The 1,129,603-nt window shown below is 40.9% G+C and overlaps 8 protein-coding genes and 2 pseudogenes across 35 annotated transcripts; 5 read left to right on the plus strand and 5 right to left on the minus strand.

The window, feature by feature from the left end:
* Positions 1-186,665: 186,665 nt before the first annotated feature.
* IRS1 (insulin receptor substrate 1) lies at positions 186,666-270,319 on the minus strand. The gene is made up of 2 exons (XM_049888336.1): positions 266,600-270,319; positions 186,666-191,188 (listed from the first exon to the last, which is right to left on the minus strand). The coding sequence occupies exon 1, from the start codon at positions 270,317-270,319 to the stop codon at positions 266,621-266,623; it is 3,699 nt and encodes a 1,232-aa protein (XP_049744293.1). The 3' UTR covers positions 186,666-191,188; positions 266,600-266,620.
* A 48,508-nt stretch (positions 270,320-318,827) lies between these two features.
* On the plus strand, positions 318,828-470,172 carry RHBDD1 (rhomboid domain containing 1). Of its 7 annotated transcripts, none has more exons than XR_007517992.1 (9): positions 318,830-318,992; positions 327,183-327,269; positions 346,698-347,213; positions 348,746-348,878; positions 380,976-381,064; positions 383,820-383,876; positions 393,974-394,117; positions 456,376-457,516; positions 463,863-463,971. XR_007517992.1 is itself a non-coding variant. In XM_049888361.1 (9 exons), the coding sequence occupies exons 4-9, from the start codon at positions 346,781-346,783 to the stop codon at positions 456,465-456,467; spliced, it is 948 nt and encodes a 315-aa protein (XP_049744318.1). In that variant the 5' UTR covers positions 318,830-318,992; positions 327,183-327,269; positions 345,754-345,834; positions 346,698-346,780; the 3' UTR covers positions 456,468-458,633. The 7 variants fall into 7 exon arrangements, 6 of the variants coding, with proteins under 6 accessions (XP_049744320.1, XP_049744318.1, XP_049744315.1 ...); XM_049888361.1 differs by lacking the exon at positions 463,863-463,971 and adding an exon at positions 345,754-345,834 and having other exon boundaries at positions 456,376-458,633; XM_049888363.1 differs by lacking the exons at positions 456,376-457,516; positions 463,863-463,971 and adding an exon at positions 470,117-470,172 and having other exon boundaries at positions 318,828-318,992.
* Positions 467,982-618,065, minus strand: COL4A4 (collagen type IV alpha 4 chain). Of its 8 annotated transcripts, none has more exons than XM_049888341.1 (48): positions 617,317-617,758; positions 616,908-617,043; positions 597,438-597,607; positions 593,142-593,184; positions 588,045-588,122; positions 565,934-566,068; positions 564,046-564,090; positions 563,285-563,401; positions 549,499-549,567; positions 547,791-547,826; positions 547,238-547,300; positions 546,855-546,890; positions 546,360-546,401; positions 544,620-544,700; positions 543,095-543,148; positions 542,779-542,838; positions 541,850-541,894; positions 541,294-541,347; positions 540,049-540,118; positions 538,794-538,898; positions 534,875-535,039; positions 533,623-533,712; positions 532,032-532,195; positions 528,993-529,065; positions 527,730-527,836; positions 524,589-524,772; positions 522,148-522,216; positions 517,653-517,760; positions 516,916-517,134; positions 514,647-514,808; positions 511,036-511,206; positions 510,301-510,444; positions 507,854-507,961; positions 506,462-506,643; positions 505,891-505,954; positions 503,284-503,358; positions 500,411-500,518; positions 499,715-499,822; positions 493,122-493,193; positions 490,835-490,963; positions 490,629-490,742; positions 488,811-488,966; positions 485,778-485,885; positions 479,508-479,633; positions 474,318-474,434; positions 472,180-472,368; positions 470,211-470,497; positions 467,982-469,790 (listed from the first exon to the last, which is right to left on the minus strand). In XM_049888341.1, exons 1-48 carry the CDS (start codon positions 617,619-617,621, stop codon positions 469,527-469,529), a joined length of 5,607 nt encoding a protein of 1,868 aa, XP_049744298.1. In that variant the 5' UTR covers positions 617,622-617,758; the 3' UTR covers positions 467,982-469,526. The 8 variants fall into 8 exon arrangements, with proteins under 8 accessions (XP_049744298.1, XP_049744294.1, XP_049744296.1 ...); XM_049888340.1 differs by lacking the exon at positions 617,317-617,758 and adding an exon at positions 613,791-613,918 and having other exon boundaries at positions 467,986-469,790; positions 616,908-617,188; XM_049888342.1 differs by lacking the exon at positions 617,317-617,758 and adding an exon at positions 615,984-616,024 and having other exon boundaries at positions 467,986-469,790; positions 616,908-616,957.
* COL4A3 (collagen type IV alpha 3 chain) lies at positions 617,519-780,725 on the plus strand. The gene is made up of 52 exons (XM_049888346.1): positions 617,519-617,718; positions 693,054-693,110; positions 695,058-695,147; positions 699,569-699,613; positions 700,211-700,255; positions 701,093-701,155; positions 701,739-701,792; positions 703,156-703,182; positions 703,795-703,872; positions 707,141-707,203; positions 707,333-707,368; positions 709,022-709,063; positions 709,282-709,359; positions 712,089-712,151; positions 712,541-712,600; positions 713,990-714,034; positions 714,508-714,561; positions 715,592-715,633; positions 718,462-718,546; positions 720,315-720,350; positions 723,020-723,184; positions 725,850-725,942; positions 726,978-727,073; positions 729,132-729,202; positions 729,915-730,097; positions 732,461-732,629; positions 733,076-733,168; positions 735,135-735,236; positions 737,043-737,140; positions 737,719-737,869; positions 738,212-738,325; positions 739,527-739,694; positions 740,959-741,048; positions 741,365-741,499; positions 748,400-748,498; positions 749,700-749,789; positions 750,132-750,271; positions 752,360-752,486; positions 753,424-753,504; positions 754,101-754,199; positions 754,451-754,498; positions 765,135-765,320; positions 765,992-766,122; positions 768,617-768,689; positions 770,027-770,098; positions 770,362-770,487; positions 771,337-771,435; positions 772,899-773,111; positions 774,046-774,223; positions 774,350-774,464; positions 776,338-776,510; positions 777,131-780,725. Exons 1-52 carry the CDS (start codon positions 617,620-617,622, stop codon positions 777,213-777,215), a joined length of 5,025 nt encoding a protein of 1,674 aa, XP_049744303.1. The 5' UTR covers positions 617,519-617,619; the 3' UTR covers positions 777,216-780,725.
* A 6,986-nt stretch (positions 780,726-787,711) lies between these two features.
* MFF (mitochondrial fission factor) lies at positions 787,712-822,826 on the plus strand. 8 transcript variants are annotated; one of them, XM_049888347.1, is made up of 11 exons: positions 787,712-787,801; positions 791,250-791,361; positions 793,447-793,667; positions 794,816-794,985; positions 804,231-804,319; positions 807,491-807,565; positions 811,771-811,929; positions 815,723-815,755; positions 817,363-817,422; positions 820,676-820,760; positions 822,631-822,826. In XM_049888347.1, the coding sequence occupies exons 3-11, from the start codon at positions 793,448-793,450 to the stop codon at positions 822,760-822,762; spliced, it is 1,023 nt and encodes a 340-aa protein (XP_049744304.1). In that variant the 5' UTR covers positions 787,712-787,801; positions 791,250-791,361; position 793,447; the 3' UTR covers positions 822,763-822,826. The 8 variants fall into 8 exon arrangements, with proteins under 8 accessions (XP_049744304.1, XP_049744307.1, XP_049744308.1 ...); XM_049888348.1 differs by lacking the exon at positions 787,712-787,801 and adding an exon at positions 790,484-790,767; XM_049888350.1 differs by lacking the exon at positions 815,723-815,755.
* A 4,532-nt stretch (positions 822,827-827,358) lies between these two features.
* On the minus strand, positions 827,359-838,364 carry TM4SF20 (transmembrane 4 L six family member 20). Its single transcript, XM_049889010.1, has 4 exons — positions 838,182-838,364; positions 832,220-832,285; positions 830,385-830,536; positions 827,359-827,638 (listed from the first exon to the last, which is right to left on the minus strand). Exons 1-4 carry the CDS (start codon positions 838,362-838,364, stop codon positions 827,359-827,361), a joined length of 681 nt encoding a protein of 226 aa, XP_049744967.1.
* An 8,662-nt stretch (positions 838,365-847,026) lies between these two features.
* On the minus strand, positions 847,027-847,326 carry LOC126078364 (small cysteine and glycine repeat-containing protein 7-like). Its single transcript, XM_049888850.1, has one exon. It carries the CDS (start codon positions 847,324-847,326, stop codon positions 847,027-847,029), a length of 300 nt encoding a protein of 99 aa, XP_049744807.1.
* A 92,396-nt stretch (positions 847,327-939,722) lies between these two features.
* On the plus strand, positions 939,723-1,028,609 carry AGFG1 (ArfGAP with FG repeats 1). 8 transcript variants are annotated; one of them, XM_049888371.1, is made up of 14 exons: positions 939,723-939,987; positions 963,570-963,663; positions 991,662-991,777; positions 996,948-997,110; positions 998,096-998,249; positions 1,007,650-1,007,769; positions 1,008,366-1,008,437; positions 1,010,376-1,010,585; positions 1,013,643-1,013,823; positions 1,017,285-1,017,364; positions 1,017,567-1,017,671; positions 1,024,748-1,024,906; positions 1,025,901-1,025,986; positions 1,026,581-1,028,609. In XM_049888371.1, exons 1-14 carry the CDS (start codon positions 939,821-939,823, stop codon positions 1,026,638-1,026,640), a joined length of 1,767 nt encoding a protein of 588 aa, XP_049744328.1. In that variant the 5' UTR covers positions 939,723-939,820; the 3' UTR covers positions 1,026,641-1,028,609. The 8 variants fall into 8 exon arrangements, with proteins under 8 accessions (XP_049744328.1, XP_049744321.1, XP_049744323.1 ...); XM_049888364.1 differs by lacking the exon at positions 1,008,366-1,008,437 and adding an exon at positions 1,022,774-1,022,821 and having other exon boundaries at positions 1,025,895-1,025,986; XM_049888366.1 differs by lacking the exon at positions 1,008,366-1,008,437 and adding an exon at positions 1,022,774-1,022,821.
* A 47,550-nt stretch (positions 1,028,610-1,076,159) lies between these two features.
* Positions 1,076,160-1,077,177, plus strand: LOC126078365 (ferritin light chain-like; annotated as a pseudogene).
* A 345-nt stretch (positions 1,077,178-1,077,522) lies between these two features.
* On the minus strand, positions 1,077,523-1,106,424 carry LOC126078366 (thiamine transporter 2-like; annotated as a pseudogene).
* Positions 1,106,425-1,129,603: the final 23,179 nt, after the last annotated feature.

The following is a 1,129,603-nucleotide window of genomic DNA, read 5'->3' on the forward strand; positions in this document are numbered from 1 at the left end:
GTCTTTGATCTTCATTAGTAAGTGATTCAAGTCATCTTCGCTTTCGGAAACAAACTGACAGATGCGTCAGAAGTAGATAGTCAGGCCTGTCTTCCCAGCCTGTCTTAGTCTAGGAGCTCCACTGAAACCTGTTCAACGTCATCAACAAGCAAGCCTCCACTGACAGACAGGTGGTGGCTCAGCATGAGGTTCACTGGCCAGGAATCTAATTCAGCACTCCTGCATGGAAGGCGAGAATTCTAACTTGGAACAATCACTGTCCCTGGTAAATAAATAATTCTGCCTCTTTCTCAAACTAGGATAAAGCAGGAGCTGATGTTGTGATTGACGATGTCCAACACAGACATATGAGTTCATGGAGAATTTTCTTCCCTGCCATGAACACGACAAGAGCAGTTAGAATATATTTATCCTCTCACCATAATAGCTGGGGACGGATTGATGGAGGGCACAGAAATGGGATAATAGGACAGATCTGGGTAATTTTTGCCCCAGAACTCCTTGGCTCCTCTCTAGCTTTCTTCTCTTTTTTTAGAAAACCAAACAAGACACTGGCCTCATCAATGTAACCAGGATGAGGGTAAAATAATGTCTATGTCCACGAAGTCCTAAAAGGACATTTTGTCATCACCCTCCTAGATGCTAAGAGAAATTTTAAATACAGGTAATGTTGTTGTTGTTATTAGGTGCCCTTGAGTAGGTTCCAACTCATAGCAACCCTATTAACAACAGAACAAAACACTATCCAGTCGCACATCATCCTCACAATTGTTGCTATATTTGAGCCCATTGTTGTACCCAGTATGTCAATCCATCTCACTGAAGATCTTCCTCTCTTTTACTGACCCTCTATTTTACCAAGCATGACGGCCTTCTCCAGGAACTGGTCCCTCTTGATAACTTGTCTAAAGTATGTGAGACGAAGTCGCACCATCCTTGCTTCTAAGGAGTTTTCTGGCTATACGTCTTCTAAACAGATTTGTTTCTTCTGGCAGTTCATGATATATTCAAAATTCTTCACCAACACCGTAATTCAAAGGCATCAATTCTTCCCTGGTCTTCCTTATTCATTGTCCAGATTTTACATGCATATGAGGCTATTGAAAATACCCTGGCTAAGGTCAAGTAAGGTCAAGCACAGCAGCGGGGTTTAAGGTCAAGCACACCTTAGTCCTAAAGGTGACACCTTTGCTTTTTAGCACTTTAAAGAGGTCTTCTGCAGTGGATTTGCCCAATGCAATCCCTCCTTTGATTTCTTGACTGCTGCTTCCAAAGGCGTTGATTGTGTATTCAAGTAAAATGAAATCCTTGACAACATCAATATTTTCTCTATTTATCATGATGTTGCTTATTGGTCTGGTTGTAAGAATTTTTGTTTTCATTATGTTCAGATACAATCTGTACTAAATGCTGAGTCTTTGATCATCATCAGTAAGCTCTTCAAGTCCTCTTTACTTTCAGCAAGCAAGGTTGTTAATGAGTCTTCCTCCAATTCTGATGCCTTGTTCTTCTTCACATAGTCCAACTACTCAGATTAGTTGCTAAGCATACAGATTAAATAAGTGTGGTGAAAGGATACAACCCTGACACACATCCTTCCTGACTTTAACACATGCAGTATCTCCTTGTTCTGTTCGAACAACCGCCTCTTGGTCAATGTACAGATTCCCATGAGCACGATAAAGTGTTCTGGAATTCCCATTCTTCGCAATGTTATCCATAGTTTATTATGACCCACACAGTTGAATGTCTTTGCATAGTCAATAAAATACAGGTAAACATCTTTCTGGTATTCTCTGCTTTCAGCAGGATCTATCCAACATCAGCAATGATATCCCTCATTCACCTCCTCTTCTGAATCTGGCTTGAATTTCTGGCAGCTCCCTGTCAATGTACTGCTGCAACCAATTTTGAATGATCTTCAGCAAAATTTTGTTTGCATGTGATATTAATGATATTGTTCAATAATTTCCACGTTCTGTTGAATCACCTTTCTTTGGAAGGGGCACATATATGGATCATCTCCAGTCAGTTGGTCAGGTAGCTGTGTTCCAAATTTCTTGGCATAGATAAGTGAGCACTTCCGGAGTTGCAGCCGTGTTGAAACATCTCAATTCTTATTCCGTCAGTTCCTGGAGCCTTGTTTTTCACCAATGCCTTCAGGCAGCTTGGAATTTGTCCTTCAGTACATCTGTTTCTTGATCATATGCTACTTCCTAAAATGGATGAACATCATCCAATTATTTTTGGTACAGTGATTCTGTGTATCCCTTCCATCTTCCTTTAATGTTTCCTTTTCTGTTATTCAATAGTTTGCCCATACAATCAACCAAAATTGCAACTTGAGAATTGAATTTTTTTCTACAGTTCTTTCAATTTGAGAAATATCAAGCATGTTCTTCCCTTTCATTTTTCTAACTCCAGGTCTTTGAAAATTTCATTATACTCTTTACTTTCATTTCTACTGTACACTTTAGCTACTCTACTTTCAAGAGCAACTTTCAGAGTGTCTCCTGACATCTATTTTTGTCTTTTCTTTCTTTCCTGTCTTTTTAATGAACTTTTACTTTCTTCATGTATGATGTCCTTGATGTAATTCCACAACTTGCCTGATCTCTGGTCATTAGTGTTCAGTGTATTAGATCTCTTCTTGAGATGGTCTCTAAATTCAGGTGGGATATACTTGAGGTCATACTTTGGCTCCCATGGCCTTGTTTTATTTTTTTAGCTTCAACTTGAACTTGCATATGAGTAATTGACGGTCTCTTATGAAGTTGGAGAGTGGCCTTGTTCTGACTGATAATACTGAGCTTCTCCATCATCTCTGTCCACAGATGTAGTTGATTTGCTGTCTGTGTATTCCACTCAGCAAGGTTCAGGTGTATAATGGCTGTTTATGTTGTTGAAAAAAAGTATTTTCAATGAAGAAGTCGTTGGTCTTGCAAAATTCTATCATGCAATCACCAAGGCAATATCTTCCAACTACTGACCCTTCTTTGTTTCCAACTTTCACATTCCAATCACCAGTAATTATCAATGCATCTTTATTGCATGTTTGATCAATTTCAGAATGCAGAAATTGGTAAAAATCTTCAGTTTTTCATCTTTGGCCTTAGTGGTTGGTGCGTAAATTTGAATAATAGTCACATTAACTGGTTTTCCTTGTAGGCGTATGGATATTATCCTATCACTGACAACGCTGTACTTGAGGATAGATCTCGAAATATTCTCTTCAAAGATGAAATGTGACACTATTTCTCCTCAACTTGACATTCTTGGCATAGTAGACCGTATGATTGTCTGATTCAAAATGGCCAATACCAGTCCATTTCAGCTTATTAATTCCTAGGATATAAATCTTCAAGCATTCCATTTCATTTTTGACAACTTCCAGTTTTCCTTGATTCATACTTTGTGCAGTCTACATTCTGATTATTAATGGATGTTTGTAGCTGTTTCTTACCATTTTGAGGTGTAGAAGATTACCCCCCCAAAAAAGTCAAAAGCAGTAGATTAAAAATGTAGTAGATTACCCAAAAAAATTAAAAAGTAGTAGATTAGGTAATAGAAATACCTGTTCTATAGAATAGGTAACAGAAAGTGGTAAGATTAGAACTAATGGTTTCAGTTGTACTTCCCATTATTGCTATAACAAATTTGGTATTATAACACATAGTTGTAATTTATTTTTATTTTTAAATAACTATTTTTTCTTTAAACTTATACTTTTTCTACTAGTAATGCAAGGTCATAAATAAAATATTTTAAAGTACAGGAAGATAGAAAAAAAAAAAAAACTACCACAATGCAAAGAAAACACAAATATACTGGTGTGTTTTCATTCCTGTTCCTTCTTCTACCCAGTATGCAGCAGGTACACCAGATACAGTTCTAAGTACTTTGTATGTGTTGACTTATTTAATTCTTACAAAAATTCTATGCATTAAAGTCTACAGTATTTCCATTTTATAGGTGAGTCCCCTAGAGATTAAGCGATTTGCCCAAGAAGATAGACTAAGTAATGGAGGAAGAGATGAAATGCAAGCTATCTGATTTTAGGCCCCACATTTGTAACCATCCTGCCGTGCTAACTCCTTCTGAAAATAAAAGTGCTGTTTAATCGTGCTTATCATTATTTTTTTTTTATCATTATGCCTTCAGTATGTATTATGCCTTAACATAAAGAAAACAAAAATCCTCACAACTGGACCAATGAGCAACATCATGATAAATGGAGAAAAGACTGAAGTTGTCAAGATTTCATTTTATTTGGAACCACAATCAACGCCCATGGAAGCAGCAGTCAAGAAATCAGACCATGCATTGCACTGGGCAAATCCATTGCAGAAGACCTCTTTCAAGTGTTAAAAAACAAAGATTTCATCTTGAAGACTAAGGTGCACCTGACTGAAGCCGTGGTGATTTCAATCTCCTCATATGTATGGGAAAGAGGGACAATGAATAAAGAAGACTGAAGAAGAATTGATGCCTTTGAATTACGGTGTTGGTGAAGAATACTGAATATACCGTGGACAGCCAGAAGAACAAAGAAATCTGTCTTGGAAGAAGTACAACAAGAATGTTCCTTAGAAGCAAGGATAGTGAGACTTCATCTCACTTACTTCGGACATGTTATCAGGAGGGACCAGTCCTTGGAGAAGGACATCATGCTTGGTAAAGTAGAGGGTCAGGGAAAAAGAGGAAGACCCTCAAAGAGGTGGATTGACAACAGTGGCTGCAACAATGGGCTTAGGCACAGCAACAATTGTGAGGATGGTGCAGACAGGCAGTATTTCATTCTGTTGCGCATGAGGCCACTATGAGTTGGAAGTGACTTGAGGGCATCTAATAACAACAATGTCATTATGCATATCTAGTTACACTTCCGAAATTAGTGACAAATTTGATCTAAAATATGAAAGAAATTTATTCAGACAAACTTCTTTTGCCAAGTAAGGAAGATACTGCCGTAATGATGGTGTAAACAGTTAACACACCTGGCAGATAACTGAAAGGCTAGGGATTCAAGTCCACCCAAAAGCACCTCTAAAGAAAGGCCTGGAGACCTATTTCTGAAAAATCAGCCATTAAAAACCCTGTGGCACACAGTTCCACTCTGACACACAGGAGGTGGGGGATCACTATGTGTCAGAATCAATTGGATGGCAACTGTATTTTTACCATAACAATGAACAAAAACTTATAACAAAAGTATTTGCTTTTAGGTTCCATCCAGGTGGCATTGTGGAAAGAGGCAGCAATTTCTTCAAATTTTTGTAGCTTTATTAACGTGGCCAGTTTACACACGTTTCCTGGGATGACAGTTTGCCTTAGGGCTTGAGATGGACTGTATCCATCTGCTGTACCACTGGGTTTTGTGGCAGTTATGTTATGCCCTGATTTAACTACTCTCGAATTTTATATATTAAAATATGTCTCCATTGGGTAATTATTTTTTCAGAAAAGTTCGATGGTTGGCATATATTGTTAGTGTATCTGTAAATGTCTTACTTTTATATTAACAGATTTTTTTTTTAACATTCTGTAGACACAGCTCCATTGTGTCCAGGGGAAAAGTCAGTTTAAGGCCAGCTTAGCTTTTGTTTTTCACCTATATTTTTTCTGCATGAATGCTTGTAGTCTCTTTCTCTCCATCCCTGTAATTCAAATGTTACAAAGTTGCCTTTTCATCTCATTTACTTCGAACACAGTGAGCCCTTTTGATCTGGTTGTTCAATCTTTTTTTCAACTCAGAAGACTTTTATTTAATTATATCTTTGAATAATTGCTTCTGTTCTACTTGTTATTTATTTTTCTTCTGGAACACCTATAATTTTGGCTCTGGAGTCTCCATCCTCCATACATATCATTTTCTCTCCTTGTTTTCTACCCTTGTCTTTTTCTTCTGCATCCTGAGTAGACTTCGCAACTTTGTCTTCCCCAAACATACTTAGCTGATTATAGTGCTACTTCTGACCCTTTGTTGCTCTAATTCAGTGAATCTTTGTATTTCAGCAATATATTTCTAATTTTACCTTACTACAGTTTCATCTAATACAGAGTGCTGCTACTATTTTATGGTAATCATGTCTTTTTTTTTTTTTTTTTTGGTCCCATTGATAATGCCAATTTTCTACTTTTTTCTTCTTCTTCTTCTTCTCATTCCTGTAGTAAATCTTTTTCAGAGGTTTGTATCTTCAGGCTGATACTCCACTTCTCTTGTTCTGTTGTATTTACATTTGCTTGTTTGTTTTTCTCTTGAAATCAGAGAGAAATCTATCCAGACCCAGCATCTGAAACACAGAATGTGTGTCTTAGTTTTGGCTCTCTTCTATGTCTAATTGGGTCCTGATCAAATTTCTTTTTTGGACCTACATCTGGGTGGCAGATGGATGTGTGCAGAACTCCTGGCCTAAGCCCCCTTCTCTAACATACTTAACTTTCTTGAATAATGTGGAATCTTCCCAACTTCATCGTTTAGGTCTCTGACTCTGCATAGATGAATTGTGTAAGAATATACGATACAACCAGAATTCTTATTTCTGCTTCCATCTACCATCCTCCTCCTCTCCTGCATTCTTTTATGTCAAAGTTGTTTTCTAGGCGTTTTTGTCTGGAAGTAGAAAAAGAGGTAGGATGACCGGGGTAGCCTTGTGATGTGAAGGCAACTATTGAGTTTTCTGACTGATAAAGACTGTAAGCTCTATGTCGGGAGCAAGAGATGGTAAATGGATGAAAGAACACCATGCTGGATTTCAGGTGGACATAGTGTAATAGATCATTGACAGTATTGTTCGGACTTGTTCCATCGCCTTTGATATTTAGTTGTAATTGTTCTAACTTCTGGCAATAGGTAAAAAGTCTATTTTAGGGTTGGATCACAGTATAAATGTTCATCTTTTTCCGTAGAAGAGGTTCTTCTGGGGCTGCCAGCCAGATGCTATTTCAAAACTGGAAATGCTGAGGTGGATACTAAGGAGAGAGATTTCCTCATTACAACATTGTTGGTGACAATGCGGACATAGCATTCCATCAACCAGAACTGTGAGATATCTACATTCGTTTTCTGGCAGTGTCATGGGAAATGATAAGCACTCAAACACCTGAAATATCCAGTCAACACATTGAGCTGACAGTGAATGAACAGCTCACTTTGCTTGTCTGAAGATTCAGAAGGAGGCCTGGGAATAGCTTTCTGTACGAGCTGAGGTGACAGAGCTACTTTTCAGCAGAAAATTCAAGAGAAAAATAGTTGTTTTGTTTTCAATCTCCAGTATAAGTTAAACACAAGACTTAGAAATTGAGATGGAAAGTTTCACCCCAATGTTACCAAATAAAAAAAATTAATTTAGGAAGCAAGACCAAATACTTAGAAATTTTATTAAATGATAACTATTAACTGGCAAACCTGTCTGTCAGTTTATCATACTGAGGTGGCTTGGGTGTTGCTACGATGCTGAAAATTATGCCTCTAGTGTTTCAAATACCAGCAGGATCAGCAATGGAGGACAGGATTCAGAGGAGCTTCCAGGCTAAAAGAGACTTGAAAGTCCAGGTGATCTACTTCCAAAAATTAGCCAGTGAAAACCCTATGGATCATAACAGAACATTGTCCAATTACTAATGATCATGAAAATGGGACAGGACCAGGCAACATTTGATTTTGTTATACATAGGGTCTTGAACTCTGGTGGCACAATGATTAAGTACTCGGCTGCTAACCAAAAGGAGGTTGCTGGTTCAAACCCACCAGCATCTCCATGGGAGAAAAGGCCTAGCAATCTACTTTTGTAAAGAAGCTAGAAAACCCTATAGAGCAGTTCTGTTCTGTCCTACAAGGTCACTATGAGTTGGAATCAACTCGATGGCACACAACAACAACATACGTAAAGTACCTGTATGTCGAAGTCAAGTTAATAGCAATTAACAACTGACAACAGGCATTCAGTTATGTGACTCACTGTAATGGTCTACAATTCCCTCAGAAAAGAGTCTAAGATTCTTCAGTTTTACAAATATATATATATATGTATATATATACATAAAGTGATATATATGTATATATATACATATATATATATATAATGTTGTCATTGTTGTTAGGTGCTGTCCAGTGGGTTCCAACTCATAGCAACCCTATGTACAACAGAACAAAACACTGCTGGTCCTGCACCATATTCACAATCGTTGTTATGCTTGAGCTCATTGTTGCAGCCACTGTGTCAATCCATCTCGTTGAGGGTCTTCTCTTTCACTGACCCTCAACTTTACCAACCACAATGTTCTTCTCCAGGGACTAATCCATCCTGTTAACATGTCCAAAGTATGTGAGACGTCATCCTTGCTTCTAAGGAGCATTCTGGTTGTACTTTTTCCAAGACAAATCTATTTTTTTCTTTTGGCAGTCCATGGTATAGTTAATATTCTTTGCCAACACCATAATTCAAAGGCATCAATTCTTCTTTGGTCTTCCTTATTCATGTATATATATTAAAGTAATTAATACCAGTTTAGAAAGTGTAGTTGGTGTATTTTATAACTTATCTTTCAGTAATTTTGTACAACTTCTAAACACTAACAATAGTATGGCTCTGGATATTTCAGTAAGGCATTTCTAGGTAGAAAAAGGATCTAACTCCCTCATATGGAAATTGATTTATTTGAGTTGTGGCTGCTGTTGTTGGGTTGCTGTCATATCAATTCTGACTCATGGCGACCCCATGTATGAACAGTAGAACTGTTCCATAGGGCCGTTACCTTTTCAAAACAGAGCACCAGGACTGTCTTTCAAGGTACCTCTGGGAGGATTCAAACTGCCAACCTTTTGGCTAGTAGCCAAGTGCTTAAAAGGAGACCTGGTGGTGCAACTGTTAAGCACTTGGCTTCTAACCTAAAAGTTGGTGGTTCGAATCCATCCAGAGACTGCAGGAGAAAGCCCTAGCATTCTTCTTCTGTAAAGATTTCAGCAAAGAAACCCCTGTGGGGCAGTTCTACTCCATCACATTGGGTTGAGACGGAATTGACATGGCAGCACACAACAGCAACAGAGCACTTAAGCATATGGGGTGGAGGGGCTAGTTTTTATGGAAATTGAAACTTGAGGTAAAACATACACATGCTTATGTGCATGCAAACATCTGTATACACATGCACGTGTACACACACGCACACACGAACAACCTTCTAAAAGGAACTTCTATCTTCATATCGGAGTAATAGTTTAGTTGTACAGATCCTGCCACTAAGCAGATTTGGGCTTGACATCCTTTCATTGTTCAACTTTGATTTCTAGCATCAGTAAAGCTAAACATAAGCCGTTATTAAGAGAATAATGCAGGAACTAAGGAGACAAAATAGAAATTGAAAACTAATTAAGATTAAGTGAAATTGGTTTCACTTACTAGACACACACACTAGCCTAGTGACAGTAAGCTTATTAATTCTATTGATGTGAATTCATAAGAGCTTAAAAGGTGTATATTAAAATTCTGCCTTTGAAACTCTTTCTCATTATTAATCCCACTGCTTGATGAAGTATTCTAGAGGAAAGTCAGGCTCTTATTGATTTAAGTATCTTTTACCACCATGATCATCTCCCAACATGCATAAATGAAGCGGTCCCAAGGAAAGGTGAATCACACTTGCGCAAAAATACCACAGTAAATATTACTTCATCTCCCATTCTCAAGGACATGCTAGCCTGTGGCACTTTCTGAATGGTTAAAGTATAAGGTCCTTGTGAAACTTTTAAACTTTAATGTCTCGGGTTTTAGATACACTAGGAACAAGCTGTAATCTTTCTGGCAACACATTATCAATTTTCTTCTCTGGGCTGAAATAGGTGTCTCTCCTGTTGGGCATTTGAGTACAGCTTATATACTCCCCTACAATAAACATTTTTGTACTTCGCAAGATCTGAAATTTTAAAAAATCCATGTATGCAATCATTCTATACGCCAACAAAGTGGCTTTTAAATGGTTCTTCATTATTCATGTTTAAAAATGTGTGAAGACTCCATGAAGGCTTCATATTCATTGACTCAAATAAAATCACAGATATTTTCTAGCAAGAAAAGAAATTTAAAAAGCAGCACCGTTTCTTTGGAAATCAGTTCTTTGAAAAAGAGAAGCAAGTTTGTCAGCTTATGTTTGAACTGCTAATCACTTTTTAATTTTTGTTCATGTCTGATCGGTAGCAGACGTCTAGAAAGCAATCTGATGAGAGATACTGCATTCAGAGTGTCCACTTTATTTTGAAACATAGTTGGAATTAACACTGAACAAGAGTTTCTCAGCAGAAGCACTACTGACTTTGGGGGCAGACAATCCTTTGTGGTGGGGGCTGTCCTGTGCATTGTAGGATGTTTAGCAGCATCCCTAGCCTCTACCACTTGATGTCAGCAGTAACCGCACCCAGCTGTGACCATCAATAACATATCCAGACATTGCCAAATGTACTTTGGGGAAAAAAATCACTGCTAGTTGAGAACCACTGTCCTATGTTGGTTTTTGTTGCTGTTGTTGTTACATGCAGTAGAGTCAGTTCGAACTCTTAGTGACCGTACGCACAACAGAACAAAACACTGCCTGTCCTGCACCATCTTTATGATTGTTGTTAAGCTTGAGCTTATTGTTGCAGCCACTGGGTCAATCCACCTCATTGAGGGTCTTCCTATTTTCTGTTGACCCTGTACTCTGCCAACCATGATGTCCTTTTCCAGGGACTGATCCCTCCTGACAACATGTCCAAAGTATGTAAGATACACTCTTGTCATCCTTGCTTCTAAGGAGCATTCTGGTTGTACTTCTTCCAAGACAGATTTGTTCGTTCTTTTGGCAGTCCATGGTATATTTAATATTCTTTGCCAACACCACAATTCAAAGGCGTCAATTATTCTTCTTTCTTCCTTATTCATTATCCAGCTTTCACCTGCATATGATGCGATCGAAAATACCATGGCTTGGCTCAGGCACACCTTAGTCTTCAAGATGACATCTTTGCTTTTCAACACTTTAAAGAGGTCCTTTGCAGCAAATTTACCTAATGCAATGCGTCATTTGATTTCCTGGCTGCTGCTTCCATGGCTGTTGATTGTGGATCCAAGTAAAATGAAATCCTTGACAACTTCATTGAGTCATCTCTGTTGAGTCACCTCTAACTCATGGCAAACCCACATCCAACAGAAAGAAACATTGTCTGGTCCCATGCCATCCTGCACCTTCCAAACTAGTGGGCTCGTCTTCTAGCACTATACCCTACAATATTCGGTTGGGATCCATAGGGCTTTGGCTAATTTTCAGAAGTAGATTACTTGGTCTTTCTTCCTAGTTTGTTGTCCACTAAAACCTATCCACTACGGATGTCTCTGCTGATATTTGAAATACCAGTGGCATAGCTTCCAGTATCATAGCAACATGCAAACCACCACAGTACAACAAACTGACAGACAGGGGATGGACTGCCCTATGGCTCTTGCTAAATTATGTTTCCTCTGGAAATGAGTACAGCTCCCTCTTCTTAGTTGGAGAAAAGTAACATGTTTGGATGCCTGAGGGTGGTTCTCCCTCACCGAAAGGTGTTATTGGGGTTCACTGCACTCATGTCTTTACTGTTCATGAATCTCATCTAGTGTGTGGCTCTTCGTGGCTGGAAGTATACAATCCATGTTGGGGTTGAAGGCAGGGGCACTCCGCTTTTTCCACCTGATGAACTCTATTCAACTCCAGACAAGCATCCCTCAGGGAAGAAAAATAGTTTCAATATCAATAAAACCAAAAGTATAGCTTCTAATGTATTCTTCCCTTGGTTTCTATCTTTTTTCATTGCTCCATCAACAATACTTATTGGAAACTACATGTTTTTCAGCTGGTATTTTCTGGGAGAAAGCTTTAGTTCTTTTAGTCCTGACTTTAGTCCTCTTTTCAATCCCCTCATCTCTCTCCAGCTACTAAATGTCTCTTGTTCAAGTCATTTAATTCCACTGTAGCTTGCTCTGGCACTGAATACCCCTATCCTTCTTCCAAAGACTAACATGTACATTTGGGTAGCACATGACAAGTTGCCCTCTCTATCCCTAAGCTGTTTGCCTACAACAGCTCTGTAACAGAAGGCAGAAAAGAGTATCAACAGGTGGCCAAGAAGTTAGAAACCTTGCTTATGATATGCTGAGTGGGTTGTGTTTTTAAGGTGCCAAAAGGAAAGGATGGAGTTTCCAGGCTAAGAGGAAATGGTTTGCAGAACTTCAGGGGTTTACCAAGAAAAAAGAGCTATTTGCAAAACACTGGGTAGGAAGGTAGTTTTTATAAAAGGACACATGAAGACTAGACACAGACTTACTTCCAAGTCATTAAAAATAGAATGTGGCCTGATACGGCATGGGATCTTTTAGGCAAATGATATTTGTTTAGGAGTGCTTAGGAGAGTGCCCTCTGGGCTGAATGCCAAGGAGGATCTAATCCCCCAAATATAATTTCAGTGCTAGTTGAGACTCCGATGAGCCTAGATTGCAGAAGGAAAGCACCAGAGTGTTCTGGTGCCTGGTGCCCTCTGTCCTAGGCCTCTGTCCCAGATTCAGTTTCTTCCAGGTCCAGGGTGTTCTAAGGCCAACATGGTCCCAAGGTCTCTCTGCAATTGCACTTACCCCAGTCAGTGATAAGAATCTAGCTTGACTTGGGTCACCTAGAATCACCCCAAACCTTAATATAATTTATTCAACTCACCAGGCTGAGGATTAGGCTGTGAGTAGTCTCTCTAAGGGGTTAGAAATGAGATGAGAAAAAAAGGACTGGAAGTAAAGGTTCCCGCCACAAAACCCATAATATATCAACCAAGCTTTACAGCATGAGTTCCCAATATTATACAGTTAACCATTGATGGAGGTGGGTGTTCAGGCCTATAGGAATGACCCGCTGGCCAACCTCTCCCCTTCCTACACCTGCCTCCCTAATCGAAAACATTTACTTTCTATGAAGTGGTAGATAGTCACAGCTGCCTTTGAAGTGACCAGTTAAAATCAACTGTTGACCTGCCATTCTAGATCTGATCTGCAGCCACGACCCTCAAGCCCAAATTCAAATGGATGAGAAATAAAACTTTTCCAATTTTTATAATAAACTTGTTTTTTATTTGGAGTGCCCATTTTATTGGGGGAGAATGTAGGAGGGACAGAAACATAATCTCATTTACTTCAAGGTTCTCCCCTGCCATCAGTCTCTCATGGGCATATGTTGACCATGACCAAGTAGAGAAGCTTCACATGAGACATCTATGGGTCTCAGCACCAATTGAGACATCTGCAGGGTCTCCACCCTTGAGAGGTTGAACTACAGAGAGACTTGCTGTGGGGTCTGTTTCTCTCGACTGTAAGACCACCCTACGTCCACATCTGAGCCCCTCATGAACACAAAGGAAGTTCATGACTGGGAATGAAGAGACGGTGCTAGGCTATTTTTTTTACCCATATGTCTAAACACTTCTCAGGGCACCCCCTGCCATAAAGGGGGTCTTGGAAGCTAGGCCACATTCAAGAGTTACACCCAGGAAGCAAGGCATAGGTCTCCTCAACTCTTAGATTACCTAAACCCATCGAGATTTTGTCTCTTCCACTCCTAGTTACTAGGGCTGGCTCTGGGCCCCTGCTCAAGACCCCATAAGCAAATGAATTTTCTTCTTCCAATTTGACTCTCATCTTTTGCCACGTCCATGGAATCTTGATCAAAAGGGCAAGGTAGAGAAAAAGGGAAGTTGGTCCCCTTCTCTTACTTTATCAATGCCGTATGTGTGTACCTTGCCTTTCAAGCTCAAAAAACAAGCCAAGAATTTGGTTCTGTTATTCTATTATAACAATTTCAATGAGGATGTCTTGATATTTATGGTTTAGTTTGAAGATGGAGAAAAGCTCTTTTAACATCCCAAACTATCACCCTACTGCATAATCAAATGGTGAGACTGTCTGCCTTTAAAGACGGGGTTAGCTCTAGCAAAGAGTCTGTAGATAGCTATCCTGTTTTCACTTACATCTCAGACTTTTCCATGTAAGCCTGATGGGCCTTCCTTGAAATACAGATAAATATAAGGCACGTCATTCATTTCAGTCTTTTTATGAGTCATTTAACTGCCAGCCCACATGCTGATGGCCTTATATACACAAGTGCTTCTAATAATTAGGTTGACTATTTCTTAAATATCTGGACCTCCCAGTAGTGGCTGGGTTACATATGCTGAGAAAAGATTCTAGGTTTCTCAGTCTTCTTGATTACAAGACAAAAAGGTCATTAAGGTTTTTGGTACATTATTTTTAATAAATAAGAGGACAGCATGTTAACAATACTCAGCCACATATGCAAATGGTAGAAATAAATATAATGGAATCATTTTTGAATACACAGTTTCTTTGGAATTACTAATTAATAGCGTAAATGTATGACTCTATATGATAGGTAGAACCTAAAATCTAAATAGTGTAATATTCCTGCTATTACTACACAGGATAAGAATAAAAAATTTAGATTTTGTTTTTAGATTTCAATGCTAACAATTTGAGTTGCTCCCCTTTACAAATAAAGAAGCTGACTCAGCATCCCTCTGGATGAAGCCAAAACCTGCTACCCATTGCCATTGAGTCAATTCAGACTCCTTAAGACCCTGTAGGACACAGTAGAACCGCTCCATAGGGCTTCCAAGAAAGGTGGAAATCTTTACAGAAACAGTCTGCTGCATCTTTCACCCCTGGAGTGACTGTTGGCTTAGAACCGCTAATCTTTTGGTTAGCAACGGAGAACTTTAACCACTCTCCCACCAGGGCTCCTTCTGGATGCAAGACTGCTCCGTAATTTGACCTTGGAAGGGATGGGACAGAGAGCGACGAGGGTGTGCCAGAAGATGATTCACAAGATGACAGATGCATATGTGTCCAAACCAGTACCACTCACCTCCTCCCACTCACCAGTAACGTTCTTCCCTCCAACAGGGAACGTCCCCTTTTCGTTTTCCTTGAACAGCACTGTTGTTGGGTGCTGCGGAGTAGATTTCAACCTGTGGTAACCCCATGTGATAGAGAAGAACTTCCATAGGATTTTGTTTTTGTTTTTTGGCTGTAATCTTTAAAGGAGTAGATCACCAGATCTTTTCCCAAGAAGCCACTGGGTGGATTCAAACCACCAACCTTTCAGTTAGCAGCCTAATGCTTAACCATTTGCTCCACCAGGGCTCCTTGAACAGTACTGGACTCATGCATTTAAAGCTCACCTTTGCGCCAACAACATTTTATTCCTTATGAATCCTATTTTACGTTTCTCTTAAATATTTGCAGATTGAGAATGCCCTCAATTGCATTTTACCCTTTATAGAGAACAAAGAGCGTAAGCAATCAGACAGATAGAAGGTAAATGTTCTTCCAAAAAAAAAAAAAAAAAACCCTTTTGGAAATTCAACAATGTTGAATTCAAAATGAAAGCCTTCTTTGTCTGGCAGAATTGAACACAGAGTGGATCTAAAAAATCATTAGATCTCAAGGGAATTTAAATAAACCTCAACTGATTTGCAACCTTGGAAACCCTTATGGGGCAGTTGTACTCTATTCTATAGGGTTGCTATGAGTCGGACTTTACGGCAATGAGTAAACTGGAAGAGTTGTTAGTTTCTGTAGCCTAGCTACCTTTCCTTTTTCTAAAGAATTCTGGCACACAGCAGCCACAAAAAATTACAGTAAAACAAATGCCTCAGTGAAGCAATTGACTATTGTTTTAATGTTAATGTCACCACTTGAGAAGCAATATTTATCTTGTAAAGCCATTATCACAACACCTACAGTTCACTCTTTATTTACCTTTTGTGAAATTTGTGAACTTTTGTTCTTTTTTATGGTTTCCTAAAAGCCTTTTTTAAGAGCCTAAGCCACTATTTTTTTAAGCCACCACACAAGACACAGACTCACACACACACTTTTACAAAGATACTGAAGGCAAAGCCACTATTTTTTTAAGCCACCACACAAGACACAGACTCACACACACACTTTTACAAAGATACTGAAGGCAAAGACTGTGTAAATCTATCTCTATACAAAAAGAGTATGCTAATTTACAACTGAAACACACAGTCAATTTCTTGGCTTTCCAGCAACTTTAACGTCTACCAAGAGTTTTAACCCTAAGGCCGGCACACTTCACCTTTCAGAATTAGGCAACAGGAATTTATTTCCTCTGTGAATAAAGAACAAGGAAACTGCAGTCAAAGGAATTTTGTTGTTAGTTGTTGTTCAGTTGTCAGTATTTTTAATGATATCTCTGGTGATATAATCATGATTTTCAGTCTTGCCATTTAATCAATTGAAAGGAATTACTTTTTGGCTATAAAAGGCTATGAAATGCAGGAAAAAAATGGTCTAGGTTATAGAAAGGGAAAAATTCACCACACACACACACAAACCAATTGGAACAAACATAGAAATCATTCTATGTTGCTTTTATTTTTTAATATGGAGAGATAAATTATTTGACACATGTTAATCTAGAATCATTTTTTATGCCCAAGCACAAGAGAAAAATCTCTCATGCCCATGAGAAAGTGATACAATAATTCAACCACCACAAACTCTACACTGGATTTTGGTCTCTATGTTTCAACTCACTGTTAGTATCCAGAAAGAGACAACTCATAAACAACTGACTTACAAGTGGCCAGTTTACCAGAGACAGCCTGTTCTTACCCCATCTCCTCCAACCCAACAGGAAAAGGTGTTGTCTATTCCCCCATGAGGAGAGTTACTGTGAACAAATAAGGAGATTTTAAAGGGTCATGATATTTAGAACTTAAGGAAAATCAGAAACAGAATGGTGTGCTCCCTGTGGCTCCATACCCCCAGGTGGGGCCTGCTTTCCTCCTATTGGCTACTAATTAAAAATAAAAAAATAATCAAGGTGAGGATGATATTAAAAACCTGCATTAGGAAGGAATTCTCTTCCTCCTGCTAATATACTGTGGCTTTCATTCAAATTAAAAATACAGTTTATATACATTGGTGATAAAAGATAAATGTGTGGTTTCTTCTCAATATTGAACCTATGGGAAAACACATTTTAAATTCAAGAGCAAAAAATAATCTGTCCTAGAATTTATTGAGCAGTTACTATATAGCAAACACTTTTTTGAGCACTTTACATGAGTTATCGCAACTCAATAGGCCACTAACCAAAAGGTTGGAGGTTCAAATCCACCCAGAAGCACCTCAGAAGAAAGGTCTAATGAACTACTTTCAAAAAACCAGCCATTCATCTCCTGTCTGGAGGGGAGATGAGAGGGCGGAGGGGGCCAGAAGCTGGCCTGGACACGAGGAGAGAGTGTGGAGGGAGGGAGTGTGCTGTCTCATTGTGGGGAGAGAAATTAGGAGTGTAAAGCAGGGTGTATGTAAGCTTTTGTATGAGAGACAGATTTGATTTGTAAACTTTCACTTAAGGCACAATAAAAATTAATTAAAAAAAAAAAAAACAGCCATTGAAAGCCCTATGGAACAGAGTTATACTCTGACACACATGGGGCTGCCATAAGTTGGAATGAACATGGTGGCAATTAGTTATTTAAATGTGCTAAAACGTGGTAATGATGGAGTAAATCATGTGAAAAATGCTATACACTTGACAAAAACTTTTGTGTTGCATTTATAATCATCTAGATAATAAGTTATAATGTTGAGTGGAAAAAGCAACAAACTGCATATATCCCACATATCAGTCAAGGCTACTAGTCTGTGTAAGATAGTCATTTCCATTAACTATGGGGAGAAGAATACCATATTTTTATGCAAATAATGCATGCCTTCTGCTTTTGTTTGCCAGCCATGCCCTCCCCCACAAGGCAGCCTCACAAGTGCCACCAGGCCAATTCTCTTCCACATGTTGTAAAAAAAATTATCATAATGCAATTACCAAAATACCACACAAGATGGGAGAGCATGACTGGCAAAGTTAGAAGGTGCATGTCATTTTGAATAAAAATATGGTAGCTGGATTTAAACAGGCCATGGAATGTAGTCTAATGTTAGATACAGTCAAGAGAAGAACTTCATAAGAGGTGAGCCTGCTGGCAGAAAGGTTGTGTGTCAAGGCAGAATTAAGTAAGACAGGCACAATATGGGGCACATAGACATTTAAAAAGTTTCCCAGTGCCACATCTACTATGGTTTCCACTAGTTTGGCAGTTGCAGCCACAGCCCTAAGGCAGGGAGGGTATCCCCTGGATACAGCATCAAGCTGTAGGCTATAATAAACTTATAGGTCTTTGTCACCCTCCATGTTTCTGAGTTAGTACACCTAAAGCATCGCTAGATACTTCATGTATAAATGAGGAAAAACCTAGGTGGTAATTTGGAAAACTTAGAATGAGTACGTTATTTATCCTTCCAAATTTTAAAGCCCCTTTTAATTGAACTACAGCCCCTTGATCTTCTGGTTCAATTTGGAATGAATCTGGCTCAGAGACAGTTAAATATGTGTATAAAATTTGAGCCAACAAAGAAAAATTGGGAATCCAGATTTGACAATAGCCACAAAGTCCTGGAAACCCACATAGCCATTTCTTTGTTTTGGGTATAAAAGACAAGAATAGTTTCTTTAGGATATAGAGATGCCTTCTGCAGAAAATAGGTGGCTCAAATATTTAACATAAGGTTGAGTTAATTGTAATTTTTCCTTGGAAAGCTTAGGTCCACCAGCAGCCAGATGTTTTAATAAAGCTACACTGTCATCAAGGCAGGCCCACTGGGAGGCTGAGCAAACCAGGAAATCATCAAGATATTGCAGCAATGTGGATTTGTTTGTAAACTGTAAAGGCTACAAATCTGCATGCAGAATCTGACAAAAATGGGTGGGAAATTCAGTAAATCCTTGGGGAATTACAGCCCATGTAAAAATGTTGATTTTTGCCAAGTAAAAGCAAACAAATATTGACTTTCAAAATGCACAGGAATATTGAAAAAGGCACTACAAAGATCCACAACAGCCAAATGAGTTGCATCTGAAGCTGCATTGAAAAGCAATAAATTAGGCTTAGGGACTACTGGGAATCTAGGTGGCACAGTGGTTAAGAGCTATGGCTGCTAACCAAAAGATCAGCAGTTTGAATCCACAATCCCGTCCTTGGAAACCCTATGGGGCAGTTCTACTCTGTCCTATAGGGTCACTATGAATCAGAATTGGCTCAACAGCAATGGGTTTGGTTTAATTTGGTTGTTTTTTTGTTTGTTTTTTGGGAGAGGGGAATCTAGGAATAACAATATGGTTGATTGTATGCAAATCTTGAACAAATCTCTAGCCCGTATTATTTAGTTTTTTAACTAGAAGAACAGGAGCGTTACAGGGCCTGGTAAAAGGGACAATTAAACCTTTAGAAAGGAAATCTTACATGATGGGAGCTAGTCCTTCTTTTGCTTCTCATTTGAAGGGTTACTTGAGAATTTTTAGCAGAGGCTTAGATATATCTATATGAACTTTAACTGGCTCAGCTGAAAACCTCGACCTACATCTGTGGATGTGGTGGCCCATAAGGTTTCAGGAACTAGGGAAAAGATGTCAGAAGGGAGAAGACTGGGCTAAGATGAATTTTGGAAAGACATGACAGCTGCTTGCATATAGCAAATGGCTTCTACTTCCTGAATATTGCCTGATTCAGAGCCTGTCTTTGTTGACTTAGAGATATCAGGCAGACTCAATAATATTTTCTCTTTTTCATTGAATTTGTATAAAAGTGCTCTTTCCAATAGATTGACGGGGGTATCAGAACAAAGGAAAAAAAGGGGGTGTAAATCTTCTATAGGACCAAGACATATCAGAATGGCTGGAAATGAATCAACATTCGTTCCTGACCTGATTGGTGACCACCACTACTTTTGAGGTTCTAGTACTTCAGGGCAGGGGATTGTGTAAACAAGTGGGGTTAACAGCAGACAGGGTAGGTCCAGTGTCAATTAAAAATTGGCAAAGTTCTTCATTAATAAATAGTTTCTCTTTGTGGATTAAGAGCCATCACAGGAAAAGCCCCTGTGTTGTCACCAGAGCCCCTTCATTCTTATTAGCTTGTAGGGTTTTTGTTTTTGTTATTTTAAGAGGAGCTATGTCAGTCTTTTGTTTATTTTTTAAATTATAGCGTTCACTTTTTCCAATGGCCAGGTTTTTCACAATAGTGATGAATACCTGCCTTTGTCCCATTGGAAGCTGTAGCATTTTTCTTTTGACTGGGAGGTTGTAACTGCTGCAACTAAAGGGTTATTAATTTATTAGCCTTAGAAACTCTTTTGGCTTTAAGTGTCTGGGAAAGTTTGAAGACTAAGCAGGTTAGCTTGACAGTAGCAGTTGTCTCCCAGTCTAATTGATGCTGTTCTACTAAGGCTAAGATCTCAGGTTTAAGGTCAAATATGAAAAAAAGCATTGAAAGCTTCAGAAGCACTAAGCATGGTTAAAGTAAGGCCAGAGTGTTCAGAAAACTTTTGGAGCAGCCAAATCTGATAATTGCAAGCACTTTCATCTTTATTTTGCTTACAAGAATGAATTTTAGCCCAATCAATTAGTTGAAGGAATGCCTTTCGGATAGCCTTTAGCAATTTTTTACTCATGGTCTGAGAGTCATCCAACAGCTTGGTGGCTTTTTTTTTTTTTTTTAAGGCTAAACTGTCCTTGAAGTCTTTCCATTTTGCCTGTGTTAGCCATAATTGGCCTTCCCCCGGGCTAGTATCATGTGAACAAGTTGATATAAGTTGGGAAGCCCAGGCTGGCAGGCTTCAACAAGGATTTTAAATTCTTCAGAAAATTTGTGGGGGTCCTCAGGGAATTTAGGAAAATCTTTCACAACGCTACAATCCTGAGAGTGTCCACAGGGCAAAAGTGATGGTAGGGAAATCTTCCACATCACTTCTGGGGCTACTTTTAGAGAGTATTTCAGGCAAGGGATTATCTGTTGTTGTTTTTTAGGGGGAAAGGGAAGTTCAGTTAAACTGTTATCAGAGGTATAAGAAGGCAAAGAAGAGAATATAAAGAAGTAGCAGCTGGCAGGGGAGGAAAGGGGTGGGAGCTGAAATTTGACATTGTGATTCTTTATTGTGTCCTGAAGGAAAGCAATTTTATTGTCTTGATGTCTTTTGGAGGCCTGGTGGCACGGTGGTTAAAATCTCAGGCTGCTAACCAAAATATCAGCCATTTGAATCCACCAGCTGCTCCTTGAAAGCCGTATGGGGCATTTCTACTCTGTCCTTTACAGTCATTATGAGTTGGAATCAACTTGACGACAACAGTTTTGGTTTTTTATATCTTTTAGATGAATCGATATACCAATCAAAATAGGCATCCCACTGGGACTATTTAATCTGGAAACCTTAGTGTCTCTAACTTACTGTTCAGAAAAATTAACTTAGGGAGATCAAAAAGGAACCCCAAAGTAGCCACTGATTTTCCAAAGTGTCTCAAGTGAGGTTATGCCAGACAGACAAGAATATCCACAATAAGGGACTATAATGCTTGTTCATGTAGTGAGCAGGAGTCCCAGAAGATGGCTCTAAATCTCCTTCAGACACGACATTCCCCATTTTATAATGACAGTTACAACAAAACAAACTTTTACTTGTAAGAACAAAATAAATCCACAATAAAACTTGAAGCGCTATCAACACAAGGAAGCAGAGCTCAGATTTGAGAGGTTTTTACCTTAAACAATTTCCAAGAAATAGTGGAACTGGACTAACCAAAGTGGCTCAGCAGGTACTATGCCAATATCTGGATGTCCTTGGAATCATCAAAGATAATGCACCTTCAGAGTCCTGCTTTTGACATCAGAAATGTCAAAGAAGAAAATTCCACACTCTCTTAGGAGTGAAAGAAAAAGATTTTTGTTAAAGAATAATACAGCTCAAGCTGGGCAGTGCTAAGTAAAAATACAAAGCACTCCACAGTTCAAGTGGAGAAAAAAACCAAACCAAACCTGTTGCCATGGAGTTGATTCCAATTCACAGCAACCCTATAGAACAGAGTAGAAATGCTCCATAGGGTTTCCAAGAAGTGGCTGGTGGATTCAAACTGCTGATCTCTTGGTTACCAGCCAAGCTCTTAATCACTGTGCCACCAGGGCTGCTTAAGTGGAGAGAGGGATCTATATACATTGAGGACAAAGGAAATGTAGGGGGTTAATGATTGATTATAAATAAGATCAACTTCAGATGGAAGTCCTTTGAAATGTAAAGGTCAGCCACTTGGCTAGGAGGGAGTGAGTTAGCACCTAGTTGAGTGGTGCCAGCTGGTTTGGTTACACATGATTATAGTCATGAACACATTTTCTCCCAGGAACAAATTGTTTACATCTTGACACATTCTTCCTATGAACAAATGGTTTACATCCTGACCTTTTACTTCCTGTGAATGTATGTTGGTCCTGTCATTCTTACATCTCATATGAGCGCCTCTAGTTTGAAATTTTTCTGTTTGCCGGACTTTCTAAATATTCTAGATGTCTAAAGTGTCCTTCAACTGAAGAGTACTTTAGAAAAGGGACTATGGGTTTTATTGGTGCTATGGGGTGCCTAGCTCTTAGCAGTACTCAACAAAAATGAAATTATAATAGCCCACTTTGTACTCATCATGCAATAAAGACATTTCTTATTAATTCTTAATAATTCCAGCTTCAGCATCTAAAGGCCATCAGCCAGAATGTGTCCTAACCTGACCCTTTTTGTTTATACAAAGCAATATAAACTGATGAATTCACACAGAAGTCTCTGTGAGTGGATGGCTATTGGCTATTGTCTATTGCTAAGGGACAAAGAAAACAGGGTTCTCCTTGGAGCAGAAGAGAATTGAGGGAGCATGAGAACTTCAGAATATGAGTGGGGACCCAAGCTCTATATGGAATTGTGGAATCCTTTCCCTGGAAGCAAGGCCCTTGGCCCTGGATGGGCCCCATCTGCTCATATCCAGATGACCTCTGGATTTCTTTGCCCTTGAACCTTCTTTATTCCTTTTCTAGGAAATCAGGACACAGATGCACTGCCTGAGATTAGAGAATAACTCAGCACCTACTTGCAGGTCCTTATTCATATTCCCGGGATCAGACCTCAGGAGGGATAGATAACCATTTAAAAAGCAGACTTGCTTTTTAAAAAAAAAAAAAAAATTAAAAAAAGCTTCAGAAATCACTTCTCCATCACTACTACTATTGATTTTCCACTATTGACAGATTTTTTTAAAGCTCTATTTGCATGTAAATTGAGCATCAGAAAGTAATTTGCATTTATATTAGCAGGATGCTCACTGCTGTTAATTATTTATTGTTTTTAGATATTCTGGAAGGTGGGTTCTCTAGTTTCCATTTCACAATGGAAGCAGGTTTCTACAGACATGTGTTGCCAAAGCAAAGTCAGGCGGGGCATATGTAACTTGTCTAAGCACTTGAACAGAGCCTTCCTTACACAGGGAAAACCAAACCTGTTGTTGTTGAGTCAATTGCAACTCATAGTGAACCTATAGGACAGAGTAGAACTGCCCCATACAGTGGATTTGACCTGCTGGCCTTTTGGTTAGCAGCCATAGCCCTTAACCACTAAGCTACCACTCTTTCCTTACACTGAGGCAGTACGCACCTATTTCTAAGCACTGGACTACTAGCAGAAAGCTGGGCAGTTTGAATCCACCCAGAGGCACCTTGGAAGACAGACCAGGTGATCTGCTGCTGAAAGATCACTGCCTAGAAAACACTACGGAGCAGTACTACTTGGCTACACTTGGGGTCAGCACATGGGGTCACCATAATTTGGAGTCAACTCGATGGCAACTAACAACAATAACTCATCTGTTTATTGAGTGAGTTTTTACAAAGATTTTCTTTTGTAAAAATACTCAACAGCATTTATTTTTGTGCCTGTCTTCTCTGCAAGACTGTGAACAAATTCAGGTCAGAGAAAAATTATATTGGTCCTCATTGCCCCGCTCCTGATCCATAATTGGAGCTCAGTTATGTTTACCAAATTTACCTACTCAGAAAGACTGAAATAAAACAGCAACAAATACTGGATCCTGATTTGAAAAAATAAAATAAAATTAGACATTTTTAAATAGAAGGTTGGGTTTTAATGACATTAAATAATTAGGTTCGTTTTATTAGGTGTGATAAGGATATTATGATTCTGGGTTTGCTTTTGTTTGTTTGTTTTTTAAGTCCTTATCTGTTCTCCGATCCACTCAGGTGACTATAAAATGTACTGAGGAAACTGGGGCTATTTGAGGGCAGAAGGGAGCACTATTAGTAATTACAGCAGAATAACAGGTTTAATTTAATTTGAGACCATTGCAGACAAGCTTATTAAAATAACTTAAATAAAAAATAGTGATAATACCAAATGCTGGTAAGGATGCAGAGAAACAGGATCACTCTTAGACGGCTGTGAGAATGTAAAATGGTATGGTCACTCTGGTAAATAGTTTGGCAATTTCCTTTAAAATTAAAAATACATTTACCATATGACCCAGCAAAACTTGGACTTTTACTGTAGAGAAATGAAAACAAAATGAAATGCCATCAACAAAGTAGATTCTTAATCAATCACTTAAAAAGATAATTATTAAGGTTCTGTAGAAAAAAAAGGAATAGATTTTAAATGATGCTGAAATAATGTTAAGTTAAAAAAATGCAGAAATCAAAATTATATGCTAGAATAAAAACATAAAGGGAATATGCAAAAAGAAAACAGTATTACATCCGGGTGATATAATTAATTGAGATGCTCATTATTATATTTTCTTCAGAAGTTCCTTTGCAGTTGTCTTTATATTTTACATTTTAAAAACATGAAATAAAAATTGAGAAATTATTAGTCGAAAACAACAATTGACAGATTTTTCCCAGGAAGGAAGGGCTGGCCTGGACGCCTCCTGTGGTTCTGGTTTTCCCATTAAGAGAAATTACTAGAATGATCTTTATCAGATTAGCTCTGGTTGGTGCCAAGAGCCTAGGGGGTTAGGACACAGAATAGAAAGGCATCAAGGGAGGCAGGAGAAAGTTAGAAAAACACACAACTGCCTGAGCCAGATAATTGAGTAGACAAAGAAGGAGACCTTAAAGGAAACTGCCCCCCTCCCCACAAAAAAACTCCTTGCCATCAAGTTTGATTTCAATTCATAGAGACCCTATAGGACAGAATAGAACTGCTCCCACAGGGTTACCAAGGAGCAGCTGGTGGATTCAAACTGCCGACCTTTTGATTAACACCCATAGCTCTTAACCACTGCACCACCAGGGCTACTTAAAAGAAAAGGAGGAAATTCTCTTTTATAAAAAGACCAGACTTAATGGTCTGACTGAGACTAGAGGAATCCCGGCGGTCATGGTTCCCAAACCTTCTGTTGGCCCAGGACAGGAACCATTCCCGAAGACAACTCATCAGACATGGAAGGGACTGGACAATGGGTAGGAGAGAGAAGCTGATGAAGAGTGAGCTACTTGTATCAGGTGGACACTTGAGACTGTGTTGGCATCTCCTGTCTGGAGGGGAGATAGGAGGGTAGAGAGGGTTAGAAACTGGCAAAATTGTCATGAAAGGAGAGACTGGAAGGGCTGACTCATTAGGGGGAGAGTAAGTGGGAGTATGGAGTGAGGTGTATATAAGCTTATATGTGACAGACTTGATTTGTAAACATTCACTTAAAGCTCAATAAAAATTATTAAAAAAAAATAACAAGTAGCCAAAATATGACACAAAATTCCCTCAAAGTACAAATAAAAAAAAAGAGAAGGAAGGACAAAATAGGATTAGAAGGACAAGCAGGGGTTCCAACCAGGGAAGACAAAACTAATGGGGATGTTATAAGTCAGTGCCCTAAGGTGGCAGCAAGGGAAGGAATCTGAAGGCAATGAGTGCCAGGAGAAGACCCAAAGAATACAGCTCCAGGAAGAGAACAAAAGGAGAGGGAGAAACACCAAAGGATGAGCTTATGGAGCAAGCGATTTCTATTCTTGGCATTATGGATAATCATAGCAAATCTTACATTCAAGTTTCTAAGGACATACACAATTAGAAGAGATAATAATATCTGTTCTTAACATAATTCATTATTCTTTTCCTTATTTTTATTTCCCTGTACAGCCTATAACCCTGCAGGGGACCTGTTTAAAACCAAACTATTAATTACTCCTTCCAAATGAGGAAAGGAATGAAAGCATAAATTAAGAAACAAAGAGCATCATTTCAATGAGATGATCTGTCCAAACACACCACAGGCCACTATTTCAACCGTGCCCCCATTCACAGCCAGGTTTACTTGAAAAATGGTGTGATAGCTTTGTACTTAGATGAGCTGAGTAAGCGTTGAGACTCTTGGTCACTGCTAAGTTATTTAATCTCTCTGAACTTCAGTTTCCGCATATGAAAATTGTGAGGATTAATGAGACTAAAATAGACACATACTAAAGCATCTAGCCACCACCTGTCCATCAGTTTGTTGCACTGTGGTGGCTTGTGTGTTGCTATGATGCTGAAAGCTATGCCACCAGCATTTCAAATACCAACAGGGTCACCCATGGTGGACAAGTTTCAGCAAAGCTTTCAGACTAAGACAGACTAGGAAGAAAGGCCTGGTGATCTACTTCCAAAAATTAGCCAACATACTGCTGGAAGATGAATCCACTGGGTTAAAAGGCACTCAACATACACAGCGGCCACAGCAATGGGCTGAAGCCTACTAACAATTGTGGAGATAGCACAGGACTAGGTAATGTTTCTTTCTATTGTACATGGGGTCGCCATGACTGGTAGTCCACTAAATGGTAAAAAATAACAACAACAAAAGCACCTAGACAGTGTCCCATGTACATTAGATCCTCTGCAAATGTTAATCCCTTACTCCTTACCTTTCTTCCACATCTACCTTGCCTGTTTCTTTCCCTAATTGTAGCAGGCCCTGCCCACCTCCTCCACTCTCACCATGCACCCTGCAGCCTTCTACTATAAGCACCTGTGACTCTACCTGTGGACATCTGTGACTTGTCAGGTTCAGGGCAGGCAAGGGTGCTAAAGGATTGACACATCAGAACAGCTCTCAGCCAACAGAAAGGAACTGGAAGATGTACGAGTTTCCTAGGCCTGCCATGAATAAATGAGCCCTGGTGGCTCAGTGGTTAAGAGTTTGGCTGCTAATCACAAGGTCAGCAGTTTGGACCTGCCAGCCCAGATCATCCAGCAGCTCCTTGGAAACCCTATGGAGCAATTCTATTCTTTCCTATAGGGTAGCTATGAGTCGGTAATCGACTCAACAGAAACGGGCCATAGGTGAATATCTCGAGGTGAGTATCTTTAAACACCTGAAATTTATTGTCTCACAGTTCTGGAGGCTAGAAGTTCAAATTCAGGCTGTCATCAGGGTTATGGTCTCTATAAAAGCTCTAGGAGAAGATCCTTTTTTGTCTCTCCCCACATGTTCCTTGTAGCCCCACATGTTCCTTGGTGTATAGATGCATCTTCTCATGGCCAGCTTCCTGTCTGTCTCTGTGTCTCTTCTCCCCTTTTATAAGGACACTATTCAAATTGGAATCAGTCCCGTGCTACTCTCATATGACCTCATGTTAATTGATGACATCCTCAAATACCCTATTTCCAAACAGGGTCATGTTGGAAGACAGCTACCTGGCCAACCAACTGGAAGAGGTCCATATTTATGCCTATTTCCAAGAAAGATAATCCAACCAAAAGCAGAAATTATCAAACAATATCATTAATACCACATACAAGCAAAATTTTGCTGAAGATCATTCAAAAGCAGCTGCAGCAGTATATCCACAGGGAACTGCCAGAAATTCAGGCCGGATTCAGGAGAGGATGTCTAACCAGGGATAACATTGCTGATGTCACGTGGGTCCTGGCTGAAAACAGAGAATACCAGAAGGATGTTTACCTGTGCTTTATTGACAATGCAAAGGCATTTGACTGTGTGCATCATAACTAATTATGAATAACATTGTGAAAAATGGGAATTCCAGTACACTTAATTGTAGTCATGAGGAACCTGTACACAGATCAAGAGGCAGTTATTCGGAAAGAACAATGGGATATTGAATGGTTTAAAGTCAGGAAAGGTGTGTGTCAAGGTTGTATCTCTTTACTATACCCATTCAGTCTGTATGCTGAGCAAATAATACGAAAAGCTGGACTATATGAAGAACGGGGCATCAGGATTGGAGGAAGACTCATTGACAGCCTGCATTATGCAGATGATACAACCTTGCTTGCTGAAAGTGAAGAGGACTTGAAGAACTTAATAATGAAGATCAAAGATCACAGCCTTCAGTGTGGATTACACCTCAACATAAAGAAAACAAAAATCCTCACAACTGGACCAATAAGCCACATCACGATAAACGGAGAAAAGATTGATGTTGTCAAGGATTTCATTTTACTTGGATCCACAATCAACACTCATGGAAGCAGCAGTCAAGAAATCAAAAGATGCATCGCACTGGGCAAATCTGCTGCAAAGGACCTCTTTAAAGTGTTGAAAAGCAAAGATGTCACCTTGAAGACTAAGGTGTGCCTGACCCAAGCCATGGTATTTTCAATCACATTGTATGCGTTTGAAAGCAGGACAATGAATAAGGAAGACCGAAGAAGAATTAACACCTTTGAATTTTGGTGTTGGAGAAGAATTTTGAATATGCCATGGACTGGCAAAAGAATGAACAAATCTGTCCTGGAAGAAGTACAACCAGAATTCTCCATAGAAGCAAGGATGGCTAGACTGTTTCTTACATACTTTGGATATGTTGTCAGGAGTGATCAGTCCCTGGAGTAGGACATCATGCTTGGTAGATTAGAAGGTCAGCAAAAAAGAGGAAGACCCTCAACGAGATAGATTGGCACAGTGGTTAGAACAATGGGCTCAAGTATAACAAGCATTGTAAGGATGGTGCAGGATGGGGCAGTGATTCGTTCTGTGGTACATAGGGTCACTATGAGTCAGAAACAACTCAACTGCACCTACCAACAACAACAACCACAACAGGTGTTAGAACTCCAACATATCTTTTTAGGGGACACAATCCAATCTGTAGCAGAGAATAAATACTCCAGCTTCCGTGTCCCCCCAGAAAAGGCAAAGCTGAGGTATATTCTACATTGCCTTTCAGAGATCTCCAGCAGGAATGGGCCCCAGGTGCCCATAGCAATACCTTGGTCTTTAATGCCCTCCAATAGATTTTTCCCTTCTCTGTCTCACTTCCCTTCTCCCTTGTTGCTTTTTCCTGGCATCACCTTCCAAATAAACTACTTGTACTCAAATCCTTGCCTCAGAGTCAGCTTTTATTGGAACCCAACCCAAGACACTAAAGAGCCCAGTCAAGTATTTTGATCCCTCATGCTCCTGAATTGATGAGACATGCTAAAGATTTGAGGTTGCTCTGAGTAGTTTCATTCATTGACTCCAGTATTCCAATCATTCCATAGTACCTTGCTACCTGGCTTCTTCCCCCATTACTTTTCAGAAACTGTTTCCTAAAAAGTTTCCAACAATCTCTCAAGTACAATCTCTTATTTGCAATGATCTCTTAAAGACCCCAAAATTCCTGTCAAGCTCTGTAAAACCTGACACTAGTGATCAACCTTTACTTGAAACCTTCTTATTTGTTATAAATTCATTTTCCAGTTTTTCTACCTCTGTAATTTCTTTTCAAAGCCTTCTCTGGATCCTCCTTAAATGTCCATTCCTAAATATAGATTTTTACAAGATTTTATATCCAGAATTTGCTTCTGGTTTCTATTATCCTAGATCATCTCATCCATTTCCATATCTTAAAGTAGCTCCTTACTACAGATGGCTTCTGGCCCTGGATGGTGCACACAGTTAGGCACTTGGTTGCTAATTGAAAGTTTGGAGGTTCAAGTCAACCAAGAGGTACCTCTAAAGAAAGGTCTGGCAATCTACATCCAAAAATTCAGCCCTTGAAAATCCTATGGAGTGCAGTTCTACTCTAACACACATCATGTTGCCAAGGGTCGAAGTTGACCCCATGGCAACTGGTTTGGTTTTACAGATGGGTCCCAAGCCTACAGCTTTAGCTCTGTCCTCTCAACTGCAGGGTAACTTAGTGATGCAAATTTCTGCTAAACACCTCTACGCAGAAATGTTCCCATCACCTCAAACCCAAGGTGTCCCAAGCTGAGCTCTTTCTCCTTCCTGACAAGCCTGTTCCTTGTCCTATGTCCCTTACCTCTGTTAAACTGCCTCCACCTCACTGTCATGCTTAATTTTAAAGCTCTCCCTTTCATTCAGGACTCCATTCTAAGGAGTTTCTCTCATATATGTTGCCTCCTTCCAATGATCATTAGCTCAAAGTTTCATGATCACTCATGAAGAATAATGTAATTGCTTTCCTCACTGCATTTCTGTAGCAACTTACCATTCACTACACACTCCGAAACCTGCAGCTGGTTCCTGTTTGTCTGGCCTCCAGTTCTTGGGACTTGGGCTAGCATCTTGCAGGCATCTTGCCTGCCGATTGTCAATCATCACAGCCTGTGGCGCACTGCTCTCCAGCCTACCCATCTTGGGCTCACCAGCCCCTGCACCTGCGTGACTCAAGAGAATTTTCTTCCCTGCCTCACGGACTTGGGGCTTACAGCCTCTAAAAACCATATGAGCCATTTCCTTGAAATAAATCTCTTTATATACATGTATATACTTTACTAGTTTTGCTTCTCTAGAGAACCCAGCCTAAGACATTTGGCATTGAGAATCGTTCTAAAGAAATAAAATTGTAAAGGTGAATTTTCCAAATTGGTTCTCAGATCTGGCTAGACTTAAAGAAGTTGTTACCTCTGCTTCCAGTAGTAAAGAGGGCACTGCTAATACATGGCATGAGGTGGCAATTCAAATATGCAAAATATCACCACAAATAGATCAGATTATTGGTGAAAGACGAAGTTCGGGGTTATTGCATGGACGAAATCTTTCTTTAGTTTTGTCATAATGAGAAGTATAGGGAGACTGGTTTATTGGTACAACTTTCCCTAGACAAACCGGTGAAAGAAAGAGATGAGCTCAGGGCTTCAGAGTCAAAGCTCAAGTGCCACATACACAACCTCAATGTTTCCGCATGTGCCTTGAAAGGAAGCCTTTTTTCTTGTACTAACAGAGCTGATATTGCCTAAAACCAAACCCAGGCTTTTATTGTAAGAGTGGCGGAATTACAACACCAACTCAACTGTCAATCTCGAGAGGTATCTGAAGTTAAATTGAGGGCATTGATTGGGAAGAATTGGGGCCTTGAAACCTGGAATGGTGACATATGGGCAGAGATAATCAGAAAGCTGGAGAGGCTGAGCCCCTAAATTTCATTGAATCACTCCTGCCAACAGAACCATCAGCCCCTCCACTCCCATCTAATGAGATTAACCCAGCTACATCTAAAGTCCCCCACATGTCTATCAGTTTGTCGCAATGTGGGGGCTTGTGTGTGGCTGTGATGCTAGAAGCTATGCCACTGGTATTCAGATTCCAGCAGGGTCACCCATGGAGGACGGATTACAGCTGAGCTTCCAGACTAAGACAGACTAGGAAGAAGGACCAGGCAGTCTACTTCTGAAAAGCATTAGCCAGTGAAAACCTTATGAATAGCAGCAGAACATTGTCTGATATAGTGCTGGAAGATGAGTCCCCCAGGTTGGAAGGCACTCAAAAGATGACTAGAGAAGAGCTGCCTCCTCAAAGTAGAGTCAACCTTCATGAAGTGGATGGAGTAAAGCTTTTGGGACCTTCATTTGCTGATGTGGCATGACTCAAAATGAGAAGAAACAGCTGCAAACATCCATTAATAATCGGAACCTGGAATGTATGAAGTATGAATCTAGGAAAATCGGACATCGTCAAAAATGAAATGGAACCCATAAACATTGATATCCTAGGCATTAGTGAGCTGAAATGGACTGGTATTGGCCATTTTGAATCAGACAATCATATAGTCTACTATGCTGGGAATGACAACTTGAAGAGGAATGGTGTTGCATTCATCATCAAAAAGAACGTTTCAATATCTATCCTGAAGTACAACGCTGTCAGTGATAGGATAATATCCATACGCCTATAAGGCAGACCAGTTAATACGACTATTATTCAAATTTACACACCAACCACTAGAGCCAAAGATGAAGAAATTGAAGATTTTTATCAGCTGCTACAGTCGGAAATTGATCAAACATGCAATCAAGATGCATTGATAATTACTGGTGATTGGAATGCGAAAAGTTGGAAACAAAGAAGGATCAGTAGTTGGAAAATATGGCCTTGGTGATAGAAACAATGCCAGAGATCGAATGACAGAATTTTGCAAGACCAACGACTTCTTCATTGCAAATACCTTCTTTCACCAACATAAACAGTGACTATACACATGGACCTCGCCAGATGGAACACACAGAAATCAAACTGACTACATCTGTGGAAAGAGACGATGGAAAAGCTCAATATCATCAGTCAGAACAAGGCCAGGGGCCGACTGTGGAACAGACCATCAATTGCTCATATGCAAGTTCAAACTGAAACTGAAGAAAATCAGAGAAAATCCACAAGAGCCAAAATATGACCTTGAGTGTATCCCACCTGAATTCAGAGACCATCTCAAGAATAGATTTGACGCATTGAACACTAGTGACCGCAGACCAGACAAGCTGTGGAATGACATCAAGGACATCATCCATGAAGAAAGCAAGAGGTCACTGAAAAGACAGGAAAGAAAGAAAAGACCAGGATGGATGTCAGAGGAGACTCTGAAACTTGCTCTTGAGCATCGAGCAGCTAAAGCAAAAGCAAGAATTGATGAAGTAAAAGAACTGAACAGAAGATTTCAAAGGGCCTCTCGAGAAGACAAAGTATTATAATGACATGTACAAAGAGCTGGAGATGGAAAACCAAAAGGGAAGAACAAGCTCGGCATTTCTCAAGCTGAAAGAACTGAAGAAAAAATTCAAGACTCAAGTTGCAATAGTGAAGGATTCCATGGGGAAAATATTAAATGACACAGGAAGCATCAAAAGAAGATGGAAGGAATAACAGAGTCATTATACCAAAAAGAATTAGTTGATATTCAACCATTTCAAGAGGTGGCATATGATCAGGAGCTGATGGCACTCCAGGAAGAAGTCCAAGCTGCTCTGAAGGCATTGGCAAAAAACAAGGCTCCAGGAATTGATGGAATATCAATTGAGATGTTTCAACAAACAGATGCAATGCTGGAGGTGCTCACTCATCTATGCCAAGAAATATGGAAGACAGATTACTGCCCAACTGACTGGAAGAGATCCATATTTATGCCTATTCCCAAGAAAGGTGGTCCAACTGAATGTGGAAATTATAGAACAATATCATTAACATCACACGCAAGCAAAATTCTGCTGAAGATCATTAAAAAATGGCTACAGCAGTATACAACAGGGGACTGCCAGAAATTCAGTCTGGTTTCGGAAGAGGAAGTGGAACCAGGGATATCATTGCTGATGTCAGATGGATCCTGGCTGAAAGCAGAGAATACCAGAAGGATGTTTACCTGTGTTTTATTGACTATGCAAAGGCATTTGACTGTGTGGGTCATAACAAACTATGGATAACACTGTAAAAATGGGAATTCCAGAACACTTAATTGTGCTCATGAGGAACCTTTACATAGATCAAGAGGCAGTTGTTCGGACAGAACAAGGGGATACTGATTGGTTTAAAGTCAGGAAAGGTGTGCGTCAGGGTTGTATTCTTTCACCATACCTATTTAATCTGTATGCTGAGCAAATAATACGAGAAGCTGGACTCTTTGAAGAAGAACGGGGCATCAGGATTGGAGGAAGACTCATTAACAACCTGCGTTATGCAGATGACACAACCTTGCTTGCTGAAAGTAAAGAGGACTTGAAACACTTACTAATGAGGATCAAAGACCACAGCCTTCAGTATGAATTACACCTCAACATAAAGAAAACAAAAATCTTCACAACTGAACCAGGGAGCAACATCATGCTAAACAGAGAAAAGATTGAAGTTGTCAAGGATTTCATTTTACTAGTATCCGCAATCAACACCCATGGAAGCAGCAGTCAAGAAATCAAATGACGCATTGCATTGGGCAAATCTGCTGTAAAGGACCTTTTCAAGTATTGAAGGGCAAAGATGTCACCTTGAAGACTAAGGTGTGCCTGACCCAAGCCATGGTATTTTCAATCACATCATATGCATGTGAAAGCTGGGCTATGAATAAGGAAGATCGAAGAAGATTTGACGCTTTGAATTGTGGTGTTGGCGAAGAATATTGAATATACCATGGACTGCCAAAAGAACGAACAAATCTGTCTTGGAGGAAGTGCGGCCAGAACGTTCCTTAGAGGCGAGGATGGCGAGGCTGCATCTTACATACTTTGGACATGTTGTCAGGAGGGATCAGTCCCTGGAGAAGGACATCATGCTTGGCAGAGTACAGGGTCAGCGGAAAAGAGGAAAACCCTGAATGAGGTGGATTGCCACGGTGGCTGCAACAATGACCTCAAGCATAACAACGATTGTAAGGATGGCACAGGACCGGGTAGTCTTTCGTTCTGTTGTGCATAGGGTCGCTATGAGTCGGAACCGACTCGACAGCACCTAACAACAACAACAACACATCTAAAGTGCCTTTGTCTGAGCTATTGCCTGGTACATCATCTGAGGTAGATGCTTTACAAGACAATGCTGAATGTTCTCAAAACATTTCTCCACCGATTTCGGCTTCTAGACCTATAACTAGACATAAATCCAAGCAAGCCCCAAAAGGTGGAATACAAAGTGAAACCCAGGAGGAGGTATGCTACACTCTGAAAGGACTACTTGACTTTTCTAATATGTACAAACAGAAACCTGGGGAATATGTGTGGGAATGGATATTGGGGGTGTGGGATAATGGTGCAAGGAACATAAAGATGGGTCAGTCTGAGTTAATTGATATGGGCCCACTAAACATAGATCCTTCATTCAATGTTTCAGCTTGAGAAGTTAGAAAAGGATCTAATAGTTTATTTAGTTGGGTCGCTGAAGCATGGATTGCATGGTGGCCTATACTAAACCAGACGTGCCTTGGTATACTGTAGAAGAAGATATCCAAAGGCTTAGGGAAATTGGCATGTTAGAATAGATTTATCAGGTTATACCCACATATAGAGTGTCCAAAGAACACACTTTTTACCGCAACGGTGAGGAAAAAATTCATGAAGAGGGCCCCAGTGTCCTTGAAGACTGCTGTGATTGCTATTTTATGTAAGTCACATTTGACAGTGGGAACTGCTCTAATTGAATTAAGATGCCTAAATACAATGGGGCTGATTGGAGCCCATGGTGGTAGGGGCTAAGTGGTGGCACTCAACTGACAAAGACAAGGAGGACATTGTTACCATAATGGGCAGCAGAGTCAAAGCAGTAATCAGAATAGTCTGACTCACATGGACTTATGGTGCTGGCTACTTAGTCACGGTGTCCCTAGGGGTGAAATAGATAGGAAATCTACTAAATATTTACTTGATCTGTACAAGCACATGAATACTAGGTCAAGTCAACAGCAGTCTAACTTAAATCACCAGAATAGAGAGTCACAGCTCCTCAATCAATTCAATTCCCAGACTTGAGTGAGTTTACAGATCCTCAACTCCTTGACTGAAGGGGAGACCAGGTCACCTTGAGGAAGGACACCAATACACTGCCAAAAGCTTATACTCTCAGTCTTTCTCCTGGCCTTCCCCAAAGGGATCTATGGCCTTTTACTATAGTGACTGTCCACTGAGGAAAAGGAAATAATCAGACTTTTGGGGAATTACTGGTTACTGGCTCTGAACCAACACTAATTCTGGAGACCCAAGACATCACTGTGGCCCATCAGTCAGAGTGGTAGCATATGGAGGTCAGGTTATTAATGGAGTCTTAGCTCATGTCAGTCTCACAGTAGGTCCAGTGGGTCCCCAAACCCATCCTGTAGTGATTTCCCCAGTTCCAGAATGCGTAATTGGAATAGATATACTCAGCAACTGGCAGAACCCCCACATTGGATCTCTGACAAATGGAGTAATGGCTATTATGGTAGGAAAAGCCAAGTGGAAGCCATTCGAACTGCCACTACTGAGGAAAATAACAAATCGAAAACAAGACCACATTTCTGGAGGGATTGCAGAGATTACTGCCACCATCAAAGACTTGAAGGATGCATGGCAGTGATTTCTACCACATCCCCATTCAACTCACCTATTTGGCCTGTGCAAAGAACAGATGGATCTTGGAGAATGACAATGGATTATTGAAAACTTAACCAGGTGGTGACTCCAATCGCAGCTGCTGTTCCAGACGTAGCCTCATTGCTTGAGCAAATTAATACATCTCCTCGTACCTGCTATGCAGCTATTGATCTGGCTAATGCCTTTTTCTCCATAACTGTTTTGAAGGACCATCAGAAGAAGTTTGCTTTTAGCTGGCAAGGTTAGCAATACACCTTCAGTTGCCTACTTCAAAACTACATCAACTTTCCAGCCCTATATCATAATTTACTCCATAACTTATCGCCTTTACGTTCCACAAGACATCACGCTGGTCCATTACATTGATGACAATATGCTGATTGGACCTAGTAAAGAAAAAATGTCAATGACTCTGGACTTCTTGGTAAGACATTTGCATGCTAGAGGGTGGAAAATTTATCCCACAAAAACTCAGGCACCTTCCATCTTGGCAAAATTTCTAAGGGTAAAAAAAAAAATTTTTTTTTTTTTTTTTTTAGTGGTATAGGGCATGTTGAAACATTCCTTCTAAAGTGAAGGATACTTATTGCATCTGGCTCCTTCCACAACTAAAAAGGAGGCACAATGCCTAGTGGGCCTCTTTGGATTTTGGAGGCAGCATTTTCCTCATTTGGGTGTGCTATTCTGGCCTATTTATCACGTGACTAGAAAAGCTGCTAGTTTGGAATGAGGCCAGAACAAGAGGAGGTTCTGCAACAGGTTCAGGCTGCTGTGCAAGCTGGTTTGCCACTTGGGCCATATGACCTGTCTGATCCAATGGTGATTGAAGTGTTCATGGTACATAAAGATGCTGTTTGGAATCTTTGGCAGGCCCCTATGGGCGAATCACATCAGAGACCCTTAGGATTTTGGAACAAAGCCCTGTCATCTGCAGATAACTACTCTCCTTTTGAGAAACAATTTTTGGCTTGTACCTGGACCTTAGTCGGGACTGAATGCTTAAGCATGGGACGCCAAGTCACCATGCAGCCTGAGATGCCCATCATGAACTGGGCGTTGTCTGACCCACAGAGTTATAAAGTTGGAAGTCCACAGCAGCGATCCATCATTAAATGGAAGTGGTATATATGAGACTGGGCCCAAGCAGGACCTGAAGGCACAAGTAAGTTGCATGAGGAAGTGGCCCAAATGCCCATGGTCTCAAATCCTCTCACATTACCTTCCATTTCCCGGTCTGCACCAGTGGCCTCATGGGGAGTTCCTTATGACCAGTTGATTGAGGAAGAGAAAACTCATGCCTGGTTTACAGATGGTTCTGCACGATATGCTGGCAACACTCGAAAGTGGACAGTGGCAGCACCACTGCCTCTCTCTGGGACCTCCCTGAAGGACAGTGGTGAAGGGAAATCCTCCCAATGGGCAGAACTTTAAGGAGTGCACCTGGTTGTTCATTTTGTTTGGAAGGAGAAATGACCAGATGTGCGACTGTACACTGATTCATGGGCTGTGGCCAATGGTTTGGCTGGATGGTCAAGGACTTGGAAGGAACATGTCTGGAAAATTGGAGACAAGGATTTATGGGGAAGAAGTTATGTGGGTAGACTTCTCTGAATGGGCCAAAGAAGTGAAGACATTTGTGTCTCATGTGAATGCTCACCAAAGGGTGACCTCAGCAGAGGATGATTTTAACAGTCAAGTGGATAGGATGACACGTTCTCTGGAAACCACTCTTGAAACCACTCATCCTCTTTCCCCAGCTACTCCCGCCATTGCTCAATGAGCTCATGAAGAAAGTGGCCATAGCGGCAGGGATGGAGGTTATGTGTGGGCCCAGCAACATGGACTCCCACTCACCAAGGCCAACTTGGCTACAGCCACTGCTGAGTGCCCAGTCTGCCAGCAGCAGAGACCAACACCGAGTCCCCGATATGGCACCATCCCTCATCCCTTGTGATCAGCCAGCAACCTGGTGGCAAGTTGATTACATTGACCACTTCTATCATGGAAAGGGCAGCATTTTGTTCTTACTGGAATAGACTCTTACTCTGGATATGGATTTGCCTTCCCTGCACACAATGCTTCTGCCAAAACTGCCTTATCCACCATCATGGTATCCCACACAGCATTGCCTCAGATCCATGAACTCACTTCACAGCAAATGAAGTGTGACAGTGGGCCTCCGTGCTCATGGAATTCACTGGTATTAACATGTTTTCCATTATCCTGAAGCAGCTGGCTTGATAGAACAATGGAATGGCCTCCTGAAGGCACAATTATGGCACCAGCTATGTGGTAATACCTTACAGGGTTGGGGTAATGAGCTCCAGGAGGCTGTATATGCTCTAAACCAGTATCCAATATATGGTGCTGTTTCTCCCATAGCCAGGATTTATGGGTCCAGGAATCAAGGGATGGAAATAGAAGTGTCACCACTCACTATTACCCCTAGTGAGTCACTCACCAGATTTCTGCTTCCTGTCCCCTCAACCTTATGCTCTGCATGTCTATGAGCCTTAGCTCCAAAGGGAGGAATGTTCCCACCCGGAAACACATCACTGATTCCATTGAACTGGAAGCTAAGAATGCCACCTGGCCTTTTGGGCTCCTTAAGCCTCTGGATCAAGAGGAAAAGAAGGGAGTTACCGTACTTGCTGGCGTGATTGATCCTGATTACCAAGAGGAAATCAGATTGCTATTATGTAATGGAAGAAAAGAAGAGTATGTCTGGAAAGCAGGAGATCCTTTAGGGTGTCTCTTAGTACTACCACATCCTGTGATTAAAGTCAATGGAAAATGACAACAATCCAATTCTGACATGACTACTAATGGCCCAGACCCTTCAGGAATGAAGGTTTGGATCACTCCACCAAGCAAAGAACCATGATCAGCTGAGGTGTTTGCTGAAAAGGGAATTCAGAATGAGTGGTGGAAGAAGGTAGCTCTAAATACCAGTTATGACCACATGACCAGTTGCAGAAATGAGGACTGTAATTGTTATGAGTATTTCTGCTTTGTATGTGTACATCAAATACTTTTGTTTTCTTCACTTATAAAATATAAGATGTAAATGGGGCTAGTGCATTTTTGGTTTATATGTGTTAGTTGTATCATGTTAGGTGCAAGTATGACTTTGTAATTGTCTTTAATCAGACATTCTGTATGATTTTGGGAGATGTATACAGGTGCCAAGTTGACATGGGGTGGGCTGTGATGGTTAAGATTGTGTGTCAACTTGGCTGGGCCATGATTCTTAGTGTTTTTGCAGTTGTATAATGTTCCGATCACTTCTCTGTTGAGATTTGATATGTGATCACCCCCATGATGGAATCTGCTGAATGGTACTGGGATTTTTGCTTGTTCCAGATCCTGCAGCTGGCTCCCATTCATCTGGCCTCCAGTTCTTGGGACTTAGGCTAGCAGTCCACCGGCATCTTGCCTGCCATCATTGATCTTCGCTGTCTGTGGCATGCTGATCTCCAGCCTGTCAATCTTAGGTTCACTAGCCCCTGCGGCTACGTGAATCAAGAGAATTTTCTTCCCTGCTTCACGGACTTGGGACTTACTGCCTCTAAAAACTGTGTGAGCCATTTGCTTCATATAAATCTCTCTTTAAAAAACTGTGTGAGCCATTTACTTCATATAAATCTCTCTTTATATACGTATATATAGAAACCCTGGTGGCGTAGTGGTTAAGTGCTACCGCTGCTAACCATAAGGTCAGCAGTTTGAATCCACCAGGCGCTCCTTGGAAACTCTATGGGGCAGTTCTACTCTGTCCTATAGGGTCACTATGAGTCGGAATCGACTCGACGGCATTGTTTTATATATATATGTACGCCTTATTGTCTTTGCTTCTCTAGAGAACCCAGCCTAAGACAGAATTATAATGAGGATTAGATGAAATACTGGAGGAAAAGCATCTAATATGTGCCTGGTGTACTATAGGTGCTCCATAAATAGTAATTGACAGCATAATTATTCTATAAAGGAACTGTAAACCAAAGGAGAAAACAGAAGTAAATACAGTGGGAGTACCCAAAGACATGACAAATAAATTGCTTCTTTTTGAACAGAATTTAAAACAACTACAAGATACGGGCAAAATCTCAAACCTGAACACCTACTCAGCAATCCCAAACTAAGGAGTCATTTTCATAAAGTAACAATGTACTAAAGCAACACTTTATTTGGCTGGATATCTATTTACAACTCATCATCACTGTCTCTGAAAGTTAAGAAATATAGCCTTCATTTTGTTTGGCTTGTATGTCTTTTCCCAAAAGTTTCTCTTCCCTCTCACTTAAAAAAAGTCATTTCAGTTCACCCAGAAAGGGTTCGAAGCCCTGAATCAGAACGAGACTGAGTGGGACTATCAGGACAAGAGCCACGTTCACATGAAAACCCTGGGTACAGGATGTGGCTACCTCTGTGTATCAACCAAACCCACCTTCCAGAACCCATCAGTGATCTAACCACCTCTGGGTTGCATGTCAGTATGAGGATCAGCATCCAAAATGGCAAAATGTTGAAGCAATAATGTTCTCCATTTGGTTTAAGGAAGACGTCATCAGATTATGAGGATGTAAGACACCAGTATGATAGATAAGTGCAGCTGGAGCCGCAGTGAGAAGTGTCAGTCACAGGGGAGAGCAACAGGGGAAAAGAGTCTAGTCAACTGGGGAGGAAGGTAGGGCAGGTAGGTGTTACTGAAGTTGACTAACTTGGATGCTGCCTCATGGGGGAAGGGGCATTTCAGGTTACAGAAAGGACTAGAATATAAATCTATTACTTCTACACAATTAGCCCCCTTACCCCCACCAAGGAAAAATATCTACAGCTGAGAACAAGAAGGGAGTTTGACCTAAAATAGGACTGCTATGTTTTGATGAGCCCAGGAGTAGAAAAGAATGCTTCCATTGGGTCTAATTTGTTCTCTACTGCAAAACCTGGCCTTTATTGAAAGTTCAGTAAACACTCCCTACAAGTCCAAACAAAATCTCTGGCTTGGGTCTGGAGGTAGGCAGGAGAAACTTTGAGTAGTGAAACCCAGAGACAGGCGGAAGCAGAGAGATGACAATGGTAATAATGGCACTAGCAAAGCATTTTTCATCTTCAAAGCTGTTCATAAGTGTTAATTAATTAATCCTTCCCACATCTATATAAGGCAGTAAGAAGAGATCAAAGAGACTCCAGGCAGAACTTGGCAGGATGAGCTCAGAGAAGCCTAAAACACAGGGGATATACAGTTGATTCTGATGCGTGGCAACCCCATGTGTTCCAGAATAGAACTGCTCTCCATTGGGTTTTCATGGCTGTGACCTTTTAGAAACAGATCAGCAGGCTTTTCTTCTGGAGGCAACTCTGGGTGAGTTCAAACCACCAGCCTTTGGGTTATTAGCTCAGGGCTTAACCATTTTTACCACCCAGGGACCAGAGAAGCTTAGAGCCCACATATTGAAAATAAGGGAAATAGGTTTCCCCAGTGTGTAGTAAGAAACCCCCAAAACCTCCAAAATTACATTCAGAATATATTCTGGAAGACAGATACAGTATAGTATAAGGCAAGAAACATTTATTGAACATAAGCTGCTTTCTAAAAATAGAGTTAGAGGAGACAAATAAGCTTTAACCCAAATAATCCTCATTCCTGAGTTTATTGATACCATATCTGTTAGTAAGAAAAAAAATAATCTACTGCACCAGAAATCACTAAATGGTCACAGAGAAAAGCTACAAAAGGAAAACAAGATCCAGAAAAACTAGGCAAAGCCTCCATATATTAATGAAACTAATTAGTACATTACTCTAATGATATTATTTATTTGTTTATGAACATGTGAAAATTGATCCGACTATTCTAGTAGATTTAGATGCTGATCAGGAAAACATAATTCTTTTGTATGTTAATGGAGTCTGACAGAAGATTCAGATATTTTTTAGAAAAAATTTATTAATATTCTAAAATTTCAAAACTAGATACCAAGCATGGAAAAAAAAAAAAAAAAAACATTTACCAATGCGCTCTTTAAGAAATTGACTTTTACCATTTCTCTCTTTTATTAACAAGTTAGAAGAGCACAGTCCCTTCTCAATAAGACAAGTTTCCATTTTGGATTGGAGAAACATTTTTTAAAAAAATCAAATTAAAAAACATTATCCAAGAACAACTGTCTCCCCCCTTTTGATAATATCCCTAACCAAATTCAAGACTTGAGCCTTTGCAAGAGTTTTAATGAGCATTTTGGGGGGCAAAAGTGTCAGAAAAGGGAAATATATTTTGGAATAACATTCTTTGGAAAAAGCACTATAGAAGGCAGCTTACAGACATCACAGGAAATCCAAACAACTTCTCAGGGTAGGCCGTATTTTCTGCAGATTTGGGGATACAGGATCACTTCTCTCACTTCCCACAAGTCACTCAAAGAGCCAGACAAATTTTAAAATATCAGCTCTATAAATGGTCCTTCCTGCGCTGAACCTTTACCTTAGGACTCATACCACCTCGACATATCCACTGATGCTTTTGCCTACCAAGTCTCCACTCCAGGCACTTCTGGAAACAGAAGACTTTCTTTTGGGAACAGTTTCCCCATTATCTGTCCAAAGTGGTTCAGTAGAGTGAGGCTCCTCCTCTATTCCTCCATACCCAGGGATGAGCACATATCGCAAATCTGACCAATCCCTACATTTCATTCCCTTGTGCATAATGATTGGTTGAAGAATAGTCATGTGACTCAAGTTAGTCCATTGAGAGTCAATCCTGGGGCTTGAGAATAAAGTTCTCTTTCCCAGGAGTGTGTGCTATATTTTCTCTGAGCCAGAAATGTAAGACATAGCACACTTAATATGCATCTAAGTTTCAAAACAACTTCTAGAAGGCTGTCTAAAGAAACCTATATGACCTACATTTGTTAGATATATATTCCATATTTCAACAATGAATTTATTAAGAAACTGGATAATGTGCAATGTAAATATATATGCATTATCAAACCAACTCAAATGTTAAAAAGTTCAACAAGACGAAATAGTAAATATGATCACTGGGTTGATAATGTATGCCTATACTTGGTACTGACATGTTGGCACCAGGATACTGATCATTTTTCCCAACTGGGAATCACAGTCATTTTCTTTTTGATTTGAATGAAATGCAAATTGCCAACAATATCTCCCTCTATATTAATCATGGCTAGGTATAGCACACCAAGTCAACAACAACAACAAAAAAAAGTGATAAGGAAGATTTTTTTTTCCCAACAGAAGTCCCAATTAAGTGGCTCAATTTTGTAGGCTCAGAATATATGATAAATAGGAGGACGGTAGGCAATTAGTGTTTCCTACTATGCTTTCAAGTGCTCATTACTGTATTTTTATGTTTCATAAATACTTTAAGGGTATTTAACCCCAAGTCTTCTTTCCTGAGTTATTTAAACACATATTGATGACACACAAAATACAGTTAGTGTTTTCTTGCATATTTTCATCTAAAGGGGATGTTTGTAAGAGATATTAAAAATTACCATAAAATTAAAGCCTATTCTACTGGTAACCAGGAGTGAATTTTTGCTAAAGATAAGCCAAAATGGAAGGTCAAAGGGATGGATGGTAAAGCCTCAGTTAAGCTTCTGAGTGTTGAAAATAGGGCCCACGTATGGGAAGGGCAACATGGGAGCTTTCTAGGGTGCTGGGAAAGTTGTACACCTTAATCCTTAGGGTGGTTACACAGCATTATTTATGTAAAAATTCATGAAGATTAAAAATAGAGTACTTCAGCGGAGCCAAGATGGCGGACTAGGCAGACGCTACCTCGGATCCCTCTTACAACAAAGACACGGAAAAACAAGTGAATCGATCACATACATAACAATCTACGAACCCTGAACAACAAACACAGATTTAGAGACGGAGAACGAACTAATACGGGGAAGTAGCGATTGTTTCCAGAGCCTGGAGCCAGCGTACCAGTCAGGTACGGCACAAGCACAGAGACCTGCTCCACCCCCCTGAACTAACCCCGGGAGGGGGACCAGCTGGTTCCACGGGCGGCGTGGGACGCAGCCGGTAGGAGAAGTCCCCGGGAGGCAGTGACTGATCTTGGAGCAGAAAGAGCAGCATCCGAGCCGGGGAACCGTCCCGCAGGGATTAGGACTGCACGCAGGTACGCCATAAACACGGAGAGTTGCTCCACCCCCTGAACTAACCCCGGGAAGGGGACCAGCCGGGTCGCGCGGGCGGCGTGGGACGCAGCCGGTAGGAGAAGTCCCCGGGAGGCAGCGACTGGTATTGGAGTGGGGAGAACAGCGTTCCAGCCAGGACACTCGGTCGCGGCACAAGCACAGGGAGCTACTCCACCCATCTGAACTAACCCCGGGAGGGGGCCCACCTAGTTCACGGGGGCGGCACGGCCACGCGGCTGGAGAGACGAGAAGTCCCCGGGAGGCAGCGACTGATTTTGGAGTTGAGAGTGCACCGTCCCAGTAGGGGAGCCTTGACGCTGGGCGTGGGGCTGGAAGCGGAGGATCTGACCGTGACTCCAGCGGGCCAGACCCCCCGGGGGCAATCTCCACACAGCCAGCACACATAGGCGACGCGCCCGCGAGAATCTCAGATATAACAGTCATTCCAAGCAAGACAAGCAACTCTGGCTATATTCTGAGGTGCTACTCTCCTATCTCTCTGTTCCCTCCCCCACCCTTCCCAGGCGGCTTCATTAACATCTGAATAGCCTGAGCCAAAGGGAGAACTCTGATAGGGATCTGACTGCAGTTTTTTTTTTAGCGGATTTTCTGGAAAAACTAGTTTCCCAGTGATGGCTCGGAGACAACAATCCATATCAAACCACTTAAAGAAGCAGACCGGGACAGCTTCTCCAACCCCCCAAACAAAAGAATCAAAATCTTTCCCAAATGAAGATACAATTTTGGAATTATCAGATACAGAATATAAAAAACTAATTTACAGAATGCTTAATGATATCACAAATGAAATTAGGATATCTGCAGAAAAAGCCAAGGAACACACTGATAAAACTGTTGAAGAACTCAAAAAGATTATTCAAGAACATACTGGAAAAATTAATAAGTTGCAAGAATCCATAGAGAGACAACATGTAGAAATCCAAAAGATTAACAATAAAATAACAGAATTAGACAACGTAATAGGAAGTCAGAGGAGCAGACTCGAGCAATTAGAATGCAGACTGGGACATCTGGAGGACCAGGGAATTAACACCAACATAGCTGAAAAAAAATCAGATAAAAGAATTAAAAAAAATGAAGAAACCCTAAGAATTATGTGGGACTCTATCAAGAAGGATAACCTGCGGGTGATTGGAGTCCCAGAACAGGGAGGAGGGACAGAAAACACAGAGAAAATAGTTGAAGAACTTCTGACAGAAAACTTCCCTGACATCATGAAAGACGAAAGGATATCTATCCAAGATGCTCATCGAACCCCATTTAAGATTGATCCAAAAAGAAAAACACCAAGACATATTATCATCAAACTCACCAAAACCAAAGATAAACAGAAAATTTTAAAAGCAGCCAGGGAGAAAAGAAAGGTTTCCTTCAAGGGAGAATCAATAAGAATATGTTCTGACTACTCAGCAGAAACCATGCAGGCAAGAAGGGAATGGGACGACATATACAGAACACTGAAGGAGAAAAACTGCCAGCCAAGGATCATATATCCAGCAAAACTCTCTCTGAAATATGAAGGCGAAATTAAGATATTTACAGACAAACACAAGTTTAGAGAATTTGCAAAAACCAAACCAAAGCTACAGGAAATACTAAAGGATATTGTTTGGTCAGAGAACCAATAATATCAGATATCAGCACAACACAAGGTCACAAAACAGAACGTCCTGATATCAACTCAAATAGGGAAATCACAAAAACAAACAAATTAAGATTAATTAAAAAAAAAAAAATACACATAACAGGGAATCATGGAAGTCAATAGGTAAAAGATCACAATAATCAAAAAGAGGGACTAAATACAGGAGGCATTGAACTGCCATATGGAGAGTGATACAAGGCGATATAGAACAATACAAGTTAGGTTTTTACTTAGAAAAATAGGGGTATATAATGAGGTAACCACAAAAAGGTATAACAACTCTATAACTCAAGACAAAAACCAAGAAAAACGTAACGACTCAACTAACATAAAGTCAAACACTATGAAAATGAGGATCTCACAATTTACTAAGAAAAACGCCTCAGCACAAAAAAGTATGTGGAAAAATGAAATTGTCAACAACACACATAAAAAGGCATCAAAATGACAGCACTAAAAACTTACTTATCTATAATTACCCTGAATGTAAATGGACTAAATGCACCAATAAAGAGACAGAGAGTCACAGACTGGATAAAGAAACACGATCCATCTATATGCTGCCTACAAGAGACACACCTTAGACTTAGAGACTCAAATAAACTAAAACTCAAAGGATGGAAAAAAGTATATCAAGCAAACAATAAGCAAAAAAGAAGAGGAGTAGCAATATTAATTTCTGACAAAATAGACTTTAGACTTAAATCCACCACAAAGGATAAAGAAGGACACTATATAATGATAAAAGGGACAATTGATCAGGAAGACATAACCATATTAAATATTTATGCACCCAATGACAGGGCTGCAAGATACATAAATCAAATTTTAACAGAACTGAAAAGCGAGATAGATACCTCCACAATTATAGTAGGAGACTTCAACACACCACTTTCGGAGAAGGACAGGACATCCAGCAAGAAGCTCAACAGAGACACGGAAGATCTAATTACAACAATCAACCAACTTGACCTCATTGACTTATACAGAACTCTCCACCCAACTGCTGCAAAATATACTTTTTTTTCCAGCGCACATGGAACATTCTCTAGAATAGACCACATATTAGGACATAAAACAAACCTTTGCAGAGTCCAAAACATCGAAATATTACAAAGCATCTTCTCAGATCACAAGGCAATAAAACTAGAGATCAATAACAGAAAAACGAGGGAAAAGAAATCAAATACTTGGAAAATGAACAATACCCTCCTGAAAAAAGACTGGGTTATAGAAGACATCAAGGAGGGAATAAGGAAATTCATAGAAAGCAACGAGAATGAAAATACTTCCTATCAAAACCTCTGGGACACAGCAAAAGCAGTGCTCAGAGGCCAATTTATATCAATAAATGCACACATACAAAAAGAAGAAAGAGCCAAAATCAGAGAACTGTCCCTACAACTTGAACAAATAGAAAGTGAGCAACAAAAGAATCCATCAGGCACCAGAAGAAAACAAATAATAAAAATTAGAGCTGAACTAAATGAATTAGAGAACAGAAAAACAATTGAAAGAATTAACAAAGCCAAAAGCTGGTTCTTTGAAAAAATTAACAAAATTGATAAACCATTGGCTAGACTGACTAAAGAAATACAGGAAAGGAAACAAATAACCCGAATAAGAAATGAGAAGGATCACATCACAACAGAACCAAATGAAATTAAAAGAATCATTTCAGATTATTATGAAAAATTGTACTCTAACAAATTTGAAAACCTAGAAGAAATGGATGAATTCCTGGAAAAACACTACCTACCTAAACTAACACATTCAGAAGTAGAACAACTAAATAGACCCATAACAAAAAAAGAGATTGAAATGGTAATCAAAAAACTCCCAACAAAAAAAAGTCCCGGCCCGGACGGCTTCACTGCAGAGTTCTACCAAATTTTCAGAGAAGAGTTAACACCACTACTACTAAAGGTATTCCAAAGCATAGAAAATGACGGAATACTACCCAACTCATTCTATGAAGCCACCATCTCCCTGATACCAAAACCAGGTAAAGACATTACAAAAAAAGAAAATTATAGACCTATATCCCTCATGAACATTGATGCAAAAATCCTCAACAAAATTCTAGCCAATAGAATCCAACAACACATCAAAAAAATAATTCACCCTGATCAAGTGGGATTTATACCAGGTATGCAAGGCTGGTTTAATATCAGAAAAACCATTAATGTAATCCATCACATAAATAAAACAAAAGACAAAAACCACATGATCTTATCAATTGATGCAGAAAAGGCATTTGACAAAGTCCAACACCCATTCATGATAAAAACTCTTACCAAAATAGGAATTGAAGGAAAATTCCTCAACATAATAAAGGGCATCTATGCAAAGCCAACAGCCAATGTCACTCTAAATGGAGAGAACCTGAAAGCATTTCCCTTGAGAACGGGAACCAGACAAGGATGCCCTTTATCACCGCTCTTATTCAACATCGTGTTGGAAGTCTTAGCCAGGGCAATCAGGCTAGACAAAGAAATAAAAGGTATCCGGATTGGCAAGGAAGAAGTAAAGTTATCACTATTTGCAGATGACATGATTATATACACAGAAAACCCTAAGGAATCCTCCAGAAAACTACTGAAACTAATAGAAGAGTTTGGCAGAGTCTCAGGTTATAAAATAAACATACAAAAATCACTTGGATTCCTCTACATCAACAAAAAGAACACCGAAGAGGAAATAACCAAATCAATACCATTCACAATAGCCCCCAAGAAGATAAGATACTTAGGAATAAATCTTACCAAGGATGTAAAAGACCTATACAAAGAAAACTACAAAGCTCTACTACAAGAAATTCAAAAGGACATACTTAAGTGGAAAAACATACCTTGCTCATGGATAGGAAGACTTAACATAGTAAAAATGTCTATTCTACCAAAAGCCATCTATACATTTAACGCACTTCCGATCCAAATTCCAATGTCATATTTTAAGGGGATAGAGAAACAAATCACCAATTTCATATGGAACGGAAAGAAGCCCCGGATAAGCAAAGCACTACTGAAAAAGAAGAAGAAAGTGGGAGGCCTCACCTTACCTGACTTCAGAAACTATTATACAGCCACAGTAGTCAAAACAGCCTGGTATTGGTACAACAACAGACACATAGACCAATGGAACAGAATTGAGAACCCAGACATAGATCCATCCACGTATGAGCAGCTGATATTTGACAAAGGACCAGTGTCAATTAACTGGGGAAAAGATAGCCTTTTTAACAAATGGTGCTGGCATAACTGGATATCCATTTGCAAAAAAATGAAACAGGACCCATACCTCACACCATGCACAAAAACTAACTCCAAGTGGATCAAAGACCTAAACATAAAGACTAAAACGATAAAGATCATGGAAGAAAAAATTGGGACAACCCTAGGAGCCCTAATACAAGGTATAAACAGAATACAAAACATTACCAAAAATGATGAAGAGAAACCCGATAACTGGGAGCTCCTAAAAATCAAACACCTATGCTCATCTAAAGACTTCACCAAAAGAGTAAAAAGACCACCTACAGATTGGGAAAGAATTTTCAGCTATGACATCTCCGACCAGCGCCTGATCTCTAAAATCTACATGATTCTGTCAAAACTCAACCACAAAAAGACAAACAACCCAATCAAGAAGTGGGCAAAGGATATGAACACACATTTCACTAAAGAAGATATTCAGGCAGCCAACAGATACATGAGAAAATGCTCTCGATCATTAGCCATTAGAGAAATGCAAATTAAAACTACGATGAGATTCCATCTCACACCAGCAAGGCTGGCATTAATCCAAAAAACACAAAATAATAAATGTTGGAGAGGCTGCGGAGAGATTGGAACTCTCATACACTGCTGGTGGGAATGTAAAATGGTACAACCACTTTGGAAATCTATCTGGCGTTATCTTAAACAGTTAGAAATAGAACTACCATACAACCCAGAAATCCCACTCCTAGGAATATACCCTAGAGATAAAAGAGCCTTCATACAAACAGATATATGCACACCCATGTTTATTGCAGCTCTGTTTACAATAGCAAAAAGTTGGAAGCAACCAAGGTGTCCATCAACGGATGAATGGGTAAATAAATTGTGGTATATTCACACAATGGAATACTACGCATCGATAAAGAACAGTGACGAATCTCTGAAACATTTCATAACATGGAGGAACCTGGAAGGCATTATGCTGAGCGAAATTAGTCAGAGGCAAAAGGACAAATATTGTATAAGACCACTATTATAAGATCTTGAGAAATAGTAAACCTGAGAAGAACACATACTTTTGTGGTTACGAGGGGGGGAGGGAGGGAGGGTGGGAGAGGGTTTTTTATTGATTAATCAGTAGATAAGAACTGCTTTAGGTGAAGGGAAAGACAACACTCAATACATGGAAGGTCAGCTCAATTGGACTGGACCAAAAGCAAAGAAGTTTCCGGGATAAAATGAATGCTTCAAAGGTCAGCGGAGCAAGCGCGGGGGTCTGGGGAACATGGTTTGCGGGGACTTCTAAGTCAATTGGCAAAATAATTCTATTATGAAATCATTCTGCATCCCACTTCGAAATGTGGCGTCTGGGGTCTTAAATGCTAACAAGCAGCCATCTAAGATGCAGCAATTGGTCTCAACCCACCTGGAGCAAAGGAAAATGAAGAACACCAAGCCCACATGACAACTAAGAGCCCAAGAGACAGAAAGGGCCACATGAACCAGAGACCTACATCATCCTGAGACCAGAAGAACTAGTTGGTGCCCGGCCACAATCGATGACTGCCCTGACAGGGAGCTCAGCAGAGGACCCCTGAGGGAGCAGGAGATCAGTGGGATGCAGACCCCAAATTCTCATAACAAGACCAAACTTAATGGTCTGACTGAGACTGGAGGAATCCCGGCGGCCATGCTCCCCAGACCTTCAGCTGACACAGGACAGGAACCATCCCCGAAGACAACTCTTCAGAAATGAAAGGGACTGGTCAGCGGGTGGGAGAGAGATGCTGATGAAGAGTGAGCTAATTATATCAGGTGGACACTTGAGATTGTGTTGGCAACTCTTGCCTGGAGGGGGGATGGGAGGATAGAGAGAGAGGGAAGCCGGCAAAATTGTCAAGAAAGGAGAGACTGAAAGGGCTGACTCAAGACGGGGAGAGTAAGTGGGAGTAGGGAGTGAGATGTATGTAAACTTATATGTGACAGACTGATTGGATTTGTAAACGTTCACTTGAAGCTTAATAAAAGTTATTATAAAAAAAAAAAAAAAAAAGATTACAGTCTTGGAAACCCTATGGGACAGTTCTACTCTGTCCTATAGGGTTGCTATAAGGCAGAATCAACTCAAAAAAAAAAAAAAAAAGAAAAAAAAAAAAGAAAAAAAAAAAAAAAATAGAGTACTTCGTGTATGTTCTTTTATATGCCTCACCTATTTTTTTTTTTATATAGGGTCACTGTGAGTCGGAATCGACTCGACCGCAGTGGGTTTAGTTTTGGTTTGGGATAAAGCTTAAAATAGGGCCACTCTAGCTCCTCCTTTCTTAATCCTCTCCTTCATGTGCTACCTTTTTTTTTTTTTTATCTTAAACAAGCCTAAGTATTATTCACAAGGAACCCTAGTGACACAATGGTAAAGCACTCGGCTGCTAACTGAAAGGTTGGAGGTTCTAACCCACCCAGGACTCCATGGGAGAAAGACCTAGAGATCTGCTCCCATGAATATGACAGCCTAGAAGACCCTATGGGACAGTTCTACTCTGTCAGATGGGGTCGCTATGAGTCAGAATCGACTCAACCGCATCAGACACAACAAATATTATTCATGCTTCAAAACTCATGCCTTCACCCCCTTCTGAAGTCCTCTTCATTTTCTTCCATTCTCCCTCTTCTTTCTGTATAGTCCACCCCTCTCTGTTTTCTTAGTTGTATATGGTTTACAACTCTTGTCCAGCATTTAGGTTTCATCACACACACTTTGTGTGAACCTCTCTCCTCAAACTCATGAATTGTATACAGGGTCCAAAAACCAAAACTGAACACACTACTCTCAAGTTGGTTCCAACTCATGGCAACCCCATGTGCTTAAGGGTAGAAATGCTCCACAGGGCTATAATCCTGAATTTTTACAATTTGAGTGAACTGGAATGATAACCGGAATGGGAAAAATTACAGGTTGAAGCCCTGGAATGGGAAAGTCAGCAGAGGCCATCTCAGGAGACTTATCTATGAGATTGAATTATTGGTAGGACTGTGAAGAGCTAAATACATTCAAAGTGGCTTGGTTGTCTGCCACCTCTAAGTGGGGGCCGTTGTTTCAATTCAGCTCAAAACCCAAAAAGCTAGAGATTTGGTTGCTGTGCAACACATATGCTGCCCTTGTTTTCTAAGAGAGAGATTAGGTTTCTAGCAGGGCTTAGACCCATAATTTTTCCCATTCCAGTTATCATTCCAGTTCACCCAAATTTTGAAGATTCAGGTCTGTTCAGGTTTCGTTTCCTCAGCTATGCCTGAACTGGGAAGAACCAGTTCAAAGCCCTGGTTGGAAGAGACCAGTGTTTCATGATGATTCTGTTATTTTCTTCAAACACTCTCTGTTTTGCTTTTATTGTCACACATTCTTTCTTCCTAACCTAGATGCTATCAGGTGCAGATGATTTGGGATTTTTATAACTTGCATGGCATGTGGAAATACATAAAATAAAACATGCATAAGGAAAACAACAGAAAAAATGTGCTTCCAAAAATATGCAGGAAAATAAAGATCCTTCTCAATACAGACATCTTTGTTTGTAGTCTTTAGAGAATTTAATGCTCTCAAATATTGCTCTCATTTTCAACAGCATCAATGTTCATATTCTAGGCACCCCTCTACTCATATACATAATAACGGCAACAAACAAGAGAAACCAATGACTCTTTTTATAGCATCTTCACACAAAATCTTCAAATCATTTGTTCAGATGACTGATCTCAGCAAAGCGGGTGAAGGGCATTAATAGACATTTGGAAATCCGTGTAAATCCATCATCCTGAAAGACAGCCCAGGGCCCACGGTGACACCAAAGAGGGGGTGAAATGAAATATGCCATAGACTCTCCAGAGGTTAATCGATCATATTTCTGGTGCTACTTGGTTTGACATAACCAAATTTGCACTGAAAATCAAGCCATCTATCTTTGTTCTGGTCAACTTAAAAAATTTAATACTATTTGACCTTTCCTGAGGTGGAGTCAAAGAGAAACAGATTCTTTTTTGAACTGGGCGACCCCCTTTTATCTATATTACGGGCACCTGAGCGGTTCCATCTCTGCTCTAATTCAAGAGCCCTGAATGGCCTGTGATGAATCTATTCACTGACTCTTTGGCCCCTAAAAGCAGGAAGATTGGGCGCTTTTATTTGTTTTACTTTGAGATGATAAAGGAAACTTATTTTTAGAAAAAGAGAGGGAGAGAGGACAAGAGAAAAGGAGTGACATGATGCCCTGATTTACCATATATTTAGGCAGAAATAAATCTAGAAAAATCAGTAGGTTGACACCATCAACCAATTTTCTCATGGAAACTATCACCAGAGTCCAACTCTTACCACAGCCTCTAAAAAAGCAGACTTGGCTCTCTGCTTTGATTTGCTTTTATTACCTTCATTTAGAACTTACTGGATGGATGCTACTTTTGTTACATAAAGGCTTTTTTTCCCAGAAGCAGAGTATTTGAAGTTGAATTTCAATGACTATTTACAAAGAGATTTTTCTTTTATCTCTCTCTCACACAAATTCTCGCTCGCATTCTCTTGCTTTCTAACCAAATATTGCTCTGTATATACTTTGGTGTATATTTCAAACCTCTAATTTTCATCATTGTTCTGGAATCTCCCTGGTTATAAGAGAACTTCTTCCCAGGGGAGAAAACCAGCCTGCTTCTCTGAGAATAATGGGTGAATTTGATACGTGTAAAGCCAGGCCACATTTCTGCAGCAACTATTCAAGAGGAAAGCAAGTCAAACTGACATCAAAGAACACGTGTGTCTATTCATTTTGGCGACTGGAATGCTAACCAAGCAAAGAGACTGAGTATCTGGAACCAAAAAGTTTAGCCTATGGGGGGAGGGGTGGAGCCACTTGGGATACTGTACTGCACACACTTCACATGTCTTCATTGGGGATCTCAGGCTCATCACACACATGATGTATGCAGCCTCAAAATAAAAGCTTTAAAAAATATTAGAATCTCCCACTTGGTTCTCCACTTGTGTGTGTTCACACCCTCAGTTCTGTTAGCAGAGATAGAAAAATGTGGATAGAAGGGATTAGAATTTTCTTTCCTTCATCAGCTGTACTTTTCAGGGTTTTACTTTTTTTTTCTTAAGTTAAAAAAAAAGGTAATTATTTGTGTCATTACTAATAAGTACTTTCCTATGTTTTTACTGAGAAATAATTCAAAATGTCAGGCCAATTCTTTAAAATAAAATAAGCTTTGAGAAGAGAAGCAGTCCAATCAAGCTCCCTCTTCTTCTAAAATGGTAGGGACTTAGGTGGGTGGTAGTACTGCTCCCATCAGAGCTGCTTCCCAGGATAATTACTGTGATTATCTGTGAAGGGCAGCAACGTAAATGCTGCTGACTTAAATCCAAGCAAACATTCCTTTAGAAAGGTCCCTTCCGTGATGCATTTTCTGTTGTACCGTCGAATTGATTTCTGACTCATAGTGAGGTGACAGAGTAAAGCTGTCCCATAGGGTTTTCTAGGCTATAGTCTTTATGACAGCATGTCTTAGGCTGGGTTCTCCAGAGAAGCAAAGCCAGTAAAGCATATAAATATATATATAGAGAGAGAGACTTATATCAAGGAAACAGCTTATGTGGTTGTAGAGGCTGGAATATCCCAAGTCCATGGATCAGGGTAGAGGCTTCTACTGATTCACGGAGCTGCAGTGGCTGGTCAACCCAAGATCAACAGGTCAGAAAGCAGGGCTCTTGCTCACAGGCTGTGAAGATCATCAAATCCCAGGTTTGGCAGGTAAGCTGCTAGCTCAAGTCCCAAGAACCGGAGGTCAGATGAACAGGAACCAGCTGCAGGATCCAGAGTGAACAAAAAGCCAGAATGTCTGCTTATATTCAGATGCAGGCCACACACTCAATGAAACTCCCTGTCAACTGATTGGCTACTCACAGCAGAACCCATCATGGCCTGAGAATCATGGCCCAGCCAAGTTTACATACAATCTTAACCCTCATAGAGCAGGTCACCAGGTCTTTCTACAACAGAGCTGGCGGGTGGGTTTGAATTACCAACCTTGCAGTTAGCAGTTGAGCTCTTAACTGTCATGCCACCAGGGCTTCTTGTCTATGATGCATGTTGTTGTTATGTGTCATTGACTCGATTTTGACTCATTGTGACCTTATAGGACAGCATAGAACTGCCCCAATATTGTTTTCTAGGCTGTAATCTTTACTGGAGCAGATTGCCAGGTCTTTTCTTCTCCAGACCCAATAGTTGGTTCCAACTGCCAACCTTTCAATTAGCAGTCAAGTGCTTAACTATTGCACCACCAGGGCTCCTTCTATAGGGGACCATTTTTTTCTTTTAAGAAAGTGGTAGCAAATTCTGTACTAGAACTCTAAAAGTGCCTGAAAGATTACCAATTATTAAACTGTTCAGTTGATGATAATAATATAAAAACTTGTATTAAACACTAGAAACTCCTATTAGGTCAGGGTCATCGACAGCAAAAACAAGCATTGATCAAGAAGCAATAAAAATATTATTTGTTTACCTTCATTGGGCGCTTACCGTATGCCAGGCACTGTTTTAAGCACTTTGTATGTTTTAACTCATTCACCTTAGTGACAAACCTAAGAAGCAGGAGTTATAGAAAACAGACCACTGGACTTAGGATCAAAAGATCTGGCTGTGCCATGAGCCCTCTCTCAGCGAATCTCTCTGAGCCTTCCATCCCTCTTTGATAAAATAGGATGGAGTGGTTGCTAGAGATACAGTTGACATTCCTTCCAGCATGTAGGGTAAGGAGAATCCTCAGCAGCACTGAGCACTATTAAGGGTGTTATTGTTCACTGATAAAACAACTGTATGAGTCAAAAACCCATCTCAAACTAGTTTAAGGAAAAACAAGAAACTGTCATTGTCTAGGAGCCACGGGGTAGTACATACAATTAATGTGCTCAGCTGCTAACCAAAAGATTGGCGGTTCAAGTCCACCCAGAGGTGCCTTCAAAGGAACACCTGGCAATCTACTTCTGAAAAATCAGCCATTGAAAACCCTATGGAGCACAGTTTCTACTCTGACACATGTGGGGTCACCATGAGTCAGAATTGACTTGACAGCAACTGGTACTGATTTTGGCCATTGTATAACCAGCACAAAAGATTGGCTTTTCCTCTTGAATCGAAACACAAAACAGACAACTGAGCCATATTGTTGATCCTACTTAAGGTCAGCCCTATTCCCACAAAAGACCCAGTGGGATAGCTGCGAAGGAGCTCTGGTGGCACAGTGGTTAAGTGCTCAGCTGCTAACCAAATTGTTGGCAGTTTGAACCCGCCAGCCGCTCCATAGGAGAAAGATGTGGCAGTCTGCTTCCCTAAAGATTTGCAGCCTTGAAACTCCATGGGGGCAGTTCTAACCTGTCCTATAGAATTTCTACAGGGCCACTATGAGTTGGAATCAAATCCACGCCAAAACTTTTTTTTTTTTTTTTTTGGTTTGGGGTGGCTACAAGTGAGAGTTGCTCTCCTCCCCAAGCCCCACTCCCATGTCTGGGTCCAGAGACAACCATGCCTCCATCGAGGAGCCTGCTCAGCCCTCTGAGACATGGCGGCATGTACATAATTTGTCCTCAGTTCATAAGTTATAGGCTATGCCGCAAAATTACCTTTCTTCACTAAATCAAGGCTAATGGAAAAGACACCAACTCACTAGAAAACTCAGCATGGCCTGAAAGTTAAATATCTAAAAAGGCATAAGCATTTGCATCCTTTTGCACCTACAGAAACAAATGAAAAGTTTGTAATGAATCACTGGCATTTTCATGATTTCGAGAAATCTAACTTTGAAAATCTGAGTGAAAGGAAAACATTCTGCCTACAACAGCCTTAAATGAAGACATCGTTTTCGAGGAGAAGAATAATTTGAGAGAGGTTTAGGGAGATCTGCAAACTCTTCTTAACCTATCTAGGGAAAAACTAATAAAAAAGCTAAAATTAGTTCATCTTATGATCTTCACAGGTTCACAATTGAATAAAAAACCAACCCATTGCCATCAAGTCAATTCTGACTCATAGCGACCCTATAGGACAGGGTAGGACTGGCCCATAGAGTTTCCAAGGAGCTCCTGGTGGATTTGAACTGCCGACCTTTTGGTTAGCAGCTGTAGCTCTTAACCACTACACCACCAGGGTTTCCCATAATTGAATAGGCACTCAATAATTCACCATGAGGAGAATGGCAATTTGACGTTGTTTCTATGTAGAAACACATGCTCTTTCAACCAAGAAGCAGTCAAGTTTATGATTTTGAGGCTCAATATCTGTTAAGGATTTCATTCGTGTTATTTTGGCAAGAGTTGGTTTGACTGTCTTATTAAACCTAATTAATTTTGCAGTGGCAATAAAAGCCACACACACACACACACAAATCATGTCTGCATGATTCTTAAGTGAACAATCTCCTTTCATCTTTCAACTCTTTAGCAATTACACAATGAATTCAATCAATATAGACAGCCAACACAAATAAGTCAGACATAACTGATTTTCTATGAATTAATAAGTATGTAATGAGCCTTTACTGCTTGTCAGTATGAATACTGCAGATAATTGACTCCATTCTCCACTTCCCTTTCGTGTCTGGAAGCAGCTAAAAACAGTAGCCAAAAGAAAAACAATATTGCAAGTGAGCTTTGGTTGCTGAACATTTATTTTGGAGGCCATCAGGGAAATAATTTGGTCTGTGGGATTTTCCATGCTACTGTTCAACAGCTGTATCATGCATGTCACTTCTAGCACGTAAGTCTCTGGTATTTCAAACGTTGGAATCAGTTGCTCCTGGTTCTGGAATCTTTGAGTGTTCATTTGTCAGTTTTTCCTTTCTTGATAGATGAATGTTTTTTGCATGCAATCACTCTTTCAGACAGGAGCAAGTGGTCGCAGCATGAGGGCAAATTCATGGTATCGAAGCTGCCTGGAAATATGCTGAAGAGTCTGATCTTGTTCCAGAAACTAATGCTTCGTTGAAATTCAATACCATGTATTTTACCACTACATTCCGAATGTACAGCAGGGGAAAAGATTTGGAACAACAAATTTTAATGCTAATTCATAAGGTGCTATTTCCAGACGCTGACAACAGGAAATTTTTTAAATAATCCTGAATCCCCACTACTATTAACATTACTTCAGTAATAGTAATATCCCTTACAACACTTTGGAATTTACAAAGCATTTTTATATGATGCCTATAAAAAAGCCCTGGGAGACAGATAGGACAAGACTTATTCTTTCCAATTTGCAGATGAGGAAACTGAGACCAGGAAGTATAAAATGCCTGCGTAACTGCTAGCAAGAGGTAAGAACAGACTTAGAATCCAGGTCATGGAGCAAGCAAATCTAGCATGCTTTATAAGGTAAGAAAACGAGATTTAACCTAAAATATAAAGTTAAAATTGCAGTATAATTTTTTTTTCTGTTTTTATCATGGGCAAAACCAAAATAGAACATAGGTAACTTTCGGAAGTAGCAATTGGGAGAAGGTTCATTTGGAAATTTGAGAAGAGATTTTCTATCTAAAAAAAGAACTGAGACTCATCTATGGACCTCTTAGTCCTCTCAGTTTCCGTGAGCTGCAAACAAGCCAGCTACTTAAAGAGTTACTGTGATGGTTAAGGTTGGGTGTCAGCTCGACTAGGCCATGATTCTCAGTAGTTTGGTAGTTATGTAATGGTGTAATTTGACAGTTGTGTAATGAAGTAGTCATCCTCCACAATGTGATCAGGCAATATGATCAGGGGAGTTTCCTCAGGGGTGAATCCAGTATATATGTGGACACTCTGGCAAAGTTTGCTAGCTTGCTTTGGATCCTGCATCCGGCTCATCTTCATCTTGGGACATGAGTCAGCGACCTGAAGTGTAACCTGCCGATCTTGGATTCATCAGTCCCTGCAGCTACATGAGTCAGAAGAAGCTTCCAGCCTGGCACTTGACCCATGGACTTGGGACTTGCCAGCCTCTACAACTGCATGAGCCATTTCCTTGATAAAAACCTCGTTTTCTCTCTCTCTCTGTGTATGTATATATATAAAACCCAGCCTAAGACAGTTACCAATAAGCATCTTCAATAAGACACATAAGATCTATGTCTTCATTTTAGAATATCTTTAGCTTTTACAACCGTAATCCCTTAAATGTGAATGGCTCTTGACAATTGACTGATTGCTGCCTCACACATCATTGTGTTCAGTTCCCACTACAACCTCATGAACAGGCCAGAGCCAGTGCTGGCATCTCCATTTGCTCCAGAGGACTCTAACTTACACAAATGTCATGTCATTCATCTGCCCATTCAGAGTTACTAAATCATGGGTAGTAGGATTAGAATTTGGGATTTCTAGGAGTCCCTGAGTGGTGCAAACTACCAACCAAAAGGTTGGTGGTTCAAAACCACCCAGAGATACCTCAGAAGAAAGGCCTGGCAATCTGCTTCCTAAAGGTCACAGGCTTAAAAACTCTATGGAGTGGTTTAAGGGGACTTCTAAGTCAATTGGCAAAATAATTCTATTATGAAAACATTCTGCATCCCACTTTGAAATGTGGTGTCTGGGGTCTTAAATGCTAACAAGCGGCCACCTAAGATGCATCAATTGGTCTCAACCCACCTGGATCAAAGGAGAATGAAGAACACCAAGGTCTCACGATAACTAAGAGCCCAAGAGACAGAAAGGACCACATGAACCAGAGACCTACATCATCCTGAGACCAGAAGAACTAGTTGGTGCCCGGCCACAATCGATGACTGCCCTGACAGGGAGCACAGCAGAGGACCCCTGAGGGAGCAGGAGATCAGTGGGATGCAGACCCCAAATTCTCACAAAAAGACCATACTTAATGGTCTGACTGAGACTAGAGGAATCCCGGTGGTCACGGTCCCCAAACCTTCTGTTGGCCCAGGACAGGAACCATTCCCGAAGACAACTCATCAGACATGAAAGGGACTGGATAGTGGGTAGGAGAGAGATGCTAATGAAGAGTGAGCTATTTGTATCAGGTGGACACTTGAGACTGTGTTGGCATCTCCTGTCTGGAAGGGGGATGGGAGGATAGAGAGAGTTGGAAGCTGGCAAAATTGTCACGAGAGACTGGAAGGGCTGACTCATTGGGGGAGAGCAAGTGAGAGTACAGAGTAAGGTGTATATAAACTTATATGTGACAGTTTGACTTGATTTGTAAACGTTCACTTGAAGCTCAAGTTAATAAAAAAAAAAAAAAACTCTATGGAGCACAGTTCTACTCCACTGCACACTTGGGATCCCCATGAGTTGGAGTCGACTTGATGACAACTGGTTCCAAAGACATACGAAAATATTCAGGTCCAGAATTTGGAATTGCTGATAACTGGTCTAAAGCTAATCTTACTATACCATGACGATTCTTATTAACTGCTGTTATCAGTCAGGGTCAGGTCTGGAGACAGATACCACACAGGTTTTTTGAGTAGAGAGAACACATGATAAAATTAACTAGGTAAACAGCTACTAACTACATAACTGAAAAGTCAGAGGACATTAACGTATCATAGAGATAGCAACTGCAGGACACAGCTACCACCTCTAGGGCTGGGAAGACAATGAGATAATGAGTGGAATTAGTAAATTATCAAATTTCTAGAATCTTGAAGAGGAATTATGCAGAAAGAACCCAGACCGCTGAGGAAAAGGCACTGTTTCATAGGCTCTCTTGTCCCTGAAAGGCAGATGAGGGAAGTTCTACAATTCTTGGAAAAACTGCAAATTGGACTCACCTACTGCTCCAGGAGCACACTGTTATTGCTGAAGTGAAGGCGTATTGTTAGGGTCACACTCACAGAAACTAGAACCAAACAGGAAGGAGCAGTCTCTTCTTTCTCCTCCAGCCTTACAGGCTCTCTCAAGTGTTCCCTACTAACAGAACATATCAGGGAGCCAGCTGACAAAACAGAAATGTGGTTTGCAGAGCTCCAGCCCTGAAGCAAACAGCAGGGTATAAAAGGGTGGGATTGGGGCTAAGAGTCAATAGCTAAAAGCTGTCACCAGCCAAACTTTGGCTACTCAACATTCACGCACAACTTTGCATGGTTATTTGAACTTCCAGACAATTACAAAAAAATTCTTTATTCCAGCCCGAGTCCCTGGGTGGTGCAAATGGTTAATACACTCATTGTTAACTGAAAGGTTGCTGGTTCGAGTCCACTCAGAGGCACCTCAGAAGAAAGGCCACGCAACTGCTTTCAAAAAAATCAGTCATTGAAAACCCTATGGAGCACAGTTCTACTCTGACACACGTGGGATCGCCATGAGTCTGAATAAACTCGACAGCATTTGCTTTGTAAATATATATATATATATATATATATATATATATATATATATATATATATATATATATATCTGCCTGACAAGGCACAGCTATGCTTCCTACAAACAAAAATATTCCCATCCTCTGCTAAAATGAGGAAACACAAAGTCCTGTTGTTGTTGTTAGGTGCTACTGAGTCAGTTCTGACTTATAGCAACCCTATAGGACAGAGCAGAACTGCTCCTATAGGGTTTACCAAGGAGTGGCAGGTGGATTTGAACCACCGACCTTTTAGTTAGCAGGCAAGCTCTTAACCACTACGCCACCAGAGCTCCACACAAAGTCCTAAGAGTTGTTATATCCATTCCTGTGCAATGTTAATTGCTCCTCAAAGTCAGTCACAGTCCTTTCTGGATATACTTTACCTAAAGGTTAATTTATAACATTAACCTCTGTCTTAGTTATCTGGTGCTTCTATAACAGAAGTAACACAAGCGTGTGGCTTTAATAAACAGAAATTTATTCTCTCACAGCGTAGGTGGCCAGAAGTCTGAATTCAGGGTGCCGGTTTTAGAGGAAGGCTTTCTCTCTCTGTTGGCTCTGGGGGATAGATATCACTTGATGAAGTATCTATCTTCCCACATCTGTGCTTTCTTGCTATTTACTCAATCTGTTCTTTTATATCTCAAAAGAGATTGATTTAAGAAACCTGGTGGCATAGGGATTAAGAGCTATGGCTGCTAACCAAAAGGTCAGCAGCTCAAATCCATCAGGAGCTCCTTGGAAATTCTATGGGGCAGTTCTATTCAGACCTATAGGGCCACTATGAGTACGAATCAACTCGACCGCAACCAGTTTTTTTTTTTTTTTTTAACACTAATACTGCCTCGTTAACATAATAAAGAAAATCTTATTCCCAAATGGGATTATAACCACAGGTATAGTAAGATTTACAATACTTATTATGCGGGGAGAGGGAACCCTGGTGGCATAGTGGTTAAGTGCTACGGCTGTTATCCAAAGGGTCAGCTGTTCGAATCCACCAGGCGCTTCTTGGAAACTCTATGGGGCAGTTCTACCCTGTCCTATAGGGACTCTGTGAGTCGGAATCGACTCGACGGCACTGGGTTTGGATTGGTTTTATTATGAGGAGACACAATTCAAACCATAACAACCTTCAACAAACCTCGTATAAAATAACGAAATGAATGGAGAAAGAACAGAAAATAGATAATACGTAACAAGCAAGGAAAACACTGAGTATTTTCTACAACTATCCCTGATCATGAGACCGTAATGATATTTGTAACTTCTTCCTTTGCTCATTCCATGTCTCTTTTGCCTTTAGCTAGGGCCTCGACTGGCTGGGATTCTCTACCTGGTGGGGTAATAAACTTCTTTCTTGAAAGGTCTGAATTCTCAGTAGTCCAGTCTCTCTGTGGTTGCTGTAATTTCCCATTAACTCTTACTACTGACTATGATAGGACTAAAAGGTACCCCAGAGTATCTGCTGGGTCTCAAACATGCTTCCCCTTGCCCGCGATACTTGTGAGTAGCAACCCAATCTCCCTTGGTAACAGGATGAATTACTCCAGCCAGTAGAGTAACTCCCTTCATGGCCTGCTGGTTCCGTGGAATGAGGAGCCCGAAGTGGCTGGGTGGCAGTCTCACCTTCTAACTCAGTGGAATTACTATTGTGAGTCCTGGTAGAAGCATATCTGCCTTGGGAACCAAGACTTCCAAACCAAATGGAAAGCCTATATATATATATATATATATATATATATGATTGGTTATTAGTGAGAGGAGCCGGTACCAGTTTCAAGCCCCAAGTCCATATATTCTGACCATGGGAGAGACAGCAACTTGATGAGTCTCTGATCCCAAGCACACACAGCCTCATCACCCAGGATGTTGTTTCCCAAATGACACTATAGGCCCAATTTTAAAGCATGGTAACAGAATTGCATCTCTTTAAATGACACCATAGAATAAAATATTTGTGTGAAGCACATCATTTCCCATATTTCATTAAACTGATGCCAGAAAAAGCCTATCTCATAAGTTCATTGGACCTTGTTCAGAAGCAAACAATTCCACTAAAGATAAAAACAAAAAACCCAAACCCATTGCCATCAAGTCGACTCCAACTCATAGCGACCCTACAGGACAGAGTAGAGCTGCTCCATAGAGTTTCCAAGGAGCACCTGGCAGATTTGAACTGCCCACCTCTTGGTTAGCAGCTGTAGCACTTAACCACTACGCCACCAGGGTTTTCTTTCACTAAAGACAGAAGAGCAGAAAAGACTATATTGTACTTTGTAAAAGACATCAATCTGATTAAAGGGAAATCAAGAATTCTGCAAAGAGGAGACAGCTTTGAATGCTGTATTCATTCTAAAGCAATGGTAGGAAACATGAGAGCAGATATAAAGGAACAGCAAGAAAATCAACAAATTTGAAAGAAATAAATGCAAACTGAGAATATCCCGGAATCCTTGGAGCTCTTTGAATGGCTGCTTCATTGCCATTTCCCCCTTTCGATTCACCCCCACCTGCTACTCACCTCCATCACTCCCACCAGTGACATGTAAGCCTGACAGCTGGGATATTCCCTTTGATCAATGCCATCCTGATTCTTTGAACATGTTCCAGGTTAGCCACTTTGGAGAGAGAAAACCCCCAAAGGCGTCTAGAGGCCGGTATCATTTGCATCTGTGGTTTAGATGTTTTGAGGTTAATTTCTGTATTCAGGTGTTTATTCTCTGTAATTTGCAGAGAAGCTTTGATCCTAATTCTCTAGTCCTCAGCTCAAATCCTAAATCCCTATAAATCTACAAAGACAAAGTCCTGAGAACAAGACATTCAGAAATAATACAAGGTATTGTTAGGGAGGGGCAGTGAGTGAGACTGAGAAGCCATGTAGAAGCTTCCGCTCTTTTCTAGGCTTCAAAGAAGAAGCTCTGGATTCAGAATCTCCACTTCCACCCAATGCTCTGCTAGAGACCAAAGACCCCTCCCAGAGTCTGACGATCACCCGCCCCACTTCTTCTTACAGCCAGTCAGTGGCTAATGCAGACAGCCAACTTAGACAGCCGGGGAAGGGCCGTACCCTGCTTTTGAGAAAAACACCAAAGGGCAGATATCAGAAGGATGATCTTATCCTACTGCCACCATCCAAGCTCACCCCCTCCACTGTCTCTCACTCTTTTACTTGGGTTGTCGAAAACGCATCTTATGATGTCTGGCCAAAAGCAGATGCTGGTCAAATTTCTGTAGAGCCGATAGAGAAATGGATGTGCGAATCATTGTAACATGTCTCTCTGCCTCCAATCTCTTTCTTTTCCAATCCATCCTTCATGATATCAATGGGTCATACCTTATCTCAACCACTAACTCACTCCACCCAATAAACAAACAAGAGACATTCAATAGCTCCCCTGATTTCCAGGTTATACTAAACTCCTTAACATGGAATTACAATCTGACTCTCACATCACCTCTCACTACATCTTTCCACTCATCTTAAACTCCAGCAACACCACTCGTTAGCTTTGTTACCTTGGGAAATTACCTTCTTGAGACTCTGTTTTCTAATGTTTCATGTAGGGCTAAAAGCACCTACCACACATTCCCTCCTGTCTCCCTCCTCCACCCCAATGACCACTCTACTTTCATGACTTTTACTGTATAGAAATAATCATTTCTTTGGAGGAGCTCTCATATGGTACTTTGTATGTTTTCAGCTCTCATTTATTCTGCCTTTGTCTATCACCCATCTGTCAGTTTGTCATACTGTAGTGGCTGGCGTGTTGCTGTGGTGCTGGAAGCTGTGCCACCTGTATTTCAAATACCAGCAGAGTCACCCATGGTGACCAGATGTCAATGGAGCTTCCAGACTAAGGCAGACTGGGAAGAAAAGCATGGTGATCTACTTCTGAAAATCAGCCAATGAAAACCCTATAGATCACAGAATATTTTCCAAGACACCTCATCAGGAGGGACCGATCTCTGGACAAGGACAAGATTATGGATTGAATTATGCCTCTCCCCAAAATATGTGTTGGAATCCTAACTCCTATACCTGTGGATGTAATTCCATTTGGGAATAGGTTTTTTTCTTCATGTTAATGAAGCCATATCAGTGTAGTATGTGCTTAGGCTTAATCACTTTTGAGATATAAAAAGAGCAGATGAGGCACAGAGACAAGCAAGCATAAATGGGGAAAGAAAGAGGCCACATCCAGATCTCCAAAGGATGCCAAGAACGCGAGAGAAGTTGAGACAAGGATCCTCCTCAAAAGTGGACAGAGAGAGTCTTCCCCTAGAGTTGGTGCCCTGAATTCAGACTTCTATCTACCTAAACCATGAGAAAACAGATTTCTGTTTGTTAAATACTACTCTTGTGCTATTTCTAAGAAACCCCAGTGGCATAGTAGTTAAGTGCTATGGCTGTTAACCAAAAGGTCAGTAGTTCCCATTCACCAGGTACTCCTTGGAAACTCTATGGGGCAGTTCTACTCCATCCTATAGGGTCACTATGAGTCGGAATTGACTTGATGGCAATGGGATGGTGGTATTTCTGTTACAGCAGCACTAGCTAACTAAGACAGCATGTTTGGTAAAGTGGAGGCTCAGCAAAGGTGAGGAAAACCCCCAAGGAGATGCGTTGACACAATAGTGCAAATAATGGACTCAAACATACCAATGATCATGAAGACGGTACAGGACCAGGCAATGTTTCATTCTGTTATGCATGGGGTTGTCATGAGTTGGAGCTGATTTGATGGTAACTACAGCTACATATGTTTTTATCTCTTATTTATTCTGCCTTTATTGCTGTCATTTTACAATTCTTAGCTCTTCTTTTACTTGACTGTGAGCTCCTTGGAGGCAGGCACTGTTTTTAACCATTGTTGTATCCTCCACAGCATCGAGCTTTGTGCCTTGGGCATTCAGGCTTTCTTCAATAACCCTCTGAATGGACCATGAGCAGTGCAGGTGATCTCATAACAGGATATAATTACAGGGAAGGTGTGAAGGCAGCAGGCTGTCTTCCCTCCAACTCTAAATTCTCTCACATTGAATTGCTGATTAAAATAAAATAAAATCACTATCATTGAATCATTCCTTTGGCTCAAAACTTTGTCTAAAGGTCTGGTGATCTACTTCCAAAGACTAGCTAACGGATCCTATGGATCGCAAGAGAAAATTGTCTGAAATAGTGCTGGAAGATGAGCCCCCTAGGTTGGAAGATGCTCAAAATACACAGTGGTAGCAACAATGGCCTTGAGCAACATTTTGTTTGTTGTACATAATGTCATCATGAGTCAGAGCCAACTCAATGGCAGCTAACAACAACATACAATGTTGGAATTATTTGTTAATATTTGTTTAGTATTTTTGTATCTACTCTCATGAATTGGCCTACTATTTTTCTTTTTTGTAAAGTTTTTGTAAGCACGTGGTATCATGCACATGCTGCTGTTATAAAATGAGTTGGAAGTGTCCCCCCTGGGGGGGGGGGGAACTTTGTCTTCTAAAAAGTCAAATGGACATCCTTCTTTAAGAGAGATGATACCCCTCTTTCTGAGTCATACTTCTAAGTAAGAAGTTGACCCTTTTTGGAAAGCATGTTTTCACAGAGAAGATGAGAGCCTGGTGGTACTGAGACATGATGCTGATTGAAAGACATGAAGATGGGAGGCTGGGAACACCAAGATAAACTCCAACCACTTCATAATCTTGCCCAGACCCATCTTGACTGGTGGTCTCTGAGTGCCTTCTAGGTGGTCCATAGATGAGTGTCTTGAGGAATTCATGTTTATAATATGATTGTGTCTTTATTTTCTTGTTTCTGGAATAAATTAATCACTTAGGATAGTAAATGAGGATCAGACTTTGCCTTTCAACAAATGTAGTTCCTTTTGCCTCATTAATGGCTGAGAAAATGTTTGGCACTGTAGAATGCAAGTAGATTAATTGTTAACTACAGGGTCATTTCCCCAGATAAAATGATCCATAGGAAAGAAAAGTGTGAGATCACTGTTGTTACTCCTCCTGATTTCACAGAGTTGCTCCCTAGACCATCAGATTAAAACCCCTGTCAATATCATACTATCTGTTCCCTGGAGAATGTCCCACTATTTCATGCCTCCAAAACATCTTGTGGGCTGTTCATCGTGTCTTTTTTTGTTGTTGTTGTTGTTGTTGTTAGGTGCTGTCCACTTGGTTCCAACTCATAGCAACCCCACGTACAACAAACCAAAAGGCTACCTGGTCCTGAGCCAGCCTTACAATTGTTTCTATGTTTGAGTTCATTGTTGCAGCCACTGGGTCAGTTCATCTCATTGGGGTCTTTCCTCTTTTTCACTGACCCTCTGCTTTGCCCAACTGGTCACTCCTGATAACATGTGCAAATTATGTGCAACTAAGAACCACCATCCTTACTTCTAAGGAGCATTCTAGTTGTACTTCTTCCAAGACAAATTTGTTCATTCTTCTGACAGTCCATGTCACCACTGTCAGAATTCAAAGGCATCAATTCTTCTTCGGTCTTCTTTATTCATCATCCAGCTTTCGCATGCAAACAAGATGATTGAAAACACCATGGCTTGGGTCAGGCACACCTTAGACCTCAAAGTGACATCTGTGCTTTTTAACACTTTAAAGAGGTCTTTTGTAGTATATTTGCCCAAACTGATTGATTTCTTGACTACTGCTTCCATGGGTGTTGATTGTGGATCCAAGTAAAATGAAATCCTTCTCTCTAAAAGACCCCTTTCCCTCATCTGCCCAGAAACTCTGATTCATTCTTCAAAACCCAAGTGAAGAACAATTTCTCCACGGAAGCTTTTTCTGACTTCTCCAGATAAGGGTAGGTACTCACCTATGTTCTCTCATGTCTCTCTTTTATAGACAATGTTATAGTGAATTGAAATTGTACATTTATGTGTCTTTCTGTCTCAGTTACATATTACTGTATAACATACCATCCCAAAACTTACTAGCTTAAAACATATATATATATATATAAATTTCTTAAGATTGCATTGGTGAACTGGGTTCAGCTGGGAAGTTCTTCTGCTCCATCAATTTATCATAGCTGAGGTCACCCATGCAGCTGCATTTAGCTGGTAGAACCCCAGGAGCTAGAACATCTAAGATGGTGTCTCATTTTCCAAGACCTCTCTCCACCTGGTAATTAATCATTCAGTAGCCTCACTTGGACTTTCTTACAGCATGGCAGCTGCACTCAAAGAGAGAAAAAATGAAAGTTGCCAGACTTCCTAGGATCTAAGCCCAGAGCTTGCACAGCATCACTTCCACCACTCTTATTGATCAAAGCAGGTCACTAGGCCATCACAGATTCAAGAGGAGGGGAGATACACTCTAGCTCTTAGTAGAAGGAGGAGCAAAGAATTTATGGCCATCTGTAATCGACCACACTTCTCTACCAGACAGTGAGTTCTTTCCAAGCTAGAATACTGCAAGAAGTTAAAGATCTGCTTTGCAGATAGTAGTCATGGAGAAATTAGGAAGAATATGTAAAGAAGTACCAAAAGAATTTAAAATAAAAAGCAAGACATAACCCATATTCTGAAGCCTCAAAGACTTATGGCTTCAACATGGCTCAAGAGCAAAAGGAGGAAGGGAGCCAGCCATCAATTTCATCTCCTTTCTCTCAAGATGGCTAAGGTAATAAAACTTCTTATCTCCAGAACTACCATGAAAACCTGCACTCCTTAGAGTTCCTTAGAACTCCAAACTCCTCCCTGTTCCTCTATAACCCAAAAGCCCAAACAACCTGAAGTTAACACGTCATCGAGACTCTGACCACTTGATGCATACATTCATAATAAAAAACAATAAAATTATTTTCTTAAAGATTGTTTTTTAACTTTGACTTGAGCATCACCAATTTGTGGCCAGTGTTGAAAAATAAGACAGTTTAGTTCAATAGTCAGGTGACTAGATCAGGGAAATTGTTGAGGGTCTTTCCTAAGCTACTTCCTCAGATCAAGAAGTTGTTTTGTTTTTGTTTTTAAAGAAAAGCCACTGAAAAATGCAAAATGTCCAACCCACCATACTGCCCAACAAGTTGTGTTTTCTCGTTGATATGACACAACTTCAGAATAGGCTGAATCTGAAATGCCTATCAGCTTCAGGCCTAATCAATGGGGAACTGCAGTTCTAGACTGTAAGCTCAATGAAAGCAGGGATTTCATCTCTTTCATTAAATAAATATATCTGGATGAATGAATAATGAACCACATGAATATATAACATGAATCACTAATCTCCAACAAGGTAGTCCTTCAGGCTATCTTCCTAAATGATCTGGAGTTACTTAGTTAAGTCCTCTGCTCTTGCTATCACAGCCTATATCCCACAGACATCTGAGGGCAATTTTTACCAATAGTTATATGTATATACCTAGAGCTGAGGAAACTTCAAGTGTTTAGCTGGAAGCTGAAACCGTGAAGGACAGAACTTGGAGAAACAAAGATCTGTGATGAGCTTACATGTCCTATCTTCCCACAAGTCCCTCTGATCTTCAGACCTGAGATTTGGTGACCACCTGCAGCAGACTGAACTCTACGCCAGGGTCTAATGAGCTCAGAACCAGGGCTCAACAGCAGGAGAGCCTGGCCTGACCGGAAAAAGTCCCTATCTTGTGCCTGAGATCTAGAGATCACACATTTATCCATATTTGATTTTTGTTCTTAGTATCTTTCCCCATGGTCCAAGGCTTTTAAAAAAGAGTTCCTTGCCTTGGCTGGACCAGAGATTTCAAGTCTATAGTCCTTTCTCCCACTGGGATCACCTGCTTCTATGCACCTCTGCTATTTTCCTATTGCCACCTCCCAGTTACTCCACCCATCTATCCACATATCCTGAACCAATCTCTCTAGCCAATGGTTCTGAGATAGTCAAGTGGGCCCTTAAAAGGGGGAGAGGAAGGCAGATAAGTCAGAGAGAAATGTGGTTTGGGCCATGTATGCAAGCCCAAGATGAAGTTGGGGGTAGAATCTGCTACCCTGGAAAGACATGGGCAGATGAGAGCTGGAGATTCTCTAGAAGAGAATTAGGGTAGGTTCTAGAAGGAGCATAAACAAGGTCCTGCCCTCAGATGGTTCACATACTAGGAAGACAATGAATAAAATACGTACATAGGATACTGTCAGACAATGTGTTAAGTACTCTGAAGAAAATAAATAGAACGAAGTAAGAGAGGCTTACTGGTGTAATAAATGAGACTCGTTGGTCAGAAAAATCCTATCCCAGAAAGTAGCTTCTCCATACAGGATTATATTCAGGCAAGTGCATCTTTGACTTGTGTAATTCCTCAGTAAATATGAATGATTTCTTTTCAAGCTATTTAGCCCAAGTGTTTTTCAAGCATTGTTCAATTTATTGGAAACATTTCATACAGATTTTCAACAGATGCTGGCAAATCTAAATATTTATTCAGTTCTTAAGGTTGTTTGCTAAAGGCAGTATTTTGTATTTTTAGATAATTGCGTTTGTTTGCATGTGACCTTGGTTTGTTGCAACCAATTGTCTGATGATCTCAAATGGGACTGAGATCAGTACAGTGAGAACCCTTTGGTTGTCTTTTCAACTTTTAAATCTTTCCTTCATCTGCCAATTACCATTGCCTAAAGAACTACAAAAGGGGCCAGACTAAGAAAAGGCACACATGAGGCAGCTAATTTAATTATCTCATCAAATAAGTGCTACCCCTGAGCTGGAGGTGGCATCGTTCCAAGCCACATCTGTGAGTCTAGGGCAGCCTCATCCTGGTAGGAGTCAGGCATTTCAGAGTCAGGAGGCATTTGAGAGTCCTGTTAGTTTGTTGTCACAGGTCATCCAAGGACCATACGGAAAATAGCTTGCAAGTGTTTACACCTCAGTTCCAGAGAAAAGCCCTGTGTGATGATTCCTGTCTGTCAGCTATGGAGATTGAGGTAGGCACACACAGGCAAGCAATTGACTTTAGAAACAGCGGGATGGAGAAAGAAATGGCCTCGGCTGGTCTCTGGTGTTGGGTAAGACTATTTTCCTGATACTCATCTGTCTAACTTACACTTATTTTCCCAGAACTTAGCAGAGTTTCTTGCACAGAGTTAATACACCTATTCGTTTTCTACTGTCACAGTAGCAAACAACACATATTTATTAGCTCAAAGCTCTGTAGATTCGAGGTGGAGGTACAGTGTGGCTCAGGTAGTGCCTTCTGCTCAGAGTCTCCTGAGGGTGACAGCAAGGTGTCAGCAGAGCTGTGCTCCTTTCTGGGGGGCTCCAGAGGAGAATCCACTTCCAAGGTCATTCAGGTTGTTGGCAGAACTTACTCAGTTCCTTGTGGTTGTAGGACTTATGTCCCTATATCCTGGCTGGTTGTGAACTGAGGGCCATTCCCAGCTTCTGGAAGCCATCACATTCCCTGGATCACGACCTCCTTCATCTTCAAAGCCAGCAGTGGCAGGTCAAGAACCTGCCACACTTTGACTCTCTCCTGCCTTTCTTCCATCACATTTCTCTCTGACTCTTCTTCTCCCTTCCTCTCCTCCTTTTAAGGGTCCACGCAATTATATCAGGACCACCAGGATAAACCAGGACAACTTCCCTATTTTAAGGTCAGCTCTTTAGCAAAGCTCATTCCATCAGCAAAGTCCCTTTTCCCAGGTAACACTAACATATTCATAGGTTCTGGGGGCTAGGGCATGGGCATCTTCAGGGAAATATTATTCTGTCTACAACACTCAATAAATATTTTGTGAATAAATGGAGTCACCTAAGCGTGAAACCAAACCAAACCCACTGCCTTCAAGTCAATTCCAACTCATAGCAACACTACAGGACAGAGTAGAACTGCCCTGTAGGGTTTCGAAGGAGTGCCTGGTGGATTCAAACTGCCAACCTCTTGGTTAGCAGTTGTAGCTCTTAACCACTATGCCACCAGGGTTTCCCGTCTAAGGATAGACACTAACATACTATCTCTGTCATGCAGCAATATGCCTGAAGACCGAATCTCATGGGTAAGGATTTCTGTAGGCCTGGCAGAGAAGAGGAAAGCATCATTGTACCCCCATGCTTTGCCAGGCTTCGAGCTGTGTGCCTTCCTATGAAAGTCTTCATGATCACAAGGCAATGGGCACATTATCTCTAGTCTCTAAATGAGGATTTGGGGTCTCCAACTAGTTAAGGGACTCACCCAGTGGCAGGGACTTCTGACTCTACATCTATGTGGCTATCCTGTTATTCACAGCTTCAGCTTGCTTGGATTTGAATATGTTATAATCATGTATTCAGTAAAAATAGTCACCGTCAAGTTAGCTCCGACTCCACGTGTGTCACAGAACAACTGTGCTCCATCGGGTTTTCAGTGGCTAATCTTTTCAAAGAGGATCATCAGGCCTTTCTTCCCAGGCACCTCTGGGTGGGCTTGAACCTCCAACCTTTCATTTAACAGCTGAGCACATTAAACCTTTGCATCACTGGGTATTCCTGTTTGTGTATAACCAAAAACCAAACCCATCACCATGGAGTCGATTCTGACTCATAGAGCCCCTACAGGGCAGAGTAGAACTGCCCCATAGGGTTTCCAAGGCTACATAATCTTGACAAAAACGGACTGTCACATCTTTCTCCTGAAGAGTGGCTGCTGGGTTTGAACCACTGACTTTGGTTAGCAGCCAAGTGGTTAACCACCGTGCTACAAAGGCTCCTTATTATTCGTGTATATTTAAAAAAACAAATTGCCATGGAGTGGAATTCCAACTCATAAAGTCATGGTTAAATATACAGACGCTGGAGCCTTGGGTTCAAAAGGAGGTCTGTGACTTACTGTGTGACCTTGGACTAAATCCTTAGTATCTCTGTGCCTCAGTTTCTTCATCTGTTAAAAGTAGGGTTAAAAATTGATCAAGTGCACAGGATTACTGTGAAGATTAAATGAGCTAATATAAGTCCTCAGAACAGTGCCCGGCATTACTCTATGAGTGTTAGCTATTATTACCATTACATGTTTAAACAATTGGATTTCAACAGTATTTATTTCCTTTCAATTCTTCTTTTTTTTTTTTTTTTTAATTTCTTACTTCTGAATAGGTTTTATCATCTCTGGATATATTTGCTTTCACATGGCCACTTTCATTATTTTTCCTTCCCTGTAAGCCCTACAGAACATTAGAGGAAAACGATAGGGATAACAGTGGTGAAGGTTGCACTGAATTGTACGTGCGTGCAAAAAATGTTGCAATGGCTTGTGTTTTGTTATATATATACTCACCACAATAAAAAATGATGGTGGTAAAATAATACTTTTGAAATGATGACTGTGACTAAATAATAAATTAGAAAGAATCTGTGGCAAGGGGAAGGAGCAAAGCTTCTACCAGACACTGAAAAGTTTCTCCAGGCTTGGCCAAGGGAGACACAGAATAGAGAGTGGTCAGTGGAGCCCCAGGCAAGGTGACTGGACATGGAGAGACCACAGAAGGAGGAGTGGTATTCGTTTTAAGACATCACCAACCTCCATTCCCCAAGCATGCTTTTCTCACCAACACAGACAGGCCAGGCTCCATCTGAGTGAGCAAAGCACATGGCCAGCGCTCAAAAGCAGTGGTATTATGTCCAGTAATCACCTCCCTTCAACAGGAGCAGACACTGTCCATGGACCATCAAGCAGGAGGATGCCCATCCATTACATAGTCTTGTACCTAGCAGTCGCCCTCTTTCTTTCCTCTTGCTCCCTCTTTTTCTGTTTACCTCTCCCTTTTTTGTACCTAGAACATAATAGGAAACCCTGGTGGTGTAGTGGTTAAGTGCTATGGTTGCTAACCAAAAGGTTAGCAGTTGGAATCCACCAGCTGCTCCTTGGAAATTCTATGTGGCAGTTCTACTCTGTCCTATAGGGCCACTGAGAGTCAAAATCAATTCGATAACGATTTTGTTTTTTTAGAGCATAATAGCACAGCCCATCACATATCATAGAAAGGAAGACCACAGTCAAGGCTGAGAGGCCCAGATGAACATCCTTGCACTATCTGAGCTGACCAACATTCTCAATCCTTTCACAAGTGGCACCAGACATGACTTCTTTCTTATCTTTGGAAATCTAAGGGAGAGGAAGATATCCTTACCTATCTAAATTGAATGCCAAGTAATGACTTTAAACGTGAAGTAGAAACATGAGTCCCAGTGGCCAAATACATTACGGATCACTATAACCTAAGGAGCCCCAGAATTGACTTCACATAGAGACACTGATACTTTCATTTATAATGAGTGAGATTTTGCTATACCGAAGGAGTACTGAGAATGGCACTTAAAGAAAGAGATATGCAAGGAAAGTGAAATATTTCCTGCTGTCAGTAGTGTGTGAACATTCATTTGATCATTCCATTCCGTGATCTGTTGAAAGCAACTGTTGGATCATATAGCTGTCCAGCAAACAAGTCTCTTCCATGAATTCTACTTCCCTCTTGGGCCATGTGCCAAGAACAACAGATCGAACTTTAACTGCAAGTCTGACAAGTTTCCTTTTTCTGACTAGAGTTTAAGCCTAGTCTATTATCCTAAACTAACTGATAAAACAATCCTTTGATGCTGTCCTTTGAACAAGTTGTGCAAGCTAAAACTTAGTAATGAAGGGGGAAAGCAGCATATAAAGGAAGCTTTTGAGTTACCAGCTATCCTGATTCATAATTTCAGACTCAGTGCAAACATTTCACACCTAAGGGTTGCAATAACAAGACCTATGAAACTTCAAAAGTACAGACAGTTATTTCTGAGTTCATTCCTTTTTCTCATACAAAAACCTAGCCTGCCATATGTTACCTTTTTTTGTGAGAGCTATGATTTATGTACATTCCATTTTTTCCTGAATCTGGAAATAATTTCTCCCGAATCTGAATGTGAATATATAAAGAAGGGGAGGAGTGGCAGTGCTGTGTTCACCCAGAGCTGTGTTTACACCCCTGACACTCTGGATATACTTCTATTATAGGATGTGTCTCTTTACATTGCAATTACTCATTTAAATCTGTTTGAAGCAGTTCTCCTCTGTACACATGGGATCATTATGAGTCTGTTAGAGTCCCTAGGTGGGATAAATGGTTATCACACTCAGCTGCTAACTGAAAGTGGGAGGTTTGCATTCACCCAGAGGTACCTCAGAGCTCATTGAAAACCCCATGAAGTAAGGGTTTAATGAATGGTTTGTTGTCCTATGACCTATGTCATAAGTTCATTGTCCTAAAACCATGTGGCAAAGCTTAAGTGTTTCTCCCAGAAGTAGAGTAAACAGCTAAAATATGGAAGTCTTTGCAGATAAAATGTATCAGGTTATGCATGCACACACACAAATACACACACACACACTCACATTCAGTGACTTGCCTTATAACCTGGTCATCGTGGAGTCATGTGATCAATGCAAACTTCTTTTTCTTCAACCAGTAGAATACCTTTTCTTCTCCATGTGTTTTGTTTGACTACATTTGTTGTACCTCATGACTTAGTCAGATTGAAGATTAATAGCTTCAAGTTTGGACAGCTGAAGGTGCCTGTGTATTAAATCAAGCATGTTCCTTGAGGTGGTACAAGAATTCAGATGGGAGTTAGGATGGAATTCAGCGACAGCAAAGGTAAGTGAAAGGGAATATCTAGACTGAACTGTGACAAGCAGCAGATAGAAATACCAGCAAACACTTATCACTGGGGAGGCCCAGGAAGGGATCATGAACTTTCCCGGCAGGCCAAGAGAGCTTGGAAACAGGGATCTAGGGGCAGACAATACTCAGACCTTCAGAATATGGCCAAAGAATGTGATAAACCCATTGCCATCAAGTCAATTCCATCTCAGAGCGATCGTATAGGAGACAGTAGAACTGCCCTATAGGGTTTCCAAGGACAACTTGGTGGATTTGAACTGCTGAGTTTTTGGTTAGCAGCCATAGCTTTTAGCCACTACTCCACCAGGGTTTCCAAAGCATGTGATAGTAAATAGTAAAGTTCTTCACAGCCTGGGCTCAAGGGAATATGAAGAAAATGTAATATAGGCAAGACAAGGAACTTGCAAGAGCCTGATTAACAAATCAGGAATTTAGACACAAGTCAGTTTACCAAAACTAGAGTCAACGGTGGGTACTCTGTGCCATGAACAGAAGCCCAAATCAGAACCAAGCTGGTGTTTGTTGATGCACACCTTCAGTCTAATCTCCCTCACTCCCAAATGGCTGCCTGGGATGAGAGGGGCCGACAGTAGAGACCTAGAGACCTCAGCACATAATCACTCAACCACTGACTCATTCAGAAATCAGTTTTCGACGATGAACTCTGTGCCCAGCCCTGGGCTAGACACTGAAAACACGTGGACGTTAAGACCACATAGCCTAGCCAGAAAGGGAAGAGAGAAGACATTTACCAGCTCCAGGCATAATGCAAGGAAGTGCAAGGTGGAAAGGAGGCATGAGAGGAGACAAGAGATGTGTAAAGAAGGAAAACAGGCAGATTAAAACAACATTTCTGAGTTACCCTATGTTTCCTCCATAATGGAGGTTTCTCTTTGCACATATATTCAGTAATTTGATTTTTAATGAGGGTGAACTTATGTCTTGCTGTATAAGTTGTCCTGTCACTAAATTTACTGTGAATATTCAAACCAAATGCTAGAGACCATCCCTAGAATTAAGCCAACACAACCAAAACAACACCTGTGGTTTTTATTCTCACACCTGTTTTTCCCTATCCATGCTTCACTGCCCTACCTCTGTAACAGTACACACCAACCACTATTTGGACAAACCAAAAATCTCAGACTCTTCCTTGAATTCTCTCTTTGCCTCATCACTGCCAAACCCAACATCCAACCCATCAGCACATTCTACCCACATGTTACTTCGCAAATATATCCTGCATTCATCCTCTTTGCTCCACTCTGCTGCCACTACCTAAGACAGGACAGTAGTCTCTCTTACTTGTACTATCACAATTAAGAAGCCCTGGTGGTACAATGCTTAAGTGCTCAGCTGCTAACCGAAAGGTCAGCAGTTTGAACTTACCAGCCGCTTGGTGGGAGAAAGATGTGATAGTTTGCTTCTGTAAAGACTATAGCCTTCGAAACCCTGTGGGGCAGTTCTAACCTGTCCCATAGGGTCACTATGAGTCAGAATTGACTCAATGGCAGTGGTACTATCACAATAGCCTCCTAACTGGTCTCCCAGCTGTCATGCTTTCCACTCTCTAAATCTACTCTCTGCCTGACTGACCATTTCATTCCCTTCCTAAAAACGTCCAGGGATCCCTTCCCACATCCCCACTTCAAGGCCTTACTGGAAACTGCATGTTCACCCCCTCCCCCACTATCATCCCATGCCTCTTCTCCTTATCCACTATATCCCAGCCCTACTGACCTTCTTCCCATTCCTCAACCATCAATCCATTCCCACCTCAGGACATTTGCACCTGCTAGTTACTCTGACTGGAATGTTATTGTCCAAGCTTTGCATGGCTGGCTTCATCACATGGTTCAACTCAAATTTCCCTTTCTCAAAGAGGGTTTCTTCCTCAACTGCCCTATCTACAATCACCATTACCCTTCCTGTGTCTTATCACATTGCCCATACTACCCTGTTTTATTTCATGACAAGAAAAATAAATAAATAAACCCTGTTTTATTTCATGACAGTGTACGTTAATTCATTCAAAAATTATTTACTGAGAGCTACTACCAGGCCCTGTTCTACATATTAAGGCTGTTGTTGTTGTTGTTGTTGTTAGGTGCCGTCGAATCGGTTCCAACTCATAGAGACCCCATGCACAACAGAACAAAACACTGCCTGGTCCTGAGCCATCCTTACAATCTTGTTACGCTTGAGCTCATTGTTGCAGCCACTGTGTCAGTCTACCTTGTTGAGGGTCTTCCTCTTTTCCGCTGACCCGGTACTCTGCCAAGCCTGATGTCCTTCTCCAGAGACTGATCTTTACTGACAACATATCCAAAGTATGTAAGATGCAGTCTCGCCAACCTTGCTTCTAAGGAGCGTTCTGGTTGTACTTCTTCCAAGACAGATTTGTTTGTTCTTTTGGCAGTCCATGGTATATTCAATATTCTTCGCCAACACCACAGTTCAAAGGTGTCAATTCTTCTTCAGCCTTCCTTAGTCATTATCCAGCTTTCACATGCATATGATGCAACTGAAAATACCATGGCTTGGGTCAGGTGCACCTTAGTCTTCAAGGTGACATCTTTGCTCTTCAACACTTTAAAGAGGTCCTTTGCAGCAGATTTACCCAATGTAATATGTCTTTTGATTTCTTGACTGCTGCTTCCACGGCTATTGATTGTGGATCCAAGTAAGATGAAATCCTTGACAACTTCAATCTTTTCTCCATTTATCATGATGTTGCTCATTGGTCCAGTTGTGAGGATTTTTGTTTTCTTTAAGTTGAGGTACAATCTTTGATCTTCATTAGTAAGTGCTTCAAGTCCTCTTCACTTTCAGCAAGCAAGGTTGAGTCATCTGCATAACGCAGGTTGTTAATGAGTCTTCCTCCAAACCTGATGCCCCGTTCTTCTTCAAAGAGTCCAGCTTCTCGTATTATTTGCTCAGCATACAGAATAAATAGGTATGGTGAAAGAATACAACCCTGACGCACACCTTTCCTGACTTTACACCAATCAGTATCCCCTTGTTCTGTCTGAACAACTACCTCTTGATCTATGTAAAGGTTCCTCATGAGCACAATTAAGTGTTCTGGAATTCCCATTCTTCGCAGTGTTATCCATAGTTTGTTACGATCCACACAGTCGAATGCCTTTGCATAGTCAATAAAACACAGGTAAACATCCTTCTGGTATTCTCTGCTTTCATCCAGGATCCAACTCACATCAGCAATGATATCCCTGGTTCCACATCCTCTTCTGAAACCGGCCTGAATTTCTGGCAGTTCCCCGTCGATATACTGCTACAGCCATTTTTGAATGATCTTCAACAAAATTTTGCTTGCATGTGATATTAATGATACTGTTCTATAATTTCCACATTCAGTTGGATCACCTTGCTTGGGAATAGGCATAAATATGGATCTCTTCCAGTCAGTTGGTCAGGAAGCTGTCTTCCATATTTCTTGGCATAGATGAGTGAGCACCTCCAGTGTTGCATCTGTTTGTTGAAACGTCTCAATTGATATTCCATCAATTCCTGGAGCCTTGTTTTTCACCAATGCCTTCAGAGCAGCTTGGACTTCTTCCTTGACACATCAAGGTACATTAGTGAATAAAATAGAAAAAAAAAAAAAAACCTTCCTGGAGCTTCCATTATAGTTGGGAGGAGGAAGACAGACAATAAGCATAGTATAATTATGTAGGTTGTTAGAATGTGGTGCTATGGGAAAATAATAGAGCAAGGTGAGGGGCATCTGATTGGAACAGAATGAGGATCATTTCAGTGTAAAGGAGAGAGATTTGAGCAAGACAATAAGGAGAGAAGAGCATAAGGCATGTGGATCTTTCAGGGAACAGTGTTCCAGATGGAGGGAACAGCCAGTGCAAAATCCCTGACATGGAGCATAAATGCATGTTTGAGAAGGAGAGACAGTGTCGCTGGAGCAAAGACAGGGGAGAGTAAAGGAATGAGAGAAGAGTTTAGAACTAGGAACTGGATTACGTATGGCCCTGTAGGCCATTTGAAGTTCTTGGGTAATGCAAACAGTTAACACACTCAGTGGTTAACCAAAAGGTTGGCAGTTCAAGTCCACCCAGGGGCACATCGGAAGAAAGTCCTGATGATCTGCTTCTGAAAAACAAGCCATCAAAAACTCTATGGAGCACAGTTCTACTCTGAGACATGTGGGGGCACCATGAGTCAGAGTCAATTCAATGGCAACTGGTTCCGTATGCTATTACAGAGGCCAGGAGAAGCTTTTCATTGGAGGAGAGACATGATCAGGTTTACATTTGGAACGTAGCATTCTGGCTGCTGTATTGAGAAGAGACCATAGGGGCACAGGAGTTGAAGCAGGGTGAGCAGTTAAAAGGTTAGGCAATAGTCCAGTGAATGAGAAGGGTGGCTTAGACCCGAGTGTTTGCAGAGCTAGTAGGATTTCCTGCCAGGTTGGATGCGAGGTATGGGGGAAAGAGAGGAGTCAGAGTGGGCTTCTGGGTCCCAGTCTGAAGTTTCAGATTATTCGTTTACTTGTGTAAGAGCTATGGCTGCTAACCAAAGGGTCAGCAGTTTGAATCCACCAGGTACACCTTAGAAACCCAATGGGGCAGTTCCACTGTCCCATCAGGTCGCTATGAGTCGGAATTAACTTGATGGCAGTGGGTTTGGTTTTTGGTTTTTGTGTATTGCTTGCACCTCCCTGCCCCCCATGTAGTTGGGGGGAGGTCCTTGTGCAGTTTATCCATCATGGTAAACCTAGCACCGGGAATAGTGCCTTGCCATACCCAGTGCTCAAAAAGACATTGATTAAATCAACAAATAAAGTTCTCCGCTAAATCTGGTGGCTTAGAAGCAGACCACAACTTTAACTCTCTCATACAGAAAAACAGGAAATGGTATAATGTTCATTTCTCTTATGTATGTATGATTTCTATATCTCAGAATGGGACCACAGAAATAACCCCTAGTCTGTTACTGAATTTTGAAGTGTCTCTCTCTTGTTTCATGTGTCATTTCGAGAATAGTGCCTTCTTTCTTCAATTAAAAATAAACATCAAGAGCAGTGACCTAATTAAAATCTTTCATTTCAGCAAACTTACGTTCAGTGACAATACAGGCCTTCTAACTTTTGATGTCATCAGTGAGTGCATCTTCAAATCTCCGCCCGCTGCAGGTACTGTTGGGAGGGAGGTCACCATGAGCTCTGGTTAAGTTCCAACAAACCTATCCAGCAGACCAAACCATTTTCTTTCTTCAATCCAGACATCCAAAGCAGCACCTAAGAGTCAAAAAGAGCACCTGGAGTTTGGTTTTGCCTATCGCTGCGTGTTTAGCTGTGACTTGCAATTTCCTTATAAGGCAATAGCAAATGTAACAAACATATCAATGCTTAGCTAAAATCACAAACCGGGATGAGCCTTTCCTTCAGTCAGAGCTGCAGTAAAATCAGAAATTACAGGTTAACGTTTTTCATACTATTACAGGTTTTTGGTAAAGAATGTTTTACTCCTCTTGGTAACAATTTCTGTCTCCTTAAAGAAAATAAACTGCTGACTAATAAATCTAACCTTGGGTGTCGAAGGCAACAGTTGTTGTTAGCTGCCTGCCAGTCGACTCCAACTCAAGGTGACTTTATGTAGAACAGAACAAAATGTTGACTAGTCCTGCATCATCCTCCCAATCACTAGCATGTTTGAGTCCATCCTTTCACCTCTTGTGCCAATCCATCTCACTGATGGTCTCTTTTGCCCTTGTTGGCCCTCTACTTCACCAAACATGATGTCTTCCTCTAGCAATTGATCTTTCTTGGTGATGTGTCCAATGCAAGAGAGTCAGACAATATTCTGTTGTGATACATGAGGTTTTCATTGGCTAATTTTCAGAAGTAGATAGCCAGGCATTTTTTCCTAGTCTTAATCTTGAAGCTCTGCCAAAATCTGTTCACCATGGGTGATGCTACTGGTATTTGAAATACCAGTGGCATAGTAGGAAATTTTATTGGGCCAGAAATCACACTAGATGCTTTACTTCCATAATCTCTAACTCTCACAAACTCTGAAAAGGTTGTTGCTATTGGGTGCTGTCAAGTCGCTTCTGACTCAAAGGGACTCTATGTAACAGAGTAGAACTGCCCCATACAATTTTCTAGGCTGTAATCTTTACAGGAGCAGATCTCCAGGTCTTGTTCCTGCCAGGCAAGTTCAAACAACCAACCTTTTGGTTAGCAGCCAAGCACTTAACTGTTTGTTCCAGCAGGGCTCCTTATTGGAAAGGTTAGCCTCATTTTATATACGAGGAAACTAAGGCTTAAGGACCACAGGGCAGGGATGAACCTATATTCAAACTCTCATCTGTCTTGCTCAAATCCCCTGGCTATTTCTGCTGCCAATATGCAGTCTCCAATTTCTTTGACTAATTAGTCAAGAAGAACTGTTGCTCACCTAACATCTTGAGAGAATAAAACGAGTCTTATAAAGGAGGTGAAACAGAAAAAATAATAAAAAGCAGAAGGGCAGAGATCATAATAAAGAAGAATATTGGCACAAACCCTTATTACTCTTTGAGGTGGAGAGAGTTTATTGGATTTCTAGCAAAATCCACTTTATCTTCTCCATTCAATCAAATTGATAAACCCTCTGAAGATTTATCTCGTGCTGCCATTGTTTTTTTTTTTACCCATCTGGTGACTGCGATCATGTTCAAAGATTAAATGGGAAGAAAATAAACGTACATTCTTTCTGGAATGGTACACATACATGTTCTCGCCCTGACGAGCCAGATTCAGCTGAAGAAGACACACCAGAAAACGGATTCGCTTAGACACGAATGGGCTCAAATCAGTTCCCAAGCAGCTGCTTGATTGTGACCAAAGCTCCATGTAATACTAAAAATAGATGGGATTAGACCTGTTTTTCTAATGATGGGCCAGCCAAATGGTTCTTCCTTTCTAAGTTTGTACCTTTGCTGGATCCCAAAGAGGAACTAAGAGGACCTTCCAAGATATTCTCTGTTGAATATGCCATTCAAGAGTCTTTCTCACCAGACCTTTAGTAATTGGAGAAAAATGTCACTGGGTGATTTGTCTGAGGATAAATGGTTTCAATCTGCAGAGAACTTTATTCTTTATGGAAGTACTCTGGGGCTTCTGGAAAATCTTTTTTGTTTTTTAAGTCAGGTGCTGATATTTATTGTGTGTGTGTGTGTGTTTAATGGTAAGCCAAAAAATTCTCTCTCTCTGACTGAAGGTACTAATTAAAAGCAAATCAAACCTGTTACTGTCGAGTCAATTCCAACTCATAGCAACCCTGTAGGACAGAGTAGTACTGCCCCATAGGGTTTCCAAGGCTGTAAATCTTTAGAAAAGCAGACTGCCACATCTTTCTCCTATGGAGCAGCTGGTGGGTTCAAACTCCCACCTTTTGGTTAGCAGCCAAGCACTTAACCACTGTGCCACCAGGGCTCCTGAAGTTACTAATTAGCTGGAGGTAAATTCTCTCTCGTGTAAGACTTTATCAGATGGTAAATTCTATGTCTCGAAGCCCAAGCCAGCCTACCAAAAGGCAAGTTCTTAAAAATCACATTTCTTTCCTTGTTGTCTTGTGCCGTCAAGTTGACTCCAACTCAAAGAGAACCTATAATGCAGAATAGAACTGCCCCTTGTAGCTTCCTAGGCTGTAATCTCTACAGAAGCAGATCAACAGCTTTCCTTCCTTAGGTATGTTTTATAACCATATGTTTTTAAGATTACTATATCTGTGTTGTTTAAGTCCCCTTTTTAGCACATCCTAAGAGAGCAAAGATATCACTTTGATGACTAAAGTGCCCCTGACCCAAGCCATGGTCTTTTCAATAGCTTCATATGCATGTGAAAGCTGGACAACGAAAAAGGAAGACAAAAGAATTGTTGTGTTCGAATTGTGGTGTCAGCAAAAAATACTGAACATACCATGGACTTCAAGAAGAAGGAACAAAACAGTATTGGAGGAAGGACATCCAGAATGCTCCTTAGAAGCAAGGATGGCAAGACTTCATCTTGCTTTCTTTAGACACATCATCAGTAAAGATCAATTGCTAGAAAAGGACATCATGGTTGGTAAAGTAGAGAGTCAGGGAAAACAAGGGAAACCTTCAATGAGATGGATGACACCATAGCCTCAACAGTGGACTCAAACATACCAACCACTGTGAAGATGGTGCAGGCCCAGTAATGTTTGGTTTTGTTATTCATCATGTCACCCTGATTCAGAGCCAACTCAATGGCAACTCACATCAGTAAAAACACTGGGAATGAGAGTGTTTAATTTCATTTTTGTATTTATCTTTAATTTCATGAGGTAAAATTTGCTTTCTGCATATGATCTTGAATTTTGACTTGTGGAGTTTTCTGAAACTTCTTGGGATAAAAAGTGCACTGTGATTGAGTGTAGCAACAGTGAGGTGGCGGATGGGCACTGCAAGGGTGCATAGGGGGTGGGTGTAGCTCATGCTGCTTTGAAAGGTGCACTCTAGCAGGGGAATCTTTGGAGTCTGAGCGCCCAGTATGCCTCTGGGTCCTTTCTGTCACTCTCCTCACTGCTTATTCTTGTATTCTCACAGCTATGCTGCCTTCAGAACATGGGGGCCCTATTTCCAGCCAGCCTTCCAGATTTTGAGAACAGTCCCATGAAAAGTTTAGGAAATTGACCATTAATCAAGTTAGAGAAGAAATACGAAAAACAACTTCATCTTTCCATCCTCAGACATGGACTGATGTGCATCTGTGGAAAAGGCACAAGGATCCCTCGAAATAAACTGCTTCATCTCCTGACTATGTTGTTTTCAAAGTATGGGCTTTGAACCATCTGCATTGAAATCACCTGGGTGGGGGAGGGGATTTAAAGTGCAGATTCTTTGGTCCCATCCCAGGCATATTGAATCAGAATCTCTGGAAGAGGGCCTGGGCATCTGCATTTTAACATCATCCCATTACAATTCTTATTTATCATAATTTTTTTTTAAACAGCTGTTTTAAGAGCTAAATTAGCCTATACAAGGAAGTTCCATCTTGAATTGCCCCAGACGTTTAACTGAGAAGAAAAGAAATGAAGGAAAGAAGAAAAGCAGTTAAAGCTGATTTTCAGCAAGAGGAATTCAATGAACTGCATATAAAGGGAAACAATCAGGATTAAAATGCAGGACCAAACCCCTTTCAGTGGTGGGGAAGTAGGGTTTGCCTGGCTCACAGGGTTCCCAGCGGCCAGAGCTGAAGGAGACAGTCAAAATTAAAGAAGAAAGTCTCTTCCCTGAGGCAACTAGGATGCCAAAACAGGTCAAAACCAAGAGTTGTGCAAGGCATAAGGTCCAATAAGCCAAGCAGTTTTCTGATGGAAGAGGCTAATCCAGGAAGTGGACCTCCAGGAAGTAATACTGCAAGCTGAGAGAAACAGGAAGTACTTGGGCCACTTGCCTGGAAGTGACTTTATAATTACCAGCTGGTTTTTATGTGCCACCTGTGCATGGGGGAAATCTGAGAATCAGGTAAAAGCTATGGAAGGTGTAGACGAAGGTTTTCATGCTTCAGCTCTTCACCCATTAGTAGGTCATAAAGTAAATTAATGGATAGCAAAAGTATTTTCCTATTTTCATGAAATAATAGAATAGAATAGATCGAATAAAATGGAATACCAGAGTGTATTGCATATGGAAGGGAGGGGATTATTTTGGGAAATGTTTGTGTGCGTTTACATGTGTGTGCCATGTTATAATGGAAAATGTATTTCTTAGTGTATATCAATGTCGAAGAAAGTTTCAGAAACACAAATGGTGTCCCAGATAGACCCTTTGTCCTAGGCCTGATCAAGGTAGGAGCTGAACAGGCCACTTCAGGCATAGTTAGGGCACCATCCTTCTGGGGATGCACTCAGCATTTTGGTCAGTCCCAACCCCTCTTATGCATGGGGCAAAAATGGATCTCGTTGCCTTAAACTTCATCGAGGTAAGCTTGGGAATCTATATGGCCACCAGCTAGATAGCCTTCCTCTAACCTCATCAAATGCACCAGATCCATCAACTGGACTTCTGTCCTAATTGGCCCTCAAACTCCCATCTAGTCCTGGAACCCTGCTCTTAAAACCCAGAGTTGTTGGGGAGAACCCTAAAAACCTACCTAAATATTGCTTGACATGTATCCATAGATACAAACCCTGCCTTTTTACCCCTCATAGGAGCTGGAGTCCTGTGTGCACACATACGCATCCCTCCTGGAATTGTGACTATGCCATAATTAGGATCATAACTACTTCTAGAAACTCTGGCTACTGATGCCCCCAGCACAGCCTCAGGTGCTTCTCAAATGGAACAGTGGATCACAATTTTTCATCCAGAGCTTCTCAGGGAGTGGTTCTCAAAGTGTGGTTCAGAGATGAGCACCATCAGCATTGCATGGGAACTAGTTAGAAATGCAAATTACAGGGCCCCACCTCAGTCTACTGAATCTGAAACTCTAGGGGTGGGGTCCAGCATTCTGTGTGTTAACAAGTCCTCTAGGTGATTCTGGTGCACATTACAGTTTGAGAACCACTGTTCTAGGGCAAGGCAAATGAACTAGAGAATCTCATGACAACTAATAACGAAGACAGAACATCTTCATTCTTCTACGCCCTGGAACATCTTTGTTCTTCTATGCCATCACACAGATTGCAACATAACAGTGCCATGCCCAAATGAAATGTGTCCATCTATTAACTTGTTCATATTTTATAATAGGAATATTCTCATTACCATTGTTGTTCTTAGAGTTTTACCCAATGGGATTATGAGGACATTTTGGTAGACGTGATTAAATAAGAACTGAGCAAATAATAACAGAATTGTTTTTGAGGTTTGCGAAAGTTTCCATAACTTTAAAAAAAAGCTTTCACAACCTAGATGCCCATCAACAGAAGAATGGATAAACAAGCTGTGATACACACACACAATGGAGTATTATGCAATGATAAAGAACAACAATGAATCTGTGCAGTATCTCATAACATGGATGAATCTGGAGGACATTATGCTGAATGAAATAAGTCAATCACAAAAGGACAAATATTGTGTGAGACCACTACTGTAAAAACTCATGAAAAGGTTTACATATAAAAAGAAACAATCTTTGATGGTTACTAGGGAGGGGAGAGGTGGGGCTAGAAAAACACTTTATAGACAATTGATAAATGGAAACTTTGGTGAAGGGTAAGACAGTACACAATACTCGGGAAGCCAGCACAATGTGTACAAGGCAAGGTCATGGCACCTCCACCGACACAATGAAACACTCTGAGGGGCCGAATTGCTGGGCTGAGGGCTGTGGGGACCATGGTCTCAGGGAACAGCTAGCTCAATTGGCAGAACACAGTTTATAACGAATATGTTCTACATTCTACTTTGGTGAGTCGAGTCTTGGGTCTTAAAACCCTGTGAGCAGCCATCTGGGATACTCCACCGGTCTCACTCCTTCAGGAGCAAGGAAGAATGAAGAAAACTAAAGATACAAGGGAAAGATTAGTCCAAAGAACTAATGGGCCACAACTACCACGGCCTCCACCAGACTGAGTCCAGTACAACTAGATTGTGCCCGGCTGCCACCACTGACTGCTCTGACAGGGATCACAATAGAGGGTCCTGGACAGAGCTGGAGAAGAAAGTAGAACAAAATTCTAACTTGAAAAGAAAGACCAGACTTGCTGACCTGCCAGAGACTGAAGAAACTCTGAGAGTATGGTCCCTGGACACCCTTTAGCTCAGTAATGAGGTCACTCCTGAGATTCACCCTTCAGCCAAGGATTGAACAGGTATATAGAACAAAACAAGAAGAAAGGGGCACACCAACCCTAAGGCAGGGCCTGGAAGGCAGGAGAAAACAGGAAAGCTGGTAATAGGCAACCAGATTGAGAAGGGAGAGTGTTGATATGTCAGGGGGTTGTTAACCAATGTCATAGCACAATGCATGTACTGTCTGATGAGAAGCTAGTTTGTTCTGTAAACCTTCATCTAACGTACAATAAAGAAAAATAAAATAAAATATTCACTTGTTAAATTTTACTTGCTAAATTTTCTTGTTCCAGCCGGGACTGTCAGCAAAGACATAGGAGTCTCACAAGACAACTTTTTAAATGATAAACCCCCGCACCCTTTACAGTCAAGATGTTCAGATAAAATGCCAGACGTTAGGATTCTTCTTCAACTCAAAATGAGAAGAAATAGCTGCAAACATCCATTAATAATCGGAACATGGAATGTATGAAGTATGAATCTAGGAAAATTGGAAATCGTCAAAAATGAAATGGAACCCATAAACATCGGTATCCTAGGCATTAGTGAGCTGATACGGACTGGTATTGGCCATTTTGAATCGGATAATCATATAGCCTACTATACTGGGAATGACAACTTGAAGAGGAATGGTGTTGCATTCATCATCAAAAAGAACATTTCAAGATCTATCCTGGAGTACAACACTGTCAGTGATAGGATAATATCCATATGCCTACAAGGAAGACCAGTTAATAGGACTATTATTCAAATTTACACACCAATCACTAAAGCCAAAAATAAAGAAATTGAAGATTTTTATCACCTGCTGCAGTCTGAAATTGATCGAACATGCAATCAGGATACATCGATAATTACTGGTGATTGAAACGTGAAAGCTGGAAACAAAGAAGAAGGATTGGTAGGTAGAAAACATGGCCTTGGTGACAGAAACAATGCCAGAGATCAAATGATAGAATTTTGCAAAACCAATGACTTCTTCGTTGCAAATACCTTCTTTCACCAACATAAACAGCAACTATACAAAAGGACCTCACCAGATGGAAAACACAGAAATCAAATTGACTACATCTGTGGAAAGAGATGATGGAAAAGCTCAATATCATCAGTCAGAACAAAGCCAGGGGCTGGCTGTGGAACAGACCATCAATTGCTCATATGCAAGTTCAAGCTAAAACTGAGGAAAATCAGAGCAAGTCCACAAGAGCCAAAATATGACCTTGAGTATATCCCACCTGAATTTAGAGACCATCTGAAGAATAGATTTGATGCATTGAACACTAGTGACCAAAGACCAAACGAGTTGTGGAATGACATCAAGGACATCATCCATGAAGAAAGCAAGAGGTCATTGAAAAGACAGGAAAGAAAGAAAAGACCAAGAAGGATGTCAGAGGAGACTCTGAAACTTGCTCACGAATGTCAAGCAGCTAAAGCAAGAGGAAGAAATGATGAAGTAAAAGAACTGAACAGAAGATTTCAAAGGGCGGCTCGAGAAGACAAAGTAAAGTATTATAATGACGTGCAAAGAGCTGGAGATAGAAAACTAAAAGGGAAGAACATGCTGGGTGTTTCTCAAGCTGAAAGAACTGAGGAAAAAATTCAAGCCTCGAGTTGCAATAGTGAAGGATTCCATGGGGAAAATATTAAATGACACAGGAAGCATCAAAAGAAGATGGAAGGAATAACAGAGTCATTATACCAAAAAGAATTACTCGATGTTCAACCACTTCAAGAGGTAGCATATGATCAAGAACTGCTGGTACTGAAGGAAGAAGTCCAAGCCGCTCTGAAAGCATTGGCAAAAAACAAGGCTCCAGGAATTGACAGAATATCAACTGAGATGTTTCAAAAAATGGATGCAGCACTGGAGGTGTTTGCTCACCTATGCCAAGAAATATGGAAGACAGCTTCCTGGCCAACTGACTGGAAGAGATCCATATTTATGCCTATTCCCAGAAAAGGTGGTCCGATATAAAACAATACCATTAATATCACATGCAAGTAAAATTTTGCTGAAGGTCATTCAAAAACGGCTGCAGCAGTATATTGACAGGGAACTGCCAGAAATTCAGGCTGGTTTCAGAAGAGAACATGGAACCAGGGGTACCAGGAGGATGTTTACCTGTGTTTTCTTGACTATGCAAAGGCATTCAACTGTGTGGATCATAAGAAATTATGGATAACATTGGAAAGAATGGGAATTCCAGAACAGTTGATTGTGCTCACAAGGAAACTTACGTTGTTGCAGCCACTGTGTCAATCCACCTCACTGAGGGTCTTCTTCTTTTCCACTGACCCTGTACTTTGCCAAGCATGATATCCTTCTCCAGGGACTGATCCATCCTGACAATATGCCCAAAGTACGTAAGACACGGTTGTTCAGAGAACAAGGGGATACTGATTGGTTTAATGTCAGGAAAGGTGTATGTCAGGGTTGTATCCTTTCACCATACCTATTCAATCTTTATGCTGAGCAAATAATCCGAGAAGCTGGACTATATGAAGAAGAACGGGGCATCAGGATTGGAGGAAGACTCATTAACAACCTGCATTATGCAGGTGGTACAACCTTGCTTGCTGAAAGTGAAAAGGACTTGAAGCACTTACTAATGAAGATCAAAGACCACAGCCTTCAGTATGGATTGCACCTCAACATAAAGAAAGCAAAAATCCTCATAACTGGACCAGTAAGCAACATCATGATAAACGGAGAAAAGATTGAGGTTGTCGAGGATCTCATTTTACTTGGATCCACAATCAACAGCCATGGAAGCAGCAGTCAAGAAATCAAATGACGCGTTGCATTGGGTAAATCTGCTGCAAAGGACCTCTTCAAAATGTTGAAACGCAAAGATGTCACCTTGAAGAATAAGGTGCGCCTGACTCAAGCCATGGTATTTTCAATCACATCATATGCATGTGAAAGCTGGACAATGAATAAGGAAGACCGAAGAAGAATTGACGCCTTTGAATGGTGTTGGTGAAGAATATTGAATATACCATGGACTGCCAAAAGAATGAACAAATCTGTCCTGGAAGATGTACAACCAGAATGCTCCTTAGAAGCCAGGATGGCAAGACTGCATCTTACATACTTGGACGTGTTGTCAGGAGGGATCAATCCCTGGAGAAGGACATCATGTTTGGCAAAGTACAGGGTCAGCAGAAAAGAGGAAGACCCTCAATGAGGTGGATTGACACAGTGGCTGGAACAGTGAGCTCAAGCATAATGATTGTAAGGATGGTGCAGGACTGGGCAGTGTTTTGTTCTGTTGTGCATAGGGTCACTATGAGTTGGAGCCAATTCAACGGCACCTAACAACAACAACAACAACAGGATTCTTATCTCAAGTGTGCATTTTTGTAATTTGCCCTTCAACCATTGACTTAAAGTTCAGATTACTCTGCATTTAACAGTAATTCAAAAACCCTAGTGGCATAGTGGTCAAGTGCTATGGCTGCTAACCAAAAGGTCAGCAGTTCAAATCCACCAGGCACTCCTTGGAAACACCATGAGGCAGTTCTACTCTGTCTTATAGGGTTGCTATATGAGTCGGAATCAACTCGATGGCAGCAGGTTTGGTCTTTTTTTTGTTGTTTTTTACAGCAATTCAAACTTAACCACCTTAAGACGACAACACCCTTAGTGAAGGACAAAATTCCTCAACATTTTTGGTCCATGATCCATGTACAAACTCCCTGGTAAAGAGGCGGCTTCTTCCAGTCATCCATCTACTCCTTTGTCAATCCTTCATCTTCCAAACCCCATTGCAGATGCATCTACTGCTTTTGAAGGAGCGCTGGTGGCATCATGGTTAATCACTCAGCTGCTAACTGAATGGTCAGTGGTTCGAATCCACCAGCTACTCCTCAGGAGAAAGATGTGGCAATCTGCTTCTGTAGAGATTGCGACCTTGAAAACCCTGTGGAGCAGATCTACTCTGCACACATAGGGTTGCCATGAGTTCAAATCGTCACAACTCTAACAACAACAACCCTGGCTTTTACACACTTACACACATATCTACCATCTCTGGTGTCTTTACTTCACAGACTGGAAACACGGATTAGGCAGACAATAGAACTAGGAACCCGCCATACAAAGAAATATCAGAACATGGCAGCTGGGTTCTACTCGTAGCCCTGTTGTTGACTAGCTGTAGTGAGCAGATGTATTTAGTCTGTCCAGCATCCCTTTCTTTGGACAGTGACCCCCTCCATCATTCCATAGTATCTGCAGGCTATGTGGCACAGGTGGGATTGATATCACCCTCCTGTTAAAGAAGTGGCCACTCACCCAGGCAAGGTCACTGAGGGGAACCTAGCCCATCTCCCTGGGCTAGGTCAGGAATGGGTGCCTACCCCAAACTGTGTCAATCATAACATTCCCAGCATTCTTGTCAATAGAAGCAGCTGTTCTTTGTCTAACACCATGAACATTAAAGACCACACGCACCTGGAAATTCTGGGGGTGATCATGCCAACTCCTGGAGAAAGCACAAGAGGGAAGCCAGGCAGAGGCAGACATACCCAAGGGGCCTCGAGCCAGTGACACCTAAGGTCAAGGCCCTGTGGCTCCCCAGTTATCTGCGACCATCAATTCCCCTTTTTGGCACAATCTAGATTGAGTTGAGTTTTAGTCATTTGCAGTCAAAAACCTCATATAATTTGCTAAATATTCCTTTAAATTGGTTTTCTAAAGAGATTGTTTTCTAAATACCAAGCTAATTTACCTATCCCTGGACCAGCTTTCTTATATTTGAATGAAATTGGATTTGTTCTCACTAGACGCTGTGAAGAGAAAGCCCTGCTTTTGGCTTGCTGCAAAAAAATAAATAAATAACCTGACTGAATGGTGGATGGGTAGCGGGGCTGTAAGTACAACTGCGTTAAGGTTCTCTGTCTTCTTGTCATTGACCCTGTTTTGGAAATGCGACTTCAGCCCCTTATTTGGTTCTGGTGTGAATCCAAACAAAGAGCAAAAGCAAAATGCCTTGATAGTATTTGCTGACGTATTGTGAGCAGTTGTATCATAAGAACTGGAGAATTAGCGGCCCTGAAAAACGCCAGTGAGCACAAGAAAAGGTTAGGTTGCTCTCTAAACAGTTTTTATATATAAACGTCACATGAAAGGCAGTGGGATTAAAGATTTGTGCCATGGGGTTGCCTGGAAAACATCACCCAAGCACCGCTGTTCGTTTGGCGGCAGACGTAGTGGTGTATACTGTTTGTTTAATCTAAGCCTCCCTTTCTTAGAACTCAATGCTGCCAAAGTAGCCCTTTGTTCTTCGTGTCCATGTGTAGAATTTTATTAAAAAGAACTGGGCCATTTTATTTCTCTTAGAAAAAAAAAAAAAGACTCTAGGCAAATATGAGAAAAAATTTAACCCGGTATACTTCTGGGTATCAGGAACACAGGTTTGTTTTTTTTTTTTTTGTAGATAAAAAAGTGCTTAGGCTCTACTAACTATACCAAGTTAATCCCCCCCAAACAGCATGACTCTAAAAAGATTTACAAAGTTGTTTTCTGTCCTAATAATAGCACTTATAAGTGCTCAGCTGCTAACCGAACAGTTGGGGGTGTAAGTCCACCCGGAAGTGCCTCGGAAGAGAGGCCTGGTGATCTACTTCTGAAAAATCAGATGTCGAAAACCCTATAAAGCACAGCTCTACTCTGAGACGCATGGGGTTGCTATGAGTTAGAATCGACTCAATAGAAACTGCTGGTTTTAACAATTTAAAATAATAATAAAAAAAAAGGTTCTCATTAAGTGTTATTACTTTGATCCCAGACATGAAAAATAAACCACGTTTAGAGGAGAATACTTGAAAACAGCTCAGAACATCAAAATTGCCAAAGTTGGAATCTATCCCTAAACCTGTTGGAGCAACACAAAACAAAAAATAATTTCACCGTTTGTTAAGGCAGCCTCTTCACCTTTCAGATGGGAATTCTGGGGGGAGGGAAAGGGGCACGGACCTTAAACTACCAGGAAGGAACGCTGTAAGGCCAATAAAGAGGTTTTAACATGCAGAAGAAGGTGCCATACACATATAAGCTATGCAATAATCTTGCAGATAATTTGGATTTCTGTTGCTTTTGTATTACTTGTTACCTTCATTACATGTTGCCACTGCTTAATGCCAAGAAATGCCGGGCTTTTGTAGCATAAAAGCAATAGCTTTGTTCCCGTATGCACATATCTTTAATCATCCCTAATGTTGTTTAATGTTGTTATTAAGGAAACCCTGGTGGTGTAGTGGTTGCTAACTAAAAGGTCAGCAGTTCAAATCCTCCAGGCGCTCCTTGGGAACTCTATGGGGCAGTTCTATTCTGTCCTATAGGGTCACTATGAGTTAGAATCAAATTGATGGTAACGGGTTTGGTTTTTTAGGGTTTTTTTGTTCTTTGCTTTTTTATTGTTATTAGCACAGTGTTTATTCTAGAATGTAAGAATTATGCATCAAAGGAATGTTTCAGGCAAACTTTCCTTTCATGTCACTTACTATGGCAATTTTTGAAAAATATTATTCATTCACAGAATCTGGCATTATAAAAAAAACCCAGTGCCATTGAGTCGATTCCAACTCATAGTGACCCAAAATATGTTGTCCTTAGCACAGATGCTTACATCAGAGAGATATTGGGACTCAAATATTCCAAATCTCTTTCAGTCATTACTGGACCTCCTCACAGGAAAGATGCTGTCCTTGTATTAGAAGATGGGCAAGTTAACATGCATTTAAATGTTTTAACTTAAAATGATTAAGCTATGTAATTTTTTTTTTTTTAATGATTTCTCCAGTTAAACCGGCTTTTTAATCTAATGGACCAATTAACAACTGCATTGCTTATTTCATCAGGGATTTATCATAACATTATAATTTATATTTATTATGTTTCCATTTTTATAATCAACCAATAGACAAAGTATGAGAAGCTTAATTATATTTATGGAATGAATGTAAATGCTCAAAACCTGAGTCATATAATCAAAAGAGAGAACTGGAAGAAGTCAGCAGTCAAAAGATAAAAGGTTAACTAATATAGCCACCGGAAACCCTGGTGGCCTAGTGGTTAAATGTTACGGCTGCTAACCAAAGGGTCGGTAGTTCATATATGCCAGGTGCTCCTTGGAAACTCTGTGGGGCAGTTCTGCTCTGTCCTATAGGGTAGCTATGAGTCGGAATAGACTCGGCGGCACTGGGTTTCGGCTTTCGGGTTTTGGTAATATATCCACCACCACCATGTGCCATCGAGTTGGCTCCAACTCATGGCGACCTCACATGTATCTGAGTAGAACTGCACTCCAAAGAGTTTTCAATGGCTTCTTTTTCAGAAGTAGGTCTCCAGGCCTTTCCTCTGAGGGGCCTGTGGGTTAACTTGAACCTCCAACCTTCCAGTTAGCAACCAAGTATATTAACTGTTTGCAGCATCCAAGGACTCAGGCTGATATATAGGGAGCTAATTTCCTCAACATAGATAGTGAGGAGTCAAAGAGATACCACCTAAAATTGAGGAATCCAAGAACAAAAATTTAAGCACCGCACATAGAATTACATAGGCTATGAAAAAAAAAAAAAAAAAAAAAAACCACTGCCGTCAAGTTGATTCCAACTCCTAGCAACCCTATAGGACAGAGTAGAACTGCCCCAAAGAGTTTCCAAGGAGCACCTGGTGGATCGAACTGCTGACCTTTTGGTTAGCAACTGTAGCACTTAACCGCTATGCCACCAGGGTTACCACATAGGCTATCAGGAACTCAAAATAGCATAACTTATAAAGGAGGGTTTTGAAAAAAAAAGTGAATGTAAGAAAAGTTCTTCACCTCTAAAAGCAGAGATGAAGCAATACTGGTAGATTTGATGGGGAAAAAAAGAACAGTGTGAATATATTATTTTGTATTACAGGGAAACCATCAGAAAAATAAAACCAGAAATGCTAAATTCTCAGGCCTCGTCTTATGTGATCTATCAGCAGTGTTCGACCTACTGATTATTCCCTTCTCCACGATACTTAGCCTGACTTGGCTTCCAGGACACCTGCCCTAGATGTTTTTCTCCTATTTCCTTTTTCCTTCTCAGTCCTCCTTCCTGGTTTTTCCTCCCCAGCTTTTAAATGTCAGGGTGTCCCAGAACCAGTTCTTGGTCCTCTTTTCTCCTCTTTCTGCACTCATTCCCTTAGTGATGAGTCCCTTGGCGTAGGATCATTTTCATAATTTTCTGCCAAATATTTTTTAATGCAGTTAATTGTGATGATTTTAGTTGACAAATATTTATTAAGCTCCTATTATATGCAAGGCACTGTATTACGTTCTTGAGCATCGTTGTCCAATAGAACTCTCTGTGATGATGGAAACATCCTATATCTGCACTGTCCAATATGGCAGCCACTAGCTACCTGTGGCTATTAGCACCTGATATGTGGCTAGTATGTGACTCATGAACTAAATTTTTAACTTAATTTTAATGGTCATATCCAAAACCAAACCAAACTTGTTGCCCTTGAGTCGATTCTGACACATACAGACCCTGTAGTGACCCTATAGGACAGAGCGGAACTGCCCCATAGGGTTTCCAAGAAGCGCCAGTGGATTTGAACTGCTGACCTTTTGGTTAGCAGCCAAGCTGTTTAACCACTTTGCCACCAGGGCTCCAATGGCCATATATGACTCCAAAAAACAAAACCGGTTGTCGATGAGTCAATTTCAACTAATAGCAACCCTATAAGACAGAGCAGAGCTGCCCCATAGGGTTTCCAAGGAGTGGTTGGTGGATTCAAATTGCTGACCTTTTGGTTAGTAGCTGGGCCCTTAACCACTACACCACCACGGCTCCCATATATGACTAGCGGCTGCCACATTGGATAGTGCATTTCAAGAGACTCAGCTCTGAAAAGAACACTCATAGTGGTTTCTGCCTTCTTAGACTTTACTCTTCAACAAGTGAACAATCTCACTAATGAACAAAAATGAAGCATTGATAGTTTAATGGCAGAATTCTCATCTTCCATGCACAAGACCAGGGTTTGATTGTCAACCAACGCAACTCATCCATAGCCAATGCTCTTCTGTCATCAGAGGCCTGCATTTTACTATGACACTGAACAGGTTTCTATGGAGCTTCCAGACTAAGACAGACAAGGAAGAAAAGCCTGGCAATCTAATTCTAAAAATTAACCAGTGAAACCCTATGGATTATAATGGTCCAATAGACAACCAGTCATGGGGATGGCGCAGGACCAGGCATCATTATATTCCACTGTGCATGGGGTTGCCATGAGTCAGGGGCCAACTGAATGGCAGCTAACATCAATAAAGAAAGAAAGTTTTAGAAAATACAGGATATAAAGTTCTTTATTTCTACTGAAAATGGGAAAGTTTGTTGAACTACATCATGTAAAGATTTTGGAAAGCTGGTCCTAGCTTTTACAGATGAAAGGTAAAGAAGGCCAAATCAACTTCTCTCATTCTTAAAATTATGGGTTTTTAAAAGAGTATTAACATATTAATCCCATTTTTAACTTCATAAATTTTGGTGGTTTGGGAATAGAAAATTATGAACTGAACTAAAGAAAAACCAAAGCTCTATCAACCAATTTCACCCAACTTAAATTATTGGTCTTCCTTGTTTTCCAACTTTGTCTCTTCAGTTTCAAAGATCTCACTACAAGCGATGTTATTTCATCTGTCTCTAATTTTGGACTTCCTGCTCAGGGTATGTTTCCTGATATTTATCCCATGTCTTATGAATATCTCCCTACATTGCTGATACTTGCTTTTTATTATTATAAGCCTTTGTATGTTTATAGTCCACTCATGGCAATAATAATCTCAATTCATTCCTGTCATGGAAGGAAAATATCACACATTTCGTTTTCTCTACCATTATAGTAGCATTTCTATTTTTTTTATTTTGCAGCTTCTCTGGATATATTTTCCCATGGCAGATATGGAGGTTCTTAGTTGCTTAGATATTTTGAGTATATAACAGAGGAAGTTCCTTGTTTAGAAATTTAAAAACTCTTTTTAAATTAATAAGCTTTCCCTTTACTTGTGTATTGTTAATTATCACTGTCTATTTGATTTTTTTTTTTTATTTGATACTCTGAAAGCCATCCCTACAATTATGTTTGAGACATGCCTCTCCCTCTAGACTGATTTATTGGTGGTAGGATATCAGGTTGCTGGGGGATGATACTCTTCAGATTTTTAAGATCCCTTTTGTCTTTTTTTTTTTTTTTTGGTCTAGCTGAAAAGATTTTCTAGTTGCCACTTTAGTCCTTTCAAGGGTATTAAAACCTTCAAGAAAAACCAAAGCTCTATCAACCAATTTCACCCAACTTAAATTATTGTTCTTCCTTGTTTTCCATTACATTACAACCCTTGTTTGGTCTTTACACTAATCTTAGGGTAAAGACTAGAGTGGAAGGCCAAGTCTTGTTGGCAACACCTAAACTTGATCTACATCCTCAGCTGTATCTTAATTTAAAAATCTCTTACTGAATGGAAAGATGGAATGAGAAAATCATTTGTTTTTCTAAACTAGCAAGTTTTGAGTTCCGCTATAATCCATTGCTGTTGAGTTGATTCCAACTCAGGGTAGAACTGCCCCATAGGATTTCCAAAGCTGTAATCTTTATGGGAGCTCACAGAGACCCTATAGGACAGAGTAGAACTGCCCCATAGGGTTTCCAAGGAGCACCTGGTGAATTTGAACTGCTGACCTCTTGGTTAGCTCTTAACCACACCACCAGGGTTTCCATGAAACCATATAGTCTCTCTAAATCTTATTTGAAACCAGCCAGTTATTATCTGAGCTCACCATATGTACCTAAAAGAAGCCAGCTAATCCTTCAACATTCTAATAGAAATCTTGTTGCCCAAGTCCACAAGTTGATTGGTTACATTTTCATCCATCAAGTTACTACAGAAGACACTTTTAGCAAATATTTCATACTTACATAACTTGGATAGCTACTTTTTCAGACTTCTATGATAGTTTCTACATACTTTTCCAGCCAACACCCACCAGCCAGTAATAAAGCCAGTGCCACCTATTTTAGGCTTTTGTTGCAGCAGCCTAGCACTTAAAACAAATCTCTGTATATGTTTGCTGTTGCTACACACAAAGAAATTGGTGCATTACTACTATAAAATCTCAGTGGTATGCAACAATACACATTTATTTAATCCTATCTGTGGATTGGCTGATGATCTAGGCTGACATAGGGGTCTGCTGATCTAGGCTGGCACAGGTAGGCTGAGTGGCTCTCCTGTACACTCTCTCACCTTCCTCCTGGGACCTGTGCACTATCTGGACATGTTCTTTTCATGGCAACAGTGAAACTGCAAAAGCCCAAGACCTCGTCTATCCAAGAGCATTTCCAGCCTCTGTTGAGTCACATCTGCTAACATCCCATTGTTACATTCTAAGCAAGTCATATTTTAAGCCCTAAATCAAGAAGTGGGGAGGTACCCAATGTAACCCCTCCCCCCCAAAAAAATCACATGGACAGAAGCCTAGCCCTTTGCCATCACATGGACAAGTCCACCATTAATGGAGTAGAGAAGTATACTCCTTCCATGGATGTGAGGAGCCCCAACACCCAAAAAACCCACTGTCAAGTGGATTCTGACTCCAAGAGACCCTATAGGACAGAGTAGAACCTCCCCGTAGGATTTTCAAGGCTGTAAATCTTGATGGAAGCAGATTGCCACATCTTTCTCCCACTGAGCAACTGGTGGGTTCAAACCACTGACCTTTCGGTTAGCAGCCAAGCACTTAATCACTACACCACCAGGGCTCCCTAAGTGAGGATCAGTGGGAGAATATTTCTGGCAATAATCAAATCTTTACATACACACACACACACACACACACACACACACACAAAATTTTGCTTCTATCTTTGATTTCTCTTGGAATTCTTATATATGTTACAGACTTTTGGGTACAAACAGCTAAAATCAATGTGGCTCAACTAAGCACAAAAAGAACTCATTGGAAGTGTATGAGAAAATTCATAGAATCAAGTGAAAATCTGATCATTCAGGCCTCTGAGAGGATTAGGCTGAGTAAAGCTGCAAAGATCCAAGTAGCAGAAACACACAGGCAATCGTTGGGGGATTCTGCCAGGGCCTGGGGAAACTGTACCATCCTCAAGCCATTCAGCTGAAGATTCAAATTCCCAAGGCAGACAGCCAAATTGATGAATCCTTCTCTGCCCTTGACCACTGAGGAACCAGGGCAATGACCCACCAAACTGCAGGTAACAGGGAAGATTTGGTCCCTGAAGGAAAATCAATGTTTTGTTATCAGAAGGGGTCTGGATGCTGAGAAGGCAAAAACAACAGATGTGCACACCGAACACATTAAGTCAATCTATTTGAATTTTAAAGATGCTAAACCTGTCAGAAACAGTATATTGTGTTGACCCATTTACACGTTTATTCAATAATAACTTGAATGAAGAAATAAATCCATGTCACTCTACTAAATATTGTATATTCGAGGTCACACGATCAAAAATCTTGGCTAATGTTCCAGGTCTACCATTGACTACTATGTGACCTTGAGAAGACGTTTATCCTCAATCACTTCACTTATAGAACAAGAAAAGCCTGCCTTATCTCTTTCAGTAGGTTGTGTGTGAAGCTCAAATGAATTAACTGATACATATACAAAGTGCTTTAAAAATTGTGAAGTGTCTCCTACGTGTCAGCAACCCTTAGGTGTCTGATGACACTGGTACCCGGTTGAAATTTCTTATAATGACCAAATCTGGTCATTCAACCTCCAAATCCTGTGACCATTTGCTGTTTTACATAGAAATGCTGGCAAGTCAGAAAAACTTTACCTATTTATTATTATTATTACGGAGCCCTGGTAGCATAGTGATTAAGCACGTGGCTGCTAACCAAAATGTCAGCAGTTCTAACCCACCAGCCACTCCATGGGAGAAAGATGTGGCAGTCTGCTTCTGTAAAGATTTACAGCCTTGGAAACCCTATGGGGCAATTCTACTATGGACTATAGTGTCACTATGAGTCAGAATTGACTCAACAGTAATGGATTTTATTATTACTACTATTGTATTATTATAGGAAGAAGATGCCCTGAATGTGCTGTACCTGAAGACTAAAGAAAGGGGGAGAGGGTGGTTATTTGCACACTAGGCAAGTTGGGACACTGTCTTAACGAAGCCCAAGGGATCTGTTGCATACAGTCTAGATTTCAATCATCACAGAAAGTACCAGGCTGGGAAAATATTCAATACCCATAAAATGAAATGATAGAGGCAGACAGAGAGAAAGAGACAGACAGAAAGATATCCAGAGACAGTGAAAGAAATTCTTCATTGCATGGAGAACTCAAGCTCAGAGTTCCCCAGTGAACAGAAGTGACTGTGTATACACAAGACAGCACATTATTTAATTCCATACTTGACATCTTTCACCCTTTTGGATGTTTGCCACTGGAAGAGGATTGTGAAGAGAACAGAAAACAGCAGAAAAGCCAAATACCCTTCGTGTGGTCAACGGAGGAACATAAATATATAAAAGTGGCTCAGCCTCAAAAGTTTCGAAGATTGACTTGGGCTGGGGCAACACTGCCTTACTTCACTTTCAACAGCAGCTGACAGTCTATGAGTAGGGGAAAGCCTGTACAGATGGAGCAAATGCGAGCACCCTCAAGGCTCAACCCAGCAGCACTGAGCACCTTTGAACTCATCCTTGAATATCTTGGGTGGCTTGGTCAATGTCTTAGTTTCCTAGTGCTGTTATAACAAAAAATACCTCAAGTAGGTGGCTTTAAATAATAGAAATTTGTTGTCTCACAATTTGGGGGACTAGAAGTTCAAATCAGGACAGTGGCTCTAGGGGAGGGGACTTCCTTGACAGTAGCCTAGGTGTTTCTTGGCATTCCTTGGCTTTGTGGACAGGTCCTCACATGGTCTCATCCTCCTGTGTGTGTCTCTCTCTCTCCATGTCTGTTTTCCCTTTTTATAAAACACCACTCAGAAGGGTTTGGGTTTAGGACCCCCTCTACTCAGGTATAACCTCATTAAAGACAAAAAGAAAACCCTTATTTTCAAACAGGATTACATTCACAGGCATAGGGGTTAGGATTTTGACATAGATTTTGGGAAGATAACTCCATCCATAACAGTTGGCATACCTTCATTCGGACAGAGAAGCACTCAAACTTTCTTGGTCTAATATGGTACCTTAGATGACTTGCTTAATTATTGAGCTACTGCACAATCCAGCACCTGTTTATGCCTTGGCTTGTAACCAGGGCTTTGAATTGATTCATTCTGGTTGGAACCACTGATGAGAATTTGCATTTGTAACAAGTTCCCTGCTGAGAATTTGCATTTCTTTTCCAGATATACTGAATCAGAATCTACATTTTAACAAGATCCCCCAAGTGATTCTTATGTATAACTTCCTGGGAACTGTTAGAAATGCATCTCTAACAAGTTATTAGAGAGTCAGAAAGTGAATCTCAGAGAGAAATGCTCCACGCACACACACTATTCACCTGCTCTGCTCCTGGGAAGAGCATCAGAGGCTGAGCCCAGGCAGAATGGGTCCTGGGAAGTTTCACTGAAATCCCCATGGCCCAGAATAGCATCAGACTTACGGATATTTAGCCACAAGGCCCATATGGAAAATAACAAGACTGTCACTATCTTAGGTGCCTGAGGACCAGGAAGCTCTTGGAAGTCTCAAAGGACACTCCCATAAACAGATGACTAGATAAATTGATCTTTTTTTCATCTCCAACACCTCTCCATTGCACTGTTGTTAATGGTGGTGTTACCTGCTGTCAAGTCAACCCCCAACTTATGGTGAACTCATGCACAATAGGATTGGACCATTATGATCGAAGGGTTTTCCTAGGCTGATTTTTCAGAAGTAGATCACCAAGTCTTTCATCCTAGTCTGGAAGCTCTGCTAAAAACCTATTCAGCATCATAGCAATACACAAGCCTCCACTGACAGGTGGGACTGTACTTGGGGTACATTGGCTGGGAATCAAACCAGTGTATCCTGCAAGGAAGACAAGAGTTTTACCACTGAACCAACATTGCCATTGCACTAGAAGCTTACAAGCCCAGGTAAGAGTGTGGGAAACTCCAAACTGTTTGAGATAAAGTTTCCACCATGCAAGGAGAAGGAAGCCAGAAATAGAAATTTAACTGAGCTAAAAGTAACAATAAAGTTATATTTTGCGCACACCACAGCTAATGGCCTCAGATAAATACCAGCTACCTGTGTGAATATCTATCTTCCTAATTAAATTATGAGCTCATAAGGACACCAAACTGATCATCTGTCTTTGAGAATTCTTACAGCAGTGCCTCTTTGCTGTTAATGTACAATTGAATCACCTGGCTTTTGTTAGTACACAGATTCCCATTCAGTAAAGTCAGGATGGGGTCCAAGATTCTGCACATCTAATAAGTTTTCAGATGCTTGATGCTGCTGGTCATGAGTAGCAAGTCCACAGAGCTTCATAATGACTGCACATATAATAGATGCTTGAGTGAGGGGAGAGACAAACAAAAAAAAAAAAAAAACAATTTGAAGTATTGTGGAAGTGTTTTAACTATTCATCTTTCATAGTTTTACTTCTGGGGTCAAATAGAATTGGAGAGATGGAAGGTACAACACACATACAATACCAAGCTAAATGAACTCAAGAGGTATAGGTTAAAATCACCTATTATTCTTCTAGTTAACACTATTCATTCATTCTACCAATATTTGTTGAGTGTGCAATTATATGTGCTAGAGATATTAACAAAATGTCCACCTTTATGGCACTTACATTCTAATTAGACTTATTAATCCTTTGTAGAGGAAAAGTTGGGCACAGGTTGTCTTATTTGATACTCAAAACAACCAGTTTTATAAATAAAAATACTGAGGTCCATAGTGATAAAATGTCTGGTCTAAACTCAAGAAGCCAGTAAAAGGTAGAGTATGGATTTAAACCTAATTTTCTTTATATTCTGTTCTCTTTCTAAGATCCTAGGAAGCAAAATTTATAGCAACATTGCTATAACTGATCATTATGCTCTTGGACCAGACCACAGAGGGGCAATAGCAACAGAGGTTCCCACCTTCTCGGTCAAAAAAAAAAAAAATTATTTTTATTTATGGAAAAGATGTTCACTAGGTGAATGTAAATCAAGAGAATTCTGACTTCCATCTGGAAAACAGGGCCTGTGATCTTACATGTGTTTCTGCTTAAATATCCATCTCTATTTTAAATTCTTTGTGGTTTTGTTTGCTTTCATGAAAGACAAAGTTACGATCTCAATAGTTATTACCGTATCACTGAAGACATCACAAGTCCTAGGAGAGCTAACTTCTAACAAAATGAGGAAAAAAAAAAATCTGGAGAAATGCAGAGAATTAAAAGAAGTCTGTTAGTTTATGCATCTTCCAACTCTTTGCAAAGAAATTTCTTCCCCAACTGTACAAAGTGAATTGTAGCAAGGTCTTCTACAGTGAAACTGATTGTGTTGCTTTTCAGAAGAAATTCTTAGAACTGGCAATATGCAGCCAGGAGTCAGAGAGAGATCACAGAGGTTAGAGGAGAATGATGGATAAGAAAGGGCAGCAGTATTGCACCTCAGATGCTCATTAAATTGTGAGTTGCATGATTAAAAGACACCATGCAATATCTCTCCTGATAGACCTGGAATCTTCTCTTATTTAGGTACTTCCTTCAACATAATATGTTTAATTCAGCCAACAGAGTACGAATAGACAGTGGTAAATAAAAGTACATATTAAATGCTTACTGCAAAGTGCATGCAAAACTCAATTACCATTATAACTGCTTTAACATAGTAGCAATGTGGTTAGTTTGGAACACTGGTCCCAAGACAGGGATAACTTTGGTACCCATCTGCCATAATCAGGTGACCACAGTTTTTGCAGGACAGCCCTGGTTTACCAATGTTGAACAAGTATAATCATTAGTAGCTCCCCCTTCACTTTTAAAAATGTCCGCATTTAGACAATAAGTTATGTGGTGACTTTATTTCTGGCTCTTCTTGCTGCACAACTTCACTGCTTGCCAATTTGCTGATTGTGCTGGGAATTTGCCATGCAGACAGAAAAGAGTGATGAGTATAGATCCGAGTGTCCCCTGATTAGGGAAACCATGGGATAAATCAATAGCAACAATAACACCACCTTTGATCTCCACCATGAATACCTAAGGAGCCTTATGGATTTCTTTAAAATTTCCAATTATTTTCTTATTCAGGGGCAAATACTGTCATTATCACTACATGGTCAACAATGAAGCCGAGATAAAGAAAATTTAGTAAAAAATATTTGACCACTAACTTGATAATGAGTGTGATTATAGGCGATTGGGAATAAAAACACCTAAGATATGAAATACGTTGTTCTATTCCTGAGATGTTCATTAACTCGTGGGAAAGCACAAGCTAATGAAAAGAAGTAAAAAGTACTGAGTGACAGGTACAGGCTGATATGTTCGAGTGTTGAAAGGCTTCTCTCAAGGTTACATAATAAATGTGTGTCAGAGTTAAATATAGAGGAAGTAAAAAAAAAAAAAGCCAAAGCCAAAACCAAACCCATTGCCATCGAGTTGATTCCAACTCAAAGCAACTGTATAAGACAAAGTAGAACTGCCCCATAGGGTTTCCAAGGCTGTAATCATTATGGAAGCAGACTGCCACATTTTTCTCTTGCTGAGTGGCAAGTGGATTTGAACTGCCGGGCTTTGGTTAACAGCGAAAATAAAAAGAAGGCTAAAAAGAAACATTTATCAAATACATACTACATGCCAGTATGAGCTACTTTGTCTTATTTGACTTAATTCTTATTACAAGCTATATAAAGATGATAGTACTTCTTTTGTAGATGAAGAAGCTGAGAATCTAAGAAGTCAAGCAACTTGCACAAGGCCATAGAATCCACTCCATATGAACTGAAGCCAAAACCCATGATCTCTCCCCTACTCCAGGTTGCCTTTGTTTCCCATATCCCAGGATAGAAGCTGGCCAGTATCACAAAACCTACGATTGTCTAAACTCAAGGAAAATAAATTCAAAGTTGTACAAAATATAATACAGAAAAACCAAACCCCCCAAAAAATGAGATTAAATTAAGATTTTTTTTTTAACTCTAAAGAGTAAAACAAACCGCTGCTTCACGTTTCCCTTATCTGCATTCAAAACCAAATTCCTATGCTGTTGAACAGGACCGGGCAGGGGGGCGGGGGGAGGAGTGCATAAAAATACATACTGATCCATAAAAAGTATTTGTTAAGCTGGCCACACTGAATTCCCTAGGAAGACTATTGAACAAAAAGTATTCACCTCTTATTGCTTGTCTCCTAATGCCAAATTACAACAAAATCTGCTATTCTGTGCTGTCATCATAGTAGAGTAGGGAAAGAAATTGCTGAGCTGTGAATAAATGCTTCGAAGTATTCAAAAGATAAATGCTTTTGTCCTACTATCTATTTGACTCACCCCCAATGCATTACAAAGCAAAGTATTGGATGAAAAGGGAAGTATGAAGAAGCGTGACAGGCAGAATTAAGACCCAATTCCTGACCTCAAGTACACTACAATCCAATACAGAAGTGGGACAAGTATATTTACAAGATTACAAGTCAGATATTTGACATATTGAACACTAATGACAGAAGACCAGACGGGTTGTAGGATGACATCAAGGACATCATACATGAAGAATGCAAGAGGCCATTAAAAAGACAGGAAAGAAAGAAAGGCCCAAAATGGATGTCAGAAGAGACTTTGAAACTTGTTCTTGAACGTAGTATAGCTAAAACAAATGGAAGAAATGACAAAATAAAAGACCTGAACAGAGGATTTCAAAGGGAAGCTCAAGAAGACAAAGTAAAGTATTATAAAGGCATGTGCAAAGACCTGGAGATAGAAAACCAAAGGGGAAAAACATGCTCGGCATTTCTCAAGCTGAAAAAACTGAATAAAAAATTCAAGCCTCGAGTTGCAGTAGTGAAGGATTCTACAGGGAAAATACTAAATGACACAGTAAGCATCAAAAGAAAATGGAAATAGTACACAGAGTCACTGTACCAAAAAGAATTGGTTAACATTCAGCCATTTTAGGAAGGAGCATATAATCAAGAACAGATGGTACTAAAGGAAGAGGTCCAAGCTGTACTGAAGGCATCAGGGAAAAACAAGACTTCAAGAATTGACAAAATACCAATTGAGATGTTTCAACAAGTGGATGCAATTCTGGAAGTGCTCACTCGTCTATGCCAAGAAATTTGGAAGACAGCTACCTGGCCAACTGAATGGAGGTGATTCATATTTGTACCCATTTCAAAGAAAGGAGGTCCAACAGAATGTAAAAATCACTAATATCACATGCAAGTAAAATTTTGCTGAAGATCTACTGTTTACAATAGCAAAAAGAAGAAAGCAACCAAGGTGCCCATCAACGGATGAATGGATAAATAAATTATGGTATATTCACACAATGAAATACTATGCATCAATAAAGAACAGTGATGAATCTGTGAGACATTTCATAACATGGAGGAATCTAGAAGCCACTATGCTGAGTGAAATTAGTCAGTTGCAAAAGGACAAATATTGTATAAGACCACTATTATAAGAACTCAAGAAATAGTTTAAACAGAGAAGGATATATTCTTTGATGGTTATGAAAGTGGGGAGGGAGGGAGAGAGGGAGGGAGAGAGGGAGGAGGATATTCACTAATTACACAGTAGATAAGAACAATTTTAGGTGAAGTGAAAGACAACACACAATACAGGAGAGGTCAGCACAACTGGACTAAACCAAAAGCAAAGAAGTTTCCTGAATAAACTGAATGCTTTGAAGGCCAGTGTAGCAGGCACAGGGGTTCAGGGACCATGGTTTCAGGGGACTTCTAAGTCAATTGGCATAATAAAATCTATTAAGAAAACATTCTGCATCCCACTTTGGAGAGTGGCGTCTGGGGCCTTAAACGTTAGCAAGCGGCCGTCTAAGATGCATCAATTGGTCCCAACCCACCTGGAGCAAAGGAGAATGAAGAGCACCAAAGACACAAAGTAATTATGAGCCCAAGAGACAAAAAGGGCCACATGAACCAGAGGCTACATCACCCTGAGACCAGAAGAACTAGATGGTGCCCAGCTACAACCGATGACTGCCCTGGCAGGGAACACAACAGAGAACCCCTGAGGGAGCAGGAGAGCAGTGGGATGCAGACCCCAAATTCTCGTAAAAAGACCAGACTTAATGGTCTGACTGAGGTTAGAAGTACCCCGGTGGTCATGGTCCCCAGACCTTCTGTTGGCCCAAGACGGGGACCATTCCCAAAACCAACTCTTCAGACAGGAATTGGACTGGACAATGGGATATAAAATGATACTGGTGAATAATGAGCTTCTTGGGTCAAGTAGACACATGAGACTATGTTGGCATCTCCTGTCTGGAGGGGAGATGAGAGGGTAGAGGGGGTCAGAAGCTGAAGGAATGGATGCGAAAAAAGAGAGTGGAGGGAAAGAGTGTACTGTCTCATTAGGAGGAGAGAAATTAGGAGTATATAGCAAGGTGTATATCAATTTTTATATGAGAGGCTGACTTGATTTGTAAACTTTCACTTAAAGCACAATAAGAATTTTTTTTTTTTTTTAATTTTTGCTGAAGATCATTCCAAATTGGTTACAACAGTACATCAACAGAGAACTGCCAGAAATTCAAGCTGGATTCAGAAGAGGATGTGGAACAAGGGCTATCTTTGCTGATGTCAGATGGATCCTGGCTGAAGGCAGAGAATACCAGAAAGATATTTACCTGTGTTTTATTGACTATGCAAAGGCATTTGACTGTGTGGATCATAACAAATTACAGGTAACATTGCGAAAAATGGGAATTCCAGAACATTGTGTTCATGAGAAGCCAGTACTTAGATCAAGAGGCAGTTGTTCGAACAAGGCAATGCTGTGTGGTTTAAAGTCAAGAAAGGTATGCATCAGGGTTGTATCCTTTCACCATTCTTATTCAATCTGTATGCCAAGCAAATAGTCCAAGAAGCTGGACTATATGAAGAAGAATGGGGCATCAGGATTGGAAGAAGAGTCATTAACAGCCTGCTCAATATGCAAATGACACAACCTTGCTTTCTGAAAGTGAAGAGGACTTGAAGTACTTATTGATGAAGATCAAAGACCACGGCCTTCAATATGGTTTGCACCTCAACACAAAGAAAACAAAAATCTTCACAACTGGACCGGTAGGCAACATCATGATAAACAGAGAAAAGATTGAAGTTGTCAAGGATTTCATTTTGCTTGGATCCACAATCAACGCCCAGAAAAGCGGCAGTCAAGAAATCAAAGCACATATCGCGTTGGGCAAATCTGCTATAAGAGATCTCTTTAAAGTGTTAAAAAGCAAAGATGTCACTTTATAAGGACTAAGGTGTGAATGACCCAAGCCATAGTGTTTTCAATTGCCTCATGTACATGTGAAAGCTGGGTAATGAAAAGGAAGGCCTAAGGAGAATGGATACCTTTGAATTATGGGGTTGGTAAAGAACATAGAATATACTACGGACTGCCAGAGGGACCAATCTGTCTTGGAAGAAGTACAGCCAGAACGCTCCGTAGAAGTGAGGATGGCGAGATTTCATCTTACGTACTTTAGACATGTTATCGGGAGGGACTAGACCCTGGAGAAGGACGTCATGCTTTAGTAGAGGGTCAGCGAAAAAGAGAAAGACCCTGAACAAGATGGACTGGCACAGTGCGTGCGATGATGGACTCAGGCATAGCAACAATTGTGAGAATGGCACAGGACTGGGTAGTGTTTCATTCTGTTGTACATAGGGTCACTATGAGTCAGAATCAACTCAACAGCACCTAACAACAACAACAGAAGTCACAATGTGATGAACCAAATTGAAGCAAAAACAGCTAATAATGAAGACACTAGTGTCAAGTAACAAGTAATTCTAATCACCCTTTCTCTCCCGTGGTTGAGCTTCAACTTCCTTAGCGTTAAAACGGGGCTCATATACCTTCCATACTTAACAATGCTGGAAGCTGTGCTACCAATATTTTAAATAAAGGCAGGGTCACCCATGGTGGACAGGTTTCAGCAGAGCTTCCAGACTAAGACAGACTGGGAGAGAGGCCTGGCAATCAGCTACAGAAAAATTAGCCAATGAAAATCCTAAGGATCACGGCAGAACATTGTCTGATATACTAAAGGGGCACACCAGCCCTGGGGCAGGGACTGGAAGTCGGGAGGGAACAGGAAAGCTGGTAATAGGGAAGCCAGGGTTGAGAAGGGAGAGTGTTGACATGTCGTGGGGTTGTTAACCAATGTCGTAGAACAATGTGTGTACTAAGTTTGATGAGAAACTAGTTTGTTCTGTAAAACTTCAGTTTAAAAAAAAAAAGAATATTATCTGATACAGTGCTGGAAGATGAGACCCTTAGGTTGGAAGACACTCAAAATGCACGGAGGATGAAACAATGGGCTGGAGCATAGCAGTGGTAATGAAGATGGTGCAGGACTGGGCAACATTTAGTTCTATTGTACCTGATTGCCATGAGTTTGGAGCTGATTCAATGACAACATACTTTCCATGACTTCTTCTCTGGTTTGTTGTAAGAATAGAATTTTTAAAATATGAAAGGGGTAGAAAAGTGTTTTGAAGGTTCTATTTTAGTATACAGTTAAAAGGTACTGTTTTAAAAGAAAAGCAGGGCCCTGTTTAATGCCTTTAATGAAATTCCACAACATTCAGCTCCATCGTGGGCCCAGCAGGCTGTGTGCATCGCTGAGAGCTAACTTCAACATAACTTTGATTCTCTAGTCCCCCTTGTATCTGTCGCCTCCCCTTCCTGGTCCCCTTCAGTCACTCTCTGCTGCTCCCACTGAACTGTCTTCTCTGATGATCTCATGGATGCTCATGGTTTCAGTTCTCTGCTGACCCAAAGTTCTGCCTCCAGCCCAGACGTCTCTGAGCTCCAGGCTCATATATCTGGACTGCCTCGCGTAGATTTCCACTTGGACGTCTCCAAAACCTGTCCAAAGGGAACACGCTATCTTCCTTCTCCTCCAAACAATGCATCGGCTTCGTTTGTTTCCTTTCTCGGTGAAGGCCGATCGTCACCCACCAGTTACACAAGCATAACCTGGGCCTCTCTTTGCCATCCCTCCTCTACCTCCCACGATCTAGGACTTTATCCTTCCCTTTACTCGCTTGAAACCCTGGTGGTATAGTGGTTAAGAGCTATATGGTTGCTAACCAAAAGGTCAGCAGTTTGAATCCACCAGGCGCTCCTTGGAAACTCTATGAGGCTGTTCTACTCTGTCCTGTGGGGTTGCTACGAGTCAGAATCGACTCAATGGCAACAGGGTTTTTTTGTTGTTGTTGCCTTTTTTTTTTTTTTTTTACTTGCTCAGGATATAATGTAAAAAGGAGGGAAATTGCAAGATTATGCTTCTCAAACACACTTGTTATGTTTCCACGTGGTCAGACTTTGTTCATTTCTTAATCTGGGTATTCTGCTGATCTCTCATCTCTGCAAGAACAAAACTCAAGTCAGTTAATTCCGACTCACAACGACCATGTGGGACTGCCCCATAAGGTTTCAAGTCTGTAATCTTTACAGAAGCAGACTGCCACATCTCCTGCGGAGCAGCTTGTGGGTTTCGAACTTCCAGCCTTTTGGTTAGCAGCTGAGCCCTTAACCACTGGACCACCAGGGCTTCTCAAAGAGAACAAAGAAAGTTGAAATCATACAGAAGCACATTTCTAACTGGGCTCTGGGAAATGTTATGTTCAGCAGATTGTAATAGGTGATGTTTCTTTAAAAAAAAAAAAACTGTGTGCAGGGGCAGGGGGCGATTCTAATGTTAGCAAGATTGTGTATCGATTGTGTTTTCTGGATCCCCCCTCCCACCCTTAGCCGCAGGGCTTGGGCTTCCAGGCAAATGCTACCCTGTAATGAGGTTTTACCCTAGCCCAAGGAAAGAACAAGATGATTCCAACTGGTTATAACACTCTGGAGGTTTGATTTGTGTACAGATGCAGTGTTTGAATTTTAAGAGTGTGATTTGTTTTTTGTGGTTGTTGCGATTTGGCTTGCTTGCTTTTTGACGTATCTGAGAGGACTATGAGATATTTATGCATATGCCCTGAGTTTATACAACCTTGGCTGTTTCCACTGGGAGCCCTGAATCTACCAGTTAGCCCTGCAGAAAGGATAAGGCTTCTAGCCCTTTCCTAGGGGTAGCCTGATGCCTCCGAACCACACACCAGTCTCCAGTCTGTGCCATGGCCATTCCACCTCCTGGGACCTGTTGTCTGAAAGGCTGCCCCATCCCACTGCCAATAAAGTAGATTAAATGTAGTCTTCGATGGCTCCCGTCCACCAGCAACATGCACTTGACCCTGCCCAGGGCTCTGAGAGCTACAACCTTTCTCTCCAGAGCTAGGACTCTCCCTTTCCCCAGTGGGCTTAGGGGAGCTAGAGGCAACCTCAAAGCTTGCTTTAGTTAACTCCTCTCTGGTAAGTCTATTTTCTCTGAGAAAGGTCCATTCAGTTGAAGGAAAAGAACCTGCCCATAGTTCTCTACCTTTGGAACCAAAAATTACTACTTAACCCGTGAGAAATGGAGTTTTAATTCTCATAGAACCCAGATTTATGGGTTCCATGGAGTTGGACTGACCCACCCATGAGGCTTGAGGAAACTGGTTTCCTAGTGTCACCTTTAAGCCAAACAATAGCCTAGTAAGCAGTTCAAGACCTTTTTGCCTTAGGCATTGGGCTCTTTTGAAGAGCTATGTGTCAGAGGTTTAGTGAGGGGGGATCAGAGGGGAGCACTTCCCCCTGGGTACAAGTCCAAGGGGGTGCCAGATGAGGCGCGGAATGGCACTCCAAGGTGCCACAAGTTTAAAAGGCACCTGACTGAGGCAGCCGGACAAGAGAGGGAGAGGCATTTCTGCCGATGCGTTCAACATCTATTCATCTTGAAATTGACGGAGAGAAGTGGGGGGAGGGCACAGTTTAGACGTTGCACCGGGAGGCTCAAATTAGAGGGAGGCGCAATTTAGAGATTGCCCCTGAGTTCTCGTTACCCTCGCTACGTTTGTGTGTACAATCAGTCTGGAAGGAGCTCTGTTGGCATAATGGTTAAGAGCTCAGCTGCTATCCGGAAAGTTTGCAGTTCAAACCCACCAGCCACTCTGTGAGAGAAAGATGTGGCAGTTGCTTCTGTAAAGATCCTTGCTTTCATCGAAGCCTTGGAAACCACTGGGCCGGGTCTACTCTGCCCTACAGGGTCACTGTGGATCAGAATCCATTCAATAGCGACGGATTTAGTCAAGTTTGGAGAAACTGAGACTGCAAAGGTCAGGCTAGTGCTATGTTTTATGGTAAATCACTAATTGCTTTAACTGTTCTTCAAGACAATGCTGTATGAAAATCCTTCCTGACCACAAATTGTTTTTTATCAGTTCTGTTACGGCCCTTTTTCCGTGGCAATGTCGGTAAGAGGGGGTATAATGATCTTTGGAAGTTCTTTCCTCTTGGAACATTTTTTGACTCCCTAGTCACAATGTGGAAACCCTGGTGGTGTAGTGGTTAAGTGCTACGGCTGTTAATCAAGAGGTCAGCAGTTAGAACCTGCCAGGTAGTCCTTGGAAACTCTATGGGGCAGTTCTACACTGTCCTATAGGGTAGCTATGAGTTGTAATCGACTCGATGGCAGTGAGTTTAGTCACAATTTTACCCCAATTTGCAATTGTATATTCAATAAACTTTAATTTCTACTATTGGCTTAATATGATTTTTTTGTTTTAGCCTGACTAAAACACAGGTTAACCCTGCATAGCCAAGGCTCTTTGCAAAGCCAAGTGCATAGCTGCACGTTTATGTTTCAAGTTCTGCGGTAGAGAACTTGTTTGCCTTTCTTTCATCAAGAGTTTCCTAAACTACTTTGAGCATAGAACACTTTTTGACAGCCCACCCTTTTGGGTACATGCTTGCTATGGATTGAATTGTGTTCCCAAAAAATATACGCTGTAAATCCTAACCCTTATACCTGTGGTTATAGTCCCATTTGGGAACGAGTTTTCTTTGTTATGTTAATGAGACAATATTGGTGTAAGGTGTATCTTAAGTCAATCTCTTTTGATATACAAGAGAGATTAAACAAGGAAGTGAGCAAGCAGAGATGGTGGAAGAGAGATGCCAAGCCACATGAAGATCACCCAGGAGCAGAAGCTCAAAAGAGACAAGGACTTTCCTCTGTTGCTGAGCCAGGGAAGGTGGGTCCTGTCCGGAGCACTCAGATCTGCCAATAATCTGGACACCGCCTTTGAGAAAGAGAAAGTAGCTTTATTGCAATGTAAAGAGCCAGGAGCCTGGAGGAAATTCCTCAGATCCGACTCCCAGCGCTATGGGAAAGCAGGGTTTGTATGTGATTTGGGCAGCAAGGTGGCAGCTGCACAGGCATAGTAAGGACGGAAAATTCTAGAAGGAGTATGTAGGACAGATGTTGCAGAAATTATAGTGGCCGGGAAACAGGAGATGACATGGTTCTTGTCGGACCTCTTACTTCGGAACAGGGTCCGGGTGATGATTTTCCTTCTGATTCATTCCACCTGTTGCTGCATCCTCTGTTGAGGTCAATTAATGGTCACAGCTGGCCCTTATGCACATTTGGGTTGGGCCAGATCTGGCTTGGGCTGGTTTAATGCATTAATAGAAATCTTCTGGCATTCATAGGGTTAGGTTGCACCTCCAGCACTGACAAAGACAGAAAGCCTTCCCCTGGAACTAGCACCCTGAATTCAGACTTCTAGCCACCTAAACAATGAGAAAATTAATTTCTGCTTGTTAGAGCCACCTGCTTGTAGTATTTCTGTTACAGCAGCACTAGGGAGCTAAGACAATGCTAATATGGGCTGACAAGAACTTCTGGAGGATTTGGCATGAGCTCATGAGCCAGGGTGTTCTAGGTGAGCTCAAATGGGTTTCAGCTTTTAGTTGTATCAAATCAGGTGGGCCAGGAAACCCTTCCCATATCTGGCTTTGCACAAGATGATCCGTACATGAGCTTCAGGTCTGGAGCTAAAGATGTAGGTGGGTTTGGTGCAGAAGCCTCTGGAAGAAGACAGACAGGGAGTGAGGAAGCCAGAAGGACAATTTAGGATCTACTCCTACTGCCACCCTCAGCCCTGGCTACCGTTGAAACAAAAATCATATTAAGCCAATCATAGAAATTGCAGTATCCAAATTGCAAATCGGGGTAACTTTCGACTGTTTTTGTTGTTATTATCAGGTTCCATCGAGTTGATTCCAACTCATAGCAATCCTAGGCACGACAGAACAAAACACTGCCCAGTCCTGTGCCACCCTCACAGCTGTTGCTACCTTTGTGCCTATTGTTGCAGCCACTGTGTCAAATCTCCTTGAGGGTCTTCCCCTTTTTCACCGACCCTCTACTTTAGCAAGAATGATGTCCTCCTCCAGGGACTGATACCTCCTAATAACATGTCCAAAGTACATAAGACAAAGTCTCACCATCCTCACTTCTAAGGAGCATTCTGGCTGTGCTTCTTCCAAGACAGATTTGTTCGTTCTTTTGGCAGTCCATGGTGTACTCAGTATTCTTCTCCAACACTATAATTCAGAGGCCTCAACTCTTCTTGGGTCTTCCTTATTCATCATCCAGCTTTCACATGCATATGAGGTGATTGAAAACACCATGGTTTGGGTCAGGTGCACCTTAGTCTTTAAAGTGAATCTTTGCTTTTCAACACATTAAAGAGGTCATTTGCCACAGATTTGCCCAATGCAATGTGTCCTTTGATTTCGTGACTGCTGCTTCTGTGGGTGTTGATTATGGATCCCAGTCAAATGAAATCCTTGACAACTTCAATCTTTTCTCTTTTTATCATGATGCTGCTTACTGGTCCAGTTGTGAGGATTTTTGTTTTCTATATGTTGCGGCTCAATCCATACTGAAGGCTGTGGTCTTTGATCTTCATTAGTAAGTGCTTCAAGTCCTTTTCACTTTCAGCAAGCAAGGTTGTGTCATCTGCATAACACAGGTTGTTAATGAGCCTTCCTCCAATCCTGACACCCCATCCTTCTTCATATAGTCCAGCTTCTTAGATTATTTGCTCAGCATACAGACTGAATAAGTATGGTGAAAGGATACAACCCTGATGCACACCTTTCCTGGCTTTAAACAACGCAATATCCCCCAGTTCTGTCTGAATGTACGGATTCCTCATGAGCACAATTAAGTGTTGTGGAATTCCCATTTTTCTCAATGTTATCTATAATTTGTTATGATCCACACAGTCAAATGCCTTTGCATAGCCAATAAAGCATAGGTAAATAACTTTCTAGTGTTCTCTACTTTCAGCCAAGATCTATCTTACTTCAGCAATGATATGTCTTGTTCCACATGCTCTTCTGAATCCAGCTTGAATGTTTGGCAGTTCTCTGTCGATATACTGTTACAGCTACTTTTGAATGATCTTCAGCAAAATTTTACTTGCTTGTGATATTAATGATATTGTTCGATAATTTCTTCATTCGATTGGATCACCTTTCTTGGGAACAGGCATAAATATGGATCTCTTCCAGTCAGTTGGCCAGGTAGCCGTCTTCCAAATTTCTTGGCATAGATGAATGAGTACTTCCAATGCTTCATCCATTTGTTGAAACATCTCAATTGGTATTCCATCAATTCCTGGACCTTTGTTTTTTTGCCAATGGCAGCAAATTGCCAGGTCTTTTCTCCCATGGAACCACTGGGTGGGTTCGAACCGCCAGTCTTTAAGTTAGCAACTGAGTGCTTAACTGTTTACACCACCAGGGCTCCTTTAATCCTTCGAGGAGCATCCAGTGATAGCAGCACTGTCATTTGGGCTTTACTGCTCCTGTGCCAGAGTCCCTGAGTGGTACAAACAGTTAACTCACTGGTCTGCTAACTGAAAGGTTGGAGGTTCAAGTCTACCCAGAGGCACCTCAGAAGAAAGGCTTGATGATCTACTTCCAAAAAAATCAACTATTGAAAACCCTATGGACCCCAGTTCTATTCTGACATACATGCGGTCGCCAGGAGTCAGTGTTGACTTGATGGCAGCTGGTGATCCTGTGCCTGCATTTACACCCAAGAGTTCTGATTATAATTGCTTGTGTATTATTTAATCTTCTGGCTTCCTCCTCCCTCTCTTTCCCCAGACCACCCTTCCCTCACCCTCCCTGTCTATCTGGAGCAATTAGATTCAAGGAGGAGGTAGCTGGAAGACAGTGCTTTTCATATTTTATTCAAGTGACAAAGTCGGGGGTGGTGTCAGGGCCCCCCATGGAGTAACCAGACACGAAACAGGTCCATAAAACAAATGGTCCATCTTGGGCTGGGAATTGTTGCTAGTAAAGGGAGTTCCATTTGTCTTAAATCACCTGGGCTTGATCACTGCAAGAAGCAGTGGGTTCATCTGAAACACAGACAGAAATTAAGTGCAGCCCTGGGCCTTGGCAAGTTTTGGCTGAGTCCAACTTCTGCATTCGAAGCACTATAAGTACCCAACTGGCCAGGATGGCTCCCAGCCAAACAGTAATGTTTCCTTTTGCTGTTGTTGAGAAAGGCATTCAGGAAAACAATTGGGCACAATAAGGGCCTTCCTGTTCCGGCAGGCAGGCGGGCGTGGGAACCGCCCAGAGAACGTGGAATGAGTCATCCTGGAGAACTGGGAGCGTCCTTTTCTTTGTCAATAGACACGCTCACAGCCAGCTGCTGGGAGGATGCAAACAAGGCCCAGGCTGGCTGCAAGGCTACCGACCCTGCTACACCAGAGTAGTATTTTCAGAACCCATTTCTCCCGCCTCTCTGCGCAGTGGATTTCCCGGCTAACCAAAGTCAATGTTTATGCAGGGAAATGTCACAAACATTTGGCTGGGAAAAGTTGACCGTGCATTTCCCTCCAGCCAGGAACTCAATTCTGCAAGAGAAGGCCCCCTGGGCTGGCTCTAAGAAGGTTCAAAATGCCTACACTTCAAGGGCTTTTCAACACATGGGGTACATAGCCCAGGCTAATGTGTACTTGGCTAACTGAGCCACAGGCACCCACTATAGGCACCCATGAAAAGTACATGGGCACTTGAGCACAAATGAAACCAGCTGTGTACAAAATTAATTACCTGGAGCTCACCCAAAAGAGGCCTCACCTTAAAATGAGTTTCAACCTTTGATTTCCCAGGCATTGCAACTGAAATGCTGAGAGCTGATTGGCATGTTCTAGATTCATGAAAACAGACCTGCAGAGATGTGGGATGGTTAATGGTTGGCAGTGGTAAGGGAAGGTCTCTCTCTTTCTGTCAATGTCTCCTACTTCTAGGTTTATTTTCAGACATTCTGCCATGAACAGGATCTAAAGTCTAAAAGAACCTTCAGCGATATGACCCAATAGAGGCCGTACACATGTTCTAGGAGCCAACATTCAATGTTGCTTAGCCAAAAGTTTAGCCATTCACGTTGCATATTCAAAGAGTTGATGCTAGTCCTTTATGTTTTGATGAAATATGATAACCTTCTTTGTTTAGGTAAGAGACAATATGTTGTTAGGTGCTTTTGAGTCAATTTTGACTCATAGCAACCCAGGAAGGGCACATGGGCACTTGAGCACAAATGAAACCAGCTGTGTACAAAATTAATTACCTGGAGCTCACCCAAAAGAGGCCTCGCCTTAAAATGAGTTTTGACCTTCGATTTCCCAGGCATTGCATGTGACTCATAGCGACCCCATGTGACAGAGTAGAACTGCCCCCATAGGGTTTTCTAGGCTGTAGTCTTTATAGGAGCTGATCATCGTGTCTTTCTCCTGAGTTCCACTAGTGGGTTCAAATTGCCAACCTTTCAATTTGAGTCAGAAGCTCCTTAATTGATACACCAAAAGCCAAACCACACCCAGTGCCGTCGAGTCGATTCTGGCTCATAGCAACCCTATGGGACAGAGTAGAACAGCCCCATAGAGTTTCCAAGGAGGGTCTGGAGGATTTGAACTGCCGACCCTTTGGTTAGCAGCCATAGTGATGTGATAGTTCCTAGAAATTCACATATGTAGTCCACCAGACCGTTACACTAAATAAATCAGATAAAGTAAATGGAACATTAATTTGTAATATGCCAACATGCCTGCCAGATTTATTCACTAAATTGATCAGGCTCATAATCAAAGGAAACTCAGTGATACGCTTTCTCTCCACTCAACATAATTCAATCTAAAAAAAAATTATTCCACCAAATGTATTCAAAAATCCATTCTTATAAGTCCAGTGGCAGCCACTTGAACATCTTGATCAGTCACTAACAAAACTTATGTGAAACAAGCTGAGCTAGTCTGAAGAAACTCAGGGATATATTAAGTTAGGTTAAGGGCTCGTCTGCTAACCGAAAGGTCGACAGTTCAAACCCACCAGTGGCTCCATGGGAAAAAAGACCTGGCTATCTGCTCCTGTAAAGATTACCGCCTAGAAAACCCTACTGGGAAGTCCTGCTTTATAACACATGGGGACCCTACAAATAGAAAATCAACTCAACGGCACCTAACAATAACAACATATTGAGCTAAGGTACATCTCATTTCTGAATCACGATCTACATCCCTGAGTGACTCAGCTTTGATCTCGATGGTTTCATGAAAGAAAAACATTGCCACAAAGCAAGAAAACCCAAGCTTCAGCAAGATTTTGGCCAGGTATCCAGGAAATTCAAAATAATTCTGGATAGAATGTACCCAAGGTTTTTATCAATGTCCATCTTGGTGGGCATAGTTCATTTTCAGCTCAGTCAGGTCTTTTGGAGATGATCACAGGAATAGGGCAGATGCTGAATAAACCAGATATATCCCGTGGTTTGTGCTTCAAAGGTAGCCACAAATTTTGAAGGTATGATTCATAGTCATCAAGAGCTATGAAACTCCTCTGAAACTGTTCTTTCACTGCCACTAAATTGCTCCATAATTCTTCAAATTTGTAGCTCTACTGAGGTCCAGGAAGTCCAGCAGTAGATTATGAATGCTGTAGGAAATGAGTGTCGTTACCAGCTCAGGCCACTTGACCAGTTAGAGCCTGAATACCTGCATTTACTTGAAACAAGGATAAGACAGGGACCACAGCTCCTGACTCCCTGTAGGGGTCCATGGAGGAGGACAGCTATTTCATGCCTAGCAGCTTGCATCATCCAGACCTCTATGCTAAAATTTGCAGATCCTTCCAAGCTCTATTCTATACACTCAAGCCAGTTTTGAGCTTTTAGGAGCTATGCTAGACTGGAAAAATGCTGGAGAAACCTATTAATTTTGCCAGTAGAGATGCCCTATTAATTCTTTACTCCCAAACCAAAACCCACAAAAACAAACCAGTTACCGTGAAGCCGATTCCAACTCATGGCAACCCCGTGTGTGTCAGAGTAAAGCTGTGCTCCATAGGGTTGTCAGTGGCTAATTTTTCTGAAGTAGATCGCTAGGTCTTTCTTCCGAGGTGCCTCTGGGTGGGCTCAAACCACCAAACTTTCAGGTAGCAGCAGAGCACTTAACTGCTTCACCACACAGGGACTCAGAGTCACAAAAAAGCTCAGGGGTCCCGTATAACAGACGCCATTCCAGGTATAAAATGATAACAATATCAGCCAACTTTTGCTCAGAATAAACCACTCCAGAGCTTAGTATCTTAAAACAACAGCCAATTATCGACCTCACAATTCTGCAGGTTGGTAACTGGGGCTGTGGTCAGGTGGTCTTTTGGTCTCAGCTGAGTTCAATAATGCATCTGAGCTCAGCTGCTAGGCTACACTATCCTGATGGGCCTGACTTAATCAGTTGGAAGACCCTTAAAAGAGGGTCAAGACCCTCACTGAGTGCAGAGACTCCACGTTTGAGCTTGTGCTCTTGGGGACTAGCTGCTCATCATCTTTCCTTCCTGACTGCCTACCTTATGGAGTCTAGGCCTCCTTAGCTGGTCCCTCCTTCCTGACTGCCTACCCTATGGAGTCTAGGCCTGCTTAGCTGGTTCCTGCAATTTCATGAGCCAATTCCTTGTAATAAATCTCATACTAGTTCTGCCTCTCTGGTTGAATCCTGACTGATATACTTATCATCAGAAGTCGAGTAGGAAATTCAAATTTGCCATTTGGGTCTTCCACGAAGAGATTTGTGGCTGCAAAGTATAAGAGACAACCAAATGGCTTGAACCTTCTCCCAACATCTTTTTCCAACTGTCATGGATTGAATTGTATCCTCCTAAATAGCCATCAACTTGGCTAGGCCGTGATTCCCACTATTGTGTGATTGTCCACCATTTTGTTACCTGATGTGATTTTCCTGTGTTGTAAATCCTGCCTCTATGATATTAATGAGGCAGGATTAGAGACAGTTATGTTAATGAAGCAGGACTCAATCTACAAGATTAGGCTGCATCTTAAACAAATCTCTTTTCAGATATAAAACAGAGATGCGAGCAGAGAGACAAGGGGACACCCTACAACCAAGAAACAAGTGCCAGGAGAAGAGCACATACTTTCAACGTGGGGTCCCTCACTGAGAAGCTCCTAGACCAGGGGAAGATTGATGAAAAGGACCTTCCTCCAGAGCTGATAGAGAAAGACTTCCCCTGGAACTGATACCCTGAATTTGGACTTTTAGCCTACTAGATTCTGAAAGAATAAACTCCTGTTTGTTGAAGCCATCCACATGTGCTATTTCTGTTACAGCAGCACTAGATGACTAAAACACCAACCAAGTAATCTTGAGCAACTAGCTCTTGTTACCTCTTTGAGCACTGTTATTTTATTTGCAAAAGAGTCATAGTACTAAGTCCAAGGCTACCTACTTTATAGGTGTGTTCTGAAAATCAAAGGAGATAAGGTATGTAGAAACATTTTGTAACCTGCCATACAAATGAGAGATGGTTAGTGGTAAAACCACCTAGGCTAATATTTTTAGTTAGGAAAGGCAGGGAGGCAGACAGTATGAAAGAATAAACAGTTACTGTGTGCTGACTATGAACAGGAAATGTGAATAGATTCTCCCATGTGATCCTTTCGACCTTGTTATGAGGGAAGCAGCATCTGTCCCATGTCATAGATATTAAAAAAAATTGAGGCTCAGAGAAGTTGCCAATTTGCAAAAGCCACAAAACATGATTTGGAGTCGAGGGTGAACCTGGGTGTTATGACATCAGAGTTCAGGTTCTTTCTGTGACACCACGCCATCCTTCTTCAAGGAAAAAAGATGATTAATATTTAATGTCCCACTGTGAAATCCATTCAAATGCCTGGAAAGCTTGCAAGAAATAGTTTCTATATAGCAACTATTTGGGGGGACCTTCTACTTTAACTAAGGAACAAACTAAAGATATTTTCATAAGTGCAGAAGTTGTTTCATCTATAATACCCTGAGTCCCACCTTGAGAAATCAGTATAAGAGAAAATCTTTTCAGCTTCCATGCCAACCAGCAAATTTTCTTTCCTTAATCGGCAATAAAACTAGTCACATAGCATGATGAAAGTAAAACTTCACCGTGTACTTCTTTTCTGGTAGCTCCAGCCTTCAAATACTCCGAAAGGACACTTTATTATGTTTGCACCCACAAGGAAATTAGTGTGGTTACAGGTTAAAGCTATTCAACAAATAAAAAGAGGTGTTTTGTGCATTGTTTTTGAATGCACCTTTTCCTCAAAAACTTTAAAGCAGCCAGAATAATTTATGGGTTAGGCATTTCCTGAGAGTTAATGATCAACTATCTGAAAATCGTGTGAGATAGTTGGTAAAATGGCAAGGGAGTTCCTTCCACTGGGCTCTCGAGATTTAGAAACATTTGTTGTGCAGAAATGAAAACCAAAATGAGCCAAATATATGTATTTATAGCAGGTTGATTTTTTTTTTAGATCACTAAATTATAAAATAAATTCTGAACAAATAACTTTAAAAACCAAAGAAGAAGAAAAACTCATAACACTTATTAAATACCAGCAGTCTCTGGATGGCACAAAAGGTTAAGCACTCAACTACTAGCCAAAAGGTTGGCGGTTCAAACCTACCCAGAGGTGCCTCAGAAAACGGGCCTGGAAATCTGCTTCTGAAGGGTCACACCTTTGAAAACCCTACGGAACAGTTCTACTCAGCACACATAGGGTCGCCATGAGTCGGAATCAACTGGACTGGCAACTAACAACTACCAACTGCCACTCATGGTAATCCTATGTGTGTCATGGTAAAATTGTGCTCCACAGAGCTGTTGTTGTCGTTGATTTTTTATTTTGGCAAAAGTATACACAGCCGTTCCAACAATTTCTACATGTACAATTCAATGACATTGGTTACATTCTTCAAGTTGGGCTACCATTCTCACTACCCTTTTCCAAATTATTCCACCACCGCTACCTTAAACTCACATGCTCCTGAAGCTTCCCAACCAAATTTTTGAGTTGCCCTTGTCAATTTGATCTCACATAGATAATTCTTTAAAGTACGCCTGCTTTCACAATGCTGAAAGCAGACGTACTTTACTAATTAAGATAAGCTTTTTGTTGGTGATGTTGTTCAAAGAAGACTTCAGGGGATAGTTTTGGTTTAAGGAAGGATATAACAAAGATCAAGACAGAGATAAACAAAATAGAGAATGAGAAAACTATAGAAAAAAATCAATGAAAGCAGAAGTCGTTTTTTGAAAGAATCAATAAAATCCATAAGAGATTTCAATGTTGATTTTTCAGAAGTAGATCACCAGGCCTTTTTTTCCGAGGCATCTCTGGGTTGACTTGAACATCAAACCTTTTGGTTACCAGCCAACAACTTGAACTGTTTGTACCACCCCACCAAATATTATGCTTGCCACTTTAAATAGTTTTTCTCTTAAGTCTCATAAGATCGGCATTAAGTATTTATTAAGCCCATTTTAATGATGAGAAAATGGCGTTCTGAGAGGCCACACAGCTAGTAAAAGCAGAGCTAGGATTCAAACCCAGTTCTGTCTAGCTCTAACCCAGAGCCTATGCAACCTATGTAGAGCCAGGGATTTGTAATTTCTGCTTTTTGCAATTCTGTATCCCTTTGTTTGAATGAGCATACATCATTTTTTGTAATTTAAAAAGATGGTTCTACTTAAATGTTGTTGCTGTTAGGTGTCATAGAGTCGGTTCCAACTCACAGAGACCCCATGTACAACAGAATGAAACACTGCCTGGTCCTGCACCATCCTCACAACCTTTGTTACACTTGAGCCGGTTGTTGTAGCCACTGTGTCAATCCATCTCCTTGAGGGTCTTCTTTTTTGGTGACCCTCTACTTTGCGAAGCATGATGTCCTTCACCAGGGACTGATCCATCCTGATAACATGTCCAAGGTATGTGAGACATACTTTGCTTCTAAGGAGCATTCTGGTTGTACTTCTTCCAAGACAGATTTGTTCATTCTTTTGGCAATATTCTTCGCCAACACAAGTCAAAGGCATCAATTCTTCCTTGGTCTTCTTTATTCTTTGTCCAGCTTTCCCATGCATATGAGGTGATTGGAAACACCATGGCTTGGGTCAGGCGCACCTTAGTCTTCAAGGTGACATCTTTGCTTTTTAACACTTTAAAGAAATCTTTTGCAGCAGCCTTGCCCAATGCAATTTTTTTATTTAAATAAATAAATTAAAATAAATATGTCAACCTTAACATATTGACTCAAAAACAAAATTGAATCCAATGTGTAAAAATTCAACCAATGTTATTTAAATCTTTATGAAGCTAATTGATCACAGGGCTTAAATTCTCATTATTTCTTGGATGGGGGCAGAAAATTTTAATTCCTTCTAATTTTGAATCAATCCCCTGAGGGCAGGGACCCTGTCTTACATATTTACCCTATCCTGGATACTAAACATGGAGCATAGCACATAGTGGATACAGCACATAGTGAGTACTCAATAATTATTTGTCACTGAATCCAATTTTACGTATCGACAGCATTGGGTTAGTGCATTAAAATGTACAAATCGCTTTCACCCACATCACCTCTTGGATTTGAACTCAAGCAGGTTTCTTGAATTCTTGAATACAAAAAAATGATGTTTTTTGTTGTTGTGTTGTTTTGCTCTGCTACAAATGCTCTGTCATTAAGGAGTATCGACTTTTGTTAATGTTTGGCAAAACTATACCACCTATTTGAAAAAAAAAAAAGCACTAAAATGAACTGACCTGTATAATACCGAATGACATGTTAAGGTTTAAGGGCACAAGTTTATTTGAAGTGTTTGAATCCGGCCTTATTATAGTGATACCTTATAAACAAGACCAGCAGTTGTCAACTATGATGTTGGGTCGCCAAGGTATCGACATACCTAAGATAAATACAAAAGAAAGGTGAGGAGCTGGAGTCAAAAATTCCTGTATTATCATTGAGGCACCCAGAGTGAGCAGCCATTTACCGGTAGGAAGGTTAACTAACTATGAAGAATGTCAATGGAGAAAATGGTGGAAAACCAGAGACCAAGGAGGAATATCAAAAGGCCAAAACAAACAAGCAAAAAGTCTACTTATTTAGCTATGTGTTGACACAGCCTTTCTCAGAGATTTTATATTTAGGTCATAAATTAATTTAAAAAAATGTTTGTGTGCTTATGTAACATAAGGCTTGGAGACCTACAGCTATAGCAAAAACAATCTCAGCCAATACAAAAAAAAAGCGAGAGTGTATGTACATCTGTGAGTGAGTGTGTATGTGTGTGTGGCTTGTAACATGAAGTTAATTGAAATTAAAATGTTTTAAAGGATTTTTTTTTCCACTTGAGTTATTTCAGTGTATGAAAATCAACACATTTTATTCTCCATTACCCACGGTTGTATTTGCTCTCTACAAATACTTGAAGGGCATGACCAAGCCAAGTTATGCATTATTCGTCGTTTTTCCCCAATTTCTCTTGAACAATTTTACTTCAGTCTAATTCCTAGTCATGGCCTCTGGGAAATTCAGCACTCCACAGGAAGGGCCTTTTGCTTTATGGTCTTATATAAAAGAACCTATCACCCAAAAGTCATGGGATATGTTGCTGACTCAACCTAAAGAAGGATTTCAGGTTGGGTCAGCAACATATCCCAAGAGACGAGGCCGCCAAAGCTTCCCTTTAAGGCCGGGTCACAGCAAGGTTACTGAGAAGCCTGTGTAGACACCTGTAATGACTGCTGGAACTCGCTCCAAAACCAACATCTATAAAAAGAAACTTCTCTTCAATCTCCCCTTTGAATCAGCAAACCTGTGTGTTTTCCTAGCAGGAAGCAGAGAAGAAACCATGGTCCCCCTTCTCTCTAGTCTCCCTTGGGAAAGAATCCAATATGTAAATATTCAGCGAGACGATGTGTTTTGGGTTTTGTCCATTAAAATTTGGGAATGTTCATTTAGCAACTTAAGCAAACTCTCAGAAAGTTGGGAAATGGAGAGAGAATCACCACATATATGTGTTACCGTTTCCAGGCCCCAGTTTGGTTACCTCTGAGTCAAGTTGCAGGCAGATAGTTCATTCTTACCTGTGCACCATTTTGGGACTACAGGGTAATTAAGTTACGCCTAGATCGAGGGTTTTCCCAATATCTACCTCGCCAGGCTGGGAGTTAAAATTATCATCACAAAACAGCAGTAAACCTATTTTCTCAGCTGTCACCTACTCTGACATTCTTTCTAGCCCCCCTCAAAGTCCTCACTGCTTATTAGTAGGAGCATCCCCAGTGGTGATCTTATGTGCACTCACAGATACAACTTCTCCGTTCCCCCATCACTTCTGCCATCTTCCACCTTCTCAGGATGTTTGCATTTAGGACCCACCTGGATTATCCAGGATAAGTTCCTTCTCTCAGGTTCCTTGGCTTAATCACATCTTTTGCCACATAAGGTAATATTCATAGGTTCCAGGGATAAAGACCTAGACACTGTCTTGGCGGCAGCGGGGGCGGGGGGTGTCACCATTCAACCCATTACAGTATCCTACTCCTATTTCATGTCTTCCTGGCATAGATCAAGGGTCCTCACCTCCTCAAATAACCCACATAGAGACAATAAGAATTCTTTTCAGGAATTGATATGGACACGTCAATCAGTTTGATATGGGTGTTTGGCAAGTGGCTTTCTATGAACAGTAAATCACGCAACAAGGCGCCCTCTGCTCATTGGGCCATGGAGTCCTCGCTGAATCATCTACTGGCAGCTGGACAAAGAGAGTAAGAGGGAAAGTGAAGACTTAGGAGGGAGGGTGGACTGCCTCACTTCAGCCCACCTTCCATTAGCCAGAACCCACCATATGATCACATCTAAGTGCAAGGAGGCCTGGTGGTGAAGTGGTTAAGAGCTCAGCTGCTAGCCAAAAGGTCAGCAGTTTGAATCCACCAGCCACTCCTTGGAAACACCATGGGACAGTTCTATCCTGTCCTGTAAGGTTGCTATGAGTCAGAATTGACTCAACCACAGTGGGTTTCGGTTTGACTTTTTTTTTAAGTGTGAGGGAGGCTGGGAGATATAGTCCAATTGTGTGCCCAGGAGGAACAGGGAAGACTATTGGTGAATAAGTGGCAGGTACCAAAGCCCATCTTTCCTACCATGTGGAAATGAAACCAAACCACAGCAAAACAGGGGGAAAAGCAAAGAAAAGGATTTAAGAAACATCATTTGATGCCCTGGATAGAGCTATCCCTGGAGTCGGACCAACTGCTATGTCTATCATTTACAAAGAAAACATTCCTGTGTTTACTGAAATGTATTCAGCAGAATAATAATTCCATGAGATAATAAGAATTCTTAAAGCTAAAATAGGGGTCTGTGTTGGTGTCTCTGTGGGGACATTGGCGGTTCAGTGATAGAATTCTCACCTTCCATGAGGGAGACCCAGGTTCAATTCCTGGCCCTTGTACCATCTGTCAGTGGTGGCTTGCATGTTGTTATGATGCTGAACAGGTTTCAGCAGAGCTTCCAGGTGAAGACAGTCTAGGAAGAAAGGCCTGCTATTACATTCTGTTTCATGATGGCACCATGAGTTGGGGGCCGACTCGACAGCAGCTAGCAACAGCATAGGTTTCTGTACTAGAGAAAGCTTGTGCACCTCCCCCATGTCCTCTTGGTCCCCCTTATCCTCCAGCCACAGATGGTGCTGTCCAGGTCCACGAGGCTTTACTAGACTCACACAGGTGCAAAATGACAATGCCTCACCTTGGGTCAATGCTGGTACCTCTCACTTCTGGCCTCAGAGCTTCTCTGACCTCGCAGTGGATTCTCCCATGGAAACTGCTCAGCAATCATGGAAACTGTGCAGCACAGGGGTGCAGGGAGTCAACCCACATGGGGCCACTCTTGAGCAAGGGAGTCCAGAAGCTAATGGATAACTGCTTCCCTCTTTTGTCTCCTGGGAGGAAAAGCCTGAGACACATCTGATAGACACATTTGATAGAGCTCCTCAGGCAAAGCTCTAGTCAGAAGCTCAAATAATGTTTCCCAAGATTCTCTCGAATTTGCCCCGCTTTTCCATGTTTTGGTTTTATTTTCCAGAAGAAAACCCCGTAAGGCCAAGCAACAGGGGTGTTGTTAGTGGTAGCCGACTTGGTAACAAAGCCTTACGCTGGCTTCCTCTCCTTTGCTTACTCACTGCCCTTTGCCCTTTGCCCTGCTTTCTGGGTTCACACTCCAGAGTAAACTCCCTGCACACAGCTTTGGCAGCCCCTGCTCTTGAGGGAACCTCGGCTAAGACAGTTCCTTTATAGAAAGACAGAAGCTTTAACACATGAATGTGTGCCATGATTCTCCAAGAAGAGGTGGTATGCAGAGCTTCCCAAAGATTCTTGATTGAGTCACATTATTTCTTTCCAGAAGCCTGTGGAACTGAAATAAACTGCCTTTCTATCAATTTTGCTTATTGATTATACAGAATCTAGTTCTCTAATTATTTTAGATCTCCACCAGATCAGAAGCACTGAGAGAACAGACATTATCTCTCAGAAAGCTTCACATTAATCCATCAATGTGTCCACCTCATTGCCTGGCATAAAGTTAAACGACTTGCATCAAGTTGATTTCTATCCGTGGTGACTCCATGCGAGGCGGAGTAAAACTGTGCTCCAAAGGGTTCTCTGTGGCTGATTTTTCAGAAGTGGATCACGAAGCCTTTCTTCTGAGGAGCCTCTGAGTTGACTCAAACCTTCTCTGGGTTGCTATAATGCTGGACACTTTGGTCAGTTGGCAGCCAAGGGCATTAACCATTTGCACTATTCAGGAACTCTGGCACAAAGTTAGACACAGAACACTCAATAACCACCTGCAGTTAGATTTATAGCACACTCACAGATTGAATACGCACTCAGATTTTGAACTGATGTCTTTCTTCAAAGGTGCTGAAAAATTCAGTCAGAATATTTTTTCAACTTTTATTTTACTTAATTGGAAGAAAGCAAATTATGATTATGTTGACTCTAAGTCTTTCTATAACAATGCCCTGGCTTCTCCTCTCCTTCCTTTTCTCTCCTTTCCCCTTCCTCTCTCATTTCCATTTTTTTCTTCTTTGCTTTGCGTCTCTTTCACCATTCTTTTTCCTCTCTCTCTTTTCTTTTTTGGTTTAAAATTCAGAGGAAAAGACTCCAGGGACAGTGAGTCAGTAAATTAAAACCGTGTTGACTCCCATGGTGTGTGAATAGTAAACTTCAGAGGATTCCAAAATAGTTGTATTTCTTGTGGGAAAATCACCACCATGCTTTCTGCTCCCATAGATCATGATGCTGATTTATAATTATCCTGTGCAAACTATTTCTTACATGGGAGTCTTCCCCACTTCCCATCCCCAGCCTCCTATTAACTCTACTTTGTGCTGCTGGCACTTGCATAATCCAAAGACAGAAATCTTGGTGAGAAAGTAATAAGTGTCTAAAAGCAATCATTGATGGCCATCCTGTCTTAGACATGGGGTTGTAGTTAAGGGCAGAAAAAAAAAAAAAAAAAACAAAAACCATTGCCTCCAAATTCATTCTGTCTCATCAAGACCCTATAGGACAGAGTAGAACTGCCCCACAGGGTTTCCGAGGAGTGGCTGGTATATTTGAACTGCCAACATTTTGGCTGGCAGCCATAGCTCTTAACCACTGTGCCACCATAGCTCTGTTAAGGGCAGGGTTCTTATAAATTCCCTTGATCTTAGCATTTTTTATTGGCTAGCAAATTATGTTGATCAATCAAAATCAAAATGTGTTCATTGCCTCCTTCACTTTGAGTCCTAGGTGGTAGGAGCTTTCCCTATCTATTCAACCCCTATTTGTTCATTCACACAGGTAAGGAACTCTGATATGTGCAACGTGTGACAAATTTATTATTGTTATTTACAGCTACTATTTATTAACAGGAAACCCTGGTGGTATAATGGTTAAGAGCTACAGCTGCTAACCAAAACGTCAGCAGTTCAAATCTACCAGGCGCTCCTTGGAAACCCTATGGGGCAGTTCTACTCTGACCTGTAGTGTTGTTATGAGTCAGAATTGACTCGACAGCAATAGGTTTGGCTTGGTTTTGGTCTATTAACAGATGACTATTTTACACTAGTCACCACCCTTCTGTCAATTTGTCATACTGTGGTGGCTTATATGTTGTTATGCTGGACACTGTGCCCCCAGTATTTCAAATACCAGCAGGGTCACCCATGTTGTTGTTGTTGTTGTTAGGTGCTGTCGAGTTGGTTCTAACCCATAGCAACCCTATGCACAACAGAACAAAACACCGCCCGGTCCTGCACCATCCTTACAATCATCGTGCTTGAGCTTATTGCTGCAGCCACTGTGTCTATCCACCTCATAGAGGCTTTTCCTCTTTTCTGCTGACCCTGTACTTTGCCAAGCATGGTGTTCTTCTCCAGGGTCTGATCCCTCCTGAAAACATGTCCAAAGTATGTAAGATGCAGTCTCGCCATCCTTGCTTCTAAGGAGCATTCTGGTTGTACTTCTTCCAAGACAGATTTGTTCATTCTTTTGGCAGTCCATGGTATACTCAGTATTCTTTGCCAACACCACAGTTTGAAGGTGTCAATTCTTCTTCAATCTTCCTTATTTATCCAGCTTTCACATGCATTTGATGCAATTGGAAATGCCATGGCTTGGGTCAGTTGCACCTTAGTCTTCGAGGTGACATCTTTGCTTTTCAACACTTAAAAGAGGTCCTTTGCAGCAGATTTACCCAATGCAATGTGTCTCTTGATTTCTTGACTGCTGCTTCCATGGCTGTTGATTATGGATCCAAGTAAAATGAAATCCTTGACAACTTCGATCTTTTCTCCATCTATCATGATATTGCTTATTGGTCCAGCTGTGAGGATTTTTGTTTTCTTTATGTTGATATGCAGTCCATACTGAAGACTGTGATCTTCATTAGTAAGTGCTTCAAGTCCTTTTCACTTTCAGCAAGCAACGTTGTGTCATCTGCATAACACTGGTTGTTAATGAATCTTCCTCCAATCCTGATGTTCCATTCTTCTTCATATATGGATGCAGCCCTGGAGGTGCTCACTCACCTCTGCCAAGAAAAATGGAAGACAGCTTCCTGGCCAACTGACTGGAAGAGATCCGTATTTATGCCTATTCCCAAGAAAGGTGATCCAACCGAATGCAGGAATTATAGAACAGTATCATTAATATCACACGCAAGCAAAATTTTGCTGAAGATCATTCAAAAACGGCTGCAGCAGTATATCAACAGGAAACTGCCAGAAATTCAGGCCGGTTTCAGAAGAGGACGTGGAACCAGGGATATCATTGTTGATGTTAGATGGATCCTGGCTGAAGGCAGAAAAATCCAGAAGGATGTCTACCTGTGTTTTATTGACTATGCAAAGGCATTTGACTGTGTGGATCATAAAAAATTATGGATAACATGGCAAAGAATGGGAATTCCAGAACACTTAATTGTGCTCATCAGGAAACTTTACATAGATCAAGAAGTAGTTGTTCAGACAGAATAAGGGAATATTGATTGGTTTAAAGTCAGGAAAGGTGTGCGTCAGGGTTGTATCCTTTCACCAAACTTATTCAATCTGTATGCTGAGCAAATAATCCGAGAATCTGGGCTATATGAAGAAGAATCACCCACAGTAGACCCATTTCAGCAGAGCTTCCAGAGTAAGGCAGACTAGGAGGAAAGGCCTGAAAAATCTCCTTCCAAAAATTAACCAAAGGAAACTCTATGGATCACAACAGAACACTTCTGATCTTGTGCTACAAGATAAGCCCCCTAGGTTGGAAGGCACGCAAAATACACAGTGACTACAACCATGGACTCGACCATATCAAGGATCATGAAGGTGGCACAGGACCAAGCAGCATTTCATTCTTTTGTGCTTGGGGTTGCTGTAAGTCAGAGCCAACTCAGTGGCAACCGGCAACATTTGACACCAGGCCTAATGTTTTACATATGTCATTGTGTTTAATTTTAGCTTCACAGAGACCATTTGAGATAGGGATTGCTATCCCCACTTTACAGAGAGGTTAAGTAACAGACCCACCATCACACAACTGGTTAAGTGGCTGAGGTGGGATTCAGACTTACATTCATCTGACTTCAAAACCTGCACTCCCTAAATGACAAGAGAAAAAACAGAGATTTGGTAAGTTAAAATAATGTAATATATGAGACTACCACTGTCAGTGGAAACCGTGATGGCATAGTGGTTAAGTGCTATGGCTGCTAATCAAAAGATCAGCAGTTCAAATCTAGCAGGTGCTCCTTGGAAATCCTATGGGGCAGTTGTACTCTGTCCTGTAGGGTCGCTAAGGGTCGGAATTGACTCAACAGCAGTGGGTGACACTGTCCATAAAAAAAAAAAAAAATTTTTTTTTTCCATAGCACATAATAAATTCTTCTAAAATGATCGCTACTGGGATTGTTATGATTGTTTTCATTGTTACTTCGTTATTTCTATGACTATTATTATTGTTATTCAAATCCTCTGACTCTTCAAATTTAATTTCCAGGACTTAAAAATACCTATAGTGTTAAAATTATAAGTAAAACTTAAATGCCCTAAACTAATGAAAAAAAAAAAAACTAATGACAGGAGGTAAAATGACAATAATCCAACAAGTTCACAAACATGTTATCAAAATGCAGAATAAATTAATGGATTTAAATAACGACAACCTCTAAATGTTGAAAAATCATTCATGTCATTTCACCTCCTTGATCAATTTTTTTCATGAGCTATCTAAAAAAGCCATTGAACAGAAAATGTTGAAGACGAATATTGAATGACTAAGCAATGGTAGGACAAGCTGATAACAAAGTCTCTGGAATATAAGTGACTAGTATTTCTCATTGTCCAAATCAAAGACCATATTCTACCTTCATGATGGGTATATCACAAGTTGATTTTTACATCAAAATGGCAAGCAGATTGGTAAGGATGGAAGTCAGCCTCTGCCAGCTGTTAAACACTGAGTCACTTTACCTAGAAAGACTGTGAAATTTTCCTCCTATGGAAGTGCAGACAATTTCCAAATACCAACAAGCTGCATTTCAAAAGCAGTTCAGCTACTTGGTGTCTGGTACTCCAAATGCTCTTTCCCACACTTACATGGTGCCCTTAGGTCCTGGGGTCAACTCGCGGAAGCCTGTGACACAAACAACACAGCTAAAGTGCCCTCTAATCACATGACCTGTACACCATGGACTGCAATGGGACAGTGCTGCTGAGATAACAACCCAGGGTGGCATCCCTGGCAACAGATGGGAGTCACCTTCTGCCTCTTCCCTGCTAACCAGGAAGTAGGACCCAGCTTCCCTATGACCTGTTAGAGGAAAGACTAACGGGATGGTGAAAGGCACCATCAGGGATCCCAGAAGAAAGCAATTAGAGAAGGCTAGAAACTCTTGGAAATCCCAAGGATGCTTCCTGTGCTGTGTGGTTCCTGTCCCAGTTCCCTAAGGCTTACTTCTTCCAAGGGCTTCTGTGGGATTTCCTGTTTCTCTTTAACACAGAGAAGACAGGCTCAGTTTTCTCTGTCTGTCTTTGAGAACTTTTGAAAGGTGCTTTACTGCATTGAATGTTTCTCACAGTATGGGCTTCAGACACTTCATGGTATGAGGATGGGCACAGATAACTCAAGCCCATGTAATGGACCACTCTTTGGTATTTGGCTTTCTGTCATTCATCCCCCCCTTGTTTAGGTTACCTGGTTGTACAGTAGTTAAGAGCTCAGCTGCCAATCAAAAGGTAAGCAGTTCTAATCCACCAGCCACTCCTTGGAAACCCTATGTGGCAGTTCTACTCTGTCCTATGGAGTCACTATGAGTTGGAATCGACTTGATGGCAAAGGTTTTTTTTAACAGGTGTTTAGGTTATAACATGCCCAATTCCTTTGCGGGAATTATCTCCCCCATTGGTGGGATTATGGATGAAGATGTCCTGCCCTCCCCTGGCCAAGTGGTAGGCTGAGACCCAAGCCAGGTCTAATCTTTTCTTGGGATTTTGATTCTTGAGTAAAGTGATACAGAATGAGGAGACAAAAAAAAAAAAAAGTGACGCCCTGTAAAAACTATTAATAATCAATTTATGAACACATATATTTATTTAATGAATATTGTTAAGCATGATTCCAGGAACTAGATATTCAGCAGTGAGCAAATTAGACAAAAGGCCCTGCCCTTGGGAAGCTTACATTTTAGTGAAGCGAGACAGACAATAAAACATAAAATAAATGTATTATGTAGTAGGTTTTTCACAGTAGCCAGAAGGTGGAAATAACTCAACTGTCCATCAACAGATGAATAGATAGACAAAATGTGGTATATGCATACAATGGAACATTACACATCCATCAAAAAGGAATGACATTCTTACACATGCTATAACATGGATGAACCTTGAAGACATGCTAAGTGAAACAAGCAGACACAAAATGACAAATAGTGTATGATTCCACCTAGGTAATAGCCAAATTCATAAAGACAGAAAGTAGAATAGAGGTTATCAGGGGATAGCGGGAGGGGGTAATAGGTAGTTACTATTTAATGGCTATACAGTTCTGTTTTGGATGATTAAAAAAATGTCTGGAAATAGATAGTTGTGATAGTTATACCACATTGTGAATGTACTCAAGGCCAGGGAATTGTACACTCTAAGATGGCCAAAATGGTAAACATCATGCTATGTTCATCTTACCACAATAAATAATTCTTTTGTTAAATGTAATAACGTTAGAGGACAATAAGTACTGTTGGAAAATATAGACCAAGGAAGGGAGATAGGGAAGGAACAGGGTGAGGTTGCAACTGCCATCAAGAAGTAGCAAATTCTGAAAATCCCCTGTAACTGAAATCAAAGGATTTGCTAATGGATTGGATATGAAATGTGCTTCAAAGTTTTTGGATTAAGCAACTACTCATAAAAAGTTGTCATTCTGAGAGAAGAATACTGCAGGAAGAGTGAGTTGGGGAAAGTGGAAAAATGAGAGTTCATTTTGGGATGTGTTAAGTTTGAGATGTCTATTAGACATCCAAGCAGAGAGGTTAGCAAGCAGTAGGATACCAGACTAGAGTTAAGGAGAGAAGTCAGGACTGGAAACACAAATATAAAATTTTAGAGTTGTCAGCATGTAAATGGTGTGGTGTACTAATTTTCTATTGCTGTAGAGCAAATTACCACAAATTTAGAGGCTTAGAACAAATCCCATTTATTATAGCACAGTTCTGTGAGACAGACTTCTGGACATAGTGTGGCTGGGTTCCCTGCTCAGGGTCCCACACACTGAAATCCAAGAGTCATCTGGAGCCACTATGAGATTTGGGACCTCTTCCAAGCTCACTGATTTTTGGCAGAATTCAGTTCCAGACTATAGGACTGAAATCCCTGTTTTCTTGCTGGCCGTTGGTCAGAGATCACTCTCAGTTCCTAGAGGCCACCCACAGTTCCCTGCCACCTGGCTTTCTCTACAACATGGCAGCTATCATCACCAAGGCCAACAAGAGAATCTCCTTCCCTTAAAAAGATAATAAAATTTTCTCTCTCCAGGAAAGTCCAGTCATTCTTTTAAGGACTCACCTGTTTAGGCCAGGGAATCCCAGAATAATCTCCCATTTGATGAACTCAAAGTCAACTCACAGTTCCACCCATACTCAAACAGAGGGGATTATACCAAGATGTGTATACCAGGGAGAAAGACTCATGTATCCAGATACCCCCATCTCATCCCTAGCATCTCACATCTCTGCTTTTAAAAAAAAGCAGTAAAGTACAGACACGAAAGCACAGGCTTTAGCAAGAAAAGAATCTGGGTTCAAGTTCTGACTCTTTCATTCACCAACCATGCAACTTTGAGCTCATTACCTAACCTCCCTGGGTTCCATTGTCCTCATCTGTCAGATTCAACAATATTACCTTCCTGCCTGGGTTATTGAAAGGATTCAATGAGGTAATGGATATAAAAGCATTTGTGTTGCTGTTGTTAGCTGCCATGAAGTCAGCCCCCAACTCATGGCATCCCATGTCCAATGGTTGTGTGTCAGACAACACACGAGCCTCCACTGGCAGAGAGGTGGTAGCTGCGCTTGAGGTGCATTGACTGGAAATCAAATACTGGGAGGGAAAATTCTACCACTGAACCGCCACTTTGTGCTAAGTAACGTTGACTGTTGGAGTGCTGTTGTTCCTGTTCCTTGCTCTGAATAAAAATGGGACAGATGACCTCCTTCTGTCTGTCAGCATGGCCAAATATGCACAGACCCAGAAACCTTAAGATAAAAGCTGTAAATAGCATGAGGCGACAGCATGGCTCGCCCATAGCTCTTGACCTAATAGTGACTTGCTAATGTTATCCAACCCTTACCTTAAGCTTCATCTTGAACTGAACAGAATAATTAAAAATGAAAAACAAAAAAACCTGTGTAGTTGAGCTATGCTATGCAGATTCAAACCAAGGCAACGAGGTAGAAATCTCAAGACCAGAAAAAGTAAAAGCAAGTTAGAACATTAGAAACCTTTCCTTAAGCGAATGCAAATTCAGAGTGACTGCACAATTTATAGGACTTTGGTCCAGTTACCAAGTTCCCCAACATCAGAGAAATACCACATAAAATGAGCATACCATGGTGTCTGTTTTCTTGATCATTTTTTTATATGCAGACTTACAGTATGACTTAAAGAATGTTATGCAATTAAATTTTGTGGGTATTTTTCCACATTCATATTAACTATAACTTTCTCTTTTGTTATATTTAAAATCTTTCCTTTATATTACCTTCTGCATGTTAACTACTAAGAGTTGTGCCAAATCCAACTTTTCATTTTTCTTCCTAAATCTCACAGTTCTCATGATGAAACAAATCAGATGAACCCAATCATGACATGGTTTGATTAAACATTTCTTCATTCCAAGGGTTACCCTGTCCTAAAAGTAAAGATAGGGATGAGTCAAATATTCCCTTTTGGAGTTCCTTTTATTCATCAATACTTTAAATTGCAATGGTTAAGAGGTTGGCAGTTCAAATCCACCAGCTGCAGTTCTACTCTGTCCTATAGGGTCACTATGAGTTGGAATCAACTCAACAGCAATTTTTTTTTTTTTTTTAAATAAGTTGGTTGCTTTGTTGTTGCTGTTACCTTGTTCTAAAAGACAAGGGTTAAGTATATATGAAACTCAGGCTGTCATTTTCTTGGGTAAGGACCCCCAAAACCCAAATATTCCATGTCATGGAATTCAAAGACATTTTAGGCAACAAAGAAGGGCCGAAGGTCTAAGAAAATTTTTAAACATGATTGGAAATGCTCTAGTCCCCATTGACATGTTCTGACCCTCATCCAAGCTTCACCTTAGTTAAATTATATCATGAATAAGATGGGAGAGAAAAAAAAATAGCATGCCTCAATGAAGCAAAAAGGGAGGAATTTTAGCAATCAAAAATGCAAGTGTATGTTGGGGCAGATGATTAAAGCAATATTTGATGTTTGAATTCCTAACCTCTACTTCTCATGGTAATTATAAGGAATTAGAGGGAGAAGGAAAAGTAGACAACTGCAGGAAAGTAATTTAGTAAATGATCAGGACTATTTTGTAATGTTTCTACATTCTGTACGTGAGATTCAACAAATAATAATAAATATTTCGGGGCCAAATCAACTGGGTTTGTGAGTCAATGGGCCATTAATCACATCTACCATTTTGTCAGCTGCCTAACTCCACAGGCCCATTACACAAACTACTGACTGAATGCATTCCATGGGACTCGAGGGTCTCAGTGAAACGGCTAATGTTGCTTCGTAAGCAATGACAAATTTAACTAAAAATGAAAGAAAAAGTTAAATTAAAGATCAGAAAACTGTTGCATATATATACTGTTTGACGCCTGATATTTGCGCATGTATTTATTTCTCTAACTCTCCCCTTCTTCTACATTTTCATTCTGTTTCATTTTTCCTTCCTTTTTTCTTATATTTATGGTGAGACATCAATAATCTACAGGTGTTGTCAAAAACCAAAGAGCTTGTTCACTTGAAGCTCACCTTATTTAGGATTAAGGACACTTTTTCTATAGTTTCCTCATATTTCCTGGGAATTACTTAAGATGTAATAATCCACAAAGTTCGCCATTGTGTAGAATTCACTCCACTGAGTTTCCTCTGACTCAAATGCAGAAATTGACTCCAGTTGTTGACCCAGGGTGTTCATAACTCAAAACCAACAGGAAGTCTAGTAAAGTAATGAAGAAGAGGGAATGGATAAGGACTGGCGATTAGATGCCAAGAAATAAAGCCCTTTTGATGGCAAAAGAAGTCTAGCAACCACAAACTGATAAGGAAGGCTCTGGGGCTGCCTTCCCAAAGAGATGTCATAAGGAAAGCTAATTCTGAATTTAGAGGAAGCACTGCTTGCCAGTGGAGGGTGGAGGCCAAGTGGGGCAGCAGAGAGGCAGCTTAAGGGGGTAGAAGCAGCACATCCCTGCAGTCTGAACTCCAGCACAGCCCTGGATTTGATATGACCAGCTGAATGGCCAGGCCAGTGCCATTCATTCCATCTTCCTGAGTCTTAGCTGCCTTATCTATACAATGTTGCTGTCGTTAGGCACAGTTGAGTCAGTTCTGACTCATAGCGACCCTATGTATAACAGAACAAAACACTCCCCAGTCCTACACCAGCCTCACAATCGTTATGCTGGAGCCCATTGTTGCAGACACTGTGTCAATCCATCTTGTTGAAGGTCTTGCTCTTTTTCACTGACCCTCTACTTTACTAACCATGATGTCCTTATCCGGGGACTGATTCCTCCTGATAACATGTCCAAAGCATGTGAGATGTAGTCTCACTACCCTTGCTTCTAAGGAGCATTCAGGCTATACTTCTTCCAAGACAGATTTGTTTGTTCTTTTGGAAATCCATGGTATATTCAATGTTCTTCGCCAACACCATCATTCAAAGGCATCAATTCTTCGGTCTTCTTTATTCATCGTCCAGCTTTTGCATGCATATGAGGTGATTGAAAATACCATGAATTGGGTCAGGTTCACCTTAGTCTTCAAAGTGACATCTTTGCTTTTTAGCACTAGCTGCCTTATCTGTATAATGTATATATTGTATGTAGATATAATGTATAATGTAGCTATAATGAGAATTGTTCTGAGGCTCAAGTGAAATCATGTAGTAATGGCCCTCGTAAAGTGGAAAGTGGTTTACCAATGTTAATTCTTATTATTTTTTGCTGAACTTGTGGCCCCACCTTATGATCTTTGCTTGGAAACACAGGACAAGTCTCTGCATCTGTGTAGTACAATTTAGGAGGCCCCATGGAAATTTTCAGAAAAGGAGTCTTTATTCCTAATTAGTAAGAGAAACTTGGTGCTGATTCTCATTACATTGCAAACTATGAAAACTTATTTCCTGGAGTTTCTAGCTCCCTTTCCCTATAACCTAGCCTATCCAATCCTCCTCTGGGAAATATTTTCCTTTTCCCTCCTTCTTTGCTCTGTTTGTTCTCCTTGACTCAAAACCTGATCCCACTAATAAAAACACTAACAAACTCATTGTATCAGTTACATTAGATTTTTAAAATCTACAAGACTTAAACAATACAGAATGTATGATTCGCTTATCTGGAAGCTTTGATAAGGGTTAGACAATCTAATGGCTGTACAACATCATAAAACACTAGGTCCTTCTTGTCCCTCTGCTCTTCTAAACACAATGTCAGCTTCAACCTAAGGTCGTTTCCTTGTGGTTATAGGATGGCTACTCATATCAGTTAGGGTCCTATGCTTCCTTGTTCGTGTCCACAGAAGGGGGGACTGGAAGGGGACAGGGAAGGTAGGAAGAGGAAGATATTCTCCTCTAACCACTGATCAAAGCCTTCTTGTCTGTCTGATTGGACAAACATATGCCATTTACCCTTGAGCTGTTGCACAAAGAATGATGCGCTCTGAGTTCTTGAACCAAATGCTGATAAGGAGAAGATTATGTGATTGGCTGAGGGTAGTCAGAGCACCTTCTTCCCTGGAGCTGAGTCAATCCTCAACCTCCATTGCTGATACACATGGTGGCTGGGGAAGGGGGCAGGGGTGCAGTGGAATAGATATTGTGAAGTCAAGTATAATGTCCAATACACCTGAAAGGAAAATATCATAGATGAGGTCTCTTGTGTCACTTCTGCCAGAGATCTCTGCATTTTACCAAAGGAAGAAATAAGACAAAGGAATGAACATCTGAAATTTTAGATTTTATCTAATTAGAAAAGGTTCCCTCAATAACTCTGATGTCATATCCTAGAGATGACAGACCAGATTTGGGAGGCAAGGAGACTTTTCCTAAAAGTCCATGTTAAGGAAGGAAAAGTACCAGGGTATAGGTCAATGCAAGAGGAGTTTTACCCAAAGAATTGTTGCTAAATAAGAACAGCTCAGAAAGAGAGATCATAGTTTACGTGTGTGGATAGAAGGCCTTAGAAACAAAATCAAGGCCAAGAAATGACAACAAGGAAGACACAATGAGGTATAAATGTTAATTAAGCATGGAAGTTGGGGGTCAAGTCCATGGGGCGAGAAAGTTTGGAAATTAAATCAGAAAGAGCTGGGCATGAGTCATTTGGGGCTAGAGGACCCATCGCTCCAATACTTGACCAGTTCTGAGGTAGTGTTTATAACAACCATGTGAGAAAAGAAGACGTTCTCTGTTGCTTCGACTCCAGCGTGCTCTTATTGTTTTCTATATCACTTTGTAAGTACCTCTTTTATGCAAGTAATGCACACCTTGTACATTGGTTTGCCAACCGCTCCCTCACCCATGAGGTATTTTCGTAAGTGCACTATGCTAATGTTTTTACAGCAACATGTAAAAAATTTAGCATAGCAGCGCCTATGAAAATACCTCGAGGGAGAAGGGAGCAGTTGGCAAACAAATGTAGAAGCTGAGCATTATCTGCATAAAAATATGGTATGTATATAATCAACAAACTGAATGAATTATCTCTACCAAGAGAATACCAAAAAAAAAAAAAACTCATTGCCCTTGGGTAGATTCCGACTCATAGCGACCCTATAGGACTGTGTAGAACTGTTCCATAGGGTTTCCAAGGAAAAGCTGGTGGATTCAAACTGCCAACTTTTTGGTTAGCAGCCAAGCTCCTAGCCACTGAGCCACCAGGGCCCAACCAAGAGGATTGTTGTTGTTGTTAGGTGTGGTCGAGTCAGTTCCAACTCATAGCGACCCTATGCACAACAGAGCAAAACACTGCCCAGTCCCGCGCCATCCTTACAATTGTTGTTATGCTTGAGGTCATTGTTGCAGCCACTGTGGCAATCCGCCTCGTTGAGGGTTTTCCTCTTTTCCGCTGACCCTGTACTCTGCCAAGCATGATGTCCTTCTCCAGGGACTGATCCCTCCTGACGACATGTCCAAAGTATGTAAGAGGATACACTATATAAATATACAATATATACAGTGTTCAACTGAAGCAGAAACCATGAGGAAATGTAGTGTAAGATGTTTTTTGGAGGTCTCTGATAACATTTAAGGAGTCCAGATGACACAGAAGTTAACAGCCTGGTGGCTAGCTGAAAGGTCTCAGAAGTTTGAACCTCCCAGCTGCTCAGCAAGAGAAAGATGTGGCAGTCTGCTTCCATAAAGATCTATGGTCTTGGAAACCCTATGGGTCAGTTCTACTCTGTCCTACAGGGTTGCTATGATCTGGAATCGACTTGATACCAGTGGGTTTGGTTTTGGTTAATAACATTTATCAAACTCTTTAGTTGAATTAGAAGAAACATCTTCCACCTTAGTGGAAGAGTTCCCGATTTTGGTGGGATTTGTAAATAGTAATTATACTTAGGCTTTCTAGTCAAGATAAATCTGGTTTGGGTGTTGCCTAAACAAAGCAGGTCGCCCTCTGTATTGATGGTAACTCTTTGAATTTCAAATAATGGAACCGCAACTCAAACAAGCTCTTGTGTAAAAGAGAATCCCCTGTTTCCAGAAGGTCTACAAGTATCACTAGCTTCTGGCCTGGTGGAGAGAGGATCTAAATAATGTCATTAGAACTCTGTCTCTTGATCTTACTTTGCTTCATTCTTGAACCTGTGTCTCTCCAAGATGACCTCTGGGAACTGAGAACCACATCTTCTCAGCTTAGCAACTCCACTGTAACACAGTTAGCTCCAACTGCACAATTCTAGGGGATGCAGGGATTGGTTCAAATGGGCCCATATGCCCATCTCTGAACCAGTCACTGTGGCCACGGGGCAGGGGGACTGTGCGTCATGTGGTCAGGAGAGGGCAGGCCACTGTGACGGGTGGCCCCAGCAGGTTCACTCACAATGGGCAAGGCTAACACCAAAAGGAAAACAAAGGGCTTTTCTCAGAAGGGTACTAGAAAAGCCTGCTGGGCATTGAGAGGCCAGAGCTACCACAGTCCTACATACTCTCTGTGTCTTGGTCTTTGCCCCATGACTTCCTGTAAGAGAATTAAAATCTGTTCAGTTCCCCCCCTCCCCTGCCTCCTTAAATATAAAATCATGGTAATTCACATACACACATATCAGAATAATACAAAAAAAATCGCCTACTAGATATTTATGAGTTCTGCAACTTTAATATAACAGAACATTGAGTAATCATGGTGAACCAGATCAGGAACACTACTGTGATGAAAGTCTTTACTAACCACAAGTGAAGTTTCACCTAATTAGATGGTAATCACACATAGCTAGCACACAGTGTTTGCACATAAAGAAAAAGGCACAATAAATATTTGATCTGAGGACTGATAGCCCTGGCTGGGTTCTCCTTTTAGACACAGAAGCCTTCAAAGAAAGGCCTTTTTTTTTTTTAACCTAAACATGTCAGTATGTGCTTTGTGTCTTTATGATTAGCTTTGAAGAATTTAAAAAAAAAAAAAAAAAGCCTCCAAATCAGACCATAGAGGCAGAAATGTGTTCCAGCGTGCCTAAGTGTCTTTCAAGGAATTCTCCATTAAAATTCTGCTTTCCACACTAACAAGTGGGAAGAGCTGCTGGGCCGTAACAGTATTCGTTTCATTGACAGATTTTATTGCTGTCTGTTATCCGGCTGAGGATTTCATTTGCAGTTTATCACAGAGCAATTAAAGACATTGCTCCTTAGATACATAGCTAGATGGTTTACTTGAAAGTCACTTTGCTCATTAGAAATCATTACATTAATACACCTAACTCTTGGAAACTATCCTACTCAGCCAAACACTAATTTTCTACCAACTTCACCCTCACATCTTTGAGAAGCTTTCCTCCATCAAAAATATCATTGGACAGGAAGGCCTACAGAATACTTCTTATATAACACGCTCACCTAAAAACCTAGTAATGAATAATAGTTACATTACTTTCATTAAAAAAAGGACTGTTTACTTATACGCAAGTGAATCACACATATAAAAATATGTCACAAAACAGTTGCAAAAACAAGCTCCCAAAAACCCTTACCTTAAAGGGGAAAATGAAGCCCCTAGAAATGTAAAATTCAAGAGGATTTACACTAATAAAATTATTAAAATTTGTTATATTTTAATAACTTTAATTAAAATATACTAAAATGTAATAAATATATTTTACTTACCACCCCACTAAAAAAGCAAAGCTTCTCTTTGGCAAGGACTATTCCAATATAATTCTCCCCAAATAACATTGGCCCTAAGCCCAAAAGAAAGCAAGAAGCAGATTGCAGTCTGTTTGTGGGGCTGTCTGAACTGCCATTGCTGTAATGCCCTGTGCCCCCAGGGACGCCTGACCTTGCTTATCTGAGCGTGAGTGCCTTGCTGAGTTCAGTCTGGACCTCCCGGTATCTACACGGGCTGGCTCACAATGTAAGCAGGGCCTCTCCATGCAGGTGGCCTGGCTTGCATATGCACCACCTTTCCAGTCCTGTGACAAATGCTTGGTATTATCAGGGTGTTACACACCCAAGTCCATAGAGACATGAGGGAAGTCAGCTGGTCTTAGGTCACAGGAGAAGTAAGCACATATACCCTGGACTCTTTTATTTCAGCATGTCTCTATGGCTGTTCTACTTTCTATTAGTGAAGATCAGATGGGAGTAGAAGAATAGTGATTGCAACGTCCTGTTTGGGGAAGAAGGAAGAATTTTACAGTGGATCAAATATATCTAGTTCCCATACCATATGTATTCACATTTGGGTACATAATCTTACCAAAAAATTAAATTAAATTAAAAAATAGTTGCAAACGATGCCACTTAAAAGCTATGCCTCATAAATGAAAGATACATGGTCAAGATTTTAAGGGTAGGGTAGGGTCTGTGTCTCTTCAAGGGTAGGGACAGTGTCCTGCCTACAATTCTATCTCCAGTGCTGGGACATGCCTGGAACATAAATATTTGTCCTATGAATAATTAAACAATAGTTCTCGGAAGTATCTGATTCATAACAGAAGCTTGGCTAATGTTTATCTCCTTTGAGCCTCTTCCTCCTACTGTTGTGATCTTTTGGAGAAGGAAGTTCTAATCTGTGTCTCCCAGAGTGAAAGAAGCCTGTGTGGAGACTTGATGTGAGCACAGCACCATCAGATTCAGAATAGGCCTTGTGAGGTTTGGCGAAGGAAATGGCTTTTGGGCTGGACTGCATGTTTCAGCCGTCAATGATGGAAAGGAAAGATATCTCAGGAGGGGAAGAGTACCAAAATCACACGGGCAAAGAGCTGTATGATGTGACCAGAACGTAAACCACAGGGGAAAACCTGTTGGAGAAGAGGCTAAGAAATAGGGCCAAATCCTGGAGGCTCTCAAAAGCCAAACTAATTATTCTTGTGTGGTTTGCTCCCCCAAGTTAGCTCAGATGTCAGATTGGATGCGTTCATGAGATGACTTACCACAGTGCCAGGAAGTAATACTATAATACGATCCATCCCCGTTTCAGCTGTTTCCGTCTCACTGGGCACAGGGCTTCACAACCTGGGGAGACTGTGCTCAGCTGGTGGCCATTAGGAGCCGTGTGCCTGCTGGTAATCCTTTCAGAGGCTTCTATTTAATCAGTTACCAACAATCATGAATATGGCACAGGACCAGGCAACGTTTCATTCTGGTGTGCATGAGACCACCATGAGTCGGAGCTGACTTGAAGGCAACTAACAGCAACTTAATCCATCTCCACCTTAGGTTTCTCCTAAGAGAATTAAACATTGAGTTTTACATGTTTGAGAGCTGAGATAATTAGACTTATAAGGACACAGCATAGAGGCTCAAGAAATGCCATGGATGCATTGATTCTTCAAAACAGATGATCTGAGACCTTGAAGCGTATTTTTTCAAAAGTCATTGCTTTGGAAAAAGGAAGTCCAAATCATAAATTAAGGACCTTGCACAGCCTTGCATGAAAGGTTGGCAGTTCGAACACTTCCAGCAGCTCCTCAGAAGAAAGACCTGGCAATCTGCTCCCATAAAGACTACAGCCAAGAAAACCCTATGAGGCAGCTCTACTCTATCACATGGGGTTGCTATGGGTTGAAAACAACCCAACGGCACCCAACAGCAACAGACTGGTAGGTTGAAGTTATTTTGTTATTATTTTTTTTTCTTTCTATCCTATCTTCCCTTAATCACAAATTAAACTATGTAAAAGTGTCAAAAGTATATTTTTGTTTTCTGTATTCATGCCCTGCCTTGTTTCCAAGGTATTTTTAGAAATTATTAAAAGGTGTATTTTTTAATAGGTTACAAGCAGCCATCTAAGACACAACTATTAGTCTCTATTCATCTGGAGCAAAAGAAAAGGAAACCCAAGAATCAGAGAGGTAACTGGACTACAGGACTAACTGTCTCCATGAACCACGGCCTCCTACACCTTGAGACCATATGAACTAGATGGTGCCCGGCTACCACTACTGAACATTCTGATCAGGAATACCATAGATGGGCCTTGATAGAAAGGGAGAAAAATGTGGAACAGAACATCAAATGCTTGAAGAATCCAGACTTACTGGCCCTGTTGAGGCTGGAGGAGTCCCTGAGACTATTGCCCTGAGTTACTCTCCAAACCTTGAAACGATACTCTCTCTGGCCGTCACCTTTGTACTAAGTAACAGTTTAGCTCAAAAAGTAAATATTGCATCCTTTAAAAAAAAAATAATCTATATAAGCTCAAGTGGACAACAGCTATTTTAAAGCATAGACAAGAAGGATAGAGGACAGGGAGTTTAAGTCCATCGCAGCGAAACAACTAGTACAGAAATAATAATGTTGACACAATGTGAAGAATGTAACCAAACTCAATGATCATTATGTTGAATTAAAGTAGGTTTCATTGTGTATATTTTCACCAAAAAGAAAACAGAAGATTTTAAAAAGCATGCTGTCATGGATTGAATTGTGTCCCCCCAAAACATGTGTTAAATTGGTTAGGCCATGATTCCCAGCATTGTGTGGTTGTCCTCCATCTTGTGATTGAAATTTTATGTTAAGAGGATGAGGGTGGGATTGTAACACCCTTACTCAGGTCATCTCCCTGATTCAAGGTAAAGGGAGCTTCCCTGGGGTACGGCCTGCACCACCTTTTATCTCTCAAGAGATAAAAAGGAAAGGGAAGCAAGAAAGAGTTGGGGACCTCATACCACCAAGAAAGCAGCACCAGAACCAGAGTGCGTCCTTTGGACACAGGGCCCCTATGCCTGAGAAGCTCCTTGACCAGGAGGAGATTGAGGACAAGGACCTTCCTCCAGAGCCGACAGAAAGAAAAAGTCTTCCTCTGGAGCCGATGCCCTGAATTTGGGCCTGTAACCTACCGGACTGTGAGAGAATATATTTCTCTTTGTTAAAGCCATCCACTTGTGGTATTTCTGTTATAGCAGCACTAGGTGACTAAGGCATATGCTTTTTAAGACATCATACTACAATATTACTAATGATACCAAACTTGTTGCTACAGAGTCAATTCCGGCTCATGGCAACCCCATGTGTTACATATTAGAACTGAGCTTCATGGGATTTTCTTGGCTATAACCTTTATGGAAGCAAATTGCCAGGCCTTTCTTACACAGTGCTGTTGGATGGGTTCAATCTGCCAACCTTTTAGTTCATAACCAAGCACAAGCTGTTTACACCACTCAGGGACCTTATTTGCTAGTGAATGAATAGTCTGTGGCTTACAATTTGCCAAGCATCTTGCCCTAGACTTCCCACACGGAGACTGACTTTCAGCACAGGAACAATTACAATACAGGAGTCTCTCTCCCAGGGAAACGGGTAAGAAACCACAGCCACAAACAACGAGGGATGCTTCGCCCTAATTTATTTAAAAAAATTAGATATTCTTCCTCCAGATACCACCATTTTTATATTTGAACTACATGTTTATGTAAGGAAAATTCTTCCCACCAAACTCCAAGCTTGTGTTTCACCTTACAGATGACCCACCTCCTTAATGAAGTCTTGGTGAGGATCAGAATCAGGTTTACCCTAAGTGTCCACGGCCAGAGTTCAAGATTTCTTTCCCGTTAGCATAAGTCCTCATAGTCCAGTGAGAAAATTGTTAAAAAAAAAAGAAAGAAAGAGATTGATGATTCAGTGGTGACCTTAATTGGCAAAGTTAATTAAGAAGTTCCTAACCAAAGGGTTCACAGTGCCAACGCACCCAAAGTTGCCTCAGAAGAAAGGCCTGGCAGTCTGCTTCTGAAAGGTCATACCCTTGAAAACCTACAGAGCACACTTCTACTCTGCCACACACGGGCTCACCATGAGCTGGAATCGACTTGACAGCAACTGGGTTAGTCTTACAGTCTTCGCTTAACATCGTACTGGTCTTCCCCCAGCCTCTTTTTTTGGAATTTCTTTTTTTTTTTTTTAATTTAAGTATTAGCCCAAATATTTTCTCCTAAGATTTGTTCGTCCTTTTTTTTCAATCATATTATAAAATCAAATCTACTTTGTTCATTTTATAACTATTTTGCAGGTCTTTAGAATTTGATCATCTCTCTCCCAAAACCCTGCTTTGGAGGAAAAAAAAATGTAAATATGTTTTCTTCCCTATCTCTGCCACATATCAACACTGAGTACCTGGCCACTGCCAAGTACGCCTTTCTGTTGGTGGAACATGTAACTCGACCAGGCTGGAATAAGCCTTGTGTTGGCACAGCGCCGTGAGGGGGACTGTTCATCTGATTTACCTCTTGGGAGGGGTGACTGTTCATCCGGTCTACCTCTTCAGAGGCTCCAAATCTCCGACCTTATCAGTTGATTCTACCAGGTGCAGATAAGTATATAGAAAAATCTGAACAGGGTCTTTAACTCAAGATTTTATAGTCAATTGAAAATGATGAAACACAAATTATGAAATAAAAAATACTAGAGACAGATGGCTAATTAGTGTAAGCATGTCTGCGCACACACACACACACACACACACACAAGCAACAGGACCACAACTACTACCACCACACCCAGAAAACAAGCTATAGATACTGCGCTCTAAAGTTCTGGTATTTGCTTCTAAGCCTTTCTTACTAAGGAATTGGTGAGCATTCTTAGCCAGGTGGAGCTAAGGGTACATCCCTTCCTGTTATCATGTGCCAGTTCTGCCACCTGAAGACCCTGTTGTAGGGGCTCTAGATTTGCTTGCACCAGTGAGCTGTTTCCTTCTATCAGGGTGTCTAATGCCAGCTGCAAAGGAGTCTCAGTCTGCAACTGCTTTAAGTGAAGATTTTAAATACATGGTCTTTATCAACCGTATGGAGTCCCTGGGTAATGAACATTAACATGCTCCCTGCTAACTGAAAAGTTAGCAGTGCAAGTCTACCCAGAGGTGCCTCAGAAGAAAGGGCTGGTGATCTGTTTCTGAAAGATCACAGCCATTGAAAACCCTGTGGAGTACAGCTCTACTCTGACACAAATCGGGTCACCATGAGTCAGAGTCAACTTGGATGGCAATTGATTTATCAGACATTGTCTTAATCATCTAGTGCTGCTATAACAGAAATATCACAAGTGGATGGCTTTAACAAAGAGAAGTTTATTCTCTCACAGTCCAGTAAGTTAGAAGTCCAAATTCAGGGCACCAGCTCCAAGGGAAGACTTTCCCTCTTAGTCTGAGCAAGCACAAACTGTGGGAGTTGCGGGGAGGAATGCTGGGAGACAAGGATCTTCCCCTAAAGCTGTTGCGCTGAATTTGAACTTCTAGCCACCTAAATTGTGAGAAAATAAATTTCCGTTCTTTAAAGTCACCTACTGGTAGTATTTCTGTCAAACAAAAAAATCAAACCTGTTGCTGTTGAGTAGATTCTGACTCACAGAGACCCTTTAGGACAGAGTAGAACTGCCCCATAGAGTTTCCAAAGAAGGCCCGGTGGATTCGAACTGCTGACCTTTTGGTTAGCAGCTGTAGTTCTTAACCACTATACCACCAGGGTAAGACAGTAAGTTAGAGTCAATCCAGGTTATTCCTGTAACAGCGGCAACTTCACTCACCCTTTCTTTTGTGGAAGAGAAATACGAACTTCTGCACTGGCAATAAAACAAAAGCCTATTTTATCTATGCTACACACTCTTAATATTTGTGACGATAAGAATCTTTATCGTAATTAGTATCCCCCCCTGCCCCCCGCCCCCCGCTTCCCTCCCATTTTGGTGTTTCAGTAAAATCTAAGTGCATCCATGCAAACGTGAAATGATCATAGCCATACGATGGGGGAAGTGGGGAGGTTTAAATGTGCGTGCTGTTATTGATCAGTTTTGCAATCACCCTGGATAACATAAACCTAGAAATGTCCATTCTAAGTATGACCATAAGAAATTGCCACTATTGGACTATTTCTGACCCACAAAAACAGTAACTTCTCGTGGTTCGACACAATATTATTCATATTGCATTGAAACAACTTGGGGGATAGAGTGACAAAGATCATCCATCCTACCTGCCTGATGGATCTGCAGGTGGGGTCAGGAGGCAGTCCATAATGTTTTTTGTTTTGTTTGGCACAACTTTAAGCAAGAGGACCCCAACAATATCCAGTGCTATGAGTATTTCCTTTTATCTTAACTCAAATTTGGGTATATACATCTGAGAATACCGATGGAATTTCTTCCTCAGCTCTGGACTCTTCCTGGTTACAAAAAAGTGAAACAACAGACATTTAAGAATGGTTGGTCTAAGTCCTCAAGGAATGGAAAACTATTACTTTAAAGTTTCTAATGGCATGTCACAGACCTCTGGGGACACAGTGGTGAACCATTTGGCTACTACTAGCAGCTCCATGGGAGAAAGACCTGGCAGTCTGCTCCCGTAAAAGATTGCAACCTAGAAAATCCTGTGGAGCAGTTCTATTCTGACGTTGTCACTATGAGTAGAACTCAACTCTGCGGCACTTAACAACAACAACCATGCTAGAAATCCCTCAACAGGGTTTTATTTCCTTAATGTGTTTAATTGTATATATGGAACCAGGTCATCTTCCATCGCCAAGATAATAACAATTACAATTTCAAAACAAAGGTGTGGCCATAAGTAGTCGAAATTTTGCCAAGCTCACTCTTCCCCTTTTTAGTACTAAACCTCCATAGAGCCAGATTCTCAGCACTTTAGATCTTGCCTTTTAATTAAAAACATTAAAAAGCAGTGCATCATGGAAATGCCTTTAACAAACATTTTATCATGAGAAATCCAATTAGGATCAGAGCATGTATTCAGAGATGTCTTTACCTGTTGACATTTCCAAAGGATTTCAGCCTTCAATGAGAGAGGAAAAGAGAATATAGACAGAGGCAAAAATGCTTGCTTCGCTGTTCTTTGATTATTATGCACCAGCCATACAATTTATGTTTTCCACACAACAGTGATGATGATGGTTAACAAAAAAAAACTGCATCTTCAAAGTCCTAATTCATCTTAGAGAGCAGCTCTCCAGATGTCTTAATTGAACAAGTATTAAGAAAAAAAAAAAACCGAGATGACCATTTTAAAGGTAACATCCTCGATGTTCTTCTAGAATTATCTCAGCCTATAAACTATGGCTACATGTCAAGAAGCTGATATTACCTTTTCCTTTGAGTATTTGTATTTCCTTTCTTTCTCTTTCCTCTCCAGGCCATGTTTAACAATTTGGCACAGTGTGCTAAAAATAGCTCGTGTGCACTGTTTTTCCTTTTAGCTTTGTGGTTACAAGCTGATTTCTCATTGTCTTTGAGACTAGGAAAATCTCATGTGAACTCAGTAAGCATATTTGATTGAAACTCGCGGCCTATTAATTCGACACTGGATTTGGGGACCGCCGTTCAACTAACCCCTTCAGCACAACCGTTCCCACCCCCAATGTAATTGTGTCCCCTTTTGGAATGTATTTCTGCCCACGTAGTATCTGGTATTAAATGGTTCTGAGTTGCTATAGTTAGATGGACTCTATTTTTAGTAACAGTTTCCCTGCCATACATACAGCTGCTCATTAACGCTGGAAGCCTTTTTCACAAAGCCTGCGTTCTCTTCCTTTTTAATGCCTAATAGGCTTATGAGGGCAAATACAAACACGGGTTATATTTAGTTTTCTACTCAGCCCTGTCAAGCTAAAGTCTAGAGGAAGTTATAAATACACTACAAGGAAAATGTCTCATTTCCTTTAAGTCGCATTTTAATACCACGGAGTATCATGGTATAAGGAAAAAAGGGAAGACTTCCGTAGAATCAAAGGTTAAGTACATTAAAATTTGACTTTTTGAACGCATTGTACAATATGCGGCATTGATATCCACATTATACCAGATATCGAAGTAAAAAAAAAAAAATTTTTTTGTAGACAGTCATTAAATGTTTATGGAATGTGGAAGGATTGATATTGTGTAGCAGGTATTCGAAAAAGGTTGGTGGCTTCGATGAATATATCATCTGTATAGTTTATCCTTTGGGATCGGAGAGAATAGTCTGGTAAGCGAATTCTCCAAAAAGGGTTCTGCAAACCCAGAAGTGTCCAACCCGTTCCCAGGAGCAGGATCAGCAGTCAGAGCTGTCTCAGCTGCTTCCTCCGCAGTCGTGATTTTTCACTAACACAGATGCAAAAAGAGGTATCCCCTGGCTTGGGAGTGAGTTGTTTAATTCCTAAACTTGGGTGTCTTTATCTGATGACTAGTGGGGAAGACCTACCTCATAGGGTTGTCATGAAATGGCATGAGGTAATTAATATAATAATCTAGTTCAGTTCCTGGTGCTAGATGGAAATGATTTATAAGTTGAGGTAATCATTATTATCCACAAGTATATGAATTTCACCTCCAGCAATCCCCTTAATCCTTGACTTCTTTTTTCTTTCTTTCAACTTCTCTCCATTATGCATCAGTGTTTTTCCCTCTCTATTTGTCTTTTTCTCGTTCCCTTTGTCCCACTCACAAATCAGAGCAAGGCTGCTTAGTGATCCTAAGAGCAGTGCTTCAGATATGCCCAGAAGCAAAAAAGAGGAAGCCAGCACTTTTGAAATAAAATATTCAAAGTGAAATATAGGACTAGAGATAACGATTGTAAACACCCTTAAAATTGAGTCCAGAACGCTCAAAATATCTTCTTCAGATTGTCCCCAGAATTTCCATCTACTAAATGTAATTTGTTTTCTTCACGCTGTCAACACTTAAAAACAAACAAAACTAGGTCTTATTCCATTTTTTTTAACTTCATGTTTTTTGCAGAGAGCAGTATTTACTCATTAATATTGCTGGGTTTTGATGTGGGCTTCAGTTATCAAGCCTTCTCTAATATTTGTATTGCAAATGTGTCCTACTTCAGCCGCACGATGGATAAAATAGGCTGCCAGGTATTAGCCTTGGGAACTCATATATTACTAAAGTGGTTCTATAGGAGAGCATGTGAGAAATTCCAAATACGTGGCTTACAGTCATGTAAGGAATTGCCTGGTACAAGTTGGGACCCACATTTGTAAGCATTTTCCCACACTTAGCACACCTTTCTCTCTTTGTTTGTTTTTCTTTTTCTTTCTCCCTAAGATGTGATGTTTCCTAAGACAGGAGTTAGACAGCTCACCAGCACTGATGAAAGTGCAGGAATTCAGTGTCTAAACATGAATGACAATGGGAAAATGGTCTACTTGCTGAGATGTTACCACCTTTCATTACAGCAAACGTTGGCCAAGAGATGATCATCAGTCCTTCTCTGGGTACACCTGTAACCTCAGCTTTATTACTGATTTTTCTTTTCATTTCTTTTTTTTAAATCAAGATCTTATCGTAGTGCAGAAATGTGTCATTTTTTTATAATCAGCATTGCAGATTCATGAAAAAATTAAATGGGAACCCCTGTACTTTAAAAGCAGACACTGGGCATTGTCTCCATCGGTGTTAACACTCTCGTGAAGCAGCTGGTCACATCCTTGCTGTAGTGCCTCCAGAACTGTGCTGTCCCATAGAGAACCCACTAGCTGTGTGTGGAGCCATCAGTGGTTCAGTGGTAGAATTCTCACCCTTCGTGCAGGAAACCCAGGTTCGAATCCTGAGCAATGCACCTCAAGCAGAGCCACCGGCTGTCTGTCCGTGCAGGCGTAGGTGTTGTCATGATGCTGAACAGGTTTCAGTGGAGCTTCCAGACTAAGACCAGGAATAAGACCTGGTGATCTACTTCTGAAAATCAGTCAATGAAAGCCCTATGGATCACAATGGTCTGATCTGCAACCAATTATGGGAACTGCAAAGGAGAGGGCAGTGTTTTGTTCCATCGTACATGGGGTCACCATGAGTTGGGGGCCAACTCAACAGCAGCTAATGATAACAACAAGCCATATGTGGCTACTTAAATGGCAATGAGTTAAGATTAGTAAAGCTAGAAATTCAGTTCCTTATTGGCAATAGCCACATGTCGCTTGTGGCAATCATATTGGACAGTGCAGGTATAAAACATTTCCTGCCTTGTAGAAAGTTTGTTGGAAGGTGCTGCTCTAGAATCTGGATTTTTCCTGGTAAAGCAAAGCTGGAGATCTGCATTGTACCAGATGATATATTTGGTTTGTTACTCTGGACCTTTGTTACTCTAAACCAGTGTTCAAATGAAGACTCTTCCACTGCGTGACTCCTTTAGACATTTCAGTACTCAGCACAAGAAGGTCATCACTCTGCTCTTCTGACCTAATGGTTTGTTGCTTTGGAAAGACCTAAAGTCACAGATTCAGACTTCTGCTGCTCTTATGCAATTCAGCATTCAATAAGCAGCGAGGGCGTCAACCTTTGTTCTAACCCACTTTGTTCGTAAGCATATTGAGCAAGGCCAACAATCTAGCTATCATGTTCTCCCTGAATGCAACAGGGATTGTGAGTACATAGTCAAGGCCATAACGCCATTCTGAAATTAGGCTTCCCAAGTTTACTGTGTCACATGAGGTTGCTCTGAGTCGGAATCAACTCTACAGCCCCTAACAACAACAACAGTTTACTATATGGAGTCCCTGGAGGCTGCTAACCAAAAGGTTAGAGGTTTGAGTCCACCCAGAGGCACCTGGAAAGAAAGGCCTGGTGATCTACTTCCAAAAAATCAGCCATAGGAAACCCTACAGAGCACAGCCCTACTCTGACACACATGGGGTCATCATGAGTTGGAATCAACTTGATGGCAACCATTTCAATTTTTTTTTTTTTTTACTGTATGGAAAATGCGACACATATAAAAAGACTCAACATATTCAAGAACCTCAGCACAGAGCACGAGGACCAACTGCTAGGGAAAAATTAGAGAGATAATAGGAAGCTGTTTTAGTCCTAGGACTGAGCCAGTCTTTTGCAGTAATCGTCTCAGTTTAAGCACATATAATATTTTCTGGTCTATCCCTCCTCATTATTTGGACATTAATTTCCCCTTTCTAAAATGCATCTATTATATTTGGCATTCCAATAAGTGTTTTATTAAACGTGGGTTGAGCTGCCTTTCACTTAACTCTGCCTTGAGCTTATTAAATTAAAAAAAAAAAAATTTGTTAAGAAGATCAAAGTTCCTTCTTTTAATTCCCTTAGATCCTTTGGGGAAACCAGTGTTTATCCCTGTAAAGTTCAAGTCTGCATAACTAAACGTCAGCCAAAGCTGACATCCAACCACCAAGGCTGGCCGAGGCTACTTCCCCCTCCTTTCCTAGTCTTCGTATTCCATTCCCAGGCCAGACTACGGTTTGGAAGTGGCTGAATGAATTCACAAGTACACCTTTTGCACTTTCACACACTGTTTGAAGGCAGAAGTATTAGATTTCACAGCCCTGACAAACACTTCAAAGTCATTTTGAGGCATCTATTACTTTATTAAGCCAGGGCAATAATGATCTACAAAGTGCCAACTTGTTCATGTTTTCCTACTCTTCCTTCATTTCCTTGTAAATGCTACAGTCCTATTTCCATGCTGAAACACCAGGTACTACACTGCCTTTAAAAGTACAGACCTGCCAGTGATCACAAATAAAGAGCTAACACCACATAGCTAAGTGGCTTCCATAGATATGGAAGCTCCACAAGGGTAGAAAAGATTGCTGTAGTCTCTTGTCCCTTTGCCTATGGCACTATGTATGTACGCACTTTATTTCCCCACCTTCTTTATGTCTGTCCTCCATATGTGCCTATTGATACTGTGAGACCCAATAACGGTCCATTACAGATAGTTGGTCCTTATAGTCTCTCAAGAGATATTTAAATGAGGGTGTCCACCTAGTCCAACACTTGCTAACCCAAATGGAGACCATGTAAGTACAAATAGTCTGCTCTGTACTCAAGGGACACGCAATGCAGTCATGGAGGTAAGTCTGACCCATGTGAAGCAATAATGAAAAATTCTAGACTAATTAACTGGGAATTTGGAGAAACGAATTATCCTCCCTGGTTCTCTTTCTACTTTGATGTCATATGAAGTCTAGGCCTGCATTACTAGGGGGCTCCATTATGCTTTAAAAGCTGCTAGTCTTGTGGATGTTAAGCACCGAGGTGACAATTGAACTGCCATTCCTGAAACTTGACCTTGTCACTTTTAACAAGGCCGGTTCTTACGAAGTGATCCCAAGCACTTAGGATCTATTTGTCAGCAGCTAGTGAAACTCTAGCCTAGTTGATATCTACACTTACCTCTCCCTTCTCTAACAGACCACAGTGGGTTAGAGACATGGGGGTGAATGACTTTCAAGCCACAGTAACCAAATCTGTCTCTATAATGTTATCTGTTATCACTCTGTCCTGTCCAAATCGTCTGCAAGTTCCTATCAGTGAATAAATTCCATGGATTCTAAGTGTTAAATCTTGTTCTGATTATTGGTTACCCTACTTATAGGGAAAACAGAAATGGTTTAGCAATCATGGCCCTTCTACCAAATGAAAGGTTGGCAATTCATACCCATCCAACAGTTCCACAGGAGAAAGACCTGGTGATCTGCTCCTGTAAAGATTACAGCCTAGAAAACCCTATGAGGCAGTTCTGCTCTGTCACATGTGGTCGCCATAAGTCAAAATCAACTCACCAGCACCTAATAACAGAAACATTTAAAAAAAGATCAAACGTTGAACAACTTGGAAATGGTATCTACCCAGCAAAACTGAGGCAGAGTTATCTATGAATACAACCAGCTGTCTTGAATATGTCTGAATATAAGTATACAGCTTCCAAGGAAACTTCTCTGCAAATATCTAAGGACTGATGCTACAGTGTACCTCCCAGTGCCACAGCTGTGCTAAGTCTTCCCCATAAGTGGTGTGCCCTGAAGCAGACACTTCTCTACCACCATCATCCTGGCCCCACGGCTTTCATTTCTGCCGCCTTAAATTCTGCACCTAGGAGATGCACTTGAGCACTTGAGTGCTTTCCTGCCTTTTCCAGGCTGACGAAGCAGCTTGTCCTCAGTCAACTCATAGTCAAGTTTGCTTAGATGTTCTTTTAGCTTTTTGTCTTTTTTTAGCTTGAGGTGTCTCATGTTATTTTCCTACACTGACCTTCAAATCTTGTGTTGATATTTATCTTTTCATACATCACTTCATATCTTCTTCCCCAATTAAATTGTAAGATATTTGAAGGTAAAGATCTTTCTTGGGCTTTATTATACTTACCAAATCGTCTAACACTGTGCCTACTAAGTGATAGACACTACATAAATACTTATTAGCTTATTAATAGCAAAATGACTCTTTTTTCATCTAACTTTAATATTTTGCCCTTGAAATTTTGTTGACTGTATAAAGAACAAAAGTAAAGTACATAGGCCATTAGATGTCTTCTCAACATTGCACATATGATACATTTATTCATTCTTGCTTTCAGTCAACAAATATTTATTGAGTACCTCCAATACAACTGGCTCTGTTCTAGGTGCTAAGAATACAACTGTGTAAGAAAGAATGAAGTGTACATTTCTAGTGAGGAGGAGAGGGAGATAGGTGACTAACAAAATGGAAAATATATATCATGTCAGATGGTGATAGATATGTGCTAGAAAGAAAAAATACAACATGGACAAAGATTAGGGAGTATGAGGTGGGAGGCACAGGTAGAGGCTATAAGTTTTAATAAGATGGTCGGAGGAGAATTCAGCATTGTTGGTAGTTGCCATTGACTCAGCTTCAACTAATGGCAGCCCCATGTACAAGAGAACAAAACATCACTCAGTCCTGTGCCATCTTCATGATAGTTGGTATGCTTAAACCCATTGTTGTGGCCACTGTATATTTTGAGTGCTTTTCAACCAAGGAGGCTCATTTTCCAGTACTATATCAGACAATATTCTGTTGTGATCCAAAGGGTTTTCTCTGGCCAATTTTCAGAAGTAGATCACCAAGCCTTTCTTCCTAGTCTGTTTTAGTCTGGAAGCCCTACTGAAACCTGTCCACCATGAATGACCCTACTGGTATTTGAAATACCAACTGCATAGCTTCCAGCATTATAACAATACGCAAGCCATCAGAGTTTGACAAACTGACGGACAAGTGGTGGATGACCTCACTAAGAGGGTGATATTTGAGGAAAGATCCTAAGAGAATGAGGGATCAAACTGTATAACCTGTAGAGAACATTAGGAATGTTCAAAGAAACAAGCCTCATATAGGCAGTTGTTGAGTCTTTGGCATTTCAATGGGTGATCTTCTAAGCTTGATATTCCCTCTGTAAAAAAGAGTCCCATAAATGACTCCACAACCCTTTGTGCTTACTTACACCTAAATGTGAATCACAGTGTGTTATTAATGTTTTATTACATGTCTCATTCAAGAGACTATGACTTATTTGAAGGCAAGGATTATCTCATTTATCAACACAAACCTCATAATATTTAATACAATTCCTGGCCAACAGTGAGAGGTCAATAAATATTTGTAGAATAGTGAATAAATCTTTACTCAGGTGAATAATTCATCTCTTCTAAATCCAAAGCATAGCTTATACTAATTTGAGTCCAATGATGTTCGTGTAGATACATTTATTTTTAATGTAAACACTTGGAAAACTTTTGAAAAAAAAGAATTAAATTTCTTCTAAAAAGTCAAAGTAAACCTGACACCACCACCTTTTTTCGGCCCTTCTGGCTGGACCACAGAGAGCTCACCAAATATGGATCTAAAACTGGGTAGCACATTTGCTACTGTTTAATAAAGAAGGAACAGCTAGTACAGGGAGAGATGGTGTAGGTTCCCACAGGAAAATTTTAATCTAGCACACATAGTACTGATTTAGCTCTGGAGCTATTAACATGAGGAAGGAGTAAAGTTCAAGTCACCCAAAGATCCAAGGGCAAACAAGTTAACTGCACAGTCTCCCCCACTTAATTATGGTTGTATAGAAACATAACTTTCTGACTTTTAAGATGGGAGAGCAGGGGATATGAGGATTGCCAATTTCTTCTTAACAATGAGCTATAGCTCATGGAAGGGAAGTTTTTCTTTTTCTTTTAACACATCCAAAGTTCTTCTCATTATTGACTACAAGAGCCCCCAAGTCAGGCAAGTTTAGCAGTCTAAGCCGGGTCATCCATCCAGAATGTCTCTTCACCTAAGGAAGGCTATCCATTGAGTGGTCCTGCAGGCTGACACCAAGTCCACTGTTGATAAGCTCCGTGGTGACAAAGTATCATAAGGAAGGTGATTCCAATCAAGTAAAATCTATTGCAATTATAGTTGATACCAACAGGCCAAATGTAGTCATCCGGTATCCCTCAACACCCAACTGTGAGCACTCCACCGTGTCTCTTGAAGTACTTAGGGAAGCTCAGATGACTCAGAGCCCTGCCATATGCTTGTTGGCCCTGAGCTCCTGTAGCAGTTCCAGTGAAATCTGCTGCTGGCTTCCAGCCAGCCAGGATTGTGTTTGCTGGAACTGCTCTAGTTATTTAATAGAGGGCCAGATAGGGGTATTGTTCTTAATGGTACCTCTCTACCATCCCCACAGGGTACAAGTTGCCTCCAAAAGGCTGCTACAGTCACCTCTCCAGCTCAGGTTCCATCCCCTGTCCACCTCTAACTCTCTTGACTCATCTGGTTTCCACCCCATGGGCTGGACTTGTTCTCTCTGCATGGGTCACTCAAGTTGACAAAATAGCTAGAGAGCTTACTGATTTTACAGCTGACACTTAGAGCTGTTTCTTCAGTGGTTGAGCTTTAGCACTACAGGGCAAAGGACAGCCACACTCGCTCTCCTCAGTGCCATCCAGCAAGTGTCCCAGGCTACTGCTCCTCTGAAAAAAAACTCATTGCCATCAAGTCAATTCCAACTCATAGCAACCCTACAGCACAGAGTAGAACTGCCCCACAGGGTTTCCAAGGCTGTAAATCTTTAGGGAAGCAGGCTGCCAGGTCTTTCTCCTGGGAACGGCTGGTAGGTTCGAACCATCGACCTTTTGGTGAGCAGCCGAGTGCTTTAATGACTGCGCCACCAAGACTCCTACTTCTCTGAGAGGGGATGTGAATGGAATATCATCCCTGGTCCCCCACCAAAGAATAGTGCATAAGGAATCACCAGTGAGCTCCTAACTCTCTGGGTTCTGGTACAGCCAACACATCAGAGAGGAAATGATGTGTTGCCCAGGTAAGTGGGCACAAGGTAGATGGGGACTCAATTTTTCCAATTCATAACGAAAATTGTTTTTCAAAACATTAATCATAGGCTAGCTCAGGAAGCTCCTTAAATCTTCTGTTTGCTTGTGAATACAAAGTTCTGCTTTTAGGGAGCAATGAATACTATGGGGTAGCCTGGAGATCACCTCCAAACTGGCAGGCAGAAATCCACGAAGATTAGATTTCAAAGAATGCTAGAGCTGGATTTGAAATTCTAATTCTTTATTTTACAGTTGAAAACCTAAGGCTTTGGGAAGTTAAAGGATGAACTCAAGATCGCTGCTGGAGCTTTTCCACTGGGTATACTGAGACCTCTGACCTAACTCCTTAACTGAGTTCACATATGGTTCACTCTAACTCTCATCTGTCTCCAAACTCTGTCCAATGAAGTTGACTATTTGATATTCCTTCCCTAAAGGAAGAAACAGGAGCCCTAAATTACATGTAGTTTCCCTCAACTTACTCAAAAACATGAACCCAAACGTTTCCCTATGACTCAGATGGTGCCGTATCATCATAAACCTCTGTCTTCCTGACCCAACTCTAAGCCCAATAAAGGCAGAGGCTGTCCTTATGGTGGTGCTTCCAGTGTTTAGCAAATGATTCATACTTAGCACTGAATATTCATGTATTAAATAAATGAATAAACCCTTCTAATGTTATGGTGTTGGTGAAGAACGTTGAATATACCATGGACTGCCAGAAGAAAAAACAATGTGCTGAGTGAAATTAATTTGTTGCAAAAGGACAAATATTGTATGAGACCACTATCAGAAGAACTCAAGAAAAAGTTTAAACACAGAAGAAAATATTATTCTATGGTTACGAGGGTGGGGAGGCAGGGAAAGGAGAGTTCACTAACTAGATACTAGACAAGAATCATCTTAGGTGAAGGGAAGGACAACACACAATACAGGGGAAGTCAGTACAACTGGACTAAACCAAAAGCAAAGAAGTTTTCCGAACACAACCAAACACTGTGAGGGACAGAGTAGCAAGGGCTGGGATCTGGGTACTATGGTTTCGGGGAACACCTAGGTCAATTAGCATAACAAAGTTTATCAAGAAAATGTTCTGCATCCCACTTTGGTGAGTGGTGTCTGGGGTCTTAAAAGCTTGTGAGCAGCTACCTAAGATGCATCAGTTGATTCCAACCCACTTGGAGCAAAGGAGAATGAAGAACACCAAAGACAAAAGGAAAATATTAGCCCAAGAGATAAAAGGGCCACATAAACCAGAGACTCCATCACCCTGAGACCAGAAGAACTAGATGGTGCCTAGCTACCACCAATGACTGCCCTGACAGGGAACATAACAGAGAATCCCTGACAGAGCAAAAGAAAAGTGTGGTGCAGAACTTAAATTCACATAAAAACATCAGACTTAAGGGCCTGACTGAGACTGGAGGAACCCCCGAAGCTATGGCCCTCGGACGCTTTGTTAACCCAGAACTGAAACCATTACTGAAGCCCACTTTTCAGATAAAGATTAGACTGGACTATAAAACATAAAATAATACTTGTGTAGAATGTGCTTTTTAGTTCAAGCAGATGCACAAGACCGAGTAGGCAGCTCCTGTCCAGAGGCAGGATGAGAGGACAGCAAGGGACAGGAGCTGGTTGAAGAGATGCAGGAAGCCTGGCGTGGAAAGGGTGCTGTCGCATTATGTCACATTATGGGGATTGCAACTAGTGTCACATAACAATATGTGTATAAGTTTTTGTATGAGAAATTAACTTGACTAAACTTTCACCTAAAGCACAATAAAAAATTAAAAAAAGAACGAACAAAACTGTCTTGGAAGAAGTATGGCCAGAATGCTCCTTAGAAGCAAGGATGGTGAGACTTCGTCTCACATAGTTTGGACATGTTATCCAGAAGGACCAGTCCATTGAGAAGGACATCATGCCTGGTAAAGTAGAGGGTCAATGAAAATGAGGAAGACCCTCAATGAGATGGATTGACAGAATGGCTGTAACAATGGGTTGAAGCATAACAATGATCATGAAAATGGCGCAGGACCAGCAGTGTTTCCTTCTGTTGTACATGGGGTTGCTACGAGTCAGAACCAATTCAACGGCACTTAACAACAACAACAACAGGGTTAACAATGAGGGGGCAGCAGTGCTTGAGTGGTAGAATTCTTGCCTTCTATGCGAGAGACTCAAGTTCAATTCCCGACCAATGAACTCATTTTGCAGACCCACCTGTCTGTCAATGGAGGCTTATTTGTTGCTATGATGCTAAGCAGGTTTCAGTGGAGCCTCCAGACTAAGATGGATTAGGAAGAAAGGGCTGGTGGTCTACTTCTGAAAATCAGCCAGTGAAAACCGTATGGATCACAAAGGTCTTATGTGCAGTAAGTCCTGGGCAAGGCTCAGGGTAGCGGTTTGTTCCATTACATATTGGGTAGACATGAGTTGGGGGCCAACTCGAAGGCAGCTAAATGCAAAAATAACAAGTGTTAACAGCAGGGTGGTCAACATTTAGACATATTGATTTAATTGTTCCCAGTCATCTCTGATTAGTAAGGTATCTTGGGTAAATTATTTCAGCAAAGTCGTGGTTTGATTATCCTACAAATTGGTTGTCTATGTTCTATCCGTAGAGATTATTTTCATCTACAGTAAACCTACGAAAGCTGGCATCTGTGTAAGGCAGAAACCTGTCAGAGAAGGAAAATTCAAACATTTTCCACTAAAACAAGTGATAGAAAAGTGGCAAGACCGCACCCTGTTAAAAGCGGAAAACATTTGAGACCTGGAAAAACAAGGCAGACCCATGGAGTTACGGCTGTCACGGGTTTCGTTTCCGTCTTTACTAGTCTTCTTGAAGTTGTGCACCACAACTGAAAAACAATTTGCATCAAAGGTCATCAATGTTTGTGCTGTTTGACTTGGTAGCTATACTTTTAGGAAATAAATTTTAAGGAAATAAACCCAGATGTAGATGATTTATAAATGTGCCCAAATGTGTTCATAGCAATGGAATTTATAAAAGACTGAGGAGCAGCTAAGTAAATTACATCCATAATATATGGAATCATTCAATAAATGTATATTAAATGCCTACTATGCCCAGACACTATCCTAGACACCTGATAAAACTTTGGTTAGCAAAATAAAGATTACCGCCATCTTGGAATTTGCACACTTAAAAATTATGTGCTTCAGAGTTTTCAGTTACATAGGGAAATGCTTAACATATTATGATGAGTAAAACAGCATGATAAGAAACTGTATGTTCAATACAGATTCATATTTGCCCAGAAAATTATTAAAGGATAATGAGTCAAAATGTTAACAGACATTATCTCTGAGTGGTTACGTTGCGAGTTATTATTTTTCCTTGTATGTTCTATGTTTCATTATTATTTTTGAGCAACTTTTAAACTCAGAAAAACTATAGATTAGGAAAGAAAGTGAGCCATACGCCAACCTGAGCCACAGGAATCTGAAACTCTTGCTCTTAAAACTTTTGTACTCTATGTTCCTTACAAGCAGTATCACTTTTTTTTAAAGTATAAGTTTTCCAATCTACAAAGCCATTTTTAGCATTCTTTCATCTGACAGCTGAAGACAGCAAGCAATAACCTGCCTCAGACAACTGTAGCTCAGTGTTAAGTGTTTAGGGCTGATAAGTCAATGAATTGATTGGTAAATGTAAACCGTGTTTTGTGATATTACACATTCTGATATCCATGGAATTACTTATATAACACTATTTGTATACAAGGTAGATTGGACATCTGTGAGCATAATGCACACACAAAGACACACATGCAAACCCAGATAAACATGTACACACATGTGTGCACACATACACACACAGGCACATGTGCCCACAAATACACCCACATATACAAAGCATATACACACACACGCACACACACATGCACACACACACGCACACACACATGCCCACACACACACACGGACATACACGCACACACACAGGCATGTACACACTCGCACAGAGGCACACATACACAATTAACACTCACATGCACACCCACGTACACACAGATATCCAAAAAAGATAATAATATAATAGCCAAAAAAAAAAGGCAAATTTGTTGCGGTCGAGTCGATTCCAACTCATAGCAACCCTATTGGACAGAGTAGAACTGCCCCACTGAGTTTCCAAAGAGCACCTGGTGGATTCGAATAGCTTCCTTTTGGTTAGCAACCATAGCTCTTAACCACTATGCCAACAGAGTTTCTGGATAATATAATAGCCAGGTGCCCAATATTTTTTAAAGCAGTCCTAATTTCATACTTTTATTATCATCAACACAGGAAACTTTTAAACTTAATGCTCTTTAGTTTTTATGTCTCTGGAAGACTTTAGGCAAATGGATATTCAAACACTAGAAAACAATACTTTATCGGACCTTGCGTCTTCATTTTGCTTCTGAATCTAAGGTCACCTAAACAAAAGAGGAACACAATAACGTTCCTGGGGTAACCTGAATGGGAAGTTTTACCTTTCTAACCCCAAGTAGATTACCAAATGTGTACAAACATATCTGATGGTTCTTCTGTCATTTTCCTACATATCTGTGACTCTATAAAACACATACAGACATTAAGTTGAGAAACAAGCTGAGCAGGAAGAGGGAGCCTTGAAGTCATAACAAACTGGGTGGAAGCAGATATAAGAACAATGATATAAGTATCAGAAATTGTAGCATCTCCACTCTAGTTAGTGTGTTTGGGGCAGGGCCTTGAATGGTTTGTTCCAGTTCAAACCCCTGCTGAAATTTTACATTTCCACCCCAGACATACTGAATCAGAATCTATATTTTAACAAGATCCCATGTAAAAACCACCTGGAAATCTTGTCAAAAATGTTGATTCTGATTCAGTATATCTGGGGGCGGAAATGCAAATTATCAGCAGGGGTTCAAACTGGAGTGAACCACTTGGAAGCCCTGCTTTGTAGGAGCCAGGATAGGAGATAGAAGGAGACTGGGATGTTAGATCTTTCTGAAGTACGTGGAACTGATCAATCAATACCTTTGGAGAAAGAAGGACAAGCCCTAAATACTCGATTAACATATAAGCAGGTGTTGTTCAAGATTATCTGTCTAAGCAAAAGATTAGCTTTCAGGGTAAAGCTAATGACTAACGAAAGGGAAGAATGAAAATTACAACTTACTGTAGTAGTTGTACAGTGTTGTTGTTGTGTGCTGTCAAGTTGACTCTGACTCATAGTGGCCCTATACGACAGGATAGAATTGCCCCATTAGGCTTCCAAGGCTGTAATCTTTATGGAAGAAGTTCACCAGATTTTCTCTTCCTCAGAGCTGCTGGTGGGCTCCAACAGCTGACCTTTCTGTTAGCAGTCAAGAGCTTAACCGTTTCGCCACCAGAGTTCCTTAGTTGTACACTAAGTCATTACAACTTATTGCTGCCTTCCCAACTAGGTGACTGGGAGAAAGCAGTCACCACGGAAGGATACAGGAGCCCTGGTTGCACAGTGGTTAAATGATCAGCTGCTAACTGAAAGGACGGTGGTTCAAAGCCCCAGCCAGTCCATGGAAGAAAGATGTGGCAGTCTGCTTCCTTAAAATTTAAAAACAAAACATTTCAGTCAGTTCCAACTCATGGAGACCCTATAGAACAGCGTAGAACTGCCCCACAGGGTTTCCAAGGAAGTAATCTTTATGGAAGCAGACTGCCACATCATTCTCTTGCAGAGCAGCTGGTGGATTCGAATGGCTGACCTTTCAGTTAGCAGCCGAATGCTTAACAACTGCACCAGCAGGGCTCAGCCTAGAAGAAACCCTATGCGGTAGTTCTACTCTGTATCGTAGGGTTGCTATGAGCCAGAATCGACTCGACAGCACCGAACAACAACAACCACAACATGAAAGGATAGGAAAGGTAGACAAAAGACTTTTAGGATTTTGCTCCAAATTGGTAGCTAAAAGTAAAGTAACTCCTTTCACCTCCGAGCTCCAAAGAGTCGCTGGCTGTGACATGTGAACAGCCAGGCTTAGAGAAATATTGTGGGGACAGAAAGTCTGTGAAAGAGATGCCACAGCAGCTTGATTCAGGGGAGACAGGTGGTCGGAGGAGCACTGCCTGGCCTCAAGTATGTATATAGATTCCATTCCTTAAATATCTTGACCTTGGACCATGCAAGGAACTCTGTGAGAAGGGGAAGGGATTGTTGCTAGGTTCTGTGGAGTTGATTCTAACTCATAGCAACCCTATGTACAACAGAAAATAACACTGCTTGGACCTGCGCCATGCTCACAATCCTTGCTATGTTTGAGCTCTTTGTTTCAGCGACTATATCAATCCATCTCACTGAGGGTATTTCTTTTTCGCTGACCCTCTACTTTACCAAGCATGATGTCCTTCTCCAGAGACTGGTCCTTCCTGATAACACATCCAAAGAAAGCATGGCAAAGTCTAGCCATCCTTGCTTCTAAGAAGCATTCTGGCTGTACTTCTTCCAAGACAGTTTTGTTTGTTCGTCTGGCAATCCATGTTATATCCAATATTCTTTGCCAACACCATAATTCAAAGGCATCAATTCTTCTTCAGTCTCCCTTATTCATTGTCCAGCTTTCACATGCATATGAGGCGATTGAAAATACCATGGCTTAGATCAGGCACACCTTAATCCTTAAGGTGACATCTTGTCTTTTTAACACTTTAAAGAGGTCTTTTGCAGCAGATTTACCCAATCCAATGCATTTCTTGATTGCTGCTTCCATGGGCTTTGAATGTGGATCCAAGTAAAATGAAGTCCTTGACAACTTCAATATTTTCTCTGATTATCATGATGTTGCTTATTGGTCCAGCTGTGAGAATTTTTGTTTTCTTTATGTTCAGATGTAATTCATACTGAAGGCTGTAGTCTTTGATCTTCATCAGTAAGTGCTTCAGGTCCTCTTCACTTACAGCAAGCAAGGTTGTGTCATCTGCATATTGCAGGTTGTTAATGAGTCTTCCTCTAATCCTGATGCCGAGTTCTTCTTCATATAGGTCCAGCTTCTCTGATTATTTGCTCCCCATACAAATTGAATAAGTATGGTGAAAGGATACAACCCTGACACACACTTTTCCTGATTTCTGATGCACCATTCCTTTGTTCTGTTTGAACAATTGCCTCTTGGTCTATGTACTGGTTCCACATAAGTACAATTAAGTGTTCTGGAATTCCCATCTTTATCAATGTTATCCATAATTTATTATGATCCACACAGTCTGATGTCTTTACATACCAATAAAACACAGGTAAACATTGTTCCGGTATTCTCTCTTTTCAGCCAAGACCTATCAGACATTATCAATGATGTCCCTCGTTCCACATCCTCTTCTGAACCCAGCTTGAATTTCTGGCAGTTCCCTGTCAATGTACCGCTGTGATTATTTTTTAATTATCTTCAGCAAAATTTTACTTGTGTGATATTAATGATACTGTTCAATAATTTCTACATTCTTTTGGATCACCTTTCTTTGGAATGGGCACAAATATGGATCTCTTCTAATCAGTTGGCCAGGTAGCTGTCTTCCAAATTTCTTGGCGAAGACAAGTGAACACTTCCAGCATTGCATCCATTCGTGGAAACATCTCAATTGGTATTCTGTCATTTCCCAGAGCCTCGCTTTTCACCAATGCCTTCAGTGCAGCTTGAAGTTCTTCATTCAGTACCATGGGTTCTTGATCAAATGCTACCTCCTAAAATATTTGAATGTCAACCAATTATTTTTAGCACAGTGTCTCTGTGTATTCATTCCATCTTCTTTTGATGTTTCCTGTGTCATTCAATGTTTTCCCACAGAGTCCTTCAATATTGCAACTCAAGGTTTGAATTTTTTCTTTAGTTCTCTCAGCTTGAGAAATGCCAAGCATGTTCTTCCCTTTTGATTTTCTAACTCCAGGTCTTTGCACATTTTATTATAATGTTTTACTTTGTCTTCTCGAACCAATTAATGCATACTAATATGTGTTTATTTTGGAAATATGTAAACTAAGAATAATACAAAACTAGAAATTAATACTACCTATTTTTTTTTATAATCTCATAATTCAGAAATACTCACCATTAACATTCTGCCATATATCCATCCATTTGTATTTTTTGCACAAAATATAAAGTTTTCTGTTAATTGGGAATTATTATAAACTTACAGTTTTGCAACCTGCCTTTTAAATTTAAGGAGTATCAAAAATATTTGGTAATGTTATTAAATATTTTTTAAATAATTTTTTATGTGTTTAAGATGAATATAAAGACAGTAAATTACCTTCCCATTTAACAATTTCTAGACAAATTTTTCAGTGATTTTCTTTACATTTTTCACAACTTGTCTGCCATTATTCTCATTCATTCAGTTCTGGTTGTCCATTTCCAGCACTCTAGTTTCCCTGCCCCCTTACCTTCTCATCTTCACTTTAGAGTAATTTTTAACCATTTGGCCCCTGATCTTTCTTAGAGAAGTTCTTTACTCACAGGTGACACTCTTTATTTTATGAGCCAAGCTATTATTTAGTTAAAAAGGTGACCTCAAGGGATAATTCCAGTTTAAGGTTTAAAGCATAACTCAGGTAGATAGTCTCGGGGTATCCTCTAGTCTCAACTGGTCCCAGTAAGTCTGGATGTTTTGAGAATTTGAATTCTGTTCCACCTTTCTCTTCTGTTCTATGGGGATTCATCTATTGGGATCCTGATCTAAATATTCTTTTAAAACAGGGTTTTTAATGGTTGCATGGAATGCTATCACATGGATGTCCTCTAGCTTATGTAATGATCACAGTACTTACATGTCGAATGATTCTGAAATGTACATAACTTTGTGATGCATATCCTTATATCTAAGACTTCATCACATCACATCTCTCTCACTCTCTTTTTTTTTTTCCTCCAGCTAAATACCTAGAGGTGAACCTGGGTAAACGGCTATCTTGGTTATCTAGTGCTGCTATAACAGAAATACCACAAGTGGATGGCTTCAACAAAGAGAAGTTTGTTCACAGTCTAGTAGGTTAGAAGTCCGAATTCAGGGTGTCTGCTCCAGGGGAGGATTTCTCTCTGTCAGCTCTGGAGGAAGGTCCTCGTCATCAACCTTCCTCTGGTCAAGGAACTTCTCAGGTGCAGGGACCTCGAGTCCAAGGGATGCACTTTATTCCTGGTGCTGCTTTCTTGGTGGCATGATGTTCTCATGTCTCTGCTCATTTCTCTCTTTTATATCTCAAAAGAGATTGGCTTAAGACACTATATAATCTTGTAGATCTCGTCAATATAACTGCCACTAGTCCATTTCATTACATCATAGTGATAGGATTTACAACATATAGGGAAATCATATCGGATGACAAAATGGTAGACAATCATACAGGACTAGAAATCATGACCTAGCCAAGTTGACAGATATTTTGGGGGGAAAAGATTTAATCCATGACAATGGCTATGCATATTTTTTCAGAATTTTGATATTTGGTACCAAATTATCCTCTAGAAAAGCCTACTGATTTATATTTTACCAGCAAGAAGTACGACTGTCAATTCTCCCATATCCTCACTAACATTAAGTTGTTGCTGTTGTTATTTGCCATTGAGTTGATTCCAACTTGTGATGACCCTGTGCTTGCAGAGTAGAACTGCTCCATAGGGTTTTCTAGGCTGTGACATTTTAGAAGCAGATCGTCAAACCTATCTCTCAAGGCACCTCTGGGTGAGCTCAAACCGCCAACCTTTCAGCTAGCAGTTGAGCACTTCGCCACTTGTGCTACTCGGGGATAAATCTCTCAGGTTTTTATTCAAATATTTTATCATACTGTAGTCTTCATTGCAATTTTTCTCCATTGGTGAGGTTTCCCTTACATTCATTCATTTCTTATGTTTTAATGTGGAAAATAAAACCAAAATGGAATTCTCTATTGCACACATCTTTTTACCCAGGAACAGTCTGAGCAGACACACTTATGCCCATCCCTACCTGATTCCTGAGGTATCGTTTTCCTCACTGTCATTTTCCCCACTAAAATGTCAGTAAAATGGTTCATAAAAAGAAAGGACGGATAGAATGAGGGAGGAGAGGTCAGCAGAAGAGGATGTGAGAAACTTTGGAAGATGGAAAGCAAACAGACAAGTGGGAAGTGATGCAGGTTTCCCTGAAGGAGGGGAACCCACCAAGAGGCAAGTGAAGTTGGAAAAGATGAGGAAATAGATCCTCTCCTAGAACTGGCAGAAGGCTCATGGCCTTGCCAACATCTTCATTTTGGTCCAGTGAAACAGATTTCAGACTTCTGACCCCCCACCCAAATTATAAGAGAATAAACGTGTGTTCTTTTCAGACACCAGGATTGTGGTATTATGTTTGAACAGCCTTAAGAAATGAATACAGACTCATGCCTATTAATAAACAAAAACCAGTTTATTCTGCATCTAGAATCTAATTACTGATTTCATTGGTTTTCGGTGTCAAAATAGTTTAAACACCGAGATCGCTGGGTAGCTCAAACATCTTGTGCTCAACTACTTACCTAAAGTTTGTTGGTTTGAACACAGCCTGAAGCACTGCAGAAGAAGGACTTGGTGAACTGCTTCCATTAAGATTACAGCCAGAAAACCCTACGGCCCAGTTCTGTTCTGTAATACCTAGGATTGCCGTGAGTCGGACTCAACTCTATGGCGCTGCGTTTGGTTGTTTTTGCTTGTTTGTTTTTTGCTCAATGTGTAACTCAGATACAGTGCTGCTTTTTTAGAATATACATATGATGAAAATTTTTTCTCTTTTATAGATCAAAACATCCAGAATAAGCATCCTTTTAATTCTACAAAGAGACGACTGTTTTTTAAAAGGAGTATTTTAACAGCACATTCAAAACAATGCGAGGGGGTACTGTAACTATCACGCTTGTGATCTTTAAGTTTTCTGATATTTAACCAAACATTTAAGCAAGTATCATATTTCAAAGCCCCTCATCTGACGTCAGGCGTAGCCTTGCTCCTGCACTGTTGGATGCTTTGAGGATCTTTAATGAGTAACGTAAATTTTTAGAAGCTATCACAACATACATTTTGTCTTTAAGCACTTCCTGAAATAAACGTACAAAGTCTCTAAAATCAAGACACTCTGGGGAAAGTGCTGATCAGTACTTGTGAAAGAAATTAATTTACGCCGTACCAGTTTCTTCTGGTACCATAGGTGAGAAAGTACTTATCGGTGAATATTTTCTAAAGTCATAAACCTGTTAAGAAAATGCATTTGTGGCTCATTAGGCTGTTAGCTCTGTGTTATTTACTTAGCTAGGGCTTCCTCTTTCTTTTTCACCTCTGCAGAGAAAAGTGTTTCACTTTCTGGAAGGCAGGGCTGGAAGGTGGGAAAGACCCTCTGCGCATTTGACCATTTCTTCAAATGTTTGGGGATCAGAGTGATTCCATGGGACTCCAAAGTACTGAAAATTCTTGGCTTCAGGAGTTAATTCATATTTCTTGGAGTTTTTATATGATTACTTCAGGGTAAGACCCCAAGCAAAACATTTCTGTATACAGATAAATTTGATGGTCATTCCAGCCTTTGGACATGAATATTACACATCTAAATCCACAATGGAGTCTCAGGTTGGTGCCAATGGTTAACATGCTCAGCTGCTAACCAAAAGGTCGGAGTTCGAGTCCAGTCAGAGATGCCTCAGAAGACCTGATGATCTGCTTCCCAAAAATTGGCCACCGAAAACCTTGCGGAGCACAGTTCTACTCCGACATACGTGGTTCCGAAATGAGTTGAAATCAACTATACGGCAACTGGTTTTCCCCACTAGGTAGAATGATGGCCTTAGTGTTGATGTATGTGTGTGGGGGTGGGGTGGCAAGGGAACGTTGTTGAGAAAAATTCTATTCATTTCTATTTTAGTAAAAGGGCTTTTTTAAAATAATTTTTTTTTAAATAGGATAAAGTATTTTATCAAATGGCTTTCCAAAATAAACTGGAACAAAAGACTTGCATGGTTTAATCTACTGATTTGTTAAATTCTGTTAAACTTCTTATTTGTTCAATCATTCGTATGTCCCTGAAATAAGCCCCACTTGATTGTGGTAAATTATTCTTTTCATGTGTTGCTGGAGTTTGGTTGCTAATACTACTTTATTTAGGAACTTGGTGTTGATAGCCACCATGTGAGATTGTCTATGATGTGCATGGGCACCCTACTTTTGTTGGTTTTAGGTGTCCATGTTGTCCTGACCTCATAAAAATTGTTGAGAAGCTTTCCTTTTTGCTGCTCTGAAAGAGCCTGAGTAACACTGGAGTTATCTGTTCCTTAAAGTTTTGGTAGAACTTCTCCGTGAAACCATCTGGGCCTGGGGCTTTCCGAGGTTTTGCTTTCATGAACCTTCTTTTGTTTATATTATTTGGCGTGTTTATATTTAGTTTAGTTTTGTTTTTTAAGCCTCAGGGGTGAAGGATTGGGTTTATTATGCCCCTTAGTTCATGGTCCATCATTATCATTGACTCACCCAAGGCCCCTTCTTGTTTATTTCTTAAGTGTTTATTCCTTTTCAGCCCCACATTCCCTCCTAGTACCTTTCCCCTCATATATGCAGCAGTTCTGATATGCTTAACGTAGAGTCTTCTTCTCTAAAGAGTTTCTTCTGCCCACTTCTTGCTGTATTGTATTGCTTATGCGCGTTGATCCTATGTTCTTATACATTAAGCATTCTCAAAACTGTTAGATCCTCATTCCGCATTGCACTTTTCATCACTTTAAACTGTGATAAAGTTATAAAGCAGCCAGCAGATCAGAATTATTATAGTTCTATTTTCCCTCCACCCACTTCTCTTCACTATTCAATTTTAGTTTATATTATTTATATTTGTGGCACAAACGGTTTGTGCTCAACTGCTAACCTAAAGGTTCCTGCTTCAAATCCACCCAGTGGTGCCATGGAAGAAAGGCCTGGCAATCTGCTTCCATAAAGATCACAGCCAAGAAAACCCTATGGAGCACAGTTCTACTGTTTAACACATGGGGTCACCATGAGTTGGAATTGACTGATGGCAATGGGTTTTTTGTTTTTGTTTTTTACTTTTATTACTTATCAGCTATAAATTCTGTTTTGTCTATTTTCAAAGGTCAGAAAATCAGTATGCTTACACTACCTTCATCACATTATATTACTTCTGTCATGTTTATATTATCAGGGTTCATAATATTACATTCAGTTCCAGAACAACCCATTGGTATTAATATAAATGGAACCAATTACGACTACCAGTTCTTTGGTCTTGATCTTGATTCTGGCCCCCAGCCTGTTCCTAGAGGTCTTAGCACTCAGGAAAGAGAAAACTTGTGTGCCTATCATATGAGAACCACAGTGTACGGCTCCAGTGCCATAAGGACCAAAAGAAATGCAGCTGATTTAGAAACTTGGGTTCTTGGGCTTTGGACCTATAAGCAAGTGGCTTGGTCCCAAAGAAGAGAATCTGAGAGCTTGTGGAGATTGCAATGCCTAGCAGCTGAGAGAGGGTGTCCAGCAGGGAGGACTTGTTTAGGGGCCCAGCTGATATGCCCCCTGAGGACTCAAGGAAATTCTGTGCAGAAACTTTGCAGGGGACACAAGTCCTACTGCAGTAGACAAGGACACTGAATCACTGAAACTGGGGTTGGAGTAGAAAAGTAGTCACATTGTAACCCCCAGGCTTGGTGACCATGGGGCCATTTATGTGACTCAGTGGAAAAATACATTCTTTTGTAGATAAACAGTGAGGTTTGCTTGAACAGAAATGTGAGATTATAGATGCTTTCACGGAGCTCTTTCTCTGATAGGTACAGATGTGCATTTTTTTCTTTAAGTAAAAAAGTTACAATTGGATGAAGGAAGAAAATATTCTCTACTGTGACAGCTACCTTTCCTTGAATAGAACTTAAACTCATCTTGTCTTTTTTTCTTCCTACACTCAACTGTATTCTACACACACACACACACACACACACACACACACACACACACGCCAGGGTAGCCTTCTGGTGTTTACCCTCAGCATGCCCTGGGGTTTCATGAGTCTCATGGTCCACCTCCAACTGTCCAAATCCTACCACCAAGGTCCAGAAAAACAAAACTACTCTTTCCTGTTCCCCTTTTCCGAAGGCCACTCCTTCCTCCTTTGGATTCCCATGGTGTTTAATCTGTACCTCATGGGGCTTATCTCCTTCTGCCTTGTATTATAGTTGTTTATGTGCACTAGACGTCGTGGTCAGGAAGAAAGAAAGTCTGCTGGCTTTAGAGTCAGGCTCATCTGAGGATGGATCCCAGGTCCCTTCCTTACTAGGTGGGTGGCCTTGGGAAAATCTCAACTCTGAGGGGCCTCCTTTTTTTTTCTTGGCACGAAAATAAAAAACAATACTCCCTCTCATAATTGTTTTGAGGACTGGAGATAGTATACATAAAACACAGTGCCTGGTAAAAAAAGCAAAGACTCTAAATTCTAGCAGTCAGTCACTATTATTGTTATCTTTATTCGTGATGTGATCATTGTTATATCTTATCTCCCGTCCTAAAGTTTTTATTTATTCATTCATTCAACAGATATTTATTAAAGGCAAACTACATTTTTTTTTTTTACGTGCCAGGCACTGTGGGCCACGTGCGGAAAAAGACAGAGGACTTTCAGGGTCAAGACAGAAATAAACAAGACAATAATAGGTACGGAGATCATTTCAGATGAAGAGAGTGCTGTAAAGAAGCTAAAACAAGATATGCATTAGAGAGCAACAGACACAGGGGGTCATAAGCAAAGACCCCTCAAAGGAAAGGGGACCGTTGAGCTGAGACCAGAATAAGTGGGGAACACCTACTAGAAGTTCTGGAGCCAGAGCATTTGAGGAGGAGGGGTTGATGAATGGGAAGGCTCTGAGGGGGAAGGGGCTGGCAGCGGAGTGAGCACAGGAAAGCGTGGTGGGAGTGGGCATGGAGATAGGCAAGGGCCAGTCCTTGTAGGTCTATATTGGCCCTGAGAAACACATGGATTTTATTCTCAATATGATTGGGAACCTCTTTGAAGACACAATTCACTATCCCCCTACTCAATATACGTCAACCACTATTTCTGTCTTGGGGAAAAATGGTACTCAGCAGCCACTCCACAGATATTTTTATTATTTTTTTTAATTTTATTGTGGTGAGATATACATAACCAAACATATGCCACCTCAACAATTTCTACATCTCCCATTCAGTAACGTTGATTACATTCTTCAAGTTGTGCAATCTTTCTCATTATCCTTTTTCAAATCCTCCACCATTTACGTAAACTCACTGCCCACTAGAGAGAATTTTTCTTTTTCCCCTTCTTCCCACCCCAGACGTTGACTCATGCTGACCACATGTAACAGAGTAGATCTGCCCCAAAGGGTTTTCTTGGATGTAATCTTTACGGAAACAAATCACCAAGTCTTTCTCCCACAGAGCTGCTGGGTAGGTTCGAACCTAATCTTTTGGTTAGCAGTGACTGCTTAACCTTTGCACCACCAGGGCTCCTTCCCATGCCTGGTGACCACTAATAATTTTTGGTTTCTAAATATCTGCTTGGAGCCCTAGAGGCGGGGTGGTTAAGAGCTACAGCTGTTAACCAAAAGGTCAACAGTTCGAATCCACCAGCAGCTCTTTGGAAACCCAATGGGTTTCTACTCTGTCCTTTAGGGTCACTATATAAGTGAGATCATACAACATTTGTCTTTTTGCCACTAACTTATTTCCCCCAGCATGATGTTTTCAAGGTTAGTCCATGTTGCAGCATGCATCAGGACTTGATTTCTCTTTACAGCTGAGTGAACTCCACAAGTATTTGTGAAAGGTAGAGATGAAGGGAAGGAGAGAGGGAGCGCAGGGTGGAAGATGGAGAAGGAGGGAGGCCTGGAGGGAGCAAGGGAAGGAGGGAGAGGAGGATGGCAAGCAGACATCTTCATAGGCAATCTGATGGGTCTCCCATTGTCAGCGACTCCAGTCCAGACAGGAGCCAACCACGGTGGGTAGAGAATGTCCCCATTCTCCTGTGAACACTTGGTGCCACACTGCTCTCGTTCCTAGGGTGGTCCCAGATGGCTGAGGGGGCTGGGGAGCTGGGAGGTCTTGCAAGCAGAACCACTCATCGCTGCCTCTGGCACTCATCTCTGGCAGTTCTGTCTCTCAGGTCGCAGATAACAACTGTCAGATGGTCTGACTGTGAAGCAATAAGCTTCCCCAAAACAAGAAGGCAGGCCAAGCTCCAGAAAAGCTGCAGTCTGGACAAAACACACAAGCCTGGAAAGAATTAAAAGTTCATGTGCAACCAAGCAAAGCACCTCGGGGAAAAGTAAGGGGTTAAACCGAAGCACACAATGTTCCCGACGCCCTTGAATGCACAAGTAGAAAAATAATCACACATCCTTGGTAAAAGGGAAGAAGAACTGAGGAGAGAAACAAGTCCGCCATTCCAGTGTGAGAACTAAAAATAATTGTGTGAAAGGTTGGCTCAGCCAAAAATGAGGGGGAGGGGGGAGCGGAGAGAATGGAAGGTGGTAGGAGGTGGAAGAAGCAAGATGGGAGGAAGGGGCTCAGGGAACTCAGCACGGCCTGGCTAAATGGCTCCTGGCTCCTCTGTCTTCCGGCGCCACTTCCTTCTCAGCATCCGGGGATCTGAGCCAGGCTTGGCAGGGCACTCTGTACACGGTCCACTCAGACCTCCGTTTCTTCAGAGCCCTGTGGAGGGGGAAACCCAGACCACAAACAAGGGAGAAACAAGAGCCTGGTTTTAAATATTTTTCCTTATTCATTTTGTCCTTAAATATAAAAAAAATTCAACTTAAGCCTGGACAACCCCAGGAGCCAATGGTGCAGGGGTTGCTGGTGAATGGGTAAGCGCCTCCAAATGAATGCTTGTGGTTTAGAACAGAACAGCAGCGTTTGGATGAGCAAGAAGTGTGAGTGTGTGAGAATCTGAGACTATTTGAATCCAATGTACAGGCTAGTGAGCCTGGATTAATGGGAGATTATAGTCCTGGCTCCAATCTTGAGGAAAGTAATGCAGTGGCCTGAATAAAGGGGGAACTAGCCTACTTGTTCATTATTCTTGATGTTCAGTTTTCTTAATTGGTGTCCATTTTGAGCTCATGCATGAAGGTATTTCTGAGAATCCCATTGGTGGCTTCATCATAAACTGTCCTTGAACACAGCCCTTTTTCACCAGAAAGAGAGGATAAGGACTTGAAGCAAGGAACTCCTTCTCATGCCTAAGTCCTTGTAAACATCACATTTATTAAAAAGGTAGACAAAACTATATTGTATCATGAAGGAAAAGATTTTGTCTGAAGGTTATAAAGATGTTTAGAATGAAAATTATTATGCAATGTCTGCAATGCATCTGTCATACATAGGGTCGCTGTGAGTTAGAACTTTCAATGGCACCTAACAACAACAAGGCACTGAGTGTCAGCTATGGGTGAAGTCCCTGGGTGGTTTAAACAGTTAACACACTTGGCTGATAATGGGAAGATTGGAGGTTCGAGTCTACCAAGAGGCACCTTGAAAGAAGGGCCTGACAATTTACTCCTGCAAAATCAGCCATTCATAACACTATGGCATACAGTTCTACTCTGACATGCATGGGGTTGCTGTGAGGTGGAGTCAACTCAATAACACTTTTTTTTTTTTTTTCCTCATTTGGGAGAAATATTATTCCCCATGCTTTGCATATGGCATGAGTGACCTTCATGCTTACAAAACTCTGCAAAGCAAATATCATCATTCCCTTATTATAGGTGGTAAAACTATGGCTCTAAGAAGTTAAACTACTTTCCCAGATCTCTAAGCTTATAAATGGGGTTTCCAGTTTGGCTTAAAATTGTAATTCTAAACCAAAGCCCTTTTCTAGACTAAAAACACAACTCTCCATGATCACAATAAGAAAAATTAAATGGCAGTTTCAATTGCCTGGTCATCTTTGCTGAAAAAACTTGGGCAGTTAATGATGTTTTCATTGGGGGTCAATATTTTTACAGAACACACACAAACAGTGGGCATAGTCTTCTTACCTGAAATGTCGTAGTCTCTTAGAGGAGATGTTTTGAGTTTATAATCTCCAAAGAGAAATCCTCTTTCTAAAATTTTGGCTGAGGATGTCCTGGTGTCATGGAGATCAACTCCATTGCTTGGGTACGGAAGAATAAAAATAGATTTCCCATTAGTAGCAACAAGTAGGAGTTGTCTGTCAGCCAGAAGGAAATTCTTTCATTCTTTCCCTGCTTTAGTTCTCTTTCTGCCAACAAAATTAAGCAAGGTTCATGGTAGAGTGGAATCAAGGCCAACTTCATTTACAGATGGAGTAAGTGGTCACCTACCAAGGATGACTTCAGAGATGGGAGGAGAAGGATGTTGAACGAGTGCAGGACTTCGCAGCGCCAGCCCAGCAGGATCCCTCTGTGCCTCCCACCCTCCCTGCAAAGGAAAAAAAAAAGAAAAAACAGTTTAGCTTTGATTAACTTATCCAGAATACAAATTATGCAGAGAATCTAGAAAGTTTTAATTCCGAAAAGTGCAAGTTTTATATCTTTTTCAAAGGAAAGTTTTATTTTCGATTACATATGGGGGAAAGTGATCATCGCATCATAATCCTTTTCAAGATTCAGGGCCGATAAAAGTGCTAAATCTGACCCAAACTATCACTGGCCATCTAAATAAAGCATCTCCCCTCAGGAGGCTTAAAATTCCACCGTTGGCAATTAGTTTCCTTTTGCTAAAGTGGTCTCTGCCCTTGGGGTAGGTTTTGTTTTTTTGAGGCAAATGCCCTGGGAGCTAATACATTCACTTGATATAAAGCCCCCAAAACCAAAACTGTTGCCTTCTAGTTGATTCCGACTCGTGGAGACTCCATGTGTGCAGCGTAGAACCAATCGATAGGGTTTTCAAGACTCTGAACTTTTGGAAGCAGATCACCAGGCCTGTCTTCTGAGGCGCCTCTGGGTGGGTTCAAACCAGCAACCTTTCTGCTAGTCATCGATCACTTAACCATTTGTGCCATCCAAGCAAAAAACCCATTGTCGTTGAGTTGATGCCGACTCATATCGACCCTCTAGGACAGAGTAGAACCGCCGCATGGGGTTTCCAAGGAACAGCTGGTGGATTTGAACTGCTGACCTTTTGGTTAGCAGCCAAGTTCTTAACTGCCATACTACCAGGGCTCCGTGCAACCCAGGAACTCCCTTAGTTCCATACACCTCTGAGTGAATAGTTTATCAGATGTGTTTTCTGCATTCCAGAAAGAGCCTGGGTACACGAAAGCCCATGCCCAACCAATGTGTAGAGTAGCGGGGAGAAGCAAGTAGGGGCAAACTTTGCTGACCTAATATTTTTGCCGTAGGCCAGTCCCTAATTCTATAAAACATGCTAGGGAATCATAAATATCATGAAAATGCGAGATCCTAAGAAATCATCTCAAGCAGTGATTCTTAACTTCTCTGAAATCACAGGACCTTTTGGGAATCCACTGAAAACCACGGTTGCTTCTCTGCAAGAATGAAAAAATGCACACAGCCAAAACCAGGAAAAACACTGCGTTAAATGTTGCAGGGTTCACAAATTCCTGAATCCCAGGTTACAATCGGATAACCCTTATATCTGATAAACAGAGAGACAGTAGGGCAGAGCTAAGAAGTGCTTTGCTCAAAGTCGCACACTGTGTTAGCGGCTAGGCAAGGCTGAGAACTGAAGTGTTCACACGGTCATTTAAAAGAAATACCTCCATGGGATTCCCATCTGTCAAACATTTCAGCAAACACAAATACAAGGCTTACTCTATTCAGGAAGAAGATTGTTTAGCTCAGCCATGCTTATTTTATTTTTCAGCCGATGAAGTACACCAGACTCAGAACTTGACATTTTTTTTTCATATATGGGATCCAGCTAACTGGAGTAGTCGGTGTGGGGTAGGAAGGAAAGGAAGATGTAAAAATAAGTGGATCGTTTGAATTTAAATCAGAAACACACTAAACCAAATTTAAACCCGTTGTCATCCAGTCAATTCCGACTCAGAGCGACCCTACAGGACAGAGTAGAACTACACACGGGGTTTCCAAGGCTGTAATCTTTATGGAGGCAGACTGCCACATCTTTTTCCCACGGAAGGGCTGGTGGATCCGAACTGCCACCTCTTTCAGTTAGCAGCTGAGTGCTTAACCACTGCACCACCGGGGCTCCTAGAAATGTGCTGCTAATGTAAAAAAACAAAAAGTTAGCTGTTTTAGAGGCATTATTAGCATTTCTTCCTTGAATTGGGTATGTGTTGTGTGTGTGTATTTGTGTGGTGTGTATGTATGTGTGGTGGTGGTGGTGGGGTTTGTGTGTATATGTGGTGTATGTGTGTGAGTATGCGATGGTGGGTAGTGATGTGTGAGTGTGTGTATGTGAATATGTGTGGTGGCGTTTGGGTAGTGTGCATATGTATAGTGGTGTGTGTGTGTATGTGTGTGTTTTGGTGGTGATGGCAGTGTGTGTGTGTGTGTGGTGGGGTGTGTGTGTATATGTGGTGTATGTATGAGTATGTGATGGTGGTGGTGGTGTGTGAGTGGTTGTGTGCATATGTGGTGGTGGTAGTGTGTGGGTGGTGTGTGTATGTATAGTGGTGTGTGTGGGGGGTGTGTATGTGGTAGTGGTGGTGATGGCATCTTGTATGTGTGTGTGTGTACTTTGGCTACGATCTGTGAAAAGCTAATGGGAAGCTGCATTTAACTAGGGAAAGCCATTAATTAAGAATTGAGCTTCAAAAGGTTAACAAGAGAGAGCCCAGGAGCCCTTTCATCTTGATTTACCAGAAGACCTCAAAAATACCTGAGAGGGAAGTGGACCAGCGGGTGGGGGCATGGAGCTCTAGGCTGTGTCTAGAGTATTAAACTCCAAATCAAGAGTTCCTACTCGGCCTCTTCTGACAACCCCGTGGCATAAATACATATCGGGATTCCCAGGGATTTTTTTTTTTTTGTTTCCACACATTTTGATTATTAAAACTTGGAAAATAAAAGCTCTGGAGTGAGACAGAACTGGATTGGAATCCCAGTTCTATGCTTACCAACTGGGTGACCTTGGACAAGATACCTTCTAGATCTCCATTTTCTACTCTGTAATACAGTATAATAAGACCTACAACCCTTGGGGACAAAAGTTGAATTGTGCGTGTGTTGGTAAGTGTGGTTGTGTGTATGTGTGGTGGTGGTGGTGGTGGTTGCGTGTGGTATGTGAGTATATGTGTGTGTGGTGTGTGAGTATATGTGTGTGTGGTGGTTGATATGTGTGGTGTATGTGAGCTGGTGGCACAAAAGTTTGAATGGGGACCAGAAGAGCTGCTCCATGGCCAGTGACAGGCACACAGCAAATGCCCTATGTATGTGAGCTGCAGCTATCACTTGGGTGTTCACATTATCTGATCCAGGAAGGAGTTCTGAACTCATGGGCGAGAGACTGGGGTATCTCAGTTTCTTGACTTCCTAAGGATAAAGAGTTGTACCAGACAATAAATAAAAGACTTCATCCAGCGATAACAAAGGGAATTTGTAGTTCCGTGATGCTTCTGACCCCTCTTAGAGTCTGCCATAGAGCCTGTTGTTGTTGTTTTGAGTCTATTCCCACTCATATTGACCTCCACACATTTCCTATTGCCAATTTTGGCCATTTTTCTAATCATCGGTATCCTTAATGGATAATGCTAGAAGGTCTGATTTTAATGGGTTTAGGCAAAAACCATTAGCATCGCAAGTAAAATTTTGCTGAAGATCATTCAAAAACGATTGCAGCAGTACATCGATAGGGCACTGTCGGAAATTCAAGCCGGATTCAGAAGAGGACGCTCAATCAGGGATATCATTGCTGATGTCAGGTGGATCCTAGCTGAAAGCAGAGAATATCAGAAACATGTTTACTGGTGTTTTATTGGCTACGCAAAGGCATTCAACTGTGTGGATCATTAACAAATTATGGATAGCATTGAGAAGAATGGGAATTCCGGAACACTTAATTGGGCTCATGCAAATCCTGTACATAGACCCAGAGGCAGTTATTCAAACACAACAAGGGGATAGTGCATCAGAAATCGAGAAAGGTGTGTGTCTGGGTTGTATCCTTTCAGCATACTTATTCAATCTGTATGCTGAGCAAATAACCCAAGAAGCTGGACTGTATGAAGAACGCAGCATTGGGATTGAAGAAAGACTCATTAACACCCTGTGCTATGCAGATGACACAACCTTGCTTGCTAAAAGTAAAGAGGACCTGAAGCGCTTACTGATGAAGATCAAAGACCACAGCCTTCAGTATGGATTGCACCTCAACATAAAGAAAACAAAAATCCTCACAACTGGACCAATAAACAACATCCTGACAAATGGAGAAAAGATTGAAGTTGTCAAGGATTTCATTTTACTTAGATCCACAATCAACATCATGGAAGCAGCAGTCAAGAAATCAAACGATATAAAAGACCTCCTTAAAGTGTTAAAAAGCAAAGCTGTCACCTTGAGGACTAGAGTACAGCTGACCCAAGCATGGTATTTTCAATTGCCTCATATGCATGCGAAAACTGGACAATGAATAAGGAAGATCGAAGAAGAATTGATGCCTTTAAATTATGGTGTTGGTGAAGAATATTGAATATACAATGGACTGCCAGAAGAACAAACAAATCTGTCTGGAGGAAGTACAGTAAGAATGCTCCTTGGATGTGAGAATGGCGAGACTTCATCTCATGTACTTTGGAGGTGTTATTAGGAGGGACTAGACTCTGGAGGAGGACATCATGCTTGATAGAGGGTCACCGAAAAAGAGGAAGACTCTTAACAAGGTGGATTGACACAGTGACTGCAACAATGGCCTCAAACATAGCAATGATTGTGAGGATGGCGCAGGACCAGGCAGTGTTTCGTTCTGTTGTACGTAGGGTCCCTGTGAGTTGGAACCTACTCGACAGCACCTAACAACAACAACATATAAAAACCTAATGATTAAAACCCAGGTGTTTGTTTATATGTGGCTTTTACATTTAACATACTATCCTTGTGTGTTCCTAAAAAAGAGCCAAACATATCTATTCTGCGGCTGGACAGAGGTATACTTATTGAGAAAAACAACAGGGAGCCAGCAACTATCTTGACCTGAATGAATAACGCTAGACACAAAGATGAAGAACGGAAATAAATGTAAAAAGGCCCTGTTACTTCATAGGGTGAAACTTATAGGTTGGATAGAGGTTCATTTTCATGCTCATGTGAGATAACGTTTGTTCAGGAAATCATTCACACAAGTCAGGTGGCGTGATCCTGCTTTTAACGTATAATGCAGTGCACTGCTATCCAGTCGATTCTGACTCATAGCAACCCCATAAGGTTTCCAAGGCTGTAAATCTCTACGGAAGCAGACTGCTACGTCTTTCTCCTTCGAAGCCACTGATGGTTTCAAACTGCTGACCTTTCAGTTAGCAGTCGATTGCTTTAACCACTGCACCACCAGGGCTCCCTTTATTATGTATGGAAGATGGCATTTTTTTTTTTCAAGTACTGGTAAACCAGTGGTATGGGTGAGTATAGGCTTTGCCATCAAGTATTCCTCAGTGACTATGGATGTTCCACTGCTTAGTGACTTGTGAACACAGCCTTGTCCTTCTCTTTCCTGGAAAATCGGGATAATGATGGTACCTACCTCTGGACTGCTGGAAGGATTAAATAAGATCATGGACGTAAATCCCAGTGGCTAAGCTAGAATGAAGGAGGAACCAACGTCGCTACTGTTTCTAATGGAATCAGTCAGATAATGACAAATACTCCTCAGCTATTCATTCTCAAAGGCCTTTTATTGATGTTTTCTTTGCTGTGGTATGCTTCTGGGTATGTGTAAAAGTAATAAGACAATTATGCTATACATTACACCATAGTTCATCCCAACTAGACTTTCCTCAAATTTATACTAATTAGTAATGTTTAGATGTAATTTCAATAGGGGTTAGAGTGATGTTTGCTTTTTGCAATTATCAGTGGGAGGGAAAAATCCACTTTATTTTTTTCAAGTACAAATGGAGGAAGCTAATAGGAAGATCAAATAATGATTTTAAGCATTTATGAAATCATGTCATGTGTTGCTTCTTAGGAATGAAATTATCATTTACACTGGCAGGTACAGCCTTCTAGTCCAATACGCTAAGTAAATGTGGAAAAGAGAGTCTTCACTGCCTCAGCAGGGCATCATACTTGTTAAAAAAAAAAAAAAAAAATCCTGTATCTGTTTCCAAACGTTCAATAATTTGAGCTCGTCCTCACAACATAAGGTGCACCCATTGTTTCCTATTTTAAATTAAGCAAGAAAGCTCATTGGGATGAGGAAGGGCCTGCCTGCTTCTATATTGGCAATGTGGTTTATTATTTTCAAAAATCTTAGACATTACTATCCCTTCTAACAGTAAGACCATCCAAAAGTCTCCACTTATACAAAAAGCAGGATTTCTCCAACTTGCCAACCCAAAGAGTTGCCTGCTTAAAAAGACACATTCCTAGACAGATGCAGAGAATCAGCATTTCTGGTAAGTGGTTGTTGTAACTAACTAGACAAGTTTGGGCAACACTTCTCAGTACTGGATCTCAGGCCTAACCGCACACTAGAATCTTCTGGGGAGCATAAAACATAACAACTGACCCCAGATCAATTAAATCAGCATCTCTGGGGTTGACCTGGGTGTGGATGTTTTCAAAAGCCACTGAATGATACTAATTTACAGCCAGGGCTGAGAAACACCATTCTAGTGCCTTACTACTCAAAGTGTGATCAGTAGACCAGGAGTAACAGTGTCAGCCTACCCTGGACTCAGGTTCTCAGGTCCAGCCCACCCACTCCCCTTGCCCCCCATTGTCATCAAATCGATTCTGACTCACGGCCACCTCACGTGTTACAGAGTAGTACTGCTCCATAGAATTTTCTTGGCTGTAATCTTTACAGAGAGGAGCCCTGGTGGCGCAGTGGTTAAGTGCTCGACTGCTAACTGAAAGATTAATGGTTCTAAACCACACGCCACTCCACAGGAAAAAGTTGTGCAGTCTGCTTCCATAAAGATTACTACCTTTGAAACCCTACGGGATAGTTCTATCCTGTCCTATATGGTTGTTAGGAGTAGGCGTTGACTCAATGGCACACAACAATCTTTACAGAAATAGATTGCCAGACCTCTCTTGTATGATGCTGTTGGTTGGGTAGGTTCAAACCACCAATCCTGAGGTTAGTAGTCAAGTGCAAATCATCAGCACCACCCAGGGACCAAAGAGGTCCTGTCCCAGATCTCCGAATGGCAATTTGCATTTTAACAAACTCTTCACGGGATCCGGGTGCACGTTTGAGGTTGGCGGGGCTGCCCTATTGTTGCTATTGTTGTGTGCCGGTTGAGTTGATTCTAAGTCATAACAACCCCATATGACAGAGTAAAACTACCTGATAGGGTTTTATTGGCTGCAATCATAATTGAAGTAGATCATCAGGTCTTTCTTCCATGGAACAGCCAACCTTTCGGTCAGAAGCGGAGCACTTAACCAATCGCGTTGCACCACCAGGTCTTCTTAAGGCTGTCCTAGTGCATCCCAAGGCACACTTATCTTTGCACCACGGGAGGACGAATTTTTGCTCCAACCTCTCCCCTCCCCTTGCACTACCACACCCACAAAAGCAGCTTAAAAACCTTTCCAGAAGTCTTTTTCTTTAAACCCTCAGCCATTAAAAGTCAACTGAAGAGGGATAGGGTGACGTAAACCCACCTGTTCCACAATCACTTATTGAGCTATGTTAAATGGTGTACACTGTTCTTACTCAACCAAATGCCTCCGCAAATTCCCTGGTAACTTCTGTTTCCTGTCCCATAATCAAAGACATGAAGGACCACTAACATTCACATCAGCACTCATTTCGACAGTTGTCTTTAATTAACGATGAAGACACTACAGTTCTAAGTACCAGACAGAATCAGAAAAAAAAAAAAAATCTTCTTTAAATAAGCATAACACTATAAAGAAACTTGGAAAAGTGAAACACTCCTAAATAAAAATATGTAACTGGCCTTGTACCTGTTACATATATACATAATACATATATTATACACAAATATACAATAAATGTTTTGGTAGCAATACAGACCATGCATTGGTCTTTTCATACACAGATGAAGTAGCACCATGAGCAGCACCACCATCTTAAGATGATAAACCAAACTGCACATACATTAAAAGAAAATATATAGGTATTTAATTTGGCCCACCCTGTAGCCAAGAGGTGAAAAGGAAAGAGCTTCATAAGAAAAATTGTTCCAGGAACTACATTCATTCTTAAGCCAATGGTGAAGTTCTAAAAAGAAAACCACAGCACTAAAGATGTCTATGCAAATACAGACAAGTTTCCTGTTTACTGAATTTGACCTATCATATGGCATACTGGTTAACACTGGGGAAATGAACAGCAGGTCCAAGAGAGAGGTTGAAATGGCAGGTGAATGGCAGAAAACTAAAACATCAGATCTCTTGGTGTGTGCCAAGTCATCAAAAAACTAGGAAAGAAAGAGTACTCTCTCATATAAGTCATACATTTTCTAATCAGATTAGCTAATTATAGGCCCTTTATTAATGGTAAATTCTTTCAAGTAGGGTCAAACACCTTCTATATCATTCTACCTTCTCCTAGCACTTAACTTGGTGCTCTGGTTACAAGAAGTACAGCATCCAACATACCACCTGACCCATACGTTCCATCTCCACACTCAGGAAACCAATTTACAGAGCTACTGAAAGTACCTCCAAGATCTTATCTGGCTTGGCTGTGGAAATGCCTAAAGGTACCCATGTTTCACCCTTGATGTTTTGCTGACTACAAGAAGGCCACTTTGGCTCTCCATGACTAAGTTCACAGAGTGGGGTCCTCTTAGTATTGGTAAGGTTATAGTTTCTCACACCCCTAAAAGTGCATGCTTCTGCCTCTCAAGTTTCTCAGCAGTCTATAAGAACATGGCATTACCTCCAGCGAATGTTCACGGTATCCTTGGAACACTAACCTTCTGTGTAGTCCCTGCAAAGAACTCATTTCGTATTTGGCTTCCGTTCATTCTTTGCATGCCTTCTAAAGAGTCCCGTGTCTCCCCAGTCAAGGTCTTAATTCCCATTATCCCTGGTTTTAGTGCCTCCCTATGTGATGGGCTGACCTATAGAGCTCTACCAAGTCACCCTGAGACTGAGTACGGGACCACTGCCACCAGCAGTTGGAACATTTCACATCAATATTTTCATGGCTCTTATAGTCAGTGGATGATGAGTACCTCTCCCTCATTTTTGAAGCACCTGTAGTAAACAAAATTTCCAACTATGAATGCATGTTGCATTCAGATTGTAATATAGAATAAAACAGGGCTTCAGTATTTTTTTTTTTTTCAGTATAAGGCCTAAAAATAATTCTTAGTACTTATATGTCTCAAATTTAAAAGACAGCTAGGAGACAAAAGCAGGGAAAGAAAGGTTAAAAAATCTTTACTTCTGGCTACGTGATTTTTAGTAAATCCATTTTCGCAAGCAACCCAGATTAGTCAAGAGAGACCCTGACCTTTGAAAGTCAGTAAAAAATAGCCACAAATGTAACATCAGTACTGATTTGTCATTGTTGACTCAGGTGGTTGACCATTAATGGATTCTCCTCACTTCTAGCTGGTTCTAGGTTCATTCTTTTTGCCCAGAATGAAGATAACATCAAAGTCATGAGCCATTATTTATTCTTTTCGCAAAGGAGAATTTTAAGACTCTCCCTAAGTCTCTAAGAAAGAATGCTGTGAAGGACTGGCCTCATGAAGAAAAAGCCACTAACTTCTAGTTTAACCAGAAACCACTAGGATCCCATTAATGTAAGTCCTTGGCTGGACTACAAATACTTTGAAATGGATAAAAGCCAACTCTACTTAATAGCAACTGAACACAAGAACTCAACAGCTGATGTTGCTCAAAGTAAAGCCTTTGTATAGCCAGAGCATGAGATTCTACCTTGTTCTACCAACAATCTTCAGTGTTCAAACAGTAAAGTTTAATACTTCCATCAAACCCAGCTCAGGGACCACTGGGAGCAGCTTAAATAAGAAAGTTCTACCTTTATGCTATTCTGCTCAATCAAAAGTCAGGAAGATAGAAACCAAGAGATGTACCTTCCAGTGTGTTCACTTCTGTTATCATCCAAAATATGTTGATAATTCCATGTGCAGAGGTATCTTGATGATATATATTCAAAGGCTGGATTTCTTGAAAAACAACCAGTTTTACAGTGAAAGTGTTGGGGCCAATTTTGTTCATTGATTTCTCTGTAACTACTTGAGTCCTCAATGGAAGAGAATAGGGCAGCTTCCTTTCTTCCTCCACTAGCAAGGGTATGAGTCAGAAGACTTGAAAAATGAAAGCTAGTTTGGCTAAGTCTTGTTTTTTTAAACAAAAAAAATAGAAAAAAAATTTTTTATCTCAGATTATCAAAATTGGTAATGTTCTTGACTAATAGGAAATGATGTCATTCAGTAAGTTCTTTAAAAACAATGGACTCATGACTACACACCTATTTATCTTAGAAATTATGAGCATACAAGTGGCTAAAGTCTGCAACACTGAGCATTGTACAACAGTCTGTGAGGTACATGCCATCCACTTGAATTAACAGTAACACAGACCTCAGCAGTAGGAGGGATTCCATTTATCTCCACTCACTTTAGAGTAGAGCAGAGGTCCCCAGTTGATCAGGGGCGGTAGCTCCTGCAACGCTCTCCAACCCTGGCCCCTTCCCTGATGACCCACCACCACCCAGGGAGCTCAACCCTTCGGAGAAATAAAATGTTAATCCTCCCCCCAGTGGGGCTGAGAACTCCTGATATAGTCCCCACTGACTCAGAGGGAGGTTGATACTTCCATTAATTCATTTAGCCATGAAGAAGTTTACTGGTAAAAAGATGAACAATTCTGTAGGCAATATTTTTAAGTAGGTTTGTTGCCACTTCCTTTTTTCCATAAGGAAAAATTCCAAGATGTGTGTACTCTCCAAACAAGAAAAGGATTAACATTTTCATTGCTGGTTAGATGTTTCAACAGCAGGTCATTATGCTTTGAGGTGCTCCCTGTACATTGTGTTTTATTAACTAATCACTATTGGCCAGTACCCACTAGGGCAAATGGGCCAATGATGTAACATTGGAAGTGCTCAGAAAACATGAGAAAAGGGTCTTAACGAAAGTGACTTAGAGCCCTGGCCATGGTAAAAACACTTTCTGGAATCTGAATTTCTGGTGAGGAAGCACTCATTTGTCTGCCCATCTTTCTCAAGACAATGCAGGAAACGAAATATCAGAACGTGCACACACATACACACACACGCAAAAAAAAAAAAAAAATGGTGGAATGGAGAAGAAAGTTTACAGAAGGGGGTGAGAAGAAAAGATCAACAGTATCTAGTTTATTATGAATAGAAAGAAATTTCCAGAATTTACAAACACCCACATTGTTCACCCCAAAGAGAGCTTTTAATTTGAAGGGATCGCCCGTGTCTCCTTCTTTTTTACAATATGTACAATGGAAGACGTTGATTTCCTTTTCTTGTAATTTTGCTTCCATTCCATTGCCAATTTTAAGCCGACACTTGAAAACACCCAGTCGAATAGCTCCTTCTTCAGTTTAATTAGCATGGCCTATTGTCTTACAGGAAAAATACAAAATTAAAGTCTTGTAAGGAACTCAGCTCAACATCAGGGTTATATTACAAGAGATAACATCAGTAAATATAACTCTATACAATTGAGACCCATCTATGGCACTATGATTCTTATTATATTATTTTTCTCAACGATCATCTTAAAACAAGGATAGTACCCTAGTCTATTCTCGTTTAGCCTTGTTTTAAGCACTTGCTCCACTCTTTACAAGGGAACATCGTATACCTCAGTTCCACATCCAAAAAAAAGATGTGCTGCAGGAAAAGAAGTTACATTTTAATTAAAAAATTACACATATAAATCAAAACCTATGTTAAATATTTAATACTCTCTCCACCCAACACGAACTGTTCCGTATGAAATAATCTACAAGGATGCGTTGCCGTACACAGTTTCAGCAGCAGATGAAATGTCATCTTGTAAATGCACCGAGAGGAGACCCGTTCTCTCCTGGCGTGGCGGTGGGCCCATCAGCTCCTTGTGGCCAGCTCAGTCCTTAGGATTAAAGACGAAGTTTATGCTGACGCATTGTTCTGGTGTCACAGTGCTTTTTTTGCTTGGCACACTGTAGAACGTGCAGTTCAGTCAACGAACTCCTGAGGATTGTATAAAGTAAACAAACTGAAATGGAGGCATCGTACCATCTACTGAGGAGGAAGATGTGAGGTCCTAGTTGTGAATCATGAAATACTTAAGAGTCTGGGTACCCATGAGTTAAAGAGGATTTGCTGAGGTCAGGTAGGTCTTCATTCTGAAATGGAAAATGAAAGAATTCGTCACCATGGGCATCTCAAAATGCACGTTTAACCACTCTTTTTAGGACTCTTCTTTATAAACGGGGGTGTTGTTGTGGGGCTGTTGAATATACAATTCCAATGCATAGCAACCCCATGTGACAAAGCAGAATGTCCCCATAGGGCTTTCTAGGCTATAATCTTTACAGTAAGAGATCACTAGGCCTGTTTTATGAGGAACCTCTGGGTGGGTTCAAACTGCCAACCTTCTGGCTGGCCATGGAATGTTTAACCATTTGTGCCACGCACACACGGACTTCATACAAAAAGGGCAGCATCAGATAAACTGAACTCAGAGGCACAAGTAGAACTGTGCACCTAAATAAAATTAACAAATTGTATTTAACTTTTTTTTTCCCCCAAAACTCAGGAGTCCAAAGCAATCACAAACTAAAAGCAGTCAATAGTAAATCGGTAAACAAATCAATGTGATCTGGATGGTTCAGAAGTTTAGCAACACAAAAATACAAAATATTTTGTCATTCTTATGATTGGAACCAATATACACATTAAGAGTTATTGAGTAAAACTAGTGCAAAATATGGTAGGTAAACAGTCATGCTGAAGCTTCTGTTGTTCGAAAGTTAACTGCAGATTTTAGAATGTGAAGTCGCAGAGTTTAATGTTACAACATTGAAAAATCAATTTTTAATGGGACGCTGTTTTCCACAGGAATTTTAGATGCAGCAGGAGAACCAAGCCAGTTAATCAGCAAATGAAAAAGCAAGAAAGCGATTCAAATTTAGGTCTACTAGAAATCAGTTACTTAGGCAAAAGCGCAAATTCCTTCTATGCAATTCAAGAAGGCACACTTCAAAGGAGGATTATCCATTGCCCCTCAGAGAGAAGACACCCTTTCTAACCTCATAAAGTCTCTCTTTTGCTCTCAAGTATTATATTAGATAGTCCTTCTGAGGCCCATATTTTTCATGCATTTAAAAGGTATCTATAAATATCAAGGTTTATAGAGTGCCCTACACAACACATGGCACAGAATAGATAATAAATATTTGCTGAATGAGTAAATGGTTACATGCACTACTATGAAGGATACAAAACTGAATTCTGCTCTGCCAAAAAAAAAAAAACAAAACACTGCCATCAAGTTGATTCTGACTCATGGCAACCCCACGTGTTGCAGAGAACTGTGCTCCACAGGGCTTTCAAGGCTCGGAAGCAGATCACCAGGACTTTCCTTCGTGGGTTCAAATCGCCAACCTTTCAGTTGATATTTGAACACTTAACTGTTTGCTCCACCCAGGGACTCCTAACTAAACCACTGTCGTTGAGTTGATTCTGACTCATGGTGACTGAAATTAGCTACTCTAGCCAGGAAGGTAAGGCCTGTTCATAAACAGAAGTAGAAAAGAATAAGTTCCATGATAGATGCACAGGAGGCAAAAAAGTTCTAGATGCTTGGAGGAGGGAAGAATACTTCTAGCTAGGAAGGTAAAGGAAGCGCCTTGCTGACACACTTGGCTGAATTTAGAAGAGGAATGATTTGGGCAGGTGGCAACAGGCACGATGTCTACGCTGCTTCAGTCTGCATCTCCAGAGCTGAACATGAAGTCTGGCACATAGCAGGCACTCGATAACTACAAGCTGAATGAAAGAAGGGGAAAAGCACCCTTCTCGTGGAGAGAAATTATAAAACAAGACCCATGGAGAGGAGAGAACAGCTTCCAACTGGCCAAGAAAAGGGTGTGGCTTCCCTGCAGTACACAGTGTCCGAAGAGTGAGGAGCAGTTGAGTCTGCAGATGTAGGTTAGGCTAGATGGCCAAGAACCTTCAATGGCAGGCCAACAAATCTTTCTCTAATTATAGGGTCAACAAGGACACGCCACGCTTTGTGATAAGATCAAGATGCAGCAGTAATCCACGTCAGCTCGGGATGGTGACGGGTTCTAAAATTCACACAACATCAACGTTGAACGACAGAACTTTTTTCTCCCTCCTCTTGAAGGAGATTATAGCTGGGGTTGGCTAGCATTTGCTACTTACCTAATGGCTTTCAGGTAAGTTGCAGTTTACCAAAGGACGCCCATTCTATGAGGAGATTTGTTTAAAATATTAACTCTGCTTCTAGAAGACAGGAAACAGTTTACTTTTCTCCTTACAAATAAGGCTTTGACATGGAGACACCAAGGTAAAAACAAAAAGGCACTCCAGGCTTATTGCTGTAATAGCCAGAGAAGTAGGATTTGCTCAGGCGTGGTGTCTTCACGTGAAAGGAAAGCCCGCCGTTCAGTTGTCACTTGGCTGTGAAACTCCCTGGAGAAAGCTTGCACAAACCTCTCACTGCCGACATCCTCCTGAACTCACACTGCAATCAATCAGAAAGTTCCTACAGAACATCCAGGTACAGCTTAGCACAGCTTGACAGCTCTGAGCCCAAAATCAGGCACCCAGGCCTTGCTTTATTAAAGAGCTGAAACCAAGAAACTGCTGAGTACAAAATGGGGGAAAGCAAAGGGCATGGGGTATGCTTCTCATTTCATATCTGGCTCTCATCCAGAATGGCTGAATGAACGGCTTCGCGAAGGAACAAACTGTACTACCCACTTTTATCATCGCCAGTGCCAGCCTGCACGGGCCCAACAGGGAGAGATCAGGGACCCTGCAAGGGGAACAGAAAGTACAGCTTCACTGTGAGCTCGGATTGACTGCTTTGGGCCACTCTGAAGCATGCCTGTAATTTTTCATGTGGTTAAGCATTTGGCTGCTAACCAAAAGATAGGCAGTTCGAATCCAGCAGCCTCTCCTTGGAAATCCTACAGGGCAGTTCTCCTCTGTCCAATAGGGTCGCTATGAGTCGGAATCCACTCAATGGCAACAAGTTTGGTTTTTGGTATGTTCAAAGAGCACGAAATTAAAGGATGTATCAATTCCACCGTGTACCTTCCCTCTAAAGTCTCAGCATACTACTTTTTAAAGGCCCTTTATCATAAACTCTGATTATATATCCCAGCTACAAATGCTTCCTACTGGGACCATCCACTTAGAAGTCTATGGAAAAGTCAGCTTAAGAGGGAGGCAATGCTGTCCTGGAGGGGGTGGAACATTAGGCAGTAAATAAATAGGCAAAAACCAGGCACTGTGGAGTCAATTCTAACTCATGGTGACCCCATCCATACGTGCGAGGGTAGAAGTGAGCTCCACAGGGTTTTCAGTGGCTGATTTTTCAGAAGGAGATCGCCAAGACTTTTTTCTGAGGCACTTCTGAGAAGACTCGAACCTCCAACCTTTCAGTTAGCAGCCAAGTGTGTTAACTATCTGTACCAGGCAGAGACTCCAAACAGGCAATAGAGGCCTGGAGAATTTTAAAGGGAAAGTCTGAAGTTTATGCCTGTTTGTCTTTGCACAGGGGTGTGTGTATGTGCACATGTACATAAAGTTTAGCCACCTAGTAATTACATGGGTTTTAAACCGATACCCCTCCATGAGAACTGTCCTTCACAGTGGCCACTTCTGGCTACCTTCCAATCATGCAGCCATTGTTGGGGACATTTTTGGAATGCCTTCTCAAGTTCTCATTTCTTTTTTGCAACTGCCTTCTCAGCCTGGGGCATATTCTTTTGAATGGTCTCTATAGCAGCCAATCTTGGCCCTTTGAGGGCACATTTGATCTTTGCAGACAGCCAAAAAGCATTTGGAGCCAAATATGGTGCATAAAGGGGCTGATTAAGCTGGTAATGGTTCTCAGCAAGGTATTATCCAAAGGCAAAGAACTCCAGAAACTTCACTGTTCACAACAGTTCCTCTGATGAGTTTGTTGGAAAGTAGTCTCATAACTTTATAGACATACCTCAAAAAATGCACCTTAAGGCTTAAGTTCATCTGCCATATGTTTGCTTCTGAATCTAGCCTGCTCCTACATACTTGCAGTCAAGAAGAGCTAAGCTTGCATAAAGCAACTCACTTGACAAAATGCAAACGTGTATACACACATTATTGTAACTTAGGGATATATTTTAAAAAAACAACAAACAAAACAGTAACCACAGCAGGCTCTCACAGTCATTTAACTCAATTAATATCTGCTGAGTGACAACTACAATGATAAAGACAGTCATAACCAAACCCGTTGCCATCGAGTCAACTCCGAATCATAGCGACCCTATAGGACAGAGCAGAACGGCCCCACAGGGTTTCCAAGGAGGGTCTGGTAGATTCGAACTGCCGACCTTTTGGTTAGTAGCACTAGCTCTTAACCACTACACCACCAGGGTTTCCAAGATTGTCATAACCCAAAAAAAAAACAAACTCAGGGCCGTTGAGTCAATTCCGACTCATAGAGACCCTACAGGACAGAGTAGAACTGCCCCATAGAGTTTCCAAGGAGCACCTGGTGGATTCGAACTGCTGACCCTTTAGTTAGCAGCCGTAGCACTTAACCACTATGGCACCAGGGCTTCCTAAGATTGTCATAAAAAGTAAATAGGCACCGAAAAAGAAGACATGGGCATAACCAAAAAACCTGTTGCCATCGAGTCAATTCCGACTCACAGTGACCTTGGGCGTAGTTATGTTTAATACACTTTATATGTACAACCCCAATGGATTCACTCCAACCACATGAGGCAAATACTGCTACGATGTTTTACAAATGCAAAACTCATTTGAAACATGCATAGACTGGAAACAAAAAAGCAAAACATTTCCTTAGAGAAAACACAATGCAAGTATCACATAGAGTGATGTTCAGCAATGGCGATACATTCTCTCCAGTTACATCATTAGGGAATAACTTCTGAAGCCAGAAATACAATGCACCTGTCAGGAGATTTAGTAGCAGGAAATTGCATTTTGACAAAATTTCATCGCCACATCAGTATCTACTGTATCCTTTCTTGTGTACCTTTCTCCTAAGATAAACCCCACCTAAATCTGTTGCCAGTAGTGAAAAAATGTAATTTTTAAGGCATTATCAAGTAAGTCAGCACTTGAGCAGAGTCATACTTGAGACTGATGGATTATTGCATTCTTACATCCAGTAGGAATTTACATCTTCTGGACTGTACCCACTTACACTATGCCTACTACAGCTGAGAAACAAGGCTTTAGCTTCCCTTCCCATGTCTCAATCTACTGATTAGTGTTTATTGTGAAGGCAGCTGAAAACAGCATAAGGTTATCACCGATGTTGAGTAAAATGGGAGGCCTGGCACTATTTCAGCAATGTATGTTTAGTCAAAACCATCTACTGAAAGTTTTTATCTTGTATTTTACATACACTGAAAATTCTTGCCAATTCTTGAGTAAAGGTGCAACATGGTAGTAAGTATGTGATTAGGAAACAGTAGTAGCATCTAGGAGCCCTGGTGGTACAGTGGTTAAGAGCTGGGCTGCTAACCAAAAGGTCGGCAGTTCGAAACCAGCAGCTACTCCTGTCCCTGTGGAGGAGTTCTATTCCGTCCTATCGGGTCACTATGAGTTGGAATCGACCCAACAGCAATGGGTTTGGTTTCAACGGGTTTAGCAGTGTCTAATTTTACTAAGAAAATAGGAATCAAGTGTTCTAAGTTGCTTGGCTGCTGTCAGATACTAAAACCTAACCAGAAAGCCACACTTCCTCATCCAACTGTGCTTAAAAAATGATTGTAATGATGACTTTTCAACCATGGAGACCACTGTTTGAAATCTTATGGTAGATTCAACGAGAAAAATTTGTATAAGTCAAATCCCTCCATTTAAGGAAATAAGTCAAAACAGCATATTTCTCTTTCAGTTAATATAAACAGGTGTTTTTTAAAGTTTTTTCTTTTTTTAGTATAGAAAATACTATAAATAGTATATATGTGATAAAATATCCCCCTCCCCCCAAAAAAATGTAAAGAAGGAATGAATAGAAACTACTTATAATTCCTATCACTCAGGGAAGAGCACTATTTGGCTGTGGTTCTAATTTCACTATTTACTCTAAGGATTTGAACTTTTAAAATTCTACATTTCATATCAAATAGGTTTAAATAAGAGAGGAAAAACTGCTTTGAGCATATTTAGACTTTTCCCATTCTTAAATGCCTGTGGTGAGAAAATATGTGAAATATTAACCCATTTTTTTAAACCTTCTTGGTATTATTCTATCCCTTTCCCATCCTCCCAATTGATTGTGTTTGGGGAGAAGTATGGTCGTCTGGAAAGTAGTAAAAGCCATCCCAGCTTTGGTTTCCAGAAGAATACGACCTGAAGGGAATGGCACAGGCAAAACGTTTGGAAGAACCGTGAAGGAAGGAGGATTTCTCTCAGTAGAAAAGAAGAATTCTTTGGACTGGGAGTAGGAGAAAAGGCGGAAGGGATATGAGGCAGAGAGGTTGGTGGGTAGCTCTGCAGGCTGTAAGATGAGGACTACGGTCCTGTGACTCTATTTTATCTTTCCAGGCCTGCTGACTTCTTATTTCATACAATTCCATTCAACTGCTCACCGTTACCACCACCTATCCTAACTCATTTCTTCAGCTACCTCCTTGACCTCACTCCCATTTCAGAGTTAATCTAAAGTAACATTTCTTTGTGATGATGGAATTAATTAATGATGTCAAGACTAATTTAGAGCAGATCGATTCTTCTAGAATCTTCATGTATTAATAAAGTACTTTATAAAACACTACGAAAATGTTCTTAAGCATATCTGAAATGGACAAATGGGCCCGTTTAAAAAAAAAAATCACCAATCTCAATTACACTTGAAGCTCTGATAGTGTATAGCTGTTCCTCGTTTTAATATTCACTGTAAACGATGGATAAACTGACTCATTTGATAGATGGTGAAACCCTAATTAAAGAAATGTCCTGGCTTAGAGCCTCAGTTCTCCCATCTGGGTTAGATGGTAGCATTTAGGGAAGCAACAGCTTAACACGGCACAGCTCTATTAGCTATGGTAATCACCCATCTCAAAATAATTGCTAAATCCAGAGAGATTCACGTTTGGGAAGTGGAAGAGCCTCTTTGCTCTTTAAAAGGCACAGCTGGAAAGCTTGGGGCAAGTTGAGAACCTCAGGAGGAAATGAAGTTAATCAGGGGAGAAGCATCCTCTTTCTGGAGGTTGAAAGCCTTCACGATGCCAAAGTCTCTGACTTAGTCACCCCTTCCATAATCTCTCTCTCTCACACACACATACACACACAAATACCAAGTTAAAATTGAACTAAAGTTAGAGAAAAGACTAAGATCTCTGCTATATTATGTTGAAAAGAGAAAGCCATTTTTGCTCAAGAAAGGAAACCAAAGTCTTCTAAAATAGGCCAGCACTGGGCTGGGAAGGCTTGGTTTTGTGGTCTCGAGCAGCAAAGGGTAACCAACGGGCCGAGCCAGTGCTTTAACGGAGCTGCTTAAATAGCACTCTTGCCTGATGCAAGTCACATGGGAGAGAGCTGGTGAAAATAACAAGGTTGCTGGCTAGACCTGCTAGTGCACCGGGTTGCCAAGGAAGGAAATCCAGGGAGAGCAGCCAGCATGTGAGAAGCCATCTCGCTCCAGTTCCCCCTTTGTCTCCGTGAAATACCTTCTGGCAGGGCTGGTGACTTCAGGAGACCACCAGTGGAGAAAGGCACACATACTATGAAAAGGCTAGAAGCGTGAGAGTGACGGGGAGACGACCCTCTAGCCTGTCAGGTCCTGCTGTGGTCCACCAGGTTGACTTCTGCCAGCACTGTGGGTTTCTCCTTAACCCAGCAACAAAGGGCAGAAGAAGACGTTGGAAACACTTCAAGATGGTCAGGGACTTAGGGAGGAGATACAATAAATTTTTAAAAATGAGGTCGCAATAATTAAAAGTATTCTGTCAACGGCAAAGAAAACTAATTTCGGTTATTTCCCATTCTCTTATTAATAGAGATGATACTGGTATATTAAAAGGTAAAACAAATGGTATCAATACTATAGCACTTCCCCTGCCAAAAATGTAAATCAAAATGTCTCTTCTACCAATATTGTAACATGCCCATGTACAGAGGACATAAAGGAGGTAGAAGGACTCAGAAAAGCAATCCCTCCACATTACAAGCAAGCCCGCATGCGCCGTGGTACAGGAAGCCTTAATTTTAACAGAGTTGAACCAAAACAAACCTGTTACATGAGACGTCACGGACATTACCTGAATAAGGAAGTCATAAAAGTCAGTCTTTCTTCTGCTCGTGGGAGCTATTTCTGCAGCACATTTTCCCCCATGGGACTGACATTCCAGTTCTGAGGTTTATATTGTAATTTCACATCCGTTTTTTGTTAATGTTCAGAAATACAACAGGATATAGGTATTAGATGTCTGGCTTTGATACAAACCAGTAGACCTAAAATTACAACGTAGTTTACAAAGTGGTGTATAGATAGTAAAATGTGTCTGTTATATTGATTTTGTAATTAGGCAATTGGGAATCCAGTTGACCTATTCCCATCACCTTTTCTTTTTCTGTCAGACACCAAATGGATTTTGCATTCTCTGCCCTCTCCCTAGCGTCTTATTTTTTGCTTCAAGAAAGCAAGCGCCTGATTCTACATTTGAGTAATTGTCAGACTACCCAATTGTTTCTTATCAACCGACGTCAGTTTTTCCGTGACACACATGAACAAGGGCACGGGACAAGCGTTCGCCTAGTGAGTCCTGGGTCTGCCACGGGCTGAGGTAAGGGTCGTTAACGCCACTGACATCACTTTTGGCAGCTGGAGGAAAGGGAAAACCTGTGTTTAATCTATTTCCTACTCACCACAGTTTTAGCCGGAATCCCCGATAATGTGGGTTGTGGTTGACTTTAAAGAAGAATTGGGTAATGTAAGAAAAATGTACTAAGCTAAACAAGCATCTTAAAGGGAACCATGAGGTGCCTCAGCTGCATGGCCCTCATCTCCTTCCCATAAGTTGCTTGTTCATTAAACTGCCCTTTGCAATTGTTGTTGTGTGCTGTTGAGTCCATTCCAACTGACAGGAACCCTACAGGATGGAGTAGAACTGCCCTACAGGGTTTCCAAGGCTGTAATCTTTAAGGGAGCAGACTGCGACATCTTTCTCCCATGGAGTGGCTAGTGGGTTCAAACCACTGACCTTTCAGTTAGCAGCTGAGCACTTAATCACTGCACCATCAGGGCTCCTTTTTAAACTGGCCTATCAGATTACAATGCCACTCCAGTAGTGCCTCACAAGGTCAAGCTCAGTAGAAAACTTTCCCTACTACCCACATCGAACAAACACCTCCTGGAAACCATCATCTTAAATCATAAGCAAAATGGTTTTAGCCTTTGTCTTCCCCTTCAAGCTTTTAGGAGAATACCAAGGGGAAAATGCGGAGAATTTAATCCAGGATTCTTTGAAGTTAAGTGAGCTGTTCTTTAAAAAAAGATAAAATAAAGGCAGTCTAAATAATGAGAGAACACTGTCTGAAACCAACTGAAACTGCTCATAAATACATAAGCATATGGTGCATATTTCGCCTGTATTCAATCCACAAGTCTCATTCATTTTACCTTAAGAACTCTTGTTAAAGAACTGGAGGTCACAAAGATTTCTGGAGCATGAGGGTGATTCTTAAACAAAAAAATGTTAAGAAGTGTGGAAAACTGTACCGGCCATCTTATACAACTGATGGCCACAGGTTGGACCCATACTTAACTGGGTGACTGCTGAGGACCAGCTTCAGCTCTTGCCTGCAATAAAGTAACGCAGTAACTGTGTGTTGCCCTTCGGTTGTCATTCCCTGGATGAAAAGTGAGTAACCTGCATGCAATTCTGAATTCCAAAACGTAATTTAGGAAATTCAACCAGGAAAAAAAAAAAAAAAAGGTTGTTTTGTGAATGGAGATGGAACTATTACATGGCTGACAGGCTTTTTAAACTGATCAGATTATGTTGAACTCAAAACTTATTTCCAAAATCAATTTGAGAGGGATACTAAGACAATCATTTTTCATTTGGGGCAATTTATTCCCCAGTCTAAATCTCAATTTTTGCATCTATAACACATAGTAATAGTACCCATTCCATAAGGTTATCATTAAGATTAAATGAGATAAGAAATTCTGATCAAAAAGGGGAGGAATACAGAAACGATTCTCAAATTCTCATGGAATCCAGACTTTCTGGAACGATAGAGGCTGAATGAGCCCCAGAAACTATTGTCCTGAGGTAACTTTAAACCTTAAACCATAAGTCAAAAATATCCCCTGAAGTCTTCTTAAAACTAAACAAGAGTTTAGCATAACTAGTAAAGAATATCTGCCTTGAGTACTGCACACTTTTAAAGATCTATGTATATGGGATCAAACTGACAATAGCAACTCAAGAGATCAGACAGGAAACTTTGCATAGCCAGAGTTTACGTTAATGCAGGAGAAACAAGTCAGAAAAGGAGGGTAAGGAGGGTTGTACAACTAGAAAAATGTAATCAATGTCACTGAATTGCACATGTAGAAACGGTCGAGTTGGTCTATGTTCTGCTATGTATATTCTTAATAACAACAAAAATAAAATAAGTTATATTAAAAAAGATTGAATGAGATAATACATGAAAAGTTCTCATCATTGTGCCTGGCACATAATAAGCACTCAAACATTAGCTCTTATTACAATTATGTTTTTTTAGAACTGGAACTCCTTGGATTTTCAAATCCTCTCCTGCTACCTAAAAACACAACAGCCACAAAAGCACTGGTGGAACTAGCAAGCAAGAATGAATCCATAGGCCCAAAGTCCATTCAATGGGGGAAAAGACAGTCTTTTTAACAAATGGCGCTGGCAAAACTGGACATCCATCCATAAAACAAAGGAAACAGGACCCATACCTCACACCATACACAAAAACTAATTCAAAATGAATCAAAGACTTAAATATAAAACCAAAAACTGCAAAGATCATAGAAGAAAAAATAGGGTCAGTGCAAGAGGTCCTAATACACGGCATAAACAGGATACAAACCATAATTAACAATACACAAACACCAGAAGATAAGCTAGATAACTGGGATCTTCTAACAATTAAACACTTGTTTCATCAAAAGATTTCATCAAAAGATTTCATCGAAAGAGTAAAAAGAGAACCTACAGATTGGGAAAAAATTTTTGGCTATGACATATCTGACAAAGGTCTAATCTCTAAAATCTATAGGAAAATCCAATAACCCTACAACAAAAAGACAATCTAATTAAAAAATGGGCAAAGGATATGAACAGACACTTCACCAAAGAAGAAATTCAGGTGGCTAACAGACACATGGAAACCCTGGTGGCGTAATGGTTAGGTGCTATGACTGCTAACCAAAAGATCAGCAGTTCAAATCCACGAGGTACTCCATGGAAATTCTATGGGGCAGTTCTACTCTGTCCTATAGAATCGCTATGAGTTGGAATCAACTCGACGGCAGTGAGTTTGGTTTTTTTCTTAACAGACATGTGAGGAAATGCTCCCGGTCACTAGTCATTAAAACCAACCAAACTCAAGCCCATTGCCATTGAGTCAATTCCGACTCCCAGCAACCCTAGAGGACAGAGCAGAACTGCCCCATAGGGTTTCCAAGGAGTGGGTGGTGAATTTGAACTGCCGACCTTTTGGTTAGTAGCCATATCACTTACCCACTACGCCACCAGGGCTCCAGTCATTACAGAAATGCAAATCAAAACTCTGATGAGATATCATCTAACCCCAACATTACTGGTGCAAATGAAAAAAACAGAAAATAACAAATGTTGGAGAAGATGTGAGGAGCTTGTAACTCTTATGCCCTGCTGATGGGGCTGTAAAATGGTACAACCATTCTGGAAAACGATATGGTGCTTCCTTAAAAGCTAGAAATAGAAATCCCACATGATCCAGCAATCCCACTCCTAGGAATATAACCTAGAGAAATAAGAGCCGTTACATAAATAGACATATGCACACCCATGTTCACTGCAGCATTATTCACATTAGCAAAAAGATGGAAACAACCTAAATCCCCATCAGCAAATGAATGGATAAACAAACTGTGATACATACACACAACGGAATACTGCACAACAATAAAGAACAATGACGAATCTGCAGAACATCTTGCAACATGGATGAATCTGGAGGGCATTAGGCTGAGTGAAATAAGTCAACCACAGAAGGATCACCATTATAAAAACTCATGAAAAGGTTTACACTGAAAAAGAAACAATCTTTGATGGTTACTAGGGAGGGGAGGAGTGGGACGGAGAAAAAAAAAAAGAACAAGTCCACACACCAGACGCTAGCCAAAAACTGAAGCCGAAGCCAAGAAGATTAGAATGCTTCTTGAGAAGAGAGAGAGTTATTCCGGTAAGAAGATGGTGTGGGGAAAGGCCAGAACAAAAAGAAAAGGCTTATGAATCAAATTTGCCCCCCCAAAAGCTGAGTCCTAATCCCTGTACCTGCAAATGTGATGTTGTTTGGGAAAATAGGGCTTTTCTTTGCAGATGTAGTCAGTTAAGGACATCAGACCTGAGTAGGATGGGTCCTAAATTCCTTCTGAGTGGTATGTTATATACAGGCAGAAAAGACAGGAAGGGTGACACATGGGGGGATAGACACCATGTGACATAAGAGGCAGATGCATCCATAAGCAGCAAAGGAACGCCAAGGATTGCCAGCAGCCACCAGGAAGTAGAAGAGAGGCATGTATGGAACAGCTCCCCTCTCAGAGCCCACGGAAGGAACCTACACAGTCGGTGGTACCCTGATCCGGACTTCTAGCCTCCAGAACTGTGAGAAAATAAATTCCTACTGTTTTAAGCCATCCACTTGGTGTTGGCAGACCTGGGAAACTAAGACAAAACGTAAGGGAAGTAGTAGTAGAGCTACAAAAGAACCCTGTGATACAATTTTATACAACGACCTGTCCGCCTGCACAGGGACCAACCAGGACGCGGTGACACTTTAAATGCTAAGACCACACTAGCATACCTTTGAGCTGATCTTCAATTAACCCTATCTGCAGAAACGCCCTTGAAAGGCCACTTCTGTTGCTTTCCCAGAAGAAACTAGAAGCTTGATGCCTCACACCTTCTGAGTCAGCTAGCCAAAGACTTACAGGGTCACATGAAAGAATTTAATGAAGTCTCACGCACAGGCTTAATGGACGTGCAGTGAGTTTCTTCTGCACCATGTCCAGGTTCTAAGGCATGTTTATAACGGTTGGGGGAGGAATCACAGGGCTTTGTTTCTGATTTTTCCCCCAATGTCTCATCTGCAGGAACTGCACGGGAGAGTGACGTAGCTAGTCAATGCGGCCTGAGTATCACTGACAAGCTAATATTGCTGCCAGAGGTACATCTAATCTTTGGCAGCTGAAAACCAAGGCGGGGGCGGGGGGGGGGAATCTGAAAGACAATCTGAAATAACTGGTGATGTACACACTGCCTGCATCTCTAAGGTCTTTGAAGCAGACGATGGTGCAGATATCTAACTTACCACACATTTTTTTTTTTTTTTCCCTCATAGAAGGAGGCAAGATTTGCTTACTTCACAAGAGGGGTTCACCTTTTAACCCACTGAGCCCCAAGCTCCTGCTCTTTTGCCTTCATTTCTCAGGTCTGTCTTCCACATTGTTCTCTTTCCGTTCTATTTTCTCCATTATCTGACATTTAAGCCTTTGTCTTGTTAATCTGGAAAATGGCATTTGCTTATAACTTCCCTAACAGTATTCTGAATTTAACTGTACCACATTCCTGTGGTCTGAATAGTTGGTTGTCAGGAGGAACTAGATTCATCTTAAGGACAAAACCAAACCCAAGGCAGTCAAGTCTATTCTGACTCATAGTGACCTTACAGAACAGAGTAGAACTGCCCCTTAGTGTCTCCAAGGATGGATTCAAACTGTGGACCTTCCGGTTAGCAGCCGGGCTCTTAACCACTGCGCCGCCAGGCCTCCATCCTGAGGACAGTTGTGTCAAATTCTTACTTAAGAGGTGGTAACAATTCTTAACTAAGGTAATCTTGCTAAGAAATATTTATCAGTGACCCTGAGGGGATTGCAAGCCCAAGGGAAATAAATTTAGTCCTCATAAATGGCCAGGAGCCATCTGGACTTAAGCTGAAATACACTTGTGGGGCTAAACCCACTTATCTTTCCAGAGTTTACTAAATCTCTAGGTGGGCTTGCTCCCCTTACCCACCACCCAATGCCAAGCTAGTCAGAGAATGGGGGCTGCTGAAGCAGTTCACTAAATATCTAGAGGGAAAAGAACCAGTTTCTGTCAAGTCGATTCCAACTCATGGCAACTCCATGTGTGTCAGGGTAAAGCTGTGCTCCATAGAGTTTTCAATGGCAGATTTTTTTGGAAGTAGATCACCAGGTTTTTCTTCCAAAGCATCTCTGGGTGGACTCAAAACTCCAATCTTTCAGTTAGCAGTCAAGCACGTTAACTGTTTGTACCACACTGCCTAATCTTCACCCTCCTCACAATCATTGCTCTGTTTGGGCCCATTGTTGCAGCCATTGTGTCAATTCATCTCGTTGAGGGTCTTCCTCTTTTTCAATGACCCTCTATTTTACCAAGCATGATGTCCTTCTCCAGGAACTGGTCCCTCCTGATAACACGTCCAAAGTATGTGAGACAAAGTCTCACCATCCTCCCTTCTATGGAGCATTAAGGCTGTACTTCTTCCAAGACAGATTTGTTTGTTCTTCTGGCAGTCCATGGTGTATTTAATATTCTTCACCAACACCAACATCAATTCTTCTCTGGCCTTCCTTATTCATTGTCCAGCTTTCACATGCGTATGAGGCGACTGAAAATACCATGGCTTGGGTCAGGCACATCTTAGTCCCCAAAGTGACATCATTGCTTTTTAACACTTGAAAGAGGTGTCTTGCAGCTGATTTGCCCAATCCAATCCATCATTTGATTTCCTGACTTCTGCTTCTGTGCGCGTTAATTGTGCATCCAAATAAAATGAAATCCTTAACAACTTCAATCTTTTTTCCATTTATCATGATGTTGCTTATAGGTCCAGTTGTGAGGATTTCTGTTTTCTTTATGTTATGGCGCAATCCATACCAAAGGCTGTAGTCTTTGATCTTCCTCATGAGCACAATTAAGTGCTCTGGAATTCCCATTCTTCGCAACGTTATCCATAATTTGCTATGATCCCCACAACTGAATGTCTTTGCATAATCAGTAACACACAGGTAAGCATCTTTCTGGTATCCTCTGCTTTCAGCCAGGATCCATCTGCAATGATATCCCTGGTTCCACATCCTCTTCTGAATCCAGATTGAATTTCTGGTGGTTCCCTGTTGATATACTTCTGTAACCATTTTTGAATGATCTTCAGCACAACTTCATTTGTGTGTTATTAATGATATTTGTTCCATAATTTTCACATTCTGCTGAATCACCTTTCTTTGGAATAGGCACAAATATGGATCTTTTCTAGTTGGTTGGCCAGGTAAGTGTCTTCCAAATTTCTTTGTATAGACTAGTGAGCACTTCTAGCAGTACATCCATTTGTTGGAACATTTCAGTTGATATTCCATCTATTTCTGGAGCCTTGTTTTTCGCCAATGCCCTCAGTGCAGCTTGGACCTCTTCCTTCAATAAAGTTTTCACTGGCCAATTTTTCCAGAAGGTCCTTCCTTCCTAATTTGTCTTAGTGTAGAAGCTCTGCTGAAACCTGGCCACCATGGGTGACCCTACTGGTATTTCAAATACCAGCGATACAGCTTCCAGCATTACAGCAACATGCAAGCCACCACAATATAACAAACCAACTGACAAATGGTGGCAAAGACCAATACTGAGATATACATTCCAGCTGCTGTATCTATGTAGAAGATGTCTTCCTAAGAAGATACTTTTAGGTCTGTTTTCTCTAAACTTAAACTTGAAAAAAAAAAAAAAATACAGTGTGGGGAAGGGAACACATTATTATCAAAGAGCATGCACAGGGTTCAAAGTTCTAAAAATTAGATAACAGAAAGAATAAGTTGATTTCTAGCTGGTTAGACACAAAGTTTTTAAGATTGAGCCCTAACGTAATGATAATAAGAAAAGATCTTCCTTAAATTTAGACACAGGAGCTGCTGTGGTCACAAAGTTCACAAAGAAAACAACTGCTTCTATTATTTCTTGACTGCAGCCTATGACACTGACAAAATGACTTTAAAATAAAACCCAACCACATAATTTCATCATTACTATCAAACAGCGACAGGCTATAATTAACAATTAACAGCCCTGTGATGAACCTTACTTAATTCTGCTCAAAAAATGCCTGAAGTTCCCCTCCCGCTGCCCCAGGAAAACCATGTCACAAATTGGCAATGGTCTACCTCTTCATTTGATTTCTCCATACTTTGCTTCCATTGCAGTATAAGAGATGTGACTAGGTAAGTTTTCACGTCAACCTTTAAGCTCTAGATACACTCCTCTTTCTTTCTATCCTCCCACCCTGAGCTCTCCTCAGCCCCAACCATCAACAGTACCCAACAGGGACCCTAAACATAGCCACTGACTTACCCCACATCATTTCTTTTTGAGATCCTTTCTGGAGAGATTTCCAGTAGAAACAAAGAAAGCCTTTCCAAGGTCTCTCAAGCAGAGATTCAAGGATGGACAGCAACCAGATCCTTGCATTATTTCCTACCTTTAAAGCACAGCACCTTAGTCTTGAAGGTGACTTCTTTGCTTTTCAACACTTTTAAAGAGATCTTTTGCAGCAGATTTGCCCAATGCAATGTATCTTTCAATTTCTTGACTGCCGCTTCCATGTGTGTTGATTGTGGATCCAAGTAAAATGAAAACCTTGACAACTTCAATCTTTTCTCCATTTATCATAACATTGCTTATTGGTCCAGTTGTGAGTTTTGTTTTCTTTATGTTAGGGGATGTGGGATGGCAAAACTGAGCAATCCCCTTGGTAGGCCACAATTACCCTATTTACACAGTCCTGCCCAATCATCAGGGTGGGAGTTACCAGACCATAGCTAGAAAGGTCACACAAGTGATCCATCACACCACAGGACAGCACTGGACAGGACAACGTTTTGTTCTGTTACACGTAAGGTCACCATGAGTCTGGGCTGATTTGACTGCAACTAACAACAATAAGCCAGAACCCTTCACCATGGCATCCTACAAGTTAATTGTAAATTAAGAATACACATCAATTTAGTGGGAAATACCTTAACATCAAATGTGTTAAATTAATAGGAATTTGAGATACATAAATACTTGATAGAAATGTTTTTCACCACTATTGTTGGTAATAGCCAGGCTATTATTATAGCACTATGTCTCACTTTAGTCTCCATTTCACGCAGTATTAAAGAAGGGTATAGAAAAAATAACCAAATTACAAAGGGATAGAAAAAAGCAATGCTTCCCAAACTTAAATGTGATTAGGAAGTCCTGGGGATCCTATTAAAATGCAGACTCTGACTCATTAGGTCTGAGGTGGGGCCCAAGATTCTGCATTCCTAACCAGCTCCCAGGTAATTACAACAATGCGGGTCCATGGGCCAACTCTGAATAGCAAGGGAATAAAAATTTAAAGGGAAATGGGGAAACATACCATTTAAGTTACATGAAAGGATAATGAGAGGGAGGTAACTGGAGGGGTTTATAAGGAGGCCTAGACTAGAAGCCATCTGTTCTCCATCTCCATAAGACAAATGGGCTTAAACTGCAAAAGTACTGAATATTCAATATTGAATTGAAGCCTGAAGAAAAATTTCTTGGTAGATAAAGTTCTAGAAGAGTTACCTAGAGGAGAATGAGAAACTTCTGCCTTGGGGGCTCTAGAATAACAGAGAAGTTTTGGATGACTGTTTTTGGATGGCCAGGAAAAAGATGACAACAGTTAGAATTTCTTATAAGACTCCCCTTTTGATATTCTCTTTACCCCCCTTAGTGCCAGGCTAAGGAGAAAGGCCCAGAGGTGGGGACAGTTGGACTGGGAAAAGGCAGATGGAAACTGTGACTCCATTCCTTTCTATCTCTTTGAAAAATGAATGCAGATTACTCTAACGTCTGGCTGTCTCAGTCAAGAGGAACTGAGGTAGGACCATATGTGTTAGCTCACAGATGATAGAACCAAAATAAACAGGCACTCCCCACAACTGAATGAAATACATACACCTTGGTGTATGGAGCCCTGGTGGCTCAGTGGTTAAGAGCCCAGCTGCTAACCAAAGCGTTAGCAGTTCGAATCTACTAGCTGCTCCTTGGAAACTCTAACGGGCAGTTCTACTCTGTCCTATAGGGTTACTGTGAGTCGGAATTGACTCGATGGCAATGGGTTTGGTTTTTTTGTTTGTTTTTGGGGTTTTTTTTTTTTTTTTTTTTTGCCCTACAACCACCTATTACTAAATAAACCATAAAGCACAAATCAGAGGTTAGTTTACAACTTGACGTCTTTATTATTTCACAAGACTGGCATGTAGGAAAGGAGTCCTGGTGGCACAGTGGTTAATAAGAGCTCTAAAAACCCAGTGACCCAGTGCCGTCAAGCAGATTCCGACTCATAGCGACCCTATAGGACAGAGTAGAACTGCCCCATAGAGTTTCCAAGGAACACCTGGCGGATTCGAACTGCCGACCCCGACCCTTTGGTTAGCAGCTGTAGCGCTTAACCACTATGCCATTACTGCTCATCAAATGGTCAGTGGTTCAAACACAACAGCTGCTCTGCAGAAGAAAGATGTGGCAGTCAGTCTCCATAAAGATTTACAGCCTTGGAAACCCTATGGGGCAGATTTACTCTGTCCTATAGGTCACTATGAGTCAAAACTGACTTGACGAAAATGGGTTCTGGGCAGGTAGTAAAAGCCACCAAATCGCCAACTCAGATCTTATCACAAAGGAATAAATAAGATCAAAATACAAGTTAAATGACTACAAAAGCCTGAAATACCTTCAACTTTGAAACATCAAAAGTACTCCTACCAAAATGTGCTCCCATTTTCCGCTGGGTATCAATTTACCACCTATTTTCTTTCTTACAGAGTCCCTGGGCGGTGCAAATGGTTAATGAGCTCAGCTGCTAACCGAAAGGTTGGAGGTTTGAGTCCATCCAGAGGCACCTCAGAAGAAAGGCCTGGCAATCTACTTCCACAATATCAACCACTGAAAACCCTATGGAGCACAGTTCTACTCTGACCCATGTTCAGTTGCCATGAGTCGGAGACAACTCAACAGCAACCAGTTATCTTTCTTAAGAACAAGGATGTAGACAGCTCATCCCAGGACAAATAGATGCTTAAGATGAAGATACAGAACCAGCACATTTTATAATATCAGGGTAAGCAGCAAAGCCATACTGACTCAAAGGTATCAAAATTTGAAAAAGGCTAAAGATTAAGCACCAAAGAATGGCCCGTCTGTGCTAATGACTTCTATTCAGGTCAACAGACAGTAGCAAACTGGTCATAACTGCAACAAGAAGGCAAACGGGCCCCGGGCCAATACCACGTGCGCTAGTCCTTGTTCATTAGGAAGTCGTACGAGATTCTGTGTTACTGTCAAAGTTTTACAGCAGTGCACAGTCTTAATTACTGAAGGACAATTTCCCTCACTGGGCCTCCACCCTGTGCTCTGACCCAGAGGTGTTGCTATGCTGGTCTGGAAGAGAAGCTGGGCAGCTTAGGAAAGCATAGATTTCTGATGGCTTTAGGAAATGGTAGGAAAATGATGAGGTGGCTGGAGATATTCCCCTAGAGCTAATTCCAGAATCGCAGCAATCACACGCTGGGCAATTCATACAAGTTGTTTTCCTAACCCGGTTGGGTCAGAGTGATAACACGTTTCCCCATAGGCTATGGAATACGACAGGAATGGAAAATGTCTGCAAGACACGCACTGTCAGACCTTCTGACCACCTGATAGTGGTAAGACCCTAGCTCCTCTCTCTGGTGTGGAACCTTGAGGAATTGATCAGCTCCACTGAGCTGCAGTTTCTTGGTAAAATGGTGATAAAAGTACGTACCTCACTGGGATTAAGTTAGATGGTAGCTGTAAAACACTTGGCTTAAACAGTTAATCAAGTATAGGGCAATTAACTCATTCAATCAAGCTACTGGAATCCCTGAGTATTATAAACGACTAACGTGCTTGGCTGCTAGCCAAAAAGTTCGTGGTTCCAATCCACCCAAAGGCCCCTCGGAAGAAAGTCCTGCCAATTTGCTCCTGAAAAATCTGCCATTGAAAACCCTATGGCACACAGCTCTACTCTGGCACATGTAGGGTCGCCATGAGCCAGAACTGACTTGACAGCTACTGGTAGTGGTAGTGGATCAAGCTATTGCAAATCATAACAGGTGGAGGGCTACAGAAAGGACAAACTGAATGAGAAACGGGAATACTTGACATCCAAGCTCTGCCTTTCCGCAATTTTAAGTGTCTGTTGTTTACAGAGAGGAGCACCTTAAAAAGTGATGTCATTGAAACCCTAATAATTACAGTCAGCTTATGACACCACAAGTTTTATAAATAAGAAATAGTATCTAAGCCGTCAACATTTTATCAGTGAATATGAAGGTCCTATCTTGCTTTCAAATTATAATTTGAATACTTGATTCATTATTTGAAATGGATTGCCTTTAACCAAATGAGCAATTCTAAAGCACCTTGAACTTTCTAACCTGAACTGTTTATGCTTCTTCATTAGCTGAAAGGTAAAATGATATCTAGGCATGGTAGAACCACACTGGTTTCCAACCCTGCCGCGAAATTTAATTTTCTGAGACTGTGATCAAGTGTCCACTTACGTTTGATTGACATCTTTTACTAAATTGTTTTTGAGGTTTCTTATCTCCAACTATCTACTTGATTTATCACAATGTTTTATAGGTAACTGGCACTCAATTACTCATAGGGACCCTACGAGTCGGAATGGACTCGATGGCAGCGGGTTTGGTTTTTTGGTTTTTGGCACTTAATAAATGTTTATATTGACTAACATCAGATATATAGGAAGATCACATGCACTAATACACATATTCCAAGGCCCATATAGCTTTATTAAGGCTAAGTTCAAAGGAGCCCTGCTGGTACAAACAGTTAAGGACTTGGCTTCTAACCAAAAGGTTGGCAGTTCGAACCCACCCAGCCACTTCCTGGGAGAAAGACCTGGCCATCTGCTTCCATAAAGATTACAGCCAAGAAAGCCCTATGGGACAGTTGGACTCTGTCCTACAGGGTCGCTGTGAATCTGAATCGACTCCACAGCACAGAGTATCAACAAACTTAAGTCATTTTTTCAGCCAAAGAAAACGGTCTCAATTTTTTTTTTTTTTTGAAGGAACCCTCACATTTAGCAGTCATTCATTTAAAGCAGCTGTCATGGATTGAATTGTGTCCCCCCAAAATGTGTGTCAACTTGGTTAGGCCATGATTCCTGGTATTGAGTGGTTGTCCTTCATTTTGTGATTATAATTTTCCTATGTGTTATAAATTCTAATCTCTACCTGTGGTCAATGAAGCAAGATTAGATTATGTTAAAGAGGACTAGGGAGGGACTGTAACATCCTCACTAAGGTCACCTCCCAGATGCAATGTAAAGGGAGTTTCCCTGGGGTGTGGCCTGTACCAGCTTTTATCTCTCAGGAGATAAAACGGAAGTGAGCAGAGAGTGGGTGACCTCATACCACCAAGAAAGCAGCACCAGGAGCAGAATGCATCCTTTGGACTCAGGGTCCCTGTGCCCGAGAAGCTCCTCAACCAGGGGTAGCTTGATGACAAGGACTTTCCTCCAGAGCCGACAGAGAGAGAAAGTCTTCCCCTGGAGCTGATGCCCTGAATTTGGACTTGCAGCCTACTAGACTGTGAGAGAATAAATTTCTCCTTGTTAAAGCTATCCACTTGTGGTATTTCTGTTATAGCAGCACTAGATGACTAAGACAGTAGGGATCTGTTAACCTTTTTAAACTGTTGACCCCTTTTGATAAATATAAAAATATCTCCGCTTACCTTTTAATGCTACTCGAACTTTCAAAATAAATTAAATACCATGACTAAGAAACTAAGGCAACTTTAATATTGATGATAATGGTTTTCCTCGCTACAAGTCAGAATCGACTCGACCGTAATGGGTTTGGTTTTAAAATTGTTTTCAAATTATACCTGTGTCCTACTTCCTTCCCAGGATACTTTGGTAAACCGCTCTTGGGGTTGGGGTGGGGCATGTAAACTTAGGAACCACATATACACAGCAATTTAAAGTCTTCATCTACAGAGTAGCCAACTCTTGTTACGCTCCTCTCGGCACTATGACGGGGGTTTCAGTATGCATTATTTCATTTACTCTTCATGACAATACTATGAGACGGTATTACTACTCCTGTTTTAAAGACAAGGAAGGAAATTCAGGTTTAGAAAGGATGAATACGGTCCTCAAGATCTCAAAGCTAGTAAACAGGGCAACTGGGATTCAAAACTGGTGCTCTTCACCACAAACGTAGAGACAACACAATAAAAACAAGGGCAGAAGTGTTGTCAAGCTTTTCAGCTAAACAGAGCCCACAAGAAAAGGCAAAATTCAGAAAAGGAGCATGGGAATGGTTGCACAACCCAAAGAATGTAATCAATGTCATTGAATTGTACATGTAGAGACTTGATTTGGTGTGTATTTCTGCGGTGTATATTCTCAACAATAACAAATTAAAAAAATAAAATAAATTACCTTTTAAAGAATAATATACAAAGTTATATTTCCAAAAGGAAATGGGGGTGCATCATGCTTACGAAGGGTAATAAGAAATTATCTACTGAAATGCCATTCTGGTAAGTCTAAACTAAATCAGCTAAAACGATATTTCACCTTGTAGGTATCTGCCTATCAGAAATACCTTCACTTCTGGAAAGTAGTTTGCAAAAGAGATTACCATCAAAAAAGCACATTTTTATCCCTTATGATAGGCGTCCTCCTGTAAAAACACTGATTGTGAAATTTCTCATTTCTTGAAGAGTCTAGACAATAGCAGACACAAGCAACTGGCTGTGACTAATAGATTCTGACAAACACGCACAAACAGAGCCGAAAGGTAAAGCACGAGGACTGACATTTACTGACCCCATAAAATAGAAGCCCTTTTCACTCCAAGACTGAGGCTCCTCTTCGCCACGGCTTCCCGGGCAAAGCCTGGGATACACAGGGATATTTTTATCATACAACTTTTCCTTCAGTCCTTCCGTTCTTTATTTAGAAAACCAAAATAAAACCAGAAAAAGTATACTTATAAAGGCATAAGCCATACACTATAATAGGTAAACAAAAGTCCTTTGACATGAGAAGCCACAAAAGAACAGAAGATTAAAAACTAAATCATAAACAGCTGTATCTCCCTCCCAATTGTTTACATTCTTGGACATCCACTTTTTAAAAATATTCCCTATGTGGATGAAAACATGCTGTACTTTGAGAAGGGTAAAACAATGACGTTAGCTTTAAAATATTATACAGTTTACATATAAACAGAGCTAAGTTTATGCGCATTATTCTAGCTGGCAACAGCTGATCTGAACAGGCTCAAATGGAGTGCTATAATTAAGTGTGTTAATTATCTCTGTCTACAGAAAAATCTATGCGCAGACTGTGCGAAGGCATTTGGCTGTGTGGATCATAACAAATTATGGATAGCACTGTGAAGAACAGGAATTCCTGTACAATTCATTGTGTTCATGAGGAACCTGTACATAGATGAAGAGGCAGTCATTAGAATAGAACAAGGGGACACTGTGTGGTTTAAAATCAGGAAAGGTGTGTGACAGGCTTGTATCTTTTCATCATACTTAAAGAATCTGTATGTTGAGCAAATAATCTCAGAAGCCAGACTACATGAAGAAGAATATGGCATCAGTATTGAAGGAAGACTCGTTAACGACCTGTAATATGCAGATGACGCAACCTTGCTTGCTGAAAGTGAAGAGGACTTGAAGCACTTACTGATGAAGATCAAGGACTACAGCCTTCAGTATGGATTACACCTCAACATAAAGAAAACAAAAATCCTCACAACTGGACCAATGAGCAACATCATGATAAACGGAGAAAAGATCGAAGTTGTCAAGGATTTCATTTTACTTTATCCACAATCAACACCCATGGAAGCAGCAGGCAAGAAATCAAATGACCTATTGCATTGGGCAAGTCTGCTACAAAACACCTCTTTAAAGTGTTAAAAGGCAAAGATGTCGCTTTGAGGGCTAAGGTGTGCCTGACCCAAGCCATGGTCTTTTCAGTCACCTCGTATGCATGTGAAAACTGGACAATGAATAAGGAAGACTGAAGAAGAACTGATGCCTTTAAATTATGGTGCTGGCAAAGAATACTGAACATACCATGGGCTGTTAAAAGAACTAAAAATTTGTCTTGGAAGAAGTACACTCAGAATGCTCCTTAGAAAGAATGGTGAGGCTTCGTCTCATGTACTTTGGACATGTTATCAGGAGGGACCTGCCCCTGGAGAAGGACATCATGCTTGGCAGAGGTTCAGTGAAAAAGAGGAAGACCCTCAACAAGATGGATTGACACAATTGCTGCAACAGTGGCCTCAAGCATAGCAATGATTGTGAGGATGGTGCAGTACATAGGGTCTCGGTACTCTCTGTCGTACACAGGGTCACCATGAGTCGGAACCAACTCAATGGCATGTAACAGCAATTCAGAAAAATTTAAAATATACATGTAACTTTTAAAAAGGTGTCTGGCTTGAGTGTAGAGTCCTTGGGTAGTGCAAACAATTAAGCAGTCAGCTGCTAACCGAAAGGTTAGATGTTGAAATTCACCCAGAGGCACTTTGGAAGTAAGGCCTGGTGATCTACTTCCAAAAAATCGGCCATTGGAAACCCTGTGGCACACAACTCTACTCAGGCACACATGGGGTCGCCATCAGTTGGGGTTAAGTTAATGGCAATTGGTTTTTCGGTTTGGCTTGAGTGTGTTGCCGTAGTTACGTGCTATAGAGTCAACTTGCATTCATAGTGACCTCATGTGACAGAGTAGAACTGCCACATAGGATTTTCTAGACTGTATTCTTTATGGGAGCAAATCACCAGGTCTTTCTCCTGCAGAACCACTGGGTGGGTTTGAAATGCCAGCCTTTCGGTTAGCAGCCAAGTGCTTAACCATTGTGCCACCAATACTTTTTAGTCAGATTCCCTACTACACAGTATAAGATGAAACCAGTTTAAGCAACCAAAACAATCCAAAAACTTTTTCAAGTTGATGTAGGCGTGGATGAAACTTGGTGCAATCATTAAGGGCGCTCTGTTTCTTCATTTCCTACTTTCCCCCACAACTATTTTTAATTCCTTTCCCTTAATTCCTTCTCCCTTTCAACTTAGTGCCACCCATGGATACTGTCCAGTGTCATTACTGACACTCAGCCTTAGAAAAGCAAGTGGCCCCATCCCAACAACTTTTTTTTTTTATTCTTGCCCTCAGGCATTAAAGCACTAATTCAACAAAAAGCTACCCTTAGGTGTGTGGCTCTCCAGCACCCAACATCATGCATGTTTACATGTGAGGGAAGTGACTGAAAGGCCTATCTCTAAAAGTCCTGGTTTGTGACATATTCAAGGGTCAGCATTTGGCAAAAAAATCTTCAAAACACAATGTCCACGCACAGACTTCATCCACTTACTTTCAATTGTCCGTACAAAAGGAAAGATTTCATTCTAAGTACTAAGTTTTAACTTAACATAAGCCAACTTCCGTCATCTGCAACAGCAATTTAGTATGACCAAGTAGGAGAGCCAATAAGTTCAGGCAGATAAAAGATTTGGCTGCTCTGAAGGATCATGAAGAAAGCACTTATCTTATGCCCACGTGTTCAAAGTACGAGCCAAGGTGAACCACCAACTTCATCTTAACTGAGAAAAGTTCTGATGTTAAAATCTGGTACTGCTGATCTCACTGAATCCAAACATACGCTCCATTAAAGGCGGTGAGGTGAAATCCGATCTGGATATATACAACCCCTTGTCACTGAGTCACCATCTCTCAAAAATTCCCAAGGATTGCTTGTAAACATGAACCTGCAACCAGAAGTCAATGGCCTGACATCCAGCATGGCTTCCTGAGTGTTAATGCAGATCCAAATGTTAAATGAGCGTGAATTAAAGGAAACAACACATTTCTCCTTTAGAATATATGCAGGGATGATGATTTTTTAAATCGGATGACTTCTTGATCAATTATAATGTGCTTCTTGATGCATTTGGATTGATATAGCGGCTGCCAACAGCGGGCTCAAACACAGCAACAATAGTGGGGATGGTATAGGACCGGGTAGCATTTTGTTCTGTTATACATTAGGTCACTATGAGCTGGAACCAACTCAAGGACACCTAACAACAACATTGATGCATTAAAAATAGCAATGTGAATTCACAATCAGTGGTTCAATCCACAATTTGGACAGAATCACAGGAAAGCACAATAATGTGTCCTTTAAAGTATAACGGTTCCTTTCCTTCCACAGGCCTTAGAGAAGGCAGCTGTAAATGGCCAACCAGGTGCCTTTGAGTCAACTCCCACTCATGGCAACCCCGTGTGTGTCAGAGTAGAACTGTGTTCTATAGGGCTTTCAATGGCAGTTCTTTCAGAAATAGATCTCCAGGCCTTTCTTCTGAGGGCATCTGGGTAGATTTGAACCTGCAACCTTTCAGTTAGCAAACGAGTATGTTAACCATCTGCACCATCCAGGGACTCCTATATGGCCAAAGAAGGGTCTAAATACTTGTGCACTTGCTTTCAATTATGAAGTAAGAAGAATAAATACACTTGACTATTTATAAAGTACAGCAATATAAAGGTTATCACAATGATTCCAAGTCATTCAACATTTTGGAGTTCCTACAATATACAGAATAAGAAGCTTCCTCTACTGGAGGATGGTTTATACCACTGTCTCTGCACTTCCAGAGACCAGTCCTGAGCATGCAGTAAGCCAGCAGCTACAGAATATGTTCCTGTTATGGACCGAATTATGTCTTTCGAAAATATGTTGTAAATCCTAACCTCTATGCCTATGGTTATAATGCCATTTGGGAATGGGTCGTCTTTGTTATGTTAATGAAGCAAGATTAGTATAGTATATATCTTGAGTCAATCTCTTTTGGGATATAAAAGAAATTAAACAAGTGAGCAGAACAGAGAGGGGGAAGAGAGAAGCGAAGCCACATGAAGACTGTCCAAGGGCAGAAGCTCAAAAGAGACAAGAACCTTCTCCAAAGTCAACAGAGAAAGCCTTCCTCGTGAAAGCTTTCCCCTAGAGCTGGCACCCTGAATTTGCATTTCTAGCCTCCTAAACTGTGATAAAATAAATTTCTGTTTGTTAAAGTCACTCATCTGTGATATTTCTGTTACAGCAGCACTAGATAACTAAGGCAGAATTTGGTGCCAAGAAGTGGGGGTGTTGCTCTAACAAATACCTACAATGTGGAAACGGTTTTGGGATTGGGTAATGCGCAGACGCTGGAAGAGTTTTAAGGTACCAAACAGTAAAAGCCTAGATTGCCTTGAAGAGACTGTTGGTAGACGGATGTCAAAGAAATTCTGGTGAGGGCTCAGAAGGAATTAAGGAGGGCTATAGAAAGTCTCCATCCTCTTAGAAAACACAGCACCAGCAAAAGAATGTTGCTAGAAACATGGACATTAAATGTGCTTCTGGTGAGGCTTTAAAAGAAAATGATGAATATGTGACTGGACAACGAAGGAAGGGTGATGCTTTTAATGCAGTGGCAAATAATTTGTCTGAATTACGCTCAAATGTTTGGTGGGAGGTAGAACTTACGTGATAAACTTGTATATGTAGCCGAAAAGATGTCTCTCTGACTGAAGGGAACAGAGAAAGGATGAAAGGAAAGAATGCTGCCTGCCTCTTGGAATTCTACAAACAGGAAACAGGCCAAAGGAGCTACATCTGTTGTTCTTCAGGACAAGAAAAGGATCATCCCTGGAGCAGCTCAGGGATCAGCAGAACTACTGGAAGGAGCACAGGAAGTAGTGCTGCCTTGGTCTCAAAGGGTGGGACCACAGCCTCTGGGGTGTCAAAGCGCACAGGCACAGCCTCCCAGGTTTCAAAGCATCAGATCTTCAACACCTAGGATCTGGAATGTGGGACTGCCATTCAGTTTGGCCAAGAGAATGGGGCTGCTGTCCAAAGCTGAGGGGGCAGTGCTGCCACGCCCAATGGTAGAAGAATGGGGCCTGCCGGAGGAGATGGGGTCACCACTCAGATGAACTAGCAGAATGGGGCCACCCAAAGCTGAGGAGCAGAACTGCCATTCCAGTGGGCCTGGAAGATGGAGACGAAGCCCAGGGCTGAGGGGCCTCCACCCACAATCCAGAGAGCATGGCCAACACCCAGAGTCTGGAGGGTAGGGGCATTGCCTAGGTGGTCTCAGAGAACTGAGGGTTATTTTCAAATCTTGAAAGCTAATACAAATTGTGCTACTAAGTTTTGTACTTGCTTGGTGCCTGTCATCCCTTCTTTCCCTCCAATTTCTCCCATATGTAATGGAAATGTCTACCTTGTTCTTGTTCCACCATTGTACTTTGGAAACAGATCATTTATATTCTAGATCTCACAGATGAAGAAGAATTCTGCCCCAGGATGGAATATGTCTAAAGTCTCATCCATATTTCATTTAAAGGATTCAGAAGATGAGATTTTGGACTTGTAGTAAATTTAAGACTTTTGAGATGATGTGATGGGGTGAATGTGGTTTGCATGTGGCAAGGACATGAATTTTGGAGGGCCAAAGGGTGGAATGATATGGATTGAAATATGTCCCCCCAAAATATGTACTGTAAATCCAAACCTCTAGGCCTATGGTTATAATCTCATTTGGGAATGGGTTGTCTTTGTTATATTACTGAGGCAGAATTAGTGTAGGGTATATCTTGTGTGTTTTTTTTTTTTTTTTTTTTTTTATATCTTGAGTCCATCTCTTTTGAAATATGAGACTAAACAAGTGAGCAGAGCAGAGATGGGGAAAGAGAATTGCCAAGTCACATGAAGACTGCCGAGAAGCAGAAGCTCAAAAATGACAAGGACCTTCCTCCAAAGGCGACTGAGAGAGAAAGCCTTCCCGTAGACCCAGCACCCTAAATTTGGACTTGTAGCCTCCTAAACTGTGAGAAAATAAATTTGTTTGTAAAAGCCACCCACTTGTGGGATTTCTGTTATAGCAGCACTAGATAACTAAGACAGTTTTAAACAGATAACTAAAAATAAGACGGTTCCAGAGAACATGAGCTCCATGAGAAAGAAGATTCTGTGGCCAAAGGTATTTGGGAAATGTCTCCCTGTTGACATATCTCATCCCATATTAGAACCTTGGCATTTTTGTTTAACTATGTATTTCCCAAACTTATGATCAGAAAATATGTGTTTTTGTTTTAACACTAACCACTTCAACATCCTGTGAAACATTTTTTGGGAAATAATGCATCACAATTCTCCACCACCCACCCACCCCCCCACCCCACCCCAAAAAGCGTTTTCCTCTGAACTTTGCAATTGGAAAAACATTCTGCTACAGTATATCAGCTTTTGAAAGTGGTTTTTTTAGAGTATATCCAGGCATAAACAATAGAAAAGTTCATGAAATTAACTGGACACAGAAATGCTTTTTGAGAATACCATACTTGTTTTTGCATTCATAAATTCCTACTATGAGCTGTAGTCAATAAGAAAGGTCTTAAAGCATGGACAGTTTACAACTTGGCATGGTATGTGTCAAAAGAGTTCTTTGCTGCCCTGATTTCTGAAGGGAAATGAATCTCTTTAAAAACAAGAAGAGTGAAGAGACAGCATTGTCCCTAATTGTTGACAGACCCAATTTGAGTTCAGAAAACCACAGCACATTTTCATGGCCCATGTATGAAAGCATGAGTAGACAGAGGTCATACAAGTGAAATAGTTTACTATTGCACAAATAATTTTAAATCATATTTGGAAAACTAGAGACAAAAGTAAAAATATTTACACTGCTGGAAAAACCAACTCCATAAGCTGAGTACCTCTGAAGTCATAAAAAAATGATAAATGTTTAGTCCAAAGGATAGTAGACCACAACTACCACAGCTTCCACCAGACTGAGCCCAGCACAACTAGATGGTGCCCGGCTACCACCGCTGACTGCTCTAACAGGGATCACAATAGAGGGTCCCCGACAGAGCTGCAGAAAAATGTAAAACAAAATTTTAACTCACAAAAAAAGACTAGACTTGCTGGTCTGACAGAGACTGGAGAGACCCTGAGAGAAGAGGCCCTGTACACACTTTTAACTCAGTAGTGAAGTCACTCCTGATATTCATCCTTCAGCAAAAGATTACACGTGCCCATAAAACAAAACGAGACTTACTGGGCACACCAGCCCAGGGGCAGGGACAAGAAGGCAGGAGATGACAGGAAAGCTGGTAAAGGGGGAACTTTACTTTCTTTACTGTCAAGAGGGGGACAGTGTTGACATGTCATGAGGTTGGCAACCAATGTCACAAAACAATATGTGTATTAATTATTTAATGAGAAATTAATTTGCTCTGTAAACCTTCATCTAAAAAACTAAAGTACAAGGAAAAAAAGTTTAAAAAAATCATAAATGAAAACCTAATAATATTTTCAAAATATTACACGGAATGTTATGTTACCTTTTAGCCTAAATACTTTCAAATACAATTGTGTATACTGAGGAAGCGTGAAGTTGGAATGCCTAAAGCTGAATATTTAGACTTGGGTAGAAATTTTCCCTTGAGAGGTTGACCTTTGATATAATACATAAACAATTACAACTAATCAGAGTATTATTTCAATTCCCTCCTTAATTTCTAACAACCTTTGATGATATACAATATTTTTTCAGGTATCACTATGTGTATAGATTATATACAGCCAGAAATATATTAAGGAAGCATAATATTTTTAGAAATTAAAAAAAAAAAAAAAGGTGGCAGGGACGAGATGACGTTATCAGATGCAAACGGTAGCTACCTCAAAGTTAGCCAAATAAGACACAACACAATCTAAGATTCCCAAAATGACCAACAGAGAGGAACTTGGGGGCTACGGATAGATACCAGAGTCCCTCAGTGATGCAAACAGCTAATGCACTTGGCTGCTCACTGAAAGCTTGGAGGTGCGAACCTACGCAAAGGCACCTCCGAAGAAAGGCCTGATGACCTGCTCCCAAAAGTATCAACCCCTGAAAACCCTATGAAGCCCCGTATGACTCCGACACACACAGGGCTGCCATGAGTAGGGGTCCACTCGGCGGCTACTAGTAACGGTAAAGAGCGACAGAGACGCAGATTATCTCTGAAGACACTTCTGTAAATTCCTTTTGCCAAAGCAGTTCAGTGCACATTACAAATTCTTTTATCCAGTAACTGTGGAAGGAGAGAGGTTGTGCAATTATACATTCATTTCTGTTTGTGCCCAGAATATGAGTCAGAGAGGCCCAATGAGGGATAACGAAAAAATATGTCCTAATAGTCAAAACTGCCTGTTTCAGGAAAAAAAGAAAAAAACATTACATGGGCCTCAAAGCACAAATAAAAGTCACAACTAACAAATATTCACCAGGCACCCATGTGGTTTTGAAAGTCAACTCCAAATACTTATTTATAAATCTGAGATAAGGTAACTGGATTTTTACAAGGCCATGTGAGCCAATGGAAAAGTTCTTTCTAAAAATCAAAACATGTCCAGAAAAAACTTAGACTAAGGTTTGGAGCACATGAACTTCTAAGTATGGTACCTGCATTTAATCAAAGGGGCAAATAAGTACTGGGTTCTGGAGCCTGAAGTTACACAGGTTTTGACAGGGCCAGGGAACCATGACAGCTGGCAAATGTCCTCAACCATGAACTATCAAACAGCAGCTGAAGAGAGTCACATTCTGAAACTTTGTAGCACTTCCTATAATACAGTAAATGGTGGCATTTCAGTGAAATTCACATCTGTACCAAAAGGGAATGAAAATCAAGCTAGCAGAGGTTAGCTCTCATGAGCAAAGCAGGCACACATTTGCAAACGTATTAAAACACTGAACATAAAAGAGAAGAAGAGGGAAAATCATTATTTTCAAAATTCATGCAAAGATAAATAAAAACCATGCTTGGACAGAATTTAAAACATGGCACTTTCTTTACCGTCAAGAAAAGCAACAGAAGTCACAATAAAACACAAACACACCTCCAGTGCCATGTACCACAAAACCACGAAAATATTTTGGCTCCTACTGCTCTGTTACAACAGGTAGAGAGGCTTGGATGAAGAAGAAAAGTCATGCAGAGAATAAGCTCACACCCCCTCAAAGACAAGTCTTTTTAATTTCTGTGCATAAATGATTTTTTTTTTCCGCGTTATGTTTGTTTTGTTGCCTTAAGACAAGATTGAAAAAATAATCATTTTAAAATGAAGATTTCAATATGTGGCTTTACTAAAAGGTTGCCTGAAATATTATTTCAACAAAAGTTGGTATTAAGGATCTCCTTTCTACTCCTTGGAGAGAACTGAAAATACCCAATTCATTGAGAAAATGTCACTGGAAGGGTATCTCACACACAGCAAATCCGATGGTGCTCGGTCCACACTTTTCTACAATTATATCCAGTCATACTTTTATTTCCCCTCTTCTTAATCTGCTGTGGCTCCGTTATTAAGTCCCTAAAAACGTAACCTGGCATTTACACTCTTGTCCGTCTGGAATGTCTCTACGTCAGAGGAAAGCCCTGAAGCCCCTGCTAAAGACGGACCAGTACACAGCTGGAGCACTCTGGGCACGTAGGAAGGTGCCCACTTCCGTGCACACAGTTCAGTGTTTAATCCCTCTAGGACCCTCTGCTTCGCATTTTCAGATGACGCTCCGAAGGACAGGACTTCCTTTTTAACTGAATACTGTACTAGAATCAGATACCAACTCCTTGTTGAAAAGATATTGCAAGAACAAAGCTGGAAAACTTGCCATCCAAGCTGTCTAAAGTCCAAGGTGCTGTCTTTTACCATCACTAAAAGCTTTGGAACCAAATATGCTTAACACTAAGGCCAAGCTTGTGAAAGCTGCATTGTGAAACCTAACCCTGCAATACTCTCGTCCGCCTCAGCACAGCGGGGTCACTTACGTGCATTTCAGCAGAGATTCAGGAATTGCTGAGGTTTTCCACGCTGCTTCCATGAAAACCAATACTTCTAGGTTTCACCGCTGGCTTGCGATGGGAAGCTAAACTTAGAAGTCAAACTGGGTTCTATATCCAGCTACACCACCTAACTATCTGTGGGTAGGGATATGAATATAGGCATCCCCCGCTTTTCGAAAGTTCGCTTTATGCCACTTCGCTTTACGCAAGACTCACATTAGTACCTGTTTTTGCTAACCAAAAGAAATTTGAAGAGGGCTTCTGCTTCTGCAAAAAGCAGAACCAGCATTCTGCACGTTTGTTTTATATGCAGAGCGTTGCTGAAAAAGCAGCACGTACCCCCAATTTTTTTTTTTTTTTTACCCCAAATAGTGAGGGTGGCGTCACCAAGCTCCTTCCCTGGAAACTACACTCAGCATCTCAGCATCAAGCGGCAATAGCTTTGAACTATGTCCGTGAGCATCTGTGCTTTATCTCGATTTATTTTGTGCATCCGCTAGCAAGATGCGTCCTAAGGCATCAGAAAAGCCTAATAACGTGTTTTATTTGGTATCATTTAGTAAGTTATTTTTTGGGGTCCAGGAACACTCAAAATTTTCCCATGTAAATGAATGGTAACTGCTGCTTTGCTTTACACCATTTTGGCTTACCAAAGGTTTCATAGGAATACTCCGCTTTCGGTTAGTGGGGAAAACCTGTATACAGACGATTCCAATTCTCAACTACTGGTTTTAACAAGCAAAGCCACCCAGTAAAACTCAACTCTCCAAATTATCTGACAACAACAAGAACATAATTGCCTTGGAATTCATGTTGGTATTCAATTTTGGTACTAAATTTGGCTATTGCTGAGAACGGAATCCCCAGGTGGTGCAAACAATTAATGCAATTGACCACTAACCAAAACGTTGGTGGTTCGAGTCCCCACCCAGAGGCACCTTGAAAGAATGGGCTAGTGATCTGCTTCTGCAGAACTCACCCATTGAATACTCCGTGGAGCACAGTTCTATTCTGACACACATGGGGTCACCATGAAATGGAATCCACTTGACAGCAACAGTTTCTTTGTTGTTGTCGTGACTCAAGTTTTGACAGCACAACCATAGGGGCCACATGTCTGTGTGAAAAGTCCCACAACATTGTGCCATACACACCCTGTATGGTTGGTGGTTTGGATAAGTCATTCTAAACCAGCTACCAAAAGCTCTACCTTGGAAAAATCTGGAAAGTTATTCCTTTTCTCCCTAATACTCTCCCTACGTAACTCTTCTCAGCCACCTTCTCCACATCGGACAGCCGTCATTCACTGTGACAAAGTTTTGCTTCTTACCAAACCTTAAGCTGAGTAGAGGCTAGCTGAGGTTTCAAAGAGCTTCCCTCTTCCTGCAAAGAACCCTAAGTTGTAGACAGATGATACAGGGTCTAGAATTTGAACAGAACTAGGGTTTTAGAGGTACCTCAAAAACCTGAAAACTTCCATGTTCAAAATCTGCCTAAGCAAGAGTTGACAGGCCTGGTTAAGCTACAAATTGAGAATCTTGAAAGTGAAATGACTGTTTCATAAATGAAATTTGGAAATCATGACAATGACATAAGGACTGGCCACAAATAACAGAGGTTGCTCGAGGCATTACTTCCACCATAAACTATAGGAAAAGCAAAGTTTCTCATTATTTTTGCAAAGATCTCTGGTTACTTGAGGGCACAGGTACTTCATCCCAGTCATCCAAAAAGCCAAGTGAGGGAGAGCTAAACTGGCTAATCAATGCAGAGTGCTGAGCTGGAGACCTGTGTCAATACAGTCCTTGCTCATTAAGGAACCACTCTAAATATAAATCAGAAGGCTCTCTAACGTTCACTTCTTTCAACAACTGACAATGATTGTTCTAGAGAAAAAGACAGATTAGAATCTGGTTTGAGTTATTATTTTAGTTATGTTATGAAAATCCTCGCTCTTAGTGAATATAAATGTGCTCTATCGCTATTAGAATGTGGCATCCCAACTTGGACTGTTTACCCAGAATTCTTCAGGAAGTCATATGTCATATTATATTGTCGTATCACATTGACATGACTCCTGAGCAACATTACTCATAAAATGCCATGAGACATTTTATGAGTAAAATGTACAAAAATAAAGAGTAAATCACAATATAAGCTTTACCTACCACAGGTTAACATCAGAGAAGCATCTGGATAACTTTGCACTAACCTAACTATGCACATAACATTGCACTAAGAGTTTTAACTAGTACAGGGGTGGCAAACTTTTTTGGTAAAGGGCCAGATAATAAATATTTTTGGCTTGGAGGGCTACATACGGTTTCCATTGCAACTACTCAACTCCGCTCCTGGAGCTTGAAGCAGCCATAGACAATACACAAAGGAATGGCAGCTGGGTTTGGCTCATGGGCTGGCTCTTGTGTGCTGACCCTGATCTACCGTAAAGTGAGCAAAATTACATATTCCATTGTAAATCTGGAAAAGGAACGGAAAAGAAGTCGTACATAAAAAGGAAATCAGCTCAGATTAACAACCGTACAAACAGAAAACACCTTTCTAAAGAAAGGACTCAGGAAAAGAAAATAGCTCACACGTGGTCTGCCAGTATAAATACGTGGATATTTGTTATTCTTAAAAAATATTAAAATCTGATTGTGATCTTCCAGAAGAGAACAAAATTAATTTCAGAACATTCTGTGTCATTATCTTCCTTTACCTGCTTTTTATAATAAAAAAAGGTACAGTAGTTTCTGAATGAAAAGATACAAGAGGGGAAGAAACAAGACAAAGACAGCAGTTTCAAAGGCAAGAAGGGAACGCTGTTAGTGTAAGGAATCAAGGAATTGGAGAGAATGCATTGCTGAGGGCCTCATCCTGTCGGAGGGTCATGTGCTAGTTTTCATTTGCCATTCCCTAAACATTTCCCATACCATCCTATTTTTGGTTCCTTTTTATTCAGATTACTACATTTTTGGGGTTTTTCCTTTTATACCGTGTTGTGGTTTCTACAGTCCTGAAATTATGCAAGATTCAGAGAGTCCTGTATTAAGGCTCTCTGGGAAGGCTACAGTCCAAATTTATGACAAAAATATTACAAACAAAATCCACAAAAAGTGCCATAGATGCCACATCTCAGATCCTAGTGGTTACCCCCTTTGAATGCCAACATCAAAATGAAATGAGCAATCCAGAGAGTTTAAATTTCAAGGGTATTTTTAAAAAGATGCCATCTGCTTTCCTAAAACAAAACAGAAGCAAGAGTTTTCCTCCTTCCCCTGTTCCAGCAATCCAACATATTAAATCATAGTGCATTTGATCTCCAATGGCCAAGGTATCAACATTTTTGTGGTCTTCCACTCTTGGCTTCTACTCTTTTAGTCAAGCTTTATTCCATCTGGAATCACTCATTATCTTCACTTTAATTCCAAATCAACTTTAAAGGCCATCAAAAATGGATCCGACAAAAATCTTCCTTTCACAACAACTTTGACTTTGGAATCAAACCGATCTTTAGCAACACCCGAGTGACTCTTTTCTTCATTGTCAATACCTACAATTAATCTCCGTGTATTACTATATCCTATTTAACACACCAATCTTTGGGCCAATCACAGTAATCAGGGCTTTAAAGCATGTTTGGATCAATGTCGTACAGTAAATGAGATTTAAATACTAATAAAGTGAAAATCCCTATATACAACTTCGCAGCTCAGGCCAAATGTTGAAAGGTAGAGCGTGGACAAACTTTAACAGCACACAGTTTCAAGAACCATTTCTACTTAGTCTGAAAATGAGTTTTAGGATTTCTTCCCCATGCCAGATTTTCCAAATAATATTTTGCTTTTGCTTTTACTGTACCGGTAAAAGTTCTCCTTCCCTTAGCAAAACCAGAGGATTTCTAAGGGAACAAGACGTTATTAATCAGAATAAGAATCAGACTTATTAATATGGATTTTAAATTGTCACAAAAGTAATCTATCAGCCTGAAACATAAATCATAATTTTCCATGAGGACCAGGAAAACGAGACACAGTGAATGTGCATGACGTTATCAATCCCTAAAAAAGGAGTTCGTAACAATGGCACAAGAGTTAAGCACTCAGCTGCTAACCAAAAGGTTGGCGGTTCGAACCCTCCCAGCACCTCCTTGGGAGAAAGACCTGGCAATCTGCTTCCATAAAGTCTACAGCTTAGAAAACGCTATGAGCCGTTCTCCCCTATCACATGGGGTCACTATGAGTCGAAATCGGCTCGATGGCACCTAATGACAACTAAGGGGGATCCATACCATGATCTCTGGACATGAACCACAGTACAATTTATCTTTGAGCTATAATTGTCAAGGTTTCAATGCTCACCTGTATGTGAGCAGGTCAGAAACTCATCAGCTGCCTAACTGATTTTTCTACAAGATTAGGTACCTCAAGACACTAATTAACTGCCCCCTAAAGAAATACCAGTGTACAATCACTTTTTCAGAGGAGGTTACAGAATGCCATCAGCTTGGTACTTAGAACCCTATCATGTGAACTTTGCCTTTTCTTAGTTCTCAGGGAGAACTGCCTGGATCATACAAACTACCTATCCCAATCTTAACACTACAGCTTCACCAATTCATAGTCCTTTCTTAGAAAAAGTCTGTTCAAATTCACCTCTTTTAGGAAGTGCACAGTTGAGCTGAAATGAGAATTTGACATGAGATAATAACTTCAAATTTTTATTGATAAGCAAGTACCAAGCTCTTAGTGGACATCTAGCTTCACATGACTCTCTTCTGCCACCTCTAAAAAAGAAATACGCAGGATGTCTTCATCAACTGCAGTTAACTTGTACCAGAAAAACGTCACTTGAGAAAGTAAACACGCTTCAAATATGGACCTGACTTTTATAGTAAAAAAAGTTTACCCAGGATTTTATATTGGAATGTGAAACTGAAATATATGGAAAAAGCTTTATTTAACCTCACATTCACCAAAATATAAGTTTTAATTGCATCTACTGGCAAATTCTTAGAATGAGCAAACAGTGACCAAGTGTTCATTTTTGTATTATTTTTTCCTTCATATTTCATCCTTGACTTCCAGATTGATTTCCATTGAGAAATCATAAAAGTGATCATTTCTACAGAAATACATAAAGCTTTATCAATTCCCCCCCCCAAAAAAACCAATCAAACCCATTGCTGTTAAGTCGATTCTGGCTCAGACTGACCCTATAGGACAGAGTAGAACTGCCCCATAGGTTTTCCAACTGATAGATTCAAACTGCCATCCTTTTGGTTAACAGCCATAGCTCTTAACCACTTTGCTACCAGGGTTTCCAATTTTCCCACAGTCCTCTCTTAATCCTACATTTATATCATGTACTTTAGAAGCACTGAAGTAGTCATTATCCTTGATTTGTCTCTTCAGCAGTTCATTCATCTAATTCTGCTAGATCCTTACTTGTCACTGATTCTATTTGTGAATCCCAGTGGTTCTCCAACATCACTTTCATTGACTTCATGAAATCCTGCATCTTTTGCAAAGGGTGCATTTCTATGTTGATGGAGAAGCACCAAAACCAAACTTGTTGCCGTCAAGTCGACCGGTATTAAGTATACAGAGACGGTGAGCAAGGAGAGAGTTTATTAGTGGTTAGTTCATTAGTGAATATTTTTATAACTTCTACTTCCCTACTAAATCCTTGTAACTGCAGGAACTCAGATAATGAAGATCACTCTCCCACCACCCCAACCCCCACCACATGGCAGGATTTGATTTCAACAACACACCAGGATGTCTCCAGAAACCACTAGAGCCAGCTGTCCAGAGCAGCTCAAAGCATGAACAATCACAGAATTAACACCTAAACACAAATGGCATAATCAAAAACACCATTAAAAGTTAACTCAGCCAACATAATTTTCCGTGAAGTAAGTACAATCAAGTTTTTTTGTTTTTTTTTAAGCAGTAAAAGTCAAAACTCGCTCTACACCTGATTGATGACATATGTTTCCATCCTGGATTTTAAATGTCACCTAAAAATGTTCTAAAATATAAGTGTTAGAGCAGAATAATATCTAGCATACAGAAAGATTAAAGGATTAAAATGAACTCATACTGTACTTCCTAAAACATACAGACACAGTGTCAGTCAACTGGCAGTCAAGTGTTATCAGCAAGTCTAAATTTGATGTCATAACCCCAAAACCACTCAAGATAAAAAAAAAGAAGTACTAAAATAAAGAAAAAAAATAAGCACAAGTTATAATAAGTGCCAATGTATGACTTGGTCATGCCAGGTTGCATGGATTCCAAAAAAAAAAAAAAATGACCAATTCATAAAAAAAAAAAAAAAAAAATTCATAGTATATACAAATTGGGTTAAATTATTTTCAGCTAGAAGGCTTAAAACAAGGATTCCGCCCCAAAAGGAGGGACCTAAGCCATTCTTTATAGAAGAATTGAGATCTCGTTTTAAAGAAATCAGAGTAGTGGTGTCTTGGCAAAGTAGGTATGTGTCAACCATCATCAGGTGGGTAGCTAAGTGGCTTGGAACTAGGACTAAACTCAAGTCACAATACACAAAGAGCCTGGTTTGACGAGTGGGTATATCTCAGGGGCTAGGCAATATGCCGCTCTGGTACAAGTAAAGATGAAATCTCCCTGAAGGGCCCCTGAGATATGCCTGGGTAATGGTGGGAACTAATCTGAGAAAATCTAGATTGGAGGTGGCTTTAGTTCCTGCCTAAGAGATCTCATCTGATTGACTCAATCAAAAGGAAAGACATGGGGAGTAAGAACTCATGCTCCCCAACACAAAACTTGGTAGGCATGTTGGGTGGTCGTGGCACATATGCTACCTTCATATTGGGTTTCCTATCTCACTTAGAATGAAATCCAAAGTACTTACCATGGCCTATCAAGCCCTCCAAGAGCTGACCCAAGCCTGCTACTCTAATTGCATCTCCTGCCCCTCTCCCTGCTGCTCCAGGTGCACTGGAACATGCCAGAATAGATCCCATTGTAGGACTTTGTATTTGCTGTTCCTGCTGGGGGCAGTCTTCACCCAGCATCTAGTCACATGCTCTCTCCCTCACCTCATTTAGGTATTTACATAAACACTGCCTCCTTTTCTAACTACCCTTTCTAAGACAGCCCATCTCACTCCCTGTCTCTATTCCTTTACGCTACTTAATTTTCTTTGTAGCTCTTTAGCACTTACTCCCTGTAATAATATTACTTTTATTTAGCTAGGTATCATCCCTCTCTTCCATTAGAATAATACACACTCCACAAGTACAGACATCTACTACTTTGCCTCACTCACCAGACTCTCCATTTTCCAAAAAGGTATCTGGGTGCCTAGGAGCTACTCAACGAGTGAGTATTTGTAGAAACAATGGGCATACATTAGTTGAACTAATAAAAATATATCTTGTGTAATCATGAAATATTAATAAAATAATCAAATAATTATTGATAACATTGAAAAAAAAAGGCAAATCAAAGACTTAGATGTTTGTGTGCTACATTACGAGCCACTAGTTGGTTGATAAAACTGTCTTGACTACTCTGTTTTGCTGACCTTAAAATCTATTTGAAACTGGACTCTGGCTGCTATTAAACTAATCTGGATGCACAGAGAAGTTCATCAAGATCTTGATGCTTTCTTTTAGTCATCAGAGTTGACTGAGGCAGGATAAATGGTGCTTTCTATGACCCATTCTCCATCAACAACGTCATAATGCTTGTTTGCATAAAAGAACCACTCATATTCAATATGTTTGATGTAATTATGTTCACCATATTTCAGTATTGTTTATGTAACTGAAGAGACAATTGGAACCTAGAGACTAGAATGAGAATTCTCCTAAATCAACACAACCACAGTCACCAAATCACTAGGCCCACAAGTATGCTCTCAGAGCACAGATGAAGTGCCAAAGATTACAACTCACTGCAAAAAGTCAGAAAAGAGTTATGAACCAACAATGAAACTGATGACAACTAAAGGCACCAGTCCTTGCCCTGCCAAAGATGGTAACTGGCAGCTTACGTTCAAATGATCAGTGAGCAACAAGGAAAAGCAAAGTGAAGCAAGACTGCCTGGAGTGTCATCAAGAAGCTGAAAGACCAGGCCCAAAACAATGCAGGTCCCCAGTACCCCAAGGAGCCAAAAAGCCATTTCTGGGCCTGTCTTTCTAACCAACCAATCTACTGCTAAAGACCTATCTATGCAGAAGACGTCATGTTGGCTTCTGAAGACTTTCACAGGAGTAGTGTGTGTGAGAGGTTTAACTTTCATGGGAAAAGCTACAGTTTATCAACCCATCATTACAGGATCAAAGTCATTTAACAAAGCTCTCTGTTTAGTGGAAACAGGACGGATAATTGGGGAGAACTCCTGTGGTCATTACTTCTAGAAAACATGGCTCTAGGAAAACAGGTGCATAAAAAAATAAATCATAAGCCAATGGAATGGAGTCTTGTAACTTTTATCTGAAAGAACCCAAGCATTCATTGATAACAAGCATACATTCATCTTAGTTAAGACATATCATTGATTGACTACTGTATGAGGTGTTACAGCCTTTCAACCATTAGCCAATTGCTGTCGAGTTGATTCTGACTAATAGCAACCACATGTGTTTCAGAGCAGACCTGCGCTCCATTGGGTTTTCATGGCTGTGATCTTTTGAAAGCAGGTTATCAAGGCTTTCTTCCAAGGCGCCTCTAGGAAGTTTCTAACCACCAACCTTTTGGTTAATAGGCCAGCACATAACCGTTTGCGCCAGCCACCCAAGGACAGCAATGGGTATTCAAGCCTTACATGTGACATCACAGTTTCCCTGCTTTCCTTTCTGATCAGCAGTGGAGAAACACACTCCCCTCCTAGAAAGGTAACATAAAGTTTGGGGGGTGAGGGGGAAGGCACTAAAAAAGTCCTAGCGGTCTTAAATGCATTTTAAAAGCTTTGTGGTTGGGTCAACTAAGTCAGAGATAAAAATACAGTTAATTGCCAGTGTTCATAAGTATCTTCACGCAGGGCTAATAATCAAACACACTACATACAGAAGAGGAAATTTCACTCGACAAGCCACCTTTTAAATTATTTACTTTATTTATTCTCATAAATTACTGTTTTGTTTTTTTTTTTTTGGCCAAAGATATCTTCGAAAATTTGAATGCTTCTTGCCTAATAAAAATTTTTAAAAGTAAACGGTACTTTTAAAACAGTAAATTAGAAATAAATTTGAGTGTGGCCTACATCAATTTATGACCATACGTTATGCCCATAAAATCCTCTATCCCGCTTGGTTTTTCCTAAGAGTACTTACCACTACCTGAAATAACTTTGTTTATGGACTGTGTTCCACTAGAATGTAAACTCCATGAGGGCAGAAAACCAAGTCTTATTCACAGCTATATTCCCAGCACCCAAAACCATGTCTGGCATTATAAATATTTGAGAGGCAAATGAATTAATGATTAAATCTATGACACACTCTGTACACACATGCACATCGATTTATATAGAATAGGTATATAATGGTATAGGTATAGAACAGGGAGAAGGCATTTTTTTCCCAGCCTTTAATCCTAGAGATAAAATATCAGGTTTTTTGATGACTCTGCTCCTTGGAAACTCTACGGGGCAGTTATACTCTGTCCTATACAGTCGCTATGAGTCGGAATCGACTCGACGGCAGTGGGTTATCATGAAGCAAGGAGTCCTGGTGGTGCAATGGTTAAGCACTCGGCTGCTAACTGAAAGGCTGGTGGTTTGAACCCACCCAACAGCTCCACAGAAGAAAGACCTGTCGATTTGCTCCCATGAAGGTTAAAAACTAAAACCCATTGCCGTCAAGTCCATTCCAACTCATAGCAACCCCACAGGACAGAGTAGAACTGCCCCATTGAGTTTCCAAGGAGCAGCTACTGGATCTGAACTGCTGACCTTTTGGTAAACAGCCGAGCTCTTTACCACTGTACAGCAACTGCGGATCCCCATAAAGATTACTGAAAATCCTATGGGGCAGTTATACCCTGTCACATGAGCTCCCTATGAGTTGGAATCCACTCAACAGCACCTAATAGATGGTGCATCATCTAGGGCAAGTTACTTAACTTCTCTGGGCCTGAGTTTACTAGTCTGTAGAAAGTTTTGAGCTTTATCATTTTTAAGGACATTTTCAGCTCTACTATTTTTCTTAATAAATTCAAGACATTCAAACATCAGTTTGCAGCATCTACTTGAATGGAAAGCAAAAGAATCATATAACTAGTATCCTAACTCTTGATTCCTGGGTGATGAGAAGTCACTAGTTGACTATGGTCAATAAAATATAGTTATCTATAAACCTGCCATATAAATTATTTTTTTATTGTGGTAAAAATACATATGGCAAAATATAGAGAAATTCAACAATTTCCACATGTACAATTCAGTGACATTGATTACATTCTTCAAGTTGTACAACCATTCTCACTATACTTTTCCCAACTATTCCACTACCATTAACATACGCTTATTGTCCCCTAAGCAAAAACTCCCACTTTTCTCCTCCCTCCCATCCCTGGTAACCACTAATAATTTTTGGTGTCTATATTTTTGCTTATTTCATGTAAGTGAGGTCATTCAATATTGTCCTTTTGTGAGTGACTTATTTCACTCAGCATAATGTTTTCTAAAACATTTTTAAAACCTCTATAAAGTGTTGAAAAGCAAAGATGTCACTTTGAGGACTAAGGTGCACCTGACCCAAGCCATGATATTTTCAATCGCTTTCATAGACATGCGAAGACTAAACAACAAATAAGGAAGACCAAGAAGAATTGATGCCTTTGGTGTTGGCAAAGAATATTGAATACACCACGGACTGCCAAAAGAAGAAATAAATCTGTCTTGGAAGTACAGTCAGAGTGCTCCTTGGAAGTGAGGATGGCAAGACTTCGTCTCATGTACTTTGGACACGTTATCAGGAGGGACCAGTCCCTGGAGAAAGACATCATGCTTGGTAAAGTAGAGGGTCTGCGAAAAAGAGGAAGACCCTCAACGAGATGGACTGGCACAGTGGCTGCAACAATGGGCTCAAACACAGCAACAATTGTGAGGGTGGCGCAGGAACAGGCGGTGTTTCGTTCTGTTGTACATAGGGTCGCTATGAGTCAGAACCCATTCAATGGCACATAACAACAACAACATTTTCTAGGTTCATCCATGCTGTGGCATGTGTCTGGACTTCATCCCTTTTTATGGCTGAGTAATATTCCATTGTATATATATGCCACATTTTGTTTATCTAGTCATCAGTTGATGGAGATTACAGTTGTTTCTTTCTTTTGGCAATTGTCATATAAATTTCACCTCTCCTCCAACCAACCCCTTGTTTTTGCTTCTCATTCTCTAATTTATTTTTGTTTGACCAATGAATCCAAATGCTCTGAAATAATTTTGGAATACAAATGAGTCGAGTGAGGCACTTAAGTGATTGTTCTGCTTAGCTGGCTAATACCACACACTTGAGCACAGGAAAGAAGAGGCAGCTGGAAACTCTTTTCCAACCACTTGGCACTCCATCCTCACTATCTCCTGCCTACAAGTCTTCTAACATTGACAAAGGCAAATCAAGACAAAGCAGAGCTCAAACTTAAATCACCCTTTCCCTCCATAAAAACATCATAGCCTTTAAAATCACAAAGCAGCCAACACTATTCATACTACCAAAGCAGCCTCAACTAAATACAAAAGTTATTCTAGCACAGTGAGTGTGAAGTAACTGAACAGGATTCAGCTAGTTCTCACTCTCCCTTTTCCTCTCCAGATCTTCTTTTCTCTGGGACAAGTAAACTGTCCCTTTTAGACTCCATGATCAACCTCAAGGAGCTGATCTAGGTCCTTCATTAAGCATGTGGGTCATGCTGTTGGCTTTTCCTTACCCATCTCTTCGAGATGGTCATCCCTCCTGCCCGGCACTCCACATAACACCAGATCCCTCACTTCATTGGCTTCATGAAATCCTGTGCCAAGACTTGAAAGTAGTAAGATTTATCAACAAGAATTTTGGGGAGGAAAACATTCTCTGTTACCAAGTAATACTTTTATGTTCCATATTTAATAAATAATTAAATCCACAAGGAACTATAAAATGTACATATATACCTCCTTTTAAGATGCAATAAATACATTATACATTTAATCCTGATTTATACTTACAGCCAATAAAATAATTTAGCTCATGTGTAGATTTTTTTTCCCCCATATGCTAACCTAATAAATGCATCCTGGTTTCCTGGAATTTAGCAGTACGACAAACTCATGCTTCATGAAGTAAACATCTGAATGAGAGAGTCAACTTTGAAGCTATTTTCAGACTCTCAAAGGTGTTATACTCGTCTAGCCAAGACATCTAGGAAGCGGACTGAATTTGAAAAATGTTTTTAATAAGGGAGAAACATAAACCGAAGCACACTTGTGTTATAAGAGGAAAAAGGAGTGGTGAGATTTAAGTCACACTACTACAAATGTTAGGCTGGAAGGGCAATTCATAGTTACAATTTCACTTTCATATATTCTTTCATTTGATCCTCAAAACAACACTGTAGGACAGACTCGGGAAATATTAACCAGTTGCCATTGAGTTGACTCCAACTCATGCCAACCCTATCTGCGTCAGAGGAGACCTGTGCTCCAAGGGGTTTCCAATGGCTGATTTTACGGAAGGAGATCCCCAAGGCCTTTCTTCTAAGGTGCCTCTGGGTGGGCTTGAACCTCCAAACCAGGGGCTCAGGAAAATATTACTACCCGCAATTTCATAAACTAGAAAATTAGGTCAAAGAATGACTAGTCCCAGGAGGTACAGAATTAGAAGAGAATTCACATACCCCCTTTTCTAATCCATGCTGGCTCTAGTCCATCTTTTGTTTACAATAGTCCCGCCCAGGCTTGCATAACAATGTGTATAGAATCAATACTAGACACACACACACACACACACACACATACATACACAACCAGAGATAGCCTATGGAAGGAGAGAACAGTGGCATAGGCTTTTTCTCTTAGTCAGGCAAACACTATGAACAGTAGGAGATGAGAATCTTATCAAGATGGGGGAAGGGATGCCAGTAAATTCTTTCCTTTCTCACATCAACCTTTTTTTTTTTTCTTTCTAATCCTCTTATGGAAGCTGATTACGAGAATGAAATCTTGGGATTAGGAAAGCAAAACTGAAACCTAAAGCTTATCATACTGATAAGGACACTTATACAGGAAGCAATAAGTTACCACGGCTTCCTGTTTTAAGTATCCTTATCTCCAGGACACTAAATTTTTTCACCACAGAACCTCACATTTAGGACATTTCCCAAAATAACAGCTTCTGATCTTCAGCTGTCAGCTAAAGTTGTTTCATAAATAGCCCAGCATATGTACTCTAGAGGGTTGGTGACACTCTAAAGGCAAATATAGTCCAGTAATACCAATTCCCTTTGGGCTGTGGTAACAATCTAAAAAAAAATAGAATGTGGAAAATCAAGCAGTCACAGAAACTGTATAGAGGATATCATAACTGACTACGGTAAATGGTCTCTGGAGCTCTATTTGGACTATTTTGGGAAATTTTGAAATAAAGGTCATTAGCAGATACATATTCCTATTTTTAGTGTATGGTTCAAAAAAGGCACATAGGATTTGTTACAGGTCAGTTAATATTTAAACAGTTTTCAAAAGAACTTTTATCAAGAGATTCATTCTGGTGAACGGGCTACGCACAAAGAGAGCCCTGAGTCTTCTATTTTGAACAACTTGTCCAGAGGCTTTGCCAGTCAACAAGTACAGACAACAAAACTGATTAGAAGGGAACGTGTTTGAAAAAGTACACATGCAACCCAAGGTTAAATACATGGGGAAAACACACAGACAGGTATAAAAGACACCTCGCTGTAATCTTTATGATCTGGTATGTCAGGAATTCTATCGCAAGAATTACACAACAAGCTGAGACGGTTTTGAGGAGAAGGAAAAACCATGTTCTGATAGAAATAAAAACAAAAACAAAAAGGACTACATGGAATGGGCTATGGGGTATCAGTAGCCTCAGACTTTTTTACTTTGTTTTGTATCCTTGTACTTGAACAAAACATCATGCCTTACCATCCTCTTCCTCCTTCCTCCCTGCTCCCATGCCAGCCCACACCAGCCCACCCCAGGAGGGTAAAACTAAGTTGAATCCATTGCTAATGAGTTGATTCCAACTCATGGCAACCCTGTAGAACAGAGTAGAACTGCCCCCATAGGGTTTCCAAGACTGTAAATCTTTATGAGGGCAGACTGCCACGTCTTCCTCCCGAGGAGCAGTTGGTGGGTTCGAACTGCAGACTTTTTGGTTAGCAGCTGAGTGCTTAACCACTGAACCACCAGGACTCCTTCAGACTTAAAATTGGTTGTGCCTTGTACATAGAAAATGATGGAAAATTTTTGCTGAATGTTGAAAGACTGTGTAAAATATAATCCTCCTTTTCCTTTTGGCAAATTGCTAATGGCTACCTTTATTCATTCATGTACAGGTGCAAGTATTACAGGGCGCACCCCACCCTTATGAGCCCAGGGACAATTCCCTGCAGTCCAGCAAGGACAGCCCTTTCCCTAGTCTACGAACCCAAACAAGGATAGCCCCTATGAGCCCCTTACATGAACAAACAGTTCTGTGCCCACATCAGGCAAGGGTGTCTGAAGCCCCTAATGCCACAGCCAGTTCCGGAATTCCTAATGGATGCCCAGAATTAATGACTGCCAAACTGAGATTAACCAGATTAATTTCCTGAGACCAGGGAATCAACGATGGTAAGAAAGAATGAAAATTTTGTAAACACCTATATTCAATCAAATTTATGTAATAATAAAAAAAAGACTACTGTACAGTCGTACAGATTCTCAAGTTTTTAAAAATCCAAATAGCTATGTCTTCCAACAAATACCAAATGTCTTAATGAATTCCGAAGCCATCCAGAAGTTAAGAGAACCTTCTTTGGAGTTAAACACATCACAGGTTTCTTAGGCAGCTGAAGCCAGACAAGGTCTATAAAGTGTTTTCTATTAATACCTTGCACAGTCCGTACATACTAGTAGCTGCTATGATTAATAAACTCTCTGAGCCACAATTTACTCCGCCGTAAAATAAATGGATTAGATGATCTTCAGCTCTATTCTAAACCTTACATTTTAATTTCCATTCTTCTTCTTATATATGACTTAAAAGGGAAAGCATATTTAAAGTAAAGTAAGATTTTGAAGCTTATTTATCAATTTCATGGATATTTTCCACATTGGAGAAAGGAGAGTAAATTGTGTCACTCTCAGGAATGTTACACTGTTTGATCTGGGATTCAAATGATGCCTGTAGTTCCAAAGTAGTAAGTATGTCAGGATCTTGCAGTATAAGAGTAAATTCCAAGCATCCTCAGGAAATTGAAGACAAGAACCAAAACTAAATTTTGTTCAACAAAATCAAAAGGAAGGAAAAGCAAATGGAACAAATCAAAATCAGAAATACATAAATAGTTATGTAGGACAAGAACTCAAAAAGGCTCTGATGACCATAGTGGCCCCAAGGTGGTCTATAAATCTGTAACACTCTGCTGTCCTTGAATGTCCTTGAATGTGACGTAGATTAAAATATAGAAAAATAAGGAAGCAAATCTCCAACTGTACCCTGGGCTGCTCTGAAACACTCTACTACTGAATGCTGGTCAATTCTGGGCAGAAAAACTTTATAGGTTCTGGAAAGAATCACAAAACTGATTCAAGGTTTGAGAAATAAAAATTACGAGTAAAACTCAGAAAAGTGGTTGTTTTTAAGAAAAAACTGAGAGTGACTCTGAAACGTCCAACAACAGGATAGTGGCCTAGATAAAGAAAACTGTGGTACAGCCACACAATGAAATATTACTCAGTGATAAAGGGAAATGAGCCATCAAGCCATAATATGAATCTTAAATGCATATTTCTAAGAAGCCAGTTTGACAAAGATATGTAGTATATGAGTCCAATTGTGTGACATTTAGAAAAGGCAAAACTATAGAGGCAATAAACAGATCAGTCTTTTCCAAGGATTTGGGTGAGAAGGGGAAAAGGAGAAGGTTAAATAGGTGAAGCAGAGGGGATTTTTTAGGGTGGTGAAATTATTCTGTATGATACTGTAATGGTGAATACAAGGCATTAAGCATTTGTGAAAACTCATAGAAGTTTATAGTGCAAATAGTCAGTCCAAGGATGGTATGCAGAATGTAACAAAGAATCAAACTGTACTAAAAATGTATGATGCCACCTCACTGAAGGGGGTGGAGGAATAAGGTACTAACCTAAGTAACTTTGTAAATAAGTGACATCTGTAAGACTAAAGGGGAAAGGAACTGTACAAAAGCACTGTATACTAGTTGATAAAGTTGTTTCCTATGGGAGTGTGGGTTAACAATTCTGATACTCCACAGGTGCAATGGAATTGAACAACTAAGTAAATGGATGATGGGAGACAGGTCTCCCATTGTTGAAGAGGAAGGTTACAGATAAGCAAAATGAAGTTAAAATGATCCATGTGGTAATGAATTAGAGCTGGATACTTCAGTATAAACTAATCTGAGCTTAATATAGATACACAGTTAAGTATAGAAATGTTTTCACATATGTGTATATATACAGTTTAGTATATACACATATGGAGCCCTGGTGGCACAGTAGTTAAGAGCTCAGGCTGCTAACAAAAAGGTCAGCAGTTCAAATCCACCAGCTGCTCCTTGGAAACCCTATGGCCAGTTCTATTCTGTCCTATAGGGTCTCTATGAGTCAGAATCAATTCAATGACGACAGGTGTTTTTTTTTTGTTTTTTTTTTTTTTGGTTTATACACAGATATTTCATTGCTCTGTCAGCTGAGACAGTCTAAAAGAAACAATGCCCCAGTACTAATGAGCAACTTTGCACTCAGATCTTGGTTTCTACACCATTCTTCAGTAATGAAGGAAGTGCTAAACAAACAATTGAGGATTACAGGAACCAACTGAAAGAGCTCCAAATGGCCAAAACTGGAACAGTTTGAGCAACAAAGTAAATTAGTATTAGATTATAACCCCAAGTATAAAGTAAGTAATCGTGAGTCCATACTAAAATAAATATAATTGAAGAAATAAGTGGGAGAGAAGAAACGTCTCTCTCACATCAATATTAGTTCATTAGTTGTGACAAACGTCACATACTTATGTAAAATGTTAATAACAGGAGAAACTGGGAGTGGGATATACAGAGACTCTACAATCTTTGCAAAAATCCTATAAATATAAAACTGTTCTAAAATTTCTATTTTAAAAATGCTACAGCGTTAAAAATGACTGATAAAACCAGTTACGGTAATTATATAAATATTCATGTATTCTGTTTTCCAAGTGGTTTTCAAATAACTTTAAACTTTCTGACCATTTAAAAGAACTCCATATTTTAAACCGTATTTGATGCAGTATTGTTTTTTATAGACTGGAACAACGATGCAAAATTTCTTTCAGCAAAAATTGACCTTACAACTAAATTTCAGCAAATGAATGTATGGTATATTTGAAAGCTAGGAAGTCATATTCAATTTAATTAGCATTGTCTGATCATATATGTGATACTTTATGGACACTTTCTTCTAAGAATTTGTTGAACTTCAGCCTATTTTCTTTTTTAGTAACCTGATTAGAAACAGTACATAGATTGTTAATGTTTTATCTTCTATACAATTAAATACATCCATTATGTTTTATTTCAATTTGTTTTTGGTACCTACAGTCCTTTACAAGGAGCCCTGGTGGTACAGTGGTTAAGCGCTCGGTTGCTAACTGAAAGTGGGTAGTTCGAATCCACTAGCTGCTCTGTGGGAGAAAAGACCTGGCAATCTGCTCTTGCAGAGATTACAGCCTTGCAAACCCTATGGGGCAGTTCTACTCTGTCCTATAGGGTCACTAGGAGTTGGAATAGACTCAACAGCACACACCAACAACAACATAGCACTTTTCAGTAGATTATTTATTATATAAATAAAAATCTTCTGATGGAAATATACATCCTTTAAAAAAAAAAAAAAAAAGGGCACTGCTCGTCACCACCACTAAAATCAGAATGAAGGAAATGCTCTCACTTGAGAAGGAAGAATTTAAGTTAGCCATGAAGTAATTTCCTCACCATAAAAGCTGGTAACCACTTGGGGAAAAAAAAAAAAAAAAATCTATCTCAAAATTATGGGATTCCCTCTTGTGATTTATTGATCTAACAAAAAAATTAAAAATATCTGTACTCGTAAAATACACAATAATATGGAAATAAAAGCTTCTCATGTAAGAGCAGTTCAAGATATTTGTCTTTTCCTCCCAAATATTTCATACAAGGAATAAGTGTATATATAAAAATCACATGGATTAAATATTTTTCTAACAGAGTTTTCAAACAAAATTTCAGAAGGGGATTAGTACATAGACATAGCCAGCTTTGCATAATATTCTGGAGAAGAAAACTCTTAATAATACCCAGGGAAAAAAACTGACACCCAACTCTGCAACGTAAGTGATGTGATGGTGCATGACACCAACACACAGACAACAACACACACATGAACATGGCCCAGCATGCACTGGGGGCCAGACTGTGGTGGGAGGAAAAAAAGAGAAAAATCAAATCCACTGCCCTTCGAGTCAATTCTGACTCTTAGTGACCCTATAGGATAGAGTAGAACCACCCCATAGGGATTCCAAGGCTGTAATCTTTACAGGAACAGACTGCCACATCTTTCTCTCATGGAGCAGCTGGTGGCTTCTTACTGCCAAACTTTTGGTTAGCATCCAAGCATTATAACCACTGCACCACCAGGGCTCCTTCTAGTGCCTGGACCCAGTCTTTTCTACAGCCTCCAGGAGATACCACATACTTCTCACACCCTTCCCCTGGATCATGACATTCACCTAAGACAATCTCTTCCAAGCAGATATGTATCAACTTCAACTCTCCTACTTCCTTCTCTTTTATATTCTGCCCTGTTAACATCAGAAAAATCTGACTTTGCTTTATTTGTGAGTCACAAGGTAACCTTAATCATGACTGATAAAGCCATAAGGAGTGCTAATGATTGTACTCATGCCCAGGAAAAAGGAAGTCATGCGTTTGAAAGTAAAATGGGATGGTGCCTGGCTACCATTACTGAACATATTTATCTAAGATTCTATGGAACAGTCCTGATCAAAAGGGGGGAAATGTGTAACAAAATTTCAAATTTTCACAGACTCCAGACTTTCTGGAGCCACGGAGGCTGGATGAACCCCTGAAACTATTGCTCTGAAATAATCTTTACACCTTAAACCAAAAAGAGCCCCTGAAGTCAAAAATCAAATAGTAAAAAATGTTTGCCTTGAGCATTATGGAAACCCTGGTGGCGTAGTAGTTAAGTGCTACAACTGCTAACCAAGAGGTTGGCAGTTTAGGAGCTCCTTGAAAACTCTATGGGGCAGTTCTACTCTGTCCTATAGGGTCACTATGAGTCGGAATCGACTCGACGGCAATGGGTTTTGGTTTTTTTGGTTTGAGCATTATACTCTTTAAAGAACTATTTATATGAGATGAAATTAACAACAGCAACTTGAAAGATTAGGGAGGAACCGTAGGGGGCAGTGAGTTTATGGTAATGGAAAGAACAACTCAGAAAAGGAGGGTGAGAATGGTTGTAAGACTGGAATGCAATCAATGCCACTGAATTATCCACGTAGAAACTGTTGAATTGGTGTATTTTCTGCTGTGTATGTTCTCAACAACAACAACATAGCAAAAACTTTTAAAAAGTAAAATGGGATGTACATATCAGTGTTGTTAAGACCTCTAGTTCATAAAAGGGGCCAGAAGACCCTGCCACTTCTCTCAGTGTATCATTTGTCCCCTGGAAAAGCTGGTCTTTTAAAGCCTTCTCATTCAACCAGTCCACAAGTAAAACAGCTCTACGAGAGCCTGAATTTTACCAGGTTTCTTCACAGTTGTAACTCCAGAACTCAGAATATGCCTGGTACTCAGTAGACACTAACTACTTGGTACATTAATTAATTAACGAGAACATTCTTTTAATGTCTGATCTTTCTTACAATATAGCCCTGAAACATATGATGCTGGCCTTAACATTCCAGTCTTCAGCAATTTCCCAGCACCATCTCCCTGGCCAGCTATGATTTCTTCATACTATCAGTTTTGGTACTCACTACAATTAATAATAAATTTAAAACAGTATTCAGTACCTACCAAGCGTCCAGCAGTGATAATATCATCAAGAAAAACTTTCTGTCCTCCTAATTAGAATCTGATGCTGGCCTACAGATACAAGGTACTAGTATATTTCCCATAATATGCTTTAAAAACATATGGTGAAATATGCATATATTCTGTATCTGCAACAAAAAGTACCTACCAAGTACCAAGCATTCAAATCTAAGCTGGAAAAGAGAAAAGTGGCCTCGTTCAATACTGGACACACAGCTGTTTGAAAAAATTTTTTCCATTATTTGAAAGTAGCATAATTGTCAAAGGGCTACGAAGGGCCAATAAACTGGAAGTCACATTTAAAATAGAACACATTTATATTACAGATTATGGGGAGTCAGGGGTTTTGTATTAAGGGCTGATGATGCTTCACTGTACGTAGAAATGCTAGGATTCTGTTTTAGCTTAATACTTGAAATGTCAAGCAATGTTTTAAAAAGAATTGCTATAATGGGTGATAAACTAGATTAGAATACACTTTCTCTGTTACTTTGTTTATCACACTAGCCCAGGGTCAATCAACCTTGGAAACAAAGTCAAGTAACACAAGGAAGAGTCTCAAATCTTGACTTAGCAATGAAGGTCAGCTTTCTGAAGCAAGGCAATATTTTAGTAGAATAGCTAACAACTGCTAGCATACAAAATGGGCTCATTTAAATTTAATTCATTTCCCATATTTTAGGAGTCTCTGGGTGATGCAAATGGTTAAGCTCATGACTACTAGCTGGAAGGTTGGTAGTTCAAACCTACCTAGAGGAACCCGGAAGACAGGCCTGGAGATCTGCTTCCAAAAGGTCATAGCCTTGAAAACCCTATGGAGCAGTTCTACTCTGCACATGTGGGGTTGCCATGAGTTGGAAGCGACTTGATGACAACCAACAACAACACAGGTTTTAGCAGACATGCTAATTAGTAACAATATACCCAAGAGGAAGAAAAGGAAAGAGCAGAAGCAAATACTAGAAAAGGACTCTATGAGTCACAAACTTAATAACTGGCCTCTTTTTACAAATAGAGGTAATCTGTGATACAATAATTATTTTTTCAAGTAATTTTCTCATTGCTTTTGATATCTTTAAGCCACAGTGCAAATGCTATGTGGTGACCTAGATCGGCAAGCTACAATTAACATCAGAACTACTACATCAATAGAATAAAAACCGAGGAGCTGCTGTTAGAAGCAGAGAAATAAATCTTGTCAAAACAAAGCAAAGTTTCTGTCAATCTTTCAAAGGATGGTTTGGGGGACAGAGAAAGTATCTAAGACTTTGCAATAACTTGGGACTTCAGACATAGAAATGATGTAATTAATTTTACCCAAGTCCTCACATTCCAAGCACTCTTGTAATTCTGTTTGATGGTTTTTAATATGATATCTTGGGGTCTCTGGGTGGCACAAACAGTTAAGCGCTCAGCTACTAACCAATAGGTTAGCAGTTCGAACCCAACTAGAGGCACCTCAGAAGAAATGCCTGGAGATCTACTCCTGAAAGGTCACAGTCATTGAAAACCCTTTGGGGCACAGTTCTACCCTGTAATACATGCGTTGGCTATGAGTCGGAATCAGCTTGACAGATCCTGGTGTGGTTTTCTGTTTATTGGTAAATCTGAATTTAATTTTTAAAATATTTGAGGAATGGAACTGTTTGAAGTACTCAAAATATACCCACACTGTTGTTTTTGTTCGGGACTTTTCTAAAGCCATTCTCTCAGTTAATTCAACAACTCTGCCCTCAAGTGTTAATAAGTTAGCAAGCGTTTTGTGGGTGTCTCCTCAAACATTGGAATCATGAAATGAACAGTGAACCTACTCTCAAACAGCTCACCTTTTTTAGTAGGAAATATTGTCACAAAACCAGTTGACATGTGCTAATGACAGGGGGTTCCATTCTCTCTCTGGAAGGGACAAACTTTCCAAAAGAAGAGAAAGATGGGGTGCTTGGTATACTTGAACCAAGCAAATAAAATATTTGAAGTGTTTTCCTTGGTCATTTCAACGTATTGATTTTACATTGCCAATGCAATTTTACCTACTTCGGCTGGAAATCGTTTCAGAACTCCTCAGAGCCAAGAAGAACTATTTACATATCTTCCTAAGTGTCTCCTGCCACTATTTTGTAAAATAGCATTCCCCATGCCAAAACATGCCCCAAGGTTCCTTATCTAGTGAGTAACAGTAAATCACAACAGTTAGCCATGGGGAGGGTGCGGTGGAAAGGGGCTCTTTTCTTAGAGAAACCCAGTGCCCTCGAGAAGACATATTAATTAAAAAATCCACCTAAAAGTAGCCAGTGAATTAGATCAAATTCAGTGGCTTGGGTTTTTGTTGAGCACTTGGTAATTTTTTTTTTTTTTTTTTTTGTAATACAAAGAGGGTTTCCAAGAGCCCATCCAATTTGGCCTGGTGGGAAGCAGTCTTTGAAGACACAATAACATTCCTCCCGCAAGTTTCAAGCTGGAGGCTAAAAGCACCAGCCATTCATTTTTCCATCTTGAGACACATTCCTCACCCAGTTCAAAGGCCTGAGGAACGACAAGCCTGCACACTTTCTGAAGGGCGTCCCTTGTAGGAACTTGTGAGGGACCAAAAGCTCAGGCTGCAAAATATTTTTAAAAACCTAGTTTCAGGAATGTTACCCTTTATGTTGGGCTGCACTTTCCTCCTCCTCCTCCCCCCAACCCCACACACACAAGCTGCAGAGTTTATGCAAAAGAGAACATTTTCATTATAATCCCAACGACTTCCAGGACACCCTACTAGTGGAAATAAAATGTTTTCATAAATTATTACCCATTCTTTAAAAAATGCCGTATTTATATTCCTTCATCTAACCAGAGGGGATGGAATCAGCTTTGAAAGGAAGTTATTGTTTAGCTGTGGTTCAAAGAGTGTGTCGGAATTGGGAAGGGGGGCAGGAGGGACCAGGGGGGTGCTTGGGGGCTGCATTGAGGCTGCCAAGATCACAATATAAATACCGCCACTCCACCAGCTCCTCATAAAATGTGAAGGACTTCACTCCCCTTCCCCCAACATGACATATTGTATAGTGTCCCACTTTGTTTTGTTCTGTAGCCTCGGGAACATTTAAAGCATTTGAGATTCTAGTAAAAGAAGAATGTAAATATTGGCTGTTAAGAGATCTGGGCAAAGCACTAACAAAAGTACTGCCTTCACTTTGAGTGGGACACTGCAAGCCATTTTTACTTGCTTTTTTTTTTTTCCAATAAACAGCAAGCCTGTGTCACCAAAAACCTAGACACAACTGTGCTTGGGCCTAAGAACGTCTTACCAACGTTTTAAAGGTATCTGACTCCATTTTGGCCACTGCTCCAATCTCCCCCCAAATTTCTAGAATGTCCAGCAAGTTCTGGATGATCCAGCTTGTTATGTAAGTAGAGGAAGAACCAGCAGTAAAGCAAGGACCGAGGAAAGATGGCCCTAGACGCCTATCATCTCCTCTAGCCCTGGGTTCTCTTCTATCCAAAACCAATAGCCGTGAAGTCAATTCTGACTCACAGCAATCCCATGTGTGCCACACAGTTTTCAACGGTTGATTTTTCATAAATAGATCAGCAGGCCTTTCTTCTGAGGCACCTCTAGGTTGACCAAACTTCCAACCTTTGAGTTAGCAGCTGAGCATCTTAACTGTTTGCATCACCTAGGGACTCTGTTTCCTACCCGGTAACTACCAAATCTGATCTCAGGCCCTATTTAAGCCCCCTGAAGATGGTTCAATAAGTGTACGCTTCTAGCCTAGGTCTTAATAGAAGTCTAGGACAAACAGTATAAATATTTTCACCAACCACCAATGACATTAAAAATGGAGACAACAGCCTCTGGTGGTAGAAAATGGCGTCGCTTTTACGTTTATCTTAGAGGTAGAGCTTCCAGCCTTTCATGCTTTCAGTAAGAGGCATTCTCAAGGGGGAAATCTAACTCTTAAAAAGATGCCATCCCAAATGGAATAACCAGAACACAAATAATGAAAGCGTTCGGGCATTGTGAAGAATATAGCCAATGTCACCAAATAACTTGTTTAGGAATTGTTGAATAGGAACCTAAGTTGCTGTGTAAACCTTCACCGAAAACACAATAAAATATTACAAAAAAAAAAAAATATATATATATATATATATCATCCCAAGATCTGAATCTGCACCTAGTCTGCTAAATACCAGAAGTAAAACGTTCATGCCTTTGCCTCCACTTTGCAAACCTGAAGGACAGAACATTATTTATTAATTTCCCAAATCATTTCCTTCCCCACATCTAAAGCCGTTTACCCATTTTTCTACTTCATAACACTGCCCTTCTCCTTCATCACACTACCGCATTTTGCAGTCATGTATTTCTTTCTTTGTCTACTTTTTTATCCTCTGTCTTCTGTAAATCCACAAGGGCAGGGACACACTTAATTCAGTCTCTACCACTTGGTCCACAGTACTGACTCAATATACATTTACTGAAGGAATATAAGTGTTCATGTTTTCGAAAGAAAAATTAAGATGAAAAAGTGATACAGTCCTAATGTGAAAGAAACTGCTGGTATTTCACCCTGAGCTAGGTATACTGATTACAAACAAACATCTAAGAATACTTTTATTCTAAATCTAGAACATGAAACTGATAGATATTTGTTAATGGTGAACTAAATAATGGCATTTATAAATGCATTTATATAATGTAGTAAATTGGAAAAATGTGTCTCTTTCTACCCCTTGCATCTGGGCTCATCTATATGACCTGCTCTTGGTCAACGGGATAATAGCAAAGGCAATACAAGCAGACTAAACGATGTTCCTTCAAAATAAGTGTGGAATTCCTCGCCCTATTACCTGTGACTGTCATCCCTTTTGGAAATAGAGTTTTTTGTTGTTGTTAAGTTAATGAGGTCATACCAGAGTAGGGTGCATCCTAAACCTAATCACTTCTGAGTTCTAAAAAGACTAGAACAGACACAAGGGGAAGAAAGACGCCATGTGAGGATCAATTACAAGCCAAGGAACCAAGAAGCATCCAGGGCTACCAACAAGGAAGGAATCAACCCCTGATTTGGACTTTTAGCCTCCAGAACTGTGAGAAAATAAAGTTCTGTTCCTTAAAGCCACCCACTTGCAGTAGTTCTGTTATAGTAGCACTGGGTAACCAAGACACAGAGGCTTGAAAAGTGTCTAAGTCCGGGCTGGCCTGTTGGGGACGCATGGCCCAGCCAGTAGCTAGCATCAGTGAAGAGCCAGCATCATCCACCAGACATGTGAGTAAGGCCATCCTAGACCAAGCAGCCCCCAGCTGACCCTCCAGCTGACTGCAGGCAATGTGTTTACTCAAGTGAGACAAGAAGAACTGCCCAGCTGAACCCAACCCAAATGAGCAACTTGAAGAACTGTGAGCTAATAAAAGCTTCATGTTTTAAGCCACCAAGCTTTGGTGTGGTATGTTACACATCAAAAGCTAAGTACTCCTCCCTACTCTAGATAATCTAAGAAAAAGCTGATGGTATTGCTATTAACATAGCCATATTGGCACGCCATCAAAAAATGATAAAATTTAAATCAGAATTTTCAGTACAGTGGTAGTATTTGAAAGTTTTCCCTTCTTAATCAATTTGAAAAAAATTCTTAAAGGTTAGAGAGCAGATAATTTTCTACTCTCTAAAAGATAAATTACCTTTCTACTAGATAATTTCTCTACATTGTTTTTCTTCCTTTCCTTGGTTATACTAATCAATTTCAACTTTTTGAGCCTGGAGATTCAAAGAAAGAGGCGTAGAAAGGAAAAGGGTACTTTTTGCCTTTAACAGAAAAGCAGTGAGCCTATCATAAGAGGTATGTTGTCTGCCGTGTTCCTTTAATGCAGAAATCTGGGCACGTTCTTCCACTGAAGAGACTGAACGGTCGGGCACTTAACCAACTTTCTATTACTAACATTCAAAATGCATGGAAGAACTCTAATGTTGTATTGGAAACTGCTAAAGATTATCCAGTTAATCCCACAACTTCCAAATACAAAAGCAAGTATAATTATTCTTCTTATCCTACGGAGCCCTCTAATAATTTAAAAATGAACAGAGAAGTGATTATTGAATACCAGGGAAATGAGACTTGATGGCATAATAATAACTGAATATTACAGAGATTTCAACTAGCTGTTATATTTTTATATCTTTTTTTTTTTTTAATATGAGTCTGGGTGGTGCAAATGGTTATGCATTGGACTACTAACCAAAAGGCTGGTGGTTCAAACCTACCCAGAGACACCTCAGAAGACAGGCCTGTCAATCTGCTTCCAAAAGGTCATCCTATAGAACAGTTCTGCTCTGCACACATGGGGTCCTCATAGGTCAGTCAAAATCGACTCCATGGCAACTAGCAACAACATTTTTAAAATTTTGTTTCTGTCATTTAGAGCATAACCTTTCTAAAAGCCAGAAACATGAATTTTCTGTACACAATATAATTTGCTTACCACGCTACATATATGTGAAGGAAAATAACGCCTCTTTGATTATTTCAACAAACAATACAACTACTAATTTCTCAAGATGAAGTGACATGACCTAAATGTGTCAGGGACGATCAGAAAACTCGTATCAAGCCATCTGTTAGTCAACAAAAAAGGGGAAGATTTATTTATTAAAGTTTTTTTTTTTTTCCTTACGACAACTTGGGTTTTATCACGCCATCTTTGGACCAACCAATTAGCATCCAATGTACACTGGTTTACCTCTAACCAGACCAGGGCTGAATGGTATTGAGCGTAACAGAGAGTGAAAAAACCATGGAGTGGTGGAAGGAAAACAATGGGTGTAATTCAGGTAACTCAGTAAGATAGTTAAAGTAGGGTAATAAAACTGTAAGACCTTGTCTCTGCTTGAAGACCAAAACCAAAACCAAACCTATTGCCATCAAGTTGATTCTGGCTCAAAGCAACCCTATAGGACAAAGTAGAACTACCCCACAGGGCTTCCAAGGAGTGCCTGGTGGATTCGAACTCCCGACCTTTTGTTTAGCAGCTGTAGCTCTTAACCACTTTGCCACCAGGGTTTCAGACAAAACTAAAACTGTGGTCTGACACAAGCAGTCAACTCAGCTGCCTTCAGGAATGAAAATGTAGAAAGGAGACTGAAAAAGAAAAGCAGCCTCTTCAACACAAACGCATTTTTAAAAGGCATATTATTGGGGCGGAGCCAAGATGGCGGACTAGGCAGACGCTACCTCGGATCCCTCTTACAACAAAGACACGGAAAAACAAGTGAATCGATCACATACATAACAATCTACGAACCCTGAACAACAAACACAGATTTAGAGACGGAGAACGAACTAATACGGGGAAGTAGCGATTGTTTCCAGAGCCTGGAGCCAGCGTACCAGTCAGGTACGGCACAAGCACAGAGACCTGCTCCACCCCCCTGAACTAACCCCGGGAGGTGGACCAGCTGGTTCCACGGGCGGCGTGGGACGCAGCCGGTAGGAGAAGTCCCCGGGAGGCAGTGACTGATCTTGGAGCAGAAAGAGCAGCATCCGAGCCGGGGAACCGTCCCGCAGGGATTAGGACTGCACGCAGGTACGCCATAAACACGGAGAGTTGCTCCACCCCCTGAACTAACCCCGGGAAGGGGACCAGCCGGGTCGCGCGGGCGGCGTGGGACGCAGCCGGTAGGAGAAGTCCCCGGGAGGCAGCGACTGGTATTGGAGTGGGGAGAACAGCGTTCCAGCCAGGACACTCGGTCGCGGCACAAGCACAGGGAGCTACTCCACCCATCTGAACTAACCCCGGGAGGGGGCCCACCTAGTTCACGGGGGCGGCACGGCCACGCGGCTGGAGAGACGAGAAGTCCCCGGGAGGCAGCGACTGATTTTGGAGTTGAGAGTGCACCGTCCCAGTAGGGGAGCCTTGACGCTGGGCGTGGGGCTGGAAGCGGAGGATCTGACCGTGACTCCAGCGGGCCAGACCCCCCGGGGGCAATCTCCACACAGCCAGCACACATAGGCGACGCGCCCGCGAGAATCTCAGATATAACAGTCATTCCAAGCAAGACAAGCAACTCTGGCTATATTCTGAGGTGCTACTCTCCTATCTCTCTGTTCCCTCCCCCACCCTTCCCAGGCGGCTTCATTAACATCTGAATAGCCTGAGCCAAAGGGAGAACTCTGATAGGGATCTGACTGCAGTTTTTTTTTTAGCGGATTTTCTGGAAAAACTAGTTTCCCAGTGATGGCTCGGAGACAACAATCCATATCAAACCACTTAAAGAAGCAGACCGGGACAGCTTCTCCAACCCCCCAAACAAAAGAATCAAAATCTTTCCCAAATGAAGATACAATTTTGGAATTATCAGATACAGAATATAAAAAACTAATTTACAGAATGCTTAATGATATCACAAATGAAATTAGGATATCTGCAGAAAAAGCCAAGGAACACACTGATAAAACTGTTGAAGAACTCAAAAAGATTATTCAAGAACATACTGGAAAAATTAATAAGTTGCAAGAATCCATAGAGAGACAACATGTAGAAATCCAAAAGATTAACAATAAAATAACAGAATTAGACAACGTAATAGGAAGTCAGAGGAGCAGACTCGAGCAATTAGAATGCAGACTGGGACATCTGGAGGACCAGGGAATTAACACCAACATAGCTGAAAAAAAATCAGATAAAAGAATTAAAAAAAATGAAGAAACCCTAAGAATTATGTGGGACTCTATCAAGAAGGATAACCTGCAGGTGATTGGAGTCCCAGAACAGGGAGGAGGGACAGAAAACACAGAGAAAATAGTTGAAGAACTTCTGACAGAAAACTTCCCTGACATCATGAAAGACGAAAGGATATCTATCCAAGATGCTCATCGAACCCCATTTAAGATTGATCCAAAAAGAAAAACACCAAGACATATTATCATCAAACTCACCAAAACCAAAGATAAACAGAAAATTTTAAAAGCAGCCAGGGAGAAAAGAAAGGTTTCCTTCAAGGGAGAATCAATAAGAATATGTTCTGACTACTCAGCAGAAACCATGCAGGCAAGAAGGGAATGGGACGACATATACAGAACACTGAAGGAGAAAAACTGCCAGCCAAGGATCATATATCCAGCAAAACTCTCTCTGAAATATGAAGGCGAAATTAAGATATTTACAGACAAACACAAGTTTAGAGAATTTGCAAAAACCAAACCAAAGCTACAAGAAATACTAAAGGATATTGTTTGGTCAGAGAACCAATAATATCAGATATCAGCACAACACAAGGTCACAAAACAGAACGTCCTGATATCAACTCAAATAGGGAAATCACAAAAACAAACAAATTAAGATTAATTAAAAAAAAAAAAAATACACATAACAGGGAATCATGGAAGTCAATAGGTAAAAGATCACAATAATCAAAAAGAGGGACTAAATACAGGAGGCATTGAACTGCCATATGGAGAGTGATACAAGGCGATATAGAACAATACAAGTTAGGTTTTTACTTAGAAAAATAGGGGTATATAATGAGGTAACCACAAAAAGGTATAACAACTCTATAACTCAAGACAAAAACCAAGAAAAACGTAACGACTCAACTAACATAAAGTCAAACACTATGAAAATGAGGATCTCACAATTTACTAAGAAAAACGCCTCAGCACAAAAAAGTATGTGGAAAAATGAAATTGTCAACAACACACATAAAAAGGCATCAAAATGACAGCACTAAAAACTTACTTATCTATAATTACCCTGAATGTAAATGGACTAAATGCACCAATAAAGAGACAGAGAGTCACAGACTGGATAAAGAAACACGATCCATCTATATGCTGCCTACAAGAGACACACCTTAGACTTAGAGACTCAAATAAACTAAAACTCAAAGAATGGAAAAAAGTATATCAAGCAAACAATAAGCAAAAAAGAAGAGGAGTAGCAATATTAATTTCTGACAAAATAGACTTTAGACTTAAATCCACCACAAAGGATAAAGAAGGACACTATATAATGATAAAAGGGACAATTGATCAGGAAGACATAACCATATTAAATATTTACGCACCCAATGACAGGGCTGCAAGATACATAAATCAAATTTTAACAGAACTGAAAAGCGAGATAGATACCTCCACAATTATAGTAGGAGACTTCAACACACCACTTTCGGAGAAGGACAGGACATCCAGCAAGAAGCTCAACAGAGACACGGAAGATCTAATTACAACAATCAACCAACTTGACCTCATTGACTTATACAGAACTCTCCACCCAACTGCTGCAAAATATACTTTTTTTTCCAGCGCACATGGAACATTCTCTAGAATAGACCACATATTAGGACATAAAACAAACCTTTGCAGAGTCCAAAACATCGAAATATTACAAAGCATCTTCTCAGATCACAAGGCAATAAAACTAGAGATCAATAACAGAAAAACGAGGGAAAAGAAATCAAATACTTGGAAAATGAACAATACCCTCCTGAAAAAAGACTGGGTTATAGAAGACATCAAGGAGGGAATAAGGAAATTCATAGAAAGCAACGAGAATGAAAATACTTCCTATCAAAACCTCTGGGACACAGCAAAAGCAGTGCTCAGAGGCCAATTTATATCAATAAATGCACACATACAAAAAGAAGAAAGAGCCAAAATCAGAGAACTGTCCCTACAACTTGAACAAATAGAAAGTGAGCAACAAAAGAATCCATCAGGCACCAGAAGAAAACAAATAATAAAAATTAGAGCTGAACTAAATGAATTAGAGAACAGAAAAACAATTGAAAGAATTAACAAAGCCAAAAGCTGGTTCTTTGAAAAAATTAACAAAATTGATAAACCATTGGCTAGACTGACTAAAGAAATACAGGAAAGGAAACAAATAACCCGAATAAGAAATGAGAAGGACCACATCACAACAGAACCAAATGAAATTAAAAGAATCATTTCAGATTATTATGAAAAATTGTACTCTAACAAATTTGAAAACCTAGAAGAAATGGATGAATTCCTGGAAAAACACTACCTACCTAAACTAACACATTCAGAAGTAGAACAACTAAATAGACCCATAACAAAAAAAGAGATTGAAACGGTAATCAAAAAACTCCCAACAAAAAAAAGTCCCGGCCCGGACGGCTTCACTGCAGAGTTCTACCAAATTTTCAGAGAAGAGTTAACACCACTACTACTAAAGGTATTCCAAAGCATAGAAAATGACGGAATACTACCCAACTCATTCTATGAAGCCACCATCTCCCTGATACCAAAACCAGGTAAAGACATTACAAAAAAAGAAAATTATAGACCTATATCCCTCATGAACATTGATGCAAAAATCCTCAACAAAATTCTAGCCAATAGAATCCAACAACACATCAAAAAAATAATTCACCCTGATCAAGTGGGATTTATACCAGGTATGCAAGGCTGGTTTAATATCAGAAAAACCATTAATGTAATCCATCACATAAATAAAACAAAAGACAAAAACCACATGATCTTATCAATTGATGCAGAAAAGGCATTTGACAAAGTCCAACACCCATTCATGATAAAAACTCTTACCAAAATAGAAATTGAAGGAAAATTCCTCAACATAATAAAGGGCATCTATGCAAAGCCAACAGCCAATGTCACTCTAAATGGAGAGAACCTGAAAGCATTTCCCTTGAGAACGGGAACCAGACAAGGATGCCCTTTATCACCGCTCTTATTCAACATCGTGTTGGAAGTCTTAGCCAGGGCAATCAGGCTAGACAAAGAAATAAAAGGTATCCGGATTGGCAAGGAAGAAGTAAAGTTATCACTATTTGCAGATGACATGATTATATACACAGAAAACCCTAAGGAATCCTCCAGAAAACTACTGAAACTAATAGAAGAGTTTGGCAGAGTCTCAGGTTATAAAATAAACATACAAAAATCACTTGGATTCCTCTACATCAACAAAAAGAACACCGAAGAGGAAATAACCAAATCAATACCATTCACAATAGCCCCCAAGAAGATAAGATACTTAGGAATAAATCTTACCAAGGATGTAAAAGACCTATACAAAGAAAACTACAAAGCTCTACTACAAGAAATTCAAAAGGACATACTTAAGTGGAAAAACATACCTTGCTCATGGATAGGAAGACTTAACATAGTAAAAATGTCTATTCTACCAAAAGCCATCTATACATTTAACGCACTTCCGATCCAAATTCCAATGTCATATTTTAAGGGGATAGAGAAACAAATCACCAACTTCATATGGAACGGAAAGAAGCCCCGGATAAGCAAAGCACTACTGAAAAAGAAGAAGAAAGTGGGAGGCCTCACCTTACCTGACTTCAGAAACTATTATACAGCCACAGTAGTCAAAACAGCCTGGTATTGGTACAACAACAGACACATAGACCAATGGAACAGAATTGAGAACCCAGACATAGATCCATCCACGTATGAGCAGCTGATATTTGACAAAGGACCAGTGTCAATTAACTGGGGAAAAGATAGCCTTTTTAACAAATGGTGCTGGCATAACTGGATATCCATTTGCAAAAAAATGAAACAGGACCCATACCTCACACCATGCACAAAAACTAACTCCAAGTGGATCAAAGACCTAAACATAAAGACTAAAACGATAAAGATCATGGAAGAAAAAATTGGGACAACCCTAGGAGCCCTAATACAAGGTATAAACAGAATACAAAACATTACCAAAAATGATGAAGAGAAACCCGATAACTGGGAGCTCCTAAAAATCAAACACCTATGCTCATTTAAAGACTTCACCAAAAGAGTAAAAAGACCACCTACAGATTGGGAAAGAATTTTCAGCTATGACATCTCCGACCAGCGCCTGATCTCTAAAATCTACATGATTCTGTCAAAACTCAACCACAAAAAGACAAACAACCCAATCAAGAAGTGGGCAAAGGATATGAACACACATTTCACTAAAGAAGATATTCAGGCAGCCAACAGATACATGAGAAAATGCTCTCGATCATTAGCCATTAGAGAAATGCAAATTAAAACTACGATGAGATTCCATCTCACACCAGCAAGGCTGGCATTAATCCAAAAAACACAAAATAATAAATGTTGGAGAGGCTGCGGAGAGATTGGAACTCTCATACACTGCTGGTGGGAATGTAAAATGGTACAACCACTTTGGAAATCTATCTGGCGTTATCTTAAACAGTTAGAAATAGAACTACCATACAACCCAGAAATCCCACTCCTAGGAATATACCCTAGAGATACAAGAGCCTTCATACAAACAGATATATGCACACCCATGTTTATTGCAGCTCTGTTTACAATAGCAAAAAGTTGGAAGCAACCAAGGTGTCCATCAACGGATGAATGGGTAAATAAATTGTGGTATATTCACACAATGGAATACTACGCATCGATAAAGAACAGTGACGAATCTCTGAAACATTTCATAACATGGAGGAACCTGGAAGGCATTATGCTGAGCGAAATTAGTCAGAGGCAAAAGGACAAATATTGTATAAGACCACTATTATAAGATCTTGAGAAATAGTAAACCTGAGAAGAACACATACTTTTGTGGTTACGAGGCGGGGAGGGAGGGAGGGTGGGAGAGGGTTTTTTATTGATTAATCAGTAGATAAGAACTGCTTTAGGTGAAGGGAAAGACAACACTCAATACATGGAAGGTCAGCTCAATTGGACTGGACCAAAAGCAAAGAAGTTTCCGGGATAAAATGAATGCTTCAAAGGTCAGCGGAGCAAGCGCGGGGGTCTGGGGAACATGGTTTGCGGGGACTTCTAAGTCAATTGGCAAAATAATTCTATTATGAAATCATTCTGCATCCCACTTCGAAATGTGGCGTCTGGGGTCTTAAATGCTAACAAGCAGCCATCTAAGATGCAGCAATTGGTCTCAACCCACCTGGAGCAAAGGAAAATGAAGAACACCAAGCCCACATGACAACTAAGAGCCCAAGAGACAGAAAGGGCCACATGAACCAGAGACCTACATCATCCTGAGACCAGAAGAACTAGTTGGTGCCCGGCCACAATCGATGACTGCCCTGACAGGGAGCTCAGCAGAGGACCCCTGAGGGAGCAGGAGATCAGTGGGATGCAGACCCCAAATTCTCATAACAAGACCAAACTTAATGGTCTGACTGAGACTGGAGGAATCCCGGCGGCCATGCTCCCCAGACCTTCAGCTGACACAGGACAGGAACCATCCCCGAAGACAACTCTTCAGAAATGAAAGGGACTGGTCAGCGGGTGGGAGAGAGATGCTGATGAAGAGTGAGCTAATTATATCAGGTGGACACTTGAGATTGTGTTGGCAACTCTTGCCTGGAGGGGGGATGGGAGGATAGAGAGAGAGGGAAGCCGGCAAAATTGTCAAGAAAGGAGAGACTGAAAGGGCTGACTCAAGACGGGGAGAGTAAGTGGGAGTAGGGAGTGAGATGTATGTAAACTTATATGTGACAGACTGATTGGATTTGTAAACGTTCACTTGAAGCTTAATAAAAGTTATTATAAAAAAAAAAAAAAAAAGGCATATTATTCAAAGATCGCAGACTCATTGAGGAGGCAGAAATAACATTTATCCGACCACATTTATTTTAACAATTACGGCTGAGCCTGAAGCTAGAATATTATCAAAATAGAAAATGCTCCTTTTTCCACAGATGACAGTACCATATACTTATCTAATCCATCTCCCCCTTTTTCTGTGAACTAAGAATGAAAGAGATACAATTTCCATAATGTCAGACAAGGAATAGATGAAAATAAAGGATATTTACTAGCCTAGCATTTTTAAAGCTTTATAATAACTTTTTTAGTAACTGTTTCATATTAGCTTGAAATCAGCATGCTACTATTGCGTTGCTGTTTTTAGGTGCCATCCAGTCGGTTCTGACTCATTGCGACCCTACGTTACAAAGAAGGAAGCACTACCCCTTCCAGCGCCATCCTCACAATCGTTGCTATGTTTGAGCCCATTGTTGCAGCCACTATGTCAATCCATCTCCTTGAGGGTCTTCCTCTTTTTCACTGACCCTCTACTTTACCAACCACGATGTCCTTCTCCAGGGACTGGGCCCTCCTGATGACGTGTCCAGAGGACGTGAGATGAAGTCTCATCATCCTCCCTTCTAAGGGGCATTCTGGCTGTACTTCTTCCAAGACAGATTTGTTCATTCTACACATTTTGAACATGTTTCAATACCATTTTTAAAAGAGACCTTGAAGTTTGCCACATAGCTGTGTACTCATAAGATAATGAACTAATACACCAATTACATAATTATAAATGTGGTAGGGAGAATATTTTAAAGGCAAAAAATAAAAAGTATTAGAATAAAAAAAAGTTGCAGAATCTTTTAACAGACTTCAAACTGAATTCACAAGAAGCTGTTTTCTTTGAATACAAGTTCCAGTAACTCTGTAACATGAGGAAATAATAGAGGAAATGGCTTTCTTTAAAAACAAAACAAAACCTTAAAATTGTGTGAAGTGTTCTATTATACTAAATTACCGTCCCACCAAAATAAAAGGAACCATTTATAGTCTATACAGCCGAGAAATATATCTGATTATAGCAGGGCTGGAAAAGAGTTAAGTCAATGGATTTCTGAATGAAAAGAGTCAATAGACTATTCTAATGATTTATGAAATCCCACAGAGGTGCCAAAAGAGTCGGAGCTTCTGAATACACTGGCAACTCAATAGCCAAGAAAATACTGGGTCAGCAAAGCAATGGACAGCTCAACTAACTGATGAAAAACGCTCAACCCCCAAAAAGCTGGACAACACTAATTCTGCAGGCAAAAGAAGTACTGAGTTTTTTTTCACACACCTAATAGGGAAAATAAAACTAAACGAAACATAATAGGGGGCCTCCTATAGTCTCCAACTGGCCTCTGAAATTTCCTTTCCATTCATTCTTTCCATTCATTGGTTACCCAGCAGAAGGATTCTGATGGCTGTACCGAGGGCAATTATCCATAAACAGACCACCCACAAGAAAGGGGGATTTCTAACAGGAACAATATAGAATGCTGTCACAGAAGTTCCCTGGGTAGTGTAAGTGATTTCCACTAAACTGCAGTTCCACTCTGTCCTATAGGGTCACTATGAGTTGGAATCGACTCGATGGAAAGCAGTTTGGTTTTGGACTAAACTGAAGGTTGGCAGTCCAAATCCACCCAGAGGCTTCTCGGAAGAAAGGTCTGGCTATCTGCTTGCATTAAGATTACGGCCAAGAAAACTTTGTGGAGCAGTTCTACTCCGTAACACGTGTGGTTGCCATGAGTCAGAATCAACAAGACAGCAGTGAGTTTGGTTTTATTTGTCACAGACATTAAAGCTTAACCTATACTGAGGGGTGGAGCGGGATGTCTCTGACAGCTGACCTCAAGATGCAGGAACTAGCAGGTGAATACATTCTAGCATACATTTTATTTTTAAATAAATAAATAAAAGAAATGGAAAAAAGAGGGAGCCTAATCTAATCTAGAAGGAGCCCGGGTGGCACACTGGTTATGCATTTGGCTGCTACCTGAAATGGTGGTGGTTCAAACCCACCAGCTGCTCCGCAGGAGAAAGATGTGACAGTCTGCCTCATAAAGATTATGGCCTTGGAAACCCTGTGGGGCAGTTCTACTCTGTCCTATAGGATCACTGTGTTAATCCAGGATAGAGATGGTCCCAAAAACTTAGGCTGGTGCAGTGAAGAGCGTGTGTATTAAAGTCAATCACTGAAAACCTGAAAATGCTAACTCCAAACAAGAAAGGTTCAGATCAGTCTTGAATCTAATATGTTCTTTCCAGGCCCAGGCTGGGCATAAGGGGTGTCTGGTTCCAAGAACAAGACAGAACATTCTTTTAATGCATGTCCTTATGAATGACACTGGAGGAGCTTCCTCAGAAAGAATTCTCATTTCAATCAGCCCATTAAAGAACAGCAAGTGTTCTCCAAAACATCCTTCTGTTTAGAGTCGTAAAGGGGGTTAGAATAATTTATAGCAAAATTCTCAAGATACTGGTGGGGAAATAGGCTCAGAGAAATTAAGCGACTTACCCAAGGTCACTCAACCAGTAAAGTGCACGAACTGCGCTACAACCCAAGGAGCTACTTTTTCCATTGCATCATTGAGATAGCATACAGCTATTTTCCAGGAATTTTGATAAACAAATGAAAAAAAAAAACTAACTTGCCCTTTTGGATTCTAAGTCCCGTATTGTATAAGACAACACTAGAAATAGGATTTAATTGGGGGGGGGGGGAGAGAATTATTCAGATAAATGAATACAGTATGTGGGACTTTTCGATGGATTTTTTTTTTTTTTAATATAAAAGCTACCTAAACAATGGCAGAAATTAACATTATTAAACCTCAAAGTTTTCTGGAAGAGAGAAACTCTTCCACTGCTCAGAGACAGTATTGCTCAGAAGCATTTCTTACACTGGGACAGCACCTTTTCCATACATTTTCCCCTAAGATGTCTCAATAGGCACTTAGGGAAAACCCCTGCCTTTATGAGTCTGAATCGATTGGGTGGCAACGGGTTGGGGCTTGTGATTCAGGAAAGCAACAGAGATGCTGGCTGGTGAGAAGTACCTGAGCAGGAGGGAGGACAAGCAAATACTTCTATAGCATTTCTCCTTATTTTCCTTCTTTCTTTTACGAAGGACAACTGCAAAAAAATTTTCCCATCCTATACACTACTATAACTCACATATGTTTGGTTATGTGACAGTGTATAGCACAAATCCAGCAAGCTTTCAAAATCAGCTCACCCGGTCTGCCCCGTGGTCTCTTCGCTTGAACACTTCCACCAAATCTCACTAAAGAACCCTACACCCAAGCCCTTGTAACGAATCTCTCAAATCACCTAGCACAGTGGTCTCCAAACTGCAGGCGCTCAATCAAGGGTTGAGCCCAATGCAATCTTAAACCAAATGAGGGTTTTTTTCTTCTTCTTCCGAGACCCCCAGTGAGCCACAGCACCTGCATTACCGTCTTTTTTTTTTTTTGGTCCTCCCTCCCATTAGTAAGGGATTTAAATAAAGGAATCACGAGCCAGCCCAATTAATCCTACAACTACAAGCGCCTGTTGTACCTCCCTTCTACTCGTGAATTTCAGGACAGAAAAACGAAGGTACAACGCTTTGTAGTAAACCATAGTAAAGAGGAGAGGGAGACAAAATGGGGCGCATCACATGGCCACAGGCTGAATTTTTCTCAATTAAAAATAAGAGGAAGCGTGTGCTTCCGGCATCAGTCAGTGGGCTGCTTGGACTTTCTCATTCTCAGGATTCCGGTCGCGATGCACCAATAACATCCTCTGGGTGGGAAGGGCGGGGTTCATACTTAGCTCCGTTTTCGAGCTCCGGGAAGAAGCAGGCAAACCCCGGGACCCCCCCATGCCCTGAGGTCGGAGCCACGAGGCCAGGAGGACCCCACGCCCCAAGCCGAGACCCCGCCCCCCCACCCCCGCAGGCGCTCGCGTGAGACTCGCGCTGATTGGCTCTGGCGAGAACCAATCAGCACAGGGCTGCTCCCTCAGCCCGCCCCAGGCCAGACGCACCGCCTGCAGGGCTAAGGCTCAGCCGCCACCAGCGACCACGCGGCCCCGGGGAGGCTGGGCCGCCCCGGGGCGCCCCAGACGGTGGCGACGGGGATGCAAGACCCGAGGGAGGCCTGGAGGCAGATTCCCCCGCCCCCAGCGAAAGGGGGCTAGGAGGAGGAAGGGGAGCCCCGGGACAAGTAATGAGAGAGGAGTGCAGGAAGCGGAGTTTCCCTGGGCAAAGGGACAGTGCCCAGGCTGCGGGGGGGTTCGGGCCAGACAAAAAGGCCACACACCAAGGGGAAGCAAAACGAGGGAGGAGGGAGGGGGGATAGTCGTAGAGACACAGAATCCCTGAAATCACAAAGAGGAAACAGTGAAAGGGTGAGAAATGGTCAAATTCTTGGTTTTGGAGAGGAGTGGGGGAGCAGCAAAGAATGAAAAATGAAAAACTGAACCCAAAAGGGATGGCCCGAGTCTAATTCCAAAACTGAAAGATAATTCGGAGGTGAATGCTGGTTAAAGGTAGCAGGGCTGCTAAAACTGCCTCCTTGGGTTCTCCATTCACCTCTGGAGACAGCAGAGTCAGCCACCGGTACTGGGAAATTCTGAAAGGACCAAAAAAAGGGACAATGCCAGGAATATGAAATAAGAGGTGAAACAAAAGCAATGGGGTGCGTGTGGGGGCAGGGGGGCGGTGCTGAAAACCAATCTAGCAGATCAGAACCAAGTTAGAGGGCACAGAGATTGCCAAGAGAAACAGAAGATTGTTGGGTAGGAAGTAGAAGCAGATAGGCCACCAGATAGCCCCGAGCACCTGAGCTAAATGCTCTGCAAATGATCTTCACTTAAAAAAAAAAAAAAATTGCCCTTCAGTGGATTCGGACTCCTAGCCACCCTACAGGACAGGGTAGAACTTGCCCACAGAGTTTCCATGGAGCACCTGGTGGATTTGAACTGCCAACCCTTTGGTTAGCAGCCTAGCACTTAACCACTGCACCGCTAGACAGTGAAAATGTTAAACCACGAGAAGAGTTTGAAATGAGGGGTTGGGAGAAGGAACACACCCCTCATAGTATCTCCTTTCCTTTCACCAAGTTTCATGTTTTACCTGAGAAATGGGGAAGACAAGAAAAGGCAGCAATTGCTGAAGAAGTTAGGAAAACAGTGTTTTCACAAACTAACATACTCATTCCTAGGCGAAGCTGTTTGCCACTGACAGTCAAGTCTCATTTCTGTTTGAGATGATAAATGACTATCAAAATAACATCTTTAAACTCAACAGAGCAAAGACAAGCAAGTAGAATCCAGGATGTAAATGTGCCAGTGGCATTGGGTGTCCCACTTCAAACACACACGCACAACTCTACCTCTTTGTTCGTTTACATTCTACAAATACACACTGTAGAATTTTTCTGGCATGATGTGGTCACAATATGGCCTATTGCTACTCCAAGATGGTTTTAGGAATAGGATTATATGACTATTCCAGAATATTAGATTTTTCCTAACAAAGCTAAGAATAGAGGGTTTTTTTTTTTTTTCATATAAGGAAGATTTTATGTATAAAGCCCATTCTAGAAATGAAAATTCTATTTAGTCATTGATTTCATCCCAGCATATATTATCTACTCTACTCCATAAAAACAGACCTGTTCAAATTAAGAACACAGGTGAGGAAAAGTTACTGTTTCTCAGCCTCTTCATCTTCAAAAATCAAAATGTTAGTTCTGATTTTTTTCCCTTCGAATTCTCATTACTTTGTAAAGGAAGCACTGGTTAAAGAATTACAAGGATTCATACTCCCACAAACATCATTTGAAATAACCAAAATCTGTGCTGTATATACTGACAAATGTTGAAGTAAATACTAATTAAATAAATGCTTTTTATATCACCTAAAATCTTAGTTTGAATGTTTGTATACTTACATCTTGTTCTACAGAAAAGTGAATACATGGGTCAGATACTAGAAATTGTTAGAATTAAGGAGACCGTGACTACGTAATAAACGAACAAATATCTATCAACTGCAGCCCAATGCAAAAAATCAATTTCTTATGAATGAACATGTATTAAGAAGAAGAAATGCTTGTTAGAGCTCATTCTGTGAAGTATATATAAAAGGACAGTCACAAGATAATCATTTTGTCAGAATAAAGTGTTTCCAAATGCTGGAAACTTCTGCGTTGCCAAGTCATCACATTATTTGCGAACTACACTCCTCTTTTCTACCCACAATTATGACCACCAGAAAATAGGCTCAACAGAAAGAAAGACAGGCTAATTTCCTATTACAAATGTTTTTCATTTTCAGTACAGCCTTAGCCACAGAAGACCGAAAGCCAACTTTCAACATTTACTGAGGCATAGACTCTTGAACTTAAAGGCAAACGACAAATATCCTAGAAGTGAAGGCTACAAGGTTTAACTCCTAGATTCAATGCAAACAAACAAAACAAAAAACCAAAAATGCTCCCTGACTTAATACTCCTTCTTTTCAACATGAAAATGTTAAGTAATTTTACAGAAGAGGTACAGTAGCCCCCAAAGGACAGTGTGATGTCTCAGGGCAGGCTTTTTTCAAGAGCGGACAACTGTAAGGCAGACACACTGGGATGAACTTCCATAACTCTTAACCAATAATGGGTCCCAGACGCCTGCAGTTCACTACATATCCTGTATAGATCGACCACGGCTGTGAGATGATTGGTTCTTGTATGAATCATATTTCAGGAATATTCGTTCAGGAACAAAGAGAAAATGTCACCCCTAATTACCTTCTAGATCCATTCATAGCTAGATAGGCATTTCTCTCTAAACATGTAAGCCTAAATAAGCTCTTAGTTCTGAAATCTTTTTTAGGGCAGCATGAATATAAACTGATGTTTCCCTGAGCTGCTGTTTACGTTGCCTTGGTGTTCTGAAATAACAGAGCAAAAGTACACAGAGCAACTTGATAAGATCACTCTCAACTTAAGAGTGCAGAGGAACTATTGTAAAGAAAGGATCTAGCCCCTGTTTCAACGATTTTGTGTAGAAGGGATTGTCCTTTCCAAGGACTGACCTAAATACAAAGTCAACAGAAAATCTCAATAAACAGGTCAAGGTTCTTCTACCTGAACTTCACAAATCTCAAAAACTGGTATTGTGGAATATGAGTTTTAAAAATACGAGAGTGAGTACTTAGGAAGTCTCCAATGAAAAAGCACTCCTGTGGCTTCCTCTACACCTTCCTTGACTTCCTGCCAGGTGTCACTGGGGTTGGGCGGGGGGGCCCACATCATGTGCGCCCTGACCTCCCTCCTGCATCTCCAGGGCAAGCACTCCCTAAGGAGCCAGTGGGAGGGAGGAGAGGGAAGGAGCAGAGGGAAAGGATCAGGATTCAAGCACATGGACAAAAGCAGTTTTGTCTCCGGACTTTCTCACCAGGAAACGCACCTGCTGTGATGTCCAGTTGAGCTACTGGAGGTCCTCTGGATGCTTCTGGAAACTGATGCTGGCATAGGCGCTTAAATCCTCGCTGGAGCGGCTGGGCGAGCTGCTCTCACTGCTACCAAGGGGCTGATGAGGGGGTGGTGGTGGAGGGGGCTGCGGTTGAGGGGGATGCTCCTGAGGGCGCTGTTTAAAGTCCTTGACCAAATCCAGGTCTATGTAGTTAAGACCATTCTCGAAGCCCCCAGCAGCCCCACACACCTGGGCTGGGTCCTTGGGGGCTCCCCCAAGCTCCCCAGGCCTCAGCCACACGTTCTCAAAGGAAGCAGAACTGTGGCGTTTCACATCCTCACTGCTGCTGGCACCGCTGCTGCCCCCTGCCCCAGCCCCCCCTCCAAAGGGCATGGCATTGCCTGCCCGGGTGGCACTGGGTGTTGAGGAGAAGGTCTCGGAGCTATGCCTCCTCCGGCACCCTTGCGGGTCCGCACGGATAACTTTGGCACTCTGGTTGCGATTGGGGCTGAGGCTCACCCGGGTGAAGGCGCTCATGCCCCCAGGTCCCTGTGGGCCCCCCAGCAAGGAAGGGCGGGCAGCCAGCTCAGCTGCTCCTTGAGGTGCAGTAGACGAGGCAGAGGCTGCTGGGGATGAGGAAGGAGCAGCCGCTGTGGCCCCAGGAAGGCTCACATCCTCTGCAGCAATACCGGTCCGCATGTCGGCATAGCTGACAGGGGCGACCGGGGAGGTGTCCACATAGCTCTGCCGGGAACAGCCCATCTGCATGGTCATGTAGTCAGCCCGGCTGCTGGGCACAGCCCTGGTGGGCCTGCACACACTCACAGCCCCGGGAGGTGCAGGGCCCACTCTGCCCATCTCCACCCCAGGGCTCTCCTGCCAGGCCACCCTCCGGCCTGCCCCCAGGTCCATGTTCATATACTCTTCAGCACCAGTTTCTTCCTCTCTGGGGGCTGGCTGGAGCTGGGCTGGACACCTGACAGAAGGCGAGCTGTGCGAAGCCACAGGGCCAGATAAGTAGACAGGCTGGTCACTCCCAAATTCAATATTCACATATTCCCCTGGGCTCTTGGGCTCCGGAGGGTGCAGCAGGGGCTGCTGTGGCTGCTCGCGGGCCCGAGGTAAGGTGCTGGCCTTGGGATCTCCCAGTGACAGCCTGGTAGGCCGAGCCAGGCGGCTGTTGGTCTGGGCGGCTGTGTCCACCTTTCGAGGCAGATGGGGTTGCAAGACCTGATGGTGGAGATGCGGGTGGCCAGGCTCCGGCCGAGACCCACAGTATCCCCCTCCCAGGCTGTCACTGCTGGTGGAGGAGGAAGAATCTTCTGCGGCTGCAGCATAGAGAAGACGGCCAGAGCTGGAGGAAAGCCGGAGGTGCTGGTGCCGGCCACTCTCCTCTGGCTCCCCTGGGCGCTGGGTGTGCTTAAAGGACCTTGGCAATGAGTAATAGGAGAGGACCGGCTTGTGCTGAGGGTCCTGGGGGCCGTAGTAGCAGTCGGAGGGGCTGCTGGTGTTGGAGTCCCCCACGGGTGACATGTTCATATAGTCACCGGTGCAAGGCAAGAGCTTGCCACCACTGCTCTCCACAGGTGGTTTGGGGTGAGGCAAGGGGTGAGAATGGTGGCCCGTTACCCCATTTGTCCACAGCTTTCCATAACTGCTCCCAGAAGGGGCGGTGCTGCTGCTGCTGGGCCCACCTCCAATGTCAGGGGAGCAGCTGCCACTTGGAGACATCATCATGTAGCCATTGGGGTCCACTCTCTGGGGATGGCGTCTGATGGGGTTGATGATCTGCTGTGGGGCAGACACGCTCTTGGGACTCATGGGCATGTAGTCCCCACTGCCCTTTCGGGTGCTGGGCACTGGTGCCACCCCTGGGGACATGGGCATGTAGCCATCATCGGTATGGAGGGTGGAGGTGTCTGGGCGTTGGTGGCCCCCACGCCGCTCCAAGGGATGCATTTCCAGACCCTCCTCCGGGTAGGAGTGCGTGGGCACGAAGGCAGAGTGCCGGTACCCGGGCAGTCGGCCTCCACTGCCCCCTCCTGGTGGGTAGGCGGGCATCATCTCTGTATACTCCTCGATGGACGCCACGGAGGACTGGGATGGGGTCTTCTGGTGGGAAATGGTGGGGGACGTGCCTGCGGAGTGAGTCCTCTTTCGGAAGCGACTATCCACATCTGCAGCACTGGCTGCTTCATCTGCAATCAGCGCTGGGCTCGTGCCCAAGCTAGCTCCTGCGATGTAGCGGTGGCCATTGCCACCCCGAGCCAAGATGTAGTGCCCATTGGGGGCAGTCAGGGTGGAGGCCCCTTTGCCGCCCATGCAGATATAGTTGCTCAGCTCCTCCTCTCCGGGGGTGTGGCCCAGGGAATCTGGGGTGACACTTCGGAAGGAACTTCGGAAATCGCAAGGACTGGAGCCATACTCATCGGAGGAAATGAAGCCACCATCGCTGGGGGAACCGGACACAGAAGCACTAGACCGCCGTGGGAAGAGGCAGTCAGAGGTGGAGCCGTGGCCACTGGTGCTGCTGGACGATAGGCTGACCGGGCTGGTGGCGGAAGGCGAACAGCGAGAAGTAGGCATGGGGATGGAGCGGCTGTGGTTGAGCGGAGGGTGCAGCCGGGAGCTGCCGCGATGCCGGTGGGCATGGGTCCTGTTGGTGCTAGGACTCACAGGGCTGCCGTCCACTGAGGCTGGGCGGGACATGGTGCCTTCGCCATCACTGGAGGCGCGAACCCGGAAGGAGCCGGGCTTCCCGCCCACCATGCTGGCAGGGGAGGTGGCGGTGATGCTCTCGGTGCGCGAGCGGCGAGTCAGCCCCACCTGGCTGGGAGGGGGGTTGTTAAGGTGGTGCCTGCGCAGGGGGACACTGATGGGGTTGGAGCAGTTGGAGGAGGACTGGCTCTTGCTGCGAGGTCGGAACTCATCGCTCATGGCTCGCATGGCCTCCAGGATGGTCTCGTGCATGTTCTGTGCCACCACCGAGTCATCCACCTGCATCCAGAACTCCCCAGGCCCTGTTACGGCCGAGCGGCCCACCTCGATGAAGAAGAAGTTCTCGGAGTGGCCGCAGCGCCTGATATTCATCAGCTGCAGCACCACGGCAGCCGCTTCTGAGTTGAGCTTCACGAAGCTGATGGTCTTGCTGGTCAGGCAGAGACGGTAGATGCCAATCAGGTTCTTTGTCTGCCCCAGGCCCTTGGGCTTCAGGATCACCTGCCAGACCTCCTTGAAGGCAGGGCCTGGGGGCACGTCCCCATAGCTCAAGTCCTCCCCAGCCTCACCGAGGCAGGCGCTGCCGCTGCAGCTGCCCCCGCCGCCGCCCAGCCCGGGCGCCGCAGCCCCATCGTGGTGCCCCTTCGCACGATTGTGCAGCTGCAGCAGGGCCTGGTACCAGCTGTCCTGCTCGGCCTCGCTGTCCGCCGCTATAGCAAAGTGTTCGTCCCGGGTGTAGAGAGCCACCAGGTGCTTGTTCTTGGAGTCCGCTCGCTTGTTGATGTTGAAGCAGCTCTCCAGGGGAATTGAGCGTTTGGGGGCGCTCGACTTGTGCCGCCACTTCTTCTCGTTCTCGTAGTACTCCAGGCGCGCCGGGCCCCCAGCCTCGCTGGCCGCCCGCAGCACGAAGAAGCGCTTGTGCATGCTCTTGGGTTTCCGCAGGTAGCCCACCTTGCGCACGTCCGAGAAGCCGTCGGTCTCCGGAGGGCTCGCCATGCTGCCGCCGCCACCGCTGCTGCCGAGCAGAGGGAGGCGCCGAAAAACAAGCGGGTGGGGGGCGGCGGCTCCGCACCGCGGCCCCGCACATGCAAACAGGGCTGGAAGCAGCAAAAACGCCGAAGCTGAATCCACGCAGCCCTCCGCGCCAGGAGGGGCAGTGGAGAAGGGCGCAGCGGCTGCGCCTGGGAGCTGGCCCCGACCCGAGTTCACGGGTGTCTCATGCCCGGGGGGGAAGCCGTGCGTCCTGGGCGAGGGCAGCCCCGATCCTCCGAGAGCCGAGTCCCCGCTCCGTCGACACGGCCGGGAAGGGGCAAAGATGCATCTCTAGCAGTCCAGGCGGCGGCCGGGGGTCCTTGCGCTGCCCCTCCAGGCTCGCGCGCCTTCCCTCCTGAGTTCCCCTCTGGAAGTCGCGATTCCCGAGGCAAATTAAATATCCTTGGGCAGGGGGAGGCGGGCTGCCAAGTCCCAACGTTGCACGGGGTTCTCCCTCCTCCTCCTTCGCCTCCTCCTTCGCCTCCTCCCACCCCCAACCGTTCCCGCAGCCTCCAGCCGCCCAAATACCAGCTCAATCGCGGAGACCGCGGCGCTGCGGCTGTTGCTGCGGCCGCCGCCCGCGGACGCGTCCTCTGCAGCCCCCGTTCGGGCCCATGTCCGCGGGCGGAGCAAGGGGCTTGTCCACGCGAAACGCTGCCAGGCAGCCGGGGGAGCCGAGGCCGGGCCGGAGGGCCAGGCTCATCACTGCCCCTCGCTCCAGTCGGCAAGGGGAGGCGGGGAACAGAGGTTTGGGAAGGGTCCGGGAAGACGCCTGTGCCCCGGGAGGCGCTGCCGATGCAGTGACTTCTCCCTTCCTCCTCCTCCTCCTCGGAGAGTTGCCGAGAGCCCCGACCAAAACAAGCGGCGGCGTCTGGCTCCGCGCGCCTGCCCCTCCGACCGCGCCGCCGTCTCACTCCGAGGGAAAAACACGTGACGGAGCCTCTGCGCTCGGCTGCCCGGCCGCCGCCGCCGCCGCCGCCGGGAGGCTCCCGCCCGGGTCGCTACATTCCCGGCCGACCCGCCCCGGCCCGCCCCGCTCCGCCCCCGGCCGTGCCGCAGCGGCCCCGCGCCCGGACCCGGCCCAGGCGCAGCGCTCGGGCAGCGCCCCTGCGCGGCCGGCCGGTCCGGCGCAGCGCCACCCAGGGCGCCCGGCCCGCAGGAATCCCCGCCGCGGGCGCGGGCGGCTGTTTGGGTGGCTACCCAAAAGCACGAGGGGAGTCTGGGAAAACGGAGGAGGGGGCGAGCTCGGGCAGACGCAGGAGTGAGGGTGGGGGGCTGCGGGGGGGCACTGCGGCTGCGGATCCCCGAGTGGGAGGGCCCGGGAGGAGGGGGCGCAGGAGCTGGGCGGCATCTTGCCTAGCAGGTAAGATCGACCCCGGGGGAAGGGGGGGCGGGGAGATTTCCAGCCAAGGGTTTTTCTCCCAGGAAAGAGAAGCTGGTTTTTGGTTTCTGGGTGATAGGCCGTGGTGAGGAGATCTGTATTTTTGCAAGGTTTTTTAAGGAACATCTGGGCCATCCTTCCACCTTGGAATCTCCGGACATGCTGCTAAGAAACCAGCTGGACGTCCAAGGGCAGTGATTGGGGAGGAGGGGGGTCATGGTCATTCCAAAACGAAAAAGGGATCCTTGGGAAGTACCTCAAATCCTGAGGCCGTGAGATTAGGTGCTGGGGGAAATGTAAATATCACAGCTTCTCCCACTCCCCCCATCCGAGTGATGTGGGGGGGTTCACACCTAGGCAGTGGGATTATTCAATAGGCAAGGTAAGCAGAGATTTACTTGGGCTTGCTTGCTAATCCAAAGTGAATAATTTCACATTTTTTCACCACATCAAAGATTCTACTTCTAGGTATGTCTGGCATCTGCCTCTCTCCCAAGCCCACAGCACCTTCCCACAGAATCACAGCCTCTTTTCACATTTACGACCCCTGACAGGGGCGGATAACTCGGTAACAAGGTAAGCACAGGCTTACTTGTGCTTACTTACTAATCTGTAGTGAACAATTTCACTTTGATGTGGTGTGAAACCCAGTGAAATTGTTCACTACAGATTAGTAAACACAAGTAAACCCATGCTTACCTTTGCTTATTGGACAGTCAGCCCCTGCCTAAGGGTGAGGAGGTGGGGGGGGCGGTGAGATGACCCTAATCATGTTCCGAAGTCTGTGATTTAAAAAAAGACGTTAGGTACCTACAGACGGTTCATAAAGTCAAAACCCTACTGTAAAAAAGACTGGTTGAAATGTTTGCCTCCCACCCAGTTTCCACACCCATTGAGGCACCTCATACATTTTTACCCTTGACCACAGGGCTACTCGGGAGAAAACAAGGGTGCTGCCAGTTCAGCTCTAAGGGAAAACGGGTATTTGGGAGTGAGGAGGTCAGCAACCCGGCTCTACCTGGAGAGCCTCTTACACGGTCACCTTGCTCGCGGGATGAGTCTCACAACAAGTAAACGCTCCCCAAAGCTTTTGTTTCGTGTTTTTTATTTAAGCTGACCTATAAAAAAATTTTTTTTTTTTTAAATAAACAAGCAGTTTGTTCCCCGCTTGCCCAGGGGCGTTAAGAACCCTACAAAACTGACGTCTGTTACTCTGCTGACACCTATCTTATTTTTCACTCCATCCCTGACCCATTTGGGGCTCCCGGCCCTTTCCTACGCCGGGACCCTCCTCCGCCTCTAGCTTTCGGCACGGCAGGATGCTAGGCGCGCTACGCCGCAGGCCGGGCGCGAGGCGTGCTCACTGGGCAGGACGCGCCGGGCCGCCGGGGCAGCGCCTGGGCCTAATGCGGGCCGGGAGGGGAGGGAGGAGTTCTTGGGGAAGCTGCTGATTGGTGATACTGCCTGTCTTTCAAGCCTTGCACTGCAGGAGGGGAGATAGGGAGGGAGGGTGAGGGTACCAAGGTAGGTTGCAAAGCGTAGTAAAAAAAAAAAAAAAAGAAGAAAAAAACAAAACAAAAAAAAAACGTAGGCGCCATTCAGCAGCGTGCGAAACGTGAACTGAGGATTGGACATCTACAGAGGGGCTACTCCCCACCCCAGCCTGGGAATCTATTTCCCCTCTCACCTTCTTGTTCCTGCCACCATGCAACCTCATCTAAACCTCTAATTTGCGCCCACACTGTTGAATTGAAAGCCCTCCCTCCTTTCCCTCTGACAGCCTGGTGATGTGGGCACACGTGCCCACTACAGCAAGACTATAAATAGCTGATTCGGGGCATGGTAGGCAGGCGGGAATAACGGCAAACGAGATTCTGAGGGCGTAGACTGCGTGATGAGGCGTAGGTGGGGGGATGCGGAGCTTGGAAGCCTGAAGTTAGTAGGAAAGTGTAACTGTGCGGGGGTTTTACCCTTGGCAAGAAAAAAGAATGATAATAAAGGGTTGTTTACTAGTAACCTTGTAATCTAAAACCGTGGCCGTGGAGTCGATTCCGACTCTAGTGACCCTACAGGATAGTAGAACTGCCTCCATAGGGTTTCCAAGGAGCGGCTGGTGGATGCTGGTGGATTCGAACTGTGGACATTTTGGTTAGCAGCGGAACTCTTAACCACTGCGCCTCCAGACAAAATAGGACTTTTAACAGATGATTATTTCAAGTATTATAGAAAAACAATTCGAATCAATTTAATTTGCAATTATTTTAAAACCCCCCTTCACAGAAAGGTTAGGATTTTGACCACATAAAACTAATTGCTGTTACAAAAGCTTTTTAAAAATGTCTTTCGGTGGTAAAGAATTCTGCTTTAAAAACACAACTCAGTGGCTACAATATTCGATGTTGTTTTGTCAGTACAGGCGAGGAAATTCCGACTCTTAGCGACTCCGTGTGAGACAGAACAAATCACTGTCCGGTCCTGTGCCATCCTTGGAATCATTGCTATGCTTCAGCCCATCGTTGCAGCCACTGTGTCAGTCCATCTTGTTGAGGGTCTTCCTCTCTTTCACTGACCCTCTACTTTACCCAGCATGATGTCCTTCACCAGGAACTGATCCCTACTGATAACATGTCCAAAGTACCTGGGACTATGCCTCGCCATCTTCCCTTCTAAGGAGCATTCTGGCTGTACTTCTTCAAGACAGATTTGTTAGGTCTTTCGGCAGTCCATGGTATATTCAATATTCCTCGCCTATCGAAAATATTCTGTAGGAATCACGAAGTAAACTAGATTGCTGTGACACTGCCGTTAGACTGATGTAACTAATGGGTTTCATTTGGAAGATAATCGCTGATCAAGGGATGTTCTTGCCGTTTCTTCATATTTGCCGATGTTTTACTACCAGTGTTAAAGGTGGTTAATATTTCTTATAGTTATACTACAGTGAGTTCAGTTGTTCTCTACATTTTCATTAGTGAGTTGAGACAATTCTGGAAATGCCAATTCAAATTTGGTTCACACAATATACAGAATAGAAAGAGATGCTTTTGTACAATCTCACTGACGTAATGTTGAGCAGGTACGGGTATTATCCTGTCACCTACACTAAATTGATATTGTGGTGTATTGTGGTACACTGTATAAAAAAATGATAACACTCCTGGCTGAAAATTCACAGAAAAAAGCAACCTATTGCCAAAATGTATTGCTCAATGCTGCCATCTATAGGACAGTTAGAGATGATTTGTGTAATAAAGTGTGTTTTTTAAAGAGTTGTAACAATCTTTCATCAAAACACTAAAGCAGACAATTAAAAGAAAATTAGGAAACTGAGTTGTACACTTTTGAAGGGTGAATTTTATGTTATGTAGATTACATCTCAATTTTTTTAAAAAATCACACTAGAAACAAAGGTATTTGAAAAAGGAACAGAAACGGTTGAGACTTATAAAAATAATGAGCTCTTTCTTGATCAAATAAAACTTGCTTTACCCATTGCCATCGAGTCGATTCTGACTCATAGCAACACCATAGGACAAAGTAGAACTGCCTCATAGGGTTTCCAAGGCTATAATCTTTACAGTGGTTAAAGTGCTCCGCTGCTAACCAAAAGGTTGGCAGTTCAAACCCACCAGCCGCTCTGTGGGAGAAAGATGGCAGTCTGCTTCCATAAAGATTTATAGCCTTGTAAAGCCTATGAGGCAGGTCTAGTCTGTCATATAGGGTTGCCATGAGTCGGAATGGACTTGACAGCAGTGGGTTTGGTTTTTTGGTTAATATTTACAGAAGCACATTGCCACATCTTTCTCCTGTGGAACGACTGGTGGGTTTGAACTGTGGACATTTTGGTTAGCAGCCAAGCACTTAGACACTAAGACATCAGGGCTCCTTAAATTTGCTTTAGACTTGCAAAACAAAACAAAACACTGAGGCAAGTATGTTGATATCATCAGTGCAGGTGTGATGCAGGGTTAAAATCTCACATGCAATGGATATACCGATATCTACAATTAATTTTAAAATGGAAATATTGTCATTTATATGAAGCTATCAGGAAAACCACACAAAACTTATAAACGATTACTTGCAATATCCCTAACAAGAACAACATGTCTCTAAAGTGATTTCTAGCTATACAGTTACTTTGGTTTAAATTAATATGTCAAAAATTAAATAGCCTTTCTTTTTGTATGGTCAACATACAGTATAAGTTACTGTTATAAATAAAAGAAATTAGAATTGATTTGGGTGAAGTTGCAATTAACCATTTGAAAATTAGAAAGTAACCCTTATATCAAAACAAGTGTCTTCCTTAAGATAAATAGTTCACGACTAGAGGATATGTTTAAGTATTGTCATTTCTAGAATTTATGCTGGCAATTTGGAAAGCTGTTTGAAGGAAAATTGAAACTTATGGATTTTCTCATTTTAATGTCTTTTCGTTTTAAGGTAGCTCACTAGAGAAAAAAAATTTTTTTTCACTAGTGACAAGTATTAAAATACCTACTCTGCAAGGCAATGTGAAATATACAAAAAGAGACACCTTCTTTCAGCTGTGACGGGATCATAAGAGAGATACGAAATATAGGTGTATGACTAGAGTTGAATGTGTTAGATGCCAAACTAACAGTGTTGGAGGTGGAGATCACAGTGGGTGAGAAAACGAAAGAAATCTTTATGGAAGAGAGGAGTCTTAATCATGAATTTGAAGGGTGGATAAGTGACTGGCAGACTTTTTTCCTACCGGGATTTTCTGGAACACCTATTTCTGTTAGGCATTAGGCTAGGTTTTAAGGATTTCAGTATCTAAGACATGATCCTGCCCACAGGAAGGAAGCTCACAGTGAAGAGACAGTTACAGAACCCTGTGGTCTGTTTTGGGGAGGGGTGAGGCACAGGGTGAATGAGATCCCCAAAACAATCGATTGTTCTTGACTTGAAATTCATCAGTCACAGTGCAGTCTGGGAGCCTGGAAGGAGACTGCCCCCTTAATAAAGTTGTTTTCTCTTTTAGTTAAAAATCTCTCATCCTTTCAGATTATAAAATACGACAATAGTAGATTTAAAAGTGAGCTGGAAAGTCACATTTGGCCTGAGAATCTGCTGGATCGGTGCTCCTCAAAACTGCTGATCTTTTTCAAAATGCAAGTTCTGATTGAGAAGGTATAGGGCAGACTGAGTGTCTGCATTCTTAGCCAGCTCCAGGTGATGCTGACTCTGCTGGGTGGGTACCACACTTTCAGTACTGCAATTCTAGACGACTAATGGTTAATTAAAAGGCACAATGATATGGAGCTGTGAAATGCAAACACGGTACTTACATTTTAGTATTACATACCAAGTGGTAGCCCTGGTGGCACAATGGTTAAGAGCTTGGCTGCTATTCGAAAGGTTGGCGACTCAAACTCATCCAGCCACTTCAAGGCAGAAAGACCTGATGATCTGTGTCTGTAAAGATTACAGCCTAGAAAACCCTCTGTGGCAGTGCTCCTCTGCCACAAGTGTTCCCTTTGAGTCAGAAATCAGCTCAACAGCACCTAACAAGAATAACATTACATACCAAGTGTGTACATACCGAGTATATATGTTTAGTAAATACAGACATACCAGGAAAGCAACAGCAATACAACTTCTATTTAACTGGAGGCATCATTGTATTGGGGCTTCTCTATTTTCAAGCACAGGTGTCAAATCTTTCTGATAAATGTAAAAAGCAAGTCTCTGTCTTAAAGGTTTATGCCGGTGTTTTCCAAGGCACGATTAAAAATGCAGGTTTCTGGCCTCACCCTAGTCTTACTGAGCCAGAATCTCTTAAGGAAGAATGGCATCCCAGGATTTGCATTTTAAGCAGCAATTCATGAGATTCTTGTTATCAGTAGCAGTCGTCTGGGCTCTGACACATGGCAACCTTATTTGTAACAGAACGAAGCATTGCCCGGTCCTGTGCCATCTTCTTGGTCAGATGAAGATGGCGCAAGATTCTTCACTAAAATTTAAGACTCATTGGTGTAAGCATGAAGGAAAAAAACTAGATAATCTGGGAATAGGCAAATGCACAACCGCGACCAGTAGACCAAAGCAATACTGTTTCCTATTGCTGTAGAGGGGGCAACAACCCAGGCCTGGAGTCTCAGATCAATCACTGGCTGTCAGCTGGTGAGAATCCACTTCTACTTGCTCCTTGACTTCATCCTCAATCTATCCTAGAGAAGGAAGGGAAGATTAATGCATTAAGAACCAACACAGGGTTCCAGAAAGACCATACCTGTACACTCAATAGGCTATTTCAAAACACTTGCTATTTTTGGTATAAATTAAGCATAAAATAAACAGATGAATGAAGCCATGGTGGCACAGTGGTTAAGAGTTCAATTGCTAACCAAAAGGTCAGTAGTTTGAATCCACCAGCCACTCCTTGGAAACCCTTTGGGGCAATTCTACTCTGTCCTGTAGGGTTGCTATGAGTCGGAATTGACTCAACGGCAACAGATTTTTTACACAGATGGATGAAGCTGGGGTAGAAGGAGAAGGCAAAAACTCTATGCCACTATTTAATTTTCCAATTTCAGAAATTCTACTGATTTTTTTTTTTCCGGTAAGTCCATAATAACCAATACTTGTTTACAAGACTTGCTTTTCTCTTTTAATTTTTTTGATTTCCTTAAGTATTATATTCTTATTTTCTTTTACATTCTTCTTTGGTAAGGACTAGGGATTTGTCAGCTTATTTGTCATCTTAGATAATGCCACTAACACGTTTGGCCATTTGATCCAGAGAAAGAACTCCCAGCTGTTTCTTGTATTCCAAGAGCCAAAAGTTTTATCTAGAAACACACATGTCTAGAAGGATTTGCAGACTCTGCAACACCTCTTGTTGAGTTTACCCCATTCGGCATCATAAATTTGTCTTTTTGGTGCAATGCACTTACTGATGAAGATCAAAGACCACAGCCTTCAGTATGGATTACACCTCAACATAAAGAATACAAAAATTCTCACAACTGAACCCATAAGCAACATCATGATACATGGAGAAAACATTGAAGTTGTCAAGGATTTCATTTTACTTGGATCCACAATCAACGCCCATGGGAGCAGCAGTCAAGACATAGAAAGATGCACTGCATTGGGCAAATCTGCTGCAAAAAAACCTCTTTAAAGTTTTGAAAAGCAAAGATGTCATCTTGAAGACCGGACCCGAGCCATGGTGTTTTCAATTGCCTCATATGCATGTGAAAGCTGGATAATGAATAAGGAAGACCAAAGAACTGATGCCTTTGAATTGTGGCGTTGGAGAACACTGAATATACCACAAACTTCCAAAAGAAGACTGTGTCTTGGAAGAAGTATAACCAGAATGCTCCTTAGAAGCAAGGATGGTGAGACTATGCCTCACATGTTCTGGACATATTATCAGGAGGGCTCAGTCCCTGGAGAAGAACATCATGCTTGGTAAAGTAGAGGATCAGCAAAAAAAGAGGAAGACCCTCAATGAGATGGACTGACACAGTGGCTACAACAGTGAGCTTAAGCATAAAAATGATTGTGGGGATGGCGCAGGACTGGGCAGTGTTTCCTTCTGCTGTGCATAGGGTCGCTATGAGTTGAAGGTGGCTGGAAGACACCTAACAACAACAACAAGCACTCATTTTAAAGCTCGATAGCAAAAAAAAAAAAAAAATCTTCCAAATAATTCTTCAACTTTACTTGTCTGTTTTTAATGACAATTTCCATAATGAGGAATTATCAATGCCAGAGCTCTCTGTTCAATAGTCAGGGTTTGGAGGTACAACTAGTTGGTTTTACTAACAAAGAATCACTGAGTCACCCAAGGTGCCTCATTTTCCCCACAACCCCTCCTCAATTCCCAGGTTAACAATCATTTCTTTCTTTTCTTTTTAAATAGCTCCTCAAACTAGGGCTCATCAACCGAAAGTCCTTTTTTTCTGGGAAAACGAAACTGATTAGAAGCTTAGGAATATTATTAGCCTTATGTGGATTGGGAAAATCTGAGTTAATTTGGACTCAGAAATTCCTAATTACGTGGCTACCTGTAGTGTTGTCTGGCGTGGCCCTATATGTGGGCACAGGCTCACTCACATCAGAAGCACCTGGGGACTTGTTAAAATCGCAGCTTCTTCCATCCCACTCTGACCCTACTAAATCAGATTCTCTGGAGGTTAATATGCACTCTGCCATTCCCTATCCCCACCCCGTGAGTTTTATGAAAGCTAAAATCTGAAAGAAAAAAAGAAGAGTGTATTATAAATGAAAATATTATGAAATGCAAATGGTTTACCTACAGCAGTTGTTACAAGTCTGGTCAACGGTTTTATTCTGAAAGTTTCTACTGCAGTGGCTTTAAAACTTTTGACCATGTCCTGCAATAAGAAAGCCCTGTACACAGACACAGACACACACACACACACACACAATTGAAGCATAACTTATCTACCTGCAATACACACAGATATTTCTACTCTATTTTTCCTTCTTCCTATCTTTCGCTCTCACCCTCCTTCCTTCCCTTCCTACCATTCTTCTTTGATTTCTCCTTTCCTCCCTTTTTTTCTTTATGTTAATGCTTGCTAAAGAAACCAAACTCAACATTATGTCAATTCCAATTCATAGCAACCCTGTAGAGTAGAACTGCACCACAGGATTTCCAAGGAGTGGCTGGTGGATTTGAATTGCTGACCTTTTGGTTAGCAGCTGAGCTCTTAACCACTGTGCCACCGGCTTCCCCAGGCCACTAACAGATCATGGCCTATAGTTTGAAAAACACTACCTCACAGTGTATTTCTAAATTTGAAAGCAAATTAATAATCGTCTCTAGTGTCTTGGTTGTGCTATGCATAATAGACACTCCTAAGTAGGAAATTCACAATATTACCAATGGATTTTAGTTCACTTAAACAATATTCTTTTTGGTTCCAACCAAGGAAAATTTTTCCACTGCTCTTCGGTTTTCTAAAATTGTAGCTAATCTGTACCCTCTAAGCCATGAAATACGATGCACTTAAATTTTTCATGCAACTTGACGTTGGAAATTAGGCAAATTAGAACACTGAATGTAAATTCAGTTACTATTTTTTAGAAGTGGTAGACATTTCTTATTACTTCTCAATTTTATTGTATTGTAATATTGAGTTAATGCTGTTTACATTGTGCAATATAAATTTTGGGGGGAAAGAGGAGAGGACGAAATTATAAATGTATTTAAAATATATTCATGTAAATTTGTATTTTGGTTTTGGATTGAGGCTAAATGAGAATGAGATTATCCTTGCCTATGAAGGAGACAAATTTAAAAACTCAAGGTTTGGTTATGGAACATCTAGAGTGAGAATATTAGCATTGGCCAGACCCCAAAGGCCTCATTTGAAGATAATTGGAGTGTGTTCATAGGAAGAACCAATACTCTCTACATATGTGGTTGACAACAGTCCTGGATGGTCTGAACACCCAAAACCTAAATGTATACTCTGCTATGAACCATGCCACTAACTAGGTGAAGATGTAAAAATGGCCTCTCCTCCTACCTTCCTCTTGATTCAGAGTCTAAATAAAATTTTATCTTATTATTTTAATGTCACATCCCTCATCACCAAATTTGATTTGGTGACATTTGAGTTGGCTGTATTCATGTTCGACCATGCACTCAGCACTTCCGCTTTTTCCTTACTGCTCTTCCTTACCTTGTTTATAAACCTTTGCTGTGTCCTTAGTTGCCAATAAGTCAGCTCCAACTCTTGGTGACCTTATGTATAACCAAAAGAAATGTTGCCCAGTCCTGTGCCATTTTCAGTATTGTTGCTGTGTTTGAGTCCCTTGTTGTGTCTATCCATCTCATTGAGGGTTTCTCTCATTTTCTCTGACCTTCACATGCCTATCTTCCTGGAATTCACCTTATAGAAGAGTGAGTAGGAAGTTATTCAACTTTAGTATTCTCTACCACAACCAGCAGGGTGCCAGATATGGGAACAAGAAATAAGGTTCAAAGACCTCAAGCCTAGAAGAGAGTGGTAAATAAAAAATTACAACAGATTAAGTGCATAATAAAGATATATTTGGGCCACTGGTGAAATAAGGGCAGGTTCCATAAAGAAGTGATACTGAAGTCAAGTTTTGAAGCTATCCTTCAACTTATTGAGAGCTTTCTTTGTGCCAGGCCCTCTGCTGAATATTTCATATGTAGAGTCTTTACTACTCAGAACAAGATAGGCTTCATGACATTGACTTTACAAGAAAGGACACTGAGGCTCAGAATGGTCAAGTAATTTACTTAAGGTAATCTCTACGTAGCAGAACTTGGATTTGAACCCAAATGCTCCCTAGCTGTAAGGCTCAAGTATTTTCCAGTTAAAGCAGAAATCTCATAGGAAAATGTTATGCTTGGGAGAACTACACAGAAAAGGAAAACTTGTTATCAAATTGTGTATCTGTAGATGGCTCAACAAACTTAGCCCACAGCTGATTTAAAAATACAACGGGATTCATGTCATTTTATAATTTTATAACCCTTCATACATATCTCTGTCAAATTTTATTTTCTAGGATCTTCGCCCATTTTTAATGACTTAAGAGCTAAAAAAAAATTGCTTAGGGACCATATACCCCAACCTTCCTGTAAAATTCCCTATGAATGTCTAGAAAATCAAACAAAAGCTTTCTGTGCTCCATAAATTATTTCGACAACAGCCTTGAGTCACTTGCACCTTAAAGTGCTGCTGGTCTGTGTGTGCAAAACATCAGAGTTGGAGGGCAAAGGGGAGCAGAAAAATAATGGGATGGGCTTAGAATTTTGGAAGATGAGAAGTTATTTGCTGATTCAAGATCATTCTCGTTTTCATATTCCAACTCCTACTGATAGACGAGTGTGCAAAAATATGCCACCACCCTAGTAATTAATTCATCTCATGAGGATTAGATAAAATGTTGCTATTTTGTATTTCCCAGTTTACCAAACATAAATTTCTCTGAGTACTAGGAAATTCAATTTTTAGAGACTAATTTTCATTCATTTGTTCCACAAATATTATTGAGTATTCAACTGTTTTTTAGCTCCTGAGGCAGAACCCTAGCCCTAATGGAGCTTATATTCTAGAGAGGGGAGAGAAACAATCAACAGTAGCACTAAACATATTATACGATTACGATATCTAGTATGTTAGAAAATGATACATGCTATGGGAAAAATAAAAGAAAATTTAAGGTTAGGAGGTTTGGGAGTATAGGTGGTAGGGGAGGAAAGTTTGTAATTATAAATAAGAATTCTGGGTAAGTCTCATTCAAGGTGACATTTAAGTAGAGGCTTTAAAGAGGCAAGCTAATTAGCCAACTGGAAAACTGGGTGAAGAGTGTTCCATGCAGAGGGAACACCAATGCAAAGGACCTGAGTTAGGACTGTGCTTCTCAAGTTCAAGGAACAGTAAGGAGGAAAGTGTGGCTGAAGCATAGTGAGGGAGTTGAGAATAGGAAGAACGGATGTTAGTGAGATAACAGTGGACAAAATCATAGGGGACCATCTGGGTCATTTTAAGGACTTTGTTTTTTACTCTGAATGAGATGGGAAACCACTGGAAGGAGTTCAACAGATAAGATTCATGATCTGATTTATATTTTAAACAATCCCTCTGGCAGGTCTGTTGGGAATAGACTTTTGAGGAGGGGGATGTAGAGGCAGAAGCAACTAGATATGTTAAAAGGCTACTGCAGAAATCCAGGCAAGAGATGATAGTCAGCAATGGAGATGTTGGGAAGTCACCAAATTCTGAGTACATTTTGAAGGTAATTCAGTAGGACTTGCAGGTGGTTTGGATGTGACATGGGAGAAAAAGAGAGTGATGGATGACTCCAAGGTTTTTGACCTGTGCAATGGGAAAGACAGAGTTTCCATTAACTGAGAAAGTGTGCCAGTGTTCTATTGCTGGATTAATAAGCCACTCCAAAGGAAGTGTCATGAAACACCAACCATTTAATTATGTTCTAGGATTCTATGGGTGAGGAATTCAGACAGGGCACTGGGGATGGCTTGTCTCTGCTCCATGATGTCTTGGACCTCAGCTGGGATGACAAAATGGTTGGGAGTGATTTGAATGGCTAGTGCCTAGAAACATCTGAAGGTTTTTCCACTCTTGTGTCTGGCACCTGAGCTGGGATGACTTGAAGACCAGATCAGCGAGACTACTCACAGCTGGTATCTCCACGTGGCTTGGGCTTCTCACAGCATGGAGGCTGGATTCCAAAAGAAAGTCTCCACAGAGAGGATCACAATAGGAAACATGCCTGGAAGGAGCTTCCAGAGAGTGAGTGTGCTTCTCAAGAAAGCAAGGCAGACGTTGTATAGGCACTTATGGCCTAGTCTGAGAAGTCACAAAGCTTCACTTCTACTGTACCCTGTTGGTCAAAGCAGCCAAAGCCCAGCCATATTAAAAGGAAGGGAATCTAGACCATAGCTCTCATTGGAAGATGTGTCAAAGACCTTGTAGCTGCATTTTAAAACTACCAGAGATGGGAAGACTATGGGTGAACAGGGATGTGGAAGGTCAGGGGGTAGGGAGATCAGGAGTTAAATTCTAGACATGTTGAGTTTAAGATGCCAATTGAATCTCTAAATGGAGATATCAAGTAGGCAGTTGTATACATGAGGCTGGATTTGGAGTTGGAAAGACTGGTCTGGGCTGAAGGCATAAATGTGAAGGCTATATGCATATGAATGGGATTTAAAGCTCATGATATTGAATAAGGTCATCAAGACAGAGAAAGTAGATATAGAAAAGGACAGAGAAACTACCAAAGGAGACCAAGAAGAGCAACCAGTGAGGAAGGAGAAAAACCAAGGGAGTGTTGACTCTTTTAGGCAAAGGGAAAAGAGCATATCAGGGAGAAGAGAGTGAGCAACTGAGTCAAATGCTGCTGATGGTCAAGTCAGATGAATATGTGGGATTTGTTTTAGCATGGCCATGTTTGTGCTATGTGTGAGACACATTAATGTGGATCTCAAATGTACACAAATTTTTTTCTTCTATTTTTTTATTTTTATTGTATTTTAGATGAAGTTTTATAGAGCAAACTAGCTTCTCATCTAACAGTTAGTACACATACTGTTTTATGACATTGGTTAACAGTCCCACGACATGTCAACAGTGTCTCTTCCTAACCTTGGGTTCTCTATTACTAGCTTTCCTGTCCCTTCCTGCCTTCTCATCCTTGCCCCTGGGCTGATGCACCCCTTTGATCTTGTTTTGTTTTTATGGGTCTGTCTAATCTTTGGCTAAAGGGTAAACCTCAGGAGTGACTTCATTACTGAGCTAAAAGGGTGCCTGGGGGCCATACTCTTGGGGTTTCTCCAGACTCTTCGGGCTAGGTAGTCTGGTCTTTTTTTGTGAGTTAGAATTTTGTTTTACATTTTTCTCTAGCTCTATCCTGAACCCTCTATTGTGATCCCTATCAGAGCAGTCAGTGGTGGTAGCTGGGCACCATCTCGTTGTATTGGACTCAGTCTGGTGGAGGCCATGGTAGTTGTGGTCTATTAGTCCTTTGGACTAATCTTTCCCTTGTATCTTTAGTTGTCTTCATTCTTCCTTGCTGCCAAAGGGTTGAGATCAGTGGAGTGTCTTAGATGGCCACTTACAGGCTTTTAAGACCCCAGACACTACTCACCAAAGTAGAATGTAGAATATTTTCTTTATAAACTGTGTTATGCCAGTTGAGCTAGATGTTCCCTGAGACCATGGTCCCCACAGCCCTCAGACCAGCAATTCAGTCTCTCAGGGAGTTTGGATGTGTCTATGGAGCTTCCATGACCTTGCCTTTTATAAGTTGTACTGGCTTCCTCAGTATTGGCACATAATTTTTTTAGGATATATTTGACTCTTCAGCAAAATAATTCTAGTTAAATTGACTCCTTAGGTGTGTACAGTAAATCTGCAGTGTTTACTTGGATAATTATGGCAACGTGCTGTCATATTTCCTAAATAACTTTAACTTGAGAATTACCATTAGGATAAAGATATTGAAGTATGTTGAATATTATACTTAGATAATCTTCACAAGGCTTTTTAGCTTTTCTGTCTTTGAGATCTAGACTTACAGATATTTCTTAAAATTTCTAAAAAGAGAGAGGGAGAAAGTGATGTTCAAAGAAAAAAATTACCAAGATAATGTGCCCTATTTTCTTACTCAGCTTTTTATATTTTTAGATAAAATTTATTTCTAGGAATCTACTTCTAGATTTACTAAGCTTTACTGATTTGAAAATTTCCCAAATAGCAAATAAACTTTTCCCCCTTTATTCTGGATTACTTTTAAAGATTAATATAAAGTAATTTAATGCATTCAAAGGGCAAATATAAATATTAACATTTGACTTAGTTTTAAGTTGGAAAATAGAAATAAAATCTTACATAAAATAAATTGTCATGATTGTTGTTAGTTGCCATCGAGTTGGTTCTGACTCACAGTGACCTGATGTACAATAGAACAAAACACTGCTCTGACCTGGGCCATCCTTATGATTGTTGTTTTACTTGAGCCCATTATTGCAGCCACTGTGTCAATCCATCTTGTTGAGGGTCTTCCTCTTTTTCACTGACTCTCTACTCTACCAAGCATGATGTCCTTCTCCAGGGACTGATCCCTCATGATAAATGTCCAAAGTATGTGAGATGAAGTCTCACCATCCTCACTTCTAAGGAGTATTCGGGCTGTACTTCTTCCAAGAAAAATTTGTTCATTCTTTTGGCAGTCTGTGGTATATTCAATATTCTTCACCAGCACCATAATTCAAAGGCGTCAATTCTTGTTTGGTCTTCCTTATTCACTGTCCAACTTTCATATGCATATGAGATGATTGAAAACACCATGACTTGGGTTAGGCACACCTTAGTCCTTCAAGTATTCAACAATATAAGAATGGAAAGTAAAAATGACTGTCTTTGAGGAAGCACCCAATTTACCAAACAAATGGTACAAACTGTAACTCTTGGAATCTTTATAGAGCTACAATGTACACTTAAAAGCATCCCTGTAAATTGTGAGACTTAAGTTACTATTATTTTAGTTGTGCAATTTTTTTCATAATGACATAAAAGAGAAATAAACAAAAGTCATGTACATTTTGTTACAGATCAGCTAAGGATGGCAGTTGCCCCATCCTACCTGTGCCAAGTGGTGATCTGTCCACTCCCCCAGGTTTACCTTGCTTGTGCATGTGGACATTTGCTCAGACTGACAGTACAGCCCACAAAATAGCTTGCTCTCTTTCAGTTTGACCAAGGTTGATAGTGGTTTGTTTGTTGGCAACAAGGTATTTAATCATTGTCAAAACAAAAATCTTTTCATTTCTCCCTCACATCCTTTCAGAGGCCATGGCTTCTCCAAAGCTTCCTCATTCTCTGTTTCCTACTTTTCCTCCTATCACGTGTCAAGGTCTCTAAAATGGAGCACTAGGGGATGATTCAGAACCATGGAGAGCGCAAGCAAGAGGAACTACTAAACTTATTTCAATTACTCAAGTAGAGGAAAAGAGCCCTGGTAGCACAGTGATTAAATGTTCGGCTGCTAATTGAAAGGATGGCAGTTCAAACCCACCAGCTCATCCATGGGAGAAAGATCTGGCAGTCTGCTTCCATAAAGATTTATAGCCTCAGAAGCCATATGTTACTGTTCTACTCTGTCCTATAGGGTCGTTATGAGTCAGAATTGACTGTAGTGGGTTTGGGTTTTGGTTTTTATGTGGGGGAAGTGATGATCCTGGAATTGTTGCTGGACAACTTTCACTTAAAGATCGTTGTAAAGAATAACAATGGAATCCTGACTCCCTGAAATTTGGTAAAAAAAAAAAAAAAAAACACCTTTTTTTTTGAGAATGGTTTTTCTGGACATTTAGATAGTGCTTTCTAGATTTCTCCATTGCATTGCACCTCATGACATACAAGAGGACACTGAAAGTCATTTTTTTTTTTTTTTTTCTAGATTTCTCCATTGCATTGCACCTCATGACATACAAGAGGACACTGAAAGTCAGGGTAGCCAGAAGTTGCCAGTACAATATTTCTTTCGAATTTCATATGTATGATATGCTGCCATTTATGTAAAGTTTCATGTTTTTGACAGTTAAGAGACCCACAGGTCCACCATAGAGAGGATTAAGTCATACAGAGACAAGGAGAATTTAGAAACGGATGATGAGAGGGAGCCCAGGTTCCAGTCCGTGGGGTCTCTGGAACTGCCCTGGAGCCTGCAATTCTGTAAACTGCCCAGAATTCTTTCAATAGCTAACACCCTTCCTTTTTAAAATTCTCCTTAAGCTAGTTTCACTTGAGCTTTTGTGACTTGGAATTGAGCATGCCCTACTAATGCAGATAGGTAGACAAATGAAAACCAAAGGAAAGTTCTAGACTAGAATAACATTATTACAGGCAAGGAGGCGGGAATGTGGCATGGCTTTTCTGGGAGAGCGAAAACTGGCTTAAGAAAATTCAGTGGTTTATAGGTACTCTTTTCAAATAACTTCTCAATAATTCAAGTAGGTAAGAGTCTACATTCTTTCAGCCTCTTCAGAAGGCAATGGGTCAAGAAATATGAACATTTCAAAGGCAAATACCATTTGACCGAGCAATTCTTTTAAAAAATATATTCTACAGAAATAATTATACATGGTTATTCATTAAAATATTACTATAAATCTATATGTGCCAATATGGAACAATTTCAGAGGGAATAAATGCAAAGTACAGAGCTATGTCTGCTACTATTTATGTACGTAAAAAGCTGATAGGTCACATGTATGCTTTTGTATACAGAGAAAAATTCTAGAAGGACAAACAAGAAATCTTAGCAATAGTTTTTTCTGGGAGGGATACTTACTTTCTTCATATACCCTCTTATATTGCTTGATTTTTTTTTTTTTTTACCATGTTCATGTATTAATACTTGAATAAAAAAGTCAAGATATTCAGTTTTTAAGCCACTATAAATATAATTAACATATAGAACAATGGACACCTTAAAGCTGTACACATAGTCATCTCTGCTTTAGAAAGGAATTTCTATGTTCCAGGCAATGTTCTACACCTTCCACATACATTACCTCATTTAATCCTCACAGCAACCCTATGAGAGAGACATAATCTTCAAATTGCAGACAAGGCTGCTGCAGGTAAGGCTGCTGATGTTCATAAAGGATGTGTGATTCACCCAACATCACAAAGGGCTCTAAAGCCCTTGCATTTTATCGTTCTTCCCTTTTGCCTCATTGAGTTTACCCCAATTTTGCAGTAATACCCTCAAGGAAATATTTCTGTGGATAAAAGCTAAGTTTCCTTGCGGAACATCTACCAGTGACCTCCAATAAAGGATTCTCTTCATAAGGGCTAATAAAACAAGTCACTAAATAAATGTTTCCTTTTGTTCCAGGTGCTTAGGTTTACTGTAGTGATTTTCTTAAGCTGACTGTTAGGGTACACACCATGTCATAAATTTCACTAGAGAGCTGTGCTTAATACTGTTTTTCCCTCTCCAGAGGTGGAAGCCATTGAAAGGTTTTATCAAGACCATTACAGGGTTAGATTTTCACGTTAGGTAGATCACTCTTGTAGCTTTGGATTTAGAAGAGAAGAGATTCCAAACAGAAAGGCTATTAACATGGAAATTTGTTGGTTATCTACCCATCACTCACTTTCTGTTTTTGCCAAGAGTACCAGTGGGACAATTCATAGTAGGGCTTCCAACAGGTTCAGTTCAGTTCAACCCCCTGCTGAGATTTGCATTCCCACCCCAGATACACTGAATCAGAATCTACAGTTTAACAAGGAACCCAGGTGATTCTTATGTATACATCCACCTATAGTTTAACAAGATTTACCAGGTGATTCTTATGTATACGTCTACATTTTAACAAGATGCCCAGGTGTTCTTGTTAAAATGTAAATCTGTTGCCATGGAGTTGATTCCAACTCATACCAGCCCTACAAGACATAGTAGAACTGCTCCATTGGGTTTCCAAGGAGTGGCTGGTGGATTTGAACTGCTGATATTTTAGTTAGCAGTCAAGCACTTAACCACTGTGCCACCAGGGTAGATCTTGTTAAAATGTAGATTCTGATTCAGTATATCTTGGGTGGAAATGCAAATTCTCAGCAGGGGTCAAACCAGACCAAACCACTTTGAAGCCCTGATTCACAGCATGGTAATTAGTTTAGGCCTTTGAACTGGAGCTCTTTTGTTCAGTCTTGGCTCTGCTACTTACCATCATTGTAAATGTAGATGCTTTATTTAACCTCCCTCATATCTCAAGTATCAATAAAGAGGGAGTAACAATAGTATATCATAAAATTAGTGTGGGGTTTTAATGAGATAATACTTTCACTACATAACAGGGCTCAGTATCAAACATCATCATTATTATTGTTGTTCTCACCATGTGTTTTGAATGAGATGAATCCCAAAACCCCCATTCCACCCCACGCTACACTAGAACCAAAACAAAACCAAATCAATTGCTGCTGAGTGAATTCCAACTCATAGCAACCCTACAGGACAGAGTAGAACTGCCCCACAGGGTTTCCAAGGAGCCGCTGGTGGATTCAAATTGCCAACCTTTTGGTTAGCAGCCGGGCTCTTAACCACTGTGCCACTAGGGCTTCCACACTAGAACAGGGCCTCAAATATAGTGGTGGGGGTTGCAAAAAGCTTCCCAGAAATTTCACCCTTAATGAAGTGGCAAGAGTTTGCCGGTTTCATTCTTCCCTTAACCTTTTTTATTTTTATTCCTAACAACTTTTACCCAATATGTTTTATATTTATTTGTTCATTTGTTTATGTAAGCTCTCTGAAAGTAGGAAATTTAGCCAGTTTATTCACCGCTGTCTTCGGGTGAGTAATAAACATGTGCTTGATGAAGGGAGAGCCCTGGTGGTGCAGTGGTTAAGAGCTCAGTTGGAATCCACTAGCTGCTCCTTGGAAACTCTATGGAGCAGTTCTATTCTGTCCTATAAGGGTCACTATGAGCTGGAAGCGACTCGAAGGAAACTGGTTTGGTTTGGGTTTAGATGAAGGGTGGAGTCCCTAGGTGGTACAACCGATTTAACATACTAGACTGCTATCTGAAAGGTTGGGGGTTTGAGTCCACCTCGGAAGAAAGACCTGGTGATCTGCTTCCAAAAAAAATCAGCCATTGAAAACTCCATGGAGCACAGTTCTCCTCTGACATACATGGGGTTACCATGAGTTGAAACTGACCAGACTAAAATTGCTTAGAGGAAGGGGGCTGATGAAAGCAGGCTGAAGAAAGCAGGCATAAGGACTCCAGGCTGGAAAAGTCTTGGAGAAAAGCAGGCATTGAGTTTGGACTGAGTAAAGGAAACATGAGGTTATGTCAATAAATCAAATCATGCATTTAAGGCATTGGGCACCTGTAGCCATCATGGTAGCTGTTACTTGAATTGGACAACCACAAGCTCTTTGAGGGGAGGAAGGGTATTTTCTTCAATTGAGACTCATTCAGAACATCTAGTACCATGCTTGGTACATAGCAGACACTTGATACATTTGTAGAATTGAATGTTATTAAATAACTTTGAGGGCCCACATAGATGACTCTGAAGGTAGATCGAAGAGTTGGATTTATTTCGTCAACAATGAGGAGCCTTTGATATGATCAGCATGGGAAGTAACATGAGCAGATCCAGGAAATGGAATAAAATGGAAACTCTGGGCCGGGGTATCCTAGTATGGAGTCTGTTCAATGGACAAAGTGAGATAATGAGGGTCTGACTTAGGCTTGTGGTGGCAGAAATGAAGAGGAAAGAAGAGGTGCTGAAAAAAACTCAGGGGTGGAGATGGTAGACTTTGAAACAGGTTGGATGTTTGGGACAACCATAAGGGAGAAGTCAAAGATGACTGGAATTTTGATCCTGGGTGCTTGAGATGTCTGACCACTTGGTGTAACTGGGTTGAAGTTATTTATTTTCTATTCTTTGCCTAAATTTGACCTAATTCATTTTTTTCTTCCCAAATTCCTTATTCATGAATTTGTAATTGTTAGTAACTTTGAGGGCATTGGTTGTTTTAATGCTATTTCCCACAAGGTATTATGTAATGAGTTCATTTCTGGAATGAACACAGTTGGAATCACTTTTCGAACTTCTAAAATATTATTTCCTCATGGACACCCATTGCCATAGAGTCAATTCCTACTCATAGCGATCCTATAGGACAGAGTAGAACTGCCCCATAGGGTTTCCAAGGACTGCCTGGTGGATTTGAACTTCCGACCTTTTGGTTAGCAGTTCTTAACCACTGCACCACCAGGGCTCCTTCTCATGATTAGTTTCCTTATATTTGCCCTTTTCTCATCTAGTTTTAGGATTCTCTTTTCTAAAATAAGGATTAGCGTATCAGATAATACAATTGCTAGATATTTCATCCAAACTTCAAAAATGCTTCGAATATTTCTTAATTTCTCTAGGTAACATAGAAGGCTTTTAGAAATTTTTATATTGTATTCATTGAAGCACAGCAAGGTTGATTGATTTCCAAAGACCACAAACTCTACCTATATAACAGAAGGGAAAAGGAAACATTAGAACTCACAATTTCTAGTCCACTCCAGCTGAAGCTAATGTGTTTTGTGGAAGAAAAAATGTGTTTGAGAGTTGTCCCTATATTTGTTTCTAACAAAACTGAAGTATTTTATCACACTTTCTGAACTGATAAAATACTATTTCCAGGAGTGCTTCACTGTAGAATTTTCAGGATCTCTTTAAGTTGTAACACATTCAGGGATTCTGTAGACATTAAAATAAACGTCAACACTTAGGTGTGTATGTAAGGGGAATAGAAAATAAAAGAGGCCATTTATAGCTTTAAGGTCTTTTTAGAAATTGTCCCTTGCTCTGTGTGTCTAGTTTGTGACGTGACGCTGATAGCCCATCTATTAGTACTCAGGTAGGGCTGCCTTTATTGAGGCATCTGGCTTTAATGGGGAGGTCAATTCACTACTGTTATGCTGGCTTGCAGGCTACAAGGCTCCTGATTAAAGGGTCATCCCATCTCCTCCCTGGTTTTATGTCTGTAGCTGACCTTCTTTTCACTTTCTTCATAGCTGACCTTCTTTTCACCTTCTTCCTTGCAGACTTCTTAAATTAATATTTCTGAGGATATTTTACAATGCCATCTTGCTGACTTAGACTAGGCAGGGACGAATTTAATGTTACTTCACCTTTGCTGGGGTGAATTCAAGACCCATCACTTGCCCAGAAACCTGATAGCATATTCGAATATTCTGAGCCACAAGCCTAGTTGTGTTGACTAGAATAGTATGGAAACGGTGGGAAAGGCCAAGCTGTGCAAGAAATTATCAGTTCATCTACTGGAGAAGATTGCCTTGGAGGTCAGAAATTTCTTTTGTCTAAAGAAGCTGGGAATGGTTTAAGGTACTACCTACTTCTGGGCTAGGGAATGAATAATCTGAAAATGTGCCCCACATCCAAGATTCCATTGTTTACAGGGCATGAACATGAGATGGAAAATACAGGTTTAACGCCTTTTCCTGACCTCAGTGCTTTTCAAAGACGACTTGCATTTTGGTGTGTTTCTCACTGAAGCAAAATAACAATTTGCATTTCAATCGTGGTTTTCCCTAGACTGCTAAAATGTGCGGTGTATTGAACGTGTCAGTCTATCAGCATTTTGTACAGCTAATGCTTCTATTGTCTAAAATGGTGTGACATATCATGAATACCATTGTCATGGCCATATTCCCGACCTGCTTTAAGAGCACATGATGAGTTTATATATGCCTAATAATAGTTTTACTCTCTGAGTTCAAGAGCAGGAAAGATCGGAAATTATACTGATTACTTGGGGTTGGGTTCATTTGGTCAAGGTCATCAAACAATTTTCTGACGTCTAAAAATTCGGCAAGTTATTAGCTTAACTAAAATATCCAGTAGGTTGAAGTAAATGATTGTTCAGTTCAGTCATATACATTGATCTGTTAGTCCTAGCTGACAAAAAAAAAAAAAAGACAATATTCTAATTAATGCATTATAATCACCGAAAACCAAGCCCTTTCTGTCAAGTAGATTCTGACTCATAGTGAGCAGAACTGCCCCATAGGGTTTCCAAGGCTGTGATCTTTGTGGAAAGATGCCCTGGTGTCACAGTGGTTAAGCACTCAGCTGCTAACCAAAAGGTTGGCAGTTTGAACGCACCAGCTGCTCCGCAGGAGAAAGATGTGGCAGTCAGCTTCCATGAAGATTTCAGCCTTGGAAACCTTATGCGGCAGTTCTGCTCTGACCTATAGGATCCCTATGAGTTGTAATTGACTCGACAGAAATGGGAACCTTTATGGAAGCAGATCGCTAGATCTTTCTCCCATGGGGTAGCTGGTGAGTTTGAACTGCTAACCTTTCGGTTAGCAGCCAAGTACTTAACCATCAGGGCTCCTTAATGCATTATAATAGTCAATCAAAAATTACTTACTGAGTACTGATCAGGAACATTGCACTGACACGCAGTAGGAAGCCAAAATGAAATAACCCAGCAAGAGAGTTATTAGCTAAATGAAGCCATATAGAGTACTGAGCAACCATAAACTGAATACTAATGACTTAGACATTTATCATTATCAACCTGCAAATATGCAAATGAGTGGCTCAAATGCACAGGTGTGTTCTGGGTCCCCCAACCAAGCAGGGGTTTAAATCTTATCCCTCTTAAAACGGGAGCTCTCTCTGCCTGGGAGGACAAGGAAGATGCAGAAGTTAAAGCTGTGAGTTACATGACCATATCCCTTACATTCTTAAAGGGAGGCACTCCTCTGGGCACTGGAGTGCTTGTACAAAAGTCAGATGTCTAGGACCCACCCAAGGCCTAATATATGCAAATCCAGCATGCACATTTTTAACCAGCTCTCTAGTTACTTCAGAAACCCTGGTGGTGTAGTGGTTAAGAGCTACGGCTGCTAACCCAAAAAAGTTCAGCACTTCAAATCCACCAGGTGCTCCTTGGAAACCCTATGGGGCAGTTCTATTCTGTCCTATAGGGTCACTATGAGTCGGAATCAACTCAATGGCAATGGGTTTTTTTTTCTCTAGTTAATTCTGAAGTAGGTGGTGTGCAGTCCATGCTTTGAGAAACATGGTTTATGATTTTATATAGATCCCTAGGTCTAGACTGTCAGAAGAACAATCAAGTCTGTCTTGGAAGAAGTATAGCCAGAATGCTCCTTGGAAGCAAAGATGGCAAGACTAACTTTGGACATGTCATTAGGAGAGACCAGTCCCTAGAGAAGGACATCATGCTTGGTAAAGTAGAGGGTCAGAGAGAGAGAGGAAGACCCTCAACGAGATGGACTGACACAGTGGCTACAACAATGGGCTCAAACATACCTACACATGTGAGGATAACACAGGACTGGGCAACGTTTTGTTCTGTTATAGGGTCCCTATGAGTCAGGATCGACAAAACAGTACCTTATGACGACAACAGATCATCTTACTCTTGGTTTTGGTATAGATTAAGTGTATTTTTAATGTTATATAAAGGCTAGTTAAGAAGTATAAGAATTCAAAGCTATGGGATCATTTTTAAGGTATTATTTCTATCACTATTTGTGTTAATTCCTTAAAGCAGAAGTTGCAAACTGGTGATCTGCTGGCTAGATGTGGCCCATGGGTTTTATTTCAATTGGCCCACATAGTATTTTTTTTTAATTAATTAATTTTCAACATTAAACATTAGGAGATGATACAGCAAAATCTGAAATTCCAGTTTTTCTTTAAAAATCAAATGGGCTGAGAATATTGGGCCCCAATCCCCACATGGCCTTGGCTAAAATTGAGAAGCAGGCTCCCCTTTTGATGGCTAGTTTACCATAATCCCATAATTCCACATAATCTCCCTGTCACCATGGCCAAGTGTCAGGTGCCATTTATCACTATGATGCTTCTGATGCTTTCTTATACTCAGCCCACTTGACTCATCTATATCACCCACCTAGCTCCTCCAGGCAGCTGATTTTGTGACCCCTGTCTTAAGGGTACTTCAAAACCAATTGGTTTCGAACAGTATTTGATGATGAAGACAGATATCCACATTCAGACTTGTTCCACTGCCTTCCCCTGGGATGCCCATACTATGCTCCTGGGCAGAATCTGGGCTAATTCATTTAGCAAATGTCCATTAATCAAAAGAAGTTCCAATCTAACTCAAGTCTTTCTAAGAGGCCAGACAATTTTCCACGTCTAATTGATGTGCATATTTTATCTTGAAAGCATTTTTTTTTTTACAGCAAAAGAAAAGATTCTATGTATAGAGACTGTTATTTTTATAGAAAACAGAGCCGCTACTTGCCGGTGGACAGGTTGACCCGTTGTCCTTTAACTGAAATCCATTCTAATTTAAGTGTTCCCTCAATGACTCTACATTTTAAACATATTATGTCTAATTGTGGACTGGACAGCTTTTTTGAAGGGATTTATCTTAAATTTTACTTATTAAAATAATAGTTTTAAAAACCACTGTCATGAACTGAATTATGCCCCCCCAAAAATGTGTGTATTAGCTTGGTTAGGCCATGATTCCCAGTATTCTGTGCTTGTCCTCCCTTTTGTGATTGTAATTTTATGTGGATAGGATTACAGTGGAATTGTAATACCCTTACTCAAGTCACCTCCCTGATCCAATGTAAAGGGAGTTTCCCTGGGCTGTGGCCTGCACCACCTTTTATCTCTGAAGAGATAAAAGGAAAGAGAAGCAAGCAGAGAGTTGGGGACCTCATACCACCAAGAAAGCAGTGCCAGGAGCAGAGCGTGTCCTTTGGACCTGAGGTTCCTGCACTGAGATACTCCCAGATCAAGGGAATATTGATGACAAGGACCTTCCTCCACAGCCGACAGGGAGAAAGGCTTCCCCTGGAGCTGATGCCCTAAATTTGGACTTGTAGCCTACCAGGCAGTGAGAGAAAAAATTTCTCTTTATTAAAACCATCTACCTGTGGTATTTCTGTTATAGCAGCACTAGATGACTAAAACAATCACTAGAAAGAAATCCACCTTAAATCAATTGCACGAGCTCAACAATCCAAAAATTAGTGGACAACATATCCTACATTTCTTCCACTCCATAAAAAATGTAAGTTGTTAAAATATTTCATACATTTCTCAGTAGGCACTTAAAAATAAGACATATTGCCTTTTCTCAGAAATCAGAAAAAAAAAAAAAAAAACCATTGCCGTGGAGTAGATTCTGACTCATAGCGACCCTGCAAGTCAGAGTAGAACTGCCCCATAGGTTTTCCAAAGAGCAACTGGTGGATTCAAACTGCTGACCTTTTTGGTTAGCAGCCAAAGCGATTAACCACTGCACTACCAGGGCTCCTCATAGACCAATGGCACTGGGAAAATAAGCCTTTCTGCTCATATTTGTTACTCCCTTCATCATGTACACTGAAAAATAAGTCCCAAAAAAACTAAAGGTAAAAATCTGTTGATAAAATTAAATGAGGGATGAGAGTTAACATTTTTTGGGCTCTCGTGATATACCATTTACTAAGCTATGTATCTTATATGCCTTATTGCAAGTAATTCTGACAAGAAGCCACAGAGGAAGGAGCTAGTGCCCCGTTTTAAGAGGTTGGTCAGATGTCCAGTCCCAAGGCTAATACTGGGACTGAAGCTTGGGTTTGTCTGATTTCAAGCTGTTTGTAAGTGCAATCATGACTAGTGGCATTTTCTGTATTTTCTTAAAAGCAGAGAAAGAACATTTTAATATTTTTTCGTATCAAATTAGAAATAATTAATTTGTTCTTTGCTTGAGTTGGTCCCATAGTTTTTGACTTTGTTTAATTGTACTGTTTTCTTTCTTTTCTTCCTCTAGGATTTACTCTCTCAATAAATGGAAAGGATCTTAACTTTTACCCAAATTAATGTTTTTAGTTATGTGTTATTCTATAATTTAGGAGTTTTCTTTGTCCATGGTTGTGATCACCTCTCATAGACATTATAGCAAAAGATATATATTTATGAAGTAATTATGAGTTGTGTTTAGTTTTACTGACTACTTTTTGTTTCTATTTTCTTTATTTCAAAATACAGAAAAATTGTGTGTTTTCGTTCTTCTTTTTTTTTAATCCATTCTAACAAAGCTTTAAAGTCATATAAATGTTTAAAAGTTAAAAACAGGGCTTTGAACCAGTTGTTCCTGGTTCAATCATGGCCGAGGAAGCAACACCAGAAAAAACCTGAATTTTTAAAATTTGGGTGAACCAGGGAAAAATTACACGTCGAGACCCTGCTAGAGACTTAATTTCCCTCTTAGACAAGAGTAGCGTATGTGTTGTATAGCAACCAAATCTCTTCCCTGTTGGATTTTATGCAGAGTCGGAAACAGCAGTGCCCTACTCAAAGACCGACTGCTGACTGCACCACTTTGAATGTGTGTGTGTTGCTCTCCTCAGTGCCAGCAAAAATCCAGTCTCACACATCAGACTCCTGAAAGGGCTCACTATACCTCTTCTGAGTCTCCCATTCCAGGCCTTCAACCTGTAATTTTTCCCATTCCAGTTGTGGTCCTGGATCACCCAAATTTAAAAATTCATCTATTTCAGTTTTGCTTCATTGGCCATAACTGAACTGGCTCGAACCAGTTTGAAGCCCTGGTTGAAAATTGTGGTGATTCCCCTGGAGCAAAGGAGAATGAAGAACATCAAAGATACAAGAAAAACATGAGCCCAAGAGACAGAAAGGCCCACATAAGCCAGAGACTCCATCAGTCTGAGATTAGAAGGAATAGATGGTACCCAGCTACCACCAATGACTGCTCTGATAGGGAATACAACAGAGGATCCCTGATGGAGCAGGAGAAAAGTGGGATGCAGACCTAAAATTCTAGTAAAAAGACCAGACTTAATGGTCTGACTGAGACTGGAGGGATCCCAGAGGTCATGGCCACCAGATACTCTGTTAGCCCAAAACTAAAACCATTCTCAAAGCCAACTCTTCAGACAAAGATTAGACTGGACTAAAAAAAAAAAAAACTATAAGACATAAAATGATAGTGGTGAGGAGTGTGCTTCTTAGCTCAAGTAGACACATGAGACCATGTGGGCAGTCCCTGTCTGGACCCAAGATGAGAAGGCAGAGGAGGACAGAATCTGGTTGAATGGACGCAAGAAATACAGGGTAGAGAGAAGAAATGTGCTGTCATATTGTGGTGAGAGCAACTAGGGTCACATAAAATGCATATTTAAGTTTTTGTATGAGAAACTGGCTTGAATTGTAAACTTTCACTTAAAGCACAATAAAAAAAAAATTGACCAACTCATCAAAAAAAATTATGGTGATTCCTTATCTATATTTCAAAAACTTATCTTTCCCTTGCCTCAACAACTCTTCTCTTCACCTTTTGATATCTTACTGTCATCTTTGATTTTTTTCCTAACATGCTATTTACTTTTTCTTCCAGGTCTTGGGATCTTAAAATACTTAAGCTGGAAGAGACCATGAAATAATTTCATGTGATTCCCTCACCTTCCAGTGGAGACAATTATGTTTCAGACTGGCTTACTCAATGTGACAGAGCTAGGAGTGGAGCTGAAAATCACGTTTTGTGCACTTTTCAATTTTCTGTGCTTTCTTGCTCATTATAAGCCAGAAACATTAGAAAGAAAAACCTTTATTAGGTCCCACAATAGCTTTATGTAACAATTCCTACAATATCTTGTTAGACCCATTTCTCCCCACTTCCTGATAGCTTGTTCCTTTATAGCTTTTATTATATTCATCCAATCAATTAATTTTAAGTCTCTGGATTTTATTTAATGAAATAAATTGAATTTTGTTGGACTGTCTGTTCTTTTGTACACGCAAAGAAATGTTTAAAAGTCACATTGGCAGTTCCACCCAAAGGGTCAATTTGCATTTTATTTTTTCTTTTTAAATCTTTTGTGCTTTGGTTAATATTTGGATGTATGGTCTAAAGTAGCTGTCAACAATTATTCACAACTGAGCCCCAGGCACTTGAATATTGGCAAAATAAAATGGATAAAACAACAAGCTAAATTGAAGACTGAGAAATTTTTTTAAAACAAATTTTTGTTTTTTACGGAAATACATACTGAAGTAACAACAACAACAAAAAAAAAACCCGTTGCCGCCGAGTAAATTCCAACTCATAAAACCAAAAATCAAACCTGTTGCCGTCGAGTTGATTCCACCTCATAGTAGCGACCCTTTAGGACAGAGTAGAACTGCCCCGTAATTTCCAGGGAACTCCACATGGATTCGAACTGCCAACCTTTATGGTTAGCAGCCATAGCACTTAACTACTATACCGCCAGGGCTTCCTTCCTGGTGGAAATGAACTGCTGACCTTTTGGTTAGCAGTGGTACCTCTTAACCACTACGCCGCCAGGGGCAACTTATTTGCAATTTATGTTCAAATGATTCATTATTGGGGCAAAGTTGCTGCAAAAGACCTCTTTAAAGTGTTAAAAGGCAAAGATATCACCTTGAAGACTAAGCTGAGCCTGACCCAAGCCATGGTGTTTTCAATCACCTCATATGCACGTGAAAGCTGGACAATGAATAAGGAAGACGGAGGAAGATTTGATGCCTTTGAATTATGGTGCTGGCAAAGAAAATTAAGTATATCACGGACTGCCAAAAGAACAAAGAAATCTGCCTTGGAAGAAGTACAGCCAGAATGCTCTTAGAAGCAAGGACGGTGAGACTATGTCTCACATACTTTGGACATGTTATCAGGAGGGATTAGTCCCTGGAGAAGGATATCATGCTTAGTAAAGTAGAGGGTCAGTGAAAAAAGAGCTAGACCCTCAGATGGATTGACACAGTGGCTGCAACAATGGGCTCAGGATAATGATTGTTACAATGATGGCGCAGGACCGGGGCAGTGTTTCGTTCTGTTGTACATAGGGGTCGCTATGTGTCTGAACCGACTTGATGGCACCTAACAACAACATACACACACACACATATGTATATAGATATACACATATGTCCACATATATATTGTTGTTGGTGTGTGTTATTGAGTCAATTCTGGTTCGTAGAAACCCTATAGGACAGAATAGTACTGCCCCATAAGGTTTCCTAGGCTGTAGATCTTTATGGGGAGCTGATCACCAGGGCTTTATCTCCCCTACAGTTGCTGGTGGGTTCGAACCTCTGACCTTTTGATTAGCAGCCAAGGGCTTAACTGTTGCACCACCGGGGCTCTTAGCATACACATATATGAATGGAGAGAGAACATGATAAATGTTTAGAGGATCTTGTGATGAGTAAACAGGGATTCTCTGTACTATTTTTGCAACATTTCTGTAAGTCTGCAGTTATTTAAAAATAAATTTAAAAATTGGCAGCATGAAAAACTTGTATGATCTGGCATTCACTTAAAGACTGACATCTTTATAACTTAAGAAAAATAAACAGTGTATTATGCAAAAATCTCTTTTCACATATATTTAACATTTCCAGATAAATGACAACCAAACCCTTTATACAGTTAACGTTCAATTAACAAACTCCCTGGGAAGGAAATGCTTTTATGGGAAGTTAGTTGTTTTAAATTAAAACAGGAAAAAAATGTAAATTATGTGAAGTGATGCTACCTGTGATTATAGGTTCATGTCAAAAATTTCCCCCACCTCCTGCCCCTCCACGTGGCTTCCATTTTTCCTGGCCCTATTGTAGTAAATTGGGAAGATCCTTGGCAATAACTCTGCAAATTCTTCAACTGTGTCTTTTGTCTTAAGCTCCTTCCACTCAAGGTCCTGCGGCCTCCACTTCCCCTAAATCATCACCCTGGGTTACCACTTACTGGTGGATTGGTTGACCTAGGGATAGATTAACCAATAAGCAAGGTACGCAAAGACTTACTTGTGTTTACTTACTAATCTGTAGTGTAAAATTTCACAAGGGTTTCACCATATCTTTGATGTCGTGAAAAACAGGTAAAATCATGCAAGCAAGTAAGCAAGTACAAGTAAGCCTGCGCTTACCTTGCTTATTGGGTAATCTGTCCCTGGGTTGATCCATTGTCCTTTAACTGAATTTTCTTCTCATTTAAGTGCTCCGTCAATGGCCCTACATTTTAAATATGGTATGTCTAACTGTGGACAGAAAAGCCTTTTTGAAGGGATTTTAATTATTAGCAAGCAGGTAGCAGAGACATAGCTGTGCGTATGCAGGTGTGAATGTGCTTTCAATTGCCCCAAGGTCCTAAAGTCAAGTACAGACCACAGGCACATCAGAAAGCTAGGCCACAATGCCAGAGTCATCTACTACTGTTACCAGTGCAGCCATATGGCCCATATTTTGATGCAAGTCCATTTGTGAGCTTTTTTTTTTTCCTAGAAAAATCTCATAGCTCTTCCTATTCCAAGAATTCATGATCTAAATTAGTTTTGCATAGGGCACATATCCAGTGCTCATGATACATTCTGCCAGGTTTGAGTTGATGTGGCTTAGGGAGGCTCCTACCAGGTCTCAAAAGGCACATAGAAAATGGGATTTGGCAGGTTACCAGTTAAATTATTCATTGTAGTCATGAACACATCAGTATGTGAGTTAATACAAAAACACAAGTGGCAGTTGCAGATGTTAAAAAAAAAATGCTTGCAAAGGAATGATTATTAAAAATAAACTGCTTATTTAGGATTTACTATTTGAAAGAAACAGACATTCACAAACAACATTTTACTATTATCCTTTAAGCATGAGAACAATGGGACATCTGTAAACCCAATTTAATTTTTAGATGATAATCATGAGCAAAAACAAGATTAAGTACCATTTATCCCAAACACTCAATAGAAAAATACATTATAAAAAAAATTGTAGGTAATTGAAAGAAATATAATTATTCAAAATGATTCTGAAATGGAGAGTGAACGGCTGTTATTTTCATTTTTTACAGTTCAGAAAATTAATGAAACAAAATCTTTATGTAAACACACTCATAAATAAAAACAAAATTACCTTTTATATGGATAATGTATTTCAATGACACACGTGTTAGACATTTAATATTTAGAAGTAGAAATAATGTATTAGAATGTTTAAACCATGAATCCTCCTGCCCACTAGTTGTATGAACTTTGGCAAGTTACTTAGATTCACTGACCCTTTGTTTCTTCCTGCATAAAATGGAAATTATAACACCTACCTCATAAGGTTGTTGTATGAATTAAATTAGATCATGTATGTAATCTGCCTGGCAAATAGTAGACACTCAACAAATGGTACTTAATAGTAGTTATAATAAAAATTAACATGTATTGAGTGTTTTCTGTGCACCAGGAACTCTGACAAGTTCTCTAAATGCATTGCCTTATTTAGCTAGTAGAAGTCATGGTGGTGGCAACAGTGGTATCTTACAGGATGTCAGATTGAGGAGAAGACATTTTTAAAATTTACTAAAGTAGTATTGAGTTTTAAGAAATGAAAATCTTTACATAAGACTCTTAGTAGAAGAGGGATAAAGGCTGTGTTAAAATACAGGACATTCTGAGATGGTCAAGCTAACACCCTTCCCTACCCTAGCTGCTTTGCGGGGACTAAGCCTCCAGCACTCCCACTGTGAAGCACTGCAGGGATGTCTGGGAAAGAGAGGAATCAAGATCTTTCCCTCTTGCTTCCTCACCAAATATAAGTATAAAACACATTCATTTATGAATATAAAACAAAGCTGTATACTCATTCATTCAGTAATTCCTTACTAAGTACCTACTATGTATCATACATAGCAGGGAACGAAAGAGACATAGGTCCCTACACTGATGGAACTTTATAGAGTAGGGGGAAAGGAATACATAAACATAAAAATTAATGTGTAATTATAAATCCAAATAAGAAGGGGTATAAAGGAAATACAAAGGATGCCGTGAAGAATTATAATGGGGGATCACGGTGGCATCACTAAGGTTGGTGTCACCTAGTGCAGTAATTCATGGTGTCGCCCACCCCCTATGGATCTCCTCCAGTACCAGACCATACAGAATCCTTAGTAATGTTTTTGGTGCTAATGTTACTCCTAAATCGTGATTCCCATATATCATTCCTTCTTTTCCATAAATTACTATTCATTCTCAAAAAAATTATTGATATAGGTTCACAAATACTAATTACCACAGTATTGTCACTAAAACACCAGAAAATTGGACAAAACCAGTATAAAAACACTGGCAGCAAGGAAAGCAATGGTGTGTTTTTGCTTGCAGGAGGCTTGTAGCACGTGCACACGAAACCACGTGATCTGAAGAGTGATTGTGATTTAGAAAATAATACTGGAAGGACTCACAAGGACACATCAACTGAGGTATAAAGACAATAACTAGGATAACCTTGGAAAGTATCTTTTCACTTAAGCCAATCTAACAGAACAGAAAAGACTTCCCACTCTTATCTTTTTCTATTAGCATTTAGTGAATAGAAAATTTGTTGGACCCTCCTGACTGTCGTTACTGAAACCTGTACCAGTGAATGTTAAGAAAGACAATTCAAAATGTAGGATCACAGGTTCTAGCAAGTCTATGAAAAGGTGAAGCTTTCAATGGTTTTGCCCATTTGTAATGTTAATATATACTGATAAGTCTGTAGCGTTCCTTGGACTTGGGCACCCATGGCTGTGGCATCATGCTTGTCCGTTTTCCCATTTTTGCTTATTCTGGAGTTTCCTTGGACTTGGGCAGATGTGGCTGTGGCAGCATGCTTGTCCGTTTTCCCATCCTTGTCTATTCTGTAGTTTCCTTGGATTCGGGCAGACATTAGCTCTGGCAGCACGCTTGTCCACTTCCCACTTTTGCCTTTTTGAACATATGCTGAATAAAACTTTCTTTTTGCTTTACTAAACTTTGTGATTTTTTTCCCTACAACAATTGTAATTGGGTAATAATGACAGCTCTGACTGGAGCGCATTAGAAGGTTCAAAAAAAGTTGTTGCTGTCGTTAGATGCCGACAAGTGGGTCCTGAATGATATCAACTGTATGCACAACAGAACGAAACACTGCTCGGTCCTGCGCCATCCCCACAATTGCTACTATGCTTGAGCCCATTGTTGCAGCCACTTTGTCAATCCATTTCATTGAGGGCCTTCCTCTTTTTCACTGACCTCTTATTTTACCAAGCATGGTGTCCTTCTCCAGGGACTGATCCCTCCAAAGTATGTGAGACTTGGTCTCGCCATTCTTGCTCCTAAGGAGCATTCTGGTTATACTTCTTTAAAGACAAATTTGTTCATTGTTTTGGCAGTCCATGGTATATTCAACATTCTTCACCAACACCACAATTCAAGGGCGTCAGTTCTTCTTCGGTCTTCCTTATTCATTGTCCAACTTTCACATGCATATGATGTGATTGAAACACCTTGGCTTGGGTCAGGTGCACCTTAGTCCTCAAGATGACATCTTTGCATAGAGTTTTAGCTTTGTGGGTATACTAATACATGAATATGAAGTGGGCAAAAGCTTGCATGAAGGCCTGAGGCTGAAAGGGATTAGCATATCCCAATTACGAAATTCTTCCGGAGCACAGTGAGCAATAGCCAGAGATGTTTTGGGTTCAAATCATGTATAGGTCCTGGAGATCAAGTTAAAAAAAAAACAAAAATTTGGTCTCAATAGCAATGGGAAGCCATCGATGGGTTTTGAGTATGAGAGTGACTTGATCAGATCTGTGTTTTGGAACTATCACTTTGACAGCAGTGGGATGAGTGAATTAAAGGGGGAAAAGTGAGTACTCAAAAAATAATTAGATTATTGCAATCATCCAAAGAGATGGTGGTTGCCTGGATTAGGGTCGTGACATTAAAATGGAGTGGTCATCTTTGTCAGATGCTGCTAAGGGGTTAAGTAAAAAGAGTTTTGAAAAGAGCCCCTAGATTTAGCAACATGTTGTTGTTGTTGTTATGTGCCGTTGAGTCTGTTCCGACTCATAGCGACCCTGTGCACAACAGAACGAAACACTGCCCAGTTCTGCACCATCCTTACAATCGTTGTTATGCTTGAGCTCATTGTTGCAGCCACTGTGTCAATCCTCCTCGTTGAGGGTCTTCCTCTTTTCCGCTGACCCTGTACTCTGCCAAGCATGATGTCCTTCTCCAGGGACTGATCCCTCCTGACAACATGTCCAAAGTATGTAAGATGCAGTATCGCCATCCTTGCCTCTAAGGAGCATTCTGGCCACACTTCCTCCAAGACAGATGTGTTCGTTCTTTTGGCAGTCCGTGGTATATTCAATGTTCTTCGCCAACACCACAATTCAAAGGTGTCAATTCTTCTTCGGTCTTCCTTATTCATTGTCGAGCTTTCACATGCATATGATGTGATTGAAAATACCATGGCTTGGGTCAGGCGCACCTTAGTCTTCAGGGTGACGTCTTTGCTCTTCGACACTTTGAAGGGGTCCTTTGCAGCAGATTTGCCCAATGCAATGCATCTTTTGATTTCTTGACTGCTGCTTCCATGGCTGTTGATTGTGGATCCAAGTAAAATGAAACCCTTGACAACTTCAATCTTTTCTCCATTTATCATGATGTTGCTCATTGGTCCAGTCGTGAGGATTTTTGTTTTCTTTATGTTGAGGTGTAATCCATACTGAAGGCTGTGGTCTTTGATCTTCATTAGTAAGTGCTTCAAGTCCTCTTCACTTTCAGCAAGCAAGGTTGTGTCATCTGCATAACGCAGGTTGTTAATGAGTCTTCCTCCAATCCTGATGCCCCGTTCTTCTTCATATAGTCCAGCTTCTTATATTATTTGTTCAGTATACAGATTAAATAGGTATGGTGAAAGAATACAACCCTGACGCACACCTTTCCTGGATTTAGCAACATAGTTACTTTAAACTCATTATTCTTCAGTTGATTCTGACTAATAGCAACCCTATAGGATAGAGTAGAACTGCCCCATAGGGTTTCCAAGGAGTGGCTTGGTGGATTCGAACTGTCAACCTTTTGTTTAGCAGCCGAGTTCTTAACCACTGCGATACCAGGACTCCACAGTTACCTTAGCATAGCCTATAGCCCGTTGCCGTCAAGTCGATTCCGACTCATAGTGACTCTATAGGACAGTGTAGGACTGCCCCATAGAGTTTCCAAGGAGCACCTGGTGGATTCGAACTGTCACCCTTTTGGTTAGCAGTCAGAGCACTTAACCACTACACCACCAGGGTTTCCATAGCTACCTTAGGAAAAGCAATTTTGATGTAGAGTTAGTAGGAAACAATTGGATAAAACGTCTGAGGAGTAAGAAGGAGGCGAAGAGATGGAAATGTTGAGTGTATACAAAGTTTTTGGGAAGTTGGATGAAGGTGGAGACAGGGTAGTCATTAGAAGGCAAGATGTAGTTGATGACCCAATTTTTAATATGATAGGGGCTTCAGTATTTTTAAACACTCGCAAGAGTTTGTCAAACGCTTAACAAGAATGCTTAACTTTTTATTCTGTTAACAATACCTCTTTCTGAACTTACTAGAGTTAATCACAAAGTCAGACTGAATTTGGAACACACGGAAATATACTTTCTTTTCATAGTCTGGAAACCCTGGTGGCATAGTGGTTAAGTGCTACGGCTGCTATCCAAAAGGTTGGCAGTTCGAATCCACCAGGTGCTCCTTGGACACTCTCTGGGGCAGTTCTACTTTGTCCTGTAGGCTCGCTATGAGTCAGAGTTGACTTGACGGCAGTGGGTTTGGTTTTTTTTGTTTGTTTGTTTTTCATAGTTTTTTAGATATAATAAGAAATATTTTTGGAAAAAAAATGAAATATCTTTGTAACATTGTTGGTTGTCTCGATTTTGTGTGAGTTTTTAACCCCCGTCCTTTTTCAGAGAGCTTTTTTTTTTTTTTTTAAGTTTTAATCTTCATATCCAGAAAAAAGAATGAGAAAGATATTACTGTCTCATAAAACTCTGTGTGTAGAAGAACCAGTCTTGGAAAACCAGCAGAGTCAGGAGCTCTGAAAGCCTGGGCAGCAGGAACCACAGTAACTACCACCTCGTCATCACTAATTGCTCTTTTCAGCTAGCATTTCTACTGCTGAGATGACTCTGACCTCCAGCCGTCCGCAGATACTCCTAAAAGTCCAAGTACAAAGAGCTTCGACTGAGAGATTTGCCTGTTATGTTTCTACTCTCTGGTGATACCAGGGCAGGGAGACGGAGGATCTGGTTCATTCATCTTCCATCGGAGGTCGGGAACTACTCTTTAGGCAAAATATTAGACAATGCATGAGGAGAGAATGAGGTTGTATCAGCCTAAAGTCCCAATATTTGAGGTGAAATGATCTGTTTATGGTATGGTTGGAAATCAGGGAGTGGCTGATCCAGGGACAGGAGTTTAAGCATTAAATTGTAAGCAATAAAGCACCTGCAGAGTAAAACACAAATTATTTTACTGTTTTCATAGCTCTTCTCAGCTCCATTAGATTAATTGAGAGTTGATTTGTGCAAATTGATATGCAATTATAATAATGTCCATAATCATGTCAGGATAATTAACCATGGCTGGTCTATTGCAAGTACCTTAGTCCGATTTATGGTTTTGGTAATACCTTATTACTGCCAGGACTTTTCTCATGGGCTCTAGGCTGAGTGCAATCATGACAGATCCTTAATTTTACATGCTTCTTTTAAACCAATGAAAAACCATTTGAGTTCTGAAGCACACACTTTCATATAAAGACTCAAAGTAAGGATCATTATAGGAATTGCTAAGACAGCTCCATTAAGGATTCTCTCATCCCCCCAGCTCCAATCAGTACGTTCTTCCTTCAAATTCCCAAATTAATTTAACTATACCTCACTTAGAGCAGTTAGGTTTTTCTATCTGGTTTCATTAATACTTACATAGAGCTCTTGACTCCTTTACAAGACTAGAAGTTCCTAGAATATAGGTTCCACCTCTGATTGGTATGACCCCCTCATGAGAATAATGCCTTGAATATGGCAGACCTGCCATGCACATTCTTTCCTGTTATTTTTGTTAGGTGCCATTAAGTCAGCTGTGACTCGTAAAAATCCACTGCTGTCGAGTTGATTCTGACTCATGCCAACCCTATATAGGACACAGTAGAACTGCCCCATAGGGTTTCCAAGGAGTGGCTGGCGGACTCAGGCTGCCGACCTTTTGGTTAGCAGCTGAGCTCTTAACCACTGTGCCCTCAGGGCTCTGATGACTCATAGTGACCCTATCTGTAACAGAAGGAAAACTTTGCCTGGTCTTGTGCCATCCTTACAACAGCAGGTGTGTTTGAGCTCACTGTCACAGCTATTGTGTCGATCCATCTCTTTGAGGTCTTCCTCTTTTTTTAGTGACCTTCTACTTTACCAAGCATGATGTCATTCTCCAGGGGTTGGTCCCTCCCAGGAACATGTCCGAAGTAAGTGAGATGGAGTCTCACCTTCCTTGCTTTTGGTGTTATGTATAAGAAATTTTTGCCTAACCTCTTAAAAAAAAAAAAAAAGTTTTTTTTTTTTTTTTTTTTAAGGTCACAAGGGTTTTCTTCTGGAAATTTATAATTTTAGCTCTTACATTTAGGCCTGGATTGTTGATTGGCAGAACACAGAAATTAAAAAAAAAATAAAATAAAATATCTCCATCTTATATCCTGCGACTGTGCTAAATTTATTAATTCTAGTAGTTTTTGCATGTGTGTGTTCCTTAAAACTTTCTACATCATGAGGTCATCTGTTAATAGACAGCTTTACTTCTTCCTGTTCAGTACAACCAACCAGTTGCCTTCAAGTGGAATCTGACTCATGGTGATCCCATGCGTGTGCATTAGAGTAGAACTGTGCTCCAGAGGGTTTTCGGTGGCCGATTTTTTGGAAGAAGATCACCAGGCCTTTCTTCCAAGGTGCTTCCATGTCGACTAGAACCTCCAACCTTTTGGATGGTAGTTGAAGGAGCTGATAGTTTGTACCACCCAGAAACTCCACTGTTCAATATGACTTTCATTTCTTTCGTTCTCCTTATTGCATTGGCTAGAACCCCAATACAATTGAATTGCTGGATGGAAGTGATGAGAGCAGATATCCTTGCTTTGTTCTTAATCTTAAGGGGAAAGCATTCAGTGTTTTACCATTAGGTATGATGTTTTTATGATGTTAGCAGAAGGAGTTCTGGTGGTGCAATGGTTAAAGCAGCTCAGCTGCTAACTAAGAGGTCGGTGGTTCAAACCCATCAGCCACCCTGATCCACAGGAAGAAGATGTGGCAGCCAGCTTCCGTAACGATTACAGCATTGGAAACCCTATGGAGCAGTTCTGCTCTGTCCTATAGGGTCACCACCATGAGTCTGCATCGACTCTACGGCAGTGGTTTTGGACGATGTTAGGCATAGGTTTTTTCATAAATGCTCTTTACCACATTGAGGAAACTTCTAGTCCTAGGATTTGTTTGTTTGTTTTTTGAGAGATTTTAATCTTAAATGAACGTGAGATTATGTCAAAAGCTTTTTGTACTGAAATGAGCATGTGGTTTTTGTCTTTTAGTCTATCAATATGATGTTTCATATTTATTGCTTTTTTGGTGTTAAACCTTGCATCCATGGTGTGTAATTCTTTACTGGTGTTGCTTAATTTAGTTTGCTAATAATTTGTTGGGGATTTTTATATCTATGTTAATGAGGGTATACCGGTCTTTAGTTTTCTTGTGAGATCTGTGGAATTGATATTAGGGTAATATTGCCTTTATAGAATGAGTCGAGAAGTGTTTTTCCTCTATTTCAGACTTTGTGTAGGATTAGTACCATTTTTTCTTTAAGTATTTGATTGAATTCACCAGTCAAGTAAGCTGTGCCTGTGGTTTTCTTTACAGGAAGATTTTAAATATTAATTCAGTTTCTTTACCTGCTATAGGTCTTTTATGATTCTTTATTTTCTTGAATCAGTTTTGGCAATTTGTGTCTTTCTAGGAATTTGTGCCATTTGTCTACATTGTCTAATTTGTTAACACAAAATTGTTGATATTCTCTAAAATCCTTTTAATTTTGGTAGGGTCATTACGATGCTTCCTCTTTCGTTCCCAAATTTTGGAAATTTGTGTCTTTTTCTTTTTTTGGTCAACCTAGTAAAGGCTTTTCAATTTTATTTATCTTTTCAAAGAGCCAACTTTTTTTTTCATTGACTCTCTGTTTTTGTTTTCAGTTTCATTGATTCCTACTATGACTTTATTATTTCCTTACTTTTCCTTGCTCTGGGTCTAATCTGCTCTTCTTTTTCTAGTTTTTAAGGTGGTATTTAAGACTATCGACTTGAGACCTTTTTTCTTTTATAATATGTTTAAAGCAGTAAATCTCTCTCTAATCCCTGCTTTAACTGCACCCCACAAATTTTTATATATCATTTTCATTGAGTTCAAAATACGTTCTAATTTCCTTTGTTTTTACTTCTTTGACCAATAATTCAGAAGATTAATCTCCAAATATTGGAAGTTTTTCCAAATGTCTATTGTTAATTTCTAATTTAATGCTATTGTAGCCAGAGAATATACTTTGTATGATTCCGATCCTTTTAAATTTATTAAGGCTTGTTTTATGGTCTAGCATAAGGACTATATTAGAGATACACTTCTTAAAAAGAATATAAATTTTAACAAGCCCAGGGGCAAGGACTAGAAAGCAGGAGGGGACAAGAAAGCTGGTAATAGGGAACCCAAGGTCAAAAAAGGGAGACTGTTGACATGTCTTGGGGTTGGTAACCAACGTCACAAAACAATACGTGTACTAATTGTTTAATGAGAAGCTAGTTTGTTCTGTAAACCTTCATCTAAAGTACAATAATAAAAAAAATTGATAAGGAAAAAAGAATACAAATAACTTTAGGGGTAGAAAGGGAGAATATAACTTAACATTATAAATAGAAGAAAATTTTTCCAATAAGAAGAAAACACCATAAATAGGTTTAAACCAATACATTTTAAATTTGACAGGCTGGATCATTTCCTAAGGAGCCCTGGTGGCACAGTGATTAAAAGGTTGTTGACTCAAACCCTCCAGCTGCTCCATGGGAAAACAACATAACAGTCTGCTTCCATAAAGATTTATAGCCTTGGAAGCCCTATGGGGCAGTTTTACTCTGTTCTATAGGGTCTCTTTGAGTTAGAATCAACTTGATGACAATGGTTTGGTTTGGTATGGTTTGGTCTGGACCATTTTCTAGAAAAACTGCAAAACCGACTTAAGAATGAATAGTAAATCTGAAAAGATCTATAATTTCTAAAAAAAAAAAAAAAAAGAATTAATAATTTAAAATCAACCTCGAATCCCAGCCCAACATAGATACAACGTACAGGACTCAAAGAGTTTACAGTTGTGCACCACCAAATATAGGAAAATCTCCCAATTTATAGTCTCAAATATAGTACAGTGATTAAGCACTCAGGCTCTAGAGCCACCCAGCCCACTATGAATTCCACTCCACCACTAATCATCCGTGTAGGGTGGATACGTTTCCAGCCTCTTTATGCTTCATTTTCCTCCTCTATCAAATGGGGTTAAAATAGGGTCCTATCTCATAAGGTTGTTGAGAGAATTAAATGAGTAAATATACATCAAGTATTAAGAATAGTGCCTGACACGCAGTAGTTGCTATGTGTTAGCTGAGATGATGACGATTAAGGAAGTTAATATAACCTTTATTAATGAAGTTAGTATAAGCTTTATTCCACAAACCTAATAGTTGTAAACATATGAAATAAAGGGGAAATTCCTCAACATAATAAATGGCGTCTATACAAAACCAATAGCCAACATCATTCGCAACAAAGAGAGGCTGAAAGCATTCCCACTAAGAATGAGAACAACACAAAGGTGCCCTTTATCACCACTTCTATTTAACATTTTGAAAGTCCTAGAGAGAGCAATAAGTCAAGAAAAAGAAACAAAGGGCACCCAAATTGGAAAGGAAGAAGTAAAATTATCCCTATTTACAAATGATATGATCCTATACATAGAGAACACCGAAGATTCCACAAGAAGACTACTGGAAGTAATAGAAAGATTCAGCAGAGTAGCAGGATACAGGATCAACATACAAAAATCAGTTGGATTCCTGTATACCAACAACAAGAACTTTGAAAAGGAAATCCGGGAAATAATACCATTTATAACAGTACTTAAAAAAGATAAAATACTTAAGAAGAAATCTAATCAGGACATAAAAGACCTGTACAAAGAAAACCACAAAACACTATTGCAAGAAACCAAAAGAGACCTACATAAATGGAAAAACATACCATGCTTATGGACTGGAAGACTCAACATTGTGAAAATGTCAGTTCTACCCAAAGTGATCTACAGATACAATGCAATCTGATCCAAATACCAACAGCATTCTTTAACGAGATGGAAAATCTAATCACCAACTTTATATGGAAAGGAAAGAGGCCCTGGATAAGCAAAGCATTATTGAAGAAAAAGAACAAAGTAGGAGGCCTCACACTGCCTGATCTCAGAACATACTATACAGCCATGGTAGTGAAACAGCCTAATACTGGTACAGTGACAGACACATAGACCAATGGAACAGAATCAAGAACCCAGACATAAATTCGTCCACCTATGGCCAGCTGATCTTTGACAAAGTACCAAAGTCTATTAAATGGGGAAGACAGTCTTTTTACCAAATGATGCTGGCAGAACTGGATGTTCATCTGTAAAAAAATGAAACAGGATCCACACCTCACTCTGTGATGGTTAAGATTGTGTGTCAACTTGGCTGGGCCATGATTCTCAGTGTTTTGGCAGTTGAATCATGTGATCACTTCCCTGTCGAACTCTGATATGTGATCACCCCAGTGATGGAATCTGCTGAGTGGTACTGGCGGTGGTGGGGTCTGTGATGGCTCATTGCCCCCTCAGCCTTCATTTCTCCACCTTCTACCACCTACTTCCTTCCTGCTCACTTTGCAAATTTTGTTGGCTTGTTCTGGATCCAGCAGCTGTCTCTTGTCTGACCTCTGGTACCTGGGACTTAAGCTAGCAGCTTACCTGCCCATCTTGGGATTTATTGATCTTCACGTCCTGCGAGCAAGAGTCCTGATCCCCAGCCTGCCAATCTTGGGTTCACCAGCTCCTGCAGCTACTTGAATCAAGAGAAATCTTGTGGTCTTGCCTGCCAACCTTGGGGATTCCTTGACCTTCAGAGCCTGTGAGTGGGAGCCCTGCTCTCTAATCTGCTCATCTTGGGTTCACCAGCTTCTGCAGCTCTGTGAATTGGGAAAAGCTTGTATCCTGATCCAAGGACTTGGGACATCCCAACCCCTACAATCAGGTGAGCTGTTTTCCTTGATATAAATCTGTATATATTTATACACTTTACTGGTTTTGCTTCTCTAGAGAACTCAGCCTAAAACACACACCATACATGAAAACAAACTCAAAATGGATCAAAGACCTAAATATAAAACCTAAAATGATAAAGATCATGGAAGGAAAAATAGGGACAAAGCTATGTGTGCTAACACGTGGCATAAATCCAACACAAACCATAACTAACAATGCACAAACACCACAAGAGAAACTAGATACCTGGGAGCTCCTAAAAACTAAACACTTAAGCTCATCAAAAGACTTCACCAAAAGAGCAAAAGGAGAACCTACAGACTTGGAAAAAATTATGTCTAGGACATATCTGTCTTAGTTATCTAGTGCTGCTATAACAGAGATACAAGTGGATGGCTTTAACAAAGAGAAATTTATTTCCTCACAGTAAAGTAGGCTAAAAGTTCAAATTCAGGGCATCGGCTCCAGGGGAAGGCTTCTCCCTCTGTCAGCTCTGAAGGCAGGTCCTTCTTATCAGTCTTCCCCTGGACTAGAAGCTTCTCTGCAAAGGACATGCTCCTTTCCTGGCACTGCTTTCTTGGTGGTATGAGGTCCCTCATCTCTCTGCTTGCTTCCCTCTTTTATATCCCAAAAGAAACTGGCTTGGGACACAATCCAATCCAGTAGATTTTGAGTCCTGATTCATCAACACAACTGTCGCCCATCCCTGCTCATTAACATCATAGAGGCAGGATTTACAACACACAGGAAAATCACATCAGATGATAAAATGGTGGACAGTCACATGATAATGGGGAATCATGGTCCAGCCAAACTGATATGCACATTTTTGGAGGACACAATTCAATCCATGACAATATCCAACAAGGGTCTAATCTCTAATCTCTATGGAATACTTCAACATCTCACTAACAAAAAGACAAATATCCCAATTACAAAATAGGCAAAGGATATGAATAGACACTTCACCAAAGAAGACACTCAGGCAGCTAACACACAAATGAGGAAATGATCACAGTCATTAGCCATTAGCCAAATGCAAATCAAAACTACTGTGAGATACCATCTCATCCTGACATTACTGGTACTAATCAAAAAAGGAGGAAATAACAAATGTTGGAGAGGTCTTGAGGACACTGGAACTCTTATGCACTGCTGGTGGGAATGTAAAATGGTACAACCACTATAGAAAATAATATGGTACCTCCTTGAAAAGCTAGAAATAGAAATACCATTCCATCCAGCAATCCCACTCCTAGGAATATATCCTAGAGAAATAAGAGCTGTCATATGAGTAGACATATGCAAATTCATGTTCCTTGAGGCATTATTCACAATAGCAAAAAGATGGAAACAACCTAAGTGCCTATCAATAGATAAATGGATAAACAAATCATGGCATATACACATAATGGAATACTAAAAACCCAAAACCCACTGCTGTGGAGTCAATTCCGACTCATAGAGACCCTATAGGACAGAGCAGAACTGCCTCGTAGAGTTTCCAAGGAGAGCCTGGCAGATTCGAACTGCCAACCTTTTGGTTAGCAGCTGTAGCACTTAACCACTACGCCACCAGGGGTTCCAATGAAATCCTACACAACAATAAAGAACAATGACGAATCCATGAAACATCCCACAACAGGGATGAATCTGGAGGGCGTTATACTGAGTGAAATAAGTCACACACACACACAAAGAATATAAATTTTTGCTGTCACTAATGTGGTCTAATGAGTACTAGTTAGGCTGACAGTGTCATTCAAGGTTTTTATATAATTACTGCTTTTCTGTCTAGTTGTTCTCTGCATCATTGAGAGTGGGCTACTGAAATCTCCATCTATTACTGTTGAATTGTCTATCTCTCCATTTAGTTTTGTCAGTTTTTGCTTCATGTATTTGGGACTCTGCTGTTGGGTACATATACATTTCTAATTATGTTTTGACTTATTGACCCTTTTATTTTATTAATGTCTTCATCTCTAGAAATAATTATCTTAAAATTGATTTTGTCTGATATTAATGTTGTGGTTGAGCCAGTTCTGCCACCTGTGAACTGAACAGAACGTATCCATAGGGTTTTCAAGGCTGTGTGACCTTTTGAAAGTAGATCACCAGGCCTGTCTTCCAAGGAGCCTCTGGGTGAGTTTGATCCACCAGTCTTTCAGTTAGTAGCTGAGTGCTTAGCCTCTGGATGAGTTTGAACCACCAATCTTTTGGTTAGTAGCTGAGTGCTTAACCATTTGTGTTATCCAGGGACTTCTGATATGGCCCTTCCAAATCTCTTAAGTTACTTTATGCACGGTCAATCGCTGTTAAGTGCAGTTGTTGTTGGTCTTATTATCATCAGCATACTACATGATGCAATTTTGCACTCCCTTGTATAGTTCTTAAATTGTTCAATTTGTAGGCTTTTTCTTAAGAAAATATGTATTTTTTTTTATCATTTTTATGTATCTTTTGGTACAATGTTAAACCTAATGACAATCAATACTTGATTCATTAAAAGCGATTGGTTAGAGACCAAAACAATTTCCTCCTTTGAAGAAAATCCAGCTATGTATTCGCTGCACAGCACTCTTGCCTGATACCCTCTCACCTTCAGTTGCAGTTTTGAAAGCTGAATACGATACCTGGTGGCCTTCCTGCCAGTTCAAATCCTGGATTTATGAACTGTATAAGAAAGGCTACTACCATAACTTTTCTGTTTCTATACAAGAACCATGTTTTAGGAAGCCTCACTTAAATCAGATGGCTTAATCCCAGTTATCGTTGCCTCTCCTGCACACCTTTGGTAAACTAGAAAAGCATTTAGATCATTAGGCATGTCTTAGACATACTGCACAATGTGCATAACGTTGCTTTTTCTCATGATTAAGATACATGACGATTTTCCAGCTTTTAAGAATCACCTTACAGGGTAACATAAAAATTTCATACCTTTTATGTTCCAAGAACTTATTCTTGCATTAATTCCCTGGTATTTTTAGCCTCGCCTCAATGAAAGGACGCTGCTGACTGCCCCATATGTTAATGTCTAAGTATGTAATTATTATTCAAGTGACGCTTGTCAACGTAAATAGGGCTTGAGCATGATACAGCATGCTAATTTCAATAGGACATTAAAAAAAAAATCCAGTCTTACTCAATGAATCATATAGGACAAAAGGTCATTTTTAAAAAGCAGAATTTTTCTGTCCTTCATGTCCATAAAATCTTTCACTGATATTTGAAATCGGATATAAGTGCCTACATATAGTTTTAATCGCTCTATATAATTACATTTATATGAAATTACTGACTTAAGACTTCTTGATTTGTGGCCCTCTTAAGATCATCCCTGTATTTGATGTATTATGATTAGGATAAGAAAAATGATGTAATTACAGAAAGGTGCAGTGTGTATTAAGAGAGTAGAAGGTAGGATTAGAGTTGAATTCATGCATATGATCATGGATCAGAAAGTTGAGACCCCTGCCCTCTGAGAAATTATATTTATTTTTTTCCTGGGAAAACACAAAATGTTTCCATACGCAATTCACCGTCTTTATTTTTTCCAGTTCAGTTGACATCCTATTTCCAGGAATACAGTTTCTCCTCGTCAGTCAAGCTTCCTGATCAGCATCCTGCTTTTAGAAGAATAGGGGAATTTTTATAAAACCCAAGGAATATATACTTGCAATTTGATAATTTTCTCTTTTACTGGAAAGTCTGTTATATACCCTGTACAGAAGCCAAATTTTCATTTAAATTTCAAATTCCAAAATAAACATTTCTATAAATAGTGGCTGAGTGTGACTAGCTCTTCCAATACACAATAACACAGCAACAAAGATAATCAAAAAACTTTTTGATTTGGGTTTTGCTGTAGTAGACTAGCTGAACTCCGATTTCCAATAAACATGGAGCAGCATAAAACTACCATCTCCTGCGTTTACATTCTTCCTTGTAAAAAGCAATTTTTCTCCTAGTTGTAACAAAATTTTCTATCAAATAGTAAGCTGTGTTTTTTCCGTATCGTATGAAAAAACACAGCATTCCAATATTTAACTTAACCTGACACCTACAACTGAACATGAAACTTGTTCCACAGCAGAAACAGAAAATTAAAATGTCATCAAACGACACACCAAAAGACCTAACACGTAAAGTTCTTGTAATAGGCAAGCAGATTAAGAAATGCAGCCTGGGACCTAAACTCTGAGGAGTGAAAGGTACACCCATGACCCTGTTTGGCTGGCTTCCTTCACAAGCCGCTACTGCTGAACAGCTCTCACGCTGGCTGTTGATAACTCATGGGGGTTGGTGCTTGTCTCTCGCACCACCCACTTCACAGGCGTTATCTGAGAGCTCCACGCTGCACCAGCCCCCGACCTGGAGCCTGGGCTGGGCCAAGGGCAGAGCTTGTCTGCTGCGCCGGGGCCAGGACGCGGGGGCCCGCCGGCCGCGAGGACACAGCTCCCGGCGTGCCCCGCGCGGCCCACTTTCTCCCCACGTCGAGCCCAGAACGCGGGCCATTCCTACGCTTTACGTGTGATAGGCGACCAACTTATGACAGGAAGTAGCATTATCCACGTTCCACACGGAGCTCTGAGGCTGAGTAGTGGGTGTGAGCTCTCCTCATTGCGCCCGGCCCCCGACGTTCCCCCGCTGCCCCCTCAGGGCCTCTCCCAGGCACGACCGAGGCACGCGCCCAGTAGGCCTAGCCCGCGGCGAGGAGAGGGCGGGCGTGCACAAATAGACTGGGCATGCGCCGTGGCCGGGTAGTCCGCTTTACGGTCTCGCTTCACCGCCCCCTCAGCTACGCTAGTGGCCTCGCGAGGCCGTCCACGCCTCTACCCTGCTCCCCCCTCAGGCGGTGAGGAGCGGGAGCGTCTTGGTTCGATGGCCCGAGCGTGATGACGCACGTACGTGCGAACGAAGACGTGGAGACGCAAGCAAGCTGTCCCGAGTGTGAGTTTCCGCGTCTGTTTGGCTGCGGTCCTGCCGTCGGCTCTGAGCGGTGTTTTTTCCGTGGCCGCGGATGCCGGCGGCGGGCCGGGAGCAGCGGTGCCACGGGCTGCGCCTCCCGGGGGCCGCGGCGGGGGCGGGGTGGGGCGCAGCGTCCTCTTCCGGGACACTTTAAACAGGCCTAGAGCGGGGGCAAGTGGAGCCCTGGTTGCGCAGTCGTTAAGAGCGCGGTTGCTAACCCAAAGGTGGGCAGTTCGAATCCACCAGCTGCTCCTTGAAAACCCTTTGGGGCAGTTCTGCTCTGTCCTGTAGGGTCGCTATGAGTCGGACTCGACCCCGCGGCAACGGTTTAGAGTGGGGAGGGCGTTGCCTGGAGCGAGACAACTGGTGGCCCTTGGCCCCCTCCTCTCCGTCTTATCCCTGCTCCAGGCTGCACCTCGTCGGGAACGAGAGGCACTGGGAGGGTGAAGTTGGCCTTGTGGGAGTTGTAGAAGATTCTCTGTGAAAGCAGGAGGTCTAAAGTTAAACCTTGCAGTTTCAGGCGCTCTCGGGACAGTAACTTTATATTTCTGTGAACAAGTGAGTGACAAACAGGAATAAGTTCAGTAGTGGTATTTTACATAATAGGCGACAGAAAATTCGCCTAAGTGAATTTAAGCCTTTTCTGCCCAAATATTAAAAACCTTTTGATAGATATCTCCCAAAACACTTGTTTATCTAAATGGAGCGTAAACTTTTTGGAAGACTCGGTTACTGTGAAAATAAGTTATTGCACGTAGTCATGATTAAGGCATCCAGGTTCACTTTGCGATACCCTCAAACGTTGCCTTAAATTGTTTTTTAGTTTTTCTTTTTTTGGTCGAGTTTCTCTCATTTGTATGTTATTTTTTGCTGCTTCCAATAAACATTAAAAGCTTCTACCCTATTACTAGCCTAGTGTGGCTTGGGAAGCAAATAAAATTGCTTCCTAAAGTGTCCCAGGGCAGTTACCATCAGCATCATATGGGAAGTTGTGGGAAATGCAGTTTGGGCTATTAATCCAGACAGAATCAGAAATCTATTTCTACAGACCCTTTGGTCCCAATGCACCTGGGCACTAAAGTTTGAGAGCTATTGGCTTGGTGATTAAGAATACCCGTTGTAGGAGTCACAGTAGGGAATTTGAATCCAGGTGAAGAATTTCCTAGATGTGGAACCTTGGACGAATTACTTAAATAGTGCTTTATAGGGCTACAAGTATTCAGTGAGAAGGTGTACAAAAAAAAAAAATGTTATTGAATTTGTTTGAACTGCATAAAAGTACGTAGACTGTACTGGAAGGATTCTTCCTTAGGGTAGGTACTAGTGGTATTGCGCAGATTTTACCCATTGCCATCGAGTTAATTCCGACTCACAGCAACCCTATAGGACGGAGGAGAACTACCTCATAGGGTTTCCAAGGGGTGGCTGGTGGATCCCAACTGCCGACCCTTTGGTTAGCGGCTGAACTCTTAACCACCGCGCCACCAGATATTTGTTGTTAGGTGCCGTTGAGTCAGTTTTACCTCATAGCAACCCCATGTACAACAGAGTGAAACACAGCCCTGTCTTGTGCCATCCTCATTATTGTTATTATGCTTGAGACCATTGTTGCAGCCACAGTGTGAATCCATCTCCTTGAGGGTCTTGTTCTTTTTCACTGACCCTCTACCAAGAATGATGTCCACGGTATATTCAGTATTCTTCACCGCAGTTGTAATTCAAAGGCATCAATTCTTTGGTTTTCCTTATTCATTGTCCAGCTTTCACGTGTATATGAGGCAATTGAAAACACCATGACTTCGGTCAGGAGCACCTTAGTCCTCAAAGTGACATCTTTGCTTTTTGATAGTTGAAAAAGATTTTTTGCAGCATATTTGCCCAATGCCATGTGTCCTTTGATTTCTTGACTGCTGCTTCTATGGGCACTGACTGTGGATCCAGGTAAAATGAAATCCTTGACAACTTCAGCCTTTTTCCATTTATCATGATGTTGCTCATTGGTCCAGTTGTGAGGATTTTTGTTTTCTTTATGTTGAGGTGTAATCCATACTGAAGGCTGTGGTCTTTGATCCTCATTAGTAAGTGCTTCAGGTCCTCTTCAGTTTCAGCAAGCAGCGTTCTGTCATCTGTGTAATGCAGGTTGTTAATGAATCTTCATCCAGTCCTGATGCCCCATTCTTCAGTCCAGCTTCTCAGATTATTTGCTTAGCATGCAGATTGAAAAAGCATGGTGAAAGGATGCAACCCTGACTGACACCTTTCCTGACTTTAAACCACACAATATGCCCTTGTTCCATTTGAACGGCTGCCTCTTGATCTGTGTACAGGTACTTCATGAGCACGATTAAGTGTTCTGGAATTCCCATTCTTCACAGTGTTGTCTATAATTTGTTATGATCCACACAGTCAAATGTTTGCATAGTCAGTAAAGCACAGGTAAACAACTTTCTGGTATTGTCTGCTTTCAGCCAGGATCCATCTGACATCAGCAGTGATATCCCTGGTTCCGCGTCCTCTGCTGAATCCAGCTAGAATTTCTGGCAGTTCCTTGTCGATGTACTGCTGCAGCCACTTTTGAATGATCTTCAGAAAAATTTTACTCACATGTGATATTAATGATATTCGATAGTTTCTGCATTTGTTGGATCACCTTTCTTTGGAATAGGCATAAATACGAATTTCTTCCAGTTGGTTGGCCAGGTAGCTATCTTCCAAATTTCTTGACGTAGATGAGTGAGCACTTCCAGCGCTATATCCGTTTGTTGAAACATCTCAGCTGGTATTCCATTAATTCTTGGGGCCTTGTTTTTCACCAATACCTTCATGCAGTTTGGACTTCTTCCTTCAGTACCGTTGGTTCTTGATTATATGCTACCTCCTGAAATGATTGAATGTCGACCAATTCTTTTTGGTACAGCGACTGTGTGTATTTTCTCCATCTTCTTTTGATGCTTTCTGGGTCTTTCAGTATTTTGCCCATAGAATCCTTCAGTATTGCAACTCGAGGCTTGGATTTTTTTTTTTTTTTTTTTCCCAGTTCTTTCAGCTTGAGAAATGCTGAGCTTGTTCTTCCCTTTTGGTTTTCTAACTCCAGGTCTTTGCCCGTTATGTTACTTTACTTTGAAATCTTCTGTTCAGCTCTTTTACTTTATTATTCCTTCCATTCACTGTAGCTACTTGACATTCAAGAGCAAGTTTCAGAGTCTCTTCTGACATCCATTTTGGTCTTTCTTTCCTGTCTTTTTAATGACCTCTTGCTTTCTTCCAGCATGACATCCTTGATGTCATGCCACAGCTCACCTGGTCTTCAGTCATTAGTGTTCAAAGTGTCAAATCTATTCTTGAGATGGTCTCTAAACTCAGGTGGGATATACTCATGGTTAGACTTTGGCTCTTGTGGACTTGCTCTGATTTTCTTCAGCTTCAGCTTGAACTTAATGTGAGCACTTGATGGTCCATTCTGCAGTCGTCGGTCCCTGGCCTTGTTCTGACTGATGATATTGAGCTTTTCCATTGTTTCTTTCCACAGATATAGTTGATTTCATTCCTGTGTATTGCATCTGGTGAGGCCCACGTGTATAGTCACTGTTTATGTTGGTGAAAAAAGGTGTTTGCAGTGAAGAAATCTTTGGTCTTATAAAATTCCATCATGTGATCTCTGGCATCGTTTCTGTCCCCAAGACTGTGTTTTCCAACTACCAGTCCTTCTTTGTTTCCAACTTTCGCATTTCAATCACTAATAATTATCAATGCCTCCCAGTTGCATGTTCAATCAATTTCAGACTGCAGAAGTTGGCAAAAATCTTCAATTTCTTCATCTGTGGCCTTAGTGATTCGTGCATAAATTTGAATAATAGTCATTTTAACTGGTCTTCCTTGTAGGTGTATGGATATTATTCTACTGCTGACAGTGTTGTACTTCAGGATAGATCTTAAAATGTTTTCTTTGACAATGAATGCAATGCCATTCTTCTTCAATTTGTCATTCCCAGCATAGTAGACCATATGATTGTCTGATTCAGAATGGCCAATACCAGTCCATTTTCAGCTCACTAATGCCTAGGGTATTGATGTTTATGCGTTCCATTTCATTTTTGACGATTTCCAATTGTCCTAAATTTAGACTTTGTACATTTCACGTTCCAATTATTAATGGATGTTTGCAGCTGTTTCTTCTCATTTTGGGTCTTGCCACATCAGCAAATGAAGGCCCTGAAAGCTTGATCCCATCCACGTCATCAAGGTCAACTGTTCTTTAAGGAGGCAGCTCTTCCAGCTTTCTTTTGAGTGCCTTCCAACCCGAGGGACTCATCTTCTGTCACTATATTAGATAGTGTTCCGCTGCTATTAATAAGGTTTTCACTGGCTAATTCTTTTTTTTCAGAAGTAGGCCATCAGGTCCTTCTTCCTAGTGTATGTTAGTTTGGAAGCTCCACCGAAATCTGTCTGCTATGGGTGACCCTCCTGGTATTTGAATACTGATGTCATAGCTTCCTGCATCTCAGCAACACGCAAGCCCCCACGATATTACAAACTGACAGGCGTATGGGGGCCAGATATTAGAGGGCATTTTATTTATTTTTTTCTGGATTCTCAGCTCTGGATAGTCAAAGTTGTTGGGTGCAGAATACTCAGTTAAAAGTTATAGCAGTATGTAACTTATTGTGGCTGTCATAGTTTTTAAGAATAACATTATTTGTAACCATGTTAAAGTGTAGTTTTTAATTCTTTGGCTTTCTGGTCTCTTTTACTTAGTTATCCCTCTCTCTGACCCAGAATTTGGTAAAAAAGGTACGGTGGATAACTGATCAGAGGTAAGCAGTAGGCTTTGAGTAGGTGATATGGAGCAGTGAATTAAAAGCAAGAGACGAGGCTGAAGATATTCTTATCCTTCTTATATGTCATACAGCTCCATGATAGCAAACCATATCAAACCAAACCTGCTGCCGTCAAGTCAATTCCAACTCATAGTAACTCTGTAGGACAAAGTGGAACTGCCCCATAGGGTTTTCAGGGAGTGGCTGGTGGATTCCAACGGCCAACCTTTTGGTTAGCAGAAGTAGCTCTTAACCACTGTGCCATCGGGGCTCCCATGATAGCAGAGAAGGCCTCATACCCACCCTCTGTACCTCCATTTTCTGGATGGGTCACAGGAGTTAATTAGATGTGCCCTCAAACTGCTGTTTTTTCAGTTTGCCAACTGCACTGTTTTCTCACAACTTTTCCCTCTGTTTTCAGCAGGCCAGTGTGGAAGGAGAAGAAAAAAAATTTAGGATTTGAAGCAGATGCAAAAGCCTAGACTCATTCCAATGTTGAGAAAAGTCAGTGCCATACTGTGGCCTAAGCAGCATGTCACTTTGACTAGAGCACGCTGCTCCTGAGGCCACGTCATGGCTCCTGGAAAATGCGAGTAAGGGAGTTTTCAGATAAACAAGGGTCACTTTGGCTATCAGCTTCTGTAAATGATCTGTTAACCCTGTTGTGGGCTGTCAAGCCCATTCTGACTCCATAGCGACCCCATGTCACCAAATTAATGCTGTCCCATCATGAAGCAGTTGTGTTTCAAAGGTTCCAAACTTTTCTTCTCTGTGTCTTAGAAATCAAAAACCAAACCCTCTGCCATCGAGTCGATTCTGATTCATAGTGACACTTACCTTTAGGTTAGCAGTCCAGTACCTTAACTGCTGTGCCACCAGGGCTCCTTCCTATGTCTGAGAGGCACACCTGTTACTGTGGTTATGGGTCAGGCTGACTTTCCTTTGAATCCTGCCCCTGCTAAGTACTGGTTGTGTTCATTAGAAAGTTTCCTCCTTCCAGCCTTCACTTTCTCTTCTATAAAGTAGAGGCTATAGGGTGTGCCTACTTCAGGCCATAGAATTAAGTGAAATAATGTACAAAACCTGTCTACCAGGTGTTAGACATAGAGGCTCAATAACTGTTGCGTGTTAGGAAGAGAAAAAAGATACGAATCACCTCCAGCCTAACTTCTCCACCCTATTTATTGCCTCATGGTATTTCTATAAATGAAGTAATTTTGCTGTTACTTAAGTGCACTGCTTTTCTTTTGAAATGATGAAGGATATTGAAGTGAAGAATCAAAGCTTTCACATTGTTGTGAATAAGAGAAAACAAACACTAGGGGAAAGTTCCAACTCTGAATGCAGTAGCAAAGCACTGTCTTCACTTTTATCATCACAACAGAACAACTTCTGTAAATTGTTTTGGGTGTTTACTAGAAGGTCAAGGTCAGGGGATGATTAATACTCAAGTATTTTCAGTTAGTAAATGGGAACAGTCAGCTATAGGAGTTGCTGTGTTACTAGGAGATGCGGCAGCCCTGGAAACCTACATCAGAATATTAGAAAACGCTGGTAGCCCCGAGTTCGTTACTATAGTTCAGTATGGATGCTTAATGATAGCGAAGTGAAAAATTTCATGTCCCATTTTTAAGACCAGTGATACAAATCTCTTGTATCTATTTTTGTGAATGTATATATTTTATATTATTATATGAACATGGAAAATACTTGAAAATATTCTGAAACAGTTGCTGTCGGTTGATTCCCACTTATGGTGACACCAAGTGTGTCAGAGTAGAACTGTGCTCCATAAGGTATTTAATGGCTAATATTTTGGAACTAGAAGGCCAGGATTTCTTCCAAGGTGCCTCTGGGTGGACTCGAACTTCCAGCCTTTCAGTAGCAGCTGAAGTGCGTTAACTCTTTGTACCATCCGAGGACTCCATAATACTAGGCCATAAGTTTTGTTACTTGGCAGTGAGTTGTAATATGGGAGGGATCAAGTATGGGAGGAATTGATTGTGCATTTACGTAAAGCATGTGTATGTAAAAATCCTTTAAAAAACATGTAAAAGATAGAAACAAGTTTTTAAAAAGAGAGATTTCCTTTTATGTTGCAGTTAGAGTCATCTAATGAGTGTTCTTCAAATTTTTAGTAGGAACCCTCTTAAAGGAAATCATTCCTCTTAAACAAAACCATGCTGTGCAGGTCAGGAGCTGAGGGCTCTAGTGGAAGTGAGGTTAAAGGACAGGCCCTGCCTGCTGACACTCCTCTGAAACCTTGGAGACTGTACCCAGCTGTGTCCAGAAAACCTAGAGTTCTCGAGAATGCAGCGAGACACCTCGTCTGCTTAAAGAAATCCCCTGGAGAACTATAACAAAAAAGCAGTGGCATTAAGAATTCTTGCAAGTGGGATTCACAAACTTGTTCTGAAGACAAATCCTGAGGTTTACAGCAATGTCACCATGTGTATGGCTTCTCATGCAGGGGAGTGAGCGATTATTAAAAAAAAAATCCTTCCTGCAATCTGACCCGTAGTTTACAACAGAGGATTCCATGTTCATTTTAAAATGCATCCTTTTTTTTTTTTTTAAGCTCCTCTAAGTTGTGACAGCTGTATCACTATTAAAAGCTATTTAGTATTTTAACTGACTGTTGCTTAGCATTACAGAAGACTCTGGGAGAAAGAAAGGAAGAGTAATGAAAATGCGTTACTTGTGTTTACCTGCGTTACATGTGTTTAGGGTCCCTTCGTTTTTTTTGTTGTTGTATGAAAGCAGCTGGTTTGGATTTATGTGGTAAAGTATTTTTTAAATAGTTAATTTTTAGTTAATAATGAGCTTTCATAAGAAAAATAATTATAAATGCTCAGTATTTGTTAGATTGTTATTAACAGTGGTAGTGATAATATTACGTTGTCTTTTTTTTTTTTTTTTCCACACATTGAGGAGGGTTTCCTGGTGACAGCTGGGGTGTGGGGGAGGGGGAGTCACTTCAGTCAGCCAGCTGCCCTGTGCAGTCACGATGGCGCTGTTTCAAAGCCTGTGGATAATTTTGGCTGTATTCCTAAAAGAAAGTGGATTGGATTTCTGGGAAGCAGTAAATAGTGTGCAAGAGCCCTTTGGGATCTAGATGATAGCCAACTAACAATGTGTGTGTTCAAGTTTGTGTGTTGGGTAATTCACCGTCTAGTTTCTTGGACATTGTTACATGCACATCATAATTATAAAGCAATAAAACCAAGTTCCTGGGGGTAGGAGGGAAAGGCTCATTACTTTATGGATTGGAAGGGGGAACGGAGAGCAAACTATGGAGGTGTGCGATGTTATCACATAATATTGCTATTTTCTTTATTCTTCACAATCACCCTAGGAAGTAAGTGGAATTTTTCCCATTTATGGATAAAGAAATGGAAGCTCAGCAGGATTGATGATATGAATTGCCCAAGGCCACATACTGGTAAGTGAGGACATCGATATTTGACCCCAGATCTTCTGGCTTCGATTCCAGGAATGTTGTCATTACATCAACAGCTGTCTCTGTGTGGCGTTAACTTGCTTATGCATTTTTAATCCAAAGTCACACTATTAGGATAACTATGAATGAAATTTAGGTACATAATATAATCACTTCAATTTTATATAACTGATATATAGGGGTGTGTATGTGTGTGTGTTGGCAGCTGCTGACAATTTTTTTTTTCTTGAGGAAAAAGTCTCTTGGGCAACACTGAAAGAAATTTCACAACATTCATTAGGTTGTAAATCCCAAGTATTTGTAGTTTTGTAACGAATCTGTTGTGATTCTAAATTTGAACAAATGTAGGAATAAATATTGGGCACACTGCCCATGTAGTCCCTTTCTGCACAGGAAGTTATTCAAGGAGATTTCTTCTTCCTTTCAGGGCATGTTAATTTTTATTAATACAGGTCCTTTTAGCTTTTAAATTTCCAGCCCATAGCTGTTATGTCCAGGAGATGATGACTTAAATCCTTTTATTCTGTGAGATGGCCCCACTGCTTTTCCTTACGAGTTTTCAGGAGTCGTTGCATCTCCCTTCCCATTGTCTACAGGATAATGCCCCCCCTGGAGTATTTTCTTTCTTTCTCTCCCACAACCCGCACAACATATTTAAGATATTTGACACATTATGTACCTATATGTAGTTGTGTGTCAGTGAGCCAATTCTGACTCATAGTGACTCTATAAGACAGAGTGGAACTGTTTCCAAGGCTGTAATCTTTATGGAAGCAGATTGTCACACCTTTCTCCTGTGGAGTGGCTGGTGGGTTCAAACTGCTGACTTTTTGGTTAGCAGCTGAGCAATGTAACCATTGCGCCATCGGCTCCTTAAGGATATAACTTGGAGAGGACTTTTCCTTATTTATCAGAAGTTGCTGTGCTGCTCTTAGCCTTAGTTTTGTGCACTCCTCCTCTTTAAGAGTAGCATACCACTTGTATCAGGTGGACACTTGAGACTGTGTTGGCATCTCCTGTCTGGAGGGGAGGTGGGAGGGTAGAGAGGGTTAGAAACTGGCAAAACGGTCACAAAAGGAGAGACTGGAAGAAGGGAGCGGGCTGTCTCATTAGGGGGAGAGTAAATGGGAGTATGTAGTAAGGTGTATATAAGCTTATATGTGACAGACTGACTTGATTTGTAAACTTTCACTTAAGCACAATAAAAATTATTAAAAAAAAAAAAGAGTAGCATACCTCTTGGAGACCTTTGAGATACTGTCTACTTAACCTCTGTATTTTGGTTTTCCTACGGGCTAAACTGTCCTATAGGGTCGCTATGAGTCAGAATTGACTCGATGGCAGTGGGTTAGAGTGTTATACTCAGTAGAATATGAGAGCTGGTGATTGTCAGAATACAAAACCCTGGGATTCTTGGTAGGGTTCTTTGATTACAAGTTAACTAAGTTGTACAGATGATGTATTCAAGAACAAGTAGTTTATTGTAAGTGCAGAAAACCCCATTGGGCAGTTCTTCTCTGTCACATGGGGTCACTGTGAGTTGGAATCAACTTGGCGGCCCCAACAACAGCAACAACATGCATAAACTCAGAATCTACAGAAAACCAAACCACCAAATATTGGTAAAGATCTGCAGCTAGGTGAGCTGTCAGAGTTTGGGTAGACTACGTAGATCTAGAAAGCTCTTCAAGGTATTGCTTGAAGGATCATCAGCTCCAAAAGATATCAGTCCTAGTGTACAAGTTCCAGATTCCAGGAAGAGTCTTTTATTCCAGCTGTGGTCACTATAGCCCTTGTATCAGTGTAGGAAAGGTCACTTTGATTGACAGTCTTCCAAGACCATATCCAGCGGGGGCAGAGAGTTCCTGTTACTCAAAAAATAAGATATTGACTCTGAGCAAGCAAAAACCTACCACCATTAATTTGTCCCCTACCACCTTAGAGCCCTGGTGGCGCAGTGGTTAAGAACTCGCCTGCCGACCAAAAAAGTCAGCAGTTTAAATCCATCAGCCACTCATTGGAAACCCTATGGGGCAGTTCTGCTCTGTCCTATACCAAACCAAAAACCAAACCCATTGCTGTCGAGTTGATTGTGACTCATAGCGACTCCATGTGACAGAGAAGAACTGCCCCTGTAGGGTCGCTCTAAGTTGGAATTGAGTCAATGGCTATGGAATTGGTTTGCATTTACTAAAAAAAAAAAAAAAAATTTTTTTTTTTTTAATTCACGGACGTCCCAGGTTCTTTGTGGGAACATACACGTCTTTGAAGTGTGGTATGTTTTTTCTCCTCTTGACTAGTTCTTGTGCTGGGATGATTTCAGCTATATAAATAATTCACAGAGATTAATTTCAGTGGAGGAGTTGGCTATCACTTTTTCATTGACTTCAGGTAGACAAAGAAATGTGATGTGGAGAAACATGAGAATGGAATTACTGAAATCCTCTTGAAGGGAGTGATCGTGGGATGCTGGCATGGCTACTCCCTGTGTGCTCCCTGGTTTAAGGACTTGGGTCTGAAGGGCTGTCAGTCGGAGAACTTTAATGAGCCCTCATTACGCTAAAACTTGTGGTCTGAGAGAGAAGAACCTGGCTCATGATTGATACTGGAAATCATAAGTGATGATGGATCAGAATTGGAGTTGGCACTAATTCACCTAGCTATGGAGCACAATTCAACATTATATACAAAATCCAGTAGTTTCATTTTTCAGCCATTATTTTTCATGTATAAAGAAAGTCTGATCATTTCTGTTAAGACTGTATCACTTGAAAAAGGAGGGGGAAGCAAAAATTTTGCTAGCTGACGTATTAGAGAGATTTTTTTTCTCCCTCTGTTATGGAGGTTCATTAAATTCTCAAATCATCAGATAATCTTGACAGAAACTTGGAGATTTTATCATAAAATTTATTTTCATTAAAAAATCATTTTGGCTTACATGTGCCTACCACATATCCCATCATACCCTTTAAAAAATGTGTGTAATTGAATCATGTGATACAATTAAAACATATAGGATCATGGAGAGCCTGGAACATTCTAATTGGTTACCATGTTATTAGAAAAATAGTTTACAGCTATTTAAAAATTTTTTTTTTTTTAAAGTCTCAGTTTAATATTTTTTTAATTGTGCCTTAGGTGAAACTTTACAGAACAAATTAGTTTCTCATTCAACAGTTTATACACAAGTTGTTTTGTGACATCGATTGCAATCCCCCCGGTGTGTCAACACCCTCCACTTCCACACCTCAATTCCCTGTTTCCATCCATCCATTTTTCCTGTCCCTTCCTGCCCACTTGTCATTGCTTTTGGGCAGGTGTTGCCCTTTTGGTCTCGTGTACATGATTGAACAAAGAAGCACATTTTTCACATGTATCATTATTTGCATTATAGGCCTCTCTAATCTTTGGCTGAAGGGTGAACTTCGGGAGTGGCTTCAGACTATTTAAAAATCTTAAACCCTATTTTGTTTATATGGGTAAAAACACTCCCATTTCTATATATGTATATGTGATCCTTTATATGTTTGTCTTTGATAGGTACATAAATACATATATATACATGTATATATATACATATAAAACCACTGTCTCCACGAAATGCAAATAGGCCTACGTTATCTCCTTTTGCAGAAGAGAAAACTGGCAGTTAAATAACTTTGCCAAGGTCACATACATAGCTGGCATGTTGTAGCGCTCTTACAAAGATCATGCCCTTAACCACTCTCCTACAGTGCATATATTAACGTTGCTAGCCCTGTGTATAATTTTGACAAAAAGGCTTGGGCCGTTTCTTTTCCCAGAGCCTATCTGTTTACCTCCAGCTTCTTGACAACTTCTTTATGGTTTGAAACTGTTGAAATGTATTATATTATCCATCATCCTGGGCTCCTGTTTGCTGTGACTGTGGAAACAGCGCCTGTATTGCTGCCACGTGCCCTGTGAAGCCTTTTGTCCTTCATGTCTTAGAGCAGCGTGACAGCCTTTCATGTAGAATTCAGCATAAATTCAACAAAGCTGAGCGTTGCTTTCTAGGTGAAAAATAATTAAATGCTTTTAAAGATGTATTTGATTAACAGGAAGCTGATCTGTGTAAATTAATTATAACTGTAGTGATGTCAGAGCCTTGTCTCCTGTTATTAACCAGGTAATTGACCAGAAGTTTGGAAGCTTATTGTAACTGACAGTAGTTTGACCTTGTATGCCGTCTGGAAGTGGAACATGCAGAAGGAATGTAAATGCAGTTTGTTCATCGCGCTTCATGTGTCGTTGGGGCATCTGATCTTGATTTCTTATTTTTATTTTTCCATTACTTCTTTCCTGAAATCAGTGGTCAAGGATTATATACTGGAACTGAATGTTATACTTATTTATCTAACTAAAAGCACCGAGCCAAACAGCAATGTTGTCTGTGTCCTCACTGTAGCACATTTAGGACATACAGTCAGGTAAATAGGTGCCAGAATTAAGTGAATATTGGTTTTAAATTCTGGTGAAGGGAGGTAAAACAGCTTTTGGTAGAGAAGACATAAAGAAGAAAAACAGGTGTATTTGATAGGTGGAGAGAGAATTTGTCACCTCTTTTTCTAACTTGTCCGAGAGAGTTAAGAGCATGTGAGGTTTTGAATATTTGAATGATGACAGCATCTAACGTTGGTGAGTTTGCTTAAAGAACAGGATTGTAGGAATAAGATGGAGCTCAGAAAAATCAGAGGTGGGAGTGAGATCATGGTGGCTAACAAACAGCAGTTGCTGCTGTTGTTGTCAGGTGCCGTGGTGTAGGTCCCAACTCATAGCGACCCTGTGTATGACAGAATGAAGCACTGCCCAGTCCTGCACCGTCCTCACAGTCATTGTTATGCTTGAGCCCGTTGTTGCAGCCACTGTGTCAATCCATCTCCTTGAGGGTCTTCCTCTTTTGCACTGACCCTTCATGGTATCAAGCACGATGTCTTTCTCCAGGGACTGATCTTTCCTGATAACATGTCCAAAGTATGTGAAATGTATTCTTGCCATCTTTGCTTCTATGAAGCATTCTGGTTGTACTTCTTCCAAGACAGATTTGGAAGAGACAAAAGAGACTGAGAAAAATGGAACAGAATATCCAAGAACTGTGGAACAATAGCAAAAAATGTGACATAAGCATAACCAGAAGGAGAAGAAAGAGAAAAAGGAGCAAAAGAAATACTTGAAGTAATAATGGCTGAGACTTTTCTAAAAAATAAAGGCTATTAATAATAAAAAAAAGACAGTGGGATAGTAGATAGTAGATTTTTATCCACCTAGATGTTTTCAATTTGGAAAAATAAAATTTGGTAATGTCATGTGAGTTTTCCCACAGTTTTGGGATGTAGCATGGGGCTGGTCCGTGAAATCCAAAATCTGAGGCCCATCACTTTTAAGTGTTTGTTTGAGTATCTGAAATCTTCACTGGATTGCTCAAAGATGTTGAGCACTGCCGGTATCTTTGCTTTAATAGGTGGCATCATGACCTCTATTCAGAGTTAGGTTTAGAATTATTTAATTTTTTTCTCAGAAAGAGCTTTGGGTCTGTTCAAATATTAGAACAAGTATTCTGCTGAGGCAACAGAATTTTGTACCATTAGAAGTGGGGTGAGAAAACTTAGCTCAGGTGATTTTGGGATCAGGAGTTAACAAATATGTACCTCTCCCAGTGTAGAACTTTAATATGTATGTGTCACAACTGAACATTTGAGCATGACTGTTATTTCATGTGGAAACCCTGGTGGCGTAGTGGTTACATGCTACCCCTGCTAACCAAAAGGTTGGCAGTTGGAATGTACCAGGCTCTCCTTGGAAACTCTATGGGGTAGTTCTGCTCTGTCCTGTAATGTCACTATGAGTCAGAATCGACTTGATGGCAAAAACGGGTTTGGTTTGGTTTTGGTTATTTCATGTGGTCTACCAGGAGTTTAGAGAAACTATCTTTTTAAATAGGGGAAATGCTAATTAAGGGGTGCTTGTGTTTTGTTTTGGAGCCTTGGTGGTGCAGTGGTTAAGAGCGTGGCTGCTAATGAAAAGGTCAGCAGTTTGAACCCACCAGCTGCTCCATGGAAACTCTGAGGCAGCTCTACTCTGTCCTGTAGGGTCGCTATGAGTCAGAATCAACTTGATAGCAATGGATTTTGTGTTTTGTTGGGGGTGGGGATAGGCAGAGATGGCAAAGAAAGTATAGTAATTCTAGCTTGTCCTTGAACATCTCCATGTTAACACAGAAAAAGTAATAAGTACTCTATTATACACAGTCCTGTGAAATCCCATTTCTGTACAAGGTTTCCTCAACCATTACAAACATCACTTCAGTCTGTCCTGTGTACATTAACAGACCTGTGTGATTCGAGACCATAACACAGTTATTCTGCTTTTCCTTGTTTAGTTCCAGAATGTGCCACAGCCTTCTCAGTGTTTGACATTTCTTTAGGCAAAACTTGATGGAGACATTGGTCTTTACCTGAAGCTGCCATGTGGATGCGTTTTTTTTTTTTTTTCTTTTTGTCACCTACCTAATGTAGATGGCAAGTTTTTGAACAACACCTTAGGCTTCTAGGTCAAAGTGGACTAAGCAAAGGCTGTTCAGCTATTGCAGTTATTATTTATTGATTTTTCACTAATCCATTGAAGAGAAACATTTTAAGATTTACCTCACATCAATACAGCAGAAACATTGTGAAGGGAAGAGAAAGTGTTTTCAACAAGGTGTGTTTTTGTTAAAGATCTAGTGAATTCGTAATTTTTTAAAAAAAAATTACCATGTTGTAAGATTGGTTCGTTTTTCAGCAGCTTGTTTTTTCTCACTTATTATTACTTAAGTTAGTTTTAATTAAATTTTACACCATGTATTTCAAGTAGAGATTGAGCTGATAATGAAACATTGTTTAGGTCCCTTTTGTTGTTAGGTGCCGTGGAATCAGTACCAACTCATAGAGACCCTATGTGCAGCAGAAGAAAACACTGCCCAATCCTAGGCTGTCCTCAAAATTGTTATGTTTGAGCACATTGTTGCAGCCAGTGTGTCAGTCCATCTTATCGAGGGTCTTTCTTTTTTCCTACCCTCTACTTCACCATTTTTTTTTTTTTTTTTTTCACTTCACCAAGCATGATGTCCTTCTCCAGGGACTGGTCCCTCCTGATAACGTGCCCAAAGTACATGAGTCGAAGTCTCTCCATTTTCATGTCTAAGAAGCTGTATTTCTTCCGAGACAGATTTGTTCATTCTTCTGGCAGTCCATGGTATATTCAATATTCTGTTCTTTGCCAACACCGTAATTCAAAGGCATCAGTTCTTCAGTCTTACTTTTTCATTGTCTAACTTTCGCATGCATATAAGGCAATCGAAAATACCATAGCTTGGGTCAGGTGTACCTTAGACCGCAAAGTGACTTCTTTGCTTTTTAACACTTTAAAGAGGTCTTATGCAGCAGGTTTGCCCAGTACAGCGCATTGTTTGATTTCTTGACCGCTGCTTCCATGGGTGTTGATTGTGGATCCAAGTAAAATGAAATCCTTGACAACTTCAGCCTTTTCTTTGTCTATTCTGATGTTGCTTATTTGTCCAGTTGTGAGGATTTTTTTCTTTATGTTGAGGTGTAATCCATATCGAAGGCTGTAGTTTTTGATCTTCATCAGGAAGTGCTTTAAGTCTCCTTCGCTTTCACCAGGCAGGGTTGTGTTCCCTTTCAGTTGTTTTAAAAAAAATCCTCTCAAACTTCAGTTTACCCTGTAGGAAGCATTTGCATGGAAGAAAAGTAGTTCATCTCTCACTAAGGATTTCTAGTCTAGTGACTTAAGTTAAAAAATATGAACGGCTAAACAGAATGTTGAACATTTTTCTGACCTGTCTCCAAATCGCTATGAGTCGGAATTGACTCGAAGGCAAATTTCAGCTGGAATTTGAAAAAGAGATTTTTATTTAACCACTTACAGCATTTGAGGCATTTGCTATAATACACTGTGGAAGTGTAAGGTTTAGCTTCGGATATGATATATGGAAAAGAGGGAAGGAGGGCCTCTTGTGTCTTAAAAACTCTAGGTCTGGTAGCTTAAAATCAGAAAGATTCAGCCTTTTGGTGTTATGGTGATAGTCTAACGCTTGTGTTGAGTTTGATGAGATGGTTTCTCAGTGTGGTTATAACGATGAAGTACGTGAGGTCAGAGGACCATTGTAGTAATGGAGATCTCAGCAGTCTTCAAATGGGGAAATACTCTCAATTCCCAGTTTCTTTTGTTACAATCCAAGTTGTAGGTATTTCAGTGAGTAGATACTGGAATGTAATTACTGAGAGTGTCACGATATTCATAAAAACTGGATTCCCATTATCTTCTTAATGTAATTTGATTCCAGTTTTCATTTTTTATTCATGAAGTCAGTTTTCATTCATTTGATTGTCCTCATCTCTTTGTGTCTCGGCCTTTCATGTGAAATGAGAAAACAGAGAGTCCTACTCTGATTCCCTTTAATTTTATCATTCATGTAGCTCATGAAGCCATTTAATATTTAGGTGGCCAGAAAAATGTCATTTATGTGGGACTTGTCATCAAACGATTATGGTACTCTGATGCAGATTCCACACTGTACCCCCAGGACTTTCTGTTTACCAACCATCTCAGGTAGATGATGAACTCTGGTAAACTGAACACGGTGTAATGATGTGAAACCATACCATCTGCTAGTACATTTATGTTTAGAATATTAAGTTTTTAAAAGCATCCTTTACACATTACGTGTAATAACAAGTCCATATTGTATATCACAAAGCTTTTTGAAATGTATATATGTATTTGAAGAAAGGGAACAAATTGCTTTGCAAGTATTCAGTTAATAAATTCTTGTTTTTCATTAAAAAAAAAATGTATTTTCCACTATGCGCTTTTCTCGTTTCCAAAAATAACTTGGAAGTCTGTACTTTGTAATCGGGTTCTTCGGAGGCATAAGGAAACTAATGCCTTTAGGAAGAATAAAATTATGCTAAGAAGTTTTATTGGAAGAACAAAGAATTTTCATGATAATTGTTCTGCCCTGTTGGCTCCACAGTAACAAGTAGAGAAAACAGTTTAAATTTGGACTAGAAAAGCCCTCAGTGGTAAGATTCTTGAGAGACAGGAGTGAGAAGAAACGGGCCAGTTGAGTTAATTCCTAGGGGAAGCAGACTGTACTGAAACAGAATAGGAGAGGGAAAACGTGCATGATCTTTTGTGCGTGTTTTGACTATACTTTGTGTGCCTTTTATGATACACCTCTTTAAAAAGCAGAGGAAATTTTTGTTTAGTAGAATTTTTTTTTTCATAATGTTTTTGCTTTGTTGAAGCAGTAAAGCGTACTAACCCTCTGCTTCTTTCAAAATAATAGAATATTTACAGTTGCATGTCTCGGACCTCACCACACCTCTGTTATTGAAATACATTCACATTCCCTTTCAACACATCACAGCACGGGGATGGTAGTGCCGAAATCCCTGCGGTATAACCTGCTGTATTTATTTGTGGTTCCACCTTTCTTTCTGAAGCTTTCTTCTGACCTGAGCTTGTTAAATCTTTTCTTATATATTGTGTGTGTGTGTGTATGTGTGTGTATCTGTGTGGTTATGGGTGTCTGTGATCATGAGGGTGTTCATGTTGTGTTTAGGCAATGAAAGTTCAAGCATCTGATCACCACCACTAGTCATCAGAGAAATGCAAATCAGTACCACTTTACACCCACTGGGGTGAGTATAATAAAAAAGATGGATAAAAACAAGTGTTGTCGAGGATGTGGGGAAATTGGAACCCTCACGCACTGTTGAGGGAAGGCACAATCATGCAGCTGCTTTGGAAAACACATAGTTCCTCAAAAAGTAAAGGAGTTACCGTATGACCCAGCAATTCCACTCCTAGATATATACCCAAGAGAATTGAAAACATGCACACAAAATACTTGTGCATGCGTGTTCATAGCAGCGTTATACATAATAGCCAAAAAGTGGAAAAAAATCCAAATGTCCATCACCTGATGAATGGATAAACAAAATCTGGTATATCCACGTTGTTGTCGTAGGTGCTGTTGAGTTGATTCCAACTCATATCGACCCCATGTGCAACAGAAAGACTGCCTGATTCAGTGCCATCCTCACAGTTGTTGCTGTGTTTGAGCTCATTGTTGCAGCCACCATGTCATTCCATCTTGCTGAGGGTCTTCTTTTTTGCTTACCCTATACTTTATCAAGCATGATGTCCTTCTTCAGGGACTGATCTCTTCTGATAACATATCCAAAGTACATGAGACAAAGTCTCACCATCTTCACTTCTGAGGGGCATTTTGGCTGTACATCTTCCAGGAAAGATTTGTTTGTTTTTCTGGCAGTCCATGGTATATTCGGTATTCTTTGCCAACATCATAATTCAAAGGCATCAATTCTTCAGTCTTATTCATTGTCCAGCTTCCAAGTGCGTATGAGGCAGTTGAAAATACCATGGCTTGGGTTAGGTACACCTCGGTCCTCAAAGTGACATCTTTGCTTTTTACCACTTTAAAAAGGCCTTTCCTAGCAAATTTGTCCAATGTAATACATTGTTTCAATTTCTTAACTGCTGCCTCCATGAGTCTTGATTGTGGATCCAATTTAAAATGAAATCCTCTACAACTTCAGTATTTTCTCAATTTATCGTGATGATTTATACCCAATTGGAATATCATTCAGCTATAAAAGGAATAAACTCCTGATACATGTTACAATATGGATGAACCTTGAAAACTTGCTAAGTGAAAGAAGCTAGTTGCAAAGGACCACATATTGTCTGATTCCATTTACGTGAAATGTCCAGAAAAAGCAAATCCATAGAGACAAAGTGTAGATTAGTGGTTGCCAGGGTGTGGGGGTGAGGATCGGGGGATGGACAGTGAGTGCTAATGGGTGCAGGGTTTTTTGGGGGATGATGGAAATGTTCTGGAATTGTCGTTGTTAGGTGCCGTTGAGTTGGTTCTGACTCATAGCAACCCTGTGCACAACAGAACAAAACACTGTCTGGTCCTGCGCCGTCCTTAGAATCATTATGCTTGAGCCCATTGTTGCAGCCACTGCGTCCAGCCACCTTGCTGAGGGTCTTCTCTTTTCCGCTGACCCTGTACTTTACCAAGCATGATGTCCTTCTCCAGGGCCTGATCCCTCCAGACAACATGTCCAAAGCATGTAAGACACAGTCTCGCCATCTGTGCTTCTAAGGAGCATTCTGGTTGTACTTCTTCCAAGACAGATTTGTTTGTTCTTTTGGCATCCTGCGGTATATTCAGTATTCTTCGCCAACACCACAATTCAAAGGCATCAATTCTTCTTTGATCTTCCTTTTCATTGTCTAGCTTTCACATGCATATGATGCTATTAGCCTGCAAGATGACATCTTGCTTCTCAACACTTTCAAGAGGTCCTTTGCAGCAGATTTGCCCAGTGCGATGCGTCTTTTGATTTCTTGACTGCTGCTTCCATGGGTGTTGATTGTGGATCCAAAGTAAAATGAAATTCTTGACAACTTCAGTCTTTTCTCCATTTATCATGATGTGGCTTACTGGTCCAGTTGTGAGGATTTTTCTTTTCTTTATGTTGAGGTGCAATCCATACTGAAGGCTGTGGTCTTCGATCTTCATTAGTAAGTGCTTCAGGTCCTCTTCACTTTGAGCAAGCCAGGTTGTATCATTCTGCGTAACGCAGGTTGTTAATGAGTCTTCCTCCAATCCTGATGCCCCATTCTTCTTTATATAGTCCAGCTATATGAATTCATAACTTGGAAAACCAATATGTCTCAAGGGAAAGAGAAAGTAAAAAAAGGAATTAGATAGTGGTTATGGTGGCATTATAAGGTTGCAGTGAATCAGAATCGACTCAACGGCAATGAGTTTAGATTTTTTTTTTGATGGTGGCAGTCTTGTGACTGTACTAAAATCCACTGAAGTATATACTTTGAGAGTGTGAATTTGATGGTATGTGAATTATATCTCAGTTAAACAAACAAAAAAAAAAGTTTAAGTATCTGGAAAGCCAAGCAATGTACTAAATCTGAGTGGATAGTAGGCCTTTGATAAATATTTGTGAAGTGATTTAACAAACCTGCATTGTTCTTTGTTTTTTTTTGAACATGTATCAATAATATATGAAACTGCTAAATGAAATTTATCAAAGGCATGAAAATAGTAGACAGGACAAAACATTAATCAGAGATATGTAAGGATAAACCTTTTCTTGAATCTTAAAAAAATACTCCACACAATTAAGATTTCAGTGAATAATTTTAGGCTTTGTTGTGTTTGTAGTGTGATGTGGAAGATTCAGCCTTCTGAGCAGCATTCAGTTACTTCCATTAAGACTCTTTAGTTCCTGTGTTGTGAAATTAATTTGGTTACTATCAGATGCTAAACTGGGAGTTGAATTTACAACTGTTATATATTCTTGCATTTTAATGGTCTGAATTCTTATTGAACATTTAAATCTGAAAATTGAGATATATACCACCTTGGTAAATTATAATGGTGAAATATTTTCTGCTTTATTTTTTTTTTTATATAAGTAGAATTGAAAATAACCATAATTAGTTTCTTTTGCCTTTTTACTCCTTTCTCTTCCCCTTGAGACACACTGGTTTTCCACGTTATGAATTCAGTTTCTTTTGTTTGTTCTAGCCACTTAGTTTTTCTTATTACATACGTTTTTAATTTTTAATTTCTCATTAAAAGTAAATGTGGATGATTTTCCTATCAATATTTCAAGAAGTCTTCCATTTCTCTTTGTCACAACCTTGATACAGTGCTGTCTAGTGTATATTACCACATAATTAAAATGCTTTTCTTTGGTCAAATAGTTCTAGCAAAGGAACTTGTTAATATATCTCACATGGTTTAGATTTTTATTGCTATAAAGTTTAGATAAATGTTATAAACACTTCTGGAACTAAAAATGGTAAGTAGAATAATAAGTATAATTCTTTGAAGGAGCCCTGTGGCAAAGCAGTTAAGCCCTTGGCAGCTAACTGAAAGGTTGGCTGTTCGAATGCACCCAGCAGCTCCATGGGAGAAAGACCTGGTGATCTGCTCTTCTGAAGAGTATAGCCTAGAAAACCCTATGGGGCAGTTCAGCTCTGTCACAGGGGGTCACTGTTAGTTGAAAAGCAACTCAATGGCACCTAACAACAACATAATTTTATGGGGAAGTTGTTGCAGTTGTAGGAAAAATGCTCAAAGATGAACATATCATAGGTATTCATACCTTTTCAGTTGATCTCATTTAGTATATGAACGTAGGTATATTTTTAAAAGTTCTAATCTTGAGTCACTATACCAAAAAGAATTGGTTGACTTTCAACCATTTCAGGAGGTAGCATACAATCAGGAACCGATGGTACTAAAGGAAGAAGTCCAAGCTGCACTGAAGGCATTGGCGAAAAACAAGCCTCCAGGAATTGACGGAGTATCAATTGAGATGTTTCGACAAACAGATGAAGCGCTAGAAGTGCTCACTCATCTATGCCAGGAAATTTGGAAGACAGCTACCTGCCAACTGACGGGAAGCGATCCAGATTTATGACTATTCCCAGGAAAGGTGATCCAACCAAATGTGGAAATAATCGAATAATATCATTAATATCACACATAACTAAAATTTTGCTGAAGATTGTTCAAAAGTGGCTGCAGCAGTGCATCGACTGCCAGAAATTCAGGCTGGATTCAGAAGAGGATGTGGAACCAGGGATATCGTTGTTGGTGCCAGATGGATCTTGGCTGAAAGCAAAGAGTACCGGAAGGATGTTTACCTGTGTTTCATTGACTATGCAAAGGCATTTGACTGTGTGAATCATAACAAATTATGGATAACATTGTGAAGAATGGGAATTCCAGACCACTTCATTGTGCTCATGAGGAACCGGTACATAGATCAAGAGGCAGTCTTCTGAACACAACAAGGGTATGCTACGTGGTTTAAATTCAGGAAAGGTGTGCGTCAGGATTGTATCCTTTTACCATACCTACTCAACCTGTATGCTGAGTAAATAATCCAAGAAGCTGGACTATATGAAGAAGAATGGGACATCAGGATTGGTGGAAGGCTCGTTAACAACCTGCATTATGCTGATGACACAAATTTGCTTACTGAAGGTGAAGAGGACTTATGCACTTACTAATGAAGATCAAAGACCACAGCCTTCAGTGTGCATTACACCTCAACAGAAAGAAAACAAAAATCTTCACAACTGGACCAATGAGCAACATCATGATAAACGGAGAAAAGGTTGAAGTTGTCAAGGATTTCATTTTACTTGGATCCACGGTCAACACTGATGGAAGCAGCAGTCAAGAAATCAAAAGACCCATTGCATGGGCAATTCTGCTGCACAGGACCTCTTTAAAGCGTTGAAAAGCAAAGATGTCACCCTGAGGACTAAGATGTGCCTGGCCCAAGCCATGGCATTTTCAGTTGCCTCATATGCATGGAAATGCTAGACAGTGAATAAAGAAGGCCGAAGAATTGATGCCTTTGAAGTGTGGTATTGGCAAAGAATATTGAATATACCATGGACTGCCAAAAGAATGAACAAATCCATCTTGAAAGAAGTACAACCAGAATGCTCCTTAGAAGCAAGTATGGGGAGACTGTGTCTCACATACTTTGGACATGTTGTCAGGAGGGATCAGTCCCTGGAGAAGGACATCATGCTTGGTAAAGTAGAGGGTCAGCGAAAAAGAGGAAGACCCTCAACAGGATAGATTGACACAGTGGCTGCAATAATAGGCTCAACCATAACAATGATTATGAGGATGGTGCAGGACTGGGCAGTGTTTCGTTCTGTTTTGCATAGGGTTGCTATGAGTTGAAACCGACTCGATGGTACCTAACAACAACAACAACAATCTTGGGTCATTTGGCAAATACTTATTAAGCACTGATTATATACCAGTCACTGTGTTAGGCTTAATGGACCCCTGGTGGCACAGTGGTTAAGAGCTCGGCTGCTAACCAAAATGTTGGCAATTCAAATCCACCAGCTGCTCCTTGGAAACCCTAATGGGCAGTTCTCCTCTGTCCTGTAGGATCACTATGAGTCGGAATTGCTCCACGGCAGTGGGTTTACAAGTTTTAGGCTTGGAGCCCTGGTGGTGTGGTGGTTAAGAGCTCAGCTGCAAACCAAAAGGTCAGCAGTTCGAGTCAACCAGCTGCTTCTCAGAAGCTCTGTGGGGTGGTTATGATCTGTTTTATAGGTTAGCTGTGAGTCGGAATCAACTGGAGGGTGACAGGTTTTTGTGTTAGGCTTTGTGGTGATCAAAACAGTCAAGTAGTTTTTGCCTTGGGCCATTTATGTCATAATCATGGCACTGAAAGAAGACCCATGTGCCTGGAGCACAGTGACGAAGGTGGAGATGTGACCTTTTTGGACACTAGCAGGAGATGAGACTGGAGGGTTAGGCAGGGCCCTGGTAACAACCAGCTTGTAGTAATGGAAAAGACTTCAGACTTTTTTCTCACTGTTATGAGAAGTCATTGAAGGTTTGTCGCAGGGGAATCCAACTACTGCAGTTGTAGAAAGATTACTTTGGGCAGCAGTGGAAAATGGTTAAGAATTTTTTTAAGCAAAGGTAGAATTAGTTTTGATTTTCTGCTGTGAATAGCCTGATATCCATAGGACACTGCAGTGATATTGAGGGGGTGTGTGTGTGTGTGTGTGTGTGTTGGAAACCCTGGTGGTGTAGTGGTTAAGAACTACAGCTGCTAACCAAAAGGTTGCCAGTTTCGAATCTACCAGGCATTCCTTGCAAGCTCTACAGGGCAGTTCTGCTCTGTCCTGTAGGGTCTCTATGAGTCGGAATCAACTCAATGGCAACGGGTTTGGGTTTTTTTTTTTCTTTTTTGGTGTATGTGATTTCTTATAAGCTAATTACTTAATAATCAAGGCCGTATTTTCCTATTGCTTCTGTTACAGATAACAGTATTTGATACATGTAATTACTTAGGGGAATTGCAAGAAAGTCACAGTAGTTGGACAAGTAAAAATCAACTTGAATTTCTACATACAAAGTAGATACTTTTTCTCCTAATGTTATTTGGGAGCTTTTTAGTTGAGATTTCATTGAATTTTCTAATTCATGAGAATTCTATAGAACTATAACGATAATAAGCCCTTGGCAATAAAAGAAACTTGAGTGTACTAATAATGGAGATCTGTTTGAGTTGTGCTAATTATGGAGAGCCAGAAAATATAGATATACACGTTAAAAAAAAACCCTAAATTAAACCAGTTGCTATTGAGTCAGTTCCGACTCATGGTGACCCGATGTGTTTCAGAGTAGAACTGTGCTCCATAAGGTTTTCAATGGCCGTAACCTTTAGGAAGTAAATAGCCAGGGCTTTCTTCGAGTTGCCTCTGGGTGGATTTGAACTGCCAACCTTTTGGTTAGTTGCTGAGTTTATAACCCTTTGCACCACCCAGGGACTCCATATATAGCTGTAGATATGTAATTTCTTCTAGATTATTTCTTTTGGGAGTGATCTGTGTTAATTAGAATCCATATGGGAGAATGAGGAGTACATTTGAGGCTATTAGTTTGCTGTCATTTACAAAAGAATTAATTTGTACTTAAGTAAGAATACCTTAAAATAATGAAAACGGTTGTCCTGTGCCGTCGAGTCAGTTCCTACCTATAGTGACTACCATTTATTCAACACCTGATTTTTTCTGAAAGTGTTACAGTAGTCTTAGGAAGGAGGTATTATCCTTCCTAACTTGAAGAAATTGAAGTTCAAAGAGTTTAAATGATTTGCCCAAGACAAGCAGGAGAATCCTCTTCCATTTAGCTTCAAAGCCCGTGCACTTTCTTGTGTGCTGCCTGAATTAGAATCTTTGGAATTTGAGAGTAAGTAAGCGCCTTGATTGGGAACCAAGCAAACTCTTCAGAGCAGCAGCCCTGGTGGCACGGTGGTTAAGAGCTATAATTGGTTGGAAACCCTATGGGGCAGTTCTGCTCTGTCCTATAGGGTTGCTATGAGTTGGAATTGACTGAATGAGAATTTTTCCAACAACATGTCCCTTAATCTGCCTGTTTACCCATATCTACACCTGATATATTTTTTTTTTACACCTGATACTTGCCTCCTTCTTCCTGTTGTGATAAAAAAAAGCTCCTTCCATGGACTTGAGTCCTTTTTTTTAAATCTCTTACATCTTCATTCTGTCTCTGTCTCCCATTCTCTCTTTACTAGCTTCCTTCCCTGAGCATAAGCCAGTCCCTCCTCAAAGCAAAGACTTTCTGTATCAGTGAGCAATTACTGTATAACAAACCACTCCAGTACTTGGTGAACTAAACCAACCATCATTTATTTAGTTCACTGTTTTGTGCGTCGGCCAATTAGGCTGGGTTCAGCTGGGCTCACTCATGCATCTGTGGTCAGCCGCCAGTCAGCTAGACAGCTTTGCTTTTGGGGCATTGGCTGGGCTGGTGGCCAGGGCCACGCAGGTGACTGCGACATACGTCTTTCATCATCTAGCAGGCTAGCCTGGACTTGTCCACATGGTTGCCTGGGAGGGCTTCAATCTTGAAAGCATCTTGAGGCCTTGGCACAGACTTATATAATGTCCCTTCCCTCCCGTTCTGTCAGCCAAAGCAAGTCACAAGGCCAGCCCAGATCTCAGTGGGTAGAGAAGGAGACTCCTGAACCATGGGACTCTTCCTTACTATCTAGCTAACTCCAGCTCATCGTTTAAGGTCTTAGTCCTCACTGTCTCAAGCTGAAAGTGTGCCTTTAGCCTGGGCTCACTCTATCACTGCAGGTAGAACACTGTGTGCCAGTTGTTGGTTTCCTTCTTAGTAGGAAGTAAGCTGCTTAAGAACAGGGACTGTGTTTTAATCCAGGATTTGGCAAATAGTAGATAACTTTTAAAAGCTGATTTTTTTCTGAAAATAAAGCACTCAGGCAGTTGTTATCTGGCAATATGGACATTGGGATAAAAAACCAAAAACCTGTTGCTGTTGAGTCAATTCTGAATCATAGCAACCCTATAGGGAGCTGGGATAGAACATAATATATGCTCGTATTTTTTAACTTGATTGTTGACATTTAAGAACTTTGGAGCAAACAATCTGGTATATTAAAATAGAATATTTGTTTTAAAAAGTGGTGGGTGTAAAGAACTATTACCAGCATTCCTAGTAGAAATTATTAAATATTTGCGTACTATCTTTCGTAGTTTTGCATTGGGTTAGAAGTTTGTTTATAAGGAAAACAAATTGTAATTTTTTTTTTTCTGTTCTACATTTTCCCTCTTTTGATCAGGATTCTTCTGTGAAATCTTTGACCAAAATGTTCAGAAATTGTAGCCAGACACCATCCAGTTCTTCTGGTCTCATGGCAAAGGAGGCAGTTGTTCATGGAGGCAATTAGCCACATATTCCATATCCTTCTCCTTTTCCTGACCCTCCTTCCTCTGTTGTTTCCAGGCAAATAGAGACCAATTGCTGTACCTTGGATGGCCACTTGCAAGCTTTTGAGACCTCAGGCACTATGCATTGAACTATGAGGTAGAACAGAAATACTAAACATGTCATTAGGCCCGTTAACTGGGATGTCCCATGAAACCATGACCCTAAACTTCCAGATCAAGAAACCAAATCCTATGAGGTTTTTGGCTGTATAATTTTTTTTTTTTTTTTAATCAGCCTCAGCAGCTACTCTTTCTTTTCTTTTGTCATCACTGTAAATATATAACTTTAGCCAATTGAACTTTTTTTTTCTTTTTCTAAATTTTATTTATTTCGCTGTTGTTGGAAATATACACAGCCAAACGTACACCAATTAACAGTTTCTACATGTACAGTTTAGTGACACTGATTACATTTTTCGAGTTGTGCAACCACTCTTACCCTCATTTTCTGAGTTGTTCCTCCCTCATTAACGTAAACTCACTGCCTCTAAGGTTCCTATCTAATCTTTCAAGTTGCTGCTGTCAATTTGATCCCATATAGAAAGTTCTTAAAAGAGCATAATGCTCAAGGCTGGCCTTTTTTACTAGTTAAGCTAAACTGTTGTTCAGTTTTAAGGTGCCTTCAGGGACTATTTTTGGTTTAAGATTTAAAGATGATCTCAGGGCAGTAGTTTCAGGGGGGCATGTTGTATTTTCATGGCATGTTTGTCAGAAAGCATGCCAGCCTGTTGACTGGTCCATTGGGATTTGCAATAGAATATCTGTTTTAGAATACAAAATGAAGGAAAGGCATCAGCTAGCATCCTGGGTGTTGCTCTGGAAGATAATGAAAATAAATGTTTCTGTTAGGATGGGAAGTAGGATATACATAATGTGAGCTCCGCTGTAAGAGACTGTGTCTTATTAATGTACTGATCCTTAGTTCATGGGTTTTCACATGCATTTTATTTTATATTTCAGGTTAAGCTGTCTGTATAGCTCTCTGAATTCCTGAAATTTGACGATATTCTTCCATCACTGGGTTGTTTTCCTGATATTTAACCATGCAGCGGAGATCAAGAGGGATTAATATTGGGCTCATTCTGCTCCTTTCTCAAATCTTCCATGTTGGGATCAACAATATTCCACCTGTCACCCTAGCAACTTTGGCACTTAACACCTGGCTCTTCTTGAATCCTGTGAAGCCCCTGTTTGACTCCTGCATTAGCGTGGAGAAGTGTTACCAGCAGAAGGACTGGCAGCGTTTACTGCTTTCCCCTTTTCACCATGCAGACGATTGGCATCTGTATTTCAATATGGCATCTATGCTGTGGAAAGGAATCAACCTGGAGAGAAGACTGGGAAGCAGATGGTTTGCTTACATCATCGCCACATTCTCCCTGCTCACTGGGGTGGTGTACCTGCTTTTGGAATCTTCTCTTGCAGCATTCCTGGATGAACCTGACTTTCGAAGGACCTGTGCTGTCGGCTTCTCAGGTAAGGCAGATGAACTTTTGAGGTAGCATGCATGAAAACAGCAGGGGAGGTGGGCCTGCTGTCATTTTATGAAGCTTGGTCCCTAGTTTGTAAAGGCACTGAGTTCTCAGAGGTCAAGAGCTACTGGGGCTCAGATTTTGGAGAAGGGCTGATTGGAGACACAGGTTTTGCCATTCCACACTGTGCTGCATCTTTCACTCTTGGACAATCTGGCCTGGGACCTACCTGAAGGTGGCTCTGGAGGGAGATGGAATCCTGGAAACAGAGTGCTGGCTCCATCCTGGTGAGGCCAGGAGAGCTCCTTGGTGTACTGTGATAGAGAGGTCTCAAGAGAAGGATACCTCTCAGTTACTCTATTAAAATTAATACACCACACCCTTAGCCTTGACATGCGTTCTGTGTTTTAGGAACCAAGGTGGTCACTCTACCTAACTCCTATTTAATTCATAACAGCAGATCAATATAGTTGGCATTGTCTTGATTTTTGCAGATGAGGAAGGTAAGACCCAGAGAAGTAAGAAAACTTGCTCACCGTCCCACAGCTTGCGAGCAGCAGAGCTGAGATTTGAACCTAGTCTGTATGACTTTAATCATGCATTTCATGGCCTATCACTTTTCCTCCTTACTAGTTCTTTTTTTTTTTTGCATCTATTCCACATGGCTGAAATTGCTATTGGGATTTAAGTTAGGTGTTGTAAAAATTAGAATGTGAGGTTGTTGCTGTTGTTGTTAGGTGCTGTCGAGTTGGTTCTGACTCAGTGACGCTACATGCCACAGAATGAAACACTGCCCGGTCCTGTGCCATGCTCACAATCGTTGTTATGCTTGAGCCCATTGTTGCAGCCACTGTGTTGATCCATCTCGTTGAGGGTCTTCCTCTTTTCTGCTGACGCTCTCCTTTACCAAGCAGAATTTGAGAAGGAGAACGGAAATAGTTTTCAAGCAGGAGGAAACCTAATCCTTCCCTTCTACTTTCCCTGCCAATTTCCACGTCCTGGCCAAGGTGCATTCTTGTGCATCTGATCTTGGGAGAAGATAGAAATACACCCTATCTTCCATGTGTCTTTTCACCTTAGAGGTTAGAGAAGTACACAGTGCTGCTATTTTATCCCCACTTTATGTTGTAGGAACCCTGGTGGCACAGTGGTTAACTGCTAACCAAAAGGTCAGCAGTTGGGATCCACCAGCCGCTCCTTGGAAACCCTGTGGGGCAGTTCTCCTCTGCTCTGTAGCGCCGCTGTGAGTCAGAATCGACTCGACGGCACCTAACAACAACATATTTAGTAGTATACCGAAACTCAATATGAATTTCTATGCCAGGAAACCTCAGGAGAATGATTGCCTTGAACTTTTTTTTTTAACCAAGTGCTGGATGACATGTTGGAAGGAATAGAATGTGTTTCAAAAGGGAAACCTAGCTGTAGTTGAATGGTCATTTTCACGTTTAATTCCTTTTCTTTGCAAATGTCGATTCCCTGGTTCCTCTTCACATTTGGCTTATTGATATTTATATGCTCTTTATTCTTTTTCAGGAGTTTTATTTGCTTTGAAAGTTCTTAACAACCATTATTGTCCTGGATGCTTTGTCAACATTTTGGGCTTGCCTGTACCCAACAGATATGCTTGTTGGGTAGAACTTGTGGCTATTCATTTCTTTACACCAGGGTAAGTGTTTACTCTTAGAGAATAAAAATGAAGAACTTGATGTTCCATGGAGAAAGAATTGCTGTAATAATGAGGTAACCAGTTTGTTTTTTGCCATGAAGTTTATTCTTTATTTAATTATTTGTTTTTTATTGTGCTTTAGGTAAAAGTTTATTGTTGTTATTGTTGTTAGGTGCCATCGAGTCGGTTCCGATTCATAGCGACCCTATGCATAACAGAGCGAAACACTGCCCAGTCCTGCGCCATCCTTACAATCATTGTTATGCTTGAGTCCATTGTTGCAGCCACTGTGTCAGTCCACCTCATTGAGGGTCTTCCTGTTTTCTGCTAACCCTCTACTTTACCAAGCATGATGTCCTTCTCCAGAGACTGATCCCTCCTGGCAACATGTCCAAAGTATGTAAGATGCAGTCTCACTTCTTCTAAGACATTTATTTGTTCTTCTGGGAGTCCATGGTATATTCAGGATTCTTTGATAACACTACAATTCAAAGGCATCAATTCTTTGGTCTTACTTATCTATTGTCCAGCTTTCAGTTTATGGCTCAAGTTAATTTACCATACAAAAATTTATGCACGCATTACTATGTGACCCTAGTTGTAGTACCCACAACGTGAGAGCACCTTCCCGCTCTCCAACCCAGGTTTCCCACATCTACTCAACCAGCTTGTATCCGTTCCTGCCCTCTCATCCCGCCTCTGAACAGGAGTTGGTCCCTTTAGTCTTGTGTATCTGCTTGAACTAAGAAGCACACAGTTCACGAGTATCATTTCACATCTTACAGTGCAGTCTAATCTCTGTCTGAAGAGTTGGCTTCAGGAATGATTTTAGTTCTGGGTTAACAGAGAGTCTGGGGGCCATGTCTTCTGGGGTTCCTCCAGTCTCAGACCACTAACTCTGGTCTTTTTACGTGAATTTGAGTTCTGTACTCCACTTTTCTCCCGCTCCTTCAGGGACTCTGTTTGAAGTTTATTCTTTATAGGAGCAGAACTGAGCATGATGGTTTTAGTATCAGACTTTCCTGGGTTTGAATCCTGTCAGCCATCGAGCTGTGTGATTAGAGGCACTTGTCTTATGTGCATTTCAGTTTTTCATCTGTTAGGTAGGAATAAGAGAACCTCACATACAGGATTGAGGACCAATATTAACCAGCCTATCGCTTGGTTAATTCTAATAACAGTAATCCAGAGAAGAACATTTGAAACCATGTAATGACAAAAATGAAGAAACAAAACCTACGGGATACCAGTCCATTGCTTCTAAGTCATTTTAACTGTGGATTGTCTTGGTAATTTGTTGTTCTTAGTTGCCACTGAGTCGACTCCAACTCATGGTGACCCCTTATACAACAGAAGGAAACATTGTCCCATCCTGTGCCATCTTCGTGATTGTTAATATGCTCAAGTCTATTATTGCAGCTACTGTGTGTTTTGAGTGCCTTCTAACCTAGGACGCTCATTTTCCAGCACTATATAAGGCAATAGTTTGTTGTGATCCACAGGTGTTTTTTTTGGGGGGGGGGCGTTATTTTGCTATCATTGAGAATGTACACGTCAAAACATGCACCAGTTCAACAGTTTCTGTGTGTACAGTTTGGTGACATGGATTACGTTCTTCAAGTCGTGCAGCCACTCCCACCCTCCTTCTCTGAGTTGTTCCTCTTCAATGAACATAGATTTACTACCCCCTAAAAAAAAAAAAAAAGAAAAAGTTTCCCATCAGATTTTTCAAGTTGCTGTTGTCAATTTGATCCTATGTCGATAGCTTTTAAAAGAGCATAATACTCAAGGCAGACGTTCTTTACTGTTTAAGCTAAAGTATTGTTTAGTTTTAAGACTTCAGGGGGTATTTTTGGTTTAAGTATTATCTTGGGAACAATTTCAGAGGTTCGTTGAGCCTCCATGGCTCCAGAAAGTCTGGAGTTCATGAGAATTTAAAATTTATTCTGCATTTTCCTCCTTTTGATTAGGATTCTTCTGTAAAATCTTTGATTAAAATGTTCAGTGACGGTAGCTGGGCACCATCTAGTTCTTCTGGTCTCATGGCAGAGGAGGTGTCTTGGTTGTCTAGTGCCGCTATAACAGAAATACCCCAAGTGGTTGGCTTCAGCAAAGAGAAATTTATTCTCTCACACTCTAGTAGGCTACAAGTCCAAATTCAGGGCATCAGCTCCAGGGGGAGGTTTGTCTTCTCTGTCAGCTCTGGAGGAAGGTCCTTGTCATCAATCTTCCAGGCAGAGGGATCCCAGGTCCAAAAGATATGCTCTGCTCCTGGCTCTGCCTTCTTGGTGGTATGAGGTCCCCCTGTTTCTCTGCTTGCTTATGTCTTTTATATCCCAAAAGCGATTGGCCCGAGATACAATGTAATCTTGTAGATTGAGTCCTGCCTCATTAACATAACTGCTGCTAATCCCATCTCATCAACATCATAGAGAGAGGATTTAAAACACATAGGAAAATCACATCAGATGACAAAGTGGTGGACGGTGAGAAAACACGGGGAATCATGGCCTAGTCAGATTGATACACAGTTTTGGGGGCCGCAGTTCAATCCACGACAGGAGGCAGTTAGCCACACATTTGCACATCCCCCTCCTATTCTGGACTCTCCTTCTTCCTCTGTTGCTTGAGGCGAAAAGAGACCACTTGTTGTGCCTTGGGTGGATGGCCACTTCACTGACTTATTTTTGGAAGTAGATTGCTAGGCCTTTTCCCCTACTGTCTTCATATGGAAGCACCATTGAAACCTGTCCACCATGGGTGACCCTGCTGGCACTGGAAATACCAGTGGCAAAGCTACCAGCATCACAGCAACATGCAAGCCACTGCAGTACGACAAGCTGACAGACGGGTGGTAGATCTTGGTAATAAAACTTTGAAAAAAAAGACATTGCTCACAACCCCGATACAGAAAATGAATCAACTGTGAACTGTTTTGTGTTGAGAGGAAGCATGGGGTTCTGTGACTGCCTTGGAGAGCCCCCACAGAACCCTAGGACTCCAAGAAATGCTTTTGGAGAGCCACAAATCTAGGTGAATCCTTTCATTTACTGACGAGTACATGGAAATTCAGGGAGGCCAAGGGGCTTGTTACGTTGCACACAGCTCATGGCAGATACCAGACGAGGTAGGACTCAGGCCTCCTGACTCCTGGCCTGGTGTCCCTGCCCGTTCGTTCATTCGTGCTGTACTTCCCTACTTTGAGTCTTTTCTCTGCTGTATGTCTAGAGAAAGGAGGATGAACTGTATGTTCCCACCTCTTCCACCAGCCTCCCTTCACTTAGTCTGTATAATGCTACCACAAACACATGGTTTACCTGTTTTCTTTCTGTGGATTTGGACACTGTGTAGAGAGAGGTGAGATTCAGGGAAAGGAAGGAGGATTCTTCCCTGCTGTTCATTCAGGCAGGAATTTTTAGGTTCCTTTTGGTTTTTTTTTTTTTTTTTTATGTGAGTGGGTGGAGCGTAGAATATTCTCCTTGGGTGTCAGCCCAGCAGCTTTCAGTTCTTCTTTAATGCTAATTCCACACCTGTGACCAGCAGAGATGTGGCTGAAGACCACTCATTTGCAACTGTATTGTTATCTTGTGACAGTTTAGCGAAGGGAGCCTAACAGAATCTTCAAAATTTTCATTTGAAAAATGGTCCTGTAATGTCTGTCTCCTATCTGAACAGCTCTCTCTGTACCTGTCACTCACAGCTCCCCTGCCTTGCTGGATGTGACTTGGTTCTCTGGGTAGATGGGAGACTCCTGTAGGGAGCAGGAAACACCCAACATTCGTAGGAAAATCACTCCCTGGGTACTTAAACTTTTGCTGTATAATGAATCTGTTGAATAGCAATGCCTTTAATAGTCTTAACACAACTACTTCAGAAGAGCCTCATCCTGTGCTTTGTTTTTTAGAGCCCCTCCCCCAACCTTTACATGGAAAAGGCAGGGTCACGTTTTACTGTAATATGCTTATTTGCTGTGGAAGGACCTGATATTCTGAGCCTGGAAGTTAAATCAAATTTTCTGTCTTTGAAGTTAGGATAAATCTTTCGGTTTTTAGGGTTTGACTACTTTGAATTATAAACTGATACCCAAGCATTGCCTGTGTCCAGATATAAGCCCAAGCCAAACAGTGGCCCAGGAAACTTAGGAAGTGAGTGCTTCTTTGAGAGGGATCCTGGAATAATGGGAGAAACCAGAGCTGCCCTTACTCTGCATTGTTATTCTCCTGGTGGTTGTCATTTAGAATTTTCATTGGGAAGACCCTGTAAACCTTTAGAGCAAAGCCTGCTTTTAGCGTGGTACTATACTGGCTGCCCTAGGGAAGGAAAAAAATATCTGCCAAAACACATATTTTGTGGACCTCTGTGTTTTATGAAAGCCATGGAGTTAGTGATTTCCTCCAGTTACAGATTTTATGAAGTGAAGCCACTCCAAGTAGCCGGCTGTTAAGCATTGTGAGGGGGTGTAGACTTGACAACCAGACTCAGGTGTCACCCTCATTTGCATGGTGCTTATACTTTTCACAGTACTTGCGTGTGCCTTATTTCAGTGGTTGCTTTACCTCACATCCTTTTTTTCCTTTCCCTTGGGACCCTGGTAAGGGATTGCGTTTGGAGAGGTATTGCTTCTGAGATGGCACAGAAGGGCAGGCTCCCAGTAGGCCCCGGGAAGGAAGTGTGCTAGCTGCTTCGGAGAAGCTGCCACCTTCACGGACTGGGCACTGGACCCTTCCCACCTCCCACCTGAACCAGTGTTCTGTTGGTGGAAAGAAGGGACCCAGTTTTTACTTTTTAGCCTAAATTATGAATCTCTGCAATTTCTCATGTGAGCCTTAGACTATCTAGTCAGAAAACTGAAGCTCCGAAAAATTAACGTTACACAGAGTGACCAAGCTGGAGGAAACAAGGTCCAGTGTAAGAGCACCTGGGCTCACATACCTCCTGTATGACCTCAGGAAGTCATCTCTTCTCTCTGAGCCTCATTTTGCTCATCTGTCAAATGGGAATATTACTTACTCTTCCTGTTTCGTAAGTCAATTTTAAGGTGTCAAAGAGGTAATTCATATGAAAGTGCTTTATAAATGATAAAGTACTTAACCCTTAATATTTATTGTGAAATGAATCACTGGAAGTGTGCGGTGTCCACAGAAATCCTACCTGATTTTCTTTTCTTCCTAAAGTTGATAACATGAATCAGGTAAGTCATTTAATCTTGTTTGTTGAAGTTCAGTACTGCCCCTGCTCTTGCAGACTGTTCCATCCTGAACGACAACAGTCCAAAAATGCCCGGGAGCCACTCTTAAATGATAATTGGGTGGCCGTGGCTGCATTTGGGCTCTGGGAGATTGTTCAGTATGATATGGCAGTTCTGAAGACATTAACCCCTTGGTTTTGGATGCTGCTTCACTACTAATGTTTGACAAGAATAATTACTTTTAACTCACCTAAAATTCCTTGGTTAAATTGACCAGATGTGAGAAAAATAGATTTTTTTTATTTGTTCCCCTTTTTTTAATGATACACATTTTTAAACATAGTAAAAAAGTTGAAAGTAACTTACTTTTTGAAAGTAAGTTGCAAACATCAAGGTGATTCACCCCTAAAAACCTGAGCATGCATCTCTTAAAAATAAGGATGTTCTTTTGTATCACCACAGTACTGCTGTCATGTTGTTGTTGTTGGTTGCTGTCCAGTTGATTCCGACTCATGCTGACCCCTTTGTGCAGAGTAGAACTGCTCCATAGGGTTTTCAGTGGCTGCGACCTTTCAGAAGCAGATCTCCAGGCCTGTCTTCCGAGGTGCCTCTGGGTGGGTTTGAATTGCCAACCTTTCAGCTAGTAATTGAGCACTTAACTGTTTGCGCTATCCAAGGACTCCTAAAAGAGGGCGATCTCCCCATTAAGGAATTGAACCCTTGTCTCCCCTGTGACAGGAGGGGATAGACACTAACCACTATATAATGAGAAGCCACTGTTGTCATACTGAAGAAAAGTAACAGTAATTCCCTAGTGCTGTCCAGTAATCAGTCCATATTCCTGTTTTCCCATATCTCAAAATGTCTTTTTTAACTTTTTTTTTTTCTTCCCTAGGGAGGCAGGGAGGGAAGAGGGGGACAAGATCCAGTTTTAAGGCTAGCATGTTGCGTTTGATTATTGTACCACTTTGTTCTGTCTTACTCTAGGACAGTTCTGCCACCTTTTTATTTTTCCATGTCATTGATAATTTGAAGAGACTAGATCTGTCGTCTTGTGGAATGCCTGGCTTAATCTAAGGTTGGGGATTAAGACCCAAAGGAATTGAGGAAGATGAGTGTTCTGCCAAGGGTAGATGTTCGTTTCCTGGGCCTGATGCTTATGCAGTTTTGTGGGCCCTCTTTAAGAAAAAAATACAAAATTAGACACAAAACTAATTATATGTTTTTTTTCTTAGTGCTTTTTATTTCAAGTCTTTTGGCATACGTAAATGTCTAAAAGTGAATATATATATATATATACAAATTCCAGTAATTTCCTAAAATTCTTTTATGATTGGTAAAAGTAAATATTTTAAATGAGAAGAGGAGGTACAATGATTTATAGAATTTTAAAAGCTGACAAACACTATGAACACTACAAAAGCCAGGTGATAATTTATTTACTCCCTGGCATACCTCTTTATTTCCGTTCCTCAAGTTTTTCGGCAAGCTCTTTGTTCTCCTCTTTTTTTTCATGTGACAGTTTTGCAGTAGCTTTTCTGGAAAGAGATTAGCCTAATGGATCAAGATTAGTCTTTTATCACTGAGAGCTTAGAAGAGCGTCTTTCAGCTTCACAATTTGTCTTGTAATTTTTTTTAATTTTTGTCCAGTTGGGGAGCATCTCTATGAAGGTGTTTTTACATACAAGCTGTAAAATGTCAGGGCTTTTCCTGTTTTCTTGTGCAGTGACCAGTATCAAACGGCCTTTGCATTGGTTTGAATGTCATCAGTGATCTTAGGTAACATAACATGATCTTAAGTCACATGTATTTTCTTCATTGATGTCAGTACTTAGTGCTGAATCAGCAAGAAGTTTAAATACCACTGTTGTTTTGATTCACTCCACCTCATTAATTGCATCTTCAGAAGTTCAAGATCCTGTTCGTTACTTCTGTTTACTTCTAGGCTGTAGTTTTTTCAGTATGATTTAAAAATATTTTTGTATGAGGGGTACAACCACAGGAGTTCTGACAATATTTATTTTGCATGGGTCTCAAAAAAAAAGTTTTTTGTGTGTGTTTTTCTGAAAAAATAACATGAAAAGGGATGCCTCATTTGTAATTGGCATACACTGCATCTGTTCCTGATGGAACAATTTCCATTTTGACCACGAATTAATGAGAAGTGAATCCTCCACCTACAATTTAGCATGCGTGGTGGTGGGAAGGATTTTCTAGACACTGAGTTCTGATTCTAGCACTATGTCCATACTGCCAATGCCAGCTGCCTTAGGACCCTCCAGCTTGCAGGTGACCTCTGCTCCTGTGCCTCCTGTTACAGTCCTGCTACAACCTGGGTGTTCGGAGTATTTCTGGGAACCATTCACATAGTGAGATAACTAGCAATGACTTAACTGTGCACTGGTATGACTATGAACCGTATAATATTCTCCACTAAACCCAAACTAAATGTCTTCTCAACTCACCTTGTCTTTAGCTGAATACCAAAAATGTCTGTTGCCACTGCAGTGCCACCTGACATGGGAGGATGTGTGACAGTAGGGAAGTTGAAGCGGAAAGAGACAGCAGTTTTAACTGATTGTCATTAAGATATCTCACTCTCTTAAACACTAGAAAAGTATAAGACCATGTGAACACGTTGCCAGAACCCTCCCATACTGGGAGGGACCCATGCAAGTGAGGGGCCTGACACTTGTCAGCTTTTTGGCAAATCTGCCTGTGAGCTCTTTTGAGAGGGTTGTTCCAGTGACGACTATGGCATAGAGGGAAAAACGAAGCTGAAGAAGACTATAGACTCTGGGAAAATGGAGGAATGAAGAGACAGGAGATTTTGTTGAGTTTGAAAAGTGAGAGAGCTGGAAGATGAGGAATTGGTAGTCAGAGGACAGGATGCTAGAGTTGTTTTACTGGTGACATGGTCCAGAGCACGTCTGTGGTGCTACCAAACTGAGGGTTGGTGGAAGGGAAGGTCTTTGGTCATTGGAGCTAAGGAGGTTAAGGACTTGAGCAGTTAAGGTGTTGGGAGGATTCTCCACACGGATGGTAAAATCACCCAGGAAGAGTGTAGGGGTTAGGGTGGGGCTTGTAAACAGACAAGCAGGTGACAGAGATGTAAATCCATTGAGGCCCAAATTAGCCTGATGGATGAGAACACGGGGAGGAGTTTTGGGTTTCTCAGGGTTAGGTCAGTGTCTGTGTCAGTTCAGTGAGAGGGCTCCTGTCTGGATTCAGGCCTTTCAAGGATCGGTGATGTTATTTTTCAACAAGTTATACCAATTTATTGCGTTGTTTTTGCCAGTTGTGGCACAAATATGCCTGTATCAGGTGCCATCATTTTTAGAAAAATACTTTTTAGTAGGTGTAATGTGATGTTGCTAAGTTGATTTCTGTGTGTGTACATATATATGTGTGTAAGTGTGTATAGACACACACCCACTCACTCATTCATTGTCCAGGATGAACATTTTCTGAAGCATATTTGTTGTTTTCTGTTTGTATCACATTGGTTACACCTTTTGTCTTTGTATCTACTGGAACTGTTGCCTTTTTCTAATGTGCTTGAATGAAAATTGTATGTGGAACTCATGTTCACTCTTTGTTTTATTTCACGAAAGCATGTTTTCCCAGTCTGTTAAAGAGTTCAATTTTAATCAGCTTTGCAGGACTGACCTGAGTAGGTTTGTGAAGTAGGGGAAATTCTTCTGCATTCCTCAGATGTCCACTGTACATTTCCTCCCTCCCCTCTTCAGAAGTTCTCATGAAGGACAATAAAATTAGATGAGTTATATAAAAGAGTTAATTTTTCCTGTCAGGAGTATTAACAGTTGAAAAGAACTAAAGGTAAGATCAATACTTAACCCAACGCAGTGACTCCCTTGAGTTTAGATTTTATGAGACAAGAATGAGAAATTTGGGGGCCGGGACTTTCCCTTGGGTAGAATTGGAATTCTTGAGGGAAAGGGTGTGTATAAATCACCTCTGTGGTTCTGAGGTCCAGCACAATGAACTCAAAAACAATCAACCAACCAATCAAACAAAAAACCGAGTGTGTGGAATGAAAGGAGACCCAGCCTGTCCTGAACAGCTAGACAAAACGATGTGGACCATTCCCTGAATGCTGTGGGAAGAACTTAGAACTGAGTAGGAGATCCATTAAGAACAGAGAAGACAGTTTGGTCTGACTACTGAATTATCTTTTTTTTGTTTTTCTATGAGATTTAGTATAATAATTCCTATTTAAAATTGGTTAAATTATGCAAATAATTAAACCGAAAAGAAAGCAATGGTTAAATGAAAAGGTAACCTTATTTCCCTTGTTCTAATTGAAAAGAACAACACATTCAGTTGTAGGAAAGTTGAAAGTATATAAATGTCTGATGAAGAGAACAGATTGCTCATAGTCTCCTGTCCAGAGGAAGTTAGTGTTAGCAGTACGGTTTCCTGCATCCCTACCCTTGTACACAATGGTATCTTCTCCTTTTTTCTATTTCACATATAAGCACAATTCATCAAAAGCCTTGTTTTTAATGGTTGTGTGATTCCTGTTGTGGTTCTTTAATGTATTTTATCATTCATTATTTTTACAGGGGATAACCAAACCCGAGCCCATTGCTGCTGAGTTGATTCCAACACATACATGGGATAGCTACTACCTAATCATTCAGATTCCCAGTGAGGATATATTTTAGAACATTATTTGCAAGTCTTGGAACCCAGGCCTGAATATGTACTTCAAATAGATTCCCAGAAGTAAAATCGTGGGTTAAGAGTTTGACCTTTTTATGGTTCGTTGTAAATATTATCAGCTTCCTTTCTGTAAGATTGTTTTTGCTTAGAATCTACCAACAGTCTGCTTCCCCACTTTCTGGTGAGCCTGAATATGCTTTTATTTTTTGGAAATTTGATGAATATTATTTGTTTGTTTTTGTTTATGATTCTTTTATTAGTGAGATAGGACACTTTTTCATCTGCTTATTAGTCAGTTATATTCCTTGGTCCGTGGTTTATTGGTTCATGCCCTCTGTGTATTTTCAAGAAGCTGTGATTGTTCGGTATTAAAGACTGGTGATATTAAATAGCAAGCGGCTCTTCCCATTAGCCTGTGTATACCAGGAGGAGGAGAACTTAACTACACTGTACCATTTTCTGTTCTATAAAGAATAACTTAGACAATGCTTTTTTATTGATTTTAATAGGTAAAGGTTTATTCTAAAATATAGCTAAGTATAGAAATCCTGGTGGTGTAGTGGTTAAGAGCTACGGCTGCTCACCAAAAAGATGGCAGTTTAAATCCACCAGGTACTCCTTGGAAACTCTATGCGGCAGTTCTACTCTGTCCTGTAGGGTTGCTATGAGTCGGAATCAACTCAATGGCAGTGGGTTTGGTTTTTTTGGGTATAGCTAAGTACAGAATGCCCTTTACATTGATAGTAAACAAATGACACATGGGTTGTGTTTTGGGAAAAACAAAGGAAGATATAGATTTTATTATTATTATTTTTAAAATAGACTATTAGAATGGCTTTAGATTTACAGAAAAATTGCAAAGATAGTATAGAGGGTTCCCATATAACTGGCATCCAGCTTCCTCTATTATTAACATCTTATATTAGTATGGTACATTTGTTACAATGCAGAAGGCAATATTGAGATATTATTATTAATTGAAGTTCATACTTTATTTAGATTTCCCTAGTTTTTACCTAATGTCCTTTTTTCTGTTCCAAGATCCTACCCAGGACACCACAGCACATTTAGTTATCATATCTCCTTAGGCTTTTCTTGGTTGTGACAGGTGGTTTTATTTATTTTTAACAAAGAGTTAAATATCCTTCCCGAGTGCCTGTGTGTGTGATCCTTAGTGACCTCCTGTTTGCCCTCATGTGTTCAAAAGCAGTGTTCAGTTGGCCACGTAGCACAGTTTCTGAGCAAGTTTTAATCTCGGTGCATAGACACATTTTGTCTTCTGTAATTGGACAGCCCTGCTGTGGCTCCATTTAAAAACGTACACGTCATGCTCAAAGGTGGAATTAAACTGCATGGACATGAGAAATTTCCGTACCAAGCAGAGCGTGCCACCACAGAGGGCTCCTTCCAGCTATAAATTAGTCAGACCTTGGTTAGGGCCTGCTTTACCCAGTTGGCTGGCTCAGAATAACAGAGAAGAGCAGTAGGTAGAAACGAGGAAGCAGCTGTTTTTCCAGTTGAACACAGGGTTGTCTGGAATAAGGTTCACTAGTGAGGTTGGAACTAATTGGCCATCATGCTGTGATGTGATTGTGGGTGTGTGGATGATAACACCCACCTAATCTGTACCTAACTAACTAGGCTTGTTAATGATCAGTCCTGGTGCCTTGGTGACAGGTGCAAGACTTGGGTTTACCGTATTGGATGTCTCAGATAAATGACAAGAGGGTATTTTAAAAAAGGTGAAGTAAAAACATTTGAAGAAAATCCTATGTCCTGGGTTGGAAGGGGGTATCAGCAAAGTGCATCTAATTAAACTCAAGAGCCCAGTGTAATGTATTTTACAGAAAAGGGGTGTTTTTTAAATATGAAAAGGTAATTACCAAGTACACCAATTATTTTGACTCAATTTTTTTTTCCTTACTAATATTTTTCCGTTAAAAAAATGAAGCTTGTGAAGCACATTTATTTCCCTTTGGAGTATTTAGAATATGCACTTTGGCCTATTTGAAAATTTTTTCGGAAGACACTATAGGAGATAAATGTTATACAATTACACATTCGGTCTCAGCTAATAAGATGATAAATCACATCTCTCTGGAGATTTCTGATGTATTTACTTAGTTCTTTCCATTTCAGTATGGGGATAGTTTTTAAATACAGAGCTCTTTATGTTTGCTAATTTCCCCTTCCCCTTCGGTAGTATTAAGTGATTTTTAGTTAAAAGTCAGGGGAGTTAAATAGAGAACAGGACTGTTTTCCATTTACATTCAGGTTTGGTTCAAATTATGCAAAATGAAGACAGTCGGTGCTATGCATTGAAATCCTTAGGACATCAATTATTCTGTGGTAACCAGCTGAGAACAGGCTGCAGACTGAATGAACCTTCGTTCCATTCAAAGTTGGCTGCTCATTAGCTTGTCTGAGACCTAAAATAATAGGATTCTAATTTATCTGTTTTTAAATGGACATTGTTCCCCTCTGAACTCAGGAGGAAAGCACTTTCATTTTGTAGTCATTTATAACTTACAGGTCAAATAAATAACAGGTTTTTTTCTAGCAATACATTACTTCTGTTATTTATATTATCATGATTCCTTGACCCTAAGCCCCAGTTGTTTTTTTTCTTCCTACATCTTTTTAGGACAAAATAGGCCACAGACATGATCAAGGTAACATCAAAAGTCAGTAGGGAAAATAAGGATTATTTAGCAAATGGTGCGTGGATAATTTTTTAAGTATTTAGAGGAAACTATTCACTGTATCCCAAAACAAATTTCTGATGAATTAAGCTTAGATATAAAAAACAAAATTTGAAAAATGTCTAAGAATATGTGAGGGCAACTTTTCAGCTCTTAGGTTGTGAGGAAATTTTCAGATGTAAAAGCAAACAATGTCGAGTGAAGGCAGAAGCAGCACACTTTTACCCCCAGGCCCAGATGCCTCAGAGATCAGGTGAGACGTGTGAAACTAGAAACTGGACGGGTCGCAGCCCTGTAGGGAACAACACAAAGTGCAGGAAAAACAGTGATGCGTGAATCGGCAAGCCTGCAAAGGATTTCAACAGGTAATCTACAGAGAAAAACCAATGGCTAATAAACGTGTAAGTTAAAAATTCATTGTTAATCAAATAAGGGAAAACTAAAATAAAAAGTGATTTTTCTCATTAAATTAGCAAGGTTAAGAAGTTATCACTGCCCTTGAGAGGTTAATGAAATGGAAATTTACATAAACTTCTGTACATTGGTACAGACTTTCTGGAAAGTTAATTTGATGATATGAATCAAGAGCTGTAAAAAGTTTACACCCTTTGATTCAATAATTAACTTTTAGGAATCTGTCCAAGTTATAAATAAGCAGAAGTACAGAAAAAGATTAATATATAAACATATTTATTGTCATGAAGTTGGAAAATTGGAAACCACTTCAATATTCATTTGTAGGTAAATGATTGAATTATGATAGAATATTGTGCAGCTGTTAAAATTATATTTTTGGTCATGGAAACTCCATAGACACATCCAGACTCCCTGAGGGACCACGTTACTGGACTGAGGGCTGTGGGACCATGGTCTCCAGGACCATCTAGATTAATTGTCATAATGTAGTTTATAAAGAAAATGTTCTACATTCTACTTTGGTGAGTAGCCTCTGGGGTCTTAAAAGCTTGTGAGTGGTCATCTAGGATACTCCTTTGGTCTCACCCCATCTGGAGCACGGGAAACTGAAGAAAACCAAAGACACAAGGAAAAGATCAGTCCAAAGGACTAATGGACCACAACTACCACAGCCTCTGCCAGATTGAATCCAGCACAACTAAATGGTGCCTGGCACCACCACCGACTGCTCTGACAAGGATCACAATAGAGGGTCCTAGACAGAACTGGAGAAGAATTTAGAACAAAATTCTAATCCCCTCCCCCTCCGAAAAAAAGACCAGACTTACTGGTCTGACAAAGACTGAAAACCCCAAGAGTACGGCCCCTGGACACCATTATAGCTCAGTAATGAAGTCACTCCTGAGGTTCTCCCTTCAGCCAAAAATTAGACAGGCCCATAAAACAAAATGAGACTAAATGGGCACACCAGCCCAGGGGCAAGAAAGAGAAGGCAGAAGGGGGCAGGAAAGCTGGTAATGAGGAATCCAGGGTCGAGAAGGGGAGAGTGTTGACATGTCATGGGGTTGGCAACCAATGTCACAAAATAATATGTGTATTAATTGTTTAATGAGAAACTAGCGGGCTGTTGTAAACCTTCACCTAAAGTACAATCAAAAAATTACATTGTAAAAAATAAAACAAAAAAACTATATTTTCAAAGATTTTATAGAATTGAAAATACTCATGATAAGAATAAAAAGAACCGAAAAAGTAGAATACAAAGTGTTATATATAATATGATTTCCATTTTTTTTTCAAAGTAAAAAGTAGTCACACAAAAAGGGCTGGAGAGAAGTCCATCAAAATAAGTGGCTATCTTAATGTGGAATTATTATTTTTTAAACTTTTGCATGTAAAATATACTATTTTGTATTTCTACCATCAATGGATGATGGTCCTTGTTTCTTCACAATCTTGCCATCATCTTTTGTTTTCCATTTGCCTGATCATTGCCATTCTAATGGGGGTGAGGTGGTATCTCATTTTGGTTTTGATTTGCATCTCCTTTAATGGCTATTTTTTTTTTTTTTAATGACTAAGGGAGCGCTGGTGGTGCAGTGGTTAAAAGCTGGGCTGCTAACCAAAAGGTCAGCAGTTCGAAGCCACCAGCTGCTCCTTGGAAACCCTAAGGGGCAGTCCTGCCCTGTCCTATAGAGTCGCTATGACTTGGAATCGACTCCACAGCAACAGATTTGTTTTTATTTTAATGGCTAAGGAGCCCTGGTGGTGCAACAGTTAAGAGCTTGGCTGCTAACCAGAAGATCGGCACTTCTGATCCACCAGTCCACTCTTTGGAAACCCCGTGGGACAGTTCTACTCTGTCCTGTAGTGTCGCTCTAAGTCGGAATTGACGGCAACAGGTTTTTCGGGTTAATGGCTCAGGAGCCCTGGAGGCACAGTGGTTAGGGGCTCAGCAGCTAACCAAAAGGTTGGTGGTTCAAACCCACCAGCATCGTCAGGTGAGAAAGATGTGTCTGTTTCTGTAAACATTGCCACGTTGAAACCCTATGGGACAGTTCTACGCTGTCCTATCGGGTTACTGTGAGTTGGAATTGACTCAGCAGTAGGTTTGGTTTTTTGGTTTATGGACTGAATTGTGTCCTCCCAAAATGTGTGTTAACTTGGCTAGGCCATGATTCCTAGTATTGTGTGGTTGTCCTTCATTTTGTGATCTGATGTGATTATCCGATGTGTTGTAAATCCTAACCTCTCTCATGTTAATGAGGCAGGATTAGAGGCAGTTATGTTAATGAGGCAGTATACAATTCATAGGATTAGGTTATATCTTGAATTAGGCTCTTTAGAGATACAAAAGAGAGAAGTGAGCAGAGAGGGGAAGGACTTCCTACCACCAGGAAAGAAAAGCCAGGAGCAGAGTGTGTCCTTTGGACTCAGGGTCCATTGCGCTGAGGAACTTCTAGACCCAGGGAAAGATTGATGACAAGGACCTTTCCCCAGAGCCGACAGAAAGAGAAAGCCTTTCCTTGGAGCTGGCGCCCTGAATTTGGATTTCTAACCTCCTAAATTGTGAGAGAATAAATTTTTATTTGTTAAAGCCATCTACTTGTGGTATTTCTGTTACAGCAGCTCTGGTTAACTAAGAGAAAGCCTAATCTTTTTTAAAAGAACCATCACTAAGATTTTGTGATCCAAGTAATATTTAATACATAATGTTTAAAAAGTCTTTGAATTGCTCTAATGTATTTTAACTGCTGTGTCACTGTTGCGTCTGAAATTGTAGATTTTATTCCTTCTTCTCACCTAGAGGACACTCAGCTACAGTGTCAGTAATACTTTGTGGAGGCTTATGATTCTTTGACTTTTGAGGAAGGAATTTCCCGTTGTAACTGACATTTGTAGATTTTAACGAACCAGTTAATTTCTTTTGGTGGTGGCGCATCTTCATTGCATGCTGTATACCAAGCAATTTGAACTCTGGACAGAGGACGACATCTTAAACAATTCTGTGAAGTGTGATGCACCAGTGAGTAAAAATACTCTAGGACTTGCTGATGAAAGACAGTGTGTACAGAATCTGCTTTTCTAGCACATACTTTTATAGATGTTGGAAATGCTATTGTCAAATAGTGTTTTAAAAACTCTCAGGTGTGTGTGTGTTTTTTTCAAATGAGTTTTAAATAATTCAGTACTATGCAGGCAGCAGAAAAATGACTTTATAAACTTGCAATGCTCTGTTGTACTGAATATACAAGTAAAGGCTATGAATTAAAAATGAACACTATCTGATCCATCTTTTTACTAATAACCAGTGTTGTGTTGATGAAAAATTTGCCATTACTGATATTGTTGTGGCATTTTTTTTTTTGGCATTTTCTCATTAAGGAATTGCCTTAAAGTCATTTAAACATATCTACTACATGTGTAAGGAGCCCTGGTGGTGCAGTAGTTAAGCACTTAGCTGTTAACCAAAAGGTCAGTGGTTTGAACCCACCAGCTGCTCCCAGGAGGAAGATGTGGCAGTCGGCCTCTGTAAAAATCACAGCCTTGAAAATCCTTATGGGCAGTTCTACTGTGTCCTTTAGGGTCACTATGAGCCAGAATCGACTTGATGGCAATGGGCTTTGGTTTGACTCTGTGTGTAGTGGTAGTGAAGTAGGTTTCTAACAGCAAGTCTTACTTAGTTCATCTAACTCAAGATGTGGATCATAACAAACTGTGGATAACATTGTGAGGAATGGGAATCCCAGAACACTTAATTGTGCTCATGAGGAACATGTACATAGATCAAGAGTCAGTCTTTTGAACAGAACGAGGGGATACTGTGTGGTTTAAAGTCAGGAAAGATGTGTGTCAGGGTTGTGTCCTTCTACCGTACCTATTCAGTCTGTATGTTGAGCAAATAATCTGAGAAGCTGGGCCATATAAAGAAGAACGCAACATCAGGATTGGAGGAAGACTCATTAACAACCTGCATCATGCAGATGACACAGTCTTCCTTGCTGAAAGTGAAGAGGACTCGAAGCATTTACTGATGAAGACCAAAGACCACAGCCTTCAGTATGCATTACACCTCAACAGAAAGAAAACAAAAATCCCCACAACTGGACCAATAAGCAACATTATGATAAATGGAGAAAAGATTAATGTTGTCAAGGAATTCATCTTACTTGGATCCACAATCAACACCCATGGAAGCAGGAGTCAAGAAATCAAAAGATGCATTGCACTGGGCAAATCTGCAGAAGACCTCTTTAAAATGTTGAAAAGCAGAGATGTCACCTTGAAGACTAAGGTGCGCCTGACGCAAGCCATGGTGTTTTCAGTCGCCTCATATGCATGCGAAAGCTGGGTGATGAATAAGGAAGACTGAAGAATTATTGATGCCTTTGAATTGTGGTGTTGGTGAGGAATATTGATAATGCCATGAACTGCCAAAAGAACGAACAAGTCTATCTTGGAGGAAGTACAATGAGAATGCTCCTTAGAAGCAAGGATGGTGAGATTATGTCTCACATACTTTGGGCATGTTATCAGGAGGGTTCAGTTCCTGGAGAAGGACATCGTGCTTGGTAAAGTAGAGGTCAGTGAAGAAGAGGAAGGCCCTTAACAAGATGGATTGACACAGTGGCTGCAACAGTGGGCTCAAGCATAACAACGATTGTGAGGATGGCGCAGGACTGGGCAGTGTTTTGTTCTGTTGTACACAGGGTCACTATGAGTCGGAACCAACTGGATGGCACCTAATAACAACTGAATACTAGCCTCAGGGTGGCCTCCTTCCCTTCTCAGCCCCTGCTGAGTCATAGGTGAGGATAGAGTAGATATGGAAGAGAGTTAGTTCACTTCCAGTAAGTGTTCGCTTCCTCAGACCTTGCTTGTCCAAGCCAGGTAGTTTGCTAGCAGCATCTGTGAAATATTGTTTCCTCCCTAACCCGAGAGTCTTATTGGAAGTGAAAAATTAAAGATCATGGATTATGAGTCTTAGCCACATTTCTCATTGACTCATTATGTGTCAGGGCAAATCTCAGGATCTTTCTCCTGATATTCCTGTCAACGGTTTCTTTTTTTCCTAAGAAATAAAAAAGGAAAACTCGTTTATGTGGAAGGGCTAAATGGAACACATAGTACTGTGTGCGTTTCTTATTCCTGCAACAAAGAGTTGTGGTCTTTCTGAAGACAGAAGACTTTCCTTCTTCAAGATCATAATTATTAGTATTGTTTGGTATTGCATTCCTCCATCAAGTATTTTACACGGGTACTAGTGATTTTAGTTATGTTCAAGAGCTGTCACATCTCTGACAATCAGTGAGGAAGAAGATGTAAGGTGCATTTGCTGGGATGTGGAAAATGACTGAAGCCTTAGCCACGGAGATTGGACTGCTGGGGTTAGACCCAGAGAAGGTGAAGACACCTGTCTTGGAACATTATGGTAAAAGCTTTTTGCATCACAACAGCAGTTTTAAAGATTTGCGCTGAGAAACTGTGAAAGTTCATTTAGGATTCATAAATTCCACTCCAGTGCCTTTCTGAGTGTACTGCATATGATTGCTATCAGGTGTCTTGAGCATGCCGATTATATACTGTTTAACACGTGCTATTTGTAACAGTATTTCAGATGCTGCAAAATGGACTTGTTCTGCTTATTGCATCTGAAAGGGCTCATCAGGGTTGTTATCACCCATCTAGATGGAGGAAGGCTGCCCAGTTCACGAGAGCTGTGTTCTTTAGGCGCTGCATGTCATCCTAAGACCCTTGCTCATAGGTCTTCATCTTCAGTGATGGTTCAAGGTCCCCGTATGATCTGCATGTTAGTTTCAATTCCGTTTTCTTAACGTTCCACTAGGAATCAACAGTAAGACAAGGAGAGGGTGGAGAAGAGGTGGCAAAAGGTCTTAGAAAGTAGTAAAAGAGATTAAAACCACCTGGTGAAACAAATCTTTTAGATGTTAGGTTTGGATGAAGCAAGTATTATTTTTTTGAAGCATTTTGTCATGGAATGCAAATTAGAATTGAGAGGTAGATTATTTCAGTTTTTGGAAGTGTTTTATGAACCAAAGCATGATACTATTCTGGTAAACTTGTGTTATAGGAACAATTCTGTGGCTTCGGTTCATCCTTTTGGAGTCTTGTTCTCGTATTTCTCATTGCAGATTGTAAATCCCAATTACACTTGCCCAGATGCACAGAGGCTGGGCAAAGGTAGGCAGAAGATGTATCTATCAGGGAGGAGCTACTGGGGACTGGTTCATTGCTGAATTCTCCTTCTTTCAATGCACATTTATTTGTGACTGTGATTCAATTACTTCTCTAAGTCTCAGTTTCCTCATCTGGAAAGTGGGACCAGTAATAGTTCTCACCTCAACGGCTTGTTGGGAAGATTAAAAAGATAGCACCCAGAAAGTCGTGAAATCAGTACCTGGCACACTGGAAGGCTACGGCCACATCAGTGCCCCTGAGTTGTCTTTTGTGGGTGTGAGAATGGCTCATAAAATTCAAGCCAATCAGACCTTACCAGAATTTTACAGAACTGCATGATTCATGTCTTTTGCTAGAAGGTGTTAGCTAACAACTTAATGGATAAAGTACCTCTAGATTTCAAAGAACTGTCTAATAGAATAAATGAGTAGTTAAAAAGTGTTTCTCAGTTTATAAACAAGTGAGATGTTTGGATTTTGACTCAGCAAACATGTTGTTCAATGCCTATAAAATGTCAGGCATTGTGTGGGACACTTTTACATGAATCTCCTCATTTCCTTCCTGGAATATGTAATCTTCTGCACACAAGGAATGGAGGTGTTTCTGATACAAGGGTGTCGGTTCTGGGAATTAGCTCAGTAACTTCAACATATGGGTTAACATTCTCCTTCCATGTGGTGACAGAGTTGACCACCAACAGCTCCTGTCTTACATCAGTCTAAGGCTAGTAACCCCAGAGAAAATAGAGCCAGTATCCCTTGGATTTCATGTAAGTACCCTACCTGTCAGAATTCTTGTTGAAAACAATAGAAATCATCTCTGGCATACTTAACCACAGAAGGACTTACTAGGATGTTATCAGATAGTTTCTAGGATTGTTAGAACACTGAAGAGCTGGGCTGAGAAAACCAGTAAGAACTGACCAGACACTTGCTGCCGTTGCCACTGCTGTCACTGGCCACCACCTCATTGGACTCTCATCACTAGATTTCCAACTCATTCAAGATTTATCTAGTTGGCCAGATGTAGGTCCATGCCTGTGCCTTAGCTACCGGGATGGGATATAAGGAATGCCCTTTGGCCTCCAGTGGAGGGAAGACTGTGTTTCTTTGACTGTGACACTGTTCTCAGACAAGCTCAAGCTCATGTAGGTCTCATGGCTTCAATTCACTGCCTTTTGTCCACAGATGTTCAGTTTAGCAGGGTTGCATTGCATAAACGAATTGAGCACTGATGGGCAGTTTTTAGAGCTTTGTAGCCAGTGGTTCTATGGTCTTGCTTAACCTGAACGCTGTTCTATAGACATACCAATAAAGCTGCTTCAGAAGCAGTATGTGATGTCAACAGTACGCCCAGATCTCTGGTTCATATAGTAAGTGGGCCATTTCTGTTTTTTATGGACAGAATTTTCATTCAGACCAGATTTCACCATCAGAAAACAGAATTTATATTTTCTGAAATTATAGACTAACTTTATGATGCAGCTTGATTTCCCAGTCTTCATGTTAGATCTAAGTAGAATTCAGGGATTACCTGAACTCTTTGCTGTTGTCATCTTTGGCCATGTTTATGTGACTTTCTTGAACAATTAGGTACGCTAAATTATCCAGTTTTTATAAGTCCAAAGAACTTGGCAATCTTTTGAAGTAAGTTCATACATTTCTTTGCATGAGTTTGCATGGCTGTACTTACCCTCTTATATCGTTGTAGTAGAATATGTTAAGCTAGACCAAATTACCCAGAAGGGAAACAGATGTCACTTTTATGGGGTGATTTGGGAGGCGCAGAATCTTGCTCACTTCCCAAATGTTTTTCTTACTGGCCAGATATGGTAGCCGAAATCTTACCATTAGAATTAGAACTTTGGGTTAAGGTTAGCGATCCTCATCCCCGGCTACACATTAGAATCACCTAAGTAAATAAGAACAATAAAATTAAAAATCAATAAATAAAACAATGTCAGGACTTCACCCCAGAACAATTTTACAGAATTTCTGGGTTGTTAGTTGCCGTCAAGTCAGCTCCAACTCACGGAGATTCCCGTGTGCAGAGTAGAGCTGTTTTCAAAGCTGTGACTTTTAGCAGACCTTTAGACCTTTCTTCTGAGGCACCTCTGGGTGGGTTCAAACTGCCAACCTCTTGGCTAGTAGTTCACTGCTTTACCTTTTGTACTACCCAGGGACTCAGAACTTTTGGGAATTGGGTCCAAAGTGCTGTAACTTTTAAAACCTCCTTAAGGGACCCTCATGTGCACGCAGGGTTGAAAACCAATGGGTCAAGACTATAACCTGGGAAGGGCAGCTCAATCATTTCATGATATGGTGTGTACAAGGAAAGCGTAGAAGTCATTTCCATTTCCTAGTTCACTCATGGCTGGCAATGACAGAAAAACAGACTTCCTCAGAATTTGAGGGCTTGTTGCATTGTACATACTGGCCAGTTACACCACCCATGAGAAGCTCTGGCATGCCTGCCATACCCTCAGACTTTCTGAGGACTTTCTTACATGAAGATATCTTGGAACATTTGATCCCATTTTCCTGCCATGCTGTCTGGATCAGCAGTGAATGCATGACCAGGGACTATCCCAGATCCAGGCCTGGTGTGAGGCCTCTGCCCCATGGGGGAGTAGGGATTAGTGGACCCAATTGAGAACACTCCTCTGTGGGCATTTTCAACTTGAAATACCAAAAGACAAGTGGTGGAGTGACCCTAAAGCTGAGAGATGTGCACAGAGAAGGCATAAGCAGAAGCTAGAGGCGAGGAGGACAGGTAGAAGTTTGTGGGATGGGCTGGAGAAGTAAGGACACACCAGTGGAGTTACAGGGCAGCTGGGACAGGAAGGGGATGATAAGGCCATTGCACACTCGGGCTGTGTCACCCAGAGTAAAGAAAACCAGGCTTTTATGAGACCTGGCTGTGTTGCATTTGAAACTGTTCCTGCCCATTTTTCTTCCTTGTGTATCCTTATGATGAACTTCAAAGGTCACCTAAAGTCAGTCTCCTCTTGCAGCCTGTGACACAGCCTAACTACCACCCAAACCCACACGCAAACCCATTGCCATCACGTTGATTCTGATTCATAACCCCACAGGACAGAGTAGAAGTGCCCCATAGGGTTTCCAAGGCTGTAATCTTTATGAGAGCAAACTGTCAGATCTTTCTTCCTGGGAGTGGCTAATGGGTTTGAACCGCCAAACCATTGGTTAGCTGCCGAATGTTTAACCCACCAGGGCTCCTTCTAGCTACCACCGGGCCCTGGAATTTCCAGTGAAGGTAGCGCTTCTGAAAATACCTCTGAAAGGCTGAGCTCAAGAGGAACGTCTCTTTGCTTCCTAGCAGTAGCACATGTTCATACTGGGCTAAAAACAATCCAGCTTCTCTTTCATATTTGGTGTTTGGAGGTGATGTGCAAATTATCATCCATGTGGCACCCAGAAATATTTTTGTCTGTAGTAAGAGCAGATGATGGAGTGTTTTTCACATGCCAAGTTCGTTTACTTCACCGCAGTGCAATGTGGAAATAATCAGGGACTCTTTCAGATCTTCTCACTCTGTGTGCATTTCAGTCGTGGTGGGACGTTTTCTCGCCTGTCAGTTCAATATGTTGTAGCTCTACTTGGAATCCTTGCAATCTGCACATAGTGTAGTCATGTGAGAGGTACTTTGGAAAGAAATATTTTTGAGGTGTAATGATTAAAGGTCACCAATTCAACATTTAATGAGCATTTGCGGTGTTCTAAGCCAGTGGTTTTCCACTGGGATAGGTGGCTTGGTCCCCGGGGAGGGTTTTGGGAATTTGCAGGGTTGGTCTTAGACATCATAATGATTAGCAGGAGTGCCACTGGCATTTGGTGAGCAGGGGCCAGAGATACTAGTCGTCCTGCGGTATGTGGGACAGTCCTGTCCAGGAATGCTCCTGCACGCCCCCCCAACTTTTGAAAGGACATCCATGTATGTGAAAAACCTGTTTATGATTATCAGAGCCCAAAACCTAATCCCGTTCCACATATAAACACAGGATTTTTGGGGGGGGGGGGCATGGATTTAATATACAATGACTTTTCCAGGAAAATTGTAAATTGAATTTAAATGTAAATTGAGGGAAGATGGTACTTTGCTTTCCTTGGAATCAGGAGTTATTTTACCCTTACATGAAATCATGTCACTGATGGAACCTACTTGGTGGCGTTTAGGGAGCCATCTCGATGCCAGGCTGAGGGCACAGAATTGAGGGGTGAGGAGTTGCTAGGCAGCATCGATTATCTTGGAAGCTCTTCTGTAAAAGAGGCTTCTCCTACCTTTGTACTACCCTTATTTTTGTCCAGATCACGTTTGGGCCTCAAGTAGATGTCAGTGGTCAGCGTCCAGCCCTATGTCTGCAGTTGGTGCCATGGCTAGTACAGGGCACATTGCAATACAGCTGTTTTTGGTGGACATAACAGTGGAAGGTAGCTCCTATTTACTCCTGAGGCCAGAGGTGGGGGTGGGCACGTGGAGAAAAGAGAGAGAGCATACAAACCAAGCCCTCCCAAATTGCCATTGCCAGAGATGCATGCCGGTGTGGCGATTGGTGAAGGCATTAAGGCCAGAAAACGGGCAACTTAAGAACAGAGTTTAGCTTGGCTTCGAAGAAGCAATTCTATATCAAGATCTCGCCTAGTTATGTTAATTTGGCCACATCTTGTTGCTAAGATGCTGATCTGGGTTGATTTATGAAGCGCCTCAAATAGAGACGTCGTGATCAGCTCAGACCCTACCTGGTGTTAACTGCTTTTACAGGAGGAAATCAGGGGAAGTACAATAGACCACGCCCAGCTGACTGTGCCTGTCTCTCACCTTACTGTGCTCTCTTACCTTGCTCAGCACTGCGTCTCTATCAGGCCGCGTTCTTAATGAGGTCATTTGCTATACAAGTGCCATGAGATTGTGTCTTAGAATAATACATTTTCTGCTTTCTGAGCTATGCCTGAGAGGGCAGCCTCTTCAACTGTGGAAAGAATTTCCCTTTTAACCAAGGAGGGCCTTTACAGCTTGTCACAGCTTTCAGTCATAGCTCTAGTCTTTGATTCTTTAACAGGGGCACATGATGGCAGGAACATTTTGCATTACCACTTAGCTCAACCTTACAGACAGCCCCTTAACCGAGCGAGGACCAATTTATGCTGGGTTGATAGGAAAGAACGCTGTGTGTTGGTGTTTGCATAATATTTGTGAGGTGTGAAACCCATTTTTAAGTAAACAATTTGGCCTTTGATCCTGGGTCCTGCAATCCTGACCACACCTGAGGCCAGTAAGTGGGGGCTGACCACACCAAGAGGGACCACCTGGGGGCCTGATGGTGGTGAAGCATCCAGAGGCTTCCGATTACTCATAATGTCATCTATCATGGCCACGTGATAAGGCCAATAAAAGGCCGTGGAAGACCAAGTCTCACTGGAGCTTCCTGGGAGGAGAGGGTGGCTGCTGTCCGAAGGGTAAGTGTGTCCCCTGAGGATGTAGAAACTTTGCTTCGAGAGCTGTCCCGGACCTTGCTCTTTGTGTGTGTATCTGCTTTTCATCTAGATTAAAATAACCCCCTTCCCCTGCAGTTTGTGAGTTGTTTCAACAGATTAGCACACCTAAGGAACAGAGAAGGGGCCAGTGCCTGCTGGCCTACCCCTGGTTGAACAGGGATGAGAGAGAAACAGCAGCTTTGGCAGTGGGCTCGGAAATGGCCAGGGAAGGGGAGCCGAGATTTCCCTGAACTGGTTTGATATTGCTCCAAAATTACCTTTCTACCATCAGTATTGATTATAAGTAATGAGTTGCGATGTTGGCTTGATTGTAACTTTTCCTCTTTATTTTAGTTTTTCTATTAAGCATGTTTTGAGCCCCATTCTTGTGTCAGGCACTACACCAGTGCTACACGTCTGGGAGTCAACAAAACAACAGCAGCAAAAAAACGGCTGAGGGTTTTTCAGAATTACAGAGGGATATGGAGGAGTCCTGGTAGAGCAGTGGTTAAGTGTGTGGCTGCTAACTGAGAGGTTGGCAGTTTGAACCCACCAGCTACTCTGAGGGAGGAAGATGTGATAGCCTGCTTCTGTAAAGATTTATAGCCTTGGAAGCCATATGGACCAGTTCTGCTCTGTCCTTAAGGGTTGCTGTGAGTCAGAATCAACTTGATGGCAACATGTTTGGGTTTTTTTGAGTTTTATAGAAGGATGTGAGACCTCAGTTGGAAAAAGGCACAGCAAATCTTGAACAGGGTAAATATTAAATGCGTAGTTGGAATGATTGTGGTGTAATGACAGCATATCCGAAATCAAGAGAAAATTCTTAAAAGCTGAGAGAAAAGACAGATTACCTACAAAGGAATGGCTGTCCCATTGGCAGTAGAGTTCTCATCAGCAGTCATAGATTTTGTACCTGTCATCAAAATGAGTTGCTGAAATAAAGACCTTTTTGGACATAGAAAGGCTCGAGGTTTTTAACCCTCAGACTTTAACTGAAAGAATTAGTAAAAGATTTTAGCAAGAGGGCAGCTGAACCTATAAGTGGGTTACACCATTATGGATGCGATGGCAGTACAAAGAAATTGGAAAATACATTACCGAATTTAAGTAATCTGAGTAAATGGCTGCCTGTGTGGTAAATGACTTGAACAGTAACAGTGCTTTTCTGTTGGTTTGGTGCTGATGTCTGGAATTCTTCGGCTTGCGATGAATTATTTTCTCTGAAGGCAAGATTTTGTCTTCTTAATTTTATTGTGTTTGAGGTGAAAGTTTACAGCGTAAATTAGTTTTTCATTCAAAATTTATACACAAGAACTGCCCCATAGGGTTCCCAAGGAGAGGCTGGTAGATTCAAACTGCCAGCCTTTTGTTTAGCAGCCGAGCTCTTAACCACTGTGCCACCAGGGCACCATTTTTTTTTTCTTTAATTTAATACCCACTTTGTGGCATAAGTGGATATTAAATTGTAAAATTTGTCCATGGAAAGAAAGGAAAATGGAGTAGCGGGAAGAGGCCATAACGGGGTCTCTAGTCTGGGCCTTTCCCAAAGAAAAGAGACCTGGACTTAGTCCTTAGAGTTCTGTTTCCTCACCTGCAAAGTCAGGTGAGGAAATATATTAAATATTTAATATATTTAAATATATTAAATTATATAATGGATAGTGCAAGAAAGATAAAAGAGCAACTATTAGGGGGGAAAAAAAGTGCCCCAGTAGAAAACTAAATTTAAATCAACAATTTATATTGGACTTTACCCAGACAACAAGAGTTAAATTTAAGAAAAATAAATGCATTATTTCAATAAATAAGTGCATTATTTCAAAGTGCTGAAAAAATTTATACCCAAATTACTTTGTCACACTGGTTGCAATCCCTGCAGTGTGTCAGCACTCTCCCCGTTTCCATCCTGGGTTCCCTGTGTCCATTTGTCCAGTTTCTTTGTCTCTTCCTGCCTTCTTGTCTTTGCTTCTGGGCAGGTGCTGCCCATTTGGTCTTGTATACTTGATAGAACTGAGAAGCATGTCCTCATACCTGTTTTGTTTGTTTTATAGGCCTCTCTAATCTTTGACTGAAAGGTGGACTTCAGGAATGGCTTCAGTTCTGAGTTAGCAGACTGTCTGGGGACCGTGGTCTTGTGGTTCCCCCCGTCTCTGTCAGACCAGTAAATGTGGTCTTTTTTTGTGAATTTGAATTTTGTTCTCCATTTTTCTCCTGCTCTGTCTGGGACCCTCTGTTGTGATGCCTGTCAGCTGTTGGTGTTGGTTTAGGCAAGGATTTTTAACAAGAGGTTGATAGAGTTTAAGGCATCTATGAACTGTTTAAAATCATGGGTGGTATTTTTTGTGTATGTGCCCTCCCTCTGCAGAGAGTTCATGGCTTTCATCAGATATTTAAAAAAGGGGTTGGGACAAGAACAAGTTTAAGAACTACGGGATTAAGGCACTGTTCCGTCTTAAAATTAAATTACGTTCATGCGTTCTTACCCTGAAGTTGAGGTATAATGGTCTGAATTTGAATTGGATCTTGGATCTGTCAGTTACCTGGTGGATCTCTTGTGACATTGGATAAAATATTTTTCTTCTCATCATATCACTCTGCAACAGTCTGGGTCTGTGCAGTGTGTTACCTGTTCGGCCATACACTGTGGTGGTGTACCCGGCCCCTGTGATTGTATCTCAGTGTCACAGTCAGTGTTTGATTATCCCTGTTATTATGGTTGTTATAGAGAAGGTCACTACTGAGCTATCAGAGAAAACAGAGCTCCTAAGTTACCAATTTTAGGGTGTGATAATAGATTTAGTGCTGTTGTTCTGGTAATTGAACATAGATGTCTTGTGTAATACATTGTTAAGAGGGGAATCGTTCTTTCTCCCAGTGAAATTTGGAACTGAAACAACTATTAACTGGTGACCATGTGTACTTGGATTTTTCTAATATAGTTGTAATGTATTTTAGAGATGTACATTTTATGTGTAAGTTTAATTCCACTCCACTCACTTGTTCATTTGGTAATTATTTACTGTTAGCTTTAGGCCATTAGAGTTGAATGTGGTGGTCCTGTTTCTAAGGAGGAATCCCTGGCTGGTGCAAATGGTTAACTCGCTTGGCTGCTAACCTGAAGGTTCAAGTCCACCCAGAGGCATCTAGGAAGAAAGGCCTCTTGAGCTACTCCTGGAAAATCAGCCACTGAAAACTCCATGGAGCACAGTTCTACTCTGACATAAATGAGGTCGTCATGAGTGGGCATAGACTCGATGGCAGGTGGTGGTGATGGTGGTAGTCCCTGAGGACTTACTTTGAATTAGGATAGAGGTGGTCCCTGAGGAATTACTTTGAATTAGGATAGAAGGTGGCTAGTCGTAACTAAATTCTCAGTCCCAGCCTAAGACCTAGTGAGGTCAAGAGGAAGTCCTTCTGAGGGACAGGGTTTTCTCTGCATGGTGCTCTGGGTGCCACTTCCATGTACAGCCAAGAACAGAGGCAGGAGTGCACCTTTGAGGGGGCTGCTGTGAAGTCACAGCTTACTCTGAGACCACAAACTTGAAAATGCCTGTTACCATGTATAATTATGGTTGTAATAACCCTGTCTGTTTCTAAAGCTGTTAGACTTGAAGGTAGAGCCAAGCCACAAATCAGAGCACTCAGATGTGTTTCCTGTCCCCAAAGCCCAGCGTTCCCATGTAGCTCTGAAGCACCCCTCCAGGGTCAGGGATAAAGCACCCTGTCTGTTTTCCTAGTGGTGCTTGAATAGAGATACCGTGACTGGGGGGCTTTAACAAACAGATTTATTTTCTCACAGTTGAGAAGATGGAAGTCCAAATTCAGGGTGCTGGCTCCAGGGAAGTCTTCCTCTTTGTTGGCTTCTGGGGAAGATACCTTTCTCTTTTCATCTCCTGTTCCTTGGCTCCTTGGTGATCTGCGTGGGACATGGCATCTCCTCCCCCATCCTCTGCTTAGTCTGCTCCTTCTGTATCTCAGAGGAGATTGACTCAAAACATACCCTACGGCTAATCCTGCCTCATTCACATGGCAAAGAAAACCCATTTCTAAATGGGATTATGATCATAGATATAGGGGTCAAGATTTACATCACATGTTTTGGGGGGACACAGTTCAATCCCTAACATGCCCTGATTCTCTAGGGCTGGAGAACCTACTCCTTTTGGGAGAAGATAGCAAGTAACCAGTCTTCTCATCCTCTGCAGATCCCTGTCTCCCACATTTTATCTTTAGTGACAGGGATGGATTCCCAATAAGCAAGGTACACATGGGTTCCTCCACATCACCATGTGAAATTGTGCACTACAGATGAGTAAGTAAACATGAGTAAACTCGTGTGTACCTTGCTTTCTAGGTTAATCTGCCGTTGATAATAGTAATATGTATGTATGCATTACAAATATATTTATAAGTTTATATGTCATGTTTCTAGCCCCCAAAGACAAAGATCAGATTTTTAAAGATACTGATAATAAAAGGCAATAATAATGAAAACTTGAAAAATAAAGAAGTATTTGACTTATGTTAGAACTCACGATGGAGTCCTTGGAATGAACCCCCATCCTAAGTCCGGGACTACCAGTATACCTCTAAAATGAGTATCTATTTCCTCTTCATTGGTGGAATCCTCTCCCTTTTTGTGTAATGTTCAGATTCTCAGTTTTGATTGAAAAATAAGAATCTCATATTTCTTATTTTTAAAAGGAACACCTTTATTAGACTTTAAATGAAATAATAAGAACAGATAAATTGTTGAGATGGAACTCTTGTGGAAAATGCTGAATATTTGAGAATAATGTGATACAATCTCTGGTCTGCTAGCCTTTTTCCTTACTTATATTAGGGCAATTAGATTGTAACTCAAATATCTGAAAACCCATTTAGTAAGATAAGAAATTCGTTTAATTGTACTCTGAATTGTAAATGAGGTTCAAGATTGTTTAATAGATTGGGGTTTTATACTGAAATTTGCTCCCATGTTATTTTCTAAGTGCTTCACCTGAATGAAGGTTGGTTTAAGAAGTTTCAAAATAATTGATTCTATTTTAATCTTCACAGTTAAAGTTACTATTTAAAAAAAAAAAAAAAAAACCCTGACCTTTTCTTTATAGCCCTAAAACTACTGCCTCCTTTGCCACTCCTAAAGCTTGTTGGGAGATTTTATTTAGCCTAAAAATAAAAGAAGTACACTTTTCTTTGGAAAAACTAAAGAAAAACATAGTTCATGCCATTCTTCCCAGGATATGGGAAACCAACTGTCTGATCCTGTATTTTATTATTAGGTTACACGTACTGTGAGGTAGATACTTTTGTTAGCCTGTACATACCGTGAGGTAGATATTTTTATTAGGTTATACATACTGTGAGGTAGATGTATTCGATAAAAATAATACTACTTCTTCTGAGGGTATACTAGTTCTTTTGATGAGAATGATACTAGTTCTGCTGACTTTCAGTATGTGTGCATGCATTTAGAGGCTTCTTTGTACAGTAGTGTGATTTTATTGGCTAATGAGGTCAAGCAACAGTGCTGCCCTGTCTACAGAAGACTTCCATTCATCTCTTTCTCTGGAGCTACCTCCTTCATCGCCTATTTTCCTGAGCACCAGCACCAGCAAGCATTTCTACAGCTCTGGGACCATGAAAATAACTTGGAACTTCTTGCTTACGGTATCTCAGAGTCTCTTTCCTGTTTAAATGAAATAATAGTAAAAGCTAAATTGTTGAGATGGAACTTTGTGGAAAACACTGGATATTGATTGGAGAATAGTGTGAGACTTGGGGGGATGAGCTACACATGAGAATCTTATTAAACTGTAGATTCTAATTCAGTATATCTGGGGTAGAAATGCAAATTCTCAGCAGGGGGTTGAACCGGTTCTTTCTGGTTTTAGGATGGAGGTTCAGCTGAGCATTTAATGGTGAGCCGTGTGGAGGTGGGTCTAGCAGGTCATGAGGGCAAAGGAAAGAGATGAGTAAGGCCAGGGGTTACAATGAAATGAGATGAAAATACTTTATTTCATGCCACATGATTCTGTAGGCAGAGGAGAGCCTGAGTTCTACAGGATGGGAGTGGCCTGATTTGCCTTTATTTTAGGAAGGCAGGTGATGGCAGAGCATGGGATGCTTTGGGGAGAGAGAGGTGAGTGATGAGGAGACCAGCTAGATGATTTTTTAAATTCTTTCATTCAGTACATATTTGTCTGGGACTTGCTTTATGCCCATGCTGTGCTTTTCCAAACAGTTCAGGCAGGGACCATTGAGGGCTAGAAGCAGAGCTGTGGTGGTAAGAATGGAAAAGCTAAGATGGATATGAAAGACTTGACAGAGAGGTGGGACCTGACAACTGAATGTGGGTGCGGCAGTCCAGAAAAGGCTAGTTTGAAGTGCACACGGACGTGTGTGTGTGTGTGTGTGATCCATCTTTGCAGTGAAATGCAGAGGTTGTACAGAGACTCCTCAGTAATTTCCTAAGCTCGGGCTGAGAGGGAGTTCAGCCTAGTGAACTCGACAGGAGCCTGTCAGCCCCACACCAGCCCAGAAGTATTGCAGGCTCCTAGGAGTGTTACCATTCCAGTTCTTCAGAGGCCTGGGGATGATGGAAGACATTCAGAAATGAGTATTTGAGAATAAATTTTATAAACAATTGTCAATCTTATATCCTATTTCAAGAAGGGTAGAGCCAATTTGGAGCCCTGGTGGCATGGTGGTTAAGAGCTTGCCAGACAACCAAAAGGTTGGCAATTCAAATCCACCAACTACTCCTGGGAAAGCTTATGGGGCAGTTCTTCTCTGTCCTGCAGAGTCACTATGAGTTAGAATCAACTTGATGGCAATGAGTTAGAGCCCTAACTCATCTTTTGAGTTTGAAGTTTACATTTTTTCTTTTGCTGAGTGAGACTGACAGATAATGTGAAGACAACTTTGGGGCCATGGGTGTGGCCTTCTCAGTCTCTTGCTCCCTGCTTCACTAGTCAGTCATATATAAAAAATGCTGTGAACACAGATAACGTTCCTAACAATGGCTGGATAATTCTAATTCAAGATTTAGTTCTGAACAGAAAACTGATTTCAGTTATGTTTTGTGATAAGAGGTAGAGAGGAAAACTGGAAGAGATAGAACAGATTGTCTTGACAGAATGCTTCCGCTGCTCTGAAGGAGTCAGGTCAACTCACTTCTTTTGAACAAGGAGGGGTGTTGCTCTTTAAACATGTGGTGATTGTTATTGTAGTTTTAAGGTAGGAAATGTTATTCTTTGGACTGAGTTAAGTGCTGCTCAGCCTAAGGGACATGATGTGGAACAAAGCCTGCAGACTGAGACTAATTGACATGCACTGGATAACACAAAGAATGTATCTAATCAGCAGCCGAGCAAACTCACTCACAACGGGTCTCCTTCCCTCCTAGGACTTCCTTCGCTGGGCATCTGGCCGGGATTCTTGTCGGACTAATGTACACTCAAGGGCCTCTGAAGAAAATCATGGAAACGTGTGCAGGTATAGAACAAAATGCCCTTGGCATGACCAGCTGGAAGTTCATCTTAATTCTAACATGAACAGGAGCAACCCCAAGGTTCCCTGTGGTCCAGTAGGATTTCCTGAATGTGCGGTTTTTTAAACCAAGAGGTAAAACAGCTGCTGCAGTTCCTCACATTGCTCCAGAGAACAGACTGCAAACCCAAATTTTAAATCTTAGACTTCCTTAGGGAACAAATGGTGGTATATATTTATACCCTTAGCTTTAATGCTATTCACAGAAAACCACAATTTCCTCAAATGCAGAGAGCTAAAGTGGGCTTAAACCAATGCTTTCTTCTAGAATATTCTGTGAATTAGTATATGTGCAAGACAAAGTAAAAAACAAAAACTGTGCTGAAGCGCAAGGCCAATATTCGAAAGAATTCAAATAACTACTGGGTCTTTGGCTGGTAAGATCGTATATCCCTACACAACCTAAAACCAGGTCTGTCATTGCTGGATGATTGGATGCTTGGCTCCTGCTTATTTGTTTATTTTTACTTTCTAGGTTTCCCTTCAAATTGATGTTTGATGAAAATATTTTATTTAGCAATATATGCTTTGTTTTTAGACCTCTTAATTTAAAATGCTGTACTGGTCTTGTAAGGAAACTATTCTGCGAACACTTGTTTTATAGACCATACGAGTTGCAGTATTTCATCTTTTATTCATGGGAAACCTTCTGAGACTGTTTTACCTTTTCTCGAACCATAAATAATTTGTTTTCACAGTTTGTGCCGATGACTGGTATTGTAGTGAGCCATATAATATTCATGATTTTAGAAAGCTTTCCAGGCACTGTGCTGTCGCCTTTATTAGCAGGTTGTGTTCGCTTTGGGATGACTTTACAGACTGCGTGGCATCTAAGCAGATTCCCACTTCCTGCCTTTGCTTATCATGGTTTCCATTGTGTGCTTAGAGGCGGCAGCAAGAGCATCAGTTATTGAAAATGTCCAGTTTTAGTATAATTTCGATGCAGTTTATTAATGGAAATCTAAAGAATTTTGTTGCCAAATGTTCTCAGTACTAATAAAGGGAAAGAAATTGTTCTCAGGAATTTAATGCTATGTTTCATTTTTTTACTCATGTCTCAAGATTACGTAGTCAGTATAGCTATCTGCAGACATGTTACAGAATTTAGTCAAGTGTTTTTTTAATTGTACTTTAAGTGAAAGTTTACAGTTCAAGTTAGTTTCTCATATAAAAATATTATACATACATTGTTACGGGACCCTAGTTGCTCTCTCTGCAATGTGACAGCACACTTCTCCTCTCCACCCTGTATTTCCTGTGTCCACTCAACTAGATGCTGTACCTTCCTGCCTTCTCATCTCGCCTCCGGACAAGAGCTGCCATTTAGTCTCATGTGTCTACTTGAGCTAAGAAGCATACTTTTCACAAGTATCATTTTATGTCTTACAGTCCAGTCTAATCTTTGTCTGAAGAGTTGGCTTTGGGAATGGTTTCCTTTCGTTTTTAAAGAGATTTTCCCCCCACAATTATAACATACGAACTCTTAGTTTTCCTCCCTAAGACCTTGCCTGTTTTCTATAGAGGTTTAATTTTATCACTATTTTTTTTTTTTATTAACTTTTATTGAGCTTCAAGTGAACGTTTACAAATCAAGTCAGTCTGTCACATGTAAGTTTACATACATCTTACTCCATACTCCCACTTGCTCTCCCCCTAATGAGTCAGCCCTTCCAGTCTCTCCTTTCGTGACAATTTTGCCAGCTTCCCACTCTCTCTATCCTCCCATCCCCCCTCCAGACAGGAGATGCCAACACAATCTCAAGTTTTATCACTATTTTTGAAGGAACACAACAGAAAATGAAATACTAAGAGGTGAAGCAAGCATCCAGTGCTATTTGTGAATAGCCTGTGAGCCCTCTGCCTTTTTTCCTGTGAAAGATCTAGAGCGAATGGAGAATTGAGGTGACATAGGAACCCTGTGGATAATAGCCCAGCACGTGAAGGCTGTTGTCTGATAATGCTGGGAAGGGGAGGATCGAATTGACAGCGTGCCCTGTTGCCCCACCCCCCTTGCCCTAGTTCAGCAGTGCTGAATGGATGATCCTGTTGTCTTTTTAGAGACAAGAAAGGGGTAAGGGCCATTAGAGACGGTGAGGAACATGGCCTCCTGCCGCCCTTGTAGGGGGAAGGTTCAATAGCTAAAGTATCTACTTGTACGGAGGCATCGAAGCTCAAGCTTGGTGCCTTGGGAGCAAAGGCTGTCTTTATGTCGACAGAAACCTGTAAAGACTTAAACACACACATATGCAAAACTAAACCAGTTGTCGTTGAGTCATCTTTGACTCATGGTGACCCCATGCGTATCAGAGAAGAACTGTGCTCTGTAGGGTTTTCAATGGCTGATCTTTCTGAAGTAGACCACCAGACCTATCTAACAAGGCACCTCTGGGTGGACTTGAACTGGCAGTCTTTTAGTTAGCAGTCTAGTACTTAACCGTTTCCACCCACCCAGGAACTCCAGAATATAAATTAGGAGTCTTCACTGTCCCCTACACATTCTGTTTCCCATAGGGCTGGCCCCCAACCAAAAGGGAACTTGTTTTAACAATCATTTAGAAATGGCTTGAAATGTCGCTGTCCATTGTCACAAAAGAACCTCCTAATTGTTGAAAATATAAGCAGATGAAAGCCTAGGACTATTATTAAAATGTTTGTTTCTTTCATCTTGTGACTATTTAAATGTTTGTTTCTTCATATTTAGGCATTTTTTCCTCCGATATTGGCTACCCGAGGCAGCAATACTACTTTAATAACTCAGGTAAGCACTTTATTTCATTTGATAAATTTTAATGTAGTTAAAAAAATTACAGCGCTGATTGCTATAGAGCTACTTTAGGATAATACTGGTTTTTGCTGTTGTCACGTGAATGTGCCTCTAACATGCCTGGAAGCTCGATGCAGGGATAGCCTAGGAAGCGTATTTGGGTGAGTTGGTAGGGAAGAGCAGGGAAGGAGGAAACTCTGGAATGAAAAGATGATATGACTGGGATGAGGTCTCTCAGACATGGTGAGATTCATACTAGACCTGGATCCCTTGATGCTCAGCCTAAGAGACCACACTGCTGCCAGGGTTAGAAGTTAGTTTCAGGTGTGTGATCCTCTGCAGGTCACTCCATCTACATATTCAGGAGGCGTCTGCTTAACCTGAAGCAGTAAGGAAGGCGGTCCAGTAATAGTTAATTCTGTGTGAGTTAAGGAGGAGAATGCTTTTTTCCTAGATGCCTGTGTAAATAGCTAGAAAGGATTTCCAATTGAAAGCCTAAGACCTGCTTTAGGCTAAGACCCTAACATTCCAGTCACCCCCCCAGGCTGCGCTATAGTATCCTGGACCAGTACCAGCGGACACCTAGCAAATATGCAAAGAAGCAGTAGACTGTGGAACCACTAGGTGTCTTTAATATTCATTCCTTTTGAGAACTGCTTTGGCTTAAACCTGAGGTCGGCAGCCTTTTCTGTGAAGAGCAAATAGCTAATGTTTTAGCTTTAGGGTTTTGTTGGCCATGTGGTCTCTGCCTCAGCTACTCACCTTGTGGCTGTAGAGGAGAAGCAGCCGTAGACAGTAAATGAATGGACATGGCTGTGCTGCAGTAGCACCATATTTGCAAAAATAGAGATTGGTTAGATTTGGGCCCTAAGCTGTTTTTCAACCCCTGGCTTAAATAACATTAGGGCAAAGAGTTACCGCTAAGACGCCAGTAGCCGTTAATTTTGCTCACGGCAGCCCACGTGTGCCCGGGTAGAACCGTACTCCACAGATTTCAGTGGCAGACTTTTCAGAAGTAGATCACCAGGCCTTTCTTCTGAGACGCCTCTGGGTGGACACAAACCTCCAGCCTTTCAGTTAGCAGCCAAGTGTGTTGTCGTTCGCACCACTGATTCCAAGACCCTGCTTTCCCTACTGTACAGGGCTGTTAGATGTGGGCATGCTGCTGATTTAATTTTACAAACTGGGGCAGTGCCACTTACTGTCTTTCCTTTTTAAAAAAATTTTGGCACTCATTTATTTCATAAATGAAAGAAGGGAAACCTCTACTTTCCTCCTTCATTTGGAAAGGGTAGAGACGCAGCAGGCAACAGGCCTGGGAATTAAAGGCAAAAATAAAAGACCCTTTTACCTTTTCTCTCTTATCCCCTGTAAGATTACCATATTTATATTACTTCCTCTGAAGTGATTGGATTTCTTCAAAGCCTGAGCTACATAAGGCCAGGTGGCTATGCTAATGGTCATCTTGGGAACTTTTATTCGAGCATATGTATCTCTTACCAGGAATGATTTATTCTTAATATGGCCGTCCTTAGCTGAGAAAGCCTTTATAGCTCAGAGAACCTCATGAATGTTTAAAAAGCTGTTACCAATTTTTCTAATCTTCGTGGTGTTTCTTGATCTTTGCCATGAAACCCTGGTATGTGTATAAGGAACAGATGGAGTAGTTAATAGAATAATGATAACCAGAATTGCTTTCACTACAGAGCCAAAGTATATAGCTACAAAAGAATACTAAACTAGTATTCATTGTGGGATATAATTTAAACTTATTTATCTTAAGTGTTTGATGGTTAGGTTTTCCCAGGAATGTTTATTATGAAGATTTAAAAATGTCTGATTGGGCCAGCAGAACAGCTGTAATAAATTTTCAGTCCTAGGAGACCTGTTCTCATTATAATAGATATTGATGGTATTTTTGCTTTTGATGATGATTTATTATGAATGATGGAGAACCTTTAACCGCACTAGTCTTGTTGACTTAAGGCACCAAAACTTTCCCTTTCTCTCTCCTCACATTTTGTCTGACAAGCACTAAATTAGGTTTCATAATATTCAGATGTTTAGAGTTGCGGAATTTATTTCTTTAGGCACCGCTAGGTTTGTTTCTAAATAAGAAACAACATGAAGATGAAAAGGTTTACACATAAAAAGAAACAACATTTGATGGTTAGGAGGGAGGGAAGGGGTGAGGATGGAAAAACACAAAGACAGTAGATGAGTGGTAACTTTGGTGAAGGGTAAGACAGTACACAATACTGGCGAAGCCAGCAGAGCTTGTACAAGACAAGATCATGGAACCTCCACAGACATCACCAAACTCCCTGAGGGACCAAATTGCTGGGCCAAGGGCTGTGGGGACCATGGTCTCAGGATACATCTAGCTCAATTGTCATAACATAATTTATAAAGAAAACGTTCTACATTCTCCTTTCATGAGTAGCTTCTGGGGTTTTAAAAGCCTGTGAGTGGCCATCTAAGATACCTCCACTGGTCTCACGGGAGCAAGGGAGAATGAAGAAAACTGAAGATACAAGGGAGAGATTAGTCCAGAGGGCTAATGGACCACAATACCATGGCCGCCACCAAACTGAGTCCAGTAAACTAGGGTGGTGCTCAGCTACCACCACTGACTGCTCTGACAGGGATCACAATAGAGGGTGCTGGAGAGAGCTGAAGAAAAACATAGAACAAAATTCCCTCTCGCAAAAAAAGACCAGACTTACTTACCTGACAAAGACTGGAGAAACCCCGAGAGTATGGCCCCCGGACACGCTTATAGCTCAGTAATGAAGTCACTCCCAAGTTTCACCCTTCAGCCAAAGATTAGACAGGCTCATAAAACAAAACTAGACTAAAGGGGCACTCCAGCCCAGGGGCAAGAACGAGAAGGCAGGAGAGGGACAGGAAAGCTGGTAAGAGAGAGCCCAAGGTCGAGAAGGAAAGGTATTGACATGTCGTGGGGTTGTTTACCAATGTCCTAAAACAGTATGTATTACAAAACTGATTCTGTAAACCTTCCTCTAAAGTACAGTGAAAACAAAAAAAGGAATAACATGAAGAAAAATGTTTATCTGTATGAAGAAAATGTTGCCTCAGATCTCTGCAATGTGCTTGACAATTAAAACAACATATAGATGTATGCAGTATATGATATCTGTACTGTTTCCACAGATGAGTACTCAGACTTTGGTTACTTTGGGATTTTGAATTAACCGAACATTTTAGGGGGTGGGTAGGTAGAAATGCTGCTTAGACATTCTATAACAGAATAGCTTTCCATGGGGATTTGAAAGTGCTAATGAGCCACACGGGGAAATGCCCGGCATGCTTTTTGTGTTGCAGTAAAATGATTGGCACTCTTAGGCAGCCGGGAAGTCTCTTTATTCAGGGATTGCTGAAGCGTTCCATGGTAGCCAGCGACTTACCATCAATATTCTGTTAGTGTTTTGGAATGGTCGACTCTTTCTTTTGTTCCTTGTGAAGTAGATGTAGTAATTGCACTTTGACCATTTGCCCTCATATGAAAAGTCTTTTTTTCTTTTTTTTTCTTTGGTGACAAGTATGGACACCGCTACTCGTAACACTGCCTGCCTCCTTTACCTTCAGGATATAAAATGTGCTGGTGGTGTTCCCAGTACAGCACTAGGAACTGAATTTCTCTGATGGTTCTGTCAGGTAGAGATTTGAGGAAGATTGCACATTTTAAAATTGTATCCAGATCCAAGTTTTCCCCTACATCATTGTGAGAATTTGAAAATATTACTTAACTCCTTCTCCTGTGTTGAATATTAGTAACGTTAATATTCTGACATGGGAAACATATAAAAGAATACAGAAATTGGGTTATTGGTAGTATTTGTAGATGTTGTCATTTGTCGCTGTTGAGTTGGCACCTGACTTGTGGCAGCCTCATGCACAACAGAACAAAACTCTGCCTGGTCCTGTGCCATTCCCGTGATCAGTTGTGGATCAGAATGTTGTGATCCACAGAGTTTTCGCTGGCTGATTTTCAGAAGTAGATTGCCAGACCTTTCTCCCTCGTCTGTCTTAGTCTGGAAGTTCCACTGAAACCTGTTCAGCATTATAGCAATATGCAAACCTCAACTAATAGATAGGTGGTGGCTGCACATGAGGTGTCCTGACTGGGAATTGAACCCTGGTCTCCACATGAAAGGTGAGAATTCTACCACTGAACCACCAACACCTCATATTTTGTAAATACCAGGGCTTTGAACCAGTTTGAACCAGTTCTGTCATGGCCGAAGAAGTGAAACTGGACCAGATCTGAATATTTAAAATTTGGGTGATCCAGAATGATAACCAGACTGGGAAAAATTACAGGTCGAAGTTGTGGAATGGAAGACTCGGAGGAGGCATAGTGAGCTCTTTCAGGAGCCTGATGTGTGAGATTGGATTGTTGGCAGGACTGTGGAGAGTGACACACATTCAAAGTGGTGCAACTGGACACCATCTTTGTGTAGGGCACCACTGTTTCCAATTCTGCTCAAAATCTGATGGGCAAGAGATTTGATTGCTATGCAACATGTATGCTGCCCTTGTTTTCTAAGAGGGAGATTAAGTTTCCAGCAGGGCTTCAATCCTTAATTTTTCCTGTTCAGGTTATTGTTCCAAGTTTCCAGCAGGGCTTTGATCCATAATTTTTCCTGTTCCGGTTTTTGTTCCATTTGACCTAAATTTTGAAAGTTCAGGTCTATTCCAGTTTCACTTCCTTGGCTATGAATGAGCCAGAAAGAACCGGTTTGAAGCCCTACTAAATACTCACTAGTTTTTATTGCATTAGGAGCAAGACTTTGTAGAATTAGCCCCCAAATCTCTGAACAGTTTAATTTTTATTTAAATCACACATTTTTGTTACTTAAGGACATTCAGCAAAATAGAACCAAGATAGAAAAGTATTGTAATAATAGCACTGGGCAGAGAACCTGAACAGATGAATAGACATTTCTTCAAAGAATACGTACAAACGGGCAATAAGCACATCAAAAAATGCTCAACATTATTAGTCATCCATCCCAACCCATACCGAACTACTGCCATTGAGTCGATTTTGACTCATAATAACCCATAGGGTATTGAAGGCTGTAAATTCCTAAGGAAGCAGACTGCCCCATCTTTCTCCCATGGAGCCACTGGTGGTTTCAAACCACTGACCTTTCAGTTAGCAGTCAATTGCTTTAACCACTGCACCACAACCCCCCGTTGCCATTGAGTCGATTCCGACCCAAAGCATCTGTATAGGACAGAGTGGAACTGCTCTGTAGAGTTTCCAAGGAGCACCTGGAAGATTTGAACTGCCGACCTTTTGGTTAACAGTTGTAGCACTGAACTGCTATGCCATATAATTAAGAAGACAGATAATAATAAGTGTTGGTGAGAATATGGGAAATCGGAACCCCCATACGCTGCTGCTATCACAGCAAAATGGCACAGCCACTTTGCACAGCAGTTTAGCAGTTCTTCTAAAACTTAAACATAGAATTAACCATATGACCCAGCACTTCCACTGCCAGAAATGCAATGCATCCTTTGATTTCTTGACTGCTGCTTCCATGGGTGTTGGCTGTGGATCCAAGTAAAATGAAATCCTTGACAATTTCAGCCTTTCCTGCATTTATCTTATTGTTGCTCATTGGGCCAGTTGCGAGGATTTTTGTTTTCTTTGTTTTGAGGTGCAGTCCATACTGAAGGCTGTGGTCTTTGGTTTTCATTAGTTAGTGCTTCAAGTCCTCTTCACTTTCAGGAAGCAAGGTTGTATCATCTGCATAATGCAGGTTGTTAATGAGTCTTCCTCCAATCCTGATGCCCCGTTCGTCTTCATACGTAGTTCAACCTCTCAGATTATTTGCTCAGCATACGGATTGAATAGGTACGGTGAAAGGATAGAACCCTGATGCACACCTTTACTGACTTTAGACCACTCAGTATCCCCTTGTTCTGTCCGAACAGCTGCCTCTTGATCTGTGCACAGGTTCCTCATGAGCACAATTAAGCATTCTGAAATTCCCATTCTTTGCAATGTTACCCATAGTTCGTTATGATCCACACAGTAGAATGCCTTTGTGTAGTCGATAAAACCCAGGTAAACATCCTTCTGGTAGGCATTCTCTGCTCTCAGCCAGGATCCATCTGACATCAGCAGTGATATCCCTGGTTCCACGTCCTCTTCTGAAACCGGCCTGAATTTCTGGCAGTTCCGTGTCGATCTACTGCTGCAGCCGCTTTTGAATGATCTTCAGCAAAATTTTGCTTGCGTGTGATATTAATGATATTCTTTAATTTCTGCTTTCGGTTGGATCACCTTTCTTCGGAATAGGCATAAATACGGATCTCTTCCAGTTGATTGGCCAGGAAGCTGCCTTCCAAATTTCTTGGCAGAGATGAATGAGCACGTCCAGCACTGCATCCGTTTGTTGAAACACCTCAATTGATGTTCTGTCAGTTTCTGGGGCCTTGTTTTTCGCCAATGCCTTCAGAGCAGCTTGGACTTCTTCCTTCAGCACCATCGGTCCTTGATTGTATGCCACCTCTTGAAATGGTTGAATGTGAACTAATGCTTTTTGGTGTAATGACTCTGTATTCCTTCCATCTTCTTTTGATGCTTCCTGCGTTGTTTAATGTTTTCCCCAAAGAATCCTTCACTACTGCAATTCGAGGCTTGAATTTTTCTTCAGTTCTTTCAGCTTGAGAAACACCAAGCATGTTCTTCCCTTTTGGTTTTCTATCTCCAGCTCTTTGCACATGTCATTATAATACTTTGCCTTCTGGAGCTGCCTTTTGAAATCTACTGTTCAGTTCTTTTACTTCATCATTTCGTTTTGCCTTAGCTGCTTGACATTCGAGAGCAAGTTTCAGAGTCTCTTCTGACATCCATCTTGGTCTTTTCTTTCTTTTCTATCTTTTCCATAACCTCTTGCTTTCTTCATGTATGACGTCCTTGCACAACTCATCTGGTCTTTGGTCATTAATGTTGAACATGTCATATCTATTCTTGAGATGGTCTCTAAATTCAGGTGGGATATACTCAAGGTCATATTTTGGCTCTCGTGGACTTGCTCTGATTTTCTCCAGCTTTAGCTTGAACCTGCATATGAGCAATTGATGGTCTGTTCCACAGTCAGCCCCTGGCCTTGTTCTGACTGATGATATTGAGCTTTTCCATCCTCTTTTTCTACAGATGTGGTTGATTTGATTCCTGTATGTTCATCTGGCGAGGTCCATGTGTATAGCTGCTGTTTATGTTGGTGAAAAAAGGTATTTGGAATGAAGAAGTCGTTGATCTTGCAAAATTGTATCATTTGATCTCCAGTACTGTTTCTGTCACCAAGGCCATATTTTCCAACTACCGATCCTTCTTCATTTCCAACTTTCCCATTACAATCACCAGTAATTATCACCGCATCCTGATTGCATGTTCCATCAATTTCAGACTGCAGAAGCTGATAAAAATCTTCAACTTCATCTTTGGCCTTAGTGGTTGGTGCGTAAATTTGAATAAGGCATATTAACTGGTCTTCCTTCTAGGTGTGTGGATATTATCATACTACTGACAGCATTGTACTTCAGGATCTTTAAATGTTCTTTTCAATGATGAATGCAATGCCATTCCTCTTTAAGTTGTCCTTCCCAGCATAACAGACTATGATTGTCCACTTCAAAATGGCCAATACCAGCCCCTTTCACCTCACTACTTCCTAGGATATTGATGTTTGTGTGTTCCATTTCATTTTCGACAATTTCCAATTTTCCTAGATTCATACTTCGTACATTCCAGGTTCCGATTATTAATGGATGTTTGCAGCTGTTTCTTCTCATTTTGAGTCATCCCACATCAGCAAATGAAGGTCCCGAAAGCTTTACTCAACCCACGTCATTAAGGTCGACTCTACTTTGAGGAGGCAGCTCTTCCCCAGTCGTGTTTTGAGTGCCTTCCAACCTGGGAGGCTCATCTTCCGGCACTATATCAGACAGTGTTCCACCGCTATTCATAAGGTTTTCACTGGCTAATTCTTTTCAGAAGTAGACTGTTTTGGGTCCTTCTTCCTAGTCTGTCTTAGTCTGGAAGCTGAGCTGAAGCATATCCTCCATGGATGACCCTGCTGGTATCTGAATACCGGTGGCACAGCTTCTAGCATCACAGCAACACGCAAGCACCCACAGTAGGACAAACTGACACGTACATGGGCGAAAGACTTTTAGAGTACCTGAAAATATTTTATGGGAAATAGTTGAACTGTTCCTTTCTAATCTTACAAATATGGTTTAGGAAAGCATTTTATTCATAACCAACACAAAAGTAAATTTAAAAATGACGTGATGCTTAAATATAAAAAATTCTGAATATGTGATCTAATTAACCAGATTCTGCCCTACCATGGTCCTTTCTTAGGTGTTTTTTCTAAAGATCCGCTAAAGCAGTACCCACTGCCATTGAGTCAGTTCCAACTCATGAGCAACCTTATAGGACAGAGTAGAACTTGGCAGCTGATGGATTCGAACTGTCGACTTTTTATTGGACTTTAGGTGAAGGCTTATGGAACAAACTAGTTTCTCACCAAACAGTTAGTACAGACATTGTTCTATGTGTTCTGTGTTGTTAACAACCCCACGACATGTCAAGACGCCCCCTTCTCAACGTTGGGTTCCCTATTACCAGCTTTCCTGTTCCCTCCTGCCTTCTAGTCCTTGCCCTGAGCTGGTGTGCCCCTTTAGTCTCATTTCGTTTTATGGACTTGTCCAATCTTAGCGAACTGCCAACCTTTTGATTAGCACCCCTAGGTTACTGTAGCTCTTAAACACTTCACCACCAGGGCTCCACCAAGGCAATAAGCTTAAATTCAGGCATCATGGGTGACACAGAGAAATAAGACCCAAGACTCATAAGTAAAGGTGAGGGATTTTTGTTGACAAAACCCAAAGCACATTAATTAAGCATTTGAAATGTCATCTTTAAAGGGCCTAATAGTGGCAGCAAGAGGGGAAAAGAGTTAAACAGATTAACTCTTTCCTCCCATCACACCAAAATCAGATTTCCTTCCCCCACCCCCACGCAGAGGATTACCAACCCTTCCTTCCAAATTCCGTCATAGTAGGTGATTTAAAGAAAAGGTAAGGGGTAAACTCAAGCTGATTGAAAAGTTTGGTTGAAATACCTTGTAACAGTGAACTCTGCTTTGTTACTGACTTTCCTTAATGGGACATCAGAGTTTGATACTTAAAGTGTTACTTAATGACCAAGTTGTCTCTCTTATTTTATCTAGCAACCAATTCTGTGAAAGCACCTTAGTAGAGGCTACGCTGTCTGACGTGGAATTGTAGATAAATTAGTTTGGGTATCACCATAAAAAAAACAAAACAAAACGCAGTATTAAACCCACCACAGAAATCCTATATGTATTAAATTTTGGTCAGCTTCTCATTGTCTGGGGCCACAGGACAGTAGAGCTTTGTCAGCTATTGTTTAACCTGTTCTCTCTACTCCAGTCAGGGCTTCCCTGAAAATACTCCAACTGTTGCTTTAAGCTGAAACTTCCATAAGTCAGTAGCCCATTCCAGTCTTCTCCAGTATCTTAACCAGTTGCCGACGAGTTGACTCCAACTTATGGTGACCCCATGTGTGTGAAGAGTAGGACTGTGCTTCACAGGGTTTTCAGTGGCTGATTTTTCAGAAGTAGGTTGCTAGGCCTTACTTCTGAAGTGCCTCTGGGTGGACTTGACCCTCTAACGTTTGGTTAGCAGCCAAGTGCCTTAACCACCGTTCGTACCACCCCCAGCCTTCTCAGTACCTCTTACAACCATCTGTGTTAATATCTTCTTTCCTCTTTAGCACGTGAGGAGTCATTCATGCCCAGCCCCATGGTGGTCACTGAACATACAGCATGACAAGACTGTTATTTCCTGCTGTTATAGAGATACTCTCCCTTTACCATCTCTTCTCATTTAGAAGATTATTGCTATACTGAAAACAATAACGTGAATTATTTTCTTGCCTTTGCTTACACAAAACAGGAAGTATGAAACCAAAGAATGGTCCATGGCAGTGTTCTATAACCTCCTCATTGTGCCTTTAGGCTCCTCCGGGTATCAGGATCATTATCCGCGTGGCAGGCCAGGCCACTATGAAGAAGCAGCCAGGAACTATGATGCATACACAGCAGGGCTGAGTGAAGAGGAACAGCTGGAGAGGGCATTAAGAGCCAGCCTCTGGGACCAAGGTAGGACTCTCGTGCCCTTCCTTTATTCTAAAGCATACCTCACACGGGGAGCAGGTCTGAAAAAGGGGTATTTGTAGTGAGTTAAACTTTAAATAGTTTATAAAAAGGATATGTAGAAGAAAAAGTACATGTGGATTGTGATTACAAAGAATGGGGTGTGATGCTGTTTTCCTAGCGACCTAAGCTAATAAAGTGCCAGACGTGTATGTATTGTTAAAGTGGCTCTTTTTATAGGCCTGTTGTACTCAGTGCTTTGACATTAAAAGTCAAGAAACTTAAAACAGAAAACAATATTTAAGTGCCTGAAAAGAGGTGTTTCATTGGAATGCATAGCTGCAAAACAGGCTGCATGTCACTGTATGTATCCGAGTGTTACTCACAAACACCTCCCTCAAGATCCCATGGACAGCTTAGTAACAATTCAAACTAGGGGTCAAAATTTTATACAGTAACCGAACTCAAACCAAATATTTTTCAGTGGAAAAAAGACTAAAAATAATGAAGACCTTTTAAAAAATATCATTTTGGTTTCCCATAGTTAATAAAACGATCATGAAACATTTCAAAGAAAATAAAATTATAATTAATATAACAATTTGTGAAGGATCTTCCTTTGCTAGTGCCCATTACTATAAATGCACAGAAAAACTACATTTGTGAATTTGTCCATTCTCCTTTCAATTCCATCAGGGTTTGCTGAATACATTTTGAAACTCTCTTGGTAGCTCTGTACACGTTTATGGTATGTTTTTTTTAGAGAATTGAATCCTTTATCATAATGCCAAATAAAGGCCCTCTTTATCCCTGGTCACATTTTGTGTTGTGAAGTCTGCTTTGTCTGATGCTAATACAGATTTGTGGTTTTTCTGTGACTAGAGGTTGTGTGGTATTTTTTTTTCCACCCCCCACCCCCGTTTGGTTTTAACCTATTTTTGTCTTTAAAGTAGATTTCTTGTGAAGAGCGTATAATTGGGTCTTCCTTTTCTGAGAAGAGCTCTTGGATTCTCTGTACTTCTTTTTTTCTACTTCTGTGTTTTAGTTTGTGTTGTCTTTCCTGACCTATTTTCATATTGACTATATTCTTTCTTTGGCTGTATCAAGTCTACTGATGACGCATTGAAGGCATTCTTCATCTCTGCTGCTTTTCCTTTTTTTAAATTTCCATTTGATCCTTGTAATTTCTGTGTCTCTGCTGAAATTATCCATCTTATCTGACATGTCTTCATTTTCCATTCAAGCTCTTAATATATAAATTGTAGTTATAAATTTTCTATCTGTTCGTGCTAACATCTGTATATATCTGAGTCTGATTTCTGTTAATCGTATTGTGTTTTAGCAGCGTGTTGTTATTTTTCATATGATTGTAATTTTTTGTTGAAAACTGGATATCTTGTATAGGGTAGAGATTGAGGTAAATAGATATTATGCGTGGAAGTAGACACACTTTTCCTTCTACGTGGTCTTTAGTGTGTGTGTTTGAGTTAATATAGTCAGGAATTGACCTCTTTTTTGGGATATGTTGTTGCTGTGGATATCCTCAGTACACTGTAGGCTGGGGTTGCTGTTCAGCCATATGTGAAACCGTGGTGGCGTACACTCCAAAGGTCTTGGCTTGAGAATGAAACTTACTGCTGCTTTGTCGCTCTGCCTGCAGATGTAGAATTACCAGTAAGCCAAATGAGAAAAAAAACTTAGGTCCTGAATTAATATCTAATGCTCTGATTAACAGACCGTTTGACGGTATCTTTGAATCCTAGAGGCTTCAGAGGGCTAATTGCCAGAGAGCTGTTCTTAGCGTCTGCTTGCTCTTCCATTTCAGCCTCTGTCTTTTGTGTTGTGACTTGGAGAGGTTCACCCTCCTTCTTCTGACAGTATATAAGCTGTTACTTGTTACTCCATGGTTTTTAAAATTACTTTCTTTCCTTTCTCTAAGCTGCAGTAGGTTTTTACTTGTTCCCTAAGGGAAACAGTGTTTTTGTCTTTCTTCCAGGTGGTTAAAGCTTGGGAGCAACAGGGGCAATAGGATCTAGACTGGGCTTTATACCTTGTCCTACAGTGCCTACTGTTCTTTCCCTCAAGGCTGCATCACAAAGGATACTTCCTCTGGACTCATACCAGCCTCTTCTGTGAGGACCAGGTGAGGTCCTGAGAAGAGCCTGCAAGTGGGTATAAATGCCTTTTCTATCTTAGCCCCGAGGGGTTCTGTGTTCTCTTTCTAGCCCTTCCTCAGCCTTTATTAGTTTGTCAACAATTTTGGCAGAATTCTTTTTCCAGGTGTCCAACAGCCCACCCAGGAAAGCAGATGCTCACATTCCATTTCTCCTTGCGGGCACCTGTCTTTCCTTAGGTTTCACCGTAGTTGGTTGCCCTGCTATCCCAGCTCTCCGGGTGGTTCAAGAGAAGTCATTAATGTGCAAATTGTCCAGCATTTGTTCTTATTGTGAGGGTTGGATTAATGCTCTTTCTAGCTTTCTGCATCCCAAGTGGAAGCTGGAAGCATTCCTTACTCTTAATTTGCATCTGTCACTCCTTGCACACTTATTTACTGTCAAAAGCAACTTTGCCTCATGAAATGGATAGAAACTATAGTTCTTCTAAAAGGGCTGGGTAAATACTTAATTCTTTCCCTTGGATTCTCAGTTTTCAGAGTAAGAAGCTACTGCAGTAGTCATCAATAATAACTGAGTCTTGAAAAGGCCTGTTAACAAATTTATTTGGTAGAATGCCGGTTCAACAGGAAACATCCAGCATCAATTTGTTTCAAATCATTCTTGCGTTAAATATGTTAGAAGAGGAAATTAAAGAACCAAGGCAACACTTTTTAACTTCAGTGTTTGCTATTACCATATATGTATTTTTTAACAGTGACTGGCCATAATTACAAGTCCTAAAGCTCGTGCCAGGAATAGTGATTTCAGAGCAGCCTTTGTAGAAGAAATAGCAAAACTCCTATTATTTCAAGGGGCTGAGATTTTACTGCTGTTAACAGAAATTTGGTCTTATTCTGTTCGCAGTCTCAGCTTTTATAAACAAGTCCAAGAGGCAGCTGATGGCACAATAATAGAAAAATGTTGGACAAGTGCCATTTCTTTGAGTCGAAAGGCAAATGCCAACTAGCAACAGTAGCTCCTTGCGTTTATCCCCCGACTCCCCTCCCCCACACCTTCCATGCATAATTTGTGCCTTTTTTTTTTTTTTTTTTTAAATAGCCTGCCACCAAGTTCAGCTGGCAGCCGGGCACAAAGCTGTGTCCTTTTCAACTTCTATCTGCCAGCCTGGAACATGTGCACTGGTGAAAGCTGGAAATCCTTACTGACATGTGGAGTACCTTGTGCTGCTTTTCTTAGACTCTTCTGAAAGGCAAATGGCCACAATTACACTTGCTCTGTCTTGTGAAAATCAAGTAGAGCTGTCATCCCCACCCAACGCTGTACCGCTGGGGTTGCTGTTCAGCCATATGTGAAACCATGGTGGCGTATACTCCAGAGGTCTTGGCTTGAGAATGAAACTTACTGCTGCTTTGTCTCTCTGCCTGCAGATGTAGAATTACCAGTAAGCCAAATGAGAAAAAAAACTTAGGTCCTGAATTAATATCGAGGGTTTTCTTTTTTTTTTTTGCTCTAATTAACAGGCCGTTTGATGGTATCTTTGAATCCCATTTATGGGCATGATGTATTCATAGGGGCCTAATGAGATGCATTTTAAGTTTAAAAAGAGGAATTTAAACTAAGTTGTACATTTCTCTTTTTGTGGAAACTATATTAAGGTATACAAAAGATGCATTTGTCTTCTTTCTTTAATGTATGAGCATTTTTGAGAAAAAATAGAATAAATTGCATGCATGTGCTTTTAACCTTTCATAGTGTGATACAAGGAAAGGGTGGAAGTTCAGTGGTTTGAATATCAGCCCTTGAACATCTAACTTGACTTGCGGTGCACCGCTGGATCCCATCATGCCATTGTTCTATTATTTTTTATAACAGGGGAGTTGAATTAGATACTTTTCAAAGCCCTTTCCAGTTCCATTATTCTTTGGTAGTGAACTGTGGACGGGGTGTAGCTAGAGAGAGATGGGGACTTGGGGAAATGTCAGGAATACTGGCGAGTGTTTGACATACAGCTCTCAGGGCTTATGGATCAAAGACCATTTCTGGACGATAAATTCGCACAGCTGTGTAAGGTGCATCTAAACTGATGAATACATGCATTAGGTGGTGGTCTCTTACTCAGTTACATGATTATATGAGCCTTCGTTGGCCCAGAGCAGGCATAATGCAGTTGGCAATTTTTAACGTATGCAAATGTTCACGGCTGGTTTGTTTGCCTTCACAGGAGCTTTGCAGGCCGGGACAGAGATGTCCAGCTAATTCTGTTTGACTGCTTTTCTTTCTTTTCTTTTTTTAAAGTAATTTGGTATGTTTTCCCCCAGGAAAATTTTCTGTGTAATAAAAAAGTACCATCTGCCAGGTTGTCTAAAAGCAATTTCAGTGCATAAGAGCCCTTGCTTTTGGGTTACTGGTTTTTACTTGCTAGTGTATATATTGGAATTATTCAATTCTGTGAGCAAAGCTTGATATTCGAGATTGTGTCTAGTTGTGAAATTGCACATGTAAAGGAATAATAAGTACATACTGAAAAAATATGTATTTTATTGAGTTTTTGGTGAAAGTTGACACAGCAAGTTAGGCTCCCATTTGACAATTTCCATACAAATCGTTCAGTGACGTTAGTTACGTTTATCATAATGTGTCAGCGCTCTCTTTGTTTAGTTTGTTCCATTTCTGGTACTCTAGTTTCCCTGCCCCCCCCCCCCCATCTTCTCGTCTTTGCTTCTGGGTAATTAGTTGACTTTTAGGTCCCATACTGATGGCTTTTAAGTAGGGCACCGATCTTAACAGGTAATATCCTTTTATTTTGTGTGACACACTGTTTTGCTTAACGGTGATCTCGGGGAATAGGGTTGGTTCTAGGTTTAAAGAGTGTCTCAGGGTGATAGTCTCAGGGTGTCCTCTGTTTAGTGTTCCAGTTTGTCTGGCTTTCTTTTTTTTTAAATAAGAATTTGAGGGGGCCAATTATTGTGACCCTGGTTAGAATGGTCAGTGGTTGTAGCTGGGCACCGTCTAGGTCTTCTGGCCTCAGGGTAGATGAGGTTATGGCTCACGTAGACGTGTTTCTTCTCTGCACTTTTGGTTGCTTTCTTACTGTTTTGCTCCTGGCAAGTAGAGACCCGTAATTGTCTCTCAGATGGCTGCTCACAAGCTTTTAAGACCCCAGACACTCTCACTTCACTTGGATGCAGATCAAGTATATACTTTTTTTTAATTCTGTGAAACAACATGTGAATATCTTGGTCTGGAAGAGAAGTAATCAAATGAGTGAACCAGAGTTCTGTTTATGTCAGTATTGGGAAGGGGCAGGCTTCTGTTCAGGGTCCATTTTGCAAATATTAACTGTAGCCTAGTCATTGCTAAAGAAAATAAAAATATGAAACTTCAACACATTTGGGAAATTGGCATTAATAGTTATGTGTGAATTTATAATTTTTCTTCCACCTACTTCTAAAATTACTGTTTGTTGAAAGGCATCATTCAGATGCTAATGATTTAACGACAAAAGTATAAACAAAACTAAGTTAATTCTACCCACCCATATCTCTTACAACACATGAAGACCTTCTTTTTCTGAGTCCCCAAGTCTTATTTACGTATTTCAGAAATACTGCCTTGCATTCTCATGGTGTTGTTCACTGTCATTATTCAAATCTTTGTTGGAGCCCCTTGAATATGTAGGTACTATTTATTAAGCAGTGTAGACTATGGAAATGAATAAGTCTTGGTCTTTACCATCAAGATAAAAATACTCTTCTGTTTGCTGAAAGACAGGAAGATTAAGTGATCTAACTTTATCAGCTAAACAATATATTAAATTTAGAAAAGAGATGTAGTAACTTTTGATTTCAAGTGAGCGATAGTTCTACTTACCAGACTTTTTCTCTACTTTGGTAACCGTGATTTCCTGTTATATAAGAATTTTATGGAATATGATTGCTTATACTAAGATTCAGATATGATATTTATACAATTTATGATCTAGAAATTATTGATGTATATATGCATTGTTTCATAAAATCATTTTTAATTGGAGAAACTATTAATATAGGACTGTTGAAGAACCTTTTGTTATACCTACAAAGATGTATTAATATGGAATAGAGAAATCAGACAGTACTTTAAAATTGCAGTGGATCTTGCATTCTTACTGATAATCCGTTGAGGGTGTGAAGAACTTTCTAATCCTGTGCACCTGTACTAAAAGGTGAACCAAAACAAAGTAGCATCTCTTTTTCTGAGTTGAAGGCCCCAGACTTTGTTTCATAGACTTTGATAGTTGATACTTTTTATGATGGAACTTTTATTCTCTTTTAATTTGAGCCTTCCTCATTCCTTTCTAAGCATTGTAAGTACATGTTAAGAGAGAGTATGTAACGCTTTGCACATCTGTGTCTTGACATTTTGTCTTCAAGTATGAGTCATAGTCTCTTTTGGTGCTTAAAAAGAGGCACACTGCTGAGCATAGTAAACACCTCACTGCAGTTTAAGTCTTGGGGTGAAGAGACCTAGTACTGTGATCTTGTGCTTAAGTTATTTCAATTACTTCTAAAGGGGATGATGGGAAACAAGATAGGCAGCAACATTTTTTAACAGAACTGTCATATGCTAGCACTACAAGTGACTTAACCTGTTGCCGTTGAGTCGATTGTGACTCACAGCGACCCTATAGGACACAGTAGAATGACCCCATAGGGTTTTCAAAGCTGTCATCTTTACAGAAGCAGACTGCCACATCTTTGTCCCATGGGACAGTTGGTGGGTTTGAACCACCAACCCTTTGGTTAGCAGCTGAGCACTTGACCACTGTGCCACCAGGGCTCCTGCAAGTGACCTTAGCAGTCATCATATCTGACATCTTGATTTTATAGATGAGGAACCAGACTCAGAAAAGTCAAGAGTCTTCATATCCCATCAGTGTCTCTGTCGATTAACTGTGGCTCGGATTACTGTTGACAATGTCCTGCCCTGTGGTTGAAGGTGTGAGGAGCATGGGAGTCAGGACTTGCATAGAAGTTGCTAGATTGAACCCACATTTTCTAGGTCTACTGTGAGTCTGCCCTAGAGCAGAGCTGAATCTCTGAATGAACTTCTGCCTAGCCTTCTGGGCTTGACATACTCTGTCTTCCCCCTCTTTGGGGCCAGAGTCCACGTGGCCTTGGGAGGTAAGGATGAGTGGTGATGAAGTGTGAGACAGCTGTGGTGTATGTGTGCTAACACCTGCTGTGTGTCTGCTATGATTATTGCAAGGCTCAGCTTTTGTTCTGCCATGGGAACGGGCAGCACTCAGCTCCTTTTCTGGAAGTCCCACCTGAATCCAGGATGCCCCAAGGTCGACCATGCTGACAGCCTGAGGCAGATGATGCCAGGTACCTGAGCTCATCAATTGTGATCTTTTAAACTGTGGGTAGCGTGTGTTGTTCTGATTATAAAAGTAATACATATTCGCTTTGAAAAATACAAATCTGCGAAAGGAAGACAAAACAAAACAAAAATGTATAACTTCACCACCCAGAGAAAAATCGTTTAACATTTGGCAGGTATCCTTGCAGCTGCCAGAAGAAACCACTGTAAACGTTTTTGATGAAATTCCTTCCATGTCACAAGCGTTAAACCCTCTTCCCTGTGGGCCACTGTGCTAGAAAGGTTCACATACCCACACAGAAACCCGGTGAAATCAGTACTTTTACTTACCTTCATTATGTCAGGCTGTGAAAAAGAGACACAGACATGAAAAGACTTGCTCAGGGTCACATTCTGAGCGGTAAACACGGAATGAGCAGCCCAGGCTTCTCTCTTCCTAGTCGGGACACATTTTGACTTTCACAGCAAGCCTTCTCAGAAAAAGCATATCTAGGCTGTTGCTGAATTATCAGTTAGAGATTTGCATGATATTCCTGTAGTCCATTGCATTGGGCAGATCGCTGCTATGAAAGACCTCTTTAAAGTGTTGAAAAGTAAAGATGTCACTTCGAGGACTAAGGTGCTCTTGACTGAAGCCATGATATTTTTAATCACCTCATACGCATGCAAAAGCTGAACAGTGAATAAGAAAGACTGGAGAAGAAATGGATGCCTTTGAACTATGGTGTTGGTGAAGAATACTGAATATACCATGGACAGCCAGAAGAAGGAACAAGCCTGTCTTGGAAGAAGTACGGCCAGAGTGCTCCTTAGAAGGGAGGATGAGAAAAGTTCATATCACATACTTTGGACGTGTTATCAGGAGGGACAGGTCCTTAGAGAAGAACATCGTGCTTGTTAAGGTACACGGTCAGGGCAAAAGAGGAAGACCCTTAACGAGATGGATTGACACGGTGGCTGCAACAGTGGGCTCAAGCATAACAACGATTGTGAAGACGGTACAAGACCAGTGTTGGTTCTGTTGTACACGGGCTCCCTATGAGTCAGAGCCCACTCGTCGGCATCTAGTAACAACATAGTCCTCCATGTAGTCAGCTCAGATGACTGAGCCAGAGGATGCTTATGTTCCTGGAGCTGGATTGGTTGTTGTGATCATCCTGGATTCAGAAAACAATCTGGGGTATACATGGCGACGATAGAACACAGTCTTAGCTAAAATTAGGAAGTCTGCGTTACTTACAGAGATAATAGTGACATCCCTCTTAACTTTTGTCTTCATCTCTTCATATAGGTTTGGCTAAGTTTCTTTGTTTGTGGGACTTTTGGGCTAAGTTTTAAGCAAAAAAAATCCTGAAAGGAATTTAAAAATTGTAAAATATAGTTTGTATTGGGCCAGAAAGCCCTCCTTGCGTAGAAAACCTACATCCTAGGTACCTCATAGGACGCACCTCCAAAAAATATTTATTGTAGACATTCATAAATAATCTGCTAAGCTGCCGTTTGTTCCTACCAAAAATCGTAGCAGATAAGAGTCTTAAAATGCTGTTTTTAATATGGGTATATTAATGACGGAAACCCTGGTGGCGTAGTGGCTAAGTGCTATGACTGCTATCCAAAGGATCAGCAGTTCGAATCCGCCAGGCGTTCCTTGGAAACTCTATGGGGCAGTTCTACTCTGTCCTGTAGGGTCACTATGAGTTGGAATCAACTCGACGGCAGTGGGTTTGGTTTGGGTTTTTGGTATATTAATGACATTCGTTCAAGGATATTTGCGTTGTTAATTTTAGTAGGACTCAATTTCTTCCATAGTTTTCCTTTTAGAAAAGAAATGCTTCACAACAAAAAGAATAAAATACATCACGTGTGTCTTAAACGAAGTCAGGATTTTATGCTGAAGCATTGCGCCTTGCTCCAGTTACTTGTTAGTGGAATTATTCACGTGAGGACTCTCGCTGTCGTCGCTCTGCCTCTGGAAGCAGCCTCACTCCTAGCTGCACGTGTTCTCTCGTCATTTTGGTTGTTGTGTTGCTAGTGAGAAGATCCGAGTCATGTGGTGGCTTCCATTTATTAGACAATCACAAATAGCCTCAAAGTGGTTTAGTTTCATCACATGGCATTTCTCCAAGAATCCACAACTATTTATAATTTTGTACTTGGTTATGCAAAGCCAGATGTGAGTCGTGCACAGTATGTATGTGCACATCTGCAGGAGTCTGAATTAGAGGACCAGAGATCTTCCTGTGTCACGTCTGGGTTATTTAAACCTACTTCTGCTGTAATACAGGACCCCAATTGCACAGTCATTAAGATTACTATAAATATTAAGCTGACTACAATTACATTGTAATCATTGCTTTGGAAAATTGTAAATGGCCTAATTCTGCAGTGACAGGAGAGTGGTTAAATAAGTGATGATATAAAACACTACTTATCCATTAAAAAGAGAAACAGATTCACAGCGTGTCAGATGAGAAGCAGGGTACAAACAGTATTCCTAGTAGAAACTTGCTTGTTTTTGCAAGGTTGGTGGCCTAGTAGTTAAGAGCTCAGCTGCTAACCAAAAGGTTGTCAGTTTGAATCTACCAACCTCTCCTTGGCAACCCTGTGGGGGCAGTTCTTCTCTGTCCTAAAGGGCACTGTGATTTGTATTTGACTCTCCGGCACTGGGTTTTTTTTTTTTTTTTTTTTTTTTTACTGTGTGTACTACAAAAAAAGGTTTGAGTGATACTTAACAAAATACCACTCATCCTTATTTCTCAGAAATAGGATTATAATGATTTTTGTTTTTCTCTTTTTGCCTTAACTCCATTTTCCAAAATTTCTAAGAAGTCATGTAAACTTTGTAAAAAAAAAAAAAGTCTGTTGAAGTAATGCTATGCATTACCGCAAACATTAAGTATTAGCCTTGCCGTCCTCTGAGATTCTCCACGTTTAAGGCTTAGGTTCGTATTTTGTAGTGAAATGCAGGGGAAACCGTACATCGTCCCTTCACCTCCAGGCTCTGCAAGGTGCTTCTAGAGGGTGCGAGTGATGAATGAGACTGACCAGAACCCCAGAGCATCTGCCTAGGCCTCCCACCCATATTTTGTCCCCCTTTTCCTAAGATCACTACTCTTTTAGCTTTTTGCTTGTTCTGTTGTCTCTCTTCTCATCTCTACTACAAACCTTCCAGGCTAAAGTTATACCCACATCTGGGACAAAAAAATCAAATACTTCCTTTTTAATAGGTAGGTCTTCCTGGCAACTACAATGATTTCTTTCTTAAGGATTCTGGAACACACTTGTTCCTGTCTTAATTTGAGGTCCCTGAGTGGTGCAAACAGTTAGTATGCTCAGCTGCTTACTGAAAGTTTAGATGTTTGAGTCCATCCGGATATGCTTTGGAGGAAAGGCCTGGCCATCTACTTCTGAGAAATCAGTTATTGAGAACCATATGGAGCACAGTTCTACTCTGATAGTTCTACTCCGTGGGGCTGCCATGAGTCAGAGCTGATGCAGTGGCAACTGGTTTGATTTTATAGCCTTTAGCATTTTATTTAGGAACTTTGGTACCAAGCAGATCTGTTTTACCTTACAAAACCCACCCGTTGCTGTCAAGTCGATTCCGACTCATAGAGACCCTATAGGACAGAGTAGAACTGCCTGATAGAATTTCCAAGGAGCACCTGGTGGATTTGAACTGCCGGTCTCTTGGTTAGCAGCCATGGCACTTAACCACTACGCCACCAGGGTTTCCAGTTTTACCTTACAGTATACAAAATTAAAAGCTTTGTAAGTTTTGTAAAAGGTAGTCCTTTCACATCTGATGTGATGAATCTCTATGAAAGGTTGTATGTGGTGCTTGGAACTCTGGTTTGGGAAGGGATGAAGGAGTCTAGCACCTGTTCTGGGGAAGGGCATATTTGCATTGCAGTTAACATAAAAATGGAAAAAATATGGGCTGATTCTTGAGTCGTTGCATGCGTGATTCTTTACAAATCAAACCAAAACAACTCAAGGCCAGTCGTTTTTAATTTTCAGCTCAGTGAGACTAAAAGGAAACAGTTTGCTTTTGGTTAGCGTGGTGCAGAAATAAAATGTAGCTAACCCGTCGACATTAAGAGAGATAAAGTGTTTAATAAGTGTCTTCCAGAAGAAGTGACATCTGTAAAGAACACCTGCTGTCTTCATTATAACTTTAAATAAGCTGCGTCTCTGGGGGTTAGCCGAGGCCTTCTTTGGCATAGTGTGCTGTGACAAAGATAAATCTTAAACTCGAGTAATTTTCTATTGTTTGGAGGATGTTTTTTGGTGAGACGTGGTGGGGGTGGGAGGAGGAACAGTAAGCCCCTGACTTAGATAACTCAGGCCCATTTTGAACATAACTTTGAACTGATACATGTTCAGGTTATAACACATTTCTTATCCCTTGACAGCCCTATTTTTTCCAAGTATTGTCCTTTTAATGTTTTATGTATCCCAGAAGTATGTAGAAAATGCTTCTTGGTCTGTGGAGATAGCTGTTTAGTAGAATTCCAGATTTGTTGATATGCTTTGAGAAACAGATTGGAGTGACCATTTAGCAGTGCCTGTGTTCATGGCTTGTTTGTGTTTTGCTTTGGGCCCAGTGCGATCCTGTAGGTAGGGGCATGGATGGGCGGAAGCGAAAAAGCCCCAGTGAATGCTGTTCTGAGTGTCGTTTAAATCAGCTGCTATTTTGGCAGATTACAATCTAACCAAGAATGATTTCCATAAGCAATGGCTGTGAAAAACCTTGTGGCCCCAGCAAATAATATTTAATCAGCCATGTGGCTTATGTTTTTCCTGAGGGGAAAAAATAACTCACCACCAATTCTACTGAATCACAGATAGGAGTTTTTGAAACCCAAATCAAAACAGCTGCTGCTTTCTCGGGGTATGAGCCCAGTGCTTTGTCCGCCTGGAGGGCAGCAGTTGGGCAGCTGGCCTTCCCTCTGCATCTCTTAGACCTTGACACCTGACGAGGGGGACATCTTCAGAGTTAACGAGCAATTAGGACGTTCTTCCTGTTAATTAACTGGCAGAATAATGAGACCGAGTGAGCACTGTCCAGATTTGTGTTTTCTAGAAAGCATGTCTTTCTCCACTATTTGCGGTTACATGAATAGACAACTGCTCAACATGAAAAAAAAGAAAAGTACATGTACTGCAAACAGAAGAGAGTGGTATACAAACAGGCTTCCATTTACTGTAAACTTAGAAGTCACGACTTCCCTGCTAAGTGGCTGGAGTGACGTTCTAACATCTGCCGTCACATTACTCAAGGAATGACAGGCAAGCTATTTGGCTAGTAGTGAATGTCCATTCTTGTATGGGTATTGATCCTAAATTTAAATCTCACCTATAATAAAATCATCTCCAACAGTGCTGTGACTGGTCAGCAAAAATGTGCTGGGCTATTTGGGGCCATTGGTTAAGGAGCCCTGGTGGTGCAGTGGTTAAAGTGCTCAGCTGTCAACCAATTGTGGTTTGAACCCACCAGCCACTCTGCGGGAGAAAGATGTGGCAGTCTGCTTCTATAAAATTACAGCCTTGGAGACCCTACAGGGCAGTCCTACTCTGTCCTGTAGGGTTGCTATGAGTCACAATAGGCTCCATGACAATGGGTTGGTCATTGGTTAAAGAGTCCTGGTGGCGCAATGTTTTAAGTGCTTGGATGCTAACCAAAAGCTCAGTGGTCTGAACCCACCAGCTGCTTTGCGGAAGAAAGATGTGGTGGTCTACTTTTGTAAAGATTACAGCCTTGGAAACCCTACGGGCATTTCTGCTCTGTCCTGTAGGGTCACTATGAGTTGGGATCGACTAGAGGGCAGTGGGTTTCATTTTTTTTTTTTTGGTCATTGGATGCCTAAGAATGCATGACAGAGAACCTTGTGGTGCTGGGTAGCAGAAGAAGCCCTGAAACCAGAAAGACCTGTATGGGAACCCAGTTTACCACTGGACTCCAAGGTGCACAACAACCATAACAAGCTGATAGATAACCTCAGGCAGTGTGTCAGGTAGTATACGTTCAGTTGCAAATCACCAAGTACCTAAAAAAATACAGTAGTTGAACACAAGATAGGAAGGTACAAGGAAGTCATTTCTCTCTCACATAAGAGTCCAGAATTAGGTAGAATAGGATGTTAGGACCACTACACCATCCTCAATACGGGCCCCTTCTCTGAGGGGGCTGCTTCAGGGTCAGCACAGTTTTCACTTCCACTTAATGTCCCATTGATTACAACTTAATTCCATGGCTATCCTAAGTGTCAGGGAGGCGGGAAATGGGGTCTGTAACTGGTGGCCACCTACCCAGCTAAAACCAGGGGATCAATAATAGAAGAAAGAGAAAATGGGTACTAGTGGGCTCCTCGCAGTCTCTGCCACGCCTAACTCACAAAGGATCCAGGAGCAGGGGTGGGCCCCTGCTTCTCTGTGGCTCTCTTGGCTCTGCCTTTCTCCGCATGTGAACTTTCTCTTTAGGCTGGAAGCAAATCCTGCTGTAGTTTCCTGCCGTAGTAGAAACCTTCCCAAGAAGCTCTCCCTCTATGTACCTTTGGCCAAAATTGGATCACAAGTCAGTGGCCTAACCCAGTAACTGGCAAGAGGGAAGGGACCCATATGACTGTTCAGTGTAGATCCATCCTTGGGCCAGCCCAGCCCCATGTTTCTGTGGAAAAGAGTGGACACTTGGACAGCATAGATGTTTTGTTAGGAAGGCGACTGGGGAGAATGGCTTGGCATAGCAACCAACAGTGTTTACCTTGGGTAAATTACTTACCTTTCTGGACCTCAGTTTTATAAAATGAGAACGGTACCTCTTATCCCATAGGTCAATGAAATAACCCCCAAAGTGCCTCACATGCTGCTTGACACATAGTGGGTACTCAATTTTGGTTCCTATTCTCTTGCCTGGAAACCCTGGTAGCGCAGTGATTAAATGCCTTGGCTGCTAACCAAAAGGTTGGCAGTTCGAATCCACCAGGAGCTCCTTGGAAACTCTGTGGGGCAGTTCTACTCTGTCCTATAGGGTCGCTATGAGTTGGAATCGACTCAACAGCAATGGGTTTATTCTCTTGCCCTTCTTTTCTGAGGAAATAATGTGAGTATGGCTAGAAAGGGTAATTATATCAAGTAAGTTCAAATAATACAACAGATGAAGCAGTTCTTCCTCGGTTTGGGGGCAGATGACTTGCCTACAAACTTTGTGAGCCTTAGGAATCAGTAGGTAGACACCCATGTGTAACTGAATTGTATATAAACAGTAGCCCAGATCATTTGCCTGAATTAACAAAAAAAAATAAGGTACTATAAATGACTAAATCAAAAATACCAAAACTGTTGCCGTGACGTCATCGGTTTTTACTCACGGTGACCCCGTGTGTTACAGAGTAGAACTGCTCCATAGGATTTTCTTTGGGTGTAATTTTTATGGAAGCAGATCACCAGGCCTTACTTCTGCAGAGCTGCTGGGTGGGTTCAAACTGCTAACCTTTCAGTTAGTAGATGAGTGCAAACTATTTGCGTCACCCACAGATCTTTAGATATAGAACAAGGCTTCTCCTCTTCCCCTTCAGCTCTTTTTTGAGATCTCTTAAAGAATATTAAGGTTTTGTAAAACCTTACTCTGGGTTAACACAGTAAACCTCAAAGAACTTAATATGTATACCAGGATACTTATTATCTTTTGGTAATAGTTGCTGCTGGCATAGAGTATATACTCAGGTAATTAAAATGTCTTTAGGAGTCTGTGATGGTTGAGGTTGTGTGTCAACTTGGCTAGGACATTATTCTCAGTTCGGCAGTGGTACGGTGTTGTGATCATTTCCATGATGAGATTTGATATAATATGATCACCTCCATGATGGGATCTCCTGGAGTTTCCTTGGGCGTGTGGCCTGCATCAAATATAAGTGGACATTCTGGCAAGGCTTGGGGGCTTTTGCTCACTCTGGGCCCTGCAACTGGCTCCTGTTCATCCGACCTCCAGTTCTTTGGACTTAAGCTAGCAGCTTACCTGCGGTCTTGCCTGCCAATCTTGGTATTCATTGATCTTTGCAGCCTATGAGCGAGAGTCCTGCTGTCTGACCTGCCGATCTTGGGTTCACCAGCCCCTGTGGCTACATGCATCAGGACATGCTTCTATCCTGACTTCACAGACTTGGGACGTTCCTGTCTCTACAGCCTCATGAGGCATTTCCTTGACATAAATCTCTATATGTATTTATATGCTTTACTAGTTTTGCTGCTCTAGAGAATCCAGCCTAAGACAGAGCCAAACAGGTAACCAACAAAATCATAAGTAATAAATGGGAAATCATGGGATCTCTTGAGCCTCATTTTCTTATCTGTGATGTTACAAAATTTTGTTTAAAGATAATACCTTGTTGTTGTAAGGATCAAATGAGGTGGTGTTTATGAAAGCACCATGGAAAGAATAGAGAACTCTACAGGTGGTAATTTTCTTGTTAAATGAAGTTTGATTTTTTTCTCCAAGAATTTGTAAAGATTAATCTTTTACAGCTTTACTGAGATACAATTGATGTACAATAAGCTGCACATATTTCAAGTGTATGATTTGATTACCTTTGACATATGTTTATATTTAATAAACCATTACCGCATTCAAGATAACATAGCCATCATGCCCAGCAGTTTCCGCTGACCCTTTATAATATATCTCTGCTCTCCTGACTCTTATCTGCGGCCAACCACTGACATTCTTTCCGTCACTATAGATTAGTTTGCATTTAGTAAAATTTTTTTATAAGTGGAAATATACAGTATATGCTTTTGTTGGCTGACATTTCACTCAGCATAGTTATTTGGGAATCATCCATGTTAATTCATAGTGCATTCCCTATAATTGTGTAAGTAGTATTTCATCATATGGATATATCACAATTTGTTTATCCATTCATCTGTTGATGAGCATCTGGGTTGTTTGCAGTTTGGGGCTATTACAAATAAAGCATCTGTGAACATTCATCTCCAGGTATTTGTGTGGATATATGCTTTCATTTCTGCAGGGTAAATACCTAGGAATGGGATTGTTGGGTCATGTGAAAAGTGTATGTTTCACTTTTTAATATACTGGCACACTGTTTTCAAAAGTGGTTGTATCATTTTGCATACCCTCCAGCAATTGATGAGAGTTCTAGTTGCTCCACATCCTCCTCAACACTTGCTATGGTCAGTTTTTTTTTAATTTTAGCCTGTCAAATGGGTATGCAGGGATATCTTACTGTGATTTTAATTTGCATTTCCCCAGTGACTAATGATGAGCACCTCTTCATGTGCTTTTAAGTTTATTATTTTGGCATTATTTTCATTTTCGGTTCCAATCTACTCTATGTAAAGGACCATATCTCTTTGATTCCATACTCTAATTGGAATGCTTTCCAATATGTAATTGGGAATTTTAGTGGGTTTTCTGTTACCATATATTTAACTGGGCATTCTTTTATTTTTTTATTTTACTTTAGATGAAGGTTTACAGAACAAACTAGTTTCTCATTAAACAGGTAGTACACATACTGTTTTATGGCATTAGTTAACAACCCCACAACATGTCAACACTCTCCCCTCTCCACCTTGGGTTCTCTATTACCAGCTTTCCTGTCCCTTCCTGCCTTCTACTCCTTGCCTCTGGGCTGTTGTGGCCCTTTAGTCTTGTTTTGTTTTATGGGCCTGTCTAATCTTTGGCTGAAGGGTGAACCTCGGGAGTGACTTCATTACTGAGCTAAAAGGCTATCCGGGGGCCATACTCTTGGGGTGTCTCCAGTCTCTATATGGCCAGTAAGTCTGGTCTTTTTTTTTTTTTTTTTTTTGAGTTAGATTTTCATTCTACATTTTTCTCCAGCTCTCTCCGGGATCCTCTGTTGTGATTCCTGTCAGAGAAGTCAGTGGTGGTAGCAGGGCACCATCCAACTGTACCAGACTCAGTCTGGTGGAGGCCGTGGTAGGTGTGGTCCATTAGTCCTTTGGACTGATTTTTCCTTTGTATCTTTAGTTTTCTTCATTCTCCCTTGCTACTAAAGGGGTGAGACCAGTGGAGTTATCACAGATGGCTGCTCACAGGCTTTTAAGACCCCTAACTGGGCATTCCTGATGGAAGGATCCAGAAAATCCTCCAACTAAATTTTCTTTTTGTGTATTGGATTATTTTGATGCTGTAAAATTTTGTCCAAATTGATTTTTTAAGATGTCTCTTAAGGCAAAATTAGGGATCATCAACCAATCATATTTTTGGAGTTCAATTCTATAAGTTAATATTTGTACTAAAATGGGTTTTCAGTTGAAGTCAACTCTAATGTTGATATCTTGCTATATTCAGAAATACAAGATTGTTGAGTTGGGAGGGAGTTTAATAGAGGACCTTCCAGAAACTCTTACTTCTGACAGTATGAAGACAGCCACCTCGTGGATGCTGCAGGGAGCGTTTCTGCTTTAGGAAATGACTGCAGAGAGCTTCTGTTAAAATATATGGAAAGGAGGGAACAGGGAGAATTAGGCAGAAAGAGTTTAGAATCTCTCTGCCTCTCAGTCTGTGTTGCAAGGCCTTGGCCGACCTGCTTTGGCAACCTCAGCATGCCATGGCTCTGAGTGAGTAGGACCCAAGTTGAAATCCCAACTGTCTTTGCTTCGCCAGTAAAGCAGACAGTTCAGTTTTATGGGAGATGTGTGGTAGGGAATTACACTGTCCTCGTGGGGCTGCTGTCATGGCTGTGAGAGCAAGGGCTGAGGTGAGCCTGGCACAAAGAAGGTGCTTAGTCCATTTCCTCCTCTTCCTTTCCCTTCCTCCTGTCTCTTCCATGTGTTTCTCTTTCCCGTTATCTCAGGTCACTTACTAAAAAAAAAATTTTTTTGCATCCATTTCAGTCAGTTTCGGGGATTTCTCCAAAAGAGGTAACAGTGGTAGCAAGTCCTCAGTGCTAACACATGGACATCAAGTACGTTACATGTGTTTTCTCATTTACTTTACACAGGAACCCATGAGGTATGAGTTGGTGTTATAGTACCAGTTTTACAACTGAAGCAGTTGAGGCTTAGGAGAAAGGAAATGAATGAATGATGGTGCCAAGGTGTGAATCCAGAGCTCTTAACACCTCCATATTGCTCCTAGAATCTAATTCCAGGAATGCCCAATTCTTCGCATTTCTACCCTGTCCCAAATGCTGATGATTACGATAATAACAGCTGGTACGTACCTTGTGCCAGGTACTGGTCTAAGTACTTTACATACATTAACTCATTTAAGGCTCACCACAACTTGTTGTAAATTCTGTTGCTATCCTTACTTTACAGATGAGGAAACTGGGGCACAGAGAGACTAAGTAACTCATCCACTTACCCAAGGTCACATAGTGACTGGTGTCCAAACTTTGGCTCTTAATCCCTCAGCAGTCTTTCCCGTTTTTTAAGCAATTCTTAAAGTGTATTTTACAATCCATCTCCATCTGATCAGAGAGGAAGCAGAAATTTTCCACCACCTCAGCCTTTTTTTTTTCAGCCTAGCCATGGAATTTTCAGGGCACTCTTCCTAGTTTTTCCAATAACAGAGTTCTTTACTCATTGTTGCAGTGGCTCTTTTATGAAGTAGTGATATATTGGCTGTTTCACCCAAAGGCTGAGCTGAGACTAATGTGTAAGCAAGGAAGCACAAATAGCAAATTCATTAACTAGGAATCTATTTGTAGTAAATTCCCAAGGCTCGTTGTGCAGTTGGTGCTTCTACATCATTTCGAGTTGCTAATAAATGAAAGCCTCTGCAGCTTTCCAAGTGCTTTGATATTTACAGGTTTCATATTTTACCATAGGAAGCAGCGTCAGCAAGCATATTCACATGTTGACAGTTCTAGTTAATACAAGTAATTAGCCCTGACGGTAGAACCGTGAAAAGAAGACCCATTCATAAATTTGCTAATTATGTTACTCGGCTCAGAATGTAAGGGCTGTCTACTCTTTAATCATTTCTGCATATGGGCAAAAAGGCCATCCTTATGGAAATCTTTAGACCTTCACATTTAGATCTGGTAAATTTTGTCAAAATTAATTTGTCATTGAGTTTTCCAGTGTGCGAGAGTGGGTGAAGGAACAGTTGCTCACCTTTCTGGAGAGAAATAAAGGAAAGAAGGAAAAGCCGGGCAGGGGTGGAAGAAGGCGTCCAGGCAGTGGCTTGTGTTTCTCTACAGTCTCGACACTGTCCTGCTGTTCTTGCCCATCTGCAAGGGGTACGCTTACTTCAGGGATCCTTGACCCTGGTTCTCTCGACATTTTGGACCAGACAGTTCTTTGTTGTGAAGGCCGTCCTGTGCATCGTAGGGTGTTGAGCAGCATCCCTGGGCTCTACCCAGTAGATGCCAGTAGCACTCCTGCCCCCAGGTTGTGACAACAAAAAATGTCTGCAGATATTGCCCACCATCCTGGGGGGAAGGAGAGGAATCACCCCTGGTTGAGAAGCACTGCTCTAGAGAGTGACTTTAGATAAAAAAGAATTGGGTGAGACGTGTGTAGGACACTTATATAAAATCAGCTGTAGCAAAATCAGTAAAGCACGTTTTCTTGGAGGCATTTACCAGGGGTGCTGGTTACCCAGGGCGGCCGTAACGAAGTACCATGGAGCCAAGTGCGTTTAACAGCAGAAATGTAATGTCTTGCGGTTCTGGAGGCTAGTAATCTGCATTCAGGGATTTAACAAGCCCTCCAGGTGATTCTGTTGTACACTAAAGTTTGAGAGCCATCTCCAGCGTTTCTGATTCCGTAGGTCTTGGGCAGGGCCCTGGCATTTGCATTCCTAGCAGGTTCCCAGCTGATATGGATGCTGCTGGTCTGGGGATCACTTGAGAAGCTGGCAGAGAAGCTGAGCCACCTCTTTAGGTGCTTCAGATCCCCAAGATGGAATTCCACGGATACCACAAAGCAAATACTTTAAGCCAGGCTTTCCCAAATATACCCTACACGCTTCATGAAAATCTTCCTAAGCTGTTTTCTCATGATCGAGTAAGAGACAAACGGCGCCTGGCTTATAGAAGGGCTCCTCAGTATTTGTTTAATGAATGAAGGGACTTACATACATTAGCCTGGGTAGTGTCTAAAGTTAAGAACTCTTTTCCCACTTCCTGCATGCAATGGCTTTTTGCCATTTACGGTATTCTATTAGTTGCATTCCACTATTCCCGTCTATAATTTGGCTACTTGATTTTGGTGAAGTCATTGTTGGGAGTAATTTTTCACTGTGTCTAATAAATTTTAATTGTTATAATGGTAAGGAAACAGGGTCTTCATTGGAAATGGGTGCAGTATGTACCCCCAGAGGCTTCTGGAAGTGTGTATGTGGAGCCCTGGTGGCATAGTGGTTAAGAGATTGGCTGCTAACCAAAAGGTCAGCAGTTCAAATCCACCAGCCGCTCCTTGGAAAGGGGCAGTTCTACTCTGTCCTATGGGATGGCTAAGAGTCAGAATTAACTGGAAGGCAGTGGGTTTGGTGGTGGGTTTGTGTGGAAGGGCGTTTCACAATGGCAGGATGGGGGGGCGCGGGTAGAGGGGAGGTATCTCCTTGTTGAAATTGCCTCTGAGAAGGATGGCTGCTCTTTGCTTGTTGTAAGCATTTAGTATGAGGTTTACTTACCTCACAGGAGGCTGAGGCACCCTCTGTCATGCTCTTACATAATTTAATCCATTCAGCGAATACTTATTCATATATGTGACTGTATGCCATGTGGTTTACAAAGGTATCTGAGATACGAGTCTGTTTACAAAGAAGTTCCAGTACCAGGAATAAGCTAGAAATATGGCTTAAGAAATACACAAACTAAAGAATGGGGAGGAGGAGGGGATGGAGATTGCCTGATATATAAAATCTGGAGTTTTGTAGTTTTAGCTTTCATACATTTAAATCTTTGATCCATTTGGGTTTTATATATGGTGTGAGGAAACCCTGGTGGCATAGTGGTTAAGAGCTATGGCTGCTAAACAAAAGGTTGGCAGTTCGAATCTGCCAGGCGCTCCTTCGAAACGGTATGGGGCAGTTCTACTCTGTTCTATAGGGTCACTATGTGTTGGAACTGACTCGATGCCAGTGGGTTTGGTTTGGTTTTTGTATATGGTGTGAAGTAGGGATCCAGCTTCATTCTTACGCAAAATCTCTGTCAATCAAGGTTGAACCGGAGAAACAGAACTAGTAGGAGATACATATTAAAAAATGCCACAAGGAACTGGTGTGTGTGACTGTGGAGGCTGGCTAGGCAAGTCTGAAATCTGTGGGGCAGGTCTCAGGAAGCTTTCCAGCATGAGCTGAAGTTAACAAGCCTTCCAGGTGATTGTGTCTCACACTAAGACAGAATTTTATTCAGGGAAAAATTTCTTTTGTTCAGGGAAACCTCAGTTCTGCTTTTAAGGCCTCTCAAAGGAATGAATTAGGCCCACCCACATCATCTAGGATAATTGCCTTTACTTAAAATCAGCAGATTATGGACTTTAATCACCTCTGCCAAATATCTTCACAGCAACACCTAGATTTGTTGTGTGTGCAGTTGAGTTAATTTTGACTCGTAGCGACCCCATGTGACAGAGTAGAACTGCCACATAAGAATTCTTGGCTGTAATCTTTACGGGAGCAGATCCCCAGAATCTTTTCTCTCATGGAGCTGGTGGGTGGGTTCCAACTGATGACCTTTCAGTTAACAGCTGAGTGCTTAATGCTTGCGCCACTGGGACACAAAAAGACCATCACACTCAGGGATTAAGTGTTCAGGGATTGTATTGTAGAAGATGTGTATTGTTCTGGTCCTTGAAGAATGGGAGAGTTTCTAAGTTGGGAACACAAGAGTTGGCATTCTACTGAACGTGAGTATTAAAAGTAAAACAATAAACGTTGCTAGGACAGTACAGTTGGTGTTTGCAGAGTTCCAGTTCTCAGTTTCCTCCTCCGAAAAGTAGATTTAATAGTTGTCATGACTATCCACCATAATGTAATTAGATTTTTTTTTCCTTTTTGTATTGTACTTTAAGTGAAAGTTTACAGTTCACGTTAGTTTCTCATACAGAAATTTTTACACACATTGTTACATGACCCTAGTTGCTCTCCCTATAATGTGAGATGGTATCTCTTATACTTTTGGTTTGCATTTCTCTAATGGCTAATGATCGTGAGCATTTCCTCATGTATCTGTTAGCCTCCTGAATGTCTTCTTTGGTGAAGTGCCTGTTCATATCCTTTGACCATTTTTTAAATTGGATTATTTGTCTTTTTCCAGTTGAGTTTTTGCTACATACTGCCAATTACTCTCCCCCTAATGAGACAGCCTGCTCTCTCCCTCTGCTCTCTCTCTTTGTGTCCATTTCACCAGCCTCTAACCCCTACTACCCTCTCATCTCCCCTCCAAGCAGGAGATGCCAACATAGTCTCAAGTGTCCACCTGATCCAAGAAGTTCACTCCTCACCAGCATCCCTCTCCAAGCCATTGTTCAGTCCAATGCATGTCTGAAGAGTTGGCTTCAGGAATGGTTCCTGTCCTGGGCCAACAGAGGGTCTGGGGGCCATGAACACTAGGGTCCTTCTAGTCGTAGTCAGATCATTAAGTCTGGTCTTTTTTTTTTTTAATTAATGTTTATTAAGCTTCAAGTGAACATTTACCATTCCAATCAGTCTGTCACATGTAGGTTTACATACATCTTACACCCTTCTCCCACTTGCTCTCCCCCTATTGAGTCAGCCCTTACAGTCTCTCGTTTCGTGCCAATTTTGCCATCTTCCCTCTCTCTCTATCTTCCCATCCCCCCTCCAGTCAAGAGTTGCCAACACACTCTCCAGTGTCCACCTAATTTAATTGGCTCTCTCTTCATCGGCATCTCTCTCCCCCCCACTGACCAGTCCTTTTCATGCCTGATGATTTGTCTTCGGGGATGGTTCCTGTCCTGTGTCATCAGACGTTCTGGGGAGCATTGTAAGTCTGGTCTTTTTATGAGAATTCGGGGTCTGCATCCCACTGCTCTCCTGCTCCCTCAGGGGTTCTCTGTTGTGTTCCCTGTCAGGGCAGTCATCGGTTGTAGCTGGGCACCATCTAGTTCTTCTGGTCTCAGGATGATGAAGTCTTTGGTTCATGTGGCCCTTTCTGTCTCTTGGGCTCGTAATTGCCTTGTGTCCTTCGTGTTCTTCATTCTCCTTTGATCCAGGTGGGTTGAGACTAATTGATGCATCTTAGATTGCTGCTTGCTAGCGTTTAAGACCCCAGACGCCACTGTTCAAGGTGGGATGCAGAATGTTTTCTTAATAGATTTTATTATGCCAGTTGACTTAGATGTCCCCTGAAACCATGGTATCCAAACCCCTGCCCCTGCTATGCTGGCCTTTGAAACATTCAGTTTATTCAGGAAACTTCTTTGCTTTTGGTTTAGTCCGGTTGTGCTGACCTCCCCTGTATTGTGTGTTGTCTTTCCTTTCACCTAAAGTAGTTCTTATCTCCTATCTAATTAGTGAATACCCCTCTCCCACCCTCCCTCCCTCTACCCTCTCATAACCACAAAAGAATGCTTTCTTCTCAGTTTGAACTATTTCTCAAGTTCTTATAATAGTGGTTTTATACAATATTAGTCCTTTTGCAACTGACTAATTTCACTCAGCATAATGCCTTCCAGGTTCCTCCATGTTATGAAATGTTTCACAGATTCCTCACTGTTCTTTACCGATGCGTAGTATTCCATTGTGTGAATATACCATAATTTATTTATCCATTCATCCATTGATGGGCACCTTGGTTGCTTCCATCTTTTTGCTATTGTAAACAGTGCTGCAGTAAACATGGGTGTGCATGTATCTGGTGGTGTAAAGGCTCTTATTTCTCTAGGATATATTCTGAGGAATGGGATTGCTGGATTGTCTGGTAGCTCTATTTCTAGCTTTTTAAGGAAGTGCCAAATCGATTTCCACAGTGGTTGTACCATTTTACATTCCCACCAGCAGCGTATGTGTTCCAGTCTCTCCAGAGCCTCTCCAACATTTATTATTTTGTGTTTTTTGGATTAATGCCAGCCTTGTTGGAGTGAGATGAAATCTCATTGTAGTTTTGATCTGCATTTCTCTAATGGCTAATGATCGTGAACATTTCCTCATGTATCTGTTAGCCGCCTGAATGTCTTCTTTAGTGAAGGGCCTGTTCATATCCTTTGCCCATTTTTTAATAGGGTTATTTGACTTTTTCTAGTTGAGTTTTTGCAGTATCATGTAGATTTTAGGGATCAGGTGCTGATTGGAGATGTCATAGCTAAAAACTTTTTCCCAGTCTGTAGGTAGTCTTTTTACTCTTTTGGTGAAGTCTTTGGATGAGCATAGGTGTTTGATTTTTAGGAGCTCCCAGTTTTTCTTCTGCATTGTTTTATTAATGTTTTGTGTACGGTTTATGCCATGTATTAGGGCTACTAACGTTGTTGCTATTTTTTCTTCCATGATCATTATTGTTTTAGATTTTATATTTAGGTCTTTGATCCATTTTGAGCTCGTTTTTGTGCATGGAGTTTGGTATGGGTCTTGTTTCATTTTTTTGCAGATGGATATCCAGTTATGCCAGCACCATTTGTTAAAAAGGCTGTCTTTTCCCCATGTAACTGTTTTGGGGCCTTTGTCAAATATCAACTGCTCATATGTGGATGAATTTATGTCTAGATTCTCAGTTCTGTTGCATTGGTCTATGTATCTGTTGTTGTACCAGTACCAGGCTGTTTTGACTACTGTGGCAGTATAATAGGTTTTAAAATCAGGTAAAGGAAGGCCTCCCACTTTGTTCTTCTTTTTCAGTAATACTTTATTTATCCGGGGCCTCTTTCCCTTCCATATGAAGTTGGCGATTTGTTTCTCCATTTCATTAAAGATTGTCGTTGGGATTTGGATAGGAATTGCATTAAATGTATAGATTGCTTTTGGTAGAATAGACATTTTTATAATGTTAAGTCCTCCTATCCATGAGCAAGGTATGTTTTTCCACTTATGTAAGTCTCTTTTGGTTTCTTGCAGAAGTGTACTGTGTTTTCTTTGTATAAGTCTTTTACATCTCTGGTAAGATTTATTCCTAAGTATTTTATCTTCTTGGGGGCTACCGTAAATGGCATTGATTTGGTGATTTCCTCTTCAATGTTCTTTTTGTTGGTATAGAGGAATCCAACTGATTTTTGTATGTTTATCTTATATCCCGATACTCTGCCGAACTCTTCTATTAGTTTCAGTAGTTTTCTGGAGGATTCCTTAGGGTTTTCTGTGTATAAGGTCATGTCATCTGCAAATAGAGATACTTTTACTTATTCTTTGCCAGTCTGGATGCCCTTTATTTCTTTATCTAGCCTAATTGCTCTGGCTAGGACCTCCAACACAATGTTGAATAAGAGCGGTGATAAAGGGCGTCCTTGTCTGGTTCCCGATCTCAGTGGGAATGCTTTCAGGCTCTCTCCATTTAGGGTGATGTTGGCTGTTGCCTTTGTATAAATGCCCTTTATTATGTTCAGGAATTTTCCTTCTATTCCTATTTTGCTGAGAGTTTTTATCGTGAGTGGATGTTGGTCAAATGCCTTTTTCTGCATCATTGGTTCTTGTGGTTTTTGTCTTTTATTATGTGATGGATTACATTGATTGTTTTTCTACTGTTGAACCATCCCTGCATATCTGGTATGAGTTCCACTTGGTCATGGTGAATTATTTTTTTGATATGTTGTTTAATTCTGTTGGCTAAAATTTTGTTGAGGATTTTTGCTCCTGTGTTCATGAGGGATATTGGTCTTTAATTTTCTTTTTTTTATAGAGTCTTTACTTGGTTTTGGTATCAAGGTTATCCTGGCTTCATAGAATGAGTTTGAGAGTGTTCCATCCTTTTCTATGCTCTGAAATACCTTTAGTAGTAGTGGTGTTAACTCTTCTCTGAATGTTTGGTAGAATTCTCCAGTGAAGCCATCAGGGCCATGGCTTTTTTTGTTGGGAGTTTTTAATTACCTCTTCAAGCTCTTCTTTTTTTATGGGTTTATTTAGATGTTCTACCTCTGTTTGTGTTAGTTTAGGTAGGAAGTGTGTTTTGTTTCGAGAAATTCTTCTATTTCCTCTAGGTTTTCAAATTTGTTAGAGTACAATTTTTCATAGTATTCTGTTGTTATTTTAATTTCATTTGGGTCTGTTGTAATATTGTCTATCTCATTTCTTATTTGGATTGTTTCCTCTTTTGTTTTTCTTTTGTCATTTTGGCTGGTGGTTTATTGATTTGGTTGATCTTTTCAAAGAACCAGCTTTTGGTGGTGTTAACTCTTTTAGTTGTTTTTCTGTTCTTTATATTATTTGCTTCTTTTGCCGCTCTGTATTTCTTAGAGCTGTAGGTTTAATGTTTTGATTTTGGCCCTTTCTTCTTGCATTTATTACTATATATGGACCTCTGAGCACTGCTTTTGCTGTGTCCCAAAGGTTCTGGTAGAATGCGTTTTCATTCTCATTTGATTCTGTGAATTTCTTTATTCCGTCCTTAATTTCTTCTGTAGCCCAGTAGTTTTTGAGCATGGTGTTGTTCAGTTTCCATGTATTTGATATTTTTTTTTCCTTGCTTTTTCCAATATTGATTGCTTCTTTTATGGCTTTATGGTCAGAAAAGATGCTCTGTAATATTTCAGTGCTTTGGATTCAGTTACGGCTTGCTTTATGGCCTACCATGTGATCTATTCTGGAGAATGTTCCATGTGTGTCGTAAAAGAAACTATACTTGGCTGTTGTTGAGTTCTGTATGTATCTGTGAGGTCAGGTTTTTTGATTGTGGCATTTAGATCTTCCGTGTCTTTACTGAGCTTCTTTCTGCATGTTCTGTCCTTCACCAAAAGTGGTATGTTTAAGTCTTCTACTGTTATTGTGGAGCCGTCTCTCTTTTCAGTGCTGTTAGAGTTTTTTTTTTTTCTTTTTTTGGTATTTTGGAGCCCCGTCATTGGGTGCATAAATATTTATTATAGTTATGTCCTCCTGGTGTATTGACCCTGTAATCATTACATAGTATCCTTCCTTATCCTTTGTGGTGGATTTTACTTTGAATTTTATTTTGTCAAGATTAATATTGCCACTTCTGCTCCTTTTTTATTGTTGTTTGCTTGAATTACTTTTTTTCATCCTTTGAGTTTTTTGTTTGTGTCTTTAAGTCTCAGGTATGTCTCTTTTAGGTGGCATATAGACAGATTGTGTTTTCTATCCATTCTGCCACTCTCTCTTTATTGCTTCATTTAGTCCATTTACATTCAGCAGAATTATTGATAGGTATGAGTTTATTGCTGTCATTTTGATGTCTTTTTTTGTGTGTGTTGTTGACAGTTCTTTGTACAACTTAATTTTCTCTGCTGAATTTTTTCTTCATGTATTTTCATTGTTGTTTTCATATTTGCTGAGTCTTTGTTTTTCTTGTTTTTTATTTTGATGTGCAGAATTGTGAATTTCCTTTGTGGTTGCCAAATATTTACCCCTATTTTTCTAAGTTTAAACCAACCTTTTGTTTGATATTGTTTTGACTCCCTCTTTATATGAAAGATCTATGACTACAGGTTCTAGTACCCCTTTTTTGTTTTAATGTTGTAATCTTTTACATATTGATGTCTCTGTATCCCTATTTGCAGCATTTTAGCTTCGATTTATCTTTGTGACTTCCCTATCTGGGTTGATACCTGGTTGCTTTGTCCTGTGTTCTAGTCTTGGGATGTTATCTGATGTTATTGATTTTCTAACCAGAGGACTCCCTTTAGTATTTCTTGTAATTTGGTTTGGTTTTTTACAAATTCCCTAAACTTCTGTTTATCTGGAAATACTCTAATTTCACCATCATGTTGAAAGACATTTTAGCTGGATATGTAATCCTTGGCCAGCAATTTTTTTCCTTCAAGGCTTTATATATATCATCCCATTGCCTTCTTGCCTGAATGGTTTCTGCTGAGTAGTTTGGGCTTATTCTTATTGACTCTTCTTTGTAGATGACTTTTCATTTATCCCTAGCTGCTCTTAGAATTCTCTCTTTGTCTTTGGTTTTGGCAAGTTTGTTTATAACATATCTTGGTGACTTTCTTTTGGGGTCTACCTTGTGTGAGAGGTCAGTGAGCATCTTGGATAGATATCTTCTCATCTTTCATGATATCAGGGAAGTTTTCTGCCAACAACTCTTCAACAATTCTCTCTGTATTTTTTCTTATCCCCCCATTCTGGAACTCCAGTCACTCATAGGTTGTTCCTCTTGGTAGAGTCCTACATAATTCTTAGGGTTTCTTCTTTTTTTTTACATTCTTTTATCTGATTTTTCCTCACATAAGTTGGTGTCAAGTGCTTTATTTTCAGTCTCACGAATTCTGACTTCCATTGCCTCAATTCTGGTCCTATGATTTTCTTTTGAATTGTCTAATTCTGAAATTTTATTGTTAATCTTCGGAATTTGTTTGCTGTCTCTGTGGATTCTTGCAGCCTGTTAAATTTGTCATTATGCTCTTCTGTAATCTTCTTAAGTTCCTCTGTTGCTTTATCTGTGTACTCCTTCACTTGTTCTGCATTTCGTCTGATCTTCCTGATGTCTTGAAGAGTTCTGTATGTTCATCTTTTGTGTTCTACCTCTGGTAACGCCAGGAATTTATCCTCCAGAAGATTTCTTGGTTCTTTGTTTTGCGAGCTTTCTGAAGCCATCATGGTGTGCCCCTTTTTTGTGATTTGGTATTGACTGTTGTCTCTGAGCCACGAATAAGTTAATATATTTATTTTGTTTGCTTACTGTGCCCAGTGGGCATGGGTGATTCATGTAGGCCCAGGTATCTGACTGCAGCAGGGGTCACATGCTGAGCCAGGCAGGGGGCTGACACCTACCTCTGCCTGTCTGGGAGGAGAGCGTGCCCCTGTTCCCTAGAGTGCGTAGGTGGGTGGGTTTTGCAGCCAAACTATGGGCACCCAGTGCTGTCTTATTCTTGGATCCCTGTTGCAGTTGCTAGGTGTAGTGGGTGGAGCTATGAGTCCTTAGGCCCCTGATGTGGGTAGGTGAGGACCCTGCTTAATGGGCAGAGTGGTATCAAGTGTCATGAACCTACCACTCCACCATATAGCCGATATAGTTGAAGTTAGGCCTCGGGTATATGCCCTGTTGTACTGTGCTAACGAAGGTGTACACTGTTGAAATGGGCCTACACAGGGGTGAAAGGCATTCAAAATCTGTGGACCCCTTATACCTGTGCCTAGGCAAAGGAGCTGTGCCTGCCCCGAGTTCACAGCTTTGGGGAGCAGACAGATTACTTTTTCCTGTCTATTAATTTGTTACCTTTCCAAGGCTGGGAGAATGGCTCAGGGCACATGATGGGTCCTCCTTTGGGCCCAGGGGATGTGGCAGTCTCTGAAGCTGGCCTGGACCTGGTGCAGAACAGGGAAGGGGCAGGTAAATGGGAGGGAGGTTTTTCCCAAAGGGATGTGTTTTGATCTTGTGGTAGGCTAAGCTAGATACATGTAATTATTTTTTTGCTGATTGAGAACTGCCTTTCACTGGATCTGGAGGGTTGAGTAGACTTTCTGCAGCTTGGTATCTCCCAATGTGGAAAACTTGCCTCACCATGCACAGCCCATCAGACCTGCAGTGTGCTGGTTCCTGCCAGGGCAGGTCTGGCAACTCCTCACTGCTTCTGAACCATCTCTCCCATCCCCTGCTGCTTAGTCAAGTTCCTCAACTTTGCCTTTGATGTTCAGGGCTCCTAGATTGTCATATATAATCGATTCACTTGTTTTTTCAAGTCTTTGTTGTAAGAGGTACCATAGGAAGCATCTGACTACTCTGCCATCTTGGCCCTGCCTCCCAAGATGATGTTTGAGGGTACATTTGGGAAACAGTAAGCACTGTAGATACTAAGGTGTTTTACAGTAATGATGATGATGGTAGTAGTATTTGTGAGCACATGACCTTGTGAGGCTTGACAGGGAAAATAGCCTGAATGCTGTGGGCTTGGTATAACATTTGCATTGTTAATTAGGAAAAGAATGTAGCATTCTTTGGGGGTTAGTTCCAAATGGGCTAAAACGGAAAGACATCTTTGTGTATGTAGTCATACTCAGATTGTTGCAAAGATGTCTGTAACTGTTGCCCTGGCCCTGGGCTGGTCCAGCGGTAAGCTCAGCACTCAGTCCCACTTTTCATAGTAGTAGACTTCTGTTTCTGAACCTCAAGATTTTGGGGGTGAAGGAGAACCATTTAAGTTACTGAATACTTGGCCTAAATTGGAAAAGAGTGTTAAACCATCTCCTGAAAAGGGGTTCCAAGTTTCTTACATCATGGCCATCATAGCCAGCTTACTCAGTCACCAAAGAAGGCACCAGAAAAGGGCTCCTAGCATGAGTACAGTTGGACAGACTTTCTCTTTGCAGAACTGTGCTCTACAGCCCAACGTAACTCTGCCAAGCAGGTTCACCCATATGCATTTTGAAGGAAATCTCATCCATATGTTCCTGAGTCACTGATGTCTGAGTCATTAAAATGCTATTTGTGAATGCGATTTCGTGTCTGAAGTCATTTTATTTTTAGTAGATTTTTATACTCCATGATGCAGAATTTTTCTTGTTTTCTTATTTTATTTAAACACACAGTATATCATCTTAACGCGCTTGCTCTGGTGACACCCAAAGGAAATCTTGGACGCAGAGCGGGGAAGTTCTAGCATACTGGGGTAATGTGTTAGAGGCAGCCAGTTTCTATTTGCAGAGGCTCATAACTGGTATCCCTGCGCAGTTTTTATGTTGCATCCTGGGCTGCTTTTAACCTGGTCACATCCTCCGCAACTCTTTCCCATCCTGCCCCCCAAATGTGTGCCTACAAAGAAGAGTGGGAAAAAGAGGAAAGGACAAAGAACAGAATCAGATTGCCTCCTAGGATATATTTCTGTGCTATGCCATGTGGTTTTTCTTTCCAAAACTGAGCTTGTTTCCCCTTTTACCGCCTATCATTGCCAGCTGGGAGGATTAAGGTGTCTCATAAAATGTCTGTGAAAGAGAGAAATAAAATCGAATATAGGAGCAGTCTGCTGCTTGTCATTCATAGTATGAATACATGGTGGTGTCAGCTTAGAGCAGAAACTAATTGAAAAATGGCTTTTTTTTTTTTAAACTAAAATAAGCTTTTTTAACCTGTGTCACTTTGGAGTCTCAAGGCATGGAGCAGGTTTTATCTATACATCTAGCATCCTGGTCTGTGTGTGCATCAGTCTGTCAGGAACACCTGTTGGCTACAGAAGGCCACCCAGGCGGCCTTACTTTTAACGTATGGGAGGGATTTGGTTCTGTTCTGAATGCCTTACCCTGCAAAGACGGCAGGTGTAGCATCAAAGATAGCGAGAAACATTTCCTACCTGGAGGAACAAAGATTTAAGGAGTCAACACTTTGACTTTTCATCACTTTCAGTTTATTAATTACTTTTCATATATATATTTTTTAATTTGGTCCTCAAAACTGCCCTGAGATTTATTTCTCTCTCTCTCCCTCTCTTTTTTTTTTCCCCCTATGAGGTAATCAAGGTTTGGAGAGGTTCATTTCTTAAATAAGACATTTCCCAGTGTGATGGTGGCTGTGGGTGTGTGCCTCTGCTTTCACTAGACTGTAAATTACATGAGAGCAGGGAGGTCCTGTCCACCATGTGGGGACACTTGAGGGCCTTTGTGGACTTTTACTTTTGGAAGCCCAACTCCATAGCATGTCAAATGTATTAAAACAATCCTACCCATGATATATGAATATTTATTTAAGTAAATGAATATATGTATGGAATATATAAAAAACCAGTTGCCGTTGAGTCAGTTCAGAGGTATGGCGTCCTCATGTGTATCAGACTAGAACTGTGCTCCATGGGATTTTCAGTGGCTGATTTTTTGGAAGTAGATCATCAGGCCTTTCTTCCTAGTTGCCTCTGGGCGGATTCAGATCCTTTCAGTTAGCAGCCAGGCATGTTAACTGTTAACCCAGGGAATCCATCGTGTGTATGTGTGGTCACACAATGGTTAAGCAAAAGGTTGACGATTCACACCCACCCAGCAGCAACTTGAGAAAGACCTGGCAATTTGCTGTTGTAAAGATCACAGCCTAGAAAACCCTGTGGGGCAGGGCAGTTCTACTCTGTTATATGGGACTACTATGAGTTGAAATCAACAGATACACTTAACAATAACGTGTGCCTGTGTGTGTGTGTATGAGTTGAGTTGTAAATAGTTGATATTTTATGTTTCATAGGTGTTAAATTAAACTTTTATTATTTTACAGCTTTTCTTTCACCATGGAGCCAGTTAATGATTTTGATATCTCAAAAACATTTCCACAGGTCATTGAAAAATTCATAGGCCCTGAAAACTGTTCTGCAGTGGATAAAGCTGCCCACTGTTCCTTTTCACCCCTGTGTCCTCCAGGCCCATCACAGAGCCTGACAAAAAAAAACCAAATGCCTTGCCTTCGAGTGGATTCCAACTCACAGCAACCTTATAGGACAGAGTAGAACTGCCCCATAGGGTTTCCAAGTAGCGGCTGGTGGATTTGAACTGCTGACCTTGTGGTTAACAGCCATACCTCTTTACCACTGTGCCACTAGGGCTCCATTACAGAGTCTGGAAAGTGCTTAATAAATACTGTTGGATGGGTGACAGAGTGAATGAGGGAAGGATGAGAAAGTAGTAGGCGGTAGAATTCAGAATTAAAGCACATGTCTGTCACTCATTGCCTTGTTTCTTCCACTTTGCCATTTTTATAGGCAGCTGCTCCTCTTGGTTCATCTGCACTGCCAGTATCACTGGAGGTCTTAGTTGACCTCACTGGATGGCTGCAGAACGAGCTTGTGCTAACTTCAGAAATCTGCCCTGCTGCTTCATGGGCTGTGTTTCTGGGTCAAGGCAGGATTGGAAGGGGTGGAACTTGCCCCTCCAATCATTATGAACTCTTTGGGATTCCATCATTGAACAGCTGCTTCCTGAGCACCTGCCCTAGGGCTACCTCAGTGAACTGAGCATACCTGCCCAGCGTGCTGGGCTCTTTCGGGTCAGGTTCAGCTCCTTGGGGAACCTTTCTTGACAAGTATTTGAAGTGCTTTTGGTTTTCATTCATTTTTTTGGTTGGATTATGAGTGTGCATGAGTGACCTTGTATGCTCAAAACACTGAAGCCTTTTGTTTATTAACTAAAATTAGAAAGGGGAAGGAAGCCTGTAACGTACAAATTGGGCATAAGCTTAAGTTTCTCCACTGCCGCATTTTTTTTTGGTATTCTTTTTCCATCACATCGTTAGATCTGGACTTCAGGATAAAGAGATGCAGAGCCCTTTTCACCTTAGTGCTGTGCCCTGTGGCACCCATCCTCTCTCAGGGCAGTTCCTCCCTGGACTCCCATGCTAGGAGCTCTTGTTCACTTCTGGTATCCCGCTTTTATAGTGTATGTATGTATGCACGCGCGTGCGTGCATGCGTGCATGTGTTTTGTAAATGTTTTTTTTTTCCCCCTAGACTCATCCAGACCATTGAATTTGTGGCAGGAATCCCAAGGTATATTTTCTTCAGAGAGAGAATGAGATTTGCCTGGAAATCTCAGTTTAAGGAAATAACTACTCAGGAAAATTAATGTGCGATGTTGTCTTGCACTAGCAATGCCTGTGACCGTAAAGTGGATGTTAAGAGGAGGCACTTGATCTTGTTGTCTAAGGAAGTTGGGAAGGTGAGATTTTCATATTTCCCTTTCCCTCTGCTTCCTCATATGCTTTACCATTTACCCAAAACTATCCCCATTTGAAGATCTGTATTTATTTCTTAAGAGCAAAGCTCCCCCACCTTAGGAGTATTCCCTAAAAATGATTAAATGATTCCTGGATGTAACATCTCATTTTCACTCTTTTTTCCCTGCTTAGTCTTATTCAGGAAGGATTTTCATAACACTTTAGTTTTTTTTCCTTTAAGAGAAGAAGGTAAGGTAGATCAAGAGTTGTTGTTAGTTGCTGACAAGTTGGCTCCAACTCATGGCTACCTTATGTGTATAATAGAATGAAGCATAACCTGGTCCTGTGCCAATTTCATGATGGTTGGTATGCTTGATTTCATTGTTGTGGCTGTCCATCTCATTGATGATTTCCTTTGTTTTTGCTGACCCTTGACTTTACCAAGTGTGATGCCCTTTTCTAGTGACTGGTCTTTTCTGGTGATGTGTTCATAGTAAGCAAGCTGAAGTCTCGCTATCCCTACTTCTAAGGAGCATTTTGGTTGTATTTCTTCTAAGACTGATTTGTTTGTATTTCTGGCAGTCCACGGTATATTCATTATTCTTCGGTATATTCATTATTCTTCGCCAACACCACAATTCGAATGCATCAGTTCTTTTATCTTCTTTTTCCATTGTTCAGCTTTTGCATAAATGAGGTGATTGAAAGACCATCACTGCTTGGATCAGGTGCACTTTAGTCATCAAAGTTACATCTTGGCTTTTTTGAACCTTAAAGAGGTCTTTCGCAAGTCTGAAAGTTCTAGAGACTTTTATCCTTGACATGCTAGGTCTTTTATTACAATTGCTGTTATTGTTTTGATGAGTGATAAGCAGGTGAGTAGAACCTTGACCTGCTTCTTTCACTGAAAAAATTGCAGGTGATCATATCTTTCTTGCAGCATTTCTCTCAGCCCTAGAATAGCTCTAAACAAAAAAAAAAAAAACAAAACCCATTGCCATAGGGTCAATTCCAACTCATAGTGACCCTATAGGACCTTATAACTGCCCCATAGAGTTTCCAAGGAGTGCCTGGTGGATTTGAACTGCCAGCCTTTTTGTTTAGCAGCTGTAGCTCTTAACCACTACACCACCAGGGTTTCCAGAATAACTTTAGAGCCGATAAATAAGCGTATTCAGTCTTAAAAGTATAACTCTGACTGTTTATCCTCCTAGTGCTACCCCCTGAAGTCTCCTTTTGTTCACATAGACGACTTGGTAGCCGGATAGCTACCGCTCCCACCATGTCCTGGAGAGTTTTGGGGGAGGAGGGTCAGCTTGCCTCACAGTCTTTCCACAAGCTTGCTTTGTCACCCAGCTTCACCGGCCTTGACAGATGGCTAGAATATTTCCATCCAGGATTCTCTTTTAGCCAGCACTGGGTGTAACAATTTAAGTAAATAATAGGGATCTGACCCTTCTGTGCCCTGTGCTTTCACCAGAGTCACTCAAAGTTTTAAGCATAGTTTGCTGTCAAATATAGGTGTTAAATTTGGCTTGAAATTAACTGGGCCATTTGCTCACTATTGAGCCAGGTGGGAGGAGAAGTCAGTTGAGGAACACAGAGTTCTTTGATGGAAGGTTAACTGCCTGCCAACTGCGCATATTTGTGGCCCAACTTCAAAGAGAAGCAACTGTTCTAACAGAGTCGGTTATATGTTACGTGGAGCAAGACTGACAGTGCATTGCGGACAGCTGAACTGTTGGGGTGACCCTTCTTGCCTGAAACCTTGCTGGAGCACATGTTGTTGGATGTGAAGAATGGCAGGAGCCTCACTGAAGTGGGAATGAGGAGAGCTAGGATCCAGTTCCAACTTTGGGACCTTACCTCAGGCACCTTGGATAAATGTCTTAACTTTTCTAAACCTTCTTTCAGTATCTATAAGACAAGCCAGTGTCTGAGTGATGTCAAAGATCCACCCAGCTCTAAAAAATTCTGCATATATTTCAAGAGTGGTTTATTGTGCAGTTTGCAAGAGTGTGAATATATGCACTCATTTAAACCAAATGTCCGTATTCATCACGAAGGCTTGAGTGAACTTCTCAAGAGACGAAACCGCCTTACTCATCCTTACAGCCCCTCAGCCTAGTATGTTGCTCGACCCACAGTAAGTGTTTTCACTTAATGTTGGTTGTTTTAATTAAGGAAAGGAAGGGGAAAGGCTAGTTGCTAAAATTAAAGACAGTTTTGGAAAATATGGTAGAATTAGAAACTACAACTTTTAAATCAAAATCAGGAGAGGCTGGACAAATGAAAAGGACAAAATTAGCTACTGGACTGTTGTTACTGATAAGGTAAATGCCCCTTTGTCCATAATTATTAGGGAATTACATCAGATAATGCACATTAAGAGTCAGCATAGTACCTGGCATGTAGTAATCACTCAGTAAGGTGTTAGCTATTACTAGTAGAGAGGAGGATTATTTCCTTGCTAGCTGAAGGTTGTCATACTGGGTGGCTCAGCATCCTGTTGAATACAAATTTGAGAGCGTATACTTAGCACCAAATTTTGTTGGACTTAGCTTTTGACTCTCTTGGGTGGCACAAGTGGTTAAATGCTTGACTACCTAGCTGAAAGTCTGGCTGTTCAAACCCACCCAGAGGTGCCTCGGAAGACAGGCCCAGTGATTTTGCTTCCAAAAAGTCACAGCCTTAAAGACCCTATGGAACAGTTCTACTGTGCACACATGGGGTCACCATGAGTCAGAATTGACTCAACGGCACCTAATAACATCTGACTCATGATATTTAGCTTCAGGATCCTGCCACAGCTGGGCATCAGCCCAAAGCATGTTAGATCTGTGAGCACAGTGGTGTGGCTGTAAATGTGAGAAAGTTAAGCTAAACCAAGGACTTGACCCCACAATGTGTGGGTATTACCTTTCCGAGTCCTGAGTATCAAGGTATTAACTTTTTTTCAGTTCTACTGTATATTCAGAGAGGACATGGAACAAGGGATATCATTACTGATGTCAGATGGATCTTGGCTGAAAGCAGAGAATACCGGAAAGATGTTTACCTGTATTTTATTAGTTATGCAGACACATTCGACTGTGTGGATCGTAACAAATTATGGATAGCATTGGGAAGAATGGGAATTCCAGAGCACTTAATTATGCTCATAAGGAACCTGTACATAGGCCAAAGAGGCAGCTGTTCGAGCAGAACAGGGACATAACTGTGTGATTTAAAATTGGGAAAGGTGTGCGTTGGGGTTGTATCCTTACCACCACACATATTTGAGTTGCATGCTGAGTAAATAATCTGAAAAACTGGACTGTATGAAGAAGAACACAGCATGAGGATTAGATGAAGACTTGGTAACAACTTGCGATTCGCAGATGACACAACCTTGCTGGCTGAAACCGAAGAGAACTTGAAGCACTTACTGATGATGATCAAAGTCTGCAGCCTTCAGTATGGATTACACCTCAACGTAAAGAAAGCAAAAATCCTCACAACTGAACCAATAAGCACCATCATGATAAATGGAGAAAAGATTGAAGTTGTCAAGGATTTCATTTTACTTGGATCCACAATAAATGTCCAGGGAAGCATCAGTTAAGAAATCAAATGGCATATTACATTGGGCAGATCTCCTGCAAAAGTTTAAAGTGTTGAAAAGCAAAGATAATTATTTTGAGGACTAAGTAACGTTCACCTGACCCAAGCCATGGTATTTGCAGTCGTCTCATATGTGTGTGAAAACTGGACAATGAATAAGGAAGACTGAAGAAAAATTCATGCCTTTGAATTATGGTGTTGGTGAAGAATATTGAATATACCATGACTACCAGAAGATGAACAAATCTGTCTTGAAAAGAAGTATAGCCAAAATGCTCGTTAGAAGCAAGGATGGTGAGACTTGACCTCACATACTTTGGAAATGTTATCAGGAGGACATCCTGCTTGGTAAAGTAGAGTGTCAACGAAAATGAGGAGGATTTTCCATGAGATGGATTGACACAGTGGCTGCAACAATGGCCTCAAGCATAGCAACAATTGTGAGGATAGCACAGAACTGGGCAGTGTTTTGTTGTGTTGTACATATGGTCGCTATGAGTTGGAATTGACTAGATGGCACCTAACAATAGCAACAACACCGTACGCTGAAGTTGTCAAGGATTCCAGTTTACTTGAATCCACAATGAGTGCCCGTGGAAACAGCAGTCAAGAAATCAAAACATGGTATTATATTGGGCAAATCTGCTGCAAAAGATCTCTTTAAAGTGTTCAAAAGCAAAGATGTCACTTTAATGGACTAATGCGTACCTGACCCCAGCCAGGGTATTTTCAGTCACCTTATCATGCATGCGAAAGCTGGACAGTGAATAAGGAAGATCAAAGAAGAATTGATGCCTTTGAATTCTCGTGTTGACAAAGAATATCAAATATACCATGGACTGACAGAAGAATGAACAAATGTGTCTTGGAAGAAATACAGCCAGAATGCTTCTTAGAAGCGAGGATGGTAAGACTTCATCTCCTGTACTTTGGACATACCATCTGGAGGGACCAGTCCCTGGAGAAGGACATCCTGGTTGGTAGAGGGTCAGCGAAAAGAAGGAAGACCCTCAAGGAGATGGATTGACACAGTGGCTGGCAACAGTGGGCTTAAACATAGCAACAGTTGTGGTGATGGCACAGGACCGAGCAGTGTTTTGTTCTGTTGATGATGATGATCAAAGACTACAGCCTTCAGTATGGATTATATCTCAACATAAAGAAGACAGAAATCCTCACAACTGGACCAATAAGAACATCATGATAAACGGAGAAAAGATTGAAGTTGGCAAGGATTTCATTTTACTTGGATCCACAATAAACGCCCAGGGAAGCAGCAGTTAAGAAATCAAATGGCATATTACATTGGGCAGATCTACTGTAAAAGACCAGCTCGACAGCACCTAACAGCCACCACTTTATATTAAATGAAGATGCATAAAAGAGACATCTGGGCTTCTTGATTATTCTAGTTTGGCTGAAAAATGAATGGGAATTACCTTTAGGATTGATGTTCACAGAGTTTTCCAGGCACCAGATATTCCTCAGTGTCCTGTATCCATCACAGAGAGCAAGGTAGACCTCACTTACCTAAGTGTGAAAAGCAAGGATCTGGAGCTCATGATGTCATATAATTGGATACAGCTTTCTGAGTACCTAGCTGGGTCCCGGTTCAGACATCTTGTAAGCGTCTTAGCGCTATGCGTACTACCATTTTCCGACCATATATCTCTTCAAGGCCGTAGTTCCGTGGCATGAATTGATACCTAAGTCCACTGCTCTGATGGCCAGACGTAGAGCAATAATAGTGCCAGTTGCTCCTCCTCACCGTCTGCAGGACTAAGCTTGGAACCCCTGACCCAGTGGAGGACACAGGGACAAGTCAGGCCGGTTGGCGGAGACAAAGACGTTGCATTTGAAAAGCTACCAGCTCTTCCTTCCTTTAGTCAGCAGGTCTATTTCTAGTATATAATCTTTCAGATCAGGGCTCCTGAAGGGTATCGTAAAGTTTAACGTGGTGCCAAGATGATAAAAGAAAAGTGCTTTTGAGACAGAATCAACTCAATGGTGAGTAGCAACATGTGGGACTAAATGCCCTTAAGGCCCTAACCTTAATTTGTTTGCCTTCCTCAGAATGGCCATCTGAGGGAGGAAGGGCCCTTCTTCTGGAGCCAACCACTTCGTGATTTTCCTGATCCTTTCTTACTTTGCCTTGGGACCATTGGGGAAGCCAGGCAGTCCTAGTTAACTACAGAAAACATTGTTAGTCTCCCTCCTTGAAAGCAAACCCTTGGGTGCAGAGCAAACTGCTTCTGGATGCAAAGACCCTGTATGAAGCTGCTGTGTGTGTGGGAGGACTAGGAAGTATATTTATTTCTAGGCAGCGAAGGAGCCCTGGCAAATCTATTAGGCTTTGAATTTTAAACAATAATCTCTACTTAAACTCCTTAAGTATGGCCTGATATACTGGCATATTAAAAGTTATGTGATGCTTGTAGAAACTACATATTTATAAAATAGTTGAGCAAGGCTCCATCGTTGCTGAGGGAGCAAGAAAAGTGTCACTTTGTGAACTTTGTCGAGTGCATTTGGCTGAGGAGTAGCAGACCTGCCTGGGGTGTCGTGTTCTGCATCTAGGTCTGAGCAACAGAGAAAATTCGAAGTGGCAGTCACCCTGCCTGGCCACTGTGTAAAACAGTCAGTTCTGTCCCTGTTAATATAACAGTACCTGTCTGATCACAAGTCCTGGTTTGTTTGTTTGTTTGTTTGGAGACTATAGACAGTGTAGATTGGAGCAGGGATGAAGTCCCCCAGGTCTGTGGCACCAGGGACAGAGAACATGTGACGGCACCGGCAGCTCACCTGTCAGATGAGCCCAAGCGTCTTTCCAAGCAGGGCCTTTGGGACCACCTAGGTGTGGAGCTGTCATCCATAGTCAACGGGCTCCTCAGTCTGTCACCTGGTCTGCATTGTCTGATCAGACTGGATCTTGGAGATGCCCCCTTGGGAACCAAAGACACCACTAGACAAAGAGAAGCGAGGTTGCTCAGTCAGTGACTTCATGGCAGGACTTTTCCTTCCTCTGCTTTATTGTGCACCAGCATCAAAGGAGCAGTGACTCAATACAGTAACACTTTGTTGTCAGTTACCAGGATGTGTGAACCTTCCCCTCAGCACCTCCATCCCCATCCTCGCCCCTCACTTTTCCCCTTCCTCGCGGTGTAAGAACCTCACTGCGCCCGGTCACCCGTGGCTGTGTTAGGTGGAGTTGTTCCCACCTTACCGGTTACCGTAGCGTCAGCTCTGACTGGTGGCAACCCCGTGCGAGTCAGGGTAGAGCTGGGCTTCATCGGGTGTTCAGTGGCTGATGTTTCGGAAGTAGGTTGCTGCACCTTTCTTCTGAAGCAGTTCTGGGTGGACTCAAACCTCCAACCTTTCGGTTAGCGGTAAGCACATTAACTGTTGGCACCATCCAGGGACTCTGCTTCTGCCTTAAGCCCCTCAAGAACATTCATTTCCCTGATAGGAAGTGAGAAGAAGGCAGCCTTGATTCACCTATCCAGTTATTGCCTCGGTTTGCAGGTGGTAAGGGAAAGGTTAGGAGTACTTCACCTGGTTCCTAGGTGTTGCTTCTGAATATGGAAGGCACCTTGAAAGGGTTGTGACTTTGGCCTCTTGGGTGTGTGTCTGGAGTAAGAACTCCAGGGCCCTGTGGGCACTTGGAGCTGCTCAGCCTCAGTGACAGCAGTGCTATTCTTGTCATTTTTTTCCACGTGGTGGTATTTCATATGTAAAATTAGACTTGATTTACCCCTCCTTCCCTTTAAAGGGAGCCCTGGTGGCACAGTGGTTAAGAGCTCGACTGCTAACAAAAAGGTCTGCAGTTCAAATCCACCAGCTGCTCCTTAGAAACCCTGTGGGACAGCTCTACTGTGTCCTATGGGGTTACTATGAGTCGACGGCAGCAGGTTAGGTGGTTCCCCCCATCCCCACGGCCCTTTAAAGAGCCATTTTCTTTTTCTAAGAAACTCCAAACAAAGAGGGCGATGGCAGAAGGCCTGTGTTTGATAAAAGACGTGGGTTCCTGGTACCCACTTGGGCTGTGATAAGGCTGGTCTTACAAATGGGACATGGAAAACAAGCCACTGCTTTCTTCAGGCTCCTGGTTCCCTGGAAGGGGACCTTTGTGGCCATTTGGTTCCATGCCTTTGTTTTCCAGACTAGGAAAAAGGTCCAGAGAAATCAAGGATCAGCACTAGAACCCGTGTCTCTGGTGTCCTGGTTTGAACTTTCTGGGTGCTCCCCCCTTCCTGCCCCCCTCTGTTTGCTTTTACAGTGTTTAATGTAGTCTTGCTTTTGTGACTGCCTCCGCTTTATCTCTGTAAACAGTAATACCGAGTATGTTTGCTTCGCTGTTGAGCCCCACTCCCACCGCATGTGTCCAAAATAGCCGACTGGAATCCATGGGAATGTTAATGTCTTCAGATGTTTATAATCTGAAAGAATCCCTTATGGTTTTTTATAATAAAACCCTTCGGATGGCAGTATTTTATGTTGGAAAGGCGAGCCAAGTTGACAATGCAGCAATGCCTTGTGTGTAATTAGTGGCGGCCGAGGAGCAGTGGCAAGCTGAGAAAGACTGCCTGGCTCTCCAGCGTCATTAGCAGGATCAAACACTGCACCCGGAAAAGCACAGTAGATGTCAGCCGAGCTAAATAAAAGCAAGAAGTTCTGATAAAAGCAGTTCGCCCCCAAAATTGTAGGCGGCAAATATGTCACGAGCGCTCCCTGCTAACTGAAGAAACCTTTTGAGGTTCAAACCCATTGGTGTCAAGTGGATTCTGACTCAGCGACCCTAGAGGACACAGTAGAACTGCCCCGTAGGGTTTCCAAAACTATAATCTTTACGGAAGCAGACTGCGACTGGTGGGTTTGAACCGCCGACCTTCCAGTTAGCAGCCGAAAGCTTAACTACTGCACCACCAGGGCTCCTTTTAAGGTTTAAAAAAATTAGCAGCTCATAAATTCTCGCTGAGACTCACCCCTTTGTTCTGAGGTTATAAATCTTGCCTTTGAAATGTAACGATTGTATTTTATATTGCATTCCTCCAGCAGCAAATTGTAAATGCGAAGGGTTTGCATTTTAACAGAAATTTGAACAATGTGGTTTAAAAGAAGTTGGCCCCATCAAAGAGAGACTGCTGGGACTTGTTTTAGCCATACACTTTCTATGATACTTCAGGCTGCACGTGGCTCATAGAAGTAGGTTCCATTTCGATCCGTTTTGTCGGTGGGATGTCCTCACGAGCTTTTACTGTCCTCGTTTTTTCTCCCCAAAGACAATTATCTGAAAACAGGTCTAGGCCTTTCTTGTGAAGTCAGTTGCCCTTAATCTTCTGTTTTCCAATCCATAGAAGCAATTCTGGAATTGTTTTACTTCATCTATACAGCAACAAATTTTATGTCTTTTCATGTTTTGTTTTTTTTTAATTCAAATATCCACAGTATCAACTTGCAGTCTCTTCTTTCTTTATGTACCAATTTTGGCCCCTCCCATGCCAAAATGGATGCAGCACTGGAGGTGCTCACTTGTCTGTGCCAAGAAATTTGGAAGACAGCTACCTGGCCAACCGACTAGACTAGAAAAAATTGGTATTTATGTCCATTCCAGAGAAAGGCGATCCAACAGCATGTGGAAATTAGCGAATAGAATCATTAATATCACACGCAAGTAAAATGTTGCTGAAGATAATTCAAAAACAGCTGCAGCAGTACTTTGACAGAAAAGTGCCAGAAATACGAGTCAGATTCAGAAGACCACGTACAACAAGGGATATAGTTGCTGATGTCAGATGGATCTTGGCTGAAAGCAGAGAATACCAGAAGGATGTTCACATGTGTCTTACTGACTATGTAAAGGCATTTGACTGTATGGACCACAACAAGTTATGGATAAAATTGTGAAGAATGAGAATTCCAGAACACTTAATTGCTCTCATGAGGAACTTGTGCATAGACCAAGAGGCAGTCATTTGAACAGACCAAGGGATACTGCATGGTTTAAAATAAAAAAAGCTGTGTGTCAGGGTTGTATCCTTTCACCATACTTATTCAATCTGTATGCTGAGCAAATAATCCAAGAAGCTGGACTACAGGAAGAAGAATGTGGCATCAGGATTGGAGTAAGAGTAATTAACAACCTGAGATATGCAGATGACACAACCTTGCTTATGGAAAGCAAAGAAGATTTGAAGCACTTACTGGTGAAGACCAAACACTACAGCCTCCAGTATGGATTTTACACCCCAACATACCCAAAAAGCCAACCAAACCTGTTGCCATCCAGTTGATTCGGACTCATAGTGACCCTAAAGGTCAAAGTAGAACTGCCCCATAGGGTTTCCAAGGAGTGCCTGGTAGATTCGAACAGCTGACCTTTTGGTTAGCAGGCATAGCTCTTAACCACTATGCCACCAGGGTTTCCAGCCCAACATAAAGAAGACAAAAATCCTTACAACTTGACCAATAAGCAACATCATGATAAACAGAAAATATTGAAGTTGTCAAGGATTTCATTTTACTTGGATCCGTAATCGGCAGCCATGGAAACAGCAGTCAAGAAATCAAAGGATGCATTGCATTGGGTAGATCTGCTGCGTAAGACCACTTTCAAGTGTTAAAAAGCGAAGATATCACTTTGAGGACTAAGGTGTACCTGACTCAAGCTATGGTATCTTCAGTCGTCTCGTATGTGTGTGAAAGCTGGACAATGAATAAAGAAGACCAGGGAAGAATTGATGCCTTTGAATTATGATGTTAGTAAAGAATATTGAATATACTGTGAACTGCCAGAATGAACAAATCTGTCTTGGAAGTATAGCCAGAATGCCCCTTGAAGCGAGAGTTACTTACTTACTTTGGACATGTTATCAGGAGGGACCAGTCCCTGGAGAAGGACATCATGCTTGGTAAAGTAGAGGTTTTGCAAAAAAGAGGAAGACACTTTCCCTGACGGTCTGCTTTACCAGTCATGATGGATTGATGAGATGGATTGAAACAGTGGCTGCAAAGATGGGCTCAAGCTTAGCAGTGGTTGTAAGGATGGCGTATGACTGGGCAGCATTTCCTTCTATTGTATATAGGGTCACTGTGAGTTGAAACTGACTGGATGGCATCTGACAACAGCTACTAAAATGCCAGAAACCCCTTTCATTTAAAAAAATAAATAACCAAAGGACTGGTATTTTTTGTTGCTCCGCTAATTAAAGTGAAGGACAGTTGGGTGGTAAGAGAGATGTGGGTGGTGATTACCAAAGCAAAGTGTAAGAACACTGGGCTGAGAGCTGGCCCTCGGGCATCCAAGCCATATTAGTTCCTGGCTGTGAGACCTCAGGAAATCATACAACTTCCTGAGCCTCAGTTTTGCTATCTGTAAAACAAGGACAACAGTTACTATGCTGCACCTCTCTCCCTTCCTTCTAGTCATGCATTCATGTATTTTTTAAATTCATTCTGTAGGTTCTCCTTAGGGACAGGCCCTGGGGGTAGAATGTGAACATAAACCTCAGCTCCAGGCTCTTTTTCTTGATGGTAGTGAGGTTTTCCCTCAACCTTTGTAGGATTGGCTCTTTTAAGCTTAGTGGGATGGCAAAACTGACCAATCCCCTTGGTGGGCTATAGGCACCTTATTTGCATTGTCAGTGTCCAGTCCTTGCAAGAATTTTACCCGCCTTATTTATTTACATAGTCTCCACCCACTGTCATCAAGTAGATTCCGAGTCATAGTGACTCCGTAGGGTTTCCAAGGCTGTAAAATCTCTGTGGAAGCAGACTGCCACATCTTTCTCCAGCAGAGCCACTGCTGGTTTAACCAGTGCGCCACCAGGGCTCCTTTGTGTAGTTCCAGCCACTCATTTTTTGGGAGGTAAGAAACCGTGGCTAGAAAGGGCCTGTAAAAGCAGTTCACCGTACCACAAGAACCTTTAGGGGATAAAGCTGATAAGGTGTGTGTTTTTTGAAAAGCTTTCATGGCTGCTGTGTCGAGAGTAGCTAGTAGGAAGACTAGAGTGTATGGGGAGACCAGCTAGGGGCTCAGGCCCTGTCCAGGCTCATGGGCTGGGTGGCTCCGGCAAGGTAGGTGACAGGGCACATGAGTAGAATGGACGACATCAGAGAATGTTGAGGTTAAAATGACGGGGTTTGTTGTTTTGAATGGGGGTGGGAGGATGAGGATGAGGAAGAGTCAGGCTGACAAGGATGATTTTGGAGTCTTGGTGTGTGCAATTAACTGGATGAGAGTGGAGACACTCCCGGAAATGGAGCAGCCTAGGAAGAGGTTATTAGTGTAATGATAGATGCCACCTACCTATTGATTGCTTTGGGCCAGGTGCCGTGCTAAGCCTTCCACATCCCATAATGGATGCGGTCCTCAGTACAAATCTATGAGGTAGGGACGTTGCACAGATAACGAACTTGGGGGTCAGTGAATGAAGCCACTTGTCCAAGGGCACAGAGTAAGGGGTGGAGCCAGTGTCTTAGGGTGGGTTCTCTAGAAAAGCAAAACCAGTAAAGCATATAAATATATATGTAGAGAGAGATTTATATCAAGGAAATGGTTCATACGGTTGTAGAGGCTAGAACGTCCCAAATCCTTGGATCAAGATAGAGACTGCTCCTGATTCATGTGGCCTTAGGGGCTGACGAACCCAAGATTGGCGGGTCAGAGAGCAGAGCTCTTACTCGCAGGCTGTGAAGATCGACACATCCCAAAATCAGCCGGCAAGACCACAAGGCTTCTCCTGATTCACATAGCTGCAGGGGTTGGTGAACCTAAGATTGGCAGGGCAGAGAGCAGGGCTCTTGCTCACAAGCTGCAAAGATAGACGAATTCCAAGATTGGCGGGTAAGCTGCTAGCTCAAGTCCCAAGAACTGGAGGTCAGATGAACAGGAGCCAACTGCAGGATCCAGAATGAGCAAAAGCCCATGAGCCTTGCCAGAATGTCCTCTTCTATTTGGATGCAGGCCACACTCCCAAGGAAACTCCCTTTCAGATGATTGGTTACTTACAGCAGATCCCATCATGGGGTGAGCACATATCAGATCTCAACAGGGAAGTGATCACAACATTATATGACTGTCAAAACCCTGAGAATGGTGGCCCAGCCCAGTTGACACACAGTCTCAACCATCACAGCCAGTATTCAGACCCCGGTCTGTCTGCCTCCACACCTGGTGTCCCTGCTCCTGTTCCTCGCCAGAGCCAGCTAGCAGAAGGGCAGGTTTGTGAGACAGCAACATCCACTCCAGATTTGACCAGCAAGGTTTGGATAAAACAGGGTGAACCACCCATGATTAAAAAAGTAAATGAGGAAGCCAGGCAGTATGCACAGCTCGCCGTGACACCTGGGCTCTGGTTCTGCTCGTCTTCTGATGAGCGGTAGGAAACCACAAAGCCACGCACCCTCTTTGGACTCCAGCTTCCCGTCTCTGATGAGCAGATCAGACGCCATCATCCCAAACATTCCCCCACCCTGCTCCAAAAGTTTGTGATTTTTACAGGGTACAGGATGCATCCTACAGAAACTCCTTTCCATACCCAATAGAGTCTTTATGGCAACTTAAAACTATAGGCCTTGCAGGACGAGCTGTCTACCTGGCCACAGCACACACAGGTATTTCCAGTTGCTCAGACAGCAATATATTCCTCCCCTCATCTGACCAATCCTTACCCAAGGTGAGCTGAATTCTAAATTCCTAACTTGGAATTTAAAGTTTAAAAGAATATATTTCTGAGGTCTCCCTTCCTATTCATAAAACATTTTATTTAACAGACCTGTGTAGGAAAACTCATTTTTTGTTACTGAATTTATCTCTCCATAGCATAGACCATTTTATAAATGGTTTCTGAGCTTTGCTCTGATTCAGTATGAGGCAGTTAGAGGCAGGCTGTTTCAAGGGTGTCCAAATAGTCGGAGAGCCCCCAGGTCGTCCCAGGGCTGGGAAGGCTTATCTGTAAGAGATGTTTCTCAGTCACAGGGCTGCCTCTGGCAGCTAAGACACACGCTTTCTCTCACATACACACACACACTCACATGCACACGCTGCTTCACGTACACATGCTCACACACATGCTCTCACATGCACATGTTCTCACATACATGTGCTCTCACATGCCCTGACACACATGCTCTCTCACACACTCATACACACATGCTCTCATATACGTACTTGCACTCTCACACATGCTCTCACACACATGCTGTCATACACGTATACGTACACACAGGCACCCACACACCCATGCACATGCTCACACGTACATGCTCTCACACACACACATGCTCTCATACACTCGCACACACACGTTCTCACATGCACGTTCTCACACACGTGCTCCCGCATACATACTCTCACATACTCTCACACTCACACACACTGTCTCACATATGCGTGCTTACACACGCACACTTTGTCTCTCTAATGGAACACAAATTTGGAATATTTGGCCCCCTTTGGAGTAGGGCGTGAGTAAGTCACACCTAAAAGCACACATAAAAATTGTTAAATAGGCTCAGGACTGGGTTAAATACCATCAATACAGAAACAACCGTGCTTTCAAAGTGACTGCCATCCTTTTTGGATAGTTTATCACATCAGAGACATTAGCTTCCTGGTGGTCGTGTTGTAGGCTAGCTGACCCACTTAAAGAAAGCCTCAGCCCTCTGGCGCAGAGTGTGGTTCCTGCTTGTTGGTGTACTTCTCCAGATCGCCTCTCTCTGCCACTTAACCTCCCAGCTGATCCACCGGGGAGGGCTGAAAGTGGTGTCATCCTTACCTCCCAAGTTACCTAGACCTTTGTGGAGGAGCCCACCCTGGTTACCTAAACCGGCACCTTTTGCCAGTCAGAATTCATGAATATCATGCTTTTGACAAGTGTGCCAGTCCACTCTCACTTTCAGCACCTGCGCCCATTCTTGTGCCAGGCAAGCACGTAGCTGGCCGCAGTCTTCAGGCAGCTTCATTTTCTCGTGGTGGGCTGGGGCTGCCTCGAGTTCCGGGATGCCCTCAAACTGGCCCCTGCTGATTTGGGTTTCCCTGGATAACAGCTGTGACGCGCTCTAATTGCAGGTTTTTCTCAGCACAGTTTGTCTTCCTCTAATTCCACCTGCGAAAGAAGTTATGCCAGGAGGCATTCAGCTTTAATGACGGCTCTGAAACCACCGTGCTCTCCTGGGCCACGGAGAATCTCAGGGACATTTTCATTGGTCAGGGATTGATTTTGTAATTATGCGTCGATACCAGGATCTCTGAACATGTAGTTATACACTAATCAGGCATATGATATTTGAAAAGTAGACATAATTTGAATTTTTAAAGCTCTGGAGGAAGCATTCAGCATGAAAAATAAACTCATTGCCTCAAGTCAGTCTGACTCATAGCAACCGTATAGGACAAAGTAGAACTGGTCCATAGGGTTTCCTGGGCCCTAATCTTTATGAAAGCAGACTGCCACATCTTACTCCCACAGAGCAGCTGGTGGGTTCAAAATGCTGACCTTTTGGTTAGCAGCCAAGCACTTAACTACTGTGCCGCCAGGGCTCTGAGCATTCAGCAAAGATGTACCTATTACGTCCCGTGTCACAAAGGTTCGTTCTAGCTACTGAAATTTCTCTATTTGGAACCCTAGAACTCAAGCAGAGTTTGTAAATTTCATAGAGGAAAAGAATTGACTGAGTCGTATTTTGAAGCTGTGAGTTTGTAGTCGTCTCTTAACCTGTTCCTCACCCAGTTATGTCTCAGGACTTGGGAGCTGTTTAGTACCCGAAGTTAGAAATTGAGATTCCTGGAGCTTGAGGTTCCCCTAACTGCCACCTTTTTTCCACCTTTGTCTCCATGACCCCTAGCCCCACTGGCCCAGCCTGGCCCTGCTGTCCCCCCGACTCTGCCCAGCCCTGATGGTATGTTAGATGTTTTTTCTTCCATTCAGCAAACATCTGCTATGCACCCACCATGTAGCAGGCACCAGGGATTCAGAGGTGAATTGTTGTGTTCTCAGACTGGGTGCAGACACTGGGCGAGTTTCATTACTCTAATGTTACAGCTAGTAGAATTTTCAGCACAATTCTGCATTCTCCAGGAGGGCTGGGTTGTATTGGTATCTTACTTTCAAAATTCATACAATCCAAGGTTGAACATAGCATGACCTGGAAACTGCCAGAGTCTCTGGCTCATGGAAAATGTTATAAAAGACCTACTTGCACGAAACCAAATGCCATGGTGGTGCTGATGGTCAAAGCCAAATGTCCCCAGAAGACAGTATGACGTTCCCCTGGTCACAGTTTCTCAAAGTGGAGTGCATCAACCTGTAACATCAGGTTCACTTGAGGTGCTTGTTAAAAACGTGGGTGCCTGGAATGTCTTAGTTATCTAGTGCTGCTGTAACAGAAGTACCACAAGTGGATGGCTTTAAAAAAGAGAAATTTATTCTTTCACAGTTCTGGAGACTAGAAGTCCAGATTCAGGGCTCTAGCTCCAGGGGAAGGCTTTCTCAGCTCTGTCGGCCCTAAGGGAAGGTCCTTGTCATCAGTCTTCTCCTGGGTCTTGGAGTTTCTCAGTGCAGGACAATTTTTCTTGCTTGGTGGTAACAAGGTCCCTTTCCTCTCTGCTTGCTTTTCTCTTTTAGATCTCAAAAGAAATTGACTCAGGATACCATCTTATCCTGTAGGTTGTGTCCTGCCTCATTAACATAACTGCCTGTAATCGCAACTCATTAACATTCTAGAGGTTAGGATTTACAACACGTAGAATGATTACATCAGATCAGAAAGTAGAGGACAAACGTGTAATACTGGGAATCACGGCCTAGCCAAGCTGACACACACTTTTGGGGAACACCGTCTATTCCACTGGGTTCCATCACAGATGTAGACTGAGAATCTCAGGAGTTGGAGCTTTAGAGCTGCTGCTTACCAAGCTCCCCTATACTAAAGCTTGGGACTCACTCTTCTAGATCTAGTATCTGGTCTTGAGTGCTTTGAGGCACGCCGTGGTGTTTGCGGGAATGTGGCATGGAAGCATTGGTGGGTGTGGGACCTGCTGTGTGGCTCACTTATTTGCTGCTGGTCAGACTGGCCACCTAGCCCAGGGCCAGATGTGCCAGCCCCCTTACCAGGCCTGACAGCTTTGTGTCTCTGGGCACCTGCAGTAGTCATCCAAGTGACTTGGACTTGACTCCTGAGTGGCCGCTTTCAGAGTTCTCTTTCCACTGACTCTCCATCATTTTTCTTTATTCCTTGATTTCTTGGGATACTGTTCTTTTTTTTTTTCCATGCCCAAAGATTGAAAGTGACTTTCAAGAGATTGAGGTTTCCAAAGGAAGAGTTGGCTGGTTTCAAATGGCCTGTGATTCCAAAAGCCAATGAAAGCCTTACCTTTGGCCCTCACTTCCAGAGGTAGAAATTGAGGTGTCTCTGGTTTGAAACTCAAGTTGAAGGGAGTGAGAAAAAAACGAAACAGGTCTAAATGTCATTGGAAATGCTTCTCTGGAAGATTCTCTGAGCATGGGGTTTGAGAATCTGTGCAGGAGCAGTGGTGTTGGGGGTTTTGTTGCTGCTGAGTGGAGGATCTACCACTGCGTATGACAGAGGGTGGGCTGTGTGATTGGCATTGTATCCCATGGGGAGAGGGGGCTGCTGTCCCAGGCAGTTATGAACCCCCACTTTGGCCCAGCCTGCATCCACCAGGAAGCACATCTCTTCCTCCCTCAGATCACTGGGTCCCTGCCCAGCGCCACAACAGCCAGTACCTGCTAAACTACCGCTTGTCAAGCCGCCAGCCTCGAAGACTGCATTATGGTCACCTGAGCTGGGTCACCTATGGTGGTGGCAGCCAAGTCCCTGGGTCATAGACTGAGGAATTAAAAGCATTCCCACAGAAGGAGCCATTGGCCCTGGAAGCCCTTGCAGATTTCTAGGACCCACAGATTACTTAGTCTGTAAGTCCTGCTTCTGCAGATTAGCCCACTGCCAGGCCAGAGAAACCCGTAAGTTTAACCAAGCTCTGACTGTCCTTATTACGTCTGTCCACGCCCTGACCACGACATCAGCCAGTCAGCATGAGTGACATGAGCCTCCTTTATCTGGCTTCCCCTCTTGTAACATTTGGCTAGGGTAGTGCAAGAAGGGACAGAAGGAAAAGGGAAGGTTGGGGGCAAGCCTGAGGAGTTCACGTGAAAATGCAAACCAGTAAACAGAACCACTTTGATGAGGTTTAAAAGAAGTCATTTTTAGTATTGATCATCTTATTACCACAGATTGTATCTGTTTATCTCTCCTAATTTGGAGTTGAGTGGGGAAGAGGCTACGTATGGATCATTCCAGTAAAGCACCCAGTAACCCAAGGCAGTATGCAGTTAGGTGCCTTCGAGTTGGTTCCGACTCACAGCAACCCCGTGCACAATAGTATGCACAACAGGAAGAATAAATTCTGAATTTAGAACTGGATAAAATATCTCTATCCGTATCTGCATTCATCCTAACACCTTGTCAGTCTCTTCTGCTTTGGAAGAAATCTGTTATGACATAGAAACTGCTAGATGCTGGCAAATAATCCCCGCGTTTCAGATCGTCTAGATAATAAACAAGTCCGTAATATTCAGTGCAGTGGCTTCTGTAGAGCCCATCTGTTTCAAAATAACCCTAATTCTGCTTACCATGCGGAATGCTTTGTTGACTGGAATTTGCCCTAGTTTTCTGTAGCGTGTTCGGCGTCATAGACCTCTGGCTCCACCTGCTGGCAGATGAAACTACTGGCCTGAAACCCCAGTGGATGTTTTCTGTTCAAAGAAAAACCTGAGTTGTAGCCCCAGTGCTTCTCAAAGGCTAGTGTACATCAGAATCGCAGGGGAGCTCCTTAAAAATACAGTGGCCTGGGCTCCATTCCAGGCCTGCCAAATCAGAAACTGGTTTTTTTTTTTTTTTTAAAGGTATCATTTTTTTATTGTTGTAAAATAAACATACAACACATTTGTCAGTTAAACATTTTTTTGCATGTACAATTCAGTGACAGCAATTAATCACATTGTGCAACCATCACAAACGGTATCATTTTCAGACTGTTTTCTGCTTTCATAATTACCTCGTGTAGGTCATGTAGGCTCGAGAAAAACCTTTAAGTGACTGATGAGCCATTAAAGAGATGCTATATGGTATGGTATGAAAGGATATTATGTCCTGTCAATTTACAGTTTTGTCTAGGGTAGATATCCAGTTAGAACTTTTGACTTTGAAAAGAACTCCAGAGTGCCATTTTGAAGAAAATGGTGAAAAGAATATGTATGTGGTACCACTAGGAAGGCTATGAAAACATGAAAGCAGTAAATTCTCTCATGCTGAACCTGCAACAGGTCACCCAGGTGAAGTGGCACAGAAAGTCTCCTGGGGATTCACAGGCTCACACTAATGTTAGAAAACCACCCGGAATTCTGGGACCTGGAGCCCGGCGAAGGTCAGAGGTTATCCCACCTGACCTGTATACGCTACTCATCCCCAAATAGGGACGTGCTTGAGCCACCTACCCCTGCCTCTTCCAGTTTCTCCTGGTAACTCATGGTGGCAAAGGTCAAAGCTTTATTCCCCGAGCTCTCATTTGAAACAAAGTGGAGACACCTGGCAAACACTACGTCCCCGGGTGCTCAAGGTTAACATCATCAGTGGTGAGTCATGTTGATGGCATGTGCCCCTGATAGGATGTGATGAGCAGGGCACTTCCCCTCGTGGTCCCCTTTCCCCGAACCCAGTCTAACAAACCGAATTAGAAAATGTCACACGAAACAAATTGAGGGCCATCCTATAGGACATCTGGCCAGTACCCCTCACGACTGTCACCATCATGGGAAACAAGAAAAGATTGAGAAGCTGCCCCAGACCAGAAGAGATCAAGAAGACATAGCAACAAAATATGTGGTCTCTTGGGTTGGATCGTCAAACAGAAAGAGGAATTAGTGGAAAAACTGGTGAAATTAAAATGAAGTCTGGAATTTAGCTAATAGTAGTGTACCAGGGTTGGTTTCTTAATTTTGACAAATTGCCAGTTGCTCGTGCACAGTTTGAAATTCCGACGACTTCAGTCTATGCTGTTTGAAGTCAGGAGAGTGGGTAGTTCTTGGGCTGGGGTGGGGGGCGCGTGGTGCAGGGGCTTATGGGTGCTGGAAATATTCTGTATCTTCTGGATATTGGTCACACTTACTCAATTCATGAAAATTAATCGAGTTGTATGCTTCAAACAAAATGCCAGGGGTGGTGGGGGTTGGTAAGTAGGTGAAAGTAGGGTGGGTATGTAGCAGTTGCCCAGCAAAAAGTTCCTTGTTTCCCCTTGACTTTCTCTTTTTAGAAGCTCTAGAGATCAGACCCTACTGTTGTCTGTGTTGCAAAAAAACACCAGCGCTGACATCCAGTCCAGTTGCCATTGAGTCGATTCTGACTAATAGTGACCTCTTGTGGGTCAGAATAGAACTTACTCCATAAGCTTTTCAATGTCGGGATTTTTCAGTAGATCACTAAGCCTTTCTTCTGAGGTGCCTCCGGGTGGACTCAAACTGCCTGACATAGTGAGCCCAGTATTTTAGGTTACTCACATTGCTAACTGGATCGTAGCTGATTGATTTTAGGTAAGTTACATGCCCGTTAAATGTCCCCCCAAATTAGCCAACTGGAGGGAGGAGAAAAATTCAGCAGGTAAATGGAGGTGATGTCCATTTCACAGCCTCTCATTTTGAGGTTCCAGGTGTTATTTAAAAATGAAGAAATCCCCACTGTTGTTGACTTGATTGGTTGAGGAGATAGAAATGTGAATGTTTTCTCGGCTCAAGTTGCATCTAAATGTTATCTTTCTCGTAAACCGTAATGAAACATCCATTTGTATGAAAGTTATGACATTTTAAGTGAATTTAAAGATGTTATTAAAAAGGGAAATGGATTGATGTCACCTTGTAATTAGTGACTCAACGAGTAAAGTGATCTTACTGTCCTTAAGCACATCCCCCATCCCCTTTTCAAAGAATGTCTTGGTAAATTGTTGGACCTGGGGTTTCTGGCAGGCCTTTTTTTGGTCTTTGTCAGTAAATGAGAAGACTTAGCAAGCATTCTTTCAGGAGACCTTTTGGAAGCTTTGCAATTCATGGAACTCTAATAAAGTAACATTCTTGAAAGCGAGAAGATAGCTCCCATGCTGCTTCCCTTGTATGACAGTAGAAAGCCCAGAGAACCCTGGTGATTTATTTCTGGTTTAAAAAAAAGAAGAAAAGTGATTGCCTCTTTCGCGCCTTAATTTAAGGGAAAGCCATCATGCCCTCCCATGATTTCCCCTTCATATAATTTCACTGGATGGTATAGAGGGCTCATCTATGAATACTAGCAAATCAAACATCTCAGTTTACAGGATATGGTGAACAGTAGGGAAAATGGCCGCCAACTCTTGGCGCTCTTTGTAACCGTTCTTATCTGGATGAAATTGCCTCTCCTGTAGATGTAAAATGCAGAGGTTACTGAATTATACATAAAGGTAGAGAACTGAAAAAAATTCCATCAGGAACCACAAATCAATAAATCTGATCTCACTACCGGTGCTGTAATTGAGCTAAATCAGCTTAGACTGAGGTTCTTTGAAGCATACTCACTGTTTTCTTTGAGTGAAATTGAGGGCTGACCTCCATTTATAGGAATACATAGGCAAGGCTTATAAATAACTCATATTCTGTACCAAGTTCATCAGACAGGGTTGTCTCACCCAGGCAGGCACATGTTCACTGCCTGATTTAACTAAGTGGAAAAAAGAAGGTCTTGGCCGAGCACGCCAACTTTCCCAGTGACTGAAAAACTCTAGCATGTTGTGGAAGTATGCTGCTAAACGAAGGTTAATTACCTTTATTCTATTCTATTTCTCAGGAGGCACATATTTAGTTAAGGAGCAACCCCACAGTTGGTACAGAACACTGGTCAGTGGTCTTCAGGCAGACTTGGGCTCTGTCCTTTAAGAAGTCACTGTTTTTGTCTTATTTTTATGTATCTCATATTAGTATATATGTTAGTTAACATTAACGAATTAACTAATATTGGTTAACAATTGTCTTAGTTTCTTGGCACCACTTTTAACAGAAGTACCACAAGTGGGCGACGTTAAAGAGCGACTCTTCTGAAAGCTAGAAGTCCAAGCCCAGGGTGTGCCTCTAGGGAGAGGTCCTTGTCTATTTCAACTTCTACTCATCCACCCAATGCCATTGAGTCCGTTCTGACTCAGCCACCCAATCGGACAGAGTAGAACTGCCCCATAGAATTTCCAAGGCTGTAAATCTTCACAGAAGCAGACTGCCACATCTTTCTTCCGTGGCGCAGCTGATGGGTTCGAACTGCAGACCTCTCGGTTAGCAGCCAAGTGCTTAACCACTGTGCCACCAGGGCTCCTTTTCAAATGTCTAATAGACTTCATAATGACCACTATAAGTCGGAATCCACTTGATGGCAACAGGTTTTTTTTCATTTGTTTGTTTTAGTAGCCTTCAATTCTTGGAGTTCTGGGCTTGTAGATTCATCTGCCTCCCTGGTCATCAGATAGCGGGGTCGTCCCCATTTGTGCTGGCCTGTCTGTCTGTGCTGCCACTTTTTTTTATCACTTAGAAGCAATTAGGTTTAGGACACACCCAACCTGCACTGATAATGGCCTCATCGACATAACAAAGCAAACTATTATTTCCAAATGAGATCACATCCACAGATACAGGGGTCAGGAATCTAACATATCTTTGGGGACACAATTTAGTGCATAACAGTGGTACTAACAAGTAGACACTTAACACATGCTCTCCGTGCTAGAGACGAAAATCACAACAGCAGTGCTTGTTGTGTTTACCGCAGGCCTGGCACTCACCTGAGCACTGGAGGTGCATCATCTCCTCTAAAAGCACAGATCATCGAACTCCAGAATCTGGAAGGGGTGCACGTGATCCCCTCGTTCATCAGCCTCCCCTCACAGTGTGAATCAACAAGAACCTCAGAGAGAGACTGATCTAGGGTGTCCCCGCTAGTTTCAGACAGCTAGGATTCCAGCTCCCAATTCCCCTAACAACACGTTGTCCGTGACACCACTGGGCACCTCTTCTCATACGACCCAGCGGAGGACTCTGTGGATCCTTTTCCACGTGCTTAGCAGACGTGAATACATATTGAAAATACATTTCTCAAAGGCTAAGCCCTTTTGAGAAATACCTGCAGGGGATCCTGGAGGTCATGGAGAGAAGTGGTAGATCTTGTTTCACACAAGTGGAAAATGTAGAAATCATTTTAAGAATGAGTAGAAGGGCTGGGGATCGAGTGAGTGGAGCAGCAGAAGCCCGGTCCCCGGGTGGCACTGGGTGTTAACTGGAGGAGGGTACTGATATCAACTTGGTAATTGTTTTTGGAATACCAAAGGTGAATTTAAAGTTGAAAACTTTCAAGAAGCTTTGTCTACTGGGATAAAGAACAGTGTTCAGAGCCTGCAATGAAGCAATTAAGTCATTCTTCAGTCAGTAGGTGCGTTGATACTATCGGATTTAAAATGCCCATAAAACCAGGCCTGGTTAGACATCAGGCTTCTGGTGGTGGTGGTTGTCCTTGTTATACCCAAGGCCCTTTTGTTGGTCATAGAAAGCCGTACCACTCTGGTAGCAGGTGGAAATTAAATCCACGTTGGAACTTTGTAGTCTTGTCTTTGGCGTTAGCAGTTCTATAGTTTTGAGGGCCTGGTTTGGACCTTCTGATTTTTCTCTTTGCAAATAGCAGAGTTTCCCACTTATCCATGAAGAAAAAGGACACCCCAGGTTTTGCGAGAGGGTGGGGGATTATGACAGTGTTATGTTTAATATATTCAGTGTGTTAGAAATGATGGCAACGTGAGCTTGTGCAAAAAGTGGGAGGAGAACCAGCATTGCAGTAAGAAGACTAGGTTCAAGGTTGCCTCCCCTCGTGGCTACCTTTGTAACCTTAGATGTGGCTCTAACACTTTCTGAGCCTCAGTTTTCTCATCTACAAAATTGGGGTTATAAGAGTAAGTTAAAAGCTAAGTGAAATAAGGCAATAGAGTAGTTTTTGTTCCTCACTTGACGTGATTTTTCCCCTTCACCATGTGGCATTCCTTCTGTCGCCTCAGCCCTGGTTCTCCTCAGCTGCCCTTGAATGAGTCCAAAGAACATGTATGCTGGCTGCTCATTTGAAGAGCTAGAGCTCAAGAACCTTCACCAGCTGAGTCTTCCCTGCACTCACCTTCACAGAAACGTTAATTCTCAGGCTTTTTCTTTTAAGGAAAAAACTGATGAAAACCCCAGAGGACACTGTGATTGCCTTTGGGACTCTGAACACTCTGAACATCATGGACTCGTGCCCTGGCCCATAGTCAGTATGCCACATTGAGCTTGCTCTTAACTCTGCTCACGGCCAGTTCTGACAGCTCCCTGCCCATCTGGAGTGGGTGTCAGATGCAGGCTGGCACTCACAAGTGCAATTAAGAAGAGCTGTTGTTAAAAGACACTATTAAAAGTAGGATTTGGATAGCAGTGTATGATTTGGATAGCAGTGTATGAAACAGTTTTAAGCAATAACCTCATGGTCATCTGATTTATGAGTTTATTATTTCAAAGCTTCTATCATTTTGAACCAAGAGAAAAATCTTTATAGTTACAGCCTTTTATACGTGTATAATATGTTTGAATAGCATCTTTAATGAAAGTTGACAAATTGACACATACTTCACTCTTTAAAGCACCTTCAGGTAGAAGTTTAGCTAGCAGGAGTGAGCGTGGGGCTAGATCTCCAGCGTTCACTTCAGGGTTACTGGCTGGAACAGGCTGCAAGGGCTCTGGAAGCTGTAATTCTCCCATAGTCCCAAAGGGAAAGGAGAACCAGATATGTGTAAGCCTTGGGGTCTTCACTACAGTGAGGTGGCAAAAACATGAAAAGAGTGTCACCCTTTGACCATCTTCTTTTAATTTCTCATTGTCTGACAACTAAAATTCCAATTGCATAGTGACCGAAGACCAGACGAGTTATGGAATGACATCATCCATGAAGAAGGCAAGAGGTCACTGAAAAGACAGGAAAGAAAGAAAAGACCAAGATGGATGTCAGAGGAGACTCTGAAACTTGCTCTTGAGCGTCGAGCACCTAAAGCAAAAGGAAGAATTCATGAAGTAAAAGAACTGAACAGAAGATTTCAAAGGGCCTCTCGAGAAGACAAAGTATTATAATGACATGTGCAAAGAGCTGGAGATGGAAAACCAAAAGGGAAGAACACACTTAGCATTTCTCAAGCTGCAAGAACTGAAGAAAAAATTCAAGCTTCGAGTTGCAATAGTGAAGGATTCCATGGCGAAAATATTAAATGATGCAGGAAGCATCAAAAGAAGATGGAAGGAATACACAGAGTTACTATACCAAAAAGAATTAGTCGATATTCAACCATTTCAGGAGGTGGCATATGTTCAGGAACCGATGGTACTGAAGGAAGAAGTCCAAGCTGCTCTGAAGGCATTGGCGAAAAACAAGGCTCCAGGAATTGATGGAGTATCAATTGAGATGTTTCAACAAACAGATGCAGCCGTGGAGGTGTACACTCGTCTATGCCAAGAAATATGGAAGAGAGCTTCCTGGCCAACTGATTGGAAGAGATCCATATTTATGGCCATTCTCAAGAAAGGTGATCCAACCGAATGTGGAAATTATAGAACAAAATCATTAATATCACACACAAGCAAAATTTTGCTGAAGATCATTCAAAAACGGCTGTAGCAGTATATCGACAGGGAACTGCCAGAAATTCAGGCCGGTTTCAGAAGAGGACGTGGAACGAGGGATATCATCGCTGATGTCAGATGGATCCTGGCTGAAAACAGGGAATACCAGAAGGATGTTTACCTGTGTTTTATTGATTATGCAAAGGCATTTGACTATGTGGATCATAACAAACTATGATAACACTGCGAAGAATGGGAATTCCAGAGCACTTAATTGTGCTCATGAGGAACCTTTACATAGATCAAGAGGCAGTTGTTCAGACAGAACAAGGGGATACCTATTGGTTTAAAGTCAGGAAAGGTGTGCGTCAGGGTTGTATTCTTTCACCATACCTATTCAATCTGTATGCTGAACAAATAATACGAGAAGCTGGACTATATGAAGAAGAACGGGGCATCAAGATTGGAGGAAGACTCATTAACAACCTGTGTTACACAGATGACACAACCTTGCTTGCTGAAAGTAAAGAGGACTTGAAGCATTTACTAATGAAGATCAAAGACCACAGCCTTTAGTATGGGTTACACCTCAACATAAAGAAAACAAAAATCCTCACAACTGGACCAATGAGCAACGTCATGATAAACAGAGAAAAGATTGAAGTTGTCAAAGATTTCATTTTATTTGGATCCACAATCAACAGCCATGGAAGCAGCAGTCAAGAAATCAAAAGACGCGTTGCATTGGGCAAATCTGCTGCAAAGGACCTCTTCAAAGTGCTGAAAGCAAAGATGTCACCCTGAAGACTAAGGTGCGCCTGACCAAGCCATGGTATTTTCAGTCTCATCATATGCATGTGAAAGCTGGACGGTGAATAAGGAAGACCGAAGAAGAGTTGATGCCTTTGAATTGTGGTGTTGGCGAAGAATCTTGAATATACCATGGACTGCCAAAAGAACAAACAAATCTGTCTTAGAAGAAGTACAGTCAGAATGCTTGTTAGAAGCAAGGTTGGCAAGACTGCGTCTTACATACTTTGGACATGTTGTCAGGAGGGATCAGTCCCTGGAGAAGGACATCATGCTCGGCAGAGTACAGGGTCAGCAGAAAAGAGGAGGACCCTCAACGAGGTGGATTGACACAGTGGCTGCAACAATGAGCTCAAGATTATAAGGATGGCTCAGGACCGGGCAGTGTTTCGTTCTGTTGTGCATAGGGTCACTATGAGTCAGAACCGACTCGACGGCACCTGACAACAACATTGAGCAGACTGACTCTTAATTTTATACTGCCTTCCCTAACATGTTTTCATCATAGTCTTAACAATTTTCCTATCAACACATTAACCTTTAAATGTCTTTGAAAAGGTGCTACTCATGGCAAATGAACAGGTTGTTTCCCTCTTGGCTCTAGCCCCCTTGTTGGCCCTGTCTTCCCAGCCAGGCCCATGATTATAGAGTATTTGATGCTCCGAGTCAGTCATGTCTGAAACCATCATGGGCAGCGTTGAATATGGTGGTGTGGCTGTAACCTGTACTTTGGAAATCACAGGTAGGTGTTGTTGAGTCAAATTTATTGGATGCCTACTGCATGTCCAGGACTGCACCAGGCCCCAGAGAGCATGGGGAAGGGTCAGAAGGTCTTCCTTGGTGCTGATGATCCTGGTGAGAGTCAGAAGAGGTGTGCACAGATGGCCACCCTACTTGGCAGTGTGGTAACTGTTGCCCTGTGAACAGGAATGTGCTGGCAGCTGAAGAGCTTGAATCGGGAAGACGTTCTTCTAACTGCGGTGGTCAAAAGGCAGTGTGATTTGCATGGGGCATTGGAAGAATGAGTAGACATTTGGTCAGCATAGGTGATGGGAGAAGCCATTCGGGGAGAATTAGCAGGGTTAGAGGGGCACAAAAGTGCAAAGTTACAGCCTTTTTGTTCTGTCTGCTTGAAAGTGCAATCAGTGATGGCCCTGCCTGGCTGCCCCCGGAGAAGATTGAAGCCCCTTCATTAGATTTAGGTTGCTGGTTTCATGAGGCCACAGACTATTTTTCTTCCTTTATTTTCTTTGTTCAGCACAGTGTCTGACAGGGTATTTTTTATGTGGTGATTGAAATGCTTATATTATCACAAACTATATCTTTGGTATGTTTGCAGGCCCAGGAAACTCTTCTTAGTGATTATTTTCATGGTTGCTCACATGATCTTTAAATATCACACCTGCATTGTTGTCTCCCTGCTCGGATATTGGTCAGCATGGTAGCTGCTGCTGCTCAGGGCCGAGGAGTCCCGCGTGTGTGCCTCAGACAGGCGCATTTCCTATTGGCTGGGAGATGCAAGAGGCAGCAGGTGACAGGGAGGGAGAGGGAGGAGCCAGAGGCTGATCCAGAGGAACGAATCAGAATACTTGGTGGGGAAGTAAGGAGAGTTGGATGACAAGTTATTTCTGGGCAGAAAAAAACAAAATAAAACCCAAGCCCTGGAGACCTTATGGAAGGGAAATGGTGAAAGTTATGGAGCAGGGTGGAAGGGAAAATAAAAGGGGGAGGATTGTCAAGAAGTCTCAAAATGAGTTCAGTTAGGATCATGGGCTGTACCACACTAAAAATATTTACTTGATGTTGAAATTTAGTGTTGACAGCTGAAGTTGAAATATGTTTGTTATATTTCTGTTCTGTGTTAAAATAATGACACCACAGCTATTTTTTCCCCCTGGGATCCTAGGGTACCAATGCCCTATAAATGTCAGAATGACAGATAGGCAGCATTTGATTTTCCCTTTTGCCTTTTCACCACAGGAAATACCAGCAATAACCCACCACCCTATGGGTTTCACCTCTCACCAGAAGAAATGAGGAGACAGCGGCTTCACAGATTCGATGGCCAGTGAAGTGGCCCAACATCTTGAGAAAACATGGCCCCGTTGTGGAATGATTCCTCATTCTGTTCATTCCCCCAAACTCCTAAATAGTTCTGAGCAAAAGCAGAGCACACCGTTGTCTCCCACATGGCTCACATCTGCCTTGAACCACGGTCACATGGCTCCTGTGCGTCAAGATTTCAAAGCCAGAGTGACTTGTCTTGAAACCCAGCTTTCTGGGTGGCGCCCTTCCCCTGGCTGGGTTCTCTTTCACAGACAGGATACCAGTCCCTCAAAGTAGGGACCAGTTTCCACATCCTTTCTCTCCCTGCGACCCAGGGGCCTCAGCCTCAGGTTTAGATTGCGACCTTCACCAGGAGGTTGTGTGTTCACTCGTCAGGCTGATGCGGTCCGTCCCTCGTTCAGCCCGATGTGGCCCATGTTTGACTTGGCCAGAGGGGAGGCGTCCTCCTCAGGGCCTGCTGGCACATTGCCACGGTGACTTTCTAAAAACAGGATGTGGCTACGTGAGCAGTATGTTCTCTTCTGTCTTCCCCAGTTGCTTCGGCTCGTCAGGCCCCAATGTCTGGGTGGTGTTTACAGCATACTTGCTTTGCTTTTATATTCCTTGGCCTTTAGAGAATGTTTTATTAAAAAAGCTTAAGACCTAAAAAAAAACCTAAGATGAGGACAAATCGTACATAGACCATTCCATTCCACTGCAGGCAGCACCACAGTCTGGGCTCACTGCTGCCTCCTAGTGGTAACAGGTGTACCTGGGCCACATGACTTATTAGTAAGGCAACAGCTGTCATTGAGCTGGTCACTCAGTCCTCAGTCTTTGGGTTGGTCACTGAGAAATCCTTCTTGCCAGCAGCATTTTTTTTTCCTCTCATGAAAGTGCCTTTTACTGGGCCACTGTAACAGCTCACCTGTCCAGCCCAATTGTCCACATGCACTCCTGGCTCCTGCCATGTCTTCCTTCACAGGTGTCTGTCAGAGTCCGGTGTTCCCTGGTGCTTGTGTTTCATGAATAAAGGGACAAAGTCACATGTCACTGGTGTCTCACTATCACTGAGGTATGTATTTTTAAAGAGAATTGGAAGCAGAAAAGGATCTTCCTATTCTGATTTTATGTAGCATTTTATATGTAGTTTTCTGATTATGAACGTAATATATATGCCTTGTTTGTGCATAAAGCAAACATCTGGGAGGAAGTATAGCCAGATGTTAACAGAGGTTATATTTGGGGGTGGGGTACATGGATTTTGCTCCTTGTTTTTTATAATTCTATCTTGCTCTGTTTTTACAGTGTGTATGTTTATATGTATTACTTTTGCAATCGGGAACTCATGTATATAATAATAAAATATATGATCAGGAAAACTGATTTAATAATAAATACAGTGTGTCCCTTGAGAAAATTCACAACATAAACAAATACAGATATGTCCACAATTTTGAAATCATCTGCATTACCACCACTTAGAGGTACCCAGCATTAAGGTTTTGGGGAGATTGCCTTCTGGGTTTTTCCTTGTATACAGTTAACAAATTTGGAGCATACTGCCTGTGCAGTTTTGTATCTACTTTCTAATCTGAATCCAAACCTGAAGGCTTCGACACATGCCTATAAGTGAGCCAAGTGATGCCCTCTGGTCTTGGGAGTACGTTGACCTGACCAGCCGGCAAGACGACGCGGTACCTGAGCAGTGACCCCCTCTGGTCTTGGGAGTACGTTGACCTGACCAGCCGGCAAGACGCAGTACCTGAGCAGTGACCCCCTCTGGTCCTGGGAGTACGTTGACCTGACCAGCCGGCAAGACGACGCGGTACCTGAGCCCCTTGGATTAAGTTGTAATTGATGTGATACCACAGGCGCCTTTTAACACGTTTCTACCTGTGGGTTTGATAATTTTAAATGCGTTCAAGTTAAAATGCTCAAGCTAAATGTCATTCCTCCTGCCCAAACTCCATGAATTGGACTCCCATCATCCCAATTAGAATAACTGCTCACGTACCATGTTTTCATAGCACATGATAATTCTATTATGATGTTTGTATCCTGCCCCTATTTGTGCACAACTACACATGGGGTCGCCATGAGTCAGGGCGACTGGACAGCAGTCACACCACCACAAAGACTTGCCTTCTACACTGAAAGCAGAGACTGAGAATGGCTCTGGGATGAGGCCATGTTGGTTTTTTTCTATCCCCACCCCACCCAGAGATGGTTCATGGGGAGGCCTCATTAAATGTTTCCCACCAAAGTGTTTTTTGAATATAGATTTTTTAAAATATAGCTATATAAAACAAAAACCTGTTGCTGTCGAGTCGATTCCGACTCATAGCAACCCTGTAGGACACAGTAGAACTGCCCATAGACTTGCCAAGGAGCACCTGGTGGATTGGAACTGCCGACCTTTTGGTTGGCAGCCATAGCTCTCAACCATTACGCCATCAGGGTTTCCATATAGCTATATAGAGGTCAGTGATCGTACCTTCTTGTTATGTTTGACTTGTCAGAAGTGAAGACACAGGAGTTGAATATTGGATGTTATATTACTGTAACATTCATGCCTTTATTCATCGAGTGGAACGTCACTAAACTTTTAAAGATCTGGGAAGGGTCATTAGTTATAGACCAGTTATTTTAGCACAACAGTAAAAATGTTCTCGAAATTATAATTCGTTTGTTCAGTTAACAGGCTTGCCTCTAACCAGTGCTTATAATTTTCAGTGTCCACTTTTCTCTGTAATAGGAACCCCCAAAGCTACGCCAACAAATTGGGATAGGGTTGAGAAAAGCCAACCAAAAGCAAGTGTATTAGACTAAGGATCTCTCATAGGGAATAAGCACTTAGAGCTAGTTTTTTGATTGGGTTTCTTTGATAGTAATTTCCTGATTGCTTGGCATCTAGTGTCCACAGTCAGGTTGTGGACAGTCAGCTCATGAGAGCTCTTAACTGAGGTTCTTTTCTTGGTTCTCAAGGTGAGGGAATACTTACAATTACTTCCTCTTAAGACTTGAGTGCATACAAGCGATTCCAAAGTTGTACATAATTTTCCAACTCTCCTCTGTCCTTTTAAGTTGCTGCTGGTGAAGGTCAAAGCCAATAGTAAATAACTGGTTTTAGTCAGTCTGGGGCCAGTCCACATATTTGGCACGTGTTCTGCTGCTTGGGGAGTGAGTGGGCTAAAGGAATGAGCCCCCCATCCCCCATCAAATGGACCGTAAGACTCAGGGACTGGAGCCGACCTGGCCTCCTCGTTCCCAGTTTTGGTTCCCCTTCAGAGATTCAGTATTGAATGAAGAATTGTATTCAGTTAGTTATTAAAAACCTATCGTTTCTTCCTTTGCCTTTCCATAGGTAACCAGTCATTTTCGCCCCCTAGTCTTTTCATTTTAGAATCACAGACTCAGCTTGCTGTTGTTGCTAGGTGCCATGGTGTTGATTTTGACTCATAGCGACCACGTATAACAGAGTAGAACTGCCCCATAGGATCTGCTAAGCTGTAACCTTTATGGGAGCAGATCATGAGGTCTTTCTCTTGCAGAGCCTCTGAGTGGGTTCCAACCGCCAACCATTCAGTTAGCAGCAGAGTGCTTAACTCCTGCACCACCAGAGCTCCTTACACTCCACTTCAAAGGGTCTTGAAATTGCTCAGTTTATTGCCCTGCTTGGTACATAAACTACCTCTTCACTCATTTCTACATCTCTCGGTTAATCTTAAAAGTCCACTTCTGTGATGCCACGCATCATCTCAAATATCTTTTTTTTTTTTTTTTGCATTATTTCTATTCTGTTGCAAAATGAAATGGTGTAGTGTATCTCACAAATTCTTAGAACCTTGAGGCACATGTGCAGGTACAACGAGTGCCCATTTCTTGGTAAGCCTCTTAAAACTGGGGCTCTTTGCATCGCCTTTGGATACCTTTGAAAACAGAATAAAGGTTGGGATTTTTTGGATTCCTTGGAAACTGCTTCCACGGTCACTTGATAAAGAACACCTCTCTTGAAGATCAAAACCAGATACCTTTTATGTGCTCTCTGTTGCCAAGGGATAAAGGTCACACTCATTAGTCTCCACAGTGGGCCTTTAACCAGTCCGTCGACCTTACCACCACTTCTCCTTAGCAGAGTCTGTGTTCTGCTAACAGGGTCTCACCAAGCAGGCCATGAACCCTGAACCTAGCTCATGCTGTGCTTTCACATGGGACAGCCTTCTCACTGTCCACGCAGCCACATCCTCCCAGACCAGCCTCCTGGATGAGGCCTTTTCCAGACACCACAGCCCAGAATGTTCTCACCCCATCAGACCTACTGCTTTTGTTGGGTCTGTATCACAGTTTCCATGTATGGCTTGGATTTGCTGGTTTTTCTCCAATGAGAGAATGTCTTTCTCCTTTAGAATGTAAGCTTTCGTGAGGGCAGGGCCATGATTGTGTTTCTGTGTATCTCCTCACAGTGCCTTGAAGTGTAAACCAATAACCCAATAATAACACTGTGGATTGAAAGAAAGCTAAGCTCATTTATACCGACACCACTGGCACATGGAAAAAGATGTACCTCTCGTAGGTTTTGTTGTTGTTGTGTCCCCTTTTCAGATTTAGGTACTGAGGCTCAGAGAGAAGTGATGGCCCAGGATCAGCAGCTGGTAACTGGCAGCTCCACCTGCTATTTCTATTGCGCGCTAAGCAGAAAGAATAACAATTGTGGAAAACAAATACCTGCAGCAACATACCACTGTAGCCCTGCAAACAAGATAACAAACATAAGTGCTGTGGCATACAGCTGCGCGCTTCAGAAACGGGAGCGTCTGTCAGCACCTCCTGGAGCACCAGCTGTGGGAGTTGCTATAGTTACTGCTCATTTACACAAGAGCAGAGTAAATGGTGTACCCAACCTGCACTCATTGTCATGGGTTGGGTACATCTTTTATGGTGTATACAGCAAAGCAGACCCATTGCTTTGCAACCAGAAGAACTTTTGACTCATTTAAAAACCTCTACTTGTTCCAAATAGATAAAATGATGAGTGATTGAGAATTTTGTCTCTAGATGATAAAATAATAAACACTAGTTAATGCAACAGCGGGCTCAAACATAGCAACAATTGTGAGGATGGCCCAGGACCAGGCAATGTTCGGTTATACATAGGGTTGCTATGAGTCAGAACCGATTTGATGGCACCTAGCAACACCACCACCATAATCATTAAGGATGCAGGCCACCCCCTAGAAATAATGTATCATAGGGAGTGCCCTGCTGGCAAATGTTTTTAGGTGTCGAGTTGGTTACAACTCATAGCGACCCTAGGTACAACAGAAGGAAACACTGCCCAGTCCTGCACCATCCTAACAATCGTTGTTACGCTTGAGCCTATTGTCACAGCCACTGTGTCGATCCATCTCAATGAGAGTCATCCTTTTTTTCACTGACCCTCTGCCAAGCATGATGTCCTTCTCCAGGGACTGATCACTCATGGCAAATGGGAGAATAGAAATGGCTAAGTCGGCTGGAGCTGCAGTAACAAAGCCAGTGGCTAGGTAAGGGCCTCTAGGTACTTCTTTCTCCAACTCAGAGCAGCTCCCCTGGAGAGCTGAGAGTGGGCATCTAGGGGTTGTGGAGGCCTGGCTGGTGTTGAGCTGCCTCTGGGATATAGGTCTTCTGGGATCCCCCCAAGATAGCACTAGCTTCATGAGTCCCAGAGCCTTTACCCCCTTTCCCAGATCAGCTAAGACTGTCTCCACACTCAGCTGGCCAGCTGACTGAGAACCAGTGACATGGGACTTTGCAGCGATAGCAGTAATTCAGGACACCAGAGTGACATCTGTATAGATCCCTCTGTTTTCTAATCAACCCACAAATGGGTGAAGCTCCTAGGAGGCAGTGGTGTAGTGGGTAAGAGCACAGTCTTTGGCAACAGACAGGCCAGCGTTCAAGTCCTGCTAGGTGCTGACTGTGTGGCCTTGAGCAAGTTACTTATTCTCTCAACCTCAGTTTCCTCATCTGGAAAATAAGGTAGTTGCGAGGCTTAGAGGGAGCACATGTCATTTCCTGTCATATAGTAGGTGCTCAAATATTAGCTAAATATAGTTACTTCTCTACCAGGTGAGAAATTGGGCCAGTTACCCTTGAAGTTCCCTCCTACTTAAAAAGAGTAAGTCCGTGAAGCAGTTTGAATATCTGCTCTGCACCATCCCTGTGCCCTGCAATGTAAGTGCTATAAGAGAATTATAATCAATTCTAGACTCTCACAACTGGATCAATAAGCAACAACATGATAAACGGAGAAAAGATTGAAGTTGTCAAGGATTTCGTTTGCTGGGATCCACAATCCACACCCATGGAAACAGCAGTCGGGAAATCAAAAGATGTGTTGCATTGGGCGAATCTCCTGCAAAAGATGTTTTTAAAGCGATCAAAGGCAAAGATGTCATTCTGAGGACTCAGGAGCGCTTGACTCAGGCCATGATATTTTCAGTCACCTCATATTCAGACAAAAGCTGGACAGTAAAGGAAGACCAAAGAATTGATGTCTTTGAATTATGGTGTTGGCAAAGAATATTGAATATACCATGGACTGTCAGAAGAATGAACAGTCTGGCTTAGAAGTACACCCAGAGTGCTCCATAGAAGCGAGAAAGGCAAGACTCCATCTCATATGCTTTGGATGTGTTATCTGGAGGAACCAGTCCCTTGAGAAGGACATCATGCTTGGTAAGGGAAGAGTGGGCTCAAACATAGCAACGATTGTGAAAGTGGCGCAGGACCAGGCCGTGCTGCCTTCTGTTGTACGTAGGGTCTCTCTGAGTGGGAACCAACTTGACGGTACCTAACAACGACTTCAAGTTACAATAGTGAAAAAAGGAACCCTGGTGGTGCAGTGGTTAGGAGTTCGGCTGCTAACCAAAACGTCAGCAGTTGGAATCTACCAGCTGCTCCTTGGAAGCCCTATGGAGCAGTTCTTCTCTGTCTTATAGGGTTCTTATGAGTCGAAATCAACTCGACGGCAACAGGTTTTTTGGTTGTATAGTGAAAAATAACATTTTATATCTCTTTATAGTTGATTTTCTCTCATTTAATCCTTACAACAACCCCTGAAGTAAGTGGTCTGATTCTCATTCAGTTGAATCCTCACTCAACCACAGGGTATGAGCAACGTATCCACTGCCCAGGGGACTCAATAGTGTTTGAGGCAGACCCTCTGCCCCAAGGCTTGGTTCCATTTCTACTAAACTGGTGGCATAGTGGTTAGGAGCTGGGCTGCTAACCAAAAGATCAGCAGTTCAAATCCACCAGCCGCTCCTTGGAAACTCTAGGGGGCAGTTCTACTCTCTCCTGTAGGGTCACTGTGAGTTGGAATCGACTTGATGACAACGAACTTTTTTTAAACCCTCCCTACCCATCTTTGTGTGCAGGTCAGTGCTTCCCAGAGCCTCTGAATCCCATCCTTTCCAGAAGGAAAAGGGTCACTTTCTGTACTCCCATGCTGCTACTTCTTCCCTTCTACAGTTCACAGTTGACAAGGTAATCTTTCCTATTTTTCTGCACTAAGTCAGCTCCAAGGGTAGGCCCTAGTAAGAAGCAGGCAAAAAGCAAACTCATTTTAGCTTCAAAGAAAATAAATGCACCAGATAAGACATTTGTTTTTGGTGATCACGACACGATTTTATATATAATGAACCATATTATAAATGAGAATACAACAAAGACTTAATCGTCAATGGCAGACCTGGCACCTCGCATATGTTACACATTGAAAGTCTTTAACTTTCCAATCATACGTTAAAGAAAAGGATGCAATTTATTGGACACATTTCACATTTTTCCCCATGAATCATTAAATATTTAAGCACCATAACATTTAACCATCTCTCGTCTCTGTGGCAGTCAGCTTTGGTGGTTTAAAATGAATTATGCAGAATTTCCGGCAGATAATAACAGTGACAATTGCAGAGTACTGATTTTTAATGTCAATTGTTTTGTTACCTGTGGAATTTCTGATAATGTCCCTGCCGGAAATTGTGATTTTTGTGTGCGGTACAGTAACTTGGAGACTTGAAACAAAACAGCATTGCCAAAGACATGGAGAATTGGCCAGGTACAAATAATTCCAATAAGTAAATTATATGCCCTGTGAGAATCATATTTCTACTGTGTAAAAAAAAAAAAAAAAAAGAATTCTTTTCCATATTAAGTAGTTTATTTTAAATAGAAGGTATGCTCATAATAAATGTTTGATGGCTGGTATGTGCTAAGCATAGAATCTAAATTTTCAACAAAGAGTAGGTGTTATGTCCCATCTTATAAAAGAGGAAAATGAGGCTCAGGGAGTGGGCGACATCACCCAGGGTGACACATCTGGGAAGTGACAGAGCAGGACTTAAACCTGGGCTCATGGTTGTTGCTGTGTGCCATCGAGCGGATTCCGACAAATGGTGACCCTGTATGACAGAGTAGAACTGCCCCATAGGTTTTCCTAGGCTGTAATCTTTATGGGAGCAGATCACCAGGCCTTTTCCCTCGAAGAGGGCCTAATGGGTTTAAGCTGCTGACCTATCTGTTAGCAGCTGAGTGTTTAACCATTGCACCACCACAAAGTCTACGTCGTTCCACATGCTTACAGCTATACCAAGTCAAAGTCACATGTATCAGATTAGTCCGGTGAGCTGATAGAAACACACGTCTATTATGACTTCCTAGAACATACACAGAATGATTTGCTCTCTTGTAACCTCTGAAAGGCTCAGAATAAAATATTTGATAAAATCCAATTTTAATAGACCGTTCCATCCAGCGTTTCCATAAGCACCAGTAACCAGTAACACGTATACAGACTTCATGAAGGCAACTTTGTACTTGAAAGCTCTTCACTCCACCTGTAAGCGGTATTCCCTCGTGATTTCAGCCATGGCACGTGGAAGCCTTCTCTTGACCAGAACCCCCTCTCAGATATCATTTCTGAAACCTCAGTTTATGGAAAAAGAAATCTGTTTTATTTTTTTGGATGGTAGCTACAGCTTATCAATTGGCTTTCTGTTGATAACTGATAGGAGATTGTGGCTGTGCAGTTCTATGTTGCCACATCCAAATATGTTGAAATAAGTCATGGCTTATACTGGCTACTAGTTTGCCTATGAAGACCCCATATGCAGAGCTGAGAACCTAATGATGTGTATGGAGTTGTCATTGAGAAATGTGTCAATATTGGCTCAGCTCAGTACTAGGTACTGGGTATACAAGGGTGAGTAAAGCATGGTCCCTGCCCTCAAGAGGCTTACATTTTGGCAAGGAAGTGGACAAAGTGCTAAAACATTGTGGGAAGAATAGCAAGAGTGGGCTGACTATCCTCAAGACAGAAGAAGGGAGCCCTGGTCTCCAAGGGAGAGGTGACCTTGAATTCTGTCTTTAAAGGTAAGTACGTATCTGCGAGGTAAATTGTCCTGGGGGAGGACATCACCTTTAGAGAGCACAAGAGCAAAGCCACAGAGGTAGGAACGCACCATGAGTGTTCACCCAACTACACAGAGTTCATCGTGGCAAGAAATAGACCTAAAGGTGAGCTAGCTCCTGCCTGCCGGACCTTCCACCCCACTGTGAAGCCATTTGGACTTTATAGGCAGTAGAGTCATTGAAGCATTGTAAGCAGAAGAGTAACAAAATCGAGTTTATATCTTAGAGTGGTGACAACGGGCTTGAAACTGGAGCACCCTTTGGGAGACGCTGGCAAGAGTATAAGTGAAGACAAAGGCGGCCTTAAGGCAGTTGTACTAAGTCTCAAGCAGAGGGAGACATCAACAGGAATTGGTGACTGAAGTTTAGATCTGGGGGGAGAGGGAGGAGAAGGAATGGGTGACACTCGCAGCATGGATGGGATGCCGGTCACCGAGAATGAGAAGCCAACCCTCCACACGTAATCAGAGCAGTTCCCACAGGAAATCCAGGTGCCTTTTTCTTTTTCTGGCCAAGAAGATGGAGGTTACTGGGAAGGAGCTTTTGATAAGAATAATCATCAGTAGTGGACAAGGCTAACCAAAAGTTCAGCAGTTCAAATCCACCAGGCGCTCCTTAGAACCTCTCTATAGGGGCAGTTCTACTCTGTCCTGTAGGGTCCCTATGAGTCGGAATTGACGATAACAGGTTTAGCTTTGTTGTTTTCTTTTTAGTGAACTAGGAGAATGACCTAACAGTCCATCTGCTTCTCAAAGATACTTCAAAATACATTGATATATAAATAAGTGAAGAGAATAATGACTTTATTAACGTGGCCTTCTATTCCAAGAAGTTATTTTTTCTATCATTCTGCCCTTATAAAAAAAGGCCACGTAAAATTTTCAAAATTAGAAGACAATGTTTTCACTGCCCTTAGATCTCTTATGCTATCAGTAAGATATCCGAAGCACCGATCACACGTATACAGGCTTCAGGAGATAACTCCGTACTTGAAGCAGTTCACTCAAGCTGTAAGCGGTAGTCCCTCATGATTTCAACCGTGGCACATTTTAGTGAAGCCTTCTCTCAACCAATACCCCGCTCTCAAATCTCATCATTTCTGAAATCTCAGTTTATGGAAAAATAAGATTTTTTTGAGGGGGGCTGATTATGGTCAAAGCTTATCAATTGGCTTTCTGGCAATAACTGTAACAGGAGATTGTGGCTGTGCAGATATGTTGCCGTATTCAAATATGTTGCAATATTTTGAACAGTGAGTGTCATACGCCGTCCCAAGCTCACCACGGAGTAAACGGTCCACTTAAGTCAGTCTCTTCTTGCATTTATCTGAAAAGCTTGTTAAGCTCATACTGTAATACCAAAGGTCAAGTTTTCAATTTAGCAAGCAAGATATGTTTCTTTTGTTCCATTTATCACCCGCACCTCTTCCCAGAAAAGGTACTCAGACCAAGATCTTGAACAAACGAGATGAACTTGTAGGATCCTTGCCTTTTAGGAACAGAGGAAGCTTTTGGAAACAGAGAAACATCTAATTACAAATAAGGTTGAATTTGGCTTCAACTTCAGGCCTCCCTCCCAAATCTAACATGCCATTGCACAGTTAAAAATTGAATAAATGGGGCAAATGAACTAGAAAATATTCTGCTACATCAAGAAAATGCTTCATTTTAAAATGTACATTTTTCCCTTTTTACTAGAAAAAAAAAAAAAGAAAGTACTTAAAAATAAATTGCCGGCAGCAAGCCTCATTTGGAATGTCTTCTACGCAGAAGAGCTCATTTCTGATCAGTGTCTGGCGAGGGACACAATAAATAAATAACATTTTAATTGAGTTTTTCTTCTTTCAATTGAAACTCAACACTAAAATGAGTGTCAGTGTCTCATGAGAAATGTCATTCTTCAGTTTTCTCTAAATGACATTTTTTTTTTTAAATGAGGAAGGGGGAAGGGTTTTCTAAAAATCTTTTCCAACAAGTCTTGATTTTTAGGATTGGACCACTCAATTCCTAGCAAAATAAAAAAACACATCCTTTGCCATTCAGAAACTTAATTATAAATTGACATAGCATCTTAACTTTTTACAGAAAATATGAATGTTAAATGTCAAGTTTTTGACCTGAGGACATACGATACAGATATAAAATATGAGAATATTTTCAAAACTAGAAAACAGGATACTCCTGTAAAAACAATACGCAAAAGTCCAACCCAAACCCATTGCCGTCGAGTTGATCCTGACTCATAGCAACCCTATAGGACAGAGCAGAACTGCACCATAGGGTTTCCAAGGTTATAATCTCTACAGAAGCAGACTGCCACATCTTTCTGCCTTGGAGCAGCTAAAAAAGTGGGTGCAAACTGCTGACATTCTGGTTAGCAGCCAAGCACCTAACTACTGTGCCATCAGGGCTCCTCAAACCAGTAACAGGAATATAAAATCCAAATTATATCCAGTGCCTTTGATCACTTAAAGATAGTGCCATGTCCTCCTGGTGGGGTGACCCTGACTTAAATAAATTACCTACATTTAATTATGTTGGCCCTTAATTTTCTCCCAAGTGCACAGTGATACTCTGTCACTTCCCCTCTTTAGGTGCCATGATGTGTCTGGAGGGAAAGTGTCCACTCTGAGCTGGAAGGAGGCCTGAGGGCTCCCCTGGGGAGGGGGGGAGCCACTTTGTAAGAGCCGATGGCCCGCCTGAGGGACCCCATGCGGCTTTTGTCCCATTAGCAGGCACACAGCAAGGACACAGATGGACCCCAACTGGGGAAAAGCAGTCTGTTCGGAAGTTCTTGGAAATGAGGAGTCAATTTTTGTGAATGGCTGCCTTAATATTCATTAATCGTTTTTAGGCTCTTAATCCCTTATTGAATATATATATATTTTTCCCATAATTGCTCCTTTTCAAAAGGGTTGCCAAAGTAGGCATTTCTATTGTCTGAAAAATGCACACGAGAACAAAATGTTTTCTATTCATCTGTGATGTGCTAATGTCGCATCTCCAGAGCACAGCGACCATGGTCCTTTCTGCCATAATAATTCATTCTGCTTTGAAATGAACTGTTAAGACCAACAATGTGCTTTTATTTTTATTTTTTTTATCTCTTTAAATCATGGTTTTACAATTATTTAAAGTGCATGGAAAAATAAATTACAGGGGAAATCATTTTGAAATGTTGAGAATCTCGATGTTCTGGTTTCACGTGTTGGCCCGTGTATTGCTTCCCGTCTGAATCCACCCAGAAGCACTCTGTATTAGCGAGTGACTGACTTCCATTGTTTGAGATGTTCTTAACCAATGAATGAAGTTTCCAGTAATGTAATTTTTAATCTGGCCTCTATCATCTGTTAGCCTTGCTGTGAACTGGCATGTGTTTTAATATAGCCAGCTCCTTCATCACCCTCAACAGAATCAGAATAGCTAGGTTCCATGTAGGTGGGTGGGTCCAAACAAATGCATCTGGGTCACGTTCGCTTAAGCTGTGCGGGACAGAGGAAGGAATTACAGTTCTCTGGCAATAACTGCTGAAGCTGGAGTCTGAAATGAGCACCGTTCAATCTCTTAGCATTGCCTATTCCTTTGGGAAGGAAGTCTCTCTGGGCAATGTGTTGGCCACTTGTGAGTTGTCTAGCTGTACTTCATGCAGACTTGGCATCTGCTGATCTTCTGGCGCTGGGCCTGGCTTTCTTTTAAGGTGTCTGGTGAGGGTGCAGAGGAGAATTGCAAGTCTGGTTTCACTGTTGTCAGCCAGAAGCTATACTCATTGGCAAAAAAGTGGCACGTTCCTTGCCGGCCTTGGCATTCGAGGAATGGCGCCGCCCTGAAATCTTCCAGACAGCTGCCCGGTGACATGAGGGCCTGTCCTCCGCCTTGGGACCCAGCTCCTGTGTGCTACCCAGACAACAAGGGAGAATTAGGGCTCAGACACACACAAAGAATCCCACGCTCAGTCAATGACACGCTGAGGTCTAGGCTCGTGTTTAACATTTTTCCCTCAATTATTCCATGAAGAACAAAATAGTGTCTTCTGAGGAAGAGAGAAGGCTTCCACACAAAATAGAACCAATTTCACTGGTGGCTGAAAAAGATCCAACTTCTAATTTCTACCAAAGTAATAAAAAAAATTGATGATAAAAAAAAATGGCCTTGTATCTCAACAGGCTGTGATTTGTGGTGGCCTTCCCAGCCTTACATCCTACTACTATCTGTCTGCACAGAGTTCACGGGATTATTGTCCAATCCAGATGGAAGGGGCTAAAGAAGGGCATGGCAAAATGGCGGGCATACCAGGATTCCATTCGGGGAACTCACCATCAAGAATGAATATCCAATCCAGAGGCTCCTCCAGGACCGTGGACACTGGGGTATGGACTGGTCCTGGCTGTGCACCGCCACCGCCTGGGCTGGGGCCTCACACACAGTGCAGCGGCTGATGTACGGGCGGACTTCCTCTTCGGAGAGCGGCATCATGGGCAGGGGGGCAGCGCTGGCCAGCCAGTAGGATTTGTCATTTCTCTGGGCATAGTGGCACACTTGGTGGGTGTTGCAGTAGGCAAAGGGCAGTGTGCTAAACATGGGAAGGCAAGACCCTGCCAGACCTTGGAAGGGAAGAAGAGCCAACATGGTAGAATGTGTGGTGACCTCACTACGCATGAGGCCCTTGCTAAAGGCTACTTCTGTGGGTGGTGAAACCAGGGTATGCACTGCTGCTGTGGACCAACTCCCATCCACCTGTCCGCCTCATCATCTGCTCATGCGCCAACCAATGTGCCAGGTACTAGAGGTAGAACAGTGAGCACAAGCTTATGGCCTGGTGGGGGAGATACATGAGGACACATGTAGTGGAAATACAGTGTGACAAGCCCAACGAATGGCCAAAGTATGGGGTACCAGGACTTAACGGAAGGCTAACCAGAAGTCCCTGGATAGTGGAAATGGGTTAACGTGCTCAGCTGTCAACTGAAAGGTTCACCCACAGGTGCCTCAGAAGACAGGCGTGATGATCTACTTCCAAAAAATTGGCCAGAAAAAACCCTATGGAGCATAGTTCTTCTATTCTGACACACATGGGGTTGCCATGAGTTTGAATCAATTCCATGGCAACTGTCTTTTGTCTTTTTTTGAACCGAAAAAAAGTGATTTTAAGCTAAGACCTGAAATATGAATAGGACTTGGGCAGGTTTGGAGACAGTGGTGGTGACTCTTAACACAGAAGATACAGTAGTAGAGAGGGTCGGAGATAAGAGAGCATGAACTCAAAGACTCAAGGAAGTTCAGTTGGGAGGAGATGTGCATGGGTCTCTCTGTCTCAGGCGACTTCAGAGAGAAATCAGGCTTTGTCAGTTGTGTTCAGGAGTTTGGATTTTATCCCAAGAGCCCTGCAGACCTTTAAGGTGTACACCCTGGCTAGACCAGAACAGGAAAAACAAGATTGGTGGTACACAGGCCAGGCAGGAAAGATGATGATGGCAGAAGGGAGAGGAGAGAAGTAGGCAGACTCAGGATAGTAAATGCTGCTGCTTCCTTTTCCCCATGCTCCAAGAAATTAGGCCACCACGGTGGGGAAAGCCACAGCTGAACCCAAGGGAGAAGCTGTGAGGGACATGTGAGTAGCTGCCACCCCTCGACCTGCCCTCCCAGCTGGGGTCATGACCCCATGAGAACAGTGACAAGATTCACATCCCCCCTCAACCATCATATTGGCCTATCCTTCCTGCACCCACCACCACAACCATCCTTACCACCTTTATCATGAAAAGGTGGCGTCTACCAGCACCCAGGCACTTAAACCCTTGGCTTGAAATCAGTCCATGTGGCTTAAAATCTACTACTGAGAACTGACAAAGAGTACCAAGGACTAACCCTGAAGAGAAAGTTCTATAAATAGAAAACAAATGTGGAGTAGGATGGGGAGTTGATGGCTGGCAAGTGCCATACCACAGAGGCATCAATGGCACATTGATCATCATTTGAACATAAAAGGACAGCAACTGACCATGTCCTGATTAAATACATTTGGAAGTAAAAAACTGCATTTTCTATCATAGCTATATTTAACTTCCAGAGGAACAATCATTTTTAAAAAACTAGTAATAGTCAAATCTTAAGGCCATAGCTTTAATAGAACTGAGACTGTCATATCATTTTAGCGTGGTAGTTTTTTTTTTTTAATCCCTCATATGATTAGTGATCATTTAAGATGCTGATGGATCTGTCAAATTAACCCAGAAGTTTTACTCTTAAAGTCATGGATTTGTGTGATCGCGTGGTATACACGTACCAAGGTCCTGGTTGTGAGCTTTCTCTTGTCCCTCCAGGTATAACAGACTATACCCCGTCCAGAGCTTGGGCATGCCCACGGGGCAGGCGGGTTCTTGATCCGTCTGACTGTGGAGAACCAGGAGGAAGCCACTGAGATATCCAAGTCCGAACCCTTTGGGCCCAGGATCCCCAACAGGACCAGGAGGGCCTGGTGGAATAAAGAAAACAGCAAAGGCAGTTTAAGGGAGTCAGCTTAGCAAACATTTCCCTGAGCTTCTATTCCAGCACTGTGTAAGCACTCGGAACAAAGAGGAGGACAGCACAACCGACCCCCCAGGAATGTCCGCCTCATACAATCACAGGTATACAAACCCAGCCCCTTCAGCAAGTATTGGTTCTAAGCAACTCCTAGGTGCTGGGGATCTATTAGCATAAAAACAGAAAACAGACAATATTTCTGCCCTCAAGGAGCTCACATTCTACTTAAAGAAGTGATAAACAATAAGCATAGCAAAGTAAATTATGATATGCATGCACATCTCCCAAGTTTGAAAGTGATAAATGCTGAGAAGAAAAGAACCAGAATGGGGTGATAACGTACCCCACGTGTGATCTCCTGGGCTCCTAAGACTGGACTGGGAGCCTGCCCAGCCAAAAAGATGATTCTTAAAAGTCAGCCTTGCTTACACCTCCAGACTCTCAAGGGCCTGACATATTGTTGGTTCCATCCTAAGGTCAATGGCTTGGGAACCACTTTGGATCTCTTCTTTTTTAGGGAAGAGGGGTAAAGGAAGGCCTAATTCTAGAACTCTGGTTGACAGGTGGGAAATGAACAGTTCTACTGAATGCAGGCAGGATCTGACTTCTTTGGCATGTCTAAGGGGCTGACCTATTCAAGATGGCCAATGGTTATTTCTAAATGCCAGGAACAAAAAGATGAAGTTAGACTTTGAAACCAAAGGGTTTTTGTAAACTTGTCTCTGGAAGACTGGCAGTCTCTCCCCATCTGTGCTGTAAATTAGAGGCAACACATAAGTAGCTTGTGTACTAAATTGGGCCTGCTCATTTGTTTGGTTCAACCTGTCCAGATTTCACACGTTGAGATTCTGAACTCTAAAGGCAGAGTTTAGGCAAACATTGGGTCCACGTTCCTACATGGCAACAATTGGCCGAAGCTGAGGTGCAGCTACTTCCTTGCTGCCTTTAGACTATAGGTGCCATTTTGCCATAGGCCTCACCCAGCTCTCTTCACTCCTACTCATTACTAACGTGGTATTAGAATTTGCACTCCTTACTGGAGACTCTGAGAATGACACTGTGTCTTGGGGTCTTTGTGTCCCCAGTGCCTAACAAACTGCCTGGTGCATAATACTTCAAATTTCTATTCTAAAGAGTAATGTTTCCCTACCCAACCCCCATCCAACCCCCATATCCCCCCCCTTTTTTTTTTTCTCAAGAAAGGGTACTGTGGTCTGTATGAATTTATAGATGGTTGTATGATAAGATTAAGCAAACTCAGAAAACCAGAGGCCCAGTGGTTTGGCCAGTTGTAGGGAGTGAGAATATACCACCTTCCCCAAGGTCTTCAGCACAGCCTATCAAAGAAGATAACGCACAAATGCCAGGCTGGCAGGCCCTTCACTGCCTTGTAGAAGTGAGCAGCCGAAATGCTGAGCCTTCCATGGTAATATAGAGTGGTTGGAAAAATACTCAACTGGATTCAGGGAACCAACTAGTTTTTATGGTTGTTTAGTATCCAGTAAGGAGCCCTGCTGGTGCAATGGTTAAGCACTTGGCTGTTAACCAAAACCTAAGCAGTTCAACCCACCAGCTGCTCTGCAGGAGAAAGATGTGACAGTCTGCTTCCATAAAGATTACAGCCTTTGGAACTCTATACGGCAGTTCTACTCTGAGCTTTATGGTCACTATAGTTGGAATCTACTCGATGGCAATGGGTTTAGCATCCATTAGAAAATGGGGGTGCATCCCATTCTGTCCTTTTTGCATCTGTCTCCCTAGTATTGGAGGAGTTGGGATCTAAGGCCAGTGCTTTCAATAGGATCCAGTTTGGAAAGCCGCTTGCAAGGTGAGCGATCTTATACATGGTTCTTGGGTCAACAGAGTCAGAGAAAAGAGGGGAAACTGAACATCCCTTACCTGGTGCTCCAGGGCGGCCAGCTTCTCCTGTGTCACCCTTGCGTCCCGAAGGCCCAGGTGTCCCAGGAATGCCAGGCTCGCCCCTTCTGCCATCCAACCCAGGCTCTCCTTTGCACTCTGCATGCAAATTCATGACAGTGGTGATGAGACGAGCCATGATACCTGCTAGCAGTTACTGCGTGTCCACCCCGGGCCAGCACTGGTCTTTGCACCTGGACTATATTGTCCTGCCCATCTGGTCCTCCCAGCTTCACGAGGTTGGGATTCTCCCATCTTCACTCTGCAGCTAAGGTAACTGAGGCTCTGAGAGGTCAAATAATTGCTTAAAGTCAACGAGCTAGGAAGGGGCAGAGCCAGGATTTGAAGCCAGACCAGGGAGGTGCTGCGAGAGAGGTTTTTACATTGCCTTTATACTCTTGTGTATTTGGTCTTTTTTTACATTGAGCATGTATGGCTATTATAATTAAATATTATCCTTAACAATAGTGATTTTTTAACAAGCCCGGGTGGGGGAAAGAATTAAATTTAATAGCATTCAGATGGCGGCAGTTAAATTGGCAGCAAGATAAGGGCAGCTTAAAAAAAAAAAAAAAAACAGCTTTTTAAATTATTTGATGATTTTTTTATTGTTGTAGGTTGCCAAGTTGAGTTGATTCCAACTCATGGCTTAGTGTTTGCAATGTGTTAGGCACGGCACTGAACCCTTTCTGTTGATTTTCCAATTCAGGCTTCACAGCAGTACAAACAGGGCTAAGTACTCTTACAAGCCAGTTCAGCCAATGAAAAAATGCAGCTCAGAGGGGTTAGGAGCAGATTCCTAACCACCTGAAATGCATGCTTTCAACCTTCCTGCTTTTAAAATTCTGTTCTAATATCACCTGGTTGTCCCTGGGCAGTGCAAACAGTTAATGTGCTCAGCTGCTAACCAAAAGGTGGCTGGTGCGAATCCACCTAGAGGCACCTCGGAAGAAAGACCTAGCGATCTACTTCTGAAAAATCAGCCACTGAAAACTTTATGGAGCACAGTTCTCCAACACACATGGAGTCGACTCAACAACAACTGGTAATATCACCTGCCTAAGAGTTTCCTACACAACCCTACCTTCTTCCCGTCACCCCCAACAGGCCAGTCACTCAATGTAAGCTCTGTGCTGGTGGAGCGGTGGTCCAGTGTGGGTGTTCCCGGCATTCAACCGCTATCCTCATACTTTCATGCCCCTTAGGTTATAAGCCCACGCCTGTGGAATGCCTACAGTGCCTGAGCTGTGTTCTGTACATCATTACCATTGGTGGCCCAGTGATTAAGCACTTGGAAGCTAACCAAAAGCTTGGTGGTTCAAATCTGCCTAACAGAAGAAAGACCAGGCGATCCGCTCTCGTAAAGATTATAGCCAAGAAAACCCTATGGGGCAGTTCTGCTCAGCCGCATGGTGTCTCTATGAGTTGGACAACACCAAAAGAAACATGTCCTTCTCTCCATATGGGAAAAAGGAGCTCTTTCCCTTTCCTAGGAACCAGGGAAAGACCTCCTCTTTCTAGGTGACACTGCTGTGTGCAGTCTGGAGTGTTTCTTTCCATCAGCTTCAAAGAGAATATCAGTTCTTTTGGGAAGGACACAGGGCCTTGACTGTGAGCCGAGATTACTCCCTGTTCTGTCCTGACCAGATGATACAAATACAGGGCCCCTGTGCCTGAGTGCTGACAAGCCAAAGGGCCTTATGGGTTTGTATGAATTTCCTTTTTGTTAAAAAGGTAGCAGGCATTCCTCCTGTTGTATAGACTTGTGGCAAGATGACTGTCAATCTGAGAAAAGAGTTCCCACACCAGATGTGAAAGTGTAGGCTTTGTTCTCTTTAGGGGAAGACACAGAGAAATGGTTAAGCTGATGACGTTTCCTGAGAGACAGGAAGGAGGGCTCTTGTTAACCACAGTTGTACACACAGTGCTTTCCACTGTGTGGACTAGTTCTTATTTGGAACTTGTTTTAGGGAATAAAACTACATCTAAAAAGCTCTCCTATGGTAGATGGATGGCCTCCGCTGAGGGTCAAGCATTGACTTGAAGATAAACACGAGGCTAACAGGATGTGGGCACGTCTTTAAGCAGTAACACCGCAAACAAAATGGAAGCCACCTTTGTGTTCATTATAGAGACCCCCTGCCTTCGAGGGCCACCCTGAAAAGGCTGGAAACCAAAGAGATCTGTGAGTAGAAAAGTGTTAGGCCTTCGTTGGCGGAGGAGTCCTAACAGACATGAGTTATACTTAGTTGTCTTATTCACTCACACTGGGCAGAAAAGAGCCAAAGTTTTTTTTCTTTCTTTCTGTGCAGATCACAGCTGCAGCACTTGGTTGCAAAGTCTGGTTAGCAAAGAAATAGAAGGTCTGAAGGGAAGGCAGGAAGAAGCCAATAATGTCACTTTAAGAGGAGTTTGTTCTTCACAGTGGCAGATGTTCTTCACTACCAGTCTCACTGGTGGTAGACACAGTCCCAGTCCTCTGCTGAAAAAGTCTCCATCAGAAAAAGACAGATAATGAGCAACATGCAACACAACACAGATGACCCACGTTAGTCAGAACTGAGACCACAGACCATTAGCGAAGACTTGTCACTCTGGTAACTAGACAGTACGGTCAATACAGCCAGGGAAGCCAGCACGAACATAGACAGGGAGAGGGAACTAAAGAACACATTGTGGGCAAATGGGATCCTTAATAACAGGAGCCCATAGGAATTCAACATAACATTTTGAACAGTTCAACCCATAACCCATTGCCATCGAGTCGATTCTGACTCATAGCGACTCTATAGGACACAGTAGAGCTACTCCATATGGTTTCCAAGACTGTAAATCTTTATTGAAGCAGACTGCCACATCTTTCTCCCGTGGAGCTGCTGGTGGGTTTGAACCACCGATCTGTCAGTTAGCAGCTGAGTGCTTAACCGCTGTGCCATCAGGGCTCCTATTCAACCCATAATGAGTAGCAGAGATGGAGCCGACTCTTAGTTCCCAGGTTATCAGGCTAATCTGCTCTGCCTCTGCCCCTCCCATCTCCCTATTAGGCAATTCTGGCTCCTCAGAGCCCGACCTGTCCTTAAAGGCTACTCAAATGCCACCTCTTGCTGGGGTCTTGGCAGCCCTACAGTTCCCGGTGGTGGAATTACCCTCGTCCTGTCCCATTCTCCTAATGCTCGTTGCTTGCAACTCCTTTAAAACACCAATGATAATCTACCACTTACTAGAGTTACTTATACTCTGCCAGTAGACTGTGAGGCCCTGGAAAGGGAAAACAACATACCTTATTCATCCTTGTGTGGCCCACAACACCTAGTACCATACTTTAAAAAGATAAAAGTAGTGGATATCTGGGCGTATTTAATTGAATTGACTTGGCAGAACTTGATTACAGACCAGAGCGTCTACTTAGAAGTTATTTTAAAAAGGTGGGGGAACCCAGTCCTTGATGCATCAAATATCACATAACAAGGAAGATTGGTTTTAAAATGAAGTTGAGACACCACTTACACTGACCAGCTGAGGACTTTTTTCTGTGCAGTTGAGTGCCAAAGGAAAGAGAAAGTAACTGTGGACTTAATTCCCAATGCTCATGGTTGGTAAGTCTCTACAACCAACACTCAGTTAACTCTGTGCACAAATGCAGAGGCCGTACAGCAAATATAAGTGATAAAAACAAAACAAAACAAAACCCATGTTCATTTGAGGAAGGTTCCAGAGCTGTTTTGGACACTACCAAAGAGCCATGCAGACTCCAGCTGAGGGGCCATCTCTTGGGTCCTTAGCAGCTTGGGTCTGGGGAAACAGGAGAACTAGAGGTGGTGCAAAATTCACTTCTACTTCCGATTCCTTTGGCCCTGAACCCCAAAGAGGCGAAGTCAGAGCTGGGCGTGGGAGGAGTCGGGGTGGGAATGGCCTCCTTGCTCTTTGGATGGTGTACACACACGTATCACGAGTGCCGACCAGTCTGAAGAGATTAGTAAACTCTAGATTACCAGCCCCAGACTCCATGATCTCTTTGTAAACTAGCCAAACAATTAACCACCTGGAGAACACTTTTTAAAGAATGGTTTAGTTTAAAGACTTCAATAGGAATCCCGATAACCTGACAATGACAGGACAATTCTCGGGTCAATTAAGTGAATAACGTAGTCATTGCCAAAATTTAGTGACCCTCTCTTTTTTCGTATCCCTCTCCTCAGAGGTATATCTCTTTCTCTCTCCTTGCAGTCTCCGTTTCTGCACAACCGAGCTCCAATTCAGTTGTTTTTTAACTCAAAATCAAGTCAACAGCTATTAATGACAATTAATAAATGAGCCTCTACCTGGCTGTGCTCTTGTTGTTGCTGTAAGTTGCCATTGAGTCAATTCCAACTCATGGCAACCCCATGTGTGCAGAGCAGAACTGCTCCACAGGGTTTCCAAGGCCGTGACCTCTCAGAAGCAGATTGCCAGACCTGTCTTGCGAGGCACCTCTGGGTGGGTTCACACCACCAACCTTTTGGCTCACTGATTGCTGTTGAGTAGATTCAGACTCACAGCAACTCCACATTATAGAGTAGGACTGCTCCACACGGTTTCCTAAGCTGTTAATTGTTATGGAAGCAGACTGCCACATCTTTCTCCCATGGAGTGGCTGGTGGGTTCAAACTACCGACCTTTCAGTTAGCAGCTGAGCAATTAACCACTGTGCCACCAGGGCTCTCAACCTTTCAGCTAGCAGTCACAAAGCCCCACCTGTAAAAGCTGGGCAAGTATAAAAGATCTAAGTAGGAGTTCAACATAAAAATAGAAGTGATGTGTCAACCCACTTCATACATGATTAAACCTCTGAATCAATGTAGAAAAAAATGTATAAGGTGAAGGCAATGTTCATTGTTTCATCCTCACTAGTTTTTTGGGATTCACATAAAAAACACTGAGGTTTTTATTTCAGCAATATTCCCTAACCAACCCTAAAACTACACCCCCCCAAAAAACCCTGTTGCGTTGAGTCGATTCCAACTCATAGTTACCTTATAGGACAGACTGCAACTGCTCCATAGGGTTTTCAAGGAGCTGCTGGTGGATTTGAACTGCCCACCTTTTGGTTAGCAGCCAAGCTCTTAACCACTGCGCCATCAGGGCTCCATATTATATGATGTAAGTAACGAATAATCAGAGTAAGACTCATACCTGGTCCTGGGGGACCTCTCGTTCCAGGGATCCCCATGGCTCCTTCCGGTCCTCTTGGGCCTGGCACCCCAGGAAGCCCCGGGATTTGGGGGCAGGCCTCTGCATCTGCAGGTGGCCCAGGTTCACCTGAAATTGGAATCACCATTTGTGTGATGAATTCAAATGCCTTTGAACAAGCATCTTCTGCATTGCCAAGTTAAGGATGAACTTCTGACATTATGCTGAAATTTTAACAAGAGTGTTCATCCATTCAGTGGAAGCTCTATGTCTTATTCACTGGGAGGTACATGATACATTTCCAGAAAGCATTTATTGAATATATGAATGAGTGAATGCATGAAACATCAGGAGAAGCAGAAGAAGTATGAAGTAGTGAGGACTGTCTGAGAGAGCAATAATTATGGTGACTTTCACAAGATTTCCAAACTTTGAGCCACTTTTTGTGGGGTACCAGCCATAGGTGGCATTGATGAAGGGACTGGTGGGTCTCTGAAGCTCACTAATGTCTCCCCAAGTCCTGACTCAACATGGCAGCCAGGTGGGTTTCCACAGTGTCAATTACTCAAATAGATGGAATTTCAGGATTGCTAAAAGCATGCGTTGCAATCAACCCATGGCAACTGGCGGAGGTTATAAAGCAGTGATTCTCAACCTTGAGTGCATGCTGGAGACGCCCAGGATGTTGTACAAACACTGATGCCTGGGTCCCCCCACCAGAGGTTCTGGGTTAGTTGGTCTAAGATGTGGCCTGGGCAGTGCCCTCAACCTCAGCTGCACCAAAAAAGAAGAAGAAAAAAATCAGCTGGAGAGCTTTTCAAGAGTATGGATGGGCAGATGCCACCCCTACTTATTAAACAGAAATCTCTGGGGGTGGGACTTGAGCACCAGTATTTTTTTAAAAGTTCCTAGGGGATTCCACTATCAGCCAGGGTTGAGCAGCACTGCTGAAAAGCTGTAGTTCTCAAACTTTAATGCGTCAGAATCGTCTGGTTGGCTTGTAAGAATGCAGATTCCTGGGCCTCACCCCCAGAGTTTCTGAGTCAGTAGGTCTTGGGTGGGGCCCAATAACTGCATTGCCAACAAGTTCCCAGGTGAGGCTGAGGGTGTTGATCTGGGGGACCTCGCTTTGAGAACCACTGCTCTAAAGATTTGAAATCTTTTTCTTCTTAGTTATGTTCACATCTTGAAGACTTTGTTTCTCAAGCTCCGTTCAGGCACCTTGCAAACATTTCACAAGGGTTATTAACTAAGCAATAATCATAACAGCTAACATTTATTAAGGAGCCTGGGTAGCGTAAGCAGTTTGGAGTTGGCCGAGAACTTGAAGGTTGGCAGTTTGAACCCATCCAGCGGCTCCATGGAAGAAAACTCATTGCCATCAGGTGGATTCCGACCCATAGTGACCCTACAGGGCACAGTAGAACTACCCCATAGGGTTTCCAAGGCTGTAATCTTTATGGGAGCAGACGGCCACATCTTTCTTCTGTGGAGCTGCTGGTGGATATTGGAACCGCTGACCTTTCAATTAGCAGCCAAGTGGTTTAACCATTGTGCCACAAGGGCTCCTTCCATGGAACAAAGGCCTGGCAAACTGCTTCTGTAAAGATTACAGCCAAGAAATCCCTATGGAGCACTTCTGCCGTAACACATGGGGTCACCATGGTCTGGGGCCAACTCATTGTTGTGCCAACATAACAATAATAAAAACCAAAAACCAAACCCAGTGCTGTCGAGTCGATTCCAACTCATAGCGACCCTATAGGACAGAGTAGAACTGCCCCATAGAGGTTCCAAGGAGCACCTGGTGGATTCAAACTGCCGACCCTTTGGTTAGCAGCCGTAGTGCTTAACCACTACGCCACCAGTAACACTTAGTAAATGCTCTATTACAATCAGATCCTGTGCCAAGTGCTTTATCATTAAATTCTTTCAACAAGCCTGCCTATGTACTGTTGTTATTGGAATGTTACAGATGAGAAAAATGAGGCTCAGATAAATAAGTGACTTATCCAGGGTCACACAGCACACGTCAGAGTCCAGATTAAAACCCAGGATGGTCTGGCTCTAAACACATGGCCTTAACCGCCACAGCATACTGCCTCAAAAATTCTTAATGTCTGTGGGGTAAAATTCTAAGAAATGGAACATATTTTAAAACACACCATCTGCTTAGTTATGATTTTCTTAAAATTCATATAAATGTGCAAAATAATTTTTTTTTATAATTTTTATTGTGCTTTAAGTAAAAGTTTACAAATCAAGTCAGTCTCTCACACAAAAACCCATATACACCTTGCTACACACTCCCAATTACTCTCCCCCTAATGAGACAGCCTGCTGTCTTCCTCCACTCTCTCTTTTCGTGGCCTTTTCGCCAGCTTCTAACCCCCTCCACCCTCTCATTTCCCCTCCAGGCAGGAGATGCCAACCTAGTCTCAAGTGTCATCTGATCCAAGAAGCTCACTCCTCACCAGCATCCCTCTCCAACCCATTGTCCAGTCCAATCCATGTCTGAAGAGTTGGCTTCGGGAATGGTGCCTGTCCTGGGGCAACAGAAGGTCTGGGGGCCATGACCACCGGGGTCCTTCTAGTCTCAGTCAGACCATTAAGTCTGGTCTTATGAGAATTTGGGGTCTGCATCCCACTGCTCTCCTGCTCCCTCAGGATTTCTCTGTTGTGTTCCCTGTCAGGGCAGTCATCAGTTGTAGCCGGGGACCATCTAGTTTTTCTGGACTCAGGATGATGTAGTCTCTGGTTCATGTGGCCCTTCTGTCTCTTGGGCTCGTAATCACCTTGTGTCCTTGGTGTTCTTCATTCTCCTTTGATCCAGGTGGGTTGAGACCAACTGATGCATCTTAGATGGCTGCTTGCTAGCGTTTAAGACCCCAGACGCCACTGTTCAAGGTGGGATGCAGAATGTTTTCTTAATAGATTTTATTATGCCAGTTGACTTAGATGTCCCCTGAAACCATGGTCCCAGACCCCTGTCCCTGCTACGCTGGCCTTCGAAGCATTCAGTTTATTCAGGAAACTTCTTTGTTTTTGGTTTGGTCCAGTTGTGCTGACCTCCCCTGTATAGTGTGCTGTCTTTCCCTTCACCTAAAGTAGTTCTTATCTACTACCTGATTAGTGAATACCCTTCTCCCACCCTCCCTCCCTCCCCCGTCTCGTAAAGATAAAGTAGCAAGAAAATGCTAGAAAAATATGACCACAATGACCAAGTCTCAGTCTATGTACTACTTAATGTGGCCATGCAAAACGTACTTGAACTCTGTCATGGATTGAATTATGTTCCTTTAAAAATGCATGTATCAGTTTGGCTGGGCCATGATTCCTGGCATTGTGTAATTTTCCTGTGTGTTGTAAATCCTGCCTCTGTGATGTTAATAAGGGAGGATGGGTGGCAGCTGTGTTAGTGAGGCAGGAGTCAATCTACAAGCTTGGATTGTGTTTTGAGGCAATCTCTTGAGATATAAAAGAAAGAAGTAAGCAAAGTGATGGGGACCTCATACCACCAAGAAAGCAGCACCAGGAGCACAGCGCATCCTTTGGATCCGGGGTCCCTGCTCCCGAGAAGCTCCTCGACCAGGGGAAGATTGAGGGCAAGGACCTTCCTCTACAGCTGACAGAGAGAGAAAGCCTTGCCCTGGAGCTGACGCCCTGAATTTAGACTTGTAACCCATTAGATTGTGAGAGAATAAATTTCTCTTTGTTAAAGCCATCCACTTGTGGTATTTCTGTTATAGCAGCACTAGGTGGCCAAGACAAACTACTAGCTGTTTGGAATTTAACCCTTCATAAAATATGGTCTGAAACTACCAGCAACATAGGGCCATATATATTTTTACAGTATGTACAGTTTAATGGAAAATGTGGCTTTTCCACTATGGTTGATTTGAGAGAGCTACTTATGAACATTTCCTGTCTTCCCTGAAATCATCTGGGCCTTTCATGGCAGGGGGGTGGGGCAGGGGAAGGAGGGGAAAGGTCGAGGAGGAACGCATTTGATTGCGGTTTCATATTTAGGCTTTCGATGTTATCTTCAAATGAGTTTACATTTACAGTTAATACTTACAGTAAGTATACTCTGTACAGTTACAGTATACAGAGATACACTAAACCCAAAAACCAAACCCACTGCTGTCGAGTCGATTCTGACTCACAGCGACCCTATAGGACAGAGTAGTGCTGCCCCACAGGGTTTCCGAGGAGCACCTGGTGGATTCGAACTGCTGACCTTTTGGCTAGCAGCTGTAGCTCTTAACCACTACACCACCAGGGTTTCCAGAAACACACTAAAAAAAAGGCTTAAAATGAGAATTCATTCAATATACAATTTTAATTTTTAAATACAAACACTTAAAATAGCACCGTTTTTAAAATTCTGATTTTGTTTTTCTTTACTTTTTATTAAACCAGAAGCTGAAAGAAAGGGGTGAGGTGTCTCTTCCAAGAGTCCTAGAATTAGTACATGGGGTTTGTATTCAGGGTGATTTTCATTGGGTTTAATGGCATGCCTGGTAAGAACAAATGCAGGCATTCGCAATTTTTCTTTTGAACAACTCTTTCTCTTCTCTTTGAACATGCTGGATACAAAATAATATGTTGTTTTTGCATCACAGAGGATTAGGTGAACAGATTTGAAAGAATAATGGCATTTTCTTTTGAACACACAAAGAAATCTGTTCTTTCAAAGTGGACTAAATGGTGGTGTGATCATGGCCCCTTCTTAGGTGTTCAGGCTCCATTTTTTTTTAATGTTGCTGAAACAACTTATTTTAGGGATGTTCTGTGTATTTACATTGTAGAATTTATAAAGGGAACTCCAGTGGGTATGCTTGATAGCATTTGACAGAGAAAGAGCTCCTATTTCGTACCTGAATGGAAATTACGTAAGCTGAGTCTCTACATCGCCCCCACAACCTATAATGAGGCTCAGATCCGGACACTCTAATATGAGGTTACTGTATCTTTAACTAGGAAGCCAAGACATTAAAACCTAAGATAATTACAGAAACCCGTCTCTAAAAAATGTAGCAACGTTTAACTCACCAATGCAGTGGGCAGACAAGTGTGGAAATGGCTGGAAACCATATTTAGGGGAAACTATCAATTTTATAGCCATGCTTACCCCTGGAACCTGCAGAGAGATTCAAAGCCAAAAAGCCAGGCCACGTGAGGATTTTCATTCGGTGGAGACAGATTTTTCATTTGTGGATTAGGACAAAAGTGAAATAGAGTGTCAGAGAACATACTATTTAGGACCACATCAATGCCAAGCCAAATGACAGCATCTTATTTACATAAGAAGTCCACATCAATGCTACTGACAGCAAGAGCTCTGATTGAGTCATGGAGTTTTCACAGCTAGCATGATGTGCAGTAAAATTCTCTTGAGCTATAAAATCTCAGCTGATTTCTTGTGGCAAATATGCCCTGATTTAATGGACATAAAAATTCTGTCCGTTTGAAGGCTTCTAAAAATTCCATATTAATTGGGCAAGTTTTATAGGTTATGCACAGAAAGGAAACAGAAAATGAACCGCAGACTAAGCCTGTGATGCTACAGTACTGTAGTAGAATAATCCATCGCAGAACAGTGTAGTCTATTGGCTCTCTGTACTAGAGTGCTAATTTAGGAGACAGCAGAATATTCTGAACTGAAACCACGTTACCAGAAGATTGATGTAGAATCTCAAAAGATATTACTGCTGCCAATCTCAAATGTATATCTCTGTTTGCCCTTCCTCTTCCCAACCTTGCCTTGGCTTACTTTAACCCATGATTAGAAACTGTTACCCAGAAGAACTGATGTACTAATGTACTTCATAGAAAAAGTTAAACAAGGTATCTAGAATAATTAGTGGGAATTCGGGGACATAAATCAACTATACAATCCTAACATACAATAATCAAATCATTCTTTGCCTCCTGCTTGAGGGAATACATATTATTTATCTACCACAGAAATATCAGATGGAAAATCAACTCCTAATTTTCCATCTGATATTTCTGTGGTAGATAAATAATGTGTATTCCCTCAAGCAGGAGGCAAAGAATGATAACGAATACCGGTTTACTGAGCATGACACTTTATAGTAAAACTTGAAATAAATATACTTTTTATATCAGAAAGTGGTAAACTCATAAATGTGCTGGTGATCTCGGCATCATTAACCACTTTTTGAAAGATGGCCATTACGGTGAATGTTTATGTAAGATGCTGGGCATAGGTGGCTCGGGGGAGATAACTGAGTATTAGGAACTTACCTGGAGGACCAGGAGGCCCTTGTTGACCTGGAGGTCCAGGTAAACCCTTTTCTCCAGGTGGCCCAGGAAATCCATGGGGTCCCTGTGGCCCTGGGAATCCCATTGGTCCTAAAAGGAACGTGTAAAGATGAGGGCACTGGAATGAAGCGATAGAAAGACAATGACCAGTTTTATTGACTGAATCCAGAGATTCATCCCAACAAATCTGCAGGGCAAACTGAGTCTCAGAGTCCAGATTAGTCTTTCTCTCTTTTATATAAGGCTATAGGGTTGCTATGAGTCAGAATTGACTTGGTGCAATAGGTTTTTTTGTTTTGTTTTTTAAATAGTGCTATAAACAACAAAAACTAACCAACCGGTTGCTGTCAAGTTGATTCTGACTCATAGCGACCCTACAGGACAGAGCAGAACTGCCCCATAGGGTTTCCAAGGAGCAGGTGGTGGATTTGATCTGCCGACCTTTTAGCTAGCAGCCAAGCTCTTAACCATTGTACCACCAGGGCTCCATGGAGCTATAGAGGAATTTTTTTTTGTTTTTGGTTTGGTTTTCACAGAGCTATAAGAGCTGCCTCTCTCTGAAGGAAACAAAATGATCAGTAAAAAGAACTAAGGAAAATGGGTCCATGGTCAAGGCAAAACTAAATTAGAATGAAAAGCCTTGTAATCCTGAATTTTCTCTGTAGACATTCAAAGAACTGGGACTGAAACTGAAGAGGAAATAAGGAAAGATGCTTCAGTTATGTGGGGGACAAAGTGCCCTCTCCCCAGCCCTGAGTTTACACCACCCTCTCTCTCACTCTCTTAGTCTCGTCCTCACTGACCACTCAGTTCCTCACAAATGCTGTCCCTCCTCTTCTTACCCATCCATTGAGTCCTTCTCATTCCTTGGAGTTCAGATCAAGCCACGCTTCCTCGGGGAAGCCCTCCCTGAAATCCCAAGCAAAGCCTGGTGCTTTTTCATAAGCTTGCATAGAAGCAGTTCCCTTCTCTCAGAACACATGTCCCAGTTTGTATTGATGTATCTTCTGGTTTATCTATCTGTATAAAGGTCATAATCAGGCAAGGTAACTGCAACCAGACATGCAGATTGGAGTGACTTTAGGGAAAAGGTTGAATTGTGTTGCTAAGCTGGAATGTATTGTTGAAGAGCTACAGAATCTTTATATAGTTTGGAAGATGAAGAACTAATTTAGGCAACTTAGGATTCATTTAGTGGCTTTTCATAATAGTCTGATAAAATGTGTGCCTCCTCCAAGAAACCAATGATATCCTCCTTTCTTGATGTGAAGCTCCATCTGTATAAGTTTCCTCCTCATATTCCTGAGAAATCCCTGTGTGGTGCAAACAGTTAAGCGCTTGACTACTAGCCAAAAACTTGGCTGTTCGAACCCACCCAGAGGTGTCTCCAAAGGCAGGCCTGGCCAGCTGCTTCTGAAAGGTCACTGTTTGAAAACCGTAAGGAGCAGTTCTACTCCACACACATGGGGCCTCCATGAGTTGGAACAGACTCAATGACAGCCAACAACAACAACACTATATTGCTGTGGGTGCCTAATAAGTTGTTTGTGAAATAGGTAATATTCTCCCTCTGGATAAATCTCAAAAGGTAAGCTGATGAAGCTTACTCATCTTTTTCACAGTAAAGTGCCATTTGGTCCTTATGCCCACTGGACTGGGAGTTAAGAAACATGACTAGCAGTTCCATCAATATTTCTAACTCCCTGTATGTCTTTGGGTAGGTCATTGTTATTTTCATGACATGCTATGTCCCTACCCCTGAGGTTTATGTCCAAGGGTAGGGTTGTTCTCTAGAGTATACCTCGGGTGGAACGGTGCCTTTTTGGGAGAGGAACTAGGCTGTATAGCCAGCCCCTTCCTCCTTCCTCTTGGTGACAAGACTGTTAGCTGCTCTGTCTAATTCTGGGATTCAATAATAGGAAGCTCACAGAGCTGCAGACATAAGCCACATTCTCTAAAATTGATTTTATTGCTAAAGGTGAAGAGGGCTGCTGTGTACTGTTGTATAAGTTGTGCACTGCACAATTCCAAGGATGCCATTTGCACTGTAGTCAACGAGATTTTGATGTCCGTCTGCCCTAATCTTTGGCCTTATTTCACGTGTAGCTCAGAAGTCAGACAGGGAGCTAGTTACAGGGCTTCTGCAAACTTCAACAGTTGCTTCTCTAATATCCAGCTACCTTATTTACAGAATAAGAGAGTTGGATAATTATTATTGGTCCCTTTCACACACACAAGAAAAGTTTTATGATCCCAATAATTCCCTGAAATTCTGATGGCCCAACACTAAAGGGCCCATCTATTAGCAGTTAGGTAAGAATTCATTAAAATAAATATCTTAGCCTTAAATAGTAAGGACAAAAATCAGTCATGGGGACCCTTTTGTGAATATAAAAATGCAAAGTCAACAGCCTAGAACTGAGCTGTCCAATGCAGAGGCATCAGCCACAGCGGCGACTGACCACCTGAAATGTGGCCAGTCCCAACTGGGTTGTGCTGTGAGTATAAAATAGGCAACGATTTCAAAGGTTGGAAGGAAGAGTATCTTTTTTGGGAGAAAAACTAGGTCTGCACAACCAGCCCTCTCATTGATACATTTTAATGGGTATATGTTAACATAATATTTTGAATATATTATGTTAAAGAAAATAAGGATGGAAGGTAATTTCACTTGTGTCTGTTTACTTTTCTTAAATGTGGCTACTAAAAATTTAAATTACACATGTAGCTTCCATTATTATTTCTATAGTTCTGCTCTGGTCTTGAAGACTATTAAGAGCATTATTAGAGTCTAAAAAAAAAATTTTTTTTTTTTTTATAACAATAAACTGGTGTTTCTTCCTTTTCCTTGACCAGCTTTTACCCAAACTTTAAAACTCTTTGGGAAAGTCAGGACAATTTGCAACTGTTGTACCTGTTTCTGTATGAAATAAAAATGACTTCACAGTGCAGTAACCCAGGCCCTCGAGGGCAAAAGTCCTCACACACTCCTTAAGGAGCAACTCACATTCATACCTCTCTGGCCGTCATTTCCATCACATCCTGGATAACCTTTGCACCCTGGAGGGCCTGGAGGGCCTCGGGGACCTGGTGGCCCTGGCAGGCCACAGTCGCCAGGCTCCCCTCTCAGGAGTTCAACATTCCCAGGGGCACCTGGAGGCCCCGGTGCACCTGACCACAGGGAGGAGGCAAAAAGATTCTTTCAGTCAAAGACAGGTTCGGACACCGTTGCCAGTGAGCTTCTCCAGAAAAGTAATTTAATGGTTTACGAGCAAGGGAAGGTGAGAGTTAGAAGACTAAGTCAACAGTATCAGAAGTGAAGCACAGAGTATGTCTCATGGAGCCCAAGTTGAGAAATGGTGTCAATAGTGGGTTAGTACTTGTTGACAAAATGAATCTAAACAAAGGTTTCCTTCCCTTCATAGCCATTCCTTCTGGGAGCATTAGTTCATGATTTTTATTTACATATTCATCCACTCTTTTAATACAAAATAGATATATGTGTATATACACATACATATATGTGTATATATGTATGTAGGAAACCCTGGTGGCATAGTGGTTAAGAGCTACGGCTCCTAACCAAAAAGTCAGCAGTTCAGATCCACCAGCTGCTACTTGGAAATCCTAAGGGGCAGTTCTACTCTGTCCTATAGGGTCACTATGAGTCGGGATCAACTCGGTGGCAACAGGTTTGGTTTTTGGTGTATGTATAGAAATATATGTGTATATATATGTATACTTGATAGAAAGAGAGGGAGGGAGAGAGAGAAGAGGGAAGGTTAAGGTGGGGAAAAGTTTTTGAGGGAAAACAACTGACGGAAAGGAATGTTAGCCCTATTAAAATTATAATCAAATTTGAAAACAAATATCTATATGTACAAATGAACCGGGCCCAAATTCTATTCCTGTTTAGTGTCTATGCTAATTAGCACTTTAAGCACTTTTATTTTTCTCAGTAAAAAATACAAACTACGTAATGTTTTATCCCATCCTTACTAAAATTCTAAAGATTCAAAGACAGTAGGTTTATGTCTCTATAAACAAGTTCAATAATGCACTTACATGAATGTGACTGTGATTTGCAAGATATTGTGCTGGGTCATACTCTTCTCCCAACTCCCAAACCAGCTCTAGTCCAAACCAAAAACCAAATCCGTTGCCATCAATTTGATTCCGATTCACAGCAACCCCATAAGACAGAGTAGAACTGCCCCATAGGGTTTCCAAGGAGTGGTCAATAGATTCCAACTGCCAACCTTTTGGTTAGCAGCCAAGCTCTTAACCACTGTACCACCAGGGCTCTAGCTCTAGTGCAGCCCTACTTTATTAGCTTAGTGATTACTTCCAAAATATTCCCTTGCCAGAGTTCACCTCTGTGAGGTGACGATGGGAACAAGATGTACCGCTAGCAGCCGAGGAAGACACTCTGCTTTCGGTCGCGTATGAAAAGCCTGGACCTTCACTCTGAGCCAGCAGCAGTAGCTTACATGGCAGATGCTAGAGACAAGGAGGGAGGGATTCTCTCCTGCTGGTCACTTCTGGGTCCTCATGGTCAGCATCAAGCTGGCAATGGGAAATTCTTGTCCTTGTACCCGTAAAAAAGGGCCAGATAGAGTTGAAATAGAAAAATAACGGGGCCTGAGTTCTCATCTGGATGTGGTCCCAAGAGCCCACCACTGCCCATATCTTCATCCCAAACTGGGTCTCACTTTTCCATCTGTTAAATTAATGGGGCCTGCTAAGGTGCTTCTTCTCTGCCATTATCTGGCCCTACATCCCACAGGGCTGGCAGCATCTAACAAAGGGAGCATTGCCATGATTTTCTCATACCTCTTGGACCATCGGGACCGGGAGGCCCCTGATCTCCAGGTAGACCTGGGTCAGGAATGTCACCCTTAGCGGCTCTTCCTGGGGCACCGGCAGGACCAGGTGGTCCTGGTCTCCCTGAGGAGGGACATGTTCAGATGTTAGCCTCATGACATTTGGAAGCTTTTGATTTCATTATTGAGAGAGGGGCAAAGCATGTTGACTCTTACCTGGGGGACCTGAAGAACCTTTTTCTCCAAAAAGGCCTGGAGGAGAAATTCCTAGACTCCCAGGGTCTCCTTTCTCCCCTTTCAGCCCAGGTATTCCCACTGGACCTGGTGGGCCCATTTCATGCAAACCTTAACAGGGAAAACAGCACTGATGTTGCATCTTCTGTTTGTCCATGTATTGAACCTGGAAAATAACTGCTTCCCAACAGGCATGTGACAGGTAAGCAGCTAGTTCTGCTGACACCAACTGCTGACTGCAATGGTGGCCTAAATGGCTGTCTAGCATTTCTGGGTCACCATTCACTATCTTATGACTCATGATACCAGTCAACTGGTCAACCATAGTGTTGATTTACGATTATTTCTCAACAGCTTAGTGACAATACCAACCTTCTAACCTCTACAATGGCTATAATGAAAAAGAAAGAGAGAGAGAGAGAGATGCAACAATCAGTAATTATGAATAAACTGCTCTGAAATTTGAGGTGGAAGATGGCATATAATTAGAACCATCGTGGAGCTTCACATCAAGAAAGGAGGATATCATTGCTTTTTTGGAGGAGGCACACATTTTATGAGACTTTTATGAAAAGCCACTAAATGAATCCTAAGTGGCCTAAATTATTCTTCATCTTCCAAACTGTGTAAAGATTTTGTAGCGCTTCAACAATAGATTCCCGTTTAGCAGCACAATTCAACCTTTTCCCTATAGTCACTCCAATCTGCATGTCGGGCTCCAGTTTCCTTGTCTGATTATGAGCTTGTGGTACAGTGGATCACTTCTACATGGCCTTTCTAGCCATGGTCTTGTAATTCCCACCAAGTAATTGGGTGGGATTATGCAAATAAGGTGCTTGTGGGCCACCAAGGGGACTGGGTAGCTTGCTAATAATGCAAAATAAGGTGCATGACACCCTTGTGGGGGTGGGCCCATGTAAATAAGGTATATGGAACCCTAATGAGAGGATTGGTTAGTTATGCCATCCCATTAGGCTTAAAAGAGAACCAGTCACAGAGCAGAGGGGGGAACCTCACTACCAAAGAAAAGAGACAGGAACAGACCATGTCCTTTGGACCCAGGGTCCCTATGCTGAGAACCATCTAGACCCAGGAGACAGAGCTATAACACTGAAGACAGCAAGAAGCAGCAGCAGAGAAATGGCAGCAGCTGACCAGGGGACTGGTGCGAGACAGCAGGTGCAGGGGGCTGAGAAGCCCACAGAGTAAGGCTGTTACAGTGGGTGTGCCAACCCATGGAGCATGGAGCAAGAGAGCTGAGTGCCTCGGAGCTGAGGCTTACTGGTGGAATGGGGTGCCCCTGGGCACTTATTGGTGGAGCTAAAGAGAGTTGCAACACTTGCCCGAGCAGGGCAGAGGCTGGGCTGAGGCGCCAAGTGGCTGAGGGCCAGCTAGAGGCCTGCCTGCTGTCCTGATGGAAATATTGTATCCTGAGCCGTTTCTGACCCTGAATCGTAACCCGTTACTTCCCTAATAAACCACACAACTGCAAGTATGGTTTGTGAGTTCTGTGTGGCCATTGCAATGAATTATCAAACCCAGAAGAGAAGCAGAGAGTGCCGTGGAAGGGATGGCTGGTGTCAAAATTGGTAAAAAGGTTGAAGGGTAGAGGTATGTCTGACCACCTCACAGCAATCAGCCTTGGGCGGTTGATGCTGATCTTGCTTCTCTTGCCCCCTTGTGAAGTTAGATGAGGAGGTTTGATGTCGTTGCCAGGCCATTTTTACAAAACCATTTTTTTCTGAGAAAGACGCAACAAATGCACATTGCATGAAAATAATGGAAAAGGCTAAAATGCAATTGTTGAAGATTGGCCTATTTGTAACAGCAATTTGGTCAGGTAATTTGTTTTAGCTTGAAGTACTAGTTAGACCCACACGGTTGTACTTGGCATTACCACTTAATACGCACACACATGACAAAAACAAAAAAAATCCCCACTACTATTTATTTGTTATTCATAACAATTTGAAATCTGGCTCTACTTAAACAATTATTCAGTGAGTATTTTCAGTACAGATACAGTTCCAAGGAATATCAACAAAAGGCACTGTTAGCCAACCATTCCTTTTTAAATGGGTGTCTCTCAAATGTCCTTTTTATGTATCTTCAGCACTGAAAATAGTTGCAATACTGGGTTTCTGACCTAAGGCAGCTTCTTAGCAAAGCTGGCCAAATGTCATAAAGTGAAGAAATATCAGGGGGAGGGACGACTCTATCTCAGTTTCACTTGACGAAGGTCAGTCTTCTGCGAATGGTTTTATCTTACCTGAAGCACCTTTGCTTCCTTTCTGGCCCTTTAAACCATGCAAGCCGTTAAGACCAGGAGACCCCGAGGAACCTGAAACATATCATAGGCCAGTGACTCAAATGGGAAAGGGCACCACAGGGTGTTCCTGCCCAGCGGAGGGTACACTGATGGAGAAGACAAGCAGATCTTGTGTTCTGGACATCCTTTATCAGGGATGGAATCCATGTATTGATTATTTAACACATTCATGTGATGGAAGTTCTCTGCCGAGGCAGCTTAACACATAAGTTTCTTTGTTTTAAGGTATTGTGTTGGTTTATGACCGTATCATGAACACATCTAATTCTCTCTTATTGTATAGAATTAAAAAAAAAAAGTTTCTTTGTTTTAAGGTATTGTGTTGGTTTATGACCGTATCATGAACACATCTAATTCTCTCTTATTGTATAGAATTTAGAATGACTGAATTTAGGTGTAGGAAATGACCTTCTATTTTACGACAATAAAATCATCCTAGCTGAGGAAAGATACTGGCTGAGAGTGCGTGCTAGCCTCCTAGCTCCCAGGCTCAAGATTTTTCCCCTGCACCAAGGACTGCAGATGATTTTCATTTCTTCAAGATCTATCATGTAAATGTAGTAAGACAAGGACAGGTGGGGCCTGTGGCATACTGGATGATACATACCCTACTCATTCATTCATTTTTAAGCACTGTGCTACTGAGGAAAAACAGGCTTGCAGGTCAAGTTTGGCTACAGTTGTTCTTCACAACCATTTCTTACATTCAATGCCTCTTTACAGAAACAAAATTATTTTATGATGACCACTGAAAATGCTGGTCTCTTTAACTAGCCATTAACCCAGTGACACCAGTATCTTCCTTCAAAAGCTTCTATCAGACATTGGTATAGTTCTCTTAAGGAATGTCTACCAACCTGGGTTAAGCTGTCACTGAACACTTTCAGTAGAAAATGGTTCTTAAGGTTTTCCATCAACGTATTTTGAATTGAGTTTAATTTTTCCAAATGAATTGTAACCAGTCATCTTCCTTTCAAGTGAGAGTGACCTAATTGCCTCACATAAAGTTGGGACATGGGGAAAGGTAAGAATGAGAGAAGGAGGGAGAGAGGCAGGAAGGTAACTAATATTTACAGAGCTTCCTCTGTGTGCTGAGCCCTTTGCCAGGTGCTTTCACGCACAACTCATCCCACCGATTGATATGAAAAAAGAGTCTTCTCCCCAGCCCCTGACCAAGCTGGTTAGCCTTCCTATTTCACTGGTGGATCTTCCATCCGGTAGCTGTTCTTTCTCCTCCAAGACTGAGTGCCCCTCAAGCATCCGGCAGTGTTTGATAGAAGTTTCAGAAGGAAGATGGTGGCATCAGTGGGATAATCCCTAATTATAGAAACCAGTGTTTTCACTCCACTTAGGGTCACAGACCTAAAATTGGCAATAATGACACCTTCAGCTCATACGAGTGAACATACAGAAAGCACCCCTACCTCCTCTGCTGATATCTATGTATAGCTCCCTAGTTGCACATATGCTATTGCCCTTCCCACACTGTATAATGGTCATGTCTTCAGATGACTGTCCCTCCCATTCAAGGGTAAGTCAATTGAGTGCAAGACTAGGTCCTATTAGTCTTTTTAAGCCAGCACTTAGCATATTTCCTGACATATAGTAGGTGTTCAATAAACGTTTGTTGAACGAGTGAGTGAATAAATGAATGAGAAAACATGGAACAAGGAGGAAGGATTGAACGGGTGGAGAGAAACAACTGTAACGAAGAGTAGATTAAAATTTCTTTTTGCAGGTCACATCTTTCTTTGATAGCTTTAAAGGAGGAATAAGATTTAGGGATATTATCTATTTGTGTATAAATAATTCCAGTGCTAATCATTGTCTATTCATTAAAGCAAGTCCTCCATGAACTTAGTAGATGGCAAGACAGTTGCTTCCATTCTATTTATCATGAGTACTTGAAACAGATCGTTGTTATCCTCTTTTTAAAATCTAAACTGTTGATTGGTTCTAGTGGGCCATATTCTCTCGCACCTAAAAAAATGGGAACGCACCCTTATTTTCTCTAAAGCTCTTATTTTCTAACCACTCTTAACGGCTCTGGCTTAGTTTATATTTTCCAACCCACTTTTCTATTTAGAAGCCAACGTTTCAAGTCTGCACCACAAGAACACAGACCTTCTTCATCTGCCAAGTCTGGATATTTATTGCAATCTATTTGAGATGATAATAAATTTTTTGAGACCACTTTGCTATTCCAATGTGTTTTGATCCCCGGCTTTGGCCACCAAGATTGATGGTTTCTTGGTAGAGTTGGCTCAGGGTGGAATGTCTCAACTTCTGCCAACTCTCCATTGTGACATCAACATATCCAGATCCCGAGGCTGTCACAGACCCAGCCCTTTGCCATTGTTGAACTGGCCAACCCTCATCTGGCTCAATGTTATCTTCCGAAAGTGAATGTAGCTACATCTGGGTAGGGCTTTATGCATAGTTTTTCCTTTTTACTGAAAATTTTTTATATCAGTCCCAAATCTAAATCTGAAAGTTGTTTGTGCACAAAACCTATCCAGTGCAGATGAGGAGCTAATAAAGCACGTTCCTTGGTAATAAGGTATTCTTATTTTACCTCTCTGGTCATCTTCCTGCTTTCCTAATCTTACCACTGAATGTCCCCCACCCTGAGACACCCCTGAGACCTAGGCAAACCAGATAGCTGGTCACTCTAACAGCTGATGGGAAAGAATATACATGACTATAGGTAATGATTGAACAAACTTGAAAAGTTTTATCCAAAAAGATTCTAAAATCAGGTTTAAAAAAAATTTTTTAACTCGGCAAATACATGAGGCCTACTAAGGGAAATTAGTGTTTTCACTCTGCTTAGGGTCACAGCCCTCAAATTTGCAATAGTGACCCCCTCAACTTCCATGACTGAACATGCAGAAAGCACCCCTACTTCCTTTGCTAATACCTAGGTACAGCTCTCTAGTTGCCTGTACGCTGGTGTCCTTCCCATACTGTATAATGGTCATGTCCTTAGATGACTGCAAACAGTTAATGCGCTCAGCTACTAACCAAAAAGTTGGAGGTTTAAGTCCTCCCAGAGGCACCTCAGAAGAAAAGCCTGGCAACTTACTTTCAAAATATCAGCCACTGAAAACCCTACGGAGCAGAGTTCTACTCTGACACACATGGGGTGGTCATGAGTCGAAGTCGACTTGAGGGCAACTGTTTTTTTTCTTGTCTTCTAAGGGAATGCATAAAGAGTACAAGAATATGGTCTCCAGACTCGCGGAGCTTCAGACCCAAATGTACAAAGTGACAAATGCTGATCAGACAATGGGGAGCAACACAAAAATGCCCCTGACCAGATAGCAAAGGGCAACGATATTAAGTGTGGGAACTGCGATGGGGTGGGCCAGGAGGGGATCGATCTAGATGTACACACAGATCAGAACATTGCTATGATTTTCATAGCTCTGAGGTGCATAGTATTTCTTTTCTGATGAAAGACATTCAGGGTGCTTTCTCTTATGAACCATTTTACCTGCCACCAGCCAAAATAATCCAATCTACATTCCTTAGTGGTTAAGAGCTTGGCTGCTAACCAGAAGATCGGCAGTTCAAACCCACCAGCCGCTCCTTGGAAACCCTACGGGGCAGTTCTACTCTATCCTATAGAGTTGCTATGAGTCAGAATCAACTTGACAGCAACGGGTTTGGTGGTGGAAGAGTTACATGCTCAGCGGCTAACCAAGATGCTCTGCCGAAGAAAGACCTGGTCATCTGCTCCTATAAGGATTAGCCTAAAAAAGCCAGTGAGCAGTTCCACTCCGTGACATGGGACTGCTAGGAGTCAAAATCAATTCGACAGCACCTAACAACAACAACACATACTTTACAGGTGTTGTCATGCCGCAGATGATTTTCTTTAGGTTTCCATTATTCCCCTCTAATATAAACACCTAGTGAAGTATTGAGTATTTTCCTTTTGAAAGGCAGGTATACTTCAAACTTTAAATCTAGGAATTAAGCCATTTTTAGCATCTGCTAAAGTTTAAACCCGATCGAACACACGCAGGACTCAAAATCCATATGGTCTGTTCTAGCAAAGCCAACAACTCTGAGTTCAGCAGTTAGTTTATTCAAACAAGAAAATCAGTCCCCTTGACTTATTGAGAACATACTTCAAATATTTAGTTTCTCAGTTCAAAGTGTTTCCGCTGCAGTGTGGTTCATTTTTCTATCAGCATGACAAACTGAAACAATGAATTTATGTTGCAGACGTCTGAACTTTGAGGAATGCACTTTACTGTTTTGTTTTGTTGAAAGACTGGTGGTTCCCTGGGCTGTTTGCAGACTAAGAGCATCACTGCACGGCCAGGACGCACCACAGCAGAATGGGACACTGGTATGAAGGTGTGGGGGTGTGGGGGGGGGGTGTAGTTGCTTTCTTACCTTCTCTTCTTACCAAACTCACTAATTCAAGGCACAGAATTATGACGCGTTTAGAGATTACTTTCCCAGTAATTTTGCTATTAGATCAAACGTGTGACATGATAGTTTAATATGTTATACTGAAGTATGGAATACACGCAAATTATGTGAAGGGAAGGGCAAACTGACAAAAGTAACAAGAGCCTGTGTCCTTTTTCTCCAGCTGGAGGTCTATGGTTATGGCACCAAGACACTTGAAAATCCTTGCTGATTTATGAAACTCAGAGTGTAGGAAGAGGTTGTAATGCAGCAAGAGGGATTAACCTTGGGACATGTTTTCGTCTTGTTCTCTTCCAGACACTCAAATAAATGTTAAAGAAAAACACACACACACCCACCCTACCAGGGCTGTAGGGATTGTCAGAGACAGGAAATGGCCACATCACCACAGAAAGTTATAACAACATTACCATTTTGCTTGAAACCCCAAATTTATCACAAATCACTGGATTTCACTTACTAAAAACAGCAATATCTTTATCTTCTGATGGAAAAAATAATGTATTATTTAGCTGTACAGAGATACACAAGTGTACCAACACCTCAAGACAAAGGATCTCCCTCTAGGCAATATATACCACACTTCAACTTCTGGAAAACTAGAATTATTCGAAAGCTATCTGATGAATGAAGAGGTAAAAGTGTGGAAAATATTATTTGGATTTTCCAAACAAATAAAAAGTTTAAGACTCGAAGAAAGGGTTTCCAACTCTCTTGAGAGGAGGCACTTTGCATTTTACGTAGTTTACGCATGAGTCAAAGAGCAGAGAAAGGATTGACGGGAGGAGAAGGAAGGACAGAAGAAATAGAGGAGGCTTGGTTATAGATATCTACCAAGTAAGGCTTAAAACCTTCAACTCTTGATTGAGGTGAAGACTCTTACCCTCGAAGCTACTAGCTTAGTTGCTCATTCTTCCATTCGTCCGTTCATGCATTTATTAATTTATTCATACAACCAACCAACCTATGTATTGGGTATCTACTGGGTGCTAAGAATATAAAAACTGTCCTTGTCTTCTTTTTTTTTTTTTAAAGAATCATATTCTTGGTGATCAAGATCTTTAAATAAACAGATGTGATACAATATAAGTGTTATGTGAGAAGTATGTACAAAGTACCCATGAAAAAATACTTTTTCTAAAACACTATGAGGCCTATAAGAAAATGGACTAAAGAGTAATAAATAACATCAATGAATAGAAGGACATGAAAATTTGTTCATAACAAGTACATATTATATTGTAGTATAATACATTCAGACTTATAATATAACTAGGCATATTATCTCCAGTCTACTACTACCTTTAAGGCCAAAAAATATTCAGCTAGGAAAAAAAAATTTTTTTCTTTATCTAACGAAGAAAATAAATACCAGTTATTTTTTTTCATAGCTGCTTCTTCTCTTCCTCTCACTTATCACAATTGATAAGTATATTTACTGACATATGATTTATTTTATTTTTTTATTGCACTTTAGATGAAGGTTTACAGAGCAAATTAGTTTCCCGTTAAATAATTAATACAGATATTGTTTCGTGACATTGGTTGCCAACCCCATGACATGTCAACACTCTCCCCTTCTAGACCTTGGGTTCTCTGTTATCAGCTTTCCTGTCCTGTCCCCTCCTGGCTTCTCGTCCTTGCCTCTGGGCTGGTGTGCCCATGTAGTGCAATTACATATGCATTTTTAATTTCTGTGTCTCTTACGAGACTGTGAGCTACATGAAGGCAGGGACCACACCTATGTTCTTCCAAATTGTGTCCCCAGCATCTAACATAGAATCTAGTCATAATAGGAGCTCAACTATCTACAAGGATGAACATCATGGAAAACACTGGAAAAAAATGCCCTCAGGGATGAGATGGCAGCACCACCATTCCAGGTATTCCATGGTAGAAGGCAAGTCAACAGGTAAATGAACACTGTCTGAAGCCCTAGGTAAGAAGGAATCGGAGCATGCTAATAACACCCACGGGAAAGAGTACCATAGCCAAAAGCAATGTCATTCGTGCTGCAGGAAAGGCTCAATGGATTTGCCCTCATTAGGCTGGATCTTTCTGATGGGTTGGGCTTCCTTTTGACTTACCTTTCAGTCCTGGAGGACCTGGTGTCCCTGGATGCCCCACGAGGCCTCTTGGTCCAGGGTCTCCTGTTTCTCCTGGATGTCCCCTCAGCCCAGGCACCCCTCGATCTCCTGAGGATGACAGGGGTGTTTTTCAGACACTCAGGTGATATGAGTTACATTAACTGAGAAAACATCTGTGCTTTTAATATGTGGGTAACTGGGAGCATCGTTTCATTACTCTTTCTTCCTAGATCTTTAACTCTGGGGAAAAAATACACTTAACCTTAGGAGGAGAAAATAGGCTTCTCAATGATTGAAGTTGCCAATTATGGTTTTAAAAATTCTCTTTAGTCTGAATGGGTAAGAAGGGGATCCATTCAAATACTGCACCACATATATGATATTTACCTCATGTCCAAAAGAGAAAAGAAAAACCAGCATACTGAATGGCTGGTGAAATGGGGAGGGCTAGAATACCTGGCACAAGGTTAGACACTTGGCAGGTGTTTTGTTTACTCCTAGACCAATCCTAGTGAGATGGGACTAGCTTCATTTTACATGGGAGGAGAAGACAAGTTTAAATGGCCTGCCCAAAATCACAGTCTAAGAAAGAGAGCAGATCTTAATCCAAGAGTGTCTAAGTGAAGGCTGCCCCTTTCCAAAACACCAAGAGATGTGTAAGTACTCAGGCAGTGTCCAGACTTTCTTTCAAAGTACCTGGGCACCCTGGTGGTCCAGAGGAGCCAGGCAGTCCTGGCCTTCCAGGTGGTCCTCTGGGCCCTTGATCACCAGGCAAGCCCCGCTCTCCAGGGACTCCGAAATGCCCTAAAGTAAGAAGGATCAAATATCTGAGTAGTTGTAGATCGCTCTTTGAGACAATGAACTAATGAAACAGTCAACTTCAGCCCTCACTATTCTTTTTTTTTTCTTTCTTTCTTTTTATATTTAAAATTTTTAATAACATTAAGGAAAAAATTGAAAAGAAAACATCTATAATGCCACAATTTTCCATACATACACACATGGCAAATAGTACCAGTTTTATATTCTGATTTTTTTAATTAGCATTGTGTCGTAAATAGATTTCCAAGTTTGTCATCATTTTCCTAATTATCATTTTAAAATGACTGGCTAACAGTTTATTGAGTTAATCTTAATTAAATTAATCTTATTTTCTCCTTCTATTGGCCATTTAAGTTATTTCTAGTTCTTTGCTATTAAGCATAATCACCTTTATACATCCTTAATTTCTGTCTCTTATTAAATTATTTCCTTGGGAAAAAATTCCTAGGAGTAGAATTTCTAGGTAAATAGTATGATATTTTGTTTTGTTTTTTTTAATAGATTCTAAAATGCTGAAGTAAATCTTGGACATCATGGAATTCTATCCATAAATACTTAAGAGGTATATCTGGAAAATGAGAACATTTTCCTACATTGCCAAAATAACAGTATCACAGCCAATAAAATTAATAACAGTGCCTATAGCACCTAATACTCAGTCCACATTCAAATGTCTCCAACAGTCCCCTCAGTGTTCTTCACAGCTGGTTCGTCCACACTGGGTTCCATTCCAGAGCCACACATTGCATCTGGTGATACAGTCCTTAAATTTTTGAACTTCTGAAATAGTTCCTTTCTCATGAAATGGTTGAAGGTTGACCAGTTCTTTTTGGTACAGTGACTTCATGTATTCCTTCCATCTTTTTTCGATGCTTCCTGCGTCATTTAGTATTTTCTCTGTAGAGCCCTTCAATATTGCAACTGGAGGCTTGAATTTTTTCTTCAGTTCTTTCAGCTTAAGAAATGCTGAGTGTGTTCTTCCCTTTTGGTTTTCTAACTCTGAGGTCTTTGCACATTTCATGATAATGCTTTACTTTGTTTTCTCAAGCCTCCTTTGAAATCTTCTATTCAGCTCTTTTACTTCATCATATCTTCCATTTGCTTTAGCTGCTGTATGTTCAAATGCAAATTTCAGCATCTTTTCTGACATCCATTTGACATGAGACCCACCCAAATAAAAGCCTGGTTTCTAGTCTGACCACCATCAGTTGGATGACTTGGGCATATCTGACTTAATCAATCATCTCTGGATGGGCACTTATTCTACCCATGCAATGGCTATGCCTGTGCACACATCTTCATACATTTGCTTGATTATTGACTTAAGATTCCTAGGAGTAGAATTACTGAGTCAAAAAGTAAGCATATTTTAAATATTAATGCATGTTTCCATAGTGTTCTCCAGAAAGGAAGTACTAATTTACATTTCCACCATTTTCTGAAAGATAAACACATATGGTTGCAAACCAACACAGTAACATGTCCTAAGACTGCTTTCTCCTCCAGTGGTCTCATTCTATTGGTTTGAACTCCAATTATTTTCCCTTCCCCTTTGAAGCATGGAGCTGTGCAAAGCACCAGCACCTCCCTTCTGCTGTGGGCCATCTACTATAATACCTCGGCTTGAACCAGAGAACAATAAATGACCATCATGAGATGGAATCTACCTAATGGCAACTAAGAACAACAACACATCACAATTATTTCTGAGGGATTTCATGTTGTTTCTGATAAACAAATACTATTGATTTGAATGACTTACATTTATTGTTGGTGGTGAGATTTTATGTTTTTTTCTTTTAATTTTTAGTAACTTAGAGTGGATTTAGTGATACCTCAACCATAGCACTTCTTGAAAAAAACAAAACCCGTTGGTGTAGAGTCAATTCTGACTCATACTGACCCCATAGGACAGAGTAGAACTGCCCATCAGGTTTCTAAGGCTATAATCTTTATGGAAACACACTGCCACATCTTTCTCCCGAGGAGTAGCTGGTGGATTCAAACCACCAACCTTTCGGTTAGCAGCCAAGTACTTAACCACTGTGCACCACGAGGGCTCCTGACAGCACTCTCACTTGCATTCAAATATGATTTTCCAAACAGGAGAGAAAGTGCTGGAATCACAACCTGAAGCTGTAGTCAGTGTGCATGGTTATTGCTAATGTCATGGTTTTGATTATGGAGATTGCAAAATGGTCCAAATTTTAATTGTTTGCAATATTTATTTTCAACTGTGTCAAAAGCTAGGCATGCCCAGGGTAGTGTATTGTGTCAATAACATCTGTTCTGTGAGTTGTGGTAGAAAAAAGATTGAGACACCCCGGTGTCTTTCTGGACCAGGAATGCTACCACAATGCCTATATATAATCCTCTACTGTGAATTGACTCAACAGCAGTGGGTTTGGTTTGGTTTTTTACTGTGTATCTTAAAAGGCAAAAAAAAAAAAAAAAAAAGAGAACCCATTGCCATCAAATTGATTTTGAGTCATAGCGACCCTATAGGACCAAGTAGAACTGCCCCATAGGGTTTCCAAGGAGCAGCTGATGGGTTCAAACTGCCGACCTTTTGGTTAGCAGCCAAGCTTTTAACCACTGTGCCAGCAGGGATCCTTAAAAGGCAAAGGAGAAAATACTGATATAATCATTGCTAGCTAGGAAGGCAGAAGTAATTGTTCTATTTTTCAAACCTAACTTATTTATTTATTTTTACTTTTTGGTTTAATGAGAAAAATATGTAGCTATACCTGGATATCCAAGGCTACCCGGATCACCCTTTGGACCAGGTGGACCAGCTTGACTTGGAGGGTCACCTTTGTTTCCTATAAGTGATAAAATGCATAGAACATATTTAAGAAAATTAAATTTGGTCTTATACTAGTGACTTAGTAACTTTAATGACAGTTTTCTTTACAGTGTATCTTCAAATATTCCAGGATAGGATTTCTTTAAATACTTTTTTTTTCCTAAACAAGAACAAATGGAAATAAAGATGCAAAATGTGATTCAAACATACAATTTTATAAGGCATAACAATCACAGAGACTACAGATCTTAAGTTTGAATTTTTAAGTCTCTAAAGAGGTTTCTAATTTAGGTTTCTATTAAAGAAATTACTTGGCGTTGAGTGACTATACCCTTATATTATGTTTTAGAAACACAAAGCAGAAATTGTCACTGCTTCAGTGACTGCAAACACATTTCAAGTTTCTGCAAGGAAGCTCAACTTAGCGTCCTTGCAAAATAAAATCACAAAGGCATACTTTATCAATGACTTTACAAGAGATGGCACTTTCAAAGGCCATTGTTTACAATGACTCTCATAGTCCCATAGAGCTGTTCAACTCTGCTGCACAATGCTGCTAGATACAAGGACATATATGATAGCTGGGAGCCAGTTTTATTTTAAATGGAGAAGTCAAAGTGAGGTGGGTGAGAAGGACAATAAAACAGATAGGCTTACAAGCTAATAAAAGAGGCAAGCTAAGCTTGTTTTATAGTATCTGACAACCAACACCCTCTTCTAAGGGGTCCCACCATATTGTATGGAAAAGTGTCTTCCACCTGATGCTACACATAATCACAGCTAGTTGTTTAAGGGGAAGGAGTCTGACTGGAAAGTGGTCCATCCCAGGTCAAGCAGTCTTTTCTTGAGAAGCTGGAGTAAAAAAATGAGAACTCGAAGTCCTTGGCTTTTGGGGCAGAAACCAAAAGGATGTATCATGAGCTGCCCTGGCACAAAGCAGGTTAGGGTACAATCTAAACATACAAGATCCAGAAAGGATACAAAATAGAGACTGATAAAGCCAGTAGGTAGACAGGTGAGTAAAGAACAGAGCACAAAGAAAAGCAGATAAATCTCGAGAAAGCGCGAGTTGCGTAAGGATTAGTTCCATTGCCTTATGGTTTGCAAGAACTATGGTCCTATCTGTGGGCTCCACGAGACATCTTTTATTCCAGGTACCTTGAGTGCATTACAGTTCCTTGAAAACAAGGGCAAATACAATTATGAAGGAATGAGAAGAGGTAGGTCTGTACTGTGAGAGAGGCAAAGGGACTATAATAAATTTATAAGTATGTAGACGAGGTATGAGTTCCAAACCCTGAAGCTATAATAATCACCAAAAGCAAATACGAAAACTTCCCTATTTGTAACAATTTCTGAAGAAGTGATCTAGATTATTTTTCCTTAATACATAAGCACACTCAGTTCATTTTTTCTTACAGTGATTATCATATTATTTATACAGTGCCTCCCAAAGTATAAAACATATATCATTGACAGTAAGGAAAAAGATTTTATGTGGCTCATTAATAAGTATTTTATATCTTAAAGTTATTTTCATAAATATTAAAACAAAATATAACTGCATATCAAACCTGTGAATTCACAGATAGTGATCAGGATGAGGCTAAGGATAAAAAGGTGAATCATTTTAAAGTAGATTTAAAGAAAAATATTAACCCAATGGTTTACAAAGATAGTAAAAATAGTAAAAGTCTTACACAAATATTGCAATTTAAGAAATCTTGACTTTTGTCTCTTTACTTTTTGTTTGCTTGCCTGGAAAAAGAGTTAACAAAACCTCTCTTTCTCTAATGACACTATTGACTTTGGGTTAGTTTTCCAGCCCTGCGTCCTTGGAAACCTGACAAAGGTAGGATGTCAGTTGTGTTAAAAGGCAATGTTGTTTTTAGCAGGAGGCAAACTAAGGCCTGTGGGGCCAAATCCAGCCTGCAGCCTGTTTTGTAAATAAAATTTTATTGGAACACAGCCACACCCATTTGTTGACATGTTATCTATGACTGCTTTGGTGCTAGCACAGCTGAGTAGTCCTGGCAAAGACCATGTGGCCTGCAAAGCATTTGCTGACCTTTGGCTTATGGTAAAAATAATCTGATTGTAAACTACGTCTGGCCTGGGAACTATTTAAATGAGATATAGGCATCTAGTGGGAAGTCAGGGTTTGGCCTTCTCTGTAATGACTTCTCTATAGTGACTCCTGCAACTGGAATTCTAAAAACTATACCTCTGGAGTTGTGAGAAGAGATACTGGCACCTGAGCTGTCACTTGGTGGGCTGGAGTCACTAAGTGGACTGCTACAAGGCCTCCCACTGAAGAAGACCCGATGTGCCTTGCTGGCATGCCTTTCCTACATGATACCCTTCAATCTGAATGACAGGTGTCGACAACTTGAGTCTTGAGTGTTTGACTGTCTAGTAGAGTCTAAGAAAAATCCCTTGGGCATTACAGTTTGTTTATACACTTTACTTTTAATGATCGCTTACAACAGTACAAACAACACAGAGGACTATGCTCTTGACAGATGGCTGCTGCATTTCCAAACCATACCTTTAGGTCCTCTAGCTCCATCACTTCCTGAAAGTCCAGTGGGGCCTGGAGAACCTGGATCACCCTGATAGTTTAATCAAACAGAAGTGAGACTTTATTGAGTTTCACATATAAATGGCATATGCATGACATGATCCAGGAATAATTTTCTGTAACTAATTTAGTTTTAATAATTTTCAGTGGCAAAGAAAATTGCAAGTGCAATGCAAGCATACTACTGCATGTGTTTAGTTTTCAAAAATGATTAAATCCCTCCAGAAAGAGATGTAAATACTAACAGGTGCTCTCTACACTTGATTGCAAAACCATATTGTTTAAACCAGGCTGGGAGGTAGTAAATGAAATATGTGAAAACTTGATCATCTATACCAGGAGAACCAGGCATGAGCACTGGTAGAAATTTCAGTTACATCATGGCCTTCCAGAAGGTTCCATCTTCCCCTTGTCCTACCACTTATGTTCTAATCAGTGAAAGGGCAATGATGGACACAGGTTAATTACGACTTATTATGGGATCCTAAGGGCAGAAAGGTTTTATTATTTCCTCCCTCCCAAAGCAGCAGTCACTTACCTGGTCACCTGGAAATCCCGGAAAACCAATGATTCCTCTTAGGCCAGGTAAACCTGGAGGTCCTGCTGGTCCAGGAAGCCCCTGCTGTCCATTTCTACCAGGCTCCCCACTGTGAAATCCAGGTGACCCGTGTGTTCCTGGCTCTCCTTTTCTCCCTTGCATGCCTGGACTTCCTTTATCACCTGATGACATCAGAAGTGTTATAAACCTCCTCACTGAAATCCTGGGCAGTAGGCTAGAAGACTTGGTCCTATTTTTAGAAGGTGAAGCCCAGGGTATGGGGAGTCCTAATTCCTGCCTGTGTTGCACTGCCCATGAAGTGACTCAGGACCATCAGAGACAGTGAGGATGTACACGACCATTTGATCCAACACTCCCGATTTACAAAGGAGGAAGAACGTACCAGGAAGTTAAAACATGTGTCTCCTGACAGCTAGTTAAAGAGAGAGGCAAGATAAGAACCCAGGTCTCATGCAGATTAAGCCTGAACTTCCAGAGAATACAAACGTGGTTGTCAAAATCCTGACTACTTGGTGTTTCTGAGGACCAGCAGCATGGGCAAGGAAACTTGTTAGAAAGGCAGTCTCCAGCTTGCCCCAGAGCTGCTGCTTCAGGATCTGCATTTTAACATGTTCCTCAGTGATTCTTCGGCCCATGAAAGTTTCAATAGCATTGGTTGAAGTGAGCTGGAGAGTCATTGTGCTATTGACTCTTGGTTTTGCTACCAACGATCAGGAATGGAGCCCTGGTGGAGCAATGGTTAAGAGTTCAGCTGCTAACAGAAAGGTCTGCAGTTCACATTCACCAGCTGCTCCTCGAAAGCCCTATGGGGCAATTCTGCTCTGTCCTGTAGGGTTGCTATGAGTCTGAATTGATTCGACGGCAACGGGTATGGGTTTTTATTGGGTCATAAATAAAAGTGGGAGATACTTTAAACTTGAAACCAGTATTTTATGTGTACCTCAGTACTGGTTCTCATTTGGAATATCTAAATCTGCAAAAACAGATGGACTTGTGCTAAGTTCTAACATGGAAAAGTTCCAATGTACCACCAGGCTCAGTAGTGTATTAAAAAAAAAAAAGCAAAAAACAAACCCATTGCCGTTGAGTCGATTCCGACTCATAGTGACCCTATAGGTCAGAGTAGAACTGCCCCATAGGGTTTCCAAGGAACACCTGGTGGATTTGAACTGCCGCACCTTTTGGTTAACAGCTGTAGCACTTAACCACTAAGCCACCAGGGTTTCCTCATTAGTGTATATTTATATCTAAACAATGACCCTTCCAAATCTCAGTGTTATTGGGAAAGTTGCCTAATACACGTGCTTGCTTGAATTTCCTGTAAAGATGTCAGCTTATTTGATATGGGTGAAAAAAAAAAGAAGTGTTTACCTTTTCCTCCTGAGACTCCAGCATCTCCAGGGGGTCCAGGTTCTCCGGTCTTCCCTTTTATGGAAATTATAGCTATCTCTCCTTCATCTCCTGGAGGTCCTCTCTCTCCTTTAGGTATTAAATATTCAGCAGCAAAACACACAGAAGCACACAAGATTCTTCTGTTACAGCGTTTCACGTGCAGCTTAGAAATCCCCATTTGGCCTCCTGAAGTGTATTTCCGTTTATGCACAAGATCGATATCATTGCCTGACTCCCTAAGGATGGGCTCTGCCTGTTACACTCCTCTCCCTACTGTCCAGCTGTGCGCGTGCAGTGAGCGCTCTGTGAATGTATGTGAAATTCAGCCAAACTGGTATCGGAGTCTTCAGTGAATTAAGACAGGTTTGAAAAGTCTAAAAAAGCCTCTTCACCCTGTGATATTTGAATCGTTCATCTCATATGTTCCAATTCCGTATCTTCCGCATCCTAGCGGAACACTAAAAGAATAGGAAAAAAAAAAAACCCTACGTGGTGACAATGGTTTGCGCCCAAATACTAACCTACAGGTTGGCAGTTTGAACCCACCCTGTGGTGCTGCAGAAGAAGGAGTTGGTAATCTGCTTCAGTAAAGACTACAGCCAAAAAAAAAAAAAGCCCTATGGAGCAGTTCCACCCTAGAACACATGGGGTTTCCATGAGTTGGAATCAACTCTATGGCAACAGGTTTGGTTTTGTGTGTTTTTTTTTCTTTTTAAAGAACAGACACTTAACTATCTCAACTTAGTTCACCACAGAGAGTCTTCCAAAATGGTAGAAAGGGTGCAAAATACGTTATGCACATCTCTACCTGACTTTCCCAAGCACTGTCCAGTCCTAGCAGTTTGCTGGAGTGGGCTTGCACCAGGTAGTCAAGAGCCAATTATTAACAATTAAAGAATTTTGTGAGCCAGTTGTTAAACCATTATTGGTAGCCTGCAGTCAGCCATGGTGGGAGTATTTACACCGGAGAAAGCAGCAAGAGCTATAAGTCATGGCATTCTCTGTCCTTGGAGAACTAGCTTACAGCACATCACTGGCATTAAACCAATTCTTTATTCTTATATTGTTTTTATTGGGATAGTTGTATAGTAGTTTTCTGGGTGCACAAATGGCCTACGCTCAGCTACTAACCTAAAGGTTGGCAGTTGGAACCCACTCAGTGGCACTGCAGAAGAAAGGAATGGCAACCTGATTATAGCCCAGAAAATCGTATGGACAAGTTCTACCATGTAACACGTGGAGTTGCCCTGAGTCTGAACTGACTCAATGGCAGAAGGTCTTGGTTTGCTTAGTGGTATAGCAGCTTAACAACACAGCAAAATATTCCTTATCTAAGTTAGGAAAGAATAGCTCTTTATTTCTTGATTCTACATAAATAATTTACTGGCTAGTAAAACAAAAAAAAAATAATAGTACAATCAATTGACTAAGAAGAAAAAGTAATTTGCGATAAATATGAGGCTATTTTCCCAAAGATCTTTAAGGACCAAAACCTTATTTCTAAAAATCATCAAGAGTTTGTTCTCAACAGTGGAAATAAAACGTTACTTTCGCTCATTGACGCCTCCAGGCTAAGAGGTAAAAGTAAACATTTAATAGGAATGGGCAAAGAACATTTACATCAGTGGTTTTTTTGTTTTTTTTTTTTTAATAGTAATGAAATCTTTTTTTTTTATATGAAGCTTGGAGGAAACCCAATTCATGCCCCCGATGAAAGCGGAATCATTTGAGTTCAGGCCTGAGCATAAACTACAGCCACAGACCAATAGCTCCACCACCTGTTTTTTATAATCCAGGAGTTAAGAATGGTATTTACACTTCTAAATGGTTGAGGGAAAAAAATTAAAACAAGAATAATTATTTCATGGCACATGAAAATGATATGAAATACAAATTTCAGGGTCCATAAAAATATTTTATTGGAACACAGCTGCGTTCATTGGCTTATGCGCTATCTACATAAACTGGTTGGCGGTTTTCAGGCTACAGCAGCTAGTTGAGTAGGTTTGACAGAGACCACTGGGCCTCCAAAGCCAAAAATATTTATTATTTGGACCTTTACAGAAAAAGTTAGCCAATGCCTGTTCTAATTGAAACAAGAGTTGGGGGTCAGGAGCCCTGCCTGCACCCTCTTGCCAACAGGTGGGAAGGTTCCCTGAAACCCCATCACCACTTGTTAATATTTTTTCTATTAATAGAGTAATTCATATACCATAGTTAAGTGCAATAGGATTGCAAGGAAAGGGAAATAAAAAGACAGTTGTTAACACTTCTAAAACAAATGCCATGGAATCAAAAGGAAGAAGAACCCAAGCTATAAGATAGTTCCATTTTTTTCATATTTATAGGTTTATAAGTGTAAAGGTCCTGATTAAATCCTTAAAACAAACAAAATTGCACATCACAATGTTGTTAAATGTGTTTACCTTTGGCACCTCTTGCTCCCCGGTCTCCCAAAAGACCAGGCAAACCTTTCTCTCCATGTTCTCCCTTTCTGCCAGGTCGTCCCTCTAGGCCGGGCTTTCCTCTCTCTCCCGGAAAACCTGGGACACCAGGCAGACCCTGAGGTCCTGAGAAATGACAACAGGGATTTTTAGGGAAACGTTTGGAAGGCTGTGGTGTTTACTCACCTGTGTTTTTTGTATTCCACTTTGAGATGCAAGCCCCTACCTAACTCTGAGTTTGTATTGAAGGTTTACGGTGTTATCAATCTCATCGTTTACTAGCTCTACCCTCTCACTCAGCCCTTCTCAGTTTTCTACCCCACAGACCTGAAATGAAGGCCCTCAGGTTTCTGAGTCCTGATTCCACAATGCTTTAAGGGAATCAGTGATGGAGGACCCATCCAAAGCAAAGGTACGTTAGCCCTGACCCTAGAACCTCATTGGTTCTAGCTATCCAGCTGTTTGAGCAGAAGCATTTATGGCTTCTGTGGACCTAACACCCTCACCCTTTATCCTATTTACCTACACCAAATCATTCTGCCACTGGAAATGACAATGCAGAAGGTAAGACAAGAGAGACAGGTATCAAGAAGGATAGGGCAAAGTCAGGTTAATACAACAGTATATTCCATTAACGTGGTCATATATAACAGACTTCACTTGGCAGTGGACTTTAAGGTTACAAAATGGGGGAAATAATGTGAACACACTACCCACCATGAGGGCCTGGAAGACCAGGTAGTCCATCATCCCCAAAGAGTCCTGAGATTCCTGGCGGCCCAGGGAGTCCATCTGCCCCTGGCTGTCCTGGGGCTCCGGGAAGACCCTTCATTCCAGCTGGTCCAGGGGGCCCTTGATCCCCTCGCTGTCCTTTCCAACCTGGGGCACCTGAGAAAAACCAAAGTGAAGACAACACGTGAAGACTGAAAACTGGTTTCACATACTGGCAGGAAAAAAATATTTGCAGTAGGCTTAGAATATGTTGGAAACCCTGGTGGCATAGTGGTTAAGCGCTATGGCTGCTAACCAAAGGGTCAGCAGTTCGAATCTGCCAGGTGCTCCTTGGAAACTCTATGGGGCAGTTCTACTCTGTCCTGTAGGGTTGCTATGAGTCGGAATCGACTCGACAGCATTGGGTTTGGTTTGGTTTTTTTTAGAATATGTTCATGAGCAATAAAATAGCATTTATTAATTAAAATAACAGTAGCCATTTTCATGAGTCTAAGTCAGTTGCCATTGATTGACTCATGGTGCCCTGGTGTATGCGGAGTAGAATGGTTCCACATGTTCTCAAGGGTGCGACCTTTTGCAAGTAGAGGGCCAGGCCTGTCTTTCGAGGTGCCTCTGGGTGGGCTCGAACCGCCAACCTTTCGGTTAGTAGTTGAGTGCTCAACCAACTACGCCACTCATGGACTCCCAGGGACACCCATGACTTAGACTCCATCAATCTAAGAATATATTTTTTCATAGAAGTTCCATACGATCCAGCAATCTCACCCCTTGGAATATATCCTAGAGAAATAAGACCCATCATGCGAATAGATATATGCACGCCCATGTTCACTGCAGAACTGTTTACAATAGCAAAAAGGTGGAAACAACTTGGCTCCCATCAACAGATGGAAACAACCTGGGTGCCCATCAACAGACAAAGAGATAAACAAATTATGGTATATTCACACAATGGATTACTATGCAACGATAAAGAACAATGATGAATCTGCAAAACATCTCACGACATGGATGAATCTGGAAGGTGTTATGCTGAGTGAAATTAGTCAGTAGCAAAAGCACAAATATTGTATGAGACCACTATTACAAGAACCCAAGAGAAGGTTTAAACACAGAAGAAAACATTCTTTGATGGTTAAGAGGGTGGTGAGGGGAGAGGGGGTATTCACTAGCTAGACAGTAGACAAGAATTATCTTAGGTGAAAGGAAGGACAACACACAAAACAAGGGAAGTCAGCACAACTGGACTAAACCAAAAGCTAAGAAGTTTCCTGAATACATCCAAACACTTCGAGGGAAACAGTAGCGACGGCAGGGGTCTGGGGACCATGGTTTCAGGGGACATGTAGGTCAATTGGCATAACAAAGTTTATTAACTTTGGTGAGTGGCATCTGGGGTCTAAAAAGCTTGCAAGCAGCCATCTAAGATGCATCAATTGGTCCTAACCCACCTGGACAAAAGGAAAATGAAGAACACCAAAGACACAAGGAAAATATGAGCCCAAGACACAAAAGGGTCACATAAACCAGAGACTCCAACAGCTTGAGACCGGAAGATCTAGAGGGTGCCTGGCTACCACCAATGACCACCTTGGCAGGCAATACAACAGAAAGTCCCTGATGGAGCAGGAAAAAAGTGGGGTGCAGAACTCAAATTCATGTAAAAAGACCAGACTTAATGGTCTGACTGAGACTAAAGGAAGCCCAGAAGACATGCCCCCCCCGGACTCTCTGTTAACTCAGAACTAAAACCATTCTGAAGCCAACTCTTCAGACAAAGATTAGACTTGACTATAAAACATAAAATAATACTTGTGAAGAGTGTGCTTCTTAGTTCAAGTAGATACATGAGGCTAAATGGGCAGCTCCTGACTGGAGGCAGGATGAGAAGGCAGAAAGGAAAAGGAGCTGATTGAATGAACATGGGAAATCGGGGTGGAAAGGAAGAGTGTGCTGTCACATTATAGGGATTGCAACTAGGGTCACATAACAGTATGTGTATAAATTTTTGCATAAGAAATTAACTTGAGCTGTAATCTTTCACCTAAAGCACATAAAAAAAAGAATATAGTTTTCTGGCTGTTATCAAAAGAAGGTATATTGATGAAGGTACTGAGTTTCTGTTTGGGGTGATGGGAAACTTCTGGAAGTGGGAAGTGGTGAGAGTAGCAAAACATGACAGATGTAATTAATGTCACAGAATTGTACACTTAAAAATGGTTAAAATGCAAACTTTTTATTATGTATATTTTACCATAATAAATTTTTTTTTAAAAAATTGGGTAAATCACTTGGATAAATATTTACCAATAGCTTTTGAAAAATGGAACATGGATAGGAGTAAATAACAAAAATGTTTTATGTATTGTATGTGTAGGGGAAAAAAAAAATCATAGAAGAAAAGAACTTTCCAGGTGTTTCCTGAGGCTCTGACCGACTGTTAATTCGTCAGACTGTTAATTGTGATCAGGGAATTATAGAAATCAGAGCAACATCATCTAATATTATAAAAAAAAAAAAACTAGAAATATGGCTAGAGTGGCAGGTTTTGTTCCCATCTTGTGTTGATCTTACGAGAATGCATATTCCTGAGTTTGGATAAAAGTGATAGGATTTAAATAGCAGAGTTGACAATCTGAAAGGTGAAATGAAGGTCAAATGGGAAGCAGTCCACTGGCATCTGGCGCTGGGAGACACTCCATGGGTCTCCTGTGCACCTACACTCCTCTGGGTATACTCCTCTGGGGTATACCCTGATTACTTTTTCCACCTGTCAATATAAAGGCTGTGGTGGCTTGTGTGTTGCTAGACGCTATGCCACCAGTACTTCAAATACCAGCAGGGTCACCCATGGTGGATAGATTTCAGTGGAGCTTCTAGAACAAGACAGACAAGGAAGAAAAGCTGGGTGATCTACTTCCGAAAATTAGCCAATGAATACCCTACGGATCACAATGGAATATGGTCCAATAGAGTGCTGGAAGATGAGTCCCCTGGACTGGAAGGCACTCAAAATACACAGTGGCCACAACAATGGACTTGAGCATACCAACAACCATAAAGACGGCACAGGACCAGGCAACATTTTGTTCATGAGTCAGAGCGGACTTGACAGCAACTAACCACAACAAGTGCTGCTATGCCAATTTTTTTACATGTTGCTGTAAAAAAAAAAAAGTTAGCATAGAGCGTTGACGAAAATACCTCGTGGGAGGAGGGAGCAGCTGGCAAACAAACATACAAGGTACACATTATTTGCGTAAAAATGCAGTACTCTTTATCCTGGCCATTTCTCAAAGCAGACAAAAAGCAGGCTTTTTTTGTAGATGGCTGTAAGGCAGTGGGTCCTCACCTAGCCTCACCTTCATTGCCCCCATGGGCAATGAAGGGTGACATGAGTGGGACTCGGGGGACATTGGGAGCTGACACAAACTAGCATGAAGCTTGTGCTACTTGCTAAGCTGGGAGTAATAAAGTCCTTTGTCTCTGACCCAGAAGTCTTGCTTCTTGCTTGTTTCAGCAATAGACCAGCTAGTAACTTGTAAGAAGAGTAAAATCCCAGAGCCTCCGCAGTTCTGACACCTGCTGACACTTACCTGGACTACCTGGAGCCCCAGGGAGTCCTGGCTGCCCTAGCATCCCCGGAGCGCCTCTTTCACAGGAATGGCCAGGTGGGCCTGGGATACCTGGAAACCCAGCACTTCCCTCTCTGCCTTTGGGACCCTTGAGTCCTGGAATTCCTGGAGTGCCAGCTGGCCCTGAAATGATATAGCACATTCATGACAGTCACGACACAAAACTATACGGAGATGGCCTACAATAAATTGTCCATCCATATCAATATCGGATGAAAACATTTTGATCCTGGCTCAGTGCTCAGTCGAGTTAAACTCTGAATAGATTTTCACATCATAGACTATAGCGAGCTCCCAACGAATGAATGAACCATGTATTGCTAAGTGAGGTCCTTGATAAGGTCATGTGGACAACAAAGACATTACCTGTGCAAATTAAAACACGCGTGGCTTTTCGCCAACCCTCTGATACTTACAAGCCCAGTTTACATTCTATGAATTTTCACTTTGAAAGATATTTCATCACTTGTATTCTTATATGTATATTTACCAGGAAGATAGTGTCATAACATCAAAATAAATCTTAAAATAGAAAAATAAAACCCCATAATTTCATACCTTAACCTGGAAATCTATTATTTTACCATATCTACATGGTATTTTGGTTCAGATGTATACATTTAAAAAATAGTAATCATAGTGTACATTCAGTTGTTGAATTATTCCATATGACATGTCAATCTGCAAATGTTTTCCATCTTGTTATCTTTACAAATAATATTTTAATGGCAAATAGCTATGTCTCTATATAGAGCCCTGTGGTGCAGTAGTTAAGAGACCAGCTGCTAACCTGAAGGTCAACAGTTTGAAACTACAAGCAGCTCCTTGGAAACCCTATGGGGCAGCTCTACCCTGTCCTATAGGGTCACTGTAAGTTGGAATCAATTTGAAGGCAATGGGATGTCTCTATATAGATACACATACTATCAAAGGAATAATACATATGTATTTGCTTTCCTATTTAACCCTCTTTATTATTTCCAACTGTTCCTCTAATGTGGATAAAATTACAAGATTATCTTCACGTCTGTAACCTTTATCACTTGTATTAGGATGCATTTTCACAAGTGGGATTACTGGGTCAAAATTATTTTCATTGATTCATGTATTATCTCTTTATATTCCAATTAATTGTTCCTTTGTGTATGAGTATTTTGACTTATAGACCACCCTGTAAGCTCCCCGAGGGCAAGGTGGTGGCTTATTCCCCACCCCCCAACCCTGCTCCTGTTTGCCCTGTAGTATAGTAGATAAAAAAAAAAAAAAATTTTTTTTTTTTTTTTATAGTAGATGCTGAATAAACACTGACCCATCCATTGTTATAAAAGAACCAGACCACTGTCAACCTCTGGTCTGGGTCCCCGTCTTGATCACCTGTGACTTGGGCCTAGACAACTGCGATTTTAATGCCTCCCATCCCAACACTAGTGGTGTAGTGGTTAAGAGTTTGGCTGCTAACCAAAAGGTTGGCAGTTCGAATCCACCAGGCGCTCCTTGGAAACCCTATGGGGCAGTTCTATTCTGTTCTATAGGTCGCTATGAGTTGGAATCGACTCAGTGGCAACAGGTTTGGTTTTAGTATCTCAACCTGGGATGTATTTTAGATACACTAAAATCTGAAAAGTTTGCTGCAGATCCTGAAGAATCCTTAGTTTCTTTCAGGAAAGGACGTGACTTGGTTCCTGGGGCCATCTGCCCACCTCCAGAGTCCCAATGTCTTGCCTGCTTCCCCAACTGGAATGAAAACCCCTCCAGCCTGTCACCTGCCCAATTTCAGCTTGCCCATAGGGACTCACCTTGTTCCCACATCACCCACAAAGCTCCAGCCCACACAGTTCTGCCCCTTGGAGCTACTCTCCCTCTTACAACCTGTCCTGTCTACTTCCAACCTGGCCATGGCAGTGGGCAAGTTACACCATCCCGGTCCTCCTGCTGTTTACGGCAGCAACCTGCTGTCCTGAGTCCAAAGCAGGTAGGGGTCCAGGAGCTGCTGAATCGAACTGAGTTGACTGAATCCCAGTGAGCAGCACTGGATTTGAAAACAGCCAATCAAATGAAAAGACAACCCCTGGGGTGCAGGTTATTTTAAATGCAATCAGTGCTCAGCTATAAGGGAAGATGCTTAGATGAAAAGTTTACATCCTAGATTTAATACAAGATAGTCTAAACATTCTTCAGTGACCTTTACAGAATCGGCTTATCAACGACACAGACAGCATGGGTTTCATACCTGCAGGCCCCGGATGTCCCAGATCACCTCTGGGTCCTTTCACGCCTGGCACTCCTGAAAGACCCCTCTTTCCTGGAGGTCCTGGGTAGCCATAAGCAGGGTCACCTGGGATTCCTTTCCGACCATCTACACCAGGTGAACTAGGAAAGCCTGGAGGCCCAACAGGGGAGGACCCCGTTTCACCTCTAAAACCTGGGTCTCCCATGTCACCACGAAAACCTATTTAGAAACAAAAAGATATTTTTTTAATTGTTAAGTGTACATGTATAAAGCCGATACAAACATAAGACTACTACCCTGGTAAAAACACATTAAAAACACACACACACACACACACAGGGGTACTTTCTAAAATTCTGAGTTTCTTAGTAGGTCATGTTTTTGCTACCCTTTGTAGGAAAATAAATTAGAACTTTGTATTTCCTATAAGCCAATAAAGCTTCCCTAATTGCTTTCATTCTCTGGCAAACATTCTGTCTGAACCGAGCAGTTTCTATAATATAATACAGTAATAATGGCCTATAACTCATGCTTCAAGGTGGAAGGACCCTGGCGACTTATGAAATTATCACAACCTACATTATTAAGGCATGACTAAGGGCCTAATGTATCTAGAGAAACCATTTTCTCCATTATCCAGGGATCCCTGGCCATTTCCTTATGAAAGTATCAATTTTTAGAGGTATTTAAAAGCTCCAGACATACATTTCCCAAAGCAGGAAAAACATTTCATTTACCAGGTGGACCTGGTATTTCGGATATTCCCGGTTTGCCACGTTGGCCTTTTTGTCCATCAAAACACCTCGGCCCAGGAGCACCCTGGGAACCTGGAAATCCTTTTGGACCTAAACAACATCAACAGCAAAACACAAGCTCAATAAAACACAAATAAAATGAGGTGATTTTTTCCCCCACAAATCTGTGTTAAATCTTTTTTAGAGTACTTCTATCTACTCTTTTGTAGAAGGAAGATGTTGCATCTCCAGGTGTAAAGAATCATGTTATGAGTCATGTGTCCGAATGACATGTCTTATACATTAAGGTTCTTTCTCAGAAGCCAGACAGTAATGGCTTTTTCCTGAAAGTCTTTGGAATATACCAAAAACAAAAACAAAAAATCAAACCCATTGCCGTCGAGTCGATTCCAACTCATGGCGACCCCATAGGACATAGTAGGCAGAGCTGCCCCATAGGGTTTCCAAGGAGTGGCTGGTGGATTCAAACTGCCAACCTTTTGGTTACCAGCCAAACGCTTAATCACTGTGCCACCAGGGTTTCACTGGAATATATACTGCTATTCAAATAAATTTTCTGGTAAATTCCCATGCTAGGTCTCTATTATGGATTGAACTGTGTCCCCCAAAAGGTATGTTGAAGTCCTAATCCCTGGTACCTGTGACGTGATTTTGTTTGGTAATAAGGTCTTTGAAGATGATATCAGTTAACATGAGATTATATTGGAGTAGGGTGGATCCTAGTCCAATCTGAGTGGACTAAAAGCAGAGAAGAGACACAGAAAGACAGACAGAGGGGAAATGGCCAGGTGACAACAGAGTTATGTTGTAGCTACAAGACAAGAAACCAAGAAGCCAGGGGAGAGAGGAAGGATCTTCCCCCTAGAGCCTCAGGAGAGAACACGGCCCTGCCAACACCGAGATTGGACTCCTTGCCTCCAGAACTGTGAGACACTTAACTTCTGTTCTGTGCTATAATGCTTTAATTTGTTTTACACTGGAAGTTTGAACAGCACCTTGATGGAATTTTATTTAGCTGTTTTGCCATGGCTATAATAACTTCCTGTCTCAGAAGAAGTACAACCAGAATGCTCTTAGAAGCAAGGATGGTGAAACTGCGTCTTACATACTTTGGACATGTTGTCAGGAGGGATCAGTCCCTGGAGAAGGACATCATGCTTGGGTTGACACAGTGGCTGCAACAATGGGCTTAAGCATAACAATGATTGTGAGCACGGTGAAGGATCAGGCAGTGTTTCGTTTTATAGTACATAGGGTCACTATGAATTGGAACTGACTCAAGGGCACCTAACAACAACATAGTAACTTTGCCTGAAAGAGAGGGCCACTTTAGCCTCCACAATTTCACTTGACTTTTTGCCACAAAAAACATTCAAATTACCTTTCTGACCATTCAGGTTCTTAAATGTCACCCACTTTGTGGTATTTTGTTACACCAGCCCTAGGAAACGACTACATTCTCAAATGTAAATACTCAATCAGGGCCTGTCCTTGTAGAGGGAAAGGGTAAGGCCTGCATCTGGCATGCTGAGAACACTCCAGGTAAGGGCCAAATCTATTTCCCTGCACCTTACTAAATCTGCCCTTAAATGAAGCATAGGCATAAAACACCTGCAAAAGGAACTGATTTTTTTAACCTTCTGTGATTTCCCAATAGGAATTATCTCGGCTGAAATAACTTATTGATTGGCTCCACAATCAATGCCCATGGAAACAGTGGTCAAGAAAGCAAATGACACAAATCCTTTGGACAAATCTGCTGCAAAAGACCTCTTTAAAGTGTTAGAAACCAAAGATGTCACTTTGAGGACTAAGGTGCGCTTGACCCAAACCATTAGGTTTTCAGTCGCTGCATATTCATGTGAAAGCTGGACAATGAATAAGGAAGACTGAAGAAGAATTGATGCCTGTGAATTATGGTGTTGGGGAAGAATATTGAATATAACATGGACTGCCAGAAGAATGAACAAATCTGTTTTGGAAGAAGTACGGCCAGAATGTTCCTTAGAGGCAAGGATGGCAAGATTTCACCTCACATACTTTGGACATATTATCAGGAGATATCAGTCCCTGGAGAAGGACATCATGCTTGGTAGGGTAGAGTGTCAGCAAAAAGGAGGAAGACCTTCAATGACATGGACTGATATGCGGCTGTAACAATGGGATCAAGCATAGCAATGATTGTGAGGATAGTGCAGGACTGGGCAGTGTTTCCTTGTGTTGTATATAGGGTCACTGTGAGTTGGAATTGACTGGACAGCATCTAACAACAACAACAAAATAACTTGTAAATCATAGGCTGAAAGGAGGTATAACTGCCATCTTAAAGTTTGAGTGCTCATTGCCCTCAAAGATGTTGTCGTTAGGTGTCATCAAGTCAGCTCCAACTCATAGTGACCTTATGTATAAAAGAACAAAATGTTGCCTGGTCCTGCACCATCTTCATGATCATTGGTATGTTTGAGGCCATTGTTGTGAGCTTTGTGTCAATCCACCTCATGGAAGGTTTCCCTCAACTTTGACGGCCCTCCACTTTGCCAAACATGATGTCCTTCTCTAGCAATTGGTCCTTCCTGATGACACATCCAAAGTAACCGAGCTGAAGTCTTAGATAATATTCTGTGATCTATGGGGTTTTCATTGGCTTATTTTCTGAAGTAAATCACCAGGCCTTTCTTCCTAGTCTGTCTCAGGCTGGAAACTTCACTGTAACCTGTCTGCCATGAGTGAGGCTGCTGGTATATGAAATACCAGTAGCATAGCTTCCAGCATTATAGCAACACACAAGCCACCATTGTCTGACGAACTGACAGACGGGTGATGGTCCCTCAAGGCTAAAGCTGCTGAAAGTAATCATAAACTTTTCCTCCCTCCACGACAATGCTCCAGTAAAAACGAAAATGAACACTTAGTCAACTAGCACTTCTTCACTCTCCTGATACAGAATCATCCTTCCACACCCTTGCTATTTCGTCGTGATGGCTAAAGTGTACCTCCCCACCCTCTGGACTGGGGCTTGGTCATGTGACTTGTTAGGCCAATGGGACACTAGCAACACTGACGCAGAGGTGCAGAATGTGCTTGGGAAGCGAGGTCTACCCTGTTGCATTGCTGCAACCGCGTGAGCACAGCACACCTGCGCAGATGCTGCTCTTCCAGTCCGGCCCCACCACATCATGTGTGTTGTAGACCTGAACGTGACCTGGAGCCTGGGACCAAGCCCAGCAGAGGCCAACTTAGATCAGCTAAATCCCAATCAACCTGCAGACCCATAAGAGAGAAAATACTTTTTGGTTGTTGTAGGCTGTTGTACAACACGACTGTGAAAATTGCTGTTGTTAGCTGCCATCAAGTCAGCCTCTGACTCATGGTGATGCCATGCACAATAGAACTAAATGTCGCAGGTCCTGCCTCATCTCCGATTGGTTACAGATTGAACCATTGTGATCCATAGGATTTTCATTGGCTGATTTTTGGAAATAGACCTCCAGGCTTTTCTTCCTAGTCCATCTTCATCTGGAAGCCCCTAGTCTGAAAGTTCTGCTGAAACCTGTTCAGCATCATAGTAACACACACGCCTCCACTGAGGAATGGGTGGTGGTGGCTCATGAAGTGCACTGGCCAGGAATCAAACCCTGGTGTCCCGCAGAGAAGGTGAGAACGCTACCACTGAACCACCATGCCTTTTATACGCTGACGATACCCAATGGATGGAGACAGCAATACAGATTCATTCATCATTCAACCTTTCAATACTCGTTAGAGCTACGCAGGACAAAACAGGAGCCTTGGTGGCACAAATGCTTAAGCACTCAATTGTTAACTGAAAGGTTGGTGGTTCAAACCCACCCAGGGACTCCAAGGGAAAAAGATCTAGTGATCTGCTCCCGTAAAGATTACAGCCTAGAAAACTCTATGGGGAGTTTCTGCTCTGTCACATGGAGTCGCTATGAGTTGGAATCGATTTTAAGTGAATTCTGAGACAATTAAAAAAAAATTAGACAAAATCCCTTATACAGATTGTGGGTTCATTTAGCTTAAAACCAAACATTTAATCCAAGTAAAGCAGCTGCATAAAAGTTCAATCAGGCTTGCAAATATGTAGACATTTTCCAGAATGCTTTTGGCCAGAAGTTTGGTTCTCATGGAAAGCAGCACAGACTTAGAACCAGTAAACAAACATTCATTTTTCACTCTTGGCACACAGGAAAAGAAAGTAGATACACTTTTAAAACTCTCAAAGGACAAACATTTTAGCTGATAGGTGATCAAATCCAGGGAAATGGTGCTAAAACCAGTAGACTAGAGATTCAACTACGAATTACTGCAAATATTGTTTTCTCATACTCCCTCAAACTTTGTAAGAATTTCAGGAATATCCTAACCAGTTAACTGAGGATTTGCTATCTCTGTACCTGTCTTCCTGGTTCTCTTACTAGCGGAAATGTATAACACAGTAACTTCTCATTGATCATACCTGGAGGTCCATCAAAACCTGGAGGGCCTGGCCTCCCTGGGTAGGTTATGTTACAAGGAATTGTATCACCTGAAATGAAAAAAAAAAAAAGTGGCATTCACATAATTGATAGGTCAATGCAACATGAGTCTCTATGAGAATAACCTTACTCAAGATCTTTTTCATATAGTATACGTGGAAATCAAATGAAAGAAAAACCCAAGTATCATTAGATTACATAAACTGTTTTTTAAACTGAATTTTTAGAAAAGCTGTCCTGAAATTTGCATTTCGACTGTCAGAACAGTTGTAAAGATAATGGAAATAAGAATGATATTGGTTCCAAGAAAAATCAGTTTTAAGAGCCAAGAAAAAAATAATGTATTTATAGGCTCATGGATAGCTAATACTATGGAGACAGAAGCTGATGGCCAAATCATGAAATAGCAGCAAGCACCCAACACTGGGTTCAGAAGATTTCGATCCTAGTTTGGACTGGAGAATTTGCACAAATGAGGGGGCTGGGCTAGATATTAATAAAAGCTACCATTGAAATGGTGATAATAAAAGTACCTTGAAATAGGTGCTTCAAATACATTGTCTCCTGGTTCTCCTAACAAATCTGCAATGTGGTTATTATTATGCCCCTTTTTAAGTGCCAAAGAAAATAAGACAGCAAACTCCGTTCTAAAATTTAATATTTCTCTTTTATAGTAGAAATAAAGTTTTATAAGATATTATCAGAAAGTATGCGAGATAAATAAAAATAATTTTCAATTTTGATGGGTCCTAGACTGTCATCTTAAACCTTATCAAATACCAGGCTATTTGCCTTTTTATGTTGTCAAAGCAAGAGCCATTTTCATTTTATTCCAAAATTTCACAAATAAGAATGTAGGCCAAGGAATATATGAACAATCTATAAAAGAAAATCTTAAATAATAAACCCTTTTTCCCATCTTCTTAAAAGTTTTCACAACCATCAAAAAATATGTGTGTGGTTACAATAGGTAGGTATGTATGCATGTATGTGTATAGATAGGTGTGTATATAAATGTACGTATATAGGTGTATCTGTAGGTATAGATACAGGTATGTGTGTACTGTGTAAGTATTCATATATATAATAAAGCCCATAGGGGGCACAGCTACAAATACTTCTTGGATATAATCAATTCCTCGCATGATTGGTTTTCTGGGTTTGAAGGTTTAGGGTCATAGTTTCATGGGACAACTCAGTCAATTGGCAGAATATAGTTCATAAAGTTTCTGTTCTACATCCTAGTTTGGTGAGTAGCATTTGGGGTCTTAAATCTTGCGAGTGGCCTTCTAAAATACACCTATTGGTCTCTACTCGTCTGGAAGAAAAGAGGGGGAAGGAAATAAAAAATTCAAAGAAGAAACTTTTCTATAGGACTAATAGCCTACACAAACCATGGCCTCATTTACCCTGAGAGCAGAAGAATAGATGGTGCCCAGCTACTACTACCAACCATTTTGATTAGGGAGACCATACATGGACCCTGATAGAATGGGAAAAAAATATAGAACAATACTCAAATTCTTAAAAAGGCCATACTTATTGCACCAGCAGAGACTAGAGGAATCCCTGAGACAACTGCCCAGAGACACCCTTTAAACTTTGAATTGGAACTACTACCAAAGATCACCTTTTGATTAAATAACAGATTGGCTCATAAAATAAACAATATCTCCTGTGAGTACTGTGCTCCTTTAAAAAAAAGCCTATGAGACCAAATGGTCCACATTTACCTTAAAGAAAAGATGAGAAGTTATGGTGGTCAGGGAAACTAGATTAATGGAAATGGAACAACCAGAATGGAAATAATGAGAATGTTGACATATTGTGAAAAATGTAAGCAATGTCACTGAACAAACTGTATAAAAAAATTGTTAAATGGGAACCGAATTTGCTGTGTAAACATTTACTGAAAACACAATAAAATAATAATAATAAAAAAAGTTTTCAGCTCTGATCATGCGAGTCACTTTATTATCTCAAATGCACATAAATGTCAAACATATCTAAAATCTCTTCTACCAAAAATGCTTACAAATGGTTTTTCATGGGTAATGATGGAAATTTAAATGAGATAGTGGTGTTCTTTTTTTATTAAAATACAATGCATTATCTTAAAGGAGGGTAAAATAATAGGTATTTCAAAGTTTTATGTGTGTGTGTATACATACATATATAACTTTAATATGATCAGATTGTGCAAACTGATACTAAGAAATGAATGAGAAACAATTTTGGTATGCTAAACAAAAAGCATTTTAGGATTTTTGGCATTTGTTGTAAATATCGACTGTGCTGTAATGCTTTTATTTATTTGACTACATTGGAGGTTGGAACACCGCCTTGATGGAATTTTCTTCAGCTGTTTTGCTATAGCTATAACTCTACCTGGAAGAGAGACTCACAGCAACATTCAGATTACCTTTGGGACCCCTCAAGCCATCAGGGCCTCTCATGCCGGGGCAGCCGGGAGCTCCTGGTCTCCCTCTCTCTCCTGGTGGGCCAGGAAATCCCAGACCTGGAGGCCCCGCTGATCCTGCTCTGCCTGGGGGCCCAGATGGTCCAGGAAACCCTTTTCCACCTGGGATTGCGTCTTCGTGATCCCCCTGGGAATGTTGAAGTCATGAGTCAATTACCAACCTTTGAAAGTCATTGCAGGCTATAGAAACACATGCAGAAAAGTCCCCATTTCCAGCAGACAGTAGAGCAGTAAAACCAGTTGCCAGAGAGTCAATTCCAACTCATGGCAGCCCCATGAGTGTCAGAGGAGAACTGTGCTCCATAAGGTTTTCAATGGTGATTTGTTAGAAATAGATTGCCAGGCCTTTCTTCCAAGGCGCCTCTGGGTGGGCTAAAACCTCCAACCTTTCAGTTAGCAGCTGAGCATGTTAACCATGTGTACCACCCAGAACTCTAGTTCATCAGTAGCAAATGTAATTTAGAATGATTAACTCAGGTTTTTCTCCATATTTTCCCTATATATATCTGCTATTCCAGTTTTTCTCCCACTCTTACAAATATGGAAAGTCTGGTGGTGTACAGGTTAAGAGCAATGTCTGCTAAGCAAAAGGTCGGCAGTTCAAATCCACCAGGCACTCCTTGGAAACTCTATAGGGCAGTTCTACTCTGTCCTGTAGGGTCGCTATGAGTCGGAATCGACTCGACAGCAGTGGGTTTGGGTGTTTTTTTGGTAGAATACAAAATTTTATGTAGAACCACTAATATCAAAAATCATAAAATTTAGATGTAAGGAAATCAGGGGAGGTAATGGACCTACAACTGATAAGTTCTTCTATACTTGAAATTATTTTCCTGCCTTCTGAGAAGGCACAGAGATTTCATCACAGCGGGGGGTAAAGAGTGAACAAATACTCTCCCCTCCTGCATGGCAATTTGACCTTGGGTTAACGACCTAGCTCTGTTCCTCCAGAAACCTGGATAAACTTGGAACATCAGCGTACCAAATCAAACCAGGATGAAACTGATCCTTGGTTGCTAAGTTTGCATTTGGTCTGAAAACAACAAAACAAAACAAAACAAAAAGCAAAACCAAAAAACGAACTAGTTGCCCTTGAATTGATTGCAGCTCATGGAGACTCCATATGTGTCGGAATAGAACTGTGCTCCATAAAGTTTCCTGGCTGTGACCTTTTGGAAGTAGATCAGCAGGCCTTTCTTCCAAGATGCCTCTGGGTGGGTTCGAGCTGTCAACCAGTTAGTAGCTGGACACTTAACCATTTGCACCACCCAGCGTCTGGTCTGGAAGAATTCTAAAGGCCTGTTGGGGAACCCTAGTTTGGGGCCTCCTTGAGTGCTGGCTCCTGTAACCGGCAAGTCCCTTGTGAGAGCCCGGCAAGCACTGTCTGTGGAGATGGTGGCTCCAGGGAAGAATGAGACTTTCAGAGCAGGGCTGCCCCCGCATTGCCAGCTTGGATCTCAGCTCCTTGGCCTGAGCTATGTGCTGAAGGAAGGAAGGGCACCCTGAGCTGTGTGTTGAGCTATGTGCTGCAAGGACACTGGCACACTGGGAAGGCTTGACACTGGCCTGCTGGAGCTGAGGGTCCTGTCATCCATCCTTCTGAGTGGCCTGGCCTCAAATGTGGTCTATGATGGTCTTGTGCATCTGTATTGTTTCAATGAATTTAGAAGACCCCCCGCCCCCGCAGTGGGCATTACAGAAAATTCTCTCCCAATGTGATCTAGAAACACACTTTACTTTTTAAGAATTTGGTTAGTGAATGGTGGCAACTCCTACTAAGTGATGTTAGGTTCTAAGCACTTTCTGAAGCAGAAGAATGAACTAAGCAAAGTTTATCTTGGCTAAAGCAGAGACCACTGACATACCTGACATCGGTCAAAAGGCCAGAAAGCTAATACCATCATCTAACCCTGTTTCCAAGCTTCCCTCTTATTCATGTGTATTTTGCCTCCAGGGGTTCCTATAAAATCAGAGCCTGGGCCTCCCCTATGACAACACGCTCAGTGATCTTCCATTCGCAAGGCAGCAGCCCAGTCTGGTGCAAGCAGCATGGAATCAGAAAGAGCTTTCTTTCCTGTTTAGCCTGCTTGATAGATGTGGGACCTTGAATAACATACTCCAAGCCCCATTTCCTTACCGTAAATTGGAAACATAACTGCTCCTCATAAGGCTACTGCTGGAGCCCTGGTGGTGCAGTGGTTAAGAGCTACAGCTGCTAACCAAAAGGTCGGCAGTTTGAATCCACCAGCCGCCCTTTGGAAACCCTATGGGACAGCTCTATTCTGTCTATACGGTCGCTATGAGTTGGAATTGACTTGATGGCAACGGGGTAAGGCTACTGCCATACATAAAAATGATGGTGCAAACAGTTAACTTGCTTCGCAGCTAATTGTAAGGTTGGAGGCTTGACCCACCCAGAGGTGCCTCACACACTGTTCATAGATAAACACATCTAGCCCAGTTTCTGCAACATTGTAAGCATTCAAAAGTGCCTCGCATACCCAAGACACTTTAAATTCCTAAACACTGGGTCATGTCTCATATTCTTTTCTTATTCCCTTCCTTACCTACACAGTTTCCACCCAAACCGTGATTGAAAAATGTAGAAATATCATTTATCAGTGGCATCATCCATTAGCAAACGCATCAGTTCAAATGGATTTGCACTAGTTCACCTTTTCTTCCTTGCTACTTCCCCTCATGTGTCCCTTCACCAGGGAATAGACCTGAAGCTAATTATCAGGACCTTACAGAGCCAACTAGATATGACCCAACATCAGTTGAGGCTTGGCAGAAATAAGGGCCCTAGAAGGAAATACGCATAATGAGACTGATACAAAGACTAGGGACAGAAAGTCTTGCTATGACCGAACCACCACTCTGGATATTAGGCCATTTCCAGTTGTACCATACTTTTTATCACCATCATCTTTACACACCAGTGAACCCAATACAGGGTCAACGTGCTCTAACTTACAGCATGTTGACCCTGTACTGAGTTAACCCTTGGTAAATTAAGAACAAACTGTTTGTGTGACCATGTAAGAAAGTGAAATTCTACAGCAGCCAAAGAATTATACATACTGGGGGTCCTGGGTCTCCTCTTCCTCCAGCATGTCCATCCTCACCATCCTGCCCCTGTTGCCCTGGGTATCCCGGGGGCCCATCAGGACCTCTTTCTCCTTTGTGTCCTGGAAACAGAGGCCAAAAGACATCCCAGTCCTCATCAGCAAGGGGAGAAGTACAGAAAGGACTCAAGAAAAAGACTGTGACCTTGACTCTGTGTGGATCGTTAGAGTTTCCTCTGAGTGCTTCAGCTGCCCAAAGTCACACAAAGACAACCACTCAAAGGTCAGAGGGAAGGATGACTATCACCAAACTCACTCAATTAGTTTATTTGGGAAGTGTTCCTTTTCCCTTTTTCAACAGGAGGTTGTGTGTGGAGGTGCCAGTCAGAGCATCTAGCCCTGCACGCCTTATGCCGAATGACGTACTCTATCCCCTGGCCATAGTGGATGGAGGATGGTCCACGGTTGGGCACATGGTCCAGGCTAATCTAATTCCTTCTGATTTTTTTTTTTTTTTTCCCTAACTGGAGCTGACGATGTAGAGTTTTCTTTCATCTGTGGTTGTAAAAATCTGGAGCTGCCTGGGGCCATGTACCCCACAGCCCAGAGAAAGCCAGTCCCTGGGAGAGACTGCTTATGATGCAATGAAAGATGGAAGATGCAGAGAGATCCTGCTGACACCATTTGAGACTCTGGATTCAGCTGTCTCCAATGCCAATCTTGTGTCTAATCTTTCAAATTTTGTTTAAGTGAGTCAATAAACCAAAAAAAAAAAAAAAAAACCAAATCCATTGCCATTGAGTCAATTCCAACTCATACTGACCCTATAGGACAGAGTAGAACTGTCCCATAGCGTTTCCAAGGAGCAGCTGATGGATTCAATAAGTTACTTTTATTTTTTTCTTAAACTACTTCAAGCTGGGTTTCTGTCACTTAACAACCAAAATATTCCTGACTTGTTCTGGATACTATAATGCAGCAAACAAACACTAGCATGTCAAAGGAGGCCTTGTTTCACCACAATGAGAATTTGAGCACATGACTAAAGGAGCATTCATGTTTTCAAATATGAGACAAAGAATTTGGGGCTCACCAGTCATAGGACCCTATGAAGGGCAAGGAGTATTTTTTAAAGCAATCTCAACAATCCTAGGTCTTGTTATTGAATTGGTCTGTGGTCACAGGGAAACTAATACAGGAGGATTGTTCATAAATAATTCAGGATGGTTCCTGCGTCATTCATAAAGTGGCAGGGAGCTAGATGATTAATTATGCTCACCTTTGATTCTCAAGACAACCATGTCGCCCTTTTCTCCTTTGCTGCCACGTGGTCCTGAGGCACCAGGTTTTCCCTTGGTGAAAAATAAGAACAAATTAGCTTAAGTGTAAAAAAAAAAAAAAAAAAGTGTAAAGGATCAAGTTATTCATGTCTGTATATCTGATTTCTCTATTTCTCCCTCCTATATCACTTGCTAAACAAACTGGTTTGGCACTCTTAGCCTCCTCCTGTTGCCTGCCTTCCAAGATCCTACCTTGGCGTAAGGTCCTACCTTACAAAATTGAGGCTCTTGGACAGCATGTAAAAACCAGTGAAATCTGAATAAGGTCTGTACCTGAGTTAATAGAAATGTAGCAAGGTCAATTTCTTGGTTTTGGCAATGTACTATGGTTATATAAGATATATCATTGGGGGAAGCTGGGTGAAGGATACACGAGAACTCTCTATATGATCTGTGCAACTTCTCATAAGTCTTAAACTATCTCAAAATAAAAAGCTATTTTTAAAATTAAATTATCTTGGGCTTCCTAATGCAGAATTGGGAGGAAAAAGGATGGAGAGCTGTTAACAACAGGAGTTGCCACTAGAGCTTAAGGCAGAGGCTTAGCAATGACTTTGTAATGAGAGGGGCATGGAAATCACTGTAACACTGAGGGAATTTGATGAGCGAGAGAAAGAAAAATAAGGACCTTTGCTGATGCCAATACATTCCCTCTGTATAATAAGTAAACAACCAATTTAGACTGATGGGCTCATCATGTTTTGACCCCAGCATTGTTGAGACTGGGCTATTTGGGTCATGGTTTTATAAGAGCTACATATGATTGAATATCAGGCACTGCCAAACTCTGGAGACCTACTGTCAGTATATCAGAGTGACCAAACATTACAGCTAACAGAGTTATAGAAACACTACACATGACTTACAGTCACTTATTTGGCGACCTCAATAATCAGGAAACAGTCTAGAATCTGGAAGAGGTCAAAAATGACTGAGCAAACCATTTGTTGTTTCACACAGATCTTACCTGGTCTTATTTTCATACAGTCTAACAATGAGTTGAAACGAGCTTAATTTTCTTTTTTAACTGGCCTATACTAATTTATATGCCCTACCCACTGCTGTCAAGTCCATTCCAACTCATTGGAACCCTAGAGGACAGAGTAGAACTGCCCCATAGAGTTTCCAGGGAATACCTGGTGGATTCAAACTGCTGACCTTTTGGTGAGCAGCTGTAGCTGTTAACCACTTCGCCACCAGGGTTTCCATAAACTATAAAAGGAAGGGGAGGTAAGTGCAATTGTCAGCAGCAAGCAGTGAGAGTGAAGAAGCAGCTAAGAATGTATACAACAGGCATAAAAACTCAAGCTGACAACACGGTTGGGAGCCATCTACTATATATTAAAAAAAAAAAAAAGCTCCATACCCACTGCTCAGTATCCTTAAAAGCCTCACTCTAGTATAGCATCCTGTTTGAACCAATGTCTACGAGACATCAAAACAGTGGGTGGAAGACATTTCTTAGTTAAAAAAAAAAAAAATTTTTTTTTGTAGACACGGGTAAATTCAAACAGTAAGAGAATGTTAGAAATCATGAAGTGTTGCTATGTGTTAAGAACTATTTTTATTCTTAATGTATGTGCTAAGTAATCAGTGGCTATGGGACAGGACTAACCTGTATGGGTACACTATCCAGTCCAAGTGATGAATAATGAAAGCAGCCTTCTGATGGATCAACTCTAAAGGGAGAAAACTACTTACATAGCATGTGAACCAGAGGTAGGCTTAATAAATAAGACCTTGTACACTGGGAAGAGTGAATACAATGTGGAAGTCTGAAAGTTTTAAGATGTGTGGTGAATTGTTCTTCTGCATTGTAGATGTAGAGCTTCAAGTTCTAGAGTCTGATCATAGACTCATTTGATCTGGGAAGAAAATCAAGTTACCGGAGCTGTGTCTAGATTTTGTTGAACAAATGTTTCCTGAGGACCTACAAGGTGCTAGTACTATTCAAAGACTGGGGATCCACCAGTTTACAAGGCAATCTTGTCATCATGGTGCTTAGACTCTAGTGGCATCAATGTTTAACCTCTACAATTCCTGGAGAAAAGGTTCCCAGCAGCTCTGGGATCAAAAGCTACTTTTCTCAATTCCAAGGCCTTGAGATCACTAAACATGGATGCTAGGACAACAAAAGCCCAGCATCAACACGAAGCTCCTTTGCCAGGCATGTACTGGCTTTTTTTATATACAGCTTAGATCGTGGACTTCAATGGCAAGTGCCCACAGGAGCCAGGTCCTTTTGAAGGAAGCAGGCAGGTGGAGGTGGTGGAAACTGGAGTGCCCAGGCCTCCCCTGACAAGGACAGCCACCTCTCAGCTCCCAGTGGTAGTGGGAACACAGAAGGTCTCACGTTAGTGAGCTCCCAATTTTTCAAGGGAAGCCCTGCTGTTATTGGGTGCCTTCAAGTCGATTCTGACTCATGGCTACCCTGCAGGACAGAGTAGAACTGCCCCATAGGGTTTTCTAGGCTGTAATCTTTATGGGAGCAGATCACCAGGTCTTTTTCCCACAGAGCCACTAGCGGCTTTGAACCACCATCCTTTCAGTTAGCAGCCAAGCACTTTAATCATTGTGCTACCAGGGCTCTTTAAGAGAAGCCTTAAATCTTATAATAATACAAAAACAAATACCCACAAGGATAAAACCACCACCTGACATACTATCCATTCACTCGTCTGTCTATGTCCGCCCAATAGAATGGAAGACCCATAAAAGCAAGGACTATGTTCTGGTCCCTGTCGTATCCCCAGCACCCAGAAGTGCCTGGAACATTGTAGGTGCTCAGTAAATATTAGCTGAATGAAACATAGATGGATGGTTGAATGAATGGATATAGGTGATTTTTTGTCATTAGTAGAGCCATAGGTTCAAAACATAACATATACCATGCATAAATTTAAAAAAAAGGTACATTTGAACGCTGTCACCATCTATGACTTTTAACTAGAAATATTGTACTGGTAAGAGTTACTCACTGGTGGCCCCGGGGATCCTTCAACACCAGGAGGACCTGGGTCACCTTTTTCTCCAAGCCACCCAGGGAGCCCCAAGTCTCCCCTAAAACCTTGCCGCCCAGGAAGTCCTGGGGGACCAGGGGGCCCCATGGGACCAGGGTCGCAGGCACAGAGCCCTTCGTTTCCTAGACAGAGGATAAAATGCAGCGTTGTCATGTTTTCTGAATCAAATCCACAGTAAGGGCTTTACCACACACTACCAATATCTAAGAGGGGGAAAAGGGGTCCAGTGTGAACAATTCTCACTACAGGCAATTGATAACGTGGGATGTGGAGGCTGCGGTGCAATGTGGAGGCATGGCATGGTCTACCAGGGGTGGGTAGAGAGTTTCCAGACAAATGGAGCATCTTGTTTCTTAATAAACTCATTCTGACCAAGTCCAGGGTGAAAATTTAGGTCCAGTTCTCCTGAAGAAACTTTAAAAATAAAGTCTCTTATTTTGAAAAGTTTTCAAGTTTCTTATTTGGCTTCTATTGATGAAACCAAAAAATAAATTAGAGTCTAAAATAAAGTCGGTTAGAAGAGAAACTCTGAACAATAAAAGAAACAAAATTGCATGTGAGCAGGGATTATTTATTACATTGCATGTTAACAGCACAAGTGACGATTCACCACGAGGCATTCCTTAATCATCAGGGCGTTTAATCTAAAATCAACAAACGAAAAAATCGTCTCTCTGGATAGTCAAACTCCTCTACTGTATTTACACTCTCCTTCTTACCCTGGTGGTGCGGTGTTTACGTTCTTGGCTGCTAACTGAAAGGTTGGCAGTTCAAACCCACCAGTGGCTCCACCAGAGAAAGATCTGGAGTCTGCTTCCGTAAAGATTACAGCCTTGGAAAGCCTACAGGGGTTCTACTCTCTCCTACAGGGTCACTATGAGTCAGAATTGACTCCACAGCACACAATAAGGACCAGGTAGATCAAAACGGCATCAGATGTGAACTCTAATGTAAACTATAGGTTTAATTCATAATGAGGTATCGATATTGGTTTATCAATTGTAACAAATATACCACAGGCAGGCAAGATGTTAATTGTAAGAGAAACAGTGTGCAGGAGGGAGAGGGGAGCTAAGGAACTCTCTACTTTCTGTGTAATTTTTGCAAAACTAAAACTCCTCAAAAAAAAAGTCTATTAAAAAAAAAGATGCAAAACAACTTACGAGTGGAGATAGATAGGATTATGGGCGTATGATGAGCCTGGCAAACTGGGGAGTCCCCAGAGAGAGACTGAGCTAAAATATCAATACTATCCTGTCTCTGTTGCTCTCAAGGAATCAAGAGGCCCTCATGAGGAAAGTCACTATTCTGAGGCAAATTCCATGGCAAGTGAGAGACTTCTTTATGTGCTAAGATACTCATAAGAGGATTTGAGTTTTCTGGTAAGATTTCATCACGTCATAAGCACATAAGCCGGCTGAGTGCTCCTGAGCGCAACTAAGGTGAGTAACAAATCTGAAGGAAATGCCACGCTGTCCATTTCAGGTACGCCCTCAGTCCTCCGTATATTATTGCCTTCTAGAAAATGCTACTCTTGATGCATACTTGCCTTTTTCTCCTTTTGAGCCTCTTCTTCCTGGAGGACCTGCTTTGCCTTTTATTCCTCGTGGTCCGGGGTTTCCAACACTACAATATATAACTTTACGGTGGGTAAGGGGTGGACAGAGAGAATCACATAGTTTTTTTAGGAATGTCTTCTGCAGGACAAGTTTAAGTGTCTCTTGCACTCACATCCTCTTTCCTAAATTTCCCTTATTCTTTCTTCTAATTGATTTAAACTTCTAAGTTTGCCTTATTATCTCTTCCATTCCTTTCCTGTGATTCTTTCCCTCTGATATATGATCAGGTACATGAATAGACTATATACTATCATACCACACATCTGCCACCCTAACCACTTATAAAGACATTCCTAATCCCAGTCTAATTTAGTGGTTGCAGAACAAGGTAAAACCCATTGCCATCAAGTCAAGTCTGACTCATAGCGACCCTAGAGGACAGAGTAGAACTGTTCCATAGAGTTTCCAAGGAGTGCCTGGTAGATTCAAACTGCTGACCTTTTGGTTAGCAGCTGTAGCTCTTAACCACTACATCACCAGGGTTTCCGTAGAACAAGGTAATGAAACAGAAAACAAAACAAATTAAAAAAAAGCTAAGAGTCAAGGTATAGCAAATAGCTTCCCACCCCTTCAGTTCTTAATCATTACCGAATGAAGAAAGCATAAAGCAGGCATTTAAAAGCAGAATTTCAGAGTCATCTGAGATGGCAGACAAACCACAAACAATAAATTCTGTCCTCTCCCAAAAATGTCATAAAAAAAAAAAAAGGACAGAGAAAGGACATTATAAAAAGTCATAAGCCCATAGGATAATGAAAAAGGGAGAAGAAATGATGACAAAAGTTTAGAGGGACTTCAGGGGGCTTAAAAAGCTGAATCTTAAGCTGGCTGTGGGGAAACGCATTATTTCTATATATGTAGGGGGCTCTTTGGTTATTTGCCTCTATTTTGCCATTCAACATGTCTGTATTGCTATTTCTTAATTTTTCCATTTGGGCGTTATCTTTTGACTTCCTTCTATAGAAGATGAATTCACACTTAAATTCCCAACCAAGTAATTTCATATACTTTAATTGACATAATAGTTCAACCTCAGTTTATTTATAAAAAAGACAATAATACTAACTCAGCTCATGAAATAGTATATACCCTTTAAAATACTTAAAAAATCATATTTTTGAATGACACTGCAGCACTGAATACAACATAAATGCTAAGGAAGATGAACGAGGATCACTTTACCATCTGATCCTGGGGGTCCCTGCAGCCCTGGCACTCCGGGCAAGCCAGGTGGTCCTGGGTTCCCTGGTTTTCCTGGAGCAGAGTCAGCTCTTCCAGGAATGCCGGCTGTCCCCGGAAGCCCTGGATGACCAGGAAACCCTCGGGGCCCAGGGGGTCCCATCACGCCTCCAAGAGAAATCAATAATGAAAATCACATATACTATCAGAGTAAGCTTTTCTGTAGAAGAAAGCAAAATCCGGGCTGCCTTAGGCCATGGAACTTTTTAAGGAAAAAAAGGTATGAAATAACTGAATATCACAGCCATCAAAAAAATGCCTTGCCTCCTTATAAACAAGCACACAAGTGGTCACAAACAGGTTTGGGGAATCAGATTTTCTTACCTTTTCCCCATTCTATGGGGTTACTGGGAAAGAAATTAAATTTTTTAAGTTTTCCACCTTGATAATGTAGTAAAAATAATCTGAATACACGTTAGCATATTTAATGACCCAAAATATAGACACATCATTGTCTACATAGAAGATAAAATACCACCCTTTCCATGTTAGCCTCATAACTATTTCACTATACACACTGCACTATGCGGTCTCCACTAAGCGGCAAGGCTGGGGTTCAATTCCAAGTGTCTTGACTCCAGAACTCTGCTTATCCCATGGTAAATATTACAGGTAATTATAAAATAAAAACATGTAGAGTAAGGGCTATAAGGGAGCTCTGGTGGCACAGCGGTTAAAGCACTTGGCTGCTAACTGAAAAGTCGGGGGTTTGAACCTACCACTGGCCACTCTGTGGGAGAAAGATGTGCTTCCATAAAGATTTACAGCCTTGGAGACCCTAGGGGGTTGCTATGAGTCAAAATCAACTACAGCAATGGATTTTTAAGAGCCATATACATTACCAGGAGCCCTGGTGGCACAGTGGTTAAGAGCTTAACTGCTAGCCAGAAGATCAACTGTTCAAATCCACCAGCTGCTCCTTGGAAACCCTATGGGGCAGTTCTACCCTGTCCTATAAAATTGCTATGGGTTAGAATTGACTTGATGGCAACGGGTTTGGTTTTTTTTGTTTGTTTTCTTGTTATCTGTAAGGTATCCTGGTGGCACAACGGTTAAGCACTCAGCTGGTAACTGGAAGGTCAGCAGTTCGAGCCCACCAGCTACTCCATGGGGGAAAAAGACCTGGTGATCTGCTTCTGTAAAGATTACAGCCTAGGAAACCCTATAGAGCAGTTCTACTCTGTCCTATAGGGTTGCTATAAGTCAGAATTGGCACATAACAACAACTGTTATGTTTAAGTTGATATCTGCTAGAGTCACTTGTCCAAGTGGGTTTTGATTTTACTCTGCTGGAGGCACTGTTTTATTATAAACAAGCCGGAAAGAAGAAATCTAAGACCAAAGCCTAGTGCTTCTTGACCAACAGAATATTCTATATGATTGATATAGCCCTGGGTCAATTAACCCAAAGCTTTGTAACCAACTGTACACAGATTAACCAAGTGTAGACAGCGTGACCACCTCTGTGGTTATCAGAGCCCACAATGTGGAAGTGACATTCCTGAAAGACTAATCAAGAACTTTGCATTACCAGTTGAATATCTCCAGAAACTTCTTACTCTTTGTCCATAAACATAACAAGAGATATGGGCTGGATAAAATTACATTTATTCAAGACTTTTCTCCTCAGAGGTTTAATCTGTTCTTCTGGGTTCACAGAATGCAAATACCCTCCAAGAATATTAACCACTACAGTACTTGAAAGACTTCAAAGTACTTATGTCAAGAGGACTCTTTCCCAGCTCTTCATCAAATATCACTGTGAACTAGAGTTGCTTTATTTTGGGGGGGGCGGGGGAGTAGGGGCTGTGCTTTTTTGTTTTAATCAAGTTTGAATCAAAATTTTATTTTTTAAATTATACATTTTTATTTCTGCAGTTCATCTAGGAGATTTAAATTGGGGCCTGGACAGATGAACTGAATTTAACAGGAGGGAGAGCCCTCAAGGAGGCTGGAAAACACGAAGGAAACACTAACTCTAACAGCAGTTCCCAAATTTATCTGCATGTGATAATCTTGTGGGAAGCCTGTTACACATGGGTATTCCTCAAAGTCCCCCTGAGATGTTGTTAGTAGGTGCTGTCGAATCCGTTCTTACTCATAGCAACCCTGTGTACAACAGAATGAAACACTACCTGGTCCCGTGCCATCCTCACAATCATTGCTATGTTCCAGCCTATTGTTGCAGACACTGTGTCAGTCCATCTCATTGAGGGTCTTCCTCTTTTTCACTGACCCTCTACTTTACCAGGCATGATGTTCTTCTCTAGGTACTGGTCCCTTCTGATAACATGTCCTAAGTACTTGAGACAAAGTCTCACCATCCTCGCTTCCAAGGAGCATTCTGGCTATAGTTCTTCCAAAACAAATGTGTTCATTCTTCTGGCATTTCATGGTATATCCAATATTCTTCACCAATGCCATAATTCAAAGCCATCAATTCTTCTTCGGTCTTCCTTATTCATTGTTCAGCTGCTGCATGAATATGAGATGATTGACAATATCGTGGCTTGGGTTAGGCGCACCTTGGTCCTCAAAGTGTTTAAAGGTCTTTTGTAGCAGATTTGCCCAAAGCAATATGCTGTTTGATTTTTTGACTGCTGCTTCCGTGAGTGTTGATTGTGGATCCAAGTAAAACGAAACCCTTAATAACTTCAATATTTTCTCTGTTTATCATGATGTCGCTTATGGGTCCAAATAAATGTCTCAGATGGTGACTGAATGTTTTTGAGATACATTCCAGGAGCCTGTATTTCCCCCAAATAAGTAATTGAGTGGTTTGAGTTCTGTGGTTCTTAACTCTGGCTGTACATTAGAAATGTCGTTAGCTGCCTTGAGTCAGCCCCTGACTCATGGAGATCCCATATAAAAAAGAACACAATGCTGCCTGGTCCTGTGCCATCCCCATGGTGGGTTGTGGACTGAACTATCTGCATTCCATAGGGTTTTCATGGGTTGGTTTTCAGAAGTAGATCACCAGGCCTTTCTTCCTAGTCTATCCTAGTCTGAAAGCTCTGCTGAAATCTGTTCATAGCGGAGTTATGCATCATAGCAACATTCAAGCCTCCACTGACAGATGGGTGGTGGCTATGCATGATGTACATTGGGCTGAGAGTCAAACCGGCCCTCCTGCTGGCACGGTGAGAATTCTACCACTGAATCACCAATGCCCCCATACATTATAAATACTAGGGCACTTTTATAATACAGATACATGGGCCATTTTCCAAAGAGTCTGGCGTGCTTGGTCTGGTATGGGGCACAGGCAGCAGTATCTTTAGAAACTCTTAAGTTGATCTGTGGAGCCCTGTGGCACAGTGGTTAAAAGCTTCAGCTGCTAACCAAAAGGTCAGCAGTTTGAGTACACCAGCCGCTCCTTGGAACCCCTATGGGGCAATTCTACTCTGTCCTGTAGGGTCCCAATGAGTCGGAATCAACTTGATGGAAATGGACTAAGGTGATCTGTCTTGGAAGAAGAACAGCCAGAATGCTGCTTAGAAGCAAAGATGGTGAGACTTTGTCTCATGTACTTTGGACATTGTATCAGTAGGGACCAGTCCCTGGAGAAGGACATAATGCTTGGTAAAGTAGAGTGTCAGTGAAAAAGAGAAAGACCCTTAATGAGATGGATTGACACAGTGGCTGCAACAATGGGCTCAAACATAACAACGACTGTGAGGATGGGGCAGGACCAGGCAATGGTTTTTTCTGTTACACACAGAGTGGCTATGAGTCAGAACTGACTTGACGGCTCCTTACGACAACAACAAAACAAGACGATTTTGATATCTGCTACAGTTGAGAACCACGGTGTGGGTGATGATTTAGGAAAACTGGCAGGAAAGATCCAATGAATTCTTACCTGACCGGGCTTCCCCTGGTCCACCTGAGACACCTGGAGGACCAGGTGGTCCAACTGCCCCCATTTCTCCATAGTGGCCAGGGAACCCTGGATCCCCTGGAGGGCCTGAAAAAGAGAATTACACATATGAATACCCACTGCTGTCGATACATATGAATAGATAAATGTATATCTACATCTTAAAACTTATGAACACTTCCTTTTTATGAGGCTTGGTAAAGTATAATTACATTATTTTGCAGTTTGTTTTTTTTTTTTACCACATTTAAAGTGGAATATCTTAGGTCTGAGCCCCTCAGGTACCCCTCCTTTGCAGACACGTGAACTTTGAGTGGAGCTCTGTCATTGAGTTCAGCTGCTAACCAAAAGGTCAGCAGTTGGAATCCACCAGCATCCACCAGCTGGTCCTTGGGAACCTTATGGGGGTAGCTCTATTCTGTCCTATAGGGTCACTATGAGTTGGAATCGAATCGATGGCAATGGGTTTGGTTTTTGGTTTTGACTGTCACTGGTTTAGGCCAGGGTGGTGTGAATGGTTAATGTGCTCAGCTGCTAGCTGAAGGACTGAAGGTTTGAGTCCTCACAGAGGCATCTCAGAAGACAGGCCTGGCAAACTACTCCCAAAAAATCGGCCATTGAAAATCCTATGTGATGTATATACTCTGGCACATATGAGGTCACCATTAGTCAGAGCTGACTTGATGGCAACTGGTTTAACTGTTCCCCCCTCCCCTTGATGGCAGCATCTTGTGGTAGGTATTAGTCAAATGGCTTTATACATTTTTTTTAGTGATTAAAAAAAAACTACTTTCTGAAATGTGATGTACTAAAAACCTCAGAATACAGTTTACATACTAAAATAAAATTTGACATCTCGTGTCAATTAGAGACCAACCAAGGGCACACCTCTACCTGCACGCATATCAGTGCATTACATACTCATGGTCAAGTGCAGGTATTCAGCCTTCCCAGTGTGCTAAATGGAAACCTAGTGGCATAGTGGTTAGGAGCTACAGCTGCTAACCAAAAGGTCAGCAGTTTGAATCCGCCAGGTGCTCCTTAGAAACTCTATGGGGCAGTTCTACTCTGTCCTATAGGTTCATATGAGTCAGAATATGCTGTATGGCAACAGGTGTTTTTTCTTTTTTTTTTTTTAGTGTGTTAAATACCAGGTGTACTGGAACAGATTCATCTGTTGGGGACACTCAAATCTCATTTCTGCATAATTTATGGAAGAACTGGATGGAACACGAACCTTTAAGTGGAACAGGTGGAGTTACCAAAACACCTGGTGGTCCTGGGTGTCCACGGTCTCCAGGATCCCCCTGAAATCATTCATTCATTCACTCTTCTTAAAAAGATTAATATTTTTCTCATATTGCCTGGCATTAAATAAATATTAGAAGGATCACAAGTGCATTGATATAAGACATAGAGATTATAGGCTAGCTAGAGAAATGAATGGCTCGTAGAATTCTAGGAGGAAGAATGATGAATCCAACCTCCCACCTACAAGCAGAAGTCAATGACCAATTGGCAAAACTTGCACGAAAGAAAATAATCTAAAAAGTCCAGCCAAATTAGGCCAGGCCCATAAATTAGATACCCCTCAAGCCATTAAGTTTCTTCCATATGTACAGGCATGAACCTCTAACTTGGCACTCTCTGAATCTAGATTTTATTTTAGCAGCAAATAACGCCCCCTTCCCCTTACTGCCTCCCTGGCTTGTTCTGAATGAGTACTCCATACGAGGTTATAAAAGAGGTTATAGAGGCAACTAAAAAAAGGAAGAAATGCAGTCGTGGTAAAAGCAGGAAGATCTCAAGGGCTTCCTTCATTTTTTTTTTTTTTAATAATGAATTTTATTTAATTTGTTGTTGTTGAAAACATACCCAGCAGACCATACACCAATTCAACAATTTTTACGTATATGATTCAGTGACACTGATGACATGTTTCAAGTTGTGCAACCATTCCCACCTTCCTTTGTTCCTCCACGATTGACATAAACTCATTACCCCTCAAACTTCCTAACTTTTTGAATTGCTGTTGTCAGTTTGATCCCATACAGATAGTTCTTTCAAACAGCACAATGCTCCAGGCAAACAGTCTTTGATCAAGGCTCCCTTAATTTTTAATCTTGATACTATTTTATCCCTATGGAATTTTTGATGGTTTCATTATTATTCACCTCCTAAAGGAGCATGTCTCAAGTGTAAAATGTAATCATTACAATATACGTTAGAGTAATCTCTGTCCTTTACAAAAAGTTAAGGAGCCCTGGTAGTACAGTGATTAAAGCACTTGGCTGCTAACCGAAAATGTACTCTGAGGGAGAAAGATGCAGCAGTCTGCTTCCGTAAAGATTTACAGCCTTGGAAACCCTATGGGGCAGTTACATTTATAAATGATTCTTTAAAATATTTAAAAAATAAATTAGATAACATAAATGATATAAGGTTTTATCAAGGCTCTACTCAAACAGGCTCACTTTTTTACCTTTGAGCCAAGAAATCCAAACAGCCCAGGATCGCCAATCAGTCCTGGTTCCCCCTACAAACAACACAAACATAACTTTTGCAAAAAAAAAAAAAAGTGATTGAGTGCCAAATTATCTCATTTGCATTTAACTTGAATGATGCGTGATCACTGAGATGCTGAGCAGTTTAGCTTGGTTATGGGGTGCATTAGACAAAGTCTTGTGTTTTAGTTCTTGAATCCAGAGCTAAACCAGGCAATTCATAAAATGATTGTGTCTGCCTTTCCAATTACATGCTTCTGAGTGCCTGCATACAAAAATACTAGTTTTGAATGATACTGAATTGTGTTTACTAATGAAAACTGGTATGTCACCTCTATAATGGTGTATGGAGCCCTCTTGGCACAGTGGTTAAGAGATGGGCTGCTGACCAAAAGTTTGGCAGTTTGAATCCACCAGCTGCTGCTTGAAAACCCTATGGGGCAGCTCCACGTGGTCCTACAGGATCGCTATGAATTGGAATTGACTCAATGGCAATGAGTTTGGTTTGGTAATGGTATAATGGTGTATATTTACCTTTAATCCTGGAAAACCTGGAGATCCATAGGAACCAGGTTCACCCTAATAAAGTTAGAAAAATTAAGACAAGCAGAATGAAATCGAAATGCATGAATGAGTTCAATGTATCATTTTTCACCTTATGAGGCTGCCTCATAGATATTTAATCTTGCCTGCAAAGGTAGTTGAATAAAATCAAACAAATGTAAAAGAGATTGATTTCTTTATAACATGTGTTATTCTTATTGACCTTTATCAGTCTTATTCATAAAATTCATGTCATTGCCAGTGTTGAAATCAAGAACATATTCTGTTGTTTTTGTTTTTGCATTTTATTTTAATTTCTTTAACTAATGCTTGCACTGGGCCAAATAATTTTGAAATCCTTGCAATATAATTTGTGTGGAGATGAAATGCTGCTCTGTGCATTATCAGCCTCACATATTACCATGGAAGCCCCTATTGTTCCATTAGGTGCTAAATCCAGAGGCAAGTAAATTCAATGCCCAGGTCTGCTGGGGTCTGGCCTCCATGATGATTCATGAATGACGATGTCTACTAGTGACCTGGGCGAAGATGTTTGGGCCTGATGCTGTGCTTTTTTTCTAGCTAGTGCCCCTAGATCATTACCTTATTGTATCAAATAGGCTGAAATGCATAATTTCAAGCTATTATCACACTGACACTGAGCCAGACGGGAAACGTCACAATTCCCTTACCTTCCCACAACCCTTCCATCTTCTACTTTCTCAACTTATTTAATGGTGTCAGTGGGAGGGATACTTTGGGAAGTTGAGCTATTACACAATTCTTATCCAAAATATATGGTCCCTATTTGAGGTATCTCTTACTTTTGAGCACACAGAAATATTGACCCAGTCTTATAAAAATGTGGACAAGAAATGTCTCCCAACTCTGACGTTAATGGAGGTCTGAATGATTCTTACCCGAGGTCCTGGGAACCCAACAATACCTTTTTCTCCTTTTGCCCCAATGCCAGGTTTTCCCTTTAAGACATAACAGTGTTTAGAAGCATTCAAGGAAATACATTTCGACAATATGCAAAGAAAAAACAAAAATTCTTTTCAGCAGCTAAAGAAAACTTAATTACTTGGGAATAGACACCCGACAGGATTATGATAAAATAGTGAAAAAAATCTAGTAATATACATTAGCATTTAAAAGCATGCAATTTAAAAAAAATTAAGATTTCACATCATAAAATTTAAAAGAGACAGAGAGAGAGAGTACTTAAATAAGTACCTTGAGTCCCGAAAGTCCCGGTGGCCCAATAACTCCAGGCATCCCTTTTATACCCTGAAGATCACAATGAAGACAATCTGTTTTATTCTTATTTAGCATACTGAATTCAATCTCTTTCAGAAATCTCTTCTTTTGACAACCTGTTTTATTCACTTTTTTTTAAAATAAGGGATTACTCTTCAACTGTCACTAATAAGCAGTTGAAACCCAAGTGTGTTAATAAACCTGACACTATCAGGCCAGTTCTCTGTGTGAAGGGTGTGGCATTGTGGGACACAGGAAGCGACCACCATGGAACCAGAACAGTGTGTGCAAGTTGAAAATGCAGCCGTTGAGAAGAGTGGCTCATTCTGAGAAAAAGAAATTTAACCCAGTAGCCAAAAAGTAGAAACAGGATCTCCTAGTAGTGTCAGTAACATCAGTGCTGAAGGCTGACAAAGGAATTAATATTTGCCAAGAGTCTTTTACCAACTCAGTTCTATGCATTTGTTACCATCCCAATTAGCAAAAACCTTTGTATAATTGAGTCTTCTCAGCTCATACATCAAAGACAACATGAACCAAAAAAACCAAACGGGTTGCCATCGAGTCGTTCTCTTAGTGACTCTATAGACAGAGTAGAACTGCCCCAAGGAGCGCCTGGTGGATTCAAACTGCCAACCTTTTGGTTAGCAGCCATAGCTCTTAATCACACCACCACCAGGGTTTCCAGGACAACATGAGTGGGGCCTTATGTCTTGGAGGACATGTCACAATTTAACATCCTCAGCTAGGATCTCCCACCCAGCTGCTCCATAAGCTAGAGAATGCTTTTAACCTTTTCAAGGTTCATTTTCCTCCTCTGTACAGTGGGGTAATAATAGTACCCACCTATTCAGGTTCTTGCAGGATTAATGTGGTGATGGAGGGAAGGTGCTCAGCACTTCGCTGGCACAGAGTATGTGCTCAGAAAATGTTCACTGCCACTACTGTACCCAGGTGTCATGGATTGAATTATGTCCCCCAAAAAATGTGTTTATCAATTTGGCTGGGCCATGATTTCCAGTATTGTATGTGACTGTCCACCATTTTGTCATCTGATGTGATTTCCCTATATGTTGTATTTTCCTATATGCCTCTATGATATTAATGGGGGGGGGGATAGGCGGCAGTTGTGTTAGTGAGGCAGTACTCAATCTACAAGATTGGACTGTGTCTTGAAGCAATCTCTTTTGATATATAAAAGACAGAAGTGAGCAGAGAGATAGGGGGACCTCAGACTTCCAAGAAAGCAGCACCAGGAGCAGAGCACATCCTGCACGGAGAAGCTCCTCGACCAGGGGAAGATTGAGGACAAGGACCTTCCTCCAGAACCAACAGAGACAGAAAACCTTCCCCTGGAGCTGATGCCCTAAATTTGGACTTTTAGCCTACTTTACTGCGAGGAAATAAATTTTTCTTTGTTAAAGCCACCCACTTGTGGTATTTCTGTTACGGCAGCACTAGATGACTAAGACGCCAGATAAAGTATGGATTTGGGGATTACCTTTTCTCCTTTATAGAGACAGAAATCAGGTGGCTCTACCAACAGAGTTGGTCCTGGAGAACCTTGCTGGCCAACCTCACCCTTAAAAAAAAATTAAGATAATAGGAACTTCAGATTAATTTGTTTTGAAACACCAAAAAAACCCAAACTCACTGCTGTTGAGTCGATTCCAACTCACAGCGACCCTATCAGAGTAGAACTGCCCCATAGAGTTTCCAAGGAGCGCTGGCGGATTCAAACTGCTGACCTTTTGGTTAGCAGCCATAGCACTTAACCACCTTGCCACCAGGGTTTCCTTTTGAAACACAGAAGACTTTCATTCATATTACAGTGCAGGGCTCACAATCCTGTGCATCATGGATTTAAAATGGAAATCACGCCACATATACCACATAATTTTAAATGATATTTATTGTTCTTATTAAAAATGTAATTCACACTTACTGTTAAAATAAACTTTAGAAATTAAAGTGATCCATAATCCTAACCATCCAGAGACAATCTCTATTTTATAATTTAAAATATACTATATCATTTATATTTTTTATAACTTTATATGCCCCTTTCAGAACATAACACTCTTTGGTGAGCATTTTCCTATTATACTGAAAACTCCTCAAAAACCTTGTTTTTAATGCCTATCCAATCATCTATGATAAGAACGTACTATCGGTTATTAAACCATCACACTCTGGTTAGATTCAGGTAATTTATAATTTATTGCTAGATGTATAAAGAGAAATCATTTTTTTACTAATATTTTAAAACTCATTGTATGAAATAATTAGCCAAAAGCTTTTATTTAAACCATCACAGAGTCTATTCTCTTGGAAAAGACAATGTTCTTTGAATTTATTTTGCCACAGTACAAAAAAAAAAATTCTCACCCTTAATTAGGAGAAAATTATTTGGTACTTTTCTGAGTATTATTATTATTCTACACTAGAATCATCCTCCCTCTAGCTTCACAGCTAAGAACAGGTCCTGTAGCAGGTCACCAGCATTTATAAACCAGGCCCTCACTGACTATGCTACTTTTGGGCAAATTCCTTCCAATCCACTTCTGCTCTCTATTTTCCTTAACTCCTCTAAATGCCATTTTCCTTATCTGTGAAATGGGATTTATATACTACATTCCTCTAAGGAGTCTCTTTAGCCTAGTAGGTAGCGTGTCAGTCTCATAATCTGAAGGTCGTGAGTTCGATCCTCACACAGGGCATTTGGTTCTTTGGAGCCCTGGTTGCGCAGTGGCTAAGAGTACAGCTGCTAACCAAAAGGTCTGCAGTTCTAACCCATCAGCCGCTCCCTGGCAATCCTACGGGGCAGTTCTACCCGTACTATAGATAGGGTCGCTATGAGTCAGGATTGACTCGACGGCAATGGGTTTGGTTTATTGGTTCCTCTAAGTAATCTTTTATTAAATAAATAAAACGCTTTGGTAGACATGCTTCCTATGCTGGGTGGAGCAAAGTAAATGTTCAAATATATAATCACAAATCACTTTAGCTACAGCTTTTTTTTCCCCTAGTCGTTCAAACCATTAATGCTCTTGATAAATGGGAGTTGGGGAAGCAGAATATTTCAAGTAACATTTTTAAATGAAAAAAATAAATAAAACCAAGAATTCAGCCATAAAATCGGCCCGTGACTAGAGAATCAACACACGTTAAATAAGAATGGGAACAACTTCTGTAGTATACACTCCAACATCTGCTTCTCTGTGCAAAGGTGGATACCTACCGGGTCTCCCTTTTGCCCCTTAACTCCCACGCCAGGATTACCCTGAAAAGGAAAAGAAGAAGAAGAAAAAAAAGAAAACTAATTGCTTTTAATTTTTTAAAAAGTAATTAAAAGCAAGTAAGGCTTCTGGCTAAGCAATTTATTGAAGATTATCTAATTATTTATTAGCATTTAGTCTAACAGTGATATCAAGATATCTCATTTATTATGTAGAACTGAAAGATATTTTTTGAGCTTCAGGAGTAGTAGGAAAACCAGCCTGGGAAAGGAATTCTGTCAATAGCCAGAAGTTACAAAGAGAAATTACAGGTTAATCATTGGGAAGCAAAATCGTTTTCAATTTTAATCTTGAAGGTAGGGCAGATGAAGATACGTAAAATATTAAATATTTTATAAAGTCTAATAATAAGAGGAAAGATATAACTTAACAATACCAGGGATCATTATTTCACTGTAGCTGGGCTCTATTTAGTTGTCTTACTCTTGGCTGCTTACCTTCAAACCTGGACTCCCAGGATGGCCAGGAGGTCCCTAAATCAATGGCAAATAAACACAGATCAATGATCAGTCACAGAAATAAGAATGTTTCTTCACTGGTTACCCCAAGTCCCTATTTGGGAAACCCTTCATTTTAAAGCATGCACAATGAACTTTCTATCACGGATGGGCTGTGTGTTTTTTGCAAAGATGACACTGATGGCTGACCCCAGGGGACCCGTGCTTTAAGTTGGATTTCCAGTAAAAGTGGTGGGTTTGTGCTGATTCATCAGGTTGTAATCTCTCAAAGAACCCCCTTGTGCCTAACCCCAAACTACAATGTTGCTTTTTTATCTTATTTAAGCATCAGCTCTGAGTACTGGAGGGACTGCTGCACTTACTGTTAACCCCGGCTCTCCTGGGAAGCCCACTGGGCCTGCGGGTCCACTCGCTCCCCTAGATCCCTACACACAGGAAAAATCAGTGCATTTGTAATACCAAAAATCATAGTCGTGTTTCATAGCAAGAGCTTCATGTCATCCCAGGTGAAAGAAAAAAAACCAGTAGCCATCAAGTGTACTCTGATTCATGGTGACCCCATGTGTGTCAATAGAATTGTGCTCCAGAGGGTTTTCACTGGCTGATTTTTTCAGAGGTAGATTGCCAGATCTTTTTCTAAGGTACCTCTGGGTGGACTCAAACCTACAACCAAATGATTCAGAGCCAGCTTCATGGGCATGAGGACTGTGCAGCCATACGAAATCCCATGCTTGGAAGGGTTCCATCCTTGATTTAATGTTCTGTAGTCACCATCTTGAAATTCATGAATTTTGAACATGGGACCTGCATTTGCATTTTGCTCTGGACCCCATAACTTAGGTAGCTGGTCCCACTGAGATAAAAAACTTAGGCTGAGGAGCAAATAAAATTATGTGACCTGCTAAGGAGACTTACTGGGAAGCCGGGAGGTCCTGGGTCCCCTCTGTTTCCCTGTAATAAAAACACACATTGCTTTATGAGATCAATGCAGTTTTATAAATCTGGAAATTATGTAAAAATAGGAATACACATAGGAGTCATTTGGGTTGGCCGAATGGTGATGTTTGTTCAGTGTTTCAGTGTTGAGAAGTGTATGTGGTAGGGCTCTCTGGACGTGATTTACTCTTTCCATTCTTATGCCCTGAATTCTACTTCTGTTCTGCCAAAACCAGAGGAAGGGAGCTGTGGTTGTGATAACATGGAATCAAGGTGAGATTTCATCTTCCAGTTAGAAATGCCTTAAATGTTCTGTCCAAGGGTCCCATTTCTTCACCGTTTAACTGTTTTTGGTCTAATTTTCAGACCTCATCTTTTACAGGCACTCTGCCCCTTTCTACCACCTTACAGTAGACGTAGAAGCCCTGGTGGCACAATGGTTAAGAGCTGGGCTGCTAACCAAAAGGTCGGCAGTTCAAATCCACCAGCCACTCCTTGGAAACCCTACAGGGGAGTTCTACTCTGTCCTATAGGGTGGCTTTGAATCAGAATCAACTCAATGGCACATAACAACACAGGAGATGTAAAGAGAATTGGCATGGAAATTCCTTGTGATTCTGCCATGAGGCTCAACCTACTTTAAAGAATCAAAGAGTGTACATTCTCTTGAATACAGGCACTGAAGAGCATTGTTTCTCAAAAGTTACTGATCTGCCAACCACTTTGATTAGATGAGGAATTCTCCACTGAAATATTTGTAGTTAATATATTGTAATATTAATACTTGCCAGCCAGTATAATAAAAGACACTGATATTGAGCCTGAAAATTATGGAAACCTTTATACCACTGTCCTTTATAAACACTTTTGTGTTTTTTTTTTTTTTTTTTTAGCAGGGAATGATATACAAACATTCAGAATTGAAGTCTTCAGACACCATCTCATCTCTATAGTATGAGAAGCCAGGAATAAGCAGAAGATCAGTAGAAATGATGAATCAAAAGGACAGATACACAGTACATTTTCAAGACGTGGTCATTTCTCTTAAGGAAGAATACTCTGTAGCAATCAGATAAAAGCAGTTCTAGCTTGTTTCTATTAGACCCTACTAAAACACAAAAGTGTTTAGTTTATGAACGACAGTGTTATAAAGGTTTCCATAATTTTCAAGTTCAATAATGGTGACTTTCATTATACTGGATGGCTCAAGTATTAATAGTACAATATTTTAGCCACAAAATAATTCAGTGGTTCTCAACTGGGTGTCATTTTGACTCCCAGGGGACATTTGGAAACGTCTGTAGACATTTTTGTTTGTCACAATTGGGGAGGTCCTACTGGCATCTAGTGGGAGCAGCCCAGAGATATTGCTCAATATCCTATAACGCACAGGACAGCCCCCACATCAGAGAATTAACTAGCCCAAAATGTCTATAGTGCTGAGATGCAGAAAACCTGAAATAAACGTCCCCCCTGCATCTCTGTAGGAAGAGTTGGGTAGTACTGGAACTTTACAGCCGCCAGTGCCTTCCTACAAGAAGCATGGTGCCTCTTCCATGAGTCAGCGTAACAATAAAAACCAGTGTGCTCAGAGATCTCAAAGGAAACTCCTATCCCCATGCTTCGTGCATGGGTTTACCTATGTGGAAATAATTTTTAAAAAGCACATCATGATCTGAATGCTTACCTGAATACCTTTAATGCCACCTAAAATGAATACTGAATTTCCTTTTTCTCCATTTTCTCCAGGAAGACCCTGAAAACAAAATATTCATTTAAGAAGAAAAAGCGCATTGCCATTTCCATTTTTTTTTTCTATAGGAAATGCTACTCAGATAGTCATGTTTTATTCATGGAGATTTCTCTATTCCCTTTATTATCATCATCCTAAGGCTCTGATATGTATACATATATATGCCCACCCACTGCCGTCAAGTTGATTCCAACTCATAGCGACCTTATAGGACAGAGTAGAACTGCCCCATCCAATATTCAGTTAAGATCTATTAAAGAATAATCTAAGACAGGGTATTCTTTAATAATTCTTTAAGACAGGGTATGTACTAATAATTATTTACCAGGAGAATTGCATTTTTGCTCACAATATAATACATACATTATTCTTACAAATAACCAATTTTGCAATTGTCAGTTATTAATTTACATCCTGTAAATAGTAAAAAAAAAAAAAAAAGTACTGAATTCATTCATCTCAGTATTTGTGTTCAAAATGGACCCTATGTATCCTTATTAAGAATTACTTTAAAAAAAAATAGCATGTTCTTTCTGGAAGTTTTTTGTACATAGCAGCTACTTGCTTAGGGTATTTTCAAAAAGTTAACGAAATACCTCAATGTATTTTTTCCCCCAATACTTATATCTTAATATTATTCTTAATTTGGCTACCACATAATATTCTATCATCTTCATATATCAAGTTCCTAAGAAGGACATACAGAATTCAAAGATAATCCCTTTTAGAAGTGGGCCCATCTTTGGCTTCAAATAGGAGATACTTAACAGTTTCATGATAAATTACACCAGCAGATTACTTGAGGAAACAGATTTGTCTACACAGGTGGTCCTTGCTTGGCACAGTTCTGATATGCATGAATTTTAGATACCAGAGTTAAGTTAAATAGCACCAGGCTCCAACAACATGATCCAAATTTCAGTTACCACAGTATATTACCATTGATCCTCATCATTCCTGAATTACATATTTGAGAATCTGCCTGTTTGCTAAAATTTATTTGCAATCCCCAAATCAATTCTCACGGAGCTTTCACAGTCTTTTCTGCACAGTGGTGAAAAATTTGAGTGGACAGCACACACGTTCCCAGCTGAGCTCAAACAAGCGACACTCTGCCTTGTTGTTTGGGGGCTCATGCTGTAAACAATTGTCCTTTTTGTGGTCTACTTAGTGTCACATCTTTCACAATTGTGCTTTTTATTGGTGATATGGCTGTTTAAAATGGCTCCTAAGTATAGTGCTGAAGTGCTATCAAGTGTTCCTAAGCCCAAGAAGGCTGGGATGTGCCTTATGGAGAAAGTATGTATGTTAGACAAGCTCTATACATGCATGAGTTATAGTGCTGTTGGCTGTGAGTTCAATGCTAATGAAACAAACCCATTGCTGTCGAGTCGATTCCAAATCATAGTGACCCTACGGGACAGAGTAGAACGGCCCCCAAGGAGTTTCCAAGGAGTGCCTAGTGAACTCGAACTGCTGACCTTTTGATTAGCAGCCATAGCAGTTAACCACTACACCACCAGGGTTTCCAATGAATCAACAGTATCTATTAAATAAGGTATCTTTAACAGAAATATACATGAAGCCAGGTTATGTACTGATGGGTTGATGAAAATGTTTAGACCAGTGGTTCATAGGAACCTAATCCTGTGTTTCTCCTATGAGTAATGGTGCAGTATTTGCTAATTTGGTGTTCACAGGAAATTTATAGACTATAACTACCACAAATAATGAGAATAGCCTGTAGCTGAGTCTTCAGTCCACAAATCACTACATAAATAACAGATACAAATCGTGATCAGCGACCAATCACATCACTTCCTTCAAAGTCTTTTGGTGATTGGTCATTGCACATTGTTATTCAGGTCACACACAGGCAGCAAAGTGTGTAGTTGTGTTGTTTCCTTGACTCCCAGTGATAAATCAAAAAGCTATTTTAGGCGGAGCCAAGATGGCGGACTAGGCAAACGCTACCTCGGATCCCTCTTACAACAAAGACACGGAAAAACAAGTGAATCGATCACATACATAACAATCTACGAACCCTGAACAACAAACACAGATTTAGAGACGGAGAATGAACTAATACGGGGAAGCAGCGATTGTTTCCAGAGCCTGGAGCCAGCGTACCAGTCAGGTACGGCACAAGCACAGAGACCTGCTCCACCCCCCTGAACTAACCCTGGGAGGGGGACCAGCCAGTTCCACGGGCGGCGTGGGACGCAGCCGGTAGGAGAAGTCCCCGGGAGGCAGTGACTGATCTTGGAGCAGAAAGAGCAGCATCCGAGCCGGGGAACCGTCCCGCAGGGATTTGGACTGGACGCAGGTACGCCATAAACACGGAGAGTTGCTCCACCCCCCTGAACTAACCCCGGGAAGGGGACCAGCCGGGTCGCGCGGGCAGCGTGGGACGCAGCCGGTAGGAGAAGTACCCGGGAGGCAGCGACTGGTATTGGAGCGGGGAGAACAGCGTCCCAGCCGGGACACTCGGTCATGGCACAAGCACGGGGAGCTACTCCACCCATCTGAACTAACCCCAGGAGGAGGCCCAACTGGTTCTCGGGGGCGGCACGGCCACATGGCTGGAGGGATGAGAAGTCCCCGGGAGGCAGCGACTGATTTTGGAGTCGAGAGTGCACCGTCCCAGTAGGGGAGCCTTGACGCTGGGCGTGGGGCTGGAAGCGGAGGATCTGACCGTGACTCCAGCGGGCCAGACCCCCCGGGGGCAATCTCCACACAGCCAGCTCACATAGTCGACGCGCCCGCGGGAATCTCAGATATAATAGTCATTCCAAGCAAGACAAGCAACTCTGGCTATATTCTGAGGTGCTACTCTCCTATCTCTCTGTTCCCTCCCCCACCCTCCCCAGGCGGCTTCATTAACATCTGAATAGCCTGAGCCAGAGGGAGAACTCTGATACGGATCTGACTGCAGTTTTTTTTTAGCGGATTTTCTGGAAAAACTAGTTTCCCAGTGATGGTTCGGAGACAACAATCCATATCAAACCACTTAAAGAAGCAGACCGTGACAGCTTCTCCAACCCCCCAAACAAAAGAATCAAAATCTTTCCCAAATGAAGATACAATCTTGGAATTATCAGATACAGAATATAAAAAACTAATTTACAGAATGCTTAATGATATCACAAATGAAATTAGGATATCTGCAGAAAAAGCCAAGGAACACACTGATAAAACTGTTGAAGAACTCAAAAAGATTATTCAAGAACATACTGGAAAAATTAATAAGTTGCAAGAATCCATAGAGAGACAACATGTAGAAATCCAAAAGATTAACAATAAAATAACAGAATTAGACAACACACTAGGAAGTCAGAGGAGCAGACTCGAGCAATTAGAATGCAGACTGGGACATCTGGAGGACCAGGGAATCAACACCAACATAGCTGAAAAAAAATCAGATAAAAGAATTAAAAAAAATGAAGAAACCCTAAGAATTATGTGGGACTCTATCAAGAAGGATAACCTGCGGGTGATTGGAGTCCCAGAACAGGGAGGGGGGACAGAAAACACAGAGAAAATAGTTGAAGAACTCCTGACAGAAAACTTCCCTGACATCATGAAAGACGAAAGGATAGCTATCCAAGATGCTCATCGAACCCCATTTAAGATTGATACAAAAAGAAAAACACCAAGACATATTATCATCAAACTCACCAAAACCAAAGATAAACAGAAAATTTTAAAAGCAGCCAGGGAGAAAAGAAAGGTTTCCTTCAAGGGAGAATCAATAAGAATATGTTCTGACTACTCAGCAGAAACCATGCAGGCAAGAAGGGAATGGGACGACATATACAGAACACTGAAGGAGAAAAACTGCCAACCAAGGATCATATATCCAGCAAAACTCTCTCTGAAATATGAAGGCGAAATTAAGATATTTACAGACAAACACAAGTTTAGAGAATTTGCAAAAACCAAACCAAAGCTACAAGAAATACTAAAGGATATTGTTTGGTCAGAGAACCAATAATATCAGATATCAGCACAACACAAGGTCACAAAACAGATCGTCCTGATATCAACTCAAATAGGGAAATCACAAAAACAAACAAATTAAGATTAATTAAAAAAAAAATACACATAACAGGGAATCATGGACGTCAATAGGTAAAAGATCACAATAATCAAAAAGAGGGACTAAATACAGGAGGCATTGAACTGCCATATGGAGAGTGATACAAGGCGATATAGAACAATACAAGTTAGGTTTTTACTTAGAAAAATAGGGGTAAATAATAAGGTAACCACAAAAAGGTATAACAACTCTATAACTCAAGATAAAAACCAAGAAAAACGTAACGACTCAACTAACATAAAGTCAAGCACTATGAAAATGAGGATCTCACAATTTACTAAGAAAAGCGCCTCAGCACAAAAAAGTATGTGGAAAAATGAAATTGTCAACAACACACATAAAAAGGCATCAAAATGACAGCACTAAAAACTTATTTATCTATAATTACCCTGAATGTAAATGGACTAAATGCACCAATAAAGAGACAGAGAGTCACAGACTGGATAAAGAAACACGATCCATCTATATGCTGCCTACAAGAGACACACCTTAGACTTAGAGACACAAACAAACTAAAACTCAAAGGATGGAAAAAAGTATATCAAGCAAACAATAAGCAAAAAAGAAGAGGAGTAGCAATATTAATTTCTGACAAAATAGACTTTAGACTTAAATCCACCACAAAGGATAAAGAAGGACACTATATAATGATAAAAGGGACAATTGATCAGGAAGACATAACCATATTAAATATTTACACACCCAATGACAGGGCTGCAAGATACATAAATCAAATTTTAACAGAATTGAAAAGCGAGATAGATACCTCCACAATTATAGTAGGAGACTTCAACACACCACTTTCGGAGAAGGACAGGACATCCAGTAAGAAGCTCAACAGAGACACGGAAGATCTAATTACAACAATCAACCAACTTGACCTCATTGACTTATACGGAACTCTCCACCCAACTGCTGCAAAATATACTTTTTTTTCTAGCGCACATGGAACATTCTCTAGAATAGACCACATATTAGGTCATAAAACAAACCTTTGCAGAGTCCAAAACATCGAAATATTACAAAGCATCTTCTCAGACCACAAGGCAATAAAACTAGAGATCAATAACAGAAAAACGAGGGAAAAGAAATCAAATACTTGGAAAATGAACAATACCCTCCTGAAAAAAGACTGGGTTATAGAAGACATCAAGGAGGGAATAAGGAAATTCATAGAAAGCAACGAGAATGAAAATACTTCCTATCAAAACCTCTGGGACACAGCAAAAGCAGTGCTCAGAGGCCAATTTATATCAATAAATGCACACATACAAAAAGAAGAAAGAGCCAAAATCAGAGAACTGTCCCTACAACTTGAACAAATAGAAAGTGAGCAACAAAAGAATCCATCAGGCACCAGAAGAAAACAAATAATAAAAATTAGAGCTGAACTAAATGAATTAGAGAACAGAAAAACAATCGAAAGAATTAACAAAGCCAAAAGCTGGTTCTTTGAAAAAATTAACAAAATTGATAAACCATTGGCTAGACTGACTAAAGAAATACAGGAAAGGAAACAAATAACCTGAATAAGAAATGAGAAGGACCACATTACAACAGAACCAAATGAAATTAAAAGAATCATTTCAGATTATTATGAAAAATTGTACTCTAACAAATTTGAAAACCTAGAAGAAATGGATGAATTCCTGGAAAAACACTACCTACCTAAACTAACACATTCAGAAGTAGAACAACTAAATAGACCCATAACAAAAAAAGAGATTGAAACGATAATCAAAAAACACCCAACAAAAAAAAGCCCTGGCCCGGACGGCTTCACTGCAGAGTTCTACCAAACTTTCAGAGAAGAGTTAACACCACTACTACTAAAGGTATTCCAAAGCATAGAAAATGACGGAATACTACCCAACTCATTCTATGAAGCCACCATCTCCCTGATACCAAAACCAGGTAAAGACATTACAAAAAAAGAAAATTATAGACCTATATCCCTCATGAACATTGATGCAAAAATCCTCAACAAAATTCTAGCCAATAGAATCCAACAACACATCAAAAAAATAATTCACCCTGATCAAGTGGGATTTATACCAGGTATGCAAGGCTGGTTTACTATCAGAAAAACCATTAATGTAATCCATCACAGAAATAAAACAAAAGACAAAAACCACATGATCTTATCAATTGATGCAGAAAAGGCATTTGACAAAGTCCAACACCCATTCATGATAAAAACTCTTACCAAAATAGGAATTGAAGGAAAATTCCTCAACATAATAAAGGGCATCTATGCAAAGCCAACAGCCAATATCACTCTAAATGGAGAGAACCTGAAAGCATTTCCCTTGAGAACAGGAACCAGACAAGGATGCCCTTTATCACCGCTCTTATTCAACACCGTGTTGGAAGTCTTAGCCAGGGCAATTAGGCTAGACAAAGAAATAAAAGGTATCCGGATTGGCAAGGAAGAAGTAAAGTTATCACTATTTGCAGATGACATGATTATATACACAGAAAACCCTAAGGAATCCTCCAGAAAACTACTGAAACTAATAGAAGAGTTTGGCAGAGTCTCAGGTTATAAAATAAACATGCAAAAATCACTTGGATTCCTCTACATCAACAAAAAGAACACCGAAGAGGAAATAACCAAATCAATACCATTCACAGTAGCCCCCAAGAAGATAAGATACTTAGGAATAAATCTTACCAAGGATGTAAAAGACCTATACAAAGAAAACTACAAAGCTCTACTTCAAGAAATTCAAAAGGACATACTTAAGTGGAAAAACATACCTTGCTCATGGATAGGAAGACTTAACATAGTAAAAATGTCTATTCTACCAAAAGCCACCTATACATTTAACGCACTTCCGATCCAAATTCCAATGTCATATTTTAAGGGGATAGAGAAACAAATCACCAATTTCATATGGAAGGGAAAGAAGCCCCGGATAAGCAAAGCACTACTGAAAAAGAAGAAGACAGTGGGAGGCCTCACCTTCCCTGACTTCAGAACCTATTATACAGCCACAGTAGTCAAAACAGCCTGGTATTGGTACAACAACAGACACATAGACCAATGGAACAGAATTGAGAACCCAGACACAGATCCATCCACGTATGAGCAGCTGATATTTGACAAAGGACCAGTGTCAATTAACTGGGGAAAAGATAGCCTTTTTAACAAATGGTGCTGGCATAACTGGATATCCATTTGCAAAAAAATGAAACAGGACCCATACCTCACACCATGCACAAAAACTAACTCCAAGTGGATCAAAGACCTAAACATAAAGACTAAAACGATAAAGATCATGGAAGAAAAAATTGGGACAACCCTAGGAGCCCTAATACAAGGTATAAACAGAATACAAAACATTACCAAAAATGATGAAGAGAAACCCGATAACTGGGAGCTCCTAAAAATCAAACACCTATGCTCATCTAAAGACTTCACCAAAAGAGTAAAAAGACCACCTACAGATTGGGAAAGAATTTTCAGCTATGACATCTCCGACCAGCGCCTGATCTCTAAAATCTACATGATTCTGTCAAAACTCAACCACAAAAAGACAAACAACCCAATCAAGAAGTGGGCAAAGGATATGAACACACATTTCTCTAAAGAAGATATTCAGGCAGCCAACAGATACATGAGAAAATGCTCTCGATCATTAGCCATTAGAGAAATGCAAATTAAAACTACGATGAGATTCCATCTCACACCAGCAAGGCTGGCATTAATCCAAAAAACACAAAATAATAAATGTTGGAGAGGCTGCGGAGAGATTGGAACTCTCATACACTGCTGGTGGGAATGTAAAATGGTACAACCACTTTGGAAATCTATCTGGCGTTATCTTAAACAGTTAGAAATAGAACTACCATACAACCCAGAAATCCCACTCCTAGGAATATACCCTAGAGATACAAGAGCCTTCATACAAACAGATATATGCACACCCATGTTTATTGCAGCTCTGTTTACAATAGCAAAAAGTTGGAAGCAACCAAGGTGTCCATCAACGGATGAATGGGTAAATAAATTGTGGTATATTCACACAATGGAATACTACGCATCGATAAAGAACAGTGACGAATCTCTGAAACATTTCATAACATGGAGGAACCTGGAAGGCATTATGCTGAGCGAAATTAGTCAGAGGCAAAAGGACAAATATTGTATAAGACCACTATTACAAGATCTTGAGAAATAGTAAACCTGAGAAGAACACATACTTTTGTGGTTACGAGGCGGGGAGGGAGGGAGGGTGGTAGAGGGTTTTTTATTGATTAATCAGTAGATAAGAACTGCTTTAGGTGAAGGGAAAGACAACACTCAATACATGGAAGGTCAGCTCAATTGGACTGGACCAAAAGCAAAGAAGTTTCCGGGATAAAATGAATGCTTCAAAGCTCAGCGGAGCAAGCGCGGTGGTCTGGGGAACATGGTTTGCGGGGACTTCTAAGTCAATTGGCAAAATAATTCTATTATGAAATCATTCTGCATCCCACTTTGAAATGTGGCGTCTGGGGTCTTAAATGCTAACAAGCGGCCATCTAAGATGCAGCAATTGGTCTCAACCCACCTGGAGCAAAGGAATATGAAGAACACCAAGCCCACACGGCAACTAAGAGCCCAAGAGACAGAAAGGGCCACATGAACCAGAGACCTACATCATCCTGAGACCAGAAGAACTAGTTGGTGCCCGGCCACAATCGATGACTGCCCTGACAGGGAGCACAGCAGAGGACCCCTGAGGGAGCAGGAGATCAGTGGGATGCAGACCCGAAATTCTCATAAAAAGACCAAACTTAATGGTCTGACTGAGACTGGAGGAATCCCGGCGGCCATGCTCTCCAGACCTTCTGTTGACACAGGACAGGAACCATCCCTGAAGACAACTCATCAGACATGAAAGGGACTGGTCAGCGGGTGGGAGAGAGACGCTGATGAAGAGTGAGCTAATTATATCAGGTGGACACTTGAGATTGTGTTGGCAACTCTTGTCTGGAGGGGGGATGGGAGGATAGAGAGAGAGGGAAGCTGGCAAAATTGTCAAGAAAGGAGAGACTGAAAGGGCTGACTCAAGATGGGGAGAGTAAGTGGGAGTAGGGAGTGAGATGTATGTAAACTTATATGTGACAGACTGATTGGATTTGTAAACGTTCACTTGAAGCTTAATAAAAGTTATTAAAAAAAAAAGCTATTTTACAAAAAATTGGTAACAGAAAGAGAGAATTGGTCAAGAAAGATAAAAGTGAAGTAAATAAATGAAAAAAATGATAATTCTGGATGTCAAATTTGAATTGAATGTAAATGGAGCTGTAGAAGAAATAGCTGATCATGGGAATGTTGACACTCTGTCATTCAAGGGGCTGTATATTTCCAGCCAGAGGAATTTAATAAAGGCAAATTTATCAACCTAAAAAAGGAAAGTGGTTGTGATGAAAAAATGAAGATGTCCAAGAGGAAGTGACACAGACAAAAAAACTTCACATTAAAGGAACTCTTAGAGATATTTTACAATATTGGAGGCTGATCCAAACTTAGAAAGGAGTATGACAATTTGCCAAGGCATAGAAAAGATGCTTACTCCATACTGTAAGTTATACACCCTTTCCTCACTTATCAACATGGTTAGGTTCCAGAGACCAGGTCGTTATGTGAAATCGACAATAAGTAAAAATGCAGTATGGCCATATCAGATGACAAAATGGAGGATGACTACAACATTACAAAACTGCCAAATCACATCATTACATAATTGCCAAATTATAGCATTACATAACTGCCAAACCACCGAGAATCATGGACCAGCCAAACTGACTGTCCTGGATTGAATTATGTCCCCCTAAAAAATGTGTGTATCAATTTGGCTGGGCCATGATTCCTGGTATTATGTGATTTTGTTATACATTATAAATTCTGCCTCTATGATGTTAATGAGGGAAGATGGGTGGTGGCTATGTTAGTGAGGCAGAACTCAATCTATAAGATTGGACTGTGCCTTGAGCCAATCTCTTGAGATATAAAAGAAAGAAGTGAGCAGAGAGACAGGGGGACCTCAAACCTCCAAGAATGCAGTGCTAGGACCATGGTGCACCCTTTGGACCTGGGATTCCTGAATGGAGAAGCTCCTAGTCTGGGGAAAGATTGAGGAGAAGGCCAACAGAGAGAGAAAGCCTTGCCCTGGAGCTGACGCCCTGAGTTTGGACTTTCAGCCTACTTTATTGTGAGAAAATAAACTTCTCTTTGTTAAAGCCATCCATTTGTGGTATTCCTGTTATAGCATACTAGATAACTAAGACAGAATTTGGTACCAAGAGAGTGGGGTGCTGCTCTAACAGATACCTAAAATGTGGAAGCCATTTTGTAACTGTGAATGGATAGAGTTGTGGCAGCAGCAGAGGAAAAGCAGCAGCAGAGAACCTGCAGGTGCAACACAGCGCTGGAGCCAACCCACAGAGCAAGAGAGCTGAGTGTCTGTCACAGGAGGCTTCCTGGTGGAGTGGGGTGCCTCTGGCCATTTATCAGTGGAGGTAGGCTTGCCGACCCATAGTGGAGCTACAGAGCTTTGGAACACTTGCCCGAGAAGGGCAGATGCAGGTGTGAGACACGAGAATAAGTGGCCAAGAAATCAGGAAACAGAAGCTGAAGAGACAAGGAACATAAGAAGCCGAGCTGCCTCAGTCTCAAAATGCATGGCCATGACCTCAGGGGTTTCAAAGGGTGGAGCCACGGCCTCTGGTGTTCTAAGGGTGGAGTCATCGCTCAGATGGACTAGGAGAATGGTGCACCTAAAGCCGAAGGAGCAGAGTTGCTGTCCCAGTGGGCCTGGAAGGCAGAGCTGAAGCCCATGGCCAAACAGCCTCCATTCAGAATCCAGAGAGTGTGGACAATACCTAGAGTCTGGAGGGCAGGGCCATAGTGTAAATTGTCTCAGAGAACAGAGGATTATTTTCAAAGTTTTGAGGGCAGATGTATTGTGTTCTCTTGACTTGCTTCATGCCTGTTATCCTTTCTTTTCCTCCAGTTTCTCCCATTTGCAATGGAAATGTCTAGCTTGTGCCTGTTCTGCTACTGTACCTTTGGAAGGAAATAACTTGTATTCTAGATTTCACAGATGAAGAGGAATTTTTGAATTTTGGACTTGGAGTTAAGACTTTTGCTATGATATGATGGGGTGAATATGTTTTGCATGTTCCAAGGATGTGATTTTTGGTTTTTTTTTTTTTAAAGGGTAGAATGTCATGGATTGAATTATGTCCCCCCAAAATGTATGTATCAGTTTGGCTATTCCATGACTCCTGGTATTGTGTGATTTTCTTATGTTTTAAATACCATCTCTATGATGTTAATGAGGGAAGACGGGCAGCAGGTGTGTTAGTGAGGCAAGACTCAATCTACAAAATTGGATTGTGTCTTGAGGCAATCTCTTGAGATATAAAAGAAAGACGGGAGCAGAAAGACAGGGGGACCACATACAACCAAGAAAGCAGGGCTGGGAGCAGAGCACATCCTTTGGACCCAGGGTCCCTGCACAGAGAAGCTCCTAGTCTGGGGGAAGATTGATAAGAAGGCAGACAGAAAGAGAATGCCTTAACCTGGAGCTGATACCCTGAATTTAGACTTTTAGCCTGCTTTACTGTGAGAAAATAAACATCTCTTTTTAAAACCCATCCACTTTTAGTATTTCTGTTACACCAGCACTAGATGACTAACACACTGACACATAACCTTAACCATCACAGCCAGCATTACTCTTGCTTCCCACCTCGGCATTTGTAGCTGCCAGGTGTACATTCTTAATGCACAGAATAGTCGGATATTAGAATTTTTACTATTGTAAATGAGAAATGTCAGGTAACAAGAAGTTGATAAGTGAGGAGAAGTTGTACAAGGATAAGAAGGCAAGCACTATTTAAACAACTCTTGATAAGTTTTTTATGATGAAGTAAAACACTTTGAATTCTTAATGTTTCTAGCATTTTAAGTTATACTAAATAAATATTAAAAAAATACATTAGGATTAAAAAAATCCCTATATATTTATAACTGACAGTAAGAGTTTTTAATGTTTTAACAAAAAATTTTAAAGGACACAGAAAAATTATAATTTTTCTCATTGATTATTAAGACAATTTTATGTGGTCTCAGCTTGCACATTCTTACCATCCACATTACCATGCAAAGTGAGGATCGCCTTTATATGAAATGTGTCAAGGGGAAGGAAGTTGCTTTGCAAAGAGACCATGATGGCAAACTTCAGTATTGGTGGTCAGCATTACATGCTGTGTTAAACCTAAAATCGGGAATTCCTCCTCTCTTGAATGTTGCATGGGCACTCATGAAGTTTGGTCCTATTTTAAGAAAAGAAACGTATATTTACTTGACTGCACTTGAGTCTTCAAATTGCTGAGTTTGAAAGCAAAGAGTGGTTGAGAAGCTTGAAGGAGAGTTGTTCTTCTTACTTAGTACCACAAGAAGGATGCGAGTATGGAAATCCTTTTTGAGTTCTGTGTTCAGGTCAGACCCACTAGGATCTGGAGCAAAAAGCAAGATGCCTACGGTGGTGATCAGAAAAAACTTTTTAGACAGAATCTTGGGAAATGATATTTAATTAGGGAGGGGAAAGCCTGAAAAAAAACACACAAAAAATTAAATTTGAAGGGCCAAATCACTTCCAATCTTGATTTAAGTGAAAAAAGAAAGAGAAAGAAAGGGAGAGAGAAAATCTAAGGGGGTTCCTGCTAAAATTATGCTTAAATAAAAGTCCAAATTTTTGAAAAGAAAGAACTACAGCAACCCAAGAGCAGTAAAGTTTTCCTCAAGTGCTATCTATATATCATCAACTGTTCTTGGATATCCATTCTAAACTCCTATTTATCCTCTTACAACTGGGGGACAGAAAGCTAAAAATGACATTTCTCAGGTTCTTTTGCACCTGGGCATGAATTAGTTGAGCCTAGGTGTGGTACTTGATGAGATGTGGAAGGGTGAAATGAGGAAGACATCCTTTTCCCAGCACTGTTGTTGCTGCCAAGCAGGAAGGTAGAAACACAAGTGTTTCCTTACTAGTGTCTACACACGGGGTGAGAGGCAGTATAAGTTATACTGCAGGCACTACTTCCTGACTTCTGGATCTCTGCTAAGTGTGAGACCTGGAAATCAGTAGTTCAATGGTAGCCTTTGAGTTCTACTCCTCCAGCCATTCGACTAAGTATCAAATTCCCTGTATTAAATTCCTTTCCGTTTGAAATGCCTAGAAGGGTTCACACTTCTGCTTTGAACCCTGACAGATAAACAACATAAGTTTTGCTAACTGTCCTCCCTGCTCCCTTTCCCTGACCATCCATTGTCTGCCCAGAAGCCAGGGCCAGCTTATTGAAATGTCAATCAGATCATGTTGCATCCTTCCTTAAAATTATTTAGCACAGCATGGAAAATCCAGTCTCCATTCACAGTCTACAAGGCCCTATGTGACCTAGGTCCTGACCACCTCTTTGTCTTCACCTCCTGGCCACCCCTATTTTTTCACCATGCTCCAGGGACACTTGTATTAACTCTTTTTCTGGAACACACCAAGCCTTTTCCTGCTTCAGGGCTTTTGCACTTAAGATTTTTATTAGGATGAACTATGAATGTCTTACTGGGGGTCCTCCTGGGCCAGGAGCTCCTCTTTCTCCTGGAAGCCCTGGATCACCTCTTGAGCCATTGTAGCCATTCAGACCAGGTTTGCCTCTGGATCCAGGAGGCCCTGGGTGTCCCTACAGAAAACAAAATTACAAATGAAGCATTTTTGCAAGAATATTATGACGTATAGATTATGCAATATGGGCACCCAAATTACAGTAACGATGGCTCATCTGTTCATTTGTTTACTTCTGTGAAATTTCCTTCCTCACCCACAAGTACTACGCAGCATAGTTTAAAAAATTAATATACCCAAATTTTAGTTAATTTAGTGAAAGATTTGGGAGGAAATTTTTCTTGAAATCCTTATAAAGACTCAATTGTAACTCCCCCAAAGTAACTCTCTTTTCTTTCATTTAATTTTCATATTAGAAATGAGAATCTTAAATCTACTTCTAATTTTAGGACTCACCAAAAAATAAAAACTTTCATTATAACTATAGAGCTATTTCCAGAACATTGTACTTGACATGACAAGTACATCAAGCTCAGATTCTGGAATGTTTTTATATAAACTGTTTTGAAAATCTTGCTCTTCAAGCTAAAGTGTTCTGGCTCTCAAAGTTATTACACAAAATTAGAACACATGTACCCTTCCACTAAGGTGAGAAAATTAAGAGATTGCCCTATATTACTTTTGAACATGGGGTCTTATGGGTTTTGATAAATGTTTCTTCTTTCTTTAAAATAAAAAAGGAAAACATTTAGGGACACTTACAGGTATGCCATCCAAACCTGGAAATCCAGGAACACCCGTTGGGCCCTTAAATCCCAGAAAAAAAACAAAAATAAACAAATTACTACATTATTAGATTAACAAGTAGATTTACTTGAAAACGCTAAGAAAAGATGACTCATAGTTAAAAACACTTAGCAGTCATTTTCACCTGTTTTTATCTTGATGAACTGAAATGCCAACATATAAGAAGTCATCTTTTGGTATCTCTATTTAGGAAAGCAACTTGGCAGAATCAACTAAAATAAAACTTTCAAAACCTTGTGAGCCAGAAATACAACTTCTCAGAATTTATCTCAGAGACAAACACTCGTAAATGTGAGCACTGTCTTGTACAAGATTGTTTTTGCACAATTGCACTGCATAAAATTGAGGTGGAATCTCAAATTCTCATCACTCAGAGAATAAACTGTATTTCATCCACACTACGGCAAATCATATGCATGTGAAAGCGGGACAATGAATAAGTAAGACCGAAGAAGAGTTGACGCCTTTGAGTTGTGGTGTTGGTGAAGAATATTGAATATACCATGGACTGCCAAAAGAATGAACAAATCTGTCTTAGATGAAGTACAACCAGAATGCTCCTTAGAAGCAAGGATGGTGAGACTGCACCTTACATACTTTGGACATGTTGTCAGGAGGGATCAGTCCCTGGAGAAGGACATCATGCTTGACAGAGTACGGGGTCAGTGCAAAAGAGGAAGACCCTCAACGAGGTGGATTGACACAGTGGCTCCAACAATGGGCTCAAGCATAACAACGATCGTAAGGATGGCTCAGGACCCCGGGCAGTGTTTCGTTCTGTTGTGCATAGGGTCGCTATGAATCGGAACCGACTCGACGGCACCTAACAACAACAACAATGGCAGATGATGTAGTATTTTTAAAAGAATATGCTCAATCTTTATAAATTGATATAAAAAATGGAATGATCTTTAAGACCTACTGTTGAGTGGAAAAAGAAAGGTTCAGAATGATACATATCATTTATGCTTTTTTAAAAAGCCACACACCAATATACCCTCACTTATTGACATGGGTAGGTTCCAAAGATCAGGTCATTATGTGAAAGTTGGGATTATGTGAAAATGGGAGTTTTTTTTTTTTTTTTTCTGTTTTCAGACCATACATTTGTGCAATTATTTTTATTTCAAAAATAAGATCACAGAAAAAATAACAGCTAAGATTTACTGGATTATTCCTCTTCGGAGAAGGAAGCTTGGAGGAGACAAAGCTGGATAAAGCCAGGCTGTGTGACTGGGAGCACCCACGGCATGACCACCTCACCTTCCTCCAGCGCTGGGTCAGAGCTTCCCTCAGGAACCCATCTCCAAGGCCCCACTCCCACCCCTGCAAGCCCTGCATTCAGGATCCTAGAGGCCATGGCCATGGAGGAGGCCAGCCCTAGTGGCAGCTGGATGTGGTGCCCCCTACCGCAGGAGGGGGCAGAGGGCGTAGGTTGCTTGGCCCAGCTTTCCAGGGACTGCCCAAGACCCTCCCTGAGGGAAGGAACGCTCCGCAGACGTTGCCACCATACCTGCTGCCTCGTTAATGTGCAAATTAGTCAGACAGTAGATTTTTCACTCTTGTTGTAAATGTGAAATGTTGGAAAGTGAGATAGTCAATAAACAGGGAATAGGTGTACTATGACCACTCATTGGGTACCTTCTTATTTATTTAAGTGCATAGGAAAGGTCTGGAATAGCACACTCCTCTGTAGAGGGAATCAGGGTTGATTGTCAAAGAAGTTTAGACTTTACTGTATAGAAAGTACAAGTATGCATTACTTCTGATTATAAAGAAAAAAGCTGGCATAATGGTGCTGGTGAGTGGTTATCATGACTCTTTCTCTTAAGAAGAGACTTACCTTCTCCCCCTTCTCCCCTGCTGCTCCAGGAAGGCCATTGTCACCTCTCAGCCCTTTCTCTCCGGGAATCCCAATGGGTCCTGGAGGTCCCAGGTAACCAATTGGACCCTGTGGCCCCAGTAATCCCGGTTGACCCTAAGAAGAAAGGTTAAAAAGAAGGGAAGGGTGCTGATTCAGGAGTAGTGTCCTTTGACATTACTGGCACATTAAATGTTAGCTATTTTTATATTATTATTACAAATGGCTAGTTATTAAATGGGAAAACAAAGCAAGCCACAAAATAATATAAGCTCAACCTGTACAGGAAAAAAAAAAAAAAGACATTTTCTTTAAATTCAAGCTTAGAAATGAACATTTCTAGAAAGACATACAAGAAATGGTATCCTTCAGATGTAGAAAGACAAGCCAGGGCAATTTCACATTCTATTTTGTGTGTATCTTACCATAAGCAAATGTAACTTTTGTAATAAAATCAACTACATTTTACACAGGAAATCCTGGTGGCGTAGAAGTTAAGTGCTATGGCTGCTAACCAAGAGGTCGGCAGTTCAAATCCACCAGGTGCTCCTTGGAAACTCTATGGCGCAGTTCTACTCTGTCCTATAAGGTCGCTATGAGTCGGAATTGACTCGACAGCAGTGGTTTTTTTTTTTTATATATACATCTAAGGTAAACTGGTTTTTGACAAGAGGGCTAAGTCCATTCAATGGGGAAACAATAGTCTCTTCAGTAAATGGTGCTAGGATAACCGGATCTCCAGATGTAAAAGAATGAAGCAGGGCCCCATACCTCACACCATTTACTAAAATTAACTCAAAATGGATCAAGGGCCTAAATATAAGAACTAAAACTATAAAACGCTTAGAAAAAAATATAGGTGTAAAGCTTCAGGTCCTCGTTTTCAACAATGGAGTCTTAAACACAACACAAAAAGGATGAGCAACAAAAGGCAGAATAGATAAATTGAACTTGATCAAAATTAAAAGTTTTGTATATCAAAAGACTTTATCAAGAAAATGAAGAGACAACTTACAGAATGGGAGAAAATATTTGGGAACCATGTATCTGATAAGGGTTTACTATCCCAGGATATATAAAGAACTCCTACAACTCAACAACAAAAGGACAACCAACCCAATTGAAAAATGGGCAAAGGACTTGAATGGACATTTCACCAAAGAAGATATACAAATGGCCAACAAGCACATGAAAAGATGCTCAGCATCACTGGTCATTAGGGAAATGCACACCAAAACCACAATGAGATACCACTTCACACCCACTAGGATGGGTATTATCAGAAAAATGGAAAACAACAAATGTTGTAAAGGATGTGGAAAAATTGGAACCCTTATCCATTGTTGGTGAGATTGTAAAATGGTACAGCCTGCTGTGGAAAACAATTTGACAGTTCCTCAAAAAGTTAAACATACAATTACCATATGACCCAGCAATCCCACCCGTAGGTATACACCCAAGAGTAGCAAAGATGTACTTGTACACCAATGTACACTGCAGCACTATTTACAACAAACCAAAAAGTGGAAACAACCAAACTGTCCGTCAACAATGAATGGGTAAACAAAATGTGGTACATACACACAATGGAATATAATTCAGCCTTAAAGAGAAATGAGTTCTGATACATGTTATGACATGGATGAACCTTGAAAACATTATGCTGAGTGAAATAAATTAGGCACAAAAGGACAAATAATATATGATCCCGCTTATCTGAAATATCTAGAATAGGCAAATGCATAGAGACCAGAGTTTATCAGTGGTTACCAGGGGTGGGTGGGGAAGGGGACAGGGGAATGACTGCTTAGGGGGCACCGAGTCTCTGTTAAGGGTGATGAAAAAATTCAGAAACAGCCAGTCATGATGGTTTTACAACATGGTGAATGTAACTAAGGTCATTAAAATGTACACCTAAAAAAGGGCAAAATGGAAAATGTTTTGTTATATATATATTTTTGTTATATGTATATATTTACATATTTTGTTTTGTTATATATATATTTTTAAATTGTGGTATATGTATGTACATGTATGTGTATATGCATATATATACATATGTGTGTATATGCATATATATACACATATCACAATTTTTAGAAAATTAATTACCTTTTCTCTTTCATCATTAATTCAGTAACTCCAAAAATATTATCAGCAACCTTTAATACCTGCTTAAAGTTCACAAATCAAAACTATACTTTACATGCATTTTCCCTTTTCTTCATGCTTTTTCATCATAGCTACTATTGATTATCCATAAAAGTCCTAGAAACAGAATTTTAAAGGAAACATGAATGCATAAAAATGTGTTACTAAAAAAGACAACATTGAGGTGAATGGATAAACAACCCATGCATAAGAGGTTCCAATCTCCCAGAAGCCTCTCCAATGTTTGTTTTCTGTTTTGTTTTTTTTTTTTTTTTGACTCATGCCAGTAATGTTGGGGTGAGATAGTATCTTCCTGTAGGTTTGGCTTGCATTTCTCTAGTGGCTAATGAAAGCGAGCATTCTCCTCGTGTGTCTGTTAGCCACCTGAACGTTTTCTTTGGTAAAGTGTCTGTTCATATCCTTTGACCATTTTTAAATTGGATTGTCTTTTTGTTGCTGACATGTTGAAGTATGTTATAGATTCTAGAGATCAGACCCTTGTCAGACATGTCATAGCCAAAAACTTTTTTCTCAGTCTGTAGGTTCTCCTTTTACTTTTAGTGAAGTCTTTCAATGAGCATGGAGGTCTGGTGGTGCAGTGGTTAAGAGGTCAGCTGCTAACCAAAAGGTTGGCAGTTTGAATCCACCAGCCGCTCCTTTGAAACCCTATGGGGCAGTTCTCTCTGTCTTATAGAGTCACTATGAGTAGGAATTTACTCAACAGCAACGGGTTTGGTTTTGGGTTTTAATGAGCGTGTTTAATTTTTAGGAGCTCCCAGTTACCTAGTTTACCCTCTGGTGTTTGTGCACTGCTCATTATGGTTTGTATTATATTTATGCCATGTACTTGGGCCCCTAGCATTGTCCCTATTTTACTTCCATGATCAGGAGACACTTTTCATAGAGGGAGGAAAGTATATGGAAACTCTCTATACTTTCTGTGCAAATTTTCTGTAAGCCTCAATATGCTCTTAAAAATAAAGACTATTAACTAAAAAAAAAAGGGTAACATTAAAATATAAAATGTAATTATATGGGCACAACCCAGACTGGGAGGATTTTGGGGGCATATCAACTAACCTAGATATTACACAAATGCTAAACGACAATCTAAAATCGAGACTCAGTAATGACTTCTGCTCACTTTATAAGTAAGATTAATTAGCATAGGTAAAAAGCTCCCATTTTTCCTAAAAATAAGGTTCAGGGAGCAACTGCTTTTTCATTAAGTGTGGGAATTATCTTTTCATCTTGCATGCAATTTGTACACAAACTACCCAAAGTACCTTTTGTGAATGCTGTATTTTACAATAATGTATTATTTAGAGACATAACAACAAAAAAATGCTCGCTTAAACATAAAAGGGTAACTGAGAAAGAGACAGCTAATCATCTGGCTATCAATCTCTTTAATGTGTTTCCTTTTAGACACACAATACCGAATCCAGTGAGCTAATGGAACTTTGCTAAAGAAAAAAAAGGAGTGGAAGTATTTCACACAATGGTAAGAATGACAACACTCCACCTTCACAATGATAATGAAAAACCGTGAATTTAGGAGGCATCTCACAACATGGATGAATCTGGAAGGCATTATGCTGAGTGAAATAAGACAATCACAAAATGAGACCACTACTATAAAAACTCATGAAAAGGTTTACACACAGAAAGAAACAATCTTTCATGGTTACGGGGCTGGGGAGGTGGGGAATGGAAAAACACTAAATAGACAATAGATAAGTGTGAACTTTGGTGAAGGGTAAGACAGTCCACAAAACTGAGGAAGCCAGCACAACTTGTACAAGGCAAGGTCATGGAAGGTCCATAGACACATCCAAATGCCCTGAGGGACAGAATTACTGGGCTGGGGGCTATGGGGACCACGGTCTCAGGGAACATCTAGCTTAATTGGCATAACATAGTTTATAAGGTATACGTTCTACATTCTACTTTGATGAGTAGCATCTGGGGTCTTAAAAGCTTGTGAGCAGCCATCTAAGATACTCCACTGGTCTCACCCCATCAGGAGCAAGGGAGAATGAAGAAAACTAAAGATACAAGGGAAAGATTAGTCCAAAGGACTAATGGACCACAACTACCACAGCCTCCACCAGACCGAGTCCAGTAAAACTAGATGGTGCCTGGCTACCACCACCGACTTCTCTGACAGGGATCACAATAGAGGGTCCCATACAGAGCTGAAGAAAAATGTAGAACAAAATTCTAACTCACAAAAAAACACTAGACTGGCTGGATGACAGATACTGGAGAAACCCTGAGAGTATGACCTCCAGGCACCCTTTCAGCTCAGCAATGAAGTCACTCCTGAGATTCACCCTTCAGCCAAAGATTAGACAGGCCCATAAAACAAAACAAGACTAAAGGGGCACATCAGCCCAGGGGCAAGGACTAGAAGGCAGGAGGGGACGGGAAAGCTGGTAACAGGGAATCCAAGGTTGAGAAGGAAGAGTGTTGACATGTCATGGGGTTGTTAACCAATGTCACAAAACAATATGCGTACTAACTGTGTAATGAGAAGCTAGTTTGTTCTGTAAACCCTCACCTAAAGTACAGTAAAAAAACAGAAAAAGGAAGTGTTCAAAGGATGAGTAACCAGACAGTGTTGGCAAATTTATCCTTAGAATAACTGAATTGTTTATGTTGTAAAGAGAATTTGATGTTAATTTGGAAATGGATAGTGGTGATGGTTGCACATGATGAATGTAACCAATGTTACTGGACTGTACATGGAAAAAAATGTTTAATTGGCAAATGTTTTGTTAGTATGTTTTTACCACAACAACTAAAAAGAAAAAAATGATAAAACTCCGTTTAGTATAGAAATGCATCTTGATTTAAGGAAAAACAAAACCAGTCTCTGTCAAGTCACTTCTGCCTCATGGCGACACCGTATGTGGCAGAGTTTAACTGTGCTCCGTGAGGGTTTCAAGGCTGGGAACTTTCTGAAGCAGATTGCCAGAACGTTCTTCTGAGGTGCCTCTGGCTAGGTTTGAACCTCCAACCTATCAATTAGTAGTCAAGTGCTTAACCGTTTGCACTACTCAGGAATTTAAGAACATGCTGTAAAAAACCCTTGGAGAAGAAGTAAAACAGAGAACGAATATTTGCATTTTTAGAAGATACTGATCCCTTCCAGCTTCATCCCCATCTCCTCCCTCCTCCTCTGTCCCCCAACTCATCACACTTGCCTTTTCTGAACAAACCCTGTCCACAGCCTTTGCACTCGCTGCCCTGTGCCAGCAGTGCCCCCTGACCCATGCCCTGGCTAACGCATCTCTCAACGCCCAGCCCAGGCAACCCTCCTGTAGAAAGACTTCCCTGATCTCCTCTCCTCCAACCCCCTCACCCTTCAAGATTAGACGCCTGTCCAAGACACCTCTGCAATAACAAGTCTTACGGTTACTGTGATCATCTGTTTCCCTGTGTGTCTCCCCATGTCTCCCCCACGAGACTGTGAGCTCTTAGAGGGCTGGGTCTAGGTACCCAAAGTCATGACAGTAAAGAAGGCAGAGAACAATAGTGGTTAATAAAAGAATAAGGCCAGTGCCTTCCCTACCCCAAGGGACCACTGCTACCATCACCAGTTACTTGCCATCAAGTCAGCTCCAACTCATGGTGACCCCATGTGTGTTAAAATAGAACCATACTTCATAGGGTTTTAATGGCTAATTTTTTAGAAGCAGGTCACCAGGCCTTTCTTGTGTGTGGCCTCTGGGTAGACTGGAGCCACTGACCTTTCAGTTACCAGCTGAATGAGTTAACTCTTTGCACCACCCAGGGACTCTACCCCAAGGGGAACCAGCTGCTGCTTCCGGCTCCTGGCAGTCCCATGTGTTTCAGAATAGAACTGGGCTCCACAGGGTTTCCATGGTTGTGACCTTTCAGTAGCAGATCACCAGGCCTTTATTCCAAGGCGCCTCTGAGTGGGTTTAAACCACCAACCTTTTTCTTAGTAGGTGAGTGCTTAATTGTTTGAGCCACTCAGGGACTCCAAGCCCAAGAGAAGACTTGTGTAAATGAGGAAAAAGAGCTGCCATCCTGGAAAACCGTCTTAGAGTAGTTCTGCAAATCTGTGATGACTCTGGGCCAAGGTGTATACAGCAAAACCCTACACCATGGGCAAGAGCCCCGAATCCAACGGTATTGGTGTCTGTGTTCTTAAGATCGAACACAGGTATTAGTATGCCTTCATTTCAACCATATTAAATAGCAAATACTACTTTGTGAATTGGAAAACTAACATAAAACACTAAATGCCTAATTTTTTACAGCCATTGGAAGACTTTGTGGTCTGTTTTATGTTGTGTTATTTTTTCTTATTAATAAGTATCTTGTTATACATTTTAAAAATAAATACACTCCACCAAGGATAGCAGTACTAATACCGTCAGAAAGCCTCTCATGAGAATTTCCCAAATACCAATCTTTGAAATAGTCCTTTGTTAGTTTGCCCAATCTGAGTAAATAATCTATCCCCAGCAATGTAGAAAATCACTCCATTTTCATTCAATTATTTCATTGAAAAAAGGGGTCATTAGGAAAACTGTGTTTATGAGTAAACATTTGAGCTTACTTATTTATAACAGAATTAACTCCAGGATAAAAAACATTAAAAAAAAAACAAAACAGACCCACAAGAGATATTTTTATAACTAGAGAAGCATTAAATAACCACAGGAATTTTGCATCTTTAAAAAAAAAAAACCTTTTTAAGAAAAATATCTCATCTACTCCTAACCCTGTACCCTCCAACCACTAGAAATAACATGATATAAAATGGGTTGTGGTACAGGATTCAGTCTAGTAAAAAGGAAATAAATGCCTAGTGGGATGGCTGATGTCCAGAAGCAGTATCCCTGATTTTTTTTGCCACTGTGGGCACTCAATTGCCTCCGTGTTTTATGAGTTTCAGGGAGAGAGGGTGAGGTCAGAAAACAGATTCACCAAATTCAGAAATGACCATCAGCTTGATGCAACTTCAGCGTGCCTTGTGAAGTCACAAGAACATCACTTTCCACTCCAGGGCCAACAATGGCTGGCAGCTGCCTTTAGGTCAAACTGTCATCGGACTCTTTTTATATGTGCCTTGCTACTTTGTGGCTAACGAGCCCTGGTGGCACAGTGGATAAGCTCTTGGCTGCTAATCAAAAGGCCGGCGGTTCAAACCCCCCAGCTGCTCTGCAGAAGAAAGATGTGGCAGGCTGCTTCTGTAACGACGACAATCTTGGAAACCCTTCGGGACTGTTCTACACTACTCTATAGGGTTGCTACAAGTCAGTCATGGGCTGAACTGCACGTGACTTTATGGCTACAGCAGCAGTGGGCTCTCAGGCCAGCTATCCAAATAAAGGATGAGAAGACCATGCTCGGAGTGGAAACAGAACCGTAAGCCTCCTCTGTCCTCTGAGGTCAGGAGATTGCTTTAAGATTTTGTCCCTTGTTAACTGTCTATGTCGGGAACATCTCTTCAGCAGGGCTAGGATCAAACTGTTGTCATTTCATGACATTATTTCGATAGAAGTGATGAATAGCTAAGAGGATGGACACATTTTTCATATTAGTCTTTTAGACTTCCACCTTGCAGGGAATGACAAAAATCTAAGACATCCTTTGCTGTTTTAGCAGTGTAAGAATTGGGGAAAATAACTACACATAGACAACTGCAAGTATATATACAGCCACAGGAGCCACGGTGGCACAGCGATTAAGAGATACGGCTGTTAACCAAAAGCTCAGCAGTTCAAATCCACCAGTCAATCCTTGGAAACCCTGTGTGGCAGTTCTGCTCCGTCCTAGAGGGTTGCTATGAGTCAGAATAGACTCGACGGTAACAGGTCTATAGCCACAGTTTTTCTTCAACTACTTCATGATCTTTCTGCCCACCGGAGGTTGAATCAGTGCAAAGAAGTGCAAACGAATGAATGAATGACTGAATGAACACGGAAGATGCTTTTGTTACACTGTTGTATGCCGTCGAGTTGATTCCGACTGATAGTGATCCTATAACCCAACCAAACCCACTGCCGTTGAGTCAGGGAGGTGACCTGGGTAAGGGTGGTGTTACAATCCCACCCTAATGCTCCCAGCATAAAATTATAATCACAAAATGGAGGACAGCAACACATGGCCTAACCAAGTTGATACATATTTTGGGGGGACACAATTCAATCCATTACATACATTTTTCTTCCATTCTATCTGGGGCCATCTACTGAGTCCCTGATCAGAATGGTCAGTAATGGTAGCCAGGAACCATCTAGCTCTGCTGGTCTTAAGGTAGGTGAGGTCATTGTTTGTGTAGAACATGAGTCCTGTTGACTAGTTTCTTCATTTCTTACATCTTTAGTCTCCTTCTCTTTTGCTCTGGACAAGTAGAGACCAAGCTGTAACTTAGATGGCTGCTGGAAAGCTTTTAAGACCCCAGGTGCTACTCACCAAACTGGGATCTAGAACATTGTCTTTATGGACTATGTTGTACCAACTGATCAAGGTGTCCTACAAGACTATGGTCCTAAGCCCCTAAACCCAGTAAACCAATCTGTAAGATGTTTGGTTATATCTAGTAAATATCCATAATTGTGCCCCCTGTGTGGTTTATTTTATATCTGAAAATAAATGCAGCACACATAAACATATATAACGGCAAAGGGCACCCTGGTGGTGCAGTGGTTAAGGTCTCTGGCTGCTAACCAAAAGGTCGGCAGTTCAAATCCACCAGCCACTCCTTGGAAATCTTATGGGGCAGTTCTGTTCTGTTCCTATAGGGCCGCTATGAGTTTGAATCAGCAATAGGTTGGTGTTTTTTTTTTCATGTATATATATAAAAAATATATATATCTATACATGTACCTCCATATATCATATATGCCTTCCTGTACACATTCATGCATACAAATCTATCCATGCAATCATATACCTATTTTTTATTATTACTGTTGTTGCAAAATTGTGTATCCCTCAAGGAATCTTTTTGACATTTTCCACACAAATTGTTCATTGACATTATTTACATTTATCGCAATGTGTCAGCATTCTCTTTAATTGTGTCTATAGCTTTCCATTTGTGCTCAAACACTGGTCTTTACTCTGGTTGTGCTGTGTTCACTGCTTCCACACTTGATGTCATTTTTCCATAAGGGCTCCTTTTCGTTATACTATTTATATAGTGTGTTCCATCTGGTGAGGTCCATGTGTATAGTCACCAGTTATGTTAGTGAAAAAAGGTATTTGCAGTGAAGAAGTCCCTAGTCCAGCAAAATTCTATCATGCGATCTCTAGCATCATTTCTATCACCAAGGCCATATTTTCCAGCTACTGATCTTTCTTTGTTTCCAACCTTCCCATTCCAATCACCGGTAATTATCAGTGCATCCTGATTGCATGTTTGATCAATTTCAGACTGCAGAAGTTAGAAAAATCTTCAATTTCTTCATCTCTGGCCTTAGTGGTTGGTGCATAAATTTGAATAACAGTTGTATTAATTGGTCTTCCTTATAGGCATATGGATATTATCCCATCACTGACAGCATTGTACTTCAGGATAGATCTTGAAATGCTCTTTTTGACAATGAATGCAACACCATTCCTCTTCAAGGTGTCATCCCTGGCATAGTAAACCATACGATTGTCCAGTTTAAAATAAGCAATACCAGTTCATTTCAGCTCACAAATGCCTAGCTTATTGCTCTTTATGTGTTCCATTTCATTTTTGATGATTTCCAATTTTCCTAGATTCACACTTCGTACATTCTAGGTTCCGATTATTAACGGATGTTGGCAGCTGTTTCTTCTCATCTTGAGTTGCACCACATCAGCAAATGAAGGTTCTGAAAGCTTTACTCCAGCCATGTCATTAAGGTTGACCCTACTTTGAGGAGGCACCTCTTCTCCTGTTGCATTTTTAGTGCCTTCCAACCTGAGGGGCTCATCTTCTGGCACTATATCAGAAGATGTTCTTTCCAATTCATAAGGTTTTCACTGGCTAATTCTTTTCAGAAGTAGACCACCTGGTCCTTCTTCCTAGTCTGTCCTAGCTCAGCTGAAACCTGTCTGCCATGGGTGACCCTGGTGGTATTTGAATACTGGTGGCATAGCTTCCAGCATCACAGCAACACACAAGCCCCCACAGCACAACACACTGACAGATGTGTGGGAGAATCAAATCGACTACATCTGTGGCAAGAGACAATGGGAAAGCTCGATATCATTAGTCAGAACAAGGACAGGACCAACTGCGGATCAGACCATCAGTTGCTCATATGCAAGTTCAAGTTGAAACTGAAGAAAATTAGAAGGAGTCGATGAAAGCCAAAGTATGACCTTGAGTATATCCCACCTGGGTTTAGAGACCATCTCAAGAATAGATTTGATGTGTTGACCACTAATGACCGAACACCAGACGAGTCATGGGATGATATCAAGGACATCATACAACAAGAAAGCAAGAGGTCATTAAAAAGACAGATAAGAAAGAAAAGACCTAAATGGATGTCAGAAGAGACTCTGAAACTTGCTCTTGAACGTCAAGCAGCTAAAGCAAAAGGAAGAAATGATGAAGAACTGAACAGAAGTTTTCAAAGGGCAGCTTGAGAAGACAAAGTATTATAAGGACATGTGCAAAAACCTGAAGATTGAAAAACAAAAGGGAAGAACACGCTCAACATTTCCCAAGCTGAAAGAACAGAAGAAAAAATTCAAGCCTCGAGCTGCAATACTGAAGGATTCTATGAGGAAAATATTAAACAATGAAGGAAGCGTCAAAAGAAGATGGAAGGAATACACAGAGTCAGTATACCAAAAAGAATTGTTCGACATTCAACCATTTCAGAAGGTAACATATGATCAGGAACTGATGGTACTCAAGGAAGAAGTCCAAGCTGCACCAAAGGCATTGGAGAATAACAAGGATCTGGGAATTGACGGAATATCAATTCAGATGTTTCAACAAACAGATGCAGCGCTGGAAGTGCTCACTCGTCTCTGCCAAGAAATTTGAAAGACAGCTACCTGGCTAACCAACTGGAAGAGATCGATATTTGTGCCTATTCCCAATAAAGCTGATCCAACCTAATGCAGAAATTGTCAAATAATATCGTTAATATCATATGCAAGCAAAATTTTGCTGAACATCATTCAAAAGCGGCTGCAGCAGTATATCAACAGGGAACTGCCAGAAATTCAAGCCAGATTTAGAAGAAGATGTGGAACCGGAGATATCATTGCTGATGTCAGATGGATCCTGGCTGAAAGCAGAGAATACCAGAAAGATGTTTACCTGTGTTTTATTGACTATGCTAAGGCATTGGACTGTGTGGATCATAACAAATTACGGACAACATTATGAAGAATGGGAATTCCAGAACACTTAATTGTGCTCATGAGGAATCTTTACATAGATCAAGAGGCAGTTGTTCAGACAGAACAAGGGGATACTGATTAGTTTAAAGTGAGGAAAGGTGTGCATCAGGGTTGTATTCTTTCACCATACCTATTCAATCTGTGTGCTGAGCAAACAATATGAGAAGCTGGACTATATGAAGAACGGGGTATCAGGATTGGAGGAAGACTCATTAACAACCTGTGTTATGCAGATGACACAACCTTTCTTGCTGAAAGTGAAGAGGACTTGAAGCACTTACTGATGAAGATCAAAGACCACAACCTTCAGTATGGATTGAACCTCAACATAAAGAAAACAAAAATCCTCACAATTGGACCAATAACCAACATCATGATAAATGGAGAAAAGATTGAGGTTGTCAAGGATTTCATTTTACTTGGATCCCACAATCAACACCCATGGAAACAGGAGTCGAGAAATCAAAAGACACATTGCATTGGGCAAATCTGCTGCAAAAGACCTCTTTGAAGTGTTGAAAAGCAAAGATGTCACCTTGAGGACTAAGGTGCACCTAACCCAAGCTATGATGTTTTCAATCACCTAATATGCATGCGAAAGCTAGACAATGAATAAGGAAGACCAAAGAAGAACTGACGCCTTTGAAATGTTGTGTTGGTGAACAATATTGAATATACCACGGACTGCCAAAAGAATGAACAAATCTGTCTCTGAAGAAGTACAACCAGAATGCCCTTAGAAGCAAGGATGGCGAGACTTCGTTTCACATACTTTGGACATGTTGTCAGGAGGGATCAGTCCCTGGAGAAGGACATCATGCTTGTTGAAGTAGAGGGTCCACGAAATAGAGGAAGATCCTCAAAGAGATGAAATGACACAGTGGCTGCAACAATGGGCTCAAGCACAGCAACAACTGAAAGGATGGCACAGGACCAGGCGGTGTTTTGTTCTGTTGTACATAGGGTCGCTAGGAGTTGGAATCGACTGGTCGGCACCTAACAACAACAACAACATTTATATAGTGGGTAAGACCTCAGCTGCTAACCAAAAGGTCGGCAGTTTGAATCCACTAGCTGCTCCTTATAAAAACTCTATGGGGCAGTTCTACTCTGTCCTATAGGGTTGCTATGAGTCAAAGTTGACTAGACAGCAACGGGTTTTTGGAGCCCTCGTTGCATAGTGGTTAAGAGCTTGGCCGCTAACCAAAAGGTCGGCAGTTCAAATCCACCAGCAGCTCCTTGGAAACCCTATGGGGCAATGCTACTCTGTCCTATAGGATCGCTATGAGTCAGAATCGACTCGACGGCAATGGAAACAGGATTTATGTAGAAATTTCTAAATCAGTCTAAGGCCTTGATGTACGGTCATCAGAAGTGTCACAGGAAGGGAAAGGGATTTATTTATTAAACCTTGTTATGTGCCAGCCACTCTCCATATTTTACCTCATTTAATCCAACAAGTAACACTGAGAAATGTGGGTTACGATCCCTACATAGATGAGGAAAGTGAGGCGCAGCCAAAGAGTATCACTTACTCAAACTCACATACCTAGTAAGCCTGAATTCATACCTGGGCCAGTCTCTCCCCAGACCTCTCCTCTTCCCACTGCCTCGGCCTGGTGCCAAGGAGGATCCTTCCACTAACCCACACTCTTGCCACGTCCAGAATATCTGTCTATTAAACCCATCGCCCTCGAGTCGATTCCAACTCATAATGACCCTATAGGAAAGGGTAGAACTGTCTCATAGGTTTTCCAAGGCTGAAATCTTTATGGAAGCAGACTGCCACATCTTTCTACCACAGAGTGCCTGGTGGGTTCCAGCCACTGATCTTTCTGTTAGCAGTTGAGCACTTAACCGCTGCACCACCAGAGCATCTATTACTAGCAAGTAAATACCAAAAAAAAAAAACCCATTGCCGTCGAGTTGATTCTGACTCATAGCGGCCCTACAGGACAGAATAGAACTGCCCCATAGAGTTTCCAAGGAGCGGACTGGTGGATTCGAACTGCTGACCTTTCGGTTGGCAGATGTAGCACTTGCCAGTGGTTTCCAGCAAGTGAATAGGTCCTCACAAATGAGAACACATTTTGCTTATTAATCTCATGGCAGCCTCACCTTAGGTTTACCCTTCAAAAATGTTATCTGTCTTGATGAACTTTTGCACTTTGGTAAAGTTACTTTTTTTTTTTTTAAAGTTACTTTAGGGAAAAATATAATCAAATTCATCAAAGGTCTCATCTGTTATGATTCAAAACTCTAATTTTCTAGCCTGACCTTCTATGTCCAACCATTTTCTCAAAGCTTTCCTGGATCTTCTTCCCCCGTCACCTCACGCTCCTCACCTCAGAAGCTGAGCTCACCAGTCATACACAGGTTTCCCTGCCTCCTCCTTCCATGTCTTGGTGGATGGAGACTTAGTTCCTTCCTTCATCTAAGGTCAAGACTCAGACGTCAGCATGGGCTCATCCTCTTCCTCTCCCTCTCCACTGTCCAACCCATCACCAAGTCTACCCCATCTTTCTTAATATAAATCCCATGAGTCTATCTAACCCTCACCCCCGCAGAAGGTGTTGTCACTGCTTACACAGGTGACTCACGCAGCAGCCTCGCTTGCATCCTTAACCCCAATCTTCTCCCCACTCCCAACCATCCCACATACAATGGTCAACTCTCTCCTTCAGTCTTCCTTCTCCTTGTGCCACAGCTTTCATCAAATACCTGCAGTGGATACAGTGCATGGTCCACCACCCCAGCCAACCTTATTACCTGCAGTTTCCACACCTATACTCTCTGCTCCAATTACACATGCCCCTTCTGCTTGCCTGGCATGATAGCAGCCTTTCGTCACCTATATCTCTAGTTCTACCTTCCTCCCACCAAAACAGCGATGGTGGTAACAATGAAAGGAAGAACCGCTACCATTTCCTGGGTGCTGACTCTGTTCTATATTCAACTGCTAACCAAAAGATTGGAGGTTCAGTTGAATCCACCCAGAGGTGCCTCGGAAGAAAGGTCTGGCAATCTACTTCCAAAAAAAACCCAACAGCCATTCAAAACTCTATGGAGCACAGTTCTACTCTGACTTACATGGGGTCATCATGAGTCAGAGTCAACTGGTTTGGTTTACTCTGTTCTAGGCACAGACATAGCACCTTTCATTCTTCTCATATAATCCTTACAACCATATGCAACCAGGAAGTTACCCCTGTATACTTCCTCACTCCTAAATGAGGAAGCCGAGGCTCAGAGAGATGAAGAACTGGCCTGAGGTTATGCGGCTAGCAAGTGGGGAACGGTGATTCGAACCCAGCTCCTCTGACTTAAGAGTTGCTGCGGCCCTTTCTACCCCAGTACTTGTCAATCTCACTCCTCTCTAAACTCTCATCTCCACCCTAAATTCATTTATTTACTTATACTTCTTCGCACTGATTCAAATTCTGGTTGGGCAAATAATTAGGTCTAATTAACACCTAATTAGACCCACCACCCATTTTTCATTATTGTTTCCTGCATCTGACTGGGATGATGTCTTCTAATGAGCTTTTTGAGGACAGGGATCAGGGTACTGTCTTGCACAGTATAATCTAAGCAATTCAAGGAGTACACATTCTAACTACTCACGGACTGCTTAGTAGATGAAGACTTCTATGGTTAATATTAACAAAGAAGGATTTGGCAGCACGCCCTCCCTCCTTTTAATGTTTGATGTAATTCACCTAAGAGCCACCAGGTGTCACTATAGAATCATTTAAACAGGCCTCACATGCGCAGACTAAATCTTTAAAAATGTCTCTAGGGTCTTCCTCTACTACACCGGAAAGACTGGCATTAGAAAAATAAAGAAAAGTATTACTCCTCAAAGAGAGTAATCCAAAGGGGCAGGATTGCAGTGGCAGAGTATTATACCCTAAATTCGCCTCATTTGTCCATGAGGGGCTAAATCGGTACATCCAATCTGAGGTAACACTGACTTGGGATTTTTAGCTGTGTTTTTAAGAGGTAGCAGAAAGCACTGAGCTGTGAACCAGACGGCATGGCTTTGCCACTAAACAATAAGATGAACCCTTGGGCCAGGTCTCTGAGGAGTAGCTTCCCCATTCTAAGAAATGGCGACAGTATCAGCCCAATATCACACATTTGCTGTGGGAACACACAAAGAATACTGAAAGCTCCAGTGAGCTCCCTGAAGAGCCGTGATCCAGCTGACTTCTCTCTTCCTCTTCTCTTGGTGTTCCTGACCCTTGCCCTCTCTTTGCTTTCTCCAACCTGTCTTCTTGTCTGAACCCTCTCCCTGACTGTTGGAGGACTCCCCAGGACTGCCCCAGCCTTGTCTCACCTTTCTTTTGGATGAACTCACCCGTATCCACAGGGCCTACTTCATCCAAGAGAGTCCCAGCATAGTGCGAATGGTTAATGTGCTTGGCTGCTAACCCAAAGACTAGTGGTTCAAGTCTCCCCAGAGGCACCTCAGAAGAAAGGCTTGATGATCTACTTCCAAAAAATCAGCCACTGAAAACCCTATGGAGCACCACGGTCCAATATGACACTGATCATGGAGGTGGCATAGGACCGGGTGGCATTTTGTTCCGTTGTGCATGGGATCGCCACGAGTTGGGGGCCAAGTTGACAGCAGCTGACAACAACGATTTAGAATTCTGACTTCTGATGTTTTCACATGACAGATGCATTGTCCAGCTTCCCACAGCCCCCAATGACCCGGCTGTCCCATCCCAGCACCCCCTCACTCAGGTTACCAGCCAGTCCCCTGAAGACATATGCACCTGCCACCTCAGACAGGCATTTATTTACCAGCAATGAAATGAGCCAGAGAATTGGTTCTTGGAGGTAAAGAAGTGGCAAGAAAACCAAGGGCAGAAAAAGCTCAGGGTTATTGATAGAGCAACTCTGCCCACTTTCGGTTGTCACTGGAACTTGCTTGCATCAAAGTGTATCATAATTAATTTACATGGGCTTTGTGACATAGGAATAATCACTCTGAACCATTTGTCAGGCTGCAGTCATAGAGTACGCTAGAACACAGTTGTGTGAGTGATAGAGTTCTAGAACTTTGCGTGCAAATGATTTAATGATATGAAAAATGTCGACAATAATTAGTTTCCCAGGTAAATTCCATTTTTATCATGGAATGCTGGCTCTTAGGTGTGTAGGGGGCAAGTGAATGAAGTTGTAGAGAAAACACTCGCACATTTTTTAGTGATTTAAAATCCCCAAAGGAAATCTGACTCTCTAACGCTAGATTTCTGTTTTCAAACCTAAAAAACTAAGACAGCTCTTGAATTTCAAGTCACTTGAGCTCCTTGTAGGTAAAACCACCAAACCACAAAGTTTTGTTGATTTAACAGTTGCTAGACTCCCTTGAATGGAAAACAACATGGGCATATTATATTTTACCCTGGAAAAAGCTATAGAAGGTATCTTTATTATCACCTTCCTAGCTGTTACCTACTCTTCTGAGCCAGCTATGGTGTTGGGAAAAGCCCATGGCAAACTCATCAGCCCAGAAGGGCATGCGTGCTGCCCCCAGGCCTGTGGGAGCAGGGGAGACCCTGCATGAGACCACTGCCCTATGGGTTCGTTGGGGGGGGTGCCTTTCCTAGCTTGGTGGAAGGAAGAGCAGCTTTCCCCAAAGTCTGGATGGTCCCAGGCCAAGAAGGAGCCTGGGAAAACTTAATATCAGACTTAAGAGGAATCAAATGTCCTCTAGTCAATCTCCACAGTAATTAGAAACTACAGCAGACCTTATAAAAGGCGCCATCCTTGTCCAAACCCAAAACTAACCTCATTGCTGTTGAGTCGATTCCAACTTAAAGCGACGCTGTAGGACAGAGTAGAACTGCCTCACAGGGTTTCCAAGGAGCAGCTTGTGGATTTGAACCACTGACCTTTTGGTTAGCAGCCGAGCTCTCAACCACTGCGCCATGAGGGCTCCCCTGGTCCACAAGGATGTGTAATGTTCCCTGCAAGCAGACAACCATCTAAAACGTAGAGCTTCTTCCCCCAAATGTGATAAGGAGTAATCTAAAATCCTTCCCAATGCCACCTCATCCACAGGCTTTAAGAGGGGGTTTGCAGAAAGGTTAGGACTTAATCACAAAATATTTTGGAAGCAAATCCAGTAACTCTTATATGTGAAAGGAGCCCTGGTGGCACAGTGGTTAAGAGCTATGGCTGCTAATCAAAAGGTCAGCAGTTCGAATCCAGCAGCCGCTCCATGGAAATCCTATGGGGCAGCTCTACTCTGTCCTATAGGGCTGCTGTGAGTCGGAATCACCTCGATGGCAATGGGTTTGAGGTTGTATATGTGGAAAGTTATGCCCCATATGACAGAACCATAGGACGTCAAAGCTAGGAGGGACAGGACTAGCTCTCTAGATGTTGTTAGCTGCCATCGAGTCGGCTCTGACTCACAGCAACATTATATACAGCAGAATAAAATGTTGCCTAGTCCTGTGCCATCTTTATGATTGGTCATATGTTTAGTCCACTGTTGAAGCCACCATGCCAATACATCTCACTGAAGGCTTCCCTTGTTTTTACAGACCCTCTACTCTACCAAACATGATGTCCTTTCTGGCAACTAGTCTTTCCCAATGACTTATCCAAAGTATGTGAGCTGAAGTCTCGCCATCCTCACTTCTAAGGAGCATTCTGGCAGGGTTTCTTCCTTCCTTTGTCCATTCTCTTGGTAGTCTGTGTTATATTCAATATTCTTCATCAAGACCACAGTTCAGGTCCATCAATTCTTCTTCTGGCTTCCTTATCCACTGGCCATCTTTCACACACATATGAGGTGATTGAAAAGGGTAGAGAAGTGGAAATATTCAAATTATGTACAAGGAAGAGTGAGTTGCCCAACTGATGGAACTGGAGAGGGTCAAAGAGGAATAAATGATTATAAATGAAAAAATACGTCAAGGCTAGACTGTGGGCCCCCAACAGTACGTTCATAAGACTGAACTTTACATATAGGCACTGAAGGTTCATTCTTTACATACATCCCAGCTCTGACTCAACTCCTAGCTCCTTCCCCAGTTAAAACTCTGCTCCAGTCATTCTATGGCAGAGGGCCAGCCTTGCTTCACACCAATTGCTTTATACAGCTGTTTTAATTTGGACTTGAACCAACTACTCACTCAGACATTAACCTATGAAAAAAAAAATAGGAGAAGAATAACTTCCTTCTAAGGAATGCCTGGCTTTGCCACTAATGGGCTGTGCAGCCTCAAGCAGATCCTTCAACCCTCCGGAATTCTGTATTTTCTATTTATATCATCCACCTTGAGCTGTCGCTGCAACTCAAGAGAAAGTATTTGAATAGGTTGGCTGCTGAAGACTTAAGAGTATCCACCTCCCAAGCCTACGTCGCCTGTATGCTTAGGCCACCCTCCAAATTCCTGGCTGGAAAACGTCACCAACATGGGGAACCCATCTGTCTCAGGCAGGGCAAAGGTTGACTGGTGTTCTGTACACAGCTATGCTTGACCGCCCAGAAACAGAGATGCAGACACAGCAGGGCATGCCATCACCACAAGCCTTACTGACACACGGCACTGCAGGCTGCCTTAGAGGGTACAAAGCACTTTCACACACATGCAATCGCATTTCATTGTTTAGCAGCCCGAAGAGATAGAAAGGAAAGGACCAAGGGTGTAACTATGAGGCAACCGAGGCTTGGGCAGGCTAAAGGATCCGCCCAAGCTCACTGAGATAGGACCACAACCTGGGTGTTTGAATCTTCTACAATCATGGAGCCAAGGCAGAGGTGCAGATAGATATCTGGGTGAGAAGCTTGCCTCTTCCACATACTTGCAAGTTATTCAAAACTCTGAGAAATTCAGGTTCCTTGTATTGACTGGGAGCCCTGGTGGCGCTATAGTTAGGTATTAGGCTGCTAACCAAAAGGTCGGCAGTTTGAATCCACCAGCTTTTCCTTGGAAACTCTATGGGGCAGTTCTACTCTGTCCTAGAGAGTCGTTATAAGCCAGAATTAACTTGATAGCAATGGGTTTGGTTTTCTTTTTGTGTGTGTGTGTGTGTGTTGACTGATGGAAATAATGATATCTGCTTCACAGAGCCCTTGTAGGATGAGAGCAGGCTTTCTCAGCCTCGGCACTATTGGCATTTCGGGACAGATGATTCTTTGTGGTGGGGGCTCTCCTGTGCATTGTAAGATGCTGAGCAGCTTTCCTGGTCTCTACCGCTGGATGCCAACAGCAGCTTCCTTCCAGATCTCACACAAAAGCCAAGCCATTTTTCTAAATAATTTGTACATTTATATGGAAAAGGCTAAAGCAACTCTTCGGTTGCTAATTTTTAGTATCCTAAGTTTTGCTCCAAGGAGCCCTGGTGGTGTAGTTGTTAAGAGCTCAGCTGCTAACCAAAATGTTGGCAGTTCGAACTCACTCATGCTGCAGGAGAAAGACGTGGCAGTCTGCTTCTGTAAAGATTACAGCCTAGGAAACCCTATGAGGCAGTTCTACTCTGTTCTACAGTGTCACTCCGAGTTGGAAGTGACTCAACGGTACGTGACAACAACTTCATTTCCTTGCAGCTTCGGTTTTTAAATTATGTATCTTTAAAGCGGTTTGAAAGCATTCAAGATAAATTCTGATCACCAAAATTTTTGACATATTCAAGAAGAAAAATTCAAACAGAAGGAGGTTTGCCATAACTTAAGCTAAATTTTAACGTAGCTTCTTCCAGTAAGAGAGGTTGACAAAGAAACCCCCTACATACTACTCACTGACTCTAAAGATAAAACAACGCCGTGGGAGAAATATGTGGTTCCTTCTCTCAGGAGGAGCCCTGGTGGTGCAGTGGTTAGGAGTTCAGCTGCTAACCAAAAGGTCAGCAGTTTGAATCTACGAGCCACTCCTTGGAAACCCTATGGGGCAGTTCTATTCCCTCCTATAGGGTTGCTATGAGTTGGAATCAACTTGACTGCAACTGGTTTGGTTTGGTTTTAGTTCTCTCAGGAAGGTGTTGTTTTGAGTCCTTAGAGACTGGCCTTCACTGAATTTTACCTTATGGGTATCATACTTTAGCATGGTAGGATGGATTTGGACACATTTCTGAAGAATCATCCATCCGGCTCAAAAATTGTCCAAAACTGCTGAAGAACCCTCTTTTCTTGTAAGATTGTGGGAGTAGTTTTAATTAAAAAAAAAAAATTGTTCGATCTAATTGTCTGGTACAAATGAGTTAATAGTCTGCCTACTGCTGCCGTCAGAATATGAGAGATGGCCACAAACACAGGAGCCCTGGTGGCACAGTAGTTAAAGCAATCGACTGCTAACTGAAAGGTTGGTGGTACGAAATCACCAGCAGCTCCTTGGGAGAAAGATGCAGCAGTCTGCTTCCGTAGAGATTTACAGCCTTGGAAATCCTCTGGGGTCACTATGAGTTGGAATCGACTCGACAGCAGTGGGTTTTGGTTTTTTGGGCCTTAAATGTTCAAGAGGCTAGATTCACAGAAACCAAGAGGGTTCTTGAGCTTTGCAGATAAAAAGGTCCAGCAGTCATCAAGAGTGTGGTGATAAGCACGCAATAAATGTAGCTACTGCTTTGATTATAGAATACTGGTCCAAAGGATTTTAACAGACATTTGCCAAGAAACCAGTCTTGTAATCGAATGTCTGAGAAAGACAACATGAAACAAAGTGACGCAGGTTTTTTCACTTACTGCAGTACTTCTCAGAGCCTTTAAAATTCATAAAGCATGAATCTTGAAGGTGGTAACCCAATATACACCATTTAACACCAGAATCTGTTCTTCATAACGCAATTCATAGGACTGGTGTCACATGAACAAGGCGAACCTCTGCTTGCTAGGCTGTCACCTAAGCTGACCCACAGTCTAATATAACTGGAAATGTCTATCAAAATGCAAGGAACTTTGATGATAAAAGACATAAACATTTGTTGTTGTTGTTCTTTGCTGTGGAGTCAATTCCAACTCGTGTGCAGAGTAGAACTGCTCCACAGGGTTTTCAAGGCTCGGGCCTTTCAGAACCAGATCGCCAGGCCTGTCTTCTGAGGCTCCACTGGGCAGGTTCAAACCGCCAACCTTTTAGCTAGTAGTTGAGAGATTAACTGTTAGCACCTATGTGGAACTCCTAACATAAACATGACCTAATACCAAAACAGAAACCCTGGTGTCATAGTGGCTAAGTGCTACGGCTTCTAACCAAAAGGTTGGCAGTTTGAATCCACCAGGTGCACCTTGGAAACTATGGGGCAGTTCTACTGGCACAATGGTTAAGCACTTGGCTGCTAATTGAAAAGTTGGTGGTTTGAGCCCACCCAGTGGCTCCTGGGAGAAAAAACCTGGCAATCTGCTCCCATAAAAATTACAGCCTAGAAAACCCTATGGAGAAGTTCTACGCTGCTACGAGAGGTCTCTATGAGTCAGAATTGACTTGATAGCACCTAACAACAACAACTACTCAAACCTGTCAAGAATCTGGGACTACTGAGTACTAAATACTTGCAACGGTTCAAAATTCAGTTACGCTATCATGGCAAATTTTACATCACTTACCCGAGATCCTTTTTCAGGAAAGCACTGGCAAACGGAACAATCTCTTCCTCCACAAGGACTGCTATATTTCTTTCCACTCTGAAAAGCAAGCATCTTATTTAATATACTGATATTCATCACTTAGGTGGGTACATAGACGTACTTACAACAAGCACTTTTGGTTACTTAATTCATGTAAATTTCACACTATACTTTTATTTTTGAATCTGTGAGAAGACTAGTATTGGTGTATAAAACAGTGTAGAAACAAACTGTGGCTTGATAACAAAGAGAGTTGAATAGATGAGTAAGAAGCTTCCAGAGCTGAGAACAATGGGGAGGAAACATCATCCTCCATCTGAAGCCACTTAGCTTTAACCATTTCTCTGCCATTTCTCTTTCCTCAGAAAACTTAATTACTAAGTTATGAACAATCGTAGAGTGGGAACTATGCAGTTAGGAAAACTGAAAGTACACAGGAAGACTAGATTAAATCGGAAGACTGGCTTTTTGTCAGGATCCCTTGCTTGACCTCCAAGATCAGTGAGGGTCTGTCTCTCACATCGCATCCTTCTTGGCTCAAGTCCCCAGGTATAGCCTTGGGCTTTGAATTAAAATCGTTCTTCCTACAATGTATTGATTCTCCAGCATGGTTCCTTCAACTTGTTCTTCAGAAAGTTCCTGAACTTGAACAATTTGTCTCCCTTCTCCCACTTTTAGCTAATTTTTCTTGAATACTCAGAATGTCAGCTTCCTGCTACCAAAAAACCCCAAGCCCGTTGCCATCCAGTCGATTCCAACTCATAGCGACCCTACAGTACAAAGTAGAACCGCCCCCATACAGCTTCCAAGGAGCGCCTGGTAGATTCAAACCGCCAACCTTTTGGTTAGCAGCTGTAGCTTTAACCCCTACGCCACCAGGGCTTCCTCCTACATACATACATATTTTCTTAACTTTAATGCTTCCTCCAAAACACAGACACACACGCATATGTACGCCCACACGCACACGTGCACGCGCCCCGGGAGGAATCAGCACCTGTTCTCACAAACCCTCATTATCTATATCTGTGGTAATCAGCCACTTTAATACAAAAGTGGAGCCCCAGAGTAACTATTTCATAAGTAGATCCCTTAAAGGCAAACAGATTCAGCATGATACACCTGTGACAAAAACGAGGACTGACTAGTCATTCACAGACTGGGCTGAGAGTTGAGACAAAGAGTGGTGGTTTAGGGCCCCAAGTGGTGGTAAATGCAGCTTAAGGTGCTAGGTGAGGGCATGGGTGGATATGTTAGGAGGGCACGAGAAGTAAACTCTGCCTAGGCCATGGTCTTGTCCATTCCTCACTGCAACAGCTATATATTAATGGCACGATTCCATAACCGACAGATCTTTTTAAACTTAAGACTGTAACCTTAAGGCTTGAGGCCAACGGATAATGGGGTGACAAAAAAGTTGAATCAATATAGTTTTGATGGAGGACACGTACATACATACCTACATACATAAATACGTTTGTGAGTGTATGTATATATATATATAAACATAGGAGCCCTCGTGGTACAGTGGATAAGAGCTTGGCTGATAACCAAAAGGTCGGCACTTCAAATCCACCAGTTGCTCCTTAGAAACCCTATGGGGCAGTTTTACTCTGTCCTACAGGGTCGCTATGAGTTGAGTAACATCGTTATCTCAGTTATCTCGACAGCGATGGGTTTTTGGTATATAAACATATACACTTTCACAGATATGTAAATGCTTACGTATATGTAGAGGAGAGAGAAAGTAGTCTATCTAGAATAAGTTTTTCTTTTCTTTTTTATCATACTTTAGATGAAGGTTTACAGAACAAACTAACTTCTCATGAAACAGATAGTACATACATTGTTTTATGACATTGGTTAACAACTCCACAACATGTCAACACTCTCCCTTCTCAACCTTGGGTTCCCTATTACCAGCTTTCCTCTCCCTTCTTGCCTTCTAGTCCTTGCCCCTGGGCTGGTGTGCCCCTACATTTTTCTTCTCTATCTCACAATTTTGACTTCATTTCAGGGGGAAAAATATGCTCAGGCACAATTCAAAAGAAAATATATTTAAATTAGGCAGTAAAAAAAAATATATATATATATATATATCTTTAAAAATAAATCCCTCACGGGTCACTGAAAGTATATAAGGATTTGAACCTTGACAAGAACCAAGTAGTTAAATAATTTAAGTTAGAAAAATGTATTTGAAGTTTCAAAAATATATGCCCCTTGAGTTTTGAGTAACATCGTTATCTCAGAATGTAGAAACATTAAGTTCAAAATTCTGATAAGGTTAAAAAAAAAAAAAATTACATGCCGAAGGCCAAGTGGGGACAGCTGAAAGCACTTAAAGTAACTTGTCTCAACACTTGGGTTCATGCAAGGTTGGGATCCATTGCTCTGTGTTTGGTGAAATATCAAAGCAACCAGGGAAATGCGAAGGCCTGTTGACTAGATGGCTTGATAATAAAGGCAAGTTTGTTAACTTTTTTTTTTTTACTTGATTTTGCCAAGCATCACTGAGTTATTTGCAACAAAATTACATTTCAAGGGGGGAGCAAGTTAAAAATAAATTAGCAGATTCTAATAAAGATACAGGAATAGTCACATTTATATACATCTGTGACTTGGACCAATAGAAAAAAAAAAAGTGAGTTCCATCTCTACAAAGTTCTTCCACATTACACGTGTCCCTATACATATCACTTTAAAAAGGAGATGTGTTCATAGAGGACGAGTGTGCCCCTCAAAAATAGGTTGTGCAAACTCATTTTAAAAAGATAAAGACATTACTTGGACAATTAAATATTCAAAATATGAACCGTATTCATTGGGAATGCAGTATTCACTAACTTCTCAAAAACCAAGCTTAGTCTTCTTCAAAGAGAAAATGAAAAAATCACTGTTTTACATCAAGTATTTTAAAACAAATATTTGTGGCATAGAAAGTTCAAGAAACCAAGTTATTCTTTCCTAGAAGATTAAAACTCTGTCCCACATTGGTACCTCTATCTTATTTTTTTAAAAAAACAAATAATATATGCACATGATAGAAAATTCATATGGAACAAAAAAGAAATGATGGGAACAAATGGGTATAAAGGGAAAAGAAATTCTCTCTTCCAACCCTGGCCCCTAGCTCCCTCCCCAGGGGCAATCACTCTCATAAACGTTTTGGTATTCATAAGCATATTCTCATCACACATATACACACTTTTCGTGATTTTTGGCCTTGTTTTATTTTTCCCCAAATGGTATATTGTTCTGTACCTCGCTGTTTTCACTTAACCATATGTCTTTGAAATCATTCTGAATTAATACATATGGATATCTGTCAGAGGACATAGCATAACTTATTTACCCAGTTCCTATTGATGGACACTTAGGTAGCTCCCTTCTTTTGCTACTGACACTACCCTGCAGTTGATATCCCTCTGCAGTTATCTGTGTGTATAAATCAGGGTAAATCTGTATGATACATTTCTAAGGGAAATTCCTGTGTCAAAGGGTAGGTGCCTTTAAAATTCTGAGGGATAATGCTGAGTTGCCTTCCAGATGTGTTGCATCAATGTAGTTTCTACCTTTAAATCTCAATTATAGTATAGCTGGAGCCCTGGTGGCTCAGAGGCTAAGAGCTCACTGCTAACCAAAAGGTCAGCAATTCAAATCCACCAGCCACTTCTAGGAAACCCTATGGGGCAGTTCTACTCTGTCCTATAGGGTCGCTATGAGTTGGAATCGACTCGATGGCAACAGGTTTGGTTTTTTGGTTTATAGTATAGCTACTCTCCAGGTGAAATCTCTAGAATCTCTTCATACCACAAGCTGGTAGAAGGGTCCAGAATAGAACAATTATTGGTTCAGGGATGATATTCACACATATAAAACATAAGAAACAAAGGGGGTAAAATTTAGGACTCTGTAGACTTTCACAATAGAAGAAAAGAATATAAGACAAAAATAAACTTAAAAAAAGGAGGTAAGAGAAATGAAACAATATACACACATTTGTACTTTCTGCATAATTTATCTGTGAACCTAAAACTGTTCTCAATAAATAAAACATACTAAAAAAAAAAAAAAAAGGCTACCTGTCAACCTGTGCCTTGGTTTGCTCCCCACTACCAAAATTGAAAAAACAAAGGCCATATTTCACAGTGGGATTATGTTTATTATTTCAGGTGATGTCCTCAGTGCATCAGCTGAAATAAGCTGGGCAAGTCTTCTCACCCTACTCCACACAGGAGAAAACCAAGGCTTGGATTGTTGTTGTTGTTGTTAGGTGCCGTCGAGTCAGTTTCGACTCATACTGACCCTATGCACAACAGAACGAAACACTGCCCGGTCCTGCGCCATCCTTGGATGGTTACGGGATTTGCATCAGTTACTAGCAGAGCCAAGAACGAAGCGTTCCTGATTTCCTGAAGCCCATGCTTTCTGCTCCCAGCTGGTAAGAAAAAGAGAAAGGAAGATAACTTTCTATTTTGCCTTGCTTTGAAAAGACCTATGATAACTAGAGACAGGAGTGGGATTGAGTGGACCCGAGCTAAAGACTGGACAGATAGAGCCATGTTCTCTGGAGTTATTTAGGCTAGTTCAGTTGTCTCAAGACCAACTTGAGTTACAAGCATCCTACAGAGGAATTTCCCAGAAACCACTGAGGCTGGGCTTAGTAACTTAGATTCTTTAGCGAGGAAGCAAAAGAAAGAGGGCTTATTACACAATGTTCTAGGCTTATCTTCCTCCAGAGTTAAAGTGTTCAAATCTAATCTTACACTTCTTGATTTAAAGTTGAAATGGCTCAGTTGCCTCCTATGTCTCCACAAAAATAATTTTTTTTTTTTTTTTAAGAAAGGGTCACTGTGGCCTATTAGTTATAAAATACAGAAACCTCTAATACCTAGGCAATTCTGTAAGCTGTCTTTGCTGTAAAATATAAAAGACACTTTAGGGTTCATCTCTCCAACCCTTCATTTCACAGATGCGAAAACTGAGTCCCAGAGAGTGCTTGCTAAAAATCTAAAAACAACAATACATCCAGTAAATTTTTAACACGCAGGCAGAGTTCATTAACACACTTACCCCACATGCATGTTGTACAGAAAAGAGAACAAGTGTCAGTGACCTACGAAAAAACAAAAATCCGAGTTAATGTAACCTGTTCCTTTTCACGCAAAACACACAAAAAGGAAGAAGAGCAAAGGAATAAATCCCGGAAAGCCTCTTTTCATCTCTAATAGGCTGCTGTCGCCAGCCGGTCAGTCATCAGCGACACAATAAATGTTCTTCTGCCTCTGGATATATGTTATTCTACCTTTCTCCCTCCTAATCAGTCAGGAACTATGTCCTGAACCCATTAGTGTGTTCTTCCTTGTGCTGGGCACAGTGGGGACACTCTGAAATTACGATCTGGGTGGATAGAGGGAAGGGAGGCTACTCTTCAGTGATGAAAACTAGTGGAGAGAAGGCAGGAGAGAACCAGAATTGTCCAGGGGCAGTGTGGAGGCCAGCGACCCTGGATGCCAGTAAGTGGAAGGTTGGAAGGAAAGAGGATGGAAGGAAATCTAACAGGACTGGGCGGTAGGTTGGAACACAAAAGAAATAATACAGGATATTGACAAAGGGGTTAGATAGTCCGGGGCCTTATAAGTGAGTCAGAAATTGGACTTAGTGTCGTCGAACAACAATTGGGATCCTCCCTGATTACAGGAGTCCCCAGGTGGTACACACAGTTAATGTGTTCTGCTGCTAACCGAAAGGCCGGAGGTTCGAGTTCACCCACAGGCTCTTCATAAGAAAGCCCTGGTGATCTATTTCCCAAAAATCAGCCATTGAAAACCCTATGGAACAAAGTTCTACTGTGACACACGTGCGGTTGCCATGAGTCAGAATCGACTCACCAGCAAATGGTTTTATCATTATTACAAATAACTTTTGACAAAGGAGAGATGCAATTTTAAAAGACCACTAAACATTTACTTACATTTACCTAAGACTGATAGTTGTAGGAGGATTTCCATATCCATCATCTCATTTGATCCTGAAACAGCTGTGATGGAGCTAGAGTCAGGTCACTTTACCTCCACAGGTGGTAAAACTAACCAGGGTCTAAACACTGGCTGTGGTTTCCTGGCCTTCCTTGTCCTGTGCTCTGTATAGAGCCTTCTCCAATAAAGAAAATGCTTGCCCTAACTGAGCCTTCTTTCATTTCCCTTGGCTCCCCCTGGCCCACTAAAACCCACTGCCGTCAAGTTGATTCCGACTCATAGCGACCCCACAGAACAGAGTAGAACTGCCCCATAGAGTTTCCAAGGAGCACCTGGTGAATTCAAACCGCCAACCTTTTGGTTAGCAGCCACAGCACTTAACCACTATACCACCAGGGTTTCCTTCCCCTGGCAGCATAGTCCTTCTTCCTTATGCTGAGATGCTGGCAACCATGACATAAGCCTACAGAAGCACGTCTCTGGGTAGGGGGCTGTGGTTTGGTAGTTATGATGTAATTTGACAAGCATGTAATGATGTAATCACCTCCACAATGAGCTCTGATACAGTGTGATCACCTCCAAGATGGAATCTGCTGTGAGTAGCCAATCAGTTGAAAGGGACTTTCCTTGAAGGTGTGGCCTACATTCAATATAGGTAGACTTTCTGGCAAGGCTCATGGGCTTTTGCTCACTCTGGCTTCTGAAACTGGTTCCTATTAGTCTAACCTCCAGTTCTTGGGACTTGAGCTAGCAGCTTACCTGTTGTCTTGCCTGCCAGTCTTGGGATTCATTGGTCTCCAAAGCCTGTGAGCCAGAGGCCTGCTGTCTGATCTGCCAACCTTGGGTTCGCCAGCCCCTGCAGCTACACGAGTCAGAAGAAGCCTCCAGCTTGCCCCAAAGCTTTTGGGACTTTCTAGCCTCTAGAACCATGTGAGCCATTTCCTTGATATAAATCTCTCTATATATATATTTATATGCTTTACTGGTTTTGCTTTTCTAGAGAACCCAGCCTAAGACAGGGGCCTAGCCCAAGTTTACTGGCCTCCCAAACTAAAGCCCACCTTGTCCCCAAACATTCTTTTGAAATTCATGACAATTTCAACAAAGGTTAGGTTGGCATTCCTGTGTAGTAAACAAGTAAATTAAGAGAATAAAGTGTTAAACACTGGGAACAAAAAATTTTGAATCAAGTTGAACTCGTATTTACAAGTACGATGTGTTAAACAGGTCCTTCTCACTTTGGACATTTATAAATAAAGATATGTCTTTTAAATCACCTCATAGTTACATGGAAGCTGGCCAATGAAAAATGAAGACAGAAGAAGTAATGCATTTGAACTGTGGTGTTGACGAAGAATGTTAAATATATGGGGACCTGCCAGAAGAACAGACAAATCAGTCTTAGAAGAAATACCACCATGATGCTCCTTAGAAGCAAGGATGGCAAAACTTTGGCTTGCTTACTTTGGACAGACATCATAGTTGGTGAAGTCAAGAGTTGACCAAGGCAAGGGAGACCCTTAGTGAGAAAAATTGACCCAGTGGCTGAAAGAATGGACTCACACATAGCGACAATCATAAAGGTGGCAAAGGACCAGGCAATATTTTGTCCTGTTATATATAAGGTCACCATGAGTTGGAGGTGACTTAGAGGCAGCCAACAACAACAGCGAGCTTATAGCAATTTTGGCCTCCATATATATAAACTCATTGAAGCCATAAGCAGGGTAATTTTTCCCACATTTTACAGAATAACAGAGCTATTGGATAACACACTCAAAATACTGCAGGCAGAGTGGTGCAGAAAGCGGGTAGCTGGGTCGGCTTTACTGATCCATGTCACTGCTCTGTTGTCCCTCCCACTGCTGTATATTTAAAAATAAGGAAATTTTTTCCTTTTAAAAAAAATCGACAGTTATGACCTTCTTGCAGTTCCCCCATATCCACTACAAATAAGTAAGACTTGACTGTATTTGTGAAATAAATATAGCCCCTCCCTGCCACCCTATCTTCCCTCATTGCCCATAAATATCTGTTTATCAGCTTCAAAATTTTTTGTATTGTTCACTATTCAGCATTAACTCCCAGCATCTTTTTCAGTCACAGTTAACAATCTTGTTGTATCCATTTCCCACTGCTGCTATGACACATTGCCACATACTTGGTGGCCTAAAACAACACAAATTTATTATCTTACAGCTCTGGAGGTCAGAAGTCCAGAATAGGTCTCACTGGCAAAAATTACAGTTCTGGTGTGGTTTATGTTCCTTCCAGAAGCTCCAGAGAGAATCTGTATGTGTGCCTTTTCCAGCTTCTAGAGGCCACCCTCATTCCTTGGCTTGTGACCCCACCCCATCTTCAAAGTCAGCAATGGCTAGTTGAGTCTTTCTCATCCTGCATCACTCTCATCACTACTTGCGTCATCCCATCTCCTTCTTTGACTCTCCTGCCTCCCTCTTTCACTTGTAAGGACCCTCGTGATTATATTGGACCCACCAGATAATCCAGGATGATCTTTCCGCCTCAGGGTCAGCAGCCTTAATTCTGTCTTCAACCATAATTCCCCCTTGCCATGCAATATAACATATTCACAGGTCCTGAGAATTAGCAAATGGACATCCTTGAGGCCACTATCCTGCCCACCAAGGTCCCTGGATGGTGCAAACTGTTTGCATTCGACTGCTAATCTAAAGGCTGACAGTCCAAATCCACCCAGCAGTGTCAAGGAAGAAAAGCCTGGTAATCTGCTTCTGGAAAGATTAGGGCCAAGAAAATCCTATGGGGCAGTTCTACTATGTAACACATGGGGTTGCCATGAGTCGGAACCGACTTGACGGCAATGGGTTTATTCTTCCTATCACACTCATGAAATTATTTGTTCCAACTTTATTAGTATGAAGATACTGCACCTCTGGCCTCTTCAAAGCTCATGAGTGAGAGGGTCTGGGGCCTTTAGTAGTGTAGCTTCCCGTTTGGCAGTTATGGGGGTGCATTTCAGGGTTGTTGTTGAATCGTTAGATGAGTTGAGTCAATTCTTACTCACAGCAACCCTGTGGGACAGAGCAGAACTGTCCCACAGGGTTTTCTAGGCTGTAATCTTTATGGAAGCAGATCACCAGGTCTTTCTCCTGCTGACTTGCTGGATGGATTCTAACTGCCAACCTTTCAGTTAGGAGCCAAGCATTTAACCATTGTTCCACCAGAGTTCCTTGCATTTTGGGGACAGGGAGTAATAATATAAATTAGTCACAGGTCAGCAGGCATAATCCATAGATCTCTGGAACGATTGGGCTTTCTGGCATGTGAAGCATTCAGGTAATTTATACCTACAGAATGAACATTTAGGAGAAATTGTTGAAGAAAGGAAGGTGATCATACCAAAAACACTCACCAGGGAACCGCGGTGAAGGGCTTGGTCCATCCAAAAGGGCACCTTATTAACGCCATGTGCACAAACGCCTTCACGGCCAAGTCTTGATACTTAAAAAAAAATTCCACCAGTCTTCGCTTCTCTTCTAGAATGCTCTCATTTAGAAGTGGGGTTGTATGTCCTGGGTATGTCTGTATATGTTAAACATAAATAAATCTCTTAAAGCACAGTCTATATGATAATGTTGAAAATAATGACTTTTATTATTCGTACTTAATGGTAGAAATATTTTCTGAAAGGGGACTTCAACATGTCTTTTGACATAAGCACAATCTTTCCTTACTGATGGTTAAATTTTTATTCTTAGAAATACAAATACGTTGAAATTCATCATATAGCAAAAATACAAATAAAAAAAAAGACGTGTCTATAGCAAGGATGATGAGATTACATCTCGCATACTTTGGACATGCTATAAGGAGGGACCAGTCTCTGGAAAAGGACATTATGCCCGGTAAAATACAGGGTCAAGTAAAAAAAGGGAAGACTCTCGATGAGATGGATTGATACAGTGGCTCAACAATGGGCTCAAGCATAAGAACGATTATGAGGATGGCACAGGACTGGGCAGTGTTTCGTTCAGCTGTACACAGGGTCGCTATGAGTCAGAACTGGAAATGACTCGATGGCATCTAACAACAACGACAACATAGTACTTGTATAAAGATAAATTATTTTATTTTGCTGATGTGTCAGATTTTCTTATCAAAGCTATCAAATCTTTTCCCAGGAAAAACCAAGTTAAAATTCACTCAAGTACTCTTTTAGAAAAGGAGTCCTTCCAGAATAGAAATACACATTTTTGTACACATACAACAAAAACATATAAAAATATTTTTATGTAAAATGACACAACCACTATGAAAACAGCTTGGTGGTTCCTTGCACTACGGTGGCTTGCGTTTTGCTGTAATGCTGGAAGCTATACCACTGGTTTCAAATACCGGCAAGGTCACCCATGGTGGCCAGGCTTCAGCAGAGTTTCCAGACTAAGACAGACTAAGAAGAAGAACCTGGGAGTCTACTTCTGAAAATTGGCCAGGGAAAACCTTATGAATAACAGTAGAACATTGTCTGATATAGTGCCAGAAGATGAGGCCCTCAGGTTGGAAGGCACTCAAAATACGACTGGGGAAGGGCTGCCTCCTCAAAGTAGAGTCGATCTTAATAATGTGAATGGAGTAAAGCTTTTGGGACCTTCATTTGCTGATGTGGCACAACTCAAAATGAGAAGAAACAGCTGCAAACACTCACTGATAATCAGAGTGTGGAATGTACGAAGTATGAATCTACGAAAATTGGAAGTTGTCAAAAATGAAGTTACCGTATAATCCAACAATTCCACTCCTAGCTGTACACCAAGGAGATGGAAAAATACATTCATATGATCATTTGCACATGAAGGTGTCTTATTAATAAAAGGCAAAAAATAGAATCAACCTATATATGCATCAACTAATGAATGGAGAAACAAAATGTGATATATACACACAATGGAATACTGTAGTTGTGGTTGTTAGGTGCCGTCGAGTCGGTTCCAACTCATACAGACAACAGGACAAAACACTGCCCAGTCCTGCACCATGCTCATAATTGTTGTTGCTTGAGCCTACTGTTGCAGCCACTGTGTCAATCCATCTCGTTGAACCATGAAAAGGAATGAAGTACTGATAGATGCTATAACATGAATGAACTTTGAAAACATGATGTTAAACGAAAGAAGCCAGACACTAAAGGCCACGTATTGTATGATTTTCATTTATACGAAACATCCAGAATTGGCAAATCCAGAGACAGAAAGTAGATTCACAGTTTCCAGGGCTTGGGGGAAAATGGATGTTAGAGGAGATTCTGAAAGTTGTTCTTGAACATTGAGAGGCTAAAACGAAAGGAAGAGATGATGAAGTAAAAGAACTGAACAGAAGAAAGTAGATTCACAGTTTCCAGGGAGATTCATGGTTTTTTGGGGGGATGATATAAATGTCCTGGAATTAGCTGGCGATGGTTGCACAATATCATGAATATATTAAAAACCACCGACTTGTACAGTTGAAAATGGCTAAAATGGTGAATTTTATTTCAATTAAAAAAAAAAAGAAAAATTTTTTAAAAATTGACACAAGGAACTCTTTTACTTTATTCAAAGATCTGTTTGGCTTAAAGAATTGAAATATCTCATCTTAAAAATTTTGGCTTCTCTGAAGGCCTGTACCTGCTATGAGAATCGGGTAGAGAGAAGGGAGCAGAGAGTGTTGAATGTTACAAGCGTTTTTTAAATTTCTGGATCAAATGTGGGTAAACTAACTCAACGATGTATTCCAAGTGGAGTCCTGGCGGCGCAGTGGTTGAGAGCTCTGCTGTTAATCAAAAGGTTGGCACTTTGATAAGCGGCAGAGCAACGTCCCGTGATGTTTCAATTTCAAAATCAAGCAGAAACAGAATCATTTTGAATACCTTGATCTTTTCCCACCTTTAAATCTGCAATTTTAAATAGTTTTTAGTTGCATTCTAGAAGCAAGACTCAATAAAACATTGTTTTGGAAGGAAAACACAAGCTAGCTTGAACCATTCAAATTTGATGTTTTAAACAAACAGGAAAACAGTGAAAAATTAAAGAAAACCAGAGATATTTGCATTTTAAACCAGTGGTAGATGCATGATGCAATTAATCTCAATGCATATTACGAGGAAGTGCATGTAGGGAGATTTTATTAAAACAGAGTGTTGCTGTGGTCACCTTCTGGAAGAATACCTGTCCGTGGCTCTAACATCTAGGAGTTTCTCAGTATATTTTAATTGGATGGATGGAAGGATTGGACGGATTGGATGGATGGATTGGATGGATGGATTGAACGGACAGACGGACGGACAGGTGGACTGATGGATGGATGGAGGAACAGACCAACGTGCAGAAACTTAACTGCTCTTCCATTAACCGAATACAGTTAAGGGACACTGCAACACTGGGGTAGCCAATGCATTCTCGAATACGGATTTTTGTCTTTTTTCATCTACAGCTTATCCCCAGTGCCATAAAATTAAAAATCAACAACTCTCCTTAGATCCATCAGAGAATTGAGGTCATAGGGCAAACCTCCACCCCAAAAACTGGAAATGCAGGCAGATCCAGAGAATCATAGCTTACTGGGAGCAGATACCAGGGAGAATTTTGACAAAACTATACAGCTCCTAAAACTTTTAGGTTAACATCTAAAAACTTACATCTTCTCTTTAAATTGTTGTAAACAATAGAACTTCTGGAGTATTGTAAATGTTGACTTTAAAATAAAACTGTTCTATCACTATTTTCTTTTGAATGATCTTAAGCAAATTTTACATGCCTGTGATATTAATGACACCATTTCAATAATTTCCACATTCTGTTGGATCACCTTTCTTTGGAACAGGTAAAATATGGATCTCTTTCCGACACTTGGTCAGGTAGCTGTCTTCCATATTTCCTGGCATAGACAGGTGAGTGCTTCCATCACTGCATCCATTTGTTAAAACATCTCAATTGGTATCCTGTCAATTCCTGGAGACTTGTTTTTTGCTAATGCCTTTCGTGCAGCTTGGACCTCTTCCTTCAGTACCATCTGTTCTTTACCATATGGTACCTCCTGAAATGGTTGAATGTCAACCAATTCTTTTTGGTACAGTGACTCTGTATTCCTTCTATCTTCTTTTAATACTTCCTTCCTCATTTAGTATTTTCCCTGTAGAATCCTTCAATATTGCAACTCAAGGCTTGAATTTTTTCTTCAGTTCTTTCAGCTTAAGAAATGCCAAGTGTGTTCTTCCCTTTTGGTTTTCTATCTCCAACTCTTTGCACATGTCATTATAATACTTCACTTTTTCTTCTCAAGCCACCCTTTGAAATCTTCTGTTCAGTTCTTTTACTTCATCATCTCTTCCTTTCGTTTTAGCCTCTCAATGTTCAAGAACAACTTTCAGAATCTCCTCTAACATCCATTTTGGTCTTTTCTATCTTTCCTGTCTTTTTAATGACCTCTTGCTTTCTTCACATATGATGTCCTTGATGTCATTCCACAACTTGTCTGGTCTTTGGACATTAGTGTTCAACACGTCAAATCTATTCCTGAAATGATCTATTAATTCAGGTGGGATATACTCAAGGTCGTACTTAGGCTCTCATGGACTTGTTTCAATTTTCTTCAACTTCAACTTAAACTTGCACATTAACAATTGATGGTCTCTTCCACAGTCGGCCCCTGTCTTTGTTCTGACTGATGATATTGAGCTTTTCCATCGTCTCTTTCTATACACATAGTCAATTTGCACTTAATTATGCTCATGAGGAACCTTTACATAGATCAAAAGGCAGTTGTTCAGACAGAACAAGGGGATACTGATTGGTTTAAAGTCAGGAAAGGTGTGCGTCAGGGCTGTATTCTTTCACCATACCTATTCAATCTGTATGCTGAGCAAATAATATGAGAAGCTGGATTATATGAAGAAGAATGGGGCATCAGGATTGGAGGAAGGCTCATTTACAACCTGCATTATGCAGATGACACAACCTTGCTTGCTGAAAGTGAAGAGGACTTGAAGCACTTACTAATGAAGGTCAAAGACCACAGCCTTCAGTATTGATTATACCTCAACACAAAGAAAACAAAAACCCTCACAACTGGACCAATGAGCAACATCATGATAAACGGAGAAAAGATTGAAGTTGTCAAGGACTTCATTTTACTTGGATCCATAATCAACAGCCACGGAAGCAGTGCTCAAGAAGTTAAAAGATGCACTGCATTAGGTAAATCTGCTGTAAAGGACCTCTTTGAAGTGCTGAAGAGCAAAGATGTCACCTTGAAGACTAAAGTGCACCTGACCCAAGCCATGGTATTTTCAATCACATCATATGCATGTGAAAGCTAGACAATGAATAAGGAAGACCAAAGAAGAATTGACGCCTTTGAATTGCGGTGTTGGCGAAAATATTAAATATTACACGGGCTGCCAAAAGAGCAAACAAATCTGTCTTGGAAGAAGTACAACCAGAATGCTCCTTGGAAGCAAGGATGGCGAGACTGCATCTTACATACTTTGGATATGTTGTCAGGAGGGATCAGTCCCTGGAGAAGAACATCATGCTTGGCAGAGTACACGGTCAGCGGAAAAGAGGAAGACCCTCAACAAGGCGGACTGACACAGTGGCTGCAACAATGGGCTCAAGCATAACAATGATTGTAATGATGGCTCAGGACTGGGCAGTGTTTTGTTCTGTTGTGCATAGGGTCCCTATGAGTCAGAACCGACTCAATGGCACCTAACAACAACAACAACAGTCAATTTGATTCCCGTGTATTCCATCTTGCTAAGTCCATGTTTATAGTCACCGTTTGAGTTGTTGAAAAAAGGCATTTGCAATGAAGAAGTTGTTTGTTGGTCTTGCAAAATTCTATCATGGAAACTCTGGCGTCGTTTCTCTCACCAAGGCCATATTTTCCAACTACTAATTCTTCTTCTTCATTTCCAACTTTCGTATTCTAATCGCCAATAATTATCAATGCAGCTTGATTGCATGTTTGATCAATTTCAGACTGCAGAAGTTGGTAAAAATCTTCTTTGGCCTTAGTGGTTGGTATGTAAATTTGAATAACAGTCGTATTAACTGGTCTTCCTTATAGGCATATGAATATTATCCAATCACTGGCAGTGTTGTACTTCAGGACAGATGTTGACATTTTTTTTTTTTTTGACAACAAATGTGATGCCATTTCTCTTCAATTTTTTATTCCCAGCATAGTAGACCATATGATTGTCTGATTCAAAATGGCCAATACCAGTTCATTTCAGCTCACTAAGGCCTAAGATATTAGTCTTTATGTGTTCTATTTCATTTTAGACAATTTCCAATTTTCCTAGATTCATACTTTGTACATTCCACATTCCGATTATTAATGGATGTTTGCAGCTGTTTCTTCTCATTTTAAGTTGTGCCACATCAGTAAATGACGGTCCCAAAGCTTTACTCCACTTTGGATAGGCAGCTCTTCCCCACTCGTATTTTGAGTGCCTTCCAAGCTGAGGGGCTCATCTTTCAGCATTATATCAGACAATGAATGTTATGCCGCTATTCATAAGGTTTTCACAGGCAAATTTTTTTTAGAAGTAGATCGTTAAGTCCTTCTTCTTAGTTTGTCTTAGTCTGGGAGCTTGGCTGAAACCTGTTCACCATGGGTGACCCTGCTAGCATCTGAAATACCAGTGGCATAGCTTCCAGCATCACACGCAAGCCACCACAGTATGACAAACTGACAGACGCATGGTGGAGCTGCTTGCATAACCCTTGAAAGTCTTTCTGTGTCCCAAGGGTACATCCTCAGTTTGTGGATCTCTGCCTTGGAGGACCTGCCAAAGCAGAAACCACCTTCTTCCTTGTTCTACCTGGAGCAGGCTTTAGACAGCCATGTGCTCACCCCAACCTTTAGCCAAACAGGCCAAAAAGGAGTCGTGGAGACTTCGCAACTGTCTTCCTGCCTAAGATGCAGTGATTCCACAGCAATCCATGAGGTATGCAGGGCTTTCTTTCTTACAAACACCTGTGTTAAGGGCATAATGGCTTTTGTCTTAACCAATCTTTCAATGGCACCAAAGAAAAACATCCCATCACTCAGAACGGCATCCCTCTCACCTACCTTCCTACAAATAAATGGCTTTCATAATGTGGGATGGAGCCAAACACTGTCTATCACTAGTACAACAAACCAAGCCCCAAACCAAAACAAGGAAAAAAACCCACACACAAAGTGCTATGTCACTAAAATATATGCAAACAACAGCTTTAAAAAACTGTCCATTTAGGAAACTTCTGCAGAAGTCCTGCTGCCGTCTAAGGAGAGGCTTTATTTTGTTTGCCAACTCTCATTCTCAGGAAGGCAGTGTGGTCTACAGACGACTGTGTCTGAGCTGCTCAGGCCCCAGCTTCAGTCCAGCGAAGTCCGGGAAGAGCCAAGTTGTCTATCACCCAGTGCTGTCTCCCCAGCTACATAGAAGGGTTTAGGGTAAATACCTGACCCAAAGGCGGCCACCCCTCGAGCTTGGTTTGGCAACACAGAGCTCTGACCCTGGGCTGGGGAGTGGTACATAGAGATAATTGGGATCACGCAGCTTGAGGAGCTGAAATCAAGAAACTGATAGGAGGAAGGAGAACGTTGGGGGTTCAGTGGCAAAATTCTTGCCCTCCATGCAGGAGACCTGGGTTCCATTCCCAGCCAATGTACCTCAAATGCAGCCACCACCTGTCTGTCAATGGAGGCTTGCGTGTTGCTATGATATTGGACAGGTTTCAGCGGAGCTTCCAGACTAAGACAGACTAGGAAGAAAGGCTTGGCAATCAACTTCCAAACATCAGCCAGTGAAAATCCTATGAATCACAACAGTCTAATCCCTAGCCAATTATGGGGCTGGTACAGGACTGGGCAGCATTTCCTTTCATTCTGTTGTACATGGGTTCACCATGAGTTGGAGGTCGACTCCATGGCAGCAAACGACAACAATGTATGAGTAAGGGGGATGAAGGAAGACAAGGCATCAAGGGATGCCCTGAGGTAGAGTCAGGCACTAGAGGGCAGGGACAGACCAAAGCAAGGAGCAAACCTGAATTAGGAGGAAGAAGAAACCTGACTAAGCACAACTAGCCATTTTCAAACGACAGTCTCACTAAACAACATTCTGGAAAAGGCAAAACTATAGGAACAGTAACAAGATCAGTGATTGCCAGATGTTGGGGGGGGGGGACGGGCAATGAATAGATGGAGCATAGGGCATTTTTAGGGCAGTGAAGCTATTCTAGAGCCCTGGTGGCACTGTGGTTGAGAGCTACAGTGTGCTACAGCTGCTAACCAATTCGAATCCATCAGCTGCTCCTTGGAAACCATATGTGGCAGTTCCACTCTGTCCTACAGGGTCACTATAAATTAGAATTGACTTGATGGCAACGGGTTTTAGAAGCTACTCTGCATGATACTGTAAAGGTGGATATATGACATTATGCATTTTTCAAAACCCATAGAAATGTAAAACACAGAGCAAACCCTACTGTAAACTATGGACTTTAGTTAATAAGAGTATATCAGTATTGGTTCACCAATTTTAACAAAGGTAAATATTAATAAAAAACTAAAACCAAACCCACTGCCATTGAGTTGATTCTGACTCATACAGTAGGAGAAACTATGTGTAGGAAGAAGAGAGATATAGGAACTCTCTGTACTTTCTATATAATTTTTCTGTAAGCTTGAAACTGCTCCAAACATAAAGTACATTAAAAGAAAAAAAAAGTATAATGACAGACTGAAAGATGGGCTTATTCCTTAGAGCCACCCTATTCCTGACACACAACCATATAGTCAATTCCCCTTGCTCAAGCAAACTGATCTGTGCAGCCCACCAAGTCTGAGGGAAAGTGGCACTGCCCCTCGAAGCCAGTCTGGAGGCTATACCACCTGACCAGGGAGCTCACTTGGTGGGTGCCTTCCCCAGAATAGCAGCTAAACATAAATTCCTTGAGGCTTTGACATCCTACCCCCTCAGGGACAATGCAAAGTGCACAGGCCCTTTCCCAGTAGCTTATCTCTATTAGTAATTTCTAACATGTCTATTTAGTAAATATCATTTTGTTATGGTCTGCCAACTCTCCGGGATTTTTTTTCCTTCACTGCTTTATGAAAATTCCTGTGACTCCATATCCCCTGGGGCTCCTTATGATTCTCTGTCCAATGTTTTCTATGTGCTAGGCAAAAAGCTGGAGCCCTGGTGGCACAGTGGCTAAGAGCTTGGCTGTTAACCAAAAGGTCAGCAGTTCGAACCCACCAACCACTCCTTGGAAGCCCTATGGGGCAGTTCTACTCTGTCCTATAGGGTTGCTATGAGTCAGAATTGACTCAATGGCAACGAGTTTAGGCAAAACTGGACAGTGAAAAAGGAAGACAGAAGAGGAATTGATGCATTCGAACTGTAGTATAGGCAAAGAATATTGAATATATCATGGACTGCCAGAAGAACAAACAAATCAGTCTTAGAAGAGAAATATGACCAGAATGTCCCTTAGAAGCAAGGATGGAGAGGCTTTGCTTTGTTTACTTTGGACATATCATCCAGAAAGACCAATAGTTAGAAAAGCACATCATGGTTGGTAAAGTAATGGGTCAGTGAAAATAAGGGAAGCCCTCAATGAGATGGATTGACACATTGGCCACAACAATGGGCTCAAACATACCAGTGATCATGAAGATGGCACAGGACCAGGTGATGCTTTGTGCTATTATGTATCAGGTCGCCATGAGTCAGAGCCAACTTGAGGGCAACTAACAACAACAACCAGGTTGGGAACAAGGTCTGAGATCTTTCAAATCATTATCACCACTGTGGGGAACTTGTTCCCTCTGAAACCCAATCTTGAAAAGAAATACACCCTGCTGCAGTTCTCATCAATTGTGGGGGAGGCACAATGGTCCAGGTTGGGGAATTGGATAAAAGGAGACTAAGTTTTGGAATCTTTTACCAATTCCTATCACAAAAAGATAACAGAAGAAAAATGTCTTTTCTCAAGTAAGATTAAATCCCTGAGGTCTTTTTAATGATAAGTTTTGTTGTTATTGTTGTTCTTTCAGTAAAATCACTCAATAGCCACATGTTCTTTTCTTTCGACCTTCTGACACGGACTTATCTGAAAGCTCTCTTTCTGAGGATAAATTTTCTTGATTTTCTGAGTAGCTGGTATACATATATATCTTTCTCTTTCCAAAACAGAATTCTTAAAGTCTCTGTTCTTATAGAAAAATAAACAAAGGGCCCAGGGGTTAGGAAAGTGCACCCAGAAAAAGAATGACATGCGTTCTCTACCTCATAGCTGGACACCTCCTTTCGAGGTTTATACTTCACCTGTTAAGAGTTAACCTCACCATTTCCCAACATACAATCGGTTACTTACTTTTGCCCTTTCTGAAATCCCATTTCTTTAGGTTGACTCTACAAGAAGGCTTTCCAAGACTTTAGGTTGGTTTGAACGTTTTAGCAGAAACAGCCAACCTCATTAAATTTTACAAAGTTTTAAAAGTGAGACAGGACTGTGTGGTCCTGGGACCTTTGGAATGTGGCTGGGGCTTCATATTCTCGGAGAAGCAACAGGGAAAACTTGAGAACTACTCAAGGAAATTCTTGAGAACACTCTGAGTTCCAGCTTGACCAGCATGTTGCTGGACTATGGCCAAGACTGCCCCCACCTCCCCGTCCCTCCAGATTCAGCTGAATTGTTTGAGAGTTCTGCAGAGTCCTCAGTTGACACTGGGAGTTGAGTTTGCTGGTCCAGGGCCAATTGGACCATAACTTAGTCTTCAACCATGCTGGCAATATAGGCTTTTATTATCATTTTCTCCTTGAGGTCTCCTCCCAATATCAACAGAAAATTTGACAACAGCCATAATAATGTCACCACTTGGGAACACCAGAAAGGTGACGCATACTCTAAAAATACACGATTGATTTTGAAAACTAGACAGGCTCTTTACCTCCAAGTGGAGGATGATGTTCTTGACTCATCAATTGTGGGACGCACAATGGTTAAGATTGGGGAATCAGATAAACAGGAGACAAAGTATTGGAATCTTTTACCAATTCCAACCACAAAAAGGTAACAGAAATATGTCTTTTCTTTTTCCAGATACCATTAGATCCTTGAGTTCTTTTTAATGATTTTTGTTTGTTCTTTCAGTGAAATAACTCAATGACTACATGTTCTTTCCCTCTGCACTTCTGGCACTGACTGCCAAAAGTACTAATTCCCCAGTTTTCTCTTGGTCTGTGATTTTTTCCTCTACAGAGAGTTGGGATGACTCTGTCTGAGTTCTTTGAGCCTTTCAGATTTCCTGAAACTGCCTTTGGGGTGAGCTCAGGCAGTAACACCCCATGATTCCACCAGGCAGGGCTCAGTCCACCACAAAGAGAGGCTGGCATTTGGCTTTGAAGATGGTTCACTTCTACTGTCATAGAGATATCTGTCTTCCTCCACTGGTACCTCATGCTCTCATGGTCAGGGGATGAAAGCAGGGCTTTGGAGTTAGAAATATTTGCATTTGGGTTTTATGTACTGTCTTGGCCATCTAGTGCTGGTATAAAAGAATACCACAAGTGGATGGCTTTAACAAAGAGAAGTTTATTCTCTCAGAGTCCAGTAAGCTAGAAGTCCAAATTCAGGGCGCTGGCTCCAGGGAGAGGTTTTCTCTCTCTGTTGGCTCTGGAGGAAGGTCCTTGTCATCAGACTTCCCTTCAACTGGGAGCATCTCAGCACAGGAACCTCAGATCCAAAGGAGGCACTCTGCTTTCAGCACTGCTTTCTTGGTGGTACGAGGCCCCCACGTCTCTCTGCTGGCTTTTCTCTTTTATATCTTAAAAGAGATTGGCTTAAAACACTATCTAATCTTATAGATCTCATCAATGTAACTGCTACTAATCCATCTCATTACATCATAGTGATAGGATTTACAACACATAGGGAAATCATATCAGATGACAAAAGGGAAGACACTCATACAATAGTGGGAATCCTGACCTAGCCAAGTTGACAGATATTTTGGGGGGACACAATTCAATCCATGACATATACTTAGCTGTGTAACCCTAGGCAAGTTTGTAACCCCTCTGACCTCTTGATTTCTCAATATATAAAATTAATACTTGAATGAGTTAAACGATTCTGAATTACTGCCCAGCACAGTGCCTCCATGTGGTAGCAGCTCAATAAATGTAAACTTTCCTCCTTCCTAATCTGTGATAGAGGCAAAAGGAGCTCGGGATATATCATAGAAGGGCTAGAAAAGTGGGGGCTGGAGCAAACCTAGGCGGATCCCAGGAAGGGGGCAAGGCATGATCTAGGAAGGAAGGAAAATCTGGGAAGATGAAAAGGAGGAATAAGCTATAATGGCATCTTAGTCATCTAGTGCTGCTGTAACAGAAATACCACAAGTGGATGGCTTTAACAAAGAGAAACTAATTTTCTCACAGTCTAGTAGGCTACAAGTTCAAATCCAGGGCATTAGCTCCAGGTGTAGGCTTTCTCTCTCTGTCGGCTCTAGAGGAAGGTCCTACTCATCAATCTTCCCCTGAACTAGGAGCTTCTCCCCACAGGTGCCCCAGGTCCAAAGGACGCACTCTGCTCCCGGTACTGCTTTCTTGGTGGTATGAGGTCCCCACTCTCTGCTTGCTTCCCTTTCATCTCTTGTAAGATAAATGGTGGTGCAGGTCACACCTCGGGGAAACTCCCTGTACACTGGATCAGGGATGGGACATGAGCAAGGCTGTTACATTCCACCCTCACCCTCTTTAACATAATCTAAACTTGCCTCATTAATCACTGGCAGAGATTAGGATTTACAAAACATAGGAAAATTATATCAGTTACAAAATGGAGGACAACCACAGAATACTTGGAATCATGTCCTAACAAAACTGACACATATTTTGAGGGGACACAATTTAACCCATGACAAATGGTATCTTTTAAATGTCAGGAGAGAGAAATAATTGAGATGGGTGAATTATTAGTTGGTGTAGAAGAAGGTATGGAAAGGACATTCTCATGAGAATCACAGAGTTAACGTAAGTTGACTTACAGACAATACTAGGTAAGGATTATGTTTGATTTATGAACTGGTTAGCTGGCTCCTCCTCCTTCTCATACATGCATTTGATTTATCTGAAGTGATTCGATGTTAATTTTAAGCAGATCGGGCAAAATTAAAGGTGTATGTTGTAATCCCTAGAGTAATCACTTAAAAAAAAAACACAAAGAGATACAAAATCAAGTAGAGAAATTAAAATGAAATACAAAAACGAAATTAACACAAAAGAACGCTGGGAAGAAGGAAAAGAGCAAAATACAGATGAGGCAGATAGAAGTAACAGCAAAATGGCGGATGTAAATAGAACCAAATCAATTACTTTAAAAGAAAATGTACTAAACACATCCTGAAAGGTGACTGTCACACTGAATTAAAAAAAAAAAAGAAAAGCAAAAGGTACCCATGTGCTGCCTACAAGAGCTGCACCTTAAATAGATCAAAAGTAAAAGGCCAAGAAAAGATACACCACTCAAACAGGAAGTGTAAGAACTCTAGAGCAGCTATGTTAATAGCACATAAAATAGATTTCAAGATAGAATGTGACACTTCATAAAAAAAAGTCAACATGTCGGGAAGCTCTAAAAATTATAAATGTGTGTGATCAATAACAGAATTCAAAATATATGAAGCAAAAACTGAAAAATGAAAGGGAAAATTAGACAAACATAGCTGGAGACTCTGACACTCTCTAATGGGTAAAAAAAAAAAAAAAAAGAACAAGGCAAAATCTCAGTCCAAACCTACAAGATCAACCACCTTGACCTAACTGATATTCCATGTGGACATTCACCAAGATAGACCACATGCTAAGCCGTGAAACAAGTCTTACGAGATTTCAAGATGGACATTTTGTAGAGAGTAAAATTAGAACTCGGTGATAAATGATGTAGGAAAGCCCCAAATACTTGGAAATTAAACAACATGCTCCCAAATAACCCATAGGTCAAAGAAGAAATCAGAGAGAAATTTTAAAATATTTTGAATGGAATGATAATGAAAGCACAACATATCAAAATTTATGGAATATGTTTCATACTGTGCTCCACGGGGTTTTCAATGGCTAGTTTTTCAGAAGTAGATCATCAGGCTTTTCTTCTGAGGTGTCTCAGGGTAGACTTGAACCTCTAGCTTTTTGGTTAACAGTCCAGCATGTTAGCACCACCCAGGGACTCCATTCTATTTTAGATGTGAAATTAGCTGAGAAGGCAAAGAGGAGCTTCTGGAAACTCTGAAATAAGCAAGTGACATGACATATCATGGGCATCGCTATGGCTCACCAAATATCTACAGCTTTCTTTATCTTCCCCGCCCCTTACAAAAATGAAGCATGGTCATGTGACCATCTTGGTCAATAAAATGTGAATGGGAGTAGCCTGTGTCACATTGAGGGGGAGGCTTTTAGCGTGGCTTTTGGTTAGGCACATCCGCTTCCTCTGCTGGAGCGACCAGGGAAGATTATGTTGAGAGGGAATTTCTAGGGGTACTTGAGAGGCTATGACAAGCACCCCTCTCACTCCTCTACCTCCCTGATGTTGTGTGATAGATATCTGCTACCGTGAAAACTGTGAGAACCAGGACTTGACAGGACTGCCTTGTTTCTTTGGGTCTCACAGATTTTCCAGCTTTGACAGGGTACAGTCTTACCGCTTTCCTATCACTTGTTTGAATGGAAAATACTCGAGTTTTCCTTCTCTGACAGGGTTTCTGCCTTACACAGGTTCCGGCTTTTGCAGGTTTTACTGTATAAAACAAAACAAAACGCATTGCCATGGAGTCAATTCCGACTAATACAGACCCTGAAGGACAGAGAAAAACTGCCCCATAGGGTTTCCAAGGAGCACCTAGGGGATTCAAACTGCTGACCTTTTGGTTAGTAGCCATAGCTCTTAAACACTGTGCCATCAGGGTTTCCACTGGTAGAAAAAAAATCCCTTGTTATTGTAAGCTTCTGAAATTTAAGGATTGTTTTTAACTGCCCCCAAGCTAACCTGTGCTCACTGATACAATGGCAGTTTTCAAAGCTAACTCTGATGATAACTTAGAAGATGGATTTCAGAGGACAGAACTTGCAGGAAAGACTAGCTGGAAAGCTACGGTAATCCACAGATGATACGTGCAGGCACTAGGGCAGGGACTGAGAGCTTAGAAAAGCAGCAAAAAAAATTCAGAGATGCGCTGGCAAGAACTGACATGAGCTGATAATGACTCTGAGATTCTAAAGGAACCTAAGAGTCTAATCATTTTGGAAGTGTTGAAAAGAGAAAGTTCTTGAAGGAAAAGGGATGACTAAGAGGAGAGAGAAAGAAGAAGGTGCTAGGGGCAGCCTGGGAGATACATCTTGTCAAAAACAGAGATGCATCTCTATACAATGAAGGCTACAGAAAGGTCATGGGCTTTGGGAGAAAACAGGCCAGAGTGAATCTGACCAGTCAGTCATTCACTTTCATTCACTCATTCAGCAAATAGCAAACAACTTCGCTCTTTCAACAACAGTAAATAACACAAACAAGGTCTCTACCCTGATGGGAAGCAGAAAATGCATTTAAACACTGCGAAAAACACAGACGTGATTCTGTGATTACAATCCAGTTGCCATCAAAACAACTCTGACTCATGGCGACCCCATGCGTGTCAGAGTAGAGCTGTGCTCCATAGGGTTTTCAGTGGCTGAATTTTTGGAAGCAGATTGCCAGGTCTTTCTTCTGAAGCAGGTCTGGGTGGACTCAAACTGCCAATCTTTTGGTTAGCAGCCAAGCATGTTAATCACTAAAAAAAAAAATCATTAGCACTACATAAAGACGCCATGATTCTGAAAAGGGGGCAAAAATAAGAACATAGGGCTTGTCAAAGGCAAGTGGCCGCTCCAGTTTTGTTCCAAACCTTTATCTGGCATCAAAGTCAAAATCAGAGACTTCTGTGTCCTTTGTAAGCACAAAAATAACCACTTTCTCTCTCCTTTAGCTTCTGCAAATTTAGAGAACCAACTGTGAAAATCAACTCTCTTATTAAAAATAATACAGTCATTGATTGTATGGCCTAGTATTTTTTCTCTTACACATTTCATTCTCTTTTTTCTTTATTGTTGTGAAATATATACATAACACAACATTTGCCAATTCAATATTTTTCAGACGTATAATTTGGTGATACCAACAGAAAAATCAACTCTCTTGATCCCAAGACAATTTTTAAAACATCAAGAATTCTAGTTAATGAGTAATATCTGGTAAGCACTCCAAACATTGTATTAAAGAAAGATGTGTGTATGTGACGGAGACGGGGGAAACAGGAGGTGAAACCTGGCTTTTAGATCTGCCACTTCTCAAACTTCAACGTGTGTAGGAATCACCTGGGGATCTTGTTAAAATGTAGACTCTAATTCAAGGGGTCTGGGTGGGGCCTAAGATTCTGCATTTCTCACAAGCTCTCTGTGGAAGCAGCAGTCAAGGAATCAAAGGACGCATTGCATTGGGCCAATCTGCTGCAAAAGAACTCTTTAAAGCGTTGAAAAGCAAAGATGTCACTTTGAGGACCAAGGTGTGCCTGACCCAAACCGTGGTATTTTCAATCACCTCATATGCATGAGAAAGCTAGACAACGAATACGGAACACTGAAGAAGAATTGATGCCTTTGAATTATGGTGTTGGCAAGGAATATTGAACATACCATGGATTGCCAGAAGAACGAACAATTCTGTCTTGGAAGGAGTACAGCCAGAAGAATGCTCCTCAGAAGTGAGGACGGCAAGACTTCGTCTCACATACTTTGCGCATGTTTTCACAAGGGGACAGTCCCTGGAGAAGGACATCATGATTGGTAGAGGGTCAGGGACAAAGAGGAAGATCCTCAATGAGATGGACTGACACAGTAGTGGCAACAATGGGCTCAAGCATGGCAAGAATTATGAGAATGGCACAGGACAGGGCAGTGCTTCATTCCATTGTATATAGCGTCGCTATGACTGGACAGCACCTAACAACAATTCTGTGGAGATTGAAGCTGCTGGACCCAGGGATGGCATCAAGCCAGGTTCTAAATGTGCAAGAAGTGTATCAGCCTCAAAGGCGCTAACAGGGTGTGCTTGGCTCTTGCCCCTTTTACTACTGAGCTGAGAAGAGTATCTCTACCTTGTGCCACCCTTTCTCATCAGGTTCACAGTATTTTCCTTTATGCAACTGGAGAATGGGATTCCAATATGATTATTACGTGTAGTCCCTGTACAAAGTTTTTCTAACAGATTATCACATTAGATTCCTACAACTGCCTGAGATGGGTACCCTGACTAGTCCCATTTTACAGAAAAAATGACCCAGCCCCTGCAAGGTTGGTCACACCAGTAAATCCAGTTTCTACTCCAGAGACCAAGCTCTGAGGCATTGCCTCCTTCTTCCTGTACTCCACCTCTGCGGCTACAGAGCAATGACTTGCAACTGACGCCTGCCTCCCATAGCAAAGCTGATAAAGCCAAATCGGGCTCTGGGTGACTCAAATGGTTTGCACTTGACACCTAATGGAAAGATTGGTGGTTCGAACCCACCCAGTGGCATCATGGAAGAAAGGCCTGGCAATCTGCTTCAGTAAAGATTACAGCCAAGAAAACCCTATGGAGCTCAGCTCTACTATGTAACACATAGGTCATCATTAGTCAGAATTGACTTAATGGCAACAGGTTTGATTTTTTCTTTGGGGGGGGTGAGGAGTCTTCCATCAAAGTGACTTGGTTTCTGGAAAAGGCAATCAAAATTCAAATTGAGAAACCTGGAATTCAGCAAAGAGAAAGAACATTCAGCACTGGCATTAAGGTTTATTTTTCAGGAAGTAATGTCAGTTCATCCAAGATTATCAAATGCCTCTTGGAATTCTTGGACACTGTCACTTCATCATCAGAACACCTGCTGTCGTCACTCACAAGGATGGCAGGAGAAGGCTCTGTAAAAATCCTTCCTGTCAACAGGGAAAAGCTACTACGTACCGCCTCATGTTCTTACGTGACTCCTAATAAATGGTTTAATAAATGTTCTTTTTATTCTCCGACTAAGAGGAGGCCCTACTTCAATGCAGCTAACAGAAATGTGAATGTGAGCAGTGGCTCTCAGCCTTGACCACACATGGAAATCTCTACTGATGTCTGAATCCCCACCACTAGAGATCTGGATGTAACTAGCCTGGCAAGATGGGCATCGGGATTTTTAGAGGCTTCTCAGGTGATGCCAATGTCCAGCCACGGTTGAGAATCAGTGGCATAAAGGACAGAGGGAAGGCTGTAATATTGGCTCTACAGCCAAAAACAAAACAAAAAATGTGGGGGGAGGGCCATCATTCAGTATCAGCGTTTTGCCTACCTATATGTCCCCCTAGGTCCAAGATACTAATGTTAATGTATGTAAGATTCTAACTGCAAGCAAATGATCCCTGGCAATCAATGGCCAACACATAGTTCACATTTGCCATCTGATAACCAACTATTGCAGATGTCAGCGGCACTGCTCCAAAGCAGGAGTCCTTAACCTGGGGATGCAATTCAGATGGTCTGTGAACTTGCTTCCATTTGCTGGTGCAAATGGTTGGCGCTCAGCTACAACCGACAGGTTGGTGGTTCAAATTCACCCAGTGGTGCCGCGAGTGAAAGGCCTGGCAATCTGCTTCTGTAAGAGTACAAAACCAAAAAAAAAAAAACAAACAAACCTAATGCCCTCGAGTCAATTCCGACTCATAGCGACCTGTAAGAGTACAGCCATCAAAAACTCTATGGAGTGCAGTTCTACTCTGATACACACGGGGTCGCCATAAGTCGGAATTGACTTGACAGCAATGAATTTGGTTTTGGGGCTTGGTAGGCTTGAATGGGAAAAAAATTACCTTTTTATTTTCACTGATTTCTCAGGGAAGTTCAACATTTTCTTCAGTCATGAATACAGGCAAAAAAAAAAAAAAAAAAAAGAAAGAAAAACCAGTAGTGTTAGCAATTCTTGACCGTTGGCACCCATAGAAACCTCTGGTATTTTCATGTCACGTTTCAGTGTCTGCAGTTATCTCAAAATACCACTTACAGTCGTCCCTAAAGTTGTGTTAACACACCTGATGTTAAATCTACAGTTACTTAACTCATTCATAATGTTGCACACATGCTGTATCTTTAATATCTTCATAGTGGTATTTCCATAAACCTGGATTCTGGTTTAATTGTGTTTTATGCATTTAACAACATTATTCTAAGAAGGGGTCCAAAAGCTTCATCGGAGCCAAAGTGGTTCACTGCAGAAGAAAGGACAAGCCCTGCTCTGGATACGGTGCCCAGACAAGCCAGATACTGCACGTTTGCATCCAAGGCCACCTCTGAGAAGGGAGTCTCAGGGGGGAGCCACTTTGGCCCACAGTCGGGTCTTGTTTTCCCCTGCATTTCCGCAGATAAGATTTAGCCTGAAAACCCAGTTCAACGTAGCAGAGAATAGGATGGGCTTTCTCTTTCCCCTCAGCTGCCTCTTGCTCTTGGCATTTCAGAGTGCCCCAACTGCCAGGCCGGTAATGCGAGCCTCCAAATTAATCAAAACACACAGCACCCGGTTCAAGCCCCGGCAGACAAGCTCGGCAGCCAGACAAGCTCTCCTCTGGTGACCCCCGGGCCCCAACTCCTCAGGCCGGCCTGTCACCCCGCGTGTCCCACCCTTAAGTACCATCCTTCCCCTAGCCACCTTTCCCCCACTTCCTCGGTAGAAGTCTCCGGCCCCTGCGCCCGCCCAAGTGGCAGCAGCGGTTGCCCGCCCTAGGCCTTGGGAGCCTTACCTCGGGGGACGCCTGCCGCGCTGGGAGCCACCTCCTCGTCCGCGGGGCGCGCACCTCCCTGCTTCCTGCGCCGAAACTGCGCGCAACCCGGCCGCCTCTCCGCGGCGCTCTCACTGACAAGACTGGCGGCTGCAAGCTGGAGGCAAGTTGAGAAAGCGGGAGAGCCACCGAGAGGGCAGCGCCGCTGTAGCCGGGAGCGCGCGGGGTCGCCCGAGTGCATTTACCCTGCGCGCCTCCCGTTTAATCTGAGCACGGCCGCTGGCCACTCCCTCCAAACTACGCAGAGCCTCCCCACCTCACACCCCCAAACTCCCCACCTCCGACCCGCACCTCCCTCCCCCCACCCACCGAGGCCCCAGGACCCTGGGAGCATCCCCTCCGTAATCCCGGGCCCTGGGTCCGCGCCCACCTGCCCGCAGGCGGGCACCCCTTGCTAGCCTCCTGGGCACGAAGCCCGAGTCGGAGGGACACCGCCTTGTGAATTGCAAGGGGGGACGAGGGCGGGACCTGGGCCACTTCTTTCCTCCCGCGGAGCCACGGCCAAAGCTTCTGTGGGAAGAGACGACAGCGCGGCCGAACCCTGCAAAACTCGCCCGGCGCGCCGGCGCGGCCAGCCTCACAGCCGGGGCGCCCAACCCGCGCCGCGCGGGGGCCGACTGGCCAAAAGGCTGTAGGTCCTCGGACGCTCCCGGGCTCCGAGTCGGCGCCCATCATGCGCCCCGGGACGAAGCTGAGGCCGCCCTCGCTCCTGCTGCTGCTCCTGCTGCTGCTCCTGCTGCTGCTCCTGGCGGCGGCGCCCGCGGCGGGCAAGGTGAGTGCGGGCCTGCGCGACCCCACCTCGCACACTTGGTCGCGGCGTCCTGGGGCTCAGGGCCCACCCGCGGGGCGCCGCCTTACTGCCGCCTCCTGGCGGTGGTGTGGCTCCGGGCTCCATGCGGGTCCCTGGGCGGGCAGCGTGGGTGAAAGGAGCTTGCGGGGATGCCCGGGGAACAGGTGGAATTCGCCTGGGGCAGGGATGGGAAGGACAAGCGGAGAGGAAGCTTGTGCAGGTCCCTAGGGGTTATGGACGGGGGAGTGGGTGCTTCAGAGGTCAGCAAATAAAAAATACTCGTCGGGGACCACTACGTGAGATATGGAGACACGCGATGTCGCTGATGGTCAATCAGAGCTTGCGGCATGGGCACATACGGGGCTGGGGAGTAGCAACCTCCCTTTAAATCCCAGCGTGGCCAGGTCCCGGCTGTGTGTGACCTCACACTGAACTCTGACCATTCTGGGGCTCCGTTTCTTCCTAGTCAAAACTTGCCCTCCAGTGCTGTATGGGTATGCCGTCAATAAAAAATTAAATGCACCATGGAAAGAGAACTCATGTTAGAATATATTAAGCAAACTATCACTTTGCCCTGTATTCAGATTTTAAGTAACCTTGGGCTCATTTAAATCTACCCGCATATTTTTTATTTTCCATTAAAAAAAAAAAATTGAGCATCCTCAAAACTGTTAGGCTTCCCAGAGTTAACTTGTCAAAGTTGAAATTTAACTTTTCAGATCTTTTGTGTTATTTTGGAAGACTTGGTGGCGTAGTGGTTAAGTGCTACAGCTGCTAACCAAAAGGTCGGCAGTTCAAATCCACCAGGTGCTCCTTGGAAACTCTATGGGGCAGTTCTACTGTGTCCTATAGGGTGGCTATGAGTCAGAATTGACTGGACAGCAATGGGTTTTTTGTTTTGCTTTTACACTTAAAAAATTAATCTGGGGTTGATAACCCGTGGTATAATTTTCATTTCCAAGGATGAGCAGATGTTTTGCAAATTTTAACAATGAGGTTGTTATTGGAAATTGATAGTTGCAAAAATATTTGTTACATGAAAAGCTTCTTAGAAACTCTGGTCACAGGTAATCCAAAAGTGTTTTACATTAAATTTTAAATTAAGACATTACAAACGAAGCTAGGACCTCTTTAAGTACTCATATTTTTATACCTTTCTCGATTTCTCCTCAAAAGTATCCCATATTACCCCTTTCCTGTTTCTTTCCAGACATTTTCCATTTACATACACATATATGGACCCATAGACAATAGTGTTTTTGTGTTTTTTAACATAATTGATACCATGATATATATCTTTGCAACCTACAAATTTCTCTGTCAGTGTTTAAAGTCTACCTCTTTTTCTTTTTGCTCCGCTGCATTGGTTTCCACAATATGAATAAACCAAAGTTAATTGAATTCTTGTCTGTCTAAATTTAAATTATTTTTTGTGTTTTGCCATTACATTCTAAAGGATTTTTTGTAAGCCATGTATCCTCTCTTCCTGCAGCTGATTCTCACAAAAATGCACTTTACATAGACTAGCAATGCTCAACCCAGGTAGCTAAATATTTCTTGGCATGATAAATAAATCTCATCTAAACCAGTGTGGATTATCTACCACCTTTAACCCAAAAATAAATAAATCCAAAAAGTAAAAACCTCAAAGTAATTGTATGTTATGGGGTGGCTTGGGGAAGAGTTTCAGAGCCAAGTTTGCATGTCCTTCTGGGCTCCAAAGAAGAGGAGAGAAATTGGGAGAAGGTGCTGGGGAAGGGAGGAACTACACTTGTGTCAGGATGAGCCTACAAAATGGATGCTCCATGACCATGCAATCTCTGATTACACTAACTTTCAGTTAGAGTATCATATTTCTTGGTATTTTTCACACGTAAAATTTTCTGTTTTGAGTTTGGCCCAATCTTGGTGACTTCTTGCTGATATTATAGTTAATTCATTTGTATTTTTTGTACTTACTTGAAATAAGTCATAAGGATTAGCAATTCCATTGTATCTTCTGAATTACACGGAACGTATATCATTAGAAAGTATGAAATGTGCTTTCCTCTTGTAAAGAAAAAGAATCACAACAAGTTAACTGATACTTGGTTGATATTGCCAACAGGGATCCCTCCACAGGGCAACTGGTATTGGGCAAAGCACTGTACCTCTCTGAACCTCAGTTTTCTCATCTATAAAATGGGGGAGTTGCAATGTCTGCTGGGGTCAGCAGGTGATGTAATGACTGAAGCAGAAGTGGGGAGGAGGACAGGTGCTCTTCAATGCCCGTTGTTGGCTTTCTAGAATCCAGTAGCTCCAGACTTCCTGTTTTCAGGAGATAAACTGGACATCTAGTTTCTGTGAGAAGTCTCTCAAATTTTAAGTATTAGCAGCTAAATCAAAACTTTATGAAGTAGCACAGTGTGGGCCAAACAATGTATAAGTGAGGGCTATTTAGTCATCATATGTGGAATCTTTTTGGTACGCTAGCTAAGGACATGATTTCCTCTAAATTAATTCTACTTTAACCGTTCTCAAAGCATGGGTATATCAGTGGTGTGACCCTACATGTGGTATGACCCTACATGCCGAGTCTAGTCTGAGAGGGACTGTCCCCCCACACAATTTGTACTGAAGCACACAGATTACAGTCTCTCATTTGCTTTGCTGCAGACATCCAATTCCAGGCCCAGAGCACCCCCAAATTATAACTGCTACCAGAGCCCAGATCACTCTGCTGAGACTAGATATGGGAGTGAAGCAATGCCACAGCTGCTTTGCTGATCTCTGAATGAGGTTCACAAGTTGAGATATGGTTTATCCTTTCTCTTTTCGCCTTAAAATTCCAGACGGGGCAGAAATGTGGGAAACAAATACCAAGAGTCCAATAACAGTGGCATTTGAGAAGTACACTTTATCACCTGGTTTCATTGTTAAATTTAAAAATTCAGCCGACTTAGGAAGTATTTCAAACAAAGATAATGTAAAAAATGTCAATTTATCTGTCTGTCCTTGAGATTAAAAAAAAAAAAAAACGACATTGACTTGTTTGCTTTCAGATCTTTCCCTTTAGGAAAAAAACACACACACATATATATTTATATATATATATTTACGTAAAAAAAAATTTTTTTAATTTTATTTACGTATGTGTACTGGAAACGACTCAAGGGCACTGGGTACATATATATTTACATGTGTGTATTATAATTATATATATATATATGGATATGGAAACCCTGGTGATGTAGTGGTTGAGAGTTCAGCTGCCAGCCAAAGGGTCGGCAGTTCAAATCCACCAGGCGCTCCTTGGAAACCCCGTGGGTCAGTTCTACTCTGTTCTGTAGGGTCACTATGAGTCAGAATCAACTCAACAGCAGTGGATTTGGTTTCGTATATATATATAAATACAGAAAAAGTCATACACACATTCTTTAACTCCTAGGACATTTGTGTATATCATTCCTGTCCACATCTTTGTGTTTATACTCCATATGTGTGTACATGTAGTTTTCATAAAAAAGTAAATATTATTGTTTTGTGGTTTTTAAAATATAATAAATCATTTCATATTATACATATCTATTAGAGTTTATCATTATCACCCAATATTATGTTTTTGGATTTTATCCATGTTAATATATATAGATTTAATCTGATTGTAGTAAGAAACCCTGGTGGTGCAAAAGGTCAGTGTGGCAGTCTGCATCTGTAAAGATTACAGCCTTGGAAACTCTGGGTAGTTCTACTCTGGGTCACGGAGTTGGAATCGACTTGGTTTCAACTGGTAGTAGTAACTGAAGCTCAGCTTATTTCCCACGCCTGGAAACACAGTAAGTTTGTTTCCAGGTTTTTATTTTACAAAGTTGTGTGCACATCTTTGTATATGTATCCTTGTGACAACTAGAATATGAATTCCTAGGTGGCTCACAGAGAAAGTGCATTTTTTATTTTATTGTTGTTGTGTACCATCAAGTTGATTCGAACTCATAGCTACCCTATATGACAGGGTAGAACTGCCCCATAGGGTTTCCTAGACTGTAACCTTTATGGTAGCACATCTCCGGGTCTTTTCTTCTGGGCTCCGACTTTTTGGTTAGCAGCTGAGCACTTAAACATTGCACCACCAATTGATCGCCAAAACAGTTGTACCAACATGCAGCAGAGTACCTACTTCCCCCATAGCCTCAGCAAAACGTAATGTGCATAGATGCTAAGGAATGTAAAATGGGATGTTGTTTTGACTAGTGAGTTTGAGAACCTTTTCATGTTTTAATTGGCTGTTTACTTCATGTACCAGTCTCTGCCCATTTATCTACTGTGACAGCCTTTGCCTTTTTGTTGTTAATTTATTAGGAGTTATTTATATAGTTGGACACCTGACATTTGTCATTTATATAGATAGCAAATATTTTATTCCGACCTGTGGTTTGTCTTTCATTTATTTGTTGGTGCCTTAATGTATAACGTTTCTTCACTGTAATCTCAGGTGTCTACACCTTTTCTTGATGTTTTGTATTTTGCATCTTACTGAAGAAATTTTTTCTTTCCGTAGTATTCTAAAAATGATCTCCTGGTTTTTTTGTTTGTTTGTTTGTTTGTTTTGTTTTTTAAGTTTTACAGTTTAGCTTTTTTATATTTAGGTCTCTTAATCCTGTAACTGTTTTAATCTGATTTTACCTTTTTCCATGTAGATAACAAGTGGCCTCAATATTATTCATCAAATGGTCCACTCACTGTTTTATGATGTTACGTCTTTGATATGTCAAGCACCCATTCATATGTGGGTCTATTTGCAAGCTCGCCATTCTGTTTTCTTGTTTTTGGTCTTTACAACAATATCACACTGTTTTTGATCATCACATTTCTACTAAGTATATATCTGATAGGACAATACCTTGTTGTTATTATTATTCTTTAAAATCGCCATGGATGTTCTTTACTCTTTGCTCTTTTGGAGAATTTTTTTTATTATGTTTTGGGTGAAGGTTTTAGGTTCCCAATCAACAATTTATACACAAGCTGTTCAGTGACAATGGTTACATTCTTCACAATGCGTGAACATTCTCATGAATTCCATTCTGGTTGTTCCTTTTCCGTTATTCTACTTTCCCTACCTCCCTTACATTCTCATCTTTGTTTTAAGGTAATTGTTGACCATTTGATCTTATCTAGGTGATTTTTTTAAAGAAGCACAATACTTATGAGTGATACTCATTATGTTTTTTGTTTTTTGAGCGAACTTGTTTAGCTACAAAGTACCTTCAGGGATTAGTTTCAGTTCAGGGTTTGAAGAGTTTCTCGGGGCAGTATTCTCAGGGAGTCTTCCAGTCTCAACGAGTCCAGTAGGTCTAGTTTTTTGCTTTTTTAGGAACTTGAGGTTCTGTCCCACATTTTTCTCCCATTCTATCAGGATCTGTCTCTTGTGGCTCTGATTAGTTCAGTAGGTAGTGGTATTCAGGCACCATCTAGTTCTGGTCTCAAAGTAGCTGAGGCTGTGTGGTTCCAGTAGAATATTTGTTCTGTAGACTAGTTTCTTGTTTCAGTATTTGGTTTCCATCTTTCTCTTTTGCTCTGGATGAGTGGAGACCAGTAGTTGTCTTCCAGATAAATTTTAGAATTTACTTGTAAACGTTTCATGTTGGGACGTTGACTGGTACTGCATTGAACAGGAAGATTCATTTTCTAACTGCTTATTGCTGGTGCATAGAAATGCTACTAATTTTTTAATTTTGATTTTGGGTCCAACCACCTCACTGACCTCTCATTATAGTTTGCAAATTCTCTTAGATTTTCTATGTAGCTGGTCGTATTAAAAAAAAAAAAGGTCATATTGTGAGTGAATAATTATAGGTTTTCTTCTTTTTAATCCATGTGTCTTTATTTTCTTGTCTTACTGTGCTGAGCAGCATTTCTAATCTCATTACGGACTTTAAAAGGAGTACTTCTACCATTTTATTAAGAATGGCGTTTCCTATAGATTTCAAGTAGATTGCCTTTACCAGGTTTTTTCTCCCATGGAGCGGCTAATGGACTCGAACACTGACCTTTCAGTCAGCAGCCAAGCACTTAACCACTACACCACCAGGGTTCCTTTTTTTTAGGTGAATACTCATGTAAAGACTATTTAGGTCAAGGAGCAGAGCATAGCCAGCATTACATCTGTCCCAAGCACAATCTCCTTTCTCTACCCTAAAAAAAACGAGAATCTGATTTCTCGAATCACTTCCTTGCTGCTCTTTATATTTCATCATGTAAATTTGCACCCCAAATGCTGTGTGTTGGTTTTGCCTGTTCTGAACTTGATGTTTGTGAATTCATACAATATATATTTTTCTGTGGTTGTCTTCTTTCATTTGCCATTATGATTATGAGACCCATCTGTCTTGTTATATGTAGCTGTAGATCATTCATTTTCATCACTGTATAGTATTCCATTGTATGAGTTAAAAAAAAATGTAGTTGATGAGTGTTATCCAGCTTTAGGCCATTATAAATAAAGTTGCCATAGGCATCATTAACATGTACTTGGAGCACATGTGTTTATATTTTTGTTGGATATACGCCTAACAGTGAAATTCCTGGTTCATAGGGTGTGCTGATGTTCAGCTATAGTACATAATACTAAATAGTTTTCCCAAAGTGTGTTGTACCAATTTGGACTCTCAAAGCTTATTACAATTTCAGCTGCACTGTATCTTCAACTCTTGGTCGGGTCAAACTTCTGATTTTAGTTATTCTATGTACATATGTATATAAGGCTAAAAATTTCCCTCTAAGTACTGCTTGTACTGCATTACACAAAGTTTAATAAGTAGTATTTTAATGTCATTAACATTTTTTTCTAATATTTATTGCCATTTTTTTTGTCCTGTGGGGTATTTAGAATTATATTTCTTAATTTCCAAACATATCAAGATCTTTCCGCTATCTTTGTGTTATTGAATAGTGGTAGAGATTAAATTCTGATTTCAGAGTTTTCTCTGTATGTCAAGTAGGTCAATGTTTTTGATCATGTTATTAAATCTTCCACGTCCTTTTTTTTTGGTCTGCTTATTATGTCTACTGAGAGACACATGTGTTTGCCTCTCTCACTATGATCGCAAATAGTCTATTATTTTCGGGAAATACATCAGTTTTCGCTTTGTCTGTTTTGGAGCTGTATTTTTAAATGCTTACAAATTCAGAATTATTATATTGTCCTGTGTTCCTTTTAGCATTGTGTTGGTACCCTCTTTATCCCTGAAATGTTTTTTGCTTTAAAGCCTATATTGTGTGATGGCGATATTGCTATGTCAGCTTTCTTGTGTGGAATGTCATTTTTCTTTCTTTTAATTTCACTTTTCTGTGTCATTACATCTTGGTGTGTAAACTAATATTCATGCCCTGCCTTGTAACTGCTGAGTTTAGACCATTTGCAGCTATCATTATTACTTACATATTCAGGTTTATTTCTACTATCATATAGAGAGAGCACCCTGGTGGTGCAGTGGTTAAGATTTTGGCTGCTAACCAAAAGGTTGGCAGTTTGAATCTACTAGCTGCTCCTTGGAAATCCTATGGGGAAGTTCTGCTCTGTCTTATAAGGTCACTATGAGTCAGAATTCACTCGACAACAATGGGTTTGGTTTTGGATATATATATGTGTGTATATATACATATATATATATACACACACACCATACTATGTTTTTACTTCTTTTTCTCCATTTCTTTCTTCTCTTGGATTAGTTGTGTTTATTCTCCCCTTTTCCCCTCACCTGTTTTAGAAGTTATACACTCTAGTTCTATTCATTTAGTGGTTAGTCTCAACGCACCATTCCCGTTGCTTTTGAGTCGGTTCTGACTCATAGCCACCCTGTAGGATAGAGTAGAACTATCCCATAGGATTTCTAAGAGGCAGCTGGAAGATTCAAACTGCTGACCTTTTGGTTAGCAACCAAGCTCTTACCCACTACGTCACCAGGGCTCCAGTGCACCCTTAACTGAATAAAATCTACAGTTAATTGTATCTCTGTCCTCCTCCCAAACAAAACAAGGACCTTAGAATTCTTTAACTTGTTTAATACCCTACCATCTTACTTTTTATTGTTACCAACTTTTTATGCCTCAGAAATTAGTAATTACTGTTTTTATTATCTTACACATCAGTATTTGTTAGCTTTTATCCTGATATTTAACCATTTCTTTGCTTAGTATTTCTTCTCATAACCTAATTCTTGCTCTCAGATTCAATTAATTCTTTAAGTCATGGTCTATGAATTTTCTTCATCAGAAAATTATTCACCCTCCCTCCTATGTAATAGTTTAGCTGGGTATTGAAACTGAGCTTGACAATTACTTTCCCTCAGCACTTTAACAATATTACTCCATTGCCTTTGAGCTTCTGTTTTGGCTATTGAAAAAAACATACTAAAAATCTATTTGCCCTTGGATGTTTATGAAGTTTCATCATGATGTGTAGGGTGTATGTGCATGTGTTTTTTATTTCTCCTACTGTCGTAGTTATCTAGTGCTGCTATAACAGAAGTACCACAGGTGGATGGCTTTAACAAAGAAAAGTTTATTCTCTCATAGTCTGGGAGGCCAGAAGTCCAAATTCAGGGTGTCAGCTCCAGGGGAAGTCTTTCTGTCTCTGTCGGCTCTGGGGAAAGGTCTTTGTCATTAATCTTCTCTGGTTGAGGATCTTCTTAGCACAGTGACACCAGGATCAAAGGACAAGCTATTCTCCTAGCTCTTGTTTCTTGGTGGTATGAGGTCTCCATGTCTCTCTGCTCACTTCTTTCTTTTATATCTCGACGCAATCTATTCCTGTAGATTGAGTCCTGACTCATTAATGTAACTGCCGCTAATCCCGCCTTGTCAACATCATAGAGATAGGATTTACAACACACAGGAAAATCACATCAGATGACAAAATGGTAGACAATCACACAATACTGGGAATCATGGATTAGTCAATTTGACACACAGTTTTGGAGGACACAATTCAGTCCATAATACCTAGTCAATGTATATTTAATCAAAGATTTTATATTTTTCATCAAATTATGAAATTTCCCAGCTATTACTCCTGTAATATTTTCCCTATCCCTTTCTCTCTACTCCTTACATTATTAGATGTATACTAGAGCGTCTCAGTTTGTCCTCCAATTCTTCCGACTTCTCATATCAGATACCTTTCATACATCACCCAGATCTTCTTGGCCCTACTTTCCCCCAGGGCTATGATCGCTGACTTCACCCAGCTGCCAGCTTGGCAACAGACTTTATACATGCACAGCCTGATGGTTCCTAGACTCTGTCCCATGGCTTCCCTCTGGTACCTCAGAAGGGCAGGGCATCGATACCTGTGGGACAATCTTTGACCAGTTGAGTATGAAATCCAGTGGGTAAATTCTCCCCTATCCCCCTACAGAAGGACTGTCCTGGGGTGCCAAGATTGACACAGACTCTTTGAACAGTGCTATGTGGCCGATTATCATGACTCTCACTCTTGGAGAAACAATACAGATAAGGATTTGGGAAAAAATAAGCCTTCTCTGTTAACTTGCAGCCTGCCCACCTGTTTTGCCTAATTGCCTGCAGATTGAAGCTTGTCCTGCCCTAGGAGAAAAAAGAATAAAGAAGTTCTTCAGCTTTCACGGGATTTCTCCCCATTAGGGTGTGAGTAATAACACCTTGGGAGCAGTGGTTGTTCAATGGTAGAATTCTCGCCTTCCACATGGCAGACCTGGGTTTGGTTTCCACACATGCACCTCAAGAACAGCCACCACCCATTTGACGGTGGAGGCTTTCATGTTGCTATGATGCTGAACAGCTTTCATTGGGGCTTTTTAGACTTAGGCTAGAAAGAAAGGCCTGGTGATCTACTTCCAAAAAAAGTCACCCAGTGCAAGCCCTATAGATGGGGATTCACCAGTCCTGATATGTATGGGGTTGCCATGATTGCAGGAGGGCACCAAATATGTTCCCCCCTCCTTTCTCTTCCACTCCCCGCTAACTCCAAACCTACTGGACTTCTGTTTGGTTTTGAGGTTGGCGGGGGCGGGAGGGGAGGTGTCCAGGTCCACAGCAGAAAGCCACCAGCTCCCTCCCCATAACCAGACCAAAGGTCTTCCTCCTTAACCACTTCTTTGGACTTAGTAACTGGTTTGTTTTTCAGGCATGATCTTTGGAAAAACTGAGAAATAAATGAAATCTGTCTTTGTATTTCCCTTGTAATTTCTGCCGTATTACCATGGAGTACAGTAACACCTGCCAAGTGTTCTCTGTGAGTAAGATTAACTTTGTTAAATAATCAAATCTGTCAGTGTATGATTCCAACGGCAGGGCTGTCTGGTCTGGGAATGCCCAGCAGTCCTTCCCTACATGGAGATGACCAGCATGTGGAGTTGACTGTGCTTGTGCTTGACCTTCAGCCAAAAAAGCATCCACACGGAGTAAAATAATTTTCAAGATGAGTGAAAACACACGGTGCTCAGGGCGTTTTTGTTCCACAAAGTTTATATCTGGCCTCAGTGTAAACTTTTTAATCATAACAGGATTTCACATAGGTCATTTACTTCACCTCTGTTTTCACTATGAGAAAATAAGCAAACCGAGTTATGTCACAATAACAGAATAAGCATCTTCCTTAATAGCCCTACCACCATGACCTTGAGTGGTTATTTAGCTTCTCTGAGTTGTCGTCATCTCTGAAAGTCTGAAGGTTTGTGGTGAGAATTTGACATAATGTATGTCAGTAGTTTCATTCAATTTGTATCAAAGATCAATGTTCATGAAGCAGCAATGTCAAGAAATCAAATGACATTGTATTGGGTGCATCTGCTGCAGAAGTGAAATCTTTGAAAGCAAAGATTTCACTTTGATGACTAAGGTACACCTGACTCAAGCCTCATAGGATGCAAAAGCTGGACAATGCATTTGAACTATGGTGCCAGTGAAGAATATTTGAGTATACCGTGAATTGCCAAAAGAATGAACGGAACAGTCTTAGAAGAAATAAAACCAGAGTATTTCTTAGAAGCAAGATGGTAAGACTTTGACTTGTTTACTTTTGACATGTTATCAGGAAAGACTAGTCACTAGAAAAGGACATCATATTTGGTGTAATAGAGGTACAGAAAATGAGGGAAACCTTCAATGAGATGGATTGGAACAATAGTCAACAATAATGAACTCAAACATACCAATGATCATGAATGAAGATGGCATAGGATTAGGCAGTGTTTCATCCTGTTGTACCTAAGGTCACCATGAGTCATAGCCGACTCCGTGGAAACTGACAACAACGTGTGATCTCCTAGCACCATGCTCAGTACATACGTGCACCTGACACAGCAGATGGGTACTTGGTTCAACACAGATCCGTGGGCATGCACTTGTCTTTCCATGACCCATGTAGTGTGATCATGTTTGTCAACATCTCTGAATAAGAAACTTGAGATTTTAAATAATTGATGTGTGTATGATGGAAAAAATCCACATTCACAACATTTTTTAGAATGCATATTAGCATCTCAAGATTTATTATAACCAAGTAAGGCTAGAAATCACCACCTGTCTCTCAGTTTGCCTTACTGTGGTAACTTGGGCGTTGTGATGCTGGAAGCTGTGCCACCAGTATCTCAAATACCAGCAAGGTCACCCATGGTGGATAAGTTTCAGCAAAGCTTCCAGACTAAGACTAGGAAGAAAGGCCCAGTGATCTACTTCCAAATAGTAGTCAACGAAAACCTTATGGATCACAACATAACATTGTACCACTCAATTGCTTTGGACATGTCATCAGGAGGGATTAATCACTAGAGGAGAACGTCACGTTTGGTAAAGAAGACGGCCAACATGGGCAAGGGAGACCCTTGGGGAGCTGGACTGGCACAACGGCTGCGGTTATGGACTCAAACATGCTGGTGATGAGGCAGGACCAGGTAGCATTTTGTTCTGTTGTACGTAAGGTCGCCATGAGTCAGAGTCAACTCGATGGCAGCTAATAGGGGATCTTGAAGTACTCTGACCAATAAGTGAGTTAGAGTGAAATTATTAAATGAAGTAAGTGAAGCTTGGAGGATAAACCTAACCTTCTGTGATAAACATTGTTTATAACTTTATGTGAAAAAATATGGTTTACTACAACACACTTTAATATATTTCTACAATAAAAACTTTGAGTATTGCATGTCAGTAGGAATTAGGAACTGCTAATAAAGGGGGGACTATTTTTTTTTATATATACTGAAAACTAACGCACTATGCTTTGACTTTCACCTTAAATTATAAACCAGCCAGTGGTCTAATGCTCTATACATACAATATCAAATTGTCAAAAATTATTTCCACATACCCACAGTATGTGTGTGTGTTTGCGTACATACAGCTATGCATACATGTATTTCAAAGGGTGTTTAATATTTTCAACACTCTCATTTTAATTTTTGCTATGAGATAATGTTGTTGTTGTTAGGTGCCATCAAGTCGGTTCCGACTCATAGCAACCTACAGCAGAACGTAACACTGCCCAGTCCTGTGCCATCCTTACAATTGTTGTTACAATGAGATAATGGTTATTTTAAAAAGAAAATCTTAAAATATGGCCATATAATAATCTTTTATTTTCCTGACAGTAGTTTTGGGGTAAGTTAGGAATTTTCCATTTTTAACCTTTAAGATCAGTGTTTGTTAATTAGACTGTCTCTCCAAATCGGTTTCTGAGAGAAGCGATCCCAGTGTTTAAAAATGAGTTCAAGTGTATTTAGAAACATTGGGAGATTAGTCCTTAAGTAGACAAAACAGCCAGGTTACTGAATTTATTTCCCACCAGGATATTGAGTTGTTACGTGAACTTCTCAAGGAGAAAGTTATACAAGTGGGAAGTTGAGAAATCTCCAGTATTCTCCCCTGTATCAGATGACGAAGGATGTCCAGAGAAACCCGAGGCAACAAGGATAGATATTTATTTTCTTTAGCTGAGACGATAAGATAATTTTATGCTGTTTGTTTATGTGTGATACGTAGAAAGCTGAAGAGTTCACAGGCTGGCTTTTTTTTTTTTTAAGGTTGCATGTGTTGTATAAAATTTAGAAATTTATGAAAGTACAAAAACAAACGTACAAATGAAAACTATCCATGATCATATTCCCCACCCCAACCCCAGTGCTGTCGAGTTGATTCCGACTCATAGCCATGATCATATTACCCAGAAATAATTACTGTTAACATTATCATCTACTCCTTTCCAGACTTTAGTTTTTCATTTTGCTTTTTTCACCTAACAATATACTGATGAAAATTTTCCATGTTATTATTTATTCAGTCATTCGAACAGAACAAGGGGATACTATGTGGTTTAAAGTCAGGAAAGGTGTGCGTCAGGGTTGTAACCTTTCACCATACCTATTCAATCTGTATGCTGAGCAAATGATACGAGAAGCTGGACTCTTTGAAGAGGAACAGGGAACCAAGATTGGAGGAAGACGCATTAACAACCTGCGTTATGCAGATAACAGAACCTTGCATGCTGAAAGTGAAGAGGACATGAAGCACTTACTGATGAACATCAAAAAACACAGCCTTCAGTATGAATTATACCTCAACATAAAGAAAACAAAAATCCTCACAACTGGGCCAGTAAGCAACATCATGATAAATAGAGAAAAGATTGAGGTTGTCAAGGATTTCATTTTACTTGGATCCATAATCAACACCCATGTAAACAGCAGTCAGGAAATCAAGATGCATTGCATTGGGCAAATCAGCTGCAAAAGACCTCTTTAAAATGTTGAAAAGCAAAGATGTCACCTTGAACACTAAGGTGTGCCTGACTCAAGCTATAGTGTTTTCAGTCACCTCACGCATGCAAAAACTGGATGACGAATAGGGAAGACCAAAGAAGAATTGAAGCCTTTGGATTGTGGTGTTGGGGAAGAATATTGAATATGCCATGGCCTACCAGAAGAACAAACAAATCTGTCCTGGAAGAAGTACAATCAGAATGCTCCTTAGAAGCAAGGATGGCCAGACTACGTCTCACATACTTTGGACATGTTATCAGGAGGAATCAGTCCCTGGAGGAGGACATCATGCTTGGTAAAGTAGAGGGTCAGAGGAGAAAAGGAAGACCCTCAAAGAGATGGTTTGACACAGTGGCTGCAACAGTGGGATCAAGCATAACAACAGTTGCAAGGATGGCGCAGAACCAGGCAGTGTTTCGTTCTGTTGTACATAGGGTTGCTATGAGTTGGAACCAACTGGACAGCACCTAACAACAATTACTCTGATTTTCATTTTTAAATGTCTGCAGAGTATTCCACAACTGAATTGCCAGCCTTTCAGTTAGTTGTACAGTACTTGACCATTTGCACCACCCAGGGATCCATATAGGTTGGTACCATAACTTATTTAAAAAAGCTCTCCTATTGGAAACCCTGGTGGGGTAGTGGTTAAGAGCTGTGGCTATCCAAAAGGTCAGCAGTTTGAATCCACCAGGTGCTCCTTGGAAACCCTATGAGGCAGTTAGTTCTAATCTGTTCTAAAGGATCACTGTGAGTTGGAACGGACTCGACGGCAATGGGTTTGATGGTTTGTTTTTTTGGTTTATTGAATATGTGGAGTCCTGGTGGCACAGTGGTTAATTCAGCTGCTACCAAAAGGTTGGCAGTTTGAATCCACCAGCCACTCCTTGGAAACACTATGGGGCAGTTCTACTCTGTCCTGTAGGGTCACTAAGAGTTGGAATCAACTTGACAGCAATGGGTTTGTTTTTTATTGAATATGTTGGTTGTTTCCAATTATTCAGTATTAGAAATAATGCTAAAATGGAACACCTTGGAAAGAAACATTTACTAAAATCATATTTTTAAGAGGTATGTGAATGGATGCTTTCTTATCAATTATCTGATTTTGTTCATTTCTGAGAGTGAGATGTCGAGATAAGGTCATTCCTGATTCATAGATGAGGGTAAAGTCCAAGGGGATTCATCAAGTTAATGAAGGAAATGGGTATAAAAGGGGGTTCTATTGTCAGGGCTCTTATCTACCAAACATTTCACAGATAATTAGAAAGAGGTGTTCGATGCCATCTTAACTGCCATTATCATTTAAGTAACTAGGCAATATTTGAGATAAGATTGATTTTAAAAATGCTTATGTTATCAGGGAAGAGTAACTCCTAACACTATTATGCTGTTACCATCAAAAGCATCAACTAAATGCTTTATATATGCCAGCATATTATTTGCCTCTGCAGTCTAAAGATATTCTAACCTATTTCCTTGCTGCTTCTCCTGCTCAACCCCTTGAAGACAGGTGCTATGTCCTGTTTATCTCTGTGGTTCCAGAGATTAGGGTCTCACTTGGTATTGCTAGCCCTCAAAAAATGTGTATAGAAAGGAACCAACATTTTATTAACTGCTAAAACTAAAAGGTTAATATAAGCTGAGTAGATTCTTTAGTCCTTTGGCATGAGAGTAAAAGATGATTTTTTCAGATGAAAAATTGAATGCTTCATTAATTCAGCAATTTGACAACTATTTGTCCAGATCCTACATGCTGTGTATATGCTGGGAAGGTCAATAAAACCAACAGAGCTCCTGCTGTCCTCGTAGAGTGCCTACTGTCTTAGTTCCGTAATGCTGCTCTAACACAGATGCGACAACTGGATGGCTTTAAAGAACAGAAAATTACTTTCTCATGGTTCTGGATGCCAAAAGTCCAAATCAGGGTCCTGGCTATGTCAGTTCCTTCCTTGTTGGTATCCCGGGCATCCCTTGGTTCTTTGTGGTCTTCACCTGGCATCTATCTTCCCCAGTATGTGCTCCAATCTATGTCTAGTCCGCCTTTTTATACCTCAGAAGTGATTGGGTTTAGGACCCACTCTATACTGGGATGATCACTACTGATTGACTACATTACATTGGATTACATTATGGAAGGTAATGTGCTCTACCCAAGGCCACCTGATTTAATCTCATGATTCAATCATAACAGCATATGACCAGCATTTGAATACATATTTTGGGGGGCACACAATCCATAAGAGCTGCCAAATGAGTTTAGATAAGTAAGTAGACAAGGCAATAAAATTATACATGCAATCATAGGGCAGGAGCCCTGGTGGCACAGTGGCTAATAGATCGACTGTTGACCAAAATGTTTTCAGTTCAGATCCACCAGCCGCTCCTTGGAAACCCTATGAGGCAGTTCTACTCTGTCCTATAGGGTTGCTGTGAGTCAGAATTGACTGTACAGCACCTTTTTTTTTTTTTTTTTTGAGGGGAGCGTTTATCACAAGGCAAATATGGAAAAAGTGAAATATGATGAGCAGAGTTAAGCAGGAAAAATAAAGATGGTTAGGCATACAGAGCAGTGAACTTGCAGCCTATTTTATTAAGCAAATATGGAAGTGAAATGGAGCCAGGAAGTAGTTAAGATTTCAGTGGCAGAAAAACATAGTTTATCTGCAAAGTAGTGTTTGAAAATGTTGGCAGTGAGTTCAGGAAGCAGCCAGGAGAGTTCCCAGGAGGTCCTTTTTACCTTCTAGCCTACGCCCCAGCCTGAGCCCTTGTCAGTGATTAGTAGCAGGGCTCCAGGTTTAAATGGATGGGCTAGGTTCTCCTGATTTGTCGTACTGGTAAAAGCAGATTCCGAAATGCCTTATCATGAGATAACCTTCCTACTGATTGGAAGCTGGGCTGTGTGTCCCACACAGGTGCCAGTGCTCTCTACTTGCTACAGATAAGGCTGGAAGAGACCAAGAGATGGGTTTCTCCGGTACTGTGTGCGCCTGGGGCTGTGCACGTAGAATTGTTGAGTTTCTAGGCGCTGTGTCCTGCTCAGGCCTTTCAGAGACAGAACATTCAGTGCTCAGAAGACTGAGATAAGCAGCATCCCCAGACCCTACCTGAGCAGTCATTCAAGTAAGGGAATCCTAGGCACCCCACGATCCAAGACAGGTAGCCCACAGCTGCAGGAAGAACCCCTCATTGTGCGCCAGAAAGCAAACTGTTGTGACAGCTTTGGGCAAATCACTTAAACTCTAGAGTCTCCGTTTCTTCAACCATAAAATGGGGCAGAGAAAAAACCAGCCCCTCCTATCTGCAGAGATAATACAATTGAACACATTTTGCACACAGTAAAGCATTCTACAAATGCCAAGAGTTATTGAGACAGGAATGCATTTCAATATCAGTAAAGTAATAGCCCAAATATGTTTCTTAGGCTCGCTTAAATCTCCTGTTATTTTGTGACCTAGTATCAACTTCCTGGAATGTATGAAGGAGTTTCTTATTTTCAGAAATATTATTCGGTGCATTCTTTCCGGCTGGTATTTTCTAATAACGTTATTTGAAGACATCAGCAGAAATGACATCCTCCCTTATCACTGCCCCCATTAAAAAATGAACAGTTTATTTACCTTCCACGACCCCGTGGAAACCCTGATGCTAAGACTCAGCCAGTGATTTCATCTCTTTTACGGCAATTTTACCAAGTACTTCACCTAAAATGCTCTGTATAATTATAGAGATATTCCTGGGTAACATTTAAAAGTAACAATCTGTTCCTTTCTTACCTTTAGAATATAGGACTGTTTGACATGTATTTAATAGAGAAGCCATGTAACCAGCTTTAATACACAGCCTCCCTCAATTCCGTTAATGTGTAATTGGCTGCAACCAGGACGAAAGTGGAAATCCATTTTGCACCCATTTACTGAGCACCTCAAGTGCAATGCTCTGTGCTAAGGAACAGCTTGAAATATTCTTTAACCAGAAGGTGCATCCTTGTGATGTTTCAAAATGAAGCTGCTGGAACTAATTATCAGATGGTTCATCATATTTTTTACATGTTAATCTTTTTTTCTAACAATAAAAGTAATACATGCCTATTTGTGAACATTCAAGATACATAAACCAAAAAAACAAACAGTTGCCATGAAGTCAATTCTGACACATGGTGATCCCATGTGTTACATTGTAGAACTGTGCTCCATACGATTTTTAAGGCTGTGACCTTTCAGAAGCAGGTTGCCAGACCATTCTCCCGAGGTACCTCTGGGTGGGTTTTAACTGCCAACCTTTCAGTTTTAGTCAAGCACTTAACCGTTTGCACAAGACTCCTTTGAGATATAAAACCCATTGCTGTCAAGTCAATTCTGACTCATGGCTACCCACGTGTTACAGAGTAGAACTGCTCCATGGGGTCTTTTTTTTTTTTTTTTTAATTGTGCTTTAGGTGAAAGTTTACAGCTGAAGTTAGTTTCTCATTCAAAAATTTATACACACATTGTTATCTGACCCTAGTTGCTTTCCCTATAAGGTAACAGCACACTCCTCCTTTCCACCCCAGATATCCCGTGTCCATTCAATGAGCTCCTATCCCTTTCTGCTTTCTCTTCTCTCCTCTAGACAGGAGCTGTCCGTTTAGTCTCCTGTATCTACTTGAACTAAGAAGCACACTCTTCAGGAGTATCATTTTATGTCTTATAGTCCAGTCTAATCTTTGTCTGAAGAATTGGCTTCGGGAATGGCTTTAGTTCTGGGTTAACAGAGGGTCCGGGGAGCATGTCAGCTGGGGTTCCTCCAGTCTCAGTCAGACCATTAAGTCTGGTCTTTTGACTAGAATTTAAGTTCTGCACCCCACTTTTGTCCTGCTCCATGAGGGGTTCTCTGTTGTGTTCCCTGTCAGGGCAGCCATTGGTGGTAGCTGGGCACTGTCTAGTTTTTCTGGTCTCAGGCTGATGGAGTCTCTGGTTTATGTGGCCCTTTCGTCTCTCGTGCCAATATTTTCCTTGTGTCTTTGGTGTTCTTCATTTTCCTTTGCTCCAGGTGAGTTGGGACCAATTGATGCATCTTAGACGGCCACTTGCTAGCTTTAAAGACCTTAGGCGCCACTCACCAAAGTGGAATGCAGAACATTTTCTTAATAAACTTTATTATGCAGTTAATCTAGATGCTCCCAGGGTCCCCAGGACCCTGCCCCTGCTACTCTGTCCCTCAAAGTGTTTGGTTGTGCTCGGGAAGCTTCTTAGCTTTTGGTTCAGTCCAGTTGTGCTGACTTCGCCTGTATTGTGGGTTGTCCTTCCCTTCGCCTAAGTTAATTCTTATCTAGTATCTACTTAGTAAATAACCCTCTCCCTCCCTCTTCATCCTCATAACCATCAGTGAATGTTTTCTATGTTCTTAAACTTTTTCCTGAGTTCTTAAAATAGCAGTCTCATACAATATTTGTCCTTTTGCAACTGACGAATTTCGCTCAGCGTAATGCCTTGCAGATTCCTCTATGTTATGAGATGTTTCACGGATTCATTGTTGTTCTTTATCGTTGCATAGTATTCCATTGTGTGAATATATGATAATTTAGTTTATCCGTTCATCTGTTGATGGGTACCTAGGTTGTCTCCATCTTTTTGCTATTATGAACAGTGCTTCAGTGAACATGGGTATGCATATATCTGTTTGTGTGAGGGCTCTTATTTCTCTAGGATATATTCCAAGGAGTGCAATTGCTGGATCGTGTGGTAGTTCTATCTCCAGCTTTTTAAGGAAGTGCCAAATCAATTTCCAAAGCAGTTGTACCATTTTACATTCCCACCAGCAGTGTATAAGTGTTCTAGTCCCTCCGTAACGTCTCCTGCATTTATTTTTTGGTGTTTTTTGGATTAATGCCAGTCTTGTTGGAGTAAGATGGAATCTCATTGTAGTTTCGATTTGCCTTTCTGTAACGGCTAATGATTGTGAGAATTTCCTCATGTATCTCTTAGCTGCCTGAATATCTTCTTCGGTGAAGTACCTGTTCACATCCTTTTCCCATTTTTTAATTGGGTTATTTGTCTTTTTGTAGTTGAAGTTTTGCAGCATCTTATAGATTTTAGAGATTAGACCCTGATTGGATTTGTCATAACCAAAAATTTTATCCCAGTCCATATGTTGTCTTTTTACTCTTTTGGTAAAGTCTTTTGATAAACGTTAAATGTTTGATTTTTAGGAGCTCCCAGTTATCTAGTTTCTCTTCTGGTGTTTGTGCATTGTTAGCTATGTTTTGTATTCTGTTTATGCCATGTAGTAGGGCTCCTAGTATTGTCTCTGTTTTGTCTTCCATGATCTTTATTGTTTTGGATTTTATATTTAGGCCTTTGATCCATTTTGAGTTAGTTTTTGTGAGTGGTGTGAGGTATGGGTCTTGTTTCATTTTTTTTGCAGATGGGTATCCAGTTATGCCAGCACCATTTGTTAAAGAGACTGTCTTTTCCTAACTTAGTGGACTTTGGGCCTTAGTGAAATATCAGCTGCTCATAGGTAGATGAATTTACATCTGCATGCTCAATTCTGTCCCATTGGTATCTATGTACCGATACCAGGCTGTTTTGACTACCATGGTGGTATAATAGATTCTAAAATCAGATAGTGTGAGGCCTTCCACTTTGTTCTTCTTCAGTAATGCTTTACTTATCGGGGACCTCTTCCCTTTCCACATGAAGTTGGTGATTTTTTTATCCATCTCACTAAAAAATGTCTTTGGAATTTGGATTGGGATTGTATCATATGTGTGGATCGCTTTGGGTACAATTGACATTTTTACGATGTTGAGTCTTCCTATCCATGAGACCTTATATAGGTCTCTTTTAGTTTCTTGCAGTAGTGTCTTGTAGTTTTCTTTGTATAGGTCTTTTAGGTCTCTGGTTAGATTTATTCCTAAGTATTTTATCTTCTTGGGGGCTATCGTTTTGGTATTGATTTGGTGATTTCCTCTTTGAAGTTCTCTTTGTTGGTGTAGAGGAATCCAACTGATTTTTGTGTGTTTATCTCATATCCTGATACTTTGCTGAAATCTTCTATTAGCTCCAGTAGTTTTCTTGTGGATTCTCTGGGGTTTTCTGTGTATAAGATCATACCATCTGCAAATAGGGATACTTTTACTTCTTCCTTACCAGTTTGGATGCACAGTGTTGAATAAGAGTTGTGATAAAGGGCATCCTTGTCTGGTTCCTGTTCTCAGGGGGAATTCAGACTCTCTCCATTTAGGATGATGTTGGCTGTTGGCTTTGATAAATGCCATTTATTATGCTGAGGAATTTCCCTTCTATTCTCCAGAGGGTCTTCTTGACTGTAATTTTTGCAGAAGCAGTTTACCAGCTCTTTTTTCCACAGAACCATGGGTTCAAACCAACAACCTTCAGGTTAGCAAACCGCTTGTTCCACCCAGACTCCTTTTGATATTATACATAGGTAAATGTAAGTGCAAACAAAACAAAAATCACTCCTACTGTAAGAACCTAGAGTCCCTGGGTGTTGCAGTCAGTTAGTGTGCTCAGCTGCTAACTGAGGTTGGAGGTTCAGGTTCACCCAGAGGCATCTCAGAAGACAGACCTGGCAATCTACCTGAAAAATCTGCCATTGAAAACCCCACAGAGCCCAGTTCTGCCCTGATACACATGGGTTGCCATAAGTTGGGGTTGACTCAATGGCAACTGAATAATATTTTGGTGTATTTGTATGAAGATAGGAAACCCTGGTGGCATAGTGGTCAGCAGTTCGAATCCACCGGGTGCTCCTTGGAAATCCCATGGGGCAGTTCTGCTGTGTCCTATAAGGTCACTATGAGTTGGAATCTACTCGACAGCAACAGGTTTGGTTTGGTTACAAGTATGAAGATAAGATTGTATGGCAAATGCTATTTTGTATCCTGTTTTTTTCTTTTTTTTGACATGCCACTAAGTATCCCTTCAAAACGAGTGCATGATATCCCATCATGTTTATATACCATAATTTAACCTAGATTTTTGATATTATAAACAAGGCTTTGATGAATTCCTTTGCCTGCATATTTGATTTTTTATGACAGACTGATATAGTAGAATTATCAATTAAATCAACTGGTACATACTATTTTCTTTTTTTATATCACTAGTTCTACTTGTCAAATAATAGAAGTTTCCGTATTCATAATCAAAAAGAAAATGAAATCACTCCAAACCCTAGAATTTAAACATACCTGGAGTTAACCTTTTGATATGTATTCTATCTTCCCTTTTTTATTCAATTCAAAATATGGTTTGGTACATAATGTGAGCCGAGAATCCAAATTTTAGAAGTTTCCCCAAGTAGCCAATTTTCCCAACATGACTTCTAGACTAATCTACCCATTCCTCCATTGACTCGCAATGGTCTTACCTCTGCCCAAAAATGAGCCAAAGGAATGTCTTGGATAGAGCCATTAGAACATAGAACTGATGATGAGGTACACAGCTAGTGGCCAAAGTCAAATATGAAGCTTAGCAGTTATTTTCCTTCTTTTAGGCCCAGAGACAGCCAAACTCATGACAATTTAAAGATTCAGGCCTCAATCAGCCCACCATTTCTCAGTTCCCCACCTTTGACTCACCTTCAGCTCTGAATCTGGAATGAGATAGGCTCAGAGACCTCCCTTAGTTCATCACCATAAGACATCCCAATTGATTCTAGAATATCCCAAACATTTTGAGAGATGGGCCATTTCCAATCAATATGCCAAACAGCAATTTCTTCTCTCCTTACCCCACTCCCTTCACCCCATCACTTCTTGCTTCTCTCACCCATTTTTATGAAGTCTCAACAGGGGACACTTGCACTTAGAATCTATTAGACTTTTTCTAGGTTTCTTGCAGACTGGTCTATCTTGAACCATGCATCTAAATTTAAACTGAATTGACTTTCTTATAGCAAGTTGAACAGCAACTTCATAAGCATTATGTTGTTGTTTTTGTGTGCCCTCAAGTCGATCTGACTCATAGAGACCCTATAGGACACAGTGGAATTGCCTCATAGAATTTCCTAGGTTGAAATCTTTACAGGAGCAGATCGCCAGGTCTTTTCTCTCACAGAGCTGCTGGTGGATTTGAACTGCTGATGGTTCAGTTAGCAGCAAAGCACTTTACCGTTATACCACCAGGGCTTCTTAATAAGCATTATAATCTCAGAAATAAATGTAGTGCAGAAAGAAAAGAAATTGAAATAAAGGGAAGACCTTAAGATCCAAATTTTGTCAAGAAGAAATATGTTCGAAATTTTGACCTGCAACTATTGAGACAAAATATCAGTTAGATCCCTCTTAGCCACCACCCCTCCAATTGAAGAACCTTTTATTTAAATAAGTTAACAGGAATGCAATGTGTTTAATATTTTTTGATGTAAAATTGGAAGGCTAATACAGATTAACATCCACCAGCTAACATACTGTAAATGATTTACTCAGGAGTCTATTTCAGTAAAGTTCACCTTCAGAATGCAGCAGTTAGAGAAGCTTCCCTAAAGCTTAACTTTGTTTTTACATGTGAAACTACTGTGCTTTTTCAATTGGATATATCACCAAATTGGTCTAAAGAGAGTAGGTTCTTTATTGTTGTTATAATAAGCTAATGTTTGGCCTAGAATTTTCCTGTTTATCTGAAATGGAGGACAGTGCGTTTTGTTTCTAACTCTGTAAGCGCATGTGAGATGGTCATGGTCACAACCTCCACTGTATATTTCAACACCCAAAAGAAATAATCTGTAACAGCCTATCTCCAGGGCCCCTAGAGAAGTACAAATGTGAATAGCTACGTGTCATGGATTGAATTGTGTCCCCCCAAAATATGTGTATCAATTTGGCTAGGCCATGGTTCCCAGTATTGTGTGATTGTCTGCCATTTTGTCATCTGACACGACTTCCCTATGTGTTGTAAATCCTGTCACTATGATGTTAATGAGATGGATTAGCAGCAGTTATGTTGATAAGATCTACAAGATTGTGTTTTAAGCCAATCTCTTTTGAGATATAAAAGAGAGAAATGAGCAGAGAGACATGGGGACCTCATACCACCAAGAAAGAAGCACTGGGAACATAGCCGTGGCCTTTGGATCCAGGGTCCTTGCATAGAGAAGCTCCTAGTCCAGGGCTAAGGACATTAACCATTGGCACCACCATGGGACTCCAGAATAAAATTAAAGGATTGTGAATTCCAAATCTATTTTTCCCCTGAACTTTAAATCCATGATTCCTCACCACTTTAATATGAGGACCATTTTTTTTTCTCACAGACCAAACTCGTTTGATTTGATACTAAGAAATTCAGTCATTACATAACCAGCTCCACCAAGATCTAGCTGTATGACTTTGGATCAGTCTTTGAGCTTCGTTTTCCTTATCCGTAAAACAGGGATAATAATATCTACCTATAGGGTTGTTGTGATAATTAAACACAGTGATGCCTGTAAATGCTTCACATGGTGCCTGGCATGTTAAGAGCTCAGTTAGAGCCCGTGGTAGTGGGTGATGGGATTTGGCAGTGTTTGATCAAATCATCATCAACTTTTACCTACTAAACCAAAAAAAATAAACACATTGCCGTCAAGCTGATTCCAACTCATAGCAGCCCTATAGGACTGAGAACTGCCCTCTAGGGCTTCCAAGGCTGTAATCTCTTCAGGAGCAGACTGCCATATCTTTCTCCTGCAAAGCGACTGGTGGATTCAAACCGATGACCTTTCAGTTAGCAGCTGAGTGCTTTAACCACTGTGCCCAAAGAGCCAAAACTCTTTCAGTTTACTTTGCAGTCTTTTGTTACCGGAAGCAATATCACAGTGAATGATTTCTACTATCAGCTTACTAAGAGAGCTGTTGAGCTACTCATTTTTTAAAAATGAGATTCAGGTTACACCACAGGATATTTGTTTTAATTTTTAAATTTTAATTTACCAGTAGGAATAACCACGAATTAAGTTAAATTACAATGGTTCCTAATGATATTGTATCCACTGACATTGGATTATTGGTTTATGAAAACTTTGACTTTCATGCATATGTGAAATTACTTCTGAAGTAAACAGATTCTCAGAAATTATCTATTTCTGAGGTTCTGTTCTACAGTAGTACTGTTTGCTTGTTTTTCCATTAGAAACTATGTATAGATGAACATCTTGAATTGTTCTCCTTAAAATAAGCATTTGGGGCAAAAGAGCTTGTGATACCAGTGACCAGCATAAGGACAGGATGAATCTCCGGAATATCTTAGAAAATGGTGGTCCATGAATATCTGAAAGTCCCAAGGAACAGTGCAGAGTTGGGGTAAATATGGGAACCAGAGACCAGAGCTAGATAATGGGTAGAAATTAGAGAATTCCAAATTAGAGAGCTCATTGGAATTGAAGTTGATTTAAGACTTCAAGTCAAACCAGGAGTTAGAAAGCATGCAGACAGAAGATTGAGGCAAATTTGGCAATTATCAAGAAGCCAGAAAGACCCAAAACCAAGATGAGATAGCATATCCAAGGCAGGTGGAAATGAGCAGACACCAGAAAACAGAGTGTAGGGAACATTTGCAATTTTTTCCTGAACTTCCTTTTGGTGGTAAAAACCTATTGCTGTTGAGCTGATTGCGACTCATGGCAACCCTATAGGACAGAGTAGAACTGCTCCATAGGGTTTCCAAGGAATGGCTGGTGGATTCGAACTGCCGACCTTTTGGTTAGCAGCCGAGCTCTTAACCACTCAATTTTTCTTTAGAGAAGTACCAGCTCTTCATTGCTTGCAGGGATATTGGGATTGTCATTCAAGGTACCCTCCCTCCTTTTGCCAAGGAGCTGGATGTGACCTAAGCTAAGCCAGTCAAGCACCCTTTCCCAGGAATTTGAATCTTCAACTAAAATTACAAGGAGCTCGTTCATCCAGGCAGCAGTGCCCTGAAGAAACTTTGTTAGTTCTTGTACCAAGATCCTCACAGCTGCCCTGGGGCTGGCCTTTGCTGAGGACTGTTTATTTAACTTCCGTTGTCTGTGTACAGCCTCATGCCATTCCAACAAATTCCTTTTCTATCACTGAGTTTGCCTAAATCATTTCTGTTGCTTGCCACCGAAGAACCCTGGCAAGGTATCAGGAATCCAGACAACAGTCTAGTCAGTCAGTAGACCTGGTGTGTCAGCAGCCTTCTGCCCCAGCCAACAAGCCTCTCAGATGAACATGTGAGCGGGGAGGGGCTCTCAGGAGCAACCAGCTCAGGCCAGCAAGTGCACATGGGTGAACCCTTGCTAGGAAACCAATCTGGCAATAACCCAAGGTGGAATGGGGAAAGTGAGAACTGAATTACTGATTAATCATTGTTCATGCTCAAATTGGGAACCCTGGTAGTATAGTGGTTAAGAGCTCAGCTGCTAACCAAAAGGGTAGCAGTTCAAATCCACCAGCCACTCCTTGAGATAGTTCTACTCTGTGCTGTGGGGTCACTGTGAATTGGAAGTTTGGTTTTGGTATCCCCAAATTATGAGGCCCTTTTAGTTTGGTGTTCATCTAGTATGAGTGTGAGCCCCGATAAAGTAAAAATTGATTCCATCATTCTGCAATAGAAATGGTAACTATTGAAATGTTGTTGTTGTTAGTTGATGTTGAGTGGGCTCCAACTCATAGTGACCTTAGCTCCTCTCAGAAGACGTAATTTGAAGTAACTACTTGACTTAGAATGTTCACCAAAGAAGCCTCGTGTGCCAGCTTGGTTGCAGCTCTCTGCCTTGCTTATCTGCACCCCTGAGAAGGTCTGATCCTTGCCTTGTATACCAAGACGGACCTGATCAATGTTTTTGCTAAGCTGTTATATTTCGGTATTCATTTCCAAAAGGTGCCTTTCCCTCTCCAACAGAGATGATTTTTTAAAATGGCTTTGAATATCCTAAAATGTGAAGTAATAATGAATCCAATCAATACAACAACAAAATGTAGATGTGTTTAAATTTCATACCCAGAACCAGACATGCTAAATAGAACATTTTAGGTACATAAAAAGTCTAATCTTTTTTTTTTTCATTTGGCACATTTTGGACAAATTCTCTCTAAACTTGTATACACATTCTTGACCCCTCTTTGCATAGCTCCCTCATTGGACTTTTGACATTAGGTTGAATTTCTTCCTTTTTTTTTTTTTTTTAAGTGGACCCAGTTGACCAAGTTAGGAAAAATAAAAAGCTTCTGGCCAAGTGCAGAAGTTTAGGTGATTACTGATTAAGGGAAGTTTGAGGAGCATGAGGTGCTTTATCACAGGACCCTTGGCAATTCCCCCAGGTAGTTAGTGTGTGGTGCTGCTAATACATACATCAAGGTCAGGTAGAATCTCCTATGGGCCAGTTAACTTTTAGCTGTCTGAGAAAAAGAGCAATCTTCCAAGTTATGCTTGCTCTTGAATATAGGGCAAATGATCGTTACTGAAAAAGTGACGGAAAACGTAGCTTTAAGGTATTGTGTTCATCTTCATATATAAACGGAGTATGTATTTAATTCAATTTGTTATAGAGTGTCCCAATTCTCCCTCACTCCCATCATCATGTTGCTATTTTAATCTCTTATTATTCAGTTTTGTTTTGGGCAATGTGAAATATAAATGAATGTATGTAACAGTAAGTCATGTAGTAAGGAGACTTTGCTGTGTGTGGTTTAATGAAAGGTGCAGTTAATTTAGTTGGACATGAAAGCTAATGTTTCAGTCATCAGTATAAAAATAATTCACTATACACAATAGGTTGTTATGGTTGTTGTGTGCCATTGAGTTGATTCTAATTCATAGCAGCTTTGTAGGGCAGAGTAGAATTGCCCCATAGGCTTTCCAAGGCTGTAATCTTCATGGAAGCAGACATCTTTCTCCAGTGGAGCAACTGGTGGGTTTGAACCACCGACCTTTTGATTAGCAGCCAAGGAGGAACTTAACCATTGAGCCACCAGGGCTCCTTACACAATAGGTGCATTCTAGAAAAAGTTGCATGTGAACAGATGTTCAAAAAAAAAACTGTATTGTTAAATTGAGTGATAGTTTCAAAAGAAAAATTTGAAACCATCAAGAAATAAACATTTAAGAATCTGCTGCATTCACTGTGTCTTTAACACACTTAGCAGGAACATAAAATAATGCATCAGGGTTAGCAATAATTCTAGACAATGTCATAAACTTAGGTGCTCGTCAGTGGAACAGAAGATGCTTTCTGAAACAACTAGTTAGGAACTACTTGGGAAAACTTATCTCGTTAATGTTCACCTTACTTATTAAACCTTTTCCAGATGTTTTTAGTACCAAAACCCAAAAAACAAACCCGTTGCCCTTGAGTTGATTCTGACTCATAGCGAACCTTAGGACAGAGCAGAACTGCCCGATAGAGTTTCCAAGGAGCAGCTGGTGGATTTGAACAGCTGACCTTTTGGTTAGCAGCAGTAGCTGGCCATAGTTCTTAACTGCTGACCCACCAGGGCTCCCTTTTTAGTACATACATATAGTGCAATCAATGCATTTCTTCTGTCCTTCTAATCAGATGACACACTGTCTTTAAAAGTTAAGAGATGACTCGTGAGTTTGGATAATAGAGAATTCTTCCATCTTCCTGAATCAGAGATCCCAGAAACCTTTTAGGTACTGATTTACTGAGTTGCTCTAGGTTCTTCTGCAAGCTGGAGAGAAGATGAAGGTGAACATGGGGGGATGATGATGATTACACTGTTCTACTTGGGATGAGATGGATAACACTGACCATGCTTTCAAGTAAGAATGGGCTTCGAATGGTGTGGTTATGGCAAGGGAGAAATATGGACAAATGGGTCTGCTCACCTTTTTTGGCATGTATATCTGGGTGAGCCTCCTTTGATGGTGGAGAACAGGAACTGTTGGTCTCTCAAGACATAGAGTCTTCTGTAAGTGTACACGCTAGCAATCAGGAAAACAGAAATCTAAATCTTGAAGCAGGTCTCATGGAAAATGGAAGTTATTTTAGGAAGAATTCAATGCAGGTTTAGTGGCCAAGTTACCTCCTTGTCCCTTCAACAATGTCGTTGTTATAAGCTGTGTTGATCGTGGCCACCCCATGCACGTTGGAACGAAACTCTGCCCTCCTGTGCCATTCCCATGATCGTTTACAGATTGGACTATTGTGATCCACAGGGTTTTCACTGAGGAATTTTCAGAAGTAGGTCACCAGGCCTTTCTTCCTAGTTCCTCTATTCTAGAAGCTCTGCTGAAACCTGTTCTGTATCACGGCAACACACAAGCCTCCACTGACAGATGAGTGGTGGCTGTGCCTGAGACGCGTTGGCCAGGAATTGAACCCGGGTCTCCTGAGTAAAAGGCCAAGATTCTGCCACGGAACCACCAATGCCCCCCTTTCAACAATAACTCATCACCACCCAGTCAATTCTGACTCATAGCGACCCTGTAGGTCAAAGGAGAACCGCCCCATAGGGTTTCCAAGGCTGTAATTTTTATGGAAGCAGACTCGCTCGTCTTTCTCCTGCCGAGTGGTGGTGAGTTCAAACTGCCGACCTTTCAGTTAGCAGTTGAACACTTAGCCCCTTCACCACCAGGTCACCCTTCAACAAAAAAGGAAGGTGTTAATTCTCTGCCATAATAGCAGCTCGGCTCTTCCGAATTTCTGCTTCGACCATTTCTTTTACAGCCAACCAACCACCTTGGCCTTTCCGCTGTGCAGGTTCTCTCCAGGTTTCTGCGTACACAGCTTCCACTTCCTCCTGGTTCCTGCTCCTTCACATCTCCTGCCAGAGCATCTACCTTCTGCCTTCTCTCTGTGTGTCTTGGCTTCACTCTCACTACCCAAGCATCTAATTCCCCACATCTCCAGAGAGAATCTGATTGGTCCAGCTGGTCATTGCATCCTTGCTTCATAGAGCACTGGAGTCAGGGCACATCATAGGACAGTGTACTTACCTGCCTTAGTCTAATCAGCTGTGCCCAGGGATGTGGTCTAGACTAAGCACTCAGAAAACATAACTGTTATTTTGTTTTTATGGGGTCTTATGAGAGCAATGACACAAAATGACCTCTTTTTAAAAATTAAAGGAAACGTTAGTAAGGCCAGATATTACCCAAACATTCTGCTCCCATAGAAAGATATTTTAAGTCCAAATCTAACAATCCCGCATTATGGGAATCCTAGCTTCTTCAGGAAGTCGTTAAAGAACTTTATTTAAAAAAAAATTTTTTTTACTTTCAGTATTAACATTGCACTTTATTTTTTAGGAACCTAGAGTTAGAAAACAATAGCTATTTGGACATTGTACCTTTTCTCTAGGAGATTTGTAGCCCAATCCTGTTTATATGCAGATATTTAACCCTGAAAAAGGGACCCCAAATAGCCTTTTCAAAGCTCAGCGATCCATTGTGAGGCTTTGGCTGAACACAAAATACTTTTGCATAACCCAAGCCACCAAGAGGGATATCCGGTCAGCTATTTTTAAAGCCTTTCTCCCCCCACACCATCTCACATAACAAAGTTACAGCCCTTTGCTTAGAAAACTGGCACAGGTTCTGTGATTCATGAAATCAGAACCCAATCGAAACGGTCTTAACTGGTTGAAAACTGGAATCGCTTTCACTTCAGTGTGCTACAGTACCAAAGAAATGGCTTTCTGAATTAGATGCACATACAAGTACAGAGAATACAATTTTTCTGCATTTATAATGTGTGTGGTATTATGTTTTGGATTTACTAGATGAATAATTTTCTTCTTAATCCATGTATTCACAGATGTTGATAGAGCACCTGTTGTGTGCCAGGTGCTGTGCTACATCTGGGGGCATGAAAGTGAGCAAGACTAGACCTGTCCTCACAGAGCAGCCAGTCTAGTAAGAGTTAGGGACCATTGAACCAGCAACTGCAATGTCATGTGTTGGAATTGTAACGTGATGGTAGAGTCCCTGTCAAAGGAGCGTGTAGAGGGTATCAGAGAAGGCTTCCGAGAGAAGACGAGGGAAGGAAGGAAGGATGGCAGAGAAGAGCCTTCCAGGTGGAGAGAATGGCCCATGCTGAGCTGGGACTTTCTGTTTGAGGGGCTGAGGGCAGGCCAGAGTGTCTGGAGTATAGAGAGCCAGGGAGAGGAGGACAGAGGGGGCTGTAGAGGTGGGTAGGGCGCCATCATGCAAGGTCACGTTAAGGAGTTTGAACCTGATCATATGAGTAATGGGAGCACAGAAAGGTCTTTTGCAGGGCGGTGGTGTGATCAGTTTGTGCTTTGGAAAGGACCCCCTGGTTGTGGTGTAGGGACTGGACTGGGGGCCAGCAATAGGAGAGGTGGGGAGCTGGGGCATGGTGATAACCTAGGTGAGAGATGGAGATGGTCTGAAGGAGGATAACAGCCCAGAGGGTGGAGAGAAGCAGCGATCTGTGGGCCTTTTAGGTCTAATCCACATGAGCTGATGATGATGGATGGATCTACCTTCCCAAAGTCAGCATTGAAACACTGCCCTAACCTAGGACTCATACTACGTTTGTATTACAATTGTGTATAGTGAAGGAGTTTGTCTCCTTCACTATATTAGCATGCATTACTTTTTATCAAATATGAATTAAATAACCCAGAGTTCCGGTACAGAGCCTTGCAATTCTGAGTACCACCACCCATCTGTCAGTTTGTCTTACCGAGGTGGCTTGCATGCTGCTATGATGTTGGAATCTAGGCCATCTGTATTTCAAATAACAGCAGGATCACCCATGGTGGACAGGTTTTAGCAGAGTTCACAGACTAGGAAGAAAGGCCTGGTGATCTTCTTCTGAAAACTAACCAATTAAAGCCTTATGGATCACAACAGAGCATTGTCCAACTTGCTTGCTTTGGACACACATCATCTGGAGGGATCAGTTGCCAGAGGAGGACATCACGTTTGATGAATTAGAGGGCCAGCAGACATTTGGTGATATGGATCGGCAGAATAGTTCCGATGATGGACTTGAACATGTTGGTGATCGTGAGGGTGATGCAGGACCAGGCAACGTTTTGTTCTGTTGTACATAAGGTCACCATGAGTCGGAGCTGACTCAACAACAATTGTAAGTAGCCTAGAACTCCTTATTTGAAATGTCATAAACAAAAAATAAATAAATAATTCGTGCCCAGAACTTAAAAAACTAAAAGGCCAGGAGGGTTTCAGGTGAGGCTGGATCCAGTGTTCCAATGATATCATCTAAGACCTGGTTTCTTTTCACTCCATCTCTACATAATATCTACTTCACCCTAAAATTGTTTTCCCTCATAATTCCAGCTACATACTTCTGTATTTGTGTTTATATCTACCATGAAGATAAACAATTTGCTCCAGTAACTCTTCCAAAAAATTAGGGAAGCTTTTGTTTCCAGAAATTCTCAGAAAATATCTTGGAGTGACATGTTCTCAAGCAATCACAGTGGCCTGGGGAGAGCAATGTGCTCCTTCCAATAGGAAGGAAGAAGGATATCAAATGGCAAAAGAAAAAGACAAAACACTGTATTCAGCAAAGTTCCATTTGTGTCTTAACTCTATTTTAAATGAGTTGGAATGTTTGCCAAACAAGGACGTTTTGAAATAAGTCACATCTTTTAATCAAGGCCCATGCAGGTCACCCAAGTGCAGGAGACATATTCAGGAGTGCAATGTTTCTTCTTTATAGCCACTTGGCCCACCAGCTCCAGGACAGTCTTCTGCTTTCTCTCCTCCTTTTGCAGCTCCTTGAATCTGAGCTTTTACAGCCCCAGACAGCCTTTAAGACATGGCATGGAATGCCACTTCTCCCTGAAAAATTAAAATTGGCATTCTTCTGTAGTCCAAAACAAACATGTCAACAGATAAATATATTTTATGTATTATCTAGAAGCTGCTGTTGTTGGTTGCTGTTGAGTTCATTCCAACTCATGGCAACACAGAGTGGTTCTCAAGGCTGTGACCTTTCAAAAGCACATTGCCTGGCCTGTCTTCCGAGGCACCTCTGGGTGGGTTTTGAACCACCAACGTTTCGGTTAATAATCCAGCACTTAACCATTTGTGCCACTTGGGGACTCCTATCTAGAAGTCATGTATGTTTACTATTTCAGGTAAAAATAAATAATGGATGAGGGACTGTGTATATTTTCTAAAATAAGACTGGTTTGACTGTTTATAAATAAAATGTATTGATATTTATCCATTGTAAAAATCATAAATGTTTTTTAAAGAACGTGTAAAACTCTGAAAAGTTATAAAAGAAAAAATCAATTAGAATTCGCCTATTTAAAGAAGACATTATTAATGTTTTTAGTATTTTCCTCTAGCTTTTCTTTTTTATGTATAAACTAGTTGCCGTCAAGTCAGTTCTGACTCATGACCACCCCGCGTGTGTCAGAGTAGAACTGTGGTCCATAGGGTTTTCACTGTGGACTTTTCGGAAGTAGATTGCTAGGGTTTTCTTCCAAGGCACCTCTGGGTGGACCAGAAACTTCAACCTCTCAATTGGTTGTTGTTGCTGTTAGGTGCCATAGAGTCAATTCTAACTCATAGCAACCCTGTGTACAACAGAATGAAACACTGCTCAGTCCTGGGCCATCCTCACAATCATCGTTGTGCTTGAGCCCGTTGTTGCAGCCACTGTGTCAATCCATCTCATTGAGGGTCTTCCTCTTTTTCGCCGACCTCCTACTTTACCAAGAATGATGTCCTTCTCCAAAGACTGATCCCTTCAGGTAACATGTCCAAAGTATGTGAGATGTAGTCTCACCCTCCTTGCTTCTAAGGAGCATTCTGGTTGTACTTCTTCCAAGACAGATTTGTTCGTTCTTTTGGCAGTCAATGGTATATTCAGTATTCTCCGCCAGCACCATAATTCAAAGGCATCATTTCTTCTTTGGTCTTCCTTATTCACTGCCCAGCTTTTGCATATATATGAGGCAATTGAAAACACCATGGCTTGGGTCAGACACACCTTAGTCTTCAAGATGACGCATTTGCTTTTTAATATTTTAAAGAGGTCTTTTGCGGCAGATTTGCCCAATGCAGTCCGTTGTTTGATTTCTTGACTGCGGCTTCCATAGGTATTAATTGTAGATCCAAGTAAAATGAAATCCTTGACAACTTCAATCTTTTCTCCATTTGTCATGATGTTGCTTATTGCTCTATTTGTGAGTATTTTTGTTTTTTCTATGTTGAGGTATAATCCATCATGAAGGCTGTAGTCCTTGATCTTCATCAGTAAGTGTTCCAAGCCCTCTTCACTTTCACTTTTTCATTAGTAGCCAATCACATGAACTGTTTGCACCACCCAGAGACTTTTTTTCCTAATGTATAGGATTTTTAAAATATAGATATAAATTTTGTATAAAATCGTATGTCTTTTTTTTTCTCTTATAAATATAGACTAACATAAACAATACTTATATGATCTTGTAAATATTTTTAACATTCACGCTTTCTAGGTCATTTCTTATTGAACATTTGGGATGTTTCAAATTGATTTCTATTATAAATAATGCTGCTGTGATCATATTTATATATGACACTCTACTCCAGATTTAGGATAAATTCTTCATGTAAATTCCCACAAATAGAAATCCTGTGTTAAAGGACATGCAAGCTTTAAGACTCTTGATATGTACCAAAGAACTGTTTCTGAATTCAGACTTTTGGGGGGAGAAAAAAAAGTGGCTGAGGGGCCAGGAAATACAACCAGCCGAGAAGTATTTTGCCAAGAAACTCTCTGCTTCAGCATTATTAAAATGTTGAATGGCTCCATCCAAGAAGCATAGATGGAGCCCACTGGTGGCCAGGCCCCATGCTGGGTATCAAGGGGTCAATGAAGAACATCCCCTAGAGCCTGCAAGACAGAAGATTAGAATTTCAAAATCTAAGATGGAAGATTAGAGTGATTCAGCCAATCAAGTTATCAGATTTCCAAGTCAGCCTCATCTGGGCGATGGATGCAGCTAAAATTTCACACTACAATATTGCATTCAACTCCAAGAAATTCCAGTGTAATTGTAATAGAAATCGACTGTGTTTACGGCTCCTGGTGATATATCAGGTACTTTTCATCGAAACCACCGATTTACTTTGGCTATTACAAAAAAAATTTTTTTTATTACAAAAAATAAATAAAGCTTTTTTTTAATAATTGATTTCTGGAATACTAATCATAGTAGGAACTTAGAATGTTACAGATATTTTTACAAAGCACAAAGAACTTGAAATAAATTAGATAATTTCTTCAAGGGCAGTGCTCTTATGAAAAACAGTAATGCGAGTCATAGAGAATTAAAAAAAATCACTGAAGGAAAGAAATTCATGTTTGCTAAAATTTCTCATGTATAATAATTTCTTGATTCTATAAAGTCTGTGTTTTAAGAGAATCCATTTCTTCTAAATTCAAGTATTCATTTTCATCTCTCATTGTAGAAAAAGATACAGATGAAAATAAAATTGTACCCTTCATGCTAATAAATTTCAAAACATGGTTAACCAAAATGATTTTCAATTAGAACATGTTACCAAAATTAAGAGAGAGAAAATCTAAATAAGCCAACAATCTTGGAACAGATAAGGAAGTTCTCTAATGTTGTTAGGTGCTGTCGAGTCAGTGCCGACTCACAGCGACTCTAGGTACAACAGAACGAAACACTGCGTGTCTGTGCCATCCTCGCAATCGTTGCTATGTTTGAGCCCATTGTTGCAGCCACTGTGTCATTCAGCTGGACAAGGGTCTTCTTCTTTTTCGCTGACCCTCTACTTTCCCAAGCATAATGTCCTTCTCCAGTGACTGACCCCTTCTGATAAAATATCCAAAGTATGTGAGAAGAAGTCTCGCCATCCTTGCTTCTAAGGAACTTTCTGACTCTACTTCTTCCAAGACAGATTTGTTCATTCTTTTGGTAGTCCATGTTACAGTCAATATTCTTCGCCAACACCACAATTCAAAGGTATCATTTCTTCTTCAGTCTTCCGTATTCATTGTCCAGCTTTCACGTGCATATGAGGCAATTGAAAATACTATAGCTTGAGTCAGGCACACCTTACTCCTCAAGGTGACAGCTTTGCTTTTTATTACTTTAAAGAAAATTTTTTTGCAGCAGATTTTCCCAGCATAAAACATCATTTGATTTCTTGACTGTTTCCCTGGGCGTAAATAATTACCTTTTAAAGAAACTGCTACCGCAGAGTTGTCCCAAGTGAATTTTTTCACCATTTAAGTAATAGGTAACTTTAGACTGTTAAACTGTTCCAGTCAGAGGAAAATAACAATTGTTCTTAGTTTTGGTTTCCATTTCTATTATTTTGTAAATCACCATAAACTGATTCCAAACTTGAGCAAAAGAGTGCAGAAAAATGAAATCACAACTCCATATCGTGTGTATCCTAATGAAAAAGTTCTGAATAAAACATTGGCAAGATGAAATAAAATAACAAGACAAAAATTTAGCAGTGTATTAAGAGAATAAAACACCAAGTGGTATCACTCCAGAAATGCAAGGTCGTTGATTTTTTTTTTCTCTTAATAAAATTGACCATGTTACTAGGTCAAAGAAGAAAAGACATAATCTTGTCCCTCTAGATTCTAGAAGTCATTTTTAAAAACCTTCAGTCATTTCTTATAATGCACTCACACACCATACCTTGGAAAGGTAGAAGTAGGACCAACCTAGTTGCCATCAAGAAAACCTTGATTCATGGAGACTGCACGCGTGTCGTAGTGGAACTGTGCTCCAGAGGGCTCTCGGTGGCTGATTTTTTGGAGGTAGATCTCCAGGACTTTGTTCTGAGGTGCCTCTGGGTGGACGTGAATCACCAGCCTTTAGGTTAACAGCCGAGTGCCTTACCTGGTTGCACCAAGGTTGGAGGTGCAACTCTATGGAGCAGTTCTTGAAAACCCTATGGAGCAGTTCTACTTTGCATACATGGGGCCATCATTTGAGCTGAATAATAATAATAGTTAATGCTTACTGAGCTCACCTATTATGTGCTAGGCCAGTGGTAAGCAATTTCTATGTACTAACTAGAATATGCCAACACTCTTACTTCCTCCTAAGGAAGTGGCGCAGAGAGAGTAAGTGATTTCAAGTGTCGTGAGGCTGGTGACTACTAGAGCTGGGGTGTTAACCAGGCAGCCTGGCTCTAGAACTCATGTATGTGACCACTCTGGTATATTGCCTTTCCCATGTCCTCTGTAAATGGTGGAAACCATGTATATGCTGAGGTAAGAGGACAGTCAATACCAAATCCCTTGGAAAAGGCCCGTTTGACTCATACCTAAGTATGAGTGAAGCCCTGCTTGTTATCCAAAGGATTGTTGGATTTTTCTCTTGGTTGGAATAGATTTAATTCCATTCGTAACTATCTATGTGGGTCGTCTTCTGTCACTGATAGCAAGGGCAGTTACCTTCATTACCATAGCCACTACTGGCACAGAAGCCGAAGTCTAGAGTCTAGATTTTTGCTTCCTGCATCAGGCTGTAGTCAAGCAAGCTTCGGTTTGTGAATGACTGTCAGAGCCTGATTAGAACTGGGTTCCTAACCTCGAATGTTGATGTTTTACAATTATCACAATGCCTGCTTAAAAATTCAAATATAATGTAGCATTTATGAAGAATGTCAATAAATGAATAATAACATGTTATTCAGATGAAGTTCATTAGATATACAGGTTTTGAGACAATCATGACAAATAGTGTCTTCATTCATTCATTTAAAAAAATGATTTCATGAACACCCCAGGCCATATGCTAGTACTGGAGTGTATGTATATAGATGAGAAAAATGAAATATAATGAGAAAATTCCCTGACCTCAGGAACCCCCACTATGGTGGTAGATAGAAATACTACTTACCAAGCTGTCAAAGCCAGGTGTTACAAGGTGACGAGAAGGGAGTACCTGTCTCTAACAGCATCACAGAAAGTCAGGGCACTTACAGGGAAGTAGCTGGAGAAAAGTGAGCCAATGTAGGGTTTCAGCTGGGAATCAACACACTCAAAAGAGCCCCAGTGGCACGATGGTTAAACGCTCAGCTGCTAACTGAAAGGTTGACGGTTTAAACTCATCCAGTGGTTCCATAGGAGATAGGCTTAGCGATCTGCTCCCATACAGATTACAGCCCAGCAAACCCTATGGGGGGATTCTACTCTGTAACACATGTGGTAGCCATGAGTTGGAATTGACTCCACAGCAGTGGGTTTGGCTTGGTTATTTTGGAATGTTTATGGAAGTCAATCACCAGGTCTTTCTTCTTGGCACCACTGGGTGGACTTGAACCACCAACCTCTAGGTTAGTAGACAAGCACAAACTATTTGCGCCACTTAGTGATCTTAAGTAAGGGCATACCAAACCAAACCAAACCCAGTGCTGTCGAGTCGATTCCGACTCATAGCAACCCTATAGGACAGAGTAGAACTGCCCCATAGAGTTTCCAAGAAGCGCCTGGCGGATTTGAACTGCCGACCCTTTGGTTAGCAGCCGTAGTGCTTAACCACTACGCCACCAGGGTTTCCAAGTAAGGGCATAAAAAGAAAAAAAAAAGGGCATAGAAGAGAAGAAATGCAAAACTTCAAAAGGAAATGGAAGAGATGATCTGCATTTATAGCAGAAATAATTTAGAGGTGAGGTCATAGTGTATACTAAGGGGGGGATTCGTTTTCTACTGCCGTGTGACAAATTACTACACATTTAGTGGCTTAAACTGAAACCCATTTATTAGCTCAGTCCCGTAGGTCAGAAGTCTGGCACGGCATGACTGGCTTGAAATCAAGGCTTTGAAAGGATACATTCTCTTCCAGAGTTCAGGGGTCCTTTTCCACGCTCAGTGGGTGTTGGCTAAATTCAGTTCCTTGGAGTTGTAGGATCCAGGTCCTCCTTCCTTGCTGGCTGTCCTAGAGCTCTCTCCTTCCTTAAGGTCAGGGCTTCAAACCGGTTCATTCAACAAGTTCCCTGCTGAGAGTTTGCATTTCCATCTCACATATGCTGAATCAGAATCTACATTTTAAGAAGATTCTTGGATGGTTCTTACACATAACTTCCTGGGAACTTGTTAGAAATGCAAATTGTCAGCAGGGGTTCCAAGCCCTGCTTAATTAAGGCCAAGCAGGTTCTCACCTGGCCCTTCCATCTTCAAAACAAGCAATGATGAATTAAACCCTTGTTGTGCTTCAAAGCTCTCTGACTCCTCCATTTGCCGCCAGTTGGCATAGGATTAGAGGAAGCGCACCTGGGTAATCTCGCTATATAGTCAATGGTGCCACATAACCTGACATAATCATGGAACTGTGATTATATTCACAGGTTCATATTCACAGGTTTTGAGGGTTAGGGCAAGACTTCTTTGGGGAGTCATTCTGCCCACCACAGTTGTAAGTATTGATTTAGGAGTATAATCTACAAACATGATACTGAAACACATAAATGATAAATAAATAGATGTAAAGTATCTAGGAACTAAGGAGTCCTCTTTACCCAGCCCTGAACCTATATCAATAATACCGTCACCAGATGTGGAACTTTGTGTCTAAAAATTAGAAATGTCCACAGAAGATCCAAAATAGTGCTCACCATACTCAGAAAGAAGATGGCAAAGCTGAAGGGTTATTTGGATATTTTCCTGGCATAGTGGTTAAGAGCTATGGCTGCAGTTCAAATCCACCAGCCACTCTTTGGAACCCTATGGGGCAGTTCTCTGTACAGTAGGGTCACTGAGTCAGAATCAACTCAATGGCAACGAGTTTCTATATAAGATTTCTTTTGTTGGCTCTTTTTTGTTTGTTTGTTTTTTACAGTAGAATAAGCAGCTGTTAAAAAAAAAATGTTAAGGAGAGGAAAATTCAGGTTAGACACAGAAAGCACATTATCAGTAAGTGAGGACTGGTGACCGTGGCAGTGGGCTTATCGCAAGAAAAAGCCCACATTCCTCTGCCGGACTTACCTGTGTAAATGCAACCTCAGTAGTTTTGTAACAGAGTTCGTTACCGTTTTCATTTTCTGTTTCCCCCTCAGGATTGGGTTCTTTCCGTCACTGAGAGCCGTTTGGATTTTTTGTCTCTAACTTGAATGCCTTGGGAGGCTCTTCTTGCCCCTGGCACACCATCATCCTAGAAAAGAAGCAGTTTAGAGATTTCAATAGAACCAGGTACTCAGTGCCCCGTTGTAGTTCATTTTGGCTCAGTCTGCAGCTGTGACAGGATCAAAACGGATCTGAGGGATTTATCTCTAATCTGAAACATTCCAAAGAGATTGATTTGAAACTTCCTGAAAGCCCCCCGAGAGGCCTCTGCTTGAGAAATGACCCCTGGTCAGGCCTGATCTTCTCCTTTGGTGTCTCTGAAGTGTCACCCAGAATTACACAGCAGAATCACCTGGTATGTATGTGGGGCTGGGGGTGGGCTGCTTAAATATTCAGATTTACTGAGCCAGAGTGAGGGCAAGTGAGGGGGGCAGTTCAGAAGGACTTGAGCATTTAACATGCCCCCAAGGTAACTCTTTTTTTTTTAAATTGTACTTTAGATGAAGGTTTACAGAACAAATTAGTTCCTCATTAAACAGTATGCATATTGTTTTATGACATTGGTTAACAGCCGCATGATATGTCGACACGCTCCATTCTCAACCTTGGGTTCCCTATTACCAGCTTTCCTGTTCCCTCCTGCCTTCTAGTCCTTGCCCCAGGTCTGGTGCACCCCCTTGGTCTCATTTTGTTTTGTGGGCCTGTCCAGTCTTTGGCTGAAGGGTGAACCTCAGGAGTGACTTCATTATTGAGCTGAAAGGGTGTCCAGGGTCCATACTCTCTGGGTTTCTCCAGCCTCTGTCAGGCCAGCAAGTCTAGTCTTTCTTTGTGAGTTAGAATTTTGTTCTACATTTTTCTTTAGCTCTGTCTGGGACCCTCTGTTGTGATTCCTGTCAGAGTAGTCAGTGGTGGTAGCTGGGCACTATCTAGTTGTATTGAACTCAGTCTGGTGGAGGCCATGGTAGATGTGGTCCATTAGTCCTTTGGACTAATCTTTCCCTTGTGTCTTTAGTTTTCTTCATTCTTCCTTATCCCCGAAGGGGTGAAACCAGTGAAGTATTCCAGATGGCCACTCACAGGCTTGTAAGAGCCCAGACGCTACTCACCAAAGTAGAACGTAGAACATTTTCTTTATAAGCTATGTTATGCCAGTTGAGCTAGATGTTCCCCAAAACAATGGTCCCCACAGCCCTCAGCCCCCCTTGGTAATTCTTGTGTACCTAAAAATGTTAGAAAACTGGTATAAAGAATGGGTTATGCCTTAAATGATTTAAGACAATGGGAGGGGGGTGGGGAGAACAGTCACGGTTCATTTGTAGAATTCTCACCTTCCATGTGGGAAGCCTGGGTTCAATTCCTGGCCAATGCACCTCACATGCAGCCACCAGCCATCTGTCAGTGGAGGCTCACGTGTTGCTATGATGCTGAACAGGTTTCAGCAGAGCTTCCAGACTAAGACTAGGAAGAAAGGACTGGTGACCTACTTCTGAAAATCAACCAGTGAAAGTGCTACGGATCACAACGTTCCAGCACACAACTGCTCGAACTGGGCAGCGTTTCATTCTGTTGTGCATTGGGTCACCACAAGTCAGGGCCAACTTGACAGCAGCCAACAACAAAAACTATAGAAGATTGAGACAAGTGGTTATCTTTATGTTTTAACTCAGAAGTTATGCTGCCTGTTTAGTCACAGCCTTGAGTGTACAACATTCTGTAGGCATGTGTGTGATTTGACCTTATCATAAAACGCGAGTGGTAGGAAGGACCTTAGAGATGGGTTTGACCAATCAAAGGAAGCTGAAGATCAGAGGGATTAAAGCCCTTTCCAGGTGCACGCAGTGGAAGGCTGGCAGAGCCCAACTGTGGGCTGAGCTCTGCCTGTCACCTACCATCTTAAGACTTTTTTTGTGTAATCTGGTTGTGGAGTAGAAGAAAAAGAGCAGAAACAACTTGTGTATCTTTACATAGTGTATATATGTATACAAAATCAACCAAACCTGTTGCTGTCGAGTTGATTCCGACTCATAGCAACCTTATAGGGCAGAGTAGAACTGCCCTATACAGTTTCCAAAGCTGTAGCAGACTGTCACATCTTTCTCCCGAGGAGCGGCTGGTGGGTTCGAACCACCAGTCTTTCAGTTAACAGCCAAGGCTTAACCACTGCACCACCCCAGGGCTCCTGTATGTGTGTATGTATAGGTCCATACAGGATCTCCCCGACCCTTTAAAGCTACCGTCCATTAGAGCATCAGATTCAAGCGATGGTTCTACAGAGGGTTTCAACCTTTCATTGATCACTTATTTTCATATCACTTCTATTCCACTCTCTTTTCTCCTTTGAGGGTTATTCATGAGGGATTTTTCATAGTCTCAAACACAGCTAAGGCATACAGTTGTTGCTTAAAGAATACACATAGGTCTAATAGTTGCCATATTTTAGAAAATAAGAAAGATGCTCCTGGGTGTTTTTAGTATATACTGGCACTAGGACTCGCAAAACTGCTCACACTCACAAAACCACTCACAGAAGACCCTGTGGCCACACCAGTCAGCTAAAATGGTTTAGGTCTAGATTGACTGTAGATTCTAGAAACTTATGCACACACTCTGAGAAGCAGGCATCTTAGTTCTCTGTACTTGTCAACTTGTCTCTGTCATTAATTTTTGTTGTTGTTAGGTGCCGTCGAGTTGGTTCCGACTCACAGTGACCCTATGTACAACAGAATGAAACACTGCCCAGTCCTGTACCATCCTCATACTCGTTGCTATGTATGAGCCCATTGTATCAATCCATCTTGTTGAGGGTCTTCCTCTTTTTTGCTGACCCTCTGCTTTACCAAGTGTGATGTCCTTCTCCAGGGACTGGTCCGTCCTGATAACACGTCCAAAGTACATGAGATGAAGTGTCGCTATCCTCTCTTCTAAGGGGCATGCTCCTGCCATTCATTGCATGATATTAATTCACGATCAAAGGTTATGACTCCATCGTTCAACTACAAATGTCAAATCTCCACTTATGTTGCATTTTGTTTTGTTTTGCATTTTTAGAAAACACTCAAGAATGCAGAAAATTAAAAATAATCATTCCCCTTAAATATAGTTAAATTTAGGTTAGAAATTATGTTTTTCACATTTAATTTTGACATAAAAATCATGACATTTTCTTGAATATTTTTGGAAATGGCTTTGCTGTAATGAATGCATTTATTTTAATTAGATTGATATGTTACTTTGGTGAATCTCAATCAGCCCCAAGAAGAAAGAACCCAAAAGGTAAAAGTTGAACAGTATTTACTTAAAAAAAAAAAATCTTTTTTTTTTAAGTAAATTAGCATCTGTGTAAAGAGCAAAAGACTATTTTCTTGAGAAAAATGCTTGTAGTTACAAGATCATGGATAGTTTTAGGGCAGGAAACTTTACCACTGAGGAAAAAGAAATTTCCTTTGCTGGTAAAAATTTTAAAAGTGGTTTAATAGGAGGTGGCATACATAGTTAAATGGGATCAAAAAGAAAAATTCCAACATACGTTGGGGTAGAAAAGCAAATTTGTCACATCCCAGACTTACATTGTATTGGGGTTGTCCTCTCAGTCAATGGTTTTAGTCAAAGCCTGAAGGTACGAAAAGAAGAATAGAGGCAGCGTATAACTTTCCAGTTAAGCTTGATTTCAATAAACTGTGAAATCCAAGGTGTGGGGTTATTTATTTAAGCTAAACAAATAGTTCATTATGAAAACTGAGAAATACTTGATGTTACTGCAGACACCAATCAGAAACTACCAAACTCTTTTCAACTGCACAATAGATAGGATTCTGAATGGAACTAGAGATTTAAAACCATCTATTTTATGGGACTCAAGGAAACCCTGGTGGCATAGTGGTTAAGTGCTATGGCTGCTAACCAAAAGGTCGGCAGTTAGAATCCGCCAGGCGCTCCTTGGAAACTCTATGGGGCAGTTCTACTCTGTCCTATAGGGTTGCTATGAGTCGGAATCGACTTGATGGCATTGGGTTTCAAGGAAACCCTGGTGGTATAGTGGTTAAGAGCTAAGCTGCTAACCAAAAGGTTGGTAGTTCACATCCACCACGCACTCCTTGGAAGCCACTTCTACTCTATCCTATAGGGTTGCTAAGAGTCAGAATTGACTCGATGGCAACAGGTTTTTTTTTTTTTTTTGGTTGGGACGCAAGTATTCCAATTATATGTATTTCTTCTCTTGAAATTAATGACTCTTACCTGTAGGAAACAAATAGATTCATTTTGTCCTAAGCACCTCCTGATCCCAAACGAGGCATTGGTCTACTTTGCCATTACTTGTTTTGAGAGAGTCTTCAGACAACTTGGAATGATGTATTATTAACTAAAGTATTGAGTGGAAACCGTAGTACTCTGTAAATACCAACCCTTAACCATTAACCTGAACATAGGTAGGTTTCAGATAATTTGCCAGTGCCCCAAGTCCCATTTAACAACATGATTTCAAGGTTGGTTAGCAGCACAAAAATCCAGGTGCAGGATTCCTTTCTAGAATTATTGTTATCACTGCATGTTATAAAATAAAGCATCATTGGAACACAGTGTTTCAAATGCATCGCAACGTTGTAGGGCAACAACACCATCAGTGAACCTTGAGGACATCTCAGGTTGTAGCTTGCCTGCAGTACCTGTGGTTCACCTGTGTTCAGGCAGCTGTGTAATTTATACTTGTCTGTCTTTTCCTTGGGGCTGTTTGCCATGTATTTTTCCATGTTTCATTGGCCTTCCTGTTAAGTGTCACCATTTCCTACTATATGTGTTTCTTGACGCCCTCACTTCTATAACCGTGACTGTTTTGCCGTGACACCCAAAGTTTGCTGTTTGAACCAAACCAAACCTAACCCATTGCTCTCGACTCAATTCTGATTCATAGTGACCCTATAGGACAGAGTAGAACTGCCCCCATAAGGTTTCTAAGGCTGTAATCTTTACAGAAACAGACTGCCACATCTTTCTCCCATAGAGTGGATGGTGGGTTCGAACCTTTCAGTCAGCACCTGAGTGAGTGCTTAACCACTGTGCTTTCAGGACTCCTCTTGCTGTCTGTAGTGGACTATGCTGGTATTTAAAAAAAAAAAAAAAAGCCATGTATACCACAGGAGTAAAGTCCATTTCAGCAAATCCTACAAATATTTATTGCATGTGAGCCACATATCAAGCACATTCCCTTAAATATAAACTTCTTGAGGTTGGAACTTGGTTCCTGTTGTTCAAAGGATCCCCAGTGCGTGTACGTAGTAGTAAAAAAAAAAGCGCTTAATAAATATGCATTGACTAATCATGAGCAAGGCATGTTTTTCCACTTATGTAGGTCTGTCTCATTACCAGCCCAAACCCGGTGCCATCATTAGGGGAGAGCAACTGGGAATAGGTAGCAAGGTGTATATCAGTTTTTGTGTGAGAGACTGACTTGATTTGTAAACTTGCACTTAAAGCACAATAAAAATTAAAAAAAAAAATATGCATTGACTAACATTCAGTCTATATAGGCCCTGGGGATATAGCAGTGGAAAAAAAAAGGAGATCCTGCCAGCATGGAGCTTACACTCTTCATGAGGCCGGAAATTTACAGCACTAATGTTGTTGGGTGGCACCTTGGTAGTACCTAGATTCTAGACCCAGACTACGTGGATTCAAATCCCAGTACCATCACTTACAACTGGGTGACTTTTGGAAAATTACTCAGTCTCTCTATGCCTCGGTTTTCTAATCCATTAATAGGAGCTCTGGTGGTGCAACAGTTAAGTGCTCAGCTGCTAACAAAGGCTGGTAGTTCAAACCCACCCAGCCCCTCTTCAGGAGAAAGACTGGACAATCTGCTTCCATAAAGATTACAGCCAAGAAAACCGTACGAGGCAGTTCTACTCTGTCACATGGGGTCGCTATGAGTCAGAATCAACTTGATGGTACCCAACAACAACAGCAAGCGTGAGTTTAGTAAAAGTAGAACACTTACAACACTGCCTAGCATGTGAGAGCTCAAATCTAAGTGATTACTTTTAGGTACCACCCAATACTACCTCTCTCTCTCTCATTTTCTTCCCTTCCTTCTTTTTTTCTCTCTCCATCTTTCCATCTACCTCATTCTTTTTTTTCCTTCTCCTTTCACCCTTCCCCTTTCTCCTGTATTTTAATCCTGCCAAGGACTCTCACAGACATGATTTAACCCTCTGGCCAAGTGGCATCGCTAGGGTTGGTGTCACCCACCCATGCTAATTACCACAATATTGTAGCTAAAACACCAGAAATTTTGACAAAATCAGCAACTATAAAAGTGCTGGCAGCAACAAAAACAACAGGGTGTGCTTGTAGCATGTGCAAACGAAACCATGTGATTTGAAGCATCATTGTAATTGGGTAATAATTACAGCTCTGACCAGATCACATTAAACCTGTTGCCGTCCATTCGATTCTGACTCGTAGCTTCTGACTCGTAGTGACCCTATAGGACAGAGTAGAACTGCCCCATAGAGTTGCCGAGGAGCGCCTGGTGGATTCGAACTGCTGACCTTTCGGTTGGCAGCTATAGCACTTAAGCATTACACCACCTGGGTTTCCAGGATCTCCTTAGAAGGTTCAGAGAGTAAATAGCATAGAGCTTTAGCCTTGCAGGTATATTGATACATATAAACTGGACTTACAAATTATTTTTTTGTTGCTATAACTAACTACAGGGATATTTTATAAAAAAATAATAAATTTATGCTGAAACACTGCACAAAAGTTTTATGGACAGTCATTTTGGTGTCACTCCCTCTGACACGCTTACCCAGTACAGTCCACATCTCCCACACCTGCCTAGTGACACCACTGCTCTGGCAGTGCTCAGGGTTAGATTCCATCATGTATGATGGAAAAGGAGCCCTGGTGGCACAATAGTTAAGCACTCTGCTGCTAAATGAAAAGTCAGTGGTTCAAACCCAGCAGCTGCTCTGCAAGAGAAAAGACCTGGCAGTCTTCTCCCATAAAGATTTCAGCGTAGGAAACCCAGTGGGGCAGTTCTGCTGGGTACTATAGGATGGCTATGAGTCAGAATAAACTCTATGGCACACAATGACAGTGCATGAAGGAGCGCATGCAAGCAATGCCTCAAAAACACAGAATTTTAGAGTTTGTAGTAGTATTTTTCTTCTGAGTGCCTCTTTCTTTTACCCAATGGTAGCCTCGCTAGACACAGAACCAAATTTTCAGGGATTTTCTAATTCTATTTATCCCCAGATTTGCCTCCACTGCACTTTGTCTCCAAAGTTGTTTATGTGTAGCTTCTCTGTTTAAACAAGGAGACCAAAAATATTCCCAATTTCTGGATCCTGTGTCTAGATCCTCAGGACAAAATCTGTGTCATCAAGGATATTTGTGCATGTGTGTGCATACATAAACAGAATTTCACTCCTACATTCTCTCAATGTAGCAAATTTTGTTTTCCATTCTACCATTGAAGCATGTGTGGGTTTTTCAATTTTTACCATTGCAAACAATGTTGCTGTGAATATTTTTCCTGGTACACGTTTCAGGGTTTCTTGGTGTGAAATTACTGTAGAGTAGGGTATGTCCATGTTTCTCTTTATTAGGAAATGCTACTCTCACACTGGAAAAGAGTTTACATTCTCATCTACAGGATTTGAGAGTTCCAGTTTCTCCTCATTTTAGCAACATTTGATGGTGTTGGACTTAATTTTTGCCAACCTGGAACCCACTTTTAATTTTTGCCTATATGGTGCCTATGAAGTGATACCTGATTCTGGGTTATAGTTGCAGTTTTTCTGCTTTCTAATGAGGTTGAACTTATCTTCATATGTGCTAAAACAAAAATCATATTAAGCCAGTAATAGAAACTGGTTAAAGTTTATTTCATATACAGTTTGCAAATTGGTGTAACATTCCAACTAGGGAGTCAAAAATATTCCAAAGATTAAAGACCTTCCGAAGTTTCTTTTACACCATGTTATCACCCTTTCATGGAAAACAGAGCTAGAACAGTGCTTGTATAGTAACAGTTTGCCCTAAAACACACCTTCTAGCCTGGAGCTTTGTGGTGCAGTGGTTAAGAGCTCAGCTGCTAATCAAAAGGTCAGCAGTTTGAATCCACCAGCCGCCCCTTGGAAACCCTATGGGGCGGTTCTATTCAGTCCTATAGGGTCACTATGAGTCGGAATCGACTCAATGGCAACACGATGGGTTAGTCTGACCTTGGAGTTCTTGTTCCTCAAAATTGACTGTACATAGATAATCCTTCAAAAGAGCCCAGTGTCTAAGACAAAAGAGCCAATGTCTAAGAGCACAATATCTTCTCTAAGCTACTTACTAGGCTATCGTTTGACTTAAAGGTGACTCTAAAAAACCAGTTTTCTCAAGGCTCAAGGTTCAGAAGATCTCAGGGCAGTGGCCTGGGTGGGTCACCCCAACTCCACAGACCCCAGAATTCTGAATTCCAGGAGAATTTAAACTGTTTCTCAGGTGTTTATGGATTGTGTTTCCTCTGACATAAAATGACTTGTTATCTTTTGCCCAATGTTCTATTGGGTGTTTTGTCTTTTTCTTATTGATTTTTGTAATACTAGTTTTTTGCTGGTTAAATGTAATGTATTACAGGTATCTTCTCTTCATTCTGTTTATAAGAAAAATTTTTCATTTTTACATAGTGGAATTTATCAGTCTTTATACTTTTTACATGTACATCTTGTCTAAGACACCTTCCTACCCTGAGGTCCTAAAAATACCCTCTTAAATTTTCTTCTAAAACTTTCAAAATTTTGCCTTTCCCATTTGGGCTCTCAGTCCAACTGGCTCACACAAATTGATCTTTGTGTAAGATAAGAGCTGGAGAAACTTTGCATTGCTTTGCATAGAGGTAACTAATTAAATCGACATCATTTATTGAACAGCCAATTCTTTCCCCAAGTATCTGTGGTTCTGGATCTGTCATGTAGAAGGTTTCCATGTATGGCAGGCAGGTTGTAAGGAATTTGGCCTTACAGAAAGAAAGGTCTGGTCTTTGTCCTTGGCTCCTGGGGAGTAATATCTAAGTCCTTGGAATTTCCCTAGTGATCGGAGTGTCTTTGTTATCCATGGTGGGTCCCCCAGGCCACACCTGATAGTTTATGCTAACAAGATGACTCAGAGTGGAGCCAGACACACCCAATATCCTTATGACCAACCACATGGTTTAGGGTAGGGACTGTGGACCACATGACAGCAGCCCAACCTCTGGGAAGGTGGGGTAGGCTTGAGATTGAGTTCAACCGCATGGACAATTAATTAATCAATCATTCCTACATAATGGGGCCCCAATAAAAACTCTGGACACTGAAGCTCAAGTGAGCTTCCCAGATTGGCAATATAGGCAGTCCCCAGATTACAAACAAGTTTTGTCTTTAAGTCGAATTTGTGCATAAATCGAAACAATTAGGAATGATTCGTATCTAAATCAGTTATTCAAATGTTTGTCTTAGTATTTAGCATGTAGTGTACCTTTCTATGCGTAAAGGACATTAAAGAAACACTTCCAGATGTGCTAAAACATCTTTAACATAATAATATAGTAATAATAATAATAATGTTTCAGTGAGTGTCACAAAGTAGCGCCCATTTGCCCATTTGTTATTATGAACCATTGTATGTACCTTGAATTTTTAATACAATAGGCTTTATGGGGTTTGGTTCATAACTATGGGTTGTACATGAGTCAGGTGTTTGTAACCCGGGGACTGCCTGTACTCTGTGCCTGTTGCCATTCGTCAGTCTTAGGAGAGTGACACATCTTTGAGACAGAGCTTCACATCAGCACCCTCCCAGGCTCTGCCCTCAGTGTCTCTTCTCTTAGCTAATCTTAATGACTCCTTTCCCTGTAATAAATGTAACTGTGGGTATAATAGGTTTCAGTGCTTTCTGTGAGCCTTTCTAGCAAACTACTGAAACTAAGGGTGATTTTAGGAAACACCTGAACTTGCAGTTGGTGACAGAAGGCTTAAAATACTCGGCAGTCTAGAGGACTGTGCCCCGAACCTCACAGTTTGGCTAATTTCTGGGTAGCAAGTCCACTTCTCTGTTCTTGATGCCATTGCATGGGCCTGTTTGTCTATCTCAACACCAATACCAAAGCAAAAACTCATTGCTGTTGAGTCAGTTCTGACTCATAGTGAGCCCATGTGTTACAGAGTAAAACTACTCCATAGGGTTTATTCAGATATATTTTGTCTACTGTGGGACCATTATACTTCCATATACATTTTAGAATGGCACGTCACACTTTTGATGGCTCTTAGTTATCCCCAGGGCATATTGCACTATTCTTACTGCTAAAAGAATATTCTGAGCTCTCACTCTCAGGTCTCAAATGTCAGGTCATAGTGTCAAGTGAAGAACCGTGATGGCGCAGTGATTATAAGAGCTCAGCTGCTAATCAAAAGGTTGGCAATTTGAATCCACCAGCTGCTCCTTGGAAACCCTCTGGAGCAGTTCCACTCTGCCTATAGGGTTGCAATCAACTCGACGGCCACAGGTTTGGTTTTGGTTTTTTTAGATGAAGGTAGCGGAGAGGTTTCAGAGTCAAGGCTAACCTTGCCATTATTGTCTGACTAGAGATTATAAACCTGTTTAAAGTAAAACTCAAGACCCTTGCACTAGACTTGTACTTGACTCAATCAAAATAGCCTTGGCCTGCAGGAGAAAGATGTGGCAGTCTGCTTCCGTAAAGACTACAGCCTTGGAAACACTGTGGGACCGTTCTGCTCTGTCTTATAGGGTCGCTATGACATTCATAAACAAACCTGTTTTGGTCAAACTTTTTGGTTTGACATTTAGGGACATGCAAACACCATAATTACTTCCTCTCACCCTGGCCCAACTTGGTTCCCCCGAAGCAAATCAAGGTGCACTGCTGTAGTCTACAGTGCTATCTCTTTGGGTGCAGTGCAGGTTACGTTTGCTAGGAAGTCTTAAATAACTAAAGCACAGCCTGAAAAATAAACTAAAGTTAAATCAAAAGAAACTATATCTATAGGCGTATGGAGACCCAGAAAAGTTGCTTAACCAGCCCAAGATCACACAGTTGGAAGCCCAGCTCAAGTCTCTCTGTTCTCGGTCCAGTTCCAGTCCTTTTTACTCTATACCAGGGATCAGCAAACTTCTTCTACAAAGGACCAGAAAGTAAATATTTTAAATTTTGCGAGCCAAGAGCAATGTCCCCACCAAATGGCCAGTAGGCTTTTTACTTTTTCATCTAAATATGTACAACCATTCTGAGCTCAAACCAAGCCGTAGAATCACTTCCTACTCATAGCTAGCCCATGTGTGTCAGAGTAGAACTGTGCTCCATAGGGTTTTCAGTGGCTGATTTTTCCAAAGGAGACTGCCAGACCTTTCTTCTGAGGTGCCTCTGGGTGGACTTGAACCTCCAATCTTTCATTCAGCAAATGAGCATGTTAACCATGTGCACTGCCCAGGGACTCCTTTGATAATAAAACCCAAAAAAAAACCAAAGCCATTGCTGGTGAGTCCATTCTGACTCATAGCGACCCTATAGGACAGGGCAGAACTGCCCCATAGAGTTTCCAAGGAGCATCTGGTGGATTTGAATAAAAGGCATATGAAAATAAAGTTAAAGGCCCAATGTAACAGGATCATGATTGCATATTAGAAGCAACCATGGGTGAAACTATTTCCTAGAAAGTAACTATATATGTATTTGAGGACCAGCTCTAAGGATGGCTTAAGTAAACCAGAGTCTGGTTCATTTTATCTTCCACGTATTGAGAAGTCTCCCATCCCTTATGAACTCTTTGGTACCAAACCACAAAATTAGGAGTGGTAATTGATGCAAGGTTCTTGATAATCTAGTAAAATAAAATGTGTATAACCCCCTTGAGTAGTGTCCCTGGGAAAACAGAATAATTAATATATATTTTTTCTCTACTTAAGTTATTGAGTTATTCTTAGAGCTTCTCCAAACCCAAGTATGTTCTAACCGTGAATATATCAGACATGCCATTAATATCTCCAGCTTTCTATTAGAGAAGTCATCTTTGTGGTGAATTTTATGGGGCTCTGGTGCGTAGTGGTTAAGAGCTCAGCTGCTAACCAAAATGTTGGCAATTCAAATCCACCAGCTGCTCCTTGGAAACTCTATGCGGCAGTTCTGCTGTGTCCTATAGGGTTGCTATGAGTCTGAATTGACTTGACAGCAACGACTTTGGGTTTTTTTTGGTTTTTGGTCTCTGATTTAGACAAATGTCTTTTTGTCTCTTAAACATTTTTGAGGAAGTTACGTTACTATGATGGCTCAGCATGATAACCTTTTCTCGGTTTCTTGGAGTGTGACCAGAGTTGTATATTTTTCCTTTTTTTGTCCCCTAAGCCAGGGTCTACAAGAAAACCTCAGATCCTAGTGCTCTGTGGGCATGCATCTGGCTTTCCATTCTTCAAATACCTCTTCATTATGAATTGTAAGTGCTGGCTGTATCAAGTGAAAAATATTTCAAAGATTTTTGTGTAGAGAACTTGAGAATCACCACTGAGCCCTATGAAATGTGGTCACCTGGGTATTGTTGGCCACCTCTCATTTATTTAGTGTCCAGTATTCTGAAGAGCCTGATTGTAAACTCATGGGGCTCAGCAGTCTGGACGTCTAGTTTAAGAACTTTCTTATCACAGCGTTACCTACAAAGGGCGTATTTATCAGCCCCACAGAAATCTAAAGTGTACCTGAAAATATTTTTTTTCAGACTGACTCATTCTTGCATATCTGAAACTTATATTGGTTCTTGTTTTTGTGTCATTGGTTTAGAATGTAGGATCCAAATGAGAAAATAACCTAAAGTAAGCCAAAACAATAAGCTAATTCTCAGCAATCCATTTTAATGTTTTATTTTGTAGATAGGTCAACAGCCTACCATTCCATCATCATTATCATTTTCTCTTTTGAAAAAAAAAAAGTTATTATTTTTCCCAGTTATGAAGTCATACACAATCTGAAACAATGAAAAAAAATATAAAATCAAATTTGAAAATCACCATAATCCCCCCCAGAGCCAACCCTTTTTTAACCATTCTGTATATATACTTCCAGAACTTCTATGCATATACATTTCATACAAAAATATGACCACACTGTTCAACAAGCTATATTTTTCACTTAATGATGTGTCTTTTCTCCCAGGTAGTACATAGAGATCTGCCTCATCTTTTATATAAAAAAATGAACCTGTTGTCGCCGAGTTGATTCTGACTCATAGCAACCCTATAGACAGAGTAGAACTGCTCCATAGGGTTTCCAAGGAGCACCTGGTAGTTTTGAACTGCCGAACTTTTGGTTAGCAGGTGTAGCATTTTAGTACTACACCACCAGGGTTTCCATCTTTTAGGTATCTACATAACATCCCACTACATGGATACGCTATAATGAATGTACCCAACCCCGTATGAAATCTTCATTGCTTTGGGTGCATATTAAGCACCTCAGTTTTTCCTAGCATCATATGTGCAAGTAGTATATCCTGACCTCAGGTTTCAATGACAGGTGCTATTGTTACTCTATTGATATTAAAACTTTAATTATAATAAAATGAATAAGCGGGTGTTTAAAAATGTGACTGTATTATTTTAATATCTATTAGCTGTATAAACACCACCCTTACCTAACAATTTCATTTATCGAGAAGAAAAACAAGAACCAGGGCAATGCTGCAAAGCCCTGAACTTCATTTATAGTTGAGGCCCTCCGGCCCTACTTAGAGTCTCTTTATGCTGAATTTATAACCAATTCTACTAAATTTTAGTTACCTGATTTCTTAGGAGTCCTGGCGGTGTGGTGGTTGAGAGCTTAGCTGCTAACCAAAAGATTGGCACTTTGAATCTACCAGCCATTCTTTGGAAACCCTGTGGGGCAATTCTACTCTGTCTTATAGGGTCACTATAAGTCAGAGTCAGCTCGACAGCAACGAGCTGATTTCTTAGTTGATAGCACATATGAAACAGAAGTAGGGAGAAGTAGCATATATGAAACAGTTAGAAGTAGGGAGAAGTAACGTAAATGAAACAGTTAGAAGTAGGGAGAAGTACAGACAGCCATAGGTAGGAAGCTACAGGAGAAAAAAAGGAAGGCAGAATGCCTCATACCAAAAAAAAAAAAAAGCAGATGTAACAACTAAAACCATTCACCATTCTGGAATCAAACTATATTGATGTAAATATCTGTATACATGCAGTAGCATCAGTCAACAAATATTCCTTGAGCATCAGTTATGTGCCAAGACTATTTGGGTACAAGTGTTGACAGTGACAGCAATAGCATTTAGAAAAGGAGGATTTATGTCACTTGTCACAAAGGCAAAGGAGTATATGATATAATGACAGATGATCAAAGTTTGGGAACTTGTTGGGGAAAACTTGAGTTATCTGAAAATTATACTTCTCCAGAATATTTCATTGTTCTCAACAATCCGGGTCCAAATGAGAGTCTTGTTTAATAATTGTTTAGAATATAGTTTAGTGACTTTACCTGCATAGATTCTTTTGAACTACCTTGTGCCTTTCATAAGCAAGCCATCTGTAGAAATGCTGTTAACCAAGCAGTAGTGTTCGTTCATTCTTGTTGTTGTTGTTGTTAGGTGGCATCAACTCAGCTCCAACTCATAGTGACCCTAGGTACCACAGAATGAAACACTGCCTGGTTCTGCATCATGCTCACAGTCGTTATTGTGCTCAAGCCCATTGTTGCAACCACTGTGTCAATCCATGTCATTGAGAGTCTTCCTCTTTTCCACTGACCCTGTCCTTTACCAAGCATGATGTCCTTCTCCAGGGACTGATGCCTACTGACAACGTGTCCAAAGTATGTGAGACGCAGTCTTGCCATCCTTACTTCTAAGGAGCATTCTGGTTGTACTTCCTCCAAGACAGATTTGTTCGTTCTTTTGGCAGTCCATGGGATATTCAATATTCTTCACCAACACCACAATTCGAAGGCGTCAGTTCTTCTCCGGTCTTCCTTATTCATCATCCAGCTTTCACATGCATATGATGCAATTGAAAGTTTGTTCATTAGGAAGGCATATTTTATTTGACAGTCTTCTAATGGTGCCATAAAACCATAAGCGTAGGATTCATGCTAGTTTAAAACATTTGCAGCAGCTTAGTTTGGACTTTTAACCACGATGCTTTCTTGGCTATATCCAAGAAGATTTTTGGCATATTTGTGCCAAAAGCCTTAGTTCATAGATTTGGACTACAAAAAGAGCTGATATGGGACAGAAAAAATAATTCCACTTTCAGGAGATAAATGTACCATCCCTACATGATGGGAAATGTTTTTGGTCTTCCCCGTTTTTCTCCAGGGAAGCTGTCAATGGTAAAAAGTATCCGTATGTCCGACCAGTGCCTGATCTCTAAAATCTACATGATTCTGTCAAAACTCAACCACAAAAAGACAAACAACCCAATCAAGAAGTGGGCAAAGGATATGAACACACATTTCACTAAAGAAGATATTCAGGCAGCCAACAGATACATGAGAAAATGCTCTCGATCATTAGCCATTAGGGAAATGCAAATTAAAACTACGATGAGATTCCATCTCACTCCAACAAGGCTGGCATTAATCCAAAAAACACAAAATAATAAATGTTGGAGAGGCTGCGGAGAGATTGGAACTCTTATACACTGCTGGTGGGAATGTAAAATGGTACAACCACTATGGAAATCTATCTGGCGTCATCTTAAACAGTTAGAAATAGAACTACCATACAACCCAGAAATCCCACTCCTCGGAATATACCCTAGAGATACAAGAGCCTTCACACAAACAGACATATGCACACCCATGTTTATTGCAGCTCTGTTTACACTGGCAAAAAGTTGGAAGCAACCAAGGTGTCCATCAACGGATGAATGGGTAAATAAATTGTGGTATATTCACACAATGGAATACTACCCATCGATAAAGAACAGTGATGAATCTGTGAAACATTTCATAACATGGAGGAACCTGGAAGGCATTATGCTGAGCGAAATGAGTCAGAGGCAAAAGGACAAATATTGTATAAGACCACTATTAACAAGATCTTGAGAAATAGTAAAAACTGAGAAGAACACATACTTTTGTGGTTACGAAGGGGGGAGGGAGGGAGGGAGCGAGAGGGTTTTTTATTGATTAATCAGTAGATAAGAACTGCTTTAGGTGAAGGGAAAGACAACACTCAATACATGCAAGGTCAGCTCAGTTGGACTGGACCAAAAGCAAAGAATTTTCTGGGATAAAATGAATGCTTCAAAGGTCAGCGGAGCAAGGGCGGGGGTCTAGGGACCATGATTTGAGGGGACTTCTAAGTCAATTGGCAAAATCTATTATGAAAACATTCTGCATCCCACTTTGAAATGTGGCGTCTGGGTCTTAAATGCTAACAAGCGGCCAACTAAGATGCATCAATTGGTCTCAACCCACCTGGAGCAAAGGAAAATGAAGAACACCAAGGTTACACGACAACTAAGAGCCCAAGAGACAGAAAGGGCCACATGAACCAGAGACCTACATCATCCTGAGACCAGAAGAACTAGTTGGTGCCCGGCCACAATTGATGACTGCCCTGACAGGAAGCACAACAGAGAACCCCTGAGGGAGCAGGAGATCAGTGGGATGCAGACCCCAAATTCTCATAAAAAGACCATACTTAATGGTCTGACTGAGACTAGAGGAATCCCGGCGGCCATGGTCCCCAGACCTTCTGTTGGCACAGGACAGGAACCATCCCCAAAGACAACTCATCAGACATGAAAGGGACTGGTCAGTGGATGGGAGAGAGATGCTGATGAAGAGTGAGCTAATTATATCAGGTGGACACTTGAGATTGTGTTGGCATCTCTTGTCTGGAGGGGGGATGGGAAGATAGAGAGAGAGGGAAGCTGGCAAAATTGTCACAAAAGGAGAGACTGAAAGGGCTGACTCAATGGGGGAGAGCAAGTGGGAGTACGGAGTAAGATGTATGTAAACTTATATGTGACAGACTGATTGGATTTGTAAACGTTCACTTGAAGCTTAATAAAAGTTAATAAAAAAAAAAAAGTATCCGTATGTCCATCTAGAAGTTTATTTATCCTGTGAATGAAGATGCAGAAATGAAATTTGTGATTTTAGCGGTTGAATGTAATAATAAAGATAAATTGTTCAAGAAAAAAATGTGATCATCCAGAATCCTTGACTACCACAGTCTCTAATGAGACATAACTGTTACCTTTGGAGATAACATGACAAAATTTGGAGGCCTTAAAGTTAAAAATTATTTTGGATATTACAGAGTTTGCTTGTTCTATTGTATAGAATGCTTTCACAAACAACACTGCTGTGATACTTCCATTAAAATATGCCCTCCGGACTTCTAGCTCAGTTGGCATAACATAGTTTATAAAGAAAATGTTCTACATTCCTCTTCACTAAGTAGCATCTGGGGCCTTAAAAGTTTGTGAGTGGCCATCTAAGATACTCCACTGGTCTCATCTCATGTGGAGCAAGGAAGAATGAAGAAAACCAAAGACAAAAGGGAAAGATTAGTCTAGAGGACTAATGGACCACAACTACCACAGCCCCCACCAGACTGAGTCCAGCACAACTAGACGGTGCTTGGCTTTCACCACTGACTGCCTTGGCAGGGACCACAATAGAGGGTCTCGGACAGAGCTGGAGAAAAATGTAGAACAAAATTCTAACTCAAAAAAAAAAAAAAAAACCAGACTTACTGGTCTGTCAGAGACTAGAGAAACCTAGAGATATGGCCCCCAGACACCCTTTTAGCTCAGTAATCAGGTCATTCCTGAGATTGACCCTTTAGCCAAAGATTAGACAGGCCCATAAAACAAAAGGAAATTAAAGGGGTACACCAGCCCCTGGGCAAGGACTAGAAGGCGGAGGGGACAGGAAAGCTGGTAACGGGGAACCTAAGATCAAGAAGGGGAGAGTGTTGTCATGTCATGGAGCTGGCAACCAATGTCACTAAATATGTGTATTAGTTGTTTAATGAGAAGCTAGTTTGCTCTGTAAACCTTCATCTAAAGTACAATAAAAAGTAAAATAAGAAAGAAATACATGTATGCCCTCTGTCTGCCAGGGTTAATATGACTTTTGAAGTTTTAGAGTATGACTAAATATTAACACTGTATAATGATTATAGCAGAGTCTCTGGGTGATGCAAGCTGTTAACATACTTGGCTGCTAACACAGAGGTTGGCTGTTCAAGTCCATCCAGAGGAGTTTAGGAAGAAAGGCCTGGAGATCTGTTTCTAAAATATCAGCCATTGAAAACCCTGTGGAGCACAGTTCTATTCTTACACACTTGGGTTCTCCCTGAGTCAGAATTGACTCAATGGCTATTCAAAAAGAAAAAAACCCATTGCCATTAAGTCGATTCCAACTCATAGCGACCCTATAGGACAGAGTAGAACTGCCCCATAGGGTTTCCAAGGAGCACCTAGTGCATTTGAACTGCCGACCTTTTGGTTAGCAGCCGTAGCTCTTAACCACTACACCACCAGGGTTTCCCTATAGCACAGCCCAAATACTACTCATCTCATAAGCCTTGACTGTGAAAATCTAGTCAGAGGACAGCTGCACCATTTCACAAGTTGGCTTAAATGTATGTTGTGTTGGTTTTAGGTGCCATCAAGTCAGTTCTAACCCGTAGTGACCCTATATGGTCCTGAGCCGTCCTCAAATTGTTACTGTGCTTGAGCCCATTGTTGTAGTTACTGTGTCAGTTCATCTCGTTGAGGGTCTTCCTCTTTTTCACTGACCCTCTACCTTACCAAGCATGATGTCCTTCTCCTGGGACTGATCCCTCCTGCTTAAATGTATAATTATTGCTAATTCACCTGTCATGGATTGAATTATGTCCCCCCAAAAATATCTGTCAACTTGGCTAGGCCATGATTCCCAGTATTGTGTGATCGTCCACCATTTTGTCATCTGATGTGATTTTCCTGTGTTGTAAATCCTACCTCTATGATGTTAATGAGGCAGGATTAGAAGCAGTTATGTTAATGAGTCAGGACTCAATCTACAAGATTAAGTTGTGTTTTAGGTCAGTCTCTTTTGAGATACAAAAGAGAGAAGCCAGCAGAGAGACAGGGGGACCTCATACCAAAAAGAAAGCAGTGGGTTCCCGCACGGAGAAGCTCGTCAACCAAGAGAAGATTGATGACAAGGATCTTGCTCCAGAGTCAACAGAGAGAGAAAGCCTTCCCCTGGAGCTGACACCCTGAATTTGGACTTAGGTCTCCTAGAGTGTGAGAGAATAAATTTCTCTTTGTTAAAGCCATCTACTTGTGGTGTTTCTTTTATAGCAGCACTAGATAACTAAGACATTACCCAACATCTAAACCCTTTTGGGGTTTTCTAAATGCAATTACACATTTGAAAAGATGTCTTGTGAAACTACTGCATTTTTATTAGGATATGATATTGCTTACATCTCTATCTTAAGAAAACTAATTTAAATGCACTTTTTGTTGTTCTTTCTGTGGACTTCCTTCCAAAACTAACAGTGAAGCATGCCATCTAGGTCCTTCTTCTGTTGATCCAACTTGAACCATCAAACTCTATTCTAACAACAACAAAATTTTTTTTTGTAATATTAAGAGAAAAGCAAAGCAAATAATAGGAAAGAGTAAAAATGTAATCATCTCAGAGAGCTCCAAAAGATATCTGATGCTGAATAGTTAGAAATTTAGTGACCTTAGCTTTAATTGCTTTGAATTATAAATTTCATATTTACCTCCTTGTGTGCAGCCAGAATTCTCCTCAGTTACCTAGAAGGTAAACCAAGTCAAGAGGTGAGGATGACATGAGATTTTATCTCACATACTTTGGACATGTTATCAGGAGGGACACATCCCTTGTGAAAGACATCATGCTGGGTAAAGTAGAGGGTCAGTGAGAAAGAGGAAGACCCTCAAGGAGATGGATTGATCCAGTGGCTCCAACAATGGGCTTAAACATAGCAATGATTGTCAGAATGGCACTGGACCAGGCAGGGCTTTGTTCTGTTGGACATGGGGTTGCTGTTAGCCAGAGCTGACTTGACCTCACCAAACAACAACAATTTTTGGCTCTAAGATTCAGAATTAATAAATTTCCTTTTCTCATATTTTTTTGTATTTCTTCAAAACCATTATTACTGTTGTGCATAATTCCTCATCTTCCAAGTAAAATAAAACAGCATAGACTGGAATCTGTGTCCTCTGAACCATTATTTATATCTTGTCATGGTGGCCATTTCCACTTACTCTGCTTTCCAGCTCATGCGTTTCCTCTTCTCTGAGTGCCTTTCCTACTTACAATACCACACTGTGCCAGCTGGTGGATTTTTTTCACCCAGTGTCCATGCTAAGGATTCTGGAAAATTCTCGTCTGGCTTTCTCGTCTGTCTGCTTCTCATTTTACTTACTTGACATCAAGTATCTGGATGAGAAGGAAAATTCAGTCAATCATCAACATGTCTAAAATATCTGGCTGTTTGTTTTTCCCAAGACATAGCTTACATTTTCTTATTTATTCTTGTGTGACATCTCACCCCAGCTGACATCATTATATCGTCCTGTGTTCATCTCTCAAGGGTTTGCTTTCAGTTCCATGGCGCATTGTAAATATTATTCTGGACATTTCCCAAAGTTCATTTTAACCTTCTTTTATTACTTTAATAATAATTAGGTATTTTATACAGCTGTATACATTGGGCAAATCTGCTGCAAAAGGCCTCTTTAAAGTGTTAAAAAAAAAAAAGCTGTCGATTTGAGGACTAAGGTGTGCCTGGCCCAGGCCATGGTATTTTCAATCGCCTCATATGCATGCAAAAGCTGAACAATGAATAAGGAAGACTGAAGAAGAATTGAGCCTTTGAATTGTGGTGTTGGGGAAGAATATTGAATATACCATGGACTGCCAGAAGAACTAACAAATCTGTCTCGGAAGAAGTACAGCCAGGATGCTTCTAAGAAACAAGGATGGTGAGACTTCATCTCATGTACTTTGGACATGTTATCAGGAGGGACTCATCCCTGGAGAAGGACATCATGCTTGGTAAAGTAGAAGGTCATTGAAAAAGAGGAGGAGCCTCAACGAGATGAACTGACGCAGTAGCTGCAACAGTGGGCTCAAGGATAACAGCAAGTGTGAGGATGGCACAGAGCCGAGCAGTGTTTCGTTCTGTTGTACGTGGGGTCGCTATGAGTCAAAACCAACTCGAGGACACCTAACAATAGCAAGTACTTTTATGATTTATTCCTTTGAGTTTTTGCATTTAGCACCTTGTAACCTATTTTTTTTTTAATATGTTGAGTGCTGTTATTTGTCATTAGTTTGGATCTGACTCATGGTGACTTTATGTATAACAGAACAGAATGTTGCCCCGTCCTGGGCCATCTTCAGGATCGTTGGTATGTTTGAGTCTGTTGTTTTGGCCACTGTTTATTTTGAAAGCCTCCCAACCTAGGGGCCTTATCTTCCAGCACTATATTAGACAATATTCTGTTACGATCCCTAATGTTTTCAATGGCTGTTTTTCAGAAGTACATCTCCAGGCCTTCCTTCCTAATCTGTCTGGAAGCTCTGCTGAAACCTGTCTACCATGGGTGACTCTGCTGGCATTTGAAATATTGGTGGCATAGCTTTCAACATCACAGCAGCATGCAAGCCACCACAGTATGACAAACAATAGATCTGAAAAACCATTTGCATTGAGTCTACTCCAACTCATAGGGACCCTGCAGGACAAAGTAGTACTGCTTCATCAGTTTTCCAAGGCTATAATCTTTACCGAAGCTGACTAACCTCTTTCTCCTGTGGAGCAGCTGGCTGGTGGGCTTGAACTGCTGAACTTCAGTTAGCAGCCAAGCACTTAACCACTGTGACACCAGGGCTCCTAAAACAACAGAGGGATGGTCTATATATTCTTTCACGTGGTCAGAATTTATCGAGCATCTACTATTTGTGATTATAATCCCAATGCTATCTAGAGATGGAGCCCTGGTGGCCCAGTGGTTAAGAACTCAGCTGCTAACCAAAAGGTCGGCAGTTCAAATCCACCAGGAGCTTCTTGGAAACCCTATGAGGCAGTTCTACTCTGTCCTATAGGGTCGCTATAGTCGGAATCTATCGGATAGCAACAGGTTTGCTTTAGTTTGTGTCTAGAGATACCCTGTCCTTTGATATTTAAAAATACTTGAAATTCCTTGAATGCCACCTCAAATCTATGGGAAGTCAAATCGTGCCCGAGATTTCTGTGAATTCCCTGGGGCCTTTATTTTCTTGTTAGTTTTTTCTTCTGATTTCCTATACTTGCTAAATAATTTCCACAACTACTCTTTTATTACGGACCCAAGGACAGAGTGTTTCTTCAGTTTCCCCAGAACAAGACAGTTTTATATAACAAACTTTATTGAAGACTCAGAGACAGTGCAGGAAACTTCATCTGTATTTGTAGTGTTCTGTTTCTTAAGCTGGAGCCCTGGTGGCACAGTGGTCAATCTAAAGTTAGCAGTTCAAATCCACCAGCTGCTCCTTGGAAACCCTATGGGGCAAATGGGTCACTATGAGTCAGAATCAACTCAACAGCCATGGATTTGGTTTGGTTTTATTTCTTAAACTAGGTGGTAGGTGCAGGGGTCATTGTTATGTTATTGTTTATACTTTTCTATGTGTATGGAAAACAGTTAAAAATGTTTATGTGTCAGTGAAAAATACTGCTACTCAGAATAAAATCTGATCTCGTCTTTCTAATATCAGAAATCTCTCATCTGCTTTGAAGAGATCACTTTGTCAAAAGACTTGTGGAGAGATATTTTGCAGGCATTTTTCATCAAGCACATTTTAAAGTTATCACTCTCAGTTTCACCTTATCTAGCCCAAAGAATTATTAGCACCTGTAAATGTTATAAAATTACTGTTGCAGTAACCTTGTCTTCCTTTTAGCCTCACCCACCCATTCTTCTGCTCACCTTGACCTTGATGTTACCAATAACTGCTACAACCCCTCCATAATCTCAGATTCAAAGTCCTTCTTCGAGCACCGTCTCATCTTTCACCTCCATTCCTTTAGAACCGCAAATCCAACAATCTTGCAACCCCACTGGTCCCCAGAGTCCATTCATCTATCACCTTTTCACTGTCCCCAAGCTCTCAATGTCTCTTCCCTCCTTACCAAAACCCCACTCCATAAGTTCATTCCGACTCATAATGACCCTATAGGACAGAGCAGAACTGCCCCATAGGGTTTCCAAGGCTGTGAATCTTTACAGAAGCAGACTGCCACATCTTTCTCCTATGGAGCAGCTGGTAGGTTCAAACCACTGACTTTTCAGTTAGCAGTGAAGCGATTAACCACTAGCCACCAGGGCTCCTCTTGCCTCCTTAACCGAACCGAACCGAACCCAGTGCCGTCGAGTCGTTTCCGACTCATAGAGACCCTATAGGACGGAGTAGAACTGCCCCATAGAGTTTCCAAGGAGCGCCTGGCGGATTCAAACTGCTGATCCTTTGGTTAGCAGCCACAGCACTTAACCAGGGTTTCCCTTCCCTCCTTACTGAACTCAAATTCCATGGTTAATGATGCGTCATTATCTTCTGTTGCATACACCCTCAACTCTCTTGTTTGATCGGACCCATCTGGGAAACAACAAACCTGCTTAAATTTCAGGCCCATGTAGCTGAGTGTGGCCGCTCCATCTTTTCCTCCATGTCTTTACTTGTAATATTACATCTCAGTTGAGCCCTTTGCCAGCTGCTTTATCTGATCTTTTACAGCCCAGCCCAACCATTTCCTTTCCCCCTTGCCTGCTGTAGTTTTTCTCAGCAATTATGATTATTTAATATGTGCCATAAAAATTCTGTATTTTTCATGTCTGTTGTTTTCCTCCCTGCCCACAGAATATGTTCTCATTGGTGGCTACAGTGGAGTTGGGGGCCAGCCCCATGCACAATGGAATGAAATGCTACCCGGTCCTGTGCCACCGCCATGGTCAGCTGTGGATTGGGCCCTTGTGATCCATAGGGTTTTCACTGGCAGATTTTTGGAATTAGATCACCAGGCCTTCCTAGTCTGTCTTAGTCTGGAATTTCTGCTGAAACCCATTCAGCATCATTGCAACACGCAAGCCTCTATTGACAGATGGGTGGTAGAGCAAATCCCCAGTATCTAGAATAGTGCCTAACACGTAGTAGGCACTCAGTAAATGTTTATTGAGTGACTGATGGATGATACCACTTCTAGAATAAGGTTGGATTTGTTTATAAACTTGAAGATGGAAACTAGAAAAAAATGCTACAGGGTTAGTGGCCACGAGAGAGAAGAGGCATCATATTATATCACTGAGCACAGATAATTTAATTCAGCCTCCTTGTTTATAAAAGGGCCCTTGGGCACACTCAACACAGGGAGAGTCCCACTGTCTGACTTTGCTCTGAAAATCCTCCCACCTCCTGGCTCTGAGTTCATTAGTCTCTGTCCTTCCTCAAGTTTCCCTGTACATCTCCCCTTTCTGGGGCTGCTTCTATCCGCCATAATTTCCATTTATCTGCACCACCCAGGCTATGTCCACGGGGCCTCATTTTATAGCCACACAGGTCTATTAAGTCATGTGACACAGCAAAGAAGACAGTTCCCTCCTGGGAGAACTGCTTGCCCTCTCCCCTGCACGTTGAACCCTGCCCCATACTAGAAATATAAAGAGTGAGATGTGGCCTCCCATGAGCTTTGTCTGGTGGTGGAGAAAAGGATGTAGACACATAATTACGGTGTAATTAGAAATGTGTTATCAGAGCAGTTATGCACAAAGCAGATGAGGGAGTAACCCCCTACCTGGAGGATTTAGGGAAGTAAGTCTTCCAGAACAAGGGAAGCTTTGACCTGCTCCGGAATGAGCAAACTTAGCCAAGCAGAGGAAAGGGTAGTGAGACGTGGGTATTTCGGGCCAAAGAAGGACTGTGTGGAAAAGCACAAGAATGTGAATGACAGCATGAGTCTCGGGGCAAAGCACAGGCAGCTCCGTGGAACGAGTGGCCTCTGAGGCTGGGAAAATGGTGGGGCCAGAGCACAGAGATCCCCCTGAAGGCTGTAGGAAATGAACCAGTACTTCTAATCAGGGAAGTAACATAATCCAGTTTGGGGAATTTATTTAGAGATGTTAATCCCAACTCCCTTCTATTTTTTTTAAGTAAATGCTGTTTTCTAATTTCATAAATACCACAAGATTAGTATAACAGTTTTCCAGGTAAATTGTAGTTTTTGTTTAACCACGGTGTGCTAAGGTGATTCTCACAGTGTGGTCTGAGGAACCCTGCATCCAAATTTCCTAGAATGTCCGCTCCAGAGCTGCTCTCTGGGGATGTTGTTGTTGTTGTTGTTGGGTGCTGTTGAGTCGACTCCAGCTCATAGTGACCCTGTAGGACAGAGTAGAACTGCCCCATGGGGTTTCCTAGGCTGAAATCTTTACAGGAGCAGATCACCAGGTCTTTTTTCCCACAGAGTGGCTGGTGGGTTCAAACTGCAAACCTTTCAGTTAGCAGCCAAGCACCTAACCACTGCTCCACCAAATAAGGTTACTAAGGTCTCCAGGTGAGTTATGTTTTCTAAAATTTGAGGACCAGTATTCTAAGTTTCCACCACCTATTTGTCAATTTGTCCTACTGTGGTGGCTTGCGTGTTGCTGTGATGCTGGAAGCTATACTACTGATATTTCAGATACCAGGAAGGTTTTCTGTGGTAGACGGTTTTGAGAGGAGCTTCCAGACTAAGACAGACTAGGAAGAAAGGCTTGGTGACCTACTTCTGAAAATTAGGCAATGAAAACCCTATGGATCACAACGGAAGATTGTCCAATATAGTCCTGGGAAATGAGCCCCCTAGGTGGGAAGGCACTCAGAATACATAGTGGCCACAACAATGGACTCGGGCTTGCCAACAAGGATGAAGAAGGCACAGGAGCAGACAATGTTTTGTTCTGTTGTACATCGTGTCACCATGAGTCAGAGCCAACACAGTGGCAACTAAGAAGAACAACTCCAGCCAGACCAGAGCACTGTAACGTGGCCTCCCTGGTTTTAAGTTTGCAGAGTTTCCCCAAAATGCTGTCAGCCACTCTGCTCAAGGGAAAAATGGACATACTGGGCTCCAAATCAAATCTGGACCCACCTTGGAATCAGTACCGGACAGATGAACTCTAAGGCCCCCTTGCCATCTTGATAGTGTATGGTTATTAAAGATGGAGAGTATAGGTCTCCCACCATCAGAGGCATCAGGAAGTTCCGGGCAGCTTCTGGAATGAACCCATTGTCATGGATTGAATTGTGTCCCCCAAAAATGTTTGTCAGCTTTGTTAGGCCTTGATTCTCAGTACTGTGTGGTTGCCTCCATTTGGCGATTATAATTTTATGTTAAAGAGGATTAGGGTGGGATTGTAACACGCTTGCCCAGGTCACATCCCTGATCCAATGTAAAGGGAATTTCCCTGGAGTATGGCCTGCACCACCTTTTGTCTCTCAAGAGATAAAAAGGAAACACAAGTGTCTTAGTCATCTAGTGCTGCTATAACAGAAATACCACAAGTGGATGGCTTTAACAAAGAAGTTTGTTTTCTCACAGTCCAGTATGCTTAAAGTCTAATTCAGGGTGTGGGCTACAGGGGAAGGCTTTCTTTCTCTTTCGGCTCTGAAGGAAGGTCCTTGTGATGCGCCAGTCTTCCCTTGGTCCGGGAGTATCTCAGCGCAGGAACCTCAGGTCCAAAGGACGCACTCTGCTCCCGGCACTGCTTTCTTGGTGGTATGAGGTCCCTGTGTTTCCCTACTGGCTTCTCTCTTTTATAAATCAAGAGATTGCCTCAAAACACAATCCAGTCTTGTAGATTGAGTCCTGCCTCACTTACACAACTGCCGCCCATCCTCCCTCATTAACATCATAGAGGCAGGATTTACAACAAATAGGAAAATTACACAATACCAGGAATCATGGCGCAGCCAAATTGATACACATATTTTGGGGGGGACATAATTCAATCCATGACAGGAAGCAGGCAGAGAGGGGGGACCTCATACCACCAAGAAAGCAGTGCTGGGAGCAGAGCATGTCGTTTGGACCTGGGATCCATACGTGGAGAAGCTCCTAGTCCAGAGGAGGATTGATGAGAAGGCCGATAGAGAGAGAATGGCTTCTCCTGGAGCTGACGCCTTGGATTTGGACTTTTAACCTACTTTACTGTGAGGAAATACATTTCTCTTTGTTAAAACCATCCACTTATGGTATTTCTGTTATAGCAGCACTAGATGGCTAAGACACCCATATCTACAGAGGATGATTGTCAGCTTTTAAGGTTGATCAAATATCTGAATCATTTTTCTTTAAAAATTTCTGGTGGTTATTCTTACTGTATTTTTTTTTTTTTTTTTTTACTACCGGAGGGTCAAAACTAAGCTGGTAATTTTCCAAATTGGAGAAAACATCACTTAAGACAAACTATTACCATAGTTGATTAAATACCTTTATATATCCTCTCCTTATGAAAATCAGAATAAAACAATGGAAAAAGAATAAAAAAGTCTCAACCCACGATGGGGAGGAAAACATGTGAGGAGACAGGAGCAAAGTAAAAGTGTCAATAAACATTTGTTTCTGGATTAAATCCTGCCTACAAAAATTAAGAGCCTGTTTTTTCCTGCTTGTTATTCAGAAAAATGTTGATACTTTATCAGTGTCTGTATTTTCAGATAATGTGGTATCAGAGTCTTCTCTGGAATCCAGAGAAGGCTTCCATTTGGAATAGCGACTACCTTGTGGGCCACGCTCTGCTTCCTACATTCCTTTTTGTACGCTTTCAGGTTCATAGATAGAAAATGGATTTTTCCTTGAAAAGTGACATTTCTGTGAGATGGTGCACAAGGCAGAGAACACTGGACCAAACACCACACTGACTGCCGTTGAGTTGATTTCAACTTCTAGTGACCCTACAGGACAGAGCAGAGCTGCCCCGTAGGGTTTCCAAGGCTGTAAATTTTCAGGGAAGCAAACTGCCACATCTTTCTCCTGTGGCACAGCTGGTGGGTTCCAACTGCCGACCTTTCAGTTAGCAGCCAAGTGCTTTAACCTCTGCACCACCAGGGCTCCTTCCCATGTATATAGTAAGTGCTCAAAATCTTTTAACCACTGATATTATTATACTACTGATCAAAGTTCATTTCCTCTTGTCAGGTGCCGTCTAGTTGGCTCCAACTCTTAGAGAACCTGTGTACAACAGGACGAAACGTTGCCCGGTCCTTCGCCATCCTATTCTTTGAGCCTATTGTTGCAGCCACTGTGTCACCCCATCTCACTGAAGGTCTCCTTTTTTTCCGACCCCCTACTTTACCAAACATGATGTTTTTCTCCAGTGGTTGGTCCTTCCTATTGACACGTCCAAAGTAAGCGAGAGAAAGTCTCAGAGTCCTCGTTCTAAGGAGCATCTGGCTGTACTTCCTCCAAGGCAGATTTGTTTGTTCTTCTTGCAGTCCATGGTATATTCAGTATTCATTGCTACCACCACAATTCAAATGTGTCAATTCTTCTTCAGTCTTCTTTTTTTATTGGCCAGCTTTTGCATGCGTATGAGGCAGTTCCATATGGTATTTTCAATCATTTCCTCTACCAGCATCCTTAACTGTGTAGGTCTATTCATCATACATGGTGTTGTGGGTTGAATTTTGTCCCCCAAAATTTATGCTGAAGTCCTAACCTGTGATACCTGTGAATAAGAGCTTATCAGGAGATAGAGTCTTTGAAGAAGTTATCAAATAAGTTAAGATGAGGCCATACTGGACCCATACCAAGTCCCAATCCCATCTGAGTGGTGCCCTGTAAAAGAGGAGAAGAGACACAGAGACAAAGATGACACCTATGTGACTATGGAGTTATGCTGCAGGTGCAAACCGGGGAACACCTTGGGCTACCAGAAGTTGGGAGAGACAAAGAGGAATCTTCCCCTAGAGCCTTCAGAGAGAACATGGGCCTGCCAATACCCTGAACTCAGAGTCTAGCCTCCAGAACTGTGAGACAATAAAAAGTCTGTTGTTTAAAGCCACCTGCTCTGTGGGTACTTTGTTACAGTGACCCTAGGAAGCTTATACAATGGTGAAGGCTTCTTGATCCTTCTGGACTCAGAAGCTTTTAGGGAAAGGGCAAAAAAAAAAAAGAACCTTGAGTTAATGATTATAGTTGTAAATACCACTCACTGCATTTCTCGAGGTGGGCGAAACCTTCTTACAGTGGTGTTTATTCCCAAATGTACCAAAGACCTCTGGTTGCCACCTCCTTTGTCAGAGCCAGTAATCTATGCTTGCTGCCATCCAGAAAATCAAAAACGGGTGACTGGCTTAGATGTCTAGACTAGTGATGTCTCCCCGGGCAGGAGTTGAAAGATTGGACGTGGCAGTTCTGGGGAGATTTCTATGATATCTGAGGTGGTGACAGCAGGCTCTGAGTGGGGCAGAAGGGGCCCTGCAGACACCAGCTTGTAGGTGTCATTCTCCTTGATTGGAGGGAAGGCTGCCAAGGCTTAGGGTCAGTTGCTTAAGGCAGATATGGGGTGGTGGCAGCAGAGTCAGGGCTTGGTCAGCTCTTCTTTTCACATGCAAAAACATTTGCCTCGGGCTATTGGCTGAGCAGAGGGGCTGGCAGGGTCAAAAATCATAATGCAAAATCAACAGACCTGCTCAGCAGAGTGTTAACCAGCTTTGAATGATGCCAACTTCCCCTTGTACTGAACCAGGCTGGGCCAGTGTGGGACAGCAGAGATTGGCAAGGGCAGGGAAGGCCTTTTCTGTTTAAGAGAATGCATGAAAACTGGGCAGGTGGTGTTTTGAAAGCAGAAATAGGTCAGATCCAAGAGGATTTGGAAATTATTTCCTGGCCCACTCACAAACAATCAAAATGTATGTGCATGATTCAATCTGCTGTTGCTTTTAAGAGTAAAACAATTTATAATTGCCTGCCAGTGATGGAGGGAATATAAAGAATTGTAAGACACAGTTCCTACTTGCCATTGAGTGAACGTAAGAAGCCCTCAACTCATGAGCATTTAAGTAGCCATATTGAGTAATAAATTAGTAACAACCCTTATTGTTGATATCCCACCAAGTGCTCTGTTCTAAGTCTTTACCTGTGTTAACCCATTTGACCCCATTTTACAGATGTGGAAACTGACACAGGGAGTGATCACCCCAAGACACACAGGAAGTAAATGGCAGAGCAGGATTTTGACCCAGGAAGTCTGGCTCTGGAATCCATGCCCTTAATTGGTGTGCCATACTGCCCTGGAACAGAAGGCACCATGTGGGTGATTCACAGGCACTACACTTGGTCAACAATCAACACCCATGGAAGCAGCAGTCAAGATATCGAACAGCACATTGCATGGGGCAAATCTGCTGCAAAAGATCTCCAAGTTTTTAAAACCAAAGGTGCCACTTTGATGTAAGGTGCACCTGACCCAAACGATGATCTTTTCAATCCCCTCATTTGCTTGTGAAAGTTGGGCAATGAAAAAGGAAGACAGAAGAATTGATGCATTCAAACTGCAGTACTGGTGAAGAATACTGAACATACTATGGACTGTGAGAAGAATGAACAAATCGGTCTTAGAAGAAATATGTCTAGAATACTCCTTTGAACCCAGGATGGCAAGACTTCATCTCGCTTTCTTTGAATACCACATCAGGGAAGACCAATCTCTAGAAAAGGACATAGTGTTTGGTAAAGTAGAAGGTCAGCAAAAATGAGGGAAATTCCCAATGAGATGGATTGACACAATAGCCGCAACAATGGGCTAAAACATCTCAAAGATCATGAAAATATTGCAGGGCCAGGCAACATTTTGTTCTGTTCTAAATAAGTTCACCATGAGTAAGAGTCACCTCAATACCAGCTAACATCGACGGCAAACAGGAATGAAGACAAAGAATAGCAAGAGCTAGCTGATCAACCTTCCCAGAAGTACTTGTTGCCTTTGTATAATACACAACCAGTCCTCATATTTGTGAATTTGCCTACTCACTAAAATTTATTTGTAACCCCAAAAGCAATATTCACCGCACTTTGGCAGTCATTTGTGAACATGCACAGAGAGGAAAAATATTAGAGTCACCCAATGGGCACGTTCCCAACTAAGGTCAAACAAGGTAACATCCTGCCTTCTTGTTGCGGCTCTCATACTGAAATAGGTGTCCTTTTTGCAATCTATTTAGTGCACATTTTTGTGCATTTAGTAGTGATTTTTTTGTTTAAAATGGCCCGCAAGTGTAGTACTCAAGTACTGTCTAGTGTTCATAAGCACGAGAAGTCTGTGATGTGCCTCACAGAGAAAATCTGTGTTAGATAAGCTTTGTCCAGGCATGAGTTACAGTGCTGTTGGCTGTGAGTTCAAAGTTAATGAAGCAACAAGATACATTAAAAATAAGGTGTCTTCAAACAGAAGCACACATAAAACAAGGATGTGTATTGACTGGTTGGTAAAAATGTTGTGACCAGAGGCTCACAGGAACCTAACCCTGTGTTTCCCCTAAGAGCAGTCGTTCAGTATTTGCTAATTCAGGGTTCACCGTGACTGATTAGAACATAACTACTGTGAATAACGAGAATAGACTCTATTTGGTTTGGTCCCTTTTATTTATAAATATCAAATACCACTGGACAAATAAAACCAATGGTGAGTTTTTTGACAATAAAAATCTATAAAAGCCAGAACCGGTGTAAGGCAGAAGCCTGTCAGAGAAGAAAAACTCAAATATTTTCCACTAAAATGAGTGATAGAAATGTGGTAAGACTGCACCCTGTCAAAGGCAGAAAACTTGCAAGACCCAGAAAAACAAGGCAGTCCCGTCGAGTTCTGGCTCTCACAAGTTTCACTGTATTTGCTTTATCAACTAAGCATGATGTCCTTCTTACCAAGATATCATCCTTTACCAAGGATGATGTCATGATCTCATCCTTACCAAGCATGATGTCCTTCTCCCGGGACTGGTCCCTCCTGATAACATGTCCAAAGAACATGAGATGAAGTCTCACCATCCTGGCTTCTAAGGAGCATTCTGGCTGTACTTCTTCCAAGACAGATTTGTTCATTCTTCTGGAAGTCCGTGGCATATTCAGTGTTCTTTGTCAACACCATAATTCAAAGGCATCAATTCGTCTTCGGTCTTCCTTATTCATTGTCCAGCTTTCACGTGCATATGAGGCGACTGAAAACGCCATGGCTTGGGTTTGGCACACTTTAGTCCTTAAAGTGACATCTTTGCTTTTTAACACTTTAAAGAGGTCTTTTGCAGCAGATTTGCCCGATGCAATGTGACTACTTTCGGCTAACTGAAGAAAGGATCATAGATGCTATTTAACATGAGATCTTAAAACAAAAATGGAGGAAGAAATGGCTTTATTTACTGAGTCCCTAAGTGTAGGTAAAACGTAGGCTCCCTACTGATGGTGTCTCAGAGCCCCCTCAAAATAACACTGCACAGTAAAAGCACAAAAACAACAAAACACACTGCACAGTAGATAGCAGATGTTAATATCTTGCTGGTATAGATGAGGTCAATTGCCAGCCTGTCCCTTTGTCGTACTGTGGTGGGTTACTTGTTACTGTGATGCTGGAAGCTATGCCGCCAATATTTCAAATACCAGTAGGATAACCCAAGGTGGACCGGTTTCAGAGGAGCTTCCAGCCTAATACAGACTTGGAAGAAAGGCCCAGCAGTCTACTTCCAAAATTAGCCAAAGAAAACCCTATGGATCACAACAGAGGACTGTCCAAGTCTCTTGCTTTGGACACGTCATCCAGAGAGATCATCACTAGAGGAGGGCTTCATGTTTGGTGAAGTGGAAGGCCAGCGAGGGCAAGGGAGACCTTCGGTAAGATGGATTAACACAATAGCCGCAATGATGGACTCAATATGCTGGCAATCGTGAGGGTTATACAGGACAGAGCAAAGTTTTGCTCTATTGCAGATAAGATCTCCATGAGCTATAGTCAACTTGATGGCAGCAACAATGACAGATGAGATAGCTGAGCCTTGGGGGTTTAATGAATTTGCCCGAAGCTCCTGCTAGTAGTTGGCAAAGCTGGGAGTAGATCCTACATTGATCTGCCTGAGATCCACGATTTCATGATTTCTCTACCACGTTACATCTAACCTTTTTTAGATTCTCTACTACCAAAGTTTATTTTGCCTTCTAAGTGAGGCCATAAAAAAATTAATGTGACCATTAATAGAATGATTCTCATTAGTTGAACTATTTAATATTCAAAAGTGCTAAAACATCATGTAATCTTGGATCACTTCCTGATGTGTTAATGGGTAGAAAAGCCATAAAATCACTATTAAGAGGTTTCTGCTCCCGACAAATGATATTTCTTACTCCATTAAGATATAAGGAAACTAAGTGGTACTTTATTGTTGGAAGAGGAAGAGTCATAAAAATTTTGCTGAAAAAATATCCTTCAGTTCTGCTTTCTTAATAGGCAATAGCATTTTCCCATACTGTTTTTTTTTTAATGATTTAGCATTTGAATTATGGTATTGGTATAAGATATTGAATATGCCATGGACTGCCAGAAACAAACAAATCTGTCTTGGAAGAAGTACAGCCAGAATGTGCCTTAGAAGCTAGGATGGTAAGACTTCATCTCCCATACTTTGGGCATGTCATCAGGAGAGACCAGTCCCTGGAAAAGGACACCATGCTTGGTAAAGTAGAGGGTCAGCAAAAAAGAGGAAGACACTCAACTAGACATATTGACACAGTGGCTGCAGCAATGGGCTCAAACACAGCAATGATTGTGAGGATGGCGCAGGACCGGACAGTGTTTTATTCTGTTGTACATGGGGTCACTATGAGCCAGAACCACCTGGACAGCACCTAACAACAACAAGAGCATGTGAATAGTAATTCAGTGGGCTATATTCCATTAATATAATCATGGTGTTTCAAAAATGGGCCTAAAAGAGTGTATCAAAAGCAACAAAAATGGGAATAAGGCCCCTGTATTTTTTGGTCAAATAATCTGTTGGGATTGTAGAATTATGCAAACATATTTGCAAATTAAAAAATTTATTTCGGGAAAAAGCAGCATAATTAAGAGAAACGAATATCTTGAGTCTTGGTCCACCATCCAAAACCACTGAAGTGCTGCATTTCGCACAGCCCGATGCGGGGCTCTCTGCAGAGGTTCATGCAGGCAGCACTGGTTTCTAGAAGCACAGCTGAACCACTGCCAGACGACTGCCCTGCCTATATTTTCGAGTTCACGCAATCAGGTGGAGTATCTACACGTTGGCAAAATTGTCACATATTCTGAAGCCCCGGTCACCCAGATGGTGCAGATTCATAGGCAAGCCACACCTGGCCAACTTCACTGAAAATTAAAGCTGGAACAGTTTTAGAGCGGCTCTGCTAACCCAAATGTATTCTCTTCCTAGGATTGTAGTCATCGACAACCTTGAAACAGCAGACGTCTATCCTCTCACAGTTCTGGAGGCTAGAAGTCTGAATTCACAGTGTCAGAAGTCCATATGGGTTGTTTTTGTTTGTTGTTTTAATAAGAAAGAACATTCCCACGATAGCATTAGTGAATTAGGTTGTTCTCTTTAAAGACATATGGTGGGTGTTGATTATCTTTTCTCAGTTTTGAATATTATTTTAGAAAAATAAAACCTTAGAGTCACCTGTTGAAGGTATCACCAACTGCTGTCATCAGGTGCCATCGAGTTGAATCTGACTCATAGTGACCGTATGTGGAACAGAATGAAACCCACTGTGCCCGGTCCTGCGCCATCCTCACAATTGTTGCCATGCCCTGTTGCAGCCACTGTGTCAATCTATCTCTTTTTCACTGACCCTCTACCTTATCAAGCATGATGTCCCTCCCAGGGACTGGTCCTTCCTGATAACATGTCCAAAGAACGTGAGATGAAGTCTTGCCATCTTCACTTCCAAGGCATACTCCGGCTGTACTTATTCCAAGACAGATTGGTTCATTCTTCTGGCAGTCCATGGTATATGCAACATTCTTTGCCAACACCATAATTCAAAGGCTTCAATTCTTTTTCCATCTTCCTTATGCATTGTCCAGCTTTCACATGCATATGAGGCGATGAAAAATACTATGGCTTGTCACCAGTTAATGTACACTTATTCATGTACATACATGACGTTGAACCTAAGAAATATGAGACCACTTTCTACCTACAACATTGGCGATTTCATGTGGTTCAGCTGTATTTTATCCTGAGAAAAAGACTGCCTTTCCCATAGATAAATTACTTAAAATTCCTAAGAACAACAAAAATAATGTACACTCATCTGACAGTTCTTCTGTATGTAACACCTTCTTACTTTTCTTCTCTGTTGATATATTGATACAATGTCACCAGGCCCCTCGTGAATAGTGTTCAATGCTCCAGAGACAGAAAACTGTGTTTGCTTTTGCCCTGTCAGTCAGGATTGGTTAAGCTGTTTGTCAACAAAACCCTCTCTCTTTTCCTCTTTCTAGGGTTGTGTCTGTCAAGACAAAGGCCAGTGTTTCTGCGAAGCAATCAAAGGAGAGAAGGTAAAAAAATCTTCATACTGTTTTTTTTCACTATAGAGCTTATTAAGCAACGCACACTCTCATCAGGAGCGGAAAGCTAGGCAGCGTGTTGTTCCTTCCCCAAATCCAATTTTAAAGTAATTGTTTATAAACATTGGAGACCCTGGGTAGGGCAAGCGGTTAACCAGCTAGGCTCTGCTCAGCGAAGGTTTGGAGATTTGAGTCCACCCAGAGGTACCTCAGAAGAAAGGCCTGGCAATCTACTTCCAAAAACTCAGCCACTGAAAACCCTATGGAATGCAGTTCTACTTTGACACATGCGGCCGCCAGGAGTTGCAATCAACTCCGTGGCAACTGGTAATTGCATATAAACACTAACCTTAAAAAAAAAAAAAAATTCTTCCTGGGAAGCTTCAGATAACTTGTTTAAATAATGGCAGTTAAAATTATAACTCTCTTGGTCTGTAAAGAATAAGTAGCAAGTTAGGAAGAAAGGAGGGTTTATGAGAATGCGTCCCTATGTATACAGTACTTACGATGTTGCTAAACACAACTGAAAACAAGTTGATTCCCTCCCTTTGGCAGAAAATAAACATTGAAACCCACAAGAGCTTAAGTTCTGCAGCACTGGTACAAGATCGCCCCCTGGTGGAAGAATCTTGGAGCAGCCTCCTCGTTGAGGCAACAATTCCGCAGAAGTAGATGTAGCTCCATTGCAGCAAAAAAAGAATGCCGTGAAATCTCATTAATTCGCTCCATTAACTTCCAATTTATGATAATTAAGACAGAGGCAGAACTCAAGTGTTTCCTTTGTTTCCAAAACCCTTTCCTCAGAGACGCTAATGAATTGTTCAACCATATTGAAGGGAGCCTACTAAAAATATTTTTTCAAGAACACACTTTAAGCTCTTTAAATAAAATGATTTACTACAGTTTATGCGCTAATAATAAAATTAGTATTACATTTATTTTTAAAGATGACGTCATTCATGTGTAGTTCAATTTAGGTTTTTGCCTGAAGCTATGAAATGAGCGTACAGTTGGATCCAAGTTGGAACGCACCATGCCTGTGACTCATCCTTGCCTTCAGAAAGCATTATTGAGTTCCTACTGTTTGCAAGATGCCATGCTAGGGTGTGTGAAGATAACTGGGCAGTGCGAGGAGTATAGTAAATTCTTTTCTTTTATTGTATTCTTCCATTTGCACACCAGTGTTCACGCAGCAGCACATGAACACACACCATGTAGAATGGCTGACTTGATTTTTTTTTACTATTATTATTTAACTTGCCAATTGTGTAACTACATTGATTGAATCAACTAGTGGTCTTTCAGTGACAGCAGGATCCAGGCTTCTTAGCCGAACCATGTCACACATTGGACTGATGACTTTGACTCACTAGGGATTCTCCGGTATCATTTGATGCCTTCTTTAGAAAAAAAAAAAATGTCGCTACACTCTTGGTTATGCCACTGTTGATATCTCTACTTCATCTCTTACACAAACAGCAGATTGAGTTATTAATTCCTGTGTCATCAAGACATGACTAGAACTCAAAACCTACACGTCGTTCTTTTCCAGCTACATCATAATTATGTCCACTCCCAAATACATTCTTGTACCTTATCCTTGACCTACCCACCCACCCAACCCACCGACACACACACTCCGCTAACCTTGATATTTCTAACTGGGCTTTTCTCCCAGTTCTTGACTCCCTCTTCCTTAGTCTCTGCTCTGGGAAGCTTTACCATTTGGGAAAAAGTTACTAAAACAATAGGCAACTGCTGATGGTAACTTTCCAGTTACCTAGAATACTCACTGCTGAGCGCTAATTGTATTTTTCATTCCAAGAAAAAAATATGCAAAATTTCATCAAGTCATAAAGAAAAGAACAAAGATGATGGTTGTGTTTGTTGTTGGATAGTTGCTGTTCTTGTGTCCTTGTCTTGTTTTGATTTCAACAGGGAGAGAGAGGCTTTCCTGGACTCCCTGGTTCTCCTGGCCAGAAAGGATTCCCAGGTCCCGAAGGCTTGCCTGGACCACAGGGACCCAAGGTATGTCATCCTGTAACCTGAAAAATCCCCAGTCACCTAACCGTTCTTTATGCCTACCCCTGTCCCTGGGTGGCACAAACGGTTTGTGCTTGACTACTGACCTAAAGGTTGGTAGTTCAATCACACAGAGTGGCACCGTGGAAGACAGTCCTGGTGATCTTCTTCCATAAAGATTACAGCCGAGAAAACCCTATGGAGCTCAGTTCCACCATGTAATATGTGGGATTGCCATGAGTAACAAACCACTCAACAGTAGTGGGTTTGGTTTTCTGCTTTGGACTTCTGATTACCTGGAAAAAATTCCATGTGCTAGTTAGCCGGTGGGGCCATGACAGATTCATTCAGATCTTAACCAAGCCCTCAGAACTGCCTCCTATTCAAAGACTCTTGTCAACCATCATTACTATCTTCAAGTCCTCTACTCAGCTTCCTCCCTCTCCTTTAGCTACACAGTTTCCACATCTACCCCCTACCTTCTTTTCTTCCAGCTGAAAGATTGAGCTCTTTTGCCATCTTCTCAAGACCCACCACTGGGATTCCCACAAGGACCTTGACCCTTGAAGTGTCTCTTCTCTCTTAGTACATTCTAACTTTCCCTTTGATGTTGGCTTTCCTCTTTCAGTCCTTCACCATGCAAATATTTTCCCATACAAATATAAAACATCCCCTAGATCCTCCAGGTCCTGTCCCCAAAAGATTGTCATCCTCTCCCTGTCTTTGTCTGTCAAGCTTCTTAACAAAGAGCTAAACATGCTGACTGTAGTTCACCTTCTGTTCACTCCTCAAACAAACAAAGAAAAAAAAACAAACCTGTTGCTGTCAAGTCGATTCCGACTCATGGTGATCCCACGTGTACAGAGTAGAACTGCTCTACAGGGTTTTCTTGGCTGTAATCTTTATAGAAGCAGATCTTTAAGCCTTTCTTCCTAGGTGCTGCTGCGTGGGTTTGAACCACCAACCTTTAGGTTAGTAGTTGAGCACATTTCACTCCTCAGCCAGCTATAATTTGCCTCCCTCTCCCCCAACCCCCCCCCCCCCGCAAGCTAAAAAACCAAACCTGTTGCTGTGAGTCATTTCCAATTCATAATGACCCAAAGGGTTTCCAAGGCTGTAATGTTTATGGAAGCAGACTGCCACATCTTTCTCCTGTGGAGTGACGTGGATTCCAGCTACCAGGACTCCTTCCCCCACACACAAACCAAAACCACAGCCATCGAGTCGATTCTGACTCATAGCAACCCTAAAGGACAGAGTAGAACTGTCCCATAGGATTTCCAAGGAGGGCCTGGTGGATTCAAACCGCCAACCGTTTAATTAGCAGCCATAGCTTTTAACCACTACACCACCAGGATTTCCTCCCCCCCACACACTCATCTGACAATAGCCCTGTAAAGATCACCAATGATCTCCAGATGGCCAATATTGATGGATACTTCTGAGTCCTTATGGCACCGGGACCCTTTCTTTGTTTCAAACCAAAGGCCACTCTCTTCTCCTTGAAAAACTCATCTCTTTCATTCTGGAATCTTACTTTCCCTGATCCTCATCTTGTCTCCCCAGCCTGCCCTTCCTGGGTTCCTCTTTCTCACTTGGTCCCTAAACACCAGGGCTCCTAAGGTTCTGAGCAGAACCTACTGCCCTCCGTGCTCACCATAAATTTTTATTTCCTAATGGCTGTGATACAACAAAGGCTTTATTCAAACAAATACCCTAGAGGATTTACTAAATAACTGCATAACCACAGATTTGCTGATTGTTCTTTCCTGTGGGCGACGTGAGCGCCACTTAAGCCCGGACTCTCACGCACTTGCCCTTTCATTCACTCCCCAGACTGCCGGCCTCCAGCAAGCTATGGACTAAGACTTAGGAAAGTAATTATAATTGATCTCAGCAGACTCTTTTTTAAAATTTTCATACATAATGTATTAGAATATGTGTTAGAATAATGTCTAGAATATTTAAATGATAATGAAAGCCAACAATGACTGCGTCTTTTCCTGTGCCAAGCTCTGGCATATTTATTCTTCATGGTATCTTACTGAAATGTCCCTGGGTGGCGCAAATGGTGTATACTTGACCTCTAACCTAAAGGTTGACAGTGTGAGCCCACCCAGTGACACCACTGAAGAAAGGGCTGGCAGTCTGCTTCTGTAAAGATTACAGCCTAGAAAACTCTATGGAGCATGGTTCTACTCTGTAACACATGGGGTCACCGTGAGTTGGAATCGAGCCAATGGCAACAGGCTAGGTGTCTCATTGACTGCTCACATTGATTCCATAAATCAGACTCTGTTAACTCCTAAGGTAGTTCCCAGTATTGCTTCCATTTTATGGATAAGAAAACTGAGGCTAAGAGCACTTAAGTAATTTCTCCTGGTTCTCACAGTTAGTAGTGCAGCCAGAGTCCAAACCTGGTCTCCGGAATCAAACACCTGCAACAAGAGAATCTAAATTCACATAGACAGTTTACAGCTAAAGATGCAAAAGCTTGCTGTTTTCCAGGAATTCTGCCATTTCCATTTCTATGGTATTCATGTGTGCATTTTCTTTCTCCGTGTCTCCTTCCTCTGATCCTAATTCTGAAAAAGTCATTCAGATTCTGGGCAGCGTCTAAACATTCCATTGCCTTCCTCCCAGGCTTGACCTTGGATTTTCCTCCATTTTACTGGTAGAAGGAGTACCTGGGTGGCACAAATCGGTTAAGCCCTGTGCTACTAACCAAAAGGTTGGTGGTTCGAATCCACTCAGAGGTACTTTGGACACTCATAGGTACCTCGGAAGAAAGACCTGGTGATCAGCTTCTGAAAGGTCACAGCCATGAAAACACTACAAAGCACATTCCCACTCAGAAACACGCGGGGCTGCTATGAGTCAGACTCAACGGCAACTGGGTTTTAGTTTTTCACTGGTAGCATCAACTTGCCAGTTCAGTCCAGGACTTAGCACAGCTTAATGCTAGCTTCATCCTTTTTATTTGCTGTTTGCATCCTATTTTCCTTCTCTGCCTTCAGCATTTCTTCAGAGATACCAGCAATTAATTTAAAAAACAGCTGCAAACGCAGGGTTCTTAGTATTGGCCTTCTAATGCACCAGTTTTCCCTAAAAGTAATCCAGAATTCGTAGCGTGCCCTGTCGTCAGGAATTGATGGTGTAAAGCATAGCTTTCAGATGCAGCCACAAAAGGCAGTTCGGTCAAAGACAGAAAATTATAGATCATTAAGACCTGACCAAAAGGGTTTTTCAGATTTCTGAATTTCCTCCCCTAATTGGCAATACTTCCTGCATGAGGAAATTTACAAGGGGGAACAAAAACCCCCAAGTCCCCCTTCTGAGTCCTGCAGGAATGACACAGAAAGCATCCGCAGAGCGGGGAACTGGCTGGCGAGCACCCAGGAATTCCACCGGTCTAGAAAGGCTGACTTTGGCCTTGACAGTCAAATCTAATCTCAGAAGACTCTGTAACCGCCCTTTTCTCAAACAATCAAAAATACCAAAACGTACTGAAACTTCCTAGAATGATGAAAATAACCTTTGGAAAATGAACCTTTCACACCCCCTGGCCTAGTTCAAACAGTCTCCATTTAAGGTTATTCTGCAAGACACTGGGCCTCAAAACTGTTTTCATTCTGGGCCGGAAGCAAGTTTCTCTGTGGTTCAGGCCATCCTTACTCGGCTATTGATTTACTTGCACATGTCAGGTGCACTTTGTTAACAAAGCATTGCGCGTGCAGAGGAATGAATAGTGGCCGCCATTCTCGTCTGCGGTTGTGATCTTGTTCATCCTCACCGGACTTCGGCAGCTGGCTGGCTAACGTGCAGCTCCTGCTGTGGTCCTTCTCGTATTTCAGTGTGCCGCAGAATCCCCACTGCGTTTTGTTAATATGCAGATTCTTAATCAACAGACCTGAGTGGGGGGAGGGCAAGGAGCGAGGGGACCTGAGATTCCGCATTTCTAATACGCTTCCGGGTGGTGCTGATTTGCCCATTCTGAGACCCCATTTGGAGTCTCAAGGGCTTGAACGGATTTTTGTCTGTAATATTTTAATGCCAATGAAAGGAGCGAGGAGTCGAACCGTATATTAACAATGAAATAATTACATGGGCCAGATAGTTTGGCCTGTGGGTATGTCTGGGACCTCTAATTTGTGGGTTTCTTTGTGCCAGGTGTCCCTGGGTGGCGCAAGCAGTTTGTGATCGGCTATTAACCTAAAGGGTGGTGGTTCAAACCCACCCAGCAGTGCTGCAGAAGAAAGGCCTGGCAACCTGCTCCTGTAAAGATTACAGCCAAGAAAACTCTATAAATCACAGTTCTGCACTGTAACATATGGGATTTTCATGAGTCAGAATCAGGTTTGGGGGGGCAGTTTAAGTGCTCAGTAATTGTCATAGTGTTTACCTCTTGCTTTTTCGTTTGGATCCAGGGTTCTCCAGGACTTCAAGGACCCACTGGTCCCAAAGGTGTCAGGGTTAGTAGTCCAAGTGATCCATCCTGATTGTTTGGTGAAAATTCTTCTTCTTTTAAAAAGAATAACTCTGCGCTGTAAAAGTTATGCAAATGCCACAAAGGAGTTCACTGTGTATGGTTCCTTATATGAAGTTCGAGAACAGGTAAAACTAATCTATGATGGTGCAAGTCAGTATGGTGGCGGCCACGTTGTGGCTGGGTATTGATTATCTGGGAAAGGGCACGAGGGAACCTTCTGGGACGTTGGAGATGCTCTCTGCCTAAATCGGGATGGTGGAGATACAGAGATGCAGTGTATAAACATTCGTCAAGCCAGTCCCTTCAGGTTGGAGAACATTACTGTTTGCAAAGTGTAGCTTTAAAATCCATCCCTAAAAGCCAAAAACTATCTTAATTCTCTTTTTTTTAAAGTTTTAAAAATGCAAGATTTATAAAGGCTTGTCGACCTTTTGTTTTGTTTTTCAAATAGTTTTGAGCCATTCCCAACTTAGTTGCAACAGGAGGTTATTGGAATGGTAAATAATTTTATGTTTCTATGTTGAACATTTAAGGAGTTTTTTTCTCGTCCCTTCTCTCCTCCTCTCTTCTGTGTCTTTAGGGAATAACTGGTTTACCAGGATTTTCAGGTCCTCCCGGACTTCCGGTAAGTCACGGGGGAAAATACATATCTGGAAAAACAGAACATAAGCTCAGAATTAATAAAACTATTAAAACAGTAGTGTGAGGAAATGAGTACTGATACATTTCCTACATGGTAAAAATAGCAGAATAGAATCACAAAATATATTAGAATGTGGATTTGTAGGACTATGGGTCAAATCCTATTTCCTGAAATAAAAGCAGAATAGAATGGAATGGGGTAGATGGAGCAGAATAGAACAGAAATATTCTGTTTAGTAGTGTAGAATAAATAAAATAACGACTTATGTGTACACTCCCATTGTCTTTTTTTTTTCCTTCCTTTTCCTCCAGCTTAAAGCAGCATTTTAAAAGACTTCATTCTATTTAGAAACAGTCATTTGTTTTAGCTAAAATATCTGTATCTCACTTGTTTAATTCTTTGTTTTTATTGGCCCATTTTGTTGGCTATGATTGTTATTTAAATTACTATTTGAACAAATGTTGAAACTTACTACTTAACTCTTTAAATAACCACCTCAATTTAAATGGAGCCCTGGTAGCTCAGTGGTTATGAGCTCAGCTGCTAACCGAAAGGCCAGCAGTTCGAATCCACCAGCTGCCCCTCAGAAACCCTATGGAGCAGTTCTACTCTGTCCTGTAAGATCACTATGAGTCAAAATTGACTTGACCTACGGCAACGGGTTTGGTTTTTGTTTTTGTTATTGGGGTGGGGGGGGGTGTTTTTAAATAGCTTTTTTTTTTTTTATTTATTTAAATTAGTCTACTTTTTGTTTCCCTTTGAATTCCTGTTTGTATCTGGTCATGAAGCCTTGTAATTAGGACTTGCTGTCCTTTTCAGGGCACCCCAGGCAATACCGGACCTTATGGACTTCCTGGTTTACCAGGATGCAATGGTTCTAAGGTAGGTACTTTTTGCATTTTTAGGGGAGAAGTATGATTTTTGAACCAGAAACCTTCCTATTTTCCATTTCCTTATTCCTTGATTTCTAACTGTCTCTTAAGGAAGTTCTTCCATCTTCTCCCACAGAACGATAATTGAGGTATCCATGGGTTCTTTTCATCTGATGTTGTGAGCATATATAAATCAGATATGAAGCCTAGAATATAAAACTAGTCTTGGAAAAAGAGTGACTGAGCTTTTCTGTGTTCGCTCACCTCCTTTTGTTTGCTAACTATGTACTCCTTTTCCCCAGAATGGTAGCCATGAATCAATTAATTATTAAAGTTTCAAGGCAAGAGCAATTAAAAAGTTCTTGGCACAGTTAGACTTTTGCCATTTATGACAATTTGAGCAGCAGTGGATTCTGTTTTCCATTAAGGTAATGGTTTTCTGGCCTTCAGCCTCCTGACCCAGGAGCCATAAAGACTTGGCTTTACTTCATCTAGATTTACCACTGCAAGCCTGGAATATGGGAACATGGACAATGTCTGAATAGGCTGTTCTAGAACAACTAAGAAGGATGACAACTTTGTATGTTTTTCAGGGTGAGCAAGGGTTTCCAGGACATCCGGGGACACCAGGCTATCCAGGGATCCCGGTACGTTTCTGTTTCTAACTCCCCATTAAAGACCCAAAATATGAACAAAAGTACTCTAATTCAGAATGGTCATGGACACAAATTCATCATGATCTTGGGAGTATCTGAGGCAGCTAATAGACATTCAGTTAATAGTTGTAGAATGAATGAATAAATGCCTCATGGGTTTAGGTATGGACTTTGAGACTTCGTTCTGCTTTTGAAACATCCCAGTGGAGATGAGTTATAGACAGTTGGGTTTGCTCGGAGGAGAGGCATGGGTTGGTGATGGTTCAAGGAGTAAGAGTAAGGGAAAAAGGTGTTTAGAACTTAGAGAACTCCAGCATGCAACATGTAGATCAAGCAGAATGAGCCTGAAAAGGAGGAGAGGACCTAATGGTAGAAGAAAATCAGGAGGTTTGTATTATGGAAGCCCAAAACAAAAACCAAACCCAGTGTCATCAAGTCGATTCTGACTCATAGTGACCCTATAGGACAGAGTAGGACTGCCCCATAGAGTTTTCAAGGAGTGCCTGGAGGATTGGAACTGCTGACGCTTTGGTTAGCAGCCATAGCACTTAACCACTGCGCCACCAGCGTTTCCTATGGAAGCCCAGGAAGGATATATTTCAAGTAGAAGGGACTCGTCCCTAGCTGCCTAATACTGCTGAGAAGGCCACAGGTGAGGACTAAGATTTTGTCATTGGTTTTAGCAACGTCGAAGTCATTGCTGACCTTAGCAAGGAGTACTTCTGTGATGGGCCGGGTGCAGGAGATGGGGTTGGTATACACTGAGGAATCAGGGACTAATAAACAATGAAAAGATTGCAGGTGGGATGAAAGAAACACTGGGCAGTATTCCCACTGCAGTCTAACTGATTCTGACCTGTAGTGACCCCGTAGGGTTTCCAAGGCTGTAAATCTCTACGGAAGCAGACTGCCACATCTTTCTCCCACAGAGCTGCTGGTGGTTTTGAACCACCAACCTTGCAGTTAGCAGTCGACTGTTTTAACCACTGCACCACCAGGGCTCCTTAAGAAAGTGTTTAAAAAAAAAAAAACCCCGTTGCTGTCCAGTCGATTCCAACTCATAGCAACCCTGTAGGACAGAGTAGAACTGCCCCATAGTTTCCAAGGAGCACCTGATAGCTTTGAACTGCTGACCTTAGAGGCCATAGTTCTTAATCACTACGCCACCAGGGTTTCCAAGGCAGTGTTAGGAGAGGGTAAAAGATTAAGGGGAGACTTGTTTATTTATTTACCAGGAAATACCTGTGTGTGCATAAGAGCCAGTGGGAAGTATTCAGTAGGGAGGGAAGGACAAACCAAGGGTGTCAGGTATTTGATTTGCCTCCCGTTATTAATATGCTACTCCTTTTTTTAGGGTCCTGTTGGTTTGAAAGGAGAAAAGGTAAGTCATTTGTAGAATATTGTTATTGAAAATCTCCAACTGTTGAAGAGGACTCCTATTCAATAACAAAACCAAAAGAAATCAAACCCACTGCCGTCGAGTCAATTCCGACTCATAGCGACTCTGTAACAAGATATAAGTAATTATAAATCAGGTCTCATAATCTAGATTGTATTCATTCAGAGTCCATAATAATTGGGATATGATATTTATGCCTATTGAACAGCTTCTTCTGGATCTTTGAAGGGTCTTGAAGAATAGGGGTTTCGTATCATCCCTTAAAGAAGTAGGGACTAGGAGAAGAGAGCTGGCCTCATGCTTAAGGGCCCAAATTACAGACCTGGCATTGGCACTCATTTTGGTGTCTTAGGAAATGACTTATTATTCCTGTATCTTTCTTCCTCCCACAGTAAATTGGCAACAATAATTGAGAAAATATGAAAATGCTTTGAATTCTTCAGAATGGAATTACTTCATAATCCCGAGTCATTTCTCTAAGTGTGTATCCTGGGAAGCACTTTTATCCTTCACGAGGGATGACCTTGAATGAGCGCTATAGGGGTTTTGAAAATATAACATTGATTATGTTTGATGAGCTTCTTCATTTCCAAGGGTACCCCAGCTAAAGGAAGTGACGTAGAAATTGATGGAAAAGGTGACCTCGGGCTGCCAGGACCTCCAGGATCCCAGGTACAGCACTCAGAGAGGGTTTCTCTCCTCTGCCTCTCTCTCTCTGTCTCTCTCTCCTCACTCTCTCTCTGGCCTCTATTCTTTTACATGTCTGCCTCTTTTTATTCTGAAACATTCACCTTACTATAAGAAACTACGGGATGCTGATAAACAAAGATGGTTTAATGCCTTAAGTTGCATATTTGTCTTTTAATATCTTCTCTCTGAAAAGAAAAGGACCTTGTGTCTCAGTTTCCCCAGCTTTCCTGAATCTAAGGAGGAGTCTTCAGTGAACCGTTATGCTCCAATTGGGCTGTATTTTTTGAAAACAAGAATGAGTTTGTGTCATACATTTAATACAGTTTAGAACTGTAATTTTAGATAACAGCCCTATTTTAAAATTTGCATGATAGAAAATAACCAGGTTTTATTTAGATGCATCTGTGTCCTGATGAAAAGTTGGCTTTACTGCTCTACATGTATATATACACATACCTAACGTATCTATATGTTTGTGTATCTTTACTGATGTGTATGTGTGTAGTCTGAAGGTAATCCAGAATGGATAAGAAGAGACAGTTATCTCTGGGGCTCTGTGTACTTTAATGTGTGATTCAAAAGGATCCTTGGCAGGCCTAAGCTACAACCACTGACTTTGAAGTTAATTAACCATAAATATTTTAACTTACCTCAGAATCATTTTTCCTGTGAAAGTGTGATCAACTCAGAGGTAGCACTATTGGGAGGGCCAACAAATGAAATTCTGGCTTTAAAAAGAAACCCCAATTTGGGGATGTTTTTTCCTTCTTTCCAGGAGTGTTTTCCAGTGCATGCCTCTAATCTTGTATTCGAATAAACAATAACATAGCAGAAAACATTAATGAAAGCATTTAAATCTACTGCAACAGAAAATGCTTTCAAAGCTTTCTAGACAATTTCCATAAACATTATGAAAATGTAATACCAGGCAGTGCTTGTACTTTTCTTGAGAAAACAAAGTTCCTTACTAAATGCTTTGGGGGAAATAAAACCCATTGCTGTGGAGTAGATTCCAACTCATAACGACTCTATAGGACAGAGTAGAACTGCCCCATAGGGCTTCCAAGGAGCAGCTGGTAGATTCGAACTGCTTAGCTTTGCAGCCGAGTGCTTAACCACTGCACCAGTAGGGCTATGCCTCTTAGGAGCTCCCAGTCTAATAGAAGACACAAGCATAATCACTAAACCCAAGGATATGCGCAATTAATTTCATCCTCTGGCCGGTGGCTGAAGTAATTAGCAGAACATGGGGATAGGGTTAGTCTGAATAGATTGGGTGGGAAAGCTGGGTTTAAAGAGTAATCGCAGGGGGAGGAGGAAGAGCAGGAGCCATGTTGGTAAAGCAAATGCCATATGTGGAAAGAAGAAACTTCTGAGTACAGAACTGGATATTTGCCTAGGTGAGAGTTCAAGTTGAGGCTGTTGGACTTCTATAAGGTGAGCCAGGCCTGCTGCTGGTGACTGTGAAGTTGAACTAGCAGCTGCAAAACTGTAGCGTGATGCCATTAGGAAGAGTATAGGCTTCTGAGAAAAGATTCAGGACGTGATGGCTCTTGCCTTTTTTTTTTTTTTTTTTGCATAGGAAACTTTCAAGAGACCAGGTGCTGAAGGCATTGCTGTACCACTTAAATGTATATTGAGTGCTGGCTATGTGTTAGTCATTGCACTAGTGCTGGTGGTATTTTGATGCTATATCTCTTGACACAGGAAATATTTATTAAATGCTAACTGTGTACCAGGGACTATTCTCTGTGGATGCAGCAGTGAACAAATCAGACCCCCCCCCAAAAAAAAATAGTTTAAGAAAAAATTATTGCACTCATGAAGCTTACATTCTAGTAGAGGTAATAAGCAAACAAAACAACAAAGTAGATTAATAAGTATACGGGTGTATTGTTGTTGTTGTTAGGCCCTCTCGACTCAGTTCCGAGTCATAGCAACCCTATGTGCAATGGAATGAAACACTGCCCAGTCCTGCACCATCCTCACAATCGTTGTTATGTTTGAGCCCATTGTTGCAGCCACTGTGTCAATATGTCTCGTTGAGGGTCTTCCTCTTTTTTGCTGACCCTTTACTTTACCAAGCATGATGTCCTTCTCCAAGTACTGGTCCCACCTGATAACATGTCCAAAGTATGTGAGACAAAGTCTCACCATCCTCACTTCTAAGGAGCATTCTGGTTGTGTTTCTTCCAAGACAGATTTGTTCATTCTTCTGGCAGTCCATGGTGTATATTCAATATTCTTCTCCAACACCATAGTTCAAAGGCATCAATTGTTCTTCAGTCTTCTTTTTTCATTGTCTACCTTTTGCATGCATATGAGGCAATTGAAAAGACCATGGCTTGGGTCAGGTGCACCTTAGTCCTCAAAGTGACATCTTTGCTTTTTTAACGTTTGAAAGAGGTCTTTTGCAGCAGATTTGTTCAATGCAATACATCATTTGGTCTCTTGACTGCTGCTTCCATGGGCATTGATTATGGATCCAAGTACAATGAAATCCTTGACAACTTCAACGTTTTCTCTGTTTATCATGATGTTGCTTATTTGTCTAGTTATGAGGATTTTTGTTTTCTTTATGTTGAAGTGCAATTCATATTGAAGGCTGTGATCTTTGATTTTCATCAGTAAGTGCTTCAGGTCCTCTTCACTTTCAGCAAACAGGGTTGTGTCATCTGCATATCTCAGGTTGTTAATGAGTCTTCCTCCAGTCTTGATGTCGACTTCTTCATATAGTCCTTGGATTATTTACTAAGAAGAAAAATCAAGCAGAGAAGGAGAATAAGAAATGTCTCAGTTGAAAGGAGGATACAGTGTTAGATTGGACAGGCAGGGAAGGCCTTATCGAGAAGGCGACAAGTCAGTAAAGACTAGAAAGGAGTAAGGAAGAGAGTATATAAATAATTTGGGGAAAGAGGATCCTGGGCAGAGAGAAGAGAGGGTCCAAAGGCCCTAAGGTAGGAGCATGCCTGGCCAAGAAAAAGAGAGATGAGAGCAAAATTTTGAAAACTTTTCTAAAGTGAAGTGACTGTTCTGATCAGTTTCCTGGTGACAGTATGGTCAGGATGGCTATGGTAACCTGTTACATGTGACAGCATATTACATTCTCCTTGGCATTTATTGTCATTAACTGCAGCCATTGAGAAGGTAAGCCTTCTGCTTTTCTGATTTTATTAAAATATTTTAATGCAGTTAAATAATGGTGAGAAATAAATTTAAACTGACTCTAAATTCTTCTTTGAACTTAAAGGGTTTGCCAGGCCTCCCAGGCTTTCCTGGACCTATCGGTCCACCTGGCCCTCCAGGTTTCCTGGTAAGTATGAACTGACCATTGCTATGGTCTCAGTAAACTACTATGATAACTTTTAGCTAGAAGTTTTAAAAAGAGTTTTCTGGGCTGGGTGTGTTTCCTACTGTAAATTTAATTTGTGGATCTTTCTAGGGCTTTCCAGGAACCATGGGACCTCCAGGACCCAAGGTAGATTACTGTTCATATTTCCTATCAGCCAGAACACCCTAACCAATCTAAAGGCTAAACCTGGCCTGATGCCACGTGTGGGCCACTGCCGGGCACCTTTATGGAGCTCCCCAGGATTCCCAACAGGGAAGGGAGCATGGTTGATAGTCCTCCACCTCTGGCCCCTCTTCTCCCCTGCATTTAGGTAACTTGATCCCTGATACAAAGAGCCTTAATTAAACTATAAGGAGCTCCTCATACAGAAAAGGGGAAAAGGTAAAGGATTTCTAATTTGTAGGTTTCCCATTTCTGGGAAACTTTATACTATATACCACACTTTGTACTAAAAATTTTTGTCATGGGCTGCTTCCCAAAACAACCTGCTGTCATGCTAAGAAATAAAAATTTGCTCTTCATATGCTCATTAAATAGGGTCCTGCATTCCATTAGAAAGGCTAATTATTTGTTAGTTCAAGTAAGAAACGAACAAGGCTGAGCCCCACCAGGGAATTATGCTAAGCACACTCTCTCTTCCTTACTATCAGGTAGTCTTCACGTGTAGGGTACTTCCCAAGGTGCTTTCACATTTATTCTTTCGTTGATGCACACACACACACAAATACCCAAAATCCTGTAAGGTGGATAGGCTCAGGCTGAGTGACTTGTTTGAGGTTAAATTGAAAATAAATGGTGGTGCTGAGGTTTAAAGTCTTTTGATTCCTCATCTTGGGGTTTTTTCTAAAATTTATTGGCTAGCAGGGGAAGATCTGCAAACTCAAGACCACAAAAGCAAGAAGATAATGGTTGAAATGATGATGGACCATCATTAGTGAAAAGAAGCTATTCATATGAGACTTATGTCACTAAGTTACTAGTGAAATCAGGTAGCTTTAATTCTATCCTCAGCGTCTCTGTTTTTCTAACGTGGATTCCAGAACTGGGAACTTCAGTTCTAAAGTTCAGCTACCCATCCCTCTTATTTTATAGAGAAGGGAACTAGGGCATCAGGAAGTCAAATACCCTGTCAGTAGAATTATGTCTTAGAAAGAGAGTGAGTGATTTATTTCAAGAAAATGGCTCATTAAATTGTGGGCAGGGCTGGCAAGTCCAAAATTCATAGGGCAGGCAAGGAGAAGATTGAAGAGTAGGAGAGTTCTGGCAAAATGTCTATTTATGGTCTGAAGGCAGAACACACCGTTTTTGCTCTTAAGTTCTTCAGTTGTTTGACGGAGGCCCACACACATTTTGGAAGGTAATCTGCTTTACTTGAGGCCAGCTGATTTAATCACACGTAATTACTTTATAACAGCAACCACACTGGTGTTTTACCAAACAACTGGGTGCAGTAGCCTAGCCAGGTTGACACATAAAATTAACCATCACAAATCACAACTAGCTAGTGGCTGCACCAGAGAAGGCTCCTCTGAGCCGGTTTCTTTGCCCATCCCATACCTCCTGCCGTCATTTGCAGTATTCAGTAGATCCCTGAAGCCCACTATACCTCAGAATCTCCACTTTTGAAAGAAAGATATTGCTGTTCTACTCTGAGAAATAGCTAAAATAATTTTTATAATTCTAACATTATAATATAAATATTTAGTTAAAAATATTGGCAGTTTAATGTGCTTAGACCGTTTTTTTTTTTTAGTAATTTGGTTTTGTGTTTTCTTACAGGGTCACATGGGTGACAATGTGATAGGACGAAAAGGAGACTTGGTAATTTAAATCCTACTCTTCACTGCTGGGCAAGATACCTTAAATTCCATAGCACATCACCCTGTATATTTTAGTCAGTAGTGACATTGAAAACCAGTGTGTTTGCTGTGTCTGAAGCTTTCTATCTTCTCAGATAAATACTAAAGGGGAAAAGGTCATTCAAATATAGGCAACTTGATGATGTTTGGCTTTTCATTCCTGGGTGTATTTTTCTTTAGGGTGTGAAAGGATTAACAGGACCCCCTGGACCACCAGGAACAGTTATTGTGACACTAACTGGCCCAGATAACAGAACGGTAACTCTTCAATTTTCTTATTAGGGCTGTACCTTCCAGTTTCTGGGATGAAGTCCTTGTAATTCCTTACCTTCTTTACAAACTCTGTCGTCTAAGCTCACCCAGCCTAGCCCTCCTCAATGCAGCCCAAGCCTCTGGGTTTTATTCCTTTCCCATCTTTCAGTCATGAACTGACAAAGATCTGAGGCAAGCGAGACTTCCAAACTTCTTAAGGGTGGAACCCACATATGATCTTGCTCACGTGGTATCCCCACCCCCTCGAATTGTCCCTAATGCAGAGTAGGTATTCTGTGAGTATTTTTGAGTAAATGATAATAAAATGGGTACGTGGCTCTGATCCAGTTGGATGATAATGACCTAAAGATATGGGTGGAAGGGTGTCATAACCGAACAGGACATTTTTACCTGGTGGTGCAATGATTTAAGCACTTGTCTGCTAACCAAAATGTTGGCAGTTCAAACCCACCAGCCGCTCATTGGGAAAAAGATGTGGCATTCTGCCGCCATAAAGTTTTACAGCTTTGGAAACCTCATAGTACTGTTCTGCTCTGCCCTATAGAGTAGCCATGAATTGACTGAACGGCAACGGGTTTGGTTTGGTTTTATTGTAACCCCAAGGACACTATAACCCCCACTCCTCTCCAAGGGTATGAAAAAAAAAAAAAACCCATTGCTGTCGAGTCGACAGAGCAGAACTACTCCATAGGGTTTCCAAGGAGCGCATGGTGGATTCAAGCTGCCGACCTTTGGGTTAGCAAACAACCTCTTAACCACTGTGCCACCAGGGCTTCCCAAGTATACTATGACCCTGTTACTTTAATGTTAACATTTTCTTTCTGCTCCTGCATTGGGATAGCTAGGAGGACCAGGGTATGGAACTGAATCGAATGCTCGGAAGAAGTTAATCCACTATACAATGCAGCAATCCTAGACCCCGGGTCGATCCTAGATGTCTTGGGGTGGGGGGAGAGTGAGATGGGGAGGTGAGGGGGAGGCTAACAATTTTCTGTAGATTAACTAAGGAACACAAATCATTCTCCTTTTATAAATTTATAATTGTAATAACAGCTTGTTCAAGTATAGAATTCATGGGTTTTAGTTAAAATCTCTTTTTAACAGCTTTTTTGAGATATAATTCACATACCATACAGTTCATCCTTTTAAAGTGTACAGTCCAACAGCTTTTAGTATATTCACAGTTGTGCCACCGTCACATTTTCATCACCCTAAATGAAAGCCCTTAGCCATCACCCCTCAATGTAGTCAATTTTTAATTATCAAAACAAAATGAATAAGAGTTCAAAGAAAGCATGGTAAAATTTGATATGATGAAAATAATAGCTCACGTTGAAAATTGAAAAAGAATTCACTTGGGAAAAAGAATTGAACTTTTTGGAGGCAGCCAACAAAAATAAGATTAATGAAAGCTAAAATTTTACACAGTAAATTCTGTTACTGGCTAAAAATTGATGGAAAAAGTCTTATCTGGACAGAATCTAGATCTGTAAGACTTGAGCCATGAGGAAAAAAAGGAGTTTGAAAAAAATGATTCCCTCAAGAGAACACTCACATTGGGAAAAATACAATAAAAAAAAAACCTGAAGTGAATCAAACCCTCATTATAACATTTGCCCGGAAGATAATTGGTCCCAATGAAAATAATTTTAGCATATTAAAAATGGAAATAAAAATACATTAGAAATGATCTGATTGTGCTTATTTATAGAAAACTGGGCCATTCATTAAGTAATTTTAATTTAATTTGGTTAATACTCTTTTTATTATATTTATTTTTATTGCATTTTAGATGAAGGTTTACAAAACAGATTAGTTTCTTGTCAAAAGTTAATACACATATTCTTTTGTGACATCGGTTACCAACCCCGCAACGTGTTAACACTCTCCCCTTCTTGACCTTGGGTCCCCCATTTCCCTTTGTCCAGCTTTCTGTCTCCTCCTGCCTTCCCGTCCTTGCCCTGTGCTGGTGTCCCATTTAGTCTGGTATATGTGGTTGAGGCAAGTGTATTCGTGTTTGTTTTATGGGCCTGTCTAATCTTTGGCTGAAGGATAAACCTCAGGAAGAGCCTCAGTACTGAGTTAAAAGGGTGTCCGGGGCCCATACCCTCGGGGTTTCTGCAGTCTCTGTCAGGCCAGTAAGTTTGGTCCTTTTTTGTGTAATTTTAAAGTAGTTTGACCCAGAAGATACTTTATTTAAAAAGAAAAAAAGTGTATGCATATAATTTCAGTGGATTCATGAATACAAAGTCGAAATGTGAAAAACAGTAAGTTCTGTTGGGTTGTGTCGAGATGAGGCACATTAAACAACAAAAAAAAAACCCATTGCCATTGAGTCAATTCAGACTCATAGCAGCCCTATAGGACAGAGCAGAACTGCCCCATAGGTGGATTTGAATTGTTTATTTTTGGTTAGCAGTCGAGCTCTTAACCACTGTGCCAGTTTATTGAACAGATAGAGGACTGTTCGGGAAACCCTGGTGGCGTAGTGGTTAAGTGCTACAGCTGCTGACCAAAAGGTCAGCAGTTCGAATCCACCAGGCGCTCCTTGGAAACTCTATGGGACAGTTCTACTCTGACCCTGTAGGTCGATATGAATTGAAATTGACTCGACCACAATGGGGTCTGGTTTCTTTGGTTTAGAGGACTGTTCCATGTGTAATGGGCGAGATCTTGTTTTATACATTTGTAACGACCTTGAATTGTTTCGGCAGGAACTCAAAGGGGAGAAGGGAGACAAGGGAGCAACGGGCGAATCCGGACCTCCAGGACCTCCAGTAGGTCATTTAGAGCCATATTGTTCCCTCAAGACATAAAAAGTTCATTGGTTCATATTTTGATCGATGTTATGCTTTTTAACGTTAGTTTTAAAACTTGGTAATATTTGACCACAGAGATCATGGATATACTAGAAGTATGTAGTGGCCATGTCTAGCCTATAATCCTTGCACTGTTTTACGTGCATCCAGTATTATCCATCTTACACCTTATCCTAAGCATCTGTTGCTAAATAAATACTCATAAATAAAATTTACCCCTTAAATGAATCACCATTTGAACATTTTAAAATAGGGTAGAGTAATCAGAAGGGACAAGTTGATAAAAAATCAATGTAAGTCGAAAAACAAAGAATTTGTGAAACTTGACATAACTCTAATTAATACAGGGACCACCTGGAGAATCATATGGATCTGAAAAGGGTAATCCTGGAGACCCTGGCCTGCAGGTAAAGCAGTGCAGCTTGTATTAGTCAGGACTCTACATGCCCAACTCAAAGTCACTTAGGTTAAAAAAAAAAAAAAAGGGCTTGGGAAGAAGTTATATGCTCAAGTCTCTGAAAGTCCAGGGCTAGAATGGGCTTCGGGGACGTCAGAACCAGAGAAAATATGGGCAGGACTCTCTTCTTACTCCGGTTTCTTTCTGTGTATCGACCTGTCCTCTCCTTTGGCAGATGGTTTTCTTCCAGGCAGGGGAAGGGGAAAAAGAGGGGAGTGTAGCAGCAGACAACTCTGGGTTAAAGGCATTAGAGAGGAGACAGTCTTTTTCTCTCTGTGTTCATATACAGCGAAATCTGTGAGAGCCAGAACTTGACAGGACTGCCTTGTTTTCCAGGTCTCAGAAGTGTTCCACCTTTGACAGAGTACAGTCTTACCACTTTCTGTTGTTCATTTTAATGGAAAATATTTGTGTTTCATTCTCTGATAGGTTTCCGCCTTACATAGGTTCTGGCTTTTGCAGATTTTACTGTATAAAATCTCAAAGAATTCTGATTGGCCCAGCTTGGGTCATATGTCTCACTCTGAAAAAAATGACTGTGGCCAGGAGGAAAAGGCACTATGTTTGGCTGGTCCAGTTGGGCAGTGGGCTGCTGTGATTGACAGCCCCCTCAGAACCAACCATACAATATGAGGGAGGAGTAGCTCCCCACAGGAAGTGGGGCATCCTGGGACCAGAAGTAGATAGCAAGGAATGTTGGGAAAATAAGCAACAAAGAACCATGACCCCAGCCAGCTCCATTTATGAAAGATTTAAACATGTATATTGTTTAAAACCCTAAAAATTATATATTGAGAAGAGTTTATGGGTGTTTTCCCTAAGAAAAATATTCAATCAACATGATTTTTAATTCAGACACGGAGGATGAATATCGTAAGAGTTAACCCACAATCCATGTCTATTTGGGCACTGCAATGTACCTTTTATACATGTATTTAAATATAGGGACATCTGGAGTTCCAAGAATTGCCAACATTCTAAATAAATAAATTCACTGTGAACACCTTCCCCTTTCTAGGTTTCCTTATTACTCATCTTTCAGCTCAAGGCTTCTTTGATTTTTCTTCCAGGCTTAGAATGGACAGCATCAACTCTTGTTCAAGCTTAGCTTTTAATTTCCTCTCTTTTTTCCTTTGACCATCCCTAAATTCCCATCTGACTGGCATCTGCCTTCCCTAGAGTGATTAAAGGCTTTTCGTTCTAAAAAATGACGAGGAACCTCACTTAGGCCTTCTTGCCTGAGGTCTACAGGAGATAGTTATATCATTTAAGTTTTCCATATGTATTAAAGTTATGTATAGTCATAAAATTACATGTTTTTATTTTGTTTTTGTTTTAGGGAAAGCCTGGAAAAGATGGCACGCCTGGCTTTCCTGGCACTGAGGTGAAGAAACGATTTGGCACACTGATGTAGTGAAATGTTGGTACTGTTCTGTGCAGGATTTTCGAGAGTCACTAAGTAGTTATGAGGAGTCCCTGGGTAATGCAAATGGTTAACACGCTCAGCTGCTAACCGAAAGGTTGGTGGTTCGAATCCATCTAGAGGCACCTCAGAAGAAAGGCCTGGTGATCTACTTCCAGAAAATCAGCCATTGAAAACCCTGTGGAGCACAGTTCTACTCTGACACACATGGGGTCACCAGCGTAGGAATCAGCTCAATGGTAACTAATTTTCTTTTTTGAGTAGTTGTCATTATAGCTTTTAAGAACTACATTTGAGAGTCATAGTTTTACACTCTCATTGTGGATCGATGTCACCTAAACACATCGTTTTAATAAAAGAGGAATTTAAAGTGTTCTTACTTCATACAGAAGCAGCCTGTGTTCCAATCTATTTTAATTTGTTATTTTCTTTAGGGAGCCAAAGGCGACAAGGGCTTCCCTGGATTAAGCGGTGAATATGGCATTAAGGTAATCCCCGATCTAATATTTTACCTTTAGCTTTTTTTAATTGGCTAGGTTTTAACTACCTTTCCACTCCCCACCCCATAGCATGGAACTAGGTACAAAGAGTTGTAATCATAGATAGACTTTATTAAAATGCCTTAGTATATTTATTAAAAAGAAAAAAGAGACATAGCAACTTTACTCAGACATTTGAAGGGTGGTCTGGTGGGGAAGATAGCAAACTTGTTCAGTGTCATTGTGGGTGGAAGACTGAGGACCGATGAGATTTCAGCTCCCCCTAAAGAAGGGGATGAAAAAGGCCTGTGAGCATAGGAGCTTTCTGGTGGTGAGAGGTCAGGCATAGACTAGACCCAGTGATTTTCAGCTTGAGTTATGATACACTAAAGGGTTGAGATCAATTAATTGTGAACTGTATGCCTGTTCATGTGTTTCTGATAATGCGTTACACACATTTTCAAATAATTTGCATATGTCGGTATGTATGCAGCTTCAAGATTTATCTTAAAATAATATCACTCCCAATCACTCGAATTCTGAAGTGCTCTCTCCAGATGGAAGTAAAGGGGTGGTTGCAGCTGGGATGCTGGGAATTGCATATTATCCACAGCGTGGTTTTTCTGAGCCTCTAGTCTGGGTGTGTGGCGCAGGACCCGGCAGTGTTTCATTCTGTAGTGCATAGGGGTCTCTGTGAGTTGGAACTGACTTGACGGCACCTAAAAACAACAATGACAAAGTCTGGGTGAGAACATGGGAGAGTGCAGAGCATATGAACATCATCCATTGAAGCTGGGGACAGGGAAGAAACTTAGAGAACCACTAGGGGAACAACCAGTTTCCAGGACCCCGTAGATAGGATTCCTGGCCCTCTAGGAAAATAATTCGAAGTCAATTTTCCTTTAACTTGTACATCACCTCTGAATCACATTACTTTCAGCATTGATTTATTGTCCAACTGTGCATTTGCTTTTAAATATACTGAATATGTAATTACTTTTCATGAATGTACTCCTAATTTGTAACTCTTTCAACACAGGGGTGGAAAGGGGACATTGGCCCTCCAGGATACCGTGGTCCGGTAAGTGTGATGAAAGCCAGTATCAATGTCATGGTCCATCAAGTCCTTCAAGGTATCAAGGGAATTTTAAATCAGTGTCTCTCATTAACTATTGTATTAAATAGTGTTGATAGTATTTTTTTTAATCAAATCAAGACAAAAACAGCTGTTGTCATTCTTTGTCCGTTTGTGTTTCCTGTTTGGTCCCTGGAATGCACTAGTGATGCCCATCCTGGGCTACAGAGGAAACCTTTGTCTAATCAGACCTGGCCCAAGGTGATCCTGCACCCTTGGGGAAGGGTGGGCTGCTGTGCCCAGCTGGGGCACTGGAGAGCAAGGGAGTCAGCTCCCCACCCCTTCACCTGGTCTGGCTATGGCAACGCCTGCACTTGAAGGCAGCAGATGCTCAGCCGTGGGTCCAATCCAGGATCAGGAAAAAGACAGTCACCCCAACCCAAGCTCCACTGCAGCGGTGGCAATGCTCCCCTCTTCGGGGTGGACGTGAATTTGATGCCTGTCACCTCTAGGGTGGCCACGTTCTGTATTCTGACACAGGTTCAGATTTCTGATATTTGTACATCTCTTGACTCAGAAGATGGTGGTAAGCAACTCAGTGTGTAGAGAGGGTGCTACCTATGACCGTGCAGGATCGGCATCATGGCACTTGGTAGCAAGAGTCACGAGCAGGGGAGGGATTGTTAAAAATACAGATCTCAGAACCCCAGGCTAAGTAATTTCATGCAGTAATTAGAGGTGGGGCCTGGAAAGCTGCTTTTTCACGTAAAAAGCAAGTGATTCAGATGCAAGTAGTTCCAAGACACTGTTACAGGGTTGCCCTGAAGATTAAATGGGGTATTTTGTGAAAGTACTGAGCCCAGTGACTGAAACTCAGCAGGTGCGTGCATATCATTATCAATATTATGATGGAGACTATGTTAGTACTATTATTATTGGTAATACTTTATGTGATTTTTATGCATATTGGTTAATTGCGAGGCCCTTGTTTTCTCATCTTTAAACGAGTCAACCAAATCGTTGGCCTCATGCAGCACATGAGAAAACAAAACAAAAAGAAGTTGTGAAAAAAGTTTTCCATTTCTCTCTCCTTTCCTTTCAAGATGAATGTACTGAATTCTAAGTGGAATCCATTTGTCAGTTGCTCTTTCGAGAAATTCTTAGCATTCCTAGCTTACTGTGTGTTTTCTTATGCTCAATTCCATGTAACTCTGTTTGCCTTTTCTACTAACTTCAAAGAAGTTCTGTTTGCTTAGGAGATAAATAGCTAAGGAGCCCAGCAGTGGATCCACTGGGCATGCCACAAACAATATTCATCAATTCTTGCAGGTTGATGAACCCCTGGACGTCGAGTCGATTGCAACTCATTCTTGCAGGTTGATGGTGTCCTGGTATTTAGAGAAGCAACATATACCAGTACTTTTTTGATGTGTGGGACCCAACATACTTTGAAATAAATTTAGAGGGTCAGGACCAGCATTTTTTAAAAAGAAAAATAGAAAATATATATATATATATCAAAGTCAATCATAGGTAGTAATCATATGGATCATACAGTAATGCCCTGGAGAAGGACATCATGCTTGGCAGAGTACAGGGTCAGTGGAAAAGAGGAAGACCCTCAACAAGGTGGATTGACACAGTGGCTGCCACAATGAGCTCAAGCATAACAACGATTGTAAGGATGGCACAGGACCAGGCAGTGTTTTGTTCTGTTGTGCATAGGGTTACTATGAGTTGGAACCGACTCGATGGCACCTAATAACAACAACAACAACAATCATGTGTAGTCGATCATATGTAGTAAATTTGAATTTCTTACACATGCACACATACAAACCTAGACATCTATGTCATGTTGAAGTTGTCAAGGATTTCCTTTTACTTAGATCCACAACCAACACCCATGGAAACAGCGGTAAAGAAATCAAACAACATTTTGCATTGGGCAAATCTGTTGCAAAAGACCTCTTTAAAGTGTTAAAACCCAGAGATATCACTTTGAGGACTAAGGCACACCTGACCCAAGCCAGGATTTTTTCAATTCATTCATATGCGTTCGAAAGTTGGACAATGAATAAGGAAGACCAAAAAAGAATTTATGCCTTTGAATTATCGCATTGGCAAAGAATATTGAATATACACCATGGACTGTCAGAAGAATGAAGAAATCTGTGTTGGAAGAAGTATAGCCAGAGTGCTTCTTAGAAGCAAGGATGGCAAGACTTCCTCTCATGTTCTTTGGACATGCTATGAGGAGGGACCAGTCCCTCGACAAATTTTCTATCTCTATAAACAGAAATTCAGAGCTTCCTAAACAGTCATTCACCTCGTGTGTGGTAGAGGATCAGCGAAAAAGAGGAAGGCCCTCAGAGAGATGGACTGACACAGGGCCTACTGCAATGGGCTCAAATACAGCAACGATCATGAGGGTGGTGCAGGACTGGACCGTGTTTGATTCTGTTTCATTCTGTGGCACGTAGGGTCGCTATAAGTTGTAACAGACTAGATGGCACTTGACAACAACAGCATGTATATATATAAATGTGGATATGTAAGCTGGGTCACATTGTAAAATATATTTGTAATTGAAAGCCGATGAAATATTTGATATCATGACACCAGAAAGGTCAGCTTTTACTCATAAATTTATTCATTTACATATACATGACTAGCATATAAAACCTGCTAACAAATAAAGCTGTGAATCCAGGGAAATACAGAGGGTACTTTTTTGGCTAAAAAGGAGACATAAGTACTAAGACGTAATTGCATTTGGTGAGCTGTCTGTAAATAGCTATCCTTTCTCTTTGTTCTCTTCTATCTCCTTTAAGATAGAATATTATGACATATACCTGGAAAAGGGAGATGAAGGAAGTCCAGGCCCACCAGGGCCCAAGGGAACTCGTGGTCCACAGGGTGAGAATAAATTTCTTCCTAAAGTATTTGCTCATAATTACTCCAGCTTTCTGTGAAGGTAATGTGTAACGTGCTTAAAGACCGAAACTTCTTAAAAAATTTTTTTAAATTGTTAAAATATCTATAACACAAAATTTGCCAATACAAGGTTTTTCACCTATACAGTTTAGTGACACCAATTATGTTATGCACCCATCACGAATAAGCATTGCCAAATTTTCTATCACTATAAAAAGAAATTCAGTGCTTCCTAAACAATCACCCCTCTCCCCCCCCTTTTTTTTTCTTTTGGTCTCCTAATTTTCATAGGTGGTATAGTGTTTTAAATTAACTTCATCTATGAAAGCATGACATTCTCGCCAGTAGCACTCATCTCTGGCTACCCGCTAGAACCCTTGGAAACTTCCAGATGGTAACTATGTCATGGCTCATCCCCTGAGATTCTGATTTCACTGATCTAGAGGAGATTCCTGGACACTGGTACATTTTTTAAATTCCCTAGATTAGTCTAATTGCTGCCAGAATTGAGACCACTGATCTGGGCAAATTGTTGATATAAACAAGATTTCAAAGGAGAATTTTACTTAAAAGAGTAAAAATTCTCAGGGTGTTTGAATAAATGGACAGCTAGATGTAGACACAGATTTTTTGAATCTGCTATACCAGTCCATTCGCCATCGAGTCGGTTCCGACTTATAACGACCCTGTAGGACAGACTAAAACTGCTCCATAGGATTTCCAAGGCTATAATCTTTACAGAAACAAACTGCCACATCTGGTGGATTTGAACCGCCGACCTCTTGGTTAGCAGCAGAGCGCTTCATTACTGTGCCACCAGGGCTCCTTAAAATCTGCTGTACTTATATAAAAGAACACTCTAAAACTGAGGCACTTGGCATAACTAAAATGGCTGACATAGGTCTGAATCAAACATCATTTTGTCCTAGGCCTCTGCTTCTGCTTTTTAGAATAGGTGACCCATGACTACGCTCTTGACCAAAATATCTTGTTCTGCAGCATCCTGAAGTGGCCCACCCAGATTATTTTGAGAACCAACTCTGGAATGCAGGAAACTGGGGCTAAGGCTGAGTACCCCAGCCAACAGAAATTCTTGATAAATGAGTCTTACAGAGCATGTGGAATGTTAACCAGTCAAATGTCCCTCGGTGCTCTTTCCCCACATAGCCCAAGCTCTGATGAAAGACGTGTGCTTGTGCTGTCTCTTCCGAACGCCATTTTGAACTTTCATTTTGGCGAGTCCCAGATTTGCAAGTCTTTGCATCTGAATAAAACTCTCATTTTTTTTTATGGAAGCTCTGTTTCATTTTTAACACTAACTACGAACCTCTTACCTGTAGCAAAGAATTAGAACACTGTGGAATGTTAAGTGTAAAACACCCCAGACAAGCTATTGGCCAAAAGGCAGCCCCTTGACAATGCTGGCTTTGTTTGTTTCTCTTGGATCTGAACTTCCAGCAAACTGTGAACACAGAGCAGGTTTTTAGTAGATCTCTACTGAATTATTTGAAAATGATAGGAGGGCATGATTTGCTTCTGAGTTTTAGATATGTCAGATTGGCCTCCTCTCTGCAGTTTCTCTTTATAAAGAAGGTTTTCTAATATTTATCAATGTGAGAGTGGGAACAGATGTATGAAATATATTTATTGTTAATTATTATTATATTGTCATCCAACATTCCAAAAAAGGTGTGTGCTGGGGGGACAGTCTGTCTTTTGTAAGCAATTAATTAGTGTCTTGTGTTCACAGGTCCCAGTGGTCCCCCTGGAGTTCCTGGAAGTCCTGGTATGGACATGTTTTTTTTCCCTATTATTGTAATTTTGATGAAAGTTTACAGAACAAACTAGCTTGTCATTAAACAATTAGTACACATATTGTTATGTGACATTGGTTACCAACCCCATGACGTGTCAACACTCTACCGTCTGGACCTTGGGTTCCCAATCACCAGTGTTCCTGTCCCCTCCTGCCTTCTCATCGTTGCCCCTGGGCTGGTGTGCTCATTTAGTATCATTTTGTTTTATGGACCTGTTTGATCTTTAGCTGAAGGGTGAACCTCAGGATTGACTTCATTACTGAGCTAAAATGGTGTCTGGGGGCCGTACTCTCAGGGTTTCTCCAGTCTCTGTCAGGCCAGTAAGTCTAGTCTTTCTTTGTGAGTTAGAATTTTGTTCTACATTTTTCTCCATCTCTGTCTGGGACCCTCTATTGTGATCCCTGTCAGAGCAGTCAGTGATGGTAGCCAGGCACCACCTAGTTGTGCTGGACTCAGTCTGGTGGAGGCCGTGGTAGTCGTAGTCCATGGACATGTTTCTTAGGGTACAAATAGAAATGCTATTAAAAAGGAAAATACACTGCACTCTATTAAGTTGGCATAATCTTACATAAAACAGGTGTTTCATTAATTTGTCTAAACTTGTTTCCAACTTCTAAATTTTTCTTTGTGACTTATAGTGAAAGAGGTAGTGGAAAATTATATAGAAATGCTGTTTTTTATTTTTTAGTGGTTTTAACTCAGTGTAAAGCCTTTTTACTGTCAGAGAAATTTCATAGTAACTTTGGGATATGAGCAGATGCTTTGAAACTCAGAAGAGGCACCAAGGTGTAACAATTTTATGGTAACCAGGAGTCCTGGGGGCACAGTGGTTAAGAGCTCAGCTGCTAGCCGAAAGCCCAGCAGTTTGAATCCACCAGCTGCTCCTTGGAAACCCTATGGGGAGTACTACTATGTCCTGTAGAGTCGCTATGAGTCAGAGTTGATTAAGTGGCAATGGGTTTGCTGTTTTTATAGATTGATTAAAAATGATAATTTCATAATGTATCACAAATTGTGTAAGGATACATACATTATATCTGTTATGTAAAATTTTTAATTTTACAATATATTGTTTATGGATGCATAGATAATTCCTTAAACCAAAAAAGTCCATTCCAGTTGACTCGATTCCATAGTGACCCTACAGGAAAGAGTAGAACTGCCACAAAGAGTTTCCAAAGCTGTCAGTCTTTAAGGAAGCAGACTGTCACATCTTTCTCCTGTGGAGCAGCTGGTGGGTTCAAACCTCCAACCTTTTTTTTTTAATTGTGCTTTAAGTGAAAGGTTACAACTCAGGTCAGTTTCTCATACAAAACTTATACACACCTTGTTACGTGACCCTAGTTGCTCTCTTTATAATGTGACAGCACACTCTTCCTCTCCACCCTGTATTTCCCATGTCCATTTGACCAAACTGCCAGCCCTTCAGTTAGCAGCCAAGTGCTTAACCCCTGTACCACCAGGCTCTTCAGATAATTACTTAGAAGGGTAATAAATGGACAGAAACATTAGAGTGGCTGCCTCGTGGGAGAGGAGGAGAGGATCAGGGATGGATACCCAGGAGGCCTCAGTTGTGACTGTAACATGTCATTTTTTTTTAAAGAAAAAAAAAAGTAAAAATCTGATAAGCTGGGTGGCAGATGCTGTAGCGTTCATTATGTCTTCTCTGTATAAATTTAAGTATTTAAAGCTATTTCATAATTTTAAGATGAGTTAATATTAGATTACAGAATTATATGGATACTTAATCCTACTGTAAACCAATAGGTAGGTAAGTAGATAAATATTGTGTGTACTCATATATGCATAGAAAAATACACAACAAACCATTAACCACGGATAGCTCTTGAAATTAGAAGAGAGAAAAAGGATATTTTAGGGTCCTGGCTAAAGATTAAGGAAAGCTTCCTTCTCCCTGCCTGGCCCCCAAGCAATGAATAGTCTGCTTTAAGAAACCAGTGAGTAAAAAATACAAAATTCTGAAACTAATATCAATCACAAGGCTTTGCCTTTAAGTTCAAATAGTAAGAAATAGTCAGATGTTACCTCCACTGGTTTCTCAGCCCTTCCCGGTGAGATCTGATTTCTTGTTACACTGTTTCTAAGGGAGAGTTTCCCCCTCCTCACCATCCTCCCCATCTTAGCAAAGGCAGAAAATGGGTGTTGTACTGCCTTCCCAGGAGAAACCTGGCTCCACCATCATGCCCTTTAATGCTTAAGACAATTGAAAAGGGAGGTCCCATTTCAACTTTCTCTTCTTCATTTGTAGCACTGAGAGGCAAACATTCTCTCTTCTCTAAAAAAATTTAAAAATTTACAAAATAGCATATATTCAAGAATTTCTCATTAGTCCTTTTAAACAAAAAGACCACAGTGTGTCCCATACTCTATTTCAGTCCCTCATAACAAGTTAGATACACTTTCTTGTGGGAATGGAGTGTTCCCAGGTTTGCTGTACTATAAGAGTTTAACCAGGCCACAGATGAAGGAAGCGAAGATACTCGCTTTTTGTTTTATGTACTTTATATACCTCTATTTGTGCAACGTTTATGAATAAGAATATGTCACTTTGGGTAATTAAAAAATAAATATATATTAATGAGAAAAAAAATACAATAAAATAATTATTTTCTCCAAGGGTCATCAAGGCCTGGCCTAAGAGGAAGCCCTGGACCACCAGGCATGAAAGGAAGCAAAGGGGAGCGAGGACCCCCAGGAAACAACACAGTGGGGCCTCCTGGGTCCCAAGGTTGTCCTGGTTCACTAGGCCCTAAAGGACTGCCGGGGCCCCCAGGACCACCAGGTAAAGACACCTACAGGGGCCCCTTTTGTGTCCATTGTTTGGTGACAGATGTATGTGAATCAGGGGCAATGAACGTGGCCCTTAGCTTGGCCACCATCTGTGTGATTTTTAGGAGTCATCTTCCAGTTGTGTTTAATTTTATAAGCTATCTGTTAGCGATGCTGTGATAGAATGATGACTTTGCCAGTTCAGCACCTTGGTAGCCTGAGTTGCCCAGAGAGCAGAGTGGGAGGCAGAAACAAGGGGAGCAAAGCAGGAAAAGGGGGATGGTTATCACTTTGTCCTTGCCAAGTGCAACTGTTTGCTCAGTGCCTTGAGCCCATCTTCAAGAAGTTGTATCACCCAGTCTCAGGATAACCTGTCTCAGGGAAGAAAACCAAAAGTCAAACCAGTTTCTGTTGAGTTGACTCCAACATATGGCAATCCCATGTGTGTCCAAGTGGAGCTGTGCTCTGTAGGATTTCAGTGGTTTCGATCTTTGAGAAGTAGATTGCCAAGACTTTCTTCCAAGGTGCCTCTGGGTGGACTCAAACCTCCAAGCTTTTGGTTAACAACTGGATGTGTTAACCATTTGCACCACCCAGGCACTCCCAACATGTAGACTTAGTATCCCTGTTTTATCAATAAGAAGCCTGACGTGCAGAGATGATGTAGCTAATGAATGCTAAAGCCAGCATCTGGCCCCAGCTCCCTGCAATGCACCAGCTCCCTCCCTGGAGGCGCCATACTCCTCTCGTCTTGGAGACAGTGCCTTCTGCACTCTCGGACCACATCTTAGGCCTTGTTGCCCACCCTCTCTTCTCTAAGCAATGCCCACATGTCCTTCCATTGGAGCTTCAACTCCAAGTCTTCCAGAAGACTTTTTACAGAACCCACATCCTATCACACCCATGCTATCCCAACTATAGAATTTTTTGCTTTGCCTTGTCTTTATATTTGTCGGTTTCCCCTATAAGAAGCAAAGCTCTCCAAGATTAGGGATTGTGTCATGTTTCCTGTTTTAAGCCCAGAATGTAGCATGGGGGATGGAACATTATAAACAAAAACCAAACCCACTGCCACTGAGTCAATTCTGACTCATAGCGACCCAATAGGACAGAGTAGAACTGTCCCCATAGGGTTTCCAAGGGTGTAATCTTTACGGAAGCAGACTGCCACATCTTTCTCCCACCAAGCTGCTGGTGGGTTCCAACTGCCAGCCTCTTGGTTAGCAGCCAAGTGCTTTAACCACTGCACCACCAGGGCTCCTGTGGAACATTATAGACACTCCGATATTTGTGGAATTAAGTATGAAAGGAGTGTGAAAATGTATTCATTGTCGTTAGCTGCCGTGGAGTCAATTCCGACTCATGGCAGCTCCACGTGTGCAGAGTAGCACTGCTCCACAGGGTTTTCAAGGCTGTGATCTTTCAGAAGCAGTTTACCGGGCCTGTCTTCCAAGATGCCTCTGGGTGGGTTCAAACCACCAACCTTTCAGCCCCTAGTTGACTGCTTAAACATTTTTGTCACACAGGGACTTCTGTGAAAATGTGTAAGTACGTGCACGTGTATAAGTATACACATAAAAACCTGTTGCCATTGAGTCAATTCCAACTCATAGCGACCCTATACGACAGGATAGAACTGCCCCATAGGGTTTCCAAGGAGCAGCTGGTGGGTTTGAACTGCCGAACTTTTGGTTAGCAGCCAAGCTCTTAAGCATCGAGCCACCAGGACTTTCAGTGTACGTATAAGTGTACGTTAAGTATAAAACTTGCATCAGATTTTACTGTTTAAAGATTACTGTCTGGTCATCTTAAAGATGTAGGAAACTGAGTCACAAAATGGGCATTCTTTCATAGTCAAGCAGGCATAATATGACACATACCAAGTTCTAACTGAATTAAATCTTCCCACTGTTTCCTTGTTGCCCTGAAATTTGGACCAGCTATAGATACTGGTTTTAAATATGTACTTTCACCCTATATTTGAAATGGCAAGACTTGGTCACCAAAAATTAGATCATAGAACACAATTTACCAGCGTAAGAGAATTGGCTACTCATTGTAACATGATGCTGACTGTGAGGATTGGCAACAGCCTTCTGAGCTGCTTCAAGAATGACCAACTCAACTGATGTGGACAAGCAATGAGGAGATAATGGATGATCCCCTGAGTCAGAATTCATCTTACACTCTGTATTTACTGAGTATCTACAATATTGCAGGAAAATACAATATATCCCAGATGCATGAAAGAATCAGATTTGATCCTTTGCCTCAGATGTAAAAAGGATAGTCTTGGAATAATTGGAAACACTGAATAAGATAACATGGGTTGCTTATGTGAAGAGAAATACCATAGAATGAGCTTTCAAAGAACAACCACAGCAGTATCAATTTTTTTATAGAATATGAGGAGTCCTGGCAGCACAGAGGTTAAGAGCTTGGCTGCTAACCAAAAGGTCGGCAGTTCGAATCCATGAGCTACTTCTTGGAAATCCTTTGGCTTTGGTATAAAATGTGAAGGAAAGGGCTGATCAACACGTACCAGTCTTCTCAGATACAGACAATCTTCAAAAGGCTCAGCTTCCAATACAAAGGTGGGGAAATGTATATAAATCGTACATATATTAAAAAATACTTGCTAATTTTTAAAAAATGGCCTTGGTGTTGTCGTTTTATAGGTGACATTGTTTTTCGCAAGGGTCCTCCTGGAGATGGTGGGATTCCAGGTGAACTAGGGCCTCCAGGAATCCCAGGACGTGATGGATCCAAAGGTTCGTTCAGTCAGTGGTGTTGCTCCACTAGAAAGAGCCATTTTCGTCATCATTATTGTGTTCGTCATCTAGTGCTGCTATAACAGAAATACCACAAGTGGATGGCTTTAACAAAGAGAAGTTTATTTTCTCACAGTAAAGTAGGCTAGAAGTCCAAGTTCAGGGTGTCGCCTCCGGGGGAAGGCTTTCCCTCTCTGTCAGCTCTGGAGAAAGGTCCTTGTCTTCAATTTTCCCTGGGTTGAAGAGCTTCTCAGGCACAGGGACCCTGGGTCCAAAGGACGCACTCTGCTCCCAGTGCTGCATTCTTGGTAGCATGAGGTCCCCAACTCTCTGCTTGCTTCTCTTTCCTTTTATCTCTTAAGAGATAAAAGGTGGTGCAGGCCATGCCCCAGGGAAGCTCCCTTTACATTGGATCAGGGATGTGACCTGGATAAGGGTGGTGTTACAATCCCACTCTAATCCGCTTTAACATAAAATTACAATCACAAAATGGAGGACGGCCACACAGTACTGGGAATCATGGCCTAACCAAGTTGACACATATTTCTGGGGGGACACAATTCAGTCCATGACAATTATTATCCCTGATTATTTTCCCTAAGACAACAGTGATCCCAAACAACAGTCCCTGATAGCTTCTTTGACCAAAGAATTAGCTAAAAGTATTTATTTATCTGTAAACCCATAATTTATTTAACACCCACGCAATAAATCGTTGGATACCCCTAGAAGGTAAGTTTTATCCTGCACTGAAACAGAGAAACACTGAAATATTAGACTTTTTACGTTAGACTCTTGGAATTTCTTCTTTTAGAAGAACTGTCCAGCTCAGATTGATAAATAGACATTATAGATGAATAATTTCTATTAATATAGACAGTGTCCTAGATGATTTTCACTACGTTAAAAAAAAATCACATTTCCTGATGAATGAGATTTTTAAATGCAGTAAATGGTTGTGCGTTTGGGAAATATCTGTCCTTTCTGATAACATGGTATGGGTTTGTGAGTAGTACAAATGTGATCTCCTTGCAGGAGAGCCAGGCCTCCTGTGCAAACAGTGTCCTTATGCCCCAGGACCTCCGGGTCTCCCAGGACTGCCAGGGCTCGATGGTGTCAAAGGAATTCCAGGTATAGACATTTTGCACACAAGTGTTTTTGCAAGCAGCAAAATTGAAAGAAAAAAAAAAACCATTGCTGTCCACTTGGTGCTGACTCGTCACAACCCTTGTAGCACCAAAGGGTCAAGTCACCAGGGGATAAGAAGGTATTAGATTGCTGGATGTCATGATGAACTGGGATGTCCTACATGAACTGGGAGGGAGATTTTGCAAATACAGAGAGTCCTTTAAGAACTACAAACACATGTAACCAAAAAAAACCATTGCTGTGAAGTCTGTTCCGACTTACAGTGACCCTATAGGATAGAGCAGAACTGTCTTATCAGGTTTCCAAGCAGCAGCTGGTGAATTCGAACTGCCAGTCTTTTGGTTAGCAGTTGTAGCTCTTAACCACTGTGCCACCAGGGCTCTGGACAAAAATGTATTCTGTTTGTTAACATAAAATAGGTCCAAATCACAAAAAAAAAAAGAAAGGCATTTTTCCCTGTTCTGTTTTTGTTGTTGAATTCTAGGAAATGATTGTGCTAGCCAGGAATTGTAAACTCTGATTCCTACCAGGGCCAGCAGGTAACTTAAAGGAGTGAAGTAGCCATACTAAACATACAATGCTTTTCCTCTGTTCTGTACGTGTTGGCGTGCTATGGGTCTAGCTCAAAGACACTGAAGCAGTAAAACGGGTGGGATCACCATCAAACAACGTATTCTGGCTCAAAATCTTGCAAAAAATAGATGCTAAAAAATTTGTTGATTGACCTGAGATCCACCCAAAAGATCCTTTCAAGGGGTCATCTTTTTTTTTTTTTTTGTCGTTTAAGTGAAAATTTAGAAATCAAGTCAGTCTCTCATACATAAACTTATACACACCTTGCTATGTACTCCTAGCTGCTCTCCCCCTAATGAGACAGCACACTCCTTCTCTCCACCCTGTATTCCCCATGTCCATTCAACCAGCTCCTGTCCCCCTCTGCCTTCTCATCTTGCCTCCAGACAGGAGCTGCCCGCATAGTCTTATGTGTCTACCTTAGCAAAGAAGCTCATGCCTCACCGGTATCATTTTCTGTCTTACAGTCCAGTCCAATCCCTGTTTGAAGAGTTGGCTTCGGGAATGGTTCCAGTCTTGGGCTAACTCCAGGGGTCATCTTTACAGAGATGTTTAGACACTTAGGGGAAGTATAACATAGTACAGTAAAATGCATGTTGGCAACAAATATCCAAAGCCTCAGAAAAGTCTGTTCCCTTTTCATCCTGTGATTACACTTCTAGGAATTTATTCTGAGGAAATAATTGGACAAATTTGGAGAACTAAATATCCAAAGAGGCTTACCATAGCACATTGTTTACAGCAACTAAGCCCTAAAAAACAATCTAAATGCCTAAAAGGAGCAGTTAACTAATTAAATAATGGTTCACTCAAAAAAAAGGTTACTCAACAGCCATTTAAAATGAACCCATGATTTATTTATTGATATGTGTATAGCATGATTCTAAAATAGAGACTATATAAGTGCCTATGTGGTGGCATAGTGGTTAAGAGCTATGGCTGCTAACCAAAAGGTCAGCAGTTCAAATCCACCCGACACTCTGTGGAAACTCTATGGGGCAGCTCTACTCTGTTCTGTAGGGTTGCTACGAGTTGGAATGGACCAGACAGCAATGGGTTTGGTTTTGGTTTTGGAATGTATTTAGGGATGTAAAAAGTTGTGGCATATATATTAAAATTGTAGAAAGTTGCTATCTTCTGGTGATAGCTTATGGGTGATTTTTATTCTTTCTGTATAGTTTTCTTACAATGAACATATATTACTTTTATCATGAGAAAAAATATGTCTTTTGAAGTCATAAAAATGAGAATTTAAGAGAGAGAGACTGAAGAGTTCTTGTTTTTTACGTTGTCTCTTGTTCCTGTTATTTACCCCTATTCTCTTCTTGAACTGTATGTTTTAGGAGACAAATTGTCTTTTTTTTTTTTTTTCCTCGGAAGAGAACACCTTATTTTCTTCAAACACTGCATTACCTTTCTGCTCTGAGCTGGTGTTTGATAAATGTTTAATAATTCATTGCTTTGCAGGAGGACAAGGTGCAGCAGGCTCTAGAGGAAACCCGGGGTCCCCAGGAAGGGCGGGTCTTCCAGGATTTCCAGTAAGATTTTGTGGTTTTGAAGCTTTAGCTTCAATTTGGAAAGTTGAGCACTCTGGAAATACAGTGCATTACACATAGGTTATCAGTTCAGTGCCGGGCAAAGACGAGGCACTTAATACTTGATTGTTGATTAAATGAATAAATGCGTCAATGAGAAAATGAGTGAATTAATGAATTTATAGACATTTAAAATGGTATCAGAGACAGAAAACAGTTCAATGCTTGTCTGGGGCTGAGAATGGGAAGGAGACTGACTGCAAATGGGTTTAAGGGAATTTAGAAGAGTGGTGGAAATTGTTTAACACTGGATGGTGGTAATTGTTGGTTCACTCTACAAATTTTATGGTATGTAACGTAGCTCAATAGAGCTTTTTAAAAAATAAAAAAATTGATTATTATAGTGCATTTGAAAGTCATATATGGATAAGTATATTTAAACCAAATTATCCTAAGATACATGTTAAAATTTACCAGTGCTCAAACACAATTTGAATTATGATGGTTGTTGTAGTGTATTATTGTATGTATTGCACTGAGCTGTACTATCTAACTGAATCCTTTTTCTAAAAATTTAAAACTTATTTGTGGGCCAAAGAATATCTAAAAAAATCCGTGTTCATTTAGATGGAGAAGCTCTTGTTGACCTTGTTTTGAGATTGACACAAGTAAAACTACCCAAATGCAATGCAGACTCATTTCTGTCCTGCCCTAGGGATTCCCGGGCGCTCAGGGAAATCCAGGATTTAAAGGAGAAAAAGGTGAAACATCTCAGCCGGTGGGGCAAGTGGGTACCCCAGGAGATCCTGGGATCAGAGGTCATCCAGGAAGAAAGGGCCTGGATGGAATTCCAGGAGTCCCTGGCATGAAAGGACTACCAGGACCTAAAGGCCAACTGGTTGGTATTTAACAGCTTTTTCAAATGACACTCACTGTAAATGAAGTGAAGCCCTCTTGGCACAGTGTTAAGAGCTCAGGCTGCTAACCAAAAGGGCAGCAATTCGAACCCACCAGCTGCTCCTTAGAAACCCTATGGGGCAGCTCTACTCTGTCCTGTAGGTTCACTATGAGTTGGAATCAACTCGACGACAGTGGGTTTGGTTTGGGTTTAGTAAATGAAGTAATCTAAAGTCAGGAGATAAAGTGATTTAAAAAAAAAATTGATCATATGATGCCTTCATTTGCATCTCACTAACTTCTCTATTAATTTTGGTAAAGACGTTTTAGAAGGTAAGCAAAAGAATATCAGGGAGGTGATTTGTGGAGTCTTATGTCCCGTCATTATAAAAAGAGAAGAACCACTCAACCACCTCAAGGTACTGAGCAGTGAAAAATCCGTCAAATTTATTACTTGGTGTCCTGATAGAGAGAGGGACTTCATTGTTTTTTTCAATTTTAACTTCTTTAAAATACACAACTTATTTTCAAAGTTAAACCCATTAAAACCAAACCCATTGCTGTTGAGTCAATCCCAGCTCATAGTGACCCTACAGGAACTACCCCATAGAGTTTTCAAGGAGCAGCTGGTGGATTCAAACTGCTGACCTTTCAGTTAGCAACTGAACTCTTTACCACTGCGCCACCAGGGCTCCATTTTCAAAGTTACATACAGTCAACATTTATGAGAAAAAAGTAATGCAGATAAAATCTCCTTTGTAATGAAAATACTTGGCAAAAAACACACAGATAAAGGTTTTATTCTAGAAATGGACCATTGGCATGGACTATCACCTCTAATGTTAGTTGGACTGTTGGCTGATTTGAACATAGTTTTAGGGGCTGTTATCATCTGGGTGCAGGTCCCTGAGTGGTGCAATTTGCACCCATCTACCAAAGGTCTGCAGTTCGAATTTACCAGGCACTTCTTGGAAACCTTATAGGGCAGTTCTACTCTGTCCTATAGGGTTGCTATGAGCTGGCAACGGGATTGGTTTGGTTTTGGTTGCTAAATGAAAGGTTGGCAGATCAAACCCACCCAACTGCACTTGGAAGAAAGGCCTGGCAATCTGCTTCCATAAAGATTACAGCCAAGAAAACTCTATGGAACTCAGTACTACTCTTTTAACACATAGGGTCACCAAGAGTTGGAATCAACTTGACGGCAATGAGCTTGGTTTTATCATTGTAGGACATCTCAAGTGGGACTCAAGACGGGTCCACGATAATGCAATGGTACAGAATTCCAAACGGCACAAAGCTGCAGACACCATACAATGCTTCTATTTTAGTAGTTAAAAAAAAAAAAAAAAAAAGTTGCTGTTATTTCTGAATTATGGCAACCCCGTGTATGTCAGAGTAGAACTGTGCTCTATAGAATTTTCAGTTGCTGTGACCTTTCAGAAGTAGGTCACCAGTGTGTTCTGACAGGGATCACAATAGAGGGTCCTGGACAGAGCTGGAGAAAAATGTAGAACAAAATTCTAACTCAAAAAGAAAGACCAGACTTGCTGGCCTGACAGAGACTGGAGAAACCCTGAGAGCATGGCCCCCAACACCCTTTCAGGTCAGTAATAAGGTCACTCCCGAGGTTCCCCCTTCAGCCAAAGATTGAACAGACCCATGGAACAGAACAAGACTAAAGGGGTGCAACAGCAGCCCTGGGGCAGGGACTGGAAGGCAAGAGGGAACAGGAAAGCTGATAATAGAGAACCCAGGGTTGAGAAGGGAGAATGTTGACTTGTTGTGGAGTCCTTAACCAGTGTCATATGTGTGTACCAACTATTTAATGAGAAACTAGTTTCTTTTGTAAACCTTCATCTAAAGTACAATTGAAAAAAAGAAGTCACTGGGCCTTTCTTCCAAGACCCCTCTGTAGATTAGAACCACCAACCTTTCAGTTAGTAGCCAAGTATTTAACCCAGTGACCCCATTATTTTAGTAAAAATTCCCAACAAATGCCAACTGACTTTTAACTAGGTAGCTATTCAGTAAGGAGCCCTGGTGGTGCAGTGGTTAAGCACTTGGCTGGTAACCAAAAGATCAATGGTTGAAACCCACCAGTGACTCTGCAGGGAGAAAGCTGTGGCAGTCTGCTTCTGTGAAGAAAATGGCCTTGGAAACCCTATGGGACAGTTCTACTATGGCCTATAAGGTCTCTGTGAATTGGAACCGACTAGACAGCAGTAGTTTTTTGTTTGTCTGTTTGCTTGTTTGTTTATCTATTCAGTGAAGGCCTAACTAATATTCATCTCATGGTAAGAATGACCTGCATAAGGAGATACTGGAATGAAGCACTATCCAGACATGTTCCTATTGTCACAGGCCCTGAGTGGTGAGAAGGGGGACCAGGGTCCTCCAGGGGGTCCTGGCATCCCTGGGCCCCCAGGACTAGCAGGACCAGCTGGACCACCCGGCTCTGGACCCCAAGGAGAGTCAGGTCCAAAGGGCGAGCAAGGAGCTCCTGGAGCCCCTGGACCACCAGGAGAAATCGGTTGGTTAGTTTTCTTTCCATTCCTGTTTTCCTTTGAAGTGGGATGACAGTCTTAGACTTTGTTAGTGAAGCTCCTCAGAAGCTAATGAATATATTGAAACTTGCTTCTAATAAATAGAATATGTCAACTCATAGGCAGTGGGAGAGAACATGTAGATTATGTTAGAGAATTGATTTTTTCGAATAGGCTTTTAATACATGAACATGCTGGGCTGTTAGTTAAAACAAGACTTGGACAAAAGTATATGCTTGTAAATATTTGTTGATTTAGAAGGTTCCTATGGGTCAGTCATCCTTAAGCTAGTTTAAAAACTTGTGGGAAGCAAAGACTATCTTTAATTTTTCTTGGGACATTTTCATAAATCTCTTATAATCATATTTTTTCCTTATGAATAAGAAATGTTACAATACGCATGCCACATCCTCTGATAACACACTTTCTTTAGGTCCTAAAGGAGAGCTTGGTGTTTCAACACCAGTCCCAGGCCCCCCAGGACTTCCAGGGCCCCCCGGCCAACCTGGCCCACATGGTCCACCTGGTGAGTATCCCCTTTGCCGGACCTGGTGGATGGTATCAGATGGCACCCTAACTCTCTTGGCAAAATACTGACCCCATTATAAAGGAAAAAAATGTATTCATTTTGGCTCCACAAGAGCCAAGACTGGAATGCAAAATGATACAACCATTTTGGAAAACAATATGGCACTTCCTTAGAAAGCTAGAAATAGAAATACCATATGATCCAGCAGTCACACTCCTAGGAATATATCCTAGAGAAATAAGAGTCATCACACGGACAAACATATGCACACCCATGTTCACTGCAGTGTTGGTCACAATAGCAAAAAGATGGAAACAACCTTGATACTCATCAAAAGATGAGTGGGTGAACAAACTGTGGTACACACACACAGTGGAGTATTACCCAACGATGAAGAACAACGATGAATCTGTGAAGCATCTCATAACATGGATGCATCTGAAGGACATTATGCTGAGTAAAATAAGTCAATCACAAAAGGACAAATATTGTATGAGACCACTACTGTAAATACTCATGAAAAGGTTTACATACAAAAAGAAACAATCTCTGATGGTTTCGAGGGAAGGGAGGGGTGGGGATGGAAAAACACTTAATAGACAAGTGGAAACTTTGGTGAAGGGTAATACAGTATACAATACTGGGGAAGCCAGCACAACCCGTACAAGGCAAGCCCATGGTAGCTCCTTAGACACATCCAAGCTACCTGAGGGACTGAATTGCTGGGCTGAGGGCTGTGGGGACCATGGCCTCCGGGAATATCTAGCTCAAATTGGCATAACATAGTTTATGAAGAATATGTCCTACACTCTACTTCGGTAAGTAGCATCTGGGGTCTTAAAAGCCTGTGAGCAGCCATCTAGGATACTCCACTGGTCTCAGCTCTTCGGGTGCAAGGAAGAATGAAGAAAACTAAAGGTACAAGGGAAAGATTAGTCCAAAGGACTAATGGACCACATCTACCACGGCCTCCCCCAGACTGAGTCCAGTAAAACTAGATGGGGCCCGGCTACCACCACTGACTGCCCTTACAGGGATCACAACAGAGGATTTCAGACAGAGCTGGAGACAAATGTAAAACAAAATTCTAACTCAAAAAGAAAGACCAGACTTGCTGGCCTGACCGAGACTGGAGAAACTCTGAGAATATGGTCCCTGGACACCCTTTCAACTTAGTAATGAGGTCACTCCTGAGGTTCACCCTTCAGCCAAAGATTGAACAGACCCATGGAACAAAACAAGACTAAAGGGGCATACTGGCCCTGGGGCAGGGACTGGAAGGCAGGAGGAAATAGGAAAGCTGGTAATAGGGAACCCAGGGTTGAGAAGGGAGAGTGTTGACATGTCATGGGGTTGTTAACCGATGTCAAAGAACACTGTGTATACTGTTTGATAAGAAACTAGTTTGTTCTGTAAACCTTCATCTAAGGTACAATTGAGAAAAAAAAAAAGAGTCCAGACAAGAGCCCTATCAGATACAAGCAAGCAGACAGGGATTTGCCTGCTGTTGTCATTTGAGGTTGTCCTCATTATTCCTGTTGGTGCTTCCGATTCCAAAGGAGAATTGATACAATTACTTAGGAGGAATCCTAGAGCAGAACAATCTTCATGGATTTTTGGTGGGGGAGAAAGCAGTCTTTCCCAGTGGCTAATCAGGGTCTTTTCCACTGCTCCTTCATAAGTCAGTTTAATTTCTTTGTCAACATGTTCTCAAGCTTAGTTTTGCATACAAGGAGGTACCCAGAAAATTTCTTTTTAGGAATTAAATTATATCTTGAAAATTATTTGCAGTCCATTGGGTAGGGTTAGAGAAGAAGGGTATATATTTGTGTATTGTTGGGAATATGCTATAAGTTTTCTTCATCTCTAGATAGGGTGAGGATATCAGAGAGAATGTAGACGTTTTGTTTTAAGGCAAGATGAAGGAAAGTTGCTGACGTGGATGTGTGTGTATGTTTTTAAGGTATCCCGGGACCCATGGGAAGATGTGATCCAGGTCTCCCCGGGCTTGATGGCGAACCAGGAATTCCAGGAATTGGATTTCCTGGGCCTCCTGGATCTAAAGGTAAGTTTAAAATTTTTTAAATATAAGGTTCATTGTGGTCATTTAGAAAATACCAATATATACAATGCATAACAAAGGAAACATCAATAATATCCTTTAAAATTAAAACCCAGGACCCTTACGTTTTCCAAAAGCCTTAAATGGCAAAGTCTGACAATAGTGATAGGCAACAAGGCCAAATGCACATTCATTTATAACAATGTCATCTCAAGCATATTTTCTTTTAAATGCCTAGAAAAAAAACTGGAAGGAAATTCATCAAAATGGAAATAGTGACTTCTTCTTAATCATGGGATTATAGGGAATTTTTTCCTTTACTTCTTAATAAACTTATGCACTTTGTATGTTTGTGCACTATATTCAATTATTTTATAATCAGGAAAATTGATATAGATGGGTGGATGGATAGATAGGTACCAAAAAAAAAAAAAAAAACCATTGCCGTCGAGTCAATTCTGACCCATAGCGACCCTAAAGGACAGAGTAGAACTGCCCCATAGAGTTTCCAAGGAGAGTCTGATGGATTTGAACTGCCAACCTTTTGGTTAACAGCTGTAGCACTTAACCACTATGACACCAGGGTTTCCAGATAGATAGATAGCTGCCGTAGATTCTGACTCAAGGCAACCCCATCAACAACAGAAGGAAACGTTGCCCTGTCCAGCGTCACCTTCATAATCTCTGACATGTGTAAGTCCATCGTTGGGGCTGTTGTGCCAATCCATCTGACTGAGGGTCACCCTTGCCCTCACTGGCCTTCTCCTTCACCAAACATGATGCCCTTCTCTAATGACTGATATCGCCTGATGACGTGTTCAAAGCAAGCAAGTCCAATAATTTTCTGTTGTGATCTCTAAGGTTTTCATTGGCTAATTTTCAGAAGTAGATAGCCAAGCCTTACATCTTAAAAAAAAAAGTCTGCCTTAATCTGGAGATTCTGCACACCTGTCCACCATGAGTAACCCTGCTAGCATTTGAAATACTTGACATAGCTTCTATCATCACGGCAGCATGTAAGCCACCACAGTACGGCAAATGAACAGACGGGTGGTGGATCAGAAAAAAAGGGAACAATTTTCCTGTGCACTGTAAAATAAACCACAGATGTTATTTTCCTTTCGGAAAAAACATTTTCCTTTCCCCGCCCCCCCCCCAAAACACAGCCAAAGAAACCCAGATGCTGAGAATTCAAACAATAACCTGAGGGTCCACGCTGATGAATATCCTGTCCAGGATGACATATGAGTGACCTCAGCCCCTGGGTTGTCATGTAGAACAGCAAATTTATGATGATTCTATGTTCCCTTCCATATTTATTTAAAATATTTGTCAAAGTATAATCCATTTTTGTTGCTTCATCTCTTGGACTAATATGTCATCAATGTTTATCACACATCAATTCTGCCCAAATAGGAGAATATTGATCTCCCTTTATGAGTATTTGGAATGGAAACTGTAATCACTTTTCCTATCTAGAACCAATCGAAGCTGATTCGGAAGTGAATTTTTTTATTAAGATGAAATTCACATAGCAGGAAGTCCATCTTGAAGGGAACCATTCAGTGGCGTTTAGCTCATTCACACTATTGTGCAACCACCATCTCTCTTAAATTGTACAGCATTTTCATCTGAGATTGAATTTTTTTAATTGCTAATTCAGCAATTGGTTTTCTCATCATTCAGACTTTCATAAAGTCCTCTCTAGCTGCTTGCCCCATTAAAACTTTAGATAAACTATGAAATATACTGCCCAGAATCTTTTAATAAGACTAATCCTATAACCTTTATTATTTATTTTCTCTACAGGAGACCGAGGTTTTCCAGGGGCAAAAGGATCACCGGGTTGCCCTGGAGAAATGGGAAAGCCTGGGTTGCCAGGAAAGCCAGGCCTTCCAGGAGCCAAGGTCTGTGAGAATTAAAACTCAGCCAAACAAGGGGGAGAGGAGGGGCAATGGCAAGAGGCCAGACAGGACACTCTATGATGTAGAATTTATCAGTATTTGTGTTGATGATGAAGAGTAACTTTACCTCTTAAAAAAAAAATTTTTTTTTTTTTAATTTCTCTGGACTATCCCTTTTTTTAGAAAGGAAAATAAAAGGTATTAGAAGACAGGTTTGCATTTCTGTTCCTCCCTTAATGACCTCAGAAACCATATTTAAAACAGGAGAAGTCTAGAAAGAAATGTTGGATAGCTATGAGAAAAATTATTAAAGGTAAAGACATCTGGATTTTTCTGTTTATAGACAATTCTACTGTCCTCTGAAAAAGTGAGGGCTACATAGCCTAAAGAATTATTATGCATAATTCTATAGAAAAATCAGCAACTTGAGTTGAAAAGGAAAGTTCATGGAACAATGGTAGCCATGTCAAAGAGATTTAGAGCCTCCATAACAGAGACAAGGTTTTCAAATAAATAGCCCTAAAGACCAGTCAATAGGATTTGGAAGGACTATGTAACATAACACAATTTCTCTGCAATAGGGAGAACCAGGACTAGCCATGCCTGGACAACCAGGAAAACCAGGTTTCCCAGGAGAAAGAGGCAATTCTGGGGAAAATGGAGATATTGGACTCCCTGGACTTCCAGGTCTCCCTGGAATCCCAGGAAATCAAGGGCTTGATGGACCACGAGGTATGATCGCCTAGTGTGGTTATTTTTCCCCAATGCGAGCCTGGCTAGAATACAGCAAATTGAATGTAGTTGCTCTAAGGATGAAGACTCCTTCTCAAACAAACTTCTGGTTCAATAAATAGAGTCTGTAGAGCCTGGGTATTTTCACATTTGACCTCACTGCCCTGCTTGTCTTCCTTCCTTTTTTCTTCCTTCTTTTCTTTTTGATGAGTGTTCTCCATACTTGTGGTATTAAACATAGACCTGATTTAGGGAGGGAAAGGTACAGAAGAATGATTAAGATAGCAATTCTAGGACCTTGATTTTTGGCACTTGAGTATCTTCTTGGATTCTCTTTTGCAGGAGATCCAGGACGGCCTGGACCACCTGGAGAAACAGGGCCTCCGGGAAGGTGCATGGAGGGCCCCAGGGGAGCTCAAGGACTGCCAGGCTTAAATGGATTGAAAGGGCAGCAAGGTAGGAGGAGGGTGTCCTCAAAAGCAGTCACTTGATGGGCAAGTGACATTGGATTCCTGCTCTGCACTTTGCCACTTAAAATGGGAACTGTCCAGCAACAAGTCCTGACCACTGTTCAGTGAGAAATGCTCTTTCAGAAATATAAGCCTGGCTGTCATAGACAGGTTGCATAAAAGCAGTATGTACTGTCTATAGAGGAAGAGACTTGAAGTTAGTATGGCAAGATGGTTTGTGTCTTTCTTGCAAGAAAATACGAACACTGAAGATATATATATATGTGTACATATACATGTATATTTGTTGTTGTTATGTACTATCGAGTCGATTTTGACTCATGGTGCCCCAACAGGACAAAGTAGAACTGCCGCATAGGGATTCCTAGACTATAAATCTTTATGGGAGCAGATCGCCAGGTCTTTTCTCCTGCACAGCAGCTGGTGGGTTCAAACTGCCAACCTTTGTTAGCAGCCAAATGCTTAACCATTGTACCATTCTTAGAAAAAGTTTTACCTTCAATACTCTCATAAGTATATTAAAGTAATACATTTATTCTTATAATTAAAATAGAGTGAATATATGCAAAGATAACAGTTTAATATGTTATAAACTAAAAATTTGTAGTTGATTGTTCTACAATCAATGTAAAAGGAAGATCATAAAATAAATGTAAATTATGCAGTATAGGCATTCAAAATCATGGGAAATATACTTTTTTCTCCTCTCAACCTGATCTGGTGGGCTGTTGCTGGAAAAAAATCCTTTAGAGTTCAGTTAGTGCCTCTGGGCTATCATACTGCATGTATGTTCAAAAATAAAACTTTTTGCCAAGATTTTAGTTGTTGTGGTGATACTATCATTGTTGACAGAAGCATCCAGTGGCTCATCTCCACACGAATCAAAGAGGCTCTCTGTGTCTTCTACAGATTAAAGACAAAGTGTAGTCCCAGGATGCACCTGAACAGCTAGAAAATAAATCTAAACACTGTACTTATTTTCTGCATAAATTGTTGAAACAGAATGTTAGAGTCAGATAGGATCTTAGAGATTTTACAAGAGTAATTAACTAATTAATTAATTAGTTGCACAGATAAATGTGTGGTTTGCCCAAAATCACACAGCTAAATATTTGCAGCCATAAAGTATTTCTGGAGTTGGTGGGGAAAGCACTGGTTTGCTAACTCATTCATTCATTCATATATAGGAAGAAGAGGTGAAACAGGTTCAAAGGGAGACCCAGGTATACCAGGCTTGGATAGTTTAGGACTTTCTGGAGAACCTGGGCCACCAGGAATGCCAGGTCATCAAGGTGAGATGGGACCACCTGGTCAAAAAGGATATCCAGGAAATCCAGGATTTCCAGGGCTACCAGGTACCTATCTTTTTTGTGGTCTTCTTTTTCTTTTTGTATTTTCTTCCACACTTCTCCACTAAGGTGGTTGTATAAATTGAACATAAGCATAGATCTTTGACGCTGTACTTCTCTTCCAGTTATTATAAGTGTCTTCTTCTGAATTATTTGTAAAGGACAACAGGCCAGGGGGCAAGGGAATGATAGTGGCAGGATGGTCACATGTTGCAGTTACCCAGGATATAACTATTTTTGCTGTGTAATCTTTTTTATGCATTACTTAATTTAGTTTGCTAGTATTTTGTTGAGGATGTTGGCATCTATATTCATAAGGGATATTGGCCTGTAGTTTTTGTTTCTTGTGATGTCTTTTTCTGGTATTGGTATCAGGGTAATATTGCCCTCAAAGAATGAGTCGGAAAGTGTTGCCTTCTCTCATATTTTCTGAAAGAGTTTTTGAAGAATTGGTATTCCTTAAATGTTTAGTAGCACTCACCAGTGAAGCCGTCTGAGCCTGGGCTTTTCTTTGCAGAAAGTTTTAAAATTACTACTTCAATCTCTTTCGCTGTTATAGGTCTATTTAGATTTTCTATTTCTTCTTGAATCAGTTTTTGGAATTTTGTCTATCTCTAGGAATTTGTCCATTTAGTCTAAGTTATCTAATTTGTTTGGCACACAGTTGTTCATAATATTCCCTTAAAACCCTTTTTGTTTCATGGAGACTTTTGTAGCGTATGTTTGGGCAGAATATTTGACTTAAGGACCTCACTGATCTCTCTGAGAAGAGGCCAGAATAACAACTTAATTAGCAATTATTTTTTCATTCATGTTATTGAGCTATTGTCATGTGCCAGCACTGTGCTAGTCACTAGTCATCAATGGACAAGACTCCAGCTTGCATACTGGAAGAGACAATAACAAATAAATACATTTAAAACCTACTTTCAATTATAGACAAATGCTATGAATAAAATGAAATGTGAAAATATAACAGAAAGCTACTGGTCTGGAGCTGAGAGTAGGGAATGTTCTAAAATGTCGACATAGTCTATTCCATATTCCATGCCTGTAAATGTGATTTGCTACCAATGCCTTCCAAATACATGACATAAAAAAGACCACTTACTGACCCATCTGTTAGACAAATGCGGTTATTGTCCTAACTACAGAGACCATCTCTTCTACTGCCAGTCTCCACTTCTAAGTCTAATTTGTTTTATTTGGGAGATATTCTGCTTTTCTTGTTCTGCAGTATATGCTGGTTTGTGTTCATTTGTTTCCACAGGGCAAAGAGGAATGGTTGGAATGATGGGCTTTCCTGGAAATATCGGCCCTCCGGGACCTCCTGGGAGCCCAGGAATCCCGGGAGAGAGGGGTGAGTGATAAGAGTTTCTTTCCAACAGTTAGAGGGCATGAACAATATTCATTTATTTAGCAGCAAAACAAATCACATTTCATCCTTTGGGAAAAAGTAGTTCTGGGAGAACAATGTGTTTGAGTGGCTCTTTTCTGTATTCCTGTTTCCTATTCAGTGGAATCATAGCCTCTCCCTGCAGGCTTATGCCACTACCCTTATGTTGTTGCCTATTAGGGGAAATACTTTGTTAGCTTCTCAACACTGCTAACTTCTGAATCTGTACAAACAACTTAAAGACTTAGAGGAACCATTGTTGTTACTCCTATCTTTTTAGGTAGCCTTGGAATTCCAGGAATAAAGGGTGAGAAAGGACCTCTAGGAGTCAAAGGGGAGCACGGAGATAAAGGAACTCCTGGGCCTTCTCAAATATCCCACTTACTGGGGGACAAAGGAGAACCAGGTCTCAAAGGTAAAACATTTCTTATATTTAGAATGAGAACATCCATGCTGATTCTGGACCTATGACATTATCCAGAGACATCCCTTTCATTGACATATGAGCTTGATGAGGCCTAGTGTTTGAGAACCTACCCAAGGTCACACAGCTAGCTGGGTGGACAAACCTGGATTGGAACTGGCCGTGTGTGCCTTCCATGACATGCTGCTTCCTTCATGCAGAACTTTCTAAGTTAATTCTGCACTTTGGTCTGTGGTGTTTATATTTTTACTAGTTAATTTTTAAATTATTAGCCTTGAAATTTCCCTTTTTATCAGTTATGATAAAAAATAGACCCTTGGAAAATTCTATATTAAAACTTCTTCCTGGCTGAATTGAAAACCTTTACCCCAAATTCCACTTTATTCTGTCAACTACCAGGATGAATTTTTCTGATTGCCCCTCATGCTCAGATCACTTGGAGAATAATTATTAACAACAAAATATTTTTAATTAGAAACGCTGCCAATTATTAGGCTAATATTCAAACCCATTCTAATTATTCCAAGCTGTTTGAACACATTTTTGTGGCAATTTTTTGTTATATGATCAATTAAAAACAATATAAAATCAGTTTTTTGAAAGAAAAATGTGGCCTTACTTGCAATCTCTTCGACCATATTTAATCCCAAGTGTTATGGATTGAATCGTGTCCGCCCAAAATATGTGTCTACTGGTTAGGCCATGATTCCCAGTATTGTGTGGCTGTCCTCCATTTTGTGATTTTCCTATGTGTTACAAATTATAATCCCTGCCTGTGGTTAAAGAGGATTAGGGTGGGATGTAACACCTTTACCAGGTCACATCCCTGATCCAATGTAAAGGGAATTTCCCTGGGGTGTGGCCTATACCACCTTTTATCTTACAACAGATAAAAGGAAAGGGAAGCAAGCAGAGAGTTGGGGACCTCATACCACCAAGAAAGCAGTTCCAGGAGCAGAGCACGTCCTTTGAATCTGGAATTCCTGCATGGAGAAGCTTCTAGTCCCTGGGAAGATTGATAAGAAGGCCAACAGAGAGAGAAAGCCTTTCCCTGGAGCTGACGCCCTGAATTTGGACTTTTAGTCTACTAGGGGCTGGGTAGTCCACTATACTGTGAGGAAATAAATTTCTCTTTGTTAAAGCCCTCCACTTGTGGTATTTCTGATATAGCAGCACTGGATAACTAAGACACCAAGTAACTTTAGAAGACATAGCATCACTGGGTAGAATGTTACTGACTTTTGCAGCTCAGAGTTTCATGTATCAGGGAAAGAATAATGGGAAGATGTGTTTGCAGTTGCAAGAGCATATCAAGTTTTGAGATACTTGTAACAAATTTGGAGAAGTGAGATTGTATTCAACAAATATTTATCAGCTTGGCACATAAGAATTTATAGTCCAAGTAAAGATTGACTTTAAAAAATCTGCACAGAGTGCTGTAGACCTCTCTGAAAAGACGGAAAACCATCACTCCAGGAGTTAGAAAAGATGTCGCAGGGACGTGACATCTGACCAGGGATCTAAGAGTGATTGAACCCAATGAAGTTGCCAATAAAAAAAAAGGGGGGGTATCATTAAAAAATCAATTTAGGGAAAGTATTTTCTTCCAGGAAGGAAAGTTAAAAAGCAAAGGCCTTTTGGGTAACCCCATTTAGCCTGGTTTCAAGGGGATTGTTGAGTTCTGGGTGCAAACAGAAGATTGCGTTATATTCTTTTAGCAATAAAAAAAAAATATTGTGAATTTTATAAAACTCTGCTTACAACTGTTCTAAGCCAAGATATGAAGAAATAAATTGGCACAATTTTCCAGGCCTCATAAATTGTATAGGCACAACTTCATTGGACTGTGCTAAATAATTTAGATAGTTTGGGAAATATTTTGGAGAAAATATGCATCTCATCTCTGCCTACATAGCCTAAATTTGCCTCTTACATATTAAATGAAAAATGGGTACTAATTTACAATTAAATAATTCTTTCTGTAAAATATGGATGGGTACATGCTATGCCTATGCTTCTAACAGATTTCTTTTACTCATCCAAAGTAAAATATGCAGAACAGTTTTCTGCTTTTCAAACGTGTAACCGAGGAGCACAGATTGGACCCCCCAAAAAACCATACTACTACCCTGTTGCTGAAAAAAAAATTGCAAATAACTTTTTTCAACAATATAAATGGCAGCTTTACGTATGGACCTTAGCAGATGGAATACACAGGAATCAAATTAACTATTTACGTATGGACCTTAGCAGATGGAGTACACAGGAATCAAATTAACTACATTTGTGGGAAGAAACCGTGGAAAAGATCAATATCATCAGTCAGAACAAGGCCAAGGGCCGACTGTGGAACAGACCATCAGTTGCTCTTATGCAAGTTCAAGTTGAAGCTGAAGAAAATTAGAACAAGTCTATGAGCACCAAAGTATGACCTTGAGTATATCCCACCTGAATTTAGAGACCATCTCAAGAATAGATTTGACGTGGTGAATGCTAATGACCGAAGACCAGACGAGTTGTGGAATGACATTAAGGACATCATACATGAAGAAACCAAGAGGTTGTTAAAAAGACCAAAATGGATGTTAGAAGACTCTGAAAGTTGCTCTTGAACAACTTTTTAGAGTAGCTAAAGCAAAAGGAAGAAATGATGAGTAAAAGAGATGAACAGAGGACTTCAAAGGGCAGCTTGGGAAGACAAAGTAAAGTATTATAATGAAATGTATAAAGACCCAGAGGTAGCAAACCAAAAGGGAAGAACATGCTTGGCATTTCTCAAGCTTAAACAACTGAAGAAAGTATTCAAGCATCCAGTAGTAATAGTGAAGGATTCTATGGGGAAAATATTAAACGACACAGAAAGCATCAAAAGAAGATGGAAGGAATATACAGGGTCACTGTTCCAAAAAGAATTGGTCAACATTCCACCATTTCGGGAGGTAGCATATGATTAAGAACCTATGGGACTGAAGGAAGAGGTCCAAGCTGCACTGAAGATATTGGCAAAAAACAAGGCTCTAGGAATTGATGGAATACCAACTGAGGTGTTTCAACAAATGGATGTAGCACGGAAAGCACTCACTCGTCTATGTCAAGAAATTTGGAAGACAGCTACCTGGCCAACTGACTGAAAGAGATCCATATTTATACCTATTCCTAAGAAAGTTCATCAACCAAATGAGGAAATTATCAGACAATATCGTTAATATCACACACAAGTAAAATTTTGCTGAAGGTCATCAAAAAGCTGTCGCAGTGGTACATGGACAGGGAACTGCCAAAAATTCAAACCAGATTGCGAAGAGGATGTGGAACCAGGGATATCATTGCTGATACAGAACAGAACTCAAATTCTTAAAAAGTCCTGACCTATTGGACCAGTTGAGACTAGAAACTATTGCCCTGAAATACCCTTTAAAGCTTGAACCAAAACTATTCCCTGAGATCACCTTTTAGCAAAATAACAGATTGGCACACAAAATAAAGGATACTATCCATGAGTATGGTGCACCATTAAAAAATCACCTATGTGAGACCAAAATGTCAACAATTACTCTAAAGCAAAGATGAGAACATAAGGAGGCAGGGAAACTAGGGTACTGGAAACAGAACAACCAGAATGCAATAAAAGAAAATGTTGACACATTGTGAAAAATGTAACTAATGTCACCGAACAATTTGTGTAGAAATTGTCAAATTAGAACCTAATTTACTACACAAGCTTTTACCAAAATCGCAATAAAATATGTATTATTATTTAAAAAAAAAAGAAGTCCATACTCAACCTTCTGCCTGTGCTGCCAAGTACCACTGACATTAAGCCCTGCGGGAATTGAGGGAAGCAGAAAACACAGCCACTAGTGTAGTTGGAGAAGTCTGTATGAATGAGGATTTAAATTGTGAGTTGGATTCAGAAGAGCAAATAATACTTTTGGCTTAAAGTCTTTCCAAGGTTCCTTTTGCCGTAAGAATTCATATGTCTTAGTATGGCATACAAGTCTCCTCACCACATGGCTTTTGCCTACCTCTTAAAATACATGACACTTATTTACTCATCAACTGTTTTTTAAAACCAGTGGGCATGGAATGAGGGATATCATTGCTAATGTCAGATGGATCTTTGCTGAAAGCAGAGAATACCAAAAAGACGCTTACCTGTGTTTTATTGACTATGCAAAGGCCTTCAGCTGTATGGATCATAACAAAGGACGGATAACATTGCAAAGAATGGGAATTCCAGAACACTTAATTGTGCTCATGTGGAACCTGTACATAGACCAAGAGGCAGTGGTTCCAACAGAACAAGGGGATACTACATGGTTTAAAGTCAGGAAAGGTGTGCGTCAGGGTTGTATCCTTTCACCATACTTATTCGATCTGTATGCTGAACAAATAATCCAAAAAGTTGGACTATATGAAGAAAAACACAGCATCAGGATTGGAGGAAGACTTATTAACAACCTGCAATATGCAGATGACACAACCTTGCTTGCTGAAAGTGAAGAAAACTTGAAGCACTTACTGATGAAGATCAAAGACCACACAGCCTTCAGTATGGATTACACCTCAACATAAAGAAAATGAATATTCTCACAACTGAACCAATAAGGAACATCATGATAAACAGAGAAAAGATTGAGATTGTCAAGGATTTGATTTTACTTAGATCCACAATCAACACCAATGGAAGCAGCAGTCAAGAAATCAAACGACGCATTGCATTGAGGAAATCTGCAAAAGATCTCTTTAAAGTGTTGAAAAGCAAAGATGTCACTTTGAGGACTAAGGTGCAACTGACCCAAGCCATGATATTTTCAGTCCCCCAATAAACATGCAAAAGCTGGATGATGAATAAGGAGACCAAAGAAGAATTGACGCCCTTGAGTTTTGGTGTTGGCTAATGATGTTGAATATAGTATGGACTACCAGAAGAACAAACAAATCCATCTTGGAAGAAGTACAACCAGAGTGTTCCCTAGAAGTGTAGATGGGGAGACTTCATCTCATGTAGTTTGGACATGTTATCAGGAGGGACCAGTCCCTGGAGAAGGATATCATGCTTGGTAAGGTAGGGGGTCAGCAATAAAGAGGAAGACCCTCAGTGAGATGGATTGACACAGAGTCTGCAACAATGGATTCCAACATAACAATGATTGTGAGGATGGCTCAGGACCAGGCAGCGTTTCTTTCTGTTGCTATGAGTCAGAACCAACGCAACAGCACCTAACAACAACAGTAACAACACGGACTAGGCATTTTACTCTGTCCTGAATACTCAGAGGCGAACAAAACCAGTGGGGTATTCTCGCCATGATGAAGTTTTGAGTTCAGCAGAAAAAAAAGACATTAAGGGGTTCATAAACTTTTTCTGAAATGGGCCAGATTGTAAATATCTTAGGCTTTGTGGGCCACATATGGTCCCTGTCACATATTCTTTTTTGGATTTTTTACTTGTTTTTGTTTTGTTCTTTTATACCTCTTTAAAAATGTAAAAGCTACCCTTAGCTCTCAACCCGTTGCCACAGAGTTGATTCATATCCACCCTATAGGACAGAGTAGAACTGCCCCATAGGGTTTCCAAGGAGTGGCTGGTAGATTAGATTTGAACTGCTGATCTTTTTTGGTTCGCAGCCGAGCTCTTAACCACTGCACCACCAGGGCCCCCCTTAGCTCTCAAGCCATGTAAAACCAGGCCAGATTTGGCCTGCAGGCTGCAGTTTGCTGACCCCTAAAAAATTGAAGCAAATGCCATGTTTAACAATATCTATTTTTAGATTGCTATAAATGACATGAATGGAAAGAACAAAGGTTATGAAAGAACGATCTAATCACTAGCCACTCACCATTCTGCACATGCTCTTTCCTTGTCTGAGAATCCTGTTGCATTCTATGCTTTCTCAACCCAACCAATTCCCGCATGGTCTTCAAGATTGAGCTAAAAGGAATCCCCCCTTCCAGAAGCTCTTCCCTGTAGCATACTGTGCCCAAATCTATTAGAGAACTTACTACACTGGGCAGTGATTGTCTGTGTACTTGGTTGTCTCCTTGTTTACACTCGAAGCAACTTAGGAATAGGGAGCATGACTTATTTATCTTCATATCTCCAGTGCCTAGAGCAAGACTTGTCTGTTAGATATTCAATTCGTATGTGAATGAGTGAATAAGTATATGAGCAGGAAAACAGCCAAGGGAAGTGAATCTGCTTGAGAAAAGGCACAAAGCCAGGCCATAGACAGATTGTAGAATGCTTCAACTGCCACCCAAGGGAGTTTGTAACTTACCCTGTAGGTAATAGAGATTCAGGAGTCCCTGGATGATGAAAACAGTTAAGTGCTCGACTATTAGACAATAGGTTAGTGGTTCAAACATACCCTCAGAGGACAGGCTTGTCAACCTGCTTCTGAAAGGTCTCAGCCTTGAAAACCCTATGGAGCAGTACACATGGGGTCAGAATTGACTCGACAGCAAGAACAGGCTGAGATTGCTTGAAGATTAAATAAACAAGAGAAAGCAATATCTACCATATAGTAGTTACTGAATAAATGATAGTTTTAGTAAATGGATTGAGGATGGAATAGTCTAGACAAAAGTAGTATCATAGAGTAATCTATCTTTACTAAAAAAGTGAAACTGTACTTAACAGCTGCTAATTTTAAAAAATGTTGCTTTAAAGGGTAGATATTATTACAACAGTAACTAGTGTTCATTGAGGACTAAATTATGCCAGGCACATACTATCTCGTTTAATCCCCTTTAAAAAAAAAAGATAAAAATCCACATTTGCCCATGCTCTTAAAAATATGTTATGCTTTACTGCAGAAATGTCCTATCTAGTTTTCACTAGGAGGGGATGAGTCTCGTAAAACTCTAACCTGTGGTTTTTAACTTTAGGATTTGCAGGAAACCCGGGTCAGAAAGGAAACACAGGTATTCCAGGGTTACCAGGTTTAGAAGGTCTCAAAGGGCTGCCAGGACCACTGGGGCCACCAGGTATGAATAAGTGATATTTCTCTAATAGCTGTATCATGCTATAATTTGTTCAAGATCTAAATGTAATAAAAACTTGTTTATGGATTTATTGGGTTGAATATGAATTATGTATCTATAGTGTTCCCACAGAAAGTTGCTTTTGAATTAAACCAAAATGGAGGTGTTTAATGTCACCTGTAATCTGTAGTCATTGAGTTGATTCTGACTCTTAGTGACTCTATAGGACAGAGTAGAAGTGCCCCAGAGAGTTTTCCAAGGAGCAGCTGATAAATTCGAACTGCCGATTTTTGGTTAGCAGCCAGTCTCTTAACCACTGCGCCACCAGGGTTCCATTTAATACAGTCGCCCAGTATTAACTAGAAAATATGATCTAATTTTTAATCTACATGAAGTTCCAGTTTTTATTCAAAATTTTATTTTGAAATGACTCTATATTGTGAATTTTAATTTATTGCAATATTTTCAGAGAAGAAAATTAGATATCGCTACAGGGGTTTTCAAATTTGCCTCTTGTTTGTTTTGTTTTTCAACAAGTAATTACATTTGCAAAGTAATTTTTCTTAATAATTAAAAAAAAAAATTGCGGGTGAGTTGATTCCAACTTACAGTGACCCTATAGGACAGAGTAGAACTGCCCCATAGAGTTTCTTAGGCACACCTGGGTGGAAGTACCCCTATTTATATGACCACCTTAGTAACAAAACACATTACATGACAGTAAAACTTCAGTATTGTAGTTGGAAATACAGTAAACCCTGAGGCTGGAACCTGTGTAAGGTGGAAATCTGAAATAGAAGGAAAATGCAAATATTTTCCACTAAAATGAGCAACAGAAAAGTAGTATAACTGTACCCTGTCAAAGGTGGAAAGCTTTTGAGACCCAGAAAAACAAGGCAGTCCCGTCCATTCTGGCTCTCACAGATTTCACTGTATATTACTGTTCGATAGCAAGAGCCTTTCTTTTCTGCTGGCGTGGGTTGCAGGATGAGTTTATGGTTGAAATTCAAGCCTGCCAATAAGAATCTAACTTTTCTCTGATTTTACATTTTCTGGATTCCCAACCCCTTATCTGAAGGCAACAGGGCAGCTAAACAAAGTGATATGGCTGCTCTGTATTCTTTCATCATGCAAGCAACAAATATTGAGCACCTCTTATGTCCAGGAACTGTGCCATTTGTATGATGATGTATTTATTCTCAAGGCCCCAGAGGAGACCCAGGCAGCATTGGGAATCCCGGAGAACCAGGACCACGTGGTGTGCCAGGAAGCGTGGGGAGCATGGGAATGCCAGGTGATGCATAAGGTCTTGTTATGAGTCTACAAGCTCATGATAGGTCACAGTTCTGGATTTTGTGTTGTTCATTTGTTATTTGTTGTTTTGGTGTTCCAGTTGGTTAGAAAGTCTGTGAAACAGTCCAATTTGCTTTTAGACAAATGCACTACATGCAGCTACAACATGAGCGAAAGAGAATAAATACTTGTGTAAAAATCATCCATTATAACTACCTGATGTATTTTGTGACTCTGAAGAACCAGCTTCTTGGGAGAAGGGTGCTTTATGCAAAGGTCAGAAAAAGAACAGCTCGAGATCCCCATGTTTAGCTATTTTATCTGATTTCTCTCCTAATTTCAGGTTCTAAAGGAATGAGAGGAAGTTTGGGATTCCCAGGGCTAGCTGGACGACCAGGCCTCCCAGGCATTCATGGTCTCCAAGGAGATAAGGGAGATCCAGGTTATTCAGAAGATGCAAGGCCAGGACCAAAGGGACCAAAGGTATAGGCCACGGAAATACTCATGTTTTGATGGTGGGATACCAAAATCCAAACCAAACTGTTGCCGTTGAGTCAATTCCAGCACTTAGCAACCCTATAGGACAGAGTAGAACTGCCCCCGTTGGGTTTCCAAGGACATAAATCTTTACAGAAGCAGACTGCCACATCTTTGTCCTATGGAGCAGCTGGTGAGTTTGAACTGCCGACCTTTTAGTTAGCAGCTCAGTACTTTAATCACTGCACCACCAGGGCCCTTGATGGTGGGATAAACCCATTGTCATGAGTCAATTCCAGCTCATAGCAACCCTATAGGACATAGTAGAGCTGCCTCATAGGGTCTCCAAGGAGTGGCTGGTGGATTGGAACTGCTGACCTTTTGGTTAGCAGTTGGGCTCTTATCCAGTGCGCCACCAGGTATCCTTGATGGTGGGATACACCCCCGTAAATATCAGCAAGTATCCAGATTGAGTGTAGGTAGAGGAAATTAAGAAACCCTGCTGGCGTAGTGGCTAACAGCTACTGCTAACTAAAAGGTCAGCAGTTTGAATTCACCAGGCACTCCTTGGGAACTCGATGGGGCAGTTCTCCTCTGTCCTATAGGGTCACTGTGAGTTGGATTTGGCTTGACAGCAGCAAGTTTGGTTTTTGGTATTAGATATTGCTGTGTATTCAGTTGTTTTAATCCTATATCCATAATGGAAGAAGCCTGGCTATCCCATGGCTTTCATCTTCTGACTCCACCCACCCCCCACGTTCAACCCCCAAGAAATTGCTCATAACTGTTCCTTCAATTTAAGTGTGCCACCAGTAGGTAGCAAGGATCACATGCCCACCCAATCTGAGAGGGCAGTGTTTGTTCTCATAATACAAAGTGACCAGTCCCTGCCCTAGACTCATCTCACACACACTTAAAAAAATAAATTTCCAAACATTGTGATCAAAAATACTTATCTCATTAGAATCTAATAAAAGATATAAAATAACTTTAGTGCATCTTTAAAGAGCAGACAGAATCGAAGATATATACATTTGTCTTTCTTAGTTGTTTTAGAATTTTAAGTATTTTCATTCCATTACACGGAAGATCATTGTCTTGTTTCAATGTCCGCTGTTCGTGCTGTTAGAGGTTTGATGTCAATGCCCTCAAAAGAGTATTGTACCAAGAAGCGACCACGTAATTTCAGCAGACTCGGTTGCTTTTTTTACGTTTCTCTCCTTCCAGCCTTCCTCTGTAATTTCAGTACTTGAACCTCTGGAGAAGTCCATGAACCTCTGGAGGAGTCCGTGAGACCCAAGGTGCCCATTAATCTCCTGAAATTGTATGCAGAATGTTTGAATGCATATTTTTGGAGAGGGAGAATCTATTATTTTTCATCCAACTTACAAAAGAGTATATGACTGAAAATATATATATTAAAACTGTTGCTTAAGGGACTTTGTCTCTTTTTTGAGCCAATAAAATACTACCTTTCCTAGATTTCTACCAGCCATGTTCTCCAACAGCCATTGCTAAAACAACAAGAAATAAACAAATTTTAAGGCCACACAGACCCAAGAAGGCAACGTTTTACTTCTTGGAGCACAAATTTCTTTACCCTTTATTTATTTTTAGATTAGGTCTTCAGAAAACCAAGGAGAGGCTCTTTCCACAGAGGTCTTTTCTAAATGAGGAATCCTGATTGATTTTGCATTCAGTTGATTAATGTTTTCATCTCGATTTAGAGATTTCATAGGTGACCACCAGAAGAAATTGTTACTAGCCAGTGCAGGCACATAAAAAAAAAAAAACCAAACCTATTGCCATCAAGTTGATTCTGACTCATAGCAACTCTACAGGATAGAATAGAACTGCTCCATAAGGTTTCCAAGGAGTGGCTGGTGGATTTGAACTGCTGATCTTTTGGTTAGCAGCCAAATTCTTAACTACTACACCACCAGGGTTTTCATGCAGGCACACAGCAGACATTTAATATGAATTGCCCAGTGAATAAATAAATGAATGGTGGGACAAGTAAAACATAATTTACACTGAATTCTAATCACATATCTGCTAACACAAGAATTTTAAAGATGTTTGTCTGAATTTAAGGGGGATCCAGGTTTGCCAGGTGACATGGGAAAGAAAGGAGAAAGAGGGCCACCTGGCCCACCTGGACATTCAGGGCCTGCTGGACCTGAGGGCATCCCTGGAAGTTCCGGGAGCCCTGGCCTCCCAGGTGAGCTTTGGCTTGACAGTTTTGAAAGCTGGAAGCATTTAATGCCTCCTTGAATTACCTCAGTAAACATTTATGCTTTTGTACTAAAATCGTTTTTATTCAACTTTGATCTTCAACTTCTAAGACTGAGAAAGAGTGAATTAAATCAGGGGGAGCTTCATTTTATTGATCAGCGCACCTGGTGGACTGAAATCTAAAAACCTGCTCCCACGCACAAAACTTCTAAAGTGCTTCAGTGAAATCAGCCTAAAGACACAAAATGTTAGTTAATACTTGTAGAACATATATTCATTTGATCTAATCATTTTTGTCTTACCCCCCAGTTAGCTATCACAATTTGTAAGTATACGTGTGTGATGATTCGGTATCTATCTCCTCACTGGTCTCTGAAGTTTCATGAGGGCAGGAACTGTATAGATCTCTATTAATATTATATTCCCAGCAAGATTCTCTTTAAAAATCTTATGATGTTGTTCTAAACCTTCTTTTCTGGCCTATTTCAGTGTTGATTGTTGGCTTTCTTTCTTATTAGCTTATAATTGGGATTTAAGTTTTCATTTCGTTTTATTAAAACCAATTGCTAAGCCTCTGGGTTGCAGCTTCAGGTCATTTACTGAAAGGTAATATTTAAACTGTCTGTTCAAATACTGAAAAGGCTTAATGGCTTTGTTGTGAACTCCCAATATAAACAGTAGGTTAGATACTGGGAGCAGTCCTTCTGGTTGACACCCACAAATCTTTGTTAATGATATGACATGTCTCTGCTGTGGTTCTCCAGAGAAATAGCAGCCTGGACAAATGCATGGGTGACCAACAGCAAGAGCATGTCTTTGAGCACAGTTGACTGTAAAAACTGACCATATCAATTATTGTGTTCATTCAATCCATGGTATTTTTTTTTTTTTTTTTTATTCCTCCCATGTCTCTTCATTTATAGGAAAGCCAGGTCCTGATGGTGATTTGGGGTTTAAAGGAATCAAAGGCTTCCCTGGCTCTCCAGGAATGAAAGGCCTCCCAGGTTTCATTTTGTACTTTCTCTATTTCCCTTCCATGAAAGAGGCACATTTTCCCCTGGGACTGGGATCTTTGTATGTCTCTAGTTCTGAGCAACAACTGCTCTTTACGAGGTTGCTCCCATTCACTCTGCGCCTAGGGAAAAAAAATTCAGAAAAGTCAGGTTAAGTATTTATATTTACCTAATGCAAATATCTGCCCACCTAAACATTCCAAAGTGATAATCCTTGTGGTAATATCAATCTGTTGATGTCTTTCACTATAGACTTGGATTCATATAACTACAAAACAAGCAAACAAAACTCATTGTCATCAAGTCAGTTCCAACTCATGGCAACCCAATGTGATACAGAATAAAACTGCTCCATAGTGTTTTCTTGACTCCAATCTTTATGGAAGCAGATTGCCAGGCCTTTCTTCTACAGAGCCACTGGGTGGGTTTCAACCATCAACCCTTAGGTTAGCAGCCCATCTCAACCACTTGCACCACCCAAGGACCCATTAACACCTTTAACTAAGTCGAACGTGTCTCTTTGGTTTTCACATTAGATCTTTGGTAGGAATTAAGTCCTGTCTTTGAATGCCATGTATTTTTTTAAGGCCCTCCAGGATTCCCAGGATCTCCTGGACTGATGGGTGTAAGAGGTAACCAAGGACATGATGGAATTCCTGGTCCACCTGGAGAAAAAGGAGAAATGGGTACAATATGCTCATCATCATTGATCTGCTAGTTTTCTTTTGGGTAGAATAATTAGTGACATTGTAACTCTTAACTTCTCTAAAGATTCTTCTCTGATAGAACTGATGATGTTAAACATGTTCTTGGGGTGTGATAGTTAAAACTCACTTCTATCACCAGAATGAAATATAAGCAGATACGTTATATGTATATGATGAAATTAACCATGTACAAACCATAAATGTTCATACACCAAAACTTTCTCTTTCAGGTTTGCTGGGGGTACTTTCTGGTCCAAAAGGAAACCCTGGAGCTAAAGGTGAGTTCCTCTTCCCTAAACCCAATGATGTGCAATGTCAAGGACAGAATCTACTTTAACATGCCTGACATATAAAATAGACTTAACTGAGGGGGCCAACATGATGCTATAGACAGAAGCACCACACCATCCCTCCACAGCAAAGACCTGAAAAACTAGGTAAAACAGAGACAAATGTCAGTCTTGGAACACTAAGCATCAAATGAAGAGATAAAGAACTCAACCAAGCACCAACTGGAATAAGAAACTGACAAAGAACAAAAAGCAGGGAGAGATTCAGAGTGGAGGCCCCCTATTTCAGCTAATGTGGCTCAGATTTGCTATCTTGGACTTCTCAGCCCCTGAGATCAGTGAACAGAGAGTATAGAAGGGTAGTTTTACAGAGCTCCCAGCAGGAGTCAGGGAACCTGGTAACCAGCAATGCACACTTTCCCACCCCCCACCCTTCTTCCCCCTGCTTGGCCTCTGCCGCTTCCTGGCTCGCCTGTGGAGGCGTTGACTCCATGCCCCTTGAATTCACCTTGTCCACACCAGCCAGCTCTTTCAGTGCCATTTTTTTTGTTGCTTTTTTCAGCCTCTTTTGGTTTCTTCTCTCTCTCTCTCTCTCACCTCCTTCCCCTCCATTCTCTTGAACACTTGGCTCTGTGTGCCATCTCTGCTTCTTCTTGACAGTCTGTGAAGTGCCGGTACAGGTACACTGGGGAACCGCTTCCCAGGTCTATACCACCACACCAGTGAGATCCCTGAGGGTATTTTTGTTTGTTTCTTTGTTTTTCATTTTTGTTTTTCTTCATTTCTCAGTTTCTCGTCTCTCTCTACTTTCCTTCTTTTCCTGTCTCGTGAATACCTGGTGCTGTGTGCCCTCTCAGCCCCTTCTAGACAGGCTGTGCATTGCCTAGTGGCTTGGGAACCACTTGCTTGGTCCACGCTGCCAAGCCAGTGGGGTCCCTTGGGAATTTTTTTTTTTCTTGATTTCTTGTCTCTCTCTACCATCTTTCCCTTCTTTTCTCCTGAACACCTGGCCCCATGTGCCATCTCTTCTCCTTCTAGGTGGGCTGTGCAGTGCCATGCCACTGAGGAGTCACTTCCCCAGTCTGCATCACCACACCACTTGTGCCCCTTGGGAATTTTTTTTCTTTGCTCAATTGCTTGTAAAAAATTGACAATCATGGAAAAGGCAGACAACATCATGGAAAAGACAAAACAACAAAAGAATTCAGGAAAATAATACAGGAACAAAATGTCAAAATAAATTCACAAATAGAAATCATACAAAAACAGCAATTAGAAATAAAAAGGAAAAAAAACAGAAAGATTTCAGAAATGGACAGTGTCATAGAAAGGCTGAGGAGCAGGTTTGAAACAATGGAAGACACGATCAACAAATTGAAGAGAAATACTTGGATACCATTTTGTTTGAGGAAAAGTCAGAGAAAAGAACAAAGAAAAATGAAGAAACCCTGAGAATGATGTGGGATACAATCAAAAGCAAAAATTCACGAGTGATCAGATTTCCAGAACAGGGAGAGAAAATGGAAAACACAGAGAGGATCATTGAAGAATTGCTGGCAGAAAACTTCCCTAATGTAATGAAAAATGAAAAGTTGACCATACGAGAAGCTTAATAAACCCCAAATAGGATAGACCCCCAATAGAAAATCACCAAGGCACATCATAATCACACTTGCTAAAACCAAAGATAAAGAATACTTAGAGCAGCTTGAGAAAACAAATAGTTACATACAGATGGGAAACAATAAGACAAAGCTATGATTACTTGGCAGAAACCATGCAGGCAAGAAGGCAATGGGATGACATATATAAAACCTTGAAAAAAAATTGCCAACCAAGAATAATATATACTGCAAAACATTAGCTGAAATGTGATAGTGAAATCAGGACTTTTCCAGATAAACAGAAATTAAGGGAATATGTGAAAACTAAACCAAACTTACAAGAATTATTAAAGGGAGTCCTTTGGTTTGAGAACAAAAAACATCAGATGATAGCCTGAAACTAGGACACAAGACCACATCAGCCAGAATCTAACCTAGGTAATGAACTCTCAAGGATTAATCAAAACTAAAAGATTTACAACAGGGAACCAGAGAGGCTAATCTGTAAATAACAATGTCAGAACAATAAAAGAGGGAATAAACGAAGGCAAGGCGATACCAAGTAATAAGACTGGTTCAAACTTAGGAAGATAAGGATAAATTTCAAGGTAACCACAGAGAAAGTTAACAAACCTACTCATCAAAATAAAAAAGAAGAAACATAAAGTCTCATTAAACACAAAATCTACAAAAACAAAAGAAATGAAAAACCGCAAATGGAAGAAATTCAGGCCAGGAGAGTAAGAGAAACAAAGTAAACATCAGCACCACAAAAAAAGCACTACAAAATGACAGCAATAAACTCACCCAAAAAAACAAAACTCACACCTGTCAATAATTACACTGAACATATATGGCTTAAATGCACCCACAAAGAGAGAGTGACAGAAAGGATAAAAAATCAGGATCCATCAATACGCTGTCTACAAGAGACACACCTTAGAAACAAAGACATAAATTTATTAAAGAGCAAAGGATGAAAAAATATATCAAGCAAACAGCTACCAGAAAAGAGCAGGAGTGGCAGTATTAATCTAAGATAAGACAGACTTTAAAACAAAATCCACCATAAAAGACAAAGAAGGGCATTATATAATGATTAAAGGGACAATCTATCGTGAAGACTTAACCATAATAAACATCTACACATCCAATGACAGGGCTCCAAAATACACAAACTGTGACAGCACTGAAAAGAGAAATTGACAGTTCCGCAATAATAGTAGGAGACTTCAACACACCACTCTCAGGAAAGGACAGAACTTCTAGAAAGAAACTTAACAAAGATACAGGAGATCAAAAGGTGACAATCAGCCAACCTGACCTCACAGGTATACGTAGAACACTCCACCCAACAGCTGCAAAATATGCATTCTTTTCCAATACTCATGGAACATTCTCTAGAATAGACTTCATCTTAGGCCACAGAGCAACCCTCAACAAAATCCAAAACATTGAGATAATATAAAATATCTTCTCTGATCACAATACTATCAAAACAGAAATTAACAACAAGAAGAGCAAGGAAAAAAATCAATTATATGGAAACTGAATAACACCGTGCTTAAAAACTGCTGTGTAATAGAAGAATTCAAAGGTAGAATCAAAAAATTCCTAGAATCAAATAAGAATGAAAACACATCATTCCAAAACCTTTGGGACACAGCAAAGGAGTGGTCAGAGGTCAATTTATAGCAATAGATGCATATATCAAAAAAGAAAGAAAGGGACAAAATCAAAACATTAGCTACACAACTCTAACAAATAGAGAACAGCAAAAGAAGCCTGCAGCCACCAGAAGAAAGGAAATAATAAAGATCAGAGCAGAAATAAATGAAATAGAGAATAGAAAAAAACAGTGGAAAGAATCAGCAAAACCAGTAGTTGGTTCTTTGAAATGATCAACAAAATCCACAAACCACTGGCCAAACTGACAAAAGAAAAACGGGAGAGGACACAAATAACCCAAATAAGAAATGAAATGGGGGACATTACAACAGACCCAACTGAAATAAAAAGGATCATGACAGAGTACTATGAAAAACTATACTCCAGCAAATTTGAAAACCTAGAGGAAATGGACAAATTTCTAGAAACACACTACCTACTCAGACTAACACAAAATGATGTTGAGAATCTGAACAGTCCCATAACCAGAGAAGAGATTAAAAAGGTAATTAAAAAAAAAAAAAAAAAAAAACCTCCCAACTAAAAAAAAAAAAAAAAGCCCTGTCCTAGATGGCATCACTGGAGAATTCTACCAAACATTCAGAAAAGAGCTTAAACCAGTACTCCTCAAACTATTTCAGAACATAGAAAAAGAAGGGATACTTCCAAATTCATGCTACAAAGCCAGCATAACCCTAATACCAAAACCAGACAAAAACACCACAAAAAAAGAAAACTACAGACCAATATCTCTCATGAGTATAGATGCAAAAATTCTCGACAAAATTCTAGCCAATAGAATTCAGCATCATATCAAAAAAATAATACACCACAACCAAGTGGGATGCATACCAGGTATGCAAGGGATGATTCAACATTAGAAAATCAATCAAAGTAATCTACCACATAAATAAGATAAATAAAAGAAACACATAATCATTTCAGTCGATGCAGCAAAGGCATTCGACAAAGTCCAACAGCTATTCCTGATAAAAACTCTTAATAAAATAGGTATAGAAGGGAAATTCCTCAACATAATAATAAAGGGGATCTATTTTTTTTATATACGTAATAATAAAGGGGATCTATACAAAACCAACAACCAACATCATTCTTAATGGACAGAGACTGAAAACATTTCCCTTGAGAACAGGAACAAGACAAGGATGCCCTTTATCACTACTCCTATTTAATATTGTTCTGGTAGTCCTAGCTAGAGCAATAAAACAAGAAAGAAGAAATAAATGGCATCTAAATTGGTAAGGAAGATGTAAAACTGTCGTTATTTGCAGATGATATACTATACATAAAAAAAAATAGAAAACCCAAGAGACTCCACAAGAAAACTACTGAAACTAATAGATTCAGTGGAGAAGCAGCATTCAAGATAAACGTACAAAAATCAGTTGGATTCCTATACACCAATAAATAGAAAAATGAAAAGGAAATCAGGAAAACAATACCATTTATAATAGCCCCTAAAAAAATAAAATACTTAGAAATAAATCTAACCAGGGATGTCAAAGACCTATACAAAGAAAACTACAAAATACTACTGCAAGAAACTAAAAGACATCTACAAAAATGGAAAAACATACCATGCTCATGGATAGGTAGACTCAACATTGTGAAAATGTCAATTCTACCCAAAGCAATCTACAAATACAATCCAGTCCGATCCAAATACCAACAGCATTCTTTAAAGAGATGGAAAAACTAATCATTAACTTTATATGGAAAGGGAAGAGGCCCCAGATAAGTAAAACACTATTGAAGAAGAAGAGAAAAGTAGGAGGACTTGCACTATGTGACCTCAGAACCTACTACATAGCTACAGTACTCAAAACAGCCTGGTACTGGTACAACAACAGATACATTGACCAATAGAACAGAATTGAAAATCCAGATGTGAATCCATCCACGTATGGTCAACTGCTCTTCAAAGGGGCCCAAAAGTCCATCAGATGGGGAAAAGACAGTCTTTTTAACAAATGATGCTGGCAAAACTGGATGTTCATCTGCAAAAAAAATGCAGCAGGACCCATACCTCACACCATCACAAAAAACTAATTCAAAATGTATCAAAGACCTAAATACAAAACGAAAAATGATAATGATCATAGAAGAAAAAATAGGATCAACGCTAGAGGCCCTTGTAAATGGCATTAACAGGATACAAACCATAACTAACAACACACAAACTCCAGAAGATAAGCTAGATAACTGGGATCTTCTAAAAATTAAACACTTAGGCTCATCAAAAGAGTATAAAGAGAACCTACAGACTGGGAAAAAAAATTGGGGGCTGTGACAAATCCAGCAAAAATCTAATCTCTAAAATCTACAGGAAAGTCCAATACCTCTGCAACAAAAAGACAATCCAGTTAAAAAATGGGCAGAGGAAATGAACAGACACTTCACCAAAGAAGACTTTCACGAAGCTAACAGATACATGAGGAAATGTTTGCAATCACTAGCCAATAAAAAAATGCAAATCAAAACCACAATGACACCATCTCACCCCAGCATTACTGGCACGAATCAAAAAAACAGAAAATAACAAATCCTGGATAGGCTGTAGAGAGATTGGAAATCTTAGGCACTGCTGGAGGGACTGCGAAATGATACAACCATTTTGGAAAACGATAGGGCACTTCCTTAGAAAGCTAGAAATAGAAATACCATATGACCCAGCAATCCTGCTCCTAGGAATACATCCTCGAGAAGTAAGAGTTGTCACACAAATAGACGTATGCACACACTATGTTCAGTGCAGCATTGTTCACAATAGCAAACAGATGGTGTCATGGATTGAATTGCGTCCCCCCAAAATATCTGTCAACTTGGCTAGGTCATGATTCTTGGTACTGTATGATCGTCTACCATTTTGTCATCTGATGCAATTTCCCTATGTGTTGTAAATCCTATCACTATGATGTAATGAGATGGATTAGTGGCAGTTATATTGATGAGATCTATAAGTTTAGATAGTGTTTTAAGCCAATCTGTTTTGAGATATAAAAGAGAGAAGCAAGCAAAAAGACATGGGGACCTCATACTACCAACAAAGCAGTGTTGGGAGCAGAGCCTGTCCTTTGGACCTGAGGTTCCTGCACTGAGATGCTCCCAGACCCAGGGAAGACTGATGCATCACAAGGGCCTTCCTCCAGAGACGATAGAGAGAGAAAGCCTTTCCCTGGAGCTGATGCCCTGGATTTGGATTTCCTAGCCTACTAGACTGTGAGAGAATAAACTTCTGTTTGTTAAAGCCATCCACCTGTGGTATTTCTGTTACGGCAGCACTAGATGACTAAGACAGAAAAAACCGGATGCCCATCAACAGATGAATGCGTAAACAAACTGTGGTACATACACACAATAGAGTAGTACACAACAATAAAGAACACTGACGAATCTGAAGCATCTCACAACATGGTTGAATCTGGAGGGCATTATGTTGAATGAAATAAGTCAATCACAAAAGGACAAATATTGTAGGAGACTACTACTATAAAAACTCATGAAAAGGTTTACACACAAAAAGAACAATCTTTGATGGTTATGAGGGAGGGGAGGGATGAGGATGGAAAAATACTAAATAGACAATAGATAAGTGGTAACTTAGGTGAAGGGTAAGACAATACACAATACTGGGAAAGCCAAAGATTAGACAGGCCCATAAAACAAAACGAGACTAAAGGGGCAGGCCAGCCCAGGGGCAAGGACTAGAAGGCAGGAGGGGACAGGAAAGTTGGTAACAGGGAACCCAAGGTTGAAAAGGGAGAGTGTTGACATGTCATGGGGTTGTTAATCAATGTTGTAAAACAATATGTGTACTATTTGTTTAATGAGAAGCTAGTTCTGTAACCTTCATCTAAAATACAATAATAATAAATAAATAAATAAAATAGACTTAACAGATTAAATTAAAGAAGCCCAATGGTAATATTGTTGTTGTTTGGTTGTCAGGTGCCATCAGGTCGATACCGACTCATAGGGACCCCATGCACAACAGAACGAAACGCTGCCTGGTCCTGCTCCATAGTCACAATTGTTGTTATGCTTGAATCCATTGTTGCTGCCACGATGTCAATTCATCTTGTTGAGGGTCTTCTTCTTTTTCTCCGACCCCCTACTTTATCAAGCATGATGTGCTTCTCCAGGGACTGATCCCTGCTGATAACATGTCCAAAGTATGTGAGATGTAGTCTTGCCATCCTTGCTTCTAAGGAGCATTCTAGTTGTACTTCTTCCAAGATAGATTTATTCATACTTTTGGCAGTCCATGGTATATCCAATATTCTTCACCAACACCACAATTCAAAGGTGTCAATTCTTCTTTGGTTTTCCTTATCCATTGTCCAGCTTTCGAATGCATATGAGGCAATTGAAAACACCATGGCTTGGGTCAGGCGAACCTTAGTCCTCAAGGTGACATCTTTGCTTTTCAACACTTTAAAGAGGACTTTTGCAGCAGATTTGCCCACTGCAGTGCGTCTTTCGATTTCTTGGCTGCTGCTTTTGTGGGTATTGATCATGGATCCAAGTAAAATGAAATCCTTGACAACCTCAATCTTTTCTCCGTTTTTCATAATGTTGCTGATCAGTCCAGTTGTAAGGATTTTTATTTTCTTTTTGTTGAGGTGTAATCCATACTGAAGGCTATGGTCTTTGATCTTCATCAGTGAGTGCTTCATTTTCAGAAAGCAAGGTTGTGTCATCTTTATGACACAGGTTGTTAATAAGTCTTTCTCCAAGCCTGTTGCTGCATTCTTCTTCATATAGTTCAGTTTCTCGGATTATTTGCTCAACATACAGATTGAATAGGTGTGGTGAAAGGGTACAATCCTGACACACACCTTTCTTGACTTTAAACCACTAGGTATCCCCTCGTTCTGTTTAAACAACTGCCCCTTCATCCATGTACAGATTCTTCATGAGCACAATTAAGTGTTCCAGAATTCCGATTCTCCAAAATGTTGTCCATAATTTGTTATGATCCTCACAGTCAAATGCCTTAGCATAGTCGGTAAAACACAAGTAAACATCTTTCTGGTATTTTCTGCTCTCAGGCAGGATCTATCTGACATCAGCAGTGGTAACAGAGGGTGTTTATATTTTTAGGGGAGCCCTGGTGGCACAGTGGTAAAGAGCTCAGCTGCTAACCAAAAGGTCAGTAGTTCGAATCCACCAGCTGCTCCTTGGAAACCCTATGGAACAGTTCTGTGCTGTCCTATAGGGTCATTATGAGTCGGAATCGACTCAATGGCAACGGGTTTTTTTGTATATTCTGAGTATTTGCTTTACAAGTCTTATTTATTATCTCCACAACAAACTGAACAAATTAGAAACTGTGATTCAATTTTGGAATTGTCTTCTGTGAAAGCATTTAGAAGTAAATAGGATTCTCATTTACTTTTTGTTGTTAGTGTGGTTTAAATTTATCGCTTCCTAAAAGTAGGAAGCTGGAATTGATGACATCTCAAGGTGCAGCCCTTCCTGCCATTCTAAGAGACAATAATAATTCTTTACCACCTTGGTATCTTTATAGGTCTGATTCCAACCCACACACCCAGCTTGTGATTTATGCCATTTTTTATTATGGGTTACCCAGTAACCCTGGATTGACACATGATCTTTTTGAAAAAGAGGCTGATAAATAAAATATAGGTCTGACTAGCTGTTTGATCTAGGCAAAGTCACTTCATCACTACAAGTCTCAGTTTTCTTATTTTAAAAATAGATATACTACATGTCTATGGGTGGACTTCAACCTCCAACCTTTCGGTTAGCGACCAAGCACGTTGATCGACACAGTGGCAGCAACAATGGGGTTAAATACAGCAATGATTGTGAGGATGGTGCAGGACTGGACAGTGCTTTGTTCTGTTGTGCATAGGGCCACTGTGAGTCAGAACCAACTCGACGGCACCTAGCAACAACAGCAAACCCAGTAACTCAGCATCTCAGACACGGCAATTTACTGAACTTGCCATTCAAAGTGTGTACATGCTAGTTCTTTGTTGACCGACTGCAAGTCTGGATTTCTCTTGGCAGCATTTAGAAGATAAACAACTTCTTTTCACTCTTCAGTATTTTGTGGAGAAATCTGCCAGGAGAAATAGGGAATTGCTGGCACCTTCTATTGACCCTTCTCAGCTGTGGGTCCTATGGGTAGGAGTATTTCATTAGCAAAGGAGGCCTACACCCAGCAAAGGCCTCAGTCACTGATGTTCTCCCAGAATCAGCGAAGAGCAGCCCAATGTTACTGAGAAGCTCAAATTGGCCAGAGCTGCCTCTCAACGCAGTAGCTCAGAATTTTGAATCTCTGGCCGTGGTCTCAAAGAATATATAGCTCAATTGGCATAACATAGTTTATAAAGAAAATGTTCCACATTCTGCTTTGGTGAGTAGCATCTGAGGTTTTAAAAGCTTGTGAGCAGCATCTAAGATAACTCCAGTGGTCTCACCCCATCTGGAGTAATGGAGAATGAAGAAAGCCAAAGACACGAGGGAAAGATTAGTCCAAAGGACTGGTGGACCACAACTACCACAGCCTCCACCAGACTGAGGCCAGCACAACTAGATGCTGCCTGGCAACCACCACTGACTGCTCTGACAGGGATCACAATAGAGGGTCCCAGAAAGAGATGGAGAAAAACATAGAATAAAATTCTAACTCACAGAAAAACAAAAAACATACTTCCTGGTCTGACAGAGACTGGAGAAACCCCGAAGAGTAAGGCCCCCAGACCTCCTTTTAGCTCAGTAATGATGTCACTCATGAGGTCACCCTTCGGCCAAAGATTAGACAGACCCGTAAAACAAAATGAGACTAAAGGGGTACACCAGCCCAGAGCAAGGGCTAGAAGGCAGGAGAGGACAGGAAAGCTGGTAATGCGGAACCCAGGGTCGAGGAGGGGAGAGTGTTGATGTGTCGTAGGGTTGACAACCAGTGTCACAAAACAATGCATGTACTAATTGTTTAGTGAGAAAGTAGTTTGCTCTGTAAACCTGCACCTAAAGTACAATAAAAAAAAATTTTTTGAGTCCCTGGCTGGTACAAATGGTTATCATGCACTGCTGCCAACCGAAAGTTTGGAGGTTCAAGTCCACCCACAGACAGGTATTGTATCTATTTTTAAAATAAGAAAACTGAGACTTGGAGTGGTGAAGTGACTGCCAAGATCAAATAGCTAGTCAGACTTATATTTAATTTGTCAGCCTCTTTTTAAAAAAGATAGGAATCTCAACCCTTTTACTCGAAGTGTCTATGTTATTAAAAGTAACAACAAGCTAAAACTCCAAGTATAGGGACATTATGATAACTTATCAAATCTTGTTTTTTCCAGGAGCAAAAGGAGACAGGGGAGCCCCAGGCTTGCCTGGCTTGCCTGGCAGGAAAGGGGCAGTGGGAGATGTCGGGCCACGAGGACCCACTGGCCTAGCAGGATTCCCAGGGCCACCAGGTGTCCCAGGTGCAATCATCCCTGGCCAAAAAGGGAATCGAGGCCCACAAGGCTCAAGAGGAAACCCGGGTAGAGTTGACTTTTAAATATGATAAAAGAGCAAAAGTGACATTTGACATCAGAAGCTTTCAATGTTTTCTTCATGTAACCTCATTGCTCCTGTTTCCCGCTGACCTCCATTCCACCGAGACCCACCTGCCCTCACATAGATGCTGTTGAGTTGTTGGTATTCCTGAGGCAGAAGTTTGAAAAGATTAAACCAAAAGCCCATTGCCATCGAGCTGATTCCAACTCATAGCGACTCTATAGGACCAAGTAGAACTGCCCCATAGGGTTTCCAAAGAGCAGCTGGTAGATTCAAACTGCCAATCTTTTGGTTACCCGCCAAGCTCTTAACCACTGCACTACCAGGGCTCCTTGAAAAGATTAGGAGACACCTAATTAACAAGCCTAAAAGAGAGAGATGCGCCCATTCAGCCACTGTTTATTGAGCTGCTATGCGGCAGGTAGTGGGCAGGTCATTGGAGACACAGACCCCTAACAGACCTCCATCAGGGAGAAAGCAGTTCCTACCCTGCCCAGGGTCTTCACTGGCATTATCTCACTCTGTCTTGACTACAATCCCATCACACTCTGCAAGGGAAAGGATGTTTGAGGTAACCATAGGGGCAGGGTTCATGATCACCGATGGGACTCACCAAGCTCGCCACTGGCAATACTGATGAACTCTATGAATTCAGGTGAACCTGGTCCACCTGGACCTCCGGGGAGTCCCGTAAAAGGCATAAAAGGAGACAAAGGATTTATGGGCAAGCCTGGCCCCCAAGGTCCACCTGGAACCGTGGGAGACAAAGGGCCACCAGGTCATCCGGTAAGTGCAGGAAATTATTGTGATGGCTTAAACTCTTGTAGATCAGTTGCCAGGATCAGATATGCCTGTAGGCGGCAAAAAATGACCATTTGTGATGCTTCTTTGCACTGTGACTAATGGAAGGCAGAGCCCAGAAGGTTCAGAGAATCAAAGAATGCTCACTGGTATGTCTTATTGTCAGAAATCTTGTTACAATCTCGGTACTTGGTTTCCAGAATTTACCCTATTTTTTATTTTTTTGAAAAATAGGTTATTTGCTCATCGCCAGTCTATAGGTCTTTCTCAGTTCTCTGTGATTCTTTGAAAGTTGCCATCCAATCTCGTGATTATATCTAAAGTTCCCTCAGGACACTGGGGTAGTCTGGAATTTGTGCTCACTTAAATCCTCCTGTGCTCTCCTGGTTGTAGGCTTCCGTCTTTGCAGTTGAAAGATAATTCTTCTCGATGGATGTCTCACTGGCTTAATGCTCTTCACAGACCCCTCCTTGCAGGGAACACCTCCCCACCCAAGGGCTAGGTCTTGGCACCAAGCCCTCCTCCCTGGATACCTTTGCCTCAGGAGATCAGAGTAGACCACAGACACCCCAGAGTCCTTGATCAGATGGTTCTGTTTCCTCTCCCTCTTGTTTTAATCTCATACCACCTTATCCAAGCAATAGAACTGTTCCTTCTTTGGTCTTCTGGCTCCAAAGATGGCTTCAAAGACCACTTTTATTATTCTTGGCACTTTTATGTCCTTTAGCTTATTGATCTCGAGCAATTAACATTTTCTTTCAATTCATGTGGACAGTATAGATAGGTAGGTAGGTAGATGGATAGATAGATAGCTGCCACTGAATTGACTCCATCTCATGATGACCTGATGTACAGCAGTACCAAATGTTGGCAGGTCCTGCATCATCCTCACATCGCTGGCGTGCTAGAGTCCATCATTGCAGCTATTATGCTAATCCATCTCTCCCTCGCCCTGGATCCCTTTGATGATGTGTCTAAAGCAAGCAAGTCAGACAGTGTTGTGTTGTGGTCTGTAAGGTTTTCACTGGCTAATACTTGAGAAGTAAGTCACTAGGCTTTTCTTCCTAGCCTGTCTTAGTCTGGACTTAGTTTCCACTGAAACCTGTCCACCACGGGTGACCCTGCTGGCATTTGAAATACCAGTGACGTAGCTCCCAGCATCACAGCAACACACAAGCCACCACAGTATGATAAACTGACAGACAGGTGGTAGATGGACAGTGTAAGACTAGATTTGATATATATTTTGATGTATAGTCCTTTGGGAAGTCCACTCCCCCTCTCCCCCCTTCCTGTGGCCTCACTTGAGCGTTTCGTGCCTACGAGAGCAATTAGTGTGAACTCACAAGGAGAAAAGGAAGAGCTCCCAAGGAGGAGGCATGTCCCCAGTCAGATCCCTGCATCCTTGCCAAACCAACCTGTCGAAAACTCTCCTGACAGCCCTGGCACACTCCCAGCCCTAGGCACTTTACTTCTCTTACTTCCACCCTGACTAAGCAGTTGCCTTTCTGTCAGCTCTGACTCATGGTGATCCCATGTGTGTCAGACAGAACTTGACTCATGGTGATCCCATGTATATCAGACAGAACTTGACTCATGGTGATCCCATGTGTGTCAGACAGAACTTGACTCATGGTGATCCCATGTGTGTCAGACAGAACTGTGCTCCACAGGGTTGTCAATGGCAGATTTTTTGGAAATAGATCACCAGGACTTTCTTCCAAGGTACCTCTGGCTGGACTCAAACTTCCCACCTTTCTGTCAGCAGCCGAGCATGTTAATCATCTGCACCACCCAGCGACTTCACCACCCTGACAAGGAGAAATTTGTAACTCTGCTACCTTTGTTAGAAGGGTCCTTGGGTGCTACAACTCAGTAATGGCTCCATTGTCTTTGCAAGAATTATCAATATGAATTTTAATTCTCATTCTGAAAGTCTGGTTACTGATCTTTGCTAAAAGATCACCGAATATTGAGCAGTTCCATTTAAGATACAGAATAATGCGTGCAGTACTAACACAACATACATCACCATTGAAAAGTACGTGTCTTCTAAAATTAATGGTGGTTTTTATTTTTATTCGGAAACCCTGGTGGCGTAGTGGTTAAGTGCTACAGCTGCTAAGCAAAGGGTCGGCAGTTCGAATCCACCAGGTGCTCCTTGGAAACTCTATGGGGCAGTTCTAGTCTGTCCTATGGGGTAGCTATGAGTCAGAATCGACTCGGCGGCACTGGGTTTTTTTTTTTTTTTGGTTTTATTTTTATTTATTGCCGATGATATTCCTAGGGAGCAGTTTAGAGGCAGAGGGAGTATAGCCAGGTGGAACTCTGGAATAACAAGTAAAAATGATGCCTGTCAAATTCAGCGCATACTCACCCAGCAAATAGTGTATCCTACTTGCTTTCAAGAAAACATCAGTGGACATTGTAAATTTGTAAAATTTGCCTGTGGTTCTGCTCCCTTTTATTTGAAATATAGGGACCACCAGGCACGCCAGGTCTCCCAGGGCTCAGAGGTGATCCCGGGTTCCATGGATTTCCAGGCATGCAAGGTATGGTTTTTGTGCACTGCTCTTTGGTTACAAACACAATTATTGAAATTCACAAACCTTTTTGAATTTGTTTTACCATGTGCATGTGTTACTTTTATAATTTAAAAAAAAAATGGAAAAGTCTAAAAGAATGTTCACCAAACTGGTAGTGGGGGAGATTGTGTAAAGTTTTATGTACGTATTTATGCATTTGTACTTTTACGGGACAAATGTATTATATTTTTATCAGAAAAAAACCTGTAACTTCTGAGTTTTTAAGTTTAAAATATTCACAGACATAAATTTAAGCTTCGGATTTCAGAAAATAGTTCTCAAGCTTTTCCATTAGTGCCATGACCTTGAATCGAGGTTTAAGTGTCTGATTCATTGTCTTAGCTGGTTCATTCCTCAGGTATTATCCTCTGTATGGCAGGACTTCTATTATCACAGACTCTAGAGATTTTTTTTTTTTTCTAGAGATGCCAAATAAGATATTCAGTTCCTCTCTTACATTTCAGAATAAGACCTTCAGCTGGCACAACTAAAGAGTTCGCACTTCATTACTTGGGAATTTTTAATCCCCAAGGGGAAATACATTGAGGCTTCTTCTGGTGTTTCTGAGTAAATAATAACGTATTCCTCAAGTTCTGACAATTTATAACTTAATTGCCAGTTGGCTTTCGATTCTATAATTACTTCATTGTATTTATTCTTTTAATATGTAGTATTGACGTCTTGCTAAGTAATCAAATACATTGTCTGTGCTATTTCAAGATTCTTTAAAATAGAATATTTCTCCAAATCATTGGCTCCTGGTAACCTTCTTTTATTCCTATCAAAGACTCTGTTGGGAGATAAACCGTACCACTCTGTTAGTTTATATCAAAGCAGTTATTTTGTGTTTACTCTCATGAGCACTGAGAAGAGAAATTGCTGCCGGTGGACTATTTGTAAAGCTAGGGTAGTAGTACCCTGAGAAAGTGGATAACCCTGATAACCAAGCAACATAATTCACCAGGAGGGTGCTAAAATAAGTTTTCACATGGCTTCTTATTTTACCTTAATTATTAAATTGAACTCAGAAAAAGCCAGCTTTAGAAGCCCTTTCCTTTCAAAACGAAAATACAAGTTCTTAATGCTTACATTCCTACCTTCATGTGTATTTCTTTACAGACTGATTAGACAAGACTGATTGGGTCCAGATGAAATGCCAAGACCCACAGAAACATAACAGAGTTGTAGCCATTGGCACAGTACCCCGTCTAGTCGTGACTTCCAGGATCTGTCCTTAGAGTCTGTTGTCAACCTAAAGAACTGGGAAACCCAGTTTTCATATTGTCTTTTTTTTTTTTTTTAAGGAGAGAAGGGAAATCCAGGATATCTGGGATTGGTTGGGCCTCCAGGACCAGTTGGGCCTCCAGGACCACCTGGTAAATATTGTTCCTTACTATCATTTTCCAGGAGCCCTGGGGGCACAGTTATTAAGCGCTACAGCTGCTAACCAAAAGGTCAACTGTTCGAATCCCCCAGCCACTCCTTGGAAACCCTCTGGAGCAGTTCTGCTCTGTCCTGTTGGGTTGCTGTGAATCGGAATTAACTCGACAGCAAAGGATTTGTTTGGTTATCATTCTCCATGACAAAATGGTAACTCATCAATGAAACCTTTGTCATCTTCTTATGTTTATGTCAATAGGTGTACATGGAGATCCTGGCACACTTAAGATCATCTCCCTTCCAGGAAGCCCAGGGCCTCCTGGCCCACCTGGAGGACCAGGGATGCAAGGAGAGCCTGGGCCACCAGGACCACCAGGAAACCTAGGTGAGGAACTGGCAGCCTTCAGCTGGACTACTAGTAAATGGTTGAACCAATATACCTGTAAAGTGCCTTGGAAGCAAATGATAAAATTTCACAGAAAATGTTTAAACATTATAGCATTTTCTTACAATCAGGCTTAAGACTAAGTTCATTTTACCCTTGACCAGGAGATCAAAGACCTTGGAATCTATTGAAAACTGTTGTGCGTAGCATAAACTTAAATATAAACGTTTTAGGGCACTGTATTTTTTTATTTAGTGAAAAGGATTATGTCTGCCTTCTTTAACAACTGTCAGTCTTGGAGCTCCAACTGTTTCTAAAGGGTTCCATAGATACACCTGAGTTCTTTCAAGTTATAATTTTCTGACACTTTCTATAGCATGTGGAAAAGTAGCAAATGCAAATGGATGCTTATTATCATGGAATCTTTTACTGGTCCTTGGACATTGAACTCACCCTGTTTTATAAGCTTACCATATTGTAGTAGACTTCTGAATGAAACTGATAAGCTCCAAGTTTGCCTGAATCAACTGGGAGATGAGAGGGGTGTTACTTATCACCTTCCTCAATACATGAGTGGAGTGAATTCTGAAAGTATATAAATCAAAACAACAGCACAGTTTTAAACTGATGTATTCATATATTCATAGTTCCTTTTTGAAGGTTTTTTTTCTGAAAGTGGGGTTAATAAATTGGGTGACCAACCATCCCAGTTTGCCCAGGACTAAGGGGTTTCCCAGGATACAGGACTTCCATTGCTGAAATTGATAAAGTCTAGGTAAGCCGGGATGGTTGGCCACCCTAGCTTCCATCCTATACGAACAAGTCAGTGACATGTTGGTTTTTGTCTAGGACCCTGTGGGCCAAGAGGTGAACCAGGCAAGGATGGAAAACCTGGAACTCCTGGACCAGCTGGAGAAAAAGGCAACAAAGGTTCTAAAGGAGAAAAAGGTAAACACTTGGCTTGTTTCCTTTACCGAAGCAGCATTGCTTCAGTACATAGACGAGTCTTGTTTGAGTACATGGCTACAAGAGTAATCTGGGTGTTTCAGTCTTCATTGTTCAGATCATGCCAAAAACCAGGGCCAAATGTTCACTTGGAAAAAAGATAAGAGTGGGGAGAATTCAGAGGAGGCTGAAAAAAATAATAATAATAATATTGGGGCTTTCAAAAATCCTTGTGAAATGCACTGACTTTTGAGTCAGGACTAAACTGGGACCCTGCCTGACTCCCACGGCATGGTTTGTGTGTGACCAATATGAGTGACGTCACCCTTGAGGCTGTAGGACAAGAGTCCAAGCATCTCTGCTGTCTCTACTTTTCCTTAGCACCCTCAGGGACTATGGCCCACTTTGGATTGGGGTGGGGGTCAGTGCATTGGTGGCAGAAGAGGGTGGTAGGGTGGTGGTGCTGGTAAGGCAATGCGAATGGCATAAATAATAACTATTCAGGGAAGAAAGGGAGAGAAAGCAGCAGGTGGAAGGGGAGAGAGGAGAACTCACTGGTCCTCATTTAGAAAGTGACAAATGTGTATTAGCTTACTACAACTGCAGAGAAAAAACTGACTCTAAAAACCATTTACTTCATTCTTATGTCATGTAAGAGGAAGACTTATGTCATTACAATAAAAACTGCCTTTTCTGCTATTATGTACCTTTCCAATTGATGAAAAACTTTCAAGTTTGCACCATTAGAGAAGAATTTTCAGTGGTTTTTGTGATTATTGGATTTATCAAAACCATAAGTAACCTTTTTATTATCCACTATGATAGAGTTTAGGTAGGAGCCCCTGGGTGGCACAGATGGTTAAGCTCTCAGCTACTAACTAAAAGGTTGGCAGTTCAAATCCACCCAGAAGTGCCTCGGAAAAAAGGCCTGGCGATCTACTTCCAAAAAATCACAACCACTGAAAACCCTGTGTAGCACAGTTCTACTCTGAAACTCAGGAGTCACCATGAGTTGGAATCGACTCCATGGCAACTGGTTTGGTTTTTGTTATTTTTTTGTAATAGAGTTTCAAATTATAGCTACTTGATTTGATTTGATCCCCCACCACCCGCATTGCGGGGGGACACATTTATTTATTCATAAGAGACGTATATAAAACCAGATGCAGTCCACTGTGCTAGGCATCACAAGGGAATGCAAATATAAAGAAGACCTGAGCCTGTCCCAACAGCTCCTAATAAGATGTACAGAAGTGTTTATGATAATACCACTTGTGTGATAAACAAGTCAGCATTTAATATTGTTTGATCATTTGATAAATCACTCTGCTCAAGGACTCCTTGTTACATTTGAGACGTAATAGAGGTACGTAAACATTTAGATTAGTGCTTTGGAAAAAAACAACTTTGACATTTTTCGAGATGTGAGGCTCCTTGTTGCAACGCTGATAATGTGCTTTTTAAAGGGCCACCTGGATCAGATGGATTGCCAGGTTTAAAGGGACGACCAGGAGACAGTGGACCACCTGCAACTGGGACATCAATGAGAGGCTTTATCTTCACTCGACACAGCCAAACAGCAGCAGTTCCTTCATGTCCAGAAGGGACAGAGCCTCTCTACAGTGGTTTTTCTCTCCTTTTTGTACAAGGAAACGAACGAGCCCATGGACAAGACCTTGGTAATGTCCCAGTTCTGGTTTTCAGTCATTTTGTTCTGTATACAGATGGTTACTTTTTCAGCATGCCGTACTTTCCTCTGAAGTGAAGTGTAAATAACCTTGAATATCTTCCAGCACTTTTCTAAAGAGAGAAATACAACAACGCTGGCCTCATGTCTGATTTTCCTTCTGGAATGTAAATATCTGGAAGATCCTGCTTGTGAATGCCTGTCTAATCTGTCCTGTCCGAAACAACTTTCAATTAAACCACCTGTCTCCTTTTTTAATCTTGAAAGTAGCGTCATTTCTAAAGCTCTGTCTAGTCATTAGCTATTATGTACATATGAATAACTGGGAATGTTGTTGTTGTTAGTTATTGTCAAGTTGATTCTGACTCATAGTGACCGCATAGTTTAAAGGAAAGATATTGTCCCAGCCAATCTATAAACACCCATTGCCACTGAGTTGATTCCGACTCATAGCAACCCTATAGGACACAGTAGAACTGCCCCATAGGGTTTCCAAGGCTGCAAATCTTTACGGAAGCAGACTGCCACATCTTTCTTCTGCAGAGCAGCTGATGGGTTCAGACTGCCACATCTTTCTTCTGCAGAGCAGCTGATGGGTTCAGACTGCCAACCTTTCAGTTAGCATCTGAGTGCTTAACCACTGTGCAACCAGGGCTCCCTAAGCCAACCCCTAATTCTAAACTGATTAGAAAAGTCCATGGAAAGTATTAAGGGTGGGAGAAGGGAGATTTGCCTATTGGACCTTTGATTTCTATCATTATTGAAACTTTTCCATACCACATTTTGGAAATAACTCTTTTGTGTTGTCTTTTTTTTTTTGTACCCAGTGTTTGCCATAGGTCGTGTTTAAATTAGCCTCTATCTAGTAATGATACCCCAAATCATTGTAATTACTAAAAGAGATCCCCAATCTGATGTTTTCTCAGGAACTCTTGGCAGCTGCCTGCAGCGCTTTACCACAATGCCCTTCTTATTCTGTAATATCAATGACGTCTGCAGTTTTGCGTCTCGAAACGATTATTCATACTGGCTGTCAACACCCGCCCTGATGCCGAAGGACATGGCTCCCATTACTGGCAGGGCCCTGGAGCCTTACATCAGCAGGTAAAAATCCATCCCCTTGTTTTGTAATGGGAACAGGTGAGTCACTTAGCTTGTATTGGAATGTGAGACAGCACACCATGGTGCAGAAAGCGGCGATGCCGCCATGTTCTTTGCTTCCTGTTGCAGGTGCACCGTCTGTGAAGGTCCTGCAATTGCCCTAGCTGTTCACAGCCAAACCACCACCATCCCTCCATGCCCTCCGGGCTGGGTTTCTCTCTGGACAGGATTTTCTTTTATAATGGTAAGGAGAAGAGGAACAGCGCATGACCTGTGGAACCTTATATTGAGCAGAGTAAAATGTGGTCCCCAGGAATGGCACTGTCTGACACCGAGAGTACGTACAGTAGGCCTTTGACATTTCCTTGGAAAGCTGCAAATACACTTTTTTATATTTTTACTTTCAGTAAGTTGTTTTTTAGGAAAAAATAGACTTCTCAGAATGAGAAAAAAAAAAGAATGAGAGTACTCACAAATTCTAAATAAAGACGGGTGAAGGGGAGTTACCATTTCTTGGTAATGGAGCGCCTGTTTTTTACGGGGTGGCTGCTTCATATGAATCCTCTGTAACCCTTGTGACAACTCTGCAAGGTAACTACCATCGTCTGTGTTTTTACAAAGAAGAAAACTGAAGTGAAGCAATTTCCCCAAACCGTTACAGCTGTTAAATGGCAAAGGTAGAATTTCAGCCCAGGTCTGTCTAAGCCAAAAACTTGGTGCCTTATACTGTGCCCCTATGATGTTCATATGAAGATGAGAACTAAGAGAAACAGCCTTTTTAAAGTAAAGTCTCTCAACGAGGCTGTCCATGGACTGACCATCTGGGTTGGTGATAGCTGCACACATGTGATTTGCGTTTTCTACAGCACTCTTTGAAGTCCCCGGGTGATGCAAACAGTGCCCTCACCTGCTAACCAAAAGGTGGGTGGTTCAGTTCCACCAAGAGGCACCAAGGAAGAGAGGCCTGGCCATCTACTTCCAAAAAATCAGCCATTCAAAACCTTGGGGAGTGCCAGTCTACTCTGACACACATGGGGTCACCATGAGTCAGAATCGGCTCGACAGCAGCTGGTTTTATAGCATTGTTTATGATGCGTTGCCCCCGCTTCTTTACTCACATTCATTCATTCAATCATTAATTCAGCAAATTACTGTAAACCTGAAATGTGTGGTGATTATTCTAGGCACTGAGGATACCAGCATAAGCCAAACTTCCTGCTGTTATGGAGCTTATATGTTAGCAGGGAAGGTAGACAATAAGGAAGAAGGCAAAATAACAACATCAATATGAGTTCAGGTGGTGATAAGTGCTGTGAAGGAAACCAGACAGGATAAGGTGAGAGATCATGACAGGGATGTGGGCTTTCTGAGGTTGCATTTCAGCAGCCACCTGAATAGCCAGGCAGACCTGGGGAAAAGGAACATTCCAGGCAGAGAGAACAACTTTTACTTCGTTTCTGATGACTGTACCTCATCTTTAGGAGCCCTGGTGATAACAATGGTTAAGCACTCCCTGCTAACTGGAAGGTCAGCAGTTGGAACCCACCCATTGGCTCCATGGGAGAAAAGACCTAGTGATCTGCTCCTGTAAAGATGACAGCCTTGGAAACACTATGGGGCAGTTCCCCGCTGTCCTATAGGGTCACTATGAGTCAGAATCGACTCAATGGCACACAACAACAACACAACAGTATACCTCATCTTGGAAGGTGCCTAGAATCTTAGCAAACACATTGCGGTAGAGTTGATTCTGACTCACAGCAACCCCATGTGTTATAGAGTAGAACTGCTCCATAGGGTTTTCTTTGCTGTAATCTTTACCAAAGCAGATCACCAGGCCTTTCTTCTGTAGTGCATTGGGGTGAGTTCAAACCACCAAACTTTTGGTTAGTAGTTGAGTGCAAACCACTTGTACCACTGGGGGCTGGAGTCTTAGCAAGTCTGGGTAAAGAAAGTGCAAGAAATGGTTTCATGATGAGCAGGGATTTGCCGCTTACAGGAAGTTTAACTTATGCTTTCTGGTTTTGTTTTGTTTTCTTACATTATTAAAAATTAGAGCATTTAAAATTTGCATACCAATGGACAGAGTTTTTATTCAGGTATCTTTATCGTGATAGTTCACAAGTGCAGGTTCAGAGGGTGCTGGGCAAGCACTGGCCTCCCCTGGCTCCTGCCTGGAAGAATTCCGAGCCAGTCCCTTTCTAGAATGTCACGGAAGAGGAACGTGCAACTACTATTCAAATTCTTACAGTTTCTGGTTGGCTTCTTTAAACCCCAAAAGAATGTTCAGGTAACTTTTCAAAGTTAAGCTTAATCTGATGACCCAACTGCAGAACTATTCAAAGGTTGTCTATGTTAGTTTTGCCTTACCTGTCTGTTGTTGTACTTACATTTAAATCCCGCATACCTACAAAATCCTGTTTAACTTGGCATATTCCCAGCTTGCAAGCATTCTCAAGTCAACAAGTAGCCATGGTATTACATTACTGTACCAATAAAGGCAAAATATGTTATTTTGTCATCACTAAACCTATTTAATATCTACAAATGAATTTAATAGTAAGGTGCAGAATAAAATCATTAAATGATTTTCTGGTCTTGGTTTTCTGTACTGAAGGACTTGTGAGTAATACAGACTTCTTAAAGGGTGGGGCTAGTTTTTAAGGATAAAAAGATGGTCCATAAGTTTGCTTCAAGGGCTGTATCTCCTTTATGCTGCTGAAATCTGACTAAAATTATTAAGTATTGGCATAGCTACCTTTTCAGAAATATACTTCTTTCATAAAGGCAGGCATTCCAGTAATAAATTTTAGACAAGCTACAGTGTTCATTAATAAAAGTTAAACTCAGCACGTATTCTCTTTTTATCCGTAAATTAATGAGTTTTTTTGTTTGTTTTTTTTGCTTCAGAAAACCTATTCCATCAACAGTGAAAGCTGGGGAGTTAGAAAGGATAATAAGTCGTTGCCAGGTGTGCATGAAGAGGAGACACTGAAGAAATCATAGAACAGAACTGTTACTTTTCATCTTAAATAAGAAGTAATGACACAGAACTTGCATCTACTTAGGAGTTCTCAAACCAGACCATATGGCACTATGGTGGTTTAGTGCAAAGTTTCAATTTGTTTCTCCATGCAACAGAGTAGTTCTTTTAAGGTAGTTCTGTGATCTTGATCTGTAAAACTGGTGCTGTTTCAAAGTTCCCTGTGGTGAGACAGATTTTCCACAAAATAAATCCACTGAAGCTATATTCCACTTATATCCAATACACTATCCAAATGGTGATTGTATACCCTTTGAATGCTACAAGTTAAGAGCTATCTGGTCTACCAGATTCCCAACAGTTGCCCTCTTTTGTCCCAATCTTTAAGGAGTCCAGGTGGTGCAGTGGTTAAAGTGATTGACTGCTAACAAGAGGTCAGTAGTTCAAAACCCACCAGTGGCTTTGTGGGAGAAAGATATGGCAGTCTGCTTCTGGAGAGATTTACAGCCTTGGAAACCCTATGGGGTCCCTACGGGCAGTGGATTTGTTTTTTGGTCATTCCAATCTGTAAGACTCAGGGAGGCTGAATCAGATTTAGATCACCTCTTGCCCTTCCTGAAACTGTAGACCCTGGGAGGGAAGGAGGCAGGGGCAAAAGTACTGGAGCATCACCAATAAAACTGGACTCTTAGACCTGTTTAGTAACCTAAAGCCCAAGGGAGCGCAGAGCTGAACTGAGGTTCGTCGGTTTTCTAAGGCACTTTCAAACATACCCAAGACAGAGACCAAAAGCGGGTGTCCTGAATGGAACCATAATAGCCTTGGAAATCCTGTATGGTTTGCTTTGAAGTTTTTTTGTTTGTTTGTTTACTGAGTTCCTTTCGCTGCAGCAATATTGCCTGTTTCCATTGAAAGTGGATAAATTTTTTTACACTTATTTAGTTAATTTTAATAGGATATTTATACAGACATACTCTGAAATGTATCTAACTTTAACCTCTGTTTTACTAGCGTACCCACACAAATAACAAGGGCACTACTCCATGATTCTTTTTTTTTTTTTTCACTCCATGAAGCATGGACTCTATCCCTCCGTGCCTATAAATGGTGGTGCATACCTGATGTAATTAAGTAGCTCAGTCATTCACGAAACAATTTGAGGCATTTGTTGATTTATCAGGCTCTAAATATTTTCTCTTTCTTCTAAATCTTCCGTGTACCCTAGGTGTTCACAGATTTATGTCCTTAGTACTTCTCTAAATTTTCCTTTGCAAAACATGTTTTCCTTTAATGTTGTATGTGTATGCTTACAGACTTCACTGGAAGAGTCCACTGTGTGTAAAAATCTTAATGGAAAAATTGTAGAACTTGGCAGCTGCCTGTCTTAAAAAATGCTTTTCAGTGTGTTTGTGTATTTCCAGGGTTAGTTTCGGTTAATTCATTCAGTTTAACAAGCATCTTGTTCAGTACCAATCCATGTCCCAGGTGCTATGCTAAATTATACGGATCATAAGGGAAAAAGAGAGGAGAGAGACTTGTTCTGATTTCATATTTCAGAAAAGCAGGGCTTTGAACCTGTTGGTTTTGTTTCCACCCGATGCTGAGAATTTGCTTTTCCACCCCAAATATACTGAATCAGAATCTACATTTTAACAAGATCTCCAGGTGATTCTTATGCCAGCAGTATTAGCATGGCCTGGGAACTTGTTAGAAATGCAAATTTGCAGCAAGAGGGTCAAAAAAAAAAAACTTGTAAAATCCATTGTCCAGTAGGTTCTGACTCATAGCGACCCTATAGGACAGAGTAGAACTGCTCCATACGGTTTCCAAGGAGCAGCTGGTGAATTTGAACTGCTGACCTTTTGGTTAGCAGCTGAACTCTTAACCACTGCATCACTGGGGCTCCAGAACTGGTTCTAAGCCCTGCAGAAAAGGTAACTTATATTTTTCTCTTAAGAATCTCACATATCTGAGTTGCTTCCCCCACACACACACCTTTTTTTCTTCCTTTGTCAGTGTTCATTATTTCATCATCAGAATTCAGCAGCCTTGGGTAAAGGTTTAAAAATAAGATCTATGGCCCGGGATGGCCCAAGATTTCTAGCTTGTCTTAGGCATCACAGAAGCCAAGGTCTGGACAATGTTAAGAAAACAAAGATCTGTAAAACATTAAAAACCATATTTACTTGAAGATAGGGTGCTTTGAGAAGTCTCAGAGGCCAGGCCTCAAGAGGCAGAGCTCTGAAGACTCTTGACAAACCCAGAAGGAGTTTGTGGTGCTGATATTTAAATTTAGGTCCTGGCTTCTGTCTCTATGGCTTGGCAGGTGAGAATATGACCCCAGAGGACAGCAGAGACTGCAGCCATGATTGGCATGCTTCACTGCTCGTGTGATGGTTATCAAACCATTTTTACAATTAAACTCAGAAGTATAATGGTGTATTTAGATTGTTTGCCTAAATTCACCTGACATTTATAGTTTTTGGCTCTTAAAAAAAAATCCTACTGTATAATTGTACTCTCCTGGCATAAAGGGCTACTTGATACCTACAAACCCTCTGTAGGCCAGGAGTCCTCAAAGTGGGCTCCCTGGACCAGCAGCAGCGGGACCATCCGGGAACTTGTTACGAATGCAAATTGTCAAGCCCACCCCAGATATACCAAGTCAGAAACTCAGGGTCCGGGCCCAGCAGTCTGTGTTTTAACAAGCCCTCCAGGAACTCCTAGTGTATTCTAAAGTTTGAGAAAAACTGCTCTAGGAAAACGCCCAAGAAACCACTCTAAAGGCAGTTACCAGGTACAGCTGGCTACAAAAGCGCCATCCTGGCCTCTTTTTGGAAACCCTGGTGGCATAGTGGTCAAGTGCTACAACTGCTAACCAAAAGGTTCAAATCTGCTCCTTGGAAACTCTATGGGGCAGTTCTACTCTGTCCTATAGGGTTGCTATGAGTCGGAATTGACTCAACTGCAGTGGGTTTGGTTTGGCCTCTTTTTAAAGTCCGAAATCGGAGATGGCCCAACAAACTAATAAGTAAAAACCCTCAACTGGTGCTAATACCAAATAACTGGCCTCTGCTTGTCCCCAAGCCTCCTTCTTCTCTTGCCCTCTTATCAGTGTTGAACTTCTGAGGAAGACAAATGATACTTAAACCTTAAACTCCAATGAAGCCGTGTTGACAGTTGCTCAGCCACACTTCTAAGACTGAGCATGAAAATGTAGCTTGTATGCATGGTTTTCCTGATACCAGTGTGTAAAGTTGTTCTTTTAAATTTGGGGCTTCAACTTTGGAGTTTCACAGTGTGCTAAAATAACGGATTTCTCAGAGGTCTTTCTGCGAGATAAACATTATTAACTAACTTATTTATGAAAGTATTACAATAATGCTTAAGTTTGAATTTTATTGCTAACTTAACTTTCAAAGATTATTATATGCCTCACATGTAACTACTGCCATTAAACTTAATATGTACTCTATAACCAAATGAAATATATTTAAAATATATTGAACATTTTATATTATTACTTACTGAAAAAATTCACTATTGTACAAATATTTCTGTAATTATAGCTAAAATATTATTTTTATGTATTGTCTCAGAATAAAATTTTAAAAAATTGTATCTGGTCTTATTTTTTTCCAAAATGGAAATCTTCTTTTTTTTTTTTATTGTAATGAAGGTAAGGAAACCCTGGTGCCGTAGTGGTTAAGTGCTATGGCTGCTAACCAAAAGTTCGGCAGTTTGAATCTACCAGGCGCTCCTTGGAAACTCTATGGGAGAGTTCTACACTGTCCTAAAGTGTCGCTATGAGTTGGAATCAACTGGACTGCGAGTTTGGTGTTTTTTTTTTTTTTTTAAATAAAGATAATAGGTGTTCACAATAAAAACAGACCACACAAGAAGACATAAAGAAGAATATAAAAATCACCAGGATCTAACTCCTCTACTTCCATCTAAGATAGCTGTTAAATTAAGGTATATACCATTGCAGAATTTATATTTTTAAACAAAAATGGGATTCAAACATACTGCTTTGCAAGCAGAGCTCTTTAAAGATCTCTTTAACATAACAATACATTGTGGACATATTTTCATATAAATAGCTAGGAACTAATCACCATTTGCACCAGAGTCCATTGTATGGATTTACTATGTAAATCAATGAATCCTTAACTGATAGGCACTTAATTTTGTTTTGTAATGAGCATCTTGTACACATTTTACATTTGTTCAATTAGTTCCTCACAGTAAAGTCCTAGAAGAGAAACAGTAAAGTCAAAGGATTCACACAATCTTATGAGAGATATGTACACATGCCTTCCAGAAAGTTGTTAGAATTTTCAGCTGCATGAACAATATAATGAAAGTACCTATTTCCTTATGCCCTTTAGCGCTACGGCTGCTAACCAAAGGGTCAGCAGTTTGAATCCGCCAAGTGCTACTTGGAAACTCTGGGGCAGTCCTACTCTCCTATAGGGTCGCTATGAATTGGAATCGACTCGATGGCACTGGGTTTGGTTTTCTTTTTGTTTCTGGCAGTAGGAGCCCTGATGGCAAAGTGGTTAAGAACTTAGTTGCTAGCCAAAACATTGGCAGTTTGAATCCACCTTAGAAACCCTATGGAGACCATTCTGTTCTTTCCTGTAGGGTCACTATGAGTCAGAATTGACTCGATGGCAATGGGTTTTTGGTTACTAACACCGGATATTGCTACTCTTTTATGTCTTTGTTTTAATTTACATCTCATTATCAGTGAGGCTGAACATCTGTCGTTCTTAATTAGCATATTTTAATTAGTATTTGTTATTAGTATTTCTTTTTCTTCTGTGAAGGGTTAGGTCATTGAATTAGGAAATAATATTCGAGTTATTATTCCCTGTCCTTGAGCACAGAGAATGTGACCCAGCTGGAGCTGAGCTTACAAAGGACTCACAAGGACACATCAGCTGGGCCCTGAGATACAAAGACGATAGTTATGATAATCTCGGAAAATATCTTTTAGGAAACTTTTCACAGAAGCTAATCAAACAACACAAAAGACTTCCACTCTTATCTTTTTCTATTAGCATTTAGTGAATAGAAGATTTGCTGGACCAATGAAGACTGACTGTCCGTTGACTGTCCTTACTAAAACCTGTACCAATGATGTTTATGAAAGACAATTCGAAATGTAGGATCACAGTTTCTAATCTGCAAAAAGGTGAGTCTTTCAGTGGTTTTGCCCATTTTGTAATGTTAATATATACTGGTTGTCCTGTAATAGCCCAGACTCGAGCAGACATGGCTGTGGCAGTGTGCTTGTCTGTTTTCCCATTCTTGCCTATTCTGTAATCCTTGCATTTGGGCAAATATAGCTCTGGCAGCACGCTTGTCCGTTTTCCTACTTTTGCCTCTTTGAACATATGACAAATAAAATTTTCTTTTTGCTTTACTAAACTTTGTGATGTGTTTACCCTACAACACCATTTCTTTGCTCATTTTTCTATTGGGTTTTTACAAATCATAAGAAAAATATAGATAACAAATTTTGGATCATACATTTTGACAAATATTTCCCATTTACAATACGAATACTCTTTATACAAGGACAAGAATTGATAAAATCCCAAATGTAGAAAATTGGTAAGAATGTTATAGTAAACAAAATATGACATCTCAGATGTAAGGAAGTTTCAGGTTGTGTTAGAAGGCAACAAAACACAACAAAAAAAACCCAAGCCCATTGCTGAGTCAACCATAAAGGAGAGAGTAGAACGGCCTCAAGTGTTTCCAAGGCGTGGCTGGTGAATTCTATCTGCCAACCTTTGGTTAGGAGTGGCGCTCTTAACCACTGCATCACCAGGGCTCCAGATGGCAACAAGGATATAATAAAAGTAGAAACAGAATGAATAAATAGTGATCCTGGGTGTCTTAGTCATCTAGTGCTGCTGTAATAGAAATACCACAAGTGGATGGCTTTAACAAAGAGAAATTTATTCTCTCAGAGTCTAGGAGGCTAGAAGTCCAAATTCAGGGTGCCAGCTCCAGGGGAAGGCTTTCTCTCTCTGTTGGCTCTGGGGGAAGGTCCTTGTCATCAATCTCCCCTGATCTAGGAGCTTCTCAGTGCAAGAACCCTAGCTCCAAAGGATACACTGGCTCTGGTTTCTTGATGGTATGATGTCCCCATGTCTCTCTGCTTACTTTTCTCTTTTACATCTCAAAAGAGATTGACTTCAGATACAGCTTAATCTTGTAGATAGAGTCCTGCCTCATTAACATAACTACTGATAATCCCACTTTGTTAACATCATAGAGGTAGGATTTACAACACTTAGGAAAATCACATATGACAAAACAGTGGATAGTGACAATACTGGGAATCATGGCCTAGTCAAGTTGATATACATTTTGGGGGGACACAATTCAATACATAACAAAAACTAAAACCAAACCCGTTGCCATTGAGTCGATTCCAACTCATAGCAACCCTATAGGACAGAGTAGAACTGCCCCATATGGTTTCCAAGGAGTGCCTGGTGGATTCGAACTGCCGACCTTTGATTAGCAGCCATACCTCTTAACCACCATGCTACCAGGGTTTCCTCAATACGTAACACTGGGTAATAATTCTGCAAAGACCAAGGAAATTGTTGCTCAACTAAATATTTTAGAAATGCTCTCATTATTGGGCCAAAAAAAAATCTGATTTGAAAACATTTGTAGTAAAAAATACACTAATCCCTCTTATTGAAGTTATTACTGGTGGCAAGCAGAAGAATGAAAGTGCTGTGTTGGAGCACATTTTCTTTCTCTACCTATAAGCCTGTTTGGAAAGAAAAATTCTGACCAGTCCCTAATGGACACCTAGCAACCTATTGGGAAGTGAGTGGTACCTCCTTCTATTTTTTGTTCTAGGTGCCTAATTTTTCACCTTACCCTAATCCTGGCCTTGCCTATTGTAAACTGTGAGACCAACAAACACAGAGTAAAAATTAACTTTTTTTTATAGCCAGGTTAAATTTAAACATCCAGATAAATATGGTCTATGGTTATATGGTTATTCTAAAAATGCTGTCATTGATCTAAATGTTTTTAGAATTATTGTTTGGAATTACCTTCTATTCCAATTTATCAGCCATATAAGTCTGTTACTTTACATCACAAATCTACAAGATGCTCACAATTTTCGGACCACAGCAGATACCCAGATGAAGAAAATATGGACCTTGATCTCAAACATGGAATTCACAATCTGATAAAAGAACATAAGACAAATACATGGTGTCATGGATTGAATTGTATCCCCCCAAATTATGTGTCAACTTGGTTAGGCCTTGATTTCCAGTAGTTGTTCTCCATTTTGTTTTTTCCTATGTGTTATAAATCATAATCTCTGCCTGTGGTTGAAGAGAATTACGAGTGCAATGTAACACCCTTACTCAGGTCACATCCCTGATCCAATTAAAGGGAGTTTCCCTGGGGTTTGGGCTGCACCAGCTTTGATCTTACAAGAGATAAAAGGAAAGGGAAGCAAGCAGAGAGTTGGGGACCTCACAGCACTAAGAAAGCAGTGCCGGGAGCAGAGCACGTCTTTGGATCCAGGGTTCCTGCATGGAGAAGCTCCTAGTCCAGGGGAAGATTGATGACAAGAACCTTCCTCCAGAGCTGACAGAGAGAAAAAGCCTTCCCCTGGAGCTGATGCCCTGAATTTGGACTTCTAGCCTACTACCCAGAAACCCAGTGCGTCTAGCCAACTAGACTGTGAGAAAATCAATTTATCTTTGTTAAAGCCATTCACTTGTGGTATTTCTGTTATAGCAGCACGAGATGACTAAGACACTTGGATAATTGTAGTATTAAACAGAATGTGCTTAATGCTATAAGAGATGACAAATAGGGCTTCAAAAGTTGGAGGCCTTAGGAAATAATTCATAAAATTGGGGGACGTTTTAGGTGGTCCATTAAGGGCAGGTAAGATTACAAGAAGCAGAGCATGGTCCGAATCAGAGTGGCATTCCAGGTGGCAGGAATAACATGGACAAGGGTAAATAGTTCAGAATATATATATTTTATTCACATATATATTCATATATGGAAACCCTGGTGGTGTAGTGGTTAAGTGGTATGGCTGCTAACCAAGAAGTCAGCAGTTCGAATATGCCAGATGCTCCTTGGAAACTCTATGGGGCAGTTCTACTCTGTCCTATAGGGTCGCTATGAGTCGGAATTGACGGCAGTGAGTTTGGTTATATTCATATATATTTCACAATAATTTCATTTAAATATTTTATATATATTTCATGCATATACACACACAGTGGTAAATAAAGTGACAAAGCAGGAAGTTAGACCCATATTAGATAAGGTTTAAAATCCCAGGGTGAGCTTGTACTTCAGAGGTTGGTACTAGAGACCCAGTAAAGATTTTGAGCAAAACAGTGGAGTGATCATATAAATGGTAATCAGATGATGGAACATCCAGTATTTAATCTACTGTGCTTGCCAGGCCATTTCATAGTTTCTGATATTTTAAAAATTATTAGATTGTTGCTGTGGAGTCTTGGATTTGTAGATAACTATTTTTTTATAAATCATCAATTTATTTTAAACTTCGGCATCAAATTTGGGATGTTGGAATTTACAAAAGTAGCTTCTTTAAGGACTCAGTGTCTAAGAAAAATCAGAGAAAGAAAAAGATTGGAGATGGAAGACCACCTAAAAGGGTAACACCCCAATTGATGGATAATGACCTAGCAGAAGGAACAGAAGACATGGCGATTATAAATAGCTGGTATTGACATCAAAAGATAACTTCAAAATTTTGAACTTAGGTGACTGGAAAAATGATATTGCTATTAAATGACAAGAGGAATTCAGGAGAAGGCATTTGGATTGGGAAGAGGGAGAAATTTAAGTTTGAAACCCTGTTGAGATCAAAAATCCATTGGGACACTTAGGTAAAATTGGTTAGAACTAGTGCAACAGAATGAGACTAGATGGATGTGTTAATTTATTTAGATTATAGACCACCTTTTCCTACAAAAGATTTGAGGCGACTGTGGTTGCAAAGATAGTCAATAATGGTTAAATCATAAATGTATTTTAGAAGTAAAAAAGTAATGTCCATATTAATGACCCAGAAGGAAAATTCAGCATGGAGCTCTATCACAAAAAACAAAGCAGCAGAGTTTCCAGGTAAGCAAAAGAAAATGCCTAGGTTTTTGTGTGTTTGTTAGTTTATTCTGATAACCTACTAAGTGCCAGGCAGTGTTAGGAGCTTTCAGGATCAATGCTTTTTATTATTAGCAGAATCAAATGATGCAGGAAGATAAGAGGATCCTCAGGATTAAGGTAAAAAACATTGGATTTGGTAATTGAAACACAATCTTCATTTGAAAGTAATTTCAACACGTTTTTCTCCGGAGGGGGTAAAGTTTTGGTCATAGATAGCTTACCCAGCTTGATCGTCGATCCCCCCCAAAAAAGACGTGATCTTGGAATGACTGATTATCCCTAAAAGCAATCTATTCTTAAAGGAAGATGATTTGCCATTAGTAAGAAGGGGCTCGAGAACGCGAGGGTTCCCCAAATTATTTTGAAGAACAGTAACATCTCCGGAATATCTTTAAATTCTAAACGAGTACATGTATTTGTTCGGTTGCTTATTAAATCGAGGCATACAAAGCATACCACGATTTGGCTTCATTCAGTCCCTCCCTGTGTTGGAGGTGAGCACGGTGCTGTGGTTTGCCTGCACTAATCCTTAGGTAGAGTGTCCCAGAGAGCTCTCTGGAACCTAAACAAGGCTGCAAGGTTCTTCGTTCTTTAACTACTGTGGTCCTCTTCCCCTTTTCCGGGGTTCTTACTTTGAAGGATTAATGGAGCCAGTCAAGGCAGGAGTCACTGTTATGGAAAACACCTGACAATTAAAGGCTTTGAAAAGTACACTTATTCGTGGAACTGGTTAAATATGCAGGTTCTTAGCCCTCGCCCTACAGATATTTAGATGCAGATGGTCCTAAAAAAGTTATTTTAACTGCTTATGAAGGTTTGCTACGTAGACTTCTTAAAGATCACTAACTCTTATTTTAATAAAAGCCTAAGCGTGAACTAAACTTGCCACTGCCAATGAATCCATTCCGACTTATAGGGACCCTATAGGGTTTCCAAGGCTGTAAATCTCTAGGAAACAAACTGCCACATTTGTCTCCCGGAGCTGCTGGTGGTTTCGAACCAGCCTTTTGGTTAGCAGTCGATGGCTTTAACCACTGCGCTACCTAAAGTCAAGCGCGGCAAAAGTGTTAACTGTGGGTGGCGTACTTTGCCCACAACAAACATGTCTCCTTAGCGCCGTCTCACTGCCCCCGCTCCTGTACGTGAGACTCACGTCCGCCCTTCCCTGCGTCACATGACCAAGAACCGGCCTCAGCTACGGCTCCTGGAAGGGGCCAGTCCGGGCCGTTCTCGAGTCCCTCCCGGCCCGCTGCAGGCAGCTCCGGCCGGTGCTTTGCCCCGGCGCCTCAGTGCGCTCGGCCAACGGCCTGTAAGAGCGCCCACCGGAGCGCCCTGGGAGCCGGCGGGCGGCGGCCCTTCCCGGGGACCCTCCAGCGGGCCCAGGGGTGAGTGCTGACGCCTTCCCTCCCCGGGGCTCGGGGTCCGGAACGGTCGCCCGGCCTAGCATCGCTCCGGGACCCTCCGGCCGATAAAGGGGCCCGCGGTGGCCCCGACCGGCCCGTGGTGTCGCCCGGGCCGAAGTCCCGCTCCCGGGCTGTGGCCGTCAGGCCCGACCCTTCCTCCTCCTCAGGCCTTGGCCGCCCCCTTAACCCCTGACGAGAGCGAGCGAGAGAGAAGCGCGCTCCCTGCAAACGTTTTTGGACTAACCTCTTCTCCCATTCTGATTCGGTGCCTCATTCATTGGGAAATTGGGGCTTTTCTGACAGGAAAAGAGTTCGGGTTTTGGGAAACAGTAGGAGAATCCCATGAGCTTGAACGCCGGCCTTTCGTGTTGGTCCTCCCTCGTCCTTCCTAGCCAAGTATGACCTTGAACCAGACGCCTGCCGACTTTACAAATAGTTTTTTGTTGTTGTTGTTGTCTGTGTGTTTTCTTTTTTGACTTTGTGGAAAATACGTGTTCGAAAGGGGAGGCCTTGTTGGAAGCCAGGTGGCGGCATCCGCGGTGGCTGCGGGCCACCAGGGAGGCTCATTGGCATCCTCTGAGCGTCCTCGCGCCCAGGTGTTGCATGGAGTCGCTCCTTGGTTGTCCTTCCAGGAGCTGGGGGACTGGAGGAAAGCCCGGTCCGGCTCCGGCAGCCCTTGACCCTCTTCTGCACCTAAGAGAAAACTCCTGGCTGCGTCCCACAACGTTAGAGCAAGGGGCGTTTAGAGACAATGTCACCTTTCAAAAGTGGCGACGTCTTATTATTGCAGAGGATGAAAAAAGCTTTCGGGCCTTTGCGCCCAAATATAGACTCAGTTGTATCCGGACCTCTCATCCACGAAGAGACTAATTGAATGATGTCGAGTGTTTCCTCTCCCCGGATGAAAAACGTTTGTTTTTGTGGCAATTTTGTTGGCTAGTGAGATCCCAAAGGAAAAACCCTTAGGAAAATGGATTTGGAAGGAATTCAGTTAGCAGTACTTAGCACTTTTCCCATCTAATTAATTATTTGGGAGAATCTGCTACCTTTTTGGTTTCAAAGGCTTGTGAATTGATTTTGCTATTCTTTCCAGAAGGAGATTGTGAGTTCTTTTCTATTCCTGTCTGATTGGGCTGCCTCATTTTAGGATAAGAGTTTAGCTGTTGCTCTCCTGCCTCCTGGTGTTGAAACTTGTTTTCTGTCCAACTTTCCCTTGCATATAAGGTGATTAAAAATACCCTGGCTTTGGTCAGGCACACCTTAGTCCTGAAAGTGGCATCTTTGCTTTTTAACACTTAAAAGAGGTCTTTTTGTAGCAGATTTGCCCAATGCAGTACATTGATCTCTTGACTGCTGCTTCCATGGGTGTTGATTGTGAATCCAAGTAAAATGAGATTCTTGACGTCAGTCTTTTTTCCATTTATCATGATGTTGCTTATTGGTCTATTTGTGAGACTTTTTTGTTTTCTTTATGTTGAGATGTAATCCATACAGAAGGCTGTAGTCTTTGATCTTCATCAGTAAGTGTTTCAAGTCCTCTTCGCTTTCAGCAAGAAAGGTTGTGTCATCTGCATATTGCAGGTTGTTAATGAGTCTTTCTCCAATCCTTATGTTGCATTCCTTTTTATATATTCCACCTCCTCAGACTATTTGCTCAACATATAGATTGAAAAAGTAGTGTGAAAGGATACAACTGTGACGTACACCTTTCCTGATTTTAAGCCGTGTAGTATCCCCTTGTTCTGTTTGAACGACTACCTCTCAGTCTAGTACAGGTTCCTCACGAACACAACTAAGTGTTCTGGAATTCCCATTCTTTACAGTGTTATCCATAATTTGTTATGATCCACACAGTTGGGTGCCTTTGCATAGTCAATGAAACACAGGTAAACACCTTTCTGGTATTCTCTGCTTTTAGCCAAGATCCATCTGACATATGCAGCGATAAACTTCATTCTATGCCCTCTTCTGAATCCAGCTCGAATTTCTTTCTAGCAGTTCCCTGTCGATGTACTGCTGCATCCGTTTTTGAATTATCTTCAGCAAAATTTTACTTGGGTGTTATATTAATGATATTGTTCAATGATTTCCATGTTCTATTGCATCACCTTTCTTTGGAATGGGCACAAATATGGATCTTTTCCAGTTGGTTGTTCAGGTAGCTATTGTCCAAATTTCTTGGTGTAGACAAGTCTTCTGAATTTCTTGGCATAGACAAATGAGTGCTTCCAGCATTGCAGCCATTTGTTGAAACATGTCAATTGGTGTTCCATCAATTCCTGGAGGCTTATTTTTGCTAATGCCTTCAATTCATCTTTGACTTGTTCCTTCAGTACAGTCAGTTCTTCATAATATGCTACCTCTTGAAAATGGCTGAACATGAATCAGTTCTTTTTGGTACAGTTACTCTGTGTGTTGCCTCCATTTTCTTTTGATGCTTCCTGCATCATTCAATATTTTGCCCATAGAATCCTTCAAAGTTGCAACTCAAGGCTTGAATTTTTTCCACCATTCTTTAAGCTTAAGAAATGCAAAGCATGTTTTTCCCTTTTGGTTTTTTATCTCCAGGTCTTTGCACATGTCATTCTAATACTTCACTTTGTCTTCTTGGGCCACCCTTTGAAATCTTTTCATTATTCCATTCACTTGAGCTACTCTGTGTTCAAGAGCAAGTTTCATCATCTCTTCTGACATTCATTTTGGTCTTTTTCTTTCCTGTCTTTTTAATGACCATTTGCTTTATTCATGTATGATGTCCTTCCACAACTCGTCTGGCCTTTGGTCATCGGTGTTCATTGCTGTGACCCAGCAAAGGAGGAAGGTGGAGTGGTTAAGCCATGGGCCCTCCAGTCACACAGCCTGGCTTTATCCAGCTTTGTCTCCTCTAAACCTCCTTCTCCACAGAAGGATAATCCATAACTGGACTTGTCACAGTGATGTGCACATCAGTAAGTCTTAGTTATTATAGTTATTATAGAAGCTATATGATCATAGTTTCTAAAAAAAAAAAAATCAGACAAATAGATGGTCTGAAAACAAAACAAAAAAATCTTCCATTTTCACGTAACGACCTGGTCTTTGGGACCTAACCTGTCAGTAAGTGAGGAGTGGGTTATATACATTTATATATGCACATGAATACTATATTGGTTTAAGTTTATGTGTTTTTTATTTGCCACATTTTTCCAAATGCAATTCGGAGATGATAACAGAGTTAATTCTTTATTGTATCTTGTCTTACCTAACGAAAGTTGTAGGGCATGTCTTCAGACTGCAATTGGTGGTGAACACGTTAATGTTTATTTTCATTGGTTTCTTAATGTTGGATTGTGCCTCTTTCATGACTTTATCATTTGGAGAATTTCCAGTAGTAACTCCCTAATACTGGTAGCATCTAGTTTCTCAATTAGTCCCTGTTTTTCTCCCCCAGGGACAAAAGTGGCTCTAAATCCAGCACATGCCCATTGAAGCAAGTTAAAGGATTTAATATGAAGCACAGAAGCAGATAGTGCCAAATAGCAAGCAGTAGTTGTTACACATTTGTGAGTAAAAATTGTTTTCTGTTTTAGTTCTTTTTTAGTCTTTAAAGCATCTGCATGCCAATTCCTTAAAATTCATACATTTTGATAAATTGAAAATTCATAAAATTTTGGTAAAGAATAAAAGAAGCAAGTTAGCAATCATCATCAACCAGATGTCAGGGTTTAGGAGCCTAAGCAACCTCAAAGAATCTTTCCAAGCATCTTGGAAGTAGAGTTTAAGAAATATCCCAGCTCTGACTTATATTTATACTGTCTGTGTAAGAGAGTTTTGGAAACCCTGGTGGCGTAGTGGTTAAGAGGGCCGGCAGTTCAGATCCACCAGCCTCTCCTTGGAAACTCTATGGGGCAGTTCTACCCTGTCCTATAGTGATGCTATGAGTCAGAATCGACTCGAGGGCACTGGGTTTAGTTTTGGTTTGGTTTAAGAGACTTTTATTGTCATTGATTTAAATATGAAATCTTTTGCCGAAAATTTAGTGTAATTTAGTTTTCAAAGTTATTTCCTTTTTAAGGAGTCATTACTTTGACATCAAAAATGTAGGCTACCTCAAATACATTTACTTTTACCCTTTGAATTCTCTTCATGGTTATTTGTACTTAGTAAAAAAAAAAAAAAAGTTTTAAAAAAATTTTCCCTTCAGGACATAATAATTAGAGGAGCAAAGTATTTTTTCTAGCCCAACTTCATGTTTGTACATACATTTGATACAGCTTTTCTTTATCCTTTTTGTAAAATCATAAAACAGTGACTTTGCTTAAAATCGTCTCTGTGATGTTTGAGGTAGAGAACAGCTCTGTTAGGAAAGATTTGAAAATAGGTTTCTCAGGTCAAGCCCCAAGCCAGTTCAGGTCGGAAAATAATTTTAAGTAGATATTTACTTTTATTCATAGTTTTCTTCTGAAATGATATGTAGAAATACTGATTTGTATTCTTTCTTTTTTACAGCTGGAAAAGCAGTGTCCGTGTTGTTATGTACACCTCCAAAAAAAGTTCAGATCTGTAGGGGAATTGTTGTGTAAAGTAAACTGAACTACAGGGTAGCAGTATTTTAATAGCTATTGTAGACGTGTATTTACTGTATTAAAAATGAGTAAAAGAACAAGCAGTGACACACCACTAGGAAGGTCAGTGAAATTTTATTCAGTTGAGCTGGTATTATAGGTCTGAGAGACAGTGGCTTTAAAGCTGACTGCCATAGGCTAGCCATGCTCTTTTTTACTTTTATCAGCATTATATATTTGGGGGCAACTTTCTTTCTACTCTGTTTCCCTAGAAGCACGGATCCTTCTCTAATTTAGAAGGTTCCTCAGTGCATCTGTACTGTCTTCCCTGTTAAAGGCATGTAACGCTTCTTTTTCTTCTTTTTTTTTTTTTTAGTATACATGCAAGTATGATACTAAATATAAATTAATAATGTAAAACTTAAAACTCCTCAAAAGATGAACACATACCTTGAGGATTTATTGATACAAATTCTATATTTGGTATTGTATCTCAGTCATCAGATACAGATTCAATAAGAGAATCTTGATTTTGTGATTTTTTTTTTTAGAGGGTTGGGGCTTCCTTTTTTTTTTTGGTAAATTTAGAATTAACCTTATTTACCTTATGAATCTGATTTTCATCATTAAAAGATTTTATTTTTTTCATCTATGAGGGCAATTTTTAATATCATTTTTATAAAGTCCTGGCAGCTTTTCCTCAAATAATTGATTAGGAATTTTTAATTTTTTTAAATTTTATTTCAGAGATTTTTGCATTTATAAGCAGCATGCGTGTTCGTTTATGCAGAATGTGTTTGTGTCTGTGTCTGCACATTTGTGTTGTGTTTGTAAAATAATTCTTAAAATTTGCTCCTAAGCAATATCCTCAAGGTGAAATTTCAGCTGATTTAGTAAGAAGGCATTATGTTGAGGAAAACGTTTTCTTCGGTCTTCCTTTTCCTTTGTATATATTCAGTACTTGCAAATGAGAACCAGTGTCCTTTTCCTCTTTCTATAAGATATTGCCTTCTAACTTCACTACAGAAAAGAAATTGACGTTTTTACTCTCAGTCATCCCTGTCTTTACATTTTTGCCCACAGGATGAGTGGGGCAGCATTTCCTTCTCCCACTGCTGCTGAGATGGCGGAAATTAGTCGGATTCAGTACGAAATGGAATACACCGAAGGTATCAGTCAGCGAATGAGGGTCCCGGAAAAATTAAAAGTAGCACCACCAAATGCTGACCTGGAACAAGAATTTCAAGAAGGAGCTCAAAATGCTAGTGTCATAATGCAGGTTCCAGAGAGGATTGTTGTTGCAGGTATTTTACGTTTATTTGTAAAGTTGGCTGATAAATCTTTGTTTTATATATTTTAATGGAAACTTTTGGGTTTTTCAAAACTTTATTTAAAAAAAGATTTGGGAAATGCAACTTAAATTTCTGTTATAATAGCCTGAAATTTTACATAATATTTTTTATGTTCAACTAATTATTGAGGTATAATTTACACATGCCAAATTTATATGTTTTTAAGTGTACAACTTGATGAATTTTGACAAATGTATTCACCCTTGTAAATACCACTGCATTCCAGGTAGAGAACATTTTAGGTTACCTTGTGCCCCTTCTCAATCAGCCTCCACCCCTCAACACCAGGGAACCATAAACTCCTTTCTATGACTAGAAGCTAGATTGTCTTTCCTAGAATTTCAGAAAAATAGAATCATACAGTATGTACTCTTTTGTGTCTGGCTTCTTTTGCTCGGTATAACTTTTGAGAGTCTCCCATTTTGTTGCATAGCAATTATTCATTCTTTCTTATTACTCAGTAATATTCCATTGTATAGATACACACAATTTGTTTATCTGTGGACAGTTGGGTTGTTTCCTGTTTGGGGCTATTAGGAGTAAGACTGCTGTGAACGCTCACGTACAAGTCTTTGTAAGGACATATGTGTTTATATCTCTGAGAGTAAAAGTGCTGGATCATATTGTAAGTTATATTTAACTTTGGGAAAGCTGCCAAGTTATTTTCCAAATCATTTGTGCCATATTGCATTCCCATCAGTGATATATGAGAGTTTCAGCTGCTGCCAGTACTTGGTATTGTCAGTCATTTTAATCTAAGCCATTTGAATGGTGTATTTTCTTTGTGAAACATTTATTCAAATCTTTTGCCAATTTTTAAAATTGTTTATTGTTATTGTATTTTAAGAATTATTTGTAGGTATTATGGATACAAGCTTTTTTTGGTCAAACATATATGTAATTTGTCATTTCAATACCACAATGGTAAATACTAGTGAAATGTCAGTTCTTATGCTGCAAGTTCTTAGTTTTAATGGTGCTAGTGTTATTGGGTAGGCTAATACAAAAGTGGAAGAATGTAATGTAAATTAATTTTAATAAAACAAATGTCTTTTTAAAACCCTTTTCCTTTTCTTTTTTTTTTTTTTTTTGTCTCTAAGGAAGTAATGAAGACATTACATTTTCAAGACCAGCAGATCTTGACCTTATTCAGTCAACTCCCTTTAAACCTCTGGCATTGAAAACACCACCTCGTGTACTTACACTAAGTGAAAGACCGCTAGATTTTCTGGATTTAGAAAGACCTCCTCCAACCCCTCAAAATGAAGAAGTAAGTAGAGAGTTAACCTCAACTGAATTTGAAATAATATGGACAAAAATAAAAGTTAAGATGCTGTAAATCATATCATTAGTAAATGTAATGAAAGCCTTCCACATGGAACATGGTTATTATGAATTCCAATTTGTAGTTGCCCCAAATAAGGTATTATGCTATTGTTTTGTTTTTTAATTTAAATATTATGTTTTGGGAAAGTAAAATTTGCTCAAAAGCATTTTCACATTTGAGTGGTCTTTGAAGGAAAGAATTCTTCCTTCATACATCTTAAGCAATACAGAAAAAGCTGGGAAGTTTAGCGGGTAAGCAAAATTAGCACATTACTTTGTTATAAAACCACTGTGGTGGTCAGAGCAAAGAAAGCTCTTTTCCATCAATACTATGCTTTTTTCCTATTTGCTGAAAGATTGCCATTAAGTGAGCTACTTGTTATGGATTGCCAAAAATATGTGTTGTAAATTCTAACCTCTATGCCTGTGATTATAATCCCATTTGGAAATGGGTTGTTTTTGTTATGTTAATGAGATGTGGTTAGTGTAGGGTGTGTCTTAAGTCAGTCTCCTCAGAGATATAAAATAAACAAGCAAGCAAAAGAAGCAGAGGTGGGAGGAAAAGAGATGCCAAGCCACATGAAGATCTCCCAGGAGCAAAAGAGACAAGCACCTTCCTCCAGAGGCAACAGAGCAAGAAAGTCTTCTCTGTGGAGGTAGCACGCTGGATTTGGACTCTGGCCTCCTAAACTGTGAGCAAATAAATTTCTGTTGATTAAAGTCATCCACTTCTGGTATTTTTGTTATAGCAGCACTAGATAACTAAAACAGAATTTGATACCAGGTTTGAGGTGCTCTTCTAGCAGATACCCAAAATGTGGAGGCGGTTTTGGAATTGGGTAACGGGTAGAGGCTGGTGAGGCAATGGGTAGAGGCTGGTGACGCGTTAAAAAAAGAAACGATGAGCATGTGATTGGATAGTGGAAGAATGACAGTGCTTTTTATGCAGTGGCAAAGAACTTGTCTGAATTTTGTTCAAATGTTTGGTGGTAGGTAGAACTTGTAAGTGATGAACTTGAACATTTAGCTGAGGAAATTTCTGAGCAAGATCTTCAAGGGGCTGTGTGATTTTTCCTTGCTCCTTATAGTAAAATGCTAGAGGAAAGAGATGGACTTAAAAATGAACTGGGCAAAATAAAAGCAGAGCTTAAAGATTTGGAAAATTCTGCTGTAGAAACTAAAGACACATGTTCTAGAATGTTCAGCAAGGACATGGCTACACAATCTTTTGCCAAAGAGATTAAGCCTGTGACTGATGGATATAACCAACAAACACAGCATAAAACCCATCAGTTTAGATTTAAGGGGACGGAGGAAAATGAAAGGAGAGAATGCTGTCTGCCTCTTGGAATTCTACAACCAGAAACCAGACCAAAGGAGCTACATTGTTGTCCTTCAGGAAAAGAAAAGGACCATTCCTGGAGCAGCTTGGAGATCAGCAGAACTGTCGAAAGGAGCATAGGAAGCTGGGCCTTCTCAGTTCCAAAGGGTTCGGCCCAGTCTCCTGGATCTCAAAGGGTGGGACCACAACCTCCGAGGTTTCAAAGAGTTGGATCTTCACCAACTCGATCCAGAGTGTGGGGCCGCCATTAAGACCCGCAGGAGGATGGGGCTGCCACCCAGAGCTGAGGGGGCAGGGCTGCCTTGCCCAGGAGGCAAAGAACGGGGTCAGAGGCAGAAGAATGGGGCCTGCCTGGGCCGAGGGGGTGAGGTCACTACTCAGATGGGCTAGGACAGTGAGGCCACCTGAAGCCAAGGGAACAGAGTTGTCATCCCAGAGGGCCTGGAATCTGGAGCTGAAGCCCAGGGCCAGGGGGCCTCCATCCAGAATCCAAAGGGTATGGCCAACACCCAGAGTCTGGAGGGGTGGCCATTGCCCAAATGGTCCTGAAGAACAGAGGATTATTTTCAAGCCTTGAGAGGTAATGTAAATTGTTCTGCTAAGTTTTGGATTTGATTTGTACCCATTACCCTTCTTTCCCTCCAGTTTTTCTCATTGGTAATGGAAATGTCTACCTTGTGCCTGTTCTACAATTGTACTTTGGAAACAGATAACTTATAGTCTAAATTTCACAGATGAAGAAGAATTTTGTCCCAGGATGAAATACACTAAAGCGTCACCCATATTTGATTTAGATGATCCTGAAGATGAGATTTTGCACTTGAAGTTGATTTAAGACTTTTGGAATTATGTTATGGGGTAAATGTGTTTTGCATGTGGGAAGGACATGCATTTTTGGAGGCCAAAGGGTCGAATGAGTGGATCAAATTGTGTTCCCCAAAAGTATGTGTTGTAAATTCTAACCTCTCTGCCTGTGGTTGTAGTCCCATTTGGGAGTGGATTGTCTTTGTTACGTTAATGAGACAAAATTAGTGTCGGATGTATCATGAGTCGATCTCTTTTGAGATATAAGAGAGATTTAACAAGCAACAGAAGAAGTAGAGAAGGGGGAAGAATGATGCCAAGCCACCCGAAGGTCTCCCAGGAACAAGGGAGACAAAGACCTTCCTCTAGAGGCGACAGAGAGAGAAAAATCTTCCCTTAGAGCTGACACCCTGAATTTGGACTTCTGGGCTCCTAAACTGTGAGAAAATAAATTTATGTTTGTTAAAGCCATCTACTCTTGGTATTTCTGTTACAGCAGTATTAGATAACTAAGATACTACTGTATAAGTATATATTAATACCCGTAGTAGCCTGAATATAGGATTGTGGACTACTAAGGAGTCCACAGCAAAGTTCAGGTCTTGCCCCTGCAGTTGATTCAGGACCAGTCTTATGAAGCTGTTCTCTGTGATCATTTCTCTAGTTGCAACTTGTTCATTGTAGCTTCTGAACTTCTGACATGCTGTCGTGAGGCTAGTAGAGACAGTATACAAACAAAAGATTTATCCACCGTGATACTACCTATATGTGGTTTTACGGTTCACTTTTCTTTTCCAAAGAGAGAAAAGCACCCATATAATTTAGTGCAGTGTAATTTCCTAGTGCTAGATATGGCCTTTTCTTAAAGTGTAAGTTTCTACAAAGAATACTGAATATACCACGGACTGCCAGAAGAACAAACAAATCTGCCTTGGAAGAAATACAGCCAAAATGCTCATTGGAAGCGAGGGTCGCGAGACTTCATCTCACGTACTTAGGACATGTTATCAGGAGGGACCAGTCCCTGAAGAAGGACATCATGCTTGGTAAAGTGGAGGGTCAGCAAAAAAGACGAAGACATTCAATGAGACAGGTTGACACAGTGGCTGCAGTAATGGGCTCAAGCATAGCAATGATTTTGAGGATGGCTCAGGACCAGGCAGTGATGCAGTCTCGTGTTTGTGGGGTTGCTGTGAGTTGGGACTGACTTGATGGCACCTAACAACAACTACTAAGGTAATATACTCAGAGGTGCCACTATGGACATTCTAGATGTTTGCTTGGTGAAAAGCACTAAATTTGGGTGTATGCATGGTGAAAAGGCACTAAGATACTTGGAGAATTGTGTTATTTAATGAACTTTTTTTTGAACTGCTTTTATGTCTAAGACATATATAGTACAAGAATGAATGAAACCTAGTTTCTGCCTTCAAAAGCTTTTGTCTCTGTATCCTTACGGAAAGACAATTGGTATAAGTGAGAGAGACACCATCACACATAGAAGATACAAAGTTTCTTTAATAGCTAAGAATAGTAAAAGTTATGAAGTTTCCAGTGGGAATTATTGCTGTGGATAATACTGTCTTGGAGTGAGAATTCTACCATGAAGCATTGCTCCTCTGACTATTATGTTGGGTTTTGTTTTTTCTTTTAATTTTTAGCTCCCCTGAACTATTTTAGACACTTTTGCCTACCCGGTGCAAGTAGCTGATTGAAAACAACCCAAGCACTTTCCTGAGTGATTACTTTGAGACTGAGTAATGATAATAGTTTACCAAGATTGTTCTCAATAGACCCAGCCTTTAAGCCTGTCTGGCAGTGGGTGTGGTGTCTACTCTTACAGTAATGTGATATTTGATATGATAAATGCCCAAAGTTTTTATCACTAGGCCAAGAATTAGACCTAATTTTGAAGGCCTGCTTTGCCACTTAACATGAACTTTGGGCAAGTTACTCAACATTTCTAAGGCCCATCTCTAAAGATAAGAATAATGCTAACCGCATAAGATTATTGTAAGAGTTAAATGTAATAATGCATGTAATGTGCTTAGCACACATTCTAGTTCATGTTAAAGTCTTAGTATTTGTAAATATTGTTAAGGAAGAGTTAAACTCTTATGGTAGGAGCCAAATCCTGAGACACAAGAGAAGAGTTGCTAAGGTGATTACTACCAGCTGTCCCATGAAGGGAAAGTAAAGGTCTGTACTTCAGAGCTATAGTAGAAGGGCAGGGGGTCCTCAAGAGGGGATAACTAAGGAGCAGGGAAGAATGGGGAGGGAGCAAGGTTCAGCAGCTTTTAGAAAGAAGAAGGCACTAAGACCCTGAGTGTTGATAACATTGATGATCCATTCAGGTGCTACATAGAATCAATCAAGTGAGATCCCCAGAACCATGTGCTCCCTAACAATCATTCTACATTCTACATTCCACGTCAACCTCAGTACTGTTGGCATTTTAGACCAGATAATTCTTTGTTGTGGAGACTGTCCTTGTGCATCATAGAATGTTTTAACAGCATTCCTGATCTCTATATGTCTACTAGATGCCAGTAGCATCACCCAAGTCATGACAATCAAAAATGTCTCCAGTAGCCAAAAGGTGGAAACAACCAGATGCCCATCACCTGATGACGGATGAGCAAAACGTGGTACATACGTACAATATTATTCGTCCGTAAAAAGAATGAAGTGCTGATACATGCTACAACATGGATGAACCTTGAAAACATTGTGCTAAGTGAAAGAAGCTAGACAAAGAAGACTACGTTTTATATGTTGCCATTTATGTAAAATATTCAGACGAGGCAAATCCATAGAGACAGAAAGCGGATGATTGGTTGCCAGGGGCTCTGGGTAGAGGAGAACTGGAGTGACTAATGGTACAGGATTTCCATTTGGGGTGATGAAGATCTTCTGGACCTAGATAGTGGTGATAGTTGTATAAAATTGTGAATGTACTAAGTGCCACCGAATTGTGTACTTTAAATGGTTAAAATGGTGACTTTTTACGTGTGTTTTGTGACAATTTAAGAAAGAAAAATGTCTTCAGGCATTGCCAACTGCCCCCTGAAGGGCAGAATCACCTGATTGAAAACCACTGGCCCAGGCCAAGAAAGAGACTAACAGAAGAAGGCTTTTGAGGAAGGCTGTAAAACTATTCTCTGAAAACCAGACTGAGACAAGGAATAAAATTGCAGAAAGCAACAGCGCTTGAGTTCTTAAGTGAACCAATGAGGAAGTTCACATATAAAATCTGGAGACTTGGCTGATAGAGGGGCAGTTTGTGCCTAATCTCTACCAAAATTTATAGTGACTCTAGGATAAGAACATTGATTGGAGATTCTGCTTACAAGGACTAATAAAGCGACTGTGCACTTAACCACCTGATCTCAGCATGAGACTGCAAAATACCTGAATTATGACAACTCTCAGTGTTCTTAGAGGAGCTCGGACAGTGCAAATGAGGAGGAAGAGGCTGTGACACTGACTGCACCACTTCCTCCAAGTTCCACCTGGAACCAGATAATATAAAGGAGGAACTGAAAAGGAAAATGAATTGGAAAACGGTACCTGTATAAAGACTTGGCACAGCCTTGAACTTGAACTGTATTGAACCCAAGAACCATAAACAGAGAAGATCTGGAAGAAGCAAAACCAGTTGGACTATACCTAGTTTTGGAAGAGAATGAAGGCAATGTATGTTTTCAGAACATTTAAACATGAGCCATCAAGTGATGTCCACAGAATGCCAAATTCTTTGACAATCATGTATGAATTGTACAGCTGGAGCTCAGGGACTGTGAGAAATATATCCAACTAGACCCAGCTTCATCAAGGATTATACATGGAAAGCAGCTGCCCTAGAAGCTAAGAAGGATGACACAAAAGCCATGGATGTCTACCAGAAGCCTTTAGACCTTCATTCCAACAGTAAGGAATTAAGCAGATGGTTATTAGATCTGTGTGATGGCCCATATCAGTTGGCATGACGACCCTGAAGATGCGAAGCAAAAGACTGTAGCTGACCTGAAGTGTAGTGAGTGACCCAGCCAGATGACACATCCTAAAACTAAAACAAATGCAAGAGGACTCCCAGATACCCAGTGAACACTTAAAAGGGTTCTGCAGTAAATCAGAAAATCAAGAAGCTGATGGATGTGAGCCTGACCACAGTTTTATGGTTTGTTTAGCTTCCTTTCATTCACCTTCAGCTATGGAAAGAGGAGCTGGGACTGTGATGAGCGGAATGGAACAAAAGAAAAAGAAGAAAGTGAACAACTTAATTGTAAATATATGTGTGCATTATACACATTCATCCATGGAAGATTGAGAGACCTGTATGCCCATTCTTTGTGCAGCCACAGTTTCATGGTCCTCTTAGCATGGGCATGGTCACTTTGTTGCTGACTTGTATGTTATTTATTATACACATTCATCCATGGAAGATTGAGAGACCTGTACGCCCATTCTTTGTGCAGCCACAGTTTCATGGTCCTCTTAGCATGGGCACGGTCACTTTGTTGCTGACTTGTATGTTCCTTCCATCACCTTCAATCACTGTCTCAGCCGTCCTCCCCACAGTCACAGAGTCTCAGTTTTGGACAGTGAGCATGTCTGAAGAATGGAGGACATTCATCCTAGTTGTTCTGCTCACATTGTTCACACTACGTGTCTCTCTTATCTAATAAAAGTCTCAGACCAATTTAGAGATTCATGTCTCTGAATTATTATTTTAAAACAAAGATGAGTTTAGGGAAAAAATACTAAGAAAAATATCTGAAGCAGATTCTTAAAAGGAGGGGTGGGCTTTGACCAGGTCAAGGAAACAGGTAAGCAAAGTCCCAGAGGACATCCACGTGCCCAGGATTCTATGAATAATCACATGTTACTTCGAGTTATAAGCACATTAAGGAGGGTTTTGGTCATTTCTTACTCCATGATATAGATCATAAACAACATGCATATAACTGGATACAGAAGTTCACACAACCCAATTTCCAGAAAGTTACTGCTCTGAATGCCATTTAAGAACCTTGAAATGAAAAAATAACTACCGCCACCTTGAACTAAAGGGCAAAACATACATTTAAAAAATCACTGTGTTCCCAATCACCCAAAAAAAAAAAAAAAAAATCAATCACCCAAGCAGTGTCTAAATTCTTTGGTATTACAGTATACAAGTTGGTCATATTACAAGGCATACAAATACATGTCTTTGCCTTAAGTCGTTCCCCGCATCCACCCCCATTCTGGCAGTAGTATCAAGCTTAATGCCTCTGTTAAGGTAATCTTAAATCAGATTTGAAATTGAAAATAATAGAGCCAGCAGCCTTTTTTAGCTGCTGGCTATGTTAAAGTCATAGACGTGTCTTCTCCTAGCAGTTCCTATCCTGCTTCATCTTAGTTCCCGCCATGTAAAGCAGGAATCCTTGTGATTGAGTAGGGAATTCATCTTGATAAATCCTTGCCCTATGGAAGAGCTGTTCTGCTAAGGGCAGGCAGCCACGACTCTGCAGTGCATAGGAAGGCAGGTAGCAGGCTTCTCACAAGCCAGTCCATTACTGCTCGCCGTGAATAAAATGCACTTGATTGTACAAGTGTTAAATTTAATTAAATTGTTTAGAAGTAATTTTGATTTTTGACTTAACTTTAAAGAGCTCTTGCGGTAGGCTCCAAATTGACTCCTTTTCTGTTTTCAAAAGTTTTTTTTTTTTTTTCTCTTTTGTTTAGATGAGTAAATGGTTCACAAGGAAATCTAAACCTTGCTCTGAAATTATGTGCTGCATGGCGTGGTTTTAATTGTCATGAAATATCGGATTTATTCTGCTCTGATGCTGCTTATAAACTGATAATCTGCTGTCTTTAAAAAAAAAATCTATAAATCTTGATTGGCTTTTTTTTAATCTTAAGTTTTAAATCCTTTTTAGAGTTTACTTGATTAACATACCAGTTGTCCTTTATAGTAAAGTTTGAATTTTTTTCTTTTTTTTTTACTATGAAGTTGGCATGGCTGTTCCTAGTTTTAAAAAACATTTTCTAAACAAGCAGGAAAGGTGATGGTTACTATTGTTCTGGTTATCTACTGCCAGGTAACAAACTACCCTAAGCTTAGTGTAAAACAACAACAAAAATGTCTTTATTTAGCTCATGGATTCTGCGGGTCAGGAGCTTACAGAGGGTGCTGTGAGGAAATCTTGTTTCTGTTCTACAGTGTTTTTCTGGGGCCTCAGGGGGGAAACATTAAAATCTAGAGAGGAGTCAACAGTTGGGGGCTGCCGTCAAACGAAGGCTCACTCACGTGTTGGTTGTTACTGGCTGTTGTCTGAGACCTCAACGAGGGGTGTCAGCTGGCACACCTACACCTGACTTTTCCATGGGACTGCTTGGGCTTCCTCCTGGAAACAGAAGCAGAAACTGTATTGTCGTTTATGACCTAGCCTCAGAAGTCTCATTGCATCACTTCTACAGCAGTCACTAGGCCACCCAGTCTCAAAGGGAAGAAACATAAATCTCATCTCTTAATGGGAGGAGGTCAGAGGTATATTTTCTAGAAAGAGTATGTGGGACGGAAGATATTATTGTGGCCATTTATGAGATGCCCACAACTATTAAGCTAGAGAGATTCATTTTTAGTGCAGTTTTCAGATATCCAACCAAATTTAAATTTGTTTTAACCTTAGAAGCCAAGCACATTTATTTATAATACACTCCATTCCTACAATATATGTGCCTTTAAAAACTCCTGTAAATTGTTCTTATATGTAATATAAATTATAATGTTAATAATTGTACCAAGTAAGCTCGATACTTAAAAATAAACCGGTAAATAAACATTCCTGAGTTTATCTACATTAAAAGTAGGGTTTTTAAACATGTCTATCTGTAGCACACATACCTGGCAGCAATTCTTGGTTGCTATTTCTTGGTTGTGTTCTTTATAAATTTTGTGAGTAGCCCTGGATTGAGGTTCTTTTGATGCCAAACAACTAGTAGGCTACAGGATTTTTCTAGTCCCTTCTCTTCTTTTTTTTGTGCATTAACAGATCCGGGCAGTTGGCAGGCTAAAAAGAGAGCGCTCTATGAGTGAAAATGCCGTTCGCCAAAATGGACAGCTGGTCAGAAATGATTCCATGTGAGTAGAGCCACTCAACATACTCAACACTGTATTTCCTTCATAACTTTTCTCTAGATGCTGCCTTTATCCATCTTTTTCTAAACAATTTACTTCTGATAGTGTTTCACATCTCTTTTACATTTACATCAGTTTTACATTTTTGCAATACTTTCTGTAGTCTTAAAATCTGACCATTTTGTTACTTGTGAAAATTTTTCAATAGTATTATCCTCTTCCATGTATATGATAGTCTTCTGGAGGTATGATTTGCCTATTTTTACAATTACTTATAAGGTATACTTTATAAAAATTGATAAATGTAAGTACTGAGTTGTATGTAGCCCTGAAAAATGTTTATCTAGGATGTAGATTTATTTAAAAAAAGAAAGCAAGCACAGCATAGAATGTTTTTACTTTCAAGCTAGTCAATTTCTTGTAAGATGTGAACCGGCCCTTTCTGGCTCTGCTTCTAATGAGCCATGATAAACAACATAGAATAGGAAGATGGTTTGTTTGTTTTTGTTTTTTTAACTTTTTTACTTTCCAGGAATATTTTTTAGCTCTCTGCCTACGGATTCATTGAATGTTTAGGTTTCTTTCATTTTCAGAAAAATAGAAGTTTGTCTTTTAAAGGCCTGTTTGTTTAAGTCCTTCTTTCTCGTTTGATTATATTATTATACCCTGATCTAAAAGCTACCACTGTAAGATAGTTTAGATCAGGCAAGTACTTTTTGTTGTTTTATTAAAATTATTGGATTTTTACAAATAAACTATCCCTTTGAAAACTGGTCAGAATTTTATATCTCCAAGCCACTGGTGATGGTGACCTTTTTAAATAGATTGTTAAGATTGTTTATATAAATTAATATTTCTTCTTTTATTAATTTTTCAGTCAATTTTCATGAATTTATGATGGACCATATGTGATGCCAAGCATTATGTTAGCTTCTCTGGGAACGGTAAAAGAACCAGGAGATGATACGTTTTTCCTTAGAGCTTGCAAATGTAGTTAAAAGCAAAGCATTTAAATTTATATACAACATAACTAGACCATGGTACAATTAGATCATTTGTAGTATATCATTGTATCAAGTTCTAGTTTGGACCTGTCTAAAGAGTTTTTTTTTAAGAGTATAGGGGGTAGGTCTTTAATATTTTAGTAGAAAGAGGTTTTTCTTCATGTATGTTTCATCTTTGCTTTAAAAGAAGTTTTGTGAACAAGTTTCCTGGCATCTCAACCAATCAGTGAATTTCTAACTTAAGTATAACCTCTTTGCTTGCCTTGTTGAAATTTTATTATGTTGTATGTCATGTTAAATATGAAGAAGGAATACAACTGCTCTGATTTCATGAAGAGATTTGAAATCCTAAAGTAGTTACAGTTATTCTGAAGCAGTATATAGGAAGCGTTAGATGGGAAGGTAAATCAAACCCGTTGCCGTTGAGTCAATTCTGACTCATAGCAACCCTACAGGACAGAGTAGAACTGCCCCATAGGGTTTCCAAGCAGTGACTAGTAGATTCGGACTGCCAACCTTTTGGTTAGCAGCCGAGCTCTTAACTGCTGCGCCACCAGGGCTCCATATAGGATGATAGCAAGTTAAAATGAACTTATATCTCATCAGGGAAGACTTATCTCAAAGACGCAACCGTTATTATTACGAAATTTTCTGTGATTAATTATATGCTCCCCTGAAGTTACAGGGATGTCAGCAGGCCTATGGAGTCCATTTTTCTTAACTGTTTCCAAATGTATCATACAAATGGTGAAAAGGCCATGTAGTTTATGGCAAAGCTTTATTTATTTTAAAGGTTCTCCTGTTTAAAGATGTGGCTCTTTTTCTAGGTCCTTTATTATTTTGGTATTACTTGGCTAAAGAAAAAACAGGACTGTCGTACAGCACCACTTTTGTTTTTGATGAAGTACAGTGAAATCTGTGTGAGTTGGAACTTGATGGGACTGCCTTGTTTTTTGGGTCTCTCAAGTCTTCCGCCTTTGACAAGCTGCAGTCTCACCACTTTTCTATCACTCATTTTTGTGTTTGGAAAATACTTGAGTTTTCCTTCTCTGACGGGTTTCCACCTTGCGCAGGTTCCAGCTTTTGCAGATTTTATTGCCCATATTATCGATAGCTGAGAAAAGAAGCAGCTGTGTTAACCAGCCCAGAGAATCGTGATTTAGAGCAGGTGATTACCGGATAGATGTCTTAGCAGTTCACCAGTAACATAAAAGTTCCTCAGGACAGAAAAGATGAACGATGCTAACTAATATTTGATTTTCTTTTAATGTCTTAATGGCATTTTGTAAATTTTTAATTAATAAAATGGAAAATCTCTTTTGTTAAGTTGCGGGTTTTTTAAAAATTTTTTGGCAGTAAAAATAACATGAATATTTAACTGTACATGGTTACAGTGACATTCTTACATTACTTAGCCATATTTTGTTTTTGTTAGTAATGTAATTTTGCCTTTTCTTCTCCTACTGTTGTTAATCTTACAATTTATAACTGAATTCATCTTTTAGATTTAGAATTGACTATTTTCATTTCATTAACTTTAGGGATTTTGCATAGTGAGCATATTATGTGTTCAGTGTTATTATTGTGGCAAGGAAAAGAAACCATTAATATAATATGGCCATATTTTACATTTTTTAAAGTAATTATTGGGAAGAGCCCTGGTGGCACAGTGGTTAAAGTGCTTGGCTGCTAACCGAAAGGTCAACAGTTTGAACCCACCAGCCGCTCCGTGGGAGAAAGATGTGGCAGCCTGCTTCAGTAAAGATCACAGCCTAGGAAACCCTGTGGGGCAGTTCTACTCTGTCCTTTTGGGTTGCTAAGAGTCAGAATCAAGTCGACGGCGATGGGTTTTTGGGAAAGTAGTTATTAAACTCTTGCTGGCTTTACCTGCTGTAGTCTTCTTTGTAACATGAGATCGATTGTGTATCGTTGTTCGTGGACCTTTGCCTGCCTCTGCTTTATTTTATTCCTTGGCTTTGAGAATAGGTGTGCAGACAGGACTTAGAGCAGGAGCACGCACCTTTGTTCTCTTGATTACTTTGAAGAGGCAGCAGGATTGATTATTGTCAACTATTGGAACAAAAATGAATTCTGACCATAGAATCGTATCTAGTTTTTTCTTTGTGTTATAAAAGATGAATATGTAAAAGAAGCATAATTATTATTTAAGGTGGCACAGATCAGATTCTGCCCCAAGAAATAAAATTTCAAGGTTCCAGTCACCGATTTCTGCACCGGACTACACGTAAGATTTTATCTGATCTGCTTTTCACACGTAGGAGTTGTTTTAATTTTGCAGGCTGATGTTATACTAATCTGTTTCACCAGGTAATTGGCATATAATACCCTAATTCTCTTACCATTTGGCTTTTTGTACCTCTGTTTCAGGATTTCTCAAATTGTCAGTATACACTTGGTTAAGAAAAAGAACTTAAACCAACTAAGAACATTATGTATAATTTGGGGTATATTGGTGTAAATAAAATGGAATAACGTCAATGTAAAGACCAAGCGTTCTTTTCCATTTTCTTTAGCTTGCTTTGGTTGGCATATTACTTCACTGTTGATTCAACTTAACCAGGCCCAGTGATCCCAGTGTTTTTTTGTGTGTGTTTGTTTTTTTAAATTTCAGCACACTGTCTTTGTAAATTTTATTTTGACCCAGAAGGAGGTTTGTCATTTAAGATGTTTTAATTCCGTTAATTAAAATGATGCTTGGAAGAATGTTTTGAGATTGTTATTCCCATTCTTTCTGTAGTGTGGGAATGATTGACCTTCCCATGAGGGGAACCCTCTTGGCATGCAGTGTAAGAACTTCAGCAGCTGAGGTAGCAACAGCTTCATGCAATGTGAGAATTTCAACAGCTAAAATGTGGCAACAGGAGAAACCACACTGCAGCTGGTGATTTTTCTCTTATTCTGGTTCTTTTATACTTCTAGGAACTAGCTGCCTGAGATAGTGGCAACGAATTAAAATTTTCTCCTTATTTATACAAGATTTATGTTTCAGTGACAATTTTTTTTCTTTTTCTTTTTTACTTTACTGTTTTTTGGTAGAGGCTAGCACCTCCCCAAAGAGGGTAACCTCACAGTTTGAGAAATGTTACTCCTGTGAAAACCCCTGGAGAAAGAGAGGTACTTGACTTTGGACTTACCTTCTAATAATGACATAGTGATGCCAAATAAACTTTGGTTTTAATTCTCATATTGGCTGGTGTTGTTCACTTAGCGCTCATGTGGTGAGGTTGTGTACAAGCATGATGTAGAGCCGTTACTAATGAAATAACATGGTGAACCTCAGTCCTTTCTTCAGATTTTTTTAAACTTTTATAAAAGAGAAAGGGAAAGTTGAAATTTTGCTTTTTTATAACATTACTAAGGATCAGTTTATTATTAAAGTGCATTTTCATTAAATTACTAATATTTAACTGTTATTTAAATAATCTTCTGACTGCCTCTTTTATGCAATATGCTTTTTTTTATTTTTCACAACAGTTCACTTGTCAAAACAAAACTACAAAAGCAAAACGTCTTTAAACCTAGGTTGGGTGGATGAGTAGACAAACAGAAACTCACCTCTAAAAGCACTGTTTCCCTGCACAGTTCGTGCCAGTGCCAGACATTCAGACTGGCATCAGACTGACTGCTAAAACGCTGATTATCTCTTTTTGTTCCTAAATTTGTTTATTTGTGAAAAGACTTCCAAGATGGCTTAAATCTTTAAAAAAAAAAAAAAAAAAAAATTGCTAAATTATTTATTGTTTCTAATTGGGGTTATATTGGTCATTTTGTGACTTAATCGTTCAGTTTATGTGTAGATGGAAATAAATATTAATGATCACAGGCCTTCATTCTACACATACACTGTCAAAAGTGGCCATCAGTTTAAAAAAGTTTTTCTGTTTTTGCTGTCATGAAGCATTGTCACATAAATGAACAAAAAGTTAAATTTCTTACTAATCTTTGAAACTTTAATTTCTTTTGAGAAATGACCAGAAATCCAAATGTATTTGATGTTGGCTTTGATGAAATAAATATCTGTACTATTATTGATAAAGATTTAATTTCATGTTTTATCTTTCTACATAATTTTTTTTATTAAGTTACGTTTGACCATGAGAGGTTTTTTTTTTCCCCCCCATTTATTACTGCATTCCAATTTCATATGATGACAGAATCTTAGAATCGAAGAGGTGGTATAGTCTGTTTTAGAATCCAGCCTTCTGTACATTCCATCGTAATAATTTGCAGTTAAAGTTAGTTTGTACTTGAATACTTTTATAATTTCCTACATATAGACAGGAAATACTTAGATTTTTAGAATTTAAGTAAATAATTCCTTATTGCTTGTTTCTAGAAAAATTATTTCTCTCAAAGGGAGTAACCCTTCTTTTAATTTTTAATGGACAAAAATCCATCATACTTGTTTCATGGACTTGGATTAGTTCATTGACATAGTTGCTCTAAGATTATAATTCTAAATATCGACTCAGGCTCTAATGTATTAGTAGGCAGCTAGTTTTGTATACTAATACAGAACGATAAGCAACATCATTAAATGTTCAATGTAAGCCCCAAAATGCAAAGGCAAAAACTTAATTATATCAACAGATATTGTACTGACTAATCTTTTAAAACTTGCTTAAATAAACTTAGCCAGATACACTGGCAGCGCTATCAAGAAGAGAATGTAAGATGGATTGTATATTTACAGTGATGCAAAACTAGCTGTTTTATCGCTTCGTCTGGTAATACTTTTCTGGCCTGCACTCAGTCTGGTTTCCCACCAGGAGCAAGAGCTTCAGGTTTTGCCTGTGCTACCTAAAGAGAACTCTGAGCTTAAGGCTAGTACATAGACTATATCCCAGATATGCTCCAGGATGCCCGGTATGGGTTTTGTCAGGTACCACAGGTCAGTTGATAAATTGGCTTATCTCTATCCCAGAAGACTCCCAGTCTCTGGACAGACGTTTAGGTTAACCATCCATGAGCCTGTATCTAAAATTTTGAGTTTATCTTGACACCATTAGGCCTAATTCCTCTTATAAATCAGCCTTGACAGATTAATTTATCGGTGTGCCAAGATTTGGCTTGCATAGTCTTTGGAAACATGGTTTTCGTAACTGTTCGCCTTCTCTCTTTGCATCATCGAGACATCCAGAGTTATTCACAAAGTTGTGAAGTTTTTTTTTTTTTTTTTTAATTCTCTGGGTCTCTGGGAATATTTTTAGTTGACAGTGACTATCCGTCCAAAAATTGTCCAGCTAATTTTGTGGTTTCCAAATAAATACATGTTAAGCTAGAAAAGATTGCACAAGGCAAAGATTTTCTGTTTTCAGTTGTTCACTCTCTGCTCTGCTTTAATTGTTTTGGACCTCATGCACACGGATTAGCTTCAGCAGAGTAGGTTTGGCCCTGACAGTGAGAGAGAATGCCCAGGCCTCACCCCAGTGTCGTAATCCTCCCATTGTACCAAAACCTCACATTGTAGCAAACCAGATGCCAAGTCCATGTGTCTGTTAAGTATCACACAGAGCTGGTCATGCTGTACCGTTAAGAAAGTTCTCTGAGCATATTGACCCAGATCTTAAGAGATGAGGTTAGAACTGGCGTCCTTCAAATGCGGTCAGCCTTTAGGAAACCTTGGCAGTGGAGCCAGAGAAATTGTGACTTCCAGCTCACACACAGAAAAAATGATGAAGCCTATTATCGCCAAGAAACCCAGAAATGATTGTTTAATAGCTATCTTGATAATTTAAGAACCGTCCTTGCCTTCTTTCACTGTATTCACAGAATTGGGAACAGATTTAAGTTTTAGTCATTCAGTTGGAGAAAATATGCTTTGCTATAATTATGTAATCAGAATGCTTGCGGTAACGTTTTCTGAGACTTCATATTTAAATTGATGTCACTTATTCACCATAAATTACTTAGCTTGCTTGATTGTCTTTATTTGTTAAGTATTTGAAATGGCGTTTTCATGGAATCACTTTTGATTCATGTGTGTGAACTTTGTCTGACACCTATTTACCAGAACCCTCTGTCATTCTCTTCTGTCATCCATAAGCTGAAGTGAAGTGTGGTTCGTTAGAGGTTTGGTTCACTGAGTTAGAATGTGTACAGGAAATAAAGCATCCTGCTTCTCCAAGCTGGGGGTCTAATGACCTCGGCGTCCCGGCTCTCTTCCCTCTCCAGAGCTATTCTTTCATATTCAGTTTGTTTATTTGATATTTAGAGTTTCAGATGCTGCGTGGTAGCTGGTTTTGAAAACAGTTCTAAATGTTTATTAATGTCTTTACCGTGACTATTTTCTTGGGGCATGTAAAGGGTGGGAGAAAGGGGTAAGAAAAACTAAAATCATTCTTAAAATGTTTGTGGAAAGTGCTTCGCTGAAGTTTTATGAAAACCTGACGAGTCTTTTTCTCTCCGTTTGCTGTACTATGTAAACAGTGTGACACCATCGCCACAACAGGCTCGGGTCTGTCTTCCCCGTTTGTTACCTGAAGATGGAGCTAATCTCTCCTCTGCGCGTGGCATTTTGTCGCTTATCCAGTCTTCTACTCGTAGGGCTTACCAGCAGATCTTGGATGTGCTGGATGAAAATCGCAGGTGATTGGCCATCAGTGATTCTTGCCAGCTTTATTGCATATTTTTCGGCTCCATATTAGTGGGCTGTGGTGTCTTCATTTTATGTTTGCACCTTCTGGTTTCTTTCTAAGATGCAGTGGTTTGAAAGAGCTTGCTTCGCTTTCTTTTAATTTGAGATTATTGTCCAAAATTCACATTTCACAAGATTATGTTCAGTCAGGGAGAGTATTTGATGACCAGGTGTACACAGGAAGTATAATGTTTGGTTCAAAGGCTTTGCTGACCTAAGTACTTGATTCCACTTTGGAATATGCTGAGAGACACTGTTGCATTGAGTGTGGGACGCTGGACTGAAGCATACTGGCTTTTAGTAATTCTTTCAATTTAATCACTTATCATATTCATGCAATTGGACTAATAAAGGAAGCAAATCTGAGAAGGTGATGTCAGTACAGCTGCCAGGACATTTTTTTCTTTCCTCTTAGCTAGGGATCCTTAGGCCTGCAGTGAGAATCCCAGATACTCTTGTCTTTTTTATGTTACTGATATTTTCAGTATTGGTAACTTACCTCACTTTTGAATGTCTCCAAGTAAAATCCTGAGTATTATATACTTAGACTTGTTCATACAAATAAACTTTTATGCAATTCTTTCAGTTTTTATTCTTGCTTTATTACTACATAGTGTTTTACATCTGTCATTGGGGAATAAATTTTACTACTGTATTTCCAAGTTTTTGCAGACATTATTTAGACAGTTCAGAAAGGAAAAAAAAGATAAAATGTGGGGAGCTTTTTTGACATAATGTGGCAAAGTTACAGTCAGCTTCATTTCAACTCAGGACATTTTATATAGTGACTCTGTGAGCCAGTGTGTGAATTTTGATTATCATTTTATTAGACTGTTAATTGGTGAATTTTAAAGAATTTCCAATAAATGTAAGCTGGCCCTTCTAGTAAACTTAGTTTCATATCTTAGAGACTGGTTTTTTCGTATGCCCTGTGGCTTGCTCTGAACAAACATTTTCTTGTTGAGTGCTTTTTAATCCTCACACAAGTCCTGGGTGTCTCACGTACTTCATGAGCATGTGTCAGTACTGCTTGACCAGTGCTAAACCCACAGCCTTTCTAAGCTGCACCAGAAAGATCTTAAGAGCAAAAGCTCATGGCAGGGGTGTGGTGGGGAATGTATGTTTATATCTCTCCAAGGAAGAAAAAAGTTTGAATTCAGAGGGTCATTCAGATTCTCTCTCAGTCTTGATTCACCCCACTAAATAGCTGCATGGTAAATCCTTTGCCATGGAATTGATTCTAACTCATACCGACCTTATACAACAGAGTAGAACTGCCCCATAGGGTTTCGCAGGAATGACTGGTGGATTCAAACTGCCAACTTTTTTGTTAGCAGTCTGTCTCTTAACTACTGTGCCACCAGAGGTCCAGCTGCAGGATACTGGTAACCTGTCGCTGTGGAGTAGATTCCAACTCATTGCCACCTATAGGACAGAGTAGAACTGCCTCATAGGGTTTCCAAGGAGTGGCTGGTAGATTCAAACTGCTGACCCTTTTGGTTGGCAGCTGAGCTCTTAACCCCTGAGGCACCAGGGCCCTGCTGCATGATAGCCCTGGACAAATTACTTCGCTTGCCGGGGTCTCATTTTCCTTATCTGTTGGAAAAAAAAAAGTAAATATATATATGGATAATAATAATATCTAGCTTCCTGGATAATGGCCTAAAATTCTTTAAATTCTTTATTTAGTGAGCTGGGAGACCCCTCAAAAGATACTGAATATAAAGTACTTGGCACTTAAGAACTAACATTTATAGAAGGCTGTTTTCTCCTCCCTCCTTAAAACAGATTTATGCTTCACCAAGCATCCTCTTTAATTTTTTAATTACAACAGGTCTTCCTCATTTCCTTAGAAGAAACCAGATTATTAGGTCAGATTATATCACATCAAATGCTATTACAGTGAAAAATATCTAAATGAGAAAGATATTTCTAAATTCTCTATAGATTAAATAATAACTAGATGACAGAGTCCCAGCACATTGAAGTTATTTGTTGCCCTCCCAACATAGTGTTATGCAACTCATAAAAATAGCTACATTTTTTTCTGCATAATATTTTTTCCCTCCAGTTCAAAAGTACAAAGTCAGAAATCTTAACTAATGTAAAGTTTATTTTGTATTCTTTTATTATGAAAAATTGCTTTGAGCCCTAAGTGGTTTCATTTGTTTAATTCTAATGAATTGGTCACTTAAATTCCTTTTCTCAGAAGGGATGATCTTCTCTTATGCACTTAAATGAGATTTTAAAAATTTATGAAGGAGTTATATTAATATTTTGCTCATGGATACGTACCTTTAGTCTGTTACTTTGGAGCCTGGAGGGTTAGGTTCTTGCCAGTCTTGTTGGATGCTTTCATTGTTGAAAAGTAATATTTTTTAATTGTATTGAAACCTCTTACATCTAAACGTTGAACAAAGTTAAGCAGAATCGTAAGTGCCAAATCAGTTTTTATTTCTACCATGAGAACTTTTCAGCTATAAGAAATAGGAATGTGAAATTTGGATAATGTTCTGTTTGCATGATTATAAAGTAATACTGCTTATAAAGTTTAAATGCTTTTATGTTCTTTGCTCTGTGCCTCATTTTTTCCTTTCTGTTTTATCGCTGTTGGCTGTTACGCGGATGCAACAATATCTTATACTTGGTCTTATGGCATCCCATTAGGTGTATTTAAATGAAGCTGGAACTAATTGGCAGAAAGAAAAAGAAAAAAGCTTTCTCCCTGCATAATTATCATAAAATAATGCAGATTCATAGTTGTTTGACATAAGAACTATTTTTATTTTACATTTGAAGAGACATTGTAAAAAGCTTTATGTCATATGTTTTCATTTTCTTGTCATCTGAGAATTTAGATGCTCCAAGCCAAGCTCAGTATGAAAACAAATTTAAATCCTAGGTATACAGTAGGAAAGTTCATTTACACAGGTTAGCACTCCGCATTTGGAAAACGGATCTATTGAAATTTTAGCAAAATACCTGGGACAAGCACCAGATACATTCTTTGATCAGTGGCAGCAAGATTTAAAACACTACTCTGATTTGGTTCTGGCTGGTTAGGATATGCCCATGTTGTTGCCCAGCATGTGTTGAGAGACATTTATTTCATTCTCCAATGCAAAGTATTGATTAATATTTTAAATGAGAAGCTTAGTTTCTGTGTAAGAGTATTTTTAAATATCAACAGCTTAGCACACGTTTAATTTTTCAGAGAGACTTGATTATTTTTATACAGTTTTTTTATTTTACAGATGATACTAGTTCTGAGTGAAAAGAATAAGAAACCAATATGTGAAAAATTATGTTTATTGCAAGTATCCCTATAAATATATAATTTGGAAGACCTAGGAATGCCAAGTTAAAGTAGATACAGTGTTTGTTATTTATAATTTGTCTTTTTTAAAAAATATATGTAATTTCTGGTCTTCTCAAACTATTTATTTACTGTAGCAGTTTACATTTTTATAGCAAAAAAACCCCACATATTCTATGAAGTCAGACTATAGATCTTACTCAAAATGTCAGTCTAACAAGTTAACGCATTAACTTGTAACCTTGGATTTCCTTCCCTTTTCCCACTCTAATTACAGAAAGTAACATTCAACATACTAGTTATCAAACCTAAAAAGATTTTTTTATATGTACTAACATACTTACTATAGAAAGTAGTACTTGAGTGACTTTCAAACTTTGCCAAATACCTGTCTAATTTACTTTTATATTATATGTGTCAATTGGCAGTGTGAGAAGACAAAATGAAATACGTTGTGAAAGGTAACTGTATTATTTTCTGGTTCTGCGTTATAAAAGGGAAATCTCTGTGGTGCAATATGTAGCATGTGGCAGATCCAGTTGAGCTTTTTTTTTTTTTGTAATGGCTTTAGGTAAGACGCAGTGGTGACTTAGTTAACCATTCTCATGTTAGTGTTATTTAAGCTTGTAGTTAAATAACAGTTTTCCTAATACCACAGAGTAAACATGATAGTAGGATGGGATGAGTTTACAGCTTGTTTCAAGTATATGTCACTTCTCACTCTTCTTGAGCCAACAAGATAAAAGCCTGACTGTCTCCCCAACTATCTATGAATCCTTTATACTGTAAAAAAAAAACCAGTGCCATTGAGTCAAGTCCGACTCATAAATAAAGGCTCCAGAAATTTCTTTAAACACCATAACACCTTTAGGAAATGTAGCTAAACTTCAGAATGTTCTACTATGAGTTGACTTGTCAGAAAACAGTGATTTGTAGTCAAACTTCTGTTGCTTTGCCAACTTACAGGGAACAAAAAAAACTGAGTGCATTTGATATTAAATACTACTTTTTTTTTTTTTTTTTACTACAATTAAGAATTGCCTCGATAACTTAAATTCAGGCAAAACCTAAGCAGTTACTTAGCAAATGAGGCACTCAAAATGGATGTAATGTTTCTCAAAACCATTTGATGGTTTCGAGACCCCAAATCTCCTTTCTCACATTAGTAAGTATTGCTGTTGACTTTTTGGGATATTGACCAGGGAACACGTAAAGCTTTAGTTTTCTAAGTTAAAAAAAAAAAGTGTTGGAGAAGTAATTCCTTATCTAGCTAGAACTAATTGTCTCCTAGAACCAAAGTACGTGCTGAGACTGAGTGAAAATCCCCACGAAGTTTTTCAGTGCCCTTTAGTCTTCGTTTTCAGCAGTCCTATATGTCACTCCTGGTTGTCTCTCCAGGTCAGACTCAGCCCACATATTTGATTGCACTTCCTGTCATGTGCTGTCCTTAAGTCTTTTAAGCGTGTCCCTGATCTTCTCAGCCCCAGAACTGAGGCTAACAGTTTTGCTCTGAGCTGAGGATTGGAATGAGATACAGCTACATTAAGACATCAGACACCAATCAAGATCTCTGAGGTGGGAGGGAAGGGATTTTGTTTTTGGGGATAGAGCTGTTGATTTCAGATGAGCAGCCATGATCATGCAAGTGCAGCCAACCTGTTCTTGACATGTTTCCGAAGTTGCTAGTGACTTTCTTTTTCCAACTACAAGAGAGAAATGAGACTTTATAGAGTTGTCCTCTGTCTTGAATTCCATAAATTAAAATATAAGCACCAAAGTAAAATAATTTTGTATGTTGGTGCTATTTTGTGACATAAATATAGATTCCCTTTGTTCCTTTAATCAATTTCTCGTTATATTTATTGTAATATTGTTAAATTTGTGAAAGTCATAAAATGGAGGACATATGAGACAAAGATTTTTAAAGTATTTGAGAGATATTATATTGTATTGAAACATACAATATAATCATATTTGACATTTATTTTGTCTTGTTTTTGCTTTTATTTTATTACTTCTCTGTTTCCTGACTCTGTCTTGTGCCTTCTCCCGCAAAAACCCGCCTTAGACCTGTGTTGCGTGGTGGGTCTGCTGCCGCCACTTCTAATCCTCATCATGACAACGTCAGGTAAATTCTGAGACTTTAATTAACAGGGTAAATAGTTGACCAAATGTGTATAATGCACGTAATAGCCATGCCTTTCTATCAGAGCTTGAACTTGTGTAGCTTTTCTGTGTGAATACATCCCTGCTTCTCTGGGAGGAAAAGGGGTCTAAGAGTTTATGACATTTGGTCTCATAATATAAGGAAAAATACTTAACAATTGTGATATGCCATGTGACATCTGAGATATTTTATTCAAATAGTTTTAATAGCTTACAGGGGATAATGGGAAAACACAGGGAAAAAAAATCTTAAATCTTGTTTTATATGTACATTTTCATTGTCGCGTGAGATTCTGTCCAGCTTTTCCTTTTCAGTTGGTAATTGTCTATAATGCACCTTCAGTGTGTTGGTAAACCTGTCGGTAAGGCATTATCTTAAATTGAGGGGGTCAGCACTGGCAACTCGACAGTTCAGGAAGTTGAACATTTAAAAGGGGAATTTGGTTTTGAGAGTTTTTATGATCTGTTGATTTAAGCCCTTCTCACTTGTTTTTGCCCATTTCACACTTGGATTTGCTCAGCCTGAGTAATTACTCCTTCCTGTCATGCACGAGGACAGATAGAAGGGCAGGTACAGAAACTTAAGATAATACTTAAGGTTCACAGGGGCCAAAATCCCCATTGAGTTTCCCCCTCTTTTGATAAAACAAAAGCAAAACTGGTATTCTCAGATGCTGTTAGTGGCAATTCTTTCAGAGCCAGTTTTATTTCTTTTAAGCAGAAATGTACTTTCTATAGCAGTAGATTTTCAGCTGGCTGCATTACTTCTTTGATGAGAGGAAACAGGTGCATTCATTTTAAGCAAGGGAAGAGGGGAACCTGAGCTTCTCCTCAATGCAGAGCGGGTGTTAGAAGAGTGCGGCCTGTGCCCTGGTGCCCCGCCGGGCCCTTGCGGCCCCTCGCCACTCTGCTGACTTGCTTTGTTTCACAGTATTAATTCATTCCATTGCAAGTTCTCTGTTGTGTTTTCTCTATGTTCGTGATCCTTTTATCTTTCTGTGAAAATGTGTTTAGCCAGGTGCTCTAACTTAGTATTTCTTACAGGGTTTTTCGCTCAGATAAATACAGGTTTTAGTTAAAACACAAGTTGTAAGGTAATGTTTTTTTTCAGCTTCAAATTGAGTTATATAGGTAAAGTCTTTTGCCATGCCCCTAGATTTCTTTGCCAGTGAGGCTTTTTTACAGATAACCAAAACTTTAGTTAATTCGGGATTTAAATTGTAAGGAGTCACTTTCATTTACACTTCATTCTCTATGTTCAGTCCAAGCCCCTTTCACCTTTGAGGCAATTCCTTATATTGTTTGATTTTTTTTTTTTTCAGATTATTCATGTCACATGTGACCTCGCGGAAATAGAAAAATTTTATTTGAGATGAAGTGTTGGGAAAGAGGAATCCTGAACCTTTATTTGTTTCATGAATCATTTAATAATTCTGTTTAAATGATAAAAAGAATAACTGAGGGAGGGTGGGAGGGGGTATTCACTAATTAGATAGTAGGTAAGAACTACTTTAGGTGAAGGGAGAGACAATACACAATACAGGCGAGGTCAGCACAACTGGACTAAACCAAAAGCAAAGAAGTTTCCTGAATAAACTGAATGCTTTGAAGGCCAGCATAGCAGAGGCAGGGGTTTGGGGACCATGGTTTCAGGGGACATCTAAGTCAGTTGGCATAATAAAATCTATTAAGAGAAAAATAATTAACTCAGATGTTGTAAACCCATTATTGCAGCATCTATAACCTTCAAAGTTTGCTAACTGATAGGTTTATTCTTGGCCTTCTAGGATTTTACCCCTGTTCTCATGAGACAGGGGCATTTAACAAGAGAGCAAGTTAATTTAGCCATAAGAGATTGTTCTAGAGTCGGTATCCGCTATTTCATTGAACCCGCAATCTGGTAGCTGTCATCAGGGTTGAGAATGATGACGCTGGCTGGGAGCACACTACATGACTGTAAAATAATCCATTCTGCTTCCATGCTTTGTTTACTAGACAGGGAAAGTGTCTGGCTTATTTTGAATGCATTTGAAGTGAAAACACGTTCTGATTAGCCCTCTCTTTACTGTGTCTGGATGAAGAATGTAACTCTGCTTCCTCCCCCTTTGTGTGGCGATTTGCGTGTTATAATGGGGACTTGATTGCACCGACACAGATGTGATCCTCATGTGCCAACTCTCTGTGGGTCATATGGGAGTGACTTTTTAATTCAGCTTATCTGTGTTCTGCTCATTCAGAAAAGTTACTAAGGCATGCTACCAAGATAATTATACAAGATATAAAATAGATATACATGTGAAGTGAATTATATGGTGTGTAAATTGTATCTCAGTAAAGCCGTTAATTAAAAGAAGCAAACGTGGAAATCCAGCCAAAGGAGAGGAGTGGTGTTTGTGTGTATTTGTTTCTCAAAAGGTCATTGTCATTCATTGAACAGTCAATGAATGAAAAGCACGTTTCAATGTGTTTTCTCTAGATTTGGTCTTAGTGGCTTTTGAGTTTTATTATCTTATATGCAGCCTCTTATTTATTATTGAGCCAATTCTGGATCTGAAGGTAGTGGCAGAGTGTATTCAGGAGAGCTGATAGTTGCTTCTGTGGGAGAACACAGTACAGAGTAGGTGATCAGAAATAAGAGTAACGAATAGAAATGACAAGAAAAGAGGCAGTGAGAAGAGGAGGAGAAATAAAAAAGGATCGGTCTTGTTTTGTTTATTTCCTAATTAGAGTTAGTTATTTTAGTCAGTGTTCCCCCCAGGGAGTCTGCAGCCTGTGAAACTATACAAACTGTACAAGGATTGTGTGTGATCCTCATGTGCCAATTCTGGATCTGAAGGTAGTGGCAGAGTGTATTCAGGAGAGCTGATAGTTGCTTCTAGATTGGCCGCCCAGACCTTTTCACCAGGGCTGGTTTTAGCATTACCAGTCTCTCTGAGTTAAAGAGTGTCTCATTTATTATCTTCAGTCAGAATTTGTTCTCATTCTCAAAGTTTCAGGACACTTTCTCAATAATGTATATAGTACATATATGATATATATATATATAATGTGTATATCTGAAGCCATCCTAACCAATTCAGTTGAAATATTGTAGTAATTCATGTATAAGATCTTTTTAACAGTTTTTTGAGCGTTACTTACCATGTTACATGACTTGACAATTACACTTTCTTCTGTTTTTATATTAAATTGTGTCTTTATTTCTTACCTGCTAGGTATGGCATTTCAAATATAGATACAACCATTGAAGGAGCTTCAGAGGACATGACTGTTGTAGATGCAGCTTCCTTAAGACGACAGGTATTCAATGTACCAAATGAGATCTAATCCTAAATTATATTTGTATCATATTTGGAGTGATAATTCCCAACATGTTATCATTTTCTCACCTGTGAATTATCTATAAAACTATTAAGCAATAATTCCCCTCCACCTGCTCTAATATAATGGTAGTAATTCCTTATGCTTTTTACAGAGCTCGTAGTGTTTTACATAGATGTTGCAGGTTGGATTCCCTAGAAAGCAGATTCTGAGGTGAAGATTTGCATATAGAAAGTTTATTGGAGAATGCACTCAAGATGAACACCTATGGGAGGAAGGGAAGGAATCAGGATTGGGAAGAGGGAGAAGTTGGGCTGCAATACAAGTCATAGCAAAATCTGTAGCCAACCCCACGAGGAGCTCTGAAGCTGGGATCACCCTTCAGAGTTGCCCCTGTTTGGGACGAGGAGTCTGGGCCTTCATACCCTCTCACTGCCCAGTCACCAGCTACATGCTGCCCCAGTAAGGGAGCATGAGCTTGGACAAGGCACAGCCAAGGCTAGTGCTGTCCACCAGTGATGCTCCTAGCAGCTCAGGAGTTAGCCTTCCAGTCCTGAAGGGTTCGGGTGGCATATCACAGAGCCCATGACAGTAGGTTGTAGGGGACCCTCTCAGTAACTTAGGAGCCCTGGTAGCACAGTGGTTAAAGAGATAGGCTGCTAACCAAAAGGTTGGTGGTTTGAACCTACTAGCTGCTCTGAGGGAGAAAGATGTGATGGTCTGCTTCTGTAAAGATTTCAGCCTTAGAAACCCTGTGGGACAGTTCTACTCTGTCATATGGGGTGACTATGAGTGGGGATCAACTTAGCAGCATTGAGTTTGGTTTGGTTTGGCTTAATAACTCAGAGAGGTAGATTAAAGAAGGCGGCTATACCGCCTTAAAGAGGAGCAACTGAGGCCAAGTGACAAGAAGCCAATAGGAGGGCATAGAAAGGGACAAGAGTACTGTATTCTTTCTGCTGTGGTTAAAAAAGAAGAAAAAGCCACTGCCATCGAGTTGATTCCAACTCATAGAGACCCTATAGTACAGAGTAGAACTGCCCCATAGGGTTTCCAAGGCCGTAAATGTTTACAGAAGCAGACTGCCACATTTTTCTCCCGGGGAGCGGCTGGTGGGTTCGAACAGCTGATCTTTTAGTCAGCAGCCAAGTACTTTAACCACGGTGCCACCAGGTCTCCTTCTGCTGTGGTAAGTTTGCCTAAATACAGTCATGCGCTGCATAATGTCAGTTTGGGCACCATCTAACCATGTATACATCCCAGTCCTTGCTTGCTTCTCTCTCCGCTGCTGCCGCTGCCCTCTCAGCTGCCACTGCTGCCCATTCTTCTGGCCTCCACCAGATGCTCCAGCAGCAGCAGCGGCAACAAGGATGACAAATGGGCTGCCATAAGGTTTCAATATAATAGGCTTTATGGGAGCTGGTTGGTAACTAGGGGTTGTATACAAGTTGGACGTTCGTAATCTGGGAACTGCCTGTATAGTCCAAATCATAGAACACCCTAGTTCACAGAACATATCGTGGACGTTAAGCAACACATGACTGTATGTAATTAGTCTTTCTACCAGAATGGCAATATGCAGTGGCTTCCTCACCTCACTGTCTAATCAAGGAAGGAAGGAAGTATACCCTTCCTAACTCAGAAATTTGGAGAAGGGAAACAGGAGAGGGTATTTAAGTGAATTTAAGCTACCCAGGGTAGCGTTCTTTTCTATATAGTTCTGTTTGTTCCTTTTTCTGTAAATGAAACTTTTGTGTTTGTAATAATTCTTTTTGACAAGTTGTTACGCTTTATAAGAATCTGATTGCTCCATGCATTAAAACTTAATTTTGTTTTGTTTTTCACTTAGATAATCAAACTCAATAGACGCCTACAACTTCTAGAAGAGGAGAACAAAGAACGTGCTAAAAGAGAAATGGTCATGTATTCAATTACTGTAGCATTCTGGCTGCTTAATAGCTGGCTCTGGTTTCGCCGCTAGAGGTAACCTCAGCTCTCAAAAATATTTGTCCCAACAGCTAGAAATATAAAGAATTTGTAAACTTCTTTGTTTCTGTCTCTGCATTGTATGCCGTTTTATAGTCCATGCTCTGGAAATGTATTTCTCCGAGAAAGGAGGGGAACAACCTAGGTGTCCAGAAGTGAAGGTATACTCGTCACTCGGCTGTGTTCACTTTTACCCAGTTCTGCAGTAACACGTACATGAGATCTCCCTCTGTGTGTTTTGTACATAGACCCCAGTTTGTCTTAGAAACGGATTGATTCTTTGCCTATCAGCCTGCACAACTAATTCTCTAAATGGGAGAGAGAGTGCGTAGTGGATAGATGTAAGAAAAGATCTGTAAAAGAAAAACAATTATTTTGTCCTGTTTCTCAAACACTGTTAGGTGAAACAGTTTTTGTTACTAGACATTTTTTGCATCCACAGGTCAACATTAACACTTTTGAAGTCATGATCAGGTGCCAGATTTAAGAAAATCAAGCCACCTAGTATCTCATGATTGTCTTTATTAAGCAGCTGTACAGATTAAAATAATTCCTAACATTTCAGCAGTTTATCTAATATGTGTGCCATGTGTGCATCCTTATTTTCATTTTAGTTTTGCAGTTGGTTTTCTATAAAATACATTTTTTACTAAGCCCATGTGTGAATGATTTTAAAATTGACAGAATAAGGTCCGGATGTAGTGTATTTAATAAACTGTCAACCAAAGCAACGTTTGTGTATCGAAAGATTTTATTTTATCGTATTGTGCTGTGAGCAATACTACGTATCATATTAGGCCTGAATGTGAGTCTTCAGGTATGAATCTGCGTTTTACATGAACCTGAATCTTCCTGTCTCAGGAGCAAGTAAAGCAGGTAATGACCTGGCAGGTGGCAAGAGCCTGTTTTGCTTCCTTTCAAATCTTCGTCCTGGTAGTGGTGGGCACTGGTCGCATTGTAGGTGGTTTTCTAATTTGTAGTATCCATAAAGTGGTTCAGATTAAAATATTTGTTGAGTTGGGTGGGGTTGTGTATACATTTTTCAGTGTAGTATTTAGTTGCTAATACACTAAATACATATGCAAATACCTTATATGCATGCGAAACCTGGACAGTGACTAAGGAAGACCTAAGAAGAGTTGACACCTTTGAATTAGGATGTTGGCGAAGAATATCGAATATCCCGTGGACTGCCAAAAGAACAAACGAATCTGTCTTGGAAGAAGTACAGCCAGAATGCTCCTTAGAAGTGATGATGGCACGACTTCCTCTCATGTACTTTGGACATGTTATCAGGAGGGATCAGTCCCTGGAGAAAGACATCATACTTGGCAAAGTAGAGGGTCAGCGAGAAGGGAACACCCTCAAGGAGATAGATTGACACAGTGGCTGCAACGATGGGCTCAAACATAGCATCAATTATGAGGATGGCTCAGGACCAGGTAGCATTTCATTCTGTTGTACATAGGGTGGCTATGAGTCGGAACCGACTCGATGCCACCTAACAACAACAGCAAATACTAAATTTTATGAGAAATAAACCCACCAAGTCCTGGGAGCCTTTTACTTCTCCAGACAACTTGAAGTAGGTGCAGTATCCTCCACACATCTTAAGTGTCTTTCTGCTGAGTCAGTGAGCTTTGGGAACGACAGCTGAGGGAAATTCTTTAGATATAAACCCATATAAACCCATATACGTAGATTTAATGTTTCTGTTCTTCTCCTCTGGTCCCCCTGCCCCCGAAAAAGACACTAGAAGATTCTTCTGCATACATCTTAGGTTTATAATGAGTTTGATGACAAATTTTGCCCCATGAAAATCTTCTGTCTTTTGATATTATTTAATGATGCAATTATATTAACTCTGAATGTATGTATCTCTCTCTATATATATATCAGAAGATAATTTCTGTGAGTGAACCTCCCAGTTGAAACCAGAAATAATGATAAAAGTGATGGATAAAATATAAAAAGCCCCTCTTTTTCCAAGCAGTCATGAAAGGATTCCACAAAGACCAAAAATGAAGTGAAAGCAGGAATCCTGGGAGATAATGCAAGCACAGAAACCATCTTTCCCCCTGGTCATTTTTCGCCAGACTGAAGACCTTGGGTTTTCTCCCTTAAAGAGTGTGCAGGGGCAGAAGATAGGACTCCCTACCGTGGGTAGGCACTAGCTGTACCAGGAGACTGCTTCAGAAAGCTGGGACTCCAAAGGTCTACATCCTCAGTGAAAGGGTGAATGCAAATCACCTTACCACGCAAGAAGCTGGCCTTTCTTAGCCTTGCCGTGTATCTAGAAAATAGAAAACCAAACTAGTTGCTGTCTAGTTGATTCTGACTCTTGGCGACCACGTGTGTTTCAGAGTAGAGCTGCTCCATGGAGTTTTTGTGGCTGTGACCTTTCAGAAGCAGATCGCCAGGCCTTTCTTCTGAGGCTCCTCTGGGGAGATTTGAGGCTCCAACCTTTTCCTTAGTAGCCTAATGCTTAGAAAATAGAAAGGCTTGGGTTTAACCCAGACCGTCTAACCCCAAAGCCACAGGTTCTCAATTAAACCGTTCTGCCTCCCCTGCAAGGTGTTAATCAACATAAGAAAGTAGCTCTGGCATTGAGAGGGAAGAATTCTCTCCTGGCTAGGGTAGTTAGGAAATACTTCTTAGAGAGATATTTGAGCTGAAATTTGAAATAAGTGTAGAATTTCAACAAGCAGAGAATGAAGAAAAAGATTCCAGGGATAAGGAACAGCATAGGGGCTGGTAATATAGTGATCAGTCCAATGTAGTAATACCCATACAACTAAGCATAAAAACAAGGGTATTATTGTTACACCACTCTCAGAACTCTAAAGTTTATTTTCCTCCTCTAGGAATACTTGTTGAAGCTTTTGCAGGTATTTACACTTTGAGGATAATTTTATGAAAGTAGTATATCAAGAGAGCTTTTCTTCCTTTTCTGCGTGGATGTCTTGTTTTCCAGCTTCTTAACTCTTATTTGACAGTGAACTTGAACTGTTTTTCTAGGTCTCACATTTGGAGAGTTTTCACTTATCATAAATGTCCTGGCACCTAAACTTGTAAATGCATGTCTGTGTGTGTATGTTCTTTTAAATTCTATGTGATGGATGTACAAACAAAAATGCATATGTTATATTGTGACAAGTATGGTAATAGTGGCTTGGGGAGGAAGTGCTGACTTAGTCTATTGGAATCATGCCCTCTGGAAAGGCTTCCTCAAGTAGGACATATGTAAGCTAGGCCTTAAGGATACATACACATTCGTGGCAGCGAAGGGAGAATGTCTTTGTTACAGTAAGTGGGTTTGGGAAAAAGGCTTAAGTTCTTGATGTTGCTGATTTATTTGGGAAGCCATAGAGTTGGTATTGTAAATTCTCTCTGGAAACTTGAACCCAGTGAACACTGAAAACGCAAGAATGAAATAAAATGCAATAGTGATCACGTTGAGAAAATTGTAGTTTTCTAGCTTTATCTGTTTTATAATATTTTAATATGGCAAAGACACTGTGTATCCTATCTTTTAAAGATTGTCATATATAGAAACTAGCTTTTGAAAGATTGTATTTTTTCTAGGTTTTTTTTTTAATTATTATTATAAAAATGCAAACATAGGAAAACAGAAAAGTATAATCACAATATACCCATCACCTAAATATAACAATAAACAGGTTTTTGTTGAAATATTTAAAAAACTTGACATTTTCCCCCACGTACATAAATATACATTTCTAAAAAAGGCATTTTCCTCTATTATTATAAAACCATTATCAGACCTAACAAAATTCACAATCATTCCTTAATATCTAGCCCAATTCATGTACAGGTTTCCTCAGTTATCCCCAACAAAGTCTAGATAATAGGTTTGATTGAATCATGTCTCTTTGGTCTTTTAATCTAGAACAGTTCCCTTAACCCACTCCACCTTTTATTTTTCTGTGACATTTTGTTGAAAACAAGGGAGCTGTTACCTCTTTACTCTCAGATAAACCCACCTTTTGGTTTATCTGAGTGCTTCCTCTTCCCTGTATTTCCTGTAAGCTGGGAATTGGTTCTAAAGACTTATATTCAGGATATCCTGAAGTGAAAGTATTTAAAAAACAAACCCATTGTTGTCGAGTCAATTGCGACTCATAACTACCATATAGGACAAAATAGAACTGCCCCATAGGGGAAGTAAATGTATTAAGGACCCTTTTAATGTTAACTCCTATTCATTCTTGTTTGTTCTCTCTCTGTGTGTTTCTCTCCAAACACACACAGGATATAGTTACAAAATTTGAATAGTACACAGTACAGAAAGATACAAAATAAATTGAAAACTTTTCTCCACTTCTCCCCAAAGTCAACCACTGATGACTTTTCGTATAAACCTGTTATGCATATACCAGCATTCTTTATATGTGAAAGATTAATCTTTAAAGCTACCTCTAGGGTGAATTTAAAAGCAACTTTCTATATTAAAATGACTCATGCAGCTTTCTAGATAATGTTCCATTATTATATTTCTAGGAGAGTGTGTTTTAAATGTAATTCTCAGATGACTCAGACACCTCACAATTCCATTTTATTGCCATTACAACTACACGATTTGACTTCTCCGCTTAGAGACTCCTCCACACAGACAGCCAAGGAAACCGATGACTATCTGACTGAGCGCAAACAGAAGCTCAAGAATCCCAACAAGTAGTAGACCTGTAAATGCTGAGATGTGGATAATCTTGTATTTGTTTTCTGTGGGATTGATGTGCTGGTCATATTTACTCCCGCCACTGGCCGTGTTGGAGTTACTGAGACCAGTAGAAGGTACACAAGAGTCATTAAAAAACCACTGCAGGTCGAAGGATTCTGGATGAATGTTACTGAAAAACAAAAGAAATGAGAAAAAAATAAGATATTCAGGAACATCATCAAAGAAATGCAGTATTGGGCCCAGAAAATAACAAGTATGGTAAAACAGGATGCGCTTTTGAAATATCATGCCCAGAAACTAGCTAATTTCAGTGTTTCTCAGCATGTGTCCATATACCCCAATAGTTATAACACTTCTTCTGTTCACTATACGGTGAAGCCTGTGCGAGGCGGAACTCCACGGGCCTGCTTTGTTTTTCCAGGTCTCACAAGGTTTCTGCCATTCACAGGGTGCAATCTAACACTTTTCTGTCGCTTGGTTTAGTGAAAAGTATTGGAGTTTTCCTTCTCTGACAGGTTACCGCCTTACACAGGTTTCAACTCTTGCAGGTTTTACTGTATATACCATCATTCCACAGGCATTTTGATAGTACCAGCTCTTATGTTCGACCATATGAAATTGCTGTTCTGTATTAAAAATGACTGAATATCGACAATTTCATGAGGTTCAACCTATCTATAAAAAAACAAACCCGTTGCCTTTGAGTCGATTCCAACTCATAGCAACCCTATAGGACAGAGTAGAACTGCCCCATAGGGTTTCCAGGCTGCAGCTGGTGGATTCGAACTGCCGACCTTTTGGTTAGCGGCTGTAGCTCTTAACCATTATGCCACCAGGGCTCCGCAGTGAGCTTAGGATCCCTCCATTGTATCTGTTACTGGCTTAGTCTGTCTCCCCAACTAGAATGGAAGTTCCTCGAATGCTTCCATCTCCAGAGCTAAATCCTGCTGCCTAGTATATAGTGGGCCCTTGGTCAGTGAGAACTGAATGTATATATAGCGTCAGTGGTGGAAATCTCTAATCTTACGCTTCAGATCTATCACTAAGTGGGAATTTCCTTTGGTTTTGATTATGAACAACTGCACTATGCACATTTGGGAATTTTTTTTTTTTTAATATATCAAGGTATGGGAAAATGAACAAAGCTTTTTTTTTGTTCCCCATGTAACTATAAAAGTAAATTCTGGTCATTTTCCAAATGGAGCAACCTATATAGCTCGTAAAATAGATTCTTCTTTTCTTCCAGTTTTACAAATTATGCCCACAGGCAGGCACAGATGCGTCATACCACTTGCCATCGAGTCAGTTCCTACTCACAGTGACCCTAGAGGACAGAGTAGAACTGCCCCATAGGGTTTCCAAAGCGGTAATCTTTATGGAAGCAGACTGACAGGTTTTTCTCCTGCATAGTGGCTTGTGGGTTCAAGCTGCCGGCCTTTCAGTTAGCAGCAGCGCGTTTATCCACTGCTGCACTGAGGCTCCTTTTAGGCTCATCTTACAGGATTGAACAAAACCATTTATATATGTGAACCTTATTGAAATTATTCAGCTCGAAAGTGAGCAAGAAGATGGGGTATGCGTGACAAAGTTCCTCAGTGTTATTTGTTATTGCATGCCTTAAATGTGTGGCTCAGAGTGCCATGTGCATAGAATATTTATGGTATGTTTGCATTGAATTCTTTGGCTGGTTTGTTTCTTTTAGAGCGTACAGACAAGGCTCTAGATTTAATTTATTCAGCGTGTTTTTATTGTTTTTCTCTTTTAATTATAAAGGTAATATATGCTTATGGTTTACAAATTTAATTCCAAAGTGTAGAAACTAAATGTCCCTTTCACTCCCTCAGAGTACTCCCCATAACCATTCTCCAAGGATGTAAGTTAAGTTTCTCGCATGTATTTCTGGATTTTTTTTTTAAGTATATATTCATGTTATGGATTGAATTGCATCCCCCCAAAATGTGTGTCAACTTGGCTAGACCATAATTCTCATTATTGTGTGATTGTCCACGATTTTGTCATCTACTGTGATTTCCCTATGTGTTGTAAATCCTACCTCTATGATGTTAACGAGGCAGGATTAGAAGCAGTTGTATTCATGAGACAGGAGTCAACCTACAAGATTAGGTTGTATCTTGAGTCAGTCTCTTGAGATATAAAAGAGAGAGGCGAATGGAGAGACGGGGGACCTCATTACCACCAAGCAAAAAGAGCTAGGAGCATGTGCTTCCTTTGGACCCAGGGCCCCTGTGCTGAGAAGCTCCTAGACCGGGGAAGATTGATTACAAAGACCTTCCCCCGGAGCTGACAGAAAAAGCCCTTCTCTGGAGCTGACACCCTGAATTGGGACTTCTAGCCTCCTAGACTGTGAGAGAATAAATTTCTGTTTGTTAAAGCCACCCACTTGTGGTATTTCTATTATAACAGCATTATATAACTAAGACAATACACATATACAGTAAAACCTGCAAATATTGGAACTTGTGTAAGGCAGAAACCTGTTAGAAAAGGAAAACTCAAGTATTTTCCACTAATAGAGATCAATAGAAAAGTGGTAAGACAGCAGCCTGTTAAAGGCAGAAAATTTGTGAGACTGGGAAAAATAAAGCAGTTGCATCAAATTCCAGCTCTCACAGGTGTAACTGTATAACTACAGATTTTTAAAAGACAAGCATAAGCTATCGAGAACAACTAATCCTTTTAGACCAGGCCATACCTAGGGCATTCTGATTGTACCAATTTATCCATTTCCACATGAGATTGTACACATCAGGGCTAATGTGCTAAATGCCTACAGATCTGTTTGTCCCAGTAGTTTCATGAAAGAAAAACATGGCACGGTGTCATCACACTGTTCTAATCGAGCTAGCTACAGCTGTGTGAACAGTAAGACGATCTGTGAAAATCAGGTGACTCACCTTAAGTTTTTCCAGGAAAATTGGCAACTGAAAGTGCTGTTGCCTGGAGAGTTACAAAAGAGAGGTCCTTCAGAGAGAGCCTGGGTGGACACCAGTATACAGTACACGGCACCAACAACTGTGACGACATTCAAAAGCGATGAAAGAAACATCTGCAAGATAGAGTGGAACCATTTGCGGACGTTCTTTGGTAAGTTCGTGGTCTTTTCTAGCTTCAGCAGCTCATGTTGCATTTTTAATCAACCACCACCACTCCAGTCCCCCTGCAGTCCTAGGTCTTGAGATTACAGTTTGATTAGGCGTGAAAGAAGACAGAGAGCAAAGTCTCTGCCCCTTGGTTAAGCTCACAGTCCCCCTGCAGTCCTAGGTCTTGAAATTACAGTTTGATTAGGTGTGAATTAAAGAAGGCAGAGAACAAAGTTTCTGCCACTTGGTTAAGCTCACTGAAGGAGCTGGGCTTGCTTACTGTCTGAAAAATCTGAATTTCTATAATAAATGTCCATTTCAGCGGACCCCTGAGGTCTGGTTCCTCCTCCATATTCTGTGTACTTCCGGCTTCATGGAACCTTGACTAGATCTCAGCCACCCACAGATGGATGTCTGGTCTCTCGACTCCGAAATCTATCATCAGAGTTTGACCTGATGCTGTAAGTGGTCAGTGTCTGGGATCCCGCAGTGGTCAGTCAACAGTGCCATGTTTGAGCAGTGTGCTGGATTTGCATAGAAGTCCACTTACCAGCTGTGCTACACGAGCAAGTTCTGTGCTTTCTCTGAGGATTAATTTCTTTGTCAATAAAACAAATAATATTTTCCACTCGAGAACTTTGAAAGAATTAAAAGCACATTTGAAAGTGTTCTGAGCGGAGTGACACTTAAATGCTCAATAAATGTTAATTTCCTGACTTGTAACAAAGTCACAACTTTGTATATAGTAGGTACTTTTTTTTGGTCCTAAGGTCCCTAGGTGGTGCAAATAGTTGGCCACCTAGGCCAACCTAAAGTGTGGCAGTTTGAACTCACCCCCAGAGCACTACAGAAGAAAGGCCTGGCCACCTGCCTCCATAAAGATTACAGGCAAGAAAACCCTATACAGCAATTCTACTCTGGAACACATGGGGTCACCATGAGTCGGAATTGACTCAATGGCAAAGGATTTGGTTTTTGGGGTTTTTTAGGTACTGTACTAAATGTTTGCAAAAATAACTGGTCTCTCCTTTAAGTTAACTGGATAAGAACAATTATCATTCTGACCTTGACAAACTGATCTCTCATATGTATGAGAGAACTGAGGACACATTTCCCCAACGTGTTTAGACACTCCACAAAACTTAACAAAATTTGAGTATTGTGAACTTGATGAGGAGCCCTGGTGATGCAGCTGGTAAAGTGCTCAGTTGTTGACCAAAAGGTCAGTAGTTCAAACCCACCAGCGGCTCCTTGAGAAAAAGATGCGGCAGTCTGCTTCCATAAAGATGTACAGCCTTGGGAATCCTATGGGGCAGTTCTACTGTGTCCTATGGGGTCGCTATGAGTCGAAATGGACTTGAGGACAGTAGATTTGGGGAAATTGACAGCTGGGAGTGTGACTTATAAATCATCTCGCTTTGAAAGCCTTTGGATTGGTGAAACTGAAGATTGAGGAAGGAACTGAAGGCTAGCTCAAAAGCTAAATTTTTATTGCAGGGTGGACCTCACTTTCCATATTATCATATAATTATCCCAGATAGCAATGTGTCTCTAAGACTGTGGCTCTGCCTCTGTAGATACTGATGACTCAGCGTGACTTTGCTCAGATGTCGATACTCCTGCCCCCACACCAATTGCTCCATACTCACTCCGGTTTTATTGTTGCAGCATGCTCTTTTTCTTGCTGCCAAGGACATTGTTGTTGCTGGAATGACCTGGAAATGACATTAACAGGACAGATGAGTATAATTATTTCTCATCAGCTGAAAGAGTGGTCTTCTCGACCGTCTTACCACCAGTTCTGGGAAATCGAGGCTCACAGAGCAGAAAGAAGATTTGGCAATGTTCTTGATCTCGTGAACCCTGTCATCCCAATCTCAACCATAAAGATTAAAGGGGGAGGGGGAAGGCATTCAAGATAGCCATTTTGAATTCTTCCATCTACTTTCTAGTTTAGCCTGGGTCATCTTCAGAAAGACTTGCATTTTATATATATTAAAAAAAAAAAAAACACATTGCCATCTAGTCGATTCTGACTCGTAGTGATCCTGTAGGACAGAGTAGAAATGCCGCGTAGAGTTTCATAGGAGTGCCTGTGGATTCAAACTTCCAGCCTTTTTGGTAGCAGCTGTAGCCCTTAACCACTATACCACCAGGGGTTCCTTATATAGATTAGGGTGAGTTTTTTGTTTTTTTTTTTTTTTAAGGACTATTTCTGAAAGAATTGGTTGCATCATTCAATATTCACTTTTTTTTTTTTAAGTTACAACAACCTGTAACCACTAACCCAGTTGCCCAAGAATTGTATGAATTTGGCAAGCCACCAGAAAAGAAACTAATGATCTTGTTTGCGTGGCAGTTGGGAGCTGGTAATTCTGTCCCAACCCCTCTCTCACTTCCCTGAGTTGCTTCTCACTCCCCAGGTCACCGGCATCTTGCTAGTTCTCCAAGTCTATACCATCTGAGAATTAATTTTGGATCAACATTCTCCTTTCTGCTCCTGTATCCATGATGTGTAATGATCTCACTTTATGCTTAGGTTCAGAAATCTCATGTATACTGCATTCTGTGTTAAGGGAAATAGCGCACAGGAAAGCTGTAAGAAATGACTCCGTATTCTCAGGACTTAGGTTTAAATTTTTAGGAACATCTAGTCAGCAGCTATGGCTAAAAGATTCTTCCTGGAAAAAGTTTTTTTTTATCATTAAAGAGTGGACTGTAAATTACTTCCTTCCACTTAAGAAATTTTAGGCATAAGGTTTTTTTGGGTTTTTTTTTGGCCATCTCAGCACAGCTTTCCCTCAGTCATTCTCTTGTCTTGTTTTCTAACATTTTACTGATCTCTAGCTACATGCCAGAAATTGTTATAAGTTCTTTACATGTTTTAGCTCATTCCAGCCTCATCATAATCCTATGAGGTAGATGCTATTATCATCATCCCCATTTTACCAACAAGAAAACTGAGGCACAGAAAGTTTGAATAACTTGCCTGCGAATGTGGAAGAGTTGGGGTTCAAAGCTAGGTAGTTGGGCTCCAGAACCCAGACTCTTAACCATTATCCATGCTGGCTCAGTTCCTGTAATTCTCATCTATTCCTGCATAGAGTGTATTCATCATCACCGCCCCCTGACCCTTGCTCATTGCATTGTCCCACTAAGCTCCTTCCCTGGCTCTTTTTCCCAAAGCAACATCAGCCATTGTTCTTTCAGACCAGGTTCAAGGTTTACACTATACAAGGTAGCTTTCCTAACAAACTTGACTCACTCTGATCATGTTGTGACTCTATGTCACTTTGGTAGAACATTTTGTATTGTTATCAAGCTTTGCTTATGTATTGCCTTGAATACCAACCCCTTCTAATTCAGAGGTCACATGTATGTATGGCAGCCCAGCCACTCTGGGGCATGGCTGAGAACCCAGAAGAAAAGGAAGAAAGGAACTTTTAGCCCCTAAAGTAATGTCACAGTTCATGTACTCCACCTATTTTGTGATACTCAAAAGCTATACTATCTCTTCAGCTTAAGGAGCAAGTAATTTAGAACAGGAATTGGTAAACTACGGCCTACAATCTAAATCTGGCCTGCCATCTGTTTTTTTTTTTTAATAAAGTTTTATTGGAACATAACTGTGCCCATTAGTTTCCATATTGTCCATGGTTGCTTTCATGCAACAACAGTAGAGTTGACTAGTTATAGGAGACTGTTTGGCTCTCAAAGCCTCAAATATTCACTGTCTGGCTCTTTATAGACAGAGTTTGCCAACCCCTGACTTATAAAATAAATGAATCTTTTAAAAGAGCAGCATTAAATCACAAATCATCTTATTGATGAAAGTTGAGCTTTGCTAACTTTCTTGAGGATTTTGAAGATGCTAAATATTTACTTCCATGGTTCTCTTCCCTTACAAATGGGTTTTAGAAAGTAACAGTACAGCATATGAATCACCACCCGATTTACCTCATGGCATATTAACTCACCTTTGCTACAGCATTAGGGGTTACTTGATTATTCTGTTTCAACTGTTTTGCCCCATTCAGAGCTTTGGAAATTGGAGGGGCTTTTTATGGGAGGACATTAAAATGTAAAGCAGTGTGTATGTTTTGACTGAATTATAGCATAAGAGTTTTTGTGAAATTAAAAGTCATGCTAGTTTTTTTTTTTTTTAAGAAAAGAAATATTTTTCCTTTGTCTTTACAGAAACTGATACTTTTACCCAGAGTTTTAAAAGTAAGGTATCTGATTTTACAAATGACTACAGAAGAAACTTCAGAGCCCTGGTGGTATAGTGGTTAAGAGCTGGGCTGCTAACCAAAGGGTCTGCAGTTCAAATCCATCAGCTGCTCTTTGGAAACCCTATGGGGCAGTTCCACTCTGCCCTATAGGGTCGCTATAAGTTGGAACTAACTCAATACCACCTAACAACAACACCAACAGAAGAGATGTAGCTTACTAAAACTCAGGGCTAGAATTCAGATTTTTGGGAGTCCTCTAAACACTTCACCATGAAAGAAGTACAAACACCAGAAAAAAAAAAAATGTTACCTTTGAGTCAATTCCTACTCATAGTGACCGTACAGGACAGAGCAGAACTGCCCTGTAGAGTTTCCAAGGAGAGGCTGGTGGATTCGAACTGCTGACCTTTTGGTTAGCAGCCACACTCTTAACCATTGCGCCTCCAGGGCTCCAACATATAATAATTATATTTTGTAAATGCCTGTTATATATAATATCTTGTAATTTGCTTACCTTTGAACAATTTGTTCTCTGTTGAGACTTTAATAATTTTTGATGAATTACCATTATGTAATAAATAAAATCAATGACTATATATGATTTAGATCAGACTTACAATTAACTTCATATAAGATAAAATGGTCCTTTGGCTTATTTTTTTAGAGAAAATGCTTCAATGTTTTTTATATACTTGGAAAAATAACATGTGTATTGATTTTTCCATTTAGCAGATAGTAGGTTAAAGAGAATAACATTTTTACCCTTAGTCATGGCTTCAAAAGATGAAAACGTTCACCTTTGTTTTGGGTAAGTCATAAAACCATAAAATGAGTGCATTTCATGAAGTAATCAGTAACAAATTCCATATTTGTATTGCTGCAAAATCCCGTGTTTTTTAAGTAACACTAATTTTAAAATGTTACAGCAATTTTGGAAAGATTCCAAGAACTATGACGGAAGTACTTATTATAGGCAGTGATTTCTTCTTACTTATTAGTGTTTCTATATATTTACAAGTATATTAAGAGTTCAACTGAGTCAATAGACTGACAAATGTTATAAAGGACACCATTCCCTCTTGAGAAGGATACTCGTCCACATCCTATATATAGCTGAAGAGCATGAAAATACACCTGTGTGTGAGCCCTTCTACCCATCTGTGTGCTTGTGGACACCCTCTAGAGCTGGAGGTTCTATCTATAAACTGCCTATTGGACATTTCTAAAGGTGTTTGATGTTCTCATGTCATTAGATAATGTTGAGTAATAAAGATAGCCTGGGGTTGATACCTTCCTTTAATGCTGATTGGGGGTAATTTAGCCATGGAACAAGGAAGTTCAGGTTCCCTGTGAAACTCTGTCTGTCACAGGTTTATGCACCTTTCTGTGCGTCAGTTTCCTGGTCACTGAGATTTATTGATTGTGTCTGTCTCCACTGTGAGCTGAAACAGGTATGGAGGATTATGGCAGCAATGCTGAGAGAAAATAGGATTTTGGAGTCAGATAAATCCAGAGTTGGGTTTCCCACCTACTGTGTGACCTCGTTAACATTCCTCAGCCCCCATTTGCTGGTCTATAAAGCACAAGCCATAGGATCTGCTCAGCAAGATGATTATATAAGAGTAGATAACAGTGTAAAGTCTGGATCCAATAGCTGGCCCATAGCAAGTGGTCAGTAAATGGAAGATTTCTGCACTTTCTCTGTCTTTCTGGCCTCTTCCCCACCTCCCCAAAGACAACACAGGGAGTGTAGGTGTATGCCATCATCATCTCAGACTCCTTTGATGCCTAATGGACTATGTATAGTCAAAAAATGTATATATATATTAACTCTGATGGGCTTTGTGGCAAAGCCAGTTTATATCTAGAGCTACATGAGTGGATTGTTTTAACTTAGGAACTTTTAGGACCTTCATGGAAATTGCCATCACTATGTTATATTTAACTAGCTGCTCCTGGCTTCTGGTCTAAGCAGAGGCAGACAAGGCTGTCGCTACTCAAGTGGAGAGAAGCCTTCCCCGAGGGAAGAAAATATCCCCAAGGGATTTGCAGTTGCATCACACTGTTGCGCAACATGCTTTCTCTCCTCTTAGAACTTTCGGGGCAGTCTGAAGAAATAGCCCAAACCTTTCCACAGCTTTCCCTTTGAGTAACTCTTTCTACCTGAAGCAGGGTGAATAGATTCCTCGTGGTCTTAAAGGAAAAGAAACCACCAAATTTGGGGGAATGGTTCCTGGAATGGCTTTTTGATGCCAGACTGGTCTCAAGTTCAGCGTACCAGCCAAAGGTCAATTTTTTTATCTAAAGTTGAATGTGATGATCTAAGAGTATTTATATATAAGTCTGGAGATAAGGACAGCAGCAGTAACTGCTTATTATAAGTGTTAGTGATGAAGGTAGAAAACTGTGTCCTGAGTTTCTTTGTCACCTCCACGTTTCATCATCTCTAAAACACTTTGATAATACCAGTCATTGTAGCTAATACACACATGCATCCAGAAAAAAAGAGTAATTTCTGTGGCATTAACCAGACCCCCTGAGGTAGCACCAAGTGATCTAACAAACAAAAGCTCCCCATTTTACAACTGTGGAAATACAATCACAGGATAAGTGATTTGCTCATGATGATATATTGGAGATAGAACTAGGGCTGAGGTATTCTGCCAGGTCCTAAAATATTATTAATTCCACTACATAAGCGAGTAAGCGAGTCTACTGCATCCGAAGGCCTGGCAATTAATTATTGCAAGTGCCTCCGGTGATTCATAACCAGGTATATCGGGGAGTTGTGTATGACATTACTCTGCTGCAGACATCGACAAAGGTAAACCTAGTAATAATCATCAAATTATTAAACAAGCACCATGCTGTTCTGAGTCAAAGATCTGAGCCAGAAAGTCCTGGAGATCAGAGAACCAGGGTTTCAAGTCCCAAATCGCTTAGACTGGTCCCCTGTGGGTGCAGGCCTATGCCACATTCATGCTTCATAACATCATCCAGGGTGTTCATCATGCATGGGGATGTTTCTTCCCACTCCTATTGGGCAACTTCCCTCCTAATGCCTTCCCTGTAAATGTTGAGAGACGGGTATTGGCCATTGGAAAGTTGAAGAGCAGTCCAACATGTGGAGAAATGTGATAGATAATCAACCAATTTTTACCAGTCTACCAATTTATTTTTTGCCCAAGCTCCCTAGACTGTAATACATAGTTTAAATTACCATTCTTCATTGACAACCAATATAAATTAATACCACACCACTGCTTCTCACTGTATAGCTACTAACAGCTACGTAACTGCAAGGCTGGAAGATGGTCTTTAGGAGTTTGATAAAATAGGCAGGCCCTTCTCCAAATCAATCCAAATAAATATTACTCACCATCGCACCTGCTCCTATAATTCCTGGGAACCACCACTCAAAGCAAGAGATAGGGTTTTGAAGGAGTTGGGCTTCATCCACCAAGCTGACAATCAGAGGTACTGCATTGAGAGCTATACCTAAAAGAAGTAGAACCAGCAGGCTGAATCCATTGCAGGACGTCCATCCTTCACAGCAGGTCATGGTCTCTTCCGATTCAATAAGAAACCCTGTCAAAGTGGCTATGTGCGTGAGGCACCGTCTTGCCTTTTATCCGGAGCCTTCTGGTTAAAGTTTAGCACTTACGAAAAATGAATCACAGAAAATAGTTCAGAGTCCACTGGGGCAGGACGTTATGACAACTGTTACGGGAACTAATGATAATTTTATAATGTGATAGAGGAGAAAGGAAGGTGGGAGAAAAATCTATGGAGCTGTTAGATAAATTTACATGTGAAAATAGGCAGATGAAAACTAAAAAGAAGGGGAAAGGGGCTTACAGAAAAAGATACACTCCTATTTTACTAGCATGCCTTATGACAAAAGAATATCCGCTTACTATAAACTATTCATATTATTACCAGTTATGGAAATTCCTTCAAGGTCCCTGAGTAGCACAAACAGTTTGCGCTCATCTACTAACCTAAAGGTTGGCAGTTCAAACCCACCCAGCAGTGCTTTAGAAGAAAGGCCTGGTAATCTGTTTCCATTAAAGATAATAGCCATGAAAACCCTACAGAACAGTTCTACTGTGTAACAGCAGATGCGGTCACCACGAGTGGTAATCGACTTGGCAGCAACAGGTTTTTTTATGGAAATTCGTTATTGTTGAAATTGTTCAATAAGAAAATGAACATATTTGAGTTTGGGGGAAAAATATTTACTGCACATGTTCTTGATTAATCAGAATATTAGGATTCATTGCTCTGACAGGAATCACAATAGAGGGTCCCAGACAGAGCTGGAGAAAAACGTAGAACAAAATTCAAACTCACAAAAAACAGACCACACTTACTGGCCAGACAGAGACTGGAGAAACCATGAGAGCATGGGCCCTGAACACCCTTTTAACTCAGTACTGAATTCACCTGCAGCCAAAGATTAGGCCCATAAACAAGAATACATGTAGCTCAACCCCATATGCAAGACTAAACGTGCACACCAGCCCAGGGCAAGGACAGGAGGACAGGAAAGGTGGGCAAATGGAAATGGGGAACCCAAGGTTGAGAAAGGGAGAGTGTTGACACATGGCAGGGTTGACAACCAATGTCATAAAACAATATGTGTATTGTTTAATGAGAAACTAATTTGCTCTGAAACCTTCATCTAAAGCATAATTTTAAAAAATTAGGATTCAGTTTCAGGTTTTAGGATTCAGTAAACATTCGACAAAATATTTTTAATGTCATATTACCATACTTTTAAGTACAACTACTACACCTTCTACATTTGCCAATCCTGCCCTCTACCTGCAAGGTATTTTCATAAGAACACTATGCTAATTTTTTACAGCAATATCTTAAAGAAAAAATTGGCGTAGTGTTGATTATGAAAATACCTTGGGGGGGGCACGTTGATAAACAAAGTTAGAAGGTGCATGTTATTTGCGTAAAAATAGAGTATTCCAGTCTTGTAAACTAATCCATTTAGGGATAGCCCACCTAAGACTTGTGGGAGGTTTGGCCAATGTTGCCAGGCTGAAAGTGATCGGCAATGAAAACCAGAATGAAAGTTAGGAATAAGAGAGAGACTGGAGGGGAAATTATTGTGTCTTAACCATCTTTTACTCTTGAGTGCTTACTTGGCCATGTACAGTAAGTACATTTCTGGAACATGGTTCTTTGTTGTCTCTACTAGTTTGTGAGATCTTCAAGAAATTGTTCTATCCGGTGGGATTGGCTTTAAAATGAAAAAGTTACCACTTAGGCTAAAAGGTCATGGTAGTTATTACAAGGACCACTTGAAGCCGCCAGGTAAAAGAATGTAACGAGCCATGTACTGGCCCTTCATATTTTTGTGCAGATATGACACGCATCACTTCTATTCACATTTCATCAGCCAAATGAGGCAGTGGATGGCGAAATACAACCAACATATGTCCAGAAGAAGAAAATCAAACATTAGGTAGCGCTTATGTCTACCCTGGTTCCCTCTACTTCCGTGTAATCTCCATCCCAGCCCAGAGCATGGATTCAGGGAATGCTGTTGGGAATGAAGAATGAATGAATGAATGTGGAGATGGAGCCAGCGCATTACCCAACTCAGGTGTCACTGGCTTAGAGAGTAAAACCCAGACTGCAGCAGCAGGAGAGCATATCGAGTGGATGTGTCTAGTTCCAGCATGGGGATCTAAGCAGGAAATGACTTTGTACCAAAGGAATTAAAAATACCCCACCCATCACCATAGCCCACAAAACACTGAGAGTGAGTGAAAGAATACCACTACAGAACACCACACTACAGCAGGGTGGAGAGAAATCATTTTATGATTTGCATACTTCTGCATTGCTAAGGTTTCTAGACCAATAGTATATTTATTTTATGAAAATTACCCCCACTGAGTTATAGAAATATTATTATGATTGTAATTATATGATTATATAAATAGATTATTTGTTACTGAGTTAGTTGACTGAATGGAAACAAGTAGTTACATCTTATTTCAGACTGAGTGGGCTCTTCAATTTCAAACCTTTCTACTGTTTTCATTAGATGTTGAATTAAAGAACTGTTTAGGTACTGTTTTATAGATAGAGACCAGAACTTGTTGGATTCTACATAACTATAACTCCATGAGGAAGAATGGGGCATCAAGATTGAAGGAAATCTCATTAACAACCTGCATTATGCAGATGACACAGCCTTGCTTGCTGAAAGTGAAGAGGACTTGAAGGACTTACTGATGAAGATCAAAGACCACAGCCTTCAGTATGGATTACACCGCAACATAAAGAAAACAAAAATTCTCACAACTGAACCAATATGCAACATCATAATAAGCAGAGAAAAGATTTAAGTTATCAAGGATTTCATTTTACTTGGATCCACAATCAACACCCATGGAAGCAACAGTCAAAAAATCAAAAGAGGCATTGCAGTGGGCAAATCTGCTACAAACGACCTCTTTAAAGTGTTGAAAAGCAAAGCTATCACCTTGAAGACTAATGTGCACCTCACCCAAGCCATGGTGTTTTCAGTTGCCTCATATGCGTGTGAATAGGAAAGACGGAAGAGGAATGGATGCCTTTGAACTCTGGTGTTGGCAAAGAATATCGAATATACCACGGACTGCCAAGAGAATGAACAAATCTGTCTTGAAAGTACAACCAGAATGCTCCTTAGAAGCAAGGATGGCAAGACTACATCTCACATACTTTGGGCGTGTTATCAGGAGGGATCAGTCCCTGGAGAAGGACATCATGCTTGGTAAAGCAGAGAGTCAGCGAAAAAGAGGAAGACCATCCACGAGATGGATTGACACAGTGGCTGCAACAATGGACTCAAGCATAACAAGAATTTTGAGGGTGGCACAGTACCCGGCAGTGTTTCATTCTGTTAAACATAGGGTTGCTGTGAGTTGGAACCAACTTGACGGCACCTAACAACAACAACATGAGAATCAAGAGTTTGATTGCCATACTGTGCCAGAAGAGCAAAACTAAGCAAGTAGCATGCTTTGCTAGTGGCTGTAACAAAACTTATTTCCACTTGAGTTTGCTACTCCTTACACTTGTGGCTAAAAGTAAATATCTGAAGAATTGGATAAAAATGTAGAAATAGAATCTGTGAATTATAAAGGGGAAGGTATTTAAGGATAAAGATGAAAAGAGAATTAGCATATAACTGAAGGGAAGGGTTACGTTAGACAACTTTTGCACTTTCTGCCTAACCCACATGCCTCCTTCTATAAAAACGCTCCCCACCCCACAATTCCCATGAGTAGTTTGTCCTTTTGGTATCTCATTTGTATTGTGGGAATTTGTTCCCCTGGCCATTACTGATTGGAATATGGGTAAATATAGAAGCTAAGCTCTTTCAAGCTCTCCCAGGAACTTGGAATTGAAAGCAAGAGACACTAGTTATTCTGTTTTGTGTGAAATTGGAGAAAGGGTGTATCAGTTAGGATCAAGTTCAATTGCATGTAAAAAGAAATTCATAATAACAATGGCTTAAATGAGAGAGAAATTGAGTTCTTCACATACAAGAAGTGGAGGTAGGTACTCAAGAGCTGATATCATAGCTGCATACTCTCAGGGATCCTTTCAGCTCGTGGACCCATCATCTCTTTGGTCTCTTCATTCTCATAATCAAAACATGGTGGCTATAACTCCAACCGTCATGCCTACTTCCCACTCAGAAGGGTAAAGGCAGGGAAGGGCCTACCCTCTTCCATTTAAAGAGCCATGTGACAACATCTAGGTGTAAAGAAATCCAGGGAAAATGTAGTATTTATTCCAAGTGGTCTGTGCGCAGTTAGAATGGGGGTTATATTTATAAGAAGGGGACAGAGGATATTGGGTAGGCAACTAGCAGTTTCTTCCATGTCACATAAATTTATGAGCTCTCTCAGGAAAATAAACCAGTCTGCAAAAGGAAGAAAAAGAGGAAGAACAAGGAGGAGGAAAAGAAGAAGGGAGAAGAATGAAGACTCAGATGTGCTGAGAGAGAAGAGAGAGAGTAGCTGCCTGGCCTCTCAATGGTTTCCTGCTTCTTGATTTCTACCCAATGAGGACTGACTACAGGTCTTATCTTTGTTTTCTGTGAAATGCCCCTATATTGTTATAATAAATGACCCCCTTTATATTACATTAAGTGGATTTCTGTTTTTTGCAACCCAAAGAGCTAAAAATGAAAGTTACTAAAATGAAGGATAGAAAAGTATACAAATAACAGATTTGTTCGTTCTTTTGGCAGTCCGTGGTATATTCGATATTCTTTGCCAACACCACAATTCAAAGGCGTCAATTCTTCTTGGGTCTTCTTTATTCATTGTCCAGCTTTTGCATGCATATGAGGCGATTGAAAACACCATGGTTTGGGTCAGGCACACACTAGTCTTCAAGGTGACGTTTTTGCTTTTCAACACTTTAAGAAGTCTTTTGCAGCAGATTTGCCCACTGCAATGTCTTTTGATTATTTGACTACAGCTTCCATGGGTGTTGATTGTGGATCCAAGTAAAATGAAATCCTTGACAACTTCAATCTTTTTTCCATTTATCATGATGTTGCTCATTGGTCCAGTTGTGAGGATTTTTGTTTCTTTATGTTGAGGTATAATCCATACTGAAGGCTGTGGTCTTTGATCTTCACAATAAGTGCTTCAATCTTCAAGTCGTCTTTACTGTCAGCAAGCAAGGTTGTGTCATCTGTATAACGAAGGTTGTTAATGAGTCTTCCTCCAATCCTCATGCCCCGTTCTTCATATAGTCCAGCTTCTCAGATTATTTGTTCAGCATACAGATCAGTAAGTAATAGGAAACCTGAACTCTTCTTGCTACGCTAGGTTTTTATTGGCTAATTTTCAGAAGGACATTGCTAGGTCCTTCCTCCTAGTCTGTCTTAGTCTGGAAGCTCCACTGAAATCTGTCCACCATGGGTGACATGCTGGTATTTGAAATACTAGTAGCATAGCTTCCAGCATCATAGCAACAAGCAAGCCACCAAACTGACAGATGGGTGATGTCTGTCACCCAAGGAGATGTAATGTGAGAAATTATGTGTATGAAGTTGCGGGAAGTGCTGAAGGAGCAGGCTCTAGGCTGACCTCCAGGTACGCATCCTAGGACACGACTGCAGAACAGGCCTTAAGGGAGTTGCTGCCTCGGCAGCAGCCAGAAAGAACAGGAATTGGTCAATTCAAACACACACCACCACAAGAACCACTGCCAATGTTGCTGAGCCTGCCGTCCACACCCTCAAGGCTAGTGACCAGACCCTGGCACGCTGAATCTGACTGCCGCCACTGCCGCTGCTTCTTTACTTCCCTGAAACTATTATCTGCACCCAGAAACGTTGCTGCAGAGCAGAAGCTGCAATGCCCCACGGTCTTTCTTATCAGCAGAAACAAAGCAGCAGGAAGATACCCCGCCCCTCATTCCTGTCTTCCATATCTCTTAAGCATTCGTCTAATTATTGCAATATCCAGACCCTAGATGCAGAAGATTCTGGTGAGTGTTGTTTTTCATCATTCCAGCCTCTGCTGTACAGAAAGGCACAGAAGGACATTGATGTGGATATTGAGCAAGACAATTCACCATAGCCCCCAGGGTGTTCTCATTTAAATTGTATGGAGAAGACTTTCTTTAGATTGTCCTGGGCAGTCATATACCCTATCCTATGAAAACGGTCTGAATTATGTTTGTAATTCCTACACTGTGACTCTGTAATGACAGATAACATCTTATATAAAAAAAAAAAAATTAGGCAAGTCAAAATAACTTGTTTAATTCAAATGAGGATGCCTCAAGGGTATTTAAAAAAAAAAAAAAAAGTAGGACTACTCTGACAGGGCAAACAACAGAGAAGCCCTGATAGAGCAGAACAGTGGGATGCAGACCTCAAATTCTCCTAAAAAGACCAGACTTGATGGTCTGACTGAGGCTGGAGGGACCCCAGAGGTCATGGCCCCCAGACCCTCTGCTAGCCCAAGACTGGAAACATTCCTGAAACCAACTCTTCAAACAGGGATTGGACTGGACTGTAAGACGGAAAATGATACTGGTGACGAGTGATCTTCTTGGCTCAAGTAGATGCACGAGACTATGTGGGCAGCTCCTGTCTGGAGGTGAGATGAGAAGGCAGAGGGGGATAGGAGCTGATTGAATGGTCACAGGGAATACAGGGTGGAGAGGAAGAGTGTGCTGTCTCATTAGGGAGAGAGCAGCTAGCAGTACATAGCAAGGTGTGTATAAGTTTTTGTATGAGAGACTGACCTGATTTGTAAACTTTGACTTAAAGCACAATAAAATTAAAAAAAAATGTTATCTTTGAAGGATGGGAGAGAGGGAATATATGAGAGAAAATGGCATCACAGCCAAATCATGTGTATGCCACTGGTACAAATAGGAGGTGGTTCTAAAGCCCTTGTGTTGTCCTCTCCCTTCCCCTATTGCTCCCCCTTCTGACCTGCTACATACCATGCCATTGATACTGTGAGAATTGTAGCCAATACCTGGCACTGAATTTGCTGAAACTCTGGCTCCAACTATCTTCTGCTGTTTTCTCAATCTCCTATGCCTGAAGTTCCATCCATGAGAGGTTCATATGACCTTAAGTAGCTCCCAACCATGCACTAAGTATGCCCGGGTACCCTTCATAACTACCTGAGGAGAAATTCAAGTGATATGGATGCATACCAAACATCCACCCAACTTGTGTCAAGACACCCTCTTCTAATCACACTCCAGCCAAATCAATATCATTGGAACATGGGCTTACTATGGCAGACATAGCTAATCATCCATCAAAATCCATGCTTTTCCTTTCATACTAGAAAAGTGTCTGCCCAGCCAAGGACTTCATTTCCCAGCCTCCCTTGCAGTTAACTAGGGCCATGTGACCACTTCAAACCAATTCAAAGTGAGGGGAAGTGGGATGTGTCATTTTTAAGCCAAGGAGTTTAGGAAGCCGTGGGCTTTGTCCATTCTCTTCTTTGCTACCTATAGATTGCAGACAATCAAGCTACCTTAGAAACCATGTGTTGAAGATGGTAGAGCTTCTATCAGCTCAGGTCTATGAATGACTGAGTGAAGCACATCTACCCCCACCCCTATTCCCTTCTGCCCACCTAGAACAGCTTCAATAGTTGACATCAACAACTAAACCTCTATTGTGTTGAGGCACTATATGTTTTTCATGTCAGTTTGGTACAGTTGATAGCATCACCCTAACAAATATAGTGTATCCCTTGTCTTCCTCTAAAAAACCTTCCAGAAGCTACCAAGATGCCTTGCCAAACATCAGCTCCACCACCTCCACCCCTCCTCAAAAACAATAACAACAAATCAAAACAAAGACAGTGAAATACTATTTTTCCTAGCATTTTATTAATAAATTATATGTGGACAAATTAAAGAGTACTAGAAACTGTAAATTGTGTGCAGTATATAACCAATATAAGCAGGAATGGAAGTAGAAAAGTTCCACAGGCAGAAAAGTAGATATTTTTTTAAAAAAAGAAAGGTATTAAAAAGCATTATTTCATTCCACTAAGCTGATTATTGTGAGTTTTTGCACCTTCAGGAGGCATGTTGTGGCCTGTTTTAGTTGCAGTGGGGATTATGATTGATGGATCATATTGGATTGAGAGGTTTTAGTTTTTATTTTTTTGTTTTATATGAACAGGTTTTAATGCCCAGAATAGATTTCAAGAGAAATCTTATAAAAGGTATGGAAAGACTGTGAGTTTAGTTTTAGGAACTCAATCGACTCATATGCTGTTAAAGCTGAAAAGTTCCTTATAGATTCATAAGCCCAAGTTTACTATTTTATAGATGAGTAAACAAGGCTCAGGTAAGCTAAGTGACTTGTCTGTGGTCAGGCATCCCTGGCAGAGCACGGACTGGAATTTGAGCCTTTTGACTTCTAATCTAGCGTCTTTCTGTTATCCGTTTCACGGCGACTCCATGTCAGTCAGAGTAGAACTATGCTCCACAGGGTTTCAGTGGCTAATTTTTCGGAGGTAGATTGTCAGCCATTTCTTCCAAGGCACCCATGGGTGGACTCGAACCTCTAACCATTTGGTTAGCAGTCATGTGCATTAACCATTTAACCATTTGCAACACCTAGGAACTAGAAAAGTTTAGAATGTCTAAAGGTCTAAGCACAGCAGTCAGCTTGGCCCCCAGCAGCACCACAGGCTGCCCCCCTAGCAGCAGCATTGCTTCTCCCAGCAGCCCTTCTGCTGGCAACAGCCCCTCCCGCAGCCACAGCCACACGAGCCACAGCTACAGGGGCGGCGGCAGCAGCAGACCACGGGGACACTGCAGCAGCCCCCACAGCAGCCGCAGCAGCAGGGGCAGCAGCCGGAGCAGCAGCCCACCCGGTAGTACCTGCAGGTGGTGCAGCTGCCACAGCCCCCGCCACAGCCACCACCGCGGCCGCCACCGGAGTCTCCACCGCAGCCACCACCACAGCCACCGCCACAGCCCCCGCCACAGCAACCCATGGTGTCAGGAGAGAGGACTCAGGTGAAGTGAGGAGAGAGGGGTCAGGAGGTGAGAGGGAGGTTTGATGCCTCCTTCCGCTGTGAGGCCCTTATATACCATCTTAGGCTTGGACTTGACCCAGACACATGACTTGTTCCCTGTTGTTTATGTAAATTTCCTCAGGAGAATTTTACTGTGCTTTTACTTCCTTCCTAGAGGCTTTTGGCCTCATAAAATTTCTTATTTTAGCTCTGAATTTATTTATTTTATAGGCATGTTTACAATAAAACTGTGGGTCTGAAATATTTTACTGTGATCTTTGTTTTCTGCACAACCATAAAGGCAATGAAAGTGTAACTCAAAGGGCTGGATCTCAGCTGTAAGCACGATTTGAATTTTTACATCTAGCTGTTTTCATTTTTATTCAATGTCATCAGTGATCCTCTAAGAGATGATGTAAAGATGCACCTCCAGTCCTGGGTGGTACAAACAGCTAATGCTCTTGACTGCTAACAGAAAGGCTGGAGGTTTGAGTCCACCCAGGGATACTTCGGAAGAAAGACCTGGCCATCTACTTTTGAAAAACCAGCCACTGAAAGCCCTATAGAGCACAGTTCTGCTCTGACATACATGGGGTCGCCATGAGTCGGAGTCAACTCAGCAGCAACTGTGAAAGAAATACCTTCTGAGGCTGAGGTCTCTCTGAATTAGAAGCCTGAAAATGAACATTTCCAAAATCTCCCATGTCCCAGATTCGAGGAGAAAGACGAACAGTGTGTGGGGCCTTCCCCGCCCTTTTTCAGGCTTCCTGCTGTCCCTAGTTAGTGGTCACATTCTGCAAATGAAAAGAGAGATGGTGAGATGTCAAAAATTAGCAAAAAGAGTTTTTTTCAAAATCTCAGGACTGAGTCCCAGAGACAGATCTGGAGCAGCTGGTGCTCTGAAGTCACGTGAACACCCATGTGCAGGAACGAGTGCAGAATCATGCCTGCTCCTGTGCACTCCAGGGATGTAAACCACACTCTTTCCCTACACCACAGTGGCTCTCCACCAGGGGTGCATAAACAAAATGACAGGACTAGTTCAAAAAACATATTCAATATTGTAATTTTGTCTTTGGAAAATTAAATATGTATTGCATTTGAAATAAAACAGAGAGCGAAGGACAAATGGACCTTGTTTGCAAGCTGCAGACCCTAAAGGAGACTGCATTCTAGTGGGCGTATATGCATACACAGTAAATACGGTGCCACATGAGGAGCTCTGTTTTAGTGGTGTATACTCGACCCAAACAAGAATAGATGTGAAGCATTGAACACTAATGACTGAAGACTAGATGAGTTGTGGGATAACATCAAGGCCATCATACCTGAAGAAAGCACAAGGTCGTTAAAAAGATGGGAAAGGAAAAGAAAACACCAAAATGGATGTCAGAAGAGACTCTGAATCTTGCTTTTGAACATAGACTAGCTAAGGCAAAAGGAAGAAATGATGAAGTAAAAGAACTAAACAGAAGGTTTCAAACGGCAGCTCGAAAAGACAACGTACAGTGTTATAATGAAATGCACAAAGACCTGGAATTAGAAGGCCAAAAGAGAACATGCTAGACATTTCTCAAGCTGAAAGAAATGAAGAAAATATTGAAACCTCGAGTTGCAATTTTGAAGGATCTATGGGCAAAAAATTGAATGATGTGGAAGCATCAAAAGAAGGTGGAAGGAATACACAGAGTACTGTACCAAAAGGCACTGGTCGATGTTCACCCATTTCAGGAGGTAGCATATGATCAAGAACCAATGGTACTGAAGGAAGAAGTTCAAGCTGCACTGAAGACACTGGCAAAAAACAAGACTCCGTGAATTGGTGGAATACCAATTGAGACATTTCAACAAAAGGACGCAGCTCACTTGCCTATGCCAAGAAATTTGGAAGACAGCTACCTGGACTATCAGCTTGAAGAGATCCATGTATGCACCCATTCCAAAGAAAGGTGATCCAACTGAATGCAGGAATTATCAAACAATATCACTAATATCACATGAAAGTAAAATTATGCTGAAGATATTTAAAAAATGGATGCAGCAGTACATTGACAGGAAACTGCCAGAAATTCAAGCAGGGTTCAAGAGAGGATGTGGAATGAAGGACATCATTGCCAATGTCAGATGGATCTTAGCTGTCAGCAAAGGATACCAAAAAGATATTTACCTATGTTTTATTGACTATGCAAAGGCATTTGACTCTGTGGCTCATAACAAATTGTGGATAACATTGCAAAGACTGGAAATTCCAGAACACTTAATTGGGCTCCTGAGGAATCTGTACATAGACTAAGAAGCATTCATTCGAACAGAACAAGGGGATCCTGCATGGTTTAAAATTAGGAAAAGTGTGTGTCAGGGTTGTATCCTCTCACCATACTTATTCAATCTGTATGCTGAGCAAATAATCCGAGAAGCTAGACTATATGAAGAAGAATGCAGCATCAGGATTGCAGAAAGACTCATTAACAGCCTCTGATACTCCAATGACACAACCTTGCTTGCTGAAAGTAAAGAGGCCTTGAAGCACTTACTGATGAAGATCAAACACTAAGGCTGTCAGTATGGGTTACACCTCAACATAAAGGAAACAAAAATCTTCACAACTGGGCCAATAAGCAACATCATGATAAACAGAGAAAAGATTGAAGTTGTCAAGGATTTCATTTTACTTGCATCCACAATCCATGCTCTTGGAAGCAGCAGTCAAGAAATCCAATGTCATACTGCGCTAGGCAAATTTGCTGCAAAAGACCTCTTTCAAGTGTTAAAAAGCACAGATGTCATTTTGAAGACTAAGGTGCCCCTGACCCAAACTGTGGGATTTTCAATCGCCTCACATGCATGCAAAAACTGGACAATGAATAAGGAGTACCAAAGAAGAATTGATGCCTTTGAATTATAGTGTTGGTGAAAAATATTGAATATCCCATGGGCTGCAGGTGAATGAACAAATCTGTCTTGGGAGAAGTACAGCCAAAGTGCTTCTTGGAAGCGTGGATGATGAGACTTCATCTCACGTACTTTGAACATGTTATCAGGAGGGACTAGTCCCTGAAGAAGGGTATTATGCTTGGTAAAGTAGAAGGTCAGTGAAAAAGAGGAAGACCCTCAACAAGATGGATTGACATAGTGGCTGCAACAATGGGCTCAAACGTAGCAAAAATTGTGAGGATGGTGCAGGACCAGATAGTGTTTTGTTCTGTTGTAGAGTCGATATGATATGGAACTTACTTGATGGCGTCTAACAACAACACCCAACACAATGGGCCTCCGTCCCAGAGGATGTCCCCACTGTAGTTGCTTTGTGAATAATCACAGGAGATTTCCATGCACTTGGTGCTATCCTTATATCTGGCCAAGAAGGGCCCCTGTCCTGGGCCCTGCTCCTTAGGGTCCATATATCACAAACATAGAAAAAATAAATGTATGAAAGAGCACAAGGGCCTCTCTGCACTTAGGACCTAGAACACAGCCTGTAACCCTGAACATTTGCTGTTATGGCTAACACCTGTCAGGCCCAGAAAATTCTTATGCATACCCCCTGCCCTGTGTCCTTAAAACAAGAGCTGGGTGCATCTGAACGTCATAGAAGCTGTGAGTCGATCGGGCACTACTTCAGAGTGTGGAGAAGATTTATGTGGTGGTTAATACTTAGGTTTTCTGACTTCAAGTCATTACACATTTCATTATAATACTTTACTTTTTCTTCTCAAGCCACCCTTTGAAATATTCTGTTCAACTCTTTTATTTCTTCCTTCACTTTAGCTACTCTACATTCAAGAGCAAGTTTCAGAGTTTCTTCTGACATCCATTCTGGCGTTTTCTTTCTTTCCTGTCTTTTTAATAACCTCTTGCTTTCTTCATGTATGATGTCCTTGATGTCATTCCACAACTCGTCTGGTCTTCGGTCATTAGTGTTCAATGTGTCAAATCAATTCTTGAGTTGGTCTCTAAATTCAGGTGGGATGTACTGAAGGTTGTATTTTGGATCTTGTGAACTTGCTTTATCTTCATTTTCAACTTGAACTTACACATGAGCAATTTATGGTCTGTTCCATAGTTGGCCCCTGGCCTTGTTCTGACTGATAATATTGAGTTTTCCATCATCTCTTTCCACAGATGTAGTTGATTTGATTCCTGTGTGTTCCATCTGGCGAGGTCCACATGTTTAGTTGCCATTTTTGTTGTTGAAAAAAAGTATTTGCAATGAAGAAGTTGTTGGTCTTGCAAAATTCTATCATGTGATCTCCACCGTCATCTCTATCACCAAGGCCAGCTTTTCCAACTACTGCTCCTTCGTCTTCTTTTCCAGTTTTCACATCCCAATCACCAGTAATTATCAATGCATCTTGAGTGCATGTTTGATCTATTTCAGACTGCAGAAATTGGTAAAAATCTTCAATTTCTTCACCTTTGGCCTTAGTGGTTGGTGTGTAAATTTGAGTAATAGTTGTATTAACTGGTCTCCCTTGTAGCCGTATGTATATTAACCTATTACTGACAGCATTGTACTTCAGGATAGATCTTGAATTTTTTTTTTTTTTTTGCAAATGAATGCAACACCATTCCTCTACAATTTGTCATTCCTGGCATAGTAGACCATATGACTGTCCAATTCAGAATGGCCAATACCAGTCCATTTCAACTCACTAATGTCTAGGATATCGATGTTTATGCATTCCATTTCATTTTTCACAACTTGCAGTTTTCCTAGATTAATACTTTTTACATTCCACATACCTATTACTAATGGATATATGCAGCTATTTCTTCTCATTTTGAGCTGTGCCACATAAGCAAATGAAGGTCCTAAAAGCTTGACTCCATCTGCATATTAAGGTCAGCTCCACTTTGAGTAGGCAGCTCTTCCCCAGTCGTATTTTTAGTGCCTTCCAACCAAAAGGGAAGAACATGCTGGGGTATTTCTCAAGTTGAAAGAATTGAAGAAAAAATTCAAGCCTCAAGTTGCAATATTGAAGGATTCTATGAGGAAAACATTAAACGACACAGGAAACATCAAAAAAAGATGGAAGGAATACAGAGTCACTATACCAAAACAAAAACAAAAAACTGGACAAACATTCAACCATTTCAGGAGGTAGCGTATGACCAAGAACCCATGGTACTGAAGGGAGAAATCCAAGCTACACTGAAGTCATTTGCAAAAATAAGGCTCCAGGAATTGAAGGAATATCAGTTGAGACGTTTCAACAAACCAATGCAGCTCACTTGCCTATGCCAAGAAATTTGGAAGACAGCTACCTGGCCAATTGACTGGAAGAGATCCATATTTGTGCCCATTCCAAAGAAAGGCAATCCAATAGAATGTGAAAACTATTGAACAATATCATTAATATCACACGCAAGTAAAATTAGGCCAAAGATCATTCAGTAAAGACTGCAGCAGTGTATCGACAGAGAACTGCCAGAAATTCAAGCCAGATTCAGAAGAGGACATGGATCAAGAGATATCCTTGCTGATGTCAGATGGGTCCTAGCTGAAAGCAGAGAATACCAGAAAGATGTTTATTTGCGTTTTATTGACTATGCAAAGGCATCGACTGTGTGGATCATAACAAATTATGGATAACATTGCAAAGAATAGGAATTCCAGAACAATTAATTGTGCTCACGTGGAACCTGTACATAGACCAAGAAGCAGTTGTTCCAACAGAACAAGGGGATGCTGCGTGGTTTAAAATCAGGAAAGTTGTGCATCAGGGTTGTATTTCTTCACCATACTGATTCAATCTGTATACTGAGCAAATAATCTGAGAAGCTGGACTATATGAAGAAGAATGGGGCATCAGGATTGGAGGAAGACTAATTAACAACCTGCAACATGCAGATGGCACAACCTGGCTTGCTGAAAGTGAAGAGAACTTGAAGCACTTACTGATGAAAAATCAAAGACCAGAGCCTTCAGCAGGGATTATAACTCAACATAAAGAAAACACAAATCCTCACAACTGGACCAGTAAGCAACATCATGATGAACAAAGGTTGAAGTTGTCAAGGATTTCATTTTACCTGGATCCACAATCAACACCCATGGAAGCAGCAGTCAAGAGATTAAAACATGAATTGCATTTGGCCTATCTTCTGTAAAAAAACCTCTTTAAAGTGTTAAAAAGGAAAGATGTCACTTTGAGGACTAATGTGTGCCCAACCCAAGCCATGGAATTTTCAACCTCTTCATATGTATGCGAAAGCTGTACAATGAATAAGGAAGACAGAACCAGAACTGATGCCTTTGAATTATGGTGTTGGCAAAAATATTGAATATACCATAGACTGCCAAAAGAATGAACAAATTTGTCTTGGAAGAAGTACAGCCAGACTGCTCCTTAGAGGCAAGGATGGAGAGACTTCGTCTCATGTACTTTGGACAGATTGTCAGGAGGGATCAGTCCCTGGAGAAGGGCATCGTGCTTGGTAAAGTAGACAAAGAAAAGAGGAAGACCCTTGTCTTAGGCTGGGTTCTCTAGAGGAGCAAAACCAGTAAAGCATATAAATATATATATATAGAGAGAGAGAGATTTATATCAAGGAAACTGCTCACGAGATTGTAGAGGCTGGAACGGCCCAAGTCCATAGATCAGGATAGAGGTTTCTCCTGATTCACATAGCTGTTGGGGCTGGTGAACCCAAGATCCACATGTTGGAGAGCGGGGCTCTTGCTCACAGGCTGTGAATATAGATGAATTCCAAAATCAGCAGGCAAGACTGAAAGGCTTCTCCTGATTCACGTAGGTGCAGGGGCTGGCGAACTCAAGATTCGCAGGCGGGAGAGCAGGAGCCAGATGCAGGATCCAGAAAAAAAAAAAAAAACAGAGCAGGCAAAAAAGCTAGAAAGTCCGCTTACATCCAGATGCAGGCCACGCACCCAAGGAAACTCCCTTTAACTGATTGGCTACTCACAGCAGATCCCATCATGAGGGTGATCACATATAAGTGCTGAGAATCATGTTCCAGCCAACGTGACGCACAATCTTAACCATCACAACCCTCAAGAGATGGATTGACACAGTGGCCGCAACGATGGGCTCGAGCATAACAACAGTTGTGAGGATGGCACGGGACTGGGCAGTGTTCCATTCTGCGTACATAGGGTCCCTATGAGTTGGAACTGACTCCATGGCACCTAACAACAATACTTAGGTAACCCAAAAAATACTTAGGTAAGGGAAAAGAAAAATTAACTTGCCAAATCCTTCTTCTTGGCATGACTGTAAAATATTTTTTGAAAAATAAAGGCTATTTCCACTATGTAGTGCTAAAAAACGACTCAATGGCACTGGGTTTTTTTAGTGCTAAAAAAGAAACCCTGGTGGCGTAGTGGTTAAGTGCTACAGCTGCTAACCAAAGGGTCGGCAGTTCGAATCCTCCAGGCGCTCCTTGGAAACTCTATGGGACAGTTCTACTCTGTCCTACAGGGTCGCTATGAGTCAGAATCCGCTCGATGGCACTGGGTTTGGTTTTTTTTGGTTAATGCTAAAATTTTGTTTTCTTGCTTCTCATTGTGTTCTGATTCCTTGTTCTGGAGGTTTAAAAAAAAAAAACAAAACCCAGTTGCGTTGGAGTCAATTCCAACTCATGAGGACCTCAGATATTTCAGAGTAGAGCTGTTCCCCATAGGGTTTTCAGTGACTGTGACCAGGCCTTTCTTCCAAGGCACTTTTGGGTAGATTCCAGCTGTCAGCCTTTCAGTTAGTAGGCAAGTACTTAACCATATTCACATTTTTTTTTTTAATTTCAGATACTTTTTTTATTTAGAGATTTGTAAGGACTTTTCCAGTTATCTGAATCTGAGAATCTAAAACCATAAAGCTATGTGTATCTACATTATATTTCTTTTTCTATTTGAACATTTTATTGTGCTTTAGGTGAAAGTTTACGTATCAAATTAGTTATCCATTCAATAGTTCATAAACAAGTTGTTCCGTGACTTGGCAGCAATCCCAGCAATGTGTCAGCACTCTCCCTATTTCTACCTTGGGTTCCCTGTTTCCATTCGTTTGGTTTTCCTGCCCTTTCCTACCTTCTTATCCTTGGTTTTGGCAAAAGCTGCCCTCTTGGTCTCCTATAATTGATTATTCTAAGGAGCACATTTTTCATGGGTGTTATTATCTACTTCTGGGCCTGCAAATTATTTGACTGTTGGAAACCCTGGCGGAGTAGTGGTTAAGAGCTACAACTGCTAACCAAGAGGGTGGCAGTTTGAATCCACCAGGTGCTCCTTGGAAGCCCCATAGGGCAGTTCTACTCTGTCTTATGGGGTCGCTATGAGTCAGAATCGACTCGATGGCAACAAGTTTGGTTTTGTTTTTTTGGTATTATTTAGCTTAAAGGTGATCTCAGGGAATGGCTTCAGTTCCAAGTTAGAAGGGTGTCTTAGGGCTATAGTCTTGGGGGTTCCTCAGGTCTCTATCAGACCAGTAAGTCTATTTTTTTTTTTTTAATGAATTTGAATTTTGTTCTTCATTTTTCTCCTACTCTCCCTGGGACTTTCTATTGTATTCCTGGTCAGAGGGTTGGTAGTGGTAGCTGGGCACCAACTAGTTCTTCTGATCTCAGGCTAATGGTGGCTGTGGTACATTTGGGCCATAAGTCCTTTGGACTAGTTGCTTCCTTGAGTCTTTGGTTTTCTTCACTTTCATTTGCTCTGGACAGTAAGAGACCAATAGTTATATCATAGATGGCAGCTTGCAAGCTTTTAAAACTGTGGACGCTACTCACCAAAGTAGGATGTAGAACAATGTCTTTATGAAGTATGTTGTGCCAACTGACCTGGGTGTCCCCTGAGACTATGGTCCCCAGCCTTCAAGCCCAGTAACTCAGTCCCCAGAGGCGTTTGGTAATATCTAGGATATTTCCATGACTGGGCCTCCTGTATGCTCTATTATATATATGAACATACATGGTATACATACAAATATGTATGTAGAAATACTTATAGCCAAGTCTATATACATGGACATACCCCCATATTTCCTCCCACACCTATTTAGCATACCTATCTACCTCTGTATCCACTCATAAATTATTCTTGGTTGTTACTGTTGTTGCAGGATTGTATGTTATAGTATTTACCATCCTTGCCTTTTATTCGTGCATACCTTTCAGTGTCTTCTCTCGCCTTGGTTATGTTGTGCTGACTTCCCCATATTGTGTATTGCCTTTCCCTTCACCAGAGTTAACACATGGCTACTCTCTAGTTGGTGATTTTCTATCCCTCCCCCCTCCCATCCCTGGTAACCATCAAAAAATGTTTCTTTCTGTGTGTAAATTTTTCTTTTTCTGTATATAAACCTTTTTTTTCTCTCTCTCTTTTTATTGTGCTTTAAGTAAAAGTTTACAATGCAAGTCCGTTTCTCATACGAAAACCTACACACACATTGTTATGTGACCCTATTTGCTCTCACTATAATGTGACAGCACACTCCTCTCCATTCTGTATTTCTGGTGTCCATTCAGCCAACTCCTGTCCGCCTCTGCCTTCTCATCTAGCCTCCGGACAGGAGCTTCCCACACAGTCTCATGTGTCTACTTGAGGTAAGAAGCACACTCCTCACCAATATCATTTTCTGTCTTATAGTTCAGTCTAATCTTTGTATGAAGAGTTGGCTTCGGGAATGGTTTTAGTTTTGGACTAACAGAGCGTATGGGGGTCATGTCCTCTGGGGTCCCTCCAGTATCAGTCAGACCATTAAGTCTGGTCTTTTTAGTAGAATTTAAGGTCTGCATCCCACTTTTCTCCTGTTCCATCAGGGATTCTCTGTGTGTTTCCTGTCATGGCTGTCATTGGTTGTAGCTGGGCACCATCTAGTCCTTCTGGTCTCAGGCTGGTGGAGTCTCTGGTTTATATGTATTCACACACATTAATGTAGTATTCACAACAGTTGCATCAGGTGGCTGAGGAATGTTCGCAACATTAAACAATGTATATTTTGCTTAGATTTGTGTACATGCAGGTGTGGACATAACATGTATGAAATAGGCTATTGATTCTTTACATTGTCAATAAATGGACATTAAATACTAGAATTGTGAATAGTTATATTGCTAACATTTAATTACATTTTTTAAAAGGTAAATGTTTCTAAAAGCAAAGAAGTTTCCTGAATAAACTGAATTATTCAAAGCCCAGCATAACAGGGGTGGGGGTTTGGGGACCATGGTTTCAGGGGACATCTAAGTCAATTGGCATAATAAAATCTATTAAGAAAATACTCTGCATCCCCCTTTGGAGAGTGGTGTCTGAGGTCTTAAACGCTAGCAAGCAGCCATCTAAGATGCATCAATTGGTCTCAACCCACCTGGACCAAAGGAGAATGAAGAACAGCAAGGACACAAGGAAATTACCAGCCCAAGAGACAGAAAGGGCCACATAAACCAGAGACTACATCAGCCTGAGACCAGAAGAATGAGATGGCACCCAGCTACAACTGATGACTGCCCTGACAGGGAACACAACAGAGAACCCCTGAGGAAGCAGGGGAGCAGTGGGGTGCAGAACCCAAATTCTTGTAAAAAGACCAGACTTAATGGTCTGACTAAGACTAGAAGGACCCCGGTGGTCATGGCCCCCAGATCTTCTGTTAGCCCAAGACAGGAACCATTCCCAAAGCCAACTCTTCAGACAGGGATTGGACTAGACAATGGGATAGAAAAAGATGCTGTTGAAGAATAAGTTTCTTGGATCAAGTAGACACTTGAGACTATGTTGGCGTCTCCTATCTGGAGGGGAGATGAGAGGGCAGAGGGGGTTAGAAGCTGGCGGAATGGACACGAAAAGAGAGAGTGGAGGGAAGGAGTGGGCTGTCTCATTAGGGGGAGAGCAATTAGGAGGAGTATAGCAAGGTGTATATAAATTTCTGTATGAGAGACTGACTTGATATGTAAACTTTCACTTAAAGCATAATAAAAATTTTAAAAAAAGAATACCCCCCAAAAAGCAGATGTTTTAACTTTATTTAAATAATTTTTATTTAAAATTTGGATTACAGCAACTATAATTTGAATTTTGCCTTATAATATTTGTAGGTAATTTTGAAGATGTTTTCAATAAAGGCAACCTTTTTAAGTGTGTGAAAAATACTTTCAATATTTGTAATGTTTCCTTTGTTTTGTGTTTTTGATGAAAATGTATTAAATTTTATATAGCTTGAATATGGTTATATTTTGCTTTTAATCCATTGGATCTTTACTGTCAATAGAATACACATTATTTTTAATTAAAATCTTAATTATTATAAATATTTAATTTTTATGAAATGAAGGTAAGAAAAAGCATTCTGGAAAAAACATATAATAACTTCTGAATTATGTATATCCCAATACTCATCCAAGCATCCTGACCCATCAACAACACCCAGACACATGCAGCAGTATTTAAATTCAGCTGTCTTTGATATTTTGCCAAGAGCCACAGATTTACACAGATTTTTTCATTTTGTTGTTACGAAAGTACAATTGACAAGGTAGAAGGGTAGAACACATTTTATTTCAGTCTGTTGGCATGATTTATCACTTTTAAATACGCAGAGATCCAGAATGTAGGCTTTCATTGGTACTCAAACCTCAGCCCTGCAAACGTCAGGGAGAGAGGCCTGCGTGCAAACAAAAGTGAGAGCAGGGAGCCCAGGCAACCGCAGGGAATAGCCACAGGGGCTCAGGAGGGCAGGGGCGATGGTGTGCTGTGACCTGAGTATAGGGAGCAGGGGGGAGGGCTGTGAGAGATAAGACCACCTAGGAAGGCAGAGGCCACCCTCCCGGGAGGCCTGAAAACTGCTCTCAGATGTTTCTGTTAATCTCATGGGTGACTGGGAGCCACCGAAAGATTAGGGGGGTTGGGAGGGTGGTCCCTATAGTCCAGGGAACAAGATGAGCCGTTCTTCCTGCTGAGCAGTCAGCTATAATGCTTGAAACCACATCTTCTAGAGGAAAAACCCATGATGCTACCTCTCTGCAGTCAAGCAATAGCAGGTAGGGGGTGGATGGATCCATTTTAAATCTGATTTTATGTAGAGAGGTCACCCTCTTAGAAAAGAGGGGCTGATTATTGTCCTTCCCAACATTACCTGAGGCAGAAAAATATCAAAAGAACACATTCTTTAAAACGGTATAGCTGAGCATTCTTCTCTTATTCATGGGATGCTATAGGATAGGATACCATTTGGGAGAGTGTTGTTGAGCAGGAAATTAGGAGGGGTGTCATGATGTATTAAGACAATCTGCTGGGGGTATGAGTTAGCCCTCTCCACATGTGGGGCTTTTGCAGGTGCCTCAAGCTCCACTTGTCTTCCTCACAAATAGTCCCCCTCATGTCTTGTTTTTCCATCAGGCGGTCATTCCCCTGATCTTATATCACGTTCCACAGTCCATTGCCAGTGAACAGTACTGAAAATGAACATTCAACATGAACCTGGGCACTTGCCATTTCTCATCTTTCTAAAAAATGCTAAGCTTTTCTCTTAGCCTTAAATTTGAGCAAAATAATAATAATAATAAAAAGAAGTAGCCAAAAACCTATCTACCTTTATATCCCAGAGGAAAGAGGAATATACACCTGAAGGAAGGACAGGAATTAGAGTGAAGGGGACAGGGAACATGACCATGTGACTCTTTTGGAGCCTGTGCTCTCTCTCTGGTGAAGTGATACCTGCAGGAAACAATTGAGTATCATTTCTGAGAGCTACTATGTATCTGCAAGAAATAATCATGAGGAGAATAGCAAGTCGTACTGCTCATCCCTCAACAGACATAGTTTAGGATATCATTTCTAATCTGTCAATCGCCATTGTTTAGACGTGGCAGCTTCGATTATTTGCAGCTTTGTGCATGTAGAAGCATGGATGACAATGTTCGTAGCATTGTTTAGAGCCATAAAAACTTGTAAGTCATTGGGAAATTGGTTGGATTATATATAGTGCATTGATTAATTCAATTTGTTCATCAAATATTTCTTGAGAATCTACTGTGTGATAGGCATTATTCTAAGCACATGGGCTGTATCAGTGAACAATCTCGACACAAACCCCTGTCCTCCTGAAGCTTATATCTTATAGGAGGAAACAGAAAATAGATCTAAATTAATAAACACTGACTACATTAGAAAGTAGTAAATTCAATGGAAAAGTAAAGCGGAATAAGGAAAATGACACATGTGGGGGTGGTTTTGCAAATCCAAATGAAATCATATTCATAATCTATGCTGTTCTGCAGCCTTTTAAAGGGTGAGATAAACGTACATGGTGTACACTGAAAGGAGCCCTGGTGGTGCAGCGGTTAAGACCTACATCTGCAAGCCAAAAAGTCTGCAGTTCGAATCCAGCAGCCCTCCTTGGAAACACTATGGGGCAATTCTTTTCTGTCCTATAGGGTCCCCATGAGTCACAATCTACTCTACAGCAATGGGTTTGGTTTGGGGTTTTTATATTGAAAGATCTCTAAGACAAATTAAGAGAAAAAAGAGCAAGTTATGGAATAACATGAACCCATTTAAATATGTATGTGTGTGTGTGTATGTATGTGTGTGTATTGGAAAATATGAGAAAATACACGCCAAACCATGTTCCTGCAAATCTCCCACCCACTAACCAAAACTGCAGCAGGTACGTTGGGTATCTCACTTTGGCCCCAGGCAGATTTTTTCCAAGCCCTCCGTGGTCCTGTGAGACTGTACGATCTGCAGAGGTCTCTGCTTCAGCTCTGCTGGTTGCCCAGACCCAAGGCAGCTTCCGTACCTGGTTTACAGCCTCCTTCCATTTCTTCCCATAAAAACTCAAACCCAAACCCGTTGCCATCGAGCCAATTCCGACTCACTGCGATCCTATAGGATCAGAGTAGAACAGCCCCATAGGGTTTCCAAGGAGCACCTGGTGCATTCAAATTGCCAACCTTTTGGTTAGCAGGCGAACTTTTAACCACTATGCCTCCAGGGTTTCCTTTCTTCCCCTAGCGTTGCCTAGTCTGCTGCTGCGAGCGGTTCTCTAGTCTTTGGAGCCGGCGCTACATTTAAAGGGGTGTTTGCTATTGTTTTGAACCCCGCTGGCGCAGTGGTTAAAAGCTATGGCTGCTAACCGAAACGTCAACAGTTCAAATCCTCCAGCGGCTCTTTGGAAACTCTGAAGGGCAGGTCTCCTCTGTCCTATAGGGTCGCTGTGAGTCCAAATCGATTTGATGGCAACAAGTGTGTTTTTTGTTTTTTTGGTTATAGTTTATCCAGAACTTTAAAATCTTTTGTGGTGAGGGTATTTTGTCTACCATACTGCCAGAGATGGAAATGATTTTTAATTTAAAAAAATTTTTTAAAAGCTATACCGAAAAACCAAACCCCTTGCCATTGTGTCGGTTCAGACTCATAGCGACCCTATGGGACAGAGTAGAACTGCCCCATATATAAAGTTAAAATTAAAAACGATTATATTTATTTATTCCCTACCTGGTTTTGTAAGGAATATATTGACAATAGGATGTCACACATGGAAGAGAATTATTTGTATATTAAAGTATTAGGAGAAGTGCTTAGGAAACTGATGAAGGGTGGACAACGTTGCCAGGAAAAATGTGTCCAAAACCCGCCAATCAAATCTGAGTCATTCTTGGTTCTGAAAATTAGCACATGGATGTAGTTATAACCCATTTTGTTAACTATAAAACAAAATAATTTTTATTCATAACTTTTAGTTTCCATCTTAAAGATAGGGTTATAATCAAAACTTGTTACTAAATTCTGTGCTGTGTATGTTTAGTTCCTGTTTAAATAGATTCAAGTTCTTTTTCCTCTGTGCAAATTATCCTTGGATAATGAAGACTTCCTGTATTCCAATTTTAAGGATGAGGATATTGAGACCCAGAAAGGTCAAGTTCTTTGCCCAAGATTCCCCAAATGGTGACTTGTAGAGCCGGGATTCTAAGTCAGGTCTTGGTGACTCTGTCCATGGGGTGGTCATGAAGCCAGAGGGGGCACTGCCTGCACCCCTGGCATTGCTCCAGCTCATTTCCCGTTTTGCTTACTGCACTTCTTGTTTCTCATTCCTCTCTCTCTGTACCTTGGCCCCTTGCTCCGTTTGGCCCCAGGATCTGAGGTCCACTTTGGGGTTGGCTTTCCTGGCTTCCACCTTTAGAGCAGAAACTCTCTATGTCTTGCCTGAGGTCCCACCTCTCATAATTCCACTTAAGAGGCCAACAGCCTAGTGGGACCTGATTGGATAGGGCCAGTCTCCCTCTAGGTCCCTAACTGATATATGGGGGGCACTGGAGATCATATCCCACATCCTGTTCCTGTGACGTCATTGTGATTATCTTGAGGCAGACTTTAGCTAACCTTGGTACCTGAGTCAGCAGAGAGGTGAGCCAATATTGCTTGTTATGGCCGCCCGGTTCTCTTTATCCTTGCTTGCCTATGGGTTTCATTGCCTTGACCCTGCCACATGTTTGATCAGTAATTTTTTCATATGCAATGACTGGTAACAGATATGCAACCTTCTTATCATTGTTATGCAGTTTATAATAGATCTATGACGATATTGTTAGGTCAGGTATAAAGGTGTATTATTTCAGATTTTGCTTCCTTAACAGAATAGCATACCCTTCCAGAGGACTAGACTTTCTGAATACACAGAGGGGATCAACCTATAGCGTGAGAACTGTGCTATTTCTTGATAGATACAGACATGAGACCAAATTCTCCATACTTACATGTATCCAATCACTAAGGACACTCAACACTGTCTTCAAATCAGATTCATCCAGCCACAAATCATTAGTTGTCCTTCTTATTCTTACGGATTCTCAAGAAAAGGAATTATTCAACTCTGCAGTTAGGGACTGCACCCCCGCCCCCGCAAGGCAATGTAACTAACCTGAATCCTTCTATTGTTTAATCCTGGTCCTTCTTTGTTCTCAGAATAGGTGAAATCATCTGGCAAACATAAGAAATCAAGTAGTCCCTTCATGCGTTGGCTAATAGTTATCAAATTCTAATAACCTTTTAGCTTTTTTTTCTTTTCTGGAACATGTTACTCCAAACTTTATTAATAGTATTTATACTTTAGTTCTTCTGTTTGTTGATTTTCTCTGGTCTCTCTCATTTCTCCCTCTTCTGTTCAATTCTCTCCCCCATCTTAAACCTTCAGTGCCTTACCAGAGCATCTAGAATAAAATCCAAACTTCTTATGGTGGCTTACAAGGCCCCTCATGAGCCGAGGGCAGCTTGCCTGTGACGTCAATGTTCCCTCGCCCCACCACATTCTCCCTGCTCAGTAATATCAACCTTCCCTCCTTCCAGCAGATGTGTTCCCACCCCAGGGCCTTTGCACTTGCTGTGTAAACCAGTTAGAATTGAATCAGGAAACGAGTAACCACTCTAGAAACAGTTTTATGAAAGGGAGAAGGATTCACTTCAGAGAATTAGATGCAGACCCAGGAAAGACCTAGAGGAGGTGGGCTGTTTTTCAGTGGTGCACGAGAGAATCGGACAGTCCATGCTGATTCCCAGAGGCCAGATAACTGCGGAAACACTGCTGATGGGGGCAACTACCCAGGCAGGTAGCAGGCAGGAAACAGTGCAGCCAGCACATGTAATGGGGGACCCTATATTTGCCAAAGCCCATATATCCATATTTGCTGTTAGAGAAAGAGTAACTGCATCTGCTGCTCTTTACCTCTTCTTATGCAACCAGTTTGCTTTAACAGAATGTCCATTGCCTCCAGAGTGCTGGGGATGAGGGTGGCTCAGAAATACAGTTCTCAGGCTTCTAGCCACTGTAGAGTGAAACAGACCAACAAACAAATCTGCTCCTTGTGTTTGGACACCCTTGCCCCAGCTTTTCCAATGGCTCTTTCCTCCTCGTCAATATCAGCTCTTCCAAGAGGCCTTTCCTGAAGACCCACAGGTAAAGCAGTCTCCTGCTCCTTCCGCCCCCTCCTGATACCCTCTTTCTTACGACCTTTATCTTCTGAGCACTTATTATACCTGAAATGATCTTTTTTGTTCACTGTTTGACTTCCTTTACTAGAGTGTAACTGCAGTGATAGAAACTCATTGCAGCTGTAGTCTGTGTTAGAGCTGCATGCCCTGTGCTCCCAACAGTGCCCGGCATATGACAGGAACATAATCAATACCATGTCCACCTCCACCAAGTCCAGAAGGACAGTTTTCTCTGACCTCTAACAGCAGTAAAAATAGTAAAGAGTAGCGTTGTAGATTGAATACCAAAAAAAACCAAGCCCAGTGCTGTTGAGTTGATTCTGACTCATAGCAACCCTATAATGGTATCCCCCTAAAGTGTGTGTCAACTTGGCTAGGCCATGATTCCCAGTATTGTGTGACTGTCCACCATTTTGTGATCTGATGTGATTTTCCTGTGTATTGTAAATCGTACCTCTATGATGTTAACGAGGAAGGATTAGAGGCAGTTATGTTAATGGGGCAGGACTCAATTTACAAGATTAGGTTGTACCTTCAGCCAATCTCTTTTGAGATATAAAAGAGAGAAGTGAGTGAAGAGACAAGGGGATGTCATTACCACCAAGCAAGAAAAGGCAGGAGCATGTGTCCTTTGGACTCAGGGTCCCCATGCTGAGAAGCTCCTAGACCAGGGCAAGATGGATGAAAAGGACCTTCCCCAGAGCCAACACAGAGAGAAAGCTTTCCCCTGGGGCTGACACCCTGAATTCAGGCTTCTAGCCTCCTAGACTGTGAGAGAATGAATTTCTGATTGTTAAACCCATCCACTTGTGTTATTTCTGTTATAGCAGCACTAGGTAACTAAAACAAGAAGCTTTTCAGGTATCAAGAAAACACAACAGACCCACTACCGGAAGAACATACATTTGAGTTCCTTGTTCCTTGTTCTCAGAAGCACTTCTCTGGGTGGTAGCCCATAAGGGAAACTTTTGCATATACTTATTGGTAGTGCTGAGAGTGCCACAGGATTATCTTTTAAGTGCTGTTACTATACATTTCTAGTGAGAGAGGAGTATTTTAAACTCTTAGTCTTCACAGAGATTAAGAACATAACTATGGAGTCTGGTGGGCTGAGTTTGAATCTGGGCTTTGCCTTTTTCTAGCTGTGGAACTTGAGAAATTTACTTAGTGTTTCCGAGCCTCGGTCTCTTTGTCTGTCACCTACTCCCAACCTGTTGCCATCGAGTTGATTCTGACTCATGGTAACCCCGTGTATTCTGAAGTAGAACTGCTCCTTAGGGTTTTCTTGGCTGTAATCTTTACAGAAACAGATTGCCAGGTCTTTTCTTCTTTGGTGCCACTGAGAGGTTCCAAGTACCAATCTTTAGGATAATAGTTGAATAAACTAATAACCAATTGCCATCCAGTTGACTTTGACTCTGACTCATGGCAACTGCATGTATGTCAGAGTAGAACTGTGCTCCATAGGGTTTTCAGAAAGTGTTATCTAGTATTAACATTACTCTTCCTCCTTACTCTAAAAGCAGGGGTCAGCAAGCTACAGCCTATCAGCCAAATCTGCCCTTGGCCTGGTTTTGTACTGCCCAACCCCTCACAGTGGTTTTTACATTATTAACAGGTTGTAAAAACAGAAAGAAAATTATGTGACAAAGACAGTATGTAGCCACAAAGCTTAAAAGATTTACTATCTGGTCCTTTTCAGAAAAAGCTGGTGATCCTTGCTTTAAAGCCATAAATTCCTTTAAACTGTTTTGTGGTTTACTTGGTTGATTAGAATGAATAGTTCATTTCTTCATTAAGCAAATATTTGCTATTACTGTTCTGGAGAATTTTTAACCATGGTCAAAATAGGGATCCATAGGTCAATTGGCTGACGCCAGGCTAATGCTCACTGTCACTGCTATTTTTGTCTCTGTCATCGTCCTAGATTTTATTTCTGTCCAGGTGTGTCTGGGAATACATAGATTAGCTATAAACCCTCCCTTAATAATACCTCTTCTGGGACATTGAATGGATGCCAGCTAATGATTGATCTTGGAAAATTTTCCAAGGTGATGTTTATAGCCTTTTCTGTTGGCCTAAGTGGAGCTTATTCTGAGAAAAATGAAGGGCCGGGAAGGGCTGACCTTGCCTTCCCTATTCCAGCTGCCATTTCTCTCACTTCCTTCTTCCTGCTTCACTTCCTCCCAAATCCACAGTGTTGGACAGTCCCAGGTGGGGTGGTGAGGTATAGTGAACACCCACCACTCTCAATTCTGTCTTGTTCTTTGCAGCTTCTCCAGACATTTCTCTTGCCATATGTGTCCTTATCACCTGGAGGAAACATTCTTCACGTACTCAAGTTTAATAGAAGCTGAGCTTGGCAAGGTCTTCCACAAACACACAGAGTCCCGGATAGATGAAATTCTTAATTTTACATGCTAACTCTGGTCTTCAAAAGTCCTTTCCAGCTAGCCCATCAGCCCCCTCTTTACTCTTCACCCTACAGCATCCCCTTCATCTTCCCTTTCTCTCCTATTTCTGGGATTGCGTGGAGAACTCCAGTCATGGCATGGTTTCTGCTGCTGTATTTGGTAGAATTTTTTGTTGTCATTGTTAGGTGATATCCAGTTGATTCCTATTAGTAGAAATCCCATGTGACAGAGTAGAACTGCCCCGTAGGGTTTCCTAGGCTGTAATCTTTACTGGAGCAGATCACCAGGTCTTTCTCCTGCAGAGCGGCTGGGTAGGTTCAAACTGCCAACCTTTCGGTTAGCAGTCAAGCGCTTAACTGTTTCACCCCCTGGGGCTCCTACAATATTTTAGTTCTCCCATAAACTTGTACAGACTTCTCAAGATGTTCAGCAGTCAATAGGTCCTTCAATTTAATAGGTTCCTTCTTCCTTGGAAGGCAGTTGTGGTTGTGAAGAGCAAAATGTTTATTTCAGTTAAAATAGTCAGGGGTGCTAACACAACAGAAATGTATTCTCTCACAGTTCTGGAGGCTACGAGTCTGAATTCAGGGCATTGGCAGTGCCATACTCTCTCTGAAGGCTCTAGGGGAGAATCTTTTCCTTGTTTCCTTCCAGCTTCTGGTAGCCACAGGTGTTCCCTGCCTTGTGGCATCATCACTCAGTATCTGCCCTCCATCTTCACACGGCAGGACTCCTTCTCCACCTGTGTCTCTATGTCTCTTCTCTTCTGTAAGGACACCAGTCATATTGGATTAGGGCCCACTCTGCTCCAGTGTGACCTCATGTTAATTTAACTGATTATGTCTGCAAAGATGCTGTTTCCAAATAAAGCCACATCCAGAGGTACCAGGGGTTAGGACTTGAGCATCTTTTTGAGTGAAACAATTCAATCCATGACATGTGGATTATGGAGAAAATAGAAATGAGTCTGTAGTGGGGTTGGGGGGTAGGCACAGGTCTTGCCCAGCATTGTAAGATCTATTAGTAATTGCTATGGATTGAATTGTGCTACCCAAAAATGTATACCAATTTGGCTAGGATGCAATTTCCAGTATTGTGTGGTTGTCCACCATTTTGTGATCTGATGTGATTATCCTGTGTGTTGTAAATCCTAATTTATAAGATGTTAATGGCCTATATGAATTGGAATCGACTCGATGGCACTGGGTTTTGTTTTTTGTTTTTTTAATGAGGCAGGATTGATGTACTTATGTTAATAAGGCAGAACTCAATCTACGGGATTAGGTTTTATCTTGAGTATCTTGAGTCAATCTCTTTTTGAGATATAAAAGAGAGAAGCAAGCAGAGGGAAAAGGGACTCCATAGCACTAAGAAAAAATAGCCAGGAGCAGAGCATATCCTTTGGACCTGGGGTCCCTGCACTGATAATCTCCTAGACCAGGGGAAGATTGATGACAAAGACCTTCCCCTAGAGCTGACAGAGAGATAGCTGTCTTAGTTATCTAGTGCTACTGTAACAGAAATACCACAAGTGGATGACTTTAACAAACAGAAGTTTATTCTGTCACAGTTTAGGAGGCTAGAAGTCTGAATTCAGGGTGCCAGCTCTAGTGGAAGGCTTTCTCTCTGTGTCAGCTCTGGAGAAGGTCATTCTTGTCGTCAATCCTCCTGTGGTCTAGGAGCTTCTCCTAGACCAAAGGATATGCTCTGCTCCAGGTGTGTTCTTGGCGGTATGAGGTCTCCTTTCCTCTCTGTTCACTTCTCTCTCATTTTATCTCTTGTAAAATAAAAAGTGACGCAGGGCACTCCCCAGGAAAACTCAGCTCACATTAGATCCAGGCTGTAACCTGAGTAAGTGTGTTGCATAACAACTTAATCCTCTTTAACATAACCCGATTTTCCCTCATTAACTGCAGGCAGAGATTAGGATTTATAGCACATAGAAAAATTACATCAGATCACAAAATGGAGGACAACCACACAATACTGGGAATCATGGCCTAGCCAAGCTGACACACTTTTTTGGGGGCGGGGGTCACAATTCAATCCACGGCAATAACTAAGACGGTAATTCTAGACTTTGTCCAGATAACAGTGAGATGTCTAAACAGAGGAGCGAGGGCTAGATCCGCCAAAGTGTGGAGAATAGGTGGGAAATGGGTTAGAATGGAGTTGGGGAGACCAGTTAGGAGGCTGGTGTAATAGTTGGGGAGGCAGCAAAAGCTTGGATTGAGATGTAGCAACGGAGGTGGAAAGAAGCCAATGGATTTGGCATATTTCTAGGAAGGACATAATGGTTAATTGGACGTGAAGGGGAAGAGATGTGAGGGGGAGGAGGGGATCAAGAATTGCTCCAGGTTCTGGCCTGAGTGACCAGGTGTAGGGGAGGAGCAGTGTTGTTGCCGAGGTTGTTTTCAGTGGGGATAAGACTGTGAACTGTGATTCAGTCATGTTATGTCGAGTAGGCTATTGAAAGTGCCTGCCTGGGACTCAGAATGGGCCAAGGAGGAAGAACCCCCAAAGCAGCCAGAGACGGAGAACCAGAGAGGTGGGAGGAAAATCAGGTGAGTGTGCGTAGGTGCCAAGGAAAGAATATTGTAAGGAGAGTGAGCACCCCTGTCTTAGTCGTTGAGTGCTGCTATAACAGAAATACCACAAGTGGATGACTTTAACAAAGAGAAATTTATTTCTTCACAGTAAAGTACGCTAAAAGTCAAATTCAGGGCATTGGCTCCAGAGGAAGGCATTCACTCTCTGTTGGTTCTGGCGGAAGGTCTTTCTGACCAATCTTCCCCTGGATTAGGAGGTTCTCTGTGCAGGAACCCCAGGTCTAAAGGATGCGCTCTTCTCCCAGTGCTATGAGTTCCCTCTGTCTCTCTGTTCGTTTCTTTCTTTTATATCTCAAGAGATTGCCTCAAGACACAATCCAATCTTGTAGATTGAGTCCTGCTTCATTAACACAACTACCACCCATCCTCCCTCATTAATATCCTAGAGGCAGAATTTACAACATATAGGAAAATCATACAATACCGGGAATCATGGCCCAGCCAAATTGATACACACATTTTTTTTTTTGGAGGCGGGGGGATGCAATTCAATCCCTTATGATCTCTAAAGTGTCCAATCCTGGAAGAAGCTCCAGGGTGAGGAGGTGGGGCGCAGTGCACTGAATTTAGCCACATGAAAGTCTTGCAAGAGCAGTTGTGATGGTGTAATAGGATCCAGATTAGAGTGGGCTGAGGAGTGGGTGAACGTGGGGGCCAGTTGTATTTAGACTTCTTTCTCCACTCAAGAAGTGCCCCCACCTCCATGCCTTCAGACAGAGGAAGATGTCTCCATGAATCTCTTTGAAATGCTCATCACATCAATGTAGCTGGGCATGCCACTCCCCAGGAACTGTCCTGGAGACAGCTGAGTTGAGCTCTTTTAAAAATCGAATCTCTTTTCCAATAGAGAGCTGTGAAACCAAGAGAACTCTGCCCTTCACCCTTAGCCTCAATCTACTCTAAAGGGAAATCAAAAAGGTTTACCAGAAAAATTTAGCTCAGAACAAATCATATTCCTCCTATGCTACAGTTCTACAAGCTTACTTATTGCTGTCTATTGGAGCCCCTAGACACAGAGTTCAGATTTATATTCTGCTACTGGACCAAGTGTCTTTTGGTCAATGAGATCTGATGAAATAAAAAAGAAAAAATAAAAAGAAAGAGGAGAGACCTCTTTCACAGAGAAAGCAAAGACAGAAAGAGGCTGCATGCTTGAAGGGGTATCAGAAATGTCATGCTACCCAAAATATCTCCCCTCCCTGCTGATCTTATAGGGTCTGAGAGTTTGCCGGTGGAGCTTTGTTCATTTCAGTTAAGGTGTTCTGTGTATTAAAATGGAAGGACACAGCAGGGAGAAAGCACAAAGCCCCTTAGGGAGAGGTATCTACTGGTGGACTGGGCAACCAAAAGGGGAGGCAGGAAGGCGCGAGATTGAAGGGCTTCATGAATTGGGTGAGTAGTGGTCAATATGAGGGTTTATAGGCAGAGTCCAAGCATTGGTACCCTATACTCAAGAAAGCGTTTTAATCAAGGTTTCTTCATAAGGATGTTCGGGTTGTGCACCGCACACTTTTGGGAGGCGCCGTTTACATCCCAGCCCATGGAATGGGCCCGATTGGGGTTTTCTGAAAGTGAAGTGCATCTGCATGAGGAGTTGTTAGGTGCCGTTGAGCTGGTTCAGACTCATAGGGACCCTGTGTACAACAGAACGAAACATCGCCTGGTCCTGTGCCATCCTCACAATTGTTGCTATACTTGAGCCCATCGTTGCAGACACTGTGTCAATCCATCTCATTGTGGCCTTCCTCTTTTTAGAAGACCCTCTACTCTACCAAGTATGATGTTCTTCTCCAGGGTCTGGTCACTCCTGATAACGTGTCCAAAGTATGTAAGACAAAATCTCACCATCCTCACTTCTAATAAGCATTCTGGCTGTACTTCTTCCAAGACAGATTTGTTCGTTCTTCTGGAAAACCGTGGAGCTGTAAAATGTACATTCCTCCAGGGCAGCCAAGTGGTTTGCACTCGGCCAAAAAAAAAAAAAAAGGTTTTTTTACTAAACCTAAAGGTTTAGTAAAACCTAAAGGTTGGCAGCTCGAACCTACCCAGAGGCACTGAGAAAAAAGACCTGGAGATCTGCTTGTGTAAAGACTACAGCCAAGAAAACCCTATGGAGCAGCTCTACTCTAACAACACACAGGGTCTCCATGAGTTTGAATGGACTCAATGGCAGTGGGTTAGCTTTGTATCTTTTTACTCTTTATAGAGCTTAACCAGGACAAGGCATAGTTGGATATTCAGGAGAGGGTTTTTATAAAGTTGTTGGTGAAAAAACCAAAAACAAAACCCAGTGCAGTTGAGTCAATTCTGACTGCCCATAGTTTCCAAGGAGCACCTGGTGGATTCAAACTGCTGACCCTTTGGTTAGGAGACATAGCACTTAACCACTACGCCACCAGGGTTTCCATTGATGGTGAAAGTATCTTTTTATTCTAGTCTCTTTAAAAACCAGTAGAATAGAGGACTGGTTTTATCCAGGTTACACCAGTCTTATCCAGGTTACACCTGGGCCAGCGAATATGGGAACTTCAGACTCAGATGCTGTTATGGATTGAATCGTGTCCCCTAAAAATATGTGTTGAATTCCTGGCGCCTGTATCTGTGGATGTGATCCTGTTTGGAAAAAGGGCTTTTTCTTTTATTATGCTAATGAGGTCATGCCAATGTAGGGTGGATCCTAAAACTAATCACTTCTGACTTACAAAAAGACCAGAACAGACACAGAGACACACACGTGGGGGAAGACAGACACCATGCGAGGATCATCTACAAACCAAGGACCCAAAGAGAGCCCGGGGCTGCTGACCAGGAAGGAATCGACGTGGCCAAGACTCTGAATCGGACTTTTAGCTTTCAGAACTGTGGGAAAATAAATTTCCGTTCTTTTCAGGCACTCACTTGTGGTATGTGCATTACTGCAGCACTAGGGAGCTAAGACAGGTGTATTCTGATCGTGCCAGAAACACACTTGTCACCTGCGTAAAAGGATGGAGAAGAGACGACTGACCAGGGTTAGAAATCCAAGGTGCTTCTCTCTCAGTGAGAAGGTGAATGAGTAAGATGAGTGATCTTAAATTATGAGTATGAAATCCGTCATATGATTTGTTTATATACTCACGAAGCTTGTGTATGGCTGTGTGTGTGTGTGTGCTGCATGGATGGGCAATACCCAGGAGATGTGACAAGTGGTTCAAAAGGCAATGCATTGAATAATTGAGTATGAAAACACTAGGTGTACATCTCCAGTACGTCTTCAGGTCCCTGGGTAGTGCAAATGGTTAATATAACGGCTGTCACCAGAAAGGTTGCAGGTTTGAACCCACCCAGCAACACCTCAGAAAAAAGGCCTGTTGATCTACGTCCAAAAAAATGCCCCCGGACATTGAAAACCCTGTGGAGCACAGTTCTTCTCTGATACATATGGGGTGGCCATGAGTTGGAATCAACTAGATGGCAACTTTTTTTTTTTTTAAGATTACATCCTCCTGTTTCTACTTTATATTCCAAGTTTCCCTTTATGCCAAATGCCCAGTCCCATTAAACCAAACCCAAACCCCTTGCTGTCGGGTGAATCTGTAAGACAGAGTAGAACTGCCCCATAGGGTTTCCAAAGCTGTAATCTTTATAGAAGGAGGCTCTCAGATCTTTCTCCCAAGGCTGGTGGATTCAAACCGCCAACCTCTGGTTAGCAGCAGAGCGCTTAACCACTGTACCATCAGGGCTCCCTTAGAAAGTAAAATTGCCTGCCTGGGAGCCCTTAAATGTGGGTTCTATCACATCTCGTGTTTTTAAATTTTCAAACTATGGGCATGGCCATAATCAGTGCCATCTTCACTACATTCTAGACTATTCTAGCATAGATGAGCATTCTGGGTAAACTGTTTGTTCTTCCTCCTCATCCTCCTGAGGTCATTCAGTTTAAGGGCTGTAGAAAGCTTGGTTTTGCTGCACTTCACCAGACGTTCAAACCTATGTTGTCAAATGTTCCCTGGCCACAAGAGGGCAGTATGTGTCCAAACGTCAGCTAGGGCAAGAAAAAGGAATTGGACCTTCTCCAGGAATTTTTGGCTTAACTCCCAGGCCTAAAAGAATAAGGTGTGTTTGGGAGGGGCAGGATCAGCCCTGAAACCTAATCAAAGAGGCCAAGTGAAAAGTCAGGGTGTGGAGACAGGCTGCCAAGGACTCAGAGGCTTTGGTATCCCTGGGTTCAAAGTTCTGGAGCCACCTATGCCAACGATCATTAGAACCAAGATGTGCGTTCTGTCTGGACATTCTAAAAACACAGGCTTCAAAACTGCAGAGAATCAGGGGAGTCTTGATCCTCGATTGCAAAAACTTTATTCTGAGAATGTTCATCACTCATTCGAGGAAAATTTGCTCGGCACCTGTTACGTGCCAGGCCTGAGTCTAGGAGTCTGGAAGGCAGCGGTAAGACTCCCTCCTGGAGCTTACTTACCAAACACCAAGCCTGTTGCCGTCGAGTCAATTCCGAGTCACAGTGACCCTACAGGACAGAGAAGAGCTGCCCTACAAGGTTTCCAAGGAGCAGCTGTTGCATTCAAACTGCCAACATTTTGATTAGCAGCCAAGCTAGCTGAAAGGTTGGTGATTTGAACCCACCCAGAGGTACCTAGGAAGACAGGCCTGGCAGTCTGCTTCCAAAAGGTCACAGCCTTGAAGACCTTATGGAGCAGTTCTACTCTTCACATATGGGGTTGCCATGACTTGGAATCCACTTAATGGCAACTAACAGGGACAACAACTGAGCCAGTTCCAGCCAGCAGTATCTATGCTTATTCTGGAAGAGAAAGCCAGTCACACCTTCAATTCCCCAGTCATGGCTGCAGGCCAGGTTTTCAGAAATACCACCTGGTTCCAGTGTATCCACTGCCTAGTGGAGAGTGGTGATTCCAGCCACCTTCTGCCAAGTGTGAGGGGATGGTACAAATGCTTAGCGTTTGCCATAGAGACAGTCCCTGGCTTGGCCTGATCTCACTCTTCTGATTTTTGGGTTTACCCTACAAAGGTAGCCAGCGATTAAGCATTCAGCTGCTAACCAAAAGGTTGGCAGTTTGAATCTACCATCCGCTCCTTGGAAACCCTATGGGGCAATTCTCCTCCGTCCTATAGGGTTGCTATGAGTTGGAATTGACTCATCGACAATGGTTTTGGTTTTTCCCATGGATCTTTCTCTAACTTCTTTAGCCAGAAGGAAGCTCCAACTACTCTACATCCTCATAGACTTTAGCACTTTTGTGGGAGACCATTACTGCCTCAGATCCCTGTTTTTTGTTTTGTTTTGGGTTTTTTTTGCCAACTCTTTAGTACTCTAAGACCTGGAGTCCTGGTGGTACAGTGGTTAAGAGCTTTAGTGAGCTATGGCTGCTAATGAAAAGGTCAGCAGTTCAAATCCACCAGCTCCTCCTTGGAAACCCTGTGGGGCAGTTCTCCTCTGTCCTCTAGGTTCACTATTGACTTGACAACAACCCGTTTGGTTTTTTGGGTTTTGCTTAGAGGAAGGAGGGAACAGAAAGGCTAAGTCTGTTTAGTAAATTATTCCCGCCACCCACACACACGTGTGCACTCCCACTAGATGGTAATACCCACGAACCCTCCCCATGAAAATCTTTTTTATTTTCCTGTGAATGAGGTAATCACAAACTCTATAGGGCATCCAATAATCCTTTCTGAGCCAGGGCAGCCTGTTAAAGTTTAGGGTCTATCATTGTCAGCACGTGATTCATGATTCGCCTTCCAAAAGCAGCCAAAGGGCACAGTAAAAATAGCTTTTTCTCTGTGACCTAATATGTCAGCTTAGCATGCTTCTGTCAGTCAGAAGCAGCCCTCTTGCCTCAGGCTGATACCTTTTATGTGTTGTGATGGCTGTTCTGCCCCTTGTCCTTTCCTATAATTCCTGTTGCATCACCTGACCTTGCAATTTTCTGGTGGCATTCACAGAAGGCCATGACTGGGGCCCAGGGAACCAACGTGCAGTAAAAAACACGCCCTGACAGCGCCATGTTCCTGACTGGAAGCAGGACTCCTGGATTTTGTGCCAGTCGACTCAGAAGAAACAAAAACAGACTCAGATTGGATGAGAACGGAAACTGGACTCAATGACTAAAAAGTGCTTTGATTACTTGAATGATTGGAGAGTAAGATGAAAGATAAATTCTAAAAGTGTTTTGCCTTTTGCTCTCGCTCAGTTTGGGTGAATATTCCACATGCTGTCAGACACCCATCTTCTCCGTCTGTCAGCACAGTGCCTCTTGCCAGGAGTCTTCACTCTACCCATCAGGCATCATTTTCAGCCTCTGTCCTTTCTGTGGGGAAAAGTTTAATTCATCATTCCCCTCAGGCTTCAGAAAATTTCTTCTCACTTCAAAAGGAAGGTGCCGGAAAGGCGGGGAAGGGAGTGACTTTATGACAAGATAAGAATATTACGGCTCTTTCTTCCTATGTTGTTAATTTTCCATCAAAACATGCATTACATTTCTGAGTAGGTAATAGATACACACGGTACAAAATTCAAAAAATTCAAAAGGGTGTACGTATAGTGGGAAAAATCACCCCATTCCTACCCGGTCAGTTTCCCAGGCACCTGGTTCCTCTCTCCAGAGGCAACCACTGGTGCTAGAAAAAAAAGAAAAAATTGCTAATGAGTCGATTCCAATTCATAGTGACCCTATAGGACAGAGTAGAACTGCCCCATAGGGTTTCCAAGGAGTGTCTGGAGATTTGAACTAGTGACTTTCGGTTAACAGCCGAACGCTTAACCACTGTGCCACCAGGGCTCTCATACTTCCTCAGGGATAATTATTAGTTATTTCCCTTTGAAATGACTCATAGGGTCGCTATGAGTTGGAATCGACTTGACGGAGCTGGGTTTGGTTTTTGGTTTTCTTTGAAATGAAGAGAAGGGCTCAAACCTTGAAAATGAAGGAATAGTTTGTAAAACAAGGTCTTTTGTTATTAAAACCTAGGAGAAAAGGTATTTGGGGATCCAGCAAGCCTCACTCTATAAGGGGATATTGGGTCACCAGGGGCACATTGGATGGTCTAGGTAATCAGCTGGATCTGGGAGAATACACTCATTATGGTTCCACAGTTCAGAGTTAATAGAAGCACCGCAGGTGGTGAAGTGGCCTGCTGGAACATTAACAGGGGCCAGGCCCAGCTAGACCCATGGGTAACATGTCTGACCAACTCTTGGTCATAGGCCATGGCTTTGGCACAAGAAATCACTTGTTTACCCTATTTCTACATGCCCTGCTCCCATCTCCTCCCCAACAGAAATCTCTTTAGGTGCAAGAGTGGGCCATATTCATCTTTTTATTCTTCTGTTGCCTTTAGAAGGGTACTGTCTTGGTCATCTAGTGCTGCTGTAACAGAAAGACCACAAGTGAATGGCTTTAACAGAGAGAAATTTATTCTCTTACAGTCCATTAGGCTAGAAGTCCGAATTCAGTGTGCCAGCTCCAGGAAAAGGCCTTCTTTCTCTGTTGTCTCTGGAGGAAGGTTCTGGTCATGAGTCTTCCCTTGGTCTGGGAGCATCTCAGCACAGGAACCTCAGATCCAAAAGAAGCGCTCTGCTCCCAGTGCTGCTTTCTTGGTGGTATGAGGTCCTGGTGTCATTCTGCTCACTTCTCTCTTTTATGTCTCAAAAGAGATTGGCTTAAGACACTATCTAATCTTATAGATCTTACCGATAGAACTGCCACTAATCCATCTCATTACATCATGGCAATAGGATTTACAACACAAAGGGAAATCACATCAGATGACAAAGTGGTAGACAATCATACAATACTGGGAATCATGACCTAGCCAAGTTGCCAGGTATTTTGGGGGGACACAATTCAATCCACAACAGGTACCTTGCACAAAATAAGCAATCTCAAAATGTTGGCTGAAATGAAGAAATGAGAAAACACAAACGACTTCCACAATATACCCTCATTTTATTGATGCTTCATTTTTTTTTATTGTGCTTCAAGCGAAAGTTTACAGTTCAAGTTAGTTTCTCATACAAAAATTTATACGCGCATTATTACGTGACACTAATTGCAACTCCTGTAATGAGACAGCACACTTCTCCTTTCCATCCCAAATTGCCCGCGTCATTTTTTTTTTTTTATTCAACCAGCCCCTGTCCCTTTTTGCCTTCTCATCTCGCCTTCAGATGGGAGCTGCCCATTTAAGTCTCGTGTATCTACTTGAGCTAAGAAACACTCTATTCAGGATCTTTGTCTGAAGGGTTGGCTTCGGGAATGGTTTTAGTTCTGGGTTAACAGAGAGTCTGGGGGCCGTGTCTCCCAGGGTCCCTTCAGTCTCAATCAGACCATTAAGTCTGGTCTTTTTTACTGGAATTTGAGTTCTGCACCCCACTTTTCTCCTGCTTCATCAGGGACTCTGTTGTGTTGCCTGTTAGGGTGGTCATTGGTGGTAGCCAGGTACCATCTAGTTTTTCTGGTCGCAGGCTGATGGAGTCTCTGGTTTATGTGGCCCCTTCTGTCTTTTAGGCTCATATTTTCCTTGTGTCTTTGATGTTCTTCATTCTCTTTTGTTCCAGGGGTGTTGGGACCAATTGATGGAGCTTACATGGCCCCTCGGTAGCTTTTAAGACCCCAGACATTACTCACAGAAATGGAATGCAGAACATTTTCTTAATAAACTTTATTATGTCAATTGGCCTACGAGTCCCCTGAAACCCTGGTCCCCAGACCCCAACCCCTGCTACTCTGTCCCTCAATGACGCTTCATTTTTTGAAGCTCTTCACATTGATCTAGACTCAAAGATACTTAGACACTTCAACATTTTTGTGTGATATTTTACAAGTCTGAGAGAAGAATCTGATATACTCCTTAACAAATTGGCCTCAGGAATAGATGCATATCAGCTTTCAAATTCTGCTTCTCAGCATATTGAGTGGGAGCAACTCTTGCGTAAGCACCCCCGGGCTATTTTGGAACTGCTAAACTGTAAGAATTTGTGACTTGGTGGCCGATCAAACCAGGAAACTCTCGGCTTCCTAAATCTTAATGTACTAACATGCTCACTAATTTCTCAACTGCTTTTCACAGTTCAATCACTCGTCTGACAGAAAAGCTTTATTTAAACATTGACAACTCCTGGTACCCGCAGGCAGCCAAATATGTCTCTCATGTAATTGAGATCTGCCTCCGCTCTACAAGCTGAGGCGCTAAAGAGGGGTCCCTAAGAAAAGAGGGGAGCTCTTTTGTTTGGATTTATGAATGCTATATAACCCACCTGGGTTCTTCGTGGAGACGTTTCTTTCTTCCTCACACCCTCACATTGCCATACAGGACAAAGTGTATGGGGCCTGTTGTTGTCGATTTATGATGGAGTAGAACTGCCCCATGGGGTTTTCTAGGATGTAATCTTTACAGGAGCGGATGACTAGGTCTTCTCTTCTGCAGAATGGCTGGTGGGTTCGAACCACCAACCTTCTGGTTAGCAGCTGAGTGCTTAACCATTGTGCCACCAGCGCTTCTTGGGGTCTTCCTGGGAGACATGGTTTTTCCTCTTCATACCCTTGCATTAATCCAAAGATGTTAAGTCTTTTGAACTTTATTCATCTACAACACTCTGGGGCAGTAACTCAACCAAGTCATTCCTGCTTTTTAAGGAGAAGCAACAGTTTTGGAAAGACAAACATCTAGGCCCAAGGATCAGCTATACCGCTTTTTAGATCCCTTGGGCCTGAGTAATCCTCGAGGTTTCCTGGTGTCATCTTAAGATTCTATTTCTGTCCTTCTGGTCACATTTTGATTCAGTGGTTTTCTTTTCACAGGCAAGCAGAGGCAAAACAAACTGCTAACTCCTACCTCAAACCCATAAAAAGAGATGTGGGGATTTCTTGGGGTTTTATTTTTACATATTTTTCTCCAGGCAGTAGTTCCATTACACAGAAGTATTTTACTGTTTAATCTAGTTTGTAAGGAGCCCTGGTGGTACAACAGTTAAGCAAATGGCTACTAATTGACAGGTCAGTGGTTTGAACCCACCAGCTGCTCTGTAGGAGAAAGATGTGACCGTCTGCTTCTGTAAAGATTTACAGCCTTGAAAACCCTTTGAAGCAGTTGTACTTTGTCCTATAGGGTCACTATGAGTCAGAACCAAATTGTTGGCAACGAGGGTTTATGATAATCTAGTTTGTATATAAAAAAATCCTCAATCAACACCCATGGAAGCAGCAGTTAAGAAATCACAGGACACATTGCATTGGGCAAACCTGCTGAAAAAGACCTCTTTAAAGTGTTAAAAAGCAAATGTCACTTTAAGGACTAAGGTGCACCTGACCCAAGTCATGGGGTTTTCAATTGCCTCATATGCATGTGAAAGCTGAGCAATGAATAAGGAAGACCAAAGAAGAATCCATGCCCTTGAATTATGGTGTGGGTGAAGAATATTGAATACACCATGGACTGCCAAAAGGATGAACAAATCTGTCTTGGAAGAAGTACAGCCAAAATGCTCCTTAGAAGCAAGGATGGCAAGACTTTGTCTCACATACTTTGGACATGCCATCAGGAGGGGTCAGTGCCTGGAGAAGGACATCATACTTGGTAAAGTAGAAGGCCTTCAAAAAAAGAGGAAGACTCTCAACAAGATGAATTGACACAGTGGCTGCAACAACGGACTCAAGCATAACAATGTTCCTGAGGATGTCGCAGGACGGGGCTGTGTTTTGTTCTGTTGTTCATAGGGTTGGTATCAGTTCGAACCAACTTGATGGCACCTAACAACAACAACAACAAGTTTGTATATTAACTATCATAGAATATGGAAATCAAGTCCGAGACCTTTACATTGGCCCCTCAACTGGGTGGCAACATCTATGTTTATAATAGGCGAAAACCAAAAACCGATCCTGTTGCTGTCAAGTTGATTGGACTCATGGCAAACCCCTTGTGTTACACGGTAGAGCTGCTCCATAAGGTTTTTTTTGGTTGGCGGTATAGTGGTTAAGTGCTCAGCTGCTAACCAAAAGGTTGGCAGTTCAAACTCACCACCTGCGGTGCCAGAGGAAGGTGTGGCAGTCTGCTTTTTTAAAGATTATAGCCTTGGAAACTCTCTAGGGCAGTCCTACTCTGTCCTACAGGGTCGCTATGAGTTGGAATCAACTCGATGGCACACAACAACAACAGCGACAATCTTTATGGAAGCAGATCTCCAGGGCTTTTTTCCATGGAAACACTGCGTGGGTTTGAACTGCCAACCTTTAGGCTAGTAGTCAAATGCAAACCATTAGTGCCACCCAGGGACTTGCTTATAACAGGCCAAACCAAACCCACTTCTGTCGAGTCGATTCCAACCTATAATGACCCTATAGGACAGAGTAGAACCACCCCATAGGGTTTCCAAGGCTGTAAATCTTTACAGAAGCAGACAGCCACATCTTTCTTGGTTAGCAGGTGAGTGCTTTAACCACTGTGCTATCAGTGCTCCTTTATAACAGGCCAGAGCCTCCTAAGCCTTACGTGTTATTTCTGTTGGCACTGCTCCAACCCAGACAAATGCATTGGAGTGAGGCAACCATGTAGAAAAGGAATTAACCCTGCAGGGGGGCAGAAGAGAAGAAGAATGAACATTGCAGATCCTCATTTCATTCAAGCGTCTGCTTCTATTTGCCTTTTCATAGAGGCTCTTCCTGATTCCCACAGCTAAGATGCCACCACTTCCCCCTTCCCACACCGTCAATTTCTATTTCCTCATCTTGCTTTCTTTTCCTATATTGTCTGTATCCCCCATTCCCAGAATGTAAGCCCCCAGAGTGCAGGATATGTGTGTATCCCCAGTGCCTGGAACAGTGCCTGACCATTTGTCGGTGCACACAAAATATTTGTTGACTGAGTAGAAAACCTCTATGAACACCGGGCACTGTGTTAGGCCCTGCCTATGTGGTTGTGGTAGGGTGCCCTCAAGTCAATTCTGACTCAGAGTGACCCCATGGGACTTAGTACAACTGCCCCATAGGGTTTCCTAGGCTGTAATCATGTTGTCAGGAGGGATCAGTCCCTAGAGAAGGATATCACGCTTGGTAAAGTAGAGGATCAGCAGGAAAGAGAAGGACGCTCAATGAGATGGACTGACATAGTGGCTGCAACAATGGGCTCAAGCATAGCAATGATTGTGAGCACGGTGCAGGACCAGGCAGTGTTTCATTCTGTGGTACATAGGGTCCCTACGGGTCAGAACTGACTTGATAGCACCTAACAACAACAATCTGTATGGGAGCAGATTGCCAGGTCTTGCTTTGCTAGGTGGGTTCAAACAGCCAACCTTTCAGTTCGTAGCCAAGCCTTTAACCCTCACGCCACCAGGGCTCCTTAGGCCCTGTCCATACACTATCACATTTAACACAAGGTAGGCGTTAGCATCGTTATTCTACAGGTAAAGAAACTGAGAAGCAATGAGGTTGAGGAGCTTGCTCAAGCTCATGCAGTTAGCATATAGATAGGCGGGTAGAACACTATCCCTTCTCTTATACCCCAAAACTAAAGGAACATAGACAGTGTAGCAGTCTCATGGAATCCAGACTTTATGGGGCCATGGAGGCTGGATGAACCCCTGAAACTTTTGCCCTGAGATAATCTTTAAACCCTAAACCAAAAATAGCCCCTGAAGTCATCTTAAGCCCAGCAATAGTTCAGCTTAACTAGTAAAAAAAAAAAAGGTCTGCCTTGAGCATTATGCCTTTTTAAGAACTATCTGCACAGGATCAAACTGACAACAGCAACTTGAAAGATTAGATAGGAAACTTAGGGGGCAGTGAGTTTATGTTAATAGGGGAGGACCAACTCTGAAAAAGAGAGTGAGAATGGCTGCACAACTTGAAGAATGTAATCAGTGTCCCTGAACTATACATGCAGAAGCTGTCTGTTTTGCTGTGTATATTCCTAACAACAACAAAAGCAAAATAAATAAAATTTAGAAAGGAGTGGGGCGGAGGGAAGAGTACAGTAGTGTTTACTCTTAAGATGACCTCAAGTGAAAATGGAAGGGATGGGAAAAATACATACATAGGTACATAAAATAGGAAAATCTTCCTGGGCAACATGACTTAACCTGTAAAAGAGTGGCCTGACGTAAAACATAAGACTAAAATCAAATAACAAGCCTCAAGGCCTCTGGAGTTTAATTTACTTAAAGTCCTTCAATCAGGCCAAGGATATTATTGAGGTCCTGGTAGATACCAGGCTCTGAGCTAAGTGCTCAGATACAAAGAGGACCACGGATGGGACCCTGGCCCTTGTTGGGTTTACAGTCATCAGACAGACAACAGTCAAATACACAAACTTTTCATTACAAACTGTGAAGAATGAAGAAGACATATACCTGGAGCTCAGAGTGCAGGACAAAGAGCTGTCTGGTCCAGCCTGTGGTATGGAGGGGTACATCAGGGAAGAAGAGCCAGAAGAAATAGTTTCAGAACAGAACTAAGTTTGCCCCAAGAGTACAGTAGTTAAAGAAAGGTAGGTAGTAAATAGCCAGGACACATGACACAGAAGTGAGAGAAACCTGAACAAGAGGAAATACGAAGGAGGTAGTTAGATTTATGGGCAGGTGTGTAGAAAAGGTAGGGGCTGGAGCTACCTACCTGGAGTCATTGACTTACAGAAAAAAAAAAAAAAAAAACGCTGCCATTGACTTGATTCCAACTCATAGTGACCCTATAGGACAGAGTAGAACTGCCCCATAGGGCTTCCAAGGAGCGCCTGGTAAGTTGAAACTGCTGACCTTTTGGTTAGCAGCCGTAGCTCTTAACCACTACACCCCCAGGGTTTCCAGACTTACAGAGGGTTATTGAAATCAGAGGTGTGGAAGAGATCACTCTGGAAGAAATTATGAAGCAGGAAGGGAAGGGAGCCTAGCACTGCCTGACTTCACAAAGTCTAACATTTAATGGCTGGGAAGAGGAGAAGGGTGCCAACAAAGATTTGAGGAAAGGAACAGGGCAGAGAAGTAGGAAGAAATCCAAAGACTGTGGCATTGCTGAAACCCAGGGAAGAAAATCTCACAAAGGAAGTACCCTGTGTAGAATGAACGCTGCTGGGGACGAGAGAGATGAGGACAGAGGAAGAGTCATTGACCTAGAGCCCACAGAGGCCTTTGGTGACCTGAGGGAGAGCTCTTTTGGAGAAATGATGTGGTTGAGAGTCAGATGAGAGTAGGTTGAGTGGGTGGGAAGGGAGAGAATGGAGACAATGTAGACCAGGAGGTTGCTAACTTGGGCTCACAGGCAGATCTGGCCTGAGGCCTGTTTTGTAAATAAAGTTTTATTGGAACACATCCACCCCCGTTCACTTACAGACTGTTTTTGGCTACCTTGGAGTCTCTAGGTGCTACAAACAGATAAGCAGTTTGGTTGCTAATTGAAAGGGTGGAAGTTTGAGTCCACCCAGAGGCACCTCAGAAGATAGGCCTGGTGACCTACTTCTGAAAAATCAGTCGCTGAAAACTCTATGGAGCACAGGTCTGCTCTAACACACAGGGGGTCATCATGAGTTGGAAGTGACTCTTACCACCTGGTTTCTTTGGCTACCTTAATGTTACAACGGCAGAGTCAAGTAGTTGCTGCAGAAGCTATATGGTGCACGAGGCTGGAAATATTTAATACCTGGCCCTTTACAGGATGTTTGCCCACCCTGGGGTAGACAATTGTTTCCAGGTAACACAGCCGGAGCAGTCCAGAACCAGGATTTGAACTCAGGTCAGCCTGAACCAGCCTGTGCCCCTTCCCCTGGTGAATGCTGCTTCTCCTCAGCCAGGCGTGCTGAAGCTGAAAGGGTGAAGTCAGCAGGGTTCTTTTATTTCCTTCAGCTCGTGCCCTGTCCCGTGGGCAGCTGTTGTGGAGAAATGCTGAGTCATGAATAATTCTTCCATTAATGCCAAAGCAGCAGGAAGGGAAATGTCAGTAGAAAATGGTATTTCAAATAAGTGCAAATTTCGTAATTCAACCAGTTTTTTTAGACCACTTCCCACAGCCATACATCCTTAATTTTAGTATGGCGAAGCCTGATAATCAAGCGTCAGTGGGGGAGAAACTTACCTTCATGTGGACATTTGTCCCAGAGATGTACATTCTACAAAAATGAACACATCCTCCTGCCATTTAGAATAGGCCGAATGGACCAGGGCAAAGGAAGGGAACAGTTGGTCTTACTGACAAAAACTGGCTTTTGCATCATTCCATCACTCAGCACAATTAGGGTACCGTGACATTCTCCATTTGAGCTCATCACTGAGAAACTCCAGGAAGCCTCCGTTCCTACTAAACAGAATGGCTCGTTAGCAGACTTTCATCCTTTCAGGAATATACAACAGGAGTCTGCTCTCACAACCAGCCTTGTTCCCGTGAAGGCCCTTTCTGGGTAGTGTCCAGAGAAGCACGGGTTGCAAATGCCGATGACCATAGGGCCAGGCCAGTGGGTTAAAGAGTGAAGCCAGTCAGATGGAGAAAGCAGCTTCCCCTCCCCGTCCCCGGCAGCCCATTGTGGCCATGAGGAAACAGCCCAGCTGTTTCTTCCCAGATCTTCTGCTTTTTCACAAGAAACCGGAAACCCAGATTTTATCGGAAATTTCCCAATTTCTAGATTTTGGCAACTACTTCAAATGAAAATAAAAATGGCGTATGCTGAGCATTTCTTGTCCTGGGGCTGTTTCCAGCCGTGGACCCCAGGTTATGATTCCTGCCCTGGTCTGGCTACTTTGCCAAGCAGAAAAATGGTTAAGCTCACTCTGAACTCAGATACGCTCATCTTTACGCATTTCCAAACCTCTCTTCAATGAGTGGTGTTCATACGTTCGTTTTTGTGGCTGTATCTGACTCACTCACACACCCCATTTCCCTCTTCCCTTTCTTTCTGGATACTGACACTTCTTGGGGTTATCAAAGCCACTACTGTTGAAATACCAACTTCTAAACCACATGATCCTAAGCGAGGCATCAGACTGGGCTAAGCCAGCAAGGAAAAATGGGACTAGATTCTTCTGTCACTCTGACAATGTTTTGTGAACCTAGAGTGAGACTTCCTGACTTAGTCTCTGCCACTCTTCACATCTGATTGCATGGGAACAGAGCAAGAAACCAAACCAAACCCATTTCTGTAGCGTCAATTCCAACTCATAGAGACCTTGTAGGATGGAGTAGAACAGCCCTGTAGGGATTCCAAGGCTGTAATCTTTATGGAAGCAGACTGGCCCATCTTTCTCCTGCAGAGTTCGAATCCACTAACTGCTCCTTGGAAACCCTATGGGGCAGCTCTACTCTGTCCCATAGGGTTGCTGTGAATCAGAATCAATTCAAGGGCAATGGGTTTGGGTTTTTTTGGTGATCTAATTAAGGAGTTGTTTTGGTGAATTGAAACCCTGGTGGCACAGTGGTTAAAAGCTATGGCTGCTAACCAAAAGGTTGGCAGTTCAAATCCACCAGGCGCTCCTTGGAAACCATATGGGGCAGTTCTATTCTGTCCTGTAGGGTCACTATGAGTCAGACTTGACTTGACGGCAAAGGGTTTGGTGAAGTGGTTAAAGAGTTTGGCTGATAACCAAAAGGTCAGCAGCTTGAATCCACCAGTTGCTTCTCGGAAACTCTGTAGGGTAGTTCTACCCACCTATAGGGTCGGTATGACCCAGAATTGACTCAAACTGCAGTGGTTTTGGTGTTTGGTGAATGAATTTGTATCTGGAAGTTCCTGGGTGGTGCAAACAGTTAACATGCTCGGTTGCTAACTGAAAGGTTGGTGATATGAGTCCACCCGGAGGTGTTTTCAAAGAAAAATCAGCCATTAAAAACCCTATGGAGTACAGTTCTACTCTGACACACATGGGGTCGCCATGAGTCAAAATCAACTAGATGGCAACCAGTAGTTTAATTTGTATCTTGCTCCAATCATTAAGCTATTGTATCTCAGCTCCAAACCCAGCCTTCTGTACTCTGCTTTGTAATTCTAGAGCTGGGTCTCTGCAAAGCACACTTCTGCTTTGCAGCTAGCTCCCTGTGAGGCTCTGCCTGTAGGGGGTGCTAGAGGGAGAACACAAAGCTGGAGGACTGGGAAGAGCCCGAGCCTTCCTGACTGCCTCCCACTCCCGTGAGGGGCTCTCTCACAATGCTCGTCACTCTGGCAGCAGCAGTTCCTTCCAGTAGCAGCTGCCGAATACAGTTCCAGTGTTTTCAACGCTTATGGAAACAGTCTCCTCACACCACCTGTCTTAGTTACCTGGCGCTGTCATAAGAAAAAATACCACAGCTGCATGGTTTTAAAGAACAGAAATTTATTGTCTCACAGTTTGGGAGGTTAGAAGTCCAAATCAGGGCGTTGATTCTAGGGGAGTGATCTTTCTTGTTGGTAGGCCCTGGTGTGCCCTGGCATTCCTTGGCTTACAGATGGATCTTTTCAGTCTCTTCCCCTTGTGTGTTACCGTGTCTATTTTGCCTTTTTTATAAAACACCACTCAGAGGAGATTAGTTTTAGGACCTACCCTGCCCTGATACATCTTCGTAACATTATAAAAGGAACCTGCCATTTCCAAACGGGGTCATATTTACAGGTACAAGGGTTAAGCTTCAATATAACTGTTGGGGAGATACAATTCAATCAATCCACCCACACCCTCACAGACATCAGTACTGGCAGCCTGGCACCCCACTTGAACCAAACCAAAAAAAAAAAAAACCAAACCAAACCTGTTGCCGTTGAGTCGATTCCGACCCATAGCGACCCTATAGGAGAGAGTGGAACTGCTCCATAGGGTTTCCGGGGAGTGCCTCGTGGATGACACCCCTCTTTAGACATCTGGTTTTTGGCTCTGTGGGGCTCTTCCTCTGGGCATGCTAGTTTTAACAGTTTCGATCTCTTCCTTGATTCCCCAAACCCTAGGGGTGATAGTTGCTACTTCGATGATAATTTCTCATTATTATTATTATTACTTTTGCCATTTCTGATACTTGGTTAACAAATTTATGCATAGTTAACAACTCAGTTCTCTCTGTTCAAATAAGTGGTATGGTTTCTATCTCCTGACTGGATAGATAACTAAAGTTTGCTCTGTTTTTTTATTCATTAACGAGCACGTATTGGGCACCTACTATGTGACAGGCACTGGAGTCAGTGTTGGGATACAGTGATAAAAAAGACAGACAAGCTCCTTGCCTTCCTGGGCGAGAAGAGAAACAGACAATAACCAAACATAGTAGAATCTCGCCTAACCCACACCCATGTACTGGAGAGAGAGATTTCAACTCTCAATCTCTAACTTAAAAGGCTGAGGCTCATTTAGCTTCTCGGGGAATTTATAACATTGAAGTAGCCAATGTTTCCCATTCTACCCTAAACCCACTGACTGAGTTCATGGTGGGCTGACTGCTGTGCCGCCAAACTCTATTCCCACTGGTCAAGACCTACACTTCCCAGGAGTCAGTTGTGTTTGTTTCCAACCCCTGGGTACGCCATTTGTATTTATATTTCTGGTTATGTAAACCAATAAAATGTAAGTGCTAAAAGAATAAGCATTATTTTTTTATAAAAACTCAACTACACGAAGGTTACTATCAACAGTACATGAAGGTTACTTGCATAATTTCGAGTTGCAAGTAGATATTGAATGTCTAAGGGCACTTTACCTCTGTTTCATTCTTTCCCAGAACCTATAATCCCAGTCTATTCATATAAAAACATCAGATAAACTCAGATTAGGAGACAGTCTACGGGATACCTGGCCACTACTTCTCAAGACTGTCAAGATCATGAAAAACAATGAAAGACTAAGCAATTGTCACAGACCAGAAGAGACTGGGGGAATATGACAATTAAATGCAGTGTGGCACCCTGGATTGGATCCTGGAACAGAAACAAGAAAATGGAAGAACTGGTAAGATCCAAACGAAGCCTGGAGTTCGATGAATAGTAATGTATCAATGTTGGTTTCTTAGCTTTGACAAATGTGCCCTGTTAACGATTGGGAAAACTGGATGAGGGGTGTTCAGAAACTCTCTGTACTATTTTCATAACTTATCTGTTAATCTAAAATTACTCCAAAATAAAAAGGTTGTTTAAAAAAAAAAAAACAACTAAATTACACACTTTGGAAGATTTGATAATGTTAGGCTGCTTTTAAACAGTGCTGTAAAATTAGGTGTGGGCAAGACTCAATTGTAAAAGATAAGGAAAAATTACAAAATCGTGCTTTTCCTTGCTCTAGTGTTCTCATGTTTGTTCTCCACTTAAAGAAACTGAAACCAGAAATTATAGATGAATTTTTATGGTTATAGTTTACACAAAAAAGATGATGCTGAACTCAAATCAACAGCCTTGTATTTGGCCTTGGTCTTAGACTTTTTCCAGTTGCTCATTGGCGACCTCAGGGATAACAGAGTAGATCTGCTTAGTCGGGGTTTCAGCAGCTGGTTTTTTTGGAAGTAGATTGCCAGGCCTTTCTTCTGAGGCACCCGTGGGTAGACTGAAATCTCCATCCTTTCACTTAGCAGCCTAACATGTTAATCCTTTACACTACCAGGGACTGCAGCCCTAGGCTAAATCTAGGCAAATGAATGTGCATTTATTTATACTTTTATGAAAATATTTAAGGTAGGTATAGATCACTTTTTATAATTCCCCAATTTTGGTGACTGATTTTTAATCAATTTACCAACTGCTCGTCTCAATTGCATCAAATAAGATGGCTTGTACTAAAAATTCAAATAAGATAATCACAGGTTTGTGAACAGTGATCTGAAAAAAGAGGCAGGGTGTTATAATGGAGAGTGACCAGCTAGGGGTGGGAGGGTGGTATGGAATGAATTATGTCTCCCCAAAATATGTGTTGTAAACCCAACCCCCATGCCCGCATTTATAATCCCATTTGAGAATTGGTTTTCTTTGTTATGTTAACGAGGCAATATTAATGTAGGGTATGTCTTAAATCAATCCCTTTTGAGACATAAAAGAGCAGATGAATCAAGGAAACACAGATGGGGCAAGAGAGATGCCACACCACATGTGATCTCTAGGGAACCAAGCAACAGAAGCTGAAAAGCAATAAGGACCTTCCTCCAGAGCTAACACAGAGAGAAAGCAGCTATAGGGTCGCTATGAGTTGGAATTGACTGCAGGCCAATGTGTTTAGTTCTTGTTTTTTTTTTTTAGAGCCTATGTACTGAATTCAGACTTCTAGCCTCCTGAACTGTGAGAAAATAAATTTCTGTTTGTTAAAGCCACCCACTTGTGGTATTTCTGTTATAGCTGCAGCAGACAGCAATGATACAGGGCTTTTTGGGAGAGGTCAGGGAAGTTCCCAGAGACAATGGCGTTTGTGTTGAGGTCTGAATATGGCTTAAGGGCATATGGGTTGGCAGAATTTAATGAAAAAAAAGTCACATAAACAAACAGAAGCAGTGAACTGTCAGATGGATGTCGTGACAGGGAGCAGCAAGGACCCAGTGAAGGTGCTCATTTCTGACTGGGGAGGTCTGAAGAGGCTTCCTGGAAGAGGCACCACATAGCTGTGCTTTGAAAGAAGAGTAGGTGGTTCTGTGGGGTGGGGGAAGGAGCAGCCCTGACTTCAGGCGCAGAGGTGTGAAACCACCTGTTAGGCTTGGGGGAACTATACATAGTTCCATGCAGGGGAATAACATGGTCAGACTCACATTTTTAAAAAACGGTGCTCAGCCACAGTCTTGCCTTGCTATTGAAAACATGGTCCTAGGACTACCACCATCATCATCACCTGGGAGCTTTTTAGAAAACCAGAACCTTAGGCCCCTCCCTGGACCTACTGAATCATCTTCTGCATTTTAATAAGATCCCAGGTGATTCTGATGCACACTGTAACGTGAGAAGCACGGATCTAGAGGATGGATTAGAGAGGTACGTTCTGAAGTCTAGGAGGGCATTTAGGAATTTATTGTAATAGCCTGAGCAAGAGACAAAGATGGCCAGAGCTAGAGGACTAACAGTGAGGAAGAAGAGGGAACAGGTGTTACAGAGGTTTGTGGTCGTTGTTGTTAGGTGCCGTTGAGTCAGTTCCCACTCATACCAACCCTGTGTACAACAGAATGAAACACTGCCAGGTCCTGGGCCATTCTTACAATCGTTTTTATGCTTGAGCTCATCTTTGCAGCCACCTTGTCAATCTATCTCGTTGAGTGTCTCCCTTTTTTCGCTACCTTCTACTTTACCAAGCATGATGTCCTTCTCCAGTAATTGGCCCTTTCTGATGACATGTCCAAAGTAAGCAAGAAAAAAGACTTGCCATCCTTGGTTCTAAGGAACATCCTGGCTGTACTTCCTCCTTTATACACACCCGTTGCTGTTGAGTTAATTCTGACTCACTCGTAACACCCTATAGGACAGAGCGGAACTGCCTCGTAGGGTTTCCAAGGCTGAAAATCTTTACGGAAGCCACATCTTTCTCCTGATGAGTGACTGGTGGGTTCTAACTGCTGACCTTCCCATTTGCAGCCCATTTAAGAGCTTAACCTGTACCACCAGGGCTCCTCCTTTACAGGAGAATTAAAGGACTTGAGGACGAATAGATTGTCAGCATGAGGGAAGTGAGGAGCTTAATTGACCTTCAGGCAGTAGGGTGCCAGAGTCTGTAGGAGAGCCAATTATTAAACAACGTTGCCTTCGAGGTGATTCCAACCCACGGTGTCCTCATGTGTAGCCACTAATAAAAATTAAATTTTATAAGCTTAATGAGTAAATTATATGAAAAACAAAGATAACACTCACCACTCCCTAATTATTTTACTACACTTTACCATTATCTTAACTCTTGAGGTTATTTTCATCTATCTGTGTGCTTTCTGTGTCATTCCATTAGCCTGGGTGTATCTCTCTTCCTTAAGTCAGGAGTGTTTATTATCTGTCCAGGTAAAGCACTAATCAGCTCAGAATCTGGGCAGGGTTTAAACCAGCCATTTTCACCACAGTGTAAAGCAATGTGAGGTTTGAAGCTGGAGCTTGATCTGGCCTCCTACATTGGCTGAAATGGTTCTTTCTCTGCATTTCATGGGAGTCCCTGGGTGGTGAAAATGGTCAGCATGCTTGGCTGCTAACCAAAGGGTCGGAGGTTTAAGCCCGCCCTGTGGGCACCTTGAAAGAAAGGCCTGGCAATCTACTTCCATCATTGAAAACCCTATGGAGCACACACATGAGGCCACTATGAGTAGAGGTGACTGATGTTTTTATGCGTGTCTTGATTATATTCTAAGAAAGGAAATGTTCCCACATTTAGCAAGTCATTTTTAAATCCCCCTCCTCCAAAAAAACTCATTGCTGTTGAGTCAATTCCAACTCATAGTGACCCTGTAGGACAGAGTAGGACTGCCCCATAGGGTTTCCAAGAAGTGGCTGGTGGTTTTGAACTGCCGACTTTTTGGTTAGCATCCAAGCTCTTAACCACTGCACCACCAGGGCAATCCAGAATCTGTCAATTTATATATAGTGATAAGAGAACCTATAGGCACACCCAGACAGATTTTATTACCACCTGCTATGAAAAGCCATTCAACTACTTAGAAATTCTCTAAGTAAACAGGGACTAAGTTTACCTATTAGCTGCATCTGTTCATTGTTACTATACATGCAGTGGAGAGTTTCATGGATACTTTCAGGACCTTAGTGAAAACAGAAACTTTTTTTTTTGTCTCCCAGCAAGCAAAAACCACAATGGGAATCATTTAAATGTTTCTTCTTATCCAGAGAATGTCCCCTACAGCACTACAAACCCACTGCCTTCAAGTCCGTTCTGACTCATGGCACCCTGTGTGTCAGGGTAGAACTGCTCCACAGGGCCTGCTTGGCTATAATCTTTACAGACGCAGTTCACTGGGCCTTTCTTCTGCAGAGCTGCTTAGTGAGTTCAAACCACCACCCTTTAATTTAGCAGCCGATTACAAGCTACCTGTGCTACTCAGGCTCCTTTATAGATAACAGCTATGATTTTTTTTTTTTTTTTTTAATGACAATATTGTCAGGTTTGTGAAGCCAGCGGGAGGAAGGTGGAGAAGTTCGTACCAAAAAAAGCCCAACTGGTTGCTCTCTAGTCACTTTTGGCTCGTAGTGACCCTATAGGACAGAGCAGAACTGCCCCATACAGTTTCCAAGGAGCACCTGGTGGATTCAAACTGCCGACCTTTTGGTTAGCAGCCAGAGCTCTTAACCACTGTGCCACCAGGGTTTCCAACCTGTGCGTTCCATGTATACCAAAGATCTTGAGATCCCGAATCATAGATTGTCAGACAATTGTTGAGATCATGTGGTGCAACCCTTCACCTGCTGATCCGGAGAAGGGACTCAGACATGGAGACAGGGAAGGGACTTGTGCAGGATGGCACATTCATGTGGTAGGGCCACATTTCCCCCTCACTTCTCCGTTAGGCTCTGGTCCCTGGAGGCAGCCTGCAGCCTCGTCCTGCTTTGCTGTGTGAGTGGCATCCAAATCCCTGTGTCTGATGGAATTGCTTCTCCTTGTACTGACAGCCTTTCACTCCTGCGGTTTGAGAGCCAATGTCTCTGGTATTTGCTGACCCTGGCTGCTCACCTCTCTCAGAGGCTTTGATAATGAAATGCAAAAGTGTCAGAACCCCCTCGCCACAGGAAACAGTCCATTTTTCAACCCCTTTCCTCAGCTGAGTTAATATCTAACCTCCTGTGAGATGCAGAAACACCAAAATCCTATTATTTAGTGACCAGAAATGGCCATAGTCCTACTTTTTCATTTCCTTTAAAAGCCACCAACCTGCTTTTCTACTTTTTTCTTTCCTCATTTTTATATAATATAAAATATAGGGATTATTCTACCTGGGAGATAGTTTTCATTGGCAAGGAGAGAATATTTTTAGATAAAAGATAACTGCAGCTTTTTAAAAAGGCTGAATGAGAACCAAGAAGCCTAGTTGTAGACAACTGAAAAACAAAAGAAATGACAATGACAAATGAAATGCAATGGAGTGAGCTTGTAATGGTTCAGTGACGATCTATTGGACCTTGTGCGTCGGCTTAAGCAATCAGTCAAAAAATGTACAACCATGCACATACAAATCTGAAGGTTAGTGCATCAACTTTAATATGGATTGAATTGTGTCCCCTTCTCAAAATATATGTTGGAATCCTAACCCCTATACTTGCGGGTAGAATCCTATTTGGAAACAAGGTTTTTTGTTGTTGTTGTTATGTTAATTCATACCCGGGCAGAGTTGGTTCTAAATCTAATGACCTCTGCGTTATAAAAAGAGCAGGTGAGACACAGACAGACACACAGACACAGGGCAGAGACAGATGGTATCTGGTGAGGGAGGCAGATGAATCTACAGGTCCAGGAACTCCAAGGACTGGGGGTTATTAGAAGCTAAAATAGACAAGGACGGCCTTCCCCCTAGAGCCACCCCCTGAATTCAGACGTCTAGCCTCTGAACTGTGAGAAAATGAATTTCTGTTTTTCAAAGGCACCCATTTGTGGTATTGCTGTTATGGCAACTGTAGGACACTAAGACACTTGAGTAGCCATTTCACTAAACGACATCGTACAATGCCAAAATGAATAATGATTTTAAAAAATCAGCTTTATTTATTGAGGTGCTATTTACAAAGAATAAAGGCCACTCATTTAAGTTCAATAACCTTTGACAAATGTGTGTGTTCATGAAACCACCACCACAATCAAGATATAGAACATTCTCCTCAGCCCAAAAGTCCTCTCATGCTGCCTAAGAATAAGTTGGAGACACGATGACTTTTTTACCCCCAAAATATTTCAGTTTGCATTTCCTAAAAACATGAATTCCCTTACATGACCACAAGACAATGATCCAAATCTGGAAATTAACACCGAAACAATCCTATTATCTAATCTATAGACCTTATTAAAATTTTGTCAATTGTTCCAATAATGTCCTTTACGGCAAAAGAAATCCAAGCTTTGAATCGAATCATCTTGTTTCTTCACTCTACTTTAACTTGGAACAGTTTCTGAGTCTTTCTTTTTCTTCTCACAACACTGGAGTTATTGAAGAGTTCAAAAAAAACCAAACCGAACCCTTTGCCGTAAAGTCAATTCTGACTCATAGCGACCCTATAGGACAGAGTAGAGCTGCCCCGCAGAGTTTCCAAGGAGTGGCTGGTGGGTTGCTAACCTTTTGGTTAGCAGCCGAGCTCTTAACTGCTGAGGCACCAGGGCTTCTTCTGAAGAGTGTTGTTGTTGTTGGGTGCCACTGAGTCAGCTCTGACTCATAGGGACCCCATGTACAACAGAACGAAACACTGCTGGTCCTGTGCCATCCTCACAATTGTTACATGTTTGAGCCCATTGTTGCAGCCACTGTGTCCATCCGTCTAGAGGAGGGACTTTGAAGAGTACAGCCAATTATTTTGTAGACTGTCCCTCAATTCAAGTTTGTCAAATGTTCCTCATGATAAGGTTCAGGTTATAAACTTTTGGCAGGAATGCCACAGAAGTGATTCTTAGTTCTTCTCAATATATCATGTCAGAAGATTTGTAATGTTGATTAGGCCCATTGCTGCTAGGTTGTTGTTAGGTGCCATTGAGTCGGCTCTAACTCATGGCTTTCCCATGTACGACAGAACAAAACATTGCCTGGACTTTGCCACCTTCACGATCTTTGGCGTGCTCAAGTCCATTGTTTCAGCCATTGTGTATTTTGAGTGTCTTCCAACCTAGGAAGCTCATCTTTTATATCAGACAATATTCTATTGTGAGCCTAGAGTTTCTTTTTTCTTTCCTTCTTTTGGACATTTTATTGTGCTTTAGGTGAAGGTTTATGCAGCAAATTAGTTCCCATTCAATAATTTATATACAAATTGTTCCATGACATTGGTTGCAATCCTTGCAATATGTCAACACTCTCCTCATTAAAACACCCTAAGTTCCCACTTCCATTCATCTGGTTTCCCTGTCCCTTTCTGCCTTCTCATTTTTGCTTTGGGTAGAAAATTCTTCACCTAAGACAGTAAGATCTCAATTGGCCCTTTTGGTCTCATGTAGATGATTGTTCTAAGGAGCACCTTTGATCATCTAGTGAAGATAGTATCTGCCAGTTTTCTGCACTACAAAATTAGTATTTTACTGTTGGTAATTAAAAGCATTTTGTGGGGATATTCTTTGACATCCACTACAGGTGGCATGGAAACCCCTGTGGCATAGTGGTTAAGAGCTACGGCTAACTAACTAAAAGGTCAACAGTTCGAATCCACCAGGCACCCCTTGGAAACTCTATGGGGCAGTTCTACCCTGTCCTATAGGGTCACTATTAGTTGAAATCAACTCGATGGCAACAGGTTTTTTTTGGTTTATATTAAGCATCTGCACTCATGGGTGTTATTGTTTATTTTATAGCCCTGTCTATTATTTGGGTGAAAGGTGATCTCGAGGAGTGTCTTCAGTTCCAAGTTAAAAGGGTGTCTAAGGGCCATAGTCTCAGGGGTTCCTCCAGTCTCAATTGGACTTTGAGTTTTGAATTTGAGTTTTTTTATGAATTTGAGTTTTGTTCTACATTTTTTTTCCTACTCTAACTAGGACCTTCTATTGTGATCTTGGTTACAGCAGTTGGCAGTGGTTGCTGGGCACCATCTAGTTATTCTGGTCTCCATTGACTAATTTTCAGAAGTAGGTCACCAGGCCTTTCTTCCTAGTATGTCTTGGTCTAGAAGCTCTGCCAAAACCTGTCCACCATGGGTAACCATGCTGGCATTTGAAGTACCGGTGGCATAGCTTCCAGCATTGTAGCATCACAGAAGCCATCACAGTACGACAAACTGACAGACCAGTGGTGGACTGGAAGATTATCTTTGATCATCTAGTTAAGACAGTATCTGCCAGTTTTCTGCACTGTGGGGATATTCTTTGAGATCCACTACATGAAACATCTATATACTCACAGATGTTCTTCTCCTAAGACAGTAAAATCTCCATTGGCCAGAATGAATTCAGTGGAAGTCTTCCTATGCTAAGCTTTTTTTTTTTTTTGGTTGCTCCCCACAACCTATTGAAAGGCGAGAACTTAAAAAATATCTTAAAGCTGACATCAGAAGTTTATTTCTTCAAAAGGATGTTCTAGGGCATGCCTAAAGCTCTGAATACTTATCTTCAACTCTGAAATCTTCTGTAGTCTGTGTTTAACTGTCTCAGTCTTGAAGTGTTAACTCAATTGTGACTTTTTTCTGTGCTTAGAAAGTCAGAAAGCTTATGTATTTCAGTAAAAGTTTCAATATCAGATGTTAAAGTGCTAAAACAAAATCATTTCTAGTTTTCAAGCTAAACTTAAATAATAGCTTTCTGATTGAGATTTTTCTAGAGTGTAATGAAACCCTATTCCATCTCCCAAATACATTCCTAATAAAGATAACATTGTTTATATCAATATTGACAGGGCATGTTTCATTCCATATTTAATTATTTTTATGCTTTTCTGCACACACTGAGGATTATATTAATGGACCATTCGATTTTTACCACAATAATTTCCCTTATCATTCAACCTTCTGGGTTATGTCTTTAAATGAATATTCCTGTCATTGAAATGTGTGGTAATTAATGGGCAGGAATTATGTTCACTCTCTAAAATCATGTTCTAGAATATTTCTTTTGCTGTTTCTTCAGAAGTGTGGAAAAATGTTATATCCACATTTCTCAAAGCTAGTCTCTTACCACAACAACAATGAAAAAAAATCAAAGAAAGGAGTAGATTTTGAAATGCTTACTCACCACTGAGAAAGCTTTTACATCTTTACATTCACTGAAGCACTAGGCCTCCAACTTCAGATGCCTTCACTTTGTCTCTTTCTAAAATAAGAAACGAAGACTTGAGAGAATACGTGTCTGAGCATTAAATGTGACAGAGGACCTGTAGCTTCCTGGTCATTTACATCCACTGACAGACCAGCTGAAGGAGAGGAAAAACCTTCTCTTCCTCAAACGAAATCAGATATGGGGAACTGAGAAGTAACAGTGCATTAGGGAGGAGTGTCTAGATGCTTAGGAGTCCCCGAGTGGCACAAGCGGTTAAGTGCAGCACTACTAACCAGTAGGTTGGTGGTTTAAACCACAGTTTCGAACCGGTTCATTTCGGTTCACCCCTGCTGAAAATTTGCATTTCCAACAAGTGCCCGGTCGATGCTAATGATTCCACCCCAGATATACTGAATCAGAAGCTACATTTTAAGAAGACCCCAGGTGACTCTTATGTATAGTAAACCTTGAGCACTACTGCTCTACTGGAGGTTCTCAGAATTTATTCCTAACCAGCAGCATTAGCATCCCTGGGAACTTGTTAGAAATGCAAATTCTCAGCAGGGGGTCGAACCGAAACAAACTGGCTCAAAGCCCTGGTTCAAATGCACCCAGATACCCCTCAAAGTAAGGCTTGGATGATCTGTTTCCATAAGACTGTAACCACTGAAAACCCTATGGGGTACACTTCTACTTTGCACACATGGGGTCGCCATGAGTCAGAATTGACTTGACAGCAAGTAACAACAGGATACTTACCATATTTTTATGCAAATAACATCCATGTTATACATTTTTTTGCCAACCGTATCCTTCCCTACCCATGTCAAAAAATGAGCATAGCATGCTTAGGAAAATACTTGGGAGAGGCGGGAAGAAAACATATAACACGCACATTATTTGTGTAAAAATTCGGTATTGGGAGTCTTCATCCTTCAAGTCCTTTCTCAGCTCCCATGTTGGCTGTAAACTGCTGTCTTGCTGAGCCTCCCCTGAGGCCTTGATCATCTCATTGTACTATGGCTGTGCTAGTGCCTCTACTAACCTGGGGACTCTTATTCTTATTTATATCTTGGACATTTAGATAAGTTCCTGAGGCGTGCCAGGCATATGAATGGATAATTGAATACTTCAGAGGCTTGACTTATATGTAATATCTTACAGCTAGAAAGAGACTTAAAGTAACCTAGCAAAATGCTCTCATTTTATGGAAGAGGAAAGCAGCTATCAGTAGTTAAATGACTTGCAAAACTCACTATTTAGTTGATAGATCGTGACTAGCACTTATCTAGTCCTTTTTCAAATACAGTGTGTGTGAATAAATTTGACTCTTACAGGGTAAGATGACAAAAAACAAATTAGAATATAGAGCCTAATTTCCCTGTGTTCTTTACTAAACGCTGATTTAGCTGAGGTACCTGGAAGAATTCACCTCTTGGGATTACCAGCCTTGAGGATCAAAGTCGATGGCTAGTGATGGATAACTTTTGTCAACCTTCATGTCAAGGCAACGCCCCTGGGAGTGTCATCTAGATCCTGCTCCATTTAATGACATTTTCCATTTTAGAATCAAATGTATGGATGACCCAGGGTCATATCAATTCTGAACCTTTGTTCCTAATACTCTCTTCATTTGGAATTCCTTCTTCTACCTATTGAAAATGTTCAACAAATGAATATATGTAGAAATAAAAAAAAATTGACTGAAAAAGACAGTTGCAGGAAGATGAATAGAGCATGACAGCATTCATACACATTTGTTCTCTGTATTTTATTAACATAGAGTAAGATTTGCTCTTCTTGGTGTACAGGTCTCTGAATTTTGACAAATGCCTACAGCCATAAAACCACCAACACAGTCAAGATACAAAACAGCTACATCATCCATCCCAATATTCCCTTGTGCTACCCATGTACAGACAATTTAGGGGAAATGAACCACCTTCTCAACAAACACATACTACTGCAGCTCCCCCTATATGAAATAGTTCATTTGAATACTCCTGTAACTATTAAGAAAATGGAATTAATCATTTTAAAAGCCCCTGTCATGGATTGAATTGTGTCCCCCCAGAATATCTGTCAACTTGGCTACTTCATGATTCCCAGTATTCTATGATCATCTACCATTTTGTCATCTGATGTGATTTCCCTATCTGTTGTAAATCCTGTCACTATGATGTAATGAGATGTATCAGTGGCAGTTATGTTGATGAAATCTACAACATTAGATAGTGTCTTAAGCCAATCTCTTCTGAGATATAAAAGAGAGAAGTGAGCAGAGAGAAACAGGGACCTCACACCACCAAGAAAGCAGGGCCAGGAGCAAAGCACATCCTCTGGACTCGAGGTTCCTGCACAGAGGAGCTCCTAGGCCAAAGGAAGATTGATGACATGGACCTTCCTCCAGAGCCAACAGAGTAAGCCTTCCCCTGGGGCTGATGCCCTGAATTTGGATTTGTAACCTACTAGACTGTGAAAGAATAAATTTCTCTTTGTTAAAGCTATCTACTTGTGGTATTTCTGTTACACCAGCACTAGATGACTGAGATACCCCCTAAAAGAAATCTCCAAGCCCAAATTGTTTCTCTGGAGAATTCTACCACATGTTTAAAGAAGAATTAACATCAGTTCTATATAATCTCTTCCCAATTTATTTCATTATTTTATTTTATTCATTTTATGAAGCTATTATTACCCTATACCAAGAAAGAACAGGCTAATCAATGTTCCTCACAAATATACATTTAAAAAAATTCTTAGCAAAATAGAATTCCTCAAGATATAAAAAGAATTTTACAGCATGACCAAGTGGGATTTATTCCAGGGAGGCAAGGCTGGTTCAATATTCTAATATCCACCAATGTAATACACCATATTAATAGGCTAAAAAAAAAAAAAGATTATATTAATCAATGGAGAAAAAGCATTTGACAAAGTTCAACCCTCATTCATGATAAAAACTCTCAGAAAAATAGGAACAGAGGAGAACACCCTCAATTTGCCAAAAAACTGAATGCTTTTCCCCTAAGACAAGGAAGAAGTACAACTGTCCCCATTTGCAGGTAAATGACGTTCAGCATTGAAAATCCTAAGGAAAATGCAAAAAAAAGTACTAGAACTAGTGAGTGAATTTAGCAAGGTGGTGGGATACAAGACAAACTTAAAAAGCTTACAAAGCTCAATTGTATTTCTTTATACTAGCAATGAACCCACAGACCCTGAGATTAAAAACATGATACTGTTTACAAATGCTCAAATAAATGAAGTACTAGGTATAAAACTAACAAAACATGTACATAATTTATATGCTAAAAAACCACACAGTGTTGATAAAAGAAACCAAAGAAAAGCTAAATAAATGGAAAGGATTGGAAGACTCAACATAGTAATGATGCCAGTTCTCCCCAAACTGATACACAGGTTTAATTTAACTCCTGTGAAAGCCTCAGCAAGGATTTTTTGTAGATACACAAAATTATTCTAAAATTTATATGGAAAGACAAAGAAATTAGAAAAGCTAGAACAATTTTGAAAAAGAAGAATTAAGGTGGAGGAACCAGTCTACACAATTTCAAGACTTACTATATAGTTGCAGTAATCAAGACTGTGTGATGTTGATGGAGAGATAGACACATAAATTAATGAACAGAATATAGAACCCAGAAAGAGACTGACACAAATATGTCAAATGATTTTTGAGAAGGGTGCAAAAGCAATTCAATGGAGGAGAGATGGCCTTTTCAACAAATGGTGCTGATGCAGTTGGACATCTATAGGCCAAAAAATCAACCTCAACCTAAACCTAACACCTTATACAAAAATTAACTCAAAGTAGATCATGGACCTAGATATAAAACATAATACTATAAAATTTTTAGAAAAAAAAAGGAGAAAATCTTCTGGACCTAGGGTTAAGCAAAGAGTTCTCAGACTTGACATCGAAAGCACAATCCACAAAAGGAAAAATCGATAAATTGAACTTCATCAAAACTAAAAACTTTTGCTCTGCAAATGATCCTGTTAAAAGAACGAAAAGACGAACTAAATGGGAGAAAATATTTGCAAACCATGTATGCAACAGAGGACTAGTATCTAAAATATGTAAAAAAAAAAAAAATTATGTAAGGAACCCTCAAATGCAACAATTAAAAAAAAAACCATCCAACTAGAAAATGGGCGAGAGATATGAAAAGACCTTTCACTGCAGAGGCTATACATATGAAAAATAAAAATAAGCACATGAAAAGATATTTAAGCACATGAAAAGATATTCAACATTATTAGCCATTTGAAACAACAAAAAAACAACAAACCCATGCCATTAAGTCAAATCCAACTCCTGGCAACCCCATGTGTTATAGAGGAGAACTGTTCCGTAGAGTTGTCTTGGCTGTAATCTTCACGCATGCAGGTCGCAAGCCCTTTCTTCCGCAGTGCAGCTGGGTGGGTTTGAAAAGACAACCTTTAGATTAGTAGTGGAATGCAAACTGTGCCACTCAGGGGCCTTTTATTACCCATTGGGGAAATGCAAGTTAAAAATCACGATATCACCAAATGCCTATCAGAATGGTTAAAATAAAACATAATGATTACTCCAAATGCTGGGATGGATGGGGAGAAACTGGGTCACTCATTCACTGTTCGTGGGCATGTAAAATGGTATAGTCACTGGAAAAGTTTATGGCAGTTTCTTAAAAAACTAAACACGCACCTATCATAAGACACAACGCTTGCATGCTGGGGCATCAATAAGACTTATGTTCACACAAAAACCTGGACATGAATATTTATAGCAGCTTGCTTCATAATAACCAAAAAATGGAAACACTCCTGATGTCCTTCAACAGGTAAATGGTTTAACATCCATAACATGGACTCTTACTCAGCAATAAAAAAAAATAAAATAAACTGTTGATACAGACATGGAAACCCTGGTGTCATAGTGGTTAAGTGTTACGGCTGCTAACCACGGGGTCGGCAGTTCAAATCCGCCAGGAGCTCCTGAGAAACTCTGTGGGGCAGTTCTACTCTGTCCTATAGGGTTGCTATGAGTCGGAATCAACTTGGCAGCAGTGGGTGTGGTTTGGGTTTGGTTATTGATACATACAAGCTGGGTGAATCTTTAGAGAATTGTGCTGATTTAAATAAGGCCAATATTCAAAGATTACATTTATATGATTTTATTTGTATAACATTCTTTTAATTACAAAAGCACAGAAATGGAGACAAGATTAGTGGTTCCCAGGGTATAAGAATTGGCACCCATTTGTCAGCTTGTCTTACTGTGGTGGCTTCCATGTTGCTATGATGCTGGAAGTCAAAAAAGAAGTCAAGCCACCAGTATTTCAAATACCAGCAAGTATCTCAAATACCATCAGATATTTTGAATACTAGAAGGGTAATATTTCTTCCCTGGGGGCAGGAGGGAAATGGGTGGTCCATAAAATGGCAACATGCGGGATCCTTATGGTGATGGGAATGCTCTGAGTCTTGTCTGTGTCTTGACTGTAACACTGTACTATAGTTCTGGAACAGGTTACCAAGGGGAGAAACTAGGTAAAGGGAACAAGGGATCCGTCTGTACTATTTCGTACAACTGTGTGTGAATTTACAATAGTGTCAAAATAAAACCTTTCATTAAAAAGAGTAGAGGTGACCACCAGACTGAGTCCAATACAACTAGACGGTACCTGGCTTCCACCCCCAAATACTCTGACAGGGATCACAATAGAGGGTCCCAGACAGAGCTGGAGGAAAATGTAGAACAAAATTCTAACCGAAAAAGAAAAGACCAGACTTGCTGGCCTGACAGAGACTGGAGAAGCCCCGAGATTATAGCCCCCAGAGACCCTTATAGCTCAGTAATGAAGTCACTCACGAGGTTCACCCTTCAGCCAAAGATTGGGCAGACCTATAAAACAAAACAAGACTAATAGGGCACATCAGCCCTGGGGCAGGGACTACAAGGCAGGAGGAAATAGGAAAGCTGGTAATAGGGAAATCAAGGTCAAGAAGGAAGAGTGTTGACATGTCATGGGGTTGTTAACCAATGTCATAAAACAATATGTGTACTAACTGTTTAATGAGAAACGAGTTTGTTCTGTAAACCTTCATCTAAATTACAAAAAAAAAAAATGTTAAAAAAAAGGGTGGAGTTGAAGCAAAAGTGGCAAAATTTTGTTATTGCTGTTAGGCTGCCAATTTGGCTCTGACTCATAGCCACCCTATGTACAACAAAATGAAACACTGCCTGGTCCTGTGCCATCCTCAGAATTGCTGCTATGTTTGAACCCACTGTTGTAACCACTGCGTCAATTCATTTGATTGGGAGTCTTCCTTTTTCTCTCTACCCCTTTACTTTACCAAGCATGATGTCCTTTTCCAGGGACTGGTCCCTCCTGATAACACGTCCAAGGTACTTGAGACAAAGTCTTGCTGTCCTTCCTTCTGAGGAACATTCTGGCTGTACTTGTTCCAAGACAGATTTGTTCATTCTTTTGGTAGTCCACAGTATATTCAATATACTTTTCCAACACCGTAATTCAAAGGCATCAATTCTTCTTCAGTTTTCCTCTTTTATTGTCCAGCTTTCACATGCATATGAGACAATTGAAAATACCATGGCTTGGGTCAGGCACACCTTAGTCCTCAAGGTGACATCTCTGCTTTTTAACACTTTAAAGAGGTCTTTTGGAGCCCAGTGCAATACATCCTTTGATTTCTTAACTGCAGCTTCCATGGGTATTGATTATGGATCCAAGTGAAATAAAATCCTTGACAACTTCAGTCTTTTCTCTGTTTATCATAATGTTGCTTATTGATCCAGTTGTGAGGATTTTAGTTTTCTTTTGTTGAGGTATAATCCATACTGAAGGCTGCAGTCTTTGATCTTTATCAGTAAGTGCTTCAAGTCCTATTCACTTTCAGCAAGGAAGGTTGTGTCATCTGCATATTGTTGTGTTGTTGTTAGGTGCTGTCGAGCCGGTTCTGACTCATAGTGATCCTATGTATAACAGAATGAAACACTGCCTGGCCCTATCACAATCATTGTTAGGCTTGAGCCTATTGCTGGAGCTACTGTGTCAATCCATCTCATCGAAGGTCTTCATCTCTTTTTTTGACCCTCCACTTTACCAATTGTGATATCCTTCTCCAGCGACTGATCCCTCCTGATAACATGTCCAAAGTATGTGAAACATAGTCTCCCCATCCTTGCTTCTAAGGAGCATTCCGGTTGTACTTCTTCCGAGACAGATTTGTTCATTCTTTTGGCAGTCCATGGTATATTCAATATTCTTTGCCAACACCAAATTCAAAGGTGTGAATTCTTCTTCGGTCTTCCTTATTCATTGTCCAGCTTTTGCATACATATGAGGCAATTGAAAATACCATGGCTTGGGTCAGGCACACCTTGGTCTTCAAGGTGACATCTTTGCTTTTCAACACTTAAAGGAGGTCTTTTGCAGCAGATTTGCCCAATGCAATACATCTTTTGATTTCTTGACTGCTGCTTCCATGGGTGTTGACTGTGGATCCAAGTAAAATGAAATCCTTGACAACTTCAGTCTTTTCTGTTTATCATGATGTTGCTTATTGGTCCAGTTATGAGGATTTTTGTTTTCTTTATGTTGAGGTGTAATCCGTACCGAAGGCTGTGGTCTTTGATCTTCATCAGTAAGTGCTTCAAGTCCTCTTCACTGTCAGCAAGCAAAGTTGTATCATCTGCATATAGCAGCTTGTTAATGAGTCTTCCTCTGATCTTGATGCCTCGCTGTTCTTCATATAGTCCAGCTTCTCGGATTATTTGCTCAGCATACAGATTGAATAAGTATGGTAAAAGGATACAGCCCTGACGCACATCTTTCCTAATTTTAAACTGTGCAGGATCCCCTTGTTCTGTTTGAACGACTGCCTCTTAGTCTTTGTACAGATTCCTCAAGAGCACAATTAAGTGTCTGGAATTCCCATTCTTTGCAGTGTTATCCATAATTCATTATGATCCACATAGTCGAATGTCTTTGCAGTCAATAAAACATAGGTAAATATCTTTCTGGTATTCTCTGATGTCAGCTAAGATCCATCTGACATCAGCAATGGTATCCTTCATTCCATGTCTTTTTTTGAACCCTGCTTGAATATCTGGCAGTTTCCTGTCAATGTACTGCTGCATCTGTTTTTTAATTATCTTCAGCATTTTTTTTTCAGCATAATTTTACTTATATGTGATATTAATGACATTGTTCAATAATTTCTGAATTCGGTTGAATCACCTTTCTTTGCAATGGGCACATATACAGATCTCTCCCGGTCAGTTGGCCGGATAGCTGTCTTCCAAATTCCTTGGCATAGACAACTGAGCACTTGAACGCTGCATCCATTTCTTAAAACATCTGAATTGGTATTCCTTCAATTCCTGGAGCCTTGTTTTTCTCCAGTGACTTCAGCACAGCTTGGGCTTCTTCCTTCAGTACCATCAGTTCTTGATCATATGCCGCCTCCTGAAATGGTCCAATGTCAACCAATTCTTTTTGGTACAATGACTCTGTATCCTTTCTATCTTTTTTTGATGCTTCCTGAGTCAATTTTTTGCCTGTAGAATCCTTCAATATTGCCTTTCAAGGCTTGAATTTTTTTCTTCAGTTCTTTCAGGTTGAGAAATGCTAAGCGTGTTCTCCCCTTTAGGTTTTCTAACTCCAGGTCTTTGCACATTTCATTGTAATACTTTGTCTTCTCAAGCCACCCTTTGAAATCTTCTCTTCATCTCTTTCACTTAATTTCTTCCATTCAATTTAGCTGCTCTACATTCAAGGGTAAGTTTTGGAGACTCTTTTGATATCCATTTTGGTCTTTTCTTTCTTCCCTCTTTTTTTAATGACCTTTTGCTTTCTTTGTGTATTATGGCCTTAATGTCATCCCACAACTCATCTGGTCTTAGATCATTAGTGTGCAATGCATCAAATCTGTTCTCAAGATGGTCTCTAAATTCAAGTAGGACATACTTATGGTCGTGTGTTGGCTCTTATGGGCTTGTTTTAATTTTCTCAAGCTTCAACTTACACTTGCATGTGAGCAATTGATGGTCTGTTTAGCAGTTGGCCCCTGGCTTCCTTCTGAATGATGATACCAAGCTTCTTTCTCCATCGTCTCTACATAGACGTAGTCAACTTGGTTCCTGTGTATTACATCTAATGAGGTCCACATTGTAGGTGCCATTTATGTTGTTGAAAAGAGGTATTTGTAATGAACAGGTAGCTAGCTGGTCTTGCAAAATTATGTCATACCATCTCTGGCGTCGTTTCTATCACCAAGGCCATATTTTCTAACTACTGATGCTTCTTCTTTGTTTCCAACTTTTGCATTCCAATCACCAGTAATTATCCATGCATTTTGCTTGCACATTTGATCAATTTCAGACTGCAAAAATTGGTGAAAATCTTCATTTTCTTCATCTTTGGCCTTAGTGGTTGGTGCATAAATTTGAATAGTCATATTAACCGGTGTTCCTTGTAGCATATCAGTATTATCCTGTTATTGACAGCAGTGTTCGTCAGGATAGATCTTGAAACGTTCTTTTTAACAATGAATGAGACACTATTCTTCTTCAACTTGTCATTCCCAGGATAGTAGACCACATGATTGTCAGATTCAAAATGGCCAATAACAGTTCATTTCAGCTCACTAATGCCTAAGATATTTATCTTCTAATATTTCATTTCATTTTTGATGACTTTCAATTTTCCTGGATTCATAGTACTTCGTACATTTCACTTTCTGATTATTAATGGATGTTTGCAGCTGTTTTCTTCCCATTTTGAGTCGTGCCACACCAGCAAATGAAGGTCCTGAAAGTTTTACTCCATTCGCATAATTAAAGTCGACTCTATATTGAGGAGCTGAGAAGCTCATCTTCCAGCACTGTATCAGACAATGTTCTGCTGTTGTTCTGCTGTTCTCCATGAGGTTTTCACTGGCCAATTTTTTCAGAAGCAGATTACCAGGTCCTTCTTCCTAGTCTTTCTTAGTCTGGAAGCTCTGTTGAAACCTGTCCACCATGGGTGACCTTGCTGGTATTTGAAATACTGGTGGTATAGCTTCCAGCATTAGAGCAGCACACAAGCTACCACAGCACAACAAACTTGACAGATGAATGGTGGGACAAAATGTTAGTATTTGCAAAGTACTAGTTTATACTAGATAATGGAAACTCTGGTGGCATAGTGGTTAAGAGCTATTGCTGCTGACCAAAAGCTCAGCAGTTCAAATCCACCAAATGTTCCTTGGAAACCCTGTGGGGCAACCCTACTCTGACCTGTAGGGTTGCTATGAATCAGAATTGACTTGACCACAATGGGTTTGGCTTTTTTTTTTAATACTATATAATAATAGTAAATAACTAACAAAACAAAATAATATTTAAGAGTAATACTAAAATAATAGTTGGTGGGCACATGGGTGTTCATTATATAATTTTCTTTTTATGTTTGAAGTTATTTTTTTTTAACTTCAAGACTCAGGGCAAATGTCATCTCCACTCAAGGCTACTGTCACTTAGAATTATACTAATCGCTTTTCCTCCATGACTCTATGTGGGTAGAATCAGAATGGGAGCATGTTAAGTCAGGTACCATGTTATTTATCTTTCCATAACCTTCCATAACCCCAATAGTTAATCCAGTGCCTTGAATGCGATTTTTTAAAATTTATTTTTGTTATTGTTGTTGAGAATATACACAGCAGAACATATACAAATTCAACAATTTCAACATGTACAATTCAGCGACGTTGATTACATTCAAGTTGTGCAGCCATTCTCTTTCCCCTTTTTTCAGTTGTTCCTCCTCCATTAACATAAACTCACTGCCACTTAAGCCTCCTATCTAAACTTTTGAGTTGCTGTTGTCAATTTGACCCCATATGGATAGTTCTTAAAAGAGTACAATGCTCAAGGCAGACATTCTTTGCTAGTTAAGCTAAATTTTTGTTTGGCTTAAAGGAGTCTTCAGGGGATATTTTTGGTTTAAGGTTTAAAGATTATCTCGGGCAATAGCTCAATGGCTGGATTCCAGGAGAATTTGAAGAATGCAATTATTTTTATTGATACTGTTGTTTTTGTATGTTTTGCTGTATCCTAGGTTTCTAAATTAGGAAGAAAGAAGCATACACACATAACTTGAGTCTTCTTTCCATAAAGAACAAATAAACCAGGCAAAACAAACACAATGTGTTATAGATATTCAAAGAAACCATAGTATATTGAAAAGTACCCAGAGTGCTTTTTTTCAAAGCAATCAGTCTGCCCAAAGGGACAAACTGTGATTTGTGGTGTATAAATTTTGCTTTTGTCTCTTTGATGCTGGCCTCTCTATCTTTGTTATGTTTAGAATGGTTTTGGTGTCAAGTAACAGGTATAGAACTTAACCAGCTTAAGCACTGAGAAACTGTCTTGGCTCACAGAACCGGAGTGGTGATAGGACAAGGTCAGGGTTGACTGAGTCCAGAGGCTTCAGGTTCATTTCTCTGAGCCCTGCATTCCCCTGTGGGCCAACTTCAGCCTTAGGCTAATATCGAGAAGTTCTGAGCCTCATACCTAAACATGATGATGTCCAGAGGAAGAATGAGAAGAATTTCCCAGGATGCCCCAGGAAACCTCTCTCTCATATCATTGGCTCACATGCCCATGCCTGAACCAATCACTGGCTCCAGAGATGGGATTACTGCAGTCCAGCTCTGCCTCTCTCCCACCCTGGGGGTCACCTTTTCCTGAGGAGTTGAAGGTTGCCTGAGGGAGGCGTGATTACGTGGACAAAACTGGGGTTCTGGAGAGATGATGGGAGGCTAATAATAAAGTCCACTCGAATCTCCCTTTCCGCCAGCCTTCAGTCACAGTGTGGCTTTTATTTATGCCACTCTCTTTTTTTCTCTCTGCATATGTGTTTGGTTGTGTTTCTATTAATGAGGTTGCACCAGGGGTCTAATGTTCTTAGTTGGCTTGAATTTAAAAAAACAAAAGAAACTTTATTCCGTATTTTTTTCTGCCTGTTATGGATTGAATTGTGTCCCACAAAAACATGTGCTGTAAATCCTGACCCCTGTACCTGTGGTGGAGCCCTGGTGGTGCAGTGATTAAGAGCCATGGCTGCTAACCCAGAGCTCGGCAGTTGAAATCCACCAGCCACTCCTTAGAAACCCTATGGGGCAGTTCTACTCTGTCATATAGGGTTGCTATGAGTCAGAATGGACTCAGTGGCAGTGGGCTTGGGTTTTTTGTACCTATGGTTATTGTCTCATTTATTATGGTCATAAGGCAGTATTAGCATAGGGTATGTCTTCAGTCAATTTCTTTTGAGATATAAAAACAGCAGATTGACCAAGCAAGCAGAGATGGAAGAAGATAGATGCCACGCCACATGAGATCTCAAAGGAACCAAGAAACAGGAGCTGAAAAGACACAAGAACGTTCCACCACAGCCAACAGAGAGAGAAAGCCTTCCCGTAGAGCTGGCGCCCTGAATTCTGACCTCTAGCCTCCTAAACTGTGAGACGCTGTGAGTCAGAACCGACTTGACGGCACCTAATAACAACAACAACAAACCGTGAGAAAATAAATTTCTGTTTGTTAAAAGTATCCATGTGTGGTATTTCTGTTAAAACAGTACTAGATAACTAAGACACTGTTCATGATGCCACATGTTAAGAGGCCTCAGGCCAGAACCAGGTAGGGTATGTCATTGACTAGAAAAATTGTGGGCCTAAATTACAAGAAGGAACTCACAGGATTGCCTGAGGCATGACTGATTCCAAGTGGACGGAACTTCAGAGCGTACCTGACAGGTAATAGGAAAACAGAGTTCTGTCATGTGGTGAAAGCCCCTTAGTGGCTTGGGTGAAGGTGGTGGTTTTTATCTAAGAGTAGACAGGAGCCTGGTGGGCAAACTCAAATACATCAGCGTGTTCCCATTAAGGTTAAAAAACAGAAATTGTAAAAGAAGGTTTTTCTAGGAAGAACAGGGAAGCAGCCAGAAAGACAGACTCAGGGAGGGGTGTGCTCCCATTTGAGGATTTAAAGGGAATACTGACGGTACCACACCTTGTAACAACAAAATATTCGGGACTACTGGACCGCTGCATTCAGGCCTGTGGGTCTGTTAATGAACATTCTAGTTTCACGGTCTCCATGGATCTGCAGGATCAATGTTAGCTTAAGCCTCCATTTAATTCCACTAAATGAAACCCCTTTTGTAAATAAAGAAAAACAGCTACACGGTTCAAAATGAACTCGAGAGCTTGAACTGAGAACAGATAAATATAAAGAGAAACCACTGAAGGCTGGGATAAAAAGTCATTTGAAGTCTGTCACTAATATTAATTACAGTCTCTTGCTTGCTCTAATTGTCTAACTTATGTGGAATAGCTTGAGATATTTATGGGAATACCCTGGTAAAGATTTGGTGGTGATATAGAGTACTGTGTAGCTCTGGGGAAGGAAAAAAAAAAAGAAATTGGAGTGCAGAAAAGAATAATTTTTTCTCTACTCTTCTTCCTGAAACTTTCTAGGAAAACACAAAAGAAACTGTTAATAGAGGCTATTTATGAGCCATGGGACTGGCAATTTGGCAGGTAGGAAAAGTAAATTTTATTTTCACGGTCATTCTGTGTGGTGGGCATTTCTTTCCATCCTGAGGTTATATGACTATTGTAGTTTGTATAAATTAAGAAAAACGGAAATAAATAAAAAGAGTTTATTAAATGTGTTCCCAGTTTATAGAGAAGGTTGATGTTTTTGTTGTTAGGTGCTGTCGAGTTGGTTCCAACTAAGGGCAATCCTATGTACTACAGAACGAAACACTGCCCAGTCCTGTGCCATGCTCACAATCATTGTTATGCTTGAGCCCATTGTTGCAGCCACTGTGTCAGTCAATCTCATTGAGGGTCTTCCTCTTTTCCGCTGACGCTGTACTTTACCAAGCACGATTGTCCTTCTCCAGGGACTGATTCCCTCCTGATAACATGTCCAAAGTATGTGAGACATGGTCTCGCCGTCTTTGTTTCTAAGGAGCATTCTGGTTGTACTTCTTCCATGACAGATTTGTTCATTCTTTTGGCAGTCCACGGTATATTCAGTATTCTTCTCCAACACCACAATTCAAAGGCGTCAATTCTTCTTTGCTCTTTCTTATTCATCGTTTAGCTTCCCCCTGTATATGACGTGATTGAAAACACCATGACGGGTCAGGCATACCTTCAAGGTGACATCTTTGCTTTTCAATGCTTTAAAGAGGTCTTTTGCAGCAGAGTTGCCCCATGTAAAAAAAAAAAAAAAAGAGAGAAAGTTAGGACCTGATTTATTGATTCTTAGCTCTGTTATGTCCAGCGTGATTGTCTGCCCTGTAAAGAATTCATGTTTGAGTTATCCTTGACGGCCTGATTCAGCAAAGGAGGAATGTGGGTGACTGATTTTAATAGTAATAAAGGACAAAGACAATGTTCTGCTACTATTCATAAGGTTTTCACTGGCTAATGCTTTTCAGAAGTAGACTGCCAGGTCCTTCTTCCTAGTCTGTCTTAGTCTGGAATGGGAATTCCAGAACACTTAAGTGTGCTCATGAGGAACCTTTACATAGATCAAGAGGCAGTTGTTCAGATAGAACAAGGGAATACTGATAGGTTTAAAGTCAGGAAAGGTGTGCGTCAGGGTTGTATTCTTTCACCATACCTATTCAATCTGTATGCTGAGCAAATAATACGAGAAGCTGGACTATATGAAGAAGAACAGGACATCAGGATTGCAGGAAGACTCATTAGCAACCTGCGTTATGCAGATGACACAACCTTGTTTGCTGAAAGTGAAGAGGACTTGAAGCACTTACTAATGAAAATCAAAGACCACAGCCTTCAGTATGGACTGCACCTCAACATAAAGAAAACAAAAATCCTCACATCTGGATCAATGAGCAACATCATAATAAATGGAAAAAAGATTGAAGTTGTCAAGGATTTCATTTTACTTGGATCCACAATCAACACCCATGGAAGCAGCAGTCAAGAAATCAAAAGACACATTTCACTGGGTAAATCTGCTGCAAACAACCTCTTCAAAGTGTTGAAGAGCAAAGATGTCAGGTGTGCCTGACCCAAGCCATGGTATTTTCAATCACAGCATATGCATGTGAAAGCTGGACAATGAATAAGGAAGACCGAAGAAGAGTTGATGCCTTTAAATTGTGGTATTGGAGAAGAATATTGAATATACCATGGGCTGCCAAAAGAACGAACAAATCTGTCTTGGAGGAAGTGTGGCCAGGATGCTCCTTAGAGGCAAGGATGGTGAGACTGTGTCTTACACACTTTGATCATGTTGTCAGGAGGGATCAGTCCCTGGAGAGGGACATCATGCTTGGTGGAGTACAGGGTCAGCGGAAAAGAGGAAGACCCTCAAAGAGGTGGATTGACACAGTGGCTGCAACAATGAGCTCAAGCATAACAACAATTGTAAGGATGGCGTAGGGCTGGGCAGTGTTTCATTCTGTTGTGCATAGGGTTGCTATGAGTCAGAGCCGATTTGACGGCACCTAACAACAACAACAAAGGACAAAGATCCTAGACTGTATACACTGTACAGATGCTTCACGTACTAAATATCACCATGAAGTCTCCACTAAGCCTTAGCTGCGCCATTCCCATAAATACCCTGAAAAATGCCAGAGGATCAGACAAAGCACATTAGGAAATGTAACACAGTTGTCCCTGAACCCAAGTGACAGATTTTAATTCAAGTTAGCTCAATAGTGCAGAAAAGCCCAACCTTATTTCTGTAGGAGAAAAAAAATATAATCAAGGCACAATTTCAAGGAAGGGATGATTCCTTCAGAGGCTAAAGAGCTGTTGTTTTTCTTAGGTGCCGTTGAGTCGGTTCCGATTCATAGTGACCCTGTGTACAACAGAACCAAACACTGCCTGGTCCTGCACCATCCTCACAACAGTCGCTGTGTTTGAACACATTGTTGCAGCCACTGTGTCAATCCATCTCTTTGAGGGTCTTCTTGTTTTTTGCTGACCCTCTACCTTACCAAGCATGATGTCCTTCCCCAGGGACTGATCCCTTCTGATAACATGTCCAAAGTACATGAGCCGAAGTCTCTCCATCCTTGCCTCTTAGGAGCATTCTGGCTGTCCTTCTTCCAAGGCAAATTTGTTCATTTTTCTGGCAGTTCACGGTATATTTGGTATTCACAGCCAAAACCATAATTCAAAGGCATAAATGCTTCTTCAGGCTTCCTTATTTATTGTCCAGCTTTCACATGCACATGAGGTGACTGAAAATACCATGGCTTGGGTGAGGCATATCTTAGTCTTCAAGGTGACAGCTTTGCTTTTTAAAACTTTAAAGGGGTCTTTTACAGCAGATTTTCCCAAAGCAATATGTCTCTTGATTTCTTGACTGCTGTTTCCATGGGTGTTGATTGTGGAACCAAGTAAAATGAAATCTTTGACAATTTCAATCTTTTTTCTATTTATCGTGGCATTGCTTATTGGTCCAGTTGTGAGGATTTTTGTTTTCTTTATGTTGAGGTGTAATCCATACTGAAGGCTGTATGTACTTCAGTAAGTACTTTCACTCCTCTTTGCTTTTAACAATCAAGGTTGTGTCATCTGTATATTGCAGGTTGTAAATGAGACTTCCTCCAATCCTGAAGCCATGTCCTTCGTCATATAGTCCAGTTTTTTAGATTATTTGCAGCATGCTGATTGAATAAGCATGGTGAAAGGATACAACCCTGACGTACACATTTCCTGATTTTAAACCATGCAGTATCCGCTTGTTCTATTCGAATGACTACCTCTTGATCTATATACAGTCTGCAGAAGCACAATTAAATGTTCTGGAATTCCTGTTCTTCAAAATGTTATCCATAATTTCTTATGATCCACACAGTCAAACGCCTTTACACAGTCAATGAAACACAGGTAAACATCTTTCTGGTATTCTTTACTTTTAGCCAGGATCCGTTTGCCATCAGCAACAATATACCTTGTTCAACATCCTCTTGTGAATCTGGCTTGAATTTCTGACAGTTCCCTGTCAATGTACTGCTGCAACCATTTTTGAATTATCTTCAGCATAATTTTACTTGTATGTGATTTAATGATATTGTTCGATAATTTCTGCTTTCCGTTGAATCACCTTTCTTTGGAATGGGCACAAATATGAATCTCTTCCAGTCGGTTGGCCAGGTAGCTGTCTTTCAAGTTTCTCGGCACAGATGAGTGGGTGCTTCCAGGTTTGCATCTGTTGAAACATCCCACTTAGTATTCCATCAATTCCTGGAGCCTTGTTTTTCACCAATGCCTTCAGTGCAGGTTGGACTTCCTTTAACACCACTGGCTCCTGATCATATGGTACCTCCTGAAATGGGTGAATGTCAACCAATTCTTTTTGGTACAATGACTCTGTGTAGTCCTTCCATCTTCTTTTGCATCATTCAATATTTTGGTCATAGAATCCCTCGGTATTGCAATTTGGGTCTCGGATTTTTTCTTCAGTTCTTTCAGTTTGAGAAATGCCTAGCGTATTCTTCCCTTTTGGCTTTCTAACTCCAGGTCTTTGCACATTTCATTATGACACTTTACTTTGCCTTCTCGAGCTGCCTGGAAAAGGACACCACGCCTGGTAAAGTAGAGGGCCAGCAAGAAAGAAGAATACCCTCAACAAGATGGATTGTCATAGTGGCTGCAACAATGGGCTCAAACATAGCAACCAATGTGAGGATGGCCAGGAACCAGGCAGTGTTTTGTTCTATTGTGCATAGGAGTGCTATGAATTGGAACTGATTCGATGACACCTAACATCAACCTTGACACTACTGATGTTTTGGATTGAATGATTCTTTGTGGACGCATCTGTCCTGGGCTTTGTAGGATGTTTAGCAGCATTCTTGGTCTCTACCCAATAGATGCCAGTAGTATCTTTCTTTCTTCGCAGTTGTGACAACCAAAAAGCCTCTATCTGTATTGTCAAATGTCCCAAGGGGGGCAAAATCACTCCCAGTTGGGAGCCACTTGACTTAAATTCAGCAGTGTGTTTTACGAATAGTCTCTGGGAGTTATTTCAGAAACTTCCAAAAATTACAAACTATAACAGAGCACGATTTGACATGGCTCTAAATTTTCCTCGGTCATTTGCCTAAGATGGCGTGTCAGCCTCTCCCAGGAGAGTTGGGCCCTGTCCAGGAGTGGACTTTGATGATCTAATTGATCTTTCTCTTGTGTCAGTGTTCTGGCTAATGACAGCATAATCAATGCGCTGATGCTGAAAACATGCTGAGAAAACAATGGGAGCAGGGTCAAATTCTCCTGAAGAAAGATTTTTTTTTTTTTTTAGTAGCCTGGGCCAAACATAACATTGCAGTGTGCATTTTTCATAAGGTAGGAAACTCTAGTGACTCAAGGCAGAGTAAAACGTCAGCTTTTTTTTTTATTGTATTCAAGTCCAGTACACATTTGAATATAGATGCAGCTAAGATATAGTCACAAAAGGAGAAATCTTGAAATATGCTACCAGGTGGCTTAAAATCACAGCCAAATCTATATATTCAGTTTGGCAGTTAAACACATTATTTCCTTTTTCGGGGGGAAATATCACACTATGCTTTTTTTATTCATTGGAGTTATGAAATGCAGAAATTGAGACTTGGGTAGAGAAAGAAAACCACTTTCCCTTCCCCCTTCCTCCCTCTTTCCTTCCTTTTTTCTTTTCTTCCTTTTTTTTCTTATGGTGTTCACACATATAAGAAAAGTTGATTCAACACATCTGTATTGTGAAATAAAGCATGAGGTATGAATCTGTCAGTACAAGTATTGCATACTGTTCGTGTTTATTTGAACATTTAAAATTAAGCAGCTGCCTTAGCAAGCTCTACCAAGAAAGGAATGTGGATTTTACCAGCTTCTTCATGGATTGCAGAAGTTTTCGATAGTATGAACCGAGGACAGGTCCTTAGTTGTAAAAGCTAAGTATTATTCCACCGTTTTAATTCCTAGTGGGTGGCCCTGGCACACTGGCTGTAACACCGATGTAATTTTAACCAGGTGCCATGGAGTCAACTCTGACTCCAAGTGACCCCATCTGTATCAGAGCAGAAGTGTGTTCCACAGGATTTTCGATGGCTGATTTTTTGGAAGTAGATTGCCAGACCTTTCTTCTGAGGTGCCTCTGGGTCGATTCGAACCTCCATCCTTTCGGTTAGCAGTTGAGCACATTATTAACTTTTTGCACCACCCAGGGACTTCCCACGTAGTTTCACAAGTCTGAAAACATTTTCTTCTGCTAGGAAAGCTCAGACGGGATCAGAAAAGTAACTGTCTAATTTATAAGAATTTCACTTTATTGGAAGACACCCCTGTTAATGCTTTCTAAACTTCATTAACAGAAATTACAGTTAAAAGTTAAAAATCAGTAATAATCTGATCTTCAAGCACCCTACACTATAAACAAACTGAATTCTCTACTCTGTGTGTGAGTCTTGTATCTCCCCATCACCAGTAGCCTTTGTCCAGGTTGTTTCCTCTGCCTGGGTTGTTCTTTCTTCCCAGGGCCACGTGCCCTCCAAATCCTGCCCATCTCAACTGCCACCAAGTCTTTCCTTATCCTCGGAGACCGAGGGAATCACGTCTTCCGGTGGGCTGTCTTGGACTGTATCTCACTGCCCTTGTGATAGCTCCCTTTCTGTCTTGTTTTAGGGTCATTTATGTTTTCTTTCCTACTGTACAGAAAACCCTTTGAGGGAAGGATCTGTGTCTGGTTCCTTGTTTTATTCCCCACACCGCATGGTGTAGGACTTGGAACTCTGGGTTCAGTAGATAACATGATAAATAAATGACCCATTAGGTATCGTGTCTCTGTCTGCTATTTGCTCCAGTCCCAGGAAGTCCGTCTGGAGATGGAGATATGTATTTGAGCCCTTCTCCAACCCCCATCAGCTGTCCCAGTGAAGAAAGGCAAAGGTCATTTATAGATCAACTCCCTGGATGGATGTTGCAATCATTCTCTTTGCAAATGTGAGTCAGCATTTCTGCCTCCATTTTTTTCTACGCATCTGCGCTGAACAAGCTCCTTAGTAAAGGCTGGCTGCACCTCGATACTTGCTACTAAAACCCTGAGACACAGCCATTCTTTTGCTTTCTCTGTTGCATAACACGCCAACCTGCTCTTTCCTATTTAGAAATATAAAAGCAATTACATCACCTAGTCCAACCCCTTTGGGGATACCACTGCCAGAGAGATGTTGAAATGACACTCTGCCTGACTTTTCTGAAAAAGACAAGAAAGATTGCTCAAGAAAGTGAATCATTACGAACGAGAATGGCCTATGTTTAGAATTCCTAAAAATTCTTGTTACTTCAAGTGAATCCATACCTTGGTTAAACAAGCTATTTGAGCTTAGTATTTTCTCCCACAGAATGAGAATTAGACTTGTTTAACTTGGCCTGGCCCTGGGTCTCTCTGTCTTCCTCCTTTAAGGAACTGAACTCTGGCAAAGCAGTTCTGTACTTTCTGCTAATTTGTGGTCATTGCCTTTTTTGAAGTCTTTGAGATTTGTATAGGGTTTATTTTGTCTCCATGACTTTGTGCCATTTGTTGGGTCATACACAGTGCTGGGAAAAAGGTAATAGTGATCTGTTGTTGTGTGCCATCGAATCGATTGGACTCCTAGTGACCCTATAGTATGACAGAGTAGAACTGCCCCATACGGTTTCCTAGGCTGTAATTTTTAATGGAAGCAGACTGCACATCATTCTTCTGTGGAGTGGCTGGTGGATTTGAACTGCTGACCTTTTGGTTAACAGCTGAGTTCTTAACCGTGGTACCACCAGGTCTAGTTCACAGTATTTGGAAGAAGACCTGGATTTGAGTCCTGGCTCTGCCACTTGTTGGCACTTTGGTTTGTGGAAAACCAGTAAACCTCTCTGCTTCCTAGTGTCCTATCTGAAAGGAGCAGGGTCAGACCTAGAGCAGGAACCGGAACCAAGCTCAGGCTCAAGAACCACATTATATCGGGAGAGAACGAGGACGGGGAGGAAGTAGAAGCATTACAGGAGCAGAGACAACGGATGCAAACCTCTAGGTCCTTCCTTGTCTGAGAAGACTTACTTGATGGAAACGGTTTAGGAATGACAGGGCAAGAAGGACAGGGTTGTCAGCAATGTCACAGGGTCACAGAGAATCACCTGCCATTGAACCTAGTTAATGCCTGTTCTGTTGCCTGCAAAGGCAGTGTTCTTTTTTTACCTAGTGCTGCCTTAGCAAAAATACCACAGATGAGTGGCTTTATAGAACAGAAATTAATTTTTTCACAGTTCTGGAGGCTAGAAGTCTGAATCAGGACATGGCACTTGCGGGGGGGTGGTCCTTATTTGTCTATTTCAACATCTAATAGCTGCCAGAAATCCTTGGTGTTCCTTGGCATTCTTTGGAATTCTTTGGAGTCTGTCTTCGCCTTGTGTGTGTGCCTCTGTGTCTATTCTGCCCTTTGCATAACTCAGAAGTGCCTAGGTTTAGGACCCACCAAGCTGTCATGAATATAACAAAAGAAAATCCCTATTTCCCAACTGGATCATATTTACGGGTGCAGGAGTTAGGACTTCACTGCATATTTTTGGCAGACACAATTCAGTCCATAACAGGCTGCAAGGAAGAGGGTGCCAGATTTTGCAAAGCCAGACCAGATTTAAACACAAGGCCTGGCTTTTCTTGGGAGGTTATTTTGTCTGGAAAAAAAAAAAAAAAATTCAAGGTTATCCCCTTTTTCCTCCGCAAAGTGCTGATGACCTTTGACTTTCACCAGAGATTCATCTGAAAAACTTTCTTTTGGCCTGGCCACTCATCAGCCCTTAGCAATTACATGTACTCTTTTAAGAGGGTAGGTTTGTTTTTTTTTTAAGGTTGCACAGTAGAATGTCATTGCGTGCATATTTAATTAATCACGTTGTCATCTAGTCTTGAAAAGCTCTTCTGCAAAGCACACTGAAGGAAATAAACACCCTTTAGTCTTTAGTACACAAATAGCAACAAAAACGTACGCTTCCCATAAGAAGTAGAAAGGCTCGAGTTACATCTAATTTGTAATATTTTGCATGAGGTTGCTTCTGCTCTCTCAAATTCAGAGTTTTATGGACACAATTTTATGGAGCCTCAAGTGTTAGAGTTTTCTTCAATGAAATCTGTGATGTCTTTATATGGCCCAATATCGTTAGCATTTGGATTCAAGGTTGCTTCTTCTGCAAAAGTTAATGGGGTGGGATGATGGTTATTCAATGACAAGACATTGCACTGTCTTAGTGTTACCCCGGGGCCTGTCATTTCATTAATAGTCCAGACAGCATGTCTCACTAAGGCTTTTTGGCTCCTAATCACAGAGCTCACCTCTGCATGCCAAGTCAGAGTCTCAGAAAGGTAGTTAGCATAAATCAGTCCATCATCCAACCACACAAGCGTCCTTCTTTTGGCAAAATATTTATGACTCTTAAGTAACTTCCTTGTGCAAGCATTTCTGCTTCTTAAGCTCATCATGCAGTGAAGCAAAACTTCATGTTCTATCTGTGCAATCAAGGCAAAAAGTCTGGTTTTTGCCTAAAAGGCTCAAAGAATTGCTGCAATCTTTTTGTTTCAAAAAAACAAAACACTGCTTTGTTTTAAAAAAAAATTACTCTAAGAACTAACTGCTAGAAGATTTATCAGTTTTGCTCCTATTAAAATGGATAAACAACATCCATGAGTATACATCATGAGGAAGGCCCTCAGTGAGATGGACTGACACAGTGGCTGCAACAATGGGTTCAAGGCAGAACAACGATCGTGAGGACGGTACAAGACCGGGCAGTGTTCCGTTCTGCTGTACATGGGGTCGCTATGAGTTGGAGCTGACTCAACAAGGGGCAGCTAACAACAATGGGTATATATTAAGAAGAGAAATAAACCCTATCTATCATACGTATTCAGTCTTTTTTACTCTAGATTTTTTCCCCCATTCCTTTACTTCAGAAACACTTTAGAAGTGGTAGATAGTCTTGCTACTGGAAACCCTGGTGGCATAGTGGTTAAGTGCTACGGTTGCTAACCGAAAGGTTGGCAGTTCGAATCCACCAGGCACTCCTTGGAAACCCTATGGGGCAGTTCCACTTTGTCCTATAGGGTCGCTATGAGTCGGAATCGACTTGACAGCAATGGGTTTAGTCTTGCTACTAATCAGCAATCAGTCCCGAGCAAAGGCTTTATTCATTCATTTATTTGTCAATCATTTACTTACCAAATATTCATTAAGCAGCTGTTTAGTGCCTCACACTATTCCAGGCACTTGGAATACATCTGCAAAAAAACAGGAAAATACAGGAATATATAAGAGCCCTTGTAGAGCTTACATTCCCATGGGGATAATTAAATAACAAACAATAAACATAATAAATAAGAGAATTATATACAGTGAAACCTGTGACAGCCAGAACTTGGTGGGACTGCCTTGTTTTTCCAGGTCTCACAAGTTTTCCACCTTTGACAGGGTACAGTCTTTTTTGTCCTATGGCTCTTTATTAGTTGAAAATATTTGATTTTTCCTTCTCTGGTAGGTTTCTACCTTACACAGGTTCCAGCTTTCACAGGGTTAACGGCAATATATTTTTGTTATTGTTGCGTGCTATCAAGTCGAATCCGATCCATAGTGACCTTACAGGACAGAGTAGAACTGTCACGTAGGGTTTCCAAGGCTGTAATCTTTACAGAAGCAGGCTGCCACATCTTTCTCCAGTGAAACAGCTGGTGGATTTGAATCACCTACCTTTCAGTTAACAGCAAAGCACTTAACCGCTGTGCTACCAGGGCTCCTTATGACAAGGTCATAAGTGCTCTGGAAAAAAAAAAGTAGAGGAGGATCAGGAGAGAGAGAGCTGGGAGTATGAGGGAGCCGGTTGCCATATTAAATAGGGTGGCCAGGATAGGTTTGTTGAGAAATGAGATGGACAGAAGGGAGGAATTAGCCAAGCGAACAGCTAGTTTGAAGCACAGAAACTAGTAGAGCAAAAGCCACAGGCAGGAGTGTGTCTGGCATGTTCCCCATACAGCAAGACAGCGTGTGGAGCAGAATGAGTGAGGAAGAGGGGCCTTGTAAGAGAGGAGGACAGGGAGGTACCAGGACACTGTAGGCCATTAAAGGCCTGGTTGTTGTTCTTGTCAGGGGCTGTCGATTTTGACCCGTAGCAACCCATGTGACAGATAGACTGCCCCACAGGGTTTTCTTGGCTAGAGTCTTTACAGAAGTGGAGGCATCAGGTCTTTCTGCCATGGTGCCATTGTGTGGGTTCAAACCGCCAACTTTTCAGTTAGCAGCTTAACAGTTGCATGGCCAGGGTACCTTAAAGGCCTTGTGTGTCTTTGATTTTACTCTGAGTGGCCCAGGGACCCATTGTAGGATTTTGAGTAGCTGTGTAACATGATCCCACTTAATTGAACAGGGCCCCCCTCTTACTGGGTTGAGAATGGACAGTACAGAGGTAAGTGTGGAAGCAGTGAGATCTAGTTCATATTTTTTAAAGTCATACCGAAAACCCACTGCTGTCGAGTCGATTCCGACTCATAGCGACCCTATAGGGCCGAGTAGAACTGCCCTATAGAGTTTCCAAGGGGTGCCTGGCGGATTTGAACTGCCGACCTCTTGGTTAGCAGCTGTAGCACTTAACCACTACGCCACCACGGTTTCCTAAAGTCACATCAGAAAGTATTAAAAACCCTTCTTGGTTTACACTGTTTTAAGCAAGACTTAGGAAACAGGAAAACAACACAAAACAACAAACCACCTTCCGTTCAATCACCCTCTTGCACTCTATCTGTTTGTCTTAGTCATCTAGCGCTGTCATAACAGAAATACCCCAAGTGGATGACTTTAACAAAGACTAATTTATTTCCTCACAGTAAAGTAGGCTAAAAGTCCAAATCCAAGGCGTTGGCCCCAGGGGAAGGCTTTCTTTCTCTGTCGACTCTGGAGGAATGTCCTTGTCCTCAATCTTTCCATGGTCGAGGGGCTTCTCAGGCACAGGGACCCTGGGTCCAAAGGCCACGCTCTGCTTCTGGTGCTGCTTTCTTAGTGGTATGAGGTCCCCAAATTTTTGCTTGCTTCCCTTTCCTTTTATCTCTTGTAAGAGAAAAGGTGGTGCAGGCCACACCCTAGGGAAACTCCCTTTACGTTGGTTCAGGGATGTGACCTGGAAAGGGTGTTACAATCCTCTTTAACATAAAATTACAATCACAAAATGGAGGACAACCGCAGAATACTGGGAGTCATGGCCTAACCTATTTGACACACATTTTGGTGGGGGAGGGGGGACACAATCCAAGCCATGACACCATTGCACAGGAAACGTCATTACCCTCCCCATACGGGCTACAACGTTCCTAGCATGCTGCTTCTTCCACTTTGGAAGAGGATTAAAACAGTATGAGCTGGGCTTGTATGTTGCTATGATGCTGGATAGGCTTCAGCAGGGCTTCCAGACTAAGACAGACTGGGAAAAAAGGCCTGGCTATCTACTTCTGAAAAATTAGCCAGTGAAAACCTGATGGATCCCAACAGTCTGATCCACAACTGGTCATGGGGATGGCATGGGGCCAGGCAATGTTTTGTTCCTTTGTGTACGGGGCTGCCATGAGTCAGCAGTCAACTTGATGGTAGCTGACAACAGCAACAAGCTAACTTAGTAGTTCCCTTCGAGGCACTGCAGTTATATCACAGAAGACAAGTCTTCGAGTCAAGGGGCATTGAGACAAATGCCAAGTTGGAAAGTTCCAGAAGTGATTCTGGAATGCCTGGTGACAAAAAGCAAAGAACGGAGTCAAGAAAAGGAATCAACGCTGGCTCCATCCCAATATATCCCATAGAGGTAAGAGATGCTCGGAGCTGATATTCTTTAAGAAGATGTGAAATACCACACCTTGCCTTACTCTGTTGTGGTCTTGAACTGGCACGATGCAGCTAAGACTTGTGTCAGTTCTATTTTTTTTTTCTTTTCCAAAGTCTAATAAAAGACAGCAATTATTGATGTGACGGGGGAATCAAAAATCAAGACCTAAGATCTACCGCCAGTAATAAATTTGAACTTGAAACTTCTGAAGAATTGTCTTCATAGTCTATGTAAACATAGGTAAGTTTTAAGCAGTTATTTCTCTCTCTCTCTTAATTATGTCACATGACTGAGAATGGAAGAGTGCAGCTATTAGAAGAAATCCTCAGAGAGCTCACTGCCCTAGAAAGAGAGGCCTCTAGGCCTCTGCTGAACCAAGTAAAGCCATCAGAAGGTCTAAATGGGACTGCAGGGAAATATCTAATCATGAGGGACTAGATGGAATGTTGGTTGGTCACTTAAGCTGTGTGATGGCAAATAGGTTGCCGACATCATTGCCAATTGAGATCATTTGGGAATAACTTCTGGAGGACTCTGAGACCACGTCCGGCGTTGGCTGGAAATGGTACAGTGCTGCTGACTAATGCCTGCGATGGGCTAAGGAGGCAGGAATGCATACACACACTCTTTCTTCACGTCTGTCTACATGCAAACCATGTAGAAAGATGAGATGCTATTCCGCCATTCTGCTTTTTAAGAGGGCTGAAGAAAACATTATACAAACTTCTTCCAGACATGCAAAAATTGTAACTTAGAATAAATCCTCCCTGTGTTATCTCAGGTCTTTATGCTTGAGTGTAAGGTTATTTTCTTCCGGCCTGACCTGGGTAGGGAAGGGAGGAGGCCGGTGTCTGAGGAATCCGCTGTGGTGTCCTCACTACCATTTCCTCCTGAAGGTCTAGACTTTGGACTCTCCCTTTCTTCTAGCTTTTCCCTTCTTTGAATCCAGGGCCTCTCTCCCTTGTGTCCTCCCTGGCTTTGTCACCCTCCAGGCAAACTGGGGACTTCAGATGGAGGCAGAGAGAGAGAGCCTCAGGAAAATGAGGGGTTATGGTGAAGCCGGGTTCTTCTGGTTTCGCCACCAGGGCCCCTAAGACATTTACTGTACCGTTTGAAGCCTCATTTTCCTCATCTGTAAAATGAGTGGAATGTTAACCTAGGCACATAGACCCAAGGATTCCATTTTGCGTGTTTGGTGCACAGCTCAGGGAAGGGGGTTCTGTATCTTCCATCAGATTCTCAAAAGGGGTTGTAATCGGCCTAGAAGATTTCTAACATTCTTCCAATTTCAAAGTTTGTATATGGCGATCCCTTTTTACATAGTCAATAATTGGGTATCATGCTCACAGCTGGAAAATGAGGCAAAGCATTCTTTAAATGGCAGTTTCCAGTTCCTACAAAGAATGGACCCATTAGTTGGGTTTGTAGATGATGACTTAAGTAGACTAAAAATGTAACCTGCATAAGAACAAGGAAGCCAGAGTTACTTAAAATTACCCTGAAGGCTTGTAAGTAGTAAAAGACAAGACACTGTTCTAGAGAATTTCCTTGGCTTTTTTGTTTTTATTGAGGTGAAAGTCACATAATGTAGAATTAACCATGTAATACATTCACAATGCTATGATCACCACCTCCATCTAGTTCCAAAACATCTTCATCAACTGAAAATAAAATCCTGCAGCCATTAAACAATTAATCCTCATTTCCTCATGCCCCCAGTCCCTGGCAGCCACTAATCTGCTTTGTGTTCCTGTGTATTTACTTATTCTGGATATTTCATGTAAATGTGAACTTTTGTGTCTGGCTTCTTTCATTTAGCCCAATGTCTTCAACGCTCATCCATGTTGCAGGATATATCAGCGCTTCATTCATTTTTATGGCCCAATAACATCCCGTTGTATGTATACACCAAATTTTGTTTATCCGTTGACGGACATTTGACTTGTTTCCACCTTTTGGCTATTGAGAATAGTGCTAGAGTGAACATTGGTATACTTGTTACCTATTTGAGTCCCTGTTTTCAATTTTCTCGGGTATATATCCAGGAATATATACCCAATATACACTTTTTTTTTTAATATCTGTTTTTTATACATCTAGGAGTGGAATTGCTGAGTCATATGGTAATTCTTTCATTTTGTGTATTTTGGGCATGTTATCAGGGGATTACAGTCCCTGGAGAAGGACATCATGATTGGTAAAGTAGAGTGTCATCGAAAAAGAGGAAGACCTTCAATGAGATGGGTTGACAGTGGTTGCAACAGTGGGCTCATTGCATAACGATTGTGAGCATGGCGCAGGACTGGGCAGTGTTTCGTTCTGTTGTGCATAGTGTCGCTATGAGTTGGAACCGACTCAACAGCACCGAGCAACAACAACAACAACATGGTAATTCTGTGTTTAACTTTTGGAGGCACTGTCTTCTAATGACAGTAAATCAGAAATGACTCTTATTCGAGACCATCAAGATGCTCCCTGCTGTACCCTGTGAACAGCAGCAGCAGGCCTTACTCTGGCCATGGTCCAAGTCCACCTGGCTGCAATCATGGCTGTAGAATATTGTTTAATGGTTAACTGTTTAATGGTTAACTGCAGTAAAAAAGAGTTCGCCACACTCACCAAATGTAGTTGTTGTCCACTAGGTGAAGTACGTTGGCTATGTGTGTACAAGCACAGACGTTCTAGAAAGGTACAAAAGTGACACCACCATTGGGAGAGGGGACGTGGATGGGGGAGTCTGTGCCATGAACAAGGAGAATTTTGGCTTTACCAACATTGTCTGACTTTTTTTTTTAATAAAAAACCAAACTCATTGCTGTCGAGTTGATTCCATATTTATATATTACTTAGGATATTAAGAAACAAAATGTAACCAAAAAATGGGTGTACAGGAAACCAGTACACACATACACATTTGTTTGCTTACTTTGGCTGAATTGTAGAGGAGGTGGTTGATGGGAAAAGAGAGGGATATAATAATAGTAGCTAATACTTATGGAAGGAGCTTTGGTGGTGCAATGGTTAAGCACTCGACTGCTAACTGCAAGATGGGCAGCTTGAACCCACCAGCTGCTCCTCAGGAGAAAAAACCTGGTCATCTACTCCTGTAAAGGTCAGAGCCAAGAAAACCCTATGGGGCAGTTCTACTCTGTCACATGAGGTCGCTGTGATTCGGAACTGACCTGGTGATACCCAACGACAATACTTATAGAGTGCTTACTATCTGCCAGACACTGTTTTAAGTGTTTTTTTATATCCTTATTTTTTTTATAACAAACTTGGAAACCCTGGTGGCGTAGTGGTTAAGCGCAACAGCTGCTAACCAAAAGGTCAGCAGTTCGAATCCATCAGGCGCTACCTGGAAACCCTATGGGGCAGTTCTACTCTGTCCTATAAGGTTGCTATGAGTTGGACTTGACTCGATGGCAATGGGTTTTTGGTTTTTATAACAAACTTATGAGGTAGACAATATTATCATCTCCAGTTTACAGGTGAGGAAACTGAGGCACAGAAAGGTTAAGCTGCCTGTTCAAGCAAGCAGGGGAGAGGCAGGGTTAGAACCCAGATGGCCTGACTCAGAAGCTGTGTTCAGGACTAGCATGCTGCATGGTCCTTAATGTAGGGCACACACAGAAGATACAAGTCTGATTCAACCTGACACCACCTCCCATACATGCACAGACATACACACTCCCTCTCTCCAAATAAAATAACAATAAACGACCATGTAGTTTCTATCCTTTCCATGTTCAGATGTGTTTGGGGCATTTCACCTGTAGAATCTGTTGATCTGGACATTGTCAGAGATTTACCTGGGAAGAACAAAACTATCCTGGACCAAGGAGAATATAGTTGTCTGTGCACATCACTGCCTTCCTTTGGAACTATTTAGACCCCAAGTGATTTCAACCAATCAAAGCACAGCAACACATGAGTCAAAGGGCAGAAGAGCACACAAATTCACTTACAGCAGCTTCTAGAAAATTGCAGCTAAGCTCCAGTTGTGGTTGACTTGGTACCTTAAAAGCAATACACACCTAGTCAATAAAAGGGGATTAATAAGATGGCAGTGGGTTGTGGGTAATACATATACTTAAGATGACAAGAATAATGATAGTAGAGCTTACATGTATGCCCAGTGCTGTGCTATGTATATTTTCTCATTCAATCCTCACCATCACCTTTTGAATCATTAATAGCCCCAGGTCTGGGATGGTGACTAACAATAAAACAGGAAGGTTATCCTAATAGTAAAATGGCTATGGCTGGTTCCTGTAAACTTGCTCCAGGGGCTTTCCCCCTCTGAAGCATCTTTACCATATATGCCTCTACGCCCATTCAGCATGCACAAATCTGTACAGCAACAATTACCTAGATGAGTACTCGGGACTTCTCACTGTGGGAGCATGGTGCAGTACCTTTTCAGGTAATTTCCCTCATCTGAATAACTTCTTGAGTGAAATCAAGTCCTTCAGTGCACAGCCTGAAGCTTGGGATGCAGGGTGGTGTCCTCACACACAAAAACCTCAGGCTAAACAAGGCCAGGTAGGTCCCAGAGCCCACATTAAGACCAGGAAAGTGTTCTTGCTTTTCCTACTCTCAGGTAGGGTCAGGATTGAGTCACAAGACGATGACCCAACAGAGAGTTGCAGTGCTGACTGTACACGTTAAATCAGGGTCTCTGATGTTAAACCAAAAAAAAAACCAACCCATTGCCTTCGACTCGATCCTGACTCATGGTGACCCCATGTGTTACAAAACTGCTCCATAGGGTTTTCTTGGCCCTAAGGTTCATGGAAGCAGATCACCAGGCCCTTCTCCCATGGTGCTGCTGAGTGGGTTCAAACTGCCAATCTTTAGGTTAGTAAAAACCAAAAAACCAAACCCGTTGCCATTAAGTTGATTCTGACTCACAGCGACCCTACAGGACAGAGTAGAACTGCCCAATATGGTTTCCAAGGAGCAGCTGGTGGATTCAAACTGCTGACCTTTTGGTTAGCAGCCAAGCTCTTAAAAAATGTGCCATGTTTTCGCTACCCAGGGACCTTGAAGTCAAACCACCAGTCTTCAGATCCCAGCTCCATCACTTCCGTTAGACCTTGCCATCATCCACTACTCGGGAGCCTTAGTTTCTTCATCTGTAAAATGGGCCTAACAATTAAACTGACCTCTAAAGGCTGCCACGAGGATTAATGGAATAACTCTGTGGAAAGTGCTCTCTGTAGAAAAGCTTGGTACTTGATATAGGAAATCTTAGTCTTCAGTGTTAGGGCATCAACAGTGGTGTTCTGAGTAATTTCTCCCTTCTCAGGGGATGGGGCACAAGGGAAAATCAGTCACCTGGGCTCAAGAGAATTTCTCTGTGCTCAGGTCACCCCATGTTGTGTAAGGAGCCACTACCTATCTGCTGACATTCAGTGAGAATTAGAAAAGAAAGGAGAGGAGTATTTTTCAGAGACCCACTCTGAAAATGCTTCCCACTGGCCCCTTCAAAATGGAGGGCTGTGAGGCAGGGCCCCTTTTCCTTTTCTCTAGGCTCAGCAAGTCCTGCTGATAACTAGAGCAGGTTTCTTTCCCCTACAGGGGCCCCTTTCTTTCCCCTGAACCAGAAGGGAAGGTCCCCTTTCTCTCTTCAGTAATGCCAAGAACAACGTTCCATTGACAACGTGAATGGAGTGTTTCTTACCCTGGGACTCTCCTCCCTCTGCAGAGAGGGACTTTTTCTCTCTTCCTTGGCTTCTGAAGATTATGATTCAAGTTCTCCACAGGCTGCCAGGGGGCAGCCCAGGAGTCCCGATCCAAACCAGCTAAAGAAGAAGGGAGACTGCTTGGCTGCAGGGTCTCCATGCCAAGTCATTTAACCTGTATTTTCTGATAAAATCAAAGTCTTTGAATTCCCCCTGCTTCCCCTATCTCTGGGTCTGCCCTGACCACCCAGTGGCTCCCTCTTCTATTTTGTTCTATCCCCTTACCCTACCTCAGTTTCCATCACTTGGTCCACTTATAACCAAAAAACAAACCCATTGCCAACAAGTCGATTCTGACTCGGGGCTACCCCACATCTTACATTGTAGAACTGCTCCATAAGGTTCCTTTAGCTGTAATCTTTATGGAAGCAGATAGCCAGGCCTTTCTTCTGTGGTGCCATCCTTTTGGTTAATAAAAAATAGCTGAGTACAAACATTTGTGTCACTTAGGGACCTTGATCCACTTATAGTGACATGTTTATTGTCTGTCCTCTCCTTATGAGAACACAAGCTTCAGGAGACTAGGGACTTTGTCTTGCTAATTGCTGACTACCCAGTGACCAGCACAGTGGTTGGCCAAAACCAAACCAGTTACAGCTGAGTTGATTCCGACTCATAGCAACCCTACAAGACAGAGTATAACTGCCCCATAGGGTTTCCAAGGAGTAGCTGGTGGATTCAAACTGTCGATCTTTTGGTTAGCAGCCATAGCTCTTAACCAGTATGCCTCCAGATAGTAGGTATTCAATAAGTACTTATTGAATACATGAATGAAGGCTGAAAGTTACCTCTAGTTTCCCTCTGAAATCCAGAAAATGCCTTTCTGATAAGCAGATAAAGGAAGTCCAGTTGCAATGGTTCCAAGCTTCCAGAATGGTCTGAGGTCTCATCAGTGCCTCAACTGGCATGAATTCATGAGGCACCTTCTACACCCAGCACACTGAGGACACAGAAGGCTCTGACCTGGTCCCTGCTCTCCGGGTGCATAGAATTCCACTGGTGAGGCAAAGCTCACAAATGACAGCGTAAATGAACCAAGGTAGAAGAAACGCAGGCTGTCAGTGGCACGGGCAGCTGGAGAGGGCAGGTCTGAAGCCTTTCCGATTCTCCTGGCATCAGTCTGGATAAGGTGGCCAGGTGACCACCTGTCAGCTCCACAGCCGTGATGTTGATGGAATCACGTCCTTCCTACAGGTGCCCACTTAACATACTCGATGACCTGGAAACCACCCGGATGTGTCCAGGAAGCATGCACCAACTGCTTGCTCTCTGTAGTTTTTTTCCCCCTCTGCCTTTTCTACCTTGCTGCTTCTTGCATTTTCAAAAGCAAGTCAGGAAGCGATGTTAAAAATAATCAATCTACAAAGAAAGGAAGGCGCTATCAAAAGAAGAAAAAGAAAACGGAGTTGAACATTAATTCGGCAGTGCTTTATGCCCCAGGCCCTCTGACTATTCTTTCTGTGAAATCCCCCGGAGCCTGGGGGAGTTAATGGGGCCAACACCACTTTCCTTTTGCATTACTTAAATGGGCCATAAAAATTACCATTGGCTTCTTGGCCAAAGGGTGGAAAAAGTCACGCTACAGGGAAGGAAGAATGCTAATAAAAGCGGACAACCCATCCTTCCAGTGTGCTGTTGTAAGTAAAAGCTTATTGCTTTCAGGTAACTCCCCTCCAGAATCGAGATCAGCTTGAGGCATCAGAAGGGGCCTGAGGCAAAGGAAGATTTGACAGCTGTGATTGTTGTTGTTAGGTGTTGTTGAGATGGTTCCCACTCAGAGTGCCCTAAGTACAACAGAACGAAACACTGCTCAGTCCTGTGTCAACCTCAGAATTGTTGCTAGGTTTGAGCTCATCGTTGCAGTCACAGTGTGAATCCATCTTGTTGAGGGTCCTCCTCTTTTTCACTGACCCTCTACCAAGCATGCTGTCCTTCTCCATGGACTGGTCCCTCCTGATAACGTGTTCAAAGTATGTGAGATGAAGTCTAGCCATCCTCGCTTCTGAGGAAGTCTAGCCATTCTCGCTTCTGAGGAGCATTCTGCTTGTATTTCTTCCAAGATAGATTTGTTCATTCTTCTGGCAGTCCATGATATATTCAATACTCTTGGCCAATGCTGTAATTCAGAGGCATCAATTCTTCTTCAGTCTTCCTTATTCATTGTCCAGCTTTTGCATGCATATGAGGCAATTGTAAATACCACGGTTTGGGTCAGGCGCACCTTAGTCCTCAAAACCACATCTTTGCTTTTTAATGAGGTCTTCTGGAGTGGATTTGCCCAACGCAATATGTCTTTTGATTTCTTGACTGCTGCCTCCATGGGGTATTGATTGTGGATCCAAGTAAAATGAAATTCCTGACAACTTCAATCGTTTCTCCATTTATCATGATGTTGCTTATTGGTCCAGTTGTGAGGATTTTTGTTTTCTTTATGTTGAGGTGTAATCCATATTGAAGGCTGTGGTCTTTGATCTTCATTAGTAAGTGCTTCAAGTCCTCTTCACTTTCAGCAAGCAAGGTTATGTCATCTGCATAACCTAGGTTGTTAATGAGTCTTCCTCCAATTCTGATACCCCGTTCTTCTTCATATAGTCCAGCTTCTTGGATTATTTGCTCAGCATACAGATCGAATAGGTATGGTGAAATAACACGACCCTGACACACACCTTTCTGATTTTAAACCACACAGTATCCCCTTGTTCTGTTTGAACGGCTCCCTCTTGATCTATGTACAGGTTCCTCATGAGCACAATTAAGTGTTCTGGAATTCCCATTCTTCACAATGTTATCCATTAATTTGTTACGATCCATCAGTCAAATGCCTTTGCATAGTCAATAAAACACACGTAAACATCTTTCTGGTATTCTCTGCTTTCAGCCAGGATCCATGTGACATCACCAATGATACCCCTCGTTCCATGTCCTCTTCTGAATCCAGCTTGAATTTCTGGCAGTTCCCTGTCTATGTACTGTTGCAATGGTTTTTGAATGATCTTCAGCAAAATTTTACTTGTGTGTGATATTAACGAAGAAGGATTTGATGCAAGAAACGTCAGAAGAAGATGGAAGAAATACACAGAGTCACTGTACCAAAAAGAATTGGTCAATATTCAACCATTTCAGGAGGTGGCATGTGATCAAGAACCGATGGCGTTCAAGGAAGAAGTCAAAGCTGCACTGAAGGCACTGGCAAAAAACAAGGCTCCAGGAATTGAAGGAATACCAATCAGATGCAGTGCTGGAGGTACTCACACATCTATGCCAAGAAACGACTGGAAAGAGATGTATGCCCATTCTAAAGAAAGGTGATCCAAATGTGGAAATTACCAAACAACATCACTAATATCACACGAAAAGTACAATTTTGCTGAAGATAAATTCAAAAACTATTTCAGCAGTACATCAACAAGGAAATGTCAGAAATTCAAGCTGACAGCCCTAAGAATGGGGAATTCAGGTGGTGCAATGGTTGAGTACTTGAATGCTAACCAAAAAGTTGGCAATTCAAACCCACCTAGCAGCTCCCTGGGAGAAAGACCTGGTGATTTCCTACTGTAAAGATTAATTACAGCCTAGAAAATCCTATGGGGCAGTTCTACTTTGTCACATGGGATCACGATGAGTCTAAATGACTCCATGGCACCTAACAACAACTCAGGTTTACCTGACTGAAACTGGGTGCCGAGAGGAAGGGTGCCAGTGGTAGAATTCTCTCCTTTCATGCGGGGAGACCCAGGTTGGATTCCCAGCCAATGCATCTCATGAGCAGCCACCACTCGTCAGCGGTGGCTTGTGTGTTGCTTTGATGCTGAATAGGTTTCAACAGAGCTTCTAGACTAAGACAGACTCGGAAGAAAGGCTTGGCGATCTACATCTGAAAATCAGCCAATGAAAACCCTATGGATCACAATGGTTTGATTACCGTTGCACATGGAATGTCATGAATTGAGTTGTGTCCCTCAAAACTATGTGTATCAACTTGGCTAGGCCACTATTCCTAGTACTGTGGGATTGTCCACCGTTTTTTCATCTGATGTGATTGTTGATTTGTGTGTTGTAAATCCTATCACTGTGATATTAGAGATGGATTAGCTGAAGTTGTGTTGATGAGATCTACAAGATTAGATTGTGTCTTAAGCCAGCCTTTTTGAGACATAAAAGAGAAGCAAGTAGAGAGACAGGGAACCCCACACTACCAAGAAAGCCATGCCGGGAGCAGAGCGCATCCTTTGGACCCAGGTTCCTATGTGGAGAAGCCCCTAGTCCAGGGGAAGATTGATGAAAAGAACCTTCCTTCACAGCTGACAGAGAGAGAGAAAGCCTTCCCCTGCAGCTGACACCGTGAATTTGGACTTCTGGCCTACTCGATTGTGAGAAAATAAATTTCTCTTTGTTAAAGCCATCCACCTGTGGTATTTCTGTTATATTTCTAGATAACTAAGACATTGGGTCACCATGACTCAGGGAACAACTTGATGGCTGTTAACAACAACATTGAAACCCTGATGGTGTAGTGGCTAAGAGCTACGGCTGCTAACCAGAAGGCTGGCAGTTTGAATCCACCAGGCAGTCTTTGGAAACGTTATGGGGCAGTTTTACTCATGAGTTGGAATCAACCTGATGGCAATGGGTTTGGTTTGGGTTTTCCTTAACAACAACATAAATGGGAAGCCCTCCTGCCCCTGCCCCCACTGGACCTGCCTTCCTCTACTCACTCAAATATTTCTAGGGATGAAGCCACCACTGACCATCCTGGGATATTTGTCCTTGTTTGTCCTGCTTTGCTCTGAAGTAGACACAGAGAGGGGCCTCCTCTCTTGGCCTTGAGACAGGCATGGAGGGTGGGGTAGCCCAGCATTAGTTGGCAGCTGGCTTGCTGGCTCCCTGGAGCCTCTCCAAACACCAGGCTTTGTTTGGGACATTTTTCTCTGACTCACCCTGGGTGATAAGACAGGGGAGAGACTTGAGGCAAGTCCATCAGCACTCAGAGAGGTTTTAGATTGTTACTGTTGGAGGTTTGAATCCAGAACTTACAAGTTCCTTAACAAAATGATTGTAGCTTTGACAGAACTGTAGTCATTCTGGGAGCTAAAAAAGCAGGGACAATAACAAACAGAGTGCTGAACCCACTGCATAAAGCTGAGAGAAGCTTTATTCTCTCGCTCCCCATTTTTGCATTTATTTATTCATTCAACTGATATTTACTGAGCCCCTGCTAATTGCCAGGCCCTATGCTAAGTGCTGGAGAAATAATGGCAAGCAAACACAGACCTGGTCCATTCCCAGATGAAGCCAGCGGTGTAGCTGGGGATGATAGAGCCTCCCTGAAAATCACAAGGCAAAGTAAAGTAGCAGCAAGTACCACAAAGGAGAGGTACACGGAGCTATGGGCATATATGATGGGGATCTGACCCAGTTAGTCACATCAGGGAAGGATCCCTGAGGAATAGATTTTGAGCTGGACCTGGGGGCTGAGAAGGGAAAGAAGAGAAGGAAGAGGCAAGATGGTTCTTGGACATGAAAACAGCATGTGCAAAGGCCCTGTGGTGGGAGAGAAGACAATATTAAAAAATGAGAGGGGAATGGGGTTGGAGCAGAGCAGTGGAGACCTAGGGTGGTGCCAGGAGAATATGGGGTACAATGGGGATGGGGCAAAGCAGGGCAGACCTAAAAGAAAGAGGCTACCTATGAGGGGCTGGCCTCCTTAGGTTTTCTTTCATCCTAAGAATATTGAAGCAGTCCCTACGTAGCACAAATGGTTAAGTGCTAGGCTATTAGCTGAAAGGTTGGCTGTTTGAATCCACCCAGAGACCTCAGCAATCTGCTTCCAAAAGGTCACATCCTGGAAAACTTTATGGAGGAGCTCTATTTTGCACACATGGGGTCACCATGAAGGAGAAAGGACTTGATGGTAACTAATAAAAACAACAAGAGTAATGAAAAGTCACTGAAAGGCTTTAAGCAAGGGGAGGTAACTGGGGAGGCCTGGATTGCATTTCCCTTCTGAGAAGATCATTCCAGCTGCTAGGCTAACATCGTAGAAGCTAGTTTCTGCTTTGAAAACCCAGTTAGCAGGGTTAGTATGCAGTCACTGGACACAGCAGCCAAGAGCTTGGCTTGAATCCTGGCTTCATGCCTCAATTCCAGCGTCGCCTTGGGCAAATCAGCCTTGCCAAGGGCTTGGTTTCCTCATATATAAAATGGGGATAATAATACCTCTCCCCATTGTTGTGAGCATTAAGGAAGTAAAGTAAATAAATAGTCTTGCTTGACCTGGCAGACTCTCTTTGGGGTTAAAGTAGAAACCTAGTTTGCTATTCTAAGTGGCATGAAAACACCAGCCCTCAGTAGGTCACACACTTCGAGCTTTACTTGAAGAAAACATCTTGGACTTTACCTTCCGACAAATCCACAGTTTGGAACTACCTTCTCCTGCCTTTCACGATGACAACAAACATAATAATAAAACAACTGCTCACTGAATCGTTCACACAAGGTGCTGCCATCACGCCTTCTGATTTTGGAATTTATCAGATGATAGGCCGTGGCGAGATCACCAACCAGAGAGCATACAAATGACAAGTGACCGTTACAAATATAGAAACAAAAAAGTAAGCTGTTGGCTGTGGGATCAGTGCATTTGTTAGTGGTGAATAAGAGACTGATGGACATTTTATATTTAGCCAGAGTGGGGCTGGTAAGTAAGCCTTCTGATTTGATCAGTCTGGGATAGGACATTTCAGGGTTTTTCTCTCCTAAAAAGGGAACCCTGGTGACAGTAGTTAAGAGCTACGGATGTCAGCAGTTTGAATTCACCAGGCACTCCTGGGAAACCCTTTGGGGCAGCTGAACTCTGTCCTATAAGGTCCCTACGAGTTGGGATCGACTTGACAGCAATGGGTTTGGTTTTGGGTTTTGGTTTGGATCTCTCCCAAAAAAAAAAAGAGCTCTGGTGGCACAGTGGTTAAAGAGATCACCTGCTAACTGAAGGTCAGTGGTTTGAAACCACCATCAGCTCTGCGGGACAAAGATGTGGCAGTTGCTTCTATAGAGATTTACAGCCTTGGAAACCCTATGGGGTTAGTCAGAACCAACTTGAAGGCAGTGGGTTTGGTTTTTGGTTTTCTCTCCTAAATAGCCAAGGGTCCTGCTGGAATGGACCTCCAGTAGACCTTAAGTCAAGAATCTTGTCAAAAAAGTCAAGGGCCAATGTTAAGAGGCTCTCATTGGCCAATGAGGACACAATTTGAAAATCGAAGATATATATATCAAATATGTTTAAATCCTTGATTTATAATGACACTGAAAAAATATCGATCATCACTGGAAGATGCTATGGAACCAGTATATTATTTTCAAAATTTGTGAAGAAAAGGAATCAAGCGTATTCTGCCTTTCTGACATGACCTGTACCAAAGAGTATAACAAGGAAAGTTTTCTTTTTTTGCAAAAATATTTCAGCTGATAAATGAAGAAGGAATGACAGAAATAGAATATCACCATTTTGTATGCCTTCATGAATTAGTGAATTTAGACATTAATCAACAATGGCTGCTAATATCATAAAAAGAGAGACAACACTCCATTGTATCCTTCCTGATGGAATAACATGATGAGAAAACATTTTGTTTAAAAAAAAAAAATCGAACCTGATCCAAGTGAAAGAGATCCAACTACCAATTTCTGGGAAATATAGAGGACATAAGAATATGTTAAATGATACAGAGGGTCATAGAAAAAGAGGAAGACCCTCAATGAGATGGATTGACATAGTGGCTGCAACAATGGGCTCAAGCCTAACGACGACTGTGAGGGTGCCGCAGGACTGGGCAGTGTTTTGTTCTGTTGTGCATGGGGTCGCTATGACTTGGAACCGACTTAACAGGCCCTAACTATGACAAGTGAAATTCTATAGGACAAAGGGCCAGTTCTTAAAATGAATACATTGCAAGGAAAAAAATAAAGAGAGAGAGAGATGGATGGGAAACCCATACAGTTAAAGAGACTCTGAGGGATCTATTACCCAATTTCAAACTGTAGATTCAAACAAACTGTAAAAATCTTTTTTAAACATTGATGAGATATTTGGAAACTTGAACACTGATGTGATATTTGATGATGTTAAGGGATTATTGTTAAATTTTTAGGTGTGCCAATGGTATAGAACCAGAATGCTCCTTATAAGCAAGAATGGGGAAACATTGTTCTGCTTACTTTGGACACGTCCTCAGGAAGGACCAAACCCTAGAAAAGGACATCATGTTTGATTCAGTAGCAAGTCAGTGACAACAAGGAAACCCTCAATGAGATGGACTGCCACAGCAGCCACAACAATGGGCTGAGACATATCAAAGACCGTGGAGATGGCAACAGACCAGGCGACGTTTCATTCCATTACACGTAAGGTTGCCATGAGTCGTAGCCACCTGGAAGGCGACTAACAGCAATGGTATTCTGGTTCTTTTCTTAAAAAAGAAAAGTTCTTATTTTTACTGATACAAACTGAAATATTTGTAAATGAAATGATACAATGTCTAGGACTTGCATAAAAATAATAGCAGGGGGGCATAGACAAAACAAGATTAGCCATGAGCTGGTAAATATTGAGGGTAGCCAATGGGCTCATGGGAGGTCATTATACAATTCTGTCTACTTTTGCATATCCATGATATTTTTCATAATAGAAAGGTTAAAAAAATCATTTGACCAATCCAACATCTGTCTGTTTCTTTCTTTTACTATTAAAAAAACTAATTGTTATGAGTGGTAATATGCTGATATTGAGTCTCACTTGGTTGATTTACCCGTCACTTTCATCAGAGATCTGGAGGTTGGCTTTGGCAATTAGGAAACTTGGATCTAATCCCACTTTCCCATTCCCTGGTGGTGCAGTGGTTAAGCATTCGGTTGCTTAACTGAAAGGTCGGCTGTTTGAACCCACCAGCTGCTTTATGGGATAACGATGTGGCAGTCTGCTTCCATAAAGATTATTGTTGTCGTTGTTGTAAGGTGCCTTCGAGTTGGTTCCTACTCATAGTGATCCTATGTACAACAGAACAAAACACTGTACTGTCCTGCACCACCCTATGGGGACGGTTCTACTCTGTCCTATAGGGTCGCTACGAGTTGTATCTGACTGGAGGGTAACGGGTTTGGTTTAGCTGGGGACTAAGAAACTTCAGCTCTCTGGGTCTCCTAGTCCTCCTTTGGGAAATTAGGATTCAGGATGATTTCTTTTGCTGACAGTCATTCTTGCAGTGATTAAGAGATTTGTGTCCCCGAGTCTGCCTGTCTGGGTTGGAATCCCAGTTTACCCACTTAATACGTATCTCTGGGTAAACTTCTTAATCCCCTAGAGCTTCAGCTTCCTGATTTGTAAAAGCAGAAAAACAATAACCTCAATAAGGTTGTTGTAAAGATTAAGTGAGATATTTCATGCATTCATCCCTGTTAACTGTAGATCCTCCAGCTCTGGGAGGTGCAGTGTGTGGAGGAGTAAACAAAATTCTTGGGCCAGGGTTGTTGTAAGCCTAAAGGGAGAGCTCAGATAACACAGAATAAACACCAATTAAGACATGATATTTCAAATAGCTAGGTCCCAGAGGTGTGTTGGAAAAAAGGCCTGGTGACCTACTTCCCCAAAATCAGCCGTTGAAAACCCTATGGAGCACATTTGTACTGACACACATGGGGTCACCAAGAGTTGGAATCCACTAGATGTCAACTGGTATTTTTATGAAGAAAATATTCGATGGAGAGTGACTATGAGGAGAAGGGTGATGCAGCATTAAATAGTGGGATGGGGGCAGCCTCACTGAGGAGGTGACATTTGAGCCCCACCTGACTAATGGCAGTTTCTTGCCATAAATGATCTGGGCTTCCACCTGGAACAGTAGTTTTCAATCAGGTAATTTCACGCTCCCACCCATTTCCCACACCTCTCCCCTATCCCCAACATTTTGGGTTGTCACAACTGCAGAGGGGAGTAGTGTGGGAGGGCTCTACTGGCATCTGGTGGGTAGAGGCCAGGGAGGCTGTATGACATCCTACAATGCATTGGACAGCCTCCGCAACAAAGAATGAGCCAGCCCAAGTCGTCAGTAGTGTGGAGGCTGAGAAATCCTGATGTAGAGAGAACAGCAAAGGCAAGGGCTCTTACGCAGAAAGGAGCTTGCTGTGTTTGGGGAACAAGCGGAAATCCAGCGTGCCTGAGTGACCTCGGATAAAGTGGGGGAGGTAGGCTGGGCTAAGCTCTGTTTTTTAGGGCACGTGAAGAATCTGGAATTATTCCAAATGCAGTCTACAGTCATCAGAGAGTTTTAAGCACAGGAGGGAGATAACCCATGTAAAGTGCTTAGCACATGTAAGCGCTCAATGTGCCCTGGCTGCACGGTGGTTAAACCCTTGGCTGTTAACTGAAAGGTTAGTTTGAAGTCACCAGCCGCTCTGCAGAACAAAGATGTGGCAGTCTGTTCCAGAAGATTACAGCCTTGGAAATCCTATGGGGAAGTTCTACTCTGTCCTATAGAACCACTATGAGTCGCCATCGACTCAAAGGCAATAAGTTCTGGGGTATAATCATCACTATTGTGTATAATACCACTATTGTGTCTTCCCTACTTTGCCCCAGCTCCGACCCAGGCTCTAGCGTGGCCGCAGTGACTCCTCCTGGCCAGCAGAGGGCGCCGGCCGACACTTGGCCTGCGGCCGCTTGGGGCGGGCCTCCTCTTGCCGTCTCCCTTCTTCGTCTTTTCCCCTCCCGAGAAGTCGGGAAGGTGGTGGCGGCGGCGGCGGCGGTTGTCCCGTCCGGGCCGGCTGGTGTGGCCCGTCAGCCCGCGCTCCGCAGCGTCCGCGCCGCGCCGAGCCCCGCAGAGCCGAGCCGAGCCGAGCCGAGCCGAGCCGCGGCGGCCGGGTCCGGCGCGGGCGGCGTGCGCTGACGGAGGGCGGCGGCCGCGGCCAGGGCGGCCCGTGGGACCGCGGGCCCCCGGCGCAGCGCCGCCCGGCTCCCTGCCCTGCCGGCCTCCTCCCTCGGCGCCGCGGCCATGGCGGCCAGCGCGAAGCGGAAGCAGGAGGAGAAGCACCTGAAGATGCTGCGGGACATGACCGGCCTCCCGCACAACCGAAAGTGCTTCGACTGCGACCAGCGCGGCCCCACCTACGTGAACATGACGGTCGGCTCCTTCGTCTGCACCTCCTGCTCGGGCAGCCTGTGAGTGCGGGGCCCCGGCCGGAGGGCCCTCCGGGCGCGGGGCAGCGGGCGGCCGTTAGGGCGCCGGTCCCCGGGGCGGGGCGGGATGCGCTCGGCTCCGGCCGCCCGGCCGGGAGGCGCTTTCGGTTTCCGGGGCCGAGGGGCAGGGTCAGGGCTGCCGGCGTGCGTGGGGCTGGGGTCGCGGAGGGGGCGCCGCTGGTGGTCGCCGGGCTGCCGGCCGCCTTCCGGGGCCCCAGGGCTGCGGGGCGACCGGTGGAGACGGGCAGGAGCGTGCGGGTCCTTTGTGTGCCCCGCCTCTCGGCGGCCCCCAGCTGGGCACCTGCCGGGCGCTCCGGGGTCGGAGCTGGGGCGGGAGGGATGGAGCGCGTGATGGGGCCTTCTTCCTCGGGGTGAGGGTCCTAGAGGACGGGGAGAAAGCCGGCATTTAGGGACAGTGGCGGGACTAAAATGCCAGGATGTCAGAGACTGGAATCCCAAGGGGGATAGTTCAAGCGGCTTAATTGATAAAGGAAGGCAGAAAAGCAGATAGGAGTTTGGGGGGTTTTAGCTTTATGCTTTGAAGAGAGTCTTGAGGAGTTTGGGGAAAGTTAATGGAAATAAGGTATCGATTAGGAGCTGTGTGATGATAATCGGAATATGGAGGCGGTATAAGAAGTCTCTATCGATACACAAGTGTCCTGGCTGTGTACAGAAATGGGGAGAGATGGAAGACAGCATTGCTTCTGAAAAACTGAGCCTGCCATGTCGAATGACTGGTATGGCTTGTACTGTTTTTTGCTTCAGTAGGTTTTATTGTGGACTGATTTTTGTCGATATGAAATTTGATAGATGACTTTGAAACTGATAAGTTGCTTTTGTGTGCTACCCGCTGATACCCGTTGCTGTCGAGTCGGTTCCGACTCACAGCGACCCTATAGGACAGAGTAGAACTGCTCCATAGTTTCCAAGGAGCGGCTGGTAGGTTCGAACTGTTGGCCTTTTTGGTTAGCAGCCGTAGCTCTTAACCACTACGCCATCAGGATTTCCATTTATGTACTAAAACCAAAACCCACTGCCGTCGAGTCGATTCAGTTTATGTACTAGTTATCTTAAATTCAGAGTTGGTGGATTATTGATGAGGTGGTAGTAACTAACTTTAAGCCTTCGATTTTAAGTAGTGAGGCAAAGTACATAATATCTGAGAAAAACACATTTATTAAAGGTTTGGGAAATGGAAGACATGCCCAGTAGTGTCTAATTTCTTTTTTTAAAGTTGGTCGAAGAGGCATTATTATTATTAGTCTGCCATAACTTACTTCCTCAATAAACATTTATTGAATTCCTACGAGGTTCTGTGTGAGGCCTTGGGATGCGCTGATAAACCCAGCAAAGTCCTTCTTCTCTGGGTGCTTACATTCTAGTGAAGGAGACAGTAATAAATAATTAAGAAATGTCAGGGATAAGTGCTGTGCAGAGCATTAACGTGGTACCATAGGAGAGACTGCCTGAGAGGTTACTTTTGGTTTGTGTATTACTTAGGTTATTGAACTACAACAGAATTGTAGAGCTGGATGGTATCTGGGAGATAGTGTGCTTCTCATTTACAAATAAAGAAGTAAAATTAGTAACTTAAGTGAACTTTGTTGGGCAAAATGTTAGTTGAGAAACAAAATTGTCTCATTGATTTTTAAATGTATCTGACTTTTGTTAGGTGCAAGAAAGTTATATTCTGTTTTTACTAAACAGGTCCTTTGCTGCATTTAAATTATTTGGTTTGCGGAAAAAACAATACATATATTTGTATAGTTAGGTGCCTTCGAGTTGGCTCTGACTCATGGGACCCTGTGTGCAATAGAACAAAATACTGCTTGGTTCTCTATTCATACACATATATTTACTGTTCTCAGTTTCTGACATTTTTGTGTAGCCCTTTTTAAGTACAAAAGGATAACAATTTATCACAATGTGTGTAATATCAATGAAGTATTTTCAAATTTCTTCTTAGATCCCATGTTTCAGAAATAGTTTATGTAAAAGAATACCTCGGTATAATGTTGTTAGGTGCTGCCAGGTCGGTCCCAACTTACAGCCATCCTGTGTACAACAGAACGAAACACTGCCATGTCCTTGGCCATTCTCACAATCCTTATGCTTGAGTCTATTGTTGGCAGCCACTGTCATTCCATCTCATTGAGGGTCTTCCTCAGTATAATGGTACTTGTTTAGTTAAATTAGATTTAATCTGTAATAGCTAGGCTTCCATTTCTCTGTTTAGTTGTTATTTTACAAATATTTATTGCTCTACTGGTCCCAATCATACACTGTGGGATGCTCCAGAGTTATCCCAATCCTGCTGTTCTTAAGGAGCTTACATTCTAAGGGAGTCAGGCATGAAAATACGTAGTAACAATACACGTAATATTTCATTTGTATGAATGAGCTGTCTGTGAGGTATGTATATAGCTGGTGTCGGGGGTATGCACATGGCTGGTACAGGAGTTTTCGGAGGAGCCTTAGGGAACGCATCACAGAGAAGTTGATGCCTGAGTAACACTTAAAGAGACAAGTTCCATGTGGCAGGCAGCTTAATGTAGTTGAAAGAATAAGTGCTTAGGAGCTAGACAAAGCTGGCTTTGAGCCTTGGCCCCCTTGTTAGCTGTGTGGTATAAATAATGGCCCTCAATATCTTTGAGTTTGAGTTTTGTCATCTGCGAAGTGGAGAGGGTAGGTTTGTTTTTAGTATCGGAGATATTAAACGTCTGACATAGTGCCTGGTACTTAATAGGTATCCAGCAGATGAAAGACACCTTTAGCAAGGGGAAGAAGAACATTCCATGTGTAGGGAGCAGTGCTCGAAAAGCGCTGAAATGAGAAATATCCTTATAAAGTTCTGTCAGCTCAGGTTTTTTGGGTATAACTCAAAACCTGACTCAAATTGGTTTAAAAATATAAAGGGAATTTATCGACTGGCTTTCAGTAAGACCTTATTCAGTGGCTTAGTGATGTTGCCTAGATTTCCCTCATCAAAGGATGGCTGCCTCAGAATTACATTGTTGTCCCAAGGTGTCCTGAAGTCCTGTAGTTCAGTCTGATTGTGTGAGATTAGGTCACATGGCCACCCGGAATCAGCCATTATGTGCCCTGGTTGGACACATGTTCTACTCTGGCTTCATTGGAACACCCAAAAAAACTAAGCCAAACCATCTGCCTTTGAGACAGTTCTGACTCATGCGAACCTGATGTGTTGTAGAGTAGAACTGCGCTCCATAGGTTTTTCAAGGCTGTGACATTTTCAAGCAGATCACCCGGCCTTTCTTTTGAGGTACCCCTGGTTGGGTTGGAGTCAGCAACCCTTTGGTTCATAGTTGAGCTGCTTAAGCACTTGTACCGCTCAGGAGCTCCTATTAAAACAACAAAAAACCAAACCAAACCTGTTGCCATTGAGTCTGTTCCAACCCACAAGGATCCCTAAATAGAGTTCCCAAATTTCTAATTTGGGATTCTTGGGAAGGAGGAATGGATGCTAGAATGGCAACCATCAAGTGTTCACTGCAGAAATATGGGAAACTGGCTCCTGAGGATTTTTTTCATTGAAAAGCAATAATGCAGGACAAGAATTTAATACTAATATAATAATTGAGTTTAATAATAATTATGTATTTCCTGTTTACATGACAAGGTATAGTAGAAAGAATATGAATTTGGCAGTCAGATTTTGACACTGCCACAAACGTTGTGATTTAGGGCAAGCGTTAATCCAGGTCACTGTGTAGGGATGTGCAGGTTGGCCTGGATCCATCTTCTCAGCCTTAGTGTCCTTCTTTGTGGTAAGATGATACTATGCATCTTTGGGTTGTTATGAGGATTAAATGATCCAATTCATTGAATATTGAACAGGTACTCTTTGATGACTGGGCTAAGCGATGGAGATGTAAATATGAAATAAGTCTTGCAAGCTACCCTTGAGGCACCTTGGTATGTGTAGACAGTGTCGATACACAGCAAATGGTGTCTACTGTCACGCACTCTGGTGGCCCAGGTGGTGAAGAGCTCAGCTGCTAACAGAAAGGTCGGCAGTTTGAATCCCCCAGCTGCTCCTTGGAAACCCTGTGGGCAGTTCTGCTCTGTCCTGTAGGGTCAGTATGAGTTGGGATTGACTTGACAGTAGTGGGTTATTATGAATTCTAAATTTTAGAATAGTCACATACTCTTCATTTTTTATCCAGCAATATTTTTGTGTAAATAAATTGAGCCAGTGATTTTTGTTAGTATTACTAAACCTAGAACTAATCTTTCCTGATTTTTCTGTTTTTCCAGATGGCTGTTCCATATGTATGTGTGTTTGTATGATGCTCATTCAGGGTATACAATGGAATTCAGATTCTGAAACTAAAATAGACTTTAGATTTAGATACAGTAAAATTACTTGTTTTTTGAGTCATAATGGGATGTTCTAACAGATTGGTTTGTCACTTTCTTTCTGATTCTATCTACGGAAATACTTAAAGAAGTATGAAGGACACTCAAACCATTTAAATTATAGCCAGCAATAAAATACGGCCTTCATGTTAAAGGACTTTACTTGATTTTAAGACTAGTTTTAGACCAAATTATTTATATTGTAGAGACTATAAACATTAGTGTAACAAAGCAAAAGATTGTCCGATCTTTAAAAAATGATTCATAAGTTTTTCAGTGAGTGTTTAGATAAAATCTAAAGTAACATTTTGAAAAACACTGCCACTCTTAACACCAGGTATTTCATGTGGAAAGTGCACATAAACTGGGAATTTCAGGTGGATAAGTGGGCCAGATAGTAACTTAATGCTTTGTTAGTTTTATGTGCGTTTTGACTTACGTGGGAATACATTACTGCAAGAATTTTAAGTGGGTTTTATTATTTAAAGTTGGTCAGATGAAAAGAGGCATATATTTATTTATATACAATTATTTACTATTAGGGTTGCAATCGTATACTTTTGAAGCTGGGTTTATGATATTTAGGACGTCATGAAGTCACAGTGGGCAGTGATTTATATTCTTAATTCCTTTTTCAGTTTATTTTTGGCACTATAACTTGGCTACATTTAGTGAGAAATTTTGACAACATAGTAAACTTTGAATTTAGAATAAGTGAGGAAACTCTTTTGGTAGTTTTTCAATTGTGTATGACAAAGTTTTTTTTTTTTTTTTTAATAGCAAACATTCACTTAGTGCCAGGTACTAATGCATGTGCTGGGAATACAACAGTTATTTATCGAAACAAAAAAAAATGATAATAACAACTAAAATTGAGTGCTAGCTGTGTGACAGGTGTTATTCTAGTAACAGTCATGTGAGGAAGACACTCTATTCCCCTACAACTTTAAATTATAAAATCAGCTTACACTTCTCATGTTTGCTGTGGGTGATGCTTTCCTTATGTTGGGATTCAGGCCTAAAGCTGATTCCGCCACTAATGCTTGTATAAGGAGTTTCTGTGGGTTAATCTAAGTTGTTATTTCTGTCTTTTGGAAATTTAAAATATTAGATTTTACTTTAAAAAATTTATTGTGGTGAAATATATACAGTAAAACCTGTGAAATCCGGAACCTGTGTAAGGCATAAAAATGTCAGAGAATGAAAACAGATAGTTTCCACTAAAATGATAGAAAAGTGGTAAGATTGCACCCTGTTAAAGGCAGGAAGCTTGAGAGACCAGGAGGAACAAGGCAGTTGCAGCTCTCACAGGTTTTACCATACTACAGAAAGTTTGCCATCGTAACCAATTTTTAGTGTACAATTTAGTGACATTAATTACATTCACCATATTGTGTGACCATCTCCACTATTCATTTCCACCTCATTGGGTTTTAAATGGCAGGGCAGATAGTTTATAAATGTATTATTCATTTTTATTTTATGAGTACTGTATGTTTTTCTTTTTTTAAAGGAAACTTTTTAGCTCCAAATGTGTATTTCTTGTCTTTGAACTGTATTCAGAAACTAGTGTTGTGTATTGTGAGTGCAGTGGAAATATGGTGCTGACTGCTTTGATACTGATCTCTTTTGAATTTTTTTTTTTTTTAATTCTCACATGTTTTCATTGGAATCCTCATGCTTTGAACTGGAGTTAAAACTCCATTCTGTACAGTCAGGATTGGTAGTGGATAGGATCCTTAGTCACCTAGTGCTGCTGTAACAGAAATACCACAAGTAGATGGCTTTATCAAACGAAAGTTTATTCTGTCACGGCCTAGTAGGCTAGAAGTCCAAACTGAGGGCATCAGCCCCAGGGGAAGGCTTTCTCTGTGGGCTCTGGAGGAAGGTCCTTGTCTACAGGCTTCCCTGGACTAGGTGCTTCTCTGCAGAGGAACCCCCAGGTCCAAAGGACGTGCCCTGCTTCCAGCTCTGCTTTCTTGGTGGTATGAATGAGATCCCCCTCCTCTCTGCTCCCTTCTCTCTTTTATATTTCAAAAGAGATTGGTTTAAGACACAATCTAATCTTACAGATCTCATCAGCATAATTGCCCCTAAACCATCTCATCAACATCATAAAAACCCTTAAACCCGTTGCCTTGGAATCCAACGTCATCGAGATAGGATTTACAACACATAGGAAGATCACATCAGATGACAAAATGGTGGACAGTCACAGTACTGGGACTCATTCATGGTCCAGCTAAGTTAACAGATACTTCGGGGGGACACAGTTCAATCCATGACAACAGGCTTATCAAAAATTCAGTTAAAGCAAAGTTTCCTAAGAGTGGAATGAATGAATATGTGAAGTGTTTTTATTTTAACATATAACTTCTAATTTTACAGGGCCTTTTCTGTAATACCAAAGTCTTTTCTTTGAATATAGGTCAACTGATTAGATTCTTTATTATTGGATATAACCAGGGATTTGTTTGATTTGAACCCCTGCTGAGAATTTGCCGTTCTAACAAGTTCCCAGGTGATGCTAATACTGCTGGTTAGGGACCAATTCTGAGAATCACTAGTAGAGCAGTGGCTCTCAAAATTTATTATACATAAGACTCACCTGGGAATCTTGTTAAACTGTGGATTCTGATTCAGTATATCTGGGGTCAAAATGCAAATTTCTCAGCAGGGGTTCAAACCAGACACTTATACTGTGTTGTTTGATTTCTAGAATTTCATGTTACTTTTAAAGCAGACTGATTGCTGAATTCCAGATTTTTATGATTTGTTTTCCAGTCTTTTCCAGTTGTCACAGTTAAATAACAGTTTTTCTAAGTGACTCGATTTAGTTAAGTCTAAAATATCTTGCTTAGTTTTCATGGAGAATGACTCTTCTTGCTCATGCGTCATTATTTTACATAATATGCTATGTACTTAGGAGCCCTGGTGGCACAGTGGTTAAGCACTTGGCTGCTAACCAAAAGATCTGAGGTTCGAATCCACCAGCTGCTCCACAGGAGAAAAGATGTGGCAAGCTGATTCCTTAAAGATCACAGCCTTGGAACACTGTGGGGCAGTCCTACTCTGTCCTGTAGGGTCCGTATGAGTCAGAATTGATGGCAGTGGGTTTGTTTTGGTTTTGAACTGTTTACTTGCCAATTACTATACCAACAATGTTAGCAAATACTATGTACCAAGTACTACTAGCATAAACACGTTTGACGAGAAGCCCAAACAACTCTCGATAAGTATAAAACTCAGTGGGAGGAAACTAGAGAGAGGGGACTTCATTGTGCAGCAGGCATTAGCTGTCAGCTTTTTGAGAGGGAAGGAGATACATGGATTAATCTAGTAAATTGGTGGACAGGGGCTCTTCCATACAATCCTCCATAAAGTGAGCACCTTCTGTACTGGGAAAACTCTTCAGCGTACAGAGTGTGGTGACATCTTTTGACCTTACCTTGGGGCAGAGGCATCGTTTTCATATTGAGTTTGTCTCTGTTCTTTTCTGCTTTGTCAGTGGCTTTTGGCACAATGTGATTGTAAACATAAACTTTGGTCCTTAGTTTAAAAGAAGTGGTTATACAATTAACCTAGATTAAATTTATATAAAAAATTTAAATATCAATGAGTTGAATTATAAATGAAAACAAATTCTTTTAAGGAACTTATTGGATTTCAATTTAAGAATCATTATCTCTTTAGAACCTCTGTATTTATTCCATTGTTACTCTCTGGAAAACAAGTATATCCCTTAGACTGATATTTTCAATCTTTTCTATGCCGCACGCATGATGTTCACATCCTGAGAAGCTCCTATAGAGATACTTAGCACTAGGTGTCATTATTCTTCCCATTCGTCTCCCACTCAGTAATGTATTTCTCAATTCCCAAAGCCATGAGTGTCTAGGATAGCCTTGGGTTCTTCCGATTTATGTGCAAAAAATTAAATCTTTCATAGTTTGGTACTTAATTAGTAGCAAGTTCCTTTTGACACCCTTTACAACCTCACAGATGAGATCTATTATCCCAAAGACACCTGATTAGACAAGATTAGAATGAAGTTAATTAACTTTACGGTGGAGCTGGGAAATCTATCTGAATTGTTTGATATATGGGGATTGACAACTGTTTTCTTTCAGTTAGAACGTATTTTGTTCAGACTCCTGAGTAAGACATTCTTTTTTGACTGATACTATAAATGTTTTTAGAGGAAGAGAGGTCATGATTACACCTTTTTTTAATTCTGGCTGCTTAGTTTAAGAGAAAAATTGCTCCTTGGAAACCCTGTGGGGCAGTTCTACTCTGTCCTATAGGGTTGCTATGAGTCAGAATCTACTCAACAGCAACGGGTTTGATTTTTTGTGTGTGTTTTTTTACAAACTGGAGCATGCTCTAAGTAATGTGATTAGGATGATAAGGAGATTTGAAACCATGCTTGAGAGGAAAATTTGAAGGAGCCAGCAATGTTATTAGCTTAAAGAAGAGAAGACTTGGGAGGTGGAGGCTTGTCTTAGGCACTAGTGCTGCTTTAACAGAAATACTACAAGTGGATGGCTTTAACAAAGAGAAATTTATTTTCTCACAGTCTGGTAGGTTACAAGTTAGAGTTCAGGGTACCGGTTCCAGGGGAAGGCTTCCTTTCTCTGTCAGCTCTAGAGGAAGGTCCTTGACATCAGTCTTCCCTCGGTCTGGGAGCATCTCGGTGCAGGAACCTCGGGTCCAAAGAAAACACTCTGCTACCAGTGCTTCTTTCTTGGTGGTATGAGGTCCCCAACTCTCTGCTAGCTTCCCTTTCGTATTATTTCTTGAGAGAGAAAAGGTGGTACAGGCCACACCCCAGGGAAACTTCCTTTACATTGGATCAGGGATGTCACTTGGTAAGGGTGTTAAAATTCCACTGTAATCCTCTTTAACATAAAATTACAATCACAAAATGGAGGACAGCCACAGAATACTGGGAATCATGGCCTAATCAAGTTAATACACACTACCCCTCTTTGCTATCTTTGGATAGTATCAAAGAGACGATAGATTTTTTTCTGTATGACTTTAGGGGGAGATTCGAGACTGGTGTGTGTGGACATTACAGGGAAACACACCTTTTAAAAAGGAAGAATTTTCGTTGTAATTGTCAGATTCTAAAAATTCTTATCCTCTCATTATTATTACTTTTTTGTTAAATTTTGCAAGCTGTTTGATGAGGGAAGTATGAAAATCAGCATAACTAATAATGTGGAAAGATGGGAAAACTTTCTCATTTTTCTCTTCAAACTATGTCTTACTCGGTGAATCTTGGTGGTTCTAACTTGGAACAGTTGCATTCAGTAGGTGCTGCTATACAAGGATTGCTGTTTTTTATATAAAGAAGCTTGGTGTGATTTTTCAAATTAAAAAATTTCCTCGTGTTTTCTTGCAAAGCCTTTTCATCAATTAAAGGAAATATTCTTTAAGAATAATCAGTTACAGAGTTTCCATTTGAAGAGCAAGACCAGTTTTTCTGTTTACTTTTAAGCCAATTTTAATTTTTATCAAAGACTGCATATACATAATTTTAAAAGGCAAAAGGCTTATAACAAACAGCAGTCCCTTATATACCCTTCTACAGTTTTTGATTGCCATAGGCAATGACTGAACTCCTTTGGCTGTTCCCCCTTCTGTAGTTATCTTAATGTTTTTAACTAATGTAATACTGCCTTTTTTTAAAATTTGGTTTCTATCTATTGCTTTATCTACTGTGGAAGGAGAAAGATAAGAATTTAGCCCTTACAACACTCTGCCTCTCATCCTCTCCACTTATACCCTCGTTCTACCCCTTCAGTATAAAAAAAAAAAAAAAAAAAACCCAACATCACAATTTTTGGTTAAATGACTGTTAAGTATTTGCTTTATTTTGACAATGCACATATTGTTCACATCTGAGTCATGTATATTATTATTGTATTTTCTTTCTGCTACACCCTTTTTCCCGTTGAAATTTTTAATTGTTCTGTTGTCTTCATTTGGTTTTTATATGATTCATATATGTATCATTTCTATATCTCCACGTAAATCGTCTGTGGCCACGCTAGAAAACTTCTTTGAACATGACCAGACACATCAGGTTTTTTTTTTCCTTTTTTTTGATAAATCTTTTCTTGGTACCTCTGTCATCCTCTGCCTTGGAAACGTTGCTCTGTAGGTCTGCTGTCAGCTATCATCTGGGACTTTTCAGCCACCTTCATTCTAGGAATTCCGTATGCCCATAATTTTTTTGGACCTTCCCTTTTCTGGGTCCCATATCTCGATGAGCCTCTCCATTAAAGGTGAATTGGAGGTCTTTTTTGAGAGATATATGGCTGAAAATGTCTTAATCTATCCTTATTTTTAAATTAATAGTTTAAATTTACTAGAATGAAAATGCTTTACCCTTGTAATTTTTAAGGCATTGCTTCTTGTCGTTGCATGCCATCGAGTTGATTCCAACTCATAGCAACCCTGTAGGACAGAGAACTGTCCTGTAGAGTGTTCTAGGCTATAATCATTACAGGAGTAGATTGTCAGGTTTTTTATCACACAAAGGAGCACCTGGTGGATTCGAACCACTGACCTTTCAGTTAGCAGCTGAGCACTTAACCACTGCATCAGCAGGGATCCTTAAGGCATTGCTTAGCTATCTTCAAACTTTCAGTGTTGCTGTTGAATAGTCTGATGCTGTTCTTACTCTTTGTGGCCCCTTCTGGAGAGTATTTATGTTCTCTTTATTTCTGCCAACGGTATAGAGCAATTCTGCACTGTAACACATGGGCTTGCCATGAGTTGGAATCACCTTGATGGCAAAGGGTTTGGTTTTTGGTTATCCCTGCTGTTCAGAATATCAACTCAAGTATTTTGGTGTAGGTTTTTGTTCATTGTTCTGGGCAGTTTTGGGGCTCATTGGTTTGGAAACTTATTTTTTTTTCTTTAAATCGGAGATATATTCTTCAGTCTTTTTGCTGGGAATTAAAAAGCCTGGCTGACACTGTTCTAGGAGCCAAGTTGAGGGAGGACACTTAGGGGAGATGGTATAGTAGAACCTACCGTTAAATATGTAGTCTCAGATAATCCCCCATTTTCAGCAGAGTACCTAACAACAATCCTCAGTTGCTTGGTATATCTTCTCCAGATTAAACATTCATCTAGACCTCTGCGTAGGGCTTGGTGGAGGTCGATTCTTGGATTTAGGGAACTGGAGATCTGTTCTTGACCCTTCTTAAACTCACCTGCCCCCAGATATCATCCGGTGAATTCTCCAGCGGTTCTGAGGCAGAAATCAACTTCCATTTCGTTTCTCCCACCTCTGCAGATGGTTTGGTTTTGGCTTTCCACACTCTGCGAAGTCAGTTACTGCTGACATACTCACTTTTTATCTTCCAGATTTTGTTAACTAGGGAAGAACTATAGTATACTTTTGGGCTCCTTACTTGCTCTCTTAGTCTTTGTGGGTTAAACAAACAACAACAAAAAAAACCAAACCCAGTGCCGTCGAGTTGATTACGACTCATAGCGACCGTATAGGACAGAGTAGAACTGCCCCATAGAGTTTTCAAGGAGTGCCTGGTGGTTTCGAACTGCCGACCCTCTGGTTAGCAGCTGTAGTACTTAACCACTATGACACCAGAAATACCTTTTTATTCCTTTGCTGTCATTTCAGTGGGGTTTGGGGAAGGCAATGAAGACATACTTGGGTTTTGTTTACCACATTTAACTGAAATACTGTAATTGGGTTTAAATTGTTACTTGAATATAATTTTTTAGATGTTTTGCCCTAAGCTTACAATATAGTATTTGTGACGTTCCAAAAAATAACAGTTGTCTTTTATATTGTGTTTTATACACACATTTCTCCCCCCCCACCCCCCAGTTTTTTAATGTTGTATTCTGGATAGACTAAATATTTTGGACCATCTTAATGTTTCCTATAGGGTCGCTATGAGTCGGAAGCGACTCGACGGCATTGGGTTTTTTTTTTTTTTTTGTGAATGTATATAGTGTCTTGGCCATAACAGCCTGCAGAAATCTTGATAACCTACTAAAGATATCTTCCATCTATTCTAAATTGTAGATAATTTTTATAGTATGAAACATCATTTATATGTAGTATTTTTTGAACATTTTATTGTGCCTTAGGTGAAAGTTTGCATAGTATATTGTTTCCCAGTCAGTGATTCATGCGCAGACTGTCCGGTGACATTCACTGCAGTCTGTGACATTGAGTGCTGCAGTGTTTTAGCACACTGTTTCCACACTGGGTTCCCTGTTTCCATTTGTCTGGTTTTCCTACCCCTGCCTGCCTTCTCTCATCTTTGCTTTTGAACGAATGTTGGCCTTTGGCTCTTGTATGGTTGATTGTTCTAAGGAGCACCTTCCTCACTGGTGGTGTTTTTTATTTTATAGGCCAATTATTTGGCTGAAAAGTTCTCTGGGAGTGGCTTCAGTTCCACATTAGAAGAGTATCTTAGGGCTTTAGTCTTGGTGATTCCTCCAGTCTTTATGAGACCAGTAAGTCTGTCCTTTTTTGTTAATTTGGATCTTGTTCTACATTTTTCTCCCACTCTAACTGGGATTTTCCACTGTTTCTGGTCAGAGCGGTTGGTAGTGGTAGCTGGGCACCATCTATCAAGTTCTTCTGGTCTCATCCTAGTGGAGGCTGTTGTTTGTGTGGGCCATTAGTTCTTTGGTCTAATTGCTTCCTTGAATCTTCGGGTTTTTTTCACTCTCCTTTGCTCCAGGTGGGAAGAGACCAATAGTTGTGTCTAAGATGGCCACCCACGCTCTTAAGACCCCAGATGCTACTCACCACAGTAGGATGTAGTACATTACCTTTAAGAACTATGTTACGCCAGTTGACCTAGATGTCCCCCGAGACTAAGGTCCTTAGAATTCAATCCCAATATCTTAGTCCCACAAGGTGTTTGGTTATATCTAACCGCGCCGTCTATGTGCTGTATTATATATATGAATATACACACACCACATATAAATATATATGTGGAAACATCCACAGCCATACCTTTGTATGTGTGTGGATGTACTTCCATATGACCTCCCACATCTATTTAGTATAAATATCTACCTATATATCAACTTGTAAATTATTGTTTTTTATTACTGTTATTGCAGGATTATATATGCTATAGTGTTTACTGTAATTTCCCTTTATTCTTGTGTACCTCCCATTGTCTTCCTTTGCCTTAGTCACGTTGTGCCGACTTCCCCCCATATTGTGTATTGCGTTTTCCTTCACCAAAATTAATGTGTGTCTACTCTGTCTACTATCTAGTTAGTGATTCTCCATCCCATCCCTGGTAACTATCAAAGAATGTTTCTTTCTGTGTGTAAACCTTTTTTTTGATTTTTTATCATAGTGGTCTCATACAATATTTGTCCTTTTGTTACTGACTTATTTCACTCAGCATAATGTCCTCCAGGTTCATCCATGTTGATGTTTCCTGGATTCATCATTATTTTTAATCATTGGATAGTATTGTATGTACCACAGTTTGTTTATCCATTCATCCATCCATGAGCACTTAGGTTGTTTCTGTCTCTTTGCTATTGTGAATAATGCTGCAGTGAACATAGGTGTGCGTATATGTCTATTTGTATCACTGCTTTTGTTTGTCTGAGACATATCCCTAGGAGTGAGATTGCTAGGTCATATGGTATTTCTATTTCTAACTTTTTAAGAAAGCACCATATTGTTTTCCGTAGCGGTGTTACCATTTAACATCTCCACAAGCAGTGTATAGTAGTTCTAATTCCCCACAACCTCACTAGCATTTGTTTTCTGTTTTTTTTTCTGATCAGCGCCATTATTGCCAGGGTGAGGTAGCATCTCACTGTAGTTTTGATTTGCATCTCTCTAGTGGCTGATGATTGTGAGCATCTCTTCATGTGTTTATTAGCCACCTGCATGTCTCCTTTGGTGAAATGTCTGTTTATGTACTTTGACCCATTTTTTAATTGGATTGTTTTTGTTGTTGAGGTGTTGAAGTTTTCTATAAATTTTAGAGATTAGGCCCTTGTTGAGTGTGTCGTTGCCAAATTTTTTCCCCCAGTTCGTAGGTTCTTTTTACTCTTGCAGAGAAGTCATTTGATGAGCTAAAGTATTTAATTTTTAGGAAGTTTATATGTAATGTTTTTACTAACAAAGACTGGGATAGGTCTGTGTGTCAAATTAACTTTATTGTTTTTTCCAACATTATTAGCAACCGCATAAATTTCCATAGCCTATTAAGATATTTTAACCAGCTTTTACCCCAGCAGGAGAGAAACAATTAATAAAACTAACTAAATAAGCTTTCTTACTTATTCACCCAGTACAGATTGTTATTTGAGTGGAACAAATGGCTATTTGTGAAGATGGTTTTAGGCATAGTTAAGAGCAGCATACTGGTGGACATATGGAATGAGTCACACCATCTGGTTACGGTCATACCTGGGTGGTGATGGTTAAAACGAAAACTCCTGGGGATCTGCGGATGACTTAATTATATTCAGAAGCATATTGGGCTCCACCAGTAGATGACTGAAAATTTTTGAAACCATTTAGTTGGCAAACGTGCTTTCAGAGTGTCAGTGCTGCTGTTACTAAATAAGTCAACTGATATAATTTTTTTCACACAAAACTGGAAATTTAAAATGTGTATTTTAGGATCCGGAATGGGTGGTATTTCATATTGGCACTGTAAAAATGTTGTTGTTTACTTGCCCAACACTTTGATCTAATAAAAAAAGTTATGACTAATTTCATTTCAGTAAAATGTTTTATAAACAGTGAGTTCACATGAGAAGAAAAAAAGTGACATGAGCCTTAAAAAAAATATGAATCTACTTCAAACAATTTAACAGTAACAACAATACGTGTGTGTATGTGTGTGTTTGTATTTCCATTTTGAGCCATTAAGGATTTCTTTATGATTAAACTTGGTAGGTGGAGAAGATGGTCTGCTAATGAGAAGTTTATTTTAACTAGTGTAAATATTGAGGTTAACTGTGGATAGTAGCATAGAATCAGGACTGTAGTTTTTTTTTTTTAAACATATATTAAAGTTAACTCCTTTGGCGTATGAACTGTACAGCAAAAAAGTTAACTTTAATGTATGGACCTTAGCATATGTATAGATTTGTATAACCACCACACAATCAGAATATGGAACCATTCTGTTATCCCCAAAACCTCTCTCAACACCATGCCACACCTTGTTGTTAGCTGCTGTGGAGCTGGCCCCTGCCTCATGGTGACCCCATGCACAGTGGTCCTGTGCCGGTCACATGATTGAGTGTGGATTGTTGATTTTTTAAAGCAGATCACCAGCCCTTTTTTCTTCCTCGTCTGTCTTAGTCTGGAAGCTGTGCTGAAACCTTTTCGGACAGGCTGGTGGTGACTATGCTTGAGGTGCACTAGCTGGGAATCAAACCCAGATCACTTGCATGGAAGGCTGGAATTCTGCCATTGGACTACTGCTGCCTCCGTCTCATGCTTTAACTCCGGGAAACTACTCATCTGTTCTTCAACACTAGTTTCTGTCTTTCCCAGAATGTCCTGTAAATGGAATCATACAGCATATAACCTTTTGAAATGGCCAACTTTCACTCAGTATAATATCTTTAAAGATTCATCCAAGTTAGTTGTGGCATATTTCAGTACTTCATTCTTAATTGCTGTGTAGTATTCTATTGCTAGTTTACTTATCCATTCCCCATTTGAGGAGCATCTGGGTTGTTGACAGTTTTTTAATAGAGCTGCTTTAAGTATTTATGTACTGGTTTTTGAGTGAACATGTGTTTTTACTTCACTTGGGTAAATACATAGGAGCGAGATTGCTAGGTGATACGACAAGCGCATGTTTAATTTTATTTAAAAATCTGACGGTTTTTCATAGTGGCTGTACCATTTTGTATTCCCACCAGCAATATCTGAAAGTTCCAGTTGTTCTGCATCCTTGCCAACTTTGGTATTGTTAGTAATTCTTCCACTTGATACAGAATTTTGGGTTGATATTTGTTTTTCTTCAGCACTTGAAAGGCTTTATGACACTTCCTTTTTACCTCCATTATTTCTAATGAGAAATCCACATTAATTCAAATACTTGTTCCTCTATTACTAATGCATTTCTTTCCTCTGATTTAAGGTTTTTTCTTTAGTTTTCAGCAGTTTAATTCTGTGTCAACGCACGGATTTCTTTGGGTTTGCTCTCTTTGGGTTCACCAAGGTTCTTGGAACTATAGTTTTCCATCTTCCCCTAAGTTTGGGAAGTTTTCAGTTATGTCTTCATATATTTTTTCTGAACAGCATTTTTTGTTTTCTCCGTCTGGATCTCCAGTGACAAAAATATTAGAACTTTTGGTATTGTCCCCCAGGTCTTGAGGCTCTCTTGATTTTTTTTTTTCTTCCAATCTTTTTTTGTTGTTGTTGATCAGCTTAGATACTTTGTGTGGGTTTATATTTAAGTTTTCTGACTCTTCTGTCAGTTTTGTTCTGCTTTTGAGCCTATCCAGTGAAGCCTTTTATTTCAGTTGTCTTACTTTTTAGTTCTAAAATACTCATTTTTTATAATTTGTGTTTCTTTGATGAGTCTTTATTTTTCCATTTGTCTCAGTGGCACCTAACAACAAGTTATTCCACTGAGTAGGTTTAACAATAGCAAACTAAGCTTTGCCCAACGTGAGCCAATAAACAACATTGTAATAAATGGAGAAAAAATTGAAGTTGTCAACAGTTTCATTTTACTTGGATCTGTAATCAACGTCCGTAGAAGCAACAGTCAAGGAATCAAATGACATATTTGCAAATGGCAAATTTGCTGCAAAAGACCTCTAATTTTTTTTTAATTGTTGTAAAAATATATGTGTAACATTTAAAAAAGCAAAGATGTCACTTTGATGACTGTGTGGACCTACCCTAGCCATGGTCTTTTCAGTTGCCTCGTGCATGCCGAAACCTGGACAAGAAAAAGGAAGACAGAAGAAAAATTGATGCACTTAAGTTGTGGTGTAGGTGAAGAATACTGGATATACCATGGACTGCCAGAAGAACAAGGAACCTGGGTGGAGCAGTGAGTGGTTAAGAGCTCAGCTGCTAACCTTTAAGTTTGGTGGTTGTAACCCATCAGCTGCTCCACAGGAGAAAGATGCAGCTGTCTGCTTCCGTAAAGATTTACAGCTTTGGAAACCAAGTTCTACTCTGTCCTACGAGGTCGCCATGAGTTGGAATAGATTTGCTGGCAATGGGTTTGGTTTTTTTTTTGGCCAGAAGAATGGACAAATCAGCCTTAGAAGAAATGCAACCAAGATGCTCCTTGGAAATGAGAATGCTGGGACTTGAAAGATCAGTCTCTGGAAGAAGATATCCTGTTTGGTACAGAGGGTTAGCAAAAAATGAGGGAAACCCTTAATGAGATAGATTGATGCAGTAGCCACAGTAGTGTACTCAAACATACCAACGATCATGAGGATGGTGCAGGACTGGGCAGCATGTCGTTCTGTTATACGTAAGGTTGCTATGACTTGGAGTTGACTTGATGACAGCTAACAACAACTAAGCTTTTACCGTGGAGTTCAAGATTTATTTCTGTTTTTTTCCCCAGTGTAATATTTTAATGCATCTAGCACTTCCTTTTTTGGGGTCATTTCTTTTAAGAATATATCCTATAAATATTGCTATTGGTAACACATTTGCTGAAGTCTAGGCATTTTTATGGAAATTTGTGCTATATAATTTGGATTAAAACATGCCATTATATGGGTTTAATTAAATTATTGAAGTAATTAAGCACTTATTTACCTCAGTAATAAGGCCTTGTGGTGGTGCAGTGGTTAAGTGCTGGCTGCTAACCAAAGGAAGGATTGGATTAGCAGTTGGAACTCACCGGCTGCTCCAGGGGAGAAAGATGTGGCAACCTGCTTCCATAAAGATTGACAGCCTTGGAAACCGTATGGTGCAGTCCTGCTCTGTCCTGTAGGGTTGCTATGAGTCTGAATCAACTGGACAGCGATAGGTTTGGTTTAGTTTGGGTTATTGTTAGTGTCATTTCTCCTAGAAACATCCCCATTGTAGACAAGGGAAGGGATTTTATTCCTTTATTCCAGGGCATCAGACCAATTCCTTATGGTTGAAACCCCTGCTGAGAATTTGCATTTCTAACAAGTTTCTTGCTGAAAATTTGCATTTCTAACAAGTACCCAGGAAATTATACATAAGAATCACCTGGGGATCTTGTCAAACTATAAATGCTGATTCAGTATACCTGGGGTAGAAATGCAAATTTTCAGCAGGGAACTTGAGAAATGCAAATTCTCAGCAGAAATTAGAACCTGGAACCAATGGGTTTGAAAAAAAAAATTAAAAAAAATTTTTTTTTGCTACCTTATTCACAATTTTTTGACTGTTTTTGTTTTTGCCCTAGGCATGCTTTCAGGATGAGGTCAAATGCTTTGCCTTAGTTTACCAGGCAGTACAAGGAGAGGTCTCTTTACCTTTTTGTTTTATTTAAATTTTATTGTGCTTTCTGTGAAAGTTTACAGTGTCAATTAGTTTCTTATTCAGAAATTTATACACAAATTGTTTTGTGATATTGGTTGCAATTGCCTAACGTGTCAGCACTCTCCTCCTTTCTATTCCGGTTCCTCGTGTCGATTCATCACGGTTTCCTGCCTTCCTGTTGTCTTTACTTATTGACCTTCATTTCTACCACTTTCCTCTTCATATTCCACTTTGCAATATCTTGCATATAATTTGTAAGCTACATTTCAGATTCCTTCTTTAGAATCGATTCTCAAAAGTGGTGTTGTAGGGTCAAATACAGTGAATGAGGTTCTTGATATAAATTGGTGAATTAATCCAACCATCAGTGTATGGGACTACATATTTTCATGACAGACTGATCAGTCTGCTTCTGCTTAAGAGATTGATAGTTTTCAGTTTTTCACCAGACCGTTTTATAAACATGTAATATCCATGTAGAAAGTTCTTAGAGGCTAAAAGAAAAGAACAAGAAAGAGAGAAATAAAAAGCCTTGTATTTCCTTGCACTGAGAATGTAGTTAATCTACCTGGATAAATGGAACATAAAAGAAAAATTAGAGTGGAGAAAGTAGCAGGAACAAATGCAAAATTTCCTTGGAGTTATTCAGTTTATATGTAATGAATGTGGAAACCCTGGTGGCGTAGTGGTTAAGTGTTACGGCTGCTAGCCAAGAGGTCAGCAGTTCGAATCCACCAGGCGCTCCTTGGAAACTCTTATCGGGGCAGTTCTACTGTGTCCTATAGGGTCACTACGAGTTGGGATCAACTTGATGGCAGTGGATTTGGTTTTTGGTTTGGGTAGTGAATGTGACCTTGAAAAGTTGTGTCTCCAAGTGTTGTAAATCAAATCCTGTTTTAAGTGTACTATGAGCCCATTTAAGGAATTCCTATAATGAGGTCTTTTGGAAAGTGGAAAAAATGTTCTTTCATAGTTTGGTGATGAGTAAATTATAGTTTATTTGTTTCATAAATCCAAATTTTGTTCCCTTATTTAATATGAATATTTTATTTGTGCATAAATGAACCCCATGATATGATGGCGCCTGGAGATACATCAGTGAATAAGTTGCACATTGAACTGCTTTCATGAGATTACATCTGTGTAATATAACTTAAAAAGAGTTGGTTTTATGAATTGCTATCTTTTCCTCATTGAACAGTTTGAGAAGTATAGGGAATTCTTCGCTTCAAAATTTAATGTCCAGGAATACACCCTTGTGACAGTGTTTGACATTTCATCATACAAAAGTTTTTCCTTTACCTTTTACATTTTTTAAAAAGAGAACTAGGAGGGAGGTAGAAAGGCTTGGCTAGAAGAAGGAGAGGAGGAGTTATTAGGGCATAAGCAGAGACAAAGGTGCACAGTGATTAGGAAGAGAGTTAGAGGCATTGAGAGAACAATTGTAAGTTTATTCTTAAATTGTTTTGGACAAGGTAGGTTTTAAATACAAATCATTAATTAACTTCCCAGAAAATGATGAATTCAGTTTTCTTCTCATAAATTGGATGCAATTTACTTTGGATACTTTTGTTAGGAGAACAAAAAGTTGTACTTAAATAATATTGACTTTTCCTAAATTTTCACTTTTGGAATTTTTTTTTTAATTATCCGTTAGGTGAAAGTTTACAATTCAAGTCAGTGTCTCAAACAAAGGCATATAAATGCATTGTTATGTGACCCTAGTTGATCTCCCTGTAATGTGACAGCACACTCGTCTTCTCCGCCTTGTATTTCCCATGCCCGTTCAGCCAGCTCCTGGCCCCCCTTGCCTTTTCATCTCGCCTCTGGACAGGAGCTGCCCACATAGTCTCATGTGTCTACTTGAGCCAAGAAGCACACTTCTCACCAGTATCATTTTATGTCTTATACTCCAGTCTAATCTTTGTCTGAAGAGTTGACTTTGAGAACGGTTTTAGTTTTGGGCTAACAGAGAGTCCAGGGGCCATGTCCTCTGGGGTCCCTCCAGTCTCATTCAGACCATTAAGTCTGATCTTTTTAACTAGAATTTGAGTTCTGCATTCCACTTCCCTGCTTCATCAGGGATTCTCTGTTGTGTTCCCTGTCAGGGTGGTCATTGGTGGTAGTTGGGCACCACCTAGTTCTTCTGGTCTCAGGCTGATGGAGTCTCTGGTTTATGTGGCTCTTTCTGTCTCTTGGGCTTATATTTTCCTTGTGTCTTTGGTGTTCTTCATTATCCTTTGCTCCAGGTGGGTTGAGACCAATTGATGTATCCTAGATGGCTGCTTGCTAGCTTTTAAGACCCCAGACGCTACTCACCAAAGTGGGATGCAGAATGTTTTCTTTATACATTTTGTTATGCCACTTGACCTAGATATTCTCTGAGACCATGGTCCCCAGACTCCTGCTCCTGCTACTCTGTCCCTCAAAGTGTTTGGTTATATTCAGGAAACTTCTTAGCTTTCATGTTAGTCCAGGTGTGCTGACTTCCCTTGTATTGTGTGTTGTCTTTCCCTTCACCTAAGATAATTCTTGTCTACTATCTAGTTAGTGAATACCCCTCTCCCTCTCTCTCCACCCTTGTAACCATCAAAGAATGTTTCCTTCAGTGTTTAAACATTTTCTGGAGTTCTTATAATAGTGGTCTCATACAATATTTGTCCTTTTGCAACAACTGGCTTATTTCATTCAGCATAATGCCTTCCAGATTCCTCCGTGTTATGTTTCACGGATTCATCATTGTTCTTTATTCTTGCGTAGTAAACCATTGTGTGAATGTACCATAATTTTTCCATTCATCTGTTGATGGGCACCTTGGTTGCTTCCATCTTTTTGCTATTACAAACAGTGCTGCAGTGAACATGGGTGTGCATATATCTATTTGTGTGAGGGCTATTATTTCTCTAGGATATATTCCAAGGAGTGGGATATCTGGATCGTATGGTAGTTCTATTTCTAGCTCTTTAAGGAAGCGCCAAATCGATTTCCAAAATGATTGTACCATTTGACATTCCCACCAGTAGCGTATAAGTGTTCCAGTTTCTGCACAACCTCTCCAACATTTATTATTTTGTGTTTTGGGATTAATGCTAGCCTCTTTGGGGTAAGATGGAATCTCATTGTAGTTTTGATTTGCATTTCTCTAATGGCTAGTGATTGTGAGCATTTCCTCATGTATCAGCTGCTCTTGAATATCTTCTTCGGTGAAGTGCCTGTTTGTATCCTTTGCCCATTTTTTATTTGGGTTCACTTTTGGAATTTTATAAGTAATCTTTAAAGCCTTAGTTTGTGATTGCAAATTGTAAAGGTAATTTGCAAAAGTTATTCGTACCACAGTTGTTTTTCATGAAAGTTTAAAGTTTTTAAGTTTGAGAAGTTTTACTAGGGTAAAATTGCTTTCTTTTTAACTTCTCTGACAAGTTAAAAAAAAAAGGAAGAAGCAAGGTACGAAAGTTGGGGAGCTGTTGATAATTTCAGTTTTGGTGTTTTGATGGAAACTTGTGAATTTTTAGATAATTACGTACCCATAGGTAATTATTCAAAAATGTTTCCAGAGTAATATTTTTAGAAAATGTTGGTTCATTTATTATTTTAGATCAATATTAAATCTCTCATTTAATTACTGTGGATGATTGCATGATGACTATAAGAAATTCTGTAAAAATACTTTTAATCAGTCTTAGAACCTAGATTCCAAATGTGACCTTTACCAGAGGGTATGACCTCAAAATAATTTTATGGAATTTGGCATTGGTTGCTTGTTACTTGGCACAGATTATTTAAGCTCATTCTTTTTATGTAATAAAACATTTGCCATTAAAATTTTTTTTTTCATGTACTTAATCTCATTCTTGTGAATGGAATAGGCCACTTTGTGATAGTTGGACAAAAAGGGTGTAGTTCTTACTTCCCCTGTGCGTATTTCTATTCACCTTTTCATGTACATGATAAAACTTCATCAAGAAATTTAGAGGTTAAGATCCTTTTAAGGCCATCCATACTAGAAAGACGTCAGGGTTGTCAGGGACCTTAAAAGTTAATTATGTATCCACCTATTTCTTGACTCCCTTTTCAATATCTATATACGTTCTTCTTGAATGCTTATTGCCTCTGGAGGTGATTGAAAATGTTTATTATAAATCCCTACTTGAATTAATGGAGAGGTGGAACTTCATTGGTAAATTACTTCATTTCCTTGGGTTAATTTTCATAGTTTTCTGAATTAGCCTCAAACTTATTTAAAGGTGGTACCTGTTTGTTAAGAATATTTGTGTAGCTCCAAACTTAACACATCGTTGTCTCTCTCTTAGGAAATACGAAAATATTTTAAGCAATTACTTCTTGAGCTTTTCACATACGTAGTCTTCTTCCATCAGAAACTCCATAAAATAATATTTGTATTTCCTGGAAACTTAAGTTTTCCAGATATCCTGGGTTTCTAACTAGGTAGTTACTCATTATTTTTCAAATGTATTTTTTAGTATGAGTTTGGTTGCTAACCAAGACTTACCTTATCTATTGTGGGGATTAATATTTTGAATAACCTTCAAATACTTTTTAGTCTATGGAATGGAAACACTGTTCCAGGTTTAAATGTGCTAATTAAAAATGTTTTGAATTATTAGCTGTGTAATTTTAGAACTTACAGTATATAATAGTAAATTAAAAAAAATTTTTTTTTATCTTTTAGGCGAGGGTTAAATCCACCGCACAGGGTGAAATCCATCTCCATGACAACGTTCACACAACAGGAAATTGAATTTCTGCAGAAACATGGAAATGAAGTAAGTGTTTTTACAATTTTCAACTTTTTTGCTGGCAGTCATTTTAATAAGATTTAAGTTGTTTAGTTAGAATGTTGAGTTTTACTGTAAAAAAAGTTATTTTTATATTCTGGAATTAATATCTACTGTAGTTTTTTTTTTTTTATAGTCTTTACCTTACCGTGGGGTGAAATGTGTATTTAAAATTCATCAGTGTTGAATGTAAGAGGCATTTTGGGAGGACATCTAGGTAATGGAGTAACTGTACTCTTGTGCTTTAAAAGACCAAAAGATAAAAAAGGAAGAGCATTAGCTTTATGGTACTGTATTAAACTTCTTTTAAGCTGAACAGCTTTTACTGGAGTGTCCCTCCTTCTTTCCTCTATGCTGAATTTTAAACTTTGGATATATATGTGATACTTAATGTACAGAAGGTGCTTGGTAGGGTTAGTAGTTCTGTGGCTCTGCATGATGGCTAGTTAGAACCAGGTAACAGTAAAGATCTGGAGGGGAGCCTTTTCCTTCTACTCTGCTTTCATGGGCTTTCAGTTACCTTTTTTTTTTTTTTTAAGCCATACGTTTTGCTATGAGTAAGAGTGGTGATTTCATTTATTTTATTGTTTAAATTTATGGTATCATGTTAGTTGCCATGGTGTTTGTCAGTTGTATATGTGAGAGGTGCTTTAACAACTAAAATGTGGTATATTTTTTCCTGGACGTAAGTAAATCCTGGCTGCTTCCCTCACCCTTCACAGGTAGGCCTTGGCTCCGATTGATACCCTCTCATCTCTGAGGGCAGCTCACATTAGTTTGCACAGTCATTGGAGCTTCCTAGTGGCGCAAAGAAAAGACACCCAAATGCACTTTGATCTGTTTTCAACTCTTAACAATGCAGAATTGTAAGGTGTGTGCACTGCCTGGGTGTGTGTATGCATGTTATTGCTTCCTTAACTTCTGCTGTATTTGTTTTAAAGCCAAGATCGTACTCAGTGTATTTCAGAATGCTTAAATAAATGGAGGTAAAAAGACTTGGCTCTCTTTAACACACCCGTATTCTGTCCCTTAGTCTTCTCATCCTAGCGTCCATGCATTGGAGAAGTACATCCCAGAAGTACTAGTATGTCAGGATCCTTTAGCAGTAAAGAAATGGAGACATATAAAATACTCTTAGATTTCCTAAAGAAGTTTTTTTTTTTTTTAAGGATTGATTACACGGGTCTTATCCTTGTAATTGGAAACCCTGGTGGCGTAGTGGTTAAGAGCTGTGGCTGCTAACTAAAAGGTCGGCAGTTTGAATCCACCAGGCCCTCCTTGGAAACTCTATGGGGCAGTTCTACTCTGTCCTGTAGGGTCGCTATGAGTCGGAATCGACTCGACAGCAGTGAGTTTGGTTTTGGTTTTTTTGGTTATCTTTGTAATTAATGAATAATCTGTGGGAATGATACTTTTAGACCATGTGAATATCCTTGATTCTATAGTCCTTCACTTAGTGAAAGTGAGAGATTCTTCAATGAGCCTTACCTGGATCAGTTACTACAGTGATATTTGTAATATCTAACATTTCAAATAGTAAATTCAAAGCAGTTAAAAAAAAAATTAGGAATGAAATACATGTGCCACTATAACATTATGTAAAATCTGTTACATATAAGCATATATGTATAGTTTAATGTAAAAAATACAGAACTTTTAAAAGGATAAGAAATAAAAATAAGCTGTAGTTTTTTCTTTTTGCAACACAGTGGATCATCTTGTACACTCACTTTGGAGACCAGAGTTCTTCATTACTGGTTCTTATTTTTAAGTGTGTGTGATAGTCACTTGAAGTGCTTGTTTAAGTGTTCATTCTTACTCCTCAGTTGGTCAGTAGTAGGACCCAAAATTGCATTTTTAATAGGCATTCTTAGATGATTTTGATGTAGATAGTCTGTGTACTGCATTTGGGGTTGGCACTTCTGAGGTTATATAATCTGTGAAAAGTAATAAATTGTTTTTTTGAGCTATCAAGTTAATTCTGACTCATAGCGACCCTATAGGATAGAGTAAAACTGCCCCATAGGGTTTCCAAGGTTTAATCTTTTTTTTTTTTTATTGTGCTTTAAGTGAAAGTTTAGAAATCAAGTCAGTCTCTCATTCAAAAACTCATACACACCTTGGTATGTACTTCTATCTGCTCTCTCCCTAATGAGACAGCACGCACCTCCTGTCTACCCTGTATTCCCCGTGGCCATTCAACTAGCTCCTGTCCCCCTCTGCCTTCTCATCTCGCCTCCAGACAGAGCTGCCCACATAGTCTCATGTGTCTATTTGAGTCAAGAAGCTCACTCCTCACCAGTATCATTTTCTATCTTATAGTCCAGTCCAACCCCTGTCTGGAGAGTTGGCTTCGGGAATGGTTCCAGTCTTGGGCTAACAGAAGGTCCGTGACCATGACCTCTGGGGTCCTTTTAGTCTGTGTCAGACCATTAAGTCTGGTCTTTTTACAGTAATTTGAGGTCTGCATTCTACTGTTCTCCTGCTCCATCAGGGATTTTCTGTGGTGTTCCCTGTCAGGGCAGTCATCAGTGATAGCCAGGCACCATCTAGTTCTTCTGGTCTCAGTCTGATGGAGTTTCTGGTTTATGTGGCCCTTTCTGTCTCTTGGGCTCATATTTACCTTGAGTCTTTGGTGTTCTTCATTCTGCTTTGCTCCAGGTGGGTTGAGACCAATCGATGTATCTTAGATGGCCACTTGCTAGCTTTTAAGACCCCAGATGCCACTCACCAAAGTGGGATGCAGGACATTTTAATAGTTTTTGCTATGCCAGTTGACCTAGATGTTCCCTGAAACCGTGGTCCCCAAACTCCTGTCCCTTCTACTCTGGCCCTCAAAGCGTTTAGTTGTATTCAGGAAACTTCTTTGCTTTTGGTTTAGTCCAGTGGTGCTCACTTCCCTTGTACTGTGTGCTGTCTTTTCCTTCACCTAAAATCATTCTTGTGTACTATATAATTAGTGAATACTCCTCTTCCTCCCTCCGCACTCTTGCAGCCAAGGTTGTAATCTTTATGGAAGCAGACTGCCACGTCTTTCTCCTGTGGAGCAGCTGGTGGGTTTGAACCGCTGACCTTGTGGTTAGCAGATGAGCGCTTAACCGCTGCACCACCACGATCCCTTTTTTGAATGATAGCCATTTTCATTTCATAAGAAAGTCCTATCACTTCCTCAAAAGGAAATACTACCCCAGTTGGACTATCTTGGTTGTATATCTTTAATATCATCCTTAATAGACATAAAATAAGTTACCAAAATCCATACCAAAGCCAGTGCTATTCAGTTGGTTCCAACTCATAGTGACCCTATAGAATGGAGTAGAGCTGTCCCATAGGGTGTCCAAGGAGCAACTGGTAGATTCGAACTGCTGACCTTTTGGTTAGCAGCCTAACTCTTAACCACTGTACCACCAGGGCTCCTAAAAGAAGTTAAGTGTTAAGATTTTATTAGTTTCAGTCTCTCTTTTATCCACAGAAGATACATGCAAGCATTTTGCAGCCTGCCTCTCTTTCTAGCAGTTTGATAGTAGTATCTTCAACTTACTTGCCTACTTGTGATGCCTGTGTGCTTTTGGTTCTAAAGTGTAAATTCAAGGCTATGACATTTTTTTTAATAAATGATTTAGAGGAGTGAGCACACTTCAGGGTCTCCAGATTTTGCCAGTGACAATTCTGGAATGACTCGATGGCAATGTTTTTTTTTTTTTTTTTATTCTGAATAGTCAGAATCCAAACTGATGTAGGTACAAATGCAGGAAAATCTCAAGGTAGTTGAAAGGGTAAAATCTGGCAGAAGGTTTTTAGTGACAGTAAGTATAGAGTAATATGATGTTTACTGATTAAACACAATTTGACCTTTTTTTAATAAAATCTGAGATTAATCTGTTTAAATTATTTGTATAAAATTTAGGATTAGGCTAGCAGTACAAACTGAAAGTATTTTCTTAGAATGTTGGTTGAGTATGCAAAATTTTGGAAATCAGTGTGGAGTCAGAAATAAAGTAAGGAATATTATCCTGTTCTTAGATTTGAAATGTAATGACAGTAGGTAACGCCAGAGTAGCAGATCTGGTAAGGTGACAGTCCACTGGAGAAGTAAGTACACCTACTCCTCACTTACTGATACTCTCATTATCCGATACTTTGCATTTATGAAAAAAACCTGCTATCCAACTATTTTGTACATTAATGATGTATGTCTGGCAGTAGTTAATGCTGAGATGCAAGGCTAGAGTAATGCTGGCTATGATGGTTAAAGTTTTGTGTCACCTTGGCTGGGCTGTGATTCTGTTATTTAGCAATTATGTAATAATGTAATTTGGAGGTTACATCATGATGTAATTTGTCCATTGTGTAATGATGTAGTAATCCTCCCTTTTCGCATAATGCCAATTTCTACGTAATGACCTGGTCTTTGGGACCTAACCATGTTGATAAGTGACTAGGGGGTATGAAAAACATAAACGAGTTAGTGGATGAGGCTAGGTAGAGATTGGTCCAAAAATACTAATACCGAAGGCACGTTTTTAAAGACTAACATCAAAGTAAATTTAGACTATATAAAAGGAAATTCTTGATTTTAGAGAACTCATTGTATCAATAAGTAGAAAGAAAATATAACATTAGAAATGACTAGAACAGATTTCATGAATTTTCTTAAATCCTACAATGAGACATGCGATATGATGGACATTTACTGAGCACTCACCATGAAAGTCACTGTGCTAGATGCTATGGGTGCAGTTACAGAAGTGTCACACAGGCTTAGCCCGCAAAGAGCTCAAGTCTAGTAGGCCAGGCAGATAGGTAACAAATAATTATAACAGGGTGTTCGAAAAATAATAATAAGTTTCAGAAGTAATACGGAAGAGAAACTCAATATGTTGGTGGATAGGAAAGAATCGAGCAGCCTCGCAGAAGGAGGTGAAACAGCTGCTGATTTCAGAAGGTGACTAGAACTTAACCTGGTAGGGAAAGTACAGTTATGCTAGAAAATATATAGCAATCTTTTCAATGACTTTTTAAAAAAAATTTTTTTATTGTGCTTTAAGTGAAAGTTTAGAAATCAAGTCAGTCTCTCACACAAAATTAATTTTTTTTCTTGTGGATTTTTAAAAAAATTTTATTGTGCTTTAAGTGAAATCACACAAAAATTTATGTACAAGTTGCTATATACTCCTAGTTGCTCACTCTCTAATGAGATGACACACTCTCTTGCTTCACCTTGTATTCCCGTGTCCATTCAGCCAGCTTCTGTGGCCCTGTACTTTCTCATCTCCCCTCCAGACAGGAGCTGCCCACATAGTCTCATGTGTCCACTTCAGCCAAGTCCAGCCCAATCCCAGTCTGAAGAGTTGGCTTTGGGAGTGGTTCTGGTCTTGGACTAATAGAAGGTCTGGGGACCATGACCTCTGGGGTCCTTCTAGTCTCAGTCAGACCATTAAGTCTGGTCTTTTTATGAGAATTTGAGGTCTGCATTCCACTGCTCTCCTGCTCCATCAAGGATTCTCTGTTGTGTTCCTTGTCATGGCAGTCATTGGTTGAAGCTGGGCACCATCTAGTTCCTCTGGTCTCAGGCCAATGTAGTCTCTGACTTACGTGGCCCTTTCTGTCTCTTGGGCTCATAATTACCTTGTGTCTTTGGTGTTTTTCATTCTCCTTTGCTCCAGGTGGATTGAGACCAGTTGATGCGTCTTAGATGGCCGCATGCTGGCGTTTAAGACCCCAGATGCCACTCACCAGAGTGGGGTAAAGAATGTTTTCTTAATAGATTTTATTATGCCAGTTGACTTAGATGTCCCTTGAAACCATGGTCCCCAAACCTCCACCTCTACTACTCTGGCCTTTGAAGTGTTTGGTTGTATTTAGGTAACTTCTTTGCTTTTGGTTTAGTCCAGTTGTGCTGACCTCTCCTGTACTGTGTGTTGTCTTTCTCTTCACTTGAAAGTTTAAGTGACTGTTAAGGAAGACAAATACACCATCTTTAGTGTTCTAGGGGCACCTTAGAACCAAAATATTGGACTAGATATGCTTTGGTTCTTTAAAGTATTAGCAATGGCTGCGTTCCTAAAGACTTAAGAAATGTGAGAGGGTGACGATTGATATTAGAAAGTACAGAAGGGTTGGTATAACATCATTTGTTATAAAACCTTTATGTTTTTCCAGTACAACAAGTATTATCTTTTTAAGCATTTAAATTTTAAGTGTAGCATACATAGAGAAAAGCACACAGGTCTTAAATTTCCGTTTCAAAATATGTTGCCGTATCTTGACTGTCATCTTTCAAAAACAGTGGTTTAGAAAGGAGCACATTCAGTCACATATAAATTTCGGATAAAAAAGGCGCTGTCATACATCTTGTGAATAAATGGTTTCATACCTGAAGGTGAATATTTTAGAGATTGAAGTTCAGAAAGTATATTCGCTTTTTAGCAGTAGTCTGGGATCATCTACCCTCAGGGTTGAGTTTTGATGTTCCAGGGGCATGTTTGGTTGTCACAATTGGAGGGTGTTGCTGGCTTAAGCAGACAAGTGCCGGGGATGTTGAGTGGCCTGCAGTGTGTTGAACTCTTCCCTTAAGAAGAATTAATTTTCACGCTGCATGCTTTGAATGTTTCTCCAAACATTTATATGTGGGAAAAACATTTTTTACAGTCATTTGTGTGTATAACTTAATTCTTTTTTACATACCTGCCTTAAACAGTTGTGAATATCCTATTGCCAAAGCAAGTCATGCTGCCAAGTCCAAAGTTAGACTGGGAGGGGACTGGCAAGTTACAGGACAAAGGGCATGGGTACAGGGAAGCCCAGTAATTCAGATTTATCAGTGCAATCAGCTTTTACCACATGCATATATCTAGGGAAGATTTCACTTTGTTTAGAACTTTATCAAGAATTGTTCATTGTTTTAGAAAATCACAACATTACCCATGCCATTTTAGTTATCAATAAAATATATTGATGTGGTAAGCATATGTTGATATTACTATAAATAAATATGTATCAAGGACATCCAAAAAACCCGTTGGCTTTGAGTTGGTTTCGACTCACGGTGACAGTATAGGGCAGAGTAGGACTGCCTCATGGAGTTTCCAAGGCGTGCCTGGTGGATTCACACTGCTGACCTTTTGGTTAGCAGCTGTAGCTCTTAACCACTATGCCACCAGGGTTTCCATCAAGGACATAGTTAATATTTATTGCAGAGTATGTCATTTGTTTCTATAGAAATTGTTTACAAATAACATAAATATCACCTTGGTATTCACAGACTCCTGCAGTATGTTTGGTGGAGCAGATATGTGTTTGTTAGGTTATAGAACATCCCAGACCCAAACATAGTATACCTAATATTAGTAAAATATTGTACAGCGAAGCACTTTGTATTTATTTTTTGCTGAAATGGTTTTTGACATATATATCTCCAGAAGTTTCCTGTAATGCTTTCTTTTGTACCAAAAAGTTACATAAAAACGTCAAAGGGCTTTCCGTATACGTCTTCTTTTATAATGTTGTGATGTCATGGTTTCTCTCATTAAAGGAATTTCACTATTGAGTTAACTTAATTACAAAGGCTAAGGGAAAGAGTGCTGGTGAACAGTTCTGTAGATAATTCATTAGAAAAGAAAATGTAGAAATAATTTTGTTTTGAATTGTTAGTTTTTCTTTTCTAGTAACAGATTAACCTCGCTTATTATGTTTTAGAACTGAGAATAAAAAGTTACTTCTGATACTTGACAGGCATACAGTCTGCGTGTACGAAGTAAAGTCATCCATTGATTGATAGTATCTGATTATTTGTATGCTTGGTTATTGGTGTCCCTGGGTGCACATATGGTTAAGCACTCGACTATTAGCCAGAAGGTTGACAGTGTGAACCCACCCAGAGGTGCCTTGGAAGACAAGCATGTTGATCTGCTTCCAGAAGGTCACAGTCTGAAAACCCTTTGGAGCAGTCTACTCTGCACACATGCGGTGGCCACGAGTTGGAATTGACTCGATGGTAACAAACAACATGCTAGACTATTAAAATATATATGTATGTTTCTTTTTAAAATTCTTTTTAAATAGGCCCATTAGGTACTTCTGTTAACATTCATGGTTGAGTCATTCTTCATTCTTGAAGTAGATATTTACTAATCTCTTTCTGTCTACCAGAACTGTCTTTAAGTGCTAGTGATAGGAAGATATGCAAAAACAGACATAACTTCTACCCTTATGTAAAACTTACAGTCCAGTGGGGGAGAGAGAGCCATAATAAAAATTATCAGTATTTTTTTTTTCAGTTCTACTTTGGTATAAGCTTTTGGAGTTGCAAATATTTAGGAGTGTGAATACGCAGTGATTGTTCCTACACTTATGACTATGTTTTAAATAGGCCTTACTTTATGAGACAGCTATTCAGGCTTTTGGGGCAGTTACGTTGCACCTTTGGGAAAGATTGGAGCTATTTTTATAACCAGAAAAAAAGAAGCACAGCCATGAATAAAAACCCTTTTGTTTCTAATTTTTTTAAAAAATGCCAAATTCACACGTTCCAGTTGTGCTGAAATACGCAGGCTGTCATTTTAGTTGGTGTGTTAAGCTCAATCTTTGATGGTGTCAGAACTGAACAGAAGTCAAAAGTAGAGGTTTTGATTTCCGTTGATTATTGTCCTCACAGTGGGGGTAAGGAAAAAGTGCATTTAATACTTGATCATATCTGAATCTCTCCACGTAGCTGGTGAGAAGAGACTTCTAAACAAGCTCTGGACTTCAAGTTTCTGAGGAATCGGTGATGACATTGAGGGTTTCTTGGTTCTGTTGCATGAATTGAAGCTAGTTGCGCCAGCAGGGTCAGCTTTGGGTAGGAATAGTCAATGGTTAGGGCCAGCAGGACCTTCTTGGAGATCTGGGTGATATCCTTTGTCAGTCTCATAGATCATAGAGTCTACCACTTCTCCACAATGATCCTGTAGTGGCCTGTGATGCTAGGGTCTTTCTGAGGATGGGGTGGCTGCGAGCAGTCACCTGGTAGGAGAACTTGTCCTGCTTCGTGCACTCGATGATGTCACCTGAGACCAGCATGTTGCTGTAGGTCTTCCTTCAGGTGAGCAGGATCTCCTGTACTGTGGGAGTGGTAGTACAGCAGCTGCTCTTCCTCCAGGTGGCCTGGTTGGGCCACGCACTACATTGTCTCTCAAGACCTGCCTTCACAGATGGCCGCAGCAATACTTTGGTCCCAGGTGGGGGCTGCTCAGCACCATAGCACAGTGACCAGATCTTTCTGTCTTCTCCTTCCTCCCCTAAGGCTGTATTATGAAAAATTCAAATATATGTAAAAGTTGAAAAATTTTGCAGGTGCAATAAACTTTTTGCTACATTTGCTTTAGCAATATCTATCCATTCATCAATCCTTCTTACATTTCTTTCATTTCAGAGTAAGTTGCAAATGTTAGTTCACTTCACCCCTAAATACTTTAGTGTATCTGTCATTAACGAGAGTTCAATATTCAGTTTTTTTAGGTATAATTTATATACAGTTAAATGCATAAATCTTAAATGTTAACATTGGGTTAGTTTGACAAATGCACCACATCCGTAACCCAAAGCCCTCTTCAGATACAGAACATGACTGTCACCTCAGAAAGTTCCTTGACACCCATTTCTAGTCAGTCCCTGGTCCCAGAGGAAACCACCGTTACTTCTTTTATCGTTCATATAAATTAGATAGTAAAGAATATGCTCTTTTGTGTAAAGTTTCTTTTTGCGATTTGTACATATGGATGAATGTAGCTTGTTCCTTCTTATTACTGAGTACCTACTGTATTATCTGATTACATCAGAAATTGTCCATTCTCCATTGTCATATACATGTTTAATGAATACTTTTTCCTGCTCTGTGGGTTTTCCATTCACTTTCTTATTGGTGTCCTTTTACAAGCAGAAGTTGTTAGTTTCGATGAGGTCTGATTTATCAGTTTTTAATTTTATGATTATTGCTTTTTCTGTTCTTCCTTAAGAAGTCTCTGCCTATTCCCAAATCATGAAGGTGATTCCTTATTTTATCTTAGGAACTTTACAATACTAGCTTTTATGTTTACATCTATGGTAATTTTAGTGTATGATGTAATAGGGATTGAGGTTCATGTTTTTCCGTGTGTATAAACAGCTGTTCCATCTCCGTTTGTTGAAAACACCTTCTTTTTCTCAATGGGTATAAGTATGGGTCTGTTTCTTGGGTCTTTACCCAGTTCCATTTTAATTGTCAGTCCTTATGCCAATACCACACTGTCTTGATTACTCTGATTTTATATTAAGTCTTGAAGTCGGGTAGTGCAAGTCCTCTCATCTTTTAAAGATTGCTTTAGATACTCTAGGTCAGGGGTTGCACACTATAGCTCCCAGGCCAAATCAGACCCATTGCCTACTTTTGTAGGGTGTGCTTGGGCAAGCTATCATTGTGCGACACGGAGGCCATTCTGGGTTGTCACTCTCTGTCCCTGTTCACCACATTCCCCTCTTGGCAGCTGCCAGGGCACTAGGTGGTGGAATCTGCCTGGAGTTGGTGACTCACTCACCTTTGGCCCTCTGCCCAAAGTGAGATGGCAGAGCTCCCTGGGAGGAGAGAATGGTGCAGTGGGATCTGGGTGTTGTTGGGGAAGCTACACAGCTCCTCAGAATTTGTTTCTCATAACCGTTTCTGGTGAATTATGTTTTTCAGGGAATTTGTTCATTTCACCTAAGTCAACATGTTTATTGACCAGAGTTTATTCATGGTAGTCCTTTATCTTTTAATGCGTATAGGCTCTGTAGTAATTTTGCTCTTCATTATTTCCTTCCTTCTATTTACTTTGGGTTATTTGTTCTTTTTTATCTTGTTAAGGTGTGGAACCTAAGATCATTGATTTGAGAACTTTCTTTTCTAGTTTTAGCGTTTTAAAGTAATAAATTTCCTCTAAGCTCTGCTTTCACTGCATTGCACAAATTTTGATATGTTGTATTTTCATTATCGTTCAGTTCAAAATGTTTTCTAATTTCCCTTGTGATTTCTTCTTTGACCCATGGATCATATAGAAGTAGTTGTTTAATTTCCACATATTTGGGCTTTTTCTAGGTCTCCTTTCTAGACTTGATTTTTAATTTAATTTTGCTATTGTCAGTGAATATTTTCTGTATAATTTAAAGTTCCCCCCCCCCATTTAAGTTTATTGAGACCTGTTATATGATCCAGCACATGGTTTATCGTGGTGAACATACTGTGTACACTTGAAAAAGATGTGTTTCTGAAGTTGGGCATAACCTGTTGCCGTCGAGTTGATGCCGACTCATAGCGACCCTATAGGAAGAGTACAACTGCCGCATAGAATTCCCAAGGAGTGCCTGGTGGATTTGAACTGGTGACCTTTTGGTTAGCAGCCAGAGCTTTTAACCACTGTGCTACCAGGGTTTCCGAAGTTAGATATAGTGTTCTGTAAATGTGAGTTAAAGGTCTGTGATTGATAGGGTTTTTCGTATCTTCTGATTTATTGATTTTGTCTAGTTAGTCAGTCGTTGATAAATATGCCAGTTTTTGCTTCATGCATTTTGAAAACTATTATTAGGTGCTAACATATTTATGATTGTTATGTCTTATTAAAAAAGATACGTCATTCTGTCATTATGCAGTGTCTATCTTTATCTTTGGTAATATTTTCTTTCTTGAAATTTACTTCACCTGATATTTATATTGTTCTTCTGTTGTGATATGTTGTTTTCAAGCCCTTTATCTTTGTTTTTGAGTTTGATTATTTTGTAACGTGGTGTGCTTTTTTTTTTTTTTTTTTGGCCTTGGCCATTTGCTGAGCTTCTTGAATATATAAATTTGCCTTTTGCCAAGTTGGCAAAATTTTGACATTTTTTCTTAAAATATCTTTTTCTGCCTCATTCACTCTCATATCTCTTTCTAGGACTCCAATGACACGTACTTTAGACATAATATTGTCCTACAGATCTCTGAGATTCCAGTCAATATATTTTTTTTTTTTCTCGCAATCATCTTCATAGTTTTCAGATTGGATAATTTATATTAATTTATGTTCGGGTTCACCAACTGTTCTTGCCATTTCCAGTCTCCAGTTACCAGACTGAATAACTTCTCTTTATCTGTGTCCACATTGACTGACTCTTCTGTCATCTCCAAACTCCAATTTTTTATTTCAGATATTTTCTCTTAAGGTTCTAGAATTTCCATTTGTTTTGTTTTGTTTTTTTCTGTAGTTTCTATTTGAGATTTCAGTTTTATTCATTGGAAGCATGTTTTATGTTGTTGAATATAGACGCAGCATACTCATAGCAACCCTATAGGACAGAGTAGAACTGCCTCATAGAGTTTCCATGGAACACATGGTGGATTCGAACTGCTGACCTTTTGGCTAGGCACTGTAGTGCTTAATGACGACACCACCAGGGTTTCCACAGATGTACTTACCCACTGCCATTGAATCGATAGATGTACTAAAAAACAAAACAAAACAACAGTGTACTACAGCTGCTTTAAATTCCTGGTCTGCTAATTCCAGAATCTTTATCATCAGTCTCTGTTGATTGTGTCTTTTGATTATGGATCATACTTTCCTGTTTGTTTTTCCAACCAAATCAAAACCAAACCCACTGCCATGGAGTTGATTCTGACTCATAGTGACCCCGCAGGGTTTTGAAGGCTGTAAATCTCTATGGAAGCAGACTGCAACATCATTCTCCTGTGAGCCACTGGTAGTTTCAAACCACTGACCTTTCAATTAGCATTCGATTGCTTTAACTGCTACACTACCAGGGCTCATATTATTATGAAAATACCAAAACTTTATTTGCTGTTTTTACTCCCCTTCTCTTGTGAGTATACGGTGGAGCTTTCCAGAAGCTATATAACATGTAATAACAGAGAGGCAGGTAGGAGATAGCCACTGTGTTCTGTTTAGCCAAGGCATTAATGAAATTAGCAAAAATGTAAAATAGTGTCCTTCTCCTATTTCTTTTTTAAAGAAAATACAGCTTATTTTTTACAAATAAAAGTTACTACATTACCGTGCAGTGGGTTTATTATTTTTTAATGTATTAACATCTTTTATTATGGTATCAGTAGATATAGTACACATAAACAAAAACTACTTGACAGTTTTCAAAATAATGAGTTAGATCCATAGCATCCTCCCATAACGACCGATTAGGTTGCTATTGTTTGTTTTTAATATCACGTATATATTTGATGTACTTGATGTGTTTGAATCAGATGTTGTTATTTTTTTAATAATCCTTAAAAAATAATCCTTAAAAAAAAAAAAGGAAATCCTTTTTTAAGGATTTCCTTTTTTTTTTAATTGTGCTTTAAATGAAAGTTCACAGTTCAAGTTAGTTTCTCATGCAAAAATTTATACACACATTGTTAAGTGACCCTAGTTGATTTCCCTACAGTGTGACATCACACTCCTCCTTTCCACCCCGGATTTCCTGCGTGCTTTCAACCAGCTCCTGTCCCTTTGTGCTTTCTCATTTCTCCTCTGGGCAGGAGCTGCTCGTTTAGTCTTGTGTATCTACTTGAGCTAAGAAGCATACTCCTCACCAGTATCATTTTATGTCTTACAGTCCAGTTTAATCTGTAAGAGTTAGCTTCCAGAATGGGGGCCATGTCTTCTAGGGTCCCTCCATTCTTAAGTGTGGGCTTTTTGCTAGAATTGGAGTTCTGCATCCCACTTTTCTCCTGTTCTTTCAGCGACTCTCTATTGTGTTCCCTGTGAGGGTGGCCATTGGTGGTAGCTGGGTACCATCTAGCTCAGGTCTCAGGCTGATGGAGTCTCTGGTTTATGTAGCCCTTTCTGTCTGTCTCTGTCTCTCTCTTTCTTTCTTTTTTTTTTTTTTCAACTTTTTATTGTGCTTTAAGTGAAAGTTTAGAAACTAGGTTAGTCTCTCATACAAAAACTTGCATACGCCTTGCTGTGTACTCCTAGTTGCTCTCCCGCTAATGAGACAGCACACTCCTTCTCTCCACTCTGCTTTCCTGTCCATTCAGCCAGCTTCCGACCCTCTCTGCCCTTTCATCTCTTCTCCAGACAGGAGCTGCCCATGTAGTCTCATCTGTCTACTTGATCCAAGAAGCTCACTCTTCACCAGTATCATTTACTATGCCATAGTCCGGTCCAATCCCTGTCTGAAGAGTTGGCTTTGGGAATGGTTCCTGTCTTGGGCTAACAGAAAGTCTGGGGACCATGACCTTTTGGATCCTTCTAGTCTCAGCCAGACCATTAAGTCTGGTCTTTTTACCAGAATTTGAGGCCTGCATCCCACAGTTCTCCTGCTCCCTCGGATTCTCTGTTGTGTTCCTTGTCAGGGCAGTTATCAGTTGTAGCCGGGCACCATCTAGTTCTTCTGGTCTCAGGCTGATGTAGTTTTTGGTTCATGTGGTCCTTTCTGTCTCTTGGGCTCATATTTTCCTTGTGTCTTTGGTGTTCTTCATTCTCCTTTGCTCCAAGTGGGTGGGGACCAATTGATGCATCTTAGACGGCCACTTGTTAGCCTCTAAGACCGCAGATGCCACTCACCAAAGCAGGGTGCAGAATATTTTCTTAATAAACTTTGTTATGCCAGTTGACCTAGATGTCCCCTGAAATCATGGTCCCCAGACGCCTGCTCCTGCTACTCTGTCCCTTGAAGTGTTTGATTGTATTCAGGAAATTTCTTAGCTTTTGGTTTAGTCCAGTTATGCTGACTTCTCCTGTATTGTGTGTTGTCCTTCCCTTCACCTAAAAGATAATTCTTTTCTACCGTCTAGTTAGTGAATATCCCCTTCCCTTCAACCCCACCCCCGTACCTGTTCTACCTCTGTTTGTGTTAGCTTAGGTAGGTAGTGTGTTTCTAGAAATTTGTTTATTTCTAGGCGTTCGGATTTGATAGAGTACAGTTTTCATAGTATTCTGTTATGATTCTTTTAATTTCAGTTGGTTCTGTCGTGATATCACCCATCTTATTTCTTATTCAGGTTACTTGCTTCCTCTCCTGTTTTTCTTTTGTCCATTTGGCCAGTGGTTTATGAATACTGTTGATCTTTTCAAAGAAGCAGCTTTTGGTCTTGTTAATTCTTTAAATTGTTTTTCTATTTCATTTAATTCTGCTCTAATTTTTATTATTTGCTTTCATCTGGTGCCTGAGGGCCTCTTTTGCTGCTCTCTTTCTATTTGTTCGAGTTGTAGGGTTACTGTTTTGATTTTGGCCCTTCTTTTTTTTTTTTTTCCCAATTGTGCTTTAAGTGAAACTTTACAAATCAAGTCAGTCCCTCATACAAAACTTTATATACACCTCGCTGTGTACTCCTAGTTGCCCTCCCCCTAATGAGATAGCAGACGACTCCTATCTGCCTGTATTTCTGTGTCCATTCAGCCAGCTTCTGTCCCCCTCAGCCTTCTCATCTCCCCTCCAGACAGGAGCTGCCCACATAGCCTTATGTGTCTACTTGAGCCACGGAGCTCACTTCTCACAAGTGTCATTTTCTGTCTTATAGTCCAGTCTAATCCCCTTCTGAAGAGTTGGGTTTGGGAATGGTTCCTATCTTGGACTCACTGAAGGTCTGGGGACCATGACCTCCGGGGTCCTTCTAGTCTCAGTCAGATCATTAAGTCTGGTGTTTTTACCAGAATTTGAGGTCTGCATGCCACTGCCCTGCCGTGCTGCATCAGGGATACTCTGTCGTGTCTCCTCTCATAGCAGTCATCGGTTGTAGTCAGGCACCACCTAGTTCTTCTGGTCTGAGGCTGATGTAGTCTCTGATTTACATGGACCTTTCTGTCTCTTGGGCTCATAATTACCTTGTTTCTTTGGTATTCTTCATTCTCCTTTGCTCCAGGTGGATTGAGATCAATCGGTGCATCTTAGATGGCCACTTGCTAGTGTTTAAGACCCCAGACATGGCCCTGCTTTTTGGATGTGTGCATTTATTGCTGTAAATTGACCTCTGAGCACTGTTTTTGCTTGTCCCAGAGGTTGTGGTAGGATGTGTTTTTCATTCTCATTTGATTCTGTGAATTTCTTTATTCTGTCCTTAATTCCTTCTATAACCCAGTAGTTTTTGAGCAAGGTGTTGTTCAGTTTCCATGTGTTTGATTTTTTTCCCTTTTTCTATTACTGATTTCTATTTTTATGATCAGAAAAGATGCTTTGTAATATTTCAGTGCTTTGGACTCTGTTGAGGCTTGCTTTGTGGCCTAATATGTGGTCTATTCTGGGAGATGTTCCATGTACATTAGAAAAGAAAGCATACTTGGCTGTGGAGCATTCTTTGTATGTCTTTGAGATCAAGTTAGTTGATTATGGCATTTAGATCTTCTCTGTCTTTATTGAACTTTCTGGGTGTTCTGTCCTTCACCAAAAGTAGTGTGTTGAAGTCTCCTATTATTGTGGAGCTGTTTATCTCTTTTCATTGCTATTAGAGTTTCTTACATATTTTGGATCCCTGTTGTTAAGTGTGTAAATAATTATTATGGTTATGTCCTGGTGTATTGACCCTTTAACCATTACATAGTGTCCTTCCTTATCCTGTGTGGTAAATTTTACCTTAAAGTCTATTTTGTCAGAGATTAATATTGCCACTCATGCTCTTTTTTGATTGTTGTTTGCTTGATATATTTCCATCCTTTGAGTTTTAGTTTGTTTATGTCTTTAAGTCTCAGGTATGTCTCTTATAGGCAGCATAGAGATGAATTGTGTTTTTTAATCCATTCTGCTACTTTTTCTCTGTTGGTGCATTTAGTCCCTTGGCACTCAGTGTAATTATCGATAGATATGAGTTTAGTGCTCTCATTTTGATATAATTTTTTGAGTATGTTTTTGACAGTTTCTTTGTCCCGCTTGATTTTCTGTGCTGAGTCATTTTTCTTTGTTTTCTCTTTTCACCTTTTTCATTGTTGCTGATTTTGTGTTTGCTTAGTCTTTATGTTTTTCTTGTTTTTTTATTTTGATATGTTGTTAGGTGCCATTGAGTCAGTTCCGACTCATAGTGACCCTATGCACAACAGAACGAAACACTGCTTGGTCCTGCGCCATCCTTACAATCATTGTTATGCTTGAGCTCATTGTTGCAGCCACTGTGTCAGTCCACCTTGTTGAGGGTCTTCCTCTTTTCTGCTGACCCTGTACTCTGCCAAGCATGATGTCTTCTCCAGGGACTGATCCCTCCTGACGACACGTCCAAAGTATGTAAGATGCAGTCTCGCCATCCTTGCCTCTAAGGAGCATTCTGGTTGCACTTCTTCCAAGACAGATTTGTTCGTTCTTTTGGCAGTCCATGGTATATTCAATATTCTTCGCCAACACCACAATTCAAAAGCGTCAACTCTTCTTTGGTCTTCCTTATTCATTGTCCAGCTTTCACATGCATATGATGTGATTGAAAATACCATGACTTGGGTCAGGCGCACCTTAGTCTTCAGGGTGACATCTTTGCTCTTCAACAATTTGAAGAGGTCCTTTGCAGCAGATTTGCCCAGTGAAATGTGTCTTTTGATTTCTCGACTGCTGCTTCCATGGCTGTTGATTGTGGATCCAAGTAAAATGAAATCCTTGACAACTTCAATCTTTTCTCCATTTATCATGATGTTGCTCATTGGTCCAGATGTGAGGATTTTTGTTTTCTTTATGTTGAGGTGCAGTCCATACTGAAGGCTGTGGTCTTTGATCTTCATTAGCAAGTGCTTCAAGTCCTCTTCACTTTCAGCAAGGAAGATTGTGTCATCTGCATATTCCAGGTTGTCAGTGAGTCTTCCTCCAATCCTGATGCCCTGTTCTTCATATAGTCCAGCTTCTCGGATTATTTGTTCACCATACAGATTAAATAGGTATGGTGAAAGAATACAACCCTGACGCACACCTTTCCTGACTTTAAGCCAATCACTGTCCCCTTGTTCTGTCCGAACAACTGCCTCTTGATCTATGTAAAGGTTCCTCGTGAGCACAATTAAGTGTTCTGGAATTCCCATTCTTCGCAATGTTATCCATAATTTGTTATGATCCACACAGTCATGTTATGATCCACACTGCGTAGTCAATAAAACACAGGTAAACATCCTTCTGGTATTTTCAGCCAGGACCCATCTGACATCAGCAGTGATATCCCTGGTTCCACGTCCTCTTCTGAAACCGGCCTGAATTTCTGGCAGTTCCTTGTTGATACACTGCTGCAGCCGCTTTTGAATGATCTTCAGCAAAATTTTGCTTGCATGTGATATTAATGATCTTGTTCTATAATTTCCACATTTGGTTGTACCACCTTTCTTGGGACTAGGCATAAATATGGATCTCTTCCAGTCAGTTGGCCAGAAAGCTGTCTTCCATATTTCTTGGCATAGACGAGTGAGCACCTCCAGCGCTACATCTGTTTGTTGAAACATCTCAGTTGATATTCCATCAGTTCCTGGAGCCTTGTTTTTCGCCAATGCCTTCAGAGCAGCTTGGGCTTCTTCCTTCAGTGCCATCAGGCTTCAGTGCCATCGGTTCCTGATCATATGCCACCTCTTGAAATGGTTGAATATCGACTAATTCTTTTTGGTATAATGACTCTGTGTATTCCTCCCATCTTCTTTTGATGCTTCCTGCGTCGTTTAATATTTTCCCCGTGGAATCCTTCACTATTGCAACTCGAGGCTTGAATTTTTTCTTCAGTTCTTTCAGCTTGAGAAACACCGAGCGTGTTCTTCCCTTTTGGTTTTCCATCTCCAGCTCTTTGCACATGTCATTATAATACTTTGTCTTCTCGAGAGGCCCTTTGAAATCTTCTGTTCAGTTCTTTTACTTCATTATTTCTTCCTTTTGCTTTAGATGCTCGACGCTGAGGAGCAAGTTTCAGAGTCTCCTCTGACATCCATCTTGGTCTTTTCTTTCTTTCCTGTCTTTTCAGTGACCTCTTGCTTTCTTCATGGATGATGTCCTTGATGTCATTCCACAACTCGTCTGGTCTTCGGTCACTAGTGTTCAGTGTGTCAAATCTGTTCTTCAGATGGTCTCTAAATTCAGGTGGGATAGACTCAAGGTCATATTTTGGCTCTTGTGGACGTGCTCTGATTTGCTTCAGTTTCAGCTTTTTGATGTGTAGAATTGCTAATTCCCTTTGTGGTTACCTTAGTATTTACCCCTGTTTTCTAAGTTTAAACCAATCTCTTATTTCTTTATATTGCCATGACTTCATCTCCGTATGAAAGATCCATGACTACATTTTGTAGTCCCTCTTTTTTGTTTTAATGTTGTTGTCTTTTACATATTGACATCTCTGTTTCCCTATTTTTAGTGTTTTAGCTTTGATTTGTTTTCGTGACTTCCGTTTCTGAGTTTGTATCTGGTTGCTCTGTCCTGTGTTCTAGTCTTGGGTTGTTATCTGATGTTATTGATTTTCTAGCTGGAGAACTCCGTTTAGTATTTCTTGTAATTTTGGTTTGGTTTTTGCAAAATTCCTAAAATTATGTTTATTTGGAAATGCCCTAATTTTGCCATCATATTTGAGAGACAGTTTTGCTAGATAAATAATTCTTAGCTGGCAATTTTTTTCCTTCAAGGGTTCGTATATGTTGTGCCATTGCCTTCTTGCCTGCATGGTTTCTCCTGAGTTGTCTGAGCTTATTTAGTCTTATTGACTCTCCTTTGTATATGACTTTTCTTTTATCCCTAGCTGCTCTTAAAATTCTCCCTTTGTCTTTAGTTTTGGCAAGGTTGATTATAATATGTCTTGGTGACTTTCTTTTGGGATCTTCCTTGTGTGAGGTTTGATGAGCATCCTGGATAAATATAGTCTCATCTTTCACGATATCAGGGAAGCTTTCTGCCAACAAATCTTCAACAACTGTCTCTGTATTTTCTGTTATCCCCTCTGTTATGGTACTCTAGTCACTCATAGGTTATTCCCATTGATAGAGTCTCACATAATTCTTCAGGTTTCTTCATTTTTTTAAATTCTTTTATTTTTCCTCAAATAAATTGTGTCAAGTGCTTTGTCTTCAGTCTCACTAATTTTGACTTCCATTTTCTTAATTCTGCTCCTATGACTTTCTATTGAGTTGTCTAAGTCTGAAATTTTATTGTTAATCTTCTGGGCTTTTGTTTGCTCTCTCTCTGTGGATTCTTCCAGCCTGTTAAGTTTGTCATTGTGCTCTTCTCTAATCTTCTTAAATTCCTCTGTTGCTTTGTCTGTGTGTTCCTTGGCTTGTTGTGTGTTTTGCCTGATCTCGTTCCTAATCTCTTGATGAGTTCTGTACTTTTATCTTTTGTTTTCTACTTCTGGTAATTCCAGGAAATTCTCTTCCTCTGGAAGATTTCTTGAATCTTTGTTTCAGGAGCTTGCTGAAGCCGTTATGGTCTGCCTCTTTACGTGATTTGATGTTGACTGTTGTCTTTTATGTGATCTGATATTGACCGTTGTCTTCTATCGGGTCGCTATGAGTTGGAATTGACTCGATGGCACTGGGTTTTATTGTCTCTTAGGAGAAACCCTGATGGTGTAGTGGTTAAGTTCTATGGTTGCTAACCAAAAGGTTGGAAGTTCAAATCCACCAGGCGCTCCTTGGAAACTCTGTGGGGGCATTTCTACTCTGTCCTGTAGGGTCGCTATGAGTCGGACTTGACTTGACGGCACCGGTTTTGGTTTTGGTTTTTTGGTTGTCTCTGAGCCATGAATAAGTTATTGTATTTATTTTTTTTATGTTTGCCTGTTGTGTCCTAGCTACTTGTTTTGTTTTGATATGCCCAGATAGGCTGCTCTTGTGAGCTAGTTTGATTATTGGCACCTTTGAAGCTCCAATGTCCTATCACCAGGTGGTTAGATTTGTTACTAGGTATGTGAACCCAGGAGTCTTTTTACTTTTCTTGCATGGATTCAACTCAGGTGTCCAGATTATTGGTTGCCAAGTGTGTGATGTAGGCTCTTACCTACAGTCTCAGATGGGCAGGGGTGATAATGAGTAGGCACAGGTATCTGGCTGCAGTAGGGGGTCACAGGCTGAGCAAGGCAGGGGGTTGACAGCTGCCCTAGTGTCTGTGAGGAAAGCGTGTCCATATTCCTTAGAGTGCCTAGGTGGGTGGGTTTTGCAGCCGGACCATGGGCACCCAATACTGTTGGCTGTAAGGATGAGGAGGCACCACTTATTCTTCGACCCCTGTTGTAGGTGGCTAGGTGGCATAGGTGGAGCCACCAGTCCTCAGGCCCCTGATGTGGGTAGGTGGGGACCCTGCTTAATGGGTAGAGCAATATCAAATGTCATGAACCTGCCACTCCACCGTATAGCTGATACGGTGAAGTTAGGCTTCAGGTATATACCCTGTTGTACTGTGCAAATGAGGGCCTACACTGTTGAAATGGGCCCACAAAGCTCTGTGCAGGAGTGGAAGGCATTCAGAGTCCGCGGACCCTGTGTGCCTGTGCCTAGGCAAAGGAGCCGTACCTGCCCTGGGTTCTCAGCTTAGGAGAGCTGGCGGTTATTTTTTCCGGTTTGTTAATTTGTTCTCTTCCCCAGGCTGTGAGAATGAATGGCTCAGGGCATGGATGGACTGTACTTCTGGCTCAGGGGAAGCGGCAGTCCTCGGTTGCCAATTGCTGAAGCCAGCCTGGGACCCGGTACGGGGCAGGGAGGGAGCAGGGAGAGAGGTTCTTCCCAAAAGGGGTGTTTTTTGATCTGTGCTGTAGGTTAGACATAGGTACTCATCTTTTGCCGATCGGAGGTCGCTTCTTGCTGGTTCTGGAGGGTTGAGCAGACTCCGCTGCGTGGTCTCTTGTGATGTGGAAAACAAGTGCCGAGCACCACTGCTTGCTTCACTGCACCTGTCAGCAGATCTGGATCTGGCCTGCAGGGTGCCGGTTCCTGCCGGGTTAGGTCTGGCAATTCCTTGCTGGTTCTGAACCATCTTTCCCTTCCCCTGCTACTTAATCTGATTCCTCGACTTTGTCTTTGATGTCCAGGGCTCCTAGATTGTCATGTATAATTGATTCACTTGTTTTTTTCGGGTCTTTGTTTTAAGAGGGACCACCGGAAGCGTCTGACTACTCCCCCTTTTGGGCCCCGCCTTGAGGTTATTCTTATTGGTGCTCAGAACGGCCACACTTTGGCCAACGAGATAATCTGTTTGTGAAACTTTCTTAAAACTCATCCCTTGTGCAAATCTCGTTTTTACTTAACAGAGCTTTGACTGAGCAATCCACTTTCCTTTTTAAATTAACTGTGAGCCACCCATGTATTTGCAGATGTTCAAAGAAAATGAAATGTTTCTTCCTCAACTTGTGGTTGATTTATGTAGAATATGGTACAGATTAGACTTAATTCAGAGGCTTGTTCTGCATGAGCCAGTTTAGCCTCTATTCCTCGATCCTTGGGCATAGTGGGTAAGTGTTACAGCTCCTAACCAAAAGTTCGGCAGTTTGAATCCACCAGGTGCTCCTTGGAAACCCTATGGGCCAGTTCTTCTCTGTCTTATAGGGTCGCTGTGAGTTGGAATCCACTCGATGGCAGTGGGTTTGGTGTTTTTTTTTTTTTTTTTTTTTTTGGTTCCTCAACCAGAGACTATACTCCAACCTTAGTTGCCTCACAAATGCATGCCTTCAGTTACCAGGCCAACCAGAGAATAGTGTCAGTGCCAATAGATCACTGTCATTGAGCCTTAGAGTGAATTGAACAATATGAGTAGTGTTCCTTTTAGAGGTGGTACACTGGTATTGATGATATCCCTAAACCATAGATAATCACAGACAGTTCTTATTTCATATCAAGAAAAATAACAAAAGCTGTGTTCTTTATATTCAGTTCTAAGGTAATATATCAGCTTGCCCATTTTGCTCCCTTGCTCAGCTGCTGCTTCTAGTTACATTCTAGAAAATGTAAAAAATATAGTGCTTTCTGTGTGTGTGTGTGTAAGTGTAAGAGAGACAAACAGAAACAGACAATTTTGGCAAAGTTTTCGTTCTTGGCAAGCTTGCTTATTATCAAATTAATCCTGTCTCTGGAAATGAGAATGCTTTGCTTTAATAGGCTTCACTAATTTATAGCTGTAGAACAATTAGAATCATAATACTGGTGGAATTTTTTTTTTTTTAAAGAAAATAACTCTAAAGTTCATCTGAAAGAACAAACACAAAGAACTAGCTAGGAAGAATTTGAAAACCAGGAAGTAATCAGGATTGGGTCTATCTCTGTCTATATAAAATGACTTGTAATAATTACAACAATCTGAAACTAGTATAAGTATAGATACAAATCTGTTAACTAGATATACTGTAGTTTTATATAAAATGCAGATATAAATTTAGTACAAAGTAAATGAAGTTCACCCGTCCAGTGGGGGAGGAATTGATTATTCAGTAAATGAAGAATCAAGTAGAATGTTAACTGGCACAGAATACCAAAATAAATAATAAAATTCAGAAAAATTTTAGAGTTAAAATTTAAAAGCCGATAAGGAAGGCATAAAATACAGAACATTGCCTTGTTACTAGTCCCAAAGGGAAAAATAAGTACCTTTATGGTGGAGAAATCTGGCAGACAGTGTTTTAATAAAGTGACCAAAGTGATCATCAGGATTGGGACAGATGGGCATCATGTGCCTTCCGATACGATGCACTGAGAGGGACACTGACTTGCTTCTGTGGTAGCCTGGTAAAAATGTGTAACGTGAATTTAATTATGCAGAAATCACAGACAATTCCAAACTAAGGGCTAACCTACAGAATAACTGGCCCAGACTCTTCAAAAATGTCCGGGACTTGAAAGACAAAGACAGAGGAACTATTCCTGATGAAAGGATGCTAAAGAGGCATGACAGTAGTGGATTCCGGGCTAGGAAAAAAATTTCCTTTTGGTATAAAGGACATTATTAAGACAATTGGGTAGTGTGTGGGTTAGAGATAATTGTTTAAGATGGCGATTTCCTGATTTTGGTAGTTGTGCTATGGTTATATAAAAGAATGTCCTTTTAAAAAGAAAACACACTTAGGGGTAAAAGGCTCATCATGTCTCTAATTTAAATGATACAGAATAATATTTATCATCTGGGCAAAGGATATATGTGAATTCTTTCTACTAGCAACTTTTCTGTAAAACAAGTTGCTTCATAATAAAAAGAACAGGCAAAAGCTGAACTAAAAAGCTGAATGTTTAAAGATACACACTTGGAGGGTAAGACAATAAAGAAGCACAAAGAAGTGATTCTCATAAAAATTAATAGAAAATTATAACTGACTACTTACCTAACAGTTGAATGTAGAAAGACTATCGAATAAAAGCAATAGATGTCACAAACGAAGAATCTATAAATTTAACTAGACGAAAAATGAAAACTCTGAAAACCATAGCGAATAAAAGAGTAATTTTGTGACAGGCACTGTACTGTACAGGTTAATTTGCATGCATCATCTCAGTTTGAGGAAGTGGGACAAATGACATTCTGTTTTCCAAAGTACCGAGACATCACTGATGATAATAAAAATCTCACATTTCTGAGGCTCTTAGTGATTTACACTGCATAGTCACAAATAAATGTGTGTGGGGGTGGGGCTTAGAGGAGCTTTTGCTCCCTGTTGAAGGAAGGGGGAAGGCGCTCTGCCATGGGAGAAGCACATGTGCACGCAGACACAGACACGCACACAGAGACACACAGAGACACACACACAGACACACACACAGACACAGACAGACACACACACACACACAGACACGCAGCTGGATCAGGAATGGACTCTTGACCCTGGAAGAGCTAATCCTGGTTGGCCAGTGACTAATCAGATCCTCCCTTAAGAAATCGAGTTAAGGTTCACAGAGACTGCACTCAAGCAAAGAATCACTTGAAGTAAAAAGGCAATATGTAGGTGGTCATATGTAAACTATCAAGAAACAGGAAAAAAGTTTCTACTAAGAGAAGTAAGAGCAGGGGTTGTACGTAGTATCAGAAGCAAAAATGACGAGCTCTGTGTTGTTGGCAGGGGGTGGGGAGTTAGGAAACAGACACTCAGACTGCCTGTATCCCCGATGACTTTCTGTTTGCAGCCCCAGTTCCCGTGATTTTGTTTGTTTCTGTGAAGTGTTCTGTTTGCTTCCTGTAAATCTGATTTTTCAGAGCTCATGTGGGTGGGTTTTGGTTCTTCTCAACTGTCTGCAACACAATTTCCTCTGATATTAGAGATGTAAAATGAAACAAGGTGTGTGAGTGTGCTTTAAGTTGCGTATGGTACCTTTTACTAAGCCTTCACAGGTGTCTCAGAGGTCCTGGTCTTCTTTACAACCGCACAGATAGATACTTGGCAAGGAAATTTACTTGCTGTTGCCACTGCATTTCATTTCTTTCTAGTTTTCTAAATATTTGCTTCCTCTTAATTTCATTTATGAGCTTTCTTAACCCTTTCCAACTTTTTTGTTATTTCAGTTTCTTTGTACTTAACCAGTTGTTCAGCAAACAGGTATTAAATACCTATTACTCTTTCACAGCTCCTTATTCTGGAACTCTTTCTCCTATATTCTCAAGTGAACGAGTACGTATAATAAATTGGCCCTCAGATCTCGCTGTCGGAAAGTTCTTTCTCTGGGCTTCCTTCATTTTATGTCAATCTCTTATCACTCCCCACACACGTTTTATAATACCTGCCTCTAAAACAGATTCTTAATTATTTATTGTTCTATTTAAATCATTATTGTTCTTGGATGGTGAGATGGTGTCATAGTAAGTTCATAGTTATAAGTCTGTATTAAGTCAGAGGTCAGCAAACTTTCTGTAAAGGGTCGGTTAGTAAATATTTTCACTCAGTTCTGCTGGTAGATCGTGAAAGGGACCAGAGACAATAGGTAAACAAATGAATGTGATATGTTCCAGTAAACTTTATTTACAAAAACAGACTGTTGGCCAGTTGACCCAAGAGCTGTAATTTGCTGATCCCTGGCCTATATGTGATAAGAATTTGGATCAGTGAGTTTATTACTTCTGCATATGTAAGTTGGGAAGCTAAATATTCTAGGCCAGCATGTGTGTTTTAGATGGGGCACAGGGAAAATAAGATGATTTCTCCTGTACATATGTCTCCTGTACTCATCAGGACTGGTGAGGAAGGTTTAAATGTAGGATTACCAGTTTCTCTTGCACAAGGCCTATGCATAGTGTTTTTGTTTCTATAAGCATCATTAATGAGTTTTTATATTATTTACATACATTATCCCTAAGAAGTACCTATCAGATGGTGGTCTAGAAATACTACGCTATACATGTCGATGCCAGCTGAACGGGAGTATGCAGTGTTAATGATGTATTTGTTTGTCCATTAAGTATTTTTTTCCATTGATACATACATGAGACATTTTTCTGATTGTGGACTTTTTCTCCTTGTTTCTTCCTTTTAGGGCAAAATAATGTCTTGGTGGTAGAATTTTGTATATGTCTATTATTTCCTATTAATATTATTTCTGTTCAGTTTTTATGCTTCCCCCCCAAAAAATGATATTCCACAATTTGTCCATTGACCTGTGGATAGATATTTAAGTTGTTTCCATTTTGAAGTTTGTTACCAATAAAGCTGCTGTGAACATTTATGTACAAATTTGAGTATGGGCATATGTTTATATTTTTCTTGAGTATTTTTAACCCAGAAGTGAAGTGGCTGGTACATGTTTAACTTTTTAGAATCGCCAATCGCCAAACTATTTCTAAAGTGGCAGGACCATCTGACATTCTTGAGTGTTCTGGTTGCTCTACATTCTCACCAGTATAGGATGTAGTCAGTCTTCCTATTTTCAGCCATTTAGTGGTGTCGATGTAGTGGGTCTCATTGTAGTTTTAATTTGCATTTCCCTAAAGGCCAGTGATGTTGAGCATCTTTTTACATGTTGAGCATCTTTTTACATGCCTTTTTGCCCTTTGTGTGTATCTTCTTTGGTGAAGTGTCTATTGAAATCTTTTGTCCCTTTTTAAAAGAAATGGGGGTAGCATGTCTTATAATTGAGTCATTGGAGTTCTTTATATATTCCTGATTCAGGTTCGTTGTTATGTGTGTGTGTGTGTATGTGTGTAGTCGATTCTGACTCATGGCAACCCTACTTGTATCAGTAGGACTGTGCTCCATAGGGTTTTCAGTAGCTAATATTTGGGAAGTAGATTGCCAGGCCTTTCTTTTGAGGTACTTCCTGGTGAGCTTGAGCCAACCTCTTGATTAACTGAACTGTGTAGTGCACCCTGGGGACTTCTTTGTCATATGTGTATGTTTTGTAAATGCTTTAGACCAGTTGATGGCTTACCTTTTCATTGTTTTTTCTTCTAACAGTTTTTTGAAAAGCAAGAAGCTTTTAATTTTGGCAGAATATATTTTTTCTTTACAGTCCTTTTGTAGTTCATGCTCTTTGTGTCCTGTGTGAGCGCTACGTCATTTCATTTCTCCTCTGATTTTTCTAAAAATGTTAAATGTCTCATATTTTCCTTTTTTTAGCCATGGGGAATAAAAGCAGAGAAGACAACTATGAAGCTAGAGTTGTACTCTGCCTTGTATTTTTGTTATTGTTGTTGGACTTTAATAGCAAATTGTTTCTGATTCTAGTACTTTTTGTCTGCTCTTCTTGGTTGGTTTTTAAACCTGTAAGGAACTGTGAAATTGATTGTGGTCTAGTTCCTCTGTTTTATGGATGAGGGAACTGAGGTTCATAAAGGTTACACAGCTTCACTCAGGGCTTGCAGTTTGTTTCTGATCATGCCAAGACCAAAAATCCCAGGTCCTTTCAAATCTTGTTTCATTGCTTGTTTCCCTATGAGGTGCTGTTTTTTCTGATGCTGCTGTTAAGATTTTTCCTTCATACTACAACATATTAAAATAAATTTAGTTCATTTATTTGTTCCTTCAGATCTCGTTGTAATAAATATCCTCATTTAAAGCACTGCTATTAAGGTTATTAAGTAGGTTAGCTTTCTGAAAGCATTATAATTTCCCCTTAAAATTTTATTAAGTGAAGATGTTGAATTTAACAGGTTTTTTTTAATTCTTTCCAAAGGTCTGTAAACAGATTTGGCTAGGATTATTTGATGATAGATCTTCAGCAATTCCAGACTTCAGGGATCCACAAAAAGTCAAAGAGTTTCTGCAAGAAAAATATGAAAAGAAAAGATGGTGAGTGAATAGTTTATAATTAGAGTAAAGCCTCCCAACATCACATTAATTATGGGTAAGATTAGCCCAAAATGAGGGACGGATGGGCAGATGGAAAGAAAGTAGGAGATAGATAGATACCCGTTATCTTTTGGATTTTATTGAATTTAGTTTGTAAAAAACTTACAGTTTATGTTAACTCATCTATGCCTAGAAACAGCTTTTTCATAATAATAATTACCAGGCCTCTGACCCTTTATGAAAAGTTAGGGATGTTGATGATCTTTCCTTAGTCTTGTTAGCTTCTCTAGACATTTTTAGTCCTACAAAGCCTCCTTTCTTGAAATCTGTATTCATTTTGCAAGTATTTATTGTGTTCTGTATACCAGATACTCTGGTGTAGTGATCCATCTGCTTAATTGCACTTTGCAGTCTTTGCTCAAAATATCCCTTACTTCCCCCTGAAGAAATTAACTACATTGTTAAGAAGGAAGCTTTTGTACTCCTCCTAGCTAAATCCATCTGATGTTAATTCCTATAAAGAAATTAAAAAGATTGAGACGTAGACCTAGTAAGACTCTTAAAGTGGAGCGGGGACTATTTCCATAGGATAATGTTCAGCTTCTTAGGGTATTTCATTTTCATCTATATGAGCACAATTTAAATGTAGTTACTAAAATTCGTTAACTGTGAACTGTTTTAGTTTTTTCTTAATCAATATTGAAAAGTGTATGTTTCCTTCTTGGACATTAAGAAAATTAGGTAGAGTCACAAATAGAAGGAGCATAAATAGATAATAAGGGAAGTAAAAGGTTCCTTGTTTCTCCGAGGAGCTTGGTTTTAATCTGGAAAACAATCTGTTCAGGGGCCTGTTTTGGTTCTGAGGGAGCTCTTGCTTTGGTTTGTTTGTGAGATATCTTTAGTCAGTGAGCACATTTGGAAAAAGTAGTTTTAACTTGTACACTCACCCAGACTTTGTATTCTTCTTGTTCCCCAGAATGGACTACTTTTTCCATAGCAGTATTAAAGCAAAAAAAACCAAGTAACTGCTATTGATTCTGACTTAAGGCGATCCCACATAAGACTTTCAAGAGCTGTTTTTCTGGAAGTAGACCACTAGGCTCTTCTTCCAAGGTGCCACTGGGTAGAGTCAAACCACCAATCTTTCAGTTAGCAGCTGAGTGCATTAACCGTTTGCACCCCCCAGGGACTCCGAAACAAGGTTGTTGTTGTTAGCTGCCATCGAGTGTATTCCAACACGTGACGGTCCCATGTGTACAGAGAACTGCTCCATAGGGTTTTCAAGGCTGTGAACAGATGGTTAGGCCTATTTTCTGAGTCACCTTTGGGTGAATTTAAACTGCCAACCTCTTGGCTAATAGAGTGTAATCATTTGCCCCACCCAAGAACAAAGCTGGATTAGAAACCTGAAACCCAACCCATTGCCTCTGAGTTGATTCTGACTCATAGTGACCCTATAGGACAGAATAGAACCACCCTATAGGGTTTCCAGGGGGTGGCTGGTAGATTAGAACTGCCGACCTTTTGGTTAGCAGCTGCACTGTTAATCACTGCGCCACCAGGGCTCCAAAGCAGAATTAGCCAGGGCTATATTTAGCAGTACTAGATGAATAAAGAACATTAGGTATGAAGTTAGATTAAAAACACACCAGTAAAATTTTAGTTCAGGAAAGAAGAAGATATTAGGAAATGGGGTGATAGCAAAAATATGGTAATTTAAATGATTCTTTTAAAACGAAGGGTATAATTATCCTTTTATCATTTTAGTTCTTAATTTCTTACACCTTCTACCCTGTAATTATGACCTATCTTTTTGTATAGCCCTAACCTGCTTTTTGGTTTTCCAGCAGTCTTACCGATTTAGAAAGCCAGTTCAGTAAGGACTTAGCTGGGATTTTCCATAGTTTTAAAAAAAAAAAGATTGTTTAGCCTGAGCTAAAAAGAGAAAAGTGAGTGTGAATAAAAGTTGATAGAGTTGGAACCTTAGCTCTCCACCCACCCCTGGCATTTATTAAAAAAATATATTACTATTAGTTAAACCATAACCCAAACAACTGAAAACCTCAACTAATTAGAATTTGTGGGTTTTTTTGTTTGTTTTGTTTTGCTTTTCTGAGAAACAGGAAAGTAATAACAACAAAAATATAAGTACAGATGAGTACAAAGTGGTGGGTGGGGAGAGAGAGGTTTCCAGCACTCAGGAGGCCAGGGCCCATTATTTTTAAAGCAAATGCCTTAACAGTTATAACATGTAACAAGAGAGCAGTGACATGAGTTTTACTGTGGTGTAGCAAATCCAAACCCACTCCTGTCAAGTCAGTTCCAACTCATAGCAACAGGGTTTCCAAGCTGTAAATCTTTATGGAAGCAGACTGCCAGATCTTTTCTCCTGCAGAGCAGCTGGTGAGTTCAAACCACAGACCTTTTGGTTAGCAGCTGAGTGCTTTAACCACTGCACCACCAGAGCTCCTTAATATGGTATAAAAACTCAATGCCATCAAGTTGATTCCAACTCATAGTGACCCTATAGGAAAGAGTAGAACTACCCCATAGGTTTTCCAAGGAGCGGCTGGCGGATTTGAACTGGTGACCTTTGGTTAGCGGCTGAGCTATTAACCACTGTGACAACATTGCTCCTGATATGGTATAAGCACTATCCAAATGCAGTCTACCTAAAAATACTCACTGCAGGGAACTACAGTTATCCTGGTGATGCTGCTGTTGTCATCCAAAGTGATTTTGAAATAGTTCTTTTGAACAGTTAGTTTCTCAAAATCATTTTTCTATGTTATATAAGATTAACTTCTTTAAATCAGGTGAGATTTTTGAACCAAAACCATTATCTGCTTTTATCCTCTGGTAAGGCTTGGCTGTAACTGAGGAAGTTATATCAACAGTGGTAATGCTGATCTATGGGAAGGCATAACTTCTTGGATCCATTCTCACATCCATTCCTTCTCTCCCATTTACTAAAAAAGAGCAGTTTCGTGTTTCTGATTATTATCTAGTTTAATGATGATAATAGTTAACACTTACTACGTGCTGGGAGCTGTTTTAAGTGCTTTACCAATGTTAATTCATTTAAACCTCACAGCAACTCTCTTTTGTAGATGAAGAAACCAAGGCACAATGAGTAGAAATAGTTTGCCTAAAGCATCACAGGCATTAAATGGTGGAACTGGGATTCGAACTCAGGCTTTCTGTGTCTGGAATCCAAGTTCTTAACTTGCTCTGTTTTCCTACTTCCCCTACTGTCACCTACTTGCTATGGGGGCAGGGAGGAGGAGTGTAGGACAAAACCCCAGAGATATAGAGAGTTAACCAAACCAAAACTGGTTGCCATTGAGTCAATTCCAACTCATAGCGACCCTGAAGGACAGAGTAGAACTGCCCCATAGGGTTTCCAAGGAGTGGCTGGTCAGTTCCAACTGCTGGCTTTTCAGTTAGCAGCCAAGCCCTTAACCACTGCGCCCTCAGGGCTCCATAGGGAGTTAAAGCTCTGACATAATCCCACCCCTAGAGATTAGCACTTTAGTATTTGGGCATTATATCCTACTGTGTCTTTTTCCTTCCTTCACTCCTTTCTTCCCATGAATCATATATTTTCATCACTGGTATCAAACCTGAAAGATGTATAAAATCTGAAAATGTCAAAAGATAGAGTAGCTGTGTAGTACTTAATTACATAATCTCTTTAAATAGTTCCCTCCTGATGGATGTTTATTTCCCAGTTTTTTGAAATTATAGAGAGCACTGTGGTAAACATCTATGTATATGTATCTGTGTGTACGTCATCATCCTCGGGAAAGATGCATAGCTAGAAAAGGACTTCATCGTTGATAAAGTAGAGAGTTAGTGAAAATGAGGGAAACCTTTAACCCTTTCAAGACCGTATGATTTTCTGTTTTAAGTTTTTTGTTGATACCATGTATTTGCATTAAGGGAAGCATGCTGAATCATTGAGCATGTCTGAAGTTTTGGTAGGTAGTATGAATTTTTTTTTCCTTGCCCCCTCCCACAAGCATACCCTCAGAGATCAGTGGGGCAATATATTGTCCCACTTATTCGGACCCCTAAAATCACAGAGTTCCACAGGAGTCCCCTGGACAAATGGTGTCCCACATAAAAATTTTCCGTTTTTCCTATGAAAATGAGCTCACCTCATACAATACCCTATAGAAACAGTAATTTGTGGCACACACCTGTTTTTTCAGTTTCAAACAGTCATAAAGGCCCCCGCACTGTCATTGGGAAAGCAGCTTCCCAAAAACCTGAAAGCTGGACAAAGTGGGTGGGCAACCAGTATACCTCACAGATCCCGAAAGGGTTTTAACGAGGTGAATTGACACAGTTGCAGTGGTATATGACTTAAACATACCAGTGATCATGAAGATGAGACAGGACCAGGCAGTTTCCTTCTGTTCTATTTAAGATAGCCGTGAGTTGGAGTCGGCTCAGTGGCAACTAACAGCAACCACATTTATTAATTAATTCCTAAGGATAAGTTCTAGAAGTAGTATTGACAGGCAGAGCATACCTATTTATATATTTCAATAGATAGCAACAAATTTATTTAGTTTACACTCAGATCAAACTTTAACACTTTATTTTTAATTGACATTTTTGTTAGGTTACAAGTGTTTTCATTTGATTATTAGCCATTCATATGTCTCCTTTTGTGAATTGCTGCTCCTGTCTGTTCTAAAATTGGGTTGCTGATCATATTTTTATATAGTTGTAATAAGCCTTTATATTTAAGGTTATTAACTAGTACAGTAAATGCTTTCTCTCCCTTCTCATCTGGTCTGCAAATGTTATTTGTATTCTTCATATATTTTAGTTTAAAAAAAATTAAAGTACAGTGGTAGCTATTCATCATGATGAGTGAACTGTAGGTCCTCAGTTGTTAAAAAAATAATTGTATTATCTTAGAAAAATCATAAGTAAATAATTGAAACAAGTTTTGTGGTTAGCCTTTATTACTCTTATCTTTGAGTATTTCAACTACATATAGTCTTATGCCGTCATAATTCTAAGTGAGAGAGTTTTCAAATAAGATTAATGTCAAAACAGACTTGTACAAAATTAGAATTAAGCTTATCATTTTTGAGTATAGGATTCCTTATGTTTTTCTTAGTTAACTGCGTGCTCTAATTTTCACATGTTTTAGGTACGTCCCGCCAGAACAAGCCAAAGTGGTGGCATCAGTTCATGCGTCTATTTCAGGGTCTTCTGCCAGTAGCACAAGCAGCACACCTGAGGTCAAACCACTGAAATCTCTGCTAGGAGATTCAGCACCAGCACTGCACTTAAGTAAGGGCACACCTAGTCAGGTGAGTAGTCTAAATACTTGGGAGAACTTCTACTTAAGGAACTAAGTCTCGTGAATTTGAGAATTCTTTAAGACAGTAGCATAACCTTGTATGCCAATAGCATTATGTCCTGTTGGTTTATAGTACATTAAAAGAGTGTTAGTTAAGTGGTTGGAATGTGTGTATTTTTTGTTATTTTAGCTACTGCTAATAAGAGTTTCTTAGATGACCGCACAACTCTGTAAAGGTATATAGGAATGTTGCTGAGTTATTTAATATATAGCTTTATACATATAATAAAATGGGAATCTCTGGTGACATAGAGTGATGTAGTTTTTCAGGAAAGAATTTGTCAAGGTGTAGAATTTTCCCACATGGTTGATTTTGTTGAAGCATGTTTATCACTGAAATACAGGTGGTTTTTCATTCTACATTATTTTAAAAAACTGAATAGACTGAAGTTTAACAATAAGTTGGTGCCTAAAGATTGTACCACTGCACTTCATTATAGTTGACTGAGCTGTAACAATCTGTCACTGTGTGGCATTTCAGCATCCATCCCATATAAGAACGTTTCTGAGGTATAGTACTATTTGGGTTATCTGACCTTTTACATAGTACCTTGTAGAGCATCTGTGTAAGTCACCCTGTTTTCAGAAAAGGTTTGAGTGAAAAAATGCAGGAAGAGGTTAAGTCAGTATACTATAACACTTCCTGTGAATGCCTTAGTCTAGCACTGTCATGGCAGTGGTCATGTTGTGGCGTAAGTTTTAACAACTATCAGAGTAGTGCTTCTCTGCTTTGACTCTGTATTTAAAATTGAGAGATGCCTTTGGAGTAGAAGTTAAAAAAGTGTGCTTTTCAAAAGACATCAAAGTATTCAAAACTAAAAATAAAAGATTACGTGATCTCTAAAATGTATTTTATGCTTGGTAAATTAGAAATAGTTTCATAAACTTTAGCAGATCTGACTGAAAACTCCTTATAGCTAATGTGTGGTTTATAGTCCCCTGTTGTAGGTCGTTCTCAAGGCCAGCAACAGGAAAAGAAGCAGTTTGACCTTTTGAGTGATCTTGGCTCAGATATCTTTGCTGCCCCAGCTCCTCAGTCAACGGCTACAGCGAATTTTGCTAACTTTGCACATTTCAACAGTCACACAGGTAAGTGATTTTTTTCAACAGCTTTTGCCAGCACAGCACCAAGAAACATCCGTTCTTTTTTTTTTGTTTTTAATAATAATATTTTACTGTGTTTTTGGTGAAGGTTTAGAAACATTCATTCTTGATTAAACTTAAGTATCGGTAAACATTCTGTTGAGAGTGTTTGGTCACCCATAACCATTGATGTATAGTATGTTACCATGTGACCCTTTTGCTTTTTAATCACCAAAGATAATTGACATGACCCCTTTCCATGGGAAAAATGGAGACTTTTCAGTGTATTGTGTTATCCTTTCATTATGGAAAATTGCAAATATTCAGAAATGACTGAATAATATAACCTTCATGTGCTCATCTCCCATGATTAGCCACCCCACCTTCCCCCACCTAATTATTTTGAAGTAAATTTCAGACATAATATCAGTTCATACTTAAATACTTTATTTGTATCTGTAAAACAGGACTTTCTTTTTTAAACATAACCACAATAATATTGTCACTCCTTAAAAATAGTAATAATACTACTTCATTAGTAAGCAAATTTCATTAGTCATTTGTCTTAGATATATGTATATATATATTTTTTTCTTATTTGAATCAGATTTCAAATAAGGTCCAAGTATTGTAATTGTCAGTTATGTCTCCTCTTAATCTGTAGATTCTTCTTCCATGTTTTTCCTTTTTTCTCTGCAATTTATTTGTTGAAGAAATAGGTCATTTGTCCTGTAGAGTTTTCCACAAGTCTAAATTTGCTGATTCTGCCATTGTGGTGCCCTTCAGCATGTTCCTTGTCCTGTTTATTTCTTGTAAATTGGTTGTTGTGTCTAGAGGCTCGATGCGTTACAGGTTCTGTTTTTTGGGTGAAAAAGCCTACTAAGGGTTTAAGAGGCACATAATATCTCTTTTTATAATACCAGCTGTTGATGCTCAGGGCCTGGATTCATTTGTCTGCCAAAATACTTGTTTAGAAAACCTTTAGTTATCCAATGATATAGTTTATATAGGAATCCGGTCACGATTGAAGATTGATTTTTTCTCTTTATTTACCAGATACAAGAATAATGTGCTGATTTCCTAGAATTCTGTAATGATGATCTTTTTCTTTAGCATCCTTATGAACTCACAGATTTAAACATAAGGTACATTTCAGTTTGTTGCCTTTATCACCCTTATTCATGCTCACGTTATTCCATTTTTGGAGTGCGAATATCTTCAGGGTGGCTCTCAGTCTTTTTGATAGAACTGTTGTAGTCTTTAAGCAGCTTTTTTTTTTTCTTTCCTTAATTCCCAGATTTGACACGATTTATTTTGTTCAAGAGCAGAAAGATTGTTGTAAAGAGTTTAATGCACTTTACCAGCAATTAGAAATTATGTAGCATTCTTAGAAACATAGAAATTATGTTCTTTAGGTAATGAGTATACAAACCTTTTTACCTAGATAATATTAAAAAGTTTATTTTTGAAGTACAGATGTAGTCATTTGTTGCTGACCTTAATTGGAATAGCAACAGTCTAACAGACAGGGAAGCGGCATAATTTAGTGAAAAGAACATGGGCTCTGGAGTCATAATGACCTAGGTTCAAATCTGGCTTTGTTACTTCTTTGTATAATCTTGAGCAAGTTGCTTAGCATTTCTTAGATTTCCATTCCGTGAAATGTCTATGATAACTTCGTAAATGGTTGGGTTCAAATCAGATGATAAATTTAAGGGATTTGGCATAGAGAAAGTACAGTGAATACTGGCATTCTTCCTTCTCTCTCTTTCTCTCTCTCTCTCTCACAGCTGTGCACATGTGTATGTATACTTTATGTATATCCATTTGCGTTTTCACAAAATTAGGACCATACTCTATGTAAAGTTTCAAATCTTTGGATTTTTCTTATTCTAATCTTTGGGTTTTAACTCTGGTTTCCCAAATGGTTTAGATTCTTTTCCTAGCAACTGTTAATTTTTTAGTCCTTAGAGTTGTTTCTTTATGCTTCCCTCTAAGGTTCCTTTTAGACAGTATGCTAAAAGCATATCTTGTATTTATACTGGAAGTATGTGTAGAATCCATTTTTGATTCCAGTAAGATTTGATGTGTATGTCATAGAAAGTTTACCCATCTGCATTTGTGAGTGATTGATAAAGCCTCAAACGAAATGCAGAATGCAGATTTATCTAATCAGATTGTGGCAGTTTTATTTGATAATTTGAAACTTTGCTTTATATTTAATTTTGTGTGTGTGTGTGTGTGTGTATTGGGTTATTTTTTTATTGAGGTATTGGACAAAAATTCTTATTTCTGTGTCACTATTTCTATAACTTAAATTATAGGCAGAATACTCAAGGCCCTCTCTTAAAACACTTATTTCATAATTTTATGAACACAAAGGGGACCAGTGCCTACAGAATTGATTTCTTCTTTGTATTTTAGAAGTTATTTTACCTTCTTTTAATCACTTGGGTCTTTATGGTGCTGTTGCCTTTTTTCTTTCAATTTGATGATCTGGCTTGTAGTTGGAAGGTGGTTTAAAGTATACCATACTTAAACCCAAAACCCATTGCCATCGAGTTGATTCAAACTCATAGCGCCCGCATAGGACAGAATAGAACTGCCCTGTAGAGTTTCCAAGAAGCGCCTGGTGGATTTGAACTGCTGACCTTTTGGTTAGCAGCCATAGCACTTAACCACTACACAACGAGGGTTTCCATACTGTGCATACACACCCCCCAAAAATGTGCTGCTTAGAATAGTTTGAAAAAGTATAGAAAATCATCTCGCCAGCCACATTTCTTCCTAGCCAGCATTACAGAAACTTCTTTGTTTTAAATATTAGCTAGTGAAAAATTTTCTAAGGACATACTTTGGAAGGAAAATATGGTGTAGTTTACATGTGTTTGTGTGTATGTTTCTTTCAAATATAGAGTGAAACTTCTATAGTTTATGAATATGTCCTCCATATTAGGTTTATTGAAATGTAATTTGAAATTACAGCCACAAAGTTACATTTTTTTTTTACTGATTAAAAAAATTACTGATTAGTGACTACCAAATTCTTTTGTCAATTTGAAACTTCATGTTTCCCTTGTGCATTTTTGTGTAAATGCAATTTGTGAGTATTTACAGGTCAGGGAATTAATGTTGCACTTTTCCATTGAGCCATGTTAGCCAAGAAATGTTTAATAATGTTAGACAAAGCACTGCAACCCCACAGACTAACTTGTACCATGGCTGCCTCATACGTTCAGTAACTTCCTGTGAAAATAATAACCATTACTTAAATGGTAGGAAATGCAAAAAAGAAACGTTTTTGTCAGATTGATAGGAGATTGTAGATCTTAACTATCTTGTCTCTTTTTCAAATATGGCAGAATATATGAGTCCCTGGGGAAATAGCTTAACAGTCATATAGCTTAGGACAGCTTGCCTAAGAGTAGTTTCTTAGCTTCAAGTTCTTTTATTTATGAATGACTACCCAAAGCACCTTGAATACCGCATTTGACTTGTAGTTTGAGTCCAGAAGAATAAAATATGTACAGAAAAAGGGCTGAGAAATTATTTCCTATTATACAGTAGCTGTTGCCCTCTTCTGACATTTGGTGTTAGAGTTTTTTTTAGGTGTAAATCAGTGTCGTAGTTCAATCTGAAATGCCTTTTCTATAGTCTTTGCAAGCACTCTGAATCTTTTTTCCCCCCATAAAGTTCACAGATAAAGTCCTTGTTATTTGAGTTCTCACCCTGAGGTTCTCATTTATTTTTTTACAATTATTAGATGAAAAGTATAACCTGAACATATTGATGTGACAGATGGAACCTTTAATAACAAATGATAATTATTCAGATATGCCAGTCTGGTTAGCATTGTTTTATAGGAAATGTGTTCTTTTGCAGATAGATTAGTACTTAAAAGTCAGAACCATCTTTAGCCTTTGCATGAACATTCTGGCTGATGTATGTGGGTGGAAGCAGGGTGATTATTGTGTTCACAGTAAGTATCTTCTACAGAAATACTCACAAAGATAGAAATATAATTTACCTACAGAATTTAATAGTTAATTTGCCTGCTGTATAATTTTGGGATAATCATCATATCACAGAACCTGTGAACTGTAAACTGGAATTGATTCTTGTCACACCTCATACTACTGTGATGCCCTGGTGGCATAGTGGTTAAGAACTTGGCTGCTAATGAAAAGGTCAACAGTTCGAATTCACCAGGCAGCCCTTGGAAACCCTGCGGAACAGTTCTCCTCGTCCTGTGGGGTTGCTGTGAGTCGGAATCAACTCAATGGCAGTGGGTTTTACACTACTGTACCAACCAGCTAACACATTATGAGTAAGGGAATGTGGAAGGAACCCTTGTGCCCTTTTTAAAGGGAGTGTTCTAATCTGCTGTTGCCATGTGGGAATACGAGCTCAGGATTTCTAGATACACTCATTTTCTAAGAGAAGCAGGAAATTTTGTTTATTTATTTTTTAATGTGAAATGCCTCTTTTTTAAATGTTAGGAACTGATGAAAAAGCTTAAAATTCTGTATAGTTGACACAAAGCATATCTGTTGACTGACTTTGCTGAGGGCTGCTACTTTACATATTCTGGTCTCTTACATTTGTCTTTCACGCTCATGAATATTTGTTTCTTATTGAAGAGGAAAGAGATCTCAGCAGGGATCAGGCTCATTAATTTGATACCTTAAATTCAACTAAATTAACTCATATGCACTTCATGAAATGAGAATATTAAGAAGCATCTTTACTGTTTTGTCATATTCTGCTTAGTTTGGATTTCTTTGTGCAGAGATTGCTTGAAGGTTTAGAAAATTATTTTTATATTATTAAATTTATCAGTGTTTAATCTCCAGAATTGTGTTTCCCAAAGTTTAATTCTACAGCATTTATAAATTTTAAAGGCTACTATAGCCAATCCCTGAAGACAATCTCTGAAGACAATGAATAGAAATAAAAACTGATATAAGTATTACCAAGCATTGCCTTGCCTTAATGAATAGGTATTTGATTAGTGTATTTAGTACTCTGATTGAAAAACACTGGGAAAATATAAATATGATAAAATGGGCTCGAATAACCAAAATGGATTGTGTTAAACAGATATTTTTCCTAATGTTGTTGTGTTGTTGTTGTGTGCCAACTCATTGCAATTCTATAGAACAGGGTAGAGCTGCCCTATAGGGTTTCCAATGCTATAATCTTTATGGACGCAGATTTCCACATCTTTCTCCTGCAAAGTGAGTGCGAACCACTGACCTTTTAGTTAGCAGCCAAGCACTTAAATCCTGTGCCACCTGTTGTTACAGCTCTGTGAAATGTTGATTTTTTCCCCCCTGTATGTTATGAGGTAAATGTAAAATGTCAGAAGAGGGTTTTAGCTCTGCTGAAACCTGTGCACCATGGGTGACCTTAACAGTATTTGAGGTACTGGTGGCATGGTAACATAGAAGCCACCAGAGTACAACAAACTGACAGATGGGTGGTAGATCCAGAAAATACCATATTTTTATTGTTAAACAGTAAACATCATTTTAACTTAGGCAGTTCTGTGTAGTGTTTGAGAGATAGGAAAAATATTGTGCTTAAAAAACATTTTCAAGAACAAAGTACGAGCAGTGATACATTGGATGATGTTGTTAGGTGCCATCGAGTCGGTTTTGACTCATAGCGATCCTGTGTACAACAGAACGAAACGCTGCCTAGTCCTGTGCCATCTTCATAATCGTTGTTAGGCTTAAGCCCATTTTTGCAGCCACTATATCAATCCATCTCTACTTTACCAAGCATGATGTCCTTCTCCAGGAACTGCTGCCTTCTGACAACATGTCCAAAGTATGTGAGATGTAGTCTCGCCATCCTTGCTTCTAAGGAGTAACCTGGTTGTACTTCTTCCGAAACAGATTTGTTCATTCTTTTGGCAATCCAAGCAGTCAGTAGTATTCTTCACAAACACCACAGTCCAAAGGCATCAATTCTTCTTCAGTCTTCTTTATTCATTGTCCCCCTTTCACATGCATAGGAGGCGGTTGAAAACACCATGGTTTGGGTCAGGCGCACCCTAGTCTTCAAGGTGTGACATCTTTGCTTTTCAATACTTTAAAGAGGTCTTTGCAGCAGATTTGCCCAGTGCAATGCATCTTTTGATTTCTTGACTGCTGGTTCCATGGGCATCGATTGTGAATCCAAGTAAAATGAAATCCTTGACAACTTCAGTCTTTTCCCCAAGTTTATCGCGATATTGCTCATTGGTCTAGTTGTGAGGAGTTTTGTTTTCTTTATGTTGAGGTATAATCTGTACTGAATGCTGTGGTCTTTGATCTTCATCAGTAAGTGCTTCAAGTCCTCTTCACTTTCAGCAAGCAAGGTTTTGTCATCTGCATAACGCTGGTTGTTAATGAGTCTTCCTCCAATCCTGATGCCCTGTTCTTCATACAGTCCAGCTTCTCAGATTATTTGCTCAACATAAGATTAAATAGGTATGGTGAAAGGATACAACCCTGATGTATACCTTTCCTGACTTTAAACCATGTAGTATCCCCTTGTTCTGTTCAAACGACTGCCTCTTGATCTATGTACAGGTTACAGGTTCCTCATAAGCACATTTAAGTGTTCTGGAATTCCCATTCTTCACAATGTTATCCATAATTTATTTTGATCCGCACGGTCGAATGCCTTTGCATAGTCAGTAAAACAGAGGTGTTAAACATCTTTCTGGTATTCTCTTTTAAAGCCAAGATCCATCTGACATCAGCAATGATAATCCCTGGTTTCATGCTCTCTTCTGAATCCAGCTTGAATTTCTAGCAGTTCCCTGTCAGTATACTCCTGCAGCCAGTTTTGAATGATCTTCAGCAAATTTTACTTGGATGTGACATTAATGATATTGTTCAGTAATTTCTGCATTCGGTGGGATTACCTTTTTTGGAAATAGGCATAAATATAGATCTCTTTCAGTCGGTTGGCCAAGCGGCTGTCTTCAGATTTCTTGGCATAGACAAGTGAGCACTTCCAGCGCTGCATCCATTTGTTGAAACATCTCAACTGGTATTCCGTCAATTCCTGGAGCCTTGTTTTTTGCCTTCATTGCAGCTTGGACTTCTTCCTTCAGTGCCATCAGTTCCTGATCATACGCTACTTCCTGAAATGGTTGAACATTGATCAGTTCATTTTTGTACAGTGACTCTCTGTATTCAATCCTGCCATCTTCTTTTGATGCTTTCTGAGTCATTCAATATTTTCTCCATAGAATCCTTCAGTATTGCAGCTTGAGGCTTCAGTGTTTTCTTTAGCTCTTTTAGCTTGAGAAATGCAGAGTGTCTTCTTCTCCAAGTCCTTGCACATGTCATTATAATACTTTGTCTTCTTGAGCCGCCCTTTGAAATCTTCTGTTCAGTTCTTTTACTTCATCATTTCTTCCTTTTGCTTTAGCTGCTCGACATTTAAGAGCAAGCTTCAGATTCTCCTCTGACATCCATTTTGGTCTTTTCTTTCTTTCCTGTCTTTTTAATAACCTCTTGCTTTCTTCATGTATGATATCCTTGATGTCATTCCACAGTTCATCTGGTCTTTGGTCATTAGTGTTCAGCACATCACATCTATTCTTGAGATGGTCTCTAAGTTCAGGTGGGATATACTCAAGGTCATACTTTAGCTACACTGGCTTCACTGGATAGCACCCCACGTTTCAGAAGTACTAAAGGCGAGGGTGCAAGAAGGGATGTGGCACAGGTAACTAGTAAAAGGGGGCCTACCTTAGTTACATTTCCCTGTGCCTTACCTTTCAGATACATGCAAAGCAATAATTACATAAAATATTTTAAGTTTTCCTGATTTTCTTTCTAAAATAGTATTTAATGTGTTGTTTTGTTAAAAAAAAATATTTTCTTGTTTAGTATCCTTTTTTGTTTATGAGTGGAATATATGTTCATTGCAAAAGCTTGGCAGTTAAGTCGAACATGAAGGAGAAAGTGATACTGATTTGATGTGCCGCTGTAATGCAGATTTTTTATACACGTATTAGTATGTCTAGTTTAACGAAATCAGAAAATTAAAAGTGTATCTGGAATTCATTAGCCTCTTTATTTACCGTGTCTTAAACATTTTTGTGTATGAACTAAATCATTACATGAATTTTTATGGCTGCAGTATATTCCATCCTGTGATGTTCCGTAATATTTTTAAGCAATCCCCCATTGGTTGAGTTTCTCATTTTTTTACTGTTACTTTTGGATACAGCCATGCTCATTTCTAAGATTTTTTTCTTTAGGAAAAACTAGGAGTAGACTTGATTGTGAAGGATTTAAAGTGGCTGTCTCTTACTATGGAAACCCTGGTGGCGTTGTGGTTAAGTGCTACGGCTGCTAACCGAAAGGTTGGCAGTTCGAATCTGCCAGGCGCTCCTTGGAAACTCTATGGGGCAGTTCTACTCTGTCCTCTAGGGTCACTATGAGTAGGAATTGACTCGACTGCAGTGGGTTTGGTTTTGGTTTTGGTCTCTTATTATTGGCGACATTTATCCTTCCTTTTGGACGTGCTTTTCATTCTCAATACTCAGTGCTGCCTTTTGTGTGTACCACGCCACTTCTTATCCTCATTATATTCTCTATAAAACTCTCATTCAGCGTCTGTTTGGACTTTTTGTTTTCACTTTTGATTTGTGTTATTTATAAATGTACTCTTTTACATTTAGGGGAAGTCTAGCATTTTACTCTAAGGTAGAGGACCAGGTGGGAGAGAAATCTTGATCTTTTTCTCTGAGTTTGAGGTGCAGTTATGTTACAATTTCTACTAGCTTTTGTAGTTTCTTAAATTTTAATATGTGTTTAAAATGACAGATTTCTATAAGAATGTGGTTGTCTTTAATTTGTTTGGCGATCGTGTTCTATTTGTTATCTGTTCAAGTTTTTATTTATCGATATTTTATGCCATAGCGTGATATATTTGTAAGCCTGAAACAAAATGAAAAAGATATTTTATTAAAGTAATTTAACCAACTTTGGACTATTATTTTAGATTCACATAATGGACGAGTCACTCAATACCATTTTTAATCACTGAATTTTCCAGGTTACTTCTCTGTCTTCTCTGTTAATAATTCATGAATTTGGTGCTCTGAATTCAGAGTTCTCTTTGGTAACAGTCACTTTTATAGTACTGTTTCTGAGAATATTTAAAGGGTATTGTGAAAAATTTTATCATTGTACAAAGCGTTTTTGGAAATCTCTGGATACCCTTTAATATTGGTTGAAATTGGTTTAAACACTAGTAGGATTTCAAATCTGATCTTTAAGTGAATTCTACTTAAGTGATGATACATAGAAACTTTCATTAAATTGTTAAGTTCATTTGTCATCTGTTTTCATTTATATCATATTCATTAACATATTTTGTTCCTTACCATTTACAGCTCAGAACTCTGCAAATGCAGATTTTGCAAACTTTGATGCATTTGGACAGTCTAGTGGTTCGAGTAATTTTGGAGGTTTCCCCACAGCAAGTCACTCTCCTTTTCAGCCCCAAACTACAGGTAGAGCTTCTCCAGCGTTACACTTAAATGTTTTCTTTAAAAAAAAGGAAAAGAAAACTCTCTAGGTATAGTTTTGAAAAATTACTCTAAACTTAAATTCTGTAATTATCTGAGTTGACAATAGTTCTGTCTTACCAAGCTCTGGGGAAACCTGAATTTTTAATTTTTTTCTATGTGTTTGTTTTTCTGAACTTTGGTGTGCTGTTTAATTCGTTATATCCGTTCTCCTCCTTTTCCTGCACAGGGACCTTAATGTACTGAAATCTGTTTAGGTTCATGTTGAGGCTGACATACCTCTGAACAAAGGGAGCGAATTGCCTGCTTCCATAGAACTAAAATGTTTAAAGTTATTATTAGAGTCAAATGATGTACAGGCTGCTTGAATCAAACTTGGGAACGGTTCTCTCTGCAGGAATTGAATACTGTCTCGTAAACTCTATTGTTCTCTGAAATGCATTGACCGCTTACTTAGATATTTGGCTGGTTACTTTTCTTTCAACTTTTAACTCTGTGTGTTGTCTTAAAGGCTTTTCTTTGAATTTTCCCTTTTTCTTTTCTTTTAAATTTCACAATTTATATAATTTCTGGCTGTCCAGCATTTAGAATGCTTTCATCTAGCTGCAGTTTTGATGAATTTACTTCAGCTTTTCCTCTTCAGGCCACCCACAGTAAGTTCTGTTGTCAAGTAGGCTTGTTAGTAATTTGTATGTTTTGTGCTGTATTTCATGGGTTTTTCTGTTATAGATTGTTAATCATCTTTTGATGGTAATCTTTTAAATTCCCACTTATCTATTAATAAACTCAGCCTTAGATACCACAGTAGTGTACAATAAAGTGAGTAATTGAATTTGGTAATTGAATTTTTAATAATTTGAAATACAACTTCGTATTTCAAAAGCTTAGTTATTTTTGTTCACCAGCTACTTGTAGCAGATCACCATCTTCTAAATACAACCACATATTACTCAATACTAATTGAAAACAGCTAAGAGTTTAATTCCTGAAAGAAATTTTATCAGTATCTATTTGTTCCACAATCTCTGAAGAACTGATTGATGGAAAGTTTTTTTTTTTTTTTTTTTTTTAGAGAGTGTATCCATTCTGCTTTTTAAATGTCTGGATATGCTTTGCCATCACTTTAATGTATGACTCTCTGAAGGAGCCCTGGTGGAACAGTGGTTAAAGCTCTCATCTGCTAACCAAAAGGTTAGTTGTTCAAACCCACCAGCCACTCCCCAGGAGAAAGATGTGGCAGTCTGCTTCCGTAAAAATTTCAACCTTGGAAACCCTGTGGGGCACTTCTATTCTGTCCTGTAGCGTTGCTGTGAGTCAGAATCGACTCAGCGGCAATAGGTTTGGTTTTTTGGTTTGGTATATACTATTCTGGTTGCTAAAACTGAAGTTTAGGAGTAAAGAACTGTTATCTAAAAAGTGTGGTATCAGAAGCGTAGAATCACATATACTGGCCATGGAAGAAAAGCCTGGTAGTACTTTGAAGGAGGTCTCTAGAATAGAAAATAGACTTTGATGATTAGGTGTATCGCGCTTTCATAAAGTCAATTTTTGCTATAATATTTATATATTATCTACTATAGTTTTTATTTCTTGAACTGTGTGGCAGGACAGGATTCTACTGTGGGCATCATGGTATTGCATGCACATTAAATTGTTATGTGGAATGAAAGAAAAACCAAACCTGTTGCCATTGAGTCGATTCCGACTCATAGTGACCCTGTAGGGTAGAGTAGAGCTGCCTCGTAGGGTTTCCAAGGAGTGGCTGGTGGATTCAAACTGCTGCCCTTTTGGTTAGCGGCCGAGCTTTTAACCACTGCCCCACCAGGGCTCCAGGAATTAAATAATAGCTCTTAAAATGAGGCCAGGGCCCAGTGATAATCTTCTAAGAAATTTTGGATCAAAATAGTGCATCTTAAACACTGTTGTTAATCAGTAGCTGTGGGATTTGTGTATATCATTTCTCCATGTAGCTTATAAAAGCTTGAATCCTCAAGTAAGTACTTTGCATCTTTTCTGTAGGATTTCTGTTTAGGGAGAACTAGTAAGAGGTCATAATTAGTATGTTGCTGGATGTTCTACAGGTCCGTGGGTGCCGCATATGGCTTGCGCTCAATTACTAACCTAAAGGTGGGTGGTTTGTTCTCACCCAGCGGCACTGCAGAAGAAAATCCTGGCCATTGCTCCCGTAAAGCCTAGAGCCACAAAAACCCTATATAGCAGTTCTACTCTGTAACATGTGGGGTTGCTGTGAGTCAGAATCGACTCCACGGCAAGAAGGTTGAATGTTTTATAAAGTAACTGAGTCTCAAAACACGTAGCATGGAGTTACTCACCCTGTGGATTATATTCTTCACTCCAGGGTAGATATTAAAACATGTTATTCTACATGTTGTCAGGGCCTTTGAAAATCTAGCTTCACAAATTATAAAAAGTCAAGTGTAGATTAAAATTTAGGACGTCTGTAATCATTAATTTTAAAGATGTAGGGTCACTTACGGAATACTTAATTTAGGAAGAAATGATCATGTTATCTACCAAAGGGTATTGGGAAAAGTCTAGAAATTTTAAGTGTTTTGTTTATTCTGTTACAGGTGGAAGTGCTGGATCAGTAAATGCTAATTTTGCTCATTTTGATAACTTCCCCAAATCCTCCAGTGCTGATTTTGGAACCTTCAATACTTCCCAGAGTCATCAAACAGCATCAGCTGTTAGTAAAGTTTCAGCAAATAAAAGTGGTCTACAGACAGCGGACAAATATGCAGCCCTTGCTAACTTAGACAATATCTTCAGTGCCGGGCAAGGTATCACGCTTTAAACAAAGTGAATACAAATTTGTATATTAAATAGTACTCTAAATTTGGTTGTATTCATTAAAATTCTGAGGATGTTAGCTTTTCTCAATTGTATCAAAATTTTGTCTACACTAAACATTTTTAAGTAAAATATTCATGGTTACTTGGCACATTATAGACCTGAAATGTTTCTGATTTCTAATTATTATAAATTTTTGAAATATTATGTAGAACTTTGTTAATAATACCAGTCTATATTTTTTTATATTTAGCCATTAGGCTGCTGTCATAGGGTTTTTTTTTTTTTAAACTTTTTGAGCACTCAGTTAAAGAGCTTATCTTTACATGTGGATTAAGTTGAAAAATACATTGATACCTTGGGGACCCATAATTGGAAGTATCTCATGACTTAATACTCTAAGAAATTTTGATAGTATTGATAACCCCTTTATGCGGAGTTGGAGTCCCTGTAAATGCAAAGGGTTAATGCACTTGGCTGCTAACCGAAAGGTTGGTGGTTCACATATATTCAGAGTCACCTTGCCAGCATTGATTGCAGGTGCCACCCCAGTATTAAGATCTGTTGAAAATATCTTTTTTCATCCTCCCACAAAAAAGGAGTTAATAGACATCCTTCTAAAGAAATTCTCAGGGATTGCAAAAGGATCATAAAATACTCGTTAACACGTTATATGACCTTTTCCTCCTTCCACTCACAGCTCATCTGAATGTAGGTGAGTTGAGAGGGATGTCATCACTATTTATCTGTGAATCTGTTCTAATTTATTAAAATAAACTAAATTATTTGCGCCCTATTTATTGCACGCTATTTGAGACACATCTCACAATTGGTTTTTTCCTCACTTCCCGATTGCCTCTTGCCTTTCCCCCTCATTTCACAAATGAAAAACTTGAGGCCTGGGTCGAGCATATTCAAGACCAAACACCTAGTCAGAAGCAAAGTTAAGGGCCCAAATCTAGATTTTTCTCACTCTATCCAGATTTATTTCTTATACTACCTCAAGCTGTCTCTTAAAGAAAACACTTCATATTTAGTTAAAGGACTGTGTGCCACTAAACTATGAAAATAATCTTTTACAGTTGATTTTGACAATGGGCAAGTGTTTTTAAATGATCGTAGCCAGAATCAATATCCTGGTCAGAAAGCCCTTAATGCCAAGTACAAACTGATAGATTATTTTTAAACTTCTACTTTCAAAAGTTGTCATGAATCAGAATCCACTTAACTATAGCAGGCCACAACTGCAAATTTTAAAAGAGGAGCCCCTGGGTAGTGCAGACGATTAATAGGCTCAGCTGTTAACCAACAGGTTGGAGGTTGGAGCCCATCCAGAGGCACCTTGGAAGAAAGGCCTGGAGATCTACTTCCAAAAACTCAGCCATTGTTTTATTCTGACACATGGGGTTGCCATGAATTGGAGTAGACTTGATCTGAACTAATACTGTTGGTTTTAAAAGAAATGTGAAAATTTAAATTTTGCCCAGAATTCTATTAACAGAGTTGACCAAAGGGTTATTTGGTTGTTTCTATAATACATTCATTTGGGAATATTTTTTATCAGTATCTTGGTACTTCATGATTTGGTATTTTCTGTTTTTAAAAGTATGTTCTTTCACCCAGTTTTTGTCTCAAGGCTAGTATTTCGCCTTTAAAAACAAATAGTGCAGTAGTGTCTTAGTAAACCTAGTGCTGCTGTAACACAAATACCAGAAGTGGTTGGCTTTAAAGAACAGAAATTAATTTTCTCACGGTTCTGGAGGTTAAAAGTTCAAATCTGCATCTTGATCATATCAACTGCTTTCTTGCCAGTAGCCCTGGGCATTCATCCTTGCGGACGAACCTCATGTTGCATCTGCTCTGTACGTCTCTGTGTCTGTTCTGGTCTTTTGATGACTCGGATGTGATTACGTTTAGGATCCACCTTCCACTAGTATTCCCTCATTAACATAACAAAAGAAGCGTTTCCAGACAGGATCACGTCTGTAGGAATTCAACTCATATTTCTGGGCCGTACAATTTATTCCATAACAAATGGTGAAAAGAATGGGTCGTTGGGTTTTGGGGGTGCTAGACTGGATTTTGCATCTTGATTCCTGGACTTAGTTTTTTTCATCTCTAATATGAAGATGATAGCATTGACCTTACACAGTTGTCTCAGAAGGCATTCAGAACAGTGCCTAGCCATCTACTGTTGTAGTTTGCTAGTGCTGTCATAGGACAAATACCTTAAGTGGTGGCTTTAAAAAACAAAAATTTATTTTCTCACAGTTGTGGTGGTACTTCTGTGGGCCTTCCTCCTAGTTTCTTTTGACTGCCAGCAATTCTTGGTATTCTTTTGCTTGTAGACACTTCTCACATTCTTCTCTCTTCCCCTGTGTGCCTCTCTGTGTCTATTCTGCTGTTTTTTTGTTTTTTTTTTTTTAAACACCACTTAGAGGTGATTAGGTTTAGGACCCACCCTACTCTGGTATGGCCTGATTAATGTAACAAAAGAAAACCCCAGTATTTCCAAACAGGGTCATATTTATAAGTACAGGGTTTAGTACTTCAGGATTTTTTTTAGAGGACACAATTCAATCCACGACATACATTAAGTGTTCAGAAAAGTTTACTGTTACTACTATCTCTAATTATTTGTGGAAAACCACGAGAAAATAATACTTTCGACAGAACGTGTACATTTGGTTCTAGCATTGTGTGAATTTATATAATCCCTTGAATGAATAGGTCTGTCTTGGAGATGTTAACATACCACTTTGAGAATTTCTTCTTTGCATAATCTAGATCTGTTACTGATGCAGAGTCTTCGTTGTTACACAAACAGTATTTCATCTTTACTGCAGTGGCACATATAGCAGCTCGTCCTGTCCAGTATCATCTAGACAGTTTATTAGTTTAATATTCTGGAGTTCCGTGCATTTATTTGCTCAGCTCCAAATCAGTTTTAAGTTTACCTGTGTTTCATGGTAAGTGTGCTTGAGGCATTGAAAGTATAAATTCAGATTTTTGGTGTAATTCTGTTTTTTGTTTTTATTTGTTTCTAGGCGGTGATCAGGGGAGTGGCTTTGGGACTGCAGGAAAAGCTCCTGCTGCTTCTGTGGTTTCAGTTCCCAGTCAGCCAAGTGCATCTTCAGACAAGTACGCAGCCCTGGCCGAACTCGACAGCGTTTTCAGTTCGGCAGCCACCTCCAGCAACGCGTATACTTCCACGAGTAACGCTAGCAGGTACCTTGGCTCAGTCAGCGTTCCCACTTTGTGTTTTATCTTGTCATTTTTTCAGCTCTCAGTAATGTGGTTAAATAATGACTATTTCTGGACATAATCTTAAAATTTCTGAGTGCTTTTTATAAATATGAGGAAAAAAACTGAGTTTAACTTGCTAATGAAAATATACTCTTTGATTCATTGCCATAATTTTGCCTTTTTATTGTCACTTCTATTTCTTGAACACTAACATGTAATTACGAGCACGTACACATCTGAAAGTGGACAATTACATGCAGATTTAATTATGCTTAGGGTATCCATTTAGCAGTCACATTATATACTTTTTAATATATCATTTTCACTCACACTAAATAACGAAACTATCACATTGTAGCCTTAGTTGTAAATACACAGTTTTAGAAATATTTGTACCAGGGACCAGCAACAATTCTCTCTCTCTTCAGTGTCATACTGGCCTTTATAAACAGGTGTTTCTGTTACTAGGTCCAAATATATCTGGTATAAAGCAGTTCTTAGCAGCTGGAAGTGTAACACATTTTGAAGACATCAGACCTTTAAAAAGGTTTTGTAGTGTTGACTTCTTCATTTTATGATTAAGGAAACAGAGCCAGAACAGTTAGGTGATTTAGTTGTACAGTGTTTTATTCGTCTCTTTTTTTTCCATTCCTGTGAATTTTCTCTGTTATTTTTGTTATCCCATACTTTTTCAATTTCCCTTTAGTGTGTTCTCTAGAGAGAAATGGCGGGATTGTAACGCTAACTATTTGGGCTCTCGAGTACTAATTTTTCTGTATGCTACTGCTTGCCATCAAGTCGATTCCAGCTCACAGTGTCCTTATAGGACAGAGTAGAACTGCCCCATATAGTTTCCTACGCTGAAATCTTTATAGGAGCAGATCGGCAGGTCTTTTTTCCCTGAGGAGCGGCTGGTGGGTTTGAACCACCCACCTTTCAGTTAGCAGCTGAGTGCTTAACCATTGAGTCACCAGGGTTCCTTATTATCTATATTAGGCATAGATAATAGTGGACTATAACAAGGTGACCACAAAGTCTGGAAGCAGACAGATATACATAACAAACGGTCTATTAATATTACATTGTGATACATCAGTGGTTCACAGAGTGTGGTTCAAAGAACACTTGGGGTCCCTGAGACTCTTTCAGGGGGATCTGTGAAACTAAAGCTGTTTTCATAATAATTCTGAAAGGTTACTTGCCTTTTCACTAAGTTGATATGTGTATTTATGGTACAAAAGCAAAGGCAGGTAAAACTTGGTACTTTAGCATAAATCAATGACAGTTGCAATAAACTGTACTAGTAATTATGTTCTTTACCACCAAACGCTGTAAAAAAATTTTTAAATGCTAGTTTTACTTACGAATGTACTTGGTGAAACGGTAAAAATTAATTTCATTGACCCAAAACTCGTTGCTGTCCAGTTGATTGTGACTCATAATGACCTTACAGGACAGAGTAGAACTGCCTCCATAGGGTTTTCAAGGAGAGACTGGTGGATTCAGACTGCCAACGTTTTGGTTAGCAACTGAGCTCTTAACTGCTGCGCCACCAGGGGTCCAATTTCATTAAATCTTTAACAGATTTTTGTTAAATCTTGACCCTTGAATATATGTCTTCATAATTTTCTGTGTTTTGAAATAAGAAGGTGTGCACCAAGCAGTTCAGCAGCATATCGAAGAATGATGGTTGTCTTAAGGAAAAGCACTGTGTGGTTGTTGGAGTCGTGGGACTCAGCCTCTTTTTTGTGGAACACCCATTTTTCCTTGTAATTATGACAAACAATGGTTATTCAGACTTAGGTATTTGACTGACATTTTCTCAAAAATGAGCTGAGCAGTCTGTCACTTTAAAGAAATCAACTGATAAAATTTGCATTTTCAAGTAACTATAGAATTTTGGGGAAATTGTAGCCCGCCATGAATTTGACAGCTTCCTACTGCTTTTCTGATGAGGTGGTGATATTAATATGATTTTTTTGATATTACATAACAAAATGTGTCAACATTTGGAAGATTGGCATAACTCAGTAAACTAATATTTTCCCAAAGACCAATACATGATATAAAATCAGTAAAAGATTCATTGAAAGTACTAGATAAATCAGTGAATTTTATTGTAATGTGAAAAGATCATTGCTTTGGCTTCAAATTCCAACTAACGTAGGAAAGTATCACGTTGGCTTTTGGTGTATCAGAAAAAATATCCACAGTTATCTGAAAAAGCTGTTAAAATACTGCTAACTTGTTCAACTATATAGCTATGTAAGGCCACATTTTTTTGATACACTTCAACCAAAACAACTTAATCACAATAGATTGAATGCAGAAGTCGATGTAAGAATTCCGCTACCGTCTGTTAAGCCAGACATTAAAGAGATTTGCAGAAATGTAAATTGGTGTTACTCTTCTCACTGATTTCTTTTTGTTTTGTAAAATATATTTTTGTGTTGTAAAAATGTTACTTAAGTTAGCTTGTAATAACTATTATTTTTTAACTTGTACTTTAGATGAAGGTTTACTGAACAAACTTAGCTTCTCATTAAACAGTTAGTACACATTTTGTTTTATGACATTGGTTAACAAATCCCATGACACGTCAACACTCTCCCCTTGACCTATTACGAGCTTTCCTGTCCCCTCTTGTTTTCTCGTCCTTGCCTCTGGTCTGGTGTGCCCATTTAGTCTCATTTTGTTAAAACAAATGGGCCTGTCTAATCTTTGGCTGAAGGGTGAACCTCAGGAGTGACTTCAGTACTGAGCTAAAAGGGTGTCTAGGGGCCATACTCTCAGCGTTTCTCCAGTCTCTTTCAAGCTAGTAAGTCTGGTCTTTTCTGTGAGTTAGAATTCTGTTCTACATTTTTCTCCAGCTCTGTCTGGGACCCTCTCTTGTGATCCCTGTCAGAGCAGCCAGTGGTGGTAGCGGGCACCACCTGGTTGTACTGGACCCAGCCTGCTGGAGGTCGTGGTAGATGTATTGTCTTACCCTTCACCAAAGATAAATAGGATTTTTTAAATGAATTAAAAATAATTTTTAATTTCTTGGTTTTAATTTCTGTACAGCATATATTGATAAATATAGTACATTAAGTGAAAGCCCTTTGGGATTCTCAAATATTTTTCAGAATTGTAAATAGTTCATGAGACTTAAAAAGTTTGAGAACTGTTAAGATGCATGAGGAGCGCTGGTGGCACAGTGGTTAAGAGCTTGGCTGCTAACCAAGAGATTGGCAGTTTGAACCCACCAGGCGCTCCTTGGAAACCCAGTTCTAGTCTGTCCTATAGGGCTGCTATGAGTCAGAATTGACTCCATGGCAAAAGGTTTGGTGTGGTTTATGATGCGTGATATGTTTAATATAGCCTGTTTCTACATTTTATGACGTCCCTGTAAATAGATTACTTTTTTCTTTTCATGAATGAGCTCTTTCAATATTTGTTTTCAGCAGTGTTTTTGGAACAGTACCAGTGGGTGCTTCTGCACAAACACAGCCTGCTTCTTCGAGTGTGCCAGCTCCATTTGGAGGTATGTGTTTCTGGTATACCAATTTTTATAATGAGCTCAAATGCATATTGTATTGCATTTTCTTAGCGGTACCAGAAGATAGTCAAAGCAATGATTTATCATCAAAAGCTAGTTTTCTGTCTTGATATAGTGAACAGATATTTTAAGTACTTGAATACAAAAAGTATTAGGATTTTATTCTGTATTTTATAATTTTTTAAAGCTACGCCTTCCACAAATCCATTTGTTGCTGCTGCTGCTGCTGCTGCTGGTCCTTCTGTGGCATCTTCTACAAATCCATTTCAGACCAATGCCAGAGGAGCAACAGGTAAGAAAAGATGGCAAATTATTGTTCAGTAAGCTTCAGAGAAGGTATTTATCACAGAGACACCACAGGAAAACACTGTGTCAAGCGTGCCAGAAAGGGTCTATCCTCCTTAAGTACGTGGGAAATAGATGGAAGACTTTGTCCATAAATAAAAATACGAGCTGAAAGTTTGTAAATTCCTGGAATTAAATAGCTGAGATGGACCTTCAAGGTTATCTACTGCCTACCACTCTCCCGTCAAGCTTTCTTTTTCAGATAAGAAAACCCAGACGTGAAGCTGAGGCTACCTCAAAGAAGCACAGCAAATTTATGGCAGAGAGAGGACTTGAATGCAGCAGTTTTGACTTATTTGGTGGGCTGGTTTCAGAGTTACTGGCTGAGACTTATTCAATCTTAATAGAACGATTTCATGAGTTTATATATATAACCTTGCATGAGGCAAATGGGCTTTGTGCCATGAGTTGTTCATAATTAGGTATTTCTTCAGTGCGTATCTCTTTCAGGGTGGTAAATGAAAATTTTAGCAACGGAATTTAATTTGGGGCATAAATTTTTGACTATTTTAGGGTTTGTAAGCTTTGTTTTTGCGTGTGTCAGTAATCTTAGAGCTGAAGCCTAAATTCCAGCAAATGTTGGTAAGAAATCTTGAGAGAATAGGTACTTGAAACTTTAAAAATAAATTAATACCATTGACTATTAATAATTATTTACAAATCTGTAAGTGGCATGATTAGGGGTTGTGATATTCGGACTTTGAACTATAACTCTTAATATTTTCCTTTTTACATGAATGTCTTCAGCCATAATTTGTCAGTATTTAGCATAATAGGTATTTATTAAAAAAAATTAAATACTTAAATTTCACAAAATCACACCAAATTTGATTTTCTTTAGATGGTTTCGTTTAATTGGACAGAAGTATTTGTGTATTTCTTCATCAGTAATGATATGTGCAGCATTCTTGTTTCTTATTATTTTGGATTGGTAGGATTAGTTTGTAAAACGTCTCAGGACAGTGGGTTTGTTTGTACATTGTCTTGTTTAATTCTTTCAACTCTCATGAAATAAATGTTTCCATCTCTGACAGCTGAGGGAACTGAAGCTCAAGAAAGTTAAATGGATACATTTTGGATACAGCCAGATGTGTTCAAATCTTAGTTTTTGCTGGGTGATCTTAAAGCTTTCTGTGTTATTTTAATGAATAGGGTAACGATGATAGCACAATGTTCTCACATTTATTGAACGCTAAACATTATTTGCAATGTACTGTTTAGGTGTTTATGAATAATTATAACCACATTTAACAACTGAGGAATGGAAACTCAAATTTTACCTTGACTGAAGTTAATTGTGTTGACTTAACTTTTCTGAGCCTTATTATTGTCCTATCTATGGAAGGTGAGCAGTGTTCTGTGGCTAGCAGAGTCGTTGCAAGAGTTAGGTTTATGTTAATTACCCTGCCTGGTCTTTATATTGTAGTATATGTTCGGTAAATCGTAGCTGTGATTTTCCTTTCATGACGACCTCTGAGTTGGTTCTGTCATTGGAATTAAGGGCTTTTTGACTTGTTTTATTTAGAGTATGGAAGCCTTTTGAAGTTAAGGGTCTATGTGAAATACAAAATAATAGAAAATGTACAGTGTATCTTCAGATGATGGGAAATAATTTTAGTACTAGCTCAAGCATAGTTTATTATAATTAGAAATGTAAACCTAATGTGTTTCCAAATTTTTGATTTCAAATTTATGTACTCCACTAGGAGTTTGATAGCTTTCCATTATTTTTCTAATGGTATTAATGAGTATAACTTTTTGATATTGTGTAATACAGTGTGTCAGTATTTGGAAGACTAGCATACATTTTACATTGTCTCATTTAATTCTTTGAAGTTTTATTTTTTCCACTATGAACAGTTTTGAGTTTATTACATTCATCTGTCACATTGATCATTTTTCTTAGGTTATTTGACTAAATAATGTTAACTGTATGTTTCTATTGAAGCTGAAATATAATCAATACTTCTGACAAATGAACTGCTGTTAAGAATTTCCAGTGTTTTTAACATCAAAATGAATCTTCTTAAAAAAATATATTTTTGTAGCCCTCTTATGTTAATTTTGTTAAATTACATTCTGAGATAGCTTTTGAAAGAGGATATCAAGTAATAGTTCCTGTGTGAAATTTTAAAAGTTTTACTGATATATTTCAGTCTAAAAATAAGCATTTTAGTAATCATATTTTTCTGGATTTACAGAACTTTCAGACTTTAACTTTTTGCCCTTAACTTAAGTAGCACCCTTCTGTAGGAGATTAGCTGAGATGATCTGAGACTTAATCCTCTAATTTTAGGATTCTGTGATATTTAGCATTCTTTTTTTTTTCTTAGAACTTTTAAAACAAATAGAGTTAATTTAGTTTTCAGTTTTTAGAAATCCTGCCCTATAACTTTTGCCTCTCTCTTACCACTGAATGAATAACGTTTCCTTCCTAGCATTCTTTTTAATGCTTTTAAAGGTAAACTTATAGGAATGTTGAGCTGAATTATAGATAACATCTAACCAGCATCCTTGTTTTATTACCTAGGTAGAAACTGATTTTTAGAAGTGTTAATGGATTTGCCTTGAGGGTTCAAGAATAATTAATGAGTAATCTGGTTTTTAGTTTAATCTGGTATTAGTAGTCAGAACTCTTCTAAAGCAGTACTGTGTTCACTCTAGGATAACATACTGCCTCTATAATTATTATACATCTTTGTAGACATTATATGGAAGTAGGCTTCATTATTTTTGTTTAACCTTTGTACTTTGTATTAATTTTTTCTCTATTTTTCTGGGATTATAAACTGTAGAAACCAAGAAGTATTTATAATTTTGTACAGATAAAAAATACACAAGTTAGGACTGTGTACTGTTCCTTGTTTATATGTAAATACTCAGTAAGCCCACCTCACTTGTCTAGTATATCCTGGAAATTAATACAAAATGGGGTTGGGAGGGGGAGGAAAAGCAGAGAAAAAGCAAAAATAGATGTTATGTGGAACATGTAAGATATACTTTGTTTATTGAAGATCTGATTTTTTTCTTCCTCTACTTTCACCTTCAATTTACTGTTAATTTTTAAGATTTGAACACGTCTAACATTTAATAATTTGTAGTTGGCACTTGTAGCAGATAAAAGTTTGTCAGTTTGATAATAAACAGGAAAGTTTCTAAGTTAACAGAAACCAGAAAATTAAAGTGTATAGCAGTCTAGAGAAAATACTTGCAAATCATAGATCTGATAAGGGACTTGTGTCCAGAATATGCAGAGAATTGTTGTAAGTCAGTACGCCTACTCCTCACTTATTAACTGTCTTGTGACCTGACATTTTGCATTTATGACAATAGTAAACTATCCAGTTATTTTGCTCGTTAACGTCATATATCTGGCGGTAATGAACACTGAGGTATGAGATGAGGGTACCGCTTGGCTGTGATAGTTAAAGTTATGACTAGATCATGATTTTCAGTGGCTTGGCAGTTATGTAATGATGTAGTCATCCTCAATTTTGTGATCTCATGTGGTCATCCTCCATTTTCACATAATGACCCTGTCTTTGGAACCTGACCATGTGGATATGTGAGGAGTGGGTGTAATAAAAAAGAAAAACTATTATAAAATGGATTTGAATTCAGCATTTCTCCACAGAAGATATACAGATGACCAATAAGCACGTGAAAAGGTGAGTTGATTCCCACTCAAACTCATAGTGACCTTATAGGACAGAGTAGAACTGCCCGTGGGATTTCCAAGGCTGTAATCTTTACGGAAGCAGGCTGCTACATCTTTCTCACCAGGAGTGGCTAGTGGGTTCGAAATGCCGTTTCCGTTAGTATCCTAGCGCTTAACCATTGCACCACCAGGGCTTCTTTCATTAGTCATTAAGGAAATGCAAATCAAAACCGCAAAGAGCTATCACTTCACACCAACTAGGATGGCTGCAATGAAAAAGATAGACACTAACAAGTGTTGGTGAAGAGAGAGAAATTAGAACTCTCATACATTGCTGCTGGGGATGTAAATTGGTACAGCTGCTGTGGACAACAGTTTGATACTTCCTCAAAAAGTTCAACATAGAGTTACCATATAACCCAGAAATTCTACTTCTGGGTTATATATCCAAGAGGAATGGAAACACATGTCTACACAAAAACTTACACATACGTGTTAACAGCAGGATTATTCTCAATCCCTGAGAGTAGAAGCAGCCCAGATGTCTTATCAGCTGATGAATGGATAAACAAATTGTGGTGTTTCCATACTATAGAATATTATTGGGCCATAAGATAGAATGAAGCACTGATCCATGTGTGGCTGAACCTTGAAAACATGGAGCTGGTCACAACAGGCCACATCATACAGTAGTATGAGTCCATTTACATGAAATGTCCAGAATAGAAGATGCCATGGTGGTGCAGTGGTTAAAATGCTCAGCTGCAGACTGAACGGTTGGCAGTTCAAACCCAGCAGCTGCTCTGTGGGAGAAAGATGTGGCGGTCTGCTTCTGTAAAGATTTACAGCTTTGGAAACCCTATGAGGAAGTTCTCCTCTGCCCTGTAGGGTCGCTATGAGTCGCAGTTGACTCAACCCGGCAGCAGGTTTTTTGGGTTTGGTCCAGAACAGGCAAATCTATGGAGATAGAAGATAGATTAGTGAGTGCCAAGAACTGCGGGGGTGGGTGGTAGAGGTGTAAAATGAGTGACAGGTAATGGGCACGGATTCATTTCAGGAGGAATGAAGGTGTTCTAAAATTAGATTGTGATGATGGTTGTGTCTTCACATGAATAAAATGTTAGTGTTTTAAAAAACAGATTGCGTCAGTGTTTTTTCATCTTATATTATTCTAATCTCACTTTTCTTTTTCTAACGGTATAACTAGTACAGTATCGTGAATATAGTTGAAGTAAAAAGGCCCCTTTTATGGACGTGCTTTTATTATGTGTTATGCTACCTGCTTTAGAGCATACATTCTAATTTTAGAACTTTTGAGTGAAACTATTTTTATTTTAACAATAGTTACCTGTAAGTTAATTGACATTGGTCTCTTTATGGCTTTCCAAAAGGCCTTTCTGGAGCAATGCCCTCTCAAGTGTTTCCTCACGCTCATTTTGGTAGGTGGCCACAACTAATACTAAATTTTGTGTGGCAGTGTGTCTACCTGCTTGTGGAAGCTTCTGCTGATGTTCTCTGCATGTGGAGTTAAGTTTTTCCTGTGTTTTAAAATGGAGTGGGCATGGATGGGCGGCACCAGGATCACACTGTATTTAAAGTTACATGAAAATCCTTTGTGATCATTTATAAATGCTGATAAGCACTATTGCTTGCCTCCATGGTCACATTAGAATTTTAGTAGCTTCTTTGATTATTTTTCTTGAACTTTGAGTGACACCTTTGGCATATACCAAACCATTTTACCACATTATTCCATAGACTTTGGTTTTGCTTAACTGTATCCAAGTGTTGCTTTTTTAGTGCTTTCTTAGAAAGTGACCTGTCAACGTTATGTTAGTGCGTTGTTGTCTGTTATGAGCCCCTCTTGTTTCCCTTGCAGTGCGCTGCTTATTCGGTCATTGACTTGCTTCCCAGTGGCTTGCTTCTTTATTTTCTCATTAATAATAGTAAAAAAAAAATTTAAATCCTGGCAAATTCTGATTAGCCTCATTGAGGACAATTGCATCGTTACATACATTAGAACTATGCAGATTACTTGGGGCAACATCTATAGCATGTTTTCAAGTTTGTTTTGATAAAAGACATTAATTCTAGGCAGCATTTATAGATTTTAATTTCTATGCTTATATCAGTGATCAAGTTGATGATTTTTAAAAATCAGGTACTTATTGACTTAAAGCTTTTTGATGGCATCATGCCAAAAATATTTCACCATGTAATTACTAGTTTTCTGTATTTAAAGTAAATGATTGGCTCATAGTTCTCTGAAACCCTTCCTAGAACATATAATTGGAAGGTTTTGGTTGAAATCTTCCCTAGCATATATTATACACAATTCTGCAACTGTGTGTGTCTGTAGTGCAGATTAGTTCATCGGTGATCAGTAAATTAGGGGGACGGCAGTAGCATGCCACATACGTAGTGTTGGTTCACGCACAGATTTCCTCCGTTAATGTCCTGTTCCACCAAGTAATTGCAGCTAGACATGGCAAGCCATGGAGGAGTACAGTACTGAACGTAATGCCCATTTTACTGAACGTAATGCCCATTTAACCCATTCATCTTGCCTGACGAATGCTTGTTTCACTGCGTTTCCAAGATGTGCATTTTGCCCTAATTTGCATAACTGGGCGGTACAAACGGCCTCTGTTATACCCCCTTCCAAAGCCGCCTTCATTTACCTTGCAAAGGAAGAGGAAGTCATATGTTTTGGAATTGATTTATTATTATTTTTTAACATGTCCTCTTGAATATGCTAGTATTTTTATTAGAATTTTATTTTATTTTTTGTTCTGGTTACAAAATGGTCTGTCTCTAACCCAGCTTCTCTTACAAGCGCTGTTTTAGTGAACTGTTTTGCACAAATCTCCCCCCCCAACACACATATATTATAGCAGACACTTGAATAGGTAAAATAAAAAAATTGGCTATTAGTATGTAGCAAAACAAAACTGTAAACACAAAAAATGTATACTAGTATACATGTGAATTGAATGATGGAGAACTTTAAAACATAGACTGCTGTTTAAACTTGAACTTTATGTAATTGGGAAGTTTATTTTCAGTTTCAAATGATGGCTTGATTTGTTTCATTCTGATCATTGGATTATAGGAGAACATATTTCATTGGTTATGTGAAATTATATAGTGCTTGTTATTGTTGTGTGCTGTCGACTCTATTTTGACTCACAGTGACCCTAAAACTCATAATTACCGACTTGGTTGGAATTTTGTAATTTAAAATGCCTTTAATATACATGTTCATATTTTTCAAGATAAATGATACCTGTTGTATAATGTTGAATATGAGAAATGAAACCTGTCCTTTTGCGTGTAACTGACCATCCCCTCCTTCCTCTGGTTAGCGGCAACCTTTGGCACTGCGTCCATGAGCATGCCCGCAGGGTTCGGCACTCCTGCTCCCTACAGTCTTCCCACCAGCTTTAGTGGCAGCTTCCAGCAGCCTGCCTTCCCAGCCCAAGCAGCTTTCCCTCAACAGACAGCCTTTTCTCAACAGCCCAATGGTAAGATCTAACATTTGGCTTGCTTAAGTCTACTTTAGGTATTCTTTATACATCATAATGTTATGTGTTTTGGCAAAAATAAGTATCTAAAGAGTGTTTTCACATTATCTCCTGAATTTTTATCACACAAAATAGAACCTTTGGCAATTTGGGCCTCAGTAATGGAGCAGTTTAGTGCATTTGTGTGACTAGATTTTAGATTACAGATTTAGGAGAAATCAGTGGCTATCTACAAAGTACCACTTCTTTCACAGACTCTCCAGTGTCTCTAACTTATTAATTCCTCTTATATGTTCTCATGCCTCTTGATTTTAAAAGGAAGCTTTAGAGACCTAGAGTTATATTTTTTGGCATTACAACAATGTTGCCAATGTACCATTTTGTATAAGAATGTTTTTGATGAAATAGAATGGTTTTCTAAATAGGTAAGTATACCGTAGTTAGATTTTGTTGTTTCAGAGTCAGCAAAATTCATTAGAGAACAGTTTTTTTCCCATTTTTCTCATTTGCTAAAGTTTGAGGTCCACAATCTTGAAGGCTGTCTTGAACTTACAATTCCATGTTTTCTTTTTTGAAGTCAGTGGCTAGGTAACAATTTGGAAATACAACCCGTGGCAGATGGATAAATGATAAAATATGTCAGAGGGAATACTGGAATGTTCGCATAGAAGCCACGATGTTGCCCTTAAACAGCCCTCCCAAATAGCCACAGATTTATCTATTATTAATTCAGTCCTTTAAATGTCAGCAGTTTACGGAGCTGAGACCAGTGGAATTAACCATCTCTGGAGAGCTGTTTGAAAGCTCTTTTAAGACGTGCCGTAGTGAGTTTTTGGTACATAGAAGAGCGTGAGACCCAGTGGTTTGACATTGATATTTCACTACTGCCGCTCTGGTAGGAATTTCCCTGAAACTCGCTGTAAAGCTTTGTAAGCGTTGGGCTGTCTCTTGAAGATACAAGTTATAATTGGTGGTTTGTTTTAATAAGGTGCAGGTTTTGCAGCATTTGGACAGACAAAGCCAGTGGTAACTCCTTTTGGTCAAGTTGCAGCTGCTGGAGTATCTAGTAATCCTTTTATGGTAAGTGAGATTCATTTTTCAATTTTAAGCATTTTAGAAATTGTTACATGTTGTTTTCAAATTACCAAAAGCGGGATGCTCCTTGGTATTCTACTGCTAATGACAATCACAAGGTAGTACAAATGGAGACAAAGCCATTACCCATGATCCCTTCTGACTCCAAGAGAACAATGAGTTTACAACTCAAAGCGCTGACAGTAAATAAGCTATTTTACAGCATGAGACTTGTCTGTTTTCTTGGCGAAAATAACACTCCGTGATCGGCTGTAGGAGTGAGTGAACAGTGAAAACAGGGCTCTTCGAGTCAGAGTGGGTTTGAATCACAAGTGCTTTTTTTTTTTGGCTTTTTTTTTTTTTTTTTAAGGGAAGTCCTTTTTTGAACCCTTTACGAGAAGGATCTGAAATGATGGCAGTGAAAGGAACCACAGTGTCTGACTCATGATAGTTTTGTTACGGTGTGTCTTCAGTAACAATAATGAGTAAATGTTATTGCTAGTAATACTAAGGTAATTCTTAGTCTGATAATTACAGTTTAATGTCTCCATGTTTTCCACACGCCACTTTTTACCTGTTTTGTCTTATGTTTTCCTTTAGACTGGTGCACCAACAGGACAGTTTCCAGCGGGAAGCTCATCAACCAATCCTTTCTTATAGCCTTATACAGACACTTTACTGGAACGAACTTTTATGTGGTCACATTACATCTCTTCGCCTCTTGCACTGTTGTCTTGTTTCACTGATCTTAGCTTTAAACACAAGAGAAATCTTTAAAACGCCTGCATTGTGTATTAAACACCAGGTAATGTGTGCAGAACAGAGGGCTCCAGTAACAACTTTTAACCTGTGAATTGGCATAAAAAGGTAGCGGTATCATGTATATTAAAAATTGGCTAATATTAAGTTATTGCAGACACCACATTCATTATGCTGCAGTACTGTACATATTTTTCTTAGAAATTAGCTATTTGTGCATATCAGTATTTGTAACTTTAACACATTGTTGTGTGAGAAATGTTACTGGGGAAATAGATCAGCCACTTTTAAGGTGCTGTCATGTATCTTGGAATGAATGACCTTAAATCATTTTCACCATTGCTACTGGAAGGTTACAAAGGCAGAATTGGAAGGTTTTATTCAGTCTTGAATTCTTCCTTTCTAAAGAGCTCTTCTATTTATACATGCCTAAATTCTTCAAACCTGTGGAGGAATACCTGTCTGCATAATAAAGCTGATCATGTTTTGCTACAGTTTGCAGGTGAAAAAAAATAAATATTAGAAAATATGCTATTGTTTTTGTGTTCTTGCTGCAATGCCTTTACCAAAGTGGCCTTAAATACGAGTAGTGAATTGAGAACATCTTGAATTCTTAAATCAAAATATCAGAAAACTTCCTAGTGAATAACTTTTAATGTCTAAAAGAGAAAATTTTATAAAAAGGCCATGTAGAAAATTTATTAAAACTACTATGACTGCTATATTCAGGAATATGTCAGTGGTAAAGCATTTAAATGTAGCTTGTCAAATTCACCGTAATTCTTCTAATTTCGTTGCAACTTCCTAATTTTGTGAAAATTTGTATATATGAAAAATTTGCATGTATGTGTATTTACAAAATTTTTTAAGTATCTTGAATTCTCAGACTGAAAATGCAAAAGGCCTATTTTAACTATTGATTTTTTAAAAAATATTGTCTTTGAATGTATTGGAAGCAGACATGCGTTAACTGTGACATGATTGCACCTCGTTTTTTTTTTAATCCCCTCTTTTTTTTTTTTTGGACAAACTGATATGAGTAGGATATTTGTTTATGTTCAGTTTGGGGGGAAAGAAACTGGAATGTTAACCAGAATACCCAATGTTACCTTGAAGTTATAGAGTACTTTGTTTAAAAAGGTAATGATACTAATGTTTAGTTATATCTTGTTGTTAATATTCAAATGAACTCGTTTAAATATTTATGTACAGTAATGTCTCATTCATCCAGAGATAACCTGGCAATCGTAACAAAACGGAACACAACTGAGAAAGTTGGGCGTTTTAAAAAATGCCTCTCAGCAACCCACATAAGCCACACAGTCTGTCCATTAGAGCTCATGCATTTGTTTATATGTGGGATTTTAATAATTTTGATTCTTTGATTTCCCAGCCCATAATAATTAGCCGTTCAGAGGGATGACTTGAAAGGAGACTGAAAAAACTGAAGAGCATACGTACTCTGTCCAAGCCCATTCAGTGTAGGAGCAGCCAGCCCAGCCTGGAGGGCTTCACTCTGTTACATCATCTTCTGCTAATTGTCTACTGTGATGACTCTGTGTCATCCAGAAAAGGTGAAATTACGATTAACACAAATATGTAATACATGTTTAATGACTGGTATGAAAAGAGCTGAACATCAGTTTCCTCAAAGACGTTATTCATGTTGAATACCTTTTCCAGTGGTGGCTACATGAGTTGTTACCCTAGTCGTATTTTGAAACCTGTATAGCATTCTAGACTTGTTACACCGCTGCTGTCGAGTGCACATCCAGCTGACTGTGTTTGATGAGCAAGGCGACTGGCAAACCTCTACCCGTGTTCTGAGCCGTATGCCTCTTCTCTTAGAATTAAATGAGTGCTGCAAAGGTCCAGGTGTGTGTTGCTGTATGTTTGAAATGTCTCCTACGTTTTGGGGGATCCCTCCAGCCTCTTTTTCCTGGAGGGAAAACTTGAGAAATGTCTTTGAATGTCTATGTTTTAGATTCTCTCGGGTCACAATCATTTCATATGTACAAAGTTATACTATATAATTGTAGGCCATTACCCAAATAGCCTGCCGGCTTTCCATCTAAGAAACAAGTAAATTAAACAGTTGTTATCAAATAGCTTTAAAGACTTTTTTTTTTTTTCCCCTGGGTACATTTTAAGTTTTTAATTAAATGGGAACTCTTACTGGCATGGTTTTTAAGTAAGTGCTTATAGAATCAAAATACTTTAAGAAGAGATCCAGCTTTAAAAATGGATTTTCTCATGATCTGTTTACTGTTAAAAACTTTCATAGAGTTTTCTATTCAGATTTGCTTCTGCGTTGAATGCTGAAAAGGAGAAAACGCTCGAACGTGACAAGACTGAATGAAGACTTTTAGGTTTTCTGGCTACCGGTCATATCTTCTCTCCTGTTCTGTATTTGCTCAGGGGAAAAAAGTTTTCCTTTAGGGCAGAAAACCTTGATGTAGTTTACAGGCATATTTTGTTCTCATTTTGGTGGAAATAGAAATTAGCTAATCACTTTCTTAAAATAATTCCTTCTGTAAATTTGAAGAAGCACATCAATACTTTGTGAGCCCCTCCCACCCCCATCACACACACTCTTTAGTATAATTCCTACAAATTAGGCAGAATGGAGAGAGTAACTAGTTGCTTCCTCAGACTGTACCAACAGTTTTCAAACTTCGCTCTCAGGAGCATAAGTCTTAAAAGTTATTGAAGACTCCAAAGAACTTTTTTTTAGGTGGTTTATAGCTACTGAAATTTACTATATTGGAAATTAATACTGAAACTTTTTTTTAAAAATTGTTATTCATTTAAAAATAAAAATAAACTCATTACATGGTAAGATAAATAACATTTAATAGAAAACAACCTTCTTCCCAAACCAAAAAAATTGAAGAAGAGCGTTATTTGACATTTTTGTCCATCGTTACTGTCTGGCTCAATAGAAGCAGCAGGACTCAGACTGCTTCTGCAGTCACCCTTTGGATATCACACATTATGTGGGTGCTCAGAAACTCCACTGTGTGCTGTGAGGTAATGAGAGTAAAAGGCATTTAATGTCTTAGGAGTGTTATGAAACAGTTTTGACCTTGCATAGCCCCTGAAAAGGTCTTGGGGACCATCAGGAATTCTCAGAACATACTTTGAGAACCACTACGCTACACTTTTTAATTTGCATTTGTACTATTGCCTTAACTTCTAAGTTTGGTTTTTGGTTTTTCAGTGAGCACATAACTCTCCCTTCAACTGAAATTCCAGTTAATATTGCAGTTTTTTTTAATACTGTTTTCTGAAAGTATTTTAATAATAAAATTCATAAATATCTTCAGTATGTACCATTTGGATATTGCAAGTTTCAGTTCATGAATATTGATGTTTGTTTAGGAATCATTTATTATTCTGATCACTCTGAAATTCTGTGATTTTTTTGGGGGGAAACTATCACATAGCTAATTTAAAAATTTTAATAGAACACTTTGCTGAAGGAAAGTTTAAAATGCAGAATAGTTTCTTACATCTCTTATGCTTACAGTTTTCAAAGAATTTAGCTTTCGATAAATTTTTTGAAAGCTATTTTTTATAAGCATAAGAGATATAAGAAACTATTCCTCATTTTAGAAGTTAAGGCTATTTATATATATATGCAGCCCTGGTGACACAACAGTAAAGCTATCACATGTAGTTACTGTTGAGTCAAAAATGAACTCAACAACACAACTATATCTTTTTTTTTTTTTTAAATGAAAATTGGATTCTTCCAACAAAATCACAACCATCCAGGAGGTCAGCTAATACAATTAAAGAATATGCTTACTTTGGAAAAAGTTTATTTTAGCTTTTACTGTCCCAATTTACACTTTGTCCCTTTTAAAGAAAGCACTCAACTTGCTGGTGCTTCTCTTTTTAAGCAGAATGTTGTAAAATTTCGTATGAAATCATAGTGACTTTTTAAAAGGTAGTTTATAATAAGTAGTCACCAGAATTTTTTGCTATTACTGTTTTTGGTATACTGAAAAATATGCTATTTTAGAGGCAGTATTCCATTTTTATCTTTGTTGTTGTTTGGTGCTAGCGAGTTGGTTCTGACCCATAGCAACCCTATAGGACAGAGTAGAGCTTGTCTCATAGGATTTCCAAGGAGTGGCTGGTGGATTTGAACTGTTGACCTTTTGGTTGGCAGCCAAACTCTTAACCACTAAGCCAGCAGGGCCTTATGCCTTATTTCTTGAATTTTCTCTTATCTGTTGTGCTCCTGTACCTAACTCAAGCTCAAAGTGGCTCACGTCATCTTTGCTCTCTACTTGTAGCCTTAGACTGTTACTGGAAAATTAATCTCCTGGCGACCACAATGAAGATGTGCTTAAAAAAAAAAAAAAACTTTAATAGTAGCGGTGGCATTATGTGCTATGGTTTATGAAACCCTTTTTATTTATCTGACACTTGCTAAATGCTTTTTGTGTATTATACAATTCTTAAAGCCGAAAGAAGGCACAAAGAGTTGAGCCAGTAAGTGACAGAGCTTCTGCTCTTAACAAAATATTTTATTAATTGAATTAAAATGCCATCACATTTGTGGGTAAGTAGATTTTTGAAACTTTTGAAATTCTGAGTCACAGTTACTTTCTACAATTATATACCTAATAAAATACAATAACTTATTTTGGGTTTCATTCATAATTTGGTGATATCAATACAGCTTCCCTGGGATTTTATTTAAACTTTACAAGCAAATTAATAGAGTAATAAGTGGAGCGTGTTTTAAACTAAAGACACCCGAAACAGCACAGTGACTCATATTTTGTGAAACACATTAAGGATCTTGTTTATACCCTATACGATTTTAAAATTTACTTTCTTAAAAAGACATGCTGTTATTAAAATTTGTATTGGTTTCATCTTTGTTCATTAAATTTTTCTTTATTTTAAAATATACTGTCATTAATTAAATATCTTATGTGGTTGTATTTGAACAGAGGACTCCCTGGGTGACACAGTTAAGTGCTCAACTACTAGCTGGAAGGTTGGTGGTTCAAACCCACCCAGAGAGACCTCAGAAGACAGGCCTGGTGATCTGTTTCAGAAAGGTCACAGCCTTGAAAACCCTGTGGTTTTCAAGTCCTGCCCTTCACACATGGGGTTCCCATGAATCAGAATCAACTTGACAGCAAATAACAGCAGTAGCATGTTTGAACAAACAAATATATAGCAAATTTGTAATCCAGTGGCATGCTAATGAATGCTTCACAGCTTGTCTTAGTCATCTAGTGTTGCTGTAACAGAAATACCACAAGTGGATGGCTTTAACAAAGAGAAATTTACTCTCTCACAGTTTGGTAGTCGAGAAGTCCAAATTCAGGGTGTCAGCTCCTGGGGAAGGCTTTCTCCATCAGCTCTGGAGGGAAGGCCATTGTCATCAATCTTCTCCTGGACTAGGAGCCTCTCTGCACAGGAACCTGCTTTGCTCCTGGCACTGCCGCCTTGCTGGTACGAGGTCCTCCTCTCTGGTTGCTTCCCTTTCTCTTTCTCTCTTGTAAGATAAAAGGTGGTGCAGGCCACACCCCAGGAATACTCCCTTTACATTGGATCAGGGATGTGACCTGATCAAGGGTGTTACATCCCACCCTAATCCTCTTTAACCACAGGCAGAGATTATGATTTACAGCACCTAAGAAAATCACAAAATGGAGGACAATCACACAATACTGAGAATCGTGGCCTAACCAAGTTGACACATATTTTTTGGGTGGACACAATTCAATCCATGACACAGCTGTCTCTTGAAAAAGTGCCCTTTGTTGAAGTGTTTGCTGAGGTGTAAATACTCTCACCATGACCAGTTTCATCTGCCAGTCTGATCTCAATAGGAAAAAGGTAGACATCCGTGGCTCTACCAATCCTTTGCAAGTCATCTCCAGCATATCATTGACATGTAATTCCACAACCCATCCATTAAATTTACTGTTTATTTGGTGGTTGTATCCAGTTTTGTTTGTGTCAGTTTTATAGTTCAAAGATGGTATTTTGTGTTTCCTTTCATTACTGTTAAGGATTTTGTTTTACTTGGATCCATAGTCAACACCCATGGAAGCAGCAGTCGAGAAATCAGAAGACACATTGCATTGGGCAAATCTGTAAAGAACCTCTTCAAAGTGTTGAAAAGCAAAGATGTCACCTTGAAAACTAAGGTTTCATCATATACATGTGAAAGCTGGGCAGTGAATAAGGAAGACAAGAATTGATGCCTTTGAATTGTGTTGGCAAAGAATATTGAATTTACCATGGACTGCCAAAAGAACAAAGCTGTCGTGGAAGAAGTACAACCAGAATGCTCCTTAGAAGAAACAGTGGCGAGACTACGTCCCTGGAAAAGGACATCATGCTTGGTAGAGTAGAAGGTCAGCACAAAAGAGGAAGACCTCAATGAGATGGATTGACATAGTGGCTGCAACAATGGGCTTAAGCATAACAACGATTGTGAGCATGGTGCAGGACCAGGCAGTGTTTTGTTCTGTGGTACATAGGGTTGCTACGAGTCGGAACCGACTCGATGGCACCTAACAACAAGGTTGATCATTTTTTTGTTTTCTGGTGGAGCGGGTGGGGTATAAGCCTAGCTTTTGAGATTCTGAACCAAGTAAGGAAAGGAGACTGGGAGAGGCCTGAGCTCTTAACCACTGCACCACCAGGGCTCCGAAGATCAAGGATATGAAGCACAAAACAAAAACCCAAAGTGCAGTAGTGCTGTGATCTCTTGCAGCAGAGGATGAGTTCACCCTCAAAGCTCCCAAGTCCAGAGTAGATGTAAAGGACAACTAACCAGTTGCCATTGAATCGATTCAAACTCATGGTAACTTTATGCGTGTCCGAGTAGAATTGTGCTCCATAGGATTTTCAATTGCTGATTTTTTGGAAATGGATCACCAGGCTTTTTTTCCAAGGCACATCTAGGTGAACTTGAACCACCAGCATTTTGATTAGCAGCCCATCATGTTAACCATTTGCACCACCCAAGGACAACTAGAAGGAAGATAAATGCACGTATTTTAAAAAGGAAGGGTGGCCCACTGCAAAGGGGTGGAAATAGAGGTAGTAGGATGGATAGAAGGTACTTAGAGGCAAGAGTCTGGTTGGAGGGGAGAAAGGAACAGGCCAAGAGTAGCCTGTTTTCTCCGTTATGTGAAGACGTGTCATCTGTGGGCAGACATGACACCAGAAAATATTGTTGTAAAATGCTTATACTCTACACACAGCCTGCTAGTCCTAGAGAAGCATTTTGATAAATTTATCATTAAAGTGGAGGAATTTGGTCATCCATGTAAAGAAACTAGCAATTTAAATGGTGATTCACGGAGTTCTCCCACTGAATTGCTTTAGGAACCCTCAGAAGAAATTACGATCCTCATCTCTAGTTTCAGTTCTTAGTTCACATGGATTGGATTCTCTGGTCATGGTAGGATCTAGGATATCAGCAGGAAATAATCAGCATTTTGTAAAAGGGAATACTTCTTGAGCATAGACAACTCAGCATATAAGGGATCAAGAGAAGCATAAAAGTGCCTGCACTAAGAATTTTTAGATTTAAAGAGAACGTGTGCACGTGACAAATAGTAAGTTCCATTTCTTTTCATTTTCCCTAGTCTACAATTTAAATTACTATGTGTTCTATTATACAATGAATACAATATCACTCTAGATTAGAGGTCAGTAAGCTACTGCCTGCTGGCTAAATCCAGCTAACGACCAGTTTCTGTAAATAAAGTTTAGTTGGAGCACCGCCATGCCCATTCGCTTTCATATCGTCTGTGTTACTCTCATCCTGAAAATGGCAGGGACCATTCCACAAAACCTACAGTATTCCTTTGCAGAGAAAAAAGGTTGCTGAACACTGCTCTATATAAGTTAGTAAATGCAGAGAAGTATAAAAAATGTAAATTGTTCATAATATCACCTTCCAGAGATCATTTATAATATGTAATTTGTGAGTGTACATCTTACACAAAAATATAAAATGGGTATGTTGTTAGGTGCTGTCGAGTTGGTTCCAAACGAAACACTCCCGGGTCCTGCACTGTGTCCCTGATCGTGAATGCTTGAGCACATTGTTACAGCCACTGTGTCAATCCATAAAGAGGTCTTTTGCAGCAGATTTACCCAGTGTGATGCATCTTTTGATTTCTTGACTGTTGCTTCTGTGAGTGTTGATTGTGGATTCAAGTAAAATGAAATCCTTAACAACTTCTATCTTTTCCATTTATCATGATGTGGCTTATTGGTCCAATTGTGAGGATTTTTGTTTATATTGCGGCGCAATCCATACTGAAGGTTGTGGTCTTTGGTCTTCATCCAAAATGGTTATATACACATTAAATATTGTGAAAACATGATTTTCAGTACCTGCATAGTGTTCCATAACATAGATATGCAATGATTTAGTCAAGCATTACTCCATTTAGTTTGCTTCCAGTTTACATTATACAAATAATTTTCTAATAAGTGTCCTTATACATAAATCTGTATGTAGTTTTTTTTTTTTTTTTTTCCAAGGACAAATTTCCGGGGGTAGACTTAATGAAATCAAGACTATTTCCAAGGTTCTTACTTTATATTGCCAAATTGGCCTTGAAAGAGATTTTACAAAGTTTACACTCCCACCATCAGGATTTGAGTATTCGTTTTACTGGATCTTCACTGCTGTGGGATTTTTAGATAATTTTAGGCATTATGACAAGCAAAAAGCAGTTATTTTCATAAATTGACTGTTAGAAATCAGTTTTGAGACATAAGTCAAATACCTTTTTTTTTAGTTTTCATTACTGCCTTTTATTATCACTATATAAATCATAACGTTGAAAGTGAGTGAATATCTGAAAATGATAACATAAGCAAATTATGCACTGCAACATAGCACATATTTCATTGAGCACTTGTGTGTATCCCGCACGACACTGTAACTCATATCACCTAAATTTCAAAACAGGCACTATAAATTATTTAAACTCCAGTACCTAGCATGGTCCTGGCTCATAGCACATACTTAATATTTGTGCCAATAAAGGTAATAAAATTATCAAAAGGTATTAAGTAGTAAATATATTAAGGGCTGATACATTACCAGTGCCAAGCACTGCCCCGTCATGCACCATCCTCATGATCGTTGTTAAGCTGGACTTTTGTTTTTCAGCTAGGATTGAGGACAAGAGTGATTAATCATTGAATGGTTTTAAGGAGATGGGTGATATGATCGGATTTGCAATTTGGAAATGATACTTTGGCTATGGAGTGGAGAATGAATTTACTGAAGGGACAAGAATGGAGGTAAGGAGACATTAATGAATTTTCAGTAAAGTATGTGAAAAATGACAGTGACCTGAATCAGCATAATTGGGAGAAGGTGTAAATTTTGAGGGGAGAGGGTGAGAGCAATCACGGATGACTCCCAGACTTCTGGTTAAGGCAGTTGGATCGTTGCTGTTTTTGAGAAACGATTGGATGGGAAGATGCTGAGTTCAGTTTTAGACATGTTCCTGAAAGTCATACATGTACAGGCGTGCTGCGGGTTAGGTTCCAGACCACCGCAATAAAGCAAGCCACACAGATTTTTTGGTTTCCCAGTGTCTATAAAAGTTATGTTTACACTATATTGTCGGTTATTAAGGGTACAATAACATGGCTAAAAAAACAATTTACATACCTTAATTAAAAAATGCTAGCCATCTTTTAAGCCTTCAGCAAGTTGTAACCTCTGCTGGTGGAGGGTCTTGCCTTGATGTTGATGGCTGCTGACTATTAGGTTGGTGGTTGCTGAAGGTTGGAGTGGCTGTGGTAATTTCTTAAAATACGACAATGAAGTTTGCCACATTCTTTGGCTCCCTTTCATGAAAGATTTCTTCATGTAGCATGTGATGCTGTTTGACAGTGTTGTACACTTCTTCCTCTCAAGGCCTGCCACTGCTTTATCAACTAAGTTAATATAATATTCTAAATGCTTTGCTTTCATTTCAACAATGTTCACAACATCTTCACCAGGAGTAGATTGCATCTCAAGAAACCACTTTGCTCATCCATAAGAAGCAACTCCTCATCCGTTAAAGTTTTTCCACGAGATTGCAGCAATTCTGTCACATCTCGAGGCTCTACTTTCTAGTTCTCTTGGTGTTTCCATCACATCAGCTGTCACTTCCCCCACTGAAGTCTTGAGCTCCTCAAAGTCATCCATGAAGGGTGAAATCATCTTCTTCCAAGCTACTGTTAATGTTGATATTTTGACCTCCTCTTATGAATTCCAAATACTTTTAATGGCATCTACAGCGGTGATGCCTTTCCAGGTTTTCAGTGTGCTTTGCCTGGATCCATCAGGAATCACTATGTATGGCGGTTATAGCCTTATGAAATGTATTTCTTAATAAGACTTGAAATTACTCCTTGATCCATAGGCTGCAGAGTGAATGTTGTGTTAGCTGGCATGAAAAGAAGCCCCTCATACATCTCCATCAGAGCTCTTCAGTGACCAGGTACATTGTCAGTGAACAATAATATTTTGAAAAAAATTTTTTTCCTGAGCAATAGGTCTCAGCAGTGGGCTTAAAATATTTAGTAAACGATGTTGTAAACAGATGTGCTGTCATCCAGGATTTCTTGTTCCATACATAGAGCACAGGCAGAGTAGATTTAGTGTAATTCTTAAGGGTCCTATGATTTTTGGAGTGGTGAATAGGCATTGGCTTCAACTTAAAGTCACCAGCTGCATGAGCTCCCAACAAGAGAGTCAGCCTGTCCGAAGCTTTGAAGCCAGGCGTTGGCCTCTCTCTAGCTATGAAATTCCTAGGTAGCATCTTCTGCCAACATATGGTGGTTTCATCTGCATTGGAAGCCTGTTGTTTAGTGTAGCCATCTTCATCAGTTAGCTAGACCTTCTGGATAACTTGCTGCTGCTTCACTTTGCACTTTTATGGAGATGATGACTTTCCTTAAACCGTATGAACCAACTGCTGCTAGCTTCAGACTTCTGCAGCTTCCTTACCTCTTTCAGCCTTCATAGAATGGAAGAGAGGGTTTTGCTCTGGATGAGGCTTTGGCTTAAGGGAGTGTTGTGGCTGGTTTGATCTATTCAGACCACTAAAACTTTTCCACATCAGCAATAAGGCTGTTTTGCTTTCTTACCATTCATGTGTTCACTAGAAGAGCACTTTTTAATTTCCTTCAAGAACTTTTCCTTTGCATTCACAACATGGCTAACTGGCACAAGAGGGCTAGCTTTCAGTCTAACTCGGCTTTTGACCTGCCTTTCCACTAAGCTTAATCATTTCTAGCTTTTGATTTAAAGTAAGAGATATGTGACTCTCATTCACTTGAACACTTAGGGGCCATTGTGGATTATTAATTAGCCTAATTTCAATATTGTTGTATCTCAATGAATAGGGAAGCTTGATGTGAGGTAGAGAGAGGGAGGAACAGCCAATTGATGGAGCAGTCAGAACACACACAACATTTATCGACTAAGTTCGCCATCTTATATGTGTGCAGTTTGTGGTACCCCAAACAATTACAATAGCAACATCCAGGATCACTGATCACAGATCACCATAACAGATACAATAATAATGAAAAAGTCTGAGATATTGCAAGAATTACCAAATTGTGATGCAGAGACACAACATGAGCACACGCTGTTGGAAAAATGGTGCTGATAGACTTGCTCAAGACAGGGTTGCCACAAACCTTCAAAATGTAAAAAGTATAATATCTGTAAAGTACAGTAAAATGAGGTATGCCTGTACAGGTAACCAGTAGGTGGTGTCAGAAACACAAGTGAGAGACCTGAGCTAGAGATACACATTTGAGGTTGGTTCTTAGCACTTGGAAGCAAATCAAATCTATAAAAGGGCTTTCCTTCTCTGATAATGGAGGATTGATTCATTTCAGATCAACCCTCTCACTAATAACTACAAAGTCTAGAAAAATATTGAAAACAACTACCTGAAGGCACAAAAGAGTAACCAAAAGTGTGCGAAAACGAAGAGAGTTGACAGTTTGAAGAAAGGAACAGCACTGAATTTCCTGGTTTTATACCTTTTGCCTTAGGGCAGGCCCCAGTGGGTTTCCTGTAAGAGAGCTAAAACTTGATTTAAAAAAAAAAAGTCTTACTGGCTATGAAAGAACTAAGGACTAAGTTTGAGGAGCCAAGCAGCTAAGAAGTTTGGGAGCAAAACCCAGAAAGGAGAGAACCACAGAGGGGGAGCCCTAAGTTCAACATATAAACTCTATTTGAATATCAGATCAACCCTTGAACCATATACACCAGTCAGATTCGATGCATCCTAACTAAGGCTAAAAGAACTGATTTCTGATGCTCCCTACTTCATGAGTGATGGAGTTTGGAGTATGAGCACAGCAAAGTTAACTGCCTAGTTAAAAAAAAAAACTTCAAACAAGAGACCTACATCATCCTGAGACCAGAAGAACTAGTTGGTGCCCGGCCACAATCGATGACTGCCCTGACAGGGAGCTCAGCAGAGGACCCCTGAGGGAGCAGGAGAGCAGTGGGATGCAGACCCCAAATTCTCATAAGAAGACCAAACTTAATGGTCTGACTGAGACTGGAGGAATCCCGGCGGCCATGCTCTCCAGACCTTCTGTTGACACAGGACAGGAACCATCCCTGAAGACAACTCATCAGACATGAAAGGGACAGGTCAGCGGGTGGGAGAGAGACGCTGATGAAGAGTGAGCTAATTATATCAGGTGTACACTTGAGATTGTGTTGGCAACTCTTGTCTGGAGGGGGGATGGGAGGATAGAGAGAGAGGGAAGCCGGCAAAATTGTCAAGAAAGGAGAGACTGAAAGGGCTGACTCAAGACGGGGAGAGTAAGTGGGAGTAGGGAGTGAGATGTATGTAAACTTATATGTGACAGACTGATTGGATTTGTAAACGTTCACTTGAAGCTTAATAAAAGTTATTATAAAAAAAAAAAAAAAACTTCAGAGGAATTTAATAAAATCCATTCTCTATGACAAATAACCACAATGTCCAAAATTCAGTTCAAAATTACTGGATATACCAGGAGTCAGCAAACTTTTTAAGTTGTTAGGTGCTGTTGAGTCAATTTCCAACTCAGCAACCTCATGTGACAGAGTAGGACTGACCCATGGAGTTTTCTAGACTATAATCTTTACAGGAGCAGATCGCCAGGTCTTTCTCCCACAGAGTTGCTTGCTTGGTGGGTTCAAACTGCCAGCCTGTCAGTTAGTAGCCAAGTACTTAAATGTTGCACAACCAGGGCTCCTTTTTCTTTAAGTTGTCATATAGTAAATATTTTAGGCTTTGCAGTTCATATGGTCTTTGTTGCATTTAACGTTGCCATTATAGTGTGAGCAGTGGCAGATAATATGTACATGAATGGGCATGGATGTGTTCTAATAAAACATTATTTATAAAAACAAGCCATGTGCTGGATTTGGTTAGCAGGTTGTAGTTTGTCAACCTTTGAAATATATAAAGAAACAGGAAAAATTGACTGAATAGAAGAGGCAATTGGTGGAGATCAACCTGGAGATAACATAGACAAATATTTTAAAGCACTTTATGTTTATGTCCACAGATGTAAAGGAAAATATGTACATAATGAGTAAAAAGATAGGAAATCTCCGCAAAGAAAAACTACAAAAACCAAATGGAAATTGTTGAGATGAAAAATACGACTTTCAATATAAAAATTTACTGGATGGATTTAACAGTAGATTCAAGATGACAAAGAGTGACTTTGAAGATAGATTAGTAGTAATTATCTACAAACAGAAAAATGATTTAAAAAGATAAACAGAGCCTGAATAACTTGTGGGGCACTACTGAAAGGTCTAACTTGTGTAGTTGGAGTCCCAGAAAAAGAAGGGAGAAAATAGAGGAGAAAAAAAAAGAAGAAATAATGGCTGAAATAATTCCAAACTTGTTGAAGGCATAAATACATGGACCCAAGAAGCTCAGGAAATTCCAAGGATATATGTAAAGGAAAGTATTCCTAAACACATCATAATCAAATTGTTGAAAACCAAAGATAAAATCGTGAGAGCAGCAAGAGAAAAACAACACAAAACAACATGAAAGGCCTCAGACTCATAATCAGAAGAAATGGAGACCAGAAGGTAGTGAAGCATCTTTAAAATGCCAAGAGAAGAGAGGTGTCAGCCCAGAATCATATATCTGATGAAAATATCCTTCAAGAGTGAAGGCAAATTTTATCAATTGATGCAGAAAAGGCATTTGACAAAGTTCAACATACATTCAGGATAAGAACTCTCAGCAAAAGAGGAATAGAAGGAAAATTCCTCAACATAATAAAGGGCATTTATACAAAGCCAATAACCAACATCATCCTAAAATGAGGAGAGCCTGAAAGCATTCCCCTTGAGATCGGGAACCAGACAAGGATGCCCTTTATCACCACTCTTATTCAACATTGTGCCGGAGGTCCTATCCAGAGCAATTAGGCTAGATAAAGAAATAAAGGGCATCCGAACTGGCAAGGAAGAAGTCAAAGTATCTCTTTTTGCAGATGACATGATCTCATACACAGAAAACCCTAAGGAATCCTCAAGAAAACTATGGAAACTAATAGAAGAGTTGAGCAGAGAATCAGGATACAAAACAAACATACAAAAATCAGTTGGATTCCTCTACACCAACAAAAAGAACATCGAGGCGGGAATCACCAAATCAATACGATTTACAGTAGCTCCCAAGAAGATAAAATACTTAGGAATAAATCTTACCAGAGATGTAAAACACTTATACAAAGAAAACTACAGTACACTTCTGCAAGAAACCAAAAGAGACCTACATAAGTGGAAAAACATACCTTCCTCATGGATAGAAAGACTTAACTTTGTAAAAATGTCTATTCTACCAAAAGCAATTTATAGATTTAATGCAATTCCAATCCAAATTCCCATGACATTTTTTAATGAGATGGAGAAACAAATCACCAACTTCATATGGAAGGGAAAGAGGCCCTGGATAGGTAACGCATTACTGAAAAAGAAGAACAAAGTGGGAGGCCTCACTCTACCTGATTTTAGAGCCTATTATACTGCCACAGTACTTAGAACAGCCTGGTAATGGTACAACAACAGATACGTAGACCAACGGAACAGAATTAAGAATCCAGACATAAATCCATCCATATATGAGCAGTTGATATTTGACAAAGACCCCAAATCAGTTAAAAGGGGAAAAGACAGTCTTTTTAACAAATGGTGCTGGCATAACTGGATATCCATCTGCAAAAAAATGAAACAAGACCCATACCTCACACCATGCACAAAAACAAGCTCAAAATGGATCAAATATATAAAATTTAAAACAATAAAGATCATGGAAGAAAAAATAAGGTCAACGCTAGGAGCCCTAATACATGGCATAAAGAGTATACAAAACATTACTAACAATGCGGAAGAGAAACTAGATAACTGGGAGCTCCTAAAAATCAAACACCTATGCTCATCCAAAGACTTCACCAAAAGAGTAAAAAGATCACCTACAGACTGGGAAAAAGTTTTTAGCTATGACATTTCTGATCAGCGCCTGATCTCTAAAATCTACATGATACTACAAAAACTCAACTGTGAAAAGACAAATAACCCAATTAAAAAACGGGCAAAAGATATGAACAGACACTTCACTAAAGGAGACATTCAGGTAGCTAACAGATACATGAGGAAATGTTCACGATCATTAGCCATTAGAGAAATGCAAATCAAAACTACAGTGAGGTCCCATCTCACTCCAACAAGGCTGGCATTAATACAAAAAACACAAAATAATAAATGTTGGAGAGGCTGTGGAGAGATTGGAACACTTAGATACTGCTGGTGGGAATGTAAAATGGTACAACCACTTTGGAAATCGATTTGGCGCTTCCTTAAAAAGCTGGAAATAGTATAAACTGAGAAGAACACATTCTTTTGTGGTTACGAGAGGGGGGAGGGAGGGAGGGTGGGAGAGGTTTATTTACTGATTAGTAGATTTTTTTTTTTTTTTTTGAGTAGATAAGAACTACTTTAGGTGAAGGGAAGGACAATACTCAATACAGGGAAAGTCAGCTCAACTGTACTGGACCAAAAGCAAAGAAGTTTCCAGGATGAACGGAATGCTTCGAAGGTCAGTGGAGCAAGGGTGGGGGTTTGGGGACTATGGCTTAAGGGGACTTCTAAGTCAATTGGCATAATAAATTCTATTATGAAAACATTCTGCATCCCACTTTGAAGTGTGGTGTCTGGGGTCTTAAATGCTAACAAGCGGCCATCTAAGATGCATCAATTGGTCTCAACCCACCTGGAGCAAAGGAGAATGAAGAACACCAAGGCCACACGATAACTAAGAGCCCAGGAGACAGAAAGGGCCACATGAACCAGAGGCTTACATCATCCTGAGACCAAAAGAACTAGTTGGTGCCCAGCCACAACATATGATTGCTCTGACAGGGAGCACAACAGAGAACCCCTGAGGGAGCAGGAAAACAGTGGGATGCAGACCCCAAATTCTCATAAAAAGACCAGACTTAATGGTCTGACTGAGACTAGAAGAATCCCGGCAGTCATGGTCCCCAAACCTTCTGTTGGTCCAGGACAGGAACCATTCCCGAAGACAGCTCATCAGACATGGAAGGGACTGGACAATGGGTTGGAGAGAGATGCTAACGAAGAGTGAGCTGCTTGCATCAGGTGGACACTTGAGACTGTGTTGGCATCTCCTGTCTGGAGGGGAGATGGGAGGGTAGAGAGGGTTAGAAACTGGCAAAACAGTCACGAAAGGAGAGACTGGAGTGAGGGAGAGGGCTGACTCATTGAAGGGAGAGTAAATGGGAGTATGTAGTAAGGTGTATATAGGCTTATGTGTGACTGACTAGAAATAAGAGCCTTTACACGAACATACATGCACACCCATGTTGATTGCAGCACTGTTTCCAATATCAAAAAGATGGAAGCAGCCAAGGTGCCCATCAACGGATGAATGGATAAATAAATTATGGTATTTTCACACAATGGAATGTTGTTCTTAGGTGCCATCGAGTCGATTCAGACTCATAGCGACCCTATGCACAACAGAACAAAACACTGTCCGGTACTGCACCATCCTTACAATCACTGTTATGCTTGAGCTCAGTGTTGCAGCTACTGTGTCAATCCACCTCTTTGGGGGTCTTCCTCTTTTCTGCTGACCCTGTACTCTGCCAAGCATGATGTCCTTCTCCAGGGACTGATCCCTCCTGACAACATGTCCAAGGTATGTAAGACACAGTCTCACCATCCTTGCTTCTAATGAGTATTCTGGTTGTACTTCTCCCAAGACAGATTTGTTCGTTCTTTTGGCAGTCCATGGTATATTCAGTATTCTTTGCCAACACCACAATTCAAAGGCGTCACTTCTTCAGTCTTCCTTATTCATTGTCCAGCTTTCACATGCATATGATGCGATTGAAAATACCATGGCTTGGGTCAGGTGCACCTTAGTCTTCAGGGTGACATCTTTGCTCTTCAACACTTTGAAGAGGTCCTTTGCAGCAGATTTGCCCAAAGCTATGGGTCTTTTGATTTCTTGACTGCTGCTTCCATGGCTGTTGATTGTGGATCCAAGTAAAATGAAATCCTTGACAACTTCAATCTTTTCTCCGCTTATCATGATGTTGCTCACTGGTCCAGTTGTGAGGATTTTTGTTTTCTTTATGTTGAGGTGTAATCCATACTGAAGGCTGTGGTCTTTGATCTTCATTAGTAAGTGCTTCAAGTCCTCTTCACTTTCAGCAAGCAAGGTTGTGTCATCTGCATAACACAGGTTGTTAACGAGTCTTCCTCCAAACCTGATGCCCCGTTCTTCTTCATATAGTCCAGCTTCTTGGATTATTTGCTCAGCATACAGATCGAATAGGTATGGTGAAAGAACACAACCCTGACGCACACCTTTCCTGACTTTAAACCAATCACTATCCCCTTTTTGTGTCCAAACAACTGCCTCTTGATCTATGTAAAGGTTCCTCATGAGCACAATTAAGTGCTCTGGAATTCCCATTCTTTGCACTGTTATCCATAGTTTGTTATGATCCACACAGTCAAATGCCTTTGCATAATCAATAAAACACAGGTAAACATCCTTCTGGTATTCTCTGTTTTCAGCCAGGATCCATCTGGCATCAGCAATGATGTCCCTGGTTCCACGTCCTCTTCTGAAACCGGCCTGAATTTCTGGCAGTTCCCTGTCGATATACTGCTGCAGCTGTTTTTGAATGATTTTTAGCAGAATTTTGCTTGCGTGTGATATTAATGATATTGTTCTATAATTTCCACATTCGGTTGTATCACCTTTCTTGGGACTAGGCATAAATATGGATCTCTTCCAATCAGTTGGCCAGGAAGCTGTCTTCCATGTTTCTTGGTATAGATGAGTGAGCACCTCCAGCGCTGCATCTATTTGTTGAAACATCTCAATAGATATTCCATCAGTTCCTGGAGCCTTATTTTTCACCAATGCCTTCAGAGCAGCTTGGACTTCTTCCTTCAACACCATCGGTTCCTGATCATATGTCACCTCTTGAAATGGTTGAATATCGACTAATTCTTTTTGGTATAATGACTCTGTGTATTCCTTCCATCTTCTTTTGATGCTTCCTGCATCGTTTAATATTTTCCCCATGGAATCCTTCACTATCGCAACTCGAGGCTTGAATTTTTTCTTCAGTTCTTTCAGCTTGAGAAACGCCGAGCGTGTTCTTCCCTTTTGGTTTTCCATCTCCAGCTCTTTGCACATGTCATTATAATACTTTACTTTGTCTTCTTGAGAGGCCCTTTGAAATCTTCTGTTCAGTTCTTTTACTTCATCATTTCTTCCTTTTGCTTTAGCTGCTCTATGCTCAAGAGCAAGTTTCAGAGTCTCCTCTGACATCCATCTTGGTCTTTTCTTTCTTTCCTGTCTTTTCAGTGACCTCTTGCTTTCTTCATGGATGATGTCCTTGATGTCATTTGACGCAGTGTTCAATGCGTCAAATCTGTTCTTCAGATGGTCTCTAAATTCAGGTGGGATATACTCATGGTCATATTTTGGCTCTTGTGGACTTGCTCTGATTTTCTTCAGTTTCAGCTTGAACTTGCATATGAGCAATTGATGGTCTGTTCCACAGTCGGCCCCTGGACTTGTTCTGACTGATGATATTGAGCTTTTCCATCTTCTCTTTCCCCAGATGTAGTCAATTTGATTTCTGTGTGTTCCATCTGGCAAGGTCCATGTGTACAGTTGCCGTTTATGTTGGTGAAAGAAGGTATTTGCAATGAGGAAGTCGGTCTTGCAAAATTCTATCATTCGATCTCCGGCATTGTTTCTATCACCAAGGCCATATTTTCCAACTACTGATCCTTCTTTATTTCCAACTTTTGCATTCCAATCACCAGTAATTATCAGTGCATCTTGATTGAATATTCGATCAATTTCAGACTGCAGCAGCTGATAAAAATCTATTTCTTCATCTTTGGCCCTAGTGGTTGGTGCGTAAATTTGAATAATAGTCGTATTAACTGGTCTTCTTGTAGGCATGTGGATATTATCCTATCACTGACAGCGTTGTACTTCAGGATAGATCTCGAAATGTTCTTTTTGATGATGAATGCAACACCATCCCTCTTCGAGTTGTGATTGCCAGCATAGTAGATTATATGATTGTCTGATTCAAAATGGCCAATATCAGTCCATTTCAGCTCACTAATGCCTAGGATATCGAAGTTTATGCATTCCATTTCATTTTTGATGACTTCCAATTTTCCTGGATTCATACTTCGTACATTCCAGGTTCCGATTATTAATGGATATTTGCAGCTGTTTCTTCTCATTTTAAGTCATGCCACATCAGCAAATGAAGGTCCCGAAAGCTTTACTCCATCCACGTCATTAAGGTCGACTCTACTTTGAGGAGGCAGCTCTTTCCCAGTCATCTTTTAAGTGCCTTCCAACCTGGGGGGCTCATCTTCCAGCACTATATCAGGCAATGTTCCGCTGCCATTCATAAGGTTTTCACTGGCTAATGCTTTTCCGAAGTAGGCTGCCGGTTCCTTGTTCCTAGTCTGTCTTAGTCTGGAAGCTCAGCTGAAAGCTGTCCTCCATGGGTGACCCTGCTGGTATCTGAATACTGGTGGCATAGCTTCCAGCATCACAGCAACACACAAGCCCCCACAGTACGACAAACTGACAGACACATACACAATGGAATACTATGTATCAATAAAGAACAGTGATGAATCTGTGAAACGTTTCATAACCTGGAGGAATCTGGAAAGCATTATCCTGAGTGAAATTAGTTGCAAAGGGACAAATACTATACAAGACCACTATTATAAGAACTGGAGAAATAGTTTAAACAGAGAAGAAAATATTCGATGGTTACGAGAGGGGGGAGGGAGGGAGACTGGGAGACGGGTATTCATTAACTAGATAGTAGATAAGAATTACTTTAGGTGAGGGGAAAGACAACACACAATACAGGCGAGGTCAGCACAACTGGACTAAACCAAAAGCAAAGAAGTTTCCTGAAAAAAACTGAATGAAGGCCAGCGTAGAAGGGGCTGGGGTTTGGGGTCCATGGTTTCAGGGCACATCTAAGTCAATTGGCATAATAAAATCTATTAAGAAAAGATTCTGCATCCCACTTTGGAGATCGGCGTCTGGGGTCTTAAACGCTAGCAAGCGGCCATCTAAGATGCATCAATGGATCTCAACCCACCTGGACCAAAGGAGAATGAAGAACGCCAAGGACACATGGTAATTATAAGCCCAAGAGACAGAAAGGGCCACATAAACCAGAGACTACATCAGCCTGAGACCAGAAGAACTAGATGGTGCCTGGCTATAACCGATGACTGCCCTGACAGGGAACACAACAGAGAATCCCTGAGGGAGCAGGAGAGCAGTGGGATGCAGACCCCAAATTCTCGTAAAAAGACCAGACTTAAAGGTCTGACTGAGACTAGAAGGACCCCAGTGGTCATGGGCTCCAGACCTGTTCTCCCGGGACAGGAACCATTCCCAAAGCCAAGTCTTCAGACAGGGATTGGGCTGGACAATGGGTTGGAGAGGGATGCTGGTGAGGAGTGAGCTTTTTGGATCAGGTGGACCCTTGAGACTATGTTGGCATCTCCTGCCTGGAGGGGAGATGAGAGGGTAGAGGGGGTTAGAAGGTGGTGAAATGGACACGAAAAGAGAGTGGAGGGAGGGAGCAGACTGTCTCATTAGGGGGAGAGCAATTGGGAGTATGTAGCAAGGTGTATATAAGTTTTTGTGTGAGAGACTGGATTTGTGAACTTTCACTTAAAGCACAATAAAAATTAAAAGAGTGAAGGCAAAAAAGACACGTCTACACAAAAGCTTGTACATGAATGTTCATAGTAGTATCAGTAGTATTAGCCAAAATGTGGAAACGCCAAATGTCTGTCAACTGATAAATGTGTAGACAAAACGTGGCATAACCATACAATGGAATATTATGCAGCTGTTAAAGAATGAAACACAGATTCATACTGCAACATGGTTGGGCCTTGAAAACGTTATGCTAGATGGAGGAAGCCAGACACAAAAGGCTACATATTGTATGGTTCTGTTTGTATGAAACGGCCACAATAGGCAAATCATTAGAGAGAAAGTAGATTAGTTGTTGCCAGGGGCTGGTGAGAAGGGGGAATGACTGCTAATGGGTACAAGGTTTCTTTTTTGGCATGATAAAAAATGTTCTGAAGTTAGATTTTTGAGATGGTTGCACAACTTCATGAATATGCTAACTACTGAATTGTACACTTTAAAAGGGTGAATTTTGTGGTATGTGAATTATATTTCAAAAAATGTATATATGGATAAATTACTCAAATACTTATTCTTCTCTACTGGACTATGGGAATTTCATCTGCATCTTCAGCACCAAACTAGCATCTAGCAAGTACTAGATGCTCAATTTTGGTTTTGTTGGTTTTCTGCAATTAAATGAGTAAATGGCTGAGTGAAGTAAATGCAGAAATTATTCTGAATAGAATTCAAGCTTTGACTCATTTCCCAGGGTGATAAAATCAAGTCCCTGGGATGCGTTTCCCAGTAATGGTGTGGCTGTCCTCCCTGCCATTGGTTCTACTGCCTACCTTCCTGGAGTGGACTTTGCCATCAGCCATGGACCAAATCCTATCCAGTTGCTCAAGTGAGGTTCTGATGAGCAGGGCCTAGTCAGCTTACTACTAGCTGATTAAGTTCCAGCACTTTGTTGATGACCATTCTAGGACTTCATAGATTCATAGGAGATTGTGTAACATGGATCAAGTAACCAGATGGAATGTTTCTGCAGCAGTTGAATCTGACTACCATGTCAGGTATGAGTTGACATGGGAGGAGGAGGTAAAGATACAAGTGGCAATGGTAAGCAAGGGGTGGGGTAGCTGATGGACTATATGGGAAATTGCCCTTAGTTTAAAAAGAACCTTGTATCATCATTTCTCTGCTACTTTTAAAGTACTAGTAAGCTAACACTGCTCAAATCAAGAAAGAGCTTAGTTGTCCTGCAGCTATTTCCTAATAAGATGATTCTCTTTATCCAGAAAGAATGAATAATGCTAATAGATACTGCTTACCTAGAAAGAATGAATAATGCTGACGGATATGCTAATACAAAGGTTCTAATCACCACCCCCCATTCAGCTATTTGCCCTTAGTTCTCAAGGATCCCAGTGTTGCCATGACTCTGCTGTTTGCAGTGCAGTAACTAAACATGGACTGTAGAATTACTCAAACCTCGAACCAGACCCCAGCAATACACCTTTGTGTGATGAAGCTTTGTACCTCTGGCAGCTTATTTAATTTTCCTGAGTGTTTTTCCATTTGTAAAATGTGGGTCGTGATAATGATCTTTCAGAATTTGATTTGATGTGTGTATGTTCTTAATAGGTGCAGGCAGTTTGCAATTGCCTGCTAACCTAAAGATTGGTAGTTCAAACCCTGTAAAAATGGCGTTAGTGGCGAGGTGGCGGGGGGGATGTGACCTCCTTTAACTTCACGAGGGAGAAGGAGAATCCAGATCAACAACCCAAGGCTGATTTCCTGTAAGGCCAAGGTCAGACATGCCTCCTCTCTCTGCCATTTTTACCAGTTCTGACACCAACCATCCCTCCCACGGCACCCTCTCCTTTTCTGCTGGTTTTGATAATTCTTTGCAGTGACCACATACTTGTGATTGTGGGGTTTATTAGGGAAGTAGGTTACAATTCAGGTTCAGGAACACTCAGGATACAGTTCTTCCATCAGGACAGCCTCTTCCCAGCCGTACCCACAGACGTGCCTCCCTCTGGCCCTCACTCAGCCTCTCCCCTGCTTGGGCAAGTGTTCCAAAGCTCTTTAGCTCTGCCATTAAGTGCCCAAATGTACCCTACTCTGCCACTAAGCCTCGGCCCAAAGGTGCTCAGCTCTTGCTCCATGTGTTGGCAAACCTAGCTCTACCAAATGTCCAGAGGCACCTTACTCCAACATCAAGCTTCCTGCCCAAAGACACTCAGCTTTCATGCTCCGTGGGGTAGGAAGCCTGCTACACTGTCTCCTGCTGCCATTTTTTGCCACTGCTTCTTGCTGTCTTTGGTTTCAGGAGCTTCTCAGTGCAGGGATCCTGGGTCCAAAGAACACACTCTACTCCTGCCTCTTCTTTCTTGATGGTTTATTTTAAGCCTAGTGGCATGGCAAAACTGACCAGTCGCCTCGTTAGGGTTCCATAGACCTTATTTCCATAACCCTACCCCCACTCAGGTGCCATGAACTATATTCACATTACTAGCAAGCTATCCAGTCCCCTTGGTGGGCCACAGTTACCTTATTTGTATACTTTCACCCAATCACTTCAGTGGTAGTTAACGAGACCGTGGCCAGAAGGGCCATACAAAAGCCATCCAATGTACTGCAAACCCACCCAGCAGCTCCACAGAAGGCCTAGAGAACTGCATTCATAAAGATTACAGCCAAGAAAAATCCAAGGAACAGTTCTACTTTGTAACACTTTGGGGCATGAGTCAGAATTGACTCGATGGTAGTGGGTTTTTACTTGCTCAGAGTCTAATTTCACTTAGGGCTGGCCTAATTTTTAAGGGTAAGATTTGGGTCTAGATGTTAATTTAAATTACAGTAGTAGTGTTATCTACTTAAGCTGTCATCGTGGAAATTGACTGAAATCACATCACACATTAGTTGTATACATTTGCCCTTGTTTATCAAGGAACCCAGTGTTTCCTTGATAAAATGAGATCTTCAGATCAAATAAAATTAGTTCTTTCTGGTATCTTTAGGCAAATCAGTAATTTATTTAATAAGCCTATGTCTGGGGAATACTTTTTAGTTAAAATGGATCATTCTGTTTTGTCATTGAAATCACTGAAGAGTTTAAGAACTGGAAGGGATGCTTGAAGAGTCTGACCCCCAGTGTCTATAAGGGAGGAAATTAGGACTTGGAGAGGTTTCGTGACTTATCAACAGCTGCATAGTGATGTGGAGAAGACTAGAATGTAACATCCCTCCACTCTCATTGAACAGTCTCTCCAAGATGCTACCTCCTGTATTAAGAAAAAGGCCAATAGTGACACAGGTCACTTGCCTTTAAGGTTTTGCTTTATTTTACCTCTTCACTTAACCCGTTTGCACTCTCTAATGCACATTCATTAAGGAGTTTAAAAGAACGCTGGGAGAGTCTCACGTCCTCCTGACCCACCCTAGTCCATCAACCTTACAACATCTTTTCTGACCTCAAGTTCAAAAGACTCCATAGAGCTGCCAGTGGTAATTACAGCCACCCACACAGCATTCCCACAGTTTTATGAGCAATTAGAGTTGGTTATTGCTGGGTAAAAGTAGTTGGGCCCCTTTCCTCCTCCATGTTCTGTGGTTCTCATCGAGATGTGTTTGATGAAGACTTTGGTCCTACTTGCTGGCCGAGTGGCTTAGCAATGTTTCCCAGGCACCTGCTTTATGTTCCTTTAAATGTTCCTTTAATGGCTCCTATTTTCTAATTCTTTGTTCTGTGACAAGATATCAGAAATAACTCAAAGGGAAACAAATATCCACTAACATCCTCCTTAAAAAATAGTCAAAAGCCATTTTGAAGACTTTGGGTCCCAGTGAATAGCTCTGGGCCTTTGTTCTTGCCTTGGTCATGCTGGCAAAACTTTTCACTCCAGGATCAAGAGGCTGGTGGTTGAACTGAACAAAGGAGCTGCCCCCTGGGCCTAGCGTAGCTGCAGAACAATTCCAGACGGGGAGGCAGCGGCCACCCTGGGTGGTCAGTCTTATCTCTGGTGGCTCAGTTTCCAGCCAATGGAAAACTTATTGAGACAGTCAGATGGTGTTATGAAACATTCACATAGACTAGACCTCTTAGGTACCTCATTGCAACAGTTTTCATTTTATTATCTGCCAGTTTGGCCTATATTTTTCTTGGTAGCTTAGTTTTGCTTGTATCTAATATTTTTTGTAATGTGCAAGAAAACAATAACAACAAAAACTCTAGGTGAATTGAGGGATCATCTTCATGTATTTTTTAAAGAGTATCAGCATTTTTTTTTAGGGTGGTGGATTAGAAAAAGGAGTATTTGCTTTGAAAATGACTTTATTCTTCGAGCTTCCATTACCTACTCTGTTGACTTCCGCAGAACCTTAATAGACACCACAGCTCACATGGCCATGCCTTATAAATATTTATTTTGAGTGAAATTCAGTGTATTGTTATTAGGAGGCTTTTTTTTTTTTTTTTTTTTTCCCCCGGATGCTTGTGTGGTTTATCTTATAAAAAAAAATTTTTTTCAGCTCGAAATATTTCCAGAAGATGCAATTGTGCTTCCCGTGTGCAGCTTTGCTCCCTTATTTTGTGAGTTTTCTGTGAAAAACGTTTTTGAATAGATGCTTAATGACATGACTGAATTACACGCTGTAATGAGAGGGGAAGTTTTATGTCCTCTGTGTCTGACCTATGTGTCCCCCCACGAGATGCTGTCTGATACCTGTCATCACTGGCCTCCTAAATGGCTGTAAATGGATTCTTTGTGAAGTGACCACCTGGTGCCATCCCCCAGCAAAAGGGTGAGGTTGTTCATTCATCAAATATTAATTGATGCCATATACTGTGAGAGACCATTCCCTGGAGAATGACATCATGCTTGGTGAAGTAGTGTCAGCAAAAAAGAGGAAGACCCTTGATGAGATGGATTGACACAGTGGCTGCAACCACGGGCCCAAGCATAACAATTGTGAGGAAGGCGCAGGGCTGGGCAGTGTTCCATTCTGTTGTATATAGGGTTGCTGTGAGTCGGAACTCATTGGATGACACCTAACAACAACAGTATGTACTGTGAAAGGTCCTGGGGACTCAAAACCAAAAACGCATGGTTCCTTGCCTCAAGAAATGCAAGGTCTTGTATATAGGTCTGGGTGTTACAGTGTCGGTATAACAGTGAGGTCATGTAAAAGGCAGACACTATGAGTTGAAATCCCAGAGTCTTTCCACAGAAATTACTGTTTCCATTACTCTACTGTATGGTGAGAAATAATGCATTTGTGTGAGTCAAGGGATTTTTTTTTTTTTTAATTACAGCTTTATTGAGATAAAATTGACAAACCTTAGAACTTGCTCATTTAAAGTGTATAATTCAGGTTTTTTTTTTTTTTTTTAGCATATTCAGAGTTGTACAGCCATTATCACAATTGATTTTAGAACATTTTCATCACCCTCATAAAAATCAAGGACCACTGGCAGTTACTTCCTTTTCCCCCTAACTCACCCCTCCTCTCCAGCTCTAAGCAACCACTAAACTACTTTCAGTGTCTATGCTGTTGTTGTTAGGTGCCATCAAGCCAGTTCCAACTCATATCGACGCTATATACAACAGAATGAAACACTGCCCGGTCCTGCGCCATTCTCACAATTATTGAGCCCATTGTAGCAGCCACTGTATCAATTCATCTTGTTGCGGGGAGTCAAGGGATCTTTGTCTGCCCCTACTAAATAGCCAAATCTTGCTTGATTAGAATGCTTAGAAAGTGGAGTGTTTGGACTATTTAAGTGTTCTGATTTACCAAGGTTAACTAAGAGCCTTGGTGGTGCAGCGGTTATGTGCTCAACTGTTAACCAAAATGTCAGCAGTTTGAACCCACCAGCCACTCTGTGGGAGGAAGATGTGGCAGTGTGCTTTGGTAAAGATTACAGCCTAGAAAACCCTATGCAACCGTTCTACTTTGCCCTATAGGGTTGCGGAGTCAGAAATGACTCGATGGCAATCATTTTATATGTTTGTTTGCTTATTAGCACAGAGAAGGGAGTAACTGACTGAATGATTCGAGGAGAACTGTATGCCTTACTAATTGTGTATGTTCCTGTCCTGTTGCGGGCCCCAGGAATATAACACTGAATAAGGAGACAGAATTCAACCATCACAGAGGGAGAGAGAAAAAATAAACACGGAAGGCCAACCAATAAGCACACATCACGGTGTACGAATAACATAGTGTAACATAACATAAGGGCTGCTTTAGCTTGCGTGGTCAGGGAAGACCACTCTGAGGAGCTGAGATTTCATCTTAAACCTGAAAGCTAAGTGAGATTCAATTGTGCAGAGATCTTGAAGAGGTATTCCAGGCAGAGGGAACAACTAGGGCAAAGGCACTAAAGGTAGCCAACAGGTCAGAAGTGTGGATGACCTTGGGACCCCTGAACTTGAGGCTGCTCTCTGCAGTCTTGGGAAGACTTGGCAGTATGGAGGATTGTGCCCGTTAGAGCCTGTGAGAGCTGACCTAGTTCTGGGTGGGTAGGGTCAAAATGAGAGCTGCAGTGTGGTTAGTGTCAGAACAGAATTGAGTTGATCCTTAGGAAGGAGCAGACTTATATTTGACAAAGTGTAACCAGTAAAACCCCTCCTAATAAGAATGTTGCTTTTAGGTGCTGTCAAGTTAATTTTGACTCATAGCAACCCCATGTGACAGAGCTGAACTAACCCATAGGGTTTTCTTGGCTGTAATCTGTAGGGAAGCAGATTGCCAGATCTTTCTCCCGAAAAGCCACTGGGTGGGTTCGAACTGTCAACCCTTGGGTTAGCAGCCAAGTGCTTAGCCATTGTACCATCAAACAAACAAACAAACTCATTGCCTTTGAGTGGTTTATAGGACAGGGTAGAACTGCCCCATAGGATTTCCAAGGCTGTAATCTTTATGAGGAAACCCTGGTGTCATAGTGGTTAAGAGCTATGGCTATTAACCAAAAGGTCAGTGGTTTGAATACACCACGTGTTCCTTGGAAACTCTATGAGGCAGTTCTACTCTATCATATGGGGTCGCTATGAGTAGGAATCGAATCAAATTGACTCGACGGCAGTGAATTTTTTTTTTAAATCTTTATGAAAGCAGACAGCCATATTGTTCTCCCCTCGTGCAGTTGGCAAGTCCGAATTGCCAACATTTTGGTTAGCAGCCAAGTGCTTAAGCGCTGCGCCACCAGGACTCCTATTGTGCCACCAGGGCTTCTTTAAGAAGATTGGTGGCTCTCTTTTTTTTTTTCCCCCTCTAAATCAGACCACTTTGGAGGTGATGGGCCTAAGAGAATCTTTCTCTTTCTTTTGGTAAAGTGCTATTAAATGGCTTGTGGACCAGAATCCTTGCTCCACTGTCAGGGCAGCTGTTGCTTTCACATGTGATGAGAAAAAAAAAAAAACAGCGACATATGGGTGAGTAGGGCTTCCCTTTTCCCCTGCCTTAGAGTGGGACTTTTGTGTTTGCTCAAAGGAGGCGTCCTGCTTCTTGTGAGAGAAGCTAAGCCAGACTGTACAATAAAGGAATAGAGAGGGGAAGAAGCAACCTGGTGGGCTGCCGCTGAGGGAGTGTCTGGGGGCTTGATGTGTGAGAGCTTTCAGAGAAGCCACAAGATGTAAGTAGACTGGCACGAAGAAAGAGGCTTTGAGGAAGCATTGATGTGGATTGCAAATTGGCTCCCCTTCAAAGTTCTCGTAAAGTAAAGGATAAAATTCCTTTCCAATGTTTTCTGAGGTTTTAGTTTTTGGTGACCTGTGCTTCTTTAATGAGACACCATTAAATAATTTACATCAAATTAAGTGTAACACACCAAGTATCACAGATTTCCAGAGTCATTAGGATCCGACGGCCAGAAGTGTGTTGGTGGAATACATGTGACCTCTCTCCTTCCAGAACCACCAAGACCTTCCAAGAGACTCAGGTCCCAGTCAGTTCATGGTTGACCCCCCGACCCCCGCCGCCTCGTTCCTGAAATGTCCTTAATCTGTGTTGTTGGTTAATGAGGGGCACAGATTGTGGATAGCAGGCAGGAAGCAGCAAAGCTGACATTCTGTTTTTAAATACAGGCATCTCATTTGTATTCTTACCTAAAAGGAGAACCATCCCATTCCTTAGGGAGATGGGCAGCCGGGTCATCTGCAGATAGGGTCAGAATTGTACTCAAAGAAACCTTTGCGTGTACTCACACATTTGTACATGTACTTGGTTGAGTCGTAGGCAGAGCAGAGGTGTTTGAGGCGTGGATGATGTTAGGAGCATGTCTGTGGCCTATTTTACCATAAAAGAACCTCAGTACAACGTTTGATTTCAAGAACAATTGTATTCTAACGGATCTACCAGTGAGTGTTAAAGTTAGCTACAAAATGTACCCTCACCTAGCTGAAGAAATTCACACACGAACAAGATTATTTAATTCTCCATTCAAATGTTACTCAAGGCAATTATTTACAGATTTAGAGATTTTTTGTTGTTGTTGTTTATATTTTTCTAGGCAAACAAGTTCAGCTTCTTCCTAAGGGTTTTGTAATTCCAATGCCATCACGGACTCAGTCAACAAGTGTTCACTGAGAGCTGCTCTGAGCCAGTGAAACTTTCATCTTAAAAGAAATGAAATTACCAATAGAGGAAATGCTTCCCCCAAACGGTTTCTTTATTTAACTTGGTTGAATTCATAGAACACAAAAGGTGTTTTACAGTAAGACGATAGATAAAAGTAAAAAGGAGAATTTTAGCCCTCATTACATAATAGTACATTATTATTCTATTTGTAGAATTGATTTTCAGCAGTACGGAAATGCTCAGTATAAGAACATAGTAGAAATGACATGTAATGTATGAGCACAAGGAAAAGAAGTGCGAGCCCTGAAGCTGTGAAAGAATTTCAGAAAAACAAAAACATTAGTAACTATGGTTCTATTTTCTGTGGCTTAATGTGAACTATTGTTCCAGCAGCTGGTCTCTCATCTTTATATCATTTGTTCATATCAATATCAGGGTCTTTTGAAACTATAGATTTGTGATATGACAGAGACCAAAGCCGATTGCTGTCGAGTGGATTCCACTCATAGCGAACCTACAGGGCAGAGTAGAACTGCTTCAGAGGGTTTCCGAGGCTGTAAATCTTCACAGGAGCAGACGGCCACATCTTTCTTCTGCGGAGTGGCTGGTTAGCAGTTGAGTGCTTTATCCACTGCAAGAGGAGGGTATCAAATCTGCAGCTCTTGAGTGCGCTCAAGTGACTTCCAGGTCATGGAAAGAGAAATGGGGAGGAATGGAGGAAAGTTCACCAACAGAAGCCAGCCAAGTCCCCCTAGCAGCAGCATTGCTTCTCGCAGCCGCACTTCTGCTGGCAGCAGCCCCTCCCGCAGCCACGGCCACACGAGCCACGGCTACAGGGGCGGCGGCAGCAGCAGACCACGGGGACACTGCAGCAGCCCCCACAGCAGCCGCAGCAGCAGAGGCAGCAGCCGGAGCAGCAGCCCACCCGGTAGCACCTGCAGGTGGTGCAGCTGCCACAGCCCCCGCCACGGCCGCCACCACAGCGGCCACCACAGCCCCCGCCACAGCCACCACCACAGCCCCCGCCACGGCCGCCACCGCAGCCGCCACCACAGCCCCCGCCACGGCCGCCACCGCAGCCACCACCGCGGCCGTCACCGGAGTCGCCACCGCAGCCACCACCACGGCCACCGCAACTTCCACAACCACAGCAACCCATGGTGTCAGGAGAGAGGACTCAGGTGAAGTGAGGAGAGAGGGGTCAGGAGGTGAGAGGGAGGTCTGATGTTTGCCTCTGATGTTTGCCGGGGCCCTTAAATACTCGTCTGGGGCGCTTGACCCTTCCTTCTTGTTGTTTTGACCAGTCTCTGTGACCAGCTCTAACTCCGTGTTTGTTACTTTCTTACGGATGCACACAACTTGATTAAGTGCTTATTTTAATTTTAGGTAAACTCATCTGTTTTGAAAATAGAATCAGAACTGACTGGTATATTTAATACCAAAAACCATTGCCGTTGAGTTGATTCTGACTCATAGTGACCCTGTAGGACAGAGTAGAACTGCCCTGTAAGGTTTCCAAGGAGTGACTGGTATATTCGAACTGTTGACCTCTTGTTTAGCAGCCCAGCTCTTAACCAGTGTAACACCAGGGCTCCAAATTCCCTATTAAAATGGGTTTTATAGTCAAATACACTCAGGAAATGCTGTATATTATGTCCCCTTTGGAAAATTTACATTAAGATATTAGAGATAAAATGTCCTGAAGAAACAAAAACCTTAAAAAATCGATATTCAGCAGTAAAGAATATTCATATGAGTCAAATAGAAAATGTAAAGAATTCATTCAAAATAGCAACAAAAATCATGATACAATAACAATGAATAAATCCAATGACATTCAAGACTTTTATGAAGAAATCATTGTATTGAAGGACAGAAAAAGAAAAAATAGAGAAATATGCTAAGTTCATGCATTGGATGTCTTAGTCAATTCTTCCAAAGGTAATTCACAAATTCAATGAAATTTTATTCAAAATCCTAAGAGATTTTCAGAATTTTTGTCTTTTTTTATTGCTTTTTTTTAACTTGATAAGCCAACCCCAAAATGCATATGAAAAAATGAAAGGCCGTGGGGCTGTGTCATGGATTGTATGTGTCCCCCTAAAATATGTGTCAGCTTGATTAGGCCATGATTCCCAGCATTGTGTGCTTATCCCCCATTTTGTGATTATAATTTTCCTATGTGTTATAAATCCTAATCTCTGCTCATGGTTAATGAATGAAGCAAGATTAGATTATGTTAAAGAGGATTAGGGTGGGATTGTAACACCCTTGCTAAGGTCAGGTCCCTGATCCAATGTAAAGGGAGTTTCCCTGGGGTGTGGCTTGTACCACCTTTTATCTTACAAGAGATGAAAGGGAAGTGAGTGACCAGAGAGTGGTGGGAACCTCATACCTCCAAGAAAGCAGCACTGGGAGCAGAGCACATCCTTTGGACCTGGAGTTCCTGTGCAGAGAAGCTCCTAGGCCAAGGGAAGATTGATGACAAGGGCCTTCCTTCAGAGCCAACAAAGTCTACCCCAGGAGCTGACACCCTGAATTTGGACTTCTAGCCTACTAGACTGTGAGAGAATAAATTTCTCTTTGTTAAAATCATCCACTTGTGGGATTTCTGTTACAGCAGCACTAGATGACTAAGACAGGCTGCTATGAGTTAGAACTGACTTGACAGCAACTAACCGCAACAGCAATCTAGAAAAGACCTTCGCTTTAATGGGGAAGTGTGTGTCAGAAGGGTTGCAGCTTATGGGTTATTGGCAGGTAGGGAAAAGAGGGTTATCTGGCAGTGTAAAAACTTGTAATTGCAGATGTGGATGGGTGTAGCTCATAGTACATGGGTGAGTATAGGTAGGTGGTAGTTGTTTGAAGTGTGTGTGTGTGTGTGTGCACATGTGCACACCTTCATTTGTGTATTTTACACTACTCAGTTTAGCTGAGTGCAGGATTCTGCATTCTCCTGGTGTTTCGCATGGACAAAATCACACATAAGCAAATGCAAAATTTGCATTATGTTCAAATTGTTTCTTAACATATCAATCATGTTCAAACAAATTTGCATTTTCAAAACAAGTGCTATGGCAGAGCTGACTGTAGAAATTGTGCTAGATGCTGGGGATTTAATTAATGAACCCCCTGGATGTTTTTCACTTAGACTTCTCTAATTGGGCTTTTCCTATTCTGTTATTATGGTTTGCTTCCATGTCTTTTTTGTTGCTGTTGTTGCTGTTGAGAGTATACACAGCAAAACATATACCAATTCAACAGTTTCTGCATGTACCATTTAGTGACATTGATTACATTGTTCAAATTGTGTAACCATTCTCATCCTCCTTTTCTGAGTTGTTCCTGCCCCATTAACATAAATTCACTGCCCCCTAAGGTGTCTTTCAAGTTGCTGTTGTCAATTTGATTCCATATAGAAAGAGCACAATGCTCAAGGCAGACATTTTTTACTAGGTAAGTGTCTTAGTTATCTACTACTGCTTTAAAAGAAAAGCCACAAGTGGATGGCTTTAACAAAAAGAAATTTATTCTCTCACAGTCTAGGCGACTAGAAGTCCAAATTCAGGGTGCCAACCCCAGGGGAAGGCTTCCTCTTTCTGTTGACTCTGGGGGAAGGTCCTTGTCATCAACCTTCCCCTGGTCTAGAAGCTCATCTCCACAGGAACCCCAGATCCAAAGAGCACACTCTGCTCCCGGCTCTGTTTTCTTGGTGGTATGAAGTCTCCTGTCTCTCTGTTTCTCTTTTTTATATCTCAAAAAAGATTGACTTGAGTTGTAAATTAACCTTGTAGATTGAGTCTCTATAAGTGCCGCTAGTCCCATCTCATTAACATCGTGGAGGTAGGATTTACAACACAGGAAAGTCACATCAGATAACAAAATGGTGGACAATCACACAATACTGAGAATCATGGCCTAGCCAAGTTGACAGATATTTTGGGGGGACACAATTCAATCCATGACAGTAAGGGAAACTATTGTTTGGTATTAAGAAGACTACAGGGGATATTTTGGTTTAAGGTTTAAAGATTATCTCAGGGCAATAGTTTCAGGGGTTCATCTAAGCTTCATGGCTCCAGGAAGTCTGGAGTCCATGAGAATCTGAAATTCTGTTCTGCGTTTCCCCACTTTCGATCAGGATGCTTCTATGGAATCTTTGATCAAGATGTTCAGTAATGGTAGCTGGGGACCGTGCAGTTCTTCTGGTCTCATGGCAAAGGAGACAATTGTTCGTGGAGGCTATTAGCCATCCGTTCTATACCCTCCTCCTATTCCTGACTCTCCTTCCTCTGTTTTCCAGGTGAATTGAGACCAGTTGTGCTTGTATGGCTGCTTGCAAACTTTTAAGACCCCAGGAGGTCTTATTGTAATTGCTGTCAATAAGTTGTATTCCTGTGAAAAGTTGAACTAGCAAAACTTGTGTGATAGATATATTTGTAACAATGACAAAAAAAAAAGAGTAGCTGCTGAGCTTATTTACCGTATTTTTTTGCAAATAGCGTGCCCACATAAATAACGCGCCCACACATATAATGCATATAGCATGGTAGCATGGTTAAAAAAAATAACGTGTGAAGGGGTTTCACAGTTGGCAAAAAAAAAAAAAAAAAGCATATGTGCGTATTACTTGCATAAAAATACGCTGCATACAACCAAAAACCTCATGTGTGCTTGATGGACTTTATATGCTTTCTTACAGCCGGTTCCATTTCTATTCTTCTTACACTCTGTCTTAATGATCTAGTGCTGCTTTAATAGAAATATCACAAGTGATGGCTTTAACAAAGAGAAAATTATTTTGTCATAGTCAAGTTGGCTCAAGTCCAAATTCAGAGCATCAGCTCCAGGGAAGGCTTTCTCTATCTGTTGGCTCTGGAGGAAGGTCCTTGTCATCAATCTTCCCCTGGTCGAGGAGCCTCTCTGTGCAGGAATCTCAGGTCCAAAGGATGCGCTCTGCTCCTGGTGTTACTTTCTTGGTGGTAGGAGGTCCCATGTCTCTCTGCTTGATTCTCCCTTTTATATCTTAAAAGAGATTGGCTTAAGACACTGTCTAGTCTTGTAGATCTCATCAATATAGCTGCCACTAATCCACCTCATTACATCATAGTGATAGGATTTACAACACATAGTGAAATCACATCAGATGATGAAATGGTAGACAGCCATAAATACCAGGAATCATGACTTAGCCATGTTGACAGGTATTTTTGGGGGGGCGCCATTCAATCCATGACACCCTTCTGAGGGTATATAGTGTCTGGGATGTAGTAGACAGTTCGTAAACATCTGCTGAATTGATACAAAGAAAGATGGGCTGTGGTCCCTGCCCTCAAGGTGCTCTGACTCATTCTCAAAATTCTGGAAGAAAATTACAATGCAAACAGTAGTTTTTTCTGTAAGGTGTGATTGTGAGCAATATTTATTTTCCTTATATTTCTGTGTATTTTTCAAATTTTCTACAGTGATCATACATAGCTTTCATGATGAGAAAAAGCAAAATTATATTAAATATACCAAACATTATCAGTAATTATCTTTAAATAGTGGGTAATATTTTGTTAACATTTTTCTATACTTTAAAAGATGTCCAATACATTTATTACATATAGTTTTATGCATACTCTGCTCATTGCCCTTCTCCACATTCAAGCTTCTTGACTCAACCCCTATTTTCTAAAATCATTATTCTCATGCCTGTATTCTGGAAGGAGCTTTCTTTCTTTCTCTTGGACAACGTTTACTGCAAGAAGGTCTAACGAAGGGAAGAAAGACAAAAGGCAGTAGCTAGAGGGGGCTGACTCAGTAGAGGTGGTTTTTGGTTTGAAGGTAGGAGAAATGCCATCTTAAAGGCCTCAGTGCTGATGAGGAGGGGTCAGGAAGCTGGGGCAGTTCATTGCTGGGTCTGCAATGTCTAGTGTAGGCTGGCACTCAGTAGGTGCTCAATGAATACCTGTGGAATGGGGAGGAGAGGGAAAGATGCACAAGAAAGGAGCTTGTGAAAGGCCAGAGGGGTGGTTTTGAGAAGCAGGTAGAGGGACTGGCCTTTGACGGGAGGAGGTGGGGCACCCCCTGGGTTTAACCTGAGGCAAAGAGGAGAGGAGATGTTGTAGATACAGGCAGGTTTGTAGACTTTGTAGTAGGAAGTGCCTTCTTAGAGTGAAAGGATTGGAGGAGGCATCCAATGTCTGAAATGAGGGGAGAAGGTTAGAAGTAGCCATTGCAGAAAGGAGAGTCAGCTGATGAGAGTCAAAGGGAGGAAGTGGAGGAGGGCAGGCGCATGGGCTCAGCTCTGTTGCCGAACATCATTTGTGGTGCCATTAACAGGTCTTAGCTTCCTCTTCCCTCTGCTTTGCTCTTCTACCCCACTGCTATTTCCTCCTTATCTTGTTCTCCCTCCCTTTATTATAATGGAATGGACATACAACCGAAACAGAAGGGAAGAAAAAAGAAAGATTGATTTCAATTGGGGTGATTGGAAATAGATGTCATTTGAGCTACATCTTTAAGGATGAGTAGAATTTTGATGGTGGACGAGTGCTTTTTAAGCTAAGTGCACAGCTTCAGGAAGACAGGAGTACACAAGTTGAAGTTATGATTGCGTGGTTGTTGTGTTTCCTTTACGAAAGTGAAAAGGCCTGTGTCAAAGGAGCAGTCTGGTACTGGTGGTTCATTCACCACCTTCGTCCTGAGTGGCCTTTTGCTCTGTTGATCCCATTCGTTTCTTGGTGTGCCATGTGTTCTATGCTGAATCTCACCTGGTTCATTGCTTTTGTCTTTGCCTCATTTCTAATGCCTCCAGATTCCAACCTCTAATGCCACTCTTCCCCCTTTCCAATGTTGACCCTTACCCTTCTGTTATAGACTGAATTGTGTCTCCCCAAAATGTATGTCAGCTTGGCTAGGCCACGATTCCTAGCATTGTGATTGTCCACCATTTTGTCACCAGATATGATTTTCCTGTGTGTTGTAAATCCTTCCCTGATGATGTTAATGAGGCAGGAATAGAAGCAGTTATGTTAATGAGGCAGGACTCAATGTACAAGATTAGGTTGTATCCTGAGTCAATCTCTTTTGAGATATAAAACAGAGAAGCGAGCAGAGAGACAGGGGGACCTCCTACCACCAAGAAAGCAGAGCCAGGAGTGAGGCGTGTCCTTTGGATGTGGGGTCCCTGCACTGAGACATTCCTAGACCAGGGGAAGATTAATGACAAGGACCTTCCTCCAGAGCCGAAAGAGAGAAAAAGCCTTCTCCTGGAGCTGGCACCCTGAATTAGGACTTCTAGCCTCCCAGGCTATGAGAGAATAAATTTCTGTTTGTTAAAGCCATCCACCTGTGATGTTTCTGTTACAGCAGCACCAGACGACTAAGACACAGGACTTTATTTTCAAGACAAAAACAATCCGCTGAAGATTGTTAAGGAGGAACAAAATATGCACAATTAGAAAACAGCACCATCAGGTGACTTTTTTGATACAGAAGCACTAAAATTGCATAAAATAACATTAAGCTATCATCATACTGGATATTAGAGATCTATCCTTTAAGAAGCTAAAGTCAATAGTTGTGATATTTTTGAAAAATAGTTGTTTGTTTCTTTAGGGATCAAAACTTTACTAGTTCTCTACCCTAGCAGTTTTCAGCATGTGATCCAACAGCCACTGGGGTTTCAAGGCTATTAAGATACTCCATTTTCAAACCACATATCTGTCTGAGGCCAGAGTTTGTTCACATACTTTAACCAAAACAACACAGAACAACAGATTGAACACGAAAAATAGACATGAGAATTTGGCTATATCTGATTAAGCCTGACATTAAAGGCATTTTCAAAATTGTAAAATAATGCTACCACTAAATATTTTTGCTTTGGGAAATAGAGTTTTTTTCCCAAAAATTGTTATTTATGAGAGCATGTATTGGGCTTATATTGTTATTTTTAAATGTCTCTGTTAATTTCTAATGCAGTAAATATAAGCCACATAAAGAAGCCCTGATGGCATAGTGTTTAAACTGCTTGGCTGCTAACCAAAAGGCGGGTAGTTTGAACACATCAGCCACTCCATGGGAGAAAGATGTGGTAGTCTGCTCTCATAAAGATTTACAGCCTTGGAAATTCTATGGGGCAGTTCTACTCTGAACTATAGGATTGTCCTGAGCTGCAATCGACTCAATGGCAACAGGTATAAGCCATATAACAAGAGCTCCATAGGGTCCTCAATACTTTTGAAAAGCATAAAAGTATCCCCAAACTAAAAAGTTTGGGAACTGCTGGTCTACCCTTTCTCTTTTCTGTGGTACACGTGCTAATGTGCTTTTCTAGACACTCCATCAAATTCTGAACTGGGGGACAGGACTGGCCAGGCTCTCACCTGAGCAGTAAATGAAAGTAGAGTTTTCTAGAGTGAAAGTAAGTTTAGTAGTCAAATAGGTTTGGGGGTGAGGCATACTCCATTTCCATCTTACAGAGTCATGGAACACATGACAAATTAATTAAAGCCTCTGAGAAGACCCAGAGTCAAGGAGATCATTTGGCTTTATTTTGCAGTTATTATTTTCCAGACATATCCACACTTTTTTTTTTGTGTTGTGTGTTTTAACATCCTGTGGAACTAATGTTCTACCAAAAGAATTTTGGGAAGCCCGAGATTAATTATACCCCTTCTGCAAGTGATTACATTGCAACAGTCCTGAGCTAACATTGCAGAAGGCAGTTGTTGGATGAGGAAGTCTCTTTTGGACAGTGGAGCTTTTTATGGCCTCTGAGACCAGACCTTGAGATTGCCTCATCACCTGCTCTATGATTAAGACTGGACTTATAAACACGTCTCATTCAGGAAGAGTTACAAGGCAGAAATTCAAAGGTGATAAGATCCCGAGGATGAACCTGAAGATTGTGGGCTTCCCCAGTGTGGTGAAGTGAATTACTTAATATGGTCCTTTGAGCCATAGTCTAAGGGGCCATGGTGGCTCAGTGGTTAAGCGCTTGGCTTCTAATCGAAAGGTCATCAGCTCAAACCCATCAGCCACTCCAAGGGAGAAAGATTCAGTAATCTGCTTCCATAAAGATTTACAATCTTGGAAACCCTAAGGGGCAGTTTTACTCTATCCGATAGGGTTACTAGGAGTCAGAATTAGACTCAATGGCAATGGGTTAGCTACAGTCTTTGTGACTTCCACACGTTGATTGGATGAGACTTTGCAAATAAGGGATTTGTGGCCCACCAAGTGGATTGGACAGCCTTCTAATAATGCAGATGAGGTTCATGGAACCCTTCTGGGGTGGGACCAAGCAAATAAGGCATATGGAAGCCTAACAAGGGATTTGGTCAGTTTTGCCATTCTGCTAGAATTCCGGAGGCAAGAGAGGGGAACTTACTACCATCAAGAAAGAAGATCCAGGAGCAGATTGCTTCCTTTGGACCTGGTGTCCACCATTCTGAGAACCTTCTAGATCCAGGAGAGAGAGAGAAAGCCGCAACACTGGAGATGGCACGAGACAGTGAGAAGTAGCAGCAAACATGGCAAAGAAATGGCAGTAGCAGAACAGGAGACCAGCATGAGGTAGCTGCAGTGGGCTTCTCGCCCATGGAGCAAGGTGGCTACAGTAGACATGCCGACCCATGAAGCAAGAGAGTTGAACGCCTTTGAGCCGGAGGTTTGCTGGTGAAATGGTCTGCCTCTGGGCACTTATTGGCAGAGCAAAAGAGCTTTGCAATACTTGCCCGAGCAGGGCAGAGGCTCGGCCAAGGGGCCGAGGGGCTGAGGGCTGAGGGCTGAGAGCCAGATAGAGGCCTGCCTGGGGAAGTGGCTGAGAAGAAGCTGTCTTGATTGAAGAATTTTATCCTGAGTCATTCCTGATTATGAATTGTAACCTATTACTTCCCTATAATATATAAAAAAAAATATATATATATATACCCAATATAAACCCAATAATCAGGAGTATGGTCTTTGAGTTCTGTGTGGCCGTTGCAACAAATTATCAAACCCAATAGAGAAGTAGAGAGTATCGTGGGAGGAACAGCTGGCATCAGAATTGGTAAAAAGTTTGGAGGGCAGAGGTATGTTTGACCTTTCCTTAAAGGAGTCAGCTCTGGGCTGATATTGATGATCTTGATTCTTTCTCTCCCCGAGTGAAGCTAGATGAGGTCTGACACTGCACCACCATTTTTACACCTGGTGAGGGTGATTTTCATAATCCATTAAGTGAGTTCATTGTCTGAAGTTAGAGCATCTATCCAAACCAGAAGAAACAGTTATCTCCGCTAACCTAGACGTATGCAGGCTCTTTGATCTTTGACATCCAGACCTATGATGTTTATTTGGTCTCTTTTATTTAAGGTTCTATGTTTTCTTCTTCTTCTACCGAAGTGACACCTGGGAATTTTCTCTGGAGATGTGTCAAGGGAAATACATGATTCATCGGGGACAATGCTGTTGTTAGCTGCTGTTGAGTCAGCTCTGAGTCCTGGTGACCTTATGCATAACAGAATGAATCTTTCCCTGGTCCTGTGCCATCTTCACGATCATTGGAATGTTTGAGCCCATTGTTGAGGCCATTGTGTCAATCCATCTCGTTGAAGACTTCCCTCGTTTTCATTGGCTTTCACTTTAGCAAACGTGATGTCCTTTTTCAGTGAGCAAGGAAAATGTCAATGGGTAACTGTATATATCCCTATCATCTATTTCATGACTGGGTATATTTGAAAATAGGGGCAGAGCCTTTGAGAAGTATTTCCATTGGATGAAGAAGAGATATATTTAACTAACCTTAAAATAAGTGACTTAATGAGACTAAAGGTAGGAAAGTAAACAGGAAGAGTCAGGTTTTCCTATAGAAACTGAAATAAACAATCATAAGGAAGTGGTCATGTGTCTTAGCTCTCCATACCCAGAGTTGGTATATAAGCGCCTTGCAGCCAAAGGAGGCATCAGACCTCCCTCTCACCTCCTGACTCCTCTCTTCTCACTTCACCTGAGTCTCCTCTACTGACACCATGGGTTGCTGTGGTTGTGGAAGTTGTGGTGGCTGTGGTGGTGGCTGCGGTGGTGGCCGTGGTGGTGGCTGCAGTGGTGGCCGTGGTGGTGGCCGTGGTGGTGGCTGTGGTGGTGGCTGTGGTGGCCGCGGTGATGGCCGTGGCGGTGGCTGTGGCAGCTGCATCACCTGCAGGTACTACCGGGTGGGCTGCTGCTCCGGCTGCTGCCCCTGCTGCTGCGGCTGCTGTGGGGGCTGCTGCAGTGTCCCCGTGGTCTGCTGCTGCCGCCGCCCCTGTAGCCGTGGCTCGTGTGGCTGTGGCTGCGGGAGGGGCTGTTGCCAGCAGAAGTGTGGCTGCGAGAAGCAATGCTGCTGCTAGGAGGGCAGCCTGTGGTGCTGCTGGAGACTTGGCGCTCTCTCTCTTGATGCTAAGACTTTGCTTCATCCCATCCCATCTGCTCTGTTTCCCCACCTACCTGTCACCATGTGTCCCTTTGTGCTTTGTGTGTCTCGTGCTTTGTTCTTCCGAGATCTCACTTTGCCCATACCCTGCACAGATTTGCTCTAGCCCACACAGCACGTATGAAACCAAAGAGAAGATGATAGATAACTGAACACAGCCAGAGTCCACCGGGAACCCTAATAGCTTATGGTTTTTTATAAATATTCAGGCCAGGAGTTTGGCCACTTTGGTGTTTACTGCCTTGCATAGTGTTTTCTACTGCTTCTCTCTCTATTTGCTGCTTTAAATCTCCTAATAAAATGCCTTGATGCACAATAAAAATCTCTTCATTAGTCTTATCTACTGCTTCATTACTCTTATCTACTTATCTACTGCTACTCTGTCCACAGCACTTTGGTGCAGTGGCTCTCACCCCCTGCAGCCTCCTGAAGGCTCCAGGGACTGGCCTCTGCCTCTGGGCCCTTCTGTAGAAGGCTCTGGGCCCCATTTGCTGCTGCCCTGAAATGGCATCTCACTCGAGGGCTCTGGGCTCTCAGACTCTTGTAGGGATTTCCCAGAGGCTGATGAGGGTGCTGGGCATTGGTGGTGTGGTGGTAGTGCCTTTGCTTTTGAAACTTATCTAAGAAATGAAAAATGGGCAAGAAAAGCCAAAAAGAAGGAGGAATTGTGTAGACCTCTACCCTGCAGCACCCAGTGGTTCCTGAAGAGACTGGAAAGCAGCCCCAAGGCAGGTGAGCTTGAGTCGGAGGGGCGCGCTCAAGGCTGGCCTGGTCTTGCTCCTGCTAGGGTCCATGGACTTGCCTCCCACATCTAGGCACCTGCTTTCTGCTTCTGCAGAGTTTGTGCAGTAAACGCACCAGGCAGGGCCCTGGGATAGGAGACCTGCTGGTCTTAACTGCTGACGTGGTGGGTTGGCTCCTTTCAGTAGGCTGGAATGGGGCCCCATTTTGAGGTCAGGTCCAAGCTGTAGTTTCCACCCCAACTTCTCTAGCAATGCTGTAGAGGGTTCTTCTCCTTCCATTTCCACCTGCTCATGTGTCTATCCAGAAATGAGTTGCTCTGGGCCCCTCTCCACACAGCTACTTTTATCTCTCACAACAGCCCTGCGAGGTGGGTGGTATTAGAACCATTTCACAGATAAGGAGATCAAGGCTGGGGCAGTTAAGAAACTCACTCAAAGAAATGCAATGAAGTCCTGATTTAAGCCCAGGTTTCTCTGACTCTAAACCCATGATCCTCTTTCTACATTGCACTACTGATCCTTGACATTTAGACAGTGCTACTTTCATTTGTATTTCCTGTCTTCCCTGTTTCACCCTCTCAAGTTCATATTTACATGTGCTGTTGTCTGGCTGCTCTTTACTCCACCAGATCGTCCTAGGGTCCTGCTTCCTTGGTGGGAGCTGCGCCCCAGGCCCCTCAGAGACAGTTCTGGGCTTGACAGGGCATGCCTCCTGCTTATCAGAGGGATGGCTCCTCTATCTACTCACACTGGGGAGGTGGAAATGTCTACCAGTGCTTATTATTGGAAGGAAGGCGAGTCTGCTCTTGAGGTTGTTACATTCCTTCTGGGCTCAGTGATAAATTGAGCAGGAGATACTCACAGGCTTTGGCTATTTTTCAGGTCTCATTACTTATGCCTCTTGGATCCACCTGAGACCGTTTGGCAATGGCATGGTTTCTGTTGAAATCCCATCTCCCCCAGTAAGCTTCCCTCCAACCCTACCCCAGGGAAGTAATACTTTCTGAGCTCCCATAATACTTTTTTCTTTAATATCAGATACCATATTCTTATTTCACTCTTATTACTTATGAACAGGAAATTTGACATCTCCTGTTCATAAAATTATGCCTGTATCTGTAACTATGTCTGTCTGTCTGTCTAGCTATCTATCTACACATCCAACCACCCAAAACCAAAGTAAACCCATTGCTGTTGAGTTGATTCCGACTCATGGCAACTCCATGTACATCAGAGTACAGCTGTGCTCCATTGGGTTTTCAAGGCTGTGACCTTATGGAAGCAGATCACCAGCACTGTCCTCTGAGGCACCACTGGGTGGATTCAAACCACCAACCTTTGTGCTAGTAGTGGAGCACAAATCATTTGTGTCACTCAGGGACATTAAAAAAAAAAAAAGTAGTGGAGCGCAAATCATTTGTGTCACTCAGGGACCTTACAAACATAAAAACCAAATCCAAACCATTGCCGTTGAGTTGATTCCAACTCATAGTGACACTACAGGACAGAGTAGAACTACCCCATAGAGTTTTTAAGAAGTGACTAGTGGATTCGAACTGCCAACCTTTTGGTTAGCAGCCAAGCTCTTAACTACTGCACCACCAGGGCTCCTTACATGTACAAAACTATATATACACACATGCACACACACTTAATTTTTTCTGTTTGTTCCACAATGTATCTGTCTATTTAGGTTACAGAAAGAATGATAATGAGTGAATGAATGAATGAAACTCAACCCACTGTGCAAGACACTGGGGATGGAAGATGATACATGATGGCTCCTGGCCTTGTGGTGCTCATAGTCTGATGGCAGAGACAAGTAGATGATGAATACTGCACAATGTGATGAGGAGTAATGACGGAGAGCAGCCCAGGCCATGATGGAAAGTCAGGAAGGACACCCAGCCAGGTTGTGGGTGGGGAGACAGCTTCACAGAAGGCTTTGTGGAGGAGGTAACTTGAACCAAGTCATGAAGGATGAGGGCACGTGCTTGGCTGAGGGCGCCAGAGGACATTGGGAAGGGTATTTCAGGCAGAGGCAACCATGTGTGCAAAGCCCAAGGGGTAAGAGGCAGCTGGCCAGCTCAGGTAGGTGAGCAAAGTCCAGATCAGGAAAGACCTTGTTCACCTGCTCAGGTGTTTTGGGTGGTATATTCCACACCATCAAAAATCCTTTGAAGGATTTTCATGGGAAATAACATGCTTTGTATAAAATATCAGTTTGGCAACAAAGGGAGAATGGATTGGAGGGAGGTGAGTCCTGACTGGAGGGAGGTGAGTCCTGATCTAGAAAAGAAACAGACAAGAAGCTACTGTGTGGTCTGGGCACTGAAGAGGGGGCCTAAGCTACTGTAGCAACACAGAGATTGCAGACATACTATAGAATGTTGTTAGCTGCTGTTGAGTTGGCTCTGACTCATGGTGACCCCACACACAAGCAAACAAAACACTGTAGGGTCCTGTGCCATCCTGATGATCCAAAAAAGCACTGTTTGCTACTATTAACCTGATCCTGTTTTCCAAACCTCTGGCTGTGTTGCCCAGAGAACGCCTGTTACATGACCAGATTATCACACTTTCTTGCCCTCACTTCCCCAGCTTTTGGCCCACTCAAGGCCCATATTCTTGCCGAAAGTATTTTCTCCATTTCTAATCTTACCCCTCCAAGTCCTGGTTCTGCTGTCAATTGGGACCTTCCTGAAACATGAATTACAGAAAAAGGACATGCAGTCTACTTCAGAAAAAAAAAAAAAAAAAAAAGGCCACTGAAAACCTTAATAGCAGCAGAACATTATTTGATATAGTACCAGAAGATGAGCCCCTCAGGTTGGAAGGCACTCAAAATATGACTAGAGAAGAGCTGCCTCCTTAAAGTAGAACCAATCTTAATGATGTGAATGGAGTCACACTTTCAGGACCTTCATTTGCTGAGGTGGCATGACTCAAGATGAGAAGAAACAGCTGCCAACCATTATCCACAGCTGCAAACATCCTTTAACAATTGGGATGTAGAATGTATGAAATATGAATCTAGAAAAATTGGAAGTCATCAAAAACGAAATGGAATGCATAAACAACAATATCCTAAGCATTAGTAAGCTGAAAGGGACTGGTATTGGCCATTTCAAATCAATCATATGGTCTACTCTGCTGAGAATGACAAATTGAAGAGGAATGGCATCGTGTTCATCATCAAAAAGAACATTTCAAGATCTATCCTGAAGTACAATACTGTCAGTGATAATATTCATAGGCCTACAAGGAAGACCAGTTAATATGACTATTATTCAAATTTACGAACCAATCACTAATACCAAAGATGAAGAAATTGAAGATTTTTACCCTCTCAGCAATCTAAAATTGATAACACATGCAATCAAGATGCGTTGATAATTATTCGTAATTGGAATGCAGAAGATGGAAACGAAGAAGGATTCGCCTTGGTGATAGACACGACACTGGAGACCTCATGACAGACTTTTCAAGACCAATGACTTATTTATTGCAAATACCTTTTTCCAACAACATAAACAGTGACTATGCATGTGGACCTCACTGGATGGAAAACACAGGAATCAAATCTACCATATCTGTGGAGAGAGATGATGGAAAACTCAATATCATCATTCAGAACAAGGCCAGGGACTGACTGTGGAACAGACCATCAGTTGCTCCTAAGCAAGTTCAAGTGGAACCTGAAGAAAATTAAAACAAGTCTGCAAGAGCCAATATATGACCCTGAGTATATCCCCCCTGAATTTGGAGAGCATCTCAGGAATAGATTTGATGCACTGAATGCTAATGACTGAAGACCAGACAAGTTGTGGGATGACACCAAGGACATCATACATGAAGAAAGCAAAAGGTCATTAAAAAGACAGAAACCAAAATGGATGTCAGAAGAGACTCTGAAGCTTGTTCTTGAACATAGAATTGATAAAGCAAATGGAAGAAATGATAAAGTAAAGGAGCTGAACAGAAAATTTTAAAGGGTAGCTGGGGAAGATAAAATATTGAAATGTGCAAAGACATGAGGTTAGAAAAGCGAAAGGGAAGAACGCACTCAGCATTTCTCAAGCTGAAAGACCTGAAGAAAAAATTCAAGCCTTAAGTTGTAATTTTGAAAGATTCAATGGACAAAATATTGAATGATGCAAGAAGCCTCAAAAGCAGATGGAAGGAATACAGAGTCATTGAACCAAAAAGAATTGATCAATGTTCAACCATTTCAGGAGATAGCATGTGATCAAGAACCAATGGTATTGAAGGAAGAAGTCCAAGCTACACTAAAGACACTGGTAAAAAACAAGGCTCCAGGGGTTGACGGAATACCAGTTGAGATGTTTCAACGAGGGGATGTAGCACTGGACGCACTCGCTCATCTATGCCAAGAAATTTGGAAGACAGCTACCTGACCAATTGACGGAATGAGATCAATATTTGTGTCCATTCCAAAAAAGGTGATCCAACTGAATGTGGAAATTATCAAACAATATCATTAATATCACATGCAAGTAAAAATTTTGCTGAAGATCATTCAAAAGCCTTTGCAGGAGCACAACGACAAAGAGCTGCCTGAAATTCAAGCCCAATTCAGAAGAAGATGTGGAATGAGGGATATCATTGCTAATGTCAGATGAATCTTTATTGAAAGCAGAGAATACCAGAAAGATGTTTACCTGTGTTTTATTGACTATGCAAAGGCATTCAGCTGTGTGGATCATAACAAATTATGGATAACATTGCAGAGAATAGGAATTTCAGACCACTTAATTATGCTCATGCATAACTTGTACATAGACCAACAGGCAGTTGTTCAAATGGAGCAAGGGGATACTGCATAGTTTAAAGTCAGGAAAGGTGTGTGTCAGGGTTCTCTTTCTCCCATACTTATTCGATCTGTATGCTGAGCAAATGGTCTAAGAAAGACTATATGAAGAAGAATGTGGCATTAGGATTGGTGGAAGATTCATTAATAACCTAAGTTATGCAGATGACACAACCTTGCTTGCTGAAAGTAAAGAGGACTTGAAGCACTGATGAAGATCAAAGACCACAGCCTTCGGTAGGGATTGCACCTCAACATAAAGAAAACAAAAATCCTCACAACTGGACCAATAAGCAACATCATGATAAATGGAGAAAAGATTGAAGTTGTTAAGGGTTTCATTTTACTTGGATCCACAATCAACAGCCATGGAAGCAGCAATCAGGAAATCAAACGAGCATTACATTGGGCAAATCTCTGCAAAAGACATCTTTATACTGTTTAAAAGCAAAGATATCAGTTTGAGTACTAAGGTGCACCTCACCGAAGCCCTGGTGTTTTTAATTGCCTCATTTGCATGTGAAAGTTTAACAATGAATAAGGAAGATGCAAGAATAATTGATGCCTTTGACTTGTGTTGGGAGAGAATAGCGAATATATCATAGGCTTCCAGAAGAATGAACAAATCTGTCCTGGAAGAAGTACAGCCAGAATGCTCATTAGAAGCAAGGGTAGCAAGACTTCGCCTCATTTACTTTGGACATGTTATCAGGAGGGACCAGTCTCTGGAGAAGGACATCATGCTTGGTAAAGTGAGGGTCATCAAAACAGAGGAAGACCCTTGACGAGATGGATTGACACAGTGGCTGCAACAATGGGCTCAGACACAGCAACAATTGTGAGGAATGGCACAGGACTGGGCAGTGTTTTGTTCTGTTGCACATAGGGTTGCTGTGAGTAATAACCAACTGGACGGCACCCAACAGCAACAACAACAACGACATAGGCTGTGACCTTTTGGAAGCAGATTGCTAGGCCTGTCTTCTGAGGTGTCTTGGGGTGGGGATTTGAACCACCAACCTTTTGGCTAGTACTCAAGCACTTAACCATTCATGCCACTCAGGGATTTCTAAAGCACGCTGCATCATCCTCTCCCTCCTCCAAATTTATATGATAAAAAAGTATTAATGCATACTAAAACAGAAGTGTAAGCCCCCTTTTAAAATAAGAAGACAAATCTCAGGGATTAGAAAGTTTGGGAAAAAATGTCTGTCAGCCCAAGGCAGGGAGAAAATTCTTGTTCACTGCGTGTTTTCCAGCATAGCTATTCAAGCAACTGAGCTTTCTGTCTTTACTCTGGAATAGGAAAAAGAAACAACCAAACATTGACAGGAAATTATTACATACCAAAATTTAGGAAAAAGAAGAAAAACTATCAGTCAGCCTGAAATGAACTGGCTGCTTACACAGGGTTGTCCTACAAATGCACTGAGCATGCCAGGTAGGTGTAGGGCGGATGGAAAGGGCTGTACACCCAGCCCTGGTGCTATCCCACTTTTTTATCTTTCTGTTTTGAAAAATAGTACACACTCACATTCTCAAAGAAGTCATGTGAAGACTTTGCTTAAACCGAACAAAAACGAAAACAAACCTGTTGCAACCAAGTTGATTCTGACTCATAGTGACCCTACAGGACAGAGTAGAACTGCCCCATATGGTTTCCAAGGAGCACCTGGTGGATTTGAACAGCCAGCCTTTTGGTTAGCAGCCATAGCTCTTAACCGCTATGCCACCAGGGTTTCTGACTTTGCCTAAGGTTTCTAAAAATTAACCTGAAGAAAACCCGGTATTAAAGACCTAGCTGTTAGTTGCCTTCTTGCTGATTTTTCAGAAGTAGATTGTCAGGCCTGTCTTCTGAAGCATCTCTGAGTGGACTTGAACTTCCAACATTTAGTTAGCCACCAAGCACGTTAACTGTTCGCACCACCAAGGGATTCCACTCGGTAATAATCACCCCTGATAACACAGTATCCCCTGTCCTTTAAATCAAAGTCCTAAGCCAGGTTTCAGGATGAAGAAACACCCGAGGAACTCTTTCTCAGGAAGATGAGATCGTACGACCCAAGATCATTCTCTTCCCTTAGAGTTTTGGGATGTTCTCCTAAGTCCAAAGGGATGTTTGGTACGTAAGTAAATGGTTCTAAACGATTGTCGGAATGAAAAACCTTTGCCCTGGGCTAATATTACTGAGATATAAGCTGAAGGAAATTCTGGTTGTACATAGACCTCTACAGTTACCACAGAGAAAGAGGAGACAATAGTTGTTTCCAGTTCTATTTCAAATATGGCTTTAAAAAGACAAGCTAAGCTTGCCCAGTGGTTCTGCAGATCTGTCTCTTGCTTCAACAGTGTTTGGACGGAACAGACCTGGGGACTCCCCACCTCCAGCCTTGGCCTACCCTCCAACTTTCTCTCCAGGTGCAACCTCTGGGACCATCTTCTTAGCTATCCTGTTTCTGGGACCAGCTAACACTGTTCTTTGTGGTTAGCTCCCAATTGTTGACCAACCATGAGCTCCCAGATTCATCAGAATTGCATCGCTGAATCAGAGGCCAGCGTCAACTACCTGGTCAACCTGCATCTGAGGGCCTCCTACACCTACCTCTCTCTGAGCTTCTATTTCAACTGTGACAGTGTGGCCTTGGAAGGTATTAGAGATTGAATTTTGTCCTCCCAAAATACGTGTCAACTTGGTTAGGCCATGATTCCCAGTATTGTGTTGTTGTCCTCCATTTTGTGATCTGATGTAATTATCCTATGTGTTGTAAATTCTAACCTCTAAGAAGTTAATGAGGCAGGATTAGAGGCAGTTATGTTAATGAAGCAGGACTCAATCTACAGGATTAGATTGTACCTTGAGTCATTCTCTTTTGACGTATAAAAGAGAGAAGGGAGCAGAGAGAAGAAGGACCTCATTACCACCACACAAGAAGAGCCAGGAGTAGAGTGTGTCCTTTGCACTTGGGGTCCCTGCACTGAGAAACTACTAGCCCAGGGGAAGACTGATGACGAGGACCTTCCTTCAGAGCCGACAGAGAGAGAAAGCCTTCCCTTGGAGCTGGCACCCTGAATTTGGGCTTCTAGCCTCTTAAATTGTGAAAGAATAAATCTCTATTAAAGCCATCCACTTGTGGTATTTCTATTACAGCAGCACTAGACAGAAGGCGTGGGACACTTCTTCTGTGAGCTGCTGCGCTGCGTCTCTTGAAGCTGCAAAATGAGTGTGGCAGCTGCAATCTCTTCCAAAATGTGCAGAAGCTGTCCCAAGATGAGTGGGTTAGAGCCCTGGACACCATGAAAGCCACACTGTCCTGGAGAAGAACCTACACCAGGACGCTTATCAATCAGCATGTGTGGATTTTACCCCCCATCTCTGTGACTTTCTGGAGAACCACTTCCTAGATGAGGACGTGAAACTTCTCAAGAAGATGGGCAACCACCTGACCAACCTCCACAGGCAGGAGGGCACCCAGGCCCAGCTGGGTGAACATCTCTTTGAGAGGCTCACCCTCAAGCATGAGGACTAGGAGCCTCTGGAGACCAGCGACCTGTGAGGCCCCTCTGCTTTCCCCTACCATCATCACGCTTCTGTCTGAACTTCTTCCAGACACGAGGCAGCATTGGAGCCAACCTGGAGCCCCTCTTCTAACCAGTAGATCAAACAGAAACAATAAAGCACCTTTTTGCAAAAAAAGGGACAAGCTAAAATCAGCAAGTTTGTCAACTGAGAAGGACCCATTAAGGAAGGGCACGAAAGGCCACATGAGAGTCTACTGTGTGTATCAGCATAAACAACAACAGGGAAGAGGTCATGTGTCTCCTCGTTCTCCCCGCAGAGCTGGTGTATAGGGACCTTGCAGCCCAAGGAGGCATCAGACCTCCCTCTCACCTCTTGACTCCTCTCTTCTCATTTCACCTGAGTCCCCTCTACTGACACCATGGGTTGCTGTGGTTGTGGAAGTTGCAGTGGCTGTGGTGGCTGTGGTGGCTGTGGTGGCTGTGGTGGTGGCTGTGGTAGTGGCCGTGGTGGCGGCCGTGGTGGTGGCCGCGGTGGTGGCCGTGGAGGTGGCTGTGGCAGCTGCACCACCTGCAGGTGCTACCGGGTGGGCTGCTGCTCCGGCTGCTGCCCCTGCTGCTGCGGCTGCTGTGGGGGCTGCTGCAGTGTCCCCGTGGTCTGCTGCTGCCGCCGCCCCTGTAGCCGTGGCTCGTGTGGCTGTGGCTGCGGGAGGGGCTGTTGCCTGCAGAAGTGTGGCTGGGAGAAGCAATGCTGCTGCTAGGGGGGCAGCCGGCTCCTGGGCAGGTGCCGCAGGTAACGGTCCTGCTGGTAAGACTTTCCTCTACCCCATTCACCTACACTACCTGTCATCTGGGTGTGCCCTGGAGACTTATCCTCTTGGGCAGTGACTTTGCTTCTGAATTTGAGGTTCCTGTCTTTCCTGCTTTGAGTGTTTCCAGTCTCCCCATTTTAAAAGTTTCCAGTCAAGTAGAAAACAACCAAAACAAAGACACGAGTGTAACTTAGCTCCTAAGGCACGATCTCCACTAATGAACCAAATCAAATGGTATCATCGTTCTCAACATGTTTATTTAATACATATGATATTTCCTTTCCATTTATGCGCTTTCCTCTTCCCCTTTTCATCCCATGTTCTTATTTGTCAACAGCTATTTTCAAGTTTTTCTAATAAACTGAATTTGTTATAACCATTTTCTCTTTGCTTTTACTTTGGTTTGGCTAGCCCATATCCTGGAAGACCCTAATTTCTTTTAAAAGGCCTTTGGTGGTTATACTGGTTTCCAGGGCAGGTGGAGGAGGGAAGGAAGAGTCATTGCTTAGGGGACATGGAGCTTCTGTTAACAATGGTGGAAGAACCAGGAAATGGGTAACGGTGGTGGTCGAACAACATGATGAACGTAGCTAATGTGACTGAACTTTACACGTGAAGGATGTTGAAATGTCAAATGTTTTGTTACATACATACTTACCACAATAGAAATTTATTTTTAGTTAAATAAAGAAGCCTTTGGTGGACAGGCAGTGAGGGACTGCTGAGCAAGTCAAGGACCACGGGGCCAGCTTTCCTGCTATCCATGCTCACAGGTTATCAAAGCAAACAGAATACTTGAAAACATAGCTTCTCTCCACAGTTTGCATTCCCTTTTGAGGTGGGAGTTTGGTTTAGAAGTAAACAAGTTTCTGTAATGCATTAAAAAAAATATACTGTTTTAATTGGTCTCCATTTGCCTGGAGTAAAAGAGGAAGAAGGGGAGTCAGGAATAGGAGGAAGAAACGGAATGTGTCACTGATTGCCTCCATGAACAACTGCCTACTTTGCAATGAGACCAGAAAAACTGGATGGTACCTGGCTACCAATACCGAACATTTTGACTAAAGATTCTATAGAAAAATCTTGATCAAGAGGGGAAAAATGTAGAATAGAATTTAAAATTCTCATGGACTCTAGACTATCTTGAGACATGGAGGCCAGATGGACTCTCAAAACTATTGCCCTGAGATAATCTTTAAACCTTAAACCAAAAATGCCTCTTAAGTCTTCTTTAAACCAAATAGCCATCCTATAGGACAGAGTAGAACTGCCCCATAGAGTTTCCAAGGAGCACCTGGTGGATTTGAACTGCTGACCCTTTGGTTAGCAGCCATAGCACTTGGCCACCGAGCCACCAGGGTTCCCCCCAAGGAAGCTATGGTAGATGGCACATAAAAATAAAATAAATTGACAACATAGCTGAACTCAAAAACAAGATAAATGTCTTTGTAAACCAGGCACAGGAAGAATGCAGAATGGTGAGCTGGGCTGGAGCCGTGGCCTTGCTGGGCCCTGGGCCAGGAAGTAGGCGGTGGGCATTAGAAAGGAGTGTGGGAATATGCTAAAGGAATGTAATGTTCCATGTGAGGCAGGGACTAGGGCCAAGCTCACTTTTTTTTTTAAACATTTTATTTATTTTTAGTGACAATATATACAACCAAACATACATCTATTCACCATTTCTACATGAACCATTCAATGACATTGGTTACATAATTCACATGCCATAATTCTCTTTATCTCTACTCATATCGTTTCATCACCATTAATTTAGGCTCTCTGCCCCTTAAAGTTCTCACCTGTGCTCCTATAGATAACTCTTTATAAGAGTGTTATGACTAAGGCAAGGAGTCCTGGTGACACAATGGTTAAGCACTTCATTGTTAACCAAAAGATTGGTGGTTTGAACCCACCGGCTGCTCCATGGGAGAACAGACCTGGCGATCTGCTTCTGTAAAGATTGTTGTTGTTAGGTACTGTCAAATTATTTCCAACTCATAGCAACCTTATGCGTAACGCAGTGAAAAACTTGCCGGGTCCTGTGCTATCCTCACAATCCTTGCTATGTTTGAGCCCAGTGTTGCAGCCACTGTGTCAATCCATCTTGTTGAGGGCTTTCCTTTTCTTTTCACTCTCCTTCTACTTTACCAAGCATGATGTCCTTCTCCATAAAAATTATATTCGAGAAAACCCTATGGGGCAGTTCTGCTCTGCCCAATAGGGTTGCTATGAATTGGAATTGTCTCAATGGTACACAACCACAACATGCTCAAGGCAAATATTCTTTATTAATTGGGCTAAACTGTTGCTTAGTTTAGTGTTAGCTTCATGAGATAGTTTTGATTCAAAGATTAAAGATTATTTCTGGTCATTAGATTAGGGGGTTCCCCCAGTCCCAATGGATCTGGTAAGTCTGGTTTGCATATGAGTTTGAAGTTCTGCTCCACATTTTTTCTCCTTTTGATCTGGATCTATCCACTGGGTCCTTGATCAAAATGTTCAGTAATGGTAGCTGGGCACCATCCATTTCTTCTGGTCTCATGGTAAGAGCCAGGCTCACTTTTGAAGTTAGGTGCCAGGGTGGGACCCCATGGTCTTAAAAAAGCTTACCGCTCTTTGCTGCCTGGGCAATGGCTTATAATCTGCTGTGGATCACGCAAGGCTGGAGGACACGGACATAGCTCCGTGACTCAAATTGACATAAGTCACCTGCAGGTTTTAGACTAACAGATGATATCATCAATAGCACTATGGGAAGGGCTCAGAGCAAGGGCAGGAAAAGATAACTGCAAAACCTGTAGACAGGAGGAGCAAAGTGGGGTTTGGGATAAAAAGAGAGTGAGAGAAATGACAAAAAAAGAAACAAAACATCTCCCACCTAAAGTATGCCTGCAAACCAAGTTTCAAAAATAATTTGCAGTACAAAGGCTTTAAGATGGCCTCCAATGATCCCTGCCTCCTGTCATTTATGTTCTTGCTTAGTCCCCTCCTCTTAATTGTGGGCTGGATCTAGAGTGAATAGAATACAACAAAAGTGACAGGATGCCACTTCCATAATCAATTTACAAAGACTGTGACTTCCATCTTGTTAGCAGACTCTCCATTGCTTTCTTGGCTTGTATATTTCGATGAAGCAAGTTGGGGATTTGGAGAGGGCCACATGGCAAGGAACTGAGGGTGGCCTCAGCTGAATTTGCTCAACTAAATCTATTGGTTGCACCCATTTCCCATGGCCAATAGCTGAGGTTTTGATGCGGTTTTAAGGTTCGCTGTGGTCCAGTGTTTCACAGTATCTTAATCTAGGACAAAATATTAAAGCACCATGTCTATTTTCAATCAAGTAGCCTATCTATCCTCTGAGACCATGGCAGGTGAGACCAGGCTAAAGCTGTGTTACTGTGATCATGTCAGGAGTTGGGTCCTCTGATTCATTTGGATTCCATCCAGTAGAAGAACTACATTTCTTCTTTCTGCATTTGTCTGAATAGATTATGTAACCGCTTCTCATTAGGAAAATTCCAGCAATGACTGAGAAATAACTTCCATAAACTAAAAAATGAAAAAAAAATTAATGAATCAGACACAAAAATGGATTACATTTGACACTGGTATATCATGATGCTTTACTACTGAGTGAGAGACCTTGGATACTCATTGATTCTATGTACAAGTTTTCTCATTTTCTAAAATTAAAATAATAACAAAGCTACCTCATTTTTTTTTGGTGATAAATAAAGGAGTTCTTACATATAAAGCATTCCTAGATAGTAAGAATTCAATACATTTCAACTGATTCTGTAGTTCTGAAACTCACCAATAGAAAATTTGGATATTTCTTTCATATTCACAATAATATGAAATTGGAAGTTGATTTTTTTGCTAGAATGTAACATACTAGAAAAAAAACTATACAGTATTTCCATCCAGAAATTGAAATGTATGTTATTTGGCATACAGAAATTTAGAATTCTTCTATATTTCTAAAGAACTAATTGAGCCTGTCATCATTTGTAATGACTCTATACATTTAGATCAAGAGGTCTTAATTATATTTTATCTTCTTAAAATTTTAACTACATTAGCTTTTAAAAAATTTGTTATTTACATGATGTGATCTTTTCCTCTTTTTGTCCTTCAAATTTTAGACATTTATATTTTAGATGTGTTTGCTATAATTGGGCATATAGTTTTTCCTATATATCGAATATATTTGTGATTTTTTTTAAATAAAGATTTGCAATTATTATTTATTTTTACTGGGAAGTTTAGCTTAGAATTGTTTGATTTTTATCTTTAAGAACTTTTTTTTATTATGGAAAATTATAAACATACATGAAAGTGAACAGAATAGTATATAGCAAGTGTTCATATATCCATCACCCAGTTTCATCAATTCTCAACTCATAAGACTTATTAACGTTCCAACCACTCACAGTTTCCCCTCTTTTTTCTTTCTTTTTTTTTGGTTTTAATAAACAGAAATTTATTTCTCACAGTTTAGGAGGCTGGAAGTCTGAATTCAGGGCTCTGGCTCTAGGGAAAGGCTTTCTGTCTCTGTTGGCCCTGGGGGAAGGTCCTTGTCTCTTTTCAGTTTCTATTCCTTGGTTCCTTGGCGCCTGCTTTCCTTGTTCCTTAGTTTTTCCCCTCCTCTCTTGAATTCTTTTGGATTAACTTTTTTTCTATTTTTTACATTTTATGTCTCTCTTCTGTATAGAAACTATGTAATATAGGTCTAGTGTTTTAGTTGTTATACTTGAAAAGTTAATATCTTATGTAAAGAAGGCAGGGATGTATCAAGGGTGGTGGCCGCACAACGGAAGTGGTCTTCTCTGGGCACAGGCAGTAAGGGTGAGCATTGCCTGTAGAAAATTTTAAAAACAATAATGAAATGGACCACACTTTGTAATTGGCCTGTATCTTTGCCATGTACCTGCAATTCTAAGTAATGATGATGATAAAATATGCCTCCCCACCAATTTTTTTTTTTTTTTTTAATCAGGTGGACTGCCTCTGATGCCAAATTCTTCTTCCTGTAATCTAGTTTCTCAGATTATTTTCTCAGCATACAGATTGAATACATATGGTGAAAGGATACAATCCTGATGCACACCTTTCTAGCTGTTCGAACAACTGCCTCTTTAAAAAAAATGTATTTATCTATTTTTTGTCATGCTTTAGGTGGAAGTTTACAGCTCAAGTTAATTTCTCATACAAAAATGTATACACCTATTGTTATGTGACACTAGTTGTTGTCCCTATAACATGACAGCACATTCCCCCTTCCCACCCTGTATTTCCCCTGTCCATCCAACCAGCTTCTGTTCTTTTCTATCTTCTCATCCTGCCTGTGGACAGGAGCTGCCCATTTAGTCTCATGTACCTGCTTGAACTAAGAAGCACACTCTTCATGAGTATTATTTTATGCTTTATAGTCCAGTCTAATCTTTGCCTGAAGAGTTGGCTTCAGGAATGGTTTCAGTTCTTGTTATCAGAGAATCCAGAGGCATGTCTTCTGGGGTTTCTCCAGTTTCAGTCAGACCATTAAGCCTGGCCTTTTTATGTGAATTTGAGTTCTGCACCACATTTTTCTTCTGCTCCATCAGGGACTCTCTGTTGTATTCCCTGTCAGGGCAGTCATTGGTGGTAGCCAGGCACCATCTAGTTTTCCTGGTCTCAGGTTGATGGAGTCTCCAATTTTTGTGGGCCTTTTGTCTCTTGGGCTAGTATTTTCCTTGTGTCTTTGGTGTTCCTCATTCTGTTTTGCTCCAGGTGTGTTGGGACCAATTGATGCATCTTAGATGGCTGCTCACAAGCTTTTAAGACCCCAGATGTCACTCACCAAAGTGGGGTGCAGGATGAATGATTGCCTCTTGGTTTATGTGCAGGGTCCTTATGAGCACTCTGAAATTCCTATTCTTCAAAATATTATCCATAATTCATAATGATCCACACAGTCAAATACCTTTGCATAGTCAATAAAACACAGGTAAACATCCTTCTGGCATTCTCTGCTTTCAGCCACGATCCATCTAACATCAGCAATGATATCCCTGGTTCCATGTCCTCTTCTGAACCCTGCTTGAATTTCTGGCAGTTCCCTGTCAATGTACTGCTACAACCACTTTTGAATGATCTTGAGCACAATTTTACTTGTGTGTGATATTGATGATATTGTTTGATAATTTCCGCATTGGATTGGATCACCTTTCTTTGGAATAGGCTTAAACATGGTTCTCTTCCAGTAGATTGGCCAGCTAGCTGTCCTCCATATTTCTTGGCGTAGACGAGTGAGCACCTCCAGCGCTGCATCTGTTTGTCGAAACATCTCAATTGGTATTCCGTCAATTCCTGGAGCCTTGTTTTTTGCCAATGTCTTCAGTGCAGCTTGGACTTCTTCCTTCAGTACCATCGGTTCTTGATCATATGCTACCTCCTGAAATGATTGAATGTTAACCAATTCTTTTTGGTACAGTGACTCTGTATATTCCTTCCATCTGCTTTTGATCCTTCCTGCATTGTTCAATATTTTCCCATAGAATCCATCACTACTTCAACTCCAGGCTTGAATTTTTTATTCAGTTCTTTCAGCTTGAGAAATGCCAAGCGTGTTCTTCTCTTTTGATTTTCTAACTCCAGGTTTTTGCAGACATGTCATTATAATACTTTATTTTGTCTTCTCAAGCTGCCCTTTGAAATCTTCTGTTTAGCCCTTTTACTTTATCATTTCTTCCTTTCTCTTTAGCTACTGTACATTCTAGAGCAAGTTTCAGAGTCTCTTCTGACATCCATTTTTGTCTTTTCTTTGTTTCATGTCTTTTTAATGACCTTTTGCTTTCTTCATGTATGATGTCCTTGATGTCATTCCATAACTTGCCTTGTCTTTGGTCATTAGTGTTCAAATTGTCAAATCTATTCTTGAGATGGCCTCTAAATTTCGGTGGGATATACTCAAGGTTGTACTTTTGCTCTTGTGGACTTGTTCTAATTTTCTTCAGCTTCAACTTGAACTTGCATATGAGCAATTGATGGTCTGTTCCACAGCTGCACCAGCCTTGTTCTGACTGATGATACTGAGCTTCTTCTTTGTCTTTTTCCGTAGATGTAGATGATTTGATTCCTGTGTATTCCATCTGGTGAGGTCTATGTTATAGTCACCATTCGTGTTGGTGAAAAAAAGTATCTGCAATGAAGAAGTTGTTGGTCTTGCAAAATTCTATCATGCTATCTTCGGCATCATTTATATCACCAAGGCCATATTTTCCAACTCCCGGTCCTTCTTCTTTGCTGCCAACTTGCGCATTCCAATCACCAGTAATTATCAATGCATCCTGATAGCATGTTTGATCAATTTCAGACTGCAGAAGCTGGTAAAAATCTTCTATTTCTTCATCTTTGGCCTTAGTAGTTGGTGCGTAAATTTGAATAATAGTCGTATTAACTGGTCTTCCTTGTAGGCGTATGGATATTATCCTATCACTGACAGTGTTGTACTTCAGGATAGATCTTGAAATGTTCTTTTTGACAATGAATGCAACACCATTCCTCTTCAGTTTGTCATTCTTGGCATAGTAAACTGTAGGACTGTCTGGTTCAAAATGGCCAATATCAGTCTATTTCAGCTCACTAATGCCTAGGATATTGATGTTTATGAGTTCCATTTCCAGTATTTTAGTGTTGTCTTTTTTTTTTTTTTTAATGCCTAGGATATTGATGTTTATGAGTTCCATTTCCAGTATTTTAGTGTTGTCTTTTTTTTAAGTCCTCAAGATATAAACTATAAATGTTATTGTTTCACATGGTCAATGTTTGTTTACCTTTACTCACATGTTCAGCTTTTCTTTCACATTCCTGCTTAAATCACATACCTTCCTTTTGGGATACTTTTCCTTCTTCCTCAAGTACATCTTTTGGAATGTTCTTTCCTAAGTGTCTGTTGGTGACAGGGGCAGATTACCCAATAAGCAACGTAAACACAGTGAAACTCATGTGATATTGTTCACTACAGTTAGTAAATAAGCACAAGTAAGGCCATGCTTACCTTGTGTCTTGGTTATCTAGTGCTGCTATAACAGAAATACCACAAGTGGATGGCTTTAACAAAGAGAAGTTTATTCTCTCACAGTTGAGTAGGCTACAAGTCAAAATTCATGGTGTCAGCTCCAGGGGACGGCTTTCTCTCTCTGCCGGCTCTAGAGAAAGGTCCTTGTGATGCATCAGTCTTCACTTGGTCTGGGAGCATCTCAGTGCAGGAATCTCAGGACCAAAGGATACTCTGTGCTCCTGGCACTGCTTTCTTGGTGGTATGAGGTCCCCTGTCTCTGACTTTACTATCTCAGAAGAAATTAGTTTAAGACACTAATCTTGTAGACTTTATCAGTGTAACTACCACTAATCCATCTTGTTACATTATAGTGATAGGATTTACAACACATAGGGAAATCACATCAGATGACAAAATGGTAGACAATCATACAATCATAAGGGAATCATGACCTGCCAAGTTGACAGATACTTTTGGGGAACACAATTCAATCCATGACGCCTTGCTTACTGGGTCATGAAAACAGGGTTTGATTCTGTGGGATTGGGAGAGAGAAAGATGCCAGCCATACCTAGAAGCAGAATCTTTGATGTGGTGAAAAAATGTGAAATTGCTTGCTACAGATGATCTGGTAAGCAAGGTAAACACCATGTTTCCCTTGCCTATTGGGTAATCCACCCCGGTTGGTGATATACTCACTCCATTTTTGTTTGTCAGAAAATATATTCCTTTTGCCCTCATTTTTAAAAGTAATTTCTTATTGTACATATAATTCCATGCTGGCAATTAATTTCTCCATACCCTGGGAGACATTATTCCACTGTTTTTTCTGGCTTCCTTTGTGTGTTATTGAGAAGTCAGTTGTCAATCTAATTGTCATTTCTCTGTAGGTGATGTTCTTTTTCTCTGTTGTTAAAATTTCTTTTTCTTTGTTTTTCTGAAGTTTTACTACATTGTATTTAGATATGAATTTCCTTTCATTTATCTTCTTTGAGACTTGTTGGGCTTTCAATATCTGAGAATTCATCTCTTTAATCACTTCTGGAAAATTCTCAGTGAATACTTCTTTATTTGTTCCTCTCTACTACCTGTGTTATCTCTTCCCAAATAGATATTCGTTGAACCTTATCACTTTAAACTCCTTGCGTGATAATAATCTTTCCATTTCTTTATCTCTCTGTGCTAGGTGATTTCTTCCAGTTAAATAATTTTTCCTTTATGTGTCTAAATTGCTCTTAATGTGTTTAGTAAATTTCTAATTCTGATTAGTTCTTTTCCCCCAAATATCCATGATCATTTATGATCTATTTTATTCCTTTCTTATGTTGCTATGCTCCTCTGTGCATAAAAATATTAAACATCTTATTTTATGTTCTGATTCTAATAATTCCTCTATCTCAAATCCTTGTTGGCTTGATTCTGCTATTTATTATTTCAGTTGGCTTGTTCATAGTACCTCCTAACATAATGACTTTGGGTTTATTTTTTATTATAAGCTCGTATTTAGTGGAAATTACCCTGTGAAAATGTTATTCCTGTATTAAGGGGCATTCTTCTAGAGAAGATATGCCTTTGACACATAATTCTATATTTTGTTCTATTTCATTATTTACTGAGAGTGTAGCCCTTTGGGGGTTACCATTAAAAGCAAAGCTTCAGGTCCCTGGGGGAATCGGCAGAGACTTCCAGCACCTGACCGATTCAATGCTTCCTTATCTATCTGGTTCCCTGTTTCTGTTTTGGCCTCTGAGGGTTTTTATTAGTTTCTCACTAATTCAGCCAATCATTTAGAAATTAAAAAACAAAATTATATCCAGGAGGTTTAGGTGTTTTGTAAGGATTTCTCTGATATTTACTATCTTCTTGCTTTAACCCAAGTAAGCTTTTCTTATTTTAGTATTTTTAAAAGTCTGTTGCTATTAATGTAAGTAAGCCTTTCATAATATAATAGTTTAAAAAGTACTTGGTAGGTTTTGCTTCAATTTCAAACAATGCTGAAATGAAAACCCTCTTTCTCAGGCCTCCCTTCTCCTTATTAAAACTCATTCCTTCAATTCCATGCCCCTGAGAGTAATTACACTGAAACCATCTCCTTTAGATTATAAAAGAAACCAAGAAAATACCCGAATAATCAGGACCCGAAGTCATTGAATGCTCCTCTCCTGACTTAAGAGAATATAAATAGGTATTACTTAAATTGCTTTATAATAAAAATCTGGTCTTGAACTTCAGCTACAATTTGCGTGAAGATGCCAAAATAATTTATGAAATATGAGAACCTAAGCCTGAGAGGCCATGCATATCCCATGTTTGACTTGAATATGAAATGAAAACACTCATCTGAGTGATCTGGACTGGCAAATATTACACGCTTTAAACACATTCGAAAAATATCTATTTTGATGTATGCGTGACTGTTCAAACTTTGAAAGAATCCACACATTTCCTGGACTTAAAAAAATAGCATCCATGTTCTACTTCTTGTAATGTAATCTTTCTGTTTAGAGTACTTCTTCCCTTACTAAGCCCTTTGGGATTACCACTCAAAATCCATTTTCATGATCCTAACTTTCATTTGATTTAAGGTAGACTAAAATACCAGTTATCCTAGTGAGATAATCTAATGGACTATGTGATCAGGGTCCATCCGGCCAGTCCCAGAGTGGCTGAGTGCAATGGCCTCCTGCCAAGCTAGCCAGTGAAAAACACTTTGCATTTCCCAGTGAGGACATGGAAGACAAGCAGCACAGCTGCTGTGACTTTCATGTCATCAAGGGGCCACTTTGCACCTCTGGTCTTTCCTTTTTCTTTTTCATGTGTATATCCTAAAGAGTTGCTTTTCATATCTTAAGCCTCAAGACCATTCAGGGAGGAGGGAGAAGGCAATGAGGTTAGTGAGTGGGATAAGGATTTACCTTCAACTCCCTCAAGAAACCTAAACCTGTTGCCGTCGAGTAGATTCCTATAGTGGCCCCATAGGACAGAGTAGAACTGCCTCATAAGGTTTCCAAGGAGCAGTTGTGGGATTCAAACTGTCGACCTTCTGGTTAGCAGCCAAGTTCTTAACTACTACACCACCAAAGGTCCTTCAACTTCTTTATCCAAAAAGAAATTGATGCTCATTCAATCTGTTCTCTATTCCGAAGTGTGTCTCTGCAAACCTTGGAACCAGGGGATGAAAGCGATGGAGAGATAAGGTAACAGGTCAAATAGTTGGATGTTCTGGCCTGCGACTTGTGGAGTGCTATTGTTTCATTTTCCTAACTGAAGGGATTATTTTCAATAATTAGCTTTTTGAGAGGTTATGTGGCTATTTAATCTGTCTATGTCTCTTTTATTAGATCTCTTGAGTATATATCTAGGAGTGGAATTGCTGGATCATAAGGTATTTCTATTTCTTGTCTTTTGAAAAAGTGTCATACTGTTTTCTGTAGTGGTTGTACCATTTTACAGTCCCACCAGCAATGGAAAAGGATTCCAATCTCTGCACATCCTCGCCAACATTTTTTTTTTTTAATCAGTGTCATTTTAACTGGGGTGAGTATGGTATCTCATTGTAGTTTTGATTTGCATCTCTCTAATGGCTAATGCTCATGAGCATCTTTTCATGTGTTTGTTGGCTGCTTGAATATACTCTTTGGTGAAGTGACTGTTCATGTTCTTTGCCCATTTTTTAAAAATTGGGCTGTTTGTCTTTTTGTTCTAGGGTTGTGATAGTTTTCTATATATTTTAGAGATTAGACCCATATCAGATATGTCATTTTGAATACCGAAGATTTTTTTTGAAGATTTTTCCCAGTCTGTAGGTTGTCTTTTTTACTTTTGATAAAGTCTTTTGATGAGCATAAGTATTTAATTTTTATTAGGTTCCCATTATCTAATTTGTCTTCTGCTACTTGTGCATTTGTAGTTAAGTTTGTTAGCCTACTTTTAAAAAAGATTAGGTCCCATAGTTTTCTCCCTATGTTTTCTTCTAGGAATATTATAATTTTAGGTTTAACATTTAGGTCTTTGATCCATGTTGAGTTAGTTTTTGTGTATGGTGTGAGGTAGGGGTTCCATTTCATTTTTCTGCAAGTGGATATCCAGTTTTGCCAGCACCATTTATTAAAGAGACTCTTTCTTCCCCATTGAATGGTGTCTTAGTCATCTACTGCTGCTGTAACAGAAATACCACAAGTGGAATGGCTTTAACAAAGAGAAGTTTATTCTCTCATGGTTCAGTAAGCTAGAAGCCCAAATTCAGGGTGCCAGCCCCAGGGGAAGGCTTTCTTTCTCTTTCGACTCTGAAGTTAGGTCCTTATGATGCATCAGTCTTCCCTTGGTCTGGGAGCATTTCAGTGCAGGAACCTCAGGTCCAAAGGACACGCTCTGCTCCCCCTTGCTGCTTTCTTGGTGGTATGAAGTTCCCATGTCACTCTGCTTGCTTCTGTCTTTTATATCTCAAAACAGATTGGCTTAAGACACTAATCTTGTAGACCTCATCAGTATAATTGCCACTAATCTTTTTCATCACATCATAGTGATAAGATTTACAACACATAGGGAAATCACATCGGAGGATAAAAGGGTAGACAATCATATAACCATACAAAGGAATCATGACCTAGCCAAGTTGACAGATATTTTGGGGGGACACAATTCAATCCATTACATTCCACCCTTTGGCCCTCCAAAATTCATGTCTTTGCTACATGTAAAACATATTCAACCCATCATATCATAGCAAAAATCTTAAATCAAGTCCAAGTCCAAAATCCGAAAATTCCTCTTCATCTGTGAAATCCAGAATACAAGTTATCTGCTTCCAAAGTGCAATGGCAGAACAAGCACAGGCTAGACATTTCCATTACAAACTGGAGAAAATGGAGAGAAAGAAGACATAATAGGCACCAAGCAAGTTAGCAGAACACATTACATTAGCCGTTAAGGCTTTGAAAATAATCCTCTGTTCTCTGAGACAATTTACACAATTACCCTGCCCTTCAGGCTCTTGATATTGGGCACACTCTCTGGATTCTGAGTAGAGACCCCTAGGCTCTGGGCTTCAGCTCTGCCTTCCAGTCCCACTGAGACAGCAACCCTGCTCCCTGGGCTTTAGGGGCACCATTCTCCTAGCCCATCTGAGTGGCAACTCCACCTTAGAAACACCAGAGGCCACGGCTCCACCCTTTGCAGCCCCAGAGGTCTTGGCCATACCTTTTGAGACTGAGGCAGCTCAGTTCCCAGTGTTCCTTGTCTCTTCAGCTTCTTCTTCCTGGTTTCTTGGCCTCTCGGCCCTCGGGCCTCACACCCGCATCTGCCCTGTTGGGGCAAGTGTTCCAAAGCTCTGTAGCTCCATCGATAAGTGCCTGGAGGCACCCCACCCTGCCAGTAAACTTTGGCCAGAAGGCACTCAGCTCTCATACTCCGTGGGTCGGCTCTAGTACTGTCTGATGCTGGTCTCCTGGTTCTGCTGCTGTAGGTCGTCTGCTGCTGCCAGTCCTTTGCTGCTGCTGGTCCTCTATCCATGGACTTTGATCCTTTGTTGAAAAACAGTTGTCCATAAATGGATGGATTTATTTCTGGGTTCTCAATTCTATCTCACTGGTCTCTTGGTCTATCATTGAACCAGTACCAGGCTGTTTTGGTTACAGTGGCTATATAGTATGTTTTGATATCAGAGAATTGGACTGTATATTTTTTTGCATGCCCTGCTCTGGCAGTCCTTTAGGTGCTGAACTTTAAAATAACTTGCTATGAAAGAATTTAATTGAAAGTTCCCTTAGCACTGAGGATATCAGCAGAGAATAGAAGAGAAAATACGATAGAAACGCAAAAAATATTTTAGAGGAAAGTCTTGGTTCTAGATTTTTCTTGGCTGAAGAGGTAAAAAGGTTTGGAAACCTTGAATTCTCAAGGGAAAACAAAAGCTAAAGCTTGAATTGTTCTGCCAAATTTGATTTTTTTTTTCCAGTTTTTGATGTTTGTACGGACTCCCCAGAAAGGTATAAGCATATTGATTTGGCAACAGAGAAGACGTTTAAATCAGATTATACAAAATAGTAGCCAAAAGGAGGATAGGAAGATTGATGGGTAATTTTCATCTTGAGTTCTTCTGTTTTGGATAATCGTATTACAGAAATGCATTCGTGTCAAATTAAGACACAACGGATTTATGGAAAGCTGACGGAAATGTCTGGAGATGATTGATGTGAAAGTCCTTAGAAAAGATAAATGCATCCAAATAGTGTTGACTAATGGAAATGGATTTCATTTATTCAATTAGGGAAAGAAAGAGATGCATTTTGTATCGAGCATACCACAGGCCAGAAGGGGTGTATTTTACAGCCCAGCATTTAATCTGTGTCAGACCTTGGGAGAAAAGTATATTCCTCTTCATTTTACTAACAAAAAACTGAGATATCAAAAAAGGTTAAATCTCTGGGGGTTTGTATCAAAATAATCCAAAACAGGAAGGGAGAAGCGTGTAGTGATATCAGATTAAACAATAAATCGATAACCATTAAAGTGAGTGATGGGTACATGGGTCTTCATGACACTTTCCAACATAAAAATATTTTTAAAAGTCACTAATGAACATCAAGATTCAAACCCAGATTTTGCTGATCCCAAGCTTCTACTCCATTATATCATGCTTCAATAATTTCTGAGAAACTGGAGAGTTAATTCCAAGCTGGATAATAAATCAAGAAATTCCAATTTTACTTTAGAAAGTAACAATTGCTTTTTTATTACCTCAACAAAGTATTAAAACTATCCGAATCTTAGTTTTAATATTTATATCCTTCCTTCTAATGTAAAGGTGTGACAACAAAATAGATTTTTTTTTTTTTAATGTCCTGGCGTTATTTCATTTAACTGTGTTTTCTGAAATGATTCTCTTTTTCTTTTTAAAGAAGAGAACTCAATATTCTAAGCATTTTGTATTAAATATTTATAGAGTGATATAAAATTAACCATTTTGTCTATGACAATGAGTCATTGTTAGTTGCTGGGGAGTCTACTCCAACTCACGGAGACCCCATATGTTCAGAGTAGAACTGCTCCATAGAATTTTCAAGGTTATGAACTCTCAGAAGCAGATTGCCAGGCCTGTCCACCGAGTTGCCTCTGGGTGGGTTTGAATTGCCAACGTTTGGTCTAGTAACCAAGCTCTTAACCGTTTCTGCCACCCAGCTAACTAAGCTTTAGTAAGACTGAGCTTTAGCTGGGGTGGGGCAAGGAAGAACCTTTAGCAACAGGTAATGAGAACCACTTAAATGGTGATGATTTTACGGCTCTGTCTTAGGTATTTCTTTCATTCTTCCACTTGTTTAAGGAAAGGATATCTGTGGAATGAAAATGTTCCTTAAGAAATAGAACGTACCTTACGTACTTCATATTTATTTTTCTCGATAAAAGGTATTCCATTGAAAAAAATCATGCTAAATGAAAGCAGCCAGATCCAAAAGGCTATCCATATGACCTATCTACGATTCCATTCATATGACATTTTAAAGAGACAAAGCTACAGGGATGGAAAACCCACCAGTTGTTGCCAGGGGCCAGGGATGTGGGCCTTGTCTGGGATGATGGGACTAATCGTTCTATATCTTTATTGTGGTGGTGGTTACATACTGTATGTGTGCCAAATTCATAGTGGTGCAGTGGTTAAGAACTTGGCTGCTAACCAAAAGGTCAGCATGAGACAGTTCTACTCTGCCCTATAGGGTCGCTATGAGTTAGAACTGACTCGATGGCAATAGGTTTAGTTTTGGTACATAAAATGTATGATTTTACTATATGCAAGTACACCCACTCCTCACTTATTGACATGGTTAAGTTCCAAAGACCAGGTTGTTATGTGAAATCGGTGTTATGCAAAAATGGAGGATGACCATGTGAGATCACAAAATGGAGGATGACTACATCATTACATAACTGCCAAATCACATCATTACATAAACTGCCAAATTACATCATTACATTACTGTTAAACCACTGAGAATCACAGCCCAGCCAAGTTGACATAAAACCTTAACCATCACAGCCAGCTTTACTCTTGACTCATAACTTGGCATTCGTTACAGCCAAATGTACATCAGTAATGTGCAAAATAGACAGTAGATTTTTTTCTATTGTTGTAAATGTGAAATGTCAGATAACGAGATATTTGACAAGTGAGAAGTAGGTGTAATAATGTAAGAAGCCCTGGCCGCACAGTGGTTAAGTGCTTGGTGGCTAACTGAAAGGTTGGCAGTTGGAGCCCACCAGTGGCTCTGCAGGAGAAAAGACCTGGCAATCTGCTTCCGTAAAGATTTCAGCCCAGAAATCCTGTGGGGCAGTTCCACTCTGTCATCTAGGGTTGCTATGAGTTGGAATAAACTTGATGGCCCATGACAACAAATAATAAGGTAAATCTTAATAAACCTGATACTTATATATCGAAATGTATGTTTCAAAATGTGCCCCTGTGTCAGTGGGAGAACAGAAGCCAATGCCACTTACCTGAATGCTGACCAGGAACCCTAATCCTTGATCGTCAACCACCATCACAGTTGTTAGAGTCTGGACCATTAAGGCAATGAATGTGCTGATTCCAAACACCGGGGCATAGTGTTTCATGCTGAGATTAATGGGAATCTGAAATCCGACATTGTACAAATGGAGTTTTAAAAAGAACACACACATGGGGTTTTAAATACTGAGCAGTGAGTTGCATTGTTCTAAAGGCTTTGCTCTGCTGAGGAAGCCCAGTTTCTTGCTCAGAGCTTTTCTTGCAGAGATAATTAGTCCAAGGAAAGAAAGGGAAATGTGAGAGCTAAATGTTGTATTTTAACATACTATGGGATGTGATATGTTTTGGTAAGAATTTAAAACTAGTTAACCATTTCTAAATTAAACCAAACATTCCAAATACTATGCAACTAGAGAACATTGAGTATTATTTGCTATAGCTATGACATCGTAATCACTTTTTAGATTAAACACATCAATAAGAGAAAAAAGGTCAGTTCAATGGATTTCTATCTATCTGGAGTTTCATTCACTGGGTCATTGATTGTCAAAATTAGCAGTTTCAGAGTCTAATGGGTGAATTTTTCTCTGGAAAACCACAAATTATTTCCTTTCACAGTTGGTTCAATCTGGCAATTAATTCATTTTAAATAATTACGCTTTAAAAAAATTTATTTAGTCAGGCAAGATTGACATATATGCTTTAGAGTTCTTTCATGTAATTTGGCTAAAACATTTATAACTTAGATCTGTTTAAAATATGAAACCAAATGAAAACTTTTAACTATTTTTTACTTTACCTTCAAAATTTTTCACATTAAAGAACAAATACAAGTATTTAAAAATTATGTGACTCATGATAAATGCATTAGTTATATGCTAAAATTATAAAAATTATAACTAAGTATAACAAAACCCATAAATAGCCACCCATTGCTGTCAAGTCAGTTCCAACTCATAGTGACCCCATAGGACAGAGTAGAACTGCCCCATAAGGTTTCCAAGAGGAGTCCTGTGGCACGGTGGCTAAGAGCTCAGCTGCTAACTGAAAAGGTTGGCAGTTCAAATCCACCAGCCACTTCTTGACCCTAAGGGGCAGTTCTGTTCTATACTGTTGCTATGAGTCGGAATCAACTCGACAGCAACGGGTTTGGTTTTGCTTTGGAATCTTTATGGAAACAGACTGTCACATCTTTCTTCCACGGAGTGGCTGGTGGGTTTGAAACACCAGCCTTTTGGTTAATAACTGAGCACATAACCACTGCCAACCTTTCAGTTAGCAGCTACATAGCGCTTCACTGTTTGCCTCACCCAGGGCCTCCCTCCTAGCATGTAGCACAGTGCTTATCACCTACTTGGAATTCAGTAAAAGTTCAATCAACTTTGTAAGAAGCCATCAGGGCTCCTTATAAATAGCCAGCATAAACCAAACTCATTGTCATTTAGTCGACACCTACTCATAGCAACCCTATGAGACAGAGTAGAACTGCCCCGCAGGGTTTCCAAGGACTGGCTGGTGGATTCGAACTGCCAACCTTTTCATTTGCAGTCAAGCTCTTAACCACCAGCCACCAGGTCTCCATAAGTAGCAGCAGTTCCCACAAAGCGAACGTCTTATCAGGTGATCCAAATGGTACTTCTAATCCCAGGTATTTCTTGTTCAGCTAACAATTTTTTCCCTTGAACAAATCTTACACTCTGTTGATGCCTTTGCAGATTTCCTTTTAATATATAAATTATTACATGTTGTAATCTTGATTTAATGGGTACAGATGCCTAAGCAGCTCGTCAGTGATTACTTGGTATTGGACAAGACCTGTGTATGTGGCAGATTTGGATGAAGACACAACAGTCCCAAGGGCAGGCGAAGCGCGGCTTTGAATCCTAACATTTTCAGACCAAAACTGAAAATTACTTTCTGAGGTCTCTGAAATTACACACAATCACACTATCTAAAGCATTTCAAAGCTCCTCCTGGGTCACTTCTCAGTAGCATCCATCTGGCCACCATAAAAACATAGAGCTACTGTGCAGAGAACGTTGTCCACAGCCAGTAAGTTCCTGGAAAAAGCATTGTATTTATGTTCTTCCACTGGACGTTTAGCACTCAATATAGGTAAACTTTTGGGATAGTCCATAATTTAACAAAATAGAACCATTTTTAAAAGTTTTTGATCATTTAAGTACCACTTTTTTTTTTTGTAGACTGTTCAGTTCTAGGATATTTAGTTTATGAATTTCTAATTTATTCTTTTTATAGATATTTATAAATTTAAATTCTTTGGTGAAATTCTTCATTTTTTCATCTATTTACATGTCCATATGAATAATTACCTTTAAAGCCATTATATTTTATTTTATTAATTGTTTTAAATTATTTTAAAAGATTGTTACAGCACCTGAATCCATGATGAATTGGCATCTATTTTCCGTTTTATTTATTTATATCATTTTCTCATCTTTCACAGATTACCTGATTATTTTTGATTGAATAAAGACATTGTGTATGAAAAAAATCTTAGAGGTGCTAGATAATGTTATCTTCTTGAGGGGATTTCATTTTCTTCTGGCAAGCAGATAGAGAAGGATTTCCCTAATCCAGTCACCCAAACCAAACCAAACCTGGTGCCGTTGAGTCAATTCCAGCTCATAGTGACCCTATAGGACAGAGTAGAACTGCCCCCTAGGGTTTCCAAGGAGCGCCTGGTGGAATTGAACTGCCAACTTTTTGGCTAGCAGCCAACCTCTTATCCATTGTACGAACAGGGCTCCTAATCCAGTCAAAACCAAACCAAGCCAACCCATTGCCTTTGAGTTGTTTCAGACTCATGGAGACCCTATAGGACAGAGTAGAACTGCACCATGGGGTTCCAAGGAGAGCCTGGTGGATTCGAACTGCTTACCAGTCGATTTCTTAACCACTACGCCACCAGGGTTTCAGGCTGACCTATTTCTAGCTTTGTCTTATTAACCCTTCCAGTGGTTTTAACTGAAAGCCTGGGGTATTGACTAGGGTCCCTCCTCCTTAAGAGACTATAAAGTCCAATTTTGCCTTCTTAGCACCATGAGGTTATAGACTGTCTGCTTAACTTTGTGGTTGTGTCCTGCTAAAGGAGCTCTGGTGGTGCAATGGTTAAAACCCTTGCCTGCTAACTGAAAGGTTGGATGTTCAAACCCACTAGTGGCTCCAAGGAAGAAAAGACCCAGCAATCTGCTCCCATAAAGATTACAGCCTAGGAAACCCTATGCGGGCAGTTCTATGAGTTGGAATTAACTACTAGATGGCACACAACAACAACATGCTCTGCTCAGCTGGAAGTAAGTTATTAAAACCATCTTTATATTCCTAGCATACATATATGTATATATATATGTATGTATGTGTGTATATATATATGTATATATATAAAACAACCAAACCCAAACCAGTTGCTAAGTCAATTCCAACTTAATGGTAACCCCATGTGTGTCAGAGTAAATCTGTTCTCCATAGGGTTTTCTATGGCTGATTTTTCGGAAGCAGATTGTCAGGCCTTTCTTCCCAGATGTTTCTGAGTGGGTTTGAGCTACCAACCTTTCAGTTAGTAGTTATATAACGCTTAACCGTTTGCCCCACTCAGACTCCATCCTAGCATATAGCACAATGCTTATCATCTACTTGGAATTCAATAAAAGTTCAGTCCACTTTTAGACAACTAGACTAGAGTACTTGAAAGCCAAAGAGCATATTGAAGATTATGCAGCCAATACCACTAGGTCAGGAAACCCTGGTGGTGTAGTGGTTAAGTGCTACGGCTGCTAATCAAAAGGTCAGCAGTTCGAATCCACCGGGTGCTCTTTGGAAACTTGGGGCAGTTCTACTCTGTCCTACAGGGTTGCTATGAGTTGAAATCCACTCGACGGCAATGGGTTTGGTTTTCTTTGGTACTGCCAGGTCAAAGAAAATAAACTCAGATTTTTGCCTTATCTTCAATGAACTTGTTAATTAAAATAAAAATTGTCACATAGGAAATAAGAAGCAACACCTAATCACTTCAATGTTCGCCTAGCAACCCACCACCTCTTCACCTCATCTTCCCTTTTAAATTACTCTATGGAAATATTTCACAGTTTTAAACCACTGTGTGATATAGTGTTTATTATCTTTATATGTAGTTTTACAGAGCAGCTTCACTTCTATAGGTGTACTGAATATAGTTGATAAATGATTTCCAAAGGAAGTAGATGCCCTATAATTATTCAAGCTGGTAAGGAAAATTGGGGATGAAAACTAAACTTAGTGATAATTAGATAGACTTACATCTTACTATTTATGTAGCTAAATAAAAAATATCAAAACCTAAAGAGATATCATGGCTTAATAATTGTAAGAACTTTGATTCCACCCCCTCCATTAGTAATCTTAGTCAAATCCCAAGACAAAATAAAGATATAGTTTCATTTAGTTTTCAAAAAGGAAATCCTCACAACTGGACTGATAAAAAACACCATGATAAATGGTGAAGAAATTGAAGTTGTCAAGGCTTTCATTCTACTTGGATCAACAATCAATACTCATGGAAGCGGCAGTTAACAAATCAAATGGCATATTGTATTGGCAGATGTGCTGCAAAAGACCTCTTTAAAGTGTTAAAAATAAAGATGTCACTTTGATGACTAAAGTGTGCCTGACTATTGTCTTTTCAATCGCCTCATATGCATGCTAAAGCTGGACAATGAAAAATGACCATCAAAGAAGAATTGACACATTTGAATTGCATTGTTGTCGAAGAAGAATACTGAATATACCCTGGACTGCCAGAAGAATGAACAAATCCGTCTTGGAGGAAGCACAGCCAGGATGCTCATTAGAAGCGGGGATGATGAGACTTTCTCTTGCTTACTGTGGACATGTTATCAGGAAAGACTAATTGCTAGGAAAGGACATCAAGTTTGGTAAAGTAGAAAAAAAAAAAAAACCAGCAAAAACAAGAGAAACCCTCCATGAGCTGGACTGACGTAACAGCTGTAACAGTGGGCTCAAACATACCAACGATTTTGAGAATCGTGCAGAACTGGGTAATGTTTCCCTCTGTTGTACATAAGGTCACCACAAGTCAGAGCTGACTCGATGGCAACTAACAACAATGATGTAGTTCCATTGATTAAAATAGGAATATACTTCCATTAGGAGCCCTAGTTGTACAATGATTAAGTGCTTGGCTGCTAACTGAAAGGCCGGCAAAGGAACCCACCAGTTGCTCTGTAGGAGAAAAGACCTAGCAATCTGCTCCCATAAAGATTTCAGCCTAGGAAACCCTATGGGTCAGTTCTACTCTGTCCTATAGGGTCCTGTATTCGGTATTGACACAACAGGACACAACAACAACATAGTTCTATTGTGTTTTATATAAAACATTAAATATGACATTGCAAGATGCTATTCAGTAAAACTGAAAGAGTTAAAAAAAAAAAGTATTTTCTTGCTTCAGGCTTAGAAAGTTGAAAGAAATGATAATACTTATGCTGCATGGTTATAAGAAGCATGTAACCTGAATATCAGAAGACACCCAAATATTACTTGTGAAATTCATGAGAAATAGAGAGCCCGCATCTGCTGCCAAGAAGACCCCCAGTGCCAGCTCCCCTAGGAGGTTCCAGCTGGCTTTCACGTAGACCCCTGTGAAGGTTGCCATGGCCCCTACAAAGAAAGCAATTGGCGCCTATTACATTTTCTTATTCCATGTATAATAAAGTTGCATTATATAAACACTGAACTATTTCTAGGCAATGGTAAAAAATGCTGACTTATTGTGAACTTTGATTGAATGAAAAGTCACTTGATACAGCTTTGTAAACCGTACACATCTCTTTCTGTTAAAGTTTCTAATAACCCCTTGAAGTTTGGGTTTCCATAGTTCATGGGTTAGAAAGGGCCAATGGAGGCCATTTTTTTCTTTCCTCTTCCCTTGGAGGATGATGAAACTCAGACTCAGAAGGTTGGAGTGGGTGCCCAAATTCATCAGCCTGGAGTTTCCCTACCTATACTGCCAACTCTTTCTACCATACCCTTTCTACGTGCCATATTGCTGATGCTTGCATTGGTGGTTCAGTGGTAGAATTCTCCCATTCCATGTTGGAGATGGGGGCTCAATTACCAGGCCAAAGAGCCTCACGTGCAGCCACCATCTGTCTGTCAGTGGAGGCTTGTGTGTTACTAGGGTGCTGAACAGGTTTCAGCAGAGCTCCTAGACTAAGACAGACTAGGAAGAAAAGCCTGGCAATCTGCTTGCAAAATCAGCCAATGAAAACCCTATGGATCACAAAGCTCCGATCTGCAACCTATCGTAGGGTTGGCGCAGGACCAGGCAGGATTTTGTTCTGTTGTGCATGGAGCCAACTCAATAGCAGCTAATAACAACTACTAGCTAGGATGGCTTATCTCTCCTTTCCCCTTTCTCAGAACATGGGGATACTTCATGGTTTAAAATCAGGAAAGGTGTGTGTCAGGGTTGCAGCCTTTCGCTGTACTTATTCAATATGTATGCTGAGTAAATAATCCGAGAAGCTGGATTATATGAAGAAGAACGTGGCATTAGGATTGAAGGAACACTCATTAACAACCTGCGATATGCAGATGACACAACCTTGCTTGCTGAAAATAAAAAGGACTTGAAACACTTACTGACGAAGATCAAAGACCACAGCCGTCAGTATGGATTACACCTCATCATAAAGAAAAGAAAAATCCTTACAGCTGGACCAATAAGCAACATCATGATAAACAGAAAAGATTGAAGTTGTCGAGGATTTCATTTTACTTGGATCCACAATCAATGGAAACAGCAGTCAGGAAATCAAATAACATTGCATTGGGCAAATCTGCTACAAAAGGACTCTTCGAAGTGTTAAAAATCAAAGATGTCACTTTGAGGACTAAGGTGCGCCTGACCCAAGCCATGGTATTTTCAATCACCTTGTAGGCATGTGAAAGCTGGACAATGAATAAGGAAGCCCAAAGAAGAATTACACATATGAGTTATGGTGTAGGAAAAGAATATTAAATATACCATGAACTGCCAGAAGAACGAACAAATCTGTCTAGAAGAAGTACAACCAAAATGTTCCTTAGAAGCGAGGATATCAAGACTTCACCTCTCGTACTTGGGACATGTTATTAGAAGGGACCAGTCCCTGATGAAGGCCATCATGCTTGGTAAAGTAGAGGGTCAGTGAAAAAGAGGAAGACCCTCAATGAGATGAGTTGACACAGTGGGTGCAACAATGGGCTCAAACATAGTATCAATTGTAAGGAGGTGCAGGATCAGGCATTGTTTGGTTCTCTTGTACACAGGATCACTATGAGGGGTAACTGACTCAACAGCATCTAACAATAACAATTGTGAAAATTAGATAAGCAAATTCTTAGTTTTAATACAATGTAATAAGAATTGTAAAGAGCTCTGATCTTAACCCAAATCTAACCCGATTCCTAACACAGTGGTTCTCAACCAGGGATATTTTTGTCTCCCAGGGGACACGTGAAATGTTGGAGATATTTTTGGTTGTCACGACTTGGAGAAGGGTATTCTACTGGCATCTAGTGAGTGGAAGAGCCAAGGATGCTGGTAAATATCTTACAACGCACGCAAAGAATTATCCAACCCAAAACATCAAGAGTGTTGTGGTTGAGAAACCTAGACCCAAACCCTGACCTAACTCTACCCAGATGCTTGGGAACATATGTGGCCATAAGACATATTCCTAGGAGGCAACTGTGTTATAACATGCATTATATAGATGTTCTCATATTGTGTTCCTACAGTGCACTGTGAGCTGAGTAGTCGATTGTTGTCAGATTTCTCTCTATACTCCCAGCTGTCCTTCTTAATCACATAGCTTAATTCGTTTGAGACCTTGGGCCAACAAACCAATCCCGTTTCTCATGGTTTTGCCTAAAAATTTGACACTAATTAGAGTTCTTCTTATCACAAAGAGACAAAAGGAGATTTGTGTTTAAAGGACCTTTAAATAATGACTTTCATGAAACATTTACCTTTTTTTTACACCTGCTCTAAAGACACATTATCTGGAGAGGTGGTTTTTTTTTTTTTTCTTTTTCTCCCTTCCTCCCTAGAAACAAACATTTAGAGAGGAAATAAATTAACCTTACCAATCCTAGCGCAAGTTTCTAGAAATCAAACTGGACTTCTCAGAAAGGAAAATGAGAAGAAAATTTGCTCAACAATGGGACCTGAAATGTTCAATAAATATGTGGGTGTGGAACATCCCAACTTCAAAATAAATATCTTCAAAGTATTATTTGATGTGAAAGTATTGTTGTGTCAGGAAAATACGTGTGCATTGTTGGGGGAACTTCAAAGCTGGCTGGAGGCTCCGCCCTTCTATCTTGAGAGCACAAATATTCGCATCAGCCTACCTCTCCCTTCCGGCTCACACCTCAGTCCCTTTGGGGAAGTGTTTCAAATTCCGCAAAGTGTGTTCTGGAAAAAAGAAAGAGTGCATGGACAGCTCTCTAAAAACCCAATCGTTCTGTAGCTTCTCAGCTGGGAGGGAAGTTTTGCCAAAGCAGAAAGCCTAGGAGGGGGTTAAAGGGTAAATCCAGTAGTGGAAGCTGGAAACCCTCAATTCCTTCCCCAGGAAGCTTCTGGGGGCTTCTCTAGGTCCCTCAGTCTCCCTGCCTTTTTCATATTGCATAAAATGCAGCAACAGAACTCTTCGTGTAAGTAAGAACTGAATAGACAGACGCTCACTGGACAGCTCAAGGGAAAGCAATAAAACCCAGGTACACACATATCCACCCCCCCACCTGAGACCATACTGACTCCAACGCACTTTGTCTTTCCCCCTTTCCATAGTTCTCTGCCCTCTGCTGCCATTGCCACCGTAATCAACGATTACTTGTTAAGGGACACTGTGTCCTTGTTCTTATTAATGATGATTGAATGAAAGTATAATATGCGTGAAGGGCCAAAAAAGTAAATTATACAGGACATTTCAATGAATAGGTTGTGGAGAGGAGACAGGATGAGAGGTTGTTTAAGAATCCAGTCTGGAGTTCACTATTATTCTGGCAGATGTCTGGCTACGGTAGGCAATGGGCAAACTGTGTGTGGAAAATAATCTTATCTAGAAGGTAACAAATTTGGCAAATCCCTGTTTGTAGAATTAAGGAAAGATACAAATATATTACTCAAGTTGTCTTGAGATGATAAGGTAGATTCTAGAGCAGTAGCTTTCAAACTTCTTTGACCATAGCCCGAGGGGGAAAAAAAAACTCAACAAGTCCACATGTATGTGTGTGTGAACAGAATTTTCATGAAACAAAACTTATCCTTACTAAGCTAATATGCTCTTTCCTCTCCTCTCTTCTTTCTATTATTAGAGGAATTATTCTATTCTTTGATATAAAAATGTTGTAAGACCTCTGCTTGATATACATGTACCCTCACCTGAAGATAAATAAACCACTTGTATTGAAAAAAAAAATGCCAGCTAGCAACCTACCAAACTGATTTCAAGATTTATGTTCTGTAAAGGATCAGTAATTATTCTGGGTTTGTGGGCCACATATTCTTATTTTTTTATTGTTTGTTTATTTGACTTTTTTTTTTTTTTAGAATCCTTGTTAGGTATTCTTTTCTTTTCTTTTTTTTTTTTTTACAACACCTTAAAAATGTAAAAGCTATTCTTAGCTGTGGAGTTGCATGGGCCAGTTTGCCCACTTGGTATTAATGGTTTACAACCCACAGTTTAAATATTAGACTGACTGGAAGATTATAGGGAGGGAAGGGTTTTGATTCAAGTCTATTCTAAGGTTTAAAGCATGGGTTACAAACTCATTTGCTTATGTGGACCTGGGACAAACCCAGTGAAGGATGTAGGGCAGAGGGGACTGGCTTAAACTGGAACGTGCAAACCCCATCTGAATGCTGGCCTGTGTTGCCAGAGGGCTGGATTCTTCAAGAAAAGCCAAAAGTCTGGCTCTTTAGATCTTCAAGAAAAGCCAAAAGTCTGGATCTTTAGATTAAAAAAAAAAAAATTAGCATTGGCAGCAAATAAAAAAATCTAGATCATTCTATGGGCCAAAACAAAGCTTGTTCTCCAACTATGTTTGGCCAGTGGATTGCCATTTTTTCGGGATGGGAGAAAATTTCTCTTCAACTGCTCATTGCCTACTTTAAATTTTGTGACACAAACTGTTTTTTTTCCCCAAAGTATTTAGTATTCAGTGCTGAAATCACTACAACAGGGTTTCCAATACAATTAGAAAGGTGTATGAACTTATTCTGTGTTCAAGACAATGAAATAATAAAAACACCTGATTTGCATAAGGCAACATACAAATACCTCTGGATACATTATCCCTTTTGGCCTTAAATGTAATCTTGTGAAGTGAGCAAGTAGATATTGTTCTTGCCATTTATGAGAAGAGAAAGTAGATCACCAGAGTTGTAATTGATTGGACCACTTAGCAAATGGTAGAACATGGGTAACAAATTGGGCCCAGTGGTTTATCCATTTCTTCACCTGGCCTTCATTATGGACAGTAAAAATGAAACATTTTTACTTTGCGTTTTTACAGCTTATCAACCATTTGCCCTTGAGTTGACACTGACTCCTGGCGACCTCATGTGTGTCAGAGTGGAACTGTCCTGTACAGGATTTTCAAAGGCCAGTTTTTCAGAAGCAGATTATCAAGTTTTCTTCTGAAGCACCTCTAGGCTGACTTGGACCTGCAACCTGTCGGTTAGCAGAGAGCACACCAACCATTTGCATCATCCTAGCTTAGGTCTTGAAATACCAGTTCTTACAGTCTCACTTTTCTCAGGGCTCTATAGAGCTGAAATACTTTGATTAAAGTTACTTCCAAATAGGTCTAATTTTCTACCATGGAGTATCTTAGCTACACGGGGAGGGTGACTCAGAGAGTAACACATAGTCTGCACATCGATAAGATAAAGCCCTATGTACCTACGCAAGAAGATTAAAAAGGCTTCTACTGCTTGGTTGTATATTGTAGAACTTTGTGTTGGTGCCTCGTAATCCCACAAGGTTTGAATATTGTTCAAAACCTGACTAAAACCCGGTACAGAAAAAGCCCACCACAGGGACCAGTAAAAAAGATGTTTTGAGGAGTAACACTCCTTCAAATCTTGAAACCACTGCACAAAAACTCTCAAAACCACATGTGTTGGGTTTGGGTTACTCAGATGGTGGGCATCCAGATTCCCAGAACTGGTGAATAATTCTAGGTGGACTGGTTCATGATTCTGATGGCGTTCCTCTAATTCAGCATCCTTTCTCGGCGGCTTTTGTGGAGCTACTTTGCTGGATTTTGCATGAAAAAAACATGGTCTTCTTAGGCATTGGTAGAAAAAGTGAGAAAAGGAAGGCCACGGAGACAGAGGCCAAGGATATGATGTTGAGGTAAAAGCAGGAGAGGTTCGCCAGAGATACCAAGAGTTGGACCAGCACTGAGGCTGCTGTGTAGGCCACCAGTGTCACGCTCCTACAGTAGCCGTGCATTTTCTGATAATGCTCTGGGCTGACCATGCTGTGTATGTAGGGGTAGTGGGCCACCTCAGTGGCAGAGACCAACCTGTAGAAGAATTCCAGCACCTGCGTGGCTTTTAATCCTTGACGAAATAAGGGCAGCAGCCAGGTAACGATGAAGCTAATCCCTGGAAAATCATGACTGGTTTGTAGCAAACGTGATCAGTGAACATAAGCACAGGTAAGAGCAGGGCCAAATAAGAGTAAATTCAAATAGGAAAGATGCCTTTTGTGATCAGTAAGATTAAACAGGGAGAAAGTGCAGACAAAAACATCAGGAAGTGAAAAAAACAAATAACCAACAAATACATCAGCAACCGAAATGCGTCAGGTGATTCTGACACATCCATGATGGAGATGACATGTACAAATCCCAGGACGCAGTAGTTGGGCCAGTGCCATAGTGGTCCAACTTAGTACTTTGCATGAATTTCTGACAATACAGTGGAAAGCAATGGAAAGCTGAAATCCAAGGAAACAAATTAGAAAGATGACAGATAGCCATAACGTGGATTCCTACATCCTGGTATGAAAAAAAGAGCAGCTATTGCTCTTAGTTGAATTATCTGCTTTTTAAATTTTTAAAATGTAATTTGATCTGCATAAGCTATTGAAGTTGGGAAAAGAGGCAGTAATGCTGAAGTTAATCTTTCACTCTAAACGGTGTTCCCCCAGGGCAATCCAGAGCTGCTCAGTGATGTTGACTGTGAGAACTTAAAATAGCTTACTCGCCTTCAAAGTCAGAACCACACTAGGTTTAAAAAGATGTTTCAGTCTTGGAATAACCTGACAATCTTCACTTGTGTTTGATCCAGGGCTTTGAACCGGTTCAAACCGGTTCAGTCATGGCAGAGGAAACAAAATCAGAAGAGATCCAAATTTTTTAAATTTGAGTGAAACGTAACAACTGGAAGAGGAAAAAATCATGAGTCAAAGCCCTAGAATGGGAGTCCTGGAAGAGGCAGAGTGAGCCCTTTCAGGAGCCTGATGGGAGATTGGATTATTGGCAGGACCGTAGAGAATGACACACATTCAAAGTGGCTGGGTCGGCGGCCATCTCTGAGCAGGACTCTGCTGTTTCTGGCTCTGCTCACATGAGATTTGGTTGCTAGGTAAGACATACACTACCCTTGTTTTCTAAGAGGGAGACTAAGTTTCTAGTAGGGCTTCGACCTGTAATTTTTCCCATTCCAGTTATCGTTCTGGTTCCCCTAAATTAAAAAAAATTAGAATCTGCTCTGATTTCACTTCCTTGGCCATGACTGAATCAGGCAGAACCGATTTGAAGCCCTGGTTTGATTCACATCAGTATTTGAGTCTGTAGATAACAAAGACACCATCTAAGAGATCAGGAAAATATAGAACAGATGACCAGTTTGAGTCTGAGTGTCTAAAGGAAATACATTTGAGTTTGTCTTCCACTTTCCTACATTCTGGGTCTTAATTTATTGAGCTGATATGGAGGAATGATTTGCACTTGGTTTTTACTAACCTCAAGTAGAGGATCAGTGAAAAAGAGGAAGACCCTCAACGAGATGGACTGACACAATGGCTGCGACAATGGGCTCAAGCACAACAAGGATTGTGAGGGTGGTGCAGGAACAGGCAGTGTTTCATTCTGTTGCGTATAGGGTCGTTAGCAGTCGGAACCGATTGGACGGCAACTAACGACAACAACACTAACCCAAAGGTTGGCAATTTGAATCCACCCAGTGACACAGTGGAAGGAAGTCCTAGTGATATGTTTCCATAAAGGTTACAGCCAAGAAAACCCTACAGAGCAGTCCTGCTCCGTTACAGGGAGTCGCCAGGAGTCAGAATCGACTCGACAGCAATGGGTTTGGTTTTTGGTTTATGGAGGAACCATGAGAAACTGCTTCGAAACTCTCTTGCTTAAGTCAATTTTGGTTATTATTTCCTGTGGAACACTGGTTTCATTAGCGAGTTATCTGAACCCATAAGCAGTATGCGATTATTTTAGTTTCCATAAGGGGAATGCATAGTGAATAAAACAAAACCAGTTGCTGTGGAGCCGATTCCTACTCATGACAATCCTATGTGTGTCAGAGTGGAACTGTGCGCCATAGGGTTTTCAAGAATTGATTTTTCAGAAATAGATTGCCAGGCCTTTCTTCCAAGGCACCTCTGGGTGGCCTTGAACCTTCGACCTTTTGAATAGTAGCTGAGCATGTTATCGGTTTGCATCATCCAGTGACTCCGTACAGTGAATAGAAGATGACATAAAAGTGGTTGGAGGAAACCCTCTCTAATCCCTGTTCTCTTGCATTTGCAGGCTACTGAAATAATCCACTGGTTTACTGAGCCTGTGCTCTCACTCCTTGAGTTCCTAGGCTAGAGTCTTCTGGAGGTTTGGTAGAAGTTTATTCTCTCTCCTCTTGGCTTTTCGATGTTGCCACTAAACCGGGAAAAGGCGTACTCCAAATCAGTTTTTCTGCGACACTCTCGGGAGTCTAAATCCAGCCCAATGATACTTCCCAGGTAAACCAGCCGCCACCTAAGGGCATTCAGGATTGCCTGTCCTTGTGTTCATGGTGAGAAAAACTGTGGATTGGCTTAGGGGGAGGTTTCCTCGGCTTGGGTTGGGGAAGTTTCCTCGGCGTGGGTTGGGGAAGTTTCCTCGGTGTGGGTTGGGGAAGTTTCCTCGGCGTGGGTTGGGGAAGTTTGGATCGTGGGTCTACTTGCTGAGTAAACAATCTGTAAAACTGAAGTCGTGAAATCTTTTTTCCTGAAGAGAATGAGCCAATAGAGTTCCTTATCTTGTTATTGCTCAGTGGTTTAAAGCAGCGGTTCTCAAACGTTACCAGGCATCAGACTCACCTGGAGGGCTGGTTAATTAGACATTCAGATTCAGGAGTTCGGAGTTGGGCTACAGAATTTACGTTTCTAACAAGTTCTAGGTGAGGATGAGCTGGTCTAAGGACCACTCTTTGAGAACCACGGACTTACAGGTTTCTTAGGATTAAAAACCAAACCCAAACTCATTGCTATCGAGTCAATTCCGACTCATAGCGACCCTATAGGACAGAGTAGAACTGCCCCATAGGGTTTCCAAGGATTGGATGGTGGATTCCAGTTGCCAACCCTTTGGTTAGCAGCCAAATGCTTAACCACTGTGCCTACTATAAACTACATAAAAGTTAAAAACAGCTTTAAGTTTTAAAAGTAAAGAACTTCGGAGCATTTTTTCACATGCTTTTTCACTTTTTTTTTTTAAACCTTATATTTAAGATTTGAACTCATAACTAGGGACGACTTTATTTTAGAGTAGTGATAATAAGCAACAGAGTCTGGCAGTAACTCTTTTGGTACAACTGAATGCTTAAAGTACGGTTGTTTTGTGCCCGTTCCATTTTTGTTGTATCTAATGAGTTTATGGTTTTACATGGTTGTACATAGGATCACTATGAGTCAGAACCAATTCAACAGCACCTAACAACAAAAAGAACAGAACAAATACATGGAAGTCCTTAAGGCCCAATTGTTCTCATTTAAGATTGTAAAAATTCTGATTTTTTTTTTTTGCTCTTAGCCAACACCCTAGACTTAAATCCAAGATGAGAATGTTTGTTAACTTACCACACTGAGGCTCATATTTTTATCTGGTTCTGCTAAATAAGGTACGACGAATGGCTCTGATGGTTTCATCATTGAGAAAAACCCAAATAAGCGGAGAATTACTGTGGGAAGGACCCAGAAATGCCTTGGTGGTGTTTGGCAACAAGCCATGGTTGGTTAAACTGTCGCAGGAAAAAAAAAAAAAGGAGCAGGTAAGAAGACTTGTCATCGATGCAACTGATTTTTTTCCCCATAAAACACATATTCTCTTTCCTATGCTCCTTTTGTCCTTCAGTCTTAATAATTAAAAAAAAATCACGATGACAGTGAAAATATATCACAGGTTAAAATACAGGAACTTGAGTGTGTTCCTTTGGATTTCTCATTCTACAGAGAAAACTAACGATTACTCGAAAACAATGCCGTAAAGTACTAATTTTCATCTTTCCTCAGCTGGAATGGTGGGGTCACTGATGAAAAACTACTGTTAAACATTCTTTAGGTAATCCAGTCAAGCTCTCCGTTAGTCTTTTATAGTTAAAAAACTATATAAAAAAAGAAAGAAAGAAAGAAAATCAGGGAATTTCTCCTGTGGCAGGAATATTGGGCAGAAGACAAAGAGGTACAATTGGTAGAATTTAGACAGGAAAGAGAGTGGCCAATAAAGTTGGTAAGTAAACATCTGCTTTGTGCCCCCATTGTGAGCCTGTTAACATGCAGCTACTGATGAATTGCAAACTCAAACTCAAAACACAAAAAGTATTTTAATATGGTAAATAAAGTGATCTTTGGGAGTAGAGATTTATAAAGCAGACATGATCCCTTGCTTTTTCTAGGTGTCAAACTCAAAGTGAACATTGGTCAAGCATAAGAAGCCTCAGCTAATTTGAACTGCCATCCACCTAAGTGATTTGATCTTTTAAACATTTTCATAAGACTTATGTGACATTGAAACAAGATCACATGAGTAGGAAATGAAAACATGACACTTAGAAGTATTTTTCTTAGCCTTAGTTGATAGTTATTCCCAGGTCGTGTATTTTTCCATTTATATTGTTAATAATGAAAAGTGAGAACTTATGCTCAGAATGACACGCCTCAAGGTTGGATGACTGAAGGGAAGACAAGGGCACCCTTTAGCAAGGCAATCAAAAATCCACGCGAAATCTCATTCACTCCATCTTTATGCTCATTTCCTAAAACCTGAAGGCATTCTGAACTTCCCCAGGCGGCTCTCCTCTCCCTTCTTACATCATGCTTCGTCTCCGTTACAGCCCTAACAAGGCATTATGGCAAGGACTCTGGGATCAGACCTCTTCGTGTTTCAGATCCTCATCTGTAAAATGGGGATGATAATACGTACGTTGTCCCTGGGTGGTGCAAAAGGTTAACATGCTTAGCTGCTAATCAAAAGTTTGGAGGTTAGAGTCCACTTAGAGGCTCTTTGGAAGAAAGGCCTGGCGATCTCCTTCTGAAAAATCAGCCATTAATAACTCTGTGGAGCACAGTTCTACTCTGACACACATGAGGTCACCATGAGTCTGAATTGACTCAATGGCAACTAGGAAAGAAAAAATCTACCTCCTGTTGCGAGGATTCAATTCATTAATACAGCTTAGAACACTGTCTGGCACGCACTAAGAAGTCAGTAAGTATTAGCCATGTAATTGGTAGTACTGATGGTTTTGAAATATATTGACTCGTTAACGCTAAAATCTTCCCACTGGCTTGAAAACTCCTTGAAAGCAGAATTTCTTCTTTGTCAACCCTGAGTCTAGTACAGTACCTGAAATACATCAAAAGTATCCAAAAAAAAAAAAAAATGCTTGCTGAAAGTACAGTCATTGGACCAAAGAGAGTTTTCTAGATGACCAAAGGAATTAAAATATTCAGAACAGGATGTTTTCCAACTGTTTAAGCTATTTCAAATTGTTCTCTGTAGTGGGAACTATAAGCACTGGATTCTCAGGAATATGGAGGTTACTCTGAAAGCTTTTATGAAAGCAGTTCTATAAAGAGGAGCCCCTGGCGGAAGGAACATGGCCTTTGTAGTTGAGCAAATTAAAGTTTTTAATTGAGCTTTTCAAGTTGTGTGCCCTGGACAAGTGTCTTAATGTCTTGGTGCCTTAATTTCCCTCACCTGCCCAGTGAGGATTGTAAAGCCCATCATACAAAGGTAGCTGTGAGGAGGGTTCTGGCATAAGCCTAGCATGTAGAAGGTGCTTAACACGGGTTAGCTTCCTGTGTTGACTGGAAAGTACAGACAATCCCTCGTCCAGCTTCCCTGGCGATGGATGGGGAAGTGCCGTGTATACCCGGGGCAGCAGCGTTTGCCCTTACTGTACTGGAGTCTATTGGGGCAGGAAATGCTTAAGCCAGAGGCAAATTCTACTGGGACAACTAGGTTGTGAGTTTCCCAGCTGAGCTCCATCTAGTGTTTGTGAGGAGGAAGCAGAACTAGGAGACTCAGGACATTGCCTAACACAATAAATACTAGTCTCTTTCTCCCTTGCCTGTCTTTGAGACTCTGGTCTTGGTGTCAGAAGTGTGTAAGACGCATAGTCCCTGTCACCCAGGAAATCAGAAGAACCAATCGATTGAGCCAATAAAGTAAAACTCATAATGTTGGATCATGCTGACCTGATGGACAAAATGTGTAATTAACTTTAAGGTTGTATATATATATGTAGTACTTTAGATGAAGGTTTACAGAGCAAACTAGTTTCTCATTAAACAGTTAGTACACATATTGTTTTATGACACTGGTTAACAACCCCATGACATGTCAACACTCTCCCTTCTCAACCTTGGGTTCCCTGTTACCAGCTGTCCTGTTTCCTTCTGCCTTCTTGTCCTTGCGCCTGGGCTGCTGTGCCCCTTTAGTCTCCTTTCGTTTTATGGGCCTGTCCAATCTTTGGCTGAAGGGTGAACCTCAGGAGTGACTTCATTACTGAGCTGAAAGGGTGTCTGGGGGCCATACTCTCAGGGTTTCTCCAGTCTCTGTCAGGCCAACAAGCCTGGTTTCTTTTTGTGAGTTAGAATTTTGTTCTACATGTTTCTCCAGCTCTGCCTGTGACCCTGTATTGTGATCCCTGTCAGAGCAGTCAGTGGTGGTAGCTGGGCACCATCTAGTTGTACTGGACTCAATCTAGTGGAGGCCGTGGTATACATTTTTAAGTGAAATATTTACACCAGTCAGTTCTGCTGGTGGTTAAGGGAAAGAACCACAGGAAATTTCTATTCATCAGAGAGAATCCTTGGAGAGAGTACAATACTAAATAATTGCATAAACAAACAAAAAAACAACTCATTGCTGTCGAGTTGATTCTGACTCATAGCAACTCCACAGAAAAGAGTAGAACTGCCCTATAGGGTTTCCAAGGCTCTAAATCTTTAAGGAAGCAGATTGCCACACCTTTCTCCCTAGTTGTGGCTGGTGGGTTCGAACCACTGACCTTTTGGTTAGCAGCTGAGCGTTTAACCACTGGACCACCAAAAATTCCTAATTTTTCACTGCCAGACCCATTGTAGTTTTTAAAAGTGTTTATAAAAAAAAAAAAAGAGAGTAGTAATTCCTGGGATGCTATTAACAAAATGCAGAGGGAAGCGGAGAACTTAGAAGTTGAAAACCAACCCCAAACCTACTGCTGTCAAGTCGATTCGGACTCAGCCAGGAAACCTCAAATCTTCCTTTTTAACCTGTGCCTTCGTTGTTTGGATGGACAAAGCATCACTCACTATTTCTGAGATCAGGCACTTGGGTTTAGAAGAGACCATGGCATCAAGTATTTACCTTGGAAATAACTGCAGATCGTACTGTTAAAGTTGGTGGCAGAATGTTTAACCCGAAATGCATGGACTGGTTGGCTTGACTAGATTAACAAATTCATCACCACTGTAATTAAAAGACTCACATAATATGTGACCCTGTGGAGAAACCACTGCAACCAAACCTCATGAATGTGGACTTTCTGCTCCTTCAGTTAGGGCAGGTGGTAAGGTGTATCCCTGCACTGGTTTTTCATTTCTTGTAAAAGGAAGGTGTATTTTTATTTTATCTGTTGGTGTTCTGTCTTCACAGCCCGTTTGAATGGGATGACTTTCTTTATGATCTATGGAAATTGAGTGGCTAGCTGGGAAGAACTTTGAAAACATAAGGGGTAAAACATGCCTTGATTATGTGTGGTCTTTGTTGAGATTGAAGGGAATGGGTTTGGTGTTTCTAATTCCAAGACATTTTTTTCTCATTTTAAAAGGAATGGTATAGTTATAATTAAAAAAAAAAAAGACAAAACCTGAATTTACAACCTGAGGTTATACAAGTGGCTTAATTTTAAATATTTCGAACAGGAGGTAATTTTTAGTTAATGTTTATCCTGTTGCTTCAAAGGTCACTGGTAAATCAGTTAAAATGCTACCAAATGCTCTGGTTTGCTCCTAATTATGTTAAGATGCAAATTTCTAGCCATCTTGAGGAAGGCGGGTGCACTGAAGGCAGTGGGTATTTTTCTGGGGACACTGGCTTATCCTAGCACTGTATCCAGTGAGTCCTGGTGCCTGCAGTCTTTGGTGTCTGCGGGGCAAGGTGCCCCAAGAAGGACAGCATTTAATAAATGTCCCAGCGATTACTGTGGGCCATCAGATTTTTTTTTCTTCCTGTTTTACTTACTCAAAGCTGGCTGACCTTACTCAAAGTCCATAACCTCTCTGAGCCCTAAGCACTGTTTGTGAGGTGGAAATCAGAATTAGGGAAGTGCTCAGGACAGCACCTAACACCATGAATACTGGTATGCTGGTATCTTTCTCCTTTCTTTGAGACTCTGGTCTCAGTGCCAGAAATAGGAAAAGCACATAGTCCTTGTTACCCAGGAGATCAGAAGGACCAATGAATTGAGTCAGGAAAGTAAAACTCATAATGTTGCATCCAACTGATTTGAATTGTTGAGTATCTGGACAAAATGTGTAATTAATTTTTAAAGGAATAAGGAGAGATAAATGGACTAATAAGCAACATCATGATAAACAGAGGAAAGACTGAAGTTGTTAAGGATTTCATTTTACTTGGATCTACAACCAACACCCATGGAAGCAGCAGTCAAGAAATCAAGCATTGCATTGGGCAAATCTGCTGCAAAAGACCCCTTTAAAGTGTTGAAAAGCAAAGATTTCACCTTGAAGACTAAGGCGCACCTGCCCCAAGCCATGGTGTTTTCAATCGCCTCGTATGCATGTGAAAGCTGGACAATGAATAAGGAAGACCGAAGAAGAATTGACACCTTTGAATTATGGTGTTGGTGAAGAATATTGAATATATCATGGACTGATAAAAGAACAAACAAACCTGTTTTGGAAGAAGTGCAACCAGAATGTTTCTTAGAAGCAAGGATGTGAGACTATGTCTCACATACTTTGGACTTATTATCAGAAGGGACCAGTCCCTGGAGAAGGACATCATGCTTGGTAAAGCAGAGGGTCAGTGAAAAAGAGGAACGCCCTCAACAAGATGGATTGACACAGTGGCTGCAACCATGGGCTCAAGAATGATTGTGAGGATGGTGCAGGACCGGGCAGTGTTTCGTCTTGTTGTACATAGGGTCACTATGAGTCGGAACTGACTTGACGGCACCTGAAAACAACAACGAGAAGGAAGATTGAAAAAGTAAATTCACAGTTTCAATAAGGTTGCAAGTGGAACTACTTCCTTCAAGAATTGCATTTTCTGAAAGCACTTTATAAATGTTAACTTACATAAAAAAAACCCATAAATTGTACTTATCTGCCCTTTAAATCACATCTTTATGGTTGTCTACTAGGGAGCAGTTGGTTAGCTTAGTTAGGTTGTCTAAGTGAAAATATGAACTGGTTGTCTCTGAGTGGTACAGTTAAGTGATTGGCTGCTAAAAAAAAGGTTGGCAGTTTGAGCCCACCCAGAGGTGCCACAAAAGAAAGGCCTGCTAATCTGCTTCTGAAAGGTCACAGCCATGAAAACCCTATGGAGTGCAATTCTACTCTGACACACTTGGGGGAGCCTCATGTGTTGGAATCAACTTGACGGCCACTGGTTTATTTACACACACATTCCCCATTCAGATGTTTCACTAGTTCCTTTAGATCCTTTCTAAATGATCTGAAATAGTGAACATTTACTGTATGGATTTTTCGAAGTGTTGAAATGATCTCCATATTCCAGTTCGCCATGACTCAGTATTAAAAGTATTTTTTTATTGAGATGATTTAAATCAGTATTCCATGCCAACACTTCCCATCTGAACCCTGCCTTGCCGGCCCTTTCTAACCACAAATGTCGGTGAACACACATGAATGATGTGGCCTCAGCATTTCTAACAGCGGTTGGGTAGATTTTCTCTCAGGTCACTTTTGATGGTCACATCGCTGATCTTGCTATTAGGATGGCATGAGCTAGGGCTAGGGACTCATTTCAACAGTGCTTCCTTGTCACTCGGAAATTATGTGGATCAATGAATTGGTGATAAAGTAGGATCCAGCTAGTTTGAATTTTTGACTACTTGGTCAAAAAATGTGACCCACAGGGCTTTCATTGGCTGATTTTTAAAAGTAGATTGCCAAGCCTTTCTTCCTAGTTCAACCTAGTCTGGAAGCTCCACTGAAACCTGTTCAGTATCACCTGAAAGGGATGGAAGAGGACCACAGCCTCTTTGAAGAGGAGAGGGGATAAACATAAACAGGAGAAGGTTCCAGGATGAGGTAAAAATATAGAAATGGGAGAAGGTGATCTTGAGAGAGAAGAGAGATGGCAGTCAGTTGCCACAACTAACATGGAGAGCAATAGGGCTGCTAAGCTTTCTCAGCCTCTTGAGTTCAAATGTCAGCTTAAGGCTGTCACCTAACTGGATAAGACTTACCCACATTATGAAGGGTAATTTGCTTTACTTAAGGTCATCTGATTTAAGTGTTAATTCATTTACATTTAGACTAGTGTTTGATCAAACAACTGGGAACCATAGCTTAGCCAAGTTGATACATAAAAGTAACCATTACGCAGCTCTTGACCCAACCAAAGCAAAAAAACCAAACCCATTGCCTTTAAGTCAATTCTAAGACTCATAGCCACCCTATAGTACAGAATAGAACTGCCTCATGGGATTTCCAAGGAACCGCTGGTGGAACCTTTTGGTTAGCGGCCGAGCTCTTAACTACACTACCACCAGTGCTCCCTTGACCCAACAGCCTTCTTCAATTATAGTTTGAGCTCTCTCCTCTCTGTTGTTATGTCATTAGGTGTATCCTATGTAGAACAGAATGAAACACTGCCTGGTCCTGCGCCATCTTCACAATCATTGCTATGTTTGAGCCCATTGTTGCAGCCACTGTGTCAATCCATCTCACTGGGCGTCTTTCTTTCTTTTCTTTTTTTTTTTTTTTTTGCTGACTCTCTATTTTACCAAGCATGATGTCCTTCTTCAGGCACTGGTACCTACTGATAACATATCCAAATTATGTGAGATGAAGTCTCACCATCCTTGCTTCTAACAAGCATTCTGTTTGTATTCTTCCAACACAGACTTGTTCACTCTTACGGCAGTCCATGGTATATTCAATATTCTTTGCCAACACCACAATTCAAAGGCATCAACTCTTTTTTGGTCTCCCTTATTCATTGCCCAGTTTTCACATGCATATGAAGAAGTTGAAAACATGGCTTGGGTCAGGCGCACCTTAGTCCTTAAAGTGACATCTTTGCTTTTTAACACTTTAAAGAGGTCTTTTGCGGCAGATTTGCCCAGTGCAGTGCATTGTCTGATTTCTTGACTGCTGCTTCCATGGGTGTTGATTGTGGATTTAAGCAAAATGAAATTCTTGACAACTTGAATCTTTTCTCCGTTTATAGTGATGTTCCTTATTGGTCCATGTCTTAGTCATCTAGTGCTGTTATAACAGAAATACCACAAGTGGATGGCTTTAACAAAGAGAAATTTATTTTCTCACAGTCTAGTACGCTAGAAGTCCAAATTCAGGGCATCAGCTCCAGGAGAAAGGGCCAGCTTTCTCTCTCTGTCAGCTCTGGAGGAAGGGTCTTCTCATCAATCTTTTCCTGGATTAGAGCTTCTCTGAGCAGGAACCCTGGATCCAAAGACTTGTTCTGCACACAGCACTGCTTGTGTGGTGGTATGAGGTCCCCAACTCTCTGCTTGCTTCCCTTTCCTTTGATCTCTTGTAAGATAAAAGGTGGTGCAGGCAACACCCCAGGGAAACTCCCTTTACATTGGGTCAGGGATGTGACCTGAGCAAGGGTGTTACATCCCACCCTAATCCTCTTTAACCACACAGGAAAATCACAACATGGAGGACAACCACACAAGACTGGGAATCATGGCCTAACCAAGTTAACACATATTTTGGGGGGACACAATTCAATCCATGAGAGTCCAGTTGTGAGGATTTTTTTTTTTTTCTTTATGTTAAGGTATAATCCATGCTAAAGGCTGTGGTCTTTGATCTTCATCAATAGGTGCTTCAAGTCCTCTTCACTTTCAGCAAGCAAGGTCATGTCACCTGCATTTAGAAGGTTGTTAATGAGTCTTCCTCCAATCCTGATGTCCCATTCTTCTTCATGAAAGAGTCCAGCTTCTTGGATTATTTGCTCAGTACATAGATTGAATAAGTATGGTGAAAGAATACAACTCTGACACACACCTTTCTTGACTTTAAACCATGCAGTATCCCCTTGATCTGTTCAAACAACTACCTCTTGATCTATGTTCAAGTTCCTCATAAGCACAATTATGTGTTCTAGAATTCCCATTCTTTTCAATGTTATCCGTAATTTGTATGATACACACAGTTGAATGCCTTTGCATAGGTGATAAAACATAAGCAAATGTACTTCTGGCATTCTCTGCTTTCAGCCATGATCCATCTGACACTGGCAATGATAGCCCTTGTTCCACATCCTCTTCTGAATCTGGCTTGAATTGCTGGCAGCTCCCTGTTGATGTGCTGTTATAACCACTTTTGAGTGATCGTCAGCGAAATTTTACTTGTTTGTGATGTTAACGATATTGTTCAGTGTTTTTCGAATTCTGTTGGATTTTCTTTCTTTGGAATGGGTCCACATATGGATCTCTTCCAGTCAGTTGATTAGGTAGCCGTCTTCCAAATTTCTTGGCATAGACTAGTGAACACTTTCAGTGCTGTACCATTTGTTGAAATATCTCAGTTGGTATTCTGTCGATTCGTAGAGTCTTGTTTTTCTTCAATGCCTTCAGTGCAGCACGGACCTCTTCCTTCAGTACCATGCTACCTCCTGAAATGGTTGAATGTCAACCAATTCTTTTTCGTACAGTGACTCTGTGTATTCCTTCTATCTGCTTTTGATGCTTCCTGCATTGTTGAACATTTCCCCCATAGAATCTTCTAATATTGCAACTCAAGGCTTGAATGTTTTCTTCAGTTCTTCGGCTTGAAAAATGCCAAGCATGTTTTCCCTTTTGGTTTTCTATCTCCAGCTCTTTGCACATGTCATTATAATAATTTACTTTGTCTTCTTGAGCTGCCCTTTGAAATCTTGTGTTCAGCTCTTTGACTTCATCATTTCTTCCTTTCTCTTTAGCTACTCTACATTCAAGAGCAACTTTCAGAGTCTCTTCTGACACCCATTTTGGTTTTTCTTTCTTGTCTTTTTAATGATCTCTTGTTTTATTCATGTATGATGTCCATAGTGTCATCCCACAAGTCATCTGATCTTTAGTCATTACTGTTTAATGCGTTAAATCTATCCTTGAGATGGCCTCTAAGTTCAGGTAGGATATACTCTATGTCATACTTTGGCTCTCATGGTCTTGTTCTAGTTTTCTTCTACTTCAACTTGAACTTGCTTATGAGCAACTGATGGTCTGTTCCACAGTGGACCCCTGGCCTTGTTTTGACTGGATGATACACGTTCTCTATCATCTCCTTCCACAGACGTAATGAATTTGATTCCTGTGTGACTCAGGTGAGGTCCATGTGTAGAGTCACCATTTATGTTGTTGAAAAAAGGTATTTGCAATGAAGAAGTCATTGGTCTTGCAAAATTCTGTCATGCAATCTCTGGCATAGTTTCTATCACCACAGCCATATTTTCTAACTACCGATCCTTCGTTTCCAGCTTTTGCACTCTAATCGCCAGTAATTGTCAATGTACCCTGATTGCATGTTTGATCAATTTCACACTGCAGAAGTTGGTAAAAATCTTCAATTTCGTCATCTATGGCATTAGTGGTTGGTGTGCAAATTTGAATAATAGCAGTATTAACTGGTCTTCCTTGTAGGCGTATGGATATTATCCTATCACTGACAGCATGATAGATCTTGGAATGTTCTTTTTGATGTTGAATGCAATGCCGTTCCTCTCAATTTGTCATTCTTGGCATAGTAGACCATATGATTATCTGATTAAAAATGGCCAATACCAGTCCATTTCAACTCACTAATGCCTAGGATATCAGTCTTTTATGTGTTCCATTTCATTTTTGAGGATTTCCAATTTGCCTAGATTCATACTTTACACTTTCACATTCCGATTATTAATGGGTGTTTGCAGCTGTTTCTTCTCATTTTGAGTCATGCCACATTAGCAAATAAAGGCCCTAAAAGCTTGATTCCATCCATGTCATTAAGGTCGACTCTACTTTGAGGAGACAGCTCTTCCCCAGTTGTATTTTGAATGCTTTCCAACCTGATGGGCTCATCTTCTGGTAGTGTATCAGTCAATATACCGCTACTATTCATAAGGCTTTCACTAGCCAATTTTTTCAGAAGTAGACTGCCAGGTCCTTCTTCCTAGCTTGTCTTAGTCTGGAAGCTCTGCTGAAATCTGTCCACCAATGGTGACACTGCTGGTATTTGAAATATTGGTGGCAAATTTTCCAGTATCACAGCAATACACAAACCAACAAAATATGACAAACTAACAGACACGTGGTAGCTCTCCTCTGCATCACAGACGAATCTGCTGAATAGATATCTGTATTGATGATTTCCATCTCCTCCCTTTCCTCTCATTCTTCAATTCACTTGAATGTATTCTCTCCCCGAAACAGAAACATCTTTTGCTAAGGACAAAAGGACCTCCATGTTCCAAATCCAATAAAAAATCTCAATGTCTTATTACTTGACTTTTCAGCATCATTTGATACTATTGATCACTCCCTTTGCTTCAAACATTCCCTTTCCTTGACAGGTACAGCAGCCAAAATCCTTCTTGGTTTTCCTTCTTTCTCCCTGGCCACTCTGCATAGGTCTGTAAATGACTCATTCATGGAAGTACCTGAGTTATTACAACCAGTCCCGTTCTAACGGCTCTTTAACTTGAGTGTTGTTAGCTGCGGTAGGTGGAGTCAAACCCTGACTCTGATAACCCCATGCAGAGTGGGACAAATGCAGCCTGGTGTGGTTGCAGTTTGGATCAGAGATGCATTGGCCAGGAATCGAACTTGCCAGAATTCTTACCACTTATTCACCACTGTCCCTTTAATTTGCATAAAACCAACAACAACAAAAAAACCCAAACCCACTGCCATGGAGTCAATTCTGACTCAAAGCGACCCTATAGGACAGACTAGAACTGCCTGATAGAGTTTCCAAGGAGCGCCTGGAGGATTTGAACTGCCAAACTCTTGGTTAGCAGCCGTAGTGCTTAACCACTACTCCACCAGGGTTTCCTTAATTTGAATAGCCCCCTATAAGTATAACTTCTAGTGAACTCAGTTGGTCTGGTTGTACCTGTCTGTCTACATTTCCTAAGATTCTACATGTTCAGCTTGTACTCAAGTATGCAATTTTTCATCAAAACCAAGTAAATTCTTCCTAAGATAGTATCAGCAAACACAGAAAGTTAACACTGCTGGAAGCTGTCATTTTTTTTACTTAATACCTACTTGCGCAGACATGTATACTATAGTGGAATCTGTGAGAGCCGGAACTCAACAGGACTGCCTTGTTTTTCTGGGTCTGGTAAGTTTTCTGCCTTTGACAGGGTGCAGTCTTCCCACTTTTCTATTGCTCTCGACTACTGGATAGGACTTTAGCTTTCCTTCTCTGATGGATTGCTACCTTACACAGAATTCACAGGTTTTACTGTGCATGCTTTCCATGCCCGTTTCTAGTCCTTTTAAAAGTTTGCAAAGTAGGTATTATCTCCATGTAGTGGATGAAAAACAAAAACTCAGAGAGAGACAAAGTAACTTGTCCAAGGTCATACAGTTAGGAATCTAGTTCTGTGAGTATGCAAAGCCCTACTCTTTCCTGGAAACCCTGGTGGCATAGTGGTTAAGGCTGCTAACCAAAAGGCTGACCCCAAAAAACCACACCTGTTGCCGTCAAGTCAATTCCAACTCGTAGTGACCCTATAGAAAGACTGGCAGTTTGAATCAACCAGGCGCTCCTTGGAAACCCTATGGGGCTGTGCTACTCTGTCCTATAACCAAAACAAAACCCACTGTCATCGAGTCAATTCCGACTCATAGCGACTCTATAGGACAGAGTAGAACTGCCCTGTAGAGTTTCCAAGGAGTGCCTGGCGGATTCGAACTGCCAACCTCTTGGTTAACAGCTGTAGCATTTAACCACTACGCCCCCAGGGCTTCCCTCTGTTCTATAGGGTTGCTATAAGTCAGAATCGACTCGAGGGCACCAAGTTTGCTTTTGGGTTTTGGTACTCTCTCCTATCCCTGTTGGGTTGTAGCATGTTATTCTCAGCCCCTTCTTTTTGTTCCTTTCAAGTTGTTCCACGGCCTTTTTACTTCGTCCTCTTTCCTTGTCTGCTACCCCCAAAGATTGAACAGCTGTGGTTTATGACTTCAGGTTGACATCTAAAATGATGAGTATCATTAAAAAGTCAATTATCACCCCAACCTGATAATAAATGGAGCATGCATTCTTGAACTCAATCCAAGCTGTTCTTCTTAGCAACAGTTTAAAAGCCCCCAATGGCTGATTGGTTCTTCAAAGTGACCCTGTATTATTACTGATAGTGACACCTACTGGAGGCAGTTGGAATTGTCAGGCTTTAGGTAATAAGGTGCTTAACTCCCATCTGTGAAGGTTCCCAAATTGAAAGTTCAAGTGTAAGGGCAGGAGCATCTGTGCAGAGAGCCAGCTCTACCTGTCAGGTGTGGGGGTGCAACAAGGGCTAAGCCTCCTTCTTTCCGTTTCTCCAGAAGCTCACGTCCCAGCCTGCTGCTGGGGGCCACTGATGGAGCTTTAGTGGTTACCTTGCCTTTAATTTGGCATTTAATGATATTTTAGCACTTAATAATAATTTAATAAAAGAAGCTCTGGTAGTGCAACAGTTAACCACTCAGATGCTAACTGAAAAGTTGGCGGTTCGATCCTGCCCAGCAGCTCTGAGGGAGGAAGACTTAGTGGTCAGCTTCTGTAACGATTACAGCCTAGAAAACCCTTTGGGGCAGTTCTACTCGGTCACATGGGTCGCTATGAGTCAAAAGCGACTCAACAGGACCCAACGACAACAACAGCAATAATCTAATAATATCAAAATTTAATAATTTCAAGACAGTGTTGCAGCCCCTCTCCCTCCAATCTGGGATAAATGATAACAATCAGTGACATTTTAATTTTCATTTCATTCACGTAAAGGATCTGTAGCAGAGCCAATGAGAAGTAAAAATACAAATTCCATACAAATTATTATCTTACTATCACCCTGTCTTTCTGTTCTGACAATGTTCCATAATTTATTTTACCCCGTTAACATCCCTTTTTTGCCTATAAATATTGTGATATAATAGGGCTGTCTGGTAAAAAAAAAAAAAAAAAAAAAAAAAACCTCATAAATACAGTTTATTACTTTATACCTTTATTTCTAGGGCTCGCCAAATAAAACAATAATCCTGTCAATATCTGTTAACAACAAGCAGCAACATGAGCACGGACTTGTTACCCTAAAAGTTCATTTATGAAGGTCCCTGCATAGAGATCTAGCACATACAGCAAGTTCAAGTCCATATCCAGGTGCCAGAAGACCGCCCACATTCGTAGTATTTCATTAGCTTCATATTTTAATCTCATGTTATTGGTCTTTTCCAAAGTCACAGTTTTCTTCCTGGCACTTGTAATTGGGTTGAATTTTTTTTTTTTTTTTTTTTTTCTTCAGAGTTTGTCATTTTTAATTCCTATTGAACACACATGGGAGCTGAAGTAAACAAGTTAGAAACTTGTCTAAAGAGTCATACAGCTATCCAGTAACAGAGCTGGATCTTGAACTCAAGTCCATGTGATCTATTGAACCACACACAGCCTCTATTCCCATACATACATTCATATATATGCATATATATATATATATATTTTTAAGTGGAATGGGGGCAAATAAGAGCCTTATGGCTTTGATGGCAGGTAAACCTGGGTACATGTGGCTACTTCCTAGTGACTGATCCTGGTCAAGTGATTCATCTAACTTTTTTTTTTTTTATAATAACTTTTATTAAGCTTCAAGTGAACGTTTACAAATCCAATCAGTCTGTCACATATAAGTTTACATACATCTCACTCCCTACTCCCACTTACTCTCCCCGTCTTGAGTCAGCCCTTTCAGTCTCTCCTTTCTTGACAATTTTGCCGGCTTCCCTCTCTCTCTATCCTCCCATCCCCCCTCCAGACAAGAGTTGCCAACACAATCTCAAGTGTACACCTGATATAATTAGCTCACTCTTCATCAGCGTCTCTCTCCCACCCACTGACCAGTCCCTTTCATGTCTGATGAGTTGTCTTCAGGGATGGTTCCTGTCCTGTGTCAACAGAAGGTCTGGAGAGCATGGCCGCCGGGATTCCTCCAGTCTCAGTCAGACCATTAAGTTTGGTCTTCTTATGAGAATTTGGGGTCTGCATCCCACTGCTCTCCTGCTCCCTCAGGGGTCCTCTGCTGAGCTCCCTGTCAGGGCAGTCATCGATTGTGGCCGGGCACCAACTAGTTCTTCTGGTCTCAGGATGATGTAGGTCTCTTGTTCATGTGGCCCTTTCTGTCTCTTGGGCTCTTAGTTGTCATGTGGGCTTGGTGTTCTTCATTTTCCTTTGCTCCAGGTGGGTTGAGACCAATTGCTGCATCTTAGATGGCTGCTTGTTAGCATTTAAGACCCCAGACGCCACATTTCAAAGTGGGATGCAGAATGATTTCATAATAGAATTATTTTGCCAATTGACTTAGAAGTCCCCGCAAACCATGTTCCCCAGACCCCCGCGCTTGCTCCGCTGAGCTTTGAAGCATTCATTTTATCCCGGAAACTTCTTTGCTTTTGGTCCAGTCCAATTGAGCTGACCTTCCATGTATTGAGTGTTGTCTTTCCCTTCACCTAAAGCAGTTCTTATCTACTGATTAATCAATAAAAAACCCTCTCCCACCCTCCCTCCCTCCCCCCCTCGTAACCACAAAAGTATGTGTTCTTCTCAGGTTTACTATTTCTCAAGATCTTATAATAGTGGTCTTATACAGTATTTGTCCTTTTGCCTCTGACTCATTTCGCTCAGCATAATGCCTTCCAGGTTCCTCCATGTTATGAAATGTTTCAGAGATTCGTCACTGTTCTTTATCGATGCGTAGTATTCCATTGTGTGAATATACCACAATTTATTTACCCATTCATCCGTTGATGGACACCTTGGTTGCTTCCAACTTTTTGCTATTGTAAACAGAGCTGCAATAAACATGGGTGTGCATATATCTGTTTGTATGAAGGCTCTTGTATCTCTAGGGTATATTCCTAGGAGTGGGATTTCTGGGTTGTATGGTAGTTCTATTTCTAACTGTTTAAGATAACGCCAGATAGATTTCCAAAGTGGTTGTACCATTTTACATTCCCACCAGCAGTGTATGAGAGTTCCAATCTCTCCGCAGCCTCTCCAACATTTATTATTTTGTGTTTTTTGGATTAATGCCAGCCTTGCTGGTGTGAGATGGAATCTCATCGTAGTTTTAATTTGCATTTCTCTAATGGCTAATGATCGAGAGCATTTTCTCATGTATCTGTTGGCTGCCTGAATATCTTCTTTAGAGAAATGTGTGTTCATATCCTTTGCCCACTTCTTGATTGGGTTGTTTGTCTTTTTGTGGTTGAGTTTTGACAGAATCATGTAGATTTTAGAGATCAGGCGCTGGTCGGAGATGTCATAGCTGAAAATTCTTTCCCAATCTGTAGGTGGTCTTTTTACTCTTTTGGTGAAGTCTTTAGATGAGCATAGGTGTTTGATTTTTAGGAGCTCCCAGTTATCGGGTTTCTCTTCATCATTTTTGGTAATGTTTTGTATTCTGTTTATACCTTGTATTAGGGCTCCTAGGGTTGTCCCAATTTTTTCTTCCATGATCTTTATCGTTTTAGTCTTTATGTTTAGGTCTTTGATCCACTTGGAGTTAGTTTTTGTGCATGGTGTGAGGTATGGGTCCTGTTTCATTTTTTTGCAAATGGATATCCAGTTATGCCAGCACCATTTGTTAAAAAGGCTGTCTTTTCCCCAGTTAATTGACACTGGTCCTTTGTCAAATATCAGCTGCTCATACGTGGATGGATCTATGTCTGGGTTCTCAATTCTGTTCCATTGGTCTATGTGTCTGTTGTTGTACCAATACCAGGCTGTTTTGACTACTGTGGCTGTATAATAGGTTCTGAAGTCAGGTAAGGTGAGGCCTCCCACTTTCTTCTTCTTTTTCAGTAGTGCTTTGCTTATCCGGGGCTTCTTTCCCTTCCATATGAAATTGGTGATTTGTTTCTCTATCCCCTTAAAATATGACATTGGAATTTGGATCGGAAGTGCATTAAATGTATAGATGGCTTTTGGTAGAATAGACATTTTTACTATGTTAAGTCTTCCTATCCATGAGCAAGGTATGTTTTTCCACTTAAGTATGTCCTTTTGAATTTCTTGTAGTAGAGCTTTGTAGTTTTCTTTGTATAGGTCTTTTACATCCTTGGTAAGATTTATTCCTAAGTATCTTATCTTCTTGGGGGCTACCGTGAATGGTATTGATTTGGTTATTTCCTCTTCGGTGTTCTTTTTGTTGATGTAGAGGAATCCAAGTGATTTTTGTATGTTTATTTTATAACCTGAGACTCTGCCAAACTCTTCTATTAGTTTCAGTAGTTTTCTGGAGGATTCCTTAGGGTTTTCTGTGTATATAATCATGTCATCTGCAAATAGTGATAACTTTACTTCTTCCTTGCCAATCCGGATACCTTTTATTTCTTTGTCTAGCCTGATTGCCCTGGCTAAGACTTCCAACACGATGTTGAATAAGAGCGGTGATAAAGGGCATCCTTGTCTGGTTCCCGTTCTCAAGGGAAATGCTTTCAGGTTCTCTCCATTTAGAGTGATATTGGCTGTTGGCTTTGCATAGATGCCCTTTATTATGTTGAGGAATTTTCCTTCAATTCCTATTTTGGTAAGAGTTTTTATCATAAATGGGTGTTGGACTTTGTCAAATGCCTTTTCTGCATCAATTGATAAGATCATGTGGTTTTTGTCTTTTGTTTTATTTATGTGATGGATTACATTAATGGTTTTTCTGATATTAAACCAGCCTTGCATACCTGGTATAAATCCCACTTGATCAGGGTGAATTATTTTTTTGATGTGTTGTTGGATTCTATTGGCTAGAATTTTGTTGAGGATTTTTGCATCAATGTTCATGAGGGATATAGGTCTATAATTTTCTTTTTTTGTAATGTCTTTACCTGGTTTTGGTATCAGGGAGATGGTGGCTTCATAGAATGAGTTGGGTAGTATTCCGTCATTTTCTATGCTTTGGAATACCTTTAGTAGTAGTGGTGTTAACTCTTCTCTGAAAATTTGGTAGAACTCTGCAGTGAAGCCGTCCGGGCCAGGACTTTTTTTTGTTGGGAGTTTTTTGATTACCGTTTCAATCTCTTTTTTTGTTATGGGTCTATTTAGTTGTTCTGCTTCTGAATGTGTTAGTTTAGGTAGGTAGTGTTTTTCAAGGAATTCATCCATTTCTTCTAGGTTTTCAAATTTGTTAGAGTACAATTTTTCATAATAATCTGAAATGATTCTTTTAATTTCATTTGGTTCTGTTGTGATGTGGTCCTTCTCATTTCTTATTCGGGTTATTTGTTTCCTTTCCTGTATTTCTTTAGTCAGTCTAGCCAATGGTTTATCAATTTTGTTAATTTTTTCAAAGAACCAGCTTTTGGCTTTGTTAATTCTTTCAATTGTTTTTCTGTTCTCTAATTCATTTAGTTCAGCTCTAATTTTTATTATTTGTTTTCTTCTGGTGCCTGATGGATTCTTTTGTTGCTCACTTTCTATTTGTTCAAGTTGTAGGGATAGTTCTCTGATTTTGGCTCTTTCTTCTTTTTGTATGTGTGCATTTATTGATATAAATTGACCTCTGAGCACTGCTTTTGCTGTGTCCCAGAGGTTTTGATAGGAAGTATTTTCATTCTCGTTGCTTTCTATGAATTTCCTTATTCCCTCCTTGATGTCTTCTATAACCCAGTCTTTTTTCAGGAGGGTATTGTTCATTTTCCAAGTATTTGATTTCTTTTCCCTCGTTCTTCTGTTATTGATCTCTAGTTTTATTGCCTTGTGGTCTGAGAAGATGCTTTGTAATATTTCGATGTTTTGGACTCTGCAAAGGTTTGTTTTATGACCTAATATGTGGTCTATTCTAGAGAATGTTCCATGTGCGCTAGAAAAAAAAGTATATTTTGCAGCAGTTGGGTGGAGAGTTCTGTATAAGTCAATGAGGTCAAGTTGGTTGATTGTTGTAATTAGATCTTCCGTGTCTCTGTTGAGCTTCTTACTGGATGTCCTGTCCTTCTCCGAAAGGGGTGTGTTGAAGTCTCCTACTATAATTGTGGAGGTATCTATCTCGCTTTTCAGTTCTGTTAAAATTTGATTTATAAATCTTGCAGCCCTGTCATTGGGTGCGTAAATATTTAATATGGTTATGTCTTCCTGATCAATTGTCCCTTTTATCATTATATAGTGTCCTTCTTTATCCTTTGTGGTGGATTTAAGTCTAAAGTCTATTTTGTCAGAAATTAATATTGCTACTCCTCTTCTTTTTTGCTTATTGTTTGCTTGATATACTTTTTTCCATCCTTTGAGTTTTAGTTTGTTTGTGTCTCTAAGTCTAAGGTGTGTCTCTTGTAGGCAGCATATAGATGGATCGTGTTTCTTTATCCAGTCTGTGACTCTCTGTCTCTTTATTGGTGCATTTAGTCCATTTACATTCAGGGTAATTATAGATAAATAAGTTTTTAGTGCTGTCATTTTGATGCCTTTTTATGTGTGTTGTTGACAATTTCATTTTTCCACATACTTTTTTGTGCTGAGGCGTTTTTCTTAGTAAATTGTGAGATCCTCACTTTCATAGTGTTTGACTTTATGTTAGTTGAGTCGTTACGTTTTTCTTGGTTTTTGTCTTGAGTTATAGAGTTGTTATACCTTTTTGTGGTTACCTCATTATATACCCCTATTTTTCTAAGTAAAAACCTAACTTGTATTGTTCTATATCGCCTTGTATCACTCTCCATATGGCAGTTCAATGCCTCCTGTATTTAGTCCCTCTTTTTGATTATTGTGATCTTTTACCTATTGACTTCCATGATTCCCTGTTATGTGTATTTTTTTTTAATTAATCTTAATTTGTTTGTTTTTGTGATTTCCCTATTTGAGTTGATATCAGGACGTTCTGTTTTGTGACCTTGTGTTGTGCTGATATCTGATATTATTGGTTCTCTGACCAAACAATATCCTTTAGTATTTCTTGTAGCTTTGGTTTGGTTTTTGCAAATTCTCTAAACTTGTGTTTGTCTGTAAATATCTTAATTTCGCCTTCATATTTCAGAGAGAGTTTTGCTGGATATATGATCCTTGGTTGGCAGTTCTTCTCCTTCAGTGTTCTGTATATGTCGTCCCATTCCCTTCTTGCCTGCATGGTTTCTGCTGAGTAGTCAG

This window comes from Elephas maximus, chromosome 6 (genome assembly GCF_024166365.1).
Source record: "Elephas maximus indicus isolate mEleMax1 chromosome 6, mEleMax1 primary haplotype, whole genome shotgun sequence".
NCBI classification, from domain to species: Eukaryota; Metazoa; Chordata; class Mammalia; order Proboscidea; family Elephantidae; genus Elephas; species Elephas maximus.

Excerpts from the sequence above, each read along its gene's own strand:
- MFF (XM_049888347.1), top strand. The coding sequence starts at position 793,448 with ATGAGTGGGGCAGCATTTCCTTCTCCCACTGCTGCTGAGATGGCGGAA. Across the intron at positions 793,668-794,815 it reads AGAGAGGATTGTTGTTGCAG|GAAGTAATGAAGACATTACA; the intron begins GTATTTTACGTT and ends TTTGTCTCTAAG. Across the intron at positions 807,566-811,770 it reads ATTTCTGCACCGGACTACAC|TGTGACACCATCGCCACAAC; the intron begins GTAAGATTTTAT and ends CTATGTAAACAG.
- TM4SF20 (XM_049889010.1), bottom strand. The coding sequence starts at position 838,364 with ATGACCTGCTGTGAAGGATGGACGTCCTGCAATGGATTCAGCCTGCTG. Across the intron at positions 830,537-832,219 it reads GCTGCAACAATAAAACCGGA|ATGTTTCTTTCATCGCTTTT; the intron begins GTGAGTATGGAG and ends TCTATCTTGCAG. Across the intron at positions 827,639-830,384 it reads TTTTCCTGGAAAAACTTAAG|TAACATTCATCCAGAATCCT; the intron begins GTGAGTCACCTG and ends TTTGTTTTTCAG.
- LOC126078364 (XM_049888850.1), bottom strand. The coding sequence starts at position 847,326 with ATGGGTTGCTGTGGCGGGGGCTGTGGCGGTGGCTGTGGTGGTGGCTGC.
- AGFG1 (XM_049888371.1), top strand. The coding sequence starts at position 939,821 with ATGGCGGCCAGCGCGAAGCGGAAGCAGGAGGAGAAGCACCTGAAGATG. Across the intron at positions 1,010,586-1,013,642 it reads TATCTTCAGTGCCGGGCAAG|GCGGTGATCAGGGGAGTGGC; the intron begins GTATCACGCTTT and ends ATTTGTTTCTAG. Across the intron at positions 1,017,672-1,024,747 it reads CAATGCCAGAGGAGCAACAG|CGGCAACCTTTGGCACTGCG; the intron begins GTAAGAAAAGAT and ends TCCTCTGGTTAG.
- RHBDD1 (XM_049888361.1), top strand. The coding sequence starts at position 346,781 with ATGCAGCGGAGATCAAGAGGGATTAATATTGGGCTCATTCTGCTCCTT. Across the intron at positions 381,065-383,819 it reads AATCATGGAAACGTGTGCAG|GCATTTTTTCCTCCGATATT; the intron begins GTATAGAACAAA and ends CTTCATATTTAG. Across the intron at positions 383,877-393,973 it reads ATACTACTTTAATAACTCAG|GCTCCTCCGGGTATCAGGAT; the intron begins GTAAGCACTTTA and ends TTGTGCCTTTAG.
- COL4A4 (XM_049888341.1), bottom strand. The coding sequence starts at position 617,621 with ATGATGGGCGCCGACTCGGAGCCCGGGAGCGTCCGAGGACCTACAGCC. Across the intron at positions 544,701-546,359 it reads AGGGGCAAAAGGGAGACCCG|GGTGAGGTTGGCCAGCAAGG; the intron begins GTAGGTATCCAC and ends TTTTTTTTTAAG. Across the intron at positions 507,962-510,300 it reads GGGAGCAAGAGGTGCCAAAG|GAGAGAGAGGACCTCCAGGA; the intron begins GTAAACACATTT and ends TAATACCTAAAG.
- IRS1 (XM_049888336.1), bottom strand. The coding sequence starts at position 270,319 with ATGGCGAGCCCTCCGGAGACCGACGGCTTCTCGGACGTGCGCAAGGTG.
- COL4A3 (XM_049888346.1), top strand. The coding sequence starts at position 617,620 with ATGCGCCCCGGGACGAAGCTGAGGCCGCCCTCGCTCCTGCTGCTGCTC. Across the intron at positions 701,156-701,738 it reads CAGGATGCAATGGTTCTAAG|GGTGAGCAAGGGTTTCCAGG; the intron begins GTAGGTACTTTT and ends TATGTTTTTCAG. Across the intron at positions 707,369-709,021 it reads TGGGACCTCCAGGACCCAAG|GGTCACATGGGTGACAATGT; the intron begins GTAGATTACTGT and ends GTTTTCTTACAG.